The 1,153,433-nt window shown below is 45.0% G+C and overlaps 1 protein-coding gene across 2 annotated transcripts; it reads right to left on the bottom strand.

The window, feature by feature from the left end:
- Nucleotides 1-199,459: 199,459 nt before the first annotated feature.
- LAMA3 (laminin subunit alpha 3) lies at nucleotides 199,460-1,133,411 on the bottom strand. 2 transcript variants are annotated; one of them, XM_069220025.1, is made up of 79 exons: nucleotides 1,132,884-1,133,411; nucleotides 1,013,461-1,013,613; nucleotides 907,024-907,141; nucleotides 879,270-879,388; nucleotides 864,728-864,898; nucleotides 852,764-852,861; nucleotides 843,880-843,995; nucleotides 824,727-824,845; nucleotides 813,159-813,249; nucleotides 809,948-810,079; nucleotides 788,791-788,850; nucleotides 780,637-780,675; nucleotides 773,356-773,493; nucleotides 769,184-769,318; nucleotides 735,302-735,439; nucleotides 719,927-720,061; nucleotides 717,589-717,726; nucleotides 702,748-702,794; nucleotides 701,460-701,559; nucleotides 694,453-694,505; nucleotides 694,268-694,373; nucleotides 678,412-678,511; nucleotides 666,232-666,388; nucleotides 662,752-662,884; nucleotides 618,088-618,230; nucleotides 612,596-612,690; nucleotides 600,789-600,942; nucleotides 554,976-555,139; nucleotides 554,649-554,757; nucleotides 526,212-526,309; nucleotides 515,350-515,515; nucleotides 511,886-512,012; nucleotides 498,820-498,959; nucleotides 489,999-490,114; nucleotides 467,981-468,192; nucleotides 465,768-465,972; nucleotides 463,975-464,119; nucleotides 406,707-406,847; nucleotides 405,956-406,117; nucleotides 389,482-389,583; nucleotides 357,880-357,963; nucleotides 352,336-352,566; nucleotides 306,562-306,675; nucleotides 296,049-296,167; nucleotides 280,521-280,601; nucleotides 278,107-278,213; nucleotides 276,525-276,575; nucleotides 276,248-276,399; nucleotides 273,716-273,826; nucleotides 273,477-273,588; nucleotides 264,735-264,893; nucleotides 262,057-262,253; nucleotides 253,434-253,550; nucleotides 251,316-251,470; nucleotides 250,528-250,669; nucleotides 246,134-246,233; nucleotides 245,512-245,628; nucleotides 245,235-245,414; nucleotides 244,173-244,312; nucleotides 243,109-243,267; nucleotides 241,421-241,593; nucleotides 241,157-241,313; nucleotides 239,023-239,156; nucleotides 231,975-232,119; nucleotides 231,313-231,435; nucleotides 229,498-229,631; nucleotides 226,512-226,629; nucleotides 221,316-221,456; nucleotides 219,345-219,475; nucleotides 217,413-217,541; nucleotides 215,619-215,772; nucleotides 215,362-215,525; nucleotides 212,145-212,334; nucleotides 210,270-210,410; nucleotides 207,148-207,307; nucleotides 206,921-207,051; nucleotides 206,035-206,128; nucleotides 204,163-204,282; nucleotides 199,460-201,723 (listed from the first exon to the last, which is right to left on the bottom strand). In XM_069220025.1, the coding sequence occupies exons 1-79, from the start codon at nucleotides 1,133,259-1,133,261 to the stop codon at nucleotides 201,578-201,580; spliced, it is 10,566 nt and encodes a 3,521-aa protein (XP_069076126.1). In that variant the 5' UTR covers nucleotides 1,133,262-1,133,411; the 3' UTR covers nucleotides 199,460-201,577. The 2 variants fall into 2 exon arrangements, with proteins under 2 accessions (XP_069076126.1, XP_069076127.1); XM_069220026.1 differs by lacking the exon at nucleotides 769,184-769,318.
- Nucleotides 1,133,412-1,153,433: the final 20,022 nt, after the last annotated feature.

Below are 1,153,433 nucleotides of genomic sequence, written 5' to 3'. Positions count from 1 at the left end.
CCGAGCCATGTTTTATACTAGTATATAACGCCACAACGTCCAATGTTACCATCAACATATTAGATTCCCTTTGTATGTCTGACAGTAGACTCAGTATATGTTTAGTGTCTCTTATGTGTGAAGGAAGATTCATTACAAAAGGTTGTAAAAATATGTCTACAAATTCTGACAATTTCTCGGTGGAACCTCCAATACCTGACACTATAGATCTTCCCGGAGGGAACGCAAGCTCCTTATGTATCTTGGGTAAAGTATAAATGCATGGAAATTTAGGATGATCAACCTGTAAATATATATGTTCATCATCATCCAATAAACCTTTGTCATGCCATAGTTTCAACATCTTATTAATCTTGCTCGATAACCACATCACGGGATTGTTCCTTATCTTCTCATAACAATCACTGTCATGTAATTGTGCATATATTTCCCTCTCATAATCCTTATGGTTCATAATCACTATGTTTCCACCTTTATCTGCTTGTTTAATGATCAAATCATCATCTCGCATCAAAGTTTTCAGAGCTTGATATTCTTTATAATGTAAATTATATCTCTTTATCCCCCTGTGAATCCGCACATATTTCTCAAAATTTTCACATACCAATTTATATAAAAGACATCAATGTTATTATCTGACGCCTGTCTTGGTGTCCAAGTTGATTTGTGTTTAAGACCACTCGTAATGTGTGAATCAGATACAACATTTAATTCTTGTAATACTTTGGATATGGTAGTTGGATATTCTTCATAATCGGTAATGGGCATTAAAGCCACTGTATCATAACTGTCTTGAATTGAAAAATCACTTAATGGTGCTTTGTAAGATAACATTGTCCCTATCTCCTTCACTTTGTTACTGGCCTCAAAATATTTCTTCAGTTTCAGTCTCCTCACAAATTTAAACAAGTCTATCCTTGACCTGCAACTATCACCTTTGCTGGTAGGGCAGAACCCTAATCCCTTAGTTAAAAGTGTCACCATATCAGATGTCAATACCTTGTTATATAGATTAACCACATTGTTCTCTTCTTCTGGGGAAAAACTCAGACCCTTTTGTCCCATGACCTGATCTTCATGCCTATCTGTTGTTGCCCGGCCCTTTCCTCTTTTCCCTCTTCTTGTTTTCCTTCCCGACCTTTCCTCAGACCCTGTTCCCATATCCTTTGTGTTATTCTTCTTAGTTACTGTAAAAAAGCACTTCCTGTCAGACTTTGGCGTAATCATACCTCTAAACATAGTATCTCTCCTACCAAACGTTCTTGCCACACACTTTGTTCTATTAAAAAACATTCTCCTCTTTATTCATGTGGAAAAATGCATTTGTGTAATAAGAGTGCTCGGTGGTGGTTAAACTGCTCAAATCCACGATGTCTATGTTGATGGAACTACAATTCCCAGCATCCTGGAGTACACATGATTAAGGGTGTAGTTCTTTCTGGAATTTTCATGATTGAGGGCGTGGTTCTGCTATAAAAACCGACCACTCCCATTTCCCTGTGCTTACTATTTTGGACTTTGCCTGGATTGGATTTAGTTTGGTGATTCCCATCTAGATTTGCCCTTTTGGTCCCCTGCCGTGCAGTGGATGGTCTCTGGAGTTCCAAGAAGCAAGTGGACGGACTTGCTGTCGTAAGAGTGTTTACTTTTCAGGAACATTTCTTTTTTGAAAGACTGCACCGAAGCCGTATGTTTCATGTTTAATAACATTGTTTATTTTGCAGACAGAATCGAAGCTGAGAGTTTCATGTTTAGTAACATTGTTTATTTAGGATAGGAAACTGAAGTCATCGCTTGTTTAATCTTCAGTATCTTTGTTTAGTTAAAAATCTGAAAAGCGAAGCCAAGTGTTTGACCTTTAACAACATTGCTTTAGGAATATCAGAAGCTTTGTGTTATTTTAGTTTAAATATGCCCTGGGGATTAGTTACAATTCTAGTGCAACATATTTTTGTTTAAAAGGATTCTTTTAAGTAAAACTAAGCACGGTAATTTGCAGACTTTATAAATGGTTCCAGCTGAATTGAATTATGTTATTCTTAAATGTTTAAACAGATGACACATTTACACGTGCGCGCTCATGTTTTAAAAAGACTTCTTATTTAAATGTTTTGTTTATTTGAAGAAAGAATCATTATAAGAGCGCATTCTATTGTGAAAGGTTAAACATTAGAATTCACTGTGTTTCTTGAGAAGAAAGATTCATAGGTATTTTTACAAAGTTGAAAAGTTACAGTTTTAGAATTCATTGTGCAATTTTGGACAAAAAGATGTTAACCAAAAGACATTGTAGATTTCATATTATATTTTAATTATTAGATAAACATATTTAAAGGATATTAATATTTCTTCTCGGATAGTATTTTTGTGAATATATTATTACATATTTGCGTATTACTTGCCTTATAATAAATATTGGATAAATGTTTAAATATCCTTGTAATTGTCTTCTATGCATGTCTAAGAAACTTTTCTCTTTAGATTGCCTTTCATGCTGATCTTCTTTTTCCCTTTTGAGTATAATATTTGAAGTGATAATTGCCAACAATAAATCATAACAGAACAAAGACACAAATCCCGAGGAATCCGACTTTGACAGAATAGTAAGCCCACAAAATTTATTTTCCTCTTGGTTTGTGTTACTGTTTCAAAAATGGCCACTTTGGATACTGTTATGCAAGCTTTGAACCAATTACAAAAAGAATTGCAAGAATCAAAAAATACCACAGCAGCTCTCGTCACAAAGGTGACACAATTACAAGCCAAGGTAGATGGCGCAACAACAATGCAACAAGGAGCCACTGCCCAATCACATGTTTCTCCTTCTCCCAGTAACATTTCAGTACATGTTCCCACTCAAATTCCTCTTGCTGCTCCAGAAAGATTCTCTGGAGATTCCTCCAAAGTACAAATTTTCCTCACGCAAGTGGAGTTACATTTTACATGCTGTATTTTCCGGATCCACAGTCGAGAATAGCCTTCCTCATTTTATATTTAACTGGAGATGCTGCTACATGGGCAGTACCATTAGTACGTCAAGATAGTAGGCTATTATGCAATTGGCGCATGTTTATACAAGAGTTTGAAAAAGTTTTTGATCGACGATCTGTTACCTTATCAGCTGATAAAGAACTTTTAGAGTTACGACAAGGAAATAAAGATCTTATCACCTATCTCTCTCACTTTAATCGTCTGGTTATGGAAACATCTTGGCCTGAGGAGAAAAGAGCCGCAATTTTCTATCAGGGACTTTAAGACGAATTAAAAGATATTCTAGCACAAATTGATCCTCAACCTAAAACTTGCAATGATTTGAGAGATCTCACTTTAAGATTAGATCATAGACTTACAGAAAGAAGAGGAGACAGAAAATGTCCTGAACAGAGTTTCTGGCGTTCTGCACAAAACCGAAATACATTTACATCCACTTCATCATCAGATAATACTGGCGAACCCATGGAAATAGGAACAATTAGTCAACCCCTAACTAAGGAAGAAAAAGAACTTCGTCGCCGCAAGGGACAATGTCTTTATTGTGGTAAGAAAGGACACTTTGTGAGAGATTGTCTATCAAAACCAAAGAATAAATCGGATTTAAATTTTAATTCAAAGAAACAAATAGCTATGCTTGAAAATTCCGAGGAAAACTAGTGGACCCAAGAATCAAGGAAGGGGATCTCTTGGGTACAAAAATTATCCCTTCTGTACATTCCAAAACTAGTCATCATATTAGACATTTACGACTTTCTATACAAATTATAGTTCAAGGAAAATGGCAGACAGTTCAAGCACTAATAGATTCAGGTGCCACTGGAAATTTTGTAGATTCTCAAACTGTTAAATCACTGAAACTCACATGTACAAAAAAACAAATACCTGAGATTGTACAAGCTGTGGACGGAACTGAATTATCTGGAGGCCCTGTTACCATGTGTACTGTACCTATTCACACAATTTTTAAAAACATTAATGGTCAAGAACATCAAGAAAGCGTTTCTTTCGATATTATCCAAGCACCCCAGTATGGTTTCATATTTGGAATGCCATGGCTAATATAACACAATCCACATATCGACTGGAAAGAACAAACAGTTAACTTTCTTTCAGAATTCTGTCAAAAGAATTGTTTTCATAATGATCAGAAAATTGTTTCACAATGTATCGCTACTGCAGCAGAAAAAGATACTAGCTTACCTCATATTTATAAAGAATATGAAGATGTTTTTAGTGAACAAGCCGCAAGTACCTTACCCCCACATAGAACGTATGATTGTCAAATAGATCTCATGCCAGGATCTATCATACCTAATTGTAGAATCTATGCTTTATCTGAAAAGGAGAATCTTGTTTTACGCAACTATCTTGATCAATGTTTAGAAAATAATTTGATTCGTCCTTCACGTTCACCAGCTGCCTCTCCACTATTTTTTGTACCAAAGTCAAATGGTGAATTACGACCATGCATAGACTATAGAGCCATGAATAAGATCACGGTAAAGAATAAATATCCATTACCATTAATCCCAGTACTATTAGATCAAGTTAAGAATGCAATAATTTATACTAAACTTGATTTACGAGGTGCTTATCATTTGGTTCGTATTCGTGAAGGTGATGAATGGAAAACAGCTTTTAAAACTCGTTATGGCCTGTTTGAATATCTGGTAATGCCTTTTGGTTTGTGTAATGCTCCTGCTGCTTTTCAATATTTTCTTAATGATGTGCTAAGAGAATATCTTGATATTTTTGTAATTGTATATATTGATGATATTCTGATCTATTCTACCTCAGTACAATTACATAAGGAACATGTAAAAAAGGTTTTACATACGTTAAGAATTCATAATTTATTTTGTAAGCTTAGTAAATGTGAATTTCACGTAACCACAGTGGAGTTTTTGGGAGTTATTTTAACACCTAAAGGAATGCAGATGACCGAAAGAAAAATCCAAGCCGTAATGGAATGGCCTACACCTAAATCTGTACGTGATGTACAATGTTTTTTAGGTTTTGCAAATTTTTACCAACGGTTTATAGATCATTTCTCCCATAAGGTGGCACCCATCACTAGACTGTTACGTAAAAATGTTCCTTTTTGTTGGTCTGCAGAAGCTAATGCAGCATTCATCATGTTTAAACAGGCATTTACTACTGCACCTGTTTTAGCTCACCCGAGAGTCACGGACCCTTTTATTGTGGAAGCCCATGCTTCAGATGTGGCTATAGGAGCCATTTTATCACAACGTCATCCATACACTGGACAACTCCATCCAGTTGCATTTATGTCCAGAAAATTGAATGTCGCTGAACAAAACTATACTATTGCGGAGAAAGAACTTTTAGCAATAAAAGACGCTTTCAAAGAATGGAGACACTATCTATCAGGATCTAAGCATAAAATCACAGTATACTCTGATCATCGAAATCTCAAGTTTATGAGTTCTGCTCGGATATTGACTCCCAGACAATTAAGATGGATGTTGTTCTTCGCAGAATTCGATTTTATTGTAACCTTCCGTCCTGGCACTGAAAATAGAAAAGCAGATGCTCTCACAAGACAGGACTCTTTTATCTCTCATGAAAAACAACAACCACAGTCTATTATAGATCCTACCAAAGTGCTCTGTTTAATAGCCGCTGATGATTTTTTAGATCTTATTCGCTCTCACTTTCATATCACAGATTGGCATAATTGGTTACAGCAAAGCAATAAACATACCATTCAACAAGGCTTACCATTATTTGAGTCTCGAGTATATTTACCAACTAAAGATTTAAGACAAACAGCCTTCCAATGGCTACATACTCATCCTATGGCAGGCCACCCAGGACCTCAAAAAACCATGGAACTTTTGAAAAGGTATTTTTGGTGGCCCACTTTTTCTGAGGATGTTAAAAAATTTGTACAATCCAGTGAAATTTGTGCTCGCTGCAAGAGTACACATAGTAAACCAAAAGGATTATTAATTCCCTTACCGACTCCAAACTACCCTTGGGAACACATCACAATGGATTTCATCACTGGACTCCCAGCAGTAAATCATACAAACACAATTTTGGTAGTTGTAGACAGTCTCACAAAATACGCTAATTTCATAGCATGCAAGGGGCTTCCAACATCCAGCACTCTAGCCAATCTTATACTTCAAAATATTGTCCGTCTTCATGGACTTCCAAAGGTAATCCTTTCAGATAGAGGCATGCAATTTTCAGCTCGCTTTTGGCAAACTTGGTGTCAAGCTTTACAAATAGACTCTGCTCTATCTACTAGTTACCATCCAACCGAAAGATTAAATCAGACACTGAAACAGTATTTACGTTGTTATGCCTCTGACACCCCTACAATATGGCCAGATCTTTTATGGCTTGCTGAGCTAGCATATAACAATTCTTATCATTCGTCTATAAAAGAAACCCCGTTTTATGGTCTGTATGGTCGACATCCACAAATACTGTCTGTCACTTTACCAGTTACATCCCATAAAATGCCTGCGGTTCAAGACATTTTATATCATATGCAAAAGGTACATACACGATTACAAGCTAATTTACGTCAAGCCAAATACAATTATAAGTTACAATATGACAAGAAACATCAACCTGGCCCCATTTACAAAATACATGTCAAAGTTTGGCTATCCACCAAGAATTTTACATTCAAAGATCACAATACATTTAATCCTAAATTCATAGGTCCTTATGAAGTCCTTCGCCAAGTTAATCCAGTAACTTACAAATTGAAATTGCCTCCCTCTCTGAAAATACATCCAGTATTTCATATGTCTTTATTAAAGCCTGCCACTTCATCAAGCACATCTCGGCCAGCTCCATTATTGGTACAAGGACACTGGGAGTATGAAATACGTGCCATTTTAGATTCTCAATTCCGTGGTTCCTCTTTATGGTATTTAATAGCATGGAAAGGTTATGGACCAGAAGAAAATTCCTGGGAACCCGCTACGCAGGTTCATGCTCCTCGTTTGGTAACCAAGTTTCATTGTCTTCATCCAAATAAACCTGGTCCTCAACCACGCCCGGGAGGAGGGTGTATTGTCAGACTTTGGCGTAATCATACCTCTAAACATAGTATCTCTCCTACCAAACGTTCTTGCCACACACTTTGTTCTATTAAAAAACATTCTCCTCTTTATTCATGTGGAAAAATGCATTTGTGTAATAAGAGTGCTCGGTGGTGGTTAAACTGCTCAAATCCACGATGTCTATGTTGATGGAACTACAATTCCCAGCATCCTGGAGTACACATGATTAAGGGTGTAGTTCTTTCTGGAATTTTCATGATTGAGGGCGTGGTTCTGCTATAAAAACCGACCACTCCCATTTCCCTGTGCTTACTATTTTGGACTTTGCCTGGATTGGATTTGGTTTGGTGATTCCCATCTGGATTTGCCCTTTTGGTCCCCTGCCGTGCAGTGGATGGTCTCTGGAGTTCCAAGAAGCAAGTAGACGGACTTGCTGTCGTAAGAGTGTTTACTTTTCAGGAACATTTCTTTTTTGAAAGACTGCACCAAAGCCGAATGTTTCATGTTTAATAACATTGTTTATTTTGCAGACAGAATCGAAGCTGAGAGTTTCATGTTTAGTAACATTGTTTATTTAGGATAGGAAACTGAAGTCATCGCTTGTTTAATCTTCAGTATCTTTTTTTAGTTAAAAATCTGAAAAGCGAAGCCGAGTGTTTGACCTTTAACAACATTGCTTTAGGAATATCAGAAGCTTTGTGTTATTTTAGTTTAAATATGCCCTGGGGATTAGTTACAATTCTAGTGCAACATATTTTTGTTTAAAAGGATTCTTTTAAGTAAAACTAAGCACCGTCATTTGCAGACTTTATAAATGGTTCCAGCTGAATTGAATTATGTTATTCTTAAATGTTTAAACAGATGACACATTTACACGTGCGCACTCATGTTTTAAAAAGACTTCTTATTTAAATGTTTTGTTTATTTGAAGAAAGAATCAATATAAGAGCGCATTCTATTGTGAAAGGTTAAACAATAGAATTCACTGTGTTTCTTGAGAAGAAAGATTCATAGGTATTTTTACAAAGTTGAAAAGTTACAGTTTTAGAATTCATTGTGCAATTTTGGACAAAAAGATGTTAACTAAAAGACATTGTAGATTTCATATTATATTTTAATTATTAGATAAACATATTTGAAGGATATTATTATTTCTTCTCAGATAGTATTTTTGTGAATATATTATTAAATATTTGCGTATTACTTGCCTTATAATAAATATTGGATAAATGTTTAAATAGCCTTGTAATTGTCTTCTATGCATGTCTAAGAAACCTTTCTCTTTAGATTGCCTTTCATGCTGATCTTCTTTTTCCCTTTTGAGTATGATATTTGAAGTGATAATTGCCAACAATAAATCAAAACAGAACAAAGACACAAATCCCGAGGAATCCGACTTTGACACTTCGCTGTGTAGCTGGGTTCTGTGAGGTCCCTTCACTACTCTCCATATCACTTTCACTAGTTGGCAGAGCACTCCTAGATGTCGTAGTTGAGCTAATTGAATTAGTAGATTGGGCTTTCGATATCGTATTTCTTATCAGATGATCATATTTACGCGAGAATGTAAACACCCTACCACTATGATAATCCTGCTCATCTCTCTTCAATTTCCTCGCTTTTCTCCGTTTGATTTCATCCTGAAACTTAAATATCACCTCATTGAGAATTACATAGTTTTTTTTGTGTGCTTCTTTTAGATTTAATTCCTTAATCTCATTTTCCAATGTCTCAATCTCTGATTGCAATTTCTGAACTTTTCTATCCGCATTTTCTATTAGGATATTAATGAGTTTCATTGAATTAGATATCAGCTCTTCATCCCATCAAATTAACAAATCAGTATCTAAATCGTCATACGTAGGAAAAATATGTGACCTCAAACCTCTTGGTATTCTATTTAATTGTTTATATTGTTTGAGTGTTGCACCATCCCACCATCTCGACATTTCATTTTTCTTTAGTTTCTCCAATCTAATGAATCTATGTTTAAGGCCTTCATTGCCCTCTCGGTTTCCACTTTTTGTTGCTTGTCGTACTGCATGTCCACTGTTTACATTTTTAAACAGTCCCTCAGCTAATTTTTCTCTATCTGCCATCTCACCCATTGTGACTTAAATTGTTAGCCTTTATTACAGCAAGGGAGCCACCTACCCCAAAACAAACAATAGCCACCAATGGGCGGTTTTATAGCGGTAAAGGCGCTCTCCTTTAAATTTAATAGTGATACCTTAATATACTCAGACGGGGCTAAAACTAAGAAAACCCCCCATTCAAAACTTAGCAAATATAACAACAACATATGTTATCCAAACAAATAAAACAATCAGCACTCGTCGTATTTTATAACCAATAGTAATTAGTATGGCAAAATATTCCGAAATCCCCATATACATCAAAGTCCAAATTTTCACTTAAGTTGTTCTTTTTATTCCTCTTGATGAATTCCAATCCAAAATTTGCTCCACTTTCAGCTTTTCAGTCAACACGTGTTTCGTCTGGGGATTACCCCTCGACTTCCCCAGAACTTTCTACAACAAACAATATTCAACAAATACATAATAAATATACGTACATTTTTCTCAATATTTTCCATCTCTCATGTTCATGCAATGTAACAATGTGATCCCAATGTCAAAAAGTGAAAACCGTGATATCTACCAACGAAAATATTCACCACCAATCGTGATTTCAAAAAAGCGTTGCCAATGTTCATTATTAAAAACCTAAGTGAATACTTTAAAAGTGTAAAGAAAAAAAACAGGGATGCAGCACTGGTTGTGCAACCCTGCCTGACCGGAGTAAAAGTAAACATGCTGAGCTGCCACGTTAGCCTGCACAAGCAGCTTGCCTGCTCGAGTATGACTCTGCCCATGCCAATTGCAGGCAGGGTCCATTCACTGCCATAGCAATGGTCAGTCACCCCCTAAGGTAGGCCTTCTATAGCCCAGGAGGCAGGGTGCACTGTGTTATGATTGTGGACATATACGCACAAGCATTTATGACCCTGTGGCAGCATTTTAAACTTAGTGCCCAGGATTAACTAGCATGTACCCTGTGGCATCCTCAGAGGATGCCTACCAAGATAACAGCTTTCCCCTGCCTCAGCAGGCTCTCCCGGGCCATTAGTTACAAATTCTAGAGCTTGCCCTCCTGCTGGATGTGCTAACACTTCTCCCAGGATGGAGACAAAAGATCTGTGCAGGAAGGAGGTCACACCACCTCCCTCCTGGGAAGGCTTGCGTTTACAGTAATCAACGGGTGACCCTCAAAGGCTTCATTGCTCTTGATGTGTAATCTGTTGTCCCCCACTCGAGGACAAAACGCTTCCCACCCAGACCACGCTGCCAGCCAGGAAAATTAGCTATTCAGGAGGCATACACCCCCAAAACACTAGCCACTTTAGGGTGGGCTGGAAGGTCTGTACAGCCAAAGAAGGGTTCAGCCATGTTGGCAAACCTTACTAATAGTGGTTTCTGGGTAAAAAAGTGACATACGTCCACAGGAAGTCACCACTTCAGGGGATGGCTAGCCACAGAGACCAGTAGCCCATTTGCCACTGTCCCCCACACCCGAAACACCCCCTAAACCAGGATTTAACGGGCTCCCCTGGCACCAGAACCTCAGTTCAGACTTTGAAAACAAGAAGAGGCACAAAGAAGATGCCATCACTGACAGCAGGACGTTGGACTCTACTGCAGCGCAGAGAGGACACTTAAGTGCCCTGAGGAGACCATATATTGGAACTGTGTGATTGACGTGTGCCCATAGTGAAAACTCATTGCTCCCAGCAAGAGGGACTCCAGGCAACGCCAGAAGCCAAAGCAGGCTCCCCTGACTGTTGGCACCAGTCACCTGCAACCTGCAGAAGAAACCTTGTGCTGAGCCCCCTACGAGTGAGCCCAAAGGAAGTAGGTGATTTGCACCTAAGGTGTAGTAGTGAGGTTTTCCCCAAGTTTCAAGCCACTGCCCCCTTCCAGACAACCTGCAGCTGACAAAGTAACCGTGGACTACTTTTGTCGCTGCCAAGGCTTGGTTGTCGCCTGCCCGGTAATCAACAGCTTATCGGACAACACTGACTCCAGAGCAGTTCCCCAGTATAGTGATCGACATCAGCAACAACTCCACTCCTGAAAATCTGCATCATGAAAAGGTGACTTCGAGAGGAGCAGCCAAGCATCTTTGACATGACCAGCCGCTGTGATTGACAGGTGCAAGGCCAACTCTGTACCCGGAGCCGCCGGATGTGGTGGTGAAGTTCCAGCTGTGGAATCCAGGTCCTGGGACCCCAAAGGCCTCTACTTTCCAACGGTAGAGTGTGTCTACCCCAAAGTGTGCTTTTGTCAAGTGGTGCATTTTGACAGCACCCATGGATCCCATCAGCACCAAGGACAGCCAGAGCATCCCCGCACCCAGACTCCCTGGGCAAGGTAACTAAAACCTGACTGTTGAGGCTTGGTCTATGGACCTGCAAGACATTAACTCCAAGAAGGTTCCCCCTGAGCTCACCCTACAAGTGACAGATTGCACACTAAGATTTTCCCCATTGACTTCAATGGGAGTCTTTTGATCATTTAAAAGTGCTCTATTTGTCAACGCTTTAAAAAGTTAATAACTCTGGTTGAGTGATAAAAAGTTTGTTTTGGTGTCTAAATTAACATAAAAATCTGCTTTATTTTTCTAAATTGGTGTTGGATTTCTTTTGGATCATGTTATTTCCTTATCGTTCATGTGGTTGTTGTGAAATGCTTTACACATGTACCTCTAAGTAGTCTGACTGCTCTTTGCCACTCTACTAGGACTGAGCTATTGTTTACTGGTGTGAACCTGTGGTCCACTTCAGGGTAACATGTTAGTATTACATGGTAGGACTCCCCCGTCATACCATATAATACTATCACCTTGTTTCAGTCATTGTGAATAGGATACGGAAAACTTGGTCATGGACAACTTTGATGCAGAAATTAGCAAAATGGAGGCGCTAGTGGGATAGTAGACTATTCTGCTATTTTTGTTGGCACTACAAGCTGCACTGGTCAAAATAGTGGTTTTCCCTAAACTCTTGTATTTTTTTTTTTTTTTGTGCTTACCAAGACTGTCTTTGATAGTCCAGAGTTACTTTTGAGTTGATTGTTATGGATAGGCAGCACTTCTGTTTTATGTGGTAGTGCCTGACCTCCCGAATGATAAAAAAACAGATTATCGGGTCAGGACTTTGAACTTTACTTCCTGGCTGCACAGGGCTATTATGCAGCCTACAGTTCAGTAACTCATGTGAAAGTACTTTTGGCGTGTCAGGCTTGGCGTAGACACTGGAACTTCTCTTGAAGTTCCAGTTGCCGAATATAGTGAACTGTTCGATGGGAGGCATGTTTGACTGGTGACACATCCAAAGGATAAAAAAGAGACACCTCACCACTGGGCATAATTCTGTATTCATGACTTCAGCATACAATTAAAGTTCAATGCAGCTTTTTCCCCATGGTCCATGAGGGTACAAGGCATTGTCTAGGCTTTTACATTGGAAAGTAAGTTAACACCTAGTATCAGTTCTCTATAACAAGGCCTTGCTGGTAGGACTGCTTACTCTGCCTAAATCTAAGTTGAGTGTGTCTGGGATCAGGGCTTTACTATAACTAAAGAACAATGAACGAATTACTGCTACCAGAAAAGTAAAAGTGTATTTTAATGGCAGACCTGGACTTAAACACTTAGGGGGTCATCACGAATGACGGAAGCACCGCCAACAGGCTGGCGGTGCTTCAAATGGCATTCTGACCGCGGCGGTAAAGCCGCGGTCGCCCTGCCGGGGCCGGCGGTATTCCGCCGTTTTTGCCCCGGCTGGGAGAATCCACCAGGGCAGCGCTGCAAGCAGCGCTGCCCTGGGGATTCTGACCCCCGTACCACCAGCCTGTTTCTGGCGGTTTTCACCGCCAGGAAGAGGCTGGCGGTAAGGGGTGTCCTGGGGCCCCTGGGGGCCCCTGCACTGCCCATGCCAGTGGCATGGGCAGTGCAGGGGCCCCCTAACAGGGCCCCAGCCAGCTTTTCACTGTCTGCCTAGCAGACAGTGAAAAGCGCGACGGGTGCAACTGCACCCGTCGCACCGCCGCAACACCGCCGGCTCCATTCGGAGCCGGCTCCTGTATTGCGGCCTCATTCCCGCGGGGCCGGCGGGGGCTAACTTGGTTAGCCCCCGCCGGCCCAGCAGGAATGTTGGAATGGGGACCGCGGAAATTTGGCCGCATGGCGGCCAAATGGCGGTTTCCGCCAGAGTTGGAATCACCCCCTTAATGTTTTGAATTGGATATATTACACTGCAACAAAATGTAGCGAACACATAACCACAGTGGAGGAATGGAAACGGCCTAAACTAAGCGGACTCAGCCACGTGTGCCCTTTGTCCGCAAGCTGAACAATGCTTGCCTGAACCATGCATAAGTCTTAACCATGCGTATGTGTGGTTAAGGGAGGACGCATATGCGTGGTTCAGGCAGCGGGCTAGCTGTGCGGATGGGTGGGCAAGCAGGAAGGATCAGGAAGAGGGATCAAGAGAGGTAAGTGGGGCTGGGGTTGTTTTAGGGGTGAGGTATTTTTTTGGATTTAATGCTGAGGGCAGGGGTTCGGAGTAATTTGGGGAGGGGGGTTGTTTATAGGGGTGTGTGGAGGGTTTTTAGGGTTCAAGGTGGGGGGATAGTTTTTTGGATTTAGGCCTCAGGGCGGGGGGTCAGGGTAGATTTTTAGGTTTAGGGCTCAGGGCGGGGGGCGGGGTAGTTTGGGGAGGGAAGCTTGTTTTTAGGGTTGCGTAGGGGGTATTAGAGCTCAGGGCAGGGGGTGGTCAGTGTAGTTTTTGGAATTTAGGTCTCAGGGTGGGGGGTCAGGGTAGATTTAAGGGTGGGAGGCCGCTGCAGGTCTGGGTAGTTTTGTGGATTTTAAGGGTGGGGCGGGGTGGATGGCAGGGGTGCCGATTTAGGGCTCGGAGGTCAGGGTAGTTTGGGGAGGTTGTTTTTAGGGGTATGTGGGAGGTTTTAGGGCTCAGGGTGGGGGGGTTAGAGTAGATTTAAGGGTGGGGGCTGTGGTAGGTTTGTGGATTTAGGCCCCAGGGCAGGGGAGGTTGAGGTAGATTTAAGGGCAGCAGGCTTGGGGGGATCGGGGTAGTTTTTTAGGCTTAGGGCTCAGGGCGGGAAATGGCGTAGGTTTAAAAGCAGGGGCATGGTTAGTTTTAAGGCCAGGGGTTCATTGCAGGGCCAGGTTGGCTGTTGTTAGGGCACAGGGCAGGGGGGAATTTATCATGCATAGTTCTTTACCATATATGCTTTTACAGGGAAATTTGTTGTAAATGCATGTGTGGTAAAGACGCGGTCGTGGTTTCGACCGCGTTTTTCAGGCATACGTTGTTATGCATGCGTGGTTGTCATACAACTGTGGAGGAGACATATAAAAGCTGTTTTTAGCAAAATGTTGACTTTTTTCACTTTCAACAAACAAAGTAATTGAATGAACGCTTACATTATTTTCAGCAACAGGCAGTCACTCAGGGCTGTATTCCATTCCATTATTTTTTTTCCTGCAATGCCAATGTGGAAAGAGACCAGCCATATGCAACTGGTCCTGCTCCTGCAGCAACACTGCAACTCAAACTGCTTGACCTTCTCCTGATGCAACAATATGTCTATGATTGCAGTTACTGGTGAGGTGAAACCCCTCAGAAGAAACTCCTCATTCTTTTCAATGTTCAGAGGGTCACGCAGCATATGCCTGAAGAATCTGCACGGACAATGAAATAATCACAAATATCTTTGTGGTGAAGTTGTAGCTAGTATGTTATTCAGTTGCAGTTTGATTGAGGTGATACTACTGATCCCCTTTGCACTAAGTAAGTGTTGGACCTGACCCTCTTTGCAGGGCTATCCCCAACGTTTTGCCACCTGCCTCCTATGCTTATGACCTGTATTTGTTGGCTTTATGACTCTGGGCAATTTACCACTGCTTAACAATGCTAAAATGCAAGTGCTCTCTGTCTAGATTGTATTGGTGATTTGTTTATCCATGATTGGCATATTTTGATTTACTAGTAAGCCCCTTGTATAGTGCACTATTTGTGCCCAGGGCCTGTAAGTCAAATGCTACGAGTGGGCCTGCGGCATTGATTGTGCCACCCACAGGAGTAGCCCTGTAAACATGTTTCAGTCCTGACACTGTAATGTCTCTGTGGACAGTTGTAAACTACCATTTCAGCTGACCAGTGCACCCACTTGCCAGGCCCAAACCTTCCCTTTTACTATATGTAGGTCACTACTAAAGTAAGCCCAATGCATTCCCAAGATAGGGTGCAGTGCAATTAAAAGACGGGACATGTACAGGTGTTGTTTACATGTCCTGATAGTGAAATACTGCTTAATTTGGTTTTCACTACTGCAAGGACTTACTCTCCCATAGGGTTACAAGGGGATTGCCTTGAAATAAAGTTTTAAGTGTAATTTTCTTTGGGAGCAGATAGAGATGTGGAGTATGGGGTCTCTGAACTCACAATTTAAAAATACATCTTTTGGTGAAGTTGGTTTTTAAATTTTAAGTTTGAAAATGCCACTTTTAGAAAGTGGGCATTTTCTTCCTTAACCATTCAGTGCCTTTGTCTGTGGAATACTTGTCTGGGTCAGAATGACAGGTGGACTGTTTGTGAATTCACTCTAGACAGTCACACAAAGCGAGCTGAGGTGTGCCCTGCATATCCTGATGGGTCTTCCTGAGCTAGATTGGTGGTAGGAGCTGACACTTGCACTTTAATAAGGCTGTGCCTGCCTTTACACATAGCAATCTTCAACCCCCTCGAGTGTGTCTGGTACCAGGGCAGGAAAGGCAAAGACTTTTCTTTGAAGTTTGCCTACTTCAAAGACGGAATGGATAGAAGTACTGGACCTCTGGCCCCACAAAGTTAGAATCCTTCTGGACTGAGAACGTTCTGCCAGGAAGAAGAGCTGGATGCTGTAGGAGGGACTGCCTGTTGCTTTGCTGTCCTGCTCCTTCGGTCCTCGGAGTGAAAGGACTGGACTTTGCTTTCTACCTCCTGTTTCCAAAGGTTCTCCATGGGCTTGGACTGAGCTTGCCTCCTGTTAAGAAGTCTCAGGGACTTCAAAGACTTCATCTACTACTAGCATCTGGGCTCTCTTGCTGAGAGTCCAGACTTGCCAGATGGTGCCAAATCCAGTTCCTGGGCCCTTGGGAGTAAGTTATAGTGCAACCAAAAGAAACCAAGTACATTGACCACAGAGCGACCTTCGAAACGGTGCCACTGTCTGAGTCCGCACCACTGCCGACACTGGCGCCGTGGTCCCCACTGAGTACCACGACCAACGCCGCAGGCCCGACGCCACGACAGCGCCTCTGAAGACCCACCATAGTATGAGTCCAGAGCACTGTGTGACCGCCGTTCGTGGCACCCAACTCTGACTCTGCCGCAGCACCTGTGGCCCCTTAGTGGGATCGTGACACCGTGAAGTCGACACTTCATCGACCCCGCCCCCAGCCCGCCTTGTTGTACGGATCTGACGCCTTGCCACGGACCCTGTATCACCTCCCCTGCAACCGTAAGCAACCAACGCCACACCTCTCCTTCCTAACAGTATGAAACCAACGCATTACTTCCTCGGTAGCAGTAAGGAACCAACGACGCACCGACTCCAGCGACGCCTCACTTCCCCGACTCCGTGCAGTGTTATTGTTTCCTCATCGTTTTCCTAGGTACTGTACCTGGGGGTCCATGCGATGGGGACCAGCCCACACTCCCTCACGAGTGGCGCTGGACTGTTGAGAACAACTTCGTCAAGATGCCATGATAGCCCCAGTTTGAGCTGTTGTGTTTCCAAGCACTATACAACATTTATTCTTTAAAAATGTATATCTTTACTTGTGAATGTTGGATGTTTGTCGTTTTGGTCTTGTTTAACTCTGATCAATATTGGCTATTCTTCTAAACTGGTGTGGAGTACTTTTGTGGTGTTTTCACTGTGTGAGTGTGTGCGTGCGCGCGCGCTTGCTCGCGTGCAAATACTTCACACATTGCCTCTGAGATAAACCTGACTGCTTGTGCCAAGCTACTAAGGGGCTGGGCAGGGGTTATCTTAGCTGTGTGGCTCCCTTACCCTGACTAGAGTGAAGGTCCCTACTTAGACAGGGTGCAAACCAGTGGCAACGAGAGACCCCATTTTTAACAGTATGCATTTCTGTGGATCCTCAATGAGTTCAATCACTATCAGTGGCATGTGGTGGTTGAACAAATGAACAGGCATGGCTGCACATACACTACACTGTCTAAGCAGTGGCAAGGTTTCACAAAGCTGTACTGCTCAGGTTCATTCTAAAGTACGAAAAGTGGAAGTGAGAAGAGGCAGACCATTGAGAATGGTAAGGCTACTACGTAGGGCCTACAACACACAAACACATCTGTATGTGATGGGAGCAACAGACTCCAACCGCTGTTGGAGGGAGTTTGGTCTGCAGGGCACCCTCTTGCATACATTGTAGACTGGTGGCAAACTGATAGAATGGGTGTGCAGACCTTTCTTGCAACATTGAGACCACTCCAGGTCTTTTTGCCATACTACCTGGGTGATTGATGCGGCCAAACCTTTGCAAGATACGGACTGGACTAAAATACTGGACTTACCCCACAACGTATCCCACGAGTGTCACTTTAAGTTCAATCAAAGAGCTTCCTTGGGAATGCATTCCATCCGTTGCTTGCCATTGGCTTTGTGGTCACATTTAGTTGCTTTCAGTTTGCTGCCGTTATGTGTTTTAGGCTCTGCAGCTTGAATACATCCCTTCCCTTGCCCAAACCTTATTCACAGTATCCTTCCAAGTGCTCCCTTTCTCTAAACAAGCCTGTAAATCTTGTTCTTATCTCATCACATTTGCTGTGCATTCAAAGAACAAGGTCAAATGTCAGGCTTTGTCTTTGGTGCAAACTTAGTGTTTACGTTTCTTTCTCTGACTTCAAAGTGAGAGGATTTATACAACAATCTTGCTGGATACTAGGGTTAAGAAAGAGTTTTTTCTACACATGACAACATTTAAATAAACTTCCGAACATATCAGAATTAGGAGTACAAATAAAGCACATTTTTGTTAATTCTGAACGGTGCTGGAAACAAATACACTTATATGAATAAAACAAATCATTGCATTAGGTGATGCAATTTCCACACGTCATCGTCTGTGCACTGTATAGTTTTATTTGAAAAACGGTATGTCTGTGCAATGTAATGGTAATTTCAATCAAAAATGTGTTGTCTGTAATGGCAGTGTGTTACTGCACATGCATACTCCACTCCACTCTGCTCTGCACCATTCCACACCACTGCAACCTACTCTGCATCACTTTACAACACTCCATGCCAATGCACTGTGGGCCACTGCACCTGCTCCACTCTGAACCACTCCACTCTGCCACTGCACTCCATGCTACTTCACACTACGCCTCTCAACTCTACTCTGTACCAGTGCCAATGCACTTTATGCCTCTCTACACCACTGCGCTCTGTGCCTTTGCACGCTATACTGCTCCAGTCTAGACAACACCAATCTAGTCTGCATAACTCCACTGTATGCCATCTCTGCAACATTGCACTGTACGCCACTGCACTCTATGCTAGTACACTCTATGCAAGTGCACTTTACTCTGTAACACTTAACTCTATGCCCCTGCACTCTACATCAATGCACTGTACGTCACTCTAATCTACTCTATGCCTCGGCACTCTACACCACTTTACTCTATGCCGTCACACTCTATGCCGTCACACTCTATGCAACTCCACTCTACACCTCTCCACTCCACTCTACTCTACTCTACTGTGAAACAGTCTACGTTATGCCACTGCACTTTGCGCCACTGCATTCTATGCCACTGCACTCTACCCTGCATATCTCCACTCTATGCCAATGCACTCTACTCTGAAACAATATATTCTACGCCACTGCACTCTACGCCACTCTGCCCCACTGTACTCTACACCCCTGCACTCTACTTCAATGCACTCTACGCAAATGCACTCTAAACAGCTGCACTATACGCCACTGCATCTGACCCTCTACTCTGCAACACTGCACTGACCGTCACTATACTCTACACCACTCTCCTCTGTACTACTGCATTCTGCACCAATACAGTCCATTCCACTGCACTCTATGCCAATCTACACTGTATAACCCTCACTCTGTCACTGCACTTTACAGCATTATACTCTGCTCTGCACTGCACCATGCTACACTACTCCGCTCTGCACCTTTCTACGCCAGTGCACTCCATGCCACTCGAGTCTACTCTGCACTCTATGCCACTGCACCACTCTACACTACTGCACTCTCTGCCACTCTATTGTATGCCACTCTACTCCACTGCAGTCTATGCCACTCTATTGTGCCCCATGCCACTGCACTCTACGCCAATGCACTCTAAACTGCACTGTATGCCACTGCCCTCTACTCTGCACCACTATACTCTACGCCACTGCTATTTGTGCCACTCTACACCACTGCACTGACACTGTATTCTGCAACATTGCACTCTCTGCCACTGTACTCTACACCACTGTACTTTTACTACTGCATTATATGCCACTGCACTCTATGCCACTCTAATCTTCATCACTCCAGTGTATGCCACTGCACTCTACAGCACTATACACTGCACCACTCTACACTACTCCACTTTACACCACTGCACTCTATGCCACACGAGTCTACTCTGCACTCTATGCCACTGCACCACTCTACACTACTGCACTCTCTGCCACTATATTGTGTACCACTCTACTCTGCCCCACGCCACTCCATGCCACTGTACTGTAAACCACTGCACTCTACGCCAATGCACTCTAAACAACTGCACTGTTCCCCACTGCACTCTACTCTGCACCACTGCTCCTATGCCACTCTACTCCACTCTACACCACTATGCCATTATCTTTTAACCATGCTGAACAGCAGCCACTCTGGTGTATAACATGGCTAAAACACATTGGCAAAGTCAATAACTCTTGCGTAGACGAGACCTATTGGCTTTGCCAATGTTTGTTAGTACTATGTGGTACCGAGGTCCCTGAAAGAACTGTGAATGTGTAAGTTCTTATTTTAAACATGCATTTCACATCATAATATAGGCTGCTACAAAATGTGCAAATACATTTTGGTTAAATAAAAAAAAAAAAAAAAAAATACAGATTTAAATAATATACAGTTTATATCCAGTACTAACATTTTTTTTTATAACAGTCCAAGAAAACCACACACCCCACAACTCACCTCGGAACACCCTTACAGTACATCTCTAAAAGAAAATATCTTTGATATCAGAAAGCTTCAAGTGACTCCTTTGATTAAAGTCTATGCAGGTTTCCAAGCCCCTTTGCATTTGCAGATTTACCAGTTGCCCACATTTGCATTTCTTTAGGGAAGGAGACCCCCTGGCAAGCAGGCCTGTTTCTTATCTGTCTGCCCTTCCCTCTGTCAGAGCACAGGAGACTCCCTGCCTTTCAATCCAGCTGGGTAAACTGATCTGTCTTAATTACATTTTGTCCTTTAGGTGAAAGGCTACAATTACGGCAGATGCCGTCCGTTAATCCTTTCATAACGGACGGCAGGGCGAAATTCCGGGCAGTCCGTGAAAATTACAGATGGGTGGTCACCCTAGATCAGTGGTCTTCAAACTTTTTAATGCTGCGCCCCCCCCAGTGGAAGAAAAAATATTCGGTGCCCCCCTCAGAATTATTCAATTACGTTGTCAATGTTTAAATATGTCTAGGCTTATTTAAACATTGCAGTTAAGTTATGCTACCTTTTTAAAATCATATATATTATTTTTTTGCCTAAAACAAGGTACTGTTATCTGCATAATGCTTATTTTGGCCAGAGTCTGTCTTCCCCCCTCGGATCACTTGAGGACCCCCGCTCGGGGGGGAGGAGGGAGGGTGCCCCCCAGTTTGAAGACTCCTGCCCTAGATGTAGTCCCACTCATTTTGACCGTAGTCATCTGATTTGTGTATGATAGTCAAATACAGTTGAGGATTTTACTTCAAAATCCCATAGCTATCTGGTATTAGGAAGAAATAATCCATCCAGTCTATTGATGACCTTATCAATGTTGATAGAGGCCACTGCTGTATGCAGCACTGTATTAGAAGTGGTATCTAGAACATGAAATTACCTACAAATATTAAAGGGGTACTCCTACCTAGAACAACCCATTTTGATCCAGATGTTCAAGGTTAGGTCAGGCATGGAGGCAGGTTTTGATACTGCAGAGGAAGGGCGGTTCCTTAAGGATCCACTGGCTTAGATTACTTTTCTAGTTTTAGAAATTATCCATATGAGTGAACATGTGTTTGAGTGCGTGTGTGACGGAATAACATTCTCACGCATGGAACTGGGAATCTTGAGAGCTCTGTTGCAGCCCCTTAATTTGATAAATGGGGCTACTGGTGGAATGCACCTTTGCCTACCAGGAGTGGTTCTACATAGGTAATATACTCACGGCCATGCAAGATATAGTGTTATTTTGCATGCACTATCACCAATGTAGGAACCAGACTGGGCCATCCAGTCTCTTAGCAGCAACTTTTTCCATTAGGCACATTCTGCCTACTCTGACCTAGGCCCCGGCGTCACAAAGGTTTGCCACCTGACCAGTTTAATATCAGCATTACCAGTATTTTAACGCCCTGGCTGGTTCAAAAAGTTGTAAAATCACCTACGGCTGGTATTTTTGTCCCCTTACCAGTACATATATAAAGCAATAAAGAAACGAAGAAAGCACTTTATAATATGTCCTAGAACTGCCTTAATGCCCCTGACTGATAATTAAAGTAAACAAAAATAGGAAGGTAATGATAAAAATGAAGAACATGATTTTATACCAGCATGACCAATATTGTAATGTCTTAGCAGGTACAAAAATTAGTAAAATCACCTGAAGACCAGGCGCGTCGCCCCTCTGGCTAAGAGCCAGAAGCTGAAAAATAAAACGATATTATACTATTGCTTTATTTTTCAGCTGATGACTAGGCCAGCATGTGCAGGGAGGGGCTGGGCCATGGGAGGGGGAAAAGGGGGGGAAAGTGAAGTCACTGAGTGCACTAAGTAAGCATGTCAGTTTGGCCGGCCTCCCGGGCAGACCAAACTGACATACGCACTTAGAATCTCCAACCCAGGTGTGATGCACAGCTGGGTTGTAGAAACTGCACAGACTCCCATGCAGTGTCTGAGCGGCACAACAAGCCACTCAGACCAATCCTGGCGGTGCTCTCATGCTAGGTATAGCATGAGAGCAGCACCAGGATTTCACAGGGATCCTGTGCTGGTGTCCCAGGGACTGCTGGGACACCATCAGGGAAGAGGAGCGAGACTGCTGGCGGTGGCGGTGGCGGCGACAGGAACAGGTACTTTTTTTCTTTATTATTTTTTTTATTTCCCTGTCTCTGTCCCCACCTGCCCCTCCCTTTGAGATTTGCACCTGCCGCTGCTGCTAAAGACAATAGTTTTTTCCCCTTCACAGTACATATATAAAACAGTAGATATAAGAAAACTCTTTGAAATGTGTTCCAGAGATGCCTTCATGACCGATGACTAATAATTTAGGCAAAAACATAAAGACAAGTAAAAATTTAATACTCGCAAATTTATATAAAGTTACATTTATGAATCATGGCTGCGCCTTTACAGAATCTTAAAAAGGGGGTCCACTTCACCCCCCATCTCACATTATAGCTTGTACTTACAAAAAAACGATTCATGTGACCATTTGTTTTCATGTAAAAGCTGTAAAAGGTTAGTGTTCGAAAAAGGTGGTGGGTTGACACACTGGTGCCCCCCTTAGAGGAGACGCCACTGGCAGGGAAGAGCCCATCATGTGATGTTATTCCAAGCAAAAGAGGAACTGATCCCAAGACCTTTGACGAGTACTGTGCTGGAATCAGTAGCCAAAGGGACAGAGGGGCTGACCTCACCCTAGGGTTGTGGCCTAAAGAAAGTATTGGGGAAGTGCTGGGTGACATGTATTCTTCCTAATGCATGGGTTAGGTGAAAGTATACCACTCAACGCATGTATTCTCAAGAGGGCGTTTGGGGGAATGTGAAGCCTAATAATCCAAACACAAACACAAGCACCTGTGCATCTTACAGGACTACAAAAAACTTGAGCACATAAGGGGAAGCAAGTAGTGGGGAAAGTTAGTGGCACAAAAGGTGGCATGTAAAATAAAAAAAATATTTTCTCAAAACCTATTTGTGTGATATAGGAATTAGACCATAACCCGATACGAGCCTTATCTCATTATTCCAAGGTTGAAGATCATCTCTACTCCGACCTGGGACTTGCCATCTGACGAATGAGATCTCTGAACCCTGATGACAATTCGTGCCTCCATGAGGATCATTAATGCCTTGACCACAGAACTTACTAGAAACTGACAGAAATATGCAGGGAGAAAGAGTAGAGGGAAAGAATATACTGCATATTTCCCATGGCTCATACTTTTGCCCTTCTGGACATTCTGTGCTCCACAACAACCATGATAGTGCGAAAATCAAACGCTTTAAGCATATCCAATAACAACGCATATTGGACTCTTAACTGCTCAAGTCAGTCTCCAACATTGGGTCGAGCGAGTCTTTCACTTCTAACTGTGGCATTACTGGCTAAGAATCTCCCAGTTCCCTATTCAAGACTTTAATATGAGGTTTTGATGCTCCCCTCATAAACACCTTCAGTGCTTCCCACTTCGTTAGCACATCACCAATAAAACCCGTAGTGTTCTGAAAATATTAGTTTACAGAATATCTGAGTGTCCCCTTATAGGCAGCATGATTTAGGCGGTCATTCCGCCGCCCGCCATGCGGTTACCGCCGAATGACCGCACTGCGGTCAAAAGACCGCGCAGCCATTCTGGCTTTCCCGCTGGGCCGGCGGGCGACCGCCAAAAGGCCGCCCAGCGGGAAAGCCCCAGCAACGATGAAGCCGGCTCCGAATGGAGCCGGCAGAGTTGCTGGTGTGCGGCGGGTGCAGTGGCACCCGTCGCGATTTTTATTGTCTGCTAAGCAGACACTGAAAATCATTATGGGGCCCTGTGAGGGGGCCCCTGCACTGCCCATGCCATTGGCATGGGCAGTGCAGGGGCCCCCAGGGGCCCCACGACACCCGTTCCCACCATCCTGTTCCTGGCGGTATTTACCGCCAGGACCAGGATGGCGAGAAGGGGCTCGGAATCCCCATGGCAGTGCTGCAAGCAGCGCCGCCATGGCGGATTCCTTGGGCCAGGGGTAAACCGGCGGGAAACCGCCGGTTGCCCTTTTCTGGCCGCGGCTTTACGGCCGCGGTCAGAATGGCCCTGGAAGCACCGCCAGCCTGTTGGCGGTGCTTCCGCGGTCCCCGGCCCTGGCGGTCATGGACCGCCAGGGTCGGAATGACCCCCTTAGTGCCTCCTGCATTTGCCAGTTCGGAATACATATGTGGGGCATAGCCTAAGGATTATGGTCCAATATCGTTCTCTTCATGTATTCAATGTGTGAAATTGTATTGTACAAGTATAATATACAGAACATACCCAAGCCTGATTGCCTTAAATGGGTGCACAATATGAGCTTTCCTTGATCTGGTAGTAAGTCCATCTCCATGCATCAGGGACATTTTCACCCTCTATGATACCACATAACTTCTCTACTGTTTTACCAACCACACTTTCCGATTACAGGGGCCTAGATCTAACCAGGAACTCACTGACTACACAATTAAACATCCCTCCTACTATCAGTGGCAGTTGCATCATAGAGATAATATGTGGTGCAAGGCGATCAGACATTCAATTTGTGGCATGTTTCAGGCATATATGCTAGGATTAGATAATGGGTTTTTGTCCAAGAGATCCTCCAACAATTAAAATCTACCTGCTTCAATAATATATTCCTTGCACATGGTGAGGGGGACCCTAGGTTTGACCCGTATTAGAGCACGTCTAGGAAAAGTGGAACAAGTTATGCAATACACCTGGCCTCTATTTCCGTTTTAACCTCTTGCCTGCTCACTTAGGTAAATATGTTTCCGCAGTATGGTGAAACTCACAGCCCGCTCCCTTAGGTAAGCAGAAATCCCTTTGTCTTTTGACCATGGTACCTATCCCTCGTACTTCGCAGGTTAAGAATATGTATCCAAGCAGTACTAGTAGAACAGTGTGTATTGCACATGCTGGAAAGTGTCCCCCAAATCACAGAGTATATTTATCAGCATGAATACACCGATGCAGCACCCACAGGTGCATGACACTCTTTCCTCGTGGAGTAAGTATACTGTTATAGTATGTGTTAACCTTTCACTAAATGTATGGTGAGGTGAGGTGATGTTAAGGACGCATCAAGAAACCCTGATACTAAGCCATACCCCTAGGCAAGGTTGGAATGTGCAAAATCCAAGCCAGTAAGAACAAAAAACACACACAAAAAAACTTGATTCCTCATTGGGAGGGGAATCCGTTAGATCAGGGTGAAGGAGTCACTGATGACCCACTCCCCCGCCAGCCATCCTTCCTCCGTAGCTTTCCAGGGACCAAGTGTGTCCAAGCTTATACCATTCTATACTACCAAAAGGGAAGTATCAGGAATCTTGTAAACTTCGATACGACCCCACCAGTTCTGTTTGGCACTGACATCAATTGATGGCATCTGCAGATCTAGGAGTGAGCTGCTGTAGCTCATTCTCGCCCGTTTCATCACCCTCTGACTCCATTCCTGTGCTGAAAGCAGTGCCATTGGAGTTATTGAGAGCAGTGTTCTGTGTCCAAATACTCTGGCGTCACAGAAAAACTACAGAAGCCTTTCTTTCTGCGAGTGCCTTATCTTTTGGTGGTTTCACACATGCTAAAGTTTGCGCCTGGGCTGTTTACGCTTACTACTCTTCTGGGACCATGTGTTGTACACGCACCCTTGAACGCAGCTCATCTCTCATCCATTCGCGTGCCTCTTTGGAATGCTTGAAGAAGTGCAATCTATTGCTGCTCATGAAATGTAGTTTGGCTCCAAATAATAACGTACTCGAGTCTCAACTTTATGAGCCTCATTTTCACTTCCCTAAACAACTTGCACTTTGCTGCACTGTTGTAAAGAACGTTGGAGTTTTTCACTGTGAAACGACCATTCTACCTGGTCTTCTCTAGTAGCAGGTCAAGACCCTGTAACTCCACAACCACACACCATTGGCCTAGGAGGTGCCCCTGACGGTGCATCCGGGAACCTGTAAGCACAAATACACATTTCAGTGCTACTGTTTTCTAAGCCAATCATCCATGAACAATTCCATGCACTGTCCTTGAGTCATTTCAGGCACACCCACGTTATTCCACTTCAGTCGTCCTTCTGTGTCTTCAGCATGACATTCGGATTCTCCCTGTCAGTTCTGCTACATGTATGCATGTCTTCCAGTCCAGGCTGCAATACTGTTAATTTGCCCTCATTTTCATTTACTCTGTCTGACATCTTTTTCTAATCAACATTGAATTGTCCTGAATCAGGGGCCACCATACCCATTTCAAGGGCCTTACAAGTCTCTCCCCTAGCTAATAAGATGGCATGATGCCTATCTGGTGCTGTAGTATCACAGCTTGAAAGTGATGTCCGAGTTAGGGGCTTGAGAGCATGGCACGTACTGCGATATTGGTGCTGCTGTGTTCTCTAAATAGTGTTTGCCATGCTTTGATTTAGCCAGGGCACTCTATGACGGTCTCACATGGGCAACCCTTCACTTCTAGTGGTGGCACATAGTATTGTATGGCCCCTTCCCCAGTACTCCCAACAGAATACGCCACTGTCGAGAAAAAAAAGGAAAAAAGTAAATAGACTTCAAGGCTCCAGATGCCCAAGAGCCTTCCCTCTAGGTCAGCAGTATAAGTATTTAATAATATGTGGGTTTAGTGAAGCCCAGGGAGCATCGTACTCCAGCTGGCATGTAGCACAGGTAGCACACCAGAACATTTCTGATCCTCCTGCTGTTCTACCTATGTGTGCTACCCCTCCAGATCATAGTGCAGAGTCGACGGCCAGTGGTATTGAGGCTTCCTATAAGTGAAGAGAGTAGATTTCTACTCTGGGGTCATTTCGAAACCCAGCTCTCTCCACCTGTCAGCCCAAAGCCGCCTGCAATGCAGCCAGGTCAGAATCCCACGACTAGTCCTTCCAACTAGGCAGGTCACGCACTGATGTCCACTCTGTTTACTGCCCTTAGGATGTTTGCTTACTCTTCAGGATATTGGAGTAAGCTAGGTAGGAATGGGGAACCAAAAGCATTCGTGAAACTATGTGGTATGCTAAGACGTTGATATTTGGTAGATTCCCCACACCTCACGATGGTATGAAGCCAGACACCAGCCTAATGGCTAGCTTAAGAGCCGGCCGACTACTTTGCGTCGGAACATCTTTGTGTTGTGCCTTGGGCCTCCCCCGCAGCATCCAGTCTGACCTAACAGCTCTCCCTCACCTTTTCCATATCTTTTCACCATTCCGCAGAGTCTATACTTTTTGTAGAGGTATTCATGAGTGCAATGCCGTTCTCCTCTTCCTGGCGGCAGCCATCTCGGATCCGCGTCTCCAATAAACATCATACTGGTCTGTCTCGCGCAGCTCAATCTCAACAGAGTTGCTGAGTTCCAGGGATCACGCTCGTCGTGCTGAGAGGGGACCCAGAGGACCGGTGATGCAGTCTTTTGTTGCCTGCGGTTGCAGGGTGGGAGATTCCGTCGACCCACAGGAGATTTCTTCGGAGCTTCTAGTGCAGAGAGGAGGCAGACTACCCCCACAGCATGCACCACCAGGAAAACAGTCGAGAAGGCCGCAGGATCAGCGATACAAGGTTGCAGTAGTCGTCTTTGCTACTTTGTTGCGGTTTTGCAGGCGTCCAGAGCAGTCAGCGGTCGATTCCTTGGCAGAAGGTGAAGAGAGAGATGCAGAGGAACTCTGATGAGCTCTTGCATTCGATATCTAAAGAATTCCCCAAAGCAGAGACCCTAAATAGCCAGAAAAGGAGGTTTGGCTACTTAGGAAGGAGTATAGGCTAGCAACACAGGTAAGAGCCTATCAGAAGGAGTCTCTGACGTCACCTGCTGGCCCTGGCCACTCAGAGCAGTCCAGTGTGCCAGCAGCACCTCTGTTTCCAAGATGGCAGAGGTCTGGAGCACATTGGAGGAGCTCTGGGCACCTCCCCTGGGAGGTGCAGGTCAGGGGAGTGGTCACTCCCCTTTCCTTTGTCCAGTTTCACGCCAGAGCAGGGCTGGGGGATCCCTGAACCAGTGTAGACTGGCTTATGCAGAGATGGGCACCATCTGTGCCCATCAACGCATTTCCAGAGGCTGGGGGAGGCTACTCCTCCCCAGCCCTGACACCTTTTTCCAAAGGGAGAGGGTGTAACACCCTCTCTCTGAGGAAGTCCTTTGTTCTGCCTTCCTGGGCCAAGCCTGTCTGGACCCCAGGAGGGCAGAAACCTGTCTGAGGGGTTGGCAGCAGCAGCAGCTGCAGTGAAACCCCGGGAAAGGCAGTTTGGCAGTACCCGGGTCTGTGCTAGAGACTCAGGGGATCATGGAATTGTCTCCCCAATGCCAGAATGGCATTGGGGTGACAATTCCATGATCTTAGACATGTTACATGGCCATGTTCAGAGTTACCATTGTGACGCTGTACATAGGTAGTGACCTATGTACAGTGCACGCGTGTAATGGTGTCCCCGCACTCACAAAGTCCGGGGAATTTGCCCTGAACAATGTGGGGGCACATTGGCTAGTGCCAGGGTGCCCACACACTAAGTAACTTAGCACCCAACCTTTACCAGGTAAAGGTTAGACATATAGGTGACTTATAAGTTACTTAAGTGCAGTGGTAAATGGCTGTGAAATAGCGTGGACGTTATTTCACTCAGGCTGCAGTGGCAGACCTGTGTAAGAATTGTCAGAGCTCCCTATGGGTGGCAAAAGAAATGCTGCAGCCCATAGGGATCACCTGGAACCCCAATACCCTGGGTACCTCAGTACCATATACTAGGGAATTATAAGGGTGTTCCAGTATGCCAATGTGAATTGGTGAAATTGGTCACTAGCCTGTTAGTGACAATTTGTACAGAGAGAGCATAACCACTGAGGTTCTGGTTAGCAGAGCCTCAGTGAGACAGTTAGGCATCACACAGGGGACACAGACATATAGGTCACAAACTTATGAGCAGTAACTCCACCCCAACTAAGCTGAACTATAGCTAAGGGAAGAAACTTAGTGGAGTTATGGACATCAATAATCTTATACTGTTGTCCAACGATGTGTTGTTCAGGAGCCACTAGGTTTTCAGTTACCAAAGTGATACTGGCACCTGTGTCCCTGTAGGCCTGGGCCTCAACACCATTTATTGAAACTGTCTGCCTTTACTTATCCATTGTAAGGGGACACGCAGCCAGCGTGGCAAGGCCAATGCCACTAGGTGTGACAGAAACTGTCTTGGGACTGACTACCCCAGTTTCTATGATGGACCCATAAGTGAACCCAACTACACCCTTTGCTTGACTGTTGCCAGCAGCCCCACCACTAGTACCACTACTGCTAGGGGCACTAGAGCTTGATGTATTAGTGGTGGTAGGCTCAGGGGGTTTACCTGGACAGGACTTATCCCCTGGCCTATGGCCTCTATTTTTACACACAAAGCACCAACGCTTTTTAATGTGTGCAGGTTGTGAAGAAGAGGAATAATTTGTTTTATCCCCACCCCCTGAAGAGTGTTTAGGATTTGAAGAAGGATCTTTGGTTTTACTCTTATCCCCATGCTTATCCTGAGATGTCTCACCATCTTTCTTCTTGCCATCCTTGTCACCAGCTGTATGAACTTTTCTGTTCACTCTTGTTCTGACCCATTTGTCTGCCTTCTTTCCCAGTTCTTGGGGAGAGGTCAGATCTGAGTCCACTAGATATTGGTGTAACAAATCAGACACACAGTTATTAAGAATATGCTCTCTCAGGATTAAGTTATACAGGCTTTCATAGTCAGAAACTTTACTGCCATGTAACCACCCCTCCAAGGCCTTCACTGAATGGTCAACAAAGTCTACCCAATCTTGTGAAGACTCCTTTTTGGTTTCTCTGAACTTGATCCTGTACTGTTCAGTGGTTAAGCCATAACCATCTAGGAGTGCATTCTTTAAAACTGTAAAATTATTGGCATCACTTTCCTTCACAGTAAGGAGCCTATCCCTACCCTTTCCACTGAAAGATAGCCATAGGATAGCAGCCCACTGCCTTTGAGGGACCCCTTGTACAACACAAGAATCTCCCAGTTCCCTATTCAAGACTTTAATATGAGGTTTTGATGCTCCCCTCATAAACACCTTCAGTGCTTCCCACTTCGTTAGCACATCACCAATAAAACCCGTATTGTTCTGAAAATATTAGTTTACAGAATATCTGAGTGTCCCCTTATAGGCAGCATGATTTAGGCGGTCATTCCGCCGCCCGCCATGCGGTTACCGCCGAATGACCGCACCGCGGTCAAAAGACCGCGCAGCCATTCTGGCTTTCCCGCTGGGCCGGCGGGCGACCGCCAAAAGGCCGCCCGCCGGCCCAGTGGGAAAGCCCCAGCAACGATGAAGCCGGCTCCGAATGGAGCCGGCGGAGTTGCTGGTGTGCGGCGGGTGCAGTGGCACCCGTCGCGATTTTTATTGTCTGCTAAGCAGACACTGAAAATCATTATGGGGCCCTGTGAGGGGGCCCCTGCACTGCCCATGCCATTGGCATGGGCAGTGCAGGGGCCCCCAGGGGCCCCACGACACCCGTTCCCACCATCCTGTTCCTGGTGGTATTTACCGCCAGGACCAGGATGGCGAGAAGGGGCTCGGAATCCCCATGGCAGTGCTGCAAGCAGCGCCGCCATGGCGGATTCCTTGGGCCAGGGGTAAACCGGCGGGAAACCGCCGGTTGCCCTTTTCTGGCCGCGGCTTTACGGCCGCGGTCAGAATGGCCCTGGAAGCACCGCCAGCCTGTTGGCGGTGCTTCCGCGGTCCCCGGCCCTGGCGGTCATGGACCGCCAGGGTCGGAATGACCCCCTTAGTGCCTCCTGCATTTGCCAGTTCGGAATACATATGTGGGGCATAGCCTAAGGATTATGGTCCAATATCGTTCTCTTCATGTATTCAATGTGTGAAATTGTATTGTACAAGTATAATATACAGAACATACCCAAGCCTGATTGCCTTAAATGGGTGCACAATATGAGCTTTCCTTGATCTGGTAGTAAGTCCATCTCCATGCATCAGGGACATTTTCACCCTCTATGATACCACATAACTTCTCTACTGTTCTACCAACCACACTTTCCGATTACAGGGGCCTAGATCTAACCAGGAACTCACTGACTACACAATTAAACATCCCTCCTACTATCAGTGGCAGTTGCATCATAGAGATAATATGTGGTGCAAGGCGATCAGACATTCAATTTGTGGCATGTTTCAGGCATATATGCTAGGATTAGATAATGGGTTTTTGTCCAAGAGATCCTCCAACAATTAAAATCTACCTGCTTCAATAATATATTCCTTGCACGTGGTGAGGGGGACCCTAGGTTTGACCCGTATTAGAGCACGTCTAGGAAAAGTGGAACAAGTTATGCAATACACCTGGCCTCTATTTCCGTTTTAACCTCTTGCCTGCTCACTTAGGTAAATATGTTTCCGCAGTATGGTGAAACTCACAGCCCGCTCCCTTAGGTAAGCAGAAATCCCTTTGTCTTTTGACCATGGTACCTATCCCTCGTACTTCGCAGGTTAAGAATATGTATCCAAGCAGTACTAGTAGAACAGTGTGTATTGCACATGCTGGAAAGTGTCCCCCAAATCCCAGAGTATATTTATCAGCATGAATACACCGATGCAGCACCCACAGGTGCATGACACTCTTTCCTCGTGGAGTAAGTATACTGTTATTGTATGTGTTAACCTTTCACTAAATGTATGGTGAGGTGAGGTGATGTTAAGGGCGCATCAAGAAACCCTGATACTAAGCCATACCCCTAGGCAAGGTTGGAATGTGCAAAATCCAAGCCAGTAAGAACAAAAAACACACACAAAAAAACTTGATTCCTCATTGGGAGGGGAATCCGTTAGATCAGGGTGAAGGAGTCACTGATGACCCACTCCCCCGCCAGCCATCCTTCCTCCGTAGCTTTCCAGGGACCAAGTGTGTCCAAGCTTATACCATTCTATACTACCAAAAGGGAAGTATCAGGAATCTTGTAAACTTCGATACGACCCCACCAGTTCTGTTTGGCACTGACATCAATTGATGGCATCTGCAGATCTAGGAGTGAGCTGCTGTAGCTCATTCTCGCCCGTTTCATCACCCTCTGACTCCATTCCTGTGCTGAAAGCAGTGCCATTGGAGTTATTGAGAGCAGTGTTCTGTGTCCAAATACTCTGGCGTCACAGAAAAACTACAGAAGCCTTTCTTTCTGCGAGTGCCTTATCTTTTGGTGGTTTCACACATGCTAAAGTTTGCGCCTGGGCTGTTTACGCTTACTACTCTTCTGGGACCATGTGTTGTACACGCACCCTTGAACGCAGCTCATCTCTCATCCATTCGCGTGCCTCTTTGGAATGCTTGAAGAAGTGCAATCTATTGCTGCTCATGAAATGTAGTTTGGCTCCAAATAATAACGTACTCGAGTCTCAACTTTACGAGCCTCATTTTCACTTCTCTAAACAACTTGCACTTTGCTGCACTGTTGTAAAGAACGTTGGAGTTTTTCACTGTGAAACGACCATTCTACCTGGTCTTCTCTAGTAGCAGGTCAAGACCCTGTAACTCCACAACCACACACCATTGGCCTAGGAGGTGCCCCTGACGGTGCATCCGGGAACCTGTAAGCACAAATACACATTTCAGTGCTACTGTTTTCTAAGCCAATCATCCATGAACAATTCCATGCACTGTCCTTGAGTCATTTCAGGCACACCCACGTTATTCCACTTCAGTCGTCCTTCTGTGTCTTCAGCATGACATTCGGATTCTCCCTGTCAGTTCTGCTACATGTATTCATGTCTTCCAGTCCAGGCTGCAATACTGTTAATTTGCCCTCATTTTCATTTACTCTGTCTGACATCTTTTTCTAATCAACATTGAATTGTCCTGAATCAGGGGCCACCATACCCATTTCAAGGGCCTTACAAGTCTCTCCCCTAGCTAATAAGATGGCATGATGCCTATCTGGTGCTGTAGTATCACAGCTTGAAAGTGATGTCCGAGTTAGGGGCTTGAGAGCATGGCACGTACTGCGATATTGGTGCTGCTGTGTTCTCTAAATAGTGTTTGCCATGCTTTGATTTAGCCAGGGCACTCTATGACGGTCTCACATGGGCAACCCTTCACTTCTAGTGGTGGCACATAGTATTGTATGGCCCCTTCCCCAGTACTCCCAACAGAATACGCCACTGTCGAGAAAAAAAAGGAAAAAAGTAAATAGACTTCAAGGCTCCAGATGCCCAAGAGCCTTCCCTCTAGGTCAGCAGTATAAGTATTTAATAATATGTGGGTTTAGTGAAGCCCAGGGAGCATCGCACTCCAGCTGGCATGTAGCACAGGTAGCACACCAGAACATTTCTGATCCTCCTGCTGTTCTACCTATGTGTGCTACCCCTCCAGATCATAGTGCAGAGTCGACGGCCAGTGGTATAGAGGCTTCCTATAAGTGAAGAGAGTAGATTTCTACTCTGGGGTCATTTCGAAACCCAGCTCTCTCCACCTGTCAGCCCAAAGCCGCCTGCAATGCAGCCAGGTCAGAATCCCACGACTAGTCCTTCCAACTAGGCAGGTCACGCACTGATGTCCACTCTGTTTACTGCCCTTAGGATGTTTGCTTACTCTTCAGGATATTGGAGTAAGCTAGGTAGGAATGGGGAACCAAAAGCATTCGTGAAACTATGTGGTATGCTAAGACGTTGATATTTGGTAGATTCCCCACACCTCACGATGGTATGAAGCCAGACACCAGCCTAATGGCTAGCTTAAGAGCCGGCCGACTACTTTGCGTCGGAACATCTTTGTGTTGTGCCTTGGGCCTCCCCCGCAGCATCCAGTCTGACCTAACAGCTCTCCCTCACCTTTTCCATATCTTTTCACCATTCCGCAGAGTCTATACTTTTTGTAGAGGTATTCATGAGTGCAATGCCGTTCTCCTCTTCCTGGCGGCAGCCATCTTGGATCCGCGTCTCCAATAAACATCATACTGGTCTGTCTCGCGCAGCTCAATCTCAACAGAGTTGCTGAGTTCCAGGGATCACGCTCGTCGTGCTGAGAGGGGACCCAGAGGACCGGTGATGCAGTCTTTTGTTGCCTGCGGTTGCAGGGTGGGAGATTCCGTCGACCCACAGGAGATTTCTTCGGAGCTTCTAGTGCAGAGAGGAGGCAGACTACCCCCACAGCATGCACCACCAGGAAAACAGTCGAGAAGGCCGCAGGATCAGCGATACAAGGTTGCAGTAGTCGTCTTTGCTACTTTGTTGCGGTTTTGCAGGCGTCCAGAGCAGTCAGCGGTCGATTCCTTGGCAGAAGGTGAAGAGAGAGATGCAGAGGAACTCTGATGAGCTCTTGCATTCGATATCTAAAGAATTCCCCAAAGCAGAGACCCTAAATAGCCAGAAAAGGAGGTTTGGCTACTTAGGAAGGAGTATAGGCTAGCAACACAGGTAAGAGCCTATCAGAAGGAGTCTCTGACGTCACCTGCTGGCCCTGGCCACTCAGAGCAGTCCAGTGTGCCAGCAGCACCTCTGTTTCCAAGATGGCAGAGGTCTGGAGCACACTGGAGGAGCTCTGGGCACCTCCCCTGGGAGGTGCAGGTCAGGGGAGTGGTCACTCCCCTTTCCTTTGTCCAGTTTCACGCCAGAGCAGGGCTGGGGGATCCCTGAACCAGTGTAGACTGGCTTATGCAGAGATGGGCACCATCTGTGCCCATCAACGCATTTCCAGAGGCTGGGGGAGGCTACTCCTCCCCAGCCCTGACACCTTTTTCCAAAGGGAGAGGGTGTAACACCCTCTCTCTGAGGAAGTCCTTTGTTCTGCCTTCCTGGGCCAAGCCTGTCTGGACCCCAGGAGGGCAGAAACCTGTCTGAGGGGTTGGCAGCAGCAGCAGCTGCAGTGAAACCCCGGGAAAGGCAGTTTGGCAGTACCCGGGTCTGTGCTAGAGACTCAGGGGATCATGGAATTGTCTCCCCAATGCCAGAATGGCATTGGGGTGACAATTCCATGATCTTAGACATGTTACATGGCCATGTTCAGAGTTACCATTGTGACGCTGTACATAGGTAGTGACCTATGTACAGTGCACGCGTGTAATGGTGTTCCCGCACTCACAAAGTCCGGGGAATTTGCCCTGAACAATGTGGGGGCACATTGGCTAGTGCCAGGGTGCCCACACACTAAGTAACTTAGCACCCAACCGTTACCAGGTAAAGGTTAGACATATAGGTGACTTATAAGTTACTTAAGTGCAGTGGTAAATGGCTGTGAAATAGCGTGGACGTTATTTCACTCAGGCTGCAGTGGCAGACCTGTGTAAGAATTGTCAGAGCTCCCTATGGGTGGCAAAAGAAATGCTGCAGCCCATAGGGATCACCTGGAACCCCAATACCCTGGGTACCTCAGTACCATATACTAGGGAATTATAAGGGTGTTCCAGTATGCCAATGTGAATTGGTGAAATTGGTCACTAGCCTGTTAGTGACAATTTGTACAGAGAGAGCATAACCACTGAGGTTCTGGTTAGCAGAGCCTCAGTGAGACAGTTAGGCATCACACAGGGGACACAGACATATAGGTCACAAACTTATGAGCAGTAACTCCACCCCAACTAAGCTGAACTATAGCTAAGGGAAGAAACTTAGTGGAGATATGGACATCAATAATCTTATACTGTTGTCCAACGATGTGTTGTTCAGGAGCCACTAGGTTTTCAGTTACCAAAGTGATACTGGCACCTGTGTCCCTGTAGGCCTGGGCCTCAACACCATTTATTGAAACTGTCTGCCTGTACTTATCCATTGTAAGGGGACACGCAGCCAGCGTGGCAAGGCCAATGCCACTAGGTGTGACAGAAACTGTCTTGGGACTGACTACCCCAGTTTCTATGATGGACCCATAAGTGAACCCAACTACACCCTTTGCTTGACTGTTGCCAGCAGTCCCACCACTAGTACCACTACTGCTAGGGGCACTAGAGCTTGATGTATTAGTGGTGGTAGGCTCAGGGGGTTTACCTGGACAGGACTTATCCCCTGGCCTATGGCCTCTATTTTTACACACAAAGCACCAACGCTTTTTAATGTGTGCAGGTTGTGAAGAAGAGGAATAATTTGTTTTATCCCCACCCCCTGAAGAGTGTTTAGGATTTGAAGAAGGATCTTTGGTTTTACTCTTATCCCCATGCTTATCCTGAGATGTCTCACCATCTTTCTTCTTGCCATCCTTGTCACCACCTGTATGAACTTTTCTGTTCACTCTTGTTCTGACCCATTTGTCTGCCTTCTTTCCCAGTTCTTGGGGAGAGGTCAGATCTGAGTCCACTAGATATTGGTGTAACAAATCAGACACACAGTTATTAAGAATATGCTCTCTCAGGATTAAGTTATACAGGCTTTCATAGTCAGAAACTTTACTGCCATGTAACCACCCCTCCAAGGCCTTCACTGAATGGTCAACAAAGTCTACCCAATCTTGTGAAGACTCCTTTTTGGTTTCTCTGAACTTGATCCTGTACTGTTCAGTGGTTAAGCCATAACCATCTAGGAGTGCATTCTTTAAAACTGTAAAATTATTGGCATCACTTTCCTTCACAGTAAGGAGCCTATCCCTACCCTTTCCACTGAAAGATAGCCATAGGATAGCAGCCCACTGCCTTTGAGGGACCCCTTGTACAACACAAGAATCTCCCAGTTCCCTATTCAAGACTTTAATATGAGGTTTTGATGCTCCCCTCATAAACACCTTCAGTGCTTCCCACTTCGTTAGCACATCACCAATAAAACCCGTATTGTTCTGAAAATATTAGTTTACAGAATATCTGAGTGTCCCCTTATAGGCAGCATGATTTAGGCGGTCATTCCGCCGCCCGCCATGCGGTTACCGCCGAATGACCGCACCGCGGTCAAAAGACCGCGCAGCCATTCTGGCTTTCCCGCTGGGCCGGCGGGCGACCGCCAAAAGGCCGCCCGCCGGCCCAGCGGGAAAGCCCCAGCAACGATGAAGCCGGCTCCGAATGGAGCCGGCGGAGTTGCTGGTGTGCGGCGGGTGCAGTGGCACCCGTCGCGATTTTTATTGTCTGCTAAGCAGACACTGAAAATCATTATGGGGCCCTGTGAGGGGGCCCCTGCACTGCCCATGCCATTGGCATGGGCAGTGCAGGGGCCCCCAGGGGCCCCACGACACCCGTTCCCACCATCCTGTTCCTGGCGGTATTTACCGCCAGGACCAGGATGGCGAGAAGGGGCTCGGAATCCCCATGGCAGTGCTGCAAGCAGCGCCGCCATGGCGGATTCCTTGGGCCAGGGGTAAACCGGCAGGAAACCGCCGGTTGCCCTTTTCTGGCCGCGGCTTTACGGCCGCGGTCAGAATGGCCCTGGAAGCACCGCCAGCCTGTTGGCGGTGCTTCCGCGGTCCCCGGCCCTGGCGGTCATGGACCGCCAGGGTCGGAATGACCCCCTTAGTGCCTCCTGCATTTGCCAGTTCGGAATACATATGTGGGGCATAGCCTAAGGATTATGGTCCAATATCGTTCTCTTCATGTATTCAATGTGTGAAATTGTATTGTACAAGTATAATATACAGAACATACCCAAGCCTGATTGCCTTAAATGGGTGCACAATATGAGCTTTCCTTGATCTGGTAGTAAGTCCATCTCCATGCATCAGGGACATTTTCACCCTCTATGATACCACATAACTTCTCTACTGTTCTACCAACCACACTTTCCGATTACAGGGGCCTAGATCTAACCAGGAACTCACTGACTACACAATTAAACATCCCTCCTACTATCAGTGGCAGTTGCATCATAGAGATAATATGTGGTGCAAGGCGATCAGACATTCAATTTGTGGCATGTTTCAGGCATATATGCTAGGATTAGATAATGGGTTTTTGTCCAAGAGATCCTCCAACAATTAAAATCTACCTGCTTCAATAATATATTCCTTGCACGTGGTGAGGGGGACCCTAGGTTTGACCCGTATTAGAGCACGTCTAGGAAAAGTGGAACAAGTTATTCAATACACCTGGCCTCTATTTCCGTTTTAACCTCTTGCCTGCTCACTTAGGTAAATATGTTTCCGCAGTATGGTGAAACTCACAGCCCGCTCCCTTAGGTAAGCAGAAATCCCTTTGTCTTTTGACCATGGTACCTATCCCTCGTACTTCGCAGGTTAAGAATATGTATCCAAGCAGTACTAGTAGAACAGTGTGTATTGCACATGCTGGAAAGTGTCCCCCAAATCCCAGAGTATATTTATCAGCATGAATACACCGATGCAGCACCCACAGGTGCATGACACTCTTTCCTCGTGGAGTAAGTATACTGTTATTGTATGTGTTAACCTTTCACTAAATGTATGGTGAGGTGAGGTGATGTTAAGGGCGCATCAAGAAACCCTGATACTAAGCCATACCCCTAGGCAAGGTTGGAATGTGCAAAATCCAAGCCAGTAAGAACAAAAAACACACACAAAAAAACTTGATTCCTCATTGGGAGGGGAATCCGTTAGATCAGGGTGAAGGAGTCACTGATGACCCACTCCCCCGCCAGCCATCCTTCCTCCGTAGCTTTCCAGGGACCAAGTGTGTCCAAGCTTATACCATTCTATACTACCAAAAGGGAAGTATCAGGAATCTTGTAAACTTCGATACGACCCCACCAGTTCTGTTTGGCACTGACATCAATTGATGGCATCTGCAGATCTAGGAGTGAGCTGCTGTAGCTCATTCTCGCCCGTTTCATCACCCTCTGACTCCATTCCTGTGCTGAAAGCAGTGCCATTGGAGTTATTGAGAGCAGTGTTCTGTGTCCAAATACTCTGGCGTCACAGAAAAACTACAGAAGCCTTTCTTTCTGCGAGTGCCTTATCTTTTGGTGGTTTCACACATGCTAAAGTTTGCGCCTGGGCTGTTTACGCTTACTACTCTTCTGGGACCATGTGTTGTACACGCACCCTTGAACGCAGCTCATCTCTCATCCATTCGCGTGCCTCTTTGGAATGCTTGAAGAAGTGCAATCTATTGCTGCTCATGAAATGTAGTTTGGCTCCAAATAATAACGTACTCGAGTCTCAACTTTACGAGCCTCATTTTCACTTCTCTAAACAACTTGCACTTTGCTGCACTGTTGTAAAGAACGTTGGAGTTTTTCACTGTGAAACGACCATTCTACCTGGTCTTCTCTAGTAGCAGGTCAAGACCCTGTAACTCCACAACCACACACCATTGGCCTAGGAGGTGCCCCTGACGGTGCATCCGGGAACCTGTAAGCACAAATACACATTTCAGTGCTACTGTTTTCTAAGCCAATCATCCATGAACAATTCCATGCACTGTCCTTGAGTCATTTCAGGCACACCCACGTTATTCCACTTCAGTCGTCCTTCTGTGTCTTCAGCATGACATTCGGATTCTCCCTGTCAGTTCTGCTACATGTATTCATGTCTTCCAGTCCAGGCTGCAATACTGTTAATTTGCCCTCATTTTCATTTACTCTGTCTGACATCTTTTTCTAATCAACATTGAATTGTCCTGAATCAGGGGCCACCATACCCATTTCAAGGGCCTTACAAGTCTCTCCCCTAGCTAATAAGATGGCATGATGCCTATCTGGTGCTGTAGTATCACAGCTTGAAAGTGATGTCCGAGTTAGGGGCTTGAGAGCATGGCACGTACTGCGATATTGGTGCTGCTGTGTTCTCTAAATAGTGTTTGCCATGCTTTGATTTAGCCAGGGCACTCTATGACGGTCTCACATGGGCAACCCTTCACTTCTAGTGGTGGCACATAGTATTGTATGGCCCCTTCCCCAGTACTCCCAACAGAATACGCCACTGTCGAGAAAAAAAAGGAAAAAAGTAAATAGACTTCAAGGCTCCAGATGCCCAAGAGCCTTCCCTCTAGGTCAGCAGTATAAGTATTTAATAATATGTGGGTTTAGTGAAGCCCAGGGAGCATCGCACTCCAGCTGGCATGTAGCACAGGTAGCACACCAGAACATTTCTGATCCTCCTGCTGTTCTACCTATGTGTGCTACCCCTCCAGATCATAGTGCAGAGTCGACGGCCAGTGGTATAGAGGCTTCCTATAAGTGAAGAGAGTAGATTTCTACTCTGGGGTCATTTCGAAACCCAGCTCTCTCCACCTGTCAGCCCAAAGCCGCCTGCAATGCAGCCAGGTCAGAATCCCACGACTAGTCCTTCCAACTAGGCAGGTCACGCACTGATGTCCACTCTGTTTACTGCCCTTAGGATGTTTGCTTACTCTTCAGGATATTGGAGTAAGCTAGGTAGGAATGGGGAACCAAAAGCATTCGTGAAACTATGTGGTATGCTAAGACGTTGATATTTGGTAGATTCCCCACACCTCACGATGGTATGAAGCCAGACACCAGCCTAATGGCTAGCTTAAGAGCCGGCCGACTACTTTGCGTCGGAACATCTTTGTGTTGTGCCTTGGGCCTCCCCCGCAGCATCCAGTCTGACCTAACAGCTCTCCCTCACCTTTTCCATATCTTTTCACCATTCCGCAGAGTCTATACTTTTTGTAGAGGTATTCATGAGTGCAATGCCGTTCTCCTCTTCCTGGCGGCAGCCATCTTGGATCCGCGTCTCCAATAAACATCATACTGGTCTGTCTCGCGCAGCTCAATCTCAACAGAGTTGCTGAGTTCCAGGGATCACGCTCGTCGTGCTGAGAGGGGACCCAGAGGACCGGTGATGCAGTCTTTTGTTGCCTGCGGTTGCAGGGTGGGAGATTCCGTCGACCCACAGGAGATTTCTTCGGAGCTTCTAGTGCAGAGAGGAGGCAGACTACCCCCACAGCATGCACCACCAGGAAAACAGTCGAGAAGGCCGCAGGATCAGCGATACAAGGTTGCAGTAGTCGTCTTTGCTACTTTGTTGCGGTTTTGCAGGCGTCCAGAGCAGTCAGCGGTCGATTCCTTGGCAGAAGGTGAAGAGAGAGATGCAGAGGAACTCTGATGAGCTCTTGCATTCGATATCTAAAGAATTCCCCAAAGCAGAGACCCTAAATAGCCAGAAAAGGAGGTTTGGCTACTTAGGAAGGAGTATAGGCTAGCAACACAGGTAAGAGCCTATCAGAAGGAGTCTCTGACGTCACCTGCTGGCCCTGGCCACTCAGAGCAGTCCAGTGTGCCAGCAGCACCTCTGTTTCCAAGATGGCAGAGGTCTGGAGCACACTGGAGGAGCTCTGGGCACCTCCCCTGGGAGGTGCAGGTCAGGGGAGTGGTCACTCCCCTTTCCTTTGTCCAGTTTCACGCCAGAGCAGGGCTGGGGGATCCCTGAACCAGTGTAGACTGGCTTATGCAGAGATGGGCACCATCTGTGCCCATCAACGCATTTCCAGAGGCTGGGGGAGGCTACTCCTCCCCAGCCCTGACACCTTTTTCCAAAGGGAGAGGGTGTAACACCCTCTCTCTGAGGAAGTCCTTTGTTCTGCCTTCCTGGGCCAAGCCTGTCTGGACCCCAGGAGGGCAGAAACCTGTCTGAGGGGTTGGCAGCAGCAGCAGCTGCAGTGAAACCCCGGGAAAGGCAGTTTGGCAGTACCCGGGTCTGTGCTAGAGACTCAGGGGATCATGGAATTGTCTCCCCAATGCCAGAATGGCATTGGGGTGACAATTCCATGATCTTAGACATGTTACATGGCCATGTTCAGAGTTACCATTGTGACGCTGTACATAGGTAGTGACCTATGTACAGTGCACGCGTGTAATGGTGTCCCCGCACTCACAAAGTCCGGGGAATTTGCCCTGAACAATGTGGGGGCACATTGGCTAGTGCCAGGGTGCCCACACACTAAGTAACTTAGCACCCAACCTTTACCAGGTAAAGGTTAGACATATAGGTGACTTATAAGTTACTTAAGTGCAGTGGTAAATGGCTGTGAAATAGCGTGGACGTTATTTCACTCAGGCTGCAGTGGCAGACCTGTGTAAGAATTGTCAGAGCTCCCTATGGGTGGCAAAAGAAATGCTGCAGCCCATAGGGATCACCTGGAACCCCAATACCCTGGGTACCTCAGTACCATATACTAGGGAATTATAAGGGTGTTCCAGTATGCCAATGTGAATTGGTGAAATTGGTCACTAGCCTGTTAGTGACAATTTGTACAGAGAGAGCATAACCACTGAGGTTCTGGTTAGCAGAGCCTCAGTGAGACAGTTAGGCATCACACAGGGGACACAGACATATAGGTCACAAACTTATGAGCAGTAACTCCACCCCAACTAAGCTGAACTATAGCTAAGGGAAGAAACTTAGTGGAGATATGGACATCAATAATCTTATACTGTTGTCCAACGATGTGTTGTTCAGGAGCCACTAGGTTTTCAGTTACCAAAGTGATACTGGCACCTGTGTCCCTGTAGGCCTGGGCCTCAACACCATTTATTGAAACTGTCTGCCTGTACTTATCCATTGTAAGGGGACACGCAGCCAGCGTGGCAAGGCCAATGCCACTAGGTGTGACAGAAACTGTCTTGGGACTGACTACCCCAGTTTCTATGATGGACCCATAAGTGAACCCAACTACACCCTTTGCTTGACTGTTGCCAGCAGTCCCACCACTAGTACCACTACTGCTAGGGGCACTAGAGCTTGATGTATTAGTGGTGGTAGGCTCAGGGGGTTTACCTGGACAGGACTTATCCCCTGGCCTATGGCCTCTATTTTTACACACAAAGCACCAACGCTTTTTAATGTGTGCAGGTTGTGAAGAAGAGGAATAATTTGTTTTATCCCCACCCCCTGAAGAGTGTTTAGGATTTGAAGAAGGATCTTTGGTTTTACTCTTATCCCCATGCTTATCCTGAGATGTCTCACCATCTTTCTTCTTGCCATCCTTGTCACCACCTGTATGAACTTTTCTGTTCACTCTTGTTCTGACCCATTTGTCTGCCTTCTTTCCCAGTTCTTGGGGAGAGGTCAGATCTGAGTCCACTAGATATTGGTGTAACAAATCAGACACACAGTTATTAAGAATATGCTCTCTCAGGATTAAGTTATACAGGCTTTCATAGTCAGAAACTTTACTGCCATGTAACCACCCCTCCAAGGCCTTCACTGAATGGTCAACAAAGTCTACCCAATCTTGTGAAGACTCCTTTTTGGTTTCTCTGAACTTGATCCTGTACTGTTCAGTGGTTAAGCCATAACCATCTAGGAGTGCATTCTTTAAAACTGTAAAATTATTGGCATCACTTTCCTTCACAGTAAGGAGCCTATCCCTACCCTTTCCACTGAAAGATAGCCATAGGATAGCAGCCCACTGCCTTTGAGGGACCCCTTGTACAACACAAGAATCTCCCAGTTCCCTATTCAAGACTTTAATATGAGGTTTTGATGCTCCCCTCATAAATACCTTCAGTGCTTCCCACTTCGTTAGCACATCACCAATAAAACCCGTATTGTTCTGAAAATATTAGTTTACAGAATATCTGAGTGTCCCCTTATAGGCAGCATGATTTAGGCGGTCATTCCGCCGCCCGCCATGCGGTTACCGCCGAATGACCGCACCGCGGTCAAAAGACCGCGCAGCCATTCTGGCTTTCCCGCTGGGCCGGCGGGCGACCGCCAAAAGGCCGCCCGCCGGCCCAGCGGGAAAGCCCCAGCAACGATGAAGCCGGCTCCGAATGGAGCCGGCGGAGTTGCTGGTGTGCGGCGGGTGCAGTGGCACCCGTCGCGATTTTTATTGTCTGCTAAGCAGACACTGAAAATCATTATGGGGCCCTGTGAGGGGGCCCCTGCACTGCCCATGCCATTGGCATGGGCAGTGCAGGGGCCCCCAGGGGCCCCACGACACCCGTTCCCACCATCCTGTTCCTGGCGGTATTTACCGCCAGGACCAGGATGGCGAGAAGGGGCTCGGAATCCCCATGGCAGTGCTGCAAGCAGCGCCGCCATGGCGGATTCCTTGGGCCAGGGGTAAACCGGCGGGAAACCGCCGGTTGCCCTTTTCTGGCCGCGGCTTTACGGCCGCGGTCAGAATGGCCCTGGAAGCACCGCCAGCCTGTTGGCGGTGCTTCCGCGGTCCCCGGCCCTGGCGGTCATGGACCGCCAGGGTCGGAATGACCCCCTTAGTGCCTCCTGCATTTGCCAGTTCGGAATACATATGTGGGGCATAGCCTAAGGATTATGGTCCAATATCGTTCTCTTCATGTATTCAATGTGTGAAATTGTATTGTACAAGTATAATATACAGAACATACCCAAGCCTGATTGCCTTAAATGGGTGCACAATATGAGCTTTCCTTGATCTGGTAGTAAGTCCATCTCCATGCATCAGGGACATTTTCACCCTCTATGATACCACATAACTTCTCTACTGTTCTACCAACCACACTTTCCGATTACAGGGGCCTAGATCTAACCAGGAACTCACTGACTACACAATTAAACATCCCTCCTACTATCAGTGGCAGTTGCATCATAGAGATAATATGTGGTGCAAGGCGATCAGACATTCAATTTGTGGCATGTTTCAGGCATATATGCTAGGATTAGATAATGGGTTTTTGTCCAAGAGATCCTCCAACAATTAAAATCTACCTGCTTCAATAATATATTCCTTGCACGTGGTGAGGGGGACCCTAGGTTTGACCCGTATTAGAGCACGTCTAGGAAAAGTGGAACAAGTTATTCAATACACCTGGCCTCTATTTCCGTTTTAACCTCTTGCCTGCTCACTTAGGTAAATATGTTTCCGCAGTATGGTGAAACTCACAGCCCGCTCCCTTAGGTAAGCAGAAATCCCTTTGTCTTTTGACCATGGTACCTATCCCTCGTACTTCGCAGGTTAAGAATATGTATCCAAGCAGTACTAGTAGAACAGTGTGTATTGCACATGCTGGAAAGTGTCCCCCAAATCCCAGAGTATATTTATCAGCATGAATACACCGATGCAGCACCCACAGGTGCATGACACTCTTTCCTCGTGGAGTAAGTATACTGTTATTGTATGTGTTAACCTTTCACTAAATGTATGGTGAGGTGAGGTGATGTTAAGGGCGCATCAAGAAACCCTGATACTAAGCCATACCCCTAGGCAAGGTTGGAATGTGCAAAATCCAAGCCAGTAAGAACAAAAAACACACACAAAAAAACTTGATTCCTCATTGGGAGGGGAATCCGTTAGATCAGGGTGAAGGAGTCACTGATGACCCACTCCCCCGCCAGCCATCCTTCCTCCGTAGCTTTCCAGGGACCAAGTGTGTCCCAGCTTATACCATTCTATACTACCAAAAGGGAAGTATCAGGAATCTTGTAAACTTCGATACGACCCCACCAGTTCTGTTTGGCACTGACATCAATTGATGGCATCTGCAGATCTAGGAGTGAGCTGCTGTAGCTCATTCTCGCCCGTTTCATCACCCTCTGACTCCATTCCTGTGCTGAAAGCAGTGCCATTGGAGTTATTGAGAGCAGTGTTCTGTGTCCAAATACTCTGGCGTCACAGAAAAACTACAGAAGCCTTTCTTTCTGCGAGTGCCTTATCTTTTGGTGGTTTCACACATGCTAAAGTTTGCGCCTGGGCTGTTTACGCTTACTACTCTTCTGGGACCATGTGTTGTACACGCACCCTTGAACGCAGCTCATCTCTCATCCATTTGCGTGCCTCTTTGGAATGCTTGAAGAAGTGCAATCTATTGCTGCTCATGAAATGTAGTTTGGCTCCAAATAATAACGTACTCGAGTCTCAACTTTACGAGCCTCATTTTCACTTCTCTAAACAACTTGCACTTTGCTGCACTGTTGTAAAGAACGTTGGAGTTTTTCACTGTGAAACGACCATTCTACCTGGTCTTCTCTAGTAGCAGGTCAAGACCCTGTAACTCCACAACCACACACCATTGGCCTAGGAGGTGCCCCTGACGGTGCATCCGGGAACCTGTAAGCACAAATACACATTTCAGTGCTACTGTTTTCTAAGCCAATCATCCATGAACAATTCCATGCACTGTCCTTGAGTCATTTCAGGCACACCCACGTTATTCCACTTCAGTCGTCCTTCTGTGTCTTCAGCATGACATTCGGATTCTCCCTGTCAGTTCTGCTACATGTATTCATGTCTTCCAGTCCAGGCTGCAATACTGTTAATTTGCCCTCATTTTCATTTACTCTGTCTGACATCTTTTTCTAATCAACATTGAATTGTCCTGAATCAGGGGCCACCATACCCATTTCAAGGGCCTTACAAGTCTCTCCCCTAGCTAATAAGATGGCATGATGCCTATCTGGTGCTGTAGTATCACAGCTTGAAAGTGATGTCCGAGTTAGGGGCTTGAGAGCATGGCACGTACTGCGATATTGGTGCTGCTGTGTTCTCTAAATAGTGTTTGCCATGCTTTGATTTAGCCAGGGCACTCTATGACGGTCTCACATGGGCAACCCTTCACTTCTAGTGGTGGCACATAGTATTGTATGGCCCCTTCCCCAGTACTCCCAACAGAATACGCCACTGTCGAGAAAAAAAAGGAAAAAAGTAAATAGACTTCAAGGCTCCAGATGCCCAAGAGCCTTCCCTCTAGGTCAGCAGTATAAGTATTTAATAATATGTGGGTTTAGTGAAGCCCAGGGAGCATCGCACTCCAGCTGGCATGTAGCACAGGTAGCACACCAGAACATTTCTGATCCTCCTGCTGTTCTACCTATGTGTGCTACCCCTCCAGATCATAGTGCAGAGTCGACGGCCAGTGGTATAGAGGCTTCCTATAAGTGAAGAGAGTAGATTTCTACTCTGGGGTCATTTCGAAACCCAGCTCTCTCCACCTGTCAGCCCAAAGCCGCCTGCAATGCAGCCAGGTCAGAATCCCACGACTAGTCCTTCCAACTAGGCAGGTCACGCACTGATGTCCACTCTGTTTACTGCCCTTAGGATGTTTGCTTACTCTTCAGGATATTGGAGTAAGCTAGGTAGGAATGGGGAACCAAAAGCATTCGTGAAACTATGTGGTATGCTAAGACGTTGATATTTGGTAGATTCCCCACACCTCACGATGGTATGAAGCCATACACCAGCCTAATGGCTAGCTTAAGAGCCGGCCGACTACTTTGCGTCGGAACATCTTTGTGTTGTGCCTTGGGCCTCCCCCGCAGCATCCAGTCTGACCTAACAGCTCTCCCTCACCTTTTCCATATCTTTTCACCATTCCGCAGAGTCTATACTTTTTGTAGAGGTATTCATGAGTGCAATGCCGTTCTCCTCTTCCTGGCGGCAGCCATCTTGGATCCGCGTCTCCAATAAACATCATACTGGTCTGTCTCGCGCAGCTCAATCTCAACAGAGTTGCTGAGTTCCAGGGATCACGCTCGTCGTGCTGAGAGGGGACCCAGAGGACCGGTGATGCAGTCTTTTGTTGCCTGCGGTTGCAGGGTGGGAGATTCCGTCGACCCACAGGAGATTTCTTCGGAGCTTCTAGTGCAGAGAGGAGGCAGACTACCCCCACAGCATGCACCACCAGGAAAACAGTCGAGAAGGCCGCAGGATCAGCGATACAAGGTTGCAGTAGTCGTCTTTGCTACTTTGTTGCGGTTTTGCAGGCGTCCAGAGCAGTCAGCGGTCGATTCCTTGGCAGAAGGTGAAGAGAGAGATGCAGAGGAACTCTGATGAGCTCTTGCATTCGATATCTAAAGAATTCCCCAAAGCAGAGACCCTAAATAGCCAGAAAAGGAGGTTTGGCTACTTAGGAAGGAGTATAGGCTAGCAACACAGGTAAGAGCCTATCAGAAGGAGTCTCTGACGTCACCTGCTGGCCCTGGCCACTCAGAGCAGTCCAGTGTGCCAGCAGCACCTCTGTTTCCAAGATGGCAGAGGTCTGGAGCACACTGGAGGAGCTCTGGGCACCTCCCCTGGGAGGTGCAGGTCAGGGGAGTGGTCACTCCCCTTTCCTTTGTCCAGTTTCACGCCAGAGCAGGGCTGGGGGATCCCTGAACCAGTGTAGACTGGCTTATGCAGAGATGGGCACCATCTGTGCCCATCAACGCATTTCCAGAGGCTGGGGGAGGCTACTCCTCCCCAGCCCTGACACCTTTTTCCAAAGGGAGAGGGTGTAACACCCTCTCTCTGAGGAAGTCCTTTGTTCTGCCTTCCTGGGCCAAGCCTGTCTGGACCCCAGGAGGGCAGAAACCTGTCTGAGGGGTTGGCAGCAGCAGCAGCTGCAGTGAAACCCCGGGAAAGGCAGTTTGGCAGTACCCGGGTCTGTGCTAGAGACTCAGGGGATCATGGAATTGTCTCCCCAATGCCAGAATGGCATTGGGGTGACAATTCCATGATCTTAGACATGTTACATGGCCATGTTCAGAGTTACCATTGTGACGCTGTACATAGGTAGTGACCTATGTACAGTGCACGCGTGTAATGGTGTCCCCGCACTCACAAAGTCCGGGGAATTTGCCCTGAACAATGTGGGGGCACATTGGCTAGTGCCAGGGTGCCCACACACTAAGTAACTTAGCACCCAACCTTTACCAGGTAAAGGTTAGACATATAGGTGACTTATAAGTTACTTAAGTGCAGTGGTAAATGGCTGTGAAATAGCGTGGACGTTATTTCACTCAGGCTGCAGTGGCAGACCTGTGTAAGAATTGTCAGAGCTCCCTATGGGTGGCAAAAGAAATGCTGCAGCCCATAGGGATCACCTGGAACCCCAATACCCTGGGTACCTCAGTACCATATACTAGGGAATTATAAGGGTGTTCCAGTATGCCAATGTGAATTGGTGAAATTGGTCACTAGCCTGTTAGTGACAATTTGTACAGAGAGAGCATAACCACTGAGGTTCTGGTTAGCAGAGCCTCAGTGAGACAGTTAGGCATCACACAGGGGACACAGACATATAGGTCACAAACTTATGAGCAGTAACTCCACCCCAACTAAGCTGAACTATAGCTAAGGGAAGAAACTTAGTGGAGATATGGACATCAATAATCTTATACTGTTGTCCAACGATGTGTTGTTCAGGAGCCACTAGGTTTTCAGTTACCAAAGTGATACTGGCACCTGTGTCCCTGTAGGCCTGGGCCTCAACACCATTTATTGAAACTGTCTGCCTGTACTTATCCATTGTAAGGGGACACGCAGCCAGCGTGGCAAGGCCAATGCCACTAGGTGTGACAGAAACTGTCTTGGGACTGACTACCCCAGTTTCTATGATGGACCCATAAGTGAACCCAACTACACCCTTTGCTTGACTGTTGCCAGCAGTCCCACCACTAGTACCACTACTGCTAGGGGCACTAGAGCTTGATGTATTAGTGGTGGTAGGCTCAGGGGGTTTACCTGGACAGGACTTATCCCCTGGCCTATGGCCTCTATTTTTACACACAAAGCACCAACGCTTTTTAATGTGTGCAGGTTGTGAAGAAGAGGAATAATTTGTTTTATCCCCACCCCCTGAAGAGTGTTTAGGATTTGAAGAAGGGTCTTTGGTTTTACTCTTATCCCCATGCTTATCCTGAGATGTCTCACCATCTTTCTTCTTGCCATCCTTGTCACCACCTGTATGAACTTTTCTGTTCACTCTTGTTCTGACCCATTTGTCTGCCTTCTTTCCCAGTTCTTGGGGAGAGGTCAGATCTGAGTCCACTAGATATTGGTGTAACAAATCAGACACACAGTTATTAAGAATATGCTCTCTCAGGATTAAGTTATACAGGCTTTCATAGTCAGAAACTTTACTGCCATGTAACCACCCCTCCAAGGCCTTCACTGAATGGTCAACAAAGTCTACCCAATCTTGTGAAGACTCCTTTTTGGTTTCTCTGAACTTGATCCTGTACTGTTCAGTGGTTAAGCCATAACCATCTAGGAGTGCATTCTTTAAAACTGTAAAATTATTGGCATCACTTTCCTTCACAGTAAGGAGCCTATCCCTACCCTTTCCACTGAAAGATAGCCATAGGATAGCAGCCCACTGCCTTTGAGGGACCCCTTGTACAACACAAGAATCTCCCAGTTCCCTATTCAAGACTTTAATATGAGGTTTTGATGCTCCCCTCATAAACACCTTCAGTGCTTCCCACTTCGTTAGCACATCACCAATAAAACCCGTATTGTTCTGAAAATATTAGTTTACAGAATATCTGAGTGTCCCCTTATAGGCAGCATGATTTAGGCGGTCATTCCGCCGCCCGCCATGCGGTTACCGCCGAATGACCGCACCGCGGTCAAAAGACCGCGCAGCCATTCTGGCTTTCCCGCTGGGCCGGCGGGCGACCGCCAAAAGGCCGCCCGCCGGCCCAGCGGGAAAGCCCCAGCAACGATGAAGCCGGCTCCGAATGGAGCCGGCGGAGTTGCTGGTGTGCGGCGGGTGCAGTGGCACCCGTCGCGATTTTTATTGTCTGCTAAGCAGACACTGAAAATCATTATGGGGCCCTGTGAGGGGGCCCCTGCACTGCCCATGCCATTGGCATGGGCAGTGCAGGGGCCCCCAGGGGCCCCACGACACCCGTTCCCACCATCCTGTTCCTGGCGGTATTTACCGCCAGGACCAGGATGGCGAGAAGGGGCTCGGAATCCCCATGGCAGTGCTGCAAGCAGCGCCGCCATGGCGGATTCCTTGGGCCAGGGGTAAACCGGCGGGAAACCGCCGGTTGCCCTTTTCTGGCCGCGGCTTTACGGCCGCGGTCAGAATGGCCCTGGAAGCACCGCCAGCCTGTTGGCGGTGCTTCCGCGGTCCCCGGCCCTGGCGGTCATGGACCGCCAGGGTCGGAATGACCCCCTTAGTGCCTCCTGCATTTGCCAGTTCGGAATACATATGTGGGGCATAGCCTAAGGATTATGGTCCAATATCGTTCTCTTCATGTATTCAATGTGTGAAATTGTATTGTACAAGTATAATATACAGAACATACCCAAGCCTGATTGCCTTAAATGGGTGCACAATATGAGCTTTCCTTGATCTGGTAGTAAGTCCATCTCCATGCATCAGGGACATTTTCACCCTCTATGATACCACATAACTTCTCTACTGTTCTACCAACCACACTTTCCGATTACAGGGGCCTAGATCTAACCAGGAACTCACTGACTACACAATTAAACATCCCTCCTACTATCAGTGGCAGTTGCATCATAGAGATAATATGTGGTGCAAGGCGATCAGACATTCAATTTGTGGCATGTTTCAGGCATATATGCTAGGATTAGATAATGGGTTTTTGTCCAAGAGATCCTCCAACAATTAAAATCTACCTGCTTCAATAATATATTCCTTGCACGTGGTGAGGGGGACCCTAGGTTTGACCCGTATTAGAGCACGTCTAGGAAAAGTGGAACAAGTTATGCAATACACCTGGCCTCTATTTCCGTTTTAACCTCTTGCCTGCTCACTTAGGTAAATATGTTTCCGCAGTATGGTGAAACTCACAGCCCGCTCCCTTAGGTAAGCAGAAATCCCTTTGTCTTTTGACCATGGTACCTATCCCTCGTACTTCGCAGGTTAAGAATATGTATCCAAGCAGTACTAGTAGAACAGTGTGTATTGCACATGCTGGAAAGTGTCCCCCAAATCCCAGAGTATATTTATCAGCATGAATACACCGATGCAGCACCCACAGGTGCATGACACTTTCCTCGTGGAGTAAGTATACTGTTATTGTATGTGTTAACCTTTCACTAAATGTATGGTGAGGTGAGGTGATGTTAAGGGCGCATCAAGAAACCCTGATACTAAGCCATACCCCTAGGCAAGGTTGGAATGTGCAAAATCCAAGCCAGTAAGAACAAAAAACACACACAAAAAAACTTGATTCCTCATTGGGAGGGGAATCCGTTAGATCAGGGTGAAGGAGTCACTGATGACCCACTCCCCCGCCAGCCATCCTTCCTCCGTAGCTTTCCAGGGACCAAGTGTGTCCAAGCTTATACCATTCTATACTACCAAAAGGGAAGTATCAGGAATCTTGTAAACTTCGATACGACCCCACCAGTTCTGTTTGGCACTGACATCAATTGATGGCATCTGCAGATCTAGGAGTGAGCTGCTGTAGCTCATTCTCGCCCGTTTCATCACCCTCTGACTCCATTCCTGTGCTGAAAGCAGTGCCATTGGAGTTATTGAGAGCAGTGTTCTGTGTCCAAATACTCTGGCGTCACAGAAAAACTACAGAAGCCTTTCTTTCTGCGAGTGCCTTATCTTTTGGTGGTTTCACACATGCTAAAGTTTGCGCCTGGGCTGTTTACGCTTACTACTCTTCTGGGACCATGTGTTGTACACGCACCCTTGAACGCAGCTCATCTCTCATCCATTTGCGTGCCTCTTTGGAATGCTTGAAGAAGTGCAATCTATTGCTGCTCATGAAATGTAGTTTGGCTCCAAATAATAACGTACTCGAGTCTCAACTTTACGAGCCTCATTTTCACTTCTCTAAACAACTTGCACTTTGCTGCACTGTTGTAAAGAACGTTGGAGTTTTTCACTGTGAAACGACCATTCTACCTGGTCTTCTCTAGTAGCAGGTCAAGACCCTGTAACTCCACAACCGCACACCATTGGCCTAGGAGGTGCCCCTGACGGTGCATCCGGGAACCTGTAAGCACAAATACACATTTCAGTGCTACTGTTTTCTAAGCCAATCATCCATGAACAATTCCATGCACTGTCCTTGAGTCATTTCAGGCACACCCACGTTATTCCACTTCAGTCGTCCTTCTGTGTCTTCAGCATGACATTCAGATTCTCCCTGTCAGTTCTGCTACATGTATTCATGTCTTCCAGTCCAGGCTGCAATACTGTTAATTTGCCCTCATTTTCATTTACTCTGTCTGACATCTTTTTCTAATCAACATTGAATTGTCCTGAATCAGGGGCCACCATACCCATTTCAAGGGCCTTACAAGTCTCTCCCCTAGCTAATAAGATGGCATGATGCCTATCTGGTGCTGTAGTATCACAGCTTGAAAGTGATGTCCGAGTTAGGGGCTTGAGAGCATGGCACGTACTGCGATATTGGTGCTGCTGTGTTCTCTAAATAGTGTTTGCCATGCTTTGATTTAGCCAGGGCACTCTATGACGGTCTAACATGGGCAACCCTTCACTTCTAGTGGTGGCACATAGTATTGTATGGCCCCTTCCCCAGTACTCCCAACAGAATACGCCACTGTCGAGAAAAAAAAGGAAAAAAGTAAATAGACTTCAAGGCTCCAGATGCCCAAGAGCCTTCCCTCTAGGTCAGCAGTATAAGTATTTAATAATATGTGGGTTTAGTGAAGCCCAGGGAGCATCGCACTCCAGCTGGCATGTAGCACAGGTAGCACACCAGAACATTTCTGATCCTCCTGCTGTTCTACCTATGTGTGCTACCCCTCCAGATCATAGTGCAGAGTCGACGGCCAGTGGTATAGAGGCTTCCTATAAGTGAAGAGAGTAGATTTCTACTCTGGGGTCATTTCGAAACCCAGCTCTCTCCACCTGTCAGCCCAAAGCCGCCTGCAATGCAGCCAGGTCAGAATCCCACGACTAGTCCTTCCAACTAGGCAGGTCACGCACTGATGTCCACTCTGTTTACTGCCCTTAGGATGTTTGCTTACTCTTCAGGATATTGGAGTAAGCTAGGTAGGAATGGGGAACCAAAAGCATTCGTGAAACTATGTGGTATGCTAAGACATTGATATTTGGTAGATTCCCCACACCTCACGATGGTATGAAGCCAGACACCAGCCTAATGGCTAGCTTAAGAGCCGGCCGACTACTTTGCGTCGGAACATCTTTGTGTTGTGCCTTGGGCCTCCCCCGCAGCATCCAGTCTGACCTAACAGCTCTCCCTCACCTTTTCCATATCTTTTCACCATTCCGCAGAGTCTATACTTTTTGTAGAGGTATTCATGAGTGCAATGCCGTTCTCCTCTTCCTGGCGGCAGCCATCTTGGATCCGCGTCTCCAATAAACATCATACTGGTCTGTCTCGCGCAGCTCAATCTCAACAGAGTTGCTGAGTTCCAGGGATCACGCTCGTCGTGCTGAGAGGGGACCCAGAGGACCGGTGATGCAGTCTTTTGTTGCCTGCGGTTGCAGGGTGGGAGATTCCGTCGACCCACAGGAGATTTCTTCGGAGCTTCTAGTGCAGAGAGGAGGCAGACTACCCCCACAGCATGCACCACCAGGAAAACAGTCGAGAAGGCCGCAGGATCAGCGATACAAGGTTGCAGTAGTCGTCTTTGCTACTTTGTTGCGGTTTTGCAGGCGTCCAGAGCAGTCAGCGGTCGATTCCTTGGCAGAAGGTGAAGAGAGAGATGCAGAGGAACTCTGATGAGCTCTTGCATTCGATATCTAAAGAATTCCCCAAAGCAGAGACCCTAAATAGCCAGAAAAGGAGGTTTGGCTACTTAGGAAGGAGTATAGGCTAGCAACACAGGTAAGAGCCTATCAGAAGGAGTCTCTGACGTCACCTGCTGGCCCTGGCCACTCAGAGCAGTCCAGTGTGCCAGCAGCACCTCTGTTTCCAAGATGGCAGAGGTCTGGAGCACACTGGAGGAGCTCTGGGCACCTCCCCTGGGAGGTGCAGGTCAGGGGAGTGGTCACTCCCCTTTCCTTTGTCCAGTTTCACGCCAGAGCAGGGCTGGGGGATCCCTGAACCAGTGTAGACTGGCTTATGCAGAGATGGGCACCATCTGTGCCCATCAACGCATTTCCAGAGGCTGGGGGAGGCTACTCCTCCCCAGCCCTGACACCTTTTTCCAAAGGGAGAGGGTGTAACACCCTCTCTCTGAGGAAGTCCTTTGTTCTGCCTTCCTGGGCCAGGCCTGTCTGGACCCCAGGAGGGCAGAAACCTGTCTGAGGGGTTGGCAGCAGCAGCAGCTGCAGTGAAACCCCGGGAAAGGCAGTTTGGCAGTACCCGGGTCTGTGCTAGAGACTCAGGGGATCATGGAATTGTCTCCCCAATGCCAGAATGGCATTGGGGTGACAATTCCATGATCTTAGACATGTTACATGGCCATGTTCAGAGTTACCATTGTGACGCTGTACATAGGTAGTGACCTATGTACAGTGCACGCGTGTAATGGTGTCCCCGCACTCACAAAGTCCGGGGAATTTGCCCTGAACAATGTGGGGGCACATTGGCTAGTGCCAGGGTGCCCACACACTAAGTAACTTAGCACCCAACCTTTACCAGGTAAAGGTTAGACATATAGGTGACTTATAAGTTACTTAAGTGCAGTGGTAAATGGCTGTGAAATAGCGTGGACGTTATTTCACTCAGGCTGCAGTGGCAGACCTGTGTAAGAATTGTCAGAGCTCCCTATGGGTGGCAAAAGAAATGCTGCAGCCCATAGGGATCACCTGGAACCCCAATACCCTGGGTACCTCAGTACCATATACTAGGGAATTATAAGGGTGTTCCAGTATGCCAATGTGAATTGGTGAAATTGGTCACTAGCCTGTTAGTGACAATTTGTACAGAGAGAGCATAACCACTGAGGTTCTGGTTAGCAGAGCCTCAGTGAGACAGTTAGGCATCACACAGGGGACACAGACATATAGGTCACAAACTTATGAACAGTAACTCCACCCCAACTAAGCTGAACTATAGCTAAGGGAAGAAACTTAGTGGAGATATGGACATCAATAATCTTATACTGTTGTCCAACGATGTGTTGTTCAGGAGCCACTAGGTTTTCAGTTACCAAAGTGATACTGGCACCTGTGTCCCTGTAGGCCTGGGCCTCAACACCATTTATTGAAACTGTCTGCCTGTACTTATCCATTGTAAGGGGACACGCAGCCAGCGTGGCAAGGCCAATGCCACTAGGTGTGACAGAAACTGTCTTGGGACTGACTACCCCAGTTTCTATGATGGACCCATAAGTGAACCCAACTACACCCTTTGCTTGACTGTTGCCAGCAGTCCCACCACTAGTACCACTACTGCTAGGGGCACTAGAGCTTGATGTATTAGTGGTGGTAGGCTCAGGGGGTTTACCTGGACAGGACTTATCCCCTGGCCTATGGCCTCTATTTTTACACACAAAGCACCAACGCTTTTTAATGTGTGCAGGTTGTGAAGAAGAGGAATAATTTGTTTTATCCCCACCCCCTGAAGAGTGTTTAGGATTTGAAGAAGGATCTTTGGTTTTACTCTTATCCCCATGCTTATCCTGAGATGTCTCACCATCTTTCTTCTTGCCATCCTTGTCACCACCTGTATGAACTTTTCTGTTCACTCTTGTTCTGACCCATTTGTCTGCCTTCTTTCCCAGTTCTTGGGGAGAGGTCAGATCTGAGTCCACTAGATATTGGTGTAACAAATCAGACACACAGTTATTAAGAATATGCTCTCTCAGGATTAAGTTATACAGGCTTTCATAGTCAGAAACTTTACTGCCATGTAACCACCCCTCCAAGGCCTTCACTGAATGGTCAACAAAGTCTACCCAATCTTGTGAAGACTCCTTTTTGGTTTCTCTGAACTTGATCCTGTACTGTTCAGTGGTTAAGCCATAACCATCTAGGAGTGCATTCTTTAAAACTGTAAAATTATTGGCATCACTTTCCTTCACAGTAAGGAGCCTATCCCTACCCTTTCCACTGAAAGATAGCCATAGGATAGCAGCCCACTGCCTTTGAGGGACCCCTTGTACAACACAAGAATCTCCCAGTTCCCTATTCAAGACTTTAATATGAGGTTTTGATGCTCCCCTCATAAACACCTTCAGTGCTTCCCACTTCGTTAGCACATCACCAATAAAACCCGTATTGTTCTGAAAATATTAGTTTACAGAATATCTGAGTGTCCCCTTATAGGCAGCATGATTTAGGCGGTCATTCCGCCGCCCGCCATGCGGTTACCGCCGAATGACCGCACCGCGGTCAAAAGACCGCGCAGCCATTCTGGCTTTCCCGCTGGGCCGGCGGGCGACCGCCAAAAGGCCGCCCGCCGGCCCAGCGGGAAAGCCCCAGCAACGATGAAGCCGGCTCCGAATGGAGCCGGCGGAGTTGCTGGTGTGCGGCGGGTGCAGTGGCACCCGTCGCGATTTTTATTGTCTGCTAAGCAGACACTGAAAATCATTATGGGGCCCTGTGAGGGGGCCCCTGCACTGCCCATGCCATTGGCATGGGCAGTGCAGGGGCCCCCAGGGGCCCCACGACACCCGTTCCCACCATCCTGTTCCTGGCGGTATTTACCGCCAGGACCAGGATGGCGAGAAGGGGCTCGGAATCCCCATGGCAGTGCTGCAAGCAGCGCCGCCATGGCGGATTCCTTGGGCCAGGGGTAAACCGGCGGGAAACCGCCGGTTGCCCTTTTCTGGCCGCGGCTTTACAGCCGCGGTCAGAATGGCCCTGGAAGCACCGCCAGCCTGTTGGCGGTGCTTCCGCGGTCCCCGGCCCTGGCGGTCATGGACCGCCAGGGTCGGAATGACCCCCTTAGTGCCTCCTGCATTTGCCAGTTCGGAATACATATGTGGGGCATAGCCTAAGGATTATGGTCCAATATCGTTCTCTTCATGTATTCAATGTGTGAAATTGTATTGTACAAGTATAATATACAGAACATACCCAAGCCTGATTGCCTTAAATGGGTGCACAATATGAGCTTTCCTTGATCTGGTAGTAAGTCCATCTCCATGCATCAGGGACATTTTCACCCTCTATGATACCACATAACTTCTCTACTGTTCTACCAACCACACTTTCCGATTACAGGGGCCTAGATCTAACCAGGAACTCACTGACTACACAATTAAACATCCCTCCTACTATCAGTGGCAGTTGCATCATAGAGATAATATGTGGTGCAAGGCGATCAGACATTCAATTTGTGGCATGTTTCAGGCATATATGCTAGGATTAGATAATGGGTTTTTGTCCAAGAGATCCTCCAACAATTAAAATCTACCTGCTTCAATAATATATTCCTTGCACGTGGTGAGGGGGACCCTAGGTTTGACCCGTATTAGAGCACGTCTAGGAAAAGTGGAACAAGTTATGCAATACACCTGGCCTCTATTTCCGTTTTAACCTCTTGCCTGCTCACTTAGGTAAATATGTTTCCGCAGTATGGTGAAACTCACAGCCCGCTCCCTTAGGTAAGCAGAAATCCCTTTGTCTTTTGACCATGGTACCTATCCCTCGTACTTCGCAGGTTAAGAATATGTATCCAAGCAGTACTAGTAGAACAGTGTGTATTGCACATGCTGGAAAGTGTCCCCCAAATCCCAGAGTATATTTATCAGCATGAATACACCGATGCAGCACCCACAGGTGCATGACACTCTTTCCTCGTGGAGTAAGTATACTGTTATTGTATGTGTTAACCTTTCACTAAATGTATGGTGAGGTGAGGTGATGTTAAGGGCGCATCAAGAAACCCTGATACTAAGCCATACCCCTAGGCAAGGTTGGAATGTGCAAAATCCAAGCCAGTAAGAACAAAAAACACACACAAAAAAACTTGATTCCTCATTGGGAGGGGAATCCGTTAGATCAGGGTGAAGGAGTCACTGATGACCCACTCCCCCGCCAGCCATCCTTCCTCCGTAGCTTTCCAGGGACCAAGTGTGTCCAAGCTTATACCATTCTATACTACCAAAAGGGAAGTATCAGGAATCTTGTAAACTTCGATACGACCCCACCAGTTCTGTTTGGCACTGACATCAATTGATGGCATCTGCAGATCTAGGAGTGAGCTGCTGTAGCTCATTCTCGCCCGTTTCATCACCCTCTGACTCCATTCCTGTGCTGAAAGCAGTGCCATTGGAGTTATTGAGAGCAGTGTTCTGTGTCCAAATACTCTGGCGTCACAGAAAAACTACAGAAGCCTTTCTTTCTGCGAGTGCCTTATCTTTTGGTGGTTTCACACATGCTAAAGTTTGCGCCTGGGCTGTTTACGCTTACTACTCTTCTGGGACCATGTGTTGTACACGCACCCTTGAACGCAGCTCATCTCTCATCCATTTGCGTGCCTCTTTGGAATGCTTGAAGAAGTGCAATCTATTGCTGCTCATGAAATGTAGTTTGGCTCCAAATAATAACGTACTCGAGTCTCAACTTTACGAGCCTCATTTTCACTTCTCTAAACAACTTGCACTTTGCTGCACTGTTGTAAAGAACGTTGGAGTTTTTCACTGTGAAACGACCATTCTACCTGGTCTTCTCTAGTAGCAGGTCAAGACCCTGTAACTCCACAACCGCACACCATTGGCCTAGGAGGTGCCCCTGACGGTGCATCCGGGAACCTGTAAGCACAAATACACATTTCAGTGCTACTGTTTTCTAAGCCAATCATCCATGAACAATTCCATGCACTGTCCTTGAGTCATTTCAGGCACACCCACGTTATTCCACTTCAGTCGTCCTTCTGTGTCTTCAGCATGACATTCAGATTCTCCCTGTCAGTTCTGCTACATGTATTCATGTCTTCCAGTCCAGGCTGCAATACTGTTAATTTGCCCTCATTTTCATTTACTCTGTCTGACATCTTTTTCTAATCAACATTGAATTGTCCTGAATCAGGGGCCACCATACCCATTTCAAGGGCCTTACAAGTCTCTCCCCTAGCTAATAAGATGGCATGATGCCTATCTGGTGCTGTAGTATCACAGCTTGAAAGTGATGTCCGAGTTAGGGGCTTGAGAGCATGGCACGTACTGCGATATTGGTGCTGCTGTGTTCTCTAAATAGTGTTTGCCATGCTTTGATTTAGCCAGGGCACTCTATGACGGTCTCACATGGGCAACCCTTCACTTCTAGTGGTGGCACATAGTATTGTATGGCCCCTTCCCCAGTACTCCCAACAGAATACGCCACTGTCGAGAAAAAAAAGGAAAAAAGTAAATAGACTTCAAGGCTCCAGATGCCCAAGAGCCTTCCCTCTAGGTCAGCAGTATAAGTATTTAATAATATGTGGGTTTAGTGAAGCCCAGGGAGCATCGCACTCCAGCTGGCATGTAGCACAGGTAGCACACCAGAACATTTCTGATCCTCCTGCTGTTCTACCTATGTGTGCTACCCCTCCAGATCATAGTGCAGAGTCGACGGCCAGTGGTATAGAGGCTTCCTATAAGTGAAGAGAGTAGATTTCTACTCTGGGGTCATTTCGAAACCCAGCTCTCTCCACCTGTCAGCCCAAAGCCGCCTGCAATGCAGCCAGGTCAGAATCCCACGACTAGTCCTTCCAACTAGGCAGGTCACGCACTGATGTCCACTCTGTTTACTGCCCTTAGGATGTTTGCTTACTCTTCAGGATATTGGAGTAAGCTAGGTAGGAATGGGGAACCAAAAGCATTCGTGAAACTATGTGGTATGCTAAGACGTTGATATTTGGTAGATTCCCCACACCTCACGATGGTATGAAGCCAGACACCAGCCTAATGGCTAGCTTAAGAGCCGGCCGACTACTTTGCGTCGGAACATCTTTGTGTTGTGCCTTGGGCCTCCCCCGCAGCATCCAGTCTGACCTAACAGCTCTCCCTCACCTTTTCCATATCTTTTCACCATTCCGCAGAGTCTATACTTTTTGTAGAGGTATTCATGAGTGCAATGCCGTTCTCCTCTTCCTGGCGGCAGCCATCTTGGATCCGCGTCTCCAATAAACATCATACTGGTCTGTCTCGCGCAGCTCAATCTCAACAGAGTTGCTGAGTTCCAGGGATCACGCTCGTCGTGCTGAGAGGGGACCCAGAGGACCGGTGATGCAGTCTTTTGTTGCCTGCGGTTGCAGGGTGGGAGATTCCGTCGACCCACAGGAGATTTCTTCGGAGCTTCTAGTGCAGAGAGGAGGCAGACTACCCCCACAGCATGCACCACCAGGAAAACAGTCGAGAAGGCCGCAGGATCAGCGATACAAGGTTGCAGTAGTCGTCTTTGCTACTTTGTTGCGGTTTTGCAGGCGTCCAGAGCAGTCAGCGGTCGATTCCTTGGCAGAAGGTGAAGAGAGAGATGCAGAGGAACTCTGATGAGCTCTTGCATTCGATATCTAAAGAATTCCCCAAAGCAGAGACCCTAAATAGCCAGAAAAGGAGGTTTGGCTACTTAGGAAGGAGTATAGGCTAGCAACACAGGTAAGAGCCTATCAGAAGGAGTCTCTGACGTCACCTGCTGGCCCTGGCCACTCAGAGCAGTCCAGTGTGCCAGCAGCACCTCTGTTTCCAAGATGGCAGAGGTCTGGAGCACACTGGAGGAGCTCTGGGCACCTCCCCTGGGAGGTGCAGGTCAGGGGAGTGGTCACTCCCCTTTCCTTTGTCCAGTTTCACGCCAGAGCAGGGCTGGGGGATCCCTGAACCAGTGTAGACTGGCTTATGCAGAGATGGGCACCATCTGTGCCCATCAACGCATTTCCAGAGGCTGGGGGAGGCTACTCCTCCCCAGCCCTGACACCTTTTTCCAAAGGGAGAGGGTGTAACACCCTCTCTCTGAGGAAGTCCTTTGTTCTGCCTTCCTGGGCCAAGCCTGTCTGGACCCCAGGAGGGCAGAAACCTGTCTGAGGGGTTGGCAGCAGCAGCAGCTGCAGTGAAACCCCGGGAAAGGCAGTTTGGCAGTACCCGGGTCTGTGCTAGAGACTCAGGGGATCATGGAATTGTCTCCCCAATGCCAGAATGGCATTGGGGTGACAATTCCATGATCTTAGACATGTTACATGGCCATGTTCAGAGTTACCATTGTGACGCTGTACATAGGTAGTGACCTATGTACAGTGCACGCGTGTAATGGTGTCCCCGCACTCACAAAGTCCGGGGAATTTGCCCTGAACAATGTGGGGGCACATTGGCTAGTGCCAGGGTGCCCACACACTAAGTAACTTAGCACCCAACCTTTACCAGGTAAAGGTTAGACATATAGGTGACTTATAAGTTACTTAAGTGCAGTGGTAAATGGCTGTGAAATAGCGTGGACGTTATTTCACTCAGGCTGCAGTGGCAGACCTGTGTAAGAATTGTCAGAGCTCCCTATGGGTGGCAAAAGAAATGCTGCAGCCCATAGGGATCACCTGGAACCCCAATACCCTGGGTACCTCAGTACCATATACTAGGGAATTATAAGGGTGTTCCAGTATGCCAATGTGAATTGGTGAAATTGGTCACTAGCCTGTTAGTGACAATTTGTACAGAGAGAGCATAACCACTGAGGTTCTGGTTAGCAGAGCCTCAGTGAGACAGTTAGGCATCACACAGGGGACACAGACATATAGGTCACAAACTTATGAGCAGTAACTCCACCCCAACTAAGCTGAACTATAGCTAAGGGAAGAAACTTAGTGGAGATATGGACATCAATAATCTTATACTGTTGTCCAACGATGTGTTGTTCAGGAGCCACTAGGTTTTCAGTTACCAAAGTGATACTGGCACCTGTGTCCCTGTAGGCCTGGGCCTCAACACCATTTATTGAAACTGTCTGCCTGTACTTATCCATTGTAAGGGGACACGCAGCCAGCGTGGCAAGGCCAATGCCACTAGGTGTGACAGAAACTGTCTTGGGACTGACTACCCCAGTTTCTATGATGGACCCATAAGTGAACCCAACTACACCCTTTGCTTGACTGTTGCCAGCAGTCCCACCACTAGTACCACTACTGCTAGGGGCACTAGAGCTTGATGTATTAGTGGTGGTAGGCTCAGGGGGTTTACCTGGACAGGACTTATCCCCTGGCCTATGGCCTCTATTTTTACACACAAAGCACCAACGCTTTTTAATGTGTGCAGGTTGTGAAGAAGAGGAATAATTTGTTTTATCCCCACCCCCTGAAGAGTGTTTAGGATTTGAAGAAGGATCTTTGGTTTTACTCTTATCCCCATGCTTATCCTGAGATGTCTCACCATCTTTCTTCTTGCCATCCTTGTCACCACCTGTATGAACTTTTCTGTTCACTCTTGTTCTGACCCATTTGTCTGCCTTCTTTCCCAGTTCTTGGGGAGAGGTCAGATCTGAGTCCACTAGATATTGGTGTAACAAATCAGACACACAGTTATTAAGAATATGCTCTCTCAGGATTAAGTTATACAGGCTTTCATAGTCAGAAACTTTACTGCCATGTAACCACCCCTCCAAGGCCTTCACTGAATGGTCAACAAAGTCTACCCAATCTTGTGAAGACTCCTTTTTGGTTTCTCTGAACTTGATCCTGTACTGTTCAGTGGTTAAGCCATAACCATCTAGGAGTGCATTCTTTAAAACTGTAAAATTATTGGCATCACTTTCCTTCACAGTAAGGAGCCTATCCCTACCCTTTCCACTGAAAGATAGCCATAGGATAGCAGCCCACTGCCTTTGAGGGACCCCTTGTACAACACAAGAATCTCCCAGTTCCCTATTCAAGACTTTAATATGAGGTTTTGATGCTCCCCTCATAAACACCTTCAGTGCTTCCCACTTCGTTAGCACATCACCAATAAAACCCGTATTGTTCTGAAAATATTAGTTTACAGAATATCTGAGTGTCCCCTTATAGGCAGCATGATTTAGGCGGTCATTCCGCCGCCCGCCATGCGGTTACCGCCGAATGACCGCACCGCGGTCAAAAGACCGCGCAGCCATTCTGGCTTTCCCGCTGGGCCGGCGGGCGACCGCCAAAAGGCCGCCCGCCGGCCCAGCGGGAAAGCCCCAGCAACGATGAAGCCGGCTCCGAATGGAGCCGGCGGAGTTGCTGGTGTGCGGCGGGTGCAGTGGCACCCGTCGCGATTTTTATTGTCTGCTAAGCAGACACTGAAAATCATTATGGGGCCCTGTGAGGGGGCCCCTGCACTGCCCATGCCATTGGCATGGGCAGTGCAGGGGCCCCCAGGGGCCCCACGACACCCGTTCCCACCATCCTGTTCCTGGCGGTATTTACCGCCAGGACCAGGATGGCGAGAAGGGGCTCGGAATCCCCATGGCAGTGCTGCAAGCAGCGCCGCCATGGCGGATTCCTTGGGCCAGGGGTAAACCGTCGGGAAACCGCCGGTTGCCCTTTTCTGGCCGCGGCTTTACAGCCGCGGTCAGAATGGCCCTGGAAGCACCGCCAGCCTGTTGGCGGTGCTTCCGCGGTCCCCGGCCCTGGCGGTCATGGACCGCCAGGGTCGGAATGACCCCCTTAGTGCCTCCTGCATTTGCCAGTTCGGAATACATATGTGGGGCATAGCCTAAGGATTATGGTCCAATATCGTTCTCTTCATGTATTCAATGTGTGAAATTGTATTGTACAAGTATAATATACAGAACATACCCAAGCCTGATTGCCTTAAATGGGTGCACAATATGAGCTTTCCTTGATCTGGTAGTAAGTCCATCTCCATGCATCAGGGACATTTTCACCCTCTATGATACCACATAACTTCTCTACTGTTCTACCAACCACACTTTCCGATTACAGGGGCCTAGATCTAACCAGGAACTCACTGACTACACAATTAAACATCCCTCCTACTATCAGTGGCAGTTGCATCATAGAGATAATATGTGGTGCAAGGCGATCAGACATTCAATTTGTGGCATGTTTCAGGCATATATGCTAGGATTAGATAATGGGTTTTTGTCCAAGAGATCCTCCAACAATTAAAATCTACCTGCTTCAATAATATATTCCTTGCACGTGGTGAGGGGGACCCTAGGTTTGACCCGTATTAGAGCACGTCTAGGAAAAGTGGAACAAGTTATGCAATACACCTGGCCTCTATTTCCGTTTTAACCTCTTGCCTGCTCACTTAGGTAAATATGTTTCCGCAGTATGGTGAAACTCACAGCCCGCTCCCTTAGGTAAGCAGAAATCCCTTTGTCTTTTGACCATGGTACCTATCCCTCGTACTTCGCAGGTTAAGAATATGTATCCAAGCAGTACTAGTAGAACAGTGTGTATTGCACATGCTGGAAAGTGTCCCCCAAATCCCAGAGTATATTTATCAGCATGAATACACCGATGCAGCACCCACAGGTGCATGACACTCTTTCCTCGTGGAGTAAGTATACTGTTATTGTATGTGTTAACCTTTCACTAAATGTATGGTGAGGTGAGGTGATGTTAAGGGCGCATCAAGAAACCCTGATACTAAGCCATACCCCTAGGCAAGGTTGGAATGTGCAAAATCCAAGCCAGTAAGAACAAAAAACACACACAAAAAAACTTGATTCCTCATTGGGAGGGGAATCCGTTAGATCAGGGTGAAGGAGTCACTGATGACCCACTCCCCCGCCAGCCATCCTTCCTCCGTAGCTTTCCAGGGACCAAGTGTGTCCAAGCTTATACCATTCTATACTACCAAAAGGGAAGTATCAGGAATCTTGTAAACTTCGATACGACCCCACCAGTTCTGTTTGGCACTGACATCAATTGATGGCATCTGCAGATCTAGGAGTGAGCTGCTGTAGCTCATTCTCGCCCGTTTCATCACCCTCTGACTCCATTCCTGTGCTGAAAGCAGTGCCATTGGAGTTATTGAGAGCAGTGTTCTGTGTCCAAATACTCTGGCGTCACAGAAAAACTACAGAAGCCTTTCTTTCTGCGAGTGCCTTATCTTTTGGTGGTTTCACACATGCTAAAGTTTGCGCCTGGGCTGTTTACGCTTACTACTCTTCTGGGACCATGTGTTGTACACGCACCCTTGAACGCAGCTCATCTCTCATCCATTTGCGTGCCTCTTTGGAATGCTTGAAGAAGTGCAATCTATTGCTGCTCATGAAATGTAGTTTGGCTCCAAATAATAACGTACTCGAGTCTCAACTTTACGAGCCTCATTTTCACTTCTCTAAACAACTTGCACTTTGCTGCACTGTTGTAAAGAACGTTGGAGTTTTTCACTGTGAAACGACCATTCTACCTGGTCTTCTCTAGTAGCAGGTCAAGACCCTGTAACTCCACAACCGCACACCATTGGCCTAGGAGGTGCCCCTGACGGTGCATCCGGGAACCTGTAAGCACAAATACACATTTCAGTGCTACTGTTTTCTAAGCCAATCATCCATGAACAATTCCATGCACTGTCCTTGAGTCATTTCAGGCACACCCACGTTATTCCACTTCAGTCGTCCTTCTGTGTCTTCAGCATGACATTCAGATTCTCCCTGTCAGTTCTGCTACATGTATTCATGTCTTCCAGTCCAGGCTGCAATACTGTTAATTTGCCCTCATTTTCATTTACTCTGTCTGACATCTTTTTCTAATCAACATTGAATTGTCCTGAATCAGGGGCCACCATACCCATTTCAAGGGCCTTACAAGTCTCTCCCCTAGCTAATAAGATGGCATGATGCCTATCTGGTGCTGTAGTATCACAGCTTGAAAGTGATGTCCGAGTTAGGGGCTTGAGAGCATGGCACGTACTGCGATATTGGTGCTGCTGTGTTCTCTAAATAGTGTTTGCCATGCTTTGATTTAGCCAGGGCACTCTATGACGGTCTCACATGGGCAACCCTTCACTTCTAGTGGTGGCACATAGTATTGTATGGCCCCTTCCCCAGTACTCCCAACAGAATACGCCACTGTCGAGAAAAAAAAGGAAAAAAGTAAATAGACTTCAAGGCTCCAGATGCCCAAGAGCCTTCCCTCTAGGTCAGCAGTATAAGTATTTAATAATATGTGGGTTTAGTGAAGCCCAGGGAGCATCGCACTCCAGCTGGCATGTAGCACAGGTAGCACACCAGAACATTTCTGATCCTCCTGCTGTTCTACCTATGTGTGCTACCCCTCCAGATCATAGTGCAGAGTCGACGGCCAGTGGTATAGAGGCTTCCTATAAGTGAAGAGAGTAGATTTCTACTCTGGGGTCATTTCGAAACCCAGCTCTCTCCACCTGTCAGCCCAAAGCCGCCTGCAATGCAGCCAGGTCAGAATCCCACGACTAGTCCTTCCAACTAGGCAGGTCACGCACTGATGTCCACTCTGTTTACTGCCCTTAGGATGTTTGCTTACTCTTCAGGATATTGGAGTAAGCTAGGTAGGAATGGGGAACCAAAAGCATTCGTGAAACTATGTGGTATGCTAAGACATTGATATTTGGTAGATTCCCCACACCTCACGATGGTATGAAGCCAGACACCAGCCTAATGGCTAGCTTAAGAGCCGGCCGACTACTTTGCGTCGGAACATCTTTGTGTTGTGCCTTGGGCCTCCCCCGCAGCATCCAGTCTGACCTAACAGCTCTCCCTCACCTTTTCCATATCTTTTCACCATTCCGCAGAGTCTATACTTTTTGTAGAGGTATTCATGAGTGCAATGCCGTTCTCCTCTTCCTGGCGGCAGCCATCTTGGATCCGCGTCTCCAATAAACATCATACTGGTCTGTCTCGCGCAGCTCAATCTCAACAGAGTTGCTGAGTTCCAGGGATCACGCTCGTCGTGCTGAGAGGGGACCCAGAGGACCGGTGATGCAGTCTTTTGTTGCCTGCGGTTGCAGGGTGGGAGATTCCGTCGACCCACAGGAGATTTCTTCGGAGCTTCTAGTGCAGAGAGGAGGCAGACTACCCCCACAGCATGCACCACCAGGAAAACAGTCGAGAAGGCCGCAGGATCAGCGATACAAGGTTGCAGTAGTCGTCTTTGCTACTTTGTTGCGGTTTTGCAGGCGTCCAGAGCAGTCAGCGGTCGATTCCTTGGCAGAAGGTGAAGAGAGAGATGCAGAGGAACTCTGATGAGCTCTTGCATTCGATATCTAAAGAATTCCCCAAAGCAGAGACCCTAAATAGCCAGAAAAGGAGGTTTGGCTACTTAGGAAGGAGTATAGGCTAGCAACACAGGTAAGAGCCTATCAGAAGGAGTCTCTGACGTCACCTGCTGGCCCTGGCCACTCAGAGCAGTCCAGTGTGCCAGCAGCACCTCTGTTTCCAAGATGGCAGAGGTCTGGAGCACACTGGAGGAGCTCTGGGCACCTCCCCTGGGAGGTGCAGGTCAGGGGAGTGGTCACTCCCCTTTCCTTTGTCCAGTTTCACGCCAGAGCAGGGCTGGGGGATCCCTGAACCAGTGTAGACTGGCTTATGCAGAGATGGGCACCATCTGTGCCCATCAACGCATTTCCAGAGGCTGGGGGAGGCTACTCCTCCCCAGCCCTGACACCTTTTTCCAAAGGGAGAGGGTGTAACACCCTCTCTCTGAGGAAGTCCTTTGTTCTGCCTTCCTGGGCCAGGCCTGTCTGGACCCCAGGAGGGCAGAAACCTGTCTGAGGGGTTGGCAGCAGCAGCAGCTGCAGTGAAACCCCGGGAAAGGCAGTTTGGCAGTACCCGGGTCTGTGCTAGAGACTCAGGGGATCATGGAATTGTCTCCCCAATGCCAGAATGGCATTGGGGTGACAATTCCATGATCTTAGACATGTTACATGGCCATGTTCAGAGTTACCATTGTGACGCTGTACATAGGTAGTGACCTATGTACAGTGCACGCGTGTAATGGTGTCCCCGCACTCACAAAGTCCGGGGAATTTGCCCTGAACAATGTGGGGGCACATTGGCTAGTGCCAGGGTGCCCACACACTAAGTAACTTAGCACCCAACCTTTACCAGGTAAAGGTTAGACATATAGGTGACTTATAAGTTACTTAAGTGCAGTGGTAAATGGCTGTGAAATAGCGTGGACGTTATTTCACTCAGGCTGCAGTGGCAGACCTGTGTAAGAATTGTCAGAGCTCCCTATGGGTGGCAAAAGAAATGCTGCAGCCCATAGGGATCACCTGGAACCCCAATACCCTGGGTACCTCAGTACCATATACTAGGGAATTATAAGGGTGTTCCAGTATGCCAATGTGAATTGGTGAAATTGGTCACTAGCCTGTTAGTGACAATTTGTACAGAGAGAGCATAACCACTGAGGTTCTGGTTAGCAGAGCCTCAGTGAGACAGTTAGGCATCACACAGGGGACACAGACATATAGGTCACAAACTTATGAGCAGTAACTCCACCCCAACTAAGCTGAACTATAGCTAAGGGAAGAAACTTAGTGGAGATATGGACATCAATAATCTTATACTGTTGTCCAACGATGTGTTGTTCAGGAGCCACTAGGTTTTCAGTTACCAAAGTGATACTGGCACCTGTGTCCCTGTAGGCCTGGGCCTCAACACCATTTATTGAAACTGTCTGCCTGTACTTATCCATTGTAAGGGGACACGCAGCCAGCGTGGCAAGGCCAATGCCACTAGGTGTGACAGAAACTGTCTTGGGACTGACTACCCCAGTTTCTATGATGGACCCATAAGTGAACCCAACTACACCCTTTGCTTGACTGTTGCCAGCAGTCCCACCACTAGTACCACTACTGCTAGGGGCACTAGAGCTTGATGTATTAGTGGTGGTAGGCTCAGGGGGTTTACCTGGACAGGACTTATCCCCTGGCCTATGGCCTCTATTTTTACACACAAAGCACCAACGCTTTTTAATGTGTGCAGGTTGTGAAGAAGAGGAATAATTTGTTTTATCCCCACCCCCTGAAGAGTGTTTAGGATTTGAAGAAGGATCTTTGGTTTTACTCTTATCCCCATGCTTATCCTGAGATGTCTCACCATCTTTCTTCTTGCCATCCTTGTCACCACCTGTATGAACTTTTCTGTTCACTCTTGTTCTGACCCATTTGTCTGCCTTCTTTCCCAGTTCTTGGGGAGAGGTCAGATCTGAGTCCACTAGATATTGGTGTAACAAATCAGACACACAGTTATTAAGAATATGCTCTCTCAGGATTAAGTTATACAGGCTTTCATAGTCAGAAACTTTACTGCCATGTAACCACCCCTCCAAGGCCTTCACTGAATGGTCAACAAAGTCTACCCAATCTTGTGAAGACTCCTTTTTGGTTTCTCTGAACTTGATCCTGTACTGTTCAGTGGTTAAGCCATAACCATCTAGGAGTGCATTCTTTAAAACTGTAAAATTATTGGCATCACTTTCCTTCACAGTAAGGAGCCTATCCCTACCCTTTCCACTGAAAGATAGCCATAGGATAGCAGCCCACTGCCTTTGAGGGACCCCTTGTACAACACAAGAATCTCCCAGTTCCCTATTCAAGACTTTAATATGAGGTTTTGATGCTCCCCTCATAAACACCTTCAGTGCTTCCCACTTCGTTAGCACATCACCAATAAAACCCGTATTGTTCTGAAAATATTAGTTTACAGAATATCTGAGTGTCCCCTTATAGGCAGCATGATTTAGGCGGTCATTCCGCCGCCCGCCATGCGGTTACCGCCGAATGACCGCACCGCGGTCAAAAGACCGCGCAGCCATTCTGGCTTTCCCGCTGGGCCGGCGGGCGACCGCCAAAAGGCCGCCCGCCGGCCCAGCGGGAAAGCCCCAGCAACGATGAAGCCGGCTCCGAATGGAGCCGGCGGAGTTGCTGGTGTGCGGCGGGTGCAGTGGCACCCGTCGCGATTTTTATTGTCTGCTAAGCAGACACTGAAAATCATTATGGGGCCCTGTGAGGGGGCCCCTGCACTGCCCATGCCATTGGCATGGGCAGTGCAGGGGCCCCCAGGGGCCCCACGACACCCGTTCCCACCATCCTGTTCCTGGCGGTATTTACCGCCAGGACCAGGATGGCGAGAAGGGGCTCGGAATCCCCATGGCAGTGCTGCAAGCAGCGCCGCCATGGCGGATTCCTTGGGCCAGGGGTAAACCGGCGGGAAACCGCCGGTTGCCCTTTTCTGGCCGCGGCTTTACAGCCGCGGTCAGAATGGCCCTGGAAGCACCGCCAGCCTGTTGGCGGTGCTTCCGCGGTCCCCGGCCCTGGCGGTCATGGACCGCCAGGGTCGGAATGACCCCCTTAGTGCCTCCTGCATTTGCCAGTTCGGAATACATATGTGGGGCATAGCCTAAGGATTATGGTCCAATATCGTTCTCTTCATGTATTCAATGTGTGAAATTGTATTGTACAAGTATAATATACAGAACATACCCAAGCCTGATTGCCTTAAATGGGTGCACAATATGAGCTTTCCTTGATCTGGTAGTAAGTCCATCTCCATGCATCAGGGACATTTTCACCCTCTATGATACCACATAACTTCTCTACTGTTCTACCAACCACACTTTCCGATTACAGGGGCCTAGATCTAACCAGGAACTCACTGACTACACAATTAAACATCCCTCCTACTATCAGTGGCAGTTGCATCATAGAGATAATATGTGGTGCAAGGCGATCAGACATTCAATTTGTGGCATGTTTCAGGCATATATGCTAGGATTAGATAATGGGTTTTTGTCCAAGAGATCCTCCAACAATTAAAATCTACCTGCTTCAATAATATATTCCTTGCACGTGGTGAGGGGGACCCTAGGTTTGACCCGTATTAGAGCACGTCTAGGAAAAGTGGAACAAGTTATGCAATACACCTGGCCTCTATTTCCGTTTTAACCTCTTGCCTGCTCACTTAGGTAAATATGTTTCCGCAGTATGGTGAAACTCACAGCCCGCTCCCTTAGGTAAGCAGAAATCCCTTTGTCTTTTGACCATGGTACCTATCCCTCGTACTTCGCAGGTTAAGAATATGTATCCAAGCAGTACTAGTAGAACAGTGTGTATTGCACATGCTGGAAAGTGTCCCCCAAATCACAGAGTATATTTATCAGCATGAATACACCGATGCAGCACCCACAGGTGCATGACACTCTTTCCTCGTGGAGTAAGTATACTGTTATTGTATGTGTTAACCTTTCACTAAATGTATGGTGAGGTGAGGTGATGTTAAGGGCGCATCAAGAAACCCTGATACTAAGCCATACCCCTAGGCAAGGTTGGAATGTGCAAAATCCAAGCCAGTAAGAACAAAAAACACACACAAAAAAACTTGATTCCTCATTGGGAGGGGAATCCGTTAGATCAGGGTGAAGGAGTCACTGATGACCCACTCCCCCGCCAGCCATCCTTCCTCCGTAGCTTTCCAGGGACCAAGTGTGTCCAAGCTTATACCATTCTATACTACCAAAAGGGAAGTATCAGGAATCTTGTAAACTTCGATACGACCCCACCAGTTCTGTTTGGCACTGACATCAATTGATGGCATCTGCAGATCTAGGAGTGAGCTGCTGTAGCTCATTCTCGCCCGTTTCATCACCCTCTGACTCCATTCCTGTGCTGAAAGCAGTGCCATTGGAGTTATTGAGAGCAGTGTTCTGTGTCCAAATACTCTGGCGTCACAGAAAAACTACAGAAGCCTTTCTTTCTGCGAGTGCCTTATCTTTTGGTGGTTTCACACATGCTAAAGTTTGCGCCTGGGCTGTTTACGCTTACTACTCTTCTGGGACCATGTGTTGTACACGCACCCTTGAACGCAGCTCATCTCTCATCCATTCGCGTGCCTCTTTGGAATGCTTGAAGAAGTGCAATCTATTGCTGCTCATGAAATGTAGTTTGGCTCCAAATAATAACGTACTCGAGTCTCAACTTTATGAGCCTCATTTTCACTTCCCTAAACAACTTGCACTTTGCTGCACTGTTGTAAAGAACGTTGGAGTTTTTCACTGTGAAACGACCATTCTACCTGGTCTTCTCTAGTAGCAGGTCAAGACCCTGTAACTCCACAACCACACACCATTGGCCTAGGAGGTGCCCCTGACGGTGCATTCGGGAACCTGTAAGCACAAATACACATTTCAGTGCTACTGTTTTCTAAGCCAATCATCCATGAACAATTCCATGCACTGTCCTTGAGTCATTTCAGGCACACCCACGTTATTCCACTTCAGTCGTCCTTCTGTGTCTTCAGCATGACTTCGGATTCTCCCTGTCAGTTCTGCTACATGTATGCATGTCTTCCAGTCCAGGCTGCAATACTGTTAATTTGCCCTCATTTTCATTTACTCTGTCTGACATCTTTTTCTAATCAACATTGAATTGTCCTGAATCAGGGGCCACCATACCCATTTCAAGGGCCTTACAAGTCTCTCCCCTAGCTAATAAGATGGCATGATGCCTATCTGGTGCTGTAGTATCACAGCTTGAAAGTGATGTCCGAGTTAGGGGCTTGAGAGCATGGCACGTACTGCGATATTGGTGCTGCTGTGTTCTCTAAATAGTGTTTGCCATGCTTTGATTTAGCCAGGGCACTCTATGACGGTCTCACATGGGCAACCCTTCACTTCTAGTGGTGGCACATAGTATTGTATGGCCCCTTCCCCAGTTCTCCCAACAGAATACGCCACTGTCGATACAAAAAAGGAAAAAAGTAAATAGACTTCAAGGCTCCAGATGCCCAAGAGCCTTCCCTCTAGGTCAGCAGTATAAGTATTTAATAATATGTGGGTTTAGTGAAGCCCAGGGAGCATCGCACTCCAGCTGGCATGTAGCACAGGTAGCACACCAGAACATTTCTGATCCTCCTGCTGTTCTACCTATGTGTGCTACCCCTCCAGATCATAGTGCAGAGTCGACGGCCAGTGGTATAGAGGCTTCCTATAAGTGAAGAGAGTAGATTTCTACTCTGGGGTCATTTCGAAACCCAGCTCTCTCCACCTGTCAGCCCAAAGCCGCCTGCAATGCAGCCAGGTCAGAATCCCACGACTAGTCCTTCCAACTAGGCAGGTCACGCACTGATGTCCACTCTGTTTACTGCCCTTAGGATGTTTGCTTACTCTTCAGGATATTGGAGTAAGCTAGGTAGGAATGGGGAACCAAAAGCATTCGTGAAACTATGTGGTATGCTAAGACGTTGATATTTGATAGATTCCCCACACCTCACGATGGTATGAAGCCAGACACCAGCCTAATGGCTAGCTTAAGAGCCGGCCGACTACTTTGCGTCGGAACATCTTTGTGTTGTGCCTTGGGCCTCCCCCGCAGCATCCAGTCTGACCTAACAGCTCTCCCTCACCTTTTCCATATCTTTTCACCATTCCGCAGAGTCTATACTTTTTGTAGAGGTATTCATGAGTGCAATGCCGTTCTCCTCTTCCTGGCGGCAGCCATCTTGGATCCGCGTCTCCAATAAACATCATACTGGTCTGTCTCGCGCAGCTCAATCTCAACAGAGTTGCTGAGTTCCAGGGATCACGCTCGTCGTGCTGAGAGGGGACCCAGAGGACCGGTGATGCAGTCTTTTGTTGCCTGCGGTTGCAGGGTGGGAGATTCCGTCGACCCACAGGAGATTTCTTCGGAGCTTCTAGTGCAGAGAGGAGGCAGACTACCCCCACAGCATGCACCACCAGGAAAACAGTCGAGAAGGCCGCAGGATCAGCGATAAAAGGTTGCAGTAGTCGTCTTTGCTACTTTGTTGCGGTTTTGCAGGCGTCCAGAGCAGTCAGCGGTCGATTCCTTGGCAGAAGGTGAAGAGAGAGATGCAGAGGAACTCTGATGAGCTCTTGCATTCGATATCTAAAGAATTCCCCAAAGCAGAGACCCTAAATAGCCAGAAAAGGAGGTTTGGCTACTTAGGAAGGAGTATAGGCTAGCAACACAGGTAAGAGCCTATCAGAAGGAGTCTCTGACGTCACCTGCTGGCCCTGGCCACTCAGAGCAGTCCAGTGTGCCAGCAGCACCTCTGTTTCCAAGATGGCAGAGGTCTGGAGCACACTGGAGGAGCTCTGGGCACCTCCCCTGGGAGGTGCAGGTCAGGGGAGTGGTCACTCCCCTTTCCTTTGTCCAGTTTCACGCCAGAGCAGGGCTGGGGGATCCCTGAACCAGTGTAGACTGGCTTATGCAGAGATGGGCACCATCTGTGCCCATCAACGCATTTCCAGAGGCTGGGGGAGGCTACTCCTCCCCAGCCCTGACACCTTTTTCCAAAGGGAGAGGGTGTAACACCCTCTCTCTGAGGAAGTCCTTTGTTCTGCCTTCCTGGGCCAAGCCTGTCTGGACCCCAGGAGGGCAGAAACCTGTCTGAGGGGTTGGCAGCAGCAGCAGCTGCAGTAAAACCCCGGGAAAGGCAGTTTGGCAGTACCCGGGTCTGTGCTAGAGACTCAGGGGATCATGGAATTGTCTCCCCAATGCGTGACAATTCCATGATCTTAGACATGTTACATGGCCATGTTCAGAGTTACCATTGTGACGCTGTACATAGGTAGTGACCTATGTACAGTGCACGCGTGTAATGGTGTCCCCGCACTCACAAAGTCCGGGGAATTTGCCCTGAACAATGTGGGGGCACATTGGCTAGTGCCAGGGTGCCCACACACTAAGTAACTTAGCACCCAACCTTTACCCAATAAAGGTTAGACATATAGGTGACTTATAAGTTACTTAAGTGCAGTGGTAAATGGCTGTGAAATAGCGTGGACGTTATTTCACTCAGGCTGCAGTGGCAGACCTGTGTAAGAATTGTCAGAGCTCCCTATGGGTGGCAAAAGAAATGCTGCAGCCCATAGGGATCACCTGGAACCCCAATACCCTGGGTACCTCAGTACCATATACTAGGGAATTATAAGGGTGTTCCAGTATGCCAATGTGAATTGGTGAAATTGGTCACTAGCCTGTTAGTGACAATTTGTACAGAGAGAGCTTAACCACTGAGGTTCTGGTTAGCAGAGCCTCAGTGAGACAGTTAGGCATCACACAGGGGACACAGACATATAGGTCACAAACTTATGAGCAGTAACTCCACCCCAACTAAGCTGAACTATAGCTAAGGGAAGAAACTTAGTGGAGTTATGGACATCAATAATCTTATACTGTTGTCCAACGATGTGTTGTTCAGGAGCCACTAGGTTTTCAGTTACCAAAGTGATACTGGCACCTGTGTCCCTGTAGGCCTGGGCCTCAACACCATTTATTGAAACTGTCTGCCTTTACTTATCCATTGTAAGGGGACATGCAGCCAGCGTGGCAAGGCCAATGCCACTAGGTGTGACAGAAACTGTCTTGGGACTGACTACCCCAGTTTCTATGATGGACCCATAAGTGAACCCAACTACACCCTTTGCTTGACTGTTGCCAGCAGTCCCACCACTAGTACCACTACTGCTAGGGGCACTAGAGCTTGATGTATTAGTGGTGGTAGGCTCAGGGGGTTTACCTGGACAGGACTTATCCCCTGGCCTATGGCCTCTATTTTTACACACAAAGCACCAACGCTTTTTAATGTGTGCAGGTTGTGAAGAAGAGGAATAATTTGTTTTATCCCCACCCCCTGAAGAGTGTTTAGGATTTGAAGAAGGATCTTTGGTTTTACTCTTATCCCCATGCTTATCCTGAGATGTCTCACCATCTTTCTTCTTGCCATCCTTGTCACCACCTGTATGAACTTTTCTGTTCACTCTTGTTCTGACCCATTTGTCTGCCTTCTTTCCCAGTTCTTGGGGAGAGGTCAGATCTGAGTCCACTAGATATTGGTGTAACAAATCAGACACACAGTTATTAAGAATATGCTCTCTCAGGATTAAGTTATACAGGCTTTCATAGTCAGAAACTTTACTGCCATGTAACCACCCCTCCAAGGCCTTCACTGAATGGTCAACAAAGTCTACCCAATCTTGTGAAGACTCCTTTTTGGTTTCTCTGAACTTGATCCTGTACTGTTCAGTGGTTAAGCCATAACCATCTAGGAGTGCATTCTTTAAAACTGTAAAATTATTGGCATCACTTTCCTTCACAGTAAGGAGCCTATCCCTACCCTTTCCACTGAAAGATAGCCATAGGATAGCAGCCCACTGCCTTTGAGGGACCCCTTGTACAACACAAGAATCTCCCAGTTCCCTATTCAAGACTTTAATATGAGGTTTTGATGCTCCCCTCATAAACACCTTCAGTGCTTCCCACTTCGTTAGCACATCACCAATAAAACCCGTATTGTTCTGAAAATATTAGTTTACAGAATATCTGAGTGTCCCCTTATAGGCAGCATGATTTAGGCGGTCATTCCGCCGCCCGCCATGCGGTTACCGCCGAATGACCGCACCGCGGTCAAAAGACCGCGCAGCCATTCTGGCTTTCCCGCTGGGCCGGCGGGCGACCGCCAAAAGGCCGCCCGCCGGCCCAGTGGGAAAGCCCCAGCAACGATGAAGCCGGCTCCGAATGGAGCCGGCGGAGTTGCTGGTGTGCGGCGGGTGCAGTGGCACCCGTCGCGATTTTTATTGTCTGCTAAGCAGACACTGAAAATCATTATGGGGCCCTGTGAGGGGGCCCCTGCACTGCCCATGCCATTGGCATGGGCAGTGCAGGGGCCCCCAGGGGCCCCACGACACCCGTTCCCACCATCCTGTTCCTGGCGGTATTTACCGCCAGGACCAGGATGGCGAGAAGGGGCTCGGAATCCCCATGGCAGTGCTGCAAGCAGCGCCGCCATGGCGGATTCCTTGGGCCAGGGGTAAACCGGCGGGAAACCGCCGGTTGCCCTTTTCTGGCCGCGGCTTTACGGCCGCGGTCAGAATGGCCCTGGAAGCACCGCCAGCCTGTTGGCGGTGCTTCCGCGGTCCCCGGCCCTGGCGGTCATGGACCGCCAGGGTCGGAATGACCCCCTTAGTGCCTCCTGCATTTGCCAGTTCGGAATACATATGTGGGCCATAGCCTAAGGATTATGGTCCAATATCGTTCTCTTCATGTATTCAATGTGTGAAATTGTATTGTACAAGTATAATATACAGAACATACCCAAGCCTGATTGCCTTAAATGGGTGCACAATATGAGCTTTCCTTGATCTGGTAGTAAGTCCATCTCCATGCATCAGGGACATTTTCACCCTCTATGATACCACATAACTTCACTACTGTTCTACCAACCAAACTTTCCGATTACAGGTGCCTAGATCTAACCAGGAACTCACTGACTACACAATTAAACATCCCTCCTACTATCAGTGGCAGTTGCATCATAGAGATAATATGTGGTGCAAGGCGATCAGACATTCAATTTGTGGCATGTTTCAGGCATATATGCTAGGATTAGATAATGGGTTTTTGTCCAAGAGATCCTCCAACAATTAAAATCTACCTGCTTCAATAATATATTCCTTGCACGTGGTGAGGGGGACCCTAGGTTTGACCCGTATTAGAGCACGTCTAGGAAAAGTGGAACAAGTTATGCAATACACCTGGCCTCTATTTCCGTTTTAACCTCTTGCCTGCTCACTTAGGTAAATATGTTTCCGCAGTATGGTGAAACTCACAGCCCGCTCCCTTAGGTAAGCAGAAATCCCTTTGTCTTTTGACCATGGTACCTATCCCTCGTACTTCGCAGGTTAAGAATATGTATCCAAGCAGTACTAGTAGAACAGTGTGTATTGCACATGCTGGAAAGTGTCCCCCAAATCCCAGAGTATATTTATCAGCATGAATACACCGATGCAGCACCCACAGGTGCATGACACTCTTTCCTCGTGGAGTAAGTATACTGTTATTGTATGTGTTAACCTTTCACTAAATGTATGGTGAGGTGAGGTGATGTTAAGGGCGCATCAAGAAACCCTGATACTAAGCCATACCCCTAGGCAAGGTTGGAATGTGCAAAATCCAAGCCAGTAAGAACAAAAAACACACACAAAAAAACTTGATTCCTCATTGGGAGGGGAATCCGTTAGATCAGGGTGAAGGAGTCACTGATGACCCACTCCCCCGCCAGCCATCCTTCCTCCGTAGCTTTCCAGGGACCAAGTGTGTCCAAGCTTATACCATTCTATACTACCAAAAGGGAAGTATCAGGAATCTTGTAAACTTCGATACGACCCCACCAGTTCTGTTTGGCACTGACATCAATTGATGGCATCTGCAGATCTAGGAGTGAGCTGCTGTAGCTCATTCTCGCCCGTTTCATCACCCTCTGACTCCATTCCTGTGCTGAAAGCAGTGCCATTGGAGTTATTGAGAGCAGTGTTCTGTGTCCAAATACTCTGGCGTCACAGAAAAACTACAGAAGCCTTTCTTTCTGCGAGTGCCTTATCTTTTGGTGGTTTCACACATGCTAAAGTTTGCGCCTGGGCTGTTTACGCTTACTACTCTTCTGGGACCATGTGTTGTACACGCACCCTTGAACGCAGCTCATCTCTCATCCATTCGCGTGCCTCTTTGGAATGCTTGAAGAAGTGCAATCTATTGCTGCTCATGAAATGTAGTTTGGCTCCAAATAATAACGTACTCGAGTCTCAACTTTACGAGCCTCATTTTCACTTCTCTAAACAACTTGCACTTTGCTGCACTGTTGTAAAGAACGTTGGAGTTTTTCACTGTGAAACGACCATTCTACCTGGTCTTCTCTAGTAGCAGGTCAAGACCCTGTAACTCCACAACCACACACCATTGGCCTAGGAGGTGCCCCTGACGGTGCATCCGGGAACCTGTAAGCACAAATACACATTTCAGTGCTACTGTTTTCTAAGCCAATCATCCATGAACAATTCCATGCACTGTCCTTGAGTCATTTCAGGCACACCCACGTTATTCCACTTCAGTCGTCCTTCTGTGTCTTCAGCATGACATTCGGATTCTCCCTGTCAGTTCTGCTACATGTATTCATGTCTTCCAGTCCAGGCTGCAATACTGTTAATTTGCCCTCATTTTCATTTACTCTGTCTGACATCTTTTTCTAATCAACATTGAATTGTCCTGAATCAGGGGCCACCATACCCATTTCAAGGGCCTTACAAGTCTCTCCCCTAGCTAATAAGATGGCATGATGCCTATCTGGTGCTGTAGTATCACAGCTTGAAAGTGATGTCCGAGTTAGGGGCTTGAGAGCATGGCACGTACTGCGATATTGGTGCTGCTGTGTTCTCTAAATAGTGTTTGCCATGCTTTGATTTAGCCAGGGCACTCTATGACGGTCTCACATGGGCAACCCTTCACTTCTAGTGGTGGCACATAGTATTGTATGGCCCCTTCCCCAGTACTCCCAACAGAATACGCCACTGTCGAGAAAAAAAAGGAAAAAAGTAAATAGACTTCAAGGCTCCAGATGCCCAAGAGCCTTCCCTCTAGGTCAGCAGTATAAGTATTTAATAATATGTGGGTTTAGTGAAGCCCAGGGAGCATCGCACTCCAGCTGGCATGTAGCACAGGTAGCACACCAGAACATTTCTGATCCTCCTGCTGTTCTACCTATGTGTGCTACCCCTCCAGATCATAGTGCAGAGTCGACGGCCAGTGGTATAGAGGCTTCCTATAAGTGAAGAGAGTAGATTTCTACTCTGGGGTCATTTCGAAACCCAGCTCTCTCCACCTGTCAGCCCAAAGCCGCCTGCAATGCAGCCAGGTCAGAATCCCACGACTAGTCCTTCCAACTAGGCAGGTCACGCACTGATGTCCACTCTGTTTACTGCCCTTAGGATGTTTGCTTACTCTTCAGGATATTGGAGTAAGCTAGGTAGGAATGGGGAACCAAAAGCATTCGTGAAACTATGTGGTATGCTAAGACGTTGATATTTGGTAGATTCCCCACACCTCACGATGGTATGAAGCCAGACACCAGCCTAATGGCTAGCTTAAGAGCCGGCCGACTACTTTGCGTCGGAACATCTTTGTGTTGTGCCTTGGGCCTCCCCCGCAGCATCCAGTCTGACCTAACAGCTCTCCCTCACCTTTTCCATATCTTTTCACCATTCCGCAGAGTCTATACTTTTTGTAGAGGTATTCATGAGTGCAATGCCGTTCTCCTCTTCCTGGCGGCAGCCATCTTGGATCCGCGTCTCCAATAAACATCATACTGGTCTGTCTCGCGCAGCTCAATCTCAACAGAGTTGCTGAGTTCCAGGGATCACGCTCGTCGTGCTGAGAGGGGACCCAGAGGACCGGTGATGCAGTCTTTTGTTGCCTGGGGTTGCAGGGTGGGAGATTCCGTCGACCCACAGGAGATTTCTTCGGAGCTTCTAGTGCAGAGAGGAGGCAGACTACCCCCACAGCATGCACCACCAGGAAAACAGTCGAGAAGGCCGCAGGATCTGCGATACAAGGTTGCAGTAGTCGTCTTTGCTACTTTGTTGCGGTTTTGCAGGCGTCCAGAGCAGTCAGCGGTCGATTCCTTGGCAGAAGGTGAAGAGAGAGATGCAGAGGAACTCTGATGAGCTCTTGCATTCGATATCTAAAGAATTCCCCAAAGCAGAGACCCTAAATAGCCAGAAAAGGAGGTTTGGCTACTTAGGAAGGAGTATAGGCTAGCAACACAGGTAAGAGCCTATCAGAAGGAGTCTCTGACGTCACCTGCTGGCCCTGGCCACTCAGAGCAGTCCAGTGTGCCAGCAGCACCTCTGTTTCCAAGATGGCAGAGGTCTGGAGCACACTGGAGGAGCTCTGGGCACCTCCCCTGGGAGGTGCAGGTCAGGGGAGTGGTCACTCCCCTTTCCTTTGTCCAGTTTCACGCCAGAGCAGGGCTGGGGGATCCCTGAACCAGTGTAGACTGGCTTATGCAGAGATGGGCACCATCTGTGCCCATCAACGCATTTCCAGAGGCTGGGGGAGGCTACTCCTCCCCAGCCCTGACACCTTTTTCCAAAGGGAGAGGGTGTAACACCCTCTCTCTGAGGAAGTCCTTTGTTCTGCCTTCCTGGGCCAAGCCTGTCTGGACCCCAGGAGGGCAGAAACCTGTCTGAGGGGTTGGCAGCAGCAGCAGCAGCTGCAGTGAAACCCCGGGAAAGGCAGTTTGGCAGTACCCGGGTCTGTGCTAGAGACTCAGGGGATCATGGAATTGTCTCCCCAATGCCAGAATGGCATTGGGGTGACAATTCCATGATCTTAGACATGTTACATGGCCATGTTCAGAGTTACCATTGTGACGCTGTACATAGGTAGTGACCTATGTACAGTGCACGCGTGTAATGGTGTCCCCGCACTCACAAAGTCCGGGGAATTTGCCCTGAACAATGTGGGGGCACATTGGCTAGTGCCAGGGTGCCCACACACTAAGTAACTTAGCACCCAACCTTTACCAGGTAAAGGTTAGACATATAGGTGACTTATAAGTTACTTAAGTGCAGTGGTAAATGGCTGTGAAATAGCGTGGACGTTATTTCACTCAGGCTGCAGTGGCAGACCTGTGTAAGAATTGTCAGAGCTCCCTATGGGTGGCAAAAGAAATGCTGCAGCCCATAGGGATCACCTGGAACCCCAATACCCTGGGTACCTCAGTACCATATACTAGGGAATTATAAGGGTGTTCCAGTATGCCAATGTGAATTGGTGAAATTGGTCACTAGCCTGTTAGTGACAATTTGTACAGAGAGAGCATAACCACTGAGGTTCTGGTTAGCAGAGCCTCAGTGAGACAGTTAGGCATCACACAGGGGACACAGACATATAGGTCACAAACTTATGAGCAGTAACTCCACCCCAACTAAGCTGAACTATAGCTAAGGGAAGAAACTTAGTGGAGATATGGACATCAATAATCTTATACTGTTGTCCAACGATGTGTTGTTCAGGAGCCACTAGGTTTTCAGTTACCAAAGTGATACTGGCACCTGTGTCCCTGTAGGCCTGGGCCTCAACACCATTTATTGAAACTGTCTGCCTGTACTTATCCATTGTAAGGGGACACGCAGCCAGCGTGGCAAGGCCAATGCCACTAGGTGTGACAGAAACTGTCTTGGGACTGACTACCCCAGTTTCTATGATGGACCCATAAGTGAACCCAACTACACCCTTTGCTTGACTGTTGCCAGCAGTCCCACCACTAGTACCACTACTGCTAGGGGCACTAGAGCTTGATGTATTAGTGGTGGTAGGCTCAGGGGGTTTACCTGGACAGGACTTATCCCCTGGCCTATGGCCTCTATTTTTACACACAAAGCACCAACGCTTTTTAATGTGTGCAGGTTGTGAAGAAGAGGAATAATTTGTTTTATCCCCACCCCCTGAAGAGTGTTTAGGATTTGAAGAAGGATCTTTGGTTTTACTCTTATCCCCATGCTTATCCTGAGATGTCTCACCATCTTTCTTCTTGCCATCCTTGTCACCACCTGTATGAACTTTTCTGTTCACTCTTGTTCTGACCCATTTGTCTGCCTTCTTTCCCAGTTCTTGGGGAGAGGTCAGATCTGAGTCCACTAGATATTGGTGTAACAAATCAGACACACAGTTATTAAGAATATGCTCTCTCAGGATTAAGTTATACAGGCTTTCATAGTCAGAAACTTTACTGCCATGTAACCACCCCTCCAAGGCCTTCACTGAATGGTCAACAAAGTCTACCCAATCTTGTGAAGACTCCTTTTTGGTTTCTCTGAACTTGATCCTGTACTGTTCAGTGGTTAAGCCATAACCATCTAGGAGTGCATTCTTTAAAACTGTAAAATTATTGGCATCACTTTCCTTCACAGTAAGGAGCCTATCCCTACCCTTTCCACTGAAAGATAGCCATAGGATAGCAGCCCACTGCCTTTGAGGGACCCCTTGTACAACACAAGAATCTCCCAGTTCCCTATTCAAGACTTTAATATGAGGTTTTGATGCTCCCCTCATAAACACCTTCAGTGCTTCCCACTTCGTTAGCACATCACCAATAAAACCCGTATTGTTCTGAAAATATTAGTTTACAGAATATCTGAGTGTCCCCTTATAGGCAGCATGATTTAGGCGGTCATTCCGCCGCCCGCCATGCGGTTACCGCCGAATGACCGCACCGCGGTCAAAAGACCGCGCAGCCATTCTGGCTTTCCCGCTGGGCCGGCGGGCGACCGCCAAAAGGCCGCCCGCCGGCCCAGCGGGAAAGCCCCAGCAACGATGAAGCCGGCTCCGAATGGAGCCGGCGGAGTTGCTGGTGTGCGGCGGGTGCAGTGGCACCCGTCGCGATTTTTATTGTCTGCTAAGCAGACACTGAAAATCATTATGGGGCCCTGTGAGGGGGCCCCTGCACTGCCCATGCCATTGGCATGGGCAGTGCAGGGGCCCCCAGGGGCCCCACGACACCCGTTCCCACCATCCTGTTCCTGGCGGTATTTACCGCCAGGACCAGGATGGCGAGAAGGGGCTCGGAATCCCCATGGCAGTGCTGCAAGCAGCGCCGCCATGGCGGATTCCTTGGGCCAGGGGTAAACCGGCGGGAAACCGCCGGTTGCCCTTTTCTGGCCGCGGCTTTACGGCCGCGGTCAGAATGGCCCTGGAAGCACCGCCAGCCTGTTGGCGGTGCTTCCGCGGTCCCCGGCCCTGGCGGTCATGGACCGCCAGGGTCGGAATGACCCCCTTAGTGCCTCCTGCATTTGCCAGTTCGGAATACATATGTGGGGCATAGCCTAAGGATTATGGTCCAATATCGTTCTCTTCATGTATTCAATGTGTGAAATTGTATTGTACAAGTATAATATACAGAACATACCCAAGCCTGATTGCCTTAAATGGGTGCACAATATGAGCTTTCCTTGATCTGGTAGTAAGTCCATCTCCATGCATCAGGGACATTTTCACCCTCTATGATACCACATAACTTCTCTACTGTTCTACCAACCACACTTTCCGATTACAGGGGCCTAGATCTAACCAGGAACTCACTGACTACACAATTAAACATCCCTCCTACTATCAGTGGCAGTTGCATCATAGAGATAATATGTGGTGCAAGGCGATCAGACATTCAATTTGTGGCATGTTTCAGGCATATATGCTAGGATTAGATAATGGGTTTTTGTCCAAGAGATCCTCCAACAATTAAAATCTACCTGCTTCAATAATATATTCCTTGCACGTGGTGAGGGGGACCCTAGGTTTGACCCGTATTAGAGCACGTCTAGGAAAAGTGGAACAAGTTATGCAATACACCTGGCCTCTATTTCCGTTTTAACCTCTTGCCTGCTCACTTAGGTAAATATGTTTCCGCAGTATGGTGAAACTCACAGCCCGCTCCCTTAGGTAAGCAGAAATCCCTTTGTCTTTTGACCATGGTACCTATCCCTCGTACTTCGCAGGTTAAGAATATGTATCCAAGCAGTACTAGTAGAACAGTGTGTATTGCACATGCTGGAAAGTGTCCCCCAAATCCCAGAGTATATTTATCAGCATGAATACACCGATGCAGCACCCACAGGTGCATGACACTCTTTCCTCGTGGAGTAAGTATACTGTTATTGTATGTGTTAACCTTTCACTAAATGTATGGTGAGGTGAGGTGATGTTAAGGGCGCATCAAGAAACCCTGATACTAAGCCATACCCCTAGGCAAGGTTGGAATGTGCAAAATCCAAGCCAGTAAGAACAAAAAACACACACAAAAAAACTTGATTCCTCATTGGGAGGGGAATCCGTTAGATCAGGGTGAAGGAGTCACTGATGACCCACTCCCCCGCCAGCCATCCTTCCTCCGTAGCTTTCCAGGGACCAAGTGTGTCCAAGCTTATACCATTCTATACTACCAAAAGGGAAGTATCAGGAATCTTGTAAACTTCGATACGACCCCACCAGTTCTGTTTGGCACTGACATCAATTGATGGCATCTGCAGATCTAGGAGTGAGCTGCTGTAGCTCATTCTCGCCCGTTTCATCACCCTCTGACTCCATTCCTGTGCTGAAAGCAGTGCCATTGGAGTTATTGAGAGCAGTGTTCTGTGTCCAAATACTCTGGCGTCACAGAAAAACTACAGAAGCCTTTCTTTCTGCGAGTGCCTTATCTTTTGGTGGTTTCACACATGCTAAAGTTTGCGCCTGGGCTGTTTACGCTTACTACTCTTCTGGGACCATGTGTTGTACACGCACCCTTGAACGCAGCTCATCTCTCATCCATTCGCGTGCCTCTTTGGAATGCTTGAAGAAGTGCAATCTATTGCTGCTCATGAAATGTAGTTTGGCTCCAAATAATAACGTACTCGAGTCTCAACTTTACGAGCCTCATTTTCACTTCTCTAAACAACTTGCACTTTGCTGCACTGTTGTAAAGAACGTTGGAGTTTTTCACTGTGAAACAACCATTCTACCTGGTCTTCTCTAGTAGCAGGTCAAGACCCTGTAACTCCACAACCACACACCATTGGCCTAGGAGGTGCCCCTGACGGTGCATCCGGGAACCTGTAAGCACAAATACACATTTCAGTGCTACTGTTTTCTAAGCCAATCATCCATGAACAATTCCATGCACTGTCCTTGAGTCATTTCAGGCACACCCACGTTATTCCACTTCAGTCGTCCTTCTGTGTCTTCAGCATGACATTCGGATTCTCCCTGTCAGTTCTGCTACATGTATTCATGTCTTCCAGTCCAGGCTGCAATACTGTTAATTTGCCCTCATTTTCATTTACTCTGTCTGACATCTTTTTCTAATCAACATTGAATTGTCCTGAATCAGGGGCCACCATACCCATTTCAAGGGCCTTACAAGTCTCTCCCCTAGCTAATAAGATGGCATGATGCCTATCTGGTGCTGTAGTATCACAGCTTGAAAGTGATGTCCGAGTTAGGGGCTTGAGAGCATGGCACGTACTGCGATATTGGTGCTGCTGTGTTCTCTAAATAGTGTTTGCCATGCTTTGATTTAGCCAGGGCACTCTATGACGGTCTCACATGGGCAACCCTTCACTTCTAGTGGTGGCACATAGTATTGTATGGCCCCTTCCCCAGTACTCCCAACAGAATACGCCACTGTCGAGAAAAAAAAGGAAAAAAGTAAATAGACTTCAAGGCTCCAGATGCCCAAGAGCCTTCCCTCTAGGTCAGCAGTATAAGTATTTAATAATATGTGGGTTTAGTGAAGCCCAGGGAGCATCGCACTCCAGCTGGCATGTAGCACAGGTAGCACACCAGAACATTTCTGATCCTCCTGCTGTTCTACCTATGTGTGCTACCCCTCCAGATCATAGTGCAGAGTCGACGGCCAGTGGTATAGAGGCTTCCTATAAGTGAAGAGAGTAGATTTCTACTCTGGGGTCATTTCGAAACCCAGCTCTCTCCACCTGTCAGCCCAAAGCCGCCTGCAATGCAGCCAGGTCAGAATCCCACGACTAGTCCTTCCAACTAGGCAGGTCACGCACTGATGTCCACTCTGTTTACTGCCCTTAGGATGTTTGCTTACTCTTCAGGATATTGGAGTAAGCTAGGTAGGAATGGGGAACCAAAAGCATTCGTGAAACTATGTGGTATGCTAAGACGTTGATATTTGGTAGATTCCCCACACCTCACGATGGTATGAAGCCAGACACCAGCCTAATGGCTAGCTTAAGAGCCGGCCGACTACTTTGCGTCGGAACATCTTTGTGTTGTGCCTTGGGCCTCCCCCGCAGCATCCAGTCTGACCTAACAGCTCTCCCTCACCTTTTCCATATCTTTTCACCATTCCGCAGAGTCTATACTTTTTGTAGAGGTATTCATGAGTGCAATGCCGTTCTCCTCTTCCTGGCGGCAGCCATCTTGGATCCGCGTCTCCAATAAACATCATACTGGTCTGTCTCGCGCAGCTCAATCTCAACAGAGTTGCTGAGTTCCAGGGATCACGCTCGTCGTGCTGAGAGGGGACCCAGAGGACCGGTGATGCAGTCTTTTGTTGCCTGCGGTTGCAGGGTGGGAGATTCCGTCGACCCACAGGAGATTTCTTCGGAGCTTCTAGTGCAGAGAGGAGGCAGACTACCCCCACAGCATGCACCACCAGGAAAACAGTCGAGAAGGCCGCAGGATCAGCGATACAAGGTTGCAGTAGTCGTCTTTGCTACTTTGTTGCGGTTTTGCAGGCGTCCAGAGCAGTCAGCGGTCGATTCCTTGGCAGAAGGTGAAGAGAGAGATGCAGAGGAACTCTGATGAGCTCTTGCATTCGATATCTAAAGAATTCCCCAAAGCAGAGACCCTAAATAGCCAGAAAAGGAGGTTTGGCTACTTAGGAAGGAGTATAGGCTAGCAACACAGGTAAGAGCCTATCAGAAGGAGTCTCTGACGTCACCTGCTGGCCCTGGCCACTCAGAGCAGTCCAGTGTGCCAGCAGCACCTCTGTTTCCAAGATGGCAGAGGTCTGGAGCACACTGGAGGAGCTCTGGGCACCTCCCCTGGGAGGTGCAGGTCAGGGGAGTGGTCACTCCCCTTTCCTTTGTCCAGTTTCACGCCAGAGCAGGGCTGGGGGATCCCTGAACCAGTGTAGACTGGCTTATGCAGAGATGGGCACCATCTGTGCCCATCAACGCATTTCCAGAGGCTGGGGGAGGCTACTCCTCCCCAGCCCTGACACCTTTTTCCAAAGGGAGAGGGTGTAACACCCTCTCTCTGAGGAAGTCCTTTGTTCTGCCTTCCTGGGCCAAGCCTGTCTGGACCCCAGGAGGGCAGAAACCTGTCTGAGGGGTTGGCAGCAGCAGCAGCAGCTGCAGTGAAACCCCGGGAAAGGCAGTTTGGCAGTACCCGGGTCTGTGCTAGAGACTCAGGGGATCATGGAATTGTCTCCCCAATGCCAGAATGGCATTGGGGTGACAATTCCATGATCTTAGACATGTTACATGGCCATGTTCAGAGTTACCATTGTGACGCTGTACATAGGTAGTGACCTATGTACAGTGCACGCGTGTAATGGTGTCCCCGCACTCACAAAGTCCGGGGAATTTGCCCTGAACAATGTGGGGGCACATTGGCTAGTGCCAGGGTGCCCACACACTAAGTAACTTAGCACCCAACCTTTACCAGGTAAAGGTTAGACATATAGGTGACTTATAAGTTACTTAAGTGCAGTGGTAAATGGCTGTGAAATAGCGTGGACGTTATTTCACTCAGGCTGCAGTGGCAGACCTGTGTAAGAATTGTCAGAGCTCCCTATGGGTGGCAAAAGAAATGCTGCAGCCCATAGGGATCACCTGGAACCCCAATACCCTGGGTACCTCAGTACCATATACTAGGGAATTATAAGGGTGTTCCAGTATGCCAATGTGAATTGGTGAAATTGGTCACTAGCCTGTTAGTGACAATTTGTACAGAGAGAGCATAACCACTGAGGTTCTGGTTAGCAGAGCCTCAGTGAGACAGTTAGGCATCACACAGGGGACACAGACATATAGGTCACAAACTTATGAGCAGTAACTCCACCCCAACTAAGCTGAACTATAGCTAAGGGAAGAAACTTAGTGGAGATATGGACATCAATAATCTTATACTGTTGTCCAACGATGTGTTGTTCAGGAGCCACTAGGTTTTCAGTTACCAAAGTGATACTGGCACCTGTGTCCCTGTAGGCCTGGGCCTCAACACCATTTATTGAAACTGTCTGCCTGTACTTATCCATTGTAAGGGGACACGCAGCCAGCGTGGCAAGGCCAATGCCACTAGGTGTGACAGAAACTGTCTTGGGACTGACTACCCCAGTTTCTATGATGGACCCATAAGTGAACCCAACTACACCCTTTGCTTGACTGTTGCCAGCAGTCCCACCACTAGTACCACTACTGCTAGGGGCACTAGAGCTTGATGTATTAGTGGTGGTAGGCTCAGGGGGTTTACCTGGACAGGACTTATCCCCTGGCCTATGGCCTCTATTTTTACACACAAAGCACCAACGCTTTTTAATGTGTGCAGGTTGTGAAGAAGAGGAATAATTTGTTTTATCCCCACCCCCTGAAGAGTGTTTAGGATTTGAAGAAGGATCTTTGGTTTTACTCTTATCCCCATGCTTATCCTGAGATGTCTCACCATCTTTCTTCTTGCCATCCTTGTCACCACCTGTATGAACTTTTCTGTTCACTCTTGTTCTGACCCATTTGTCTGCCTTCTTTCCCAGTTCTTGGGGAGAGGTCAGATCTGAGTCCACTAGATATTGGTGTAACAAATCAGACACACAGTTATTAAGAATATGCTCTCTCAGGATTAAGTTATACAGGCTTTCATAGTCAGAAACTTTACTGCCATGTAACCACCCCTCCAAGGCCTTCACTGAATGGTCAACAAAGTCTACCCAATCTTGTGAAGACTCCTTTTTGGTTTCTCTGAACTTGATCCTGTACTGTTCAGTGGTTAAGCCATAACCATCTAGGAGTGCATTCTTTAAAACTGTAAAATTATTGGCATCACTTTCCTTCACAGTAAGGAGCCTATCCCTACCCTTTCCACTGAAAGATAGCCATAGGATAGCAGCCCACTGCCTTTGAGGGACCCCTTGTACAACACAAGAATCTCCCAGTTCCCTATTCAAGACTTTAATATGAGGTTTTGATGCTCCCCTCATAAACACCTTCAGTGCTTCCCACTTCGTTAGCACATCACCAATAAAACCCGTATTGTTCTGAAAATATTAGTTTACAGAATATCTGAGTGTCCCCTTATAGGCAGCATGATTTAGGCGGTCATTCCGCCGCCCGCCATGCGGTTACCGCCGAATGACCGCACCGCGGTCAAAAGACCGCGCAGCCATTCTGGCTTTCCCGCTGGGCCGGCGGGCGACCGCCAAAAGGCCGCCCGCTGGCCCAGCGGGAAAGCCCCAGCAACGATGAAGCCGGCTCCGAATGGAGCCGGCGGAGTTGCTGGTGTGCGGCGGGTGCAGTGGCACCCGTCGCGATTTTTATTGTCTGCTAAGCAGACACTGAAAATCATTATGGGGCCCTGTGAGGGGGCCCCTGCACTGCCCATGCCATTGGCATGGGCAGTGCAGGGGCCCCCAGGGGCCCCACGACACCCGTTCCCACCATCCTGTTCCTGGCGGTATTTACCGCCAGGACCAGGATGGCGAGAAGGGGCTCGGAATCCCCATGGCAGTGCTGCAAGCAGCGCCGCCATGGCGGATTCCTTGGGCCAGGGGTAAACCGGCGGGAAACCGCCGGTTGCCCTTTTCTGGCCGCGGCTTTACGGCCGCGGTCAGAATGGCCCTGGAAGCACCGCCAGCCTGTTGGCGGTGCTTCCGCGGTCCCCGGCCCTGGCGGTCATGGACCGCCAGGGTCGGAATGACCCCCTTAGTGCCTCCTGCATTTGCCAGTTCGGAATACATATGTGGGGCATAGCCTAAGGATTATGGTCCAATATCGTTCTCTTCATGTATTCAATGTGTGAAATTGTATTGTACAAGTATAATATACAGAACATACCCAAGCCTGATTGCCTTAAATGGGTGCACAATATGAGCTTTCCTTGATCTGGTAGTAAGTCCATCTCCATGCATCAGGGACATTTTCACCCTCTATGATACCACATAACTTCTCTACTGTTCTACCAACCACACTTTCCGATTACAGGGGCCTAGATCTAACCAGGAACTCACTGACTACACAATTAAACATCCCTCCTACTATCAGTGGCAGTTGCATCATAGAGATAATATGTGGTGCAAGGCGATCAGACATTCAATTTGTGGCATGTTTCAGGCATATATGCTAGGATTAGATAATGGGTTTTTGTCCAAGAGATCCTCCAACAATTAAAATCTACCTGCTTCAATAATATATTCCTTGCACGTGGTGAGGGGGACCCTAGGTTTGACCCGTATTAGAGCACGTCTAGGAAAAGTGGAACAAGTTATTCAATACACCTGGCCTCTATTTCCGTTTTAACCTCTTGCCTGCTCACTTAGGTAAATATGTTTCCGCAGTATGGTGAAACTCACAGCCCGCTCCCTTAGGTAAGCAGAAATCCCTTTGTCTTTTGACCATGGTACCTATCCCTCGTACTTCGCAGGTTAAGAATATGTATCCAAGCAGTACTAGTAGAACAGTGTGTATTGCACATGCTGGAAAGTGTCCCCCAAATCCCAGAGTATATTTATCAGCATGAATACACCGATGCAGCACCCACAGGTGCATGACACTCTTTCCTCGTGGAGTAAGTATACTGTTATTGTATGTGTTAACCTTTCACTAAATGTATGGTGAGGTGAGGTGATGTTAAGGGCGCATCAAGAAACCCTGATACTAAGCCATACCCCTAGGCAAGGTTGGAATGTGCAAAATCCAAGCCAGTAAGAACAAAAAACACACACAAAAAAACTTGATTCCTCATTGGGAGGGGAATCCGTTAGATCAGGGTGAAGGAGTCACTGATGACCCACTCCCCCGCCAGCCATCCTTCCTCCGTAGCTTTCCAGGGACCAAGTGTGTCCAAGCTTATACCATTCTATACTACCAAAAGGGAAGTATCAGGAATCTTGTAAACTTCGATACGACCCCACCAGTTCTGTTTGGCACTGACATCAATTGATGGCATCTGCAGATCTAGGAGTGAGCTGCTGTAGCTCATTCTCGCCCGTTTCATCACCCTCTGACTCCATTCCTGTGCTGAAAGCAGTGCCATTGGAGTTATTGAGAGCAGTGTTCTGTGTCCAAATACTCTGGCGTCACAGAAAAACTACAGAAGCCTTTCTTTCTGCGAGTGCCTTATCTTTTGGTGGTTTCACACATGCTAAAGTTTGCGCCTGGGCTGTTTACGCTTACTACTCTTCTGGGACCATGTGTTGTACACGCACCCTTGAACGCAGCTCATCTCTCATCCATTCGCGTGCCTCTTTGGAATGCTTGAAGAAGTGCAATCTATTGCTGCTCATGAAATGTAGTTTGGCTCCAAATAATAACGTACTCGAGTCTCAACTTTACGAGCCTCATTTTCACTTCTCTAAACAACTTGCACTTTGCTGCACTGTTGTAAAGAACGTTGGAGTTTTTCACTGTGAAACGACCATTCTACCTGGTCTTCTCTAGTAGCAGGTCAAGACCCTGTAACTCCACAACCACACACCATTGGCCTAGGAGGTGCCCCTGACGGTGCATCCGGGAACCTGTAAGCACAAATACACATTTCAGTGCTACTGTTTTCTAAGCCAATCATCCATGAACAATTCCATGCACTGTCCTTGAGTCATTTCAGGCACACCCACGTTATTCCACTTCAGTCGTCCTTCTGTGTCTTCAGCATGACATTCGGATTCTCCCTGTCAGTTCTGCTACATGTATTCATGTCTTCCAGTCCAGGCTGCAATACTGTTAATTTGCCCTCATTTTCATTTACTCTGTCTGACATCTTTTTCTAATCAACATTGAATTGTCCTGAATCAGGGGCCACCATACCCATTTCAAGGGCCTTACAAGTCTCTCCCCTAGCTAATAAGATGGCATGATGCCTATCTGGTGCTGTAGTATCACAGCTTGAAAGTGATGTCCGAGTTAGGGGCTTGAGAGCATGGCACGTACTGCGATATTGGTGCTGCTGTGTTCTCTAAATAGTGTTTGCCATGCTTTGATTTAGCCAGGGCACTCTATGACGGTCTCACATGGGCAACCCTTCACTTCTAGTGGTGGCACATAGTATTGTATGGCCCCTTACCCAGTACTCCCAACAGAATACGCCACTGTCGAGAAAAAAAAGGAAAAAAGTAAATAGACTTCAAGGCTCCAGATGCCCAAGAGCCTTCCCTCTAGGTCAGCAGTATAAGTATTTAATAATATGTGGGTTTAGTGAAGCCCAGGGAGCATCGCACTCCAGCTGGCATGTAGCACAGGTAGCACACCAGAACATTTCTGATCCTCCTGCTGTTCTACCTATGTGTGCTACCCTTCCAGATCATAGTGCAGAGTCGACGGCCAGTGGTATAGAGGCTTCCTATAAGTGAAGAGAGTAGATTTCTACTCTGGGGTCATTTTGAAACCCAGCTCTCTCCACCTGTCAGCCCAAAGCCGCCTGCAATGCAGCCAGGTCAGAATCCCACGACTAGTCCTTCCAACTAGGCAGGTCACGCACTGATGTCCACTCTGTTTACTGCCCTTAGGATGTTTGCTTACTCTTCAGGATATTGGAGTAAGCTAGGTAGGAATGGGGAACCAAAAGCATTCGTGAAACTATGTGGTATGCTAAGACGTTGATATTTGGTAGATTCCCCACACCTCACGATGGTATGAAGCCAGACACCAGCCTAATGACTAGCTTAAGAGCCGGCCGACTACTTTGCGTCGGAACATCTTTGTGTTGTGCCTTGGGCCTCCCCCGCAGCATCCAGTCTGACCTAACAGCTCTCCCTCACCTTTTCCATATCTTTTCACCATTCCGCAGAGTCTATACTTTTTGTAGAGGTATTCATGAGTGCAATGCCGTTCTCCTCTTCCTGGCGGCAGCCATCTTGGATCCGCGTCTCCAATAAACATCATACTGGTCTGTCTCGCGCAGCTCAATCTCAACAGAGTTGCTGAGTTCCAGGGATCACGCTCGTCGTGCTGAGAGGGGACCCAGAGGACCGGTGATGCAGTCTTTTGTTGCCTGCGGTTGCAGGGTGGGAGATTCCGTCGACCCTCAGGAGATTTCTTCTGAGCTTCTAGTGCAGAGAGGAGGCAGACTACCCCCACAGCATGCACCACCAGGAAAACAGTCGAGAAGGCCGCAGGATCAGCGATACAAGGTTGCAGTAGTCGTCTTTGCTACTTTGTTGCGGTTTTGCAGGCGTCCAGAGCAGTCAGCGGTCGATTCCTTGGCAGAAGGTGAAGAGAGAGATGCAGAGGAACTCTGATGAGCTCTTGCATTCGATATCTAAAGAATTCCCCAAAGCAGAGACCCTAAATAGCCATAAAAGGAGGTTTGGCTACTTAGGAAGGAGTATAGGCTAGCAACACAGGTAAGAGCCTATCAGAAGGAGTCTCTGACGTCACCTGCTGGCCCTGGCCACTCAGAGCAGTCCAGTGTGCCAGCAGCACCTCTGTTTCCAAGATGGCAGAGGTCTGGAGCACACTGGAGGAGCTCTGGGCACCTCCCCTGGGAGGTGCAGGTCAGGGGAGTGGTCACTCCCCTTTCCTTTGTCCAGTTTCACGCCAGAGCAGGGCTGGGGGATCCCTGAACCAGTGTAGACTGGCTTATGCAGAGATGGGCACCATCTGTGCCCATCAACGCATTTCCAGAGGCTGGGGGAGGCTACTCCTCCCCAGCCCTGACACCTTTTTCCAAAGGGAGAGGGTGTAACACCCTCTCTCTGAGGAAGTCCTTTGTTCTGCCTTCCTGGGCCAAGCCTGTCTGGACCCCAGGAGGGCAGAAACCTGTCTGAGGGGTTGGCAGCAGCAGCAGCTGCAGTGAAACCCCGGGAAAGGCAGTTTGGCAGTACCCGGGTCTGTGCTAGAGACTCAGGGGATCATGGAATTGTCTCCCCAATGCCAGAATGGCATTGGGGTGACAATTCCATGATCTTAGACATGTTACATGGCCATGTTCAGAGTTACCATTGTGACGCTGTACATAGGTAGTGACCTATGTACAGTGCACGCGTGTAATGGTGTCCCCGCACTCACAAAGTCCGGGGAATTTGCCCTGAACAATGTGGGGGCACATTGGCTAGTGCCAGGGTGCCCACACACTAAGTAACTTAGCACCCAACCTTTACCAGGTAAAGGTTAGACATATAGGTGACTTATAAGTTACTTAAGTGCAGTGGTAAATGGCTGTGAAATAGCGTGGACGTTATTTCACTCAGGCTGCAGTGGCAGACCTGTGTAAGAATTGTCAGAGCTCCCTATGGGTGGCAAAAGAAATGCTGCAGCCCATAGGGATCACCTGGAACCCCAATACCCTGGGTACCTCAGTACCATATACTAGGGAATTATAAGGGTGTTCCAGTATGCCAATGTGAATTGGTGAAATTGGTCACTAGCCTGTTAGTGACAATTTGTACAGAGAGAGCATAACCACTGAGGTTCTGGTTAGCAGAGCCTCAGTGAGACAGTTAGGCATCACACAGGGGACACAGACATATAGGTCACAAACTTATGAGCAGTAACTCCACCCCAACTAAGCTGAACTATAGCTAAGGGAAGAAACTTAGTGGAGATATGGACATCAATAATCTTATACTGTTGTCCAACGATGTGTTGTTCAGGAGCCACTAGGTTTTCAGTTACCAAAGTGATACTGGCACCTGTGTCCCTGTAGGCCTGGGCCTCAACACCATTTATTGAAACTGTCTGCCTGTACTTATCCATTGTAAGGGGACACGCAGCCAGCGTGGCAAGGCCAATGCCACTAGGTGTGACAGAAACTGTCTTGGGACTGACTACCCCAGTTTCTATGATGGACCCATAAGTGAACCCAACTACACCCTTTGCTTGACTGTTGCCAGCAGTCCCACCACTAGTACCACTACTGCTAGGGGCACTAGAGCTTGATGTATTAGTGGTGGTAGGCTCAGGGGGTTTACCTGGACAGGACTTATCCCCTGGCCTATGGCCTCTATTTTTACACACAAAGCACCAACGCTTTTTAATGTGTGCAGGTTGTGAAGAAGAGGAATAATTTGTTTTATCCCCACCCCCTGAAGAGTGTTTAGGATTTGAAGAAGGATCTTTGGTTTTACTCTTATCCCCATGCTTATCCTGAGATGTCTCACCATCTTTCTTCTTGCCATCCTTGTCACCACCTGTATGAACTTTTCTGTTCACTCTTGTTCTGACCCATTTGTCTGCCTTCTTTCCCAGTTCTTGGGGAGAGGTCAGATCTGAGTCCACTAGATATTGGTGTAACAAATCAGACACACAGTTATTAAGAATATGCTCTCTCAGGATTAAGTTATACAGGCTTTCATAGTCAGAAACTTTACTGCCATGTAACCACCCCTCCAAGGCCTTCACTGAATGGTCAACAAAGTCTACCCAATCTTGTGAAGACTCCTTTTTGGTTTCTCTGAACTTGATCCTGTACTGTTCAGTGGTTAAGCCATAACCATCTAGGAGTGCATTCTTTAAAACTGTAAAATTATTGGCATCACTTTCCTTCACAGTAAGGAGCCTATCCCTACCCTTTCCACTGAAAGATAGCCATAGGATAGCAGCCCACTGCCTTTGAGGGACCCCTTGTACAACACAAGAATCTCCCAGTTCCCTATTCAAGACTTTAATATGAGGTTTTGATGCTCCCCTCATAAACACCTTCAGTGCTTCCCACTTCGTTAGCACATCACCAATAAAACCCGTATTGTTCTGAAAATATTAGTTTACAGAATATCTGAGTGTCCCCTTATAGGCAGCATGATTTAGGCGGTCATTCCGCCGCCCGCCATGCGGTTACCGCCGAATGACCGCACCGCGGTCAAAAGACCGCGCAGCCATTCTGGCTTTCCCGCTGGGCCGGCGGGCGACCGCCAAAAGGCCGCCCGCCGGCCCAGCGGGAAAGCCCCAGCAACGATGAAGCCGGCTCCGAATGGAGCCGGCGGAGTTGCTGGTGTGCGGCGGGTGCAGTGGCACCCGTCGCGATTTTTATTGTCTGCTAAGCAGACACTGAAAATCATTATGGGGCCCTGTGAGGGGGCCCCTGCACTGCCCATGCCATTGGCATGGGCAGTGCAGGGGCCCCCAGGGGCCCCACGACACCCGTTCCCACCATCCTGTTCCTGGCGGTATTTACCGCCAGGACCAGGATGGCGAGAAGGGGCTCGGAATCCCCATGGCAGTGCTGCAAGCAGCGCCGCCATGGCGGATTCCTTGGGCCAGGGGTAAACCGGCGGGAAACCGCCGGTTGCCCTTTTCTGGCCGCGGCTTTACGGCCGCGGTCAGAATGGCCCTGGAAGCACCGCCAGCCTGTTGGCGGTGCTTCCGCGGTCCCCGGCCCTGGCGGTCATGGACCGCCAGGGTCGGAATGACCCCCTTAGTGCCTCCTGCATTTGCCAGTTCGGAATACATATGTGGGGCATAGCCTAAGGATTATGGTCCAATATCGTTCTCTTCATGTATTCAATGTGTGAAATTGTATTGTACAAGTATAATATACAGAACATACCCAAGCCTGATTGCCTTAAATGGGTGCACAATATGAGCTTTCCTTGATCTGGTAGTAAGTCCATCTCCATGCATCAGGGACATTTTCACCCTCTATGATACCACATAACTTCTCTACTGTTCTACCAACCACACTTTCCGATTACAGGGGCCTAGATCTAACCAGGAACTCACTGACTACACAATTAAACATCCCTCCTACTATCAGTGGCAGTTGCATCATAGAGATAATATGTGGTGCAAGGCGATCAGACATTCAATTTGTGGCATGTTTCAGGCATATATGCTAGGATTAGATAATGGGTTTTTGTCCAAGAGATCCTCCAACAATTAAAATCTACCTGCTTCAATAATATATTCCTTGCACGTGGTGAGGGGGACCCTAGGTTTGACCCGTATTAGAGCACGTCTAGGAAAAGTGGAACAAGTTATTCAATACACCTGGCCTCTATTTCCGTTTTAACCTCTTGCCTGCTCACTTAGGTAAATATGTTTCCGCAGTATGGTGAAACTCACAGCCCGCTCCCTTAGGTAAGCAGAAATCCCTTTGTCTTTTGACCATGGTACCTATCCCTCGTACTTCGCAGGTTAAGAATATGTATCCAAGCAGTACTAGTAGAACAGTGTGTATTGCACATGCTGGAAAGTGTCCCCCAAATCCCAGAGTATATTTATCAGCATGAATACACCGATGCAGCACCCACAGGTGCATGACACTCTTTCCTCGTGGAGTAAGTATACTGTTATTGTATGTGTTAACCTTTCACTAAATGTATGGTGAGGTGAGGTGATGTTAAGGGCGCATCAAGAAACCCTGATACTAAGCCATACCCCTAGGCAAGGTTGGAATGTGCAAAATCCAAGCCAGTAAGAACAAAAAACACACACAAAAAAACTTGATTCCTCATTGGGAGGGGAATCCGTTAGATCAGGGTGAAGGAGTCACTGATGACCCACTCCCCCGCCAGCCATCCTTCCTCCGTAGCTTTCCAGGGACCAAGTGTGTCCAAGCTTATACCATTCTATACTACCAAAAGGGAAGTATCAGGAATCTTGTAAACTTCGATACGACCCCACCAGTTCTGTTTGGCACTGACATCAATTGATGGCATCTGCAGATCTAGGAGTGAGCTGCTGTAGCTCATTCTCGCCCGTTTCATCACCCTCTGACTCCATTCCTGTGCTGAAAGCAGTGCCATTGGAGTTATTGAGAGCAGTGTTCTGTGTCCAAATACTCTGGCGTCACAGAAAAACTACAGAAGCCTTTCTTTCTGCGAGTGCCTTATCTTTTGGTGGTTTCACACATGCTAAAGTTTGCGCCTGGGCTGTTTACGCTTACTACTCTTCTGGGACCATGTGTTGTACACGCACCCTTGAACGCAGCTCATCTCTCATCCATTCGCGTGCCTCTTTGGAATGCTTGAAGAAGTGCAATCTATTGCTGCTCATGAAATGTAGTTTGGCTCCAAATAATAACGTACTCGAGTCTCAACTTTACGAGCCTCATTTTCACTTCTCTAAACAACTTGCACTTTGCTGCACTGTTGTAAAGAACGTTGGAGTTTTTCACTGTGAAACGACCATTCTACCTGGTCTTCTCTAGTAGCAGGTCAAGACCCTGTAACTCCACAACCACACACCATTGGCCTAGGAGGTGCCCCTGACGGTGCATCCGGGAACCTGTAAGCACAAATACACATTTCAGTGCTACTGTTTTCTAAGCCAATCATCCATGAACAATTCCATGCACTGTCCTTGAGTCATTTCAGGCACACCCACGTTATTCCACTTCAGTCGTCCTTCTGTGTCTTCAGCATGACATTCGGATTCTCCCTGTCAGTTCTGCTACATGTATTCATGTCTTCCAGTCCAGGCTGCAATACTGTTAATTTGCCCTCATTTTCATTTACTCTGTCTGACATCTTTTTCTAATCAACATTGAATTGTCCTGAATCAGGGGCCACCATACCCATTTCAAGGGCCTTACAAGTCTCTCCCCTAGCTAATAAGATGGCATGATGCCTATCTGGTGCTGTAGTATCACAGCTTGAAAGTGATGTCCGAGTTAGGGGCTTGAGAGCATGGCACGTACTGCGATATTGGTGCTGCTGTGTTCTCTAAATAGTGTTTGCCATGCTTTGATTTAGCCAGGGCACTCTATGACGGTCTCACATGGGCAACCCTTCACTTCTAGTGGTGGCACATAGTATTGTATGGCCCCTTACCCAGTACTCCCAACAGAATACGCCACTGTCGAGAAAAAAAAGGAAAAAAGTAAATAGACTTCAAGGCTCCAGATGCCCAAGAGCCTTCCCTCTAGGTCAGCAGTATAAGTATTTAATAATATGTGGGTTTAGTGAAGCCCAGGGAGCATCGCACTCCAGCTGGCATGTAGCACAGGTAGCACACCAGAACATTTCTGATCCTCCTGCTGTTCTACCTATGTGTGCTACCCTTCCAGATCATAGTGCAGAGTCGACGGCCAGTGGTATAGAGGCTTCCTATAAGTGAAGAGAGTAGATTTCTACTCTGGGGTCATTTTGAAACCCAGCTCTCTCCACCTGTCAGCCCAAAGCCGCCTGCAATGCAGCCAGGTCAGAATCCCACGACTAGTCCTTCCAACTAGGCAGGTCACGCACTGATGTCCACTCTGTTTACTGCCCTTAGGATGTTTGCTTACTCTTCAGGATATTGGAGTAAGCTAGGTAGGAATGGGGAACCAAAAGCATTCGTGAAACTATGTGGTATGCTAAGACGTTGATATTTGGTAGATTCCCCACACCTCACGATGGTATGAAGCCAGACACCAGCCTAATGACTAGCTTAAGAGCCGGCCGACTACTTTGCGTCGGAACATCTTTGTGTTGTGCCTTGGGCCTCCCCCGCAGCATCCAGTCTGACCTAACAGCTCTCCCTCACCTTTTCCATATCTTTTCACCATTCCGCAGAGTCTATACTTTTTGTAGAGGTATTCATGAGTGCAATGCCGTTCTCCTCTTCCTGGCGGCAGCCATCTTGGATCCGCGTCTCCAATAAACATCATACTGGTCTGTCTCGCGCAGCTCAATCTCAACAGAGTTGCTGAGTTCCAGGGATCACGCTCGTCGTGCTGATAGGGGACCCAGAGGACCGGTGATGCAGTCTTTTGTTGCCTGCGGTTGCAGGGTGGGAGATTCCGTCGACCCTCAGGAGATTTCTTCTGAGCTTCTAGTGCAGAGAGGAGGCAGACTACCCCCACAGCATGCACCACCAGGAAAACAGTCGAGAAGGCCGCAGGATCAGCGATACAAGGTTGCAGTAGTCGTCTTTGCTACTTTGTTGCGGTTTTGCAGGCGTCCAGAGCAGTCAGCGGTCGATTCCTTGGCAGAAGGTGAAGAGAGAGATGCAGAGGAACTCTGATGAGCTCTTGCATTCGATATCTAAAGAATTCCCCAAAGCAGAGACCCTAAATAGCCATAAAAGGAGGTTTGGCTACTTAGGAAGGAGTATAGGCTAGCAACACAGGTAAGAGCCTATCAGAAGGAGTCTCTGACGTCACCTGCTGGCCCTGGCCACTCAGAGCAGTCCAGTGTGCCAGCAGCACCTCTGTTTCCAAGATGGCAGAGGTCTGGAGCACACTGGAGGAGCTCTGGGCACCTCCCCTGGGAGGTGCAGGTCAGGGGAGTGGTCACTCCCCTTTCCTTTGTCCAGTTTCACGCCAGAGCAGGGCTGGGGGATCCCTGAACCAGTGTAGACTGGCTTATGCAGAGATGGGCACCATCTGTGCCCATCAACGCATTTCCAGAGGCTGGGGGAGGCTACTCCTCCCCAGCCCTGACACCTTTTTCCAAAGGGAGAGGGTGTAACACCCTCTCTCTGAGGAAGTCCTTTGTTCTGCCTTCCTGGGCCAAGCCTGTCTGGACCCCAGGAGGGCAGAAACCTGTCTGAGGGGTTGGCAGCAGCAGCAGCTGCAGTGAAACCCCGGGAAAGGCAGTTTGGCAGTACCCGGGTCTGTGCTAGAGACTCAGGGGATCATGGAATTGTCTCCCCAATGCCAGAATGGCATTGGGGTGACAATTCCATGATCTTAGACATGTTACATGGCCATGTTCAGAGTTACCATTGTGACGCTGTACATAGGTAGTGACCTATGTACAGTGCACGCGTGTAATGGTGTCCCCGCACTCACAAAGTCCGGGGAATTTGCCCTGAACAATGTGGGGGCACATTGGCTAGTGCCAGGGTGCCCACACACTAAGTAACTTAGCACCCAACCTTTACCAGGTAAAGGTTAGACATATAGGTGACTTATAAGTTACTTAAGTGCAGTGGTAAATGGCTGTGAAATAGCGTGGACGTTATTTCACTCAGGCTGCAGTGGCAGACCTGTGTAAGAATTGTCAGAGCTCCCTATGGGTGGCAAAAGAAATGCTGCAGCCCATAGGGATCACCTGGAACCCCAATACCCTGGGTACCTCAGTACCATATACTAGGGAATTATAAGGGTGTTCCAGTATGCCAATGTGAATTGGTGAAATTGGTCACTAGCCTGTTAGTGACAATTTGTACAGAGAGAGCATAACCACTGAGGTTCTGGTTAGCAGAGCCTCAGTGAGACAGTTAGGCATCACACAGGGGACACAGACATATAGGTCACAAACTTATGAGCAGTAACTCCACCCCAACTAAGCTGAACTATAGCTAAGGGAAGAAACTTAGTGGAGATATGGACATCAATAATCTTATACTGTTGTCCAACGATGTGTTGTTCAGGAGCCACTAGGTTTTCAGTTACCAAAGTGATACTGGCACCTGTGTCCCTGTAGGCCTGGGCCTCAACACCATTTATTGAAACTGTCTGCCTGTACTTATCCATTGTAAGGGGACACGCAGCCAGCGTGGCAAGGCCAATGCCACTAGGTGTGACAGAAACTGTCTTGGGACTGACTACCCCAGTTTCTATGATGGACCCATAAGTGAACCCAACTACACCCTTTGCTTGACTGTTGCCAGCAGTCCCACCACTAGTACCACTACTGCTAGGGGCACTAGAGCTTGATGTATTAGTGGTGGTAGGCTCAGGGGGTTTACCTGGACAGGACTTATCCCCTGGCCTATGGCCTCTATTTTTACACACAAAGCACCAACGCTTTTTAATGTGTGCAGGTTGTGAAGAAGAGGAATAATTTGTTTTATCCCCACCCCCTGAAGAGTGTTTAGGATTTGAAGAAGGATCTTTGGTTTTACTCTTATCCCCATGCTTATCCTGAGATGTCTCACCATCTTTCTTCTTGCCATCCTTGTCACCACCTGTATGAACTTTTCTGTTCACTCTTGTTCTGACCCATTTGTCTGCCTTCTTTCCCAGTTCTTGGGGAGAGGTCAGATCTGAGTCCACTAGATATTGGTGTAACAAATCAGACACACAGTTATTAAGAATATGCTCTCTCAGGATTAAGTTATACAGGCTTTCATAGTCAGAAACTTTACTGCCATGTAACCACCCCTCCAAGGCCTTCACTGAATGGTCAACAAAGTCTACCCAATCTTGTGAAGACTCCTTTTTGGTTTCTCTGAACTTGATCCTGTACTGTTCAGTGGTTAAGCCATAACCATCTAGGAGTGCATTCTTTAAAACTGTAAAATTATTGGCATCACTTTCCTTCACAGTAAGGAGCCTATCCCTACCCTTTCCACTGAAAGATAGCCATAGGATAGCAGCCCACTGCCTTTGAGGGACCCCTTGTACAACACAAGAATCTCCCAGTTCCCTATTCAAGACTTTAATATGAGGTTTTGATGCTCCCCTCATAAACACCTTCAGTGCTTCCCACTTCGTTAGCACATCACCAATAAAACCCGTATTGTTCTGAAAATATTAGTTTACAGAATATCTGAGTGTCCCCTTATAGGCAGCATGATTTAGGCGGTCATTCCGCCGCCCGCCATGCGGTTACCGCCGAATGACCGCACCGCGGTCAAAAGACCGCGCAGCCATTCTGGCTTTCCCGCTGGGCCGGCGGGCGACCGCCAAAAGGCCGCCCGCCGGCCCAGCGGGAAAGCCCCAGCAACGATGAAGCCGGCTCCGAATGGAGCCGGCGGAGTTGCTGGTGTGCGGCGGGTGCAGTGGCACCCGTCGCGATTTTTATTGTCTGCTAAGCAGACACTGAAAATCATTATGGGGCCCTGTGAGGGGGCCCCTGCACTGCCCATGCCATTGGCATGGGCAGTGCAGGGGCCCCCAGGGGCCCCACGACACCCGTTCCCACCATCCTGTTCCTGGCGGTATTTACCGCCAGGACCAGGATGGCGAGAAGGGGCTCGGAATCCCCATGGCAGTGCTGCAAGCAGCGCCGCCATGGCGGATTCCTTGGGCCAGGGGTAAACCGGCGGGAAACCGCCGGTTGCCCTTTTCTGGCCGCGGCTTTACGGCCGCGGTCAGAATGGCCCTGGAAGCACCGCCAGCCTGTTGGCGGTGCTTCCGCGGTCCCCGGCCCTGGCGGTCATGGACCGCCAGGGTCGGAATGACCCCCTTAGTGCCTCCTGCATTTGCCAGTTCGGAATACATATGTGGGGCATAGCCTAAGGATTATGGTCCAATATCGTTCTCTTCATGTATTCAATGTGTGAAATTGTATTGTACAAGTATAATATACAGAACATACCCAAGCCTGATTGCCTTAAATGGGTGCACAATATGAGCTTTCCTTGATCTGGTAGTAAGTCCATCTCCATGCATCAGGGACATTTTCACCCTCTATGATACCACATAACTTCTCTACTGTTCTACCAACCACACTTTCCGATTACAGGGGCCTAGATCTAACCAGGAACTCACTGACTACACAATTAAACATCCCTCCTACTATCAGTGGCAGTTGCATCATAGAGATAATATGTGGTGCAAGGCGATCAGACATTCAATTTGTGGCATGTTTCAGGCATATATGCTAGGATTAGATAATGGGTTTTTGTCCAAGAGATCCTCCAACAATTAAAATCTACCTGCTTCAATAATATATTCCTTGCACGTGGTGAGGGGGACCCTAGGTTTGACCCGTATTAGAGCACGTCTAGGAAAAGTGGAACAAGTTATTCAATACACCTGGCCTCTATTTCCGTTTTAACCTCTTGCCTGCTCACTTAGGTAAATATGTTTCCGCAGTATGGTGAAACTCACAGCCCGCTCCCTTAGGTAAGCAGAAATCCCTTTGTCTTTTGACCATGGTACCTATCCCTCGTACTTCGCAGGTTAAGAATATGTATCCAAGCAGTACTAGTAGAACAGTGTGTATTGCACATGCTGGAAAGTGTCCCCCAAATCCCAGAGTATATTTATCAGCATGAATACACCGATGCAGCACCCACAGGTGCATGACACTCTTTCCTCGTGGAGTAAGTATACTGTTATTGTATGTGTTAACCTTTCACTAAATGTATGGTGAGGTGAGGTGATGTTAAGGGCGCATCAAGAAACCCTGATACTAAGCCATACCCCTAGGCAAGGTTGGAATGTGCAAAATCCAAGCCAGTAAGAACAAAAAACACACACAAAAAAACTTGATTCCTCATTGGGAGGGGAATCCGTTAGATCAGGGTGAAGGAGTCACTGATGACCCACTCCCCCGCCAGCCATCCTTCCTCCGTAGCTTTCCAGGGACCAAGTGTGTCCAAGCTTATACCATTCTATACTACCAAAAGGGAAGTATCAGGAATCTTGTAAACTTCGATACGACCCCACCAGTTCTGTTTGGCACTGACATCAATTGATGGCATCTGCAGATCTAGGAGTGAGCTGCTGTAGCTCATTCTCGCCCGTTTCATCACCCTCTGACTCCATTCCTGTGCTGAAAGCAGTGCCATTGGAGTTATTGAGAGCAGTGTTCTGTGTCCAAATACTCTGGCGTCACAGAAAAACTACAGAAGCCTTTCTTTCTGCGAGTGCCTTATCTTTTGGTGGTTTCACACATGCTAAAGTTTGCGCCTGGGCTGTTTACGCTTACTACTCTTCTGGGACCATGTGTTGTACACGCACCCTTGAACGCAGCTCATCTCTCATCCATTCGCGTGCCTCTTTGGAATGCTTGAAGAAGTGCAATCTATTGCTGCTCATGAAATGTAGTTTGGCTCCAAATAATAACGTACTCGAGTCTCAACTTTACGAGCCTCATTTTCACTTCTCTAAACAACTTGCACTTTGCTGCACTGTTGTAAAGAACGTTGGAGTTTTTCACTGTGAAACGACCATTCTACCTGGTCTTCTCTAGTAGCAGGTCAAGACCCTGTAACTCCACAACCACACACCATTGGCCTAGGAGGTGCCCCTGACGGTGCATCCGGGAACCTGTAAGCACAAATACACATTTCAGTGCTACTGTTTTCTAAGCCAATCATCCATGAACAATTCCATGCACTGTCCTTGAGTCATTTCAGGCACACCCACGTTATTCCACTTCAGTCGTCCTTCTGTGTCTTCAGCATGACATTCGGATTCTCCCTGTCAGTTCTGCTACATGTATTCATGTCTTCCAGTCCAGGCTGCAATACTGTTAATTTGCCCTCATTTTCATTTACTCTGTCTGACATCTTTTTCTAATCAACATTGAATTGTCCTGAATCAGGGGCCACCATACCCATTTCAAGGGCCTTACAAGTCTCTCCCCTAGCTAATAAGATGGCATGATGCCTATCTGGTGCTGTAGTATCACAGCTTGAAAGTGATGTCCGAGTTAGGGGCTTGAGAGCATGGCACGTACTGCGATATTGGTGCTGCTGTGTTCTCTAAATAGTGTTTGCCATGCTTTGATTTAGCCAGGGCACTCTATGACGGTCTCACATGGGCAACCCTTCACTTCTAGTGGTGGCACATAGTATTGTATGGCCCCTTCCCCAGTACTCCCAACAGAATACGCCACTGTCGAGAAAAAAAAGGAAAAAAGTAAATAGACTTCAAGGCTCCAGATGCCCAAGATCCTTCCCTCTAGGTCAGCAGTATAAGTATTTAATAATATGTGGGTTTAGTGAAGCCCAGGGAGCATCGCACTCCAGCTGGCATGTAGCACAGGTAGCACACCAGAACATTTCTGATCCTCCTGCTGTTCTACCTATGTGTGCTACCCTTCCAGATCATAGTGCAGAGTCGACGGCCAGTGGTATAGAGGCTTCCTATAAGTGAAGAGAGTAGATTTCTACTCTGGGGTCATTTCGAAACCCAGCTCTCTCCACCTGTCAGCCCAAAGCCGCCTGCAATGCAGCCAGGTCAGAATCCCACGACTAGTCCTTCCAACTAGGCAGGTCACGCACTGATGTCCACTCTGTTTACTGCCCTTAGGATGTTTGCTTACTCTTCAGGATATTGGAGTAAGCTAGGTAGGAATGGGGAACCAAAAGCATTCGTGAAACTATGTGGTATGCTAAGACGTTGATATTTGGTAGATTCCCCACACCTCACGATGGTATGAAGCCAGACACCAGCCTAATGGCTAGCTTAAGAGCCGGCCGACTACTTTGCGTCGGAACATCTTTGTGTTGTGCCTTGGGCCTCCCCCGCAGCATCCAGTCTGACCTAACAGCTCTCCCTCACCTTTTCCATATCTTTTCACCATTCCGCAGAGTCTATACTTTTTGTAGAGGTATTCATGAGTGCAATGCCGTTCTCCTCTTCCTGGCGGCAGCCATCTTGGATCCGCGTCTCCAATAAACATCATACTGGTCTGTCTCGCGCAGCTCAATCTCAACAGAGTTGCTGAGTTCCAGGGATCACGCTCGTCGTGCTGAGAGGGGACCCAGAGGACCGGTGATGCAGTCTTTTGTTGCCTGCGGTTGCAGGGTGGGAGATTCCGTCGACCCACAGGAGATTTCTTCGGAGCTTCTAGTGCAGAGAGGAGGCAGACTACCCCCACAGCATGCACCACCAGGAAAACAGTCGAGAAGGCCGCAGGATCAGCGATACAAGGTTGCAGTAGTCGTCTTTGCTACTTTGTTGCGGTTTTGCAGGCGTCCAGAGCAGTCAGCGGTCGATTCCTTGGCAGAAGGTGAAGAGAGAGATGCAGAGGAACTCTGATGAGCTCTTGCATTCGATATCTAAAGAATTCCCCAAAGCAGAGACCCTAAATAGCCATAAAAGGAGGTTTGGCTACTTAGGAAGGAGTATAGGCTAGCAACACAGGTAAGAGCCTATCAGAAGGAGTCTCTGACGTCACCTGCTGGCCCTGGCCACTCAGAGCAGTCCAGTGTGCCAGCAGCACCTCTGTTTCCAAGATGGCAGAGGTCTGGAGCACACTGGAGGAGCTCTGGGCACCTCCCCTGGGAGGTGCAGGTCAGGGGAGTGGTCACTCCCCTTTCCTTTGTCCAGTTTCACGCCAGAGCAGGGCTGGGGGATCCCTGAACCAGTGTAGACTGGCTTATGCAGAGATGGGCACCATCTGTGCCCATCATCGCATTTCCAGAGGCTGGGGGAGGCTACTCCTCCCCAGCCCTGACACCTTTTTCCAAAGGGAGAGGGTGTAACACCCTCTCTCTGAGGAAGTCCTTTGTTCTGCCTTCCTGGGCCAAGCCTGTCTGGACCCCAGGAGGGCAGAAACCTGTCTGAGGGGTTGGCAGCAGCAGCAGCTGCAGTGAAACCCCGGGAAAGGCAGTTTGGCAGTACCCGGGTCTGTGCTAGAGACTCAGGGGATCATGGAATTGTCTCCCCAATGCCAGAATGGCATTGGGGTGACAATTCCATGATCTTAGACATGTTACATGGCCATGTTCAGAGTTACCATTGTGACGCTGTACATAGGTAGTGACCTATGTACAGTGCACGCGTGTAATGGTGTCCCCGCACTCACAAAGTCCGGGGAATTTGCCCTGAACAATGTGGGGGCACATTGGCTAGTGCCAGGGTGCCCACACACTAAGTAACTTAGCACCCAACCTTTACCAGGTAAAGGTTAGACATATAGGTGACTTATAAGTTACTTAAGTGCAGTGGTAAATGGCTGTGAAATAGCGTGGACGTTATTTCACTCAGGCTGCAGTGGCAGACCTGTGTAAGAATTGTCAGAGCTCCCTATGGGTGGCAAAAGAAATGCTGCAGCCCATAGGGATCACCTGGAACCCCAATACCCTGGGTACCTCAGTACCATATACTAGGGAATTATAAGGGTGTTCCAGTATGCCAATGTGAATTGGTGAAATTGGTCACTAGCCTGTTAGTGACAATTTGTACAGAGAGAGCATAACCACTGAGGTTCTGGTTAGCAGAGCCTCAGTGAGACAGTTAGGCATCACACAGGGGACACAGACATATAGGTCACAAACTTATGAGCAGTAACTCCACCCCAACTAAGCTGAACTATAGCTAAGGGAAGAAACTTAGTGGAGATATGGACATCAATAATCTTATACTGTTGTCCAACGATGTGTTGTTCAGGAGCCACTAGGTTTTCAGTTACCAAAGTGATACTGGCACCTGTGTCCCTGTAGGCCTGGGCCTCAACACCATTTATTGAAACTGTCTGCCTGTACTTATCCATTGTAAGGGGACACGCAGCCAGCGTGGCAAGGTCAATGCCACTAGGTGTGACAGAAACTGTCTTGGGACTGACTACCCCAGTTTCTATGATGGACCCATAAGTGAACCCAACTACACCCTTTGCTTGACTGTTGCCAGCAGTCCCACCACTAGTACCACTACTGCTAGGGGCACTAGAGCTTGATGTATTAGTGGTGGTAGGCTCAGGGGGTTTACCTGGACAGGACTTATCCCCTGGCCTATGGCCTCTATTTTTACACACAAAGCACCAACGCTTTTTAATGTGTGCAGGTTGTGAAGAAGAGGAATAATTTGTTTTATCCCCACCCCCTGAAGAGTGTTTAGGATTTGAAGAAGGATCTTTGGTTTTACTCTTATCCCCATGCTTATCCTGAGATGTCTCACCATCTTTCTTCTTGCCATCCTTGTCACCACCTGTATGAACTTTTCTGTTCACTCTTGTTCTGACCCATTTGTCTGCCTTCTTTCCCAGTTCTTGGGGAGAGGTCAGATCTGAGTCCACTAGATATTGGTGTAACAAATCAGACACAGTTATTAAGAATATGCTCTCTCAGGATTAAGTTATACAGGCTTTCATAGTCAGAAACTTTACTGCCATGTAACCACCCCTCCAAGGCCTTCACTGAATGGTCAACAAAGTCTACCCAATCTTGTGAAGACTCCTTTTTGGTTTCTCTGAACTTGATCCTGTACTGTTCAGTGGTTAAGCCATAACCATCTAGGAGTGCATTCTTTAAAACTGTAAAATTATTGGCATCACTTTCCTTCACAGTAAGGAGCCTATCCCTACCCTTTCCACTGAAAGATAGCCATAGGATAGCAGCCCACTGCCTTTGAGGGACCCCTTGTACAACACAAGAATCTCCCAGTTCCCTATTCAAGACTTTAATATGAGGTTTTGATGCTCCCCTCATAAACACCTTCAGTGCTTCCCACTTCGTTAGCACATCACCAATAAAACCCGTATTGTTCTGAAAATATTAGTTAACAGAATATCTGAGTGTCCCCTTATAGGCAGCATGATTTAGGCGGTCATTCCGCCGCCCGCCATGCGGTTACCGCCGAATGACCGCACCGCGGTCAAAAGACCGCGCAGCCATTCTGGCTTTCCCGCTGGGCCGGCGGGCGACCGCCAAAAGGCCGCCCGCCGGCCCAGCGGGAAAGCCCCAGCAACGATGAAGCCGGCTCCGAATGGAGCCGGCGGAGTTGCTGGTGTGCGGCGGGTGCAGTGGCACCCGTCGCGATTTTTATTGTCTGCTAAGCAGACACTGAAAATCATTATGGGGCCCTGTGAGGGGGCCCCTGCACTGCCCATGCCATTGGCATTGGCATGGGCAGTGCAGGGGCCCCCAGGGGCCCCACGACACCCGTTCCCACCATCCTGTTCCTGGCGGTATTTACCGCCAGGACCAGGATGGCGAGAAGGGCTCGGAATCCCCATGGCAGTGCTGCAAGCAGCGCCGCCATGGCGGATTCCTTGGGCCAGGGGTAAACCGGCGGGAAACCGCCGGTTGCCCTTTTCTGGCCGCGGCTTTACGGCCGCGGTCAGAATGGCCCTGGAAGCACCGCCAGCCTGTTGGCGGTGCTTCCGCGGTCCCCGGCCCTGACGGTCATGGACCGCCAGGGTCGGAATGACCCCCTTACTGCCTCCTGCATTTGCCAGTTCGGAATACATATGTGGGGCATAGCCTAAGGATTATGGTCCAATATCGTTCTCTTCATGTATTCAATGTGTGAAATTGTATTGTACAAGTATAATATACAGAACATACCCAAGCCTGATTGCCTTAAATGGGTGCACAATATGAGCTTTCCTTGATCTGGTAGTAAGTCCATCTCCATGCATCAGGGACATTTTCACCCTCTATGATACCACATAACTTCTCTACTGTTCTACCAACCACACTTTCCGATTACAGGGGCCTAGATCTAACCAGGAACTCACTGACTACACAATTAAACATCCCTCCTACTATCAGTGGCAGTTGCATCATAGAGATAATATGTGGTGCAAGGCGATCAGACATTTAATTTGTGGCATGTTTCAGGCATATATGCTAGGATTAGATAATGGGTTTTTGTCCAAGAGATCCTCCAACAATTAAAATCTACCTGCTTCAATAATATATTCCTTGCACGTGGTGAGGGGGACCCTAGGTTTGACCCGTATTAGAGCACGTCTAGGAAAAGTGGAACAAGTTATGCAATACACCTGGCCTCTATTTCCGTTTTAACCTCTTGCCTGCTCACTTAGGTAAATATGTTTCCGCAGTATGGTGAAACTCACAGCCCGCTCCCTTAGGTAAGCAGAAATCCCTTTGTCTTTTGACCATGGTACCTATCCCTCGTACTTCGCAGGTTAAGAATATGTATCCAAGCAGTACTAGTAGAACAGTGTGTATTGCACATGCTGGAAAGTGTCCCCCAAATCCCAGAGTATATTTATCAGCATGAATACACCGATGCAGCACCCACAGGTGCATGACACTCTTTCCTCGTGGAGTAAGTATACTGTTATTGTATGTGTTAACCTTTCACTAAATGTATGGTGAGGTGAGGTGATGTTAAGGGCGCATCAAGAAACCCTGATACTAAGCCATACCCCTAGACAAGGTTGGAATGTGCAAAATCCAAGCCAGTAAGAACAAAAAACACACACAAAAAAACTTGATTCCTCATTGGGAGGGGAATCCGTTAGATCAGGGTGAAGGAGTCACTGATGACCCACTCCCCCTCCAGCCATCCTTCCTCCGTAGCTTTCCAGGGACCAAGTGTGTCCAAGCTTATACCATTCTATACTACCAAAAGGGAAGTATCAGGAATCTTGTAAACTTCGATACGACCCCACCAGTTCTGTTTGGCACTGACATCAATTGATGGCATCTGCAGATCTAGGAGTGAGCTGCTGTAGCTCATTCTCGCCCGTTTCATCACCCTCTGACTCCATTCCTGTGCTGAAAGCAGTGCCATTGGAGTTATTGAGAGCAGTGTTCTGTGTCCAAATACTCTGGCGTCACAGAAAAACTACAGAAGCCTTTCTTTCTGCGAGTGCCTTATCTTTTGGTGGTTTCACACATGCTAAAGTTTGCGCCTGGGCTGTTTACGCTTACTACTCTTTAGGGACCATGTGTTGTACACGCACCCTTGAACGCAGCTCATCTCTCATCCATTCGCGTGCCTCTTTGGAATGCTTGAAGAAGTGCAATCTATTGCTGCTCATGAAATGTAGTTTGGCTCCAAATAATAACGTACTCGAGTCTCAACTTTACGAGCCTCATTTTCACTTCTCTAAACAACTTGCACTTTGCTGCACTGTTGTAAAGAACGTTGGAGTTTTTCACTGTGAAACGACCATTCTACCTGGTCTTCTCTAGTAGCAGGTCAAGACCCTGTAACTCCACAACCACACACCATTGGCCTAGGAGGTGCCCCTGACGGTGCATCCGGGAACCTTTAAGCACAAATACACATTTCAGTGCTACTGTTTTCTAAGCCAATCATCCATGAACAATTCCATGCACTGTCCTTGAGTCATTTCAGGCACACCCACGTTATTCCACTTCAGTCGTCCTTCTGTGTCTTCAGCATGACATTCGGATTCTCCCTGTCAGTTCTGCTACATGTATTCATGTCTTCCAGTCCAGGCTGCAATACTGTTAATTTGCCCTCATTTTCATTTACTCTGTCTGACATCTTTTTCTAATCAACATTGAATTGTCCTGAATCAGGGGCCACCATACCCATTTCAAGGGCCTTACAAGTCTCTCCCCTAGCTAATAAGATGGCATGATGCCTATCTGGTGCTGTAGTATCACAGCTTGAAAGTGATGTCCGAGTTAGGGGCTTGAGAGCATGGCACGTACTGCGATATTGGTGCTGCTGTGTTCTCTAAATAGTGTTTGCCATGCTTTGATTTAGCCAGGGCATTCTATGACGGTCTCACATGGGCAACCCTTCACTTCTAGTGGTGGCACATAGTATTGTATGGCCCCTTACCCAGTACTCCCAACAGAATACGCCACTGTCGAGAAAAAAAAGGAAAAAAGTAAATAGACTTCAAGGCTCCAGATGCCCAAGAGCCTTCCCTCTAGGTCAGCAGTATAAGTATTTAATAATATGTGGGTTTAGTGAAGCCCAGGGAGCATCGCACTCCAGCTGGCATGTAGCACAGGTAGCACACCAGAACATTTCTGATCCTCCTGCTGTTCTACCTATGTGTGCTACCCCTCCAGATCATAGTGCAGAGTCGACGGCCAGTGGTATAGAGGCTTCCTATAAGTGAAGAGAGTAGATTTCTACTCTGGGGTCATTTCGAAACCCAGCTCTCTCCACCTGTCAGCCCAAAGCCGCCTGCAATGCAGCCAGGTCAGAATCCCACGACTAGTCCTTCCAACTAGGCAGGTCACGCACTGATGTCCACTCTGTTTACTGCCCTTAGGATGTTTGCTTACTCTTCAGGATATTGGAGTAAGCTAGGTAGGAATGGGGAACCAAAAGCATTCGTGAAACTATGTGGTATGCTAAGACGTTGATATTTGGTAGATTCCCCACACCTCACGATGGTATGAAGCCAGACACCAGCCTAATGGCTAGCTTAAGAGCCGGCCGACTACTTTGCGTCGGAACATCTTTGTGTTGTGCCTTGGGCCTCCCCCGCAGCATCCAGTCTGACCTAACAGCTCTCCCTCACCTTTTCCATATCTTTTCACCATTCCGCAGAGTCTATACTTTTTGTAGAGGTATTCATGAGTGCAATGCCGTTCTCCTCTTCCTGGCGGCAGCCATCTTGGATCCGCGTCTCCAATAAACATCATACTGGTCTGTCTCGCGCAGCTCAATCTCAACAGAGTTGCTGAGTTCCAGGGATCACGCTCGTCGTGCTGAGAGGGGACCCAGAGGACCGGTGATGCAGTCTTTTGTTGCCTGCGGTTGCAGGGTGGGAGATTCCGTCGACCCACAGGAGATTTCTTCTGAGCTTCTAGTGCAGAGAGGAGGCAGACTACCCCCACAGCATGCACCACCAGGAAAACAGTCGAGAAGGCCGCAGGATCAGCGATACAAGGTTGCAGTAGTCGTCTTTGCTACTTTGTTGCGGTTTTGCAGGCGTCCAGAGCAGTCAGCGGTCGATTCCTTGGCAGAAGGTGAAGAGAGAGATGCAGAGGAACTCTGATGAGCTCTTGCATTCGATATCTAAAGAATTCCCCAAAGCAGAGACCCTAAATAGCCATAAAAGGAGGTTTGGCTACTTAGGAAGGAGTATAGGCTAGCAACACAGGTAAGAGCCTATCAGAAGGAGTCTCTGACGTCACCTGCTGGCCCTGGCCACTCAGAGCAGTCCAGTGTGCCAGCAGCACCTCTGTTTCCAATATGGCAGAGGTCTGGAGCACACTGGAGGAGCTCTGGGCACCTCCCCTGGGAGGTGCAGGTCAGGGGAGTGGTCACTCCCCTTTCCTTTGTCCAGTTTCACGCCAGAGCAGGGCTGGGGGATCCCTGAACCAGTGTAGACTGGCTTATGCAGAGATGGGCACCATCTGTGCCCATCAACGCATTTCCAGAGGCTGGGGGAGGCTACTCCTCCCCAGCCCTGACACCTTTTTCCAAAGGGAGAGGGTGTAACACCCTCTCTCTGAGGAAGTCCTTTGTTCTGCCTTCCTGGGCCAAGCCTGTCTGGACCCCAGGAGGGCAGAAACCTGTCTGAGGGGTTGGCAGCAGCAGCAGCTGCAGTGAAACCCCGGGAAAGGCAGTTTGGCAGTACCTGGGTCTGTGCTAGAGACTCAGGGGATCATGGAATTGTCTCCCCAATGCCAGAATGGCATTGGGGTGACAATTCCATGATCTTAGACATGTTACATGGCCATGTTCAGAGTTACCATTGTGACGCTGTACATAGGTAGTGACCTATGTACAGTGCACGCGTGTAATGGTGTCCCCGCACTCACAAAGTCCGGGGAATTTGCCCTGAACAATGTGGGGGCACATTGGCTAGTGCCAGGGTGCCCACACACTAAGTAACTTAGCACCCAACCTTTACCAGGTAAAGGTTAGACATATAGGTGACTTATAAGTTACTTAAGTGCAGTGGTAAATGGCTGTGAAATAGCGTGGACGTTATTTCACTCAGGCTGCAGTGGCAGACCTGTGTAAGAATTGTCAGAGCTCCCTATGGGTGGCAAAAGAAATGCTGCAGCCCATAGGGATCACCTGGAACCCCAATACCCTGGGTACCTCAGTACCATATACTAGGGAATTATAAGGGTGTTCCAGTATGCCAATGTGAATTGGTGAAATTGGTCACTAGCCTGTTAGTGACAATTTGTACAGAGAGAGCATAACCACTGAGGTTCTGGTTAGCAGAGCCTCAGTGAGACAGTTAGGCATCACACAGGGGACACAGACATATAGGTCACAAACTTATGAGCAGTAACTCCACCCCAACTAAGCTGAACTATAGCTAAGGGAAGAAACTTAGTGGAGATATGGACATCAATAATCTTATACTGTTGTCCAACGATGTGTTGTTCAGGAGCCACTAGGTTTTCAGTTACCAAAGTGATACTGGCACCTGTGTCCCTGTAGGCCTGGGCCTCAACACCATTTATTGAAACTGTCTGCCTGTACTTATCCATTGTAAGGGGACACGCAGCCAGCGTGGCAAGGCCAATGCCACTAGGTGTGACAGAAACTGTCTTGGGACTGACTACCCCAGTTTCTATGATGGACCCATAAGTGAACCCAACTACACCCTTTGCTTGACTGTTGCCAGCAGTCCCACCACTAGTACCACTACTGCTAGGGGCACTAGAGCTTGATGTATTAGTGGTGGTAGGCTCAGGGGGTTTACCTGGACAGGACTTATCCCCTGGCCTATGGCCTCTATTTTTACACACAAAGCACCAACGCTTTTTAATGTGTGCAGGTTGTGAAGAAGAGGAATAATTTGTTTTATCCCCACCCCCTGAAGAGTGTTTAGGATTTGAAGAAGGATCTTTGGTTTTACTCTTATCCCCATGCTTATCCTGAGATGTCTCACCATCTTTCTTCTTGCCATCCTTGTCACCACCTGTATGAACTTTTCTGTTCACTCTTGTTCTGACCCATTTGTCTGCCTTCTTTCCCAGTTCTTGGGGAGAGGTCAGATCTGAGTCCACTAGATATTGGTGTAACAAATCAGACACACAGTTATTAAGAATATGCTCTCTCAGGATTAAGTTATACAGGCTTTCATAGTCAGAAACTTTACTGCCATGTAACCACCCCTCCAAGGCCTTCACTGAATGGTCAACAAAGTCTACCCAATCTTGTGAAGACTCCTTTTTGGTTTCTCTGAACTTGATCCTGTACTGTTCAGTGGTTAAGCCATAACCATCTAGGAGTGCATTCTTTAAAACTGTAAAATTATTGGCATCACTTTCCTTCACAGTAAGGAGCCTATCCTTACCCTTTCCACTGAAAGATAGCCATAGGATAGCAGCCCACTGCCTTTGAGGGACCCCTTGTACAACACAAGAATCTCCCAGTTCCCTATTCAAGACTTTCATATGAGGTTTTGATGCTCCCCTCATAAACACCTTCAGTGCTTCCCACTTCGTTAGCACATCACCAATAAAACCCGTATTGTTCTGAAAATATTAGTTTACAGAATATCTGAGTGTCCCCTTATAGGCAGCATGATTTAGGCGGTCATTCCGCCGCCCGCCATGCGGTTACCGCCGAATGACCGCACCGCGGTCAAAAGACCGCGCAGCCATTCTGGCTTTCCCGCTGGGCCGGCGGGCGAAGCCCCAGCAACGATGAAGCCGGCTCCGAATGGAGCCGGCGGAGTTGCTGGTGTGCGGCGGGTGCAGTGGCACCCGTCGCGATTTTTATTGTCTGCTAAGCAGACACTGAAAATCATTATGGGGCCCTGTGAGGGGGCCCCTGCACTGCCCATGCCATTGGCATGGGCAGTGCAGGGGCCCCCAGGGGCCCCACGACACCCGTTCCCACCATCCTGTTCCTGGCGGTATTTACCGCCAGGACCAGGATGGCGAGAAGGGGCTCGGAATCCCCATGGCAGTGCTGCAAGCAGCGCCGCCATGGCGGATTCCTTGGGCCAGGGGTAAACCGGCGGGAAACCGCCGGTTGCCCTTTTCTGGCCGCGGCTTTACAGCCGCGGTCAGAATGGCCCTGGAAGCACCGCCAGCCTGTTGGCGGTGCTTCCGCGGTCCCCGGCCCTGGCGGTCATGGACCGCCAGGGTCGGAATGACCCCCTTAGTGCCTCCTGCATTTGCCAGTTCGGAATACATATGTGGGGCATAGCCTAAGGATTATGGTCCAATATCGTTCTCTTCATGTATTCAATGTGTGAAATTGTATTGTACAAGTATAATATACAGAACATACCCAAGCCTGATTGCCTTAAATGGGTGCACAATATGAGCTTTCCTTGATCTGGTAGTAAGTCCATCTCCATGCATCAGGGACATTTTCACCCTCTATGATACCACATAACTTCTCTACTGTTCTACCAACCACACTTTCCGATTACAGGGGCCTAGATCTAACCAGGAACTCACTGACTACACAATTAAACATCCCTCCTACTATCAGTGGCAGTTGCATCATAGAGATAATATGTGGTGCAAGGCGATCAGACTTTCAATTTGTGGCATGTTTCAGGCATATATGCTAGGATTAGATAATGGGTTTTTGTCCAAGAGATCCTCCAACAATTAAAATCTACCTGCTTCAATAATATATTCCTTGCACGTGGTGAGGGGGACCCTAGGTTTGACCCGTATTAGAGCACGTCTAGGAAAAGTGGAACAAGTTATGCAATACACCTGGCCTCTATTTCCGTTTTAACCTCTTGCCTGCTCACTTAGGTAAATATGTTTCCGCAGTATGGTGAAACTCACAGCCCGCTCCCTTAGGTAAGCAGAAATCCCTTTGTCTTTTGACCATGGTACCTATCCCTCGTACTTCGCAGGTTAAGAATATGTATCCAAGCAGTACTAGTAGAACAGTGTGTATTGCACATGCTGGAAAGTGTCCCCCAAATCACAGAGTATATTTATCAGCATGAATACACCGATGCAGCACCCACAGGTGCATGACACTCTTTCCTCGTGGAGTAAGTATACTGTTATTGTATGTGTTAACCTTTCACTAAATGTATGGTGAGGTGAGGTGATGTTAAGGGCGCATCAAGAAACCCTGATACTAAGCCATACCCCTAGGCAAGGTTGGAATGTGCAAAATCCAAGCCAGTAAGAACAAAAAACACACACAAAAAAACTTGATTCCTCATTGGGAGGGGAATCCGTTAGATCAGGGTGAAGGAGTCACTGATGACCCACTCCCCCGCCAGCCATCCTTCCTCCGTAGCTTTCCAGGGACCAAGTGTGTCCAAGCTTATACCATTCTATACTACCAAAAGGGAAGTATCAGGAATCTTGTAAACTTCGATACGACCCCACCAGTTCTGTTTGGCACTGACATCAATTGATGGCATCTGCAGATCTAGGAGTGAGCTGCTGTAGCTCATTCTCGCCCGTTTCATCACCCTCTGACTCCATTCCTGTGCTGAAAGCAGTGCCATTGGAGTTATTGAGAGCAGTGTTCTGTGTCCAAATACTCTGGCGTCACAGAAAAACTACAGAAGCCTTTCTTTCTGCGAGTGCCTTATCTTTTGGTGGTTTCACACATGCTAAAGTTTGCGCCTGGGCTGTTTACGCTTACTACTCTTCTGGGACCATGTGTTGTACACGCACCCTTGAACGCAGCTCATCTCTCATCCATTCGCGTGCCTCTTTGGAATGCTTGAAGAAGTGCAATCTATTGCTGCTCATGAAATGTAGTTTGGCTCCAAATAATAACGTACTCGAGTCTCAACTTTACGAGCCTCATTTTCACTTCCCTAAACAACTTGCACTTTGCTGCACTGTTGTAAAGAACGTTGGAGTTTTTCACTGTGAAACGACCATTCTACCTGGTCTTCTCTAGTAGCAGGTCAAGACCCTGTAACTCCACAACCACACACCATTGGCCTAGGAGGTGCCCCTGACGGTGCATTCGGGAACCTGTAAGCACAAATACACATTTCAGTGCTACTGTTTTCTAAGCCAATCATCCATGAACAATTCCATGCACTGTCCTTGAGTCATTTCAGGCACACCCACGTTATTCCACTTCAGTCGTCCTTCTGTGTCTTCAGCATGACATTCGGATTCTCCCTGTCAGTTCTGCTACATGTATGCATGTCTTCCAGTCCAGGCTGCAATACTGTTAATTTGCCCTCATTTTCATTTACTCTGTCTGACATCTTTTTCTAATCAACATTGAATTGTCCTGAATCAGGGGCCACCATACCCATTTCAAGGGCCTTACAAGTCTCTCCCCTAGCTAATAAGATGGCATGATGCCTATCTGGTGCTGTAGTATCACAGCTTGAAAGTGATGTCCGAGTTAGGGGCTTGAGAGCATGGCACATACTGCGATATTGGTGCTGCTGTGTTCTCTAAATAGTGTTTGCCATGCTTTGATTTAGCCAGGGCACTCTATGACGGTCTCACATGGGCAACCCTTCACTTCTAGTGGTGGCACATAGTATTGTATGGCCCCTTCCCCAGTTCTCCCAACAGAATACGCCACTGTCGATAAAAAAAAGGAAAAAAGTAAATAGACTTCAAGGCTCCAGATGCCCAAGAGCCTTCCCTCTAGGTCAGCAGTATAAGTATTTAATAATATGTGGGTTTAGTGAAGCCCAGGGAGCATCGCACTCCAGCTGGCATGTAGCACAGGTAGCACACCAGAACATTTCTGATCCTCCTGCTGTTCTACCTATGTGTGCTACCCCTCCAGATCATAGTGCAGAGTCGACGGCCAGTGGTATAGAGGCTTCCTATAAGTGAAGAGAGTAGATTTCTACTCTGGGGTCATTTCGAAACCCAGCTCTCTCCACCTGTCAGCCCAAAGCCGCCTGCAATGCAGCCAGGTCAGAATCCCACGACTAGTCCTTCCAACTAGGCAGGTCACGCACTGATGTCCACTCTGTTTACTGCCCTTAGGATGTTTGCTTACTCTTCAGGATATTGGAGTAAGCTAGGTAGGAATGGGGAACCAAAAGCATTCGTGAAACTATGTGGTATGCTAAGACGTTGATATTTGGTAGATTCCCCACACCTCACGATGGTATGAAGCCAGACACCAGCCTAATGGCTAGCTTAAGAGCCGGCCGACTACTTTGCGTCGGAACATCTTTGTGTTGTGCCTTGGGCCTCCCCCGCAGCATCCAGTCTGACCTAACAGCTCTCCCTCACCTTTTCCATATCTTTTCACCATTCCGCAGAGTCTATACTTTTTGTAGAGGTATTCATGAGTGCAATGCCGTTCTCCTCTTCCTGGCGGCAGCCATCTTGGATCCGCGTCTCCAATAAACATCATACTGGTCTGTCTCTCGCAGCTCAATCTCAACAGAGTTGCTGAGTTCCAGGGATCACGCTCGTCGTGCTGAGAGGGGACCCAGAGGACCGGTGATGCAGTCTTTTGTTGCCTGCGGTTGCAGGGTGGGAGATTCCGTCGACCCACAGGAGATTTCTTCGGAGCTTCTAGTGCAGAGAGGAGGCAGACTACCCCCACAGCATGCACCACCAGGAAAACAGTCGAGAAGGCCGCAGGATCAGCGATAAAAGGTTGCAGTAGTCGTCTTTGCTACTTTGTTGCGGTTTTGCAGGCGTCCAGAGCAGTCAGCGGTCGATTCCTTGGCAGAAGGTGAAGAGAGAGATGCAGAGGAACTCTGATGAGCTCTTGCATTCGATATCTAAAGAATTCCCCAAAGCAGAGACCCTAAATAGCCAGAAAAGGAGGTTTGGCTACTTAGGAAGGAGTATAGGCTAGCAACACAGGTAAGAGCCTATCAGAAGGAGTCTCTGACGTCACCTGCTGGCCCTGGCCACTCAGAGCAGTCCAGTGTGCCAGCAGCACCTCTGTTTCCAAGATGGCAGAGGTCTGGAGCACACTGGAGGAGCTCTGGGCACCTCCCCTGGGAGGTGCAGGTCAGGGGAGTGGTCACTCCCCTTTCCTTTGTCCAGTTTCACGCCAGAGCAGGGCTGGGGGATCCCTGAACCAGTGTAGACTGGCTTATGCAGAGATGGGCACCATCTGTGCCCATCAACGCATTTCCAGAGGCTGGGGGAGGCTACTCCTCCCCAGCCCTGACACCTTTTTCCAAAGGGAGAGGGTGTAACACCCTCTCTCTGAGGAAGTCCTTTGTTCTGCCTTCCTGGGCCAAGCCTGTCTGGACCCCAGGAGGGCAGAAACCTGTCTGAGGGGTTGGCAGCAGCAGCAGCTGCAGTAAAACCCCGGGAAAGGCAGTTTGGCAGTACCCGGGTCTGTGCTAGAGACTCAGGGGATCATGGAATTGTCTCCCCAATGCGTGACAATTCCATGATCTTAGACATGTTACATGGCCATGTTCAGAGTTACCATTGTGACGCTGTACATAGGTAGTGACCTATGCACAGTGCACGCGTGTAATGGTGTCCCCGCACTCACAAAGTCCGGGGAATTTGCCCTGAACAATGTGGGGGCACATTGGCTAGTGCCAGGGTGCCCACACACTAAGTAACTTAGCACCCAACCTTTACCAGGTAAAGGTTAGACATATAGGTGACTTATAAGTTACTTAAGTGCAGTGGTAAATGGCTGTGAAATAGCGTGGACGTTATTTCACTCAGGCTGCAGTGGCAGACCTGTGTAAGAATTGTCAGAGCTCCCTATGGGTGGCAAAAGAAATACTGCAGCCCATAGGGATCACCTGGAACCCCAATACCCTGGGTACCTCAGTACCATATACTAGGGAATTATAAGGGTGTTCCAGTATGCCAATGTGAATTGGTGAAATTGGTCACTAGCCTGTTAGTGACAATTTGTACAGAGAGAGCATAACCACTGAGGTTCTGGTTAGCAGAGCCTCAGTGAGACAGTTAGGCATCACACAGGGGACACAGACATATAGGTCACAAACTTATGAGCAGTAACTCCACCCCAACTAAGCTGAACTATAGCTAAGGGACGAAACTTAGTGGAGTTATGGACATCAATAATCTTATACTGTTGTCCAACGATGTGTTGTTCAGGAGCCACTAGGTTTTCAGTTACCAAAGTGATACTGGCACCTGTGTCCCTGTAGGCCTGGGCCTCAACACCATTTATTGAAACTGTCTGCCTGTACTTATCCATTGTAAGGGGACACGCAGCCAGCGTGGCAAGGCCAATGCCACTAGGTGTGACAGAAACTGTCTTGGGACTGACTACCCCAGTTTCTATGATGGACCCATAAGTGAACCCAACTACACCCTTTGCTTGACTGTTGCCAGCAGTCCCACCACTAGTACCACTACTGCTAGGGGCACTAGAGCTTGATGTATTAGTGGTGGTAGGCTCAGGGGGTTTACCTGGACAGGACTTATCCCCTGGCCTATGGCCTCTATTTTTACACACAAAGCACCAACGCTTTTTAATGTGTGCAGGTTGTGAAGAAGAGGAATAATTTGTTTTATCCCCACCCCCTGAAGAGTGTTTAGGATTTGAAGAAGGATCTTTGGTTTTACTCTTATCCCCATGCTTATCCTGAGATGTCTCACCATCTTTCTTCTTGCCATCCTTGTCACCACCTGTATGAACTTTTCTGTTCACTCTTGTTCTGACCCATTTGTCTGCCTTCTTTCCCAGTTCTTGGGGAGAGGTCAGATCTGAGTCCACTAGATATTGGTGTAACAAATCAGACACACAGTTATTAAGAATATGCTCTCTCAGGATTAAGTTATACAGGCTTTCATAGTCAGAAACTTTACTGCCATGTAACCACCCCTCCAAGGCCTTCACTGAATGGTCAACAAAGTCTACCCAATCTTGTGAAGACTCCTTTTTGGTTTCTCTGAACTTGATCCTGTACTGTTCAGTGGTTAAGCCATAACCATCTAGGAGTGCATTCTTTAAAACTGTAAAATTATTGGCATCACTTTCCTTCACAGTAAGGAGCCTATCCCTACCCTTTCCACTGAAAGATAGCCATAGGATAGCAGCCCACTGCCTTTGAGGGACCCCTTGTACAACACAAGAATCTCCCAGTTCCCTATTCAAGACTTTAATATGAGGTTTTGATGCTCCCCTCATAAACACCGTCAGTGCTTCCCACTTCGTTAGCACATCACCAATAAAACCCGTATTGTTCTGAAAATATTAGTTTACAGAATATCTGAGTGTCCCCTTATAGGCAGCATGATTTAGGCGGTCATTCCGCCGCCCGCCATGCGGTTACCGCCGAATGACCGCACCGCGGTCAAAAGACCGTGCAGCCATTCTGGCTTTCCCGCTGGGCCGGCGGGCGACCGCCAAAAGGCCGCCCGCCGGCCCAGCGGGAAAGCCCCAGCAACGATGAAGCCGGCTCCGAATGGAGCCGGCGGAGTTGCTGGTGTGCGGCGGGTGCAGTGGCACCCGTCGCGATTTTTATTGTCTGCTAAGCAGACACTGAAAATCATTATGGGGCCCTGTGAGGGGGCCCCTGCACTGCCCATGCCATTGGCATGGGCAGTGCAGGGGCCCCCAGGGGCCCCACGACACCCGTTCCCACCATCCTGTTCCTGGCGGTATTTACCGCCAGGACCAGTATGGCAAGAAGGGGCTCGGAATCCCCATGGCAGTGCTGCAAGCAGCGCCGCCATGGTGGATTCCTTGGGCCAGGGGTAAACCGGCGGGAAACCGCCAGTTGCCCTTTTCTGGCCGCGGCTTTACGGCCGCGGTCAGAATGGCCCTGGAAGCACCGCCAGCCTGTTGGCGGTGCTTCCGCGGTCCCCGGCCCTGGCGGTCATGGACCGCCAGGGTCGGAATGACCCCCTTAGTGCCTCCTGCATTTGCCAGTTCGGAATACATATGTGGGGCATAGCCTAAGGATTATGGTCCAATATCGTTCTCTTCATGTATTCAATGTGTGAAATTGTATTGTACAAGTATAATATACAGAACATACCCAAGCCTGATTGCCTTAAATGGGTGCACAATATGAGCTTTCCTTGATCTGGTAGTAAGTCCATCTCCATGCATCAGGGACATTTTCACCCTCTATGATACCACATAACTTCTCTACTGTTCTACCAACCACACTTTCCGATTACAGGGGCCTAGATCTAACCAGGAACTCACTGACTACACAATTAAACATCCCTCCTACTATCAGTGGCAGTTGCATCATAGAGATAATATGTGGTGGAAGGCGATCAGACATTCAATTTGTGGCATGTTTCAGGCATATATGCTAGGATTAGATAATGGGTTTTTGTCCAAGAGATCCTCCAACAATTAAAATCTACCTGCTTCAATAATATATTCCTTGCACTTGGTGAGGGGGACCCTAGGTTTGACCCGTATTAGAGCACGTCTAGGAAAAGTGGAACAAGTTATGCAATACACCTGGCCTCTATTTCCGTTTTAACCTCTTGCCTGCTCACTTAGGTAAATATGTTTCCGCAGTATGGTGAAACTCACAGCCCGCTCCCTTAGGTAAGCAGAAATCCCTTTGTCTTTTGACCATGGTACCTATCCCTCGTACTTCGCAGGTTAAGAATATGTATCCAAGCAGTACTAGTAGAACAGTGTGTATTGCACATGCTGGAAAGTGTCCCCCAAATCACAGAGTATATTTATCAGCATGAATACACCGATGCAGCACCCACAGGTGCATGACACTCTTTCCTCGTGGAGTAAGTATACTGTTATTGTATGTGTTAACCTTTCACTAAATGTATGGTGAGGTGAGGTGATGTTAAGGGCGCATCAAGAAACCCTGATACTAAGCCATACCCCTAGGCAAGGTTGGAATGTGCAAAATCCAAGCCAGTAAGAACAAAAAACACACACAAAAAAACTTGATTCCTCATTGGGAGGGGAATCCGTTAGATCAGGGTGAAGGAGTCACTGATGACCCACTCCCCCGCCAGCCATCCTTCCTCCGTAGCTTTCCAGGGACCAAGTGTGTCCAAGCTTATACCATTCTATACTACCAAAAGGGAAGTATCAGGAATCTTGTAAACTTCGATACGACCCCACCAGTTCTGTTTGGCACTGACATCAATTGATGGCATCTGCAGATCTAGGAGTGAGCTGCTGTAGCTCATTCTCGCCCGTTTCATCACCCTCTGACTCCATTCCTGTGCTGAAAGCAGTGCCATTGGAGTTATTGAGAGCAGTGTTCTGTGTCCAAATACTCTGGCGTCACAGAAAAACTACAGAAGCCTTTCTTTCTGCGAGTGCCTTTTCTTTTGGTGGTTTCACACATGCTAAAGTTTGCGCCTGGGCTGTTTACGCTTACTACTCTTCTGGGACCATGTGTTGTACACGCACCCTTGAACGCAGCTCATCTCATCCATTCGCGTGCCTCTTTGGAATGCTTGAAGAAGTGCAATCTATTGCTGCTCATGAAATGTAGTTTGGCTCCAAATAATAACGTACTCGAGTCTCAACTTTACGAGCTTCATTTTCACTTCCCTAAACAACTTGCACTTTGCTGCACTGTTGTAAAGAACGTTGGAGTTTTTCACTGTGAAACGACCATTCTACCTGATCTTCTCTAGTAGCAGGTCAAGACCCTGTAACTCCACAACCACACACCATTGGCCTAGGAGGTGCCCCTGACGGTGCATCCGGGAACCTGTAAGCACAAATACACATTTCAGTGCTACTGTTTTCTAAGCCAATCATCCATGAACAATTCCATGCACTGTCCTTGAGTCATTTCAGGCACACCCACGTTATTCCACTTCAGTCGTCCTTCTGTGTCTTCAGCATGACATTCGGATTCTCCCTGTCAGTTCTGCTACATGTATGCATGTCTTCCAGTCCAGGCTGCAATACTGTTAATTTGCCCTCATTTTCATTTACTCTGTCTGACATCTTTTTCTAATCAACATTGAATTGTCCTGAATCAGGGGCCACCATACCCATTTCAAGGGCCTTACAAGTCTCTCCCCTAGCTAATAAGATGGCATGATGCCTATCTGGTGCTGTAGTATCACAGCTTGAAAGTGATGTCCGAGTTAGGGGCTTGAGAGCATGGCACGTACTGCGATATTGGTGCTGCTGTGTTCTCTAAATAGTGTTTGCCATGCTTTGATTTAGCCAGGGCACTCTATGACGGTCTCACATGGGCAACCCTTCACTTCTAGTGGTGGCACATAGTATTGTATGGCCCCTTCCCCAGTACTCCCAACAGAATACGCCACTGTCGAGAAAAAAAAGGAAAAAAGTAAATAGACTTCAAGGCTCCAGATGCCCAAGAGCCTTCCCTCTAGGTCAGCAGTATAAGTATTTAATAATATGTGGGTTTGGTGAAGCCCAGGGAGCATCGCACTCCAGCTGGCATGTAGCACAGGTAGCACACCAGAACATTTCTGATCCTCCTGCTGTTCTACCTATGTGTGCTACCCCTCCAGATCATAGTGCAGAGTCGACGGCCAGTGGTATAGAGGCTTCCTATAAGTGAAGAGAGTAGATTTCTACTCTGGGGTCATTTCGAAACCCAGCTCTCTCCACCTGTCAGCCCAAAGCCGCCTGCAATGCAGCCAGGTCAGAATCCCACGACTAGTCCTTCCAACTAGGCAGGTCACGCACTGATGTCCACTCTGTTTACTGCCCTTAGGATGTTTGCTTACTCTTCAGGATATTGGAGTAAGCTACGTAGGAATGGGGAACCAAAAGCATTCGTGAAACTATGTGGTATGCTAAGACGTTGATATTTGGTAGATTCCCCACACCTCACGATGGTATGAAGCCAGACACCAGCCTAATGGCTAGCTTAAGAGCCGGCCGACTACTTTGCGTCGGAACATCTTTGTGTTGTGCCTTGGGCCTCCCCCGCAGCATCCAGTCTGACCTAACAGCTCTCCCTCACCTTTTCCATATCTTTTCACCATTCCGCAGAGTCTATACTTTTTGTAGAGGTATTCATGAGTGCAATGCCGTTCTCCTCTTCCTGGCGGCAGCCATCTTGGATCCGCGTCTCCAATAAACATCATACTGGTCTGTCTCGCGCAGCTCAATCTCAACAGAGTTGCTGAGTTCCAGGGATCACGCTCGTCGTGCTGAGAGGGGACCCAGAGGACCGGTGATGCAGTCTTTTGTTGCCTGCGGTTGCAGGGTGGGAGATTCCGTCGACCCACAGGAGATTTCTTCGGAGCTTCTAGTGCAGAGAGGAGGCAGACTACCCCCACAGCATGCACCACCAGGAAAACAGTCGAGAAGGCCGCAGGATCAGCGATACAAGGTTGCAGTAGTCGTCTTTGCTACTTTGTTGCGGTTTTGCAGGCGTCCAGAGCAGTCAGCGGTCGATTCCTTGGCAGAAGGTGAAGAGAGAGATGCAGAGGAACTCTGATGAGCTCTTGCATTCGATATCTAAAGAATTCCCCAAAGCAGAGACCCTAAATAGCCAGAAAAGGAGGTTTGGCTACTTAGGAAGGAGTATAGGCTAGCAACACAGGTAAGAGCCTATCAGAAGGAGTCTCTGACGTCACCTGCTGGCCCTGGCCACTCAGAGCAGTCCAGTGTGCCAGCAGCACCTCTGTTTCCAAGATGGCAGAGGTCTGGAGCACACTGGAGGAGCTCTGGGCACCTCCCCTGGGAGGTGCAGGTCAGGGGAGTGGTCACTCCCCTTTCCTTTGTCCAGTTTCACGCCAGAGCAGGGCTGGGGGATCCCTGAACCAGTGTAGACTGGCTTATGCAGAGATGGGCACCATCTGTGCCCATCAACGCATTTCCAGAGGCTGGGGGAGGCTACTCCTCCCCAGCCCTGACACCTTTTTCCAAAGGGAGAGGGTGTAACACCCTCTCTCTGAGGAAGTCCTTTGTTCTGCCTTCCTGGGCCAAGCCTGTCTGGACCCCAGGAGGGCAGAAACCTGTCTGAGGGGTTGGCAGCAGCAGCAGCTGCAGTGAAACCCCGGGAAAGGCAGTTTGGCAGTACCCGGGTCTGTGCTAGAGACTCAGGGGATCATGGAATTGTCTCCCCAATGCCAGAATGGCATTGGGGTGACAATTCCATGATCTTAGACATGTTACATAGCCATGTTCAGAGTTACCATTGTGACGCTGTACATAGGTAGTGACCTATGTACAGTGCACGCGTGTAATGGTGTCCCCGCACTCACAAAGTCCGGGGAATTTGCCCTGAACAATGTGGGGGCACATTGGCTAGTGCCAGGGTGCCCACACACTAAGTAACTTAGCACCCAACCTTTACCAGGTAAAGGTTAGACATATAGGTGACTTATAAGTTACTTAAGTGCAGTGGTAAATGGCTGTGAAATAGCGTGGACGTTATTTCACTCAGGCTGCAGTGGCAGACCTGTGTAAGAATTGTCAGAGCTCCCTATGGGTGGCAAAAGAAATGCTGCAGCCCATAGGGATCACCTGGAACCCCAATACCCTGGGTACCTCAGTACCATATACTAGGGAATTATCAGGGTGTTCCAGTATGCCAATGTGAATTGGTGAAATTGGTCACTAGCCTGTTAGTGACAATTTGTACAGAGAGAGCATAACCACTGAGGTTCTGGTTAGCAGAGCCTCAGTGAGACAGTTAGGCATCACACAGGGGACACAGACATATAGGTCACAAACTTATGAGCAGTAACTCCACCCCAACTAAGCTGAACTATAGCTAAGGGAAGAAACTTAGTGGAGTTATGGACATCAATAATCTTATACTGTTGTCCAACGATGTGTTGTTCAGGAGCCACTAGGTTTTCAGTTACCAAAGTGATACTGGCACCTGTGTCCCTGTAGGCCTGGGCCTCAACACCATTTATTGAAACTGTCTGCCTGTACTTATCCATTGTAAGGGGACACGCAGCCAGCGTGGCAAGGCCAATGCCACTAGGTGTGACAGAAACTGTCTTGGGACTGACTACCCCAGTTTCTATGATGGACCCATAAGTGAACCCAACTACACCCTTTGCTTGACTGTTGCCAGCAGTCCCACCACTAGTACCACTACTGCTAGGGGCACTAGAGCTTGATGTATTAGTGGTGGTAGGCTCAGGGGGTTTACCTGGACAGGACTTATCCCCTGGCCTATGGCCTCTATTTTTACACACAAAGCACCAACGCTTTTTAATGTGTGCAGGTTGTGAAGAAGAGGAATAATTTGTTTTATCCCCACCCCCTGAAGAGTGTTTAGGATTTGAAGAAGGATCTTTGGTTTTACTCTTATCCCCATGCTTATCCTGAGATGTCTCACCATCTTTCTTCTTGCCATCCTTGTCACCACCTGTATGAACTTTTCTGTTCACTCTTGTTCTGACCCATTTGTCTGCCTTCTTTCCCAGTTCTTGGGGAGAGGTCAGATCTGAGTCCACTAGATATTGGTGTAACAAATCAGACACACAGTTATTAAGAATATGCTCTCTCAGGATTAAGTTATACAGGCTTTCATAGTCAGAAACTTTACTGCCATGTAACCACCCCTCCAAGGCCTTCACTGAATGGTCAACAAAGTCTACCCAATCTTGTGAAGACTCCTTTTTGGTTTCTCTGAACTTGATCCTGTACTGTTCAGTGGTTAAGCCATAACCATCTAGGAGTGCATTCTTTAAAACTGTAAAATTATTGGCATCACTTTCCTTCACAGTAAGGAGCCTATCCCTACCCTTTCCACTGAAAGATAGCCATAGGATAGCAGCCCACTGCCTTTGAGGGACCCCTTGTACAACACAGGCCCTCTCAAGTGCAGCAAACCACTTGTTAATGTCATCCCCTTCCTTATAAGGGGGAACTATCTTGTGCAGATTCCTAGAATCATGCTCTTTCACAGGATTACTATCTGTAATACTGCTGCTGCCACCATGGGGTCCAAACCCCAACCTCTGCCTTTCTTTTTCTAAGTCAAATGCTTCCCTGTCTAGATCCAGCTGTTGCTTTTTAAGCTTCAGCCTGGACTCTTCCACTCTCAATCTATTGAGTTCCCTTTCTAACACTCTGTCATCAGGGTGGGTGGGTTGGGCATGCTTAGACACAGAAGAATGGTGTAAATGGACAGAGGGAGGCCTGTCCCTAACAGATGGCACTCTAACAACCTGGCCTAAAGGAATTACATCCCAACTGTGATGAGAGCTCACATTAGTACCAGCCATGCTAGGTGGCCTGCTAAGGGGCAGGTTGGGAAGATTCTCATCTAACACTTTTGCTGGGGCTACCCTAGAATCAGAGTGTGAACCATCAGCTAATCTGTCACCTGATGTGCCAGCTATGGCCTTATCATGTTCAATGAGCATATTAACTAACAATACTCTAGAGGGATTCTTCCCTACCCCTAAACCTCTATCAATGCAGAGACTCCTTCCACCTTTCCAGTTAAGGTGGTCATAAGCTGTGCTGGCCAGATCCAGAGTTTGACCTGTACCAGACATGATAGAAAAGGGTTTAAGGGACAGAAAAAGAAAGAAAAAGTTTCAGAACTTTTTAAGGAACAGAAAAAAACCTTTTCAACTTTGAAGAAACTTTTTGAAAGTTTTAGAGGTACTTTTCAGCACTTAGCAATAGAGTAAGAGAAGAAAAGCTAAACTTCTTGGTTAGGTGTACATACACTGAACTTGTTTTGTATATTTTTCTCTTATGAAAAGTACAAAATGACAAAGTGGTAAGTAGTTGCAAGTACTTATCCCACTGCTGCACAACCAATGTAGGAGGCTGGCCTGGCTTGTAGTGGGTACCAAGGGGTACTTACACTCTGTACCAGGTCCAGTTATCCCTTATTAGTGTAGAAGAGGTGTCTAGCAGCTTAGGCTGATAGAAAAGGTAGCTTAGTAGAGCAGCTTAGGCTGAACTAGGATACGTGTGAAGCTCCTACTATACCACTGGTGTCATATGGACAATATCATAAGAAAACACAATACACAGATATACTAAAAATAAAGGTACTTTATTTTTATGACAATATGCCAAAAGTATCTCAGTGAGTACCCTCAGTATGAGGATAGCAAATATACACAAGATATATGAACACAATACCAAAAATATGCAGTAATAGCAATAGAAAGCAATGCAAGCAATGTACAGTCACAATAGATTGCAATGAGAGCACATAGGTATAGGGGCAACACAAACCATACACTCCAAAAGTGGAATGCGAATAACGTATGGACCCCAAACCTATGTGAGCTTGTAGAGGGTCGCTGGGACTGTAAGAAAACAGTGAGGGTTAGAAAAATAGCCCACCCCAAGACCCTGAAAAGTAGGTGTAAAGTGCACCTAAGTTCCCCAGAGAGCACAGAAGTCGTGATAGGGGAATTCTGCAAGGAAGACCAACACCAGCAATGCAACAACGATGGATTTCCAGACGAGAGTACCTGTGGAACAAGGGGACCAAGTCCAAGAGTCACACTCAAGTCGTGAGTGGGCAGATGCCCAAGAAATGCCAGCTGAGGGTGCAAAGAAGCTGCCACCGGATGGTAGAAGCTGTGGATTCTGCAAGAACGAAGAGGACTAGGAACTTCCCCTTTGGAGGATGGATGTCCCATGTTGTGAAGAAGCTTGCAGAGGTGTTCCCATGCAGAAAGACCGCAAACAAGCCTTGCTAACTGCAGGGTTGCGGTTAGGGTTTTTGGATGCTGCTGTGGCCCAGGAGGGACCAGGATGTCGCCAATTGCATGAGGAGACAGAGGGGGCGCCCGGCAAGACAAGGAGCCCTCACAGAAGCAGGCAGCACCTGCAGAAGTGCCAGAACAGGCACTATGAAGAAGAGTGAACCGGAGCTCACCCGAAGTCACAAAGGAAGGTCCCACAACGCCGGAGGACAACTCAGGAGGTCGTGCACTGCAGGTTAGAGTGTTGGGGACCCAGGCTTGGCTGTGCACAAAGGAAATCCTGGAAGAGTGCACAGGAGCCGGAGCAGCTGCAAATCACGCGGTACCCAGCAATGCAGTCTAGCGTGGGGAGGCAAGGACTTACCTCCACCAAACTTGGACTGAAGAGTCACTGGACTGTGGGAGTCACTTGGACAGAGTTGCTGAGTTCCAGGGACCCGCTCGTCGTGCTGAGAGGGGACCCAGAGGACCGGTGATGCAGTCTTTTGTTGCCTGCGGTTGCAGGGGGAAGATTCCGTCGACCCACTGGAGATTTCTTCGGAGCTTCTAGTGCAGAGAGGAGGCAGACTACCCCCACAGCATGTACCACCAGGAAAACAGTCGAGAAGGCCGCAGGATCAGCGATACAAGGTTGCAGTAGTCGTCTTTGCTACTTTGTTGCGGTTTTGCAGGCGTCCAGAGCAGTCAGCGGTCGATTCCTTGGCAGAAGGTGAAGAGAGAGATGCAGAGGAACTCTGATGAGCTCTTGCATTCGTTATCTAAAGAATTCCCCAAAGCAGAGACCCTAAATAGCCAGAAAAGGAGGTTTGGCTACTTAGGAAGGAGGATAGGCTAGCAACACAGGTAAGAGCCTATCAGAAGGAGTCTCTGACGATACCTGCTGGCCCTGGCCACTCAGAGCAGTCCAGTGTGCCAGCAGCACCTCTGTTTCCAAGATGGCAGAGGTCTGGAGCACACTGGAGGAGCTCTGGGCACCTCCCCTGGGAGGTGCATGTCAGGGGAGTGGTCACTCCCCTTTCCTTTGTCCAGTTTCGCGCCAGAGCAGGGCTGGGGGATCCCTGAACTGGTGTAGACTGGCTTATGCAGAGATGGGCACCATCTGTGCCCATCAAAGCATTTCCAGAGGCTGGGGGAGGCTACTCCTCCCCAGCCCTGACACCTTTTTCCAAAGGGAGAGGGTGTAACACCCTCTCTCTGAGGAAGTCCTTTGTTCTGCCTTCCTGGGCCAAGCCTGGCTGGACCCCAGGAGGGCAGAAACCTGTCTGAGGGGTTGGCAGCAGCAGCAGCTGCAGTGAAACCCCGGGAAAGGCAGTTTGGCAGTACCCGGGTCTGTGCTAGAGACTCGGGGGATCATGGAATTGTCTCCCCAATGCCAGAATGGCATTGGGGTGACAATTCCATGATCTTAGACATGTTACATGGCCATGTTCGGAGTTACCATTGTGACGATGTACATAGGTAGTGACCTATGTACAGTGCATGCGTGTAATGGTGTCCCTGCACTCACAAAGTCCGGGGAATTTGCCCTGAACAATGTGGGGGCACCTTGGCTAGTGCCAGGGTGCCCACACACTAAGTAACTTAGCACCCAACCTTTACCAGGTAAAGGTTAGACATTTAGGTGACTTATAAGTTACTTAAGTGCAGTGGTAAATGGCTGTGAAATAGCGTGGACGTTATTTCACTCAGGCTGCAGTGGAAGGCCTGTGTAAGAATTGTCAGAGCTCCCTATGGGTGGCAAAAGAAATGCTGCAGCCCATAGGGATCTCCTGGAACCCCAATACCCGGTGTACCTCAGTACCATATACTAGGGAATTATAAGGGTGTTCCAGTATGCCAATGTGAATTGGTGAAATTGGTCACTAGCCTGTTAGTGACAATTTGTACAGAGAGAGCATAACCACTGAGGTTCTGGTTAGCAGAGCCTCAGTGAGACAGTTAGGCATCACACAGGGGACACATACATTTAGGTCACAAACTGATGAGCACTGGGGTCCTGGCTAGAAGGGTCCCAGTGACACATAACAAACATACTGAAAACATAGGGTTTTCACTATGAGCACTGGGCCCTGGCTAGCAGGATCCCAGTGAGACAGTGAAAACACCCTGACATACACTCACAAACAGGCCAAAAGTGGGGGTAACAAGGCTAGAAAGAGGCTACTTTCTCACACTGATTATGTAATCATTTATCTCACTGCATTCTGATATTCCAATTCCTTTAATCTTGAAGGGAGTTTCCATCCATGTGTCAGCATCAACAATGTAATTACTGAATTATTTCACTGACAAAACCTTGTTTGTGGGCCTTTATGATTTCTTCTACTATTGGAAAATACAACTTTTTGACTTTTCCTACATTTTCTTCCGTGGACGAATCTGCACAGAAGTTGACATGTTGAAACTTAGGGGTCCTATGTATAAAACGTTTTTGCAGTCACAAACCTTGCAATGAGTTTACAACCATAAAAGCATGTTTTGTAATGTACAAACTCCTTTTATGAGTTAGAAAACATTTTCTGACTCGTAAGAGGCCTTTTGTGACCCATTATGAATCACAAATAGGAGGATGCATAAAAGGAGGAACTACCACTTCTGTGGGGGTCACAATAGAAGGTACGTTGTGACCACAAAGTTGGTAATAAATGATTGATCAGATACAGGCACATCAACATGTGTGTGGGGGTGATGTCTGACCATAAATGTGACGTTTTTCCTTTGGGTATCATGCAGTCGCGGCTCATGGGTGTTACAGGGGGCGGGGAGGCATGCGGTGGGGGGGATTGGAAATAGCAAAAAATAAATGATGCCTTCTGCTGCAGGCACAGGCTTCCAGCCTGTCCTGTGGCCAATCCTGACACTGCTCAAAGCAGTGTCAGAATTGGCTGGGAGCGCCCAGGCAGACTGGAGAGCCTACTGCGCATGTTGGCCGGCCAAACATGCATACACAGTCAGCACTCCCTCTCACTGCTTGTCACCCTCGTGGCCCTTGTGCATATGCCCTATAGGCAGGACTCAGGGGTGGGAAGCAATGGGTGGTTCGTCAGTTCCCCCGTTAATAAGGTTATTTCATGACAGGCGTGGTGCATGGGTGGGCAGGACCACCATGTGATAGAAGTTGGCTTCCTGGTCTCCGTATCTAGGGCACCTGTGGGCCAATTGTGGAAATATGTGTTGAATCCGGTGGGGGCATTTGTAAGGTTGGTGTAAATAATTAAATTGTGTATAGTGAAATCTAGAACTGCAGGACACACCCTTCACATGTTGGAGCGCCCGATCCAAGCTAATTGAGACAGTGGGTTGGGTAGGTCCATCTCCCATCTGGTTCTATCTCTCGCCTGGCCTGTTCCCATATGTCACAGGAGAGCGCCATATAGCAGGACACCAATCTAGTATGCCCAGCATCTAACAATTGGAGGTGAAGCGTGGGTGATGTTGGGGGTTCATTGTCCCCATTCCGCCATGTGTTGTGTGTGAGCTGTTTCATGGTTCAGTAGGTTAGGAAGCATCCCGGACCGATGTTGTAAGTGTTCTCAATGTCTGCGTATGTCGTGAGCGTGCCCTCTTTGAAAAAATCCCCTATCGTGGTCAGTCCAGCCGCTAGCCAGGGTCCCATTGCATGGTGAAGTATATTTCCCCAGCGCCCTGCATACCCAGCAGTGGGAGTTTAGGAGAATAAGGCAGTAGTGGGGCCCCCTTTCTGTACAAATCTATGCCAGCATGTTCGGCCATCAAAGTGTTGCTGTGTGAGGGAGGACATGTGTAATCTGATAGCCATGTCAGCACATTTGTGTGACCCAATCTGACCTGCACCATTGTTTTCTCTGCTGTGGGAGGTGTCTGAAGCCAGGTCAGGGACCATTGGAGTTGTGCCGCTGTGTAATGTAATTCAGAATTAGGCATGCCTAGACCCACCCCCCCCCTCCTCTAGCGGTTGGTGCATGGTAGTAAGGGCGACCCTTCGTTGGTTGTTTCCCCAAATCAAGTCTATCATCATTCCATTGAGTGATCGGAAAAATTAGCAGGGCAATACCAGTGGTAGTGCTGTTAAATAATACAACAGTCTGGGAGCACTATCATTTTTGCTATTGAGACACGTCCCAGGGGTGATAATGGTAGCGATCGCCAGAATGCCAGTGATCCCCGGATCAAGTGCATCGCCCTGCCTAATTTGCTTTCCCTGAGGTCTTTTGTGGTGGTATATATTTGGATGCCTCAGTATTTAATGGTGACATGACTCCAGGATAGTCTGTATGACGGGAGTGCAGGCCATAAATGTTCCAGGATGGGTGTCAAAGGAAACAGGCATGATTTCGCCTAATTCACCTGTAGGGCGGTTAAGTCCCCAAACACTTCAAGGAGTTGCATGACCTCCGGAAGAGTGGAATCACTCTTACTTAGATATATTAATGCATCGTCTGTGTTAAAGGAGATAATGTGAGGAGTGTCTTGCTCCAATGTCCCGCACTGCCAGACATGCAGGCAAAGGTATGCTGCCAGGGGCTCAATTGCTATTGCGAACAATAGGGGTGATAGTGGGCATCCCTGTCTGGTGCCCCCATGGATTGGGAAGCTCTATGAAATAACATAGCCCATTTTCACCCAGGCGGTAGGGTTACAGAACAGTGTGTTAATCCATTCCATAAAGCCGGGACCAAAGCCCATGTGTCTCAGCATCACCTTCAAGAAGGGCCATCCGAGGGAATCAAAGGCCTTTTTAAATATCCAGTGACATTACTACCCTATCGTACTTCCCTTTGGGTGTGTCATGTAAGGGGCATAAAAACCTTCTGATGTTCTGGGAGGTGTTCCATCCCGGAATGAATCCCGATTGGTCTTCATGGATTAAGTGATCAACCAGTGGGGATAGCCTGTTGGTAAGCACTTTGCCTAATATTCTACAATCTAAGTTGAGTAGCGAGAGGGGTCTATATGAGCGCACATCCTGTGGGTCGCGGCCTGGTTTAGGTCTTTATTAAAGCTTCATGTTGGGATTCTGTAAGACTGCCCAGCTGTTTCACTTCGTTCAACAACTCCAACAATGGACCCACCAGGTGAGCTGAGAAAGTGGAGTAGTACTCAGCTGGTAACACATCTGTTCCGTGTGCTTTATTATGTGCCAATTGTCGCAATGTGGTATGAATCTCTTCTATGTCTAAGAGTTCATTGAGCTCTGTTTTTTTGTAGGAGAGTGAGTTGGTTCAGTGGGAGGTTATTAAAGAAGTCATCTAATTGTGTTGTGGTGGGTATTGGCTCTTCGCATATAGCATGCTGTAGTAGTGCCTAAAAGTTTCATTTATAGCAACTTGAGAGTTAACCATGTCACCCCTCTCTAACCTAATTGCTCCAATGGGAGTGTGGTTCGGTCCGCCGCTACCAACCATGCGTGCAGCCTACTGGCTGTCCCCCTCTGCATGCAGCCTAGTGATGTAATGTCTGTAATCGTGTCTACTAACAGGCATGAGTCTGCGTCTTTGTGTTTCGCACGTAATTCTCAAATTGCTTCCAGGTCCGCTGTGCCCTGCGCCACATCTCTTCCCATGGCGTGCAAGTCCATCTCTAGTGTAAGTAGTTCACGCGTCAGAACGCGCTTGACTACCCCTATGGCCGAGAGGCAGCGACCACACACAACCACTTTGTGAGCGTCCCATTCTACGGCTCGAGAGGAGGCTGTGTGCTTGTTGTGCTCAAAATAACTGACTATGTTTTTGGCCAGCTCCTGATGGAACAGAGAGTCAGTGAGTACTGACGGTTATAAATGCCACATTGGTATGTTTGTGCGCAAGGTCCTGCAGTGTCCTAGCCATATATTCTTCCTTCAGAACATCTTGTGCCAGGCGAGTTAGTCCGGGTATCAGATCTATTCTGGTGTGCATTCTATGTACCGGAGAGTAAAGAGTACTCCCATTTTTTAGGGTGTTGTAAGTGCCATATATCACGTAGCCCTCAGACATCCATCAGCAAAGTCCTTGTGTGATGATTCTACTGGGTGTCCCGGATAGGGGAGGGTGGGATCTGTCTGTGTCTATGTCTGGAACGCAATTGAAATCGCCTCCCCATATATAAGACGAAGGGGTCATGGAAGAGTGTGGGTGTGATGGAGGACAGAAATTCTCTATGTTTTGAACTGGGGCATAAGTACCGGCTAATGCTAGAGGCTCTCCATCAAGTGTAACTTCTTTTAGCATATATCTTCCCTCCTTATCGACTCCAACATGCTCTGCAATATAAGGGACTACGGGGACTACTAAGGGATTACGGGAGCCACCCATATCAAAACTCCTCTGGCGAATGCAGACAGTGTTGTGCCGTAAACCTGCCCCCTCCATTTAGTTTTGAGTTTTTGTAGTTCCCCTGTAGTGAGGTGTGTTTCTTGGATTGTTGCTATTTGCACATTGTGGCATTTCAGATTGGAGTGTGCCTGCTGGCTCTTAATCGATGTTTCCATGCCCTTCACATTCCAACTTAAGATGTTATATCGTGTGGCTCCCATGTGTCTGTGATCGTGTGGTGTTCGTTGTGTGCTCATTGCCCTGTCCCATGTCTATTGCATTATCATAATGCATTGCCTTGAGTATGACCCTGCCTTCACACCATGTCCTTCTGCGTCGTCCGGTGTCTGCATCTGGAATCCCTTGTTAACATAACAAAAGCCAAACCCGTTGGTAGGTTGTTAATCGTCCATTCGGAAAGTCTTGTTGGGGCGTGCTTAATCCGGAATTGTGTCCAGGGTCTCTCTGGCCCGTGTTCATAAGCTAACCACGTTCCTTTGCCTTGCATCCCCGGCCTCTTTGGAGTTTGCGGTCATTCAGCAATTATCAGGATCTGTTGTTGCAACTGTGCCGTTAATCAGTTTTCATAATTTTGAGGTCCCTCTAGTATTATAGCGAATACCTAATGAATATGTGTGATCATTTGAGTACTTTGACCTGATTCGGATGGACCTCCTTTAGACTGATTGTCCTCTAGGTCTTAGTCTTGTGCAAAATTTCCTCCCCCTTGCACAGGGAGCTGTCCTTGAGTGATTACCCATTGTTAACGTCCATGGAGGCATTGTCACACGTTGTCTGCTGTGCCTGGGGTGACATCCGGGACCTGGTGGGAGCCAGTTATCATGCTGTTGGAGTGGCATTCCGAGGAATCTGTGTCCGAAGTGTGAGCTTCACGTAGAGCGACATACACATTGGACATGTGCTGCGTTGTGTTGAGTAATGCTTTAGCTTGGCCTTCCGCCGCTTCAGCTTTTGTTGGGCATAGCTTGGTCCTCGAATTCCTTTCATGACTGGACTGGGAGGTCAGCCATCCCTCAGACAGCCATTCCTTTCGAGCCGGTTTCACTAGGTCCTAGGCGTGCAGCCATGTCCATGTGTCTTCCGGAGTTGAGAAAATGTGTGTTTTCTCCACGTCCACTACTCTCAGTCTGGCAGGGAATATCAGTGCATACTTAATATTGTGCTCGCGTAGGTGTTGCTTAACCATGATGAATGGGTTTCTCTTCCGTTGTACTTCCACCATGTAATCGGGGTAGGCTGTGATGGTGGTGTTTTTGAACCCCCAGGGAAGCTCTGAAGGATAAGGTCTCTGTCCCGAGAGTTGAGGAGCCGGGCTGTGAGTAGCCTAGGTGGGGCACCGGGTGGAGGTGGCCTGCCCGGGATTCGGTGTGCTTGTTCAATGGAGAAGAGGGTCAGTATTTTGTTTTCCAGCACTGTGGTCTTCAGCCATTGCTCTAGGAACAGTTTGGCGTTAGGTTCTTTTGCGTGTTCCGGTAACCCTAGGAAGCAAATGTTGTTCCTGCTCAATCTCCCTGCGCTGCAGAGATGTGACTTTCTCTTGCAGTTGTTTAACCTGGGTACAGAGTTCCTGTACCATTGGTTGCATTGTCGCCAAGGTTGACATCTACTCTTCCTGTGACACAGTATCAATTTTGATCTCTAAAGTGGTTTTAGTGTCCAATACAGCCTGCAGTAGCTTTTTGAATTGAGTAGAGTGGGAGTGGAGTGTAGTGTTCATGTGCCGGAGTGTGGCGATGTCATCCCCCACAGCTCTCAACGATGTTGGCGTTGTCCCTTCCAAGGATAGAGATAACTTTGCTGCCTTGGGTTTCACCATTCTGTGGCCGGGCAGTGCCAGTGTCCGATTGTTCAGACCGCAAGTGCCAGCCTCTCTATCCTGAGCCGTGCCGTTCTGTGTCATTCACCGCTTCTTGTGGATGACCGATGTCGTCCAAGATAGGAACATCTGGCCCCGGAGCCTGTTGCGGACTCCGACTCAGCAGCTGATGTCAATGTGTGGTGTCTTTTAGTTTTTCAGGTTGATGTTCTCTCCCGATGTTTTCCCCAATTGCCCTTTATGGCGGTCTACACGGCCATTAGTTGATGTCTCCTGCAATTTTATTTCCCAGGTAAGGAGGTAAATATGTGGTGGGGTCCTGTGAGTATTTGCGTCATTGTTGGAGCTGCTGGGGCACGGTTTGCAGTGTTGGTGCTAGTTTATTGTAAGTTATCAGTGGTCCGCTGTTAGCGATCAGTGCGTTGAGGGTAGGTGGTGTTAATGCAGTCACTGGTCCCTCCGTATGGGTGATCCCACCCCTGTGGCCTGTCAGGATTAGAGGGTCGCGTCCTTCAGTTTGTCTCTCATGACCCGGGGGTCCGATCATAAAGTGCGCGTGTGATCTCACACATGGGTCTTACATCTGTTTTCTATCTGAAGCAGGGCTACGGGTGTGCCTCTTTCAGTTTATTTTCCGCTCTCTATGCCTCCCCATGTGGCTCCGCACCTCGACCGCTCCTCTGCCATGGCCATGTCGCCTGCAGCTTAGGGCCTCTTGGGCCCCTTCAGGTCTCTGTTGCCATTCGCCTCTCACCGGGTGGGTTGAGCTCCCTCTGTGTTCATCACACATGAGGCCGCAGCTAAGCCCCTATGGTCCTTTCCTCACTGCGGATGGCGGCCTCGCATTGTGTTCGGGCCACGTTCATGCTCTTCTGTGCCTCGTGCTGTTCCGCCCCGTGTGTTTGCCTTTGGCCGACGGTCCGTTGATTACGGACCTCAAGCGGTTACTTTTTTGGTCAGCTGGTGGCCCACGTTGGGCCGCTACATCAGGATAGTAGACGGGCCTGGAGCGGAGCCATCTTGGCCACGCCCCCGACATAACCAAAGTTAACATTCTTGTTTTACTCTATTACTCTTTTCCTCAATAAAAAAGGGCTTCAGAAAACACATGGAAAAGTTTCTAGTGATCTAGGCATCTGAAGATGTGAGCTCTCATAGAAAAACGTGAGGAGAGGACTAAGAAAAGGTAGCTTGGCTCTCCCAGACTTTTCATCGTACTATTGGGACTTTTAAAAATAATGGAGCATTATTATGCTTTTCTGTTTTCAGTTTCTATTCGTTGTGAACTATGGTGTTTTTTTCAGTGTTTTGCAATGTTTTCAAAAAGTTTTAAAAAAACAGTGGTTGTTAGTGTTTACTCTTTTTTGCTCCACAGGAAGTAATGGGGGTGGTGTTTTTTGCTTTTATTTCCGTCCTTCCTTGGTCATTTCTCTTGTCCTTTCCCAATTCCTTCTTTCCTGTTCGTAATTCTTTTCTCTGTAACTTGTCCATGAATTTGCCCCTAAAAGAAACTTTTCATTATTTTCCTCACCTCCCTGCCTATCATTTTCGAACAATCAAACTCCTCTTTCCAGTTGTCCAATCTCATCCCATATGCAGGATGGGCATGGAAGGGAATGTGTTTACAGTAGGGGTGAGTGAGCCAACAAATTAATAGGAAGAGCGGAGCCAAGGGTCTGGCTCAGCACTTAAAGCCCATGCATGAACCAAGCCCTGAAAATGTTTGCTATGAAAATCATACACAAAACATCACAGCAAAAATGATAAAGTCTCTTAAAAATGAAAAAGTGTATTTCTTTAACATGTGGAAGCCTTGCCAGTAATACCTCATGTAGGAAGATGGCTCTGTATATACTATCTCAAAGTGAGAGATAGCGTGTACAAAGTCCAAGGGTTCCCCTTAGAGGTTGATAGTGGTAAAATTAGAGAATTCTAATGCTCTATTTTGTGGTAGTGTGGTCGAGCAGTAGGCTTATCAGAGGGCAATGTTAAGCATTTGTTGTACATACACAGGCAACAAATGGGGAATACACACTCAAAGACTTAAATCCAGGCCAATATTTTTTATATAGAAAAATATATTTTCTTAATTTATTTTAGAACCACAAGATTCAAGATTTGAGGTAAGTACATAAAATGCAAGGTACTTCACATAGGTAAGTAGAGAACCTTGATTTAAAACAGTAGTACACACAATTTAGGTTAAAATGGCAATAAGCTATTTTAAAAGTGTATACAGTGCAAAAAATCAAAAGTTCCTTGGGAGGTAAGTTTGGCTAAGTTTCTCATGTAAGTAAAGCACTTACACAGTCAGTCTCCTGGGCATAGACAGCCCATCGCTGGGGGTTCAAGGCCACCACAAAGTCACCGCACCAGCAACACAAGGCCGGTCAGGCGTAGAGGCCAAAGGAGGGCCCAAAACACCTAGGCACCTATGGAGAACAGGGGTGCTCTGGTTCCGGTCTGCTGGCAGGTAAGTACCTGTGTCCTCGGAGAGCAGACCAGGGGGGTTTTGTAGAGCACTGAGGGGGACACAAACAGGCACACAAAACACATCCTCAGCGGCACAGGCGGCCGAGTGCAGTGTGCAAAGTAGGTGTCGGGTTTGCTATTGAAAGCAATGGCTGGACCCGGTGGACACTTATGCGATGCAGGCAGGGCACAGGGGGGCTTCTCGGGCCAGCCACCGACTGGGCTAGGAAGAGGGCCGTCTGCTGGTCACTCCTGCACTGGAAGGTGGTTCCTCTCAGTCCTGGGGGCTGCGGGTGCAGTGCTTGGTCCAGGCATCGGGCTCCTTGTTACCAGGCAGTCTCGGTCAGGGGGAGCCTCTGGATCCTCTCTTCAGGCGTCGCTGTGGCGTGCAGGGGGGGTCGACTCAGGTTACTCACGTCGTTGTAGTCCCCTGGGAGTCCTCTCTATGGTGTTAGTTCTCTGGAGCTCGAGCCGGGGGTGTCAGGTGCAGAGGGTGAAGTCTCATGCTTCCGGCGGGAAGACAGATTTCTTGGAAAGTTGTTTCTTTGTCGCAAAGTTGTTGCAAATTTTGAACAGTGCCGCTGTTCTCAGGAGTTTCTTGGTCCTTTAGGTTCAGGGCAGTCCTCTGAGTCCTCAGAAGTCGCTGGTCCCTGTCAGATGCGTCACTGTGCAGGTTCTTTGAGTCTGGAGACAGGCCGGTAGGGCTGGGGCCAAGACAGTGGTTGTCTCCATCGTCTGTGCGGGGCTTTCAGGTCAGCAGACCTTCTTCTTTCTTCAGGTTGCAAAAATCTGATTTCCTGGGTTCAGGGTCGCCCCTAAATACTACATTTAGGGGTGTGTTTAGGTCTGGGGGCAGTAGCAGTGGAGGGTGGCTAGACCCTCTTTGTGCCTCCTCCCTGAGGGGAGGGGGGCACATCCCTATTCCTATTGAGGGAATCCTCCAGTCTCAAGATGGAGGATTTCTAAAGACAGGAGTCACCTCAGCTCAGGGCACCTTAGGGGCTGTCCTGACTGGTGGGTGGCTCCTCCTTGTTTTCCTCATTATCTCCTCCAGCCTTGCAGAAGTGGGGGCAGTGGCCGGAGGGGCGGGTATCTCCACTTGCTGGGATGCCCTGGGGTGCTGTAACAAAAGGCATGAGCCTTTGAGGCTCACCGCCAGGTGTTACAGTTCCTGCAGGGGGAGGTGAGAAGCACCTCTACCCAGTACAGACAGGCTTTGTTCCTGGCCACAGAGTGACAAAGGCACTCACCCCATGTGGCCAGACACTCATCTGGTTGTGGCAGGCTGGCAGAAACTGGTCAGCCTAGCACTAGGAGTCGGACTGGCATTCAGGGGGCATCTCTAAGATGCCCTCTGGGTGTATTTTACAAAACATCCCACACTCGCATCAGTGTGCATTTATTGTGCTGAGACGTTTGATACCAAACTTCCCAGATTTCAGTGTAGCCATTATGGAACTGTGGAGTTCGTATTTGACAGACTCCCAGACCATATACTCTTTATGGGTTACCTGCACTTACAATGTCTAAGGTTTTGCTTAGACACTGTAGGGGCATAGTGCTCATGCACTTATGCCCTCACCTGTGGTATAGTGCACCCTTCCTTAGGGCTGTAAGGCTTGCTAGCGGGGTGACTTACCTATGCCACAGGCAGTGAGAGGTGGGCATGGCACTCTGAGGGGAGTGCCATGTCAACTTAGTCATTTTCTCCCCACCAGCACACACAAGCTGTGAGGCAGTGTGCATGTGCTGAGTGAGGGGTCCCCAGGGTGGCATAAGACATGCAGCAGCCCTTAGAGACTTTCCCTGGCAACAGGGCCCTTGGTACCAGGGGTACCATTTACAAGGGACTTATCTGTGTGCCAGGGCTGGGCCAATTGTGGGAACAAAAGTACAGTTTAGGGAAAGAACACTGGTGATGGGGCCTGGTCAGCAGGGTCCCAGCACACTTTCAATCATAACTGGCATCAACAAAAGGCGAAAAGTCAGGGGGTAACCATGCCAAGGAAAGCATTTCCTTACACCTCACATTATAGTACTGCACTGAGAGGTACTTATCAAAAGTGCTTACAAATGGGATAGTGAAGATAAGGGAGTTTTGGTGAAATAAAATATTTGCCTTAAATCAGTGGTTCCCAACCTGTAGTCCTCGGTCCGCGACGCCTCCTCAGGGAGTCCGTGGCGGCTTAAAAAATCTAATAATATTAACAGATTAGGTCCCCAGATTTCAGTAATGACTCATTCGGGGGGGTCCACGGATTCCAATAATAGGGAGGAGGAGAGGCAGTGTGAGAGACGCATGCAGAGGAGGAGAGACAATGAAGCCTCCTGTAATCATAACTACGCATATGGAGGGAGCGGCGTATATGGAGGAGGGGGGAGGCAGAGTGAGAGACACATACGGAGGAGGAGAGGCAGAGATACACATGGGAGAGGAGATGCGTACTCAGTGATATGCTGGGAGGCGTTGCGAGGCAGAGACGCTGCAGAGTGGCGTGGTGCTTGGGCAGAAAGCGCCCTGTGAGTCCTGGTAAGCTCCAGTGAAGATGCTGGTGAAGACACCATGTAGTGAGGCTCAATCACGTTCAAGACCGGCGCTAGGCTGCCAGGGAGAAGTGAAAAGGTGCTTGTGGTTTCCCGGCGCAGCAGTGTCTCAGAGGACACCCTGCCATTACCGCTGCTTAACCACTGCCCCACCCGCTCTCCCGCTGACTTACTCGCTCACTCACTCACCTATCTACCCACTTGTCTATTGGCCCACTGGCTCTTTGCGAGATGGCTGGAGGGCTGCATGATTTCTGTTGTCAGTCTGTCCTTGAAGGCCTTTGAAGGCGGTGGCGAAACTGTGAACTGTGTGGCCTGTGAATTGCGAACTCGGTGGCCTGAGGAAGAGGGAAAGAAACCTGAGGTGCAAGGAGGGCGTTTTAGGCTTGTACAGATGGCTGGCCCGGTGTACCGAAGTGGCCACTCTAGAGAGCTGGTGCTGCACTGGACACTGGGCTTCCTGCTGTGCTCCTCGTGTGTTCCTTGTTTGGTGTCACTTAAGGGCCCAATAGGGCCTGTTGTCTGCTGCATTTGACCCCCTTGACACAATCCTGTTACAATTCGGTTACAGAGATTATCTCCCTTTAGTGGTAAGACTAGAGGTGTCAGGTTCAGGTTCATCCGGACTATGTATACTACTTTGCTATGTCAGGACATTGATTGAGACTGATAGACAGGGGAGCTGAGGTTGATGGTCCCACCCATGTAAGGGATCAAAAAGTGTAAGCTAAGACCACCCTGTAGCCGGGCATGGTGCACCATTGAGTCCTCTCTCTGTGCCCACCCCTCATGCCTCTCATGCAGCAGTTGTTCATTTGGGTGTCCATTTGGATTCTGCTCAATGTCAAGCTATGGTACATGTCTTGGATAGGGCCGTCATGATGGACTGCTCAAGAGGGCTCACTGCGAGTGTTGCTAGGGACACTAAGGGTACCAATGTTTTATACCCCCTTGTTTTTACCTGCAACTGAATGTAGTAGGGATGCTTCAGTAGATGGTATTGTTTCAGGCTCTACTAAGGACATTATTTCAGAAGGGATAACTGGGCACCATCTGAGTGCCAAGGTTGTATACCTAATTCAGGGACCGCCTCCTGGAACTCAATCTGTATCTCCATCTGTAACCTCCCTGACCACTCTCTTCCTATCTCAGTTAGCTCGAGATTCTTGGGATGTTTCCATAGATTCTTTGTCAGTTCTAGAGAAGCCTTCATTTGAGTTGCCATTAAGTTTATTCATTACTGAGACATATCTAGCTCATTTTCCAGAGATAAAAGGGTCCCAAGCAGCAAGGCACAGCCAAGAGGTTATTAAATCAATGAGGTCAGTTACTGGGTTGCCCTCCACTCAAAGAGACTTACGGGGTCATTACAATCCTGGCGGATGGTCTTAAAGCAGCGATAAGACCGCCAACAGGCCGGCGGAAATTTTTTGTGAATTACGACCGTGGCGGAAACCGCCAACTAAGACAGCCACTTTAACACTCCGACCGCCACGGCGGTACAAACAAACAGCTCGGCGGTCACCGCCAACAGACAGGCGGAGGACAATGTACCGCCCACACTATTATGACAGGCCAATCCCCCACCTTTTCTGGGGCAGATTCACCGCAGATAAAAACACGTCGGAAACAGGAATTTCAAAGGGAAAACGCTCACCTCTACACACTCCACGAGGAAGGAGGACATCATGGACCCGGAACTCCAAATTCTCCCTGCGACAGTCTTCCTGCTCAAGTACCAGGAGCACCAACGCCGGCGGTGAAGACCACGGTGAGTACTGCACCTACGACACAGGGGAGGAGGAGGCAAAAAACATGGACACAAACACGCAAGACCCCCACCCCCACACTCACCCACTACAACACACACACTAATCCATATTTATACATTATAGTTACACCCCCCAGCCCCCCTGGAAGAATGCAAAGACAAAAGGAAATGAGTGTAACCACTGTAAGATATCAAAATTCAGTAAGCAAAAATATACATATATACACTATTAACAAAATATACACCAAGATTATTAGTCCAGGTATTGCACCATTCATAGTCCGTGGACCACTGGGCCCAAAATGCATGGGCGAGGCCCACACACAATACCAGATCAAAACAGAGAGAACACTGCAGGGGCATCAGATAGTAATACAACAGGCACCTCAGGGGGAAGGGAAGGGAGGGCACCTCAGCCAGATGTGTGCACGACGCCAGATCCACAAGGGGCCTCCATGCCCATTGATGTATCCTGGGGAGTGCAAAGCCACAGTCTCAAGTCTCTACAGTGGGTGGGTTGCCCAGTGTTCAATCCTGGGGAGTGCAAAGCCACAGTCTCTCAAGTCTCTACAGTGGGTGGTTTGCCCACTGTTCAATCCTGGGGAGTGCAAAGTCACAGTCTCTCAAGTCTATACAGTGGGTGGTTTGCCCACTGATCAATCCTGGGGAGTGCAAAGCCACCGTCTCTCAAGTCTCTACAGTGGGTGGTTTGCCCACTGTTCAATCCTGGGGAGTGCAAAGCCACAGTCTCTCAAGTCTCTACAGTGGGTGGTTTGCCCACTGTTCAATCCTGGGGAGTGCAAAGCCACAGTCTCTCAAGTCTCTACAGTGGGTGGTTTGCCCACTGTTCAATCCTGGGGAGTGCAAAGCCACAGTCTCTCAAGTGGATAACATTCTCCACTGGTTCTGGAGGGGGACTGGTGCCCAGAGTGCTTCATCCTGCCAAGGACTGATGTAGTGGATGTATCTCTCCACTGGTTCTGGAGGGGGACTGGTGCCCAGAGTGCTTCATCCTGCCAAGGACTGATGTAGTGGATGTCTTTCTCCACTGGTTCTGGAGGGGGACTGGTGCCCAGAGTGCTTCATCCTGCCAAGGACTGAGGTAGTGGATGTATCTCTCCACTGGTTCTGGAGGGGGACTGGTGCCCAGAGTGCATCACTCACCCTGTGGCGGTCCCTGTTGTGTCAGTGCCCCTGCCGCTCATGGGCTAGCGGTGCTTGAGTTGGCAGTCCTTGCCCTGTTCAGCGGTGCTTGCCCTGTTCAGCGGTGCTGGAGTTGGCGGTCCTTGCCCTGTGCAGCGGTGCTTGAGTTGGCGGTCCTTGCCCTGTTCAGCGGTGCTTGACCTGTTCAGCGGTGCTTGAGTTGGCGGTCCTTTCCCTGTTCAGCGGTGCATGCCCTGTGCAGCGGTGCTTGAGTTGGCGATCCTTGACCTGTTCAGCGGTGCTTGCCCGGTTCAGCGGTGCTTGAGTTGGCGGTCCTTGACCTGTTCAGCGGTGCTTGCCCTGTGCAGCGGTGCTTGAGTTGGCGGTCCTTGCCCTGTTCAGCGGTGCTTGCCCTGTGCAGCGGTGCTTGAGTTGGCGGTCCTTGCCCTGTTCAGCGGTGCTTGCCCTGTGCAGCGGTGCTTGAGTTGGCGGTCCTTGCCCTGTTCAGCGGTGCTTGCCCTGTTCAGCGGTGCTTGAGTTGGCGGTCCTTGCCCTGTTCAGCGGTGCTTGCCCTGTGCAGCGGTGCTTGAGTTGGCGGTCCTTGACCTGTTCAGCGGTGCTTGCCCTGTGCAGTGGTGCTTGAGTTGGCGGTCCTTCATTGCCCAGCTGGGCTGGGGCTGGCGGTCCTTCATTGGTCAGCTGGGCTGTGGCTGGTGGGGCTCTCCTGGGCAGGTGGGCTGTGGCTGGCGGGGCCCTCCTGGGCATCTGGGCTGTGGCTGGCAGGGCCCTCCTGGGCAGCGATGATGGGGCTGGTGGTGGCCTCCTGGGCATCTGGGCTGTGGCTGGCGGGCCCTCCTGGGCAGCAACGATGGGGCTGGCTGTGGCCTCCTGGGCAGCGACGATGGGGCTGGCAGTGGCCTCCTGGGCAGCGATGATGGGGCTGACGGGTCCTCCTGGGCAGCGGGGATGATGGCGGGCTTCTCCGCCGTGCTGCTCCTCCCAGACTTGCCGGGTTTCGTCTGGCCCTTCCCCACCTTGGGAGGAGTCATAGCTGAGTCCACACTCCCACCGGGACCCCTGGGAGCGGCTTGGGTGGCTGGAGTCTTCCCCCTCTCCCGCCAGGCACTGGCCAACTTCTGGTGCTTCACAGGGGGGGGGACTGGCTGTGCTGTGGCTCCGTGACACACTGGCTGACCTGGTGGCCCGTGCACTCCACATACCTGTGACAACAGGCACCACTGGTCCCGGAGATTTTGTGGCTGAGGTGCTAGTTTGGGACCTATGAGTTGGACGGGGCGGGGGGAAATAGGTTAAGGGTGGACAGGAAAAGTTGTTTGAACACACTGGGACGGGTAGCTGGAGGGGGTTTGGGAGTGGAGGAAGAGGTGGTGGTTGTAGGAGGTGTACGTTTTGTGGCTTTGGGTGCAGGTGCATGTGCTGGAGGCTGTGGTGAGGTGGATGTATGTTGGGTGGGTGTGTGCCTGCGTTTGTGTATCTTGGGAGGGGGCGTCACAGACACACTGGGAGAGGACACAGGAGACGTGTGAATGGTAGTGGGGGTGGTGACTGCACGTGAGCGGCGTGTGGTGGTGGGTGTGCTGGTGCGGGATGTAGTGGCTGTAGAGGTAGTGCATGCAGGCGTGAGTGTAGACGAGACTGGGAGGGAGGAGGGAGACGACGAGGAGGGGTACACAGTGGAGGCAGTGGATGTTGATGTGTCTGTATGTGTGTGATGCTTGCGTGAGTGCCTGTGGGATGTGTGGTGCTTATGTTTGCCTGAGCTTCCCTTGTGTGGTGAGGTTTGTGCAGGCTGGTCTGATGGTGTGCTTGGGATAGGCAGAGGTACAGGGGATTGGGTCTGGGTGGAGGAAGTTGGAGGGGGGAGGCTAGACACAGGGACAATGGCTGCCATCAGTGCTGAGGCCAGAGTTTGAAAGGATCGGTGAAGGGCCGCGTGACCAGAATGAATGCCCTCCAGGAATGCATTAGTTTGTTGTAACTGCCTTTCTACACCCTCGATGGCATTCAGAATGGTAGACTGCCCAACAGTGAGTTACCTGAGGAGGTCAATGGCCTCCTCACTGAGGGCAGCAGGGGTGACTGGGGCAGGGCCTGAGGTGCCTGGGGCGAAGGTGATGCCCACCCTCTTGGGTGAGCGGGCACAGGGCGAAGGCTGAGGGGCTGCTGGTAGGGCAGTGCTGGTAGGGGGGGTGGCGGCTGTACCTGTAGAAGTGGGGGGCACAGATGTTGCCGCCACCACAAGGGAGCTCCCATCGGAGGACGAGTCCGTGTCGCTGGTTTCAGCTCCTGTCCCCGCCGTGGTGCTCCCCTCGCCCTGCGTCCCACTGGTGTATTCTGAGTCCGTAGTGTGGCCCTCCATGGCCATGTGGGATGCAGCTCCCTCGTGCTCCGATGCCACTGCTCCTCAGCCTGATGATGCTAATGCACACAACAACAGGGAAACCACAAAAAAGGGGGGGGGGAAACAGAAGAAAGTCATGTTGAGTGCATGGATTACCGCTACCGTTGGCGGACAAGACAGACACAGAAGCCCCCTGCACTACCTCGCGCTGTTGGGCTCTACAGTGCAATTCCTGGGAAATGGCCTACAAGGATATGGACAACATCTGCACACATAGATGACACAGGTGCATGAATAGCTGTACTTGCCACTCTACAGAGGTGGGGTGGGGGGCCACAGGGCCATGCCTTACGGAGGGGCCTAGCCTACAGATCTCGCCCTGGCCTAGGGAAACCCACAGCCCTCCTCCCCCACCCAGACACCTCCACAGTGCGCAAAGTCAGCTGAATGAGAGTGTACTCACCCCCTTGCTGTGATGCCCTCAAGCGCCCATCCAACTCCGGGTAGGCCACCGCCAGGATCCTGAACATCAGTGGGGTCATGGTTCGAAGGGCACCCCTCCCACGTTGGGAGGCCATCCCCAGCTGCGCCTCCGCCGTCTTCTTGCTCCAGTGGTGAATGTCCTCCCATCTCTTCCGGCAGTGGGTGCTCCGTCTGTGGTGGACCACCAGGGTCCGGACGTCCTTGGTGATGGCACGCCAAATATCCTTCTTCTGGTGGGCGCTGACCTACATGAAATGTACAGGGTACGAAGAGAAGTAATTACCAACTGCGCCGTCAAAGTGAGTGGCCCCCATCCCTACCCTTGCCATGTGGCACATGCACCCACCGTCTTTCATGCACGCATAACTCTGCCCCCTTCCTTGTTACAACCAGCCCTCTCCACACAGGCATAGCCCATACAACATGCTCCCTGTGAACTTACCTGTTGGTCTGGAGGACCGTAGAGTAGCGTGTAATGGGGGAAGACCCCATCAACGAGCTTCTCCAACTCCTCCGATGTGAAGGCAGGGGCCCTTTCCCCAGACGCACGAGCCATTGTCTCTTCCAGACCGAGGTCACAGCAGCACTTGCAGTGTAGGTCCTCTCCTGTCGAAGATCAGGTATCGAGTGATTGAAGTGATAGAAAATGGCGGTCACATCCGTGGCGGTGCGTACCATCAACGCCGGCGTACATCGTCATTGGCTCCTGGGACCCATAGGGTCCAATGTTAACCAATGTAGCATTGCGCCACGGTCTTCGACCGCCTACCGCAACGGTGTACAACGCCAGCGCAGTTACCTCACATCCCATTGTCCCACTTTACAGGTCAGGCAGCCGCCACGTGGCCTAATTACCAACCGCGTCACACATACCTAGGCCTAGCCTCAACACACATACAGGCCAGATTTTGTGTATGAATGGTGTTCTGTGTAGACTGTGGGTACATACCTCTGAGTTGTTTGACTCTGTGCTCGATGTTGTCCTTCATAGGCACCGTCCGCTGGGACATGTGAGGAGATGGCGGAATCCTCCGGTGTACCGACCGCTGGTGGACCTGTCGACAATGGAGGAAAGAAATTTGATTATCACCTACAGGTTTGACCCTGCCACAATCCCGGAACTGTGTACCCAGTTGGAGTCAGACCTAATCTCAGCAATCCGCCATCCCACAGGAATCCCCCCTCAAGTGCAGGCGCTATCAGTGCTCCATTTCCTTGCTAGTGGGTCATTTCAAACAACTGTGGCCATGGCATCAGGGATGTCCCAGCCTATGTTTTCCAACGTATTGTCCAGAGTGTTGTCTGCCCTGCTGAAACACATGCAGAGCTACATTGTTTTCCATCAGGTGGAGGATTTGCCTACAGCGAAAGGTGACTTCTATGCCCTTGGACATATCCCAAACATCATAGGTGCCATTGATGGGACCCATGTGGCTTTGGTCCCCCCCCACAGGAGTGAACAGGTGTACAGGAACCGGAAGAGTTATCATTCCATGAATGTACACATGGTATGTTTGGCAGACCAGTACATTTCCCATGTGAATGCCATGTTCCCTGGCTCAGTGCATGATGCCTACATCCTGGGGAATAGCAGCATCCCTTATGTGATGGGTCAACTCCAGAGGCACAGTGTGTGGCTATTAGGTGACTCTGGTTACCCCAACCTGTCATGGCTACTGACCCCAGTGAGGAATCCCAGGACAAGGGCAGAGGAACGCTACAATGAGGCCCATGGGAGGGTGATTGAGCGGACCTTCGTCCTACTGAAGGCCAGGTTCAGGTGTCTGCATATGACAGGTGGATCCCTATTCTACTCACCAAAGAAGGTGTGCCAGATCATCGTGGCCTGCTGTATGCTTCACAACTTGGCTTTGCGACGACAGGTGCCTTTTCTGCAGGAGGATGGTCCAAATGGCAGTGTTGTGGCAGCTGTGGAGCCTGTGGACAGTGATGAGGAGGAAGCAGAGGAAGAAGACATGCAGAACAGGGACTCAGTCATCCAGCAATATTTCCAGTGAAACACAGGTGAGAATACATTCCTGCCTACTACATGGTCAGGGGTGATGGTGGAGGAATGTCCATGGCAGAGTCCAGTCTATTAGTCTCACAGGTGCATTGCCCATATGGGCATAGGAAGTGGAGCTGGGGCAGTTTCAATATGGACAGGGTGACAAAGTGGGACAGTGGGATGACAATCAGGGTGGTCTCATTTCTTGGCGGGGGTCTTGGCATCGTACTCTGTCTTGTTCCTGGATCTCAGGGACCGTTTGCGGGGTGATTCTCCGTCTGCAGGGGGTGGGGTGCTGGTGTGGTGGTCCTGTGGCGGGGCGTCCTGTCCACTAGCGCCGGCGGAGGTGGTGGGCAGTTCATCATTCATGCTAGTGTCAGGGGCCCCTTGGAGTGCCACAGTGTCCCTCCTGGTGTTGAGTACTTCCTTCATCAGCCCTACGATGTTGCCCAGGGCGGAGCTGATGGTTCTGAGTTCCTCCCTGAACCCCAAATACTGTTCCTCCTGCATGCGCTGGGTCTCCTGAAACTTGGCCAGTACTGTTGCCATCATCTCCTGGGAGTGGTGGTATGCTCCCATGATGGAGGAGAGGGCCTTGTGGAGAGTGGGTTCCCTTGGCCTGTCCGCCCCCTGTCGCACAGCAGCCCTCCCAGTTCCCCTGTGTTCCTGGGCCTCCGTCCCCTGGACCGTGTGCCCACTGCCACTGCCCCCAGGTCCCTGTTGTTGTTGGGGTGGTGGGTTATCCTGGGTTCCCTGTAGTGGTGGACACACAGCTGATTGACGTGTCCTGGGGACGGAGGTATGGCCCGCTGGGTGGGTGCTGTGCTGGTGTTTCCTGAGGGGGGAAGGTCTGTGGTGGCCTGTGCCTGTGTGAGGGGAACCGACTGTCCCGAGGCCCCCGATGGTCCGGGCTGGTCATCTAGATCCAGGTGGACAGAGGTGCTGTCATCACTGTGGGCCTCTTCTGTGGGTGGAGTGGACATGTCTGGACCCTCCTGTCTGGTGACGTTGGGTAGTGGTCCTGCAAGGGTGGAAAGGCATGATTATTGCATCTATGTGTGTCATGGTGTGCAATGGGTGGGTGACCGTGTATCCCAGTGCTGGCATTCCTGTGTGGGAGCTTGTGTGATGATGGTTTAGGGGGTTGTATGGGTATGTGCAGTGGGCATGCTTTGGTGATGGGTGTCCATGCGTTGTGGTTGCATGCAGGGCTTGGTGTTGGGATGTGTGGTTTGTGATATTGGTACGTTTGTGAGGAGTTGGAGTGATAGAGGTGGGGGCGAGGGTGGGGGTATGTGATAGCATGCAGGTAGGGTGGGGGATGTTATAGTTAAGATTTGACTTACCAGAGTCCATTCCTCCACCGAATCCTGCGAGGCCCTCAGGATGCAGAATCGCCAAGACCTGCTCCTCCCATGTTGTTAGTTGTGGGGGAGGAGGTGGGGGTCCGCCACCAGTCCGCTGAACCGCCAGGTGGTGTCTTGAGACCACGGAACGCAACTTCCCCCATAGGTCGTTCCACCTCTTCCTGATGTCCTCCTGATTTCTTGGGTGTTGTCCCACTGCGTTGACCCTGTCGACTATTCTTCGCCATAGCTCCATCTTCCTTGCAATTGAGGTGTGCTGCACCTGTGATCCAAATAGCTGTGGCTCTACCCGGACGATTTCCTCCACCATGACCCTGAGCTCCTCCTTCGAGAACCTGGGTTATCTTTGCCGTGCCATGGGGTGGTGTAGGTGATGTGTTGGGTGGGGTGTGTGGTGATAAGTGTGGTGATATGTAGTGGTGTGTAGTGTGAGGTGCGTGGAAGTTATGTGGGTGATGGTGTTATGTGCCTGTGGATGCTAGTTTGTTGATGGTGGTGTCTCTCTCTGCCCTTCTCTCTGTAATTGTGGTAGTAGGGGTTTGTGGGTGATGTGGGTGTGTGTTTTATATTGTATTGGGTGTGTGGGAGTGGTTTGTGTATGTGTATCAGGTGTGTGTATTTCGAATTTTCCAATGTGGCTGTGTTTTGTATATGTGTGTGTATTTTGAGCGCAGCGGTGTGTACCGCCAATGGAATACCGCGGTTGAAAGACCGCCGCATGGATTCGTGTGTCATGATAGTGTGGGTGTATTTCTGTTGGCGTGACGGTGGAGGTTTTGTTATCGCCAATTTATCACTGACCTTTGGTGTGGCGGACTTGTGTGGGTGTCTGAATTTTGTTGGATTCCGAGATGTGTGTCATAATAGCTGTGGCGGAATTCCGCGGCCGCGGCGGTGTGTTGGCGGTCTTCTGCACTGCGGTAAGCGGCTTTTACCGCCAATGTTGTAATGACCGCCTTAGGGCCTGATTACAACTTTGGCGGAGGGTGTTAATCCATCCCAAAAGTGACGGATATACCACCCGCCGTATTACGAGTCCATTATATCATATGAGACTCGTAATACCGTTGGCGGGATATCCGTCCCATTTGGGACGGATTAACACCCTCCGCCAAAGTAGTAATCAGGCCGTTTGTCACAAAGCACTTTAAAGTAAGACGTCCAGCCCCTGTATCTCCAGAGCTGAATGAGGGGGCACGTCTTCTGCGATTGTGCAAAATTGGTGTTGCAGAGGATGGAAATGATCGCGCTGATGTGGAAAGGTTGCACTGCCCAGTTGGTATTGAGGATCGATCTAAAGGTCAAGAAATGTTGATGGCAGAGGTTGTTCTATCAGAGGTTTAATGAAGGGAGGAGGTAGTAGTAACTATGCCACCCCCTGGGGATGTGTCACAGTGTTCACCCCAGAGTGCTTCTCAAAACAGGGGTGACTCCCCTGAGAGATTAATCTTACAAATCACCCCAGCCCTGTACATCGAATGTTCAGCCTGGCTTGCTTGTACCCTGGAGCCACTCAACTCAGTCCCCTTGTCTAAAAAGAGATTAATGTAGGGTGTTTCCACCTGACAGACGAATGTGCTAGAATCAGCTTGGGAGAACTGGAGATGGAACTATCAAGTGTGCTGAACTGGCTGAGGGGTCTCAAGGCCAAGGGAGGGGTCATTTAGGAGCTAGACCCCCAAGGTCCTCATTCTCACCAACAGCCAGGGGAGGAGCTGGTCATGGGGCTGTCCTTGCTGACATAAGTTGCAGCATAGATGCTAAACAGACCCCCCTTGCCTGGTTCGAAGGTCTGGCTGCTGGCCCAGGAAATGGGGTTTGAGGCGATTTGCATGAACCATCTAGCGAGACTATTTCCACTGGGAACGTTTCTGACTTTGCTCAAGACCTGTCAATTTTGAATCTGCTCTCCCTTGTGCACGTAATCTTCTAGGGAATGTTAAGGGCCCTTGTGTTGAACAACTCCCAACATACTATGCTAATTCAGCTGCTCCAAGCCTCAAGGGTGGGGGCAAGGATGTTACTTTGGGTGGTGGTCCCAATGTGGCTTCTTTTGAGTCTGTCCTTTTTCCTACGTCTCATGAGGTGGTGCCTCCTACTATTTCCCCGACAAATGGTAGGATGTATATCTCAAGATACCCTTACCTAATTATAAAAAGGGAGAATGTTTTGGGGAAAAAAAAAGTTTTATCTGAATTTAGCCTTACTATACTGTCAAAAAACAAGAGTGGGAAGGAAGGCTTATGGAAGGAAGGGAAGCAGACAAGGTGTAGGCCCATCAGAAGTGCAGAGAGTATATTTCTATGTCATTCTTTTGCGTCTCTAAGCCTAGCGGTGATCGCTGTGGAAAAGAAGAAGTCTGCAGTCAGAGGGAGGCCTAGTAAGAAAGACCTTGGTAGGCCAAAGGAATCACTAGGCACAGGCAAATCCAAGGCCTGCTCATTGGTAGTAAAAAAAATGCCACTGGGCTTAAACGTACTAAAGGGAAACCTCCTCCTAAATGTGCAGCATGTAGTTGTTGGACTGACAAAAGGGAGACCAAGGTTGGTTTGAAAAAGACCCCTCCCATCTAAGAAAGAGGTGGACCTAAGTCACGAGTGCTGCTGAAGTTATTCTTAAAATTACAATCTAAAAGAAAAACACAGCACTCAGTTACTCAACCCTTAAATAGATCATGGTTATTAAGCATATTTGCAAGCATCGAAAGATTAAGAAGTATTACCTCAAATGATTTAGTACTGGTTAGTTTTAAAACTAAAGCACATTAAAAACTAACCAGGGTACTATTTGCTTCAGAGGAGATGAAGAGCCTAGTGGAAACCTCGCCACCAACTTTGGCAGCGAACGTAATCTGCCTCTGTGAAGGAATTGAGGTTAATTGGGAGGCCAGGAGGAAACAAGGGGAGAGCAGTCCCCATCAGATAACCCCTTTTCTATGTGAACATGGAGGGTTAAAACATAATCAAATTACCTTTCCCGGGTGTAGGTCAAAGAACAGGGGCTGGTAGAAATGGGATTGGTCCCAAGAAAAAATAGTTGCTATCACGCTTCAAAATGATGGAGCCCCAAAAGCGAGGACTCAAAAGTGATCACACCTGTTAGGTTTTGATGAGTTTAGGAGTTGTGATGGTTATGTGCACCAGTGATATAGTCCCAGGGGAGTGGAGTGCCACCCCTTTAAAGATGTGCGGGGTTGCTATTTTCCAGTCAGGAACAGGGGAGGAGTGGAGGATATTGATTGTTAGGAGGCAGGACATCCACGGCTAGGACATGTCTTGGTATGGAACGTACATGGGTTCAAATCATTTTTGGAAGCAGAAAATTATCGAGATGTCCTGATCGATTACCCAGTATTGTTCCTCCTGGAGACCTGGCTTTTGGAATGCCTAGCAGTTGAGGGGTTTGCTGCTGTAGTTCAAAAAGCTAAGGCCTCGGCAAGAGGTAGAGCAGTGGGTGGTTTGCTAATATTGGTCTCCGTCCGCTTTGGGAGGAAGGTAACCAAGCTCCAAACTTCCTGTGTATGGGCTCTTGCTGGCCTGATTGATTTATTTTCTGATGATGTGGGGTTAAAGCAGATGATTATATGTTCCCCCAATTCAGCCCCTTCCGGACTGTGAATTAGATAAACTGGTCAATGATGTGAAAAAATTGCTTTTGGATTATTCTGATGCTTTGTTTGTGGTATGAGGTGATTTCAATAAAAAATCAGCTTTTAAGGAATTTGATGAGTCAACGAAACAACTGCGGTTGGCATTAAATATTCCTGACTGTATTTTTTCAGTGAGTGCAAGGTAAGGTAATGTTAATGATTTGTCCTGTTTAGCCCAGCTGAATTTGAATAATGTCAATGGTCGATACAATGACGACATTCCTGTCACCAGAACCTTTAAACATGGTAACAGTAATATGCACTTCGATTTTGTTTTTGTTCATATTCATCAGTTTCTTCGGGTGAAAAATATTAGAGTCCTTGATTTAGGGCCAAGTGAACATCGTGCTCTTAGCTTGGAGTTTAAAGACTCTGGGCCTTATTACGACCTTGTGACGATTATCCGTCCACCGTATTACGATCTCCATTCAATATAACGGGATATCCGCCACATTTGTGATGGAGGAAACTCCTCCATCAAGGTCTTAATAAGGCCCTCTGTCTTGTTATGTACATGTGTTACCTTGTCCCTGAAGTAGTCTACCACAGGAGAATTTGTGTTGTGATTACTGAAGCCTTTAGATCTGGAATCAAGTAAGGATGTGCTGGGTTAGTATTGCAGATTAACAAAGCAACTGTTACACCATTTCAAGGTGGCAATAGGTGGCTCTCACAAATCCATTGAAACTACAGATAAGGGCAATAGATGGTTTGATGATGGTTGTCAGAAGGGCAGAAGAGTGGCGAATGGAAAACGCCCACATTTGAATTAAGATCCAAGCAACATCAGTCTAAGAGACGCTATGGTGGCTTCCAAAACCGCCTATCGAAATCTAGAGGGAGTTTTATAAGTCAAATTGGGAATTAATGCTGGATGCCATTTTAGACAAGAATAGTAGGAAGTTTTGGAGGCTGGTGAATTCGATAATCCTTTCATCACCATCTTCTTTTGGGGCATAAATTATTGAGGAAGACTGGTACACTTTTGTTCACTCACTTTATAGTGGCAGAGATTCTGAGAACTGGTTAGCGATCTGGACCTGTCCCCAAGCTAAGGTAGAGGTGATTGCTAATACTAAGACACCAGTAATTCTGTCTGAACTAATCAGCAATATGAAGGCCTCTAGGACAAGTGGCACTGATGGTTTGCCATCTGTGATTTTTAAGAAAGATCCTAGGAAGTGGGGTCTAATTCTGAATGTGTTCATTAAGTGGGTAACGTATTCAAGGTACCTTCCAGATCCATGGAAAAGAGCCATTGTGAAGCTCATTCATAAAAAAGGCAAAACGGACCAGCCTGCTAATTATCTCTTGATTAGCATGTTAGATATTACCTCTAAATTGTTTGCTCAAACTTTGTTGAAGCATTTAGCTGCTTGGGCTTTTGACTCTAGGCTGATCCCCGTTGAGCAAGGGGGTTTTAGATCAAAGTATTCTACAATGGATTGATGTTTCACCATGTGGGGAGTCGCAAGGAGGTCAGTGGAGCTGGCAGGTGCCTTGTGAAGCTGCTTCATTGACTTCCGAGGGGCCTTCAGCAGAGTGGACAGAAGTGCGCTATGGCACAAACTCCACCAGTGGTCTGCTGATGAAGCCCCCACAGTGATAACTGGGTTCACGTTGACCTGGACAGGATAGGCAGTTTGTCAAGAAAAATCCCAGTAGAGAATGGTATGCCTTTGGTAATTAATTATATCTCAACTGTTTTTAATAGGCATGTGATAATGTGCTATGACCTTTGATTGAGTTTTAATGTGAAGAAATAGTACATTTTATACTGTCTGTATTTATTTTAGGTTGATCATAAATGTTGGTGGATTAGATATAATTAAGTATTATGTATGGATTTTATGGCATTTGTAATTGTGTACGTCAATTGATCTATATGTAATATTTTTATAAGAATTTATTTCTGAGAAATAAAATATTTTTTACTTGACTTTGAGCCAACGCCAAGACAAGATCCTGGTTCCCCAGTTCCAAAGTATGCAGCTTTGGCCCTAACGACACATCCTGCTTAGAGGGAGAGTGGCAGGCAGACACTCGGCTGATTATGATCTCAAGGTTCTGTTGGAGCAGATATGTTAATTAAGAAATTATTAATGACTTATATGTGTACATACTAATTAGAAAAATACATAGAGAAATTCATAGTAGAAAATAATGTGCGTGTTTAGAAATGTGCCCTCGGGGAGTGATCATCATATGTACTAAAGTGACTAAAATATGCTAAATAATGAAAACATATGAGAAAAATGTACTAATATGTCATAATGAGATGTATAACCTATGTTTTGTATTAATTAATTTGATAGTGTTAAGTTAGCCGTACCAGAGGCCTAGTTTCACTGGGGATTGCTCGCTCTGAACATGGAGAATTTGAACGCCTCGTAAAGGACTGGTAACTGGAGACAGAGACCTTGAACCGCTCACCGACGGACAGGAGACGGTGAAGACAATTTGAAACAATTATGTGTAGTGTAGGCTAAATGTACTTTCCCAGGACTTGAACAATGGAAGCACTGACTAGAGAACCATGTGCAACAATTTTGATACATGAAGAGCCAGATGATGTCCTCATCTCAAGAAGAACCAATCAGCGTTTTGTGACATATAAGAATATGATTTGGTAAATAACTTATCAATTAGTGGGAGAGGAGTGGGAGACCCTAATAAAAAGTCATGACAAGAGGTGAGGAATCAGAACGGTGGGGAGAAAATTGATGACATCAGAAGACACTGTCCGAGGTGCTGATATTGGGCTAATACTCTGTGAGCCTGATCTGTAGCTTATTATTGATGACCTGAAGATGAAGACTGACTTGTTGCTGATCCATCTTGGATAGGTAGCTATGAAAATGTGACTGACAATTTTGTGCCTTTTCTTCTAGGTACCAACTGTGCTGTTTTATAGAGATTCTCACTTAGATAGAATTTTTCTAAATGTATGTGTAATGGGTTCTTTGCCTCTAGGGGAGGTATATTGGAATGATACTATAGGCCCCGGCTTTAGTGGATAATTGCTTTATTGATATGTATTTAAAGTTTTTCCTCTTTTGTTTTTAGGTTTCTGGGTGGCTTGTGATTGTGTTCATTCCGGGTTCTTTTCCTTTCTTTTAGGTGTTCAGGTAGTGGTTCCAATCCAGCCCGTCTCCTGGCGGAATAAGGTCACAGTTTTCTCTCCTGTGGCGACAGACCGGTTTCCCCAAAACAAAAAGAAGAACGGGACAACAGGTAAGTGTAGAGGTAAAGGTATGGGGTTTAATAGGGTTAATAGGGCTGGTGGGAGGATGGGTTTGTGCAGGGTTGTGTTTGGGTAATTTCACTCTCTGGTGCATTTCAACTTCCCATGAACCTTTTCTCTTTCTCCCTTCATTAGTATCTTCCTTTAACTGGGAGAGGGTTTTCCTCACAGTGGGATTAGTTGTTTGGGCTCAACAGATTTCCCCTTCTCTGCAGCACCTTTCCCCACTCCTCCCCGTATTACCCTCACTCTTATTCCCACCCTGTAACCAAGCCGGCAAAATAGAAAAGCTTAGGTACGATCGTACCTGTGAATGCCACGCCCCTCCTGGGACGTGGCTGGCCCCTTCGTGATATACGGGGTTCTCTTCGGAATTCTCCTGAGGCGATAAGAGTTCTTCCCCTTCCTCCGTCTCCTTCTGGCTCAATCCGCGGGCTTCCTGGGATCCTTCGTCCACCGGCGTCTCCTTCCACTCGGTCCGTGATGGCAGGGTTCCTTCCTGCTTCTCTGACGGCGCTTTTGGGTGTCCGTCTTCTATTTCAGGGCTGATTTCGACGCCTTCCGTGTCTGACGTCAGCCGTTTGAGGCTCTCCGGAGTGCCCCAGGGGTACGATGTTGCGGTTCCTGGCTGACAGAGAGTAACCGAGGCGATAGATGCCCGGTTACAGTATGTTTTCCCTAAATTGTTTTCACATGAAGACCCACATGCTAATGCTAATCTTGGTTAGGTAAGTTGTTAGGGGTGACATTGACGGTGACAAATGACTGGCAAACTTAATTGCTGAATTACATTATTAATGCTGATATTCATATCTTATGGTGTTGCTTTGTCGCATATGTTTTCTTTAAGAGATAATGCCGTTCAACTAATGAGTTAATAAAGAGTTGATTTGAATAAAGTTTGAATTAACAGATGCCTTAGAATTGTAAGCAATACGGAATAAAACTTGTTAACCCTTTTCCTGAGTAGTGGTCATTTTTGATTAGTATGATTTAGTGTTTGTGGTTTCATAGAATGTTTTCCTTGAATATTGATGTTAGTTATTGATCCAATAGTCACTGCATGACTAAGATACTCCATGCGATTCAAAAGGTTCATCGACCTATACGCGTCCCCTTGTAAGTTTACTTACTAAGGACTAGGCACTCTAACAGTCCCAGCAGCACCTCAACCTGAGCAAGCCTGGCTCGAGCTTTCAGAGGCATGCCCACCTCTAGTTTGACCACATTAAGACTTGAATGTAGCACATAAAAGGTTAATGGTGTGGAATTAATACACCTTCATGCTACTTTATTTTTCAGACAAATGAGGAAGATCCACTGAATGAAGATTTTCTTCTTAGGACATGAGATAATTATTGTTGGTGCCCAGTGCACTGTTGTTTCAAGCTTATGTTACTCTACCTTTGTTTAGAAACACCAAGAATCAGTTGGGCTAATAAATGTGGCATTAGTGTAAAGTTTGGGCTTATTTACAATCATCCTGGTCATATCTGGAAGAATTCTGCTAAGGAATTATTATGCGTACTCTTTGTTAGAGGGCCTTTTGTGACAACAAAGTCTACTGCTGTGTAAAGAAGCAGCTGAGGTAGTAAAAGAAGCCTTATGAACTGCAAGATGCATTTGGTTGTTTGCTTGTAAAGTTCCAACCATGAATTCTAATGCATTGTCCATCTTGGGGAAACAACAAGCACAGCTCAATATGTCTCCATTAAATACAGTCACTTCGGTGTAGGTGATTTGCCCAGTGTCATTATTTCTGCACCATCAGTTTCAAGCTTTGTTTTGACATATTCGTAGCAACAATGAAAGTTGAACTTGACTATCCTTATTCTTTATCATGAGCACGCTGTTCTTCTGTATGCAAGCTCAGTCTGGGCCCATTCACCCGTTTTTGCTCAAACTGTATTGCCTGAAGCAAATACTAGGAAGCATAGAGCAGTGTCTAGGTTTTCATGTTTCTGAACTGCACTCTTGCCAGCTCATATCTTAACTCGTAATATGTCTGTGTTAATGTTTGCACTGAAGGCAACATAGTTTCAGCAAGACTTCTGCATGAGCATATTCTGGTCCTATGCATAGTTGCTGAAGATGTTCATGGTATGATTTTTGTCCTTCTGTATGATGGGATGCCGCTCCCATAAGTACGCTTTTCAAACCATTCCAATGTAAAACTAAGAACAGGAGTGTTGGATACAGAGTTTAATTGGCGGGCATTGAAGCGTCTGCATGCAGGGTTATTATTAGTACCACAATCTTGGTACCCGAGTATTCAGAAAGCAAAGTGTTGAACCTGGTCCTTTTTGCAGGGTCATCCGCAAACATTTAGCCTCTTTTCTCCTATTTTTTCTGACCTGTTTTTGTTGGCTTTAGGACTCTGGGTACTTTGCCACTGCTGACCAGTGCTAAAGTGCATGTGCTCTCTGTCTAAATTGTATTGGTGATTGGTTTATCCACGATTGGCATATTTGATTTACTGGTAAGTCCCAAGTAAAGTACATTAGAGGTGCCCAGGGCCTGTAAATCAAATGCTACTAGTGGTCCTGCAGCACTGATTGTGCCACCTACATGTGTAGCCCTGAAACCATGTCTCAGACCTGCTACTGCAGTGGCTGTGTGTGCAGTTGTGCACTGCTTGTTCGACCTTTCCTTTTAGTACATGTAAGGCACCCCTAAGGTAGGCTGTAGGTAGCCCCATGGGCAGGGTGCAGTGTATTTAAAAGGTAGGACATGTAATTGTGTGTTTTACATGTCCTGATAGTGAAATGCTACCAAATTCGTTTTTCACTATTGCAAGGCCTATCTCTCCCCTAGGTTAACATGGAGATTGCCTTTAAATATCTTTTAAGTGTAGTTTCCCTTTGGTAGCAGATAGAGATATGGAGTTTTGGGTCTCTAAACTCCCAATTTAAAAATACATCTTTTGGTGAAGTTGGGTTTTAGATTATGGGGGTCATTCTGACTCCCGCCGGCCGCGGTAACCGCGGTGCCAGCGGGAGCCGCCAGAATACCGCCGCGCGGTCAGAAGACCGCCGCGGTTATTCTGTGTTTCCCGCTGGGCTGGCGGGCGACCGCCAGAAGGCCGCCCGCCAGCCCAGCGGGAAACCCCTTCCCACGAGAAAGCCGGCTCCGAATGGAGCCGGCGGAGTGGGAAGGGTGCGACGGGTGCAGTAGCACCCGTCGCGATTTTCAGTGTCTGCAATGCAGACACTGAAAATCTTTTAGGTGCCCTCTTACGGGGGCCCCAGGACACCCCTCACCGCCATCCTGTTCCTGGCGGTCGTGGATGGCGGTGAGGGGGTCGGAATCCCCATGGCGGCGCAGCAAGCTGCGCCGCCATGGAGGATTCCTCAGGGCAGCGGAAAACCGGCGGGAGACCGCCGGTTTTCCGTTTCTGACCGCGGCTGTACCGCCGCGGTCAGAATGCCCTTGGGAGCACCGCCAGCCTGTTGGCGGTGCTCACGCGGTCCCCGGCCCTGGCGGTCAATGACCGCCAGGGTCGGAATGACCGCCTATATGTTTGAAAATGCCACTTTTACAAAGTGAGCATTTTCTTGCTTAACCATTCTGTGTCCTACTTGGCTGCTGAATCCACGTCTGGGTGAGACTGATAGTTGGGCTGTTTGTGAATTCACTCTAGCCAGTAACACATGGGGAGCTGAGGTGTGTCCTGCATATCCTGATAAGTCTTCCTGGACTAAAGTGGGAGGGAGGAGCTGTCATCTGCACTAGAAAGGGCTGTGTATGTCCCCTCGTAATACAGTCTCGAGCCCCCTAGATTGTTGCTGGGGCAGGCCAAGAAAGTGGCAGGGTCTTGTGCACTACAACAACTTTCTTTTGAAGTTTGCCCACTTCAAAGGCAGAAATGAGTATAAGTAGTGGACCCAAAACACAAGACTTTTGGATTACTTCTCCATCAAGAGGAACCTCTTCAAAGTAGAAGTACTTGATGCTTGAGGAGGGCCTGCCATTCTGCCTGTTGCTTTGCTGTGCTGGCCTGCTGCTGTTGCTTCTGACTTAAGATGGGAAGGACTGGACTTTGCTTTCTGAAATCCTGCTTGTGGAGTTTCTCCAAGGGCTTGGACTGAGCTTGCCCCCTGTTCTGAAGTCTCAGGGCCATAAAAGGCTTCATCTGCCAAAACCTGGGCTCTCTTGCTGGGACACCTACCCTGCCAAGTGGTACCACATACAGTCCCTGGTCGCTTGAAAGGAGAAGCTGGTGAACCCAAGGTGAAAATCCACGCACCGTAGCTGATCTGCAGAAAAATGATGCAGTGTCTGCACTGCGGCTGAAAGATTGATGTAGCACCGTGAATTCAACTCATCGCCAGCTCAGCACAGACTCATCACTGCCGTGCATCCGGATTTTCCACACATTGTCCCTAGGCATCAAAATCTTTGAAATCACTGGACAGACCCGAGGCTGCTTGTCTGGAAATCGATGCATCCCTTCCCTGTGAGGAAAGGATTGACGTATCGCTTTATCTGGTGGACAAAGAATTGACGCACAGCCTCACTAGCAAATAAGGAATCAACACATCGCTTGCTTTTCTGATGCACACTTGCCCATGTGGCTGTTTTTTACACATACCATGTACTTTGTGCTAAAACAATGCATACATTGATTTTTATGGATTAAGATTTGTTTTTACTTTAAAATGTGATATCTTTACTTGTGTATGGCGGAGTTTTGTAATTTTGGTCTTGTTTGATTTAGATACATTTTGGCTATTTTCTAAACTGGTGTGGAGTCCTTTTGTGGTGTTTTCACTGTGTTACTGTATGTGTTTGTGCAAATACTTTACACATTGCCTCTGAGATAAGCCTGACTTCTTGTGCCAAGCTACCAAGGGGGTAAGCAGGGGTTATCATAGCTCTGTGGCTCCCTTACCCTGACTAGAGTGAGGGTCCCTACTTGGACAGGGTGCAAACCATTGCCACCTGGAGACCCCAGTCTAACACAAAGCTTCATCCTGTCTCACTGAAGGAGGATGCCTTCAAGGAGGTGTGTCTTTCCTTGGGCTGTAACCCTGCTCCCAGTTCAGGTGTAAACCTCCCAGCCAGTACATAGGACTGTGCAGTGAGCAGTGACCTGAAGTGGTATGAGGAGAACCAGAGGACAACAAATGGAAGTAGAAGTAGATTCTGGGAGTTATGAGGATCCAAGCACTTTGTGAATTGTCAAAAGGCTATAGTAAGTGGTCCGTTGTGGCCGAAGCCAGTCATAGCCGGAGCATCCATCACAGTAAAGTGAATAGAGGTAGAGGTTGGACTTTACTGTTTTACTACTCACTGGTGGCAAAGCAGTACAAGTGCCATAAAATCTTGTGCTTTCCAGTTTCTATTAAAAAGCAAATATTCCCTTGAAAGGTTTTTTATTGATTATAATCGGTTTTACCTGAAAACAATTTAACTCTTAGCATTATTATCATCCCCAGACGATGCAAAAGGGGGTTTTGTTGTGGCAGGAAATGCTGACTGGAACAATGATCAACAATTATATGTATACATTTACTGATCCCAAATACTTCAAAAAGTTACGTTGAAACTATTACAAGTAGCAGCAGAGTTATGGTTTGAAATCAGGAGGCTGTTAAAAATAAAGTATAGTAGTAGTAGCGTAGCACCAATATGGGATTCTCCAGGCACCCCAGAAATTTTGAGAGATAAATTAAGCAGCGCCCTCAAGGATGGAGGAATAAATGAGGATAGCTCTTGAGTGAGGACACACTTCAGTATTGGAGATACCTTGTAGAAAAGACAGTAGGGGAATTATCAAGGTTTAAATATATGCAATGGTCATCGTGGTTTATGAGAAAAAATTGGAAGGATAGAGGAATAAGAGATCTTGAAGAGGAGATGCAGAGAATAACATCTAAAATGAAAACTGTCAAAGTGGTACCAAATCCTATGTAAAGCAACAGATGCTGATTTAAAAAGGCTCTGCATAATGTATGGAAAAGAGACGTGTCAACGTGGGAGCTAGAAAACATATGGAAAGTATTTTTATACATTGTTTATGCCCAGTGCTTAATTTGTAAATAAAAACATGCCAGTGCCCGAAGCCCCCCTCTTAAACATGCGGCTGCTGCAATTAAATGGGTGAACACTGAATACTGAAGCAGCGTAATCCTGAAGCCATCTCAGGCCTCTGCAATCTATTTACAGACACTCCCTGCCCCTTCAGCTCACTCTTGCAGCTTTCTGCTTTCTCCCATTCTGACGCTTTTTGGATTTTCTCTTCCTCTGTCTTTCCCCTAAGTGTCTTTTTCCTGCAGTAAATGCCCGAGGCAGAAAAATAAGTGCTGGCCCTCAAAAATAAGTGCCAGTGCTCCTCACCGGAAACAACAAGCACAAATTAAGCACTGTTTATACCAGAGTAAAGTCTGCATCATTAAGGAGAAACCACCTCTTTCCCATACATAGGATTTATTGTACACCAAAAAAAGGTGGTCAAAATATGAGATCGGTCAGATGAGAGATACAAAAAATTTGAAAGACTGAAAACAGATGATATTTACATATTTCTAAGTTGCTTGAGTTTACACATTCTGGAATAGAGTGGGATAAAGAATTTTAAGATACTCCCATCTCTAATATTATTTGGTGTATGCGAAACTAGAGAGAGTGAACACTTGGGGGGTCATTCCGACCCCGGCGGTCAAGGACCGCCGGGGCCGGGGATGCGGGAGCACCGCCAACAGGCTGGCGGTGCCCCGCAGGGCATTCTGACCGCGGCGGTTTGGCCGCGGTCAGAACAGGAAAACCGGCGGTGTCCCGCTGGTTTTCCGCTGCCATGGGGGATTCCGACCCCCTCACCGCCATCCTATTCCTGCCGGTTCCGACCGCCAGGAACAGGATGGCGGTGAGGGGTGTCGTGGGGCCCCTGGGGGCCCCTGCAGTGCCCATGCCAATGGCACCGTAAGAGGGCCCCACTTTGAATTCCAGTGTCTGCTTTGCAGACACTGGAATTCGCGACGGGTGCCACTGCACCCGTCGCACATCCTCCACTCCGCCGGCTCCATTCGGAGCCGGCATCCTCATGGAGGGCTGTTTCCCACTGGGCTGGCGGGCGGCCTTTTGGCGGTCGCCCGCCAGCCCAGTGGGAATCCCAGAATACCCGCGGCGGTCTTGTGACCGCGCAGCGGGATTCTGGCGGTTCCCTCCAGGCGGGAGGCTCCCGCCGCCCGCCGGGGTCAGAATGACCCCCTTGGTTACAGAAATAATACGTTATAATTTGTATTTTTTTCCACTAACATTTTGTACGTTTTTTGGTTCGAACTTACAAACGGAAACTGTTAAAACACCCATGTGCAATTTTTCAACAGTATGTACCTTAAGTCCCAAACAGTTCAAAGATTTCACCCCACCCCGTCTTGTTGATACAGCTATGTGAGCATGCAGAGCAGGTTGTCTGTAGACATACAGGGGGTCATTCCGACCCCGGCGGTCAAGGACCGCCGGGGCCGGGGATGCGGGAGCACCGCCAACAGGCTGGCGGTGCCCCGCAGGGCATTCTGACCGCGGCGGCTTGGCCGCGGTCAGAACAGGAAAACCGGCGGTCTCCCGCCGGTTTTCCGCTGCCCTGGGAATCCCCCATGGCGACGCAGCTTGCTGCGCCGCCATGGGGATTCCGACGCCCCATACCGCCATCCTGTTCCTGGCGGTTCGCCCGCCAGGAACAGGATGGCGGTATGGGGTGTCGTGGGGCCCCTGGGGGCCCCTGCAGTGCCCATGCCAATGGCATGGGCACTGCAGGGGCCCCCGTAAGAGGGCCCCACAAAGGATTTCAGTGTCTGCTCAGCAGACACTGAAATCCGCGACGGGTGCAACTGCACCCGTCGCACCTTCCCACTCCGCCGGCTCCATTCGGAGCCGGCTTCCTCGTGGGAAGGGGTTTCCCGCTGGGCTGGCGGGCGGCCTTCTGGCGGTCGCCCGCCAGCCCAGCGGGAAAGCCAGAATGGCCTCCGCGGTCTTTCGACCGCGGTGCGGCCATATGGCGGTTCCCTCCAGGCGGGCGGCTCCTGCCGCCCGCCGGGGTCTGAATGACCCCCACAGCCATTATTCCTCGATCAAAGGTTGAAAGGCGATGCTCATTGTGCTTGTCCTTAGAAATTAGTATGTTTTTGATAGTCCTTGCACGATATAAAATTTGCAAGATCTGGATTTCTCAGATGCCTATGTACAAAAGGTAGTTAAAATCCATTAGATAAAAAAGTGTTTGACAAAAAACATTTGCAAGTGTGGAAGAGCTATAAAGAGTGATTGGAACAGAGGTCATGAAACTATTCAATGTTCTACCTTCACCTCATGTCCCAACGCCCCCCCATTTGAGTTAACATTAACTACCACCCCTAATATTCTAAAGCGTGCTATGAGTTGCGTTTCAGAGAATCATTGATTATGTTTAGAAATGTGTGAAATTATGTATTGTATATATTAAGTACATGAAGTAACATAAAGCCTCGATGAAGTGTGGATATGGTAATAATGCATGATGGTCGATGTGTTGACATCTACTGGGAGTGTGGGTGTTTGATGGTGGTTGTGAGTTTGTACTACAGTGAGCGTTTGGTTGTATGAAGATGGTTTGGTGTATTATGTTTTTCAGAGGGGGTTGTGTGGGTTTATACTAGTGTTGTTTGTGTGGGTATATAATGATGGATGTGCAGTAATATATGGTTGGCCGTATCATGGTTTGTCTGTTGCCATGTGATAGTGGGCTGATGCATGTTTTAAGGTGGGTGTGTTGGCATATTATGATCGTTTTGTTAATTTATGGTGTTGATTATGTGGCTGTATATATGGTGGCAGGTGAGTTGATGTATGATGTGAATAATGATATTTAATACTGTGTAGTGTGTTACTTTTTTGTTTCAACAGGTGTGTGACAATGCACAGACTGTATGCTGGTGCAGGGGGAGGTGGGGTTTTTTTTGGTTTTATTTGCTTTGGTGTGATATCATGTGATGTTGGAATATGTAGATACATGGTACTGGTTATATTGTAACATAATGTTGATTATTTACACATATGATGGTACATGTGTTGGCATATGATGTTGGTTGTGTGGCTGTATGATGGGAGTGTTGATGTATGGTGCTGTTTGTGTTGGCATATGATGTTGGTTATATAGATTATGGTGCATTTCGGTATGATATTTGTTGTGTGGACATATGAAGGTGGATGTGTTGGCTCATGATGTGGGATGGGTAGTCATATAATGGTGGGTATGTTCAGTGTATAATGTTGGTTTTGTGCACATCTGGTAGTGAGCGTGTTGATGTGGACAGATGATGGTGGTAGTGTGGATATGTGCTGTTGCTTGATCCTGAGTGAAACAACAGGCAGCTTGTATTAAAAAGTAATGGAGAAGTCAGCTCTTAATAGGGTAAGGAGTTAAGTTATGGTAGTAATACATTACACAGAGCATAGAGAAGTCAGTTGGCAAGAAATAGGCTAGGTGCCTCTGAAGGAGAGAAGAAGGAGTTGTGCTCTCAGAAGGACTGGGAGAGAGTTTCTAAGTTTGGTGGTGGTCTCTGAAAAGAATTGTTTCATGGCTTAAGATATTCTAAAGTTCAGTGTTTCAAGTAGAAGAGAGTCTCTGCTTATCGCACCATGTATAACTCTGACAACAGTTAATAGGTTTGTCAGGGAGGTTTGACTTTTGAAGTCAATTGCTTTGTAGGTTAAGCAGAAGATTTTGAATTTAACCCTCACTTTTGACTGGGAGGCCCTGTGGAGCCTTCAAGACTGGAGTGATGTGATTGTATGTCTTTTTGACAGTGACCAAAATCATCTACGGCGTACCCCAGGGTTCGTCCCTCAGCCCAACCCTCTTCAACGTCTACATGGCCCCCTCGCTAACATCGCCTGATCCCACAACCTCAACATCATCTCATACGCCGACAAAACCCAGCTGATCCTCTCCCTCACCAAAGACTCTGCCAAGACCTACCTCCACAAAGGAATGAAGGCCATTGCCGAATGGATGAAGAGCAGCTGCCTCAAACTCAATTCCTACAAGACGGAAGTCCTCAGCTTCGGCTCCACCCCCTCTGCATGGGATGACTCCGGGTGGCATGCCACGCTTGGAACCGCTCCGATTCCCACCGACCACGCACGCAACCTAGGATTCATCCTGGACCCCTCACTATCCATGACCCAGCAAGTCAACACCATCTCCTCCTCCTGCTTCAACACCCTCTGTATGCTCTGAAAGATCTACAAATGGATACCCACCGAAACCAGAAAAACAGTCACCCAAGCCCTCGTAAGCAGCAAACTGGACTACTGCAATGCCCTCTATGCGGGAACCACGGCCAAACTCCAGAAGAGGCTGCAACGCATGCAGAATGCCTCCGCACGCCTCATCCTGGACATCCCCCACCACTGGCACATCACAGACCACCTGAAAAACCTACACTGGCTCCCAGTCAACAAGAGAATCACCTTCAAACTCCTCACCCACACTCCCAAAGCACTGCACAACACCGGACCAGAATACCACAACAGACGACCCTCCTTCTCCACCCCGAGCCGGCATCTCCGCTCCACCGACCTCGCCCTTGCAACTGTCCCACGCGTCCGCAGAACTACAACTGGTGGTAGATCATTCTTGCACCTCGCCGCCAAAACATGGAACACTCTTCCTACCCACCTGAGCCAGACCAGAGACCTCCTTACCTTCAGGAAACTCCTCAAGACCTGGCTGTTCGAGCAGTAGCAGCACTCCCCCCCCCCACCTTCTCTCCCCTGCCCTTGAGACCCTCACGGGTGAGTAGTGCCCTTTACAAATCCCCTGATTGATTGATTGATTGACGAGTCTGGCTGATATATGCAGGATGTTTTTCACACTGAGCCGTCGTTAGGTTTCATATGCTGCTGAGAGATCAAATGAGCAGGTGTTACTCTTGTCCAGAAAACGATGAGTTATCTAGCACTATTCCTATAGTCCTTTTGTGCACCCTTACCTACTTTGCGCAGTCCAGGCTATGTGAAATCCTGCATCAGTATCTCCTTGCAGCCTCAACAGAATAATGAAAAATTTGCTCAACAGAATAATTGAGCAAATTTGCTCATTGATATGTTGCTCAAATGGAGAAACATAAACTCACAAATGCTAAACAATTAAATGTTGCTCTGTATCGCTGAAATCCAGCTATGCCAAATATGTTTGAATATACCTCTAGAATGTCGTCTGCATAGCCAAGTATTTAATACTAGCACACTTGTACAAATTGTGGCAGAATCACTCTTTATCACACTATGTTCATTTGATCACAGATATCCAACTCAGGACTACATAGAAAATGTAAAAAATATATACTTTCTAATGTAATATGACCTAACGTATCTATTGGTGCAAGCAAGACCTCCCTTGCTTTGGCTTCCTCACCCATAGAGCGCGCTGGGCAAGATCTTTGTCAGATTTTTAATATTGTTCTTTTTACCAAAAAAAAGATAATTTCCTGCTGTCTCCCCTCATGCAAGAACATTTACCTTTTAAGGGTGGATCTCCATCTGTATTCTCCTGGCTCTCCTGAGTGTGGAGGTACCAGGCATGCATAGGTTTTGTATGGATTTGGAGGTGCCCACAGTCAATAAACTAGGTGCTGCATGCTTGGGGAATTTAGAAAGCTACTAATAGTAAAACAGTGGTTTAAGGTACCTGTTGTTTGGTCACAGATATCAACACTGGGCTGTATGAAAACATAACACAACCATATATATCCACATTTACACTATCTAAGATCTATGTTACTGTGTGCCTGACCTTCCTTGTCCCAATTGGCTGTCTAGGTAGTAGAATACACTGAACATGGCATTTGTCAAAAATTTCCAATTTTTTTCCCAAACATGGTAATTTCCTTCCATCTTCTGCATGCAAGAAGATATCCATGCCTAAAACAGCACCGCATTTGGATTCCTCATGGTTTGGTGATTGTGGGGGTACAACACATGAGCTGCTTTTAAATGGGTTTAACAGTTTTTGGTGGGGGAACTTCTGCAAGGGATGCCTTCCAAATTTGGGCTCAGGTTCAGCTGGACAGGGAAACTTACAAAATCAGTCATTTTTAAATAATATATATACATATATACACAAGAGAATCTAGGGTGGTGTGGTGTGTATGAATCTCAGTATATTTGATGAACCATAATGTCCTGAAAATATCAAAGAATGGATACAAAAATATCACAATTTTAAAAGTTTTCTATGAAAGAGTACTCTAGAACCTCTGAAAAACTGCAACAATACAACCGCCGAACATCACTGTACCTCTCCTGAAAAAACACAGTAGCTCACATTTATGGGTGGGCATATTGAGATGCTCAGGGGCATGAGGACATCTTAGGTCCTCTTCTTCGTGGGCAAGGGATGATGGGTGCAAAGGTGTCTTGAGGTGTTGGGTTTTCCCCACCAGGAGGGCAGTTGAGGGGGCCTGCGGGCAGACGCTGCAGGCGGCATCAGGGAATCCACAGTGGGCAAGTGAAAGGTGGACTCTGTCTCTGGAGGACTGAGGGACAACGTTGGCACCGTTGGCCCACTTCAACTCGGGCTAGGTGGCACGGATGCAGTGGTGCTTTCCGGTGTCGGGTTTTTGTGGTCTGGAGCCTTCTCAGGGCTCTTGGGGTGCCTGCAAGATGCAGGGAAGCAGCTGTGCTGCTCCACTGGAGTTTCTGGGTCTTTGATGAAGGCAAGCAGTCCTCCCAGGCTTTTTGGAGGCACAACAGCAAGAAGACTTTGGTGCAATTCAACAGGAGCAGCAGACAGGCTGACATGCTGGGTCCAAGTCAGGTGTTTCTTCCTCAGTCTTTGCTTTTGCAGCATTTTGTGTCCTTCTTTATAGGACAGCAAGAATCTGATTTCCTGGTGCCAGGGCCTCCTCTAAATAGTGAATTTAGGGGCATTAGGCGAGTGTAGGGTAGTAGCCAGTGGGCTACTTACCCCTGGGGTCACTACGCCCCCTATATGGCCAATTCCTGTGGAAAGTGGGGCTAACCGTGTCCCAGAGTTCCTAGCTCTGTCATCACCAGGATGGCAGACTTACAAAAGTGTGTCCACATCAGGCAGCCCACCTTAGGGGTGGATCTGACCTGAAAGGTGGACACGCCTCCCTGACTACTAATTTTCCTGTCTGCCCAGGTGCCATATGGGCCCTGGGCAGGGGGTTGGCATCCTCTTCTTTGAGGGAACCCATATCTTCATATCAAGGACAGTGGGATTCTTTGAAGGTCCCTGCTTTGGAATGCAGTTTTGCAGGTCATCTGGTTGGGAGAGGTGTGCTAACACCCCTGCCAGAGCAGGCCTTGTTTATGTCCACCGAGAGCAAAGGGTATCACCCCTGGGGGTCAGAAACATGTCTAATGGTGGCAGGTCAGTTAGAACTAGTCATCCAGCTCACAGGTAAATGGTAGGCTTTTTAGGGGGCACCTCAAAGGTTCCCTCTGTGTGCATGAATCAATAAATCAATCACTGGCATCGGTGAGGGCTTATTAATATGAGATGTTTGATACCAAACTTCCCTATTTTCAGGGAAGCCATCATTTAGCTGGGGAACTCATATTGACCAATGTCCAGCACATGTACTTAAAATGTCTTTCCTGTCCACTCACTATGTCTAGGAATCGACATAGGAGGGGTATATCTGCTCGTGCAGACCTGCCGCCACATGTAATATAATGTACCCTGCCTTAGGGCTGTAAGGCCTGCTGTAGGGGTGACTTACATATATTGCATGTAGTGTTAGGGGACATGGCACACAGGCTGTGTGCCATGTTGTGTTTTCACTTTTAGCTGCACCAAGACACGCTACCTGCAATTGCAGTTTGCATGTGCTAAGTGAGGTGTCCCTGAGGGTGGCACAATACATGCTGCAGGCCATGGGGACCTTCTTTGGTACCTATTCCCTAGGGACCAGGGGTACCATTTACTAGGGACCTATGGGGGTTGGGGCGAAGGTATTGTCAATTGGGGAACAATTGCACAGTTTTAGGAAAAGAGATCTGACACTGGGGACCTGGTCAGCTTTGAGTCAAAATTGCATCAAATACCAGGCAAAAAGTGAGGGTGACCATGTCAAATAGGGGCACTTTCCTACAATTACCTATCACCTTAATTTCATATTAATCACAATTACAACTTTATTGCAAACTTCCCACATGTCACATAACAGTTGCACGTTATTATACTCTAGAACAGCTAAGATTAAGTTTGTGCTTTCTCGCTCACACAAGTTGAGTAAGTTGAGTGTTGCTGACAGTTAGTCCTAATACAATATGCTCCTTCTTTTCCATAACCTTTTCTCTCTTCTTGTTTTTTTCTACACCCGGAAACTTATGAAATTTGAAGTTAAGTCTTCGACGAACAATGACCTAGGACTGATGAGATCAGGATTTCACTCAGATAAGTGCTCACACAGCATTGTGAATACTCGGGTAACTGCAAGAGTAGCATTGCAAAGTCTAGTGTCTCTGGAGCTGTCGGTGTGAGGATATGGTAGGAATGGTGATTGGTTGTTTGTGCATGGTCTCTATGCAAGTCCACACTTCAAGATGGTTGTCAAACTTGTCAATTCTGGTGGGAGCTCCTGCTAGTTCAGTTGAGAAGTTCTCTGAAATGCTCAAACGCGCATGCTTTGTTTTCTGTGCTGACCTTCTGTGTGTTCTCCACTTATGGGCAGGCACCAACAGGTCAGTTCTCCAGGTTAGGGGGAGGGCAAGGATCGAGTTGGCAGTAGCAAGGTCTTAAACCTAGATGACGAGCCTACCACAATCGTGGAGTGCCGTTATAGTCAGAGGTGTCGGGTGCAGGATGGGGTGTGTTAGAAATGGGGTCTTTGGTTGACAGTCAGGTTACCCCCTGTTCAAGCAAGGACCCTCACTCTACTCAGGGTAAAAGAGAATCACCCTCAGCTAACACCTGCTTACCCCCTTGGTTGCTTGGCAGAGCAGTAGGCGTAACTTCAGAGTGCTAGGTGTAAATTATTTGTACCAACACACACAGTAACTTAATGTAAACACCACAAAATGACACAACACAGGTTTAGAAAAATAGGAAATATTTATCTAAACAAAACAAGACCAAAATGACAAAATTCCACCATACACAAGTCAAGTTATCAATTAAAAATCAAAAAGAGTCTTTAAGTAGTTTTAAATACACACTAGCGCTGCTAGAGTGAAAATGTACCTGGTGCGCGTCAAAAATAACCCCGCACGGGTGGGTATGCGTAAAAAATAACTCTGCACGGCGGTACGCAAGTCGAAAATCCAGCTGCACGATGATCCGAAAATCCCGCAGCGCAGGTTGTGATCTCCCGTTTCTCAGCTGCGGAGCCAGTGGCGCGTTGTTTTTCTCAGCAGCAGATCGGATTCGCGTCAATCTTTTCCCCGCACGCCGCTCTGAGCGTGGATTTTCTTGGCTTTAGGCTGCCAGCTTCTCCTTTCAGGGTCCCAGGAACCAGATGTGCACTACTGGGCAGAGTAGGAGTCTCTCCAGAGACTCCAGGTGCTGGCAGAGAGAAGTCTTTGCTGTCCCTGAGGCTTCAAACAGCAGGAGGCAAGCTCTAGATCAAGCCATTGGAGATTTCTTCTCAAGATGGAAGGCACACAAAGTCCAGTCTTTGCCCTCTTACTCTGGCAGAAGCAGCAACTACAGATTAGCTCCACAAAGCACAGTCACAGGCAGGGCAGCTCTTCTTCCTCAGCTATTCAGCTCTTCTCCAGGCAGAGGTTCCTCTTGGTTCCAGAAGTGTTTCTAAAGTCTGTGGTTTTGGGTGCCCTTCTTATACCCAATTTCTCCTTTGAAGTAGGCCTACTTCAAAGTAAAGTCTCTTTGGAATGTGAAATCCTGCCTTGCCCAGGCCAGACCCCAGACACTCACCAGGGGGTTGGAGACTGCATTGTGTGAGGGCAGGCACAGCCCTTTCAGGTGTGAATGACCACTGCTCCCCTCCCTCCTAGCACAGATGGCTCATCAGGATATGCAGGCTACACCCCAGCTCCCTTTGTGTCACTGTCTAGTGTGAGGTGCAACCAGCCCAACTCTCAAACTGACCCAGACAGGGAATCCACAAACAGGCAGAGTCACAGAAATGGCATAAGCAAGAAAATGCTCACTTTCTAAAAGTGGCATTTTCAAACACACAATCTTAAAATCAACTTTACTAAAAGATGTATTTTTAAATTGTGAGCTCAGAGACCCAAAACTCCACATGTCCATCTGCTCCCAAAGGGAATCCACACTTTAGTCAGATTTAAAGGTATCCCCCATGTTAACCTATGAGAGGGACAGGCCTTGCAACAGTGAAAAACGAATTTAGCAATATTTCAGGACATATAAAACACATTACTATGGCCCTCATTCCGACCCTGGCGGTCATAGACCGCCAGGGCCGCGGGTGACGGAAGCACCGCCAACAGGCTGGCGTGCTTCCTTGCCCATTCTGACTGCGGCGGTAAAGCTGCGGTCAGAAAACCGGGTCCGGCGGTTTCCCGCCGGATTTCCCCCGGCTGGGCGAATCCGCCATGGCGGCAGGGGGATTCTGACCCCCTTACCGCCATCCTGTTTCTGGCGGTTGTCCTGGGGCCAATGGCATGGGCAGTGCAGGGGCCCCCTAACAGCGCCCCAGCATGCTTTTCACTGTCTGCCTAGCAGACAGTGAAAAGCGCGACGGGTGCAACTGCACCCGTCGCACACCTGCAACACCGCCGGCTCCATTCGGAGCCGGCTTCAGTGTTGCAGGCCCCTTTCCCGCCGGCCCAGCGGGAAAGTTGGAATGGCCCCAGTGGTCTTTTGACCGCGGGGCGGCCAAATGGCAACCGCCGCCCGCCGGGGTCAGAATGACCCCCTATATGTCCTACCTTAACCATACACTGCACCCTGCCCTTGGGGCTACCTAGGGCCTACCTTAGGGGTGTCTTACATGTAGGAAAAGGGAAGGTTTAGGCCTGGCAAGTGGGTACACTTGCCAAGTCGAATTTACAGTTAAAACTGCACACACAGACACTGCAGTGGCAGGTCTGAGACATGATTACAGAGCTATGTATGTGGGTGACACAAGCAGTGCTGCAGGCCCACTAGTAGCATTTGATTTACAGGCCCTGGGCACCTTTAGTGCACTGTACTAGGGACTTACTAATAAATCAAATATGCCAATCATGGATAAACCAATCACATACACATTTTGTAAAGGAGCACTTGCACTTTAGCACTGGTTAGCAGTGGTAAAGTGCCCAGAGTAACAAAAACAGTAAAATCAGAGTCCAGCACACATCAACAACCTGGGGAACAGAGGCAAAAAGTTAAAGGAGACCACGCCAAGGATGAAAAGTCTAACAGGGTGATATTTCCTATTATCTACTGAAATCCCTATATCTTTGTCTTTATGCCAAAACAGTCTTTCAAAGAAACTGCCTCAGAATTACCTGGCATTCTGGGTAAACCATAATTTGGTGTCACTGAAATGATGCTCTATCCCTAAACGTAGATTCTTGTGGACATTTTAAAAATACATGGTTTATTCACTCCCAATTAGTATTCATTAGTTTTTTATTATCAATTAATGTAATCTTAATGACTGTATCGTCATACTCTATGGGACTTGTTAATACTTGCTCTACTGCAATAAATAGAATGCTCTTTATTATTGCTTAACTTTGTTTTGACAAATTATATAAATTACATGCTGTACGCATTGAATAAGTTTGGTGTACTTCTGACTAATCTTATCCAAAAAACCCTGTCAGCATCAGGCTCCTTGCTGGGGCACATAACTGTGTAGCTGTGCCGAAAAAAGGAGCCAGACACCATTAGATTTCTTTTTTTATTAGGCTAAAGAAATACCCAAATCAAACAGTGTCTGCCTCTTTAGTGGAATAGACACACACAACTTATTCCTGTCAGTGTTCCTCTTGGATAGTGAAGAATTATGAGAAAAAGGAACTTTGTGAAGTTGAATCAGGTAGCAGACACAGGAAAGGGGGACCAAGAGAAATCCTAATCCATCCCATCTATCCTCACCTCCTGGGTCAGCTCTTTCGTTGGTGGAGTTGAAGGTGTAGGGGAGGCAGGGTGTGAGGAGATGGCCTGCTTTTGCAACCCTTTATCCATCTGCCTTCTCACACTCCATTAGAATAAAATGGATTGTGCTGATGAGCATTTCTAGGAAAGAGCTGGGAGCAGATTCAAATATCCACATCCCAGAAATGACTGAGCATTGGCAAACATCCAAACATCCTCCCTGGACCCTGAGGCCTAAAAGGAGATGGGGCACAAAATGGGTGATGGGCCACAGGGCATAAAAAATGAAAACAATGAAGTATATATATATATATATATATATATATATATATATATATATATATATATGAAAGAAAAGATGTCCTGATCTGTGTGTTACGGCGCACTTAATTCTCCGGTGGTGCTGGTTTGAGGCAGGACAACCATATTTTCAAAGAACAAGATTCTCTTTCTGTTTGGCAAGAAATTTGAACTCCTATTTACGTGATACAGGAGACTTACTGTTACAATTGGAAGGGATACCTTGGCAGGACACCTATAAATTAGTAACAATGGATGTAGTTTCGCTGTACACGAACATTGAACATCAAATAGGAATCCAGGCATGCAAAAAAAAATTCTCAACCAAAGGAATATACGTTTTTATCAACACAATGAGATGCTTCTGGAAATGATTAACATTTGTCTAACAAATAATTATTTTTTGTTTAACCAACAACTGTATCTACAAATTAAGGGCACGGCAATGGGTTTTTCTTTTTCTCCCAATTTTGCGAATCTGACGATGGGATGGTTTGAACAACGAATAGCTTGGGCAGAAGAAAACGAGATTTACCAACAAAAAGTAGTGACTTGTTTGAGGTTTATTGATGACCTTTTTCTTATCTGGGATGGTACTGAGTCAGAATTTGATGAATACTTTAAGATCTTGAACTCTAATGTAGCCAAACTTAATTTCACCTACGACATCAGTGCAACACGTGTGACATTTCTAGATACAGAAATTTATGTTAAAGAGGGGACAATTCAGACTTCATTGCACAGGAAAATAACAGCTACGAACTCCATATTACATGCTAACAGTTTTCACCCACCACGAACAAAGTGGAACATTCCCTATGGTGAATTTCTACGAATAAAGAAAATCTGCTCAGAGCCGGAAGAGTGTGAGAAGCACTTGAAATTAGCAGAGGAGAGATTCCTGGCAAGACAATATCCGAAAAAGTGTTTAGCTCTGGCACAGAAACGTGTGAAACAATCATCAAGAGAACAACTAATTCATGGAGGAAACCAAGCCATTAAACATGCCAAACAACAACAGCTGATGTTCATAACAACATACTCACAGAGTGCTACACAAGTTCGTAAAATCTTGGAAAACCATTGGGCAATTTTACAAATGGACCCAATAGTGGGGGAAATCATGGGACAATACCCATTAATGACTTTCAGAAGAACAGCAAACTTAAGGGATAAATTATCGCACAGCCATTTCCAAACTACAAAAGCAAACTGGTTACAGAAAACTGGCTTTTGGAAGTGCAGCAGCTGTAAGGCATGTAAAATTGGGGTGAATAAGAAAGAGTACTCAACAAATACTGGCATGGAGAGAGTGATACGTAAGCACTTGAACTGTAAAAGTCGATTCACAGTATATGTGATTGAATGTCCTTGTGGGTTGAAATATGTTGGCAGTACCATATGTGAGACTAAAAAGCGAATTTTAGAACATATTCGAGCAACTATCAATATAGATAGGAGCTATGCAACAGCGAGACATATGGAACAGAAACATGATAGCAAGTGGGAACTCATGACATTCTATGTAATTGATCAGGTACTAAAATCAGAACGCGGTGGTGACAGAGAAAAGAAATTGCGTCAACTAGAATCCAGACATATACTTGATATCCGATCTCTCACCCCGCTAGGTTTAAACCAGGATGAGGAGTTATTTGTACACCTATAAGAGTTGTCATAGCTCATAAGATGTTGCCATTCATTTATTTTATGTCATTTCCACCAATTGATAAGATGCTTTCTTTCCCGTTGTCATTTGTCAGATAGACATACAATTTTGGTGCTATCAATATAAATTGACTGAAGGAATAATACCCAAACATTAATTTTCTTCCATCAGAGGTGCAGGATTTAGCGAGGGCCTTGTTTAAAAGAAACTTTGGGGATTGTGCTATTGTAGGTAACATGCAATACATGAATATGAATCCAATGTGAATATAAATTAAAAACTAATGAGGGCCCCTATATTTTGTTAACACACCTCAGAAATTGTTTTGAAGTCTCCATTAGTCGCTGAAACAAGATTTTATGACATATATTTAAAAATAATTTGATTTAATGAAATGCTATAAACTACATATACCAGAATGCAATGTGGAACTCAGTGAAAAACACCTTGGATTGTAGTCAAAACACTGTTACAATTTGGTAAATATGTATATAGAAAAACGTTTAATTTTTCTTTGTTAAAGTATATATATTTAGTGATGTTATGGAGTAACTCTTGATAAGTGGTGTAACTTGAGTATTTTTTCTGTTACTTTGGAGTACTTTATTTTAAGCGCCGAAATTAGCACACAGGAAACACCTGTGAACAAGGTCTGGTGAGACCGAAACGCGTCAGGGGATTCCTGTTTGTTTGTTTATGATCTCACTAATGTATTAAAAGTTAAGGTATTTTTGGCACAACGACAGAGTGCGGTTTTCTCTTGCTAAAACAGAAAGAGAATATATATATATATATATATATATATTTATTTTTTTAACCTAGTGGCAGTTGCCACTAGGTAGTTATAGGTAGGACCATTTTTTCCATAGACTGAGGGACATATTTATACTTTTTGACGCAGAACTGCGCTATCGCAGTTTTGCGTCAAAAAAATTAGCGCCGGCTAACGCCATTCTGAAGCACCATGTGGGCGCCGTATTTATTCAATGACGTTAGCCGGCGTTAGCCGCCGGCGCTGCCTGGTGTGCGTGAAAAAAAATGACGTACACCAGGCAGCGCCGACGTAGGGGGATATGGAGCTTGGGCGCCAAAAAATGGGGCAAGTCAGGCTGAGGCAAATTTTTCGCCTCAACCCGATTTGCGCCATTTTTTTCGACTCCCAACCCCCATTGAAATGACTCCTGTCTTAGCAAAGACAGGAGTCATGCCCCCTTGACCAGAAAGCAGGCTTTTTATTATTTGGTGAAAATCAGTTCAGTAGATTTTGAGCTATCTGAGTTTAAAAAAAAAATTATAAAGAATTTTTTATTGGTTTTGCAAAAAGATAAAACAGGTAAAACAGTTATACACACAAATAACAAGGTGCCAACGGGCACCAAACGGTGGTCAATCCCAATGTCCCAGACAACACCTTGAACAAGTAGATTGTGCATCTCTATGTTGGTGTGTCTCGTAAGTGCCTCCCCCCACTATATTCGAGCTCTCCCTCTCGTTGTGTCAGTCAGCATTGTAGGGGGTTAAGTTGTTATGTCCTCCCACTTCCCCCAGATCTTGTTATATTTATTTGGGCACCCTCTAGCCTCGTATACGAGTTTTTCACATTGAGCACGCCAGTCCACCCCCCGTCTCCATTTAGTCAAGGCCGGTGCATTATTGGCTTACCAGTCCGTCATAATGTCCCTTTTGGCCACTAGGCACGCCACCCCTAGAAAGGTTCATTCTGCTCTACTCAGTCCCGATTCTCCATTGACCCCCAGCAGGAATGTCAATGGTGTCAACTCCATGTCTACTCGCAGGGCTGTTGAGATCTCCCGCGAGATCATCTCCCAATAGGTTTTAATAGTCGAACATGTCCATACCATGTGGAAGAAATCAGCGTCTGGACTCATACAACGGGGGCAGTCAGCTGTGGATCGGAGCCCCGCTCTGTGCAGTTTGGAGGGTGTATGGTAGGCCGCATGGAGATAGTATGTCTGTATTAGTCGGAGACGAGTCGTCATCGTCAGGGTGTGGGGAGCTGCCAATGCCTCAATCCAGTCCACCTCTTCCACAGGACCCACCCATCCCTCCCAGGGAACAGGCAGTGGTGGTGATTAGTGTGCGGTATATCTGGGAAACGCCTCCCCTACCCAGATTCCCCATCAGTGCCCTCTTTTCCATAGGGCTGCTTTCGGGTATGTTGTCCCCTGTCTGGACCTGCGTCAGTAGGGCGTGGCGAACCTGGAGATACTTGTGTGAGTTTAAAAATTATAGCTATATAGGGTTGCTGATCCTCCGTGGACTTGGATTCGCGAATCTGGATTTGGACCTGCGGATCCAGATTGAAAGCAAGGTCCTGGTTGGCTGGCCGCAAACTGACAGAAAAGTTGCAGCCACCATTTTGTTCACTGCAGTGGCTCGGGGGGGAGGGGAAGAAGAGTGCAAAAACATGTAAGGGGTCAGGATACAGGTAACCTGACCCCTTAGGGACCCCTCGTGGGCAACAACTTGGCCAATTTGTTTGTCCCATCCACATATCCATGAGTGGATCCCCAGATCCAGAGAAAACAAAACAATAACAAAAACACCCACTGCAATCTCATGCAAAGCTTGGGTTTGGGTGCATGCAGGAGGGTTGGCTGCTTGCCATCCAATGCTAACTACCCTAGATATTACAGCACTCATGGCAGCTGTTATAACATCAATAAAAATATCAATAAAACATTAGCAGTCAAATTATTGAAGAAAAAACTGTGCACGGTGGAGGCAGAAGTTATAGTTACCTTAGGCTGCGAGTTATAGTTACTTGAAATAACTATAACTGCTGAATTTGAGATTTAGCCATTCTGTCATGTTATGATAAAAAGAGGAGGTTTGATGATGAATTTCATTGGTTTCCAGGTTTCACCTTGCAACAATAACATCAGTTTATTTGGATTTCAAGGGAATGCACACGCAGTTGCCCCACACATTTTTCACTTGCTTATTTTATGCATATTTGAACATATTATTGTACCTGTAAGGGAAGGGATAACATGTGGAACCGAGCCTGATATTCCTGGCCTGCCTGTTGCTTCCCATTCCAAGGGAAATAATCCATAATCTCGGATGTAGATGAAGGGATACCATCTACAATCAGAATTGTGGCCCCCTGGTATCTCCGCGCCTATAGCATAATCAGGTCCTCTCTCTTTTTCTGACAACAACCAAATCCAGTTTTCAGTTCATCCAGTAACAGTTCCAAAACTTTGGAAATGATTCTGAGATTTGTTTTAGAGATAAAGGACAAAGATACCTCTATGGTGGTTCTTTATTGATAGTCGAAAGGACTTTTCCCATCAATAGCACTTAGGGTATCCATGGCAACTAGCACGGGTCTAGACACTTTTTCAAAAGGTGTGACCCTGAATTGAACCGGAATACGCGCACCAAATGTAGCATGTCGCATGTACCTAGTTATCTCATGATAACAGGGAGCAATTAGTGTATGCTTGTGGCTCACAGGTGAAGAGTTCAACAGAAGGATATTGGTAATGAGAACTAACCTATGGACTAAGTGTAGTGAGTCACCATAAATACGTTTTTTTCCTACTGCTATGTCCTAGCTCAGTGGTTCTTAACTTTCTGTCTACTGTGTTCCTCCCACTGGATCACTAAGGAATGCATGGGACCCTGACCTAAGCAATTTCTATGACTTGAAATGCAAAACGGTACCCAAAAATATAGTAAATGTATATCAAACAAGTACACACATTATTGGATATTTCATTAAATTTCACAAACAAAAATATGCAAAAGTCAACCTTTTTTTTTTAATCGGAAGTTTGAAGTGTTTCAAAATGCAAAGTTGTTGAGTTTTTAAAAGACAAAGCAATATGCTCTATGCTAACAGATTGTCGTTTTTGTTCCAAATGAATTCTCTTTTTGTCAGCGTATACCAGTGCTTTAAATAGAGCCACCAGTTCTCGATACTAGATTCACTTTGCTGTACTTCCACTGCTCCCATGAATCAAATTAAGGATACTGACTTAATTTTAGCCTCTAATTTCAAGTTCAATTCACATTTACAAAGTATTTTAAAATTCGCAGTTTTCAAATTTGCATTTTAATATCTATATACATAATTAATCTGCTTCTTCTTATTTTTTTTTTTTAATAGTCCGTCCCCCCTGAGTAGGTTGCACGTAGCTTCAAGGTAAGGAACACTGTCCTAGCTCTTTTCAAGATCTCAGCACATGTCACTGCAAATGAAAATGAGAAAGGGAGGAGAAAATGAAATTATTGGTGTTGGAAATGCTCCATTTTGCAGGCTTATCCCCAAAGTTTTTGCCTTCTTTCTCCTATTTTTTCCGATCTGTTTTGTTGGCTTTAGGACTCTGGGCACTTTACCACTGCTGACCAGTGCTAAAGTGCAACTGCTTGGTGTCTAAATTATATTGGTGATTGGTCTATCTATGAATGGCATATTTGACTTACTAGTAAGTCCATGGTATAATGCACCAGGTGTGCCCAGGGCCTATAAATCAAATGTTACTAGTGGGCCTGCAGTACTGATTTTCCCACCCTGTTGCCATTGTAGTGTCTGTGTGTGAAGTTTTAAACTGCAATGTCGACCAATCCTTCTGTTTTACTACATGTATGTCACACCTAAAGTAGGCCCAAGGCTGCCCCACGGGCAGGGTGCAGTGTATTTAAAAGGTAGGGCATGTACTAGTGTGCTTTACACCTCCTGATAGTGAACTAATGTTAAACTCAGTTTTCCCTATTGCAAGGCTTATCTCTTCCAGAGGGTAACATGGGGATTAACTTAAAGTATCTTTTAAGTGTCATTTCCGATTGGGAGCAGATAGAGATCTGGAGTTTGGGGTCTCAGAACTCACAATGGAAAAATACATCTTTTGGTGAAGTTTGTTTTTGAACTATGAAATTGAAAATGGCACTTTTAGAAAGTGATCATTTTCTTGCTTAACCATTCTGTGCCTCTGCCTGTCTGATGAATACACATCCGGGTCAGGATAACAGTTGGGCTGTTTGTGCATTCACTCTAGACAGTCAGATAAAGGGAGCTGAGGTGTGCCTTGCAAATCCTGATGGCCTATTTCCAGGCTGATGGGCCTTCCTGAGCTAGAGTGGTGGGAGGAGCTGACACCTGCACCTGAATTGGGCTGTGCCTGTCCTCACACAAAGCAGTCTCCAACCCCTTGGATTGTGTCTTGGGCCAGGACAGGGAAAGGGAGGGTCTTGTGAACTACAAAGACTTCTCTTTGAAGTTTGCCTACTTCAAAGACAGAAATGGGTATAAGTACTGGACCTCTGACACCACATAGTTAGAATCCTTCTGGACTAAGGAAGTTCTGCCAGGAAGAAAAAAATGGATGCTATAGGAGGGACTGCCACTCTGCCTGTTGCTTTGTTGTGCTGGTCTGCTGCTTGCTGCTTCTGTCCTTGGAGCAAAAGGGGCTTGCCTTTCTACATCCTGCTTCCAAATGTTCTCCAAGGGTTTGGTTTGAGCTTGCCTCCTGTTAAGGAGTCTCAGGGATGTCAAAGACTTCACCTGTCAGTGCCTGGGCTTTCTTGCTGAGAGCCCTGACTTGCCAAGTGGTGCCAAATCCAGTTCCTCGGCCCTTGGGAGTGAGTTTTAGTGCAACAAGAAAGAAACTAGTGCATAGGCTTCCAGAACGACTTTGGTACCGGCCCGCTGCCTGCACCAAAGCCGTGGTCCCCGCTGAGCGCAACAACCATGACCTACAGCGCAGACCCGCCGCCGCAGCACCTCTGAAGTCCTGCAACAGCATGAATCCAGAGTGCTGAGTCACTGTTGTCTGTGGCACCGACTCCGTCTCAGCACCTGTGGCCCCGTGGTGTGATCGCCTCCTGACTTGACCTGCTGGATTCATCGACCCCACCTTGTCGTAAGGAACAAACGCCTTGCCCTCAACACCGCATCACCTTCTCTGCAACCGTAAGGAACTGACGCTGCACCTCCCCTGCCTAGCAGTAAGGAACTGACGCTTCATCTCCCCGTTGGCAGTAAGGAACCAATGCCACACTGGCTGTAGCGAAGTTACACCTCCCAACTCCGTTCAGTGTCTTTGTTTTCTCATCGCTTTTCCAAGGTAATGTAACCGGGGTCTATACGACTCCGTGGCTGGACACGCTCCCTGTGGTGCCAGAGTGTTGGAAGTGACTCTGTCAACCTGTTGTGATAGCCCCAGTTGGCGCTATTGGGTTTCTAAGCGCTATACTACATTTAATCTTTGAGCATTCGTATCTTTACTTGTGTATTTCAGACTTTTGACATTTTGGTCTTGATTTATTACAAATATTGGCACTAGTGTGGAGTACTTTTGTGGTGTTTTCAATGTGTTACTTTGTGTGTGTGTGTACAAATACTTTACTTATTACCTCTGAGATAAGCCTAACTGCTCGATCCAAGCTACCAAGGGGGTGAGCAGGGGTATTAGCTGTGTGGCTCCCTTATGCTGACTAGGGGGAGGTTCCCTAGTTTGACAGGGTGCAAGCTAGAGACCCCATTCTAACTACTGGGCAACGTGTGCCTGTTATTGTAGGCTGCACAGAACTTGTTGACTGTGACAGAGAACATCTGGATGGGGGTGGCTGGAGAAGCTGTAGGGTACAATGAGTTCATACTCTTCAATGGTTATCTTGGTCCAGTGATGGCAGTTCACAGATTGTCTTTCCCCTATGGAAGTGGCTTCCTGCGATGGCACAGGGGAGGGCAGAGAGTCTCCAGATAAGTCACTGGGGCTTCTAGGCTTCTGTTGAAGCTGGATGTAAGAGCTTTTACTTTTTTGCTGAGGAGCATCATCTTTTACTACTGGTTGCAACCTGAGGAGGCTGGTAGCAGGGCTTTAGAGCAAAAGGATGCTCTTGCTTTGAAAGACTAAACAGCTTTCATAGCTTGAAGAAATGTGGCTGTATAAGTGGTACTGCTTGGATGGTATTCAGCACTTTGGCTGTAACCGTGCCTGTATTATTTTGCTGGAGGACCTCATCCATAGAGACATAGAGCAAGGTTATCATAAAAGGGAGGAGGAGGATTTTCTCTGGGTATCTGAAGACTTAAGCCAGGACTGGAGTTTATGTTCCTGGTTGTGGGGTCATTGAGGACCAGGAACTTTAGCTGTTTCTGCTCAGCTTTCCTCTTTGCACAGGTTAAATATATACTTGTACTGTTGCTGTTTCAAAGTTTTGGAGCAAGGAAGTATAACAGTGAAACCCATGCCTTAGTCGCACCCAGTAACTGCCCATAATGAGATAGGCATATGCTTACATGAGAGATAGACTGCCAGATTGGCACATTTTCTTTCATTTTTTGAAACTCTTTTCATTAAAGTTTTTACATTTCAGATTTTGTAGCAACAAAACATCAAACAATAGAATGATTGCTGTTATAGTATGGTTGACCACCACAATCCTTGAAACCTGGCCCATTGTCAAAGGTGGAAGTATGTCTGGCTGCCGGGGAATGGCAGTGCAGTGTGCACTCACTGGGGTCAGGAGAATGTCTAGGGGCCATGCAGCTAAGGTCCGGAGGAGCTCCTGGGCAATGTGGAGGCCTTGTGTGTGATGCATGTGCTGTTGGAACGGTAACTGAGGGTTGCGTGGGGTGTCAGATAGCAGCGCAGGTGTGGGCCGTGTACAGTATGTTGAAGGGGCAGCATTAGCTGTGGGAGTAGCGGGGAAGGCAGGTGGACATACAGTAGCATGGAGGAGTCAATGGCTTGAATGGTCTTAGGGTGGTGGTCGGGACCAAAAGCTTGGGCCGAGTGTTGCCGAGGGTGGGGTGAAACAACCTTGGTTTGTTAAGTGGGAGGAGGGAGCGGTGTTGCATACTAGTTCAGGGAACTTCATTAGCATGGCTTCCTGGGCCGCTGCGATGGGTTGCTTGTGAAGGCGGCGCGCTTCCTCATAGCTCAGATTCTTGCTTTCAGCTTCACCCCAGCGGAGGAGTGCCTTGTGCCACAGTACTGTAGGTAGTGACTGGGATGTTCACTGATGCAGTGTCAGCGTGTGTTTCTCTAGCAACAGAGTGAGGTTCACAAAGGTGGCTTGGATGACATGTTTCTTGTCCCTCCTATATATCCCAAGGCAGTTGCCGTGCAAGTGTTCAGATGTCTGAATTCAGTGACTGTGACGGGGGTATCATTAATGGAACACCAGTAATGCGTCAGAGAAGGGCATGTCCAGAGCATGTGCTGGAAATCTGCTGTGTGGAAACTGCACCTAGGAAATAGGCTGTTGGGAAAATGCGGTTCAACTTAGATGGTGGTAGGTATGCCCTGTGCAGTATTGTATATTGTATACTCCTGAAGCTGGCATTGTGGGAGACAGTTTGAGTGGACTTGAGTGCCAGTGTCCATTCCGAGCCATCGAAAGGGCATCCAATATCATCCTCCCACACTTGCCGGAGGGGTGCAAGAGAAGTCCCTGTGTGTTGCAATGCAATCAGGTGTATAGAGCATGTATGATGGCATGGGGGGGGGGGTTCCTTGCCAACGGTCTGCCACAAGATATGGCACACTGCCACAGTTGGCCATGGAGGAGGAATTGGCCATGGGGGGATATCATAGTCCTGCGTCAGCTGGCCGAAGGTCTGGAAATATCTTGCCCAATGTCTTATAGTCCGAGCCTAGAATAGCTATAGGCCAGTAGGAAGTCAGGTGCACAGGATTTCTGCTGGGCGACAGCAGAGAAGAAATTAAGTATTCCGAAAGAGATGGTGGGAGCGTTCCTGTGTTAAGGGCCTCCTTGTATATGCCCTCTAGTTTGAGGGATAAGTGAAGCGAGAAGCGGTCATAATATTCAAGGTGTAATTTGTCCAGTCCTGGTGTTTTGTTCTGGGCCAGATCATGGATGGCTTTCTTCACCTCCTTCACTGTGATGTGGGCATTGAGTTATTCACATTCAAGTGCTGTGATGCGGGGAAGAGTGAGACTCTCCAGAAAAGCCTCCATGACTGCTGGTGTGTTGGAGGGGTGTCTGGTAGAGGGTGGAGTAGTAGCTATGAAATGCTTGAAGTATGTCTTCTTGTGCACGCAAGGGGTGGGCTGGCCTGAATCTATCTCCATGATAGGGGGAGCACTGACTTCCTGCCATGCGAGACATGTCAGGAGGCGGCCCGTCTCATCTCCCGAGGAGTGTCAGCGTGCGGTCTTTGGTCTCCTCTAATGCTGTGCTGATGTCAGTGTCATGTGGAGCTCATCGTTTGAGGTCTGCTAGTGTCACCTCTGTCTGTGCCAAGTCTCCATCTAATTCACGGTGGACCCCCAGTATGTTCTGAGTGCAGACACCCCTGGCAACTACCTTGAAAGAGTCCTATTCTGTAGCTGGAGTGGCAACTGTGGTGTGGTTCTCAGTGAAATAATGGCTGATATGTGTAATTAGGGAGTCACGAAAGAGTGCGTTGTCCAAGACATCTCTGGGGAGCCTGAAAGTGGGGACCTGTGTTGGCAGTGTGTGCCAATCCATGTCAATGATGTGTGCAGCTTGTCTGAGATTATACCTCCAAGGTAGTCAGAGTGCTTGAATTTGGTGAGGAGATGGGAGGAGCAAAGGAAGTGATCAATGAGGACAAATATATTGTGGTGTGCTGAATAATGTGAATATTGTTTAAGGATGGGATTATGAGTGGCACATTTTCTTTCATAGTTTTGAAATATTTTGACTCCTTTTCATGTGGAAGACTGGCACCTTGCAATGTAAAAAATATGTTGTCACCATCAAGAAAAGAAGGTTCAAAGAGACAGAGATGAAGACTGGGCTGTCTTTGGAAGGCAGCTAGTTATTTTCCAGAGTTTCTGAGATGCTGTTTCGTGGCAGAAAAAAGTGCAGTTTGATACAAGCAAACGCTGTAGGTATTAGGCAACTACTTTTCCATATGCTCGTGGTCTGATGGATGAGAGGAGTCCAATCTGTGAGTTTGAAATTCACTATACATGGAACAGGGGTAGCCATGGTAAAATCAAGGGGAGAATGAAACCTGAGGAGATGGGCTGCTGTCACTGGCCGAGTCCTGAGAGCTCACTAGAGAGACAAGTGGCAAGTCCTTCTCCTCCAAGATCTGTATCATCAGCTAGAGTGACAGGGTTACATATTCCTGTGACCAATGCATCCCTAGCAGGAGCGGCCTGTCTACAAGGCTACTTTGCCTGGCTTGGTTGAGAAGTGAGACTCATTTGGAGCTGGTGCCTCTTGATGTCTTTGCTTTTTCCAGTGCTTCCCCTGTCCAGGGACAAGGAGTCAGGTAATAAATACGATCACTAGGAGTCCTCATGTGCTACTTTTTGTATTGATGCTCTCTGACCAAGTGGCCATCCCTTCTCACAAGCCATCAGCACTGCGCAAGAGGTAGACTCAACCAATCACTGTGACGGAGTGCTTACAGACAGTGCTGGGCTCTGCTTTCCCTGTGCAGGTCTCTGGAGTCATTGTAGCAAAGTGTCCTATGCCCAGGGATGGAGACTTGCTCATCCCTGTGCAATTGTGACCCTCTGTGACAATGGTGAACCTCTGTGACAATGGTGAACCTCTTTGACAAGGTTGGGAGCTGATGGAGTTTTTGGAGGGAAGCACGCAGTGGTTCTCCCAAGGGCCCTCAGCTCAGAGGCACGTGCACTCATTCTGTCAGGTCCCATGCACTATCCATGTACCAGTCTGTGAGGGAGTGATGCTGATTCCCACACAGTATCGGAGTTATGTTTCCTGATCCTGAGGTTTGGTGCAGACTGGCTGAGAGCAAAGATTGGAAAAACAACAGTGGCTTGTGCCCAGTACTCTTACTAACGTTTTCTTTGTTTGAGAATCTATGTGAAGTATTTTGCAGCTCTCAATGTAAAACTACAGAGGAAACAAGGGCACATAAACTGTTGGCTGACACTTAGGCCCATATTTATACTTTTTGACGCTAAACTGCGCTAACGCAGTTTAGCGTCAAAAAGTTTTGCGCCGTCTAACGCCATTCTGAAGCGCCATGCGGGCGCCGTATTTATGGAATGGCGTTAGACGGCGCAATCAGACCGGCGCTGCCTGGTTTGCGTGGGAAAAAACCACGTAGACCAGACAGCGCCGGCGTAGGGGGAAAATGGCGCATGGGCGTCTTAAAATGGGGCAAGTCAGGTTACGTCGAAAAAATCGTCTTAACCCGACTTGCGCCATTTTTTAACGACGCCCATCCCCCATCAACATGACTCCTATCATTGTAAAGATAGGAGTCATGCCCCCTTGCCCAATGGCCATGCCCAGGGGACTTCTGTCCCCTGGGCATGGTCATTGGGCATAGTGGCATGTAGGGGGGCACAAATAAGGCCCCCCTATGCCACCAAAAAAAAATATAAAAAATAAAAAATTATACTTACCTGAACTTACCTGAATGTCCATGGGGTGGGTCCCTCCATCCTTGGGGGTCCTCCTGGGGTGGGCAAGGGTGGCAGGGGGGGTCCCTGGGGGCATGGGAGGGCACCTGTGGGCTCATTTTGAGCCCACAGGCCCCTTAACGCCTGCCCTGAGCAGGCGTTAAAAAGTGGCGCAAATGCGCCGTTTTTTGCCACGCCAACTCCCGGGCGTCTCTTTTGCCCGGGAGTATAAATACCACGTAAAGGCCTGGGAGTCATTTTTTAGACGGGAACGCCTCCCTTGCATATCATTAACGCAAGGAAGGGGTTCACGCTAAAAAATGACGCACATTCCGGGAACTTTGGCGCTATTCGCCTCTAACGCCATAGTATAAATATGGCGTTAGTTGGCGTTAGTTTTGCGTCGAAATTGCGTCAAAAAAAACGACGCAATTTCGGCGCAAACAGAGTATAAATATGGCCCTTAGGGACATATTTATGGTACTTTCATGCAGCAAGCTACCTTGCTGCGAGAAAGGGCAGGAATGCATCTTATTTAATATCATACAACACTTTCCTGTCCTTTCCTTGTGCTGCCACACTTTTGGCTGCCTAGCGCCAATGCACACTTTTTTGCACCACGGTACAATCAATCAATCAATCACAGACATTTATAGAGCGCGCTACTTACCCGTTAGGGTTCCAAGGCGCTGAGGGGGGGCGGGATACTGCTACTGCTCGAAGAGCCAGGTCTTGAGGAGTCTTCTGAAGGCAAGTAGGTCTTGAGTCTTTCGGAGGTAGGTAGGGAGCGTGTTCCAGGTCTTGGCGGCGAGGTAGGAGAAGGATCTGCCACCGGAGGGGGTTCGTTGGATGCGGGGGACTGTGGCGAGGGCGAGGCTCGCGGATCGCAGTTGGCGAGTCGGTGTGTAGAAGTTAAGTCTGTCGTTGAGGTAGGTGGGGCCGGCGTTGTGGAGTGCTTTGTGTGCGTGGGTGAGGAGCTTGAAGGTGACCCTTTTGTCGACGGGAAGCCAGTGGAGCTCATTGAGGTGAGGGGTAATGTGGCTGTGGCGGGGTGCGTTGGTGATGAGTCGGGCTGAGGTGTTTTGGATGCGTTGGAGTCGTTGAAGGTGTTTTGCTGGGATTCCTGCATAGAGTGCGTTGCCGTAGTCCAATCTGCTGCTGACGAGGGCGTGGGTCACTGTCTTCCTGGTGTCGGTTGGGATCCATTTGTAGATCCTGCAGAGGGTGCGGAGGGTGTTGTAGCAGGAGGAGGTGACGGCGCTGACTTGTCTGTCCATGGAGAGTGCAGAGTCGAGGATGAATCCCAAGTTGCGGGCGTGGTCGGTGGGCGTCGGAGCCGTTCCAAGGGTGGTGGGTCACCACGAGTCGTCCCAGGCGGAGGGGGATGTCCCTAGGATGAGGATTTCTGTCTTGTCGGTGTTGAGTTTCAGGCAGCTATTTCTGATCCAGTCTGCGACTGCTTTCATTCCTTCGTGGAGGTTGGCTTTGGTGGTGGCGGGGTCGTTGGTGAGGGAGAGGATGAGCTGGGTGTCATCGGCGTAGGTGATGATGTTGAGGTCGTGACGGCGGGCCACTTGTGCGAGGGGGGCCATGTAAATGTTGAACAACGTTGGGCTTAGGGAGGAGCCCTGGGGGATGCCGCAGATGATGTTGTTGGCTTCTGAGCGGAAGGGTGGAAGGCGGACGGTCTGTGTTCTGCCGGAGAGGAAGGATGAGGTCCAGGCTAGGGCTTTTTCTGGGATGCCGGCTTCTTGGAGGCGTGATAGTAGGGTGCGGTGGCAGACCGTGTAGAAGGCCTCTGAGAGGTCTAGGAGGATGAGGGCGGAGGTCTCGCCGTGGTCGAGTTGGCGTCTGATGTCATCTGTGGCGGTCTCGGTGCTGTGGTTGCGTCTAAATCCGGTTTGTGAGGGGTCGAGGACGTTGTTGTCTTCGATGTGGCATGTCAGTTGAAGGTTGACGATCTTTTCTGCGACTTTTGCTGGGTATGGGAGGAGGGAGATGGGGCGGAAGTTCTTGAGGTCTTTGGGATCGGCTTTGGGTTTCTTGAGGAGGGCGTTGATGTCTGCGTGCTTCCAGCTTTCCGGGAAGGTGCCTGTTTCGAAGGAGGCGTTGATGATCTTGCGGAGTTGGGGCGCGATGATAGAGTCGGCTTTGTTGAAGATGTGGTGGGGGCAGGGGTCATTCGGTGATCCGGAGTGGATGGTGTTCATGATTTTGCGTGTTGCGTCGTCGTCGACGTTGGACCAGGCGGTGATGGGGTTGGCGATGCTTGGGTTCGGGGGTGGTGACGGTGGTGGGCGTGGTGGGGGTGTTGAAACTGCTGTGGATGTCGGCGATCTTGCTGTGGAAAAAAGCGGCGAGGGAATCGCAAAGTTCCTGAGAGGGCGGGATGTCGTTGACGTTGGCGCTGGGGGCGGACAGTTCCTTTAAGATGCGGAAGAGCTCTTTGCTGTCATGTGCGTTGTTGTCTAGGCGGTTTTTGAAGGAGGACCTCTTGGTGGTCCTGATGAGGTGGTGGTGTCGGCGGGTGGCGTCTTTGAGGGTTACGTGTTTGTCCGGTGTGCGATCTTGGAGCCATTTCTTTTCCAGTTTCCTGCAGGCGTGTTCGTCGGTGAACCAGGAGGCTTTCTTGCTGGCGAGGTTGCTGGGGGGTTTCTTCAGTGGGGCGAGGATGTTGGCGCAGTCGATGATCCATTGTCTGAAGTTGCAGGCCGCGGTGTCTGGGTCGGTGGGCTCGTTCGGTGGGTTCTGGGAGAGGGTGCTGAGAAGTTGTTCTTCGGTGACTTTGCCCTAGTTGCGGCGGGGGAGTTGGCGGCTGTGGTGGTGTGCGGTGTTTTTGTTGTAGGTGAAGTGGATGCAGTGATGGTCGGTCCAGTGCGGTTCGGTGGTGTCTTTGAAGGTAACGTGGTCGCTGGTGGAGAAGATGGCGTCCAGTGTGTGTCTGGCGGTGTTGGTTGGTGACGTGACGAATTGTCTGAGTTTGAGGTTCGTGAGGTTGCTGATCAGTGTGGTGGAGTTGTGGTCGTTGATGTTCTCGAGGTGAAAGTTGAGGTCCCCGAGGAGGATGTAGTCCGTGGAGGCGAGTGCATGGGTGCTTGCGAGGTCGGCGATGGCGTCACAGAACTGGGTCTGTGGTCGTAGACAAGCGTTCCTCTGAGGGTGGTGTTGGGGTCGGTGTGGATCCGGAAGTGTAGAAGCTCTGCGGTGTTGAAGTGGTCGTCGGTGTGGGTGGTGATCTTGAGGGAGGATTTGTGGACGATGGCGAGTCCTCCTCCGTAGCCGTTGATGCGGTCCCTGCGGGAGATCTTGTATCCGTCTGGGATGGCGATGTCAGGCGCGGAAGAGTCGTTCCACCATGTCTCGGTCAGGAAGGCTACGTCCGGGGCGGTGCTGTCGAGCAGGTCCCAGAGTTCTACGGCGTGTTTGCGTGCGGAGCGGGTGTTGAGGAGTATGCAGCGGAGGAGGTTCGGGCTGGTGGTCGTGGGCTTGGAGGTTCGGTCGCAGGAGAAGTGGCAGTTGCGGCAGGCGAAAGGTCCGTGGGTGTGCTTTGGGGTGGCTTGGTAGCAGTGTTGGTTTTGGTGTCGGCCGTTGTTGAGTGCGTGGAGGGAGGCGGCGTCGTAGCTGACCCTGGGCGGAGTGCGGAGCGGAGGGCGAGGTCCAGGGGTTCTGGCGCTGGGTGCGGACGGGCGCAGACGGGCTTGCCTCTGGCGCGCCATCGGCGCGGTCGCGTAGCGACCTGCATTAAGAGGGGGTGGAGGGAGGGAGGAGGAGCTGGGGGCGGGTGGGGGGTGGGGCAGAAGCGGCGGGAAAAACGGGCGAGGGAGCGGCGAGTGGGGAGGGGGGGTTGGAAATAACGCTAGGTAGCTAGAGGGGAGGGGGAGGTGGGAGGGCAGGGGGTGTAGAGTAGGGGAAAAAAGTCAGGGAAGCGGCCGGATGGCGCTGGATTGGGGGTGGGCGGGGGTCAGAGGAGGAGGGAGACGCGCAAGGGGAGAGAGCGAGATCAAGCGCACAGAGAGGACAAAAACAATAAAGTGACTACTAGGCAATACAGGTACAGATACAGAATACAGATACTAGTGAATACAATACAGATACAGATACAGAATACAGTTACTAGTGAATACAGTGGGCACAACAGAGACAACAACACAACAGAGACAGAAACGAAGAGACAAACGAAGTGGATACAAACACGACAGAAGCAAACCTTACTGCCCACCACTGGGCCACCAGGGATGAGGCGCAGGCGGGGGCCTGCGGGTGGAGGTGGGCCGCGAACAAGGGCAGCAGCGGCAGTCAGGGACAGAGCACCTGCAGGGTGCGCTGCGCGGCGGGGGGAGCGTCCTGTCCTGACAACAAGGTCAGAGAACGCACCCTTGTCATGCAGCGACCTGCATTAAGAGGGGGTGGAGGGAGGGAGGTGGAGCTGGGGGCGGGAGGGGGGTGGGGCCAAAGCGGCGGGAAAAACGGGCGAGGGAGCGGCGAGTGGGGAGGGGAGGGTTGGAAATAACACTAGGTAGCTAGAGGGGAGGGGGAGGTGGGAGGGCAGGGGGTGTAGAGAAGGGGAAAAAAGTCAGGGAAGCGGGCGGATGGCGCTGGATTGGGGGTGGGGGTGTCAGAGGATGAGGGAGACCCGCAAGGGGAGAGAGCGAGATCAAGCGCACAGAGAGAGCAAAAACAATAAAGTGACTACTAGGCAATACAGGTACAGATACAGAATACAGATACTAGTGAATACAATACAGATACAGATACAGAATACAGTTACTAGTGAATACAGTGGGCACAACAGAGACAACAACACAACAGAGACAGAAACGAAGAGAAGAACGAAGTGGATACAAACACGACAGAAGCAAACCTTACTGCCCACCACTGGGCCACCAGGGATGAGGCGCAGGCGGGGGCCTGCGGGTGGAGGTGGGCCTCGAACAAGGGCAGCAGCGGCAGTCAGGGACAGAGCACCTGCAGGGTGCGCTGCGCGGCGGGGGAGCGTCCTGTCCTGACAACAAGGTCAGAGAACGCACCCTCGTCGTGCAGCGACCTGCATTAGGAGGGGGTGGAGGGAGGGAGGAGGAGCTGGGGTCGGGAGGGGGCAGGGCCGAAGCAGCGGGAAAAACGGGTGAGGGAGCTGTGAGTGTGGAGGGGGGGTTGGAAATAACGCTAGGTAGCTAGAGGGGAGGGGGAGGTGGGAGGGCAGGGGGTGTAGAGAAGGGGAAAAAAGTCAGGGAAGCGGGCGGATGGCGCTGGATTGGGGGTGGGGGGGTCAGAGGAGGAGGGAGACACGCAAGGGGAGAGAGCGAGATCAAGCGCACAGAGAGGACAAAAACAATAAATTGACTACTAGGCAATACAGGTACAGATACAGAATACAGATACTAGTGAATACAATACAGATACAGATACAGAATACAGTTACTAGTGAATACAGTGGGCACAACAGAGAGAACAACACAACAGAGACAGAAACGAAGAGACAAACGAAGTGGATACAAACACGACAGAAGCAAACCTTACTGCCCACCACTGGGCCACCAGGGATGAGGCGCAGGCGTCTCATCCCTGTGTGGCAACCTGTGTGGTAGCCACACAGGTTATTATAGCTGAGGTTCCGGCAATCACGTGTGTGCCTGTAGTGTCGCTCTTAGTGCAGCTCACATGGTTACCTGCAGTAACACGGGGATCAGAGTCTGATACAGGCCTATGGTGTATCTTATAGTAATTATGCCTTTTACCCACTAGCATAGTCTCTTGAGTGAATCTTTAGTGTGCTTCTTTGTTAATTGTCACTATAATGTGGAGTACGTTTGATGAGCCGTCTACAGTTACAGTTAATATGCTTTACAGTTGTTGCTGCGTTTTAGCTATATGAAAGTTCTGTCATGCATACACTTGTGTGTGGCTTAGTGATTGTCTTTTCTTTAGTGAATGTCAGTTGTCATCACTGAGCAAAGGCGGTTGCATCACTGTCCTATTTTGTTTCTTTTCTTGCAGGTGAATTTGTAGTGCCTTGAGTGACTGCGTAATCAAAATACTTCAGGGTGAGGTGGTCTGGGTTGCTGATGTTCTGAGGTCTGGTTCTCTGTGTGGGTGCATTTTATTAATGGTCCAAGAAGAGGTGGACGGGGGACAGGAAAAGAAGCTGCTGGGGTCTCTCCAGTGCTCCTTGCAACAAGTACTGGTTACAAGATAGAGCTTGGCTTCTGCAAGAGGCTGCACCCAAGTGGGCCTTGGGTGCAGTGGAAGCCACAGTACGCCAGTGAGATTTCTTATGAGACTTGCACATCTTGCAGGTACTTTCATGATATTGCTTGCATGATCCACAGATCTTGCAGGGTTCGTCAAGCCACGAACAGGACCTATACCCCTGGCTATCTCCACACCTGCATCTACAGGGTAGGGTAGAGGGTAGGTCTGGAGGAAACCAATTCACTTTTTGGAGTTTCGTGTGCTGGTGCCCTTGTCTTCGACCTCGGGTATGGGCATGCGTATGTTGTTGGGCTTCTGTTGCTGGTGTCTGTGATGTCTTTGTGTCTGGGCTTGGAGATGCTTGGGGGACCTCACAGTCAAGGAAATAGTGGGAGCCAGGTTTGCAGGCAGGGCCATGGCATGAGTTGCAATTGCTAGTTATGGTGGAGACCGGCCTGTGACACTGGCAGTTATGACACTTTCCCTGAAACCTAAAATCTGGATCCGACTGGAAAAAAAAACCTGAAACCAGGTGCTTTCTCCCTACGTGTGGCTGTTTGCGCAACCCATGCAGGGCAAATGAGGCATAGACATTGCACTGAAAGCACTTTCTTTGCCTTTTGGTTAAAGCAATACGCATCTCCCGCGGGAGTGTGAGCTGCCTCTTACTCATGCTGGACTTATCCACTTACCCATTACTATGGGCTCTCAAATTTTGCTTGCGTTTATCCGCAGTTCCATGTATTATTCCTGCGGTCATGAAATAGATTGACTTATTTTTACACAATCATTTTCAAATGATCAAACTCAGCACTTTCATTTCTTCGCCAGCTGCACATGGCCACAGAAACTGGCAGATGGGAAAGCACTGCCTTCAAATTTTATCTACACCATTGCACGCCCAGTCACAACCTTATATTTAATGGTCCAGCACAAACACCTATGTTCAGTACAACAGCATTTATTTTGTTAGTACAGTTTCAAAGCGAAGTACATAGTCCTCGGTTCTCTTTATCCAAAAACTGATGGGCATCTAAAATGTTAATTTCTTAGCTCCAGTTCATCAATTTACGGATCTCTAAACTAAAGGAATGTACAGTGTTTTACAACATAAAGTGAGGTAACACTCTAATTGAAACTGTATATACACCATGTCATCCTCAGAGAAATAACAGTACCAATATTTAACTTGCAGTTTTTACATCCACTCTTAATATATACACCGGTTTCCCCACAGTGCGGGCGGTCTTGGTTGAAAGCATGCCTGGCTCGACAGGTTTTGATCTTGGTGGCATCATAGCTTCGTCACACTTCATGATTAAAACCGCAAAGGGTTGATGGGAGCCAGGGTCATAATACTTAAGAAATTGTTTAAGAAACTATACATTGGCACTCATGTTTAATAAACATTTATATACATTTACGTACCCTAACTACTGTCTCTGAAGAATAGTGGGCCCGAGGAATCCAACCTAGTCTGAGTTGAAAAGAGGATGGAACCAGATCTCCTGCATTTTCAGTTTAAGATCCCCCAAATCTCTTCAGCCTTGGATAGAAGGGAGTTCTACACATCATTTTCAGAAATATCTTAGGACATGAGGGGGACAATGGGCAATGTGAAAAAGGAAGCTTCCCTTACTCTGTTCTAGTGGCAGCCTCTTAGGATTTGGTTTGAACATTTTTGTCAGAGCTGATTTTATTTCCTGACCAGCCCTGCACATACTGCATTAGAGAATGTGCAGTAGTACCGCACTTTTTCCCCCTCATTCCTCACAAATGTCACCAGGAAACACCATGGCAAAGTTATTTAAAGGAACATACATCAGATTATGTGTTTCACAACTCAGAATTGGAAAAAAACACGAATTACTACTTCTTTATCCATCTTTCCTAAGTGTAGAACTAATAATATCGTGGTGATACCGTGCACAGTAAATACCACACCCTACGCTACCAGTGCCTAGTGGATGCTGTATAATAGCACCAAATAATCAGGCACTTGTTGTGGGACCCTGAGGGCTCCAAAAATGAGGCAATTTGTAAACCAAAACAATGATACGGCGGTAGCATTCATGATTATATGGTAAAAAATAATTGTCATCATAAGTGTGCTCAATGTTAGGGTCTTGGGTTCAGCAGCCATCAACCAAGCAGTGTTGCGTAATTTATGAATCCAGTGATACATGATCCCATTCTTGTTAGTCTTGTGCGAGGGGATCAGTGCCAGATGGAACCCAAGCTATTGTGAACATGAATAAAGAGGAAAATGTATTTAAGATGGTTACTGATCAACTGTATATTTCTTTGCATCTGTGACCTATCCCAGCATCACTGAGGAGACCCAATGGGAAGGATTCCAGGGTCTCCTTGTCCAAAGAACCTATGTTCTTGGGCTGGAAATAAACATGTCCAAAGAGATTCCTTAGACTTGAGGTTCGTCTGCCCCAATCACTACTAGAGAAATTCAGTGCCTGCATGGGGGATCACACAAGGATAATACTCATAAAAGACTCATGAGTGGAACTGTGATGTAATTTAAAATGCTGTGTTTCCCAGCAAATTTGTTGAAGTGCCCTAATAAATTGTGTTAATCTGCCCACCTTCAGACACATAAAGGCCTTGAATGGTGGTGCCCCCGATACGAACAACATTACGACAACTAGGTCTTTGGTTCCATCATAAGCGATGTTTCTTCTTTTGACATAAATAAGCCACTGTTCATGGAAAAACAAACGATCGGAATTATATTAGTCCAATATATATCCTTTTACAATGCCGATTTAAAAAAAATGTAATTTACTGAGAGTACAGCTCACAGCGTCGCAGTCTGTTCACCAGCATCACATTGCTTATTAAAACATAATTACGAATGAGCAGCTGTAGAATCGGAAGTGTCTCCTTTGATCTCAGCAGGCATTGTCTCCTGCCATCTTTAAAACACATTTGACAGTAACAAAGCTGGGAGGACAGATCCAGTGTAGTGTGGACAAAGCCGTGGCCACCCTCTAGCAGAAGGTTCACCAGAGAGTGCCGACCAATGATTCAGTCCGTGGCATGATGCAGTTAAACGGCGGGGCATTTCTTGATGCCAACAGGCCCGTGAATTTCTGATATCTTGCTCAAATCTATGAGCTTGTGGTTGATTTTAATGTTCTGCAGACAGCCAACGTAGGAACTTCGGACTGGAAGATGTGCTGTCTTCAATGCGCCTATAAAAAAGGGCAATAAGAATTTAATAAAAATACGTAACTGTTTCTTTAAGCATTTTACAAAGTGTAGGCAGCATCTGCGGAGTCCACCCGAATTCCTTACATCAGTAGAAACACGTACTTCAGACTGACTCACTTCCAGGTGTTTGTGTGAATTGTAAGGTGTGCATTCAGTCATTGTGAAGGATATTGGGGTACAAAAACAAACTCCTCGACCGCACAATAGCACCCTCGCAATTCCCACCACTCTGTAGAGAAACGTCTTCGGTGGCTAAGGATGAAGTGTAAACTCAAGTGTGGATTGTGTCGCTTGCATTGTTAACATATACCATTTGTGAAAAGGGCTGTTTGTAGGAGGGGCCCCTGTTCACTGGTGGCGCCCTGGTTTCCTAACGTTTATGATCATCACCCCCCCTCGAGGAGAACACCTGGGGTTTCATGCTAACCTGCACTGGAGCGGGCCCACATTTCTGGTCTGGGGTGCTACATGTAGGCAAGAAAATACTACATAATATTGTGATAAATATATTTAGCGCCTCTAACTGGGCATCTGGGATAAGGAATCCCTGCCTTCGAGTATTCTTTGGGTGCAATACGAAGTATTTTAGTATGGAGCTGCCTCAGTATTGTAGCATTCTAGCTGAAAGATGCAGAGGAAGACACAACCATTTAGTGGAGTGGTGGTTTTTATGGGCGATCGCAAAGTGCTCCGTCCATTCTGTAATCTCTCTTTGGACTTCAAACCATGCCCATGCCACGTCAGTCACTTACATTGGTTTGTGGGCTTGCCTTTTAAAATCCGCTTGCTTTCATTTGTGAAAGGCATGCATGCGTCATGCCTTTTCCGGTGTTTAGCCCACCTACACAGCACCGGTAAAGTACCAAAAACATACGAGGCTCGATGTTTTCAGCCTGGAGTCCGGACTACTTTATCTGTTTATTTTCCACGCAGCGCGATCGCGCTGCATTTTACATAGCGGGATTGAGCTGCGTTTTTTTTTTGCTTTACCACGCTAATAATTCTTACTTGAACAAATGCGAGACCCGTTGCATTGAAAATGCTTGCTATATATTTATCAGCGGTTTTAGTGGTGCACAGCATGCACTTGTGGATTTCATTTGCTGGCATTGCTGTAGTGTTGGCCTCTAAGCTTTTTGTCTTAAAATTGGTGATGCGTAGCCAGCCCAGTTCTGAGAGCTTCTCTCAAGGCTTAGCCTTATGTAAGGACGCTTAGCAATATTACCACCCGCTGACTGACTAAAGAAACACTTGTGACATTAGGTCTGACTTCCGGATGCAAGTAGTATCAGAGTATGGAGCGAGGGTGCAGTGGATGGTGGTCATGTGGTCCAAATCATTATGGGTCTTTGTACTGACACTTGTGAGGTAGAAGGCCTTTATTCCTGGTGTCTTTTTAACAGGTATTCCTAATGCAGAGGCGTGTGGTTTGTTGACCAAATATGCAAACATTTGTGCAAATGAGAAATCTAATGCTCTGTTGAGGGCTCACTGTATATTTTTGGAGTATTTGCTTAAAATGCATGTTTTGTACACGATGTAACTGCGGGTGTAAATGTTGTAAGTAGAACTACTTGATGGAAACAGCTTAAGATATTTCATGTTTGAGGTGTATTTGTTACTTGACCCTCTGATATAAACTTAGTTTGAAAAGTTAACATAATACTTAAGAACGTCATTCTAAAAATAAATCTAGTCAGGTATAGACTGGATTTTTTAAGACAGTTTTGTCTAATGAGACTCCTGCTTGGACGATGACCTTGTTCATAGGGCACAACATGCCCTTGTTGGCATCAAGTAAATGCCCCAAACTTACAGGTAAGTAATGGCGTCACAGACCGATATGGCACACAGTAGGTGGAGTTACTGAGTCAGCAGCTGAACTTAATACCATGAGGCCACACCTGCTCCTCTAAAACCTCACACCTGAAAACATTAACATGACTTCACGTGGGGCACGCACCTCACGATTGTTTTATATTTAGCTCTGTTCACTTCTCTGCTCACATATAATACTCAGTCGTCACCACATTGTACTTTGACCTTATAAAGGAGTCTGGAGGTTGAATTGTGCTTTCCTCCGTTGTTTCTCTCATTTTAATGTGACAGCGCAGTGTATGGATACAGATCCAGTCCAAAACCATCACTGTTGCAATTATATGTCCTCCTGGACAAGCAACCAGAGTAAATATGCTCAGGAAAAGTTAATCATTCTGTGCATTGTTTCCAGAGATACACCCTGTGAGCGCTTAAGAGACACATCCATCTCAAAGCAAGTCTTTTGTGTTCCTTGTACTATAAGCCACATTCCGTCACACACCATTGCACGTCTTCTAGAGGCCACTCATGAGCAGAAATACCTGAAGAGTAAGAGTATGCTTTGAAGTGGAGAAACGGAGTGAGGAAGTCAACTGTCCTACCTGGAATGCCCCCGATGTAGAGTGACCCTTTGGTGTTGGTGGAAGGTGCAGAGGGTGGGCCCACCGTATGATTGCGCTCCAGGTCCACGTCAAGCTGTATCACATTTTTTCTTCGGATTACTGGAAAAAAAACACAGCAATTAGCTCTTGCTCCTCTGTCACGTGGGTTTTACAGTGTAATGATATCCAAATAATTAAAGTAGGGACACACAAATCCCTCAGACGCAGGTGACCTGTGTTGTGGTGATTTATAAACATTTTGAGATTGGTCATGAACAAAAGCACAATAGCTGTGTCCTCATAAATACAAATACATCAGAATATTGGAACATGAACGAAACCCTATTTACTTGAATTTTCTCTTCGAGTTGAATTGGTCCATAACTTCTGTCTCCTCATATTGCCTTCATTTTTCCCAATACTTGTCTCATTCCATCCTCAAAAAAACTGCGGCTATAAACCCATCCTCCTCTGATTGGTTTCTCCTTCTCTTCTTGCTCTGTCTGTTAGGTTTATTCTTACTTTCCATGTGCTGCTCTGATTGGGGAGTTACCGTAAGGCCCTATGTCTCTACAATACAATCAGTGGCGAATAGAGGCTCTAGTTTTTTCTGACAACTCACGTAGATCCTTCCTTATTAAATTATGTTAAACATTTCTTAATGGCCAAATCAACGTAGGATGAGACAATCCTTAATGCAGTTCTTAAGCCATTATATAAAAAACTCAAATCTTGGCCTACATTTTCAGGGATCAGCTAAGAACTAGAGTGCAGTGCTCATGACTTTGCCGTCCTTGAAAATGATTCCTCATCGTTTGGATTCCAGTGCTGTCAAATGTGTGTGTGGTCTAAGATTTTTAGCCTCAAAATGATGTTAGCCCCAACAAAACTGGTAAAAGTCCATTTGTTTCACTTCTTCATCTCTACTGACAAAACTCTACTGACAATATCATTACTAAACCTGCCTGCAAAGACTGCAAACTTGGCGGTTCCTATTCTCTGATATCATTAACGGCTTTGTGTCAGAAAACTTCTGCATTACTCGCCCCGCAAATACAGACCACAGTACAGATGTATGGAAAACTATAAACTTGTAACTGGGTTAGATATTTAAGAATGTTACCTGGCAGTGCTTGAAAGTCAGGTTTAGATGACTCAATTGAGTCTCACCGCCTTTCAAGTAGGAAGTTTAGAAAAGAGGTTCAACAATATCAGAATCTGATATTAAAAAGGTAATGAATTCCAGAGTGAAGTAATAAGCAATTGTCCCAGACTGTATCAAAAGATGTACGCGCTAATTACAAGTTGCTTGGAGTGGAATTTCGTTGTGGAACTCAGCTCCACAAATTTATCAGTGGTCTGGTGTTCCCGCACTCGGTTTTTCAAGGTGCAAAATCATTGGACTTTAATTTACTGGCTGGAAAATCAGGCCAGTAAAATCACTTTAAGAAATGGCTGCACTGCTGCCCCAACATGTCCCCCTTCCCCACCTGACTTTCGGCTAAAGCATGGGGGCAGTTCGTCCTTGCTAGGCAACATCACCCACGATCCACTAACACCCCAGTCCCCTTCCTCGGTCCCCGCCCCACAAAGGAGTACTTGCAGACATCTACCTCCAACGCGGGGCGGATGGCAAATATTTGCATTAATCCATGCCCCCCAGAATCAGGAATACATACAGAATTCATCTAGTAAATCCCAGTCTACACAGTTATTCCACAGTGCGAGCGCTCTAACTCATAATCAGGGGAATTCCTTGCAGAGCTGCGGCTGGTATGGGTAATACTGGTAAGCCGGTGATCAGGACCATAGCAGTCCAAAAATCAGCTAAGCAGAGTGCACTTTTGTTTTTTTTTACATAGCGGCACTTACCTGCTATTGTGTGCCACTGCCCATCGCACAGCGACTGCTTCGGTGTCACCATCGTTGAGAACTCCCCAGCACCACCATTCACAGTGGCAGTCAGCTGCAACACAGGTACCATTTACATTAGTAAAAATCGTCACTTTCTCTCTACATCAGAGTGCTCTTGTGTTCTGTATAGTTAATTGCATCAGATTTAGGCCTAAACAGTGCAGCCCTCTTTGGTTCCACCCTCCTCTGTTCAACCCTGCTTGGCAAAACCCAGCAGACCCACAGAGCTTTCCCCTTCAGGCCTACAGGACCCATCATAGATCCCAGGGGAAGTATATTCTAGCACACAGAGTTTGTGATTAGCTCTGCAAATAGACAAAAAAGGTTGACATCTCTAAACATAACAAAACTGTATGTTGCCTGAAATGTTTAGATTTCCCTCTCAGACTATCCTTCAAGGCCCCCAAATCCTGTAAGATCCATTCCATTGAGTTCACCGTAAATAAAACTTAAGACCAATTTGTAGCAGACAGAGGGAAGACATCAACAATGTTCTCAATCCATACAGTAACCCGGAACTTCCCACTAAAGTAAAGATATCCTCTTTTTCAGCAATCATACCAGTCGTATCAGCAGGGTGAGAACTGCATTAATGATGTGAAAGAATTGCTCGGTTAGAGCAGTATTTCACCGTGCTAGATGGTGGCCACATGCAATAGCACACATTATCAAACACCCCTCCACAGAGTGAAACTTTTCACTACTTTGACCCAGTAATGAAACTAACTTCTACTTTCCATGTACCAATAGGAGAGCAGAGGGCCAGAAAATATGTTCACATAAATAGAACAATAACGCCTTGTCTGACTAATACAACACTTTGATGAGTGAAGGAAGAACTCACCCTTCCTGCTTCCATGTGTAGACTCAAGTAGCCAACTTCGGGGCTGCCGGCGTGTATCAGGACTCCAGTGAGATTCCGAGGTCGAATGCTGAACACCATCTCAAATTCCAAACCCAGCACAAAAGAGCGATCTGTGGGGCAAGGTAGGAGACACCAGGTTCAAGTAAGGGACAATAAACATGTTTGCAAATGGGAAAAGGTCTTATATCGGGTGAAGTGCCACGCACCTATGAGGAGATGCCCCCCTGCATCTGAGAAATAGACCCCCTTCTCCGAAGCACCCTCGAAACACGGGGCGACCCCGAACAGCTGAGCTGGAGTGGTCATGCTTTTTCCATTCATTTTGAAGTTCCCTAGGCAGCCAATGACACTTTTCTTGGGTGTATTCTGGAAATGAAGGTGGGTAACATTACGAATCACGTGACCAACATTTTAAATACAACACTATTGCACAGAATTATTTATTTATTTTACATTTTGATATAGTAGCATTCTGCCCAGGACTAGTGCGCTCAAGTCATGAATACAAGACCTGCTTACAGTATTACAATGAGGATAGAACGTGGGCACCTAAATGACATTGGCTGAAACGTGTCCAAACTTAAAGTTACTTACAACAAATGACGTAAACTGTCGCACCTATAGAGCGCTAAGCTGCCACCCCATTTTTCTTCTAACTAAAGAAAGCAATTCACATCTCTCGCTGGTGCAGTTCACAGGTGCAGTATTTGAGATTTGTTAATCAGTAGGCATTCAAAAATGTTGTGCATGCTGAGGCATGTACCAATCTGGTACAGATGCGGTTAAGTAGGTAACTGACCAACTGTCAAACCTACATAGATGGCAATCATCCCTTCCCCACATGGACAGATGTTACTGTCTTAGGCAAATCATTTGCCCTTTTGCCTTCGTGTCTCAGCCTACCAAAAAATGGCAGTGCTTTGTACCGATCTAAGCGCTATATAAAACAAATGAACCGTTACATTTATAATTCTTGTACATATTAATGGTATCAGTAATACAAAATGAAAAAAATGGTATTTGCAACAGTAAACCATGCAGGTGGCAAAGGATATTTAAAGAGTACGACCTGCTGTGGCAACAAAAAAAAACTGGTTATGAAGAACGAATAAATAACTTATTTTGTAATGGAAAATGTCAGTCATTGGTACTTAATGTCAAAATTACAAGGTGTTTTGTTTAATACTGGATTTGCCACTATTCTTCTTCACAAAGGGTACCAGGCTTTTTTGTAATTGTTTTTTGCAGCAACTTAACTTAGATATGAAGAGCTAACTGTACAGTATTTTAAGATGATCTTTCATTTTTTTAAATATAAAAAACAAAGTGTTAGGACACCTTTGAGATTTGGAGCACCATCAAGGAACCTCACCGTTTCATTCATGTACTCTACGGCAGGGCTGGGGCAGGCCTCTGAGGGGTTTGAAGCACACTGAACATACGATAGTTAGGATGTGCTGGAGGGAATTGTAAGAGCTAAATCAGGCCACTGGAGGTAGCAGATACAACTCAATTCGGTGGCCTCTTAAAAGTTGAGCAATGTGACCCTGCTTCACATTGCTGCATCCTGAATTGTAGGCTATCAACTCTGCTTTGCGAGTTTGACCACATGTGAGCAAAGCATCTTTGGCAGCTTATTGTACCCACTGCATCCAACTGTAATGAAATTTAAAGAGAAATCTTGTCAGATCCTTGACAAGAAGTGCTATGTTCAGCGTCAGCTCAAAGTAAGATTCTGTCTGGATTGAAATAGGGCAAACAGTTTTGAATTTAAGTGAACAAGTACTCCAATAGAAACTTAATGCAGTGGCAGTGGGATCATTCAGAATGTGACTCCCGTCTGCTGTGAACTGTGCAAAGCTCAGTTACCCCAGTACTGGTGTGGGTGGGACTTTAAGAAAATGTGCCACTTGTGCAAGAGTGTTCTCCATTAGTCCATCTGCCAGAAATCTTATTGTCTCCTGCTAGTCATCATCTTGAAGGAATGATCATCTCAGAACTTTTCTGAGGCCTTGATGCATGTTAAGGTGGTGGCCGGTGTCTGCGGGGTTTATGCAGTGCTTGGACTGAGTGGCGTGCTCTGCATAGATAGAATCCTGTTCACAGCACAACAGTGTCACGCTGCAGAAGCGTTCACAACATTACTGTTCCAGCTTCAACCAATAGCAGTCAGGTGAAATTGATGTAAACATGGCTTGAGTCTGATAACACTCACTGTGTTTGTATGTAACGCGTGCAAACTGACTACTGCTACTTTATCCCCCTCTTCTCTCAAGTTGTCATACACAGGTGCCAAAAGAGACAATATTTAACTGTTAGGTAAAAGTACAGGGAAGTCTGGATTTATTTTAGCTCACATAATCTATTTACCCGTCAGTGTCTGTCTCATCTCTAAAAATGTTGTTTGTCTTCTTTGTCTTTTTAGTGTTCTTTGTGTTTAGTCTTTTTTGGTTTTATTTGTTTGTCCCTGTCTGAATATATTGTGGAGACATTCTTGTGAATTTAGTATACTCAAAAGACTGTATCTACTGTTTTCATTTTGTATGACCTTCATTATTCGGCCATTGTTCAGAAAATTGCTACCCAACATATTATATCAAAAAGTACGTTGATTATTATGTTTAGTCTTCTGTAATGTTTATGCCATTGTTGTATTGTGTATATTCAGATTTTGAAATACTGTAAAAATAGTATTCAACAAGAACAGCATAATAGAATCTGGAATGCTGTGTGTCATGGCTAACATAAGGGATTGTGTAAGATTCAATATTAGGGTGGTCCCGATTCCCAGCAGGGTGTGGTGAACAACAAAAATAGACTCTGAAAGATGAAGGACCATGCTAACAACTGGTGGCAATAAACCGGGAGGAGACTAACATATATTAAGAATAATTCTGGTAACAACTAGTGTGCAGAGCAAAACCTTCGATAGGCACACTAAAAATTGCTATCCATCTTGCATTCTAGATGCTTGTTTGTGGCAGTCAGTTGAGAAGATTGGGTGGAAAATATCTGTTCTGTAAAAATAAATTCCTTCTTCGTTGCATTCTTAAAGCAAAAACTACAAATGACATAATGCAGTTAAGTGGCTCACAAAGTGGACACGTAAACATAGCCCAGCATGGTCGCCTGAGCTCTGAGTTTGGTTTCTGTATGTTTGTAGATTCCAAGAAATTACCTGTATACGTGGCATTTCCTGGCGATTTGTCAGTATCGGTGGGATTGAGAAGAAAGGTATTGAAATCAACTGAGGTACTTTACACTCATCTCTTAAATTATTTACGTTAATTTACAGAAGCCGCTGTAAGTAGCCCAAACGTGCTATTACCTGAAGTCTCAGTGCTGAAAAGCCACCCAGGTAGATTGGTGACTTCATGTCAAAGGCGGAATCACTCGTCAGGCTTCCTTTTCGAACCCTCAGACCGTCGATCACAAGACGCCCGTTTTTGCCATCCCGACTGAAAACCACCTGGTGGAGGACAAAACAAATTGGCATTAGGTATAGACCAGGTTACTCTTTCGTAGGCTTGTGGTGGCTCGCCATTTACTAAGCTCGCCAGTGGCATATCCAGCCTAAAGATGGTTTCCGTAAAGCCTGTGGAGAGAAAACTCACCTTAACTGAGCTAATCATTGATTAAATTGTCACTCGACGGCATGAAAAACTAAATGGTGTTTCTCCTACCCTCACAACTTATTGTTTTTGCCTCTAACTACAAACCTATCCCTGTAACAGGTGAAGCACTTAGGGCCAGATGTAGGTAGAAACCAATTTGCGAGTTGCAAATTGCGAGTCCTTCCGACTCGCAATTTGCAACTCGCAAATTGGTATGCAGAAAGGTGCCTCAGACACCTTCTGCGACTCGCTATGGGGTCGCAAAGACCCACCTCATAAATATTTATGAGGTGGGTCGCAGTTTGCGACCCCATAGCGAGTCTAGGCACTCACGGGGATGGTGGCCTGCTGGAGACAGCAGACCACCATGTCCGTGACTGCTTTTAAATAAAGCAGTTTTTTTTTTCTCTTTGCAGCCCGTTTTCCTTAAAGGAAAACGAGCTGCAAATAGAAAAAAATACTGAAACCTTTTTGTTTCTGTGTTTTTCAGAGTAGGCAGTGATCCATAGGACCACTGCCTGCTCTGAAAAAACATTATTGTGAGCATTCACAAAGGGGAAGGGGTCCCATAGGGACCCCTTCCCGTTTGCAAATGAGTTACCATCCACTTGAAGTGGATGGTAACTGCGGGTTGATTTGCGACCGCTTTTGCGGTCACAAATCAACCCTACAACCTTACGAATTTCGCTGTTTGCGACGTGCAAAAAGCAAATCGCAATGCACAAACCCCGTTTTGCGATTCAGTAACCTGGTTACCGAATCGCAAAACGGGTTTGCGAGTCGCAATTAGGAAGGGGTGTTCCCTTCCTAATTGCGAGTCGCAGTGCAATGCAGGATTGCTTTGTACCGCGAACGTGGTCGCAAACCAATCACAGTTTGCACCCTTTTGAAATGGGTGGTAACCCATTCGCAAAAGGGAAGGGGTCCACATGGGACCCGTTCCCCGTTGTGAATGGCACTGCAAACATTTTTTCAGAGCAGGCAGTGGTCCTATGGACCACTGCCTGCTCTGAAAAAATGAAACTAAAACGTTTCATTTTTCGTTTTTGTAATGCATCTCGTTTCCCTTTAAGGAAAACAGGCTGCATTACAAAATATAAAACTGCTTTATTAGAAAGCAGTCACAGACATGGTGGTCTGCTGTCCGCAGCAGGCCACCATCCCTGTGAGGGCCGCCATTCGCAAGAGGGTCGCAAATTGTGACCCACCTCATGAATATTCATGAGGTGGCCATTTGAGACCCTCTTGCAAATTGCAGATGGTGTCAGGGACACCATCCAACATTCTGAATTGCGACTCGCAATTTGCGGGTTGCAATTCAGAATGTTGCTACATCTGGCCCATAGGCCCTAGTGTGAAAGGAAATGTCCCCCATCACGGTTAAAATACAGCAAAATTTAGGGTTGAATGGGTCAGTCGAGACTCTGGGTCCCAGTCGAATTGCACAAGCTGCATCAATGAATCCTCACTACTGGTACTAACGCATGACACCGAAGGACAGTAACAGCACCTTTTAAAAAAAAACATAGGAATACTTCCCAAAAGCATTTTCGACTGAGAAACCAATGTAACACAACCGTGGTACTTACTGTGTGCCACTTGCCATCGTTGTATGTCTCTCTGCTTCGGATCTTCATTTTATCTCCTTTGCTACCCATTGAAAAGACAAAGCGTCCTTTGGACATGTGAAGAGACATGTGAGAGTTCCCCGTTTTATTGGCAACCGAAAATATCAGTCCCTGGGATACCGCTGTCTGCACATCAATGGAGAAGTGGGACCTTCATTGGGAAAGAAGCAGGAGAGGTGTTTGTAAAATATAGTTACATATTGTCTGGACCACTAAAATTATGAGATTTTGCAGCATATATATCACGTTGTCATCTCCATCAAAAGCTACTAAAACTACAGCGGCACGTTTCACTGCGCAGTGGAAGGCCCATCGCAAAGATTGACTGGTCACCTCTCTATTGCTTATTGCTGTGTTTGGATGTTCATTTGGTACTAATTCCTACCGCATAATTTAGTCCACCCAGCCGCATAATTTAGTCCACTTCCCATTATGGGTTACAATTTGATTCAAAGGAGAGAGTTTGCTCTCCTCTTCCCTACTACATTTGACCTTATCGTTCATTGGAATGGGAATTCAACAACATGGTTGGGCTCAATTAATACAACTTTTCCAAAGTTTGGTGTATCCAAGAAATAAAACGGATTCATACAATAACAATTTTATCAGTAAAAAGCAAAAGAGATCGATGAGGGAGCGAAAGAGAGTGAGAGGGGGGACAGAAAGAAAGAAAGAGATAAATTGATAGAGAAAGTGCATGAGATGAACAGAGAACGTCACAGATACTGAAAGAAAACACAAGAGAAAGCAGAATGAAATTCCGAGAAACTGCCAGAGCAAGACTAGAAGTGAAAGAAGGTGAAACACAGGGAAATGCAAAAAAGAAATGGAAAGGGTGTGAAAAAGAGTGAGTGAGGGGAGTAAAGAAAGACACAGAGTTAAAAGAGAGATTGAGATAGAGACAGACAACACGATGTGCAGATAGCGAGAGAGACACAGTAAGAAAAGGATTGATAAAAAGAGAGAGAAAGAGGGGGAAGAAGAAAGAATGATAAAGACATGGGGAGATAAACCAAGTAAAGATAGAGAGAAGAGGTAGCAGCGGGAGGGAGAGGGAAGCGACTGCGAGAAAGAGCTTGATAGAGATCAAGAGAGAGAAATATAAAGATAAAGGCAGCAGAAAAAAGAAAGACAAAACAAAAGAAATAGAGAAAACAAGTAAAAGATAGAAAACGAGAGAAGGCAACAAAAGAAAGATAGGTACAGTGAACTGGATTTAAGGACAGATGGATATGGGGAAAAATATATAGGAGAGAGACAGCAAGGGACCGGCAGTGAGAACAGAGCTAGGGTGAGAAAAAGAGAGATAGAAGAACTACAGACAATCAGGGAAATAGAACACTAAAGACAGAGAAAAAGAGAAAAAAAAACAGAGATAAACTCACACACAGCTTTTTCTTCAATAATTTGACTGATAATGTTTCATTGATATTTTTATTGACAATATAAAAGTTGCAGTGAGTGTTGTAATATCTGGGATAATTAGCAGCGCATGGCGAAGACGGAAGTTATAGTTACCTTAGGGTGCAAGTTATGGTTACGTGAAATAATTCTAACTATAACTGCTGCATTTCTATGGTTTTGTGCCAGTAAATTGTTGAATTTCTATGGTTTTGTTTGAGTAATTTTAGAACCTAACTATGACGTACCTGTGACTTTTGGTTTTATAAGTGAATTTCTCTGTTTTTTTAAATTCTTTTTCCTAACTATAAAATACCTGTAACCTTTGTTTTTTTCAGTGAATTTCTCTGTTTTTTAAAATGTAAAGTAATTTTAATTACTGTATGTTAATCGAACTACCGCCTTTGGCCGTGTGTGGCAGGGGTTGGCCGCAGGGCCTGGCTGCACTCGAATACCTATAACCACCCAACCCTGCTCCACACACAGCGAAGAGGCCAAGCACTGTGGCCAACCACCGTAACCACCTAACCTTGTGACGCGCACGGCCTGTCTCTCTGGTCGTGAAAATAGGTGTGATAGGGTCTATGTGGGTGTGAGAGTGTCTTTCTGGGTGTGATAGTAGGTGTGAGACAGTGTCTCTAGGTGTGAGAGTGGGTGTGAGAGTGCCTGTAAGTATGTGTGTGTGTTTGTGTGGGTCTGTGAGTGGGTGTGTGAGAGTCTGAGAGAGTCTATGAGTGGGTGTGTGAATGTCTGAGTAGGTCAGTGAGTGGGTGCATGAGTCTCTGAGTGGGTCTGTGAGTTGGTGCGCGAGTGTCTGAGTGGGTCTGAGTGGGTGCATGAATCTGTGATTGGGTCTGTCAGTGGTTGTGTGAGTCTCTGAGTGGGTCTGTGAGCAGGTGTGTGAGTGTCTGAGTAGGTCTGTGAGTGGGTACATGAGTCTGAGTGTATCTTTAAGTGAGTGCACAAGTTTCTGAATGCATCTGTGAGTGAGTGTATGAGTTTCTGAATGGGTCTGTGAGTGAGTGTATGAGTTTCTGAATGGGTCTGTGAGTGTATGAGTCTCTGTGTGGGTCTGTGAGTGGGTGGGTGAACCTGAGTGGGTCTGTGATTTGGCGTTTTAATGTCTGAGTGGGTCTGTGAGTGGGTGCCTGAATGTCTGAGTGGATCTGTGAGAGGGTGCATGAGTGTCTAAGTGGGTCTGTGAGTGGGTGCTCGAATCTCTGAGTCAGTCTGTCAGTGGGTGCATGAATATTGGAGTGCATCTTTGAGCGGGTGTGTGAGTGTCTGTGTGGGTGTGTCAGTAGCTGTGTGAGTGATTTGGCCACAAAGGAATAATACCTGCCCTTTTATCCAAGAGTCCACAATTTTGCACAGAATATCTACCCAAGTGGGGTTCTTGCTCCTTCCTTGGGTAAATGTCCAGTACATATTCTACACCAAAGCTGCATAATGGAGCACAAGGAAATGTCACCAGTGACCTTGCATGTGTTTTGACAATATGATTGTTCCTGGTGCGTCTTTATTTAAAAATATGTGATAATATGAAACCCCCTTTAGAGAAGACAATGAGAGTACAAAGAGGTAAATCTCCACCAAACAAGGGTCCTTCCTCTTCACTATTTGAATCAACTGCTTCTTTGTTTGGTGTAGATGTCCTCATAGTCCTCGGCATCAAGAACTCCTCACCAAAATTGGCAGGTAACATACATAGTCTCTGGGGATTTTTAGTCCAATGTTGGTCTCTAACAAAACACCTGACTGAAAAGCACTGAAATACCTGTCCCGGGGGGAATCTGCTGGGATGCTGTGCAGCAAGCGACTGTCAGGATAATCTCCAAACTGGTAACTTCCTGCGGCAGAATGTATCTGGGATGTAGAAACGCAGCCATCAATGTTCGGTTGTGCTTCAAATTTAAGAGAACGGCTCCTTCCCATCTGCTTCTGTTTAGAAGACATTACAAAAGAATTATGACATCTGCTTACCAATGTTGATGGTAAGTGGAAGAGAGAATTGTTTGTGTCACTGGTTCTTACTGTGTCAGAAGTACTACTTTTACTGCTGCCAGGGTTTCTCCACTCCTCTATCTTCAGTGCAAGAGGTGACTCTTCCAAGCTGCATGTTCCCAAAGACACTTTGTTCTTAGCAATGTTATCAGCGAGGTTAAGGACTCTGGGAACCTTATCCGATCTGGAGATATAAACAACAATAAAATTATCCACAATCAATTTCTCACATAGGCATATTGGACTTTCCTTTTCTCTAGCTTATCCTTAACTTTGGGAACAGGGACTAAAAGGGGAGTTATTTTCTTTTGCCCTTGAACAGTCCCACTATTCTAACTTCATTCCTTGACTATTTGGGGGTAGTGTAGCTTTATCCTTAATAGTCCACAAGGGTTATTTACTATCCTAACACCAGTTCTGGAATATTTTGGGGAACGTAAACAATTCTGGAAGAGTTTTAAAAAGGGCTGAATAGTTGTAATTTTACCTTGCCTAAAAGTGCTGCCCTGAGACCATTGCTCTAATCAAAAAAGTAAGGACAACATCAAAGAATGACTGATTAAATGATTGTCTATTTGAATGGAAATGATTGGCTCTAATGGCTGAGTTGACTACTTCGAAATCTGAGATCTGGGTTCAAATCCCTGCTTTAAGACTTCATAAAAAAATGTCTGAATCAAGGGAATTTCCCTTACTCCGGTTACAATCATCTTTATATTTTTTATTGAGTTTTAGACAAATCATATATTAGGTGGACGCAGCCACCAATGGAACCATGTTTAATGTAAATGCCTGTCATTGAGAAAAGATGCATATTGTCATGTAAAAGCCAATCAGCGGGTTATCCCATTGATATGTTTCTATTTTCCAAAATATCCTGATTTCATTCACAGCCTTACACGCAACACATTTCTTTGTAGACCAACTCATGTTTGGATGCTTCATGCAGCATTAATGATCCTTGGGAATGCTTTATGTTCTTGTGGAACGTTAGGTAAGCTACCTTATACTTATTTAATGTGCATTTTATCTAGTTGTGGCCATGTCAATATCACATGGTATTGCCCTAGGGTCTAGGGTGGTGTTGGAATCTATAATGTGTGAAGAACAGAACATTAGATCAATTGAGGTTGCAAGATGTTAGCTGACACACACAATTCTTCTCTTGTCACTGAGATATGTACATTTCCAGTAGTCTGTTGAATGTTCTTGAGGTCAACTGATGCAAATTATACAATGTCTCTTCCTCGCTATGTAACTGTATTACTTGGGGCCCCAAAAAAAATTGGACTCTGCACAAGAAAAAACTAGTATGGACAGAGATTTACATCTCCACCTGACCATACCTTTAAATTTGTTTCTCATTCACGAACATTCCCATTAGTACCTTAGGATTACCTCACACTTGTGGCAGAGAAAGCAATAACAGTAAATGCATTTATCCCTCCTATGAATAGCTTCATGAATCTGTGGCTGACGTAAATAATGTAAACCTATGTTTACGGCAGAGGACACCTTTGTGAATAGGTGCCAGTAAGTGTAAAATATTTTTAATATTGGTGTATGCTAGGATTACGTAGTGGCGACCTTGTGCATACGGAATGTGCTGAGAAACTATTTGCTGAACAGTTATATCTCTGAGTCGAATGTTCTTCTCTATAGGTCGTCATCATATATGTGTGATCAAGTGAAGAGATTTCAGGTCTTTTAGAACATGGTAGGCTCTGTTCACACTCTAACAAGGGAAATCTCGCTAAGTTGAGGTTTTGTTACATTTCTTGATACTTCAAAGATTATTCAAAAACATGCATACCAGAAACTTACCTTTTTATGAAAACATTGGTGATGCACCCCTCAAAGTCACTTCCACCCAGGTTTATTGGACCTCCTGACCCTCCTGATGAGGCTGGAGACTGCCTGGTTACTGCTGTCTCATCAACAAGGAGCTTCAGTCTAGAAAGAAAGGGAAATAACATGAGTGCAAAGTGAATTGAGAGAATAGATGATGTGAAGGTCAAGTTAACTCTGAAGACATCTTGAAGTGGAGACCCATAGGTGTTCTTTTTATATGCAGTTAGGGAGTTCCTGTACTTTTCACTGTTTTGAGTGCATGAACATTTGCAAAATTTGTAATGCCGCAATTAGTGCACTGGTGCTGCTATAGTTTTCTAGCACAGATTTTAATGATTCTAATATTTATTTCATGACCCATTGTTATAGAGTACCCTTTTAGACCCTGTGCAGGTTCACTACACTCGGCCCCATGCTTCTTCAGCACTGCAGCCTAAACTTTAGCTCAAAAACCAAAGAGAATGCCGCAGGCATCCTCTTACAATGGCCTTTTCCCCTGACAGTCCATTACATCCAACCTTTCTATCAGGAGTCACCACAGTGAGCCGTATGGCTAAGAGTACATTGCCTGTTTTGCAGATGTCCTCTGGAAGCTCATCCAGGGCCACTCTTGGCCTCTTGCATGCTATTAGATTTACTGCTTTAGTGTTGGTTACATACTTCTCAACCGTGTGTGCAAAATGAACCCCCGTCCCTCAGTCAAGTGTGAACAATTCTTGTTACACACACAATTAGGTTAAGCATTGTTTCTTTGATTTTGCCTCATGGAGTATCACACAAAGCTGCAGCCATTCGGCTCCAAGAAGACCTCAGGCAACATTTGTAGGATTATTAGCAAGGTCCAGTACATGAAAGACAATGGAGTCCTCTTCCTCCTAGAGACGCTATCTTTCCAGATTTTCAACAGTGTCCTTCCTGTTCGGACACATACCCTACTGTTCAAATAGATCCCTCCAGATCCTCGCCCTGATCCTTGCTGTGTAAGTGTAAACGTTTTCAAATCTTGATTTGAAGGATCATGTGACAAAAATCTCACACAGCATAATATTAACTATCGCCATAGAACAAGCAGTTCCACCTTCCTGGCCTGGTTCCCGTCCCACATCGATGACTGGTATTCCACACACTATCCCAGTTCCGCCCAAAGCTATCCTGCTTGCTTCCTCATTACTACCCAAATAAAATACAACCATCTAAAAATGTTTGCATGCTTTTAATCTGGTCAGCATTAAATGTAAACTCTACCACATAATCCATAAAGCCATGTGTACAAAAACGGTCTATTTTACCAGCAAGAATCACCTCTCTCCCATACTCACCCGAGGGCTGGATATCCACAAAATTCAAGGGGAACGGACATTGAAAGCAAGATTTCTACGCTTCAGGGCTCTGAAACTAACAGCAGCTATACATAGACGAGCCCACCCTCCACCCTCCCTCCCCCCGCTGTAACTGTTCAGGAAAGAATTAAAAATACACTTTGCCACCATTTTTCTGCCAGCCACTGACTAAAATTCACCCACAAACCCTCAGTTTGTTGACCTATGCCAGAACATTTCTTTTTCTCCTCAAAGTCTGTTTGGCCTCTCTGCAATCCCTACGTTTCCTTACACATGCTATAAAAATGCCTACCTAGCACATTCCTACCCGTCACTATGCAAAATGCCCCAGAGGCACAGACCTCCATTAGATAAATACACACAATTAAATATTAAAAGGCTTTATCCTACTCCTGTTAGACGTAATCAGCAGGTCTCATAGATTTTTTATCCATACGTTGCCATGCCACCAATAGCACAAGCTGCAAATTGTTATTGTATCTTTTCACAATATAGTACTGAAAATATTAATATATTTTTGAACAATTATGTTTTCAAGTGATTATTTTTTAGGAATGACACATACTCATTATTTTCTCTTATCACGGACACATAATGCAACTGTCCATCCGCATATTTCTCCTTTGAGATGAGCTGGCCGTCTCTCACGTTGACTTTGACAGAGCCTTTGTCCAAGCGTATGCTTAGTTCATCTGTCTGAAAAAAGAGACATCACACAACAAAAAGGTCAAATATAAAACTTTTTTCATTGATGACAAAAATGTACAGTTTTAAATTGCCAGGGTACATGGCTTAACCTCAATGTTTCCAGTCCCTAGACAGGCTTTAAAGCTTTTGGAAATATTGGTATGTCATATAGTTATGAACATATTCTTACCAAGGGCAGTCTATCCATTCAAGGGAACCAAAGATTCCCCTACAAAGCCAAGCTAAGTAAGGCTCCAAATTAAATTGTGAAAAACCAGGAGCATTACGGGCCTGGTTACGATAAGCTATTGCTACCAGGAACAAGTAAAACGTTGTTATTGTTGTAGGTGATGTGTAAAGTGTGTGTTGTCACAACAGTGGACTTTTGTGGAAAACTCGGTTCACAAGGTTTAGCGGAAGGCACTAACCAATGAAATGCAGAACCTAACATTTGTTCAATGTACAGCCAATGGTGTCGAGAGGAGATATTGACAATCTTGAAGAGTTCCCTTTCACATTGGAAGGACCTAGTAGGGCTGCTGTTGGTAAAACCGTGTTAAAAATGGGCAACATGTTTAGTTGTTTGAAGTGCTTGGGGTGATTATGTTTAAGTCCTACTTCTTGCTCTACTCTTCCTCAGTATTTGCAAGTGTTGCCATGAGGCACAGGATACAGAATTATGGCAAGGAAGATGGTGCAGACAAGCTTTTATGTAAGCCTGCATGCCACGTAGTAAGGCAAATCTATAACAAGCTAGATTTCAATTGCGCTCTATGGCCAAAAAGCACAGCGGGGTTACTAATCAGCGTCAGCTGGTGGAACCAATGCGCTACGGAAAATTGAGGGGTGATGGGGCACTTCCCGTAAATTCGATATGGTGACAATGATCCTCTCCAGTGCTGGCAACAGTCCATGAAGCATCTTTTGTAGTTGTCCCTCTCTCCACTCTTCCTGCTGAAACCACTTGCTTCAATGGCAAAGGTAAAATGGTGGGTTGACTAGTTCTGCTGCAGTGCGCAGAAATGGATCCTTCATGTACCCTGGAGGTCTTCACATCTGTATTTGCACCCATGGGCAAGGAGTACTATGGGTCCAAGTCATAATTATTATTGTTGCAAGTCTTGTGCCCAGCCGCTCTGTGCTGCAATATGTTAGTGTATCTATTGCTGCACATGGGATTATCCTAGTCACAGTGTCTGCTTTCACTCCTTTTATGCCACAATCTCTCTTGGTGCTACAATCACCATTTCTCAGCTTTCAGAGGAAGGGAGCCTGGACGGTAGTGCAAGACCCTGAGTAATACCCAACACTGACAAACATGCACATACTTGTACCAAGGTGAAGTTCATTGTTCGCGTTCTTCACGCTAATCATCTAAGGCTGAAATTGTTGAACAAAGTACAGAGGACATTTCTTTCCTGATAAAAGTAAGCCATGTTCTTAATGAGACGAAGGCCCTGTTGCATCCCATATAAGTTAGAAGTGCAGAATTTGTTAAAAAGCACAAATCTGTTGTTGCTGACGGCACTGCAGAATGCAGCGGTTGGCAAATACCAAGGGTATCTAGTCTTGATTCTATCTTTTGCCTCTTCTACCACACTACAGATGCACTCTTTAACTTCTTTTTATTCTCTGGCTCCTACTTTGTTACAGTTTTCCCATCTTTCTCTTTCTCCCCTTTCTCCCTTTTCAGCCTTTGTCTTTCTTGCCAGGGTCAAATTCTGATGATGAAAAATAAACCCAGGTCTCAAAGAATGAATACTGGTGCCCAACATCTGCGACCACTAGCAAAAATTCAACCACACCTAAGCAGACCCCCCTTCACTTACTAAAATATAGTATGGCATACCTGTACGGAGTGCTGGAATAAAACTGCATCAGTCTGTTTTGTTTGAAATCCAAATCCAGCTTGGAAGTTGTTCGGGAAGGTGAAGTCAGTTGAACCGAAACCGAGTGTTCCACTTCGAGAGAATTCTGCAGACCGCACAATCTAGGAAGAAAGAGAACAGTTATCCACATCCTGAAACTCCATCACTTTCAATCACTAGTGTCTGCCATTTTTGACTACTAGTGATGTCAGCGGATTTCTACATTCATTCAACGGATCAGATAGTAGTCCAAGCTGGGAATATCACGCCACCAAGAAGAACATCTTACTGCATCTGTTCACATACTCTGTTCATGCTTCCAATACACTAATCAGAGCTACTGTCAACTCCTAACCTGCACATTAATGACTAGTGGCAGTTGTGTTGCTTTCTGGTACGCTTCATGGCATTCTGGTGCACATTTCACCAACACATTTCACCAACAGAGGTTGATTTGTTAATGTACACACGTATTATTTATTTACATAGGAGACTGGGGTCCTCTAAGTGCTGCAAGAGGTGTCTGCTGTGCTCCCTCGGCCCCCGTGCTCCCTCCAGCTGTATCCATGGTCAATTATTGATAGTCATATGACCCAGGTAATGTGTGTCTGGCTGGCTGATGTATATAGATCGTGCATGGTTGAGACTGACACGTGTCTAGACTAATCCAAGGAGGTTGCCCTAATGGCTGTTTACTGGCTGTTGATGGCTTGTTTATGCAGGGGTGTTTTAGATACTTTCCAAAATGGCAGTGATTGGTTTGGGTTCTCAAACTGGGTCTACTGGCAGTCCGATGGTGGGGGTGGGAGGCCTTACAGTCCTTAGTGACTGTATTCATGTATAAGCCACACATGTTTCGACTGCTGTAATGCAGTGTGGAAACCCCAACTTATGGGTGGAATTTATGAAGTCTGAACCTATTAGGTGTTGATAGGTTTAACACTGACATACACACAACCACTTACTCACAGATGTTGAGATCGGGATATTGGTTTCAGGGACTCAAAAACTGCATTTCACTAGGAAATATTATATGCAGTCAGCAGGTAACATATTATGGCTTATATAACAAAGGTGTCTTTGGAAAATAAAGGTTGTACTAGTAGTACTCACAGAATGTTCACAGACTAAATTGCCTGAAATTACACGTCTGCGATTCTATGAAGGTACTTACAATCCATCAAGTCAAACAATGATGATACCCTCATTAAAGCAGTCAATCACAATTACTCTTCAAGGTGCCTTCTATAATTCCTCCAAAGCATGTGGGGTATTATGGGTGGTGGAAAATGATGGGCCAAGGCTTATAAGCACAGTAACAATAAATAAGTGACGTATGATCAGTAGGGTGGTATGTCGATGTCGCTCCTCCATCTTATCACCTCTGACACCAACTGTTAGAGTAGGCCGGGGGAACTGGGATGGAGTGCAGCGGACATTCAACATTTTGTGGAAGCTGTCAGTTTGTGGATATTCACACACCATATGTTGATAGTCTGCCATCTTGGAAAAGCACAAAAGAATAGCCCTATGAACGGCAGGGCTGAGCACCCTTTCAGGGTAGAAAAGACTCGCCGTTGAAGAACAAAGCAGGAAATTCCACTTCTTCAACGCCTGTTATCATGTGCAACAGAATTTAGAAGTTATAAGTAAACTGTTAAAAAACTGATAGGATAAATAAACAAGCATTTGCAATACAAAGGGTCTCGTGTTAGCTCAAGTTAGAGGTATTAGCATTAGCAAATTTTTGCATTGTAAACTCCTAAGCGGACTTTTCTTGCCAGTTAAATTGAAAATGAAAATAAAACAGTTTCACATAACTAACCAGGCTTTTCTTGCCATATAAACTGAAAAGTAAAAGTTTCACATAAGCGAGCCGACGTCCGCCATCAGCACAAAGCAGACACACAAAGGGAAATAAAAGTTTGCTCGCAGTGAAAACGGCAAAAGTGCAATTATCTATGTAACAGGCTTGATGTAATACAAAGCGCTCAACTACTGCCCAGCGAGATTGCGCTGCGAAATAAAGAGAAAAAGTAGTCCAGAAGCCAGATGGAAAACATCAAGACTTGTATGTTCTTAGTAGTTGGTTGATGCGCTCGAGGAGGGCTAAACACCAGAAAAGGCATGACGTATGCATGCCTTCCACTAATGAAATCAAGCAGATTTTAAAAGGCAGGCCCACGGACCAATGAAAGTGACTGACGTGACATGGGCTTAGTTAGAAGCCCAAAGAGAGATTACATCAGGGGACGGAGCGCTTTGCGCTCGCCCCTAAAAACTAGGGGTGTACAAAGTCTTTATTGCACAAGCGTACTTTGGAGAAGGCACTTATTAGTGGTCTTCTTGTGGATTTTCCCACATTCAGTTCCACTATGGCCAAATGTTTGGGCTACCTGAGGTAGTACATAAAACTGTGCATTAAATCCTGTCCCAAAAAACGCAATATAAATTGTATTTTCAGTCATTCTCACATCCTGTTCCTCTACAACCAGGCTCTGGATAATGGGAGGACCTGGACCTTTCTCTCAAGCATTAGTTGGCGTTTCGTTGCACAAGTTAATAGCTTCATTACTTTTCTTTGTAGGTGACTTGAAACTCGAGTTCAAAACTAATGTCTAACGTGTAGACCAGGGCAACGTTTTCATATTTTTCGTGGAGGCTCACGAGTAAAAAAAAAAAACAGCCACTCCACATATCCCTCCTTGAAACATATTTTGTTACTGTGATATGTGTGGTTGCTAGGTAGCCATCCTCCGTCTCACAATCATGTGATGTAAAAAGAGACAGTCCTCTTTTCATGTTTATTCTGCTTGTAGTCTAATGAAATGAGTAATAATGTAACACCTACGGCGACACATTCTTATTCGGTTTCAATTTGAATGTGGTGGTTCATATAAACAGCGACTGATTAATGGTGATTATTTTTTTAATGGCTCAGGGTATACATTATTGACTACTGCAAAGTCGTCTAAAGTGTCCCAGATTGTGAGTAACAAGGAACGCGTGTGCGTCCACGCGTCTGTGAGAGTGACTTTGTAGACACATGTTCGGAAAAAGTGGACTAGTGTGTGCTATTTGTTAATATGACCTTTTGAAAACACGTTGTCACAATTGTGGTTGCTTGTCTTGTTGTAAAGCCTTTTCTCATGAGCTCCAGGGCCTCAGAGAACACAATTCCCAACCATGTGTTGCCAGGACAGGACTAGTCAGGTGTTTTTTATTTGAATCCTTATGCAACCAGTTAATCAAGTCAGAATCTTAAAACGATCGGATTAACCATAACCATTAAGCATTATATTTTTGGTACTTTTTGAAAATAATGGTTAATTAAGAAGTATCCCACTGAACAACGACTCATCTTCTAAGCAGCAACTGGCTGAAGTCCCAAAGTCTCCCTGCCCTAAGAGTTTTATTCTCTCTATTCCCTTGTATTTCTTTCCATTTTGATCGCTTTTGGTCCATGGTTATGTAGAAGCTCAGAATATCGAGAAGAAAAATATCGTACAACAAAAAAGCTAGAATATCTTTCCCCGAAAACAGTGAGCGTAAGGTTATATAGGTAGGGATAGGTTTACTATTACCTCCGTACTACGTGCCCTGAAGGTATATAAATCACCAGGGTACATATATGTAGATTTAAGAATAGTAAACCTACACTTACCGGAATGATGTTTTAGTAGTCAATAGTTTTGTGCCAATATTTTTGTTCCACGATGTTTTTCCATGATATTGTGGTACTACACCATCTTAGCAGTTTCCCAATCTCCACGGACGGGAAGATTCTGCAGCAAAGATGATGTAAACGTCCCTCAGAAACCCAAGATCAAACTGGACATCACTTCCGGAGGCAGCCTCAAGAGCGTAATGTTCGCACCAGGAATGTGGCACTGCCCATGTGGATGGCCTACATGCAGAAGTCCGGAAAGGGCAGCGGAATATGTCCCAGATCTTGGGGAATGTAGATGGGCACCAAATGGAGGCGTTGTCTATGCAAGCTGTAACAGCAATATATATGTGATGTAATGAATGCATCTGGCACTGCAGGCCTTAGTTGCAGCTTAGCCTGCATTACTGCCCTCAAGGTCACTATGGAGTGCACAGCTCTGGTTTAGTCGAAGTATAAACATAGCATCTCACACATCAAGGTTTTACAACGTCTCATCATCTAAGGAATCATGCGGGCCAAAGGTCAAAGGAAATAATTCTTCTCTCAGATTTAACTCTGTCAACACTGAGGATGAAGGTGGGCTGAGCCCTCAGTCCGTCTTCTCCCGAATGAACATTGTGTTTCAGTGTCCAACGGACGCTGAAGCTGACGTGTGGCATCTAGAAATGTCTTTTTTCGTAGGAAACGTAGAACGCTAGGCTCAGCAATATTTAGATGAAACAAAAAATGTTAGCCATTTTTCTGCACATGAATATAGAACAAAACATGGAGTTGTTTGTGCTAAACAAGAGGCACACTGCAGCCATTTCTCAGTACAGCGAGACTATCTATAGCTCCCTGACCCTAATCGATTTCAAGGACAGATTTATCAACCTGTCATGGCGGCTCACTGGAGAACCCTCCTGTTCCTCACATAGTTACTTCAACTAATCTACACTGGAATGAACTTAAAGAAACAAAACGTGGTGAAGGAATGCCTCCAATGCCACGGAAAAGGCACAGAGGATCTAGCAAGGGCGAACCAGGGACCAGCTAATGTCTTTTAGCCAAGAGTAGACAAGAAATGGCAGGACTGAATGGGCTGAGCTCTCCTTATTTGCCGTCCAACTGTGCGTATTTGTGTTTATGGGGTGTATTGCATTCTATTATACGGTGCGTTACAGCGCTTACAACACCTTTGTGGGGCGCTGAAGCGGGCCCTCGCATGGATAACATACTAGACCGCGTGGAGTGGATGGTTGGAGGGGTGTTGTGTTAGTTTTAACCCTACGTGTGTAGTCTGTCCATGTAATGCCTGATGACCGTCTGAGTGCAGTTGTTGTGCTATGGGACACCGCTTGGCATCACAATAATCCGCCCTGGTGATTTTCTACAGGTTGTGCTTGGATACACTTCAGTTTTCACTAGATCTCAGAATACTACTGAAAAAACAGCACAAAAACTGCAGAATCAAACGGGCCTTTTTACTCTTCAGAAAGTGCACTGGTTTTGTAACTTTACTGCTCACCTGCCAGCTCTCAGAGCACCGTCGACTGACGCCAGTCGTCTCTGCGAATGCAGGAGTACCGGTCGGATTAACCACGTTCGTCACGCAGCCCCATAGTGGTGGGGTAGAAATGTTGAACCTGATGGAAAGGAATTCAGGAAAACATGTAAATGACATCAGGAACATAATGTTACATTATATGCATTGACAATCACTCGTGGGCCAGTGAATGTTTCTCATTTGGTACTGGAGAAACAGAAGCTCTTGTTGAAAGGTCAGGGTAAGACTCTGGTATGGTAACCTGGTTACTTAGCATTTTTACTGCTACTATAGATGTAACCAATGGCGGTATTACCACAGTTTATTGAGTTAATTCTGTCACTGATTACAGCCAGCAAATGACTAGTAGTAATGGATGGAGAAACTCTAGAAATAATCAGTACGTTGATGCACATTGGAGGTCTAGATCCACAGTGATGCGGAGCCGTAACGCGGTTACCACTGCTAGGCATTGTCACTGAATTGGCCAGTGTCGTCATGGGTGTGTGAAATAGTTTATGTCAACCATTGAATGGGGCATTCAGAAGAAAACAGACTGTGAAATCAGAAGGAGGAAGCTAAGATTGGAAAAGTGATGGCATTACAGATTGATTAACATTGTAATTTAATTTCTATCTGTTGTACTCAATACACGTGACAGAAAGCAAAGAAAAAACAGGTTTGGATGAGCTTAATGTTCATCATCGTCACACAAGCTTTATTCGGTCATATATAACCATCAAAGCAATAAAAAAAGCACCTTAATCCAAGAATTTAACATTTTAAAAAGGAATTCAATTTATGGGTGAACATTTACAATAAGATAAAACCTTTAATTTCTTATCCTAAAAGTTAATTTACGCCCACTATGTAAGAAGTAGAGCCAAGGCACCCACGTGTAAACAATATTCGCATTGGGTACTCAACAGTTTCTATGCATGCTGTCACGCTATTTTACATATTTTGCATTCGAAGAGTTGGCGCTGGCGGCGAGTGCAAAACATGAGCAGGCGTAATTTGCGTTTTCCTTAAAATCTGTGGTAGTGCAAAAAAGGGCTCAATTTCCAACAGTGAGGGATTATTCCACTTGGACTAAACCAAATAGAGAAAAATACTGAAAATGTATTTTAACACATTATTGATGCCTACATTTTTTTTTACTTGATGAAAACTCCACATTTACCAAATACATTTTGGCGTACTCCTTCAAACTTTCAACATCACGCGCCTAAACAACAAAGAATGGTGTGATGTACTCATGACTTACACTTCAATTTCAGGAGAAAACCCAGAGTAGTACTTGTCTAACTCTGATCTGCTCCTCCAATTCAGGCATAATAGGAGAGTAAATTATAGCAAAATGTTTGAGAAATGGGCTCATATATTTTCAGGACTACTCCTGGGGTTCTTTGTGAACACCATGAAGGATGGACTTCTACTTCAAACATGGAAGTAAGCCTATGCGAGTAGGTTTCTGATGTTTAGACTTTAGAGGCTTATTTAGTCATTGGCTGGTAGTACTATATTCTGAGATGTAAGCAGAGGTAAGTGCTCTGCTGCCCCGATGGAATGCAGCCTGCCACACTTGGCAGTCTCAGTGAAGCAGCGGAGATCACTGTGCCTTCAGAGGAGCGGCCAACCATGGCTGCTTTGCTGAAGGCACTGAAGCTTTGTCGTGAAGGCTTCATGTTCAGTGCACCCACAAAGCAAAGTGTTTCGCTTTTAAAAAACAAACTCCCAAACCGGAGTTTGTTTTTGAAAAGCTATAAAAATGAATGGCCCCACACGCTAGGAGTTTTTCACTAGTGTGTGGCGTTCCTCACTGGTGCGTGTGGGGTTCATTAATCCTACTTTCTGTTTGGGATCGCCAATCTTTCCCTAACGGTGCCAACCAGGAAAGAATTGTGTGGTAACGTCTACCTTCTATAGGGTGGACGGTCTGATTTCCATTTAACGACTGGACCAATGTCCATCTTTCATAGGTTTCCCTGAGAGAGCCAGTGTAGGCTTCGTCAATGGAAACATGGCAGTTTCTTCACCTTTAAAAAAGCAGGGAAAGTGCAAGTTTGGTGGGCAGCATATTCTGCCACAGTTGCGGCAGAGTACCCTGTTTGCCAAATTCTAAACAAGCCCCTTGATCTTTGTAATTGGCGTCCTATAGGAAGAACCAGCTGCGGTTGTATAGCCCTTCCGAATAATGAAGCTGCAGCTTCCCAGCCCTTCCAAATAATGCAGCCTGAAAGATTATTAGCAATGATCCCTTTTGTTATCAAGAGAAACCTCCTACTCCTTAATGAGAGCTCAGACACAGGATCCCTACCACAAATCAGACTTTGGTGCAAATCAAAGATAGGATGCTCACAGGCTAGGGTAAGTTCAGCTGAAAAACCTACAAAAAAACCTTCAATGAATGTCCCTAGCATCTGTGACGGAGTAGTCACCACCACCCGCTACAGCATCACAAAACCAACTATGTGTGCTTCACTATTATTTAGTGCTACATTCCAGTGTGCAACTTAAGATAAGCAACCAAGAATCTTTAGTCACTGAGCTGCACACGATACATGCCTGCTGCTATTAAGGTCCTGACAGCATGAGACACAGCATATGGGGTCATAAACACCTGACACACACGGGCACTCAATTGATTTCATAAGATCAGACCTTTTTCTGCACCTATAGCATTACAACTAACCACTAAAATGACCTTGTGTGTGCACCACACCGTCTTCGATAGTGCTGAAATCAGTAGCCTTGTCTCTGTGACCGGGAAATTGTTTCACACATCTATCACCTATTCTGCAAAGAAGAACACTGCTATCGGACCAAACATGCTGTACAAGGCATCATATTCAGGGTAAACCTCCTGGACTTGAGGGCTAGGATTGTTGTGCTGCTAATTTTGGAAGTATAGTAAATACATTTTCAATAGGTGCTCCTATAAAAAATAAAGTCGATTTTAACTCACTTTTCTCTGATATCTGATGGAAGTCCGCCAATGTAGTATGTGCTAAACTGGAATGCATCACAGCTTTCGTCGATCACAATAGATTTATCTTCAATTATAGAAATTTTGGTTTTAGGGATAATCCGCACCTTAATCTGAAAGAGATAAAAGACAAATAAACTCAGGATTTGGAAGGACCAGAAAGTGTGCTGCAGCACCTTCTAAAATCATAGGATTGACAGTACTCTCCCTACACTCCCAAGTGGCCTCAAAACAAATAAAAAGAAGACCATGGTTAAAAAATAAAATACTGCATCTGCAGGTTCCAGTTTTAAGTGGGTGGAAAAAAAGAAGTGAGTGTTAAACGGGCAAGATATAATGGGTTATGTCCCCGGCATCAAAGCGTTTGGCCCTTTGAGGCACAATGCATGGTTGGAAGGAACCACACATGGGATTTGGAGGGAGATGGAAGGCAACAGTAGAATGTTTAATGGTGGCCTAAGACTATGATCATCACTGGACTATTTTCCAAGCTAAGGGACTAGTGGACTAATTGTTCAATTATAGGAATAACTACAAGCTATAACTTTTCCCGAGCTGATTTATAAACTACTGTATATCAAATGACTCCCTTGCTCTTTTGTTGCTCGACTTCATTATAACACTTAAGTAAGTGCAATACAATTGATTACATGCTGTTAAGCATTTAGGTATAACTTTCATCTTTGTTTATACCAAGCATTTGGAACGAGATGACTAAAGATTTCCAAAAGCTGGAAAAAGTAGTAACCTGGCCTAAAAAGGGAATTACCAGCAGTTATCTGGTGGAATCCACATGTCGGCACTTCATGAGCATCTGTATGGCACTTAAATCCCCATCAAGCTGCGAGCTATACCATCACACTTATTTATCAGGGTAGATCAAATGTGCTGGTGCTGGTTGAGTCAGTCCAGAGTGAAGCTGTTTTCTCAACTGCATGGAACTATCTTTCAAAGTTTTGGTGGTAGCCTTTAGGGTTACCTTGAAGGGAAAACCGTTCATTTCCCTTCCTTACCCTCAATCTAACAGTGCAGGCCCTTCAAAAAGAAAGGAACATTTTTCTAAGATCTTCAGCAAAGTACTGTCCACGAAAAACCAAAGGTACTTGGTAGTGTAATCAATGCAGATTATTCACACAATCTTTATTCTTACACGGCTGGAACGAATTTTGCTTTAATCAAAGAAGTCAATAAGGGCTTTACAGTGCCATCGTAAGCACTGGACTGAGTCAGATGGAAATTTTTGTCCCAGCTAGTTACATCTTTGAACCTAGATCCTTATTTTATCTTTGTTTTGGATCCTATAATATAAAACAATTGGAAGGATAAAGCATGTGGATATAATCTCCGAAGAGTGGAATATTGAAAAGCAAGGTACAACTGCCTGCGTCCTCAAATATGGTCCCATTAAACAACATGGGCTACTTTAAAAAAAACATGTTTCCCGCTTGGGAATGCAAACAAAGAGATGGCGGTCTACTGCAGGCCCATGCAGGTCCCAATCTCTGTGTTTGCAGCCAGCCACAGGGGGGCGCCAACAGCAACCTGTATAAGTAATATTGATTAAGCAGGTCATCTGCGACCCCATGCGACTGGACATTTTGCAATTCCAATCCAGGCTACGCCAGACTAAGAGCACACACACTTCTCACTATGTGTAGCTAATACCATGAATGAATGAGCATCTTGCAGAAGCAGATGGTGACCTCCCAGAGTGTACAAAACACCAGTAATAAACAACTTGAATTACTTTTTGTTTTCGTCCTTTCGTTGCACGTTTACAGACGTAAAACATACCGTATGCTCTTGCCCAACTTTGATGAATTCTTTCTTGCTTCTTACGCTTTTCACTTCGTCAGAATTAACCTGGTACTGGAGCACGAGGAAGCCATCTTCGATAGCGACACTGAAGTAATTGTCCTGCAACAGGAAGGCATCTGTCACCTCTCTAGCATACTGTAGCAGGGACTGCCGCGAGCACAGTCATTTGTATGTCACCATACACCCCAGTCCACCCACCACCACAGCAAAAACTATGCTGGTGATTTCTGCAGCTGCTGTTGTCAAAACTACATGAGAACTAAAGAAAACTGTGGGTTAAAGGATATCGACGGATATGCATTATGTTTCCAAAGCACTAAACAGCATAACTTCAAGGGCTGTAATATTGGCAGCACAAACCGGTATTGCAAATCATTGACAGTAGCCACTGAAGAATAAAACAAAGTCGGGTTTTGAAAATGACTAACAAATCCATCTATCCATCCATTCATCTATCTAAATGTTGTGGCTATCCTGAAAACCTGACTAACTTTTACTATTTGGCTGCTCGATGAGCCTAGTCCGAAAGCGCATGTGATGTGCAGAGGTACATCATCTCAGCGTTACAACCACAACAGCTCGAGGCACAAAACACCAAGCCCATAGCCCAATGATGAATCATTCATGCGAGCTCTTACGTCATTCTGGGCGAAAAAGAGCAGGCCATTGTCAGAAGCTGGCTTAATTGTCTGCTCGTAATATGAAGTTCTCTGTGATATTCTCGTATCAATGCGCGCGTAGCCGGTTCCCTCAAAGAAATGCTTGTCAGATGGTGTTTTCTCCCTGCAACAAACAAGAAAACAAAGGCCAGTTGTACTGATCATTAAAGAAGCTTTCATTAGGTAAATAGAATTGTCCTCAATGTGGTAGCATCCACAACTGCGGGTTCTACAGGTGATTTATACACTACCAACGCGTTCAGCCACCTCTGAGGTTGAAGATGAAGCATCTGCTAATCAGTGCTTAATTTGAGCCGGTGGTTTCCGGTGGGGGGCACCGGCACTTATTTTTGGGGGTTGGCACTTATTTTTCTGCATCACGCATTTACTTCGCGCAAAAGTCACACATGGGAAAGACGGAGAAAGATAGGAAGGCGATAGCGCCAAAAACGGAGAAAGCAGAAAGCTGCAAGAGTGAGCTAAAAGGGCAGGAGTGGCTATAAATGGACTAAAAAGACCCGCAATGGCGTTAGGATTACGCTACCTCAGTATTCTGTCCTCGCACATTTTATTGCAGCAGCCGTGAGTTTCAAAGGAGAGCTTTGGGCACCGGCATATTATTATTTACAAATTAAGCACTGCTGCTAATCCCAGAAAAATACAATGATGTAGTCTCAGGTCCAGGCTGAAGTCACTGAGTGAAATTAACAAGTGAGGGTTAAGTGTATAACTCATGTGAAAGCCAGTTCATGGGGTGCAGTACATGTATAGCCTACAAGGGGTTTCGGGAAACATACCCTGGGAAAAACACACAAAAGGGGAAGGAGGAGGAAAAGAAAGATGGTAAAATAGTCACAAATGGTGCAGGGGCGGCTGGTGTTCAAGGGCTAAGGGGCTGCGCCCCTAGCCTTTTCTGGCCTCTCTAGTAAAGCATATATTTAATTACATGATGAAACTAAAACATTTTCTGCAGAACATTTTCAGAGTGAAAGTTGTGCACTTTGAAAAGCCCCACTGCGTCTGCATCAGTACGTGGCTGAAAGATGCACAGTAGGGCTGACAGGGCTTGCCCACGCAAAGCCCTTACGTTTTCTCAGAACGCAGTGACGTCCCTGGCTTATCTCCTCCTCCACCAGAAGCCCTGATAGTAAACAGCCTGGAGCGTTTTTTGTTCAGCCCAGTTTCTGAAAACCTCATGTCACTCTGATATTATTATCCACCCTTTCCTATTTACTCAAATGGTGGGGTGTGACCAGAAGGGTCTACATACCAGAGGTCACATTTTATTAAAAGAATGTGGCATTGCAGAAAGAAAATCCCCAGTCTGTGGCAGAGAAATGGAATAAAACCAATAAATAACTCCATCCAGGGCTCTCTGGGAGACAGGAGTGTGACCTGAAGACCTCAAGTCATAAATATGCCAAAGACAACCCTGCACACAAGTAAGTTGGAGCTCTATCTTTTTACAGACAATAAGAAAAAACTGTTCTCTCAGCTCTCCTCTCCCTTCACTGCCTCTGTAGGTGATTTCGTCTCTCAAAGGCAGTAATGGTTCCAGTAATTTATCATGGCTAGTTATGCTCGTTTTAGTTCTTCTGCACACCAATGACGTGATATGTCATATTAACCATGTAATCTGCAGCTCAAATAAACGTGTACCTTTTATCACTGAAACTGCTGGATACTGGATGGGTGAGGCAACGTGTGTGTTTGTTTGAATAAGTGTTTGCAGGGCTTGACTGAGTGGCTGAGAAAATGTGGGTGTCTGTGTATAAGAGTTGTGTGAATGGCAGTGGATGACAATGTGGATGAGTAAATGGGTAGGTGACCAAAGGCAGTGGGTGAGTAGGTGAATGGAAATACGTGGGTAGTGAGGCTCACTCACAAGGTGCAATTCCGTCTTGTATTTGCGCCCCACCACTGCTTTCAGTCACCAGCCAGCACTGAAATGGTGAAAGCAGGAACCTGCAAGAGTGAGATTAAAGGGACAGGCAGTGCCTGACAATGGATTAAAGAGGCCTGAGGTGGATTCAGGACTAACCATCTTTGGTATTCAAGGTGCTGACATTTAATAGCACCAGCGAGCTTCCGAACAGCACTTTGAGCACTGCCAATTATTATTTTACAAATTAAGCAATGGATTGGGAAGATTGCATTACGGAAGAAGTTGAAGGTCCTGAAATATGTTTCTTGTAGGATTTGTACTCATGAAACTTGGATTTTTCAAAAGTACTTTGGTACTGTCACTGCTGGTCACATAACGTTATATGCTTACGTAGTTATTCCTCCCTTTTAGAGTGATATGTTGTTTTAAATTGTATCAACTACTAAGTATATCTAGTTTGTCAGCATTATTTGTTAAAGAAAAAAAATGGTGGAATTATCTTTCATATGGCCATTAATGCAGGGAGTTATTTGTCAAGGTGTAGGAAATCTGCAAAGTCAGTAGATTTAAGTACTTTTACTCCAAGGAATTATGGTTCTGTTGCAACATTTCATTTTAGAATTGCTCCAATGTTGTGTTTTACATGTACTCTGGTCAGACTGTAGACTCAGTGGAAGGTCATTAAACCAGCTTTGACTTGTGCCAGTGGTGTGAAGGTGTGTGAGAGTTTGCAAGCTAACACCTGAAAGGAAGTGGGCCCATCAGCTTTTAATCGTTAGTGCACAGATGTGTGAATTTTCAGTAAACAAAATTCATAACATCGATTTGACAATTTAGATTTCTGTCGAAAGAAAAATGCGGAGGCTGGAGAGAGAAATATTTTAATGCTGCAGCACCTTTCCTTCTTTGCCCCTTCCTGGTTCTCCCACACTCACACAACTGCTACGTTTCTTTTTGAGCTGTGCTCATTCTCTTATCTTAGGGCCTGATTTGGATTTCGGTGGACGGGTTACTTCATATCCAATGGCACTGGTAATACAGTGGACGGGATATCCACCAGGTTTGTGAGAAAGTAACCCGTCTGCTGAACTCTCAAATCAATTTTTTATTTGCATGTTTATTTAAAACCATTGCAAAAGTAAAACAGAGAAATGTGGTTGCCGGATTTGCAGCAATTCAACCAAGCATTGGTTGCAACCATAAAAATAAGAACTAAAATATTAAAGTGCATGACCTCAGTGTAAGTACACGTTACACAGCTAAAAGCTAAAATACATTCTACAGCAATGTCGTTGCTTTCGTCTGTGTAACCCTCCATCTCCCTGTTAAAAATGAGCTTAAATAGAACCAATCCAGGCTAATGCAGCCTAAGCATTTGATTAAAAAAAAAAAAATCTTCTTTAAGTTACAGCACCTAAAACTTTAGGAAATGTAAAGGGGAAAAGTGCTTGTCAGTGCAGACAGATATCTCATCGTGGCCAGTCAGTAATGATATGTGCAATTTTGCTGAATAGACTTCAACAAAGCCAGTGCAGGCGCATCAGTGGAGCGGTGCACAGTTTGTCAGGGGATCCTATTCACTTGATTCTTCCTTGACCCCCCAGCTGGGTAGAGTTGCAGTACCCTTGATAGCCACTATCAAGGGTGGGCCTTTTGAAGTGGTCATAGCTTCTTTCAAAGGCTTTAAACTTGGGCCACAAACTGTTTCCCTCGAGATCCGGGTTGTTCTGTTTTAATAACTGATCCAATACCGTAAGCGATTTGGCAAAACAGGCTATAGCTTGTGGTGAAGCCCCTTTAAAACAGATCAGTGCTGCTTGACGGCAAGTCCTAATACCAGTTGAATTGAAAATGTTTTAAAGAAACTTTCTGCACCACGGCAGTAAGACTGGGCAGATTTATAATAAGTGCACAAAGTCTTCCGGTGGGTAAAGACATAGCCTGCAGGCCTTGCTCTCCCGCGGTGGGTGTCATTTGGATAAGTCATCAATTGAAGGCAAGATTCCAAATCTGGCTTTAAGCACTTTGCCATTTATGTGGTTCCTCAGGAACTAATCAAACTCTAAATCAGGCCCTTAAATCTTCCATTCCCAACCTGCAATACACAGTGATAGGGAAAATGTGATTTTGCTTTTTTTCTGTCAATTTGGGATGATGTTTTAATTTTGTAAAGTAACAAAATCTAATGATTGTCTAAGTTCAATGTTTTTGCCTTTTTGAGTCTAATGATGTGGTGGAAACCCTCATGTTCATTTGGACAAGACCCAGCAGTTGGAACTCGTTTTAGTTCCAATACCTCCTAGAATCTCCTCCTTCCTGCTCCAGAGTAAAATGTCTGCAGCCGTTGGATACCAGGACAGAAAAATTGGCTACCATATCTGCAGCCAGCATTAGGAGCTGGTTACAATACACGCTCTTTTAGTGAATACTATGAATGCAGCCATATGTTTATGGAACATATTTTGAGGGCTTGGCGTGCCCTGCATCTCAGTGTTAATGTTAAAGAATAATGCACTTCATGCTTTTTGACCCAACCTAAGCTCACACATAGTAATGAGCAATGGTGCAAGCTGCAGCCTGGGCAATCGTCCATCACATGATTCAAACAAGTCAGGTTTTGGGCCTTGGAATAATCAGATGCTAAATGACAGGCACTCACATTTGTCAGTAGTATGCGTGCTGGTTAGTGCTGCCCCGTGATGGGTGTGACCCTGGACTGAGAGTTGGCCAAAGAGCATAGGAAATCTCATACTTGTATCCGGGGGCACAAGAAACTAGAATCCTATAGGAGCAGTGTCAGGGCAAGTGTAGGGTAACTAGTACAATACTGCTTTTGCAGAGGGGAGGCACAATTGAGCAGGGGCAACAACTGAGATATTAATGTTTTGTTTAAACACTGCAATTTCCTGGTACAAAAGCCTTCCTGGTGGCCATTGTGAAACAGGTAGAGCACCCCAAGGTGGGGGCATGGGCACTGGAAGTAGGGGCGCTGCGGCATCTCCAAAATAGTCATGCTAGAATGCTGAAAGTGAAGGAACACAAAGATGCCTACAAACTTTGTTTTTGTCTTGTCACATGTACTGTGCGTTCATAGGCAGAGGTCAAAAGTCAGCCTCTGTCTTCTGACAAACTGCTGCTTATTCTTCTGACATGGAAAATGCTGTTTTCTTTCTCTGATTGCAAAGTGAGAGGATTTGTTAAAATCAACTGTGACAGTCTTGCTTGCGTGAAAGGAAAAGCTGCAGGAGGTCGTTTTTTTCTAATACAGAACAAATTTTAAATACCTCTAATTAGGAACTGTACGGATATTTCAGTCCCGCATCCAATGAGAATACAGTTTGGTGCTCAGATTATCTTGCAAATTCTTTAGTAACCTATATAGCAATAATTATTGGCATCTTGTATCTCATTCATTGAGTAAGGAAGTGAAGGTGTTATAGCCATGCTTAATCTAAGGGGGGACCCTAAATGACACAGGACTCTTTGTTATGTAGAGAGTTCCTGAATGGGGGTGGGGGACTAGCCCTGGCAAAGAGGCTAAAAGAGTGTGCTCCTTTCAATAAAGCATGGTGCATGAAATGAAAGCTAAACCTATGTGTTCTCAACAATTTAGAGGCCCTTTGTATCTCCAAACCAAATATTCTAGAAGTTGTATCCATGAGAAAGGGGACTTGATCTTCGTTATACTGTCTACTTATTGTATCTGGTAGTAAAAGGATGCAAATAGCCCCTGACATAATGCCAAACATCCGTACAGCATTTCTAAAGATCAATGACTATGTTCATCAAATCAGACAGTGACAGGCAACTGTAGAGCTTCTTGAAAGACAAGATGTGTGTTATCAGCCTAGGCCAGCAATAGTCATGGCTGCATTCCAAGATAGCCACCAAACATGATCACCATTTCAGCATGTCTATTTCTGTGACCAGCCCTTTCTTCTCAGGTGATTTTGGTGTCCATTCTAACAGTGTGTAAAGAGCCTATGATCAGTGCATGAGAGTGTCACATCTCCTATGGCTTGCTGCTGTCATTTGATGCTTCTCTCCAGCAGTAGCTCTGCTTCAGTCTTGCCAGCTTCAGCTCTGCAGTGATTAAAGCTCCAGCTCCGCTCCGCCTGGTCTCATCCAGATCCAAACTATTACCCTTAAGAGAATTGCAACTTGGACAATTTCTGTGCCTTTGTGCTTTTCCGCTGGTGCTGTCAGGTACGGCTTCCAGAGGGCATCTTCAGTCTAACCCTTGTTAAACCTAGAGCAGACAGTGCGGTTTCTGGAAGAGGTTACTTTTTCCTGACAACCTATATGAAAGAAGTAAAGGACTGACTCCCTAGGTCTTGTCCTTCACATCATTAGATATACAGTTAATTTTCTTAAATGAGGTGACAGTATGGAAGCCGCCACACAAGTTGCAATCCTTTGGACCTATTCAGTTTAACAAGCCATGCTTTTCCTTTCTTCCAGGACTGGCATGCTATAAGAAGGAGAACCACATTCAGGGACAAAGAAGATCACACTGGAGAACATAACGGAGCAGTTTACAAAAATGGGAAGGTGAGAGATGGGAAGTGAAATTAGAAAACAAGGGACGTGAAAAAACAAATTAGGGATGTGGCGGACAGCAGGCCAGATGTGGTGACCTGGAAGGTGTCGGAGCAGAATGGGACACTGGAGGCTTTAGAACATATTCTGTTTCATGAAGGGTATGGGCCAAGTAGATATTGAAAAGCAATAAAAGTGAAAGTTAACAATGCAGGAAAGTTGTTGGAAAAAGGATGGAAAAGGAAAAGTATGGAAATAGGAGGGACCAAGAAACACACTGACAGGCGTAGAAGGGAAAGAGGGTCAATGCCTCTCAATGACTTTGCACCCAAATCAATTTCATGTGTTGTGACTTTCTCTACCAATTTACATGTAGTCCAAACAGTCATGTGTTGCCTCAGTTCTGAAAGCAGTACAACCAGGTACACATAGGACACAGTGCATCCATCAGTCTTTAAGAAGAATATTTGCCCTGCTAATTGAAGGGCGAAGTACCACCCTAACTGCCTTAGTACAGAATATTTGGCATTACACAGTATAAAGCATTACAGAACATGTTGAACGATTTAAGTTTACTCCAGAAAAAGCAGGAGTTGTATTTACCTTCTGCATGGTGTTACTTCAATCGTGTTGAGGTTAAATGTCTGCTTGAAGTTGTATAAACTAATCACCTTCTGGTTGAAATCATCCAGTTCAATGCATCCTTGAAATTTAGGGTAGTTCAGTCGAGGGGGAGGCTGTACAAGAAAATCAGGTTAATTCAGACCTTTCATGTTATATGGAATCTGAAAATATCAGCACCCCGCAGTTGTTAATTAATTGTGTGGTCTACTGCAATTACCTATGCAACTGACACACTAGCTGCTGGAGTGAACACATACACACAGGAGCTCTCAAGTTATAAATCTTTCTGCCTGTTGAGAAGTCATTGCATTGTACAGTAAGAGACCCTCAGTTTGTGGTGTAGCTACATTAAGTTATTTGGTACAATGCTGACACAACAGTTTGAAAGAGGACATTCTTAGGTTATCGCTGACGTTATTAACAGAGCAACCGTAGCATGAGCCTACATATGTGACAGAGTTTGAGAAACTTCTAGAAGTAAGATAGCTTTTCCCAGTTGGGAGGCCCTTTTTAGAGAATTTCATGGCTTCCTTGCCAAAAGTTCAAAACTGGAGATGCTGATGACTAGCCAAAGGCTTCTATGTGGATTGTATCAAGCTCATCAGGACGGGTACAGTGCTTTAAAACTCCACATTGAAGTCATTAACGCAGATGTGAAAAGTTGTTTATGCTTCTAATGAACATTACAGGTTCTACACAGTAAACTTGGAGCATCAGTCAGTGACATAAGTTTCGACAAATTCAAAGATACTGGAGTTTTTCCCTTTTAAGTGTAATTTGTGTTATATTAACATGGACTGAAGCCATGAATCTATGAAAGGAGAGACGAAAACAGCTTTGTGATGATCATAACTACCGTGAAACAGAGGTCCTTGTTGTGCTTATCTGAGATGGAGAAAATGCACACTAATGAAAGAGCGAACTACCACCCTTTACGTGATGTAATGTGTAGATACCATAGTCTGAGCAAGGGGCCCAAAAAAAGTTAATTTGTCTTATGAATGATAGCATATGTAGTGAACCTTGCGAAAAAGAAACCACTGACGAGCAAGGGAACCACCAACCTATCAGCCTCTGCTTGTTGAGTCCAACTGGAATAAAATATTGCTGAGCGAGATAGTAGTCATTAAATACAATGGGGAAAACCTGTACACCCAGGAAAAAGGGTAATCAAGCTCTTATCACATAAAATGTTCCCAAGGCAATAATTTGGTAAAAATCTAAGCACAGTAGTGAATTTTGATTCCGACAAGAATATGACAAAAATAAGTTGGTGCTACGTGTGACAGCTAAGTGCAAAGGTGATCGAACAAAAACAATGTAAATAAATGTGTACAGTGCATAGCACTCACTTAAAGAAAAAAGAAAATAAATTGGTCAACCAACAGGACAAAAGGCTGTGCATAGGTAAATGCAAAATCACATAATTTACACAACATGTGGCTGATAACAAATCAACGTTTCAACCCTAAGAACAACATTTAGAGAGGGTCATCATCAGGACAAAGGGAGCTACCTGAAAGAGAGCGGAACTGACACAAAGGGCCCGAGTGCTCCGAGTTCAAAAAAGCACTAAATAGCAAATATGATGCCACTGGTGTTACAATTAGAAAAACAGCTTCGTCTGTTTATTACTGGATTACGTTGCGGGTTGTGCACTGTACATATTTATACACATTTTTTTCACTCGATCACCTTTGCACTGTGCCGTCACATGTAGGACTGAGCTGTTTATTGGAAGTGTCAAATGAGGACTTTGTGAATATGATTAATCCAATTATTACATTTGAATTGTTTTTGTATACATTTTTTGTTACATTCTTGAGGGTATCGAAATTCCCTTTTTTCTACTAGATTTTTCACAAATGATTGGCTTTGGAACATTCTCTGTGATAAGAGCCTGAACAAGATAGTAGGCACAATGGGAGATTGGGAATTATACAGTCTTGGGGAAATCTTTAACAATGGCAGATCTACCTGTGTTGTGTTGCCCACTTGCTGATATTTAAAGCTATAAGATTGAACAATTATTCTGTTAGGAGATGCCCAAACATGTGATTGAAAGGACCCCAAAAAAGGATGAAGAGCAAGAAAACCCTAATAAAATATTCACCGTAAAATCATTTGGGTATCCTCCAACGTAAAAGACAGCTTCATTGGGATCAAGGTTCAACAGGGTTGTTGGGCTCACGCTTCCTTCATCCTCTGAGTTTACTGGATTTCTACCAGTGGCTCCTTTGCTGTACGTCACAGTTGCATATTGATAAATTCTGGATCCAAAATGAAAAAGTGGAGTGCATTAATAAATATTAATATGTAACAACAAGGGTAGATCAGATGAAGAAATGAAAAAACAAACTGATGGATAGTCCTATACCTATCAAACAAGACTCGATCCATGACAACATCTTCAAGTATATTCGATACCACGGCCTTCTCGCTTTGTGTCACTTTAGGGTTCACCTGTATCACAGCTTCCCTGCCCCCGAGATTATAAACGCAAAGGAGCCGTTCGTCTTCTACCGCCATCCCAATGTAGTCTTTTGAAGTCTGCATGAAAAAAAACAATGAAGTACTCTGATTAATGATTCCAGGGAAAATGTAGTGAAATTGAGTTTTGGCTTATAACAACAGCTTTTTTACTGAGCAGCCTTCGGCATTATTTGGGACACTTCCAAGAAAGACCATTATTTTTTAGGTATACTACCAGGATATCTTGGACGAAATACCATCATACAAACATATTAAGTACCTATATATCATAAAAGCAAGTACATAAGTGTAACTATATGTCTTAAAGGTACATGTATGTGGGGTTAACACAAGTAAATTTGTACTAACCTATATATACCAACCTCTGCAATATTTTGGTTCTAAATATTTAAGTCACAATATTTAAGTACTGCTATATTTCTATCCTTGGTATTCAGACATACAACCATTTACTGGTTTATTAGATTCGAATCTAGATCAGAGATTATATTAATATGTCACTATCACAGCTATAGAGAAAAACAAGCAATCAAAGGAGATTAATGTAGATAGTGAACACTACATAATTAGATCAATGACATACTGTGGGAAGTGGTACCAGAAAATCATCGTAAGAATATTGCAAGACATAAATATTGTGTCCTAAATATCCGATATAAAAATACACCCGCAATGGAGCAAATAATAATGCACACCCATTGAGACAATTTTTCGAAACCAAATATTTAAGACATGATATTTATGTCAGGCCGTATTGCTGTATACGATATTCTGATATACAACCATATATGGGGGTCAAACAAGTCATAGGTGTGGTGTTGTGGGGAATGGGGGCCAAATCCGGCTTCTTGACACTACTGCTCATATGGAGTTGAAATTCAGATAAGGTAAAAATGTATATATTGACACTAGAGTTCTGCTGTTAATTTTTTTTTTTTTAAAAAGCTTTGTTGTCTAGCGTTTTTCTACTGCTTTGCACAAATAACGGCTGTATATTCTTTGCACAAAGTACGGACGTTAGGACGCTGCATAAAGTGCTATGCTGTAAGGAAGCTGAAAAGACTTCCATTGGAGATTAAACCTAAGGGGTTGTCAATAACATAAGTTCAAAGACTTAAATGTACTGAGTTGCAAACACGCAGTATTCTGAGCAACATTTGCTGCAATCCTCTGCTAGGTACGTATAGAACCCCAGGTTGGAGTTCTAGAGTTGTTCAGGTTAGAGTTCTTGGGTGTGTTAGGGTGCTTTCATACACAGAACAGGCTTCACCTTTCCCAGCGCATAACCCAGGTTCAATGCTTTCATTGTACAGCTGTAATTTTCTGTAATTTTCACCCTCCAACAGTCCTCTGTATCATAGTTTATGAAATGTCTTTTAACCTCACTTTGCTGCTGAGTTTCTACTCATTTCTATGTGACCTTAATGTCTCATGAAAAGAATGCTAATGCTTCTTGGTGCAGCAGCACAATAGACGACAGTAAATAAAATAACATACAAAATGATGAGCATAGTGGGAAGCATTCAGGAAATGGGTACAGTATAACATGCCCACACACAAATGAATACCTACATCTTTATTCCCCAAGTACATCACAAACATGTCACGTGGGCTTGCGGCTGATCTCTGTAGATATAGAGAAAGGGAGCTGTAGGCCTTCAAATCTTCAAGGTTGGTTGGAGGTCGCACCTCAACTCCAGACTCACCATTGAACTTCATGGGAATCCCGACCTACATGTGCCAGAGGAGGAAGGAGAAACCACAGGTATGGCTTAATGTTTATGAATAGTACGATGCTATGCACAATAACAGTCACTCCACTTCAACCCAGACACACAGTAGGCATTAACAAAATACTGACGTGCTGTAATGATAAATTAATAATAACATTACTGTCTATGGCTCTCATGAGTGGGTGGCGGGACGCAAGGTAGTTTTTTGGTTTATGTGGCATGGGTGAGATGAGGGTATGTGGGTGTGGGAGAGTGGCAAGAGGCCAGGTAGAGTTTTTTCCTAAGGCGTGGAAGAGAAGGGGGGAAATGCACAGAGGGTGATATTGGAGGTTGGCAGGACTTCCTGGATTTTGTTTGGGGTGTTAGGAGGCTATTGCAGAGGACAGATGGGAAGGGTGGCTGGAGGCCTGTTTTGTTATGCATTTGCTAAAGGGGAAATGGGGAGACTAGTAGGACACCAGGTTTTTTTTTATAATTAAATAGGAAAGGGCAACCTAATTCCAAGGGTGGTAGCGCTAGATGGCAGAACACAAGATTATGCATGACTTCCTTGCGACTACTCTACCCATATGCTGCTCATTCGAGCAGGGGAAGAGGGTATGGGGACTCCCCAAAAAATAACTTTGTACATGGGTAACTATGAACAAAGGGGATGTCTTTCACCTTGAATGAAAACAAATACAACGTTCCTTCTTGCAACCATTGTCTAATTGAACATTGCTTCACTTTTTTCATTATTTACAGAAACTATAATTCCTTTGGAAACTGACCACCAATTTTAAGCAATAATTTCAAACTTGATATAAAAGCAGAAGAGAGCTGGATTTGGGTGCATGGATTATGCCAATACACATCAACAACAACCATTGCTCCAGAAGGCCATTAGTGTAGCATGCAACATACCTTATTGGCAGCATCCCTGGCTTGCTGTATGAGCTCCCTGATACGGCTCACGTTCTCTGAGATATTTCCAATGGGCATCAGTTGGTTGATGCTCTCCATTTTGCTAAAAAGGTCTGGCAGCTTGTTAGTCAGCTTTGTCACTGTTTTTTGGAAATCAAACAAAGACCATCATTGTAGCAGAGACTGAAAACAGAACACAGACTTGAGAAGACATCTACAAGCGCTCCCAACTCATTGCCTTCCTCTTTGGTCAAACTATCCAAAGCAAGAATGCTCTAAAGCTTACAAATAATTACCTTTAGCAACACAGGGTGTTGGGTAGAGATATTTCTTTGTGGACACAAAATGCTGCGCTTTATATATTTTGCCTGAATTATTTTGCTCTATGTTTACGGTATCCCTTGAGGACACCACCCAATAATTAACAAACACTGGCAAAGCCAATAAGTATGGCTTTGGTTGCTGATCTGTGCCTTTACCAGTGCTTAGTTTGTTTGTGAATGTTTTTTTCTATAAACGCATGCATTGTATGAAAACAAGGGTTATCTGAAGGCCAATATATATTTTATGTAAAAGCAGTCATTTCACCAGTAGTCTCTAGCACTGACACTCACAGTCTGGTAAGCCAATGTCCGAAGTGGGCTGACCCTGTGGCCCATGCTCCATGTTGTACTGGGTGGAACCAAAATGTGGATGACACTACAGCTGATTAGTGGTTGCAGAGGGCTTACTAAAAGCCCCTGTAAGAAAGCATCTACACGATGCATATTTTTATTACATGGAAACGGTCTTGTCTAATGCCGGCCTAAAATCAGCAAGGTGGGAGATGCTATGCAATCCTGTTGACTCTCCTACTGACTTGATTGTGGGAAGGCAGTTTTAATTAAACAGGAAAATTCCAGGAGCATACATTTTTAAACACGAAAGCAGATGTCAAGCTATAAAAATATATTAATGCACCTTAAGAACTGCAGATGCAGGAGCCCAACCAAAGGACAACAATGGAAAATGTATGCCATCTACCAGAAGACGTTAAATTCCACTACATTTCCAACCACTTACCTGAGTTGCCAGCGTCTTCTAGAATTTTGTTGAATGCAGCACTCTCAGTGGTGCCTATAGAGTCCTTCAGTTTATCCACATCTTCTTTTATGGGCTTTAGCTCATTCAAGATGTTACTGGTAATGCCATTGGCGTTCTGCACATTTGTCTTGGCACTGTTGATCATTGTGTCTATGTCATCTGTGCACAAAAGTAACATAGGTGAAGAAGTAGGAAATCATTATGTTTGAGTACCTTAATGGAAGGTCAAGATGAAAGCAGAAGGAAGGCTACTAACCTCTGCGAATTCCATCCAGGTCGCTCTTTACAGCATTGAGGTCTTTCAACATTCTGTTCTTCTTTTCTTGAGCGTCAGTCAATCTGTCCTTTATGTCCTGAAGTTCTGGATTAACAGCTAACAAAACAAAAACGTAAACAAAATGTAGTTATTTCTGATTAAGTAGGATTGCTTTTAGCATCTAATACACCCCAGTCTTTTAATATAATGTCTACATTCTTCATTTTTGTAACAGCGAAATCCATCCTTGCAAATGTTGCAACACTCAAAAGGACCGCTTAGCCTGAAATCCTAATGACCCCTCAAAATAGTCCCATGATATTTTTCAATTTACAGAAATCTATTGCACTCCACTATAGCCAATCGAGTGTGGAATTCAAGAGAATTATTAGATAATGCTACAGGTTTTAGGCATTTTAACAATTTATCCATGGCAATGGTGCACAGTTTACCAATCCTTGATGGAAGTTAACTTTTAAGACGTTTTTTGTCAGTCAGAATGGCCATATTACATCAGTTCTTTTGCATGTGGGTTAAGGTGAAATAAACCTTAAAGGGCCAACATAATTCACCCCTCCCTGAGACCCATGACACCTTCTCACCACTGTCTGTGTGGACATACCTTGCAAGGACTGTTGAGCATTTTTAGCTTCCGTAAGCAGGGTGTCAGAGTCTGATTTCAGTGTCTTGGCTTTTCCGGCAAGATCTTCCCTCTCTACTGTCTAAAAATAAAGTAACACTGATTTGTCTCTGGGATACGCCATACTTATCAATGCTCGATGATAATGAAAACACAAAGCTTCATAATTCACAGTGAGGTAAATAACATTGTTCAGGTGTGTTGGCATTTTCTGCCCCGGGTTCACTAAATGATAATAATATCCAGTGCTTAATTTGTGTGGGTGCTTTCAGCTGGGGGGCAAACGCACTCATTTTAATGACCGATACTTATTTTACTGTATCAGACATCTATCCAGAGCAGGAGAGAGAAAGGCAAAAAGGGGAAAAGGGAGGCGGGAGAAAAGGACTGAAAAACAGACAATAGGAAAAAACAGGGATTAAAAAGAACATACAGTGTAAGGTGGTGGAAGAAAGGTATGAGGTGAAATTGAAGCTGGACAACTTGTTTTTTGGAAACCTCTGTAGATTACACCCCAGCGGTGACTGCTATGAAGAAATACAGACCCCCTGTGATTAGGGTTTTATTAATTAGGCATGCCTCATACAGAAAATATGTAAACAGAGGTTAGGGCTGTCACAAACAGCACTTTACCAATCATAGTCTGTAACCATCAAAGGTAATATAGTTGGCATGGAAAACATTGAGCAGAATACCCTAAAATTAGGTATAGTACAAGAATATTATGTCCTAAATATCGTTTTCAAACATACTGCCTCTTGGAGTTAATAATAGAAAATCTACGTTCAGTGAACAGATAACTGTAAACAATTTGTAGGCCACAGTATTTATATCCGACAATATTTTTGAGTCTGGCGTTAGCCAAGACTTTTTGTGCTTACTAAAATTATATGCATGAAATACTTACTTATGGAGGGCTTCAGCCAGCCCCTGCATCCAGTGGTCTGTTATTGTGTCAATCGCATGTTTCTTACACCCGCTATAGCATGGGGCAGACAGTCAACCCATTTCAGTCATGGGTTAACCTCAGTGGGATTCACTCTATTCTGTCCTTTCACAAAGAGCACATCCATACAAAAAGCTGTTCCTTTATGTGTAAAGGCTATTACGGCAATGTGAGCTTTTTTGAAACCCAAACAATATCTTTGGTGTTTGCTAATGTTTTTTCTTAAATTGATGAGGCCCCGACAGCTTCCTCAACAATAAAGTTTTGCAAAAGCCATGGCAAACAAAGCAAGCATTGACAAAGCTTAAGGACTGGTGGTCATAGCCCCACTTATTAGCTGTGCACAACTGAAAATCATAATACGAATTATTTTAACTATGGATATTCTTATGATTAATCATCAGAGGAAAACTCTGCAAACTCCACCAATTTGACAAATTTAGCAATTGCTGTGCTTGTGCACAAACAGCCTATGCTGGTTTCTTTCAGACAAAATAGACATGCAAATGTAATAAATTCTATGAAATTCCACGTAAGTGCTCATCTTTATCACAACATTTGAAAGACGAGCTACATACTACATACTACATTCTTCATGTCAGTGTAGAACCATAATACGTAGGATCTGTTGGGGGCAGTGTGGATATAGGAGACATATACTCAGCTTAGTTGGATGGAAAGGACACACCTGCAGAACTCCACTGCATGTAAATATCTAATTGGTACGAGAGAGACCATGTTGGGTTTAACATTTTGTTGGGCAAAGGTTCTTGCCTACTAAATAGGCTGGTCAATAAAATGTACAAGAGAGTCTTTCATGTCCCGCGCCTGGCTTCACCCGCGCAGGTATGGTTGGAATTTGGGCTTCCGGATTTGATGGCAGTTGGTACTGGTGTTTTTTTGAAGCTTTGCTATAAATTACATCATGCCACGGACGGTCACTTGGAGGCAGTCTTGTGGCAAGAAATTAGTGGATCGAAATCAAAGTTTACTTATTCTCATTTCTTGGTTGAATGTAAACGGCGACTAGATGCTGGTGATCTTTGGGCAAGTAACCCCCCTACTGTCTGTTTAAACTAGATGTTAAAAGGCTTATTCAACTGTATTCTTATCATTCAGACTGTTACCTCCTCGTTCAACAGAAGCATGCCTGGGCAGTAATTGAATCCTTTAAGCCAGGCATGTCTTCTTGTTTTTTATCTTGCCCTTATGGGTTTTAGTTGAAAAAGGCCTTCAAGGCCTTAATGATGGGCGATTGTTTTTTTTAAAAACATCTGCCCCAATGGCAGCTACCCTCCGGGGACGGTGTGACATGCAGAGGCTGCAGTAATGCAGACGAAACCATTGATCATGTGGTTTGCCTGTGCCCAGCCTTATTAAAGGAGTGTAGATTTTTGCTTCAGAAAAAATTGAATGAACTAGGAATCCGCTCCTGTCGACATGCTATCATCCAGTCTTTTGACCCAGGCAACCCAATGCTAAATGTGTTATTGACTACATTTATTAAAATTGAATAATCTAAATTCAATAGCACTGTGAGCAATGAATAGGTATAATCAGAATCTCTTTCACACTCTTGCCACATTGTCTGTTATTGGTTAGGTCGAGGAGTTCTAACGGCAAATGTTGATGTTTAGTGCAATTACTATTTAATGCACCATGCACTTTAGGGCTGTGCCTATGTATTTTGTCTTTGTGTACTATGCGGGGTTCCGGGTTGGGTGGCTTGTTTTATTTTTATATCTCAGGATTGTCTTACACTTTTAGGCAGGAATGTCTTTTTTGTTTTTTAATATGTCATGTGTGTCTAACTTATGGTGTGCTTTTAGCATGAATTTAGTCTCTGAGGGTATTTATTCTCAATTGCTTTTTTGCTTTTTTGTATTGGATTTTATTATCTGTACAATAAATTATTATTCATACATCCTTCACAATAAAACTATAAACCACAAAAAAGATGGGTTTAACATAGCTGGAAATAAAGAAAATCATAGACTTTGGGGAGCAGGGCTTCTTTATTTTATCCCTCTCTGTCGCCCCCATGTTGCACCCTCTGAAAGCATGGCACAGCAGTAACTTTCTGAATGAGATCCCTCGGCATTACCTAGGTCATTTGAAACATCCATCTGGGGGTAATTCAAGGCTGAAATGAATATAATAAAATAGACCAACTAACCTGCAGTTAGAACACTGCTTTACCCATGTACTCACCCACTGACACAGCAAATCACATGTTCCTTGCTTGTGTAAAATCACTGGTTGTATTTCTGTCTTCACTGTTACATATACCACAAAGGGTTTCATTCCCAGATACCCATTATCCCTGCAGAGAGATACCAGGGCCGGATTTGACGATACTGGCCAGTATCTCCCAGTGGGATATCGGGGATTGGAACATTTGAAGCTGCTGGAGTTTAATACCCACATGGGATATCGCTCTGGGAAACTCACAAGGGCCTAAGTGTGAAAAAAAGCATTATCTGCAAAGTAGTGTTGAGGTAGCATTCTGTATGAGGTCACCCTTCTGTAGAAGAAAACTCATTGTGTAGGAGGACTCTCTGCACAACACCCCTCTTGGAAATGACTCTCATGTAGGAGAACGTCTATATCATGATGAACTTTTGCCATTAGAAACCAGTCGCACCTCCAATCACACATTGACTGTGGTTTTGCCTTTGTTTCTTCATAGGGCTCCATTGTCTTTTGTCTACGTTTGGGTATCTAAATACCACACACATTCATACATGCATCTCTTATTTAGCAGCACAGTTTCCTATCACTTTTTGATCCTGTGCAGGATAACACATTGTAGGTGCCTCTCTACCATGGACTCCCAGACTCGTAATGAGGCCCTAAGTGTTTTGTCCAGAATCACAGCATGTTGAGTTGAGGCTGGGATTCGAACCTGGTTCCAGGGTCAGACTGGCTTATAGGGCAATCAGGCAATGTGCAAAGGGCTAGTTTTAAAGATTTGTGTGTGAGCAGTTTTTTGGCTGTTTTTAGGGCGGTATTATGGTCTGGTGGGTAAGTTTTAACTGTTGATTTCTCTATTATTACCACAAACATGATCTTCAGCTAGCAGAAATGCATAGTTTCCCATACTTTCCAAAACATTTATACAGCTTGCCTTAAAAGTTTAAAACTGCACTGATTTGTATGTATCAGGCACTTTTTTTTAGCTATCTGATTGGCTAAGGGGGCCACTTTTACTTTGGTGCCTTGTTTTCTGTTTGAGTCTGAACCTGCCTGTATCCCAGTTCCCAGGTCGTCAGCTGCGGTCATCAGACTACATCTCTTCACTGATGGACAGTTGGGGCTGTGCGCGAAGTTCAAATCCAGCAGAAGAATATACAAGAGCCATTTGTAAATCATTTTTGTTAGCTAAAGCAGTTAGTCCTTGGCAGTGTCTGCCGATAGGCTTGCCACTCACTTTTAAAGCGTTTCCGGCGGCTCCCGATGCCTTTGTGGCGGCTTCATCTGCTGCATTGACAGCCTTCACAATGTCCTCGTAGGCGTTAGCAGCGTCAACTGCGCATCGCACCAGCTCGTCACTACTTGTGTTCTTCTTAATTCTGTAAAAAAAACAAATACATGAAAGATGTTCAAATAATCTTCAGCACTGTACAGTATATAGCCACTGATGCAGCATTTAATTTGTGTGGTATCCGGGACCATTAACTTCAGCAGAACACTAGCGGGGACCAGCTTCTATACTACGGTTCCTATCAACAATTCAAAATAGCCATCAAAGGGACAATGTTCCGCACCTTAATTTCTATTAACAGTGTCATCTTGCCGTGCATACAATTTAGCTGGAGCAGTTCACTCAAGCAGGTGCAAAGAACGCACAAATGTCAGAATTCTCTAAATATTCTGGCATTGTATAAGCACAAGGGTTCCTGCAAACTGCATTGTTTGGGGCACTCTGTTTTATCTTTCCTGCCACAAAATGGTAACATCTATGCTATCATGTAGCTCTGTAGCCCTCTGCCGAGGGTTGTTAAAGACCCCGAGTGACCCTGAGCCTCTCCTTTGTCTTGAATGGATCTCTCAACTTTCCAATGTTCTAATAATTCTTTAGACCTTCTGTGTGTATGTTGTGGGTGGTTTGGTGAATTGGGTGCACAGAGGGAAGCAAGTGTGAGCAGGAGTGTGCAGATTTCAGCCTGATTAGAGTGTACTCATCACAGTGGGCCAGTGAAAGTGAAAAGTGCTTACTCTTCCAGCTGCTTTGCCAGGTTGTGTAGTTCTTCTGCGTGCTCCTCCGCCCTCACCACCAGTGGCTCTTTGCCTGCAGACTGGGACAGCTTCTTCACCTTCTCACTCAGTTCCTGTTTGGCACCATCTAGCTGAGCAGCTAGCTTTTCATAATCCTGTGTTGTAGGAAAGAAAGCTTACTCTTCACTTGCGCTAATTTTATTTTCCTTTGTACATAACGATCTTTTTCAGAAAAAATAATTGATTGAAATAATTCATTTTTGGATTTGTAGAGCACGTGGCTGCCCAAGGGTGTCCTCACACTATCACGCAGTGCCTATCTCAGGAGATCTAAACTAGAAGAGGTTACAGAAAAGAAGGGTTTTAGGGCCAGATGTACTGAACTATTTCACCAAATCACAGGGTTTGCAACCTGCAGATGACATTTTAGTATTTAGTAACCCCCATCTGCGATCCGTAAAAGCCTATCCGAGCATCAAAGGGGTTGTGTGGCTCATTCCAAATTGCAATTAAGGGATGCTGCTCCTACTTGTGACGTGCTGTGAGATATATCAATGGTTTGCGCCTTGTAAAGGAGGCCAAAGGACATGCAAGCAGCAGTCCCAGAGACTAGAGCTGCAGAAGGCACACTGGAGAATGGGGACAGGGAATATCTCAAGGTATAACTGGAAAGACAGACAGGCAGCACTGTGAAGGGGCACTTGGCAAGGCAGGAGAAGCAGAGCATAGGAAGGCATGGAGCAGCACTCCGAAGAAGCAGCCCTGCCTACTTAGAAAGAGTAAACTGTCAGAGAGGAATTGAGATCAGGTGAGAGAGGAAAGAAAGACTGGTCCATACTAGGGTCGGTAAGGTGTACATTTATTTATTCATATATATTGCCTAAGAAAATAAAACGTCGCCCTAAAACTGAATATATTCAGATATTTTTCCATCTGTAAGTCAATGTGCATAATAATGTCACGAGTTTGGAGGTGTGTCAATGCTTTTCAGTCAGGAGATGTATTTTTATCCTGTCCACAAAGATGGCCCTGGCAGCTTCACTGCACAACATAAGGAGGTTTTATTTTTGAAGGAGAAGCCAGGATGCTTCTTGAATTACCACATCAGTTCCATAACTGGGCACTTCATAGACGTTTCTCACGTGAGGGAACTATTACTAGTAACAATGGAGTTTGTTGTGAAATGGAGAGCTCACCCTGTACACTGACGCGACAAATGTAAGACATCTCTCAATGAGCGATTTTGCACCCAGATTTTTATATGGACTGTCACTCACTTTCACCATGTGTCTAATAGTTACAGGAATCAAGGAATTAGCCTCAGTTTTGCTCTTTGGTGCTGACCACTTTAAAAAAGGAGAAGGTGGAGCGTGGGGCAGGGAAAAGTAGGGATGTGCCAGCTCTTAGCTATTGCATGAGAGCATGAGGGAATAGCAGCATTCACAGTGCACGTAATGGCAGTGGTGACTGACATGTATTTAGAGTGGTTGGGTGGGCAAAATACTGGTGGGGTTAATATAATAATAAAAAATGGCACTTACTATACTGACTTGCCATGTCGTCCTCCTCGCTCTAGTGTCTTCTCTCTTCGAAGCTCCTGACCCAGGAACCTGCACTACCCAATTCTGGCACTGCTCTCATGCTGTTAAACAGCATAAGAGAAGCGTCAGTATTGGAGGGAGTGGCCTCTGTCTGCGCTCTTAAGAGCACTGGAGGCATGTGCTTTGTCTAACCCAGCTGTGCGCATGTCAGGCTGGCCGTCGCAAGTAGGCCGGCCAACAGGACATGCGCACTTTAAACATAGTGCACAGCTCCCTGCTGCCACTCAGCAGAAATTGCTTCACCCCGTCTTGATCCTCGGTTCAGGACGGGTTACTGAAAAATAAAATGTAAATAAATAAACTTTATTACCATTTTATTTTTCAGCTGCTCTGGGGCATTATTTCAGCGGGCGATGCTCCTCCGCTCTGATGGAGGAGCAGCTCCTGAATGCCGGTGGGTCTCTAGGTCCCTTCATGTGACTGATGGAGGTAAGGGACGATGTGTTTAGCCCAAGTGAATGAATCTCTGGGAATGAAATATTCCATATTTAAGCCTTGATCTCTAACGCCCCAATACCTCTTTGCTTGTTTCCAACATCCTGAGAAGCTGGGTAGTCTGGGTTAAGATGGACTCAGCAACCCGCAGGTGATCAGAGACATCTTGCTGTTGTTTGTTCATCTCCTTCACTCTTTTCTGAAAAATAAATGGAAAAAGTTGCAAGGTTTTCATAACTTTCCTTTTGTGCAGACAGAACAAATGTTAGGTCCATCTCAAAATCAGGGAAAGAGGAATACACATGTTTGAAGGTTTCTCTTGGAGACATTATCACTTTTAGTTCTATAGAAAAAAAGATCCCCATGCGCAACTTGGGTCGGCCTGTTCTTTAGGATAATACTACTATGGAAGACTATCTGGCAACTATCCAGTACCTTTAACATCATACCCAGAATTCCTAAACCTCAAGCTTCAGACGGATAAGTGTCCCGTGTGTACCCCAGTTGCAGCAGTGGCTGCTGCATAACTCAGGGGAGGGGGGCGGAGATGAGGTAAAAATAAAAAAGCACTTACCTTCCCTCCGTCCCTGCCGCCTCCTGCCACCTCGCGATCCTCTTCTTCTGGTGTACCAGCATTCACTGCTGGGACACCAGCACAGGCTCCCCAGCAATCCTGGTGCTGCTTTCATGCAAAACCTTGCATGAAAGCAGCGCCAGGATTGGTCTGAGCTTCAGTGACTGCAGCTCAGACACAGCCCTGGGGTCTGTGCAGTTTCACCAGCCCAACTGTTAAACACAGCCAGGCTGGAGAAACTAAGTGCGCATGTGTGTTTGGTGGGCCTCAGACGGCCAGCCAAACACACATGCGCAATTAGGTGCACTCTCCTCTCCTCCCCACTCCCACTTCCTGTGGCCCAGCCCCAACCCTCCCGGCACTGCTGGCTGTGCCAGAAGTAGAAAAATAAAACAATAGTAAACTACTGTTTTATTTTTCTGCTTCTGGCTCAGCCAGTGGGGCGATGTTCCTTCGCCATAGTGATGGAGCCACCCCTGCCTAGTTGTATCTGACTCATTTTTCACAAATTATTGCTCTTAGCACCAACACTGCAAATGCACTGCTTGATGTACAGCATGCTTGTCAACTATAACAGGAGGAATAGAGTAAAATAATTTGCCCCAATTGAGTTGTACATATTTCATAAAAGAACAAAGAAGGAAAATCAATGTTCTCCTTTTTTTTGGATTGAAAAGCTGTAGTAAGTGAGGGTGATTTGGGGAACTTTTATTGTCAGCTGTGCTATCAAGTGGATTTTATTTTGTTACATTCCTTTCATAAGCCATTCAATTAAAATTGCTTGATATTAGCCAAGTCCAGGCCTCATTACTCTTCTGCATTTGAAGGCAACAGTTGTCTTAGCATTACAATGAGATGTCGGCCTAACCTGTTTCTGCCCCCTGAACTTTTTTGTGTGATGCCTGTCTTTGGCTCATACAGTTAATGAAAGGCATGTTGTGTGACATGTTTGCCGGGCTACCATTTTCCAAATGGACAGAACTGTACATAGTGTACATCTCTGCTCTAGGGGAAAGCTGCCATGCCCCTACATTCCCTACATTGCACTGCACAACACCGGACCAGAATACCTCAACAGACGGCTCTCCTTCTACAACCTGACACTACAGCTTCATTCCGCTGACCTTGCCCTCGTCACTGTCCCACTCATCCACAGAACGACCGCCGGTGGCAGATCGTTCTCCCACCTCACCGCCAAGACATGGAACATGCTTCCTATCCCCCTGCGACAGACACAGGACCTACTAACCTTCAGGAGACACCTCAAGACATGGCTGTTTGAGCAGTAGCACCACTACCCCTTACCCCCCACCCTACCCCCCCAGCGCCTTGAGACCCTCACGGGTGAGTAGTGCGCTTTACAAATGCTTTGATTGATTGATTGATATATTTCCGCTCACACCCTGGAAATGGATTTACTCCAGCACCGTTGTTGGAGTAAAACTCTTACCATTTCCAGAATGGGAATGGGATGGACTGAAGTTTGTGAACGCCAACAAACTCACAACTGTGTAAGAGTTCCCAAATGTACAAGACAAAGAACGTCTTGACCCATTGTTTCCCCACCATTTGTGTGGTTTACATTTGAAGAGTTTTCGGCACTTGTAGTAATACCATTTACACCTGTCAAGAATCTCTCTGTGAGTTCTTTACAGGTGTAAAGCAGGCTATTTCCGGCTGTAAATGCACATATCGGCTGGACAACCATCACTTTTTCGGTTAAATAAATGCTACCAGATAAAAAGAGAGTGGGCCAGACTCAAAAAGGCCATTTTTGTTCATAAGCGTAAAATCTAGAACACTGGCATGCTTTGTTCTGGGACAACCCCCCAAGAAAAAACAATAGCAAAGGAGTAAGGTGCATATAGAGGAGGCAAGTTATCCATCTTTTTTCTGCTCGTAAAACATGTTTACATGTTTACCGAGAGGGCACGCGGCATAAAGGTATTTACTACTTCTCCCCAGTGGAAAATCTATCTGAATAAATCCTCGAAATTAACCACAAATTCACTCTGCTGATTTTCAAGCTCTTTCCAGTTTTAATTTGTGGAATAAATGTACCCTTTGTGAGTCTGCAAAATCATTGCTTTACTTGTATCTTTAAAAAAAAAAATCTCAGTGTAGTGTTGGTTTATTTCAACAGCACAATGGTGCCAGGGAAGTGCAACCCCCGGAAGAACCAGGCAGTTGGGAACCAGAGTGCTGTTAGAAACTCTTCTTCCCTCCCCCCCCAATCCCCCGTCCCCCCCCCGCCCGTTCTGGGACGCTACCAATCACAGCAGCACGCATTCTAGAACGTTCCTTTGCTCGATGATGAATGTTTGGGTTTTGAGACCCTTTGTGATGTCATTCTCCGGACTTTGCCGTGTGGGGGTGAAAAGCTAAAGCTTCGCGCACACACTGTGCCATCCAAGTACAGTAGCGCAAAGACAGATTCAAGCGCCTATGCACACAAGCAGTGCTTGAAATGGAAAAATAGAAGTGCAGGTACTCCGTATCAGAGTACCTGCATGATTCTGAGAAGTGCCGGTACTGTCCAATGAAAAGTATTACGTTTTTCTTGAGAAGTGCAGGTACTCTCCCTCTCAAAATAGAAAAGTGCTGGTACTCAGTACCGGACAGTACCGGCTCATTTAAAGCACTGCACACAGGCAATTTTCAGATATCCAATGACAGAGAGCAACACAGAAACAATCACTCATGCACACAGAGAATAAACGCACTGAAATGCATACATATAGGAAACTATGTCAGATATGTAAGGCTAGCCCTTTATAGGTGTGGACGTACGAGTATAGGACCACCTCATCTGCACCTTCCAGACGTAATATGGAGAAACTTGCTTTGGGTATGAACGGGTCGCTGGGACTGCTGCCTGGTAATGAGATCTCATGTCAGCATCCTACAGCTTGGCAGGGCTGTGAGGAACCTGCCGGCTGGTGCTGGACGATGAGATTCAGCGCCATTTTCCATTTCTGGCTCTTTAGCACATCTCCCTGCTGTGTTGTCTCCTTAGCAGATCACAGTAATGATTGAACCATGGGCTTCAGAAGGCCCCGAGGCTAGCTGGGCTTCAGGAGGCGACTGAGCATAGAAGGAGAAAGCAGGACTGGCTGCCTGTCCTACAAGACTTCCGGTGTCAAGCTTGTTATGTCATTTTAAACCTTTTAGGGATGCGAGGAACATTCTGAAAGATGGGAAGGGCGCTAAGTGGAACAGTTTCTATTTGGTGTTTATCTTGGAGATTGGTGGATCTGACAGTTAACCCTGTACAATAAAGGGCACACGAGGCCCTAAAGAAGGGTCTCCTACACTTGATCTGTCCATCGGCCAAAGAGGAAGATGTCAGACCTGCTGCCGCTGCAAAAGTGGTGAGGCCTAGAATACGCCCATTGCGGGCAGCTCGCTAGTAACTTTTCTTCTTATCTTCTATTCTGAGGTGGACCTGTGGAGTAGAAGTTTCTCAAGGCGGTGTACCTCAATGTGCTTTGAGCGTCCTCAAATTCAAGACCCATTAACCATCTGATCCCCTGCTTGCTAGTGCGCCCTTTAGCCCAGTATTCCATGCAAATATGCCTGTCGCTCGCTGTAACAAAGCGGGTAAGACTGTTTTCTATCAACTGCCATAGAAGGATAAGAAAAGGCTGCAAATACTGACCTCATTTACCAGCGAGACAGTCTGCAAGCCATCAATACAGACCTCATCAACATCCAATTTATTTTAAAGCAGAGGGAGTCCAATATTGCTGCAGTTTATCAGCATTTGCCCAGTGGTCACAGTTATCATTTGACTTGCCAGGTGAAATGAACCCAGAAACTCTTTTCTACCCCTTGCAAACAGCACAGCAACCATTGTTTCACCAAGAAACATGCCTTTAGCCTTTATCCATACGATGATGTCTGGCTCCCCAGATACCCTTCCGTGCACCAGGACACTCATTTGTAGCCTATAACTAGTCTGTGTTCTTTGCCTATAACGCGTCTTTTCCTGCGTAAGAGCAAATCATCCACTTTATGAGTTTCTACACTGTGCTGGTTGTTGTAAGATTGTAAACCAATGTACGTACATGGTCTTGTCTCCATACGTCATTTACTTTCCAGTGTCACTCATAATAACACCCCCTTCCCTACAGGCTGGGTTTCGATATGGGAGTGAGGCAGTGTATGTCACACTATCAACCACAAAAGTATTGTGGAGCATGAATATTGTTCTAAAAAGAGCCATAGGCAAAACATCGACTTCACATACTTACCATATTAATGGCAAAAACATTGACAGTAAAAAAATAGTAAATATAAAAATATATACAAAAAAAATAAAGGGCCTGATTCACATACATTCAGAAAATCACGGGCAGACTTTGCCACCGCCGCCTGCATGTGCTTCTCTGACTTATGCTATTCACTAACATTCCCAATAGCACTCCTGCAAAGCTGCGCCAGATGTAGGCTTTTCCAGGAATTCTCCTGTGAAGGCCATATGACCTTTTACTTAGGGTCCTATTTTTCTCCTGATTCTCTGTAGTGGAGAACTCTGCAGGCAACAGAACGGAATCCCCTGTGCAAATGCACGCTTTTTCCCACTGCAGGGAAAAAGAAATTCCCATGGAGAAAGCCCTTACCCTACACCCTCAGCAAGTGTGGGAGTGAATTATTCTCCTGTCCACCCTGGTGAAGCTCCATCATTTCTACCATGGAAAAGGGGAACTAAAGGAGTTTGTAAATGACCACAAACGTACTTGTGTGTGGGCGTCACAAACTTCCAAGCTTTGAACACCCTGAAACGTCCATCTTTACACCCGCTGATTGGAATTTACAGATGCAAATGATTATGCACTTTTGCCGGAGACGTCCAGACATGGAAGTGGCCTCACACCTGCCGGTAATGCCACTGTTAATTGCTAGTAGGTAAAAATGGTAAATTCAGTAGCAAACCTACATTTACTATACAATAAGGATTTTCTTATGTGAATAGAGCCCATAATATTTTAAGAAAATAACAATAGACATAACCAAAATATCTACTACAAAAATATAGAGTAATAAAATATTGCAAAATAATCCAAAAAAGATATATTACCACTAACTAAATATTATGTAAAAGTTTTATTACTTAAACATTATATAAAAAGGGGATTTTTTCTATACACATATAAAATTCTAACTGATGTCCTTAGAATACTGGGCACTAAAGGGATTTAAGATGTTTCCCAGTAGGATATTTTGCTCCACTTTGTGTTGCATTTAAGAAATACAGTTATTGTTTTGGTGCCTTAACTTATAAATAAAATAAAATGTATAACCGAAAACTGGAATTTCTGTCATTGAAAACAGCGCACAAAACATATGTGTTTGGACAATACATGGAGAAAAGCAGCCAGTGTAAATGGAATAACTTAACTGAGAGAAAAAATGAATTCACTTTTTGAAAAGAAACAAAAAACGTAAACACTCTTCCTTCAGTCAGGCAGTCTTTGTTCTGCTGAGGTAACAGATTACAGGAGTGGCTAAACAAGGCTTGTTCACTGTACGGCAATCATTTCTTAAATCTGCATCAGTAATGAAGAGTGGCAGTCATGTAAGAATGGTGCTAACTCTGCATGCTTCTTACATGTCTAAATGACAATGAAAGCCAAAACTTAAAAAACTGAGCAGATGCCTATTGATCCATTTTCAGTGTGGACTACAATAGACTTGCCACGAATGGTGCTAAAATGCCACCCATTGAACCAAAGCACCCTCCTGAGTGAACAGAAGGGGTGAGGTGGCCGATGGCTGCCTGTAAAATTAAAAACCAAGTCTGAATAAAGATAGGTGCTGGCTATGACCAAGCTTGAAATCCAACAGCCAACACACACCCATGAGAAGGCACGCCACTGTACAACAGGAGGGAACAACTTTTGAAAGGCCTGGACTGGAACAGAAACGGATTCAGCCTGCTCAGAGTTCATTGTAGTTTGTGGAGTGTTAGAACTTTGTGCCACTCGCCATAAAACAGCCTTGTTTAATGTGTCAACCTACACAATAGAGCTTTGTTTAATGACTCATGGCAGAAGTTATTATTTTCATTTCGTGATTCAAACTTGAAAATACCTTACAGTGATTCACTTTTGAAGGTAAAAATGAATGGAAGTGCTGTGAAGCAGTTTTATTGTCAATAAAGAAAAGTTTACCCTATGAGTGGTGGCTCTTCAAGTGAGTGGTGATTCTGAAGGCCTTTTGCCTTCTGCAGAGTAGTTCTGCTATCTCCTGTCTTCTAATTTGTACATGATTCTGTGGCAATGACAACACATGTAGTCAGTGATAAATTGGACCTGGCAAAAATAGTCTACAGGAAAACCCTTTCATATCTTTTTACTGTTCATCATGTCCTGTGACCTTAAGCTTAAGTGGCGTTTTACTTTTCTCCATCACTTTGGCAACAGTCATTGCTGTTTTATGACAGCAAAATAGGAATATTGATTTCTTTTACCACTGAGCAGCTTCTTGGAGGGAGGGGGTGGGAGATTGAGGACAAACACTGACAAATACGCTGACATTTAGAAAGGAGCTTCATTTTGGAAGAGAAAGATCCTAAGAATAAATCATTAGACAATACAACATATTTTCACTGTTATTGTCGATTTTTCGTATATTTACTTATTTTGATTTTTTATGAATTGTCTTATATAGTATTAGCTCAACCAGAAATCGTGCTGTTTATTTGGGGTTGAGATTTACAATGGCAATTAGATGTACACATTATTTGTAGCAGCAGACAGATGCAGTGAGGGAACAGAAGGTCTGCAATATGCAGTGCTAAAAAGCTTACAAGATAGCGCTGTAATAAAACCACACTGCAGTAACATTTGTAAAATTTCAGAACCACTGGGGCGGTACAGTGAGCGCCCTCACTACTAGCATCAGACCATCGGACCATGGGTCTCTCTGAGTGTGCTCATTGTTCCCGCTTCTTCAGCAGAATAATGCTGCAGAAGAGGGACACTATCATGGCTGCAAGAGAAATCCCAGGGCCAGGAGTGAGCACTACATCATTCTGCCAGTTTTATCCAGTTTACTGCCTGGTGTGACTGGCGTCTAGTTTAATCACACCCTCGGTGTTGATGTCCTAGTGCCCCTTAGGGCGCGATTTACAGAAAAGTTAGAAAAAACGCACACAGAGATTTACAACTTCGTATGATTACAGAAATGTAATTTTTATGAACTCAAATATTTTCCAAAGTACACCTAAAATATGTGACAGTTGCAGGTTTCCAGGTGTGCTCTTAGATTGGCGAATCTGCACTTGCGACTATATAGAGACAATTTCGCATGCACAATTATTCGCAGTGCACTGCTGCATATGGAGTAATAGGCCATAAAGAGAATTATGAACATTCTCAGACTCTCGAGTTTGTTGGTGTCCCCAAACGTTCCTGGGCATACCTGTTCTGGACCGACCACCCTGTGCTCTTTCGGTATGATTTTGTTGTGCATTATTACATTGTCTTGAAGTAATATTAAGCATGAACAAAAATTTATTGTTCATCTTTTGAGTTTACTTTGGAATAGCTGCCAAGGTTTCAGATTGCTATGTGTGACATTTTCATAATTTCAGTGTAATTATGAGCGATATTTCAAAGACCATGAGTGAGCGATATACACAAGGGAACCATTTAACTATCATAATATTTAGAGAATCCTATACCTCCCGTTGTGCACCAGCGCCACCTTGTGGCCTTCGGTAAGCACTAGCTACTCGGAGCTTGAGATACTGAAATAAGGTTTTACCACACTTCAGGACGCTTCGGGAAGTTATTTTGCGTGACAATCTCAGGCATTGTGGTATTGCGGGAAAATGACCTAAAATTCATTATTCTATCGCAAGATGCGTGACACTTGGCAGGGCTGCTTTGGACTTGTAAATCAGGCCATGTCTGTGTACGCTGAATTAAACTACTTTGAGAATTAGGCCTTGCTGTTTGCAACAACAGACGGGATGCGCTGCATATACACACTCACGTCACAGTGTGACGCATCGGTCAGAGCAATCGTTTCAAACGTGCTAGCCGTACATGGAAAGCTCTTCGGGGAAGCAGGTGTGCTGATCCTGCCTGTCAGCACATTTAATAATTTATCCATAGCGCCTTACCTTCACATCCTCCAGCTGAGCTGCATTGTCTCTGTTTACGTTCTTAGCCTCGTTGGTTTGGCCGGTGGCTTCATTCAGGGATTCTCGAAGGTCGTTTATTTTCGACTCGTACTCATCCAGGGCCTCACTGACACTGTTAGCCAGGTTCTTGTTATCGTTGTGCTGCCCTTCTAGCATGAGCCTCACGCGACTCAGAACTGCGGGAAAGAAACACACTGTCGGATCACGGGAGCCGGATACAAGGAAGCACTGACAAAGCCTGCAGGCCTGGCTCCAATATTATGTGTGTGCATCGTGTGTAAAATACAAAAACAGACATTCAATGCTGCACTATCTGTATGGCATGCTTTGTGAAGGCAGGCACACAGACAAAGGAAGTCGTACTGCATGCGAATACTTGTTATATGAAATGCTACATTTCAGGTCTCTTTCCACCATCTTACTACTAGTATTCCTGAAGGGCTAATGCTGTTTTTCTTACCACAACTAATTACTACACAGCAGAAGCATCGATACAGATGTACAGAATGTCTTGATTAAACGGTCAGTTTTTTTTTCTTTTTACAAAAAGCTCTATTTTCCTATTATTTCACAAGCATTATGCAACAGTAGTAATTCCTACAAAGCAGACAGCATTGATCAGATTTTTCCAAAAATACAACAGCAACAAAACATCTTTAGTGATGCCGCCTCATCTCTTTACAATTTCCCCATCCTGTACTACTTTACTTTTCCCTAGTTACGTGTCCCTGTTCAGAGTGTCAACACCGCCCGTTCACCCAGGTAAAGTATCGGGTGTTTATTACCTCACTGACAATGATTACTGTCTAAAAAATGGAACACATGGGTTTTGGTACTTACCACACCGAAATTCTCACAGCACCTTATTTACTGGGCAGGTCCTCCCGGTATACTCTGACATTTACCTGGAGGCGTTGGGGGTGTTAGGGTAATGCTTATCACACGAACAGGAGTCACTGCACATACCGCAGTGAATCGGACCGACCGTAATCAGGGCTTAAGTCTTTTACCCAGTGGTGGCTCCTCCGATATGGCGGAGAAGTCTCCCACCCCCCCGCCAGCAGCTGCTAACCTTTTACTGCAAAATGATAATAAGCAACATTTATTATTGTTTTGTTGTAAAAAGGGCAGGGCATTGGGGATGACAGCCACGAAGGGGAGTGTACAGAGCACTTGCACTCACTGCGCATGTATGTTTCACCTGCCGTCTTTGGGCCGGCCAAACACACATCTGCAGTAGGCTCTCTCCAGCCCAGCACTGTGTTGCCGGGCTGGTCTCTCTCTGACTGGGAGCTCCCAGCCAATCCTAATGCTGCTCTGAGCAGCGTCAGGATTGGCCGCAGGGCCGGCCGGCCATACATACATGCACAGTGAGGGGAAGTGCTGTGCACTCGCCTTCATTGCTCGTCACCCCCCCCCCGTGGCCCGCCCCTTTAAAAGAAAATTATAATAAACAAAGTTTATTATCTTTTTTCTTCAAAAGAAAACGATAATAAACTAAGCTTATTATAGTTTTCTTTTGAAGGTTTTGCAGCTGCCGCTGCTGGCGGGGACGAAGCTCCTACGCCGTAATGGAGGAGACGCCCCTGTACCTTTCTAGGGCGCACACAGCAAACAAAATCACCTTAAAGCACGTTTATGGATTGAGAGGTGAAGTTTGTGCTTGTGTAAGGCTGTTTAGAGACCAGTTGAAGGAATCAAATTCCTCCTGCGTTTTTAATTCCTTTGCTCACTCCACCACTGCCCCAAACCGTGCATCATAGCTTTTCATTGATTGGCCGGGGGTGTGAAATGTGGCATTTCATCTGAGGCACATAGCAAGATATCTGGATATGTAAAATATGCCTTACATTTTAAACAATATTGTGACATTTCTGACGTTTTTTTTAAATCAGTTTTTTGTATAAAAAAGGTTATTATTTCATGAACTTACATCCCCAGAATATCTGTGATGTTAGCACACCCACTGCAGAATGACCCAGTGTTACACTAGGTTAAGTAGTTTATATTGCACACAATTCGTACTGTATTATCTCTAAAACCACTCAAACCTAGGGAAGCAGTGACTACCGTCTGCCACCTACAACAATGTTCTATTACAATATGTATTTTGAGATGGACATGACTTAAAAATTGCTGGACAGCAATACAGGGGTCATTGTTGTCCACCCAACTGTAAATAGGGCTGTTAGGGAGGCAATGGCTGTCTTGCGTGACTTAGTTAAATGTCTGACGTTGCAGTAGTTTGACCTTTGGTTGCCATGGTTTCATACATTTTAGAACAGGGAAGTAAGATATTTTTTTAATGTTGTTGGGAGAATGTATTTCCCCCATTGACTTCTAAGGAAGGAATGGCAATTTCAGGCGGGAGGCAGCCAAAATAAAACCATTTTGGCTTCAACAATCAGGAGTCTCCCGTCTGGATCGGGTCTTTTGGCATGTATGTGATAATATTTTGAAGAACCAAATCAAAGCAGAGGCAACTTGCTTCGTTATCAGGACTGATACACCCAGCGGATTCCAGGAAGCAAGAACAGAAATGATCAAGGTGCACTTGACCCGAAAAAGGAAATTAGTGAGAAAAAAACACCACAGTTGCCGATACCTCACTTACACATATTTCTGTGAATATAGAGAACTTGGTGAGGTGAACTTACTCGCTCGGGCCTCCTCTCTCTCCTTCTCTGCGTTTCTTTGCTGCTTGCTAAATTTTCGGTTCCGCATTTCATTCATCATCCGCTCGACTTCCGACATTTTGCATGCGGGGTCACCGGAGGGCAAGAAACCAGAGCTTGTTCTTATCTCATTCATCAGAACTAAAAGAAGAAAAGACCATTCAAGCGGAAAACTGCTAATACATCCAGAGATCATTTTCTATATTCTGGAAAATATACCTAAGGTCTATGATGGAGGTCAAAGCAGGAAACAAGAACCGTTTTTATTTTTTAACAATTTCTTTATCAATTTTAATATTTTCCCCATAGCATAAAATGACGAAGGTATTCTGGGCCTAATTGGTTTGTCTAATCTAACTATAATATAAAATCTTACTTCTGAAAACAATATACGGGATGCCCTTTGTGTTTAGGTATAAATGTATTTAAACACTTCCAGAATAAATTACAATTATAATCCGATTATTTTAACTCTAGTTTCAGATAAGAAACGTTACATTCCAGGTCAAAAGTTTGAAGTCTCTGTAATGTAGTTCAGATTATCACGCATAGCTCAAACAATGCAAGTAGACACTTCTAAACATCCCCCTCTGTTGGGAGAAAGGATGGACTAGGTTCTTGCTGTGCAAGTACCACATACGTAGTAAGGGACGGTACGGGTTAAGGAGGATGGAGTCAAAAGATACTCAAAGAACACATCTCACAAGTGCTTATTTAGTAAATGCGATCTGTTAGCTTGGCCCGGGTTAAAGACACTTTTCTTGTTCAATTTCACTTACCTTACTGGGGGTAATAGATTTCTCAGACTGTTCTTTTATAGGCCCATCCAAAGCCGCGTACCTGTCCCCTTAAATTTCCAATACGCTGTTCTAGCGATTGTGTCAATTGGCGTTCAGGGATTATAACCCGTTCGGGTGCCATGTTTAATTTCAGGAGCTTCTTTCATGCTTTAACTTGAGCGCCCCTGGCACTGCTTTCACAAGTCAGGCCTGCGGCCTGGGGCGGACCTGGATCTGCCTCGCGTGGGAAGTCTCCTACTCTGTCAGAGTTATTTTTCCCACGGTAAGCAGACATCACAATTCCTAAAGAGACACTGGTGAACATTTACCTACACTTCGAGGTACTGAAGTGTTTACAAGCCAGTGACTCACTCCCCTGAGAAGGTGTGGAAGATAAAGTGGTAGGAGGCTCCTATAATCATCTTATTCGAGTGACATGCACTTCGAAACAATTAGTGGGAAAGTTCATAGAAATGTAAAGAGGTTTCAAAATGAAAATCCTGATGGAAGAAGAGCACGCCGAAGAGAAGTTGTTCGCTCGAAGAGACCCAGTACTGGAAGGTTAGTGCAGTGCTTAACTTGATTCAGTATTTGCAGGTGGGACCCCTTTTTGGGGACCAATACATTTTCCTTATCAGACTTGGACCCAGAGCAAGCAAGAGAAAGACGTGCATGGAGGAAAGAAGGTGGCATTGAAAGACAGAAAAACACTGACAAAGGGAGAAAACAACATGCAAGAGTGAAATAAAGGGGCAGATGGAGTCTGGTGGTGGATTAAAAAGGCTTGAGGTGGAATCAAGAGTGCAGAGCCTTGTTACTTGGCACACCAACATTCAATAGCTCTGACTGGGGGCTTCTGAGCAAAACTTTGGGCCCTGGTACTTATTCCTTTACAAATTAAGCACTGGTTAGGATGTAAAAAGGGAGGGTTACCATGGAGCAACACCCGTCAGAAAATAAAGGAAAACAATACAAAATCAGAGGTAAATAAGACAAAAGAGGATAGAAGAACAGGGGCTGAATTGGAAACAGAATATAAGCCAGAAAGAGTTACAAACCTACTGTGTAAAAAAATATATCAAACTAAAGTACATTAGAACCAAGTGATTTGAGGCTAGAGTAAGATAACTTTTCCTGATCAAGACTGCAGAGGACCTCCCTAGGTGGAGACCACGTAGTGGAGAAGTGTGGCTCAATGGTTAGAGCGGCAGACCCTGATGCAGAAATCTGGCCCGGGACCAGGGTTCAATTCCCACCTTGGCGGGTCTTGGGCTCAATTTCCTCGGACCTGATAATTCTCGCATCGGTGCCTAATCTAATTCATGGGTCCCACTCTGTGACTCTGGGCAATAGCTTGCTTAATCGCCCCAACAGCGCTGGGATGCCTGGCTTCACCTTGGAGGTTGCGCAGGAGTCGGCACCTCACAGGGAAAAGCCAGGAGGGGTTCCACAGCGGTATGCGTACAGCGCCTTGAGACTCTAATGGGTGAGTAGTGCGCTATACAAGTACAAAGTTTATAGTTTCACGTCACACAGTGCTTGGCACATTAAGTTGGATAATTCTAAAACATAAAAACCCATTTGCGGGTCAACCTTCATATATCGTTTGACATCCTAAACCAGTTAGGCGTTAACCAGCATCTATTTCATGTGGTCATCTGCTAGCGCTAATCATATAGTATGAAAGAGTTTTGACAGCATGCATCTCAAAATGTGTCTTAAAGATGGATATCAGAACAGCACATATTTCAAAATCTGTCTCGAGGACAGATTTCAGAACAGTACTTATCTCAAAATTTGCCCTAAAGCAATGTACTGTCACTGATATATTTTTGGTGCTCTGACAAAAGAGATCATGATTCAACTTTCATTTAACAGTTGAAGCGCTGATGGTACTGTGACTAAGAGACCAACCAAGGCCTATTACTCCCTCTATGGAATACTGCCTGCAATTACCTTCTGCCCAGTAGGTACCTGCTACCTCATGGAAATATGGTTGTAGAGGACATAAAAGCAGAGCTCATTAGGACATCAGTAGCTTAATATAAGGCTAAATGCCATGATTTCAAAAGGTGGAGTTAGGTTTTACTATGACTGATGAGGGCCCGCGGAAGCCTGCCAAATACATCTTCTGCATTTGTTTCTCAGTGTGCTCTGTATGTGGAAATACTACTCATTTATTATAAGGGCTAGTGAAAGTAAACAATACATTGGCATTTATACAGCAATTTGAACCTCACTCGTCGCTACAAATGAAAGGTGTCATTATCATCCAATTCAATTAATCAACCTAGGAAAGTTAAATTGCCCTATCACTACTCGAAGTCAAGACCTCAAGGTTAAGTAAGTCATTTTATTCAATGCACAAACACTTTACAACAAAGAAATAAAAAAGGTAACCCATTTTACAAGCGCACCATCTCACTCTGCTTACGCCCAATAAGTAGCCGCCAACATGTTTTAAGAACCAACCATGCACATTTGATTAAGCACCAACAACTGCTCCAGGTGGGGAAGGGGAAATAGGCCAATGCAAGAAAGAACCAGCGATGCAACGTTACAATAAAAGGAGGTGACATGCCTCGATGATCCCACTTCATGAGCTTCAAACAGCATTCACTACCACCATGTATAGTATTGCTACGGTCAGGTTGCTTCACTTTAGATCCTGATTTCTTCACCTCTTTCAAAACGTTTGTGCTGCTTGAATTTTTGCAGAAATATAATTCTGGTCACTTTCACTCAAGCTGGATACCATTCGTACGACATGTAGCTCATTCCCTCTCGCCTGCGTTGTGCTGTTGAGCTTCTGAAACAAAATCTGTGCTCGCTCCACTTGTAAAGTATGTTTCAGGGTCACTGCCAGTTTCAGAATGGGGTCTCTAAAATCCACATATCTGAGAATCACTATGATGATGTCATGGCCTTGCTCTCCTGACTTGGCGGAAAGCGGAGTCTTCATGTCTGTACAATATTCCACCTTAAATTTCCTGAGATAGTGAGATAATTTGGAAAAATAAATCTGCATTTGTTTCCAAAACTGGCTAGTCTTCCATGATAGAGGGAAAGCCCAGGGCCTGCTGTGGGCCAACCACTGAACGTTTTCCTGTGACTCAACGTTATTATCCATAATTACAAGTTTCTCATTACTTTCCCTTGGAAGACACAAAGAGCTTCATGGGTCTCCTCCTGCATGTGCACTTTATTTTCCAACTGCTGTAGCTTGGCCACCACCTCCTTAACACAAGACTCTATAATTTAATTTTCACCTTAACCATCTCCGTATATGCATCCACAGAAACTGACAACCTTTCAACCTTCTGCAGGTTCTTTAAAATTGTGTTAAGGCTGCCATCATCTCCTTTTGTCTAAAAGACCGTTCTCTGTCTGTAGACCCACCATTGTTGTCTTCTCATGCTCCTTTCTTTTTGTGAGCGGCCAGGTGGAAGAAGTCTTTTCGCTGTCTCTGAGTGTCTCTATCCGCTTTTTCTTCTGTGTGATTTTGCCACTGCACTAAAGCAATCAGAGCCAGTGTTAGAGATGTTGGACCCAATGCTGCCATTTAGGGAGCCTTTGCATTCCTATTTCACCTTCAAGTCCAAGAGGGCCTCAGGTTATTAAGCATCATGCTGTCCTTTTAATACCAGTGCCCACCAAGCGTTTGTTTAGAATTGCCTTGCCTGCATAAAGTCTTCGAAAAGAGCAGACAGCGACCCTTGGTACCCACCTATTGCATCAGCTGGCAGAGTGTACAGCACCAATGACACCTACAGGCACCATTTTAATCTGCACCACACCAATTAGGAGGCATCAACAATGACCAATCTACGCCAATATTAGATTGTTGTTCTGTTATGCTGCCATGCTGGGGACTCCTTCCAGAGGCTGGACAAACCTAGAGAGCCCATATGGTAGCCAAAATGCCTGAGAGGTGCATGGAACCCAGGCAGAAAGGGCCGCACTGATTGTTGCCAGGCCTCAGCCCAGACCTCAAGGTCAGACCAGCTGTCAGCAACACATGCTTAAGACCCTGAGACATTTTGCTAGCTTATAATGTCATAGATGGTAAAAGAATAATCAAGAAATTGATTTTATTGACTCTCATAATTGAGATCATGGCTGGTTAACATACAGTAGGTTCAGGAGGGTTTGATACATTTCAGATATTAAGGAAACAATCAAGACTTATTTCCATATAGCTGTTCTCTGTCTGTAGTGGTGTAGTGGGTGAAAAACACTGAACTACAATGTGAACTGAACAATTGGCAATTACTGAGACTACAAGCATTCTTCCCGTCACCTTGTTGTTTCCCTCAGGTATTAAAGGCAACCACTCTCTAAATGTTTTCTACTTGCTGTCATTGTATGCAAATGTATTGCATGTTGATATCCTGAAAATATGAGACTCAAGGTCAGGGAAAGGATTAATTTGCTTGAACCGTGGCTTTACTTGACACAGATTACAAAAGTCAAGCACAAGTAGGGCATTAATAATAAGGAAAGGAAATGGGCATAAGGAGCTCCATGGTTAGCTGGAAGTCACAGGACCTTCCTCTTAAAAACACAAAGTTGTGTGAGATACATTTTACCAGGAATTACGTCACAAACACAAATACTCATCCCATTTCAAGCTCACAAATGCCCGTCCCTTAAATAGGTTTTCTGATAATAATGAAGTAATCTTCACTTACACCACTTCAAAGTTTCTATACTACTCTGGTCGCTTATGAGTTTTCAGTCACAAATGTAAGCCTGTGTTGCACACATCTGAAACTTGACATATTTGTTGCCCTGTGCTGAACTCCTAATAAACTAACGTCTTGCAGCTCATCCTGGTCCTCAGCATCCAAATTAGGAGATCTGGACAGACGAGAAGGCAGACCACCTCTCCGGCTGGAAATACTGGGGTAGGAACAGCGTGGGATTATCAGTGCAATAGGCAAAATAGCAGTATGCTGGCCATACACTGAAAAACCTTTTGTTTTAATACTTAGGCACCACTACAATGGGATATTCTAAGGCTCTCATTCTGCCTTGTGTTAGGAATGCACCAGCCCTGATTGTGAAGCAGACCAAGAACACAGTTAATGCTGTTGCGGCATGTGAGTAGGCCGACTGGCCTGTTACCTGTGACAAGTATATGTACACTACCCACATCATCCAAAACCAATCTAAAATAACATTTGGACTTTCAAGACCCCGCCTCAGTGAAGAGTGTTTAGCCATAGATCAGTGGATGCATAATGATTCTGTATTCTGATGGCCTCAGGACATAGGCTACCGGACTCTTATGAACCACATCGAAATTGGTTAAAGTCCTTGGGTTGAGCATAGACTCTAACGTCACTCCAAAGCCAAGTGAACTACAATGCTTTCTTTATAATGAGAGTGCACTATATATCTTTTCTTACTTGGGGTTTCCAACAGTAATCTGACATTAATATCTGGTGTTGTTATAAACCAATGTGCTGTACAGTGGCTCCCCTACCACTTAATGAGGCGGTGACCTCAATTACAGAACACTGGCCAAACAAACATCAGGCTAGTCCTAAGCCAGAGCAGAAAGGAATACAATGAAACCTGTTCTCAATATCAATACTAGTTACCGGTCACAGGAAGATATTCCTTCAGGCCCCTCTCCATAGCTCACAAGACAATTAAGAGGACTGAACCAATTTTTGTGCACTCTAAACTCAAACTGTGCACTCAAAGGAGACACTTCTAATCCAATTTGTTTAATTCCTGATCATTCTCCTTTCAGAACCGAAAAAAAGCTAACACTTGAAGGATATGGTGGCTTTTTTGTGCAGGCATTCAGCTCTGAAACTCACTTCCAAAGAGTCTAAGGATCATCAAAATCCCTCTGGAATATAGAAAAGCAATACAGACTTGGTTTATTCCACAGAACAAGTTACTTACACTGTGTAATGCTCTTTCTGGTGGATACTCCATCTAACTGCAGATTCCTCACCTTAGAATACTCCCCAAGAGCCAGACTGGATCCAAAAACTTTTTCCAGCAATGCTCCTGCATAGCATAAGGTGGTGCTATGCAGCTCTCTGCCTGTTCAGTACTGTCTCAAATTGACAGTATGGTACTGCATATTAGTGCAACTCCTGTGCTCTGACATCCGTTTCTTGCTTATCTCTATGTCCTCAAATGTGGAGTGAGAATACATTTTGCAACCACTGTGCAGATTCCTTACCAGGGACCGTTTTAGATGTTAAATTGAGGCCACTCCCCAGAATGGGGGGGTGAGGGGGGGGGGTCACTGAGGAATCTTCCCCAGAAAAAAGTGCTTTTGAAGGTAAGTAATTTGTTCTTCTGATGGATACTTCCAACTGCTGATTCCTTATCTTAATATAGATACCAAAGCAGTACCTCGTCATGGTGGCGGGTTTGTGGAGTGGTTTTGCAGGACCAAACAGGTGAAATGTCCTTCCTGCCCGACCTGGCAGTAGTGTTCTGTCAACATGTGTATTGATGTCCTTATTGCAGCCTGGCAAGTGTTAAGAATAGGCACTTGGTATGTCAACACAGTGGTAGCTGACCTGCCCCTGGTGGAATGGACTCTCGGACCTTCTGGATACTAATACTTAACCAGTGAATAGCAGATCTTGATGCAGAGGACAATGTGGTGTAATGCAAAATGATGCCCCATGGTTGTGGGCCTGGATGAATTATACACACACACACACACCACACTCACACACATGCATCGTAACTACTTAACTATAAACCTGCCTCTCCACCATCTAACCACTCTGGTGAAGGACCACTAAGAGGGGGAGCAATAAGGAAGTGCGGCCGTTTTTATCCACTGGGCTTCAGGGAAGCGTGTAAGGCCCATTTATAAGGCCTTGTGAGCTGACTTTCATTTTCAGGGCTCAGATTGGACAGAGAAGTTATGGGAAATTGACTGGTAAAAAGACACAGGGCATTCCTGAAAATCATTTAACCAGGTTTTTCAATATTCTTCATCAGTCTTCATATGTCTATTGCAGCTGAGGTAATGTCTGCTTGATATGGATTTCTGTGTTAGGCTGACCCAATTGCTGACCTAGAAAGGAACCATGCACCACAAACACTCTTACGCCATAGAGCAAGATACACCTTGCTCTCTTTCCTCCCCCCCCAGAAAAGTAGCACCCTCTCAAGAGAGTGGCACTTGAGGTAGGGTACAGAATAGAGCAAGAATCGAGGAAGCAGGGGTGAGACTCGTCAGGGTGGAGGAGCCTGTAATAGACAGCCAGGTGACTTCCTGTGTGTGTTGCCAAGTATACACCCCCATAGCACTCCTGCAAGGCACCACTGATTGCCAGGGAACAGTTAGGGAGATAGAAGCTCAACACCAGTGCCCCACCAACCCCTGCACCCACGAGCAGCTCTGGAAAAGCCACTATAGAGCTTTCTGAGTAGATCTAATGAACGTTTAGCACACTATTTAGACACTCTTAAAGGTGAGGAAATTGATGGATGTCCTGAGTTCTAGTCCTGGAGATCCCAGACTTAGAAATTGTTGCTACAGGTGGTTATGTAACTCTAGTTGGCATTAAAGGGGTGGACTTTCACAGTAAAGATTACCTGTGTAACCTTTCAACTGGAAATAAACCCAGATAGTGGAAAGGTGTAGTGGCAATATTGCTGGATGAAAGCAGAAAAGCACAAATGCGAGCTAGTTTTGTGATTTGTGTAAACTGTTCTGCAAATAAAAAGTTTTATTGAAGACATAGGGCCTGATTACGACCTTGGTGGAGGGGATTACCCCATCACAAAAACGTGACAGATATCCCGTCTGCTGTATTACAAGTTCCATAGTATATAATGGAACTTGTAATATGGCGGGTCGAATATCAGTCAAGTTTGTGATGGAGTAATAACCCGCCTCCAAACTGTAATCATGCCCATAATGTTTATTGCAAACACAAAGATCACAGGCATTTACCTTGTATATTCTTAAGGAGAATCTCTATTTTCAAGACTAGATTCAGTGCATTTTGGTGCGTCTGGTTGGCGCTGGCGTACACTACCCGTGCTCTTTGCAGATTCCTTTCTGCCTAAAAAAAGAATACCAACAAGTGGGTGAGGAGACGTCTGCAAAAGGTATCAAACACAAACAGTTCATCCTTTTGTTAGAGAAAGGAGGTAATGCTCGGAGAGAGTTTGTGCTACACTGCAACTCACCTTTTCCCGCAGAACATTCACCTCTAGATTAAGATTGACTAGGTCCCTGTCAAGTTCATCCACTTGAGAGCGCTGACTGGAGATGCTGCTCTGGTAACGATCAAGCAGGGCCTGCAAAGAGACAGACATATTCAGGCAAAGGTCAGTAAAATAGGATATCTAGGCCAGGGAATATACATGTAACAAACGATGACAGGATGTCAAGAACAACCATGGTAGAATTTAACTGGCGTCCAGTTTCTAAACTCTACCCACATACGTTGCACATGCAACTATTTCAAAGCCACTGTACTCAGAATATTTTTAACACAAGAAATTGTTGTTTTCTATTGACAATGCAGGCATATCTGTGTATTTATATTTGTGAGGATGTCTGTTATTTCAGAGTATGACTGCAACAACTTTCCTCTGAGGACAACTACTTGCTTACTGCTGTACAGCAGCTTCTGTTTGCATGGATTATCTGCGAGATGCCCATTGACTGTCAGTGGTAGAGCAGGCTTTCATCCTGATGGAATGTAATATATGCTACTTATCATTGATGTCATTGATGATGTCATATGTGATGTCACCACTGATATCACTGATCAGGTCATATAGAATGTTACCTTTGACGTTATGCAGTGAATTGCATAGGCGCTATGTGGCTCTATACATTTTCAGTGTATTTTTAGGTTTTGGATCACAACTATATAATCCATTCAGGTGACATTGTTCTATAGGACCTTTTTTAGGTTTTTAATTAGTAACTCTTACTAAACATCAATAAGTTTAATTATTTTAACAACGTTTTTTCAGTGAACTTGCAGAAATGCATTTATATATATATATGTTAGGGTTACCCCACAACCCGTAACTCACACAACAGCCATGCAAACCATAACTTGCACACCAAATGCAATGCTTGATGTGACAGAAGCAATTACAAATGCCATGTATAATTTTATAGATCTATTTACATACCACAGTACCATTAACCATGAAAGAGATAACTTTGAATGTAGTATTATTCAGTGATTTAAGTACATGTTGTTATTTAATGCTGTTGTGCTTTTAGGTATTGTTACTTATTGGTATAAATATTGAAAGTGTGCAGCAGAGGTGGCTGTAGAGCCAAGCCTGTATCTTTATGACTCCTTCAGTTTTATTTTTCAGGACTCTTAACTGAGAACTTAGGAAAACGTCCTATGTTTATGTCTCCCAAATGCGTTATGGGCCCAGGCAGGGAAAGCGAGTGACAGTCTCCTCACCCTAAATGAAGCGGGTGACCATCACTGTCATCTAGTGGTCCGGTGACAGATGGGCAGTCAGGAAACAAATACCGGGGTGGAAATGTTAGTTTGGTGTGGTGGGAGATGCACCAAATTATGAGATAATTAACCCGCTATTTGTGTATTAGGCAGCTGCCATGTTAGAGACCTCACCACAAAACTGGTGTACACAGTTAAAATCAGTGAGTTTCAATTTCCATTTTAAAAACAAAACAAACTGAGAGTCTGTTCACTAAAACATCAGAGTGCAGAGCATCATGCTCTACAGAGCCATGTGGGGCACCTTCTATCTCAACACAACCTATTGGGGATTCAAACTTCTGAGCATCAGGTGGAATACAGTGTCTTGAGGCAGATGTGTGAACCTTGAAAGGTAGCTAGCCAGCTTCTTCCGTGTCTATTTTCAGTGGTCTAACTTTGATTTTATCGCACATACATAGTTTTCTTTGTGCTCCTTATCGTTTGGTCCACATTGTGTTTCCAGTGTTAGAGGTTCCCCTGTTGTGTGGGACAGAGTTTAACTTATAAAAAAATAAGTGCCAGGGTCCAATGTATTTCTCAAGAGTCCATCGCAGCTAGTGCCGCCCCAGGTCCAGCCAGTACCGCCAAATGCCAGTGACAACAGGAACTACCTGCTATTTTTTTTTAGAAAGTATACCAAATCACCACTGAGGATTTCTGCTGAAAAAACATGCACAAAGCACCATCATTTGGTGACTAAATATGTGCCAGTGTTTAGAAAAAGGCGCGGGTTCTGATCACCGGCAATCACTGGCACAAATTAAGCACTGGTGTGGAGGTCTGAAATCTTTCTTAAGCCACATGCTCTCGCAAAAGCTTTCTGTAGGAGGATGGAGCTCTTCACACACAGATATTTGCCCCTGTTTTTCATTCGCAACACTCTGAGCGTTACAATGTCAATAGGTACTACACAGTGGAATATGGGGGAACTCGGCTTTGCACTACCGTGCCACCCCTACCTATTTTTTTAGGAATCACCATAACTGCCTGTCCCCAGGTCACTTTCCCCCAAATGCTCTGAAAACTAACAACAAACTTAGCACACTTTGGATGTAATACAATATAACCTATTACTCCAACTTATGCACCCAGAGCTTTTTGGCTGTCCATGGTTTTCACCTAGGAAGTCCCATTTTCAAGGGCACTTGCGTCCCAGGCACACATAAGGATAAAGGAAGGGAGAGAGTCACGGACTTTATATGTAAGAGCACCTTATAAACACTTCTCCCCAGTTTATTACCTTGATGTCCTTGGTGTGCGTCTCCAGCTTCCTTATCTGTTCCAGGGCATGGGCGCTGGCATTTGCATTCTGAAGCCTTGACTTAATCAGCCGCAGTTCATCGCCCATTATGCCCAGGTCTGTCAGTAAAGTAGTAACACAACTGTCGCAGGCTGCAAGTAACAAGCAAGAGGATTGATTGTAAACATGCTCTACCCATTGATGTGTACACACAATATACACCTAGTAAAGGATTATAAGGATGTAATACGGTTTTATCACATAGACTCATACTTACAGTCGCAGCTCCCATCAGGGTCTGCATCCTTTGGGTCCTGGTTCAAGCACTCTGCAAAAAGAACAGGAGGCGTGTTAAATTGTAGGTGCCACAACTGAATTTATATATCTGATTTCGCCATGGGAGAATTCAGACCTGTAATTTCAGTTCAGGTTTTTAATCAGCAGAACTATCTAACAGCCTACGCCTCGCTGCACTTTCCTTACTTTAGGTTTAGGTTAATGTTTGCAAAGTAACTCACAAAACAAGCCTTGTTTTTTGTGAGCCTTCCACTAAGAAAAAACTCATGTGCACTGGCACACTGGTATGCAAGCAATATGCAGTGTCTTGGGCGTTTTTATACTTCAGTATTTATTCTATAGTCTTAGTTTCTAGGGACCGCCTGTTTTTAAAAAAAAAATTAAAACCAGTATGGAGAACATCTCCTTAGTTCTGTATATCCCCAGTTGCTAATCCAAGCTGGGAACAGTATAAAGCAGGTGGGTGCTGGGTCCTGTGTGGCACAACACATTAATTGCCAGTAAAAGTAAATGCTGCCCGATAATACATGTTATTTATAGCAACTGTACTAATAAACATATTTACACATTTATTACTGCAGTGCAAAGGTCAAACTCGAGTTTATGACCACAGTGCAGAAAAATATACATGAGAAAAACACTTGTTAATGCTTCACAGGTTGCTTATAACAATCACTTTCCACAGGAAAACAACTCTCCTAATATTCATAAGGCCTATTCATTGTGATTTTACCTTACTGTATAAATGTAACACTTTGCAACCTGTTTTTGATAAATACTGTTCGTTAAAACAATTAAACATGAAAAAAACGACATAGCATAAACCAGATATGCGGGTGCACAGAGTAAAATATTCTTTTTATTACCACTGTTGAGGGAGAGGAGACATATAGTGACTCACTTCATAGTGTAGTTAATTATTAAACGACCGATATAAACATGTAACTGATAGTTTCAATTAAACAACAACTACCCTTTCCCCATGTGAGAGCATGCGTAATCTCGGGCCACCAGGGCTCATTCGGTTAGGCGTGGTTGCTTATTGTCAGGGCTGCCATGTTGTGCACCGCCTGGGTAAGTGCTTGTCTGCGAGCCTGCTGCATAGTGCAGATACTTTAGAGCTATAGTCAATCTGGCTTCACCTGGTATTCCGACCAAGCAATTTTTTGCACTGGTCAGACTGAGTACCCCTTCTAGGTGTTAACATTCACATTTGTGCCGCTATTTCAGGGAAGCTCACGGGCTAGGAGGCTTCCCGCTTCCACAGTTGTCCCTTTGCCTGCCGGCACAGCAAATGGCTTTCTGGTGTAGCCCAATTAGTTACTGTTTCTCCACCCTGCTAGAGAGGGCGGTCTGGTGGCTCGCCACTGCACGGTGACACCTCTCCTGGCTAGTAGTAGGATCAGGTCTATAAATCAAGACCCTACCTTATTCTTCTGCGCATCTGCACCCACACATACACAAACACACATACACACATCTAGACACAACCAACACTTTTCTATATTTTCCTGTAAGCTTCATAGGTCAAATATTAGAATATTGTTGATGATCCTACTTACCGCCAGTCAGGGGGTCACAGCTGACAGCTTGTCCGTTCTTGTTACAACGACACGGCTGGCAGGAACCTCCATATTGCAGGGGATTGCCAAAGTATCCAGGTGCACACCTAGACAAATGAATGGGATGCAAAAGCCACATCTCATTTGGGGTTCATCAGTGATTTCTGGTTACATTTAATGTCACTACTTCGACCCGGACTTTCCAAAACCAGACATCTGCTGTTCTAAGTTAGGATTCTGATGTCAAGTCGAGGTTATGGCAAGATAATGTATTACTGGTTGTATCAATGCAATGATTTGCCAAGTCTAATGAGAAGGTCTACAATGATTGCAGGTGTAGTGACTATGCATCATTTGTATCACATCTTCTCTAGACTGCCTTGCTTTGCAGTCTTGGTGAGGCTCAGAATTGGGTTTGTGGCTGATAAACTTCCCCACTAAAACATGCCATCTCACTTCATTATAGCTGGCATGTGTTCTATGTCATTGCTAAGCCCGACACTTTGTAAAGCCAGAAACGACTTGATTTAAAGGGTTTGACCCCAATTGCGAGTGTAGTGAATTTCGGTGTGGGCGTGGCAGAGGGTCAGAATTCCCAGTTTTGACAGTGTATCTACACCAAAAGTGGTGGATTATGAGTTGTCCCCACAGAATGGGGAATAACCACACAGAGAAAGAGAAACAAAATCCCTTTCCTTTTCGTGCTCTCCAATTCAGGGGAGAACGCTGACATTTTCTCCCTGCTATGAGCTGGTTGGGTGTGTGGGGTGGGGTCTGAAGGTGGGGGTCTGGGCGGAATTGACCCTGCCCATTGCACACATTGTCTGCTTCCTTTAGCTTCTGACTGGTGTTGGGAGGGAGCCGGACTGTGGTGTTGCCCACAGCTCATCCTCTTACAGCTTCTAAAAGGTGTTTCATATCTGTAGGCCTGGCATTAGTCCAGAGTTTTTGAATCTAATAATTTGGACTCTGGAGGCACTCGGAATGGGAGGTGACTATATTCCACCCAGAGTTATTCTGCCTCTCGTTATCAGGGCATTTGGCATGAAACAGAAAATGGCCCTTAGGGTGACATTTTAATATTGTACTCCAAGAAGGTCAGTACGTGCCACTAATTCAGAACTTCTAGCTCTTTCTCGGACCTAATCACAAAATGTTTGAAAAGTTGTGGTCTACATATTTTAAGCTTCTTTGTAGGATATAAACTTGTTCTGGAATAATCACGGAAAACCATGCAAGTCATAAATAACCACGTGCACGCCTCCTTCCTAAAACTCAGTCTTGGTGATTGCACATTGGTATAACTCATTTTCCCTCTTTTCCCTCTAAACTGAAAATATTTTTCTAGGGATAAAAATACAATCTCCTTCGACCTCATGAAAATCAGGGATTATCTGTGCCCCTTTAGCACATACTTCTACCTTCTGTAGGAGTAAATGTGGCTATGTTTTGAGAGGATGAGAATGAGCATGCAAAAAGCGTGCTAATACACACAAAGTTGTAATTTGGTGGGGGTGAGAGGTAGTTTGCATTGTCACTCTCCTGACCCTTCGCTTGCATCCCCTATTATTAACCATACATTTACTATTACTACAACAGTACTTAAAAATGTGCTTCCTATTGCTGAAATCCACCACACTAGAATGTTTTCTCCATTCTCAATTAGCAGGCAGAAAATATTGCAGTTCCTGATTTTGCGAATCATGACTTGAAAATTCCGACTGCAAATTCAACTTTTTGAGCACCTAAGTTGAGCCTAGGGACACACAAGTTTTTTATGGGGTCTAGCTCTGTGAAAATTGGTCATTCTCTCAATGTGATCTACAAAATATATTTAAATTTTGCGTATTTCATTTTAGGCAAAGATGCAGTTATGGGGGTGATAGGAAGAGGTAAGGTGGAGAAGAGTTATTGAACATTCCCCAATTTCATTGCAAACAAAACATTTTTTAACATTTGCAGTTTTTGTGCACCTACACGGATCACGAGAATGGTTGCTGGAAGCGAGTGCTTGACAGCAAAAAGCAGTAGGACACCGGCACCTGTTAGAGGGGAAGGCTAGCTTTACTGCTTTATGCGCTAGATTTAGGAAAAATGGGCAGTGATAATAATAAGTAGAACAAAAAGGAGGCCGGTGTAACGAGAGAGAGAAAATTATGGACAGAAAGATAAAATGTGAGGTTTGAGTAGGAGAAGTGAGAGAAAGGGGGACGAAAAGAAGGAGAAAGTGGTAGAAATAATGCAAAAAGGAGAGATATGTGCAGACAATCCCAGTGAAAATGTGTGAGAAGAAGAGGAGATGGTTGAAATATCTGTGGCAGGAGCAAGCTACAGGGAGGTACAACAGTGACATGATTAACATTAATAAGTATGGGCTACAGCGTGAAAAGAGAGAGTGAGGACGAGATACTTGCCTTTCACAAGCTACTCCCGTGTAGCCTGGCTTGCAGAAACACTGCATGTTCCTGCCGGTCCCAACACACCCTGTGGCAAAGCTGTGAACAGAAAGATTATTTTCAGAAAACATGTTCTTTTGGATTTGTGAAAGGATTGCGCATACTGCAGATAGATTCGGTGTGGGGCAGGCATAAGGTAGGAAATGATTTGGCAGAGGCTGAATATTTGGTAAAGGCTGAATTTTAAGCCTCTACCAAATAATTACCCACCATATGCCTGCTGCACACTAGAATGGGGCAGGAATAAGGCAAGACTGAGTTCTGGACTTTTCTGACAACATTGCAAGGACCCCTGTACAGTCCTCTTTAAAAAACGGCCATTAAACCAAAATATGTTAATAAAGATCTGCACACATAATATACGTCCTGATTCTCTGTCAGCATCTGATATAAAGGTAAGAAGTTAATAGTAAAAACAATACCCCTTAGATGCAGTAACCTACAATGGCAACGTGCTGTGGTTTAAAAATAACATGCATCAAATATGGCAACCACACAAATTCATGAAAAATTCTGGACTATCTGTGCCACATCAAACGCGCACCACAGGCATGTGGTGTCTATGCAGCCACATTACTTGTGTCTGGAGATGGACCTTTCTGTGGTTGGTCCTGCTTGGCATGTTTGAAGAGAACTGTGGAGTGAACAAGGTCAAACCATTCCAGCTCATTTATCACAGTCTGTGGAGCTGCTGCACACCAGAGGGTGGTGGGCAGATGTGTGGGGAGCAGCTTCCTCCATGTGCAGCTGCACCTAAGTTTAGAACAGGGCCGTTCTCTGTGGGTCCCAGGCCACTGAGCCAATGGCCATGAAAGAGGCCCCTCCAGAATATTGGTGCTTTGGGGCCATTCATGTAGCGAGAAGTAGCAGAATGGTGACAGGCAGAGACGCATGGCACCCAACAGGCAGCATCACAGCACACCCGTCCTCTCAAGTGAAAAGAGACACAGAGAATGAGATTACAAGTAATGTTGGCTATGGGGCATGCAAACTCGCATAATATTTTGTCATGAAATTTTCCAGACATTATGCAAAATTAACAAATGAAACAAAACGGTTTGCTGGTGTATCTTGCGTAAACAATTCATGACAGAACCTGAGAGGCGACAAGTTCGAGCAGAAAATGTATCTTGGTTAATAGCGTCCCAGGAGCAAATTGATGTGAACTTTGTAATACGCAATTCTGTGAGTTTCAAGAATTTCATGTCACATGAAATTTGTAAAGTTTGAAAATTTCGCAAGCGTAGTTAAGATTTGCCAAGGCCTAATTCATTCATTCATTCATTCTATCTCACTCTTGCGCTCTTTTTCCCTATTTCTTATATGGAAAAGGACACAGATAAAATATTTTTTAGCGATTTTAATTTCGGATGCTTTTCGGTTTACTGGAGACTTTCAGGCATGTAACTCCCTCACTTGAGTTCAAAATATTAAATTATATTTGCCTTGTCTGGCGGCAGAGGTATAGGGCAACGATAAAGGACTTGATGATAAACGTTTTAGGTTGAGCTCTCTTTGGGATACGATGTGGGCATTTATACTTGGACAAAATGGTGGCAGATCAATGGACGCTTCAAACCGCAGCATCTACAGTGGCCAAAACAATGCAGTTCCTCAAAACTGAACCTCTGACTATCCATTGGCAGAAGCCTCAAGCGACTTGGCTGAGGATTGTATTCTATCAATCAATCAGTTTTGTAAAGCGCAAATACTCACCCGTGAGGGTCTCAAAGCGCTGGTGGTGGGTCTGGGCCTTATTCGAAGAGCCATGTTTTGACGTTCTTACTGAAGATGGTGAAAGATGGGCTTTGTCTGAGGTGCATGGGCAGGTTGTCACAGGTCTTGGCTGCGAGGTATGTGAAAGATCTTCCTCCGCAGGTGGTTTTCTGGATGCGTGGGACGATAGCTAGCACCTGTTGGGCAGAGCAGAAGGGTCTGGCGGGGTTATGGAAGGAGATGCAATGGTTCAGGTAGGCCGGTCCGATGTTGTGCAGGGCCTTGTAGGTGTGTGTGAGTAGTTTGAAGTTGATTCGCTTCTCTACTGGGAGCCAATAGAGGGTCCTCAGGTTTTGGGAGATGTGTTCTTGGCAGGGGAGGTTCAGGACGAGTCTTGCAGTGGCGTTTTGGATGAGTTGTAGTTTTCTGATGTTCTTTGTAGTGGTGTAGGAGTGGAGTGTGTTGCCGTAGTCGAGATTGCTAGTGACTCGGGCATTGGTGATTGTTTTGCGGCAGTCAATCAAGAAGAACATTTGAAGATTTTGTAGAGTTGGCGGAGGGTGTGCCAGCAGTAGGAGGTTACTGCGTTTTCCTGTCAGGTCATTGATAGGGAGGAGTCGACGATGATTCCTAGGTTGCGGGCATGGTCAGTTGGAGTAGGTGGTGCGCTGAGCAGTGTGGGTCAACAGTATTCGTCCCAGGCTGAGGTGGAGTTTCCGAAGATGATGAGCTCAATCTTGTCCTAGTTGAGCTTGAGGCAGCCCTCCCTCATCCAGGCATCAACAGCTTTCATCCCGGTGTGAAATTTCCTCTTAGCTTTCGCTGAGTCTTCATTGAGGGATATGATGAGTTGTGTGTCATCAGCGTATCACACAATGTTCATTTTGTGGTCTCTGACGATGGCTGCCAGCTGGGGCCATGTATATGTTGAAGAGCACTGGGCTTAGGGAGGATCCGTGAGGGACCCACAGCTGACTTCTGTTGGTTTGGGTATGAAGGGTGGGAGCCTGACGCTCTGTGTTCTTCCGGTGAGGAAGGAGTGGATCCATTGCAAGGCTTTTCCATGGATTCCTGCGTCGTGGAGTCTGGTGCTTAAGATACTGTGTGAGACTGTGTTGAAGGCTGCTGAGAGGTCGAGGAGTATGAATATTGCGGTGTGTCCCCGCTCGAGGAGTGTGCGGATGCCATCGGTGGCTGCAAAAAGAGCTGTCTCTGTGATGTGGTTGCTGCAGAATCCAGACTGAGAGGTCTCAAGGGAGTTGTTGTCCTTGAGGAACTGTTGCAGTTGCGAGTTTATGGCTTTCTTCAGGACTTTGGCTGGGTAGGGTAGCAGCGAGATGGGTCAGAAGTTCTTGAGCTCTGATGGATCGGCTGTGGGTTTCTTCAGCAGGGGGCGGACTTCGGCGTGTTTCTTTATTTAGAGTATACACCAATTCTTTAGTGATCACCTGGCGTTTGAATCATATTGCTTGAATTCAATTAGTTTGAAATCACTCTTTTTCATTAAAATGTAATTTGTTTAAATCAATTTATTAGACCTTGAAGTTGTTCAAGTTCTTGATTTTGTTAGAAAAGAGGTGTTCTCATTTTGCCGAAACGCAGTGCACCATCATTGCCCTTACCATGCCCCCATTGCTCATACTCACCACTTTCCACTTTGTTCATTAGTTTATACATTAAAAGAAGTTTAATGTTTTTTTTTAATTAAAGGGTGTACATTTGAAATGTTTTTATTCAAACTTCTTGTCCATTTAATCTAACTGTTTTTCAAATAAGTTTTTAGAGCTAATTAGTTGAAATAAACTTTAATTCTCATGATTTGTTTCAAACTAATTGCTCATTGCAGTAGGGTGGTCTTTGCTGTGATGATAACCCTCAGCCCTTTGAACCCCTGGGCTTCCTGGTGGACCTAAGTGCTAGGCACAGGTGATGTAGAGTTCCAACATATTTCATAAATAGGCCTAATGGAAGAGTAGTGGCAGCATTTTGTGCATGATGCAGTATTCTCTTGTGATCTGCCCTCTGCCTCAAGACATACCATTGCTGTATGTTTCCATAAGGAGTCATTTTTAAGGGATGGCATAGGTGACAGTCTAAAGAGACAAAGCTCAATGGAAAAGGCTAACAACTGCAGAAGGACAATACCTTCCTCTAGAAGCATCATGGAAGGAGGGCCTCACATTCACTTAATTTTATTGTAATGAACTGTCATAGACCTTCCAACAAGAGTTGTACATAAATTCTGTAACTGAATCAACCCTTTAATAGTAAGGGGATGCAACATTGGATCTTTCAGAGTCCTTAGAAGTTCTGCATCGACCACGCTTTGACTTAATTAAGCTCTCCCATGCATTCACAATAAATAACACACATTTCCTGATGTCCAGTGAATTTTTCTCTAGTAGACACACAAGTTTGGTGGTGGGGGCAGTGTACTTGAATATGGAGGCATTTGGCCTAAGTCTGTGATTGATGCATACAACATTATGATTTATGATTTAGTAGTGTCTTTTGGACTCTTTTCATGTTCCACCATAATTTCAAGGCAAGAAACAGGATTTTGGGCAGAGGGAGAGATATTCATCTTGCTCAAGGAATGCTATTCTTGTTTTATGGGGGCTGCTGCGCGAGAACTCATTATATGAAAAACAGAGCCAACAAAATCTATTACTTCTGCTTTGGGACGATCCTTGAGGTGTGATGCCTCTCAATAACGCTACTGTGGCAGTTACTGTGGTGTCTTGAAATCATCACGGGACCCAAAATGTCAGCTCCATCAAATATGAATTAAAAGTCTTCTGAAAGATTCAATCATAGCTCCTTATCTCCTACAGAGCAGAGATGTTGGTTCCATTGGAGTATTCTAGGTTGGGCATTGCCAGCAACTACTGTCACTGCTTCAAAAAACAGCAAACCAAAAGCATGGTGAAATAAAAGAGATCATATTTCAGCCACCTGCAGAAGCCACCACTGACTTCCAATGAAGATGAAGAGTTCCCTGATGCAAAGATGTTTCACTGGCTCTTCCCAGGCAGGTTTGACGTCGAGGGCTTCCCACTTGCAATTGCAATTACAATTACATTTGCCTTTAAGTAGCTCCCTATTTCATACAGCTCCTAGAGCATACATACGAGTTGCTCACCAACTTTGTGCTGTGATGATTCATTACAGTACATTTGAACGCAAACGCTATGTTATAATCAGAGGCGCAAGGAAAATTATCCTTCCTCCTGGATGTTGTGTTTTCTCTTTTAGTCATGCTTTCTTAAAGTACTACACACTGAATCTATCTGGTTGGAAGTTTTTGTGCTCTAATATTCTTTCCAGCAAGCAAACGCCACTCATGTGGCACTCACTCAACTGCATATGTGAATTGGAAGGTGGATGCGTGGAGAGTGCATAACATGGACAGAGTTGTGTATAATGCATTATGGTGACTGATGTGCTCTGATAATGTGGTGAACTTGACGCTGAGCTGGAAATGCAGGCGTCACGGTCTCCAGTATTCATTTTAATAAGTAGTGTGAGTTACATAGGTACTGCAGTAAGATCTCGTGGTGGTTGTTAATGACACTGGATATTCCTTATTGCTGGATTTAGTGTTGATGACTAAGAGCTTCTGGGCTTTTGGATGAAAGTAACCACACAATACGTAGTCTTGGAGGAGGTCTGGCAATATCATGAAGAGGACTTGCTGAGGTCAGAATTCTTTCACTTTCAGAGGAGGACTTGCAACCAGATTGTTAAAACTCTCCAAATTGAGAAGGGGTCTTGAAGGCCACAGGTTCGAACTAGCTAGAGAAATACACAGTTCTGCAGTCAAAAACGAGAAGGTAGGACCTCTGTTTGTTGCTTAAGAGTAACAACCACTGACTACTGTGCATCTTCCTATAAAAATTCCAGCGAGAGCTCAATTCTGTGAAGGGTAATTCTTAAATTGCAAAGAATGAACAAATACAAGTTGTTCATAAAACTTCTCAGTTGCTTTTGTGTTTGCTAGCTACGTCTGCAAATAAACCAGTGTGTGTTCTTGCATTCTACGAAATGCCCTTATTTAGGACTATATATTCAGCTTTCAACCAGAGGACAAGGTCTGGGCTGCTTCATGTTTATTGTGCCCCTTAGCATTGAAAATGAACATGAGCCAATGAGCGCTGAGACATTAAAATCAGTTTAAAGGTTATATATTTTACTGTATTAGGTAACATGAGAGATAGTGGGTGGTACATATACTTTACTGCTGTAGCGAAACAAAATTATGAACCATATTGAGGAAACCATGTGTTATGAACTGCCTCTTTCTTCATCCTTCTTAATGCTTTCCCCATACTCTTTCCACACCTCATACCTTCATGTAGGTACTCCATAGTGTTCTTTTTAATGAAAAAACTTTCTCTGTAAAGGTGTCATTCAAATGTTCCAACAAAGCTGTCTCCTGAGTGTGTCATTTAAATGGATACTGAGTGTGCCCACCAGGCAGTGGCGTAACAAAGGCCCCCGTGACTCGGTGGGGGGGAGGTCTGAACTCCAGAAGGCCCCCTCAGCACCATACACTGTGCGGGGGCAGCAGAATCCTGACTCAGTCCAGGGGGCAGAGGGCCCCTACAGGTACTTTGCAGAGGGGCCTCCTTAAGCTTTGTTACTCCACCTCCACCAAGCTGCTCCTATTTAGAGGCCTTTCCCGTTTATGGTCTTGAAAAGGATCTTTCATACAAAATTAGAAACACTGCGTGCAGATTCAATCATTGCATGTGACTATTATTCCAAGTGTCAGCTCTAAATATGTAAAAATCTTCAAATTGGGCAATCCATGAGCTGAAAAATGTCAGATGTGTTCCAGCCTAACAAGATCTGACAGGTTAAGTCATCCCTTTAATGTGTAGCCTGTTTATGGATGTTGGTTACTGATCAGCTTGTTCAGCTCTTTGCCCAGGAGCAGAATGAACAAGCCTGTGTGTACCTTGGCAACAACGTGTGCTACACAAATACCCAGTGCTCTGCCAGCCTCCTCCCTAGTGTTAGAGAGAGCGTCCAGCCCAGAAGATCATTAGTAGTGGACGATGGGAAGTGTTGGGAGAGATCTCATTTGGGATTCAAAGAAGGCAGCTGTAGCAGAAGAGCTAGGAGAGCAAACTATATTCAAATAATGCTGGTAGAAAGAACCTCCATACTCCTATTGGTCATTTTGAAGCATACAATTATCAAGTATATCTAAAATGTGTCTTAGTCGCAGATCACGTTCTCTGTAATCATCAGAAATCTTGCAGATAATCTCATGAGGAACATGGTAAGAACACCCACCCGGTTACTTATAAAGCAGCTGGCATGGATCCTCTGTGCAGTTTTTAGGTCAAACGCGCAAGCGCTTTAACCTGTTGTAAGTATTGTGGGTTTTTAACCATGTCTATCTCATGCCCATCACTTTCATTCATTCTTGGGCTTGCCTTTCAAAAATTACTTGACGTCATTGGTAAATGTTTCACGTGTGTCCTGCCTTGAGGTGGTTTTTGTCACGCCTTGCTGGCTGCCCCTGTTGCATGGATTATTGCACGATTGCCGATATACTTAAGCATGGGCGAACAATTTTTTCTTTTTCTTTTGTCTCTGCCCTTTGTGCTGCATGGCAGCCATAGCGCGAACAGGCACAACAGCGTGAACTCGATCGACAGAAATGGAGCCCTGGTCACATTGTTCACAGTTACCTAATCTGTCATTTCTTGAGTCTCTCCCCTTAAAACACAAAATTGGCAATTCTTTACATAAAACAGAAATCCTCAAAGCAAAAGCAGCACAGTAGGAGAGCCGATACTACAATATTCACTGCACTCTGCAAACTTGCCCCATAATGCTTTGCAGGGCATCACTTTTACAAAACATTTTTGCTCATAACCCAGCCTGTGGTGGTCCTAAGACAACGGGACCACCACCAAAACATTCAACACGACACACTCTTTTTGTCTACGTTAGTGGGGCCCTCAACATTATAACCCATCTTTTTGAGTGCTCTCATGGCTGGAACTTTTGTTTTACAGCTGGGAATTGCTTCTGTTTGAAGGGACTTGTTGTAATATCATTGCAATAGACCTGCTACCCCTGAAAATGTGTAATGCACTACGCCATCTATGGGCTATATATGGTCATACTCCATTATTTTCTGCTATTTTCTTTTTGTGTGGTTATGCTCTCTATGGGCTAACTATATAGTTACATGACCATGTTTCTTACAAATGCTATTTTCATTGTGGTGTTCTCTATGGGCTGGCCTAACCATTACAGCCATATCAACATATTTCAAATATTCGTGGCATGGAAACCTTTACAAAACATTTTTGCTCATAACTCCTAGGACATTAGGACCGCCTTCAAATCGCTCTTTCTGTCTACATCATCTCCGGGCCCTCACACTAGGTTAGTGGGGACCCCAAAATAATAACCTCTCCCATCATTCCGTTTCTTTTAAGCTTTCTCATGGCTAGAACTTTTGTTTTACAGCTGGGAGACATTTTGTTTTGAAGGCATTGTTTGTAATATCATTGCAATAGGCCTGCTAGCCCGAAAAACAACCTCTAGGGGCTCTATGTGGTTACACTGCATTATTTTCTCCTGTTTTTTTCATGGGGTTATGCCCTGTAGAGGCTAACAATATGGTTACATGACCATATTTCTTACAAATGATATTTTCGTTATGGTGCCCTCTATGGGTTGTTTTGAGCATTACAGTCTAATGCCAAAAGTTTATTCCTAATAAAGGTTTATGGGTTAATTGTATATGTTTTAATAATCTTTCCTTATTACAGTTATGCCCATGATTCAGACCAACTTAACATCCTTATTACATTATGACTGTTTGAACACTCTTGGTATGTTTGGGTGACCCTTCTAGTTTATGTCTCCTCTGTGGCAGTCTTGTGTCCTTTTTTGGGGAATTATGTTAGCCAGCCAGCAACTCTGATGGTGGGGTGGTGAAAGTGGTATTCTAATGGAATTGGCATGGCAGATTTAAATTAGGATGCTAAATGGCAACATTTACATTTTTTTGCTGCAGGTAAAGAAAGAAGGTACATGGAAGTGCTTTAGTTGTGTGCAGGGCCAGTGGAATTATAAGGCAGAAAAAAACGAAATTATGAGGCAGAGTTGACCCGTTTATGTGGCAAGAAAAGTCTGGTTATGAATTTACTATGTCAATAGCACTAACAAGGAAATGCGAGACCAATTGCATTGCAAAGCTTGTTCTTACAGTTACTACTGCTTATCTTACCTCTGCTGCAGACGACTCCTTAACATGGTTGCTTAGTGCTTTAGGTCCTTCACACCGAATGAATTACTGTGCTGGTAAAAGTGGATATCTTTCTGCTGGTAGTAGCCAGGATTGTTGAACTGCCCTCATCAGCTGTAACCCATCACTGCTGTGGAGGAGTCTACAATGAAAGCATGTGCTATGGAGATGCGATGGTTGTTTAAAATCAGTATCGACAGAGGTATGGATTGGCGCCAAAGTTCATAGCTAGCTTGAGGCTTCATAAATAGGAGTCTGTAGTGACTCTTAGCTGTCAGACAGACTCTGCATTTTAAAGGATGTAAGATGTCACATTTTGACTCATCTACGCCAATAGTTACAACTCGGTACTCTAACCTCTATTGACCTTTATTGACATTTGAAGTGTGATGATTAGTGAACTCGGCGTTGTGATCCTTGTTTAATATATTCAGTCCTTGGTGCTCCTACATACTGACCCTTTGGGCGGTTTATGAGAAATGGCTCCTCTCAAGTACAGCCCTCGAGATGACATGGTCCAAATACTGACACGAGGTCGAAAAGTCGACAACCATAGAAAACTGACTAATTCTCTTCGACTACTTGAAACTGTTCTGTGTATCCATCTTAATTGTGCTTCTTTTTTATTGCATGTAGACGATGCCCTCAACATTTAATCACTTGTCACTGCGCTGCGTGCACCATATTTCGTTCATTTTTGCCTCTCTTTCTGCTGATATTATTGCAGATCATTTGCTGAAAGAAATGCCAGTGGAGAAATTTTGCTCTCACAGATGATGAATAAATAAAAATTAAGAACACACACAGGTCCTCCTCCGTTCTTTATTGTATTCTGTACATAATAGTGTCTGACAGCTAAGAATCACTGTAAGCTTTCCACAAAAAGTCCTGTTTTTCCTGTTACACATGCCCTGTTCCCTGTGGGTTATTGGGTTGCCTTGTTTTTGATTAATATATCCATTCATATGAGACTCCGATGGCAAGGTGGAGCACGAAGGTTGTGTCAAAAAAATGTTCCTAAACAACTCCAACCAGCCGAAGAGACCTGGATCACCGACTGGTGTAAACCCAAGTTTTGAAGAACACTGCATATGTGAAAGAAAGGGGACTTCAACAGGTTTTCCCCACGGGTAAAAACCCCAATGGGGTTGGGGGGATACCTGTACCTCTACCCAGGACCGGGGGAGGTTTGTTGTTTTGGAGGTGGTTGTGAGTATCCTTTCAGGGACAATGTAATACTTCTACCATCTAATGGAGTGGGCTCCCCTTGTCTTTCATGCAAATGGCTGGCTGTTCTCATCAAATAAAGACCCATGCTCACTTTAGCTTCAATGTAATTTCCCAAAGAAATAGCTGTCCACTTGAGCATATGTGTGCCACACTTACGGCGAGGGCACCGAATGACAGACCTACTGTCTTTGAGGTTCTTGTCACAAACAGAAGTCCTGTAAGAATATGGAGAACAGAAGCAGTGCAGGCTACAACACAGCTACATGGTGCGACTCCATCACAAATGCAAGCCTGAGGTGCTTTGTCTCCCTCAGGCATGCGATGTGAATGTTAGCTTGTGTCAGGCCTATCTCACGTAGGTGGCAAGTTGCCCCACATTTTTCCAGGTTTCATGAGATTCAATGTACAAAATCATAGTGAATTCAGAACTTTCCTTTTACGATATGTCTGGACCGGATGAATGAGAGAGCACAACAGAAAACTATTGATATATATGAAAAAGAGGATGGGCTGAAGGGCTGATCCCATAAATCAGGGTTCTGGTGATGTTTGGGTGTCATTATTGTTATAAAATCAGAAGTGTCCCTTAGAATGCAACAGAAACCACAGAACCAGTGAGGACAGGATAAAATGAATCCAATTCTGCAAAAGAGCTGCTTGTTTTATCGCTGTTGTCATGTGGAACTCTGTCCCATTTGTCGGTATTTACACCTCTGCACCATCTTGTTTTCTGCATCTTGATCATATGTAGATTTGAATTCAGATACTTAAATACAACTGCCAACTTAACATCTGAAACAGAAGGCTGCATATGCCAAACTGGGGTGCGATTAGACTCAGAGACACTGCAAAAACCTGAGTGCTGTGGAGCAGGACTGGAGCAAAAGGGTGAGATATGCAAACTGTAGTTGAGCTGGTCGACCTAACAAGTATTAAAATCTGGTCAGGTTTTAATATGTTATATATGAAGCACTTCAGTGGAGATGATTTGTTTTTCTTTTAGCCATTCTGAAAACCAAAGTTGGTTTGACTGTACAGTGAGACGACAAACAAGGAAGGAATGGATCACTTCATGGATGGTTGATTGTAGGCAAGGCTGACCAGGAATGGACAGGGATAATAAATTAGGCCCTGGCGCCAGAGAAAGTGCTCCCCATTAGCTAATCAAGCAGCTAAAAAAGGTGTCCCACATTTGTGAATTGGCCAGTTTTTAACTGGTAAGACACTTTGTATAGGTGCTTTGCAGGGTATGGGAGACTATGTATTTATGCTTACTGAAGGGAATGTTCTTGGTATTATCATGAAAATCAACAGCAAAAAACGGCACAATAATCGATAAAATTGGCCCACAAACAGCCCAAAAAAACGGCCCACGCACTGAATTGTAACACCAGTCCTTCAGTGTAGGGGGCTGGCCTGGGTTGTAGTGGGTACCAAAGGTACTTACAACTTATGCCAGATCCAGTTATCCCTTATTAGTGAAATGTAGTCAGTGTCTAGAAGCCAGGCTCTCTAGAGGTAGCTGTGGATGAGCAGCCAAGGACTAACTAGGAGACATGCAAAGCTCATGCAATACCACTGTAGTCACACAGTACTCACACACATGAAAGAAAATGCTCAGTGTTACAAAAATAAAGGTACTTTATTTTGGTGACACAAATGCCAGAAATTCCATAGGGACTATACTCCCTTAGGAAATAAGTAATACACAAAATATATACACCAGTATGCAGAAATAGCTGTAAAAACAGTTAGAAAACAGTGCAAATAGTGAAAATCACAATAGTTAGAAATGGGCCTAGAGGGAACACAAACCATATCCTAAGAAAGTGGAATGAGAAAGTTGTTTTCCCACCTAAGCAAGTGTAGTGTGTAGAGGGGCGCTGGGAGTATTGGAAAACACCAAAGGTAAGTAATAGAATCCATCCCAGAGCCCAGGGAAGGAGGGGTAAATCACAGTAACTTTCCTAGAACACACAAGAACACGAGGAAGAAGATTATGCAAGAACCAGAAGAGACTGCAAGACACCAACAATGGATTCCTGGACCTGAAGATCTGTGGAAGAAGGGGACCAAGTCCAAGAAGCACTGAAGAGTCCAGGGAGAACAGGAACCCCTGCTAACCCGGATGAAGGTGCAAAAGAAGAACCACCGGTGAAGAACAACAGTCAGTACTGCACCCTAGAAGACAGATGAGGGTTCCTGGTTGGTGCCGAAGATGTCCCACGCCAGATGGATGATTGCAGACTGGTGTGCGTCGCTGGATTCCCTCAACAAGCCTTGGCACACGCAAAGCTTGCGGTTAGCGGAAATGGTGCTGCCTGGGTCCAGGAGGGACCTGGTGGACTCTAACCAGGAGGGTAGTCAGAGGGGGCTCTCAGCAACTCGGGGAGCCCTCAGAAGACCAGGCAGCATGCACAGGAGTCCCACAGCATGGGGACAAAGAAGGTACAAAAGGAGGCCCATGCAGCACTACACAAAGGGATTGCACGCCACCGGAGAACCACTCAGGAAGCTGTGCGTCACAGGAAGGAGTGCTGGGGGCCAAAGCTGCATGGTGAATGGAGAACTTTGTGGAAGGATGCCAACAAGCCTTGGCAACTGCAACACACGTGGTGCATGTGGGTACTGTCTTGCATGGGAAGGCAAGCTCTTACCTCCACCAAAGTTGGACAGTAGGAAGTCAGGACCGTTGGGACCACTTCAGTGCACCACCCGTGATGCTGGATCCACGCACCTCGTCAGGAGAGGGGACCCAAACCACCAGTCGACACTGCAGAGGGGTGCCTGCTGAAGCAGGGGAGTGACTTCTTCACTCCAAGGAAGATTCATTTGTTCTTCTGGTAGAGGCGGAAGACAGGCTATCCTCGGTGGATGCATGACCTGGAAACAGTTGCAGTTGCTGGCAGAAGCTGAAGATACAATGTTGCAGAAGTCATCTTTTTTTCTTTGTTGCAGTTCGTAGAGTTCCTGGAGGGTCCAGATGCAGTTTCCTTAGTAAGAAGGTGAAGTAAAGGATGCAGAGGATTCCTGCTGGAATCTCACAATCCGAATCTGAAGAACCACCCAAGACAGAGTGAGACCCTAAATAGCCCTGAAAGGGGGATTGGTCAGCTACACAGGTAAGCACCTATCAGGGGAGGGCTCTGACCCCCTGCTGGCACTGGCCACTCAGATGCTCCTAGAGTTCCATGCCAACTTGGAATCCAAGATGGCAAAACCCAGGAACCCTCTGGAGGAGCTCGGAGCACCACCCCTGGGGTGGTGATGGACAGGGGAGTGGTCACTCTCCTTTCCTTTGCCAATTTCACGCCAGAGCAGGGACTGGGGGTCCCTGAACCGGTGTAGACTGGATTATGCAAGGAGGGAACCATCTGTGCCCTTCAAAGCATCTCCAGAGGCTCTGGAAGGCCACCCCTCCAAAGCCTGTAACTCCTATTTCCAAAGGGAGAGGGTGTAACACTCCTTTCCCAAAGGGAAATCCTTTGTTCTGCCTTCCTGGGCTGAGCTGCCCAAGCAACAGGAGGTCAGAAACCTGTCTGAGAGGTGGCAGCAGCTGGGGCTGCCTGGAAAACCTCAGAAGGCTGTAATGGCAGTCCTGGGGGTCCTCTGAGAAGCCCCCACAGTGCATGGAATCATACAACCAATGCTTGCAAAAGCTTTGGGGTATGATTCCAACATGTTTGATACTAAACATGGCCATATTTGCAGTTACTATTGTGGAGCTGGACATAGGTAGTGATCTATGTCCAGTGCACACGTAAAATGGCATCCCTGCATTCACAAGGTCTGGGAAAATGGTCCTAGGGGTCGTGGGAGCACCTCTGCTAGTGCAGGGGTGCCCTCACACACAGTTACTCTGCAACTGCCTTCAGGGCTAGAAGGACTGCTATAGGAGTGACTTATAAGTGACCTGTTGCAGTGTAGATGGTAGTGAAAGGTTGCTTGCACCTTTTCACGGAGGCTACAATGGCAGTCCTGCAGAAGCCTTTGCATGGGCTCCCTATGGGTGGCAAAATAAATGTTGCAGCCCATAGGGATCCCCTGGAACCCCAATGCCCTGGGTACCTAGGTACCATATACTAGGGACTTTTAAGGGGGCACCTGTATGCCAATTATGAGTGGAATACTGGGTTAACAGTATCCAACAACCAAATTTAGAGGGAGAGAGCACAACTACTGGGGTCCTGGTTACCAGGATCCCAGTAGACACAGTCAACCACATTGAGAAATGGGCCAAAAGTGGGGGTAACCATGCTAGAAAGAGACGACTTTCCTACATTCAGGCACTGCCAGATTGCCCTATAGGCCAGTCCAAATATGAGGATGACACAATCATCAGGCGAGGTTGGGCAGTCTTAGAGGGCCAGCTAGTGGTTGTGCCAGCAATTGAAATCACTGGATGGCGCAATAAATGATTTTTACTTAAGCATATGGGGGAACTCATCACAAAAATGTTTCTTTTGCCTGGATCACTGAAAGTCCTTGTCTTGTCCTTAGAGGTAAGGAAACTTTAAATTTGGGTGCAAGTTATTTGTAAAGAATAATTCAAAAGTGTTTTTGTTGTTGAGCCAGAAGACACTGTGGGGGTTATTCTAACTTTGGAGGAGTGTTAATCCGTCCCAAAAGTGACGGTAAAGTGACGGATATACCACCAGCCGTATTATGAGTTCCATAGGATATAATGGACTCGTAATACGGCTGGTGGTAAATCCGTCACTTTTCCGTCACTTTTGGGACGGATTAACACCTCCTCCAAAGTTAGAATAACCCCCTGTATGTTTTTTATTCAAAGTCTCTAGCTAATGGCTAAAAACAAGCTAGTCGAAAAACGCCAATGGTTGACCCAAATCTCACTCTTTGAAGGGTGTAAGCTATAGATCCAGTGACAGATGGGCTTAAAACACTCAGACCTAAAAAGCGTCAAAGAAAAAAATAACAAAGGACAACATTGCATCACAACAGTACTAAAGTAACACAGTACAGGACATGGAAAAGGATGTGAAAATGTTTTTTCAAAAAACTCGAAATACTCTCCTCTGTATGACCGCTTAAATCTAGCAGCTACAAAATAGATTCTGCAGCTCCACACTGCAGCCATTAAAAGCAGCGACAGAACAGCGACTTTCAATTTGCGATTCTGAATAATACACTGTGGCATTTACACAAAGACAGATTGTTGCCCTACCCCCCATGCCATATGAGTAACTAGCCAAGTAAAATAGAGACATTTAGGGCCTAATTTCTACAAGAAGGTACCCTACCTGTTGGAAGGAACAGCGAGTGGACATGGACATAAGCTGCATGTGCCTTGTAGGGCATCTCCGGTGAAACCTTCTTTACAGAGTTCACAGTGGTCCCCGGCAGTGTTATGTTGACAGTTCTGAAAAGCAAAACAGGCAAAACAATTAGAAGAACCATCTCGACTTGACCAACACCACAGTCACGTGACTAGTTTAGGTCGATTGGAGAGAGATGAGTGCAGTGAACTGTGACAACCTGGTGGACACCCTGGTTTAACCCATGGTGATTGGAAAATTTATTGCGAAAGTTCTGTCTTTTCTAATATATTTTTATGGTTTTATTTGCATGGTGAAAGACAACACAAACATAAGCAGCCTGCTAACAAGAGCACGGACTTTCCAGGTAAATTACAACGACTGAGCAATAAGATGACTGTTAAGAGAAGATTAGCTATCATTGACCAAGGGAATAATATTTAAGCCCATGTGTTGTTCCATGGAGTTACCTATAAAACGTGCCCAGTGTTCCTGCCAGGCAGGTTTTGACAGTCTCTCCATACCCTCCAGCAGGGAAGGTCTCTGAACAAGATTCCTAGATTTCAATGCACTACAGTGGAAGAGAGAAATAGAGCTTTCTCTGTCCAGGTCGATGGTTTTCTTTTAACTCTATGCTCTGGGAACTAAGAACTTACAAGAAGCAACTATTCTTAGAAGGGATCCTAAGGGCTTGGATGTTGTCCTACTCCCTCTAATCTCCCTTTAATTATATTGTCACAGGGAGTCCACTATCTAATCATTGATCAGTAACTATCAAGAAACTCTAGCGAGAGCTTTGCACAAGGGGTCCACCATCTAATCACTGATCAGTAACTATCAAGAAACTCTAGCAAGGGTTTGTGCTATATGAACACCAACAGATGTTAATATTTTCATGAAAGGTCCAACACACTGAATTGGAGAGGAAGCAGAATCTGCAATTGCTGGAGACGCAGAAATAGGAGGGTTTATTGGCTGTTCTATTCATCTATTGCTATGTTTTGCTTCTATGCGTTATGAAACATAGCTACATACTTGTACCAATACATACGTTTTCAACAAGAATATCTGTGAAACCATCACAAATAGGTCTCCTGCATATCTGAGTGACGGGATTCCCACCTCCACGAGATGCCAAGACACATTCAGACTGAAGTCAAAGAAGTGCAAGAAGGAAAAAAGGCAACATGCTTTCTCCATTTTGGGACCCAAGACCTGGGCCGATATTCCCAGGTCAATCGGGACCACCACACGCCTGAGCCAATTTGGTAAACAGCTAAAGAAATACCTCTTTAAAGAGTACTACATCACTACAAAATAATAGTTTACTTCCACTGTCAGAGGCCAACTTTCCTTCTACTCATTCATTGACCTCGTTTTAGCTTTGTCTTTGGTTGTGAACAGAGCTCTTCAGTCTTAGACTAGTTTCTTACTGTACAAAACTGCACACTTACATGCATGCAAACGTCCTTTACAATAATAGCTCAATTCATGTGCATCTAATTTATGCACACATTCATATCTTTGGAAAATAAATCTTGCTCTAAAAATCTCTACATTGAGGGCTGTTGTGAATGGGTAAAGGGTAAACACACCAAATGTCCCCCATTTCGCTATAATTGAACAATTGATTACAATACAGATATATGGACCTTTTTCTTACATCAGAGGGTATCTATTAACCAGAAATGTCATAAAGTATGTATGTTGTGTGTTCTTCTTAGACAAACAGAATAATTTGTACTCGTCAAAAATGTTTTTATTGATCTTAAATAGTTAATAAAGGAAAACATTTTTCCACGCATAATTTACCACGCATGCCTTCAACGCATATGCCTTTACCACGCAAGGTAAGTATAGTTAAGGTAAGCGTGTATATATATGTGTGTGTGTGTAAGATTGCTTATCTTATTTAAAGGTGTAGGTGGTAATGGTAATTTTAGTTAGTGAACGATAGGGATACAGGTTAGTGTGATTTTACGATTTCGGAGTGGGTAGAGGTATAGAGTGGTTAAGGGTATTTTTAGAGTTTAGGGATGGGTAGAGGTATAGGATGGCAAGGGTATTTTTAGGGTTTAAGCACGGGTAAGGGTATAGGGTAGTAAGGGTATTTTTAGGGTTTAGGGGTATTGGGTGGTAAAGAAAAAATATTATGCACACATATAGATATATATTGTTGTATATATATGTGTGTGTATTGTAAAGTCATACATTTGTTAATAAATGCTTTTTGAAGTGAGAAAATGTTGATATATCATTATGGTAATTAATCGGTCAATTTAAGGCTGATTGGGGCACCTTGACTGTGTTTTCTTGACACTGCCCCAGCCCCAATAGTTCTTACGGGGCACATACTGTCCAATATATAACTAAAGGATCTGGATCAGGTCATCACTTGACAACTGTTGGCTGATTCTACTGACATGGAACTCTCACCTCTTTATCTTGCTAATAGTGTGGTATTGTTGGCCAACAGTATGAAAACTATTTTAATTTCCCCCTGCTAATTGTCCATGGTGTTTGGCAATACGGAGCCATAAACGTGTGCTTCCCTTACAGAATCCGTAAGGCCATCGCTTCCAGTGAGACCAAATTTTGACTCGTTTCATGTCGTGATCATAAGAGCCAAGTGATGATAACCATTATAGCTCACGTTAGACATGCAGCCTAGAAAGCCGGGGATGAAGGCCTGTGCTTCTGAGCACAGTTTTAATATCAATCCTACTACGCGGTCTTGTTGCAACATGCCCCGTCCCATTTATGATCCACAACTGGGATACGCCCTGAAATATGCTGACTTGAACTACTAAAACGCCGCCATTCAGCACCTCGATCTGTTTCAACAAATACATTATGTAAATTAGACAGAAGCATAAAGCGTGTTGCTGCAGTATGCAGGTGTGCCTAGCTTAAGGGGAGGAAAGCTAAAGATTTAGCATCAGAAGCTAAATGAAAATCATATGCTGTTGAACAAACGTGCTGACCTCAGAGCCATTCCGTTTTTCCCTCGTAATCCAGGGAGCCTGCAGCTCAGATCTGATACTGGCAACCTTGCAAAATCCACAGAGCTCTCCAGGACGACGTGGTTTATCACGGGTGCTTTTGCTACCCCAGAGGTTCACTTAGTGTATATTTTATGCAGTGCTTTACTTGTACACCAAAAAAAATCTGCTGTGACTCAGACTTTTTCTCAGCAGCCCACCAGCTGAGGTACTGAATACCAAGGATCCCTGACCTTGATTTACCACAAACCTCTTTCTTTCACCAGCCTAACCCTTTTGTCTCTTGATCTCACTTATGCAGGTTCTTTTTATCCCTACTTCCTGCCTTTGCCACTGATTTCATATAATTTTCTTCCCCCTTTTTGCCTTTCTGACGTTTGACTATCTTGCTCTGGGTCAAGGTCTGATGATGAAACATAAGTCCCCTTCTCCATAAATGAGTACTGTGTCCACCATCTGCAGCCACTGGGATAAACTAAGCACAAATTGCATGGCAGTAAGATGGAAGCGATCTTCTGCTACTGGCACAAGTTATTGTGGGTAGAGATGTGTACAGCCACACAGAGCAGACAAAAAAGCACCATAGCTGCAGAACGGATCTTGGAAGAAGTGCAAAGAAAGAGGAAAGTCAAGGAAACACTCAAAACTTTCTGGCCTACTTCGGAAAGCTTTTTGAGCTTCTCAGTGTAAGTTATGTTTTTTTAGGCATGGGGGGATTAAGTGGTTTGCCCAGATTCAACAATCACAGGATGTTGAGCCGATGCAGAGGCTTGAACCTGGTCCCCCAATTCCGAAGTCAGTAGCACTGACCTTAACACCGAATCCTGAATTCTTGCCCCACTAAATGCACTTAGCCAATCTCCAAATTCAACCCCAAGGGTGTTTTTTTCTGTACATAAAGGTGCTCGCGCTGGTGGGTTGTTGGTTTTCCAGGGTGGGTTACGGGTGTAAAAGATTGCAAAAGATCGTGAGCACTCACTACCTTGCAAGCTTGTGGACATTCATAATATCGTTTGCAGATAACTTCCCAGTCAACCTCATTGGCGCCTCAGTTTTCATGGCAGGGCAGGGATGGAAGACCCTAAGATTGGTGATACTGTAGGGAAAAGAGCTTCTTCAAGGGGGAAGTATTTCCCCCTTTGAGAAAAAAAAAGAATAAACAGTGCAAACATACTCATGCTTTTCATTTGTGTATATAGCAATTTCATTTATGCATACAGATTTTTATCTTAATTTAGACACCAAAACTTTGACCTGACTCCAAAGCTTTGACCTGACAGGGGCATCTATCCCCACTGGAACCAAGTCTTTGGGCCTGATTTAGAACTTGGTGGACGAGATACTCTGTCACACCCGTGAGAGAAATCCTGTCTGCCATATTATGATCCTCATAGGATGTAATGGTATCGTAATACAGCAGACGGGCTATCCGTCACGTTTGTGATGGAGTATCCCATTTGCCAAGTAGTAAATCGCCCCTTAATTTACTTTACGCCAGCTTAGAATTGAATTGCTATTTAGAAAAACCTTTTTTTTCAATCACTCTATCTTTTAAGTAATGGTTAGTGTTTTTTCTTGTTTTTAGGAACTTTTTATCTTACACACAATCGGACTTGTACATTTTTAAAGCGTTGACAAATAGAGTATTTTTAATGGTCAAATGACTCCCATTGAAGTAAATGGGGAAAATCTCAGTGTGCAATCGGTCGCTTGTAGGGTGAGCTCCAGGGAACACACTTGGAGTTAAGGTTTTGCAGGTCCCTAGATCAAGCCTCAGCAGTCAGTTTCTAATTATCTTACCCAGGTGTCCGGGTGCAGAGGTGCTCTAGCTGTCCTTGGTGCTGATGCGATCCCCGGGTGCTATCAAAATGCAGCACTTGACAAAACCACACTTGGGGTGGACTCACGATCTACCCTTGGAAAGTACTGGCCTTCAGGGTCCCAGGACCTGTATTCCACAACTGGAATTTCGTCACAGCGTCTGGCGTATCAGGATGCAGAGGTGGCCTTGCAGCTGTAAATCACGGGGACTGGTCGTGCCAAAGATGCTTTGCTGCTCCTCTCGAATTTACCTTTTTAGGTTGCAGAGTCTCAGGAGTGGGGTCATTGCCAATGTTGGTTACTGTGCTGGGGAACTGCTCTGGAGTTAGTGATGTCCGAGAAACTGTCGGTTATCCGGATTGCGGCAGACAGGCCTTGGCAGCAGCAAAAGTAGTCGACATTTACTGTGTCTACTGGAGGTCATCCAGAAGGAGGTAGCAGATCGAAGCTTGATGAGAGCCTCACTATCACTCCCGGGGTGAAGGTCACCGACTTTCTTTGAGCTCACTCAAGATGGGTCTGACGGATTGCACTTCTGGTGACACAACACGACGATTCTTCTGCAGGTTGCAGGCGACTGGTTCAACCAGTCTGGGGAGTCTTCTTTAGTTTCTGGTGTCCGCTGGAGTCATTCTTGCTGGGCGCAATGAGTTTTCACCATGGGCTCACGTCGATCACACACTTCCAGTATATGGTCTCCTCAGGGCACTTAAGTGTCCTCTTGTTGCACTGTGGTGGAGTCTGAAGTCCTGTTGTTGGTGACAGTGTCTTCTTTGGGCCTCTTCTTGGACTGAGAGTCAGAACTGATGTTCTGGTGCCAGGGGAGCCCCTTAAATCCTAGTTTAGGGGAAGTTAAGGGTGTGAGGGACAGTGGCCAATGGGCTACTGGTTCCTAAGGCTAGTCTGCTCCTGAAGTGACCATTTCCTGTAGGAGTACATCACTTTTCTACCCAGGACTCACTATTTTAAGGATTACCAACAGGCGGAACTTTCTCTCTGCTGTACAGACCTACTAGCCAACCCTAAAGGTGTGGCTAGCCTTTTGGAGGTGTACGCTTCATGAATAGCTAATTTTCCCATCTGTCAGCCTGGACAGGGTGGGACAGGCTTTGTCCTTGAGTGGGGGATAAGAGATTAAACATCAAGTGCGGCGAAAGACTTTGAGGCTTGCTGCCTTGAATACTGTAACCACTAGCCATCCTGGGAGGGAGGAGGTGTGACCTCCTTCCTGCCCAGGTCCTTTGTCTCCGTCCTGAGGGAAGTGTTAGTATGACCAGCAGGAAGGCAGACTCTTGTCTAGGCGGCAAATGGCTCAGGAGAGTCTGCCAAGGCAAGAGAAAGCTGATATCTTAGTGTGCATCCCCTAAGGACACCACCAGGGTACATGCTAGCTAATTCTGGGCATGAGAATCATGCTGTGGGTTAAAAAGCACAGGGCTTGATACCAAACATGGGGGGGAATTGGCTGGGCCATCATGGAGATGGACATCTGGGGACTGCCCGAGTGACAACCCATGTTATCCTATGGGCAGCCAGTCAGTTGTGATAGCATTCAGTTTTAAATGTTATCACAGGATCATATAAGTTTGTGCATATATGTCCACACTCATAAAACAGTGCACCCTGCCTCCTGGGCTATAGGAGGCCTGCCTTAGGGGTAAGTGACCTGTGCTATGGGCAGTGAGGGTACTCTGCCTGCACTTGGTATGGGCAGAGTTGAACTCGAGTAGACAAGCTGCTCGTGCAGGCTGACATGGCAGCTCTGCAGGCTTTGCTTTTACTTGGATCACACAGGGTGGAAACATCAATGCTGCAGCCCTGGTGGCCACTTCACCATCCCTGCCATGGGTACCACTGGTACCACTTACAAGGGCCTTACAGGGGTGGTAAAGTCCTTGCCAATTGGGTTTACTAAACAACAGTACCTTTTTCTTTTAGGTGACTGGTTAGCAAGTCCCAGTGCACTAGCAGGGTCAAAAGCCTGCATCTATCAGTTCAAATGGGGGACAAAAGTGTGGGGGGGGGGGGCAGCTGCAAAGAAGACCAATTTATTTCACGTACTACCAGTATGGTCAAAGTATGCATATAAAGATTAATGTAGATTTACAATGCTCAATTCCACATCTGCTTATCTTGACAGTTTGTTCATAAAATGCCCTTCAATATAGTCGCAGCACAGTATTAAAAACTGGATATTGTGGAGGAGCACTGAAGGCAGTGGTGTCTTTCACAACAAACAGAATGGGTGTAGTCCAGCCTAGAATGGGACATGGATGCTATCAAGATGATAAAGAGATAGTGTTTACTTCATCTAGCAATGGCTGAAAATAGGCAGCTAGTGACGTGAGACAATATTCTGATCAACTGAAATATAAGTATTGAGGATTCTCACCTTGACACATACACAGAAGCAAACCTGAAGGCCAAAGGAAGACCAGAGGAGGTTAAGAGGACCAAAATGGTAGGTGGTAGTATGCACTATCATCGCTGTCTTATGTGTGACGTTGTAATTTGTCACTTTACAACACTGGTGCAAACTCTGCAGTGCAGACATCTGTTGATGTGGCATGGGTATTCACAAGTGTAAATGCACACGGCAATACTTGAACTGTTATTAAACAAGAGGCTTCAGTCACGATGCAGCCAGAAGGATTAGTTGAAGAGGGCCTTCGCAGAAGAGTGTACACTGGCCTTTAATCAGGTATATTTACACATATAGTGATAGACACAACTCCTGTATACACAAATTACTGGAAGAGAAACCTAATTACACTTTACAGTGTATAAAAGGAAATTCAAATTTATTTAAAAAAAGGATATAGTGAAAACATGAAAATATTCAAATGATGGTTTCAGTGGTCATTCAGAGCAAATAATTGTGGGAGAGGGAGAACATGCGACATGGCCTATTGTTAAATCTTTGGGCTATTCCTTGTTAAAAAGGTGGGAACAGTGACATGTATACAACAAAAAGGAAAGTAAAAAGATATATTATTTTCCGTGTGAACAAGAGACTGAACTGTTCCAGTCCTGTGAGTCCCATCTTTTCTGCAGACTGTCTTGTCTCAGAGAAAGTACCTCTTTGCATTGGATTACAAATGCCCGAAGAGCACTTAAAAAAGGTTTCCAGTAGGTAGATGGAGATAAAGAAGATCTCAAATCCTTTCCTGAACACCATTAGTCAAGGACAGTTTGAGAAAGAGAGGGGATTTTACACAGGGTAAGGGCAAAAGAAGAGAAAGCATATTTTTAGATTTCTCTTTCCTTGGTTTGAGGAATTCCATGATAAACAGACTCGGTCTGCATGTGTGTTTTCACCACTATAGGAGGTGCATGTTTCAGCCAGGCAGTCTGGCTTCTTGGTTTCAATGGCATTGCAGATTATGCATAGAAACTTAAATGAGCAGGCTTGGGAGATGCATGAGTATGAGGTGATGTGGTTGAACTTTGGCTTGCCGCAGGAGTAGGGTATCTTGAAAGATATCTGACAGAGGTAAAGGATGGGTCAGGAAGACAACTGGGTATGAAGTTGCCTCTGTTTATGTATTATGGGAGATGGGTTTATGGCTCAGTGGTTATGCTTTGAGATGAAGGGCTTATTCCTGCACTGGTAGTTTTTATGTGCTTCTTGAGAGCTAGGCTAGGGTCAATATTGATGCCACCGTTGAGCTGCATTTTGATTAGCCTTGTACATTTTTTTGGTAATGCTTGCTTGGATTTGGAAGGAATTAGTCTAAGATCATCAGCAGATATCAAAGACTAAATGGATTTCAATTAAGTGTATGAGGCTCGGGATCGGAGTTCCAGCCAACTTCCTAAAATAGATCTATGTCACTGGGATACTGGTGTAGGATGACATGATGTTCAGTCAGTAGTGCTCCAATGGGCTCTGTCTGAAGATTAAACAGCAATGGGGCCATAATGGAGCCATTACACGAGAAGGAGAATGTGTGATCCAGAGGTGTCTTTTTGACTGTATTCCTGCTAAGAAAGAAGAAGAGCATATTGAAGACCCATATAGTCATGCCCATGTGGGTTGTGAATATGTCCAGTACGACTTGATAATCAATGGTCTAATTTGCATATTTGTCTGGGTCCATATGTTGATCATTTAGAGGAGGAGATTTTGGGTGAGTTTCAAGGAGTACAGGAGGGTGCCACTGCAATGGAATACGTTGATGAGAGCCATGAAAGAGGAAGGGTGGAATTGCAAGTCTTTGAATGCTGTGCAAGGGTTCTAAGCAGCCTTACACTGTAGGCCGTGGATTATTTTAAATATTGAATTTCTCCAGTGTAATGTTCTTTTAGTTACATCAGTGACCATTTTACCTCCAGATGATTGTCAATGTAACAGAATCTCCCTTTAACATGATGTGTTATATCTAATTCTATAAAGCACATCATCGTATCAAATAGGTATTCTGGAGCTGGGATAAATGGCTCTCATACTTCGATAGACATAACTTCAGCAATACGGCTGTGATCCTATAAAGGCTGACATGGCTTTTCTCCTGCTATCTAGGAGAAGCATCTTGGATATGTGGAGAATGCAGTGCAATTGAAAAGAACAACAAGAAACAACAGAAGGGGCTTGGGATTTAATTTGAAGATCCAAAACAATTTTAACCCTGAGGCTCTTAATCACATTAGCGGGTGCTGGGCAATTTTTCATGGTCCAAGGTCATAGGGAGCTATCCCATGAATATAGATGTGTCTGCCAATATGCTCACACTCTCTCATCTGGGTTCAATTGAAACCCCTGTTTACACATCTAGATTGTCATTACTACCATGTAGTCAGTGTTATGGTGGATTAATAATAGGTCTGGAGTTGAGGTGGAATAGAGTTGGCAAGTGATCTTCGCCATAACTCGATATCTAACTCATTTCTAGAGAAAGTGACATATTTGTTGTGGAATCTGCACTGGAGATGTTAGAACTGTATCATATAGCTCATACCCAGATTTGAAAATTATATATTCTGTTCAGAACGTGGATCACCTTTCTCCCTTAGGGCCAGATGTAGCAAGCAGTTTTGCCCATTCTGTGTCTATGGGAAAATGTGTTCGTACATATGGCCTTTACTTTCCATTCCACTTTAAACACCCATGGCATCCAGGCATAGTGGCTTGAAAACTGAGCCAACAAGTTCTATAAGACAGTACTTATTGTAGTTAGCCAGGTATGAGGAAGATTCAGTCCAGCCACGGCTGTGGAGTGTTTTTATCAAGTACAACAGAAGGACAACCTATTTTTCATTGAACGTACAATTGAAATGGACTATGCTTTGACTCCAACTCATCTTAAGTCTTCGCTTCTGCACTGGCTTTGGAAATGCACCTTATTCTCTGCTGGCCCTTGTGGGTCCTGCTAGAACAGACCATCCTTCGAGTGTTCTTCCAGTTAGTGACAGGGCTGCACCCTGCCACAAGGTGTTCTGTTTGTATGCTTCATAGTATGAGGCTGGGAGATTATTCTTCTCCCAGGGGCATGATGTATCGAACATGGGTGTGCCGCGCTGAGGAATGCAACGGGCATAGCTGGAATAGTTTCCTGAAAGGATTTATTGAGTTCCCAAATCCATATGTAAACATGAAGTAGGCAAACATTTTTAAAAAGCTTTGTCAAGGGTTGTGGAGAAACAAAATATTCTTCCAAAATCATGTTTGTACTTACAATACACGTCCCAGAACCATCCTGGCAGCGCATTGAATGTCCATTGCAGTTGCAGGGAACACACCGTCCAAGAAATAATCCCTTCAGATCACGGTAATGTCCAGGAGCACATTCCTGCATGGTATAAAGAAGCAAATCATTCTGGAATTACTATATCATGTGAAAGAATGTCTCAAGTTTGCATTGTTCTTTATATTTATCCGACAGAAAATGTACAGTCCCTGTTTTCGAGCATTTTGCTCAAACACAAATAGACTTCCTGGTTTAAAAAAACACATAACATGAAGCAACCTAACAGCCCAGCGCATTCTGATCCCCCTCAACCGATGTCATTTGTAGATCCAGTCTGTGCGCCCAGGCTGCAGATGTAATAGCCTGAATAGAGGCTACAAAGATATATTCTAGTGGAAGCAGGGGAGCAATGGTCATGGCAGTATAGCCTGCTAATGTTGAGATAAGAATTCATTTTACGTGAAAGCTCCAGTAAGAGTAGTTAAAACAGAAAATTTTTATTTCTTTGTATTACCTTACACTTTTTCTTCATTTTTGTATATTTGTAATGGGCTTGAATGCCAGGGTAGATAGACACCTGTCGCACCAATGAACTAGAACAGTTCTAACCTCCCAGAAAGGAAGGAGAGTTGCCCTCTGCGGTGTCCTGAGAGTGCATTCCTCCAACAGGACAAATGTTCCAATTACAATACTGATACATTGGAATTCAAAACGAGGCTTCTTATCACTCTTTAGGGAAGATATCATGGAGGGGACATTTTTTCCTCTCCTAATTGTAAAATGCACCCGCTTTGTTAAGCTAAGGTATAACATCAACCACAGGGTAAATGATATATGGAGCCAGGCCACTTAACTTGGTCAAAGATTAATTATTTTACTGACACGTGAACCTCCTTTTTGGCACTGGAGAGAGAAATATGAGCACGAATTTCTTTGCAAAAATAAAATGCGCAATTACCACAGAATTATGGGAGACATATTCTTAATAGTACTCAGCTTTAAATCAACACTGATTTGTGGAAATTACTTCTCAACAATGAAGATAGACTCCCCTCTACTCTAAAATATATTTGTCAATTAATAAGAAATTCTTGATTGGATATGGTAGTTTACACTCGTGCCACTGGTTACTAGTACTGTGCCGTTACATGGAGTACGTACATTTCCTTCCATTGTTTACTAAAGAAAATAAAATGCAACCATTCATTGTGTAACACAATCTCCTTGCAACTTTTGGATGCATTCATGGATGGGCCTAATGATTAACTCTTTATCCCATCTTGTACCTTCTTTCAAATAGAGAAGTTCTTGATTTACTAATCCAATGGAGCCATGATGTGTATATATATATATATATATATATATATATATATATATGTAATACAAATGGTCTGAGGAGTATTTCGATAGGCGTACTCAGCTGCCGGTGCCAGTGACGCAGGAGACCACCCTCGGATCAATAGTAGTAGTTACAAGAGTGTCTTCTCCAAGACAGATTAAATGCGAAGCTCACGTCTCCCTGTAGCCCCCAACATCTTATACACACTGGCTCGGGGCCATCCAACACCAGCTTAGACCAAAGCTGTGACCTGACAGGGATATCGCTCCCTAATGGGACAAAGGGGGTGATTCTAACATCGGCGGGCGGCGGAGGCCGCCCGCCGAAGTTCCCCCACCAAAATACCGCTCCGCGGTCGAAAGACCGCTGAGGGTATTTTGGGATTTGCCCTGGGCTGGCGGGCGGCCGCCAAAAGGCCGCCCGCCAGCCCAGGGCAAATCAACCTTCCCACGAGGACGCCGGCTCAGAATTGAGCCGGCGTAGTGGGAAGGTGCGACGGGTGCTGTTGCACCCATCGCGTATTTCAGTGTCTGCATAGCAGACACTGAAATACTTCGTGGGGCCCTCTTACGGGGGCCCCTGCAGTGCCCATGCCATTGGCATGGGCACTGCAGGGGCCCCCAGGGGCCCCGCGGCACCCCCTACCGCCATCCTGTTCCTGGCGGGAGACCCGCCAGGAACAGGATGGCGGTATGGGGTGTCAGAATCCCCATGGCGGCGGAGCGCGCTCCGCCGCCATGGAGGATTCTGCAGGGCAGCGGGAAACCGGCGGGAGACCGCCGGTTTCCCGCATCTGACCGCGGCAGAACCGCCGCGGTCAGAATGCCCTGCGGGGCACCGCCGGTCTGTCGGCGGTGCTCCCGCCGACCCTGGCCCCGGCGGTCTATGACCGCTGGGGTCAGAATGACCCCCAAAGTCTTAATCTACTTTACACTGGCTTAGAATGTAATTGTCTTTCAGAAACCCCTTTTTTTTTTTTTTTTAGATCACCCTATCTCTAAAGTCATGTTTAGTATTTTCTGTCTTATTTTAGGAACTTTTATTTTTGCTACTTAAATATGTTGCTGGTTTCTAGTAAATCAAGCCTTATATTTTTGTAAATGCGCTTTCTAGAAACGCTTGTTAGCTCAATTTCTAGGCTTAAACTCGGATGTCAGCCAAGCTTCTGGAGAGGAAAGTTACCACACGAAAACCATTTTTTGAGCACCACATGTAACTTTTAACGTAACCCTGAGTATACTATGGAGACGACCAAGAAGGAGTATCAGTGTCATAGGACAATACCATATAACCCCACAGAAAGATTCTGTGTTATTAGGTACAACTTGTATTTCTAGAAATGTGCATCATTCACATTTTTTTGTAAGGCAGAGGACTTATTTACACATATCCGATCGACGGTCATGTTGATGCATATATTAATTTCTCAGACAGAAGTAGCACCAAGACAGTATTCCAAAGCAGAAAATGTGTGTTTTTAATATCAGGATATTAAAAAAAAAACTCTGCCACTTTATGGAACTGCTCTCTGTGATTGTATTGCCTCAAAACTGCCACCATGAAAAAGACTCAATACTGAAAATATAATTCTCACCTAACCAAAAGAGAGCTCTAGTGCCTTTTGGGGTCGTAGTGTATAGGGATTTGTGAAACGCCAGGAAAACCATGTAAAATAGTTTTACATCTATAGGTTTATGATGTGATGGAACTTAAGCACAGTTAATCAAGTATCCCCCTTACATCATCTCATTTTATTTGATCAAACTACTTCCATCATTTCTGATCAGTTCGTACTTTTCTGTTGAGATAACTCCGTTTGATGTATCTGTTTTTCTGTCTATTTACCTAATACTCCCACGCGCATCATTGATGATATTTACGACGAGTCTCCTCGCAGGGCTTACCAGTAGTTTTGGCCACGAACAACTCTACTTTATAAATGAAAGCAAGGCTATGTGTGTGTCGTGGCATCCGCACGACTGACGTGGTTGTCTGAAAATGACAGGAAGGTGAGAAGAGCAGTAGAAAGGCTGCATTTTCAGTCGTGGAACAAGGAGCCCTACACCTGGTTCCTTTCTTCCACACTTCGCAGTGTGACCCTGGGCAATAGCAATTATTTCTTTGTAATTTATGAGTAATACAAACTAGGACATTCCTTTAAGAAACGTTGGTTTAAACTAACTTTTCACTCCGTTCCTGGGCGAAAGGTTTATGGTTGCTCTGCTGTTGCAAATGTATCAGTCTGTAAAAATTGAGTGAAATGCATTTGAAAATATGTTTTTAAATTAGAGGTATATTGCAATGAAAATGTACTGATATGTAACCATTTTCGCGCATAAGTTTATATACTATTTACTTAATCAAAAACAAATTTTTCTTCGTGCAATTTTAATTTCGGAATTTACTTTTCCCTTCTTCATGCAAATAAAATATTTTAATTTTAATTTGCACCTGGGCTGGTATATTTTAGGGATAAAAAATGCAATACAAGGTCCTTCTTTCAGTCATAAAATATGTTTTATTCGCTTCTCCTAATTACTTAATAACCCCTTTTTTTTGTAGAAATTGGACATTTCCTGAAATAATGCAGCTTTATAATATTGACTTTTAACAAAATAATCCACCAGACCCTCCTAGGGGACTGTTTTAGGACCCCGGAAAACCAGCCACAACTCTCAGACACTAACAAAGACCTTCAGGTATGGAAGTCTGCTATCCCTGTAGAAAGACATCTCTTTTTTGCCTATTTAAGTCGAGTTGTGTGTCACTCAATGCCTGTAATCACGTGTAACATTAAAATAATGGAACTGCATATAAACTGGGTTTGGTACACCTATGCCCGTATTCTTTGTTTTTCAATAGCACTTAATAAAACATGTTATAAAAAATAAAATGATGGAATTACTCTACTGTAATAACTTGCCACAGTCCAGAAGTGTCACCACTGTGTCCCCTGCTAGAGGCAGCTATGCTAAAGGCCGCTATCAGAACAGAGCACTTAACCTCCGCTTAAGCAATTAAAGAGAACACTGTATTTTCAGCCCCTTTCCTCCCTCCAATTTTTCTATCCTAAAAGCCCACACTCATTGGCTGGTTGTGGCAAAAGGTGTATCATGTGCGCCCGGAAGATCTTGTTGATTAGAGGAAGCAAAAAACTAAAGGATCTAGTGGGCGGGGCTGAAGGTCAGGTAAGTGTGGCGTGTTGTGACCAGGCTTTGGAAGCAGGGCCGCTGGAATTAAGTAATTCTGCCGCCGCTGTTACCACCTAAGAAAGGATTTGCTGAATTTGCCTCCCAATCCACCATCTGCCGCATTATTTGCATATTTCTCAAAAACATTCAAAAGTTACTAATAAAAGAAATCACAATGTGGATACGCTGCAGCAGACCATTTCCAAAGTTTAACTTTTGAACTTTCAGTTGCTGTCAATGTTTACCTGGCACAAATGAGGTGCAACTTTGCCCAAACTGGCATTTAAAAGTGTTAAAAAGACAAAAAATAACGAAATAATACTGATACAGATTGTGAAGCATTATGCTGCAAAACTTTTCTTGTTTGCCACATAATTTTAATAACTTTGCTGCATAATTTGTCCTCCATTGTGGCATAATTCAATGACCCTGAATATAAGAAACTATACCATACCACAATTAAAGATACCTCATATCACCTCAGAGTGTGTTACTATTTGGATTCGTTCCTCTTTAACATAAGGCCGCAGGTACTTTATTCCATGTATTTCATATATGCCATGTATAACATCCTTGTGAACTATGAATTTCAACAAATGTGAAGTGTAAGAAATCCCTTTTTCTGCCAGATTTCCTGCTCACCAATCTTGTAGTTTCTAAGCATGGTAGTAATTTTTTTTGAACATTCGAACATCAAAACCAACTGTCCAGTATAATGCAACCTCTGTTGTTCATCTGCATTAAACCCATGAAAAGTAACCAAAACCTAAGCAATCTGTATGTACATTCAGAGACTAATTGTTCAGCTGAGCTTCACTAACAGCAGCTGTTTGAAACTCATTCTTGAAGACAAGTATTCAGTAAACGGTGCAATTGGCTAACATAACTGCATATGTTTTAATTTATTTTTACTACATCCCACAGATAATTAAATATCCTACTATTGTACTTCACTTTCTGCTTTTGATTGACATTTTCCTGTTTGTTTAAAAATATGTTTTGACATTAAATAAACTTACTAAAACTAGATCATGGGTAATGTCTTGGCCCAATATGGCTACTTCGGGGTTCTCGTGACTTTTACAAACCACTCGGCCGACGGCCTTGTTAACACTTTCATGTCGTCAGACCCGTACACAGATCTCTGCTATGCATCCTTTATTTTAAGATACAAAACAGCAGGTCTATCATATGTAAAATGTTCCAAGTTGCACACTTTTTTAAACTTGATCATTCTTGGTTTTACTTGGGCAAGAAATTTCTCCCATGAGGAGAGAACGTGTACTGTGTTAAACAGGAATTCTAGCAGGTCCAAGGAATGTATAGCCTCCAAGTTAGGTGAACTGATTCAGTGTCAGCGAAGTGCGGAATGAATCTGTCAGCAGCATCTGAATACAAGACAAACATTGCACCACGGAAAACAGATGTGGATGAAGCACTGCCAGGCGGTGTCCAGGGGCGTACCTTAATCAATGAGATTCAGGGGGGCTGAATCTTAAATTTACCAACTAAAAAAGCAGTGGGCTGCAAGGTGAGTGAGTGAGGGGTCCAAGGTTTGGGAAGGACTTTTTCCCGTCCATGAGGAGCATAGTCTGTACTGATTTGCACTGTGTGGGCTTCGGAGGCTGATTTAGAGATTCGCGGACAGATACTCTGTTGTAATGGTGATGGAGTACCCAGTCTGCAAGGCTCTAGGTACCTGCCCGATTTTGAGTTGGGAGGTAAGGACTGTCAGGCCTACTTAGAGCGCATTGTTGTTGTTTTTCTTTTTACTGTCAGCACCCCTGGTATATCCCAGTGATAACAGACAAAAAAAAATGACCCCATACCATGGGAGAAAATATCCAGCCATCATGTTTGAGGGAGCCGCCCCTCAAACTTTTCGTACATTGACAGGACCCGCCGTGATGGTGGTTTCCAGCAACGTATAGAGATGCCCATGGGTCTGGCGACCAGCTTAAAGGAAGTAAAGTCCTCCACCACCTTGTCTTCCTGAACTCTGTCCACCGAACCTTAAATCAGGCCCTCTGTTTACAATGGCGCAGTAGGTGAAAAATGATGGTTTGGAATGCTCCCTCAAGAGATTGCCAGAGGTTAGAATATTTGCAAACATTCATCCCATCCCTTTTGGGTGCTGGTTGCCAGTAGTATTCCTAGAAACCTCAGACTGGCATAGCTTTCCTAGCCTACTACTGTCAATGTTTGTGAATTCCAAAAGTAGTACATTTGCTTGCATTCAAGTAGTACTTCTATGAGCGCAGATTTGCTACTTTTTTTGGCAGACTAGTTAGTATATATATATATTTAATTTCCTGGTCCAAAAATTAACAAGAAAAAACAACGCAGACATAACAAACCCACCGGTGGCCCCCGGATCCAACTACCGTGCCAAGAATGCATTTATTTGGAGTGGCATCACGCCCCTGCCCCGCCCCAACGAAGCTGTGCCCCTGGCTGTGCCTCAAAGACAGGTGCGACCATACGAGCTTCAAATTAGAGGTTTGCACTTACGATTTTCGTAAAAAGAATACTTCTGTCAAGGTTTTCAACAAAAAGGTGCACATACACACAGAAATGTCTGCAAGCCGTAGATATCAATGCTCATGTCTGACCCTAAATTGGAAATCGCGCACCCCCCCTGGAAAATGCGCCACTTCAAAGCACCATATCTGTTTTTTTCCCATTTTTGAACTCTACTGGGAAAATGTGTTTCCATCTAGAAGACTATTTCACTGTGAGCAGTGCTTAGGTGCTAGTCACACACAAACACCGAGCCTTTGCTAGCCCTGACTTCTAAGAGCGTAAATGCACGTGTGCTGATTTTTAACAATCGGGATTTGGGCCTGTATAGTTCTGCAGTGCACTTCTGCTGACCTTATGCACATGGTAAAATCATCTTTGTGATTCGAGGCGATTCGACCCCACGGTTCTTGGCTGCTCAAGGCGAAGACTTGAGTTTTAATCCCGACTTTCCTCACTCGATTAATTGTGTGACCTTGGGCATTTAACTTTCATTCGGTTTCCTAAATAATTTCATTTGTCAAAAACTGTGAGCGCTTTGGAAGAGTCAAGCCTCCCAGAGGCGTTAAGTTTGCAATAACCTGTACGTTTAGTTTGCACAGTGGTATGCGCCAGTGCCCGCTGCGCCCCTACTGTGGTCTGGGAGCTCTGCTCTATCAGCCCTTTTGCGATGCCCTCCGGGGGCCGGGGTTCGTGCCCGGCCGCGCGATCACAGCGCGTGCTGCAACGGGGCAGGTGTGATTACAATCAGTATATGTTGTACTAATTGGCGTTTAAGTGCCTTCGCCACAGAAGGGTGTCTGCAGGTGTGTGCCCAGGGAGCGAGAGATTACACATTCCGGCAAACCACGCTCGCAGAAATATTATATCTGGAGGGGCAGAGAGAAGGTCACCATCTCTGTTTGTACACTTCACTGTACTGAGTAGAATTTGCAGACACGGAATGCACGTGCTGACTTCGCTACCACCAAATGGGTGTTCAACACAGGTTATGGAATGCATCCGACGGCTGATTTCTACCACTGCTCATTTATGATGCGCAGTGCACAAACTGAACTGCCTCGTGGCACTTCAATAATGGGTGCCAATAGTTTAACGGCGCTCACGCAGAGAACATGGGGTCTTGTGGTGCAGCTGTCACACGTGGGACCAGGAGAACTGGGTTTTATTAGCATATGGTGTCAATCCTGGACGGCTGCCTGTGCCTCGGGTACAGCTCCTAGAAATGGAGGTGTGCAGAAGGATGCCGAACCCGCTGAAACCGGAGCATCAGTTACAGCGTTAAGAAAGGGCAACTTTGGGAGTTTTAGATTTAATAGTAAGAGATGTCCGGGATATCAAGCTGGGCAGTTCGCTTCGGTGTGTTTCAGAAGGAAAGAAACGCAGACCAACCTATGACATACTGGTGTGCATGTATGTGTCTATTCATAAAACACTAACCTAGCTCGAGGTACTATCTGCAGAAGGCGTTCGACAAGCTGTAATATTTTACCTACATAATATACCAGCGTAAAATTGTGTCATAATTGTGTCTATAACTGCAAACCTCGCAGGCAACTGCGGAGCGAATACCACCATCAGGATAAATAATATCCTGGCTGAAAAAACGTGGCGCCTCCTGACCGCAAAAACACAAGCATGGTAACACATTATTTTCAGTATTTTATTATTTTCTGTTAGCGCTTCCTGCTGCTCCTAAGCGCTTTATATAGCCAGTTTTACTGCGCACCCATACAACCCCATGCTACCACTACCCAGTGAATGCAGTCTCTCACTTTCCCGTGCTTGGAAGGATGGGAGGCAGAGTCTGCCTTGCATGGATTCGAGATCGCCAGCCTCGGGTCACTGCAGACGACAGCGGCGAGCGGTTCTAGTCAGGTATTTAAACTGGACTACGCGTCATTCTACGCAGAACCGCTAAAGCCCCATAGCGTTACCTGGTTGAAGCCGAAGTCCAGAGTGTTCTGCTGCCGCCCCAGCAGCTGTGGGAAGGCCACCCTCTGCTGCATGTCCTCCAGGGCCGCGCTCTGCCCCAGGGCCAGTAAAAGCAGAAGAAGACACTTCATAGAGATCCTGGCGTGCACCGGCATTGGGAGTCCCATCCTCTCCCCTGACAGCTTGAATATCCCCAAACAACGCTCCTCTGCCCCCAGGTCGCTCTCTTATACAGGCCCCTCCCTGAGTCAGAGGAGGGCCGCCGGCTGTGCTGTGCGGAGAGCGCCGCTGCGGGACACCCCACCTTCCCGCCTCACGCGTGAGTCAGGCTGCATCACGGAGCTCATGCGCGGCCCGGGGTTTTGATATCGCGCTCTGTAATTCAGTTTACCGAAGGTAGGGCAGCCGAGGTGTGGCAGACATCCCTCCGCCCCACCCTGGAAGTCAGACGGTCCAAAGGGTAAATCACAGACTGAGTAATGGTGCGAGTGCGTTCAGTCAGAGGTGCGACTGCTTCCGTCCTCAGCCGCATATTTTCATCAGTGCATCGGAGCCGTCTCCCTGCAAGCCCTTGCATGCGGCCACCGTGGGCCGCTCAGTTAGAACTGGTTTGTGATTGCAGGAGAGCCCACCGCCTCCTCAGAAGCACACAAGGCCCTGGCCTCGGTCCGGTGTCCACGCGAGGGGCCCATGTGTCAGTGGGTTTCCACTTCGCTGGTCTCGAGGCATTGAGTGACATCTCTCGGCAAGACAGTTAGCAGACAGACATCCCATGGCCGCTGATGGCTTCCCCCGTGTCCTTTTTCCAATGTGTTCACTGTCTTTGCAGTACTGCCAGAGACGGGTCCGTGGCCCCTTGCATGCCCCCAACATTGTGTTTGCAGTTACTGAGAAAGAAACCTTCAACATGAACACTGAAGGGTAAGTATGTCTGTCAATTCCTGTGGCAAGCCTCTTGGCACAGCTTCACATTAATACACTGGTGCAAAGGTATCCAACCTTTACTGTAATAAGAGCTACTTATCTTCAAGAAAATTATCCAGAGCTACTTATATCACTAGTGTAGTAATCGTGACCATAGTAGACAGAATTGCACCAGTCCCCCCCCCCAAGCACTATTACCAGCAGTGGTCGCCTCAGTTTATCAGGCGGGGCTGCCAGCAGTAATGAAAATAGACACATTTTCATCTCCAATACACACTTTCACTTTTGGTATAGATATAGTCATTCAAGTAAGTAAAAGCCAATTTAGTAGGCTTGGCTTCATAGGAGAGCTACTTAAAGGTAGCCGGAGAGCTTCTCATTGGAGAAGCCTGCACTGATGTAATGGAAAGCAACAAGCAGGTTGTATGGCAGACGCTGTCAAAAGACAGCACATGCAACCGAACCAATAATACATCATTCAAATGTGACCTTGATATGGCTTCAGTACATCTTGTTTAGGTATGACAAAATGGGATGGTAGAGCCGCAGTGCAAAGTGTTGTGCTGTCTCTCTTGCAAAAACCTCCATACCACAGAGTAATTCGCATAGGTAATTGGTGGACTTAAGTGAGGAAGGCACAAGCAAGACTCTACAATGATATGGAACTCATGCGGTGCATGACATCTATATCCACCCTCCAGTTTACAGAGTTTCTGCACTGATGCCAAAAAACAAAACTCACGCCTTTTCCTTTATTTTTGAATTCTTGCATAATAGGTTACTTAAATTAAAGCACTGCACCAGGACAACAAAATCAAACGAATATTTTACACTATTTTATTTCTGTTTACATTAGAAAGTAAACACTTTTTGGCCCCTTTTTAAATGTAAGAGATGTCTTGGGTAGACTAGACTTTCAAACACAATAAAGAAATACATTAAATCACACTGTATTACATTTCCTTATTAAAACATAATATAAAACAGAGTTTATAAATATCATAGATTTTCTTTCCATATTAAAAAATGTCTATAAGAAATTGGGTTATTGGTTGAGGTGGGTGTAAACTCTTCTCAAACAACAACTTAAATCCTTGTCAAGGTGAACCAGAAAAAGTCACTAAATTAACCTTCGCTTAATCCTCTGGAAGCTTGGCACAAAATCGGTCAGGTTTAACTTAGAGACACTGTAACAACGTGAAAACACAACACAAGAAAAAACCCTAACAAAGTTAAAAAAATAGAGTACATTTTCATAAATACAATGATGCCAAAACCACAAAAATCCAGTCAGTAGAGCTAGAGATAAAGAAAGGTGTCAGTAAAAAATAGTTACAAGAAGCAGAAAGCCCTAACTCTGGCTATCTGATCACGCTGTACCGGGGGAAAGTCACAAGTTCAGGCTGACCACGATGGAGCGCAGGCCGGGCACAGGACTAAGTTTCACCCACTAAGGATTGTACCTTATGTTGCTTTGCGAGGCTTCGTGTCATCCGGCGTTGGCTCCAATGAAGCTGTGCAGCAAGGCTTTGTGTTGCTCTGCATTGTTTCGGATGAAGCTTTTAGCTGTGCGGAGAAACTTTGTGAGGCTTTGCGTAGGTTTGCACCAGATTTGATGGAACCTTCAGTTAATCGAGTGATGCCAGCCACGGGTCCCAAACCTGGGGAGGCGCCTCTTGAGAATCAGAAACTCACTCCAGCAGGGCTCAGGTAGATCCAAGTGCAGGGGCTAGAACTTCAGTGCGGCAGGTGAGCTTTGCAGTTGCAGGGAGGCCTCTGGAGCTTGTTGTGTCCCTGTATCTCAGAACAGGCCGTCAGCCAACTGACCCTTTGAGTCACTCCAGTTCTCCAGTAAGGCAGACCTCAAGCAGCAGGACAGTCCTCTGGGGGTCCAAGCCGGTGTCTATGTCATGGTTGGTCCCCCTCTTCATGATATCAGGCGACACAGCGAAACAGACATGGCAGGAGAGTGCTAAACTCACACATTACACAGAACGCTTGGGACCTGGCAATGGCGTGCTGTAAACACTGTCTTTCATGGGCATGCAATGCGGACCTACATGTGTACACGGTATATCTAGTTTAGTGATGTGGAGACAAACTCAGTAATGCACTAAGACTCTGGATACTTGAGTGAGGTATCAACATAGTGCCAAAACCTGTGTATCGATAACGTGGGATGATTATTGATGAGTTGGCGAACATCAGTAGTACAAGAGAACACTGGCTAGCATGTTGCTTTGGGTTCGTGCATTGTGCCAAAGTCTATTGTGCAGCCTATTCCTGTTGTATAGTGTTTTTGTCCTTTTTTCAGTCCTAACGTGCAGAGCTGTTTCCATTCCTTTGGAACAGAATTTAAGCTGCTATGCCCTGTTCCTCATAGGGGATGACTGAGGTCTTCAATTCCAGTCTCCCAACGTCGCCTCTCGAGTTCGGACTGGTTCCTGAGCAGGGAAGTTTCCTGAGTGCACTTGTCAGCAGTGTCAAGGTTCCTGTTATCAGCAGCGAGTTTCAGCAGCAGGGCACTCCTCTGGGGAACACCTCATTCCTTTTGGAGTCTTCCACAGGTCCAGGAGGTCCAATAATTATGCCTGGTGCCAGCCTTTGATGTAGGAGAAACTTCAAGCCTATCCCGCATCTGGTCCTGGAAATGTCCTTCCTTCCCCTGCCCAGTTTCCAAGTGGTCTAGGGTGACAATAGGCTGGTGTCAAGTTCCTTTTTTGAGTGTGCTGGGGGTAGCCCTTTGAAATTTATTTGGGTCAGGGGAGAGCTCCGACCTATCCATCTTGGAAGGGTGGTCCATCCTGCCAACACCTAGTCCCACTTTGTCTCACTGTCTGAGAGGAATACACAAAAGCCAACTGCCAACTATTCACAGTCATGTGACCCAGACACAGGATGCAGGCACCAAATAGTTAGGACAAGAAAATGTCAAATTTTGAAAGGTCCAATTTTCAGAATAGTGACGTAAAATCTGACTTATCCATTACAGATAATTTCAAATTAAAATTCTTTTGAGACCAAACATGACATTTGTACCTGTTCCCAATCAAACGTTAGCACTTAATAAATGTAATAAGGTAACCCAATGTTATTATATGGGAGCGTTAGGCCTTATAGAAGTGAAAAACAAATTTTCGACTTCTTCGCTACCAGAAAATGTATAACTTAAAAACACAAGTACCACAGTTTAAATACAATTTACCATGCCCTATGTATGTAATAAAAAGTGGGGCTCAGGCCTGACAAAAGGTTTATTTTGCTAGGTATAATTGGCAGTTTAAAACTGCATGAAGGCTGCCATGCCACTCCTGAGACATTTTTAAAGGACTACTTAAGTGGGTGGCACAATAAGAGCTGCAGGCTCAGTGATAGTATTTAATTTAAAATCCCTGGGTGCATGTCGTACCACTTTACTAGGGACTAATAAGTAAATTAAATGTGCTAATTGGGTATAAGCCAATTTTACCATGTTTAAAGGAGACAGCACAAGCACTTTAGCTCTGGTTCACAGCGGTAAATTGTACAGAGTCCTAATGCTAACAAGAACGAAATTCAGAAAACAGAAGGTGTGAAGGCAAAAGGTTTGGGGGATGACCACACCAAGGATGCCGGGTTTAACAATGTCCTAAAGCTATTGTCACATTATTAAATCTAATTTCATCCAACAATTTTGTGCAATCACATTATAAAGTGCAAGGCATTGTGCCCAACCGATTGTAAGCACACTACCCCCCACTCCACGCAGCCTTCAACCATGTGCCATGTGGGATTGTGTGCAAGACCTGGGCTGTGGTTAAAGCTTAGTTATAGTTAGGAAAACGTATTTTCTGCATACAAACCAAGTTTAAACTACACAAACTTTACATTTTTTAAAGTTATAGTATAACTTTCTGTTGGACCTGGCCCTTTTTGGAGGGTCATCCCCAATCTTTTTGCCTCCTTCCTCCTATTTTTTCTGACCTGCTTTTGTTGGCTTTAGGACTCTTGGCACTTTACTACTGCTAACCAGTGCTAAAGTTCATATGCTCTCTGTGTAAATTGTACGTGTAAATGGCTTTCCATGATTGGTATATTTGATTTACTAGTAAGTCCCTAGTACAGTGCACTAGAGGTGCCCAGGACCTGTAAATTGAATGCTACTAGTGGGCCTGCAGCACTGGTTATGCCACCCACATGAGTAGCCCTGTATACATGGTTCAGACCTGCCACTGCAGTGTCTGTGTGTGCATTCTTAAACTGCCAATTCGACCTGGAAAGTATACCCTCTTGCCAGGCAGAAACCTTCCCTTTTTTATATATGTAAGGCACGCCTAAGGTAGGCCCTAGGAAGCTCCATGGGCAGGGTGTAGTGTATGTTTAAGGTATGACATATACTAATGTGTTTTATATGTCCTGACAGTGAAATACTGCCAAATTTGGTTTTCACTGAGCAAGGACCATCTCTCCCATAAGTTAACATGGGTGCTGCCTTTGAATATTATTAAAGTATAGATTCCCTTTGGGAGCAGATAGAAATTTGGAGTTTAGGGTTTCTGATCTCACAATTCAAAAATACATCTTTTAGTAAAGTTTGTTTTTAGATCGTGGGTTTAAAAATGCCACTTTTAGAAAGTAGGCATTTCCTTGCTTAAACCACTCTGTGACTCTGCCTGTTTGTGGATTCCCTGTCTGGTTCAGTTTGACAGTTGGGCTGTTTGCACCTCTCCTCTAGACAGTGACACAAAGGGAGCTGGGGTGTAGCCTGCATATCCTGATGAGCCATCTGTGCTGGGAGTGAGGGGAAGAGTGGTCACTCACACCCGAAAGGGCTATGCCTGCCCTCACACAATGCAGTCTCCAACCCCCTAGTGTGTGTCTGGGGCCTGGCCTGGGCAAGGCAGGATCTTGAAAACAACAGAAAGGCAGAAAGGGGTAGAAGAAAAGGACCCAAAACCCCTGAAAATCAGATCACTTCTGGAATCAAGAGGAACCTCTGCTAAGGAGAAGAGCTAAAGAGCCGAGGAGAAGTGCTGCCCCTGCCTGTGACTGTGCTTTGTTGGGCTATCCTGCAGTTGCTGATTCTGTCTGTGAAAGGGGACAAAGACTGGAGTTTATTGTGCATTCCTGCTTGAAAAGAATCTCCAAGGGCTTGAACTGAGCTTGCCTCCTGTTGTTGAAGTCTCAGGGCCATCAAAGACTTCCCCTGGCAGCACCTGGACTCTCTGCTGAGTCTCTTGCCCTGCCAAGTGGTGCCCTATCCAGTCCCTGGGCCCTTGAGAGGTGAAGCTGGCAGCTAAGAACTGAAAATCCATGCACAGAACGCCGTGCGGGGAAATTTATGACACACCTTCCACGACGCAGCTGATAAACGACACGCTGCCGGCTTCGCGGCTGAAATCGAGACTACACCTGCATCACGGCTGGGAGATCGACACAACGCGGCTGGAGAAACGACACGCAACACCCGGTTACAGAGGCTGATAATGACGCAAACCCCACGCAATATGGTTTTCTGATACCGTGCAACTGGATTTTCCACACATCGTCCCTGGGCGTCGAAGTCAACTTGCCTCTGCGTGGATCTGAGGTGTTCTGTCCGGAAATCGACGCATCACTCTCTTGCGAGGGAGGAAAACTACGCATTGCCGACCCACCCGGAGAAGGAAACAACGCACGGCCTCGCTTGTGAGTAAGGAATTGATGCATCGCCACCCTTTTCTGACGCACACTCACCCGTGCTGCGTTATTTCTGACGCTAACCAGGCACTTTGTGTAACAACAGCATTCTCACTGTTTTCTAAGGATTAAGACTCTTAGGCCCTCATTCTGACCTTGGCGGGCGGCGGAGGCCGCCCGCCAAAGTCCCGCCGTCAGGTTACCGTTCCGCGGTCGAAAGACCGCGGCGGTAATTCTGACTTTCCCGCTGGGCTGGCGGGCGGTCGCCTTCAGACCGCCAGCCAGCCCAGCAGGAAAGAGGCTTCCACGATGAAGCCGGCTCGGAATCGAGCCGGCGGAGTGGAAGCTGTGCGACGGGTGCAGTTGCACCCGTCGCGTATTTCACTGTCTGCGCAGCAGACAGTGAAATACATGTAGGGGCCCTCTTACGGGGGCCCCTGCAATGCCCATGCCAGTGGCATGGGCACTGCAGGGGCCCCCAGGGGCCCCGCGACCCCCCCTACCGCCATCCGGATCTCGGCGGTCCGACCGCCGGGATCTGGATGGCGGTAGTGGGGGTCGGAATCCCCGCGGCGGTGCAGCAAGCTGCGCCGCCGCGGAGGATTCAATGGGGCCGCGGTACACTGGCGAGACCCCGCCAGTGGTGCCGGTCCGACCGCGGCTTTACCGCCGCGGTCGGAATCCCCATTGGAGCACCGCCGGCCTGTCGGCGGTGCTCCCGCGGTCCTCCGCCCTGGCGGTCAAAGACCGCCAGGGTCAGAATGACCACCTTATTCTTTTGAAAATTCATATCTAGACTTGTGTATGTTGGATTTTTTGTAATTTTGGTCTTGTTTTGTTTAGATAAATACTACCTATTTTCCTAAACCTGTGCTGTGTCATTTTGTAGTGGTTCACTGTATTACTGTGTGTGTTGGTACAAATAATTTACACATTGCTTCTGAAGTTAAACCTGCCTGATCGTGCCAAGCTACCAAGGGGGTGAGCAGGGGTTAACTGAGGGTGATTCTCCTTTACCCTGACTAGAGCGAGGGTCCTTGCTTGGACAGGGGGTAACCTGACTGCCAACCAAAAACCCAATTTCTAACATTTGGTGATCAGTGGTTGGAATTGGACTTTTATTTGTACTTGACATCAGTGATTAAGTGTGCACTACTGTTTTCAGTGGAAACAATTATGTGCCCACATACAACTTGTTTTTAGCTTTTGCTCCTTTTGGACTTTTTTTTCCTGCTTTCATATTTTTGGTGATCTTTTTACTGACTCTTTTTTGTTTTTAAATAAATCTTTTTATTTGGTTTTCACCAGTTGCATAGCATATCCAATTAAATATTACATTGTAGTATGTCTTCAAAGCACCCGAAATAGGGAAACATAACAAACAACCCCCACCCCCCAAACCATCCCCAGACACATGAGCCCACTGGTACTTCGAGCAATCCCCAATTCCAGTCCCACCTTTGCCCACAGTATATTCCAGGGGCATTCAGAATTCCGTAAAATATGTCCCTCTCATTGGCCCTTGGGTCAATACTCAACAAGCAGCTACACATCTAAGGAGTAGTATGTCATCCAGTCCCCCACACCTTTTTGAACTTCCAAGGGCAGCCTCTATTTATATAAGTCACCTTCTCCCCCATCATCAACCCATCCATTCCTCTCCTCCACACCTCCACAGAGGGACACATCTCAGAGCCCTAGAGGTGGGCAATATCTCTCTTTGCCACCATCAGTCCAAGTCCACTGAGCAGAAGCTTCCTTTGGGGCAAATCAATGTCTTGGGTATTCCTAGTAGAATAAACTTCGGGTCGGGGGGATCTGCACTGATACCACCCCTCCCATCTCTCCCATTATCTTATTCCAGTACTCCTGGATCACTGGGCACTCCCAAAGTGTATGTAGGAAGGTTCCAATGTTCCCTCCGCATGTAAAACAATTTGGATACTGCGCCCTTTCCATCGTATGTAAATGTTGTCTATCATAATATACCCGTGGAGGATTTTTAATTGAATTAGCCTGAGTCGTGACCGGATAGCCACCTCTCTTGAAAACATCAGCGCTGCCTCCCAGTCGATGTCCTCTAGCTCCCCTAGTTCAACCTCCCACCGCCTCTGCAGTTTCAGAAGTGAGTCTGACATGTTATTATTGATAGTCTTATACGTCAAAGACATTGCTTTAGTGTCCAGACCTTCCATCAATAATCTACCTTCTAGTGGGGCATAGTCAGGTATTCCCTCTCCCGGGAAATCCCCTGCCCTCCACGCATGTCTTAAGCGTATGTAATGGAAAAATTTGATCTTACTAAGCTCATATTCAGCCCGGAGGGACTCAAATGATTTCACCCCCCTCTAACACATCCTCCACCGTTGAGATACCAATTCGGTCCCAACTCTTGAAACCTGTCAGATTCCCAATTTCTGGCAGCCAGCCTTCCTCCCAGAGGGGTGTCTCCCCAGTGGGGCGGCAATGCCATCCCATGAGCTTGGTGGCCCTAGTCCATGCCCTGAGGGCCACTTGTGTGGCCGGCAAAAGATGTCTACTCCTTCCTCCCCCATATCGGTAGTGTTTACAGGATTTCCCTTCCCACTGCAATCTCTCCAGGCGGAAGGTAGGATGATCTCCGGGTAGAAATAGGCAATCATTTACGTTAACCAGGTGCGCTGCCCAGTAATACACCTCTGGATCTGGGAAGGATATTCCTCCCGCATAGTGGTTGCGCTATAATTTCTTAAGGGCTATTCTCAGGTGTTTCCCTTCCCACAAAAAGAGCCGCATATCTCGATCTATGGTCGCAAGAAGTCTCGAAGGGATCTTGTAATGTATGTTTTGCATAGCATAGAGGAGTCTCGGAAGTGGGATCATCTTAACCATGGCCACCTGCCCCATCAACGTGAGAGGAAGAGTTCTCCACCTCCCCAGGTCAGACTGGTATTCTCTCACTACCCTCCCTAAATTCTTGGCCTGACAAAGTTCTGCCCTGTGTGTCATATAAATCCCAAGATATTTGAATCCATCAGTAGAGCTCTGCAGGTGTACTGGGAGGGACGGGAGCACTACGTCCCCCTGCGGGGCATATAGTATTGATTTATCCCAGTTAATTCCATACCCCAAATGTTTCCCATATTCTTCAAACAGATGAAAGAGTATCAGTAGGGATATCTCTGGGCACGCGACATATAAAAGTATGTCGTTCGTATACAAAGAAATGTGTTCTTCCTCCTTCTCCTCTCTCAGCCTAAAGCCATAGAGTCCAGAACATGTCTGGACCCTACATGCCAAGGACTCCAGAGTGAGGGAAAATAACAGGGGGGACAAGGGGCATCCCTGTCTAGTCCCCCGGGTGATGAGGAAATCAGAAGAAAGGACCCCATTCACTCTGACTGCCGCCATTGGATTACAGTAGAGCAGCCTCACCCATTCCCTGTATTGAGGGCCAAATCCGATTCGCTCTAATGTGGCTTCCAGGAAAGGCCAATGTACTGCATCAAACACTTTCTCAGCATCAAGGGCCAAAAACAAGTATGGATCTAGGCAGTCCAGTATGATATTCAGCCAGTTTTGATCCATCGGGACTAAGAGGGAAATGACGCCATGAAGGCGGGTTGCTAATATCATGGCCAGGACTTTCACCTCCATATTAAGAAGGGAGATCGGTCTGTATGATGCATATGATCATTTGGGTCTCCCTTCCTTGTGTATAACAACTATTTCAGCCCTTCTCAAATCTAGGGGGAGAGTCCTCTGTCTTCGGGCCTCCATTAACATATTTAAAAGATGGGGAGCTAGGATATTGCGTAAGCTCTTGAATATCTCAGCCGGGAACCCATTGGGGCCCGGGACTTTGCCCGGTCGGAGCCGTGTCAAAGCAGCTGTGACTTCCTCTAGGGTGAGATCTCCTTCTAGTGTTGCCTGGGTCTTTGCATCGAAGATGGGAACTACTATATTTTTTAAATAATCAGCAATTCGGTCAACGTCTTCCAGTGGCCTCGCCCTATAGAAGTCCCTGTAGCAGGAGGCAAAGGTCTCCGCAATGGCTTTATCGGAGGACACCCTATCCCCCTCTTGGGTCTCAACTTCCTGCACCCATTTCGCTTCCGTCTCCTTTCTCCCAAGCAAAGTCAGGAGTTTTCCAGCCTTGTCCCCTGCCCCATAAAGCCTATATTGAGCAGCCTGTAACTGACTCTTAGCCTTTCTCTCTGCCGTTTCTCGGTATTCAGCTCTCACCAATTCCAGTTGGCAGAGTGCAGAAAGAGGCAGCGTCTGTCCCAGGGCCCCCTCAAGCTCCAGCAGCTGGTGCTCCAGCTTACTGAGGGTTTCTGTCTCTCTCTTTAGCTTCTGGGCTACTAAGTTCTGAGCACAATCCCGAAGCACCGTCTTGTATGCCTCCCACAGCACCACTACAGACCCAGCTGACCCCAAATTGTCTCTAAAATATAGCTCAGTGTCTTTCCGAAACCCACGTGTCACTTCACAGTCTTGTAGGTCCTAAGTACCCAACTTCCACCTTCTGTCCTTCCCATTTCGACTTCCTAGATGCATCATCAGCGGGGAATTGTCCGACATACTTCTCGCTAAGTAGTCCACTCGTTGTATAGTGCCCACCTCTCCTGCTGGGGTAAAAATATAATCCAGTCTAGAAAACACCTTATGGGCCCCAGAAAAATAGGAATACTTCCTGTCTACGGGATGGGCCCTTCTCCACAGATCCGACAATCCCAGTGCTGTAGCAAATTCATAGAGTGGGGTAGGGGGCATGAAAATTTCGGCGTCCCGGATCTATCTACATCCGCCACCATCACATCATTAAAATCCCCTCCCAGAACATGGAGCGGGGAGTTCACCCCTAGCAAGATCTTTCCCAATGTCTCCAACAGGGGGACCTGGAGCCTAGGCGGGGTATATGCACTCATCAACAAAACCTCCCTCCACCCCCAGAACCCTTTCACTCCCACATATCTGCCCTCCGGGTCTAGCCATTGATGGGTGATGCGGAAGGGAGGGGACCTATGGATCAGAATGGCCACCCCTCTAGATCCAGATGTATATTCCACATGTGCCAGTGTAACATAGGGCCCTCTGCCCAAAAAGGTACACTTTGTGCCCTTCAGGTGTGTCTCCTGAAGGAGTACTACATCCGGTCGCAGCCTCTTTATATATTGGGACACCAAGCCACGATCAACCTTATCTCCCAACCCATTCACATTCCAGGAGAGGACTGTAAGGCCTAAAGGAGACCTCATATCGCCACTCCTGGGGGCCATGTGGAGCTACAGGCGATAATGGAGCAGTTCCCCACCCTCCGGGGCCCCCAGAAACATAAAGGGGAAGCTTGGAAACCAGCTGCATTATGAATAGTCCGATCAGCTACATGTGGCTGTGGGTTAACTTTACAAACCTGAAACCGAAAAAGAACAAACAACCCCTGAGTGAAGCTCCATTCCACCCCCCTCCTCACCTCCTGCAGGCCCCTGTGAGTGTTAACTCCCATACACCAACTCATCAGGTGTCAAGAGGTCTGTAGCCCCCCCACCCCTCCCCTCAACTGTCCAAATGAAAAACAAGTTCAAGGGGATCAACAGCTTCAGGAGTGGAGAACCCTCAGTTCAGAAAGGCGAGAGGAGGAGTCAATCCACACTCCTCTGGCCTCTACTCACAATGTTGCCTCTCTAGTCTCATTGACCCCCGGGGCCTCTTTATCAGCCTCCAAACTGTTAATGGCCTCTAACAAGGGATGAGGAGACCCCCACGTACTCCCAAATGGTTCTCAAGTGTGACAGAGTCGATGTCTTCCCTCCTGTCTCTCTTCCGGATATTCATGCTGCGGTTCCTTTCCGAATCAGATGAATCTGTGCCCGCACTCCGCTGAGGCAGCCTCCATGGCGTGTCTCTTCCACCTCTCTGTCTTTGCCGTCCCCTAAGTCCCTGGAGAGACCACTCTTTAGGCCTCACACCCTCCTTTTCCTTGGGCCCATCGTCAGTCCCTCTGATCCCCTTTCCGGCGAACTGAGGGCGCTCCTCTATCCCCTCTGGGGATTGAAAAAAGAACGCTCTTCCCTGAAACAGTACCTTTAGCTTGGCCGGAAAGAGGAGCATGTACTTCAGCTGGAGACCGCGAAGCCTGGCTTTGACAGAGTCAAACGTGCGGCGTTGTTTCTGAACTTCTCTGGTATAGTCCGGAAATATCTGCATCCTAGAGTTTTCATAACGGACTTCCCCCATTTTATGTACCTCTGTTAAAATCACATCTCAGTCCTGGTAGTTTAGAAAGCGGGCAAACACTTGTCGGGGTCCCTGGAGAGGGCTTCCCCCCCAACGATCTATGGGCCCGCTTAATCACAAAGCAAGTGGAGAACTTTTCAGGGGGGAGGACTCTCCGGAGCCATGTATCCAGAAACCGGTTCTTCGGGCCCCTCCGCAAATCCTACAAATCGTAGGTTATTTCTCCGAGCCCAGTTTTCCGCATCTTCCAACCGCTACACAATATCATTTCTAAGGTCTCTGTTCTCTGAAATCTCCTTTCGCAGGTCTCTGACGGTGTCTTCCAAAGCTGAGATTCTTGTCTCTGCTGTCGTAACTCGTTCTACTACATTTTGCAGATCCTGCCGCAGAAGGGAGACCTCTGAACATACCTCTCCCACTCCCCCCTACAGGGCCTCCCTAGAGGCCTGTATTGCAGATAAAAGCACAGCATTGTCTGGGCTGCAGGAAGGTCAGAGGCCGCAAGCGGGGGTGGTCACCACCTTCGTATATCAATCCATTTTGCCCTGCCTAGGTGGCTTGGGCTCCTTGTCTTTCACCATCTGAGGACTCCAACAGTCTTTCCAACCCCTTTTGGATGCAGCCTCCCAGACACCTTGCCTTGGTCACTGACAAGGCAGCCCCCTCAGGGTGTCGTTTTCTGCCCCGGTATCTTGAGTTTGAAGGTCTTTTCACGGGGACCCCCCCGATTCCCCTTCTCTCTCCAGGGTGACCCCGTCACTCCAGCAACTCTTTCAGCCCTTTCTTCGCCCCCGGCATGATTCCGCCAGTGAATTTGGGTCTCACCCCCCTTGCTTCATGCCTCTTTCATATGGAGCCAGGTGGTCTCTTGACCAACTCCAGCCCTCACCCCAACACATCAACCAACAAGGTAGGGGTGTTGGGGGACGGGGGCCCCCGAGCCATGGCTCCAACCCTCCCCCCAGTCCACAGTGTCCACGCTGATTATCCCTTCCTGTTCCTGGGATCAGATCCCGTCATCAGCTCTCCCCAGCTTCTTCGGGGCTAAAGTCTGCAGGCGTAATCTGGTGGTGGGCCTACCTTCAGGGGGCGCGCGAGGCACGGGCCCTTTTTACTGCGCTCCTGTCTCTCCAGAGAGCCGGGTACCAAGTTATCACGGGCTGGAAAGCTGCGCGGGTCCCGCAGCCGCTCAGGGGCGCTTCACTCCCCCCTTGGTTCTTCTCTTGTCACGATCAGCTGCCTCTCTCTCGTACGAGCACCCCGGAGGGCAGTCACCCGGCCCCGGGGAGCCATAGGAGACGTGTTCAGGATTCAAGGGCCGGGGGACCAACCTGTCCCTCAACGTACAATGTCCTCGTTTTACACCCCTTCTTGGGGTTGGATCTTGTCGCCAGCTATCCCTAGGGCTCCTGGGGGGGTCTACATGCTCCAGACACGGCTCAGCCGCAGGCCTATCTTTGGGCGGCCTGCGGGGCTCAAACCATCTTTGCCTCTGTCTTACCTTTTGCTGAGGCCCACCTCCAAGGCGTCACGGGCCAGGAAGCCGCGCAGGTCTCGCGGCCGCCCAGGAGAGCTCCATTTGCTCCACGGCTACTTTTTCTTGCCGCAGTCAGCCGCTCTCCCTCATGCAACCACTCCTGAGCTCTCTCTCTCGGCCCTGAGGATGGGAAAGTGCAGAGTATACACAATGGTGTAGTGGAGATACCTGTTACACTTGGTGGGAGGGTCTCCAGGATAGGTAGCAGTAAGTCCTCTGAGGGTCTGGCTCCTGAGGAGTTGCAGGACAGACAGGCAGAGAGGGCTCACCAGTTGGAATTAGAGAAGCGTAGGGTGGAAATGGAGATGGAGCAGAGAAGACTGGACTTAGACGAGAAAAAGATAATCTTGGCTTATGAGCTAAGACTGAGGAATCTGGAAGCCATGAGGGCTGAATCCAGTTCAGATGGTGGCAGCAACAATTTTATGTCCAGTGCAGAAGAAGTGCACATGCCCAGAGGCTTGGTGCCCAACTTGAAGGAGGGGGTTTACATACACCAGGAGGTTCAGGGGTAAGTAGTAGCTCCAGTGATGCACAGGGTCCCTGAGGTGGATTGGGGAACTGGCATAGGGAGTCATAGTTCTTGTAGGGAGAGGGATACTCTACTGGCTCTACGTGAGAGTGACAGGGAGAGGGGTTCCCCCCAAGTAGAAGTCCTGGTTGTGGAGTTTGAAGACACCCCAGAAGAGTGTGGGTTGAGTGTCAGGGACAGTCAGGTACTGTCTCACCAGTCTCAGGAGGGTGATGTGGGGTATTATTTCAAGGCTGAGTCACTGGATGGTTGGGTGACGGGTAATTTGGTTAATTCATGTGAGGGGATGTGTGATGTAATTGCTGGAGAGCATCTGTCCAGTCCTTGTTTTCCAGAGCCACGCCAACACCCGGTGGAGTGTGAGTTCTCTAACCCCATGGAACTTATGCTGGAGGCAGACTTCTGGGTGAGTATCAGAGAGTCTGAAGACGTATTTGGAGGTGCTCCTGAAGGGAGTGATCTAGGTGTTTTCCAACTAGGTGAGGTGGGAAAGTATTGCAGTAGGTCTCAGTGTAATGGGACGGGTGAGGGATCCCATGTACAGTCTCAGAGGAGAGGGAATGCAGGTGGACTGAGTCCCAGAGTGCCCAAGATCCAGCCCATGTCCTGGAGGGCTCCATGAGTGGACACCAGGAGGCGAGCTTAGTATGTACCGTAGGGCCATCTGCGGAGGGAGACCCCATAGTGTCAGGAGGACTTGGGGGCGGGTGGCTGTAGCCAGTGTCCCACCAATTCTGGTGTCTGGCAGTACCACTCCTAGTTAGGGGGTGAAGAAGTCCAGACAGAGGGTTGAGAGGGGGTTGCGGCCCCAGTGGAGAACCTGGAGGGTCAGGGGTTAGCTCTGAGGTCAGTGCCCCCCAGAAATGACCTTTGTGATACCATTTCTGGGCTGGGGGGAACCAGGCTCTGCCAGGTGGGCAGAGGTCAGGGACCAGCACCAGCCAGACTCTCATGTGGCCCTTAGGGAAGGTGTTTCCCTTGTTGGAGGTAGATGTTCTCCCCAGGAAGTCCTGGCTTGCCAGAGCATGGTCCAGCCTAAGAGTGGTGACTCTAGGTTGGATGGTCAGGTTCAGAGGGTAAGCTCTGACCTGATGGGGTGTAGGTGTGCTCCCCAGAAAGTTGTGGGTTGCCAGGCAATGGTCCAGTCTGAGTATACAGGCCCTAGGCTGGAGGATCAGGTACAGAGGGTAAACTCTGACCTGATGGGGGGGGGGGCGGTTGGCCCAATCACCCCGCTCAGTGTGTCTTTTAGGGGTACTCTCTATGGTGGAGGGCTGCAGAATCCTGGGAGTAAGGGCAGGGGAGAGAGAGACTCGCCCTTGACCCCAGTTCAATCCAAGGGTACAGACCCTGGGTTGAAGGGCCAGGTTCAGGTTGTCACCCCTGACCTGGAGGGAGGGGCTACTGCTAACTGTGCCCCTGCCATGTTGGATTCTGGGGAGACATTCCTAGTGGGGGGTGCAGGACCCCAGGAGGAAGGGCAGGGGGAGGGAAGCCTCACCCCTGGTCCAACCTGAAGTTACAGACCCCAGGTTGGAAGACCAGTTGCAGGTTAACATCCCTGCACAGTTGGGAGAATTGTGCAGGACTGCTTCCACAAACAGCCTGACAATTCTGGCTCTAGGGGTGCCATTCCTAGGGGGAGGGTACAGAGCCCCAGAGGGCGGAGACAGTGTCAGGCTTTCATCCCTGACCTGGTGGAAGGGAGAGTGGCCAAATGGTGCAGGCACCTGGGGCTAATGCCCCCCCACTCTCTACAGTCACAGTGGTTGGAGAGCCTTGAAGGGCCTGGGGCCTGGCTATTATCCCTGACAGCTGTCGGTGGACACTGTGGCTTGCTGTCCTAGTGGGGGGGGCAGGAGTCACACCCTGGGGGTGGATGGGCCCCTGGTATTGGCCAGGGTGGTGCTATCTGCCCCTTGGGATACATCTGTGAGCAAAGTATGGTTAGGTGCTGCACAGATGGTGTCTGCAGATGAGGAGAAGGGTTCCCCACGGTCACTTACTTTATCAAAAATGTGCAACTGGCTAATCTAGCAAGTTCGGGTCGCCGGTCCCAAATTATGGAAACAGCTCCCTAGGAATCTCCTGCCGACAGACTGGTGCATGAGTTAGTAGCAGCCGATCCTCCGCCAGGGACCTACCCCGCGGCAGCGTTCCTGCAGATGTTTAAACATATGTTTAAGGCAGGACATATACTAATGTGTTTATATGTCCTGACAGTGAAATACTGCTAAACCCAGCACAGATGGCTCATCAGAATATGCAGGCTACACCCCAGCTCCCTTTGTGTCACTGTCTAGAGGAGAGGTGCAAACAGCCCAACTGTCAAACTGAGCCAGGCAGGGAATCCACAAACAGGCAGAGTCACAGAATGGTTTAAGCAATAAAATTTCTACTTTCTAAAAGTGGCATTTTCAAACCCACAACCTAAAAAAAACTTTACTAAAAGATGCATTTTTAAATTGTGAGTTCAGAGACCCTAAACGCCAAATTTCTGCCTGCTCCCAAAGGGAACCTGCACTGTAATAATATTTAAAGGAAGCCCCCATGTTAACCTATGAGAGAGATAGGTCTTGCACAGTAAAAGCCATCTGTGCTGGGAGGGAGGGGAGGAGTGGTCACTCACACCTGAAAGGGCTGTGCCTGCCCTCACACAATGCAGTCTCCAACCCCCTGGTGTGTGTCTGGGGCCTGGCCTGGGCAAGGCAGGATCTTGAAAACTACAGAGACTTCTCTTTGAAGTAGGCCTACTTCAAAGGCAAAAAGGGGTATACGAAGAGGGCCCAAAACCCCTGAAAATCCGATCACTTCTGGAATCAAGAGGAGCCTCTGCCAAGGAGAAGAGCTGAAGAGCTGAGGAGAAGTGCTGCCCCTGCCTGTGCTTTGTTGGGCTATCCTGCAGTTGCTGCTTCTGCCTGTGAAAGGGGACAAAGAATGGACTTTGTTGTGCGTTCCTGCTCGAGAAGAATCTCCAAGGGCTTGAACTGAGCTTGCCTCCTGTTGTTGAAGTCTCAGGGCCATCAAACACTTCCCCTGGGTGCTCCTGGACTCTCTGCTGAGACTCCTGCCCTGCCAAGTGGTGCCCTATCCAGTTCCTAGGCCCCTGAGAGGTGAAGCTGGCAGCTAAGAACTGAAAATTCAAGCACAGAACGCTGTGCGTAGAAATTTACGACGCACCTGATAAATGGCGCACCACCGGCTTTGCGGCTGAAATCGATGCGCCATCTGCATCGCGGCTGGGAGATCAATGCAACGCGGCTGAAGAAACGACGCGCAACACCTGCTTACGGAGGCTGATAACGACGCAAACCCCACGCAGCACAGTTTCCTGATACTGTGCGACCAGATTTTCCACACATCGTCCCTGGGCGTCGAAATCAACCCGACTCTGCGCGGATCAAAGGTGCTCCATCTGGAAATCGACACATCACTCTCTTGTGAGGGAGAAAAACAACACATCGCCGACCCGTCCGGAGAAGGAAACGACACACAGGCTCACTTGCGAGTAAGGAATCGATGCATCGCTACCCTTTTCCAACACACACTCGACCGTGCAGCTTTATTTCTGACGCTAACCAGGTACTTTGTGTAACAACGGCATTTTCACTGTTTTCTAAGGATTACGACTCTTAGGGCCTCATTATGAACATGGCGGGATTTCCCGGCGTGTTCAGGCTGGCGGTCTAAACACAGACCGCCAGCCTGTTGAGGATCCCGCTGGCCCAATAAAAAACATTCCGCTGGGCCGGTGGGCGGAAACAGTGTTTCTTCCAGCCGGCCCAGCGGAATGCTGGGCCTGGACATTGCCGACGGCTCCACATGGAGCCGTCGTCAATGTCACAGGGCGGCGGGTGCAGCAGCACCCGTCGTTCATATCACTGCCCGTAAATCGGGCAGTGACATGCACGATGGGGCTGTGCACGGGGGCCCCTGCACTGCGCATGCCAAGTGCATGGGCAGTTCAGGGGCCCCCAGGGGGGCCACAGGGCCCCCATTCTGCCAGCCTTTTCCTGGCAGGGGACATCGCCAGGGAAAGGCTGGTGGACACAGGTTCTTAACCGGCGGGCAGCCCTGTTGGATAAGGAACTCCGCCATCGTCAGGCTGCCTGGCGGCGTTAGCCTGGCGGTGGTGGAGTTCCACCTGTGGTGGTCATGCCATGAACATAATATGGCGGTCCGGACCACCATGCCAGTGGCTGTACCTTCCGCCACTGCCAGCATGGCGGTCCGGACCGCCTTTGTTCATAATGACCCCCTTATTCTTTTGAAAATTCATATCTTGACTTGTGTATGTTGGATTTTTTGTCATTTTGGTCTTGTTTTGTTTAGATAAGTATTACCTATTTTTCTAAACCCGTGTTGTGTCATTTTGTAGTGGTTCACTGTATTACTGTGTGTGTTGGTACAATTACTTTACACAGTGCTTCTGAAGTTAAGCCTGCCTGCTCGTGCCAAGCTACCAAGGGGGTGAGCAGGGGTTACCTGAGATTGATTCTCCTTTACCCTGATTAGAGTGAGGGTCCTTGCTTGGACAGGGGGTAACCTGACTGCCAACCAAAGACCACTTTCATTAACAATTTAGCCACCACATTCAAACTATTGTAAGCAGCGTACCTTGTTACACACTATTTTCAGCTCGCTAACCAGACAACACTAACTATAACTCACCACTCTACCATGCACTGTGAGTGACAAATAATGTCATTTGAAAAGTTATGTGTTGTTATGAATTCTATGATTTCACATGCTATAAGTGATGTAGTATGCAAGGGAATAAACAATGCATGGAAAAAGCATGAGTCATAGTTAATGTAGTGTGCCCAGTGAGGTGACAGGACTGTTTGGAGGTGCGCAATTTATAGTAATTTGAAGATGGTGCGTAAACTATAAATTGAAGTTATAACTATAACTGTGCAACTTTTAATGTTTGTGTACTTTAAGTTGGGTTTGTACAAAAAGAATACATAACATATTTCTAACTATAAATTATCCTTAGTCTTTGTTGTTTTCATTGTATGTTAATGGTTTTTATTTTTTAACAAAAATGAATTTCAAATCTCATTGTCGAGTGTCAGTGATTGGACTGTTGTAAAGTGGAGTGTAATACAGTGAAGAAGAATGTCATAGAGTCTACTATCATAGAGCAGAGTATTGTAGAGTGCAATAGAGTGAAGTTGAGTAGAGTGAAGTGACATAGCGTACGGTGGAGTAAAGACTTATACATTGGAGTAGTGTGGTGTGTCATATCGTGGAGTATCGAAGAGTGGAGTGGCGTGTTGCACTGTGTAGTGGTGTGTCGAACAGCAGAGCTGAGTGTTGTAAAGTGGAGTGACATCGACAGGAGTGTCATGAAATGGAGTGTGGTTGAGTGGAGTATCACTGAGTAGAGTGTCATAGAGTAGCATAGCGTGTACCAGATTGTTGTAGATTGTAGTGGGATAGAGTGGAGTTCAGTGGAGTACAGTGTTGTATAGCTCAGTGTTTTCGAGAGTAGTGTTGTGCAGTAGAGCGGTGGAGAGTCTCGTACAGTGTAGTGTTGCACAGTGGAGTATCATTATTTGTGAAACCACACTGCGTGGTAAAGTGGTGAGCTATGGTTAGTGTTGTCTGGTTGGCAAACCGAAAAGAGGGTATATATGGTCCTCTGCTTATAATAATTTGAAGGTGGTGGATAAATCGTAAATTAAAATTATAAATATAACTTGATATAGTTTAAAATTGGTTTGTATAGGAAAAATAAATGTTCCTAACTATAACTTAGCTTTGTTTTTTCATTGAATGTCAATGGTTCTTTTTAAAATTGTTAATAAAAATGTGTTTCAAACAGTCCTGTTTAATTAGTTACAAGAGTGACCCGAATGTTTGTGTGAATCTGGTTTAATATTTGAAAAGAGCACACATTCAGGTAAAACTCATTAAAAAATATTGTACAAAAAGGCAGGAATTCATGCAGCTGAATCAATCAACAAATCAACTCTTTCATCTGGACAGTTATATTTCTGTCAAGGTTATCACAATGCTATATTATGCTACCAGTACTGAAATGCACCAAAGACATTTATTATAAATCACCATGAGAATCAAAACAAATGTTTTTTCAAAAACACTGACACATAGTGCATTGAAGTGCTCCCCAAGTGAAAACAGACACCACAAAAAGACCATAAATTAGGAAAATCACTGTTGTTTAACATTTATTGGTGTATTGGTATATAATCATCCAGACATCCTCCATATCGTTTTTTACAAATCTATCCATACTGTAGTTCATCTATGGTATGAAAGGAACACAAGGTCTGTCTTGTTGGTTGTCAACAACGTTTCGACCATTTTAAGGAATATTAGGGTCTCATCAGGGCAAACAGTGACCTGGGGAATGGTTGCAGTAAAATGGTAATACATTCACTGGTGCAACCGGAAATAATCCTACGTCTCAGTCTAAATATGATATCCAAGGATACTCTGCAGGAAGTCAGTGAAAGAGTAGTTATAGATGCTCCCAAAAGGTCTCCTGTTGCTACAATGCAGCCCAATTGTGCTTGTGTCACTTCCCAAGATAAGGAATGCCTTTGGCTCTAAAGTGGCCCACCCTCCCGGTCAGAGAACCAGATGAAGAAACAGTCCAGTGTCACAAGAGGTGTTATGTGGACTGTCGTACAGTACAGTTGAGGCGAGTGTTGTAAAGTCCATTGTCATAGACTGGAGTATTGTAGATTGGAATCGAGTGGAGTAGTAGCATATCGTACGGTGTAGTAAAGTGTTCTATAGTGTAGTGGCATGGTGTCTGATATAGTGGAGTCAAGTATCATAGACAGGAGCAGCGAGGTGTACAGTGGAATGGCATATTGAACAGTAAAGTAGGGTGTCCTAGACTGACAGAGTGGAGTAGAGTGTTTTAGAGTGTCAAGGACGAAGTTGAGTGTCATAGAGTTAATTAAGTGTCGTAGAGTACAGTGGAGGACAGTGTTGTAGCGTGGAGTGCTGTGTCATATAGAGGATTGGGGTATCGTAGAGAGAAGCTAAGTGGTGTGTTGTTGAGTGTCATACGGTGTAATACAGTGGCGTAGAGTGGATGGTCATAGAATGGATTAGAGTATCAGAGTGTAATACAGTGTTGTAGAGTAAAGTTGCATGAAGTGGAGTAGAGTCTCGGACAGTAAAGCAGAGTATAGTACAGTGGCATAGAGTGGGATAAAGTGTAGTAGAGTGGAGTAAAGCAGAGTACAGTACATTGAGAGTACACTGTAGAGTTCAGTAAAGTGTCATAGAGTGGAGAGGCGTGGCGTAGACATAGTGGTGTGCAGTGCAGTACAGTGGAGTGGCGTATCATACAGTTGAGTAAAGTGTCATACATTGGAGTACTGTGTGGTAGAGAAAACTGTAGTGGGGTGTCGTACAGTATTGGAAAGTGGTGCAGACTACAGTAGAGTAGAGTGGCATACATTCTAGTTGATTTTTGTAGAGTGGAGTGGTGTACAATACAGTACAGTGCAGTGTTGTAGAGTGTGGTACAGTGAATTGGCATACAGTGTTATAGAGTACAATGGCATTGAAAGGTGTAGAGTTGAATAGTGTGGTAGAGTGGAGTACTGTGTCAGAGTGGAGTGGAGTAAAGTGAGGTGCAGTGGCAAACAAAGATTTGTGTGTAGTGTTGTATAGTGGACTAGAGTATTGCACAGTAGAGTGGAGTAGAGTGTTGTACAGTGGCATACAGTATAGTACAGTGATGTACAGTGGAGTGAAGGGGTATAGACAAATGTAAAGTGTCGGAGAGTGGCATACAGTGTATCAGTGTTGTAGAGTGGAGTTACGTAGAGTACAGTGGTGTGTAAAACAGTGGAGCTGCATACAGTGGATACTTGTATACTAGAGTAGAGTGAGGTAAAATCTCATACAGTGGAGTAGAGTTGAGTGGAATGGTATGACACAGGCCCTCATTATGACATTGGCGGTAAATCCCACTTACCGCCATGCTGACTGCCACCAACATAACGCCACAGCGGCAGATAACCGCCAAGCATATTATGACACACACATACCAATCCGTCACTATACAGCCACACACACAAGTCTGCCAGCCCAAAGGTCAGTGATAAACTGGAGGTAGCAAAACCCACACCGTTACGCCAACAGAACTATGCCCACAACATTATGACCCACGAATCACCGCAGCGGACATTCAATGGTGGTAAACCATTGGCGGTACATACTGACGCGCTCAAAATACACACAACCTAACAAAACTACACCACATCGGACAATTCAAGCTACACACACCTGACACCCATTCACACACCACGCCCACACACCCACACTACTATAAAACACAGACCCACATTACCTACAACCCTTTACGACTAGAAAGAATTGCCACCAGAGAGATACACAGCAAGAGCACCCGCATATGTCACACGCAGAAACAATAAAACTGCATTCACATCCCCACAGGTACCCCAGCCAATGTCACTGTAGAAGAGGTGCCGGCAACATCCAGCCCCCCCCCCCCCCCAGGAAGAGGCCCACAGTGATGACAGCAACTCTGGTCGCCTGGATCTGAATGACCAACCTGGCCCACCAGGGATCTCCGGACAGTCACACACCACCACAGAGCGTTCCCCTGTCAGGAAACACCACCACAGCACCCACCCAGCAGGCCCATACCTCTGTCCCCAGGACACGTCAATCAGCAGTGTGTCCACCTCTACAGGGCCCCCAGGCCACCCCACAAACACGGGACGATCAGGGACCTGGGGCCAGTGGCAGTGGGCACACGGTTCAGGGGACAGATGCACAGGACAAAAGGGAAACTGGGAGGAGTGATGTGCGACAGGGGGAGGAAAGGCCCAGGGAACCGACTCTCCAGGAGGCACTCACCGCGATCCTGGGAGCATACCAACATTCCCAGGATACGCTGGGCCAGATACTGGACAAGTTGCAGGAGAACATGCGGCTGCAGGAGGGACAGTACCTAGGGATCAGGGAGGACTTGAAGGACATCAGCACCACCCTGGTCTCCATTGCAGGGGTGCTGGCAGACATGGCCAACACAATGAGGGAGGCAGTGGCACACCGCCGGGCCCCTGACACTAGCCAAACCGACGAATAGCTCTCCACCTACGCTGCTGCTAGTGGACAGGAGGCCCCACCACAGGACCAACAGGCCACCAGCACCCCTCCACCCTGCAACCGTTCCCCGCGATCCAGGCAGAAGACAGAGACTATTGCCAAGACCCCCGCCAGGAAGTAAGACTCTCCTGATTGTCACCCTTGTGTCCCACTCTGTCACCCTCTCCACCTTGAACTGCCATTGCTCCACTTCCTATGCCCCCTTGGACAATGCACCTGTGCTACCAATAGACTGGAACAATACCCTGGACTTTCCTCCATCATCAACCCAGCCCATTCCACTACCCCCTCTACTTCTTAGCACTTAAATAAACACCCTTTGAAAAAATACAAGTATGGAGTATGTCAAATGATTTGAGTATGTATTTGTTTAACAGGGTTTAAACTTTGCAAATCAACTGTACAGTAATGTATACATAGGAAAGACCTGTAGTTGGCTGCAGACAACACACCAGGAGCGATAGTGGGGCACACATATCTGCAAATAGAGATGCCAAAGGGTACAGTGAGTGGCCATAAAAGTGGGAAAAACAGCCTGCCAGTGACAATGTAAAACTCAAAACTGTCAATTAAATGTGAATTTACACTGTCTTACCTGTGTGTCATTGGAAGTATTGACAAATTATTGCATTTCTGTTGTCCTCAACCTCATCCTCTGCCTCCTCATCTTCACTGTCCACAGGATCTACTGCTGCCACACGGCCATCTCCAGCCTCTTCCTCCTGCAGAAAAGGCACCTGGCGACGCAAGGCAAGGTTGTGATACATACAGCAAGCCACGATGATCTGGCAGACCTTCTTGGGTGAGTAGCACAGGGATCCACCTGTTAGATCGAGGCAACGAAACCTGGCCTTCAGGAGGCCAAAGGTCCTCTCTGTAATTCTTCTTGTTCACCCATGTGCCTCATTGTAACGTTCCTCTGCCCTTGTCCTGGCATACCTCACAGGGGTCGGGAGCCATGACAGGTTGGGGTAACCAGAGTCACCTGCAAATATCGAGGGACAACTGTCAGCCACACACTAACCCTTAGGGCCCACACCATACCCATACACCAACATATACTGTGTGGGAACCAGGGCTCACCTATTAGCCACACCCTGTGCCTCTGGAGTTGGCCCATCACATTTGGGATGCTGCTTTTCCTCAGGATAAAGGCATCATGCACTGACACAGGATATTTTGCATTGACGTGGGAGATGTACTGGTCCACCAAACACACCATCTGCACATTCATGGAGGGAAAGCTCTTTCGATTTCCGAACACCTGTTCATTTCGCCGGGTTGGGGGGACAAATGCTATATGTGTTCCATCAATTGCCTCAATAATGTTGGGTATATGTCCCATTGCATAGAAATCAGCTTTAACTGTGGCCAAATCCTCCACCTAGGGGAAAACAATGTAGCTGCACATGTGTTTAATAAGGGCAGACAACAGTCTTGTCAGCACTATTGAGAAGATTGGCTGTGACATTCCTGCTGCCAAGCCCACTGTCACTTGGAAGGAGCCAGTTGCCAGGAAATGGAGCACTGATAGCACTTGCACAAGAGGGGGGATCCCGGTGGGGTGATGAAGAGCAGAGATTAGGTCAGGCTCCAATTGGGCACACAGCTCTGTGATTGTGTCCTTGTCCAGTCTATAGGTGAGGATAATGTGCCTGTCTTCCTGTATTGCCAAGTCCACCAGGGGTCTATACACGGGGGGATGTCTCCATCTCCTATTCATCCACAGCGGTTGCAATCTAGGGGGCAAAATGGTGAGCAGCTGGCCATTATCTCTTAATTCCAACCACTACAGTTCAATGCATGTTGTGATTGTGACGTTATTTTTTTGGAGATGTCCATATGGTGCATTTGTGCACTGTGACACAGTTAAGATCCATGGCCTGCCCCCTCCTCAAATGTTGTCCGCCTGTCCTGTATGGAGGGACAGGTGGATATGAGGTAATTAAACTGACGTTGTGCGCCGTTGCGGGAGGCGGTCGAAAACCTCTGTGCAACTCCTCATTGGTTAACATTGGGCCCTATGGGGTACAGTCGCCAATGGTGATGTACGCCGGCGGTGATGGTATGCACTGCCACGCACGTCACCGCCATTTTCTATCTGTTCACTCACTTGCTACCTGACCTTCATCAGGAGAGGACCTACACTGCATGTGCTGCTGTGACCTGTGTCTGGAACTGACTACGGCTCGTGTTACTGGGGAAAGGGCCCCTGCCTTCACTTCGGCAGAGTTGGAGAGACTGGTGGATGGGGTCCTACCCCAGTACCGAATGCTGTATGGGCCTCCAGACCAACAGGTGAGTACACCGTGAGTACGATGCATGGTGCGTGAATGCATGGAGTGCTGTGTGTGAAGGCCTCATGTAGGGGGTGGGTGGTGGATGGCCCCTGGGCAGCGTGCAGCATGTATGGTGGACCATGTCTGTGCTACTGGGGATGGGAAGGGGCATGGTGGGCCATGAGTGCAACAGGCAGGACGGTCAGACTAATACCTTTCCCTGTGTCCATTTCCCTGTAGGTCAGCGCCCATCAAAAGAAGGGTATATGGCATGCCATCACCATGGACGTGCGGACCCTGGGGGTCTACGGCAGGCTGCGCACCCACTGCCGGAAACGGTGGGAGGACCTGAGACGCTGGGCACAGAAGACGGCGGGGGCCCAGCTGGGGATGGCCTTCCAACATGGAAGGGGTGCCCGTCGAACCCTGAACCCCCTGATGGCCTGCATACTGGCAGTGGCCTATCTGGACCTACATGGGCGCTTGTGGGCATCACAGCAGCCACAAGGGGGTGAGTACAATAGCCCAATATACAACCTTCGCATTGTGGAGTCGGATCCGGGTGGGGGGTGTGGGCCCTGTGGGTGCCCCTAGGCCAGGCCTGGTATAGCAGGGTTGGTCCCATGTTGGGCAGGGTTCTGATGTGAAAGTACTCCAACCAAGATAATAGGCATCCACTACTGGGCAGGGGTCTGTGGGTCTCAGGTATGCTGCAATGGGCTTTAGGTGTCCCTATCCATGGGCTGGTGACTAGCATTGTGACTGGTAGTTCATTGCCTAGTGTGTAGGGCTGTTCCCTGTGTGTGAGTGTGTCATGTACGCCAACGGTGGTGTTGTTGGCGCCATTGACCAAGTGTATCCTTTGTGTCTCCCCCCCTTTTTGTTTTGTAACCCTGTCCCTATGTGCATTAGCATCATCTGGTGGCCGAGCAGAGACACCAGCGACGGAGGGAGCTGCATCCCACAGGACCCAGGATGCCGAATCCACCAACGGTGAGGGCCCCAGTGGGACGGAGGGCGAGGGGAGCACCAAGGCGGAGACAGGGGGGGACAGTTTGGACACGGATTCCTCCTCTGATGGAAGCTCCCTAGTGGTGGCAGACACCTCTGTGCCCACCCCCACCTTTTCGCTCAGACCCCACCGAGATCATCTGCGGCGTCCCTCAAGGCTCCTCGCTCAGCCCGACACTCTTCAATGTCTACATGAGCCCCCTCGCCGACATCGTACGCAAGCACATCATCATCACCTCCTACGCTGACGACACCCAACTTATACTCTCCCTCACCAAGGACCCCGCCAGCGCAAAGACCAACCTACAAGATGGTATGAAGGACGTCGCAGATTGGATGAGGCTCAGCCGTCTGAAACTGAACTCAGACAAAACGGAAGTCCTCATCCTCGGCAACACCCCGACCGCATGGGACGACTCCTGGTGGCTCACGGCCCTTGGCACCGCACCAACCCCCTCTGACCACGCCCGCAACCCCGGCTTCATCTGGGACCCTCTTCTCACCATGACCAAACAAGTCAACGCCGTGTCCTCCGCCTGCTTCCTCACCCTCCGCATGCTCCGCAAGATCTTTTCCTGGATCCCCGCCGACACCAGAAGAACCGTGACCCACGCCCTCGTCACTAGCCGCCTAGATCACGGCAACACCCTGTATGCTGGGACCACCGCTAAACTCCAAAAACGTCTGCAACGTATTCAAAACGCCTCCGCCCGCCTCATCCTCGACGTACCCCGCAACAGCCACATCTCCGCCCACCTGAGACACCTGCATTGGCTCCCAGTCAGCAAAAGGATCACCTTCCGACTTCTCACCCACGCACACAAAGCCCTCCATGACAAGGGACCAGAATACCTCAACCGACGCCTCAGCTTCTACGCCCCCACCCGTCTCCTCTGTTCCACCGGCCTCGCTCTCGCCGCCGTCCCTCGCATCCGCCGCTCCACGGCGGGTGGGAGGTCCTTCTCCTACCTGGCGGCCAAGACCTGGAACACCCTCCCCACCAGCCTCAGGACCACCCAGGACCACTCCGTATTCCGGAGACTCCTCAAGACCTGGCTCTTCGAGCAGCAGTAACCCCTTTCCCCCTAGCGCCTTGAGACCCGCACGAGTGAGTAGCGCGCTTTATAAATGTTAATGATTTGATCTACAGGTACAGCCGCCACCCCACTACCAGCACCGCCCTCCCAGCAGCCCCTCAGCGAGTTTCCCGTGCCTGCTTACCCAGAAGGGTGGGCATCTCCTTTGCCCCAGGCACCTCAGGCCCTGCCCCAGTTAGCCCTGCTGCCCTGAGTGAGGAGGCTATTGACCTCCTGCGATCCATCTCTGTCGGGCAGTCATCCATTGTGAATGCCATCCAGGGGCTGGCAGCCCAAATGCAACAGACAAATGCATTCCTGGAGGGCATTCACACTGGCATGGCGGCCCAACAGAGATCAATCCAGGCTCTGGCCTCCTCTCTGATGGCAGCCATTGTCCCTGTTTCTAGCCTCCCCCCTCCAACTTCCTCTACCCAATCCCATTCCCCTCAACCCAAACCTATCCCAAGCACACAGTCAGACGAGCATGCACCTAGGACAACACACAAGAGTGGACATGGCAAACACAAGCACCACACTTTATCCCACAGGCACTCACACAAATACCATCCAGAATCAGACATACCAACATCCACTGCCTCCACTGTTGCCCCCTCCTCCTCCTCGTCCACCTCCCTCCAGGTTTCGTCTCCACTCACACCTGCATGCACTACATCCTTATCCACTACCCCCATCACCAGCACACCTAACAGCACACGCCCCTCACTGGCAGTCACCACCCTCACTTCAATGCACACGTCCCCTGTTTCCTCTCCCACTGTGTCTGTGCCCCCTCCTCCCAAAGTACGCAAGCACTCAGACACCCGACAGCCATCCACCTCACAACAGCATCCAGCCCATGCACCTGCACCCAAACAAGGCAGACAGACACATCCTACCACCAATCCCTCTTCCTCCACTCCCAAACCATCTCCCTCTTCCCGCCCCAATGTCCCTAAGAAGCTTTTCCTCTCCACCATTGACCTCTTTCCTACCCTTCCCCCCCCGTCCCTCACGTCAGGCCAGGGCAGTCAAAACCCAGGCAAGCACCTCAGCCACCCATTCCACGGGCACAGGTGGGAGAGGATCCCAGGCACCAGGCAGCCACACTGAAAGGGTGCCTGCACCAAGTGCTGCAAGGAAGGGCAAGGAGGCACCCCCAGCTGCTAAAAGGAAGGGCAAGGAGGCACCCCAGCTGCCAAAAGGAAGGGCAAGGAGACACCCCAGTTGATGAAAGGAAGAGCAAGGAGGCACCCCCAGCTGCTAAAAGGAAGGGCAAGGAGGCACCCCAGCTGCTGGCCGAAAGGACAAGAGGCATGCTGCTGGGACACAGTCAGAGCCCCCACCACCAACCATGGTGGTTCAGCCGTCCGAGGCCGCAGGGGAAGGGCTGTAGCCTCCCCCCACCACTGCCAGCACCACCGCCAGCACCACTGCCAGCAGAACCAGTGGAGAAGCCATCCACTCACCATCCCCCACAGGAAGAAGCTCACTGGGCACAATGCACGCTCCAGAACCAGTGGAGAAGCCATCCACTCACCCCATCCTCCACAGGATGAAGCTCACTGGGCACAATGCCCCCTCCAGAACCAGTGGAACAAGCCATCCACTTGAGAGACTGTGGCCTTGCACTCCCCAGGACCAGGAAGTGGGCAAATCACACACTTGAAAGACTGTGGCCTTTCACTCCCCAAGACCAAGCATAGGGCATGTTGCCCCCTCCAGAGCATGTGGGGAAGCCACCCACTTGAGAGACTGTGGCCTTTCACTCCCCATGACAGAGTGATTGCATGTAGCCCCCTCCAGGACAGTGGCATTGTACCATCTTCCGGCTGAGGTGCCCCCCATTCCCTGTCCCCCTAAGGTGCCTGTCTCTTTTCGAACTGATGCCCCTGCAGTGTTCTCTCCGTGTTGTTGCAGGAGTAAGGGGGGCCTTGGACTATGTGATGTGGCCCTGTGGCCCACAGACATTGAGGACTGGGCAGTGTCCCTACATTTGTAAATATGTATATACATGTTGATTTTGATGCACGTATTTATAGTATTTTATCTTATTACACTCACATTAATCAATTCCTTTTGTCCTTGCATTATTCCTGGGGGTACTGGGTGTATATGTAATGTTACTGCATCTGGTTATGTGTATGGTGTTGGGGGTGGGTGTGTTGCATGTGTGTGTCACTCTTTTTTTCCTCCCCCCCGCCCCTGTGTGCTAGGCGGCAGTTCTCACCGTGGTCATCTTCGCGGGCATTGGTGTTCGTAATGGAGCAGAAGTTAGAAGATCATGAGGAACACATGCAACTCGGGCTCCATGGCGTCGTGGTGCTTCCCTGAGTCTCCACAGGTGAGTCCTTTCACTTCTGAAATCTGTTTCCGCCAGGCTTTTGATGTCGTTGGTACCGCCCCGGAAAAGGTGGTCGTTTGATGTCTCATAATTCAGTGGACAGAACATTGTCTTCTGCCTGGCTGTAGGCAGTTAATGCCGTGGTGCCTGTTGGTTTGCCCTGGTGGTCGGTGTGTTATAGTGGCTGTCTGAGCGGTTTCTGCCGTGGTCATAATTTCATATTTATTACCTCCGGCCGGTTGACGGTAGTATCGCCACTTTATCACCAACTGCCAGGGTCGTAATGAGGGCCATAGTGTGGAGTAAAGTATAATAGAGTGTATTTGGGTGTTATAGAGTATAGTGGCATGGAGTAGAGTGTACTGGCATAGCTTAGGTAGTAAACTGTTATAAACTGGAGTGGGGTCTCGTACAGTGGAGTGCTGTGTCATATAGAAAAGTGCTGTACAGTGGAATAGAGTGTTGTACATTGGAGTGTATGGGAATAAAATGGAATATAGAATTGGACAGTGGAGTTTACAGGGAAAGAGTGGAGTAGAATGTTGTAGCGTGCCATGAAGTGTGGTAAACTTTTATAGAGTGAAGTTATATAGAATGGAGGACAGTGTCATACAACGTAGTGGCGTAGGGTGGAGAGGCGCACACTGGAATAGCATACAGTGGAATACTGTGTAATGTAGTATTAAAGAGTGGAGTGGCATAGAGTGGAATAGCGTATAGTGGAGTGGTGTGGAGTGGGGTAGGGTACAGTGGATTAGTGTAGAGTGGAGTGGCATAAATTGAAGTGGCATAGTGTAGAATCAAGGAAACCTGTACATTGGAGTGGCATCTCATACAATAGAGTGGAGTGCTGTGTTCTTCAGTGCTGGAAACTGTCATAGAGTGAAGTAAAGTGTTGTACAATAGAGTGTACAGCATAGAGTTCAGTGCAAATTTGGACAGTGGAGTGTATGGTGATAGAGTGGTGCAGAGTCGAACAGAGTAGCACAGAGTGTAGTAGGGTTTTGTAGATTGGAGTTATAGGGTGTGGAGGAGAGTACACTGGAGTGGTGTAGAGTGGAGTAGTGTAGAATGGAGTGGCATAAAGTGGAATGGCATAGAGTGGAGTGGCATAGACTGGAGTGATGTACAGTGGAGTGCGTGGACTGTAATACCATATAGGTTAGTAGCATACAGTGGAGTGGCATAAAGTGTAATAGCATATAGTTTAATAGCGTACAGTGGAGTGGCATACAGTGAAGTGGTATAGACTGGAGTGGTGCATTGTGGGGCGGAGTAGAGTGGAATAGCATACAGTGGACTGGGGTAGAGTGGAATACCATACAGCAGAGGGTCAAAGATTGAAGTTGGGTATAGTGTAATAGCGTAGAATGGAGTGGCTTACAGTGGAATAGCATACACTGGAGTACAGTGGAGTGGTGTAGATTAGAATAGCGTAGAGTGGAATAGAATAGAGCACTGGTTCCCAACCTGTGGTACGTGGACCCCCAGTGGTCCGTGATGCACTCCCAGGGGGTTTGCAGGCCTGGGCTGGGAGGAAGGCACTTCTCCAGCTGGGGCCTCTGACAAACATGTGCATGCGTTTTTTAATATTTATTACTTCCTTTGTTCAGCAGTTTTAAAAGCACTGCAAAGCTCCTTGTACAGCAACAATAAAAGTGTAAAGATAAGTCTAGTGATTAATGTACCTGCTGGAGAGGAATGAGAGTTTTGGGAAGGAGCAGTTTTGAGTCAAAGGTAACTCAGATGGCTAATATGCCTGCTACAAAGAATGTGTATTATGCAAAGAACAGCATTTTATGGGCATGCCACCGTGGGTTACTGCTTTTGTCTCAGAGATTCTTTTGTTACTGTGCAGTTCATAATCATAATCTAGCACAGTAAACTTTGAACTGCCATTAAGGAGCTGCAGGCAAACTGCATGGCACAAATTAAAAAGTTGATTTTTCCCAGTCTTTCATTTTCCTTATGCTACTAAAAAATGTTTGCTTGTGTAGAAATACATTCTTATTATTAAAGTCAACGCTAACCACTGTGTTGTTTTCTGAATCCTGAGTTTGTGCTTCTCCAGACCAAGCACTCTTAGAAAATACCGACCAGTGTTGATGACATGTGAATCCTACACCTTGCAGCCCACTGTAAAGTGTTCTGACACCCTACCATGGTATGGGAGGTGCTATACAACAAATGAATTTCATGTGACAGAGAGGCTAGGGATAGATGAGAGGCCCTCATGGTTGACTTCCATTCCATACCACATATGTATGTGAAAAAGCTTTCTCAGATCTCCCCTACCTAAAAAATAAAAACAGAAATCGCTCTGGAAATGTAGAATCTGACCTGAGAATTCTCCTTTCCTAAATAAAACCAAACATTGAAAAGTTACACACCGAGATGCAGCTCCAACCTTCCCAATAAAATGTTTAAATTTTTGCATATTTTTTCAACATAAAATAATTATATCTTCAGCAATTTGAGTATTTCTTTGCGGTGTGCTTGTTATATTTTGTGTGAATTACTGTTTTAATGTTTGAAATGTAATCATACAAATTGCTTGGGGGTTCTTGGCTTCCAGTAATGATTCAGTTGGGGGTCCTCAGGAATCAAAAGGTTGGAAACCACTAGCGAAGAGTAGAATAGCATAGAGTAGAGAGGAGTGGTGTACAGTGAAGTGGTGTAGACTGGAGTGGCATACACTGGAACGGGGTAGAGTGTAATAGCATACAGTGAAGTGGAGTACAGTGGAGTAGCGTCCAATAGAATAGTATACAATGGAGTGGGGTAGAGTGGAGTGGCATACCCTGGAGTGGCACAGAGTGGAGTAAATACACTGGATTGGTATACAGTGGAATAACATAGAGTGGTACAGAGTAGAATTGCATAGAGTGGAATAGCATATATACTGGAGTACCATATAGTAGAGTGAAATACAGTGAAGTGGCATGAAGAAGAGTGTTTTACAGTGGCGTGGCCTTAGAGGGGAATAGTGTACAGTGGAGTCAGTAGCGTACAGTGGAGCTGCGGTTAATGGAGTTGTGTACATTGGAGTAAAGTGGCATGGGGTAGAGTGTAATAGCAAACAGTGGAGTGTTGTATATTGGCATAGGGTCCAATCTAATAGCATAGAATGAAGTGTCCTAGAGTGGAGTGCCATACACTGGAGGGGCGTAGAGTGGAGTAGCGTACAGTGAAGTGGCATACATTGAATATGTTACAGTGGAGTGTTGCGGAGTGGAGTGTCATACAGTGGAATAAAGTAGAGTATAATGGAGAAGCATCCTTCACCTATGCTCAGGGAACCTTCCCTGCCTTCTGGCTCAGGGGGTCTTCAGCTCCCAGTTCCATGTGAAGGAAGCTTGTTGTAAAACCTTCTCCATGTTCATTGGGAAGCAGCTCATATTCAGAATTCAAGAGCGTCAAGTCAGCTCTTTTAATCCCCTAGTTTTTATGTGCTTCCAACCTTCACTGCTTAAAGCTCAAGAACGCTTTAGCCACCTTTCATCCATCTTAAGGTGCCGTCAGACACAGACAACTAGAACTCTTCTCTTATTGTCTGATGTCACCAAAACCGCTATGAGAAAAAGCATTCCAGTTATTAACAGGTGTCCATTTAAAGTTCTGTATGGCTTTCATAGTAAGCATTCAGTGGGAATGGTGGATTAGAATTAAGTAGTGAAATGTCACTGCAGTGAAAAAGTTCACTTCTCTGACATCAGCAATGGTAAAGGGGGGCTTTACCTGTAAACATCCATTGATCTTTATTACCCTCTGGGAGACAGTGCCTCTCTGCCAAGTTTATCTTCTTTTGTGCAGAGTTCTCATCTACTATTAACTCGTAGTTTGAGGGTACCAAAAAATAGCAAACCTACTTAAAAGTGAAAGCTTACCTATGTCAGTCAGGCCCTCTAAAATTAAAGCTGAGTAGAGAATAATAAGGGGGATGTTTTTCACCTCGACGTTTTCAGTGACATCACAGAAAAGATTTTGCTCTCTCTTGGTGTCTGTTATGTCACTCAGAACACCTCATTGTAAAACACCCCCATTGTTGATAGTTACCTACTTATAGTTCACAAGTAGTGCAAGCCAATATATCCAGATATTTCCGTAGGTCCAGATAGTGCAATCACTTACCTAGCCTTTACCTGCTCAGAAATTTAACATCAAATTTTGAGTTTCCCTCCTCAAGCCTTTTAACTCAAGGGCCAGGTTTGTTCGACATCCAAGTCTTTATCCACAGAAAGGCCTCAAAGGCCTTCACAGGTGCCACTGAAGCAAGAATGGGAGGCGCTGCTTGAGAAAAGATAAACTTACTGTCAGGCTTCCCATTTCTTATTAAAATCTTTTGGGAGACTAGTTAGAGGAGTGATATAGAGATAATGTGCACTTATAAGGGTAATCATTATTTAGATCTCAGGTGATAAAGTTCATTATTGCGAGAGATGGTCTTCATGAATAGATCTGGGCAGCTGGTTAACTCAGGATATTGTTGGCAGTGATCTTTCTTGTTGGCCCAACAAAATGCTATTAAAAGGTAGCATCAGCCTACAACATACAGCATTTTGCTCTTGAAGTGGCAAACCCACAAAAACATTTGGCTAGGCTATCGGATGCAAGATTGCATTTACAAAATGAGATTCATTCATTGAGGCCCAGTACACAGTTCTGTCTAGTACCTGCAAAGGATTGTGTAAACCACAACTCCAGCAGGCTCATTTTCTTACCATTTGTTGCCTCCTTTTTTAGGTCTGGCTTGACAGCAAAGCTGTCTGCAGGGCGTATTGTTACCATTTGTAAAATATTTTACTTAGAGTGGGCTTTGGCTCCACCAAAAGGAGTATAACTCTAGTACCTCATGCTATTGGCTATATGGCATATAATCCCACCTTCCAGGAAGTGCCTCCATTGGCCTTCTTCATAGACTATTTTACATCTGAAAATACACTCACCCATCACACTGTTTGTCACATTCAATTATTTACATCCTTTACACACTCTGTAGATAAAGCAATTTTTTGGGCTACTTTTCTCCACATCACTCGCAAAGCCAATAGGGCAATATTTAATGTCATAAACAGCATTTATGCGTGCAGTGCATGCATATAACATGATTGTCTGTAGTTACATGTGCTGACAGGTTAAAGCCATGCCTATCTTTTTGGGGTCAAGTGCGCAAAGCGCTCTGTCCCTGGTGTAATCTCTCTGTGGGCTTGTAACCACGCCCATCAGTTTGGTTGGTTCATGGACTTGCCTTTTAAAATTCACTTGATTTAATTAGTGAAAGGCATGCATACGTCATGCCTTTTCCGGTATGTAGCCCGCCTCAAGCGCACCGGCCAACTACTGAAAACATACGAGGCTGCATGTTTTCCGCGTAGCTTCTGGACTACTTTTCCTCTTTATTTCATAGGCACCGCGATCTTGCTGGGCAGTAGTCAAGCGATTTGCATGACATTGACCCTGTTACATGGATATTTGCACTTTTGCCGGTTACATGGATAACTGCAAGCGGTCTTCTGTTTCCTTTTGTGTGTCTGCTTTGCACTTATGGCGGCCATCGGCTCTCTTATGTGAAACTGTTTCACTTTTCATTTTCAATTTATGTGGCAAGAAAAAAACTCCGGTTATGTGAAACTGCTTTACTTTTCATTTTCAGTTTATCTGGCAAGAAAAGTTCGGTTAAGAGTTTACAACTCTAATAGCTTTAACTCAAGCAAACGCGAGACCCATTGCATTGCAAATGTTTGTTATACCAATGCAATTGAGGTTCATCAATAAGAACCGAATGCCTTGTTTTATCATGTTCAATAATTTGAGGATAGTCAAAATTCATAAATTCTGATTTTTTTCCACCCTACCCTGCAATGCTTGCACTCCCATGGGGCCTTAAGAGTTAACTCATGTGCTGGGAAGCAAGAACAGCCAGAGCACCACTGAGCTCTCAACCACCAACCTGAAGCAGCATTAAAGCTTGAAGGTCAGTTACAGGATAAAGGAATGCACCTAGGAAGAGAGCTACCTATATCACTTAGCAACACTCAGAGGAGCATTAACACACAGCTGAATCATACCTGGCATGAGTCACCCTGATACTCCGGGGGGCAGGAGCATATCTCCACATCGAATGCAGTACTTCCGCGACCGGAACTGGTGGCTTCCTCGAGCCCGACCTCGGCGAGGCTCAGTCTCTGGGTCTCTGTGAAGTAGAGAGCTCGGATGTGTAGAGCGTCGAGCCTGGACAGCACCATCATCATCTCCTCCCTGGACACCGGGGTATTGCTGCTGGCGTGTCTGAAGTTACCCTAAAACATGAAGTGGTTGCGTCACATCCTGCTGACCATCACTTGCCATGATTCTAGTTTTCTCATTTTTGAAATACAAAACTATAAACAATCAAGGGTGTGCGTGAATATCTGTCTCACAGATTTCAAGATACACTTTTTCTTCTGCGCCCCATTTGTTAAACCTGTTCCGATTTTTTTTTATAATCGTCTGCACATGAAGCACTTGTTAGTGAAAAATGTTCCAGGATCGATTTAGAGGGGAATCACAATCCCTCGAACCTTTTTTAAATGTGCTCATGTGCCACACAACTATTTCAAAGCTGACTGCTCAGCTGTTAGGTGGAAGGAAACGATTCTGTGTAATCTAAGCCTGCATGTATGAACAGATTTGGAACAGTCTTTGATCAAACTTGCATCATCAGCCCATCCCTTCAGTGCTACTGCATCACGCTTTCTTGCAATGAATACTTAAGGCGATTACTCCACTGGCTTCTTTTTCGAGTTTCTTTACTTTTGTCTTTATCGTCATTTATTATGTTGTGTCCCGTTATACTTTATTCGTTTGCCTGTACGTAGATCTTTCTCTTCCCCTCACTGTTCAATTTATTTTTCTTAGTTTCTCTTTTTAAAATGTTATCTTCCATTTATTTCGCGCTCTGTTCCTTCTTTCTAGCTTTCTTCAATGTCCCCTGTTCCCGTAGCTTTTTATTTATGCATTTATGTGGGTGTACACGTTTTGTTTTTGCTCTTTATCTTGTTTTCTTTATTTTCCAATTTTACCATTGGTCTTTATCGCATTCACCACACGTTTTACACATTCTGTCTTTCAATTCTTATTGCTAATCCTTATCCTATTTGATTTATTTTCTTGTGATCTTTTCTTTCTGTCTGTTTTCTTTACATTTGTCATATGTTTTCTGAATCATTACATTTCTTTATCTTATTATGTTTTTAGGGTCGAGCGTGTGACACAAGCACTCTGGACCATGTTGTAATCTCTCTGTGGGCTGCTAACCACGCCCATGTCACGCTTGTCACTTTCATTAGTTTGTGGGCTTGCCTTTTAAAAATCGATTCATTCCATTTGTGAAAGGCATGCATACCTTTTCTGGTGTTTAGCCCTCCTCAAGCGCAGGGGTAAGCTACTGAAAATGTATGAGGCTCTGTGTTTTCAGCTGGTTTCGGGACTACTTAATCTTTTCATTTCCTGTGCAGCATGATCTTGCTGGGCAGAAGTCGAGCGCTTTGCACAACATCGACCCTGTTACATAGCTAATTGCACTTTTGCTAGTTACACGGATAATTGCACTTTTGCTGGTAACATGGATAATTGCACTTTTGCCGGTAAGTTTCACTGTGAGTGAACTTGTGTTTCCTTCACACTCATGGCGACCATCGAATCGCATATGTGAAACTGTTTTACTTTTCATTATTAGTTTATGTGGCAAGAAAAGTCTGGTTAGGAGTTTACAACGCTAATAGTTCTAACGCGAGCAAACGCGAGACCCCTTGCATTACAAATGCTTGTTCTTATTGGCTTTATCTTGTATTACCCTATGTTCATTAACTCCATTTCCCTTTCTTATTGTTGTTACTGTTGAGTAACTCTGCTTCTTTGTCTTTTTTGTATGGTTTTCTTAGTTTTTGTTGCTCTTCTGCATTTTTTTATCCATGTTTTTGCATTAATTTAACACTTTCTTTCCTGATCCGCCCGATTTCTTTTTCCTTTGCTTTGTTATTTTTTACTTGCAAGGTTGTATTGTAAGCTGTCAGATGAAATGACCAAACAAAATTGGAGTGGTGGTAATGTTGTGTGTATGGAAAAGGCAAACAAAACTACAAATATGTCGATTAAGGGCCTGATTTAGAGTTTGGCGGACGGGTTACTCCATCATAAACGTAACAAATACTCCATTCTCTGAATTCCAAGTTCCATAGGATATAATGGAATTGGAATACAGCAGACAGAATATCCGCCATGTTTTTGACAGACTAATCCTGTCTGCCAAACTCTAAATCAGGCCCTAAGCTATTTACGAATCCCACCTTGCTTTGCACTGCTCGGAATCTCACAGATGATATCACAGACTGCATCAAAAATGACATCATAAATCATCTTACCTGTAACGTCATCAATGATACAACTTAAGCGATAATGGGGCAGAGGACCTGCAACCAGAGGCTGCTCAGCATAGAAAAGGACCAATGCAGTGGCCTCTTGTGTGAAGTATACTTAACTCACTGTCTTTCTGACAGATAGGTTTATGTCCGACAGCATTCAGGGCTGTCTGAAGCGGATGACCAGCTTTCTTATGGAGATGTCGAGCAGACCATAGGGAAAGAGTGCAGGGTTCACATCCAATTCCATCTAGGCATATACTAAGGCTGTGTCCATTGTGCGTAGCAGTGGTTGTGACTCATTTCTTTGCATGTAATTACATAATGAGTCATTGCATCATGGCCACAACATCAGCAGTACCCACAGCAGGAGTACCTTTACCTCGCACCTTTGCAAACATGTTTAAAGCACGTGTGTGTGTCTGTGTGTGCACATGATTTTTATATATTAATTTTTATAAATATATAAACACACACACACACACACACACACACACACACACACACACTGTTGCCACTGTGTAGTTATATGTGAGTCAGAGGGATTTTTGGTATAGCACAAATTACTGACTGGCACTGCAAAAACACAAGCATTGAATCCGACCGCTGAAAATCAATGTAAGAAATTGAAGCATTCATATAGGGCGTTGAGACCTACCCCAAATGATTTTAGTAACTGACTCAATCAATAATATGTTTATTTTGGGGATACATTCCATAAAACTCATCCCTAAACATAGAGTAAAATACATAAAAAGTCATTATATATACAAAAAAACAATTAGGTATCTTTCTAATGATTTTACAATTCAATAAAATTCCCTATGCCAAACTGCTAAAATAGAAACCCTAGCTGTGTCCTTCGATGTCCCATAGTGTATAAAAACTTGCTAAGACCAAAGATGATAGGCGCGCTTACATCAGTCTGAAACACTCTGAGTGCAATAATATAATGCTGAAAAGTGATATTCAGACAGAATGATCAGTGTTATTTTTCTGTGCGATAAGACTAAACTTGTCTTAGTTATCAATATAAACTGTTATACTTTAAATACTTACATCAAGTGTACCATTCTATCAAAAGTCTACAAAAGGTGTACCCGAACACTTCCGCAGTGCAGAAGGTTTGGTGTGGAGGGAGCTGAATTTATGTATCTAGCTAGAAACTGCCTTGGCATACAGGCCTTCTAACCCTAGCACTTATGTTGCCAAAGATTAGAAAAACAATATCCTGAGTGAGGGGGGGGGGGGGGAATGCTCTCTCTAGAAGTAGTTACTTGACCTGACTAAGTGTCCAGATCCCCAAAGATGAATATCGAAATGAAGTGAATCCCACATCACAGCCTGTCGATAACTGGGCTCAGATTGTTACTTACCTGCTGAGTAGAAATGCACAGTTTAACGATAGGGAGGTGGGCACATTGATGATTGCTCCATTGCCAATGTGTTCGGAAGGGATACGTTGAGGTTTCTTGATATCATTAATAAGAAAGGTAAACCAGCATTCCAAAACAATATGCCTATATAGTTACGCTTGAATTCTAAATAAAATGTTTAAACAATAAAGTTTTAGCTCTAAATGCTCTGCTGAGTGAGGACTTAACCTGGAAAAACATTTTATTTTTTAAAATATATATACGTCAAATGCCTCAAATTGCTTCACTTTTCCCATGTGGGGTACACTTACGATAATTTACCTCTTAGATGGCACATTCAAAGACCAGTCTTGGGTGCCAGCTTTTTGGCTTTGTTAATGCTTGTATTTGTTTTGTGATGGACCTTGCCAATATGGAAAGCCAAGAGGACAGGCATTGGCTGCCAGCTTTTTGACTTTGTTGGTGCTTGTTTTGTTCATGATTTGAGGTGCTGGCAGGCTCTTGCCATTATATATATATATATATAGGAACTACTTTGTGTGTGGATGTGCTCGTTGTGAAAGAGCAGAATGCCAACACAGTAATGTTAGCCAGTAGCTGATTGAAGTTACTGATTGCACCATGCTGTATGGTGTGGCGTGCAGACAAAAATGTGAATAACACAACAGCATACCAGTGTATGAAGAGTGCTAGCTGAAAGCTTCTTTAAGTAAGTATATTATATATAGTTTTAGTAAAATCAAAAGCTTTGCCCAACGCTAGACCTAACAAAGGAAACCACTGCTAGAAGGTTTGTACACAGTCCAGTTAAAAAACAGGAGCTCCGCTCAGTGTCAGTGTGATATAGTTGTACAGCAGCACTGCTGTGAAGTGACAGAACTTCTCTCTTAAGAAACAAATAATTGAAGGCAGTAGAGAATTACTCGACCAACCAGTTTGAAGTATTTCCTCTGATTGAAAATACACAGAGTTTGGCAACATCTTTAAGTTCTAAACTTCTCCATGTTCAAATTCAGTAGCCAGTAGCTCTTAATTGCATCAGATAACATATAATATCTTGGAACATCCCTAAATGTTTTAGATTTTTAAAAGGTTATGGGAGACAAACACATCAAAGTGGGAATACAACGTGATTTGGATAGGGAAATTATTGCTTTAAACCTTAGTGTTTATTTGTATTCTCAAATGAAGTTGATGCAGTAATAAAATTAATTTGTCAATAAAATAAAATCCATAGTTTAAGACAGTACTCTTTAAAATATTATTAGCGTAAATTACACATTTAAATAACAAAACAACAAAAGGGAATTTGGCAAATGACTTAAAATCATCCCAAGAATATTTAATTGATGGGTCAACAGCAAAGCGATTTGCTGCACTGTCTTGTCCGTAATAATATAAGTAGAAATTAAAGTTTTTAAGATCATATTTGATTTGAGATGATCTTGGAACCTTCATTGATATATGCATCCCTCTACCTAGTTTATAATCTCACTAGAATTTAACTAACTGGAGAAAGCATTTTCAAATTGCATGCACTATGATTTACTGTGTCTTTATTTTCACTTTAGGAGGGCCTAGCACAAATTGTGCAATTTTCAGGGAAGAGGGTGTGGTATTTAGATAAGAGAAGAGAGGATGTTTGAAATAGTATGGGTTGGGTCAACAAACTTTATATAACATTTTAGATGGATTCTGTTGTTTTCATATTATAAATAGTGATTAATGTAAACATAATGATTTTGACTTTACTACACAAGCAAAATTTTGCATGTACAGAATGTTAATCGGATAGTAGGCTATTTGGAAGATACCAATGGATTTGTAGTACTCTTACCTCTACCAGTTGGACACGCCCTTGATGCAGTCGGTCAGGCAATGGGTTGATCACATCCACATAAACTATAGTCATTTGCTGGCCCTGTTAGGGAGTAACCAGTGCATTAGATCTAATTTAGTCATGTGTTTTAGGTCAGTTCACAAATGAAAAACAGAATATAATAATTCAAAGCAGCACACTGTAAGGCATTGTTGGACTTTTGTCCCAGACCACAGCCCAGCAGTGGCTGGAGAAAGCCACTCTCCTGTGACGTCACATGACAGCAGTAGAAAATGTCTGCAGTTCACTAAGGCTACAGAAATTCGACTTCAATAGTTAAGAAAGCTTCCTCGGAGCAGGTCCGTGGGCTGAAGGACCTAAAACAAGGTGCCTATGTTTCCTCCTGCATTCTGGTGGGAGGGGGGAACAACTGGAGATGACTGAAAGAGAAAGAGAAAGAGGACAGGATAGGAAAGTTGGAGAAAAAGTGGAGTGATCAGGTAATTGGGTAACTTCCCAACTGGATGTTTGGAGCATCATATCATAATATATGTCCCCCAATACTGGTGGGAGACTATCGTGGCTGTGGTTCATGCGGCCTTCGCTCTCTCTTTATTAGTACATCAAGTACAAAGTAATTCAAAGAGACCAGCAAAGGTAAAGATTATTCAACAATGACACCAATAAACAATAAGGACGAGTACGGTTTCAATTATTTAATGTATTAATTGAATATATTTCTACAGCAAGTACTAGATAAATGGCATCTGATAGCTGTATGAAAAGAGCGGTACATCCAAAGCTTTTCTTCTGGTTGAGGTTACCATAGAGCCATCATTACCAAGATGTATGTGTTTTCTGCAGGTCAAAAGTTCAAAACCCGGAGGACCATCTCAGCAGTTTGTTCCTCCGAGGTCGATACATTAAATTGGTTATAGACAACATCTATTATTTACAGCACTGAAAATGTCAAAACTGCAATTTTAAGTGCAATATAGATAGAAATATGTACTATAGAAGTACTGCAATGATATTCTGTTAATATGAGTGTCATAATTTGACATTACCTTAATTTGTCCAACAGTTCGCTGTGCTAAACTCATGTGATTCCATGAAACAAAGATATATTTCGGAAAGAAGAACTGGACCTACAGGTCCCATATTGACACCTGAAGAATTTTCTTTTTTTGTTCGAGAAAATGTGCCAGGGTTAGATTAGGAACTTTTAAATTAAGTCATGCTGTTGAGACATCAGTTTGGATTCAGAAAGAAGTGCGCTATATCTCTTGATAGTGACAGTGATGGTGCGTCACCCTTAGGGGCATGTTTACTAAGATTTCACGTAATGCAGGGCAGCACGGAAAGTTGCTGTTCTGTGTTGCATGAAAGAGAAAGAGCAGAACTGCGCCATATTTACAAAGATCTCTCCTCTAGCACTGGCGCCCTTGTGACTGCCTACCATCAGCCCAGGCACACTTTCTCCACAATGCACTGGTCCTTCTGTTGTGGTTACAACAGTTTTTGTGCAGGAAGGTATACCTTGCTGCACAAAAAATATTTTTAGAGGCTTCTTCCTCTTTTTATGTGTGCTGCAGAATTACGCCAGCCTCGGGAGGCACACCATTTTGGCACAGATCTGTGTCTACTGACTTTCGCACTAGTGGTTGGCTTCAATATACATGAGTATTAAATATTCATACATAATTCAGACATGAGTATGGAAATGCCCATGCTACACCCATGTAATGCCTCCCCGACAGAAGGTAACACAAGGCAGCGCTACACCCTGCCTTGAGTTACTTTTTTTTTTTTTTACAAAGCTACGGAAATTTTGTCTTTGCATGACTTTGTAAATCCCAAATTGAATTTGCATAAGCCACATAAATGGTGCCACCCAATGGAAAATCTTATTTAGTCTTTAGATTATGCTTTAGTTTGTAGTATCAGAAGGGCTGAATCACGTGGTACTGCCATAAAGGGACAGGCGCAGAGGCAAATGGTCATAGAGAACCAGAAGACCTTCCTTTCTAAAATTAACCAAGGCCTGTGAGACGTAAAATATTGTTCAACAATCCTCTTCAAGAATAATCCATTTTGTGCCCTGAGCAAGTCAAGGTGAGAATTGGCTTTATTACCAATCCGTTTCATTTATGTGAAGAAAAGAATATATTCTGAAACCCAGGAACTTCAATTATGTGACCTTGCTGGTGTTTCCTGCATTCTCAAGTTAACCATCCTGCCTAATGTTGTATCAGGCAACAGGTTTCACATTTTGTTTTATGAATACTGACCCAGTAGGATGGAGCTTCTAACCGACTGTTGTGGATTTTAACAAAGTAATGGCTAGTAAAGTTTCCAAAATAAGATGGACTATAAATTTTGCTCCTCAGCATAAGGCAGAGGCCATGATTTGTATCCTCTGACTATAGCTGAATCCCACTTAGCAATTACATTGTCATTGAATTCTGGCTGCGCCTCATTGTAGGATCTGTCTGAAGTACTACAGGGAAGAGAAAAAGAGACCTAAAAGTGTCCAGATTACAGAAATTGAGCAGTCCTTCTTTGTGATCAGTGATAGACTTTCCAAGCCAACGCCACTGTGCATCAGAGAGCATCGAACTAGCCCACCACAGAGGTCCTTGTGTATGTTCTGAGACAACCTCTGACGTGCAGTATGTTTCAATGGCTCTTCATGCGGGAGCCGGGACAAGTAAGCCTGAAAGGTTTTTGCCAAAGGTAAGCCTTATGTAGTCTTCATATAGTTCTTAAATCTGGTTCTCTCACCCGTGCAGACTCAATTTGCTTGTACTATGAGAAGGCTCTCTGGGAGTTTGAATAAAGGTGTTAACACCTGGCATTTCACGGACGTCTTTATGCATCTCTAGTCTAGAGCATTAGCCACTGTCGCAACCAGTATTAGGGCACGTGGAGAGACAAGGAAAGCCCCAGCCATCCACTCGGTGTCCCACAGTCATGTTACGCTCTAGCTTCAGACTGAATTGCTCTACACCCCATGCTTTCATGACCCCCCACAGCACCTCATATTTTTTTTACTCATTTTTAACATTTAGCTGTCTTTACAGTCATCGGTCATTTTAAGGTATCCTTTTTTCCTGCACACGTGTATTTTAAAAACTCACGTGCTCTTTTCAGTGACAGGTAAACGTCTGGCCTCACTGCCTTCGTTCAGGGCAATTGAAGACTTCCTGTCTAATGTTGCAGGCTACTTTACCAACCTGTCTGATAGAATACCTGAGTAGAGTTTCCACATTTGCCCTGCCCGATTCACGGTTGAAGACTCATTTGCCAACATGTCTGACAGAGTACTAAAGCCAGTTTAGATTTTTTGCACTTGGCCAGCCTTCTATGCTCCTCTGATTTCTCACATTCATCACTAAAACTGTGATGGCGTCACTGCTCGATGTAAGTCTCCTTTGGTCGCTTTAGGGCTAGGAAAAAAGAGAGATAACCGCCGACCTAAGGACTGAGAACTTTAAAGATGCCCATAAATTGCAGTATATTTTAAATTCATGAAATGTTTTTAATAAATGCTGTATGTGCCTTGAACATCTGCTTGAGGTAGAGTTGCTGTTGTTTATTCTAAATATGTACAATAAGGGTTTAAGTGTGTGGACCAAACCCCAATAATGTTCCTCTTGGAAAGACCTAAGTAACCTGTGGTACTAAGTATGTATTACTGTATGTATTATTGGTTATGACCTCATCCCAGTCACATTCAATTATACTCACCTTCTAGTTGAACCTTAGTACCAGGGTTCAACTGACTCCCAGCGCCTTGAGACCCTACCGGGCGAGTAGAGCGCTTAACAAATAATTAATTGATTGACTGATTGATTGGTACTAAGGTACAACTAACAAAATGACTTATTTTAAGACTATGTAGTGTAACCTGTTGCAGAAGACCAATTGGGACCTGTTGTGCTAACATGTCATGTTTGAGTGGTCTGTCATACACCCAGAAATAGCCATATGAACTGACTGATTTATTTTCAAAATGTGTAGATTTGAGCTAAGCTATTGTCAATTTATGATGGTGCCCAAGTTATTCATATTAAAGTGCAGGCACATCTAACTGTGGATCTGACCCAGCTACTAACCTGCCAACATATCTAGGGCGTCCATCTAAACTCCCTGCCAAGATACAACTACTTCGGCTGTGCCTTGGCTTGATCCTGTTAAAAGTGTAATAAGTATGGCCGATTAACTTGGTATCAGAATGTTTAATACAGGGGATGGCAATCGATGATGGAGACTTTCATTCATGTCCTTTGCCTATGTCCATTTCTTTCCCGCCTAAGGCATTATTGGCTTCTACCTATTTTAGACAACTGAACATGAGTTCTTGCAAAGTTGCAGATGATGACTCTCTGAAGGGGGAGTCGTGTCAGCTAGCTTCAAGATTTATAAAATTAATGAAGTCTGCTTCAATAATGTTGAACTTTGCAGCCTCACGCAGGTAGTGGCTTGCTAGGTACTGATCTGACTAAATCAACGTTTAGGTAGTATTTTAATGGACCTCAGTGAATAGACCTATTTTAAATTTGGCCATGTCTTCTGCCAACTTTTACTTGGGCACCTGAAATTACTGATCGTATCAACAGACGCTGCTATGAAAAGCACTCGCACTTTAAGTGTTTTCGAGGATACATTTTTACACCTAATATGACTTTGAAGCAATTGTTTAGTGCCCCTGTAGCGCCATGAATCCTCCTCCTATTTCGTACTCCGTCCTTTGCACACACATCAGTACGAGTCTATCAATACCAGTATTAAATGTATTGCCTTGTATTTGGTTTTGATGTTCTGTCTTACTCCCTTACAGTTCCTTACAAGGGCATGATCTTTTCGGCTATTTTCCTCCGCAGCCTTTGCATGTTTATTAGAGTTTTAGTCGTAACAGGCCACTAGCAAATTCTTAGTCGACTACGATTTGCACTTGGATTCTGTTTGCACTGTGGCTGCCAACATATGCAAAGTTTGATTGCAATAGCACCTGCACATTAATAACATTTATCTGGGCGGTTGTGAGTCCCTTTATTCAGTTGGATCTTTATTGTGTTGTGAGTGCTTTGTGAATGTCAGGCTATATCATAAGGAGGTTTTTATATTTGCATCAGTCACCCACCAGCAACCATATTCTTGTCAGTGGCTTATACCAATCTGTTCTTTTAATCCAAATTAAGTTTATCTGATAGGGCTATCCAATTATTGTTCACTCCCGTCCTCTATTATGTTTGCATTTTGTCTCTCTTTCTTTCTCTTTTTTTGCTGTTTTCGATGATTTACGATGATTTTGATTAATCGTGCAAAAAATGTGTAGATTAGAGGAATGCTGCACGCCACCTCGCAAAACTGATGATTTTCATTTTTTGTCATTGAGGTGATTTACTTCCATATTTTAAGAATGAACACGGTAAGTTTTATAAAATGGCAGAATGAGTTCTTAATTATTAGGTATAGAATTTATCATTTTTTTTCTCGGGTAAAAGTCAATTAAATTGCCAACTGGTTCAGAATCCCGAAGTTCTGCTTTCATGGCATCCCAAACAAGTCTGAGAACAGCAGTATCACAATCTGGTAAAATAGCATTGTTGTATGGGGCATGAAATGTGATGAGCTCACACATGCGGCACCTCTGTCTACGAGTACATCTCGGCCACTGGATAAGGATTACTCACTTCCTCGACACGTAAACGTTGACAACATTGGTGGAATTTCCATGAACTTTGGTGATGAACTGGTCCTCTTGAGGCATGTTGGTCGGTGATTAAATAACGTTATTTGACAGGTTTCAGTGGCAAATACGAGTGATTGAAATGTTATATTCGAAAGTGCTAGGGGATAGGTTGTGCCATATTATCGGTAACCATGGCAACACCATCTACCTTGATATACTTCCGTCACTTGATATACTTTTTATATACTTTTCTATTCCTTTCATCATGTGTAATACAACAAGATTTTCGAAAAATGTACCTTGATATAGTAATGTATATGAAATAGGTGTCATCTGTTCTCAGGTTGCAACAACTGGACAAATTCTTTCCTGACATTAAATGTTTCATATAAAAGTAAGTTTGCCAATCCTAACAGGAGAGCAAGAAAAGACTTGCACAAGTATTCTTAGCAGATATTATGCTGTTTTATTAAGCACATTCCTGAAACACTGTTAAGAGTAAGCAGTGTGGATCTGGCGCGGAAATACCGTCTGCTAGCTGCACAATGGGGCCGAAAAAACAAAGTACATTTTTTCTTCATCTTTTTTTATGTTACCGTATAAACAGATTTCTAAAATACCAAAAAACAAAAAGTTGAGCCTCGTTCCCTGCCCAGGACCGCTCCAGCATAAAAGACTTTTAACATCAGTTGAAAAGGCATTTTGTGAAATATTTTACTGACATTCATGATACAAGAGCAGAGCGGTTGCCACCAGCTGTGCGAGGGGCAGACATAGGCTTGTCAACTGTAAAAATATATAGATATATGGCTAATTATTTACATATATATATATATATATATATATATATATATATATATATATATATATATATATATATAAAGGATTCAATACTCTCTTGCTCAAAGTGTCTTATGCCCATTGAGTGTGGAAGAATGTGTCTCGGCAGCCACACTGTGCAAGGACGGCTGAGTTCTAACATAATGCACAATGACTTTCCACTAGAGGTGGGCAAGCCAACAAATTAACAGGGAGAGCCAGAGCCAAGCCAAGGGTCTGACTCTGCTCAGCTCTTAGAGCCCACACACGAGCCGAGCCCTGAAAATATTCGCTATGTAAAACATGGGACAAACATTGAAGTCTCTTCGAAATTAAAAAAAGTGTCTTTCTTTAACACGTGGAAGCTTTGACATTAATAGGGCACATTATAGCACTACAGTGAGAACTTATTTAAAAGTGATAGCTTGACACAATTGGTAGCCTAAACTTGCATATTTGAACGTGCTTTCATCCGCGATACTGAAGAAAAAAATGCTTTGGTGAAATGACATTTTTGCATAAGATCACAATTGAAGCGGGGAAGCCACGATTTATTCAGGTTGTCTGGTTTCATTTGGTACAAATCAATCAGTAAATGGTTGGCTAACTGCCTTCCCTTTATGTTAAGGTTTTGTTATTACCACTAAGTGCATTTTTCTGCAGTTTTTAAAATATAGCACAAACCCGACCAAAGATATTGGAAACTTTACAAGCACTAGTTGCATTACACAAGGTCATATGCATTTTGTATAGGCATGGGGAGAATCAGTGATTTGAGCAGAATCTCAGGATGTTGACCGATGCTGAGACTCGAAGCTGGTTCCCCAGTCCCACAGTCTGCAGCCACGACCCTAACGCCACATCCTCCTGCAGCCACGACCCTAACGCCACATCCTCAACAAAGGGAGGAAGGCAGAAACCACATGAAAGCTCTGCTTGTTATGGGCTAGAGGTTCCAAAAGAACCTCGCGCTGAGCCAGAACCAGGCTTCAGGCTTGAGCCTGCCTCGAGGTTCCAGTGGCTCGCCCACATTTACATTCCACGCATCCGCTTGATTTACCCCAGAGGCCAGCACGTGATCAAGTCGCGCCACTTGTGGCAGTGCCTGTGCCCAAGGGAGGCAATACGGATGATGCCAATGAACCTGAGCAGAATGTAAACACTAACTCCAGACAAACTGCACAGCAGCATGTATGTTCACCGGCAAAAGGCGTGGTCAAGGGTTTAAAAGGGATCAGCACTGAAGGGCGGGCCACAGCTGAGGAGGCGTGTCAGAGGCCAGAAGAAGTGGCAGAGCTAACTCCCCACAAATCCGGGCAGCCACAGATATGAAGGAGAGGAACTGGGCAATAAAGGAAATACAAGTGCGATTAATGGAAGCCATATAACAGAGAAAGGCTCAGAGTGGGGGTGGGGATGAAAGACAAGAGGTGCAGCTCATTAAAAGAGAGTGCAGAAGGAAGAAGAAACAAGATACAATTATGGAGAATTATGAATCAATGACCTTGATGTGCACAATTAAGAAGAAGTGAGCAGAATTGAGAAAAAGGCATGGCTTTGTGAATGACAAACAGAACATAACCAATGCAGGGAGTGTGCAGGGCAACAGAGGGGAAGCATGGCTCAGTAGAGGAGATTTTGTGGGCCAATGAAGCAAGACCATATACTCTGTGCTATGTGAAGATTTTGCTGCCACTGCCAAGAATTGGAGGGCTACAAGGGACTGGAAGCCCCCTACAACCTGAACTCGACCTCGGGGTAGTTCAGATCGTACACTCAGACTTGAGCAGGACTGTTGAAGCCGTAAATTGAGCTGATCAATTTTATGGAAGTAAACTGAAGGCAATCCTTACTCTTGAAGGAAAAAATAAGGCAGGGGGCTTGGTATAAATCAACAGAATCGAAAGCAGTGGGAAAATGAAAGGATGAAAAATGTAAACATACATATTTGGTTCAGGCCTGTCTAGGGGATCAAAACGCATAGGCCCAAAAAAATGCTTTTTCAATGGAAAGTGCGACAAAATCATAAGTACACTGTCACCATTGCGTAGTTGTAGTATATTATGTAAGGAGATGGACAGAGTACAATATGCTATTTATTACCACTGTTGTGAGTGGGGAGGGGCCATGATTCACAAGAGGTGAATCTTCAAGTGCGTTATAATGGCCCTTCCCTCCCTCAACATTGGTAATAAATAGCATATCATACTCTGCTCATCTGCATATATTGTTTATGCCTTGGCAGTTGTTTCCGTGTATTTGTTTTAACTAAACGTATTTAACTAAAATCAGGATGTAAAGGGCTATATTTGTTCTGTAAAGTACAATCACATTGAAGAGGCCTTACAACTTTTAGGAAGGATGCTTCTGTGTGTAATGTAATAGATACATGAAATCAATGTGGCAGCAAATAGTGTTTTCCTGGAGATTTTTCTACTGTACTGGGAATTAAACTCGGATTTGACACTGACACTTGCACTGTCATAAATATGTAGCCATTAGTACATTTGCTCTGAAAACATGCAAACTATATATATATATATATTAATTAATTACACCATCCAAAGGTCCACCTTGTGGCCTGCAGATTTCACGGGTGCAAACGTGAGGAAAGGACCATTCCTCCACAATCTCCAACACCACAATCTGCAAACTGTGATCAAGACCGTGAGGGTTGAAACGCGTTGGTGGTGTCTTCTTGCACTCTTTTTGAATCGAAGCAATAAAACTCTCCTGGAGTGCAAACAAATCAATTGTTTGTCAATTGTTGGTGTTGGATATATATATATATATATATATATATATATATATATATATATATATATATATATATGTGTGTGTGTGTGTTTACTCCTTCAGTCTCTAAAACCTTGCCATGCCAGAAAGCACATCCTATTGGATGGCGGGCCATTTGAGGTGTGAATAGGAAGCGTAGCGCGGATAACCCAGTGATCCATTGTGATTGTCTCTCAATTGATGGAAAAATGGAAGACTCTCCACCATCTGAAGATAGTTGCAGTAGGAGGGGTCAGAGAGATTTGTAAGCCGCAGTATCAGCAGGGCAGGGTATGGTATGCTTTGCCATGGTATCTGCTATTATTAGTGGTACAGTCCCAAAGATGCACACCAGCCCTAAAAGGAGTGGTACAGTGGTTGGGTTTCCTGGACTGGCTGAGAAGGTTGCCTCTGCTGGGACTGGGTTGCTCTGGAATAGCCTATGAACTTAACATACTGCTGGTAGAATTACCTTGATGACGAGGTTAGGCATAGCAAGCAAGCCACAGCTCTGCTGTTTTTGAGGTATCCCAGGGTGAAATTGTTGGAGTGCAAACATTATTAATAAAAATTATGTCACTTAAATATAGTGTGGAATAACATAATAGAAGGTTATTTGGAATTATGTATTAATAAATCAAAATGTGTAGCTGATATGGTATGGACATCATAAACAACATATATTTTTATGAAAAATAACTGTCTAATGAAAATGTATTTTGTTTATTCATGATGAAATGTACTGAAAAATGAATATTAAAATGTACTAAATGTACTAAAAGGATTAATAGTTTAAATATTATGAAATGTTTCATCATTCATGTATAAGCACTGGTTTTAAAAAGGCCTCACGTTTTAGTATTTTTCCACAGGCAATGTTTTAAAATGCTAACGCTGCAAATAATGTTTCCCTAAGCATCCTGTGTGGCTTGCTCACTGTGGAAAAGTTATGTTCTTATGTATTAACATTTGTCTGTCTTCCTAGGATGAGATAATGTGTACCCAGGAACAATAGTCTTCAGTGCTTGTGTATAAACTGCAACAATTGTATTCTACTACGAAAACTGGTGACTGTAGTGAGAAAAGAGGAGCCATCATGAATGCAGAAAATGAAGAAAAGATACTTCTGAGAATGTGGAGTAAATTTATTTGGCCTTGACCTAAACCATCCCATAGACTGACCAATATCATTTTAGTTTGTTGCCTTCTAGGACTTTAATATAACAAAATTAGGTGATGTAAGTTCAGTTGTTCTTTTACTCTGTTAGTGAAATGATTTGTTCCTGTTTCTTAGCTCTTTGCCTCCGATTCTGTTATTTCAGATGCATCAAGGCCAAACATTACTGAACTGTTCCCTATTATGTCATTGCCCAATGAAGAAGACCACAAGATGCTCCACTGATGAAGATATTGCTGTTTGCTGATCCATTTAGGAAAGGTATAACCAAATGTGCATTTGTCTTTCTTGCAAATTGTTATGCTTTCTCTCTTTAGAAAACCCAAACATTATTTTTGGTTAGTGCTATAGTCAAATGTTTTTCAAATTAACTTTTGTCTTCCTTTTTCTTTTGCATGAAGTCCAAACATGCTTATCGAATTAGAGTAATAGTTAAGGATCCCACAATCTAAATTTGACTGTTTCATATAAATTGATTGTAAACAAATTCGTCTGCCATAACTAAATGTGTTGTTTATTGATTTGATCTTATTGATGTTGACTGTTAGGATGGTATCTCACTGCTATCTGAGTCCAAAGATTTGTGTCGATCTCTAAGGGTAACTGATGGTTACTCTATATGTGTTACCGTATAAATAAATTATCAAAAGAAATATAAGGCTGGACACGCTCACAAAGTCAACTTTTTCTCCAAAGGGCTGCTCAGCATCAAAGGGCATGTCCACAAGTGTGGCTTTGACATCTCCACTAAAGCCAAGGCATGACAGCCGGGTTCATCGACTGAGCTATGGTATCTGCAGAATCCAGACTACACTTCAGATCAGTTTAGAGTTGTCCAAACTGTCATTGACTAAATTGGTGAATGGCTTTTTCACATGAGCAGATAAGCTGATTAATGTACGGTTTGCCAGTTCCCACAGGGCATCAACATATTGGCCTAGAAGACAGGTAAAATTTACAGTGTGGGGGATGGGGCTACTGGAAGCAAAGACTTTGTGAGTTGAAGAGGTACATTTCTTCGATTCTCTTTTTAGAGGAGCAATAGGAAAGGCATTCAGGTTTTGTTTTGAAGAAGAAGCTTGAACTGCCAGACTTTCTGGGAAAGAATGAGAGGGCAAAAAGTGTGGGTCAACAAGAAGAGGCCTCTGGGGTCTGGCTATCTACCTGTGGGCTGCTGGGTCTGAGAGAGGGTTCTCCCATGCATTCATGACAGGACAGAGGAAAGATTTGTTGAATGGATTAAAAGGCTGCACTCCTAAGTGGAGAATTTCAAAATGTTTGATTTTGCTTCGTCAGGGGGTCATGGTAATTTCCAAGCCTTCAACTGCCCTTTATACCACCTTTGTAAATGAGGATATGTCCTCTAAAGGAAGGGAGCAGGGAGAGGTTTTGTCCCTTCCTGCTGAAGTGTCTACGCCCCTTGCATTATGTAAATCCGGATACAAGTCAGCATCAGTGTTATCACGGGGAAGGAAATTCTCAGCCTCTGAATCACCATCTTCTGTGTGGCTATATTCCCTATCAATCATTGTTAGGCCTAGGAGTTCTAGAAAAACAACCTCTCCATCTGGGCAAATCTCTAAACCCTAGCAAGGTGCTTCGCCAAGGATATGTCATTGAAGTTTACATTAATTTTCTCTTTTGCCACTCAAATACTTTTCTTCAACATTGGAGACTTTGACAGTTGCAGCATAGCCAGTCCCATGAACATCGTAGTAGTCTGTAGTGAAGGAGGCTCCATTCAAATGTAGTATGTCATATTTGCCAGCTTTCAGATGATTCTTGGGCACCTAGGCAGGTGCCCATGGAGGTGAGACATTGGGAGGTATTAGGGTTGGAGCTGCCAAAGTCACCAAGCACAGAAAATACTGCTTCCTCATTAGGGTGGTTAAGAGGATAAAGGAGCTGTCCTGCCCAGATCCAGCAGAACCAGAAAAAAAGCCTGACTGGTGTGGGAAGGTGGCCGGGTCCATCGTATTCAGCTTTGGGATCTTATCCAATGATGGCGAAAAGTCTGAGTCCTATGAGCAGGGCTCTTTTTTGAGGAAGAAGGGGACATATTCTTCCTACAGTGCTTTTTGAGCTTCTTATGGGAACATCTTTTTGGAGATTGTTTTCTGACAGATCACTTAACTGGAGGTGCAAGAGTACACTTTGGCATCTCCATGTGGGCCTTGACTAAAAACAACTTGGCATGCTGCTCACCGGTAGCTTTCAGATGCATAGAACCACAGGACTGACAGGCCGATGCATTATCATTTGTCATGAGGGTCTGGCAAGGGCATCTTCTTGCGGCATTTGCAACAGTGTTTAAACCCTGAAATTTCTAGAGAAATCATTTGCCCTAGCCACTTATCAAAATGCTGAGGTATTTAGTCTGTAAGATACTGATTGTGAGCTCTGGACCTGTGTAAGTGAGTAACAGAAAAAACAGAATATATTGCCAGCATGCCCGTTGGTACCTTTTATTCTCCAATGTCATCATATCCAGAGGCAAAGTAGCAGATGAAGCTACATTGTGCCACCTAGCAGCACTGCAAACATATTGTTGAGGAAATGTTTTCCAGACTAGTCTGAAGCCTGTTAGGATGATTCATAAGGTGAGGAAAGTATTTAGGTGTCAGTATTTGTAATAGCATGAACCTAGCTAGAGCAACAGAGTAGAGAACATGGGAGGGGTGGAGTTATGGTTCAGGATTGCTTTCAATTAATTAGGTGTACATAGATGGTGAATCCTTTAGCATGGAGAAGTAGTGGTCTCTGAAGAGGTGGGACTTTGGATTCTTTCTAAATGGTAGATGTGGGAAGTTCTGATGTTGATGAGATGTTGCTCTAAATCCTGGAAGCCTATATGTAGAAGTCATGCCTTTTGGTTTCTCCTTTTTGCAGTTTTCTGTTCCCAGTTTCTTAACTCAAACAAAGCAAACATGCTTGTGCCATTCTTCAAACTATCTGACTATATTATAATACAAACAATCCAGTGACCTGCAACCCAGACTGCAACACCCCCGCCTGAGTGTGACTATTATACAGTGGTCACTCATGAGAAGAAAACCGACTGTTACTGCATGCACATACTGCAATTAGAATGCACCAAAATGTGGCACAAGTGACTTGTATGTTGGAACTTAGAATTGTACGTGCACACAAAGAAATAGTATGTATTTTTATTTATTATTATTTGCCTTTACGGCCTTCCAGCACCTGATGGTGTTAGTAAGCCTTGGTGTTTGCACTCAACATGCACATTTCACAAAGGTATATTTGGTTGCAAATGCACATTTATGGATGACAATATCATCATTTATAGCCACAGGCTTAAAGGCATTTACTAATTCAGGTTTCTCCACCATGAGGGTGGAGAAATACACAGTAGTAAATTCCACACAAAGCATGTTTATTACAAGGTGTTGCTAGTCATGTACATTTGTGAGCACCCACAAATATGTACTTTGGAAACAGAAATTACTTCAGTCAAGGCATGGAGTAAATCTTCTTTCAGGATCAGATGGGACACAGAGCACCACCAAATTGGCTCGGGGAGTAGGGCAAGGGAATTCCCCATGGGAAAAATGTTTTGTCCGTAGGAAAATACAACAAAACAATGTGCATTGGCCCATGGGCTGCATTCACCCTGAGCTCAATCACATGCTTAGCAGATTTCCCACAAGGGAAATAGTCTCCTTTAGGAAATGTCACGTAATTCCCACTAGCACACGTGGAAACAAGATCCTGGTGCACCCTTCCAGGTGTACTACTGGGAATGTTTGTGCATTCCCAAAAGTAGTATTCTACAAGTGCAGATCTACTCATATTTTGGGGATTGGTTCCAATATGTTTTTGTAACTCTGATAATGTCCTTGTTTCTATAGAATGATGTTCAATACTTGTTTTTAGAACAATCAAGTATTTTTGTGTCATATTGAGGTAAACCGTAAATGTTATGGTATTATGTCAACTTAAATAGTTTGAAATATATACGTGAGAATGTTGTACTCATGATAACACACACACACTCTTCTTTAATTAGCCCAATTCACATGAAAGCCATGTTCTGCAACACCTCAAATTAGGAGATGAATGCCCCATACACAGATCGACATAGTGCATTCCTCACAGTCAAACAAGGCTCTGGATGGCCATTTATACATCTCACGTACAGATAGATTTTAGTTATTTATTGCTGAAGACCTATTGTGCCCTATTTCAATACTTAGAGTAGGCTTTGGTCCAGTTCTTTGCCTATTATGTGTTGACTTTCTTGTTAATCTAATAATCTTTGCTTCTTTTACTTCCTTTTCCTGTGTTCGTCTCTCTTCTACAGCATAGGTTCTTTACCATCCTTTACCACCCTGTTATTGGATGACTTGTATCCTTCCGTAACTCACATGTGGGCACTACATTTTTATTTTTCGTTGCACTGAGTGCGAGTGCGCGTTTTCTTTGCTCTCTCCTCCATATGCTGCTTCCCACTCACATCCCCTATGCTCTCTCTGTTGCTCCCCACCCCTCCCAGCTTGTCTGTAAAAGATAAACAAGTATATTTTTGCTAGGTTTGACTAAAGAGCAATCTTCATCAGGTGGGTTTTCTTTCTTCTCCTGCCTTCATGCCAAATACTGCATGAAAGCACGGCCCTCAGCACACAAAGGCAGTATTTATGGTGCAGCAGGAGGGGCAGGTGTAGGAGGATGGCCTGGCTTACAGTGGGTACCTTGTGGTACTTACACCCTGTGCCAGGTCCAGTTATCCCTTATTAGTAGAATAGAGGTGTTTCTAGCAGCTTAGGCTGATAGAAGGTAGCTATGGCAAAGCAGCTTAGGCTGAACTAGGAGACATGCAAAGCTCCTACTATACCACTTATATCAGATAGCACAATATCATAAGAAAACACAATACTCAGAGTTACTAAAAATAAAGCAACTTTATTTTAGTCACAACATGCCAAAAGTATCTCAGAGAATACCCTCACTTAGGAGGCAAGTAATATACACAAGTTATATGTACACAAACCCAAAACAGGTAAGTAACAGTTAGAAAAGTAGTGCAAACAATGTAGAATCACAATAGGATGCAATAGGTAGACATAGGCCTAGGGGCAACACAAACCATATACTCCAAAAGTGGAATTCGAATCACGAAAGGGCCCCAGTCCTATGGGAGATTGTAGAGGGTCGCTGGGACTGTGAGAAAACAGTAAGGGTGTCCAAAATACCCCACCCCAAGACCCTGAAAAGTAGGAGTAAAGTTACCCTACTACCCCAGAAAGACACAATAGTCGTGATAGGGGAATCTACAAGAACCACAAGCACCAGCAAAACACTGAAGACACATTCCTGGACCTGAGGACCTGAAAAGGAAGGGGACCAAGTCCGAGAGTCGTGATAGTGTCCAGGGGGGGCAGGAGCCCAGGAAACCCCAGATGAAGGTGCAAAAGGGCTGCCTCCGGGTGGAAGAAGCCAAAGATTCTTCAACAACCAAACGGACTAGGAACTTCTCCTTTGGATGGAAGATGTCCCACGGCGTGCTGGATGTTGCAGAAGTGTTTCCAGGCAGAAATTCCGCAAACAAGCCTTGCTACCTGCAAGAGACGTGGTGGATGTTTTTGGGTGCTGCTGGGGACCAGGAAGGACCAGGATGTCGTCCCTTGGAGGAGGAGACAGGAGGGGCACTCAGCAACTCAGAGAGCCCCCGCAGAAGCAGGCAGCACCCGCAGAGGTACCGGAACAGGCACTTAGTGCTTTATCAGAGGAGGGGCTTAAGCAAATAAGGGTGTTGCCTGAATAAAGTGAGTCTAGAACCCTGTTGCTCACAAATTTATCAAATCTTACTCAACAAACGAGAACGGAAATCAGCAGCAGCATATTTACTTATCATAAGCAGTAAAACACTTTGCAAGGTGCAGGTACATTTCTATGTGCTAATGAAGGCATAATTACTGTAGGACCTTTAACCAAACCCATCGCACTGTTGCAGGCAGTAGCTATTAACTGAGTGTTTCTGGGTATGCATTCAAATAAGCATGCAAGCCCAATAGGAAATAGGACAAGGCCTTGAATAAATAGATGTTCCTGAGTGTTTCAACCAGGAAGCAGGAACATTTCAGCACCTTTTCAGAGGTATTTTAGGGAAAAATGTAGATTGACATTTGCTTTTTCCACTCCATACTAGCATGGACCTCCTTTAGGGGGTCGCCTGGGGTCACAGCCGCTACCCCTGGCTTGCCCTTTGTGACCTCTGGCACTGCCTTTGCGACCCTTGCCACAGACGTGGCAAATTCAGTGCCAGGAACACAGTGGCTGCTCGTTCTTATGGACGTCAGTTGAGGCCCCTCTTTCTTTGTTTTCTGTCATTTTTTTTATTACACTAACAGTGAATATTAATGTATTTTCCACTACTAGTGTAATAAAAATGGAGTACTATTAGCTAGAATATGCCCTTTCATGGCAGCTGAGGTAAGGAAAAAATGCTTTTAAATGTATGTTGTGTGCATGCTTGCGGGTGAGAGTGTGTTTATGTGAGAGTGTATGTGTGACTTTGTGTATGTGTGTGTGAGCGAAAGTGGAGGTCATGGGGTATGTGATGTCACGTTCGCTACCCCTGGCATATTGATGTCCATTGATACCAGTCCTGCTGCAAAGCCTGGGTGAAGAAATCATACAAACAAAAAGCCTGCACCGACTTCAATTACAGCAGTTTCCTTCCCTTTGTTCCAAAAGCTGCTGTTCTGATCACCAAACCAAACCTCTATTTCACAAATTCATACAGGTTAGCGCGCCTCCTGCAGATGCAAACAACACAAACAGTCTGTTTGCGAACGAGTCTGTGTCTCATCAGTAAGGCTCCTAGTTTTCAATATGAGATTGTGGCAGCTGTACTTTGTTTTTTTATATTTCACTGTCCCTCTGATTAGTCAGTTTTGGGGGATGAGGTTTTTACAATTAGTTGACCTGCTTGGAACAGTGGAATGCTTTCCTTGGCAATTAATCCTGTAATTTCCTCTAAAGTATGCCCAATTCCTGTTTAAATTGTGTCCTTACCTTTGCAGTTAGAGTATAAAGGGCCTGATTAAGAGTTTGGCGGATAGGGTTACTCAGTGACAGATATCCCATCTGCTGTATTATGGTTAGGGTTCCCTGTTTTCCGTTTTTACTGATTTTTACAGATAAATACAGACAGAAAACATTATGGGCCTGATTACAACTTTGGAGGACGGTGTTAATCCGTCCCAAATGGGACGGATATACCACCTACCGTATTACGAGTCCATTATATCCTATGGAACTCGTAATACGGTAGGTGGTATATCCGTCACATTTGGGACGGATTAACACCGTCCTCCAAAGTTGTAATCAGGCCCTATGTTTCCTGTCTGTATTTAATTTTAAAGCAGAAAAATACAGATAATTTAGCTTCTTTGAGTGACTCTCCATGCTGAAATTAATGACTGTCAGGCAAATAGCTGTACATATAGTCAGCATGGGGAGTTACAAAACTCAGTGAGATTTGCTTAAATGACTGCATACTGCAACATGTGCTTGTGCTATTATTCTAATTGTTTAATGTAGTGCTAATATTTTATTATTTTGGGGGGTGTAATGTGCTAAACCCTGACAGGCATCAAAGTATGAGTGCGTGTTCATCCGTTAAATAAATGTGGAAATATACGAGTTATCACCTCATCTGTTCACAAGACAGAAAATAAATATAGATACATACAAATAAAATGGACAAAAAATAAATATGGATTAATACAGTCGGAAATGTTCAAAAAATAAATGCCATAAAACTGGGAGCCCTAATTATGATCCTTTTATATCTTATGTCCCCAGTGCCTCGAGGCATGCCAAGGTCAAGCCCCTCCTTAAGAAATGCTCAGCTGACCCCACTGAGCTGAAGAACTACTGCCCTATCTTGTTCCTCCCCAAATCTTGGAGAATGCCATCAACTGTCAGCTCACGGACTAACTTGAACGCAACAAACTGCTCAACCCATCCCAATCCGGATTCTGGTCAAATCACATTACTGAAAACGCTTTGATTGCAACTACTGACGACATCAGGTGCCTCCTCGACCTAGGGGCAACAGCTGCCCTCATCCTTCTCTACTTATCCGCATTCGACACCCTCTCACACCACACTCTCATCATAAGACTCCACAGCATTGGCATTGAAAGCACCGCACTCAACTGGATCGCCTCCTTCCTCTCTGGCCGAACACAGAGGATCCTCCTACCTCCCTATGTCTCCTCACCCAAAGACATAATCTTTGGCATCCCCCAGGGCTCGTCCCTCAGCCCTAACCTCTTCAATATCTACATGACTCCACTGACAGACATCGCACACACCCACGGACTCAACATCATCTTCTATGCCAATGAAACCCAGCTCGTCCTTCCTTCTCAGACGGTACCGCCACCACACAAACCAGCTTCCAAAACACTATGACCAACATTGTCACTTGGATGAGGACCAACTGCCTCAAGGTAAATTCAGACAAAACAGAAATCCTCATCTTCGGGAACAAACCCTCCCCCAGGTCATCACATGGTAGCCCACAGCCCCCGGTCGAACTACACACGCAACCTCAGAATTAGCCTGGACACACAACTGACCATGAAGCAACAGATCAACACTCTTTTCTGCCTGCTTCCACCTCCTCTGAAAGAACCTCTAATGGATCCCCATCTCTACCAGGAAGACAGCCACCCAGGCCCTCATCTCCAGCTGACTCGACTACGGCAACGCGCTCGACGCCGGAATCACTAAACAGCTCATGAACCGCCTCCAGACCATCCAGAACGCAGTGGCAAGACTCGTCCTCGACCTCTGCAGAACAATCAGCATCACTCCCCACCCCAGGGCCTTCCACTGGCTCCCAGTCCAGCAAAGATGCCTCTTCAAACTCCTCACACATGCATACAAGACCCTCCCAAAGGCCTGACCCACCTACATCAACAACCACCTCTCTTTCCACCAACCTACCAGAGAACACCACTCAGCCTCCCTCGCCCAGGCCCACGTTCCCCGCAGGGTACGCTGCGGAGGTCACTCCTTTTCCCACCTCATAGCCAGATCCTAGAACGACCTCCACCTGCGCACCTCCCCTTCCCTGAAGGACTTCAGAAAGCAGCTCAAAACATGGCTCTTCGAGTGCCAGCAACAGACTGACGAGGTCAGCAGCCCCTTTCCCTCCCCCCAAGGCCTGCAGACCCCAAGGGTGAGAAGCTCGCACTATATGACTCATTGATTGATTGATGGATAATTCCCATGGCCATGCCCATTAGTTTGGAATTTCTATGATCTCCCCCCCCCACAACAAACTGAGCAATTTGGTGACTTTAATGTGACTGAATTGGGCCTGAGTTCGGATTAGGGGAGACATCTAGCCACTCCAAAAGCTCTGTTAAGTTAAGCACAAGGGAGATGTGTTACACACTGCAGTTGTAACCATCAGCATGTAATTGTTATCATGTCCTTATTTGTATACATATTCCTTTATCATCCAAATACCACTGCACCCATCAGGTCCTCCTGCAGAAAGCACACTTTCTGTGTTCCGAGGAATTGATCTAAATTTGCTTATCCCCCAGTTCTATTGTATGGCAAAAAGTTTACAATATGTTTATGATACATACTGTAATGCAGGATACTTGCTGGCTAGCATAAACAGTTAAATATGCAAATATCTGCAGTGCGATTAATCATGTGATCACAAAATCATGTCCGGGATGAACAAGTATTGGCAAATGCCTGAAGCATTAGCACTTTAGAGTGAGGCACTCGAGAGGGAGCCGGCCGGAGTGGACAGAGAAGGCTATAGTTGTGAAGCAGTTCATTATGCAGTTCAGTGCAAGCATTAGGTGTAGGAAGATGTATACACCCAAACAGCCAATAGCATTAGAAGAGAGATGAATAGTCCGTTGGGCTGAGCCAAGACGTGATTCATAAAGTGTCAAGCCAATGTCTGAAAGATACTGGCTGGAAAAAACCTACGGTTGAAAGGGGTGGACTCAAAGCCCACTCTGTGTATATTGTTAGCAAAAAGGCTGTCTGACAGCTGCAATGTCAACACTCCCTCCTAAGAAGGCACTGCTTATCTCAGAATTAACTAAACAACCAAGTACGTTCTGGCTGCATACGTGTCATTCCTTAGTCCAATCGGATAAATATATCACAGTGAAATAAAACAGGTGCAAAGGTGTTTCCAGTATCCCTTAAAATGTAGAGATTTGTGATGCAGGGGTCCAGACCACATTTCTCTCTTGGATATGAACGCATTTGATAACTTGTTCATAAACCTGAAGATGCTAATTTATAAAGTCCATTGTTGGCTGTCATCAGAGGCGTCTGTCACCATTACTTGAGACCTGAGCATAGGAGGAAGACATGAAAAGCTAAATTGGAACCTCTTCAAATGCTAAAGTGGTCGGCCTGAAAATGAATAAACGTTGCTCTTTAAAGGTCTGATCACTGAACTCTTGGTGGACCAGACGTAACCTTTTAAAAGTAATCTGTGCAGCGACTGGAAGCTTATTCAGGCCACAAACGGGAGCAGAGATTGATGTGAGGAATTTAAATCCAAGCGGAATCTGTGGGGCCGCAGATTGCACCAAATGAAGATGCTGTCTGAGTCACTCAGGGCCAGATGTACGAAAGGATTTTACCCATTCTGTGTCTATGGGAAAAAGCTTTCGTACATATGGCCCTCAGTTACTTAGATTACACCATATGTCTGTTTTTTTTTTTTTTTTTTTTTTTTCCTCCTGCTGAGAATATATATATATATTTTTTTAATTATAATTTATTAACTTTTATTATCTTACATCCGTTTACTCTCTCATTGCAACATTTTGTATTCATTGTACATTTCTCTCAGACAGTTTGTATTTACAATTCGTACTGCTTTTAATTCTCTACTCAGATCCTGAACCTCGTATGTTTCCTTAATGCTTTCATCAATCCCTGACTCTGGTGTGATTATCATATTTACATTTTGCATTACATTACTCGCCGGCCTGTGTTGCCTTTTGGGATCCCGTAAGTCAGTGGTTAACTTAGTTCTGTTCTGACCCATAACTTGGATGAGATACTAACAATAAGGGAGAGAGAGTGAAAATGTAAAAAGGAGAGCAACGGAGTTGAGAGGGCAAAAGAACAAAAATTAAGGTAAATAGACCAACAAACTAATGGTAAACATAGCGGCATTGTGTGGGTGGGACTTATTACTGATACCATAAGAAGGCACGGGAACATAGGAGCATGAGAGGGAGGGCCAAGCCCCGGGCGCCCCAGCGTGCAGATAGGCAGGCCTCCACCTACTTTATCCCTCCCCTCTATTGGTGGTGTATAAAGTTGCTATTCGCTCGCTTCTGTACTACCTCAGTCAGTGCATTTTGATTGTGTAAGTATTCGTCTTCAGGCCCCCACTCGGGAACTTTTCCCTTGTGTCAGCTTCATGGGGTGTGCTACTCATCCCTTATTTCTACCTCGGGTGCTGTTGCCCTCTTACATAGACCTTCCCAGTGTGAGACCAGGTCTTCCCATTCTGGGGCAATGGGGACCTGTCGGATTCCTCTTGCTTCTTCTGCCTTCAAAACCTGCAGTTCGTCCCTGGACCATTTCAAAACGTCACCTTTCCAGTCAGTCTGTGAGGGGCTGCTCGGGGCCTTCCTGCCCTTCGCGATTAATCTTTTATAAAGTGCCAGGGCTAAGTCAAGGAATCTCCCTCTCACCTTCCCTTGCAGCGCAGCCGCCCTAAGGCCCAGTAAGCACAGATCAGGTGTAGGCGATAATTCTATCCCTAGTAACTGGGCCAAAATGGCCATCGTCTCTCTCCAACCCGATTGAAGCTCCGGGCACCCCCACACCATATGGTCAAAGTCAGCATCTCCCCCCCGACATCTCGGGCACGTCCTCGGGGTCCCCCCGTATATCCGAAACAGTCGGTGTGGCGTCAGATATGTCCTATGAAGGTAGTTGTACTGAATGTACCTTAACCGTGTGTTACGCGAGACCACTCGGGGATAAGCCAGTGCTTTATTCCATTCTGAGTCAGTTAATTCCCTCCCTATGGTGTTTCCCCACCTTTCTCTCAAGGATCGTAGAGGGTCCAGCATGGCCTCCACCTGAGCCCGGTATATCCTGGCGACCGCATGGGGTTCCGACCCCGTTGTCAGCAGTAGGTGGAGCACCCCGTGCGTGGCTGGCTCTGCGTTTATCGTATCCCAATGGCTTTTCAGGGCGTGTATTATCTTAGCGAAGAGTAAGAACTGACCCCGGGGGACCCCCTCCAACAGTATGTCAGCGAATCCCTTCAGCACCCCCTCCTCGAAGAGTCCTCCCACTGTCTCAATCCCCGCGCCAGTCCAGGGGCCCAACCCCAGTTCTTCCGAATCCTTCCCTCCGGGCCCCACTACCAGTGCCGCCAACGGCAATGCTGGAGAATATGGCTGGCCCACTCCCACTCTTTTCGTGCATTTTTTCCAGCATGCCAATGCGATCTTTACCATTGCGCTGTTCTCAGGAAGGGCTATCTTCCTGCCTGCCATATGTGCCACTATCCTTGCCGTACCTATTACTCCCTGTGCAGTACAACGGTCTAGGTGTCCCTTGCCTGCTTGCCAGCCGGCCACCCACTGTAGCTGGGCCGCTAGGTAGTATGCCTCGAAGTCAGGAGCGCCCAGGCTGCCCATATGGGTTGGTCTACAAAGGGTCGTCAAGGCCGTTCGTCTGCGTCCGTCGTCCCACACTAGTTCCCTGAGGAGAGTATTCAGGTTGCGAAACCATGTCGGTGGGATCAGTAGTGGTAGGTTGGCAAAGTAATAGAGGAGTCGGGGAAGCATAATCATTTTGGCCAGTGCTACTCTGGCCATTATTGAAAGTTTTAGTGAACGCCAAAACCCAACCGACGATCGTAGGGATCTAAGTACCTTACCTAGGTTACCGTCTCTGAGATCGCTAATCTCGTGAAATATTTGGATACTCAGATACTTGAAGGTCCGTGGAGCCCAGCTCACATCCAGCGGGCACTCCACCGGGCGCGCGGATCCCTGCCTCATGGGGAACACGTATGTCTTGCCGCGGTTAAGGCGTAGTCCCGAAACCTCCCCAAAGTCCTCCAACTCCTCTAAAGCCCAGGGAAGACCATTAGTTCCGTCCCTGAGGTAGATCAGGATGTCATCCGCATACAGGGAGACAATATGCTCGTCCGGGCCCCATTCAATCCCCTTACCCACCCCCTCTCCCCGCAGCTGGGCTGCCAGGGGTTCAATCGCTAATGCAAACAGCAGCTGGGACAGAGGGCACCCCTGTCGGGTTCCGCGAAACACTGGGTACGCGCCCGAGATTGTCCCGCCCGCCCTCACTCTAGCCGTTGGAGACGAGTACAGCAGGTCCACCCATTTAACCCATTTCTCCCCAAGGCCCATTTTTAACATAGCTGCCCTCAGGTAGTCCCACCTAATCGAATCAAAAGCCTTTTCGAAATCCACCGCTAGTAAGACCCCGGCAGGGGGCTTCAACTCATCGGGCATGTACATTATAGAGAAAAGCCGCCTGAGGTTCAGGGAGGTGCTGCGTCCAGGGATAAAACCATTCTGGTCAGGATGTATCAATGTGGTCATGAGGGGGAGCAGCCATAATCTTGCTAAGTATCTTAAAATCACTGTTTAGCATCGATAACGGGCGGTAGTCAGTCACTGATGCTTCCCTATTGTTGGTTTTGGGGAGTGGCACTACCAGTGCCTCACGCAGTGTGTTAGGTAGTTCTCCACAATTCCACGCCTCTGCGTACATGTCCGCCGGCTCAGGAATCAGCAGGGTTTTATATTTTTTGTAGAAATCCATGGGGAGCCCGTCCGTACCGGTGGTCTTCCCAGGGGCCAGTTGTGTTATTGCCTCATCTATTTCTTCCCTAGTCACTGGCCCCCCCAGGCTGTCTCTGACCACCGGGTCTAGCACTGCTAGAGGGATCTGTATTAGGAAATCATCTAGAGACCGTGTCTCCAATTCTTTAGGTCTTCTGTACAGGTACGTATAATAATCCCTGAATGCGTCATTAATAGGGCCTGGGTTAAGTCTGCGGTTCCCCCCTCTATCCAATACATTTGTGATAGGCTCATTTCCTCCGCACAGACGCACCAGCCATGCCAAGAGCTTCCCCGATCTGCCCTCCTCTGATTGTAGAGACGCTAGGTATCTTTGCATGTCATGGCATCTAAGCCTTTCCTCAGTTTGGGAGTGTTCTCTGCGGGCGCGGTCGTATTGTTCATCACCTTGTGTTGTTGGGCCTTTTCTCAGTTCCCCTTTGTGTATAATCTTCTCTAGGGCGGTTAGCTCTCTCTCTAGTGTATGCCTCACTCCTGCTGATTGCCCAAGGCAGAAACCCCTCGTCACCACTTTAAGCGTCTCCCATTCCACGGCCCTAGAAGAGGTGGATCCCTTGTTAGTCTCAATGTGTTCTGTCAGGTGGCAACGGAGCGCTTCCCTGTACGCCTGGTCCTCCAGTGCCGCAGGGGTCAACTTCCAAGAAGGTATAGGGGGTCTGTCCTGTGGCACCCTCATTGTTAACAGTAGTGGGTTGTGATCTGATATTGTGCGGGCCAGGTATTCAGAGTGGGTCACGCCTCGTGCCAGGCCCGCAGTGCAGACTACCCTATCAATTCTGGTGTGTACCCGATGGAGGCCTGAGTAAGATGAGTAGTCCCTAATGTCCGGGTGTCGCATCCGCCAGACATCCACTAAACCCCAGGTGGTCATCCACTCCACCAGCCTTTGAGCTATCTTAATTGATGTCGCCCCTTGTAGTGGCGGGGTGGATCTATCCATATCTATGTCCAATACTGCGTTGAATTCCCCGCCTATTAGTACTTCCCCAGTGCGTTGTCGGGTGAGGTGTCTTGATAGGCCCGTCATGAATGAAGTCTGGTCCTGATTAGGGGCATAGATGCAACCCAACACTAATGGGGTCCCATGCAGTTTCCCCTCCAATATCACGCACCTACCATCTTTGTCTATGTTGGAAGAATCAACCGTTAGGGGGACACCCGCTCTTATCCAAATTAGTACGCCTCTTGCATAGGCTGAACATTCTGTGGTGAACACCTGCCCCCTCCATCTACGCCTTAGTTTCTCACCCTCCCCCGGTGCCAGGTGGGTCTCCTGTAGCATTGCTATCTGCACTTTCCTTCTTTTAAGGAAGGACAGGATTCTGTGTCTTTTGGCCGGAGTGCCCATCCCCGTGACAGTCCAGGTTATGAAATTGTAGTCAGCCATTTTAATCCTGTACTCTGGTGAGAACGGGCCCGGTGCACCCGGGGCACCGGCCGAAGCCCCCACACGCCCGCACCCCTATAGTGTACTGACGTCACCACCCATCTTGCCGACTGAACTCATATCTGTAAACCCCAACTCCCCATCCCCAGGGCGCCTCCGGAACTGCAGGTGGCCCAGCAAACTGTGCAACAGTGCAACTTAACAGTCCTATTCGCCAGCCAAATCTGCAGGCGAAAGTCAAGTCTAGGGGGGTGGCCAGGTCCGGAGGGGCCACATGTTTACTCACGGTGTGCCAAGTTCCCAGGTGCTGCTACTGTTCTGGACTATCAGAGTTCGTCTGCCGTTTGAGGTGTCACTCTCGGAGCGCAGGCCAAGCTCCCCGATTCTCCGGCGGAGGACATCACCGTGTCGTCAGACTCCACCTCAGAGCCATCTTGGGGGGACGTCTCTCCACCCACTCGGACCGCCGCCTCGAGGGCTGCCTTCCTGCCCGTTTCTCTTTGCGTTTGTGTTGGCGCTAGTTGAGGGCGATCCCTGGGTCTCTTCCCCCTCGGGGCTTGGCGGGGCCTTCCCGCACTGGGTTTCCCACGGGCGGTTTGATCCGTGTGGGACCCGTGCCTTTCGAGCCACTCCCATGCCTCCTCTGGGGATTGGAAAAATGTGGATTTCCCATCCATAATCACTCTTAGTCGTGCTGGGAATAGCAACGAGTACTGGATCCCTTCGTCTCGCAAGGCTCTTTTTACCGCTAGAAATGAAGCTCGTTTGTTTTGGACTTCTAGTGTAAAGTCTGGGAACAGTGTCACTTCTCCGTTTGCCACTCTGAACGGGCCCGTCTCTCTGGCTTTCTGTAGAAGGATGTCCCTGTCTCTATAGTGTAGGAGCTTAGCGATTACCGCACGGGGCGGCCTGCCAGGGGCAAGGGGCCTCGCCGGTACACGGTGCGCTCGTTCCAGTGTGTAGAAAGGAGTCAGGCATCCAGGTGCGACCACCGTGCTGAGCCACTTCTCCAGAAATTCTACCATGTTCGACCCCTCTTGCCCCTCAGGAAGGCCCACCACTCGCACATTGTTCCTTCTGTTTCTTCCCTCTGCATCTTCAGCCCGTTGTTCGAGTCTTGTCACTCTGTCAGTCAGGGAAGCAACCTCAGCCGTCGTGTCTTTCTGTCTTGGCGCGATGTCTGCCAGTGAAGCTTCTGTCGCTTTGACTCTGTCCACCAGCTTATGGTGTTCCGCCCTTAGGAGCCCCACCTCAATTGTCACTTGGTTGATGTTGTGCTGCAATGTCGACTTTGTGTCCCAGTATCTTGTCTAGGGTGTCTTGTACTTTGGTTTGTGACTGACTCTGTGCGTCCGCCTCTTCGCCCCCCAGCAGGCGTCATGTGGTCCATGGCTCTGTACTTGTGGCGGCCCTTGGGGGGCATCAGACCAGCAGGGGGTGTACCACGGTGGGCACGGCCAGCAGTCCGGTCTTCTTCGTGCGTTCTGCTATTGGTCTGTCCCTCCGTTTTGGTCTCCAAAGGTTTAGTTCCTGTTCGCAGATATCCCCAGATCGAGTTCCAAGCGCCCCGCCGGCTAATTCCGGAGTCCAGTTGCGGAGACAGTGGGTTCCATGCCCGTCTACGGTTGCCAGTTGTCACCCCCTTCGATGGCGTGTCTCTTGCTCATTGCTCCTGCCGGGCGTATCCTTTTTGCAAGCAGGATCGGGCGCTCGCCTCAGCCTCCGTCCGACCGTCTCCCTGTGCAGGGCATTCGTCCGTTCCCCAGCGCTTCGTCCTTTGCTGTAGTCTTGTTTAGGTTCGCGCACAGTGGCCCCATTCAGGGGTCGGTGGTGCTCTCAGGCGTTCAGCCGCTTTCTTGGTTTCTCATTTTGGGCGGACGCTTTCCCCTGTTTTGTTGAGTGGGCCCCTTTCAAAGCGGAACTTCTGTGGCCCTAGCCCCCCTTCGGGAGACCTCTTAATTGGCCCCCACAGGAGTCGGGGTGCCGCAGGTTCAATATTGCTCTCCAAAGTTCTGATCGGGCCCAGTGCGTCCCGCTCCAATCGGGGCTGGAGGCCTATGACCGTGACTGTTTCCCTGCCTCCAGGTAGGCACTGTTCTTTGGGGTGGGGCCCCTCCTGGCCTCCCGCCCTTGCCAGGCATCTCGGGGGTCCTTACCCCGGCTGTTGGGCCCAGGTGCGGCCACACACGGGCCGTCCAATCCGATCCCAGGGCGGCCCGCCGCTTCACACTAGGCCGCAGTCCCCCAAAGGGGGATGGGCCGCAAACCTCTTCCCGCGTCGGGCGGCCCGCCTCTGTCCCTTGCTCACCTCCGTCCCGCGGTGAAAGATCGATCGCGTCGGCAACTCGTCGGCAGTCCGCTGCTCGTGCTCCGGTGAGAAATAGCCCAGACTGGCGCGTTTAATAGGATTTTTGGCGCCGGCCCCTCCGGAGCCTGAGAATTAGACGTGCGCCATGCTCAGCACTTTGGCCACACCACCATATGTCTGTTTAAAGGAGAATCAAATAATCTCAAATTCCCCCATGACAACTTTTAGGAAATATTTTTGCTTAGGTGAAAGCTTGTTGGTGCTTCTGATTCCCAGATTCTCGTATGCTTCCTTAATCTACAAAAGCAATTCATGTGATGGTGTACTGAAAAAAAAATGAAGGAAATTGCTTATTAATGGCAATGTAAAATGTTGCATATAAATGTGTACAATGTTTACCACTCAAAGGCAGGAAAGATCTGCAAATATCCTAGAACTATGAACATGGCATCCCACTCAATTATTCCCCCAAGAAACCATTGATTGGGCAAGGAAATGATTAAAACACCCTGCAACATTTATAATCAGCTGTTACCCTCCTTTGCCTTGTGTGTTGTGCTGATGCTGCAGGACCCTCACCTGCTTGATGTGTCTTGCTGTATCAGTCAGCAGGATGCTACTATTGGATGTGGCGTGATGGTGAGTAGGTTTGCTCTCTGTCATGTACTGTCCTTAAATGCATTGACAACTCCACTTATCTAAACTCTAAGAATGCATCTTGCCTCCACATAGGTCTGTAGATACACCTTTTACAGGTCAGGTTTGAAATGTCATAATCCACTATACAACCCATAAATGATCTTTGCTGTTCAGTCCATAGGTTCGACAAAAGCATTCCTATGTTCCAGCATAGATGAGGCGTGGCATAGACTGCCAATTTTTGACTGTTTGGTGGTAGGAGTGGGAGACCTTTTTCAAAGTCCCCAAAGCTTAAATTTAAGAAGATGTGACAGATCCCACTTGCAGTTCCAAGGAGAGGGAGCAGTCAATATTGAATCCCAAGTTCTTCATTGTAGATAATGGAGTGAGTTGAGTACGCACAGAAGGTGGTCATGAAGCAAAAATCCACATGGAAGAAAGGGCACCAAAGCTCATGACCGCCATCTCTTTGAAGATCAATTAAAAAGTCATTCATCCAGCAATCAACTACATACACTGGTGGACCTGAATGACAATCACCCTTCTGTCCAACCCAGAGGAGGCTCTGAGCCCGCGGCACACTGCAGGGGACAGGATGGAATGGGAATGAAACATTGGGCTAAATTAGGACGGGGCTGTAGCATGATAGTTACAACCGATTTGAGTGCAGTGTGAGTAGGACCACATGAACACCTTGACCAAGAATCTTTGATGCATAAGGAAAACACAAGTGTTCCTTACATGCTTGGAAATGTATGAATAAAACAACCCAAGTGTATGCAGAGATAACTGGCCTTTCTAGGCCAGACCACCAGGCAGTATTAGTTCACTGGGCAGGGACCGCACTACTGGTCTATGCAACAGGTGTACAAAGTGCACACGTCTGGAGCCCAAGTGCAGGGAAAGACATACCCTGCAGATTCTATTCTCAGTAGTTCCTCTGCATCCATCGGGTATCCTGATAATGATGGTCCTTTATTTTGGTCCAGTCGGGGCTATCTAACATTCTCGTGGGTCCTGGGCAGGCTCTTTCCTCAGGTCAGTCCTTAATGATGACCTCAGTCAGCTTCCAGTCCCATGATATGTTTATGTTAGTGCTCGGATTTGTCTCTGCCTCTCAGAAACAGCTGCTTCTTTCTCACAGTGCAATAAATCTCTTGTCTCCAAGTAAATGGAAACAGCATTAGTTTTGTACCCTGATTGTTTGACTAGTGTCATCGTGAGGAGGAGGTGACAGTATCGGAGATCTATTACTTGTATGATAGATTCTCTCCAGTGATTCTGCAGAATCCTTCTCCAAAGTCCAAAATAAGCAGAAACTACAGGTCACTGAGGGAAACAGTGGTCGCTGGGATAAAACGAATATACAAATTGAATGTAAAAGACCTCCACAAATCGTAACTCACAGCGAACCACAGCCAGGAGCAAAGTCTGTTTTTTTCTGAGTTTCCTATGCCCAATTTGAGTCAACAACAGAAAATCTATACCTGGCAGAGCAATATTTTTGTATATAATATTTAGGCCACAGTATTTGTCAGAGAATACTTTGATATTTTTGTATCAATATTCTGTTATAAAACCTATGATAGATATGACAAGAGTCTCATATATCGGTGCAGTGATGTCAGGCCTAATATAAATGGAGAGGTTGTAAAGCACTGAAGAGTTTCTATTTCACTGACTAGTATTGGGTTACTTCCAACAATTGTTAGTGCTATATTGCCTGGGAGCCTGCCACACCTCTGTAAAAGCCTGCCTCTAATTTCCTTATTATATGTGACTTATGACGCATCTAATCACGTGTAGTAAAGAAATAACAGTCACTCAACTGTAATAAGCTGTTAAAGTCGAGTTCTAATGACACAATGTCTGCTGTCAGAGCCAGCAGGCAGGGTGAAAAGCAGGGCACGAAGCATAATAGCAGTAGTTTAAACAACAAAAACAGGAACTGCATTTTCCGTCTTCTGATGTGTTTTCTAAAATAAAAAATGTTCCTAAGAAAAGAGATGTTTATGACGTGTTTCCACTTGCTGTAAGTCATTACAGGAAAGATAGAAACTCAAAATGTTTTAACACAGCATTTATTTAATATTACTAACATAAAGATGATCCTAAAACAATTCTGGCAAAAAATATTGTTTTTGGTGTGTTGAATTTTGCAGTACAGATTCAGCTTTTAGTCTTCATGTCTGCAATGAACATGACACATCAAGACACTAAGGGGCATATTTATACTTTTTTAGAGCCGCATTTGTGTCGTTTTTTGATGCAAAATCAACGCAAACTTACAAAATACAATTGTATTTTGTAAGTTTGCGTCGATTTTGCGTAAAAAAACTACGCAAATGCGGTGCTAAAAAAGTATAAATATGGGCCTAAAACGACGCAAATGCAGAGCTAAAAAAGTATAAATATGGGCCTAAGGACTTAAGCAGTCTGTGGGACGGAGGATGACCATGTATTATAAGGAGAAAAATACCATCTACGTACATTAAAATTAAAACGATATTGCAAATCACTTCGGAGTTCCATGACCTTATAAAGGAACTCAGCCTTTGGTCTCATTCTTGTATATGGCCATGGAACTCCTAGGTGATTTGTGAAATCCCTATAATATTCAACGGGGGGTACTACATCCCAAATATAAATAAACTTCATGAAAGCTATTACATTTATGTGTGATTTATCAATTTTCACATGTGCCTTATTAAAATCTATTTCAATCAGTTGTCCAGGAATCACAGTACAACCTAGAACAAGCCGAGAGTGGATTAGGTGTTGGTTGTTTTTGGTTCCTGTGAAAAAGCTTCCTAACCAAATCCTGAGCACAATTCCAGTCCTACTCGAGGAGTCAAAATATGACAACACTGCTCTGGACTCCTCAACAGCACAGCCAATGTTGTTTTGTAATGGCAGCAATAATACACTCACCGTTAGCTGTACATCAGGCCGTTTATCGAGGAGAACCATTCCTTCGTCCGGCAGTCCAAATGACTTTACCTGGTAGGTCAGGAATCCACCATATGAGGACACCTGTCAGAAAATAGATCAGTGCTTCTATTAAAGCCATGGAATATAAATAATACAATGAGCACATGTCGCATTCCTTATGGAATTCCCAACTATTTTCCACCTTAAGTACTGTTTTAAGCACATTAATTTCCCAAGGTGCTTGTTGCTAATCATATATGAAATTTGTTTTTCAACAAGATCTTTTCAATCCAGTCCAGAATAATACTCAAATGATGTAGATGTAAACATGCTGCCTCATCAACGGGAGAATAAAGTGAAAGTGTATATTAATGCACTGTGCACATAAGACGAGCTACACCGAAGAATATATAGCCAACAGAGAAGGACTTTATTGCTGGCCAGTGAGTTTGTGCATGCAGGGATTTGTAAACAAATCAAGCCAATGCTGGTTGTATATTGTGCTGTCAGTAGTTGTTTCGTATTTATGCTGACCCAGTTTTTCGCCTAGTAATTAGTATGGCGTTGATTTAGAGTTTAGCAGATGGGCTACTCCATCACAAAGGTAATAGATATGCTACTTGCCTTATTAAAAGAGCCACAGGACATAATGCGCTTGTAATACCGTGGCAGATGGTATATCTGTCATGTTTGCGAATGGAGTAACCCATCCACCAAACTCTAAATCTGACCCTATGTATTTGGTCCGATATACAGTTGGAACCAATGTTTGCTGTAAATATATGTAATTTGTCTGCAGTATCTGCTTCAAATATTCTCACACTTCTCTAAAGTAAGCAATATTTATGCCATGGAGATTCATTGTCACTCCACGTGTGATTTAGCATAGGGTCCAGTGTGTCCGGGCTTGGATTTATGGGGTCTGGAGTATGCTGACCCAATTATTCGAGGCCAGGACCCACAAAGGATTGCAGCTGGTGGAATTCCAGCCATAGTTTTAGCTCCAGGTGAAATTCAGCTTCTCGTAATGAGTGCCTCAGTCATTGATTTACTTAACTGACTTATTCCTATTGCGGATGCCCCAGAGAGTTTTCCAAAGGCGAGGAAAAGTTAATTTTCAGTCCAGTGTTCCAAGAGGAGCCAGTCATCCTTGGGTGGAATGAGCTGTGCATAGGATCTTTCATGTGAGGGCCCAATGAAGCAAACTCCAAGTCTCAGGCCCTTATTACGAGTGTGGCAGTCTTGATTCCGCCACACTCGTGGTGGCAGTGGGACCACCGCCAAAGTGTCGGTCCGAGCGCCATATTATGACCATGACAGAGCCGCCACAGTTTGACTGCCGCACCACCAGGTTGCCGCCGGTCGACAGCCTGGCAGTGCCGGCGGTCTTAATCCACCAGGGGATTACGACTCCCCTCTCTGCAGACTATTGCATGATGGTCCCACCGCTATGTATAGGCTGGTTGAGACGGTGCTGGGGACCCCATGGAGGCCCCTGCAATGCCCATTACTTGGCATGGGTCCCCATGGACAGCCCTATCGTGCTTTTCACTGCCTGAATTATGTGTAGAGAAAAGCGCAACGGGCTGTAGCACCCGACGCACTGCACCTTCGATTACGAGCCGGCATCAATGTTGTGGTGAGTTTCCCGCTGGGCCAGCGGGAAACTCGTAATAGGGCCAGCGGGAGGAAAATCGCAGTGGCAGTTTTCCGACACCAAAGAGTTTGGCGGGTGGCCTCTGCCACCTGCCAAACTCTTAATAAGGCCCTCAGGGTACACACATGATAATCCAATACTAAACATCTGACTGCCTGAGTAGCACATAATGCTAACCGTGGAAAGATGCCTGAATGATCCTGATATGTGTTGGTGCTCATAAACAGAGCAGGAAAAGTTGGCATTCATGACTCTGTATTTTCCGAAACGTTTTTCAAGAGTTAGGCGAACAGGGTCGGGAGAAGTTCAAAAGTGGTGAACTCTGTACATGAAAGCATCTACCTCAGATCTTGTGTTTGTGCTCTGTGGATGGCAAGTAGGTTCAAAGTGTTCAAAATCAGGTACCTGAATGGCTGACATAGTTGTAAGATCTTGAGAAGTAACTGTCTGTTTCCAGAGGATGCATTGTGAACTAAGCCTATAAAACTGATTGTGGAAGTGTGCTTACGTACTCTTTGGAGCTTGCCCTGTTATTTTTTTGGAAACCTTCAGAAGACACCCTGCAAGCACAAAGACTAATTTGTGGGTACATGGTGCGGAGCAAGAACTAAATACAGCTGCTGATGGTTGCAAAATGAATTATTGGTGACTGTGTTTGCCTATGGTTTGCAGGAGAGGTCCTTAACAACCTGCACTTCAAGCTTTTGTACCTCCTGTGTCAAGTCAGGCCAGATAAATGGGTCAGATGAAGGATCCAGCAGGCAATGAGCAGAAGCCCTGTCTTCTTTCCATTGACAAAGTGATAGTTGAACTGCTTTCAAGTCAGAACATCTTTGAGACAGTTTTTCACTCCCCAAACCTGTCCTCCTAATTCCAGCGGTCCTCTTTGTCACCCACCTAGAAGTGGCAGCAGATAGTGTCTGCTTCTAATATGTTGGCAGGGGGTGCCATGTAGATCCTGATAAGAATTAGCAAGAGTGGTGATTCTTGAGGGACTCTGCAGTTGATGGATGTTTTTCTGGACAACACGAAGGACAACAGTTGGAGTGCTCATATTGAGCAAACTAAGTTCTATTAGGGCAGTGTTTCTATGTGCTACTCTTATGGAATAGCTGTGTGATATAAAAATATCTGACCCTTACCTCTAAGGTGTGACACCTTTTTCTTTTGCACTCAATATTTCTGCTGAACCTCCTATAAAGAAAGCTATGACTTTTATGAGTTTTTCATCAGTAGCTCATTAGAGAGCCATCTCTGGCAGAAAAGTCAACCTCGGCCAATGCCATGTGGTAGGGGCTGCAGACTCCAGAGGACTAGATTTGTGCTTACGGGACAGACCCTGCTGCCTCGATTTGCTGCTCGTGTCACCTATCAGTAATAACCAGATGCAGAGAGGCTCCTCATCACACCTGTCCTCTTCTCCTTACCTTCAGCTTTCATTTGAGAAGAGTCACCTAGCAATGCAACTGAATCCCATTTATTTGTGAGCCTTTTACCAGAAACATCAGTGCCTGGTAAAGGAGCATTCTCTTACTGCTCGCATCATCAGCGTCCGGTCAGCAAACCACTGGGCGTGTGAGGTGGAGGCTGGGGTACCTCTCCAATAGCAATCTAGGCGTCTGCTCCCAGGGTGAGCAGAGCATCTAGCAGTTTTCACTGCCCCTGACGGCATGGGCAGTGAAAATTGACCTGTAATTCCACCCATCTAAATAAAGTTGTGGAATGACAGGTCAGACTCCGTAGTGCCGTCAGAGGTGGTTAATCACGGCGGAGATGGAGTAGTCACCGCTAGGATTAATCCTAAAATCCGCCCAAATATAATTTTAACTGGCAGACCGCATTCTTGGGGGTAATGATACTCCGTCCCAAGAATTAAATGGGACCATAAATGTAACCATAGATTAAAATGAGTGTACTGAATTGTGACATACTTCATTTTGGAACAACTAAATACTGGAACAAATCATATTGAGGAATGGCGCGCAGAGATTACAGATGGAAATAAATCCCAATGGGTATGCCACGCTGGTATTACTGGCATATGTACAGGTGTGTGTGTGGACAGGTAATTAAGAGGACGTTTGTAGAGTTATTAATTAACGAAAGTAGCCGTCTTTGGACAAACCAGGCTTAGCAGCTTTTGCTGATATATATTGGTGAGCTCATTTATTTCTTACATAAAACCTTATCTAGCAATGAGTGCACCATAAATCCTGAAGGGGTTAGCCAACGCTCCCAGTTTTCGTTTTTACACAAACATGCTGATGGAAACCGTTTTCATGTTTGTATTCATTATTAAAAACTGAAAGTGCAGAAAAGTAGGTCTTCTTTTGAGTTACTCTTTATTCTGTCAGTCATGACTGAGAGGCCAAGAAGAGAGACAACATAGGAAGTTAATAAGGGGATTAGATATCCCTAACATAGATTGCAGATGACAATCCCAGACGAAGCGTTGAAGCGCCTACTATTTCCTGGTGACTTTACAAACCCGACAAGGTAAAACACAAAATAAATTTAGGTAAATACTGCCAAAAGTGATTAAGTGATAAATATAGACGAAACGCTTAAAAAATAAATGCAATGTTACCGAAAGCCCTATTTATAGTCAAAGAATTTCGGTTTCTAATTGTAGTCTGTTGCTTCGTTTTCCTTACAGGGATGTACTTCTGTTACTCACATTCGAGTCAGCTAGTCTGGCCCTGGTGCAGCACATTTTTTCCTGGCTGATTATGCTCGCAGTTCTAGCCAGAGGAGTGTTCAAACATGTCTACAGCTTGTGGAGCTGAGCAGCAACACATCACAATACATAAACGAGACGTGCTGTCATAAACATAGCTTTTACTACATTATTTCAAGGTACATTTAGTCAACAGGTGACGAAATCATTGTTTAGCACGTGTTGCCTCATAACGCTTTATTTCCCATCAGGGGTCGTATTACAAACACTTTGATGACGTGTTACTGTAGTTGGGAAGGGAATCAACTCTATTTGCACCAGGACAACTATGGTACAAGCTGGTTTCCCATTACTGCTGCATTTAAATAACCTTTTGTAAGTAAAAATAATGTCTCCACTTTTCTAATATTAAAGACAATACTATGAAGCAAAATCGGTTAGCTCCTTTTTAGGGGCGAGCGCGAAGCGCTCCGTCTCGTGTTGTAATCTCTCTATGGGCTTCAAACCACGCCCATGTCACGTCAGTTTCTATCACAGGTTCTTGAGCTTGCCTTTTAAAATCTCCTTGCTTTCATTAGTGAAAGGCATGCATAAGTCATGCCTTTTCCGGTGTTTAGCTCTCCTTGAGCGCAGCGACCAAGTACTGAAAACATATGAGGCTCCATGTTTTCCAACCGGTTTCTGGACTACTTTTTCTGTTTTTTCGCAGCACAATCTCACTGGGCAGAAGTCGATCACTCTTCATGACATCGACTCTTTTACATAGTTAATTGCACTTTTGCCGGTTAGATGGATAATTGCACTTTTCCATAATATTTACAGGTCAACATTTGTTTGCACAATTCCACATTACAAAAGTAGCTAAATAATACAATTTGGACGAATTGAAAGTGGTTTCAGTAAGGACCCAGGTTCTTTGATGTGGTGCCTCTCTAATCTGCGGAGTGCTGTTTCCAGATCTGCAGATGGCTGGTTCTGTAATGCCTTCGGTTCTTTATCAGCAGTAGCTGAACCTTAACCCTCCTATGTGGCTGAATCACCACCAGCGGCAAACACTCTCATATTTCCTGCTGATAAAATCACTTGTGATCCGTTGTTGTAAATGTTCATAACATAGATCGGGACACACTAGCTCACCAGGTTACTGGAAGACAGAGTCACTGCTGCTCTGGCAGGGGACCATCCGCTCTATTGTGAGGTCCCTGCCCGTGGGGAGGGCATCTCATTGCTTTCTCAACACCCTTGTCTGGAGGGGTTCTGCAGGGTAAGGAAGCAAGCACAAGAGGTAATTCTGGAATTGTCATGACCCCATCACAGTTAAGTGACAAGACATTTGATTGGCTGATGTGGGCTTCAAAGTAACTAGTGACCCAGTGATGGTATGGTGGGCTCGCAAGTTTCTATTGGGGGGATTATGTCTGCAAATCCCAGCCAGGTTCTCCAGCAATACCAAAAGATGCCCCCAGAGAGTTTATTTGAATCAGATCTCCTATCTATAGAGCCAGACACTGCTAGATGAAAGACTGGTGAAACCCGAATAGTACATGAAGGGCAATGCTAGAGCACATGGGGTGTAAAAGAGATACACATAAATATGCTTTGACAGATAATCCCTTGAACTGGTGGAGGTTGTTGCCAACATGATAAGGCACAAACAACCCTTCTTCCTGTAGAGTGTAACATAAGCAAAGATTTGCCTTGCTAATTTGGCAATAGTGACTACCGAGTGTCACAGTGTGGCTTACAGGACGTTTGAGCGACCTGAGCATGGAAAGAGGGCCAAGAGGTCTCAGAGTAAAAAGGAAGGGAGAAAATAAGCTTTAGCTGGCTTAAGTGAAAACGTCTCACAGACAGGGCTTAATTTATTATTTTTTCAAGTATTCTATTGGTTTTCTGAGCTAAAGCGATTTAAAACAAAGTTTCACACCGCAGAATGACACAGGGGCAGAAAATCATGGACTGACAGCAAGGGACTCAATAGGCAGTGCTTAGTTTGTTAAGAAATATAAAAAATATAAGTGCAGGGTCTGCAGGGGCTTTCGAGTGGAGGGTTTGTTGATTACAGCAGCTGGTCCTCTTTATTCCACTTTCCTGCACTATTCTACACGTGCTATCTGTTTATCTCACTTCTGCAGCTTCAAGTTACCACTGCTTCCATCCTTTGTCACTGTTTTCCTATCTTTCTTTTTCGGTGCAATGCGTGTGCACTTTAAGTGCAGGTGTATCAAGACCTGTGTTGTTTTCGTTGGGCCACCAATAGCAGTGAATCTGTATTTCTAATATGTAATTTTAAGGCTTGCATTTGCCTTGATAGCCTGTGTGATACATAAAAACACCTGATGGTAGCAAGTAAATGCCTCAGAAAAAAATGCCTTCTACGCCCTGAAACACCTACACAAAATAAAATCCAAATCTTCATCCCATTTGAAGACCTAAAAACCGTACTACAATCCTTAGTCCTCTCCAAGCTTGACTGTAGTAACATAACGATCAGTGGGGTCCCAAAAACACTTTGGGGCATATTTATACTCCGTTTGCACCGAATTTGCGTCGTTTTTTTCGACGCAAATTCGACGTAAAACTAACTCCATATTTATACTTTGGCGTTAGACGCGTCTAGCGCCAAAGTTCATGGAGTTAGCGTCATTTTTTGGCGTGAACACCTTCCTTGCGTTAATGATATGCAAGGTAGGCGTTCCCGTCTTAAAAAATTACTGCGATGCATATGCGTCGTATTTATACTCCTGGGCAAAAATGATGCCCGGGAGTGGGCGGGACTAAAAAACCCGCATTTGCGCCGGATTTTAGCGCCTGGGTCAGGGCAGGCGTTAAGGGACCTGTGGGCTCAGAATGAGCCCAGAGGTGCCCTCCCAAGCCCCCAGGGACCCCCCCTGCCACCCTTGCCCACCCCAGGAGGACACCCAAGGATGGAGGGACCCATCCCAGGGAAGAAAAGGTAAGTTGTGGTAAGTATTTTTTGAATTTTTTTTTTGTGGCATAGGGGGGCCTGATTTGTGCCCCCCCTACATGCCACTATGCCCAATGACCATGCCCAGGGGACAGAAGTCCCCTGGGCATGGCCATTGGGCTAGGGGGCATGACTCCTGTCTTTGCTAAGACAGGAGTCATGTTAATGGCGTCTGGGCGCCAAAAAAAAATGGCGCAAATCGGGTTAAGACGATTTTTTTGCCTCAGCCTGACTTGCCCCATTTTTGGACGCCCAAACGCCATTTTTCCCTACGCCGGCGCTTACTGGTGTACGTGTTTTTTTTTCACGCACACCAGGCAGCGCCGGTCGGCTAACGCCGGCTAACGCCATTCAATAAATACGGCGCCCGCTTGGCGCTTCAGAATGGCGTTAGCCGGCGCTCATTTTTTTGGCGCAAAACTGCGTTAGTGCAGTTTTGCGTCAAAAAGTATAAATATGGCCCTTTATTGCTATGAAATTCACACTTAACGCAGAGGCCAGACTTCTCTCTGGAGACAGCTACTATGATTACGTTACTCCTACATTCCAAAAACTCAACTGGCTACCAATTGAAGCGAGAAGTATATTCAAAATGGCCTGAATAACCCACAGAGCTCTTCACACTGAAAAACCAACCTACCTCGCAAACAACCAATCAAAACCTGGACTAAAGAGGCCGCTGCGAAGCTGAAACCCTCTACTCCTGATTCCGCCCAAATTTAAAAATGAAAAATCACCCTTTCCTTCTATGGGAATCCACCTACAATTTGGAACGCCCTGCCACAGGAACTTCGTAACAATCAATCATTCCTACACTTCTTAAAAAAACCTTAGGTTCTATCCAAATACTTGAACTCACCTTCCTAAATAACCATCTTCCCTGACAAACTTCCCCCTCCAACCAGCATTGAACCTAAACAAAACTACCTTGAATTTAACTGTGCATTCCCCAAGCTTTTGAAATAACCTGCCTTTGCTGCCTCCAAACCATATAACCCATTAACCCAACCATCATTTACATATAATTACTATGTATGACTATTGTTTTTATTATTTTCCTTGCATATTGTCTGTAAATGTTGCTGATAACCCATCTATTCCACCATTGTGTCCATTCTGTTACCATGTATGTCCATTGTTTTTATCATTTTCCTTGTATATTGTCGGTAAATGTTGCTGTGCACATTCTGTGAAGCGCTAGGATACCTTCGGGTCAAGTTTGCGTTATATAAAACTCGAAAAAAAATAAATAAATAAATAAAACAGATCAGTGTCTAACATCCCTATCTTATTAGAAAACTATACTAGGTAACTATGGATTTCATCGTAAAAAGGGTCACCGTGACTGCAACCCCCAATTTCTGATAGGACATGTTTGTCTGCTTTACTTAGGTTGACTCGACGACCTTCTCTAGCTGGATTTCCATGCACAAGTGTGCGTGTCTAGCTTCACGCTAGGGACAGAGAAGAAGTAATTCCACACCGATTTCTCAGCAAGACGTCTTCGAAGGAAGACCATAGAGTTTTTTTTAAAGCCACAGTATCTTGCTTTCTTGTGGGCGATGGATGAAGTGAGAAATTACTAATGTTACTATGTATATTCCACAGTTCTTCAGCAATTTGGGAAAAGAAGATAAAGCACAACAAATGACATGAAAGGAAACTTTGAATTTATATAGTGCCCTTTCAAAGAATGTGTATTTGTATTTTCCATGGAGTGGAGCAGATCAAATAAACCAGAGGCTTGTGAGTCGTATCTTCCAATTTGAGAAAGGGTCGTTATTTTCACCACACATCCAGGTGTGCTCATTTTATCAGGATTGAAAGGGTGAAAAGCTGAGTTTGACTTGCAAGGATTCAAAGCTGTGATCTGCAAACCACCCCAGATGTCAGCAAAAATGTATTACAAACGTAGTTTGCTACTTGAAAACAATTGTCTTTACGGTTAAGTATACACTGGCGACGGGTGTTCAAAACATGTGTTATACTTGCATTTTCTATGTAAAATGCCAACAGTATTTAATTCTTTTGATGTCCGAAAACAGACATAAATAAATTGAATTGCCAATAATATTGTTCTTAACATACACTTTTGACACTGTTAAACAGGTGACAAATTCTGGTCCTTGACTAACTTTTCCGATCACGCTGGCTAGTAGCAAGCCACCTGCCCACCTTTCAATGAAAAATTGGGAAACACCAAACTTTGCCTTATATTTCTCACCCAACAAAATCCTCACTGGCCTTCGTTAGGGAATCATCTACTAGTTGACTGAGGTTTCTCAGGTGGTGATGGGCAGCAAACAAAAAGTCATCTGACCACCCACTCTAAGGGGCATATTTATACTCTGTTTGCACCAAATTAGCCTCATTATTTTCTATTCTAATTCGGTGCAAAACAAACTCCATATTTATACTTTGGCGCTAGACCCGTCTAGCTCCAAATTTATGGAGTTAATGTCACTTTTTGGACGTGAAAACCTACCTTGCTGAATGAGATGCAAGGTATGCGTTCCTGTGCAAAAAATGACTCTATGGCTTTAACGCCATATTTATACTCCCGTGGTGCACAGGAGGGGTCAAAAAAGGTGAAAAGCTTGCTTTGCCCCATTTGTTTACGCCTGGGGCAGGGCAGGCGTTAGGGGACCTGTGAGCCTATTTCCATAGTGGAACACCATGGAATAAGCCCACAGGGGCCCTCCCCAGGCCCCAGGGACACCCCTACCCACACCAGAGGCTCAGCAGAGGATGGGGGACCCCATCCCAGGTAAGTACAGGTAAGTACAGGTACGTTTTTTATTTTATTTTTTAAAGTGCCATAGGGTGCCCTGAAATGGGCCCCCATACATGGCACAGGGTGCAATGGCCATTCCCAGGAGACCCTTGTCCCCTGTGCTGGCCATTGTGGTGGTGGGCATGACTCCTGCCTTTTATGAGGCAGGAGTCATGGTGCATAGTAGGTTTAGTGCCATAAAATGACGCTAATCTAGGTAGAGTCATTTTTTTACTCTAACCTGCCTAACGTCATTTTTTGGTGCAAAACCCCCTTCTACCATACCGCCAGCTCCACCCGACTAACGTCATTTTTGTTGACGCTAGCCTACCCTTTGCACCGGCTTGCACCATTCCATAAATATGGTGCCTGGCTGGTGCACAGAAATGGTGCAAGCCGGTGCTAAACTTTTCAGGGCAAAACTGCATTAGTGCAGTTTTGCACCAAAAAGTATAAGTCAGGGCCTAAGTTTGGCAGACAGTCGGATGACTTACCTTGGTGGCCCGTATTCTGTCTGGATGTTGGAGGAGTATGCTGGAGCCAGAGTAGGCTTTGTTGTTGACATAGTGTCGGTCGGCCTGCCTATAAATCGTGTGGGTGGATCATGAATTTGGCAGAGAAGGAACTCTGTTGCACTGGAGTACAGCCAATGCCAAAATCTAAATCAGACCCTAAATCAAATCATCCTATCAAGGCAAAGTCCAGGTAGGATTGTTTGGCTCAAATCAAGCCATTCATCACCTTGCACAATCTACTCAACGAACTCCAAAGAGACTTTAGGTCAGGCTTCTTTACAGAGGCTGATTCAGGTAGTGGATGATTCTTGAGACTCACTGACGTTGGTAAATCTTGCCTGCTAATCATCCTTAACTTTTCAGCTGACTTAAATGCTGTTGAATATGCGGTACTGCTTCATATTTTGAATCAATGAATGGGTAGTAGATATAAGATCCTCAGGTAGACCTCACCTCATCTGGCCAACTGAGCACAGTTAATAAAGTCTGAAGGCTTCCTTTCTTGTCTAGTTGTCCTAATGCTTGGTTTGCCCAAAGGCACCATCCTGACACTCATACTGTTCACACTTTACCATGGACTCCTTGGTGACCTTTCACAAGAACTGGTCGTGTGACATCCCCAACAAACCAACAATAGCAAACTATATCTAAATGCGTCCTCAGTAACTGATATATCAGAGCTTTCCAGTCCCATGAAGGATATTCACACCTGGAAGACACAATGTTATCTGAAAATCTCAGTTTCCTTCTGTTAACCTGACAGCCTTCTGTGCACTTTACCACTGATGACCAGTGCTAAAGTGCTGGTGTTGTCTTCCCTAAACATGATAGTACTGGCTTATACCCAATTGATATATTTAATTTACTCATATGTCCCTAGTAAGGTGGTACTACATGTAACCAGGTCTTGTAAATGAAATGTTACTAGTGGGCCTGCAGGACTGATTGTGCCACCCACCCACGTAGCCCTTTAACCATGTCTCAGGCCTGCCATTGCAGGGCCTTTATTTGCAGTTTTACACTGCCATGTCGACCTGGCAAAATAACCCTTTTGCCAGGCCCTAAAATTCCCTTTTTATGCTTATATGCCATCCCCAACGTAAGCCTGGACAACCCAAAGGGCAGGGTGCAATGTATTTTAAAGGGAAGGCATGTATTTTAAAATTGTACATGTCCTGGTAGTGCAAAACTTCCAATGTCGTTTTTCACTACTCCAAGACCTAGCTCTATCATAAGATAACCTTTGAGTTGCCTTATTACATTGTATAAGTGTAATTCACAATCTGGAAGAATTTAAAATCTCAATTTATGGTTATGTTGGAAGCTTTTGGTGCATCCCCAGGTTTACAAGGTCGTGCAAATCTGGTAATGTGACAGAAGCCATGAGAGTTGCATGGGAACACCTACCGCAATGCCCATGGAATGCCTACCCAAGGCGGAGCAGCGCAACGTAGCGAGTTGTGCTGCCTTGCCTAATCCAGATTTGTGAGGCCACACAAAGTGGCTTTGCATGGCATCATAAATCTGGCTGAAAACTTTCTGTCACGCAAGTACCACTTTGCATGGTGCAAACGTGATGCAAGGCTATCATAAATATGGGCCAAAGTTTTAAAATGTGAAACACCTTCTCGGGTTGCATGCTGAGAATATCAAACTGTCTCCCCTTAGCACCATATAAGCAGCATTAATAACAGACATTAAGGGCCATATTTATACTTTTTGACGCAAAACTGCGCTATCGCAGTTTTGCGCCAAAAAGATTAGCGCCGGCTAACGCCATTCTGAAGCACCATGCGGGCGCCGTATTTATTGAATGGCGTTAGCCAGCGCTAGCAGACCGGCGCTGCCTGGTGTGCGTGGAAAAAAACCACGTACACCAGGCAGCGCTGGCGTAGGGAAAAATGGTGTTGGGGCGTCTTAAAATGGGGCAAGTCAGGTTGAGGCAAATAAATCGCCTCCACCCGATTTGCGCCATTTTTAACGACGCCCAGACGCCATTTACATGACTCCTGTCTTAGTAAAGACAGGAGTCATGCCCCCTTGCCCAATGGCCATGCCCAGGGGACTTATGTCCCCTGGGCATGGTCATTGGGCATTGTGGCATGTAGGGGGGCACAAATCAGGCCCCCCTATGCCCAAAAAAGAAAAAAAAAAAAAAATGTATACTTACCTGAACTTACCTGAATGTCCCTGGGATGGGTCCCTCCATCCTTGGGTGTCCTCCTGGGGTGGGCAAGGGTGGCAGGGGGGGTCCCTGGGGGCATGGGAGGGCAGCTGTGGGCTCATTTTGAGCCCACAGGTCCCTTAACGCCTGCCCTGACCCAGGCGTTAAAAAGAGGCGCAAATGCGGGGTTTTTTGCCCCGCCCACTCCCGGGCGTGATTTTTGCCCGGGAGTATAAATACGACGCATTTGCGTCGCAGTCATTTTTTTAGACGGGAACGCCTACCTTGCATCTCATTAACGCAAGGAAGGCATTCACGCAAAAAAATTACGCTCATTCCTCATACTTTGGCGCTAGACGCGTCTAACGCCAAAGTATAAATATGGCGTTAGTTTTGCGGTGAATTTGCGTTGAAAAAAACGACGCAAATTTGGCGCAAACGGAGTATAAATATGCCCCTAAATTCCTCTTGTATGAGGGGCTTCTTTTTTCTGTGTCCGCTTAACACACAAACTATCCATTTAATATATCTACAAATATGTCATTAAATGGTGTAGACAGCAGTGGTGGCTGCCACAAATGTCAAGGGGGGTGGGGCAAGGAGGGAGGGGCAAGGGGGGTAAGATGAGGACGGGGAAACACTTTTTTAAAAAAGGGCCTTTTTTGCCATTCCTGTCAACTCCTGCCACCTCGCTCCTCTTCCCCTAATGGGACACCAGCATAGGCTCCCCAGGAATCCTGATGCCGTTTTCATGCTAAGGATAGCATGAAAGCAGCACCAGAATTGATCTGAGCAGCTCAGACTGTTGCTCGGACACAGCTCTGGAGTCTGTGCAGTTTCTCCAGCCCGGCTGTTCAACACAGCCGGGGTGGAGAAACCTAAGTGCGCAAGTGTGTTTGGCGAGCCTGCGACGGCTGACCAAATACACATGTGCACTTAGGTGCACTCTCTCCTCCTTCCGTGACCCTACCCTGCCCCTCCCTACGCTGCTGGTTGAGCCAGCAGATTAAAAATAAAACAATAGTCAACTATCATTTCATTTTGCATCTCCTGGCTCTTGGCCAGATGGGTGAAGCTCCTCCGCCATTGCGGAGGAGCTGCCCCTGGTAGCCAGTAGACCCTTAGAATGTATATGCAGACGTCATGGGAACTTGCAACCATTGTCATTGACAATGCTTTTATAATGTTTCTACAAGGTAATGGCAAAGATTTAAAATAGTGTCAGGGACAGGGGTGCACGGATCTCCAAACAGTGAAAAGGCTAATGTCTTACCCTCATACTATGTTTGACAATAGAGTAGTCTCTAGGCTCACTTGGGTTCCACTGCTGCTGAATTTATCCGATTTAGTGGATGTAATCTGCATTTGAAGTCCTTAAAGAGTTGACATGCTTGAATATACATCTATTCCTTTTCATTGTATTTAATTCTTGCGTAAACTAAGACCCATGTAAATCTCACTCGTGCCCTTTGAGGCCTGGTTCACGCTATAAGTATATACTGATAAATAAGTCAATATGGTGCGTCACTCATTAGTTATGCATTAAACAAAAGTCACCACATCGATTTTCTCAATGCTTGTTCTTTTATGTCATGACACACAATTCCGTCTTCTGTGGGGCAATTTCACATTTTTACCTGACAAGGATTGCCTTCTCTTTTATTTTACTACATGAAATATTTCTATTGATTTAGCATAAGGTGTTACTAAATATAAATCACTTGGGTGTTTACTGTATGAAACCTTTGTACAGGTGTTTTACATGAACATTCTTAATACTTTCTCTGATAGTTTCCATCAATAAGTGATGGCCATTCTCGTCTCTTGAAAGATTGCAACCAGTTTTAAAAGATAAGTAGCCCCCATTGAACAAATGTATTTAATAACTTTATTAGTACATGGCTTAGCGTTGGGAATGACAGACAGACACCGCATAGTGTATTATCACTTCTGATCATTACCATAATCATTTGGGTATTGTCTCATACCGAGGTTGTTCAACCTAGTGTAGTAACAAAGAACATGATTGTGGAGGATCAATGTCAAAGCAGCATGTTTTTTCAATTATAAATGTTCACACATGATATAAAGACTATTGTTGCTTGAGAACAAATCTGCTTTCTTTTGATGGCCCAATGCATAGATCATAGGGCATTAAATATTTATTTTTTACCTCTTTTAACTGTGAGCAGCACGGACTAGTCAGTAGGTCAGTGGCCTATGTACTGGGAGACGATTTGCACAATGTTATCCACACGTCATCCACACAGCTGTTCATCTGCTTGCGTGATCACTTGTGTAACTGTTCACCCGCCTCCAGCTCATTCATCCTTCAGTCGACTTATCTAGCAATCTAACTCACATACCTAACTGTGTGCTGGCCATATCTCCATAGCCATAATCCGTTCACTCAAATAGCTCATCCATCTATCCTTCTACCCGTCCATGCATTGTATAACTCTCAATGTTCTAACCAAATTTCTCTGCATCCATTCATTCACATCACTTATCTTTCCGTTGTTAATATCGAATCAATCGATGCACACAACAAGACACCTTTATATATGAACAATACATTTTCAAATGTAAACAAAGTCACATCACCCATGTTAGATTCCTCTCTCATGAACTCTCTGTCAACCCCAGCACGTAGATACGTGGTCAGTCAGGCTCTGCAGCCTAGGTCAGAAGGTTAATGATTGACAGGTCACAGGTGGGGTAACACTTAGCCGACAGCCAAATACAAAAGCTTAGATCAGATCCCACAGATAGGCAGCAACACTACAATGGTCCCCGGAGATTGGCCCCAATAAAGCACAAATGGCCAGAAGGACCAACCATTCCCAAAAAACCATAAAGGTAGTTGGCCCATGTAGTTAGGTACACTTCATCAATCAGGATAGGACACAGCACACACAGCAGATGCAGCGATCACATGATCCTCAGACCAGACATCTGGACACGTACTCGCTGGACTATATAGTGTCCACACCAGGTCGAGGCCCACCTGCATTCCTACCTGGAAATTGTATCTGCGATTCCTTGTCAGTAGTTCACATATTACCAGGGAAGGAATGTTTATTGCTCCCAGTGAGATGTATAAACATGTGTTGTTTCTATTTTCCATGAGAGGCAGTCCTCAGACCATGGTGCTATGACTGCTCTCCCGGCTGCAATGTATAATTAAATGAACTGTTTCATGTTTTGTCCCATGCCTCTTGTTTTTTTTTAAGGTAAATCCTCATTCGAGCAACACCTCCATCCAACAGTCCAGCTTTGTTTGAACTTATTTAATTGCCTTTCTTTTGTTTTCTGATGTTTTTCTCTTTCCACCCCTTCAATCTTGTGTAAGCACAAAAGCTGATAACTGTTAATACCGTGGGCATTGGTACATACACCATCACCCAAAATGAATACTGGAATCTTTGCACACATCTCAGCCCTCTGGCCTCTTCACAAGCTTTTACTCTTCAAACGTTTGCAATATCCAGTAACCACTCAATACAGAAACACATCTATTTGACACACATTGGAGAATATGTAAAACATGTAAGTGTAAGTTAATATTTCTTACAAAACTAGCACTAGCATAATGCTGTTTTCATTTCATATTTAATGGGGCCTGCAATGTGTCCAAGCAAATTGTATGAGCACATTTGAAATGTATTAAAACAATGAAGATAGAAATAAGCCGAACACAAAGAAAACTGTGGTCAGTACCTTATCTCCCAGGTAGGCCGGTGGTGCCATCCAGTAGAGGCTGTGCACAGATGTAGGCAGCTCCTGAACATCAGCCACAACACTGCTGCTGCCAGGGTTGAAGGCAGCAGGGATGCCAGCTCCCTCCACACTCCCCAAGCGCCAATCTCTCATTTCCACAAGCTGTCAGAGTGGAAGAAAATAGCATTTAAGGATCTGATAGAAGGATATTTCTTCCACACCTTTCTGATTTTCAAAATCTCATTTATAAACTAAATCAAAAGGCAATGTGCTGAAATTTGTACCAGTTTGCATCTGTAGCAATAATTCAGTCAATGAAGGTTTCCCCTCAAATTTATACAATTTCAGCCAATATATTATAATACCACTTTATTGGCACTATGAGTGAATCAAACATTGCCAATAGTAGCTAGAGACTTGGTAACTCTTTTTAAAATACTGATACTTGATATCCCCAAATGTGCAAGGCGATTAATTACTTTCGCCATATCAAGTAGCATACAGTGAATATTGACTACATTGCTGGCTAAAAAAAGATGCCTAGCTCACTTTGCGGATGCTACTGGCCATTTCACAAATATATTTTTATACGTTTTATTTTTTAAAGCCATAAATATCTGTGGATGCATGGCTATCTTCGAAATCCTTTTAATACAAGAACAGCTCGAAAGCAGCCGGCGCCCTTCTCGACTAGATTTCAATAGTGTTTTGTGCAAGACTAGTGACCTCTCTTAACGTAAAAAGGGCACACCTTTGTCCGGCGCTTGTCTGAGCTGCGACATTGGTTCGTTGCTCCAAAGCAAAAGCAAGTCGTGCAGCCTTTGGGGTTTGTTCGGTGGAGGTGAAAAGACCCTGGACTGCACAGTTCACACTGCGAACCTTTCACGTTGCCCTGTCGAGGATGGAAGGGATGTGGAAAAGAGGGAGGAAATCATTAACATTAAGCTCATTTTCATTTATTTTGCAAACTCCTTAATAAACACTACAGTTGTGAATTACTTTCGCAAAAGCATCCGTTATAGGCTGAGGCATAACATAATCTATAATTGTTTAGAGGATATTCAAATGTAAAACGAGGCAGATTCATATATCCCTAAGAAAGCCTGTCAATCATTCTCTTATTGCAAGTACATATGAAATCAGACAGACTTGTAATAGGAAGAAAGTATCACTCCTAGCCTGTAACGATCTATCACAAGTTCATCATAACAACCTACTGAGCTGAAAGTGGGTCAGTCAGGACTGAGCAGTAAGCCAGAGAGGTGCATGTGAGCATCAGAAAATAGTTCCACCACACTTTCTTTGCTCCACCGGGCAAGAGGAGACACCAGGGGAGGTGGGGCAGGAAATAAAACCTGGATATGGCCTGCAAGCATATTAAGAAAGACTATCACACACCTTCAAGTCGCCACGTGCTGAGGTCAACAGCAGCCATGGTATGGGAATGCAGTTCCAATGCAGCTTGCCAGTGGTGTGGAATATTCCCCCAAATGCCTACCTTTATCCTCCTTCTGAGAGGAGAGAGTAGTGAATGCATGGGGCAAGGATTCAGAGAAAGAAGGACCTGAATGCAATAAGGAACATACCAATAAATACTCTAACCTAGACTGTATGCCTGAAAATTCTTCTAAGTGCACCAGTAGCAGTATTATCTTTTTTCAATAGGTTAGTTGCTCAATATCATGAAAATCCTCCTTTTTCACCCAATTTTGCTGATCACAAAATATTTTGGATTTGCACTATTCAGTGTCCTTAGTAGTATGTAAGGCTGTGCTTCTTGTTACGGGATAGACAAATGCTACCAACTCAAATAACCATGCAGACTCTTCTTTGCAATCCAAACACAGTATTTGTTGGCATGTTACTCCTAGAAATCCTAGCTCCAGGACCACCTGGGTCCAATCAACAGTAGTGGGGCAACCTGTTTTTCTCATATATGATTTCTTCCATGATGCCCATATCTGTGAGAATGTAAAGCACTTCTGGTAAAGTGTCATATCTTGTAGCATTAACTAGGAAGCGTACTACTTTGTCATGTGTTAACTGCATTTGGGCCTTATTTCTACATGATTACAGATGTAAACACTGAGCTATGTTTGGGGGTACATTTTTGTGGAGTGCAGTATATCTGACCCAATAGCATGAGGAATTGGGGAGCATCTATTGCTGACATGTGCTGATACCTGACAATTTGTTATCTGACAATTTTCAGTGGGCCTTACGGGTCACATTGCTATTAGACAGCTCTCTCAAGATGGGATAGTCATGAGAACTAGAGGGTACTTTGCTAGCAAAGAGGAACAAGCATAGTATTAGGAGACAAAAGAGAAGCATAAAGACAAAAATACATATCTTCTGTGCTGTCGTTTAAAAAAATAGTCCAAAAACATAGTTGGAGGGGGAAGCTTTTGAGATGATAGTCTTCGCCCCCACCTCCTCTTGTTCCATTTGCATTGTTCATTACTTTGGGGAAGTGCTGGATCAAGACACACATGGCTGTGATGAATCCAGGGTTTCCTGCCGTCCACCTTGAGGGCAGTTGATGGGACCATCGTGACTGTGTAGGGGCCCTCGAAACATTTCTTATTCCATTTACTGACTCAATTGCATGTAAACAATTGATCTCCTAGTTTCACAACTGGGAGGTCAATGTCAGTGTTGGTGCGCTTTTCTTTTCCCTTTGTTACCTGTTTGGAGATTAACTTTGCACACTTCATCAGTTCACACAAGTACATATGCATTTCATCATTCAGTGCCTGTGACAAACTTTCTCCCTTAAGTTTGCTTCTAGTGGCAGGGACTGGGATACTGATAGACCTTCCCATCACTATTTAATGGAGCATCAAGTGATGGTCTAAACTTGGTGTATTACTCAGGGAAAACAGTGCTATTGGCAAACAGTATAACCATTTTTTGTTTAAACTAGCACATAGCTTGCTGATCTTTCTCTTCAAGAGGCCGTTCAGGCACTATACCATACAATTACTTTGGAGGTGGTACACAGAGGACATTTGGTGCTTTATCCCTAACAGTGTTGTGATCTGTTCATATATTGCATTGGAAAAATGAGTGTCATTGCCAGATCTTATCCCGTCTGGGATTCCCCATTGTGGAATCACTTCCCAAACTAGGAATGTGGCTGCTGACTTGGCATCACAATGGACGCATGGCCCTGCTTCGTCCCATTGGGAGAAGGGGCAGGCTACCACGAGGAGGTACCTGTAGGTATTGCTATCGATCATATCCAAATAGTCAAAATGAAGAGCTTTAAAGGGACCTTCTGGTCATGGAATGGTAGAATTTAGCACTTTTAAGGTGGGATTAGGGGAGTACTGCTGGCAGATCATACAGCCGTGCAGATACATAGAATTATGTTGTGTAAATTGGGGACAAACCAGTCTTGTTGTATTTGTGTTGCCAAATAGCCCCTGGATGTGTGGGCTGGCAAATGGATCTGATCCAGGGCGATTGCAAGCAAAGCCTGTGGCATTACTGGTTTCCCCGTAGATAGATGTCTATACACTAGGTCATCACCTGACTGGATGCATCCTCTATCTTCCCATAACTGCTTTTTGTGCTGAGAAGCAGCTTCCTGCAGTTCTATCAGGTGTAATGTTGCTGTCTCAGTGAAATGAGGCATGTCCTTGTCTGTGGTAGTCTTGGATCCAGCCTCCATTGGTGAGGCAGTATGAGCCACCAGAATTGGGGCTGGCTGCCGGTCTGATGGTAATTTTAGGGGGAGGGCGCCTAGCTGCATTCTTAGCTGCCTGATCTGTTAGTGCATTACCCGGGAAACAAAATCCTGTCCACTTCTGTGTGCTGGATGCTTAAAAACTGCCATTGCCTGTGGTAATGCAAGTGCCTCTATTAGAGCCTCTAATAGGTTTCTATGCATCACAGGACTACCATCTGACTTTAAAAAAATCGTCTCCTGCTCCATCTCATGATGCTTGAGTGCACAGTGGTTGTTACGCTAAATCTAAGTATACGATAATTACTTCTCCTGCTCCTGACTTAAGGGTTGCTATTAATGCTGTTAGTTCTTGTGCCCAGGCGAAATAATGTGCGGGTAATGTTAATTGTTCTATGACCTGCAGTGTATCAGAGGAACCGTGCTCTTGAGCCTTGACTAATGCTGCCCCTGTATGTGTAATTCCTGTCTCTTGGTCAATTGTGGAGTAAACGTCAGCAAAGTGGACAATGCTACCTGGTATAGGGTCCTCTGTGGCTTGACTGCAATTTTTGGGACTATCTGTTGCACAGTTGTGCGCATCCTCCTCATGGTTTTATTATTGGGTGGGCAAAGAATGTTGCAGGATTCACTCACTTTATGACACTTCACAATCTTTGAAGATGGTAGTGACAGCCTCACCTCCAATCCTGACACTTAGTAGTCAGCATGATCTTGGCCTTCTGACTAATAGCAAATACTGCATCCTCTGCACAGAGCATCAAGAGTTGCCTCAGAGCTATGGGGTGCTCTTCTGTATTGCAAAGGCTGCAGTGGCCAGAGTGTCCTCACATGGATTGTGTCCTTTCATGACTGAGTCCAGTAGCCCACTGAAGTATGCAATCGGTTCTGCTCTTGCGGATACTTCTGTGTGAGGACAACTGTCATCACCTGACCGTTGCAATGGCAGAATAAATAGAACTCCTTGGTGTAATTTGAAGTTCCCAAGACCGGAGCATTTGTTTTTTCACCTTTCAACTTCTGAAATGTTTCCTTTATCGCTGGTGTTCATATTATTCTGTCCTCTCTATCTTTTGCCTGTTTGATAGCAGCTAACAAGGGGGCTATTAGCATGATATAGTCAAATACCTACTGTCTCACATAGTTACAGAGACCCAGAAACTCTTGCATTCCTTTGAAACTTTCTGGCTCTGTCATTTGCCGGATGGAGGCTGCTCTTTCAGGTGTTACAGTCCTACCAGATGGCGACACTAATTATCCTAAATATTGGACTTCTTCCTGGCAGTATTGAATTTTCTCTCATTCTACTTTGTATCCTCTCTGGGCAAGAGTGGTCAGTAGAGATATTGTGTCTCTCCTGCACTGTTGTTCTATAGGACTCCAAACCAATATGTCATCGACATATTGCAACAGAGTGCTGTCACATTGAAATTTTGACAGATCAGTCTTTATTTTTCTGTTGGACACGCTGGGGGACTCACAATACCCTTGGGGCAAATGAGAGTACAAGTGCTGAGTCCCGCTATATGAGAACTCTGTCAGATATTGAAGGTCTGGATTGAAGGGGATTTTGATGAAGGCATGCTTAAGGTCAATAACTGGGAAATACCTGGTATCCTGAAGAATATTCGTCAGGGACAATTGGGAATTCTGGTAATACTATGTTGTTCAAAGGGCACAGGTCTTAAAAAATGAGCCAAGTATTGCCCTTAGATTTCTTGACCGGGTAAATAGGGGTGTTACAAGGAGACACTCTAGGACAAATTACTCCATGTTCTAGCAATGCCCGCCTCTGCCTTCTTGGACAGGGGATATTGCTTCACTCTGGGTAAGAGGGCACTTTCCTTCAATGTAATCCGGAATGGTATGGCAGTGCGGGTAAGGCCAAAATAGTGGGGCCCCTTAGTCCACAAGGTGTCTAGTACTAGTGACAGGTCTGCTTTACTGAATCAAACATTCTGCTTGGCGTTGGTGTTCCGACTTCTAACACAGTCCTTAGTGGTATGTCTTCCTGAAAAAGCACAACTCTTTTCTTGGGGTCATTATCAAACAGTAGGTCCTCCAGTACTTCCCTAACCGTCTTTCCCGGCTCAAGGAAGATGACATATGCCCATAAAACATTATTGTGGTTGCTGGCTATTACAGCGCCATAGATAGGTGTTAATCCCAAAGCCTCTATCTGTTATATCACCTCAGCATCTGATAGCCCAGAATCCTGTCCCTGTTGTCTAAAAAGGAATTCCTCCTTTCGCAGTAACTCTGGTGTTTCTGCTATCATGGTGTTTCCGCTTTAGTAAATTCCTCCATATCAGTGGGTCATGCTCTAATTTGGTCTCTGCTGGAGGAATCTGCCGTTAGTTCCATTATTCTGGGAGGTGGAATTCCAGGTGTAAAACAAATCATGGTACCATCTTGTTCAAAATGAATGGCCACAATTAATTTAGCAATTGAATCTCATCCTGACAAATCTTCCAGGGCAGCTGTAGAGAACAGTAAACAGCCATTGCCTCCCTCCTAATTTCATCTCCACTGGTTTGGTAAAAGGAGCCCTTATAACTTCCCCAGAGAATCCCTGTGTGTCCATGGATCTGATGGAAATGGGAAGGCCTCATTCGCTAATACATGATTTTGTTGCTCCTGTATCTATGACGAATGCATCCCTCTTAGCATTGATGACTACCCTCAGAGTGGGTTTCTCATCTGGCCTGAGCGTTACTAACAAGACTGGACACATAGAAATACTCTGTGGGCATCCTCATTGTGTGTATTCTCCCACAGGGTTCACCTAGAAAGGATTTTCACCCCTCATAACTACACCTCCTTGTTCACTTTAGAATTGAATCTCCGTTGGAGGTTCTTGGTAATTCTGCTGAGGCTGTCCCTGCTGGTCTTGGGGCATTGCTGGCAGCTGCACATCTTGCAAGGGTGTCTCTGGCACATATATTATTTGTGGACTTTGCTGTGGCTCTATTGTCATATTTCCTGATTCACCATTAATCCTCATTCTTCCATTTTGCTTATCCCATCTCTTTACATTGCAGTCTTTAATAAGATGCCCAAAACGCTGACAATTATAACATGCCTGATCTTTTCTTGGGGGACCCATCCTACCTCTACCTACTCCTCCTGTCCTCCTCTATATCTTCCCTGTGTCCTCACATCATTCTGCTGTTGTGGGTACTGTTGCTGTGTGGTACCTTGGACTGTTCCTGCAAACACTGCAGTCATCTGAAGGGCTGCTGTCACTACAGCACCTTATATTGCTCCCTTGTTTGCTAATTTCTGCTGCACCAACTTGGCTGCTGCTTTCTCTACTACTTCCTGTTTACCTTTTTTTCTTCTGGCTTTTTCTTGCAAACGTGGATTATGTGAATTTCAGTAAAGGGTTTGGGCTCCAGTGCCACTATGTTATCTATGCTGTCCTGTACATCAGGGGGCAACCCTTTCTTAACTAAATTAAAACAGTGCTGCATTACCCTATGTCACTTCCCATCCCTGACCTACTTCCTGGGTCTTTCATCTTGTTGATATACTGTGTGGGAGCCTCATTTTGTTGCATAGACTGAGGTGCTCATTCCGAGTTTGGCGGTCACACCCGAAGACTGCCATGCAAAAGGCAGCCGAAACACCACCAGCGATGGCGGAGTGAAGCGCACCGTATAACGAGTGACCAACACAACACCGACAAATTGTGATTGGAGAAACAACACCTTAGGCCCAAACGATGGAAAGAAGGAGGCGGTTGCCCCACTGCCACGCTGAGAAAATCCAGCCTGCCAAATTCCGATACACAAATCAGCACCACGGAAACCAACACAGCGGTAATCCATTGGTGGTCCAAACCGCAGCGGGAAAATAAGTAGCCACCACCACGGCAACCCTGCACCATATAGAACAATACCAATAGCAACACCTGGAACACATACACACACCTGTTCACAGCACTACAAAACACCCCCCCACACATACCCAGAACCCTTTGCAAATTGAAACCCAGATACAGCGAGAGACAGACCCACTGAAAGGAGGCATTGCACTTAGATACCACAGGCACCATCACACAAAGCACCCAACACTCAACACACCACTGCACACAAACACCACAGAGCACACGCACACATTATTACACATATTCACAACTACAAACAGCACACCCACAATCCCTGCACACCATACATCCCCACCTACAACACAACCACCATATTACCACCAATAAAAATAAAAAAATTCACTGAAGAGGAGCTCAGGGTAATGGTTGAGGAAATTGTCTAAGTGGAGCCGAGACTGTTTGGAGCACTGGTCCAGCAGACATCCATGCCCGGAAGAACGACCTATGGCGGAGGATTGTCAATAGTTTGAATGCAGTGGAGAACCATCCACGTACAAGGGAAGACATTGGGGACAAGTGGAACGACCTGAGGGGGAAGGTACGGCCCATGGCCTCCAGGCACCAAGTGACCGCCATGAGGACTGGTGGTGGACCCCCACCACCTCCCCCAGGAATGGCACCTTGGGAGGAGATGGTCCTGGCCATACTGCATCCGGAAGGCCTGATGGGAATTGCCACTGGACTGTACACTGGTAAGTCCACTGTACTCACTGCCCACCATGTCCCTGTGCACAGCATGTACCCCCACCACCTCCACACACCCTGAAACCATCCGAACGTGCACAATCTAATCATTGGGCCCATACCCACACTTGCATGTCACACCTCCCCACTGGTGCCATTCCCTCACAGCCCAACCTAGTGCATGTATGCCTCACACAGCTGAAAGTACCACAACTACCACAATGCAACACTCCCTACCCTTGCCTGACTGTTATGTGCATATCACATCTCTGCAATTGCACGTTGAACCATGTCACTCCCCATCACCAATATGTGGTAGGAATACACATCAGTACATGGCAATGACAGTAGCAAGACAAATGTAAACTACACTGCAAATTAGGACCATTGCATCCTTCCACTGATGGGAACACAAGCAGTGGACTGCAAACTGTCAATGCCAGTACTGCCCTGCAAATACATTGAATGAGGGAATACAACCATGTGTGTCACCACAAAATTAACATCATCTGACACAATACCTCTCATCTCATAGGTCTCCCAAGTACTGACACACAACAGAGGAGCCCAGTGACAGGAAGCCCAGGCCTGGATGCAGCACCAACAGGGGGAGGATCCACATGCAAGTCTGGACTCAGACAATGAACCTGGCCCATCAGGCATGAATGGTCAGTCCATCACCACCAGCCTTTCCCTGCCCACAACCCAAACCACACCCCCTGTGGCAGCCAGTGCTCAGCAGAGCCCACCTTCCCATCCCTGTGTCCCAGGGCACATCAATCATCAGTGTGCCCCACAGGACAGGGACAGGAGTCAACAGTGCAAACCCAAGACAATGACTTTCCTGGTGTCAGTCAGAGGGGGCACACTGCACCAGGGGCACAGACACAGGGGGCAAGGGCCAGTGGGATGATTGTGGGACAAGAGACGAGGCAGGCCCAGGACACCACTGGCCAGGAGGCCGTGTCCAAGGTCCTGGGAGCCTATCAGCAAACCCAGGACCAGTTGGGCCAGATACTCACCACCTTGCAAGACACACAAATGCTTCAGGAGGAATACCACCAGGAGGCCAGGCAGCAGTGGCAGGCACACAATGGCCTCCATATTAGGGGAGTTCAAGGAACTCAACAGCATCCTGCGGACATTCTCCACCCAACAGCAGGCAACACCACTGGCCTCAACATCAGCACCTGCTACTGGAATGGAGGCACAGCAGGAGGACCCACAGGACAACAGCACCCCTACCCCTGCAGCTGAGGAACCCCCCTGGAAAAGAGGTCATCCATCCAGGCATCCTGCAGGACCCTAGGCCAAGACCAATCCCCCCACCAGGAAGTGATCCCTCTTCTGAGATGTCACCTTTGTGTGCCACTGTAACACCCTGTTCCCTGTCCATCACCAAGGTCAAATAATTCCGAGGCTAATGGTCACAGGACCCATGAACCTAACAGCTGGACCACCCACTCTGAAATGCTACACTAAAAAACACCTACAATCACAAGTCATGGTGCACATCCCCTGTCAACTACACCAACAGGCAAATACAGCAAGCAGACTGTGAACAGAGATGTCACCTGAAGAGGAATAAATAAATTGAATGAGGTACAAGGTGGTAGGAATGTAAACTACAGTCATACTTCAACAGCAGTTGAGCACAAACACAGGATAAGTGGCCCAGCAGCTATGTTGCACCAGTAATGAGGGACTGCTTTGGCATACACACACCTGTGGGGCAGGAAAGATGATACAAAGGTAGCATCCTCTGATGCACAACTCGCTGAGTAGTCACCAGCAGGTACCTGACACCCAGCAGATGTCAAAGCATGATAAGCCCACCCAGTAGGACAAGAGTGAGAAGTCCACCAAACACAACCACAAAAGGGTAATCTGAGGACCCTAAACCTTCCCAAAAACTGTAAAGCTGTACCGGAACAGCACCAGCACACCACAAATGAAGTTAACAGCTTTGCATTTTCACTACCCCACATGATGAGTCACATACCCTTCAAGGTCTTCAACCAATATGTAGGGCTTTAGGGCCAGATGTAGGTAAGTATGGTTTTGCGACTTGCAATTTGCGAGTCATAGCGACTCGCAAATTGCAACTCGCAAAACCAAATGCAGAAAGGTGTCTCAGACACCTTCTGCGACTCGCTATGGGGTCGCAATTTGTGACCCCATAGCGAGTCTGGGCACTCACGGGGATGGTGGCCTGCTGGAGACAGCAGACCACCATGTCCGTGACTGCTTTTAAATAAAGCAGTTTTTTTTTTTCAAAGTGTAGCTGCACTTAGAAAAAAAAACGAAACCTTTTGTTTCGGATTTTTTCAGGGCAGGTAGTGGTCCCTTGGACCACTGCCTGCTCTGAAAAAATATTTTTATGTCCAGTCACAAAGGGGAAGGGGTCCCATGGGGACCCCTTACTGTTTGCGACTGGGTTACCATCCACTTCAAGTGGATGGTAACTGCGATTCGCGGTCGCAAATGGAATTGCATAGCATTGCGAGTCGCAAATAGGAAGGGAACACCCCTTCCTATTTGCGAGTTGAAATGCATTTTGCGAGTCGGATCCGACTCGCAAAATGCATTTCTGCATTCCGGTGAGGCTTTTGCGACTCGCAAACGGCGTTTTCCGCAGTTTGCGAGTCGCAAGCGCTTTGCTACATCTGGCCCTTAGTCCCCACACATACATTGATGCATGCAAATACTGCCTACAGACTGCCTTCAACAAAACATCTCCCATGCGCAGATGATATGTAATGCAGACATACCTTTACATCAAGGAAAGGAGTGACAAATCATGTCAGTCCTTGTCATGTGCCTCATCCTCGTCTGCCTCCCCCTCAGCATCAGAGTCACTGGCCACGAAAAACAGCTCCAGCATTAACATCCCCCTACTCCAACAGTGGGATGTGCATCCGGAGGGCCAGATTATGGAGCATGCAGCATGCAACTGTGATCTTGCAGACTTTCCCTGGATTGTACTGTAGTGCACCCCCAGACACATGGCAACAACAAAATCTGGCTTTCAAGAAACCGAAAGTACGTTCAATCACACGCCTTGTCCGGCCATGTGCCTCATTGTACCTGTTCTCCCCTACCCCTTGAGTGCCGGAGACGTAATGGTTATGTCCACCGGCACAGTGCTCCTGTGCCGAGGACGTAACCATTATGTCCTCAGCATGGAGCTCAGAGGGAGCGCTAGCGCTCCCTCTGTGGGCGTCCCTCCCACCTCCGAAGGCAGTGATGGAAGGGGAAGCCCTTCCCCTTCCACCCCCGACCCCCCCGATTCCCCCAGTGACGTCTGATGACATCAGCACGCATTCGTGTGCTGACCTCATCAGAGGCCACTTCCCCATCGCGCTATTCTTTGCCTTTCTCTTCCAATCATGTGATGGGGGCCTGAGAGGCTTCAAAGGGAAAGAAAGGAATTTCCTTCACTTTGAAGTCTCTCAGAGCCTTTCAGAAGCCGAATCATAAAGCGATCCGGCTTCTGAAATGCCCACTAGACACCAGGGATTTATTTTAGAAATAGAAATTGACATAAGGGGAGCGACCTCTTAGGCCAGGGTCGCTCCCCTAGGGGTCAAATGATATTTAGGTTTTGCCCACCTTGGGGGCAGATTGCCCGATTTTTGTTAGGCCAATTTTCCCCCCAAGGGGGGCAGAAACCACTAGGCATCGGGGATTTTTTTATTTGCGTCAATTTCACGCAAGGCGAGCGACCCCTTAGGCAAGGGTCGCTCCCCGTGAGGGGAAATTTATTTTAGCCCATTTCTGCCCCCCCGCGGGGCAGAAACCTCTAGGAGCCAGGGATCATTTTTTGTTTGTTTTGTTTTTTAGAGGTGGGGAGCGAACCCTTAGGCAAGGGTCGCTCCCCGCGGGGGGGGGGGGGGTCAAATTAATTTTAGGCCATTTCTGCATTTCTGGGGGGGGCAGATTGGCCTATTGTTATTAGGCTGATCTGCCCCCGGGGGGGTGGGGGGGGGGAGGAACCTCTAGGCACCAGGGATGATTTTTATTGTTTTTTTTTTTGTTTGTTTTGTTTTTTATAGGTGTGGAGCAACTCCTTAGGCAGGGGTCACTCCCCTGGGGGGCAAATTGGTGCAAAAAAAATCGGCATTTTAGGCCGATCTTAGGCACCAGGGATTGGTATGTGTGTGTTTTCTTTAGGGGGCAGCCCCTTGGGCAAGGGTCGCTCCCCACCCCATGGGGGCACATTACTGTTAGCAATATCTGGCAGATTGGCCTATTTTCGGAAGGCCCATCAGCCCCCACGGGGGGGCAGAAAGCCCACCAGAGACCAGGGAAGTTTTTTTCCAAAATAAGAGGGTGGGGGTATGGCCATACCCCCACCCCAAATAAATGGGGCCAAAGTTGTTCTGCCCACCAGTGGGCAGATAGGGCAATTACCCCTGATCCACACCCCGGGGGCAGAAAGTCTACTAGGGAATTAAAAAAAAATAGTGGGGTGGTGGCTACCAACCAGTATGGGCCTGGTTATGCCCCCACCCCAACTGAAGGGGGTAACAGTCTTTCAGCTCTCCCCCGCACTCTAAAACATCTTATTCCACAGCAAGCAAGAAGACATTTGATTATTTTGGGTTTTGGTTTTACATTTGGGCCATGAGAGCTTGGCTAACTCTCAAAATCGTCCCATTGGAATGGTGAGGGCTGCACTTTACGGACTTTGGAACGCTGCCATGTAGAAAAATCCACAAGACCTAGACACATCTGAAAACTAAACATCTGGGTGATTCCAGGGTGGTGTGTTTCACATGCACCTGCACTATTTTCTTACCCACAATGCCCTGCAAACCTCCAACTTTGCTGGAAATCACTCATTTTCCTATGTTTTTGTGATGGAACCGTCTGGAATCTGAAGGAATCCACAAAATTCCTACCACCCTATACAGATACAAATTCTGCTGCACTTGTCAGCCTAAAAATGTTTTTTTTAAACTGCCCTTTTGGACCCAAATTAGTTCCCCCTCAATTTCAACATGTTTTGGTTCTTCCCTGTCACAAGCACTTGGCCCACCTACACCAATGAGGTATCATTTTACTGGAAGACTGAGGGGAATGTTGGGTGGTATGAAATTTATCCCGGTGCGGTGATCCCACGCAGAAATATGGGAAAAATGAGATTTTTTAGCTAAATTTGAGATTTGCTGAGGATTCTGGGTAAAAAAAACATTGGTGGATCCAGGCAAGTCACACCTCCCTGGAATCCCTCGGGTGTCTAGTTTTCAGAAAGGTCTGGGTTTGGTAGGTTTCTCTACATGGCTGCTGAGCCCAGGACCCAAAATACAGGTGCCCCCCCCCCAGCAAAAACAGGTAGTTTTGTATTTGATAATTTTGATGTGTCCAGATAGTGTTTTGGGGAATTTCCTTTCGCGGGCAGTAGGCCTACCCACAAAAGTGAGGTACCATTTCTATCGGGAGACTTGGGGGAACGCTGGGTGGAAGGAAATTTGTGGCTCCTCTCTGATTCCAGAACTTTCTGTCACTGAAATGAGAAGAAAAAGTGTTTTTGGGCCAAATTTTGAGGTTTGCAAAGGATTCTGGGTAACAGAACCTAGTCAGAGCCCCACAAGTCACCTCATCTTGGATTCCCCTAAGTGTCTAGTTTTCAAAACTGTGCAGGTGTGCTAGGTTTCATTAGGTGCCGGCTGATCTAGAGGCCAAAATCCACAGCTAGGTACTTTGCAAAAAACAGCTCTGTTTTCTTTGTAAAAATGTGATTTGTCCACGTTGTGTTTTGGGGCATTTCCTGTTGCGGGCGCTAGGCCTACCCCCACAAGTGAGGTACCATTTTTATCGGGAGACTTGGGGGAACGCTGGGTGGGAAGAAGTTTGTGGCTCCTCTCTGATTCCAGAATTTTCTGTCACTGAATGAGTGGAAAAAGTGTTTTTTTGGCCAAATGTTGAGGTTTCAAAGGATTCTGCGTAACAGAACCTGGTCAGAGCCCCACAAGTCACCCCATCTTGGATTTCCCTAGGTATCTAGCTTTCAAAAATGCATAGGTTTGCTAGGTTTCCCTAGGTGCCGGCTGAGATAGAGGCCAAACTCCACAGCTAGGCACTTTGCAAAAAACAGCTCTGTTTACTTTGTGAAAATGTGATGTGTCCACGTTGTTTTTTCGGGCATTCCCTGTCGCGGGCGCTAGGCGTACCCCCACAGGTGAGGTACCATTTTTATTGGGAGACTTGGGGGAACACAGAATAGCAAAACAAGTGTTATTGCCCCTTGTGTTTCTCTACATTTATTCTTTCCAAATGTAAGACAGTGTGTAAAAAAGACATCTATTTCAGAAATGCCCTGTAATTCACATTCTAGTATGGGCACCCCGGAATTCAGAGATATGCAAATAACCACTGCTTCTCAACACCTTATCTTGTGGCCATTTTGGAAATACAAAGGTTTTCCTGCTACCTATTTTTCACTTTTTATATTTCAGCAAATTAATTGCTGTACACCCAGTATAGAATGAAAACCCATTGCAAGGTGCAGCTCATTTATTGGCTCTGGGTACCTAGGGTTCTTGATGAACCTACAAGCCCTATATATCCCCGCAACCAGAAGAGTCCAGCTGATGTAACGGTATATTGCTTTCAAACATATGACATCGCAGGAAAAAGTAACAAAGTAAAATGTGAAGAAAAATGGCTGTTTTTTTCACCTCAATTTCGATATTCTTTTATTGCAGCTGTTCTTTTCTGTAGGAAACACTTGTAGGATCTACACAAATGACCCCTTGCTGAATTCAGAATTTTGTCTACTTTTCAGAAATTTTTAGCTTTCTGGGATCCAGCATTGGTTTCTCACCTATTTCTGTCACTAATTGGAAGGAGGCTGGAAGCACAAAAAATAGTAAAAATGGGGTATGTCCCAGTAAAATGTCAAAATTGCATTGATAAATTGGGTTTTTTATTCAAGTCTGCCTGTTCCTGAAAGCTGGGAAGATTTTACCACCGCAAACCCTTTGTTGATGCCATTTTCAGGGAAAAACCACGAGCCTTCTTCTGTAGCCCTTTTCCAATTTTTTTGAAAAAAAAAGAAATGTTCACTGTATTTTGGCTAATTTCTTGGCCTCCTTCAGGGGAACCCACAAAGTCTGGGTACCTCTAGAATCCCTAGGATGTTGGAAAAAAGGGACACAAATTTGGCATGGGTAGCTTATGTGGAGAAAAAGTTATGAGGGCCTAAGCGCAAACTGCCCCAAATAGCCAAAAAAGGCTTGGCACAGGAGGGGAAAAGCCCTGGCAGCGAGGGAGCTAAGGTAGATGGATGTCTCACAGGGGTCAGGAGCCAGGGCAGTTTGGGGTATCCGGGTCACCTGTGTTGAAAATGAAACATGGCCATGGGTAACATTGATAGGCAGAGTGCTGACTGGGTCATGAGGGGTATAGACGTCTGACACGGAGAGCAGAACATGTACTTATGAGCCAGGCCTTTTCGCCAAGTAGCTGGGACATAATTGCAGGACACTGCTGTTCCTCAGGATGTAGGAATCATGTACTGATCCAGGGAATTTAGCGTTCACGTGTGTAATGTATTGGTCTGCTAGTCACACCACTTGTTCATTGAGTGAATATGTACGTTTCCTGTTTCTGTAGACCTGTTCATTGATCCTCGTAGGTACCAGGGCAATGTGTGGCCCATCAATGGCCCCAATGACATGTGAGACATTAGAGACATTGTAGAAGGCTGCTTTCAAAGTGGGAAAATCTGGAGGTAGTGGGAACCGAATGTACCTGTGTACATGCTTGAGTAGGGCATCCAACACATCCTGCAACACCTTACAGAACTGGGGCTGTGAAAAGCCTGCAGCCAGTCCCACTGTGCTCTGAAATGAGCCTCTCGCCAGGAAATGCAGGCCTGACAACACCTAGACTGTTGGAGGGATGGCATGAGGATTCCTCAAAGCCAGCAGGAGGTCTGCCTTCAACTGGACGATCAGTTCCCTGATGCACAAACAGTTCAGTCGATAGGTCAGGATGATGAGGCCCTCTTCCATGGTTTCGAGATCAACAAGTAGTGGGGAAAATTGGTGCATTCCTCCTCACTCCATTCTGGCCAAATCTGTGCGGGGATACAAACAACAATCAGGATGTCTGTCACAATGTAGGCTATACAGTATGTTACACAACAGTCATTATGCACTACTCATGCAATTTACATTTAATGTGTCAGTACACATTACTCTACCATCTATACCTGACCAGACGATGGCACATGATTAATGTGTGGATGTACGTATTCAGGACAGGTACACCTACACCTTTCCTGTGTATTACCTTGCTGGTCAAATATGCTGACAATTGTTGTGCCAAATCTGTACATTTGACTAGACACGTACTACATGTGTCCATATTCATAATGTCAAACCTGAAGTATGTTTATGTGTTCACAAGCAGGTAGGGAAGGTGTGTACACTCAGGACAGTGATGTGACAAACTAAAAGGGCATCCGCGTGTCCAGCATGCATTGGACTGCTGGAAGTGACCTTGGTCCGCCGGCTGAAGTCGTCATGCCGGAGTGCGGTCCGAACCGCCGTGCAACTCCTCATTGGTTAACATTGTTGTCAATAGGAGACTGGGACCAATGACGATCACCGCCGGCAGTGACGGTCATGACCACTGTGGTTGTAATCGTCATATTTTGTGAGACAGCTCACTTCTGGCAATCGGGCGATACAGACCTCCCTTTGTGTGCTACTGTGTCCTGTCTCTTGGAGGAGCTGGAAAAACTGGTGGAAGGGGTCCTACCCCTGTATGGGCAGTTGTATGGATCTCCAGGAGAACAGGTCAGTACAACGTCCATGGTTCCACCAGTTGTGTGTTGTTTGACGAGGTAAATGTGTGCTCATTCACATGTCATGACTGTCCAGGTGTGTAGCATGCACATGTTATGTGTGGGACATTGCCAGTGTGCATGAGCAGTGTTCATTGTGTGTCACCTACGCTCTCTGCTGGATTGTTACCAATGACATCATGTCCCCTCTTTTCTCACTGTTTCCCAATCAGGTCAGCGTCCACCAGAAGAAAGGGTTGTAGCGAGCCATCGCCAAGGAAGTGCGGACCCTGGGGTCCATTGCCGGCGGAGCACACACTGCAGAAAGCAGTGGGAGGACCTGTGTCGCTGGACCCGGAAGACCGCAGAGGCCCAGCTGGGGACGGCCTTCCAACGTGGGAGGGGTGCACGTCGGACCCTGACCCCCCTTATGGCCTGCATGCTGACGATGGCGTACCCTGAGTTGGATGGGCACTTGAAGGTAGCACAGCAGCCACAAGGGGGTAAGTGTTGACTGTCTGGTCACTACTGCATGGTTCTGCATTGTCACCCGCCTTGGACTTGGAATGAATGTAGTCAGATATGATATAGGGTATGTACAGTCCTAGTTGCCACATCCATCAGGTAGGAGTGTGTGCTGGATGCTATGTTGTGCCATGTAGGATAAGTAGTGGTGGTACAGTGACACATGTTCTGCTGTAGGTATGGGTCTCTCAAGTCTGCTATCATGTAAATGGCTACACCCTCCATCTTTACGTGTACTGTAGTAGTTGAGGTTGGTCATGATGGCACTGTATATGGGTAATGACAGGCATGTTATGTGAGGGTTGCAGTTGCATCAGTTCCTACATCAATGGATCCTCTGTACCACATGTACTACTCACATTTCTGTCCCTCAATTAGTGTCCGAGTCCCTCTCTGCTTAGATTAATTTAATCCTGAAGTGGATGACATGTGATTGGTTATCATCCAGGGAATGATTGTAGGAGTGGTCATGGTGGCAATGATGGGCAAGTAGGTGTCTCCATGAAGGGGTTTGGTCTGCAGGGTTGGAATGGGTTTGGACATAGCTTGCATGACTCTTTTTGGTAATATTTGCTAAAATGTCCGCTGTTTGTCAGGCAGGGACTGTTATCTGCATTGTTAGTATGTGAAGTGGATGTGTGTGTTCTAATATTTTCCTCCCTTTCTGTTCCAGCCACCCTCCTTTTCTCTCTCCTCCTCTGTCATTGTGTGCATTAGCACCATCTGGCGAGGGAGGAAGGGCACTGACGAGTGGGTATGCTGCAGCCCACGGGACCCAGGAGGCAACCAGCAGCGGAGCCGAGAGAACCAGTGGGATGGAGGTGAGGGAGCACCACGGCAGAGACTGGAGCTACCACTACACCTGACTCTGAGTCCTCCTCCAATGGTGGCTCCCTGGCAGTGGCGGACCCTTCTGTTACCATCTCAAAACCATCCTTGTCAGCCACCCCCCTTTCCAGCAATGCCCTTCCTGTAGCACCCCACCCAGTTGCCTGTGCCAGCTCACCCAGGAGGGTGGGCGTTTTCTTCGCAGCAGGCGCCTCTGACCCTGCCCCAGTCAGCGCTGCTGCCCTCAATGAGGAGGCTATTGACCTCCTGAGGACCAGCTCTGTGGGGCAGACAACGATCGTGAATGTCATTCAGGGACTGGCATTCCAGATGCAGCAGACCAATGCGTTCCTGGAAGGCATTCACGGTGCCTTGTCTGGCTTCCAGAAATCATTTCAGGCTCTGGCCTCCTTGTTGACGGCAGCCAGAGTCCCTTAAACTTCTGTCACCCCTCCAGCTACCTGTTCCCAATCCACATGCCCTCTCCCTACACCCGTCTAAAGCGCACCATCACACACAAATACACCAAGTACAACAGACTAGATGCCCAAAGACAGACTTGGGCATCACAGACATTTACACGGGCATGCACACACACAACACACATCTGCAGACACAACAGACACTTCTCCCACCACATCCTCCCATACAGTCACATCTCCACTCATTCCTGCCAGCACAGCATCATCACACACTGGTCCTGCTGTCATTTCTGTCATCCCCTCAATCACTACAACAGCAGACGCACAGTCACACATCCCACACACCACATCCACACTCACCACGACTACGGTCTCTGCAACCTGCAGCACATCCACCTCACCTGTACACACCACCTTAACATTCACTCACACATTCTCTCTCCCTGCATCTCTGCTCCCTCCCAAAAAATGCATACGTACCCACTCACCCACCCAACATTCAGCAACCACACACATCCAGACACTGCATACACTAGCATCCACATACAGCACACAGACACGTCAGACAACCACTCCCTCTACCTCCACTCCTCACCCTCAATCATGTAACCGCCCTGTGTATCTAAGAGAGTTTTCCTTGCCGCCCTTGACCTCTTCCCTACTCCTCTCCCACCCTGTCTGTCCCGTTAACAGCATGTCCCCCTGCCCCTCTCAGGCCCTTCCACCTCCCACTCCTTGGGTCCCCCCTCTGGTGTTTCCCCTGCTCCTCCACCCAGCAAAACATCCACCTCTCCCAGTGCTAAAGTCACCCCTACCAAGCCCAAGACAAAATGTGCCCCTTCCACTTCCAAGCCTCACCCACCATCCCCACACCACTGATGTGCCTGCCTGTCCCATTGCTGCCCCTATGCTGTGGAGGCCTAGCTTCAGTCAGGAATCAGGTTGGGCCATTCTTCATTGACAATGTGTCCTTCAAAATTGGACATTTGGTCTTGCCATTGGAACCTTTGTATATAGTTTAAAAAAAAATACAACTGCCCACATTGCTGTGGTTGGCAAGTTGAGGTTCTTGTCCTGGTTTCCTTCAACATTGTGGTGTGACATCGGTATACAAGACTGTGTCGTGTTGTTGCATGCGCTTGGTAGATGGTTTAGGCCATGATGATGTTGTGATGTGTGTGTCTGCTTGCTTGTGTGTTTGTACGTGGTGTTGTGTGTGTCCGTGTGTCTAGTGCTGGATGTGTGTATATCCTTGATTGTTGATTGTTCTTGTTGTGGCACCTGTATGATTGTCTGGATGTATGTTCACAGCTATTGATTGTGTGTCATTGCTACATGGAGTGCATGGTGTGTGTGTATTGTGGTGTCGCACAACATGCCCGTCTATGCCATGGATGGGGTGTTTGTGGGGTAGTTGTTGTTGTGTGGTTGTGGGGTGTGTTGGTGGTGTTGTTATGCATTGTGCTGTATGTTTGGCACGTGCCTGCATTGCTTTGTGTGTGTATTGGGTATTTGGCATTGAGGTATGTTGTGTGTGCGTGTGTGTGGCCTTCACTGTGTGTGAAGGGTATGTGTGTTGTGTGGGTGTGTATCACTGCCATTTCCCTCCCCTCTGTGCTAGGTATACTTAGGGTTGTCGTCTTCGTCAGTGTTCCTGAAGGTGTATGCAAGATACAACGCTGGGAAGACTAGCAGTTCATTTGCCATGGCGTCCGCGGCGGCATCTCTGTGCCTGGAGGTGGGTGTTTCCATTTATAATTTCTGTTTCTGCCAGGTTTTTCATGGTGGTATGGCCCCACCAGATATCCTGGTGGAGTGGTTACTCAGAATATGGACGGCGGGACGTTGTCTGCCTCCTGTCTGGAGTTGTCTTCCTGCCAGCGGTTGCAGCTCGTCGGTGGAGGTGGGGCTGGCAGTGAGTTGTCTGTATTGTGTTGGATTCATAACTTTACTTGTTATTTGGCGGTCTGCACTGCCACCCTGCTGGCGGTCACAAGATCGCCATCAGCGTGGTGGTTTGGTTACCGCCAAACTCTGAATGAGCACCATAGTTATGAGGGTTCAGATGTCTGGTCTATCGGGGTACATTTTCCTCTGCTGTTCCCACACTACAGATCTGATCAGATTAAATGGAGACCCATCACACCTGGTGTCAGTCAGGGTCACATTTCTAACTCCAGCCTTTTGAAATACTGTGTCTGTTTCATCTTTGATGAGGGACCTAAGTAGGCTTTTTACATCCCCTACTGGCAGGGTGATATTGGCAGTTTATTTATCAAATGCCCTGATCCATTTCCCTGCTCTCTCTGTGAGCAGTGGCAACTGTCCATTTGTCACCCAGGAACATAGGCCTTCATTACAACCCTGTCGGTCAGTGATAAAGCGGTGGTAATACCTCCAACAGGCCGGTGGTAAAAAAAAAAAGGAAATATGACCACAGCGGAAACCGCTCAGACAGACAGCCACTTTAACACTCCGACCGCCACGGCGGTAGCAACAAGCACCACAGCGGCAACTGCCAACAGCCGGGCGGAAGACAATGTACCGCCACTGTATTAAGACAGGCCTATCTGCCACCTTTTCCGGGGCGGTACCAACAACGTCAAAAGCACTGCGGAAACAGAACAGAGAAGTCAAAGAACTCACCTCTGGACACTCAGAGAACAACCACGACACCATGGAGCCCGAGTTGCACAGTTTCCCCATGCTCGTCTACCTCTTCCTGCATTACGAACATCAACACCAGCAAAGACAACCATGGTGAGTACTGCCGTCTAGCACACAAGGGAGGGGGGAAGAAAAAGAGAGGGACACACACGCAACATGCACCACCCCCACCCCTATACACACAACCAGATGCAGTAACATCACATATTCACCCCCTACCCCTCAGGAATAATGCAAGGACAAAAATATTGGAAGAAAGTGAGTGTAATATGATAAAATAACATGAATAAGTGCATCAAAATACAAACGTATACACATATTTACAAATGGAGGGACACTGCCCAGTCCTCAATGTCCGTGGGCCACAGGGCCACATCACATAGGCCAAGGCCCCACCTCACTCCTGGAACAACACAGAGAGAACACTGCAGGGGCATCAGGTAGAAAATACATAGTCACCTCAGGGGGACGGGGAATGGGGGACATTTCAGCCGGAAGATGGTACAACACCACTGGTCCTGGAGGGGGCGACATGCCCTGTGCGCTGTCCTGGGGAGTGCAAGGCCACAGTCTGTCAAGTGGGTGGATTGGCCACTGCTTGGTCCTGGGGAGTGCAAGGCCACAGTATCTCAGGTGGGTGGATGGCTCACTGCATGGTCCAGGGGAGCGCAAGGACACAGTCTCTCCAGTGGGTGGATTTCCCACTGCTTGGTCCTGGGGAGTGCAAGCCCACAGTCTCCCAAGTGGATGGCTTCTCCACTGTTTCTGGAGGGGGCATTGTGCCCAGTGTGCTTCATCCTGGGAAGGATGGGGTGAGTGTATAGCTTCTTCCACTGGTTCTGGAGGGGTCCTTGTGCCCAGTGTGCTTCATCCTGGGAAGGAAGGGGTGAGTGGATGGCTTCTTCCACTGGTTCTGAAGGGGGCATTGTGCCCTGTGATGCAGATCTTGGGGAGTGCACAGTCACAGTCTCTCACCTGGGTGTCACACCTACAGGATTTGCAGGGGCCAGGACACACTACAGCCCATGGAGGCAGGACTACACACTGCCCAGCGGCGGTGATGGCTGCTTAGTGGTGGCAGTGGGGGGTCTGGTGTCGGGGCTGGCAGTGGTGCTGGCAGTGGTGGTGGAGGGAGGCTGCAACCCATCCCCTGCAGCCTCGGACGGCTGCCCACTGGGGCTGCTGCTGCTGGCAGTGGTGCTGGTGGCGGGGTTTGTGGTGGGGCTGGCAGTTGGGGGGGAGGCTCCAGCCCTTCACCTGCAGCCTCGGACGGCTGCCCACTGGGGCTGCTGCTGCTGGCAGTGGTGCTGGTGGCGGTGCTGGTGGTGGGGCTGGCAGTGGGTGTGGGGGCTCCAGCCCTTCCCCTGCAGCCTTGGATGGCTGAACCACCATGGTTGGTGGTGGGGGCTCCGAATGAGTCCCAGCACCAGGCTTCCTGTCCTTCCTCCCTGCAGGTGCTGACCCCTTGCCCTTCACTTTTGCATCTGGTGGTGCCTTCTTGCCCTTCCCTTTCGCAGCTGGTGGTGCCTCCTTGCCCTTTCTTGATGCACCTGGTGCATGCACACTTCCAGTACTACTGGCTGGTTCCCGGGATCCTCTCCCACATGCAGTAGCTGTTGACACTACTATGGCCATGGAATGGGTGGCTGAGGTGCTGGCCTGGGTTTTGACCACCCCGGCACGACGTGAAGGAAGGGGGGGCGGGGTAGGGAAGAGGTCAATGGTGGAGAGGAAAAGCTTCTTAGGGATTTTGGGGTGGAAAGAGGGTGAAGGTTAGGGAGTGGAGGAAGAGGAAGTTGTTATAGGAGGTGTCTGTCTGCTGTGTTTGGGTGCAGGTGCATGGGCTGGATACTGTTGTGAGGTGGATGTCTGTTGGGTGTCTGAGTGCTTGTGGTTGTGTACTTTGGGAGGAGGGGGCATAGACACAGTGGGAGAGGACACAGGTGACATGTGCATGGATGTGGGGGTGGTGACTGCAAGTGAGGGGCGTGTAGTGATAGGCGTGCTGGAGATGGAGGTAGTGGGTGAGTATGTAGTGCATGCAGGTGTGTGTGTGTAGACACTACTGGGAGGGAGGTGGTCAACGAGGAGGAGGGGACACAGTGGAGGCAGTAGATGTTAGTATGTCTGCATCTGGATGGTGTTTGTGTGAGTGCCTGTGGGATGATGTGTGGTGCTTGTGTTTGCCTGAACCACTTCTGTGTGTTGTCCTGGGTGCATGCTGGTCTGCCTGTGTGCTTGGGATAGGTTGGGGTTGAGGGGAATGGGAAAAGGGTAGAGGAAGTTGGAGGGGGGAGGCCAGAAACAGGGACAATGGCTGCCATAAGAGAGGAGCCCAGAGCCTGGATTGATCTCTGTTGGGCCGCCATGACAGAGTGTATGCCCTCCAGGAATGCATTTGTTTGTTGCAAATGGGCTGCCAGCCTTTGGATGGCATTCACAATGGTTGCCTGCCCAACAGAGATGGATTGCAGGAGGTCAATAGCCTCCTCACTCAGGGCAGCAGGGCTAACTGGGGCAGGGCCTGAGGTGCCTAGGGCGAAGCAGATGCCCACCCTCCTGGGTGAGCGGGCACAGGAAACTCACTGAGGGGCTGCTGAGAGAGTGGTGCTGGTACGGGAGTGACTGTTGTACCTGTAGTTGGGGTGGGCACAGAGGTGTCCACCACCACCAGGGAGCTTCCATCGGAGGAGGTATCACAGTCTGAACTGTCCACTCCTGCCTCCGCCGTGGTGCTTCCCTCGCCCTCCGTCCCACTGGTGCCCTCACCGTAGGTGGATTCGGCCACCTGGTCCTTGTGGGATGCAGCTCCCTCCGTCGCCGGTGCCTCAGCTCCTCTGCCAGATGAAGCTAATGCGCAGAAGGACAGGGTGATAAAAAGTAAAAAGGTGGGGGAAGAGACAAAGGATACACTTGGTCAATGGCTGCTACAACACCACCGTTGTTGTACACGACACACACACAAGGAACAGCCCTACGCATTAGGCAATGCAATACCAGTCACAATGCTAGTCACCAGCCAATGGACAGTAATACCAAACGCCACTAACAGCATACCTGAGACCCACAGACCCCTGCCCAGTAGTGGATGATTACTAGCTTAGTTGCTTGGACACAGTTCACAACAGTGCTTGCAGTGTATGTCTTCTCCTGTTGAAGGTCAGGTAGCAAGTGGGTGAACAGATAGAAAATGGCGGTCACGTCCGTGGAGGTGAGTACCGTCACTACCGGCGTACATCACCATTGGCCACTGTAACCCATAGGGCCCAATGGGATCCAATGAGGAGTTGCACAGCGGTTTGCGACTGCGTTTCTTAACGGCGCACAACATCAGCGGAATTACCTCATTTCCACATGTCACTCCATACAGGACAGGCAGACACCATTTCAGGGGGGAGGGCAGGCCATGGCACCTAACTGCTTCACAGTACACATATGCACCATTTGGGCCTATACAACAATCTTGTGTTACAGTCAAAACATACAATGCAGTGTAGTGTTTTGAAATATGGGATACTGACCAGCTACTCACTGTTTGTCCCATAGATTGCAACTGCTGCGGATGAATCGGAGATGGAGACATCCCCCCATGTACAGGTCCCTAGTGGACTTGGCGACAATGGAGGACAGGCACATTATCCTCACCTATAGACTGAACAGGGCCACAATCACAGAGCTGTGTGCTCATTGGAACCTGACCTGATATCTCCTACCCGTCAGCCCACCGGGATCCCTCCTCTTGTGCAAGTCCTATCTGTGCTCCATTTCCTGGCAAGTGGCTCCTTCCAAGTGACAGTGGGATTGGCAGCAGGAATGTCTCAGCCAATGTTCTCAATAGTGCTGACCAGAGTGTTTTCTGCCCTGATTAAACACGTGTGCAGCTACATCGTTTTACCCCAGGAGGAGGATTTGGCCACAGTGAAAGCTGATTTCTATGCAATGGGACATATCCCCAACATTATTGGGGCTATTGATGGAACACATATTGCATTTGTCCCCCCGCGAAATGAACAGGTGTTCAGAAATCTAAAGAGCTTTCACTCCATGAATGTGCAGATAGTGTGCCTGGCGGACCAGTACATCTCCCATTTCAATGCAAAGTATCCTGGGTCTGTACATGATGCCTTTATCCTGAGGAATAGCAGCATCCCATATGTGATGGCTCAACTCCAGAGGCACCGGGTGTGGCTAATAGATGAGCCCTGGTTCCCACCCAGTGGATGTTGCTGTATGGGTATGGTGTGGGCCCTAAGGGTTAGTGTGTGTCTAACAGTTGTCCCTCGATATTTGCAGGTGACTCTGGTTACCCCAACCTCTCCTGGCTACTGACCCCTGTGAGGAATCCCAGGACAAGGGCAGAGGAATGTTACAATGAGGCACATGGCCGAACAAGAAGAATACTAGAAAGGACATTCGGCCTCCTTAAGGCCAGGTTTCGTTGTCTTCATCTAACAGGTGGATCTCTGTACTACTCACCCAAGAAGGTGTGCCAGATCATCGTGGCATGCTGTATGTTGCACAACCTTGCCTTACGTCGCCAGGTACCTTTTCTGCAGGAGGATGAGGCTGGAGATGGGCGTGTGGCAGCAGTGGACCCTGTGGACAGTGAAGACGAGGAGGCAGAGGATGATGAAGAGGACAACAGAAGTGCTATTATAAGACAGTACTTCCAATGACACACAGGTAAGACACTGTAATTTCACTTTACATTGACAGTTTTGTATTTGACATTGTCACCGGCAGGCTGATTTTCCAAATTCTATGCCCACTTAATGTACTCGTTGGCGTCTCTATTTTCAGATATTTGTGTCCCACTATCGCTCCTGGTGGTGTTTAAAGCTTGTTAAACTAACACATGGTTAAATGATTTGACAGACTCCATACATGTATTTTTTCAAATGGTGTTTATTTAAGTGCTAATGATTAGAGGGGGGGTGCAATGGGCTGGGGTGATGATAGAGGAAAGTCCAGGTTGTAGTCCAGTCTATTTGTATCACAGATACATTGTCCAAGGGGGCATAGGAAGGGGAGCAATGGCAGTTCAAGGTGGACAGGGTGACAGAGTGGGACACAAGGGTGACATTCAGGAGAGTCTTATTTCCTGGCGGGGATCTTGGCAATGTTCTCTGGCTTCTGCCTGGATCGCAGGGACCGTTTGTGGGGTGGTTCTCCTTCTACAGGAGGTGGGGTGCAGGTGGCTTGTTGGTCCTGTGGCGGGGCCTCCTGTCCACTAGCGGCAGCGGAGGTGGAAGGCTGTTCATCGGTTTGGCTAGTTTCAGAGGCCCGGTGGTGTGTCACTGCCTCCCTCATGGTGTTGGCCATGTCAACCAGCACCCCTGCAATGGTGACCAGGGTGGTGTTTATGGACTTCAAGTCCTCCCTGATCCCCAGGTGCTGTCCCGCCTGCAGCCGCTGGATCTCCTTCAACTTGTCCATCGTCTCCTGGGAATGGTGGTATGCTCCCACGATGTTGGTGAGTGCCTCCTGGAGAGTCGTTTCCCTGGGCCTGTCCTCCCCCTGTCGCACAGCAGTCCTCCCAGCTTCCCTGTTGCCCTGTCCCTCTGTCCCCTTAACCGTGTGCCCACTGCCACTGACCCCAGGTCCCTGCTTGTCCTATGTTTGTGGGGTGGCCTGGGTTCCCTGTAGTGGTGGACACACTGCTGATTGACGTGTCCTGGGGACAGAGGTATGGGCCCGCTGGGTGGGTACTGTGGTGATGTTTCCTGAGGGGGGAAGCATTGTGGTGGTATGGGACTTTCCTGGGTAACCGACTGTCCGGAGATCCCTGATGGGCCAGGTTGGTCATCCAGATCCAGGCGTCCAGAGCTGCTGTCATCACTGTGGGCCTCTTCTGGGGGTGGACTGGAAGTTGCTGGCACCTCCTCTCCGGTGACGTTGGGTGGGGGACCTGTGGGGATGTAAATGCAGTGTTATTGCTTTTGTGTGTGTCATCTTGTGCATGGGTGTGTTGCCCTGTATGGTTGTTATTGACCTGCCAGCTTTGCCTTGTGTGAGTAGTGATTTTGTGGGCTAGGTGGTTGTCTCTAGTATGCATGCTTTAGTGATGGGTGTCCATGCAGGTCTGTGAGGGGTGTCCATGCATGGGTGTTGCATGCAGGGCTTGGTATTGGGATGAGTGTGTTATGATGGTGGAGTATGTGGGAGGTGGTGAAGTGATGGGAGTGAGGGTAAGGGTGGGGGTTTGTGATGGCATGCAGGTAAGGTGGGTGATAGTAATATAGATTTGACTTACCAGAGTCCAGTCCTCCTCCTACTCCTGCCAGGCCCACAGGATGCATGATCACCAAGACTTGCTCCTCCCATGTTGTTAGTTGTGGGGGAAGAGGTGGGGGTCCACCACCAGTCCTCTTTACAGCTATTTGGTGTCTTGCTGCTGTGGAGCGTACCTTCCCCCGTAGGTCATTCCACCTCTTCCTGATGTCATCCCTTGTTCTGGGGTGCTGTCCCACGGCGTTGACCCTGTCCACGATTCTCTGCCGTAGCTCCATATTCCTTGCAATGGACGTCTGCTGCACCTGTGATCCGAATAGCTGTGGCTCTCCCCGGATGATTTCCTCCACCATGACCCTTAGCTTCTCCTCAGAGAACCTGGGGTGTTGTTACAGTGCCATGGGTGTAGTATGAATGGTGTGGGTGAGGGTGTGTGGGGTGCTGTGTTGGTGTGTGTGATGTGGGGTGCGTGGATGGTGTATAGGTGATGGTGGTGTGTGGCTGTGGTCTTGTCTGTGGTTTTGGTATCTCTCTTGTGGCACTTGTTTGTAATGGTAAAGGGCTGTGGGTAATGTGTGTGTGTGTTTTATAGTGGTGTGGGTGTGTGTGTGTGGTGTGTGTATGTGTGTCAGGTGTGTATTATTCAAATTGTCCAATGTGGTGCTGTTTTGTTTGAGTGTGTGTATTTTGAGCGCAGCGGTATGTACCGCCAATGGTTTAGTGCCATTGAATGTCTGCCACTGTGATTCGTAGGTCATAATGCTGTGGGCATAGTTCTGTTGGCGTAACGGTGTGGGTTTTGGTACAGCCAGTTTATCACTGACCTTTGGGCTGGCGGACTTGTGTGTGTGGCTGTATAATGACGGACTGCTATGTGTGGGTCATAATATGGGTGGTGGTAATCCTCTGCAGCGGCGGTATGTTGGCGGCAGTCAGCATGGCGGTAAGTGGGATTTACCACCGAAGTCATAATGAGGGCCATAATATGGTGCCACAGGTCCCTTACATATCAGGGGCAGCTGACTCAAAGAGGTGGTGACACACAGCGGATGGTGCTGTCTGGGGTACTTCTGCTGTATAGGCAATTTCTCATGTAAGGGTAGTCCCAATCTGGATCACCCTCACCATACAGAATACTACCTTCAGCATTAACCATGTCACATGGGTCAAAGGACCCATCTGGAGGCCATGGGCTCATCTGTGGGGCTAACCGCTTGGTCCAGTCTGCTAAATTATCTACAAATGGTACAACAATGTGCCAGCTGTTTTCTCCTTTAGCAACTGTCTCACTGGGAGTAAGGTCCACGCTGTGTGAATTTGCTTGGGCACTCATTTGCAGTGCTGGTCTGTGTGTCATCCATCCCCTAAACTCGCTGGACCCCATTTTGGAGTCTTGCTGGCCATGGGTGCTTTGGAATTGTAACCGCCCAAGCTCTGCAGTTCGGTGTTTTCTACTTCTATGGAGCACATCTTGCTTACCATAGTTTTCTGCCTAGGAGTGCTTGCCCTCTTTAGTTGTATTGGTGGGGTTACCTTCAGAGTCCCTGTTGGGGAGGGTGGAGGGATTTCAATTTCAGGGTTTGCAAACTCTACTGGGGCTTCTTGTAGCTGCACGAGTGGGTAGGTGCTAGGCACTGTGGACGCGGTGCTCATAGGGTCATATGGGTATTGGGGGAAAAATGGGGTTTCAGGGGTATCTCCTTGTGAGAAGTCCTGACTTCTCACAAAATATTCTCCATAAGGCTACTGTAGCTCCCCTTTTCTTTAATTTGGCTCTTGCACATTTACTTCAGAGGTACGTGACATTCTCAATTATCCTATCATTGATTGTTCCGTCTTTTGGCCAGGGATACATATGCTTTTGGGTGGCTTTAAACCACTCCAGGCTATACTTTTGTAATTTCTTCTTGTCACTGGGGAATAGCTTCTGCATATGCTCTAAGGGGGTCTCCAAAATCAGGTGTGTTTAATACATTATTGTTTAGTTATTCTGCTACCAGAATAAATAATTGTGCATGGATATTATAGGGGTAATATCTTTTTGTATCAAAATGAACATTCAACTTTTAACTTGGCTTCACCAGTTTCTAAGGGCCACATGACACTATTAACTTTTCGTTTCATTAAAATGTATATTCAAAACAACAGTTTGCACGTTATATAATACTACACAACATCACACTGTGGCCACATTTCATTCAAATATACACACTCTCACCTTCAGTGACACACAAAATACAACACAAAATTCTACTCTAGGGCAACAGTGACATCTCTAATCTACTTTTCAGTAAATTCAACTAGCAACCCCTGGTCACCTTTCTCCATGCCCCAGAACAAATTATTTTCAGGCTGTGAGTTTTATAAAGCACGGAAGATTGTTAGACATTAGGTCCAGGATTGGGAATTTGAGTGTTCACATTTTAACTGGACGTAAAGTTTAGCAACATCAGCTTTTGAGCTGTTCCTCGGTGTCAAATGTAACACATACTGACGTCTTCCAATTTCAAAGTTCCCACGTAGGCCACTTCCAACCCGCTATTGCGAATCTGAGGTTAACTAGTTATCTAGACGCCTTACTGATTGTGCAACACATGTACACAATCCTCCAATAACATAAAAAAATGGCATGTGGTACCTTTCTGTCTCTTACTACCGTAAATCTGATCTTTACATCATATTTACATCTGTTTAACATTGCCAAGAAGAACACGCTAACATGTAAACAAGGATCGTGATCCACTTTGTCCTCACCTTAAAAAGACGTCAGTCCCCAGATCATTCCCAAACCCCAAGCACAGGCAGAACTTCAGCGTAAACCTGCTTTCTTCTTACCTCATTTAAAATGTGAGCACGGGTCTCTCTGCAGCAGGGGGTAGGCGGTCTTTCGGTGCCAGCCGTCAGGTGGGGGGCAAAGGAATCTCCTGGAATTTGGCTTGCCAACTATTATGGGGTAGACAAACGCTACCAATGCAAATAACCATGCAGACCCATCTTGGCAATCCAAAGACAGTATTTACTAACTGTTGTGAAAGGGAGAAAAACAATATGGACTGTACCTCAGCCCTGCTCAAGCTACTGCTTCAGTTTTTCTCAAATGCCTGCTTGTAGGCAGGCCTTTTTAATCATAGGTAATTTGCAAGTTACAGATTTAAGATAGAAAAACACATGTGACCCCATAAGCCTGAATTTGTGAACTAAACCATTACACATTCTTCATTATACTTTTGACAATGCTTTATGACAGGACATTCTTTGGCCTAATGCGTGGGTGTTTCACGGCAAATGTAATTTCCTTGGAGTGTGTGCAGGCTTGTGTGCCTGAGGCCCTCGTGTGCTCAAAATGTAGTTTCTTCCCTGAACCCATTGTGTGCTCTGGGATAATTCGATTATGAATCTACTGTCTAATCAGGCCACAATCTTTTTGAAGGCATGGAGTGTGTGCCTGGGGACTTGTGATTTGATGCCGTAAATGCTTTTGGGTGAGTTAGACATGAGTTGGCCTTTAACTAAAAACGCTTTCAAGTTTCCTATTTCACTACACTCCTAAGTGTACTTTTTAGCTTGTTTGTGTCAGAACCTGGGAATAGGTCCTAAACTGTTTTTTTAACCAAGAACAGCTGTGTGGTTTCTGCTTAGGCTCGATGTTGCACGATAATTTCTTGTTTCATCGTTTCTACATTGTGTTTATTTTTTACATTTTCTACACCTTTTACCACTATATTTCAAAAGCAGACTTGAGGAGGTTATGTTATATTATGTTTATGTTCTGTACTGATGTAATCTAATGTGTAAAGTATTTGTACAGTAAGCAAACAGTAATAATTTGAAAACACAACACAAGAAAAATCCCACACCAATTTAGAAAAATAGAGTAATATTTAATAAATAAAGTGAGACCAATATGGCAAAAATCCAATCAGTCTAATTGGAGCTATGCAAAGTCAAAGTTTTAAGTAAGTATAGTGGCAAAAAGCACAAATGCCACTCTCGGTTATCTGGCCGTGCTCGACCAGGGGAAAGTCACAAGTTCAGGCCGAGGATGATGGAGTATGGGCTGGATACAGGGACCAGGATAGTCCTGCTGAAAAAATTACCTTCTCAAAGTCCTGCATGAAGAGTCCAGTTCACGGTGGAGGAGGGAGAGTGTCACGGATGGTTGTTGCTGTAGCGTGAACATCCTGTTGTTCGTTGCAGGGGTTGTTGCTGGAGCTTTGCACTGGCAGACACCACAAGCTGTTGATGCTGTAGCAAGAAGTGTAGATCTGACATTGCTGGTCGTGGTCAGGTGGTGAGATCTAGGCTTGAACAGGCTGGTTTGCAGCTGTGAACAGCCCAAAACTTCAGGATTTCTCCTTTTTGTCACAGGAGGAGCTCAACTGATGCCAGCCAAAGGTTCAGGACCTAGGGAGGCAGCTCTTGGGGATCAGGAACTCACTCCAGCAGGGCTCAGGCAGGTCAAGTGCAGCAGGTCAAAGAAGAGAGCAATTGGTGGCTAGGAGTACGGCACGCACACACCCTGAGTGGTCACCTATTATTCAAGCAAAATTTATCCATTAGGTGCTCGAAACAAAGAAAAACCACCACTTCTTCAGTCGGTCAAAGTCCCCAATACAGCAAAGGATTTTTAGTACTCCAAAATTAAATCTCAATGTGGCTCCTTAATATATCTTTCATCAAAGAGATTATTTTCATGCAACTTGGCACAACATTCCAAGTGTTTCTTTTTCAAATTCCACAATCTTCCATCTCAAAATGGGATTACAAAGCATTTTTCATAGCCAACACGTGTGTTGTCTGCGTTATCTGTCGATCAGTAGACTTCCTCAAGGCTTCAACTAAATCATCAAACTAATCACCCCTCAAGAACATTAGTGGCAAGATCATCTACTACCTAAAATCCAATGGAAAGTAATAATGGCTGAAGACTGTCGACATGACTTTGTGGCACTCTGCAATCCTAAAACCTGAAGAAATCTCTAATGAGACTGTGTTAATAACATACTGAGACTTTCCATTGGATTTTAGGTAGTGGATGGTCACCCTATTCATGGAGGTTTTTCAAGCACTTCCCGTTGATCCTCAACTTAATGTGTTTTTGAGTGAGGCCCATTCTCTGCATAGTTATCCATTTATGAGCTAAGTATCTTTGACTAGGTACCCATGTTGTCTTTGACCTGATTACTAGCTGTTCACCATTGCTGTCATTTTGCTTACTTGACTGTCTCTGGGATGCCTTTCTCTGATACAACAACTCTCAGGGGGCCATTATGAACATGGCGGTAAACACCGTTCCCCGCCGTGGCGCCGCTGAACAGAATCTCGCCATTGGCGGTGGACATAAACCTGCCATATAAAGATGCAAAAATTTGAATCTGTCAAAAATTTCCCAGCCACCAGTCACTGCCAGGACCTTGTCAGCGAACATGCACGACATCCCACCCTGCCACCGCCGAGCACACAAACTCCCCACCTTCCAAATAATGATGCACAAATCACTGCGGCGGTCAGTGGAAGTCGAACGACCATTGGCGATACAGACCACCACGGCCAGCAATGGGACCCGACAGAAAGAATTGCACACATTGGCAAGTTTGAAACCCACACACCTGACACACATCCACAACACTATAAAACACTCACAGACACACCCCACAATCCTTTGCATCGCCAATAGGACAACTGGGATTGAGAACTCCACAAACAGACACTGAACGCCACAACAGACTAATCACACACCCAACCACACAACAGCACCTTCACCTAGATCCACACAACACACCACTCACAACACACCCCATGACACACCCCAAGCACCCATGCTTCACAGAAAGGGAGCTAAGGACCCTGGTGGATGAGATACTGAAGGTCGAGCCACAATTATTTGTGGCACAGGTCCAGCACACACCCATCGCCAGGAAGGTGGAGTTATGGCAGACCATTGTCAACAAGGTCAATGTAGTGGGGCACCATCCATGCACGAGGGATTACATCCGCACGAGATGGAACGACCTGCGTGGGAAGGTGAAGTCCATGGCATCCCAGCACAACATTGCAGTCCAGAAGACTGGTGGAGGACCTCCACCAACACCAAATCAAATCAAAATCAAATCAAATCATTAACATTTATAAAGCGCGCTACTCACCCGTGCGGGTCTCAAGGCGCTAGAGGGGAAAGGGGGGGTTATCGCTGCTCGAACAGCCAAGTCTTTAGGAGTCTCCGGAAAGCGGAGTGGTCCTGGGTGGTCCTGAGGCTGGTGGGGAGGGAGTTCCAGGTCTTGGCCGCCAGGAAGGAGAAAGATCTCCCACCCACCGTGGAGCGGCGGGTGCGAGGGACGGCAGCAAGTGCGAGGCCAGCGGAGCGGAGGGGGCGGGTGGGGACGTAGAAGCTGAGGCGTCTGTTGAGGTATTCCGGTCCCTTGTTGTGGAGGGCTTTGTGTGCGTGGGTGAGAAGACGGAAGGTGATCCTTTTGCTGACTGGGAGCCAATGCAGGTGTCTCAGGTGTGCGGAGATGTGGCTGTTGCGGGGTACGTCGAGGATGAGGCAGGCCGAGGCGTTTTGGATGCGTTGCAGGCGGTTTTGGAGTTTGGCGGTGGTCCCGGCGTAGAGGGTGTTGCCGTAGTCCAGGCGACTCGTGACAAGGGCGTGGTTCACGGTTTTTCTGGTGTCGGCGGGGATCCAGCGGAAGATCTTGCGGAGCATGCGGAGAGTGAGGAAGCAGGCGGAGGACACGGCGTTGACTTGCTTGGTCATGGTGAGAAGAGGGTCCAAGATGAAGCCGAGGTTGCGGGCGTGGTCTGCGGGGGTCGGTGCGGTGCCGAGGGCCGTGGGCCACCAGGAGTCGTCCCAGGCGGACGGGGTGTTGCCGAGGATGAGGACTTCCGTTTTTTCAGAGTTCAGCTTTAGGCGGCTGAGCCTCATCCAATCTGCGACGTCCTTCATACCCTCTTGTAGGTTGGTCTTGGCGCTGGCGGGGTCCTTGGTGAGGGAGAGTACAAGTTGGGTGTCGTCGGCGTAGGAGGTGATGATGATGTCGTGCTTGCGTACGATGTCGGCGAGGGGGCTCATGTAGACATTGAAGAGTGTCGGGCTGAGCGATGAGCCTTGAGGTACGCCGCAGATGATCTTGGTGGGTTCTGAGCGAAACGGAGGGAGGTAAACTCTTTGGGAGCGGTTAGCGAGGAAGGAGGCGATCCAGTCCAGGGCCTGGCCTTGGATCCCGGTGGAGCGTAGGCGGGTGATTAGGGTGCGGTGACAGACGGTGTCAAAGGCAGCCGAGAGGTCGAGGAGAATGAGGGCGACTGTTTCACCGTTGTCCATCAGGGTTCTGATGTCGTCTGTGACTGAGATGAGGGCGGTTTCCGTGCTGTGGTTGGTTCGGAATCCGGTTTGTGAAGGGTCGAGCAGGTTGTTGTCTTCCAGGAAGGTGGTCAGCTGTTTGTTGACGGTCTTTTCTATTACCTTGGCTGGGAAAGGTAGAAGAGAGATGGGGCGGAAGTTTTTCAGGTCGCTTGGGTCAGCCGTAGGTTTCTTTAGTAGGGCGTTGACTTCAGCGTGCTTCCAGCATTCGGGGAAGGTAGCAGAAGAAAAAGAAGAGTTGATGACGGTCTGGAGGTGCGGGGCGATGATGTCGTCGGCTTTGTTAAAGATGAAGTGCGGGCAGGGGTCCGAAGGGGCGCCGGAGTGGATAGAGTTCATGATGGATTTGGTTTCTTCCGTGTTGATGTGGGTCCAGTTGTTGAGGGTGATGTCCGGGGAAGCGGGTTCAGTGGTGTATGGTTGGGTCTGGTGTCCGAAGCTGTCGTGGAGGTCGCTGATCTTGCGATGGAAGAAAGTGGCGAGGGATTCGCACAAATCCTGTGAGGGCGTGACGGCGTTGGCGCTGGCGCTGGGGTTGGAGAACTCTTTGACGATGCTGAAGAGTTCTCTGCTGTTGTGGCTGTTTTTGTCTAGTCTGTCGGTGAAAAAGTTCCTTTTGGCAGTGCGGATCAGGTGGTGGTGTTCGCGTGTAGCGTTCTTGAGGGCGGTCATGTTGTCAGCGGTGTGGTCCTTGCGCCAGGCCTTCTCAAGGGCACGACAAGTTTTCTTTGATTCTTTGAGGGTGTCAGAGAACCAGAGAGGTTTTTTGGTGTTGGTCTGTCGATGCGTGCGTTTGAGGGGAGCAAGGTTGTCAGCGCAGTTGGAGATCCAGTTTGTGAGGTTGAGAGCTGCGTCTTTGGGGTCGGTGGTGAGGGTGGGTTGGTTGGCGGCGAGAGCGGAGAAGAGTTGCTCTTCAGGGATCTTGTTCCACTGTCGATGAGGGATGGGTTGAGTGCGGAGGTGGGAGGTCTCGCGTCGGAATGTGAAGTGGACGCAGCTGTGGTCGGTCCAGTGTAGGGCAGAGGTGTGGCTGAAGAAGACGTGTTTGCTGGCGGAGAAGATAGGGTCGAGCGTGTGTCCGGCGATGTGGGTGGCGGTGTTCACCAGTTGTTTGAGGCCGAGGTTGGCGAGGTTGTCGAGCAGGGTGGTGGTGTTGGGGTCGTTGTTTTGTTCCAGATGGAAGTTGAGGTCGCCTAGGAGGATGTAGTCCGGTGAGGCGAGGGCGTGCGGGGAGATGAAGTCGGCGATGGCGTCGCTGAAAGAGGCACGAGGTCCGGGAGGACGGTAGACGAGGGATCCTCTGAGGGTGGTCCTTGGGTCGGTGCGAATCTGAAAATGCAGGTGTTCAGCGGCGAGGAGGGGGTCTTCGGTGGAGGTGGTGACGCTGATGGAGTCTTTGAAGATGATGGCGACACCTCCTCCTACTTGGTTGGTGCGGTCTTTTCTGGAGATCTTGTAGCCTTCGGGGATGGCGGGTAGCGATGTCTGGAGCAGAGGAGGTGTTCATCCATGTCTCCGTGATGAAGGCGACGTCCGGGGCTGTGGAGTCCAGGAGGTCCCAAAGTTCAACGGCGTGCTTGTGGACGGAACGAGCGTTGATCAGGATGCACTTGAGGTGGTTGATGGCGCGTGGGCTTGTGGTCGTGGTAGTTGCGTGGTGGAAGATGCGTTTGCAGGAGTTGCAGGCGAAGGGTCCATGGGTGCGTTTGGGGTGAGCTAGGAAGCAGGTTTTGGAGCGCCCTGGGTTGAGGGCGTGGAGGGTGGTGGGGTCGTAGCGGATCAGCGGGGCTTGGGGGAGCTGGGGACCAGGGGTCGTGGCGCTGGGCGCGGGCCAGGCGCGGACGGGCGCAGACGGGCTTGCCTCTGGCGCGCCTCCGGCGCGCCAGCGGCGTGCCCGCTGCGCAGTCGTGCAGCGCCCGCCATAAGAGGTAGGGGGGGGAGGGTGGGAGCTGGGGGCGAATGGGAGCTGGGGGGCGGGGGCGTGCAGGAGGTCGCGGCGGGAAAGCGCGAGGGAGGGGGGGGACAGGTAGAGTGAGAGGAGCTGGGGGAGGGGGTTTAGGGTGGAGGAGGGTGAGTGTTAGGAGGTTTGGAGATTAGGGAGAGAGATAGGAGTAGGGTTGTGAAGATAGGGGAGGGGGGGTTGTAGAGGTGGGTGAGGGAGAGAGGTAGAGTGAGAGGATAGGGAGATAGGTAGTAGAGGGGGTGGCGAAGGGGGGGGGGGGATAGAGAAATAGATAGAGAAAATAGATAGAGAAGTCGATAGATAGGGAAATAGATAGATAGACAGATAGGTAGGTAGGAGGAGGTGGAGAGTGGGGGAGTTAGATAGTGAGATAGGGAGCTAGAGAGATAGGAAGATAGGAGGAGTGAGGGAGGTAGATAGCGAACGGGTTAGCTAGGGGTGAGAGAGGGGGAGGCGAGTGAGGGAGGGGGATGAGGAAGGAGCAGGAGGGCAGGCTCGGGGGAAGAAGACGGAGGAGGTAGAAGAGCCGAAGACAGGAGAACAGAAGACAGAAGAACAGAAGACAGAAGAACAGAAGACCGGAAGAGCAGAAGACAGAAGAACAGAAGACCGGAAGAGCAGAAGACAGAAGAACAGAAGAACAGAAGACAGAAGAACAGAAGAACAGAAGATCGGAAGAGCAGAAGAACAGAGAAGAACAGAGAAGAACACAGAAGAACACAGAAGAACCGAGAAGAAGAACACAGAAGCACCGAGAAGAACAGAGAAGAAGAACACAGAAGACCGGAAGAACACAGAAGAACAGAAGGGAAGAACAGAAGAACAGAAGAGAAGAACAGAAGAACACAGAAGAAGATTGCAGAGGGGGAGCGAGGAGGAAGAGACAGAGAGGAGGAAAAGAAGCAGGAGCAGGAGAGAAGGTGAGTGGCGCGGGGCAGGGCGAGGGGCTGGGAGGAGGGGGGTACTTACAGTTAGGTGGGTCTCAGGAACACAGGAACTCGGGAACTTGGAGGAGCTGCAGCGGCAGGGGGAGCGACCTACCCTTGGGTCAAGGGTCGCTACCACTGTCGCGCAGCGGCCGCCATAAGAGGTAGGAGGGGGGGAGGGGTCAGCTGGGGGCGAATGGGAGCTGGGGGGCGGGGGCGTGCAGGAGGTCGCGGTGGGAAAGCGCGAGGGAGGGGGGGGGACAGGTAGAGTGAGAGGAGCTGGGGGAGGGGGTTTAGGGTGGAGGAGGGTGAGTGTTAGGAGGTTTGGAGATTAGGGAGAGAGATAGGAGTAGGGTTGTGAAGATAGGGGAGGGGGGGTTGTAGAGGTGGGTGAGGGAGAGAGGTAGAGTGAGAGGATAGGGAGATAGGTAGTAGAGGGGGTGGCGGGAGGGGGGGAGAGATAGAGAAATAGATAGAGAAAATAGATAGAGAAGTCGATAGATAGGGAAATAGATAGATAGACAGATAGGTAGGTAGGAGGAGGTGGAGAGTGGGGGAGTTAGATAGTAAGATAGGGAGCTAGAGAGATAGGAAGATAGGAGGAGTGAGGGAGGTAGATAGCGAACGGGTTAGCTAGGGGTGAGAGAGGGGGAGGCGAGTGAGGGAGGGGGATGAGGAAGGAGCAGGAGGGCAGGCTCGGGGGAAGAAGACGGAGGAGGTAGAAGAGCCGAAGACAGGAGAACAGAAGACAGAAGAACAGAAGACAGAAGAACAGAAGACCGGAAGAGCAGAAGACAGAAGAACAGAAGACCGGAAGAGCAGAAGACAGAAGAACAGAAGAACAGAAGACAGAAGAACAGAAGAACAGAAGATCGGAAGAGCAGAAGAACAGAGAAGAACAGAGAAGAACACAGAAGAACACAGAAGAACCGAGAAGAAGAACACAGAAGCACCGAGAAGAACAGAGAAGAAGAACACAGAAGACCGGAAGAACACAGAAGAACAGAAGGGAAGAACAGAAGAACAGAAGAGAAGAACAGAAGAACACAGAAGAAGATTGCAGAGGGGGAGCGAGGAGGAAGAGACAGAGAGGAGGAAAAGAAGCAGGAGCAGGAGAGAAGGTGAGTGGCGCGGGGCAGGGCGAGGGGCTGGGAGGAGGGGGGTACTTACAGTTAGGTGGGTCTCAGGAACACAGGAACTCGGGAACTTGGAGGAGCTGCAGCGGCAGGGGGAGCGACCTACCCTTGGGTCAAGGGTCGCTACCACTGTCGCGCAGCGGCCGCCATAAGAGGTAGGAGGGGGGGAAGGGGTCAGCTGGGGGCGAATGGGAACTGGGGGGCGGGGGCGTGCAGGAGGTCGCGGCGGGAAAGCGCGAGGGAGGGGGGGGGACAGGTAGAGTGAGAGGAGCTGGGGGAGGGGGTTTAGGGTGGAGGAGGGTGAGTGTTAGGAGGTTTGGAGATTAGGGAGAGAGATAGGAGTAGGGTTGTGAAGATAGGGGAGGGGGGGTTGTAGAGGTGGGTGAGGGAGAGAGGTAGAGTGAGAGGATAGGGAGATAGGTAGTAGAGGGGGTGGCGGGAGGGGGGGAGAGATAGAGAAATAGATAGAGAAAATAGATAGAGAAGTCGATAGATAGGGAAATAGATAGATAGACAGATAGGTAGGTAGGAGGAGGTGGAGAGTGGGGGAGTTAGATAGTGAGATAGGGAGCTAGAGAGATAGGAAGATAGGAGGAGTGAGGGAGGTAGATAGCGAACGGGTTAGCTAGGGGTGAGAGAGGGGGAGGCGAGTGAGGGAGGGGGATGAGGAAGGAGCAGGAGGGCAGGCTCGGGGGAAGAAGACGGAGGAGGTAGAAGAGCCGAAGACAGGAGAACAGAAGACAGAAGAACAGAAGACAGAAGAACAGAAGACCGGAAGAGCAGAAGACAGAAGAACAGAAGACCGGAAGAGCAGAAAACAGAAGAACAGAAGACAGAAGAACAGAAGAACAGAAGATCGGAAGAGCAGAAGAACAGAGAAGAACAGAGAAGAACAGAGAAGAACACAGAAGAACCGAGAAGAAGAACACAGAAGCACCGAGAAGAACAGAGAAGAAGAACACAGAAGACCGGAAGAACACAGAAGAACAGAAGGGAAGAACAGAAGAACAGAAGAGAAGAACAGAAGAACACAGAAGAAGATTGCAGAGGGGGAGCGAGGAGGAAGAGACAGAGAGGAGGAAAAGAAGCAGGAGCAGGAGAGAAGGTGAGTGGCGCGGGGCAGGGCGAGGGGCTGGGAGGAGGGGGGTACTTACAGTTAGGTGGGTCTCAGGAACACAGGAACTCGGGAACTTGGAGGAGCTGCAGCGGCAGGGGGAGCGACCTACCCTACACCACCGACTACACTGACTGGGAGGAAAAGGTACTGGCCATCCGGTACCCTGGGGGCCTCACTGGACTCACTTGAGGAATGGACTATGGTAATTCGTCTACAATTACCCCATATCCCTCACACCTGTATGCATGCACCACCCCACCCCTCCAACATCCACCAGGACCACTACAACACCCAGGCCACAATCACAACATCCAGTCACCCTGCATGCCCACAATTCCACCGACAGGCCCAGATACCTCCCCCTGTGCACAGGCACCTATCCCTGCATGTAATCACAAAGGCACTACACCACTCACAATGCACCTCCACATTCTAAGCAAAATGCAATGGCAACCTCACCGACACACTGCATGGCCCAAAAGTGGAAGACATGCACAAAACAGCCCAGCCCTGTGCACCCCATCCGATTATGCAATTTAACAGACATGTCCATTCCCCCCAACAGGCACCACCACCCATGCCACCCTGACGTACAGGACAAGGAGTGGCAGTGCCCCACATGGAGACAGAGGCACCACCCAGGACACTGGAGAGGGAACCTGGACAGTGAGGAATACCCTGGCCCCTCACACAGTCCTGTACTGTCACCATCCAGCAGCCCCACCCAGGACACCACTGACACCCCTACCACACACCCACCAACATCCGGCCAGGGCAACCGGACCCACACCTGTGTATCCAGGCCACAGACTGGTGGAACACAATGACAGAGGCCACAGTCACCACCTACCACCAGGCAGGAAGACAATGGCCCCAGTACAAGTGGTACCGCCAGACCTGTGCCAGGGACACAGGCACAGGGGGCTAGGCTCAGTGGGAGAGAATCAGTGGCCCAGGGGGGAGGCCACAGGATGGATGCTGCAGCCCAGGACGTGATCTCTGAGGTCCTGGGAGCATACCACCAATAACCAGGATTGATTGGCCCAAATTGTGGCCACCCTGGAGCAGAGTCAAAGGCTGCAGAAAGCCCAACACCAAGAGACCATGGAGCAGTGGAAACTGCACAATACCACCATGGCCACCATAGCAGGTGCGCTGCTGCACCTTGTCCCAACCCAGCCTGAGACCCCCACAGACCAGGAAGCCCCTACTACAGGCCAAGATACAGAGCAGCCAACAACAGCAGCAGCAGCAACTGGAATTGTGCCACCATCTGAGGACACACAGGAGACCTGCAATCAACCTGTACAGGCCAACACCAGGCACCCAAATGGTTCCTCAGGCCCAGATATGGCACTGGAACACATGCCAAGACCAAGGTCCCCTCTACAAAGTGACTCTGACAAGCACAGTCCTCCAAGTGTGCCACTGAACCACCATCCACACCGTGCAATACCAACCCCAAAAACCTGTAAATAACAGATGGACATATCACCACTGCCAACAATCGCTGAGACCATGTAGCCAATATGAACATCCACCAGTAGCCCACTCTAATCACTGTAAAGAGCACCATGGCATCCCTGACACCAAATAAAACACCGGTTCACCAATGTAAATGTCCCCTGTCATTATGTTGAAACAAATCGAAGTGTGCATGCAATTGCAATCATGTATTCATATCTTAATTGCAGGAATGGCACCCCACGCATAACATGGGGTTGTGCCAACAGAAATGTCAAACAAGTTGTCCATAATGTCACATGTCCCATGCGAACCCGGTCACAGTGACAATGTCTATAGACCCAACACCCCCATAGAGGATGAGGCATACCAACAGTATGCTGCACAGACAGCAACAGCATCAAATAGTACCACTTAGTTACTGGAAGTACACTTGGATCAGTTGGTTCTTGGAGTGCACATCTTCCCCCTCCTCATCTTCACCATCACTCTCATCCCCTCCCTGAGGAAGCTGGTCTGGATATACAGCACCCTCCTCCTCCAAGAGGGGAATAGATTTCCTCACAGCCACGTTGTGCAGCATGTAGCAGCCCACCACTATTCTACACACCTTTTCAGGCTCATAGGCCAGGGATCTCCCAGAGATATGGAGGCAACGGAATCTAGCCTTCAGGAGACCTATTGTGCGCTCCATCACCCTCCTAGTATGCCCATGGGCCTCATTGTAATTCCTCTCTGCATCTGTCCTAGGATTCCTCACTGGTGTCAGGAGCCAACGCATGTTGGGGTAGCCAGAATCACCTGCAAAAGGGGGGAAAACAGAACTGTCACTGACAACCCTCAGTTGCAGACAGCCTAGATGTCTGCTATGTGCCAAAAAGTGTCAGACACACTTATCTATGATCCATCCTCTGTCCCCTTGTAGTTGTTCCATCATGTTTGGCACACTGCTGTTCCTCAGAACAAAGGAATCATGAACCGATCCAGGGAACATGGCATTCACATGGGAGATGTACTGGTCTGCAGTACACACCAATTGAATGTTCATGGAGTGAAAGTTCTTCCTGTTTCTGTACACCTGTTCACTTACTCTTGGCGGGATGAGAGCTATGTGGGTTCCATCGATGGCACCTATCACATGGGGAATGTTGGCAAAGGCATAGAAGTCTGACTTGAGGCAGGGAGGTCAGCACTTTGGGGAAACCTCACATAGGACTGCAGGTGTCATATGAAGGCATTCAGGAATCTGGACAGTATAATGCTAAACATGGCTGTGAAAAACCTGCACCCATGCCCACTGTCACTTGAAATGAGCCCGTGGCCAGGAAATGGAGCGCAGAGAGCACTTGCACTTCAGTAGGGATGACATGCTGATTCCGATTAGCCGGGCTCAGTGCTGGATCCAGTAATGCCCAAAGTTCATGAATAGCAGCACAGTTGAGTCTGTAATTGATAATGATGTGACGCTCCACCATAGTCCCCAAATCGACAAGTGGTCTGTACACCCATGGGGCCCTCCCTCGCCACATGGGTCTGTACCTAGGAGGAGTTGAGAACACATGTGAGGAACACACATACATCTGCCCAACATGTTACATATTCAGCACTGCTGGCATACAAGTCTATGACACATATGCATGGTAGGATGTTAAACAGGAGTGACATGTCCTCAGTGATACATCAGGACTGTTATGGTGAGTAAATGTATATTTGTTCATGCGTATGGGGGTTGGGGACAATAGGGCCTGCATTGGGCAAATGAGAAATTTATAACTGCGTAGTAATGGCCAAAATGTCTGCCCCATGTAATCCAGAAATGTTGTAGTGGAAGTGACCTCATACCGCTAGCGGTTGTCGTAACAAGGTAAGGCGGTGTTCACCGCCGTGCGACCATTCATTGGTTAACATGGTTGTCAATGGGGAATATTAGCATATCATGATCACCACCGGCGGTGATGGTGTACACTGCCGCGGAGCGTACGCCATCTCGTCACCCAAACTTCACTTGACTCCTGGATTATGCGCATGCAGGTACTCCACTGAGTGTGCTGCTGTGTCCTGACTCTGGTCCTGGAAATGGAACGAGTGGCAGGGGAAAGGGCCCCGGCCTTCACCACCGAGGAACTTGACAAGCTCGTGGACGGGGTCCTACCCCTGTACGCCAAGCTCTAGGGTCGACCAGAGGTACAGGTGAGTAGGCGGATTGGGGGGCATGGATGTGTGTAATGGTGGTAGATGGCTGTAAACATGTGTGCACGTTTGACACGGTACAGTCGTGGGATTCATGATATGCTGCGTCTGAGGTCATGTTATGGTACTGTGAGTGTCCGTCCAATAGGGGACGTATAGCCAGCTGTAACTACTGGGCATTGTCTGACCTCTGTGTTATTTTTTTCTGTGTGTCCCATATAGGTCAGCGCCCATCAGAAGATGGGTCTCTGGCATGCCCTCGCCAGGGAGGTGCAGACCCTGGGGCCTACAACCAGCAGAGCACCCACTGCAGGAAGCGGTGAGAGGACCTGCGGCGCCGGGCGAGGAAGACCTGCGAGGCCCAGTTGGGGAAGTTCTCCCAACGAGGAAGGGGTGCCCGCCGGGCCCTGACCCCCCTAATGCGCCACATTCTGTCAGTAGCGTATCTGGACCTGGATGGGCGCTTGAAGGCTGAACAGCAGACACAAGGGGGTGAGTACAGAAACCATTGTATGCCTCCTTGATGGATGCGTGAGTGTGCTATAGTATGTATGCTGTCTATTGGCAAGTACTCTGACTGATGTCATTTGACATAATGGCCCCGGTGGGAAGTTAGGTTGTAAGGGTCAGGTCTGCAGTACTTCAGGTCCTTCTGTGATGTTGGAAATGGCTGTAGAGCAGGGTTGTGGTCAGGGGCATAGCCATGTGTATAGCGGTAGGTGATGCATGGTGTAATATTTGCAGGGTGGGTGTATCTGTGAACCAGTTATGTACCTCCATTCAGCTATTTACAAGTGTCTCTCCTGTTTTGTCTCCCCATTCCTGTTCTCTTGTGTAGTCTGTGTACATCAGCAGCATCTGGCAAGGGAGCTGAGGCACTGGCGAGTGGGGATGCAGCGGCCCATGGTTCCACAGAGGCAGAGTCGAGCAACGCCAAGGGGTCCTGTGGGTTGGAGGGCGATGGGAGTACCACGGGGTGGCAACTACCACTGGAGGTAGTGACTCTGATACCTCCTCCGATGGAAGCTCCCTAGTGGTGGCAGACCCTTGTAGGCCCACCCATTCTGTGTCATCTTCCACAACCCCCCATACCATCACCGCCCTCCCATTTGCTCCCCACCGAGTTGCCCGTGCCCGCTCACCCAGAAGGGTGGGCGTCTCCTTCGCCCCAGGCACCTCACCCCCTGCCCCAGTCAGCCCTGCTGCCCTCACGGAGGAGGCTATTGGCCTCCTAAGGACCATCTCTGTTGGGCAGACAATCATCGTCAATGCCATCCAGGGGCTAGCATCAGAGGTGCAGCAGACCAATGCCTACCTGGATGGCATTCACAGTGCCGTGTCTGGCCTACAGAGATCTTTTCAGGCTCTGGCCTCCTCTTTGATGGCAGCCAGTGTCCCTGGTCATTCTGTCCCCCTTCCAACCACCTCTACCCCTTCCAGCACCCCACTCCCTTCACCCATCCCAAGCACACATTCTGACAGCCATGCACACACCTCAACATACAAGAAGCACACTGAAAAACACAAGCACCACACTTCCCACCACAGGCATACACACAGCCAACATACAAAGGCACACGCACCAACATCCACTTCTCCCAGTGTGTCCACCTCTTTCGCCTCCCTGTCTGTCACCTCTACATGCACACTCACAGGCACTGCACCCTCATTCACTGTTGCTGACCCCATTCTGGCAGTCACCACAAAATCAGACATCCATTCATGCACCCCAGACACCACACCTGCACTCACCACAACGACTTTGGTTGACACTTGCAGTACACTCACCAAACTTGCAGACACACAGACAATATACATTTACACTGGCAGGCTGTCTTGTCCCACTGTGTCCACCCCCCTCCTCCACTCCACTCAAACGTTCCAAAATACCCACCGAACACACATCCACCACACCTCAGCATACTGTACAGTCACCTGGACCCACGCCACGCACACCTACACCTGTTACGACCACTCCCTCTACCTCCACTCCCACACCTTCCTCCAGGTCCACCCAGAATGCCCCTAAAAATCTTTTCCTATCCCATGTAGACTATTCGAGCCCACTGGCCCACCCCGTCTCATCCCTAAATGTGCCCACCTCCTTGCCCTGTCCATTCCTCCCACGTCACAGCCCGCCCCTGTCTGCCCTTCTTATTCCCTTGCTACCTCCCCTGTGAGCAAGAGACCCCGTGCTGGCCCAGGTACATCTGCCGCAGGCCAGTCCAAGGCCGCTCCACCAGCTTCAAAGACCAGACCCAAGCCCTCTCCACCTCCCAAACGTAAAGCCAAGCCCATCCCTCCCAGTCATATATCCCCACCCCCACCACCACCTGTCCCTGTTCCCTGAGGTGTCTGGATGCCCCATTGTTGTCCCTTTAAGGTGGAGTACCATTTGCACTTGTGGGAGTCAAGTTAGGGCCATTTGGGCCCATCAGACTTTGGACTATGGACTGGCCATTGGCCTTCTGTTGGACTTCTGTTGCTCCTGGAGCAACATAAAAAGTTTGTGTGGCCAGTGTTGGTTTTGGCACACTCTGGACCCGTGGTTCATCGTTTCTTTGTGGGGGGTGTTGTGCACATGTGTGTACTTTGGGCAGGTTGTCTTGTCCTTGTGTTGGGTAAGTACCTCTTGCTCTGGGGTGTATGTCTTGTGCTGTTGTGAGGGGTTGTGGGTGCTTTGCGGGGTGGGTGGAGTGGGTGGGTATGTAACTGTGCCCATTCTTCCTTTGTTTAGTAGGTTGCGGTTACTTACTATCGTCATCTTCGTCGGCGGTCTTGGTCGTGGAGGTTTATGGCAAGGAGCAGGACTGGCATGATTTGCAACTCTCTATCCATGTCTGCTTTGGCGTGTTGTCGGAGCCTCCGGTGAGTGTTTCCTTATATTTGATTTGTTTCCGCCTGCCTTTGCGTGGCGGTGGTTCCAGCACCGGAACTGATGGTGGTCTAGTGCTTCATTATTTGATGGGCGGGTAGGGCCTTTCCGTCGATCTGTGGGCGGCCTCTGCCGTTGTTGTAGGCACTTCTCTGCTGGCAGTGAGTAGTTTTCAGGCTGCCTGTTTTTCAGATGGTTCATAATTTGGCGGGCCAGACCGCCTGACTGTTGGCGGTAGTTACCGCCACCGCCGGCGGAGCGGTGTTTACCGCCATGTTCATTATTAGGGCCTCAGTCTTTCACCCTTTGTTGGCCACCTTTCTCTTAACCCCCCACCCCACAGCTTGGTCCTTCTTCAGGCTCAGAGTTATCAGTAGTAGTTTCTTCACATTTGTTCACTTTGGTTACAGTTGGCTCATTCCCTAGATGGTTAGCACTTACCTTTGGTTGACTTTGAGTCACTTGGGCACACTCTTCTCCCCTCTCTAGTCATTCGGGGTGCACTGGAGTTTGACTCTAAAGTTCACTGGTTGTTGTCACGACCTCTTCACCAACTTGTCTCATTCTCCTGGATTGTGAACCATATGTTCAGTTTGGGAGGCCACCACATTACACAGAAGCATTTGTCACAAGGATGACTTCAGAGGGGCCACGTCAGCAGGGTTTCAAACAGCTCTTTCTGACATGTTTATTCATCATGATCCTATCTCCTGGACTTAAGTTGTGGCACTGTTCTTGGCTAGGAAGGGGAGATGTTACCTCAACCAGATGGGAGACAGAACACACGTCAGCCGACCCTTTCCAGTAGTTGAGAACCACATTATCAGTAATATTCACAAGCACAGCTACAGGCACAATGGAAAGTCTCATGGCTCTCACCATTAGAACCTTATGGGGAGATAGCCCTGTGTTCTGATCAGGAGTGCTTTGGAGATTGGTCAGCACCAAGGGAAGGGCATCTGGCCACCTGAGGGATGTGGACGCACTCACTTTGGCAAGTCGGGACTTCAGCGTCTCCTTTATCTGTTTGGCAATCCCAGATGCCTCTGTCCTGATGCTTTTGATCCCCCTGCAGGCCTACACATTGCGTACACAAAATCTCATTATCAAAATGTGTCCCATGATCTGACTCAGGAGAAACTAGTAGGCCAGAATGAGGGGTCAGTTCCCTCAATAACAGCTTGGCCAAAGAGAGACTATCATTCCTCCTACTTGGGTATGCTTCCACCAAAGGGAAAAAATGCACTCCAACTTTAAGATGTAACAGCGCCCATTACATACTGCTTCTCAACAAAGTTGAGTTACATGCGATTGAAAGGGCGATCTGATCTTTCTCATTGTGATTGTGATTTCCTTCATCTCTAAGAGACTGTAGGAACTTAATCCACAGATTAGCATATAGACCCCTGATTGTTCTTGTTCTCCAGGAGACTCTCTTGAACTTAGGGACCACTAGGAATTTGTGGGAAGCTGAACATGGCTGCGGAGTAGTCTTGTAGAGAGTAAAATTAATTGCAAGTGTTATAAATTCTGTTTAGAAGACAGACTGAGCTAAGAACAGCCCTTTTCATGATGAGTAATCAATGCAGTTTCATATTAGAAACTATGAGGAATTTACATAGCCCAAATATAGCCCTGGCCACTTTAGTTTGGATATGTTGGAATCTGACTAGTTTTGAGCAGACATTCTGAGCAAATCAGCATTGCATTATGAAACCATCGATATTTTAGTCATCTTATGAGATAGAAACATAAATAAAACAAGCATTGGCAAAGCCAAAAGGTCATGTCTTTACATCATGAGTGCAAAGCTATTATCTTTAAGAGTGCTTGTTTGTAAAGCATTGTCTAACAAAATGAAAAGATAAAAAAATCTAAATACCGAAGGAAAAGTAAACACATAACTTAAGTATTTAAAATTGTACATGGGATTAAATATGTTCAATCTTTATATGTGGCCTGCTTTATTTTTACACATACATTTCACTCATGAAACACTGCAAATAATTTAAATAGAAAAAGGAAGAGTCAGACTGTAAACAAAATGCTTGTAAAGGATCATTTAGTTTTCACAGGACACAGAACTGAAACATGCTCCAGCCATTTAGTCATCTTCAGTATCCGAGGAAGCAGATTTAATGGCCTCCAGGAGAAGAGAGTCCCTTTACAGTCACACAGTCTGCCTCAAACCCTAGCCGAGTGAGTGCATCAACCAGCCTCTGCTCCAGACTCATAAAAGCCTTTGTGTGCCAATGCCTCTGCATTCATGTGGAATGCAGGACATGAAAAAAAAAACCCTTAAGGTCTGCAATTCAGTTAAATCTCTACAAAAACATACCAGCAACTGTGCTTTTACAGACAAGCTGGGAGAGGTACGGAGCAACACTGACAGCATGGGCAACAGGGGGTGGTTGTGGTGGTTATGTGAGGGTAAAGAGCACGAGGGAGAAAGCCGGGAAGCATATGCACTTTCATGGAGTGCTGAATGAAAAAGAAAAATGTAGCTCCCTGAATCTGGCTCTAAGTCTACTGTAACTTTTTGGTATGATTCATAAGAAGCTTTTATCTACTGACAGGTAAAAACTGCATATCAATCCACTGCCATTAACAGTCAGGCTCCCAGTAGGCCTGAGTGATTTAGGTACCTGTGAAACGCATAAGAGAAAATATATGATAGCCATGTTATTCTGTATCTGTAAAATTTTGCAATAAATGGATTGTGATGTTTTACAGTGATTTCCAGTGGTTTGCCGATTTCCATTGTTGTGGGTAGGTAGGGCTGAAAGTCCCCAAATTCTGAGAAATTGAACAAATTCTCCACAATTTTGGAACAGTGGAATAAGGTCAAGTATATCTTTAGTAGGTCTAGAAATGTACAATCAGGAAGCAAATGAGAATTCAACAGCAAAAACCTGACAGCTTCTTGGGCACATCAAAGCAACAAATAAGAGCTCTTTGTTCTGATAGTGAGATCCATTACATCACATAAGTGAATACGTTTGCTGTTCATCAAAGCTAATTCTCATTTCTGAATTATCATCACTGTGAATGTTGTAAAAAACATAAGGGTTAGTACTTAAGGAAGGAGGGTGTGAATGTTAGAAGTGGCAAAGAATTGTGAGGTGAAGAATGCCAGTGATGGAGGTGTTTTCTTTGGTAAAAGGAGCATTAATTGAAATTGAGATTCATGTAAATGTGCAATAAAAAAAAAATGAGTGGGAATACCAGTAAATATATAAATATATATATATGTATATATATACACATGCAATTTTCATCGATGTTCCTCTTCCATCGATACAGCCTTACTGTTGATCCCAAAGTGATCATTCCACGACACTGAAAACCAAATGCAGGAAGTAGCAGATTGTTGACAGTGATGAAAGTCGTTTTATTACAAAATAGCTTGCACCAGGCCACACAAGAGTGCCAACGCGTTTCAGCAAACGCCTTCGCCTGGACAAATCCTTCTACCTGTTCTATGACATTAAAATACACACGCAGCCCCTACTTTGTGTTGTCAATTTCAGATGCTGAATACTTTACTGGTTCATAGCATGGATAGATTCCCAAGTAAGTGCCATCTTGGAAAGGTGCACATTCTTCAGTTCAGCAATAATATTAAAATATTCATCAATTGTTATGCTAAAACCATTTCATAAACATGCACAATATTATTGCACATAGTAATCACAGTATTATTACACTCACATTTTATCGTAGTCTTTAAACTTCAAGTTCCTCACTATGCAGTGAAATGAAAAGTGCACCGTACCTAAATAAATAATGCTACTCAATCGATCAATGCTGGGTTCTCAAGTAAACACCATGTTGGAAAGGTGCACTTTGTTCAATGCGGCAATAGTATCAAAATGTTCATCAGTTGTTATCCTAAAAAGCCTTTTGTAAATATTCAAAATATTATCACACATAGTAATCACAGTATTGTTACACTCACATACTGTCATAGTCTGTGAGCTTCAAGTTCCTAATGATACAGTAAAATGAAAAGTGCACCATTTTTAATTAAACAGTGCTAATAAATCATTTTTAATAAATGGAGTAAATTCCCCTGGATATGGTCAACCATGAGACTTATATTGATTCTTTGACATGCTGGTACCAATATCATCTCATCATTTCAAGCATGTAGTCAATATTGAAATTAAGTGCTTGTTGCTTTGGTAAGCAAATCATTCACTGTAAACATGAGTTACTAATTGAGCACCATCTTGAAAAAACAATCAATAATACATCCAATATCAGTGTCATATGCAAAAACAGATCATCTATAAATAACCACCATTGAGCAATCTAGAAACGTAAAAATTAATGTCAAAATCACAAATCATGCTTATAGACATCACATTTGAAAGGAAAGTTGACATTACCAATACCATATAATATGAAGGGATGCTGATTTAAAATACACAAAACTGTGAAAGAAATCACTAAAATACATTAGAAACTAAACCAATTGTGCAAACAAACCTAGATTCATTAAATGCTAATTTGCAAAAATATATATACAGCAGCAGAACACTCATTTGAAGAAACCTTAATCAGATCCAAGAACCCACACAAGGAACAACACCTTTTCAAAGCCAAGATGATCACAGTTCAGTGGACGCATGGGATCTCATCATCATTAGATTATCTATATACGGATGACCAGTTCCACATCTAAATTGTATGCTCACAGTCTTTCTGTCAATAACCACAAAATCATATTAGATTCACCTCTCCATAGCTCCCCCATCGAGGATCTAATTATATATGTTAGAGACCAAAAAAGGTTAAGCTGCTGGGGTTCCCCCCCAGCAACTTACCAATAGTATTTGGCAATTGAATAAGCTCTATCATGATTTTTGATGGCCCGCAAATGTTGTAAAAAGCGGACCTTGAGCTTGTGGATAGTATTTCCCACATATCTCCTTTTGCACCCACACTGAAGCACAGTATATATCACAAAGTCAGTTTCACAGGAGATTCTCTCATGAATGGCACACGTTCTCCCCTCCTGAGTTTGTATGTTGGAGTGTTAGTCCCATATTTGCAGGCTTTGCAGTGTCGACACCCCCGGAAACCCAAAATATTTTTGGCTAGTCAGATGGACTTGTCATCCTCTACAAACATGTTCTCAGTTAAAATATCACTTAGTGATTTGGCCTTACGAAAGAAATCTGAGAGTGTGAGCCAGTTTTGCCCTTAATGTGTTCATTGCGTTGTAAAATGTGCCAGTTATAAGTGAGGATAGTTCTAATCTGTTGGTGTTCCTAATTGTATTCTAGAAAAAGTCTGATGGGAGACAACTCAGTAGATTATTCTCTTTCATTCTTTTTGGCACCATATAGACGGCTATCCCTTCCCCTATTTTAAGGCCTTGTATATGCATCACAAAGAGCTTGGAGGGAGTAACCTTGTTCCTGGAATCTATCCATTATCATGATGTTTCCTTCTCAAGCAGCTCTTCGCTAGAGAAAGTCCTATATGCTCTCAACAATTGGCTGTAAGGTATACTCCATTTGAGCGACTTAGGGTGTCCACTATTGCCACACAGGATGGAGTTGCAAGCTGTTGGTTTGCGAAGTATACAGGTGTCAAGTTTATCCTGGTTCACTGCTAGCTGAACATTGAGAAATCCAATGTGTGTTTTGCTCCAAGCTGCTGTCAACTGTATGTTTAAGTCATTATTGTTTAGCAGCTGGACAAATGTTTGTGGTTAATGCTCATCTCCATCCCATAATATAAACAGGTCATTAATAAAGTGCACCCATAGCACCACTTCTCCCATATATTCTGTATGGCTTTCAGCCCATGCTACCTTTTTCCCACTAGCCCAATCTATAAATTGGAGTATGTGGGTGCGAAGGAAGCCCGCATAGCAGTTCCTTGTTTCTGAAGGAATAATTTGTTGTCAAATAAAAATACATTGTGGATTTAATAAAACCATAGCATGGATATCAGCATCTCAGTGAGTTGGAAGTTTTCAATGGGCAAAGTTCTCAAAACGTATTGGCAAGCCTGTTGTTGCATATTGTAGGCCCATCTCCCAGGTGGGCTGCTAAGGAGTTACTAGCTAGCTGGTACATGGCTAACCCAGACTCAGATGTAGGGAAACATCCATGAGAATACAGTGCATCAAGATTGGTGCGATCTGCAATGTGAAAATCATTTAGACCCATTGCCCTGATATGTCATTTGCAAATCTCCCACATTGAAGCATGTTCTCAGTATTTATCCCCTACGATCAGTAACCAACTAATGTGGAAAATGGGGAGCATACCAAGATCACTAGCAGCCAACTGCACTCCAGCCTGACTTACCTGAGGCCTGGGAAAACATCTTAGCACAGATGAGGCCCACCCCCATCTTCCTGCTGCATGCAGACACTGCCCTTCCTTGTCATTAACTGGTACAAACATTTTCATCCAAGTGTACTTGCTCCTCACCATTATTTCTCCCACTGATCAAGCACCCACACATCATTTGCCTGTCAAAGAGTGGGACCGCACCCTGGCACATCTCTATCCCTCCAACCAACAGGTTCGGCTGGTAGCTCTGCTCAGCAGTGGTAAATAGGCAAGCAACCTGGATGTCTGTCAAGTCATGCCTCACAAGTACAGAGGAAACGTTTGTCTGCATGTCACCAACACCGCCAGTGGACTTCTACATACTTGACTTCAAGGTGACCCCTAGAAATGACTGCCAAAAAAAATAACTGGTTAACTGTTCTTCTTCTTCCCCTCCCGGAAAGCCCACACAGTCATTATGTCCAGATCACTGATGTCCTCTGTAGCCTGGTTTCCGCACTTTAAAACCACATACATAAAATAAACATGCACCCCAGAAAAAAACAATATGATCAGGGCGGTGAGATAAGCCTTACTAGAAAATTGCCTGTAGGAAAGTTATAGTATACCCTCTTGTGTGCATGTTTTCACTCATTTCGTTCTCAAGACGGGAGGGTCCTAATATTGATGTCAATGGTGCAGCAAGTGCAGTGGCACTGGGGCACAGTGGTTTGAGAGGACCATTTCAGCCCAATAAAAACTTTTTTTACTACAAAACTAAGTGATGGGGCCCATTTTCCTCACTTGCATTGGGAGCAATGGCACTCTTGCTACTCCACTGATGCTCATCTAACCCTAACTTCCATTGTAAGCAGAGATGCAAGTATGGGCTTCAGTAGCAGAAAGGCTCAAATCTCTCTCCATATACAAATGATTTATATCTGGTGTTCACCTCTGGTCCAAACTACCTCTTGCTACTCACCTCTTCCTATATCTTGCTTCTTCGTTTTTGCTTCCTGATCGATAAAAAAATGTACACTCTCTCAATTGTTTAAAATATCTTAGTAGCATTGCTCCGTGTTACCTTTCCTGTTTAGGTTTCGCCTGCACGTGTACTCTTGCACAATGTGCTTGCAAAATCGTTTGTGAAGAAAACAAATCTTATAAGGGGCTTAGAACCCGACCCCTTACTCAACTGAACTTACCATTCGTTCATTCCAATGTCAATCTCATTTACTTGATTATCATTGGTTAGCATGTGATCTGACATCGTCTGCTTTCAGCACCTGCTCGTCAATACTGTTGAGTGGAGTCAAAACCAAGTACAGCTTCCGGTCACTCGTTACTGGCTGATGACCAGTGTCCTTCCACAAGAGTAGTTAACCTTTTCAAGTTGCGGATGATGCCCTAAAGTGCCCATGGACCCGCATCATCACTCTGCAATGTGATTGTTGCTACTACTACTCCTGATGCTGATCACTCCTTCTCCTATTGCTGATGGAAAGTGACCACGCCTGCCTGTGCTCATGCCCACCGCCTCATTGAACCAAGAAGAGCTGCCACAGGACACTATGGGATGTGGATTACCGAAAATGACTGTTTCTTCATCTTCCACAGTTGTTGTGCGACCACTTAATCGCCTCAATACTTCATTGCTTTGCTGCTGTGACTATAGGCCTAGTAGGCTTTTTGTGTTGCTGAATCAGATCTCAAGAAATCATAATTTAATTGTTTGATCCCTAGGGGCATATTTATACTCCGTTTGCGCCGAATTTGCGTAGTTTTTTTCGACACAAATTCGACGCAAAACTAACTCCATATTTATACTTTGGCGTTAGACGCGTCTAGCGCCAAAGTTCATGGAGTTAGCGTCATTTTTTTCCGTGAACACCATCCTTGCGTTAATGAGATGCAAGGTAGGCGTTCCCGTCTTAAAAAATTACTCCCAGGCATGTGCGTGGTATTTATACTCCCGGGCAAAAATCACGCCCGGGAGTGGGCGGGGCAAAAAACCCCGCATTTGCACCTCTTTTTAACGCCTGGGTCAGGGCAGGCGTTAAGGGACCTGTGGGCTCAGAATGAGCCCAGAGGTGCCCTCCCCTGCCCCCAGGGACACCCCCTGCCACCCTTGCCCACCCCAGGAGGACACCCAAGGATGGAGGGACCCATCCCAGGGAAGAAAAGGTAAGTTGTGGTAAGTATTTTTTTATTTTATTTTTTGTGGCATAGGGGGGCCTGATTTGTGCCCCCCTACATGCCACTATGCCCAATGACCATGCCCAGGGGACAGAAGTCACCTGGGCATGGCCATTGGGCAAGGGGGCATGACTCCTGTCTTTGCTAAGACAGGAGTCATGTTAATGGCGTCTGGGCGCCCCCAAAAAATGGCGCAAATCGGGTTAAGACGATTTTTTTGCCTCAGCCTGACTTGCCCCATTTTGGGACGCCCAAACGCCATTTTTCCCTACGCCGGCGCTGCCTGGTGTACGTCGTTTTTTTTCACGCACACCTGGCAGCGCCGGTCGGCTAACGCCGGCTAACGCCATTCAATAAATACGGCGCCCGCATGGCGCTTCAGAATGGCGTTAGCCGGTGCTAATTTTTTGGGCGCAAAACTGCGTTAGCGCAGTTTTGCGTCAAAAAGTATAAATGTGGGCCCTAGTCTTTAGCCTCCTCATCTGCCTTACACTTTTTTTTTTTTAACTAATCGACATACACTTGATTGCATACCTCAACTATGTCTCCTTAATCTCCGCTTGCTGTTGTTTGTTTTTTCAACCACTTTTTCCTTCTGAAAAGCTGTGAATTCTGCTGCACATTTATGGGTGTTAGGTCACCGTGGGAGTACAGAATGCCTCAGGCTCATGCACCAATTGAATATTTGCTTATTGCGCACAATGGTTCTTGCTGCTCACAACGAAGGACTGACATATATTTGGATAACAGGCGTATTTATAAAGCTTGCTCCAAAGACAGAGAAATAAAACTGAAGACTTCCCTGATAAAAATTAGTAATTAAATTTGTGCCGTAAACAGTGAAAATAGGCAAAACAGCTCATGGGACGCCTTTGCTCAGACTTGGCCCTTTTCTGCACTACGTTATTCCCTCCTGTTTCCATCTGTGTATCTGACGTGTGACGAGCCGGTGTTAGCATGCACAATTTTTGCATCATTAGAAATAGGTTTGATTTATTTCCAAAGTACCTGTGATTTTCACTCTGAAGCAGGACTGCTTGTGCTTTGATGAGGCCTCCATCAACATACTGTGGGACGGGAAGATTCAGCAAAGCTTAGCAGGCTGGCAGGTGCTTTGAGAAGGGTTGTCGTTTTCGTTCCCCTTCAGTTCACAGTTTAAGCACAAGCAAAATACAACATTGAAGCTTTAAAATGCAGCATTAAAGGTAATCTGCTTCTATGACATTGATCATTGATAGCATAGACTTATTTTCTTTTTTGTCAATGAAGGCATTGTGAGACCTGGTAATAAACTCACGCGTGTGATGAAACAGATAGTATTTTAGCTCTGTTTATTGCCTCTCCTTCGTAGTGTTTCACCCACTCAGCGATATTGGCTTCCTGAATACAAGAGTGAGCTGTCAAATTGGTGATGGCACACGAATGTCTGCATGAAAATGGCAACTATTGTATGTATTTGTATTGCACAGTCTGCAGTAAATGGTCTCTATACCGCAGTGTTTGAAGTGTTGCAGGCTGTAATAGTTTTTAAAGTTTTGCCTGCACAGCGCTTGCAAAGCCACTTGTGTTTAAAGGCAATCATCGGCAAAGCCAATAGGATTTGCTCATGTAAAATCTCTAAGCTTTGTCAGTGTTTTTTACCATTACAAAACAGTTGAGCTGCAGTGCCACGTAGCTTAAAGTCAAAAACAAAAACACTATGATACGGCAAGCATCGACTGTGTAATAGCGCTTTCCTTCACTTTAAGCCATGTTACACAACCGATCAGCTGTTGTGTAACATGTAAAATACATGGACCAAACCAATGGGTTCGGCATGGGCAATACCTATTGCAAATGCTAGTTTAGTAATAATATTCTTTTTTCACCTCTGGACATTCGGTCAGGAGCTCAATTGGATTTCCTGTTTTTTATTCACCTATTCTACGTTTCATTTTTATTCATTCTGTCTTCCCGGTTCCACGCTATGAAATTATGTCCCATTCTCTCTCTGCCCGGTCTGCTTCTATTCGGTATTAGTTACGGTGACCAGATTTAAAAAAAAAAAAAAACGGGACAGGTCAAACATGAAAGTAGGCCTTAGTCTCACTTCTATATCTGGCCTATCCCCGCTCTGTCTCTGCTCGGCAGCAACCTCCTTCTGTGATAAATTATTTCAGACTTCAGAGGCGCCTGAAAGGAGTGCAAATCTTTAAATTCTGCTTGGCAGGATGACTTGACCTTTGTCCGGGAGGTGTATTTAAAATTAACTAAAGTGTCAGGACACCGGGACAGTCTTCTGAAAACTGAGACTGTCCATGTCTTGCTTTTCAGTCAATTTAAGCTTTGTGTGAAGACCTATGTTTGTTTGCCGTGTTCCCTGCCGCTTTGCATTGTGCAAGGATTTTAGCGCAGCCCCTGAGTCAGATTTCAGTGCGAAAACGTTTAAAGTCAGATTAGCGCTGCTGTTTGCACTGCTTTGAATCGCTGAGTGTCACCTTGTGTCGTGCTGGCATCTATGCAATCTGGGCCTAGGTACCAGCATGACGCTCCTTTGGCAGATAATCTCGGTATCCCAAATGCCCTCTCTTTTATTGTTCCTTAAATTTTGCACGCGTTTCTATAAGGACGGGCCTTTCTGTAGGTAGTCTTTTTTTCTTCCTAAATGCCTCATTTTTTATCATATTCATGCTTATGAATGAAAGAAATCCTAATGACAATTATCGAACATTTTTTTTAGTTTGTTTTTTTACCGCATTTGTAATCTCCGAGGTGTTCAGACTTACCTTGCACAGACAGGCCCCTGTCCGGGGGTCGCACACATCTGGTTCAGTCCCACCCGCGTGACAGTCGCATGCAATGCAGTCTGGGAAGGAGAAATACCCTGGTGCGCAGCGGTCACACTGTCGGCCTGCAACCCTGGGCCTACACCTTTATCAACGAGAAACAAGATCCTTACACAAAGACGTGCATATTGTACTGAAATCAAACATTTCTAACAGCGTGTTTTATCCTGTGCCCAGCAGCTTCTTGGTAGCAGTAAATCTCAGTTGACACGCAATTACACACTTTTTAAAGTAAATTCAGTGAAAACTCGAGGGTGCAGCATGATACTAAAGCAGTGATAGCCAACACTGCTGGGTTAGCTCAGCTATCTACGACAGGTAGCTCATACAGCTAAGGCATCTGCCTACAGTCAGGGCCATACTTCAAATATACTAAATATGCTAAGGTTCGTCCAGCTTTTTAAGTGTCTTAGGGTGATAAAATGCATATACATCTATATTCCAATATAATAATATTGCTAAAATAAAAAGTATTTGGCAAAGTAAAAAGGCTTGGCCTTTCCGAGCAGGTGCTATGGTTATTTACAAAACAATGATTGCATTTAAAAGTGTCAGCCATACGCTTGCAATAAAAAATATTTACAAAAAACAGTAGAGGCCCTTCCTAACAGCCAGGTGTACTTGAAACAGATAAAGACACTTTTTAAAATACTAAGGCATGACGGGAAAGCATGATTCTTCTTATAGGCGTGAAGAAAAGTTAGTAACACTGAATGAACCAGAAGACACAGTTTAAGCATACAAAGGAATGCTACAAAATATATAAAACAATGACGAATGGAAAGACAAAAGCAGTGGCAAGGCAAGGTACTGGCCAACCAGCTGAGGCAATGATGTACACTTCTTTCAGACCTATGTGCACAGATGAACAAGATAACTACCGTCCCTCACAGTTGAAGCCCCCGGGAGGTGGTGGCCCCCAAGGTTGTGGGGGAGGCCAATGGGAGGCCGTTTAGCCCCTCCACACATGTTTTATGCATCGCCCCGGGGAGGAGGTGGCGGTCCCCGGGGCTATGTTACAAAAAAACAATGCCCCGAGACTTGGCCCACCTGGTGGCTTCACAAAGATGAAGCACGAGAGCCCACACTTTAATAAAAAAAAAAATGTCTCCGGATCTGTGAATGCGCCTTGATTTGTGGCGAAAATTTTAAAATAAATGTTTTTTAGCCTGGGGGGGGGGGGGGCGGGGGAAGGTTCTTCTAGGACCCCACCACCAGAGTTAAGGGATCACAGCGTCTGTACCCTGGCCCCTTTTCTTTTTTGTTTTTACATTTTTGTCTGGGACCCAGCTCAAGCAGAGTCCCAACATGGCTGCCATCACATCATTGTTGAAGTGTTGGCAGTCAGATCTCGGCACGAGATCGGGAGATGTTGTGAATCCTTCACATCCCTATACATACAAATTTGGATTTCCTTTTATTTCTCTCTCTCTCTCACTATATATATATATATATATATATATATATATATATATATATATATATATATATATTCTTTTTCTTTCCTTCATGTGACTGAAGAAAACACCTGAAACGCACTCACAGTAATGTATATATATATATATATATATATACACACACACACACACACACACACACACACACACTACAGGAACTTAATGGTAACGTGGATACTGTGAGTTCTGCAAAATTAAGGTTTTGCCATATTTGCTACATAATCACCTAAAAAATACCTCACACAATCTCACGAAAACCTCACAACAGATCCTTACCTGCACTGCCCACTGATTAGGTCACAGTCTGCATTTGAAAAATGTGCAACTCCCGTCCTTGAACAGTTGCATCCTTCACACCCAACGAGTGGGTGATAACTGAAAGACTGCAGGCCACACACCTCACACTCAGGCTTTAACGTCTGTGGCGGGCAGATGCATTTCCCAGTGATTTCATCACAAAGGCGCTGGCCACAATTGCATGCTGCATTAAAAACACAAAACTCTTTTCATTGTACAGTTTTCATTATTGGAAAGGAAGAAAGTAAAAATACATAGTTAGAAATGATAGAGAATGCTCAAATTAAGGGTTATATATGCAGGTTCTTTTTTTTGTGCAACCTGCTCCAAGTGCAATTTTTAACCTAGCTTACGTTTTTTTGCTTCATGAAATACTGTTGAAAATCGCGATTTAGAGACAATTTATTTCATATATGAACTTATTTAGCTTTGAAAATGTTTCTGCAAAAGGTATACTTCGCAATAAAAAGTTAGGGCCCTCTTCACAAAGGCATTTTTTGCCAAAAACTTAGGTTAATTACTAAATAATAGCTCATTTATGTCTACTAGGAATTCAGAAAGAGATCCTTTATAGGCGTAAACGGATTTACCACTGAGGATTTATTCACGCCAGAAGTAAATCCTATGCAAGGGATAGGATGTGTCATTACAAGGCATGGCTAACCTGTATGTTTGTGAGCATTCACAGAATAATACCCACCCGCTTCTCAACCTGGAAATGTACTGGATGGGAATGGGAACATATTATCCCCCAGATTTGCTGTATGTTTAGGGGAAAAGTTTCTTCTCAGGGAAAAATGTTTTTTCAGACGGACAAACATTTTGTTTGCACAGTGGGCTTCATTGCCTCGTACACAATCCTAGGCTATTTAGAATCATGCATACAGGTAGTAGTAGCCAGGGGAGTTTTCAAATGGTATTTGCAACGGAACGCCTGGGAATATTTGTGAATTGAAAAATAATTCAAAGTACGTTCAAGTGGACGTACATTTTTTCCAATACGTTTGTGTTTTTTTCATTAATTCAGGCTTTAGTGTTCTTCCCCATGGAGATGCCATAGTGCCAAGGACTGACGTTAAACATGGGCAGTGTGGACATGCCCAGTGCAGTGCACTCAGCCCACCAACATGGGGCCTTTCACCAGGACATCACAGCCAGGCCATGGCATACCAGTCATCTTGTGTTCCCTGCTCATCTAATCAAGAGCAAGGGGTCTAGTTGCAATTGTGCCCACGGTGGTGGTGGTGGTGGGGATTCCCTGGGCCTCAATGCTTTAGTGTAGTAAGGTGAGGGCTAGGGGAGGGAGGAACGGTCCCAGTTGAGGAAGGCACTTTCTGAAGGCTTCTCCTGCAATTAGGACCCCTACCCTGCTGCACTTACATTGTCACACAGCTTAGTGCCCCAGCAGTTTTGCCTTCTCAGCCTACAGGCACACCCCCACACCTTCATGAGCTATAAAAGAGGTCTCTGTAGGTGGCTCAGACGGAGAGGCTGCATAAAGGAGCTTCAAGAACAGGGTCATCTATAGAGATGCAAACAGCCCTGAAAGTATCACCTTGTATGCAAATTGGAGGTGCCTCGCACATTCCTTTTTTGCCCCGGGCTCCAAAAATCTTAGGAACGCCCCTGATAGTGCCTAGACAAGCTCAAGAAAATATAAATTTGTGGCGGAAAAAGTCTACACCCATTTCCATCACTGAAAATTAACTTACTGTAATTATGAGTAGGGAGAAAAAACATATCAGGGACAAATGTAGAAGAAAACCAGCATTGCAAAGCTTTGTTCCCCAAAAAAGTAAAATAAAATAAAAATAAATAAATAAATATCTGTGCCCTCCCCAAATAAATGAGCTCATACAAGTAGACAGGAAGATTTTTATGCTTCATTTTGACAAGTGGGTCTGATGATTGCAAGACTTTCTATTAAGCATCTAGTGCTCCAGATGAGTTGCAGTCTGAGCTTACACCTAAATAAAGCTGACATCTGTCATCTTAAAAAGATTTGTGAAAGGGACCTCCTGTAATGGAATCGCGCCCCAGTGGCACAGACTATTATAGTAAATCTAGAAAGACTAAATAAGTAAAGTGACACAGAGTTATGTGTTAAATTTAGCAAGACTAAATAAACAAATTCAAAATATTTTGCTAAAACTATGAGGTAAATAGGCATGTAAGACAAGAAGACTACTGACGCTTGCAGTGAGGAAAGCCGTAGTATCCTGTGGCACACCGTGTACAACGCTGACCAATGACATGGTGTCTACAGCTGCATTGCCCACCATCTGGACTGCATGTAGGATTAGTGGCGCCTGCTTGATGGCAGTCACACGGCAGCGCTCCATTGTTATAGAATGCAACCAGTGATCTTATAGCCTCTTTGCAGAATGCAGACGTTGTTGCAGGGCTAGGATAAAAAAAACAGAGAAAAAAACCAATATGACTTACCGAGACTTATATTCAACTGTGTGCAAGTACGTTCACAGTTTAAATTACCTTATAACACATATAAACTGAGGAAACTTGCAAACTGATCTGTGGGACACTGGATTTATGTCACAACTTTGACCCTCTTTACAGTGACTGACCACTAAATACATGAATATGACTACTAGCCCCTGAGACAGCATATTTGAACAGTCATATCTCCTTCCACAAACCCTACAGACACCTCTGATCTGCCGAACTCCCACTTAGAGGTGGGCAAGCCAACAAATTATCAAGGAGAGCCAAGCCAGAGCCCTGAAAATGTTTGCTATGTAAATCACACAGCAAACATTAAGTAAAATATGATAAAGTCTCTTCAAAAGTCAAAAAAGAGTATTCCTTTAACATATGGAAGCTTTGACATTAATCAGTCACATTAGGCAATGCACTGAGAAATACTTATTAAACGTTTTCAAACATAAACCATAAGTGAACCAAGAGCAAGACCATTGTCATGTAAACCATGTACGTGTAAGTACGTGGCCGAAATTACTATAGAGCAACACTGCAGTCTATAAAAGCAAAAACAATATATTTTTGTAAAACTGGCAATCAGAAGTCACATATTCGAAAGGGCTTTCATACGGGATAATGCAGTAAAAGGAATTTTGGTACAATAAAACATTTGCCTAAAATCACACAGTTTAAACAGGGAAGCAATGATTTAGCTAGATTTTCTGTTTTCACTTTGTACAATCAGCCACGACAAGTGCCAGTGATTAGTGCCAAACCCTCTACAGCACACTTATTTACTCATGTGACGCCATGGAGTCAATCATGTTCTCCCACTCAAACTTTCCGTAATGCTGATTCATTGTATCGTAAAAACACACGCATATTCACTGCTTCTAAGCAAATGTATCCCAATCGGAAGCCTGATCGCGTCGTGCACTGTACTCTCCTTCACATTAAGTGAATGTTTGCCGTCTCTTGGACTTTATTCTGATAATAGATCGAGACATCTTTCCATTCTATAGCAAGTCTGTCTTCAAAGCCTTATTGACGTTTTGTGAAATAAATTGAGTGCATCTTTGAATTATCGATTGGCATTGGACAGACTTCGCCCCAGTCGATAGGCCTTTCAGAGCCAAGCCATGCCTGCCCATGCGTGTCAACGATTTGTATTTCCTTTTTTGATGTTACAACTTTGATTTTATCTCGTTGTGCAGTTTTTATATCACGTGAACTAAACAGTATGGTACTGGAGTGCTTCATGGAGCACCAGTTACTTTACACAAGGTTAAACTTCTTTTTATAGGCGGGGGAGATTAAATGATTTACCCAGAACCACAAGACAGTGAGCCAATGCTGAGAATCAAACTTAGGCCCGTATTTATACTTTTTTTAGCGCCGCATTTGCGCCGTTTTTTGACGCAAAACGGCGCAAGCCTACAAAATACAATGGGGCCATATTTATACTTTGTGACGCAAAACTGCGCTAACGCAGTTTTGCATCAAAAAAATTAGCGCCGGCTAACACCATTCTGAAGCGCCATGCGGGCGCCGTATTTAATCAATGACGTTAGCCGGCGTTAGCCGCCGGCGCTGCCTGGTGTGCGTGGAAAAAAACGACTTACACCAGGCAGTGCCGGCGTAGGGGGATATGGGGCTTGGGCGTCAAGAAATGGGGCAAGTCAGGTTGAGGCAATTTTTTCGCCTCAACCCGATTTGCGCCATTTTTTTTCACTCCCAACCCCCATAGAAATGACTCCTGTCTTAGCAAAGACAGGAGTCATGCCCCCTTGCCCAATGGCCATGCCCAGGGGACTTGTGTCCCCTGGGCATGGTCATTGGGCATAGTGGCATGTAGGGGGGCACAAATCAGGCCCCCCTATGCCACAAAAAAAACACTTACCTGAACTTACCTTAATGTCCCTGGGATGGGTCCCTCCAGCCTTGGGTGTCCTCCTGGGGTGGGCAAGGGTGACAGGGGGTGTCCCTGGGGGCATGGGAGGGCACCTCTGGGCTCCTTCAGAGCCCACAGGTCCCTTAACGCCTGCCTTTTGCAGGCGCTAAAAAACGGCGCAAAAGCGGCCGTGCGTAATTTTTTTTGACCCGCCCACTCCCGGGCGTGAATTTTGCCCGGGAGTATAAATCCGACGCACATGCCTCAGAGTCGATTTTTTAGACGGGAACGCCTACCTTGCATATAATTAACGCAAAGTAGGTGTCCACGCTAAAAAATGACGCTAACTCCATGGACTTTGGCGCTAGACGCGTCTAACGCCAAAGTATAAATATGGAGTTAGTTTTGCGTCTAAATTGCGTAAAAAAAAACGACGCAATTCCGGCGCAAACGGAGTATAAATATGCCCCAATGGTATTTTGCAAGTTTGCGCCGTTTTTGCGTCAAAAAACGACGCAAATGCGGCGCAAAAAAAGTATAAATACGGGCCTTAGTTCCCCAGTTCCAAAGTCTGCAGTTCATGCCGCAATACCACATCCTAGGTAGAGGGAGAGCGACAGGTATAAGCCACTAGAAAGCTTTGGCTCATTATGGGTTTGAGGTTCCAACAGGACCTCGAGCTGAGCCAGAGCTAGGCCTCAGGCTCGAGCCGGGGTCATGCTTTCTGTGACTTGTTAAGTTCTTCTCCAATTCACACAAATTCTACGTATTCATTGGGACAGATCCAGAGGACGGGCCTTCTACATTGCTTCCAAAGCATTAAGCGACTTCCTACTAGACACCAGAGCCTCCTCCTCTCTTCTGGAACACTGCGAGAAGCTAAACACCTGGCTCTTCTGTTAATCCCTTGCCCGCCAGTGGCATCTACTTCAGTGCTTAATTTGTAAAGAATTTAGGGCCAGATGTACCAAAGGGTTTTTCCCATTCTGTGTCAAAGGGAAAATGTGTTCGTACATATGGCCCTTAGTGCCAGGGCCCTTCCCTGAAGGCCACTGAGGGTGCATTACGCACTGCCCCTGCCAGTGCTGCCAATGACAGTACCAACATAACACCTTACCATCACACTGCTACAAGTGTTGCAGTTCTATTTCAGGTCACACAAAGCTATAATAGTGGAGTGAGAGTCAGGTATTATTCATTTTCAATGCAGTTTCACTTAACAAACACAATTGTTGTGCTCATCTCAAAACTAAACAGACAGCACCACCATATGGTGGACTGTCACTAGAGCCGGTGCTGACAATTAGGTGCCGGTGCCAAGCACCGGAAACCGCCAGATCAAATTAAGCACTGATCTGGTTGGTGTCAGGAACCATCCCTGGTGATAGTGCACTCTACAAATTCTCATAACATAACATCTACTGCTTGTTCTAGCACTTAATCATGCAACAGTAGATTGGATTGGTATTCAAGGGGATGACTCCGTTAACTTGTCCTGTTTTTTCTTTGTGCACTAAGCGGATGGCACAGGTGACTACTAGTTTGTGCCGTCTTGTCCAGCATCGTCTATTTTCTAGTTTTCCTAGTCATTGCTGTCCAAGGTGATTCTGGCCTGCCCAAGGCAGCTATCTTTATCTTTTTTCAGGTTCTTAAGGTACAGTGTGTTCTTTCCGTCATCCTACAGTTTATGTTAAAAGGGAGGCTTGTGGAGAGCAGTCAATTTCCTCTAAGTGAACAAGAGAATATATTAGCGGTGCTGGGCCCGCAGAACGAGTGAAGGAAGACACAGGGGAGTGCTTTGCATTAATAAAGGTTGTAGTACGTTTTTTATTTAATCTGAAACAAGTGAATTTTAAGACAGTTCTGTTGAACTGGGCTTGCCTTTGGTGATTCTTCTTTCTACATGGGGTCCCTGTGACTAGTCTTAACTAAAAAAAAAACAGAGCAGGAGGAAGAAAATTCTTGTTTCTTTGTTTAGGTGGCCGGAATCTTTGCCAGTGTAGGAGTAAAACGATTTCAATGGTCTCTACTTTTTTTAAGGGAGTACAAATAGAATGAAATATATATACTTTTCTGCTCTTAATAGGCAAGAATATTGGTATTTTGTTCCTTTTTAAAATGATTTACATATGTAAGGTAGGCACATATCCATCACGGGTGGGAATATATATTTCCCCTAGATCCTTCTCTCATTTGTCTCTACAGTTCGGAAGGACTTACATGGGGAAGCATAGCTAGAAGCAAAAACATTTGCCTCCTTCTCCATCAGGAACAGAAAGGGATCTGGTGTCTGGAAACCATTTCTGGTCAAAAAGAACTCTGACCAGACATTTAATATGTCTGAAAAACACATTCAATTGATGGTTAGAACAGTTTCTGGCCCCTTTCAGAATAAACAGGAAGATCAGGGCAGATTGTTCTCCCCACCAAGGTTGTATTCTTCACAAATGTCTTGATGCCCTCCATCTTCAGTCTCTTCTTCCTGCTCCTCCCCTAATTATGATCATGACTCAGAAAAAGGGGAATCAGAACTTCCTAGAGGGAAGTATATAAAAAAGAGGAGATGAAAGGTTTAATTTCTTATATTCCAGCCAATCCTCAATTCCTCTTAGGTGACAAACAAATTTCAACCAGCAGAAGTTGGTTCAGACAGTTTAATGAGGCAATGTATCTCAAATTTCCAGTCAATACGGGAGTGCAGAGTCTTCTAAAAAGGGAATGGAAGAATCCTGAAAGAACGCCTATTGCTAGGTTTATGGGAATTTTGTATTCCTTGGCAAAGACAGATTTGAAGAGTCTCCAGAAGTTGGTGGTGGACCCAGAATTAGCGAGCTTCACTAGCTAGTCAGTTAACCTGCTATCTGATAATATTGTCATCTCAGACCAGTTGGAAAAAAGCAGAGAAAAAAGAGATATCCAATTCAGGATTAAATTTGTATTTGAAGACGGTAATTCATTTTATTTATCCATCTCAGTTCCTGGTTACATACTTTCAATCTTTATCATTGGGCAAGTCATGCCTCAATTCCGAAAGATGAGTTCTTCTCTCTGCTTGATAGAAAAGTTAGCATAAATCCAATAATCCCTACTGTCCACACAACCCCCACCATTGGAGGTTTTGAACAAAGCAGTGATAGTATAGACCAAAGCGGGTGAGGGCCTGGACCAAATAACAAACTAAAACAAAAAAATAAATAATGAAAAACAAGTTGGGTGTCTCCATGTTGGATAAAGGACAGATGGGTTCCATAATTTCCAACTTACAGGTCACCTCTCTACTTCGCATTTCTTCCTGTTTCTCAATTGCCAAGTCAACACCTACCTAAAGAGACTACATTTAGGTGTTTTTGGTTGTTAATTCTGGAATTCTCTGAGTCCTTCTCTTGGAAACAACTGAGCCCTGATTAATTACCATACTGCCTCCCTTAAGCATGAATATCAATTACTGTCCTCTCTTACACTTACCCTAAATTGGGATTGAAGACCCCTTGAAATACTTGATTCTGATTACACTCCCTTTGTATCCTTTTATCTGTTTAGAAACATTTAATATTTTATCAAGCCTCTAGGCTGGGGTCATCCTATTCTGTAGTTTGTGTATTTTCACAACACATAGTATTGGTGTTATGTGTCACAGCACACATAATAAGAGTATTACAATAACATGCCTTCTAGTCCCACAAATATCTTCATAACACATGAATCAAACAATATTGAGAGAATATCATAACAACCATGAGGGCTTTTCAACTAGAAATATAGGCACATAGGGCATTCAGAAGTAAACATTATACACACACACTAGGTCCATCAAATACAAGTTCCCCAAAAGTTCAATTAACATCTCTCTTAGTTTTAACTTTTAACTTTCAGTAGTAGACACCAGTTGTGGGACTGAGCCATGCACCAGAGCAGTTCATTTGTTTGGTTTATCCCCACAATTTTCATACTGGGCTTGTGACACACAGAATGGTTACAGAGCCCTAAAAGTTCACATAGGTAGCTGTCAGCTCCTATGGGTTGACACTTCTGCTGGTCTCTAAAAACAGACTCTTCTCATGCCTTCAACAATGCAAATTATTGAGAATCAAATGGGTGCGGTTAAACAAAAATGACAGCAAGACTTCCCAAAACTAATTCGAGCCACAAGTCTTGTGAGATTTCAGCAGTTTACCAGCGCTTTTCAATAAATTCTTGATTCTTGCCATTGTTGTGGTACAATGCCATTCCAAGGTTCAACAACGTCTGATTTCACAGGTAATGATCAAGATATATAATGCTACAGGTATGGTGAAACATGAATAGTCTGGTCAAACATGCAGGACTATTTATCTTCCCACTATTTCTGGTAAAACATGACTACCTTAGTCAGGCATGCATGATAATTTCCTCACTCAAATACTGTGCGTTATCTACAAGTACCTCATAAATCGCACATCCACAGGAGATTCCAAAAAAGCCGCAGACGAGGCGCTTTTACATTTAATGGTTTTCTTATCATTGTTAGTAACACTGAGTCATGCCTGACAAGAAATTCAAGAGGGAGAAGTTGTTTCTCAGTTGCTGGCAGCCACTGGGAGCCATGCAAAATGTATGTCTGATATTAGTTTTGACATTTGAATGTTTCAGGTGTGATAGCAGCTAGTAGGGTTGCAGCAAGAAGACAGTCAATTTAAGAGACTGGATGGTAAATATGGCTCAGAAAACGTGCATTGAGGATGCCATCCTCTAGTGAAGTTTGTTGAAGAAAGTGAGACTGTAATCCGTAAGTACTTTAAGAAGAGGAAGCATGTGCTATCATTTAAATATCAGTTGAAGACTTCAGTAAGAACAGGAGAGAAAATTAATGTTGTGTGAATTGAACATTCAAGCCTTCATTCACTAAGACAACAGCACAAACAACCAGAGAAATGGGTCCAAATCTAGGCAGCCATGTTCTCGACTACCCCAAGCCTCAGGCCACTTCAAAGAAGGATGGATGTCGCTTGAGGTTGTTTCATGAGGTATAATTCAAAAACATTGTGGATCAGTGGGCAAGTCAGGTGTTGTCAATGGGATATTCTTTAAACTTTCAGACACCAGTTCCAGACAACTGTTTCTTTCTTACTCTCATGCCAAAGAATTCTGAAAAGAGGGTTGCTTCATAGAATAATATTCACAGTCTACTGGACAAGACAGCAATAATCCCAGTCCCTGAAGAGAAGCAGGGTTTAGGATGGTGTTTTCTGGTTTTCCTGAGCTTTCCTGGTAAAGCAGTTACTGGAAGAATATCAGCTACTAATAGATTTAAAGGAGGTTTAAACCTCTACCTCTCCATGATCCACTTCAAAATGAATAGTTTAAAGCAAGTGACCTCTTTGATTTCAGAAGGAGTTTTTCTAGCATTAATAGACATTAATGATTTTTATCTGCATGTGCCAGTAAGAAGGGATCATCAACAGTAACTGAGGTTTATAGTGGAGAATTCTCCGTGGTAGTTTCAAGTTTTGCCTTTTGGTCTGAAAGTGCTACCCAGAGTGTTCATGAACATTTTAGCAATGACAATTCTGCATAAGAAGGGTATTCCATTTCACCCATATCTCAACAATCTATTGATAGCCTCTCACTATGCCACATAACTGTTACAACATGCTCCAAAAGTGGTTCAGATTCTGCAGAAAGTCAGATTTTTTTCTGAATCTCAATAAATCAATTCTCCAGCCCTCAATGAGCTTTGTGTACATTTGGAGCCTGGTTCTAGTGGGAGTTGGCTTTGGTTTGTCTCCTGGGAGAAAGGAAAGCGACACTGAAGCAGGGGCTGAACCAGTTGCTGCAGATGGAATAGCCTGGCCCAAGCCAGGCTATTCCTGGTGATTTGGGGTGATGTGTTAGGTAGGCTTTAAAAGGCCACCAGTAAAAAGAGGGTGGAAGAGTTACTTTTATAGGGGTTTTCTTTTGGTTGGTAAGTCCCTCTCCTTTTCTCTTTTATTTCAGCCTATTGGTGGTCCTGCAAGTATGGTCCCTTTTTCGTCCACTGGTTCTTCCTTTAACAAACTATTAGGCTCCATCATCCTGGGACTTCGATACAATGATCCCATATCATAAGATCTGAAAATGCAACTGAAGTGGTGGCTGAATTGTCAAATTATGGAGAAGGGGCTTTGTTTGCAACCTCTGAACCCTGTGGGGCTCAATACAAATGCCAACAAATAGGGGTGGGGCTCTGTACTTGAAGCCAGAATAACTGGCCTACTCAGGAGAGTTCACATTTCTCCAACTAGCAAGAACTAGGGGCAGTTTGGAGGGGTCTTTACGTCTTTTGGACAGATGTGCAGGGAAAGAACATTGATAAAATGGGAAATTCAATGTTGAAGTATTAGCTCGATAGGCAGTTTGGAACATGTTTCGAATCCCTAAATCTTGAGGTAAAAATGACTTTGAGCTGGGCAAAAAGAGGTGATTCACATCCAGGGGGAAAGCAATACAGTAACAGATGCTCTCAGTAGAATTGTTCCTTAATCACAGAGTTTGACACGACCAAGACATACTTTGAGGAGATGTTCTGGAGATTTGGGAATCCAATTGTGTATTAGTTTGTGGATTTCTTGACCTCTTTCCTCCCAAAGTAGTTTTCCATATTTCAGAATCCATGAGTCATTGGGGTGGATCAATTGACATGTCAGTGACCCAATACTGTTCTGTATGGATTCACCTCTATCCCTCTACTCTAAACTCTAAGGATTTCTTGGTTTGAGCTCTATGAAGTCCTCATTGCATGTTGGGGAGCTGTGCAGAGTGAGCTCTAACCACTGATCCAATGTGCCTTCCCCTATCCATCTTAGAATTCCACCAATTCTAGCTGAGCATCTGGTCTCCCTTGGGGTGAAAGCTCAAACCATGGCTAAATTAGAGCTTCAGGTATTGGGGGCATAGGTTTTCATTAGAACAAGATGGCTATATTGTCTGTGCTTCCCCTGCTGAAGCAGTCTAAAAAGATAGTCTAGAGCAACCAGCTCTGACAATTATGCTCTACAAATGAGATGAGAGACACAGAGAGAACTCCTAGAGCAGGGTTCTGCAAACTTTTCTGCAGTGACAGCTACTTCTACTCAAGGAAAGTCCTCACGAGCTACTATCAAAGTTTATGAATGTAAAATAGTGACAACACATGTTAGAATTACATAAGGACCAGGCTAAGCAAGCATATCAGTAGTGACCACCCAAGTGTTACAGGTGTGGTTACCAGAAGAAATGCTCGGAAAACATTTATTAATATTAAGTGCTTCCGCCTTACTAATGAATTAACATTTAAATCTTTACATCACGTGTGGCGCAAAGGACATAACCAAAGCAATACATCTCTGCATCTCAGTCTGTAATATCATTCACCTATCAACTTTAAACATGTTTTGGAATTGCAACCTTTTGTCTACGTCATCATGTCAGTTTCTGAAAATATACATATTTTTCTATCAAATACCATTTTCTGTGTTGGGCAATCAACTCAATTTTCAATAATAAAACCCTTTTTAAACAACAAATACCTTAAAGTATCAGATTTTATTTTAGGAAATACACAGTCCCAAAACATCAGTTTGTCATTTTAATCAAGTACTCACATGAACAAATGCTTCACATGGACAGACTGCTTCACATACTCAGGTATCACAATCATAGGTCATGGATGCTCACCTTAGCACCAGTAAGGCCCACCATTATATCAGAGCCACAACTATGCCACAGCTGGACTCAGTAAGGGCCAGGGAAGCCATCATATATCAGTCATGGCCAATATTACATGAAGGGCAGCCATTATGTTAGGGATAACTGAAGGTTGGCCAGTCATGCTCTCAATATGTCAATGATGGCTGCCAGTATACCACAACTAGACCAAGAATGCCAGGCTAGTCAAGAATTACCATGCCATTGGCACTATTTGGCCATGAACAAACAAAAGTTGCCAGAGATAAAACCCTTATGATAGGGGTTAGCATATAGATTTACCTGTCCTTGACACCAGGCACAACTTCCAGGAAGCAGTAGTGTTTATTATGGATGAACACATAAATAATTGCAGATGAGGCTCTTAATTCTTTCTGCTCTGGATCATACCCTGCTCTCCCCAGGTCTTAGGCTGATCATGCACCCAACTTACACATTTTCACTCTGACTCCTATATACCCACACTATGGTGGAGCAACATTGATTACTTCGTAGGATACTGCTGCCTCTCTTTTTTTATGGTCCACTGTTTACACACATGGAGCAGCTGATAAAATGGGAACTACAACATGGCCAATCTCTTTTTGACTTAGGTAGACTGAGAGTGGATACAGGTGGTCATGTGGCAGCCCCCATGGGCTAATGCAGTGTGTGTTTGAGTGCTAGTATGAGTCTCTGCCATAGGTTTGAATGGCAGCCACTTAAAGGGTAGAGTCGGTCTCTGTATGAGATACTGGGCTTGACTTCACCTCTGAGAGCTACTTTGAGGGTACTGGCGAGCTAATAGTAGCTCCTGAGCTAGTTTTTGGAGACCCCTGCCCTTGAGTGTTGCTTCCTCTGTGGAACAACCTATACCATGAAAGAGCTTTATAATATGTTTGGAGAGCATCTTCACCTCCTCCTTTCTGGCCTGCAAATCCTGTCTTTCATCAGAGGTGTTTTCCCTTTGGGGAAACCAAGCCCCTGGAATGTGATCCCCCATGTCTGGACTATCTGGAGTATCACCATGTTCCACACACCCTGGTCCGTTTCCCACTGGTCAGATACTGGCTGGTCAGCAAAGGACTTCTTGGAGTGACATTGATGAGTAGAAACCCTGTATGAGTGGTTACACAAACTAGTAACAGTAATATGTGGTGCTCTGGAGAGTTGATGATTGAGGGGAGGGTCATAAGTGAACCGACAGGGAAGGAGCAGCAGGGCCTGATACAGAAATGAAAACAACGTATTATGCTGAGACCACAAAAAAATGTCTTTAGGGTTGCAGGTAGGAGATGTTTTTCTAGTCAACCCGAGGGAGTCATGTAATAAACTACGGTGTCACTTGGTTCTCTGACTAATGAGAACGATCCAGAATATGAAATTTCTCAAAGTCAAACCTCTTCTTGATCTGCATCATTTGTTACTGTTTTGGAACTCAATTTTAGGTATTTTATGTTGTGATCACGACTGATCATGACTGCTCTGTGGCTGGACAGATTCAACACTGATGAGCGGTGGTGGTGGGAGGCGAATGGGTTTCAGACATAATTGGGAGACAATAGAATGTAGTGATATACCATGGGATGGCAGCTTGTTGCTTGACATAACAGCTAGTCACAACTGGACTTCCTTTTTAGGTCTGGATAGCATTATTTTTTGTGCTTCTTCCTTACCCTCAAGACAGTATTATATCTAGGCTCTAGTAATATATTCCTATAGCTGTTAATCACCAATTAAGGGATGACAAGCCCAGAATACAGATATTTACTTATTTCTTCCAATTTTTGTAGAATGCAGACTGTTGCCAAAAGTGGTATCCTGGAGCTAGGGTTAATTGGAGATTCAGCCTGCGAGACAGTAAGCGGAAACTGCGATCAATAGGCTGGAAAAAGCTAGCTACAGAGCCTACTTTGGAGAAAGCCAAGTTTTTAGTGCCTTACTAAAAAGTAGAAGATCCGGAATCAACCCAAGACTTGTGCTAGGTCGGAGCCACCTTAATTGAAAGGTGCAGCTGCCTTATTTGACCTAACTTATTTACAGTGAGCAAATTAGCTGTACTCGAACAAAGGCATCTTCCAGGCATATATTGCTTCAATCTCTGCTGTTGTGGGAAGCGGGCCATGTCCCTGTAAGGCTTTAGAAATAGTGCACATAGCTTTAAAAACGATCCTCTGTTCAATTGGGAGCCAATGGAGGTCTTTTAGAGCTTTGGAGGCAGAAGACCTGCAAGCTTTGCTGCTGCTACCTGAACTCTGTGCAATTTACTGATAAATGAATGTGAAGCAGTGAGCAAGAGGGCATTACAGTAGTCTAGCCTGCTCAATGTGATGCTATGCAGGATGGTAGAACGGACTTCGTTTATTAAGAGCGGTCACGCCTTCCTAAGATATCTTCGCAATGCAAAGCAGGTGCTGGCAACTCTAGCCCCACAAGGGATAGCCTGTCATCAATGGAAACCCTAAATTATGAACTGTGCTAGAAAGGAGCAGATTATTCCATTGGTAGGAGCCAGAAATGTGGGGGAAGCTGCATAGGAATTTTATTGACTGAACAGCAGAGAAATTCTATTTTGTCACTGATTAACTTAAGGGAATTAAGGTTCATCCACTTGACAACATCTAAAATACATTTCTGAAAATTTGCCGCAGAATCCAGTTGTTTATCATTCAGAGAAAGGATCAACTGTGTGTCATCAATGTAATTAACTAACGTAAGATCATACACTTTTACCAAAGATATCAGTGGTCTCAGGTATATATTGAACAGAACTGGGCTCAAGGCCGAGCCCTGAGGACTCCTGACTGCAAGCATTTGAAATGAGAGCAATAAAGGGGCAAGGCAATGGCCTTAGAAAGATCAGCTAAATAAGCTTTGATCCACTTCAGGGCCAGGCCACTACACCAGTTTTGGCTAGCCTTTCAAGAAGAATTTTGTGGTTCACCAAGTCAAAGGACGCCAACAGATCCAACATAACCAGAACTATTTGCTGTCCCCACCTACTCTCATGCGTAGCTCATCCAGGGCGACGAGTAGAGCCGACTCAGTTCCATAACCTGGTCTGAACCCAAAGTGTTCCTCTTCTAGGAAGCACTGTGTTTCCAAGTTTTGTGAAAGCTTTTTACTCACGTATCGCTCCAGAATTTTCACGGGAAAAGGGAGCACTAAATTGGACCTAAAGTTACTCAGCACTGAGAGATCTGCTGTAGGTTTTTTCAGAAGAGGGGATAACAATGGCCCTTTTCCACATTGAAGGGCCTATCCTGGACTCCAAGGAATGATTACATAATCACATGATCTGGAGGGCAAGCTCATCTCTCAGCTCTTTCCAAACCCTAAGTGGTATAGGGCCAAGGGGGGATCCTGATGAAATCAGTCCGAACAGGGATTGAAAAAGTTCCTCTGAAATAGGCTCAAACAACTCAAATCTATTTTCCAGATCCTCCCACATAGTCTTGCTGGTTAGGAGCTTATCAGAACTGCTGCAAACACAGCTGTCTACTTGGCGATTACTTACCTAAGAGACAGTAAGGTCCTTCATCGTAGGGGAAGTAATCAGACTAGGGTCTGTATTCTGGGGCTGAGAGTCAAGATCCTCTAAAATTTTACAGCTCTTGTTATCAAAATAATCGACAAGATGATCACAGAGTTTCTGTGATGGAGACCCTCCCTGTTTAACACATTCAGGGTGGATAAGATCCAGAAGAACCTCAAACACCTTTGTTGAGCTATTTGGGAGGCGAGAATGGTGTTGGTACAATATTCTGCCTTAACTCTCCTAACCTCCACCATCTAGTCACAGAGAGCTTTTTAAAAACTTCTTTGCCCCTTCATTGTACTTCCTATGCCAATTATGTCCTGATTTCCTGTAGGTTCCCTTTTAAGGGTTTCAATGAGTCATTATACCAAGGTGCCAAGAATTTCAAATGGCATTTCATGATCTTAAACAGGATAATTTTATCCAATGTCTCCGTAATCTCTTGTTCATAAATTATACAGTTTACCTCAACTGGCCTTCCAGGGTCTGAACATAATAATTGATAAACTTTAATAAAGATGTTAAAAGAAAAGCTCAGGGACGCCTGAACCACTTTTCGGTTGCTGCCTTGTACCCATGCTGAAACTACTGGCCTAAACTGTGGCATACCCAGGGAGGATCCTTAAAGCACTGGGGAGTCCTTGTGCGGCTCCTCTGAGGTGGAAAGATTACAGGATGGTCAACGTGGAGCTTCAGGATGTAGACACCTTCTGGTATAAACTTTAGAACCTTGTTTTAACTATATATTCAAGCTTAGATCTTGGGGAAGGAGAGGACATGTTCCTTGTATAAATGTATATGCATGTGCTCATTGCAGGTCTCTCTACACAGAGCTCCAGTGTTCCTGGTAGAAGTCAGAGGTTCTTCTTTTCAAAAGTACTCAACACTGCATAGTTAGAGAGGCCCTCAAGTATAACGGGGTGAGGGGCTGCTGTTCTGAAGGTGGTTAACATACACTGATGTCAACTGTCTCTTCCTGCAGGGTAGATGTCCACTGGATAATGGAATGTTTTTTCATATCTACTATTATAAATAGTAGTCTACAGTTCTAAATAGCACAATGAGAGTCCAGAACTGACTGCAACACTACTAGGACTTATACCAAGACATGCCTGCCATAAATCCTGGGGACCCTTCATACCAAACTTCAAATGGAATACAAAGTGCAACCAGAAGCTCCTTCTATCCAGTCAGAAATCTGAATTTACTTCACAGAACTACAGGGTGAGATGTGACGGGTGAGTTTCTTGGAAATAATGATGAAAGCTTATCGAAATGTTATATCCAGCCAGATAATTAAGGATATTAGTCACATTGGCACGTGTGTCCCATCTCTGCCTCCTAGTTATGTGGATTATAAGAGAACCAAGCTAACTTTCTTCCATTCTTTGTAGGCAGTGAGACAGAGACATGCTGAACCTCCCCAGTGGCCCATACCATTTTCCAGGTCCTGAACAGATTCTAGTTTGCCCACAATGCCCTGATTTCTGGCCCGCACTGAAAGACTTCAGATGCCTGTCCCAAAAAGAGATAAAGCTCACCAAAGCCTGAAAGGGACACCTCAGACAAACTCACTTACTAGAAGAAGAAAATGCTGAGGTCGGGTTCTTTGAGGCCTGTTGGGCTACTGGTTCGGTGCCTCTAAATGTGATTAACAGTGACCAACCCAAGGTACCTTTCCCAATCTGAGAAACCACTCATTAAGTGTTGCAACTGACAACTGGGCTTGCTGTAGGCAAATGGATCATACAGAGACAGATTTGGGCTCCTCGATGTCTACAGAGACTTATGGAGTTGTTGTTGTGGATCGTGCGATCACTGATCAAATTGAGAGGCCTTTATCAAGGTGAGAGGAAGAGCCTCTGGGGCAGCTGGGAAACAACAGGTTTGTCTGAAGTATGTGTTTTGTCACTAGGGCAAATTTGGGTTTTGTGAAAACGCTGTTGTAAAAAAGTGGGTTAATAGTTGAGAGGGATGGAAGGCCCACTCATATAATAATCACAATCCTTGTCTGTATGAAATACAAAAGTCACTCAATAAACCTATGCTTAATCCTCTGGATGCAATCATGCTTATACTAGAGGCAATCTGTAAAGCATTTGTGTAACACTCAAACAGTAATGAAGTCAAAACACAACAAAAATAAAATCCCAAACCAATTTGGAAAAATAAACTTCCTGGTGCAAGGAGCAGGGCTTTGACGGTTGCTGTTTGGTGCAAAGAGTCAGTCGTGTTGTAGGTCGAAGGGGACTGTGGCAGTTGGTGCTGGACCTGGGAGCTGATGAGAAGAGCCAGTCCTTGCTGGAGATGTGTGTCAGTAGGCATTATGAATGGGCGTTGGGCGACACAAGGAGTTTGTTAAGCCACAAAGAGTCCAAAAACATCTGGATCTTCACCTGGAGCTCAGGCCGTTTGACTTTTGCTTAGGAGGAGTACTCTCTGATGCCAACTGAGGGTCAAGGATCTGGCAGGGCACTTCTTGGGGACGAGGACTTACTGGCATAGGCCAGCAACAGGATTCAGGCAAGTCCAGCCAGTCCAGTGGTGCTAGTCAGCTGGGCAGCTGCAGGGCACACCTCTGGAATCTTGATGTGTCCCTGTAGCTCAAACAGGAGGTCAGCCAATTGACCTTTAAAGTCACTTCTGGGAATCATAGGTTCAAGGCAAACAGGTCCAAACTTTGTTGTTCAGACAATGAGGCAGTCCCATTTCTGAATCGTCCACAAGTCCTGGAGAGTTCTGATGAGAGTTTCCGAAGGTGCCACTTTTATCTCAATGCTGGCCTGTGGGGAGGGGAAGTTCCCTTTGTCTAATCTGCCCCTTTCCTGTCTAGGTTAACAAGTGCAAGAAAGCCTAGATGTGAGTTGCATTTGTCAGTGGCAGGGAAGGCCGCCCTTGACAGTCAGGAAGGAGATGGGCATAGCCCTGAGGCTACCATTTGAAGCTTAGCAAGGCTGAATACAAACCTGTCAAAAGGTTTATTTTTCTAGGTCAAAATTGGCAGCATGAACCTGCTCTACAGACTACAGTGGCATGTTTTACAGTGGTACTTTACTGGGTCTTGACTGTTAGCTAGTGGCGTCGGCACTCATCATGTGCCACAGGCAGCAGACACACTTAGGCCCTCATTCTGACCTTGGCGGGCGGCGGAGGCCGCCCGCCAAAGTCCCGCCGTCAGGTTACCGTTCCGCGGTCGAAAGACCGCGGCGGTAATTCTGACTTTCCCGCTGGGCTGGCGGGCGGTCGCCTTCAGACCGCCAGCCAGCCCAGCGGGAAAGAGGCTTCCACGATGAAGCCGGCTCGGAATCGAGCCGGCGGAGTGGAAGCTGTGCGACGGGTGCAGTTGCACCCGTCGCGTATTTCACTGTCTGCGCAGCAGACAGTGAAATACATGTAGGGGCCCTCTTACGGGGGCCCCTGCAATGCCCATGCCAGTGGCATGGGCACTGCAGGGGCCCCCAGGGGCCCCGCGACCCCCCCTACCGCCATCCGGATCTCGGCGGTCCGACCGCCGCGATCTGGATGGCGGTAGGGGGGGTCGGAATCCCCGCGGCGGTGCAGCAAGCTGCGCCGCCGCGGAGGATTCAATGGGGCCGCGGTACACTGGCGGGACCCCGCCAGTGGTGCCGGTCCGACCGCGGCTTTACCGCCGCGGTCGGAATCCCCATTGGAGCACCGCCGGCCTGTCGGCGGTGCTCCCGCGGTCCTCCGCCCTGGCGGTCAAAGACCGCCAGGGTCAGAATGACCACCTTATTCTTTTAGAAGGACATGAACAGGCCAAGTTTAGGTTCATGATGGTGACAGAGACATATAAGGTGGTGCCCCCAGATTCGCCTATGAAAGTGAGACATGTTCTGCCTGCTCCAATTGGGACTAAAGCCCACCACATTGCACAGTGAACACTCAGCTTGTTACAGAAAGGTGAGTGATTCCAATCCTAGTTTGAGTTCCACGAGGCCCACATGAACATCGAGATTCATAATATTAATCACTGTTTGACTCAAGGACACTCCCCACCTCTTAAAGCTGAGATAATACAGTAAAGGGCTTCAGAGGACTCATCAACTGGTCTTGGGTAGAAGTGGAAAATCAAGATGAGTTTGGGCTCAATGGTCTTCAGGGTTGGTGCCCCAGGAAGTACCTATCAGTTATCTACTTGAGGTGTCTGTTAAAGTAGAAATAATGATCTCCAAATGCTGCATGGTGCATTCAGACCTGTCCTGGGCAAAAGCAAAATGTGTAGCTAAGTTATAGCGCCACAAGCTCAGCATGTGCCTAAGTGGGTGGAGCAGATCACAGACCGATTTAAAGTGCCTGTTCCAAGCTGAAACAAGGTGTGTGGAGTGCTGGAGGAGGCACTAAGCAGTAGGCAGTGTGATTCAAAATTGTGGAAACAAACATCAATGTTCATGTTCAGGAAGTTGATTTTCTGGCATTTGTGGAAAATCTCAATCAATCAGGATTTATAAATCGCTGCTAGTCACCAATGAGGGTCTGAAAGAGCTGGCGTTGCTAGCTGCTTTGTGGTGCTCTGTTCATTCGAACAGCCGTGTCTTGAGCCCTATTCTGAATTCCCAGAGCAATGCGGCATTCATGAGCTGCAGGGGAAGGTTGTTGCAGGCTTTGGCCGCCAGGTGAGAGTAGGAGCATCCTCTGCTGTTGGATAGGTGGATCCTGGGGGTGTCTGCGAGGTAAAGGGAGGCAGATCATAGGTGTCTGGTTGGGTGGTGGAAGGTTATTCGTTTGTTGATGTATGTTAGTCCTTTGTTGTGCAGGGTTTTGTATGTGTGAGTCAGCATCTCTTTTTGTATTGTCAGTAGTCTCTTCATCTCTCCAGGAGGCCTGCAGTGATTACTATGTAAAGAGTGTTACTGTAGCCGAGCTTGCTGGTGACGAGGGCTTAAGGGACGGTCCTTCTGGTTTCGATTTGGAGCCACCTGAAGATCTTACAGAGCATGCGTACAGTGTGAAAGCAAGCAAAGGAGACTGTCTTTACCTGTTTTGCATAGATAACGTGCTATCCAAGATGATGCTGAGGATGTGGGTATGGTCTGTCAGGGTGAGGGAAGTGCTGAGTTCAGCAGGTCACCAAGTGTCATTCCATGGCGAGGTGTTGATCCCAAAGATGAAGAGATGAGGACTTGTGCGTGTTGAACTTGAGACAGTTGTCCTTCATCGAATTGCCAACGTTCACCATACATCTGTGGAAGTTGGTATTGGTAGTGGAGGGGTCTTCTGACAGCAAGAGGATGAGCTGGGTGTCGTCAGCATAGGAGATGATGTTGAGTCCATTCGATCTGACAGTGTTGACCAGGGGGGTCATGTATGTGTTTAAGAGGGGGGGGGCTGAGGGACGATCCTTGTGGGATGCCCCAGATGATCTCCTTGGGTTATGTTGTGAATAGTGGGAGATGGATTCTCTGGGATATTCTGGTGAGAAATGAGGCGATACATTTGCGGTATCAGGTGATCTAGTTTTTACTGCTTTCTCTTTCCTTTTCCGCTGTTTTCTAGGTACTTCCATTTGCTTTCCCTTTGGATTTTTACTGCTTTCTCTTTCCTTTCCCTCCCATTTTTTGAGTGCTTTCTCCTGCTTTTCCCTAGTTATTTACTGTTTTCTCTTTCCTCTCACCTATTTTCTAAGTGCTTTCTCCTGCTTTTCCTTGCCTTTTTAACTGCTTCCTCCTTCCTTTCCCGCTGTTTCTGAGTGCTTTCTTCTGCTTGTCCCTCATTTTTGTACTGCTTTCTCTTTCCTTTCCCCTGTTTCCTGAGTGCTTTCTCCTGCTTTTCCCTCATTAATTATTTTATTGCTTTCTCCTTCCTTTCCCCTGTTTTTTAATGCTTTCTCCTGCTTTCCCTCCTTTTATACTGCTGTCTACTGCTTTACCCTTGTTTTTTACTGCTTTCCCCTTCCTTGCCCCCCATTTTCTTTGTGCTTTCTCCTAAGTTTCGCTTGTCTTTCACTGCTTCTCCTTGTTTTTTCCTCATTTGCTGCTCCCGCCTGCCACTTGTTTTCCTGCCTCATGCAGAGCCCCACCCACCGTCTTCCAGCGCCACTCCCACGACCTACTTAATGGAGACCACAGCATGGCTTTGCAGTGGGTGCACCATTCCAGCACCAAAGGTAATCCCATCTGTTCCCATCCACACCTGGACTGCATCCAGAGCCAGGAACCCTGTTTCTTCCACCCTGTGCATTTATTCCTCTGCAGACCTCTGAACCCAGGGCGCATCAACAACAACAACTGCTGCTGCACATCTCCACGCCCCACCAGAGGACCGTTCTCCTGCCAGCACTGCAACTTCACCTGCAACACCGAAGCAACCAACAACGCTTGAGATACCACAAACACAACTGCACTCACCTTGCCAACTGAGACTGCCACTGCATAACTCCAGTGCATTCTACTCAATGCAAGATTGCTCAGTAAACACTTCATGGAGATCTGGGACACAATCTCATCTTTGCCCCCCCGGACATCATATTCCTCACAGAGACCTGTGTGAGCCCCACCTCGGCACCAGACATCACCATCGCTGTACCCAAAGGCTACAAAATAACAGAGGGGGACCGAATCAACAAACACAGAGGTGGAATTGCCGTTATCATCAGGGACACTATCTGCTGCAGAAGCTCCTCAGACAACTCGACCCCGATAATGGAGCATCTCAATTTCCAACTTCACACAGATGGAAAAAGCACCATCAGAGGTACCCTCACATAAAGGCTACGGGGACACACCCCAGCTTCTACAACACGATCCCTTACCTCATCGCCCTGATCGTCATCGAGTCAGAGCACTACATCTTCCTAGGAGAGCTCAAATTCCACCTCAAGGAACCCGATGATACGACCACAACCAACATTCTTGAAAGCATGAGCAATATCGGCTTTCTAACAACTTGCCACCAACCCCACCCACATCACAGAACACATGCTTGACTCCATTTTTATGTCCAGCAACAGAGTCAAGTACAACCATGTCTCATAGCTCACCTGGATCGACCACTACTGTATCCATGTCGCCTTCTCAGGATCTATAAACAATGGCACCACCTCCAAGTTCCACATGCAGAAACTAGAAAAGATATCAGAAGACCAGTGGAACAACAATGTCAATTCCCACCTCCCAGACACATCACCTGGTCCAGAACAGGCTGCAAAGGACTTCTCCCAGTGGATCAGGCAATGTGCAGACACAATTGCCCCACCAAGACAGCCAAACCAAAAGGACCAGCCAGGAGAGCCACCTGGCTCACAGCAGAGCTAAAGTCCTCCAAATGCAACTGCCAGCAATTAGAAAGGATGTGGCATACTAGGGAGAAGACAGAAGACCATACCACATTCAAAACAGCACTCAACCAGTAACACTGCCTGCTGAGAGAAACAAATAAGTATGCATACAGACCGAATAAAAACCAGCACAAACCACAGCAAGGAGCTCTTCACCACTGTGAACGACTTCTCCAAACCCACAGCCAATGGGAATTATATCACCCCCTCCCAAGAACTGTGTGATACCCTGGCAGACTTCTTCCACGACAAGATCTCAGTCATTTACAAGAACTTCAAACCTCAACCCCTGCCACTGACAGCATCAACCTACTCACACGCATGAACACAAATCCCAAACACTTGCTCACCTGTTGGGACCCTCTCATAACTCAAGCCACAATCTCCATCAAGAACTCCATACACTCAGGAGCACCCACGAGCCCATGTCCTCACCACATCTTCAACCTCAGTAGCAAGGCGATTGGCGACGACCTCAAGAAAATCCTGAACACCTCCGTCACCATGGCCTCCTTCGCTGAAGACTGGAATCTGGCTTAAGTGAGGTTGCTTCTGAAGAAACCATCCGCTGATCCAGCAGATTCGAAGAACTACCGGCCAATCTCCCATCTCCCTGCTTCCCTTTCTGGTGAAGCCTCTCGAAAAGACAATCAACAAGCAACTCTCTTTAAACAATGTATTTCCCAACACACTTTTATGCTCCAGGGAGATTTAAAATATTTTTTCTGATTCGGGAAAATTTGCTGTCATTTTAACCTTGTTGGGGAAGGCTGTTGCAATGGTCTGTGTATTTAATTGGTTTGGAGTTGCTTGTACTGGACAATGAAATTGTCCTAGGCCACCAGGAATACTCCTTTGAGGATATTCTGCATTATGATTCAGAGGCACACAACACAATGCTCCAGCTCATGATACATAATTTGATTTTACACCTTTTTCACGCTGACATTATTCCTCAGATGAATCAAACTCATTTATCCAGCATTCCCCTAGGTCCTTCAGCTGCCTGCAGCAGTCAATGTAATTAATTATCAACAAGAAAATATCAAACTGCAAACACTTGAAGCTGAAAGGATAACAAAATATCATGACCAGATTACATACCTTCTGCACTGACGAATGCACAGAACAAGCAGTGCAGAAATGACACATGCGTACACTTGTTGCTGCCAAAATAGCAACCTGAATGGGTCAGTCGAAGCAAAGGTATTGAGAACTTGTACAGTTCCTTTACTATGGCCTTTGGCACCAGTTCTCTTCTGCTGTGCATTTGTGACGGTAACTCCTAAAAAACTGACTTAATTCTTAGAAAAACTCCTGGTTTGCCTACTTAGGGATGAACTTGCAGACAGTAAAGATCACACTTACTCATGATAGAAACTGTTTCCTCCACAACTACTGATGAAGTCAAAAGACTTGTCCAGCGGTTTCTCTAGGAGAAGTTCATGTGTGTAGTTGTCAGCTGGGACTGCTAGAATGTGCCCCTGTAAACATATTCAGAAGACACAAGTCACTCATTTACATCTTGTCAGCTTTATCACATTTTACAACTTGTTCATGCCCACCAGGTTAAGCTGTTCCCACAGAGTCAATCTGTGCAGCTGCACTTCTTATTTGCAAAATTGGCAAAAGGCAAGTGCACAGTTGTTTTCAACTTATCTATGCCCTGAATAACATTTGAATTCAACTTCTTTATTACATTTTTGGGAAAGGCAAGAGACGCTTTTTCTCCTATGTATACATGCAGACTGTTAAGCCCACTATAAGAAGGGATGCATGTAGTATAGAGAGCATAGGATAAGGAAGGTAGATAAGTGAGACCATACTGAAGTTTATATAGGCACAAATGTGAGAAACGAATAAGACAAGACTGTGTGACTAGTGTGATTTAATTATAGTGTGTGTGATATGTGAATGTGCCGTTAACTGTTGTGAATGATATTCCATCTTCATTATCAGTGGGCTCTATGGCTGGGGATGAATGATACTCTACTGAAGTGAATACAGTTTAAGGGAACAGAGGTCACATATATGAAGCTGTGCGACTGCTGGAGAGTGAGAATCCATCAAGGTAAACGAGACCAGGGATAAGGGAAAAGAACGATGATGCTCAGTATCCTCTTAGCCAGGTATCTGTATAGGGTTTGCTAATGGGCAATTTCGTTCAGCTCGGTGAGACTATGGACCCAATTTAGAGTTTGTCAGGCAGTTTAGTCCATCTCAAATGTGACGAAGTACCATATCCACCAACCACTCTGTCCACTTGCCTCATTTACAGATAGACGGACTTTAAGATTTGCGTCGAAGAAGCCCTTTTTTGCTCTGAGAAAACTCCCAGGGTGTGGGGATCATTAGTTTGTTGTTTTTTTAAAACAAACTACTGCTTTGGAAGTTTGTTTTCAGAAAAACAAAAAGCGTTTGAAATGTTTGGTGAAAGATCTTCAAAACCAATGGTGGGCATCCACCATGCTCTTTGAACACTGAAAGGAACCGCCATGATGGCGGTTCTTTTCAATGTCAGAGATCACCGCTGGTCATCTAAATTTGAGGGACGGTAGTCCGTTGAGATGGTGTAGCTAATGTTCTCAGTCACCCTAACGGACAGAATACTGTACGTCAAATCTTTAGTCAGGCTCTATATTCATTTGCAAGCATCTAGAGAAATAGGTAATAAGACGTGTCTGGGAAAATAAGAATCCAGTGACACATGGAATGAGTGGTGTATTTTCATTGATAGATGTTCGTTGTGTGGTAAACTAGGGACACCTTATTGGGCAACTAAGATTCCATCATAGAAGAGAATAAACAAGGCTTCTTGAATGTGTTTTAATCTGCTTAAATGTTTTGTTAACACTCTAACACATGCTTGTCAAAAAGTGCGTAACACAGCTGGCAAAGGCTTGAAGTAGAATTGTTAAATTCTCTGCCCGGAGAACAATAACCCTTCTGCTACAATAACCTGCCTGAGAGCTGCCTATTAACAGGACAAGAAAAATATATTTACAGGGCATAACACTCCCAGGAAGCACCACTTTGTTCTTACAAACCAATGTAGGAACAAGAAGCAAGGTTGCGCCAATTGGCACACACAAAGACAGTCATGAGATTTTGGAATTTTCACCTACTGGACACCATCAGACTGCAAACTAAAAATGCAAAACAGGACAACAGGCCTTTTCTATCTATACACCCATTATCTGGAATAACATACCTGTGTCCATCAGTGCTTCTCAACGCTGCTCCAATTTAGGAAAGAGGTGAAGCCTCACCTCTTTAAAACGCTACATCACAATGCATTAACTATCCATAATCTAGCTTTCTCTCCTATTATTCGTTGACTCCTTGCTTATCTTTGACCATGTACAATGACTGGCTGCCTTTTGGCTAAACTTCTACTATAGAAATACCATATACAAAGTTACATACATACAAGGTAAATGCAGAAAATAGTGTAATTGGGCATTTGAATCAGGTTTCTCCATAGACTCACTTTCTCCACTCACCTATGGGGCCACAAGAGGAAGAAGACTAGCTTGAGAAGGTTTTCCATTGATAGGGAGAAAATGGTATCTCATTTTAATAGACAAGCACGTGTGGGGGCTTGACAAACCCAGACTGATAAGCTCACATTCCCCATTATGGAAAACACTAAGGGGCATATTTATACTTGTTTTGCCCCGAATTTGCATAATTTGTTTACCCAAATTCGGTGCTAAACTAACTCCATATTTATACTTTGGTGCTAGACCCGTCTAGCACCAAATTTATGGAGTTAAAGTCATTTTTTGGACGTGGAAACCTACCGTGTGTTAATAAGATGCAAGGTAGGCGTTCCCATGCAAAAAATGACTCTATGGCTTTAACGCCATATTTATCCCCTGTGCTAAAATCAGGCATGGGGGGGGGAAATAATGGTGCAAAGCTTGCTTTGCACCATTATTTAACACCTGGGTCAGGGCAGGCGTTAGGGGACCTGTGGGCCTAATTATTTAACACCTGGGTCAGGGCAGGCGTTAGGGGACCTGTGGGCCTAATTATTTAACGCCTGGGTCAGGGCAGGGGACCTGTTGACCTATTTCCATGGTGGAACACCATGGAATGAACCCACAGGTGCCCTCCCCAGGCCCCAGGGACACCCACACCAGATGGACAGCAGAGGATGGGGGACCCCATCCCAGGTAAGTACAGGTAAGTATTTATTTTTTAAGTGCCATTGGAGGCCCTGAAATGGGCCCCCCTACATGGCACTGGGTGCAATGACCATGCCCAGGGGACCCTGGTCCCCTGTGCTGGCCATTGGGGTGGTGGACATGACTCCTGTCTTTTCTAAGACAGGAGTCATGTGGAATGGATGGTTTTGTGTCAGAAAATTACTCTAGGCTGGTTAAGAGTCTTTTTTTTTACTCTAACGTCATTTTTTGGTGCAAAACCCCCTTCTCCCATACCGCCAGCCCCATGCGACTAACGTCATTTTTTTTTACACTAGCCTCCCCTTTGCCCCAGCTTGCACCATTCCATAAATCTGATGCCCGGCTGGTGCTCAGAAATGTTGCAAGCTGGTGCTAAACTTTTTGGTGCAAAACTGCGTAAGTGCAGTTTTACACCAAAAAGTATAAATATGCCCCTAAGAGCCTCATTTACAAGGTTTTGGTGCAGTGCAGTGCCGCAGGGATTTGTGCTGTGCTGCTCTGCATCAAAAGAAAAGAGCAGGAAAGTGCTGTATCTGTTAGATATGGCGCATTCCTGTCCTTTTACCCTGCACTGGAGTACAATGTGCTGCCGTGCACCAACGCAGGCATCCTTGCACCATGGTGCAAGGGTGTTTGTGTTGCAGGGATGATTGTTTTTGTGTAAGAAGAGACACCTTCCTGCACAAAAACAATCACAAGAGGCGTTTTCCTCTTTCTGTGTGTGCTGCAAAATACAGCACACATAGAAAAAGGAAACAGAAGGACAAATAAAGGTATTTCTCCATGTTGCACCTCTCATGCCTCCCGTGGGGAGGCATAGGCTTTTGATGCATTCCTAGGTTTATGAAACTCGTAAATCTGGGAATGTGTCAAATGACAGGGGTGTTACGTGGGAACACCTACTGTAACGCCGATGGCACCTCCCTATCGCAGGGCGAGGCAATGCAGCAACTTGTGCTGCATTGCCTCAGTCCATACCTGCAAGGTCATGAAAATCCATGTAGGGTGGCCTTACGTGGCCTTGTAGATATGGCCTTCAGTGTGCAGCGCCAGACTGTCACTAAAAGTGATGTTGCGGCGCCACACAGGGGCTTGTAAATTAGCCCTTACGAAAGTATTTTTCAGCGATAGTTTTCTCATAAGGCAAAGAGTAGAGGAGACAGCATGAAAAATTAACAAGCATAGGCTCATAAGTTTCACCAACCCCTGCTTAACTACCCTTAAAACATTTAGCTCCTGTTATCTGGAAATCAGAACATTGGTGGAACTTGGAGAAAATAAGAGGAACCCTTTCTGTCTGACGAAGGACTAAGGAATTTTATTTTGCATTCTCTTGAACTCAAAGGTAAAACTGAGTGATGGGGCGATTATCACTGTGATGTATGGGTCCTCAGGTGAAATGTTTCTGACCGCGGAGCCAACAGAGGACCTGATTACAGAAACACTGTGGTTCTCCCACCCAGAAATGGGGCACTCAAACTGCTGCACCCAGGAAAACGGAACAGGCGTCTAAATGAATTGTACTAAACGAAGACCAACCAGTTATTTACTTTGTGAGCAAATAATTCGCAACCCCTGTGTTTGGGGCCTGAATAGTTCCCTGAAACAATGACTTCACAGAAGGATCGCACAGTTCTTCCAGAAGCCACTGAAATGGCAAAATGAAAAAAAAAAGAATTGCTTAAGTTTTTTAATAATACCAGATGAGACAAAAAACTGCCTATCAAGAAACAATACCTCTACTTTTTTTTTAGGAGGTTGCTCTGATAATGATCCATCCATTCATGATTCACATTCCATATTTCTTGCTCATTTTTCGTAATATGAATACATTTGATTTTGTATAATTCACAAACAAATATTACAGTTCAAGTCCCTGCAATAAGCACTGATGACCTATTCCACACCTATCAAACATGACTATGCCCTCCGCCTGGTGTAATATAAAAAGGGAATGACCATCAATGTTTTGAGGATAAGCTCCTTAGTCTTTGTAAGACCGCAAGGAGTTTAGAAAACATGGATCTGACAGGCGTAGAAAGAAGGTTTACCACTTTTTTGCTGGCAGCACAGAATCGTGTTGGTTGTGGGTCCAGAATATGGCACAATGTACAGTATAAATTATTTAACATCACTGCATTTATGGGGGTCTCTAATATCATGGGGGTCTCTAATATCTAGCCATAAATGACCTTTTCACAGACCAACAGAGTTCTTTGGTTGACTAATAAAGGAGTGTTAAGTCCAATCACTTTCCAGTTAGTGAATTTCATATGGTTTTCAGCCAGAGAGCAACATCCTTAAACTCGATGTCAGAGTGTGTCCCTCCTTGATTAGACTCTTTTCGTTATCTGTATCTTTACACACAGATCAGTTATAATTTTTTTAGATCAGTGCTTTTTACGACCAGTGTAGTATTTTTTTAACTGTCCTATATAATAATAGGTCAGTTCCTAAAATACTGAATCGTAGTTGGTCGCAATTCGATGTACCTCATGAATATTGAGGAGAGAGGTCACAAATTGCGACCCGCTATGATTTGCAGCCATCTCAGGGATGGTGGCTTGGTGGGGAGAGCAGACTACCATGTTTGTGATTGCTTTTAAATAAAGCAATCTTTTTTTCTTTTTTTTTAATGCAACCCATATCCTTAAAGGAATGAGTGCTAGAATCAGGAAACTTGCACAGATCTCACATGCCTGATGAGTGAGAGGTATAAATATTTATATCTGTTAGCACACACTTCGCTGGATAGGTGCTGGGAGATTGTGTAAAGTGGAGGTTCCCACTGAATAACGTAATTAAATTTTATGTATTTACAAATGAATTTCAAATGTTTACATTTTGAGACGCAGGCAGAACAAGTGGTTTGCCCATAACCACACGTTTTCTGTCAAGTACCAATGCCTGGCTTGCAACCCAGGATGTGAGGTTCCGAGTTGGCAGTTTAGCCACTAGACTGCAGCGTTCCCAGCTCTCTTCCTTAATGAGATGATACTCTGTTTCCCAATGACTAGAGAATTTTACTAGACTTGCAATAGAGGCCTAACCTTAAAGTGCAGCCATTTACTTACAATACAATAATTTATGGTCTTGTTTTAAAAATATTGTGACAATTTTTAGTTAGAATTTAAAGTACTTGGTACTGGCAAATGCATCTCACAGAGTATATAGTCTAAATACCCAAAAACATTTTATGTTCTTACTTTTAATAACATCTTTGCTCTGCTACAAAACACTTTAAAATCGGGGTAGGGGTAACTGTTGTAATTCCCTCTAGCGTAATTGCTGCAAAATTACTGTTGATTACGTGTGATTGAGTGAAAAGCGTAATCTAGAATGCAGTGCTATTGTTTTAGTTCAGAATGCACCCTTGCATCCAAAATAGGCCAGAGGTACAGCATCCATTTTAGGACATCCTCATTCCTCACTCTTCATCCCTACTTCTCATCCCTGCTTCTCATCCATCATCCCTACTTCTCATCCATCATCCCTACTTCTCTTCCATCGTCCCTACTTCTCATCCCTGCGTCTCATCCCTGCTTCTTATCCATCATCCCTACTTCTCATCCATCATCCCTGCTTCTCTTACATCATCCCTATTTCTCTTCCATCATCCCTACTTCTCATCCATCATTCCTACTTCTCATCCATCATATATCATCCCTACTTCTCATCCATCATCCCTACTTCTCATCCATCATACATCATCCCTACTTCTCATCCCTCACCCCTACTTCTCATCCATCATTCCTACTACTCATCCATCATACATCATCCCTACTTCTCATCCCTCACCCCTGCTTCTCATCCATCATCCCTGCTTCTCGTCCATCATCCCTACTTCTCATCCATCATCCCTGCTTCTCATCCATCATCCCTACTCCTCATCCCTCATCCCTGCTTCTCATCCATCATCCATCATCCCTACTTCTCATCCATCATACATCATCCCTACTTCTCATCCATCATCCCTACTTCTCATCCATCATACATCATCCCTACTTCTCATCCATCATCCCTGCTTCTCTTCCATCACCCCTACTCCTCATCCCTGCTTCTCATCCCTACTTCTCTTCCATCATCCCTACTTATCATCCCTCATCCCTGCTTCTCATCCCTACGTCTCATCCATCATTCCTACTTCTCATGCCTCAGCCATCATCCCTCCTCCTCCTCCGTCATCCCTACTCCTCATTCCTCATCCCTCAGTCATACCAACACATTTTCAGTTTTGTGAAACACAACTTCACACAGATTGGTTGGGAACAGCCAATCAGAGTTATGAGAGAGAGATGCATTCTATTTCAATGAAAAACAGCCTCCTCATTACACATGGTGGGTGAAGAGAGAGGAGAGGAAATGCAACTGTGTGCTTGTTTCCAGTGAATTCGAGGCTGCGCAATATTTCATTTTATTTAACTCAGTGTTTTTCTGTTTGCACAGGCCTCTGCAGAAAGCTGTGCTGGTTTGAGGAATACAAGGAACCCACAGCCTGGGCCATAAATCAGCACTTGGAGAAAGGGTTATACAGGTCATCTACAGTTCAACCGAAAACCTTTCTGGTTTCAGTTTCATATGTAGAAAGAACATGTTTAAAATCAACTCTGGTGACAGTGCAATCCAATTCATCCAAACCTTTTCTGGTTTCATTTTTATTTGTAACAAATAAAATGTTTAACTCTGAGCCTGCTTTTTATTTGTAACAAATAACATGTTTACATCTGAGGCTGCTTTTATCTCTCTGAGCTGTTTTTTTTTTCTTTTCTGAAACCGAAGGATTTTGGATGAACTGTAGATGAACTGTATAACCCTTTCTCCAAGAGCTGATTTATGGCCCTAGATGTGGGCTCCTTGTATTTCCCAAACCAGCAGAGCTGTAAGAATGTTACTCTCTCTCATAACTCTGATTGGCTGTTCCTAACCAATCAGTGTGAAGGTGTGTTTCACAAAACTGAAAATGTGTTGGTATGACTGAGGGATGAGGAATGAGGAGTAGGGATGATGGATGAGGAGTACGGATGATGGCTGAGGCATGAGAAGTAGGAATGATGAATGAGAAGCAGGGATGAGAAGTAGGGATGAGAAGCAGGGATGATGGAAGAGAAGCAGGGATGAGGAGTAGGGATGATGGAAGAGAAGCAGGGATGATGGATGAGAAGTAGGGATGATGTATGATGGATGAGAAGCAGGGATGATGGATGAGAAGTAGGGATGATGGATGAGAACTAGGGATGATGTATGATGGATGAGAAGTAGGGATGATGGATGAGAAGTGAGAAGTAGGGATGATGGATGAGAAGTAGGGATGATATATGATGGATGAGAAGTAGGGATGATGGAAAAGAAATAGGGATGATGAAAGAGAAGCAGGGATGATGGAAGAGAAGTAGGGATGATGGATAAGAAGCAGGGATGAGACGCAGGGATGAGAAGTAGGGATGATGGAAGAGAAGTAGGGATGCTGGATGAGAAGTTGGGATAATATATGATGGATGAGAAGTAGGGATGATGGATTAGAAGTAGGGATAATGGATGAGAAGCAGGGATGAGGAGTAGGGATGAGGAGTGAGGAATGAGGATGTCCTAAAATGGATGCTGTACAGAGGACGTATCTTGCACTAGGAAAATAGCACTAAATGCTAAAGACATGGACAGCAGTAAACAGCAGCCGCTCATCCTCTCCTAGTTCGTTGTTCCTGTGCTCCGGTTATAGGATTTTTGTCCCAAATTATTCTTAATTACTCAATGTGCAGTAATCGCCTACTTTAGTAATTTCGTATAGTAATGTGTAATTACTGAAATTTCTCCAACTATTCCGGCGTAGATAAAATTTCTCCGGGCCTAGTTAAAATGTCTCCCGGACATAGTTAAAATTTCATTATTTGAGCTACAGCATTAATTCAGAACATTGAAAAAGTTTTAATGAAAATAAACGGTGATGAGATATGACATTGTATGAGTGGTTTAAAATCCCATACAATCTCTAGTGAACTTACCAGAACCAGTGTTTTCCCGTGTGGGACTTTCACTGTGACAGAAAGCTCTGGGCCTGTTATTTCAAGGGCAATTCGGTGCTCTGCAATCACCTGGTCCCGACATCCAAACACATGAGGACAAAACGAAGCATTGAACAAACCTGTAGGTATTATAAAGCCATACTTAGGAGTCAGATTATAGAAAGGTGAGGGAAACATACTGGAGCTGTAAAGCTACACTAATGAGACTGTTCATTGAAAGGTGAGAGAGATCTGAAGGTACTGTAAAAATACACTTATGAGGGTGGTCATTGAAAGGTGAGTGAAACCTGCAGGTACCTTGAAGCAACACTTATGAGAAGGCTCGTGGAAAGATGAGAGAAACCTGTAGTGACTGTATAGCTACACCTGTGAGACACCTCATAAAGAGGGAGAGTAAGAGTACGCGAGAGAAAGGCCGAGAGGGAGAGAGAAAAAAGGAAAGAGGAAGAAAAAAAGGGAGACAAAGAGAAGGATGCAGAGAGAGAAAAAATAGAATGTATGGAGAAACAGACACAGCGTGATGGAGAGTTAAAGAGAGATATGTGGGAAGAAAATAGCAGATAGGAGAAAGAGTGTAGGGAGAGAAAGCAAAAGAATGAGGAATAGAGAGAAAAATGTGTTTACATGTTCACTGCCTTAGAGAGGCTGGCACAGAGAGTAGCTTGTATACCAATGTGCACAATTCAGTAAAAATACTTACAGCCCAGAAACATGTATTTATGAAAAGTACATTTATTGGGTAAGCAACATTAAAAAAATACTAAATGAAACAGGATGCAACAAGCCAGTGAGGTCCACTTCATTGACTGGATGCTAACTCTGGAGCCAGATGCCACAACCAGACCAAGCTTCACACCAACAACAGCAAGGACATACCAGTGTACCAAGTTTGGTGGCACTGCGTCCTTTAGTGACTGAACCATACCAATACCCTGAGTATTGGTCACCTAACTTCGGACATACTGAAAAACTGTCCAACCGGGACTGAATAAGGACAAGAAGGAAGCCCCAGTCGAGGGACTTCAGGGACAACCCAGACCCCCTGCCAGAGTGCCCCTGTTGTCCTGCAATCGACCTTTGAACCGACTTTACTCCTGCTTCTGGGGGCATCCTTGCGCACAGCTCCTGGATCACCGATTCGCTCTGCATCCGGCCGTCCTGTGCCCTGCACCAGAGAACCAGCTGTGTTCTAAGGGTCCCCCATAGGATTCACCTTTAAACTTACCTGTGCAGTGTTTTTCCAAGTGGTCCCTTGCAGTGGCCCTGCAGCAGTTCCAGAGATCTTTTCCCGCTGCTCCTGCTGGAACTGGGAGCTGCCCGAACTTCCCCAGTTGGCACAGTATGCCCACTGACTACCCCGACCAACCTGCAAAAGAAAAACTTGGTAAACCTACTTTGTGATTTCAAATGTACTTTTAAAGGTTATCCACCATTGATTCCTATGGTGTGCAACTACGCACAAAACTACTGTTTGTATTAAACCTCACAAATTCATATCTCAAAACGTACTTAACCAATTCCAATGATCTTGGCCTTGAAATTTATATAAAAATCTGAAGTATTTGTAAAAAATTGTCTCACGATATTCCTTTGAGTGTGTGAGTTGCAAGATTCATGCTGTGAGTACAACAAACGCTTTGCACTTCTGCAAGATTGGCCTAACTGCTCAAACAAGCTATCATAAATAATAGAGCATTAAGTTGTCTAGTTTTTACCCCTGCAAACCAATGTGTGGTTGCCTGGACTCCCTGCACAGTGTGCCTAGCTTTGCACACTACCCAGAGAGCCAGCCTCCTACATTTGGTGTATCAGTGCTGGGATAAAGACTTTGCATTTGCTGTTACCACTTTGTCAATTGTATGAGGGCATAGATAACTCTCAAAATTCCCTTTAGCTTAATTGTTTGTGTTTTTCAATTGGCTAAAAATGTTTACAAATTTTTAAAATAATTGTTAGGGCCCTGGTTAGGACCCTATAGCAAAAGCAAAAGTTTAAAAGTCCTTCCTTTAGTTGGCCTAATCCAAAAAGTGGATTCCAAATTCTTAAAAAGGTCCCAACTTTAGTAAAGTAAACATGTTAGATGCAGAGACCCGGAACCAGGAGCTCGACCTGGAACCTTATGTAGAGTGTAACTATGACCAATTAAGGAAGCTCTGCAGACTGTACCAAATGTGTACTGGGAAAAGTCCCACTGCAGAAAAACGTAGGTTTCTGGTGGCCCAGCATGAAAGAGATAATCTCCCAGATGAAGTAGATGATGATACGTCTGTGGTGGTTGAAGAAGATGTGGACAGAGGCGATGAGGTTAGCTCCTCTCGCTCTAGCACTTGTGCACCAACTGAAGCAGACCTGGACATTGCCAGCCTGAACAAAAGACTGGCCTTGGAGAGTCAGCTTTTGGAAATAGAGAAACGGTGAAAAGGGTTGGGCCTGGGAACCATCTCTGGTGGCAGCATACGAGTATTGAGGGAGAAATCCTTCAACATCAAACTCCCAAAAGAAGTTGTCCCTCCCTTCACTGAAGGGGATGATATAGTCAATTAGTTTTCTGCCTTTGAAAGAGCCTGTATTGGATGGCAAATAGAGAAAAAAAGCATTGAGACACACTGCTGTGGGAGTTATTCTCAGGAAAGTACAGGAATATGCTCCTGACACAATGAGACAGATTCTAAATCCCATGACCTCATGAAGGGTACTCTGATTGAGGGCTTTGGATTTACAACTGAAGAGTACCCGATAAAGTTCAGGGAGGCTCGAAAACCCTAGAGCCAACTTGGGTAGACTTTGTGGACTATTCAGTAAACATCCTGGGTGGTTGGTTAGCTGGGAACAAGGTACAAGATTATGATGGGCATGAAAGAGCATCTGCTAAGCAGTTGTTTCCATGATAGGCTACATCAGCACCTGGTAGACCTGGGTCCACTTTCCCCTCAAGAAGGAAGGCAGACCATTGGGTCAAAACTACCACTGGGGGGGGGGAGACCAAGAGAAAGAGGCCAAAAATCCCCCCAAGGGAAAGTTGGCAGCCAAAACACAAATAACAAAGAGTCTTCTCAAGCCCCCCAAAAATCTGCACAGGATGGTAGGCCTGGAGACTCCTCAAGGTGTAGGGGTGGGTTCAAAGATAAGAACTATGATCCCAACAAGTCTTGGTGCCATGACTGCAAAACTAAAGGGCACCAAACTGGATACTCTAGCTGTAAAGACAAAAAGAATGCCTCTAGTAAACCTGCAGTAAATGCAGTTGCTAATCTCCAGGTGGGATCAGAGGCGTGGCCTGACCATATCAGTTATCCCACAGAGACAACATTAGTCACAAAGGGTGGGTAGAATTATCCTGTGCTGCATGGCCAAATATTATGCAAAAATACAGGCAGCACCCTTTGATTAATGGGGAGAATGTGGGAGCAGTGAGGGACACAAGGGCTAGTGTTACCGTGGTAACTCAGCACTTGGTCCACTCAAATCAGTACCTGGAAGGGAAGTCTTATCTTGTCATCAATGCTGACAATGAGACAAAGTTCCATCCCATGGCTCTGGTAACCTTTGATTGGGGGAGTAGTAGGGCAAAAAGAAGTGGTTCTGTCCTTATCCATCCCAGTAGATTGCCTGCTTGGAAATGACATGGATAATCCCCCTGGGCTAAAGTAGAACTGAAGGCCCATGCAGCAATATTTGGGAACCCAGAATGGGCATGTGTCAAGACCAGGGCACAGAGTAGACGTTCGTAGGAAAGAGAAGAGCTGGATCCTGAAATAGTGGACCAGCCTCCCAAAACAAAAGGCAAGACGACTGGGGAACCAGCATCAAAACAGGTCCCAAATCAGGACCCCTCTTCTCAGGAAGATGATTCACCCTTCTTGGAGGGAACAGAGCCTACAGAGCTTTGGCATTACCACCCAGAGCTCTTGGGCCCAGGAGACCGCCAGGGAAGATCTGTGCTGGGGCAGAGGAACTGTCCCACTCTTGAAGGCCTGAGGCAGCAAGCTGCACAGGAAGAGCTAGGAAATTTCACTGGTAACCACAGGGTTTATTGGGAGGAGAGGCTTCTGTACACTGAGGCCAGAGACCGCAAACCTGGTGCAACCAGGAGGGTGGTAGTGCCCCGGCAGTTCAGAGAATTTTCCCTCACTCTATCCCACGACAACCCCCTAGGTGGGCATCTGGGCCAAAATAAAATGTGGAATAGGTTAGTTAACCACTTTGGCCAGGAATGTCCCAAAAAGTAAAGGACTTTTGTTAGCCTTGCACTACCTGCCAAGCCAGTGGCAAGACAGGAGGACTTTTTAAGGCCCCCTTAATGCCACTACCTGTGGTTAAGGTTCCCTGTGAAAGGGTAGGAGTCCACATTGTTGGCCCCCTTGACCCTTAAACAGCTTCAGGGCACATATACCTACTAGTGGTAGTAGATCATGCCACTAAATAGCCTGAGGTTATACCCCTTAGAACCATTACTGCATATGCAGTTCCAAAAGCACTCCTGAGTATTTTTACCAGGGTAGGGTTTCCTAAGTAGGTAGTATCAGACAGGGGTTCAAACTTCATGTCTGCATGCCTAAAACATACGTGGAAGGAATGTGGGGTGCCCTACAAATTTACCAACACTTACCATCCTCAAACAAATGGGCTGGTTGAAAGATTTAACCAGAACCTAAAAGGTATGATTGGAGGACTCCCTGAAAAGCTCAGAAGGAAAAGGCATGTCCTGCTTTCTTGGCTGCTCTTTGCCTACAGGAAGGTGACACAAAAGGGAGCAGCTTTCTCTTCATTTGAACTTTTGTGTGGGCACCCTGTTAGGGGACCACTAAGTCTTGTTAGGGAAGGCTGGGAGATGCCTCTCAAAGAGCCAAAGCAAGATATTGTGGACTATGTGCTTGGCCTACGTTCAAGAATTACTGAATACATTGAGAAAGCCAGCAAAAATCTTCAGGCCAGCCAGGGGCTGCAAAAGCTCTGGTATGACCAGAAAGCTGCTATTGTTAAGTTCAAACCAGGGCAGAAAGTTTGGGCGTTGGAGTCTGTTGCTCCAAGGGCTTTCCAGGACAAATGGGCTGGGCCCTACCCCATACTTGAAAAGAAAGGGGACGTCACTTATTTAGTTGAACTAGGCAGTTACAAAAACCCCCCAAAAATTATTCATGTCAACCACCTAAAGCCCTTCTATGACAGAGCTGATGTGATATGCTTAAGGTTAAAGATGAGGGTCATGAGGAGATTGAGCCTCTCCCTGATCTCCTCTCCAGCAACCCACAAGATGGTTCTGTGGATAGTGTAGTCTTCTCAGATATCCTCACAGAACAGTAAGCTGATTGCAGGAAAGTCCTCAACCAGTATGCTGAGCTCTTCTCTATGACCGCTGGAAAGACAAACTGGTGTACCCATGATGTGGACACTGGGGACAGCTTGCCTGTCAACATTTACAGACAGTCAGACCATGTCAGGGAAAGCATCAAAGCAGAGACTAAAAAGATGCTGGGTGTGGGTGCCATTGAACCCTTTGAGAATCCCTAGGCTAGCCCAGTAGTTTTAGTCCCCAAACCTCACTTCAAAGGAGAGAAAAAAGAAATGAGGTTTTGTGTGGATGACAGGGGCCTCAGTTCTGTTACAAAACTGATGCACACCCAATCCAGAAGAGCCGATGAGCTCATAGACTGACAAGAGGCAGCCAAATACCTGAGCCCCTTTGATTTAACATCTGGGTACTGGCAGATTGGCCTGACCCCAGGAGCAAAAGAGAGGTCAGCATTTTCTACTCCTAGTGGCCATTATCAGTTCACTGCTATGCCTTTTGGATTGAAGAATGCACCTGCCACCTTTCAGATGTTGGTGAACCAAGTCCTTGCTGGACTGGAACCTTCACGTGCATCTTATCTGGATGTCAAAGCTGCCTATAGTTCCACCTAGCAGGATCACCTGATCCACCTAGGGACGGGATTGAGGTCCTTGAGGATCTGCAGAAGGCAGGCCTCACTATCAAGGCCAGTAAGTGCCAGATAGGGCAGGGAAATGTTGTTTACTTGGGCCACCTGGCTGGTGGAGGCCAAGTGCAACCCCTCCAGCCCAAGATCCAGGCCGTTCTGGCTTGGGAAGCTCCCACAACCCAGACCCAGGTCAGGGTAGTCCTTGGCTTGACTGGGAAATATAGGAGATTTGTGAAGGATTATGGCACCATAGTTGCCCCCATCACAGAACTAACCTCCAAGAAAATGCCCAACAAAATTAACTGGACAGTGAGTAAAAAGGCCAAAAGGCCTTTTTGTCAAAAGGCCTTTGACACTCTGAAGAATGCTATGTGCTCTGCTCCAGTCCTACAAGCACCAGACTACTCCAAGCAGTTCATAGTCCAAACAGATGCTTCTGAAATGGTAATAGGAGAGGTTCTTTCCCAGAAACATGATGATGGACATGACCAGACAGTTACTTTATAAGCAAGAAACTACTCCCTAGGGAACAATAATGGAGTACCTTAGAGGGGGAAGCCTTTTCAGTGGTTTGGGCCCTGAAGAAGCTGACACCATACCTGTTTGGTTTTCACTTCATATTTCAGACTAACCACAGGCCTCTCAGATGGCTACAGCAGATGAGGGGTGAAAACCCCAAACTGCTTAGGTGGTCTATTTCCCATCAGGAAATCGACTTTCAAGTGGAACACAGACCCGGGCCTGCCCATGCCAATGCAAATGGCCTTTCCAGGTTCTTCCACTTAGATGATGAAGACTCACTAGGGAAAGGGTAGTCTCATCCTCTTTCGTTTGGGAGTGGGGGTAGTGTGGGAAATTTGCCTCTTTTTGACATGGTTAGCCTCCACTTTGTGCCTGACATGTGATGTAGCCTAGACTTTGTTAGTGCCCAGGGCTCCTGCTAACCAGCTTCCCTGGGCCAGAGCTCTTTCCCTAAACTGTTGGATTGCATTGGCACCATTGGGAACAACCTTAGCTGCCACAATAAGTCCCCAGTAAATGGCACCTGGGTCCCCTGAGCATGGGCTATTAAGGGTAGGCCCCTGATGGCAGCAGCACTGATTGTGCTACCCCCTAAGGTCATGCATCCAGATACACCCAGTCCTACCATTGTAGGCTGAGTGCACTGGGGCAGACCTAAAAACAAGCTTGACATGACACACTGCCTGTGGGCCCTGTCGACTACACACTGCATACAATATAGGTAAGTCACCCCTCTGGCAGGCCTCCCAGCCATATGGCATTGTGCACTATACTGTATGTGAGGGCATAGCTGCATGAGCAATATGCCCCCACTGTTTCCTTGCCAGACATGGGACATAGTGAGTGAACAGAGCAGCCAGTTTATTACATGTGCTGGACACTGGTCAAGGCGAGTTTCACAGCTACACGATGGTCACTCTGCACCCTGGGTTGTTTGGCATCAAACAACTCAGAATGATAAATCCAAACTGGTACCAGTATTGGTTTTATTATAAAATGTACCGAAGGGTCAACTTAGTGGTGGTCCCTGCAAAAGCTCACTACCTTGGTATGGTTGCTGGCTGGTCCTGACCAGCCTGCCACTGCCAGACACAAATCTGCACTCATGGGGTGAGGGCTTCAGCCCTCTGGGATGTGGAACAAAGCCCTTCCTGGATGGAGGTGCTAACACCCGCTCCCTCAGGAATGTGCACTGCCCTGTTGGCAAGCTTCAAAGGGCCTACCGCCTTTGAAACTCGACCTCTAGGCCTGCTGCTAGCAGCGAATGGCCGCCTTGTTGCAAACCCCCACTTCTGGCAGGAGCAACAGTGGGAAATTCAAACAAAGCACAGGAGGTGTGGCCCTACCTAGCATGCACCACCCCTAAAGTGCTGCATGCGAGGTGGACTCTCCATTTCATTTCCCTCAATCTTGGATGGAAGGAAAATAGCCAATCAGGTGTAGGAAAGTGACCTCTGCCCACAGGAAGTGGTCTCTTTTTGGGTGTATCCACCCTAAGGTAGATGGCCCATTGGTCACTACCGGGTTCCCCCTTAAATCACCCCTAATTACAGTATTTAGAGGGCATCCCTAGACAAAGATCTTACATTCAATGGCCAGAAGAAGACCAAGAAGATTCAAGGCACAAGAACTGTGGACCTGCTCCATCAAAGAAAAGGTGCCAACCGTCCCTGCTTCACCTAGGACCCGACAATCGCTGCTGAGGAGCTGCTGGAAAACTGGACTACTCTAAAAGAACCCCAGAGGACATCCAGGCTTGGCAAGTTGCCAGAGAACTCCCTTCAGAGTGGAGGTATCACTCTAAATCCAAAAGGAACCAACAAGCCAATGAGGTCCACTTCACTGACCGAACAGTAACTCTGGAACTGGATACCTCAACCAGATCAACCTTCACACCGACCACTGTTAGGACAAAGACTGGCAGTGGCCCAAGTTTGGTGGCACTGTGCCCTCTAGCATCTGAACCGCACCAATACCCTTGGTATTGGTCACCTAGCTTCGGAAATAAAAAAAAAAAACAGTCCAACCGGGACCTAAAAAGACCCAGGAGGAAGCCCCATTCGAGAGACCTCAGGACCAACCCGGACCTCCCGCCAGAGTGCCCCGTTGTCCTGCAGTCAACCCTTGAACCGACTTTCCTCCTGCTTTTGAGGGCATCCTTGTGGACAGCTCCTGGATCACCAATTCGCTCTCCATTCGGGTGCCCTGTACCTTGCACCGAAGAACCAGCTGTGCCCTAAGGGTCGCCCACCCCTTGCGACCTCGATACTCCATGAGGACCCCTAGGATTTGCCTTTAAACTTATCTGTGCAGTGCTTTCCCAAGTGGTCCCTTGCAGTGGCCCTGCACCAGCTCCAGAGACCTTTTCCCACTGCCTCTGTCAGAACTGGGAGCTGACCGAACTTCCCCATCTGGCACAGTGTGCACACCAACAGCCTCAACCAACCTGCAAAAGAAGAACTTGGTAAACCTACTGTGTGATTTCATATGTATTTTTAAAGGACTATCCACGATTGATTTCTATGGCGCTTAATTATGCACAAAAAGACTATTTTTATTAAACGTCAAAAATTAATATCTCAAAAAGTACTTAACCTATTCTGATGAGCTTGGTCTTGAAATTTGTATAGAAATCGGAAGTATTTTTACAAATTGGTCTTGAGTTATTCCTTTGAGAGTATGGCTTGCAAGAGTGATGCTGTGAGTACAACAAATGCTTTGCACGTCTCCAAGATTGGCCTAACTGCTCGACCAAGCTACCATAAAAATTAGAGCATTAAGTTGTCTAGTTCTTTTCCCTGTAAACCAATGTGTAGTTGGTCCCTCCATGCACAGTGTGCCTAGCTTTGTACATTACATAGAGAGCCAGCCTACTACAGAGGCCAAAGCATCTAGCAGCTATCTTCCTAGCTTGTACTGGGAGATGGATATGAAATATGAACATTTTATAAAATGCCTTCCAAGTCAATTTTGAAGAAGCACCAATTACCTTTATATCCATGTTCATTACGTTGAAGAAATGTCACATAGGAATGTTGTTTGTTGTTTAGAAGTATACATTTTATGCTGCTATTTAAGCAGATTTTTGACAGTAGGCCAGTCCTTAATTTAATCCACTGGTTGCAAGTGAGCTCCACCGCACTCATTTTGGGGAACTCTAATTCTTAGCGAGAGGGAAAGGAAAAAGGAGGAACAGAAAGAAAGGAAAAGAGTGACAAGGTAGAATACATGGATGAAAAAGAACCTGCAAAGGTGAGCTAAATGGACAGGGGGTTTGTGGTGGATGAAAGAGGTATGAGGTGGAGGCAAGGCTAGTCTGCTATGGTATTTAGCAACCCCACATTTGGCAGAACTGGCAGCAGGCTTCTGGAAAACCTCTGGGCCCCAGCACTTAATCATTTACAAATTTGGCAGTGCATTAGGCTAGGTTTACAATTAATGTAAACTAAGGGCCTCATTTATGAGTTTTTGCTGCATGGCAGGGCAGCAAGTCACTTTGCTGCACTGCCCTGCATCAAAAGGAAAGGGCAGGAATGCAATGACATAAGGGCATTCCTTTCCCTTTTGCCTGCGCTGGCACACAGGTTGGTCCATAGCACCAATGTAGGCACCCTTGCACCATGGTGCAAGGGTGCCTGTGTTGTTCACACAATTGTTTTTGTGCAGGAATGGACACCTTCATGCACAAAAACAATCAGTGGATTTTCATTCCTCTTTCTATGAGTGTTGCAGAATGCAGCACCCATAGAAAGATGAAAAAAAGGAGAAATAAAGTAACTTCTCTTTACGCTCTGTCTGGGGAGACGCACAGGTTTGACACATTCCCAGGTTTACAGATCCTTGTAACTCTGGGAATGTGTCAAAACCCATGGGTGTTGCATGGGAAAACCCACTGCAATGTCCAGGGAATGCCTCCTTGATGTAGAGTAAAGCAACACAGCACTTTGCACTGCCTTCCCTTACTCCATATCTATGAGGCCATGCAAAGCCACACGGGGCAGCTTTGCAACACTTCATAGATATGTTTGAGAGACATGAGCCACCGGAACGTCATAAAAAGTGACGTTCTGGTGGCACAAGTTCTCTTGTAATTACTCTTTCCTGCAAAAAACCTTTTATTAGAAAATTATCTTTTGAAAAGGTTTTATTTTAACAAAAAAGTGATTGCAACTTCAAAAGATTTTTCAACTTTTCTGTGAAAAACGCTTTCTTCAAAACAGTAATTTGCTCAGTTTCTCCCCGGTAACATATTTATTTCCATATTGTTTTGAGATAAGAAATCTTTACAAATTTGCAGGGTTTTCCCCATAACTTCACATAGTGTGTGGCAGCAAAGTCCACAAAATGACATTGCCCAAATATAAAAGGATTCTAATTGTGAGGTAATGGGTGTATTATAAGGGGGCCCTGGAGACAGCTTCTCCATGAGCAGGACACAGCAGGGACAGTCCCTATATACGCTAGCCACCAGGTGCAGCAGGAGCAGTCTTTGACAGTGCTCCCTCCCTACAACGGGCCTTCGGTGCAGCAGGTCAGCCCTTCTTTGGTCCCTTTTCCAAGTTCATCAAGATCTGAGGTCTGAGTGCCAGGGGTGCTCCGATTATGCTCACAAAGTGATGCTGTTGGTAGCCAATGGGCTACCAGGTTTCCTATTACTTGGTGACCACTTCCTGTGGATTGTGGCATCTGGCTATCCCTGGATGCTCCATTCTGCCTACTCCTAAGATGATGAGACCCCCTTCTCCCAGTGTTCAGACCTTACTAGCCCACTCCCAGTGTATGGCTACTTTAGGGCTACACGCTTCTGGGGAGAACAGTTTGGTAACTGATTTCCCCCCTCTGCTCCCCATACTAGCTGTCTACCTAAACAATGGGGCAGCCCCCCTCCCTGTTGTTACACATCTGCCCTACAAATGTGGCTTCTCACCCAAGTGGCTTCTGCAGGAGGGAGGTGACACCTCCCTGGGCTGCAATCTCTCATTGTTCTCCTTCCTGAGAGTCTTTGGCATGCCTCTCCAGGAGGGCAGAAAGCTGTCTTGTGGAACAGGCTCCATTTGTGCTCTGGAAGGCACAAAAGTTTTAAAAACAACAACGTGGCAGCTTTGCCAAAGCTGCACCCTGCAATAGGTTACATTAATTTGAACATGAGATACAAGTCAGGGTTAATGTAATGACTTGTTTGATATCTTGGAGTGCTCACTTTGTTCGCAAAGTTCAGGAGTTAGCACAACTGAAGGGTCAGCATGTAACCCTGTACTCGTCAATTGGGTGAAATCTTTCCACAGTAAAATAAGTAGTTTTGCATGTTTACTGTCAATACATGTGAAGTACATGTCCTGCCTGTGTCATATGTTGCACCCTGCCTTAGGACTCGTGGCAACAAAGGCAAACAAACACAAATGATGAATGGAACGCAGAACCAATCAAACATTCACCCCCTGTCACAAATCTGGGTTTAATCCATCAATTCTTTTGCTCACTATGGACCCAGCCATATGCAAGTCAGTCTTGACCCTGTTCCCCATGGGAACAGTCCAGGCCGAACTGCCAGGCCAGGTCCTCCCTGGACCAGAAACAAGCTTCCTAGGACCGGTTTCAGGGTTCCACTACAGGGTAGCAATCTTTTTTTTTTTTAAATGCAGCCAGTTTTCATTAAAGGAAAAAGGGATGCGTTTAAAAAACAGAAATTACGAGTTTTCTATTATTTTTTTAACAGAAGGCAGTGGTCCGTGGGACCACTGCCTGCTCTTTAAAAATGTTTTTGAATGCATTCACAAAAGGGGAAGGAGTCCCTTTGGGACTCATTCCCATTTGCAAATGGGTTACCACCTACTTGAAGTAGGTGGTAAAATGCAAATGTTTTGCAACCGTATTTCGGTCACAAAACATTCCTGAACACTGCTGAGATTCGGTATTAGGAAGGGACGACTTTGACACGCCCCTTCCTAATACCGAATCGATATGTAGTCGCAATTCCAATTTGCGATTCGGTAACCGAATCGCAAATTGGAATTCATACATACCAAAATGTATTTTTGCAGTTGCAAATATGCATGATACACCTGGCCCTTTAAACCAGCCCGAATGGCGAGTTCCTCAGCAGAAGGATCTTGAACACGATTTCTTCTCAGAAAGAACGTGTAAACTGTGCTTATTCTTTTTTTTTTAAAACTACTTTTTTATTAGGTAGAAATAAAGACTCATTAGTACAATACAAATCCTATCAAGAAAATAACTAACATGCTACATTACACAGAGACAAAATCACAACCATAGCAGCATGATTAAACATTGCTCATTGTGAAAAGGTTTAATGAAAGCATAACTTATTACTCCGCAGTTGCCTGAACATTGGAGGAAGTTATTAAACCTCGTTCCCCTTCTGCAGAAGGCAGGGACAATTTATGAGCCCCTCACCTTTATTTATAATCTTAATTGTATTGTGCTGTGCTTTAAGCTACATCCAAACTTTAAGTTTTTTTCCAACGTTGGTGAAAGTTTTTCAGTAAAAATAACCCTACTTGTTTCAGTTGTCTGGTTTTGATAATACATTTAACAAATCCAAAGAAACTGTTTTGAAGAAGCACTCAAATTGTCCTTACCTGACCACCGCTGCCCTCCATCCACAAGAACGGATACAGGAAACGTTGCATGCTCAGGTTGGTAAAAATGTACGATAAACACATATCTGCTCGGATGTGGCACTCTTCTGCTAAACGTCATTTGGGACTGCGGAGGTAAGACAATTCATCTGTCAGCTTTGAAGTGTGCTTTTCAAATTTAACATCAGCTGTCAGAGTAACGATTGGATTACGTGCAGATAATCTTCATTACTCTGAGTATTTCTTTTTTGTCCCATTTGCCACCCCATAATATGGTCCAAATGTTCATTCTTTTCATGACTCCTTACCTTCCCTTGCCCTCTCTTAAGGTGTACATTGTGCGGTCATCAACAAGATATTGTGTCAAAGCTGCTCCATTGCAGACCAAAGTCTCCTAAAGATGGAGAGTCATACATAAGCACTGGGTCAAGGAAGGGAGAACTGAAGTAATGAAGATCTACAGTAAGTAATCCAACAATCACCTCATCTCCTTCTGTGCACTGTTCCCTACAAAGTGGGACCAATTCAAGCAGCATGCCTTTGTTGTGCTCACCGTGGCCAGTGGGTTATGTAAGGAATATCTAACCAACAGCTCAGTGGCACTTTAGAGAGCTTCCTGTAGCTCGAGGAAGGTGGGGGTTGAAGCAGGTTCAGCTTTGGTGTCATTTGAAAGCAAAACGCCTCCTATGGTCTTAGAAGTCCCCAAGCATCTCCTTGTTTCTGAGACAGATGAAGGCTGTCCAGCTGTCCCACACAGATCCTGGCAGGAAGCTGGGCTCTGCTTTTTACTGGGCTTCAGACATTTCCCTTTGTAGTCACAGTCTAATGGTCTCTAGACCTAGTCGAGGTCAGGGACAGCACAAGCAGGGGTTCCACTGTTGAATCCTACATTCATCTAATCAGCTACACTAGTGCTTAATTGTTGAGAAAACATTGGTTACTGTAATAGTCACAGTGACATGTATTTGGGGGCAGGTATGGCCAGATGCAACATTTGTAGTTTAAAAACCTTGGTGGGGGACAAACAAAATTACAGGAAAAACACCCCCAATCCCACCCCCCAACACACAGAGCCCTACATCTACATAAACATAGGTACAAGAAAATTGCATTCATGCCCCAGATGTGAGGTAGACAGAGGAGCCCAGTTTGGTGATACCGCAAAAACATTTATGCTGAGTATGCTTGTAAACTGTGCCTTTATAGGGACAGGGGCCATGTTATACAGTAGCAGATTATACTGACGCTACTCGTAGTATTCCCTGTACTCGAGAGAGAGAGAGGGCAGCAATCACCCTCAACTTAAGAGGTGCACTTTGTATGCCCTCTCAACTTTAGAACTTAGCTCTGCTGTCTCACAACAGCAAAACAGTTGTTGTATCAGGGGGCATGCAGGATTGTCAGGATGACTGAAGGCAAATCAATCATGCAAAAGTCCATCCAAAACTTTACAAGGGTAGAATGGCATAGCTTCTCAAAGCAATGTGAATGACTTTCCTCCTAATACATGCATCTAATTGCAGCCTGGATGAAAAGGAATGATATTGTTTGTTGGCTTGATAGATCTCAATGTGCATAACAAAGATAGATTACCATCCTACTGCTTCGGATCCTATTCCAGCCATTTTCTGAAGTTTGTTAATGAGTACTGTTACAAGATGCAAAAAATATTTCCCCATGTTACAGAATTTTGCAATATGCATACATTATTTTTTTCTTTGTTTAATTGGTCTTGAATTATTATTTTAGACTTGTACTTGATGATCAGCGATCCATTGTGGGCAGTCAAGCAGGTAAGTAGAGGAGAACTGAGCTTTAGAGAGTCAGGGAGTATGGGGGTCATATCGAGTTCACAGTCCCCCCAGTGCACTTTGCATGCATCACTAGTCTCGGACTACAAGAGCCTGTAAGGGCTGGGTTGGGCAGAAGTTATAGCCCACCGATTCTACTATGGATTCCTTCCTGAGAACTGTCACACACAAAGATGTGGACCATTCAGTGCTGTACAGCATGCAGGGCCACTCGATATACCTGTGGGGCATCAAAGGGTAATGTCCATGTTGGTGCAGCTTGGTGTGCTGGGCCCAGAGGGAGAGACTGAGTGAGTTGCTGACGCAACCATGCCCACCTAGGCACGTATTCCTTGGTTCAAGGAGTGGAGGGACTGTGGGGCATGCACAGTTCTGGATGGCTTATGGCTTGGGGATATTGCATAACTCAAAACACACAAGCGAAAGTCAGCTTGGCTGGGGACAACTAACACACAGGAAGGGATAAAGATCTGTACATGCTTAGCTTGGCCAAACCAACTGAATACAGTGCTGGTGCAAGATGTGAACAAATCTCTGTAATGTGATCTGACACTTACAGACATGCTGAAACATTACTCTAGTGTTGGTGCTGCGGCGAGTGGTGAATGCTTTAAAATCAGCCCTTACTCAACCCAAAAAGTCCCAGACTGAAAAAATAAGTGCTGGTGCTGAGCGTCAAACTTGTTAATGCTCTAATTGATGATCCACTGTACCATCGTGCTCCTGCTCTGGACTAAAGGACTGATTGATCAACTTGTGCTTTTGATTCGTCAGTGTCAAGTGGAAACTCTAAAAATGTTTTAGTAAAACTCCCCTTTAATTGCAAAAAAATCAGGGATGATGAATCTTCAAAGCTATATTTGACACATTGTAGCTCACTGTCTGCCTACCTTCGCCTCCTTTCATAATGGATGCGTACTATTTGAAAAAGTGCTGACATTTGTTTCCACCACAGGTGTTATCACATACATTTTACCCACACTCTGCATCTACAACCCTATATTCCCTAACATCAATCTGCTAGTTTGTAGGCAAAAACTGTAGTATCTTCAGGAACACAGTTGTCAGCTTAGAGCCGCTCTGTGTTTTCCCAGTGACTGTGAATATTCTTCCGCATCTATGTATGGCGACTACATTCAATCCTGGTATGATGATGATAGCATAGCAGATGCCAGGGCTATTTACACCAGGCCCTAAATATTTGGAGATCCTGCTCTGCTACACCTACATGTTTTCAATAATAAAACAGAAGGCCTAACGTCTTCATTTTTCTAATTTTGCTAATGCAGCAACACCACTAGATGCACCCACTAGTGTGTTTTCACTTTCCCTAGAGTAAATGTACTCCTAACAAGTTGCCTACTGGTTCAAAAACCAAGGAGAGGTTCCACAAACGTTTTGCCATGCAGCTTCTTACATTTCTGTCCTCTCTCCAAGGTCAGATTCAGTCATAAACATAGGGAGGTCAGAATACCACTGCAATATATACATATCCATCTAGCAGGAGGCCATCATCTGTGAAAAATATCACCATATTCAAAAAAGGCATTACATCTGCAGATTTTTCTCACAGGGCATTGGCAGTGGTATACTAAGAGAGACAACAGACCAATGTTCCAGTCTGAAATTAACTAAATAATGGGTCTCCCTTACCTGGGTTGACTTGAGCAGCACTCCATTGATCATTTCCTCAGAAGCTATTGGTAAATTCTCATGAAGAATATTACTCTGCCCTACTGTAACCAGGCCATCAGCGAGTGCATCAAAACGCAAAGCCACTGGTGGACTTTCAAATACAGACTGAATGATGCAGGGTGCCCTAGAATAGACAAAACTACTGTAATAAATAACAGCTGAACATGGCATTTGGGGATGCAGAGGTATTAATTTAAGAAAGTAACCAATAAACATAAAATACAATACATTTCATCTCAGGTTCTCTGCATCTGGACATGGTGGTGGTTATACATGTACAGTGAGAAGTATTATGCCTAAAATCATGACTCACAGTTTATGTATTTAAATATCAGTCATTACTTCGTAGGTCAGTACTTCATCGTGCATTACATTAGCATTAATGCATTGGGTGGGCCTTTATGTTGCATGATTTTTCACCTGCAGTACCTTTGTATTGCAAGTAGGTTGGTAAGTATTATTTTTAACCCCTTAAAATGATTATCTAAGTATGTATTAAAAAAATGTATATATATTTTTTGCTGTCCTTAACTCTGTCCATCTATGAACCCTAAAAACCCCGTTACTACCCTTAAGCTGTGCCCACCCTGGCCTCTAAAAATCCCTTACTGTCCCTAAATATTATTCACCCCTCAACTCCAAACTTTTTGTTACCCTTATACAATACTTATCCTTGCTTCATAAAACTCTCTTACTACCCCTATACACTACTCATACCTGAACCCTAAAACAACATACTACCTCTGGAGACACTAGGCATATCTGAACTCTAAAAACACTTATTATTACTACTATACACTAGCCATCACTAAAACCTAAAAGCACCTTACTACCACTACACCCAACCCTTCATGAGCCCTAAAAACCCCTTACTACTACTATGCACTAGCCATTCCTAAACTCTAAATTCCTTACTGCTCCTATACGTTACCTAATGTTGAGTCCCAAATACCCCTTCCCACTTTAAAAACTACCCACACCTGAGTAATACTACATTCTAAAACATTCCTAAAAACTATCTAACCAGAAATCTAAAAGTCCCTTACCACCCTTAAAGCCCCAACCGTACATTGAAAACATATATACATACATTTATAATGCTATGTACTTACATTTTTAAATACATATTTCATTAATATAATGTTAATTTATACTTAATATTAATTAATATTACCATCTGTTAAACACATTGTTTATTTATTAACTTAACAGTGGATTTCAATACCATTATTTATAACTTAAATATACATATACATATATTTGCTATAATGTTTTTATTATACTTAAATGAATTCATATTTATTCATTTTAAAATATGTTTAAATTCATCTTTCCTCATTGTATATATGTATGTGTGTGTTCATGTATTCACAGACATAAACATATGTACGTATGTAAACATATACACATATATAACGATAACACAGATGACTTTAACCAATTAAAAAATTACTTAAGTACGAAGTAAAGGCCTCCAACATAAGTGCTAAAAACCTATCTGCTAAGTAAATACTCCTGTTCTACTTAACTGCGATTTACCGCCCCACAAAGTAAGAACTGCAAAGCACTAGCTTTGATACACTAGCATTGTGTAAAAGGAAATAACTAGCTACATGCCACCACTCCACTAAGGCGTGGTGCTAGACTTAAAGTACACTGTACATGTCTAGCGGGAGCTCCTCCATTAGGAGGAAGGAGTGTCACCCTCCTGCTGTGAGCCCAGCAAACATCAACAATAAAATGGTAATAAAAGTGTTTTATTACTTTTTTATTTTTCAACGTGCCAACCCAGGCCGAAGTTGAAATCGGGGTGGGGCCACTGCTTCTTATTGGCAGCATTAGGGAGGAGTGATGGCACTGGTGGCCACTCCAAGTGTGCATACCGGTTTGGCTGGCTGTCATGTGACGACTAGCCGGCATGAGCCCTTTAAACCTCTCCAATATTTGCTTGGCTAGACCTTAGAGTGGAGAGTAGTCACAGCCCCCCAGTGTCTGAAGGAGCTCCAGGCCTGCCCGCTCAACCAATCCTGGTGCTTCTCTCATGCTAGTTAATATTATTAACAGCAGGAGAGCTGTGTTTGGATTGGTTAGGGGCAGGGACTCTGGGACCCTGCACTTGGAGCCAGGACTGCAGGGACTGTAGAGGAACATTGAGGCAGTGGTCAAGTACACTTGTTTTTCAATTAAAAATTCCTTTTGACTCTCACTGACAGGTACTGTGAGAAACTAGCACTCCCTTCAGCCTCAACTCCAGGGCTATCAAGTGTGGTCCGTTATGACCTTAATTAATAGCTGTGGTGTTGAGTCGAAGGGCATTGCTGGTTTCTCTCAGTGGGTAAAAATATTTTCCCCATCACTTTCAAATGCCAGCAGGTGCCTCTATTCATGTCTCCACTTTTCTCCATGCTTAAGCCAGGTCTCCCTATTTCCTAGCTCCTCCCTGCTGACCTTACCTCTACTCTTTTGACCGCAACATTAATTCAGACAATAGTAGTCAGTTAAAGAATATGTAAGTTATTGCAACTTGTGATATATATATATATATATATATACACACACACACACATATATATATATATATATATATATATATATATATATACATTATTTAAATGTGTGACTCAAGTAAACCACCTGTAGCAAGTCTGTGAGCGTGCAGTTTATTTTTTTTGGGTTGTGAGGGTATTATTTGATTGTTACTAGATTGAAGCATACCATGTCCACTATTCTTTCATTCAGTAGGGATCTGCCATCCTTGATCCAAACTATGGAATTTTCCAATTATAACCCTCCAAGCTAGATACTTGTTTCGACCCATGGCAATACAAACATCACAGTCCCCATAGCCCATCCCCCCAATTTGAAGTGTATAGCGTTCAGAGGTACCATCTTTATTTGGGAGCAAATTCGTTTTTGCTTTGGTGCATGCATTTTTTAAGTTTTTTGGACTGCTAGCCATTTGAGTGTCACAAACTCCCTTTAAAATCTTTGCAAGTATAACAGCTAACGTAAAGCATAGCCAGTAGCAGGTAATCACCAGAGGCATGCGCTTGCTGGCCTAGCCAAACTATAGTGTGGTGTCATACCACTGGAAAAACATGCTGCAGATTCTATCATGTTGTAGCACTATCCCACAGATAGCTAAGATGAAACATTGTTAGAATGGAGAAACCACACTGCAACACAGCAATCAAACAATACAATAATATTGCACATAAGCACAACGGTTCAAAGAAAAACCCAAAATATCAAAGGTGCAACACAATTCAAGATAAACAATATGCACACATATTCATCACGTTACCACCTCAACAAATCAGTTTATGTAATAAGGTAATACGAGTTTTTTGCACCAATCAATGCCCTTTTTTTAAACCACCTGGGATATATAATAGTGTTAGCCAAAAATTGTCCAAGGTATGTCTTTGAAAGCGCTACATCTTTCAGGCACTGTTTTCCTTTTTCTACTGCTTCTGAAGTATATATTTTGTTTCTTAAAAGCTCTTTCTCTGTCAGCTTATACCCTTCATTATGATTCGCCGTATAATCCCACTTTGCCGGGTACATGGGTTGCTAGCCGGATCATAAATCAGACATAGGGTTCAATTATTGCACCCAGACCCAAATTTACTAACATTCACCCAAAGCATATTTGACGTAATTAGATGGAAACAGTCACTCAGTACATTTAAAAGAAAGTACAAAATCAGTAGCACTAATACCATAATAGTGCTGTGTTCAGGAAATATTGCGCAAACTTAGTTGTTATCATTGTCAATGCACTTTTACTTTAAAAGAAACTTCAATCGAAGGCTATTTGTTATCAGCATTAAGTGCCAAATGAATCCATATTGTCATGCCATTGTACTTAAACTTTAATGTGACACCAAGTATAGACCAAACAGTATGCAAAAACTGCATTAATAACATAAAGCAATATTGATTTCACATCATATTTCAAAAGAGGAGTAAGACTTAAAATAGTAAAAATATTGAGCAATAAATATGCTTTGTTGATAAGGATTATTATAAATTTCAACAGGTAATCTTAAAATGTGGAGCTTTTCTGAGAGTAATTAAAAGTAAAGAAAGGAAATCCTCTAAATAAAGAAACATATATTTGGTAAGAACTGGTGCAGAATTTGTAAAAATATTTCATGAAGTAAACTGAAAGACAAGCAAAATGTCCCAGGCAAAAACAGATTGACTGTAATTGTCCCACAGAAGGAACTGTGTATTAGGACAATAATAAAAAGCATTAAGAAAACCAACATTTTAGGTTTTCTATAATGCATGCACACTGACACACATAAGTATTTATTTATTTATCTGTATTTATTTATATCATGAACCAGTCCTCAAGGGGAAACAGATTGATTCACAAGTAAAAACAAAGAGGTTTTGTAGAAATTGTGACAATTAGCCTTCTCAGGTAGAATACTTTATGAAGGAGAATGATCCCAATCTGCTATCTCTGATAAAATATTTGGAGTTACAACCTAGAGAAGGATCACAGAGGTACAAACAGGAAATTATTGCTATGGTGAATGTAAGTTTTTGGATTCATAAATTGGACACTGTCAACCACCAACTAAACACTGACAATGAATTACTTTTTTACACTACGTGAACCAGACATATTGTGATTTATAGTATAAATAATATGTGAAAAGCTGGAATATATAAATTAATACAACACACAATCAGTTCTAAAATGAGAAATGGGTTAAGCACTTTTGTGTCAGGCTGTTATATTTTTTAGTTTCGCTGCTATATTTTTTGGTTTCACATATCTTGATACTTGGAATCATGTATGATTGCATGATTTGATAAAATTTCATTGGTGTAAATCTTCTTGCTTCGGATACGTAACTGTCTGATTTTTGCCAGTATGCATTGTTTGTGCAATGGGTATGTTTTGACTGTTTTGTGGACTATCTTGCTTTATAAACCAATGAAAACTTTTATAAAATATAAGTATGAATTAAAAAGAGTAATTTACATTTTAAATAATGTCTCACCATAATACCCTACAAATCAAACCACCCGCTGCTAAATTAAACATTTCTGATTACATTTAAATAAAATGCTAATTTCAAAATAAAAAATTACAAAGGATGCTAAAAAATAAACACAAATATTTTTTTAAATACTAATACCTGAAAATGATACAATATTTATTAAATCAATTAAAACTATAATTTTTACAACTATATTAAGCAAAATATTATACGCCACCATTTTTAAATAAACAATACAATATACCTACAAAATTGATAATCCTACCATTTATATTCTGTCCCACAATATTTTTGAGTTGACAATATTTTTTACACAATATATGAGAATCAATATATTTGTCCACAATGTTTTGGTAGTTCACCGCTGATGTTTAGAAATGTCACACAATATTGTAGTAGTACCTTGTATGCACTTCAATTCAGCTGGCGCAAGAATTTCATGCACAGTTGGTGTGTTTGCGAGTAAACATCTGGAAGTTTGCCTCTGTATAGAAGGGATTAGTGCTCCACAATACCCAGCTATTCTGAGCTGTACTCACCTCAGCATTTCAGAGCAAAACATATCTTATGCTAGAAAGTTGATTGGTGATTCCATTTGTGCTCATGTGCATCAAAGCTCCCAGCCCCATAAATAACAATAAATATGTGCTTTGGTAACCCGAAGTGCTGTGTATAAGTAAAATACCAAAATTATGGATTCAAATACTGGAATAGGTGTGCAAATACTGATTCAAGGATTTTATTCCCTATTCTGTGTATGTGTGTATGTTTGTATAAGGTATTTTTATAGCAGAAACCTAGCCAAAAGGTAGTAAAGTGCTGTACATGGTCAAAAACAAGCATAAAGTCAATGAGTGACAGGAGATGTAGCTGGGTAATTGTCACAAATCTAGTAAATGTCTGAAGGCAGAAAGGTTAATACCACCTTCTCCCCTTATAGGAGGTCCAACTCCCTCTTTCACACTCCAGGAAATTAGGAAGCACTTAAGTTTCAAAAAGGGGAAGAGTGGGTGAGGGATTAGAGTGAGAAAGGGAGAGAGAGAGATGCTAGTTTTCAACAGGATGGTTAGTAGAAGACTTGGACAGGACTCTCTGAGATACAGGATGCAATGCCTTACAGAGACAAAATACACCCCAGTGTCAAGAGAGGAACTAGAAGACATTGATTATCTTCTTATATAAAAAGAGCGTATGAAGACCAAGCCTGAATAATGTTGGAGATGGATAGATTGGACTCACTTATGATGTTTAAACTCTGATCTGATCTGACAGGCACAAGAAGAGATCCCTCCGCAGCAGCCCAATGAGAACCCAGACAGAGGTCAGCTTGGCAACTCATTACCATATCCATTAGTAACACATTTACAAACTTAGGGCCTGATTTAGATCTTGGCGGGCAAGTTACTCCATCACAACTGTGACAAATATCCTGTCTGTCGAAATGTAAATCCCATTATATCCTTGGGATTTACATTCGTGGACAGGATATTTATCACTGTGACAGAGTAACCCATCCGTCGAGATCTAAATCGGGGCCTTCATCTTTATCCCTCAAGAGCAATAGCTTACCACTAAATAGTTCAGAACATACTGCCAATGGAACAAGTTCGAGACAGAACCTGACAAAATTCAAACTGTCTAATCTCTGTGAGATCAGGTAAGAGAACACTGATATAGAGGCTCACCATTTTTATTTTGTCCAGGGTAAAAAAGGGTTAGACTGGCGAGAGAAAGAAGACAAAATGCCACGGCTGCACTTATTCTACTGAATTCCCAGTGGAGGACAGTTCATAACAGATAATCAAGGCGTTGAGGTGGTAATGTCTCCTGCATGTGCTATGGACACGTTCCACTGTCTTTAGTAACAGACTTCTGTTATCCTTCTATTTTGCCCTATGTATGAGGGGTGAGACTGCAGTTTCTGTTGTGCAATGTGAAAAAGTTTATAAGTAAGACCTGCCCTTTTATCTCTTCCTGATTAGTGCCTCAGAGAGATTGATAACAACCAGGTGTGAAAATCTCACACTTCATTGTGCCTATGTTGTAGATGTTCCAGTTTGGAGATTGCCCCACTATTACCTGCTTTGAGAAGTATCACTTTACAAAAAGGGTGTGAGAGCAGCTGGAGAAACTGTGTATAGACGTGAGACCCAACCCATAATGTTCCAGTTCAAAACCTTCATGACCAAAGAAATGAGTGCTTCACAGAGTACTCCAAAGACTGCTTCGTGACCAGGAGTGGTGTCTGCCTGACAGCTGGGCTCCAGTGGATGAAGGGACATCACCTGAAGTCTGCACTTTCTGCTGGGGGAACTGAGGTTCTGCTTAGTGCCTAGAAGCCTATCTGTCTGCTCAGAGGGGGAAGGCATCTACCTGGCAAAGCAGGAGGAAAGACTGTTCAGAAGGAGATGCCACACATGTTCTTCGATGAAGGTACACACAGGGAAAGCTGACCACTTGAGAGCAAAGTTAGCAGTGCCCATGCTGCAGACGGTCTCTCTGTCTCTCAGGGGTTCCTTGTAGGAACCATGAAAATCCCACATGATCATATCATCCTGTTTGAGACTGCAACAGCCTTGGTGAATATGTTCAGTGAGTCAGTGCTGTAACTGTCTTGGTAATAGTATCAGCCTGGTAGGTGATGGTACATGTTTCTGCATTGCCAAAACTGCCCATTTGAGGCTGCATCCTCCTCACTGGCTGAATGGGTCTGAGGCAGCCAAGCCCACACCTGAGTGAAGATGCCAGGGATGCTGAACAACACTAAACTGAAATCAGGCAGCAACGATAGAAGAGGAGCAGGTCATGTCTGGCATCCTCACTGACATCTGAGGACATTCTGTAGTGCGGGATTCCACCTGTGGGCAAAACCAAGCCACTGAGTCCACATTAGTCAAATGTGAGAGACTCAAATACAATATTCCTACTAATTAAACCATCAGGTGCAAGAACTGATTGTACATTTGACTTATGGCGCACCAAAATCTGCATCTGAGCCTTATTCATGTTTCCGACTTAGCTGAAGCAAGGCCAAATTTATCAAGAATCACCTGTTTGAGAGATACCAAGAAGGGAGGTCAGTAGTGTAGCACCATAAGGGATAATTGGGACCAGGATCTTTACCCTGCATACTGGATTCAAATTGTATAATATTTGGTACTGTTGTGAGATTAAAAAGTGCAAGCACTGAGCTGTACACTGAAGGTATTCTGATGGTTGACTATTGAGTTCTGAGCCTGTGCCTTCCACACATCTCTCTGAGAAGCCTGCAAATTCTCACCCTCTCTATGTTGAGAGTCAAATGCAGAGAAGGTTGTCCAGTTTGCAGAGCCATAGTTGGCAGGACCTCAAGAAAGCAGTGACAAATGACCCCAAAACAATGGTTGGGGTTCTGTAGCCCTTGTCGACACTGTATCCCCCTGATCAAGGTCTGGCATATAGCAACCACACACCATTGAGATCAACCATGAAAAAACTTACCCCATGCTTCAGATAATAGGTTACTGACTAAACCCACAAAGTACCAGGAAACCTGTTAGGGGTCTTTATTACCTAGAGTGTTTAGGTGTTGTGATTTAATTTAGATTGTTGGGTGAGTAATGTGGAATGTTAAAAGAGAGTGGTTGCGGCAGGTGACTTGTGAGGATGTTGTCCTGTTTGCTCCTTCAACATCCGGATTACGCCTTCCTGATCTAACCTACGTGTGGTGGATCATTATGCACAACACGACCCTCTTCAATTTCATGAAAATCATTCTCACAAGAGTTACAGAAAGGAAACAATGAAGATGGAATCGGGAAATTAAAAAAAGATGTGGAAAACACTACTGCTGGGTGATCTGAGTGGAGCGGGAACCATTCAACACAGAAGTTGTGAGGTACAGACTGTTTTGCACTGCAGCTACCTAAAGTCACATTGAAGTACCAGCCATATCCCACTAAAGGAGAGAGTATTCCTGATTGGTTCTCTGTCTTAGCGTATACTGCCAGTCTGTCCATCTCAGCCCCAGCCTCCACAGGCCCGTCTTCCACATCTTCCAGTCTAGCCTCAGCCTTGCTCTAAGCTTCCTGTTCTGTGATATTTTCATATGCAGTAATCTGTGAGCAAGGGTTTAGTTCTTCTTCCTGACCTGAGTAGTCATGGGTACTCTAAGTGTCTCCTGATACAGATTCACTTGACACAAAATAGCAACCGAAATCAACTCTTACATAGTTTTCATAAAGTCCAATCAATCACATGGGTAAAACCCTGCTTTTTCTCTAATCACTGCTCACAGACTCATGCACAAATGTAACTCATACACTGTTTAACTTTAACATTAGGTGCAAGATCAGCTCCAAGCCACATTAGCAGCTGGGTATTGTCGACATGCATACAGAAGGTGACATTTTTCATTCTATAAGCCTGGCCTGAGGGCCAACCTATAGATTAAAAAGCGTGGCACAAGGGTTAAGTAAAAACCTGCAATAATTAAGGAATGGAACCATGTAATAGATGGTAGGTATGTGTTGGAAATGTGCCCTTTCAGCAGGGTCATCCCTTTTTCCCTTCTAACTAGTAGTAAAGTTCTTGTGCTCCGCCTTTCAACATTGTAAAATTGGTATACACCCAATTGTCATATTTAACTTACCTATAAGTTCCTAGTATATATAGTAGCACAGTGTACCCAGGGCCTTCAAGTTAGAAGCCACATGTGGACTGCAGCATCCATTGTTCCATCGACTAGAGTGACAATGTAAACAGAACTGCAGGTCTGGCACTAGTAGCCCGGCTGTACAGGTTTTGTTTGCATAAGCCATGTAACAGTTTAATGTTAAACATGGCCCTACAATGAAAAAGCCCTAAAAGTTATTTTTACTGTAGCAGGGTAAGCTGTTCCATAGGAAAGTGCTTGGATTCAAAATTAAAAAATAAATACTGTAGTTGGTTTTAGTGTTCTCAAGGTTTCTTTGCAATTATGCTGTACGTAATTATAAAGTGTAGTGATCAAGATCCTTGTTCCTGGGCGTTTCTATCAGGGATCTGTCTGGGAGTTTTCTATATTGCATGTCTTCAGCTTTCATATTTTGAATTGGGAAATGCAATGTTTCAAGGTCTGTAATATTTGTGTGTTTGGCTGTTTTTAAGTGCTAACCATTGTGAACAGATACAGTTGAAAACTGACTAGGTGCTTTCCTCTTGCAGACAGCATTGGTGGTTTCCATGCCAAGCAAGGCATAGCAAGGCTGGTGCTCTGCCCTTCTCTGAAATGCTAACATTGTTCATAGCCTTGCTAAGGTGTAGGTCATGAATATCGCAGGCAGAATGTTGATGGGTCAGAATTTAGTGACAAGATTATCGAGGGACAAAATATTGTAAGTTACGGGTATATACATTTTCTATATGTAACTCCACATATACATATCTTGGTGATTTATGTATTTTCAGGGTAAGTAGATGTGGAGTTAAGAATAGTAAAACTTTACCTCCTTCTGTGCACTTGTGTTCTTTTGGCCCTCGTTATTCTTGTAATGATAGGTGTCCTGTCCCTTCGATATTCTGTATTTGATATTCTGTAGTACAATGCCCTGCTGAGAAATGCTCTTTAAACATATGGCAGTCCTGCTAAGAACTGGTGTGGCCCAATTCATGCTGGTTAGAAATGTTGGAAATGAATGTTAACTTTGTCCAAGTCCCACCCTTCACCACTATGCTCCACCTCGCCTCTTCCTCACCCTTGCACATGAAGTTTAGATCTCAGGGTACATTTGTTAGCCCCAGCACTGGAGATGTGCCATGAAAAAAACCACAGAACAGTACCTCTGAGTATGCACTCGCCCATGTGTGGTGATACAGCGGACCTGCGGCTTCGCGTATTCAATCGAGAAATCCTTAGCTGGGATAAGACAAGCTTTGTGCTGTAAAACAAATGCAAACATGAAAGAGATGTTAGAGCTGCATGCACAGTGATCATAAATATGGTTGAATTACTTGATATTAGTTCTTGAGCAGGTACAAACTTTCAGAAAGACCAGTTTATCTTTGGCAATGGGTGATTTGACTCACAGTCAGTGACTGTGATCCCTATGGTTTGGTACTACTGTGGAGCCCAGTGCAATGGCAAGTGCTTATTGTTGAGCTATTGGGGCATCGCGGTCGAACAGTCAAGGATCACTCTTGGAGTGCTGTATGTTTATTAACTTTCATAGAGTTAGCACATAAACTATGTACAATAATTGTCATGTTCTATCAATGCTATTAGTTTATAAAAATGCTGTTATTCACCTCACGTTTTAATAGTTTAATGAAAGGTGTTAGCACACAGGTAAATATGTATCTATCCGCTATGACAGCAACAGTATCTGGCTTTGGCAGAGACAGTTGAGTTCTAAATGTGCATTTTCTATCAGACACGAGCACAATTGCACAATGCAACTGCTTTGCTCATGCTGCCAGAGCCGTGCATGCCTGGCGGGGGTGAGCAGTCAGGAAAGGGGCTGTCAGTCTCACTTGATGCAGATGACATGCTTCATCTGCAGGTAACTTCCTGTGCAACTCAACAGTAGTGATCTTTAATGCTGGTCGCCGTGTTGTATGTGGAAATACTGATTTAGGGCACAGAAGCATCAGTCAGTGTGGGAAGGGCCTTCGCAAACATTCCATAACACTAATAAGTCATTCAAATTCTCTCCAGATGATCGTTTTTCAGCTGCATATAGGATAATAGTATGCTTCCTTGGGAAACTGTGGCATTTGGCACTGCCAGCTACAAAATACTGCAAAGGCCATCGGTGTCACACAGAGCAGCAGTGAAACGGGTTAGCATCCGATTTGTCACGGCCACAGAATCTCGAGATGGGGCTATTTATGCCTCCATATTAGAAGCCAAACAAATGAGCTCCCAGGGTGCACAAATAAAAATTTCAGGCATGGCACTGGAGTATATCATAATCTGAGGGAGCACCTGTTCACTCCCTTTTTATTCAATGAGCCCTATTCTGAAATGTTTATCTATGTGCGTTTATCTATGTGCAGTTGTGACTTACTTTTGCCTGCATTGTGAAGTAGACCTGAAAACCTTCTCACAAAGCACTTTCAGCAAATAATTGTATTTTACGCGAGGCTTAGATTTGGTTTATACATGTATTTCTAGGAGTAAGACATGCTTATCCATGGAAAAAGTCTTACTGCTCCCCGAAAATGCTTTGAGAATCAGGCCTGAATGTTCAAGTTAAAGTCACATATAATGTGAATTAGGTGGTGTGATACTAGGTGGCCAGAATTTGTGAGGCTGGCCACTATTTCTGCACCAAAATGCGCTATTATGAGTTAATCCCCATGGAATTGGAAATAAGCAAATTGATTTGTTTTTCCATGTCAGGTTCTGGTATTTTCTTTTCCATGTGGATTATATACCCATTTACCACCTGCAGTGGTCAGGGGAGAATGTGGTCTACATACTCCCCCATACTGCGAGAGAGGTTCAACTCGAGATTGGGAGCAGACTGCACATGCAGTCCAACCCTAAAGCTTTTTTACCATTACCATACTGATGGGGCTTGCCCAAATAACTCCACCTTTCCTGGACAATGTACAAAGTAAAGAAACACGAAAAAGGGGTCTAAGTTGGGAACTTATTGTTAAACAAAAACACTTACAAAGTGAAAATTTAAGTTGATCACCAATATATTGGTATATGAATCACCCTAACAATTAATTAAATAATTTTATACAAGCTTAAAACCTGTCTATACATTGCTCCTACCTGGAGCCAACATCTAAATCCCCAAAAAGATGACAGAAAGTTACTATAAGCATTGTCATACATATACATATAATACCATATTACAAAACCGTAACAAAACAGAAAAACACAATGTTACACTTCACATATTTACGACATAGGTATACAAAATGGCACAAGCAATGATAGCTTGAGAAGTGTTTTCGTCACTCTTCCAATACTTATATGTATCTGTGACTTTTTTTCAAAGTCTGTATGTCAAGTCCAAAGTTGGAGGTAGTACAACCCACCGTGCACAAACAGAAGACACCGTTGTCTTCTATTCCTTTAGTCTTTGCACAATAAAGTTATTTAAGGATAACCTTTACATTTTCTGGAGGCTCTTCCAAATTAAGTGCTGAAGTGTTTCAGCCCTTCTGGCTATGGGCCTCTTCAGGACAGTGGAAGAAGGAAGACCTAGTGAAGAATTATTTGCACAGTGTAATGTCACTAATGCCACTAGAGCATCATTACTAGATTAACTCCCAATGCACCAGGAGTGCAAACCAAACTACTAGTAACATGCAGAGCTTTATTATTGTGTTCAAACCGACTGTACAGTTAACAAATCCTTGTAGTACTTTGTAAAGGAAGTTACAGCTGCACGTGCCACCAACACATGTGCCAAAGAGATGGCTAACTCAAAAGGCAACAAGTGCTTAAAGTGATAAAACCAATTGTAGAGAAGCATGAGGAGGACAGGAACTAAAAACCGATGCGCCCCCAGTCAGCACAACCCTAAATTCACTACTATGTAGGTTTGTGCTGTTGCAAGCAAAGAATTCAAGAAAGTAGATGTTCACTTTTGGGCCAGGGCACTACTTTATTTTTTACAACTGCCGTAAATAGAACACCCTCACAGACTTCCTCGCCTGAGGAAAATGTGGAATCCACAGTGTCGTCTTCTATACTCAATGCATGGCCAGCAAAGCTAGAGTCACAAAGGAAGCAAACTTGGTAACCACAAGATCAAACACAAACATGTCTTCAATGTAAACCTGCCATTCTACCACTTACTGATTCACGAGTCAACCGGAGGACCTTTGGACAGGAAAGCTGTGCAAAGATTCCAAGTGCTGTGCCTCTGTGGAGAGGGGGGGCCCGTCTAGGCCAGTATAACCACTGCTGCCGCATTTGTCGGAGCTTTCGTAAATGCGGTCTCAAAAGTCCTGCGAGTAAGATTGCTGCCCAGTTGCCTATGCAAACACCTCCAGTGTTTGTAGAGACTAACAGGTAGGGATGGGGCCTATAAAACAAAACAAATGCAACCACATGGCTCCAGTGCACCAATCCTGTTCTATCTGCAGAGCACGTGCAGGTGGACTTGCTCGCATGGTCACCCCAGCTTGGGAAGTTTCTGCATCTTGTGAAACAGGAAACATTCAACCAAACTATATGTGAATTATGGCACTGCAGTTGGAACGCAACATATACAAGAACTCACATGGACTGAAAAATACATGTTATGAGGTAACATTACCATTAGGAAGAGATTGATAAAAAAGGAGATTTAAACAAAAGGCGATTGATTAAAAAAAAAGGGGGGACCTCTCTCCTGTTCTTCTTCCATCACACCATGAGGGAAGAAGTGGCTATGCTCACAGCCTCCTTGACCAGATGCCACTCGCAAACAAATAAATTATATTAATGCCCACATTTCATGTAGGTCATTTGGACTATTCATGGCTGTACCACACTTCTTAATCATATGTGCCTCGATTCTAGTTAACATGTTGGTAGGAGAGGCACCCTTGGGCTTTTTCTGCAAGACATACAAGACTGACCACAGGATGTCATTTTCAGTGTGGTTACATTCCTGGAAATCTTCCACTAAGGGGGCACAAGTGACTGCACACCGTATCCTTGATGTGTGTTGTAATATTCTTGATTTTGTAGGCTGTATAGTTTGTCCTACATATGTGAGTTTGCATGGACACTTACTACAGTAAACAACCTTTTCTGAGTTGCAGTTCAAAACCTTAACTTGTTGGTGTGTTGTACCGGTATTAATCATTGTTTTGGTGTCACTGGTGAACTGACAGGCAGTGCAATTGTTGCATTTGAAATGGCCCCCAATTGCTGGCAATCCTGGCATTTAACTAAGATCAGTTTTCTTTTCTGTAGGGTGTGCAGCTCTAATCAGGTGATTCCAAAGGATTTTACTTTTTCTAAAGGAAAATAATGGATTAGAGATGCCAAGGGGACTCAAAATCATCTAATACTTCTGTATTATGTTCTTTACTTTATTGGCCGTTGGATTAGATATGATAACGCATGTAAAAGGATTAGCTTCTTGGCGTATTTTCTGAGTCAGCTATGTTTCACGTGGCATGAACAAGGCCCTTTTGGACGCAGCTTTGACCAATTATTTTGGGTATCCTCTATTCACCAATTTGTTAACCAAAGTGCTGGCATTTTCAAAGTCAATTTTTTGTGAGCTATTCCCCCGGATACGAAGAAATTACCCATATGGTAAATTCTCTTTTAGTGTCAGTGGATGACTGTTTGAAAAATGTAGGAGAGTATTTAGGTCGGTCGGCTTAGTAAGGATGCTGACCTCAATCTTTCCCTCTCTATTCAGTACCTACAAATCAAGGAAATAGATTTTGTTCCTATCACATGTCATGCTGAACTTTAAATCTGGTGTGCAAGTGTTAATCTATTCCAGGAAGGCATCAAGGGTGTTCATATTACCTTCCAAAATAACAGATTGTCAGCAATGTAGCAGAACCAGTGTGAAATGTGAGCTTCATATGGGTTATCATTCATGTATACCCACCTTTTTTCAAATATGACATCACCAGATTCGCTACCTCTGGTGCAAGGCTCCACCCATCGCTACTCCCTTGACTTGTACATATAAGTTCTCTTTGAATGTGAATACATTATTTTTAAGGCATAAGGTAGCAGAATCAACAAGAAATTTTGTAGGAACTCTTTGTGGTCTTGATCTAGAGTCTAAGATGTCTTTTATGACTATGAGTGAATTGTCCTGAGATATGTTTGTATAAAGTGACTCGATGTCTAGGGGTCACTAGATCCCGGATACGGGTGTAAAGATACTAGTCATAAATAGCCTTTGTTAATTCCTGAAGTACACTTAGACGTTTTCTCTAAGTTTAGACCAAACATCTAAGTTTACCTTTGTGAATCGGACCCATTGTTCTTTGTCTGTATGTATCTGTAAAAATCAGTAACAATGGAAAACTGGAAGCCTTACTCATAATCAGAGCCTAAGGCAGTCATAGAATGCAAGTATACTATAATTTCATTAATCAAGCCCAATGGGAGTAGTCTTTTAATGTATATGCCCAATAGAGGGAGACAGAGGTTAAGATATGTGTGTGAATAGTGTTTGTTTAGTTCCAGAAGCTGAAAAGGGAGCTGGTAGAATGGATTCTCTCTGCTTCTTATAGAGAACTCTGTCCAGCGGACATGTAATAATGTGGCATGAAAGCCACTGGGCAGTTTTATCATAGGGAATACGACATGAGAAAATGCTGAACCCAAGTCCCAATTCTGTTTTGAAGATGTCAGCAAAGCAGTGTAGCAAGGTGTCAGTATTATGGGGTAAGCCTGGGGAGACTTACCATGTAATACTAGCACGTTACCCAGAAGTGGACCTCAGGTTCACACTAGTAAACCTTAACTCAGTTCTGGTAGAGTGGCAAAGAGCAGTCTGGCTATTTAGAGGAACATGTGTAAAGTATTTCACAACACCCACATGGACGATAACTATATAACACGACTCAAAAGAAATCCAAAACCAATTTAGAAAAATAAAGCAGATTATCATCTTAATTTAGACATCAAAACCATCTTTGTATTTTACATACAACCGGAGTTGTGAATTTTTAAAGTGTTGAACAATAGAGTCGTTTTAATTGTCACACAACTACCATTGAAGTCAATGGGGAAAATCACAGTGTGCAATCGGTCACTTGTGGTGTGAGCTCCAGGAAACACACTTGGAGTTAAGGTCTAGCAGGTCCCTAAACAAAGCCTCAAAAGTAAGTTTCTAGTCACCTCGCCCAGGGAGTCCTGGTGCAGAGGTGCACTGACTGTCCTTGGTGCTACGGGATCCGCGAGGGCTGTCAAAATTGCAGCACTTGACAAAAGCAAACTTTGGGGTGGACTCGCACTCTACATTTGGAAAGTAGAGGCCTTTGGGGTCCCAGGACCTGGATTCCACATCTGGAACTTTGCCACCACATCTGGCGGCTCAGGACGCAGATGTGGCCTTGCATCTGTCAATCACAGGAATGGTTGTGCCAAAGATGCTTTGCTGCTCCTCTCGAAGTTGCCTCCTTCAGCATGCAGGATCTCAAGAGTGGGGTCATTGCCGATGTCGGTCACGATGCTGGGAATTGCTCTGGTGTCGGTGATATCCGAGAAGCCGTCCGTTACCGTGTTGGTGACAGACAAGGCATGGCAGCGGCAAAAATAGTCCATGGTTACTTTGTTGGCTGGAGATCGTCCGGAAGGGGTAGAGGCATTTTTTGAGAACCTCACTTACACTCCCCAGGTGCAGGTCACCAACTTTATTTGGGCTCACTGAAGTGGGGCCCAATGGGTTGCACTTCTTGTGATGCAGCACAACGATTCTTCTGCAGGTTGCAGGTATGTGGTTTCACCAATCAGGGGAGTCTGCTTTAGTTTCTGGCGTCCACTGGAGTCCCTCTTGCTGGAAGCAATGTGCTTTCACCATGGGCACACATTGCTCACACAGTTCCAGTATATGGTCTACTCAGAGCACTTAAGTGTCCTATATTTGCATGGCGGCAACGTTCCAACTCCTGTTGTTGGTGACGGCATCTTCTTTGTGCCTCTTCTTGGATTCAAAGTCAGAACCGAGGTCCTGGTGCCAGGGAGCCCCTTAAATCCTGGTTTTGGGGGTCTAAGGGTTTTAGCGAATGTGGCCAATGGGCTCCTGATCCCTCCAGCTAGTTCCCCCCTGAAGTGAATACTTCCTGTGGGAGTACGTCACTTTTCTACCCAGAACCCACTATTCTTCAGGTTTGCCAATATGGCAGAACCTTCCCTCGGCTGTACAGACATAGCCACTCTAAAGGTGTTGCTAGCCTTCTGGAGGTGCATGCATTCTGAATAACTAATTCTCCCACATGTCAGCCTGGATAGGGTGGGAAGGGCTTTGTCTTCCAGTGGGATCCAAGAGATTACACATCAAGGGTGGTGAAAGCCTTTGATGTTCACCGCCATGACTACTGTAAACAATAGCCATCCTGGGAGGGAGGAGGTGTGACCTCTTTCCTGCCCAAGGTGTTTGTCTCCATCCTGGGGGAAGTGCAGAAGGGCAGACTCTTGTCTTGGCGGCAGACGGCTTAGGAGAGCCCACTAAGGCAAGAGAAAGCTGGTATCTTGGTGGGTATCCTCTAAGGATGTCACCAGGGTAACTAATCCTGGGCACGAGAATCATGCTCAGGATTAAAAAGCACAGTGTTTGGTACCAAACATGGGGGGAATCAGCCGGCCCATCATGGAGCTGGACATCTGGGGACTGCCCAGGTGCCAGACAATGTTATCCTGTGGACCGCTGATCACTTGTGATAGCATTAGGTTTGAAATGCTATCACAGGGGCATATATGCATATGCATATATGCCCACACTCATAACACAGTGCACCCTACCTCCTGGACTATAGGAGGCCTGCCTTAGGGGTGACTGACCTGTGCTATGGGTAGTGAAGGGACTCTGCCTGCTCTTGGTGTGGGCAGAGTCGAACTCGAGAGACAAGCTGCTCTTGCAGGCTGACATGGCAGCTCTGCAGGCTCTGCTTTTACTCGGATCACGCAGGGTGGCACAATCAGTGCTGCAGCCCTGGTGACCAGTTTACCATCCCTGCCCCGGATACCACTGGTACCATTTACTAGGGCATTACAGGGGTGGTAAAGTCCTTGCAAATTAGATTTGCAAAACCTCAGTACAATTTAAGGGAAAGAGCACTGGTGCTGGGGTCTGGTTAGCAGACCTCAGTGCACTTTCAGGTCAAAAGCAACTGCATCCAGCAGCAAAACATGGTTGGTGAACACCTAAAAAGGGGACTTTACAACAAGCAGATTTTAAAATATCTTTGATATACTTTTAATGCAGTTTTACCTTCCTGAATGAAAATGACCAAGGGGAACTCATTAAAAGGAAATGACACAGAGAAATGTGTACTGCCTGTCCCCAGAAAAAGGAAGCCAGGGAAGATCTATAGACTAGAAGTGAAACTGTGCCAATTGCATCCCAATATGTGAAGAAATGGACACAATAAAGTGACAAATGACACCCTCACCCGCTTGGACATTCACATAATCAGAAGTAGAGGTGGACAAGCCAACAAATTAACTGGGATATGCGAGCCAGAGCCAAGCCAAGGGTCTGGCTCAGGTCTTGCCCATGCATGAGCTAAGCCCGTAAAATGTTTGCTATGTAAATTATATGACAAACCATTTAAAGTATGATAAAGTATGAGTCTCTTCAAATAAAAAAAAGTGTACTTTTTAACATTTGGAAGCTTTGACATTAATACTTCACATTATAGCATTGCACTGAGAAGTACTTATTAAAAGTGAGAGTTTTAAACATGAACTTAGAACTGTTCCTCCCCCGTCCCCATACTGGCGTTCATGCCATTAGTAAACTAAAAGGCAAGGTTGTTTTCATGTAAACCCTGTATATGTTCTAGATTATTATAGAGCAACATTATAGTCTATTAAATCAAACAGTAGGTTTTTCTACAGCTGGTATTCTGAAATCACACATTTGAAAGTGCTTTCATACAAGTATGAAGATAAAGGAGCTTGGGAGAAATAAAATATTTGCCTAAGATCTCACAATTTAAGGGTGGAAGCTGTGATTTATCCAGGTTTGTCTGGTTTCTCTTAGCACAAGTGAGCCACTAAATGGGTATCAATTTGCCTCTCCTTTTTAAGTTGAGCATAGCAGCACGCAAGCGCTACTTTTCCGACGTGTTGTTATCTATTTGGGCTTTTAACCAGGCCCACCTCACGCCCATCACTATCGTTTGTTCATTGGCTTGCCCTGCAAAAATCCATTGTTATGATTGGTAAATGCTTTAAGTTTGTCCCTCCGTGGGGAGGTTTGGTTACCACCTTGGACATCCACCCTGTTACATGGCAAATTGCACTTTTGCCGAAACTTTGACTGCAAGCAAACTTCTTTTTTCTTTAGTGTGTCTCCTTCATACTCATGCCGTGGCACTTTGAATCGGCTCGCTTATGTGAAACTGTTTTACTTTTCATTTTCAATTTATGTGGCAAGAAAAGTCAGGTTAGGAGTTTACAATGCTAATAGCTCTAACTCAAGCACATGCGAGATGCATTGCATTGCAAATGCTTGCTATGTTATTGCTTTGTTTTTAACTATCTGTCCATTTTTCTGCAGTTTTTATAGCACAAGCTCGACCTGAGGGTATAGGAGTGTTTTACCTGAAAAAACTTTACTGGAGCAAATACAGATAGCGTAAGAGAGGAATGTGTGCTTGAAATGCTGAAATAAAAAATAGTGAAGGACAAATGATGAAGATGTAAATCACACATTGTTTAGGAGTCTGTAACCTACCTACCACAAACAACATACCACTTACATCAAACCGAAGGTCAAATGACCAACCTTGAAAAGCTGCATGCTTTAAAACATGCAGGCCAAGTTGGACAAGCTGTCAATTGAGTTGATGATCATGGATATCATGTGATACCTTACTGAAAGGAGAAACAGAATAGTAGCAAAACAGTAAGAAGTAATAAGCTGACCCGGCAGAGAACCATGACAAAAAAGGACTGTACTGATTCACATGTTGGAACTGCACTCAGAACCACTGCAAAGACAAAATATGACAGCTCACTTAAAGAAAACAGTGTACAGAAGGCAAGAGGGGGAGGGGTACATCTAGATTATTTGCAAAATGCAGGCCTGCCAACTTGTGAAAATTATTCACGATTTCCTGAAATTACTCCAATGGCGATTATATGATTGAAGAGTAGATGGCTTCCTAGACCCTTGCACAGCCACCGCTGAATACCTGGGGAGCCCCATATGCTGCCATCTCCTCCTCTCAACTTCCAAACCGACAGGCGGAGATGCCTGAGATCCAGAGAGGGAAAAGACCAGAGGGGAAACGGAGATGATGGGATCAGCCAAGGACCCCCGATCACCATCCCCGAAGAGTGGGAAACCACGACCTACGAGGCCAAAAGGGAACCACCACAATGACCACACAAGCCTCCTCCCGCAGACGAGAGAGAAACTGGAGGAAATACATTCAGAAGATGTTTGGGCGATGGAATCATCAAAGCATCCACCCCCCAAGCTCCCACCTAAGGAAAGTCGATACAAAACCTTGGAACCTAGGCATTGTGGTGGGAAGCAAAGAGATCCAGGAAACACCAATCTTCCTGCACACCTGACGAAACAAAGCCACTGAGAGAGACAACTCCTGAAAAGGAGGAAAACAATGGCTGAGAGAATCTTCCACTCCGTTGCCCCCACCTCACATAAACTGCCTTGAGAGACAGGAGATGCCACTGAAACAACTGCAGAGCCACCACATTGAGAGACCAGGAGCGAATCCCCCCTTGATTGTTGAGATACGCCACTGTCACCTGATTGTCTGACCTCACCATCAGATGTTGACCCTCTACAAGATGACAGAATCTCTAGAACTCCCGACAGGTGGCCATCAATTCCCTCCATTTGGAGGATCTGTGGCTCTCCTGAAAGACCATCGGGCCTGGAAAGAAAACTCCCCTAGAGTAGCCCCCCACCACAAGGAACTGGTGTCTGTAGTCAGAATTAACAGAGGAGCAGGTTGCAAAGGCACTCCTCTCAGGAGATTGTCCCGAACAGTCCACCATTGCAGGTCTCTCCGAACAGCAGGAGACAATGGAATATGAAGGTCCAAGTCCCCATTTGAGGATCCAAGAAGGCCAAGAGATGTATCCACAATGGCCTGAGATGCAACCGAGCCCAGGGTACAGTGAACATAGCCGCTGCCATGAAACCCAAAAGGCGAAGCCAGATGCAAACCCTGACTGCTGACATGTCCAACACTGTCAGAGCCAATGACCACAAAGTCCCTGCTCTAACGGGGGTAGAAAAACTCTGATGATGTCTGTACGGAACCTGACACCTATGATAATCAAATCCTGTGACGGAAGCAACTGACACTCCCAGTTGATCAAAAACCTATGGGACTGCAAATCCCTGAAGGCACTCCCTCAAGAGAGCATGCAGGAGCCAGTTATCCTGATAGAGGTAACGATGACAAGCCTGAAGGTAAAGATAGGCGACCAATGGTGCCACCACCTTCGTGAACACTAGTGGTGCAGAGCGGAGATCGAAAGGTAACATAGTAAACTGGTAATTGGCACCCCTCAGGTAGAACCTTAGAAATTGTTGACAAGACATGTGCACTGGCACATGGTAATAGGCACCCTGAAGATCCAGAGTACACATGAAATTCCCCTGTGCCACCAGAGGAATTATCCTCTGCAATGTCTCTATCCTGAAAGGAACATGTAGGAGAAATTTGTTCAGGGCCTTTAAGTCCAAGACCAGGCGGAACCTCCCTGTCATTGATTGAGTAAAACCCCAGACCTTGCTCCAAAGGGGGGGACCACATGCAGTGCCTGCTTCTGCAAAAGGGAAAGAATGCCCTGATGGAGGGCCAATTGCTTTCCCGGGAGAGAGGGCCACGGGGTTGGACGAACCCCATATGCCGGACGATTGTCCTCAAATTCGATCCTGTAGCCTGACCGAACAATTTCCAACACCCAAGCATCTGAAGTAGATGCCAGCCAAGCCAGAGGAAATCTTTGAAGACGTCCTCCAACCACCACATCCTGCATTGCCATCATATAGTCAGGTACGCGGCTTGGCCTGGGAAGACTTGCCCTTCTGTTCCCGCCCCTTCCTAGAAGGAAATCTCCCCTGAGATCTCACAAACTGCCACCTAGGAAGCTGACACATAGGAGAGTTGCGCTGAAAATGCCTATCCCCCTGCCCCGACATTAGAGAGGAAGGATGCTTCTTTTCCTTGAATAGTTTAGGCAGGCGAGATTCCAATACTGGCCCAAACAACTGAGAACCCTGAAACAGCAATTTGAGCACAGAAGTTTCCTGAGCAGTATCAGTCTTCCAATCCCTTAAGAAAAGATTATGACAGACCGCAACACATGCCCCTTCCACCAGAACCGATGCACTGATAACATCAAAGGAAATATCAGACAAAAACTCCACCTGCCTCTCAATGAGCTCTAGAATTCCAGAGCAGTCAGAAGATTCATCCAAGGCTCTATTTAAAGTCTTAAAATCTGAAATCAGGTATTGAGCCACATAAGGCCCACAAATCCCAGCCCAAAGAGCTAGATGAGCCCCAGAATACACCTTCCTCAGGGATCCATCAACCTTCTTATTTACCGGATCCTTGAGCACAGCATCCTCTGCCAAAGATGTGCACCTCAACAGGCTGGCTACAAATGAGTGCACCGGAATGGAATCCAGTTATTCTGCCGGCATATCATGCAACAGATAAAGCTTAGCCATAAAATGGGGCAACAAAATTTTATCGGGATCCCTCCATTCCCGCTGCTTCACCTCTCGATTACAGGCATGAACTGGAACATTCACTGGATTTGAACTTAGAAACTGGCGTAAAAGTGCAGAAGAAGTAATCTCAGGAACATCCTCATCCTGAAATCCCCATATTACATTTGACATGACAAACCAGTCCTGGTACCTGATCCTTAGCAATGTACTTGCCAGACAATTCCTCTGCAGCAGTACCCTCTTAACCAGAACTAGATGACTGAGAAGCAGCCAAATGCGGGGCCCTCCGCCTGCTCCCAGCCCCCATCTCCAATAAAGTCTCATTTACAAGGCCCTTAAAGCAAGCATCCTCCATACCATGGCTAGACATCCTAGAAGGAGAGTGAGAGCGTGGAGGGGAAGAAGAGGAAAAGAAGTCAGATGACACCCCCACTTGCCGTTACTTAATGGAGTGCTTTCCCATGGCACACTAAAAAGTTGCCAGCAACCAATAGTTAGGTGAACAAAAAACAGAAAGGCAGAGGAAAGATACAAACAAAGCTGCCACCAAGCGGTACTAACCAAACGCCCATGGCACTGAAATAACCCCCTGCAAGCCATCCCCAACTGGCTGTGATGGGAACAAGGCAGTGCGCGCCTGCTTTCAACTGACTGAAACGACAGGAAGATAGGCAAGCCCCAGGCGTCCTGCTTCGACTGAGGAAAGGCTCACCCCGTCCAGGAGCCTGCAGCCAAAGACAAATCCCCCTCAAAGGAAGTAAACTTCTTCAGACACAGCTGAAATAGAACCCTCACCTCTAATGTGAGGGTCTGTGACCGTGACGATTTAGCCACCTGCTACTTCCAAAGATAAGTCGCCCGTCAGAAGAAGCGATGACAAAGACCAAGGACCCTCCCCAAGCCCAGCAAGCTGGAGGGGCCCGAAACTAACCTCTACAAGCCCAGCAGGCTGAGGGAAATGCAGGTAGCACGAACCCGCACGTCCACCATTGGCAGCCATCCTCACCCCGCAGTAACAGCTCCCTTGGTCCTCGGTCCATTCTGTCAGGAGACAGATAAAAGAACAGGAGGAATGCTGGGTAAGCACACTTAAGTACTACCTAGGGGGGGTGGGGTGGGGCGGGGGAGCCAGCATCTCTTGTGTTCTTTTTTCCTGTCGTGGAGATAGGCTATCTCCACTTTGTGAGGAATGGGACGAGGACTAGAGGGACCTGGGGGTAATGAAAAAGATGCTGCATTCACCATTCCATGAAGTGAGTACTTTCCATATAGTTCACAATCTATATGCCTTAGGCAGCAATTACAGGTAATACTGCAGACATGAGAAACTCTCCTTTAAACTCTGGGGGTGGGGTGAGTGGATCTGCGGGCAACCCAGGAGAACGGGAAATGTCACAGAACAAAAATAATGCACACACACAGTGCTGGAAAGTACGGGTACCCCCAGAACCCCGGTTGGGGCAGCTACGTTCCATGTAAATATGCTGGATTTGCCCTAGAGTCATTTTCTGACATCGGGCCACAATTCAGCAGCGCCTGCACATTGTTAGCACTCGTTTCAGAGCAGCAACCTGCAGAAGCGAGGGGGCTTGCTTTTCGTTTCCTTTCCAGAAAGGCCCAAAAACGAAGGCCTGAACTGAAAGGTCACCAGCCTTTCTATTTATTTACCACTGGGATGTCAAGGCAATGGAGGGAAACAGAGGCAAACAGTTTATCATTTTACAAGTACTTTAGAGAAACTGTGACTTCGAGGCAAGTTTTGGACGTTATTGAACGCCCCATGTAAGAAATGTGCATGAACTATAAGAATGCAAGATTTATCTGTGTGTATGAGTAATTACACAAATAATACTTTAAAAGGAACCTACTAATTTATTTGTAGTTAATCCTTTTATAGAGCTACTACAGCCAATGTAGGGGGTCGCACGTCTTTACATCACACACGACACGATAATTCATGTGTGAAAATAAATGTACAGGAAGTGCTATATATTACAACCAGGGTTATAGGGTGTACCAAACACATATCGTCTACACTTGTAGACATTATAATCCCTCAAAATTCCTGACACAAAAAGATCGCAGCAGCAGGTGTCTTAACCATATAAGATATATACGCTTTGAGACCAGTTAGGAAAACTAGAGCCGATTTACTGTCACATGAGTCCTTGCTGCCAATGTCTTTGGGAGATTGTGTTTAAAATAAAAGAATGTTGACTGTCAGACTCTGCTTTTCAAGCTCCGACCCCCCAGACTCTAAACGCTTTTCTATGCCACACCTTGACCACCAATAGATGGGTTGCTGGAGTAAATTGTTTCCAATCCCAATACTGCACACACATAATTAGAGCATGGTTTGTAGAACCTAAAAAAAGCCCACAGACATTGGCCACCATTTCATGGCACACTGAAAATGATCATGATAAGTACAGGTTTTAAAGAGGGTGGTGGGTCTCATTGAATATTGTTCTTTAACAAGGTTAATAGTTTGCAGCAATTGCTTCATACAGCAGCGCCATTTCAAAATGCTCACAATCAAGTCATGATAGCAGCAGTTAAAAAACGTAATTTTAAAGTTTGTACGCCATCACATATTGAATAGCCAATGACATACTTTATTTATGCCCAATGTGCATTTGTTAAAAAGTACACAATTTACAAAGCAAAACTTGTGCAGGAAGAGTCGAAAGAATGTGAATATCCAAAATGAATCTAAAATGCAAGTATTCGCGCTAAATCAGGCATCCCAAGATGCAAGACATTGCATTCATATGTATTGCTACATACAGCACTTCAAAGCATATTTAAAGTTTGCAGGAGATCATTTTACTGTAAGTCAGCAGAGGGATGTACTCCACTGTTCTTGTGGACAACAACCTGTCATACTTATTGTTCTCTGCCAGGCAGGCAAGATCTTTGTTCCTTTAGATAAAGCAGTTGTACGACATTACAACCAATGTCATTACCATGCATGCCTTTACCACGCATCCATTTCAATGCAATGCCTTCACCATGAGTTACCTTTAGCAGGCAAGCCTTTACCCAATTCACCCCAACCCTTAAACTCACCCATCCCAAACCCTAAAAATACCCTTACCACCCAAATACCCTTACCCACTCTAAACCCTAAAAATCCTCTTACCACCCAAATGCCCTTAACCACCCCAACCCCTAAAGATACACTTATTACCCAAATACTCGTACCCACCTTAAACCCTAAAAAACTCTTACCACCCAAATACCCTTACCCACCCTAAACCCTAAAACTGCCTTTACCCATCCTATATCCTAAAATGCCCTTACCACCCAAATACCCTTACCCACCCCAAACTCTAAAAATAACCTTACCACCCAAATGTTCCTACCGACCCTAAGCCCTAAATATACCCTTCTCACCCAAATACTCTTACCCACCCTAAACCCTAAAACAATCTTGCCACCCAGGTGCCCTTACCCACCATAATCTCTAAAGCTATCCTTACCCTCCGTAAACGCTAAAAACTCTTACTACCCAAATACCATGACCCACTCCTAAACACTAAAAAAACCCGTACCACTCAAATACCCTTACGCACCCTAGACCCTAAAAATACCCGTATCAACCACATGCCCTTACCCACCCTAAGTCCTAAAAATACCCTTACTACTCAAATACCCTTTTACCCATCCTAAACCCTGAAAACACACTTAGCACCCATTGCACACTTACCCACCCCTAAACCCTAAAAACACCTACCCCGCCACGCACAGCTGAAGGCTGTGCATGGCGTAGGATTTGGGTGCCTTCAGGGGTTTGGCCACAGGCCAGTCCCTGCGGCAACCCCCACCACGCATGGCCAGAGGCTGTGCATGGCACAGGGATTGGATGCTTATGGGGGGCTTAACCGCAGGCCCTCTGGTCAACCCCCTGTGCATGGTGCGGGGACTGGATGGCTATTGGTGGTTGGGCGATAGCTCCCTCGCTATGCACAGCTAATTACCCTACATATTACATCATTGGTGACATCTTCTATGGCATCATTGATATTATCACTGCCACATTTGCAAAAAAATTACTAATGAGAAAACTGTGCATGGTGGGGGCACAAGTTATGGTTAACTTAGGGCACCAGTTATAGTGACTTGAAATACCTCTGACTATAACAGCTGAATTTCTATGGTTTTCTGTGTGTAAATTCAGAACCCAACTATAATGTGTGGTCGCCACTAGGTAGTTAAAGTTAGGACCATGTCATTTCCACATGTGGTAAAAGGTGTTCCAGAGAATCTTATTGTACATGGGAAATTTTGGGGTGATCCATCAAGCGGGGGCAATAAAAATGGGGGCGTCAACATTTTTTATTTCCCATTATAATTCCCATAGGGATTTTGAACATGACTAAAGCTCAAACTGCTTGATGGAATTACATCAAATTTGGCAGAAAGGTAGCTTTTGTCCAGAAAGAAGCCATTTTGTTGTTTCTTTTAATTCCGTTCAGTATCTTTGAACTATTAGAAGAAAAATAAATATAGATATGAGGCGCGAATACTTTGCGGATATACTCATGGCGTATTTGAGAATACTCGTACCACAGAAGGGCGCTGATTGGCTGGTTGGAACCTGATCTGAAAGTTGTGGCTGCCATTTTCTATATCTGGGAATGGTCTCTGGGGCTGAAATGTGGTGGTAAAAGAAGTGTAAATTGGTATTAGAGATCAGGGTGGAGGTACTCTGATCTCAAGAAATGTTTAGGTGAGTGGGTATTATGAAAGGTTATGAGTTTTAAAATCAGGAAGATTTTCTTTAATGCAATATAGATATTTGCAAATCCGTTGCGACTCTCACCTCGGATATTATGAGAGATTCACAAAAAACAAAACACACAAAAAAAACATTGCCACTCTCACTCACCCACTTAGTCATTATGTAGCCAATCAGAGACCCACTGAAATATTCGCACAGCCACTAACAGACCTACTCACCCACCCATTCACAGACCCACTGAGTCACTCATGTACCCACTGACAGACCCACTCGGGCACTCATGCACCACCTAAGACAGTCATACACCCACTCACAGACTCACTCAGAGACTCACTCACATACTCACAGACCCACTCACAGACCCACCAGACACTCACGGACCTACTCACAGATCCACTCAGAGACTCATGTACTCACTTACAGACTCACTTAGACACTCATGCACCCACTCACAGACCCACTCAGACATTCATGTACCCACTCACCGAACCACTTAGACTCTCACACATACACTCACAGACCCACAGAGACACTCTCACACCCACTCACAGAGACACTTTCACACCCACTATCACACACTGAGACACCCTCTCACACCTACTCTCACACCCAGACACTCTCACACCCACTCTCACACCCAGACAGACACTTTCACACCCACTTTCACACCCCAAGACATTCTCTCACACCTATTTTCACACCTAGAGAGACAGGCCCTGCGGCTAACTCCCAGAGCGCGCGGCCATAGACCGTGCACAGCGTCGGATTGGGTGACTACGGGGGTTGGCAACAGGGACTGGCTGCAGGCCAAAAATGCCATAGAAATTTACTGAAAAAAACTAAGTTTACAGAGATGTTATAGTTAGGTTCTGAATTTACTTGCACAAAACCAGAGAAATTCAGAAGTTATAGTTAGGGTTATTTCAAGTAACTATAACTCATGTTCTACAGTAACTAGCCCTTGCTGTGCACTGCTAATTGCCCCAGGTATAACAGCACACATGCCAACTTTTATAACGTCAAGAGAAATATCAATGAAACATTAGAAGTCCAATTACTGAAGAAAAAACTGTGCATGTCGGGCGCATAACTTATTGTTACCTTACTTGAAATAACTCTAACTGCTGGATTTCTCTGGTTTTATGTGAGTAAATTCTCTGTAACCTTTGTTTTGTCAAGTGAATATATGAGTAGGTAGTTATAGTTTTGACCTAATTTCCATAGGAAAAACGTTTTTTTGTTTTTTCAGTAACTTTGGTACCGCTTGACAAATCTTCACAACATTTTCAAAACTAATACAACAGTCGATTCAGCTGCTGACTTGAAAAGTTTTGGAGTGATCCATCAAGTGGGAGCTGGGAAAAAGGGGGAGTGCTAAAACACATTTTCCGCATGCATTTTCCCATAGGGTCTTTAGACACGCCTATAGCCTGAAACGCTGAACGGAATTACACCAGATTTGGCAGGAAGCTAGATCTTGGTAAACAGATTATGCCTTTTGTGATTTGGTGTAAACCCGTTCAGTAGATTCAGAGTTATTTAAGGTTAAAAAATATAGGGCCAGATGTATCAAGCCTTTTTGCAAAAATGCCTTTCAGTATTTATGAAAGGCATTAGCAACGCAAATTTAAGGAATCACTAAAATAGCTATTCCTTAAATTTGCAACTCCGTTTAGAGAATCGCAAATTGCAATTCTCTAAATAAGAACTCGCAAATAAGGAATCCTTATTTGCGATTTCTAAACCACATGTATCAAGCAATTCCTAAATGCGAGTTTGGCATTAAGGATTCACAATTACCACCAAGTAAAACTTGGTGGTAACCATGTGCAAATTTTAAAAATGCATTAAGAATGCATTTTTAAAATTGACATGTAACACACACATGCCCTTTTGGCATGTGTGCGCCTTACATGTCCCCAAAACCTTTTTGGGGTGCAGCAGAGGGGGCCTTAGGCCCCCAACACCCTGGGGTTTTGCATTTCCAAAATTGCAAATTCCAGTTAGGAATTCGCTATTTGGGAAATGCAAAAAAATTGCAAATATGGGCCTACAGGCCCCTAGGTGCGAATGGGGGCTGTATCGCAATTTGCGATTCGGTAATAGCATTTGCGATTTTTAAGAAATCGCTATTACCAATCGCAAATATGATACATAGCATTTTGTGAATCAGAAATAGCGATTTCTTAAAATTTGCTATTACCGATTAGCAAAAGGCTTTTTTGATACATCTGGCACATAGATCCATAGGGGCGTGGATCCTCAGGTGGATCTGCGTATCTGGGCAAGGCCCTCTTTGACTTCAAGCAACCTGACAGAAAAGTTGCGGTCGCCGTTTTGTTTGTCGCATCAGCTGGGGGGGGGGGAGAAAAGAAGATTGCAAAAATATATAAGGGTTCAGGATATAGGTATCCTGACCACATAGGACACATTTCTTTTGTTTGATTCTGTTTATTGAAATTTTCATTCATAAAACACAATAGCAAGGAAAAATGTCAAATAGCATGATATACAGTGTCAAGCAGTCAAAATATGGTAGTAATTGTGGTGTGCCGTTAATACAATTAAGTTACAATACTGGGCGAACACCGGTAAGCCTGGGCAATATGGAGGAATTCTAAAACTTAGCTTCAAAGAAGGAAATATGTCCAAAAGGTACATATTTTCGTAATCATTGAAACAGCTGTATAGCACATAGCACCCCGTGCAACAAAAAGTAACTAAGGTTGTACGACAGGTGAATCATAGTTGTCATAGCATACAGATCAATGTATTTTAAGAAACATCTAACAATACCCCCCCCAGATGAAACAACTTAACAGACCACACAGCTTTGCGGTCTGTCGCCACTCCTCCCATTCTCTATGTTTGCCAGACACTCTATGAAAGACCACTGCTAATTACCCAGTAAATTGTATGTGTGAGGGGCATCATGATGAACAAAACAGATGCTCACAACCTTCGTCTACACATCTGGGGCCCTTGTCAGCGCATTGGTGTTACCATCCATCTCATGTGTGTGATTAGACGGCAAATCAAATAAAATAGTGTCCCAGTAGACAGCAACGGGGTACTTCCTAAGCCCAAGCGGGTCTTCCCGATGGATGATCACGCTTACTGCCTGTGCCCAATTGAGCATTAAACGCTCCCAAGCCACAATCGGTAGGGGTTCAGGGGATTTCCATCTACAGGTAATAACATGCTTAGCAACAATGAAGCCCAAGTCTAGAAAGTGTAAAGTTACCCTATGATTTTGTGCTTATGATACAATCACAGGAGGCATGTTTTCCACCTATGTAGATCCAGGCACTGAGTGCATGCAGATAAGTGTGACGTGATGCCGGTCCAATACACATGTATGCAAGGGCAGGACCAAAGCATATGTAGCAAGTCAGCATCTATGTGGGCACAATGCGGGCAAGCCGCATCCACTCTGCAATAAAGTCTATTGATATTGGCAGGTGTGAGATAAAGTCTGTGTACAATATAAATCTGAATAAGCTTGAACCGGGCGTTGCGCTGCACATGCCCTGAGCCTTCTAGTAAGGTGGCCTATTCTTTATTGGTGTAAGGGCTTGTTAGTATGGGTGCGGAGAGAGTCAGTGATCCACTGTATGAGGTGTCAACCTCTACCCATCACGTGTGAATATAGGTGGTTTAGTGGTCATGTCTCCCCAGTGGGCCCCCAGTGTGGTAAAGAATGCGTTATGTATCAAAAGTTGACCCAGGGGTAGGCCACCTTCCTCCATCAACATCTCACTAGCGTCCCTGTACAGGTCCACAATTGTGTGCAAGCCCGCAGAGTGCCATGTTGCCAATTCGGCCATCGATGTGGGCCCCTCAGTCCGAGGTGTGCCTAGCAGTGCCAAGCCTGGTCCATAGGGGGTCACATGGTTAGTGATGCAGAGGCACTTGCAACGATACACCACCCCAGCAACCACAAGTCTGGCACCAGCTTTCGCATGCAAGGGTGAAACAAATGTAGGATAGTGGGCACGTTCCATCCAGGGGAGGATGTGCCTGTGTCTGACGGGTGTAAACTGAGCTATCCATTGGACCGGGGAAGCAAGTTAGTAGTGCTCAAAATGTGGAGGAGCTAGTCCGTCCTTATCTGTAGGTGAGGAGAGATTTGTCAATGCTGCTCTACATCATGATTTATTACAAATAAGCTCACGGATCTGACGATCGAGCACACAAAAGAATGCAACAGGAATGTAATTAGGGAGATTATTTGGAAAGAAATGTAAAAGGTGGGGCAAGACCACCATCTTCAATAATGCCACTCTAACTGCTACCGCCAGGGGCAACATGTGGCCGAAAGCCATCTGGGTATGCAGAGGTGTTACTGCTCAAGTAACACTGCCTTCAAAAAGACCAGTCATGGAGTGGTACACCCGCATCCCCAGGTACCTGAATGTGTGCTGCTGCCAGTGCAGTCATGCCCCGATGATTGCAAAGAAAGGATCAGGAACTTCGGGGGGAAAGGGAAACAAACATGATTTGGTCCAATTCACTCGAAGACCATAAATTGTGTCAAAATGGGCTGGAGTTGATGCAATCATGGAAGGAATGTCGTGTGCGTCCCTGGCGTAAATCAATATATCATCTGCATATACATCACCCAGTGGAATGCCCCACTCAATGACAGCGGCTCAATTGCTATGGAAAACAATGGGGGCAATAGCTGGCAGCCCTGTCTCGTCCCTCTGTGTATGGCAATGGTTCCTTAGATAACAGGCCCCATCTTGACCTTAATGAGGGGGTTAGTGTATAATAGTGCCACTATGCAAAGAAAGTGGTGGTCGATGCCATTGTGTGACAGCACAGCAAAACAGTACCCCCACTCCAAGGAGTCAAAGGCCTTTTCAAGATCTAAGACCAGGCACTGGCACAAGGCCATGCATGACGGGCATAGGTCATAACTCTGAAGAAACAACGTAAATTCAGGGAGGTGTTGCGTGCAGGGATGAAACCATTTTGATCTGGGTGGACTAAAGATGGTACCAAAGGTGCTAATCGGGTTGCAAGTATTTTTGCCAATGTCTTATAATCTGTGTTGAGTAGTGTTGGAGGTCTAGAAGAGCAAACAAGTTCAGGGTCCTTGTTGGTTTGGGCAAAGACATGTTTGTTGCCTCTCGCTGGAAGGCAGAGAGGCTGCTGATGGAGAGGGCCTCTTCGTATACTGTCAATAAGTGTGGGGCTAATTGGGATGCATAGGCCTTGTATAACTCTGCTGGCAGACCATCAGGGCCATGGGACCTGCCAATGGCCGATTATTTAATTGCATCTTTCATTTCTGCCAGCACAATAGAACTATCTAGGTCCATGCTCTGGTCCATAGTAACAGGGGTCTGTGTCAGGCTGGTGAAGAAGGAGTTATAGGCATCCAAATGTGCATTTGTTTGGGACTGATACACTAGTGTATAGTGTCATGTGAGATCATCATAAATAGCGTGTTGTTAATAGAAGACTGGGCCTGCTTCAGAGCCCAACGCCGTTATGAGCCACTGAGGCTGATCGTGCTGGATAAGCCAGACTAGGAGCTGTCCAGCTTTGTTGGCTGCGGCATGTGTGCAAGCTGAGTGTGCGGCATAATTAAGGTACTGCAGTCTTTTTAACAGTGTGACGTGTTTGTGATGCATTTTTGCCAGGTCTCCTGCGGCACTGGGATCGTTAGCTACCCCAGTTTCCACATACAGAAGTGTATGTTCTAACTTGGAGATGTCCTTGGTGATCAGATGCCTCATGTTACCCTGGATGCCTTGCAGTGCCCCCGTATTGTCACCTTGAATGCATCCCACTCTATCAGTTTAGTGGAGGCTGGGCCAATATTGGTGTCAAAGTGGTCAGTAAACGTAGACTCAAGGGAGGCTCTAAAAGGGGGGGTCTTCCAATAATGTAGGTTGTAAGCACAAGGCAGGAATGGGAGCCGGGTCAACCGCCCACTGTAATTGCCAAATTTGAAGGTTGTGATTGGACTGGGTGCACCCCATGTTCTCCACACACACATAATAGAGGGAAGCAACAATGGCATACTTACCAACCTATCACTGGGGACATATAAATTGTGAGGTACGAACCAAAAGGAGCATACCCTTGTGACAGGATTTTGGGATTGCCAAAAGTCAACCAGCTCCCACTTATTGAGCCAATTTGTCAACATTTGTGCGTTGCATGTCGCAAGTGTGCTGGGTAGTAGGGGAAAGCAGCGATCAAGAATGGTGTCAAGGACACTGTTAAAATCCTCCCCCGATAAGTCACGGTGTAGCATTCCAGCATGATAATGTATTCATCAGCCCATGGAAGAAGGTGGTTTGAGCCATGTTTGCAGCATAAATAGACCCCATAAGGATGGGGCGGCTGTCTAAGAGGACTGTTACTATTAGAATTCGGCCCTCTGGGTCTTGCACCATAGCTGCTACTCCAAACGGGGTCCCAGGCAGGACCCATAGCAGGATGCCCCAGGCAAAGTTGGAGTAATTGGTGGCAAACACCTGCCCGTGCCAGCGTTGCTGTAATTAGTTGCTTTCTGCATTTATCAGATGAGTCTCCTAGCAGCCCCTCACGTTCCATGTAAGTATATTAAAATGAATCATAAATGATGGGATGTGTCCCCCACACTCTAGGCACAATGCATGTGGTTGCATGGGTACAGGGACCCATATAGTGCATAAGAATAGCCGTTAGTAGAAAGCTGGACCTGGAGGAGGCGTGGGTCAGAACTGCAAACATATAAATCAATAACAGAACAATGTAAATACCAATAGAGTAGAGGGACAACATGTTTTTGCCCAAACTACCAAACAACAAACCACAGAAGTGGTTAACCAGTCGTTAAACTGATGGGGGAAAGCTGGGCAGCCGCTGGAGCGGACATCCCGTATTATGGAGGAGGAAATCTTTGGGGCCCATTCTTTGTACAGAACCTGAACTATTTGTCTGCTGAGGCAAGTGCTGGTGGAATAAAGATTACTTAAGTGTGGGTCAGAAAACGGCCCTATAGCATTTACCCCTCACATCTCCAAAAGAAGAAAAACACATAAATTATACATTATGAGGGGAGGACATGTCGATACATGCACCTGTAGTTAGTTGTAACAGAAATGTCAGGTAGCAGCAGTCAGACACTCTAGGTATTAAATAATGACTTCAGATGTTGCGGCGTGAGTCCAGGAAGGGCCACTGAGTCTGCTGTGGAAAGCTATGTAGTAGAGAGGCCATTGTCACTGATCGACTTTTCAGGAGCCTCGGCAGGGTCGGAGCCCCGACCTTGCTCACATAGCACTGCAGCACTCTGTAACACCCAACGTCTCTCCCGTATAACTTGATCCACATCAGGTGCGTTCTTCAACTGAGAATTGTGTTGTGTCTGGGGGCGCCTGCCGCACCGCTTCAAAGTGATGGGGGGGATCAGCTGTGGAATGTCCTGCCTCCTCCAACCAATCCCACGGGCCTTCAGGGTAATTGAAATGTGCATCTTCTCCCCTGTTGCCACCCTCAAGAAGCGCAAGTTATAGTTAACCTGGGGTATGAGTTATAGTTACTTGAAATAACTCTAACTATAACAGGTGAATTTCTACGGTTTGGTACGTTTAACACGTGAGCCTAATTATAATATTGGTGTAACATTTGTTTTTTAAGTGAATGTCTATGGTTTTTTTTATTCTGTTTCCTAGCTATAATGTTCCTGTATCCTTTGATTTTTCCAATGGATTTCTATGTTTTTTCTAATGTAAAGTAATTTTAATTACTATACATTAACTCAACCACCCTCACATATGGCGGGTGTTGGCTTAGCCAACCCCTTATTACCACCCAACCCCACTAAGGGCCTGGCCTTTAGCCAGGCCTTGCAGCCAACCCCTGTAAACACCCAACCCTGTGGCACACATAACCTTAAGACTTGTGTGACAGGGGTTGGCCACAGGGCCTGACCTGCGGCCAAGCCCTGAAAACAATACCCTATTACCACCTAACTCTGCGTCAGGCTGTGCATGGTGAGGGTTGGCCGCAGGTCCTGGCCTGTGGCCTTGCAGGCATCCCCCTATAACTACTCAACCCGGCATCACACATGGCCTTTGGCTGTGCATGGCGGAGGTTGGGTCTCAGCAGCAGTTGACAAGAAAGAGCACACTCATCACAGTCACTACAAAAGATATAGCACTTGAAAAATGCAAGGATGCAAACACCTCCATCAAGAATTACAGATAACTTTTCAAGGTGGAAATGCAGAGATAAAACATTTGCTTTGCCTTGACCATTCCCAAGAAATTAGGATGATTAGTACTTTAACGAAGTGGACCATGAACTTGGGCACCCGCTTTATTTATATCTGTAAGTGCTTCCAGTTGAGGTTTGATTTCTGTCTCATGAGCATCATGCTAGAATAAATCCTGCACTGTGTATTTATCCAATAAGAGGCCACCGTTTTGTGTAGAATGACTACCCAACTGGAGTACTTTCTACTGGGTAATTAGTAAGTGCTGCCTCGTTGGGTATATATATAGTGCATCTCCTACACTATAGCTGCTTAAATGATGCTGTGGTAATATCTCCAGTGACCTTGTATGTCTGTAACCTTGACAATGTTATTGTTCCTCAACCGTCTTCATCAGATAACTTTTCAAGGTGAAACTGCAGATCTGCAGTTTCACCTTGAAAATATCTTTTTATTTTTCATCTTAGGGACAGTAGGGGGAGCCTCCAGGCCCCGGCAGTCCCAGCCGGTTCCCATCTCCTGCGGAAGTCAGCATTGCCCCTGCAAGCAGGGAGCTTCTTTAAATAGCAAGGGCGAATGTTTCAATCTCTTTCCCTGCCTGCATGACAGAGGGCAGGGAAAGAGATGAAAACTCCACTTTCAGCAAGTAGGAGCTTTCACACAAGCGGAGATATATTTGCTTTTGCTTGGCAGGAGCATCAGCTCGCATATTTGTATCACATTTCCCCGGGAGGTGGTATCCCGGGGGGAAGGTGTGTCCGCAGGGTCCCCCCCCATTAAATGTATATGTCGCCACAGGGAGGTGGTGGTCCCTGGGGCACAGGGTTCCACGCATCAACCGCATACTTTATAAACATAGGCTCTGAGGGCATCTAAGCTTGCTTTTTGCCCCAGGGAGGTGGCAGTCCCCGGGACCTTGGGGGGTCCATGTGGGCCCTGCCCCACATTCATTTTACATTTAGCCCGGGGAGGTGGTGGTCTCTGGGGCTTTTCAAAGCCTTAGGAGGGTGGTCCATGCACCTCTCTGTCATATTTTTACAGTACTCTGGGACTCCGCCCTGTCTGGGGCAATATTAAAAGCATAGGCGGGAGACCCCCCCCACACACACACATACTTACCTGATACATGCTTACTATTTCATTGTAAAGGTATTTGTGGTAAAGGCATATGTGTGGTAAAAACTTGCATGCTAAAGGCAATACGTGGTACATGCATTGCATTGTACAGACACTACATTGTATTGGACACTTGGTAAATTCATTGTGTGTTAAAGACCACATTGTAAATGATATTTCCCAGAGAAAGCACTGAAGCTTTATGTGCTGGTGCCATGTTCAATGTACTGCAGAGCCCTTTTTTCAAAAACAAACTCTCATAGTTGTAGTTTGCTTTTGAAACACAAAACACAAGTGGCCCTCACCATCTGGTAGTTTTTCCCCAGTGTATGGGAGTTATTTATTTGGTTTGCTGTTCCAGACTTCCAGGTTTTCCTTAGAAGTTACAAACAGGAAAAAATTAAATAGGGCTGATATGGAGTTTGTAATTTCATAGGAACATCTCACACTTTGTTATTATCATCACACTTTGTTATTATCATGCAAATACCATTTAAGCACAGATTCTGTTTAATTATTATGAATTATGGGCTATGAGCCTTCTCAAAGATATTATGAAAATGACATTTAACACTGGCAAGTTTGCATTTCATAGAGCCAGAGAGAATGTGTATAGGGACTTCAGCAATAATGCAAACATCTCCCACACACTATGGTAGATCTCTCAATTAGAAGAATGCCTGGGAAGGCTATAGGAACTATTGAAGCAGTCACATGATGTCAGAAATATAATTGTATCCCATATATTTTTGGGGGGATTGACTGTTGGAGGGTTTTTACCCACTGCACACTACAAAATGGCAGACTTTAGCAAATCTATATTATAGCAGTGGAACTGGAAATACAGGCATTATGGGAGACAGCAGCGGTTCCAGCCCTGAAGTCTTGATGGGTGAGCAAATTGTCCCTTTTGGGCCTCGAAATTCTTGTATATAGGTAGAGAACATTTAAGAAGATGTGGAGCCCCTTGGTGATTCTCTAAAGACTTTAGGGAACTCAATTGCCCAAACTGGCTACAGGTTTTACAAAAAGCTGACTAACCTCATGATAATGAGTTAACTAAAAGGGGAAGAAGATGCATTGGTGGTTAGTCTGAGTTCGTCCAGTGGGGTGGGTGGATAAGGGGAGAGAATGGAGATTTATATGTCTCCCTATCTATAGCTTTCGTTCTATTGGCTGGCTGGCATGATATGGCCGATGCCAAGCCTTTCAAGTTGATGAGTAACTTGTTACAATCAATAAAAATGCATTGAACATTAAATATATGTTATATACTTCCATCTATGCACCATTTGGAACAACATATCTATATATATATGAGGACCATTCAATGCTGGTCCAATTTATGAAAGTGTTTAAGACGCACTTCTTTAAAGAACACAACATGACAATACAGTAACAGTACACTTCTTCTCCCAGAACCCATCCACCTCTCCCAACACCTATTGCATTTATGCTTGCCTTTGACCCTGTACAGCACCCTGCTGCCTTTTGACTAGGTTCATGCGTCACAAATGCCACAAGAATGTATATATATATATATGTGTATATATATATATATATATATACATATATTATATATATATATATATATATATATATATATATATATATATATATATATATATATATACATACATATATATATACATACATACATACACACACATAATGAAAGTAAAGTAAATTTAACAGCTGCAGGCTCGTATATCCTTTCTAAATCAGAATCTTCTGTTCAAGCAATGGAAGACGAAAGCATATGTAGAACTCTCACTGGACCAGACCAGGATGAAATAGAAAATACTAGGAGGCAAGATACCTACCAGGAGAAAGGAAACTGGTGATGCTCTTAGATTCAGTGTGACGTCGCCCAGGAGGTCATACACTGCAATCCGATTCAGACTGTCTACGGCAACACTCCGGCAAAGGAAGCTGAAACAGAAATTGTAATGAATGCGTTTCTGAGTTTTTAGGCTAGTTAGATTTACTAGTACTAGTTTGCATCTCTCACAGGAAATTGTGACCTAGTGCATCACACATCATTATATTTACAATAACAAGCATTACAATAATAAAAAAGAATGAACTGAAAAGTAATCACCCTCCAACATTCAAAGCTTTCATGTTTTGGTCCAGATTTTAAGGCTCACCTGTATTTGCAGCTGTATATGTTCACTCTGGCTTCTACTGTTGCCTCCTGGTTACCGTCTATCATCACATTAACTGTGTACAACTGATCCTCCTCATTGGCGTATTCGACAACCAGCATATAGCGGCCAGCGCTAGGGACATGGAGTCTCAGTTGCACTTGAACCTTTACAAGGAAGCAAGGGATTACCTCAGTATCACTCTAAACGCAGTATGACCATAATGTAGACGTTCATGATTTATTTCCTTTTTTTGCATTTTTGTTAATTTTCTAGATGAAACAGTGCTAGTAAACGTACATATATATGAATAAGATGTTCATGAATGTTTTGAGAGACTATCTTTGCAGTGTTTCGGGTTTTGTCCTCTGTTTTCTTAGTACATAATTATTAGTATATAACTCTCATGCGATGTATTCAATTAACAGTTTCTCGGATCAATTCTCATCCATTAAAAATTATCCGTGTGACATATGTACAGCTACAGATCCTGTTACATAACATACTCTGAAATTCAAACGTCAGTTCAACTCACATTTATTTTCATATGAGCTTATATCTGATTAGTCATCTCTGTTGCATTTGTTTTGATTTTAGAGCAAAGTAATTCAAACCCTTCCTTCAGGAACAAGGGCCACATGTACGATCGTCAGATTTTGTAACTTCCTAATTGCGACTTTTTACAAATCGCAATTAGCAAATAGCAAACTGCAATGTAACAATAGCAATTCCCAGTAGATCGCAAATGAACGTGCCTCATCAGTATTCATGAGGCAGGTCGCAATTCGTGACACATTGGGAATCGCCAAAATCAGAGGGATGGTGGCCTTCTGTGGGCCAGCAGACCACTATGCCTGTAAAGGATTTTTTAATAAAGCATTTTTTGAAATGCAGCCCGTTTTCCTCAAAAGAAAACAAGATGCATTTAAAAACAAAAAGAAAGTTTTCTCTTCATTTTTTATGAGTAGGCAGTGGTCCGTGGGGCCACTGCCATCTCTTAAAAAATGTTTGTGCCCACATCCGCAAAGGGGAACTGCAAATGTTTTGCAACCGCATTCCAGTCACAAAACATTCCTACATCCCCCTGCGACTCGCTATTAGAAAGGGGCACCCTTAACACGCCCCTTCCTAAGAGTCACACACCTATTTTGGGTCACTGAATTCCAAAGTAGGGTTAGTACATGTCAAAAGGTTATTTAGTGGCTGCAAACTGCTCAATTCTCTGTTTGTGACTGCTAAAACTTTTTGTACATGTAGCCCCAAGGGCCTTATTTAGACAGGATACTCTATCACAAACGTGGCGAATATCCCATCCACCTTATTACAAGTGCATTATATTCTATGTCACTTTTAATACAGCACATGGATATCATCATGTTTTGACAGAGTCTCCTCTCCGCCAAACTCTAAATAACACCCTAAATCTAGCAGCACCTCATTTTACAGGAATTTGGCGAATAAAAGTTTAAAAGTCTGCCTGGTAGCACTTTGTGAATGGACAATATGAAAAACAAGTTTTGTCAAATTCAAAGTAGCTGGCTTTGGCAAGCAAATGCAATGGTTGTTTTCTTATATTTTAAAACACGAATATGCAATAAAAAGAAAAAAAGAAAAACATGCTGCCACCTAAAGGAGGTCACTATATGCTTGAAATAAAAATGTGAAATTAAAAAAAGAAATCACTGATGTGGCCGTTTCTATTAGTGAATATTTTTAAATCACAAGCCTTTCAGTTTTTCCATGCATGTTATTATTATTATTAGTGCTCACATTGCAGGCAGCTATAAGATTACACTAGCACCCACCACCCCCTTTATATCAATAATTTCAAAAAGAAGAAGATTAAAATGTCATGTAACTTGGCAACGTGACTGCAGACAAACCAGTCAGCAGTTATTTAAAGATAAAATACAAATAATAAATAAAAAAGCACATTTTGAACCACCTTTGTCACTGATGAAAAATGAACAATTTTAGGCAGATGTGAATAATGTACAGAAACTTTGTGCAGTCACTGAAAGTGAAGGAATTCACTGGGTAAAGTGGGATGCCCCATTGCCAAATGCTGTATTTTGTTGTGGACAGAAACAAAATGTAAATGCCAATTTTAAAGACAGATAAATGACGCCTGCTGAGCAGAAGCCCCTCTGTGTATGTATACTATGTGTGAATTTTGGGAAAAAACAAGAGCTCGGTGAGATTACTAAAGCTGTCTCAAAGGGCAGACCTTAAAACCACTGACAAAGCCTATAGGCAGGGCTAGCTTTGGCACTGGTGACTCCCTGTGCGACATTTTTTTTGGCACCCCCTCCCACCCCATGATCACCTCCTCGGATTCCCTCCCTACCACCCGGCAAAAGTGCCACTCATCTCTCCATAGCAGCCCTTCCTCATACATTTCACTTCTTTTAAAGCACAGGTAAAGACTGGCTTTACTAATCCACTCAGCTATCCACATAAAATACAGATCTGTTCTTTGCAGCAGACACACTAACCCTCTGCGCTACTTTATGGCGAGTCAAAGCTGCCACTGGACAAAACTCCATTGCTCTCTTACTAACAGGAACGTTAATCACAAGAGTTACCTTGACATTTGTATTGCTCCCTGAAGGCTGGAAGCACAAGAAACTCTGCAGCAGATGCTTTTAAATCGCACGTTTCGTGAATTATTGCTAAACACAGCAGCCCCCAAGGTCAGCACCCCACCATCCAGGTCAGCACCCGGTGCGGCCGCACCGGTTACACTGCCTTAAAGCCGGCCCTGCCTATAGGTTTGGGTTTAGGTCCAGCCAAAGGATCCAGAGCAATCTTGTTAACTGATCACCAGGTCAGTTCCAAAGCTGTGAGATACGGTATTTACTGCATGTGCATTTGGTACACCAATCAGAGTTTTCGACTTTTGAATGGGGAAAACATGCAAACGTTAATCTTATTCTCCTGTTCTGAGGTGCTCAAACTTGAAATGTTTGCCTGCATGAATTGCGCTCGGTGTTACCTTTGCAAATTATACAGGCAAACTACTGACGGGTGCACTATAACTACAGTTTGCGTACACCTCTCAAACTGTATGTCTTAGAATTTGGGACTTTGTTCTTTGTCCACAAAAATTGTGGTGAGGAGCCTGATTCACAAAGGTATACTTACACTTTTGTGTAAGTTTGCGATTGTTTTCTATTTCCAAAGGTATTTTGCTAGTGGTACCTATATGAATGTGACGTGTCCGCACATAAAAAGATAGGACAGTTCTATCTTTTTATGTGCGGAGACTCCTAAGTCATGTAGATAGTATTATACCTTTGGGGACAGCAAATAATCATAAACTCACACAAAAGCGCACGTTTACAGTTGTGAATCAGGCCATAGGTGCAAGTGGGCAGAGGAAGATCTGCCTGTCATTTTAATCCATTTCCCTCTTATAGGTCTCTAGAGTATGGATTAATCCAATAACACTGCACCTCTTTATCCAGACGTTGTGCACTGTACGCCACATGCTCAACTATACACTACGTTAGCCAGGGCAATATGGAGGGAGTGATCAAACCATGATGTAACTCACTGTCATCTAGAAGAGATTCTCCATGCCATAACAGATGAAAGCGTACAGCATCTTTTCATGAAGGATAGGTAACTACAGGAGCAGCTTGCGGTGCTTTGTTGGAGTGGGGCGGCACTTGGGGGTGAGGGGGGTTAATTAAAAAAAACACGTACCTGCATTGCCACCGCTGTGCCGTTCCTCTGCTGCAGCTGCAGGCACAGGCTCCCAGCCTGCCCTGCAGCCAAACCGAAAGCTGCTGTCATGATGCTGGCAGCATGACAACAGCGTTTGGATTGGCTGGAGTGCCCAGCCAGGGTGCTTCCAAGAAGACTGGGAGCCTGTGCCTGCCCTCTTTTGCCCGGCAACACAGTGCCGGGCTGGAGAGAGCACAGTGCGCATGTGTGTTTGGCTGGCCCAAGACGGTCGGCCAAACATACATGCGCACTGAGGGGGAGTGCCAGGCACTCCCCCTCTTTTCCCCATCATATCCCATGGCCCTGCCCCTTTTACTACACAATCATAATAAACATAGTTCATGATTGTTTTGTAGTAAAAGGTTTGCAGCTGCTGGTGGGGGGGGAGGGGGACGCTCCTCTGCCATAGTGGAGGAGCTGCGCCTCGGTTACTGGTATAAGAGCACTCCCAACTAAAAGAATGTATGTGCACTTAGAATCTGTATGAATAGCTAACTCAATAAGTTTCTGTTTCTGTTACAGAGATCAATGCACACCCTACAGGCCACATGCTGGGATCTCAATATGGATGGCTCAGCTTTTAATCCCTCCAAAATCAACAATACAAATATCACAGAAATGGGTAAAAACTGTTGTCCTAAAAGTAGGAAAAAAAGTTGTGTTTACGCTTGTATAGGTTTATTAATACTTGGGGCAAATTACTGAATTTCTAGGAATCTTGTAACAGCAACACATTCCCTGGTACACAAAGAAGCATAAGTATGTCTGCATTTAGACGTACATTTATGCATGTAGAATTGTGATGAAAAAGTGCATGTATATCTGTAAACGTTTCCTATTTTCTGACACTGATTTTATCAATGTCATTCAGCAGAGTAAATGTTCTTACTTAGTGGATGACCCTTGCTTTGTAACAACTCTTAAAGAACTAGTGCTCACAATGCAAGTAGTATACAAGACTTATTCAAAAAGGCAGTGGTAACTTAGTTTCTCAAGAAGCAATAGGTTGCTCCTGCCAATTAGTCTATCAGTCCATATTGAAGTGACTCTCCTAGTAGATTGCTAGAATATGAGGTGGCTGAGAAAGATCAGAATTTCACTGCAGTAATGTTCAACCGATAGGTATCAATGACTTGAAACCAGAAACCAATAGCAGTGATATCAGACCCTTGACTCTTTAAGATCTGTGAGCATCACTTGGCACAAATGAGAAGTCTCTATCTGTTTCACTACTAGGCTGATCAAAGGTGTAGAAACACTGCAATCATGTGAAAGTGATGCACTTAAGAGCTTGTCGACTACTTTGAATCCTGCAGTGTTCGGGTGACAATAATGCAATAATCACTTTTGATTTAGCACAAACCCAATTTCATCAGGATGAATGATGGAAGGCAGTAATATGGCCAGTGGCCACTGCTCTATTCTAAATTTTGTTATCAATGTTGAGAGTAACCTCCTATATGATGCTGCCGCATGTATGTATGGAAGGCCTAGACTGGAAAACAGTCAAGGCATTCCTTGTCAAGCACAGCAGAATACCCTTTATTATTACTGTGTTGTAGTGCTAGTATTTCCATAAATTTAAGATAATATTCAATTGGCAATCCATCTTACCAGAGACGTTTGCCTTTAGTCAACTCAATGATCGGTTTCTGGACGTCCTGGAGTGTCAAAGGGCTTCCAACTCCAGCCATGCACTATTCAAACATTCCAAATTCCAGTCCTGCAGTATTCAATAATCTGTTTGGTACATAGCAACTTTACCATTGGGTCCCACCCACAGGGGGACCCAAAAAGCACTGAACAATTATCCTTTTTTGGGGTAGTGAGATATCACAGCACAGATTTGATACTAGGTATTCCGTCATGTTTGGTGTAGTCAGCCAGTTTACCAGTCTTAAGGTCTTATCACCACCAGAGTGTCACCTTGCAAATTTGTTTTATGGTCTATGTAATTTAGACATCTCAAATGTTCAAACAGTTGCATCAGTCAATCAGTCAATCAATCAATCAAAACAATCTATTCGGTTAAAACATAAAAATTAAATACATTACAATCAAATAAAAACAAGCTTTAAAACCGAAAAAACAATTCTTAATTACAATACAAAATTTACGGTTGCCATAATCATGCCAATCAATTCCTCTGTCCTTAATATAATCGTAACCTATATTTCTAATTCGAGTTATAAAGTGTTGTATGCATGTATAAACAGGTTTTCCCTCAATGCTGCTCTGCTCGTGAAATTTTACACAAACTAAGGTGAGTCTCAGTCACCAGATAACAAACAAACCTTGTCTACCTGCCTTCACAATACAATTTAAAAATTTTACAAAGTCAAAAACATGTTAAGTGATATCTACAATCTTAAAAAAAATTAAACTATATGTAAATACAATTAAAAACAGAAGCACTTCTACAGGAGGACATAGCTGTAACCTAGTTTGTCTTCAAACTCATCCACAGGAGGTTTAAGTGATAGTAAGTTATAACGAACCCTAGTTGCTAAACAACTTTTTTTCTAGTTTTAATTGCACCCGCCAAAAAACTAGCAACACCAAAGCAAACCAAGGGGGACAATAACATTTGAAAGTATATCAGTGCTAGTCTTACTTGCAAAAAATGCTTTCCTTTGAACAAGGGAACAATAAAATATTGCCTGAATGGGTAAAGATATCACAGGAAAATAAAAAGTGAAGAGTATCCTGTGATGAAAAATTATCACATGGCAAAGGCTTTAACTGATCTTCATTTTGGAGTCATTGTTGGACTGCTAGGAGCCAGTAAATCATATTAAGCCTGAAGCTCCTTAATAGGAAATGGTGGTAAGAACTACTTGTAACCACAAGATAGGGTTCCACTGCTGGACCTGTTGTGAGCAAAATTAATTCCTTCCCCTCCCTTTCCGCCGCCACAAATAGGAGAAGCAAATAATTTATCTCTGGAAAGTCCCAAACCATCTGGAGGTCAGGATTTTCAAATACGTCCTGCCATCCAACTTTATCCAACATATTTTTATTATATCTAAGCCAGGGTATACAAAGCGCTCCATGCAGCGACCCACAGTCAGCTATCACCATCTGATTTAAAGCAAGAGCGGGATTCGTCCATATTCTAAACCATCTCAGAATTGGGGCCAGCGCTATAAGATCTGAAAGATACCCTATTTCTATCAACTGGAGCTCCCTGACAGCTTTGTTGTTCCATACATCACACCCATACATTGCCATGGGAATATACTTTCCTCGATAAACCTTTAACATTGGCTGTAATGGTTCTGCTTCTAATCTCTTGGAAAAGTGTGTGATGGCACCGACTGCTCTTGTTAAAGTATTCTTTTTCATAGTGTTTTGGGGGATCCAAGAACCTCTGCCATCAAAAAGTACTCCCAGGTAGGGGAGGGTAGATACTCTAGACAGTCCAACCCAATTAACAAATAAACTTATTCTTAGCTGTCTTCTTGCATCCTAACACCATAGCATGTGATTTGGAAAAGTTTGTAGACTCAATCCAGTGATTCTATGAAGCCAACAAAAGCGTCCAGTAAAGGTTAAAGGCCCATTGGGGTCCTTGCTAAGAGGACTACATTGTCTGCGTACATTAGTGAGAGTATTAACCTGCAAACTGTCCTGGGTATATACCTGCTGACTGCCATAAGTGAATCTCCCAAGAGATTTTTATAAAGGTTGAAAAGCAGGGGGGCAAGCATACACCCCTTTCTAACACCCATTTGGACCTCTGTGGGAGTGAACGGTGGAAGTAAGGCTTTGAAGGCTTGATTTGTTTGTTAATCTTGGCTTTTTATTCGACAATCAAAAAAAAACAGGATAATATTGCATGAAGGTACTCTGTTTCTCCTAGGATGGGTCTGTGATCCTTGTTGAGTGTTTGTTAGTTGGGCTCAAGGCAGGTCTTAATACTTCTTTTCCTCTTTCATAGACGCTCGTGGAGGACCGCTGCCAGTACCCTTGAGGGAAAGGAGAAGATATGCCATGGTAAGCAGGGGGTCCTAAATGACACTTGGAAAACCACCCCCATAGCACCTGTGTCGAAGGGAGTCTTATTGGAGTGGGGCTACTGTGAGAGGGCTACCCCAAGGCCACATCTGTACTCTAAAGTGATAGGGCTTCCCACAGGTAGTGAAAGAATGGAAGGAAGGCTCAAAGTGCTCAAAATACATTTTAAAAACATAACTTCAAATATCACCAGGTCCTTCACACCGACTCTGCTCTGAGCCTCCAAACACTTCCACCGTGTGCGCATTACCCCCGCTTGCCAGCAGCAACCAGACTAGTGCAACATGCAGACAAACTGAGACCGGCTCCTCCTCTTCCCCTCTCACCGCATCAGCCACAACTCTCCTGAGTTGTGGTGGGCTCTGTTGTTTTGACTGTGGCGTCCAGCAGTCTTCAAACGAGGCTTCCTCATCTTCTCCAATGTCTGCATCAGCTTCCGCGACTCGACCGCCGCTTGGGACACTTCTCCTCCAGTCTCCTTCCTCTTCGTTGGTGGTGAGGAAACTTCCTGCTTGTGCTCTTCAGTTGGGCTCCTCCGTCGGACTCCTCCACGGTTCACACTTTGCGTCTCTCTTCTGGGCCAGCTTCGCTTCCTGGCCATGGACCAATGCTTTAACCAATCGGGGCCTCCTTTCATAAGCTTGACTCCCCTCAGCCCCTCCTGAAGAAGTAAGTCATTTGTTACTTTCTGTAACCTGACGCTAGTTGACATCCCACCATCACTGTTGTTGTCCTTTTTTCCTTTTAGGCATTACTGAATGTGGATTGGAGGGGAACAGCAGGGAGCAATCACCGCTTGACTGCCAGGTAGGAAAGGTGTTAGGAAGGGGGCTTCTTCACATACCTCCACCCCTATTATCTTCCTTGGAGGAAATGGGCCTAAGGGATACCTGGATAAGAAGTCTGCATTACCCTGATCTTTTCCATTCTGATGTAGAGTGGTAAGCCTGAAGGGTTGCAAAGTCAAAACCATCAGCGGAAACGGGTATTATTACTCTTGTTTTGAGACACCCACTCCAAAGGAGCATGATTGGGATACAAAGTGAATTCCCAACCCTCTAAATATAACTGAAGGGCCTCTATGGCCCATTTGATTGCTTAGGCTTCTTTTTCTATAGTAGCACATTTCTGTTCCTGTGGAAATAATTTCCTACTTAAAAATAAGATAGGTCTTTCAACCCCCTCTTCATCGTTTTGAGAGAGAACCTCCCCCAGACCCACCCCGGATGCATCCATCTGCAGAATACATGGCTTTATATAGTCAGGACTACAGAGAAAGGGGTGAGTCATAAGGACCCACTTTAGCCCTTGAAAGGCCTTTAGGGTGCTTTGGGTGGGTTGCTTAGTCCTATCTAAGTTCCCCTACCCTTTTTTAAAAGGTCTGTCAAAGGGGTTGCCGTGTGTGAGAAATGCGAATAAATCACCTGTAATATCCAACCAACCTGAGGAAGGCCCTCAGATATTTTTTTGTCTTGGGGAATGGAATTGCTGCTACTTTTCCTGCTCGAGTTTGTATCCGTCCCTTACCTAAGAGATAACCCAAATAGGTTACACATTTAGCAGCTAGATGGCTTTTCTTTGGGTTTACTTTCAGGCTCAGGGACCCCAAGGTCTGAAGTTCCTTCCCTAGTTGTTGAAGATGGTCTTCCCAGGTAGGGCTGAAAATGATGATATCATCAGTGTTGCCAGCCACGTAGGTTTGATGGGGTGTCAACAGGACATTCATCATTCTTTGAAAGTTGGCCAGGACCCTGTGTAACCCAAAAGGGAGGGTGGTAAATTGATGCCACCCATCCGGGGTGGAAAAGGCATTTTTTTCTTTGTCAGCTGGGTTAAGTGGGACCTGCCAATATCCCTTACAAAAGTCTAAGATGCTAATATATTCGATGTTTCCTAATTTTTCGATCATTTCATTTACTCAAGGAAGAGGATAGGAATCGCGCTTGTAGATCTTATTTATCTCTCTAAAGTCAACACAGAAATGAATGGAACCATCAGGTTTGGGAACCAATATAATAGGGGAGTTTCACTCGCTTACCGAAGGCTTGATAACCCCCATGTCAAACACAGATTGGACCTCCTTCTTTATGGCCTGTCTTCTGGCTTTTGGTACCCTATAGGGTTTAATCTGACCTTCTCCCCAGGAGTGGGTTAATTGCATGGGATATGTTGTTAGTCCATCCTGGAGTGGTGGAGAATACAGCTCGATAAGGATGTAGTTGGGCAAGGAGTTCTCTTTGCTGGGTTTCTTTTAATCCGGTGCAATACAAAGACTAGTAAGTTGAGCTCTTCCTCTGAGGGAACACAAATGCCAGGAGATGATCCCTTCCATTTTTTCAAAAGATTAACATGGTTAATTTGGGTCTTTTTCCTTTCTTTGTTTATTTCTAATTTATATATCACCTGGGTTATCCTCTCCAAAACCTTGTAGGCTCCCTGCCATTAGTACAACATTTTGTTAGCAGAGGAGGGTAACATTAGTAACACTAAATCTCCGATGTTAAATTCTTGTAGGATTGTCTTGCTATTGTACTGTTTTTTTTGCCTGCTGTGCACTTTCTGGCTTCTGCCTAGTTATTTCCCATATCTGCTTCAAATAGGTTTTCAACCCTGTGACATATTCCAACAATGGCTTTGAGCTGTCCTTTTCTTGTTCGTAAGATTTTTGGCCATATCTAGCAAGGTGCAGGGCTTACATCCGAAAACTAACTCAAAAGGAGAGAACCCAGTACTGCTTTATTCTTTACATCTGGTATTGAATAGAGCCAGAGGCAACATCTGGTCCCATTTCCTGGTTTCTAATTCCAATAGTCTCTTCAGGGTGATCTTTATGGTGGCATTGTAGTGCTCTACTAAGCCTTCTGTTTAGGATGGTAAGCCGTGGTGCGGATCGTTTGATCCCTAGTTGGCCGCAAATTTGTTTCATAAGTTTAAATGTAAAGAGGGTCCCTCGATCAGTGAGGATTTCCTGGGGAAATCCTCCCCTGAAAAATATTTCCATTATAGCTTTTGCTATTAAGGTAGTGTTTGGATGGCACAAGGGTATGGCCTCTGGATATCGAGTCACGTAATCAACCACCAGCAACATGTAACGATATCTGCTCCTGGTAGGAACGCTTTAACCAATCAGTGCCTTCTTTAATACACTTGACTCCTCTCGGCCCCTCCTGAAAAGCAAGTCCTTTGTTTCTTTTTGTAACTTGATGCTAGTCGATAATCCAGCAAAACTGCTGTTGTCCATTTTTTCTTTTAGGTATCCCTGAGTGCAGATTGGAGGGGAACAGCAGGGAGCGATCGCCGCTGGACTGCCAGGTGAGCAGGGGATTAGGGAGGGGCTTCTTCACAACCTCCAGGGAGGGAGACAAGCTACCATCTTCATTATATCTTAATGAAGCACAGAAGTTAATATGAAGACAGTGTAAAAATGCAACTAGATCATACTCTACACCCATCTTGATAAGCAATGGCCAGAACTAGTTAAACGATCAAAAGCTGCTGTAAGTGCCATGAAGGCCAAATTGAGACTCCCCTCTTTAGCTATTGTGTATTTTCCAATAATTAGCTGAAGATTAATACAATGATCTAATGTCCCTCCCTCATCTGAAACCATATTGGAGATCTGAAATAACATTATTACTGTCTAGCCAAGCTGACAATCTGGCTAGTACAACCCATCCCATGATTTTAACTGCTGAATCTAATAGCGAGATGGGATGTTAGCATTGTGGGTAATCCCTTGATCTCTTTTTATATATTGAAACAAAGATTGATTTGGACCAGGACATGGGAAAACGTACTTAAACTGCTGCATTAAAAACTTGAGCCAGGAATTTCGACCAGGTTTGGGGGTCAGCCTTAAAAAGATCAGCGGGAACACAATCCGATCCTGGGTTCTTACCCCCAGCCAAGGTTAACATGAGTGACGTGTCCAGGGGTGCTCTGACATTGGCAGCTTTAACAACCTCTGAGGGTCCTCATGGCCCCTTACCACTAGAAAAAGCCTTCCTGCCCCCCTCCTCTCTTTTTTCTGACTGGTGGTTCAGCAAGGGGAGATATATTCATGTAGGCATGGGCCTTGGTGGGTGTAACTGGCAAACCAGATTGCAACTGAGTTGGCCCTGTGGGGGTGGATATCAGCCTTTACAACAGTTCATCATTACTTGCAACTGAGTCTCTCCTAGCAATTTCATGTGAAAGTCTCCTTTCCATCAGTTCTATTTCTTTTGTAATGACACCTTCAGCCCGCACTGAGAAAGAGACAATAGTAGTAATAGTATCACCTCCAGGGGTTCCTGCCCCCACTTTGCATTTCTCCATTGTACTTTCGGCAAATTATGATCCAAAGCGAAGTGTACTTTGCCAGAGAAGGAATGTAACCCAGCCTGGCCTCCTAAGACCACTGGCGGGTTAAAACAGGTGCTGCAGGGGGAAAGGCAATGCGGTAAGCTTGACAGTAAGTGCCTCCACCTGAGTGCAGCCGCAGAGGTTCAGTGAGGTCCAGTGAGCCCTGAGACAATGACTCCCACCAGGGCAAGATGCAGGCTCCAGGAGCAGAAACACAAACATGTCACTGTAGGGTATCTTCAATCACGGGACCAAGAGGGATGCCCCGGCCCGGCGTCAGACGTCCATGGACGGGCAAAGACGGGCCCACCATTGGCCGGGGATTTGCCCAGGCGTGTCACACAGGTGTTCCGCAGGAGAAATGGAAGTGCTTTGTAGCTCAATTCCCCCCACACGCAGGTGGCAGCAATCATGGGCTCCTCCTTAGCTCACGGCAGACCTGGAACATGTAGTCCCAAATAAATGGTGTGCTTAGTGATCCCTAGCCATTCCTAAAGTGAGGCCCATTCTGAAGAGACCATGAAAGTCACCATCATAGGAAGGCTTGCTGGCTCCAGCAGGTGTGGTGATATTTTGGCAATAGATCTTGCCTAGTAAGCACTGGGAGTGTAAATGCTGGCAAACAGGATATTGTTTTCCTTCCAGTCTGTCCCATATCAAAACATCTACTCCCTGGGTCTGGCCTTCTGATAATGGGCATAAAGGACATTCTGGGCCTTATCCACCAACACCCTCCTCCTCTACCAAAAACAAATAACCACAATCCACTCCACCACACATAGAACCTCTTCCAGTGATCACATCTAACACAAACACTCATAACTCTTGTCCATCACCTGTTACACACCACATACACTCTTCTCCAAAGCCAATCTCCACCCAAGACAATTTAAATACCACTCTCCAGCACTACGTTACATAGAAATACTGCTCAGAAAACCACTGATTTAATAGCTCCTCTCACTACTCCAAAAAAACAAAGCAAAACACACACCAGCACATCAAAATCACATACACTTACATAATACTTTCCGTCACAAATTAGAAACATATACCCACTCCCTACCTTATGACTACTTAAATAACACACATCCTAATCCATCTTAACTCCCAAATTTTCTATATTCACCAACACCAACAACAAATACACCAACACAACAACTCTCATTCACCTGCCTCTCATCCAATGCACAATTTAGAGCTGTAGAGTATGACCCACATGCTCCACCCTTAACCCATACTCCTTCCACCCTAAACATCCACAAATGAATAGACAACATGCCACTCTTCACCAGTTTGCATCCCCATGTCTATTACACTACAAGGGTACTCGACAAAAAAAAGCAACTCATCATCTCACTCTCAACCATCATCTCCGCCACTGACACACGCAGACCTAACAAAATGCCTTCTAAGCCTGCTGAGCAAAGAACATAATATAGAAAAACAACACTATTGCAACCCTCATACAGTTAATACCAGCATTAATCACACACCTGCCACAAGTTCAAGATATACTGCTAACTCTTAAAAAAAACAAAGTCACAATCACTAAACTGCCTACTAATAAATACTATATCACTTTCTAAAAACAAGCACCACATCTACAACCTACTCATTGACACACAACCTGACTTACTCTTCATAACTCAATTATAGTTGGAAGATGACATTGCTTCTGTGTTGCATGAAGTTGTTCCTCCAGGCTATCAAACTATCAAACAAAATCATATAGGCAAAAGGGAAGGTGGACTAGCTGTTAAATTCAAGGAAACCATAAATCGCAGCAAAACAGATGACATTTCCATATGAGGTTGTGAGGCCTCATCACCAGAAGCAACCCTATACCAACTTCCTCCTGTAACTTCCTCCACCTTTACAGGCCACCGCCTAGCAATGCAACATTCCCAGACACGTTTCTAGATACAGTTTCAAACCTTATAACACTATACTCCAACCTATGCATTTTTGGGGACATAAACATTCGGGTTGACAAACCCAATATGCCCCATCCAAAAACCATCATCACTGGCCTAGTCACACTGAACCTACATCAGATCGTACACAATCCCACACACATTGTTGGACATATCCTTGATGTCATTTTTGCAAATCCAGAACTAGTTACCTTTCAAAGGATTACTTTAGTCACATGGCCAGCCTACCATTTAATAGCTTTCTAGCATAAAACACCACAAATCAATACACCAAAGACCGCTTTACATGCATTCACCTATCAACCATGGGACAAACTCAATTTTGAAAACTTAGAAACACAACTAACAGACAACACAGATCTAGACACAATAAATTCCATTCAAAGACTTTGAGTGTCTACAGGAAGCTTTCAATATTCTAATACCACTAAGAACAACAAAACAGGAAAAAAGAAAAGATCACGTTTGAGAAATACAGAACCAAAAAAGGTAAAACAAATCACAAGGCTGCAACAAACCTGGCTTAAATCAAACAGCAATCAAGACAAACTTCGCCTATGCAAATTTAACAGATTATACAAATCCTCAATCAAAAAAGCTAAAAAAGGTACTTTTCAGACAGAATTCAAAATGCTAAGTCTGCAGATGAAGAATTCTATAAAATTGTTATTGAATTTCGTAAACCTAAATGCACAGAAAGAACTCAACCCATCACTCGAGAATTCACGAAGAAACTGATAAATCATTACACAACCAATGCAGACTTATTTAAAACAAAGGTAAACCACGAGCACCATCCGATTTCCAAAAATCCCCTCCAAGAGTAAGTCAACCCAGCCCTTGCATTCCTTCAAGCAAATATCACAAAGTGAACTTATGGAACTGGTCAAGGCAACCAGGCCTTCCGGCTGCCCTTCTGACCCTTGTGCACCACACATTTTCAAGAACATTCTTTTATCTTCCTCTGCTGCCACACCAGTAAGAATAATCACCAATAATTCTTTAACTACGGGAATCTTTCCAGAAGACCTAAAAAAAGCATACATATGACCATTATTAAAGAAAACAAACCTGGACCTGCATAACCCCGACAACTACAGACCAATTACAAATGGACCTTTCCTAGCCAAAAAAAGAGCACATTTGCACAGATGTCACAATTCACTGAAGATAACTCCATGCTTTCAGACTACCAAACTGGATTCTGCCAGGGAAGAGGCACAGAATCTGCCCTCATCACCATCTCGGATGACCTTAAAAACACAGTAGACCACAATGGAGTTGCTGCACTACTTCTCTTGGATCTCTCAGCTGCCTTTGACATAGTTGACCACAACACCATAATACACAGACTCTATGAAGCCGTCATGCAGAGGACCGCTCTCAAATGTATCAAATCCGTCCTTAAAAACAGAACAAATATCATCCATACTTCCTCTTTCTTATCCAAACCGTACTTCACAAAAGCAGGGGTCCCTCAAGGCTCAATCATCTCACATATGCTTTTCAACATGTACATGAAACCATTACCAGCAATGATAAATGAATTTCAGCTCACATGCCACAACTATGCAGATGACACACAAATACTCCTTAAACTGGAATGCCCCAAAGAAATTGGAAACCCACAAATTTTCAGTTGCCTCACAGCTGTTGATCAGTGGATGACATGGAGCCATCTCAAATGGTATGCTTCCAAAACAGAAATACATGTGGCAACTGGAACAATAATGACCCACTCAGCGTCTGGCCTGACGATCGAGGGCCACCTCCTAAAGTACCTAAGGAAGTAGGAAACCTTGGAATTGCCATGGACTCCACCTTAACAATAAATGCCCAAGTGGGCAAATTAGCAAGAGCAAGCTTCATCACCATGAAAACGCTGCATCCATCTTTCCTAACCTGGGATTTCCACACAAGGTCCAGGCTACTATCTCTCTTGTAATCTCTAAATTGGATTATGCGTCCTGCTGTTAATTCAGCCTCCGCTGCGCATGGCCCTGTGGCCAACCCCTGCAACACATGGCCAGCATCGGCTCAACATCCTGTGACTCTGAGTAAATCAATTTTCAAATGAATAAACCTGTGCCTCAAAAAATGAATCTGACTTTGTGTAGTGCAAATGGTGCTCACGTAAAGGACTCCAATGCTCGTGGGCCAAGTTCACGTTATATAACACTGCAAAAAAAAATCACCAGGAGCATCAGTTTCACCTCGATTGTTCCCAGCAACATTGAGTCTAAATCAGGCCTCTTGCTGCCTACAAAGTGAGCACTGGCGTAGCTTTTCAATCTTGCATGAACATACGTCTGTCTGATTTGGAACCTATTGCTTCATCCTCACAGCCAGTAGACTAGCTGGTCGACTGTTGGTCCAATAAATCAGTTATCACCACTTCTGTGGCCAATTTTGCCAGTCGGGGATGTTCCTGAGATTGTTTCCACAGAGTGAAGAGTTTCTTGTGTTTACTGTGGCACTAGTTATTTTGTTTTGCCCCCTGATGGTAGTGTGGCCCCATTCCCCACATCATGCTTGTCAGCCAAGCTCCACGTCTCCTCCGGTTCAGTGAAAAAGTAGAATATGTCATCAGCTACTATCTTGAGGCATGAGGGAAATAACAGCAGGTACTTCAGAGCTGCCTCGCTTACTTGCTATTTCACTGCAGGGGTGAGGTTCTATGCTGCTGAATTGCTGTAGTGTAACAACGAAAGAGCATGACTTTGTAGTTTTCCATTGTGTAATGTCCTTATATTCTAGCTTTTTGCAGCAGCGTGTCTACCCTGTCTTCTAAATAATGCACTATCTCTGTTAGTTCAGCAACATGTATTTAAAAACAGAAAAAAACTGCTTTATTTAAAGGCAATCCCAGCAGGCCACTATCCCTGTGATGGCAACGATTCCTAATGGGTCGCAAATTGTGACCTACCTTTTGATATTCATGAGTTAGGCCGATTTGCGACCCCCTAGGAACTGCAAGTACGAAACAGAGGTCCTCATGTACGACTGTCAGATTTTGGAACTCACAATTTGCGATTTTTAGTGACTCCCAAATTTCGAGTTGCAAAATCTGATGTACAGCAGTGTCTGCACTGCTTGTGATTCCCAAATGGGTCCCAAGGGACCTGACTCATTAATATTCATGAGGCAGGTCGCAAGGTGCGACCCATTGGAAATCGCTGAAATTCACAGAGGTGGTGGCCTGCTGGGGTCTGCAGACCACCATCTCTGGGACTGCCTTCTAAATAAAGCAGGTTTTTTTCTAATACAGCACTTAAAGGAAAACGGGATGCAATAAAAAAAAAAAGAAAAGCTTTCTTTTCATTTTTTCCGTTTTGTGCCCCCATTTACGAAGGGGAAGGGGTCCCTTGGGTCGCAACACATTCCCCACAGTCGCAAAACATTCATACATGTTAGTGCTATTTGGTATTAAGAAGGGACAATCTAAACATGCATTTTCCCAATACCAAATAGCAAAAGCAAAATGCAATTTGGTAACAAGCTACTGAATCGCAGTTTGCCTTTTATACGTAGCAAAATGCATTTTACCGGTCGCAAACGGCCCAATGTACATCAATATGACTGAACACTCCTTAAAGGAAAATTAGATGCATTTCAAACAAAAAAATGAAAAAGTTTTGTTTTCATTTTTAAGAGTAGTCACCACTGCCTCCTCTGAAAAAATGCTGGCGCACCCCCATTCACGAGGGGGAAGGAGTCCCTTGGGAACCCCTTCCTGTTTGCAAATGACTTACCACCAATTTGAAATTGGTGGAAATCTGTGAATGTTTTGCAACCGCATTCCGGTCACAGAACATTCATACATGGCCCTGTGAGTCGCTAGGAAGGGATGCCCTTTACACGCCCCTTCCTAATACCGAATAGCAAAAGCAAAATGTGATCCGGCAACGAGTTACGGAGTCACATTTTGCCTTTTGTACATTGAAAAAAGCATTTTACCAGTTGCAGATGGCTCGATGAGCCATTTGCAACCAGTAAAATGCTTTGTACATCTGTCCCAGAATGTTTCATACTTAAGAAATAGAGATTTACAAATAAGGATTCAGATAAAACCTCTATTTGGAAATCGCTATTCCTTCTTTTTGTACATCTGGCCCTAGATGTTTAAAATATTTACATTATGTTTAAATGATTTTCTTACAGATGAGAAAACAAACACGTTTCTACCTTTATTTAATCCATTCTGTTTTTGAGTTTAATACTTAATGAGTTATTTTTTAACTATCCTCCTAGTTTTTTTACAATGCTCATCACTTTTACCTCTGTCTCAGTGCTGCTTTACCCCTTCCAACTAAATACTCTGGTTGCCCTGATAATTGATCCTCTAAATGACCAGTTCATTCAGTTAATCTCCTGTCCTTCCATTTAAGTGTGTAATCTTGCATCATACATTTGATATGCATTAGTGAAAATCCCCTACTTTCGCCTTCTCTGATGAGAATCTTCTGGTATCCTATCTGTTTATCCATCTCTTGGCCTCTTTTCATGTCCTTCTCTGTTGTAAGTTCTCTGCTGTGCAATATCAGCTATGTCTTCTCTCCTTTACCCCCTACATACATCCGTACTATTGTAATAAATACATCTTCCCATAAATCAGGCATTTATAGGATGCTATGCATGCCATTTCTTCTGGCTTTTCTGGCTTTTCTTAATGTGCCGGAATCCAGATCCCTTCTGGTGCGTCAGAAGCATCTACTCTACTGCTGTAATAGCTGTTCCTAGTCATCTCCTCATGTGATTTGACAGGCCAGTTATGACTTTGTAGTCTAGCTCCACAGTCATCACTACATTACCAATATATGACCGACCCTGTCACATACCTGAATTGAATAAGTCTCTCAATTGTATGCATCCTCACAAGTTCTGTAGCAAATCTTGTGGTGACTGATCACATTTGCACCATTTATCACCACTGTTAAATATACTCTGTTGCGCTGGGTAGGCGTGAAATTCCAGTTATGCATCATTTTGAAATATGGAAAGTGACCCTCTGCCGGTCCATAAACATTATTGTTTATTATCCTGTTTCATTGTGAGTCTTTGTACTGTTTCCTTAAATTCTGCCCCTATTTTGCTTAAGAGACACTTATATTGTCCTCTGCGTGCACCCCATATTTATATCTAGCACTATCACAAAAAGTGTGTGTGAGTTCCAGAACCCCAATATGGTCAAGATCTGCAAATATCCTTTTTCCTGTTGCCTTCTAATGTTTAATTCCTGTTAAAAATAAGACATTGACCTATATTGTATTTTGTCTAGCTTCATACAATAATGTTAGCCACTATTTATAACTGAAATTGCTAGTGATATGTTTGTCACCAGAAGTTTAGTATACAAATATATTATTCTTTTCAGTCAGCAAATCTTTTGGAAGACGACTTACATATCTCATGACAGCAGGTCTACCATTCAAACACAGCCCCTCCAAGTACCACGCAACAGAAGTTAGACTAACGCTTTCTAGCGTGGTGTTCACGTCACCGCACTAGTCACGCATTTTAACACTAGAGCCCTACCGCATGTGTGAGGCACTTGACAACCAGTAGCTCTTCATTTAGGAAACAAGGTTGTGAATGCTGCATGGGCCTCCTGGCACAAAATAATACAGTGGCTGGTATCCCAATTGTGCAACAACAACACTGTACTTTACTTTTCTGCCTCTGCCAGATCAGGCACTTCAGCTGAGCCCGGCTTCTATTGTCACTCCAGCCTCCATAATATCTAGCACATTGCGATCCATGGTAAATGTATTAACTTATACAGTTACCACAAGTCCAAGCAGTGCCCTCATATGTGGTATCCGGAGCTAGTGGTGCTGCTGCCTTGTTTCTTGTTGATTTCTGGATAGGCACTTTCCCCACTGTATTGTTTTGGTTCCCGCAACCCCCAAAGCAGAGTGAGCCAGTGAGTAGCAGTTTTGTATTTCCTTGATGCTGCATGACCATCGAAGGAGGCCACGTCATTCATGAAGGCCTGTTTAAATGCATGGTGTTGTAGAAGAAATCTAAGCTAACATTATAGCTCCTCTGAAACTACACTGTCAGGCATGTGTCTGCTCTTTCAGCCCATAATTTGTTTTGCCATGTGCTATTTAGGTGTTGCCTAGGCAGCGCGTGTGCGCTGTCTCTTGGAGACATGTTGTATTCTATCTATGTGCTTCAAGTACTGCCCATCTTTTTCACTGGGCTTTTTTGATGTTCACAAATGCCTACTTTTCTTTGGTTAATATGGTTGGTAGTCCCTCTGTTTCTATTTTTGTAACCTCCAATGAGGATTGCCCCTGTTACATGTGCGCTTACTCTTCATGTTATTTACAATACTTTGTTTGCACTGTTTTTTTCTTTGGGGTCCTGTTAGACCTGACAGCCTTAGGGTAGTCACCCCTAACTTTTTGCCTGCCTCCCTCCTCATTTTTGGATACTGTTTTTGCTGGTTTTTAGACTCTGCGCACTTTACCACTGCTAACCAGTGATAAAGTGTATATGCTCTCTCTCTGTAAACATGGTAACTTTGGATCATACCTGATTGAACTATTTAATCTACTTATAAGTCCCCAGTCATGTGCACTCCAGGTGCCTAGGGCATATAGATTAAATGCTACTAGTGGACCCGCAGCACGGATTGTGCCACCCACTTAAGTAGCTCCTTTTCCTTGTCCCAGGCCTACCATTGCTAGGCCTGTGTGTGCAGTTTTCACTGCCACCTCGACTTGGCATTTAAAAGTACTTGCCAAGCCTAGAACTCCCCTTTTTCTGCATATAAGTCACCCTTAATGTGTGCCCTGGGTATCCCCTAGAGCAGGGTGCTGTGTAGGTAAAAGACAGGACATGTACCTGTGTAGTTATATGTCCTGGTAGTGTAAAACTCCTAAATTCGTTTTTGCACTACTGGGAGACCTGCTCCCTTCATAGGCTAACATTGGGGCTGCCCTCATACACTGTTGAAGTGGCAGCTGCTGATCTGAAAGGAGCAGGGAGGTCATATTTAGTATGGCCAGAATGGTAATACAAAATCCTACTGACTGGTGAAGTCGGATTTAATATTACTATTCTAGAAATGCCACTTTTAGAAAGTGAGCATTTCTTTGCACTTAAATCCTTCTGTGCCTTACAATCCACGTCTGGCTAGGTTTAGTTGACAGCTCCTTGTGCATTCACTCAGACACACCCCAAACACAGGGTACTCAGCCTCACTTGCATACATCTGCATTTTGAATGGGTCTTCCTGGGCTGGGAGGGTGGAGGGCCTGCCCTCACACAAAGGACTGCCACACCCCCTACTGGGACCCTGGCAGACAGGATTGAACTGAAAGGGGACCTGGTGCACTTCTTAGCCACTCTTTGAAGTCTCCCCCACTTCAAAGGCACATTTGGGTATAAAACAGGGCCTCTGCCCTACCTCATCAGACACTTGCTGGAGAAGAAACCGGAACCAGAAACTACATCCTGCCAAGAAGAACTGCCTGGCTGCTCAAAGGACTCACCTGTCTGCTTTCTACAAAGGACTGCTGTCTTGCTGTTGCCCTGCTGCCTTGCTGAACTCTTGTCTGGCTGTGAAAGTGCTCTCCAAGGGCTTGGATAGAGCTTGCCTCCTGTTCCTTGAAGTCTCAGGACCAAAAAGACTTCTTCCTTTCACTTGGACGCTCCGTGCGCCGAAACTTTCGACGCACAGCTTGTTTCGCGGCGAGAAAAACGCCGCACACCGACGCTGATCGACGCGACGCCCTCGGGGCGATCGAGACTTCGACGCACAACCTCGCAAGGACAAAGCCGCTCGACTTTCCAGGAGAAATCGACGCGACACCCACCGTGAGTGCGAAACTTTGACGCACGGCCTCGCAAGGACAACGCCGCCCGACTTCCAAGGAGAAATCGACGCGACGCCTGCCGTGAGACCAAACTTTCGACGCACGGCCTCGCAAGGACAACGCCGCCCGACTTCCAAGGTGAAATCGACGCGACGCTTACCGTGAGATCGAAACTTCGACGCGCAGCCCCGCAGAACGACGCGCAGCCGGAAAACAAGCAGGAGAATCCACGCACAGACCCGGGACATCTGGTAATCCCCGCGATCCACAAAAAAGAGACTGTCTGCGCGCCGGAAAACGACGCCCGACTTCCCCGCGTGGAAAAGACCGACGCAAGTCTGTGTGTGCTGAGGAGAAATCGACGCACACACCCCTTTTTCCACGCATCTCTTCTCCTGTGGCCCTCTAAGGAGATTTTCCACCAGAAACCAGGTACTTTGTGCTTGAAAGACACTGTATTGCATTCTAAAGACTTAAGACACTCTATATCACTTCCCTGTGATATTTCTACAATTTTCCATTGCAACTTTATTCTTTTTGACCTACAATTATCCTGATAAATATTATATATTTTTCTAAACACTGTGTGGTGTATTTTTGTGGTGCTATATGGTGGTATTGTATGATTTATTGCACAAATACTTTACACATTGCCTTCTAAGTTAAGCCTGACTGCTCGTGCCAAGCTACCAGAGGGTGGGCACAGGATAATCTTGGATAGTGTGTGACTTACCCTGACTAGAGTGAGGGCTTTTGCTTGGACAGGAAGTAACCTGACTGCCAACCAAAAACCCCATTTCTAACATTGGTGATCAGCGGTGAGGATAGGACTTGTATTTGTGCAGTGACATACAGTAGCTAAGTATTTCACTACATACCCACAGTTGAAGGTCAACTTGGTGCTTATCTCTTTTTGAAAATCCGTTTTTTCCTGACAATTTTCAAAAACTAAATCCTCACTCAACATGTCTCTGACTGGGTCTCAGACAGGGGACTTTGACCTAGTCCAGTTGGATACATACACGGTCAAACAACTAAGAGGATTCTGCAGGGCATTAAGGGTACCCACCCAAGGGGCCTCCAGAAAGGAGGACTTTCAAGTGGCGCTGAGGGCCTGGGCAGAAGCCCATTTAGAGGATGATGAGGAAGAGGAGCCAGAAAATGGCCCCTCAGAAGGATTTCCACTATCTATGGATGGTGGTACCACTGCAATTGTGCACCCTTCCAGACCAGGGAGCAGTGTCTCCATGCAAAGCCTGACCGCAGAGGAAAGGAGAGAAGAAAGGGAATTCCAATTGCAAATGGCGAAACTGAAAATTGAGGCACAACAGGAGGAGAAGAGGGCAGAAAGAGAAGCCAAACAAGCTGAGGCTGAAAGAGCAGCCAAACAGATTGAAGCTGAAAGAACAGCCAAACAAGTGGAAGCTGAAAGAGCGTTGGCTGAAAAGAAACTATTGTTGGCTCATGAACTGAGTCTCAAGGAGCTGGAGATCAAGGCAAGACAGTCTGAATCCAGCAATAATGGTGGCAGCATACAGACAGGACCTGCTGGAGAAAAGAAGGTTCGTATACCCAAAAATGTGGTGCCCAGTTTTGTGGTGGGAGATGACATAGATAAATGGTTAGCTGCTTATGAAGTTGCACTAAGGGCTCATGAGGTTCCTGAAGGGCAATGGGGGGTAGCTATGTGGGGTTATGTGCCGCCATTGGGGAGGGACACACTTCTCACATTGGATCCACCGGATCAAAACACATACCCACTCCAGAAAGCCACTTTAATTGCCAAGTTTGGGCTGACCCCTGAGGGATACCGTCAGAGGTTCAGGGACAGCACCAAACAATCCACACAAACATGGGTAGATTTCTTTGATTTCTCTAGTAAGGCACTGAATGGATGGGTGCGGGGCAACAAAGTAGCAGATTATAAAGGTTTATATGACTTGATCCTGAGAGAGCATATGCTTAATGTTACTTATACCGATTTGCGCCAGCACCTAGTGGATAGTAAGCTGACTGATCCCAGGAAGCTTGCTGAGGAGGCGGACCTCTGGGTTAGCACCAGAGTGTCCAAAAAGGTACCTGGGGGGGACTCCCACAAAGGTGGTCAGGGTTCCCAACAGAAGAAAGAGGGGGGAGATAAACTTACAGATAAGGAACTCTCTAAAGGCCCCCAAAAGAATTCCCAGGGAGGGGGTGGCAACCCTTCCTTTTCCAAATTTGGGAAGAAACCAGGGACATTTGACAGGTCAGGAAAATCTAGCCCCAAATGCATGGAGTGTTACCAATATGGTCACTACAAAGGCGACCCACAGTGCCCCAAGAGGGCACCGTCCACTACCGGACAGGCGCCTGGGTTGACTAGTGTAGCACTCGGGGGGGAGATGGACCCCACTAGCTTTGGGGAGCAGGTAGAGATTTCCCTAGTGTCCCTGGGGGAAGGAGAAATGATGTCCAAGGTCCACATGCCTAAAAATACTTCCAAGTACCGGCAGTGGGTCCTCATTGATGGGCAGAAGGTGGAGGCTCTACGTGACACAGGAGCCAGTATGACTACTATCAAGAGTCAGCTGGTGTCCACAGAGCAGATAATCCCGAATACATTCCACCAGGTCATAGTCGCTGACAACCGCGAGAGTCACCTACCGGTGGCTCGGGTTCCCTTTGAGTGGGGGGGGGTCTCTGGTACTCTGAAAGTAGCTGTGAGTCCTGCCATGCCTGTAGATTGTCTGTTAGGCAATGATCTAGAGCATACTGCTTGGAAAGAAGTAGAGCTCAGATCTCACCTGGAAATGTTAGGGTTACCTGAGTGGGTCTGCATGACCACCCGGTCCATGGCTGACCGAGAGGGAAGTCAAGGGCCCCTGGAGCCTGGAACGATGGCCCAGGGAGCTGCCAAGAGGAGGGACGAGGGGCGCGGGAAACCGGCCCCAGAAGTTCCCACAGTGGCTGACGGGGCTCCTGAGGAGGAGACTCCCGAGCCAACTGGGGAAGACATTGCCACCCTAGGTGACTTACCGGAGCTTGCTGGCTGGCAAGTTGAGGGTGGACCCACCAGGGAGGAATTCTGCCAGGCGCAGAAAGAGTGTCCCACTCTAGAAGGGTTGAGGAAACAAGCCTTAAACCAGGCAGCAGGTGACGCCTCTGGCAATCACCACCTATATTGGGAGAATGATCTCCTCTACAGTGAGCCTAGGGTTCCGGTCTTTGGGGCAGCACGTGTGCTGGTGGTCCCCCAATGTTACCGAGCCTTCCTACTGGGTCTGGCTCACGACATTCCCCTGGCAGGACATTTGGGACAAGACAAGACCTTCAACCGGCTTGTCAACCACTTTCACTGGCCCAAAATGAGGACACACTCAGACAAATTCTGCAGGGCTTGTCCTACCTGCCAGGCTAGTGGTAAAGCAGGAAAGAGGGTTAAAATCCCCCTGATTCCACTTCCTGTCGTTGGCACCCCCTTTGAAAGGGTGGGCGTCGACATTGTTGGCCCCTTGGACCCCAAAACTGCCTTAGGCAACAGGTTTATCCTGGTTTTGGTGGACCATGCCACCCGGTACCCAGAGGCAATCCCTCTGAGGACCGTAACTGCATCGGTGGTAGCCAGAACCCTGATGGGGATATTTACCCGTGTGGGGTTCCCCAAGGAGATAGTGTCTGACAGAGGCACTAACTTCATGTCCGCGTACATGAAGCATCTGTGGGATGCGTGTGGTGTAACCTACAAGTTCACCACACCCTATCACCCCCAGTCTAATGGGCTTGTGGAGAGATTCAACAAGACCCTGAAAGGCATGATTGGTGGCCTCCCTGAGGCCATGAGGCGTAAATGGGACGTCCTCTTACCATGCCTTCTCTTTGCTTACAGAGAGGTCCCCCAGAGGGGGGTAGGGTTCAGTCCCTTTGAGCTTCTCTATGGGTACCCCGTCAGGGGACCCTTAAGCATTGTCAAGGAGGGATTGGAGAACGCTCCAAAGACACCCCCTCAGGACGTGGTCAGCTACATGTTGGCCCTCCGCAATCAGATGACCCGCTTCTGGAAAGAGGCCCAAAGTAACCTGGAGGCCAGTCAAGAGGTGATGAAACAATGGTATGACCAGAAGGCCACTCTGGTAGAGTTTCAACCTGGAGACAAAGTGTGGGTAATGGAGCCAGTAGAGCCCAGAGCTCTCCAAGACCGCTGGTCTGGCCCATTTGAAATAAAGGAGCGGAAAGGGGAGGCCACTTACCTAGTGGACCTCCAAACCCCTAGGAACCCCCTAAGGGTGCTCCACGTGAACCGACTAAAAGCTCATTTTGAGAGGTCGGAGATCAACATGCTTCTGGTCACAGATGAAGGAATGGAAGAGGAGAGTGAACCTCTCCCTGACCTCCTCTCTGCCCAAGAAGGTGATGGGTCCGTAAGCGGGGTCATTCTGTCTGACTCCCTGACTCTAAACCAGAAAGGAGACTGCTATGAGCTGTTGGAGCAGTTCTCCCCCCTCTTCTCCCTTACTCCGGGACTGACCCACCTCTGTGTTCATGATATTGACACCGGTGACAGTCTCCCTGTGAAAAACAAAATTTACAGGTTGTCAGATAAGGTGAAGGCCAGCATCAAGGAGGAGGTCTCCAAGATGTTGACGCTAGGGGTTATTGAGAAGTCCAGTAGTCCCTGGGCCAGCCCAGTGGTGTTGGTCCCCAAGGCTACTGCCCCAGGCGCGAAGCCAGAACTCCGGTTCTGCGTGGACTACCGGGGTCTCAACTCAGTCACACGGACTGATGCCCACCCCATCCCCCGAGCTGATGAGCTCGTGGACAGGCTAGGCGCTGCCCAGTTCCTGAGTACGTTTGATCTTACTTCAGGGTACTGGCAGATCGCCCTGACTGAGGGGGCTAAGGAAAGGTCCGCCTTTTCCACCCCTGACGGCCATTACCAGTTCCGGGTGATGCCGTTTGGATTGAAAAATGCCCCCGCTACCTTCCAACGGTTGGTTAACGGGGTCCTGGCTGGCAAGGATGCCTTCTGTGCAGCCTACCTGGATGACATAGCTGTCTACAGTTCCAGCTGGGAGGAACACCTGCTCCACCTCAAGGAGGTGCTTCAGGCCCTGCAACAGGCAGGCCTGACCATCAAGGCTAGTAAGTGCCAGATTGGGCAGGGTTCCGTGGTGTACTTGGGACACCTAGTAGGTGGTGGCAAGGTGCAGCCACTCCAGGCCAAGATCGAAACTATCAAGGCCTGGCAACCACCTCGAACCCAGACTGAGGTGAGGGCCTTCTTAGGCCTCACCGGCTACTACCGCAGGTTTGTCAAGGGCTATGGTACCATTGTGTCCCCCTTGACCCAACTCACGTCCAAGAAGCAACCTAGGTTGGTGAATTGGACAGAGGCTTGTCAGAAAGCCTTTGACGCCCTAAAGGAAGCCATGTGCACGGCCCCCGTGCTCAAGGCCCCTGACTACTCCCAGGAATTTATCGTGCAGACAGACGCTTCAGAGCATGGCATAGGGGCAGTCCTAGCACAGCTAAATGAGGAGGGCCAAGATCAACCGGTAGTCTTTATTAGCAGAAGGCTATTACCACGGGAACAGAGGTGGAGTGCTATTGAAAGAGAAGCTTTTGCTGTGGTCTGGGCACTGAAGAAGCTGAGGCCCTACCTGTTTGGGACTCACTTCCTAGTTCAGACAGACCACAGGCCCCTCAGATGGCTCATGCAGATGAGGGGTGAGAATCCAAAACTTCTGAGGTGGTCCATTTCCCTACAGGGGATGGACTTTACGGTGGAACATCGCCCAGGGGTTGACCACGCCAATGCTGATGGTCTCTCCAGGTACTTCCGCCTTAGCGATGAGAGCTCCCAGGAGGTCGGGTAGCTCTCCCCACTTTCAGCTGGGGGGGACACATGTTAGACCTGACAGCCTTAGGGTAGTCACCCCTAACTTTTTGCCTGCCTCCCTCCTCATTTTTGGATACTGTTTTTGCTGGTTTTTAGACTCTGCGCACTTTACCACTGCTAACCAGTGATAAAGTGTATATGCTCTCTCTCTGTAAACATGGTAACTTTGGATCATACCTGATTGAACTATTTAATCTACTTATAAGTCCCCAGTCATGTGCACTCCAGGTGCCTAGGGCATATAGATTAAATGCTACTAGTGGACCCGCAGCACGGATTGTGCCACCCACTTAAGTAGCTCCTTTTCCTTGTCCCAGGCCTACCATTGCTAGGCCTGTGTGTGCAGTTTTCACTGCCACCTCGACTTGGCATTTAAAAGTACTTGCCAAGCCTAGAACTCCCCTTTTTCTGCATATAAGTCACCCTTAATGTGTGCCCTGGGTATCCCCTAGAGCAGGGTGCTGTGTAGGTAAAAGACAGGACATGTACCTGTGTAGTTATATGTCCTGGTAGTGTAAAACTCCTAAATTCGTTTTTGCACTACTGGGAGACCTGCTCCCTTCATAGGCTAACATTGGGGCTGCCCTCATACACTGTTGAAGTGGCAGCTGCTGATCTGAAAGGAGCAGGGAGGTCATATTTAGTATGGCCAGAATGGTAATACAAAATCCTACTGACTGGTGAAGTCGGATTTAATATTACTATTCTAGAAATGCCACTTTTAGAAAGTGAGCATTTCTTTGCACTTAAATCCTTCTGTGCCTTACAATCCACGTCTGGCTAGGTTTAGTTGACAGCTCCTTGTGCATTCACTCAGACACACCCCAAACACAGGGTACTCAGCCTCACTTGCATACATCTGCATTTTGAATGGGTCTTCCTGGGCTGGGAGGGTGGAGGGCCTGCCCTCACACAAAGGACTGCCACACCCCCTACTGGGACCCTGGCAGACAGGATTGAACTGAAAGGGGACCTGGTGCACTTCTTAGCCACTCTTTGAAGTCTCCCCCACTTCAAAGGCACATTTGGGTATAAAACAGGGCCTCTGCCCTACCTCATCAGACACTTGCTGGAGAAGAAACCGGAACCAGAAACTACATCCTGCCAAGAAGAACTGCCTGGCTGCTCAAAGGACTCACCTGTCTGCTTTCTACAAAGGACTGCTGTCTTGCTGTTGCCCTGCTGCCTTGCTGAACTCTTGTCTGGCTGTGAAAGTGCTCTCCAAGGGCTTGGATAGAGCTTGCCTCCTGTTCCTTGAAGTCTCAGGACCAAAAAGACTTCTTCCTTTCACTTGGACGCTCCGTGCGCCGAAACTTTCGACGCACAGCTTGTTTCGCGGCGAGAAAAACGCCGCACACCGACGCTGATCGACGCGACGCCCTCGGGGCGATCGAGACTTCGACGCACAACCTCGCAAGGACAAAGCCGCTCGACTTTCCAGGAGAAATCGACGCGACACCCACCGTGAGTGCGAAACTTTGACGCACGGCCTCGCAAGGACAACGCCGCCCGACTTCCAAGGAGAAATCGACGCGACGCCTGCCGTGAGACCAAACTTTCGACGCACGGCCTCGCAAGGACAACGCCGCCCGACTTCCAAGGTGAAATCGACGCGACGCTTACCGTGAGATCGAAACTTCGACGCGCAGCCCCGCAGAACGACGCGCAGCCGGAAAACAAGCAGGAGAATCCACGCACAGACCCGGGACATCTGGTAATCCCCGCGATCCACAAAAAAGAGACTGTCTGCGCGCCGGAAAACGACGCCCGACTTCCCCGCGTGGAAAAGACCGACGCAAGTAAGTGTGTGCTGAGGAGAAATCGACGCACACACCCCTTTTTCCACGCATCTCTTCTCCTGTGGCCCTCTAAGGAGATTTTCCACCAGAAACCAGGTACTTTGTGCTTGAAAGACACTGTATTGCATTCTAAAGACTTAAGACACTCTATATCACTTCCCTGTGATATTTCTACAATTTTCCATTGCAACTTTATTCTTTTTGACCTACAATTATCCTGATAAATATTATATATTTTTCTAAACACTGTGTGGTGTATTTTTGTGGTGCTATATGGTGGTATTGTATGATTTATTGCACAAATACTTTACACATTGCCTTCTAAGTTAAGCCTGACTGCTCGTGCCAAGCTACCAGAGGGTGGGCACAGGATAATCTTGGATAGTGTGTGACTTACCCTGACTAGAGTGAGGGCTTTTGCTTGGACAGGAAGTAACCTGACTGCCAACCAAAAACCCCATTTCTAACAGGTCCGTTCAAGCTACTACAACAACGCATTTCCAGGAGTACAATTGACTTTTCATGATTTGTACCTTTAAGCTGTTCGTTCTTCGTCTCCTGTAAAGAAAGTGATTAGGCACTTCCTGAGCACAACAAGAACAACAGACTTCCTTGAGCTCAACTGACTGTTCATGATTTGCTAAAGAACGTGATTATGCACTTCCCTTAGTGCAATTAACTTTTCTTGTATTTTTTAAATGAGCCACCACCTCTGCAGTGCAGCCTCAGCACATTGGCTTATCTCCTCTTGCACTATGTAATGAAATTATATGTTCTTCCATTTACACTGAAAGCGTACAGCCAAATTTGCATGTGTGTGCCTGTAAATGTGAGTGAGAGCTACAAATAACGGGTGAGTTCAATTCTCGCCACGCCTGTGATACTGCATTCAACAGAAAAGAGTGGACAAAAACAAAACATCCTTTAGAAGGCTGCGTTAAGGGTGCAGTACCTTATGTGGCAATTGAGGTCCCTTTGGAACTCCATAGGTACCCCTTTGTAACAGCCTGTGGTACTTCACCCTTTCCTAGCTTGGTGGATATTCTTAATTTTGCTGGAGACTAGTTTTTACATACGGACAGGGACTGCTCTTCATTTCTGAGTCAACAGATGTGCCTTCGGTTCCAATTCACTTGCCTGTCTGCTACTGTTTATTGCACACTTGTAACTGAGCGGTTTTGAGGCATAAGAAAGTGGCTTTAGAATGCAAAATTGGTTTCAGTTGTTGAGGCAGGATGTGTGAGCAGCATCGTGAGTGGGCCAGACTGATTTCAGATGTGCGCTGTTCCATCTCTGCGAGTGGGGCTTAGCAACTCTTTGCCCTAAGCGTGAAATTGTAGAAATTCTTCCACTCATCACATTTTCCTCTGAAGTGAATGGCCTGACCAGAGCAGCTCCTGTTTGGATGAAAGGCTTGGAAATAAAATTCAGTGGTTGCGGTATTGGCATAGGCAAGGAAAATGTATTGGAAACACAATTTCTGAGCGCAGAAACATTGTGTCTACCATCAGCGTACACATCTGCATCTAAAAACTGGTTGGCTAGATGTCTAATTATAATAAGCCTTCGTTTAGCAAAGTAAAAAATAAAAATAGCTTATTGGTGGAATTTCTATTTTGTTTTGGATTAGAACTATGGTGGTCATTACAACCCTGGCGGACGGTGTTAAAGCGGCGGTAATACCGCAAACAGGCCGGCGGAACAAAAAAGGGAATCATGACCGTGGCGGAAACCGCCAACATAGACAGCCACTTTAACACTCCGACCGCCACGGCGGTACAGACAAGCAGCGCGGCGGTCACCGCCAACAGACAGGCGGGAGACAATGTACCGCCCACAGTATCACAACCCGCCAATCCGCCACCTTTTCCGGGGCAGATACACCGTGGATAAAAACACGGCGGAAACAGCTTTTGCAATGGGAAAACGCTCACCTTCTACACATCCCACGAGGAAGGAGGACACCATGGAGCCGGAATTACAAATCCTACCTGCCCTTGTCTTCCTGCTCATTTACGAACACCACCAACGGCGGTGGCGAAGACAACGGTGAGTACTGCACCTACGACATAGGGGAGGGGGAAGCAAAAGTCACGGACACACACGCAACACCCCCACCCCCACCCTCACCCTCGCACATTACAACACACACACCAATGCATTTCCCAAATCACAGGGACAACCCACAACCCCCCCGGAAGAATGCAAAGACCAAAGGAAATCCGTTCAAAAATTGTAATGTATCAAAATACAGTTACCAAATATATACAGATATATATACACATTCCAGCTCTTATACATTCTGAGAAGTAGTGCAGGTATGCACATATCAATGTCCGTGCACCACTGGGCCAAAAATGCATGGGCGAGGCCCACATTAGATACCTGTCCACAAACGGAGAGAACACTGCTGGGGCATCAGATAGAAATACAACAGGGGGAAGGGAAGGGGGTGGGCACCTCAGCCGGATGACAGTACCACGCCAGATCCACGACAGGGCTCCATGCCCACTGTTCCATCCTGGGGAGTGCAAAGCCACAGTCTCTCAAGTCTCTACAGTGGTTGGTTTGCCCACTGTTCCATCCTGGGGAGTGCAAAGCCACAGTCTCTCAAGTCTCTACAGTGGTTGGTTTGCCCACTGTTCCATCCCGGGGAGTGCAAAGCCACAGTCTCTCAAGTCTCTACAGTGGTTGGTTTGCCCACTGTTCCATCCTGGGGAGTGCAAAGCCACAGTCTCTCAAGTGGATGACAGTCTCCACTGGTTCTGGAGGTGGACTGGTGCCCAGAGTGCTTCATCCTGTTAAGGACAGACGGAGTGGATGCATGTCTCCACTGGTTCTGGAGGGGGAATGGTGCCCACACTGCATCAGGCTCCCCATGATGCTTCCTGTTCCGTCACTGTCCCAGCTGTACATGGGATAACGATGCTTGATGTGGCGGTGTTTTCATTCTTCAGCGGTGCTCTGCCCTGTTCAGCGGTGCTTTGCCATGTTCAGCGGTCTTCACCATGGCGGTGAGTTCCTTGTTCAGCGGTGCTTTGCCATGGTGGTCTCTGACCTGTTCAGCGGTCCTCTGCCCTGTTCAGCGGTGCTTTGCCATGTTCAGCGGTCTTCACCATGGCGGTGAGTTCCTTGTTCAGCGGTGCTTTGCCATGGCGGTCTCTGACCTGTTCAGCGGTCCTCTCCCCTGTTCAGCGGTGCTTTGCCATGGCGGTCTCTGACCTGTTCAGCGGTCCTCTGCCCTGTTCAGCGGTGCTTTGCCTTGGCGGTCTCTGACCTGTGCATTGGTGTGTGGCATGACGGTCCCTCATTGCCCAGCGGGGCTGTGGCTGCCGGGGCCCTCCTGGGCACTGACTCCGGCGGTGGTCTCCTGACCAGTGACAATACTCCTGCCCTCCTGAGCACTGACTCCGGCGGTGGTCTCAGTGGCGATACTCCTGCCCTCCTGGGCACTGACTCCGGCGGTGGTCTCCTGACCAGTGACGACGGTGCTGGCGGTGGTGTCCCGTCCGCCGGGGAGGATGGCGCCCTCCTCCGGCGTGCTGCTCTTACCAGACTGCGCAGACTTCTTCTGGCACTTCACAACCTTTGGAGGAGTCACAGCTGACTCTGCAATCCCCCTGGGACCTTTGTGAGCAGTTTTTCCGCCAGGAGTCTTCACCCTGTCCCATCGGCCACTTTCCAACTTGAGATGCTTTACAGGGGGTGGACTGGCAGTGCTTTGGCTCCGTGTCACACTGCCTGCCCTGGTGGCCGGTGCACTCCACACACCTTGAACACGCACCACTGGTACTGGAGTCTTTTTGGCTGAGGTGCTACTACGTGGCTTATGAATTGGAGGGGTGGGGGCAAAGAGGTCAATGTTGCTGAGGGAGAGTTTCTGACGAACACTGGGATGGGTAGCTGGAGGGTGTCTGGGAGTGGAGGAGGAGGAGGTGGTTGTAGGAGGTGTCACTTTAGGTGTTTTGGGTGCAGGTGCAGGCACTGGAGGCTGTCGTGAGGTGGATGGATGTTGTGTGTGTGGGTGCCCGCGTTTGTGTACTTTGGGAGGGGGCGTCACAGACACAATGGGAGAAGACACAGGGGACGTGTAAATGGTAGTGGGGGTGGTGAGTGCAGGTGAGCGGGCTGTGGTGCTGGGTGTTCTGGTGCGAGTCCTAGTGCCTGTAGATGTACTGCATGCAGGTGAGAGTGTAGACGAGACTGGGAGGGAGGAGGGAGACGATGAGGAGGGGGACACAGTGGAGGCAGTGGATGTTGCTATGTCTGTATGTGTGTGATGCTTGTGTGAGTGCCTGTGGGATGTGTGGTAGCTATGTTTGCCTGAGCTACTTTTGTGTGTTGAGGTGTATGTATGCTTGTCTGATGGTGTGCTTGGGATAGGCTGGGGTACAGGGGATTGGGTCTGGGTGGAGGAAGTTGGAGGGGGGAGGCTAGACACAGGGACAATGGCTGCCATCAGTGCTGAGGCCAGAGATTGCAGGGTTCGATGAAGGGCAGCCTGACCAGAATGAATGCCCTCCAGGAATGCATTACCGTGTTGCAACTCCCTTTCTATACCCTGGATGGCATTCACAATGGTAGACTGCCCAACAGTGAGTGACCTGAGGAGGTCAATGGCCTCCTCACTGAGGGCAGCAGGGGTGACAGGGGCAGGGGCTGAGGTGCCTGGGGCGAAGGTGATGCCGGTGCTGGTAGGGGAGATGGCGGCTGTACCTGTAGAAGTGGTGGGCACAGATGGTGCCGCCACCACAAGGGAGCTCCCATCGGCGGACGAGTCCGTGTCGCTGTTTGGTGATCCGGTGGCCGACGTGAAGCTCCCCTCGCCCTCCGTCCCAGTGGTGCATTCTGAGTCCGTGGTGTGGCCCTCCATGGCCATGTGGGATGCAGCTCCCTCGTGCTCCGGTGCCACTGTACCTCCGCCTGATGATGCTGATGCACAAAAGAACAGGGAGAGCACAGAAAGGGGGGGGGGGCGACAGAAGAAAAAGAGGTTGAGTGCATAGCTTATCGCTACCGTTGGCGGACAATACAGACACAGCAGCCCCCTGCACTACGCCGCGCTCTAGGCCTCTACAGCTGCAATTCCTGGGATCTGGCCTACATCGCTATGGTGGACATCTGCACACATGGATGCCACAGGGGCATGTATACCTGTACTTGGCACTCTACTGAGGTGGGGTGGAGTGGCACATGGCATGCATTACGGAGGGACCTAGCCTACGGAAGTCGCCCTGGCCTAGAGGAACCCACAGCCCTCCTCCCCCACCCAGACCCCTCAACTGCGTGCAAAGTCCCCAGAATGAGGGTGTACTCACCCCAATTGTGTCTGCTGTGATGCCCTCAAGCGCCCATCCAACTCCGGGTAGGCCACCGCCAGGATCCGGAACATCAGGGGGGTCATAGTGCGACGGGCACCCCTCTCACGTTGGGAGACCATCCCCAGCTGAGCCTCCGCTGTCTTCTTGCTCCAGCGGCGAATGTCCTCCCATCTTTTATGGCAGTGGGTGCCCCGTCTCTGGTGGACCCCCAGGGTCCGTACGTCCTTGGCGATGGCACGCCAAATGTCCTTCTTCTGGTGGGCGCTGACCTACATGACATGCACAGGGGAAGAAGAGAAGTCATTACCAACTGTGCCGTCAAAGTGAGTGGCCCACATCCCTGCCCTTGCCATGTGGCACATGCATTCACACTCATTCATGTTCCCTGAACTCTGCCCCCTTCCCTCTTACAACCAGCCCTCTCCACACAGGCATAGCCCATACAACGTACTCCCTGGGTACTTACCTGTTGGTCTGGAGGACCGTAGAGTAGCGTGTACTGGGGGGGGACCCCGTCTACTAGCTTCTCCAACTCCTGAGCAGTGAAGGCAGGGGCCCTTTCCCCAGACTCAGCAGCCATTGTCTCTTCCAGACCGAGGTCACAGCAGCACTTGCAGTGTAGGTCCTCTCCTGTCGAAGATCAGGTATCGAGTGATTGAACAGATAGAAAATGGCGGTGACGTCTGCGGAGGTGACGTCCGCGGCAGTGCGTATCATCACCGCCGGCGCAATTCATCATTGGCTCCTGGGACCCATAGGGTCCACTGTTAACCAATGCAGCATTGCGCCGCGGTCTACGACCGCCTACCGCGACGGTGTACAACGCCAGCGCAGTTACCTCACACCCCATTGTCCCAGTTTAGAGGTCAGGCAGCCGCCATTTCAGGGGCCCACATGGCTTCATTTACTACTGCGTCACACATACCTAGGCCTACACTCAACACACATACAGGTGGATTCTTGTCTTTGGTGTCATGTTCTGTGTATCTGTGTGTACATACCTGGGATTTTGTTGAGTCTGTGGTCGCTGTTGTCCTTCCTAGGCACCGTCAGCTGGGACATTTGAGAAGATGGCGGAATCCTCCGGTGTACCGACCGCTGGTGGACCTGTTGACAATGGAGGAGCGACATTTGATCATCACCTACAGGTTTGACCGTGCCACTATCCAGGAACTATGTACCCAGTTGGAGCCAGACCTGATGTCAGCAATCCGCCATCCCACAGGAATCCCCCCTGACGTGCAGGTGCTGTCAGTGCTCCATTTCCTTGCAAGTGGGTCATTTCAGACTACAGTGGCCATGGCATCAGGGATGTCCCAGCCTATGTTTTCCAACGTGTTGTCCAGAGTGTTGTCTTCCCTGCTGAAACACGTAAGGAGCTACATTGTTTTCCCTCAGGTGGAGGATTTGGCTACTGTTAAAGGTGACTTCTATGCCCTTGGACATATCCCCAACATCATAGGTGCTATTGATGGGACCCATGTAGCTTTGGTCCCCCCCCACAGGAGTGAACAGGTGTACAGGAACAGGAAGAGTTATCATTCGATGAATGTACAGATGGTCTGTTTGGCAGACCAGTACATCTCGCAGGTAAATGCTATGTTCCCTGGCTCAGTGCATGACGCCTACATCCTGCGGAATAGCAGCATCCTTTATATGATGGGTCAACTCCAGAGGCACCGTGTGTGGCTATTAGGGGACTCTGGTTACCCCAACTTGTCCTGGCTATTGACCCCAGTGAGGAATCCCAGGACCAGGGCAGAGGAACGCTACAATGAGGCCCATGGGCAGACTAGGAGGGTGATCGAACGCACCTTCGGCCTCCTGAAGGCCAGGTTCAGGTGCCTCCATATGACAGGTGGTTCCCTATTCTACTCACCGAAGAAGGTGTGCCAGATCATCATCGCCTGCTCAATGCTTCACAATCTTGCTTTGCGACGCCGGGTGCCTTTTCTGCAGGAGGATGGTCCAGATGACAGGGTTGTGGCAGCTGTGGAGCCTGTGGACAGTGATGAGGAGGACACTGAGGAAGAAGACATAGACAACAGGGAGTCAGTCATCCAGCAATATTTCCAGTGACACACAGGTGAGAACAGTTTTCTTTTTACCATTACATTCACTTTCACACTTCTACCACTATCCTGTCTGTCATTTCATAGCAGTATTTGGTCACTGAGTTGTACCTTTCCATTACGGTTTCACAGGTGTGGTTACCAACGTGTGTCATCTGCTTCCATACTTCAAGGACTTGTGATGTGTGACATAGGTATGTTGGCTTTACAATTGGAAACGCATTTTGACACTGTCATTGATTATACATATTTACCAAATCACAGACTGACTCCAGATTGTTTTGAGGTTCAAGGGTGTTTATTTAAGTGCCCAAATATGGAGGGGGGTAGTAATATGGTGATAGGGGACGGTGGAGGAATGTCCATGGCAGAGTCCAGTCTATTAGTCTCACAGGTGCACTGCCCATATGGGCATAGGAATTGGAGCTGGGGCAGTTTCAGTATGGACAGGGTAACAAAGTGGGACAGTGGGAGGACAATCAGGGTGGTCTCATTTCCTGGCGGGGGTCTTGCCATCTTGCTCTGTCCTGTTCCTGGATCTCAGGGACCGCTTGCGTGGTGGTTGTCCGTCTGCAGGGGGTGGGGTGCTGGTGTGGTGGTCCTGTGGCGGGGCGTCCTGTCCACTAGCGCCAGCGGAGGTGGTGGGCAGTTCATCGTCCTGGCTAGTGTCAGGGGCCCCTTGGAGTTCCACGGTGTCGCTCATGGTCTTTTGTATGTCCTTCAGCACCCCTACGATGGTGCCCAGGGCGGAGCTGATGGTTCTGAGCTCCTCCCTGAACCCCAAATACTGCTCCTCCTGCAGGCGCTGGGTCTCCTGAAACTTGTCCAGGACCGACGCCATCGTCTCCTGGGAGTGGTGGTATGCTCCCATGATGGAGGAGAGGGCCTCGTGGAGAGTGGGTTCCCTTGGCCTGTCCGCCCCCTGTCGCACAGCAGCCCTCCCAGTTCCCCTGTGTTCCTGTGCCTCCGTCCCCTGGACCGTGTGCCCACTACCACTGCCCCCAGGGCCCTGTTGTTGTTGGGGTGGTGGGTTATCCTGGGTTCCCTGTAGTGGTGGACACACCCCTGATTGACGTGTCCTGGGGACGGAGGTATGGGCCCGCTGGGTGGGTGCTGTGCTGGTGTTACCAGAGGGTGGAAAGTCAGTGTTGGGCTGTGCCTGTGCAAGGGGAACCGACTGTCCCGAGGCCCACGATGGTCCGGGCTGGTCATCAGGATCCAGTAGGGCAGAGCTGCTGTCGTCACTGTGGGCCTCTTCTGTGGGTGGAGTGGAGTTGTCTGGACCCTCCGGTGTGGTGACGTTCCTTAGTGGTCCTGCAGGGATATAAGAGCATGATTATTGCATGTGTGTGTGTAATGGTGTGCAATGGGTGGGTGTTTGTGTACCCCAGTGCAAGCATTCCTATGTGTGGGTTTGTGTGATGATGGTTAGGGGATTGTTCTGGGTATGTGCAGTGAGCAGGCTTTAGTGAGGGGTGACCATGCTTAGTTGTGTCATGCAGGGCTTGGTGTTGGGATGAGTGGATTGTGTTATTAGGACATTAGTGAGGAGTGTGAGTGTTAGGGGAGGGAGTGAGGGTGGGGGTGTGTGATAGCATGCAGGTAGGGTGGGGGATATGATAGTTGAGATTTGACTTACCAGTGTCCATTCCTCCACTGACTCCTCCGAGGCCCTCAGGATGCATGATGGTCAAGACTTGCTCCTCCCATGTTGTTAGTTGTGGGGGAGGAGGTGGGGGTCCGCCGCCAGTCCGCTGTACCGCAATGTTGTGCCTGGAGAACACTGAACGCACTTTCCCCCGTAGGTCGTTCCACCTCTTCAGATGTCCTCCCGATTTCTTGGATGCTGTCCCACAGCGTTGACCCTGTCGACTATTCTTTGCCATAGCTCCATCTTCCTGGCTATGGATCTGTGCTGCACCTGTGAGCCAAATAGCTGTGGCTCTACCCATAGGATTTCCTCCACCATGACCCTGAGCTCCTCCTTGGTAAACCGGGGATGTCTTTGGCGTGACATGGGGTGGTGTGGGTGATGTGTGGGGTGGTGTAAGTGTTGATGTGTGTGTTGATGTGTAGTGGTGTGTGCTGTTTTGTGCGTGTAATGTTGTATGGGTGAAGGTGCTGTGTGCCTCTGTGTGGTGGGGTTCTCCGTTGCTGTGCTCTCTGTCTATCTGGCCTTCTTTCTGTATTTTTGGTCGTAGGGGTTTGTGGGTGATGTGGGTGTGTGTTTTATATTGTGTTGGGTGTTTGGGAGTGGTGTTTGTATGTGTATCAGGTGTGTGTATTTCGAATTGTCCAATGTGGCGGTGTTTTGGAGATGTGTGTGTATTTTGAGCGCAGCGGTGTGTACCGCCAATGGAATACCGTGGTTGAAAGACCGCCGCGTGGATTCGTGTGTCGTGATAGTGTGGGCGTATTTCTGTTGGCGTGACGGTGGAGGGTTTGTTTTCCCCAATTTAACACTGACCTTTGGTGTGGCGGAGTTGTGTGTTTGTCTGTATTTCAGCGGATCCCGAGATGTGGGTCATAATAGCTGTAGCGGAATTCCGCGGCGGTGTTTTGGCGGTCTTCTGCACGGCGGTAAGTGGCTTTTACCGCCAATGTTGTAATGAGGGCCTATATGTGTATTTAATACCGCACTCATGTTGAAATCTTTAGGGGCGCAAATGTCAGTGTATGCTGCCCACAAAATGTTCCTTGCAGATGGCTACCAGTTACAGTAAACCTCAATAAACGACCCCCGTAGTGACTAAAAGCAGGTCTTGTATGAGAACTGTACATGAAAAACCATTACAGATTCCCCTTTTTCTCCATTGGCAAAGGGTGGGTCTAGTGCAGTGCATCCATGAGAATAACAAAAAATTATCGATGGAATGCTTGAATTATCCTTAAATACTGATACTTACTTGAGTACATTCCAGTCCATCGTTTTCTTTGATCAGTGAACTACTAAAAATGGCACCAGGCACCAAGGTTATCATTTGTCGAGCCCCATCAGTGAGGTGCAGCTTTGGTGTTAGGGTACACTGAGCTAACAGCCTCACAATTGTGTGCTGCTAACCACCTTCAAAGTATAGATATTTTCATTGTGAGACCTGTTGTGGATTGAATAGGTGTTAATGGATGAACTTTACTACTGGGTATTATGAAAGGTTGATGGTTTTCCAGTTTCCCATAAATAACCAGGTAAGTGTCTAGGCTTGTTTTATGTAAGTGTACAGCTATAATAATTTGAGGAAGCCAATACTCGGCACATTTAACGGAGTATGGTATGCCTACCTGATGGCAACATGCTACTTCATGCTTGGATCTTCTCAAACCAAGCTGAAACGAAAAGAGTGACCAAAACATCCTTTAGAAGGCTGCTTTATGTGGATAATAGAGGTCCCTTTGGAACCACACAGGGACAACTAGTAACAGCTTGTGGTACTGCGCCCTTTCCTTGGTTGGTGGATATTCTTTGATTTTACAGGAGACTAGCCACTATCACTGAGTTTACGAGTGCGCCGTGAGCTCATTACATGTCCCTTCCTTTCCCCGGAAGGCAGTTAATGATTATCAGACCGTTTTCATTTAGTTATTTTAGGTTTTGTGACTCATTGGGTGGTCTGATATATGAGTAGTTGAATAATGTGCTGCATAGCTAAAGGCAAGACCTATTGACCATTTCAATGCTTGTTCTTCAATCCAGTTCAGGTGTTTGCACACAAGGAAGCCAGATTCCTTCATCTTCTTGTTGGCCACCGGTACTGAAGAACTGTGAGGAGAAGCAGAGTATGTCAGTGGCTCCTGCTTCTGTACTTGGCATTATGACACTCCCAGAGCCCTCAGAAGCAGCCGACATTCTAAAGCATGGGTATGGTGGTCCATTGACGAGGGACACTCTGGGAAGGCGAACTATCTCTCTGTGGACACGTCTAATGCTGCTCCTGCATGACCATGAAGTTCTGAGTGGGAAGCAATACAAACTTTCCCTGTCCTCAATGTGGGGAAGTGTAGCAAGTTAAAAACATACCCAGCTCAACAAACATCTTGGCAACATTGCTAAAACAACTTCAACTTTATCTGTCCCAAATGAATTTTTCTACAAAACACAAAGAGAGACTGAGGCTGTTCTGTGACACGAAAAAGATCACAATACGCTCGATTTGCTAAGAGTTAAAGGAAGAATGAAAAAAGCCACTCTGTGAGATACACAGAAGTAGCTGCTGAGGAGTACAAAGTATGTGTGTGGGAGATGTTTAAACTACTTACCCATCCCACTTTGCATTGTTACAGCCTTTACAGCAAAAGGAGAATCTGAGGCAGACATGATTTTCCTAATTTATATTTCAGACTGACACACAAAAAATGTCGCCCGTGGCGCGAGCCGAGCATTCAGCTCAGCGCGCGGCCGCGGTTCATAGCAGCTGGGCATGCCACGCCCCTACTGTGCTTTACTTTCTCGCTTGAGGCCCCAAATTGGGCATGGGGCCTCAGCGAGTCTTGGGCGCGACGCTCCCTCAATATTTACTTGGGCACCTTCCCCACACCCCTCACTTACCTGGTGAGCCTGTCCTTTTTCTTTCTTTCTTTTCTTTTTCTTCCTTTCCTCGTGTTTTTATGTGCATATTCAGGAGCCATGTTCTTTCTTTTTCCCAGCATGCCTTCTTTTTCCCTGCATGCCTTAGGAAACTTTTTCAACATATGTTCTATGTGTTCCTAAGTTTCTTTCCCAATCCAATATGGTGACTTTCTACTTCCTGTTGGTCATTTCCTGTTCTTGGGTATATAAGGTGAGTGATTCTTGTTCTCCTTGTGCTCCAACACTTCCTTTGGTGGTGATCTTCGCTCCTGCTACTTTTTTCTCTAGTTATTTATCCTCACCTGTTCCAGATTCTTCCAGTATTATTTTTCCTGTTGGAAGGCTTACCTTATTTCTTTTTTTTTGTTCCAGGGAGTTCCTGCTTTAGAGGTTTTTCCCTTAGGGTTTTTTCCTCTGGGACTCTTTCTGGAGGGCACAGACTGCTTTTTGGCGTTCCTCCGTCGGAGCACCGTGGCTACCAGAAAGGGCCACTCTTACCTGGGTCAAGGCAGAACCTGCAAGAATCAAGACCTTTCTGCAGTTCCAGTGGGCCAAAGACATAAACGACAAGTAGCCTGTGACAGAAAATGCCCGGGTTTAACTTAATTCACACAGGAAATGAATGGTATTTATTTCTTAATTGCCTTGAATGATGTTTGGCAAGTTACAGCTCCTTGCAAGAAAAAGCCAAGCTCTAAGTCTCCCATTAACACATGCTCCCAGATGCCCTGCACTAAAGCCAGTCTTATCTATCTGCTGGCATTTGAAACTGCAGAAGTCATAAGGCATAAATGAGCTTTAGTTCTGACTGCTGGAGCAGCCATTGCAGGCTAGGTCTCACAACAAAACAGACATAAGGAAAAAATATTCTAGAACAATTTTGTTGGTCTTTCATATTTAGATAAATACATACAAAATAAGCACACACCTAAATGAAAGATGATAAATCATACAAGTTAAAGAAATTGTTAGGCAACTCATTCTTTTATGTTAACATTATGAAACATCAATTGTTTAATGGACACCCTTGCCGAGATCTTGTGTGTAACCAGAGGGAAACAGAATTGAGTTTTATTTGGAGCAGTGGGAATTAGTGACTTCTGTACTTTAGTGCTAAGAGGTCGTAGTCTGTGACTAAAAGCATGATAATAAGCACATCGTTTTAGAGCTGTATTAGACACAGTAGAAGACAGGCTGCTGCAAAGCATGCAGATATTTAATGTTATAAAGCAAGCGTTAATATCATGGGGGTTGATTTGCCAAAATGCCAGGGATATGAGAAGTGACATCATATATCCTTTGACCTTAAGGTATCAAAGGAAGTGACATCATATAACCTGACCCAGATTTTTTCCAAGAAGATATGCCACATAATTCTAACATTACAACAATTGAGGATTTGTGCTGGATATTATCGCAAGATAACACAAATGCATTATGCGCTGCTTTGCTTAATATGTATTGAGGGGGTGTTCCATGGGTGGAGCCTGGGCGTTTCCATGTAACCACCCATGGATTGTAACACAAATTCCCTAATTACAAACATGGGAAGGCAGGAATTTGTTCCTTAATCTCACGCCTCCATGAGGCAGGCATCACAAGGAAATCTTTTTTTATTTCTCCTTATTTTTCCAAATGTACATGTGTGCTGAATGGTACATCACTTATACAAAGTGGGAAAAGCCTTAAAGCATGTTTTTTGTACTTGCAGGGACCCCGTTCAGTACAAAACCCATGCTTCAGAGAAGGCACATACCCTTGCACTATGGTCAACAGGTGTGTGCGTTGGTGCATGGCTGCTAAAGGAGTGCCAGTGCATGGGGAGAGAAGAAATGTGCCTACCTTATTCGATATGGAGCATTTTGTTTCTCTCTCTTTGACACAAGGCAGTGTTGTAACTTTGGTGCAGCATTGCCTTGCATCAAAGAATAGGGCCTCAACCTCACACAGTCTCACTAACTACCTGTAACTTACTCTCACTCATTTTCACTCACACTGGTATGCTTACACATACATGCACACTTGCTCACACATACACACGCTCTCTCACTTAAGCATAATCTTGCCTGCAAGCATGCAAACAACATACATTTAAAACCATTTTTACTTCCTACAGCTGCCACCAAAGTTCCTAAGTGTGCTCCACTTTTTTTGACACTAATAGTGAATAACAGATTACTATTCAGTATTACTATAATCGTACAGTAATGATTGCGTTGCCAGCCCAGTGTCCTTGACACTGATTTTGCCACCTCTGAGGCCAGGAGTCATCAAGGCAGCTGCAACTGGTGGCTCCTAAATGATATCCATGGTTAACCTTCTATTTCTGAGGTTTTGCAGCAGTCTCAAGATATTTTTAGAGCTTCTAATTCCTCAAAAGTGTGCAATTTCTGATTTGTTATCTTTTTCCATGCACTTCATTACTTGGTTTTACTTGTGAGAAAGTGTCACTCTAAGGGGCATATTTATACTCTGTTTGCACCGAATTAGTGTCATTTTTTGTTACTCTAATTCGGTGCAAAACTAACTACATATTTATACTTTGGTGCTAGACCCCTCTAGCGCCAAATTTATGGAGTTAAAGTCATTTTTTTTAAGTGGAGACCTATCTTGCCTTAATGAGATGGAAGGTAGGCGTTCCCGTGCAAAAAATGACTCTCTGGCCTTAACGCCATATTTAGGGGCATATTTATACTTTGCAGCATATTTATACTCTGTTTGCACCGAATTAGCGTCATTTTTTTTACACCCATTCGGAGCAAATCTAACTCCATATTTATACTTTGGTGCTAGACCCGCCTAGCACCAAGGCCCTGATTTATACTTTTTTTGCGGCGCATTAGCGTCATTTTTCGACACAAAAGTGGCTCAAACTTACAAAACATTGGCCCTAATTTATACTTTTTGCTGCAAAACTGCACTAACTCAGTTTTGCACCAAAAAGTTTAGCACCGGCTTGCACCATTTCTGTGCATCAGCCGGGCACCATATTTATGGAATGGTGCAAGCTGGTGCAAAGGGTAGGCTAGAGTAAAAGAAAATGACTTTAGTCGGGTGAGGCTGGCAGTATAGAAGAAGAGGGTTTAGCACCAAAAAATATCTTTAGGCAGGTTAGAGTAAAAAAAATGACTAACCAGATTAGCGTCATTTTATGGTGCTAAACCTACCACTGGCCAGCACAGAGGACAGGGGTCTCCTGGGCATGGCCATTGCACCCTGTGCAATGTATGGGGGCCCATTTCAGGGGCCCCTATGGCACTTTAAAAAATAAAATGCAATCTTACCTATACTTACCTGGGATGAGGTTCCCCATCCTCTGCAGTCCCTCTGGTGTGGGTGGGGGTGCCCCTGGGCCCTAGGGAGGGCACCTGTGGGCTTACTCCATGGTCTTCCACCATGGAAATAGGCCCACAGGTTCCCTAACGCCTGCCATGACCCAGGCTTTAAAAAATGGGGCAAAGCAAGCTTTGCCCCATTTTTTGAACCCTCCTCCCTCCCTTGCACCAATTTTGCATGGGAGTATAAATATGGCGTTAAGGCCATAGAGTCATTTTTTGCACAGGAACGCCTGCCTTGCATCTTATTAAGGCAAGGTAGGTTTCCACTTCCAAAAAATGACTTTAACTCCATAAATTTGGCGCTAAATGGGTCTAGCACCAAAGTATAAATATGGAGTTAAGTTTGCACTCAATTAGAGTAAAAAACAAATGATGCTAATTCAATGCAAACAGAGTATAAATATGCCCCTTAGCGACAAAAAATGATGCTAATCTGGTCAGAATCATTTATTTTGACTCAAACCTGCCTAACGTCATTTTTTTTAAGCTAGCCTACCCTTTGCACCGGCTTGCACCATTCCATAAATATGGTGCCCAGCTGGTGCTAAAAAATGGTGCAAGCCGGTGCAAAACCTTTTGGTGCAAAACTGCCTTAGTGCAGTTTTGCACCAAAAAGTATAAATAAGGCCCTCAGTGTCACATATTAGACAGTTGAATGTGACTCACAGCTGCACTGAAAGCATGGAAATGTCACACATAAGCAATCTGAAAACCTGGCAACTATGTAAACCGCAAAACAAACTGAAAAATTGAGCTGCTCAAAACCGGCCTTGAGTTGTCGGAATTATCAGGATGCCCTCCCCATTCATCCCAAACTTAGCTGCAGAAGCATGAAACATATGCTCAGATCAAATAAGACCAAATAAATAAAAAAAGCCAAACACTAGTCATCCCGTAAAAGCCACAGTGAATGCAGACACAGTGTACTGTGAAGTAACAGAGAGGCAACACATACAAAGCTTTACAAATAGGTACATAAATAAACAAAACCTACCTTTCTGCCACGGATGGCAGCCATTGCTGGGTGAACTGGAGCAGGTTGTTTTACTTCTATGTCTATTCTTCGGCCATCGCTTTCATAATACTGTCCTTTGGTACCATAGGCACAGGCAAACATTTCCATTGGCAAGTGTTGATACAGCAAACAGCTAACACAAAGAAACACACATGCAGGGATACAGAGTGCTGTTAAATTACTAACTTTTTGAAAATCATTGTCAATGACTGAATATGCTGCAATGTCATATTAATAGTAGAAAGTATCAGATAACTAAACTCACAAGCTGCAGAAATTTGATTTACATCATAACAATTTATTGCAAACAAAAACATTATTTGCAATACCAGACAAATAAAATGTACGATAAAAGATTCCCCCTCTATTATGACATTTCATTCATGCATCTGTAGCTTGGCGTTTAAACATAATGACATACTAGTATGAAAAAAAGCAGGTTAGTTAGGGGGTCAGTAAGCGGTTGTCTGGTGCAAAGCAGGGCAGGCCTTAGGGCAGTGCGACTGGTGTAAACGCACTGGGTGCTGACCTGGAAAGGGGGGTAGGGATGGGCATTGACAGAAATCAGATTTTACTAATACATTGAAGTTAGCATATGGCGATTTATAAATCTTCATTTAAAAGCCTAACAGAGAAATTAATATGAAATGTACAAATATGCACCTTTGAATAATGGCAGACATTGTGCCCGCCATTTATTTGGACATCACGTTCTGCTATAGCAAGATGTTGTGCATTTATAACCTAGTGAACTACTGACATGAATTAATGTAAAAAGTATTATTTTTAAAGATACAGTAGAGATGAAAAATATAACACGAGTATTGAATGAACATGAATTAACCGTACGTATACTGACGTATATGGATTTTTAAGAATTTAGAGTTGTGTGAAGAGAAATAAATGTACATTTCACTTATTTTTAGTGTTATGCATTAATGATGTCTGCAACTAAAATGCATTCTATTTGCATATGTTAATTAAATGGTACGCATTAGCAGAAACGTTTAGCAATTAGAAAAATTTATTTAGGCTCATTTAACCGGACTAGGCCTGAAGATTAATTTTTGCTCAAATAGTGGGAAGTGCTAATTCATCATGTTTCCTTTGACATTCATCATGTTTCTAAGTTTGCTTATGTTCTGGAGAATGTCTTACTGTATTAAGAGATAGCAATTGTGGTTCTGTTGACCTCGAAATATAACGATATTTGCTCTACATGTAGTTGCACAATAAGTATTATTGAATTCACATGAGAATTGTGGGATCATCGTCTGGTACATGGGAAAAAGTCTCACTGTTTCAATTTCTATACAAATTATCACTTTTCAACAGAACTGTATGAATTAATCAAGATGACTTTGTATTTTCCTTAAGAAAATCCAGAGTAGTTGCAAACTTGATGGGCGTCGATAAACCTGATGGGCGTCTATAATTTTCATTGGATATTGATCTATTTGCGCAAGATGGGTCCACTCTTAGGACCAATCAGATCTCTATGGACATTTCTACTTAGGGAGAGACTTTTAAAACTAAACTAGGAGAGTCTTCTTGCTTGGGGTTCGTGCTGTCAACTCCTGTTCCCCTCAAAGCCTCATACCCTTTCTACCCTTTCATGTTATGAGTTCCCCTTTAGTCCTTTATCCGCCATTTACACATGCTGTTCAGTACTAATATGCCCAACAAATTCTGAACTGCTGTCCTGCCCCATGTGCTGCTCGTGTTTTGCACTGTCCCTGATACTGTTTGTCTGCTAATACTGAGAAACTGTGGGCACTCTGGACTGACAAATCTTTTCTGTCTGCTGTCCCATGAGGATGTGGTTTCCTTTTCAGCTTAGATGACTACACCATTGTATTTTTATTGTGAGTTACCCCAGTTAGATAATTTTTCTACTTATTTTGTCTCTTGTTTTTTCCGCATGTGTTAGTCCGTCCCCACGCATGCAAATCCAAAATTCATAATAGGGGTATGGATGGCCCAGCCCAAATACTGATTGTTGAGAAACGTTCTTAACAACGTTTTGCAAACAATGCATATGTTTAACATGCAAGTGTAACCATGCTTGCCGGAAAAATGCATGGCTTTTTCGGAACCTTAACCGCACATGTGCCAAACTACGCATAAGTGTGGTTAAGGCACAGAAAAAGCTAGAGTGGATCGGGAGAGGACACTTTGAGGTAAGTGTCGTTGGGGCAGGGGTGGGGGATGGATTAAGGGCTTTTGGGCTATATTTCTTTAAGGGGCAGGGGTTTGGGTATTTTTTTTATTTAGGGCTTAGGATGGGGGCAGAGTAGTTTATTTATAAAGAGTTGGGGGAAGATTTAAGGAGGGGCAGGAGGAGGGAGGAGAGAAGAGAAGGAAGAATCGTGAGAGGACGCGGTGAGGTGAGCAGGGTTAGGGCACGGTTGGTAGGTAGTTTTTAGCAGTGGGGTGGATTTAGGGCTTAGGGTGGGTGGCGGTGTTGGGTAGTTTAGTTTTTAGGGGCAAGAGTGCAGTGGTTGGAACAGTTTTTCTTTAGGGCTTAGGGTGGGTGGGGGTCAGGGTAGTTTAGTTTTTATGAATGGGGGTTGGGCTAATTTGTTTTTAGGGGTCAGGGCGAGAGAGGGGTGTTTGGGTAGTTTCGTTTTATTGTGAAGGGGTGTTGGGGGTTGGGATAGTTTTTTTTTAGGGCTGTTCGGGGTAGTTTATCTGTTAGGTGTGAGGGTAGTTTTGGGCCTTAAGACAGATCGGCGGGGTTGTATGGCAGAACGACACATGCCATTTAGCATGCCATTTCCACATATGCCTTTACTATGCATTCTTTTTAATGAATTTCATTGTAAAGGGATGCGCGGTAAAGGCATGCGAGGTTCCGAACTCGTTGTTAAGGCATGCATTGTTCCGGCATGCATGTTTCTTTCATACAATCCTGATTGTTATAAATTGAATTTTGATGATTTACTGATGTTACCATCATCTGCTTTGAAATCTGTTTTTGATGTGTATATTGTAGTTCTGTTCATTTGTGTTATTCTTCTGGAGTGTTTAATCATATTGATGGTTAGTAGGCCAAGGGCCACATGAATAAACCACTTAACCAGTCTTGTGCATTTTGCCACGTATAAAAGGCAAACTACGATTCAGTATCTTGTTACCGAATGGCATTTTGCTTTTGCTATTTGGTATTAGGAAAGGGCGTGTTTAGAGTGTCCTTTCCTAAAACCAAATAGCACTGGCATGTATGAATGTTTTACGACCGTGAATGAGGTTGCAAAACATGTGCAGTTACCACCAACTTCGAGTTGGTGGTAACCATTCACGAAGGGGAAGGGGAGGGGAAGGGGTCCCGAAGTGATGGACCCCTTTGTGAATGGGGGCGCAAAACTTTTTCAGCCCAGGCAGTGGTTCCATGGACCACTGCCTACATTGAAAAAAGGAAAAGAAAGCTTTTCTTTTTTTTTTGCAATGCATCCTGTTTTCCATTAAAGAAAATGGGCTACATTAGGAAAAGAACCTGCTTTATTTAGAAAGGAGTCACAGACATGGTGGTCTACTGTCCATAGGAGGCCACAATCGCTGTAAGGGTGGGCCGTTCACAATAGGGTTGTAAATTGCAACCTACCTCATGAATATTGATGAGGTAGTCCATTTGTGACCCCACTGGGAATCACAAACAGTGTGATTTACACTGTTGTGCATTTTGTTTTGTGACTCACAATTTGAGATTTCCAAAAGGATTGCAAATTGCGAGTCACAAAACAAAATTACAAAATTACATTATAGACATTAATCTCTTTAGACAGTTCAATCAGCATAGGGTTTTCATGTATGTTTATAACTTAGTTTTGGGTACCATTTACATTGACTCTGAGGATGTAATAAAGCTTTTAAACTTAATTCAGTTTGGAGTCATGTTTCCATGGCCAGATTAGTCATGGGGTTTAAATTGGTTTGATTTCTCATGTTATTGATTTGTGTTGAATAAATCTAATTACTCACTCTTCACTGAGTCCAAAGATCCCATGGACCTCTAGTGTGGGTGGGACGAGTTGTGGCATCTTACCAGCGTGCGGTTTCTGAATCCAAATTGTGAGGAAGTCCTCTGCGTGCTAATACAGCACTGACCTCAGGAGGGCGCTTTGTTTAGCATAACTTACAATTTAAAAGCACCTGCTGCAGAGTTCCTTTTGCATCCAGCTTTCAGGCAGCAATAATAATATCAAACCAACTATTGTGGTTAATGTTGCTGCTAGAAAGAGATTGACGTTTTGTCTAATGGCAGTTTTGACTCGCTATAAAGATGTAGAGGGTTAATATGTCTTCTGCAAAGAACAGCTCTGTATTTTATGTGGATAGCTGAGTGGATTAGTAAAGCCTGCCTTTACCAGTGTTCTAAAACAAATTAAATGTATCCGAGAAAGGGACTATGGAGAGACAAGGGGCACTTTTGCTGGGTGGGAGTGAGGCAATCTGAGGAGGAGGTCGGGGTTGGGGTGGGCCTGCCAAAAAAGGAGGGTGCGTGCAGTGAGGAACTCACCAACAAACTGCAGCCAACACCAGTATTGTCGTTTTTTTTTAAACATGAGGCGCTGGCCTCAGGTCCTTTTATTTTCTCCCTCTGTCACATCATGGCCTGTACCAGTGGGTCATGCCATGACAGGGTGAACCAACTTTCCCTAACATGGGACATCCCAATGTCCCAACACAACATTCCTCCTTCACCCCAAACAGAACAAAACAAGAACATGGGGAATTGAAGTAAACTAAAGCAGAAAAAGAATCAAGTTCCACAGAAATATTCTTAGCCCGCACACTGAGTAAGACATTGTCAGTCACCAAATAAAAGAACATAGGCATCGACACAGACATTTGAATTACTGGTAAAGTCAGACAAAACACCACTTGAGCACCATGAAAAAACACATATTTATGGAAAGGCTTTCAGATTTATACAAAATCCTACAGGTTCTTGAAGAGGGGAACTAAATCATATCTCCCCAAACATTGCCCACTGCAGCCAGACTCCTTTCCACCACACTCTTGCACAGGTGGAGTAATCCCTGCCCCAGGACTTCCACTGCTGATGTCCCTCTTATGAGTCTGTGGAGTTTCCAAAAGGTTACTGTGTTGTTGGGGAGCATCAGGACCTCTGAATGGTGGCTGAGGGGAGGAACAAATGGCATTTGGTTGTGCTCTCGTGTTGTCATTGTTCACACCACTATTGCTCCTGATTCAGGTTCAGGCTGTTGATACCGTCTGAAGAACAATACATTCCTTGTTATTTGTTATCCTAGCTTTCCAACAGTGATCATAGTTCCCTTGTCTGCACTCACTTTCAATGGCTCAACCTCAAAGTGTAAAAGAAAATTGTTTCCTGCACATTGATTTTTGACAAGTACCAGATCACCAATTTGAAGCTGGCGTAGTTTTGCCCTTCGTCTCCTTGACATGCTATCATTTCATTCATGGCATCGCTGCAGCACCTCCGCAGCCTTCTCTGTGATTTCAGATATTTTTACCACATGCGGAATAGTATCTCCAACCATCTGATTGATGCACAAAGCGCTAGGGAATACTCCAGTGGTAGCGTGAGGCATGAGATGGTACTCACAAAGGAAAGCATATAGTAAACACTCCATATTCTGACCATTAGCTAAAGCAATTCTCAGAAATTTATTTAAGGTCCTCATGAAGCGTTCCGCCTGACTATTCAATTGGGGCCATTAAGGATAGATTTTCCTATGGTGGACGCCTCTGGAGGCAAGGTGCTCCGCAAATTCTTTTCTAGAAAAAAGAGGACTGCTGTCGGTCCCGAGTTTGTTCAATAGACCATGAGTTGCCATGACTTTTTCCACCTGTAGTATGGTCTGGCCCGCTGTCATTGACTCTAAAATCTAAACTTTTGCGTATTTAGAGAAATTGTATATGATCACCAACCTGTGCCGCCATCAGACATACTCCCAAAGCCAGTACTCTCTCTGTGCCATGGAATGGAAGGAATGGGTTCCGTGATGAGAGGTGCCTGCGGACCTGCCGTGCCAGCAGCTTGGCACATGGAGCATTGTCTCACAGTGCGTTTCACCCAGTCATCCAGACCCGGGAACCAAACCTTGCATAGGAGCCTGGACTTCATCTTTACTACTCCTTGATGAGCAGAGTGAGCTAGGTCAACACCTTCTTTTTGTAGTGATGCCAGAATTACCAATCGAGGACCTCTTAATAGACACCCTTCAGGAGAGACCACCAGTTCACGCCAAACATTGTGTAGTGACAAAAGTGTCGACTGGGCATCATCTGTTCTATGGGTGACTGTTAGAAATGGGGTCTCTGGTTGGCAGTCAGTTTTCACTCTGTCCAAGCAGATACCCTTACTCTAGTCAAGGTAAGGGAGATACACAGCTAGGATAACCCCTGCTCACCCCTTGGTAGCTGGGCAGAAGTAGTCAGGCTGATCTCACAGGCAATGTGTAAAGTATTTGTACCAACACTCAGAGTAATGCAGTGAAAACACTAAATAATGGACACAACACAGCTTTAGAAAAATAGGCAATATTTCTCTAAATCAAACAAGACCAAAATGACAAAGATCCAACATACACAGGTAAAGTTATGATTTTTTAAATTAAAAAGAGTCTTACTCCATAGAAAACAATGGGTGCGTTGACGTTACACAAAGTACCTGGTTTGCGTCAAAAATAAAGCCGCTCAGGCGAACGTGTGTCAGAAAAGTCAGTGATGTGTCGATTCCTTACTCGCAAGTGAGGCAGTGCGTAATTTCTATTCTGGTAGGGTAGGCTATGCGCTGTTTTTCTCCCCTGCAGAGGAGTGATGCGTCGATTTCTAAACGGGCAACCTCGGATCCGTGCAGGTTCATGGTGTTTTTGACGCCAAGCGATGATGCGTGCGAAATCCAGTTGCATGGTGGTGAAGAACCGTGCTGCATGGGGGATGTGTCGAATTCAGCAGCCACAAGTTGGTGTTGCATCATTTCTCCAGCTGTGATGTAGGTTGTACGTCGATTTCCCAGCTACGATGCAGGTGATGAGTCGATTTTCCAGCCGAAATTCAGGAGGCACGTCATTTTTACAGCTGCGCTGCAGGTGGCATGGCAATTTTTCTCCTGCACAGCACCTGTACATGGATTTCGGTATTGGTTCCACCTGCTAGGAGTTGCAGCAATAGAGTCCAGGTGCTGGCAGAGCTGGCAAAGTCCTTGATAGCCCTGAGACTGCAAAACAGGTGGCAAGCTCAGTCAAAGCCATTGGAGACACTTCACAAGTAGGAAAAAACCACAAAGTCCAGTCTTTGTTCTCAGGCAGAAGCCGCAACTGCAGGCCAGCCCAGCAAAGCACACTCTAAGGCAAAAGGGCAGTCCTTCTTTTCCAGCTCTTCAGGTCTTCTCCTTGGCAGAGGTTCCTCTTGGTTCCAGAAGTAATCTAAAAGTCTTGGGTTTTGGGTCCACTACATATACCCCTGTGTGCATTTGAAGTTGGCAAACTTCAAAGGAAAGTCTCTGTTGTTCACAAGATCCTGCCTTGCCCAGACCTGGATCCAGGCTCACACAAGGGGGCTGGAGACTGATATTGTGTGAGGGCAGGCACAGCCCTTCCAGGTATGGTGTCAGCTCCTCCCTCCACTCTGGCCCAGGTGGCCCATCAGGATATGCAAGCTACACCCCAGCTTCCTTTGTGTCACTGACTAGTGGAGATTCAAAAATAGCCCAATTGTCAGTCTCACCCAGACAGGGAATACACAAGCAGGCACAGAATGGTTTAATCAAGAAAATGCCCACTTTCTAAAAGTAGCATTTTCAAACTGACAATTTAAAAACTAACTTCACCAAAAGATGTATTTTTAAATTGTGAGTTCAGAGACCCCAAACTCCATATATTTATCTGCTCCTATTAGCCCTAGCATCCTTGGTGTAGTCTCCACTAACTTTTTGCCTCTACTTCCCAAGTTGTTGCTGTGTGCTAAACTCTGTTTTTGTTACTCTAAGCACTTTACCACTGCTGACCAGTGCTAAAGTGCAATTGCTCCCTATGTGGAATTGTATGTGTAATTGGTTTTTCCATAATTGGAATATTTGATTTACTAGTAAGACACTAGTAAAGTGCACTAGAGGTGCCTAGGGCCTGTAAATCAAATGCTACTAGTGGGTCTGCAGCACCGACTGTGCAACCCACGAGTAGCCCTGTAAACATGGCTCAGACCTGCTACTAGAGTGTCTGTGTGTGCAGTTTTAAACTGGCAATTCGGCCTGGCCAGTGTTCCCACTAGCCAGGCCAAAACCTTCCCTTTTTATACATTTAAGACATTCCTGAGGTAGGCCCTAAGTAACCCCAGGGGCAGGGTGCAGTGTATGTTAACGGTAGGACACGTAGTGATGTGTGTTACCTGTCCTAACAGTGAAATACTGCCAAATTTGTTTTTCACTGTTGCAAGGCCTATTTCTCTCATACGTTGAAGGGGCTGCCTTTAAATAACTTTTAAGTGCAGTTTCATTTTGGGAGCTGTTAGAAATGGGGTCTTTGGTTGGCAATCAGAATGACCCCAGTCCAAGCAAGGACCCTCACTCTAGACAAGGTAAAGGAGAAATGCACCTGGTTAACCCCGGCTCACCCCCTTGGTAGCTTGGCATGAGCAAAAAGGCTTAACCCAGAAGCAATGTGTAAAGTATTTGTACCAACAGACACGGTAGTACAGTGAAATACTACAAAACACCCCTAGTGGAATGCAATAGCTTCCTTCTTGATATGGGAGTAGCGCTGCTTTGTGTCGGTGAGAGCACGACTGGTGTATGCCACCGGCCCCAAGAAACTGCACACCCCTTTGACACTGTTCTGTGCAGGTGCTGACTGAATATCCAAAACCTATGCAAGATCAAGCATGACTCCATGTTCAGAGAACTGGTAGCTGAAAAACGCAATTTACTTTTTGGAGAAAAGCACATTTTTCCTGGTGATAGCGGACTTACTATCTTGCAGTCGCTTGAACGTTGCCCTCAAACGGTCAAGATGCTGCTCGATAGTTGGAGCATCCACTAGGATATCATCGCTGACATTGATGACCTCCTCAAGACCAGTCAGCATGCTCCTGATGGTGTACTAGCTGCACTAGACACCCAGAAGCAGAGACGTTTGTACCTCCCTATGCCAACGTGCGTGAAGAATGTAGTAATGGCTCGGGATTCCAGAGCCAACAGCAGTTGATGGTAGCCTGCTCGGAGATGAATCTTTGAGGACCATCTTGAACCGCTCACTTCTGCTACAATATCATCCACAGTGGGCATCAGGTGGCGTTCACGCCCGATGACCATGTTGGGTACCCTCATGTCAATACAGATCCTGACTTCCAGTCTGCTTGGGCATGTGAGTGACTACTATTGGGGAGACCCAGGGTGTAGGACCTTCCAATTTTTCAATGATGTCCGCCTCTAGTTTTCTCAGCTTGTCCTTAACCTTTGGGCTCAGACAGAATGCCACTTGGCTGTGTTTCAGCGCAACCAGTTGAATGAATTCATCTATAAGACGGTGTATGAGACGGTCTTTGAGACAACCATTCTCTTGGAACAGCTGTGAAAATTCAGTTGTTACCTGTTGTTAGAGAGCTGCTTCAATATGTGCAGCATAAACTCTAGAAAGTTATTTTGACTATCCCATTGTAAGTATGTCTGCCATGGACATTCCCAGGACATGTCGAATGTTTTCCCTTAGTTTGACTGATGTGCAGCCCTGTATGAACTGCGCAAAAATTTCATCATCAGTGTTGGGTAATGTGCAGGTGCTAACATGTTCTTTTAATCACGCATAGAAAGTGTCCACTAATTCCTCCAGCAGCTGTCTAGCTTGGTGCAGCAGGAATCATTTGTAGTTGGGATTCACAAGTGGCTCAAAGTGCGCAGTGAGTGTGCGTTTCAGAGAGGCATATGTATAAGGTGGCCCTTCCTCCGCTGGCAATTTTGCTAGGTTTTGTATAGTGGCAACCCCAGATGTAATAGCATGGGGCGGTGAAGATCATATTCTAGCGCTACTGCTGCAAAATAGTTTTCCAGCCTTTCAACCCAGTCTTTCCATTGTGCTGCCTGCCCGGACTTGGGGCCTTTCATGACAAAAGGCTCAAGGGCTGGTACGGACACCATCACCAATTAGCTAGGCAGTCAAATGCAGGAGAATGCTTTAATCAGGCAGAGCATGACAGGAATTACGTCTTGGACATAGAGCACCAGCTTAGGACAGTCCAGTAATCTTCATGCACACAAACTGCCAGGGTCACCCACTTCCAGGCTACTAAGTGCAACATATGTGGAGGGTAGGTATTACAGGGGAACTCACCCTTTTTTAAATGAATGCAGGCAGCAAAGTGTAGAGGTTGCTTCCCTTAGCAGGTTAATGTGCCCAACTCCACTGGGTCAGGTGTGACCACTGTGAATCAGTGTGCTCAGGATGCACTGTTTGCAGGCCGGAGGGGGGGGGGGGAACATGGCCCTCACACAGGAGCGGCAGTAATGCTCCAAAGGTGCCAGCAACCAAGACAGCACTGCCAGCCGTGGCAGGCACAGGACACGATGGGTGAGGGAGCGGTTGAGGGCAGGGAGCACGGGCAGGGAACAGGAAAACACTTCCGCTCAATGCCAATTTATTATGGTCGACTGGAGTACACAGTGAGGGACGCATCAACAAACTACAGCCAACACCAGTATCTGCAGTTTTCTTTAACCACACGGTGTAGGCCTTGGATCCTTTGATTTTCTCCCTCTGTCACTCTCACTTCATGGGCAATGCCACTGGGTCATGCCGTGATGGGGTGAACCAACTTTTCCCCTTCCATCTCTCATAACATAGGACATCCTGGTGTCCCAACACAACAAGATGGTTGCATTGGGTGCCTCCAGCTCTCAAACCAGCCCTGTTGCATGCCAGAAATCAGTGGATGTTGAGTCCATCAACTTAGCTCTTTCCCTACCAACTTAGAGGAGAGAGAACTACCCTGATTCCAGCTGCAGCACCTTCGCTGTTTCTGACACCGGAAACGCCATACTGGTGGCGCACCCATGACATTTTGGCCAGCTTTAGGGTCCATTCCGCTGGTGGCACGTCCATAACAAGTTGGTTGGCTTTAGGTTGGAGGAAGGCCCAGCATATTTAGGGAAGACCTGTTGATGCTGCTCTTTCCTGTTCACAATGCCTCTCACTGGCACAGGGTCGCAAACAGGAAAATTAAGAACTATGCCCTAAAGCAAAGGAAGAATACTCCATGTATGTCAGGGAATTTTCTTTTTTTGTTTTTCTTCAGAAACAACCCCCAGATCCAGGGGTTTGTTTTTGATAACCAAAAATAATGTGAAGCAGGCTGCCAAAACATAGCGCTCACATGGGATTACTTTTTTTTTGCTGAAACTCTTACTCATTTTTGCAACACTTAGCCTTGCAGATTAGCTGCACTGTGGATAATTCATAGGTGTATGTCCACATGAGTAAAAATAAGTATGGAAATGTACAACATGCACATATTTCTGAGGCACTGCATTTAAGGTTGTCAGTTTCCAAAAATGAGGAGCTCAACAACAATTGCAAGTGTAAATCTATAATCTGATTTTCTACTTTTTCTGTAAATCCTGAAGCTAGGGTGCTGGAAAACATGAATTCAACAGTAGTTATCTGATCAAATCTGGGGAATCTAGATCTTTTTGATTTTGACTATAAAAATTACATTAATATTTATAATAACATCTAAAAACAATGCTACTAGAAAATTAAGAACACAACAAAGTTCCTTTTTAAAACAGTGAAACATTTACTAACTTGTGGTCACGAACAGCATAAGTGCACGGTTCAGTGACGGTCAGCTGCAAGATGGGAGCTTCATAGTAATCACTGGGTAGAAGCACCATGTAATCCTGATAGGGAGCAGAAAAATGTATTCAGGAAATTAATGGCAAAGAAAACTTTGAGGTGTGTACCCAAGATGTTATTTTGTTGCCCCCACCCAAAATATGATTGTGGGACAGAAAGTCTTACTGCCCTAGTAAAGAACAATAGCAATTTACAAATTGCAGGTGGAACATAAATATAGAAATGCCTTTTCAAGAACTTTGTAAGCTCCCCCATTGCTCAATAAAATGTTTGCCCTTTCCAACCACAGACCAAGCCTGGGTGATCCAAAAGGGCCCACCATACCATTACATTTCTTTAGGAAAAGGTAAAGTGCCACATCTTTGGACTCAGGCGGAAGGGAGATACATGTACTAGTACCTCACCAAAGGAAGCAACAGTGCTGCAAGAACTGGATGCTGAAGGGGTAAGATTCACTATCCTCACTTAGCAACTTTGTGCAAAGCATTGGATGTAGGGGAAGATTTACTATTTCCACTCCAAATTAAGCATATGTCCAAAGCTTTCTCCAGGGTCTCTTAGTTTGGAGTGGGAAAAGTACATCGGACCCATACTCACCCACCAGAGTCCAAGATTTTCTCCAATTTTGCCAATTTTTGATTGAAAATAGTAAACCTGACCCCTCCAGAGTCCAACACTTTCCCCAGTGCTATGTAGATTGGAGAGGCAATAGTAACTTTGACCCTTCTAGTGTGCACACTTCCCCCAATTTTTTTTTGTTCGAAGTGCGAATACCTCCTCCCCCAAATCAATGCTTTCTTGTATATTGCTTTGGAGTAAGAATAGTAAATCCATACTCTTTAGCATCCAACTCTTTCCCCACTGCTGTTACATTTGGAGAGAGAATATTATATCTGCCCACCTCCCTCCAGAGTCCAAAGCTTTGTTTCTTAGTTTGAATTGGAAATGGTAAGTCTGACCTCCAAGCACACACAAATGTTATTTTTCAATTTTGTAAATGTATTCAAATTGTATTAATTTGGTTGTAGATTTATATGCAACTATTTTACCTTTTGAGCATTTAAAAATGAATTAACTTGTGAAGATTTTTAATTTTAAATGTATTTTTTGTTAAATATAAGTTTATGAAAATTGTTTTTTAAAATTGATTTATGTACATTAAATATTTTGTAATCTAGAAGCTATATCTTTTTAATTAATTCTCACTTAAAGTACTTAAGGATTAGTTGCAAGATATATTAATTTAACGTATAAAAAATACATTTTTATAAAATAATTGCAACTTTTTAAAAAGTAAAATGTATTTAAATAAATGCATTTAATATTTACAAAATATACAGTCTAAATTTTGGTATTCTATATATTTTTTTATTGTAATTTTAAAAGTTAGCGTTATTGTAATCTATATATTTGCTTTTTCTGGAACAATATTTTGACTTTGATATTTTTCTTATTTTCATTTTAAATATAGGGTTGTCTGTATCATGGTTGTCTATATTGTGACTATTTTTGTAGGTCAATATTTCTGTTGTCTATGTTCAGATTAACAATCTATCCCAGGTCTCTGCCATTATGGCTACGGGGATTTCATTCCTGATTCTGGTTTGTAAATGTTTACTTTCCCACACAATCAGCTAATGGCACCTGTATTTACAGACTGCAAAAACTCCAAATATGCATAACTCTATCAATAAAGGTGTGTATTGTGACCCCTGCACCAAGAATTTGATATTTGGGTAACCTCAGGTGTCCACATTACATTGTCTGCTTCACTAAATACTGACTTATCAGTACATTTGTGAGTCATGTCCCAACTAATTAATTTGCTTTAATTGACAATGGCAAGGTAAGATAGAAATGAATGTATTTTAAAAGTTGTTCAAGAAGAACTTTGCTTAGGAAATGACTGAGGTTACCAAACATGAGTTTTATAACCCACTTCTGACAAAGTTACCAAACATGAGTTATATAACCTACTTTGGACAAGATTTATTTAAATGGAAAATGGCAGAGTCGAATTGAAATTAAATGATAGAAAAGTCAAAAGGCATGAATTGTGTGAGTCAGTATCGACAATGCTTAAGTTACTTAAATAGATATATCACTGTAAAAAGAAGAGGAGGACTGGTAATATATAGTCAGTCTAGGCATTATAGATAATTACATCAGTAATCGGTAAATTAGTAAAAAAGCAAAGAAGAGAAAAGTGAACTTAATGAGAGCCTCTGAAATCTAGCATGGAAATTCAGTTAAGCAGAAGAGGCCAGCTCTAAAAGCATTGTGAGGCCCACCCACTCACCTCTTTATCACGCATCACTCACTGAAACTATGCAACATTGCTTTTGCTACACACCTCAAGGCACCCAGTACAAAATATGCATGTGCGATGGACAGGCATTGCACACTAGGCCATCAGATCAGTACACATTCTGTGGGTTTAAACAGCTGATGCAGAAATCTCTGCTAAAGAAGTGGGCCCTAAAAATTGAGAATACAGCTTTCCAACAGATGTCTATAAGTCAGCAATCCAAATCCAAAGTGAATGTCAGCCTCTGTCTCATTCCAAAAGGGTCACTGAGGCAATAGGTACCAATCAGATTTGTATTGCCAATTACACTGCAATTACCTGTAATGCAGGGCCATTCATGCCACACCAAATAGACCTGGAAGTGACAAGAAGCAAGAAAGACAACGAGAGACAAAGCTAAGGAAGACGTGAGGCATAAAGAGGAGAAAAACAGTTAAGGTTAAGCATTAAAGAATCTCTAATGCTGCATGTGTACACCTGAATGTATATCAGTGTTAGCCTTAAATTGTCAGTGCAAATGAGTAGGTGTCTTCCTATGTGAGTTTGTGTGAGTTCTGCTTCTACAGTTGGTACAATGCCACTCCTGTCATAAAAAGAGGTAATTTGTGGCATATTATGAGAAGGTGATTTGGAATGCGGCCATCTTAGTCAGTTTGGAGATGTGCCGTACTATGATAATATTTTGGTCAATAGTGAATCCCAAGCATTTGATGGAAAGAACAAAGGTGAGTGAGATGCCTAGACTAGTGAAAATGTTTCACGATTTGTGGACTTGAGATGGATGTTTCCATGAGCAGAGGATAATGAATTCAACTTTGAGGGGCTTGGGTTCAGACAGAATGAACTCATCCATGCTGTAAGATTTTCCAGGAAGACTTGTAGAGTAGAAATGTCAGAAGATAAAGATTTCAAGGTAGATTTGAGTCTTATTGTCCTATTGGTGTCGGGGTATCCCTTTTGAATGCAGCATTGGGCAAATTGGCTCTGTTCTACTAGTTTAACATGGTATTTCTTTCATGCTCCTGGTGGTATTTTTGAAGTCACACAGTTATTGGTAATGCTATTTTTTTAGAGTGTCTAGGCTTGATCACATTTGAGAACAATTATAAGGAGATTGAATGATTAAGGAATCTATGGCGAAAGAGTAGATGTTATTTGTAAATTGTGTAGTATCACTGGATTGATGATCATAAGATGTGCATAGTTTATTTAAATGTATGCTTCTGGATGTCAAGTTTAGAAGCCTGATTAATAGTTTGGCGGTCAGCTTTGTCAACCGTCAGACCTGTGGTGAGGAGACCTCAGTCGATGTGACGGTCTCCCCACCGGCCATATTATGACTTTCCCACTGGGCTGACCAGTGGAAATCATAATCATAATTGAGCCAGCGGCAATGCTGCTGCATGCAGGGGGCACCAGCACCCTCAAAATGCCCATTGTCTGCACAACAGACAGCGCGCGTTTTGACTGTGCCTGGCAGGAGGCCCCCCTGCACTTGTTCTCCCCCAGCCTTTTCATGGCAGTTGAACCACCATGAAAAGGCTGGTGGAGAACAACGTTGTAATTAGTAGGTCGGCACTGAACCTACAACCTGCACCACCGTCATACCGTCGGGATCAGAGATCCTGTCGGAGATGGCAGTAGGTTGGAGGGTCTGTTCACCAACCACGTAATGTGGCGGTCCGATCGCCACCGCGAGTAATTATGCTCTAAGGCCAAATTTAAGAAAAGTGGTGCTGCACCCAATTCAGAACCACTTTTCTTGCACCCCTTATCCCCCCACCACCACCATGTGTGCACCCTCTTTAATATACGGCACACTGTGGCACAGGGTAGGGGCAATAGCATAAAAAATGTTGACGCTATTGATGTACTGTGCAGGATTAGCACCAAAATGTTGTTGCTAACCCTGTAAAGTACTTGGAGGCCTATTGAAAACAATGGTATGCCCCCTTTTAATGTGTGCTCTGGTAAGGTGTTAAAAATAGCCGCTAGGGGGAACGCCCACCCTTGGATACATTACGCCTGATGCAGGCATAATGTGGCACAAGGGGTTACAAAGTGGCGCAATGCATCTATTGCACCACTTTGAAAATATGGTGCAGTGAATTTGGCCTCGTTGGGCCACATTAGCATCATAAAAAATGATGCTAATGTGGTGCAAGGAGGCGCTAGGACCTCTTAAATGTGGGCCTAAGTCTTTGTGGATATGAAATCTAATACAGGACGTTTTAGGTAGGGCAACCTTTTATTTTAGGGGGCTGATGTTTTCAAATTGAACAGAGAGAAGGATATGATGAAGAGAGAGGACAGTGATGCTTATAGTAAATGGCGTACCCAAGGAAGGACACGCTCATGAGACAATGCAGTAATGCTATCTGTCCAGTCTTCTTTAATCAAAAATTGTCGAAAGGCCTGAAAGTGTTACTATTCTGATTTTTCAAACCATAAATGAAAGGTCTTTATTAGAACCATAATTATAACGAACAATGATATTAACAATATTACTACTTCAACATCTAATAATATTAAAAACAATATATTTATCACTGGTGTTATTATTATTTTGAATACTTTGAACATTATGTGATTAAAGACTTTAGTCTATTACTCACAGTATAAGTGTTGTAAATGAAAAACAAGTAATAATAATAAAAGGCAACCACCGTGCAGTGTAAGGGTAAGGCTGGAGGCCTGTGATATAAACCTTTAAAATTAGGTGTTCTATTCGCTAGCTGAGTGGGCAAATGAGGGTTAGGGCCTCATTTAGACTAGGGGGAGGGAGGCGAGACAGTTTCATATAGATGTCTGGCAGTATGTTCAGGAAATCCAGATAATTGTAAAAGTAATTGTTGCCTCAGTCGGTCTTTATTCTAATATGTACCAATGAATAAAGTGTCCTCAATAATATTCTGAATGTTGTGTGCATTTTTTGCTCACTGCCATTGATCTGTAGCTAGAACGTTGTTGCCAGGTTCACGATATCGAAGAACACAAAATGCTCCCAGTTTTAGCAACATAAAATAAATATCTTGAATTAAATAGCTTTGCAATGGTTTGTTACATCTCATTGACTTACATTGTTGTCATTTTTTATTCACACAACTCCTCACAAATGTGTCAGTTTACTTACCAAAAAGATTCCTTCAACCACGATATTAATAATCCACGTTCCTGGGACAAATGAAAACGGATCCGCAAAACTGTTGCCAGGGACTGTAACAAAAGCAGGCTCCTTACTGGGGGAGAAGATAATTTCCTTGGTTTGAGTTCCTCCTGTTAAAAATATACAGAAAGAATTACATGACACAATACTGGATATGACCATAAACAATTACCTTTTTAGATTTTTAGTTGATGCTGATTGAAGGGGGAAGAAGGGATTTTTTAATTAATTTATACTTTACTAGACATATTTTTTTTTAAACAATTCAGCCGTATTTAAGGTATATGATTAAACATTACAAAATTTGCTGTGAGTACAACACCTTGTGGGTTGATGTAGAGATTCCAAAGTTGCACATAGATGTGTTATTCAATTTAAAAACCAGTGCACAGTTCTAATCTGGAATGGTAAAGGCCTCAACAATGCACGCAAAACATGCCAAGTCTTCGCATAATTAAACAGAAATGATATCTCAGTAGCACTTGGGCATGAACCTTATAATACTAAGTCAACAGAGAAAGCCCTGAGAGGTGATTACACTGTTATACTTCATTTTACTCTCCATATTTTAGAGGAATTGTAATATTAATAAAACAAAGTGAGTTCAGTTCATGCATATACACACAGTATGGTCTGTAATGGTAGAGGACATTACAGATGACTCTGGTCAGTGTCTAAAGCATTAATATAGATTACCCACAATTCTTTCAATCTCTGTGGGCAGCAGTGCCCTCAATGTCACCTAAAACAAAACTTTGGGGTTGGAGGGGAAACTTAATGCTACATTAATGCCACATTTAGATAGAACGCACACTCTCATGAGACATTAAGTAACTGCACCAATCAACTTTAGAGTAACTGATCATCAGTTGAATGATCTTTAGTGATTACGGCACCTAGTGAAAAAAGAAGGCAAAGAAGGCATCTACATCTCCACAGCCCACAATTTGTGGTCAAGGTTAGACTATTGGCTCCCCACCTATGACATTAGTTCTTGGGTTGTAGATACGCATCACCTGGTGGGAACGATCTCTGATGATGCTCCTGCTCTACTGAAATTGAGACCACCCCGATCACAATGAAGCAGACATGAGCAGTGTACCGAAAAGCGTTTTGAGTTGTGGTTCACGGACTTTACACGGCTAAACACAATGGGGTTCTCAAGTCATTAAGAAACTGCATCAGTTACCTTGAGTAAAATATCAAATGGCTGGATGCAAGGACGCAAGTGGATATCTAAATTTGACTCTAAAGTGCTAGTGACTGTTAGTGACAATATATATATATATACATATATATATATATATATATATATATATACATATATATATATATATAAAATTCACAGATAAATGAGCTTAAAGCACAGCAACATTTGAAAGTCTGAGTTTATAAAATACTACTTTGAATCTCAGTATATTCTCTTTATTATACATGTATACCCTCTCTATGTACTTATGTATCTATATATTTATTACTATACTTCTACTGTAGAAAGAAAAATACCCCTAACTCTATCCCATGCACTACTCTGTCTCAGCCTATACCTCTCAATGTATCCTCTGCCTCCACCCTCTGACTAATTCCAAACCTCATTCTACTACTAGAATCTCACAAATAACCCTTTGTAGACTCTTACCTACTCTATCACTCCTTTGACTTATTCCAAACCTCATTTTACTAGTATGATCTCCCTGATCTATTTCTGGAGACTTTTCCCTCCAATATGCTATTCAACCCAACTAATAGACACTTATCAAATTAACTCATATTTCCCTATACTAATCCACCACAAATCCTTTTTGGGTACTGTGTAGCGTGCTACTCGCTAAAAAGTGCTTCAATGCCTCGTCAGGGGTAGTAAGCGATATATGAATACAATTACAATTAAACATAGAGAGAAAAATACAGAATATAGGGCCAGATGTAGGTAGGTTGAAAATTGCGACTTGCAATTTGCTAGTCCGTGCGACTAGCAAATTGCTAGTCGCAATTTGCTATGCAGAAAGGTGTCTCAGACACCTTCTGCAACTCGCAATGGGGTCGCAAAGACCCACCTCATTAACATTAATGAGGTGGGTCGCAGTTTGCGACCCCATTGTGAGTATGGGCACTCACGGGGATGGTGGCTTGCTGGAGACAGCAGACCACCATGTCCGTGACTGCTTTTTAATAAAGCAGTTTTTTTTCCATCTGCAGCCCGTTTTCCTTAAAGGAAAACGAGCTGCACTTGGAAAAAAATACCGAAACCTTAAGTTTCGGTTTTTTTCAGAGCAGGCAGTGGTCCATTGGACCACTGCCTGCTCTGAAAAAATATTTTTGTTTCCATTCACAAAGGGGAAGGGGTTCCATGGGGACCCCTTCCTGTTTGCGACTGGGTTACCATCCACTTCAAGTGGATGGTAACTGCGATTTAGCGGTCGCAAATGAAATTGCATAGCGTTGCGAGTCGCAAATAGGAAGGGAACACCCCTTCCTATTTGCGAGTCGGAAATGCATTTTGCGAGTCAGATCCGACTCGCAAAATGCATTTCTGCATCGTGGAGAGGCTTTTGCGCCTCGCAAACGGCGTTTTTCGCCGTTTGCAAGGCGCAAATCCTTTCCTACATCTGGCCCATAATGAGGTATCACCTTGCGAGATCAAATTCCTAGATATATATGCAGAAGAGAGAAGGCTTGGGAAAAGTGACCGCCTCTCAAGGAAGGTGAACATCCCGGGAAATCCTTAATTAAATTAAGTAATCTTAGGCTGTAAATTACATTTGAATTACAAATGAGTATGATGCTGCCTTGATGCAAGCTGAGCCATCATGCAAGGCTTCACGTCTTACTATTCACAACTTTATGACTTAAAATTAGACTGCTCACCCACACAGGAAGATGATTACGTGGACTATGTAGCCATTGCCTGGCTAAATGACACAGAATGTCCAAAGCCAACTTTTACAATACAGCAAATCATAGCCAAGAAACATCTTTTCATCTGGCAAGGCCACAGGTGTAGACAGACTGCTAACAGAATTACACAAAGACTGCCGAGATTTTGGTCCCCCATTTATTAGCACATTCTGAGAAGTCCTGCATTAAGTGTCTTCTCCCACCTATTATGAAGAAAGCTCTCATGATCACTTTGTTTACGCGAGGAGAATCCCGAGAGCTAGGATTCATACTTTAACTAATTACTTAACTAGTTAATCCACTGCAGAGTTAAGAATCTGGCTAAATTATATGCCAAACAGGCTCCTCTCATTACTTCCTGATTTAGCTTTACCTGACGAGGGAATGTTGTTTCAGGTTGGTCCACAATGTAAGCACTTTATTTGCACTTCTACACCAATAGAACCCTGAGTTGGATTCTGCAGCAGTGTTCCGAGATGCCACTAAGCCTTTTGACTCAGTGGAATGATCATACCCCTTTACTGTTGAGAAAGCATAACTTGACTGTGCCATTATGTTTTCCAGAGTGTGAATTGAAGGAGTAATCAGCTACTTATGTAATGTGTTTAAATGGCTTTCGTATAATTGTGGTGCACTGAGATTCATACTGAGCAAAATTTACAAAAAGTGAAAATTGGTGAATATCTTTATGTAAACCGCATTTATCAATCATTATTCAATAGTGTTTAGAACCATTTTCTATAAGCATTTTTATATTCATTGTGTTCATGAGAAACATATGGATAGTCATCAAAATCAAATGTGCATTCATGTCTACGTTAGTTTTGCCCAAATAAAGGGCAGAGTTTTTCCTAAGCAGCAGGTGTGAGACTACGAGTCTCTGGTTAATAGGGTGTACTGTCAGAAGGAGATAAGGGGGCCTGAGAAGACAAGGACGGAAGGAGTATCCTGGGCTGGCAGCTGAACTTCCCTCCGAAATTCCTGAGTATGGCAGTGACCCAAGGTCGAATGGAAGCAACTTGAAAGAACTCAATAGTCAAGTCAATTAGATGTGCGGTTTATAACTTCACAGTTTCAAAGAAGGGTTTTGACAATGATGGCAGCCCCTGGAAGATTCAAGATTTAAGTGTTGTTTAATCAGTTACTGGTTCAGTTTTACATTGCCTTTTGACGGAAGTGGACGTATATGAGGTATAGGCCTCATACATGAACGTCAATTCATTGAAAGGCCAACTGTAGCAGAAGTGACATCACACCTCATTTAACCTATACATTCACACACCCACAGATGCTTACACATTAATACGCAATCAAACATATATACACTCTTTCCCACATAAACACACTCTCACCTGCATGCATGCCCACTGTGGGAAACTGGCACCCTGTTGCATTAACCCCCACAGTTTTTGCCTGGTTTCTGGCTGCAACTTGGACTCTAGTGAACTGGGATCCTGCTAACCCGGTCCCCAGTACCAGTGTTCTTTCCCTAAAATTGCAAAGGTGTTGATACAATTTGCAACACCAATAGCTGCCACTACAAGTCCCCAGTAAAAGGTGCTTGGATACCCTGGGCATGGTGTATTTGAGTAGGTCCCTGAGGGCAGCAACCCAGATTGTGCTACCCTCATGGACCATACATCCAGATGTCCTGGTGCAATCCTAAAATGCAAACTTGACAAGGCACACAGCCTGTGTTCCCTGTCCACTATACACTGCATGCATTATAGTTAAGTCACCCCTCAGGCAGGCCTCCCAGCACTAAGGCAGGGTGCACTATTCTGCATGTATGGGCATAGATGACTGAGCAATATGCCCCTACTGTGTACTTGCCAAACATGGGAAATAGTAAGTGAACAGAGAAGCCATTTTAAATGCATGTGCTGGACACTGGTCAGTACGAATTTCACAGCTACATAATGTCTACTCTGAACCCTGGGTTGTTTTGTATCAAACAACTCAGAATGATAAATCCAATCTAGTACCAGTATTGGATTTATTGCAAAATGTACCCAGGGGCCACCTTATAGGTGACCCCTGCAAAACTAACTAACACTGGCATGGTTGCTGGCCAGTCACAACCAGCCTGCCACCACCAGACAAGATTCTGGAGCACTGGGGTAAGAGCTCCTGCTCACTGGGTCACAGAACATAGCCCTTCCTGGGTGGAGATGTCACACCTCCCTCTGCAGGAATGTGCACTGCCCTGCTAGCGAGAGCTTACAACCTCTTAAACTCAACCCCCAGGCCTGCTGTTAGTAGCAGATGGTCGCCCCCATTGCAAACCCCCACTTTTGGTGGGAGCAACGGCAAGAAACCACATAAAGGACAGGAGAAGCGGCCACCACCATCTTGCACCACTCCTAAGGTGTTGCATGCGAGGTGACCCCTCCATTTTATTTTCCTCCATCTTGCATGGAAGGAAAATAGCCTATCAAGGATAGGGAAATAACCTCTGCCCACAAGAAGTGGTCACATAGTGGGTGTAGAAACCCTATGGTAGATGACCCATTGGTCACTACTAGGTACTCCCCTAAATGCCAGCTAAATACAATATTTAGTGGGCACCCTTAGACCAGAGATTCAGATTCCAAGGACACAAGAAGACCAGCAACAAAGAAGACCCAAGGCTCAAGAACTGAAGTCCTGCTGCATCAAGAAAAAGGTACCAACCCTGTCTGCTGCACTTAGGACTCAACATTTGCCTCTTAGGGGGTGCTCGAACTTCAGACGGACTCTAAAAAACCCCAGAGGACCTCCACTCTTCATAAAACCATTGAAGATCTCCCTTCAGGGTGAAGGCATCACTCTTTTGAGTCAAAGACCCAAAAGCCAGTGACTGCTGACCAAGTAAATGGATGCCGCAGCCAGACCATGTTTTACCCAGATGACCTAGAGGATGAATCCTGCATGTGTGAAGTTTGGTGACCTCCAGTGGTTGAACCGTGCAATAGTCGGGAGTACTGGACCACAAATGTTGGACACCCAGAAGGACAGTCCACTGTGGGCTGCAAAAGAACCAAGAGGAAGCCCCAGTTGAGGGACTTCAGAAAACACCAGGACTTCCATGAGTGACCCTGCTGACCTGAAAGTGACCCTCAAATTGACCCACCTCCTACTTCCAAGGGCACCTTTGCGCACAGCTCTTAGCTCAGTAATTCGCTCCCGGCTGTCCTGTGCCCTGCACCAAAGATTCAGCTGTGTTCTAATAGTCCCCAACCCCTTGTGATCTCAACACTCCAAGGGGACCCCCCAGACTTGCCTGAAAGTCCACCTGAGCAATGCTTTTCCAAATGGTCCCACACTGTGGCCTTGCACCAGCTCCAAAGACTTTCTGCAGCTGCTCCTGCCAAAACCGTGAGCCGCCCGAGCTTCTCCTGCTGCTCCACTGGGTCCACCAATGACCTCGACCGACAACCAAGAGATGACATTGGTAAATTCATTGCCTGATTCATATGCATTTTTTAAGTATTTCCCAATTGATTCCTATGATACGTAACTATGCACAGAACCGAGACATTTTCTAAACTTTGAAAATTCATAACTTAGCAAGTGCTTACCCGATTTTGATGATCTTGGTCTTAAACATTTAAAAAAAATCTGAAGTATTTTTGTACATTGGTCTCAAGTTGTGTGTTTTCATTTATTGATACTGTGAGTACAACAAATGCTTTGCACTTCTCCAAGATTAGCCTAACTGCTTTAACAAGCTACCATAAAAATTAGGGCATTAGGTGGTCTAGTTTTTACCTCTGTAAACCAACATGTACAATGTTTTGCATTTTTTGTTGTTGCCTCCTATATTTGGTGTGTCAGCGGTGGGATACAGACTTTGCATTTGCTAATACCACTTTGTCAATTTGTGAGCACACAAATACCTCTCCAAATTGTCTTTAGCTTACTTGGATTTTTTTTTGATTGGCTAAAATTTGTTCACATTTTTTTAATAACTGCTAGGGCCATGGTTAGATCCCTACAACAATAGTTAGAATTCAAACATCCTTACTTTAGTTGGCCTTATCCAAGAAAGGGTTCCAAGTTTATAAAAAGATCCCATCTTCAGGAAAGTAAACATGACAGATTCAAAGAACCTGAGCTAGAAGCTCAACTTGGCCCCTTACCAGGCATATAGCTGTGCTCAGTTAAGGAAATTCCGCAAACTGTACAAGAGTCGTAACAGGAAAAATGCCAACACAGACAAGCTTAGGCTTCTGGTGGCCAGTATGAGAAAGTCCACTCCACAGAGGAAGTAGATGGTGAAGCTTCTGGTGTAGAGGACGATTCTGTGGACAATAGGGGAGATGGTAGCTCCTTTGCCTCAAGTCCAAGAGCCCCCTCAGAGAAGGATGTGGCTCTAGACAAGTTATCCCAAAGGTTGGCCTCAGAAGCTCAACTTTAGGAAATAGAAATGAAATGAAGAGAGCTGGGCTTAGCTCCCATCTCTGGTAGCAGCATACCAATAAATAGGGAGGAAGAAAGACCTTTCGACTTAAGACTGCCAAAAGGAGCTCTACCCACCACCAAGAAGGAGATGATATCCAGAAATTGTTCATTGCCTGTGAAAGAGCAGGAATTGGGAGGGAAATCCAAAAGAAGCACTGGGGCACTCTGTTATGGGAATCATTCTCAGTAAAGTGCAGGGATAGGCTCCTGACACTGAGTGAAACAGATGCTAAATCCTATGACTTCATGAAGGGTACCGTCATTGACAGCTTTGGATTTATCACTAAGGAATACTGCATAAAATTCAAGGGGACTCAAAAGTTCCTGAGTCAGTCCTGGGTAGAATTTGGGGCCTTCTCAGTAAAGATGCTAGGGGGGTGGTTGTAGGGCAACAAGGTACATGATTGTGAAGTGCTGTATAATTTGATGATGAAAGAACGCCTCTTGAGTAATTGTGTCCATGAAACATTGCACCAGTACCTAGTAGACTTGGGGGCAGTCCCCCCTCAAGAGTTTGGGAAGAAGGATGATCATTAGATGAGAACTAGGGTGTCAGAAACCAGAATTGGAGGGGTGACCAAAAGACAAAGACAGGGAAGCCCCTCCCCTTCCCCCAGGAGAAAAGATGGATCACACTAGAAATAAAGAAAAGGAGTCCTTATGCCCCCCAAAAGACTGACCAAGAGGGTGGGCCCAAAGCCACTCACAAAAGAAAGGTGGGTACCAGGGTAAAAACTGGGATGCCAGTAAGGCATGGTGTCATATCTGTCAACAGCCAGGGCATCACATCCTAAACACAAACCCACTAATAAACCCCCAGGGGTAGCCAGGGTAACCATTAGGGATGGCTCAGTCTTCATAGTCTTTAATTGGAAAGTGGGCTCCACAGGTGAGTTGGAGATTCCAGAAGGACGTCCACACTTCCACCACTTACTGGAGAATGGAGTCCCAACCACTGCCCTGAGAGACATCCGTCCCAGTCACACAGATGTGCATGACAGGCAGGTGCTCCTAAACCATTATATCCCAGGAGAGTCTGCCAGGGTAAGCGTTGTCCCAGGAAAAGTCACTGATAGGCCAGTAGTGTTACGACTCTGTCGTCCCATTTCTAGGGGGTGCTATAAGGGGACTGTCGGAAGCCTGGGAATCACCTTGAACACTTATCTAGAGTCCCTTGCTGACTCCCGTTTGTTTCTCTTTTCGCCATGGTATACTTCTGTAGTATTACACTTGCTTCCTGGGACTGCAAATCCCATAATGCACAGCCTGGTAGTCAGGAAAGCCTGGATTCTGTTTCCCATTGTTTTCTATGGGAGAAGTCCAGTTGCTCTTTCTCACTGGATCCTCTCCTCCAGGGCTTGCGAGCGTCTGAAACTACACACACCTGAAACCTCTCTTGTGCAGCCCAGTCATGTGATTCCCACTGGGGTTTTCTGCAGCCTGGAACTGCTTATAAGCAGCCATTTCCTCAAGATCCCCGTCGTGCATTGGAGTTCGATTCCTTTGTGTTACAGGCCCCCTACTTGGATACTGTCCCAGTCTTGTTCCTGTTCCTGTTCTGTTCCAGCTTGAACCTGTTTCCTGTTTCTCTACCCTGCTCCTGATTGTTCCAGCCAGAGTCTGCTCCCTATCTCTTAGCCTTGTACCTGTTTGCTTCTTCCAGAGCCTGCTCCTGTTTCCCAGTACTGTTTACTGCTTATTCCTACTCCCTGTATTCCAGGCCTGCTCTTCTGCCCCAGTACACTACCTCTTTAGGATATTCAGTGACCTCAAGGGGTATCCCAACCAGAGTCCTGATCAGACCAGCAGGAAACCGTGACAAGTAGCTGTAGTGCCTATAGAGATAGCTGTATCCGTTAGCTGGAGAAGGGTGGTAGTCAGTACAGACCTACCTCTTGACTGTCTTCTTGGAAATGATCACTCAGCGGTTGGTCAGAGCCCAAGAGTGGGACTGGTCCAGTGCCAGATCTCTTCCAAGGCTTCTGGAGGTGCTACCCCTGCAGAAAATACAGGTACGTCCCAGAAGAAAAAGAAAAAGCAAAAGAAAAGGAAAGGTATGCAACCTTTCACTAAGGCACCAGAGAGCCAAGGAGTTTCTGCTTTATTAGGGAAGAACTCCCCTGTTGGAACTTGAGTAGCTCATCTTGACCCCCAAGAAGTCCTGACTAGACAGGCACCTGTTCAGCCTGAGTTGGTGGCTCCTCAGCTGACAGAAAAGAGAGGAAGAAGGGTGTTCTCTGCAGGATGTAGAGACCTCCCACTCACTTACAATGGACAGGCACCCTGAACCCAAAGAAGCCTGTACGGGAGTCCTGTCCCCTGTGGGTTTGGAGATAAAGGAGTAGTTCTGAGCAACGACAGCTGTCAGTGGCTTCCACTGGGTGTTGGCCTTTATGGCTGCACTGTCCTTGGCAAGGTGGCCTGACCCCATACCAAATAGTAAGTTAGACCCCCTGACCCCCTCATGGTGCAGTTACTCAAGTTATGGGTGACCTCTTTGGGTAAGCTAGGGGTTGCCTTTGCTAAGATAGGGATAGCAGAGGTGGACACTGCTACACCTTTACCACCAGAAAGAATGACCTGGGCATTAGGATGTGAGGCAGAGTAGGCCCTGCAACTAACCAGCATATTTCCCTTCTCTTCCTTGCTTGATGGACTAGGAAGCCTCTCCCAGATATTGGCTGAGTCTCTTGGCCTGTAGGCTGGTGGGGGGTTATGTTGGAAACTGGCACCCTGTTGCAGTAGAACCCACCCACCTTTTGCCTGGTTTCTGGATGCAACTTGGACTGGAGTGCACTGGGATCCTGCTAACCAGGTCCCCAGTGTGACTGTTCTTTCCCTAAAATTGCAAAGGTATTGATACGATTGGCATCACCTTTAGCTGCCACCATAAGTCTCTAGTGAATGGTACTTAGGTACCCAGGGTATTGGGTACTAAGGGTAGGCTCCTGAGGGCAGCAGCATGGATTGTGCCACCCTCATGGACCATGCATCCAGATGCACACAGCACTGCCATTGCAGGCTGTGTGTCCTTGTGCAATCCTAAAATGCAAACTTGATATGGCACACAGTCTGTGTTCCCTGTCCACTGTACACTGCATGCAATATAGTTAAGTCACCCCTCAGGCAGGCCTTCCAGCCGTAAGGCAGGGTGCACTAATCTGCATGTGTGGGCATAGGTGCATGAGCAATATGCCCCTACTGTGTCCTTGCCAAACCTGGTACATAGTAGGTGAACAGAGAATCCATTTTAAATGCATGTGCTGGACACTGGTCAGTACAAATGTCACAGCTACATGATGGCTACTCTGAATCCTGGGTTGTTTGGAATCAAACAACTCAAAATAATAAATCTAATCTGGTAGCAGTATTGGATTTATTGGAAAATGTACTCAGGGGCCACCTTAGAGGTGACCCCTCCAAAGCTAACTAACACTGGCGTGGTTGCTGGCTGTCACAACCAGTCTACCACCACCAGACAAGATTCTGGAACCCTGGGTGAGAATTACTGTTCTCTGGGTCCCAGAACAAAGCCTTTCCTGGGTGGAGGTGTCACATCCCCCTCCTCAGGAATGTGCACTGCCCTTCTAGTGAGCTTCAAAGGGATTACCACCTTTGAAACTTGACCACCAGTCCTGCTGCTAGCAGCAAATGGCCACCCTCATTTCAAACCTCCACTTATGGCAGGAAAAACGGTGGGAAAACACTCAAAGGACAGGAGAAGTGGCCACCACCAGCTTGCACTACCCCTAAGGTGTTGCATGCAAGGTGAGCTCTCCATTTCATTTTCCTCCATCTTGCATAGTAGGAAAATAGCTTATTTGGGATAGGCAAGTGACCTCTGCCCACAGGAAGTGGTCACATAGTGGGTGTAGCAACCCTAAGGTAGATGACCCATTGGTCACTACTAGGTACTCCCCTAAATGCTCACTAAATACAGTATTTAGTGGGCACCCCTAGACCAGAGATTCAGATTCCAAGGACACAAGAAGACCAGCAACAAAGGAGACCCAAGGCTTGAGAACTGAAGTCCTGCTGAATCAAGAAAAAGGCTCCAAACCTTGCCTGCTGCAGCCAAGACTCAACAGTCACTGCTGAGGGGATGCTCTGACATTGGACGGACTCCAAAAAACCCCAAAGGACCTCCACTCTTCTAAAAATCACTGAAGATCTCCCTTCAGAGTGAAGGCATCATTCTTTTGCATCACAGACCCAAAAGCCAGTGAAGTCCAGTTCACTGACCAGCTGCTGACCAAGGAACCAGATGTCGTAGCCAGAACAAATGTGACCCAGCAGACCCAGAGGACAAACCCTGCAAGTGTGCCAAGCTGGGTGGCACTGTGACCTCCAGTGGCTGATCCGTGCCATAGCCAAGGGTACTGGACCCCAACATCATACACACAGAAGGACATCCACTACAGACTGAAAAAAGACCAGGAGGAAGCCCAAGTCAAGGGACTTCAGAAAACACCAGGACTTCCCACCAGAGAGACCCTGCTGACCTGCAAGTGACCCTCAAATTGACCTACCTACTGCTTCCAATGGCACCTTTGCACACAGCTCTTAGCTCACCGATTCGCTCTGCACCCAGCTGCCCTGTGCCCTTCACCGAAGAGCCACCTATGTTTTAAGGGTCCTCACTCCTTGCGACATTGACACTCCAAGGGGACCCACCAAACTTTCCTTGAAGTCCACCTTTGAAGTGCTTTTCCAAGTGGTCCCCTGCAGTGGCTTTGCACCAGCTCTAAAGATTTTCTGCAGCTGCTCCCGCCAAAACCAGGGTCTGCCCCAACTTCTCCAACTGGTCCACAGGGCCCACCAATGACATCGACCTACAACTGAGAGGAGACATTGGTAAATGCATTTCCTGATTTACATGCATTTTTAAAGTATTTCTCCATTGATTCCTATTGTGTGTAATTACGCACAAAACCGAGACGTTTTCTAAACTTTGAAAATTCACAACTTAAAAAGTACTTACCTGATTTTGTTGATCTTGGTCTTAAAATTTTATAAAAATCTGAAGTATTTTTGTAAATTGGTCTCAAGTTATTCTTTTGAGTGTGTGTTTTCATGTATTAATACTGTGAGTACAACAAATGCTTTGCACTTCTCCAATATTAGCCTAACTGTTCGACAAAGCTACCATAAAAATTAGAGCATTAAGTGGTCTACTTTTTACCTCTGTAAAACAACATGTGGTTGTCCGGACCCTGTGCACAGTGTACAATGTTTTACACACTACATAGAGGTCCAATCTCCTACAAACACAAAAATACATTAAAAACATTTTTATTTCTTACCTCAGCTGCCAGCGGATTATATTCTTGCTAGTTGTATTCCATTCTTTTATTACAATAATAGAGAATATGCCTCCATATCAGTTGTTTAGGAACATACCTGCATCAGGGATCCTACATGATATGTATAAATACATATCACATGGACAAGGTCATTAGAGGAGTTCCTTCCAGATGCCATCTATGCTCCATATCACCTTGCTGCATACATCACCCTTTGTGTCACCCCAGTGTCTGACCTAGAGACCTCATACGAAGGTAATGAGGGTTAGGGGGCACTTCTAATGGACATGTTACTGGCAAATTAGGTTTATCATACCTAGCTCTCATTAGGTTCTCTTTGCTAGAAATGTTATATCTCATGTTTATTGTAAGATGGTGGGTTTTTTTTTATTCACAGCTCTCATCTTTACAATTCTGCTTCTTTTACCGTTTATTATCCTAATCTTTGCAGCTCATGCCTTTTATCGTATATTTCAGTCTTTTCAATAAACCAATTGAAAACTCACCTGCATCTCCTTCATTGCCCGTGTGTGACTGATACTTGTTGCTAACGGGAGAAAAGGATAATTTCCGTTCCACCACAACTTCCCTCAGAAGTCTTATCTAGAGTCCATACTTAAGGCTGCCAGAAATCACCTTTGCTTTTTGAGTTTTGGTGAGGTACTGCTTGTGAGCCAGGAGGGTTGGGCCGACAGTTGCGACTTGTAGGAGTGGCTTAGTCACCTACAAACAAAAGTGCTGTCATACCTAAACGAGCAGTTTCGCTTAGTATATTAGTCTGGATGACACCCCGCAGGTCGAGGTTTCAACCGAAGTGTTCAGAAACTTTCTTGTGTGTTGGAAAATCATTCATTCTTTAGTAGAGCACCCAAAAGTTATTATATTGTCTTTGTTATATATGTGTGATATTATGGAGAGAGTGTGTGTGCAGATTGTAAAGGAGGGGCAACTGCTATACAATGTCATGCTGGTATGGGTCAGTTGATGTGGTGCTGCACTGATAATGGTTGGCAACATTATAAGGAGTCCTGTTGCAATTGGTGTTTGTTTAAAAAAAGAATTGTTTGAATTACCACAACGCTTTGTAATAATTGTTAACAGTGATTAAGAAAAATGAAATGTTTTAAAGTCATGAGAAATCTGTTTAGAGGTGATGTTCACATCCCCAGTAGGGAGGGTGAAGAAGCACCTCCCGAAGAAACCCCAGGTCATTATATGGCACGTAACATAGGACTTCACACATGTGTTTGGCTTGGACAATGGCACAAGAACACAGAAAAGGAAGGTCCATTAAGATTCCCTCAATATGGCACATTTAATTTGCGAATTATTGAAAATGTGACAAGCGTACTGTATGAAATGAAGCCGCCTCCTAGACCTGCCAAATATAAAGCACTTAATGCTAGGAACATGCTGCTCATGACAGAGAGAAGGACAAATAGCAGGGTAGGGCATGGAAAGCTGTACATATTTATGAGGATGATAGGTGAAAAGCTGAGCAGAAGATGGAGAATAGACATAATAGAAAGAGTTTGATTGTATCCGGCTTTGACCTCTGATTTGTTTGAGAGACGGGAAAAGGAAAACCATTAGAAAGAGTTGACCCTACTGTGCGCACTGTTGATACTCTTAGAGGTCTAGTTACTATTGGCCTGGTAATTCTTATGTATAAATCAAAAGGCTTTGAAAAAATGCTAACAATCTGACTGTGCCAAATACTGATGGGATGGTAGGGTGGAGTGCAGATGTTAGGGAGTTTGCCCCTTTGATTCCAACACATTCTAGCACCCCATGTAGAACAAGTGCAGATACAACTTTGAACCTGTCAGGATGCACATCAATAGGCACTAATCAGAAAATATCTGCCCTTGCAACTCCTGTTTGGGAACTGCTTTTAAATTGCAGGACTGGTACCAAAGGAAATCATACCATACCTAAGATTCCTGTGGTGACCCGATGCCTTGGTGCGAAAGAAATAGATGATTAGAAGAAGGTTTTTAATGGATTTACTAGAGAGAGTGTGAGCACAGAGGTGAGTCAGGGAACAATTCAATCAACTCCAAACGAATTGTGGATGTGACAGAGTTTACCATAGAATTAGATGCAATGATTGTTGGAAATCTTGAGTTGGAATGATTAGAGAGTCATCAAGAGGATGAACTTGCATTTATGTGTAGGGACGTCACCAAGTAAGCAGCCCAAGTTTACAATAAATTGGCAGAATTGGGTCAAAGATATGAAGTAGACCTAAATAAAACTAAAGTTTTACAGAAGAGCTATCAAGTGTATTTTAGTGAAAGGGACATTGATGACATGAGAATTCCAGGATTGAAAACTCAGATTAAAGAATTAATTTATAATATCAGTAAATTGAATGAATTTGACAAGTGGGAGACTAAATAGGAAAAAAAAGGAGGAACAGAAACCTTCAGGTGAACCACCTCTCGGTGGAGCAGCGGGTGTTGGAAACTTTCCCTTGAGAGAAGTGCCTGGTAGAGGTTATATACATGTGCTGTGGAGCAGAAGTGATCTTGCATCATTTACCAAATGATTTCCCAAATTTAAGAGAGAAACCAGTGGAGTGGTACAGACAGTTTTAAATATTTGTGAAAATATCACAGGTGTTGTGAGTTGATTTGAATACGCTGTTTGACATTGTTGTTTCGAATGATTTGTGGAGGCAATGCAAGGTAGCTGTCCAGTATCCAGATATGGAACCATCCAGAAATCTAATAACATAAATCAGATGAAAGCAGCTCAAAGAAATAGTCAGATATTGCCAGTTGTAAGCAGTGTGGGTACAATGCAAGGTGTATATCAGCTGACACCAAATACCATGCAGGGTAGAGGATGGGGAGTTCCTATTGATTGTACTAAAGGAATGGATGTTATAGCTTGAAAAGGTCAACCCCTTGTCACATTTTCAAAAAGCTGAGATACTGGAAGAGAGAATTTCATTGAAATCCAGCAAATCAGTTCTAAAATGCAGGAGTTGTACCCTCTCAGAAACATAATCCCAATCAGATACAGGGGGGTACAAAGACCCAGAAGTCAAAATTTCAGTGTAGCCCAGGCTCCGCTGATGCACGTTCCACAACCTCTGATGCCATAGCAAAATGCTGTTGGGCTGTGACAGAATATGAATCAGGGTTTGAGGTTGAACAAAAATTTGACACAAGATAATAACCCTTTTCAACAGTTTTCTCTGTTTGAATTGTATGAGATAAATGGTTCCAATCAGTCTGCCTGATGGTGCCTGAGGAGGGAGGAAGACTGCACAGTTGGCACAGTATTGGAGGTAGACCAAAGCTGACCATTCATAGATAGTGAAGTGGACGGCCATTCTGTGTCATTGTTGGTTGATACTGGTGTTTCTCATTCTGCTCTGAGAACAGTAGAAGTTCCAAACCCCTCTTGGGAAAAGCAGTCCAAGTTGTTGGTATGGAAAAAAGGAGATGGCAACTCAGGAAACTGCCCAAGTTACTGAGAAAATAGGGTCCTTTAAGAATAGGCACATGTTTATAATATGTAATTCTAGTCCAGTGAATCTCTTGGGAAGAGGTCTGTTTTCTAAATTAAATTATGTTACCTTTTGTACCCCAGCAGAAACTGAAATACAAACACAAGATGAGGATTCTGTTTTTAAGCTAACCATAAATGAATCACATTGCACTTTGCTGAGTTTGTTGACATTGATGATTTACCTCCAGATTTGAGAGAGACAGTCATACATGAAGTGGGGTCTTTCTCAGGCAAAGACATCGAACTGATAAAAGGTGTTGAACCCGTCCGAATTACTGTGAAACCAAATGCTGAATTCCTGAGAACACCGCAGTACAATTTGACCCCTGAAATGATTGCTGGGATAACTGCTGTTATTGAGTCAATGATACAGCAGGGAATTGTGAGGGAAATAATGAGCAGTCCCTGTAACTCTCCCTCTATGGGTCTACAGAAACATAGTGGTAAATAGGGAATTGTTCAAGAACCTCAAACAATTTAACAAAATGTTTGTTCCTTCTTGGCCTGAGGTACCGAACCCAGCTGTGATATTGTTATAGATTCCATGTGAGACTGAGTAATTCACTGTCAGTGGTTTGTTTCAAGCCTTCTTGATACCATTGCATGAGGATAGCCAAGTCCTCTTTGCTTTCTGGTTCGGAAGTATGGTTTTGACATGGTGCTGAGTTCCACAAGGGTATATCGAGAGTCCTTCTATCTTCTACCAGATTCTAAAGTAAAATCTGGAATCTTTGGTTATTCCTTGTAACTCACTCCTGGTTCAGTATATTGATGACCTAATGGTGGTGTTGAATACTCAGGAAGTTTGTAGACAGGATATTATTGCATTACTGAACCACTTGGCTGAGAATATACATAAAGTATACCCAGGAAAGTTACAATATTGTCAAAAAGAGGTCCAGTACTTGGACATCACATTGAGAAGGGAGAGAGAAAAGTGTCACAAGAGAGAATTTCAGCCATTCTGAGAATGAGCCCGCTAACCACACAGAAGGAAGTCAGGGCATTTTTTAGAATGATGGGCTACTGTTGACAGTGGATTCCCAACTATTTCATGGTGGTGAAGTCTTTACAAACTGGCACACAAAGATGCGGTGGATCCAGTACCACGGGATAACGATTGCCTCATCGTGTTCCTAGAGCTGAGAGAATGCCTCTGTCGTGCTCCAGCTCTAGGAAACCTAATTATAACAAAAGTTTTTCACTTTTCTATAGTGAGAAAGGGCTGTTTTCTCTCAGTGCTGACACAAATGCATGGAAATGCTAGGAGACCTGTGGCTTATTTTTCCGCCACGTAAGATCCCATAGCTTCTGCGCTGCCTGGTTGTCTTAAAGCAAGTGGCAGCGGTCTGCACCAGCATGAAGAGGTGGGAGAATATTGTTATGGGTCAACCATCAACTATGTATGTACTACCTGTAGAATTGTTGCTGACGAGGACCAGGACTAAACACCTCACAAGCAGCTGACTCACTAAGTACGAGCAAGATATTTTGGCTGCAGAAAATGTAACTGTTAAGCATTGTAGTGTTTTGAATCCTTCTACTTTATTATCAGTAATTGGTCAAGGAAGAAATGATGATTGTGAAGGGGACCACAGTTGTCTCGGTGCTACTAAGCTATGCACCAAACTGAGACCTGATATATGAGATGAACCATTACCTGAATTTGATTTTGTCCTTTATGTAGATGGTTCATGTTTGCGAGACGGTGGAGGAAGCCTGAGAGCGGCTTATGCTGTCTGTACTTTTGCTGGAGTTGTTAAAGCCTCCTGGCTTCAAGGAGTATTCTCTACACAAGTGGCTGAATTAATTGCTTTTACAAGAGCATGTTGAATTTCTGATCAACTGAAGATGACATTTTTTATCAATAGTAAGTATGGCTTTTGTATCATTTGGGACTTTGGACAATTATAGTCTCAGAGGGTGTTTATGACGTTCTCTGGATCCCCGATCCAGAATGAGGAACACAAGAAAAATCTCCTTGATGCATTGCAATTGCCAGAGCAAGTAGCAGTGGTTAAGTGCCCTGCACATGGTTTTGGATATGATCATGTAACATTGGGTAGTAGCTACACTGATGAAATTGGCAAATACCTTGCACATAATGTTTGTACCTTTAATGGGGAATATACAAATGAAGTAATAGATGAGACTAACCGCAAGTTTTTGTTGACAGCAGCTGATACCTGGGATGAGGTAAAAAGGCTTCTGAGGAGGAACAGTGGAGTTGGGTCAGAGCAGGATGTGTGAAGACAGAGGGTGGTATCTGGGTTTTAATGAACAGATGGGCAGTACTGCTTAATAGTCTGTTATCTTATATGACTAGACATTTGAATAGTCTGGCCTATGTTGGCCAGGATGCCATGGTGAGGTTGTTCAGAGAGACTTGGTTTAATCCCAAATTCAGGCTGATGGCTGAAGCTTTGTGTCATAAGTGCGTTGTGTGTGACAATGTTTGGAAGAGAACTACAGTTACGCTGAGTCACATAGGAAGGTCAAGAGAGCCTTTTAATAAGCTGCAGCTAGATTTCATTGAGATGCCTGTGTGCAGTGGGTTGAGGTACATTTTGGTCCTAATATGCATCTTTTCTCATTGTGTTAAAGCATATCCGGCTAGAAGGAACAATAGTCTCACTGTAGCTAAACTATTGTTGAGGGAACTCATTCCAAGATTTGTTGTTCCGACTTTGAATCTGGTGGAGCAGGTGAATGACATGCTGAAATCCAGATTGGCAAAAGTGTGAGGTTCAACTTCTTTGAAACGGCCGTACCTGATTGAAAGACTGTACTGTCCCCCAAAGAAATCATTATGGGGAGGGCAATGAGACTGCTGGCGATTCCGGCAAATGCACTTGTGAATATTACGGATGATTTGGTCCCAGATTACTGCAAAGGCTAAACTGACATAGCCCGTTCTACGTCTCATCAGGTCGATTCAGTCACAACCCCTCCGCATTGAGAACAGTGCCTTGGCCTCAGTCCCAGAGACTGAGGGGGTCATTCCGACTCCCGCCGGCGGCGGTAACCGCACGCCCGGCGGGAGCCGCCGAATGACCGCACCGCGGTCAAATGACCGCGGCGGTCATTCTGAGTTTCCCGCTGGGCTGGCGGGCGACCGCCAGAAGGCCGCCCGCCCGCCCAGCGGGAAACCCCCTTCCACGAGGATGCCGGCTCCGAATGGAGCCGGCGGACTGGAAGGGGTGCGACGGGTGCAGTTGCACCCATCGCGATTTTCAGTGTCTGCCACGCAGACACTGAAAATCTATGTGGAGCCCTGTTAGGGGGCCCCACGACACCCGTTCCCGCGCGCAGAACCAGGCTGGCGGGAAGGGGGTCGGAATCCCCATGGCGGCGCTGCTTGCAGCGCTGCCGTGGAGGATTCCCTGGGGCAGCGGGAAAACCGGCGGGACACCGCCGGTTTCCCGTTTCTGACCGCGGCTGTACCGCCGCGGTCAGAATGCCCATGGAAGCACCGCCAGCCTGTTGGCGGTGCTTCCGCGGTCGTTGGCCCTGGCGGTCCATGACCGCCAGGGTCAGAATGACCCCCTGAGTCTTGGTGAAGAAACAAGTCAGGAAGACGTGTCTGGAACCCTGTTGCGTGGGCCATACCTGGTGATCTTGGTCATAACAACTGCTGTGAAGTGTGGAGATCTCCCCAACTGGATTCACACTTCCCATACTCGCAGAGTTTAATGTCTGCTTGATACAACAGCACTTGCTGTGGAAGAACTTGTGGTGAGAGAAAGGCAATGGGAGCAGGTTAGTAAAGTTCTTAGAGATCAAACTGAGCCTGAAGCAGCACTAGATCGGTCTGAAGAGGGTCTTGAGCATGCCACGATTGAAGCTAAAGCAGAACCAATCAAGTATTTTCTTGTGGTGTATGAGTCAAATTCAGAGTCAGGCCCTCACGAAGGACCACGTGCTGGAAGAAAGCGAGTGGAATCTGGAGACCGATGGCAAAAAGGCAAAAAAGGGAAAAAGTAAGTCTTATTAAGGAACCTGTGACACCAATAATTGCTGAGGAGACTAAGAACTCTGGCCCTCATTACAAGGCTGGTGGTCTTTGAACACAAGCCTCGCTATGGCAGTCAGACCGCCGCAGACAAGTCGGTCGGACCACCCCATTATGACCCTGGCTGATCTGACATGGTCATACCGCCAACACCGCCAGACTGCAGCTAGCCTGCAGCCTGGCGGTCCCGGCGGTTGTAATCCACCAGGGCAGTGCTCAAGCAGCTCTGCCCTAGGGATTATGAGTTGCCATCCGCTAGCCTTTCCATGACACTAAACACCGCCATGGAAAGGCTGGCGGAATGGGGGTGTTGGAGGGCCCCTGCATTGCCCATGCACTTGTTGTTGGTAAACACAGAGATGGTGGCGGTAAGATCAATGGTTCTGAAGGTTCAGCAATGTTGTACTTACATTCTGGGTAAGAGTAGGGATTTGCAGAAGTATACCTGGACTAATTCACAGTTAACAAAGGCTTTGAAGGTGCTGGAAGTGACAGGTGCCTCGGAAGCCTTTGGAGGTGGATTTTATGCTATAGGCAGGTGGTTTGGAAACTTTGGAAGTGGAGTTGCAGGTTTTGTTTTAGTTCTATCTATCCATAAGAGGGATCTGGAAGTTAACTGGTCCAGTGTACAGTCTCCCAAATATCATGCAAACCAAACAGGTACACTGTTCTAAAAAAGTAGACAGAACTCCACTAGGCACATCGCAAAATAGAAGCAAGAGCCCTCACACTCCTCGTCAGACTGGTGCTGCAATATCTGACTGGCCCTGCAAGGGGGCTCTTTGCTGGAGATCTTGACCAGTAGTGCGTTCCATGCTTAAATAAACATGGAAATTAATTCAAACCTACCCCCAGAGAGGAGCAAAAGAAAAAAAGGATAAAATTGGCTCGAGTCCCTCAAGAAACCTAAATTTGTGTGGAGCAGAGGGGGTCTCGGTCAAGGTTAAAAAGCACTCTGGAATGGGATGGAAGTAATGTTCCGCCACTCAACCAAGATATAAGGGTGAAAGAGAGGACTTCCTTCAATCACTAGTCTGGGTTAACATGTTTCACATCCAACCAGTCTCTACGGATCTAATGGTGTTTCATCAGGACCAAAACAAGTCTCCTACTCCACGCTATATATCAAAAGGTGTAATGCAGCTACGTAAGAAGATGTGTCAATTTACTACCAAGCTACGCACTTAACAATCTAGGTAGAGGGATGCCTGTGAAAAGAAAAAACATGACCAAATAAACATTAATATGCGACAAATACATATACAATTGAAGACATGAAAATGTGTTGTGGCACTTGGTGATGACATGATGCCATGCTAAATGAAAAGGTAACCTCTAGGTAACAACTTCTTGCCATTCTTAACTGGGGACGGTGCTCCATAGGATAATGCACACCGAGGACTATTGTTGCCTCTACATAGATACAAGAAGCCCATTAGGGTCCCTAATGTCAAACTCAGTGGTAGGGATACATCTAAAGAAGCGTAATGCACTGTCCGCATTAGAAAGGGAGTCTACACATATTACGACAATGACCTGGATAGCAATTGTCCACTTAATTATTGGGTGGCCAAAACTCATGTTGTGCCCCAAAATCATCAGTGTAATAAAAGTCATGGTCAAATATTGGGTAGGTAACTGGCAAATGTCAAGGCAGACATAATGCTCCATGTACTCATAAATGGAAAAAAGGGTAAGTTTGTGTAGCTAGGGATATCGTAGGGAACAGGTAACAGCCCTGTGACTCACTCTAACCAGTCAAAGTCACATTTGTGTGGTAAATAAAGCAACAATATTATGCAGTGGTATCTCTAATTAAAGGCAAGAGTCCTGAACGGAGAGCCTACCCTTCGGCCACAAGACACCAAACTTGTGAGAAGGACCTGGATGGCTGTGGTCCATGACGCAGCCAGGTGGCCAAAACTAGTGTTATGCCCCAAAATCGTCACTATGAAAGTAATGGTTAGAGAAGGGTAAATAACTGGCAGATGTTAAAGCGGGAATTAAGAAAAAAGTAATCATGAATGCAGAAAAATATGTTTGTGTGGATAGGGATATCGTAAAGGACACATAACGACCCCGTGACTCATGTACGGCACTCGAATTACTCAAGGTAACAAAGTTGCAGAAAAAAAAGCAACTATACTGGGCGAAGATACTTACAATTCAGGGCGAGAGTCCTGGTCGGGAAACCTGCCCGCCGGCCGCAATTTCCCAAGTTTGTAGGGAGGACACGGCTGGAGGGTTAAATCTCATAGTACCCGACCGGTGCTCCAATCAGGGGTGGGGCAAGCGTCATGTGGACGTGTTATGCAGAAATCCCGCCCCTGCGTCCCAAAAACAAACGAGGGGCCAGTGCCTTGTTCCTTCCGCTCCAAAAAAGAACATAAAGAAAGGTCCTCTCATTGGACTAATGAGGCGACAGTCATGAAAACAAACAACGGACCAGAAACACGGGGCTAGTAACAATACGGCAAAGAAAATAAAGGACAAAAACGGACCTTGCATAGTTTCTCTATGCTGCCAAACACCCACATCCTGTGAGTCCCTCTAGTAGGGGCACAATAAGGCCCTCATTACAACCCTGGCGGTCGGCGGAGAAGCGGCGGTCTTACCGCCAACAGGCTGGTGGTAAAAAATGTGCAATTATGACCATGGCGGTTACCGCCATGGTCATCTGCCACTTCTCCGATCCAACCGCCAGGGCGGAGACGACCGGTCGTCACAATACCGCCGGCGGTATCATGACCCGGCTGACCGCCATGGATTTCATGGGGTTTGGAACCGCCATTAAATCCATGGCGGTGAGCACTATCAGTGCCAGGGAATTCCTTCCCTGGCACTGATGGTGGTCTCCCCCACGAGTCCTTCCCCTACACCCCCCCACCACCCCTGCCACCCCCAAAGGTGGCAGGACCCCCCTCCCCACCCTACCCCCAACATTACATTACACATTCACACCCGACACGTACGCAGGCACCACTAACACACATACCCGCACACATACCAACATACATGCCAACAGCAACACACACATTCAGACATACACGCACACATCCATACATACATACATACAGACACACACTCATTTCCAAACACACAACACCCCTGCATGCATACACGCACTCACACCCCCCTCTACATACACACACGCACATCCCCATGCACCCACACATCACACAACACCCCCCCACCCCCTCCCCTAACGGACGATCAACTTACCTGGTCCGCTGATCCTCCGGGAGAGGACGGGATCCATGGGGGCAGCTCCGCCGCCAGCACCCCGTCAACAGAACACCGCCACGCCGAATCACAGGACGTGATTCGGTGGGCGGTGTTCTGTTGACGGGGTGGTGGAGGTGGAGCTACCTCCACTGCCCCCCGTCCGCCATTATGGCTGCTGGCGGCTCTCTGTCCGGAAAAGGACGGAGGGCTGCCAGCGGTCATAATGCGCCGAGCGGAAAACCACCTGCACTGGCGGTCTTCAGCACAGCAGTCCCTCTGCAGTTTTGTAAAAAGACCGCTGAGGTTGTACTGACCACCTAAGTGTCTAAATGTAAGGACACAGTGATTTAGAACATAAATGTTAATTCAGGCTCCAAAAACAATATATGGCATATGGAAATGTACAGAGAGGGTATAGCTTCATAGATGTTGTGGTTACTCTGTAGAGACACTCAAGAAAATGTGCCACCATCAACATAGATAAAAGTCATATGTGTGAGGTGAAGGGGTGTCATGAAAAACATGTTGGTGAGTACAGGTCTCCAATTTGCCTTGATTAATGGTAATAGTGAGATCCAAGAAGGAAATCCTAGTCTCTGAGACAGTTGAAGTCAATGTTAGAAAAGGATCTAGCACATTAATCCAGGCCATGAAAGAATCAACCCTCTCAGTCTTGCCTTGCCAAATGATCAGTATATCATTGATACATCTACTTCAAAGTCTGAGGTTTTCAGTAAAAGGATTGGTATTGTTCAGTATAAATTGTTGTTCAAAATGATACAAATGAAGGCATGCCAAACCGGGCGCAAAGGTGCTGCCCCTACCCGCGTATCTGATGATAGAGTTGATCTTCAAATTGAAAGAAATTTTGTTTTAGAGCTAAGGAAGCACACTGCATAATAAAGTGGGCTGGTGTAGGTGAGGTCCACATACTCATAACCAGTGCATCCTCAACCATGCGCAATGTGACTTCCTGGGGAACGTTGGTGTACAGGGCCTCCAGAGCATTAACTGGTTTGTTGATATTGATAAGGTCTATGAGGTTGAGGACATCCTTAGTGTCCTTCAAAAATGTGGATGTCACCCTAACAATAGGTTGGAGGAAATGATCACAGAAGGTCAAAAGGGGTCAAGGACAGATCCTATTCCAGAGATGATAGGTCATCCCGGTGGAGGCACTCTACCTTTATGGATCTTGGGGAGGCAACAGAAGTAGGGAATGTGTGGATGGTAAATTACCAGAAACTCAGCCTCCTTATGAGTTATCCATGCGTTGGATTCTGCTTCATTAATCATGGTTCGTATTTGAAGTTGTAGGCCCTCATTATAACATTGGCGGCATTGACCTCCTACTGCCGACGCGACGGCCGACTCGTCGCGGCTACCTACCGTCTGCCATATTATGACCATAGCCTGAATTCCACCAGAAGGACGGCGGAATTTCGGCTGCTGCCATTGCAGCGGACGGCAGTAAGGTGTCGCTGCTGCATGCAGCAGCGCCACACCAGTAGACCGTCGCAGACAGTATCATGACCCATGATGCAGCCTGGCGGTGTTCTGCTGGTGGTTGCTGCTGCCGGAGGACCCCTCACAAAAGGTAATGGGTGGGGTGTGGGGGGTGTTGTGTGTGTGTGTTTGTGTGTGTGTGTAGGGGGTGTGGTTGTATGCTTGTGTGTGCGTGCATGCAGGTGTGTGGCTTGTGGAATGCATGTGTGCATACATGGTTCTGGGTGTGCGTGTTTGTTGTCTTGTCTGAATGCGTGGGTGCGTGTATGTATGTCAGTTTGTGCGGATGTGTATGTGAACGGATGTATGCATGTGTCGATGAATGTGGTTATGAGTGTGCGGATGCATGTCTATGATGGTGCGTGAATGTGCGTGTATGTCGTGGGGGGGTCTGTAGTGGGAGGGGGAGTGTGGGGCAGGGCTCTCGGGAGGGGGAGAGGGCAGAGGAGACCCCTATCAGTGACAGGGAAGGGGTTCCCTGATTGAAGTCTCCAGCCCGGTGGACGGAGTGGTACACTGGCAGTTTGGCTTGAGTCAAACCGCCAATGTCATATTTTGGGGAAGAGTACCGCCAGCCTGTTGGCAGTACTCTTCTCCAAAATACGGCCGTCCGCCAGGGTCATAATGAGGGCCGTAGTATGTTAGTGGGATCCTGTGCCTCGCCACCTTTTTCTGATGCAGGATGAGTGTAAGTCAGACTAAGCAAAGGTCAGCATGCCCAAAACTCTTCATGTTCGGATTAGGCAACCAGGCACTTTACACATTCTAAATGTGTAGGCACCTGACATCCTGAGCCGTAATTTGCAGAGCTGAGAATATCACAGCCCAGTGGGCGTGACCTTCTAAGGTAGACAGAGTCTTCTTTGAACCTAACTCTTACGATGAGGGAGAGAATTGCTGATAGACTCAGGCACGGACACTTCAGTTTTAAAGCCGGAATTGCCCAGGGCTAAGTGTCTATCTGTGACGCTCATCACAGAGTTGGGTGGGGTTAGCAACTCTCAATGACCCTATCCCACTCTATGCTGAGGTAAGGGAGGTTCTTACAATTGAGTCTTCCCCTTTGACAGCTGAGCTCACCGCCTCAGCACATTAAGGTTTTTTTTAATGTTGGGTGTGTGCATGTATGCATGCATGGATGTTTGTGTTTTTGTATATCCATGCAAGCTGTGAATTGGTGTGTACATGTGTATGTGCTGGATGTGAGAATGTGGATGTGCATCTGAAAGAGTGTCTTATGTGTGTGCCTGCCCCACCCCTGCTGCATATTACGGTCCTGTCACTAGTATCTACCAATCCATTTGCCAGCTACTGATGGGATGCAGGAATTGACAGTCCCCCCATGCTGATTAGCTCACCTGTATGCAAAATGTAGAGTTCCTAACTCCACCTTTTGTGACAACTGTTGCCTGTATGTCTTTTGCATAGATTAGATGAGGTTGGGAAAAGTATTCATTAATGTTTCAATGTAGAAACCCAGATCAATGTCTTGTCTAAGCGTCCATTATGATTCTTTTCTATTGAGGTACGCAAGTGCATTTAATCTGTATGTTTACCATTGCTTATTGTATTTGGGAAAATTCTAAATAAAGTTTAAAACCTATCTTAAATTTGGTAAATTATCACATGTGGGTTACTTGTGAGCTGCAATGCTTCAGCTTGAGTTGCACTTCAGAATATGGGGGTTGTAATGTTACAAAAGCATAACTCCAAAAGTATATTCCCTAACACACCATATGATTTAGGTGACCTAGCTCCTACATAGAGGAATATGAGTGTTAAAAATGGGGACTGTGTTTGGCAGTCAGTTTGCACTCTGTCCAAGCAGGGACACTCACTCTAGTCAGGGTAAGCGAGATACTTACTTAAGATAACCTTTGCTCACCCCCTTGGTAGCTTGGAACAAGCAGTCAGGCTTATCTCAAAGGCAATGTGTAAAGTATGTGTACCAACAATCACAGTAATACAGTGAAAACACTTCTACTGCCAGCACTTGGACTCTCTGCTGAGACTCCTGCCCTGCCAAGTGGCACCCTATCCAGTACCTAGGGCCTTGACAGGTGAAGCTGGCATGCCAAGATTGAAAATCCATGCACAGATGGCCGTGCGGGGAAAATATCGACGCACCTTCAGAGACGCAGCTGAAAAACGATGCACCACGGGCTTCGCAGCAGAAATCAACGCTCCACTGACATCACGGCTGAAAGATCGACGCACGCAGCTGGAGAAACAACGCACAACACCCGCTGATGGAGGCTGATCATGTCACAACCCACATAGCGCAGCAGGATTTTCGACGTAAACCTTGCTGGCCGTGGAAAAATGACACAAAGCCTGGCTGGACCCGAGTGCTTGCCCGGATCGACGCATCGCTCTCCTGTGGAGAGGAAAAACGACGCACGCTGACCCGACCGGAGGAGGAGAAACGACTCATGGTCTCGCTGCAGGTGAGAAATCAACACATCGCTAACCTTTTCTGACGCACACGTGTGTGTTATTTTGATGCTACCCATGTACTTTTCAACACTTACAGTGTTTTTACTGTTTTCTCAAGGATTTACAACTCTTTTGCTTTTAAAATTAATAACTTGACTTGTGTATATTAGATTTTTGTCGTTTTGGTCTTGTTTTGTTTAGATAAATATTTCCTATTATTCTAAACCTGTGTTGTGTCATTTTGTAGTGTTTCCACTGAGTTACTGTGTGTGTTGGTAAAAATACTTTACACCTAGACTCTGAAGTTAAGCCTGCCTGCTTGTGCGAAGCACCAAGGGGGTGAGCGGGGGTTAACTGAAGGTGATTCTTCTTTATCCTGACTAGAGTGAGGGTCCTTGCTTGGACGGGGGGAACCTGACTGCCAACCAAAGACCCCATTTCTAACATTGGTGATCAGTGGTTGGGATTGGACTTGTATTTGTACTTGACATACGGTGATTAAGTATACACTACTGTTTTCAGTGCAGACCACTATGTGACCACATACTACTTTTCTTGTGATTTAGCTTTTTCTCTTTTTTGGATTTTTCCCTACTTCAATTTTTGCGGTAATCCTTGATTGATTTTTGAACTTCATTGGGAACTTGTTTTCTGCCTTTGTAACTTTGCACTTCTGTTGACTTTTCATCATGTCTCAGTCCGGAGATGCATCAGCTGGAGCTGCTTTTGATTTAGACAAACTGGAGAGTTACACAGTGGCCCAACTGAAACAGTTCTGTAAGGATCTTGCCTGCCCCATTAAGAGCTCCACCAGGAAGGAGGAGCTGCAAAAGGCACTGAGAGCCTGGGTGGCAGCCAAGGAAGCTGAGGGGCACACAGAAGATGAGGATGAGGGTGAGGAAGAGGAGGCGGTGCAGAGTATTCACAATGGTATTGTGGGCGGGCCTGTTCTGTCCAGAGGGACAGTCTCCAGGACAGGTAGCAGAGTCTCATCTAAGAGTCTGACTCCTGAAGAGTTGCAGGACAGACAGGCAGAGAGGGCTCACCATTTGGAGTTGGAGAAAATGAGGATGGCCATAGAGGAGTAAAAGTTATTGTTGGCTCATGAGCTCAGCTTGGGGGAGCTGGATCAGAGGAATCAGTCTAGTAGGGATGGTGGCAGCAACATCACAGTGCAGCCTGAGAGGAGGGTGCACATTCCTAAGGACCTTGTGAAGGATTACAAGCAGGAGGATGACATACTGCTGTGGTTTAAGGGGTATGAGTCTGCTCTCAATATGAATCTGGTCCCTGAAGCTCATTGGGGGGCTGGTCTGTGGAAGCACCTTGAGGTAGAGGGAAGAGATACTCTGACATCCTTAGGGGATCCCCAAGGGCTCACTTACCCTATCATGAAGGACTCCCTGATCACTAGGTGTGGTCTCACCCCTGATCAGTATAAGGACGAGTTTAGGTCCTATAAGAAGAAGGAATCCCAAACATGGTTGGAATGTGTTGATTAAATCTGCATGTCACTGGAGGGTTGGGTGAAGGGCAGTAAGGTGAAAATGTATGCGGGGCATTACAATCTGATTGCTTGGGAGCACTTGTACAGTTTATGTTTTCCAGAGCTCTGCCAGCACTTGATTGACAACAAGCTGACTGACCCCAGGAAGCTTGCGCAGGAAGCGGACCGCTGGGAGAGCGCCAGTGTCCAAAAGAGGTATGGGGGAGACCACGCCAAGGGTTGGCAGGGTCCGGGTGGGCAGGGTCCCTCTCAGAAGAAAGGGGGGTAAGGGTAAACAGAGGGAGTTCTCTAAAGGGCCCCAATCTGATTCCCAGGGTAAGGATTCCCACCCCCGTGAGAAGGAGCCATGGTTCTCCAATGGGGAAACCTGTGGCAGGGAGTCCCCCACGTAAGTGCTATGCGTGTGACCAAGTGGGTTCTGTGAGGGGGACCCCAAATGCCCCAAGAGTACACTGGCACCCACTGGTGCGTAGTCCCAGGGTTTGAGTAGTGTAGCGCTTGGGGAGGAGTTGGTTTCAGGTGGGTGGGAGGCAGCTGAGATGAGCCTTGTCTCACTAGGGGACAGTGATATTGTCCAGAGAACCCTAGTGCCTGAGAACACTAAAAAGTGCAGGCAATGGGTGACCATCAATGGACAGAGGGGGGAGGCTCTGAGAGACACAGGAGCCAGTGTGACTACAGTGAGGAGTCAGCTGGTGTCTGAAGTGCAGATAGATCCCCGGGTACTTCACCAAGTAGTTGCACTAGACAACTCTGAGTGTCTATGCACCAGTGGCGCAGGTTCTCTTTGAATGGGGGGGGGTCTCAGGTTCCTTGAAGGTAGTTGAGAGTCCAACCATGCCTGTAGGTTGTTTGCATGGCAATGACCTGGAGGATTCCCCTTGGAAGGAGGTGGAACACAGGTCACACTTGCAGAGGTTGGGTGTGCCTGGGTGGATATGCGTATCCCCCAGGGCTATGGCAGCCTGTCAGGGTGATCAGGAGACCCTGGAGCCTGAAAGAGTGGCCCATGTATCTGCCAGAAGGAGGAATGGCAAGAAGTGCAGGAAACTGGCCCTAAGGAATCCCACAGTCCAGGAGGAGTCTGAACTTGAGGGGGAGGCCCTGGAGCCTACAGGGGAACAGGTGGGTGAACTGGGTGAGGTCCCTGAGTTGTCAAAGTGGCAGCAGGAAGGGGGGGCCACTAGGGAAGCATTCTGTGAGGCACAGAAGTCAAGCCATACTCTGGAGGGTTTGCAGCAGCAGGCTGCAGACCAGGCGTCTGGCAAGGAGCCAGGATCACATTTGATTTACTGGGAGGATGGCCTCCCTTATCGCAAGCCTAAGGTTCCTGAGCCTGGGTCAGCCCGTGTGCTGGTGGTACCCCAGTGTTTCAGATGTGCCTTTAGCTGGTCATTTGGGGCAGGACAAGACCTTTGAGCGGCTTGTCACCCACTTCTATTGGCCCCAAATGTGCAGGCACTCTGATGCTCATTGCAGGTCTAGCCTAACTTGTCAGGGTCCCCTCCAACCTTTTCCTGTTGTTAAAACCCCCTTTGAAAGGGTTGGTATTGACATTGTGGGGCCTCTGGATCCCAAGACAGCCATGGGCAACAGGTTTATCCTGGCCTTGGTGGACCATGCCACCCGGTACCCAGAAGCCATTCCCTTAAGATCAATCATTGTCCTGGTGGGGGCCGTGCCTTGATGGGAGTTTTTACCCGCATGGAAGTGGTGTCCAATAGGGATACCAACTTCATATCAATGTATATGAAGTCTCTGTGGAAGATGTGTGTGGTAACCTACAAGTTCACCTCACCTTACCACCCCCAAAGCAATGGTCTGGTTGAGAGATTTATCCGCACCTTGAAAGGCATGATCATGGGCCTGTCAGAGCCCTTCAGGCAGAAGTGGGACATTCTCTTTCCATGCCTTCTGTTCGCTTACAGGGAGGTGCCTCAAAAGGGACTTGGCTTTAGTCCTTTTAAGCTGAACTATGGCCACCCTGTGAGGGGATCTTTGAGTCTGGTAAAGGAGGCTTTGGAAAAAGCTCCTAGTAAACCGCCCCCCAGGATGTATTTAGTGACATGCTAGCTCTGAGAAACCAGACTGCCCGCTTCAGGAGTCTCGCACAGGAGAACCTAGAAGCAAGCCAGGAGGATATGAAACGCTGGTATGACCAGAATGCCACTCTGGTCGAGTTTCAACCTGGTCAAAAAGTGTGGGTGATGACACCAGTGGAGCCTAGGGTGCTCCAGGACAAGTGCTAAAAGGTTGTCAGGGCACTCATGATCGTACAATAGAAGGTACGTAATTATTCAAATCTTCAGTGTGGAATAACACCATAGAGAGTTCATATGTTCTTTAATTACTGACATACAAAGTCCACCTTGATACAAGAAAAACGTCCTTGAATTTCAATAATATATACAGCAAACACAGCCAACACGTGTTTCGTCTTATGAGAATGTATTCCCACAGACTTCATCAGGGCTGGAAAAAATATATAAGAAGAAAAACCATTGTTGTAAAACATATTTAGACGTTCAGAGCAGATCTTAAACTAACTTCTCGTGATATTTGTGAGAAACAAACCATGCCATATGTAAGTTAGAGTGCCAGATAATATAATAGAAAATGTTCTATTACTAACTCATGCCCATTAGCAAGTTATCCAAAATATGGGATCATCGTTTGTTTTCAATAGTGAGAAAGTAGGATTTGAAACACAAAGTGAAGTTTCCATGCGTAGAAAACTATCCTAACATAAGTGTGAAATTGTCCCACATAAAAGAATAGAACAATCGACAGATAGGGAGAAATCGCCCCTAAGTCTAAGAGTCAACGAAACTCACCAAAAACCAAATACAATGTGAAAATAGGGAGATACCTCCCACTATGCACCCCAGTTAAGTGGAACAAACAGAGTACCAAATTTTTTTTTTTATAGCAAATTTAAAACCAAAACAGCATACCTTATAATCAAGTATGTCTTATGTGAAATCTACTCATTTCCAAGCATTATCTAGTAGAATCTGTAGATATAACCATAAAATATATTCAGTAGTGGTCCAGGTGTATTTGCATAGCCAGACAATGAAACTATTTTATAACTGACTAACATAGTCACAGAGTAAGTATACCCCCCCAGGTGAGACTGACCTTCATTACGTGTATAAGGTCCTACATTAAGTCATCTAATACAGGAATCTGCTTGTATTCCCTATCTGCGAGACTACGGGGAAAAAAAAGGTAATTAAATTAACTGAGTATACGTAAGCAATCTTAACAAATGACCATAATGTCCTAATTTAATCTCCGTAAACTTCAGCCCAACTGCAACACTCACCTATCAACAATATCGTCTAGGAATCCAAAGGAGAACTCCGTGGTGCGAATATAACCACGGCGTTCCCAGTATCTGAAAATCTCATCGTTCGAAGAACGTCCGGAGCGGATGCAGTTTAAACACGTCTTCCCGTCTGAAGTGCGGAAATAAAAGACGGACTACGCGTCAATTAACGGGCGCCATCTTGGAAGTCCCTGATAAAATATTCTCACGAAAAACCGAAACCGATCCAAAGCAGTATTGGAAAACAATACTATAAGCATCATCAAGTAAGTCCAACCATAAACCAAAGTGACAATGTTCAAATAGGTCCAAACCTAAGTATCAAAGCGAGGTACTGACCACCAGGAGCGAAGAAAAAGCATCTAGAATGCATACATCCCCCTTAGACCAAATTATATTAAATCTGCCAATAAGTCACAAAACCATAAGTAAATGCAAAGTCCACTATGTGTAAGAAAAAGTAGGAAATTAACAAGAGCTACTGAGTCAGTAAAAAATGTGAGTAATACATCCAGTAACAGATCAATATTCAAACTACATTCAAGATTTGTACATACTTAAGTTCAGTGAAAGTTAAATGGTTCGCCCAAATCCCAAAATAGCCAACACATTAATACAATTTAGTCAATAACATATATGGAAGGCAATTAGAACTGCACTATTGAATAGTGCTATGTCGTTGTGCATAGTAAGTTAATACAGGTTGAAGACAATTAATACAAACGGTCTAGTGTACATATGTCAGGACAAATAGATATTATATTAATCTCCCAAAAAGTATTCCATTTCGAAATTAGTGTTAAGTCCATCCTCTACCGCTCTGAGTTTAAGGATCCAGTAACATTCTCTTTTTCTGAGGGCTAACTCCCTGTTACCCCCTCTCGGATCTCTGATGATGTGATCAAAACCAAAAAATTCGAAACCACAGGTGTTATTTTGTTTAGGGCAGTGTAACATATGGTTTACTATGGGGTATCTCTCATCTTCCTGTCTTAAGGCTCTGAAATGTTCGCTTGCCCTAATTCTGAGTGGTCTAATAGTGCTCCCTATATAGTATAGGCCACATCTGCAAATAATCATATATATAACAAACTTGCTTTCGCATGTAATGTTCAAATTAATATTGTACTGTACACCCGACGAGCTCTTGAATGAGGAGATGCCCGACCTGGTCCATCTACACATTCCACAATGTCCACACTTAAAGAAACCTTTTCCTCGGTTAGTCAGCCAGTTGTCCTGGTTAGATTTGCTGCGAAAATTTGGACATAGAAAGTTCTTAAGCGTTTTACCTCTTCTGTAGGTGAAAACCGGGGTATCTGGAATCACTTTTCCAAGCATAGGATCTGATGTCAAAATATGCCAATGTCTGTACATACATTTATGAAGCAAAGTGGCGGTTTTTGTGTAATTGACAATACAACGAATCATTGTGTCGCCAGGTCGGGATTTTTTAGACAATGTGTCTGACCTTTTAAGATGTAAAGCCCTAGTACGGGCTTTATCTATCACCCGAGTGGAATATCCCCGAGCTTTAAATCTCTTGCTCATGTCATCTATGCATACACCAAAATCTTCCTCAAGACTACAATTACGTCTTGCCCTCACCATCTCACCATATGGTATTGCATTGATTTGATGAACCGGATGTGCACTCTTAGCATGTAAAATAGAGTTACAGGAGGTACTTTTTCTATATAATCGACTCTCTATTTTATTGTTGTAAATGAAAAGTTCTACGTCCAGGAAGGGAATGTTAGTAGTACTCTGTTCTGAAGTGAAATGGATATTGTACTCATTACTGTTAAGATAGTTAATAAAGTTGTTGAGTTCTTGTAAATCGCCTGTCCAGATCATCAAGCAGTCATCGATGTATCTACCCCAATAGAGTATATCAGCGATCCACTTGCTGCCATCCTTGCTCCAGATCTTATTTTGTTCAAATAGTCCCATAAAGAGATTAGCATAAGCTGGTGAAAATTTGGATCCCATAGCTACGCCTTGTTTTTGTCGATACCAATCATTCTTAAACAGAAAGACATTGTTATGTAAAATCAAATCCACCATGTCAATTAACATTTGAGTATGTCCGTAAAGGCTTGCCGATCTTTTGTAAAGGAAGTGCCGTAATGCTTCCTTTCCTTGTTCGTGGTTTATGCTAGTGTACAGAGAGGTAACATCTAGTGTAACTAGGATCATCCCTGGTTCCCAAGCAATGTCCGTTAATATGCTGAGAATGTGTTTGGTATCTTTAATGTGAGATGGTAAGTTACCCACCATAGGTTGTAAAAAGATGTCAACATACTCCGATAGTTTCTCAGTGGGACCACCAATGCCTGAAACAATAGGCCTACCAGGAGGGGAAGTAGGATTTTTGTGTATTTTAGGAAGTATATATATACATGGATTTCTCGGTCTGTGCACACGTAGATATATATATTCCTCCTCTTTTAGAAGTAAGCGATCCAAACAATCGTGTAAGAATCTATTGATTTTATTCGCAAGTATAGGGATGGGATCTGTCAAAATCTTTTCATAACAGGTAACATCTTCAAGTTGCCTATGTATCTCTTGGTCATAGTCTGAAGTGTTCATAATCACAATGTTCCCCCCTTTATCTGCCTCTCTGATAGTAATCTCCCTATTGGTACGTAAAAGTCTCAAATTGGTCTTTTCTGCTTGGGTAAGGTTCTGATGCCAAACATGTTGTCGATTCTCATTTTTTAACTCCAATTTATTTAAATCTCGCCAGACAACCTTAAAAAAAGTATCTATACAGTTATCTTTCATTAAGGTAGGTGTCCAAGATGATTTTCTCCTCAGGCCACTTTGTAGTGAGTCAGTTGGGATGTCAAGATCAGATAAGATACGAGTTACAGTGGTAGGATCCTGTTCACAGTCCGTGATTGACAGAAGAGTAGCCGTATTATGAATGTCCATAATGGACAGCTGTTGATCCTCGTTATGGCCGTCAACTAAGGTACTATTGTCCCTATTATCCAGGTGATTAGCAAAGTACTTTTTTAACTTCAAACGTCTAATAAATTTGAAAAAATCGATCTTAGTTTTCTGAAAGTCTCCAAAGTCTCCTGGACAGAATCCTAATCCCTTACTAAGAAGAGTAAAATCATGATTAGTGAGTTCCAAGCTGGAGAGATTAATGACATTGATAGAGTCACTATCAGAATTAACTATTTTCCCCTGTTCCATGATCTTGTTTTCATTCCTTTCCTTGTGTCTGTGTGTTCTTCCTCTGCCCCCCCGCCTGGTTTGTCTGGGTCTGCCCTGCGTCGACTTCCTTCCCATTGTCCCTGTTTTATCCTCTGAACTTCTGCTAAAAAAGAAGAAGTGCCCTGTTGTACTACCTTATCTTGTCTGGAAAGATTGGAACAAGTACTTATATCACTGTTGTTAGTAGAAACACTATTTAGTTAGGATGAGGAACCTGCATCATAGTTTTGTGGGGGTGCATTACTTATAACTAGATGATCGTATTTACGGGAGAAAGTGAAAATCCTACCCGTTAAATAATCCAACTCATCCCGTCTAAGTTTACGTGCTTTTCTCTGTGTGATCTCACTTTGATGTTGTTCAATAATATCATTCAGAATTCTAAAGTTCTTGGCAGTTGGTTCTCCCATATTCATATTTTTAATATCTGTTTCTAATTCCAAGATCTCTGCTTGTAGTTTAGTCACTTTCCTCTCTGAATTTTCTACCAGAAATTTCCCCTCCTGGTAGGCCTATTGTTTCAGGCATTGGTGGTCCCACTGAGAAACTATTGGAGTATGTTGACATCTTTTTACAACCTATGGTGGGTAACTTACCATCTCACATTAAAGATACCAAACACATTCTCAGCATATTAACGGACATTGCTTGGGAACCAGGGATGATCCTAGTTACACTAGATGTTACCTCTCTGTACACTAGCATAAACCACGAACAAGGAAAGGAAGCATTACGGCACTTCCTTTACAAAAGATCGGCAAGCCTTTACGGACATACTCAAATGTTAATTGACATGGTGGATTTGATTTTACATAACAATGTCTTTCTGTTTAAGAATGATTGGTATCGACAAAAACAAGGCGTAGCTATGGGATCCAAATTTTCACCAGCTTATGCTAATCTCTTTATGGGACTATTTGAACAAAATAAGATCTGGAGCAAGGATGGCAGCAAGTGGATCGCTGATATACTCTATTGGGGTAGATACATCGATGACTGCTTGATGATCTGGACAGGCGATTTACAAGAACTCAACAACTTTATTAACTATCTTAACAGTAATGAGTACAATATCCATTTCACTTCAGAACAGAGTACTACTAACATTCCCTTCCTGGACGTAGAACTTTTCATTTACAACAATAAAATAGAGAGTCGATTATATAGAAAAAGTACCTCCTGTAACTCTATTTTACATGCTAAGAGTGCACATCCGGTTCATCAAATCAATGCAATACCATATGGTGAGATGGTGAGGGCAAGACGTAATTGTAGTCTTGAGGAAGATTTTGGTGTATGCATAGATGACATGAGCAAGAGATTTAAAGCTCGGGGATATTCCACTCGGGTGATAGATAAAGCCCGTACTAGGGCTTTACATCTTAAAAGGTCAGACACATTGTCTAAAAAATCCCGACCTGGCGACACAATGATTCGTTGTATTGTCAATTACACAAAAACCGCCACTTTGCTTCATAAATGTATGTACAGACATTGGCATATTTTGACATCAGATCCTATGCTTGGAAAAGTGATTCCAGATACCCCGGTTTTCACCTACAGAAGAGGTAAAACGCTTAAGAACTTTCTATGTCCAAATTTTCGCAGCAAATCTAACCAGGACAACTGGCTGACTAACCGAGGAAAAGGTTTCTTTAAGTGTGGACATTGTGGAATGTGTAGATGGACCAGGTCGGGCATCTCCTCATTCAAGAGCTCGTCGGGTGTACAGTACAATATTAATTTGAACATTACATGCGAAAGCAAGTTTGTTATATATATGATTATTTGCAGATGTGGCCTATACTATATAGGGAGCACTATTAGACCACTCAGAATTAGGGCAAGCGAACATTTCAGAGCCTTAAGACAGGAAGATGAGAGATACCCCATAGTAAACCATATGTTACACTGCCCTAAACAAAATAACACCTGTGGTTTCGAATTTTTTGGTTTTGATCACATCATCAGAGATCCGAGAGGGGGTAACAGGGAGTTAGCCCTCAGAAAAAGAGAATGTTACTGGATCCTTAAACTCAGAGCGGTAGAGGATGGACTTAACACTAATTTCGAAATGGAATACTTTTTGGGAGATTAATATAATATCTATTTGTCCTGACATATGTACACTAGACCGTTTGTATTAATTGTCTTCAACCTGTATTAACTTACTATGCACAACGACATAGCACTATTCAATAGTGCAGTTCTAATTGCCTTCCATATATGTTATTGACTAAATTGTATTAATGTGTTGGCTATTTTGGGATTTGGGCGAACCATTTAACTTTCACTGAACTTAAGTATGTACAAATCTTGAATGTAGTTTGAATATTGATCTGTTACTGGATGTATTACTCACATTTTTTACTGACTCAGTAGCTCTTGTTAATTTCCTACTTTTTCTTACACATAGTGGACTTTGCATTTACTTATGGTTTTGTGACTTATTGGCAGATTTAATATAATTTGGTCTAAGGGGGATGTATGCATTCTAGATGCTTTTTCTTCGCTCCTGGTGGTCAGTACCTCGCTTTGATACTTAGGTTTGGACCTATTTGAACATTGTCACTTTGGTTTATGGTTGGACTTACTTGATGATGCTTATAGTATTGTTTTCCAATACTGCTTTGGATCGGTTTCGGTTTTTCGTGAGAATATTTTATCAGGGACTTCCAAGATGGCGCCCGTTAATTGACGCGTAGTCCGTCTTTTATTTCCGCACTTCAGACGGGAAGACGTGTTTAAACTGCATCCGCTCCGGACGTTCTTCGAACGATGAGATTTTCAGATACTGGGAACGCCGTGGTTATATTCGCACCACGGAGTTCTCCTTTGGATTCCTAGACGATATTGTTGATAGGTGAGTGTTGCAGTTGGGCTGAAGTTTACGGAGATTAAATTAGGACATTATGGTCATTTGTTAAGATTGCTTACGTATACTCAGTTAATTTAATTACCTTTTTTTTCCCCGTAGTCTCGCAGATAGGGAATACAAGCAGATTCCTGTATTAGATGACTTAATGTAGGACCTTATACACGTAATGAAGGTCAGTCTCACCTGGGGGGGTATACTTACTCTGTGACTATGTTAGTCAGTTATAAAATAGTTTCATTGTCTGGCTATGCAAATACACCTGGACCACTACTGAATATATTTTATGGTTATATCTACAGATTCTACTAGATAATGCTTGGAAATGAGTAGATTTCACATAAGACATACTTGATTATAAGGTATGCTGTTTTGGTTTTAAATTTGCTATAAAAAAAAAATTTTGGTACTCTGTTTGTTCCACTTAACTGGGGTGCATAGTGGGAGGTATCTCCCTATTTTCACATTGTATTTGGTTTTTGGTGAGTTTCGTTGACTCTTAGACTTAGGGGCGATTTCTCCCTATCTGTCGATTGTTCTATTCTTTTATGTGGGACAATTTCACACTTATGTTAGGATAGTTTTCTACGCATGGAAACTTCACTTTGTGTTTCAAATCCTACTTTCTCACTATTGAAAACAAACGATGATCCCATATTTTGGATAACTTGCTAATGGGCATGAGTTAGTAATAGAACATTTTCTATTATATTATCTGGCACTCTAACTTACATATGGCATGGTTTGTTTCTCACAAATATCACGAGAAGTTAGTTTAAGATCTGCTCTGAACGTCTAAATATGTTTTACAACAATGGTTTTTCTTCTTATATATTTTTTCCAGCCCTGATGAAGTCTGTGGGAATACATTCTCATAAGACGAAACACGTGTTGGCTGTGTTTGCTGTATATATTATTGAAATTCAAGGACGTTTTTCTTGTATCAAGGTGGACTTTGTATGTCAATAATTAAAGAACATATGAACTCTCTATGGTGTTATTCCACACTGAAGATTTGAATAATTACGTACCTTCTATTGTACGATCATGAGAGCCCTGACAACCTTTTAGTTCATTGTTAGTTTCCCTTGAAACATTGGAGGATTAAGGAAGATCCTCTTGCCAGGAGCACCGTGACATATTTGGATTGTCAATATGATTTATGGACTCACTGTGAGCGCCCAATTCCTATGACTTGCTTCCTATGTGCTTTTGTCTTAAATTGCTCCAGGACAAGTGGACTGGGCCATTTGATGTGGTGGAGCGCAAGGGTGAAGTCACCTACCTGGTGGACTTGCAGACTCCCAGGAACCCTTTAAGGGTCCTGCATGTTAACTGGCTCAAGCCACACTTGGAGTTGACTGAACATGCTCCTCGTGACAGATGATGGGGTGGAGGAGGAGAGTGAACCTCTTCCTGGCCTCCTGTCTGCAGGAGAGAAAGATGGGCCCATGGAGGGAGTGAACCTCTCCCTCTCCCTAACTACAGAGCAGCAGAGGGACTGTTGCCAGGTGTTGGGACAGTTTGCCTCGCTGTTTTACTTGATCCCAGGGGTCACACACTTGTGCAGACATGATGTGGACACTGGTGGCAGTACACCCATTAAGCTAAAGGTTTACAGGGTGACTGACAAGGTCAGGACTAGCATCAAGGATGGGGTATCCAAGATTTTAACCCTGGGGTATATTGAGCATTCCAGCCGTCCTTTGGCCAGCCCTGTGGTTTTGGCCCTAAAGGCTGCTGCTCCTGGTGCCCCCCTGAACTCCGGTTCTGCGTGGACTACCGGGGTCTCAATGCGGTCACTAAAACTGATGCGCACCCTTTCCCCTAAGCTGATGAGCTCATAGATCGGTTGGGAGCTGGCAAATACCTCAGCACGTTTGATTTAACTTCTGGGTATTGGCAGATTGCCTTGACTGAGGGGTTCAAGGAGAGGTCTGCATTTTCAACACAGATGGGCACTTTCAGTTTAAGGTGATGCCATTTGGGATGAAAAATGCCCCTGCCACCTTTCAGAGGTTGGTCAACCAGGTGTTGGCTGGGCTGGATGAGTTCAGTGCCGCCTACCTTGATGACATTGCTGTCTTCAGTTCCACATGGGAGGAACATTTGCAACACCTCTGCAAAGTGTTGGAGGCCCTGCAAAAGGTAGGCCTCACTATTAAGGCAAGCACGTGCCAAATAGGGCAGGGTAATTGGGACACCAGGTGGGGAGTGGCCAGGTGGCACCAATACAGCCAAAGATTGATACCATTCTGGCCTGGGAGCCTCCCAAAACCCAGACTGAAGTGATAGCCTTTTTAGGTCTCACGGGATACTATAGGACATTTGTCAAGGGGTATGGCACAATTGTTGCTCCCTTGACTGAGCTGACTTCCAAAAAGCAACCCAGAAAGGTGATCTGGACAAAGGCTTGCCAGACAGCTTTTGATGCCCTGAAGGCTGCCATGTGCCCAGCACCTGTGCTGAAGGCACCTGACTACTCCAAGGAGTTTGTTGTGCAAACAGACGCCTCAGAGCATGGTATTGGAGCAGTACTCTCACAGCTTTGTGAAGAGGGCCTAGATCAACCTGTAGCCTTCATTAGCAGGAGGTTACTTCCCAGGGAACGTAGGTGGAGTGCCATAGATCGTGAAGCTTTTGCTGTGGTCTGAGTGCTGAAGAAGCTAAGACCCTACTTGTTTGGGACTCACTTCTGGGTTCAGACTGACCACAGGTCCCTCGGATGGTTAATGCAGATGATGGGTGAGAATACAAAATTGTTGAGGTGGTCCATTTCCCTACAGGGGATGGACTTTACGGTGGAACACTGTCCTAGCACAGAACATGCCAATGCTGATGGTCTGTCCAGATTCTTCCGCCTTAGTGTTGAGAACTCCTGTGAGGTTGGGTAGTTGCTCCTCACTTTCAGCTGGGGGCACACGTGTTAGACTTGGCATCCTTGGCGTGGGCTCCCCTAACTTTTTGCCTCTGTTTCCCAGGTTAGTGATGTGTACTAGACTCTGTTTTTGCTGTTTTTGTTACTCTGGGCACTTTACCACTGCTATCATGTGCTAAAGTGTAAGTGCTTCTATGTAAAATGATTGGTTATTTGGATTTCCATGATTGACATATTTGATTTACTGGTAAGTCCCTAGTACAGTGCGCTAGAGGTGCCCAGGGCCTGTAAATCGAATGCTTCTAGTGGGCCTGCAGCACTGGTTGTGCCACCCACATTAGTAGCCCTGTAAACATGACTCAGACCTGCCACTGCAGTGTCTGTGTATGCAGTTTTAAACTGCCAATTCGACTTGGCAAGTGTACCCACTTGCCAGGCCTAAACCTTCCCTTTTGTTCCATGTAAGACACCCCTAAGGTAGGCCTTAGGTAGCCCCATGGGCGGGGTGCAGTGCATGTTTAAGGTAGGACATATACTAATGTGTTTTATATGTCCTGACAGTGAAATACTGCCAAAGTCGGTTTTCACTGTTGCAAGGCCTATCTCTCTCATAGGTTAACATGGGGGCTACCTTTAAACATGATTAAAGCGTGGATTTCCTCTGGGAGCAGATAGACATGTGGAGTTTGGGGTCTCTGAGCTTACAATTTAAAAATACATCTTTTAGTTAAGTTGGTTTTGAGATTGTGTGTTTGAAAATGCCACTTTTAGAAAGTGGGCATTTTGTTGCTTAAACCATTCTGTGACTCTGCCTGTTTGTGGATTTGCTGTCTGGGTCAGTTTGACAGTTGGGCTGTTTGTACCGCTCTCTAGACAGTGACACAAAGGGAGCTGGGGTGTAGCCTGCATATACTGATGAGCCATCTGTGCTAGGAGGGAGGGGAGGAGTGGTCACTTACACCTAAAAGGGCTGTGCCTTCCATCACACAATGCAGTCTCCAACCCACTGGTGTGTGTCTGGGGCCTGGCCTGGGCAAGGCATGATGTCACAAACAAGAGAGACTTTCCTTTGACGTAGGCCTACTTCAAAGGCCAAAATTAGTATAAGAAGTGCACCCAAACCCCTGAAAAATTAGATCACTTCTGGACATCAAGAGGAATCTCTGTCTGGAGAAGAGCTGAAGAGCTGTGGAGAAGTGCTGCCCTGCCCGTGACTGTGCTTTTTGGAGCTACCCTGCAGTTGCTGCTTCTGCCTGTGCAAGGGAACAAAGACTGGACTTTGTTGTTCATTCCTGCTTGTGAAGAAATCTCCAAGGGCTTGTCCTGAGCTTGAATCCTGTTGTTTAAGTCTCAGAGCAATCAAAGACTTCTCCTGCCAGCACTGGGACTCTCTGCTGAGACTCCTGCCCTGCCAAGTGGTGCCCTAACAGTTCTTGGAGCCTTGACAGGTGAAGCTGGCAGACCAAGATTGAAAATCCAAGCACAGACCACTGTGCGGGGGAAATATTGACGCACCTTCTGAGACGTGCCTGAAAAACGACACGCTGCCGGCTTCGCAGCAGAAATCGACGCTCCATCGACATCGCGGCTGGGAGATTAACGCACGCAGCTGGAGAAACGATGCGCAACACCTGCTGACAGAGGCTGATAACGTCACAACCTACATAACGTGGTTTTGCTGATACCGTGTGCTTGGCCAGATCGATGCATTGCTGTCCTGCGGAAAGGAAAAACAACACACGCTGAACCGACCGGAGGAGGAGAAACAACGCACGGTCTCACCATGGGTGAGAAATTGACGCATCGCTAACCTCTTCCTATGCACACTCGCCCGTGCGTGTTATTTTGACACTACCCAGGTACTTTTCAACGCGAACAGTGTTTTTACAGTTTTCTCAAGGATTTCAGACTCTTTTGCTTTAAAAATTAATAACTTGTCTTGTGTATGTTGGATTTTTGTCGTTTTGGTCTTGTTTTGTTTAGATAAATATTTCCTATTTGTCTAAACCTGTGCTGTGTCATTTTGTAGTGTTTCCACTGAGTTACTGTGTGTGTTGGTACAAATACATTACACTTAGACACTGAAGTTAAGCCTGCCTGCTTGTGCCAAGCAACCAAGAGGGTGAGCCGGGGTTTACTGAGGGTGATTCTCCTTTACCCTGACTAGAGTGAGGGTCCTTGCTTGGACAGGGGGTAACGTGACTGCCAACCAAAGACTCAATTTCTAACACTCTGAAAATAAGTGCTGTGGGCCCCACCTGCAAACACCAGCACAAATTAAGCACTGTTCCTAGAAGTGAATTTGAGGTTAGGCCAGCAATATTGCATAGCTGCAAGGGAGATCAACTAATAATGAGGGACATAGTGCTAAATGTATGGCATTCTCAGGTTGTTGTAAGATAAAACTGGTGCTTAATTTGTAAAAAAAAAAAAAAAAGTACGTGCCAGGGCCCTTCTCAGGAGGCTACTGCAGTCTGCACCACCCACCGCCCCTGCCAGTGCTGGCAATGACAGTACCAACACTACTATCAACCACTGCACTCCTACAAGAATGACAATTCAAACTACTCTAGGCCACCCAAAGCTACATTAATGGTATATATTATTATTTTTTAATGTATATTGACTTATTAAACATTGTTACTGTCTCATCTCAAAATTAGACATACAGCGTCACCATGTGGTGGACTGTCATTGGAGCCAGCTGTCACAATTAAGTGCCACCAGTGTCGAGCATTGATCCCAGGAAGGTAACCAATGATGGGCAGTGACCTTCAGCAATGGAGGGTCGTCAAGCCGAGTGCCAAACCCATTGGCAGGCACTGTAATAAATCTTCTTGAAAAGTATTTTGTGATAATTATAAGGTGTAAGAATGTCTATGTATGTATTTCCATTTGGGTACATTGATAATTAACGCACTACAAAATAAATCCAAATTCTGTGTTAATAATACTTGTATTGTTATAAATATTTTAATTAAGATCAATCAAATTCACAAAATGTCAAAAAATAGCAAGGGGAAATTGCAATTAATCAGTAAATTAATTAATTTTCGTGAGTGCTGTGTTTATTCAGGAATTGTGTTCTATTCCTTTGATATCCTTATCTCAAGTATAAAACTGTGGGTTTACCATGACAATACTGTTAGGTTAGGGCTTTTATTTATTTATAAAAGTGTTACTGGGCCCAGCAGTGTCACATGTTCATCTTGCTACTACCTGAAATTACAGTCTTGATTTTGCGCCTTCATGGAGCTAATCCTGTGCGGCAACCAGAATATGTCCCTCTATTTGTGCTTCTATCGAGATAATCTTCCATTGGAAATTTAGTTTTTATTGCCGGTTATCGCAAACTTCAAATGTTGATAAACGTGATGTTACAAGGTCAGCATTAAAGGTATCCACCACCTTCACCTGGCCACATGCTGATGCCACATGCCCACTTTTCCGCATGTTCCACCTACCTCTGTTCGGCCGCGTCTGAGACGCAGTTATACGACCAGTTTGCACTTCACTCCCAGGGTTAACGTAGCGCAGGATCACGCGGAACAGGTATAGTTTTGATTTTTTGACATTCAAATTCACCCGAACTTCATTCTGCAAAACAAAAGTCAAACCAGCCTGAAAGTGTAGGTTAAGCAAACTAGATAGGGAGTCATGCAACATCAAATAATCTAGGGAGAGGACATGCATTTGCTATATGAAGTGTTTGTGGCCAAAAACAACCAGTGGAGATAGAACATAGACATGTGAAGCAATGCAAACATGGCAGCATGTTCAAATCACATACATACGCTGCTAGACTCAAAATATGAACCCAAGAAACTGAGATCATCCCTTTGGCATCTCTTTTGGAAGCCAGGTGGACACAGCGAAGTACATCATGGAATAAGGCACGGGAGGTCATAGTAAGAGCCTCGACTAACCCTCGCTTGGGGAAATAAAACCAAATAGAGAAGAGGGAAGTGCATTATTTAAGCAGTCACTGATAGGAAGAGGAGAGGGCAACAGAAAGAGATGTGGAGCACCGATGCAGAGGACTTTGGGAAAAATACATAGAACTGAATCGTGTGAAAAAAGTGGGAAAAAAAATGTGAAGCAATAGAACTAATGGAGTGTGAGCTGATGCTAAGTATATCATTAAAAAATGTAACAGTGGATGAGCGTGTATCGGAGACAGGGAGGTCGAGCGATAGAGGAGGACACAGTTCCAGAGACACTCATGCAGCGCTGAGGTGTCCTTAACCAGTAGAAAACATTGTGACATCACCGGGAAAAATCATAATTTGGGACTAAGGGTGGCAATGCACAGAGTTCCGTAGTCCAAAGTAGCTACTTGTTTCCATTATCATAAAGCACCAGCCAGCGCTGCCACAAAGATACTTGGCCTTCTAGGCGAACTGACAGTTTGCCACCCCCTCTCCAGCCCAAGGGCAACAATCGTTGCAGGAAGGAGCAATGCTCTCGCGCCTGATGATTGTTCAGTTTGATTATGGATTAGAAGGAAAATCACTCTGCGCAGCGAGTGCACAAGCAGGAACCCGTGCTTTCAAAGCTGCATCAACAGCTATGTGGGGATGTAGGCCCTGAGCAGGTAATACCACGGTTAAACTTTCCAAGTGCAGTTTTCAAGTTAACAGAATCAAGGAGGGCCATTTTAGTGCACCTGTGATGGAGCTCAATTACTTTATGTGGCAACATGGGCGTCAATTCACCAAAATGCCAGGGTATGATTGTGACGTCGAAATTTAGTGTGAATAAATGATCTTTTACGTTATTATACTTATGTACTAATGTGTGAAATGCTTTAATGATACAATTAATGTTTACACAAAAATGTGTATTTATTATTGGCCACCAGGAGCAGCAAGGCCTGCACATGCTTTTATAATAATGTATTAACGTTGTAATTAGAAAGTAGGTCTCTTTAAGAGCACGTTCTCTGCTAAAATAAATACTGAAATAATAGGAGTATTTCTTGTTTTCTGCTAGGCCTCAAGCAGAAAAGGCCACAGTGGGAAGTTATCTAACTCCTGGTGTTCTTACTGTTGTTACATTTGTACGTGCTCATGTCCGTTGTATAACAAACTTCTTTTGTTCAAGTCACAAACCTTTTCTGTGCATATATTAATGAAAATGTATTTCTCTCGAGGAACTGGTGTGACGAGAATGATTCCATATATTTGTAACTACTGTCCAGCAACAGCATATTTGTAATGTGCCAAATAAAAGAGCCTACTGATCACATTCAGTATAGTTTGGAGTTACGTAAAAGATGGAAGAACCCAGTCAATGCTTTCTAAGCTAACATTTTATGTAATTGCGATATCTGATGTTTTTGTAATTGGGTGTTCTTTCTTCGCCTGATGTTTTCAACCAATAGCAAATGTTTAGCAAGATTACTTTAATGTTTGGGTACTTGGAGGAGTCAGTCATCATTTGTCATTCATACATTTGCTTTCTGGTTTCAAGATACTTCACTGCATTCCTGGTGTGACCTGCCACTTTGACACTTCATGCTTTGCCAGTCACTCTACTGATATTCTGGTGCTTTATTATTTTCTGAGTTTACCATGGCTGTTCAGTGCTGAGCTAATGCTTTGATGGTTTAGTAATCTTACATTCCAAATTCTAAACCATTCCCCTTACCCTGTTCCTGCCCTTATGCTGTTGTCCCCCGGATGAAGCTGTAACTGTGTTGACAGTCCTTAGGGAGAGGTAAATGTATTATTTGTGTATTGTTTGTCTTTTGTTTTTCAGGTACCAGCTGCTACTGTTTTAATACTGCTGCTATTTTTGATAGCGTCATAGGTAGATGTTTTCTAAAGTAATGTCAGTAAAACTTTCGCATGAAGCCCACATGCTAATGCTAATCTGAAGTAAGAGAGGTGTTTTCTCTATACCTACGACTTGATGTTGTTTTATTGCTGAACCGATGTATGTCATCTCTCTTGCTCAAATATTGTTATTTTTAATTAGTGTTTTTGCTATTGAAATTGTCATTCTAATTGCTTTGTTTAAATTGAGATTCTTTAGGGGATTTAGTCAGCCTGTGATGTTTCTTTTCTTGTACTATTTGATGTTGAGACTAATTTTCGTGACCTTAGCCTTGTTAATATAGGGAAATAAACATTTTAATTGATACTAAAAGGTGTGGTTATTCATGGCCAAATGGGTCATGGTGCGTTCTTTACTAATTAGTTGGTGATTGCTATTGTTTAATATTGCTATGTTATATGACACCTAATTATAATAATATAAATGAGTCAAAAGGTTCATCTACATTAAGGGTGCGTCCACTTACTATTATTATGTCAAAATAAATAAGCCAAGTGGCGGAAGTGACATCACGCTCCCTTTGACCTCCCCTTTCACTCACAGACACACACCTACTCAAACACACAAATTCACACTTACACACACACACTCTCTGACATAAACACACTCTCACACACAACAAACATTTAAAAGCATTTTTACTTACCTCAGCTGCCTTGGGAGGGCATATTAAAAATTTTATTATACTAATAGTGAATTATATTTTATTAATCACTATTAGTGTAATAAAGAAATAAAAGAAAACAAAGAGAGAGGAGCCCCACCTGACGACCATAAGGACAAGCTGCTACTGTGTTCATGGCACTGAATTTGCCACCTCTGAGGCCAGGGGTCGCAAAGGCGGTGCCATGGGTCACAGAGATAGTGCCAGGGGTCACAAAGGGCCAGCCGGGGTCGCAGCTGTGACCGCTGAAGACCCCTAAATGAAGTCCATTTGTGGCAATGGTTTATAAAGGTGCATAAAATACCACATGCTAAGTTTGTTTGGCCTAGGCACCCCTGTGAACAACAAATAACAATCACCATACAATGATCTACAAGTACAAAATGATCCAGGAAGTCATCATCTTTTTATAGGATGGAGGCATCCATTAAATCCTGCATACCTGAAATGCGTTCATCTTGGCATAACCCCGCCAACTAAAGTTGGGGAATTCCTGTGGATCGTAGCCAAATCGAACCCCTCTTCCATTTGGTCCAGTGCCATCTTCGATCTCAAACTTCATGTGGTGCAAGTCGGGGAAGAAGAAATTCTTTTCAGGTCTGATATGAAATTAAAAATTTAAAGATAATGTATGTATTCAATGATGTAATATGATTATGTTGAAAAGTCACTTTGTAAGAAATGGGTGAATTTATACGACAAGTCATCTTATGTAAATCGGTCCTGGACTTAAAAATACCACACTTCTCAGACATTAGGATACAGTCAAGATGTCATTTTATCACTACACCACAGCTAACAACAAGCATTAGGATATCTAACAGTTCGTGACTATGAGAGCCATTGTCTTTTGCAATGATTTATAGTCATGCCATACAGCAATGGACAATGTACTTCTGGGGGAAGCACACAAATAGCAGAGGGTCAGCAGGAGGATACTGGGATAGAAAAAGGCAGTGAGAAGTAGTGCATCAGGGTGACAGCTGTTATACACCAGCACTCTTGTAGAGTGATTAAACAAAAGTAAAAAGTAACACCTTACAAAAGTACGCAGTGGAAGGACACATTTATGCCTTCATGCAATAGGGGAGGGACAGACTCAAGAAGAGGAAGAAAAGCCTAAGGAAACTGATGAATAAAGAGTAAACAAATGACAGTGATAATGAAGCCAACCAATGGCAAGCAATTGGCCTCCTCCAAGCTCATTGTAAGGTAACAGAAGGGCTAGCAAGAGACGGCACATGCACTGTGTTAGAAATGGGGTCTCTACTTGACAGTGGTTTGCACCCTGCCCAAGTAGGGATCCTCATTCTAGTCAGGGTAAGAGAGTCACACACCTATGACTACCCCTGCTCACCCCCTTGGTAGTTTGGCACAAACAGTCAGGCTTATCTCAGAGGCCATGTGTAAAATAATTGTACACACACACACACACAGTAACACAGTAAAAACACCACAAAAGCACTCCACACCAGGCTACGAAAAATGACAATATTTATCTGAATACAACAATACCAAAATGACAAACATCCAACATACACAAGTAAAGATACGAATTTTCAAATATTAAATTTCAGTATAGCACTTAGAAACACAACAGCTCCAAGTGGGGCTATCACAACATTGTTGACAGAGTTGTTCCAAACAGGCCAACGCCACTAGCAAGGGAGTGTGGGCCAGTCTTGGGCCCCTAGGTACAGTACATTTGAAAACAAAGACATTGCACAGTGTTGGGGAGATGAGGCATCAATGGAGCCAGCTCTGCATCGGTTCCTTAGTGCTACAGGTGAGGTGAGGTGTGGGTTCCTTACTGCAAGGCGGGAGAGGTGAGGCATCAGTTCCTTACAGTTGCAGGGGAGGTGATGCCCGAGTCGGTGGCGAGACGTCGGTTCCTTATGATCAGCAGGATCAACGAATCCAGCAGGTCAAGATGTGCGGTGTCGGCTTCATGGTGTTGCAATGACACTAAGGGGCCACAGGTGCTGCATCGGAGTCAGGTGTTCTGACATCCGGGACACGACACTCAGGACTCATGTTGTGTCTGGACTTCAGAGGTGCTGCAGCGGTGTCGGGCCTGTGGTGTGTGTCGCAGCTGTTGCAATGAGCTGGGACCACTGCTACTGGTAAAGGAAGAGGCACAAATTCAGAGAGCTCGCCGGCTCTAAAGTTGCTCTGGAGTCAATGCACTTTGTTTCTTCTTAGTTTCAACAGAACTCACTTCCATGGGACCAGGGGGTGGATTTGGCACCACTTGGCAAGTCGGGGTTCTCAGCAAGAAAGTCCAGGTGCTGGCAAATGAAGTCATTGATGTCCCTGAGACTTCTAACAGGAAGCAAGCTCAGTTGAAGCACATGGAGAACCTTGGAAATCAGGATGTAGAAAGCAAAGTCCAGTCCTTTCACTCTCAGGACTAAAGCAGCAAGCAGCAGGCCATCACAGCAAAGCAACTGGCAGAGTGGCATCTAGCCCTTCTTCCTGGCAGAATGTCTTCATTCCAGAAATGTTCTGAAGTTGTGGTCTCGGAGGCCAAAACTTATACTCATTCTGCCTTTGAAGTAGGAAAACCTCTAAGGAAAGTCTTTGTAGTGTACAAGGCCCTGCCTTTCCTGCCCTGGCCCAAGACACTCCGGGAGGTTGAAGACTACTTTGTTTAAGGACAGGCACAGTCCCATTCAGGCAAATGTGTCAGCTCCTTCCGCCACTCTAGCCCAGGAAGACCTATCAGGACATGCAGGGCACACCTCAGCTCTGTTTGTGTGACTGTCTAGAGTGAATTCACAAACAACCCAACTGTCATCCTGCAGAGACGTGTATTCCACAGAAAGGCAGAGGTACAGAATGGTTAAGCAAGAAAATGCCCATTTTCTAAAAGTGGCACTTTCAAACTTACAATCTTAAAACCAACTTCACCAAAGTACGTATTTTTAAATTGTGAGTTCAGAGACCCTAAACTCTAACTCTCTATTTGCTCCCAATGGGAAATTACACTTAAAAGATATTTCAAGGCAATCCCTGTGTTAACCTATGGGAGAGATATACATTGCAATAGTGAAAAACAAATTTAGCAGTATTTCACTATCAGGACCTATAAAACACACCAGTTCATGTAAAACACACCAGTACATGTCCTACATTAAACACTTTGCACCCTGCCAGTAGAGCTGCCTTGGGCCTACCTTAGGGGTGCTTAAATGTAGTAAAAGGTTTGGCAAGTGGGTACACTTGGCAGGTCGAACAAGCAGTTCCAAACTGCCCACACAGACACTGCAGTGGCGGGTCTGAGACATGTTTACAGGGCTACCCATGTGGGTGGCACAATTAGTGCTGCAAGCCCACTGGTAGCGTATGATTCACAGGTCCTGGGCACACCTGGTGCACTATACTAAGGACTTACAAGTAAAAAAATATGCCAATCATGGATAAGCCAATAAAAAATACAAACTAGACAGAGAGCACTAGCACTTTAGCACTGGTCAGCAGTGGTAAAGTGCCCATAGTCCTAAAGCCAGCAACAAAGAAGTTCATCCCAGGATTAAAACAGGAGAGCAGAAGCCAAAAGGACAGGGGAAACATGCCAAGGGCTGACGGATCTAACACACTGTTTTCGGAGAGGCTCCGAAACTGCCAACAAAGAGAAAAAACTGCTTCTGCCTTTGAACCACATACTGTCACATAGTTGAATGAAAGGGAGCGCAGGTAGGAAAGCCTCTTATTTTTAGTTACCTAACCAGAAATTACAGTGAGTGTGTGTGTTTATACATAGGAACTGATAGTAACCAAAACAACCTGTTTGTCTTTTTTTTGTAACAGACTTTGATCATGGTTGAAAAGTTTAGCTAATTTCTGCCAAGTTCAAGAATGACAAAATGCATGAGATGGGAATAAGTGATATGCTCAGGGTTGTCTGTCGGATGTAGTTCTGAAGTAGCCAGGTGGGTCTCCTTGCCTTGATCGTGCCCACATTTAGTCTTAGGTATAAGATTGCTGTCCTCCCCCAGCCTTCCCTCTGTGGTCTCTCTGCACTGCTAGTCCTCCTGCTCGGAGCTGCACAGGCTTTGCACATTCATCGCTCTCTCTGGGACACGAAGGAACGTCCCTCGTTGTCATTTATCATTTGTGGAGATAGGAAACCTCCTTGTGAGGCCCTAACCACAAGCCCAGTTTTTCTTGGCATCACAGCAGGATATGCTACTCTAGTTGCCGTCACATGACTCTCACTGTCCGTGGCTCAGTGAGCCCCCTAGAGGTGCAAATCAAATCAAATCAAATCATTAACATTTATAAAGCGCGCTACTCACCCGTGCGGGTCTCAAGGCGCTAGGGAAAAAAGGGGGGGTTATTGCTGCTCGAACAGCCAGGTCTTTAGGAGTCTCCGGAAAGTGGAGTGGTCCTGGGTGGTCCTGAGGCTGGTGGGGAGGGAGTTCCAGGTCTTGGCTGCCAGGAAGGAGAAAGATCTCCCACCCGCCGTGGAGCGGCGGATGCGAGGGACAGCAGCGAGGCCAGAGGAGCGGAGGAGGCGGGTGGGGACGTAGAAGCTGAGGCGTCTGTTGAGGTATTCCGGTCCCTTGTCGTGGAAGGCTTTGTGTGCGTGGGTGAGAAGTCGGAAGGTGATCCTTTTGCTGACTGGGAGCCAGTGCAGGTGTCTCAGGTGTGCGGAGATGTGGCTGCTGCGGGGTATGTCGAGGATGAGGCGGGCCGAGGCGTTTTGAATGCGTTGCAGGCGATTTTGGAGTTTGGCTGTGGTCCCGGCGTAGAGGGTGTTGCCGTAGTCCAGGCGGCTCGTGACGAGGGCGTGGGTCACGGTTTTTCTGGTGTCGGCGGGGATCCAGCGGAAGATCTTGCGGAGCATGCAGAGGGTGAGGAAGCAGGCGGAGGACACGGCGTTGACTTGCTTGGTCATGGTGAAAAGAGGGTCCAAGATGAAGCCGAGGTTGCGGGCGTGGTCTGTGGGGGTCGGTGCGGTGCCGAGGGCCGTGGGCCACCAGGAGTCGTCCCAGGCGGACGGGGTGTTGCCGAGGATGAGGACTTCCGTTTTTTCAGAGTTCAGCTTTAGGCGGCTGAGCCTCATCCAATCTGCGACGTCCTTCATACCCTCTTGTAGGTTGGTCTTGGCGCTGGCGGGGTCCTTGGTGAGGGAGAGTATAAGTTGGGTGTCGTCGGCGTAGGAGGTGATGATGATGTCGTGTTTGCGTACGATGTTGGCGAGGGGGCTCATGTAGACATTGAAGAGTGTCGGGCTGAGTGATGAGCCTTGGGGTACGCCGCAGATGTTCTCGGTGGGTTCTGAGCGAAACGGAGGGAGGTAAACTCTTTGGGAACGGTTTGAGAGGAAGGAGGCGATCCAGTCCAGGGCCTGGCCTTGGATTCCGGTGGAGCGGAGGCGGGTGATTAGGGTGCGGTGACAGACGGTGTCAAAGGCAGCCGAGAGGTCGAGCAGAATGAGGGCGACTGTTTCACCGTTGTCCATCAGGGTTCTGATGTCGTCAGTGACTGAGATGAGGACGGTTTCAGTGCTGTGGTTGGTTCGGAATCCGGTTTGTGAGGGGTCGAGCAGGTTGTTGTCTTCCAGGAAGGTGGTCAGCTGTTTGTTGACGGTCTTCTCTATTACTTTGGCTGGGAAAGGCAGAAGAGAGATGGGGCGTAAGTTTTTCAGGTCGCTCGGGTCAGCCGTAGGTTTCTTTAGTAGGGCGTTGACTTTGGCGTGTTTCCAGCATTCGGGGAAGGTAGCAGAAGAAAAAGAAGAGTTGATGACGGTCTGGAGGTGCGGGCGATGATGTCGTCGGCTTTGTTAAAGATGAAGTGCGGGCAGGGGTCCGAAGGGGCGCCGGAGTGGATAGAGTTCATGATGGATTTGGTTTCTTCCGTGTTGATGTGGGACCAGTTGTTGAGGGTGATGGCCGTGGATGCCGGTTCGGTGGTGTTTGGTTGGGTCTGGTGTCCGAAGCTGTCGTGGAGGTCGCTAATCTTTCGATGGAAGAAAGTGGCGAGGGATTCGCACAGATCCTGTGAGGGCGTGACGGCGTTGGCGTTGGCGCTGGGGTGGGAGAACTCCTTGACGATGCTGAAGAGTTCTCTGCTGTTGTGTCTGTTTTTGTCCAGTCTGTCAGTGAAAAAGTTCCTTTTGGCGGCGCGGATCAGGTGGTGGTGTTCGCGGGTAGCGTTCTTGAGGGCGGTCATGTTGTCAGCGGTGCGGTCCTTGCGCCAGGCTTTCTCAAGGGCGCGACAAGTTTTCTTTGATTCTTTGAGGGTGTCAGAGAACCAGAGAGGTTTTTTGGTGTTGGTCTGTCGATGCGTGCGTTTGAGGGGAGCAAGGATGTCTGCGCAGTTGGAGATCCAGTTTGTGAGGTTGAGGGCTGCGTCGTTGGGGTCGGTGGTGAGGGTGGGTTGGTTGGCGGCGAGTGAGGAGAAGAGTTGCTTTTCGGGGATCCTGTTCCACTGTCGACGAGGGATGGGTTGGGTGCGGAGGTGGCGGGTCTCGCGTCGGAATGTGAAGTGGACGGAGCTGTGGTCGGTCCAGTGTAGGGCGGAGGCATGGCTGAAGAAGACTTGTTTGCTGGCGGAGAAGATGGGGTCAAGCGTGTGTCCGGCGATGTGGGTGGTGGTGTTCACCAGTTGTTTGAGGCCGAGGTTGGCGAGGTTGGCGAGGTTGTCGAGCAGGGTGGTGGTGTTGGGGTCGTTGTTTTGTTCCAGATGGAAGTTGAGGGAAGTTGAGGTCACCTAGGAGGATGTAGTCCGGCGAGGCGAGGGCATGCGGGGAGATGAAGTCGGAGATGGCGTCGCTGAAAGGGGCGCGTGGCCCGGGAGGACGGTAGATGAGGGATCCTCTGAGGGTGGTCCTCGGATCGGTGCGAATCTGAAAATGCAGGTGTTCAGCGGCGAGAGGGGTGTCTTCGGTGGAGGTGGTGACGCTGATGGAGTCTTTGAAGACGATGGCGATACCTCCTCCTACCTGGTTGGTGCGGTCTTTTCTGGAGATCTTGTAGCCTTCGGGGATGGCAGTGGTGATGTCAGGGGCCGAGGAGGCGTTCATCCAGGTCTCCGTGATGAAGGCGACGTCGGGTGCTATGGAGTCCAGGAGGTCCCAGAGTTCAACGGCGGGTTTGTGGACGGAGCGAGCGTTGACTAGGATGCACTTGAGGTGGTTGATGGCGCGTGGGCTTGTGGTCATGGTTGTTGCGTGGTGGAAGGTGCGTTTGCAGGAGTTGCAGGCGAAGGGTCCATGGGTGCGTTTGGGGTGAGCTTGGAAGCAAGTGTTGGAGCGTCCTGGTTTGAGGGCGTGGAGGGTGGTGGGGTCGTAACGGGTCAGCGGGGCTTGGGAGAGCTGGGGACCAGGGTTCGTGGCGCTGGGCGCGGGACAGGTGCGGACGGGCGCAGACGGGCTTGCCTCTGGCGCGCCCGCTGCGCAGTCGCGCAGCGGCCGCCATATGAGGTAGGAGGGGGGGAGGGGTCAGGTGGGGGCGAATGGGAGCTGGGGGGCGGGGGCGTGCAGGAGGTCGCGGTGGGAAAGCGCGAGGGAGGGGGGGACAGGTAGAGTGAGAAGAGCTGGGGGAGGGGGGCTTAAGGGTGGAGGGGGGTGAGTGTTAGGAGGTTTAGGAGATAAGGGAGAAAGATAGGAGTAGGGTTGAGAAGATAGGGGAGGGGGGGTTGTAGAGGTGGGTGAGGGTGAGAGGTAGAGTGAGAGGATAGGAAGATAGGTAATAGAGGGGGTGAGGGAGGGGGAGAGATAGAGAAATAGATAGAGAAAATAGATAGATAGGGAAATCGATAGATAGGGAAATAGATAGAGAGATAGGAAGATAGGAGGAGGTGGAGAGTGAGGGAGTTAGATAGTGGGATAGAGAGATAGAGAGATAGGTAGATAGGAGGAGTGGGGGAGGTAGATAGTGAACGGGTTAGATAGAGGAGATAGAGAGGGGGATGCGAGTGGGGGAGGGGGATGAGGCAGGAGCAGGAGGGCAGGCACGAGGAGAAGAGGACGGAGGAGGCAGAAGAGCCGAAGTCAGAAGACAAGAAGAACAGAAGACAAGAAGACAAGAAGAACAGAAGAACAGAAGAACAGAAGAACAGAAGACCGGAAGGAGAGAAGAAAGGAAGATCAGAAGACCGGAAGGAGAGAAGAAAGGAAGACCGGAAGAACACAGAAGAACACAGAAGAACACAGAAGAAGATACAGAAAACGAAGAACAGAGGGCAGAAGACCACAGAAGAAGATGAGGAAGAAGAGAAGTAGAGTGAAGACGGGTGAAAGAAGAGTACAGAAGAAGATTACAGACGAGGAGCGAGGAGGAAGAACAGAAGAACAGAGAAGAAGAAAAGAAGAAAAGAAGCAGGAGCAGGAGAGAGGGTGAGTAGCGCGGGGCAGAGCGAGGGGCTGGGAAGTGGGGGGTACTTACTGTGAGGTGGGTCTCAGGAACTCAGGAACCTGGAGGAGCTGCAGCGGTAGGGGGAGCGACCTACCCTTGGGTCAAGGGTCACTACCACTGTCGCGCGGCGGCCGCCATATGAGGTAGGAGGGGGGGAGGGGTCAGGTGGGGGCGAATGGGAGCTGGGGGGCGGGGGCGTGCAGGAGGTCGCGGCGGGAAAGCGCAAGGGGGGACAGGTAGAGTGAGAAGAGCTGGGGGAGGGGGGTATAAGGGTGGAGGGGGGTGAGTGTTAGGAGGTTTAGGAGATAAGGGAGAAAGATAGGAGTAGGGTTGAGAAGATAGGGGAGGGGGGGTTGTAGAGGTGGGTGAGGGTGAGAGGTAGAGTGAGAGGATAGGAAGATAGGTAGTAGAGGGGGTGGGGGAGGGGGGGAGAGATAGAGAAATAGATAGAGAAAATCGATAGATAGGGAAATCGATAGATAGGGAAATAGATAGAGAGATAGGAAGATAGGAGGAGGTGGAGAGTGAGGGAGTTAGATAGTGGGATAGAGAGATAGAGAGATAGGTAGATAGGAGGAGGGGGGGAGGTAGATAGTGAACGGGTTAGATAGAGGAGATAGAGAGGGGGATGCGAGTGGGGGAGGGGGATGAGGCAGGAGCAGGAGGGCAGGCGCGGGGAGAAGAGGACGGAGGAGGCAGAAGAGCCGAAGTCAGAAGACAAGAAGAACAGAAGACAAGAAGAACAGAAGAACAGAAGACCGGAAGGAGAGAAGAAAGGAAGATCAGAAGACCGGAAGGAGAGAAGAAAGGAAGACCGGAAGAACACAGAAGAACACAGAAGAAGATACAGAAAACGAAGAACAGAGGGCAGAAGACCACAGAAGAAGATGAGGAAGAAGAGAAGTAGAGTGAAGACGGGGGAAAGAAGAGTACAGAAGAAGATTACAGACGAGGAGCGAGGAGGAAGAACAGAAGAACAGAGAAGAAGAAAAGAAGAAAAGAAGCAGGAGCAGGAGAGAGGGTGAGTAGCGCGGGGCAGAGCGAGGGGCTGGGAGGTGGGGGGTACTTACTGTGAGGTGGGTCTCAGGAACTCAGGAACCTGGAGGAGCTGCAGCGGCAGGGGGAGCGACCTACCCTTGGGTCAAGGGTCGCTACCACTGTCGCGCAGCGGCCGCCATATGAGGTAGGAGGGGGGGGAGGGGTCAGGTGGGGGCGAATGGGAGCTGGGGGGCGGGGCGTGCAGGAGGTCGCGGCAGGAAAGCACGAGGGAGGGGGGACAGGTAGAGTGAGAAGAGCTGGGGGAGGGGGGTTTAAGGGAGGAGGGGGGTGAGTGTTAGGAGGTTTAGGAGATAAGGGAGAAAGATAGGAGTAGGGTTGAGAAGATAGGGGAGGGGGGGTTGTAGAGGTGGGTGAGGGTGAGAGGTAGAGTGAGAGGATAGGAAGATAGGTAATAGAGGGGGTGAGGGAGAGGGGGAGAGATAGAGAAATAGATAGAGAAAATAGATAGATAGGGAAATCGATAGATAGGGAAATAGATAGAGAGATAGGAAGATAGGAGGAGGTGGAGAGTGAGGGAGTTAGATAGTGGGATAGGGAGATAGAGAGATAGGTAGATAGGAGGAGTGGGGGAGGTAGATAGTGAACGGGTTGGATAGAGGAGATAGAGAGGGGGATGCAAGTGGGGGAGGGGGATGAGGCAGGAGCAGGAGGGCAGGCGCGGGGAGAAGAGGACGGAGGAGGCAGAAGAGCCGAAGTCAGAAGACAAGAAGAACAAAAGACAAGAAGACAAGAAGAACAGAAGAACAGAAGAACAGAAGAACAGAAGAACAGAAGAACAGAAGAACAGAAGACCGGAAGGAGAGAAGAAAGGAAGATCAGAAGACCGGAAGGAGAGAAGAAAGGAAGACCGGAAGAACACAGAAGAACACAGAAGAACACAGAAGAACACAGAAGAAGATACAGAAAACGAAGAACAGAGGGCAGACGACCACAGAAGAAGGTGAGGAAGAAGAGAAGTAGAGTGAAGACGGGGGAAAGAAGAATACAGAAGAAGATTACAGACGAGGAGCAAGGAGGAAGAACAGAAGAACAGAGAAGAAGAAAAGAAGAAAAGAAGCAGGAGCAGGAGAGAGGGTGAGTAGCGCGGGGCAGAGCGAGGGGCTGGGAGGTGGGGGGTACTTACTGTGAGGTGGGTCTCAGGAACTCAGGAACCTGGAGGAGCTGCAGCGGCAGGGGGAGCGACCTACCCTTGGGTCAAGGGTCGCTACCACTGTCGCGCAGCGGCCACCATATGAGGTAGGAGGGGGGGGAGGGGTCAGGTGGGGGCGAATGGGAGCTGGGGGGCGGGGGCGTGCAGGAGGTCGTGGCGGGAAAGCGCGAGGGAGGGGGGGACAGGTATAGTGAGAAGAGCTGGGGGAGGGGGGTTTAAGGGTGGAGGGGGGTGAGTGTTAGGAGGTTTAGGAGATAAGGGAGAAAGATAGGAGTAGGGTTGAGAAGATAGGGGAGGGGGGGTTGTAGAGGTGGGTGAGGGTGAGAGGTAGAGTGAGAGGATAGGAAGATAGGTAATAGAGGGGGTGAGGGAGGGGGGGAGAGATAGAGAAATAGATAGAGAAAATAGATAGATAGGGAAATCGATAGATAGGGAAATAGATAGAGAGATAGGAAGATAGGAGGAGGTGGAGAGTGAGGGAGTTAGATAGTGGGATAGAGAGATAGAGAGATAGGTAGATAGGAGGAGTGGGGGAGGTAGATAGTGAACGGGTTAGATAGAGGAGATAGAGAGGGGGATGCGAGTGGGGGAGGGGGATGAGGCAGGAGCAGGAGGGCAGGCGCGGGGAGAAGAGGACGGAGGAGGCAGAAGAGCCGAAGTCAGAAGAACAGAAGACAAGAAGACAAGAAGAACAGAAGAACAGAAGAACAGAAGAACAGAAGACCGGAAGGAGAGAAGAAAGGAAGATCAGAAGACCGGAAGGAGAGAAGAAAGGAAGACCGGAAGAACACAGAAGAACACAGAAGAAGATACAGAAAACGAAGAACAGAGGGCAGAAGACCACAGAAGAAGATGAGGAAGAAGAGAAGTAGAGTGAAGACGGGGGAAAGAAGAGTACAGAAGAAGATTACAGACGAGGAGCGAGGAGGAAGAACAGAAGAACAGAGAAGAAGAAAAGAAGAAAAGAAGCAGGAGAGAGGGTGAGTAGCGCGGGGCAGAGCGAGGGGCTGGGAGGTGGGGGGTACTTACTGTGAGGTGGGTCTCAGGAACTCAGGAACCTCAAGGGAGATAGCCCTGTCTCAGTGTCACGTGGTGGTGTCTGCTTTTAAAGTCTAATGCATGTGTAATTACTGAGTTTGGACTGCATAAGGGACACAGTTGCAAAGAGAGTTTTGTAGATGTTTATGCAGTTTGTACACAGATACCCAGAAGAGAATCCGGACCAGCAGACACCTTATTTTTCATCCAGCAGCCTCCTCTAAGGGCAACCATTTCCTAAGTACAGTCACAGTCATCATCTCACATTCCAACATACCTTTAATTTGCTAATGTTATTGGTTTCACCCTCTCCGCGACCAGAATGTATCTATTTTTAATACATTTCTGTAATAGAGACAATATACATGTTGTTTTGCTCTGTTACATGCAGAAAAAACAAGTGCTTGGAATTGCCCAAGTCCATATCTTTTTGCTCTGTAGAAATAAACACGAACTAGAACTGCTTGATTCCATAGGACATAGCAATGGGTAAATACAAGACAAGCGCTTAGAAGTGGCCAAGTGAACAGTGTTTAGGCTTTTATCATGAAAAATGTCTACAGGAAGTAAAAGCACTTGGCTATTCGTTCCAGGTTTCTCCTGTTTTTTGTAGTGCATGTATGTTTTGCTCTCGTTTTCTCTTGTAGCAAGTAAATGAAATAGCCTAACGAAGCATAAACAAACCATGCCGACATGCAAATGTGCTCTTTTACACAGTCGTCGTACAATACCACTCGTGCATAGGAGGCGCCACACTGTGTCTGAAAATGAGTGAATGGAAAGTGCCAACCGTGTGGGTATCCTCGACCTACTGCTCTCAGTTCACAATGCAGACACACAGATGCACATTCTTGCAAAGTAACAATCGCATGCCACAAAACTTCCCATGCCTTTTAGCTACCAACCTATCCCTAAATGTTGATGAGACATGAAAACAAAATATCACGACAAATAAATATTTAGATTTTTCACACAGAAACATGACATACATCAATGCACTAATACTACTTACTGGTTGCAGGTCTTCCCAACAACATGCTTTCTGCATTGACACGTGCCGGATGGATCACTGCAAGATGTGCTGACTGAGCCCCCGACGTCACACTGGCAGCCTAAAGTAACAGGAAGCGAGTTATCCATGTAAAAAAAGTCATAACGTCCGCATTGTATTTCCCCTTTGTGTCTACTTCTGTTACTTCATCTGGTTATTACTTTGACTGCCCACCTCTTAGACTGCGGATACTACACCAGCCTTTCACTGCTTTAGAAATTGCACTGCTAGGACTAGAGCTACTAGTGTATTTGCCCAGCATCTTCCATCGAAGGTCGAGGTTGTGGCCATAGACTCAGTCAAGCAGGGGCACTGCTCTGCAATGCCGGAGGAGCGTCGCCCCCTGGCCAAGAGCCAGGAGATGAAAAATAAAACAATAGTTACACTACCCTTTTATTTTCCGTCTGCTGCCTCAGCCAGCAGTACAGGGAGGGGCAGGGCTGGGCCACGGGAGGTGGGAGGGATGGATGAGGGGAGAGTGCACCTAAGTACGCATGTGTGTTTGGCTGGCTGTTTCAGGCCAGCCAAACACACATGCAGAGTTAGGTTTCTCCAGTCCGCTGGGATGGAGAAACTGCACAAACCCCAGGGCTGTGACCAATCCTGATGCTGCTTTCATGCTAAGTTTTGCATGAAACCAGCACCAGGTTTGCTGGGGAGCCTGTGCTGGTGTCCCAGTGAATGTTGGGACATCAGAAGAGGAGTGAGGTGTCAGGAGGTGGCAAGAGGTGGCGGAAACAGCGAAAAAGGACATTTTTTTTTTCCCCGTCTTCATTTCCCCTCCCCCCCCCACCTCCTCGTTGACATTTGCGGCCACCTCTGCTGCAGTCAAGTGGAAGTAATTGCCCTCAAAGGCTTGACATATGTCACCAGACCGCATGAAGCAGACTAGTGAGCCTCTCTAAACTCACTTATTCTTGCCAATCTAGAAAACAAGTGTCAATTTCAGAGATGTTGTAAGTTCAGAGTGGCCATGCATTTCGGTGGCTGTCAAAAAAGAATAAGAGAATACGTACATGACAACCCTCTTTCATACTTTTATGGGTAGAAAAAAAAAAAAAAGTGAGTCAGTTGTGTGTTGTACAGAGCCAAACGCTGTGCCAATAGTTGGCTGTTTTATCTTGAAATGAGCTGACTTGCGATTAAGTTATAAATCAATCACAAAGAGTGACTCCTCAACATTTGAGAAACATGAGCTTTTGCCTGCTGCTCTCAAGACAAGAGGAGTGGGTTGGGAGAGCCAGGAAGGAGTGAAAAATCACCACAAGAAGGCTTAGCTCAATCTTGTTCAATTACTACTTTAATGAATTGGCAAATCTGTCCCAGGCCTGATGCTCGCTCAAATATAAAATGTCTGTTTTATTCAGAGGAGCTAGTCATCATCGCGCCTACTAAAGAAGGACTGCAGCACAAATGTAGATGTCTGGCAAAGAACGGCAGATCATGTTCCCTGAATGTAATCCCAAAATTATTACTTTAACAAAAAAAACAAAAAAACGAGTCTCTTCCTTAATTGTTCTGATGATGAGTACACCACAGACTACACCAAACTGGGACTCATACTACGTGAATCCATATTTTTAGAATAGCCATAAAACTAGTAAAACAAGGCATGAATTTATTCTATAACATCTACGAATAGGACGCACAATTCTACCTGTCAATTAAATTATCACTAAAACGTTTTGGCACCATCATCGCTCCAGTCTTAATTTGTGAGATTAAAGGTTGGGATTTAACATCTACAAGAGTAAAAAATGAGACAAATCCAGCCCTTAATGGAAACTCTGGACATTTATGTCTGCAGACATTGTTTTGCACAAATACTGTTTATATGCTGGAACCCTAAACACCTGGATCGACTTCAAGTGTTGCTCAATATCCACAAGCACAAAGTGAAGTAAAGTGACCAAAAAGCCCTCCAATATAAGGTGCAGAAATACCAAGTAACCAATCTCACCAAAGAATCCCTGAAATTCTCTCAAAGAATGAGTCTCCCTGGAGCAGCCACTCACACAGGATCCTCCTATGGGTGACCACATTCTGGAGGAGGGAATTCCCAGAGACTTAGAATAGTCCCAAAGAAAGCACCACACAAAACACTCCTACACTGCCTACCAAGATATTTGGAACAACTACTTCCCCACATGCTGCGAACACCCTAGAGAAGTAAAAGTGTGCTTCATTTAGGAGATATGGTGGAAACAGCAGAGAGGGCAATACATATGGGATTGCAACTCATCAAAAAAGGAATTGTGCATAGAACACAGTCAGAAAATTGAAACAAAAGCTGCTGAGCAGATGTAAAAAGATGGGGTATCAGGTGAGAGGGATGAGAACCTACCTTAAATAATGGTCACACTCCTTGTCAGGGTGAATCACAAGAGTCACTAAATAAACCTGTGCTTAACCCTCTGTCAGCTTGACGCAAAAGCAAAAAGTCTTAACTTAGAGGCAATGTGTAAAGTATTTACGCAGCACTCAAACAGTAATAAAGTTAAAACACAACACAAGAAAAATCCCAAACCAATTTAGAAAAGTAGAGTATATTTTAATGAATAAATTGACACCACTATTTCAAAAATCCAAACATTAGAAAAAACACATATGAACTTTAAAGGTTTAAAGTTCAAAAGAGCACCAAAAAACAATAACTGCCTGCCACAGTTATCTAGTCAAGCTATACCAGGACAAAGTTGAAAGTTAAAGCCAAGCACGATGGAGTGTGGGTCGAATACAGAAACCAGGTTCATCTTAGGGAACATTTTTACCTTTGGTGGACTTTGTCTCTGGAATAGAGTTCCAAACCGTCGGATAGCCCCTGGACGGGGTCTCACTAAAGTCGTTGATTTATGGTGTGAAATCTCAGGGCGGGATAAATTTGAATGTCGTGCCCAGGGAAGGACTGTTGTCAGCCGAATACTTTTTGCTTCTTTTGCCTGGTGAAGATTACTACCTTAGGACTTATTCGCTCAGAATCTTCCACCAGGGTCTAAGAGGGCTCCACAAAACTGGGGTCCTTCTCTGAGAAGTTCAGCTGGATTAGATTTGCTGCTGTGAAGAAGAGTGTGTCAGAAGCAACCTGAACTTTTGGTCCTGTGGCAATGCACCTTAGTCGAATCAGCTTGACAGGTTGGTCCTTGTCCCCTGACGATTCTCAGAGCACAAAGTTGGCAAAGCATTTTTAAGTCCCAGGTTTCAGGAATCTTTAGGAATAGTACACATTGACACCAACTAAAGCCTAAGGACCTTGGGGACAACAGTTGAGAGGGATGTTTAAGACTCACTCCAGCAGAGGCCAGCAGCAGGGTCCAGGGCAGGTCCAGTTGGAACTGGTTAGCTGAGCAGTTGCAGGAAAGGCCTATGGAATATTGCTGTGTACCTGTTGCTCAACAGGAGCTAAGGTAACTGACCCTTGGAATCACTTCTGAGGTCCTGGGTTCAAGACAAGTAATTTGTATATTTTTTCAAGATTCAGACAGCAGGGTAGCTCTTCTTCTGACCTTCACAAGGTCCAAGAGTGCTCTGATAGAGGCAGTAGGAATGCTACTATGATGCCCAGTGCCAGCATGAGGGTGGGTGATACTCCTGGCCACTCACTAACCAATGAGGTAAAAGTTCGCACTTTAGCAGCACCCCCTGTGTTTTGTATTGTAAACTATCCCCCAGTGTCCACTCCCACCTAAACCCTCCCTTGTGGTCACTTCAAAACAGTTCTGGGGCAACTCCCTCTCCAGAGTTGTCCAGGAAGACAAAGGGAGCAGGTCTAGATATGAGTTACATCGCCCAGTGATGTGACAGGGACCCTTTGAAACTCTGGTAGGTGGCTGGCCCCATTCCCCCAGGCCATTCTGCTCAAGGATAAAACACCTCTTTACACTCAACCACTTTGTCCACTGTCTGGGAACAATATACATCTCACCCCAGGGGAGCCACTCTCTAGTCAGGTGACACTGGACGCGAGCAGAAAGGCACATTAGCCTTAGGCAGGAAAATGACAACTTTCTAAAAGTGTCATTTTCAAAACAGTAACATAAAGTCTGACCTTACCTTTAAGTTGGATTTTAAATTACTATTAATATACATCCTTGAATCATTTTCCTAGCTGCTCCTAAATGGAAATTAAACATTATTGTTTCTTATAACGTAACCCAGTGCTTCCATATGGGAGAGCCTGCCTTCCAGTGAAAAGTGTATTTGGAGGTTTATAACTGCAAAGTCATGGAAAACCCTAAATGTACATGCCCTACTTTTTAAATATTATGCACCCTGACCTTAGGACATTTAGGGCCTACTTTAGGGGTAACTTATAAGAATTAAAAAGGAAGGTTTAGGCCTGGTAAATTGTTTATTTTGCTATGCCAAAATGGCAGTTTAAAACTGCACACTACCTGTGGACATGTGTCACAGTGCTACTTCAGTGAGTGGCACAATGAATGCTGCAGACCTCTACAAGCATTTAATTTACAGGGCCTGGATACAAGTGGTACCATATACTAGGGACTTACAAGTAAATAAGATCTGCCTGTTTGGTATATGCCAATTGTATCATGTTTAAAGGAAAAAGCATAAGCACTTTAACACTGGTTAGCAAAAGTAAAGTGTGCAGAGTCTTACGGTCAGCAAAAACAGGTTCAGTTACAGAAGGCAAAAATCTGGGGGAATACCACCCAAGAGATGGTAATTTCCAACAATAAACTGTAATATTTAATTTATTTTACATATTTATTGGAACAATTTATCTGACTTGCCATGCCAAATAAATAACATAAACTGTTATCATCAGGCCCAAAATTGGAACCAGTGGTACTCATGTGAAAATGCTCAAGCCAGAGTCCCTTTTTTGCTTGATTTTCTTTTTTTTTCTTTTTTTCTTGCCTCGTTATTTTTCCCCACAAGATTTACCACATAGGATTTTACCCTACAGCAAAGTTATTGGGCGATTCATTTGGGCAAGTCATGATTGTATTGTACAAGCATTACATTCACCTGAGGTGAATCAGCAGTATGGAAGAAGTACAGAACTGGAAAAATTCTGCCATGTTTTTAGGTTACATCCAATTTGAAAGAGTGAAATAAGCCCCCGTATGAAAAGTTATTTACTATGGGCTGGCATATTGTCTCATAATAGAGCGAAAGAGTTGGGCTGTATGTCACAATATCAACATCAAACATATTGTGATACTAGAATATCATGTCAAAAATATTGAGGATGAAAATATTGAGACAGTAAGTGCACATAGGTATGTATAGATTTACTATGCATCAACATCTTTTTAAATTATTTTTATCATCAATGTACATATATGTGGAGTTAAATAAAGTAAACCTCTACCTACCTACATAAACTAACCTCCATATTTCAGACCTCACGTATGTGACATAATAATCTGGTAACACAATATTTTGTAGTGGACATTAAGGTGGAATACAAGAGGGAAAGATAGCACAGGGAAAGGCATCGGGCAAAACAGTCTCTGGGCACTGAGTATTACTACACTGATTTGGCAGTCCAGCTGTATTTTCTTTTTATATAAAAATATTAAAACGATAACACATACAAATACCAGAACGTCAGGCACTCCGATTAGCCATCATTATAACTGAATGAACATGAAATATCAGTGACATACTGATAAATGTAAAATATTGCTTATCATCCAAATTAAACTACTGCATATTAATTTTTTAACCTGGCTTAATCAAGTAAAACATTAGCATAATTCTTTAAATAAGAATATGTAGGGGAGCGGAGTCTGGCTGCCGTCTGAAATGGCCGCCTCAACGTAGAGCTCCGAGGCTCGAGGGGAGAAGGATTACCCAAACAGCTGTCAAAAAGCCTCCTTGGAGTCAGAATGAAAGGAAATATACATGTGATAACAGCGACATAACTCTGAAGTTATTTTCGAAGTAAGAGATGCCAGTTAAAACGGAGTTCTAATTGAAGCCCGGCTACAAATCACCTGAACAGGGCCCCTCAGCCGAGCAAAGAACAACACTTTCTGTCAGGACACAGGGTCAGCTGCTGAAGAGATAAGGGGCTTTCTTCATGTTTAAACTGGGAGGCTCCACCAGGGGAATAAGGGGCCAGATGTAGGAAGGCGTTTGCGCCTCGCAAACGGCGAAAAACGCTGTTTGCGAGGCGCAAAAGCTCTTACGCGATGCAGAAACACATTTTGCGAGTCGGTACCGACTCGCAAAATGTGTTTCCGACTCGCAAATAGGAAGGGGTGTTCCCTTCCTATTTGCGAGTCGCACCGCGATGTAGAGTTGACTTGTGACCGCGAATGCGGTCGCAAATCAACTCGCAGTTACCATCCACTTGAAGTGGATGGTAACTCATTCGCAAACGTGAAGGGGTCCCCATGGGACCCCTTCCCCTTTGTGAATGCTCACAAAATTATTTTTTCAGAGCACTCTGAAAAAAAACGAAACAAAAAGGTTTCGATATTTTTTCTATATGCAGCTCGTTTTCCTTTAAGGAAAGCGGGCTGCAAAGAGAAAAAAAAAAACTGCTTTATTTAAAAGCAGTCACGGACATGGTGGTCTGCTGTCTCCAGCAGGCCACCATCCCCGTGAGTGCCTAGACTCGCTATGGGGTCGCAAACTGCAACCCACCTCATAAATATTTATGAGGTGGGTCTTTGCGACCCCATAGCGAGTCGCAGAAGGTGTCTGAGACACCTTTCTGCATAACATTTTGCGAGGTGCAAATTGCGAGTCGCTAGTACTCGCAATTTGCACCTCGCAAAATGTTTTCTACCTACATCTGGCCCTAAATTACTGTTGACCTTTGGTTGAACTCTCCACACAGCACAGGGAAGCCTCTGACAAGTCTCAACTCTGAGGTATTTTCTCTTCACTTAACTGTTCAGACTCCATTACCTGAATGTGTGAGCACAGGATTTTCTTGTCAGCTGAGTGTGTGGAGCAAATGCAGTTCGGAAAGTGAGTGTTGTACACCATTTCTGCAGCTGAGAGAGTCTGTGAAAGTTACTCATTCTGTCAGGAAATACAGCCAGTTTCTTAACAGATAAGTGGAATTCACTTTCTTGAAAGTTGAAAGGCTGCTGTAGGGGAAACATATGGACTTTCACTTCTGAGGTATTTCTCTTCATTTGACAGTTTAGAGTCTGCTACGCAATTAAGTAAATGCTGTAATTCCTATCAGCAGAGGGTGTAAAGCGAATTTGGATAGGCAGGCAAAACAGGTGAGCTATTTCTGATGCACTGATTCTCAGGGACACCTGTCTGAAAGCATTCAGTCATTATTTTTTAAAATTATAGAAGTCTGAGGCAAAAAATAATTCTGTCAGGAAACACAACCAGCTGCTGGTGAGATAAGTGAAAAGTCTGCTGTAAGAGAAGCCTCTGACAACTCTTAACTCTGAGACATTTCTCTTCACTTAACTGTTCAGGATCCATTACGTGATTATGTAAGCGCAAGAATTTCTTGTCTACAGGTGTGTGGCGTAAATACAGTTTGGCAAGTGAGTGTTGTACACCATTCCTACAGCTGAGAGAGTTTGTGAAAATTACTCATTCTATCAGGAAACACAGACAGTTTCTGAAGAGATATGTGAAATTCCTTTCCTTGAATGTCGAAAGGCAGCTGTATGAGAAGCATATAAACTTTCACTTCTGAGATATTTTTCTAAATTTGACAATTCAGACTCTACTACGAAATTAAATAAACGCCGGAATTCCTATCAGCAGAGGGGGTAAAGTGAATTTGGGTAGGCAGGCGAAAACTGTACAACATTTCTGATGCACTGTTTCTCAGCGACACCCGCTTGAAAACATATAGCCATAATTTTAAAATCCCAGATGTCTGTCACCCTTTACAGTGTTAATATCTACCTATTTTGTGAGTCAATTGGATATCATATTTGATTACTAAGCTGTGCTTATTTATTGTCTTCTCTAACATTAAAATATAACAGTATGGCCAGTGGCAAATCTAATAGAAAGCCTTTGTTTACACAAATAGAAGGGAACACTGTACCTCCAGGCACGTCTACTATTGTCCCACAAGACATTGCTTCTATGGACCTTATTTTAAAAGAGATCTCTGCTGTGGGGCAAAGATTGGGATCTATGGATGTAAAAATGTCAGATCTCACAACAGAAATGAAGACAATACGGATGGATCTAAACTCTTTTCATACCAAAGTGGAAATTTTAGATCAAAGAACCACTTTTGTGGAAGAGAAATGAGATAATGCAGAGTATTGGGGTCCGGATATCTGGCACCTAAAACAAAAAGTTATAGATTTTGAAGACAGGGCCGAAGAAATAACATTTGTTTTTACGGAATTCCAGAAAAAATGGAAGTCAATAATGATGTGTAGAACTTGCTACTAACGTTAATACCGCGGCTACTGAACATATCTTTTGAGCATCCCCTTGAGTTGCACAGAGCTCACAGAATTCGATCAACAACTTCAACTCTTGAATCTAGACCTAGATCGATTATAGCATGCCTCTTACATCATGAAAAGGTCCCCCAAATATTAACAGTTACTCGTAAACATGGTCCGTATGACATGGAAGGCCATAAAGTATTTATTGCTGCAGACTTCTCCACTGAAACCAATGCCAAACGAAAAGCGTTCCTGCAACTTAGGCCAAGACTTCGCAAATGGGATATCAAATATGGTCTTTTAGAACCTGCCACAATGTGGATCACTATGGATGGGAACTCAAGGGATTACACAGAGCCTGAGGATCTGGTACGCTTCCTGGACAGTTTGGATGACCAACACATGGACTTAACGCCACTGGACAAAACATCTATGACTAGTCCGCTTCAATTACAGAAAAATCCACAAAGCCATTGCACCAGTAGATTACACGTCTGTTCCTTTAAGAAACAGTTTGACAGAGATAAAGCATTCCACTGCGTAAAGTCACTCACACAGGAAAATCCCAGAAACAAATCGAGATCACCTCTAAAGTCACCCACGTCTTTAAATAAAGTAACTGATGCTCAACCTTCCACTATCACTTCTTCCAGCTAGATGAGTATATTTATACATGCTATGTATTAATATAATGTTATTACTGTTTTACTACAGTTATTAATTCTGATGGATATGATTTATTTCCTATCCTCATATATTGCTATTCAATAACCATGTACATTTCCTACTGTATTTGTATTTGCAGATTTTCTCTTGGATAGATTTTATAACTCCATGGAGTGGTTTTTCTTATAATCTATTTACCATGAGTGGTTTTTCTTTCCTCCCCTCCAGAGTCTGGGTTTCGAATTTAGGTTTAGACCCACCGATGAAAGATACATATTATTTGATCTGCAGTGTTCTTTTACATTCTAGCACTTAGAACGGTGTACTTACACCATTTAGAGTTTAGTGTTAACAATATTTTATGATTATAGTTCCACATATTGGTTTCAGGTTTACTATACTCCAGATAGTTGTTTTTTTTTCCTCCAGTAAGTTCGCATTTTCACATTACCATATCATTTATCTACTTCCTTTTCCCTTTTTTAGCATTTTGACTCTGTTTCACACAGTACAAATATACTCTAACATTTTTAGTCATCATCATGACAACAAGTCCTATGCAAATTGTCTCTCAATGTCAATGGCTTTACTAATTACATTAAAAGGAAGAAAATTCTTTCCTATTTAGCCTCCAAACATACTGACATTGCTCTCCTGCAGGAGACTCATCTATCTGATATAGAATCAGAAAAATTAAAATGAGATTGGGTAGGCCAGATTCTTTACAGCTGCAAATCCCCTTCGCACATGTCAGGAGATGCTACATCCCACACTACTACTAGAAAAAGTGGTGTAGCCATTCTAATATGGAAAGCACTGCAATGCCAAATACTTCAGTCATGGTCAGATGAGGATGGTAGATTTGTTTTAGCGAAGCTTAAAGTTGGTAACAATATATTAGGAGTGGGTTACATTTATGCCCTGGTTGGGACTAAAGCCCCCTTTTTCCTTCATCTAAATAGAATTCTAACAGATATGGGAATTTCCAGAATAGTTTTGGGAGGCGATTGGAATCTAGCGCCAGATGTGATCTTAGACAGAACAGGTCCCCTGGACACAACTCATGGTAGAGATAGAGCCATACTGGGAGACATCAGAAAAGATCATGGTTTGATTGATATCTGACGTTTACTACATCCATCAGATAAGGGGTTTACATATCACTCAACAGTACATGATTCCCATTCTAGAATAGATTACTTCCTTATTTCACATTCTATTACACCACAAGTACTAGATTGTGATATTTTAGAAATTGCACTGTCAGATCACGCTCCTATCAGTCTCCAGCTTGATTGGGGTCTGAAACGCCCTTGTAGGAAACCATGGCGATTAAACATATCGCGCTACAAACTACCGGCAGAAAAGTCCCAATTACAATCACATTTGACTACTTATATGAAAGATAACAAAGGATCTGTTTCTTCTCCACAAATCTTATGGGCAGCCGCAAAAGCCACTATTAGGGGGCAAATTATGAGGGATTCTGCATTAACAAATAAACGCAGAATAGAACAACAGGCCATTTTGGAAAATGACATCTAAACACTGACACATACTCATTTTAGTAATCCAACTGAAGCGTCCAGATGCAGATTGGAAAAAGCTAAGATGGAACTTAATACACTATATACTTCCAAAGCAGAATATATGCTATATAGGGGGTTATTACAACTTTGGAGGAGGTGTTAATCCGTCCCAAAAGTGACGGTAAAGTGACGGATATACCACCAGCCGTTTTACGAGTCCATTATATCCTATGGAACTCGTAATACGGCTGGTGGTATATCCGTCACTTTACCGTCACTTTTGGGACGGATCAACACCTCCTCCAAAATTGTAATCACCCCCATAGACTAAAGGCTCACAATTATGAACAAGGAGAAAAAGCAGGCCGTTTACTAGCGGCACGATTAAAACAGCGAGAAGCTATGACAGCTATTCCTGTTATATATAACCCTGAGGGTAAACTAATAACTGAGACTCAAGCAATAGCTAATACGTTTGCAGATTATTATACCAAGTTATATAGTTCAGAAGTTGATGATGACCTCCTCAAAGAACAGGAATTCTTTGATAAAATAACACTCCCCTGTCTCAGTGAACAGGACCGGCTCATACTGACTGGCGAAATAACAAAGGATGAAATTGCGCAAGCAATCTCCAGCCTCCCATACAATAAAGCACCGTGAGAAGATGGTTTTCCTGGGGAATTTTACCGTTGGGTAAAACCAGAAGCAATAGATGCCCTTTATGAGGTTTATAAAGAAGCAGAGGAAACTGGTAGTCTCTCCTTACTCTCAAATAAAGCTATCATAACTGTCCTTCCCAAACCTGAGAAAGATCCATTATACTGCAGTAACTATCGTCCGATTTCTCTTCTGAATACAGATTCAAAGCTATTAGCCACCATTCTTGCCAAAAGACTCAAACAAGTTATATCTAAACTCATACATAATTCTCAAGTTGGATTCATGCCAGGCAGAAACTCTTGTAGCCATCTCCGCACTTTGGCTCACATACTTTGGTTTTCCAAGGATGCTGGAGAAGACAGAGTAGCATTATCCTTAGATGCCAAGAAGGCCTTTGACCGCATTGAATGGTGCTATATGTTCCGTACTTTGCGTAGGTTGGGATTAGGTGATGATTTTATCTCTAGGGTTAAATGGTTATATAAGACACCATCTGCGCAAGTTAATTGTGGGGGTTTCCTTTCAAAAACCTTTTTAGTGCAAAGAGGTACCCGCCAGGGTTGCCCTTTATCGCCCCTCTTATTTCTTCTTGCACTTGAACCACTGGCTGCAGCAATAAGACAGTGTTCACAAATAGCAGGCATTCCTACCCCAGCAGGCATCTCAAAACTACTTCTATACACGGATGACATATTACTCACACTTACAGATCTACCTACTTCACTCTCGGCACTCATGTCTACTATTTCTCACTTCTCAAACATTTCTGGATACAAAGTCAATTGGAATAAGAGTGAAGCTCTCCCATTGTCCCGGGGCACAACAAAAGCAGCTATTTTAGGCTACAATTTTCAATGGAAAGCGGATCGCCTGAAGTATCTAGGTATTTATATCAACACTGGTTTAGAACGTATGATTCAAGATAACTTAGATCCGCTCATTGCTAAAACGAAGTCAGAATATGAAAAATGGTCCCATCTTAACCTGTCCTTTTGGGGTAGAGTCCAGGCAGTGAAAATGATTATAGTGCCTCGTTTCATATATGTTTTAGGTATGTTACCTTTGACAGTTAAAATATCAATACTGCGAGACTTTGACAAAGGTATTAAAACCTTTATTTGGGGATCTCTGAGACCTAGACTCAAAGTCTCCAAACTGATTGCTCACAGGCGATCTGGTGGCCTTAGTTTACCATGCATTGAACATTACTATACAGCCCCCCATTTATCTCAATTGGTTTATCTTTGGCCAATACAGGATGACCCCCCACTATGGGTTCTTATTGAAAAGCAATCTTTACAGGTATCTTCAGGTTTGCAAATGTTTTATACTCATAAATCGCCTGCTTTACAAAGTTCTAACCCTATTATTCAGTCTATGCTTAAGATTTGGATACACTCCCACAAACTCTTTAAGAGTAATCCGAGGCTACATAATAAGGCTCCCATATGGCATAACGCTGATATTAGAATAGGGAAACAGACAATTTCCTGGGATACATGGGAGAGAGCAGGTATTCAAATGCTGGATCATTTATTCACTTTAGAAGGTGAGCTTAAAACCTTTACGATGCTTCAGATAGAATTTCAACTCCCTAGCTCTCAAAAGGGGAAATGCTTACAATTGAAACAAGCTCTACTTAGTAGACTAGGACCATTTCCGTGGATACCTGAGGATTCCCCAGTCGTACAATACTTAAAAACGTGGGGGAAATTGAAAGGAGGGGTCTCTGGATTTTATAATCTCATTGTGCATAAACTACATTCATCACCATTACTAGCACAACTCCACGTCAAATGGCAAGGATTACTTAATGTAGCGTATTCCAATGAGGACTGGACGGATGTTGTTATGAACATGGATAAAGGAATCAGAGAGGCAAGAATGAAATTTACTCTTTTCAAAATTCTTCATAATTGGTACTGGTCACCACAAAAACTCAAGGCAGCAGGTTTACTACACCATTCTACCTGTTGGAGGTGTCCTCATGAGGACTGTGATATCCTACACTTTTTTTTTTCGAAGTCCAGTTTTGACGGAATACTGGTCTTCTATAACTTCCTCTATACACAGAGCTATACATGTGCCCATTTCTCTAACAGAAAAATTAGTTAAATTACATGATGTTACTGATCTCCCAAATCTAACAAACCATACAAGACGATTGATTGCTACTGCACTCACTGTAGCAAAAATGTGTATATTAAGACACTGGAGAACACCACAACGTCCTACACATGATGAATGGCTTATTGAAATGTATAACATGGCATCATATGAATAGCTGATTTACAGATTGCAAGATAATATTGGGATTTTCATCCAAATTTGAAAACCCTTTCTAGCTAATACATATTCTATTACTATTCACACGTAAACGTTTTCTCATTCTTTGTCTCCTATCTTTATTAAGACATTTTTATTATTGTTTTGAATCTTGGTGTTATTAAGACAATTGACATCTCACCCATTAACACTGTTATTTTAAGTAGGACTTACTGTTCACCAATTCAACACTGTTGAATTGGCAGGAATATCTCCATTTGAAATGTTATATATGTGGATTTGTATGATATTACTATCTCGACTGTCTTCTAACAACCTATAATATATGGTTTAATACATATTGCATAATTCTTTCTTTCCAGATTTTCTGTTATAAGTCTACTTCTAAGAGTTAATGCACAGTTGGATGCCTTATAAATAATCTCATATATTGCATTTATTGATACATGTATAATGTTTTTTTTTTGTTTTTTTTGTGTTTAGAAATCTGAGAAGTTAATATTTCATAATATTTTTCATATATGGCCATACTTTGATGTATTGTTTCTCTATTTAACACAGTTTGTATATTGACATGTACTTCTCAATAAACATATACAAAAAAAAAAAAAAAGAATATGTAATAACCTAGTATCTCTAATATAAGCCCACAAACTTGTAGCCTCCATCACAGACTGTAGAGCATCTTCACCCTTTGTAATCTGAATCCACCCACTTTCAGGTTCACTTTTCCTATGTTCACAAATAGATAGGGCACCATTCCAGCAGTCACCGCAGGCACACCCACAAAGCTCCAACTGCTTGCAGTAAACCAGCTACTGCAACATGCACTGAACATACTCCCAGTAGCACAACATCTTTTCTGCTTTCAAGGCCTCACTCCTCCACCCTTTGTCTTTCAAATAAACTTTATTTGGCCGAAGGCAATAAAATTGTGACTCAGAAATAAAAACATATCACAAGACTAAAACGTACACTCCATTAGAAACAAGAAGAACAAGATATCATAAAACGCCATACACATATCAACGGTGCATAAAGAGCATAAGTTAACCACAAGGTAAATTATACATTATGTTTCATACCTTTTCCGAATCTGAAATTCTGTTGTGATAAAGTTTATTAAGGAGTAACACAACTACCGCAAGCCCAAGGACTACATTAGCCCTTCTTTATGAAGTCTCAGGTTTGATTTGCGCAATGGTGGAACCAGAAAAGAGAGTCTGGACTCAGAGGACAGGGTGCAAAATAAAATAAGGTGACTAGTGTTCTGTGTTGACAAGAGGTCGCACCCGCATGGCGGAAGATCCCTGTTCAAGGCCTGTGCTATGGGAAAGGCAAATCTAAAGTGCAGGGTTTCCAATCAAAAAAGATATTAGCCAATGCCGATGAGTAGGGTTGTCAGTCCACCCCAGTTATGGCTCCATCCCGTGTGTTGTGGAAATAGAGGCATACCTAAAGATGGAAACTCTGGCCTGGGGGGATTCTAAGCATGGATGTCAACCATAGTCCAAATAACACTGTTTGACGAGTGATTTATGTTCTCGCATAATCAAGAAAGGGTTATCATACAGGTCTGCGAGGCCTAGTATATTAATTGTGTGTTTTTAACATAAGATAACCATGGGATCTGAGTGGCTTTATCTAATGACAGAATCAATTATGCATGTTCTAGTCACTAGAGATTCGGGTGTACCCCAAAATTTTACCCAGAGCAGTACTGGCACCAATCCTATCAGATCTTCCAAATATGTCAACCCAACTTTGTGACATATTAAGGAAGCTGTATTACCCGGGACTGCCAGTAATCTACGTATGAAACTATTTTCAGTGTTTTGAAGAGGCCCAGCTTTATTGTACCCCCATAACCCAGCACCATAGGTTCCTGCCGAAATGCACTTAGACTAACAAAGGGCCAGCATTTCCGGTAGAGGCTTATGTTGCAATTTCTGGGCAAATCTAAATATGGCTTCTGAGTTCCTATCCGAAGATTGAAGTCTAGCTGTTACGAGGGGTTCCCAGCTAAGTGACTGATTAAAAAGAATTCCTAATTAATTATAATTATCACTTCTCCACTCATCCGTCAATGCCTGAATCTAGACTTGGTTTTGTTCACCCACTAGGAGTCCGAGTTTGAGCTTCAGTTAAAAAAAAACAAAAAAAAACTATGGTTTCTATGTTGGCCAATGATAGAAGAGTTGTAGGACGTGGTATAGTTTTGCCACACACCTCGAACAGCAGAGAATGCTCATGCTTGACAGACACATGTAGTGTTGAAGCATGCATTAGAGAGGTCGTAGTTCACTGTACCTTGACATCCAAAGTAGTTACTGCCCGTGAGGGCAAAATAGCCAATGTTACAGGTATCACAAGGCTCGCTGCAAACATTCACTTTACAAGGACACTGCCCATCCACCTGCAAATAGAAGATTGAAATGGGTTTAGAGCTGGTTTAATTGGAAAGATACATTTTATGCAAGGCTATTTCAGATTACCTGCTGGCATTCTGCAACTCCACTTATGGTTCCCTTTATGTTACACTGGCAGGCTGTAAAGAAGCATTAAAATACAAAATAAGGATCTCACATTTATATCTATGGGAGTGCTGAGGATATCTGGTAATGCAAAGATTATAGACCACGCACTGTAAGAAGCACATTTGTTCTGCAGGGGCGGTGCTTTGAATATCCTCAAACATTTTTAGGTCTGGCTTGACTGCGAAGCTGTCCTATCACCTATGGTTACCAATTCTTTTAAATGTACACAGAGTGAGCTTTGACTCCAGCCAGTAAATGTGTTTCTCTTTTACCAGACGACATTTGCTGCTTGATGTTTCACTCCGCCTCCTGTAGATGGCTTGCTATGCAATGCATGAGAGAATTTGTTACATCTCAAAAGTACACTAAATCACCAAACATTACATGCTTTATCTCACAGATGCATTGCATACAGAAACCAATCATTTTACTGTTTTCTTCATTGAAACAGACTTTTCATAATGTTTTAGTTAGGACTCAAAATCTAAGCCAGATCTGTTGGCTTTGCTAATGCTTATTAATGTTGTTGTGATGTAAAATTAAGAAATTAAATTATCTATGATTTTTTTCTGTTTGTATATATACTTTCCCTTTGGGTGGAGAGTACCCAGTTGACGTGCAAATCAAACACCATGTGACATTTCTGGAGAGCATTGCCAATCCTTACAATGCTGCCCGTTAAGTGTCTAACCGTACCGAGAAAGGTATTTATTTATTAATACTGGGTTTTTATTTCGCACCAACATGCTTCAAAGAGCCTGGGAGTACTTGCAGACAATAATAGTCACAGCAGAGTTTTGACCAACATAAGGTACAAATATCGGCATTGAGCAGAAAATACCGTTTTTCCCTTGCATTCAAAATGTTACAGGTATTTTCACAAAACACATTACGCTTGTTTCAGCCATTCATGTATGTCAGCTTCTCAAATCCAATAGTCTCGATTACACCCACAGGTACGAGCTTTTGTGAATACATTACAAAACACCAGCAATTAACAACGACAAATACCCATTTTACCCAGTTCTCCCTCCTTCTCACCATGTCTATGGTCTCTCCCCCCCTCCCCCCCTTTCTGGCACCACATTTGCACCTTATATGCAGGTATTTTGTTTTGTTAATAAACGTTCGATTGGTAGCTTTCAGCATGAGCGAGCATGCACACAGTCCAGAAACAGGGTGCAAATCCTCTCTCCCTACTAGGTTAAACTTTGGATTGGGGAGTGTATATCATGCACACCGGTAAAAGCTGTCAGCCATCCAATTCTGTGTCATCACCTATGTTCCTGCACAGTTCTCTCCGCTATTCCAAATTCTCACCTTCCTTGGTGTTTGTGCGGACCATTGACATCCAGATTTCTACAGCCAGTGACCTCGCTTTAACGTCTCTCTGCACAAGAGACGGACACAAAGCCCCCACCTCCATCTACAGGGTACCTGTACTCCTTTTATGCAACAAGAGGCCCATTAAAATCATAGGATGGCATATGCATTTTCTCTTTAGGCATGGGTACAGTCTCATCACATTGTTTGAAATCCAGATGCACCATATTTCTAACTGCTTTTTGTAAATGTGTGACAATCTTTTTGTGTACACCTATCCCCTATACTATTTCTCATCTGACAATTGCATACCTCAATCTTAGTCCTATTTAGATCAGGTCATCAGCTTATGTTTCGAGTGGTCCCTGAAGACACCGGTCTCTCTCCCTGAGTTAGGGACATGAGTTCAACCGGTGTTGAACACCCTGGCAGTCTACATGGCAATTCCTCCTTTGTGTCATGTGTTGCTTATGATACAACAGGAAATGTCCCCCTTATACTAGCATCAGTCCCCTTGCATTTTCAAAGGTGTGTAGGAGCTCACCCTTAAATATGCCACCTATTTGCTCACATCTATTGCCTAGCCCACCACTCACCTTAGCCGCTAAGTAACGTTTATGGAATTCTCGTAGTCACCACCATGCAGCTTGGGATGCAAATGTATTCCATTTATGATCTTTCAGGCTACCTGGTCTCAACCGTGCTACATTAGCGAGGGGTTAGTAAGAGCTATCCGAGTTCCCATGATAAACGTATAGGAATCTGCTTTCTCTGTCAGTGGTGTATGTAAGCCATTGCGCGAGGTGATGTAACTAGCATTTCAGGTAGTAACACTCCATGCCTGGCACGCTCTATGGCCTCCCTCATATGTTACCTTACAGTTTCTAATTGTATACTCAGGTGAGTACCAACCCATATCCGACACAACATCAAATTGTGCAGTTCTCAAATAACTCTCAGTAGGACCAGGCAAAAGACTCCCTGAAATACACAGAGACATCTTAGCAACACAGTCATTTACTTAATGCAATCCTGACCATAGTAGTTTGTGGCAGTCTTAACCAAAACCTTTTTGAATAATGTACTTTATCCATTACATGTCTTAGGTTCAACTCGTTGTACTTATTTTCATCATGTGACAGAGTAAGGTCCAAGTATTTTAATCTTGTTGGTTGCCATTCTAGAGGTGAGCTATGCTATCCATGTGTGTCTACCTGAATCGTGGGAATATCCATGACTTAGACCTCCAAGTGTGAAGCCTCAGTAGCCTACAGTACTCCTCCAGAATGGGAAGGACAGACCGAAGAAAACATTTTGGATTCCTTAGATATAGTATGGTATCATCAGCGAAAGTGGACACCACATGATTAGTGCATCCCATCTTAATGCCCCGGAAAACCATCTTTTTTCATAGCACATGTGGCAGGGGTTCCGCCAATAGGGTGAGCAATATTTATAATAAAGGGCACCCTTGGAGGGTACCACTTTTTAAAGGTCAAATGTCAGACACCACCCTCTCCATTTGCACACTTGCCTAGGCTCCTATACACTGATTAATGCAGAGGCAAATGTTATTTTTTCGAAGTAGCTGGAACATAAATGGTCATCCTATTATATCCATAGCTTTTTCAATGTTGATGGATGACACAGGGTTGTCTTCTGCTGCTAGTCTAGAATGTATCACATTATGTATGGAACTATGACTGGAATGCATTAAATTGATATTAAATCTTCAAAAACTCGGAGAAATATCTTAACAATGTTAAAGTGAGTGTTTAAGTGTCTACTAAAAACATCAGTAATGTCCATACAATTTGAAATTGTCACAGTCTTTCCCTGGCTTAGAGAACACCAAGAATAATTCCTCTCTCATAGTATCTGGAAGGCTTCTCTTTTCAGCTGCCTCATAACCTACCTCCACCAGTTTTTCCAGAAGAGCATTAAGAAAGGCTCTGGAGAACTCAATAGGTAGTCTGTCAAGGCATTAGTATGTCCCCATTTCATGAGCTTCAATGTGGCTAGTAACTTTTCTTTAGTCAAAGGGTCATCCACATGGTCTCTCTGTACAGGATAAGCTGTAGAAATTCAAGCCTTTCTAAATAGACATTAAGAATCTTGTTGTTCAGGTTTCTCAGCAGTCATGTACAGGTCTGTAAATAATCTATGAAGACAATCCTAATTGCCATTTGTGACAAGTGTAGACCTCCAGCCTGATCCACTACATGACTGATGGGAGGTCTATGTGTCTGCCATTTGTGTACAGTCCATCCCTCCAGCCTCATACAGTATGCAGAGTATAAGAGATCTATGTTTCACCACCCCGTTAGCCAGACTGTCATTTTATGTGCTGTGTTTTTGTTTGCTATCAAATAGCTCTTCTCTTTGCTTCAGTTTATGTTTAATCTTACTTACTAGGTCTGTGGTTAATGGCTCCATGTTCTTTATGTCTGACTGTAGTTATGCCAGCTCCGCTCATTACCTCCTGTATGGTGTCCCATTATTTTGCCTTATTGGAAGGACAGCCCAAGTTATTTTCAACGTAGACTGGCAGAATTTCACTCATATCTCTACAGAACGTAGGATCTTGAAGGTACTCCACAACCAGCCTCAATGTGGGAACTCTGGCTCCATAGCCATGCCACATATATTGTAAACAGTGTGGACGGAGTGGTCAGATATGTTTCGGCCCATTTAATGTGAGTCTAAGCAAGTATCAGAAATACTGTGCATGACATATACATAGTCTATTCTGCTATAATAGCTGTGCATGCGGGGGAAATCATAACACTATATAATGTGGCATTCCCTCCAAACATCCACTAAGTGTAGCCCATTTAAAGTTTTTTGCAGCTGTAGTGTGAGTTTAGGCACATTGTCTACCGTGAGGGAGCTCTGTTTAGCACTCCAGAAAGGGTATCATTGAAATCTTCAGCCCAGATGTCACTGACATATCCAAACAACAAGAGACTGTTTCCACCAGGTTTGGGAAGAAAGACTTATCCAGCACAATAGGGACAAAAATGTTAATTATACCTTAACCATCCAAGTGGCATTCAGTAATATACAAAAGCTCAAATGTCGTGTCTCACCATTACATAGCAATTAAAAAATGTAGTTAATCGACATCACAAAATCTATTTTGGGGAATTTCATTAGGACTGAATAAAAGGCACAGATCAGGTGAGCTACATGCTCCATTTTTAGTAGTGCTTTCATCTTTTGTAGTGATAGAGGGCCTTATTTAGAGTTTGGTGGATGGGTTATTTCGTTACAGATGTAATGGATATCCCATCCACTGTATTACGATCTCCATAATCTGTAATGTGATCGTAATACAGTGGATGTCACGTTTGTGACAGAGTAAGCCCATATGCCAAACTCTAAATGAGGCCCATAGTCTTTCCCTCAACTTTAAAATCCCATTAATTTTCCATATTTGAGGGACCAAGTATCTTTTTACTAACTTCCACCATCATGGCATGACAAACCTTACAATTTGTATCACAGTTTCAAGGTGGTTGATTTGTACCCTGCTTATTGTTTTAGATAACTCTATCAATGGGAACACTAGCATGTGAGCTAGCTCAACTTTATATCCTAACAGTATTTTTTGAATTCCTCTTTTAGTTGCATTAGCCATTTGTTCTGACTTTCTCCAGGGTTATTTATTCAATTGCTCTCCACTGAATTGTTAAGGGTTCCAAAGAATAGGTAAACAGAAAATTAAAGTAGAGAAAAGGGCACCTTTTTCTTGTGCCCTTTAGGGCCAGTGCTCAAAAGTCAGCCAACTAGTGACTGCCAGACCTCTTAAAGAACAATAATGGGTGCCTGCTCATCCATTTAGGAAAAGTCCTCAGCATCACAAAGAATCTAGGAGCATAGTGAGGTTATGTTTTTTCTGACTTGCTCTGTTTATGCATTCCTTTCATTTATGTCCACATGACACATGTCACATTAGGCCAGCTGAGTATCTATTTTCAGGCCACAATAAATGACAATGTTTAGTTTTGCAGATGTCCCTATTACTTCTGGTTGGCCATTTTGAGTACATGCCAAAAGGCACTCCATGCCACTAAAATTGGGCACCACACAAATTTCTCTGCAGCATGGAAGTGGTGAGGGATGAAGGAGGCTCAACATCGGCAGCAGTGAATTGTGATGACTCTACCCCTGGCCTCAGGTGATTGCAACTGATGTGTAAAGTGATGTCCTCATACAGCTGGATGAGGTGTTCTTGTGCACGGAAGTTGATGAGGCTCCAACTTCTCTCCTTGGTAAATTGGGGCTCTGATTGTCCTGGAAGGTAAGAACTTCTGACATTTTCTTCTCACAGGCAGCACTATTCGTGGTGCAGTGCAAACACACCAGCTCCTCTTTAAGTTCTTGGATCCAAGCTTATTCCAGCCTGAACATAGAGACAGCCCCTAACAGAGTATTGCTCAGGAAATATGAGTTTCTTTGTTACTGTGCATGCCACTCAGTAAAGAAATCCTGACACAAGTTACTGGTCAAAAAAACCTGGATTTATGGGGAGATCTAACCAATCAACTCTTCTACAACATTCAAATTCTGGGGTCCTTTCCAACCAGAAATGGCATAGGTACTGCATGATCAACTCATGCCAGGGACATGGACAGGGAGAGCAACAACTGGGCTGCTTCCAACTGGGTTATAAAAAATGTTTATTGCACCCCAGACAGCAGGCGATATCTCATAGAGATGTGGATCAGGAGGGAAGCTGGCATGGAGGAAGCTGGGAGCACCATGACAGAGGCACTACTCCAGCATCAAAAGGTGAAAGCCTGCATTTCCATTCACTACATCAAGTTACAGTTGAGTAGGAGGGAAAGAAATGTAAATGAGCAAGCTTTTAGGTACACAGAAACCCGGGAAGTCTCAACCAAACCCTCCATAGTGCTAGGCTGCCACACATATTTGGAATATTTCAAACACAGACCTCAAAATTACCTTTGACAGACACAAATGATCAGACACAACTTCTGTATATCTCATGAGTATGAAAGTAAAAGATTTCAGTTGAGGGGGCTGGCAGAGCCAATTACATGGGAGAGGTCAGTAAGCATCTCCTCTACCCTTTCATCACGCAGGCACCACCTCCAGTTCCACAAAGCCTGGTTAAAGATGGCAGAAACTACTTTTTCAGAGGCATGACTTTATGTGCCCCTTCAAACTAAAAGCAATGTTTTGAAGTCCCAGTCCATAATTAGGCAGAACCCTCAGTTAGCTTGCATGAGTGCTGGACTCACTAAGAACAAAATTGCAACAAAAACAGAGACTGCACAGAACAGGATGCAGGAGAGGGCTCCAGTGCATTGCAAGAGACTTTCCATCACAATAATATAAAGTCTGGTTCTAGGAAATCCCAGGTTAGGGTTTTAATAGATGTACTTTTGAAATCCTGGCCAGGCCTGCAAGACCACATTTTTGATTATTACAAATGGAGGCAGGCTATATTAAATTACTTCATATTTTCATTTTGGATCTTCAGATTACAATATTTCTTGAGTTTATACATATGCACACAGTGATAAGTTGAATGGGATAAGGAATCCAAAACTGTTTATGCGCCAACAATCTGTTTCTTGTCCATAAATTGATGTTTCACCAGTAAGCAATCTTACCTATACACCCGTCTGCATTTTCAATTGCTAGGTTCCAGTATAATGGTTTACAGTAGCTGCAAGTAGGTCCCTCAACATTTGATAAACACTGGCAAACGCCCTAATGAGAAAGCAGATCATAATACACTGTAATATTTGTATGGATACAGAAATTTAAATATTATGCATCTGTTAATGGTCAATAAGCAATCTATGATGCAGCAAGAATAAGAAAATCAGCTTAGTTTGAACTTTCGACATAATATGTTGAAGAGGCCTTGAGGGCCTTTTCAGGGCTTGCTTTGTTACTTTATATTTATACTATATATTTATCTAAAGATGCAAGACATACCATCATATATTTTACTGTCTTTACTTGGGCAGTAAAAGGCAGCTATATTCAAGATATGTGTACCATCAAGGAACATATGTGTGGAGTTAACAATAGTAAATGTACAATACATATATACATAGCTTCACAAAACTGTGGTAGTCATTATTATCTCTATGATATTTTTGTTGGATGATATTTAATTCACAATATTCTGGTAGAATACCCAAACAACATAAAGAAAATAGCATTGCAAGACCTGTAGTGCAGTCTTTTCAAGTATATCCCATTAATTGAAACAGTCCTGGATCACGTAATGGAGCAAATGTTGACACAGATCCCTAGATAATATTTCTTAAGTTTTCCTTAAATTATCAAAATCTAAAGAGGTACATTTCTTCTCTGAGCCCAACCAAGTTTGTTTAGGAATGCTATCACAAGTATTTTCGTATCCTATTCCTTTTAAAATGTGTCTAATATGAAGTAACAAATACAAATGACACCTCCACCGAACTGTAGCTCATTATCAGCTGTGGTGTATTTTTCATTGAAAACTAACTGTGAAAATTGGTCTGTAATAGGACATTATTAACTCGTTTGCACGTAGACATTCTCGTCACTGAATTATCATAGAATGGTAATCTTAAATTTAGCACTATACACTATTCCAGCTGTAGGCTTTAACAAGGATAAAGTTTATAGATTCTTATGTAAGGGTTGAAGTTATCTATGTTTTACAAACTGACAACACCTTACTCAAGCGTCAGGATGACATGGTGAGTTCAGCACTTTCTGCTGATACGTTATGATTTGCAAGTTCTGAGTTTGAACCCAAACAGTACCAATTTAACCTGCCATTCTTCTGAAGTCAGAATATTGAGTATCATTGCATTAGGCAATAAAAGAATCTGCTACACTAGTAATGGCAGACATGTGGTATGAAGTGTTAAATTAAAATTAATTATTATTATTACTTACAGAATGGGGATCCATGGTACCTGCTGGATCACATTCATTGGAAAGTCCTAGTAATGAGAATAAAATGAGAGAAAAGAAATTGTTACTCAGGAATGAATTAAATGAACAAGTAGAGACACAGGGCCCGATTATGACCTTAAGGGATGGGCTACTCCGTCTCAGACGTGGCGGATATCCCGCCTGCCGTTTCACAAGTTCCATAGGATATAATGGAACTTGTACTATGGCGGACAAGATATCCATTGCGTTTGTGATGGAGTATCCCATCTGCCAAGGTCGTAATCAGGTCCACAGTGTTAAAAGCCATATGACTTAAGAATTGTGTGCACAACAAATTTGCATGTTCCTTTACTTTACAACAACAAAATCCCCACAACCGTTTAAGAAAGTATTAAAATTCAGCATAAAAGGCATCCTAATTTTGGCAAATTGTATAATGTTTTTTAAAAAGATGCCACATGACCATATTACCAGCATTGCTTGAAAAAACAGAGGGCAGTAGAATTACTGCTACATCACATCTCAATAATGGTTTGTAAGTGTAGGGTGTTGAAAACAGATGTTTCATGTGTCTGCACCCCGTGCCTTTCTTATGGATGTGTTGGACCAAAAAAAAGGATAATTTATTGATTTGGATTCATCAATTGGGATTTCATTTGCAAAATGATGAACAGGTGTTTTGAACCTTGACCTTATGAAATATCCAGCATTTGTTATGAAAAATTTGAGCTTACTCTACAAACAGCGCTTCAGATAAAACCTTTTTGTATGTTGGCAATAGCGAAGAGCCAAGAGCGCAAGAACGTCAAAGACTTCCACAGATTCCCATAAGAACAGCTGACATTACTTTTCATTTCTCATTTAACTTTCTCTAGCCTTAAAATTGGGCAAAATGGATTTAACAGATTTAATATAAATAATCGCAGATTGTAATTTATTAGGCTGTACTACAATTGGGAATATCCAGCTATCCTCATAGATAACTGCTCGCTGTGCCATTGATTCCCAATTAGATTAATTGTCTGTAAATTTATCTTGTGTGACTATCCTGAGTAGTTTCCATTATTCTGGTGCCTGAGGATTGGAGGTGGACATCCATCTGGCCTCTGCTTTACCAGGGTATTTTTTTGCCTATCTGTGTCTTCGCTGCTCATTACTGATGTGCTTTAGATTTTAGGATAATTTGCTTACTGAAGCAGGATTTAGATTTCCGATGTTGCATCAGCGTGTCATGTGCTACACATTTAGCTTCTGCTATAAACCCAATAAATAAAAGTAATTTGATGCAAATCTATACCTAGCATTGTTATACTGTAATGTTTCAACAGTTTTGCAGTGTGCCTTAGAGACAGACAGTCACCAGATCCTTACTTAAGTAAAAAACATAATTGCACATTTAGACATCATACCTATCTGCTGGAAGAGTATTCTTTTTTTAAAACATATTTTTATTGATTTGAAGTAACATACATTACCAGTCATTGAGTACATTCCAATAGTAATTGTTATGATATACAAAACACCTTATTGTACATTTGCAGCGTTGTCATACATTGTTACCCATATGTGCAATAGGTGTTATTGACATGGTATAATAGCTCTGTACTTCAATCGCAACAGTTTCTCTTAATTAAACTCTAACCAGTACCATTTCTGAACAACTTGTAGTACCAACTTGACATCTTGTTTATGTATTTGTGGGGGTCAGTGGCTGTTATGCCAGGAGTTATTACTATCTGTCCTTGTTTCCTTGTCCTTATGGTACTTCGTTTGTTGGGAGCTCGTACCATTACTACTGTACGTGTCTGATGCATCAATTGTCAGGGTATATACCTACTTGTGATTTTCTATTGGCATTTGTGAACATGACTTAATCGCTAGGGCCGTAGGATTCTGGGTCTTCTATGTACTTATCTGAATGTCATCTGCTTTACTCGCTGTCACAAAGGCGTCTATCAGATCATCCCAATCTTGTGCTACAGGGTGACTTCTCACCCTCCTATTCTCTTCCCTCCTGAGAGTAGCACCTTCTGCTTTTCCCCATTCTATTACTTCTGTACTCCACTGTGTCACTGTGGGGGCTCCCGTGGACTTCCAGCATTTCTGCTGGAAGAGTATTAACTAACAAAACTCTATTACAAGAGGTTACCTGTAAAGTGAAATAGAATATCATTGCACATTCAAGCCATTAGAATTGTTAAAACTGACCCTAGTGGGTACCGCACAAAGTAACAAAAATCCATACTGGCTAAGTTAGCAACACACATTTACAGTTACCAATACCGTGGTCAATAGTAATTCTGGGCAGGAGGTATACTGTTGGACTCTAAGGGCCTCCTGAAAATGGGGAAATGCCAGCGGAATCAGTAATCCCTATACTCTATATTTATGGTGATTTACCATCTTCCTCTGGTATTTCATCCAGACAAGTGTCTGGATGTTTTTCTACTGGATTTGTAACTTCTATTGCTCCTATTTTCCTACTTAGCCCTACTTCATCGGAACAAACTGCCTCTCCACATCCCCGCTTGCACCGACTTCTGGATTTTCAAGAAGTTGTTGAAAACTTGGCTTTTCTAAAAGCATCTGCCCTTGCCTGCAACGCAAGCGACGAGATTCTCCTTCAGGAGTGAGTTGTGCGCAATATCAAGCTTAATGAATAAATAAAATTGCTGGATCCTTTCGAATTAATTGGCAACTTGCAGTAAGGCCCAATGTGAGTTTTGCACTACACTCAATTTACTAATACAACTTCTAAATATAATTTGAGGTTTTATGTCTCCTTCTAAAAGATTTTTCAAAAAAGGCTGCCACCATTTCCTTCCAGAAGTAGCCAACAAAGATCTATAAAGCTATTTCTCCCTTCATCCTGCCAGTACAGGATCCGTGGCAAAACGCTTAATGGGTCCGAAAGCAAGAGAATAAGAGTGGTAGCCACACTTTGAAAGAGGAGCATAGTAGCTACAAGCAGAGAACATGTTGATTGTTTATTTAAAGGATTTAGAATTCACACTTGTCCAGAGTTAGGGTTTCCTTATAAAATGGAAAATATTGTCAGTCAACATAAACTTCTTTGATGAGCCTTACTTCGTTGTCAGATACAGACCTGTACAGTTTGCATTAGTCCATGCTTGATTAAAGAATGTATCTAGGGTTCGTCTAACAATCTTTTTGTATCCTACTGGGGACCAGTCATATGCTTTAATTGTTGTTGTTTCTACAATGCTGTCCTCATGTTTGATGTATAGTTTCAGTAGTACTGTGACTACAGCTGATAGCTGTGAAACCTATTTTATCTACTATGAAGACAGAGAGGTTGCTCAGTAAATCCTGTGGTCTCATGGGGAGAACAAGCAAAAAGCTCCTTGAATTCTAAAGCCTTTGCTTTAAGTGCTGCATTGGAAGACAGGAGGAGCTTGAAGTTGACACCAAGTATGTTGTGCTTAATGTTTAATGATTTGGCAGAGGAGTAAGCATCAGCATGATTTTGTGCCAAGATGCCCCTACTTTTATAAAGCCACAGACAGGTCTGGCTCAGAGCAGTTTAAACCCAGCTAAAACACTTCACTGCAAGCTAGTTTCAAGCAGATTCACATCTGTGGAGCCATCTTTGGATTCTGTCAGCATCCTAGTTGTGCTGGAGCGTACTTTTGTCACAGACGCCCACAATAAGATAGTGGTTTGGAATAACTAGGTGTCTATCCTTATTTATCCTGCAGAGATGCCTTTACCAGTTGAAAGCTCTTTCCTTCACTGAAGTTGTATGTATCCATGTGCTTCCATAGGGCGAATTTGAAGATCTGAAATCTGCTTCTGACATCACCTGCAAATCTCTTGAGTAATTTTATACACAATAAATAATGATTTTCTTCACAAAGCTTTTTTCTGTGGATACGTACTTTACTCTACCTTTGGAAACATGAATTTGACCTGTTTCTCAATGGGCCAAACCTCCAGCCACAGACTAACTGGATCCAACTGTGTCCCAGTATTGTCTGTTGATCAAGATCCTGTTAGAAATGCCACTACCACTTAAGCTAAACCTATGGTGTTACTAAATCTATCTTTATTAGAAAGGCTCCCATTTTAACCCAAATCTCTATAAATAACTAGTTTACATGTGTTATTTTTGTATTTGCCATGGCCCAAATAGCAAGTTAATTTTCATATCTTAATTTGGAACTATGAGCCTGATTACGACCTTGGCAGAGGGGATTACTCGATCACAAATGTGACGGATATCCCATCCGCCGTATTACAAGTGATATCCTATGGGACTTGTAATACAGTGGGAATATCCTTCACGTTTGTGATGGAGTAATCCCCTCTGCCAAGGTAGAATCAAGCCCAAAGTGTTTTCATTACTGCATGTCCAACATCTCTGGTGTAGTTATAACTGCTAGATCAAGTTACCTAACTGGGGAGACTAGACCCACCTCTAATTCAAAATAGTTAGGTTCAGGGAAGCCTGCTTAAAACCAGTGGCGGCTGGTGACATTTGTAAGTGGTGGGGCGTAACAGCAGTGTTACAGAATAAACAAAGCGAGCAAGTCTGACCATCATAATGGGGATTGGAGTGGGAGTTCTATGCTATAAAGTTACTATTAGGAAGAAAAAACTATGTTTACACTTTGATACATAGTACTGTAACACGGTAAGTATCGTTAGTTCAAAACTTTGTGAATAGACATGCTTCGAAATACGTTTTTCATTTGCAATCTGACTTTCAGTGATATAAATGCGTGTTTGCAAATAACTTACTTGACCTATGGTGCAAATATCATTGCCATCATAAAAAAATATCTTTCTTTAATACTGCAATATTATTCCAGTGGGCGTGGAAAACAATTACAGAAACACATTTTCTCCGGCAATCAAAACTCCATCAACTTGCTCTTTCCTGGTTGTTTCTTATGGTCTTTGCCACTCAGGCCCAATTTATGCATGTTTAATCTGGAGGTGTTGCCATGTCAGCAATGCATGGTCTGTGCGTCCATGAATCTTATTTTGGGGAAGTACTGGTGCAGACTGGCAGAGGAACAGCTGCATGCAAAACATGTAAATGTTCCTGAATACCTCTGCTCGGGGTCTGCATAATATCACAGATTCTGGGCTTGAGGCAGCATGAGACCACGCGCCTCCTCTCCTGTCTATGTACATTTTCGTCTACTGGTGCATGACACCTGCCAGTCCTGGTGAGAGATGCACAAAAGGTACACGTCGCTTCTGTTGGTTGTGTCTGTGTAACTATAGTATGGACTTGTTTGCAAAATCACTGCTGCATGTCCAACTGGGATTGAAAGCTATCTTAGTTTAAAGATACCATTCAGTTCTGTGTTACCATTGATCCAGAAGTGAAGGGGCCAATTAATGCAAGAATTCTGTTGGTCACAGAGTTACCACTTGATCAGTTCACTTTGTCCTTTTCCCACATGCAAGCTAAAATAAATGCAACCCTTCCGTACTTTTTGAAGTGTTGGACCTTCATCTGGGAGTGGAATGCGGCCAGGAATACTCTCTCATCATCCTTTACCTTCCATCACTCCCTCATTGTGCGAAATACCAGTACTGGTGCTGCGCTCAAAGAGGGAAGAGAGAGCAAGGAACTGAAATGGCCAATCACTGCATAGCTTCATAATAAAGTCATACAGTGATTGGCCTTGTTCTGCAAACTGAACCTACCACCCACACCTGTTAGCGCGTCGGACCCTAATAGGTAAACTTACAAGGAGACACAAATAGGTTGATGCACCTTTTGACTCACTTGGAGGTTTTCCCACCATATATCCTGTACATACGCAGATCAATAACCAATAACAATCAATAACATTAGTAATCAATAGGAGTCAGTAATTATCACACACCATGACCTTGTAGCCATGAATAACCACACCTTTGTGTAAAAGTTAGAATATTTATTTCTGTATATTAGCAATGCTAATGTTACGTAACTTAATCTCAAAATCAAATGATACACATACAGAAACAACACTGGCTGACCAAAGCACTGAAAGAATCGCAACCTAATCAAAGCTTCAGCTAACTACACCTTTCAAGGTTGCAGTACAAATTAATAGCAGGAATAACTGCTCAAACGATATTACATACATTTAGATTCAGCAAAGAAAAGACATCAAATGTTATTACATGTATTAAACTTTATTAGTGAGGACCCCAACTAAAATCAGATTAGAATAGCATGTTTGAGCTTCATGCAAAAACAATTTTCTCACACAAATTTGGAAAACATCTAACTATGGCTCTATCAAAATAGCAGTTGGTAGCTAGAAACAAAAGCAAATAGACATAGCAATCAATCACAGTGATGGTATACCTCTCCTCAAGTGGATCGGCAAGCTAAGACAGTATTCACCATCAGGGCATCAGTCTAGTTAGCACGGCATCAAAGTTCAGAAAAAGCAAAGCCTCTTTAAGTAATAAAGTTAAGCATGTCTCTTTCCCAGATGGTCAAGAAGGTAAAAGCTGCATCTCCTCTTGGTGCAGTCTTGTTAAGTTAGACTTCCTAAAACTACTTCCCACGTCCCTATTGGTTCAAGAATCACACGTTTGCAGTTAGTCCAATGAAACTGAAATTTCAAATCTACACTTCTACTAGTACATGGTTCACATGTCGATGATTGATCCCTGTTTCCTGTTGCAGCTTATACTCCAGTAAGTACGTACATTGTCTTCTCCTGTGAAAGTCAGTCTTACAGACATTACATTAAACATTCCTGTACTAGCAAATACGTCATCGCCTAGCAAGCAGTTCTCATGAGAAAGACTTTTATCTAAGAGCACTTGGTCAGCACAGTGGAAAATCACAACTTTATTCTCTAAGCGTCCATTTTGTAAGTCGGTTAAGAAATACAGCTTGACATGAGGCCGTGCAACTAGGCCAAGACCTCGCTAAGTTAAGGCCTATAATTAATAAAGCTAATACATAATGCATAACCCTTAATCTGCCATATTACTACATTAATCAAACATAAGCTGGCCACTCTGATAGGTGCACCTTAAAATGAGTGCATTATTTTTCCCTACATTATTACGTTTTCTGTGAAATTTCAACACTCAGAATACATGAATAATCATTGATAATTTAATTAAACTTCTGCATTAACAATCCCTCCTCTGATGACTAAGTGTGTCATCACACTAAATCTTCCCACACAAATTTTTGCATCAGCTAAAATTCTGTCATTTCAATCCCTTCATAATTTCATTCTCTTTTTGAATTTCCTCTAAACAAATTCTCCCTTTTTATTTCGTACCTCCTCTGATTATTCTTCATCTTCTTTAATTTGATTTTTTTCACAATTTACATATTTCCTATGCTCCAATTAAGCAAATTACAACAATCAATATCCCTTGAAATATCTTCAATATTATCCCTTTCCCAGTGTTGCTGAGCCAATCTCCCACTGAAACAAATCATTAGCAATCTTTCTCCCAAACACCTGGTTCTTTCAATTCTTTCAAATCAGCACTGTCATTAGTCAGATTAGTAAGTAAGCTTCTAATTTATTTACTATTGTCAGGAATAAATGAGCAGCAATGCCTAGACTAAAGCATTTTGCAAACTCTACCATCTTTTGCTAAAAGAATGTCTAATGCAAGGTGGTTCTGAAGGGTCATAGCTCTTTCTGCAGCTAATTCTGTGTCTTTCAGGAGTATGGCTCCTGAAAAAATGTGTCAACATGTTATCCACAGTAGTAGACAACAGAAAATCTTTATCGAATTCAGAACAACTCCTTCTGAAGGAATCATTGCTCCAAATATATCTCCACTATACCAGAAGGAGACTCTCTCTCCTTTGTCTTATGTGATGTAATTCAGTCACTCTCAGAAATTTCTTTAAGTCATCAAGTTGAAATATCTTTGGGAAAACTATCCCCAAATAGCATGTCCCATACCATCCTCTTGGAACACGGTAATAGGCATTAAGCCTACAAATGTAATATATACCAGGAACCGCTGGATCTTGTCCATTTAACATAAATGTCTATTTACTCTGAAACAAAAACACGTCTACATTCACTCGCTCCCACAAAAAAAGTGTCAGTGTCAGATTTAGGTCTAGATACACAAACCTTCCCTATGTGTTGTGCATCTAAAGCTAATTTGCCTTGAGTTTTTATTGCACTAAAGGCCCCCCAGTGTTTAATTTCTACCGGTGGCTGCCACAGGATGCACCTACACTCATATTTGGGGACCATGACTTATTTTTATCATCAAACTTTGATGCAGATAAAGTAAGAGAAAAGCAGAAAAGAAAGAAACAATGATGAAGAGAAAGACAGGAAAGCAGTTACAAAGGGAGAACGCAGGGATAAAAAAGAAACTGAAAAACTGAGACAGGAAATGCAGGGTGGTGGACAAAAGAGGGATGAGGTGTAATCAAGACTAGGCAGCCTTACTATTCTGTGTACCCACCAAAGCTCAGCACCAGTGGCAGGCTCAAAAGAAGAACTGTAGGGCCATGCGCTTATTTTTTTCACATTAAGAACCCTCTGCAGAGCAAAATGTCTGTGGATCAGAGTCATTAACTATATTCACTGGGGCTTGCCATCCACAGTGTACGGGCACAAAAGAGTGTTCTGCTGTCCATGCTAATTTTTTCTCATTAGACACCATGGTAGAATTCAGGACTTTGTTAAAAACGTACTTGTTCTGTTCTTTCCTTTGCTTGCATTCAACAGCCTGGGCAGAGCCTAGGGATGGATTTCTGAGCAGAGACTTTTGTAAAAGTTCTAATTTCATTTATTCATTTAATTTCATTTAGGTTACTTACCTGTAACCTTCATTATTCAAAGTTTAGGTCTTCCTGTGATAGTCCTGGTTCATGCGGTAAGGACTGGGACAGGAAGGTAATGCCCCGGTTACTTACCAGTAATTCTCATTTCTGAATCTGTTTGTCCTGAATTTTGGAAAATGGGTAATGCAGACAAAATGCCCTGCAGAGGAAGAATTCCCTGTTCTGGGCATTGAGGAATGCAAGAGACAAGATATTTGTGTGTCGGTGCACAGATCTGTCAGTGGCAGCACATAGTAATTAACTTAATAGCAATTACATTAGGTAATGAATTACAATGGCTGGGCATTGACAATGCTATTCAATGCAACTTATCTAGCATGGGGGCTTGTGTATAGCCCCTACCTTCCACGAGGACCCTGCAGGTAGGCCGCATGGCACAAAAACTTACCCCACTGGTGAAGTTGCTTCGAAAAGTTAACATTTTACCTTGATACACATACTTGAGTCGAACCATCACTTTGCATTCAGTGGTCCCAGGTAACATTTATAGAAATTGATAACTTATAATTCAAGTTTAAGCTTTTAGGACATAAGCACATGGTTTGTAAAGGATCTGGAACAACGTTTGAACATTTTCCCCATTCAAACTAATTTTATATATCTTTTTACCTTAGCGCTTTAGCAACACCAGAAGTCTTACTTTTTAAATATTCATGGTGCATATGTGGATTCTATTTAAAAAATAAATCAACATTAGGGATGAACACAAATAGAAAGGCAGAAAAAATGCCAAAACGGTGGCATTGGTCTCTATCAATTAAAATGAGGAAGTCATCCTTCAACTTGACAACAACTTAATGCCGAATAACTGGTGCTTATTTTGGGAGTAAATCGAAACTAAACTGGAATCGTCAACCCTGACTTCTACGTGGAGCTGATTCAAAGTCTAGGCACACAGGTGTGGGTGTCCATTGGTTGGTTGTAAAAAAATTCACTTAAATATCAAAACAAGGTAATAGCAAACCGAAAGAAATGCACGGATGCTTCACTATTCTATTAAAAGTTTGAGAAAACTTGGAATTTGTATGAGGAATCTGTATAGTCTTGTCATGACTGTTTTCTATTGTTGCAGTTTTTCTGTTTTTCATTTAATCTTTGGGGAAAGTACTATAAGATTTCTGAAAGGGACCAGTTAGTGATCAATTAATGGATCTTATTATTTGCAAAAATATGGCAATATCTCTATATATGTTTGTATATACATTGTTCGCATCAGTAATAATAATGTTTTTAACAACATATATTTAAGCACATACACAAAGTTGTCACGATCAGCACCCCTGCTTATTTTGAATTTCAGCTCACCATCTGTGGTGGTTCTCAGCACACACACTGTCAGACTGCAGATTAAGGGCCTGATTACAAGTATAGGTGCTATTTAGCACACCTGATAAATAATGATACCATGGGTATGTTATTTATAGAGTGCGATAAATACCACCTATTACAAGATATTGGGTAATAACATGTGGATTTTGGTGTTTAACGCACCAAAATCCGCTTAGTATAGTAGATACTGTACACATTTCCCCTCTTAAATTTCGGCATGTTTGACCTCCCGAAATTTTATGAAGCTTGAAGTATTTAATGCATATTATAGGTATTGGGATGTTAAATATCTTTTAACTTGTAATTCTGACCCGTGAGTAAATAGGGTTTAACGCAACAGTCGGATTACACTGATGACATCACAACCATGCTCTAAATAGTGTAAAAAAAAAGAAAAAAAACCCAGACACCAGGTCTTTTCCACCTATGCACCCAGAATGTAGAACAATATCCCAGTATCCATCAGAAGCACCCCAACACTGTCCCAGTTTAGGAAATAGTTGAAGACTGTCCTCTTTAAAGAACACTAGCATTAACTGCCCTCAACCCAGATACCTTGTCCTCTTTAAGCTTTTCTGTGACGCACTACAGTGCTCTTCTGCCTTTTGACTAGGTTCACACAACAGAAATACCATATACATACATACAACATTTTTGCACGTCTCATATAAGGCCATGTAATATGTTATACACAGCATAAATAATATCACATCTTAAAATTGGGAATATGTACTCACATCAGCATTTCATTAATTAGGTTCAACGGGAAATGACTCTGTTAGCCATGACTTCATCGAAAGTTTTAAAATATTATGACAGGTGTTAACAAAGAGCATTTCATCCCTTCAGTCATAACTTCGTGCACTGAACAAACATGTATTTGCTCAAAGGTAGGCAGCAACAATGTGCGTAATACAATATGGTCATGCAAAGTGATAGGACTTTTATGAAAAGGAAATAGCAAACCGCTCCATTAGTGTAGCTGAGTATCACAGCAATAGGCGACGATGAAACACTTTATTACGATAAAAGTCCATCTATTGTATAACTTGGTATCACCCATGGGTCCCTCCGTGTGTCTTTCAGTCTCTACAGTGCTTAATTTTTGGTAGTGTTTGCAGGTACTAGGAACCAGCACTTGATTGATAACACCAGCACTTATGAACGTTTTTGCCCAGAGCACCAAGTGGAATATTTATACTCTGTTTGTGCCGGGTTTGCATAATTTTTTTTACGCAAATCCGGCACAAACTCAACTCCATATTTATATTTTGACGCTAGACCCGTCTGGTGTCAAAATATTGGAGTTAACGTCATATTTTGCTTGCGGAAAACTACCTTACGACAATGAGATGCAGGATAGGCGTTCCCGGGCAACAAATGACTCTAAGGCCTTTGCGCCTTATTTATCCTTGCGTGCAAAAATCACACACAGGAGGAGGGCCTTAAATAATGGCGCTAAGCCTGTTTAGTGCTCTTATACAACACCTGGGTCAGGGCAGGCGTTAAGGTATCTGTGGGCTCATTTCCATGGTCAGAGATGATGGAAGCAGTCCACAGGTGCCCTTCCCTGCCCCCAGGGACACCTCCACCCACACCTGGAGGACACCTAAGGATGGGGGGACCCATCCCAGGTAAGTCAAGGTAAGTTTAAAAAAAATAATTAAGTGCCATGGGGGACCTAACTTGCCCTCCCCCTACATGGCACTGTGCCCAATGACCATGCCCAGGGACATGAGTCCCCTGGGCATGGCCATTGGGCCGGGGGGCATGAGGCAGGAGTCATGTCCATGGGGGTTGTGTGTCAAAAAATGACGCTTCTGACTCTAACCTGACTATCGTCGTTCTTTGACGCACAACCTCCTGTTTCCCCTACGCCTCTCCCACCCGGTTAACGTAATTTATTTGGACGCTAACCGGGCCTTACCGCCGGCTAGCGTCATTCCTTAAATATGATGCCCATCTGGCATCCAGGAATGGCGGTAGCCGGCAGTAAACTTTTTGACACAAACCTGCACTAACGCAGGTTTGTGTCAAAAGTATAAATCAGGGCCTCAGTTTAATAATTAAACGCAAATTTTAAAAAACATTCTATAACCTCCAGGCGTTTCTTCTTGTTTGTGTAGCTTGGAATTGTCCAAACTGTCACATTTATATGAATGGGGTGTTTAGTAGGGAGCGTTTATGCTGGAATATGACAGTTCCAGTGGGTAGAGCAGCCTGCAATGGCCTCCCGAGCAATACCGTGGGCCCTTAATTAAGTACTGAGTCTGTGTATATAGCCTGCAGTATTGCTTGCATTTAAAGATAATTCAATGCCGTTCATAGAATAGTATTTCAGTTTTAAGGTACAGTAAAAAATGAGTTAATACATAGAATATATAAAATATAAAAATATCAACATTCCTTAAGCAACATATGACCTGGGAATTAATGATGATGACCCACAACCGCCAATATCAGACTCGATTGGAACGGGTATCTAAGGGTTGACACTATTTTTAGAGAGAGGACAATCATTCCTCTGAGCCCGAAATACCGAAGGATGCTGAGTGGTCTTCATCCTGTCACCCTGGGCCCAGCATTGCTGCTCGCGTACTTGCCAGCAGTTCAGGACATCACATAAGTTAGTAATGTTGCCTGAAGGCGTTTTTTCTCTTTGTCCTACTGGCAGCCTCCTCTTATTCTGTGAGATCGCTTAACTGCTCACAATTACCCCTTCCATCGCTAACGCGGTGCGAGGCAGCACACGATTAACTCTTTCATACGAAATAACATCTCACAATAAATGTTACTAACTCCGTAATACCAGTTTACAAGTGGAATTACCAGGCTCCAAATCTCGTTTAAAAATGCCATCCCATTTATCCGTTTCTTAGCTCAATTACACATTGGCTTGTCAGTTACACGGATCTGATTTATAAAAGATGAAACAGAAATCAGAAATGTTCTTTTAACATTTCTGTGTGTCTACATTCATTTGGTGTTTCTATAAACAGCACATTAGGTTTCAGATCACAAGTAAAACATCTACATAGTACAAACTTTATTCTCGATACCACTTATTTCAATCTATCAACAATAGTTGCCCTTAACTTCATATTTCATCCCTGATACCAACTTCATTAGATCTAAATATAAATGACAATATTAAGAGTGCTTTGCTTTTTAATCGATATCTGCACTTATCACTGTATATTGATTTGCTCATAAGGATATATATATTCATCCATTATTTCATACTATGTATATGATTAAATGTACACAGATGCATAGGTTGATTATAGTTTACGAATGGACTCGCTTGTCTAAAACATTCAGTTTTGTGCATTCACATATAACTAGTAAATTTACGCATACATTTGGAAAACATATGCACAAATATACTTATATTCCTATATGGGACAAAGACTGGATCTCAGCGTTGCCTGTAAAATAGGCCCATTCCCTTTTAGATAAGGGATATTACAGGGGAGTTGCATCACATTCTGTGCAGTCATTATGGGGGTCATTACAACCCTGGCGGACTGTGTTAAAGCGGCGGTAAGACCGCCAACAGGCTGGCGGTCTTTTTTTTAGTATTATGACCATGGCGGTTACCGCCATGGTCATCCGCCGCTTCACCGTTCCGCCCGCCAGGGCGGAGACGTCCGCTGGGCTGGAGACCTGGGTCTCCAGCCCGGCAGCCATCACAATACCGCCGCCGGTATTTCGACCCGGTTTACCGCCGTGGATTTCCAGCGGTAGGAACCTCCATGAAATCCATGGCGGTAAGCACTATCAGTGCCAGGGAGTTCCTTCCCTGGCACTGATAGGGGTATCCCCCACCCCCAACCCCCACCGACTCCCTCCCCTACACCCCCCACCACCCCTGCCATCCCCCAAAGGTGGCAGGGCCCCCCTCCCTACCCCGACCCCCAACATCACATAACTCACACACACACGACACGCACGCACGCAGGCACCACCAACACACATTAACGCACCCACACCAACATACATGTCTACATCCACACACTCAGTCAGACACGCACACCCATATACAGACATACACGCACACATCCATACAGACATACACGCACTCATTCCCAACACACGCAACACACTCGCAAGCATACACGCACTCACACCCCCCCTCTACATACACAGACGCACACCCCCATGCACCCACACAACACACAACATCCCTCCACCCCCCTCCCCTAACGGACGATCGACTTACCTTGTCCATCGATCCTCCGGGAGGGGACAGGAGCCATGGGGGCTGCTCCGCCGACACCACACCGCCAACAGAACACCGCCGCGCCGAATCACAGGACGTGATTCGGTGGGCGGTGTTCTGTTGGCGTGGCGGTGGAGGTGGAGCAACCTCCACTTCCCCGCCACCCGCCAGCATGGCTGTTGGCGGCTCTCCGTCGTAAAAAGGACGGAGAGCAGCCAACAGTCATAATACGGCGAGCGGCAAACCGCCACTACTGGCAGTCTTCCGCACGGCGGTCCCTCGGCGGTCTTGTTAAAAGACCGCTGAGGTTGTAATGACCACCTATGTGTGACATCATCAAGCGCCGCATATGGCAATTAGTCCCCTAATATGTTTTCCTAGGTCTTACGCCCTGAAGTCTACATAGTGGTTACAATTGGTGTCAATAGGTACGACATGAAGTCTGGAATAGCAACAATGTGGTAACTCATACCTTGACAGGACGGGAAGGCGCTGGATCCAGAGTGGCACCGGTCGCACTGTTGTCCAGTCACTCCTGGCCGGCACTCACACTGTCCTGTTACTGGATCACAGGCACTCCGGTAGGATCCCTCAACTGAACAGCTGCAAGCTAAGCAGAAATATTTTCACAGCAATAAATATCCTAATAAACGAATCACTTATGGCAATTCGCTTTTGCGAAGGATATATAAGTCAAGATTTGGCAACTGGAGGATTGGGTAACAGGAACACGTGAACAGTTGCAAAAGTTTCCACTAGACACAGAAGACCTTGACATTGATGACAAGAATGTCCGTTTGTGTCGGGGATTTATTTTCCATGGATAACATCCAGCATAATTGAGAACTGTGCATTCAATGTTGTGAGTTTACAGAGTTTTGGAAGCACACTATTTGATGACATTGTACACTTCATTTTGGAATTTCCCTCAAAATCTCCATCAAAAATCGAAGATTGGCAGATTCATTTCTACAAAAGGCAATTCTCATAAAAACGGAAGCATTTAGCAAATAATCCCACTTAGTAAATAAAATGTTTAACACGCAGACCATAGCTTTTTAAAAGTTATTAAACGTATGAAAAATGCAGGAATTCTGAATTAAAAAGTACAAGTTAAGGAGTTTTAAAAAGTTGGAATTGTTAATTAAGGGCCAGATGTAGGTACGTGACAAATTGCGACTTGCAATTTGCGAGTCAGAGCGACTCGCAAATTGCAACTCGCAATTCGCGATGCAGAAAGGTGTCTCAGACACCTTCTGCGACTCGCTATGGGGTCGCAAAGACCCACCTCATAAATATTTAGGAGGTGGGTCGCAGTTTGCGACCCCATAGCGAGTCTAGGCACTCACGGGGATGGTAGCCTGCTGGATTTCAATAAAGCAGTTTTTTTGTTCTCTTTGCAGCCGTTTTCCTTAAAGGAAAACGAGCTGCAAATAGAAAAAATACCGAAACCTTTTAGTTTCGTTTTTTTTCAGAGTAGGCAGTGGTCCATAGGACCCCTTCCCGTTTGCGAATGAGTTACCATCCACTTCAAGTGGATGGTAACTGCGAGTTGATTTGCGACCGCTTTCGCGGTCACAAATCAACTCTACATCGCGGTGCGACCCGCAAATAGGAAGGGAACACCCCTTCCTATTTGCGAGTCTGAAACACATTTTGCGAGTCGGTACCGACTTGCAAAATGTGTTTCTGCATCGCGTAAGGGCTTTTGCGCCTCGCAAATGGCGTTTTTCGCCGTTTGCGAGGCGCAAAAGCCTTCCTACATCTGGCCCTGAATTCTTACCACCTCCATCTACAATTCTTGAGGTATGTGCACAGACTCCTGGCCCTGTATGTTACCACTACGTTTATCCCTTCTAGAGCCTGTCTCGGTTGCCAGGTTTGAGTGGGCTTTTCTGCCTTTTCTGGGTCAGCTGCTGGCAGCTCTGCTTTGGGTCTGAGAATGTGCATCAAAATACTATAACTTCCTACACAGACACCTGAAATTCAAATCTGCTTTGTACAAACAGCGAAGATGCATATACGTTTCTAGTGAGCAATGATCACTGCAGTGGTATTGAGTTTTAATATGTTCTAAGTGTCTAACTCTGATCACATTTTTGAGTAAGCCTTATTATCATTGTGAATCAGACACTGATGGAGATGAGGAGGGTGCAACTAGTCATTTAATTTGGCTCTTACTGTATGCTTGTCCTACAGCACAAGTGGTTGGCGGCTCCAGTTGTTACAATAGGATCCCAGGAATACCTTAATGCAGTGGGACCACAGGAAATAGACCTCACCCTAGTGCTTTGTTAGACAAAGTGAGCTTGAAATTTTGGAGGCTGACAGTAGCAGAATTATACAGAGATCCCACTGCAGACTGACACTGCAGAAATATTAGCTTACTGTATACTTCTTATTTCATGTATGCATACAAAAAGCACAATAATTCAGAGATGTATTAAGGCATGGGCAAACTGGGCAATTGCCCAGGGCCCCCAGTTTCCAAAGGGCCCCTAGGAAAGAAAAACGTTCTTGCCTGTGTCTCCGTCTCTAACGTTAACCATTATTCAATATTGTCTGGCATTGTGTGGTTTACTCTAGCAGAAAAGGGCACTCAATTACAAAGTTGTTCCAAATAGGGGACCCCATATCCTTAAGATGACACTGCAATAACTGTACATAAGGAATTATTGGAGAAATACCTGAATAATACATTTGTTTTCAAGGACCGTGGTCCAGTGTCATTGAACGCTACTGATGGAGTCTCAAGCCAGCTCAAAGAAAAGAAGCAAATCACTGAAAGAGTTAGGGAAGTGAGTACTTACAGGGGCAGGTGGGATAGCTGTAGTAGCCAGGTGCACACTGATTGCAGGTTAGGCCAGCATAGTTTACTCGACACCGGCACTGTCCAGTAGGGCTACACACACTGTCCACTGACCCATATACATCACAGTTGCACTCTACGAAAGAAGATACAAAATGCTTAAATGTGTATACTTGAACGCTGCAGCACACTGGGACTGTAGCTTTTTATACAGTCAAATAGCACTACAATTGCTATGTGTTATCATCTAACATATTGGTACTCATTTTATCAAACTATGCCAGATTTAGCTACCCTGCAGGTAGAGCTGTGGAAAGGAATTAGGCACTGGACCTAAAATGCTAAAGGAACAACAATGGTTACATTGTAGTCAGGGCCCTTCTTTTGTTTGGGCTTACTGTCCAGCTATCACCACCATGTCACCATGTGTTACATCTTCAGACAGTCCTGTCTCTATAGCCAGCAGCATGTTGCATTCTAGGATGTCTAGCTTCACTGTTAACATTGTTAGAAAGGGATAAAAAAACATACCAGCTTACATGGTGCTGTTTTCTTGAAAATCCAGAACTATCAGATGTTGTTATGCATAACAAGGGGACAATTGGCAGCTACAGTGGTGTATGGTGAGGTATCCTGGTGATGTAGAGGTTCAGGAGAAGGCATATGTACCTTTACCTGACCATGGTCTACAGCACAATCTTTGTTGCCTCTGTGAAGGAAGGAACGTAGGAGGATTGTTGGGGAGTGTAGGAGGCTGGCCTACTTTGTAGTGGGTACCTAAGGCACTTACACCTTATACCTGGTCCAGTTATCCCTTATTAGTGAAATGTAGGCAGTGTTCTAGCAGCTTAGGCTGTCTAGAGGTAGCTGTAGCAGAGCAGCTTAGGCTGAACTAGGAGACATGCAAAGCTCCTGCAATACCACCATAGTTACACAGTACTTATACACAATAAAATACAATAATCAGTTACCAAAAAAAAAGGTACTTTATTTTAGTGACACAAGGCCAAAAATATCTTAGAGGCAATACTCCTTCTGGAGGTAAGTATTATACACAATATATACACTAGTAACCAAAATAAGGTAAGTAAACAGTCATAGAATAGTGCCAACAGTAGAAAATACAATAGATTGCAATGGGCCTAGGACCAACACAAACCATATACTAAGAAAGTGGAATACAAATCACAAATTCCCCCCTAGGCAAGTGTAGTCTGTAGAGGGATGCTGGGAGTGTAAGAAAACACCAAAGGTAAGTAATGTACCCCACCCTAGAGCCCAGGAAAGTAGGAGTAAAGTACTGCAAGTTTCCTCAGGACACACTGCAAGTCGTGATAAGAGATTTTGCAAGAACCAAGCAAGACTGCAATCAACAACGGGTGGATTCCTGGACCTGAAGACCTGTGGAGAGAGGAGACCAAGTCCAGAAGTCAAAGAAGAATCCAGGAAGGACAGGAGCCCCTGCCAACCTAGAAGATGGTGCAAAAAGTGGATTCTCCGGTAAGAAGAAGAGTACAGAAGTGCACCAAAGAAGATGGCTGTGGGTTCCAGCGTTGTGCAGATGTCCCACGTCAAGTTGTTGGATGCAGGCTGTTTGCGTTGCTGGATTCCGCCAGAAAGCCAGGGTTCATGCAAGTACGTGGTTTGCATCAAAATTGAGCTGCCTGGGCTCTAGGCACTGTGGAGAGCCCACAGAAGACCAGGAAGCACCCATTGGAGTCCCTGGACATGGGGACAAAGAAGATATAAAGTGCAGTCATCACAGCACATCAAAGGGAGGGGTCTCTGACATCACCTGCTGGCACTGGCCACTCAGAGGTCTTCAGAGTGCCCCCACACCTTGGAATCCAAGATGGCTAATGCCAGAGACACACTGGGGGAGCTCTGGGCACCACACCTGTGGTGGTGGTGATGGACAGGGAAGTGGTCACTCCCCTTTCCTTTGTCCAGTTTCGCACCAGACCAGAGACTGGGGGTCCCTGATCTGGTGTAGGCTGGCTTATGCAAGGAGGGCACCATCTGTGCCCTACAAAGTATTTCCAGAGGCTCTGGGAGGCTACCCCTCCCCAGCATGTACCACCTATTTCCAAAGGGAGAGGGAGTAATACCCTCCTCCCAAAAGAAATGGATTGTTCTGCCTTCCTGGGATTGAGTTACTAAGGGTGCCCTCACACTTAGTAACTTTGCACCTAGCCTTCAGTAAATGAAGGTTAGACATATAAGTTGCTTATAAGTTACTTAAGTGCAGTGAAAATGGCAGAGAAATAGAGTGTGCACTATTTCACTCAGGCTGCAGTGGCAGTCCTGAAGAAAGGTTTGTCGGAGCTCCTTATGGGTGGCAAAGGAAATGCTGCAGCCCATAAGGATCTCCTGGAACCCCAATGCCCTGGGTACCTAGGTATCATATACTAGGGACTTATAAGGGGGGTCCAGTGTGCCAACCGGAATTGGAATATGGAGTCAATAAACTATAGTGACAAATTTGGTAAGTGTAGGGAGCATAAGCACTAATGTTCTGGTTAGCAGAACTTCAGTGATACAGTTAAGCATACTGACTACACACACATAGGCAACAAACTATGAGCACGGGGTCCTGGCTAGCAGGATCCCAGTGAGACAGGCAAAACACACTGACAAATAGGGTTTTAACTATGAGCACTAGGGTCCTGGATAGCAGGATCCCCGTGAGACAGTAAAAACACACTGACACACTCTCACAAACAGGCCAAATGTGGGGGTAACCATGCTAGAAAGAGGCTACTTTCTCCCAGGGAGCAAGATGGTACATGCTAGTGCTGCTGGTGGTATAATAGGTGCTACAGCAGAGTGCCCCTTCCTTGCTGATCACCTTCAGGAATAGGCTACTCCAAGCCTCTTTGAGATTGCTAACTTAAGGATTGTTGGGCAAATTGAAGAAGACTGGTGGGGATGTTGTTACCACTGCAGGTACAGGAGATGTTATGCATGCATAGTGCAGGGGACCTTGCTAATTATGTTCTGTGGCTGATCAGCGCAGATCTGGAAGTTCTATTTGTGGCAGTGCCGTCCCTCCCCCAACTTCTGGTTCTGAGCATGAACAGGAGACTTTCACAGTCCATGGCTCTGGCTGCTGGTTTATCAGGTAGGAAAGCCCCAGGCTCCAGCTGCGATTGAGCAAGCAGTACACTGGGACTTTGTCCCAACTGCCCAGGTATCAGCAATCAGCTAGTTAGGCTTTGATGAATGATGTACTTAGAATGAGATATTTTAGGGCCGATTAAAAAAGAAAAATGTATTTGTCATTGAAAACGAGTGAGATGACCTTTCAGTATGAAACTTGAACTTTTGAATTTTAGAGAAATTAAAAAAAGGAAATGACCATGGATACACTTGGAGTAGAACCCTGAACTGCCAGTGTGAGAGTCTGTTATTTTAATGATTAGGCCACAGGTGACCCCATGGTGTGCTGCTTCCAAACATACCCATGACAATGAAACTACACACGTCCCGGGACAGAAGAATGAAGGTTCCATCACGAAGACGATTTAACAGTCTAAACACTAGTGAATAAACAAGCACACTGCCAAGTGATACTAGGATTTCATCCTTCAGCCAACAGAGTAACAGTACAAGACCTTGACAATTAGGCCAGAAGTGACATTTTCTGCTCTGCATCCAAACGAATCTACAACATTCGTATTAAACATCTTGCTAGTCTGACTCTTGAACTCATTCAATGGAGAGACCATTGCAATAACAATCTCTCTCTTTCTCTCTTCCATCCCCTTATGGGATGGAAGAGAGAGAGAGAGAGACAGAAATTGAGAGATTGAGAGAGACAGAGGGAAACAAAGAGAAAGAGATTGATAGAGAACTTGAGAGCGAGAGGGAGAGAAAGGTTTTAAGGACGTACGCAGAATGAGATATTTTAGGGCAAATTAAAAAGAAAAGTGTATATGTCATTTAAAAGGAGTGAGATGACATTTCAGTATGAAAATTAAACTTTTGAAGTTTAAAGGAATTAAAAATGGAAAAAAAACATGGACACGTCTGGAGTAGAACCCTGAACTTTCATTGTGAAAATCCATGACCTTTATGATTAGGCCACAGGTGAGTCTATGCTCTGCTGCTTCTAAATATACCTATGACCCATAAGCCATGCATATTCCAGGACAGAAGCATAATGTTCCATCACAAAGAAGATTTAACAGTCTAAGCACTAGTGAATAAACACATTGCCAAGCAATACTAGGATTTCACCCTTCAGCCTACAGAGTAACAATACAAGAGCTTGATGATTAGACCAGAAGTGACTTTTTTCTGCTCTGCATCCAAACGTAACTACAACATTCATACCAAACATCTTGCTAGTCTGACTCCTTGAACTCATTCTATGGAAAGACCATTGCAATAACAATGTCTCTCTCTTCCATCCCATTACATGATGGAAGAGAGAAAGATAGAAAGTCAGCGATTGAGAGAAACTGAGGGAAATGAAGAGAAAGAGATTGACAGAGAACTAGAGAGAGGGAGAGAGTTTTTTTTGGCTTTGATGAATGATATACATAGAATGAGATATTTTAGGGAAAATTAAAAAGAAAAGTGTATTTGTCATTTAAAAGGAGTGAGATGACCTTTCAGTATGAAACTTAAACTTTTGAAGTTTAAAGAAATTCAAAAAGGGAAATGACCACGTACACACCTAGAGTAGAATCCTGACCTTTCAGTGTTAAATACCATGACCTTAATGATTAAGCCACAGGTTACTCTGTGGTACTCTGCTTCCACACATTCCTGAGACACTCAAACCATGCATGTGCTAGGAAAAGAGTGTGAATGTTCCATCGCAAAGAAGGTTTAACTCTCAAAACACTAGTGAATAAACAAACACACTCCCAAGTGATTCAAGGGTTTCCCTCTTCACCCTACTGAGTAACAGTACACGGCCTTGACAATTTGGCCAGAAGTGACTTTTTTCTGCTCTGCCTCCAAACATAACTGCACCTTGGATTTGGACTGAATTTATAGATGAAAATGGATGGGCTAGTATGGCTCAAACCTTTTAAAGTACACTGCTATATTTGCAGACTCTTTATTGTTTCATTAGTTCTCGACTGCTTCCTGACTTAACCAGCAACTTTAATCGGATAAAGTTTATTAGTTTCTGTTAAAGTATTGCTCCTGCAACCAGGGAATCAGTTTTGAAAATCGTCGACATCCCCCACACATGAGAACCATCCCTGGCAGGACCACAATTGCTGTTTTGGGGGCTTCTGGAAATCTATGTTTCATACTCTGGAGCTGCTGATGCCTCCAGCATGGGCACCCATTCAACAGTGTGGAACCAGTGTACAAGGGCAGTGGTGGTGTCAGGTGGGGCAGTCAACTCTGCGGGCACGAAGGACTGACTGCTAATAACTTGGGCCATGGGGATGGCATTCTGTTGAATGCCGGGGTCAGGATTTAGCAGGCCAAGGGGTGCTGAGGACAAGAATGAGCATGTTGCCTGAATGATTCTAATGGGTAAGACACTAAGAGAATCCCTGCAGCAGAACCTGGCTCAAACTCTGCTCCCATAGCTCCCTGACCAGTAGTGTCTGCTGAGAGCTCTCAATCATGTTGAGTCCCTTTTTGTGTAGGGTCATGAGGAGTGTGCCACGGTGACTCCACACAAGCCAGCAGTCTCTCTGTGATGCAAGGGAAGGATTATTTATTGTTTCCTTGCCCATGCTGCAACATGTCTTTCCTTTACCATGTACTGCATGAGTAGTTTCAAGATTGGGGAACAGCTAATTAAATTACCTCTAATCGTTCCAGGGTAAACATCCATAAAATCCCCAAAATGATATAAACACATGACCTCAATATTGTCACTGCATGAAGCCATTAAGGTAAAGCATAAGATGGGACCATCCTGGAAGGAAGAAGTAAGATGGAGTTTGCACTTCTAAGTATTATTGGACCTTGGCTTAGAGTTTGGCTTTGTGAGCATTTGGATGTTGAAGAAGGACTAAAAGCACACAATATGTATGTTTGAGCCTTTTGAAAACATAGCCATCTCGTCAAAAGGATCACAACTTTCTCTATTTTCTCATAAACGTTCTACCCACATTTTAAGAGAGTAGATTCTACCTGGTTGGTCCTTAGGAAATTAAGTTGCTCTCTGACAGTCACCAACTGGAGTTGGTTCAGAAAGGTGTGGTTTTATCTATTTGCTCTAAATTGTTCAACTGAGCTGCATATATATGTTAGTAGTACAAATAAGGATCATGAAATTAAAAAACTATAAAAACAAAAACATTTCTCTCACACCAAAATATTTCTCCGCCTCACAACTTCTCTTCCCTCATCAAGTCTGTGAAAATGGGATTGCTTGCAATTCATTCATACTGTACATGATCATCCACAGTCACTCCACCAATGTGCAATTTCCACGTAGAACTGGCTATGGTGATTAAGATGTAATGCAAAGCTTCTTCGAATTTTTCCCATTTGTCCCATTTTCCACACATCACCAGCTATCCCCTCCTATTGCACACCCATCATGCTAATCAAAGCTTCTTAATAAAAGCGAGTGTGTTCAATTGAAGATCTTCAGCATGCCTCACCTACATATGACAAAACACTTTAATACAGCTTAGATGTGTATTTTATGCACGCATGCACAGAATACACATATATCAGGTGGGTGTTTTGCACACTGATGCACATTTTAATGCATGTGTAAAATATGCACCCTGCCATTGTAAGCACAAATGGCAGATGCTTAATGGAGTGAAATATGCGTGTAGGCATTTGTTAAACATGGAATACCTACTTGATGATTTTTGTGAAATGTACATATGTGGACATGTATGTTTTGGACTAAAGGTTGCGTTGGGTAAAAGCTGCACTGCCCTGTCTGCATGGTGGCATACCTTTATCAGGGCGTGCCGCACGCAGACCAGGTAACTGTATCCTTTTACGAGGGATACACTGACCCTAAGCAGCTGCCATCCGGACCTGCCCTGGAAGCATCGTATTAGTGGTAGGTGATTCTACTGTTTGAAGCAGGCAGTCCACATTTCACTGAGGTCGAAGACCGGTCTCAGATTTAAAGGGGTGGATCGGATCTCCCTGCAACTGGGTGCAGTAATGATTGCACACAAATGCCACAGGAGCTCGGGGGGGGGGGGGGGGGGGGTAACTAGAAACCCCAAGCTCACCTCAAAAAGGGCACTTTTGGGGGAGTATTGGCTGTGTGCCTCCCAACAGCTTCTGTTCCTTTTTGCCTGCATCTATAATACGGTGCAGGCACAAAGTCAAGGTCAAAAGCACATGGGCCACACCTTCATGCAAATGAGGCAACACCCCCATATCGATCACTCTAAATGCGTGCCTGCAAGAAATGGATAACAGAAGTGGCTGCATAAGGGTATACAGCCACTTCTGTAATACCAAAGCGCACAAAGGCATGTGTCACAATATTGCCCCAGATGTTTATCATGACTGTTGTTTTCTGTTTGTGCGTACTCATCTTTGTATTTAATTGGTATACAGTCTTGGAAAATAGACAGAACGAGTGTATTGGGATTCAATGTGGTCCCAGATGGTGGCACTGACTGTAAAATTGTTTCTGCATAATCCACATGACATTCATGCTACTGATATTTTTATTGCGTTGTCCTGGATATTTGATAATTTGTTTGCTTAATATGCATGAGTAACATTAGCAAACAAACACAAGAAATGTATTTTTATAAGATCCTTTTTGACACACATTAGACCCCCACCCAATACTTTACTTTCTGAATTGCAAGAAACAAGAATATGAGCAAGTTAGGAACTTTTTCAGACTTAAAATACTCTTAATAGACCTTTCTTAATTCATTGATTTACACCAGTTTTGTTTTTTACTTTCATGAAAACAGTGCAATTTAGAAAAACATAAATTACTCCTATTGCTCCCCATTACAGCTAGGATATATCGAAATCTGCTGCACCAGCAGGCCATGTCACCGAATTACGTAACATCTCTCAAGGCACAAGAGAACTACGCATCTGAAACTCACTGTTAATTGAAAATCAAAATTCAGATCATCCACTTCTTAAAAGCAATCATTCTCTTCTGCCTCCCAAACTAAGAAGTCTAACTACCACGACCATTTTAAGACAGCTACCCAAGACACGTGTATCATCAATGAACACTGCCCCTGTTTTTACATCTTCTGTATTAACCCTCTTTCAGACGTTTTAGGCTTCATTGATTGCTACTACATTTTGATGTAACACTGTTGGTGTTGAGTGTGCTAATGCCTTTGGTCCAAGAGCAATTTATAGTATGAAAAAGAAAAAATATTTACAGGTGTAACTCAGTCCTAAGGGCCTGATCTAGAGTTTGGCAGAAGGTGTTACTCTGTATTACGAGTCTATAATATCCTATGGACATCCTAATACAGTGGATGGGATACCTGTCACGTTTGTGATGGAGTAGCCCGTCCGTCAAACTCTAAATCAGTATCCTAGTCCTAAAGGTTTCTTTGTGAATTAGGTCCAGAGCTTTACAAAGATTTTCTATTGTGCTTCATAAAACATAAACAACTCTACCCACAATTCTTGTAATTCTAATGAAAGCAGGTTGTGGATCATTGCTTTGCAATGGGACCAAGTGGCCAGGTATGAGCAAAGCAAAGCCAAGACATGGTGACTAGCCTAAAGTGGCAGTGAGTAGTTAAGATTTTTCCTGGCTGCCAGCGAGTTGCTATATTCTGATCTTCTAAAGCCAATAAAGGCAGAATGAGTGTCATATCTCTGCAATGGGGATAGTCAATAGGATGAAAATAAGTGCAAAATATCAGCAAAGCTAGCCCAGGGCATATTAACCAGCCATAAAGCGGTAGAGGGTATTTTTATTTTTTCGTGACTCGCAGAACTCTGCATATTTTCATCTAATACAGATAAAGGCAGATTGTGGGTCATATGTTTCCAATAAAAAGGCTCAGTAGGGTTGAACTAAGTGCCCGAAATCAGCCAGGCTAGCCTAAAACATTGTGATCAGCTGTAAAGCAATAATGGATATTTAAATTTTTCCTAAAATGTGCCTATGGGCCAAAGGCCAGAGTTCTTCCACTAAGAAGGCAAGCAAACGCTCACGTCTCCCGGGGAAGAACTGAGCTGCAGTATTCTAGTACACTAAGCAAAACACTCTGTTAGCTAGAGCCAACATTCAGAAATTTTGAATTATGAATTGTCTAGGAAAAGGAAATGACACCTATCAGCTACTATTATTTCAGATAATTTGCTACCGGTGAGTGCATAGTTAATGGTGGACGAAGGAAAAAAATAGAACAGGATCAAATAGAGAAGATCTTAAGGAAAAAGTTAACTTGCGGAAATGTATAAAGGATGTCAGCGAAGAGCTGGGCTAAGATTGAACAAAATGTGAATAGCTAAATCTGTGCCCTGCTGCTGTCCTGGCCGAAACAACAAGTCTCCTTTCAGCACATTGTCTCTTCTTTAACCTCAAGTTGCATTTACCACTAATAATGAAAGTGGAGGTTGTTCTGGTAGGAAATTTTAAAGGTGAAGATTGTAGTACAGGGAGATCAAATTCCACCGGCACAAAGAGGAAGAAAAGGACGCAGTATGCATTCAGCACTAGTCTGTCTGACAGTTCCTCTCCCCCTTCAAAGCTCCGTACTTAGGCATTCATTCGTACCCACACCGCCAAAGGCTCCATGGCAAGAGCAAACAACAGGGGAGAGAGAGCCGTGTCCCCCACCGCACTGAGAATGAAACTGATCGGGCTTCCGCCAGGTGGACCAATGCAGTCAGGTCAGTATACAACAATCTGAGGTAGGAGAGAAATCGAGGGCCAAAGGTAAGGAACTGAAGTAAAACAAAAGGGTATTCCCAGCTAACTGAGTGAAAAGCCCTGTCGATGTCAACCAAAAGAATCGCTGCAGGGCCACCCAACCGGTCTGCAAGCGGCAATGCATTATAAAGGTGTGTGAAATTGTGATGAGTTGCATGGCGGGGCATAAACTCAGCCTAGTCCGGGATCAAGTGTGCCAGCCGGTTTGCAAGTGCCTTTGCCATTATCTTTACCAACAGATTTAATAAGGAAATTGGGTGATATGAGGAATATTTGTGAAATACCACAATCTCTACAAGGCACAAGTCCAGAGTAAGCACCCTGGCTCGGGCTGCAGCGTGGATCACCCCAAGCATGTGGTCCTGCAGCTGGGGCATGTAAGCTTTATGAAACTTGCATGGAAATCTGTTGGGTCCCAGAGTCTTCCTTGACTTTGGACTCATCAGGGCTGACCATAGCTCATCCCAGGTTAGTGCGCATTCTAGTGACACACGGTCGGTGGCAGAAAGAGGCCTGAGGGTCAAGGCCTGCGCAAAGTCCACTATTTGCTTCTGAGACAGGACCTCACAACAAGTGTATACACCCTAAAAGTAAGCAGCAAAGCTGTCCACTACTGTGAACAGTATGCCCAATGAATCCCTAATTAGTGGAACGGGGGTGGGTGGATGGGGGAGAGTGGGGAATACTTTGAAAGAGTCTGTGGAGCCTTTTACTAGATTTATCTCCCCCCTGGTAGATGCAACTCTGGGCCACCTGTCATGATCCCTCGGCTTCGGATGTCTGAGGGAATCCCGAATGCCATTACAACAAATGGCTTTATAACTAAAATGCCTTTGCTTCTAAAGACTTTTACAACAAAATATATTACAACGATTCTGCCTTTACAATGAAAGCATTTACAACGGAATTGTAATTATTTAACAAGTAAGGATAAACTCTTTATATATGAATGGCCTTAACGAAAATGCCTTATAAAAAGCGTTATGACGAAAATGCCTTTGCAATGAAAGACTTTTACAACAAAATGTATTACAATGATTCTGCCTTTACAAAGAAAGCCTTTATGATGGAAATGGAATTGTTTAACAAGTGAGGATAAACCCTTCATTTATATATATATATATAGCTAATAACTTAGGCACCATTTGATGAATCTTCAAGAAATTTTCCAAGAAAATATGATGCTCACTTCAGTGTCTGTCTGAAAAGTTGTGGGTGATCTGTGAAGCAGAAGCTGAGAAAAGGAGGGAGTCCCAAAATGCTTTTTGACCATGCATTTTTCCATAGGGATTTTGAACAGGTATAGCGCCCGAACTTGTGGAAAGTGCCCTTTTTGTTATTTGGTGTAAATCTGTTCAGTAGTTTTTGAGAAATTAAAGAAAATTAAAATTTGTATATGTAGGGACGTGAAGGCTCCGCTGACCCTCCCGATCTTGTGCTGGGATCTGACTAGCTGCCAACACTTCACAAGGAAGTGTTGGCAGGAATGTTGGAACTCGGCTTCAGTCGAGTCCCAGAAAAAAGACTGCAAATAGGAAAAGGGGCCAGGGTAAGGACACCCTGCCCCCTTAGCTCTGGTGCTGGGGTCCCTGAGGGACCCCCCCAGAACAAAAAAGCATTAAAAAAAAAAGTTTGGGTGGGTGCGGCAGGAGATCCGCCGATTTTTTTTTAAAAAAACAAGCGTGGGATCCCGTGCTTGTTTCAGGGAAGCCCCTAGGTGGGCCAGGTCCTGGGGGCATTTACATTTTAAATGGGGGGGCCCCATCCTGAAGGCTTTATACAAAGTGGATGCGGGGGGCACACGTCCCCCGCCTCACAGCCATCGGGACCACCACCTTCTTGGGGCACAATTACAAATGAAATGCGGGGGGGCTTTTGCCCTCTCCCTCAGCCCCAGGGACTGCCACCTCACCAGGGCACAACATGAAATCTAATGTGGCGGGCCGATCAATCCCACTGCAGTCCCAAGGATCACCACTTCTCTGGACAATGCTTGAAATGCAATGAGGAGGAGCTGCTCAGACCCCCTGCAGTCCCAGGGACCAGCATCTCCCTGGGTCAAAAATGTAGATGTATGTGGGTTGGTTGCATGGCCACCCCACAGCCCCAGGGACCATCACCTCCCTGGGGAAGATTTAATGTGGTATGTAGGGGGGCGGTCGGCCCCCTCTGCAGTCCAAGGGACTGCCACCTCCACAGATAGAAGATGGCAGTAAATACAGGGTGGGGCATGCTCCCCACCACAGTTCCAGGGATCAACACTTCCCTGGACAAAAGTTTAAATCCAATGAGGGGGAGCTCCCAGACCTCCTGCAGTCCCAGGGACCACCATCTCCCCAGGACAAAAATGTGTATGTGTGTGGGGCGGCTGCATGGCCACCCCACAGCCCCAGGGACCACCACCTCCCCGGGACATATTTAATGTGGTATGTGGGAGGCAGCACGGCCCCCTCTGCAGTCCAAGGGACCACCACCTCCCCAGATCGAAGATAGCAGTAAATGCAGTCACGCCATGCTCCCCCCACTGACCCAGGGACCATCACTTCTCTGGGGCTAAAATACAATAATAAGGGGGGTTAGTTTTGGTCCCCTGGCCCTGGGGACCACCGCCTCCCCTGTGCAATACTCATTGCAAGGGGGGCACGCAGCCCACCTCGAGGAGCCAATGATGGCCCTGGGTACTGCCACCCCCCAAGGCCGGCTCCTGCTATGTCCTGAGGTGCCTACACCAGGGACATAACTGTTTGCTTTTGCTTGCTCCAACAAAGCGAAAGCAAACAAATCCTGCTTTCTGACCGTGGGATCTGTCAAACAGTTCCCGCTGGCAGAAAGCAGAGTTTTCATTTGTTTCCCTGCACGCAAATATGTGTGCAGGGAAACAGATGAAAACATTGCTCACTCAAGTAGGGAGCTGCTATTTAAAGCAGGGTGGGGGGAGATGCCTTGGACCACAGGGACCTTGAGGCTCCCTCTGAAGTCCTGTCACTCTCTCTCTCTTTCTCTTCCATCCTATAAAGGGATGGAAGAGAGGGAGAGATTGTTAATGCAATAGTCTCTCCATACAATGACGTCAAAGAGTCATACTAGCAAGGAGTTTGGAACAAAGGTTGTAGTTACATTTGAATGCCGCACGCTACAGAGTCACTTCTGGCCTAATGGTCAAGGTCTGGTGCTGTCACTCAGTAGGCTGAAAGTTTAGATCTCAGTATCACTTGGCAGTGTATTTGTTCGTTTACTAGTGTTTTTGACTCTTAAACCTTTCTAGTGATGGAACATTCATGTTTCTTTCCAATCACTTGCATGGGTTGGCTGTTATAGCTATGTCTGGAAGCATTACAGTAAGGAGTCACCTATGGCCTAAAGGTTAAGATCACAGACCCTCAAACAGAAATTTCACGGTTGTACTCCACATGTGTCCATGGTCATCTTTTTAACTTCAAGAGTTTAAAAGAATAAAATGTTCATACTGAAAGGAGATCTCACTTTTTTTAATTGACAAATAACATTTTTCTTTTCAATTTGTCCAGAAATATCGCATTCTAAGTATATCATTCATGAAAGCCTAAAAAACTCTCTATCTCTCTCCCTCTAACTCTCTTTCTCTCTCTCAATTTCTCTCTTTCAATCTCTTTCTCCCACTCACAGATCCACTCAAACCCTTACGCACCCACTCACAGACCCACTCAGACATTCATGCACCCACTTACAGACCCACTCAGACCCTTGTGCACCCACTCACAGCCCCACTCTGACCCTCACACACCCACTCACAGACCCACTCAGACGCTCACACACCCACTCACAGACCCTCTCAGACTCTCACACACTGACTCACATACCAACTCAAACCCTCACTCACCCACTCACTCACAGACCAACACAGACACTGACACACCCACTCACAGACCCACAAAGACTCTGACGCACCGACTCCCACACCTAGACAGCCACTCTAACAGCCACTCTCACACCCAGATACACCCTGTCACACCTATTCTCACACCCAGAGAGACAGAGAGTGGCCAACTCCCACTGTGCACTGCCAAAGGCCGTGTGCAATGTGGGGTTGGGTGGTTAGGGGGTTTGGTCGCAGGTTCTGGCCACAGTCTAGGCCCTGCGCCCAACCCCTGCCATGCATGGCCAAAGGCCATGTGCAGCACAAGGTTGGGTGGTCATAGGGGGTTGGGCGCACAGACGGGTGGAGAGATCTAAATGAGCATGTTGGTTTGGACGGGCTTGGCCAGCCCGCCAAACTGACATGCACATTTACTGTGCACACAAATCCGCCTCCCCATGCTGCCATTATGGCCTCGCCCTGTCCTAGTGTCAGTGGCCTCTAGCACCCTACGAAAAATACAATTATAATAAAATGGTTTTATTATCATTTTATTATTCACCTTTCCCTCTGCTGGCACACTGCAGGGGTGGGGTCACGCTCCTCCGCCATAACAGAGGAGCCACCGCTGATTTAAAGTTGCTCTGTATTTCATTGTACAGGCGGCCACCCCCAGCACTTTTAAGGGGGGGTGAGTGATCCCCTTGCAGGTGGGTGTAGTGAGTGACTGCACCCGCCTGTAAGGGGATGTCTAGGGGGCCCATGGAAATCCTTTCCCCCACTCCAGAAGGCTGCCATCAGGGGGTGCACTGTAACTGCCTCTCTGGACACCTTTGAGCCTGAGTCTATAATGTGGCGTGGGAGCAAAGGCAAAGGGTTTCCCTCATTTGGTATTATGGAAGGAGCTGCACAAGCGTCTGCTGCCCTTTCTGTAATAACAAAGTGCCCCAGGAGCACGCTAAGTGGGCACACATGCCCGCTGCGTGCCTGGAGCACTTCTATAATACGGCCCCAGGAATCCCACAAGTTGGTTGTTCAGGAATATGATACCAAACCTGCTTTAAAAATGATCCCTCATTTCATACGATTATACACAAGGATGAGGGTCTCTATTTTTCGAGTGTCAAAATAGATACTTCAGTGTCACCACAAGAAAATAGCAACCAGCACCATTACAGCAGCCAACAAGCACAGTAGCAAGAATAAAAACTAAAAGTCTTTATTAATTGAGCCATTTAATTTTGAAAATCATATGTCGCTCTCCGGTTTTTCCAGCTGAACGTTGCACTTCCATTTGAAGACATATTAATAAACTTTGCTGCATCATAACGAGGTACAAACAGCACTGGCAGAGTAAGGATAGCAAGGGTCTTAATGCAAGAAAGAAAAAAAACTAGGTCCCCTCTCCATTGGTTTGTCAATAGAAAACATCTATAATTGTGGTGCAGTGAGACCCCCATACACTGGTGCCCGATGCAACTGTACCTGCTTCTCTATTGATTGATATGCTACTGGTAACCAGGACTGAAGAAACAATAAAAGAAAAATAATGGAAAATGAATAACATTGTGTAAAATAATGCAATATCAGTGCTCCATAAAGAACACATAGGCCAGGTAATACATCAACATTAAGAGCCAACCATTGCTCTCCTTATGGCTAGCAGTGCAAAATGAAGCATGAAATGGTAACTATGTGGTAAATCATACCTTGACAGAATGGGAAGGTGTTGGATCCGGAAAGGCACCGATCACACTGTTGGCCGGTCACTCCTGGTCGACATTCACACTGACCTGTCACTGGATCACATGCACTCTGGTAGGATCCATCGATTGAACACCGGCAAGCTGAACAGAAATATTTTCTGAGTCATAAATGTTCTGATGATCAATTCAGATTTTTCAAACCTCTATAGCAAAAGGTGCTGTCAGGATTTAAAACTGAAAGATCAGAGTGTGGTGGAATACAAGACCACATGCAAAGGTTTTCTTTATACTATATGTCCTACATCTAAACTTAAAAATTATGTTCACATGGGTTGTTAAACTGTCCACATATAGAAGGAACACCAAGGGAAAAACCTGATTACTAATTTTACACACAAGATGAATCGTAAGGTCACTAAAAACTACATGTAGTCTATAGGTTTCTTGCCTACAGCACTGTGAATTGACATGATCTGCAGGTTTGGAAAGCACACAGCACTAAGAAACTGGAAATCAGCTAGTAAGATTAAAATCCAGTAGTTAATATGAGTTAGGTGAATTGAAAAACACATAGCGCTAAGAAACTGGAAATCAACTAGTAAGATTTAAATCCAGTAGTGAATATGAGATAGGTGAAATACAGCTGCACTGGAAAGAGCTTCTAGGAATGTTAAAGGGAGAGAGGACTTTGAGGAAGCCATATAAAATGTGGGGTTAGTGGAAACAACCAGTGACCACTCCTGAAGAAGATAGCAGAGTGTGTTTTCTATTTAATGATAAAGACTCCTAAATGTTTCTTTCAGAGAATGAATGTAGCTTGATAAAATAAAAATGCTTGTTGTTGTTAGGACTTGTAGGTGGGGTGGCAATCATTTCTTAACAGCATTCAAGTACTTATCCATAATGTTACCTAAGTTGTTAGAGAGAATCCATAAATGACATTATTTTTCTACCTATGACTGCATATGTATTTATGTGGTGGCATAGCACAAACCTAGCTGGGTGGCAAGGGAGTGCTGAACAAGGCCAGAGCCTTACAGACGTTCTATGATCACTTACAATAAGCAGTTCCATTGTAGGTTGCCATGGTGTAGGGTGGTATTACTCCATAAAGGCAATGGTATTCGGAGTGTGGCTAGCCATCCGGGATGGCGGACGCGTAGAGGTGATGCTCCTGGCACAGATCGCTGTAATCATGATATATCCTGTGCTTGGTGGAAGGAATCACCAGCCTGGAAGCAATTTACCCACTCAATAAGGCTGACAGTGGTCTGGGGGATGGTGACGATGCATGAAGCTGACTGGAGCGGTGTGTTGTGCCAATGCACCTCCAGGCCGCATGTCCGTTAGGCTGCAAGCTTTTGCCGCACTGATACGGTTGTTACTACAGCACAGACCTAATCTACCACAGTAAGTGGTGAGACTCCTATGGGTGGTGGTGCTGGAGGATGTCGGGAGAGGCGGCACTGGTACCTGGCTCAACATTTGAGAGGTGAAGTGAGCTGAGGTGGGCTGTATGGAGGGTGGTGTGTGACTGTGAGGCCAGAGGTGAGTGGGAGCAGGCGGGCCTTCTGGGCCGTGTGCTGGGCCGCTTTGGAACTGGAGGCCCACCTGGCTCGCGCCTCTCCTCATCTGAGTGTCGCCCGCCCTGAATACCACTTACACTATTCTTAGCTGGCACAAATGGAAGGGCCCTTAAAAAGGCATAATGCTGATAGCTGGCCGGGCTCATGGACCCACCTTGCCCTGAAGTACAGTCCCTTATTTTCAGGACTCACAGTCACAGGGGATGCCATTAATTGACGGTGCCACTAATACCCGCGTTGAACTCAGACACCCATACAATTCTCCTAACTTGGAGCTGGGACATTGCGTGTGACACGGGTCCTACCTCCCACATGCTGTACTTTGTGCAGACCCCCTCTAGGACTGTCCACTCTAGCTCCTAAACCATCTGAGTTGATGACTGGCAATACCTATGAGACCTGTATAACTCTTAAGGTAAATCATTGAGACTGGAGTTGAGATCAATATTGGTGTATGATTATTACCTTGGAGATACTCACTGGAGAGCAAAGCAACTACATAGTGGACAGACAAAGTGGGCACAGCCTTCATATCTAGTAGGGATCACTTACAGTATAGCCCATAGACATATAAAGATATACAAAGATACAGTCCAGTTGATCTAGCGCATTCTAGGGTCTGCTGACTCTTATTGTCATTAGCGTAGTAACGGCATGGTACCGGCGCTGCCATTGGCCACGATGGAATGAACCAAAACTAAAAGTAGTGGACAGAGCTCCCGTGCCCGATCTTGCTTGTTGCCCTCAGAGTTGCTCCGCTTCCAGCACCTCAGAAGACCGCATTCTGCCCATGGAACAGGCAACCCCCCCAGGATAAACAGTGCCTTATCCTGAAGGAAATACACAACTCATCCCTTGCCTTGGAGCAACAACTGGGTGTTACCACCACAGATGTCAGTTTACTCAAGGATGAGCATCAGAAGCTAGTGGAGGAAGTCAAGATCAACAAATCCATCGCCTCCCCAATACCAGACAACAAGGACCACACAGCGCAAATCACCAAATTGACTGGATAGGTGGAGGTTCTCCAGGACCGCACGGAGGACGCGGAAGGTTTGGTCCATAGAAACAATATCAGTATTGTTGGAATCCCAGAAGGAATAGAGGGACCTTAGGTAACGCAGTATATAGAACATTGGATCCAGCAGCCATGGCCCCTACGGGCCTGTCAGGCCTCTTCGTAGTGGAGCGGGCCCACAGGGTCTCAACCAAAAAAACAATCCCAGGAACACAGCCAAGTCCCATAGTCGCCAAAATACTAAACTTTAAAGACTGCGATGTACTACTAAAGGCTGCCTGTGAGAAAGCAACAATACTCTTAGACAATGCAAGGATCTCACTGTTTTCAGATTATACCATTGCCTTTCAGCTCTGTCGCTCCTCCTTTTAGAATATTAAATGAAGCTTGTGACTGGCTGACCTACATATGCCCTCTTGTTCACGGCAACTCTCAAAATAGTTCATAACCAACATTTCTTTGAAACTCCTGAGGCTACACGTGAATGGTTGGAACAGAATTGTCTATCAGAGTGCGATACTGACCCTAAGAACCTCACCTCTTCGAAACCACAGAGAAAACTGCGATGTCGACAATGAGCAGCTGTGACCCATAAAACACACAATGGAACACCCAATCCACAGCAAACATTGGCAGGCCAACTGGAGGCGATTAAATAGGTATCTGGTCAAAAATTATACCCACTAGTTCCAACACATCACAAAGTAGTGATTCAGACACTGATTCAATTGGTATTATGGCCCTTTTTCCATCCATTACTTCACAGACTGCTCATGACTTATAATCAGCTATTAGACACTGGCAGGCTGACCCAGTCAGTGGTCAACCACTGCTACATTAGACAAGTACAATATTGTGGCTGGAGGACGTGCTTGTATAGCAGTAATTGAACTGTGTTGTAACATTGAAGGTATCGCAGGGTACATACTGCCCATTCTAGTATTTGTTTCTGCTGAGTTTTTGAGATGTATACAGACTGGAGGTTCCGGGCCCTGACGGACCACCTTCTTTCCTAGATTGTAATGCTGCAATGTTTACTCCACTGAAGGCTCACGACCACCCCATTTGCGAAGGCACTAGTTCTTTGTTAACCATAACACAAAGGTTTATTATACAGTTTGGCTGAACAACATTGTTGTGCTGGACAGAGTATTAGGAAGTTAAGTTTAACAGGAAATTCCAGTCACCCACACTGTTTATTATGCATTCTAGGCGGGGTATAGGGCAGGCAGCACCACATGTATTATACTCCAAATGTTATGGCTACGGTATTAAATTCACATAATATACTCACCTGCAACATGTGGGGCCTAGGCACACTTCATAAGCACCAGAAAACTTGCTCAATTGCATAGGAGGCAAGCACATATTGTTTATTTGCAAGAAACTCACCTCACGAACATAGAGGCCCAAAGACTCTGTAGGAAATGGCGAGGACAACTTTCCTTTAATGCTCTAGAGACTCGAATCCCTGAGCAAGGCTGACATGTGCTTGTAAAAGGAAAATTAGATGGCACACCCATAGTACTCGGCTGCATTTATGTGCCTAATGCAGAACAAGATAAATATTGGGACCAACACACAGCTGTCTTGACAGACTGGACGCACTGTCCCTGGGATTTAGGAGGAGACTTTAATGCTGTTTTAAATATATCCTTAGATCGCTCAGCCCCCTTCTAACCAGTGCAGCTCCTAGAAGAAAAGCCAAATCCCTCCAACAATGGATGTCGGAATGGCCTTTGCTAGATCCTTGGCAGTCCCGCAATGAGGGTTTCTGTGACTATTCCTTTTACTCATACCAACACGTGTTGCACTCCCAACTGGATATATTTCTCAGTTCCCCACAGCTTCAGACTAACATTACTCATGCCTCACATGTAGCCTAAACACTCGCAGATCATAACCCCTTAGAAATTACACTGGGTTGGGGCTGGGTTCTTACACCTATACCCACCTGGAGGGTTCAGCCCTCACTCCTGGAAGATGCAGCCTTCTGCAACTCCATAGATACCCCCATAGATCCCTATTTTGCTGAAAACAGAGGGACGGCCACTACGCCACTACTAGAGTGGGCGGCATTTAAACTGGTAATACAAGGCATTTCTATTAACACACCAGTGGGAGTACGCCAGGAAACTCTAAAGGCACTTGAGAAAATCGAGCAAAATATGACCCCGATAGAGCAGAAAGAGGCAAGGCGGGAAGTAGACCTAACACGACTGCAAAATGAGAGGATAGCGCATGCGGAGTGCTTAGAACACCTCAGACTAATAGATCATAGAATCTATCTATAAACAACTCATTCTAAGGCTGGCGAATCCGAAACCCTGTTATAGCGACTATTTCTGCACGCTCAGTCCCCTACTCTTATCCTGTCAATTAATTCCCAGACACCGGTTCGATGGCAACACAGCTAGAAATCAATACGGTATTTCGAGACTTCTACACAGAACTTTACACCGCCACTGCACCCCTACCTGCAGCGGCAATCCCCTCCTACCTGAATAAATTACAATCACCTATGGTGCCAGCAGCCGAAAGAGAGACATTGGGAGCTGCCTCACACAGTAGGGGACCTCAGGGGGGCCATTAAGGACATGACCCACAATAAAATGGCTGGCTCAGATGGCGTTCCCGTTTAATTGTATTCCACATATGTGAATAAATTGGCCCCACAACTAGAAAAGCTTTATACAGAGTCCCTGCAGGAAGGAAGTCTTCCCCCCACAACTAGACAAGCAATAGTTACATCTTTACTGAAGCCGGATAAACCACCCGTAGAATTATCTTCATAGAGATCCTTATCTTTACTAAATATGGAATATAAAATCTTGAGTAAAATATTAGCACGCCGCCTGCCCTCTTTGGTTCCATGCCTGCTCCACACAGGCCAGTACAGCTTTTTCCCCAAATGTAACACTTCATTAAATTTACTCCGACTATTCCACACAATAGAGCCAGCGTACACTACCTCTATGCAGGTTGCCTGTCTGGATATTGGACACACTAAATTGGGATTTTATGCTAGTGCTAGCCCACTATGGCATTCCGGCAAACTACATTAAGTGAGTGAAACTTTTATATTCAAGAGCAAAAACGGGATCACGTATTTCAGCACCCTACAAGATCTTCAGAGGTACCCCAGGGCTGCCCCTTTTAACCTCTACTGTTTGTCCTGTTGATAGAACCCATCACACAAATATTACAGGGGGCAATGACCTGGGGGAGTCCAATAGATGACACACATGATATTGTCTCCATTTATGTAGATGGCATGATTCTATATTTACGTGACCTACATGGGGACCTTACAGGTATTGCCCGAATACTTTCTGACTTTGCACGGCTATCGGGCCTACAGGATAATGCAGCCAAATCTTGTGTTTTCTCTTTTTCGGACGCCCAGGTTTAATCGCCACTTGTATTTGGATCCACCACAATTTCTGTGGCACCCCAAGCATTTCGATACTTGGGAGTCCATATGTATAGAAAACCACAAGATCTAATAGAAGGCAACCTCATATGTGCAATTAATTCACTTAAACCCTTGATTGGCTTTTGGATCACGCCACCCATTTTGAAGGCCGGCCAGTTAGCTTCAGCCAAAATGGTCCTCCTCTCTAGATTATTGTACTACTTTGTAAATTTACCTGTAGTGGTACCAGCTTGGGTATTCTGATTGTTGAATACACTATTGCTAGAACAGACGTGTGGAAGAGGCCGTCGCCGAATAAGCCTGGCAAAGCTTCTGCTACCCATGGCGAGGGGTGGTATGGGTGCCTCAGATCTCAAAGCATTTTGCATTGCGGGGCAACTGCAGTGGCTAGTGTATTGGCTGGCTGGCCACAAACTGAAAGAAATTGGCTATACAAAAAATCAACTAAACCACGGCTAGTTACACAGATTGCTCTGTCCGGGAGCAATTGCACCCTATGCTACCTCTCTGCTGCTACGTGTGACTTTGGCGTACTGGCGAATGGCTTTGATCTATGTGCGAAAGTCTACCCCAAATGCACCAAATGTACCGTTGTGCAAGCTCCTGTTAGCCCGGTGAAGACTAACTGCGAGACACTTAAGCAAATAGGGAGAAACACCGACACTCTATGCATTGTTCTCGGACGGAATATTAATGTCACATGCAGATTCTGCACATAAGCACGGGTGACTCAACACCTTATTCTTAACACACACAAGTATATTACATTATGTTAGGCAATACTGGGCACCACATGGCAGGGAACCCAAGGCTTTTGAACTCTTGCAGGCTCTAGACACGATGGGGCATGGCAGGCATTTGGTACGCTGGTTTTATCCGGGACTACAGGCACATTTGGGGTTCCCTCTGGAGAACATACAAATCAAATGGGAGACAGATTTAACCCAAAACTTCAAAGAAAATGAATGGGGCTTTCTGCTTGAGTCTGCAAGGAAGGTTTCCCTCAACTCTAGATGTAAGTTTATGCACTGCTCTATAATACACAGATCATATCTCACTCCGCGTAGAATTAAAAAAATGTTTCCTGGGGCTGCAGTGGAGTGTCCCTGCTGCCACAGGTAGATGCAGATTTCATACACATGCTATGGAGCTGTCAGGCATTGTCTGGGTATTGGACAGACATTGGACAATCTCTTGCGAGCCTAAAAGGGCATCCCCAATGACAACAACCAGACACCTGTATAATGGACCTATACCCCGATCCCCAAAAAACAAAATAACAACACAGTTCACATACATAGCCCTACTATTGTCTAAATGACTAATAACAACAGGTTGGAAATCCCTGGTTGCACTGCTGGCATTACACTGGCATGAAATCGTTAAATGGAGACTGGCAGAGAGTGCAGCACTACATAGGGAAGAGTACGGAGGTTTATGAAAAAACTCAAATTTCTTTGGAATGTGATATGTTATTGGAGTGGTTTAAAGGGTTAACTGATGAATATGACATGGACCAGAATGAGTGAACCCTCCTCTTAGACAAGGCACTCTGATATGTGTGTCAAGTGTTACTATCACATACCCACCCGATTCAGGTGACACTCACAACATAGTTGAACATATTACCTGTCTGTGCGTGCTCAAGCCTGTGCCAAATCACACATGAAGAATACTGAAGTATGTAAACATAGTTTTTATAATAACTCTTGATACGCCCCACGTTATGTCTCCATTTTAGATTCATATTTTTAACTTGACATCTTTTTCTAATGGTGACCTTTCACATAGATTCTTACTGACATGAGAATGTGCTGCTTGCGCATTTTATTCTCAGTAGGCATTGTCGCACTGTAGTCTGCACATCCAGTCCAGGGACGTACAATCAGTCCCTGATTACTTTATTTTCCTTTTCTGTGCTCGTTAGGAGACAACCTGTTTTTGATAGACAAACCAAAATGGCTGTTCTGCACCTCTGTCACAGTACAAAAGGAAGAGAGTTTATTATATAAACAGCATTAATGCTAAATCATTGGAAGATGCACTTCACATTAGCTGATCATGGAACCACTCTGAACTGTGACTGAGATGCAGCCCTGCTGACTTCAACCTCAATTCTGCTAAGAAAGATAACTTGTACACTGAGACTGGCTTTCTCACATCGAAGACCAAGGTATGGGGGTTAGACTATCCCAACTGATCTGGCAGAAGGGTACTCCCACTATACTCTCTTTAGTATAATATTAGATACTTATAGGAGTGAGCCAACATTAGTAACAATTAACAAGGCTGAATTGTTTATATGCTTTACCATACTAACAATACTGATTACAGTACTATGTCTCGTCTTTGTAATAATCACAGCTCATGTTTTTTATGCAATGATAATTTCAATAATTGTTTTGAAAATGCATTTTTGTATCTTTCTTGTGTTTACCTTGGGCATGCAAGAGTGACCAAAATAAAAGGGTTAGATCTGTTTCCACGGATTCCTTTGGAATTAGAGTGTCATGTTTGAGGGTGTTGACATCTATTTCCCTGGTCAGTTTATGGGCTTGGATGTGGTACTGTGAGCTAGCTGAAACAAACCAGCAGTTACTGATTATATATGTAGACTAAGGGCCTGATTTACAACTCGGTGAATGGACTACTCAGTCACAATGGTGACAGATATCCCATCCACTGAAATCTAAATCACATTCTATTCCACAGGATTTTGTTTTCGGCGGATGGGATATCTGTCACCATGGTGACGGAGTAACACTTCTGCCAAGTTCTAAATCAGGCCCTAAGTCTCTATACTCTGAAGTTCTTGTTGCAATGTACTCAGTCCTACTAACCTTATAGGAACCACATAACAAAAGTACAGCCATTATTTCGACAACCCTGTGTAGCTTGTGTCAGATCATTTGTCCCATGGCCAACAGTCACATGCAGCTACAGACACATCAGTGGTAGGCAACCCAGATGGCACATGCGTGACAATCCGTTTCCGAGGAATGGTGAGCTGGCTGCTCCTGAACGTTCAACAGTCCCCGTTTTCGTGATTGGCTGTTTCTTTTGGACAGATCATTTTGACTAACAAAATGAACTGCATCTCCACCCTCCTAATAGCAAATGAGAAAGTTCTGAAAAAACTCTATAGTTCTATATCACACCTCATTTAAATATATTTCTGTTTACATTGTTTTTCTTAATGTAACACTTCAATAAGTTATTCGTTATATTTACAGGATGCAGTGCATTGCAGCTAAGGAAGACATTATAAAAAATCCCACCCACCCTACGTTCAGATCCTAAACTCCGACAGATTCTTAATGCAAATCAGCACATTGGAGAAATTCACAAAGCTTGGGAAGTGCATGAGTGAACTTTACTTTGTGTGCTTTATGCCTACCCCTGTACAGTTTTTTAGTCATTGAAGTACATTCCTTTCCAACTCATACATATACTCTATACATCATGTTGTATAGACATTTAAGTATATCATTCACATATGTTGTTGACCTATGTTTATTTCTTTAACGTTATGTGTGTACTCTGTACTTTATGTACTGCACGCATGCACAGGATGAGGTAAATGGTGGAATTATGTGCACATGGAGAGTGCATTAGGGCATTGCAGAGACTGTGTGCTGACAGGGGACAGCATTGCAACGCTATGCAATATTGTAAAGCGTCAGTATCGACGCCAACCATTCCGTCCCGCAAAAGACAATTATTTACAAAATATTTCCAATTTTCGAGTAAAGCTTTTTTTTACCCATTCTGTGTCTATGGGAAAATGCGTTGGTACATATGGCCCTACATGTTCTAAAAGTGTTAAAACTCCTCCAAAATGCATAAACGTTATTAAGGAGATTAACAAACTCGGAGCTGGTATTTCAGATGTTAACCATATCACCGACTATTCTTTGTCCCTATAAGGTAAAAAAAGACACTTCGCATTTCAGTAAGAAACATGGAGAAAGGTGTCAATTTCTGATTTTGTTTGCGAATCTGGTTCCCTGAAAAAATCTGAAGAAATAAAAATCAAGCAACATTTCCTATTTTCATTTTTTAGCACATTTAGTGAGCCAGTCAGCGTGGCGATCACAAGCAAGAGAATTGGGTTAATTTGGCCATTTAAGATCAATAAATTATAATTTCTCCTTAGTTAATATTATAATTCTGAATCTGAAATTGTGTGGTAAAGTGTTTTCCAGGAGCAAGTATATTGGGCATATGCTTTGTGATATACAAATAGCCCGAAAACGTGGGGACTCCCAGTAGCAGGGTGTCAAAAAGACCACAATGCGGAGAAACTGTAAACATTTGTTTTCAAACTGTATAATAGTCTTATTATCTTTAGGCATACAATAAAGCAGTATAATTGTGCCGAAGCCATGTAAGGCAAAAACCTCAAAACCACTGAAAGTGTTAAATAAATGAGTACTTAAGCATGCAGGTGGGATAGCTGTAATAGTCAGGTGCACACTGATTGCAGGTTAGGCCAGCATAGTTTGCTCGACACCGGCACTGTCCAGTAGGGCTACACACACTGTCCACTGACCCATATACATCGCAGTTACACTCTATGAAAAAATACAAAATGCATGGATTTGAACGGCGTGGTACTATGGACAACACTTAGGCCCTGATTTATACTTTTTTTGCGCTGCATTAGCGTCATTTTTTTACGCAAAAGCGGCGCAAACTTACAAAATACAATTGTATTTTGTAAGTTTGTGCCATTTTTGCGTCAAAAAATGACGCTAATGAGGTGCAAAAAAAGTATAAATCAGGGCCTTACTGTGCATAATGAAACATATATAGAACTAATCACTGCAAGGGAATACACTATATGGATCACCCAGACTAAAGTATTGAGATGGAGGTCACAGCCCTAACTAATATGTCTACAAAACAGTGATGGATGGAATTATTGAATTAATCTCAGCCACTAGTAATGACTTGGGGCCGCATCCCAATCCATCGTTATTCTGCACACCATGCCACCTCAGTTTGGACCCAGCTACATGCAAATCACTACTGACCCTGCTCCAACAGGAACAGTCCAGCCCTGAAACAGAACACAAGCGACCTAGGACCAGTTTCGCCCTAGTTATGAGCGCATCACCCAGGTACAGCTTGGTTCCAGTGATACAGTTTGCATGGGACCCACATCTGGGCATACCCATCCCACTTAGGGTGATACAGTAAGTATACAAAACATTAAGTAATTAAATGCTTGAATTAGTCTCAGCTACTGGTAATCACTTAGGGCTGCATCCCAATCCATTGCTAGTCTACACACCATGCCACGTCAGTTTAGACCTAGATAACTGCAAATCAGTCCTGACCCTGCTTCATCAGAAACAGACCTGCCCGAACCGCCAAGCCAGCTCCACCCGGAACTGGAACACAAGCATCCCAGGACCAGTTCCAACCTCGTTATGTGCTCATTAGCTGGGTACAGCTTGGCTACAAAGACACACTGTGCACAGGACCCATGTCTAGGCATACCCATCCCACTTAGAGCAACACAGTAAGTATACAAAACCGTGATGGATGGAATGCTTGAAATAATCTCAGCCACTGGTAATCACTCGGGCCACATCCCAATCCATTGTTGTTCTGTACACAATGAACCTCAGTTTGTGTGGGTGGTGATAGGAAGGACTCAGACTGTTAGTTCATATGGATGCTTCCACTTCGAGTCATCAAGGGCAGCAACATCTGCTGCTTTCTGATACTAACTAGATCTCAATTTTACATACGAGTGACAAGTAAAGCAGGAAACACAAAACGCTAATGATCAATATTTAAACAAAAAAGTAAACTTAAACAAACAAATATCTGTGAATGCAAAGATGGAAACTTAGTTTGTGCTGTTAACATATTAAATATTCCCCTGATCTGTTTATCAGTAGATGTGTAGTGTTACTCCATTTTTAGTGTGCATGTTCAATTAAGCTGATATTTCCTGTAATTACTGTCTTTTTTTCTGTATGTGAAAGGCATTCTTGTGCTGACAGCAATAAACCTCTTTCACCCTTCCCTTCGCAGCTTAGTACTATGCTGCCTGTTATAGAGCTTCTCTGTGGTTCCATGGCGTTCTGTATGGTCTATACAGTTATTTGTATGCTCTCCTCGAGTGCTTACAGTTCGGGAAGAGAGAACGCCTCCTTTGCCTATTGCACCGCCCACCTGATGCCAATACATTTCTATTTGCTAAGTGCTCTCTGATCCAAAACATCCTGGGGGATGCTGTCACTTTTTAAACTACAACTCGAGCAATTTGCTAAGTTTAATACAATTTTGAGTCCAGTCTCGGCTGACGCAAATGTCAATGGGGGGTGGGTAACAGGGGAAACAACATTAAAAAAACAAAAAACACTTACCTTTATCGTTGCTGCACCTTGCTACCTCCTGCAGCCTTGCACTCTTCTTCTGGTGTCCCAGCATTCACTAGGACACCAGCAGAGGCTCCCCAATCAATCCTAATGCTGCTTTCATGTTAAACCTAGCATGAGAGCCACATCAGGATTCGTCTGAGTGGCTTGGACTGACCTGGGATCTGTGCAGTTTCTCCATCCTGGCTGGTCAACACAGCTGGGCTGAAGAACCTTATGTTATGGCCTAAGACGGGTGGCCAAACACACATGTGCACTTGGGTGCACTCTCTCCTCCTCCCCACTCCCATGACCCAGCCCCGCCCCTCCCTGCACTGCTGGCTAAGCCAACAGATGAAAAATAAAACAGTATTAATCTACTGTTTTAGTTTTCATCTCCTAGTTCTTGGGTCTGGGGGCGATGCTCCTCCGCCATTGCGGAGGAGCCACCCCTGTTTTAGTCACGCTAAACAGCAGATGTACTGCAAGACAACATGGCTTAAAGACCTTCACATTGACAAAGCCAGTAGCTCGGGTATTGGCGATACCTATTGGCTTTGCAGATGCTTGTTTCAATTGGAATTTCATCTTGTAGGAAACAACAGCCCGTCCTGTACGACACTAACAACAAGCCATTGCATGCGAAGCTAGCAGTTACCAATCCTCTACAAAAATAGCAACATCCCACCCTATTCGAAACTAGAAACAAACCATCCTGTAAGCAACTAGCAACAAACCATCCTGTACAAAACATGCAACAAAATCACTAGACTGGGGTTTGCCACGTAAGACACATATACGTGGTTAGCTCATCCTTCAAACTCAAGTAAGTATACATAGAAACACAAAAAGAACAAAATACACAAACAAATATATTTATCTATTGAGAAACACCCTTAGCAAAAACAGTAATTATATTTTTTTAAATTAATGAATTCAAAACAAACTACTGTCATGCAAATTCTGTACCATAATCCTACACGTCTTTATAACACCGCAAATGGAGACAGCTGACCTGAAATACACGGTTTTCATTGGGGTAAAAAACTCGTTACACCAGTCAAGACACACTGTAAGTGCAATCGCATAATATCAGGCAGAATAGCACTCTACTCTTCATGTAAAATGCAAGTGCAAATATTTTTGATTTCCATTTGATAAGGGCGTTTCACCGTCGCGCGCTCTCTCAACCACAACTGAACTGGTGGAAGACGAGTGCGTCTAAGACCAAGAAAAGGGTGCATACGTCATATATCAGTGCTCTCATTATGCAGATATCAAATGTAATTCGTTTTTTTATTTTTCCATACTATATGCCAATGCCATCCACGCCCAAACCTAAAATATGGGCAAGGTACACAACTGAGAGTGCAAGAGGAGCTGCATGACACATACACTCACATTCGCTGAGTTATGAACAGTTTGTTGTTTTAATGGCAACAGTAGTTAGATTATTTCAAGAGACAGTTCAGGATGAAAGCTTGTGTTATGGTAATATTTGTCTATGATGTGGCCTTTTCATTTTAATACACAATTGACTAGCTCTTCATGGATCACAAATAAATAAAGGAAAACCTTGGAGATTCTATATATGTTCCAACCAAGAACTCGATTTAATAGGTAGACGGCAGTAGTAGGAAGGGATACCTTTAATCACCATATTAAAAGTGACAGTTGTCCCGCCCCCCGGAAATGACGTCATATCCGGTGGCTGGGACTTCCGGTGTCCCAGAAAGCCCACCCCGGAAGTGACGTGCATGGGGGTGTCACGTGGTTTGTGAACACGTGGTGTCCCATGTTAGCCCTGTGTCTGGGTCCTAGCCCCTGGGTTTTGGCCTATGAGCTGTGTAAAAAAAAAAAAGTATGACTTAGTGTTGTGCAAGTGGTTTCAGAGCCTGAGAGGGACAGGTCTGGACATGTCAGACATTCATGCCCAAGTGCCAGTTAGGGGCCTCTGCACAGGGCTGCAAAGTGGGCGGGCTGGTCAAACCTCCACACTGTTGGCTAATCCAAAAAATAAATAAAGTGGGAATGGTCAAATGCTGCTTATGTTAGAGCCAGCCTATCAATATAGAGAGGTAAATCTAAAACAGAGGTGGGCCTGCATTCTTTCATGGGTTCCCAGATGGTTTAAATTAGAAACTGACCCTGTAATTAAAAGTTTGAAACACCCCAGAGGTTGTTGTGGCATGGCTGATCTAAAACAGAGATGTGCCTGCATTCTTTCAGGGGGGTCACAGATGGTTTAAATTAGAAAACTGACCATGTAATTAAAAGTTTGAAACACCCCAGAGTTTGTTGTGACATGGCTAATCTAAAACAGATATGTGCCTGCATTCTTTCAGGGGGTCCCAGAACTGACCCAGTAATTAAAAGTTTGAAACACAACAGAGGTTGAGGGGCATGGCTGATCTAAAACAGAGATGGGCCTACATTCTTTCCAGGGGTGACAGAGGTGGGGTTAAATTAGAAACTGACCCTGTAATTAAAAGTTTGAAACACAACAGAGGTTGAGGGGCATGGCTGATCTAAAACAGAGATGGGCCTACATTCTTTCCAGGGGTGACAGAGGTGGGGTTAAATTAGAAACTGACCCTGTAATTAAAAGTTTGAAACACAACAGAGGTTGTTGTGGCATGGCTAATCTAAAACAGAGATGGGCTTACATTCTTTCCAGGGGTGACAGAGGTGGGGTTAAATTATAAAACAGACCCAGTAATTAAAAGTTGAAACACAACAAAGGACAAGTATTGCTAACCTATAACAGATGCCTATTTTCAAGTCCCACCAATCACAGAGCCCAGGCATAATTACCACTGTGATCCTAGTATAAGAACCCCCCAACTTCACAGGCCTCTTTTTTTCTGAACTACATACTGACATTTGTGGCAAGCAGGGACGCATCAGGACATAATGGCTGGAAACATGAAGGGCAGAGCTCAGACTGGTGATGCTGAACATCTTCTACTTGAGGTCTGTAACAGTGTGATGTGTGTATGTGTTTTACTAAAGTTTAACAATGACATTAGCACCAATCTGTTTAACTATACATAGAGATGTAAAATGCCTGCTTTTAAAAAATAAATAAAAAATAAAAAATGTAAAAGCTGCTATTAGTGTATTTTTGAGATACTGTAATTACTTTGTGGGGTGATTTTGTTTAAATGGTACTAGTAGGGTCTTGTGCTATGTATTTGTCTGTATTTTTATGGGGGCGCAATTATTTTGGGGATTGTATTGGTACTGCTTAACTTGTACCTGCTGGTTCTGGACCTGTGTATGGGCATGTATTTTTGAAAATCTGCACTCATTTTGTGGGATGGTGTTCTTTTAATGGGTATTTGTGGGGTTCGTGTGCTATGTATTTGTATTTTTTTTCGCGTGAGCGCACTTATTTTGTGGGGTGTAATGGTGCTGCCTAATTTGTACAGGATGAATCTTATGTTGAGCATTTACATGAGTTTCTGATGATCTGCACTCATTTTGTGGGATGGCGACGTGGCTTAATTTGTACTTGTAGGTTCTGGGGCTATGTATCTGTCGGTATTTTTGAGGGTCTGCACTTATTTTGTAGGGTTGCACCAAGGTTTAATTTGTACTTGCCATTTCAGGGTCTGTGTATGGGCATATATTTTTGAGGGTCTGCACTTATTTTGTGGGCTGATGGCCATGTTTAATTTGTACTTATGGGTTCTTGTGTTATGCACTTGTATGTATTTTGATGATCTGCACTCATTTTGCAGGATGGCGGCGGGGCTTAAGTTGTACTTGTATGTTCAAGGGCTGTGTAAGGGCATGTATTTTTTGAGGGTCTGCACTTATTTTCACGGGGTGTGGGGTAGTGCCTAATTTGTACAGGGCACTCATTTTTTTTTTTTTTTTTTCCTTGGGGTGTATTTATTGTTCTATGTATATCAGGATTCTGTGTTCACACATTTAATGGCGGCAGTCTTATGTTTAAGAGGTGAGCTTTTGGGGGGCATAGTTATTAATTTTAGAGCTCAGCGCCATGAGTTTCGGGGTGCAGAGCTCTAAAATTAATAACTATGCTCCAAGGAGTCAACCAGCGCTCTGGGGGGGCCCATGATATGAACTTTTCGGCGCGGCTCTCAAGAGACTGCGATGCCTCTTGAGAGCCGCGCCGAAATGTTCATATCAAGGGCTCCCCAGAGCCATCCTGCGCTCTGGGGGCCATCGTATTTAAGTTAGCAAAACTGTTCTCAGAGGCCTCGAGGTCTCTGAGAGCAGTTTTGTAAAGTTAATCATGCAGGTCCCCAGAGCCGTCCTGCGCTCTGGGGCCCGTGTATTTAAGTTAGCAAAACTGCTCCCAGAGACCTCGAGGTCTCTGAGAGCAGTTTTGCTAAGTTAATCACGAGGGCCCCAGAGCCGTCCTGCGCACTGGGGCCCGCGTATTTAACTTCGCAAAACTGCTCTCAGAGGTCGTAGGTCTCTCAGAGCAGTTTTGCTAATTTAATCACGCGGGTCCCCTGAGCCGTCCTGCGCTCTAGAGACCGGCGTTATTAACTTAGCAAAACGGTTCTCAGAGTCCTAGCGGCCTCTGAGAGCAGTTTTGCTGTGTTAATAACGCCGATCCCCGAGGCTGTAAACGCCCGGAGACAGCGTTATCAAGTTAGCAGATCTCTTCTCGGAGGTTGCGCTGCCTCCGAGAAGAGATCTGCTAACTTGATAACGAGGTCTCCGAGCGGCTACAGCCTCGGAGACCTCGCATGTCTGCATTAACACAGCGGCTCTCAGAAGCCGCTGGGGAACACCCCAGCGGCTTCTGAGAGCCGCGTTGAAGGTTTAATTAGAGAGAATGTCGCGCGTGTTTCAGCGCGGCATTCTCTCTAATTAAACCTTCTGACCGGCTCACAGAGACCTCGGGGTGTTCCCTGGGGTCTCTGAGAGCCGGTCGCTTGCCGTCAAAGTGCAGCAATAGTTTAAAATGTTTAGTAATAGCGCGTGGGCGCCATTACTAAACATTTTAAAATGCGTTTAAAAAAAAAATAAGGAGTAATGGCGGGAGGCCAGGTTCGGTGGGATCCTGACCTCTCGCGCTTGGGCCCTAGGGCCCGTACATATATAAATGAAAAATAAAGTAATAGCGTTTTGGGGGCCTTGGGATTGGGGACCCCAAGGTCCCTTAGGGCAACATTTTTTTTTATTTTTTTTTAAATAAAAATAAGGCCTGTGTGGCCTTGAGGGCCCTGAACAGGAGGCCCAGAGCTCCCCAGGTCTCCATGGGGCAGCCTTTTTAAATAAAAAATAAAATAAAAATATATATGGCAAGTGTGACCCTGGGGTTTAGGAGACCCTTGGGGCCTAGAAGTTTGTTTTTAAATCACACACATTAAAAATAAAAGATGTTGAAATCAATAAAAAATAATAATGATTAAAAAATAACTATCCCTGCTAAAAGCTTTTCAGACCCCTCAAGTACCCCAGCCCACTCACCTTAGTTCAGGATGGCTTTGGATCTGATTTTGTTGCCTTGAAAAAACCCAGGACCTCACACATGTTGCATCCACATCCGGCCATTTTCTTTTTCTTTTAAAACAAAGACTGTGTGGTGTTGGAATTGGCTCAGCTAGGAGTTTAGACTGAGCTCCGCCCCCACACATGGTTCACAGCCTTGTTCAGCTAAGGTGAAAACCAGGCCTGGATCCTAGGATCCACTTTCCAGTCTATGTCTTATAGAGACAGTCCTAGAGGTAGTATTATGCAAGAGCGCCACCATGTGGAATTTGTTTATTAAACCGTGTATAGTTTTTGAGAAAAGTTTTACAGTTGTCAATATGTATTTATACTTACAGAACATAGGGATTCAACAATTTGAATCTTGATAGATACATTTTTTTTTTAAAAAAAATAATTTTTTATTTATAATTTTTTTTATTTATTTATTATTATTTTTTTATTTTTTTTAAATTTATTTGTAAATTTTTTTTTTTTTTCTTTTTGTCCTACCCTTGTTGTGCTTTTATGAAGGGTTCGGACGTAGAAGATGAATTGTGGTATGTTTAAAGGTAAATCTGTCTCTCTTGTACACAGGACTGTCAAGAGTCTGGGGAACCCCCTGTGCAAATGGAGACCGTGCAGCAAGGTGAGTTACAGGCCCTTGGTCGTTCTGAACGACGTTGTCAGGAATGTTATTTTTTTATTTTACTTCTAATGGGCACCCATGTGTTTGCATAGGTTATGATGCAGAACTCAGGTGCGCGCTTGCCTCTCTCCAACAAATCCTTCATGTTCAAGATGGGTCAAACACCTTGTCACAGGCTAACGTTACTGCAGGTAAATATTAGGGTTCTTTTTGTAACCCTCTCTGAAAACCTAACAAGCCCTACAATCAGACCTATATTTGGTCATCATAGTGAGTTCGTATAGTCTATGTATTATCTTGTATGTGTAACATTATTTTTTATGTTTTTTATCCCGAGGGGTCCCTGTGGATGAAGCGATCCGGAATTTGGATGCAAAGCTTAAAAGCCAGCCCCGCAAAAGGAAGTCCCCTGGTTCTAAGGACGGCCCGCCCATTAAGAAGGGCCCCTCAAGCCGGAAAAACCATGGTGAGTTTAAGAAAATGTAGAGTTTGGTGTATACAGTGCAGCGTGTGTCTAAACGTCTTTCCGACCCATAGGTATAGCCGCTCTAACTAGCCCTAATCTATATTTTGCTATCTTTACGTCCTAGAATCATCACACCAGAGCTCCGGAGACGCCGGCCCTCAGCCTAAGCCGCGGATGTCATCTTTAAAGGTCTACACTGGGACGGTTCAAAACCCCACAAAGTCATCGGTACTCGTGAGCCAACCCGAGCACCGGGACCCGCCCTGCAACATCTCCACATCCGTCGCTCCTGGACCAGGTACAACTCATAACGACACCACATCATCCATCATAAAGGGAATACCTAGTACAGCGGGCACTTCTGCAACAACTATCCCGGGTTTGGGGTGTGACCATCCGGACATTATCGTTCTTACAACACCAAGCGCCCAACTGATTGCACCTTGTGAAGCCTCTGGAGGGTCCCCAAAACAGTGCAGCAACCCTAAAATAAATCGGCTGTCCTTAAAGAATCGTAGGAAGAAGTTCCAGAACCCTGAGCAACAATCTGGGCCTCTAGACCTGTCTTTTAAAAATTTTGTTAAGGTACAACCGGCTCCCCCTAGGGCCCAGAGTTCTAATACCGGCGTGTCTGGCCTCGACCTAACCTCTCCAGGGTGTACAACTATCCCCGCTGTGTTATGTGACCCCTCCATGGAAAATGATCACCCTGCAGAGGATCCCTACTCCCACTGTATAGAGCTTCTTAAGGCTCTAGCTGGTACTACCCAAAGTTCTGAAGCCCCGGCATCCCCATGTCTGATGTCCCCCGATACACCCCCGGGGGCATACGACCCCACCAGTCCTGCGCCAAGTGCCCGTGCGCAATGGTCTTCACCATCATCATCAATATACCCCGACAGCAGTATAGGGTGTAGCGGAACGCAAAATCAGAGTTTTGGAACACCCTCGAGCGATGATCAGGGCTCTCAAACTCCTGGATGTTCACACTGGAATCCTGTTTTTACGTCCCGCTCTGATCCCTCAGCCGTGATTGGGGGTGATAACAACGTCCGCTGTCCTATAACTGGGGATGCTCAGGGAGTTGGCAATCACCCCTCTAGTGTCACAAGTACTGGCCTTGAAACAAACCTTTCAAGCCGGGCTAGAGTTCTAGACAACTACGTTAAAGAAATCCATCATTCGTTCAGACAGTTAAAATGCCAACTCCGTCTAAAAACTTTAAAACTATGTAAGAACGACGGTAATAGAGGGGCATCCAGAGCTAGCATAAAGGCTTTAAAACAGCTGATGGCTCGGTGTAGAAACACAATGGCCCAAACTTGCGCTTCAACAATTGTGGCCATGGGTAACATCCCGTCATGACTAGGTGAGCGTACATACCCGGGGAATGTTAGAACTACATTTACCAGTACAGGGGACCATAGGTCTAAATATGAAAAGAAGCCCCAGCACCTGCTTAGTAGAGCTCTAAGAGTTTTACGAGCGCTCAATAGTCAGAGGTCATGTCAACCCCCAAGCCCTGCACCCATAAGACCTCAAAATATAGAGTTAGGAGGTGCTGCTGGTCTTTACAGGCCGTCTGGGGGTGGCGGTCCGAGCCGTCTCAGCCTTAAGCAGTCTGGAGGAGCCCCGTCCGAAGTCGGTGTAGTGTCAGTGTCACCATTTGTAAACAAGCCAGACATTGTTCAGATCGGCGGGGGTCGTTTACCAAAAACCAGATGGGCCCATAAGAAGCCAGAGTGGCTTGGTAGCTCTAGAAAACGCAAGCTGGTAATAAAAAAGTTAAAGAAAGCCAGACTCTGCGTTACCAGAAGGTCTAAAAACACACCTACATCTAACCACACCCCTGGGAGCTCTCCAACAACCAGTAATTCTCAAACTGAGGCTTCAGAACCAGTTTTTATGGAAAGTGTGAGACGGTATAGTCGTGTTGTAGAGCGGTTTAACGCTACAGAACACTATGAGGAGTTTAGGTTCGTTAACCTAGATCGCCTACACTCCTCAGATCATGGCATCATAGCTATACATCAGGCTGTGCAAACGCTGATCGAACGATTGTTACACGATGTGGGTCCTAATGATTTCTTTCAGATGCGTTTTCAGGGACAGGGTCTCAATAGTCCCCTGTTCACCAGACGGTCATCTCGGGATGTGTTTGACGCTGTAACGTTTTTAGAAAACCTATCTAAACTTTTACAGAGCAAGGCTGAATTACTGGCGTACGGGTCCTTTAGAATCATCTCCCTCGTTGTTAGGGGGCGCGAGGGGGGTGCTTCCAGAGCCTTAAAGAGCGTTATGTACAGTAAAATCATTGACAAGAAATCACGATGGTTGCTCGATTTTAATACCGGAGCTACCAACATGTGTCTGGCCGCAAGCATTGCAGGCTTATTGATGGACCGCTCTACCCCAGACGCCGTCATTATGGCGATGGCTGTAGCAGCACATGAGGCGCTTCAGATACCGACTGACAAAATGGTCGGTTTTGGGGATCTGGGACTTTTTGAGAATCACTTCGCCGTGACGGTTAAAGTTCTATACCATGCAGGTTCTTGGAAGTACTTCACTACCAATGAAGGTGTGAAAAACAAGACCGTGTATGTGCTACACCATGAAAACCACTTTTACGGTGTCTTGAACCTGAAGGGTTTTCTAGGCGCCAAGTATGTGTGTGAGCATTGCGATCACATATACAACAACCGGACCAAACACCAGTGTGAATTACACTGTAAAATGTGTCAGAGGGACGGTTGTGTCAATGACAATGCTCTGAAAGTGAACTGTCCAACGTGCAAGCTGTTTTGTCGGTCGCAAGACTGCTTAAACACGCACATAGGCCTCGCCCAATGTGTTCTTAAAGCCGACTGTGGGACTTGCGGCCGTTATAAACCTGTCGATCACAAATGTGAAGGTATGCAGTGCCCTAGGTGTACAGCTCCTTTTATAGCCGGAACAACCCATGAGTGTTACATGCTCAGAAGTCACTACCAGAAAAAAACAGAAGACTATATCGTATTTGACATAGAGTGTACGCAAGAGACGGGGGTGCACCAACCAAACTATATTTACGCCCACCATCTAACCGGTGATGGGAGCTGGGAGTTTGAAGGTAGGGCTTGCGTGAATGATTTCCTCCTCACATTTATGCAACCCCGATACCAGGATTATACATTTCTGGCTCACAACTCCAAAGCATATGATTCTTTTTTCATTATCAGGGACCTGATACATGAAAAGCTTCCCGTTAGTCTCATAACCCAAGGTTCCAAACTAATGCTGCTTAAGGTTGTGCCTTTTGACATTAGGTTCATAGACACCTTGAATTTTCTGCCCATGAAGTTGAGCAAACTGCCAAAAGCCTTTGGGTTTGAAGGCTGTAAAGGTTATTTCCCACACTTTTTTAACACATGGGCTAATCAGAATTACTTCGGGCCTATGCCTCCGCCCGACAGTTATGGTTGCGATTATATGATGCCCTCTGAAAAAGAGAGTTTTCTACAGTGGTACGATGAAAACCGTGAAAAACGGTTTCATTTCCAAACTGAATTGAGAGCATACTGTCAGGCGGACGTTATGATATTGCGAAAAGCATGCAACCTATTCAGAGATGTTGTGGTGGCGATGACGAAGCGGGTCGTGTTTATTGAAACAGATCCGTGCGAGCGTGAAAAAAAAATAACTGTATACCTGGACCCATTTCAAAACATTACTCTGGCTTCAATGTGCATGTCTATTTATAAACACATGTTTTTAAGGTCTGAAACTATCGCCTTAATACCACCTGACCTCTATAACGGCAAGCAGAAACGTTACTCCACACCTTCTATTCAGTGGCTCATGTACGTCTCTGCGAATGAGAGCATCTTCATTCAGCACGCTTTGCAGGGCGGCGAATACCGTCTAGGCCGCTACTATCTAGACGGGTATGCATTAATTAACGGTGTTCCAACGGCCTTTGAGTTCAACAGGTGTTTTTACCATGGTTGCCCTCAGTGTTACAAACCCCATGAATTTAATAGACTGCAGGGCACCACGTTTGAACATCTGTACCGCCGGACTCTGGCAAAGGCGCAGTATATTGAGAGTTGTGGGTTTGTTCTGAGAACTCTCTGGGAACATGATTGGGTAACTGAGCTATCGAAAGATGGCGCACTGAGCACTTTTATTAAGAGCCGGCAGCTACCTTCACCGCTGGAGCCCCGTGACGCCTTATTCGGCAGCCGTACAAACGCCATTCAATTGTACCGTGTAGCTGGCCCTGGTGAGAAAATACATTACTACGACTTCACTAGTCTGTATCCATTTGTGAACAAGGTGAAGTTGTACCCTGTGGGCCACCCTACAATTGTATACAGGAACTTTAAACCTCTCAAAGAGTACTTTGGAATCATTAAGTGTCAGATTCACCCTCCGCGGAAACTTTACTTTCCGGTGCTCCCTTATAGAGTCGACGGTAAGCTAATGTTCCCCCTATGCCGTACCTGCGCTGAAAGTAAACAGCTTAGCGAATGTCGGCATAGTGATGAGCAGAGGCTGCTGGAAGGGACTTGGTGTACCATTGAGGTGCAGACGGCCCTAGAGAAAGGGTATCGTCTTGGTAAAATCCTGGAAGTCTGGCACTTTCCAAATACAACAACACAGCTCTTTTCTGAGTACATAAACTTGTTTCTTAGAGACAAGCAGGAGGCCTCGGGGTATCCAGAATGGTGTGTCGATGAGCCCTCAAAGAAAAAGTATATCGCTGATTACAAAGCTCGCGAGGGTATTAAACTGAGACCTGCGTTCATTAAGGTTAACCCCGCCCGCCGGCAGTTAGCTAAGCTCTGTCTCAACTCCTTGTGGGGAAAGTTCGCACAGCGGACCAATTTGTCAAACACATCCATCGTCACAGATCCGGATGAGCTTTTTAAGTACATATTCACACCTGTTTATGACGTATCCAGTTGTGAATTTATTGACGACGAGACGGCCGTTCTATGCTGGAAATACGCCAAAGAGTACCCCACAACGTGTAACAATATAAACATCTTTATAGCATGCTTCACAACCGCTCACGCCAGGTTAGAGCTTTACAGGTTGTTGGACCAGCTTCAGGAACGGTGTTTGTACCATGACACTGACTCTGTTATCTTTGTGAGTAAAGAGGGTGATGAAGATCCTCCGCTGGGTGATTATCTAGGGGATTTGACCAGCGAGCTCGAAAAGGGGGAGTATATACAGGAATTTACCTCATCAGGCCCTAAGACGTACAGTTATAAGACCTCAAGCAACAAGGTTTGCATGAAAGTCAAAGGTATCACTTTAAACGTCAACAATACGATTAAAATAAACTTTGACAGTCTGAAGGGCCTGGTGCACGAATACTCTGCATCGAGCGATCACAAAAATAGCAAAGCCATTGTTGTAAACCATCCGAGCATAGTCAGGTCCAAGAAAAAATGGGAAATTACAACACAGCCTATGTTTAAAACCTTAAGAGTAGTGTTTGACAAACGGGTCCTCACAACGGACTACAAAACACTGCCTTACGGTTACTAAAAGCCATTAGAGGTTTGAACATCACCCAGATATGGACACCAGACTGCAGCACCCATTCTCCTGCGTTTTAGCGGGGCCCTCCAATAGCGGTAAAAGTTTTTTTATAAAGAAACTGTTAGAAAACGCTCCCGGTGTTTTATCTCAGACCCCTAACAACATCGTGTGGCTTTATTCATGCTGGCAGGATCTTTACACTGAGCTCACCCGAAAATTTCCCCACATTCGATTTATAGAGGGTATCCCCGATAATCTCAACGACGATGACTTGCTACCAAAACACCTTGTAAACATGGTCGTGGTGGATGACCTCATGCGTGAAGGAGGGGACCACCCCGAGCTTGAGCGGGCTTTTACGCAATATTCACACCACCGCAATCTGAGCCTATGCTATATAGTGCAGAACCTGTTTTACAAGGGCAAGAGCAGCCGGTCCATAACTCTCAACGCCTCATACCTGGTCTTATTTAAAAACCCTAGAGACAAACTTCAAATCTCAATTATAGCTAAACAAATGTACCCCGGCAACACCCAGTTTTTCATGGATGCCTTTAACGATGCTACAGCAAAACCCCACGGCTACTTACTGGTGGATTTGAAACCCAACACTTTTGAAGACTACAGACTACGATCCGGCATAATACCCCCGGACTTCCCAGTCGCCTACACGCCTAAAACAGTGTCCAAAAACTATAAAAAGAACAAGTAAAAAGCTGCTTATAACATTTACACTCTAAACCTTGTAATATAAGGTCCCCACAATGTCTGCGCGGTTACGACGTAATTTAGGACTTCTAAAAATGTTGATCACGGCCAGCCCCGCGAGTAGAAAAGCCATCCTCTGCGCTGCCACGGATGATTTAGTGGCCGCCATTTCAGAAATAGCCCTAAACACCCTAAAAGGTAATGTCCCTATATCAACGCGCCAGTTCCGGGTTCTGAAGAAGAAACGCCACATTATTAAGAAGCTCAGCAATAAGAGGGCTTCACTCCTTTCCAAAAGAAAACTGTTCAAACAGTCAGGAGGCTTTATAGGGTCGTTGTTAGGTATAGCTATACCCCTAATCACAGGGCTACTGTCGCGATCCTGATGGAGCACGCCCACAAAATGTACCTCGTGCCCCGGCAACAGGTGGAACATCTGTCCCCTTCTAACACGGACGTCTGGGACATACGCAAAAACGAAACACATCGTCTCGATGCGGAAATCAAAGCCATTTTGAACCGGACTGATTTAAAACCCCACGACAAGGCAGGGCTTTACTCAGGAGCCCTTCAAAACTTTCTACAATACTACAAGCAACTCACCTCTGAAAAAACCAAACTGACGCTGTACACCCCAGATGCTGAACAGCCGCCTGGACCCTCTACGCAGGCTCATGACATAGGTCCCACACCCACAACTGATGCCTTTGTCTTAGACCTTTTAAAAAATATCAGTCAGAAATATAGAGGGGCTGCGCAAATGTTACTCAGTAAAATGAGTACTACTAAAGATTTGACCACTTGGAACGCCCGGGGTGAATTCGTTTACAAAGGGCAGCCGGTTGCTGGTTCCCATATGTATGATCTGGTCCGGGGTCTCACACACGGTAAAACCCTAACAGCACGAGAAGCTCCTAGAGGCTGGGAACAGTTCCTAAATGCAGCTGCGGAACTCAACATTCCCTCCACGATCATCGGAAATGCCGAGAATCGCCGTAAGCTTGAAAGTTTAAAAGACCCGGCCCCCGCTATTTTTACAAGGAGCCCCGCTATATCGACATCGCCTTTCTTTCCACAACTAACACCCGCTCGGGACCGTGCTGATCTTCCTATGGGGCCTAAAAAGAGACTATTCAAAATGAACACATGGCTACCGATCTAATTTTGCACACATGTACAGTTTTTTTTTGTTAAAAGTTTTTACGGTTCGAAAAAATGTGCTTCATTTTATATGTTTAACCATGTAAATGTTCGTGTTGAAACATGCTTGTAATAAACACTTTTAAATTTTCAGCCGGAGTATGCCATCTTTTTATTTATGAATGGTTTGAAAATGTACACAGTACGGATTAAAAAAAAAATGCCTAGGATGAAAGCTTGTTTAAGATGTTTTTTTATTTTAGACACTCACAAGTACAAATAACAGCTTTACAAGACCTTACACTTTTGACAGAGACCCGAGTCTGTTTTAACAACGTGTGACATTGTCCTGTAGTTTTCATTCACATATTTCATAACAACATCATCGTTGTTTACTAAACCATCTGAGTATAGATTTAAAAAATTTCTAAACGTTATACCTTCAGACATTTTACTAATAAAGTATATACAATGTTCCCCACATGTGATGGCCATAGGATCCTGTACCCGTAGTTTATTATACACAACAGTGGGTGATGCTTTTTTTACATATTTGAATATCGGCTTTGTATAAATACTATGCTTAGGGAATTCAGCTAAACTATCAAACACTATAACCTTGTCCACATCCAGAAACAGTGCCGCCCAATGTGCCCCACCCTTGTAATGGGGATCGGTGTTAAAGACGAGGGTACGTGGCCTTTCCGGACCTATCTTTTCAGGTAGTCCATCGCTAGGGTATACCCCTAGAAAGTATTTCTTAGCATATTTATGTCTACTTAAGAAGTCACGTATCTCAGTAGTGTCCATTTTATATATTTTTTTTAAAAAATAAAAAAAAAAATGTTTTAATTTTTATTTTACACTTTTTCAATGGTAGTCAAACATAAGCTGACGGGCGTGGTTGATCTGAATAACACTGTCGAATACAGAGAACACAACCATGTTCACATTGGCCGCCAGTGCCTGTGTAAAACGTATTTCCACTTTTAGATTTCCGTTTTTGATCAGGTTGTAATGGTCGCCATCTTCCATGTCCGGCGTCAGGTCGAACGCAAACAGCGTGTAGCCTGCAGCATACCCTTCCCTTGAAACAACTACTCCTGAGTCCCGCAGCTGTTTCCCCGTTATCGAGACCAGTCCTAGATATTCCCGGACAAAATTTGATGTTCCAAAATTCGGCGTGAAAGGTTTTGCGGGGATCACAGCACCCTCGTGAACCAGAGCGGCATAGTTGATATCATAGTGTTTGAAGTTGAAAGGGTTTGAGTTGTAGGCGCCACTAAAAGCGGTATTGTCCACAAACCCTATGATGATGAGTTTCGGTAACTGCCCCAGAAATAGATTCTGCTGCTGCGTTAATCGGGTTCCGGCGGGGATGCTGAATATCTTCAGAGCAACTCTTTCAATGGCATACTTGGCGTTCGATAATTGTAAAGCTTCAGCATGGGCCAGTCTGACACTTGGGGACACTTTCACTCTCTTTACAAACAGGCTCGCTGACAATATAACCAGTTTATACTGCTCTGCATCACCGCTGATGAGACAGAAAGAGTCCTTGTTACGATTGAGTTTGATCTTAAGATCAATACCGTTGACTAACAGTTTGTCTTGGAAGAAAAGGTCTGAATGTATGCGCCCCAGGAGGTCAAACTGCCTACTGCCGGCGACGAAGCTGGCTCTTTTTTTAAAACCCTCGTTGTCTCCGTCCAAAGCTGTGTTCTCCAAATGCGCTTCGGTATCTCGGTAGAAGAGCCCCGCTGAAAGATGTGTGTCCAGCGCATCACGACTATAATTTAGAATACTCTCTATGTAGGCCCTGTAGGCATACATGTTATCACTCTGTGTGACGAGGCGATCGCCTAGGTTAATGTCCACTTGATTAAACATTGTTGCGATGGGATAGGCTATAGGGGCCACTCTAGCATCATCCTCGATGTTGTCACCGTTCGCTTTGGTTATTTTACAGACGAGGTGCAGGAGAGTATTGTTGAGATCAAGGTACATATCCGTGGATCCCGACACATAAAACTCTATCGGTGCAAGGGGTGTCAGAGCGGCCATTGGTGACACTTCCATGAAAAAACTGTTTTCAATGCTTGTCTGTGTGGGTTTGAGAGAAAACAGATCTAACTCAGATTTGGCGCATTCACCCGATGCACAGTGTACGAAGGCCATGATCGATGTTTTAAAAAATATTCGCACTAGAACGAGTTCTCTTCTTCTTGGTTGATCTCTTCCGTCTTATGACTCTTCTTTTGTGAGGGCCTTTTGAAGTAGTCCGGCGCTTCTTATAGGGCCTTGGCGGCCCCCTACGCAGCGATGCCCTTCGCTTCCTTTTAACAAAACCATGCGCTTTATACAGCAACCCCGCTCCTTCTTGGGGCTGTCTATTCATGCGCTCTGCTACCGCAGACGTTACACTGCCCACAACGTCCTGGGCTATGTTTGTAGCTGCCGCTTTAACATGAGGTTTTGCAATTTCGAACCCTCTTCTCAAAAAGGGCATGGCACGTCTAAACATGCTCCGGAAGAAACCCCCCAATCCCGCCCCATACATAACCGGAGCCCCTTGAAAGTAGGGTTGGGGACCGCCATACCCGGCCTGAACTCTATAATAGTCCCTGTACATCGAGGGATCCCCGTAGGTTTTCATGGTGACCATTGCAGCTGTCTAATAGTCACCTTCGCGCCGTGGCCTTAAATGAAGCTTAACAATAACTTTCCCGTATTTAAAGGCGACCGGCTCCGACTGATCGTTGTACACCATGATGGTTATAGTGTCAAAATGGTTTTTAGAAATTGCAACATAGTCGAGTTTGTGATGTTGTATATTAACCATTGCGTTATTTTCACCCTGCACCGGGACCCACCTCAACAAAGGGGAATAACTATCCCCGACCCTCTGCGGCTCTACAATGTCGCTATAAACGTAGAGTGTATAAAAACCGCCGTTAATATCGGGGCATGTAGGGTCTGGATCCATCTGCCTTTGGTGATGCTGTACGGTCCCTAAAACCCTTTGTAATTTACCACTACATTTAAACACTGTACTGAACTCAGGGGCTTTAAGAACCACCTTTCTTCTAACGTGATCCAATACCAGATATATATTCGCATACGCTTCAGTGCTGGCTATAGACTTGTTGATGGCATCGACCACCGTTGCGACGGTAGGGTAATAGCCGTGCGGGAAAGACAAGTTATAGGTCAGTGCATCCTGAGGTCGCTTTATATGAAATTTAACATCGGCCTTTGTAAAGGTATTCCAAGTTCTAGGGTACTGTATTTCCGTTAGTGCCACCTCCCATGGGCCTTTCAAATCCACTGGCTTTGCAAGTTTCACTGTATAACTCGAAATCTGATTGTCTGGGAACATGTCCTTCGAAGCGTTGGATGGCAGCGTGATATAAAAAGGGGAGTTCTCCATCATAGCGTTTACAGCTATACCTCACACACCGTGCAGCGAGCTGGCCAGAACCCAACTGTTAAATTTCTCGGGCCACCCGCGCCATTTGACCAACGCCTGTCGCCGGGCTCCGCTCCCTTTTCTTTTCAGAACCTTTTCAACCCTGTACACCCTGTTCGGGTCGTAGGGCACCTCTTGTAACTCTTCTGTGTAAAAGACACCCGATACCTCTTCCCCAGCGTAGTCCTTTAACCTGTAAATATATACCCCTTCTTTAAGCTGCACACTTTCCACTATGAATATCTCATCGCTGAATGTTTGCTGGTAGCCTTTGGTGAAGACCCCCTTCAACTTTGAAACCCTGACATGAGCCCCTTCTTTTAAATCCGGTTTCTTGACCTTCTGTGTGAGACGCCCACCGTACACCGTTCTCCACACCGTTAACGAATTATCCCTTGTTACCTTAACAGGGGCCATTTTGATTGTCCTGTGGTAGGTGGCGTTATAAACATCTATAAAAGCCTTTAGAACATCCACGTATCTGTAGGTGTTGTTGGCGGTGAAATATCGCCACATCTTCGACTTTAAAGTACGGTTAAAACGCTCTACAACAGCAGCCTTTACCTCTGTGTGCGTTACAAAATGTTGAACAGCGTGCAGGTCTAATAATTTTTGGAAATGTTTGTTTAAAAATTCCTTTCCGGCGTCTGTTTGTAGTTTCTGGGGCACACGCCCGCTAGCGAAGATGTCTTTAAAAGCAGCTGTAACGCTGGTACCACTTTTATCGTTTAACGCCTCTGCATATGCGTATTTGGACAAGACGTCTATGACGGTTAATATATACATGGCGCCATCGTTATGTTTTGCTAGATCTTGAAGACTGATTATGTCGGCTTGCCACTGATAATCGAGCTGTGCGTTAACAACGGTGGCCCGCCTCTTAAAGCGCCTCCTGGCAGGTTTGTGCAGCGAATAAGCCTCTTCCCCAGCTAACCAAGTCTTCACACTGGCACGTTTTACAGATTCATTTTCAGCTCGAGCCCTTCTAAATAGAGCTTCGGAGCCTCCGAAACTTCCAACCCCCTGTTTATCGTAATAAAGCTTCCTTAAATCAGCATCCGTCATGCTGTCTCACATCAACACCCCGAAATGAAAGACACCTGTTTTGTGTAAGGTCATTTTATTAAACATAAAAAACATACATGTGCGGCTGGGGTATACAACCAGCGTGTATTTGACATTTTGTGCTACATAGCTTATAAATGTCAAAACCCGTATCCAATGTGGCCTTTTTTACAAACGTATACATAGTACAACATCCACTACACATGTTACTCAGAGCATGTTCCTTTACAAACCCTAAGCGACACAAACATTGATATTTTTATAGCTATACTCTCAATAGCTCTAGACATGACTTCCCGTTCCCCACGTCTATAACTCTGAACGCTCAGGATACTGATATAATTCAACAGTTCATACAGTTCTAGATAGGACAATGCAGAACCTTTATTTGTGAGATAATCTACAGTCATGTTCTCCAAAGCCTCATGCACCCCCGTCTCAGGTGAAAGTCTTAACTTGCGCTTGTGGTCTTTGTCCAAGGCCCAGCATTTAACAGAGGCGTTTAGCCGGCCATTGATACACCACTTGGCGATACACTCATGGCAGTTACATTGCAACAAGGCAGAAGGTTCCGAAATGTTCAGACATCGCAGAGTCACAGGCTGTATTTCAGCTATTCTTTCTTTAACCAGCACAAAAATCAATCTCCCGATACAGATGTAGCCCGGTTGTAACTCATAGACATCTTGCACCTCGATACCCGGAATCCCCTCCTAAAAGTGAGTAAGTATGGAGCGTTAAGTAACATATTTATGGTCTACTTTTTTTTATTTATTTTTTTTATTTTTATTTATTTCTTTATTTATTTATTTAAAACAGTTTTCGAGGGGCTAAAGACAACATTCTTCTGTTTTTATAATAAATGTCACACATTCGTCTTTCTATAACCCGTTCTACCATACGTTTGTCAAAGGGGGGACACATCCCGTGCATGCGGTCGAGTTTTGAGCATGGCTCTGCAGCGTATCGGATCTCAAGGACAGCCGCAGCCAAGACCTTCATCATGTCACAGTGGACACTTTTCTTCACAGCAGACAGCCCATACACAACCCTTAACAGCTTATATACCCGATAAGTGTCTATCCGGTTACAAACGTGACGAATTGTTCTTGCAGTGTATGCATCGTATAGACATTCGTGAGCCTCCTGTTGAAGGTCATTAATTTTATGCCCGTAGCAAAGGTCATAATAATCCCTTTTAACACAAGCGTTCACAACGGCAGCTGCAAAGCCTTTAACCGGCCATATGGTGTCACAGGGTACACCCGGAGCTTCCTTTTCAAGATCGTGGCTAGTATAGGTGCAAACACATTTCTTACGAGGCTCTTTGTTCTGGCTTGTAATACTTTCAGACTGTCTGGAACAGCATAAGCAGAAAAAATTTACGGTGTTAACCTTTGGAGCTGACCCTTCTAGAGGCTCTCTTTCTTCTGTTATGTTCTAGGGTTCAAACAGAAAGCACAAGACACATTATTAGTTAAAAGTATGACATTAGAGTATACAGGCATAAAAAAAAAAAAAAAAAAAATGTCTTTACTAACCTCAGCATTCGCTTCACACTCAGAGGCTCCTCTGAAATCTTGGGAGTCGCAGAGGTCCATTGGGGCAGAAACAGCGCCTGAACTCACACCTGACGGTTGTAAAATAAAGGCCTCTGCCTCGGGGTCCTCCTGGAAGCCCATGTCTTCATAGATGGGCGAATTCGGGGGTGGTACACATTCTTCAACTTCAATGTCTACGACGTTAGATGCCCCGCTTAATCCATCTTTCGAGACATCGCTGTCACTGCCGGCCCCCTTAATAGGGGATATCAAGGGCGACACATCCTTGAGGTCAAGCTTTTCAAGCCGATGGCAAAGTTCCTCTTGAAAACCTGTAACATCGGTATCCCGGGTGTCTGGGACACCCTGTTGTGCATTCTCATCCATCGTATGAGGGGCGAGGGTCCGGTAATATCTACCAATAGTGTTCAGGGCCCCTGAGGAGACGGCTTTTCTGGCGATCGGATTGTATCTCTTCATAGCGTCTTGGCAAACTGATTCAGCCCTGGTTTGCGGTTTGACAGCCGGCTCTAACCAGCTCCTTATATGCAACATTTCAAAAAAAAAAAAGGGTGGCTCTACCAGCCAACAACACGTGTTCACAAACCACGTGACACCCCCATGCACATCACTTCCGGGGTGGGCTTTCTGGGACACCGGAAGTCCCGCCCCCCGGAAATGACGTCATATCCGGGGGGGCGGGACAACTGTCACTTTTAATATGGTGATTAAAGGTATCCCTTCCTACTACTGACGGCCCGTTTTTCTGCCAGGCGTTTGTGCCAGGCGACGCCTCACGGAGATGGTGCCCACCTAATTTATAAGTTGGTGCTCGTTTAGAAACTATTAGCAGGGACCGCCGTATGCTTCAGGGTTCTGTCAAAAGGAGCCTGTCATTTGAGGCATGGCGGCTGGTCTGTTGCTCCACCAGGGCAGTCGATGGATGTACTTCGCTCCAGAGGCAGAATATTAACTGCCATCCTTAGCGATATTCACCAGGCAGGCAAAGATCTCTGTGTTGAATGGGTGCCATGTTCAAATTACCTGTTCAGCAAAGTTTATTGTTGGTGAGAAACAAACGTAGACATGTCCCTGACTCTCGGGAATTTTCCTCCCGCTGACGTTGGCAGATGGGTTAACTACCATGTTCTTGTCAGAGTATCCCATATGCTAAACTATAAATGAAGCCTTAGGTTTTGCAGTAAAATGCCAGAGAAAACCTACTTTAAATGGGAAAACTGTACTGCACAAACTTCTTTTGCAGACAATGTAACCAGAAGTTGAAATCGGGTGAAAGTTGGAAACTGTACTGCTTCACAAAGTTCAAAATGCCTCTTCGAAACACACCTTTGAAAATGGAATGCTGATTCTGCACTCCCATGTTTCCACTGACTGATGGCACGAGCAATATCGTGAGTAGTAGTCACTTGTCAAAGTTCCTTACCTTGACAATCAGGAAAAGAATGGTACCCTGGCATGCAACGATCACACTTAGGACCATCAGTCTCAGGGCGACAGAGACATCTTCCCTCTTGATTGCACACCTCAGGGAGAACCCCATAAGGGCTACAGTCACACCCTGCAAAAACCAGGAGATTCTCATGGACAGGTCAGTATCACATGCTGCTCTCATTAGCATAGTGCTAAACTAAAAATCTTAATATAAAAAAGTATGGTTGCAAACATCATTAAATGAAGCAATGAAAAATTTCAAATCTAAAATCGGTGTCCTTGGCAGTGTGTGTGAAAACATTCAAACAGTTGTTTTAAATGTTAAAACATTTGACTTAAACGTGTAACTCATCCTTTGAACCATAGCGTACATCCCCATTCAGTTCACAGTTAGGAAACTTTGTTTATTCTTTTTAACCAAACAAAACTTAAACTACGCAAACATTAGAAATTCTAAATGTATAGTTATACCTTAAATTTACAATTTACGCAACACCTCCAAATTATTATAACTTGTGCGCTTACATACACAGTGTCATTAAATGCTTGAATTAGTCTCACAATGTCAATTCATTAGCCACACTACAATAACTATAATTCTAGCCTTACAGTAACTATAACTCGGGCCCCTGCAAAAATCTGTTTGCCTGCAATAAAAACTTATTTGAAACATTGGGCTCTGCTGTGGCGGAGCTCGCTCCTTCCAGTTTGGTGGTGAAGGATTCCTAAATAATGTTGAAACTGCGGACACAAGGCGCCCCATGAGCGGAGCCCAAGTCTAGATGCAGGGAGTCTACTTGGTCTCAGAGTTATATATACATATATATATATATATATATATACATATATATATATATATATGTGTGTAATTCATTGAAAAGAACAAAGGGTAAAGGTACAGTGTTATCTCAAGTAGCTATTGCTCACGTACCCACTATGCAGAGAGTTGTCATCAATCATGTCATTTCAGACGTTGCAGTTATGTTATCAATGATGTCATGGGAAATGTAATGAGTGATGCAATATGGGAGGTAGTTAGGAGTGAATGGCAGGAACACAAGTTGTAGTTACTTTAGGGCACAGACCCCAACTTTAAAAAAAAGTTAGTGGTGCCGCTGCCCTTTTTAAGGTCACCACCAAGAACTGAAAATGTTATTAAAAATCCACTAGATCATTACGGAGCACTTCTTCAATGGAACAGTGAATAACACATGAGCTGTTCCTATGCTTATTTATTATTTTTAAAAATTATTTTTGTAAACTGGGTGCCCCGGCACGACCATGGTGCACCTACATTACCAAAATTGTTAGGGGCTGTGGTGGGGGTTGAACAAGCAAGGTCCCCGCAGCCCCTGCTGGCTCCCCAGAGACCACTGTGTCAGGAGATGGCATTTTGATTTTTAAAAGTGGGTGCCCCAGTGCCCACAAGGAGCACCCACATGTCCTTTTTTATTAGTGGCCACGGGGACCAATAGGCTCCCCCGTCCCCAACCGGCTACCCAGACAGCACCAATAGTGGTGCTGCAGGAGCCTGCTCACTCACTTTGCTCTTGTTTGGGCAGCGACAGCATTTTTGACTGCTCTTGTCAAGGTGGGACCTAAGTTGTGTTTTCTGCCTGGGAGTGTGCAGGCAGGGTGTGCTTATACTCTTCCAGGAAGAAAACAGCAGAGCCCCAGGGGATGGCATCCCCAGGACATTGCTTTGACCTGGCCCTAGGGCCTGAGATACCTGGGGTGAATCAGGGCTCAGGGAGGGGACCCGACGCACCCTACCTTGTAAAACAAAAAAAACAAAAAACACCCAATGGGATGGGATCACTGGGACCTAATGGAGACTCGGGAAGGGAGCTCCATGCCCCTCCTTCCCCATATAATAAAAAGGGCCCGAGGAGGATGGTATAACTAGGGCAAAAAATAATAATAGAGGAGGGACCGGGAGATTACTGGTCCAGTGTACAGCCTCCCAATAGAACCATAATACAAAAATTGGTACACTGTTCCAAACACACGGAAATTCACAGGAGCGAACCAAATTCTTCAGGAGCAAGAACCCTCAAGCATCGCAATGGATGACTAGCATAATCATTGGCAAAGCTCCTCGTCAGGCTGGTACTGCAATGCCTAACGGGCTCCCCAAAAGGGGTGCTCTTGACCACTTTGCTCAGATAGTAACTGTGAAAAAGTACATAATTATCAGAGGGATACCCAATTTTAAGTACCCGAGCAAATGTTGGAGAGAATCGAATGTTAAAATTGGTTAGCCATCAACAAACAATAAATCATAGTTTTTAATCAATAGTAAATTTGATGGCGACCAAGATTAAAAACAAAATAGGGAGTAATGGGTGATTGACAATGCTCACCTACTCTCACTAAAAAGGGGGAGGAGGATATAACCGTCTTTGGTACCTCACTATCACAAGTCTACATGTTTCGCGTATAGGCGGTCCAGCCGGATCCAGTGACGCTTCATCAGGACAAAAAACCTTCTCCAAAAACTATAATAATCAATAATGTATAGAAAGAACAAAGTCACTTACTTAGTCCTAATTGTTAACTCAAAAAGGATCGCTGGCCAGAATAAGAAACTAAAATTTTCAGTTTCATGTAAGTAGGCAGGTACACCTACCCCACCGGCGCGCGTCCTTTTCTGGCCAGCGATCCTTTTGGGCTCTATCCTGACATTGTGGATGGGCGACCTTTTTGAGTAAAGGATGGGCTTGTCATATAAACCTAACTCCAGCACTTTCCCAGACCAAGAAGATAGGCAACAGGTCACCCCCTTTGTAATACACCTTTGACATTTTAAGAGTCTTCATTAAAACTATTACAGACCCAAACCATTTGCATTGCGATGTTTATCATTAAATATTTATATGAAATATTTTATTCAAAACAACATTAAACATGTGTTAAAGTCTTTCATTTATTTATATTTCTCAGGCTACATAATGCAGCCATAAGACCACCCACAACGTATTCCTGCATTCCTGAACTAAAAGCTCTAGGTTTAGAAATGGATGAAAACAGCACAGAGGTTTCCCTGGGTCATGTTCTATAGATGCCAGGAAACAAAGGGTTCAAGTATTTTGGGATGTCTGCTGCGCTTACTGAGGCTTCCCACAACTTTTACAAAACTTGCTGGTGGTCCCCCTGTCAAGACTAGGATATCACCATGCATTAAAAATAATGAAGGACATTACGAAGCGCTCCTTGATGAGAGCAGGGAATATTAAATGAGTGGCTCCATCCACTCATTTTTTATTCCTTTTCCTGATTTTATTTATTTATATTTTTATGGGACCGGGACACTCATGGCCTGTTTTGCTGTTAGGATTGCAGGGGGAGCCCTAGTACCCCACCGGCTCCACTGGCTCCCCACAAACAGCTCCATTCTGTGGAGCTGTGAAAAAGTCAGGCATATTATTTTGTTATTTATTTATTTATTTTAGAAAAAAGGATGCCCATAACCCAACCCGTGGCACCCAACAACATTTTTAAAGGTGGGGGTTGTTGGGGAGTCCTTGGACCCCGCCGCTTCGCCGGATCCCCTGCCAGCACCATTCCTGGGTGCTGATGGCAGCCAGCTGTAAAAGTTTGCTCCCACCTTGCAGCAGCAGCTTTTCTTTCTGCTCCCACTAGGCAGAAGCAAACCTATGTTCTCGGCCTGAGAAAGTGCGGGCAGGGAGTTAGGTTTATATGCCAAGCCCGCCCTTTACCAAGTAGAGAACAACTCTGTCCCAGGGAATAGGGGTACCTGGAACACTGGTGCTATTGGGCCTTGGAGATGACGGAGGTATCACAATTCATTTTTTTTCATGTTCTCAAAGTTCTTTATTCTGTTTTAAATCCTCAAGTGTAATCCTATTGAAAAAAGAACCAATGTCAAGTCACCTTGAACAATGAGAGGTAACGCAAAACATTTTTACTAAGTACCATTCCAGGACTGTTTTTGTTTTTCGTCATGTGTACTAGACTTTCATATCCCTTTCCTGGTGCATAACATTATGAATTGTACATGATTATAGGCTGTCATGTTACCATTCCCAGTATGTTATGCCATGTGCCCTAACAATGAACAGATTTTCAAATGCATATACTGGGTTGAGCTAACAACTTTTCCTCAGATGTGATGCTACTCATACCTCCAAAAGTTATACTCACTCTGGCAGAAAGGGTAATTGAAATATCCCGTTGCACAGCTGTCGCAGAATGAACCTTGAAACCTTGCTTGACACGTGCACTGCCCTGTCTTTCCATCACATTGGTTATTCAATACGCCAAACCCATAACACTGGCAAGCTAGACAAAGACATAGAGTATCAAAAATGAGTAAGGGGAAGATTATACATAATCTTTCACAATATAATCCATTTAACAAATCAGCTGGGCTGTGAATGTAATGTATGTACTCATCCGGTCATACAAAGCCACCTAGGAAGCTGGTCCACCAGCTTGGCCTCATTGTCACTGGTTCAAAGATAGCTTTGAAGAACATTGGCCAAAATCACCCACCTTCTGCTTCCTGGTCAGCTACATGAACTGTGTGAATTAAGTTTATTGTCACATTCATGTTTTCTCTTCTCAATTTATACAAATGATATGTATAAGAAAGTAAAGTGAGCTGCATAATATATTACTAGCATAGAAGGTTTCCAGGTCCTTTCATTGCTGTATGCCGAAAACATCTGTTCTCATTGCACAAACCTCAGAAAGTCTGCAAAACACTGCAATGAACCATGAAACACTACTATTAGATAAGCAGCTTACGGATCTGCAAAATGCAATAAAAATAGTGGTCTTCAAGAATTATAGGGAGCAGGAAAGTAACTTTGTAATTGGAGGTGCAAAACTGAAGGAGGTTAACATCTTTCCACCTCAGGTAGGTCCCTGAAAAGTATGTGACCTGGAAGGCACATGTCAACAAGCCAATTGAGAAATCAAAAGCATTGATCAATGCCATCCTTCTCTTTGCTTGTGTATGAGAACACAGATTTTCAAAGCAGATATATGAGGTGATCCAGCCAAAGTGGGAAGCCAGATAGAGTATGTGTTTAAACACTGGGGACTGGACAAACATGTGGCCAAAATTAGACCCCATCTGAGAAGGTTTGAGAAAACATTTCTCCAGCTACAGAGAGGCTAACGTCAACTGCAGCTTCATCCAGAATGGATGATAACTGTAATATGAAAAACATGCACTGAAATCCTTAATGTCACTGACGTATTGACTGGTGAACACGACATGAATGGAGAGCTCAGAAATGAGTACTGAGTCAAAATACATGTACATCTTGGAAATTGAGGCATCTCACTTAATTTTGAGACTGCTGTTTTGGGGAATCTTATGACCCTCAACATTAAGAGGTAGGTACTCAAATGCAAAGAACAAAATGTAGCCCCAGTGCCAATAAATGAGACTGCAGGCCTTAGGTCGACGATGCACTGTACCAACTGGGTTATTTGAAGTTGCAGTCTATGCAGTTTTATTTAATAAGGCAAACAACCACCCAGTATAGGTTATTCATTCTGGCAAGGAGTGGTCCCCTCACAGTTGGAACATGGTTGAGAAAGAGAAATCTATCCCCAACAGGTACTTGTGAACATAGCCACAAAGAAGATTTTAGCCCATTTCATCCTATGTTGTCCGTTCTACACTTAAATAGGAGAAAGGTCAATGGCATTGCCAAGGGGCTCCTGGAAGCAGAAAAAAGATATTATGTTCTACCTATTCTGCAATCATTTAGATGCCATAATGAAATAGAAATAGAAAATGAGACTAATGACACAATATTTGTCAAAAAGCTGTATAGAAAAGGGACAAACTAATTGCAGACTGAATGTTGACCACTCAGTAGGCAAGGGCTAAGTATTCCGAGCAGAGGGTAAACTGATATCTTTACCACACTAACTTGCACTTTAGGGGGCAGTATAATTACTACCATTACCTTCAAGATCTGATTGTTTTAAAATCCAAATGCAGAGCTAAATTGGTATGCTGTTCTTTAACCTCATTGGGTGAAATGAAATGAGGACAGCTGCTAATTTGCATCATAAAGGGTCAGAAAGAATGTTATTTTCTATTTTTATGCTTCATCAATTCTTCTGTTTCCTTTTAATCCTAATCTGGATAGTTTCTTTGATTCATTTTTAATCTTCTAATTACTATATATTTTCTATGTGTTTGTTTTACTTGTGGGAAAGGCATATATGTCGAAAGCAGTCAAATAAAATAATTGATTTTAACAGTCATGTTTCAGATATACTTACATTCACTGCAAAAGGCCTCGCACTCACAATTAGCCAATAATGACAGACTCAGAAAATACAACAAAGATTGAATGGTCATGAAAATGTAAGTGTGTTGTCACCCTGGTGAAAGGGTGTGGTATCAGAACAGCATTGTCAAAATATCAAAAATATTGTGTCCTAGATATTGTTTAAATATCACCCAGTTGAGTTAACAACAATAAATCTACACTCAATAAAATAATATTGCTGTAAACAATATTTGGGCACAATATTTATGTCGGACTATATTTCTGCATATGATATTCTGACATACAACCATAGAAAGGAAGATGAAGGATACTTAGGTTACATCTGGTAGTTAAGCAACTTCTGTGTGGGAAACTAGAGAGCTTCACTATCCAATGGTCTGAGGATTGCTCATTCTGCTGCCTCTACCTTTCTACTTTGCAAATAAGCATTACCATAACAATGTGTCTGGCTTGCAAATACAGTGGCAGCAGAATGCCATGAATTTGATGTTATGAAGCTAAAAATTACCAACCCCTTCCACCACTGCCATCATAATGGCTTGTAAATAGCACAGAATCTTTCCACAATATATACAAGGTCTTCTACTACATGGAACTCTTTAGTGTTTGTAGCCCAATGCTAAAAATGTATACTTTTGTGTAGCTACCCTCCTACCTTTGCCAATGCCCATTTACATGTGGAGATTTTGTTAATTCTGAACAACAATTCCTAATAGTTACTTGAAAATGTACTAAGCTGAACACAAAATTAAAAGGATCCAAGATGCTGTTGATACCCTCTTACAGTGGAAATTCTTGTACAAGCAGCATTCCTGAGGAAGGAGAAAGGCGAGAAGAAAAATACAAAGGAGGATGAGCATTAGGACAGAAACAGTGATTTGGGGATAGATAAATTGAATTGGGCAATAGAAATATGGGAGTGGTATAAGTAATGGTTCAAAAACCACAGTGGCTACAGAAGTGGAGGTGAAAGAAATTGACACATAGTAGTGATTGAATGGAAATGAGATGGGAACTCAGAGGTAGAGGTGACTGATAGAGAGTGTGGGGGGGGCAATACCAAGAATTATATTGTCCCCTACATTTGGTGAGCATTTAAGTCATTTTGATACTCTGCTTCACATACTGTGGACATTCTAACCATTATGGTGACGCTGAAATAAGGTTGCAGTTCTTGAGAATTTGCAGACATTCTAGACATTGCAATGACTCTTCTAGTTGTACGGTGGCCATCCTTAGAATTATGGTGCACTGGAATAAATGGTCCTAATTAACTGATTGTGAGCATGGAAGAAATTATTTAGGCCAATATTCTTACCATATTGGCTGACATGGCCTAAGGTGGCCCTCCTTAGCACATTGTGGGCATTCTAGGCATTATTACATCCCAGCCTTAATGGTGGCCCTAGCTTCAGGTGGCTATACTTTGTCTATTGTCAGCATCTTTGCCATTACTGTTTTCATCATAGGAATAACAGTGAACAGCACTGATACTTTTTATGATTCCTAGCTCCAGGAGGGCATCAATAGCACTTGGTGGAAATCACTATTATATGACAGGCATCCCTAACATGTGATTGTGATACATGGGCATATGAGTTTTATTCTTTCTGGGAGGGACAGTTCTACATATGAATAATTCTTCACAAACTGTTATTTAGGATCAAAACTACCTGATTTACTTAAATTAGGATATTTTGGTGATTAATTTTAATGTCAAAATCTTTAAAGCTTTAGTTTGGCAGAGTTAGCTTTGTGTATCCAAAAAGAAAAGCTGGCATTTAGTTTTTCAGGAAATGCCATGCTAGACACTGAGGACATACTTACAGCATTCCCATATTATATTTTATTAGGGTTTTTAAGGGTTATTTCATTGTGGGTGTGGAACACAATGTTTATCATCTATAAAGATTTTATGAAATTATCATCATTTTAACTTCACAGATGTATCTGCTAGTTGAACCCATATATTAACTATAGTGTGAGCCTATGAAAACTGCCTCTCCTGAGGGATATCTCTTGTCTGTGTGGGCCAAGACTATGAGACGTGAAACATTTCTCTGCTCTGTCTAATTTAAGTAAATCTCCACCATGATATGACTTAAAATCTACCTGGAAGGGGCTGGATGATAATATGACAGGCAGCGGAAGGTCGAAGTGATGAAAGTTGCTATACAGCTTGAACATTTGGGTGCTCATACATAGCTTAAATGAAGTACATTTGACTTTTTAGAACATTTTAAGGAACTATAGCGAAACATGCTTCATCTTGTCAATATTTTATTAGGTTTTCTTGGTGGATAGACTGGCCCTCTATCCAGTCCCTTTGTATGATGAGACTTGACTACCACACCAAATACCTATTATAATATTTGATCAATACCTCTTCAGAACTTGCTGCAAGAGTAATCAATGTATTTGTAAACAGTGTCTTAAAGTGCACCACTTAGCCCTATTTGTTCAAAATGTTCTTGCATGGATGATATTCTACCACTCCTGTGGATATTTACCCTTTGTTAGAAGGAGTTGATTTTTAGCTTAATTTGTGATAGCTTGGAAACATGTAGTTGTAACTCAATGTTTTGAGGATTGCTGTAAAATGTATAATTTACAACCAATTTCCCCTAATATTGCCTCTAGGGGCAATGCCCCAGAATCATTCTAGGCAAGGTTGGGACACCTCACTTTTGATGGATCCTTTTGCTATGTTCAAAAGATGGTTTAAAGAAGAGGGTGAATTTCACTTTTCTATCTGCTCCTTTAGTCACAAAGATAGCTTGGATGCCCTCGAGTCCAAGATGTGCAACAGCAAGGTCACATAAAAAGATTCAGAAATGTGGCAACCTTTTACAGGATTCTGGTCATGATGGCTGAGGCCCTGGAAAGGAAGAGCCCTGATTTGAATTATTTGGTTGAACTACTTAAGAGGAGAATGGACTTACAGTCGGTCTTACAAGAAGCCAATGCCAGGTTAATAAGTAAAAGCTGGCGTTCATTAATTTTGAAAGTTGTGGAGAGATACAGTATTGTTAGAATATATGCTTGTATTTTTTAAATAGCTCTTTTCTGAGATATAGAAGTTCCACTCTAGCCAGAATGAAACTGACATAGTTGATCAATGGCCTCCAGCTATGTGTATAGTTACACAGTTACGCAAATGTTCCAATGCCTTTGTGATGGAAGGAGGCTGGAAACGTGTCCATAGGTGGACAAAATGTCATGAACTCAACTCCTTGGAGTTGCTAACATGCCATTTCTCACTCTCTGAAACTCAGACTGATCCCTTCCATCTCCTCCATAGGCCTCCGGGGCAGGACAAGGACTTCATTGAGGAATTCTCAGATCTTCTCATCACTGGGTCAATCGGGCATGCCCAGGACCAGCACCCCTGCTCAATTTACAAAGTTCAACATCTCTGAAGGATCTTGACAAAACTACAGCAAGAACACTATCAGAGTGCTGACTAAATATAAAAAATAAAAAACAAGGCAGAAAGCCTTAATGCTTCTCCAATGTAGGAAAGAGTTGAAGACTCGCCGCTTTAAAGAACACTGGCTCTTCTCTTGCTTGTTGACTTTAAGCTCATCTTTAACCATATACAGTGCTTCTCTGCCTTTTGGCTAGGTTTGAAATATCGAAATACCATACACCTACATACAACATACATACATGAGCTGCACTTTGTTGAAACGGTGTACAGCTATCATGTTTTTATACCTTTAAGGGGACAGAGGAAGTGGAGAATGAGGTATTTACATAGGTCATGATAGTGAGGGACTGTGTGGAGAAACTTAAATTTGCCACTTTCACAGTGCACGTCTGAGGGTTGAGTTAAAGAAGGATAAGATCTTTGTAGTTGAACAATTGTGAATATGAAGACGTTTGCTCAGACCGTTGGGTTTTGGTATGAGTGGTTGTTCGTTGGATGTTTGTCTAATTCTATTTTGGAAAAAAACCTATGTAAGGTAATTAAGGAGCTCAGTGGAATGACCACAAGTATTCAGTGTAGCAATTGTGGCAATCTCTTTCTTGAAAACGGAACAGTTTTGCTGTGGAGGCCTCTGAATTCACTCTTGGGATTTGAAATAGTTTTTTACTGCTTTGGTATCTGCACTGTTGTAGTCCTGTGAGGATTACCGGCATGCTATGCAATTGGGCAGTGACTGGGCACTAGTGTGATGTATTTCCAAGACTCTCCTCTGTAGTGTACATCAATGCACCAACAATTGTCCTTCCTATTAAAGTATTTGGCTTTAAGCAGTATAAATTGGCCAGGCCAAAGTGGTCAAAGGATGAGATGTACCTTTTGGAGGGTTCGGTATGGATACTGACAGAAATGAGAAAGCTCAATGCTAGAGCAAATGGAGATTATAAAGATTATATAGGGTCATACATTCATAAAAGTAAACAAGCTTAGTCTGGAAGAGATTGAGGGGTCCACCAAAAGTACTTGCGTGCCTCGGTGTGAAAACAGTAAAGAATGAAAGCATTTTTTTGCAGGATCTGATTGTATTCTAAGTGGACATGAGGTTACGGGGAAATTACAGGAGTAAATTAGTAGCTGTACCTTACAGGACGTGTCTGGGCCAGAAAATCCACCAGACTTCTTGACGGCCATTCTAGACAGGCTGGAGCACACAAAGAGCAGTGGTGGTTGTTCATAGGCAAAGCCGGCACAGAGACAGTTGTGTCTGTTGTGTTCATCAGGCAAGAAAACTATCAGATGAAGTGCTGTTATGTTTTTATGTTGTTTTGTATTTAGACGTATAGTGTAGTTTCAGTGTTATCTAATGTAAAACCAACATAGTAAAAATAAGGTACACCAATGAACTAACATGCATTTCCCCGAACCTTGGTACGTCTTATGCACACCTCTTAGCTGGCTTAGGTACAAAATATTTATTTTACATAAACTCAATAAAGGTAGATAGATGTTCGCATCTTAAATTGTGGGAGGACTGGTGTAACCTAAGAAACAATACACTCGTGTTGGATGGTTGATATTAGAATTAAAAGTAATGGTGTACTGCCTTTCATGTATCTAAACTGCAATCATTATGAAAAGTTGCTGGCACTGACTTCGCTATTTTTTTCGGCCCCCGGGCACCACAGCTACACGAGACACCGCCCTGCCCAAATCCAATAAATGCATTACAGCACTTACGTTGGCACTGTGGTCCAAAGAATCCAGCTTTGCATGGTCCTTGAACAAAGAATATAAAAAACAAATAGTGCGAATTATTAAACCAACATATGAAGCCAAGCCAGAAAATAACAAAACAAGTCTTCGACACATGTCTTGTGAGTGCTAATGAGCTGAACCTGGAGGGCGGGCCAAGTACAAACAAGGAAAGCTCCGGTGCCAGCTGCGCGGCCTGGGGTTTTAAACTTGTCACAGAACATTAAAGTTCTCCTTCATCAGACTTGAAAGGAATAACACGTATAAAAACGTCAGTCAAGTGCAAAGGAGGGTGGGTAGTATGCATGAAAGATTTGTGACAGCAAAACCTGCTGCTGTACAAAAGGGCGCCATGAATGTAGAGGTTCTAATAGTGCCCTTGTGCTTGATCACGTGACCAATGGTTTCCAGGACAACATGGCAGTGGCCGGGCAGAGTCCACATTCCAACCTCGTAAGGTACCAGAATATCGATTATTGTGTCCTAAATAGCATTACAGAAATATGTAGTTAATAATAGAGAATGCAAAATTAATTGGACTACATTTTGGGAAACGACGTTTAGGACACAATCGGCCATATTTAAGAAAAGTGACGCTGCACCCAGTGCAGCGCCACTTTTCTTGGGCCCTTAGCATCTCCTAATGCCACCATGTGAGCGCCATATCTAAGATATGGTGCACCATGATGGTAGTTAAGGAACTAACTTCAGAATTTCTGACGCTAGTTCAGAGCTTTGCAGGATTAGCGTCAAAATATTGACACTTAGGGCCAGATTTATACTTTTTCACGCAAAACTGCGTTAGCACAGTTTTGCGTGAAAATGTATAGCGCTGGCTAGCGCCATTCCAAGATGCTGGGCACAATATTTAAGGAATGGCGCTAGCCGGCGCGAATGCCCTGTTGGCGTCCATAGAAAAGACGCTAAGGGGTGGGGGAGGCGTATAGGAAACGGGGGCTTGTGTGCCGAATTATGGCGCTACACTGTTTGGAGGCAGAAAAATTGCCTCTAAGCAGTGTAGCGTCATTTTCTGGCGCACAACCCCCATGGACATGGCTCCTGTCTTAGTAAAGACCGGAGCCATGCCCACCACCCCAGTGTCCATGCCTAGGGGACAAATGCCCCCTGGGCATGGCCATTGGGGCCAGCACCATGCGGGGGGCCCCCGAGCGGGGAAAAATAAAAAAAATACAAATACTTACCGGGACTTACCTGGGATGGGCCCCCCATTCTGTGGTGTCTCTCTGGTGTGGGTGGGGGGCATAATTTGGAAACAATACATTTCATTATCTTAAAGCTGCAAGCGCGTTTTTTTATAGATCCCCTTTTCTTTAAGACCCATCTTTTCCCAACTGTCATTCCCTCCTCATTACAGCCTATCTTCTTCATACCGTTCGATAACCAGTGTTCGCTAAAATCCCTGTTTTTTAACAGATACATATATAAATATATATATATATATATATATATATATATATATATACACATATATATATATATCACACGTAAAAGGAGCCCCCAACCCTGCAGGGCGGCTTCAGCAATTGGGAACAAAGTATCCCATAAATCAATCCAACACAGAAAGAAAGCGCTGAAGCCCAACTCCAGGAGATACCAAGCGATTTAATATATTAAAAGGAGGGCAGCACATCTCTTTCCTGACGTGTTGCGGCTTGTAAAGTAGCCTTGATCACAGGAGTAAAAGATTTCAATTCAAAGTGCCCACGTGCTTTTAAAGACACAGTAGCCATGTTACTACTCCGGTTCTCTTCCTACAATTCCCATAATGCACTATACATGTCATATCTCCTCAAGATGCAGTGAGTATTTAAAATAACGGCATAAATGGCAGCAAATTACTGCAGACACACTCAAAGTCATATCAAATCCAGTGCAATATTCGTGATGTGTTCAATGAAATTTTACCTTGTGTTTTTAAAAGGACGTGGAATTGCCTTGTATCTCCAGCTCAAGGGAAGTGTAATACACCTTCATTACTTCAAAACCTGCAATGTTGTAGTCGACATCATAAGTTTCATGTACTTCCAGCGTGCTGAATTTGAATCTGCATAGTGCTGTCCCAGTTCCTGTATATCTTTGAAATCACTAGGGTCTGGAGTCAGCAAAATGCAATGCAATACTCTTCTTGCATTCCCTTTCTCAAGCTCCACACACATAAATATATCTGGATAATTCCTTTCCTGATGTAAGGGGGAGTGGGTCATGCTCCTCAAAATAATGTCACCCAAAAGCTGTCTTCGTAAAAGGAGCGCCCAACCCTGCAGGGCGGCTTCAGCAATTGGTAACGCTTCAGCGCTTTCTTTCTGTGTTGGATTGATTTATGGGATACTTCGAGTGATGTGCTGCCCTGTGTGTGTGTGTATATATATATATATATATATATGTACATATATATATATCACCTAGTGGCGGTCACCACTAGGGAGTTATAGTTAGGACCTAGTTTCTATATAAAAAGTATTTTTTACTTGCCTATATCTTTGGCGCTGCTTGACGAATCTTCACAAAACATTCCCAAAAAATTGGTCAGTCCCGCCAGCTGCTGCCTAGAAAGTTTTGGGGTGATCCATCGACGGGGGCGGAGAAAAAGAGGGAGTCCCAAAACGTGTTTCCCCCTTTCATTTTTCCATAGGGATTTTGACAGCAATAGCGCAAAAACTACTGGACGGAATAACACCAAATTTGGCAAGAAGGTAGATCCTGGTCCAGAAAGCAACCTTGTTCGTTTTGGTGTAATTCTGTTCAGTAGTTTTTGAGAAATTAAGGGGAAAACACAATAGCATATCTAGGTACGTGAAGGATTCGTGACCCCTCCCGATCTCGTATAGAGATCTGATTGACTGACAACACTTCAACAACAGAAGCCGTGTAAGTGTTGTCAGCCATCTCAGGACGAATGCCTGAAGCTGAGTCCCAAAAACAAAGTAAAAAACGAAAAGGAGCCAGGGTACGAACAACCTGACCCCTTAGCCCCTGGTGGACCCCCAGGGCTAAAAAGCATTTTTTTTTAAAAAGTAGGAGACGATCCGACGTGAAATAAAAATAAAAAAATGAAGCACGGACTTCCGCGCATTGTTAGTGTCATGCCCCGGATGGGCCAAGTCCCGAGGCCTCATGTACATAAAGGTGGGGGGGCTCCCGGCTTCCTCTCGCTGCCCTGAGGACCGCCACCTCCCCAGGGCTTATTAGTTGTATGTGGGGGGACCTGTGCCCCCCTGCTGCGCTAGGGACCACCACCTCTCCAGGGCTTTGTTTTGATGTGCGGGGGGCATCTGGTCCCTTCCCACTGCCCTGGGAACCACCACCTCCCAGGGGTGTTCATGTAATATAATTCAGGGAGGCCCTTCCCCCCCTCCGTGCCCTGAGGACCACCACCCCTGGGGAAAAATTTAATTTATTAGCGGGTGCCACACTGCCCCCGCACCCTAAGGACCACCGCCCCTCAGGGCTATGACGTAGTTGGGGGGGCTGCGTAGCCCCCCTGGAGGAGCCTCTGATGGCCTTGGGGACCGCCACCCCCAAGGGCTGGCTCCTGTTATGTCCCGGGGGGACCCAGCCCAATGACACCACTGTTTGCTGTGGCTTGGCTGCTGCTGCTTCACCAAGTCATAGCAAACACGGGTTTTGACAGCGTAAAGCAGTAAAGCAGGTCCCACTGTCAAAATCCAAAGCTTTCATCTCTGTCCCCTACACGAGTGCAGGGGACAGAGATGAAATGCTTCAGCAAGCACAGACCTGCTGTCAAAGCAGCTCCGTGTTTGCTGAAGCAATGGCAATGCGAGGAAAATCCTAAGGGTTCCCCTGCAGTGTCAGGTAGCCCCTAAGGGATTTTGATTTTTTTTAAAACTATTTATATAGATAAATAAAAATATATATTGGGACTGTGGGGATCCCTTGAGGTCCCAGAAAGCCCATTAAGAGCTACACCCCCAAAAAAACATAAACTCCCAAAGCTCAGTGCGCTTTGGGGGTTTGAGTCCAGTTGGACTCATTTCCCTCTTTTTGTAAATTAAAAAATATATATTATAGTTTTAAAAAAAATAATGAATACATTTTTTATTTTAAATTGATCACAAATATCTCATTCTAAGTATATGAGATATTAAAGCCTCGAAGAACTCTATCTCTCTCTCTCACTTTCTTTCTCTTTTTCTGTCTCTCTTTCAATCAATTTCTCCCTCTCATGCACCCACTCAGACACTCACGCACCCATTCACAAACCCACTCAGGCACTCACGCACCCACCCACAGACCCACTGACACCACCATGCACCCACTCAGACCCACGCACACACTGATGCACCCACTAAAACACTGTTATATGCTCTCTCACACATAGAGAGACAATCTGATAGCCACTCTCACCCCCAGATACACCTTCTCGCCACCTATTCTCACACACAGAGAAGCTGCATCTAACTCCTGCTGTGCACGCTAAAAGGGCTGTGCACAGCGTGGGTTTGGGTGGTTAGTGGGTGTTGGCCACAGGGTCTGGCTGCAGGCCACGTCTTGCAGACAACCTCCCCTGTACAAGATTGGGTGCTTATACAGGGTTGGCCTTGTGGCTTTTCTTCACTGAAAAAAACAAAAGCTACAGGGACTTTATAGTTAGGAAATAGAATTTTAATAAAACCACAGAAATTCACGTAATTTTTATTTACAAGGACGTTATAGTTAGGCTCACATTGTAAATGTACCAAACCATAGAAATTCACCAGTTATAGTTAGAGTTACCTCAAGTAACTATAACTCGTGTCCTAAGGTAACTATAACTCGCGCCCTTGCAATGTACTGCTAAGTACCCCACAAATTACGGCACTCGTGACACCTTTGATAACATCATTGATAATATAAATGTAATATTTGCAGTTAAATGTTTGATGAATAAACTGTACATGGCGGGGGTGCAAGTTATAGTTACTTTAGGGCACGAGCCATAGTTACTTGTGGTAACTAACTATAACCAGTGAATTTTTATGGTTGGTATGTTTAAAATGTGAGCCTAACTATAACGTCCCTGTAACCTTTGGTTTGTGAAGTGAATATATATTTTTAGTGAATTTCAACCATCTTTTAAGCCATTGGACTTTTGTTGTGTCATTTACATTTGTCTTCTACTCACTATAGCATATGACATGGTACAATTGGTCAGTTCTCTTCAGCAACTGGGTACCTTCATGGTGAGTGACTCTTGCACATTTTACATTGGCATACAAAAATGAGTCCCCTTTAAAGCCAGTGACTATTGGCCTAATGAGTGTTGTCTCTGAAGATGCAAAAATAGACAAGACCGTTTGCAGAAACAAAAATGTTCTTGATAATAAATTTTTATGAAAAAGCATTGGCAAAACTCAAAGGTTGGTAGCCAACATCAGACCTATTGGCTTTACCAGTGTAATGACAGGAATAGAAAGGCTGTTGCAGGACCTTCCATAAAGTAAGAGTTGTCTCATAAAATTGCTCAAAACATTCTTGCTTTCCATTCTTTATTGAAACGCCTTCTTTCTGCAACTTCAGGGCGTGACGCAGGCTCCTGCAGACCCTGTGATGCAGGGGGGCGCTTACTATTCAGAAAGGCACCCATTCAGTCAAAGGTCTAGGAATATCTTTGGTGGCCTGTGTGATAGACCTATTTAAGTGGCCAAATCACCCCCCGAAAGCAAAACAACATGGAACTGGAGGTTGAATGTCACCACAGAATAAAAAGTAGCGTTTATGAGACTGTAGTAAATTGGGTTACTGGTTGAGGTGGGTAAAACCCTACTCAAGCAGTAATCACATCTTCTGTTAGGGTGAAATAACAAACCCCAAACTAATCTGTGCTTAACTGTCTAGAAGCTTCGTACACGCAGGTAGGCTTAACCTAGAGGCAATGTGTAAAGTATTCATGCAGCACTTCAAACATTAATAAAGTGAAAACACAACAAAAGAAATGTAATACATGATTTGCAAACAAAACAACAAAATCTCTAATCAGTAGAACTGGAGATAAGCAATTTTAAAGATTTAAGGAAAAATAGTACCCAGATCCACAAAGTGCCAACCGTGGTTATTTAGTTGCGCGGACATGAACAAAGTCACAAGTTCAGGCAGGCTGCAATGGAACAAGGGCCTGGAACAGGGACCAAGTTTGGCCTGCTAAACAAAGTACCTTGAATCCCAGTTAACGAGCATTGCGGGATCCCGCGTAAAGATGCGTTGCACAGTGGTGTTTCTGAGCAGCTACCCGGCTGTGATACGAGGTCTGGCATCAAGGATGCATTGCGCTGTAGTAGTTCTGAAGTGGAATTGTGAGGAGAAGTGTTGTGCTGTGTCGGTTCTGCCCACCGGACCACAGCTGGAGTGGCACCATTTGAGGGTAGGACTCACAGCAGACAGAGTCTATGTGCTGGGTTCAAGGTGGTTTGAGCCTTTTCTTTCCCTCAGGCTCTGATCAGGAGGCCAGTGAACTAACCCTTGTAGTCACTGTTGTGGCCCTGGGTTCAAGATGCAAGTCCAGTCTTTTTCACTTAGGCAGCAAGACAGGAGGGCAGGGTAGTAGCACTCCTTCTTGCAAAGCAGCACAGGAGTTCTTATGAGTCTTTCATAGGTCGAGAGGTGTCCAATATTTATACTTCGTGCCCAGTTTGAAGTAGAAGAGGGTTCTGGAAGTTTCCACCTCCAGAGGTGCCTAGAATTTTCTTCCTCCCTGCCCTGGCCTCAGCTTGTCTTGGGTCACAAAAGAATAGTGCCAAACCCTTTGTGAGTGTGCACTTATAAAGCATTTGTGATGTGAAGGTGCGGTAGGTGACAACTCCTCCCACCCATCAAGTCAGAGATGACCCATCCTGCCAACACCTATTTCCTCTTTGTCTCACTGTCAGGGAACAATACACAAAGCCCAACTGCCAGCTACACCTAGTCATGTGACCTGGGATACAAGCTGCATTCACCAACTGTTGGGATAAGAACATTTCAACTTTCTAAAAGGGGCATTTTCGACAACTGTGACTTAAAATCCAATTTTACTATTAAATAGGGTTTTAAATCACAATTCTATAGACACCACACTCAACATTCCTATCGGCCTCCAATGTAAAGTTATCACTTAATAAATGTAATAAGGTAACCCAATGTTGTCCAATGGGAGAGGTAGGCCTTGTGAAAATGAAAAAATAATTTAAAAGGTTTTCATTACCAGGACTGGTAAAACTTAAAAGTACATGTTAAATACATTGCACCTTACCCTATGGGCTGGCAGCACCTACCTTAGGGAGGACATATGTTTTAAAAGGGAAGGTTTAGTCCTGAAAAATGTTTATTTTGCCACGTAGAAATGGCAGTTTAAACTGCACAGACAGGTTGCAATGGCAGGCCTAAGACATGTTTAAAAGAGTATTTAAGCAAGTGGGCCTATCAGTTCGGCAGGCCCACTAATAGCATTTAATTTCCAGACCCTGTGCAAATTGGGTGTAAGCCAATGTTAACATACTTAAAAGATAGAGCAGTGTGCAGAGTCCTAAATCCAGCAAACACAAATTCAGCAAAAACAGAAGGATGGAAGGCAAAATGTTGGGGGAAACATATGCCAAAGATGTCAGTCAGCTCCAACAGTGACCTATGTATAGCAACTGCAAATTTTTGCATTCTTTTTTCTGTACCCATCCACAATTGGGTGTTTTGAGGTATATGCCTTGTGTTGGATATACGCTCAAAGACCAATAATTATGAAGATCAATAATGATATTAGTATGTGAGCCAGTCCAGGGCATGTCCTTTCGCTGTCGCAGTAAAAAGTTAGATTAAAGATCTTGAATTCTATGACTTCTAAAGTTCCCTAATCAAATTAAAAATGCAGGCAGTCGAAGCATTAGTGTCTTGAGAGTTGAGTTTTGAAGAGAGTCTTACTATTGCCTTAAAAGCATCAACTATGTGTAAATACAAAAATAATATAAACAGTATGTGATTACTGGCAGGGCTATGCTACAGACTCGTTGTCTTTCAACAATGTCCGGTGTTTAGAGGTCAACTTGTTCTGAACCTAATGTACCACCAATTGAGAAAGCATTTTGATGCATATTCTACATATTTTGCCTTATAATAAATAAAAATAAAGGAAGAATTAAATAAATAACTTACTAATAATATGTCCAGCGGAAGGGTCATCAGGTTTTGGTGTTACTGGATAGGAAGGAATACCTGTGAAAAAACACATACTCAATGAAATGAATGAAGGCAGTTTTGCTGATCAATGGTCTTCAAAGATAAGCCAGGTAAAAGTATTGAAACATTCAGAAGGAATTATAGTGGCCGATTCTCAAAAGTTGTACGGCTGTAGTACATTTACATTCCTGGGTATAAGTGTAAATGCATGACATTTAGGAATCCACCAATATTTCTACTAATAGGCCTGAAAAGCTGCATCATCTCAGATTTCCAGACAAACGTCGCTGCTTTTTCTCTGTGAGTTTATATCCAGGCTACAGTTCCAAATCAAGAAAGCAGCCCGATGTGCAAATGCCAATTGTTTCATTTTATTTTTTCTCATGGGGGAACCATTTTCCATGTTGAAGAAACCACTTCCTCTAGACCCTCGCAACGTCTGGGGATGTTTCTTTACCCTTTTCACCATGCAAAATGATTTACTCCAGCCCTTGACTGGAGGAAATATTAGATTTTTTCATGGTGGGACAGTTTTGGATAGGAGTTAGAGAACTCCAACAAATCATATCCAAGTAATTAATCTTTCTACCACGTTGCATTAGAGCGCAGGACCAAGCATATAAGTATTTCCCCTTAGTAAGGACATGTCATCTAATAGTAGGATAAGCATAAAATTGATTTCAAATAATTATTAATAGTTATTGTTATAATAAATATTACCTTAATTATACTTAGATAATATCACAAATAAACAAACAATTTATATCCCAATACGCCAGCACCACAGATGGGTTGGGGATGAATTGATGGATTCATTTCTGATCTCATACACATTGGAAAGATCCATTGAAACGTGTTAAATAGCAGGTAAAACGATTCTAAATAAACAATATACATAGAGCTGAAATGTGATTTAAAGCGATTAAGATGCATCTATTTATATTCCCACTCAGGTTCGGGTAGTCAACATATTTTTCATGCACAAGTGTTACAACCAAACTATAACACAAAGACTAGTATGATTTATACAAATACAACAATCTGCAAACCAGGAACCCTGTACTGCAGTATCCCTGTGACCACCATTGACTCACAGGTAAACTGTGGCAACTCCATTGTAGGGATAGAAGGCCTCGGGCATTAACAGGTAAGTCCTTCTCCATTCAGCCCCGTATCCACCTCAGGCTCTCAAAAAAGGGAACTGATCAACAGAAAGACAGATGTCTTTAGGTTAAAGAGACAGGTATGTGGAATTAGCACCCACCCAATTTAACAACTGCAAATAAATAAAGAGGTTTGGGTGGGTTTCCAGCAGCTTCAGATGCCACTAGATAAGGAGATCAGAAGAGTAATAGGGTGTCCTACTGCTTATTGTCGATTGATGTTGTCATATCCTGGACACGCCCTTCCAGTTTTTGCGCTATCAGTATGAAGAGAGGTGAAATTCTCAAGGAATTTGGGGCATTGGGGGGAGGTGCAGTAACCATGCCAGCATGCAGACCAATTTTCCCACAATAGAAATACTAATGGCACCCCTCCTCTAAGTGTGGGGGACTCAGGAACAAGAAAACAGTACCGAGTACGCCAAGATCTTTTCCTTAGTAGTTACACATCTACCATCCTCTAATAGCACGATGAACATAAATGAATATTGCAATAATCATGTATGGTTATAATTATAATAATTACTCTAATATTTATATTTATATGATATCACAAACTAAAATAACAATTAATCTCCCAACACATCTCTGCAATGAATGTGTTAGGAGAACAATAGTAGAATATACTTGCAACATCATCATAAATGCAAGTATTCTAAGATATTATTACATCCCCATATACACGAAATAAAATGTGAATGTAATGGATGCCTTAGACCATAGAAAGATTTTTAAAAATGTTTTAGCATGCAGTTCTTCATTTGAAATATAAATAAAAAGGAGATTAATTTTTCATATTTTGCCTGTTATTTGATTGTAATTATTATACATGTAAGGACCAAAAATGTATTAATAAGCTTTCAGATTGACTACATGATATGCTGATAATGTGCGGCGCATGAGAACAAGAAACCATTTCACGATTATGAAATGGTTAAATTACTTTAATCTGTAGTTCTAAACAAACGTAGCATCCCTTGATACGAATTAACCTTAATCTAGGCGAGGTGTCAGTCGCTATATGTGCCATGATAGCCCCCACCAGAATGGCAAGGGTGCTGTAGTTAAAGAATGTTACTTTGGATCCCTGAGCTCTGCTTTATAGTCCACCTTTCTTGCTTTTACCCATGACTCTGTGCACATGTCCCACCCTTCTTACTCCAGCCTCCATAAGGGGACTTGATAATGTACCACCAAACTAGGAGGACAATTCTAAAACAAACATTATAAATGTCCTTAATAGGCGTATAGTTGTCAGAGACGTTTTCAAACATAACAGTGCAGGATAGCCTTACAAAGAAGAAACACCACTGGAGATGATAGTGGCTACTCAACCCACACTGGGAGATCAGTCAACCATTATTTCTGTCAGTGCCATATCCACTACAGTGGTCTTTCTCTGGTGGCAGTTCCGCCAACTACAAAATCAACCTTATCAGAGTTTCAGCACAAATGGCAAGTTTTCCAATACTAGGATGGCCTGCTTATGATGTGGGACATCTTGTGACTGGAAAACAGCTGTGGCCAAAGGTGTGCGAGATGCAGCAGGGAAAAGGATGGAGCTTCAGGACAGTGCGTGGAGATGAAGCGGGCACACCATTGGGTCTTTTGTGGGGAAGGAGTGTTCACTAGGCAGTGGATGATGCAATGCCTGGGTTAGATCAGAGGATGGGGTGGGGGTAGGGCACTGACGACGGATATATGCCATGTGATGCCAACCCACCAATTGCTCTTGAACCCTTCACCTGCAGATGGAGCAGTTTGCTACTACAGCAAACAGCTGTTGAAGTTGCTCCAAATGCCACTCTTTTTCCAAACGCAACCGTAGATTAAATTGAGTTTCATATTGGAATTAATCAATTCTTGACTGGACTGTTCCTTTGCAATGCCACTGGATGTGGAGTGTTCCAGTGTGTATACACAAAGGAAGCTGCTCCTCTTTAAAATCAATTACAGTAAATTGTGAAGCTCACAAAGAAGGATGTACCGCTGAAAAAAATGATTTAGTTTCTGTCACGTGTCCTCCACTGTATGCAAAAGTCTATAAAAACTAGATTTATTGAGGGAAGGGTAGATTTAGCAGAGATGCTCACCGCAGCAAAGGTAAACTTTATTCTGCTTTAAGAAATATGCTCAGAATTAAATGGCTGGAAACTGATTATACATTGACATCTTTCCTATGACAAGAGCCATGACATATTATGACTGCACCCCATGACTGCACCCTCCACCTAGGTTGGAGCCTTGTTCAGTTCTCAACAGGATTCCGTGGGCAGTTGGTGCTTTGGGATCATTATGCTTTGGAGCTTGGTGAATCAGCTTTCAGTTAAGAAACTGGTCAATGGCTTAAACGTCTGGAAAATAATCATACGGATGCGGTCTAATCTCTGTCAGATATTGATTGTCGGGACCCCTTTCAGGGAACCTTGGGACACGCAAGGGACCAACTGTGGGGGTTGAGGATTTTTACTTCTGGTGTCCTGAGGTCCGTCTTACTATGAATTCTAAGTAACTGAGCCAAGTACCACTTCTGCACTTCTGGGTGTAGATATAGGACAGTAAACACGAGCTGACAACTCAACATTTGTGTTGCAGCAGCGATAAAGCATTGTCCAACCAAATATTCACTTTTATGACAAAAGAAATGTATTTTATTTCTAACTCTACCCACATAAAGGAAAAATACAACATCCACAAACAATTACACAGCCGTCCCCTGAGGTAGGGCCTCTAGTGTTTCTCGTCAGTTTCCTGTCTCACTCACTCCTCGTATTAGTGATTATGGTTATTCCCCATTCACTATTGGTAATATCAAGGGTATGCCCACCAGTAAATGAGTCTCAACAGTGCTCTACGGCTCCAAAGTTAAGTCAAAAGTGTTCTGGCTCAATTGGCCTAACTTATCAGTAGGTTCTCCTGGGGCAGGCAGACCCGAAACCAATCTTACCTGAAATGGCAGGAGTGAAGTGTTTGGAGTTCCTGAGTGTGTCCTGTCTGCTGGAACTCACAATGGCTGCAGCCAATTTGGGTAACCGGGCTGCACACAGCCCAGGCAGCTCCACTCAGCAGGTGCAGAGTTTCTCTCTTGCAGTCGCGCTCCTGAAGCAACTGGAAGCAGCACCTTCTGCAGGGTAAGTGTTCGTCCAGCTCCAATGGGGGATGGCTACAACGATCCTATCTTGGGTCCCTCACCTGGGTGAAGGTGCACTGGTGCTCTCAATATATCCTTACTTCTCCGGTTGGTGCTCCAACACACCGAGTCACTATGTCTTGTTGTCCAGGGGCAGCGGCCCAATCATTAAGGTGAAGTTCTCCATGGCAGCCCCACCTGGCATAAGGGGTTGCCACCTTGGTTCCATACAGGGCTGCAGCCCCTACCACTTGGTAGTCTTTACCACAGCAGCTCTTCCTGGCATTCAAAGTCGCCACCATGCTTCTGCACAAGGCTTCGGCCCTTACCACACAGCAGTTTTTCCCACTGCAGCCCCCCCTGGCATTGGTGGGCATTGCCTCTCTACCACGCATGGACTCGAGCCCAATCTGTGCAGCACGACACATGGCTACATTCACAGTGGCCCCCTCCTGGCATGCAGGGACCTCCGACTCTATCCTGCACATGGGCAATGACCCAAACAATGAAGCAGCTGTTAGCTTATACCTTGCACAGGGACTTTGCCCAACAAGGATCCCCACTCGACCTCACTCCCTCGAATCATTGATGCCATTTAGGAGTTGCCAGGGGTCGCAACTGGCTTGCACTTTGTGACCCCAGGCTCTGCCTCTGCAACCCTTTGCTTCAGAGGTAGCAAATTCAGTGCCAGGAACAGAGTGGTAGCTTGTCCTTATGGACGTCATTTGGGCTGCCGCTCTTTTTGCTTTCTGTCAATTTCTATCACACTAATAGTGTATAATAAAATGTTAGTCACTGTTAGTGTAAACATGTGAATATTGCCTTCCATGGCAACTGAGATAAGTAAAAATGCTTTTAAATGTATGTTGTGGGTGAGAGTGTGCTTATGTGAGAGAGTGTGTGTGTAAGTGTGAATTTGTGTGCATGCGTAAGTATGTATCTGTGAGTGAAAGTGAAGGTAAAAGAGAGTGTGATGTCATTTCCGCTACCCCTTGGCATTTTGGTTAATTGAAGCCCATGCCTCCAATGCTCTTCTCTTCCTCACAGTTCACACTGGTCTTGGCAAGCAAGCAAGCACTGGTGCTCCAGACTCCAGGGCAGGTGGTCTTGGATTCCCTGGGTGATGTCTCCCTACCCAGCATGTAGACTAGCTGGCCTTGGCCCCCAGGCCTGAACACAGGCAGAAGTCTTGCAGAGCTTCCCCTGCTCTCACAGATTGTCTGACTGTTCCACAAATAACAATGTTTGGGTCTCAAACTCCCCTTCTCATAGTTAATTTCCAGACACAAATGCGATGTAGGATCAGAGTATTTGAAATTTATCTTGGGGTTCTGCTTCCTTTAAAGTGTCCACTGCTTTGCTCCCGCTTCCTCTTGAAAAGCAGTATGTCATGGCAGGAGTGTCTTCAAAGCTGATAGTCTCACAACACACCATCAGAGAGACTAAAGTTCTCACATGAATGTCATCCACAGTAGTATGTGTATCAAAGGATTAGCCCAGGCCCCCAGACCTGCTCTTTATAATTCTCTTATCTGCCCCATCTCCTTTCTTAGGTGTGCCCAGGCCTCTTCCTTGTGACCCCTTCATTAAATCAAAGAGCACCCTTTGAGGTGTACAGAGGGAGCTTCGCTCTCCACTCCCCAGTGTGTGTCCCACCCAGCTTACACGAATACAGCAATACACAAATCTGTCTGTGGGAATTTCTCTTTAGTGTATCCAAATAGAACTACACAAGGACACATCTTTCAAAATGCAAAGAGGTTCTCACCCAAGAGCTGAACACAACAACAGTTGTGAAGGTAGGTGAGAGGGCAATGTCCAGTGTACGTTGACCAATACTAGAACAGTTGCCTTTGTTATGGAACTCTAGATGCAACGAGGATTGCAACAAAGGAATTCTCATACAAGACAAATGTTTTCTGAAATGCCCTATATTTTGAAACTGCCAGCCATGGTTGGGTTTATTGGCACCAGGCGTACTCACAGATCCAGTGGCACAGACTCCAGCAACCAGAACAAAGCAGAAGACAATAAGGCACACACAGGGTTGCACACTGACATCTCGGAACGTCAAGTGGCCAACGGTTCTAGATTCAATGCACCCTCACCCAGCCACTTCTCTGACTTCCCAAGGGGAAGAAATGGAGCTGAGGCTCTTTTCTGTGGGGCACAGTCCATCATCCTCTACCAAAGCAGGCAGAAATCTCTCTTCTCAGGTCACACGAGTGGCATTTCTACATGAATATGCTTGCCTAGACTTGATCCTAGTTAGGCAGGGAGATGGCTGTCAGACAGGCACTTACCCTGGATTTCACACCTTCATAAAGATACAGTGCCATCCTTGACTGCTGAGAATACCTGGAACTGCTTACTGGTCAAGATGAACAACGTATACCATCAGAAATAACCTCTTGCAGTGTTCAAATAAATTATTGGGGGCTCTTCCACTAAAAAAGGGTATAGCGGCTGCAACATCTGCTCATGTTAAGGCCATCAACAGCAGAAGCCTCTCCTGGACCGGTTCCAATCAGCTCAGGTGAAATGTACATTGGGCCTGATAGAGCGGTCCGTAGTAATAATTTACCTGTATTCGGACGCTCTTTAGGCCGATGAATCTTTTGGCTAAGTGGGACTCTCCGTACTCTTAATCAATCAATTTCATTAAATCGATAATCAATAACGAACATAAGCAATACCTTGATCAACATAACACTTAACAATTAATCCAGAATACATTTCGACGAAACCTGACCTTTCAGTCAGGAATAACCACACCAGTTTATTCAAAGTTAGTGAATTTATTTCCCTATATTAACAAAGCTAGCACAATATAAATGTGTCTCAACACCAAATGATAAACATAAATGAACATTAATAGCTGTCCATAGCGGCGAAACAAGTGCAATCAATGCAGCATTTGAATAACAAGGCATTCGATAATGGCAATGCAAATCACTAATACGATAATCTGTAATGAACTAATTGCATACATTTAGTCAGCATAACAAGGTCTCAAATTGCATCGTGCAACAAAAGGAATCCTCATCTAACCTCAAATTAGCATCGGCATGTGGGACTTCATGCAAAAACAATTTAGCAACATAAATTTGGAAAACTCCCAACTAGGGCTCTTATCAAAATCAGCAGTTGGTTACCTAAAAGAAACACAATGCAATTTTACAATTTCCTTTCATATTTACCAATTACGATCAGCATACAAGGAAGTCTTCGTCTCACAGGTACCGTTTCTCGATCAGCATTGGTACCGTTTCGACCGGCATGGGACGGGGCAAAGGGGCAAGGTGGACGGGGCAATTGCCTCACGGCCGCAAGGTAAAACTACTACTTCATGCAAGGGATCAAATCAAAGTTAAAGTCTCTAGGGCAAGAATCATTTAGAATCTCTTTCTCTCGATTAGAGAAAGCATCAAAGTCTCTTTCAAAATGGCGTCGCAGCAAAGTGGGCCATAATAGCTGCAATGTCCTGCAAAATGGCGGGTATCGAGCTGGTAATGGCGGATAATAGCCGTAATGACCGTAATGGCTACCTTCTTCTCGTGCACCTGGGTTTTATAGACAACAGTTCAAATCCAGTAGGGTCTTCCATTGGAGGGTTCATAGGTTAGCTTCAAATTGTCCAACAAAAAACGACAGTTCTCAAGCTTTTACTTAAGCATACATTATCCTTGGAGATGGGTACGCAAGTTGCAACATTTTATACCAATTAACTCACTTTCAGAGCTTCCATTGTCCGCACCTGCAGATTGACCTTGGAGTAAAGAGAAAATATGCCAGGCTGGCACGAAACCTTAAGATAAGCCTGTGAACGGTCTCTGTGGAAAAGTACAGCTTCAAGCAGAAATACACGTTTAATAGCACATTGGAAAAATACGAGCATCTAAACCGTGAGACCAGGCAACTAGGCCAAAGCCTCCGCTAAAGTTATGCTAAGCTAAAACATTTCTAACGAGCAAATCGTAGCACACGTTTATGATTATGTCGGATTAGTGCAATTCTAATACATCACGTTATATAAAGCACGCTTATAAATGTTGTCAAACTACTCTGAGGGCACATTTTGTCCCCGTACAATCTTTATTAGTTCGGTTAAAGTCACACATGATTATTTCACACTACGTTTATGCGTTAATAAATGTAAAACCTTCATTTCTGCTTCATCAATCCCTCCTCTGATGACTACTTGTCATCACACCAAATCATGCCCACAAATTTTATTCCATTAAAATTCTGTCAGTTCTCTTTTCCTTTTAATTCCCCTAGTGTTCGCTTTGTATTCTTCTGCCATTCTTTTCATTATTTTCTCTTCCTTCCTTCTTTTAATTCTTTCCATAATCATTATTATTCCCGTTTTTATTCCCCAAATTCCAAATACGCAAATTATAACTATCATAATTCCCTCTATTATTTTTAGCAATATCCCATTCCAAATTCCCCCAATCCAGTGTCCCACTGAAGCAAGTCCCTTTCCAACCTTCTCCCACACTCCTGGTTCTTTCAGTTCCTTCAAATCTACACTCTCTTTTGTTAGATTAGCAAGCATAGTTTTAATCTTTACACTATTGTCGGGAATATACGTACAACAGTGTCGTGCACCAAGCATTTTGCAAACGCCACCATCCTTTGCTAAAAGAATGTCTAAAGCAAGCCTGTTTTGAAGAGTCATAGCTCTTTCCGCTGCAAGTTCAGCATCTATCAGGATTATAGCACCTGAAAACTTTGTCAACATGTTATCCACTATAGTAGACAACTTTCTTATTTTGATGGAATTCAGCACAACTCCCAATGAAGGAATCATGGCTCCAAATATATCTCCCACCACAGCAGCTGCGGTCTCTCTTTTCTGGATACGATGGGATCCAGATGTCTTTTGAATCATCGATAGGTCATCCAGTTGATAAACCTTTGGGAACACTATACCCAAATAACATCTCCCCCACCATCCCTTTGGAAGACGATAATAGGCATTATACCCACAAATGTAATATACACCTGGAATGACAGGGTCAAGTCCGTTCATCATGAATGTCCATTTGGCCTTAAAGATAAACGTATGTTTACACTCACTCGCTCCTACAAAAATATTGTCATAATAAGATTCACCTCGATATATACAAAATTTCCCTACATGCCAAGCATCTAAAGCTATTCTCCCTTGTGTCTTTATTGCGGCAAAATCATAATTATCTACTGAAGTCCTCTTATGTAACTCTTTCTCTAATTTCGCATTCAATTGTGCTCTTCTATCATCTGTGCGATCTAAGAAGCTTATTTCTACTGCAGAGAGCGAGCAGGTAAGGTTTTCCCTATGAGCGTGAGCCGTTTCAAAAGGTAGCATTGGCTCGAAAAATTCCCTCATTATTTTAGCATCCCAATCTTTAGCAATCTGGCTTAGCTGCGCTATTATAGGAACATATGCAAAGGTAACATCATAATTTGAGTAAAAATACTGTATGTTAGTTTGACCATAAAATCTAGACATTACTATACTACATGTAATCCCGTATGTAAGAGGCATGTGGTGATATGTCACCCCTTCCTTTACTGATGTCGGTATCTGTGTACACACATAACAATCTTTCGCATCCATAGTCTCAACATATTCTGTTAGCAAGCGATAGAAAACATTATATGAAAGTTCTTTCTTATCATGCAAGAGCCTCTCATCTAATTCTAGTCTTTTCAATGCGGTTAGTTCAGTGACAGTAACATGAGCAAAAGTAGAAGCATCAATTTTCTCATTCTCACCCTTTCCATGCATTCCAAGCACAATTGCCATTATTATTAGTACACATACAATTATCACACCTATACACAAGTATTTACAATATTTCTTTCGACTGTTTTGCGTCATGATCTGTATAGAATCAGAGAGCTAGAAGCACCTATAAAATTATTTAGCAATTCAGTTACAAAGCTGAACGAGCGCAATGTTCACACAGTTTTCTTCAAGAGGCCAGTCACTTATCGGTTAGCAGCATTTGTCACAATTCGGCAATAACTCAGTCTTTTATCAGTTTAGCAAGTGTCTCATCCGGTTTAGCAATGTCTCAGCTGGTTGTTTGTATCACGTTAGATCGTAGCAAGCAATGTCATTTATCACCCTTTCAATCAACACTGTCCATAAAACTTTTCTTTTCTATTGGTATCTCTTCTTCTTCGTTCTCGAGGCTTAGAGAAACAAATTTGTCAGTCCAATCGTCATTGGCTACATATGCCCATTCAGGACCGGAATATCTTCTGTTCGGTATTCTTTTCCTTTTCAATTTTGCTTCTCTTTTCGATTCTGCTTCGCTGGTACTTTCCTCTTTGGCCAAGTCTTTTCCTTCACTTGAGGATGGTACCACGACAGTCACTTCTTTTCTTTTCTCTTTCACCTTTGGCCTTTCTCCGTCGTTCAAACTTTCTTTAGTCCTTTCTTTTATTGGTGATATACTTAGTCTCCTCTTTGCGCCATGTCCATTTGATGGACCTGCGATCTTTTCTGTGGAAGCTTGAACCCTTTCGTTCTGTTCTGCCTTGTCCCCTCCTTCTGGGGAATCAATCACGTTCTCCTTTTCTTTTTCTGTATCGTCTGCTTCTGGGAAAGCCCTCCTCTGATCAGGCTCTCCTGCTTTTTCACCTTTTTCTAGCCCTTCGTCACCGTTACTTTCGTCAGGCTCTGTATCACTTTCAGCTGCTTCAGGTTCCTTGTCACCCTCAACTGCTTCAGGCTCTTTGCTACCCTCAGCTGCTTCAGGTTCTTTGTCACCTTCAGCTGCTTCGTCGCTGTCTGAGCTTTCTCCTTGGTCTTCCCCAAGTGAGTTAGTCTCTTCGTCCTCAGAGAATATCTCTCTCTCTTCCGTTCCTGCCTGTTCGTTTTCAGTTCGGTTTTGCTCTGTCTCAGCACTCAGCACTGTTTTATCAGGCACTGGCAGTTTCAGCGCTTCAACTTCCTCATCTGTGGGACACAACACTTTCTTTGTGTGACTGGCGTGAATCCAGTTGGGAACCCCCGCACACTTCACAGCGGTAGTTGTCGTCAGGATCACTTGGAAAGGGCCTTTCCAACGGGGTTCCAGACACGACTTTCTCACGTGCTTCTTTACCACGACCCAGTCACCTGCTTTCAGTACGTGTCCTGGACCTTGGATCGGTGGTAAGGTGGTTGCTTCCACCTGGTGAGAGAAAGAGCGAACCACGTCAGCCAGACCTTTGCAGTAGTCTAACACCATATCATCTGTAATATTCAAAAGCGCGTTTGCAGGAACTGCAGGAAGTCTCATAGCCCTGCCCATGAGAATTTCGTGCGGAGACAATCCAGTCTTTCTATCAGGGGTGTTTCTCATTGACATTAGCGCCAAGGGCAATGCGTCAGGCCATTTCAAATTTGTCGATGCACATATTTTCGCCATTCTTGATTTCAGTGTACCATTCATCTGCTCCACCAGTCCTGAGGCCTCAGGGCGATAGCTACAATGCAGTTTTTGCTCAATGTTCAGCGCTTCGCAGAGTAACTTTATCACCTCGTTATTGAAGTGACTTCCCCTATCTGATTCTAAAGAGATCGGGAATCCAAAACGTGGTATCAACTCTCTCAACAATAGCTTTGCAACTGTAAGGCTGTCATTTCTACGTGTGGGGTATGCCTCAATCCAGTGACTAAAAATGCACACAATCACCAACACATACTTCAGACCTCCATACGCAGGCATCTCAATGAAGTCTATCTGCATTCGACTAAATGGGCCACTGGCCCTGCCAATGTGGCTGGCGTTCACAACTGTTCCCTTTCCTGGGTTCATCTGCTGGCAAGTGACACATCGATGGCAAACTGCTTCTGCAGCTTGACGAAATCTGGGGTTAAACCAATCAGTTTTGAACAATCTTATCATGGCATCTCTCCCTAGGTGAGCTTGCCCATGATAGAACCGCGCAAGCTGTGACAAGAGACTGTTTGGCAAAACAAATTTTCCCTCATTCGAAACCCATAACTCATCTGGTCTCTTTATACACTGTGATTTAATCCAGGAATCTCTCTCATCCTCCCTGACGTTATTCTGCAGTGCTTTTAGTTCATCTATTGTATCTACGACCTTCAATGCAAATGCTTCAGCTGGTTCAAGCTCCGGCTCATTTATCGAATTCCATTCATCTCTGAGCAATATACAGTTCAAGGCACAAAATCTTGCGACTTGATCCGCATATGCATTTCCCAGAGAAACATAGTCCTGTCCTTTTGTATGAGCACTGCACTTTACCACTGCAACTTCGGCTGGCATTTGAATGGCGTGTAACAATTCCCTTATTCTCTCCCCGTTCTTCACTGGGGATCCTGAAGAAGTCAGGAAACCTCTCTGTGACCACAGTTGTCCAAAGTCGTGCACAACCCCAAACCCGTACTGACTATCAGTGTAAATGGTGACTTTCATCAATGCAGACAGTTGACATGCTCTTGTAAGGGCTACAAGTTCTGCTACTTGTGCAGAATAGACTCCTTGAAGCCACCCCGCTTCCAAGACACCTGTTACAGTACATACAGCATATCCTGCTTTCAAAATTCCCATCCCATCTCTTAGACATGAACCATCAACGAAAACAATTTGGTCATTTTCATCAAGCTTAGTATCTTTAATGTAAGGTCGAGGTTTTGTGCAAAATTCAGTCACCTGAAGGCAGTCATGCTCGACGTCTTCAGCGTTCTCAACTTCAGCATTTTCACCAGGGAGCAAGGTTGCTGGATTCAACGTAGTGCACCTTTTCAGCTGCACATTCGGTGAGCCCAGAATTATCGTTTCATACCTTGTGAGTCTTGCTCCGGTCATGTGTTGCGTTCGGGAGCGGGTCAAAAGTATCTCAACTGAGTGAGGGACCATGACTGTTACTGGGTGTCCCATCACTATTCCTTCACTCTGAGTGAGGCTGATACCAACTGCTGCTACGGCGCGCAAACACCCTGGGAGTGCTGCTGCGACCGGATCCAAAGTAGCTGAAAAATACGCTACTGGTCTGTTTACGCCACCATGGGCTTGAGTCAAGACAGACAAAGAACATGCATCACGTTCATGACAAAACAATGTGAAAGGCTTCGTGTAATCAGGCATACCTAAAGCTGGAGCCCTGCACATGCACTCTTTCAATTCAACAAAAGCATCCATCTCATCTCCTTTCAGTTCAATTTGATCCAAGGCATCCTTCTGGGTCAGTTTCAGTAAAGGCTTTGCTAGAGTCGAGAAGTTGGGAATCCACTGGCGACAGTAGCCCACCATTCCCAAAAACTTCCTCACCTCCCTCCTTGTCTTTGGTGGACTCATTTGAAGTACACTTGTTATTCTTTTCTTCATTATTCTCCGTGACCCTTTCTCTATCTGGTGACCCAAGTATTTCACTTTCTTCTTTCAAAACTGCAATTTGGAAGGAGACACCTTATGTCCATTCCTTCCCAAATGGTACAACAGAGCAATGGTATCTGCTGTGCAACCACTTTCTGTCTTTGATGCAACCAGTAAGTCATCAATGTACTGTACTAGGGTTGACTCGAATGGCAATTCTAATGCTTCCAAATCTTTCTTTAGAATCTGATTGAAGATTGACGGTGACTCAGAAAACCCTTGAGGAATTCGACACCAACTGTACACTCTGTCTAGGAATTTGAAACAAAAGAGGAATTGGCTGTCCTCATGAAGAGGCACAGAAAAGAATGCTTGTGACAAGTCGATGACTGAGAACCACTCGGCATCGCAAGGAACTTGAAACATTATCACAGCTGGATTTGGTACGACAGGGCAACATTTGACTATGATGTCATTTATTTTCCTCAAGTCCTGCACAAGTCGGACCTTTCCACTTGGCTTTATTAGTCCCATTATTGGTGAATTACATGGACTGCTTAACACTTCTTTCAGTACTCCCTGCTTTACAAATTCGTCAATAAGTTGGGCAACTTTCATGAGGGTGTCTTGTGCCATGTGGTATTGTGGGGTCTGGGGAAAGATTGCATTGGGCTTTACAGTCACTTTCACTGGTTCCACTCCTTTCATCAATCCCACCTCTTTCCCTGTCATATGCCACACTTCCTTTCCGACTGTTTCCCGTAATTCGGCTGGAATATCTTCTTCAGTTATCATCGGGAAAAGACAAATCAGAGGATAGTCTTCATCGACAGTTTCCATCTCATCCCCCTCTACACTGTCCTCTTCTTCCCCATCACTGCTCGTCTGAATTTTGATTCCATCGTTCGAACACATAATCGAACATCCCAATTTGCACAATAGGTCTCTCCCTAATAGTGCTATCGGGCTTGAGTCACATACCACAAATTTGTGTAACCCTTGATAGTTACCAATGCTGACTGGTACTGGATCTGTAATTGGGTTTGTCAGGTGCCTGTTTGCTACTCCCACCACTTGAACTGTACTCCCTGAGAGTGGCAAATTTGGTACTTCACTGCTCTTAACAGTTGAACGTGTGGCTCCCGTGTCAACCAAGAATGAGACACGATGACCCATTACTCTTCCCTCTACGTACGGACCCTTTTGATCAACTTCCAAGGATGCTGCAAGCACACAATCTCCTTCCTCTCCTGAACTTTCACTCTCCCATACATTGTTTATTCCACTCTCACTATGTAGTGGGAACTGTTGTACGGTGCCATTTGTACTCATTACCTGACCCGAGACCTGTGGAGGAACCATCACTTGCTGCTGACTCATTGGTGCCAAAGGTATTTGCATTTGCTGATTAGGTACCATGGGAAACTGCTGTTGCATCGGCTGCATTTGCGTCATCTGCATACGAGGCATCTGCATCTGCTGCGGCTGCATAGGTTGTAATCCCTGCAACTGATTTACGGTCTGGAAATTTGGGTTTGGACCTCTCATTTTCGGTCCCCTCATTGTCTGAAATGCATTGACATCATTGTTTTGCTTACCAACACCTGCACCTGCACCTTCCTGCACCACCATCGGGCACTCGCGTTTCCAATGACCGACAATTCCGCACACGTGACACGGCATCACCTTCTTCATTGCCTGCACACCAGTCACAACAGTGTTCAAATCCGGACCATTATTCGCAAAACCTCCTCTGCCTCTGCCTCTGGCCTGTGGCTGAAACGCCATATTTCCCTGCAACTGCGGCTGCGGTACCTGCTGTTGGAACCCTTGCATCCCTTGCAAACCTTGCAAACCTGTCTGAGCTGCCTTAAGCTGCATCATCATCACCTTCTCTTTCAACTTTTTCTGTTTCACTTCAATTTCGTCGCTACAGTATTTCGCATAATTCAACACCTCATCAATCGGTTTCGACTGCCAGCAAATCAAATGCGACTTTATCATCTGACTTATCTCTGGTCTCAGCCCTTCCACAAATCTGAACACAAAATGAAGCATGTCCTTCGCCTCTATTGTCTCCGTGCCACTGTAGTTCTTGAACGCCTTCAACAACCTCTCATAGTAACTATGAATCGACTCTTTAGCCTCTTGGGCCGTTCGATCGATCTTCTGCCAATCCACATTTTTCGCGGCAACTTTCGTCTTCAAATGCTCAATCACCTTGTAGTACAAGCTCATCACCATAGGTGATGGTGCACCCGTATCCCTGTCTCTCTCTGGTTCACTTGTCGGCCAACCTACAGCTCTTTTGCAATCCTCCCACAAATCTGCCGGAACCACAATCTCAAAGAGTGTGTTTAGATCTTCCCAAAGACATTTTGCAAGCTTCACAAACCTATCAGTCTGTTGATACCATTCAATCGGTTTCTCTCTCAATTTGGGAAAATCATCCGTAAAAGACTGAATGTCACTTCTGTGCCATGGTACATGTATTAATTTTCCCCCTGCTGTCTCCCTCATTGGTAACATAGTTACTGTACCACTACTCTGTGGTCTTTTCTCATTGTGCTCTGTAGCGCTGTCCCTCCTCTTTTCCTTCCTCTTTACCCACCTACTTTCCCACTTGTCCAAACACCTCCACACTTGTGCACTCTGCAGCAATTCTCTAAGGTGTGCCTTCATGCCTGCTGACCTCATGTGTTCAAAATCTGTGGCCCCAAAATCCAACCTGTAGCTTCTGCTCAAGTGTTTTGTCTTGTCTATGTCAACCCCATTTTTGTCAGCTATTTCCTGCAAACTTTTATGTACCTTGTACACTTCCTTCGTAATCTCTGGACATAGGTACCTCAACTCTTCTTCCGAGTAGGACTCCAACCTATTCACACCCATAGTCCCTTCCACCAATTCTTGTGCTTCCATGTTCAACCTCATCCTATTCAGATAATCTTCTCCCTTTCCACTGGCTGAGCTTTGTGTGGAATTCAGACTGTTGAACCACTCTGTCAGCTGTTGCGAATTCAACCCCATCAGTGTAGCGTTCACATCGACTGCCATTGATGGTTGCGGCAGCTTTTCAGTGTTCGATGTTAGAGGTATTATCAGTGGGGGACTTGACCTCACCACTGCCGACTGAGCACATATGGGACTAAACTCCATCAAGGATCCGGGTCCATTTGGCTGAGCCGCTATAGGAGTTATCCCTGGAGTGTTTTCTATGCATCTCCTTTCGGTCCCATTCTGCAGGATTGATCCCTGACTGCTCATACCTAAGTTAGGCTGACTGTACAGAGGTACCGGTGGACCTACAGTAATGGGTAGTGATATCGCATCTGGGTTTTGTCCATTCCCCATGTTCTGAGGCATGTTCATTCCCACACCATGGGTCATCATTGCCGGCATGCCCATCTGACTCCCCGTCATCTGAGCATGTGCTGTTCCCCCCTGCATCTGCTTTTGAGGCATCAAAAACTGAGTTGATTCGGCTTGTGCCAATGTCTGGTTGTGACCATTCTGTACTCCCCTTACGGTTGGTTCTAAAAACATTCCTGCACTGTTGTCACTGCTGTAGTACCCTGGCATCTGCGGCTGATAATTTTCTGCTGGTTTCAACATGGGCACATCCGGGTATATTCTCCTAACCTGCGGTATTTGCGGGGTGAACAGTAAACTCGGGTCCTTAGACCCCGATGATGCTCCTGAACTCTGAGTTTCACTGTTCTGTACCGATGCCGGAGGGGCAGAACTGGTACTTGGACCTTGTCCACTCTCCGCATAAGGTGGTGGACGATCGTTCAGCAATTGCATTATTAGCTCCTCATCCTCTAACTCCTCTTCTCTTCTCAACTTTTCCTCGTCCTCTCTATCCTTGGAACACCTCCTGTTTGTCTTACAGGTAGCTTTCTTACCTGTCTCCTCTTCTTCCTTAGTAATTGCGGGGAACAATTTTATCCCCTGCAATATATCTGACCTCCACACCTTCTGTGCATTATCCCACCTAGCGTCCGCTAGTGTCTTTTCTACCTTCCTCATCCTTGTTTCGAACTTATTTTTCTGTTGCTGTCTAGCCATTAATTCCCAAATCGCTAGAGCCTCAAACTGGGCTGGCCTTGGAGGCACCTTCATGTCATACATCGTGAATCTCAAATTCTCCAGAATCCTTATATTGAATGTCCCGTGGATCGGGAATGCTACGCTCCCATGTTTCTCTGTCAACTTGTGCCATTGCTTTAGCCAAAGGCACGGAGCTACCCCCTTTTCCTCCATTACAATGTAAGCCGGTGTGCCTTCGGGCGGCGTCTCCTCTCCTACGCTCGCTTTAATGTAAGACTCCCCCTTCATCGCACTCCTGAATGCTTTAAAAAATTTCATTTTCTCGTCTTTTATTTCACAAAGTTTGTAATCAATAGGTGACTTTAATTCCCGGAATACTCTTCGCTTGCCTTTCCCCTTCCAATCGAGCCCCACGGACTGCGTCCAATCCGTGCGCGACCCTTCTCTGCAACCAACCTATCCCAGCGCGGCTCCTAGTGACGTCACACTCACACACACTGCGGCTGACAAAGCCTCGCGGCTAGTCCTCCTTCACTCAGCTCCTCTCGAAACAACTTCTTGCATGTATCGCGAGCTACCAAAAATAAAACAGATCTGTCGGTTTACTACAGGAAGGGTAACACAACCGCTTCAGGACCTTAGGGATTTTTCACTAGCCTCGGCAGTTATTCCATCTTTCTCGGTCCCCACGTTCGCAAGCAAATCTGACCCGCAGACCTACTCTCAACTTGTCAATGATCTATTCTAGTGCACTTAGAATCTTGTCAAAGCCCGAAGTCGAAGTTTCTTTCACTCCCTAACACACGTACCGACTCGTTGACCACGCCCGATCAACCTACTAAACCGCCCAGACCACAACATAGAACAACATACTCCGGAGTCTCTTGACCTCGCAGGGCCCGTCTCAACAACAACAACCACGTGGACCTTTTTATGCACGAAGCGCCACACGCACATGAAGTTCGACGACTTCCCTACTCTCACACTCGGAGTCGCACCTCCGCTATTTCTATAAAGTTCGACGACTTCTCTACCTCTATACTCGGAGTCGCACCTCCGCTATCCTCTAAAAAGAAAAGAATTCTCGCAACCTTTTCACACACCCTGCGGCAATAAGCTGTGCAAGCGCAAAATCCTAACTTCACTCATACCATCACTAGTACCGCCAACGCCTATTCCACACCTCCGTTCTCTCCATTCGCAAGCTCCGAGATCCCGGGAAAGTCGCGGTGGACCTAGCCCATCATCATTCTGTCAATCTATTTTACCCAAGAAAAATCTAATTCAACTTCTCGAATGGGGTCTCAAAGGGCGTAACCGTTAATTCAACACCATGTACTTTAAGAGTACAGGGTCCCAAAAGACGAAACCGTCCTCTGCTACCATCTACTGATAGAGCGGTCCGTAGTAATAATTTACCTGTATTCGGACGCTCTTTAGGCCGATGAATCTTTTGGCTAAGTGGGACTCTCTGTACTCTTAATCAATCAATTTCATTAAATCGATAATCAATAACGAACATAAGCAATACCTTGATCAACATAACACTTAACAATTCATCCAGAATACATTTCGACGAACCCTGACCTTTCAGTCAGGAATAACCACACCAGTTTATTCAAAGTTAGTGAATTTATTTCCCTATATTAACAAAGCTAGCACAATATAAATGTGTCTCAACACCAAATGATAAACATAAATTAACATTAATAGCTGTCCATAGCGGCGAAACAAGTGCAATCCATGCAGCATTTGAATAACAAGGCATTCGATAATGGCAATGCAAATCACTAATACGATAATCTGTAATGAACTAATTGCATACATTTAGTCAGCATAACAAGGTCTCAAATTGCATCGTGCAACAAAAGGAATCCTCATCTAACCTCAAATTAGCATCGGCATGTGGGACTTCATGCAAAAACAATTTAGCAACATAAATTTGGAAAACTCCCAACTAGGGCTCTTATCAAAATCAGCAGTTGGTTACCTAAAAGAAACACAATGCAATTTTACAATTTCCTTTCATATTTACCAATTACGATCAGCATACAAGGAAGTCTTCGTCTCACAGGTACCGTTTCTCGATCAGCATTGGTACCGTTTCGACCGGCATGGGACGGGGCAAAGGGGCAAGGTGGACGGGGCAATTGCCTCACGGCCGCAAGGTAAAACTACTACTTCATGCAAGGGATCAAATCAAAGTTAAAGTCTCTAGGGCAAGAATCATTTAGAATCTCTTTCTCTCGATTAGAGAAAGCATCAAAGTCTCTTTCAAAATGGCGTCGCAGCAAAGTGGGCCATAATAGCTGCAATGTCCTGCAAAATGGCAGGTATCGAGCTGGTAATGGCGGATAATAGCCGTAATGACCGTAATGGCTACCTTCTTCTCGTGCACCTGGGTTTTATAGACAACAGTTCAAATCCAGTAGGGTCTTCCATTGGAGGGTTCATAGGTTAGCTTCAAATTGTCCAATCAAAAAACGACAGTTCTCAAGCTTTTACTTAAGCATACATTATCCTTGGAGATGGGTACGCAAGTTGCAACATTTTATACCAATTTACTCACTTTCAGAGCTTCCATTGTCCGCACCTGCAGATTGACCTTGGAGTAAAGAGAAAATATGCCAGGCTGGCACGAAACCTTAAGATAAGCCTGTGAACGGTCTCTGTGGAAAAGTACAGCTTCAACCAGAAATACACGTTTAATAGCACATTGGAAAAATACGAGCATCTAAACCGTGAGACCAGGCAACTAGGCCAAAGCCTCCGCTAAAGTTATGCTAAGCTAAAACATTTCTAACGAGCAAATCGTAGCACACGTTTATGATTATGTCGGATTAGTGCAATTCTAATACATCACGTTATATAAAGCACGCTTATAAATGTTGTCAAACTACTCTGAGGGCACATTTTGTCCCCGTACAATCTTTATTAGTTCGGTTAAAGTCACACATGATTATTTCACACTACGTTTATGCGTTAATAAATGTAAAACCTTCATTTCTGCTTCATCAGGCCTGAGATTGCAGGAAACATCTCTTCCACATGCAGATCAGGAGGGAGAGGAGAAGGTGAAGTACCTGGCCGGGGACCACTGGCCATGCTCACAAAAGTATTAATGAAAAAACAATACAAAACAGTCATTTTCAGCTCTGTAAACCACAAACCCCCCCTTAAATTTTATCACAACTTAATTGAGGGAATTCTCAAATAAGTACGTGACATTTTGATTGCCTGATTGGTAAGAAATACTAGAAATCTCTGCATTCAGACACGTCAATGAAGGAGTGTAGTCAATAACGTTATATATTTTTCACTCTGCATCAAGAGAGCATACACATAAATACAATTCCTGATTACCTTGTGCTTCCAGTGGAAATTCCCTTTAGCCTGGAAGTATTGCTCCCACCGAAAGAAGATGTTTGAGTGCAGACTATCAGGTGTTAAAATGTACTTACGGATGCAGGATGGAAAGTTGTAGTACCCTTCCGCACAGCGATCACAGCTTCCTCCACTATAGTTGGGTTTACAGTAACATGTGCCTGATCCCTCCTCACACCCAACTGAATATTCAAGGTTGCAACTACAGGCTGTAAGAAAAGGAGATCTGTTTTTTAGTACAGGGCAGCTTTATTTTGGGTACATTGCCACTTGATGAGAGATCAAAGGCTTAACAAGTGCATCAACTAACCCTTCATACTTAGAATACCTGCGGAGGGGGGCGAGTTACATCAGGAGACTTCCATGCCAAAGTATTAATCCACGGGCTGTGGGGCACCTTGCCATGATATGAGTAGTCTGACATCTTTGAAGGGTGGTGCAACAAACAACAAAGCAATCGAAGGAAAACTCGAATTACTCCTAGTCACTGGTGCAATACCAAGACTGATTTATTTAAGGTTGGTTTCTGTCCAGAGTGCTACAAAGGGTGAACAACACTTAAGTGGAAAGCAGTCCTGCCAGTGATTGGTATTAATGCAAGCATTTCTTACCTCAACATGTTTTTTTGCAGTAGATACCCTATGTGATGTGGCTATATAGGGACGCGGGTCCTATACTCACTGTGCCATGGGGCTCAAGTTGCACATCACTTGTGAGGCACAAGCAGGTCAAAACCTGTGTGGGGTTGCCCTGTGTGGGGTTGCCCTGTGTGGGGTTGCTTGCATTGCCTTCTGGAGGGGATCTGGTTAGCAATTGGCCAAGACTGCTCATATAGGATCAGGATCAATAGTTATGTACCTATAGCTGATCTCTGGTGGGAGTGGCACCGTGCGCGAAAAATGCTTGACTGGATATGCCATGAGCAACAGAAATTATTTCAAGCATTCATTTCACCATTTTATTGCCTGTGAAGGACGGACCCTAAATTATTAATACACAGCAAGAATGTGCACGAGAAGTAAACGAGTTACACAAACGTATGAACTTTCATTGACTAGCATTATGAAAAGGTTTTGTGTTGACAGAATGCTGGGGCAGCAGCGGTGTTTCTTGAGTAAGAAACAGGCCACACATACTTGCCCATGCGGGGGACCTAAAAGCTCACAAAGGACATGCAGAAAAATGAGGTGAGTTCTGTGACCTACACCATGAAAAGAAAACATGGTACACAGACCAATCACTGTCCGCATCCTTTGTTTCCGAGTTTATACTATTCCCGTGTGACATGTCATGCAATGACCATTACTGGGAATCAGTGCTTAATTTGTGCTAGTTGTTTCCGGTGCTGAGCACCGGCACTTATTTTTGAGGGCCGGGGCTTAGTCTTCTGCTTCAAGCATTTGCATCGAGCAAAAGACATGTTTGGGATAGACGGAGGAAGAGAAAATCGAAATAGCGTCACAATGGGAGAAAGCAGAAAGCATAAGGGGCAGGGAGTGGTTTTAAATGGATTAAAGAGGCCCGAGATGGCTTCAGGATTAAGCTGTCTCAGTATTCCGTGTTCGCACAGTTCATTGCAGCAGCCGCGTGTTTAAGAGAAGGGCTTTGAGCACCGGCACCTTTTTATTTACAAATTAATCACTGCTGGAAACTCCACTCAAATAAAGAAGAACCCCATAGTGAGCTTGGCTGCTGGCCTTAGCACTATCAATCCCACAGCTTTATGGTATAAACCCCATTAATCAAAGTGAACATTTCATGCATAACGTACCCATAATGTATCCAGATCTATCCATCACATTCTAGGAAAGGCGCCCAGTATTCAGAGTGGCAGCCCATCTTTTGGATACTGGCGAGCAGGGCCAGTGCTTTGCGTCTTGCTACAGGTAGAGTACCATAGCAGATAATGACATTGGGGCTTGCTAGAGATCTAGAGATTCTGGCATGTACAGGTTTTCTATTTCAACGGTGTGGTCACGTTAGAGGGAACCGGAGCTGATACATAACAATTATTCCAGAAACTGCGTAAATGCATCGGGTTGGAAAGCCCAATAGTTGCTAAGTAAGAAAAAGTGCCTAGAATGCTAATTTAGGGCCAGATGTATCAAGCGATTTTGCATTCGCAAACGGTGCGAATCGAAAAATTCGGCCGTTTGCGAATGCAGAAATGCCTTTCAGAATGTATGAAAGGCATTCGCAGTGCAATTTTAAGGAATCGCTAAAATATCGATTCCTTAAAATTGCGACCCCATTTAGAGAATCGCAAATTGCGAATCTCTAAATAGGAAATCGCAAATAAGGAATCCTTATTTGCGATTTCTTAAGCACATGTATCAAGCATTTCCTAAATGCGAATTGGGCATTTAGGAAATGCAATTACCACCAACAAAAGTTTGGTGGTAACCATTTGCAAATTTTAAAAATGCATTGTAAATGCATTTTTAAAATTGACATGTAGCACACACATGCCCCTAAGGCATCTGTGTGCTTCACATGTCTGTAAAAATATTTTTGGGGTGCAGCAGAGGGGGCCTTAGGCACCCAGCACCCTGGGATTTGCATTTCCTAAATTGCGAATTCCTAACTGGAATTCACAATTTAGGAAATGCAAAACCATTCGCAGCAGGCCCATAGGTGCAAATGGAGTTGGATTCTCTATTTGCGATTCGGTAATAGCATTTGCGAATTTTAAGAAATCGCTATTACCGAATCGCAAAAATCATACATACCATTTTGCATTTCTTAAATAGCGATTTCTTAAAATTCGCTATTTAAGAAATGCAATTTGGTTTTTTGATACATCTGGCCCTTAGTCTTCTGCCCCTTCAGAGATATTCTGAACAATATTGACCACTCTCTGAAACAGACGAGAGTTTTGTGTGAAATCTCCCATATGAGAATATCAAATATAAAGTCCTTGGATGATGACAACAGATGCATTTCATTTTTTTAATATAGTTAAGCAAATGAAACAATTGGACAATGGGACAATTTCAGTCCAGATGACACAACAGACTCAGGACCAAGGTCTGACATGAACTGTACCACTTGCCATGAGCCCCTAGGCTTTTGAAGCAGGAGTAGAGATGCTTAGTCATAAAGAGAGCTTTATTATCTCTTCAAATACGTTTTACCTGGGAGAACACCAACTGCACGCCAAATGAAAGCCATTGAAATGAATACAAGGGCCACAACAATAACATTACAATCCAGAAGTTAAAGCTCATAATTTCCACATAGGTCAAAGAAAATTTCTTTAGAAATAAAGGAAATGGAATAAAGACTTACGTATACAACCATGAAGAGTTTCCCTTGACACGCCATAAGGACGATAGTAACCGAGTGCACACTGCTCACAATTGATGCCAGCTGTGTTATGCTAGAAAGGAAAGAGTGACATCATTTAAGATTGATTAAATGGTGCATTGATTTACGTTTTTGAAGTATAAGTGGAGCTGGCAGTATTATAGTGCAAATTAATACCCTTGTCATGTTGGTGTTTGTGGAAAGTTTCCCTACTGGGAAAATTTTACTCTGTCACAAACGTGATGAATATCCCGTCCACTATACTACAAGTGCAATACATCCAGCGCCACTGTAATTATATGGCAGGGGAGGGCCAAATCATGCAGTAGGTTTAACTAAATTATGCAACAACAAAAGGCAAATTATGTGGCAAAATACACCGCTGTTTATGATGGTATCACTTCATTATTTGGCCATATTTAGTTAGAGTGCGCAAGCACCCTGAAGTGTTGTAATCTATCTGTGGGCTTTTAACCACATCTACCGCATGCCCATCACTATCACTCATTCATGGGCTTACCTTTCAAAAATCCTTTGTTGTCATTGGTAAATGCTTTATGTTTGTCACTCCTTGGGGCAGTTTTGTTACCGCCTTGGGCATCGACCCTGGTACATGGATATATGCACGTTTGCCAATACATTTGACTGCGAGTGAACTTCTTTTTCCTTTTGTGTCTCTCCTTCGCGCTCATGGCAGCTGTGGCACTTTGAATCAGCTTGCTTATGTGAAGTGTTTTACTATTAATTTTAAATTTATGTGGCAAGAAAAGTCCAGTTAGGAATTGACAATGCTATTAGTCCTAACTTGAGAAAACTTGAGACTCATTGTATTGTAAATGGTTGTTACACTTGTTAGCACTTGTCATAGGTTTCACCTCATTAATACTGGTTTTATGCCCAAATATAGCAGTAAGCAATACTGCCTTTTTCATTGAAAAGCACAGAAGCTAATTGTCTTTCAGACTACGAATGGTAGAATTAATGCAGAGATCTTGAGGTTGGTGGGAATTTGATACACAATGTTAAGTTGGTCTTCAGACCAAGTTTGTGATGCCAACCTTATTAACAACAGTCAGAGAGGATTTCCTGTTTTCTCTGGGCAAATTCACCCAAGCAGGCTGATCCCTTTTGAATGTTCAATATTTTATGAAACAATTTACAGATGAGTCCTACTTAACCACTTGTTACACACAGTGCCCAGGAAGTGAGCAGCCCATTTTTCACCAACCACACTCATCAGAGATGATGATCCTCATCATCTCATTCTTTCAAAATAATCTAATGTGTGATATTTCCCCATGCTTGCTCAAAACTCAGATCCGCTTCTTGCTGGAGGATGGACTTGTGCACCAAGGGTGCCATGGAAACCTTATGGCAGACTGGCTGCCTGAAATACATTGTACTATTGGAAAATGGTGGACCTAAAGGGCAACACTTTCCTATTTGGCTGGCTCAGAAATCTACAAGAGGCCAGTACCCTATGGAAATAGTCTGTCTGATGCTTGATTCTGATTTGTCATTAATCGTCACTTCCTCTTAAACACGATTCATTGAGTAGAAATTACCAGATCGTTACATCTTTGAAGACGGACCATTGCAATATAGTAGTCACGAGCCTACCTGCGAAAGAAAAGCAGAACGGGCAGAGAATTCATAACCAGTGGCCGACTGTTTGCTTGAAGTTGAAGAACTTGGACCACATCATACCCACAATTAATTTTCTTGCTAGGCTTCCGATAGAACAAAGAATCAAATACAGGCTCCTTAATCCGCAATATGGGGAAAAAACCTTGCCTACCTCACATCTTCATTACCTAACAGTCATGATTGCACTTACTCACAGCTGCTAAACTTATCACAGCATCTCATACACAACTCAACCACAGCCACTCGTAACAAAATGTGTGCAAACTCTCAAAAGAAGTCTATCAAAGCCACTTAAAACACTACTCATCCACAGCCAATCACAGCACTCACAGCCACTCATGAACCTACGGCCACTCACACATGAACCTACTCACACACAGTCAAAACTACACATCTCACAACCTGTAACTCTCCCAAAACACAATTCACCCACTGCCACTAACAATACCAGCCATATAATGCCACTTACAAACCAGGTTCATTATAGCCACTTACATAACCCTTCACAAAATCCACAACCGTTTGCATCTTCAATTGCCCACAGCTACTCACATCATTTACCAAAAGCTTATAACTCACCAACAGCCACCTAACACTCCTTTTATCACGTTACAGTTTTTCAGAGCACAACTCATGCACAACTGCTCACAGCACTCTTCCAGACATCATTACCACTCCCCAACAGTGAATTACAGAGCCAGCCACCCACACCTATTCACAGATATTCAGCCACAACAACACCTACAACAACTCATAGAGCTATGTCTCTACATCCACCTGCAGTTCCATAGATTCTTACAGCATACTCCACCAAGCTGCTCACACCCTAACAGGCCTAACTGACAAACACGGTTATGAGTGCCTTTAGCAGTACTACTACAGTACTACTTTACATACTCTTTTATGCCTTTGTGATTGGCCTGTAAACATCTAAACTGTGAATTTACAGGATATATTAATTTACTATGACTTTAAATAGAAAGCACTGTGTCCTGTTTGCACTTTTATTTATGAAGAGGTGGACATGTCGGAGCAATTAACAAAGTAATTTATGAGTATGTGAAGTAGCACTACAGAAGTAGTACTTAATGTACTTATAAATACCTTTCTGAATTGGTATCAATGTATTAAATGCCACTCACGCAACACAGCTATAGCCACTGGCAGTTCTAGTCACCCCTCTTCAGACTTTATTAATTAAGCTACTCAGTCATTAATAATCACGATCCAACAATCACACTCAAATAACTCATCCACGGCCAAATTCAGCAAGAACCCTCCACATTATTCAGTCATATTCAGATAAAAACACACCTTCTGCAACCTCTTATATTCACACACACTAACCGTCACCCAGAACTCACCCTCCCTGGGTGGTTGGGTGAGCATACATTTTCACTGTCTATTGCAACAAATTACTTCTGGTTTCTAAATGAAGTCGACCAATGCAAGGGTTGCAGCAGATGGTGGTAAAATTCCTACACCATACTTATATATTTGAACTCATTTTAGCCTTACTTTAATACTTTTTTAAATATATTTCTATGCATGTGTCTAACTGTCACTGTTTAAATGGCAAGCAGCAAACACTTCCTACAAAACATGCTGTGCTTTTATTGCGGCAATGTAAACATCCAAAAGTCACCAGAAAAAATAAAAGCCAGACCTATTGACTTAGTCAATGCTTGTTGTTTGGGCTAGTTCTCTAGGAACATCATATTCCACAAAAACACAAAATAGCTTCTTCTTCCACAGTCGCTTTTATTAGACCGCTCGATATTTTTCCATGGTCCCAAACTGTATCAGGCCTTATGATGAAGCAACATCACAAAATAAAATGTCACAGAATAAAATGATGGACAGAGTGTTGAAACTTTTCAAACACTCACCCCCAGTCACAGGTCTGGGTTTGATCAATCATTATTCTGCTCACCACATCACCCCAGTTTGGAACCAGCCATATGCAAATCAGTCTTGAACCTGTTTCCTGTAGGAACAATCCAGTCAGAACTGCCATGCCAGGTCCTCTCAGGACCGGAAACAAGCATCCTGGGACCGGTTTCTGGGTATTGTCCCTCGTCATGTGCTGCTTCTGATGAAGCAAGCCAACCTAGGGGGAGTAAGGATTCAGCGTCCTAAGTAGAACACTTTACGCACACTAGTCCCGTTTTCAGAGTATTGGTAAGCCATTGGGGTTTCCTGCACACAGCACTTACACCCCTATCCCAGAGTACTTGTGGATTTTTAATATTTTTCACCTTCAGGGTCCACCTCTTTCACCAGGTTTAAAATATTGTTCTTTTTTGTGATAAATAGACAGTTTTTCATCACCTTCCATTTTCTCTCGATTGTGTATTTTATGAATTTACCGCGACATTGGTGCGTACTGTGTGTTCTGACTTCTATTTCAGTAATGTGCTGATCTAATTGGATTAAAAATCAGATGTTAATGTTGATATATTACTGTGAACAATTCTGCGCGGTCACTGTTCCGGCTAAGAGCACCGGGTACTACTGGAAGCCTGCATTAGAGATTGGGAACGCTGCAGGAAATTGGCTGACCTTCCCGAGCTCTGCCTTCCGAGGATCACTGCCAAATATACAAACAAAATCCCTCACAAAAGCAGCGAACAATAGGTCAGTGTGGATAAGACCAGTTACATCACTACATAAAACCTGCTATTTTCAAAACGTCTCGGTAAGTGAAGATCCATAAAAGGACACACAATAGTTCTGAACTCGAAGGTTTATTCTTAGAGAACGAGTTGGATCCTACTTATTTATCTAAAGAGAAATACACTACACATTTCTTTATTTATTTTACTTTCATGACTGCTCTTGTAAAAGCCATGATAATTTTTTGAGTGATGGCTATATTTTTTCTTTCAGGGCTCTCTTTTGTCCCCACCCTAAATTTATGGTACATTACCCAAATCCTTAAGCTGCTTAATAAAACAAAATCCACCATCTAACCCCTCGATCAATGCCCCACCAACACCGCCAATACTGCCATATGAACCCTTGCCAAGTAAACCAGCTCTACCCTACAAGAAGCTCGCTCCCGCTCCCTTACCGGCCAACAAAGAACAGCGGAGCTAAAGCACATTCGACAATTGAACCCAGAATCCTCTTCTGACCCTAACAATGCCTGCCCTTTTACTACCCTACCCGTTTTTGACAAGGTCCAGGAAAAAACATTCAGTAGATAAATGCAACAATACCTCCTACTTAGTATCCAGCTTCATGACTGTCAACAGGGGTTGTGTTATAGAGAGTGCCCTGGGCTCACAAAGGGTGCTTGCATCTGCATTTTGGGCTTGGGGCATTCTGGTATTACACAAGCGGCCATGGATGCTTGCGAGGCCACTTGTTTAATACATAGGATCCTGGCACTCAGTGTTCTCCCATAAGTTCTCAGGGGGTCTTTTTCATGGTGGTGTGGCCCCATATAATAAGAGAATTTTATTAGGGGCACGGGGACAAAGGCAAGGAAATTATTAGGAGGCTTGCGATCGTGCTCCTTCAAAGGAAGAAAAAGAGTTCCAGGACCCTCCAGGGCTCCCTCTGCAGGTGAGTGCAGTAACTCACCTCACAACCGGAAAACGGATCTCAGCACCCCTTTGAAATGCAGAATGGGTTGCTGCCTGCACAATGAAAAGTAGACCGGTGGCTTGAAACAGCTGTTCCACCTTTCATTAATGGACTGTTCCCAGTGCAGACATGGATTCGCACCAGCAAAGGCACCAACACACTTTGGGGCACATTAAAGAAAAGTAGTGCTACACACAGTGCAGTGCCACTTTTCTTCCGCCCCTTAGCGCCCCCCTAACGCCACCATATGTGCACCATATTTAAAAAACAGCGCACCACGGCAGTAGTTAGGGGACTAGCATCTACATTTTTGATGCTAGTCCAGCACTTTGCAGGATTAGCATAAACAATTCTGACTCTAATCCTGCAAAGCACAGAGAGGCCCATTGTAAGCAATGGAAGCCTCCTTTTAACGCCTGCTCTGAACAGGTGTTAAAAGTGCCAAAAAAATGGCGCAAGGAAATCCCTTAGATTTCCTTGCGCCATTTGTTTGGCCCCTTCCTAATGGGGGAATGGCCCCTTTGCATACATTCTGCTAGGCACAGGCATAATGGAGCTCAAAGGGTTTCAAAGTGGAGCCATGCATGCATTGTGCCACTTTGTAAGTATGAAGCAGCATTTTTGGCCTTCTAACGCCACATTAGCGTCAAAATATGATGCTAATGTGACGTTGGAATGGCGCTAGGGGCTCTTAAATATGCCCCTTAATGTGTTGAGGTGCACTGTTCCTGTTTGTGTCTGGTGCACAGACCTAAGTGTGCATCTCAGCACATTCTGAGACATGGCACCTTATCCATAAGGCGGCTCCCTAGTGTCAAATTGTTCTAAGGCAGACAAACAGTATCACAAGACAACTAAGAAGAACTACTAATGATCCCCAGCCTCAGTTACATTTCTTGATGCCTCTGCCTTTTCCTGCTCCAGAATCTCATAATGCCTGGAGGTTGATGTTTTATGTCCAACAATACTCAGATGTCAAGACCACTCCTACTTACAGGTAGGTGTCACCACAAATCCATTCTGTAATCTTCCTACACCACCACCGTCGTGATCACATAGATATAAGCCAGGACCAGAGAGGGTTTATATCCTTCCTCACCAACAGATTTCAAATAGTAAAGACTGGGTACTCCACCACAGGCAAAGAAGAAGTTTAATTGTGGTGTCACAAAGGATGCAATTTTGGCTTCTGCACTTTTCAGTCTGTCTATGGAGTCCATAAATCTAATCCTCAGTTGTGCAGGTATAGATGTGAACCAATATGATGATTACACCTAATTGTATCAAAACACTTTGTAGTAAATCAGAAAACCAAATCATGGAATCAAAAAAGAGTGTTAAAGACAAGATAAAACAGAGCTTTATTATTCCATACAAAATTGCATGGTACAAAAGTCCCATTAGTACAAAGAAGGAGCCACAACAATTGAGGATGTCATCATCCTGTGATCTTGTCAATCTGGACTCTAGAATCGAGTGGCTGAAAATTTCATCATGGTATGTACCTAGAAAACGAATTTCCTCATTTTCACAGAAGCAATACTGATCTCTTTCACCAATGGTAAAATTACTTGAGTTGTCATTTCAATGACTGTTGAGCTGCTCTGGCCCATGAAGAATGTTTTACCCAGTGCTTAATTTGTGCTTGTCGTTTCCGGTGCGGAGCACCAGCACTTATTTTTGAGGGACGGCGCTTATTCTTCTGCCTCAAGCATTTTCGGCGAGCAAAAGACAGTTATGGAAAGACAGAGGGAGAGAAAAATGAAAAAGCGTCACAATGGGAGAAAGCTGAAAGCTGCAAGAGTGAGCTGAAGGGGCAGGGAGTGGCTTTAAATTGATTAAAGAGGCTTGAGATGGCTTGAAGATTAGGCTGCCTCAGTATTGCATGTCTCCACATTTAATTGCAGCAGCCACATGCTGAAGAGGAGGGCTTTGAGTACCAGCACGTTTTTTTTTACAAATTAAGCACTGGTTTTACCAGTGTTAAGGTGAAGCTGAAGTTAAAATACCGTACCGCGGTCGGAAGACCGCGGCGGGTATTTTGAGTTTTCCCCTGGGCTGGCGGGCGGCCTTCAAAAGGCCGCCCGCCAGCCCAGGGGAAAACGACCTTCCCACCATGAAGCCGGCTCGTAATCGAGCCGGAGGAGTGGGAAGGTGCGACGGGTGCTACTGCACCCGTCGCGTATTTCACTGTCTGCTATGCAGACAGTGAAATACAAGCGGGGCCCTCTTACGGGGGACCCTGCAGTGCCCATGCCATTGGCATGGGCACTGCAGGGGCCCCCAGGGGCCCCGCGACACCCCCTACCGCCATCCTGTTCCTGGCGGGCGAACCGCCAGGAACAGGATGGCGGTAGGGGGTGTCAGAATCCCCAAGGCGGCGCAGCATGCTGCGCCGCCTTGGAGGATTCTGACAGGCAGCGGAAAACCGGCGGGAGACCGCCGGTTTTCCTGCACTGACCGCGGCCAAAGCGCCGCAGTCAGAATGCCCTGCGGGGCACCGCCGGTCTGTCGGCGGTGCTCCCGCCGACCCTGGCCCCGGCGGTCTGAGACCGCCGGGGTCAGAATGACCCCCATAGTGTTGCTACTGTCTTAAGAAGTTACCTTAGTGGAGGAATGACTTTACACAGCAGTAAGAGCATTAAAAGCTGGCTTTAAGCTGTGTCTGCTTTCTTAGAAACTTGGGTTTTTAAGGAGAGATTGTACTTGGTGGTGAAACCAAGTCGTTTTGTATTTCTGGTGATGTGAGTTAATCCAGTTTTACATTAGAGTGCCGCTCCTATATCTAGTTGTGTTTGGTTCTACTGGTGATGAAGACAAATCCCCTCCTGATCAGGTTTAGCTTCAGGTAGCCTCTTGTTCTGAATACCATGTTTATGGTGGGCAGTTCTTTGAAGCTGTCAATGACTGGGACTGTAGAAACTATCATAAATTAGATGCCATTATTATATTGGTGAATCTTGATTCCTTGTTTGGAAAAGGAGGGCTCTGAGCAGCTCCATGCAAAGGTTGAACATCACTGGGCAGAAGAAGGACCAATGTGGGCTCCACAGGTTACTGTTAGCAATTGGAAACTAAAATAGACCTTCTAGAAGATTTGGGATCTATTTGACAGGTTGGACACAAACCATCACAAAATAGTGTCAGTGAATCCCATGTTATGTGCTGAGGACATAATAACTAACCCTCAATTCTGTCAAAAGCTATGCCTAAAACCGTTAATATCAAAACATAAATATACCCTGGATAGCAACATAACCATCATAATTCTTACTCAGTAATTGTGTCTATAAATCAATACCTCACAATTGTGGGGCCTCTTTACATAATACACTGCACAGAGTTCAATCCTGTTCCATTTGGCAGAAGAGATATAAGTGACTCATTGAGCACTCTGCCTCTATGTGTGGAGTACAGATTAATAGACTATGCTCCCGACATGCACTATGGTTCTTGGGGTCGTCACTCACAGGGAGATTGGGTTTCTGGGCCTTGAGTACTGAGGGACTTCTACATTGGTGGCTTGAGATCATCGGATCCAGGCTGAATACTCCAGGGTCCACATTGAGCTCTTAGTGTCTCTTCAAGAATAGCCTCCGCCAGTGCTGAATTAGAACAATAATAAATGCTGTGGGTCAAAGTTTTGCTCAGAGATGCTATCAAAGGTCAGGATGCAGAATACCAAGGCTGTGCTGCATTTTCCACATCTCATGCCACTTTCACCCACTACCAGACACTCCCTACTCCTTTTTCTCACTCTTGCAGGTTCCCGCTTTCTACCTTTGTCATTTGTTCTGTCTTTCAGCCACATTAGGTTACGCATTTCATATCTAAAAATTTCTAATGCATAAACCTTTCAGTCACATCGACTTCACATAGACTTCTATTCCTTTGGGCAATGAAGTTCATATTAAAATAGTTAACTTGCAAAGTTGATGGTTGTTTGTAGTTAAATGCATCCTAATTACTTGTAGAGTTACCAGCCTCAGATCCAGTGCATAATTTGTAAATAAAAATGTGCTGGTGCTCAAAGCTCTCCCCTTAAACATGTGGCTGCTGAATTTAAATGTGGAAGCGCGGAATACTGAGGCAGCGTAATCCTGAAGCCATCTCGGGCCTCTTTAATCCATTTATAGCCACTCCCTGCCCCTTCAGCTCACTCTTTCAGCTTTCTGCTTTCTCCCGTTGTGACGCTTTTTCGTTTTTCCCTTCCTTCATCTTTCCCATATGTGTCTTTCCTCGCAGGAAATGCGTGACGCAGAAGAATAAGCGCAGGCCCTCAAAAATAAGTGTTGTGCTCCTCACCGGAAACAGCAAGCACAAATTAAGCACTGCTCAGACCCTACCCCAGTGGGCTATTCTAGCACAGAGACATCTCATCTCAGTGTCTCAATTAGAGACAAATATGCTTAGACAAATTATATTCTAATACTTGTTGGGGAGAGTGCTGAATCACAGTCCATGATTATGAATGCTCTATTCTTCTATTGGAGAAAGGTTCTGCGTAGGGTTAAAAACAATTGCAGTAAAATTCTTACACTTTTTACAACAATCATATGTTTACATTTATTAGTCATACTTTTTAAGTGTATAATCTTTTCATTTTCTACATTCAACCCCCTGGTTGTTTTGTCTTTAAATCCAAGAAATAATTAGATTCAAATATTCTGAGGATCAGCTCCCTATCACCTCGTCTAGGATTTTTGAGTACCTTATCTATTACAAACGATGCTTCACATTATAGTGATGTACCATTGGACAATGCCTGTCATCATTTTTTATTGCACGCATATTTTCTAAAATGCGCTTTTTTACAAGTTGGACTGTGTTTCACACTTGGAGCTTCCCACATGGCTACTTAAGTGCAAATACTGTATAGTCTGTCCCACATGTTATAAATGTCTTTATACTTTTCTTCTTACAGGGTTATTTGTACATCCCACTCTTTTTTACATTGGTGCTATATCTCCATGCCTTGTATACTCCACATTAGTGGAAGCCTTCTAGCATGTAGTCATTCTGCCCTAGGGTTCAGCGGTAATAAGTGATCTGATTGGCAGACCACAACCAATAAGAAGATGTTGCAGCCATCACTGTAAGACTCTGGGACACGGCCCCCGTGCCCTAAAAATGTTTCGGATATCAGGTATAAGGGGGCAGCATAGGGACACCCTGACCCCCAGGAACTTGTTTTGGGAGACCCATCAGAACATACTGAGGTTTCAAAATTATTATTTTGTTTTGGGTACTTTGCTTTGGCTGTGGGTACCGTGGTACTCCCAAGGGACTAAGCGTGGCTCTCCTGTGAGATACTGCAGTACTCCCACAGAAGCCACCAGTAAGTTCACCAACTTGGTATCATAAAATCATGCAAACATCACTGTACCATGATGGATACCACGGGAGGACCTCAGTACCTGAACAAAAAAAAATAGAAAAGGAAAGAAAATGTGGGTTGGGTGTCTACAGGGAATTTGGGTGGCTGCTGCAGGGTTGGGAGCAGATGCTGGCCTAAGACCATTCCCGGCATCCTACCCTCTGCTGTTGAAGTGGGGTGTTGGCTGAATACCATGAAAAAAACTACAGAAACTCTCTATAAAAACAAAAACATTACAAATAGGTCTGAAAATAAGATCTTAGATTTCATTAAAAAACACTCAGTAATTCACTGAAAAAGCTAACGTTAAAGTGTTGTTATAGTTAGGTGTTGAAGTGACATAAAACAAATGTTTACAAAATAAAAAAAAACACTGAAAGTTATAGGTTTTACTTTACTGAGCTAACTATAACTTTGCCCTCTCTGCGCACTACATATGACTTCTCATATTACATCACTCGTGATATGATAAATTACATCAATGATGAAATCACTGATGACATCTCAAATGACACTGATGTTTCGTACTCTGATAGTTTCTTAGAATGAAGGCGGACCAGCAGGTGGAAGCCAATTCATAAAATGGAAACCTATAAATGTATTTAATAATTAAATATGAGCAGTGCTTGAAATGAGAATACAGAAGTACAGGTAGTAAACTAGAATACCTGCTGGCTACTAAGGAGTGCCAGTATGCTTTCATTAACATTATTTTATCCCTGCTGAGCTGAATTAGTACTCTTCATTTGAAATTGAAGAAGTGCGGGTATTCAGTACCTGACAGTGCCTGCCCATTAAAGAGACAGCTGATGAGAAGCTAGAGGTATGGACCAACAGTGAAAGCTCTTAAATTTGATATAATCAGTTTTGAATCTGAAAAAAGACAGTGGAAACCAATAAAGCTGCATATTAATGGTGTTTTCATTTATTCATACCTGGCAGTTGATGCAGACCCCTCCTCCTTCGTACTGCCCATGAATGTTCAAACTTGCCCCACGTCGATGGACTTCAGGGTCATAGTAGCAGTCAGTGGCATGACCGTGGCAGTTACATACTATAAAGGGAATATTGCACAATTAATTGCTATTTATTTAAATATTATTCTTGCCCAAAGCACAGTTTCTACACACAACAAATGTGGGACTTTTTTAATACCAAACCTATGAAAAGTGCAGGGAAAGAGCACACTTGTCTTTGAATTGTATAATGATTTATTTATTTAAAATAATAGCCAGCCAAACAAAGTTCAACGGTGGCACTTTTTTAAATAAAGGTAAATACAATTTCCAGGGCCAAAGTGAGGGCATGTGAATTGTTGCCCCTGTATAGTGGTGGCATTTTCAGTCTGACTTAAAGACCCAACAGGAGCGCACAATGAGTACAATTTCGGCAATTCTTCTTTTTCCAGCACTTGAAACTATTGTATTAGCTCTGTTTAGCTATTTCTTGGGGTTCTCTGATTGTGATACCGAGCTTGGTGTTATCTCTTTGTATGTGCTGTCTTTCACCTGATGGCTGTAAAATTCTACAGATTGGTCTCGTATATGTGTGGAAGAAACGGCGGGAGAAGGCAATCCACATCACAGGAATAGTTGAGACTATTAAGGAGAACCTAAATCAGCAGTGAGATAGGAATGATATGATCCACACTACTGAGATATTTTTCAGTGTCTTAACAAACACAGATTGGTCATTGCCGGAACAGAAGCCAACCCCTTTTTTTGTGATAGGTCATGCCCACAAGGTCCTGGGTATCATGCAGTAGAGCCAACAACACAGAGGGAGTAAACGTAAAGCATAAAGTCACAGCTTTTCTAGAGGATGCCCCAGATTTTGTTCCAGTAGGATTGAATATGCAATGCCAGAGGAGGTTCACATTGTCTACTCCTGGCAGGCTGCAGCACCAGCATGCTGCAGTGTTAGATAGTTTTGCTCTGTGTAGCTGGTAAGGCGTCAGTTTGCCCAGTCTTGTAGCTAAAATCTTTGTTAAGATTTTCATGATACAAAAGATCAAATACATTGGCCTGTAGCTAGCACCTGAAAGCACATCTTATCCTGGTTTAGGAATAGGGGATATGTAGGCTTTGATGAATTCCTGGTGCAAGGAACCTGTTTCCTGCACTTCAAGACCTAAGCGAGGAATGGCACCATGCACCTGTGATGTTTTATAGAATTCAAGTGGGAAGCAATCTTCCCTCAGTGCCTTGTCCATCAACATTGACTTTATCGCTTCTGTTATTTCTTCTTCTGAGTTATCTTGATCAAGATCTGCTCTGTATTGCGGGAGGAGAGTTGGAATCTTGATGCCTGTCATACTGAGATCTTCATGCATCTTGTCCGGTGGTTGTTCAGACATATATTGGGTGGAATAAAATGATTGAATTGCATTCACAATAGCCAAGGGATTTTACAAGACCTCGCCATTTGAGTTTTTTATGGTAGGTATAGCTGACTGGGCCTCTACATGTTTTAACAGCCAGCTTTTTCTCTGTGTTCATATGCTCATACTTTAAGACCATGCAATACTTTTTCTGCAGCTAATGGTCCACAATCTCCCCGAAGGCACATCAAGATGAAAGATCCCCAGATGTTTATTTGTGATGTTAGAAAATGTCCAGTGGGGTGCTGTGGTCCATATGCTGAACTCAGGAAGCAACCTACTGAGCAGGTGGAATCCAGTTGCACCACCACCTCCTTCCAGCTCGGTAGGATTATACCTTGTGGAACAGGTCTTCCGAGATGGTACAGGGAACGCTAGTAGAGACTACGGGGCAGGCCTATGTCACGGGCCTTTATAGGCATGCACCCAACAGCTGTAGAGGCACTGTGGTATTGTTTAATTTAAACACTGCTTTGTTTAATATAATTTTCCATTGTTTATTATGTGTATATTTGTTCCTATGTTTTCTTAGTTATTTAGTATTCTTCTCCCTCCCTTTCTTGTGTAATAGTTCCTCCTATTTCCCCCCTCTCCAGCCATTGTATCTGGCCGGAATGCTTGTAACATTCCGGGGCAGCTGCAGGGAGCCGGCGAAGGTGGAGGCTGGAGTTTTTATTGTGGACATCGTACTTCAAGAAATAAAGAACATCCTGCATTTGTCATCATCTGGTTGCATGGTTTGTTCTTCACACTGGCGACAAGGGTCCCACGAGCCTTTTGGGAGTGTATCACAAGAGAATTTAGTATGAAGCTTTACTGCTGCTGAAGCTTCACTGCTGCTACAACTTCAACTCCATTGATTCAGACTGTACTTCATCTAAGCCTGTGGAAGCCATTCATTTCGCAAGTATTTTTACAGCGCTTTTTTTTTTTTCCGATTTGTTTCCCTTTCATTACAGAGCCCTATTGTTCTCGAGCAATAGCGCGTGGACGCGTCGTGGGTTGCCAGGCCAATGCCGCCTTGTTTATGTATTGCGCGCTCTCGCACTGAGCGACCGATTAATTTCCTCTTCCTTACGGAGCTCTATTGTTCACAAGCATTAGAGCGTGGACGTATCGTTGGGTTTCCAGGCCAACGTTGCCTTGTGTATTTATCGCACGCTCTCCCACTGAGCATTGCTAGGAGCGAAGCGTGGTTTGAGCGCCGCTTCCTCGCGCTTCCACGCGCATCATTAAACCTGTTTACAGTGTTGTTTCTAACCTTATTTCATCGAGTTCCTACGCGATTGAAAGATTTTGAATGAAATAGCGTCATCGTTGTCAGCTTTAAGTGATTACGCTCTCTACGTCAATGAAGCGCATCCATTAACAGAGGAAATTTTTCCTTCTTGCAACAGTGTATCTTATAGGAAATGTTGCAGAGAGACTTTGGTTGATCGCGCTTCTTTATTTCTTTAGCGATCTTTAAGCCCTGCAGTTTCAATTCTATTTTAAACCGTTGGAACTTTGGAACATTGTAAAGAAACATTTGACTTTAAGTTAAGTACAGTCTGAGACTTTATACTTGTTACACTTTCTTGACAATCATCTGAATTATGGGCTTCTAGTGTGTTACCCAATTTTTTTTCTTCTCATTCCTTAGACTTGTGTTGCCTCACTTTGGATTGAATTACATTTATAGTGTGGAAGCATGCAACATATTTCTCCTCCTCCATTTTCTTTATCTTTGCCTGGAGAACCTCCCATTCAATGGAGTAAATGGAAGAAGGTTTTCCTTACCTACATTCATGTTTGTGGCAGCAATTTATCTGCAGAAAGGAAGAACTCCATACTTCAACATTGTTTGGGTGCAGAGGGACAAGAAATTTGGGAAAATCTACCTGTTATTAATTCTCCTGATGGTGCTGAGGGAGATACCAATTTGAATGAAAAGTGTCAATCATTCTTCAACGATATTACTTTGGAAAATGCAAGCAGAGTGAAACAGAGTCAGTTGAAGATTTTGTGACAAATGTGCGTAAATTGGCTTCCCAGTGCAAGTTTGGTGATGCTTTGGAAAAATGTGTCAGAGATCAGTTTATGTTGGAATGCAAAAGTGACAAAATAAGAGAAGCATTATGGTCCCCAACGTTAGAAGAAGTTTTATGTGTGGCGAAACAGATTGAACACTCTAAACTTTGCATTGAAGATCTCAGAAAATCCAAAGACACTTCAAAATGTGTTCAATCTGTGGTGACTAAACCTTCAACGAAACATGTATCTTCAGGGTCAAAACCAAAATTTTGTGTTATAGATGTAACTCTTCTTCGCATTTAGATAACAGCAAAGACTGTCCTGCAGTTAATATGGTGTGTAAGAAATGTGGCAAGAAAGGTCATTTCGCTAGATGTTGCAAGTCGGTGGGAAAAAATTCTGTGAGGGTGAATGAAATTGAATGTGATGGAGCGGATGATGATGATAAATCTTTTATTCTACAAATTGTGAAGGATGTGAATTGCATAACCGAGACTCGTTGTGAGTACCCCATTGATATGGTAGAAGTGAATGGGATTGAAGTTTCCATGATGATGGATTTAGGTGCTAAATTGACTCTGGTCTCAGAATCCGATTTTTGCAAATGCTTCAAAGACAAAGTGTTTCTTCATCCCCCGGGTGTTACTCCTTTTAGTTATGGTGGGAAACCAATCGAGTTGAAAGGATATTTTAATGCTAAAATAGGGCTTAAAGGGAATTTCATTGAGGGAAAGGTATATATCCCAGTGGTGGTTGGTACTATTCTTGGGTGGCCTCATCAGAAATTGTTGAATATTGTATTAAATCCCAATGCAGTTCCCCAAGTACAAGTGCAAAAGGTGTGTGCTTGGGGGGAGAATCTCAATTGTGAGTACCCAGAAGTTTTTTCGGACAAAATTGGTTGTGTCAAGGGTTATAAGCACTGCATCATTTTGAAAAAGAATGCAATACCGATTATGTGCAACATTAGGAATATACCTTTCAGAATGAGGGACCAAGTGAAAGATGAACTCCAGAGGTTGGTGTCAGAAGGGATAATTGAAAAGGTTGAAGCAGCGGAATGGGTCGCACCAATTGTTGTCGCAACCAAGGCTAATGGTGACATTAGGTTATGTGTGGATTTGGTAATTTAAACAGAGAAGTAATTGTAGACACGTTTCCTCTACTTAGCATCACTGAGATGATGAGCTCTCTGGGAGATGCTAAGTTTTCTTCCAGAAAGAAATATCTTATTTAGGACATGTGATAACTGGTGATGGGATCAAGCCCAAAGAGGAATTGGTAAGATCTATCATTGATTTGTCTGCACCACAAAATAAAAGTGAGGTTCAGAACTTTTTGGGGATGGTTGAGTTCTACGCTAGATTTGTTCCAAATTTAGCAATGAGGAGTTGTGCTATTAGAAACTTGCTTAAGAATGGTACTAATTTCTCTTGGGATTCAAATTGTCAAAAAGAATTTGATGATCTGAAACATAGCTTGTCATTAGCTCAATCCCTAAATAGTTTCAAACCAGGGCTTCCCTGCTCCATAACCACTGATGCTTCAGATAAGGGGTTGGGATGTGTACTTAAACAATACAACAATAACATTACTAACACAATTGCTTTTGCTTTGCGCAGTTTACGTGGAGAAGAATATAAATATTCCACTATAGAGAAAGAGGCTTTAGCCATCTACTGGGCAATAAGAAAATGTAAAAAAAAATTATGGGGAACCAAATTTGAAGTGTGCACGGATCATAAACCACTACGTGAAATTTTTTAGAAGAAGGGACTTGATAATGTCTCCAGTCGTATTTGCAAGTGGATAATTGGCCTACAGGACTACCATTTTAGTGTGAAGTATGTGCCCGGGTGTGAAAACAAAGCTGCAGACTGCTTGTCCAGATTAATGGTTGAAGTATCACCTGATGCGGATGCTTTTGATTCCTGGTGGGAGGATGAGGAAGTCACAATCTGTGTTGTCACGGGAGGATGTATCACAGAGGAAGAGTGGAAACAGGAAGTTGATAATGATAATGATCTGGTACGTCTACCTGCAGAAATTACTTTCTGCAGGTAGGTTGCCAGATCATGCAGAAAGTTTAGGGTTACAGTATAAAAAAAATTGGCATGAGTTATCCATTCAGGGTAGCATGGTTTTAAGAGGGGGTAGATTGATTCCTCCCAATAATTTACGTGAGCGTATTATGGAACTTGCTCATACTGGACATCATGGCATATGTAAAACCAAGGAAACACTACGAGAGTTGTATTGGCGGCCAGGTATGGATCTAGCAATTGAAAGAAAGGTGCAAGACTGCTTGGAGTTTAGTGTAGCTGACAAATCGTAAAAAATTAGGAAGCACCCATCATCCTGAAAGAAGTTCCCAAAGAGGTGTGGGAATCTGTCTCTATTGACATTCTAGGTACAATTAGTCATAAGTCTCATTCTAAATATGTGGTGGTTCTTATGGATGAGTTCTCCAGATGGCCTGAAATTATGATTACTTCTGAGGTAACATCCCTGAGGGTGGTTGAATTTCTGACAGACGTTTTTAGTAGGGAAGGCAATCCCAAGACCATTTTGACTGATAATGGGGTACAATTCATTTCCAAGATCATGTGTGAGTTTTTGAAGAAGAGGGGCATCCTTCACAAAAAATGTGCTCTATACCATCCGGAAACTAATGGCATGATTGAGCGCTTCAACAGGACGTTAAAGGAAACAATACAGCTTGCAAATCAATTGAAGTGTGATTGAGAGACTATGATAAAAAAAAAAGTTGAACAGTATAGATTTACACCCCACTCGAGCACTGGTCAATCCCCTTTTGTTGTTTTCAAAAAACGCATTCCTCACACAGTGGTAAATCCTCCATGGGTCAAGAGTTATACCAAAGAAATTTTTAATTATGAAAAACACAGAGAGTCTGCTGTGAATAAACATGTAAGTTGTCAGGAAAAGAGAAAGCAAGGATATGATTTGAGAAAATCTGTTAAGGAGATGCAAGTGAATGTGGGAGATTCTGTCAAGGTCAAGTTGCCTGGGAAACCTTGTGGTGGTCATTCTCATTTCAGTAACATTTTCAGAGTTGTTAAAATATTTAAGGGAGCTGTTAAATAAATGATGGACGAATATGGAATTTCAATAGAGTTGTTAGAATTAGGTAGTTTATTTGTTTTAAAGGGGAAGTGGTGTGGTATTGTTTAATTTAAACATTGCTTTGTTTAATGTAATTTTCCATTGTTTATTATGTGTATATTTGTTTCTATGTTTTCTTAGTTATTTAGTATTCTTCTCCCTCCCTTGCTTGTGTAATGGTTCCTCCTATTTCCCCCCTCTCTAGCCATTGTATCTGGCTGGAATGCTTGTAATATTCCTGGGCAGTTGCAGGAAGCCGGCGAAGGTGGAGTCTGGAGTTTTTATTCTGGACATCGTACTTCAAGAAATAAAGAACATCCTGCATTTAGTTTCATGGTTTGTTCTTCACAGGCACTCATCCCTCAGTGCAGCTTCTATGTATGCTTCCAGAAATACACTCCTCAACTCCACGAACCCCGCGCATTGCTCGCCCACTCTGGGTATTGGAATTGAGGCAGTATATAAGTCCTATCGGTAGGAGTTTCTTCAAAGCTTCTCTAGAAAGCCTCCATTTTTCTTGCGGGTTCCTCAATTCCATAGTTAGCAGCTCTAGCTGCTAGGTCACATTTCTTCCCCTAATTATTGAATGCATTTGTTTTCATGGGGTTCACAACAAAGTATGCATACTAAAATAGTGATCATGTCTCTCCAAGTAATATTTAAAGTCTTAATCTACACATTGTGAGTCACTTATTAGAGTAAATCTGTACCTCATGCTCCGGATGCCATGTAACTTTGGTGCCATCATTTCTGATCTCACTGACTTGCTGCAGCAATATGTTGTTTTTTCTAATAAATGTACCCCAAAACATAGATGCATGTAACACATTTGACACATAAATCACTTTCCAGTATTGTTTCAGATATCCTACTAGACTGTATTCTGTTTCTAATGTGGTTATGCAGATTCACATGTGAATATACTTAAAAATGCATTCTAAGGCAATCCAAACTCCTGATTTATTATTGGAAATGGTTTATATTGATCTACCAACAATTGGTCTCCAAGTTGGAAGAAACTACACTTTTCCATTTATTTATGTGGATATCATTCAAGACATAACGTACCTCTGGTTGTGTAAAGAAAGCCATTCTTATGCCTTTAAGATGTCTAATAACAGCTGTATCTATATTTTAAAGAGTAACATTTTCTACGGCTGATGATGGGACATTTTTAATAGGGAAAACAAGATATTTGACCATTGAAATGACTAGGAGTAATCTGATATACTAAAGAGATTCTAGTAACACTTTACTTTTCATTAAAATTAAATTAATTTAAACCAGACTATTGATAACAATATGTAACACAAAATGTATATTTGTTTAGTTATTTTAGAAATGTATGACCCTGTACTTCCTTAAATCACATACTTTTGTACATGCTAATACAATATTGCCCATATATCCACTTGGCTTGCTTGTATGTTTTGATTTCTGACTATGCTGAATCATCTGCTGTGACCAATATAACAGAGTATTAGTATGCATTGTATAACCTTCTATTTCAGTTATTCTGTTCTGCACTGACAGTGCTCTCTAGGTTGTACCTTCCGTCTCTAAATAATAATGTTATATCATCTACATACAACTTTGTCTTGATTATTACGTCCTACAATATACTTAACGTTATATCTAAAGCCTGTCATACACACAAAACCTTCAACTTATCCACAGACAGCAAATATGTCATCTCATTGTTGTGTGCTATAAGACCCCATTATAGGGGTATTCAAATTCCTTAACCTGCTTACTATCATAATAATCTTCTAGCATAACTAAAAACATTAACAATTGGACTGATAAACTTCAATATCATGATTTGATCTATCTTAAACTAATAAATAAGCTCTCTCTCTATCATAGCTGTACACAAGCCAACAATGTACAACTATAGCTATTTCCAAATCCCTTCACATTTAACTTTCTTTTTTAGTGTTAACTGGCACTCTATAGAGCATTGCACAGAGCAGCGTTGGCTGACAAAGGTCAAGACTAGAGCTGCTCTGGGTCTTCTGTACCAGGCATGGGACAAGTCTTCCATTTGCGGTTAACCTCTGTTCTCAGGTTTGTGACAGCCAACATACACCCAGTCACTGAAGTAGTATGGCATTGGGCTCTGAGCTTCCAGAATTTATATGAGGCCACACAGTTGAGTTTGATTAATCGAAACAGTATTGGTCTCCACCACGGCAGAGCTGGACTTCATCATTGTCAGATGATCTACACTGCACAAGTCAGGTGTAAGGTCCCTGTTTGGGGTGATGCACTGCTTACAAACTAGATGTGTGGGCACATACTGTTAGATGTTATTGATCACCAATATTGGAGGTGGCTGTTAAATTGCTGTATTCATTATCCCACTTACCTCACCAATGTTTTAGCAGGCTTCCAGGTATTTTCTTACAATCTAACACTTTGCTTTCATGAGATATTTGCCCTCCATGATTTAACGTGCACCTTATTGTATTTTGCTCTCTACATTAATCCTGGTTGTCTCTTATTGATCTGATGATGTACCTATGGAGCTTACACTCCAGCTGTCTCCTGTGCAGGCTGCCTGTCTGTTTGTTTTAGGTCACAGCTTCATTGTCTAACTGTCGTGGCCCTTTTTGCATTATTTTCCTAGGGCTGTAAACTATAGGCATGTGATCAGGGACTACGTGCTCTGGTGCCACATTTATCTTTAGCGAAACTACCCCCTCTGGTATAGTACCAGAATATTGTGGAGAAAACTTTGTCTGACAAAAATAAAGCGTCCTAAATATTGCACTTTGGAGTTAGTATTATAAAATCTGTACCCACTGGGACTATACTTTTGTAAACAATACTTAGGACCGAATATTTATGTCAGATTATATTTTGTCAATGATATTCCGAGGTTTGTACAGTTGGATCCAAATCTCTCAGCACCAGCAGATTTGTGCAGCTTTGCACTTTCACTCCGTTGCTGCATTATTCAAGGTTTCCTTTTCATGAACAGCAGAGGTGGCTGCCAATTCCTTCCTCTCACTACTCCCTCCACGTCCACAGATGCATGCTCACAGGTTCACCCTCTCTGTATCTGAACCCAATGTCCTTTGTCTGTAAATTCATGCTGGGCCTTTTGATGGTGGAAGACCACTTAGATACTTCCATGACTAGGCATGGTATTGTGGTCAATTCAGAGATTGACCCAGGTACCTTGGTATACCTTGAGAGACCCAAAGCAGCATCATGCTTCTGTAGCACTGAGGCATATAAATGAGGCCTTGGAGATTTTGAATGTGGTCAGCAGAGGACTGCCTTCTATTTTTTCTATCTTATTGTGCACAGGACATGTGTAAAAAACATTTAATAAAGCTGGGAAACAGGATATTGGAGGGGAGTTTTAAACTGTATGGACTGGGGTGTAGAGAGAATAGGGGGCCTATAGGAAGAAGGGGAGCTAGTGAAAGTTAAGGACCTGCAAGGGGATTATGAACTCCAAGAAGGACATTTCTTCCTGCGTAGCTCTGTAAGAGCAAAGTTGCAGAAATTGTGGCAAACGGGCCACATCAAACCGCCAGTACACAAAAACCTTAGAATAATTTATGCTACTGACAACAAACACAGGATAGTAACTCCTGGGGCAGACCAAATGCTCACTGTTCTCTCTGAGGGATAATTGGGTATTGGTCCTAATTAACCACTTGGCGATGAGGACTGGGATAGAACAGGGGTAATGCTCGCAAGATTTCTAGAAAGACCTGGTTGAAATTAGTACACTTTTATGGCATACCAAGGGTTACATCACCCCTAAGAAAATGAATACAATTTACCCAGACACACAAGCAAAATGACCCAGATGAGGAGAGCTGGATTACATTTTTATTTCCATATGATCTGGTGCTGCCCCGAAATATCTGATTATCAGGAGCAAATTAGTTAAAACAAGTAACAAGACACCAAATAGGAATATGCAGAAATGAATTTGAATATTAGGGCTATACACAATGTCTAAGGCCAAGAGGGTAACAAGCAGATTTATAATCTTTCCATTGATCCTTGAAAAATGCCAAATGGTGATACAATGAAAATTTACTAAAGGACCAAGCATACACACTTTGCACAGAGAGGCGCTAAAAAAGCACCTCATTACATAGGGAAGTGAAGGATGGGATAAGAAAGCCAGATTAAAAACCCAAGCCTTGGACGTAGACATTACATTGATGCCTGAGACAGAACTAAAACGGGATTGGGATCTTCTTCAGTAGAAATAAGATAGAAGCTATATAACAGAAGAGCCCCTCCTGCCCCTTCCTCCCACCCCAACCTAATTATTGGAGATATGCAGATACCAGGTGCACAGGCCAAAGAGTTATTTTTGCATTTGTTGCCCCAAGTGGGAAGGGTATGCCCAGATGTGGGTCCGTGCTCACTATGCCACCAGATTCAAGCTGGCCTGGCTGAAGAGGGGTGATACCCCGAAACCGGTCCCAGGATGCTTGTTTCTGGTCCAGGGAGGACTTGGCCTGGCAGTTCGGGCTGGAACAGGGTCAAGACTGATTTGCATATGGCTGGGTCCAAACTGGAACGGCATGGTGAGCAAAAAAACTGATGGATTAAACCCAGATCTGTGCCTGGTGGTGAATGTTTGATTTGTTCTGCATTCCATCCATCATCTGTTGTTTTTTAAATTGCCTGCTTGGGGCACTGTACTTGGTTCTGGCCATCCTGTCATGACCTCCAGCATACTAGTTTGGACCAGGATCCCAGACAAGTTCCACCACAGCTGGACCACCTCCTGGACAGAGTCTCAGCAACAGTTTAGAAGCTGCACCCTGGGAGCCAGTGATGCAAAGGCCCTGTGCCTTCCCGGGAATAGCAGGACCGACGTCTTTCAGTAGAGGCATTGGGCTCATTGTAGGATTTTTCTGCCTTTCTTCTCCTGCTGCCATTGGGCTCCAGTGTATTGGATGATGTTTCACTTGGGGTGGTGAATCTGAATGCAGTGGAGGTGCCAGTGATTACGGCACAATCAGTAGAGAACCTGCTGTAGCTCCTTCCTGAGACTCCTAGTAGCATGTCCTTGGCTTTGACTGCTTCCGACATACTCTCTGGTTCAGTCCTCTACTGGAGGCTGCGATCCCTCAATCTACTCCACATAGGTGCAGGACATGCTGTCTGTTGCATGACCTTTGGAAACTTTCCTATTCTCACTTGTCCCTGCTTAGCGGCTGTCTACTCCTGCTCGCTACTTTGGTTATTGCCCGGGCGCAGTAGCTACTTGGTTGTCTAGCCTCACCATCTCCTTCATGCTTCTCTGCTTGGTCTTAGTCAGTAAACTGACTTTTGTGGGGTTCAATGTTGGGTCTTGGCCCCTGGTTTGTTATTATTATTTTTTTTAATTGGGAGTTTCTTCGCCAGACAGTGCTCCTGTTTTTAGGACACCAGGTGCACCCTGAAAGGGCTACTTCACTTGAGTAGTCTGGTTCCTCTTAGGTCTTGCATGCAGCTGTTGCCAGGTTCCACTGTACTTTGTCCTGTGCCATTTGTGAGTAAGTATAAATTGGTAACATGGAATGTCAGGGGAATAAATTGTCCTCACAAATATTACAAAATCCATTACACTTTGGTTTGGTGAAAAGCGCAGATTGCTATTCTGCATGAAACACATTTGTTGGTTCCTGGAGTCTCCAGGCTCCTCAATGTCAATGATGTTGTTCTTGTTTCTCCACATATGCCAGGGGGGTGATACTCTGGATTAGGGACCAAATTTCACTAGTAGTAACCTTACTAGTAGTAACTTTATTACTAGTACCTTACTTTTAGTATCTTTACTAGTAGTAAAGTCACTAGTAACACCTTACTTTTGTGAATACTGAAAAGTAGTAAAGTTGGACTTTTGGTCTAAGTTAGACTTTTGGTCTAACTTTGGCTTTGTGAATTTGGCCCATCATGTCCAAGTTGTATTGCACCAAAACGATGTCAGACCATAACCCACTTTATATTGATTTGATTTGGGGATGGCTGTTGGCGGTTCCGACCTGGTGTCTGCAGATGTTGATACCTACTCAAGGATGCGGTGTTCCGCCATTCCTTGCATACCCACATTGATTCCTCTTTTACAGAAAAGAAGAAGACTGTCTCGTCCAGGCTACAGGAGTGGGAAGCCTTTACATTTGTCAATCATGGATTCTGCATTAAGTTAGTGGCTGGGGTACAGAGGGGGAGCTTACTCAGCTGGAACCTTCACTGCAGTCTCTTGAGTAACTGCTCCCTAACAACCCCGACAAACCGATGGAAGTTAAGACTGTCAGATGCTCCTTCTTTGACAGCCTAGACTGATTGTGTTGCCTACGAAGCTAGAACTCACAATGAGGGAAATACAGAGGGCCGACCACTTGAGCTTCTTGCCAAACCATTGACCTTGAGCTCTGTTCCCCTCCACTTGGCTCTCCCATTCGCGGAGATACTGGTTACTTCGACGGTCATTAACAATGTGTTTTTCACTTATCATGATGAACTATATAGACCCCCCCAATTGCCTCCTCAGCTTTGGTACTTCACGTCTTCCTTGGCCGGCTATCGTTACCTCATCTAACTGTGATAGCTAGGCAGGATCTCGACCTCTGTCTGTCATTACAGGAGCTCAGAGCTGCCCTACATGATCTGCCTTTGGTGAAGACTCCAGGATCTGACGGACTTCCATCTAAATTTTATACTCTCCCTTATCAATAGTCAATACGGATTTGAAGATTTTTTCTAAGCTATTGACTAATCGATTGGTTCAGAATATCTCACTATTGAGACACTCACCCATTTAGTTTAATCCAGGGTTGTAACACCTCACATCACCTTAAAAGGCTCTGGGATGTAATGTACAGTGAATCTGAAGCCTTTCCAAGGGTGCCGTGTATTGCTCTTGACCTAGAGAAGACCTTCAACTCTCTCCAGTAAGACCACAAGCTGGGAGTGTTGCCCACGATGGGCACTGACCCTACCTGGTGTAACTAGATTTGTCTTTGATATGCAGCTCTGATGGCTAGGGTCACAACAGAGCAATGTGACTAAAGCTCTTTTCCAATGGGTAGGTGCATCCGTCAGGGATACCCTCCCTCACCATTACTCTTCAGAATGCATAATGAAGCAGTCTCTCAAAGAGACAGTTACAAACACTTGAACGACTGTCCATTAGACATTCTGAACATATCGATGGCTCAGATCCACTTCTTAGAGCCTAGGTGATTGCCAATAGTCCCCTGATATGCCTGACATGCCCTCATTAGGCTGCCTTGCCTATGATAGTCATAGATCCCTATTTCCTATGTATACATATACATATCACACGTCACGTCGCATATACACGTGTTGACTATGTTATCTGCCTGTTAGACTGTTTTTTACTTGTTTTCCCTTTTCTCTCCTCAGTGCCATTATGCTTCACTCTTTACCTCTGTCCTATAACTCCTTTATAGGATAGAGAGAACCCTGATCCCCACACTAGGGTTTCCTAGTTAAGGTACCACACCCGATGAATGCGGGTAAGCCTTTTTTTTTTTTTGCATCAGGTGTATGCTGCAGCAGGTGCTTAAATCTTACCTTAATTCAGGTGAAGTGTGTATTAGCAATAATTGCTTTTCTGCATCATCCAATTGGGTTTTTGGCTGTACTAAGTCGCAGCTGCCTTTGATTTGTAACCTACCCATTCCTTTTCAGGTTGGCCCCCGCTCTGAACTTGCCAGTGTACCACTGTGCGGTTTTATATCACTTTACTTTGAGCATTTTTTTTTTTTTAGCAGAAACATCTTTTTCTTTTTCTTTGAGGTCCTGAAGAATGCCAAAACGCCTCTTTTGAGGGTAATATGGCAGAAACATGTTGACCTGCATTGATGACACATTTAAGTAGGACTAACCCATTCCTATAGTGTTATAATCCTGACCCAGGGATGCATGAATAAAGGTATACGGGTACCTGTAGCCAGTTTTATTTCACTATAGGCCAGATGTACGAAAATGCAATTTTGCATTTCTTAAATGGTGACTTCATAGAAAATGCAATGTACTAAGATACTGATTTCCTGATAGTGATTCCTACAAAGTAGGAATCACTATTAGGAAATCGCTATTAAGAAATCCCATTACATTTGAGTCAATGTGCCAGGTTTTAATTTCCTAAATAGCAATTTCTTATCAGGAAATCGTTATTTAGGAAATGCAAAACCAAGGATGGCAATGGGCAAAAGACCCTCCATGGTGCACCCCAAAAATAGGGGTGCATCTGTAGAGCACACATATGCCGAAGGGGCTTGTGTGTGCTCTACTTTAATTAAAAAAAGGACTTTGGGTGATTTTTTGAAATTGCACATGGTTACCATCAACTTCAATTCATTGGTAATTGCATCTCCTAAATACCCAAGTTGTGTTTAGGAAATGCATGGTACATTAGAATAGGAATTGCATATAGGAAATCCCTGTTTGCAATTTCCTATTCTGGGGCTTGCAAATAACTATTTCTACTGGGTAGAAATTGTAATTTACGATTCCTTAATATATAAGAAAAGCTTAGGTTGCATTTCTTAATGGCCCAAAATAGCGATTTGCACCATTAAGAAATTCAAACTGGCTTCATAAATCTGGCCCTTCATCACTTGTCACACACTATGCCTACCTCCCTACCCCCAGCTCACCCTAGAGTATCTACTATATTTCTAAAACATCTGCAAGAACTCCTCCCTCATAGTGAGAGGGTTGCAACTCTCACCGTGAACAGCTGACTGGTGTGAGAATAGTCACTATGATGAAGCATACCACCTTTGCTAGGTGAGAGAAATCATCCTTAAAAAGGGATATCCCATTACAATTAGGTTACTTTTGTTTCTTTCTCTTTTCCTCTCTCTTTTTCTTGCTAAAGACCCACCTGTTCTTTTGCATGGTATAATGTTGTCTGACAGCACACATCTTCATAGGGAGGGGAAGGTGGGATTATGCAAACACCCCATTGACTAGGACTGTGGCTCCCTTGTTGAAGCATTCATGCGAGGGATCAAAGATGATGCACACCCCCTGTGAACACTCCTCTTGGTGTTGCATTAGATCATTGGTCTCTTGGTTACTAGTATCTTTCTGAGACAGATACCTTTACAGTTCTTATTTTGGGTATTGTAGCCTACAGTCAATTTTCTTGCCGGTGTCTCAGACTCACCTAATCGACTGTTGCGCTATGCTATTGCCAATCAGATATAACTGTTGTGGGAAGGAACAAGTTGGGAATGGGGGAATAGGGTGGGAGAGGGACTTCAGTTGGAGTTGGGGGGTGGGGCAAGTTTGGGTGTTTTCTATTGCAAGGGGGTGAGAATAACAACAAGAAAAATAGCATGCCTGAAACACAGTCTCCTATTGTACTATATACTGTGTTTGTACACTGCCTCGCTAAGGCTACAAGCTGAATGCTGCCAATAAAAGTATAGTACAAAAATACATATGGAGCAACAAATAGCATCAAAATGTGGAGAACGCAGCAAAAAGATGGAGTTTTGTTCAAAACGTTTGGGGAGGTACCAAATGAGACAATAATTAATGTGTATTTAAGGAAGGCCAACCACAATGCTCCTTCAGCTGGCAGATTTCTGTTATTACTTCATGCAAGAAATGAAGAGCACTGAAAAGCCAAAACTTTCATGGGTTAATGGTTACCTATGCTTCCTCGACTGGAAAGGTTCAGGAATTACTGTGTTTGTGCATTTACTGACATCTGGAACAACTGAAACACATTTGACATTTGGAAAGGGACATTCAAAAAATATTTTCAAAACCTTCTAACATTGATCATTTACCCTGTCTCCATTACAATGTCAGTAGATAACAAGGGCCCACTCTGGATGAAGGTGTTTTTTCCAGATTACACTGCTTTCCCCGATTACATCTGCCAATATTCTCTCTTTAAAGTTCTTAGGTCTGGCATACTTGGTGTGGTTTCTCCTGACTTTTTTGCCTCCTGACATCCTGTTTGGCTGATCTCATTTTTGCTTCCTTTAGAAATCTGGGCACTTTACCACTGCGGACCAGTGCTAAAGTGCACATGCTCTTTCCTTAAAACATGGTAACATTGGCTTATCTAAAATTGGCATATTTAATTTACTTATACGTACCTAGGAAAGTGCATTGCATGTGCCTTTAGCCTGTAAATTAAATGCTACTGGTGGGCCTGCAGCACTCATTGTACCACCCACTTCAGTAGCTCTTCAAACATGGCTCAGGCCTGCCAATGCAAAGCCTGGGCGTACAGCCTCAAACTGACATGTCAACCTGGCATGGTAACCCTCTTGCCAGGCCCAAACCTTCCCTTTTAATAGGTCACCTCTAAGGTAGCCCATGGACATCCCGAAGGGCAGGGTACAGTGTATTTAAAATAGTGGACATGTACTTTTAGGCTTTACACGTCCACACAATGAAAATCTCTTAAATTTATTTTTCACTACGGCAAGGCCTATCTCTTCCATTGGTTAACATTGGGATTGCCTTATTAAATTTTATAAGTGTAACTTCCAACTGGGGCCATATAGACATTTCGAGTTTGGTGACTCTGGACTCACAATTTAAAATCACAACTTATAGTGATGTTGGATTGTAAGTTGCAAGTCCGAAAATGCCAATTTTAAAAAGTTGCATTTCCTTATTTTCACCATTTTGTGCCTCTGTCTTTCTCTGAATACACATCCGGATAGGTGACAACTGACTCTTGTACATTACCTCTAGACAGCAGCACACAAAGGGAGCATAGGTGTGCCAGATGGGCCATTAACATCTTGATGGTTCATCCTGGGCAATATGGGAGGGAGGAACTGACACTTACACCTGAATAGGCTGGGTCCTGATCCCTCACAAATGGCTGCATAACCCCCTGTTGTGTATCTGGAAGGGAAGGAAGGGTAGGGACTTTGTGCACTTCAAAGGCCCTCTTTGAAGTCTTCCCCATTTCAAAGGCACAACCTTGTATAAGTACTGGACCTCAAACCTCACCAAATCAGTACACTTCTGAACCTGAGGACATTCTGCTAGAAAGAATGTTTGGTGTGCTGCTAGAAGGACTGTCACTCTGCTGGAACTCTTCTGGACGTAGCTGTGCCTGCCCTGCTTCCTGTTGGCTTCTCTGCCTGAGAGTGAGAAGGACTGGACCAGCATCTCTATATCCCCAGAACCAAAGTGACTCTAAGGGTTTGCTGGCTTGCCTCCTGTTCTGATGTTTCAGGGACATCAAAGACTTCACCCCGCTCTGCTACAGCTTCTGGTCTCTGCAAACTGTGAATCCTACCCTGCTGAGTGGTGCCAATCCTGTCCTGGGCCCTTGGAAGTGGGTTGTGAAACTGGGTTCTATAGAAGTCCAGGCATTGCTGTCACTGCATCGATCAGAACTACCCCATCTCTCCTCGACATTGCCACATGGCCGGTGAGGACGAGGACTTTGCATCACTGAGTGCCCGGTTAAGGACTGACGCATTGCCATCAGCCCCAGTGCATCACTTTTGCATCATCAGCTGCACGGCTTGACAACAGCGTATTGCCTTCATTGCAAAGAGTTTGACTCTGCACCACTGCTCAAGGATCGACGACTGTGCGGCTCAGCGACAACAAATCCCTCTGTCTGCGCAGATCAGAACAGACACATCATATTCATATTGTCTCCTTTGCTCCTTACATCAGATCCTCAATGTCGACACAACCCTCCATGCAATGTACTCTTCAGCGCGACAAGGTTGGTCTCTGTAGCTGGCTCACACTCCATTGTGGTCAGCCTGAACTTTGGATTTACCCCAGCCTAGCACGACGAGCTAACCTTGGTTGGCACTTTAGTTTTTAAACTCTACAATCACAGTTAATCTTTACAAATTCCTATCTCGATTGGATTCTTGTCATTTATATCTTGCTTTGTTCATTAAATTAAGATCTATTTTATTACATGATGTTGATTATTTTTGCGTGGTGTTTTCACTATTTTACTGTCTTAAGTGTTACACAAATATTTACACATTGCCTCCAAAGTTGAGCCTACCTGCTCTGTGCCAAGCTGCCAGAGGTGCGCACAGGTTAATTTAAAGTATGTATCTGACTTCCTCTGATTAGGATTGTGGTTCCTGCTTGGACAGCCTGCACACCTCTGCCAACCAGAAACCCAATTTGTAACCAAAGCATTCTCACTTAGTAGGGGTGTTGTCATTTACATCTATATTTCCAATGTTTATGTGCATCTGACAACAAGGTGGCTCAGTGAGTTAAACACTAGCTGCTGACATCTATGTGAAGCCAGCATGTGGCAAGCAAGAATCTTGCTATGGCCTACTGTGCTTTCTATTATTCTATGGTCAATGAAACACAGAAAATGAAAGCAGATAATAGTAGCACCTGTTAGTTACAGGGCTTGGAGAAGCTTAAATCTGAATAATGACGTGCTGCATAATGTTCTTCTTTTTCTTCTTCTTCTTCTTCTTCTTCTTCTTCTTCTTCTTCTTATTATTATTATTATTATTATTATTATTGTTGTTATTATTAATACAAATTGTATTATTATAGAGAAAGGCAATTAATTTACAATAGCATTTGGTACTTACGTTCACATTCGTTGGCATTGTCAATTGTTGCTGGTTGCCATGCTTTCTGATTAGATCCAGGACAGCAGCGGTCACAAGTCTCACCACAGGTGTTATGCTGACATTCACACTGAAATCTAAGTACAGAATATGGTATTATTATGTTTGGTCACTGCAATGTTGTATTTCATTGCCCGGTATTATGCTTAAAATGTGAAAAAAAACGTGAACGAACAGCAATTCGTTTGTTTGCAATATACATGCAATTCATACAATGTATCAAAAGTAGTGGGCCAGATGAAGGGTTCCAGTTGAATACCATGTGGTAGTTCTGTTGGGGCACTCTTGAAGTGGTTATTTTACTGCAGTCATGGCATCACACTGCCAAGAGAGTAGGATGTAATTGTAACAGACTGGATTTTCATCAGCTTCTGTCTCTCAGTGCCTGTTACTCTGAGCTACTCCCTGGCCACTGAAGAAAACACTGTGGACCTGATTCACTAAGGTAACTAACCCTTTTCATTAACTTACATTTGTGTGTAAATGTTTTACTTTTTGGCTATTCACAAACTCAGCATGCACATTTACCTTCAAAAGTGTAACTTAAATGTCTCCACCAAATTGAAGAGCCTAGGGACTATACACTTTTGAGTAATTTATAATGTAGAGTAAGCTTGCCACTTTTTGCCTATTCACAAAATCTGAGTGTGCATTTACTCCCGAAATGTAACTTACATTTACACTTTTGGAGTCAATTTACACTCAGGTTTTGTGTATAGCCAAAAAGTAGTAAACGTACTAAAAAATGTAAGGTCTGAATAAGGCCCAATGTGTATTTCACCGCACTGGCTTCCAAACGCCTCAGGAGGAGGGGGAAGGATGGAACGGGAATATAGGGGAGGAGCAGTATGAAAACGAATGTTAGAAAAGAAGCCAGCTGACATCTGAAGTGCAAGCTGAGAGGAACTCCCCGGATCCTTACGTGCCCCATGCCTCTACCCACTCCTAGGTTTGACACCGGACAAGTTTATCCAGGTTGGCTGGCATTTGTCTGTAAGCACAGGAAAACAGTATTAAAAGTCACCAAAATCTGGCTTGTTTGCAACTTTCCAATGCAAATGTAAAGCCTCGAATATAAGAATAAAATACGTCAGAAGTAGATTAGAGCTGTCTAATCAATTCCTAAATGGTTTTCAAAGCAATTCGAGGCGAAACTGACGTCTTAAAAAACTTTACGTTCACTGTTTTGGATATGCCATCCCTTGCCCTCCCAGAACGTCAAAATAAGCAGAAACGGCTGGTATTATTGTTTTAGAAAAGTGGTAACCCTGTCCACTTCTCACTAAACGCTTTGGGAACTGTGGCTCACGGTTCTCCACCCCACCCCTCATATAGTTGAAGCAGCAGCACATGCTTTACCAAGCACTGACTTGTCATTTTCCCCCATCTGTGACATCGCCCATGTTTACTAATGTTATTAAATACGACCACAGAAGTAAGATGTACCTTTGATATGTTTTTTTATCTTCTGAGATTGACAGCTAATCTCAGGCAATCTAGTACACAGTGTCTCATAATTATGCCATTGCATCTCAGGTTCACTTGTCTATCCAGTGCTTGCTGCATCATTTGGTTTCTATTTATGTCGTCATTGCTTGGCACACCTCACTGCTATGCTATCCGTAAACATTCAGAGATGTGATCATTAACTAGTGTAAGGTACGACAATAGAAGGTCAGTCACAGTACATTCGAGTTGTTTTTTTTTTAAATTAGTAAGGAAAATAAGTAGGGGAGACAATGACCTTTTCCAAAATCGATTCAGGGCCCTGGCGGTGGCATATGACGACGACACAACAGATATTACGAATGCAGTGACACTGTATTCCTTGTCACACAATGACTGGGCTGATGAGCTCAGTCAAGGGAATATAGACCCTCACGTATATCAGGGCACACTACGGGTCTAATTTTCAGCCCTAGCCTTTGGCTAGATGATAATGTATCTATGCCTCTCTCAAAGCTCAATCAGTATGTGGTGCCCTTTTCAATGATTAAACACGCATCGGCGACATCAATGTATCGTCTTTTGCCTTTGTCAGTGCTTTTTGCTGATGCTATAGCGCTGTGGTGCAGATTGTCCCCTGACAATAAGGCAGACTGGTCCCCTACATGGCATCCCACACAATATTGCATCAGGTTTCCAGCTGGCGTCACACGCTGCTCTGTGGTGCGTGCAAACAGCAATGGGTCCCCAGCTCTGCCAGCTCTTCTGAGATGTTATGGGATGCGAAACATATTAATAAATGGAGTCTTGGATGACAGGAGGGTGAGCAGCAGTGAGCACACAATGAACTCGCCTCTTGTCTTTAGGGCCCAAACTTTGCAATCAGCCCCAGGCCTCGTGCACAACTTTGTGCTACATGTGAGGGACCAATGGACTTTGCTCTGTTAAAAGTCTGCAAAGATTTTCACAGGCAAAGGCTTCTCCTGCTGGCGTTTTCTGGCTTATAATGGTCTTTTAGGAGCTGCAGACCTGAGGCAGGCTTCTTTCTCTCTCATGATGGCTATTCAATGGGCACCGATGTGCAGTGACTGACTGCAGGCTTAACTAATCCATAAAGCCTTGGACTAACAAGCCAAGAACCACCAGTCAGTGGCTGGCGTTTGGGCTGAACACACTCCCTAGAATTCTGACTCTGAGTAAGAGGTGAACCAGCCAACAAGTTAACTGGAGATCTGAGGAAGAGCTGAGGTAAGGGCCCTGTCCCAACCACGAGCAGAGCCCGGAAAATGTTTCATATAAACAGTGCAACAAACAATGCTTACATATTATAAAGGTTCTTCAAAGTTCAAAAAAGTGTATTCCCTTAACACGAGGAAGCGATTGGCCTTAGGACATCATATTATGTTGCTACATTTACAGGCATTTGTTAAAAGTGATAGTTTTAAAACAAGAATTTAGAAGCATTCAACTGTGATCTGAAAGGCAAGCCAGTTGTGAAATGCACCCTGTATTCGGCTTAGATTGTTATCATATATGGAGCAACATTATAGTCTATTAAGCAAGGACGAGAGAGGCTTTTCATAGTGTACATGGTGAACTGACATATTTGAATGTTCTCTTAGAAAAAACAGAGGTTTGTTGCAATACAATATGTGTCTAGGTTGATACAATTTGTTCAAGTGGAGAAGTGGGGATTGATCCCAAGATGGTTACTGCCCAGTTTGCTCTCTGACCATAACTACCAAGGAAATTAATATAGGCCTTAGGAAACCAAAGCATTTAAGAAAACATACAAATTGCAATTGTGAAAACTCATATATATGATGATCTGCGACTGTGGATTAATATATATTGGAATTACAACCACAAGGATCAAAATCAGCATTTAGGTGCACTGCAGTAACATCTGGCTTCTTAATCATTAACCAGAATAACAACCATTTTTGGAACTAGCCCACAATAAAAGAATGCTGTGCGATGGGCAGTCCTAGATATTGTCCCCGACACCCAGGTCTTGCTTCAACAAAGAACTGCTAATAAAAGAACAAAGATGGGTTTTGCCGCTGGCAGGAAACGATGAAATGTCATGTTTTATATATTAGTTTAGTCAGTAGAAGCTTGGACCGTACAGCTTTTGTGACTACTTATGTGGATTTTCATATTGGGAGTAATACCTTGATTCCACTAATTTATGCCACGGGGCTCTGGTTACACTTAAGTGTAATCCTACATTATGTTTTCAGCATAAACATATAAACTGACAGCTATTGATACCTCTGGTACCTACATACACTACAATAAAGAAACGTGATTTTATTTACGTGCATACCCCATTGGATGCCATGCATAACTACACCACACAGTATTTGACTATCGTTATAAATGTTGGTATTGCCCTTTTATATATCAACGCAAAATGCTCTATTTACAACTTTGGTATGTTTGGTAAAATCCGCAGGAAGCAAATAATTGGTACTATGCTTGCTCCTATCAGATTATTTGCACAAGTGTGTGCCTTTTGCCCTTCTATACAATTCCCTTTTACAACATTGACCCCTGTCCAAGGCATAAGAAATTGACCTTTATGTTAAAATAATGACATGGAGTGTGCTCTCACCCATGAACGTGTTACACAACACACTAGCATGATGGCACTTCCACACTCCATCGCGACGCCTGCGCTTCCACGTTTGGACCTGACGCAGGAAATAGGAATGCCTAAATGCAGGCCCCACTTTCTACCAGTTAACATCCGAGAGCAGAAGCCATGAAATAGTGGTGAAAATGCTTGGTGACTTCTCTTGATGGTGTATTCTTTGACATTTTCCCTATAATGTGTCTTAAAACTTTACTAGAATGGTCTCCTCCTTCATGACATTTGTGAGGGGCGGGTGTCATCGGGTGCTATAATAATAATAAAAATGTCATTATAGTTTCAAGCTATTACACATCATTTATTCTTTGGATGTTGGCTTGATTAAATATGAGGATTTTTGTTCAAAAACGTCATCTAAGAATTAGTTACCTGACACCATAGTTACAATGGAGTGTCTCCTGTGCAATATCCAACAAAAAACTCTGATATTCGTGTTTGGTCTGGTCTTGGAACCAATAACTGTGACAATCAACCTGCTTATCTATTAAGTTGACAACACTGACATTTCCAAACAAATTTGAGTAAAAAAAAAAAAAGTTCTCTGATTAAGTTATTGGTAAAGTGAAAAACATTTCTTTGACTTCCCATCCATATGATTACATTAGTGTTTATTCGTTACCAACATTTCCTTTAGGGTTTAATACAGTGTCAATACTGCCCTCCCACCCCCTCCATGAGGCCCTTTAAAGACTATATAGCAATGGTGTAACACAAAGGTGCAGAATGTGATGACGGACCCATTAGTTTCCCTTACAGATATTCACTGATCTCGGGCTGAGAAAGGATCCCCCTAAGAGTTTGGGGGCCACTGTGCACTGAAGGAGCTGCAGGGACCTGCATTATACCACTGCTATATAGGCTAAGAGTCCCATTCACTCGGTCAGTGCCTTCTGCACTTCCTTCTCTTGTGTGCAGAGAAATGGCAGGGTGTGTGACAAACACTTGTTTTTACAGCTCAGAAGGTTTTTTATTTCATTTATTTAACAACGTTTTTGTTTTAATAGAGGATAAGGTATATGACAAGGGTTCTATGCTATTTTCCAGGTCTCAGAGAAGAGTAAAGAAAGGTTTAGTATAATCTTTTTGTTTGCAAATTTTCTTTTGACATTTTTGCACAACTACCTCCAAACACAGAGCTAAATTTAGGTTAATGTAAAAGGTTAGGGTTTAGGAGGAGCCTCTTTTTTCCAATAAGAAGGAATGCCATTGTTAGACCAGGTATTCTTGGCTGGTTTCCCATGTCTTTTTGCCTCAGCTTCCTGTATTTTTGACTGTGTGCTGGACTTTGTTTTTGCTGGTTTTGGTACTCTGGGACCTTTACCACTGCTGACCAGTGCTAAAGTGCAAGTGCTCCCTGTGTAAATTATTTTGGTAATTGGCTTTTTCATGATTGGCATATTTAATTTACTATTAAGTCCCTAGTAAAGTGCACTAGAGGCGCCCAGGGGCTGTAAATCAAATGCTACTGGTAGACCAGCAGCACTGATTGTGCCGCCCACATGAGTAGCCATGTAAACATGGCTCAGACCTGCCACTGCAGTGTATGTGTGTGCAGATATAAACTGCCAATTTGACTTGGCAAGTGCACCCACTTACCAGCCCCAAACCTTCCCTTTTACTACATGTAAGATAGGCCCTAGGAAGCCCCATGGGCAGGGACAGTGTATTTAAAAGGTAGGACATGTGCTGGTGTGTTTTACATGTCATGATAAGGAAATACTGCCAAATTCTGTTTTCACTATTGCAAGGCTTATCTCTCTCTTAGGTTAACGTGGGGGCCACCTTTAAATGTCTTTAAAGTGCGGTTTCCCATTGGGAGAAGATAGACATGTGAAGTTTGAGGTCTCTGAACTCACAATTTAAAAATACATCTTTTGGTGAAGTTGGTTTTTAGATTGTCAGTTTGAAAATGTCACTTTTAGAAAGTGCAAAAACAACAGATAATGGACAGAATGCAGAATAGATCAAACATTCACCCTCAGTCACAGATCTGGGTTTAATTCATCAGTTGTTTTGCATGCCATGCCATTCCAGTTTGGACCCCGCCATATTCAAATCAGTCTTGACCCTGTTCCCTATGGGAACAGTCAAGTCCTTCCTGAACCAGAAACAAGCATCCTGGGACCGGTTTCAGGATATATCACCCTTCATCAGCCAAGCTAGCTTGAAACTGGTGGCATAGCAAGCACGGGACCCACGTCCGGGCATACCCTTCCCACTTGGGGTGACAAATGCAAAAACAACAGATGATGGATGGAATGCAGAACAGATAAAACATTCACCCACAGTCACAGATCTGGGTTTAATCCACCATTTTTTTTGCCTGCCATGCCATTCCAGTTTGGAGCCTGCCATATGCAAATCAGTCTTGACCCTGTTCCCCATGGGAACAGTCCAGCCCGAACTGCCAGGCCAAGTCCTCCCTGAACCAGAAACAAGCATCCTGGGAACGGTTTCAGGGTATCACCCTTCATCAGCCAGGCTAGCTTGAATCTGGTGGCATAGCAAGCACAGGACCCACGTCTGGGCATACCCTTCCTATTTGGGGTGACAAATGCAAAAACCACAGATGATGGACGGAATGCAAAACAGATCAAACATTCACCCCCACTCAGGGATCTGGGTTTAACCCATCAGTTTTAGAAACTGGGCATTTTCTTGCTTAACCATTCAGTGCCTCTGCCGGCTTGTGTAATCCACGTCTGGGTCAGACTGACAGTTAGGCTGTTGTGAATTCCCTGCAGACAGTGACACAGAGGGAGCCTGGAAGTGTCCTGCATATCCTGATGAGTCTCCTAGGCTAGAATGTGAAGGGAGGATTTGACACCTGCACCTGAAAGGGCTGTGCCTGTCCTCACACAGTGTGTCTGGGGCAAGGCCGGGGTAAGGCAGGATCTTGTCAACAACAGAGACTTTAATTTGAAGTTTGTCCACTTCAAAGGTAGAAAGGGGTATAAGTAGTGGACCCAAAACCCCAGACTTTTAGAACACTTCTGGATCAAGCAGAACCTTTGCCAATGAGAAGAGCTGGAGGAGGAGTACTGCCCCTTTGCTGCGTGTGCTTGGCCTGTAGTTGCTGCTTCTACCTTAGAAAGGGCAAAGACTGGACTTTGTGTGTATCCTTCTTTAGAAGATTCTCCAAGGGCTTAGACTGAGCTTGTCTTCTGTTAAGAAATTTCAGGTACAGCAGCGACTTCACCTACGACCCTCTGGGTTCACTTGCTGTGGACTCTAACTCGCCAGGTGGTGCCTACTCCAGTCTCTCGGCCCTTGATAGTGAACGTTGGTAAAAAACCAAGTGCAAAGATATCGGATGGACGCCGCTGTCTGAACCCATGACACCGCCTGCAGCTCAAGCTGTGGTCCTCACTGAGGTACGACACTCCACTGACATTGCAGGCCCCACGTTGCAGCAGCTGCTGACGCACCATGATCTTATGAGATCGGAGTGTAGTATCATTGACGTCCATGACACCCGACTTCCCCCGCAGTGCTTGTAGCCCTGTGCTGTGAGAGCGACCCGTTGAGGTCGCCCCACAGCTTCTTTACCCGCTGGACTTTGACCCTGCCAGAAGTGTAAGGGACCGACACCTCTCATCAAAGCCACCTCATATCCACTGCTTCGCAGCAAGAACCCGATGCCTTTCACCGATGCCTCCGCTCCCCTGCTCTGCAGCATCGGAACCCATGCCACCTCAGATTCACCAACACCTCCACTCCTCTGCTCCGCAGCATCGGAACCCATGCTGCCTCAGATTCAGTGACGCCTCACTCCTGAACTCTGTGCACCGGCTTGTTTCCTCACGTTTCACAAGTTACTGTACCGGGGGATCCATGTGACTCCCTGACCGGTGCTGTTGGCGTCGCACTTGGGAACAACACCATCATGATGCCGTGATAACACCAAATTGCAGCATTTGTGTTTCTAAGCGCTATATTCAAGTTCAACATTTAAAAATTCATAACTTTGCTTGTGTATGTTGCACATTGCCTCTTAGATAAGCCTGACTGCTTGTGCCAAGCTACTAAGGGGTGAGCAGGGGTTATCTGAGCTTTGTACCTCCCTTAACCTGACTAGAGTGAGGGTCACTGCTCGGACAGAGTGCAAACTAACTGCCAACCAGAAACCCCATTTCTAACAGCCATTGACCAGTATGGGCATTTGATTGCAGAAACATGTTGACCACATGATAGGACCGTAGTGAGCATTGGAGTCTAGTTTATATTTTAACCTCACCAGAGGGAAAACTAACAAATAGGTCTGCCATTCACATTCTTTTATAGTTTTCCTCAAGGACATCCATTTGCAGCATATCCTTCTAGAAATCTTGCTAAAATTCTCCATTAAAAAGATGCCCACTAAGAGCTCCTATAAATAGAACCCGATTGGGGCAAATAAAGTCTATGGTATACCTAAAAAGAAGCAGAATTATGACATTTGCCCCCAAATTGGGTGAGGATTCTTGCATCCTAAAAATAGAATTCTGTCAGCCCTTTGATACAATTATCTCTTACTCTTTTGGTGGAACATCATTCTATTTGATTTGTGTAGTGCATGTAAAGGACCTAATATAATATTCGCCCCACCCTCTTAGTCGTTAACTCTTGTGGGATACAATGGTATACATGTCTAATCCTAAACCACTGATTTGGTGAGATTAATTACCTTATAATGTGTACCTCTGGATGATGTACTTAACAGCTGATTTACTTTAAAAAAACAATGAAGCTTACATCACTTACCGGTTCAAGTGTTCCGTACTTTTAGAAGTGCAGGCGTTTGCATGGCCATGACAGACGCACTGTCCACCAACACTGATATCCTTAATACTGTAGTAATACTGCACAAAAACAAAAAAGAAGAAATATGTTACCCAGAAAAGTCCCACCTCACTTGTTTATAGTACTAATTTTATCGTAAACCAGCTGGGTTATTTACTGACTCCAGCCACCATTCACATTCAAATTATGGGCCCTATTTATAAACAGAACCAGAAAAGTATGGGGAGACATTTCCACTGGGACATAAATGCCTGATTTTCTGGAGTTCACAAACATTCTTAGGAGTAAAGCTACAAAACTGCACCAGATGCAGGTTTCCAGCCATGCCTCAGACAATCCCATCAGGATCCTGTTCCTACTGTGAGGAGCTCTGCATTGCAGAGTACTCCACAGTTGGTGCAATATGATTCCCTATTCAAATACAAACTTTTTATGTCCACTAGGAACATATTTTTGCGAGTGGAGAAACACTCACACTGTCTCCAAATCTGGGGGATCTGAACCAGGTATTGTGTTTTTAAAGACCTGTTTATTTCAGGTTTTCCGTAAAAAAATGAACAAAACACTAAAAGTGACTTCAACATTGCAGCATTGTTACCTTCATCATTATGTTGTGCTCTACCTGTGGGGCTCCCAACATGCAGCACCTGATGGTGGGGGGGAGGTCGAAAATAGTCCACCATATTTAACAATTGCAGTCAGAGTGTTAGAAATTTGGGTCTCTGGTTGCCAGTCAGTCTGCACTCTGTCCAATCAAGGACCCTCACTCTAGTCAGGGTAAGAAAGATACACACCAAGTATAATCCCTGCTCACCACCTTGGTAGCTTGGCACAAGCAGTCAGGCTTATCTCAGGGGCAATGTGCAAAGTATTTGTAGCAACATACATAGTAACACAGTAAAAACACTGCAAAAAACTCAACACCAGTTTAGACAAATAGCCAGTATTTATCTGATTACAACAAGACCAAAATGACAAAAATTCAACATACACAAGCGAAGATATGAATTTTTAAAGTAAAACAAGTCTTAATCCATAGAAATCAATGGATGCGCTGTTTTAGCACAAAGTACCTGGCATGCGTCAAAAATAAAGCCTCATTGGTGAGCATGCGTCGGCAAAACAAGTGGTGCGTCGATTTCTTACTCGCAAGTGAGGATATGCATCAATTCTTTCTCCGCTGGGTAAATGATGCATCGGTTGCCAGACAAGCAGCCTCAGGTCCATGCGGTGATGTTGAAGATTTTGACGTCCAGGGAAAATCCAGACACACGGCTGCAATGGATCCACGCTGAGCTGGCGATGCTTCCATTTAACCAACACTGCATTGATTTTTCAGCTGTGGTGCAGGCGCTGCGGCAATTTTTCTGCTGCTCGGTACCAGTGCATGGATTTTCACCTTGGGTTCACTAGCTTCTCCTTTCAAGGGCCCAGGGACTGGATGTGGCACCATTTGGCAAGGTAGGGGGTCTCAGCAAGAGAGCCCAAGTGCTGGCAGATTAAGGTCGTCATTATGAATACGGTGGTCGAAACCGCTGTGTTCATGCTGGCGGTCAAACCACTGACCGCCAGCGTCCTTGGATCCCCACCGGCCGTATAATGTACATTCCTGTGGGCCGGCATTGTTTCTGCCCGCCGGCCCACAGGAATGCCTGAGCCGCCAATGCCTCTGTGTGGCAGGTGCAGCCGCACCCGTCGCGCAGATCACTGCCAACCTTTGCGATGGGGCACTGCACAGGGGCCCCTGCACTGCCCATGCCAAGTGCATGGGCAGTGCAGGGGCCCCCAGGGGTGCCCCAGTGCACCCCTTCCGCCAGCCATTCCCTGGCGGGGAAACCCACCAGGGAAAGGCTGGAGGCTGAGGAATCATTATCCGAGGGGCAGCACCGCTGCCCTGTAGGATAATGATTCCGACTTCCGCAAGGCTGCCTGACGGAGGCAGCCTGGCGGTGAGTGAGGGATGGCGGCCCTCATGGTGTTCATAATGTGGCGGTGTGGCCCGCCATGCCGGCTGGCGGGTTTTCACGCCACCACCGGCATGGTGGGCCACACCGCCATGATCGTAATGACCACCTAAGTCTTTGATGGCCCTGAGACTTCAGAACGGGGGCAGGTTCAGTCCAAGCCCTTGGAGAAGCTTCACAAGCAGGATACTCAGCAAAATCCAGTCTTTGTCCTCTTTAAGGCAGAAGCAGCAACTGCAGGCCAACCCAGCAAATCACACATAGCGAAGAGACAGTACTCTCCCTCCTGCTCTTCAGCCCTTCTCCTTGGCAGAGGTTCCTCTTGTTCCAGAAGTCTTCTAAAAATCTGAGGTTTTGGGTCCTCTACTTATACTCATTTCTGCCTTTAAAGTAGGTAAATGTCAAAGGAAAGTCTCTGTCGTTCACAAGATCCTGCCTTGCCCAGGCCTGTCCCCAGACCACGGGTTTGGAGCCTACATTGTGTGATGACAAGCACAGTCCTTTCAGGTGCAAGGGTCAGCTCCTCCCTCCTCACTCTAGCCCAGGAGACTCATCAGGATATGATGGACACACCTCAGCTCCCTGTGTGTTTGAGAATTTACAAACAGCTCAACGGTCAGTTTGTCCCAGACGTGGATTCCACAGGCAGGAAGAGGCACAGAATGGTTAAGTAAGAAAATGTCCACTTTCTAAAAGAGGCATTTTCAAACAAACAATCTAAAATCCAACTTTACCAAAAGATGTATTTTTAAAAATGTGAGTCCGGAGACCCTAAACTTTATATCTCTATCTGCTCCCAATTGGAAATTGCACTTAACCTATAGGAGAGATAGTTCTTGCCATAGTGAAACCCACATTTGTCAGTATTTCACTATCAGGGAATGTAAAACACACCATTAAATGCCCTACCTCTTAAATACACTGTGCCCTGCCCATGGGGTACTTAGGGCTTACCTTAGGGGTGACTTACATGTCGTAAAAGGGAAGGTTTTGGCCTGGCAAATGGGTACACTTGCCAGGTCGGATTGGCAGTGCAAGACTGCACACACAGACAATGCAGTGGCAGGTCTGAGCCATATTTACAGGGCTGCTCATGTAGGTGGCACAATCTGTGCTGCAGGCCGACTAGTAGCATTTGATTTACAGGCCCTGGGCACCTCTAGTGCACTTTACTATAGACTTCCTAGTAAATCAAATATGTCAATCAGGGATAACCAATCATAATGACAATTTATACAGGAAACACTTGCACTTTGGCACTGGTCAGCAGTGGTAAAGTGCCCAGAGTACTAAAAATCAGAATAAACGAAGTCCAGCACACAGTCATAAACACAGGAAGCAGAGGCAAAAAGACAGGGGAAACCACACCAAGGATGCTAGGTCTCACACAGAGCATAAACCATTTCAACCTGTACCTGTGGTTCCCAATCTTGCCAACGTTCACCTACTGCACTTACACCCTCGGTATCAGCTCAACATTGGAGTCTGTGACACTACGAGCTCGTCATCGCCGCAGAGACTCCTCCACTAGCACCATCACTATCTGACCCCTGGCTAGACCCTGGAACTCCATACGCCCGCATGTTCATCAGTTCGCGCCTATTTAAATCTGCGTTCTTCTGTCGCCGCCTATTCTCGTGGTTCGGCTTGCTCCGTCTTGGCCCAGTGTATAGTTATGCATCGCCTAGCTAGCACCAGTCCTAACAGGGCAAATCTGTGCTTCATCTTTTTCCCCTCCAGAGCTGTGAAGAGGCCTAGTAGACAGAGTGGTCAGTCAACTCCACCCGAATGTGTGTTATCCTCACACTGTCCCACACCACTGTATCCCAATAAACGAGTAACTTGGGGAAGTCCCATGTCATGTGCAGGAAGTGGGCTAATGCCCCTCCTCATCTAGAACAGTCTCCTGCTCATCCAGGAAAAATCCTACTCAATTGTTGTGGTATGAGATACACGCAGTGTAGGTAAAAGAATTGTGTTAACTTAAAACCGGCATTGCTTGCTGTTTCCTTCATCTAGACATGTGCGTGTTTTCACTCCCCGTCCTTAAGATGTACCTTTAAATCTTTATTCCAACCGTCTCGAACCGCTGTTGAATCAATGCGCCTATCCCCTTTTAGTGCTACATACAGGCGTGATATAAGTCCCCTACTGGTTACCGGTTAAAAAATAGTGGTGAGCATTAACAACTCCTTTGGTTCTGCCAGGAAGTCCTTCCATATCTCACACACCATGCAGGAGAGTTAGGCATAATGCAGGATCTGCCCCCCTCCCTAACAGGAGAATGGTCTTGGCCATTGTAATAAAGGAGTCATTGAGGTAGAGGCCCCCCAGTCTGTGACAGCCACCCAGCATCCACTGAGTCATATCCATCGACGATTACATCCTCCGAAAGGATGGCAACCACGAGACTGGTGGCAGACTAGCAAAGGGGGTTTCTGCAACACATGTTTGATGGCTAATTCCCAAACCTTTGCCAGCTGCCTTATCACATATGCTGGAAAGATATTTATACTGGCCCTTAGCTGGAGTAAAAATCCTACCAACTAAATAGTGGAAAGGGAAACCAGAGGAGTTTGTAAATGCCTACAAATATACATTTCTGTATATTCACAAACTTCAAAGGCTAACCATGCATTTGAAGGTCCAACTTCCTACTTGAGTAAGCTTTTCAGGTCTTTGAAATAAGTTTTACGCCTATCAAGAATCCCTTTGCTAATTTCTGGTAGGCAAAAAAGCAAGCAAATTCTGTTGTAGACTTTACAACTGAATTCCCCTTTGTGCATATGGCTGTATATTTGCCTTATCAGTAAGTACTATTTATTTACTGGCAATTGCAGTTTTGTGTTGAACTCTCTTAACATCAGTGGCCAGGCTGCTTTCTTTGATACTCTGACCCCAGCAGTACTGTGGGATCCTCAGGTGCTCTGGATATAAGGCGGTGATTGCAACTGCATGCCTGATGTGACAGGGAATGTCCCGTACTTTAGTGGATGGCCCGCAACTATCTGCCTGATGCATGGCACCTGCTTCATCCCACAACTGACGAGTACCCATGTTATTCCTTGGTCCATGGTATACATACGAGGCTGGATCTTTTTCTTTGTGGCAACTCTGTGGAAGACTGAATTATGGAAGCAGATTATTTGATGCATACGCTATGGGACCACTGCCCATTATTGACCATGGATAAATAGGGGGGACCTCAGACTCCAACTTGGAGGCTTCAACTGGAAGTCCTCCTGGACTCACCCAGGTTAGCACTTATTGTGATCTCAATAGGGAGATGGCGACGACTAGGATAGTGAAATGGGACGCTCACCAGGTCGCGGTGAAAGGCCATTGTATGGGGGCAACATGGGTGATACAGAAGGTCTTAACAGCAGAATTACTCACATTGGAACACGAGATGTGGGTATTAGAGACCGAGACAGTTCGCTGTCAAAGCGTGTTGGATTGGTTAAGTTCCATAAGTAAGTAGCATAGAGAGAATGAGCACTGGTGGGGAAACATGATTACAGAGCATAATTGACTGTCATGCTTGCGGAGGGGGATCGATCTGGTAGCTTTTTGGCTTGGTTGATGAGGGAAGAGCAGCATCGCCCTCCGATTGGCACCATTTGGCTACTCAGTGGCGCAGTGGTCAGCACAAACATGGCAATAGCCGCTGCCTTTATGTAGTACTACAGCTGTGCCATCTTGCCCATGCATATGCAGAACTACCTTTGTCACCGCTACACAGGGAAGAGCTGAAGGCTCCCTCCAGCTGAAGGAGATCCGACAAGCTATAAAACAGATTGCTTGGAATGAAACCTGAGCCACAGATGGGCTCCAGATAGAGTATTAGGCTGCATATGCCTCCATTCTGGCGCCAGTGCTTCTAGAGGTCTTTAACGAGGCTAGACAGCTCGGTCAGTTGCCGCAAACTCTCGGGGAAGCATTAATCATAGTCCTTCATAAGTCCGGTCGTTACCCCTTGGATGTTTGGTCCTATTGGCCGCTGTCCCTCTTGAATCTTGATTGTAAGGATTTGAGGAAGGTGTTGACCAACAGACTGTTGCCTGTTATTGATATTTTAGTCCAAACAGATAAATCTGGGTTTATACTGGGCCACAACACTTTCATGAATATACGTAGGTTACTCCATATGATGGACTTCACCCCGCCTGGGGTTCGAGGTCAGAGAGCAGTGTCATTGGACATAGAAAAGGCCTTTGAAACCCTGGACTGGGACTATTTACTGGCCTCCCTTGAGCGTATGGGCATTGGTCCCATATATATGAGTTGGATCCTTACCCTGTATGAGGAGATGACAGCTAAGCTATGTACAGGTGTTAATATCTCTGACAGTTTCAATGTCCAGGAGGCATCAGGCAAGGGTGTCCCTTATCTCCATTGCTATTTGCCTTGGCAATGGAACCTTTGACATGTAATCTGCAGTTCCAAACCTAACAATGGGGGGTACCAGCTTGGGGTGAGGGTCATATTGGCTCCCTCTATGCGAACAATGCATTGGTATACTTGCAGGATACTGCCTCCACACTCCCGTCCCTAATGTCACTCTTAGATGACTTTGGTGAGGTGCCTGGCCTCAAGATCAATTAGACCAAATCAGGCGTATGTCCGCCGGCTCCAGTCCTGGAGCCGGCGTGGGGAGCCCCGATGGCCTGCCGACTGCCTTAAAGCTACACTACATTTAAATATCTGGGTATACAGGTGAACCATGACATCAGTGACCTTAGAGATGGCGATATTAATAAGGCACTTTCTGAAATTCATCAATCCTTCCCATTCTGGACTTAATTGCCGCGGTCCCTGGCGGGGCAGGTAGCAACAGCTAACATGCTGATATTGCCTTGGCTTTTGTGCTTATTTGCAGTGCTCCTGATATACCTCCCTAAAAACATTTTTCAGGGAATTGCAGAGAACACTGTCTGGGCTCATATGGGGATCAGGAAGACGTAGGGTGGCACTATCAGTACTACAGAAACCATTATTTGAAGGTGGAATAGGTGCTTCTGATTATGAGGGGTAATACACATTGGCGCAACTGCAGTGGCCATTGAGGTAGCTGAGTGAAGGGGGCCTGCTCTGAGAGAGTGGTGGTTGTGATCATCTTGGGGGAATCCCGATTTACAGGTGGTTGTCAACTCCGGGAGTCCGACAGAGGGAGGAGACACACCAAATGATGGTGGCTTATTTGTGATGGAGCCACTACATGAGGGGCCAGGGTGAAACAGTGCCCTTCTCTCCTCTTATTCCAATTTGGCAGATGCTGGTCTTTCACGTGATGTCACATCACGTTGGCTTGACACCATGGACAGAAGCAGGGACTTAGGATATCTTTACCATAAGGAGTGCTTTATGACCTTCCAGGATGTTACAGACACATATGGGTTAGCAGTGGGGCAATTTCTGGCTTATCATGCGATTCAACACACCATACATACCATTTGGGGAGTTGAAGGGAAGGAACCACACCAATCTCAGTTCTTACATGTTATGCTATCATATAGGGACACACGCCATGACATCACACATTCATACACTGACCTGCAGTCTACCGTGCAGATGAGGTGAGAGACAGTGCAGGTTCATTAGCAGACAAACAATGGGATCAAGCTTTGGGGCAAGTTCAGGAGATGTCCCGCAATACAAGATTCAGGTACACACAACGTAACTTTGTGCACCAGACTTACCTCACTCCACACCTCATTCAACACATGTACCCAGGGGCCTCCTCTGACTGCCCTAAATGGCGAACTATGGTTTTATCATATGACTTGGGAATGTGTAGAGCTCCAGCGTGCCTGGGGAGAAGTAAATGAGATTACGGCTGGAATAGTGGAACACATGCTCCTCCCCACTCCTGAGTCTTATATGTTGGGGATACTTCTAGGGTGAAAGAGGACCAATCCTTCCATAAATTAATAGTTTTGGCATTTATCCTGCTCAAACACCAGATTTCTATGCAATGGAAGGCGTCTATGTTGCCAGATATTCAGGGATGACTGAGGATGCTCTTGACTTGGACTAGGGCTGAGTATGATGTACGTGCACAAAGGCGTTACTAGGTTGGGACTGCAGAGGGAGGAAACTATTGGGACAACCTTGTTGGGAAGATTGAAGCTGGGAGCGATGACCGCCCTCACTGAATTCAGTCTATCTGGTTTGCAGCTCCCACATGGGAGGATTGACTGGAGGGTAAGAGGGATGAGCTGACGACAAGCAACTACCTTGATGACACCGGGTGATAGGGGGGCTCTGATTGTTCTGCTTCTACTGATACTGGCCTCATGCCAGGCCACACAACGGCCCACGGAATAGAAACTGGTGGGAAGGACTCCACACAGGTGCACACAAATGTGAGAAGGTCCCTCAGCCTGCTAATGGTGTTTTGCTGTTCTAGTCACTCACTATACTTCTTGCTTATACTTATCCGCGTAGAACCTGCACTGCACTGCTATTAGGACTGCTCGTGAATATTCTATTTATTCCACTCTATGTACTATTATAAATACTTATGGTCCCGCAGAAAAAAATGGGGCTACAAAATTCCTGTGATAATCCTCAGCCATGTACTACTATTGTATTTCTGTTCAAAAATAATAAAATAAATTTACCAAAAACAATCCTACTCTCCAACCCTTTCACTGGTCGCCTCTCTGACATTTTGCATGTGCTCAAAACAGGTGATACGTTTTTATGTAAACCCATTGGAATTGGGAATTACGGGAGGAATTCTACCCATAAATCCGGTTCTACACGTCTACTCCCCATTCTATGGGTTACACTCACAATTGGGTGACATTATGTGTGGAGAATCCGTCCGACAACAGAAATTGGTCCATTCGTAATGTCGCATACAATTCCTCAATCGTCCGCACACACCCACCAATACATCTTCCTGGGGAGTGTATGACTCGCTCACTATACTCATTTGGGACAATAAATAGTTGGTCTGAGCACATTTTTCATGACTTCTTTAGCTCCCAGTCCAATATGAAACATAATTCGGATGCGCCAAATAAATTATTCACATCTTTCGGTACAAGAAGTGTGCATAGGAAAGCTTGTTTCCTGCTGAGCACTATGGGCCAGATGTAGCAAAGGGTTTGCGCCTCGCAAACAGCGAAAATCGCCGTTTGCGAGGCGCAAAAGCCTCTTTGCTATTCAGAAATGCATATTGCGAGTCGGGACCGACTCGCAATATGCATTTCAGAATCGCAAATAGGAAGGGGTGTTCCCTTCCTATTTGCGATTTGGAGTGGAATGCAATTCCATTTGCGACCGCATATGCGGTCGCAAATAGAGTCGCAGTTACCATCCACTTGAAGTGGATGGTAACCCACTCGCAAATTGGAAGGGGTCCCCGACCCCTTCCACTTTGTGAATGGACCCACAAATATTTTTTCAGGGCAGGGAGTGGTCCAAGGGACCACTCCCTGCCCTGAAAAAATACCTAAACTAAAGGTTTCGTTTTTTTTTTAAGTGCAGCTCGTTTTCCTTTAAGGAAAACGGGCTACACTTAAAAAAAAAAAAAACTGCTTTATTTAAAATCAGTCACGAACATGGAGGTCTGCTGACTACAGCAGGCCTCCATGTTTGCGAGTGCCTAGACTCGCTATGGGGCCGCAATTTGCAACCCACCTCATTAATATTAATGAGGTGGGTCATTGCGACCCCATAGCGACTCGCAGACGGTGTCTGAGACACCGTTCTGCATACCAATTTGCGAGTTGCAAATTGCGAGTCGCAGGGACTCGCAATTTGCAAGTCGCAAATTGGCGTTTTGCTACATCTGGCCCTATATTGGATAGGTTTTGCGCCATTTTGAATAAGTTGTATACATTCTATTTTATTAGCGGATATAGAAAGGGCAGGGTTAATAAAATATAGTTCCTCTACTTTCATGCATGAAAAACGTATTAATTGCTGTTAAATGCCATTTAGAATAAGATCTGCTGAAGGCGCATTGTTTTCTTTCTTAAGAAACCTTTGTATTTTGTAGCACTGGAAGTCCTGTTGAGTCAAGGTATTGAAAGCTAGAGTATAATGCCAAAGAAAGTGTTGCATCCTTTTCCTTTAATCGTATATGCCTCATAGTTGTCTTTCCTAGCTGCAAAATGTTCTTGTCGAACCGTGCTGCATAAACTGATGCCTCTAATGCGGCATTCTTTAAGTGGGCCTGGGTGTAACGCATGCGTGAATCTCCCTTTCTTTACCTCACTATCTCTATCTATTCCGCTCCAAGGGATTTTTATTCGACCAAATCTGCTTTCGGACAACCTCACATTACCGGTGCGTAACTTGTGCCTGTGGTTTCCGGTGCGGGGCACCGACACTTGTTTTTTAGGGCCGGCACTTATTTTCCTGCCTCAGGCATTTACTGCGAGCAAAAGACACATATGGGAAAGACGGGGAAAGAGAAAAACGAAAAAACGTCACAAAGGGAGATAGCTGTAAGAGTGAGTTGAAGAGGCAGTGGGCGGCTGTAAATGGATTAATGAGGCCCGAGATGGCTTTAGGATTACTCTGCCTCAGTATTCCGTGCTCGCACATTTAATTGCAGCAGCCGCGCGTATTTCAAAGGAGAACTTTGGGCACCAGTATGTTTTTATTTACAAATTAAGCACTACACACAACACTAGTGATGCAGGGTCTGCTTACCATTTGATTTGTTTATCCCATGGCAAGATCTATGCTTTAGAAATTCCATTACCCACTGCACAGCAGCAATCACTTGTTTTGAGCACTACCAGAAAGCCATCTGTTTTTAGCTAACATGAAAGGCACTTAAAAAAAAATAGCCCAACTCTTCCTATGCGAGGTCTTATGCGCGATCTTCCAATGAAAACTCCCACACTTGATGTGTCATAGTCACAGTCAATCAAATGGGTCATCAGTAGGTGGCTGGTACAATAATGTAGTCTTAAGGAGCTAACCTTTCACTTCTCTCTGTAGATTGTAACTCTGAGCAGCCATACAGTTGTGCAAGGCCCATAAGTCAAACTGAAAGGCACCCAGACTTTTCGAGTTTGTAAATAATAGTTCTGACTCACCTATACTTGTTATATCAGGAATGACTTTAAAGACTTAACAATTTACTGAAATATTTTCAATATGGCCCAGGTAACCACCATTACACTACACTACATGTTCCATTCAATTTCAATGTTTTTTCCTGCTATGGCGCCTACTACTGACACTAAGGGCCAGATGTACCATCACAGCCCATTGCGATTCGGTAATAGCGATTTTTAAGAAATCGCTATTACCGACTCGCAAAGGGCCATGTATCACATTTGCGAATCGGTAATAGCGATTTCTTAAAAATCGCAAATGCTATTACAGAATCGCAAATTGCAATACCAGCCCCATTCGCAGCTATGGGCCTGTTGGCCCATAGCTGCGAATATTTAGCATTTCCAAAATTGCGATTTCTGAACCAGAAATCGCAATTTTGGAAATGCAAAAGGCCAGGGTGCTGGGGGCCTAAGGCCCCCTCTCCTGCACCCCAAAAACTGTTTTTTCAACATGTAAGGTACACACACATGCCAAAAGGGCATGTGTGCTTTACATGTTGAAGTTAAAAATGCAGTTTAACTGCATTTTTAAATTTTGCACCAGGTTACCACCTGGTTGCAAAGCATGGTATTTTGCAAGTGCCAAATGCCATTTTAGGAAAAATCGCAATTTGCGATTTTTTCCAGAATAGCCTTGCGACCTGGAAATTGCGAATCACAAATTGCGACTCGCAATTTCCAGGTCGCAACGCAAGAAATCGCTATTTTAGCGATTTCTTAGTTGTGGTCTGCGAATGCATTTCATGCATCGCAGATCACGGTTTTGCACTCGCAAACGGCCGATTTTACCGTTTGCAAGTGCAAAATAATTTCATACATCTGGCCCTAAATTGTCTAGTCCAATCACCCAAACGAGCTAAGTTAAGAGCACTCACCCTGCGAGTAACTGTTGGATCTCGTTCAGCTTTTGAAATCAGGTGTCCAAGAAGGGTATTCGTTCGGAGAAAATGCAGCCGGATATTTGTTGCCTTTGTGAATTCTCTCAAAACTGGGGAATGCATGAAGTTTTTGGCGCCGGGACGTCCATTTACTAAAGACACCACAATCTATCAGAAAACAAAACGTGAAGCCTTCATAATTTATCCAGTAGTACTTGGTATAGTATTGACATTGCAGGGCCACCTGAATTACTGATCAATGAATATGTTTATCGATAACCACAAAAAGTTAGAGTCAGTCTCTAAACAATGCATAGCTACTCGTATGTTTGCTATGGGGTTGGCAATCAATAACCCATGCATGAAGCAGAAAGCAAACTGGCTTATACATATAACTAGACCTAAATATAATTTGCCACTGAACGCTAAAAAATACAAAAAGCATTAGCAAAGCCAATGGAATTTCATTTATTGCATGCAAACAGGCACACAAAGTAGAGACATACATGCACACATATGGCTTAATTCACAAAGGTACACTGACACTTCGTGTAAGTTTTCATTATAAGTTAAATTGACAAATTACGTGCAGCATGTCTTATCTTTTTACGTATGGAGACTACCCAAACGTACGTAAAAACATAAAGTGTAAACTTACACAAAGTTTTTGTTTGCCTTTGTGAATTAGGCCCATAGATTATGCAAACGTGCATTCAAACTAATACACATTTAGGGGGTAATTATGAACCCCGGCGGTTCAGCCCGCCATGCCGGCGGTGGCTGAAAAGCCCGCTACCGGCATGGCGGGCTGAACCGCCATATAGTGGACACAGTGAGGGCCACCATAGGCAGCCCTCACCCACCGCCAGGCTGCCTCCGACAGGCAGCCTGATGGTGGAAGGCATCATTGTCCAACAGGGCAGCGCTGCCACCTTTCGGATAATGATCCCCACTGCCCCCACCCTTTCCCTGGTGGGTTACCCTGATGGGTTACCCTGACAGGGAAAGGCTGGAGGAAAGGGTGCTCTGGGGCCCCCCTGGGGGCCCCTGCACTGCCCAATGCACTTGGCATGGGCAGTGCAGGGGCCCCTGTGCAGTACCCCATAGCGCAGGTCACTGCCTGATTTACGGGCAGTGATCTGCGTGACGGGTGCAGATGCACCCGCCGCACAGAGGCATTGACGGCAGCTCCATGTGGAGCTACTGGCAATGCCCCGGCCAAGCATTATGCTGGGCCGGCAAGCGGAAACAATGTTTCCGCCCGCCGGCCCAGCAAAATGTTTATTATGCGGCCGGCGGGATTCCAGGGAGGCTGGCGGTCAGTAGAATGACCGCCGGCCTGAACACGGCGGTGAAAACTGCTGTGTTCATAATGAGGGCCTTAGTCTCTCATTTTTACGAAGTCTGACAGAAATACAGGCACTCATGAAGACTGAGAAACATATAGGCTTTAATGCAAACCGGACGGCAATCATAACTAGCCCAGTGTGACAGATCGCATATGGTGATATGCATCAGTGGACACAGGATGATGTGTGTTAAGGGTGCAAAGGCTTCTGTAGAGATTACCGCCTGCTTGGGAGGGATCTCCACGTCTTCAGTCAGTGCATCTGCTGAAAGCAAAGTGAAGTGCTGAATGAGTGCTAAATTTCTTTGGCCTTGCTCAGCATTGCGTTTTGTTTTTCTGTCAGAGCTGGAGTTATTTTCAGTAAAGTAGAAAATCAGCAGCCATGTTGTGCAGGGAGCCTCTTCGTGCGGATAATGGAAATTGGTTAATTTCTCTATTCCAGACTCTGGTATGGTGGGTTAGGAGGGGCACAGCTGGCAGGGCAAGTAAGCCCACATTGTGGTAGCTGAGGTCATTTGCATTGTGTCCTGGGTTTTGTCCTCCTCCTATGGCTCTTCAAAATGGGTCAAGTACAATCCTTTTTAGCACTTGACACTCAGGGTTGCAAGGACATGTAGTCACAGACTCCTCTCGGAGGTTGTGTGTGGGGGCAAGACCTGAGAACTCAATAATCAAACCATAGACACAAATAAGGGCCCTATCCACAAAGGTAAACTTACATGTCAGTAAACTACTTTAAGCTATTCAAATTTTACAAGTCTAAATTTACTACACAGTGTAGACCAGGGGTCTTCAAACTGGGGGGACAGGTCTCCCGAAGGGGCCTCAAGTGATCGCAGGGGGGATTCCAGGCTCTGACCAGAGGGAGCATTATGCTGGAAACAGGGCTTTGTATTAAGTGGAAATAATGAGCAGCAGTAAGCTGCTCTGTAATGGGCCATCACTAGCATTGTTTGTCATTTATATCCTAGCTGGAAGTATGTGTTAAAAGGGAAGGGACTCAAAATACTCTTCAAAACCCCCATTCTCCATTTCTAATAGTCACACTGTGGATACCTTTACAGGTAAGGCCTGCCGGAGCAGAATAGTATTTTTGGCCATCATGTATTTGATTGCATTTTTAAAAAGGTAACAGAACTTAACTACAATGTTTAAATGAGTCTGGACATATTTAAGGATTGCCAATTAAATAGAATCATTGTGAAAAAAAGTGATGGGGCCCGTTGACTTTTTTTCCCGCTGGGCGGGGAGGGAGGGGCACAGTAGTAAAAAGTCTGAAGACCACTGGTGTAGACTAACATGCCTCCAGGGGTGGAGGCTCATTTTTGAGTGTAAAGCTACTATTAGTAAGTTTTTACATGTAGATGGCAGCAGTGGCTCCTTTTCAGGGGCGCCAGGGCACAGCCCCTCTGCCTCCTGTGAAGCCCCTGCACATTTTTCTAATTTTTCAGTGTTCATGAAAACACAAGTTTCTTGTTTTAATGAACACTGTAATTCGAAATATAAGGGGGTTTTGGCCGAAATATAAGGGGGCTTTGGCAGATGGTGAAGGAGGGAAAAGCTGTAGGAAATATGTGGTGTTTGGTTGGTGAAGACGACTGGAGCAAACACATAGGCAATATATATGGAGGGAGAATGCGGAAAAATAAAGGCAGGTAGGAATGTAAGATCAGCCTTCTCTCTGCAAAAGATAAAAGAAACAATAGCAAGGCTTAAACTTACTAAAGCAGCGGGCCCAGATAACCTCCCAGTGACGATAATAAAAAACAATGTAGACTGGTGGGCTGTTTTCTTCTATGGCACTTATCAAAAAATCCTTGACACAGGTAGTTTTCCTGAGAATTGGAAGGGCGCTATAATTAGGCCGATGTATAAAAAAAAAGACCCAGCTCAACCAAAAAATTATCCCCTAATTAGTTTAGTAGATGTTGGTGAAAAAGTCTTCTCAAAGAGGTTGTTGAATCAAATAAAATCCTGGGCAGAGTTAAACGACCTGATTCCGGTTGAGCAGGGCGGTTTTAAAGAAGGGCACTCAACAAGAAACCATTGCTTTAGCCTCTGGTCACTAGCAAAAAAGTCAGTTGAAATGCAAGGGTGTCTATTATGCTATTTTGTTGATTTCCATGCTGCATTTGACCTAGTGGACCGAACTTTGTTATGGAATATGCTAAAGCCGCTGGGGATTGACTCAAATCTGCTTTTCCTCCTCCAGGGCCCACATACAAAAAATTGGGCCCAAGTAATCTTAGATACCAATGGTTCACTCTCAAAGAAGATACCAATAAGGAATGGTTTACTCCAAGGTTGTGTATTGGCCCCATTACTTTTTGCTATATTTCTGTCCAATTTACCGAGTTAATTAAAGGATATCCAAGGCCTGAGCCCAGAAATAGATAGCGTACACATTCCTTGCTTCTATACGCAGACGACCTGGTGATAGTCGATATGACAGAGATGGGGTTACAAAGAAAACTAGATGCCTTTGAGTCCTATTGCCATAGGAAAAAACTCATAGTAAATATGGAAAAAACAAAAGTAATGGTATTAGGGAAAAAGAAGAGAGAGTTCTCCTGGTTCCTGGGAGGAGAAAAGGTAGAAAAGGTTGAAAAATACAAACTTTTAGGTATGTGGTTCGATTCAAATTTAAGATGGAATGATAACATAGAAGCTCCAAAAGCAAGAGCCCTAACATCAGTATGGGAATTAAAGCAGTTTAGTAGAAAATACGGTGAACCGGCCCTTAAATTAGTAATTTTGGCTTTTAATGCAACTGGTCCAATTCCAATATGGGGCAGAAGTCTTGGCATTTTCTGGGAAGCTAAGTTGGGAATTGGAAGAAAGCAAATGTGTAAAACATTTGCTATCTTTACCTCCTTCAAGTATGATATAAGCCATAAGGGCAAAGTGCCAAATGATGGCATGGAGTTATCAAGGACTGCAAGCTACGTTGAAATTCATGTTGAATCTGACAGATGAGGGAATTCCCAAGATTGCAAAACTGTGTAAAACAGAAATAAAGACATGAGAGCTAAATTGGGCAGCACAAGTGAGAGGACGACTAGGAAAGATATGTACCCTCCTAGGTTTTAGTGTTAACCAATGGATTGGGGAACCAATTCCGAGGGCGGTGCTGCGCGATATGACAAATAACAGTGCAAGGGAATTAGAGTTAGAGTACTTGGAAAATAAAATTTCCACCCAGCACATGGCTGAGGGGTGGAGGAAGGTTGAAAATGTTGCTTATATAGAGGCACTACCCAATCGTAAATGAAGAGATGCAGTGTTAAAATTTAGAATTGGGTTAAGTCTTGGTTATGTGGACCCCAAAGTAAAAATGGAATTTAGAGATGACCAGGGCTTCTGTACATTTGGCCTACAACAAAAGGGTAGTGCTCAACATATTTTAGTGGATTGCTTATGGCTGTTAGAAGTGTGTAATTTAAAAAAAAAAACAGTATTTAAGGAATATCATATTAATATTCGGGAACAAGCGCTGACATTATTAACAGATATGAGATCTTTGAATGTGACTTGTGCGTTAGGTCGTTTTCTAGTTGCAACAAGAGACATCTTAGCAGGACTTGCGTGGAAGAAGACAGTATATAGCGTTTAAAGTTAGGGGTGTCTCTTTTTAGGAAAATTAATTATATTACACAGAAGGTGCTGCATCATGTCATATATGTTGTATTATTGTCCAATTAAATGCACAATGTATTTTACAGGATATATTTTACATGGAGCAGAGGGTGTTAAAAATGGGATTCGTTTTAAAGTTATGTGGTATACATTGATAGGGGTCCTCCCCTACTTTGATATCTGTATAATTGGCTTGAGGGAAAAGGTGAAATAATTTACGTTATGCTACTTTGCACAATCCTGCTTGTATTGCCCTTTTAGTATTTTGAAGGAAATCTACACTTTATGACTGAAGTTGTATTATTCTTAATGAATGTCAATTGTAATGCTGTTTTATGATGCATTTTTATGGTCTAATCAGACCCAATAAAGATATTTGACTCACTGACTGATGAACACTGTCTGTGTATAGGTCAGAACTCTCTGCCTTGTCTCAAGGCTACTGATGCAGGAGGAGGAGTAGGGGGCTGAGGGGTCTTGTGCATGATCCAGCTACACAGTGCTGTTAAAATACAACACTCTGTAGCTGGATGTCTGGATTGCGCATTCCAGAGGGCAATGGTTCAACTATGATCCCCTCACACTGGCACAATACATTTTAATTAGCAGGCATGCTGCGCATGCCTTAGGCAGCACAGACTATCTATGAAAATATAGCTTTCAGAGCACAGATGAAACCAATGAAAAGCCACATAAAGCAGCAGGGGCAGGATCCCCAACAATATCCCAGTTTATAATAGGGCTGTGCTTCCAGCCCTATCAAGAAGCTAGGAGAGGAATTCAGGTGAGAATTTGGAATGGCAAATATATGTTTATGTCTTTTTCTTACCCACAGGAACAAGCCTGGGAAATACCTCAGAAGGTTGGGTAAGTGTGTGGTATGCATTGATGAATGTGTGAATGTGACTAATATGGTCACTAGATAGATTTCACTAGTAGTATGGATTGATATACTATCAGTCTTGACGAAAGCAAAAGTGACCTGTTGAGAGCACACTAGGGCTGAAACATGTAGGCCAGAGTTGATGTGGAGCACTTAATGAGACTCTGTAGACATCAACAAACACAACTTTAACCTTGCCAAGGGACCTTGGAAAATAAACCAGATAATTAAGGCAACCCAAGGCAATTTTAATAAAGTAGATCCCTCTTCCTAAAAATAGGTGTCACCATAAGAGCTCCCTTGGCATCTTCAAGGCTGATCCCACCCAGATATGTTTAGAATATCTGTGGCAAGGACTCAATGATGAAGCATGCCACTGGAGTGAAAACACAGTGGTTAAGAGTCCCTAAAATAAACAAATAGGTTTGCCAGGGAGGACCATATTTAGATGAGAGTCCCCTCGAAGTTGTGGGCACCCCCTTGTGATTTTGATGTTGCTTGTTCCAATGTCCAGCACCAGATTACTGGTCTACTGCTGCCATGTAGTCTCCAAGTTTCCAAGTAAGTAAGCAAGGTGGATAAAAAAATGTTATTTATCTATGCATATGTATATGTGTTTGTGAGTGACTGAGGATGAAAGTGATTGAGTGAAAGTGAGTGTGTGAGTATGTTTTAGAGTGTCGCTGAGAGTAAAATTGAGTGAGAATCTAAGTTTGGGAGTGTGCATGAATAAGTGAAATTGAGTACGAGGAAATGAGTGTGTGTGTTAGAAGAAGTGATTGATTGAAAGTTGTGAGGGGGAGAGGAAAAGAGCCATAGGTGTAGCTATCAGTGGTGCAGAGGTGCAGTTACAGCAGATCCCAGAATCAGTGAGTGTGAGAATGAGATCCAGTGAGTATGATTATGTTTGTGAGTGAGTAACCAAGAGTGTGAGTGAGAATGAGTAAGTGAGAGAATGTGAGTTAGAGTGAATGAGGGGGGAGAGAGTAAATCTGGGCAGGAGTGAGTCAGAGGCGCTTGAAATATGGGTGTGGAGGGTGCTGTAGCACCCCCAAATACCCAGCTGGAGTTCAGAATGTGAATGAGCTTTAAAAACGCCTTTGAATTTTATGTTTATGTTATTACATTTGCTGTATGTTCAAAAACAAAGATCAAATGTTAGGCTATGTGCTCTAAGAAATTGCTGGCTATTTTATCTAGAAAACTGGTGTTTACTTATATTTCCCTGATTGCAAGGTGAAACGATTTTGTAAATGTGGCCAAGGTGACAATTTTTCTGGGTTACAGGGAGTAAAGGGAAAGGCTGTAGGACGTCCATTTTTTCCCAACACTAACAACAAAATGAACTGTATACATATTTAAAAATATATCAACAATTAGGAAAGCAGAAATGAAGCAATTTTCTGTAATTTGGGCGTATGGTGAAAACAAAGATTTGAATAGGATCAAAACAAATGTAGACACTTTACTTTGTGATCTGCTAATGATAAATATTTGCTGAGACCCAATTTCTGTACATTACCATGTATGCTATATATAGTTTTATCATTAAAACTGCACTTCCATGCAAGTTCAGTGGCCAATTCAATCTAAAATGTGCTGTCTTTAAATGACAGTGAGCTAAAACACTAGCATCTAAAAGTGCACCACCTGCTACCTACCACACATGTAAAACTCTCCTAAATGAGCAAATCACATTTGCTGCACTTATTTTTTGTGTGATGCTTGGGTATTTTAAAGTACCTATGACTTCAGTGATGTAACATCGATGATAGCACCCCCACTATGAAAATTGTTCCAGCACAACTAGAGGCAATATGGGTGAGGCAAGTTGTGAAAAAATGAGATGTATTCCTTCGTGGTATTACACCCCACCACTTTAAAAAAAACACCAGCTGTCACAAGTAAATGGAGACATCTGCTAATGGGAAAGAGCTCTCCCTGTGGTAAAGTATAGGGAAAAATTAAAGAGTTTATTAAACTTTTGAAAATCAAAATTACAAATATTTTATCTTAAATTTAATGTATATTAATTGTGCATATTTATTTTAAATGTAGAACGAAAAAAGATGTCACAGCACTATTACGATCATGTTGAGTTAACCATGCTCCGAAAGATCTTCCGTTGGATCCCCGCCAACACCAGAAAGACTGTGACCCACGCCCTCATCACGAGCCGCCTGGACTTCGGAAACACCCTATACTCAGGAACCACCGCTAAACTCCAGAAACGTCTGAAGCGAATACAAAACGCCTCAGTCCGCCTCATCCTCGACATACCCCGCAACAGCCACATCTCCGCCCACCTGAGACACCTACACTGGCTTCCCGTCAACAAAAGGATCACCTTGCGGCTCCTCACCCACGCACACAAAGCCCTCCACAACAAGGGACCCGAATACCTCAACTGTCGCCTCAGTTTCTACACGCCCACCCGTCAACTTCGCTCCGCCAACCTCGCACTCGCCGCCGTCCCTCGCATCCGCCGCACCACGGCAGGTGGGAAATCCTTCTCCTACCAGGCGGCCAAGACATGGAATTCCCTCCCCACCAACCTCAGGACCACCCAGGACCACCTCGCATTCCGGTGGCAACTCAAGACCTGGCTCTTCCAGCAGCAGTAACCCCCTCCCCCTAGCGCCTTGAGACCCTCACGGGTGAGTAGCGCGCTTTATAAATGTTTTTGATTTGATTTGATTTGATTTAATTAGATTAAATATAGTATACTACATTTATTTTTTTAAACGTTTATTAACAAACACCTAAAGTAAAATGTTAAATGTATTTATTATGCACTAGCAAATATTAAAAGTTTCGTACTGAATTAATTTAAGATAATTTAATATATTTTAAATAGTTATATTTATTTTTAGTTAGCAAATGTTATTCAAATATTTGAAAATAAAATATTTTTTATTTAAACATAATATTTTAAACATTTATTTAAATGTTTATATATATATTTCACAATATTACAGTATTATTATTATATGTATGTTATTTATATATTTGGGTATATTTTTTTCTGTATAATTGGTCACTATTTAGTGGTTCATTTATTTAGGAAGAGATGTATTATTTATATATTTAATAGTCTTTCCTCCTTCACTTTGTAAATGGTCTATAGTCTTTTTACCATTTTTAATGTGGTTTACTTGTTTTTAAGGGTGGTGGTGCACTTCATGTTTACATAGGCTGTGAGGAAGATCTCTTTGAGATCAAAACACGTCACCATTAAACTTTCTTTTTGCATAGCACAGCCTTGAAGTGCGATTTTTCAAGTACCGGTGATGGTGGTACTTGTTATTTCATTTTAAGTCGGTTGCCGGCTCCCGCATATAGCACCGACCCTGTTAGAGTGGATGCAGCCAGGTAATGCTGGGATTTTGGTGTTTGTGAAATATATATATATATATATTTCTATATACATATATATATATATATATATGTATATACATATATATACATATTTTGTTTTGAAGAATTCAAAATAAATTGATTATTTTAACATTATTTCCTAAGGGGTGCTATTTTAAGTTGCACAGCCCTCCATAAACTTGTCCCTACTTGTCCCTTAACCCCTCCTTAGTCCTGCCTTAACCCATTTAAATTAGTAGTAAGGATTTCATAATGCCCAACCACTTCCTCCGTCCCTACCACATTTCCTACTAAAACATAAACATACATGGAGATCTCAGCAGTCAAGTGAAAAACTCTGCCCAGAAAAGAAAGCAGAGCACTCCACACATAGGTTAGTGAAGCATTTTGTAGTACATGAACAGTACTATTGTAGTACTACTAAACATACTACTAAAAGCAGTTTGTGACTAGACTCCAAATTATTGCCCAGATCACTGCTAGACTTTTTAGTAAAATAAATTACTTTGATAATGTAATGGTACTCAATACTACACAATACAATTAAGGGAATTAAATACTGGGTTAAAATCCTCTTAAATCAAGGAACTACACCTTTCTATAACCACCACCCTCTAAGGAAGTTCTCCTGCGTTTATTCTGGAACTAGGATTAGTGGCATTCTTTTATAAACTGCAAAAACAAAGGAGTTGTTTATTTGATTACATTCCTCTGTGGCCTATGCTGCATTGGAATGACCACCAGGAAGATACAAATTAGAATTACTGAGCATAGAAGCCCTGTATGTTGCAAAAGAATAATCCCAAAAATGAAAAATCGATATATCCTAACAGGATACAGGGAGGATTCGGTCAAATGAACTATCACAGAAACAACGATTCTGAAAGGCCCACAAAAGGAGAAGAGCTTCAGACTTCAGAAAATAGAATAACGCTGGACATGCAGGCTGAAAACAGGCCAACGTGGCCTCAATGATGACGTCCTGTGGGTAGAATGATCACAAATAACTTAACCATACAGCACAAATGGATTAATGTTGTAATCGGACAGATCCATCCCTTACTTTGTACACAGTTTTTCACACTACATAAGAGGTAATTTCCAGTGGCACATGTTCTTTCATATGCAAGTCGCCAGTCCATCCCATGGTTGATCTACAAATCACACATATTTTAAAACAACACATTAGATTGAGACCACTTATGCAACATGTTGGCATGGAGAGAATTCAAAGACCTTCAGTGCATATTCATATGCCACACCTTATCATATCTGCACACCTGAATGTGGGCTAGATTGTGTGATTCCCCCCATTAGGCACAGACTTAATCTCCATATGAATTGTAATACGTACGTGAGGACGAGTGTATGCATGGAAAGCATTTAAGGTCATTCTTCACATGGTTTATGCCAGAGACCCAAAAACTTTGCCCAGTAGCACATATAAATGAGGTATATTAGCACACTATCATAAAATGCCACACGACCACGCTAACAGGAAACTAGCACTACTGCCATTCACATGCACATTGTGCCATGTGATAATGCCACTGCACCACATAAATAATGGGGTTAAAGATCACCTCTCAGGTCCTGACCAGTGTCTCCTCACTCAGAAGCGCTGCATGCCTTGCAGGGAACCAACAGCAACTTCAGTAAGTCCTCAGGTAGAGATTCTTAAGGGAGAGATATTTTTTTAAGCATCCTATAATCTAGCAAGGGTTATTCTCTTTCACAAAACTCTACAGGAATATTTTATCAGAGGCATTGTTCAACAAATGCTGGTCTCTTTCGTTTAAGTTCTCTACAGTAGCGCGGCTTCTCTAATACCTCTTGAGTGAGATGAGACAGAGGACATTTCCACATCAGGAGTAAGGTATTCATTTTGAGATACAAAACGGTTTGCTGTGATTCATCACCCACTGGACATGTGTTGCACTTGTTGGCAGTGTTATTCTATGCTACACTGTTTAAAAACTCTCGTAATGTAACTGAGTTAGATTATATACTAATTTTATTCTGAATTTTCAGATGACAAGCTGACTCACAATTGGAGGTAGTAGTGACAGGATCCACAAGTTGACCAGATGCTTCTCATTTTATTTTTCCTTAATAGCACCTCTTTCATGCAGAGAGGGTTACCAGTCCTAAAGAAATCCCCAACCGTTCCCTTGAGTATATGATATGGGAGAAATATGTTGGCCCCTAAGAATGCATTGAATAAGCCATCACAGCAGGTATCAATCGGGCTGGCTACAGGCAGGAGCATCCCAAAACATGGATGCACTGAAGTGCGAATTCTATGCAACTGGCTGTCATCAGCATTTCTGAAGAAGCAATGACAGACAGATAAAAGAGCATAGATAAAAGAGCATACCCTGTCTAGAAACATCCTCACCTTGAGCAACAGAAACTGCAGTACCAGTCCTCATCCCATCACATATCAAATGGCAGTGCTCAGGCAGAACTGATCAGCAGTCCATTGTAAACCAGGAGCATCCAAAATGGATCCCAGTGGTCTGAGTATTCACACTCACACAACATACAGAGTCCTTAACATAAATGTGCTACAAACACATTGCACACTGAAGTGAACCCAACATGCACATGTGATGTCAGCGCAAGGTTCTGCGTTTCACATGAAATGTCGGGAACTGAGGACAGGGTACATGTTATCTACCATGTAAGAGACAGTTCTGTTCCAATTCTCTGCCTGGGCACACCCGTTGAAGAAAATTTCAGTACTCTGTTTAGGCTGAGTCTGCAAACTGCATGTTTTACAAAGCAGTGATCACAGAAACATCAGGCAGAGTTTTTCCCAGCAGCTGCCAAGAAAAGGCACTCCTAAGACAATGCAGCACATTTATAGCAATCTTGTATACATGATTTAAGTTTAATTCCTCTATGAGGCACATACAGGACTGAGATCATGAGAAGTAGTGAAACCAAGAACAGGTTTCCTTCAATTGTATCTATGCATGAGGTTCAGTGTCTCTTTATTCTACACATACAGAACAATTTTTGAGAATTCATATCTCATGTTCCAAACGCAAACCCTGCCTTGCTTCTGATTAACGCATTTGTAAGGCCCAACAAAATAATGGAGGTTACATGATTAGGTTTTTGAACAACTAGACTTCATCAAGCATGCCTTGCATAGCAGCCACGGCAGGGTAATCCAGTGTCAGTTCACCATCCTAAAAATGGCTTCCAAGATAATGAGGAATAGTATGCTTGCTTGATCACTACATGGAAGAAGCAATTCAAAGAATGAGTCACTCCAATCTAGGCTGACCACCTCACTCCTGGCCGTTACAAAGACTGCCCCCAGACCTGAACTTTTCATTTCCAAATACATGCATGTTAGTCTTATTATTTTTAATGACGGCAAATCAAGACTACTACACCCAGAATGCATTAAGTGATCATAAGAAAATCCAGGTTTGGAAAGTGTGTTCATAATGACCTAGAAGAAGGTGACCACCATACTCCAATCAAACAGTTACTTGTGAGTTAGTGTTGCAAAGAAAGGCCGGAGTAACACACAGGGTCTTCTTTCAGTGTGGAAAAAAAGATCTTCAGCAATGTAACCTTCTTACTGGCTCTGTGCAACCTGTAGTGTTGGGGGCCCTAGGCCCTCATGTCACTATAATTAAGGACACAGACAGCACATGGTAGTTACAGGAACTGGCCCAGGGGACGTGTGCCGAGCCCCTTTTATTAGCATGGTCACCTGACTGGTGAAGCCTGTGATGGATGGGTGTGGGGTGAGTGTGGAAGCCAGCCCTCAGCAGAATGGCTGGTAGAAACACTAGAATGTGTTCAGCAGGAAACTGCACAACCCTTGGCCAATGCTGTCCTTCAAAATGTTTTAGAGAAGAAAAATGTACTCAGCAGAGATAAGTAAGGGCCACAATTTGTCAGAATAAAAGTTAAAGTGCATACAAAGGCGCTGAAAGTCACGATATTTAAAGATGCTAATATGATGGCTACGGAAAGAAAGGGGCAGAAGTCTTGGGAACGTTGTCCCTGTTGATGCTAATGTAATTCTGCATAGTCATAGTCATTACAGTGCGTAATTCGTAAATGCCATGCCAGTGCCCAAAGCTCTCCTTTGAAACACAGGGCTGCTGCAAATAATTGTGCGAGGACAGAATACTGAGGCAGAGTAATTCTAACGCCATCTCGGGCTTTTTTAATCCATTTACAGCCACTCCCTGCCCCTTCAGCTCACTCTGGCAGCTTTCTGCTTTTTCCCTATGTGGAGCTTTTCCGTCTTTCTTTCCTTTGTCTTTCCCATATGTGTCTTTTGCTCTCAGTAATTGCCTGATTCAGAAAAATAAGTGCCGGCCCACAAAAATAAGTGCTTTTGCCCTCCACTAGCAACCACTGGCTCAAATTAAGCACTGTCCCAGCAATACCCAGAACCTTTGGTAGATATTCCTGCATTTCAGATCAATGTGAGAAAAAAATGCCTGTTGCTAGCAACGTGGTAAGACTTGAAGTACTTCAAAATCAAAACGAGACTTTTGCTGTGAAATGTAAAGGCCTACAAAACAGAGGAAAATAAACTACGGCCATTGCTGAGGGACAATACTTGGATCGGAGACTTAGTGACCGCCATATTCATGGTCCAGTGGAATCTTTAGCTCCAATGCAATTAATGCTCACAGGAACCGATTGCTAAACGAACCAACCAAACTCTTCATTCATGGTATGGCTGTTTAATAGGAAGGATCTTCCAATGGCATGCCTGTTTCGGTTAATGTAGGAAGTCACTTAAAATGCTACGTTGAACTGTATCAACCTATATACAAATTACACGGGCGCTTGTGAAGGTGACAGCAAAGGACTTTTTCCAAAACTTCAAAGAGCACTGAATCTGAATGAGTTATGAGATGTAACAGTTGAGAATAAGGAGCCATTGTAGGAATCCAAAGCTGCAACACCGTGTCGGTAATTGTTAAAGAGATATGACTGAGCATTGACAGGTTGAACGACCAAGCACCATTGTCTCCCTTGTAGGTTCTGGAGTCGAAGTCAGAATGGCTATGCTAAAATGGCGACTGTGCAGTCAGAGTGGCTACGCTAAAATGGCGACTGACAAAAGAAGCAATGAACCAAAACGAAAAATGTGAGGAGACACAGTACTGACCAAGCAAGTGTTATCCACAGTGGAGTTTGCAGGTTAGTGATTAAAACTACTGCCGCCACACAAGCTACCTACACAGGACGGTCTGAGGCTTAAAGCACACCCTTCCTCCCACCTCCTGTCACCTACCATTGGTACTTACTTCGCCATTTTCCAAAGGCACAATCCTTGAATATTCTGTAGTGCAAATGACGTCATCATCTCTCGTGATGGGCTCCCTAACTCCCTTTCCAAAGCGTTCAATGCAATCTATTTTAGAATCTGCCAAAGAGAAAAAAACAAATAAAAAATAAATTGATTCAAATTTAGAGACAAAGATATTTTACTTTCTGAATAAAGTCTCAAATCATGTAACCTCCTTGAGAAGATTTAAAATACAAGTTTATTTATAGCCGCGTATACATTGCGCATGACTATTGTTACGTACTAGACTCCTGATTACTTCACGCTTTTTTTGTAAACCTGTGTGGGTTATTGTGACATATACATCAATCAGTTGCATTTTACAATGTGTACATTACTGAGATAGCTCCTGTCTAATACACCTGTAAGTAAATCAGCCGAGAACACTTCTGAACTCCCTAACCCTCTCACTGCTGAGAGATGTTTAGTGTTTGCACTCATGAAAATGATATAAAGCAACGATGAGGGTCAGAATATCGTTAACAAAAATATCCTCAGCCAGAAATATCGTGTCCAAAATGTAGTTTACAAAAATATTGCTTCATTGGGTGTAGATTTTGCATTATTAACTCCAATGGGGAGATATTTTTGTAAACGGTATTCAAGACAAAATATTCCGTTAGAAGACATTTTGGTTGCAATATTCTGGCAAAATACCAATTAATTTTAAACAAGTTGCAGTATAATGAATATGTTTTGACGTGCTCAAGAAAAAGTACTACTTGCGTTATCTTCTTATTGAACAAGCATTACACTTTGTATTTCGTACTTCTCAACCTTTTTTAATATTATTTACATTTCTATTTTATGCCACATTTTGCCATTTTATACACAAGTGCTCCGCTTGGGAAGCCACGCTGCCACTGTCTGCGTAAAAGGGACACCTTTTCATAAAAAAACAGCCAATGATCATTGTAAAGCGAGTGAAAAAAACATATTCTTTAATTCAGAAGAAATACTAAGTACTAATGATCATTGCGTTATCTATTTAGTGTTTGAACATATAAGGTAAACTAACTCTATACTACACCTCTAAGGACCAATATTTTCCAGTTAGCAGCTCTAAATATTACGCTACCCCTTTATCTTACGCATCGTCACCTTCTTTCGAGATTGAAACAAATCTATTTTCTTGTCTAGTGCAGGATCCCTTTAATGGGATCCCTTTAAAGAGACTCTGTATAACGTACTGCTTCCTTTTTCCATATAGCACCACTACCCTCGTCATCAGTGCACACATGCTCCTTGCTGTGAACTGTGGATCTCAGAGGTGCTCCATTATCATCTGTAGGCCCACTTGTCCCGGAATCCAGAAAAAGGTGCACAGCATCCAAAAGATTAAGGGAAGCTTGTCGGACTGGCCAATAGGGTAATCTGGCAGAGCCCAAAGGAGTGGTCTGATATTTTAGAGCGCAGGACAGTTTGTTGGCTGTTCGTGGGCCCGTTTTATAGTCTGGTGGGCCTATTTGTACTGTTGATTACCCTAATACGAACAACCCTAATTCTACCACAAACTTTGCCTGCAGCAAGAACAAATGCAAGAAGTTGCCCATATCTTGCAAAACACAAAACACAGGACAGTGTGTCATTACAAGCTCAAAACTGCCCTGGTTTGCAAATGTGAGCCATGAAAAAAATATATATCTGATTTGCTAATGGGGACAACTTTTATTTTGTCCCCAGGACTATTTTTTTGTCCGAGTCCGAGCCTAGGTGATCATCACATATCCACAACTTTTTGAACATACGACCATATTATGCTTCGACATGCGGATAGTTAACAGCCTTTTTAGAAATGTATGTAATTCTCTTGTGATACATACATATATTAAACATTCTAAAATGATAGTATCTACCTGCATAGTGGTCAAGCCTAGAAGTGACTTATGGTGATTTTCTGAACACTATTGACCCTCTTCTGAGTAGGTAGTTAAATTCCAATTCCTCCACAACCCGAAGTTTGTAGGGTTCAGGATTCCGATCAATGAGATAATTATAGCACTCCTGCGGTTTTCCCCTAAATTATTTTTGCGGAAAAGGTCAGGTAAAATGGAAATCATGTGACTTTCCTATGATAAATTACAAAAGTGCATCATCCTTTTTTCTTAAGTGAGAAACTTGAAATAAGGAGTTATTTACCACACCCAGTAAAATCCATAACCCGGGTAATCAATATTTTGATTGGGCGCAGTGAATACACCACCATACTCGGAATCGGGCCAATATGTACTTAATTTGCACAATGTGCACATTACATATGCAAAGGGAGTCAGGAAATGTGAAAACAAATGCATTTTTCTGTCAGTACATATATTTACTTCCTGAGATAAATTATTCGCATTATACTCAATGCTTGGTAACACCAGTTGGACTAACTTATCAACCAATTGTCTGAGCTGCAGTGAATAGATACGCAAATTCAGAATATTATTTAATATCAAAAGCTTCTTTGAGTATTCTAGGTAGTTCCAAAGTAACTCAAATTAAGTTTGCCTAATTTCTTGCAGAGATTGGGTCACTGAGGCACTGAGGACTGCTCACCATATAATCAGAGCCATTGGAATTTTGTACATAATTATGTATTTACTGAACCTGCCACACATTTCACCACCTGCTACGTAATTTGCAGATTTCAACAAAACCTTTCAAGCTCATATTGATCAAAACTTAAAGAGCCACAGGCTTTATTACGCGGAGCTGACCCTGCCGTAGTTGGGCTCTCACTCCCTAGTGAGACTGCTGGTTTAGGGTTGACAGCACTTTTGTTTCTAGGTGACTGAGTCACTCCTACAACAAGTCGCAACTGTCGGCCCAACCCTCCCGGCTCACAAGAAATACCTCACCAAAACTCAGACAGCAAAGGTGATTTCTGGCAGCCTTATGCACGGGCTTTAGATAAGACCTCTCAGGGAAGTCAGGGTGGAACGGAAGTTATCATTTTCTCTTGTTAGCAACAAGTCTCATACGCACATAGGCAATAAAGGAGATGCAGGAGAGTTTTCAATATATTTATTGAAAAGACTGCAATCTAAGATAAAATGCATGTGCTGCAATGATTAGGATAATGAGAATTATAACAAAAGCAGAGTGGTGAGATGAGTCGTGAATATAAAAACCCACACCATCTTACAATAAACATTAGATATAAACTTCCTAACCAAGAAGCCTAATCTTTCCCCATAGTGAGAGCTAGGTATGATAACCTAACCTGTCAGTACCATGTCCACGAGAAGTCCCCCCCCCCAACCCCTGTTACCTTGGAATGAGGTCTCTAGGTCAGATTCCATTTTGCACAGGCCTGCAAGCTAGAGTCTAAGCTGACTCCTGTGTCCCAAAGAAAAAAAAAATGATTCACCACAAACCTTTAAAAGTTGGTCAATTTCTAGTTGCCGATTGCAAATTCCAGGTATTAGACTTATACTAATGTAGTGAAACCTTTCCCCAGATAATATTAATGTATGTTAAAATGCCAAAATAACAAAATAATACTGACAAAGAATGCACCTTATTATGCTGCATAATTAGCTGTTTATTGGAGTATAATTTAGTCAATGATTTTGCATAATTTGGTCCCATATTGCCACACAATTCCGAGTTTGTAATGCACCAGATGTAAACATTAGTGTTGAACAAGTTTTTAATACACACATCATTCGTGGTTCCTTCAATTAAACCAAATAAACTTCAATATTTTTGCTCTGGCTAGGCAAAGTAGCTTATTTACATAGAGAGGAGCCCCATATTTCCCTCCACTGTCACATGTTTAGTAGAATATAAAATGTGGAAGTAGACCCAAAGACACCACCTGCTTAAGTGTGAATATCCTTTCTTATTTTAATTATATTTTGGGGGGTGTAAATGACTTTTTTGATTGAATTATGACTTTATGCGTATTGCAATGTTAAGGTATTTATTGAGTTCAGATGTATTGTAAGAATAATTGTAATTGTATTTATATAGCGCTTACTACTCCTGACGAGGTGTGTTGATGTGATTTTCAGCGAGTAGCACACTATTCCAGAACCCAAAAGGATTAGTGATGGATTAGTATAGGGAAATATGAGCACAGTATTAGTATTAGTCTAGGGAGGTATGAGTTAATTTGAGTAGAGGACATGTGAGTCTATTAGTTGATTTGAATAGAATAATGGAGGGTTAGAGGAGGGATTAATCCAGAATTGTTAATTGGGAGATCATTGTAGTAAGATGAGGTTGGAGGTGACTAAAGGAGAGGTGGAGGATGTAAGAATCTGTAGAAAGTTACTAGGGAGACCATAGTAGTTAAATGGGGTTTCGTATGAGTGAAAGGATTGATAAATGAAGGTGAATTTAGTAGGGTTGTTTGTGACTTTATAGTCCAAAACTGAGGTTTGGGGTGAGCCAGGAGGGGTAGAGGAGGGAAGAATCTGGGAAGGGTTATTTTGGAGATCATAGTAGTAAAATGGGTTTGGAATGAGTCAGAGTGGAGTTAGAGGATAGAGTAATATTGGTATAGGGTGATGGTCAAACAGAGTAAAGCTCTCGAGAGAGTAAATGTTATTTAGTTTTTTTTTTTCTCTTGTACAGTAGGATTAGAGTAGTAAATATGTAGATACATGATTACATAATCAAGGGAATACATGTGTAAGGAATACAGTATATTGAGATTTAAAGTTGTATTATATGAACACAGGCTTTCAAGAGTTACAGTATTTGAAGTTAATTTATTTGTGTTCTTTTATAACAGTATTTTATCATTCCTCAATATTTTAATAGTGAACTGCTTGTAGTTAAATCGTTAAGATAATATTTACCAATTGTGATAGATAAAATAAAAACAGAGACTCATAAGCATCTAATTAAATAATTTATATAGAAACTATGCAAATGACCTATGAACATGTCAAGTGTAGAATATATATATATATATATATAATATTTATATATGTATATGTATATATATAGCTATATACATAGAAACATATGCATATCCATAATATATATATATATAAACACATACATACACTTACACAAACAAGTACATGCATATATATATTTAATTGAAGTAAAATATACATTTGTTAAACAAGCCTGAAGAGTATGTATGTATTTTAAGATAAAGTAGTTATTATACGTATTTGTACAAAGAAATATGCATATCTAGATATATACACATAATCAAATTATAACATGTTTCGGTATACGGGGTTATGCAGTCCATTGCTGTTTGAGTATGGTGGTTATGTAGGAAAGAGCCAACTCTTGAGTAGTCTTCTGAAGAAAAGATAGTTATTCGTGGATTTAATATTTGGGGGTAATGAATTCCAAGGTTTGGCCTGTCGAACAGAGAAAAATGTAATCTTGAGCAGAGGTTTCGTTGTTGAATATACAGTATTTGGTGATTTTATTCCTGATGAAAAGCAGTCTTGTTCATGTGTTGCTTTGTGGGTGATACAGAGCAGCTTGAAAGTGGATCTTCTGGCAACCGGTAAAGTATGTAGGGCATTCAAGGCAGGGGAGATGCGGGCTAGTGGCTTTACATGTAGGAGTAGTCTTGCAGCCAAGTCCTGAATGCATACTGATGTATAATGAGGTAATGATGTACAATAAATTTGATGCTATTTCACACCATTAAATGAAAAATATACAAGATGATTACTATCAACTGTATTATAGTGTATTTTCAAGACCCCTTCCCAAAAATCTTTAAATATCAAGCTCCCACAGGAAAGATAGAGATTAGCTCACTCCCCACAGTGAGCTGGTGAAATCAGAAGTAATATTATTTTTAAAATATTTCTATTTCTAACAACGTTTTTTTTGCAAAATAATTTTTTCAAAGAGCTGCATAATTTAAACATATAGGGAATAATTCTCAAAACAATTGCACATCCACAGTGGTGCATGTAAATTGCTGCGCCTTTCATAATTAGTCATTTGTTTAGAAGTCACACAACTGAGAAGCATATGTTCAGAGAAACTATTAGTTTTGCAGATGCCCTGCACATAGCTGGCTGTCCTACCTAAGTTTCAGTAGGCCTAGTATAAATATGCTTCAGACACTGTGTTGTGTAGATTTTGCATTTGGGTCTGCCACAGGAAGTAGTATTAGGTGCCAGGCACTACACATGTGTCAGCTGCAATGCTAGACTTCATCCATACACTTAACTTCCCTGGCCTCAAGCTTCATTAGATTGTGAGGAAAATCTCTCAGCTATGATTGCTGTCTTGACATAGTATTGACAGTATAGTCATCTTAAATTTAGCCATTCTTTTCACAGTCCAATTTGTTCCCATTGAATTCTGATGAGAATGTCTTAGAGACAGCACCGATGAGATGACAGGTTTCTGGATCCGCTGCCATGGAGTGGACACATCTTAGCTCGTGTGATTTCCATGCACCCAGTTCACTCAGATTCCTTGGTGGTTCCCCCACCTCCCGGTGTTGCACCAATATGTTATGTCCATTCAACTTGACATTTACCCAAAGTAGTAAGATTCCTGCTCTGGTTTCAAGATGTTCTTACCTGAACTGTAAAACCGGGACTGCCATCGAACACTTGTAGATATTTGGACAAGTTCACCAGCTGTTACAGTAGTGCTTGTTTTTTTCAATTACTGCTTGATGGTTGGAGGAGTTGTACGGCACTGTCTGGTCTTTACCGCAAGGTTGCTTCCAGTTTCCACTTGAAACAAGACTTCGCATCATCTGAGAAAGGAGCATTCCATTCCGTAGGTGTCTCTCAATCTGCAGGAGTTTACCTAGATTACATTAAATCTCTACAGAATTGTGCTTTCATGTTTATGATTTTTTGGAGCTCTAGAGTTTCAAACTTTTGCGATCACCATGAATATGTAGATTTGGTCTATTATCTGATAGATTGTTAGTCTTTCAATTTAGATCTTACATAAGGGCATACTAGGCTTCTCTTACCAATGGATCTCTACTTCCTGGGAAATAGGTGCTATTTATCACACCAGTTCCAAACCCTCTGCTATCGGGCTGGTCTTGGTGTGGTAAATACTGCAACACTCTCCACGGCACTCATAATTGAAGTCAATGTCGTATCAATTACTTGGGTCTTATACTTTATGATGGATTGACTTAGAGAGTATTGTTAACAACTAAAATGGTTATGAGAAAACTAAAAAAGGGGATGTAAGAAATAGGGTTGTTGACTGACCGAGGTGAGAGTCCCGGGCAAGCAGCAACCACAATTCTTGTCAGGGTGAGATGTAAGCCAACCCTAAATTAACCTATGCTCCCTCTCTGGTAGTTTAGAAAGAGCAGTCAGACTTAACTTAGAAACAATAATTAACGCATTTGTGCAGCACTTCGAACAGTAATATAGTAAAAACACCACACTAAAAGGATCCTACACCAGGATAGAAAAATAGAACTTTCTTCAATGTGTAAAACAAGACCAAAACAGCAAAAATCCAGTTGGCAGAACTGAACATATTAATTTTTAAAGAAGTTAGTAAAAATAACACCAAAAACCACAAAGGGCCAACTTTGGAGATCTGGTTGCACCAGACCAGGACAAAGTCACAAGTTCAGGCTGACTGCAATGGAGCGTGGGCCAACTAAAGGGATCCAATTTGGCTTGCTGAACAGAGTACCTTGAATCCTGGTTTGCTGAGGATTGTGAGGATCTTCATTAAAGATGCGTTCCACATTCAAAGTGATGTGTCAGTTCTGATATGCTGTGAGTCTGCGATGCAAGGGTCTGCATGATCATCGAGAATCCCAGCAGTGGGACTTGCGATGCAAAGTCCGGCGTTGAGTATTTGGGGCGATGCATCAGTTCAGAGAAGCTGTGAGGCTTCAATGCGGAGTCCAGCGTTGTCAAGGATGCCATTGGAGAGAGATGTGAGGGCCTATGCAGAGGATGTGTCGCACTATGGCAGTTCCGATGAAGCTGCAAAGGGGATGTGGGCCAGTCCACACAGCAGGGGAGCTGCATCAATTCTGCTCGGGGTTGTACCATTCAGCAGAGGAGACGGGTTGCTTTGCTGGATCCACAGGCTAGCAGAGCAGCTTAAGCACACTACGAAGGATTCAAGTCTACGGTGACACCACTTGGGGGGGTAGAGTCACAGAGGGTAGAGGCAAGGTGCAGATGTAAATTTGTTGGAAACCTGTTTTGACCCTGAAGCTTCAGATCAGGAGGTCAGCCAACTAGCCCTTGGAATCACTCTGTGTTCTGGATTCAAGAGATGCAGGCCCAGTCCTTCTTTCTCAGGCAAGAGGACAGCAGGCAGTAGGTCAGCACAGCAGGGTAGCAGTCCTTCAAAGCGGCAGTCCAGCAGAGTTGTCAGTCCAAGTACCAGAACAATAGTACTTCTTCCTGGCAGAGAATCTACAGGTCCAGAAATTAACTGAAAGGTTGGTGTCTGATATCCAGTACTTAAACTCAATTGTGCCTTTGAAGGAGGAAAAAGGGTGAGAAGCTTCTAGAGGCATGAGTTTGAAGGGCACAGGTGCCCTGTCGTCTTGGTCCTGGCTCCAGACTAACTACAGGGAGTATGCAGCCCTTGGTATGGAGACAGGGCACTGCCTATTCAAGTGTTAGTGGGGCTGGGCTCTGCTCCTGCCTCCCATCCTGCAGTGATGGTCCATCCAGTCACACCTAAACTCCCTATTGTGAGTGGCTGTCTAGGGGGAATACACAAAGCCTAACTGTCAACTACACCCAGTCATGTGAACCCGATACAGGCTGCAGGCAGCAAATAGCGAAGGCAAGAAAATGCCAACTTTCTAAAAGTGTCATTTTCAAAACTGTAATTAAAATCCGACTTCACAAAAAGTTAGGATTTCTCATTAGGATTCCATAAAAACCAAACATGAACTAGTTACCAGTTCCCATTTGTAAATTATACTTATACAATGTAATAAGGTAACACCAATGTTAGCTAATAGGAGAGGTAGGCTTTGCTCTAGTGAACAATTTATTTATGAGTTTTTCACTAACAACACATGTAAAACATGTCCTACTTTTTAAATACATTGTACCCTACCCTCTGGGCTGTCCAGAGCGTATCCTACAGGTGATTTATATGTATTAAAAAGGAAGGTTTGGGCCTGGCAAAAGGTTTACTTTACCAGGTCAAAATGGCAGTTTAAAACTTCACACACACAGGTTGCAATGGGAGGCCTGAGATGTTTAAAGTGCTACTTAAGTGGCTGGCACAATCAGTGCTGCAGGCCCACTAGCAGTATTTAGTTTACAGGCCCTGGGCACACAGTGTACCACTTTACTAGTAACTTACACATAAATTAAGTATGCCAACTGGATAAAAGAGAAAACACAGGCTCTGTAGTGCTGAGTAGCTGTGGTAAAGTGTGCAGAGACCTAAGCCCAACCAAAATAAAGTCAGCAAAAATACTAATCACCTGTGGGTTTAGTAACAGTGGATGGAACTAGAAGATCCCACAAGTGATACAGAATTGAAGACTTGCATCCTAAATACCCTCTCCTCTTGATTTTTTACGGCCATTATTACTGTAATAATGAATGGGATGCATAGGATTCTGGTGCAGCCCTATAGTTGTCTGAAATGAAGGCTTTCTCTACCTTTGCGTCCTAAGTACCCTCTCCTCTTGATTCTTTATTCCTATTATTACTGTAATAATAAAATGGATACACAGGAGTCTGGTGCAGCTATGTAGTTGTCTGAAATGAAGGCTTTCTCTCCCTTTTCCCAGGAAACAGAGATGGTTTAAGAGGAGAGGCCTAGTATGCCCTTAGGTCAGACCTTATTTGAAAGACCATCAATCAATCAGATAGCAGACTGTTGAAAACTGGGTCAATCATAGTGAAGTCTTAATGTTACAAATGAAGTAGTAGTTACATTTTTGTTGTGTCTGCCAAGCTGCATGAACTTACTTATCTGATGGTTTACTGTATGATGGTTATTACTACAATACATTTCCAAGAATTTGAATAATACTGGAGGGTGACATAGCAACATTTTGTCTGCATAAAAGAGTACGGGGATGTGAACAGGTCAGATTTTCATTTGTACTCAGTTCGTTTCTAATAGACTTTATGAAGGTCTGAAATGACCAAGTCGTTGAAGAAAATATGGTAAATAGCCACCCTTGCTTAACATACTTATATATTTGAATTCGTTCAGTCAGACTGACCCATTTCTCACAAGGACAGTAGACCAAGTGCCCAACTAAACTAGTACTAAAGTGCTCAATAACGTATATGATATTCCAATGATGCACAGCTTCAAAAATAACAAATGGCCCACGTAGTTGAACACACATTTCATGTCAATGTATGCCAATTCAGGGAAGATTTATTTGTCTTTTTTAAGGCTATATCAATCAAATAGGTGCGAGCAAATATATTGGTAAAGAGGGATTTGCGCTTGTAGAATGCTGTCTGCCTGGTAGCAATTAAAGTTCCTTTCTGCTCTAGACAAAACCTTGGCTGGAGGGGCCAAATAATGCAAATTGAAAGGTAACCCTTCTCTCCCTTTTTGAAAGGGGAACCATATCCTTTCCATTCCGCTATTTTCGTGTAAAGCATGTGTGTCACCGCACTGCAGGGTCTGTTTTGGAGAGAATCAGGGCCCACCACTCTGGGATACTTTGGTGTACGGTCCAGGCCCACTTATAAGTGCCAATAACTTTCAAAGGGTTAGTCGATTCAATGCCATCTATTGGTTTATCAGAGGTAACCGTACTCATCTAAGCTGGATCCTCCAATTGTCTGAGAAAAAGATACTTTTGTACTTCACAGCTTTAAGATGTGACTTTAGCAAATGTTGTGATGAATTGCTTTTCAGTTATTACTGGATTGCGCACTCGGGGTTTCTGCCTTAATCAATTGCCTGTACTTATAGGAGTCTTCTTTTTTTAAATCGCCGTAAGAACATCTGCCCATTTTTTGGTTATTTTTGGGATTTGACCAGGATATTTAGCTCCTTATGCAACCATCACACCCATTCCTTTTTTGATTTTGAATTACTGTCAACATTACTAATTAATCTGCCTAGGTGGGGAAGAATTATTCAAAAAAATCTTTATCTGTCACAGAGTACTTTCACAGTAAATATGGCGATATCAATAATCAAAAAGAAATACGTGGCAAGAGAGGAAATTAGAATGGTGTTTTTTTCTAAAACAACATTATGACAAATTACCCCCACAACGATTTTCTTATAGCAGGTTCTCTGAGTCCAGAACGCATCTTCAGAAAGAAGCCAGGCTAGCTCCTCATGTCTCATGCTAGCTGTGCCAATCATGTCTAACTATTTAACTAAGACTATGCTGCTCTCTGGAAAGTTCTCACAGCACATGCTGGCATCCCGACTGCTTGGCTCTGCCGACCGTGCCCTCGCCAAATTCCAACGCATCCACAGAATGATCGCCAGTGGCAGATCGTTCTCCCACCTCGCTGCCAAGACGTGGAACACTCTTCCCACCCACCTGCATCAGACACAGGACCTACTTACCTTCAGGAGACATCTCGAGACGGCTGTTCGAGCAGCAGCATCCCCCCCTCCGCTCAGTACCTTGAGACCCTCACGGGTGAGTAGTGCGCTTTACAAATGCTTTGATTGATTGATTGATTGGCATATATAATGACAGCAGCAGTCCAAATATCTAAGTTAGTTGACACCCATGGTGTCTTGGCCAGCTCCCTTTGATTATTGTTTGCACCTGGTCTCCTGGTGTAATTGTTGGAATGTGTTGACATGTGGGGTGCCCCAAATGTTCTCTGTAGTGTTTAGTGGTAATTGTCGCACAAATGGCTCTCCCCTGTCCATATATGGCAGTCTTTTTGTTTGCAGTTTCATTCACAGTCATCCTCACTCTCTCTCTTGAATGAGCACTTTATGGGTTGCTCCTGCTGTGTCACCGCTGACAGGAGCTGTTGTTTGTTGTCCTGATCATGTGTTCATCCACAGAGTTATCACTGCATACCAGCATTCTTTCCTGTTTCCACTCCCATTCGTTCCTGCATAAGTATGTCCCCTTATTTCTAAAAAAACTAGCTCTCTGGAAGTTTTGAAAACCAAATCACCATTCGCTACTTTCCTCGTACTCTGTCACACACCTGCCCCTCTTGCTCCTCGTCTTATCTTTGTTATAGAAGCCCCACATTTTTCATTAATTGTCCCCATACTCATGTTCTGTTCTGTGCTGGTCCGATCTTAGGCTCCACCCTCTTTGCCATGCACTGAGCAACCCCCTCCTTGCAGCTCATTCTTGCTTTCAAGGACTTGGGTACCGACTCTGATCAACTTAATCCTCTTTATGAGCATTCTACAGTGAAATCTGAGCCCACAGCTAGCCCTTCTCTTAAAGGCCTGTCTTACCTTTTGTGCCTTTGTGGACTTGCTCTGCTCTGCCTTGGTGGACCCAAGATTTTTTCCAGACTGTCTTGCTCCCTTAACCTATGTACCCCTGCCTGCATCATCTATTCCTCCATCTTGCTCTGGTTTTTACCGAGTTTCTTGGTGGGGCTAGTTTCTGGTTTGGTCTTCACAAACCCTTTTACAAAGGCTTGTGGGTCCATACTGGGAAGGCCTGGCTTGCTTCCAGTCCTTACGTAATCAGCATATCAGGGCCTCAAAGATGTGCCCTTTTAACTTTATCTGATTCTACTGAAGTTATTCTGCTCCTCACCTCCTACTCTGGGTGTAGTGTGTGCATAGTTGCCCAGAGATCCTCTCTGCTTATCCCCTGGGCCTACCCCAGCTCCTCACACTACTTAGGGGCAGGGCCCACAGAAAAGCATGGCAATCAACACCTGTGCCCCACATTTGTGTCACTGTCTTGGCCCTACCAGTCCAAAAGTCCACACAGCCACTGCCACTGTGGAGTTGGAGTGGGCTTTTCACAAGTATTTTGCTGTGAAGGCAAAATACGAATTTTCCACTGTACATGCTGATGCAACAACCATACATCAGCTGCATGGATGTACTGAGAGCCACGCTCTCCTAGTCTGAGAGGGCGGGTCCCTCTTTTCTGCCCAGGACCCACATTTTCAAACGAGCAAAGAAGGAAAATGCCAGTATCTATCTATTTGGAGTAGGTGGGATTTTCAAACTGGGAATGTGTAAAAAATGAAAGGTGCAAATCGTTTCTTTATGAAAGTGCATACATCAAAACAGTTCCCACTATAAAACAAAATAAGAGTATAACCAAAAAATAGGATACTCGACAGTGGTGTAACACAATGTGAGGGTGCCCCCTTACAAGATATGCTGAAGGGGCCCCCAGTATAGGGGTGAGAATGGGGCCCCTCTAGCATCACATTGGCTGCAAGGGCCTCTGTTACGCTCCTGACATACGATTGATAGAGAAACAGACAGAATTCCTAGTAGGGACCCAAAAGAATCATGTCTCACCCCAAAATTGAGGGCCATTTATAATAATTTTCACTACAGAAAGTATTAATCAATACATTGTCAAATCATAACACAGCTATAACAAATGCCATATAATACCAACTTTCTAGTACCAACCCATAAGTGAATGTTTTTTTACACTTTCTGATACTAATTTCGGTTTTAGAACAATTGCTTTTATTAGAAGGTGTGTTACCTTGAAACACGGTTTCTGATGAACATCTCTAACCAACGTCTGTCTGTTTTAGCTGAAAAGTGACTTTTAAAGTGAAATATAAGTTGAGTTCATTAGGGTATGTTTTTAATTGCCGTGAGTGCAAGTGTGCACATATATACAATATTTTTTATCAGTTCTTTGGTACTACAGAGCGACACAATGTATTGCCAACTGATCACAAATACAAGCACGTTAATTAGTAGCCTTAACAACTAGTCTCTGAATTACAAATATTTATTTTTATTTTCCAACCACTTCACGGTTATTGTATTATCGCCCATGTAGTTGGCATTGTATTTTATGACTTTTCCACTTGAACAGTAGCTTTGCAGCCAGTTCAGTGGTACACCTCAGCAGGGACTTTGAGACTTGACTTATTTTAGCTCCTTGGTGATGTCATATGAATGGGCACACTGCCCGAAATGCTAATCTTGGGCTGAACTGCATTTGCCTCTCTGAATTGACAGTGTCGCAATGAAAAACGGGTACGTCATTCATATATCACCTTTCCATACATGCTTCCTCTAGAACAAACATGAATTTGCAGTTCTTCCAGCTTGCAACTTACCGATGTATTTCTGATTTCTACAGTTATTAAAATTCTTAAACCCCACTTGACAAACATAAATGTTGCCTTTCTTATGCAATATTTGACTTAAAAGTGTACACACGTTTTTCTCGATGATGCAAGCTAAAGCTATCCAGTTTAACAATCGGATGAAAAGCTCTATAATTGGGCTTTCAAGTGTGTTTTTTCTGGTCTGTTATAGAGGCGACTTTGGCTACCTCGCCAGCGTTAGCGCGTCAGACCTTAATAAGTAAGCTTACAAAGAGAAATAAATAGATCGATGAACCTTTTGACTCACTTCGAGGCTTTCCCACCATATATCCCATACATGCACAGATCAATAATCAATAACAATCAATAACATTAGTAATCAATAGGAGTCAGTAATTGTCACACACCATGACCTTGCAGTCATGAATAATCAAACCTTTATGTAAAAGTCAGAATGTTTATTTCCCTTTATTAACAATGCTAAAACGGTGAAAGAATCGCAACCTAATCAAAGCTTGAGCTACTACACATCCTAAAGTTACAGTACAAATTAATAGCAAGAATAACTGCGCAAACGATATTACATACATTTAGATTCAGCAAAGAAAAGTCACCAGCTGCTATTACATGTAGCGAACTTCATTAGTGAGAACCCTAGCTAACACCAGATTAGAATATCATGTTTGGGCTTCATGCAAAACAATTTAGTCATCACAAATTTGGAAAAACATCTAAATTATGGCTCTATCAAGATAGCAGTTGGTACCTAGAAACAAAAGCAAATAGACATAGCAGTCAGTAATGTCAGTGTATACCTGTCCTCAATAGGTCCAGCAAACTAAGATAGTCTTCATCATCAGGACATCAGTCTGGTCAGCAAATTATCAGGATTCCGCATCAAAGTTCAGAAAGAGAAAAGTCTCTTTAAGCAATAAAGTTAAGCATGTCTCTTCTCAAGACGAAAAATGGGCAAGTGGTGTCCTCTTCTAAGTGCAGTCTGGCTAAGTTAGATTTCTTAAAATTGCTTCCCATGTCCTAATTGGTTCAAGAATCGCATGTTTACATTTAATCCAATTAAACTAAATGTCACGGTCAGGACTCTGGTTTAAGCACCTCTTGAGGTCACAGAATATCTCCCAAGGAGGTAGTGTGTCGAAGCAGAAGAGGAGCTAACGGCATACACGGGAGAGGACTGCTTTGGTAAGGCACAGAAAATAGGAAAGTGAAGGAAGAGCAACCTTAGTGTGGAGAATCAAGGAACGGATCAGTAATGGACAAACACACTGAGGTTACCACTAAGGTCGTACACAGGGTAGAGCTCAGAACTTCCCACAGCAACAGGGAACGTCAATGTCTCTGTGCAGATTACTCTTACAGATAGTCACCACGCAAGCCCCATAGAAAGGAGGCAGCAGAAGTGATTCTGTCTCTGGACCCTTAGGGCACAAACAAGGATTGTACTTACATACACAAGACTAGCCCTTGTGGGTCCAGCTGGAAACACAGTGGCAATTCTTGGAAAACAGCAATAGCACACTATCACTGTTAGGCACTAAAGACTACATACACCACTAGACAAAGGATGGGGGCTGGAATTGCCTCCTGGAAACCAGGAGCGAACCCCAGCACAAAAGAAAACACTTATACACAGGTGAGGACTGATAGTATAGTTACCAGACACAATAACCCAAGAAGAAACAGAAACAGAAGGAACAAACTAGGAGGCAAAGGCAGGAACAGAGAACAGGTTCAAGCTGAAGCAAAGGCAGGAACAGAGAACAGGTTCAAGCTGAAGCAAAGGCAGGAACAGGACTGATAACACAGGGAGCAGGCTCTGGCTGGAACAAGCAGGGACAGGACTAGGAAACAGAGAGCAGGCTCTGGCTGGAACAGGACTGGAATACATGGAGCTGGAACAAGCAGGAACAGGACTGGGAAACAGAGCAGGTTCAGGTTGAAAAAAAGGCAGGCACAGGACTGGAAAACAGGGAGCAGGCTCTGGCTGAAACAAGCAGGGACAGGGCTGAGAAACGGGGAGCAGACTCTAGCTGAAACAAGCAGGAATAGGGCTGAGAAACAGAGAGCAGGTTCAGGCTGAAGCAGAACAGGACTGGAACACAATCCAGCAAGGGGTGTGGTACACACAGGAATCAAACCCCAATGCACAACGAGGAGCTTCAGGGAATGGCAGCTTATAAGCAGTTCCTTGCAGCAGCAAACCCAGGGTGGAGTTGATGACGCAGAAATGAAGGTTTTACATTTATTAGCGCATAAACGTAGTGCCGCAATAATCAAGTGTGACTTTAACCGAACTAATAAAGATTGTACGGGGACAAATGTGCCCTCAGAGTAGTTTGCCAACATTTATAAGCGTGCTTTATATAACGTGATGTATTAGAATTGTACTAATCTGACATAACCGTAAACATGTGCCATGATTTGCTTGTTTGAAATGTTTTAATTTAGCATAACTTTAGTGGAGGCTTCGGCCTAGTTGCCTTGTCTCACGGTTTAGATGCTCGTGTTTTTCTAATGTGCTAATAAAACGTGTATTCCTGCTTGAAGCTGTACTTTTCCAGTGAGATCGGTTCACATGCTTATCTTTAAGGTTTCGTGCCAGCCTGGCATCTTCTTCTTTGCTCCAAGGTCAATCTGCAGGTGCAGACAATGGAAGCTCTGAAAGTGAGTTAATTGGTAAAATATGTTGCAACTTACGTTCCCGACTCCAAGGATAATGTATGCCTAGGTAGAAGCTTGTGAATTGTTGTTTTGATTGGACAATTTGAAGCCAACCTATGAACCCTCCAATGGAAGACCCTACTGGATTTGAACTGTTGTCTATTTAAACCTGATGCACAAGAAGAAAGCAGCCATTTGCCATTTTTACCCGCCATTAGCCATTACCCGCCATTTGCAGGACATTGCAGCCATTATGGCCCATCTTGCCGACCTCGTCATTTTGCCATCTTCTACGATGCCAATTGATGTTCGAATGAGACTTTGATGCTTTCTCTAATCGAGAGAAAGAGACTTTAAGTAATTCTCGCCCTAGAGACTTTAACTTTGATTCGTCCCTTTGCATGAAGTAGTAGTTTTGTCCTTTTATCTTGCCGCTGTGAGGCAATTGCCCCGTCCACCCTGCCCCTTTGCCCCGTCCCATGCTGATCGAAACCGGTACCTGTGAGACGAAGACTTCCTTGAATGCTGATTGAATTTGGTAAATATGAAAGGAAAATGTACAATTGCATTGTGTTTCTTTTTAGGTAACCAACTGCTGATTTTTTATAAGAGCCCTAGTTAGGAGTTTTCCAAATTAATGTTGCTAAATTGTTTTTGCATGAAATCCCACATGCAGATGCTAATTTGAGGTTAGATGAGGATTCATTTGTTGCACGATGCAATTTGAGACCTTGTTATGCTGACTAATGTATGCAATTAGCCCATTACAGATTATAGTTTTAGTGGTTTGCGTTGCTATTATCGAATGCATTGTTATTCAAATGCTGCATAGATTGCATCTTTTTCGCCGTTATGGACAGCTATTAATGTTCATTTACATATATCATTTGGTGTTGAGACACATTTATATCGTGCTAGCTTTGTTAATATAGGGAAATAAATTCATTAACTTTGAATGAACTGGTGTGGTTATTCATGGCCGGAAGGTCATGGTTCGCCGAAATGTTTTCTGGTTTAATTGTGAAGTGTTATGTTGATCAGGGTATTGCTTATGTTCGTTACTGATTATTGATTGATTAAATTGACTAATCTCGGGTGAAGAGAGCCCCACTTGGTCAAAAGATTCATCGACCCAAGAGCGTCCAAATACAGGTAATTTATTAGGTCGGAACGCTCTATCAGTGTCACATGGCTGGGCTGCACAAGATAGGTCACAGGTGTGTGCAGGTTCAGTCTCTCACATGTCCTGGAGGAGAGAATCCAGTATAAAGGAATAACCAGACTTTTCCCATAGGAAGCAATGGACAGAAGATTACAGGTCTTACCAACTACCAGGCAGTGCATTATGGGACCTGAAGTCCATGGGAGCAAATGTAGTTCTTCTATAGCATGCCATTTTGAAAAGGGAAGCAACCAGGAGTTAGAAAGGGACTGTGGGTGAGTGTTAACAATGATTCCCAGGCTACTGATAGTCCATTTACAGCACCCCCTAGAGATGGGATGGCAGAGTTGTAACACTGAAACTTCAAATCTACAATTCTACTAGTACATTATTCACATGTCAATGATTGGTTCTCGTCTCTTCTGTGCTCGTCATTGCGCTCATCAGGTAACAATATTGTTGCAGCTTATACTCCAGTCAGTGAATTCTTTGTCTTCTCCTGAGAAAGTCAGTCTCACACACATTACATTAAACATTGTTTCATTAGCAAGTACATCATCTCCTAACAAGCAGTTCTCATGAGAAAGACTTTTAGCTATGCATTAGGTCAGCACAGTGGAAAATCACAATTTAATTCTCTAAGCATCCATTTTATTAAATGCCTAAGAAAATGCAGCTTGACATGAGGCCAAGACCTCGCTAAGTTAAGGCCTATAATTAATAAAGCTAATACATAATACATAACCCGCAATATGACATATTACTATACTAATCAAACATAAGCTCAACATTTCACATTAATAAGCCATTAATAAGTACACTTTGTGAACACTGGCAGCCATTCAGGTGGGCGCCCCTTCAAATGCGTGCATTATTTTACCCTACATTGTTACATATTCTATGCAAATGCAACTCTCAAAGTACATGATTATTCATTATTAATTTCATTAACAACTTTTGCGTTAACACCAGCCTCATGTAGTAAGAAAAAATCATGAGTACAAATATATCACAATAAACATCATGAAGCCAAGGGTCACCCTGCTTCTGCTGATACTGTGAATAAAGACTTGCCTGATCCCACATGTTCATCCACTTAAAAATAAGTGAACTTCACTACCAAGGCTGGTAGGATGATACTTCATTTTGTCCGTTATTTCACCTTTTTATTCCAAATCTTATTTAGCTTTTTGCTCATCCTTATGTGTTTAATGTTTGTTTTCGCATTGCAGTAATTCAAAACCAGTGGTACCCTTTCTTTGCAGCAATAAGAATCATGTTTTCCTGTGATGTGAATGAAACCAAAAAGGGGTTATCTACCTCTAAGCCCATCTGCCTGCTATAGAGCATCTATCTTGTTCTATTAGCGATGTATGCAATAGTTAAAAGTTACATTTTCATTGCAAGCTTATGGCCATCACACTTTTTCTTTTGCAAGTTTTTTTTCTTCATATTTTCATGTTAGTGCTGTGTGCTTGAAATAAAAAATAATAATCACACCAGCTTGTCAAGGTCAAACCTAATGGATTGCCAATACTTTTAGACTATCATTTGAATGTTGCCAAATCGCCATTAGTGATTGCTTATTTGCAGGAAGAGACACCTTCCCACACATAAACAATCAAACCCCTCAACGCAGACATCCTTGCATGATGGTGGAAGGATGCCTGCGTTGGCGCTAGGCAACTCAATTTAGCACCAGCGCAGGGAACAACACAAGGCTGCACCATATTCAATTAAATATGGTGCATCCCTGTGTTGTGAAAATGACGGGGCACGACACTACCAATTTTGGCGCATCAACACGCTCTGTCATTTTCTTTTAAATATGGGCCTAGATTTAACATAATTGTTCTAACAATGCTTACAATATATAAAGAATGACTACCTTTTTCCATGGCAAGTAATACACGAGTGGGCACCATTGTGCCAAGAATGCCTGTCTTATGTTAAGCATTACCACTGCCAAGTGTGTGAAGATTTTCCACATCACTCAGCAATTCTTACTACAGTTCCAGGCTTGCACCATCACTCATTAATGCTAACTGCATTTTAAATGTGCCCCATTATTTGATAATTGTTCAGATTGAATGCTTGTTTGGATGTTAATTCGGAAACATTGTTTCAGGCCAGATTTGCACCATTACTTAAAAGACATGGCTGTCTGGGCACATTTGTGCCTTTATTAAGTCTACAAAATGTTCCTGTTCGTACCTTCACTTAATAATCATTAGAGCGTGTTGAGATATTCATCATTAGTAACGAATCCACAGTACATACCATGTCTGTATGATCACTCAGTAGTACTTCCACACCCCATATACAAACATACCATCAAAAATGCCACATTTGCTAATATCACAGAAATCCATTTTCAGATGTAAATAACAGAGTTTATGCTGATGACACTACATCCTTCACCAATCATGACCTCTTTATCTGTTCCTTCCTACTTATGCTACCGGGTGTACAAGGTATCCATCTGAAGTGAGCAGAAGTGAGCCTAGTGTCATTACTAGAGGTCACACCGAGGTCAACTGAAAGAATACAGCACTGACTATTGTTACTAGATGTCCCTCTAATGTCAGAAAGAAGGGTGAAATATCGCATGTCCTGGCAGAAGCTTCAGCTGAAGTCAGCAGAAAGGGTGCAGTACCTGAAGGCATTAATAGGTGCCCTTTTAAAGTAAGCAGAAGAGTGTTTTATTATAATAAGGTACCAGATACCCTATGCAATCAAACGCCTCCGCTCACTTCACATCAAGAAAAAAGAATGTGCTTTTCAGTGCTTCCCATTTTGTAAACTGGTAAAGAAAGCCCTCCTCCAGTAAACCAATAATGCAAGCAAAGTGCGTTCTACATTCTTTGGAAAGTAAGTTATTAAAAAAATGTTTTAACTATCTGTCATTGCTACTAGAGGGAGGAACAGGCTGCAAAAGCTAGTGCAAATTGTTGGGCAGATTTATGGAAAGTGGCGCTGCCTTATGGAAAGTGGCGGTGCACCGAGTGCAGCGCCACTTTCCCTGCACCCCTTAGCAGCCCCCTACCACCACCATGTGTGTGGTGTATTTAAAATACAGTACACCAAGGCGCAGGGTGGGGGCAATAGTGTCATTTTTCATGAAGCTATTGATGTACTCTGGAGGACTAGTGCCAAAATATTGGCGCTACTCCTGCAGAGTGCATAGGGGCCCAATATAAGTAATGTAAGCTCCCTTTAACGCCTGCTCTGAGCAATCTGTTAGATTTTCTTGCGGCATGTTTTTGGCCCCCTAAAGGGGGAACGCCCTCTTTGTATACATTATACCTGCACCCTAGCGCCTGGTCTCACCCAGGCGTTAAATAATGGTGCTAAGCGGGCTTAGCACCATTATTAAGGTCTGCCTCCTCCTTGCACGTCGTTCTTACAATAATCATGTGCACATGCAAGAATGAATGCATTCGCACAGATGCACTAGGAGACTCCATGGCCCATATTTATAGTTTTTTTGCGCCACAATTGTGTCATTTTTTTAATGTAAATTTGGCACAAACTTAACTCCATATTTATATTTTGACGTTAGACATGTCTAACGTCAAAATATAGGAGTTTGCAACATTTTTTGGGGATAAGTGAACCTTCCTTGTGTCAGCGAGATGCAAGGCAGGCTTTCCCATCTAAAAAATTGTGCTATCCGCATAGCCCCATATTTAACCCTTTGTGCTAAAATGATGCACGGGTGGGAGGAGAGGCTAAATAATGGTGCTAAGCTTGCTTATTATTTACTAACGCCTGGGTCAGACCAGGTGTTGTGGGACCTGTGGACCCATTACCGTGGAATGGTTCCACAGGTGCCCTCCCCAAGCCCCAGGAACACCACCACCAGAGGGACACTAGAGGATGGGGGATCCCATCCCAGGTAAGTCAGGGTAAGTATATCTTTTCTATTTTTTTTTGCCATCAGGGGCCCTAACCTGAGGCCGCCTGTATGGCACAGGGTGCAATGGCCATGCCCAGGGTACACTTGTCCCCTGTCCTGGCCATTGGGGTGGTGGGCATGACTTCTGTCTATCCTAAGACAGGAGTCGTGTTTTTGCTGGTTGTGTGCCAGGAAATGGTGCTAGTCTGTTTAGAGGCATTTGTTTTGCCTCTAACCACGCTAGTGTCCTTTTCTGACGCACAACCCCCTCCTTCCCAACCGCCACCCTCACCCGGCTAGCGTCTTTTTTTAAGATGCTAGCCCAAGTTTAGTGCCGGCTTGTGCGATTCAATAAATACGGCACCCAGCTGGCGTTGGGAAATTACGCTAAACTTTGGGAACATGGGAACCGTCCAGCCCGAACTGCCAAGTCAGGCTCTCCCTGGACTGGAAACAAGCATCCATATCTCTATCTGCTTCCAATGGGAAATTACACTTAAAAGCTATTTCAAGGCAATCCCCATGTTAACTTATGGGAGAGATAGGTCTTGCAATAGTGAAAACCAAATCTGGCCGTATTTCACTATCAGGACATGTAAAACACACTAGTACATGTCCTACCTTTTAAATACGCTGCACCCTGCCCATGGGGCTGCCTTGGGCCTACCTTAGGGGTGACTTACATGTAGTAAAACGGAAGGTTTGGGTCTGTCAAGTGGGTGCACTTGCCAGGTCGAACTGGCAGTTTTAAACTTCACACACAGACACTGCAGTGGCAGGTCTGAGACATGTTTACAGGGCTACTCACTCGGGTGGCACAATCAGTGCTGCAGGCCCACTAGTATCATTTGATTTACAGGCCGTAGGCACACACAGTACACTTTACTAGGGACTTACTAGTAAATCAGATATGCCAGTCATGGAGAAACCAATCACCAATCCATTTTGGACCGAGAGCACTTGCACTTTAGCACTGGTCAGCAATGGTAAAGTGCCCAGAGTCCTAAAGCCAACAAAAACAGGTAAAAAACAATAGGCGGAAGAAGGCAAAAAAGTTTGGAGGTAACCCTGTTAAAAAGGAGATTTCCAACGCAACACCCTCCCAGACTAAAGCCAGGGTAGGCCAATCAATACCTTGCTGGGCTTCCCTGCTTAGGGCGATAGAACCTGGACAATGGCCCACTACTGCAGGGGATGTTGTCAGTTCTATGCCTCTCTGGACCCAGGTGGATCCCTCTGCCTTTACTCTTCGGGCCCACTGAACTAACCCAGGGGGAACCCTTACCCTCAGCTGTGGACTCCATCTGTGTAGCACCTAGCCTTACCTTGCTCCCAGATGCATCCCAGTAGACAGGTAGTACCACCATAGGCAACAGTGTGATGTAGCCCATTCCACCCCTTGGGCCTGACTTCGGATCCCAACCCAGGGAAATTCTGACAGCAATGACAACAACCAACAGAAGACATTGCAACTGTCAGTGTCAAGAGTCAGGCCCCAGGCCATCTTCAGGTCTCTAGCCCCTGTGGTTTCATAAAAGTGGAAGGAAGTAGCCCCAGCTGCCTTTCACCCTTTTTCCACTTCACTTCCCACCAGTTCCGGGGTGGTATCTTGAGATTGGTCACTCAACTTAGGGTCTGTACCCTCAGGCTGAGCAGGGGACAGGGGTGGGCTCTCCCTACTCTTGCTGGGGCCCTGTATCTTCTGCTTTGGAGTGGTTCCCCTAGAAAACTGAAAGGTGAGGGCGCCTCTGGCAGCTGCCCCTCCCAGTTCCTCTGGCAACTCATTCCCCAGAAGGCAGTCTATAGGCATCTGGGGACTAACTAGGACCCTCCTCTGGGTCACCTCCCAACTCCATTCTAGGGGTACTAGGGTCCATGTGTTGGTGTTACCCTACACACCTGGCCGGTGTACTGCTCTGGGGAAACAAGCATTTCCACCATCAAGGTATGGCTGTCCATCAGAGCAGTGTGACTGGGACTCCATTTACCATCACCTGGTGGAGGTGATGACTTCCCCCCTCAGGGATCACCAACTCACCCTCTAAGTCCACCTCCCAACTGAAGGATATCACGGCATGGGGGCGGGGGTTCTTAGGACAGACAGGGTCCCCTTTCTTGTGTCCTAGCTGAGAACACTTAAAGCAACGGGGTTGAAAAAAGGGTGTCCTGGGCCACCGCCCATCAGAATCTCCCTCCTTCCTGTCAGAAGGGGCATGGAAACCTTTTTCTCCCCTTTATCCTGGGACCTGTCTGTGTCTCTCTTGACCTCCCCTTCCTTCTTCTGTTGTATACCTGGCCTACCCTTGGCTGAGTCTCCCACATACAACTTCTTTTGGACCCTGACGGTGAGCCAGTGGTCCACCTTCCTGGGGTCAGTAAGCTTGCTGTCAATCAAGGGCTGGTGCAGCTCTGGAAAACAACAACTAGACAAGTGCGCCCATGCAGTCAAATTGTACTGCCCCTGATAGTCTGTTGCATTGATGCCCTTCACCCAACAATCCAGCGCTCTGCAGAAAGAATCCTCATACTCCACCCAAGTTTGTGACCTAAGTTTGGAACTCTCCCTAAACCTGACCCTGTAACTCTCTGGGGTGAGACCATACCTCCTGGTCAGGGCATCCTTCATGGCAGGGTACCTCATCTGATCCTCTATTTCTAAGGCCAACAAGGTGTTCCTCCCCACCACTGAAAAATACTTACACAGGACTGCCCCCCCAATCTCTCTCCAGGACCCTGTGCATCCTCAGTGCCAGCTCATAACCCTTGAACCATTGCTCTATGCCATCACCCACTCCATAATCCTTTACCAAATCCTTGGGCATATGCATCTTCCCCTCAGACTTCAATGTAGAACTGCTGCCATCATCTGTGCTGCCCTACTCTTTAGCTCCAGCTCTTTCAAACTTAACTCTTGAACAAAAATCAGTTTCTTTACTTCCACGGCAATCCACTCTATCTCTCTCTCTGCCTCTAAGCTGAGTCTGAAACTCCTTCTACATTTTGAATTTCTCCAGCTGCCTGGCGTCTCACCTGTCCTCCAGCTCCTCTGGGGTCAGACCTCTGGAGGAAACTATGCTACCTGCCCTGGAGGCCACTTCCCTCCTTGGCAGATCTTGGTTATCCACCGCATCCTGCAGGTGGTCCTCCTCTCCCTCCACAACAACATTCTCCCCCTCTGTGTACCCATCCGCCTCTTTTGCTGCCAACCAGGCCCTCAGCACCTTTTGCAGCTCCTCCTTTTTACAGGAGTTCTTAATAGGACAATTAAACATCTTGCAGAACTTCTTGTGCTGAGGCACAGTGTAGGTTTCCAACCTCTCCAGCTCAATCACTGACTCTGTAACAACTGCTGATGGCTTCCCAGACTGAGACATGCTTCTGGATCACTTAAAAGTTGCAAACTTCAAGAAGGCAAAGAAGAAAAGGCCAAGAAGTACAAAATAAATCAGTATGTGGTTGTGTAATGGCCTGCACTAAAACACTAGTGTGCGCCAATCACTGTATGTCAAGTACAAATACAAGTCCTATCCTCACTGCTGATCACCAGTGTTAGAAAGGGGGTCTCTAGTTGGCAGTTAGTTTACACCCTGGTCAAGTAGGGACCTCAGTCTAGTCAGGGTAAGGGAGAAACACAGCTCAGATAACCCCTGCTCACTCCCCTTGGTAGCTAGGCACAAGCAGTCAGGCCTATCTCAGAGGCAATGTGTAAAGTATTTGTACACACACAAACAATAACACAGTGAAAACACCACAAAAAGACTCTGCACAAGTATAGAAAAATAGCTAATATTTATCTACCTCGAACAAGACCAAAGGGACAAAGTACCTGGTATGCATCAAAAATAAAGCTGCAGGAGAGGTGATGTGATGTGTCAGAAAAGCAAGCGATGCATCGATTCTTTACTTGCAAGAGAGGCCGTGCGTCAATTCTTTCCCCGCCGGGTAGACGATGCGTCGATTCTTTCCCCCACAGGCAAACAATGCATCTATTTCTGGACTCGCAGTCTCAAGTCCTTGCTGTGATGTTTCAATGAGCGAATTGAGAACAGGCGCTGCGTCGATTCTCCAGGCACTGCATTTAAATTTCACCCGCGGGACAGGTGCTGCGTTGCTGCGTTGATTTTTCCCTGTAAGTTACTAGCTTCCACTTCTAAGGGCCCAGAGACTAGATTTAGCACCACTTAGCAAGTCAGGACTCTCAGGGGAAGAGCCCAGGTACTGGCAAATGAAGTCTTTGATGTCCCTGACACTTCACAACAGGAGGCAAGCTCAGTTGAAGCCCTTGGAGAACCTTGGAAAGCAGGATGTAGAAAGCAAAGTCCAGTCCTTTCACTCTGAGAGTAGAGGCTGCAGCAGGCCAGCACAGCAAAGCAACAGGCAGCGTGGCAGTTCCTCCTCAACCATCCAGCACTTCTCCCTGGCAGAATGTCCTCAGTTCAGAAGTGTTCTGAAGTTGTGGGGTCAGCAGTCCAATACTTATACTAATTTCTGCCTTGGAGGTAGGCAAACTTCAAAGGAAAGTCTTTGTAGTTCACAAGACCGTACCTCTCTCTGTCCTGGCCCCAGACACACTCTAGGGGGTTGGAGACTGCTTTGTGGAAGGAGAGGCACAGCCCTATTCAGGTGCAAGTGTCAGCTCCTCCCTCCACTCTAGTCCAGGAAGACTTCTTAGGATATGCAGGACACACTTCAGCTCCCATTGTGTGACTGTCTAGAGTGAATTCACAAACAGCTCAACTATCAGTCTGACCCACACGTGCATTCCACAGCCAGGCAGGTGCACAGAATGGCTAAGCAAGAAAATGCTAACTTTCTAAAAGTGACATTTTCAAACTTACAAATGGGTGCACTTGCCAGGTCGAACTGACAGTTCAAAACTGCACACACAGACACTGCAGTGGCAGGTCTGAGACATATTTACAGGGCTATTCATGCGGGTGGCACAATCAATGCTGCAGGCCCACTAGTATCATTTGATTTACAGGTCCTGGGCATACACAGTGCACTTTACTAGGGACTTACTAGTAAATCAAATATACCAATCATGGAGTAACCATTCACCAATCCAATTCGGACAGAGAACACTTGCACTTTAGCACTGATGAGCAGTGGTTAAGTGCCCAGAGTCTGAAAGACAACAAAAAACAGGTCAGAAAAAATAGGAGGAAGAAGGCAACATAAATCTGGGGATAACCCTGCAAAAGGGAAATTTCCAACACAGGCACAATAATAAAAACATAAATTAGTTTAACAATACACAAGAGCTATGGGATTATGGAGAAGGATCACAGAGTATGTAGAGCCTTGTCCCTCCCTTTTTTGTGAAGCACACAGGAAGAACCACCATCTCCCCAATGACACTGTTCTGCTCCTCCTTGCAAAATCAACAGTACAATTTCCTACGGGAAATTACTATTTGACATTTACAACAAAATTGCTCTGTTAATTTTTAGGTGGGTTTGTACAATAGAAATACAAAATATGTAGACATTATTTTTTCCACATGAAATTAGTATATGAAACACATGCAGCTAGGTCAAAGATAAAAGTTATCTATTGTAGATATTCAAATAATTTAACTTTAAACTCATGCGTTTCAAAATAATACAACACATCATGACACTCACAGGTGCAGAGAAAAAGTGACATGGGTTTAAACTGGAACACTGTTTAATTCATGAATACTGTTACATATCTGTAAGGCAGAAGTATGAAAATTGCAGAGGAAATAAAAATTGCTGTTGCAAAGATCCCTGTCATTGTTGATAAAATAAATGGTCATAACTGTATTCAAGTCCATTGATCATACCAAAGTATCGACTACATGAATGCTTATTGTACTTACGAGCAAAATATTGCCAGGGCATGTAGGTTTGTCCAAAGTCTACAGATCTTTCCAGAATCCAAAGATCCGGACGAGGGGAATTTGCAAATTTGATGAGGACGTAGGCAACATGGAAAAACTGAAGAACAAAATACATTCAAGAAAGATCAGACATGCAATAAAAAAAACAGCACCTAAATACCATATACAGAACTAGGTTCATGTATCAGGTGAAAACCGAATATTTGCAGTTTGATGAATGGCATATTTTACTTTTCAACTATTATTTTAGGAATTTAAAATATATGTAGCATTATAATTTAGTAGGTTAGTCCTGCATCTTGCATTATTTTACAAGATAGATTCCTCAAACCATTTAGAAGAGAAACCTGGGAAAGAAACCACTTCAAAACAATACCACATACAACACAAAATAATATTGCAATATCATTTAAAGATAAATGACTTTTTTAAGCCTATAAGCTGATGCACAAGTATTCAGGGGAATCTGAACAGCTTACTCCATGTGTAGGTCACTCCTACTCCAATATGTAAATTACTAATGATTGATTAATTAGTATTTATTTTCCTGAGTTAGTGGAGTACATTACAATAAATGTGCATCAGTACATAACAGTGACTTTGTCATCATTAGTTTGTAGACATGAAAACCTATTGTAAATATGATGGTCTCTCTTGAAGGGGAAGCTAATGCAGATCAATCAACCTTAGTGTTAAGTGATCATGTCTGCATTTTCCTTTAGTTGGGTCTTGCAGTTCTATGGAGGACAATTTTTATGGGAGCTAGAAAGGAGCTTCTCTCACTTCCCGGATCGGATGTATGCATGTCAGTACTGTGGTGACTTTAAGGCTGGGCTCCGTATTGCTTAAATTGCCATTATGATGAAGTATGGAATCTCTCTTTCCTTATGCATACTATAATGTAATATAATAAGGTTAGTAGGAAATATGACACAATGTGTTAACCAAACTGATATGTTTTTTATATATATATATATATATATATATATATATATATATATATATATATATATATATTATTGGTTCATTTCTCTTATATATATGGGATACAATGCATTACAGCTGTGTCCAGAGTGTGAGACAAATTATATATATATATTGCCCAAATGACCTGTTCTTTTCATGTAATAACTACAAATACGGCCTTATTACGAGTCTGGCAGGCAACATACCGTCAGACTCACGGTGGCGGTCCGACAGCCGCGGTTGTGGCAGTCTGATGCCACATTACGAGGTTGGCGGGCAGACCTGCCAACCTACTGCCGTCCCCTCCAGGATCTCTGATCCTGTTGGGATGACGGCGGTGCAGATTGTAGTCAGCCAGGGAGGCTCTGAACTCAGCGCCCTCCTGCTGATTTCAATGTTATTCTCTGCCAGCCTTTTCATAGTGGTACAACCGCTATGAAAAGGCTGGCAGAGAACAGGTGCTGGGGGACACAGAGGGGCCCCTAAACTGCCCATGCCTGTGGCATGGGCAGTGCAGGGGCCCCCTCCCCAGCACCCTCAAAACACGCACTCTCTGCTGTGCAGGCCGTGCACATTGCAAGGGTGATGGTGCCCCCTGCATGCAGCAGCATTGCCGCTGGCTCTATTATGAGCCGGCACCAACACTGCTGCACCTTTCCCACTCGACTGACGGGCGGGAACCTTGGTCCCCGCCTGTCAGCCCAGTGGGAAAGACATTATAGGGCTGATGGGGAGACCACCACTTCGACGGCAGTCTCCTCACCACGGGTCTGGTGGTCGGCAAAGCTGACCGCCAAACTTGTAATCAGGGCCATAGTCTCTTGGCTCTCATATATACATTAGTTTTCATGGTAATAAGACTTGCATGGCACATGGTACAAACTGATAAATTTTACTGATATCCTAATGTAGGATATATCACAGTGGGCTTAACAAGACATGAAGAGAATCTGTGTCAAAAATGTGCCGTATCTATATACCTTTTATCATCACACACCTTTTTACAACTTAAATCAATACACCAGAACAAAATAAGCCAACTATGGAAGCATAGATGTCAACACAAATGGTAGATATCACACAACCAATACATCCAAAGACAAACAGAATAGAGTTTAAGACCACACTTACACTTGGTCCTTCCCTTCCAAATAAGGAGGTCACTCACATCAGACGATTATGTAATGACCACTAGCCTGAAACACATCAAAGCTTACATTCTTTGTAACTACATTTAAACTTCTCTGCCACACCCTTTACTAGACAAATATCAACACTGATGAGAAAACAGACTTCTCAACACTCTAGGATCTGCACTGGAGTAAAGCGAGGTCACATATTTCTGTTCAAGCAAGAGTACAAAATGGTAAATAGCTCCCAGACTCCCTGACCTGTTTATGTTACTCTCACTCAATGTTCCTATGAGGAAAACATCTTTTAATAGGCTTTTGTGTGCCGATAGACAATACAGGACTCATTCACTTACCAAAGTACTTTGTTGCCCTTACTCATTTATTAGAACCATACATAAAACTAACATAAAATTGCTAATTAGTAGACTAACAACTTGTGCAAACGTATACTACCCTCTATAATCACAAGAAGTTTTTTCACCTACTTCCTCACAAATTTGCCACACTACTAGTAATTACTTATTGAACATTTTTGTAAGATGTTTCTGTAAAATATGCCACTGAGTTGCAGTGCCCCATCATGTGCACATGTGTAAAGAACTAAAGATACCGCAAAATCAATTTGGACACCTAATGTTTCTTGTGACAATGGTATACTTACATGACTCTAAAGCCTTGAGAATGTGTAAATGTTTTAGAGGTTGATACTGTCACTACAGAAGAAGACTCTTTAAATTTCTCTTTCCTCCTCAACCAGTGTTTCTGTATTTGACTTTAAATGTTATTTACCAATTCTAGAATGCCCAAGGGGGTATCAAAATGAATAAATGAAATCTAGAGCTCTATTAGGAATACCTGCAAAGGTCTTATTACTCAAATCTAGGAGCTCCAGGCTATGACCTGGATAGCAGCACCGAAGTCAGTTGCACTTAACAGTCAAAGATTACTTTTCTTGAGAATGTGTTATTTGAAGTAGAGTGAGTGCCAATGCCAGATTGGAGTGATGTGCCCATGCTGCAAATAAGGGCGAAACATTCTAAATATGAAAGTAAACTGTGCTCTTGACAATGAGTATGAAACCAGTTTTGTGGAGTTTGAGTCGTAGTATGAGGAAAGACTTGAGACAGTAAATGGTACTGGAGGATAGAATCTTCAGGTGTAGCTCAAATGCAGATGAGTTTCTTCAGTGCACAACTTAATGTCATGATTTTGGTAAGTAAGGAACACCCCAAAAAAGATCAATTTAAATATTAAATACCACAGATGAGAACTAGGGACACACTCTACAAGTGAACAGCAACAGAAGGGGAGATCTAGGGTATCAGGCTTCCATCTTCTCTGAGGCATTGGATCAGGCGTAGGACAAGTCGTGCTTATAGACTTTGGTGAATGGGACCATTTAAACTGTGAGTACTCAAACACTAGACAGCTAACCTAGGTACTGGCTTACAGGGTTTAGTCACTTCCTTGTTTTCAGACACTTACCAGGCAGATTTGGTTGAGCCAATATGTAAGGAACTAATAAACATGAAGAGAACATTTGGAAACATGCAGTTGTTGTGACTCTCTGTATTGTACTAGCTTACACCCTTTATTGTTCCCTCACATTTGTAACTTTTTTTACTTTCCATTCCCTGGCACCCTTATGTTTCCATTCCTCTTCTCTATTGTCTATATGTATTTTTGTTATGCCTCTGGCTATCTGCTTTCTCTCTTTCTTGCTTCCTCATCTTCTGACTGGTTGGATTCGTGGTAGTGTCCAAGGGCCTCCTCCTGGTATCTTATCCTGAAGGGGGTTCCGCGCAGCTGCAGAAACTGGTGAGCCTGAGTCTTGTTGTTATATTCCATCAAACAGTACCACGTAATCATCATTGGTTTCCTGCTTCATTGCAGCAGGTGCAGTACATGACCATACTGCTACCAATGATGCCTTTGGCACTGCTCCAGTCCAGCATGAGAATGAACTTTAGGCTAGTCTTTTCTCTTCTCTGTTTCTCCACGGAATGCTATAATGAATGGCTCATTTCAATTAATCATTCGCACAGTAGATTGGGGATAGTGAGGGATTTCAGTGGGTCTGTGCACCAGGAACCTGACACTGAGATATGTAGGTTGAACTTCTATAGAACCCATTCAGGGAGAGGGAATTTTAATGAGAGCTGGATGATAGTAAGTGTCATAGTTATAATTCCAAAATCAATGTAGATTCCAGCATTATACAAACATGAGAGACACATTTGACTTGTAATTTTTGCAGTTAAAGAAAATGTGTGGGATTATTTTTTATTCAAAAGTGGTACTGTTGGCATGGCTTTGCGCTGACTAAAGATGGCTTCACGCTAAGGGAGCTTTGCGGCGGCCGGAGAGGAAATGAGAGGTTGACACGTGGTTGCCTTCCCAGTGGTGGTGCTATGCCATGAGGTCACATGGGGGGCACGTTGACCTCGTCGCCTTCAGCTGGAGCGACCTTTGCTTGCAGAACGTGGTGTTTTCTGGATGATGGTTGTTGTAAAATGGATTACTGGTAAGGGCTATGTTCAGTTAGGTCTCAATAAATTAACCCCAGCTCAATCCTTGGTAGCTTGGCAACGACCGATAAAACTTAACTTAGGAGACAAAGGCCAAAGCATTCAAGTATCACAAAACAGTAATTAAATAAAACACAGGAAACAAGAAAATCCAAAACCAAAACCGATTTATAAAAATAAGAAACATTTTTAGCTTTAAAATGACACCAAAACAAATAAAACCTAATAAAGGGAACTGGAGTTATTAATGTTTTTCTAGCACATAGAAATGAATAGCGCCAATCTGGTCATCTGGTTGCAGATCAACCACAGCAAAGTCAAAGTTTAAGGCCGACCGCCATGAAGCCCTGCTTGGCTACAGCAAGCGGGAGGCTTCGGTCAAAAGTTTACCTTCAGACTTAGTGGTTTTCTTGAAGTTTTTCCTCAGCAGGACCAAGTCGCCAGTCCAGTCCGACCTCCTGGATGTCTTCCTCGGATACGCATCATGGGAGCCCTCAATGGCGTTTTCTACGTTCGGACTACCTGACTCTTGATCTGACGTCCTTGGAGCCCTCATCGGATACACTGCCTGGGAGGTCCCAGTCAACTTTCTACGTTTAGACGTAGTCACTTTTTCAGAGATTTTCTTCATCTGGACAAACCTGCAAGTCAGGCCGGGTCGCGGTTGAGGCAAGCCAGCTAGAGTTGCCATGGCGGGTCAGTCCCTTTATGGAGCTTTTTTCCAAAAGTTCTCCAAACTTCTGGATCTTCTCCCAGATGTTCTTTTAAGGTTCTTTTGAGGTCCACAGCTCACCCCAAGGTTCCAGAAGTTCTGAGTTGTTCCTTGACGATGCGGACTACAACTGCCAGAATGCATCTGGCACAAACTCCAAATTGGCCACTAGACAGTGGTCAGCTGGTCAGTTTCTTCAGGAGTTGGTGTAGGGGACTCTGGTTAGTAATTTTTCACCTGTAGCAAACAGGGAGTCTCTCCTTAAACCGGTTGAAGCCAGGTAAAGTCCTTCTTGTGGTGAAGCCTAAGTGTGCAGCTGGTGCAGTCTTCTAGAGTGCAGTGTCCAGGTGCAGGCCAGGGGTCCAGCAGGGCAGTCCTACTTTTGCAGTAGTTCTTCCTTGTAGGGATCTGAGGTGTGGCTGGGTGCAGGTCTGCCAGTTTTATCCTTGTTCCTGGGTGAAAAACAAGAGGGTCCAGGTTCTCCAATCAGGTGCAGGGTCCTTCCCCCTGTGATGACCACTTCCTGGGAAGTGTGGCAAAAATGAATCCCAGGGAGCAACGTTCCTCAAAAATTCCTCATGGCTGAAAATGATTTTCGGAGATTACATCTGGCTGAGCCCATCCACTTGTGTGGCTAAAAATCCTAAACACACCCCTCTCCTAATCTAATCAAGGGGACACCTAATTGTATGGTTTTGCAGGATGTGAGGGAGGTGCTGGGTTGCTCCAAATGTCCTTTCCTGCCTTTGAAGACCAGTTTGGCAGCCCTCCCCCTTCCTGCTTCTCCATCTGCAGAGGGAAGTTCTCCTCCCCTGCCACATCTATTTGTGTTCAGTCCAGGCTACATCACAGCTCATCAAGGCAGGCTGGCCAACCAGAGCAGAGCACTACAGAACTGAAGTTGGCAACTTTTTAGGAAGAGTTAAAAACTCTTTACCTGAACAAGTTATATTAAATACAACAATTGTACCATGCGGGATTTATTATAACACTAATTTGATACCAAACTTGATATATATGACAACTAAGGGGACTTTATAAATTAAAACAGAGTCCCTCTATTCTAGCCTATGGAAGCCATTTACTACAATGAAAGAAAAACAAATGTTGCTGTTTTACCTCACCAGGGCTTATGAAACTATTTTAATAAGGTCCCTGCTTGTAGTTACATGGCACCTAATCCTAGGGGCACATAGGGCACACCTTAGGGTGACTTATATGTAAACAAAAGGTAGGTTAAGACTTTGGAGGTACTTTTAATTCCAAAGTCAAATTTGCATGTAACTTTAGTTTAAAAGCAGCCAGCAAGGCAGGCCTGCATTTAAAATGACACTGGGCACCTCAGCAGTGCACCTATGGATGCACTATCTATGCTGGGGTCCCTAAACCTACATGCCCTACCATATACTAGGGACTTATAGGTAGGTTAATATTGCCAATTATAATTAGCCTAATTTGCATACAAATCCACTTTACACAGAGGACTGGCCCTGGGACTGATAAGCAGTACCCAGGGCACAGCCAAGAGTCAGTAACCACCAGTATCTGTCCAAAAAGTTTGGGGGTGTCCAGGGCAAAAAGGAGTACTTTCTACAATGGTGGTCACACATCGGCACAGCAGATCCCATTTTGAAGGCTTTCTACTGAGGTATTTACCAGCAACTGTCGGCAGCGTTGTTTTTACTAAATGATCGCAATTTGTCACTTTCGGGGAAAGATTTGATGCATGTCTAAATAGAGATATAGGGCCTGATTACAACTTTGGAGGAGGTGTTAATCCGTCCCAAATGTGATGGATTTACCACCAGCCGTATTACGAGTTCCATAGGATATAATGGACTCGTAATACGGTGGGTGGTATATCCGTCACATTTGGGACGGATTAACACCTTCCTCCAAAGTTGTAATCAGGCCCTTAATCTCCCTTATTTGCAATGTGAGTAATACATGACAAATATATTGCTCACAATACATTCTTTGGCTTTTTGACTGATTGTTTTCCTTCAGGAAGCTCTCATTTCAGTTTATTTTATCGGCTATGGTATTCAATTTTTCAACACACTTCCAACTTTGTGAATATTACTCTAGTCAACGTCTGGCTCTCCTATTCAGAGGCTACCACCTTTCTGCCTTCCATTTTTTTCACTTGATCTACTATGGGAAGAACTACCTAATCAAGGTTTAAGTGCAACCTTTGTAAAATACCACAAGCAGCGTCTCCATCTCTCACAACTTAATAAAATGGAACAAATGGCTGATACATTGCCTACCCAACAGGATACTACTATTTTGCCTTCTCCAAACAATGCTTTGGGTGGCCCCAAACTATTTGGGAAGAGGGGTTTGTTTTCAAAGGCCTCAACTCACAATAGAGTTAAAAAAAGATTCCCCGTACCCAGTTAAACCTTCTGTTCCAGTTTAGTGGAGCTACTACTTGAAGAAATAAGATCACTTAAACCTTGCATGCAGGAAGCAAATCAACGTCTTCAAAGTTTGGATGGCAAATGGTCTTGGATGGACAATAAAGTCATTGAGGTGGAACGAAGAGTTAGTGACTTACAAGATGTTTCCCAAGAATTAAAAAAACTTCAGGTTGAAATTGCACACCTCAAAAAACAGGCTGAAGATCTTGAATATCGCAACAGGAAGAATAACCTTTGTATTTATGGTCGGGCTGAGAGTCAAGACGGTTCAGATCCTCTTGCATTTTTTCAAACCATTCTTTCCAAACATCTGGATATGCCAGAGTCTACCTCTCTCAACAAGAGCCCATAGACTTGGACATAGTCCTCGTACTTCAACTTCACTACTGAAACCAAGAGGAGGTATACATTTCTTTTTGGAATATACAGATTTACTGAAAGTTCTTAGAGCAATTAAGGCTAAAGGTCGAATTACCTAATCTGGTTCCAATCTGTGTTTTTCTAAAGATTTGGTAAAATCCACAGTGCATCTGTCAGGAATAAGGCTGTGCGCGGTCCAGGTCCCAACACGAAACTCAGCTGCGCGGATTTGCGGCACTTCATGCGCACCACTTGTCATCCCCTCTTGTTCTAAAAGTGGTCATCAGCGTCGTCTGCCCTGTGGTAAAGCTCATGTAGCTGCAGGGTCATTACATTGGTGGACAAGATGCACTTATCAGTGCTATTCTATGAAGGGACTACAATTCCTATGTTTTTAGAGGCAGCAAACATCTTTGGGGTGTGGCAGGCCTATAAAGCCCAGCCTCACCCAAGCATGTTGCTCAGTATTTTGAAGACTTTGATGCAGTCAGACCTCGTCTGGGTTCCTCTGAAGAAGAGCAGATTTCCTGCATGGCAGATTGACAGCAAATCGGAGTATCCTTGTTTCCATGGTGAATTCAGATATGAGTAGGTCGTACTCGTAGTGGTAAGATCTTGATGAGTCCAATCTTGAAGGGAGTTGTTACTTCCAAAAGGTAAAGCGCCCCTTAGCACAACGAACAAAGCGTTTTCAGTTTTCAGAGTAAAGCAGCCTTGGCTCTACGATCAAAGCGCTTCGGAGCACAGAAGTAAAGCGCCCCTTAGCACAACGAGCAAAGCACTTCAGGACACACATGTAATGCGCCTTTGGCACAGAAATCAAAGCGCATCAGTCCACATGAGTAAAGTGCCCTTGGCACGGCAATCAAAGCGCTTCAGTCCACATGAGAAAAGCACCCTTGGCACCGCAATCAAAGCGCTTCAGTCCGCATGAGTAAAGCACCCTTGGCACCGCAATCAAAGCGCTTCAGTCCGCATGAGTAAAGTGCCCTTGGCACGGCAATCAAAGCACTTCAGTCCACATGAGTAAATCGTCCTTGGTACGGCAATCAAAGCGCTTCAGTCCACATGAGTAAAGCGCCCTTGGTACGGCAATCAAAGTGCTTCAGTCCACATGAGTAAAACGCCCTTGGCACAACAATCAAAGTGATTCAGGCCACATGAGTAAAGCGCCCCTTAGCATAACGAGCGTAGCGCTTCAGATAAGACAAGTGAAAGCGCTTTCTGGCCTAAGAAACAAAGCGCTTCATGTATAATAATCAAAGCTCTTCATGAACAATAAACAAGGTGCTTCTGCCCAACGAAGAAAGCGCTTCAAGTTCAAAGAGTAAAATTTTCAGGCCTATGGTTGTCAATGTGAAAGCATTTTCAGAGATAAGCAAATTATAGTTTCATTGTTTTTTGGAAAGCATAATATGTGAAAAGCATATTTAAGTCTTTGAGAATTTCTAGGCTGTGATCAAACGTTTATGTTATGAATGCATAGTTGTTACAGGATTGATATTCAGAGTATGACCATAGTCCAAAGCTCTTGTCATCTCTTGGTTCAGAGGTTGTAGTTTGTTCTTGTTCCATGATTCAAAGAAGGGGCTTCGCCCTCATTTCAAAAGGGGTCTCAATCTGACATCACGGAGACGCCTTTATTCAAGAGTCTACTGATGAGTTATACTGCTATGAATGAGTATATGCATATTTGTTCTAACCTTTTCTTTTCAGATCTCTCTCCCTGCAGTTCCCTACCCTAATTCCCTTCCCCCGCCTGGCTTCATCATAACTGTGCTATAATAGCTTTCTGAGTTGGTGACGCCGGGAGGTGGGCCTTTTGTTCAGCAACGTGCAGATCCCGAGGAAATGACACTGTGACAGGATCATAGGAAAAGATTTCTGGCAATTTATTCTGCTCTACCCTCTCTGAATGTTTGATTTGTGCTTTTTCATCCTTGTCTATTCAAAGTTACTTATAAGAACAAAACTACCACATATGAAGATCCATCTGTATTACAGAAATTCTTGGATAATTGTCAAAATTAACAAATGGATACTTTGAGATTCTTTGATCCTTGCCTTTTTGACCCTTATATCTTCTGGCTCATATGATATTTAGTTAACAATACTTTATCTTAATATTAAGCTGTTTGTTTAGGATTTTTGTTTGATTGGGATTATTTAGTATAATGATACATAATTTGTTTAGTACCTCATTGTTTCTCTTTTCTCCCCCCGAGGTGTTTGCCTTCATATATCGCCTTTATGTAGTGGTCTCACCCATTTCTGTATCATTGGTGTGGTTCCCCTTGGGGCCTGCCCGGGATCCTTATCATGTCACCTCTTCCAGTGGTTCCACCATCGCCACCTATTTTTTTGTACGCAGGTATGTTTTACTTGTTCTATTTTTTTGTATTGTACTTCACTGTTTTTCTCCATCTTTTTCTGTCTTGACATTTCAAATCTTTCTTTTTTCTTTCTCACTTCTTTTATGCTCTCTTTTACTTTTATAGTTGTGTTTATACTTTATATAGTTTGTTTCTTGATTCTCATCATATACAGCATTTTTTCTCTTATTCGCGTGCACAATGGGCATTTCATGTGATTACTTAATTTTAGGTGGTGATTGGATTCTGGTCATGGATCCCTTTATTGACCATCATTCTCCAGTTACATTTTTCCTCCCACTGTACAGTAACAATTTGTATCAACAATGAAGCAAAGATCTCTGGTAGATGCTTAGAGACTTTGTAATCCAACATTGAGCGAATATACCTTCTTTTCCCCAGTACTCTTCTCCCAATCCAAAAAGATAATTTATTTATTTCTAAATCTGTATCTTCACATCTCTTGAAAAAAGAGATTGGTTCAGTCTTCATACCTGATCACACTCCAGTTATCGTAGATCTTGTTTGAGTACCTGTTAGCGACCATTCTAACAGATGGAGGTTTAATAATTCCCTCTTATCAGAAAACCAGTTTACTCCAAATTTTATTACGTTCACACAGTATTTTTTCCTGTTAAATAATAATTCAGATATTTATTTTCAAATTATGTGGGATTTCCTTAAAGCATCAGCAAGGGCCTTCATAATTTCATAAAAGAAACAGAAGTTAAATCCTTAAAAAGCTTAGGAAATAAACAATATTAAAAAAAAGAGGACTTATATTCTTCTACTAAATACAAATCCTGTCTTGATGAACTGAATAAAACTATATTTCAATTTAACAAGCATTCTATTGAAGATGCAGCAACATATTTACTTAGATCTAGCGCAAAATACTATGGCGGCCAAAAAACAAAGTTCATTAAAATTTAATCCACAATAACAGATGATAATTTTTCACTTTTTAAAGATTCTGAGATCTGAGAGGAATTTAAACACTGTTACTCCAAATTATATACACCTACTATATAACCTTCTTCAACTTCTCCCACAGAATGCTTAGCTCCTATCTTTAAAGAACACAATTTATTTATTGATTTCTCCCCTCTCGAAGATGGAATTACCAGTAACGAAATCCTTCAGGCAATGAACATGATTAAAAAATGGAAAGATCCAGGGTATGATCTTTATCGGTTCTTTATTACTGATAAATTTGCAGCAGGGATGTTTCAAGATGCCTTCATTTGCCTAATCCCCAAAGATGGTAAGGATCTTTCAACATGTAAAAATTATAGACCTATCTCTTTTGTTAATTTGATCCCCTCCAGGCTCTAACTGTTCTCCACCCACCACACTGTGCAGCCACCCCTAACTGCTCCACCTGTTAGGGGCTGGAAGGATATCAGGGCCGCTGTCGCATTGCTCCTGTTTCTGCAGTGGGTCTCGAGTAGTTAGCGTTGGCACCTGGGTCTTTCACTCGGGTGCCACCACTGCCCAGCTGCTCTCGTTGCTCACTCTCCCTCGCCTGCACTCCAAAGGCGGCTGGTTTGTTGCTATATTCTGGGCCCGCCCCGGGTGCCACAGGCCTTGTATCAGAGCAGCCTCTGCTTATCCTCTCAGTCAGCCAACTTTCAGGTCTATTCTGATGCCTGGTCTCTTTTCAGGGGACTGCTTGTCAGCTCAGAGGGTCAGTACACTGGGGAGGTGAGCACAGATCAGCATTAGCCACGCACAGGTTAATTTAGTGACTGAATGGTCCACCCAGCAAGGATTGTGGTTGTTGCTTGAGTAGGGTTTCACCCCCCTCAATCAATAAACAAATTTGTTACAGGGACCATCTTTACTTTTATCATCCTCTGACAACACAACATCAAGAAAATAACACATTTCCATCCTCAGTGACATAAGACAAGACATACACCAGCGCATACAGTAACCACAGTCATGTGTCCTCGAGGTAAGATGTGGCACACAATTCGGTGTCTCCATACATGTCGACAAATTTACTCTAAAAGCAACGTCAACGAATTTATAATTAAATATTAACATTCTTCCAACAACTGCTATGCTAAGAACAGGCTTGCTTAGTAGTTTCATCATTAAAATACCTCCAGTTTTCTTGTTTTCTTTTCATTTAAAAATTCCCTAGCTTCACGTCCATCAGCGCTTTCAGATCCACTGTAAGATAGCTCATCAATGAAATCAAAATAAAACTCCTGCTGCAGTCAGCACAGCAAGTCTTGCTCAAGCAAAAACTCCCAAACAGTTCTTTGCGTTGCTGTACATTAATGTGAAACTCCTGGCATGTGAGACTTTTCACAAAACCACATAATTACTACAAGATGTAAAGTAATAATACTAAGAGATAGATTTATATGGCAGATTTAAAGCTGTGTGCCCAGTCGAGGGCCCCTGGACAGCATTTTGTGTATTCCATCGCCTTTTTTGGCGTAGTTAAATGACATCTCGCAGCGCCAACACCCAGTGCCAGCCGGCCTGGGCTGTGCCCTACTTGCCGTGCAGGAGCATGCCCGGCAGCACTAAAATGTTACTGCGGATTGCCAAAAAACACAGACTGCCCGATTGAGATTCCTGTGCCTACTTGTACGTACGGGTACAAAGTTATTTGAGGTCAGTTACATTAAAAAGTTGCATTTACTACACCAGCAAACAAGGTATCCAAACAAGTGCCACAAAAGCCAGTTCTTCGTAATTTTAGCACACTGCTTGAATTCTATGGTCTTTCATTCGCACATAAGAGGGCACACACACCACCAATGTGTCCCCGCGCTTTAAAAATGCTCCCTCGAATTATAATTTATGTTTGAATACCAAACGTAATATTAGACCAGTGCTTAATATATAAATGCATACAAAACATTCAAAAAGCTTGACATTTTTCTGGGGTAAAAGCCAATGTGGAATTGCTCAACGAAGGCACGAAAATATGGTCGAATAAACATTAAGGGTAGCGCGCAGGATGCGGAGGAAAAACGGACAAAAAGGGAAAGGGTGAGTAGTAGAACATGAGCGATAGCTATTTTCACTGTAAAAAGAAAAAGAGTGACGTGAACAATACTCGCCTTAATGATGAAAGCTCGCTGTGTGGTAGGGTGACCACCCGTCCGTAAATTTCACGGACTGTCCGTAATTTCGCCCTGCTGTCCGTGATGAAAGCTTTAACAGACGGCATTTGTCCGTAATTTTAGCCTTTCACCTAAAGGGCAACGGAGGCAGGGCGAAATTACTGGCAGAGGAGTTTCCCCAGCTGGGCTGGAAGGCAGGGGGTCTCCTGTGCTCTGAGGGAGGGAGGGGCAGACAGATAAGAAAAGGCCAGTCTCCTTCCCTAAAGACATGCAAATGTGGGCAACTGGTAAATCTGCAAATACAATGGGGCTTGAAAACCTGCATTGACTTTACTAAAAGGAGTCACTTGAAGTTTTCTGGTGGCAAAGATATTTCTTTTAGAGAGGTATTGTAATGGTGTTCCAAGGTGAGCTGTGGAGTGTGTGGTTTTAATGGAGTGTTATAAATTTTTTTTATCACTCAGTATAAACCGTATATTATTCAAATCTGTATTTGAGAAGCACTTTTTTTTTATTTAACCGAAATGTATTTGCGCATTTTGTAGCAGCCTTTATTATGATGTAATTTTATTTTTCACAGTACTTTCAGGTACCTCATAGTACTAACAAACATTGGCAAAGCCAATAGGTCTCGTCTACGAATGAGTTATTGGCTTTGCTAATGTGTTTTAGCCATTTGCCATGTTATACACCAGAGTAGCTGCTGTTCAGCATGGCTTAAAGCTAGTGGCATAGTGGTGTGGAGTGGAGTAGAGTAGCATAGGAGCAGTGGCGTAGAGCCCAGTGGTGCAAAGTACAGTGTAGTGGGGTACAGTGCAGTTGTTTAGAGTGCGTTAGCGTAGAGTGCAGTGGTTTAGAGTGCAGTGGCATGGAGTGGCATGGGACAGAGTAGAGTGGCATAGAGTGCAGTGGAGTAGAGTGGCATACAATAGAGTAGCAGAGAGAGCAGTAGTGTAGAGTGGTGCAGTGGCATAGATTGCAGAGTAGACTCACATTGCAGGGAGTGCAGTGGTGTAGTGTAGAGTGGTGCAGAGTAGGGCAAAGTGCTGTAGAGTGGAGTGATGCAGAGTAGAGTGGCATAGAGTGCAGTGGCATAGAATGCAGTAGTACATTGGTGTACACTACGGTGGTGGAGAGTGCAACACTGCAGAGTAGAGTGTCAGTGCAGTGATGTAGAGTGGAGTAGAGTGGTACAGAGCAGTGGCGTAGAGTACAGTGGTACAGAGTAGAGGGCAGCGGCGTACAGTGCTGTTGTTTAGAGTGCATTGGAGCAGAGTGCAGTGGCTTAGAGTGGCATGGGGTAGAGTTACATAGAGTGCAGTGGAGTAGAGTGGCATACAATAGAGTAGCAGAGAGTGCAGTAATGCAGAGTGGTGCAGTGTCAGAGTGCAGAGTAGACTCATGTGGCATAGAGTGTAGTGGTGTAGAGTGGTGCAGAGTGGAGTATTGTAGAGTGGTGTAGAGTAGAGTATAGTGCCTAGAGTGCAGTGGCATAGAGTAGAGTGGTGTAGAGTTGCAGAGTAGAGTGTCAGTGCAGTGGTGTAGAGTGGTACAGAGAATAGTGGCATAGAGTACAGTGGTGCAGAGTAAAGGGCAGTGCAGTTCTTTAGAGTGCACTGGTGTAGAGTGCAGTTGTATAGAGTGGCACTTGGCAGAGTAGAGTGGCATAGAACGCAGTGGAATAGAGTATATTGGTGCAAAATGCAGTAGTACAGAGCAGAGTGGTTTAGAGTATAGTGGCGGCCAGAGCAGCGTTGCAGAGTTTCAGCTTGCAGTGGTGTAGAGTGCATTGAACTAGAGTGCAGTGGTCAGAGTGGTATAGAGTACAGTGGCATAGAATAGATTGTTTCAGAGTAGAGTGCAGTTGCATAGAGTGGAGAGGTGCAGGGTAGAGTGCAGTGGCATAGAATGCAGTGGCACAGAGTGCAGTGGCATAAAGTAGATTATTTCACAGTAGAGTGAGGTGGCTTAGAGTGGAGAAGTGCAGGTTAGAGTGGAGTTGCATAAAGTGGCATAGAGTGTGATGGCATAGAGTAAAGTAGTGTAGAGTGCTGTGGCATAGAGTGCAGAGGTGCAGAGTAGATTAGAATGATGTACAGTGTATTGATGTAGAGTGCAGGGATATAGAGTTGAGTGTTACAGAGTAAAGAGCATTAGCATAGAGTGTATTAGCGTACAGTGCAGCGTTGCAGAGTGGCAGAGAGTGGAGTTGTGCAGATTAGATTGGTGTTGCCTAGACTGGAGTGGTATGGCGTGCAGACGAGCAGAGTGCAGTGGTGTAGAGAGGCGCAAAGTGCGGTGGCTTAGAGTAGAGTAGTACAGAGTAGAGTAGAGAGGCATAGTGTGAAGTAGCATAGAAAGCAGTGGCATAATGTGGAGTGGTTCCGAATGGAGAAGAGAACAGTGGCATGGAGTGGCGTAAAGTGGAGTGATACAGAGTAGGGTGCAGTGGTGTGGAGTGGTGCAGAGCAGAGTGGAGTGGAGCATGCATGGTGTGGTAACACACTGCCATTACAGACAACACATTTTTGATTGAAATGACCATTACATTTGCACAGAAATACAGTTTTTCAAATCAAACTATATTGTGCACAGGCGATGATATGTGGAAATTGCATCACCTAATGCAATGATTTGTTTTAATCATGTAAAGGTATTTGTTTCCAGCACAGTCCAGAATTAACAAAAATGTGCTTGATTTGTACTTCTAATTCTGATATATTCTGAAGTCTATTTAAATGTTGTCATGTGAAAGAAAAAACTCTTTCCTAACCCCAGTATCCAGCAAGATTGTTGCATAAATCCTCTCACTTTGAAGTCAGAGAAAGGAAAGTAAACACTAAGTTCCCACCGAAGACAGAGCCTGACATTTGACCTTGTTCTTTGAATGCCCAGCAAATATGATATGATAAGAACAAGATTTACAGGCCTGTTTACAGAAAGGGAGCACTCGGCAGGATACTGTAAATAAGGTTTTGGCAAGGGAAGGGACGAATTCAAGCTGCATATCCTAAAACAAATAAAGCCAGCAAATTGAAAGCAACAAATTGTGAGTTACAAACCACAAGGCCAATGGCAAGCAACAGGCAGAATACATTCACAAGGAAGCACTATGAATTTACTTAAAGTGACAGCTGTGGGATACTTTGTGGGGAAAGCCCAGCATTTTAGTCCATATCTTGCAGAGGTTTGGCTACATCAATCACCCAGGTAGTATGACAAGAAGACCTGGAGTGGTTTCCATGTTGCAGGATAGGTCTGTGCACCCATTCTATCAGTTTGCCACCATTTCCTATGGCACAGAGCTTCTGGCACACCTCTTGCAGGGTTAGTGCTAGGTGGCAGACATGAAACAGGGCATTTAATGATTATTTAAGGTGGTTGTAAGTAAGGAGTTGACCGGGGTGAAGATGGTAGTCTGCCAAAAGGGTTTGGAAATTTAGTAGCTCACCGTTCAGAAACAAATTCCCCAATTTTAAGACACCTGCAACAGGCCACTGATGGAGTTGCTCTGAGCACAGCCATCCTGTGCGAGTGGGAAGGCTTAGCAAAGGTAGTGCAGGAGCATAGGGTTTCTTCGTGTCAGTGAGTTTACAGGTCTGGCAAGGCAAGAGAAAGCCATGCATGATAACCCCAGATGGTGATCCATAGAATGGTCAGTAGGAAACGATGAGCAGTGCATTAAGCCTTCCTTAAAAGTCTTTACTGGTAAACCCCATTTCATGCAGGGAGGTGGGCAGGAAGCCAGTGAGCCACCCATTGGACATCTGCAGCTGAATAAAAGCATTCTAAGTCCAGAAGATCTAATCCACCCGCAGTCACAGTTAGCTTTAGAGTGGAAAGAGCTCCTGATGGCGCCGCAGCGACCAAATCAGATGTGTGGCCTGTCTGAAGAAGGAATGAAGGACGAGCAGGGGAAGGTTTGCAAAATGATACTATCATTGGGGTAGCACACCATCTTCGCTAGTGCCACATGGCCTCTACAGAAAGCAGAAGAGAAGACCAAAAAGCAAACTGAGCTTGGAGGGACCGTCCGCTCTGCCGTGAATTTCATCATGGAAATCAATGTAAGAATGATAGATATTAATCACTAGGTATCAAAAGGTAACTGGTTCCCAGTTCAATATGAGATCTAATTGTGTATGAAGGCGAAAACAGTGCCATATGTTAAAGAAACACTAATTAAATTTTAAAATTTGTAAATTTTGTTTGTGCAATTTACATCCCAAATATTTTGAAGATTCTATGTGTACTTGACACTTAGAGATAACCCAGATCTCTAGTTTGGCTTTTGCTCAATTTCAAAACCATATAAAGACATAGACAAAGCGGGCAATGGTCTTGCACAACCTTGCAAGGCGTCTGGCCCCTGCTCACCCTTCACAAGCACTAACAGCGGACCATTGCACCAGAAGAGTTTGCCAAGGTGGATGGGTGTTGATTGTTCAACCACTTGACAGTGCCTCTTCTGTTTCGCTCCTGTGTGCAGACAACTCCCCAGGTACCCAAAACCTTCAAATAGTCTTGGTGGACCCATCTTGTCTGATTTTAGGAATTGTGCCACCTTGTTCTTCTCTTCTTTATTTATCCAGTTGTTAGCAACAACCCTTTGAATTACTTGCCGTGGATCTCCCATTTGATCTCGATTTCATCCTACTCTTTTTCTATCTTTGATTGGTAGTCCGGGCTCCCATTTCTGAGATAAATGTAGAGTCCCAAACATACACTCTAGTGCAGTGAGACTACAGACAAGTTATGGGTACATCACATCCAGTCATTAGGTGTGAGACTGTCACCCACACCATCTGCCCTGCCTCTTTAAAAAAAATTAGGTTGAAAGTCCATGGGCGGTTGGGGTAAGCCAGATGTTTTTGTTCAATTTGTTTAAACTAGCATAAGGTTAATTACCTTAATGTTTCCCAAATTGTTTGCCAGGGGTTTTGAAATGTTCAGAAACATAATCAAAATTTTGCTGTTACTTTCTCTTCAGGAAAGATAGGGTAGATTTGGGTAGGGGTGATGGCCTTGCAGCGAAAGGGAATTAATTTACTACTGAACAAGGACGTAATGTGACACCTGAATGTAGCACACCAGGAGGCAATCACAAAAGGTCCACAGTGAATAAATAGTGCTATGTTAAAAAAGAGTACATAAATGCACTGATAACATAGTGAGGCATGGCCTCTCTTGCGTGTGTCTGTAAAACTGACGTTTGTTCTTGAATTTTTGTCCTGAATTTGGACCCTTTGTCCTGAATTTTGTCCTGAATTTTGACCCTTTGTCCTGAATTTTTTACAGTCCTGTCCAGAATTTGCCTCAATGCCAGGTGGTCACCCTACTGTGTGGGTGACGTTTAAAAAAGGTGGGGATGCAAATTAGGATGCAGGACCTAGGTACAGTAAAAGTGGGTCCTTACCAGAATTTACTATGTAAATGAGTTCCACGCGGATTCACTGCACATAAATGTATGTTTTATGGATAACCTGTACATATATCCTTCATTCCCGGATTCCAGGACCTACCTTTGGCACCCGTGTTAAAAGGATCAGGATGTCACCGAAGAACGTAACTGTCAGAGCAGACTTAGACAGATAAGAAAGAACTTGGGGCCAGATGTAGGAAACTTTTTGCATGGCGCAAACAGCGAATTTCGCTGTTTGCGACATGCAAAAAGCACATTGCGATGCCTATTCCCATTTTGCGAGTCGGTAACCTGGTCCTATGGACCACTGCCTGCTCGAAAAAATGAAACAAAAACTTTAATTTTTTTCGTTTGTATTGCAACTCAAAACGGGCTGCATTACAAAAAAAAAAACTGCTTTATTTAAAAGCAGTCACAGACATGGTGGTCTGCTGTCTCCAGCAGGCCACCATCCCTGTGAGTGCTGCGATTTGCAAGGGGGTCGCAAATTGCGACCCACCTCATTAATATTAATGAGGTGGGCCTTCGCGACCCCCTTGCGACTCGTAGATGGTGTCAGGGACACCATCCTGCATCCGGGTTTGCGACTCACAAATTGCGAGTCGCTCAGACTCGCAATTTGCGAGTCGCAAACCCGGAATTGCGTACATCTGGCCCTTGGAGAGCTCATCACTGATCAGAATAGCTGCTCAGATAATAACTTGTGAGCATTTGCATAAGGAGTGTAAATGTAACTCCAATTGGCAGTTTACTTTTAACTATCAATAGTCTAAACTTCATTAGATGAGTGAGTATATCCAAAGGGTCTGTGGGAACTTCAGAGGTAAGTGTGGTGAAATGGCTCCAATGCATGGCAGGAGTCTTGAAGTGCGGACCAGGCATAAAGTCCTGCTCTGTTCCCAATGGTCCAACACCAGAAGTGCCTGGTTATTATGGCAACTATGGAAGCAATGACTTGGCTGCATGGTCTGACACTGGTTTCCATTTGAGTTGGCAAGTGGTACATGATACGGTCCTATTGCATGACCTAAATGTCTGCAAGCCCTTGGATCTGTCTATGTGGTTTCACAGGTACACTGAAGATTTTATGAGACATAGAACCCATTATGGACATTTTAAAACTGTTTACTAGGTGTAATTAATTGAAGGGAGAAATCAGAATGCCCCCTCCCTAAACATGCCTCTTGAACATATCTTGTTCTTTAGGAATGACCCCTCCATGAGGGTACTTGGAGCAGTACTTCACTAGTCATGAAGGGTAGGAGACTGGCGGACTGGTCGGCTGAGCGTATATAATAGAGTAACGGGTAGCAGAAATTCACCAGAGCAGTGGACAAACACACTCTGGGTATGCCAGGGTTGGCATCCAAGCTCACAAGCCCAGTGTGTTTATTACAGTCAGCAGACACTGCCAACAGCTGCGGTTTTCCCAGTCTCCGGGCAAGCAACCAGCTTGCCCTAAGCCATGGTATTACCTGATCCCAGCCTCCACGTTCCTCTTCCTTCTGTATCTATCTGTGCCAGCATTCACTGGTCAGTCAGTCAGGGCAGGTGGCATGATCTTAGAAAGCAAAGTTCAATGTGTGCCCCTACATTAATGTTGCCTCCTTTTTTTCAGTTGACCCACGAATCCTATTGATCTGCTTTGCAGCCTGTCAGCCCGTGAGTCCCCCATGTTGCCCCAGGCACACTCACTGTTGGTGCTCAACCCCGTCAGTGCCGGGGAGAGAGTTCTCTGTCTCATGAATCTTGGTAGTCATGGGTACTGGGGCCTACTGCTACCTCCTACAGACAGCTGCCACATGTTGCAAGCTGGGTGGAAAACTCTGGAGTAATTGAGCCACGAAGTAGGGTCACTGCCAAATGAGTAGAGGGAAGGGTGAGAGGAGCATTGGACAAGAGTTTCATGTCTGTTCATGTGTGTATGTGTGTGAATATGTGAATGTGAGTGAGCATGTGTGAGTACAAGTACACATAAATGTGTGTGTACTAGGGTAGTGTAAGGAAATGCCTCCTTGGCATGGTTACCCCCTAACTTCTTGCCTTTGCTGATGCTAAGTTATGATTTGAAAGTGTGCTGGGACCCTGCTAACCAGGCCCCAGTGTTCTTTCCCTAAACTGTACCTTTGTCTCCACAATTGGCACAACCCTGGCACTCAGGTAAGTCCCTTGTAACTGGTACCTCTGGTACCAAGGGCCCTGATGCCAGGGAAGGTCTCTAAGGGCTGCAGCATGACTTATGCCACCCTGGGGACCCCTCACTCAGCACATGCACACTGCTTTACAGCTTGTGTGTGCTGGTGGGGAGAAAAAGACTAAGTCGACATGGCACTCCCCTCAGAGTACCATGCCAACCTCCCACTGCCTGTGGCATAGGTAAGTCACCCCTCTAGCAGGCCTTACAGCCCTAAGGCAGGGTGCACTATACCACAGGTGAGGGCATATGCGCATGAGCACTATGCCCCTACAGTGTCTAAGCAAAACCTTAGACATTGTAAGTACAGGGTGGCTATGAGAGTATATGGTCTGGGAGTTTGTCAAACACGAACTCCACAGTTCCATAATGGCTACACTGAAAACTGGGAAGTTTGGTATCAAACTTCTCAGCACAATAAATGCACACTGATGCCAGTGTGCAATTTATTGTAACATACACCCAGAGGGCATCTTAGAGATGCCGCCTGAATACCTACCTGACTTCTAGTGTAGGCTGACCAGTTGCTGCCAGCCTGCCACACACCAGACATGTTGCTGGCCACATGGGGAGAGTGCCTTTGTCACTCTGTGGCCAGGAACGAAGCCTGTACTGGGTGGGGGTGCTTCTCACCTCCCTCTGCAGGAACTGTAACACCTGGCGGTGAGCCTCAAAGGCTCACCCCTTTTGTTACAGTCCCCCAGGGCATCCCAGCTAGTGGATATGCCCGCCCCTCCGGCCATTTCCCCCACTTTTGGTGGCAAGGCTGGAGGAGATAATTAGAAAAACAAGGAGGAGTCACCCACCAGTCAGGACAGCCCCTAAGGTGTCCTGAGCTGAGGTGACCCCTGCCTTGAGAAATCCTCCATCTTGAGTTAGGAGGATTCCCCCAATAGGATTAGGGATGTGCCCCCCTCCCCACAAGGAGGAGGCACAAAGAGGGTGTGGCCACCCTCAGGGACAGTGGCCATTGGCTACTGCCCTCCCAGGCCTAAACACACCCCTAAATTCAGTATTTAGGGGCTCCCCAGATCCCAGGAAATCAGATTCCTGCAACCTGATGAAACAAGAAGGACTGCTGACCTACAAGCCTGCAGAGAAGGAGGAAGATGACAACTGCTTTGGCCCCAGTCCTACTGGCCTGTCTCCAACTTCGAAAACCTGCTACAGCGACGCATCCGAACCTGGACCAGCGACCTCTGAAGCCTCCGAGGACTGCCCTGGACTAAAGGACCAAGAAAATCCTGTGAACAGCGGCCCTGTTCAAAACCAGCTACTTCTTTGCAACAAAGAAGCAACTTTCAAAGACTGCACGTTTCCCGCCGGAAGCGTGAGACTTCACACTCTGCACCCGACGCCCCCGGGTCAAGATCCAGAGAACAAACACCTCAGGGAGGACTACCCGGCGACTGCGAGCCCGTGAGTAACCAGAGATGACCCCCTGAGCTCCCACAGCGACGCCTGCAGAGAGAATCCAGAGGCTTCCCCTGACCGCGACTGCCTGTAACAAGGGACCCGACGCCTGGAACCCACACTGCACCCACAGCCCCCAGGACCTGAAGGAACTGAACTTCAGCGCAGGAGTGACCCCCAGGCGACCCTCTGCCTTGCCCAGGTGGTGGCTGTCCCGAGAAGCCCCCCCCTGTGCCTGACTGCACCGCTAGAGTGACCCCCAGGTCCTTCCATTGTTTCCTATCTGAAACCCGACGCCTGGTTTGCACACTGCGCCGCTGAGGGTGTGTTTTGTGTGCCTACTTGTGTCCCCCCCAGTGCTCTACAAAAGCTGGTCTGCCCCCCGAGGACGCAGGTACTTACCTGCTGGCAGACTGGAACCAGAGCACCCCTGTTCTCCATAGGTGCCTATGTGTTTTGGGCACCTCTTTGACCTCTGCTCCTGACCGGCCCTGAGCTGCTGGTGTGGTAACTTTGGGGTTGCCTTGAACCCCCAACGGTGGGCTGCCTATACCCCAGAACTGAGACTTGTAAGTGTTTTACTTACCTCCTAATCTAACCTTTACTTACCTCCCTCAGGAACTGTTGATGTTTGCACTGTGTCCACTTTGAAAACAGCTTATTGCCATTTTTACAAAGACTGTATATGATATTGCTTTTATTCAAAGTTCCTAAAGTATCTAAGTGAAGTACCTTACATTTAAAGTGTTTATTGTAAATCTTGAACCTGTGGTTCTTAAAATAAACTAAGAAAATATATTTTTCAATATAAAAACCTATTGGCCTGGAGTAAGTCTTTGTATGTGTGTTCCTCATTTATTGCCTGGGTGTGTACAATAAATGCTTAACACTACCCTCTGATAAGCCTACTGCTCGACCACACTACCACAAAATAGAGCATTAGAATTATCTACTTTTGCCACTATCTTACCTCTAAGGGGAACCCTTGGAATCTGTGCACACTATTTCATACTTTGAAATAGTATATACAGAGCCAACGTCCTACAGGTAGGTTCTTGTCTGTATATGTATGGTAGGCATTGAGGGCTCAGCCATGTCTAATAGGACCCATCCATGACACACTGCAAGCATTCTTGGTAGCATACTGGCTATTCCTGACCGATAGTGGCTTATCAGTCACCTAATTGTGGGAATTCCTGGTGACATGCTGGTAATCTCTGAAACAATGGTGGTCCATTAATGACATACTTTGGGCATTCATTTTTTAAAATTATGTTTATTACGTTTTGTATAGAAGATATATAGCAAGTAAACAAACCTGTGAGAAATCGCAGTCATCATGCAGTATTAACCTTATTCTATATCACTTTACACATAGGCAGTGGCATACAAACAACCTCTGTATGAATGGTGTCACCTGTCCCCCTCATTCAGCAGTGAGTTTTCCACATCCAACCCTTCCTCCGGGGCATTTTGAGAATTCTCAGATAATGTTGCACCGTCAGTGAGATATTTGTGGATATTCTTTGTGACATGCTGACTACCGCTGACCTAATTGTTGCTCCTCCATGCCATATTGTTGGCAATCCTGGCAACATGCTGGCTATCCCCACAGAATAGTGCCCACCCACAACATGTTGTGGGCATTCTATGGCAAACGTCAGGCTATCCCTGTCATAACAGTAGCTCATCCTTTACTTATTGTGGGCACTCTAAAGATCATTCTGGCAATTTACAACCTAATGATGGTGAGATTCTTGCTATAGGATAGACAGTATTTTATAATAAAACCGACTTAAAGGCAGAACAGGTGCAACAGAGTGTATCTATCTCTCTGTATATGGACATTTATAAAGTGCAAGCATGCATCCAAAAATGGGTCTTGGCACTGATACTTGAAAGTCTGAGAGCTAAAAAAAAGTTAATGTCATGAAAACTAGTTTTAAGCATTTTTCTAAATCGGAACAGGTTCCTTCTCTGTATGACGAAATATTGCAAGATTAAAGGGTGAACAACTAAGAACTCCAAGCTTAATTATGTTTTAAATAAGAGAGAGTAAATTAACAGCAATCCTTTTCTTTGTGTGTCACCAGAGAAAAGAGAGAAGCTATGACACAACACTTTCATATATGTGTAGATTGAAAATCACCCTGACTGTTCTGAATATATTGCAAACTGGTGAAATTGATAGATTGTGAACCTAGAAATATGGCACTACAATAATCTATACAAGAGCTGGTGGCAGCATTAATTGTAGAGATTCTGTGAGTCTTGTAAAAGAAAGAAAAACATGTAACAAGAGAACGCAGATGGAAAAAAATTGTGCCTGGATGAATATGTTCATCCAAAGAAAGATTACAGTCAAGAAGGATCCCCAGATTTCTCAGGTTTAGTGCGAGTGCCCACCAATGAATCGCAACTAGAATTAGCCTATACTTTAGGGGAAATGCAAGTTAGGATAATTTCTGAGTTAAGAGGGTTTCGTTTTTAGATGGTTCTGAGTCACCCACTTCATAACGTTTTCCAGGGCTAAAGGAAGCAAGTTCCTGGCATTGGCTTGGCAATCCCCAAAATTTAAAAGATGTCGGGTATTATTATCAATCATGCAAAATGACATACCCATGTCATGGGGGTGGCAGGAAAAGGAAAAGACAAAATAGAAGGGTAGAAGAGGTCAAACCGTGAGGAGCTCCACAGAGAGCAGGCCTGGCTTCAGAAGTGACCTTGCACATCCGAACCACTTGGAACCTACCAGACAAGGATGGTCGATTCCTCTTAGCTAGATGGCTGGTAATGGTATTTCTCAGTGGAGAACCTGATTGCTTCGTGTGAAAAGGCGGTGGCAGAATCAAACCAGGGCTCTAACGCGGGCTTTGCTTACCACAATTTCGAGTTCCTTTAGTACTAAAATACTGCTGCCTGGGTGCTAAGGCGATTAGTAAACGGGTCTGGCTGGCTGTCGTCTAACAACATATTGTTTTCAACAAGACAGAGTGGTTTGAAGAAGAGTACCTGCTAAATATTACTCATAAATGTCATTGCTAAAAAATAAAAATCTGGATGCTCAAAGATCAAAATACAGTTGCTTTCCATGAAAATTACAAGCTCATGTTTGGGGGAACTGAACCTCAAATGAACATTAGGATTTTATAGTGCAATATCTGTAGCTTCAGAAACTGGCACGCTGAGGTTTTGGACAAATGGCTGCTTTTCTGAAAATGGCTAAAGCCGAGATTGGAATGAAAATTTGTGTTTACTTTTTGCGATGTGTTGCTTATTTTGGTTGCTTGATATTAGAGCTCGCTTTCCACTTTAGCTGATGAATTGCAGCACCCCCTTGTCAAGTTAAGTCTTGCCTGGTACACTTGAAAAATATTGGAATATTTAATTAACACACACTCAGGGCCTCTCTGTTTGCTTAAGTGAAACTTGTGCAGTAAAATGTACTATTTAGCATGATCCCTCTTCTGTACCCCTGGAACAAAAAGGTGAATCTTTGTCCTTGCTTGCTCTCTAGGTCCAGTTCAAGGAAAGAATTTACATCTCACCATTTTCAGAGCTCACTGGCCATCACTGCTGTTTGCACAAACTGACTCTATTTCAAAACAAACATAGAAAGGAATGCCCAAACAACATTTCAAAATTACCTCATGACAAAGCCAAACTGTTATTTAGAATAATGACTTTATTGCTTACCAATAATCGTCTTTTTTAGTCCATGTCTTACCCATCACTGCCCTCCCAGCTAGAGGTGTGTCCTACCCCAAGACAGGTTGTGGCAATGAGTAGCACCACATAATCTCCTCATTGTTAATCACTCTCCCCTCCTCCTATCAATAATACATTCAACTTCCTCAGATGCTAGTATGAAAATAGAAAGCTCTGAATAGCCTCCTGGGTGAGAGAGTAGGGGAGTAGGGCTGTGAATGGAAGACTAAGGCCCTGATTATGAGTACAGCAGTCCTGGGACGGCCATACCTGTAGTGGAGGTCCGACCCCGCCTCCTCGGTGGTCCGACCACCAGATTATGAGGATGGAGGTCGGACCACTACAAGACCGCTGCAACTGCCGGGTTCTTGGATCCTGTGGCAGCTGCAGTAGTGAAAGCTGTGTCAATCGCGGCAGTGCCGATGCCATTACCGCCATGCTGATCACGACCTGTCTTTCCACCAAGCTTTTCATGGCAGGGACCCTGCCATGAAAAGCTCAGCAGCAAGGCAGGGAAGGCCCCCGCCCCCACAGGGCCCCAGGGTGATTTTGCCTATTGGGCAGTGAGGCTGGTGGCACATGTTGTGCCCACTCTAAGCCTGCACTGTTGGTGCACACTGTTGCCATGCACAGCATTGTGCATGGCAACAGTGTGCCTGAGGCGCATCTCGTGCTGTACTGCGACGACATTTGCTTCAGGCTCACTTTCTGAGCCGACGCATGCCGCTGCAGTGACACTGCTGCAGACACTAATGCCAGCCCGGCGGTAGTGTCGTAATGCAGCAGGTGGGAGACCACCGGCTTGGCGTCTTTCTCCATACTGTTGCAACGGTGGTCCGGCGGTCGAACCACCGTACTCGTAATTCGGGCCTAAGACTAGAAGTAGTGAAAATTAGAGGTAAGTAATTAAGTGCAGCAAGGTGGTAGTATTATGTGGTGTGACTGGGGAGTCTTATCATGTAATACTTGCACGTTACCTGGAAGTGGACCTCGGGTTCCCTCCAGTAAACCTTAGCTCAGTCCTGGTAGTGTAGCAAAGAGCAGTCAGACTAGTTAGAGGAAGACGTGTAAAGCATTTGACAACACTCAAATGGACAATAAGTAAACAACACAACTTGAAAGAACTCCCACACCAGTTTAGAAATATAAAGCAGATTCTTGTCTTAATTTACAATCTTTGGCCCATATTCATACTCTATTTGCACCGGATTTGCAGCATTTATTTTTCTTACGCAAATCCGGCGCAAACTTAACTCAATATTTATATTTTGACGATAGACCCATCTAGTGTCAAAATATTGGAGTTAACGTCATTTTCTGCCTCCAGAAAACTACCTTGCGTCAATGAGATGCAAGGTAGGCGTCCCCGGGGAAAAAATGACTCTAAGGCCATTGCGCCTTATTTATCCTCCCATGCAAAAATCACGCACTGGAGGAGGAGGGCCTTAAATATTGACGCTAAGCCTGCTTTAGGGGACCTGTGGGGCATTTTCAGAGACCATGGAAACAGCCAACAGGTGTCCTTCCCTGCACCCAGGGACATCCCCACCCACCCCCACCTGCACCTGGAGGACACCTAAGGATGGGGGGACCCATCCCAGGTAAGTTCAGGTAAGTTTTTTGATTTTTTTTAAAAACTTGGGCCCCCCTACATGGCACTGTGCCCAATGGCCGTGTCCAGGGGACATAAGTCAGGATCATGTCCATTGGGGTTGTGCGTCAAAAAAATGACGCTAATCAGGTTAGAGTCCTTTTTTTTATTCTAACCTGACTAGTGCCATTCTTTTCTGCACAACCGCCAGTTTGCCCTACGCATCCCCTACCTGGTTAGCGTGATTTATTTTGACGCTAACCGGAGCTTAGCGCCGGCTTGTGCCATTCCCTAAATATGGCACCCGGCTTGCATCCTGGAATGACGCCAGCCGGCGCTATACTTTTTGACGCAAATCTGTGCCTTTGAATCTTACATACAACCGGATCTGTGGATTTTAGAAGTGTTGAAAAATAGATGCACTTTTTAATATCTCACAGTTCCATTGAAGTCAATGGGGGAAAAGCACAATGTGCAGTTGGACAGTTGTGGTGTGAGGTCCGTGCAACTCACCGGAAGTTCAGGTTTGGCGTGTCCCTAGACCAAGACTTAACAGTCAGTACTTTGTTACCTTGTCCAGGGAGTCCAGGTGCAGAGGTGCTCAGGCTGTCCTTGGTGCTGATGGGATCGGCAGGCGCTGTCAAAATTGTAGCACTTGACAAACACTCTCTAGGGGGTTGAACTACTTTCTACCCTTGGAGAGTAGAGGCCTTTGGGTTCTCAGGACCTAGATTCCATTGCAGGATCTTCACTTCCACGTATGGGGGCTCTGGGTGTGGTAGCCTTTCAGCTGTCAATCACAGATTGGTCACGCCAAAGTTGCTTTGCCAACTCTCTCGAAGTTGCCTCCTTCTAGATGCAGGATCTCAGGAGTAGGGTTGTTGCTGACATCAGTCACTGTGCTGGGAACTGCTCTAGAGTTGGTAATGTTCAAAACGGTGTCAGTTACAGGGCTGGCGACTTAGAAGCCATGGCAGTGGCAAAAGTAGTCAGTAGTTACTTTGTTGGGTGGAAGTCGTCTGAGATGGAGTAGCAGCTCAAAGCTTGGCAGGATCCTCTCTACCAGTTCTGAGGTGCAGGTCACCGACAGTCTTTGGGCTCACTCACAAAGGACTCGACAGGTTTCACTTCTTGGGACTTCAGCTCGCCGATCCTTCTGCAGGTTGCAGGTGACTGGTACCTACAGTCAGTGGAGTCTGCTTTCCTTTCTGGCTTCCACTGGTGTCCCTCCTGCTGGGAGCAATGGGTTTTCATCACAGGTACACATCGATCACACAGTTCCAGTATATGGCTTCCTGAGGGCACCTAAGTGTCCTCTCTTTGCACTGCGGCCAAGTCTAAAGTCCTGTTGTTGATGATGACATCTTCTCTATGCCTCTTCTCAGATTCAAAGCCAGAACCTAGGTTCTGGTGCCAGGGGAGCCCCTTCTTTACTCCTGGTTTAGGGAGCGTTAACGGTGTAGGGGACAGTGGGCAATGGGCTACTGATCCGTGTGGCTACTCTGCCCCTGAAGTGATGACTTCCTGTGCGAGTACGCCACTTTTCTACCCAGAATGCACTATTCCTAAGGTCTGTCAACATGGCAGAACCTTCCCTAGGCTGTACAAACCTCGTAGCCCACCCTAAACCTAAAGGTGTTGCTAGTCTTTGGGAGGTGTACGCCTCCTGAAAAACTAATTTTCCCACCTGCCAGCTTGGTCAGGGTGTAAAGGGCTTTGTCCTCGAGTGGGGGACAAGAGATTACATATCAAGGGAGGTGAAGCACTAGCCATGCTGGGACGGTGGAGTTGTGACCTTCGTCCTGCCCAGGACCTTTGTCTCCATCCCGGGGGAAGTGTTAACACGACCAGAAGGAAGACAGACTCTTGTCTTGGCAGCAAATGGCTCAGGAGAGTTGGCCAAGCAGAAGCAAGCTAGTATCTTAGTGGTCATCCTCCAAGGACACCACCAGGGTACATGCTAGCTACTCCTGGGCACAAGAATCATGCTCAGGGTTAGCAAGCATGGTGTTTGACACCAAACAAGGGGACAATCAGTTGGCCCATCATGGGACTGGATATATGGGGCAACCTGAGTGCCAGCCTATGGTATCCTATGGAATGCCGGTCACTTGCGGTAGCATTGAGTTTTGAATGCTGCCATAGGGCCAAATATGATCATGCATATATGTCCACACTCACAACAAAGTGCACCCTGCCTCCTGGGCTTTAGGCGGCCTGCCTTAGGGGTGACTGACATGTACCATGGCAGTGAATGGACTCTGCCTGCACTTGGTGTGGGCAGAGTCGAACTCGAGCAGGCAGGCTCCTCGTGCAGACTGACATTGCAGCTCTGTAGGTTTACTTTTACTCGGGTCAAGCAGGGTGGCACAATCAGTACTGTAGCCCTGGTGACTGCTTTACCATCCCTACCCTGGGTAAAACTGGTACCATTTACTAGGGCCTTACAGGAGTGGCAAAGTCCTTGCCAATTGGGTTTGTACAACTCTCAGTATAATTTAAGGGAAAGAGCACTGGTACTGAGGTCTGGTTAGCCGGCCTCAGTACACTTTCATGTCAAAAGCAACAGAATCTAACAGTTCAAATGGGGAAAAAAGAGAGGGGATGGCATCTGCAAAGAAGCCTAGTTCTCTACATCAAGTCATTACCTTCTGCCCCATCTTTCCCTTCACAGCCTGAGAACAGACCAAGCCTTAATATTTACAATGCTAATAGATGAACTAGAAAATAGACAAAACATTCTGCCCAACAATTATTTTAATTTATCCATCATTCATTAAAGCACAAGAAAGTACACCTTCAGACTACAGGAAGAATCAAATAAAACTTCTGATTTGTAATGTTTAACAAATGCATTCTGAGAAAGCCAACTACCAGATCTACCCATTTCTGCTAAAGGGACCCTTTAGGCCTCTTTCGATGATGTTGTTACTGCTCCAACCTATCCACCCTGAATAGCAAAGGGGATAGTCTGAGTTAGAGATTCATAGGCAGAAACTATAGCAATTTTAGCTATAGTGGTTGTAGAAGGTGTTTACCCTTCCCACCAGCCCAATAGGTAGTTACAATGAACAAGAGGGCCTGAAGGGCTCTGTTTTCCTAAGGTAAAACTCTAAGATACTCTTGACATCTAAATCATGCAAAGATTCTCTTCTTTCATTCTGAGGATGTTGAAACAACTGGAAGAATAATTTGTTGTTTCAAATGAAATATGAACTAACCTTAGGCATACATCCTTGGCCTGTTCTTAATGTTTCTTAATCAGGCAGAATCTTAAACAGAGCGCATCCATAACTATAGCACCTATTTCTTCCAAGCTCCTGGCCAATATTATTGCCAAAAAATATATATTTTGTAAGTTAGTGAAGGTAATGAAATGATATGTAAAGGTTCAGATGGAGAGTTTTGTGGATTCTGCAAGACTAATGGTAAATATCATGATGGAACTGGGGTGTGAATTATAGGACGTTTCAGTATGAAGCTCCTTAAGAAATGGGAAGCCTACTTGTTAGTAGATGTCAAAGCGTTAAAGTCAAAGCCTGAAGGTTTTTATGGAGGTACACTGAGGTTTTAACATTTCTACAGATAGTTCCTTCAAACATTCATCTCTTTGAAATTCCAAAATCTAACAAGGGACACAAGATACTGGTTTTAAAACCTCTTGAGGAACACCAGAAAGAGAAATTCTTATAATGTATAGAATAAGAAGCCTGGTTACAAGATGCCTACTTTTCAATATCTAGAACCTCCACTTTTGAACATCCCGGTATAACTGAAGTAACCGCTCAATTCACATGATTTTAGCCTGAGACACAATAGAACCTGATAAGGCAGGATTGTCCACTTCATAATGTTGGGGCTCAAAGGCTGATGAATCTGGGACATCACTGATAGACATTTCAGCAATGGAAAGCATGGACTCCTTTGCCAGAAGGGAGTGATTAGAAGAACCCCTGCTAAAAAAATGCTTGATCAACCATCAAGTCATCTTTCCTTTTAGTTCCTCTGACAGAAGGATTATAGATGGTATGTCACAGTTGGCTGGATTCCAGAAGGCAAACAGATGCAGCTTTACCCATGGGACAATTTATGTTTTTGCTGACATATAACTCTGAACTCACAGTAAAATGTTCGGCTGTAGCAAAGTTCATGTTCAACGAAGTTTGGAGTTGATTACGCAGAGTCACTATCATTTCTTAAGGAAGGAAGGCAATCCCCAGATCTGTCTGAAAATGGGTGCCTATAAATAGTTGATCCTGATCTGGCTATGACTGTGACTTTTCCAGTTGATAAGTGTTAGAAATGGGGTCTTTGGTTGGCAATCAGTTTGTACTCTGTCCAAGCAGGGTCCCTCACTATAGTCAGGGTAATGGAGGTACACACTCAGGCTAACCCCTGCTTACCCCCTTGGTAGCTTGGCACAAGCAGTCAGACTTATCTCAAAGGCAATGTGTAAAGTATTTGTAACAAAACACACAGTAATACAGTGAAAACACTACAAAATGGACACCACATTAGTTTAGGAAAATGGCCAATATTTATCTGAATCAAACAAAACCAAAACAACAATAATCCAACATACACAATTAAGTTATAAATTAAAAAAAATTGAATCTTACTTCATAGAAAACAATGGGAATGTTGTTACACAAAGTACCTGGTGTGCGTCACAAATAAAGCCGCAAGGGCAAGCGTGTGTTGAAAAAGTCAGCGATGCATCAATTCCTTATTCCCAAGTGAAGCTGTGCATCGTTTCTTCCCCAGTCAGGTAGGCGATGCGCTGTTTTTCTCTCCCCCAAGAGACCGATGCACTGAATTCCAGACGGAGCACCTCGGATCCGCACAGGTACACACTGATTTTGACGCCCAGCGATGATGCAAGCGAAATCTGGCTGCACGGTGATGGAAAACTGCACTGCATGGGGGTTGCATCATTTTCAGCAGGCGCAAGCGGGTGTTGCGTTGTTTCTCCAGCTGTGATGTGGGTGATGTGTTGATTTCCCAGCCGGGATGCAGGTGGTGTGTCGATTTCTCAGCCATGATGCAGGTGGTGCGTTGTTTTTACAACCGCCTTACAGGTGATACATCAGAATTTTCCCTGCAAGGCTCCTGTTCATGGATTTTAGTCTTTGTTCCACCAGCTTCACCTTTCAAGGGCCCAGGGACTGGATAGGGCACCACTTAGCAGGGTAGGCATCTTAGCAGAGAGTCCAGGTGCAGGCAGAAGAAGTATTTGATGGCCCTAAGACTTCCAAACAGGGAATACGCAAGCAGGCAGAGTCACAGAATGGTTTAAGCAAGAAAATGCCCACATTCTAAAAGTGGCATTTTCAAACTGACAATCTACAAACCAACTTTACCAAAATATGTATTTTTACATTGTGAGTTCAGTGACCCAAAACTCTATTCCTCTATCTGCTCCCAAAGTGAAACTGAATATATATATATATATATATATATATATATATATATATATATATATATATATATATACATGTGTGTGTGTGTGTGTATATATATATATATATATATACATATATATATATATATATATATATATATATATATATATATATATATATATATATTAAATGGCAGCCCACATGTTAACCTATGAGAGAGATAGGCCTTGCTACAGTAAAAAAATGAATTTGGTAGCATTTCCCTGTCAGGACATGTAAAATACATTACTACATATCCTGCCTTTAACATACACTGCACCCTGCCCATGGTGGTACCTCGGGCCTACCTTAGGAGTGCCTTACATGTATAAAAAGATTAGGTTTGGGCCTGGCAAGTGGGTACACTTGCCAGGTTGAATTGGCAGTTTAAAATTACACACACAGACCATGCTGTGGCAGGTCTGAGCCATGTTTACAGGGCTACTCATGTGGGTGGCACAACCAGTGCTGCAGACCCACTATTCGCATTTGATTTACAGGCCCTGGGCACCTCTAGTGCACTTTACTAGGGACTTAATAGTAAATCAAATATACCAGTCATGGAATAGCCAATTGCACATACAATTTACACAGGGAGCACTTGCACTTTAGACTGGTCAGCAGTGACAAAGTGCCCAAGATATGGGAGACTACGCCAAGGATGCCAGGACTAACAATAAGCAATTAAACTCCAGACAACTTCCAAAGACTCCGCTTTTGAACCTTCAAAAGAGAATTAGTAAAGAGTAGTCAGTCTTCTGAATATAGGTATTTTAGTATATCTTGCACTTGCACAAAATCTAACTGGAGCAAATACTTTTGTCTCAGTGCTGCTAATCAGCCAAATGGAAGAAACATAAACTAAAAAGGGTCATTCCCTAGGGCAAACCAATGATTCTTCTGGCAGGAAAAATAATGGAAGTAGGCATCTTGCAAATCAAGAGGTCTTAAGAAGTCTTCTGGAAATGTCAGATAGATTATCCTCTGTAGAGACACCATCTTGAAGGTTTTTGATACTAGGTACCAGTTCATCGCCATAAATCCAGAATCTGTTTTGCTTCCACTGTTTGTTTACCCGCTATGAAGAGTATCCAATACAAATCGTTTCTTATTTGTTCTTAAAGAACCTCCACAGTAGCATTATTTTGCTTGTGTATGCCCTGAACTAGTGTCTCTCTCTTAGATACGTCTTTTGGCCAATGGGTAGGATGGCAAATGGGTAGGATGAAGTCACACAATCGGTGGTGTCTGCTTGAGCTCTGTTATACAACCTTCTGAGAACACACTCTTTGCATTTTGGTCCTGTAGATTGCCTTTTCAATGTTCCCAGAATCACAACAGGCAACCCCCTAATGGAAGTAGAGCATCTCAGGCATAGTCATGCTCTAGGTGGATGGGTATTGGTAGAGGGTCAGGGTTTATCTGTCGGATTGACCTCACTCCCCCAACTGTTGGTCCACCTATAAAAGGAAGAATTGCTGACCTTTTAAAACAAGAAAGGTTCTTAGATGTTGCATGTCATGCGTAAAAAGGTTGTAAAAATGTATTTTCCTCTGCTGATCTTTTGACCAAATCCTCCAATACTAGACTTTAAAGTTTTTGCCCATTGAAACTCAGGTGAAAAATGAAGGTCTTTTGTGCTGCTTCCAATTTCCATGCTCTTACCCAAATGTTTCTTCTGCAAGATCTGGATGCTGCTGCACCCAAAATGTCAAAGGCTGTAACCAATAGAAATGATTTTGTCAGCTACAAGGATGTGACAAGGTCTAGACAATCTTCTCCTTTTTGTAAACCTTCCAAGTTGCTTGGAATAAAATAATTAAATAATTTGTTTAGGACATGTGCCCTTTTCCGCTACTTTGAACCTCAATTCTTCATTGATATGAACAATCACCTCAGCCAGTGGGGCACCATGAACTAACTTGGTTGACCTGCCTGTTGGAATTTGCCCATTTGCAGGGTCATCCCCAATCTTTTTGCCTCCTTCCTCCTATTTTTTCTGACCTGTTTTTGTTGGCTTTAGAACTCTGAGCACTCTAGCACTGCTAACCAGTGCTAAAGTGCATATGCTCTCTGTGTAAATTGTATTGTTGATTGCCTTTCCATGATTGGCATATTTGATTTACTAGTACGTCCCTAGTAAAGTGCACTACAGGTGCCCATGGCATGTAAATCAAATGCTATTAGTGGGCCTGCGGCACTGGTTGTGCCACCCACATTAGTAGCTCTGTAAACATGGCTCAGACCTGCCACTGCAGTGTCTGTGTGTGCAATTATTAACTGTAAATTCGATTTGGCAAGTGTATCCACTTGCCAGACCTAAACCTTCCCTTTTCTTACATGTAAGGCGGAGTCCCTACGTAGCCCCAAGGGCAGGGTGCAGTATATGGTTAAGGTAGGACATATAGGACCTGATTAACACTTTGGCAGAGGGGTTTAATCTGTCCCAAATGTGACAGATATCCTGCCCACCGTATTATGAGTTTCATAGGATATAATGGACTCGTAATATGGCGGGCGGGATATCCGTCACATTTGGGACGGATTAACCCCCTCCGCCAAAGTTGTAATCAGGCCCATAGTAATGTGTTTTATATGTCCTGACAGTAAAATACTGCTAAATTAGTTTTTCACTGTTGCAAGGCCTGTCCCTCTCATAGGTTAACATGGGGGATACCTTTAAATATGATTAAAGTGTAGATTCCCTTTGGGAGCGGATAGACATTTGGAGTTTGGGGTCTCTGAGCTCACAATTTAAAAATACATCTTTTAGTAAAGTTGGTTTTGAGATTGTGTGTTTGAAAATGCCACTTTCAGAAAGTGAGCATTTTCTTGCTTAAACCATTTCTGTTACTCTGCCTGTTTGTGGATTCCCTGTTTGGGTCAGTTTGACAGTTGGGCTGGTTGCACCTCTCACTAGACAGTGACACAAAGGGAGCTGTGGAGTAGTCTGCATTTCCTGATGGATCATCTGTGCTAGGAGGGAGGGTCACTCACACCTGAAAGGGCTGTGCCTGCCCTCACACAATGCAGTCTCCAGCCCCCTAGTGTGTGTCTGGGGCCTGGCTTGGGCAAGGCAGGATTTCACAAATAAGAGAGACTTTTCTTTGAAGTAAGCCTACTTCAAAGGGTAAAATGGGTATAAGAAGGGGACTCAAAACCACAGACATTAGAACACTTCTGGAAACCAAAAGGAACCTCTGCCTGGGGAAGAGCTGAAGAGCTGAGGAAGAAGAGCTGCCCTACCTGTGACTGTGCTTTGTGGAGCTGTCCCGCAGTTGCTGCTTCTGCCTGTGCTAGAGGATAAAGACTGGACTTTGTGTTGCCTTCCTTCTTGTAAAGAACTCTCCAGTTCCTGGGACCCTGAAAGGAGAAGCTGGCAGCCCAAGAGTGAGAAATCCATGCAGCGAAAAAGATCGACGCTACTCCGACCGCAGCTGAAAACTTGACACGTTGCCGGCTTTGCAGTTGAAAATCGATTCTCGCCTCCAGCTCGGCTGGAAGATCGACACATGCGGCTAGAGAAATGACGCGCAACATCGCTGACGGAGGCTGGTGAGATTGCAACCTGCGCTATGTGGTTTTCGGATCACCGTGCGGCAGGATTTCTGACGCAAACATCGCTGGGTGTGTAAAAACGACCCAAGTGTTTTCACTGAATTACTGTGTGTGTTGGTACAAATACTTTACATCTGACACTCTGAAGTTAAGCCTACTGCTCGTGCGAAGCTACCAAGGGGGTGAGCGGGGTTAGCTGAGGGTGATTCTCTTTTACCCTGACTAGAGTGAGGGTCCTTGCTTGGACAGGGGGGAACCTGACTGCCAACCAAAGACCCCATTTCTAACACTGCCCCAGTACTATTTGATTGTTCTGGGAATCTGAAGTTTAAGCTGTATCAAAGATATGCTGGAAATCACTGGGAGATATTTTGATCAGCTCTTCTATATTAGAATCATTCTCCATTTGCCTCCTCTTATCTGCACACGTATGGCACTCTACACTGAATTTCCATTGGGAAATGAAAGCCTGCTTAAGCAAGACATTCAAAAGTGCTACCGATCCAATAATTAGACCTGTCTGGCAGGAAAATCTCACAAATAAATTGGGGTCGCAGCCCACTTCCTCATAATAGGTCTTCAGTTGCCACTTTAAAGATGAAGAACCAGCTCAGTGCAGTCTCCTAGTAGCCTGCAGTGCTAGCTCCTTATGTCACACTGACTGCATAGAAACAAGGTGGGCCACAAGCACAGAGAAATTCAGACCACTACAGCAGGGCTTGCACAGGGAAAGAACAGTAAACATTTCTCACCTTTTCTATAACAGTGGGATCACTGCCCGCTTCCCTGCCACGTCGGAGACAAAAAAAAGACTGGTCTCCACCAAAGAAGTGGAAGGCCTTAAGATAAGAGGGGAGGAGAGTTATTGGCACTGAGAAAAGACTACGATTGTTAATCATTGCAATGGGCTGCCAGAATCCAAAGCAAAACTCCTATACTGAATGAGCTGCTTGCGCATGCCCTGAGAGACTTGAGTGCTCTGCATTTAATGTGAAACGCAGGGTATTTGAGTTTCAAAGCCCACATCAAACAGAAAGTTCCTCTACATGAAAAGGTAGGGAGCTATCTTAAATCACATCAAAACATTTAAGTGCTTAAGAATGGTGATGGGGAGGGTTGCTTTGCAACGCAAGATGGCAGTCACCATCCAATAGTGCTTCCATGCCTTCACGGCTATCCTAACTTATCCGAGCACAGCTCCTGCCCATCCATCCTTCCCAAAGCATAGGGTGCTCCCCCCATGGCTAGGGTGCACTTTGGAGGTGCCGCCGGGGGAGGCCGAGGAGTCCTGGGGGTGGGGTGATGACTACCACTCCCGGGCCATGGGGCCAAGATGAGGCCGTAGCATTACAGGTTAGGCGGACCTGACTGCAGGGCCCAAGGAAGATAAGGCAGTCCCCAGAGTGGAGGTGATGCGGCCCCTGGCATTCTGTCAGGGCCATTAGAGGGATGAGAGGGAGGGGCAGTGACTAGTGGGCGGGAGGTAGGCCTCAGCATCACAGCCTCCCGTGCCCAATGTGGACCCAGAGCCACGGGGACGGAGGATGGTGTAAAGACACCTGGTGACATTCCGCGGGAGTGAGGAGGGGCGGATGAGTCTTCCTTACAGTTGCTCTGGATGCAGCCACCCTCCCCAATACATTTGAACTTTGTCCTCCTTGGCCGGTGGGAGTCCTGTGCCCTTTGGGGGACCCCCCTGTTCTAGGTTTTCTTGAAGAGACTGCGGGGGTGACTAACTAGAGCGACCATTCCCACCCAAATACAGCTGGCCAGGCCATGTCAGGGGAATGGCTGTAGGCGGAAGGGTAACCTCTCCCCTCAGAAGGCACGTGCAGTGTTCCCGATGAGGGGCACAACAGGAGCAGAATCGGCGGTCTCCTTCAGATGTCCTGTGATTCGTTTTACTTGGGGGGTGAGTGGACAGTCCACCTGGGTTCTTGGTTGCTTGTGCCATCTGCCCAGTGAAGAGCCATTTGCTGCTATCGGACTTCCTGAGGGGGTGCTACCGACAAGGATGGTAAAAGACAAGCTGCAGACACAAGACAGCAACCTGGATAAATTCACCAAGGTGCTGCCACAACCATCACAGGGGGTTGAACTGCAGGAGATGACAGCCGTTGGGGGGGTGGGTTCTCACCCTTTAACTGAGGCCATTCTGAAGGCCATTGATTCCTTCTGCTATGCCCTAGAGACTAAAATTGGCGAGGTGGGGGTGGATGTCACCCTACTCTGACAGGATCACAGGAAGAGGATGGGGGAGGATCTCAGAGGCCGAAACAAAATCTGCAGCACTGGAAGGCATGGTGAGGGACCTTACTCAAGCAGTCCAGAAAATTAAGTCTATTTCAGGAGAATTGGAAGTGCAGGTCTAGGATGCCAAGGGGTGCTCATGATGCAATAACCTGAACTTCCTGGGGTCCCCCGACGGCCCCAGACCTAAACAGTTCCTCGAACAATGGATGAAATACTTTCTACCTGTGGACCAGCTCTCCCCATGCTACCTTGTTGAATGAGCACATTGCGCCCTGTTGTGGAAACCACCACCAGGGGATGCCCCAAGGGCTATGATCACTCGCCTACTGAACTACAGAGACAAAGATTTGGTACTTCGTACAGTCCAGGGCCTTTGGGACGTGAAATACGAACTCACAAATTTTTTTTTTTTTCTGGACTTCATCAAAATAGTTCATCAACTGCAGAAAACCTTTAACTTGGTGTAAGGAAATGCCTCCTTGGCATGGTTACCCCCTGACCTTTTGCCTTTGCTGATGCCAAGTTATGATTTGAAAGTGTGCTGAGGCCTGCTAACCAGGCCCCAGCACCAGTGTTCTTTCCCTAAAACTGTACCTTTGTATCCACAATTGGCACACCCTGGCATCCAGGTAAGTCCCTTGTAACTGGTACCCCTGGTACCAAAGGCCCTGATGCCAGGAAAGGTCTCTAAGGGCTGCAGCATGTCTTATGCCACCCTGGGGACCCCTCACTCAGCACAGACACACTGCTTACCAGCTTGTGTGTGCTGGTAGGGAGAAAATGACTAAGTGGACATGGTACTCCCCTCAGGGTGCCATGCCAACCTCACACTGCCTATGGCATAGATAAGTCACCCCTCTAGCAGGCCTTACAGCCCTAAGGCAGGGTGCACTATACCACAGGTGAGGGCATAGGTGCATGAGCACTATGCCCCTACACTGTCTAAGCAAAACCTTAGACATTGTAAGTGCAGGGTAGCCATAAGAGTATATGGTCTCGGAGTCTGTCATACACGAACTCCACAGCACCATAATGGCTACACTGCAAACTGGGAAGTTTGGTATCAAACTTCTCAGCACAATAAATGCACACTGATGCCAGTGTACATTTTATTGTGAAATACACCCAGAGGGCATCTTAGAGATGCCCCCTGAAAACAAACCCAACTTCCAGTGTGGGCTGACTAGTTTTGCCAGCCTGCCACACACCAGACATGTTGCTGGCCACATGGGGAGAGTGCCTTTGTCATTCTGTGGCTAGTAACAAAGCCTGTACTGGGTGGAGGTGCTTCTCACCTCCCCCTGCTGGAACTGTAACACCTGGCGGTGAGCCTCAAAGGCTCACCCCCTTTGTTACAGCGCGACAGGGCTTCCCAGCTAGTGGAGATGCCCGCCTCCTCCGGCCACGGCCCCACTTTTAGCGGCAAGGCCGGAGGAGATAATGAGAAAAACAAGGAGGAGTCACTGGCCAGTCAGGACAACCCCTAAGGTGTCCTGAGCTGAGGTGACTCTGACTTTTAGAAATCCTCCATCTTGCAGATGGAGGATTCCCCCAATAGGATTAGGGATGTGCCCCCCACCCCTCAGGGACGAGGCACAAAGAGGGTGTAGCAACCCTCAGGGCTAGTAGCCATTGGCTACTAACCTCCCAGACCTAAACACACCCCTAAATTGAGTATTTAGGGGCCCCCAGAACCGAGCAAGATAGATTCCTGCAACCTGAAGATGAAGAAGGACTGCTGACCTGAAGCTCTGCAGAGAAGACAGAGACACCAACTGCTTTGGCCCCAGCCCTACCGGCCTGTCTCCCCACTTCAAGAAAAACTGCAACAGCGACGCGTCCCCCAGGGTCCAGCGACCTCTGAAGCCTCAGAGGACTACCCTGCATCTAAAAGGACCAAGAACTACCGAGGACAGCAGACCTGTTCCACAAAGACTGCAACTTTGCAAAAAAGAAGCAACTTTTAAAGACCACACGTTTCCCGCCGGAAGCGTGAGAATTTCCACTCTGCACTCGACGCCCCGGCTCGACCTGCGGAGAACCAACACTACAGGGAGGACTCCCCGGCGACTGCGAGTCCGTGAGTAGCCAGAGTTGACCCCCCTGAGCTCCCACAGCGACGCCTGCAAAGGGAATCCAGAGGCTCCCCCTGACTGTGACTGCCTGCTTCAAAGAACCCGACGCCTGGGAAACACACTGCACCGCAGCCCCCAGGACCTGAAGGATCCGAACTCCAGTGCAGGAGCGACCCCCAGGTGGCCCTATTTCTAGCCCAGGTGGTGGCTACCACAAGGAGCCCCCCCTTGCCTGCCTGCATCGCTGAAGAGACCCCTGGGTCTCCCATTGAAACCTATTGCAAACCCGACGCCTGTTTGCACTCTGCACCCGGCCGCCCCTGTGCCTCTGAGGGTGTACTTTTTGTGCTGACTTGTGTCCCCCCCGGTGCCCTACAAAACCCCCCTGGTCTGCCCTCTGAAGTCGCGGGTACTTACCTGCTGGCAGACTAGAACCGGGGCACCCCTATCTCCATTGAAGCCTATGCGTTTTGGGCACCACTTTCACCTCTGCACATGACCGGCCCTGAGACGCTGGTGTGGTAACTTTGGGGTTGCCCTGAACCCCCAACGGTGGGCTACTTTGGACCCAACTTTGAACCCTGTAAGTGCTTTACTTTCCTGCAAAACTAACCAATACTTACCTCCCCCAGGAACTGTTGAATTTTGCAGTGTCCAATTTTAAAATAGCTTATTGCCATTTTTGCCAAAACTGTACATGCTATTGTGATGATTCAAACTTCCTAAGATATCTGAGTGAAATACCTTTCATTTAAAGTATTGTTTGTAAATCTTGAACTTGTGGTTCTTAAAATAAACTAATAAAATATATTTTTCTATATAAAAACCTATTGGCCTGGAATTGTCTTTGAGTGTGTGTTCCTCATTTATTGCCTGTGTGTGTACGACAAATGCTTAACACTTCCCTCTGATAAGCCTACTGCTCGACCACACTACCACAAAAGAGAGCATTAGAATTATCTCTTTTTGCCACTATCTTACCTCTAAGGGGAGCCCTTGGACTCTGTGCATGCTATTTCTTACTTTGAAATAGTACATACAGAGACAGCTTCCTACACTTGGTGAAGCAGGGACTGTGGGTTCTGAACCTTTGATACATGATGCTGTACCCGGCCAAGCTCAAGGTACTTTTTCAAGTCAAGGCCTTTCTGTTTGACCACCTGGATAGGCTCTGGGAGTGGATGGAGGAGAGCCCGCAGCGGCTGGTGGTCAGGGAGTCTTTCCCACGGGGGTGCAGTGAGTGTGAGGAGTCAATGGAGAGACTGCTCTCGCAGATGACGCACCTGAGGGGGCAAGTGGAGGAAACTGAGAGGGCCTGGAAAAGCGAGGGACCCCATCGGAAGAGGAGCCAAGGCCGGAGGTTCACTTGTCGGACACTGACATTGGAGAAGATCGGCATACCTCTGAGGGGGCCAGCGTGGGTCCCTCCAACATCAATGACTGAGTAGAAGCACTTCATGCTTTGCCTTGCTGGTGTTACACCTTGGTGTGAGTGTTTGAGGGTGAGAGGGAAATTTGCTCTTGCTATGCAGACGGGATTGTATAATATCTTGAATATGTAAGAGGGTGGGTGAGAGACTTTTCCCAATTTGGGATGGTGGGGGATTTTGAACCCATGTCAGGGAAATGTGGGGTGGGGGTACTCTTGAGGTTGTATTTCTTATTGTGTTTTCAGGGGACATGGTGGACGCACCCTCATGGGATAACAACACCACATTCATCCTGACAAGAGGCGACTGGGCACCATGTAGGGCACTTCCTGGAATCTTTTACTATGGTGTCTGTGACACCACCTTCCACTGAGGAGGGCAGAGAACCCACTGTGTCTTCGCTTCATAATGGAGGAGGGGACTTTCCTTCATATGATATTCAAAAGTAGTACAATTTTGGGGGTCCGTTGTCTCGGAACTGAAGGAGGTGATGGGTACTGTTATCCCTAGGATGCCTCAATTGATTGTGTTGGGCATCCCAAATTACGTAGACATCACCAGGAAGCAAATGTTGTTCTGTATGCTGGGCTTTGTTCTTGCTAAGAGGAATCTGGTTGCCCTCGGGGGGGTGGGGGGTGCAGTGTTCCCACAGCAGATACGCAGAGGTACTTATGAATCACTGCATGGAGGTGGAGCTGGTGGTGTATGACAGCATGGGCTGCCTCAGAAAATCTGATAAAGTATGGGGTAAACGGAGGTCCTACCACAGCCTCACAGAAGCTCTGGACATTACAACAAGTAATGGGACCCCGCATTTATCCCGTCATCTCTAGGGTGGAGGCAGTCATTGACTTTCCATTGAGTTGCCACAAGGGGTTCTGAAGTGGTGTGGCTGGCCATCTGAAGGGAGGTAGGGGATGGTGGATAGTGATGTTATGTATAGGAAAATGTCTGTGCTGTGCGCAAACTCATGTTGGTTTGTCAAATCAATAAAAATATATTCCCAACAATTGCTGGGGGGCAGAAGGTTAAAGGTCAAGCACTGGAAACAAATGAACATCTGTGTACCCCTATAAGAAGAGAGACAATTGCAAATGTACAAATCTCTTCCCCCAAGTCTTTGTTTCTGCAAACATATTTTGATTTCTGCAGATCTTTGAAAGCGAAAACCCTTGTAGCATTTCTTTTGCTTCTAAATCACCAGCCTACCTTTTTGAGATAGTGTGTGTACTGTTAGTCCAGGCATTTAAAACTCACATCAAAGTACTTCAGTGCATACTGGATTCTAAAATTAGAACTGATTGGTTGAGTTTCCTTTCGTTTATAGGTGTGAAGAGGAAACTCCCTTATGAGTCATGGGACAAGTGAAAAACAAAGGCCCTTTTCCTCACCTGTGATTCATCAAGGCCTGAATGAAATGTTCTCAGACTATTCCAAACGACATGCCTGCCAGCTACACTTTGGTTGTGACATTTACAAGTAACAAATGGCAAAGACAGAAGCCTGTCTAAAAAGAAAATGTAATTCACATTTTACCTGCGGATTTCATTAGCAAAGGAGATTAATCTACCTTATTCTACCTTATGCTAAATTAGTTTACCATATGCCTCAGTGTCCCAAGGACAAAGCTTTTCCGTTTTTTCAAGCTTCATAGTTCAAGTGGTTCAGTTGAACAAAGCTATGACCATAAGTCCCAGTATGCATTAATGTGTTATATGAAAGCCTAGAGCAGGAAACACTGTGTTTATGACATACACCTAAAAGTCACCCTAAGTAGGTGTATTTGATACATTTTTGACACAGACTTGAACTGAGTAGTCTGGCTTTGCACTCATTATTCTGGTGTATGTGATGGGTAATAACTATATTCAAATGTTTAATTCGAACGCAGTTTCACATTCAAACAAACTGGTGCACCAATTGGCTTCTAAGCTTACATAAAATTCTGTCACATCTTTGTGGTTTACTTTTAAAAAAATCCTTAGAACTAGGCCATTCCTCAACCTTCCTTCTAGAATGTTGCAACAGAATAAACGGGAATGGGTAGGTTTGCAAGTCCCATGGTTTAAACAAATAATTAATATGTTCCATGTATGTTATTTTTCTTGTCCCATTCACATTTGAGTTGATGACTACATGAAGTGAAATCGACGCAGCATTCAACAATATTTCACTGCTGTTTGCACTGTTCTAAATAGTCCTCTTGCCCCACGTGTTGTTGTAGTAGCGCAATGATTTTATTCTGTAAATTGTGGTGTTTTGTCGGCTTTCAGTACTTCATTGAGAGGGGGACATAACTTGCTGATACTAATTTGTGACACCATATTAACTCATATACTTTGGCTCTTTTTACACACAAAAGGCATTAGGTGAGCAAAAGATGCCCGTGCTAATTAACACCAGGATGTTATGTGCCGCTCCGACTACAGTGCAAAGAGGAAACAAAATGAAACCTCTGCAAAATCAGCACCACCCGCCCATCTTTGTGTTACTCTCTGCGTGACTGGCGAACTGTAACCCTCGAGCAGGGTATGACAACAATGAAGTCTCTACGGTGAGATTTGTTGTGTGTGTTGCAGCAATAAAAGACGCGGAGCCGCGATAAAAAGTGACACACGCTTTATTCACGTTCTTTGTCACTGGCTTTTTAAAACTTCCCCTGGTCGATGCCACGTGGGCTCGACCAATATACATGTGCGCTGAAGCAGGTCAGATAATTCCCCCTGCGCAGGACCACCACATGGGGTTGCCCGCATACATGCAACACTACGGGCCAGATGTATCATTCTTTACAATAACGATTACCAAATTGTGAGTTTTTGCCAATCACAATTAAGTAATTGCTGCTGGAATGTATCAAACTCTAGGAGTTTCATATAGCGATTTGCAAGGGCTCGCAAATGGACCTACTCCATTAATATTCATGATTTAGGTCGCAATTTGCGACCCATTGCGAATGGCTACAATCACAGGGATGGTGGCCTGCTGGGCTCAGCAAACCACCATGTCTGTGATTGCTTTTCAATGAAGCAATCTTTTTTTTTAAATGCAGCCCGTTTTCCTTAAAGGAAAGTGGGATGCGTTTAAAAAAAAAAATTAAAAGTGTTCTTTTCATTTTTTAAGAATAGGCAGTGATGCATGGGACCACTGCCTGCTCCGAAAAAATGTTTTTGCATGCATTCACAAAGGGGAAGGGGTCCTTTCGGGACCCCTTCCCCTTTGCAAATGGATTACCACCAATTTGAAATCGGTGGTAACTGTGTTTGTTTTGCGACCGCATTCACGGTCACAAAACAATCATACATACCTCTGCGATTCAGTATTGGGAAGAGACGCCCTTGACACACCCCTTCCTAATATCGAATCGGTATGTAGTCGCAAATACAATTTGTGATTCGGTAACAAGTTACAGAATCGCAAATTGGACTTGTTACATACTAAAATGCATTTTTGCAAACGCAAAAATAATGATACATCAGGCCCTTAATTCCTCCTCAACTTACAAGAGAAACGAAAACAAACAACAATGTACTCCCATACAAAATTTGTTACCAAGTGGAACACAGGGACAACCCACCATGGGACTGGGCGCATTAGGCAACCCCTTGAGGGAACGTTTCCACTCAGCCAAAAAGTCAGCATACCTCAGGGACGGATGAGGGTAAGTCCTCAAACAGTAACAACCTGCCACAGACCTTCCTGACAGTAGCTCTTGGGTCTCACGGATGATTGGCACCCCCACTGCTGGATTCTGGGCATCATCAGCCGTCGAAGCAGGGGGTCCAGGCGCAGCCTGCAGTCTGGATGCCCGTCCTTCTCCTTGTGAGAGTGCCCAGCCCAACAGGAACTCTGGGAGGAGGGCAACATCTTTGTTGCTGCTCATGAGATCATCTCTCGGAGGACCATTGTCTCTGTCCTTGGAGGGTAAGGACCTAGAGACCCCTTTGAACTGTGATACATTCCTCGTGACACTTTCACCACTGTTTTTGGCTGTTACCATGGTTCCTTTGATGGCCATCACTGTCCACAACTCTGCCTCAAAAGGTAGCCTAAACTTCCCGCCTGGATGACGGTCTTTAATCATTACTGTGTCCCTGACTCGGAGGGCGCTTTTCCACGCTCTCTGCTTCTGTGAGGCATAGTCGTTGTTACGGGATCTCTGTGCCATGGATCGGTTCACGGGTGCATTTGGGTGATCCACAGAGGGTAATGTGGGATGGCATCCTTTACTGTTCTCCCAAAACATAGATGGCTCGAGGTGACTCCAGTGGTGGCATGGGGCGTAATCCGGTATTCCCAGACAAATGTGAATAGGGCGCTTTCAACATTCTGGGATTCTGCATGGCTATGCAAATGGTCTTTAACAATGTCTTCACAAACTTTCCACTTCCCCCTTAGCTTGGGGCCACCTTGGCGTGATCCGCTGGTGCTTAGTGCTTTGGGCCCTCAGGAACTCTGACCACTCATGGCTGTTAGACAGGAGTCCATTGTCGATGCAAATCTCACCAAAGAGGTTGTGGGTGGCCATCATTTTCTTTATCTTTGGTATGACCACAGATGCATAAGTGGTCAGCACAATCTCTACTTCTGGGCAGTGAAAGTAGTCAATTACCACTATCAGCATGTGGGACCTGTCGGAAAGGCTCCTGAAGTCAGCTCTGGCCTCTTCGGTGATAACTAGTGCAGGCGGATCCGGTGTTCTGCTAGCTTGGCAGACAAGGCATTCTTTGGCCACCTTTTTCACCTGCTGGTCCAGCCTGGGAACCAGACCTTGCTCCGAAGCCGGTTCTTCGATTTCCCAATTCCTTGGTGGGCTCCATGCGCGCAAAAAAAGGCCTGATGCCTCAGGCAGGTGAATAGTACGAAGTGGGGCCCACGGAATAGGCAGCCTTCTTCACTTACGGAGAGGTCGTGTCAGACGTGGTAAAGGGCTTTGTAGCGTGGCTTTGGCCTCAGTGGTGTGGAAGGTCGCTGGGTGTTACAGAGGGCCTCTATGGCCATTTGCAAACAGTCGTCCTGACCAGTGGCCACCACTACTTCTGCAAGAGGTATGGGTAGTGGTCTATCAAGATCCAACACCAACGTGACGTACCCCTCTGTCTCAGTCGTCTCTTCGGCCTCTCAGATGATGGCTGGCCACGCATGGTGTGATAGAAAGTCAGCAGGGTTCTGTGTGCCAAGCTGATACTCGACGTCGAAATTAAACTCTTGTAGTTGTAGTATCCGTTTTTCAATCCACGGTGGCAGCTTAAAGGAGGATTCCTTGAAGAGAGGGAAGAGCAGCTTGTGATCGGTAACGACCCTGAATCCCTTGCCATACCGGTATAGGTAACAATGCTGACACCCCCAGTGAATGGCGATGGCTTCCCCTTCTATATGGGAGTATCACTGCTCTGTGGGCATCAGGGTTCTGCTGGCATATGCAATGGGTGACCATTCTCCACAGTCTTTCTTTTGGGCCAGTACCGCGCCCAAACCCCATTGGGCTGGCATCAACCACTAGTCGGGATTCTCGTCGAGGGTCGAAGTATGAAAGGGTGAAGTGTCCACGGAGAGGTAGTCCTTTGTGTTTTTAAAAGCGCACTTCTGGTCGGAGCCCCACACGCAGGTGTGGTTGGTGATGGTCAGGTCCCGCAACGGACCAGTGATGTCAGATAAATTCCTCATTAAGCACCCATCGTACATGACCATGCATTGGAAGCTTCAGACTGCAGTGACGGATGTGGGGGTCGGGGCTTCCTGGATGTCCTTTACTTTGGACAGGTCTGGGCCTATCCTGTGCTCTGAGAACTTATAGCCAAAGAAACAGAGGTCCCTCCAGGAATTCACATTTTTTTCGCAGTGAAGGGGGAGTCCGCGTTCCTTAAGCCTCATGAACACTGCTTGCAGGCGAGCGAGGTGACTCTCTAGCGTGGGGGCGTGTGCCAGAATGTCATCACTGACATTTAGGGCTCCTGAAAGCCCTTTCAGGACCTCTTTGATGGCGTGCTGGAACTTCTCCACAGTGCTGGAAACTCCAAAGTTCAGGCGGGTGTACCTCCAGATATCGGTGTGAGTGGAATTACCCCACAAATTACGGCGATCATGCCATCTTTCATAACATCATTGATTACATCAATGTAATATTTGCAGTAAAAAAAAAATATGAAAAACTGTGCATGGCGAGGGCGCGAGTTATCGTACCTTAGGACACAACTTATAGTTACTCGATTTAACTCTAACTATCACTGGTGAATTTCTATGGTTTGGTATGGTTAAAATCTGACCCTGACTATCACTCCCCTGTAACTTTTGTTTCTTAACTGAATTTCTATGGGTTTTTTTAATTCTATTTTCTAACTATAACGTCCCTGTAACCTTGGTTTTTTCCAGTGAAATTATATATATATATATATATATAAGATATATATATATATATATATAGATATATAGATATATATATATAAAATATATATATATATATATATATAGATATATATATATCTATAATATATATATATATCTATATATATATATATATATATATACATAAATAAACGTGCACACTTTCTTTACAATTGACCAAATCAGGTGGTTCCGTTAGTGTTATCTGTGGTCCAATGTGTACCCCCCTAAAATTCAGTTCTAGAGATTCCACTGTGCAGCAATAGAATGTGAGCCATCAACACCCTTGCCTTCTTCCCTATCTAAGCATGCACCCGTCCATACCTCTACTCAATAATACCAGTTCCTCTTGAAATCTCCTGGCACTTTATTTGCGTTCGAGGGGTATTGCTGCAACACCAACTTTATCAATCTTTTGCACTGAAAGGCAGTGAGAACAGAGCCCCCCAATGCGTTGGTGCCCACTAGGCATGTATGCATAGTACCAACTGGGGCATTCATTCTTGCACACTTGACTTTCGAAAAGCTAGTCATTGAGACTGCTTCGTCATTAACTCTTAAGACCATGAAGTTCCAAATAATATATTGAAAGGCACCTGTGTATTGATGTTATAGTATAATCCTTAACCACTGGAAGTTGTTTCTGTGGATAACCACCAGGCTAAACATATTTTAGCCTCTAACTGTCTGGGCTCTGCTTGGTATTCTTTAGGTCTGTTATTTTCTGTGCTGTCCTTGATAAAGTGCTTTTGACCAAAATTATTTTTGCAGGCAAACCGCCAGATCCATGTCGATTTAAGTTTAACAGGGTCATTTATATCTTTTTTATATATCCATTGTGAAGGGAAAAAATTGTTGGTATATGTCTTTAAAACTGAAAAGCAAGAAAAGAAAAAGATGTCAAGGAAGATCCAACGATCTGAGTTCATCTTTCACCAAGAAGCTAGCAGATATAGGTTTCTGGACTTGTACCCCATTTTGGGAAGTATGAGGACACCAGTTATATCAGTGTGTCTTCACTATGTAATCCCACATTTAACTGGATGGAAGCAGGATACAGGCATTAAGTGCAAGCTTGCCTTTTCCCAGGGCAACGTTACTCAACCAGGGGCGTAGCTTGGTCAGTAAGATTGGGGGGGAGGGGGGGAGCTTCGGATTTGACAACAAACCCAAGGGAATATAATGTTAAAATGCATTATACAACAAGCAGGGTGCATGAGAGGGGCCTAAGGGGCAGAGGAAAGGGAGAGGAATGCAGATTGGTAGGGGTACTAAGTAAGAGAAAACATAATGGTGGTCATTGTGACATTGGCGGTGACTGTTAAAGTGGCGGTAATACCGCCAACAGGCTGGCGGTAATTACCGCCAAATTAAGACCATGGCGGTGATAACTACCATAGACAGTAAATGTACCACACCATCCGCCATGGAGTAAGCACCACGGCGGTAGTCATCAACAGCCAGGCAGAAGAAAAGGTACCACCCACCATATCATGACACTGCAAACCACCACGATTTCCGGGGCGGTACCAAGGCCATCAAAAGCCTGGGAGAAACACATCACAGAAGACCAAAGACTCACCAACAGAGACACGGAGAAGATCAGCGCTGCCATGGAACCGGAACTTCAAGTCTTCTCGATGCTCTTCTACACCATGCTCCACCTGGAACACCAACGCCGACGAAAACGACGACGGTGAGTACAGCCGCCTAGCTCACAAGGGAGGGAGGGAGGAAAAGGAGAGTGACACACACACGCACAACACACACACACACCATACACACAACCAGCTGCAGACGTAAACCAATGGCACAGGACACATGGCATAATAATACAAGGACGAGAGGTCGGCAGTACTGAAATTGTAATTGCGAGACAAAAGCCACCATATGAACCAATTTTATAACAGAGATATAAACAATTGTCTAAAAAGGGCCAATGCCCAGTCCAAAGTTCATAAGGCCCACATGGCCACAGGGCACAGTCCAAGCCCCAACTTGATCCTGACGAACTATGCAGAAAACTGTGCAGGGGCAACATCATGGAAGCGGACAGGCACCTCAGGGGGAAGAGGGGTGGGAGGCACATAAGCTGAAGTCGGGAACTTGCCCACTGGTTCTGGAGGGGGTTCCATGCCCATTTCCAAATTCTGGGGAGTGCAAGGTCACAGCCTCTGAGGTGGGGAATGCTGGGGAGTGCAAGGTCACAGTCTCTGAGATGGTTAACTTGCCCACTTATCCTGGAGGGGGCTCCATACCCATTTCCCAATGCTGGGGAGTGCAAGGTCACAGACTCTGAGGTGGGGAACTTGCCCACTGATAGTGGAGGGGGCTCCTTGTACAATTGTCCCTGGAGAGTAGCCTACATGCCCTCTGCTGAAGGTGGGGGCTTTGTGACCACTGGTGGTGGTACCCTGCCAGCCTCTGCTGGAGGTGAGGGCTGCTGTGTCTCAGCTGGCGAAGGTGCCTCCTGGGCAGCCTCTGCTGGAGGTGAGGGCTGCATTGTCTCTGCTGGGGGAGGTGTCTCCTGGGCAGCCTCTGCTGGAGGTGAGGGCTGCTGTGTCCCAGCTGGAGTTGAGGGCTTCTTGCCTGTCATTGGTGGTTGAGTGGGAACCTCTTCTGTCATTGTTCTTTGAGTGGGAACCTCTTCTGTCATTGGTGGTAGAGTGGGAACCTCATCTTTCATTGGTGGTAGAGTGGGAATCTTTTCTGTCATTGGTGGTTGAGTGGGAACCTTTTATGTCATTGGTGGTTGAGTGGGAACCTTTTCTGTCATTGGTGGTTGAGTGGGAACCTTACCCCTCCTGGCTGGTGGAGTGGAATCCTTTCCTTTCCTGGCTGGTGGAGTGGGATCATTCCCTTTCCTGGCTGGTGGAGTGGGATCCTTCACTGTCTTGCCTTCACAACTAGGAGGTGCCTCCATTGTTCCAATGGACTGTTTGACTGAGGTGCTGGGCTGGGTCGTTGGCAGGACGGGGGGAGGGGGATGGAAGAGGTCAAGTTGGGCAAGGAAAAGCTTCTTAGGAACGGTGGGGCGGGATGAGGGAGGAGGGATGGGAGTGGGGGTTGAGGGAGTGGTTGTTGGAGGAGTATGTCTGCCAGACTTGGGTGCAGGTTCATGGGCAGTGTGCTGATGTGAGGTGGATGGCTGTTGGGTGTCTGAGTGCCTGCATTTGTGTCCTTTAGGAGGGGGGGCACACAGGGTGGGAGAGCACACAGGGGACATGAGGATGGATGTTGTGGAGGTGTCTGCTAATTAGGTGTGTGTACTGCTTGGTGTGGTGCTGCTGGTGGTGGCTGTTGAACCAGTGCATGCAGGTGAGAGTGTGGACGTGACTGTGATGGAGGTGGAGGAGAAGGAGGAGGGGGAGACAGTGGAGGCAGTGGATGTGGATGTGTGTGCAACTGTCTGGTGTTTGTGTGAGTGCTTGTGGACTGAAGTGTGGTGCCTGTGTTTGACTGTGCCACTCTTGTGTGATGTCTTGTATGCATGCTCGTCTGTATGTGTGAATGGGATGGGTTGGGGTTGAGGAGACTGGGACTGGGAAGTGGTGGTTGGAGGGGGGGATGGTAGAAACAGGGACAATGGCTGCCATCAGAGAGGAGGCCAGAGCCTGAATCGATCTCTGTTGGGCCACCAATCCACTGTGGCTGCCCTCCAGGAATGCATTACATTGCTGCATCTGGGATGCCAGCCCCTGGATGGCATTCACAATGGTTGACTGCCCTACAGAGATGGAACTGAGGAGGTCAATAGCCTCCTCACTTAGGGCAGCAGGGCTCACTGGAGCAGAGCCTGAGGTGCCTGGGGAGAAGGAGATGCCCACCCTCCTAGGTGAGCAGGCACAGGCAACTCAGTGAGCGGCTACTGGGAGGGCAGTGCTGATACAGGGGTGGCGGCTGTACCTGCAGCTGGGGTGGGCACAGAGGTGTCCGCCACCACCAGGGAGCTTCCATCGGAGGAGGAATCAGAGTCTGTGTTATCAGCTCCTGTCTCCACTGTGGTGCTCCCCACTCCCTCAGTCCCACTGGTTCCCTTGGCATCGGTGGACTCTGCCTCCTGGGTCCTGTGGGATGTTGCTCCCTCTGTCACCGGTGCCCCTGCTCCTCTGCCATATGATGCTAATGCACACATGAGCAGGATGACAGAAGGAAAAAGGGGGAGGGAGAGAAAGGGAGCACTGGGTCAATTACAGCACCAACACCACAGTTGGCATACACAGTACTGTCACCCACAGTGATCAGGAACGATCACTATGCATTCGATTGGCTAGATGCCACAGCAAGATGAGGGCCAACCACCGCCAACTGCACCCCTCCTGGGACCCACAAAGCCCTGACTGACTTGGAATGCAACCAAGCTAGGCTACACTGGAGGACAGGCACATTATACTCACCTATAGACTGGACAGTGCCACAATCACAGAGATGTGTAAACAATTGGTGCCTGACCTGATATCAGCAATCCATCATCCCAATGGGATCTCCCCTATTGCGCAGGTTCGATCAGTGCTCCATTCCCTGGCAACTGGTTCTTTCCAAGTGACAGTGGGCTTGGCAGCAGGAATGTCACAGCCAATGTTCTCAATCGTGCTGGCAAGGGTATTGTCTGCCTTGATGAAACACATGTGCAGCTACATTTCTTTCCCCCAAGTGGAAGATTTGGCTACTGTGAAGGCCGGATTCTATGCAATGGGACATATACCCAATATTATTGGGGCCATTGACGCTACAATATATTGCGTTTGTCTCCCTCCCCACTTGAATGAACAGGTGTTCAGGAATTAGAAGAGTTTCTACTCACTGAATGTGCAAATGCTGTGCCTGGCGGACCAGTCAATCTCCCAAGTCACTGCCAAGTATCCTGGGTTGGTGCATGATGCCTTAGTTCTGAGGAATAGCAGCATCCCAAATGTGATGGCCCAACTACAGAGGCACAGGGTGTGGCTAATAGCTGAGCCAGAGTCCCCACCCACTGTATGTCAGTGTATGCCTTTAAGTGTTATCCCCATAGGATTGTGTAAGTCTACATTTTGTCCCTCAATATTTGCAGGTGACTCTGGCTACCCAAACCTATCGTGGCTCCTGACCCCTGTGAGGAATGCCAGGACAGAGGCTGAGAACCGTTATAATGATGCACATGGGCGAACCAGGAGAATAATTGAGAGGACCTTCGGCCTCCTGAAGGTCAGGTTCAGAGGCCTGCATCTGACAGGTAAATCCCTGTGCTAGTCACCCGAAAAGGTCTGCCAGATAGTAGTGGCATGCTGCATGTTGCACAACCTGGCCCTCAGACGACATGTGCCTTTTCTGCAGGAGGAGGGGACTGGAGGTGACCCTGTGGCAGCAGTGGACCCTGAGGACAGTGAGGATGAGGAGACAGAGGATGAGGATGAGACAACAGAGCATCAGTTATACACAATAACACACAGGTGAGACAGTGCAATGACCATTACTCTGACTATTGATGTTTTCTGTGTGGCTGTAGCATGAAGGCATTCACGTCCTTTGCATCTCAACTTACTGTCACCTATAGGCTGTCCTTTTACAGATATTTGTGATATGACAACAGTGTCCTGATGTGTTTACTGCAGACAGGTCATTATTTGTATGCTATCACAGCGTTCAGATCATTTGCACTAGATGTGACTGTTCCCATAAATGCACATTTTCAACACATAAAACGGTGTCACTCAAATTGTGTTCAAGGGTGTTTGTTGTAGTGCAAATAAGTGACTGAAAAGTGCAATGGAATGGGGTGATGGTAGAGGAAAGTCCAGGGTATTGTTCCAGTCTGTTTGTAGCACAGGTCCAGTGTCCAAGGGGCCATACAAAGGGGAGCAAATGCAGTTCAAAGTGGACAAGGTGATAGGGTGGGAAACAAGGGGGACAATCAAGAGAGTCTCATTTCCTGGCAGTGGTCTTGGTCTTGGCAAGTGTCGTTGGCTTCTGTCTGGGTCGCAGGGAACATTTGCGGGGTGGTTCACCTTCTGCAGGGGGAGGGGTGCTGGTGCCCTGTGGGGCCTGTGGCGGGACCTCCTGCCCACTAGCTGAGATGGAAGTGGAGGGCTGGTCAATAGACTGGCTAGTGGTAGGGGCCCGCTGGTGTGCTGTCTATTCCCTCATGATGTTGGCCATGTCTGCCAGCACCCCTGCTATGGAGATCATGGTGGTGTTGAGAGCCTGCAAGTCCTCCCTGATCTCCTGATGGTGTTCCTCCTGCAGCCGCTTGTTCTCCTGCATGTTGTTAAGGATCTGGCCCATCATGTCCTGGGATTGTTGGTTGGCCCCCTGGACATTGGTGAGTGCCTCTTGGAGATTCGGTTCCCTGGGCCTGTCCTCCCTCTGGTGCACAGCAGTCCTCCCAGTGTGCCTGTTGCCCTGTGCCTGTGTCCCTTGAAGGGTGTGCCCAGTGCCACTGACCTCAGAACCCTGATTGTCTTGGGTGTGAGGTGTGGACTGGGGTCCCTGTACAGTTGGGCAAACTGCTGATTGACATGTCCTGGGGACAAGGGTGTGGGGACGCCGGGTGGGTGCTGTGGTGTTGGATAATGATGGGGGAGGCTCTGTGGTTGACTGTAAGTGGGCTGGGGTGACTGACTGGCCAGTGGCCCCTGAGGGGCCTGGTAGTTCATCCAGATCCTGAAATCCAGAGTAACTGTCATCACTGGGGGCATAATCTGTTGGGGGACTGGTTAGTCGTGGCACCTCCTCTCCGCTGAGATTGGCTGGGGCACCTGTGGGGATGTAAGTGATGCATTATGCTTCATTTATGTGACATATTGTACATCCCTAGCTTGCCTCTATCGTTGCTGTTGCCCTGCCACCTTTGTTTGTGTATGGTAATGTATTGTGAGATTTTTTAGTTCTCCATGCTGTACGTGCTTTTGTAATGGGTGTACATGCAGTCCTTTGAGGGCTGTTTATGCATTGGTATCGCATGCATGGCTTGGCATTGGGGTTAGTCATATGTGTAGGTGCAGTGTGTGGGATGGAGGGGAGAGAGGGTTAGGCTGTGAGATGGCATGCACATATGGGGTGATAAGTAGCAAATGTTGACTCACCAGTGTCCAGTCCTCTGGCAACTCCAGTGAGTCCCTCAGGTTGCAGTATTGCCAAGACTTGCTCCTCCCATGCTGTGAGCTGTGGGGGTCCACCGCCAGTCCTCTGTATGGTGAGCTGGTGCCTTGCTGTCATGGAACATACCTTCCCCAGTAGGTCGTTCCACCTCTTCCTGATGTCATCCCTTGTTTTTGGATGCTGTCCCACGGCGTTCACCCTGTCCACGATTCTCCGCCTTAGCTCCATTTTCCTGGCAATGGATATTTGCTTTACCTGTGCTCCAAACATCTGTGGCTCTACCCTGACTATTTCCTACACCATGACCCGCAACTCCTCATTTGTGAAACTGGGGTGCCTTTGTGGGGACATGGGTGTTGTGTGGTGTGTGTAAGTGTGTTGGTGTTGGGTACTGTGGTTGGATGTGTGAAGTGGGGTGCGTGAGGGATGTATGGGTGTATGTGGTCTGTTTGTCTAGTTGTCGCAGTGGTCTTGGAGTCAGTCTGGTGGCAATAATTTATATTTGTGAAGGGTTGTGGGTAATGTGGGTGTGTGTTTTATAGTGCTGTGGGTGAGTGGGTGTGGTGTGTGTATCAGTGTCAGGTGTCTGTTTTTGGTGTTGGCCAAAGTTGTGTAGTTTAGTCTTTGGGTGTCCATTCTGAGCGTGCCGGTGTGTACCACCAATGGTTTACCGCCACTGAATGTCCGCCATGGTGATTCGTGGGTCATGATGTGGTGGGCGTTGTTCTGTTGGCATAACAGTATGGGTGTTGGTACCAACATTTTAACACTGACCTTTGGGCTGGCGGATTTGTGGATGTGGTAGTATTCTGTCAGATTGGTGTGTGTGTGTCATAATATGGAGAACGGATATTCGCCACCGCTGCAGTATGTTGGCGGCCGTCACTGCTGCAGTAATCGGGATTTACCACCAATGTCATGATGAGGGCCAATGCTTTGTAAAATAACCAACATTTTTGAAGATTTTCAAAGTAGAGAGGGCGAGTGTGTGTGTGCCTTTTTGTCTGTGTATATTTATAAAATTCCTGGTGAAATCTGACAGACACTTCACCAAACCTGACTCTGTACCCAACTATTTATCTGAAAATACATTTATTGCGGGGGGTAATTTAACACCCCAAACACCCCCTGAAGTTGCACCCCTTTACATAACCCATTCATGGCATATATTCTGCAACCAAAAACAGCCTGGAAAGGCCTATGGACTCCAAAAGCACAGTGAATTTCCGAATCCATATCTTAAGGAACATTGGAACATTTAGAGCTCCACTGAACACAATAGAATCTCAAAGGGCCAGTTAAAGCAGTATTGACCTTCTGCTGCAGTATCCTAAATTTGCCTTCTGTTTCTGCCTGTTTGATTTAGAATATTCTTTAATAAGTAGGTGTGATGATTTTCTGTCTTGGTAGAAACCAGTTGTTAAAGATGCCTTCTCACATTATAAGCCCTCACCTGTGTTTTAGGCCTACAACTTGGCTAGAGAGTTTATAACAATCGGTATAGCCTCACAGTGGCATAAGGAAATTTGAGGGGGTCTCCCTGCAAAGTACATGGAGGAGAACCCCTCTGAACTCACTCAGGAGCTCTCTGGGCAGAGTACTGGGCTGAGGGGGTCCCCCGTTCAGCAGGGGCTGCGGGGGCCTTTGCTACGCCACTGTAGCTTCAGGTAGAGGGATATAAAGTCACATTCAACACTATTTGGAACACCCTCACTTAAAAACAGAAACCGGTGAGTAAAGCTTGTCCAGTGCTGGTGTGATCTGCAATATTTAGACTATCAAATATGGGTCAGAGTGACCACTACCTGTGTTGTTCCTGAACTCTGAGGCTGGTGTGCCATTACAACTTTTTGAGTATTGAAAATTCCTCTTTGGGGGAGTCACTGAGGTGGCGAGGATAAGACAAGCCTGAATAAGTACAGTGAGTTGGACACTCCAAGGGGTCATGAAAAAGGAGGTGATACAGTAAAATATTGTGTATAGTTCAAGCAGACGTCTGTGGCTTGAGTTTGTGAAAAACTTCTGCATTCCAATAAACCCCTTAAGCTTTGATAAAGGCTTAAAATGAGAGGTTGCTGTCTTCCACAAGGGCATATCTATCATTAGTGCAGCAGATGTCCAGGAGGTGACGGGCCTGTTACAACCCAATCACGGCTGTCTTTTATAACTCAGGTGGGATGTGGGAGAGGCCATTTTCTTTGCTTGCATTAGGGCTCTTGGCTCCATTGATACACCACTGATGCTCAATGCGAATTATAGATCGGGATGATTAGTTATTATGACTACAAGTTGGAGCTGGGAGTCAATCCTTTACTAGGCCTTTTTGAAAACCTTGCTGACTGCAAGCTTTAGAAATATTGAAATGTGGTCACTTACCTGTAGAAGCACTTATGGGAGATGAGGCAAACCTCCTGAGGTCTGTGTGGATGGTAGAAATTTTCCAGCAACATACATTCTTCCAGTAACTAATATGTGAATGGTTATGTATGTCTGATTATATATTAGCATGTTACATCCAATTAGGGCATCCTTTCCTAAGTTACCATTTTGCTGTTGTAAGGCAGGTGTTGTTTCAGTAAAAATATCTCTTTTCAATCAATAAATGTTTCTATGTTCAGCATAAGGATGAACAGTTCGAAGATGCAACCAAAATAAAATAAAATCACTGGGCAAATCCTAACCCTAGGCATTGTCACCCTCAAGATCGACAGCAATTGGAACCCTGTGATTTATTTCCCCTTTGCGTGACAAAAAGCGCCCTCCCCTCACGTCACCCCATGTGTCCCAAAACTGTCAGATTCAATTACCAGATAAGCTGCAACGCCCCCTCTGCTCAAGCATGGCCATCTTCCCTCGTCCCATGGACCTGTTTTTTGACTGTCGAAGCTATATGCCCCACCGACCGCCATGCAAGCTGACCACCCTTCCCTGCACGCCAACAGACTTTCTACCACCCAGCATCTCATGACACCCGGAGAGCCCCAAAACATACATTCCATGCAGAACCTGAACAGTGCCACTTCATGTGCACCCAGCCAACATACTGGCAATACGTGCAACATTTCAAGCAGCCGCACAAACGTAATAGCCCTTCTCGTCGCTGTGCCCTACCCCATTCTCCCCTTCCTCCCAACCCCTCAACATTTCCACAATATCATCCTTTGCGGGATCGCAACGAAACAACGGCCCGTAGAAAAACACACCTGCCCACTTGCCCACAGTTGTGGTGGGCGAGAAATCTTTCCAAATCAAGACAAACAAAATCAACCCTCGTGTCTCCATAGTATGACTACCCAGCAACCAAATTGTCCCATTACATCCTACAAAATTCTGGAACTCCAACCATGTCAGGCAGGAACTCCTCCACGTGGATGCGGCCAACGGCCTCTCGGCCAGACCAATGACCATCACGCCCACCAGTCCCAACTATCTACCAGTGCAAATGATACAGGGAATCTGCAACTGAATTGTTTGCCCCCAACGTGTGCTGCTTTAAAAAACAAATCCAGAGCTAAGCACGGAAGCATGAAATTCCGCAGCAGCTGCAGTACCTTAAGGTTCCTTGCACTCTGTCTGTTCACCAAATCAACTACTGTCAGGTTGTCCACATGTAAAAACGTATGGTTTGAGTGGCCCCACACTATCCGAGCCACGAGCAGTGGAAAGAGTTCCCGGAACACAATAGTCCTGCCTTGTGTCAACCATGGCTCCAGCCATGCTGCAGCGCTCCACTGTCCATCCCCAAAAAGGCTAAACCCAGTGGCCCCTGTTGCATCCGACAATATCAGGCTCTGCCATACAGTATCCTCTTTCCCACAAAGCCATTGACACCCCATTTAAAACCATGTTAGAAACATGTCCCACACACGTATGTCCTCCCTCAGACCCCCTGTGATGTGAAAATTATGCACCCGGCATCGCAACTCCCATTCGCCTACAAAATGTCCTGCCCCCTCGCACCACTCGGCATGCACAATTTTGATGAAACCCAATTGCTTGTATGCCATGGGCAATTCAATTGATTGCAGCAACTCGCTTCACCGCATAAAGGTCAGAAATCTCTTTTACATTGCCCCGCGGCAGTCTTGCTGTGAAGGCCACCGTGTCCAGCTCAATTATTAAATTGTCAAAACACCGCTGGGACCCTCTGTCTGTACAGGAGCAAAAGGAAACACCAAACTCCCCTGCGAGCGGCTCGAAAAACTGCAAGGCCCTACTCTACTACCCTGAAACAGTTTTTCCCACAAAAAAGAAGTCTAGCTAGTGCAGCACCGTCCAGTGCCCACTCCCTTCATGAAAAACCCAGTACAGAAATGTATCGAAGGCTTCGAACAAAGCACAAGGGACACACCCCATGGGAGCACTCCGTCCACATATATTGCTCCCCCCAAATGCAATTCACAGCAATCTAAAAGTTCCTCTAAATAGATAGTCAAATTGAAATGCCGCTTCAACTATCACCTTTGGCCAATTCAGCGCCTCTGCCACACTCTCAAATGAGCCGAATAGCGTCATCCACCAACACATACACCACTTGTGTATCTGCCGGCGCAATTAAGTCATTCACCGACGCCCTCCCCCCCAATGACAAGTGATGTATAAGGCTGAAATCCCCTTTGTTTTTTTTTTATTTTATTTATTTATTTTTTGGGGGCACCACACTCAAAGGTGGAAACATCAAAAACAAAACTGCCAGTCATAGATTGTCCCCACCATTTTGCCCCTGCCACTTCCTTGTGCACTTAGTTGCCACCACACCAGCCATTTCTGGTGCTGACAGCAAATTGTCAGCCCAACGCCACATACGCAGCCCTTGGTATCCCACACTGAAACCGACTTCGAAACCCCTACCTGAGCTTGCACGCCATGACCGTACCCGGATACATGCGCCGCCATGGTAGCAATTTTTGCTGCCTAATTGGTATAGGAGCCCTATAGCCCAGCCGCTCCCCATCCCCCTCTGCCCCCTTTGGCCCTCCACTGTTCAGCAGTGCTGGAGAGGGAGAAGCATTGAGCATACCCATCTTTCCTGCGAGCGGGTGCTTTCCCCTACATTTTGAACACTCAAGATCAAAAGTGCACTGATGCGTGGAACAAAAAACCCTTGTTGAAGTTCCAGCAGGCTTCCGTACCAAGCACCTAAGGTTGTTAATGAGACCACACTGCCACCCCTGGGATGCGGCTGAAAAGACTTGAGTCCCTGTGGAGCAGCCTGAAAATGCCGACGCCTTCATGCTTCCAAAGAACCTTGCCTTAATTTTCTCCGCATCGTGAGAAACCAAGACACCTTGCCCAACACATGTAAGGGGGCCTCTTCCTGTGTCCCCCGTCTCCTTATCCTCGCCCTCTGTCTCCCCTTCCGATATCATCTCTCCCTCCCCACCCAGGCCCTTCGACTCCTTGACCTCTAACTCCTCTTGGCGCTCCGCCTGTGCCGCACCTGTACCAGGCACGCCATTCCAAGGATTTGCATACAGGGCTCTGTGACTACTCAGCGAAATACTCAAAGGACCACTACCTCCCAATCTCCCAAATCACCTCATAATCGAGTGCCACACATCCTCATCTTTCAGCACACATATGTCATCTGCACCGTCAGCATATGTCACATCACTTAACTCCCCAGCTCCTTACCCCTCATGGCGTGTGCCATATGTGCGGTAACCAGCCGCTCCAGCCTCCTGCCCCTTCTTGTGATCCCCTTGTGGCATCCCCACCCCACTGCTCTGGCTAGTCCCAGGCTCCTCCCTGGCCAGTGCCACAGCCCCCCTGCCCTCCTTTGCGGTTGCCTCTCCCTTGCCTCCTCCCAACCCCGCATAGCTGAGTCCACCTCCCTTCAGTCTCCGACATCCCCCTCCTAGCTCCTTTATCAAGGCCTCTATCCACTACAGACCAAGACCCGACCACCACTGGTTGCTGCTGTCTCCCCCATGGCCCCGCCCCCCAGCCATTGACTTGCTCACCCAGGGGACACCCAGTACTGGTGTGCTCCTCCACGCTGCCTTTGCTGCCCCCTGAGGACTCCTTGGTAAACCTGGCCTTGAGTCACCTTCTTACCTCTACTCCCTTGCCTGCCATGTGCCCCTCCAGACTCCTACACTATCGCACCCCTGCATGCCCTGGCAATTTTAGGGATGGACTTGTCCACCCCTCCCATCACTCCCCCCGTCTGGGGCCCGCTCAGCAGGTGGTGTCATGTCCCACTCTGCTCACACTGCCCTGGCCAGCATACCTGGCCAAGAAACCCCGGCCCTCCCACCCCCCGCTCCACCTGCAGCCTGCTGCCCTCCGCGGGGCCATAATTCGATTAGAGGGTGGATGCTGCATCTCCGCCCCCCTAGGCCATCTGTTCGCCGAGCTTATGCAGCGAACAGACAGCCGCCGCGCCTCCATGTACCGAGGGTGTGCCCTACACACCCAGGCCCGGTCCTACACACCGGACCTGAGCAGATCTCCCCTGGCTGGCCAAGCCGGGGGTGCGAAGCACGGCCCGGGCAACATCCACTTTCCGCAATTTGCCCGATCAAAAAACCCACCCAACCTACCTTTACTACATTAACACCTCCACGTCCAACTTTGCAGCACCGTGGCAGAGGCTGTTTCCCAATGCTAATCCCTCTATATACCCCACCCTTAGACCCTCCCCAACCTAGACCCAGCCAATCCCTGTCCTGCCATGTCACTTCCCCAGCCCTGAATGCTCCTGTGGAGAGACTAGACTGCATCTACTTTCCCCAGGGCCCTAGAAGGCCGCAAATAATGATCTGAGGCGATCACACTGTCCGCGTGGCTCATTCTCCACAAGCCTGTGACCGCTTCCCTCCCTGCAAGGAAAAAGGAAGTGAGTGACTTTGATTTCTGATTGATGGGGGATTCCTGCCACCATTAGGAGCCATACAGCCTAATTTCATGGCAACTTCTTCTCGCGGCCTACTCCTGGCAGCTACTTAAAAAACAAAATCATCAACTCTACAAGCAATCACAGAAAACCAACTAAAGGGCTTCAACTCTCTAATTGAATTAAACGATGCAAACATTGCATTTACACCCACGCCTGCTGCTAAAGTGGCATGTGATCCTCTGCATTAAATGCATGGTAGGCCACAACCTTTCAGACAGAGTGAAGGGACAAAAGGTGTCCCCACTACCCTCCTTGATCTGCAATTAATAAGTCACATGAGGCTTCGCACTCCACATAATGCATCTGTGAAGTAATTTGTGATGCTTAGACTTTCGTGACTTAGGGCCTCATTCCGAGGCCGGCGGGCGGTGGTCGCCGCCCGCCTGGCGGGAACCGCCATATGGCCGCTCCGCGGTCGAAAGACCGCGGAGGCCATTCTGGCTTTCCCGCTGGGCTGGCGGGCGACCGCCAGAAGGCCGCCCGCCAGCCCAGCGGGAAACCCCTTCCCACGAGGAAGCCGGCTCCGAATGGAGCCAGCGGAGTGGGAAGGTGCGACGGGTGCAGTTGCACCCGTCGCGAATTTCAGTGTCTGCTAAGCAGACACTGAAATTCTTTGTGGGGCCCTCTTACAGGGGCCCCTGCAGTGACCATGCCATTGGCATGGGCACTGCAGGGGCCCCCAGGGGCCCCACGACACCCCATACCGCCATCCTGTTCCTGGCGGGCGAACCGCCAGGAACAGGATGGCGGTATGGGGTGTCGGAATCCCCATGGCGGCGTAGCTAGAGGGCAGCGGAAAACCGGCGGGAGACCGCCGGTTTTACTGTTCTGACCGCGGCCAAACCGCCGCGATCAGAATGCCCTGCGGGGCACCGCCAGCCTGTTGGCGGTGCTCCCGCCGACCCCGGCCCTAGTGACTACATCTGGCTGCTTACCTCCCTCTTAATTAGGTTCACTTTTCAGTCCTCAGCCCTAGCCCTCACAACTGCAAGTACTTCCTCTCTCCAGCCTCAAATACTGTGAATTACTGAGAACTGCCTCTCAACCCCAGTGGGTGACAGAGGGAGTGTACATGCATCACTTCAGGAACGAAGGGCCCGCTCACTTACCACCAAATGACCTTCAAATCGCAGTGACTCTCTTTATCATTGATTACTTCCACTGCCATAACAAAATTTATATTTGCTGTTTTAACCCTGTCTGATAGATGTGTTGGTATCACCTAATATACAGCTGCCTAGACACTCCATTTGCATGGCTCCTGCGCAGTGCCCACAACCTTACAAAGAGACAACCGATCTTCCTAAGAGTTGCCTCCCTTCTTTTCCTGATTTGAAACTACTATAGCAACAAGGTGGCCGAGGTATGAAAAGGACAAAGCCAAAGCCTCCTCCCCCATAATCTCCCATTAAAACAAGACTGAATTAAAAGAAACAACCATACCGTTCTTAAACTGCTACCCATCGTCTTACAACCGGGTCAAAAAACAAAAGCCAGCATGGACATAATGCAACAAGAAGTAGGGGTATGAGGTCTGATATAAAAAAAATAATGGACAAGCTATCAGTAGCAGAACAATGCATCAGTGAACTGAAGACAAGATCAGCGCCATACATGAGACCAAAGGCCACGAGGGACACTGCTCTGTTAATCACTTCAAATCACAGAGCAGTGTCACCCGTGGCATCGTGCTCTGTGCAGCAGTAAGATGGAGGGAAGGGGGCCTGCCCTGCATTGGAATAACCTAGGGCTTACTGGCGCACCATCAAACGGCCAGTTCGATCATGAGGGTAAGGCTCATTAAGAAATATTAGCCTGACCCTGCCCTGGTGCAGCAGTGCAGAGGGCAAAGTACAAGATTAAAATACAAGGCCAATTGATTTGAATGAATATAATTTTTAAAAGACACAGGAGTCATAACTTAGAGAGTCTGAAGACACACAGGTTAAAAAGCCACCCTTTGCTTCTTTCCTGTCTCACTCAGTTGACCTGTTGGCTGATGTTTGTAAGTCATGGTGGCCATTCTGCACTGTGTGTCTCTAAACACGGTGTGCACGCAGCCACTGTACAACATGAGATTGAGCATGTGCTTAGCAAATTGGTGAAAACAAACATGTTATAGAAGCATTCTTTGGGAAAGGAAAAGGGCCAGGACTGAGTGACTGTCCAGAATCGTAATTTATAGTATTTATACTTGACAAAAACAGACACTAGCAGCATAAACCTATAGCTACACTCCTACCTGTCTTCTCTCTTGTCCAAGGGCCAGCACATTCCTTCTTTCCTTTGTGGGTCTGTTCTTTCATTTCCTATTAAGTGGCAGTGCACTCAAAAACATGCAGGATCAGCTTTTAATCTGTAACAACACATTCCAAATGCAGTGCTGAGCTGCAGAAAATAAAGACACCCACATGTGCTATTTACGCAGTCATGCAGTTTACTTAACTGGATGGGAGTATATGAACTACTAACCCCAAGCTAATACTGCTTCGAAACTCCTGAAGCCAACAATGGTTCACTCCCACTCCTACATTGTCCACATCAGTGTTCCCTTCCCTGGCCATTCAAATGAAAGGAGCTCTGTTAGCTCCACCCTGGGCCATTGAAATAAACATGCCAATAAAACCCTCTATTTCCCATTGCAACTTAACACACCACCGCACTGTGATGTCACTGGTATAGCTCGTGCCTCCAGGGCGAAGAAGACCTTGCTCGCTCAGCACAAGCGTATCAGGGCACGCTGAATGTACAACCACCGTCCCCTCCAGAAAAAAAGCACAGATTCAACCAGCCTCATCGCAGAGCAGCAGGTACTCTTTAGTTTCCAGCTGCTGTGTTTCATTTTCTCTTTTTGCCTCTCCCCTCAGGATGGCATTGCAACGCCCATTATGCCCATTAATGCCAGCTGTGGCAGAAATTACCCTTATCAGAGACAAGGAGGGACAGTTACACTTAGACTATCAAAATATCCTGTGTCCTTCTAGACTTCAATTGGAAATTATATGATGAAAGTACAGATGGTAACTCCCTAGATAGCTTGATGTGTCTAAACAAACTTAACCTCCCCAAGCAAGATGGCCAACACCAGTATCACCTCAATCAGGCCATTACAGAATTGGAATTACAATCGGCTATCAAATCCCTCAAAGTTGGGAAAGCCCCTGGACCAGATGGCCTTATTGCCCACTTCTACAAATCGTTCATGGAAGAGGTGCAACTTCCCCTAATAAACCTCTTCCTTAACTATACTGATACTGGGTGCATTGGGGGGACCACTGTGGAAGTGGTTATAGCTCTAATCTCTAAGGAGGGCAAGAATCACATCTACCCCAAAAACTACAGGTCGATATTTCACATTAACTTAGATTGCAAACTATGGCCCTCATTACAACACTGGCGGTCGGTGAAATAGTGGAGGTATTACCGCCAACAGGCTGGCAGTGCCTACCTTCACCATTATGACATTGGCGGTTTGACCAAAGCCAAACCGCCAATGTACCACACCGACCGCCACATCGGTAATGACCGCTGGGCTGGAGACTTCAGTCTCCAGCCCGGTGGCCGTCACTAGGCCGCCCATGGCATTATGACCCCGCCCACCGTCATGGTTTCAGTGGTTTCGGTGCCGCCACTGAAACCATGGCGGTAGGCACTATCAGTGCCATGGAATTCCTTCCCTGGCACTGATAGGGGTCTCCCCCGCCCCCTCCCCATAATCCTCCCCCACCTTCCCCCTCCCTCTCCTGACCCCCTGCACATTTACACACATACACGCACATACATACACACGCATACACATATTTACCCACACATTCAAACATTCATACACGCTCACAGCAACACTTACGAACATACATCCAGGCACACACGCAATCTCATGACACAACATGCACGTACACTCATACCCACTCATGCACACACACATTACACACGCATGCACGCATTCAGACACAGTCACACACACCCCCACACATGCACACAACACTTCCCACCCCTTCTCCTGTCGGAGAACCCAACTTAACTGCTTGCAGGGGGTCATTCGGCAGGAGACGCGCGCGACACTGCTGCCAGCAGCAGCGTCAGTGTTTTGCTGGCGTGGCGCTGCTGCTGGCAGCAGCACCACCTTACCGCTGTCCGCCGCCATGACCGTCGATGGAATTCCGCCAGCCTTCTGGCGGAATTCTGTCTGCGGTCATAATACGGTTGGCGACTGGTAGCCACGGCAATGGTATGTTGGCGGCCGTGGCGGTAGGCGGTCAATACCGCCAATGTTGTAATGAGGGCCTATATGCCAAAAACCAAGCTAAACATATTGAAGAAATACTAACCTCCTTGATCGGCCCTTATCAAGCTGGCTTCCTCAAAGACAGGCTTTCCAGTATTTGGTTGCCAGGCCACATCCTACAAATTGCCAAAACCAAACATTTCCTGGTGATAGTGATGGCACTCGATGAAGAAAAAGCATTCAACAAAGTTGAATGGCGCTTCTTGAAGTCCACAATCTCTTGCTATAATCTGGGTGAGTCATTTATAAAGATGGTGATAACCCTTTGCTCAAATCGTAGGACTAAAACATTCCATACAAGCTTCAATATGGTTCAACAAAGATATTAAATTTAACCCCAACATCTCCATAGGAAGTTGATGGAGGACAAAGGAAATTTTTATGTTTGGTGACCTCGGCTCCAAATAGCACCCCCTATTGTTCTCCAACATCAAACAAAAATACAGCATTGCTCCCTCTGACTTTTATGATTTCATTAAACTAAAGGCAGTCATCTCCAAACACAAAGATTTCCCGTTTAAAGAAGCCTTGCTACTGACTCTCCGAGCATTATGTAAGAAAGGCGGATACTTGGCCTCCAAGATCTATGCAAGGCTCAGACCTCCAACCACCACGTTATGTAATACTACTCAACAGAAATGGTGCTCTAACTGGTCCCAAGATAGATTATCTAATCCGTCAGACATTGACTGGCCAAAACTATGGGCTTCCCCATTCACTTAGAAAATAATGCTAAACCTTGTCCAGATTAATTTTACATATGCTTCACAGAACCTTTAGGACCCAACACTGCTTGGCCACACTACGTCTCATGGAGAAGAGCACTTGCTGGAGTTGCGACTCAGAGAATTAAACGTTTGTCACATGATACTTAGATGTCCATCCTTACTTCTTGGAAATCACTGGGGAATACCTTCAATAGATAAATTAGGGGTGCACAGTCAGTATTGTCAACCCGATATCCCTGGATCTACACTAATAAAACTCTATGGACCAGCCTGGACCAATCGCCTTGAACTAATCAAACCCTCCTAAGTTACTAATCTGCACTTTTTACACAATCATTACTGACACCCTATTGGGCTGGTTTGCAACCAAGACTTAGATGACTTTTCTTGTAGTCTTGCTGACATAGGCTATTTAGATTAGATAGGTGCTAAGAACTCCCTGTCTGTTAAACAATGGCAACCTTCTACTACCCGTTCTTTTTTGTTTCTTTGCTTTTTATCTTTCTTTAATTTTTTTCCTTCTTCACTTTTACTTTCCCCCCATGCGGATGAACAACATAGACATAGAAACCTTAGCGGGCTCTTTGATAACTTTTTACCAGCTCTTGTTCTACCCATATGTAATAACAGTACCAATGTACTTGTTTTGTACTAAAATCTGTAATAACAACTTTTGAAATAAAATGTAAATTTGTCTTCCCAGCATCCATGTAGACCTCTGCTCCCTAGAGGGCAAAACTGAGGACTGTGCCTTCTCTTCAGAGTTCCCGTTTTCGGATTTGTAAATTAATGCCTAACCATAGACTTTCTCAGGGCATTATCTTTGCACCTTTTTTTCTCCTCAAGGCAGGGGGTGGGGAACAAGTATAGGTAGGAAGGCAATAGAGAATATGCGAATGAAGGCTGGTGACAAGATGTGACTGAACAGAGCAGGTGTAGTTCATGGAATAAAATGTTAAAAGTGATGACTCAGGCCCTGATTATAAGTGGATCACAGTTTTCTGAACCATGCATAAACACATGTTTGTGCAAGGGTTGGATCAACAGCTCAAACCTGCCAAACGTTTGAAAAAGTAAGTATATTGTATTTACATTGCCATGCAGATTTTGATGAGGCATGACGTTTGGGTGTTATGTGTGAGATGAGATTCCACCAGGGACCGGTACAGAGCTAAGGCAAAGATGGGATTAGGTGACAACAATACAGATACTCACCATGTTATTGAACCTAATCTTATTGGAATAAATCTTCTTCAAGTACGTTCACTGAGGGGACACTCACACATTGCAATATTTTCCACCAGCTTGTGCCTCACTTTCTCCACCCTCTGCCACTATTCTCTTCTCTTTAAATCTTGTTTAGCAGTTTTGCATAAGTAGATGCTTCTACACTATAAAAGTGTTAAAGACATTTTGAACACTGATGTACATGTAAGGTTCTCATCAGCACAATAATTAGTCTGTTATTACCCAAAAGCTGAACAGTTGCAATTTATTGCACTTGATAAATTCTGAACCCTGGGTAAACGGCCTTTACTGTGTCCAATACGTTGCACCTTCCCTCCAACCATTCAAGTCTGTCTGTGAGTAGTTTTAAACTGCTATTTCGACCTGGCAAAGCAAATGTTTTGCAGGCCCAAATCTTCCATGTTTAAACATTTAAGTCACACCGTGGTAGGCCTTGGAGCACCCAAAGGGTAGAGTGCAATGTATTTGAAAAGTACAACATGTGCTTTTAAGTTGTGAAAAACTCTTAAATTCGTTTTTCACTTCTACAAGGCTATTTCTCCCACAGAATAACATTGGTGTTGCCTTATTGCATTTTTCAAGTGTAAATTCCAAATGGGAAGAGATAACCAACTTATGTTTCAGTGTCTCTGGAATCGCAATTTAAAATCCTAACTTATGGTGAAATCGAATTTTAAATTGCAATTCTGAAAATGCCACTTTTTGAAACTTGGCATTTTCTTGCCTTAGCAATTTAGTGCCTGTAGCCTCTCTGGGGACAGCTGACAGTTGAGCTTTGTGTATTCCTCCTGGAGAGCCACACCCAATAAGGAGCTTAAGTGTGCCTGGATGGGTCATCACTGGCAGGATGAGCAAAAGGAGCTAGGCACAGGCACACTTACACCTGATTACGCTGTGTCCTGTCGCCACAGAAATGGCTGCATACCCCCTGTAGTTAGTTTGGTGCCAAGGCAGGGAAGGCAAGGTGCCTGGGGACTTCAAAGGGAAACCTCTAGAAGCTTCTTTCCCACTTCAAAAGCACAATTGGGTATAAATACTGGACCTCAGACACCAACTCTTCAGTACACTTATGGACCTTTGAATACTCTGCCAGGAAAAAGGACTGCTGTGCTGCCACAAGGGCTGCCACTCTGCTGGACTGCTGATCTAAAGGAACTTCTGTCCTGTTTTGCTCACATGTTGCCCTCTTGCCTGAGGAAGAAGTACTGGACCTGCAACCTCATCCTGAACACAGGACTCCCATAGTGACTCCAAGGGCTAGTCTGCTGGCCTCCTGATCTGAGACTCAGGGACATAAAAGGCCCTCCAACCAGCTACTGGACCCAGCTACAGCGGGTTCCTGACCCCTAGTGGTGCCCCTCAGGTCCTGGACCCTTGCTGTTGTTTACAGGCTCTTAAATCAAGCTTTTGGACTCTTTGCATCTGCAAACGGGCACATTCATACCGAGACTGCACTGCTCACACCAAAAACCAGCGCAAGACGCCACCAGCCCTTCTCTTCTTACAGCAGCCTCACCCGCTGGGTACCACCAATGCAAAGCACAAGTCTGCTCATCTGCTACATGCCATCAGCCTCCCATGATGCTCTCCTTGCTCCTTGCAGCCCTCTCTAATGTGAACGGGACTCCTGGAACAAACCTTGAGAAGGTAAACCTTCAGCTGGACTAATCTGGAACTGTATCCCATCAGCGCTCCATCGCAATCAGCCTCAACTTTTGACTTTGGCCAGGCCTAGCATGGCCAGATAGCAGCAAAAGATGCTTTGTGCTTTTAGTGCTATTTTGCACTTTTATTTAAAAAATGTATCTATCTGGTTCTACTGATTGCATGTTAGTTGTTTTAGTCTTGTTTTGTTTATTACATTTTGCTATATTTTTCTAACCTGGTGTGGGATTTTTTTCTGTGGTGTTTTCACTGTCATACTGTTTGAAGTGTTGCACAAATACTTTACACATAGCCTCTAAATTAAGCCGGACTGCTCTGTGCTAAGCTACTAGGGGGTTGAGCACAGGTTAATTTGGGGTTTGCTTGTGCCTTACCCTGACCAGGTTTGTGATTGCTGCTTGACCAGGTTTCATACCCCAGTCAACCAGCAACCCATTTCTAACAGTTGTGCTGGATTGCTCCTTTTCTGCACCAGAGAGAGGTGCTTTACAAACTAAATTCAATGTTTGCAAAAAAGCATTTCAAATTATAAACCTTCATTCTTGCTGGTGCAAATAGCCATGACCCCCACAGAGCATAAAAGATCAAAATATGCCACTATTCTAATATTTAAGATGGTACTAACTACTGATGTGGTGCACACTAGCATCGCCTGAGTAGTTTGTGTAATATTGTAAGTCATGAATAAGATTTAATGGATTTGCAACACTGTCGACCTACAGACCCCCAGAGCTGTTAAGAAGAGAAACAGCCAGCCTTGCACAAAAATAAATCATAAATGCCTTTCAGTGCTAATATGCCTGTTAGACTTGGGGTGAACCACAACTGGTAATAAAATGCATCAATACACATGAAGATTAACAACAATAGTGAGGGAAGTATCTGCCAAAGTGGAGAGGCAACAGAATGCCATTAAGCGCTAAGAAAAATTTGAGGATGAAGATTAGGAGAAATTATGTAAACTTTCCACAGACAAAGTACAGCAGAAATAGTATTTGGGCTACAGTGCAGAGTGGGATTTCCATAAGCAAGAAACAATATGGAAAGAGAACATCTTGCCAAAGACACCAATAGAGCATTAGAAGTAAAGGGAGTTGTGTTATGTCTGGTCTCCTGCAGTTCTCTGGGCTGCCCGTACGTAATCTTGTATTTTGTGGTCTACATGATTTTTGTGGATTATGTGTTTGTTGAGATTCCGCCAGTGACTGATAGATACTAAACTCTATCAAAGATCGACAGAGCTGATGACAATACAGTTTCTTATGATGTAACTGAACTTAGTCCTATTGGAGTAAATCTTTTACAGGTACTTCCACTGAGAGACACTCACACCTTCCAATATGTTTCACCATCAAGAAGCATTTGTGGCTGGGTGCCTTCAACCACTGAGTATTATTGCAGCCACTGTTCTTCTCTGAAAGTCATGCCTAACACTTTTTATATGCGTCATACTATTCAAAGTCTTATTGGAATTATGACCAGATCATGGGCATGAAAGGGTCACAGTAGTGTAGGAAATGTAGGCAAACCACAGAGGGTAATATGAAACTACAATCACGCACTTCTTGCTCATATGTCTAGGTGATCCTGGTTGGCTGCAGTGACATAGGTACAATATTACATAATATATATATATATGTATATATATATGTGTATATATATATATATATATTTATGCATTTCAAAAATTTTACTATCTTGATTTTTTTAAATGAAAGGGGACAAGCTCCATACACTTTACTGAAGGGTTATCTCTGTCACATTCTTGCTTGAAATTAAACACAGTCTAGTGCACCAAGAATTAATTGCTATTTCTTGTTGCCGGGGCAATTGTTTGGCAGGTTTTCTGGGATCTTAGGATTTTACCTCTCAGTGGGTAGCGAAGAAGTGCAGTCAAACTTTTCTAATTGAAGACTGATGTGAAGTAGATACAGGTAACACTTGAATGGTGTAAAATAAATATAGTGTCCAGGTACTGTTTTAACTTAAAATGTAAAATACTTTTATTTACTTTAATAGCTGAGTAAAATGTATTATGCATGGCATCACAGTAAGTTACGCTCTGTACATTTAATACACATGCAGTCAAGTTTCGCTAGTGTATGGACGTGAAGCTTTTATCTGTGTGAGCATTGGTTTGTGAAGCTGATGCGTATTCTATTTCATTTAATTTGTGAAGTTTCCTGTTTTCCCTCAGTTTGTGCTCAAGGGTAGATGTTAATTTGGAGGATTAGTGGGAGTACACAAGCTCACTTCCACCCATCAACTCCCAAACCCACACATATGCGCATACTCCCCCTCACAAGCACACATGCATGTTCATTCTCGCACCCATTCATTCACAAGCACACACACACACACATTTACCCATACACCCATCAATTCACAAGTACACACATATACCCATACTCACAGTCATCCACCTAGGGAGCTTAAGTTTTCTTCGGTGGGTCATCTCTTTCAGGCACACACAAACACACACACTTGTGTGCACGCATTCACTGCAAATGCATGCAAACACACATACATTCACACACTATAACCTAAAATAAGGTACTTAGCGGGTTGTGACAGTGAAGGCAGGATCTGCAGGTGGTAGGAGGGAGAATCACAATGGCCCAGAAAGGAGCTAGAGGCTTTGGGAAGAGAAGAAAAAAAGTGATTATCCCACCAACTTCTCTCATTGGCTAACCTTGTTATGGGTCAGTGAATGACAGCAAGATCTGCCCTAACCCGTCGTACATAAAGTGGGGTTGGGTCAGTGAGACTTACAGATCCCACCCGACTCTGTGACGAGATGGTTAGGAAAGGATAGTGTGAGACATCAATGATAGAAAATTAGCCCTGGGCATGTCAGGGCTCAAACCTTGAGTGCCCAGAGCTGACTCCACCGGTGACGCCCCCTCCCAACGCCCATCATGAGGGAGAGGATCTTACAGGACTTTGCGGACGTATTGAGGTCAATGCCATTAGGCTGTGAGATCTTCAGCCCAGCAAAACTCAGCTCAAGCTGCCAGTTACCTGCACATTAATGCATGTTGAATGGAGCACCTGGCTGTCTGACCCGGACATGAGGAGTGTCTGTTAGGCTGACCTTTGCTTAGCTTGACAGACACATATTATGCTTTGGAAAAGGCAGGGAGTTAAGCCCCAAGGCCCGTAATGATGGCCCAGCACTGTAGTTGTCTCAAGCGAGCATTAGTTCGCATTGAAACATGTCATGCAATGAATGTCTAGTGCTTGATATGTTTTTTTACAATGAGGCGAAAACGTGAATACAAGCAATATGTTTCTCTGGACACAAGTCTGGTTATTTAGCAAGCTTCAGTTTTCTGGGATTACCAACTGGGCTTTCATTGGAAAGTAAAATTTAGAGAATTTCATCTTGCCAGTGATGACTTTCAGTATTTTTAACACATAGAGAGGGGTAGGCATTGCCTTTGTTGTACAAATAGTACCAACTCCCTCCCTCTCCCTGTCCTTGACACTTTTCCGCAGAATCTGCTGACTGTCTGGTCATTTTGAATTTGTATACTGGAAGTAAAGCATCATGCAGGATTGCATCATTTGTTGGCTTGATCTCTTGCATAATTTTCGAAAAGAGTTCTCATTTATTTGTAAGGTGCTTATTTAGAAAGGGCTGATGACTGGAACTGAAAGGGCATAGCCAATCACATTTTTCTGTTTTTGGACTTGTTTGCTTTTTTGTAGCAAGGGAGATGCATGCAGAGCACTTTGTACTCATTTAGGGACAAGGATGGGGCCTGGCATGAGACCAATGGCCAGCTTTGTACTGGAATGGTTTGTTAAAGGCCTGTGAGGGTTCTCAAGACTTCTCTGCATTTCTCAAAACTTCTGTCTGGAGTTCTGTAATGATTAGGACCTTATGTAGGTCACAGATATTTTTATTGTCATTGCCCAGGGGTGCTGTGCTAATATCCTGGAGAGAGTACTCAATTGCTTTCCACATGTGAGGTTTTCTTCTGAAAGTGATGTGTGCCATGTGTTTGGTGGAGTGCTTCAGGGCAGGAAGCTACATTATAAGATGCTTTTGATTTCATGTCTTTGCTGCTGGGCTTTATGTATCCAGTGTGTGTGTGAATGGTTGGGTGTGCATGTATGGGTGTGGTCACTGATTAAGTTCCTAGAAGTTTCTTCTGTTTTTCCCTTATTTCCCTGAATTGTTTCCACATTTCATATTTTTACCTGTTAGATTTGGGACCTTGCAGTGTCTTACCATTTTTCATTCTTTCCGCTATGGTCCTGGAGTGTGTCCTGAGGCATAGGGATGATTCTAGATATACTCCAAAACTAGAGATTCTTTGTGTAATTCTTGTCCTGCATATGTTTGATGGGGCTCTCCAAGGCAGACTGACATCCTATACCATAAATCTCTTGTCTTCTTGTGTTTGTTGCTGGGCAGGAAATAATTTTGTGATTCCAGTGTACATGTCGGTACATGAAAGTGAACGTATCTGTGAGTGTACACATTGATTGACTTACTTGAAATTGTCGCCATATATGTTATCGTTCTGCTGTGGATTTAGGATGTCTTCGGAGGTCTTAGAATCACACATATTTTCTTAGTTTCCTGCTGATATCTTTATGTGTTTGGAACCTTGTCTATGCCACAGATTATGCCACAGATATCTTTGTCGCATTTTCCAAACTTCCTCCTGGTTTCCTGCTTTCAGTGGTAGCAGGGCCTATGAATGGTCCTAAATGTATTATGTAATTTGTTGATTTTTTCATTTTTCTTTTGGACAGGCCAGCTCTGTGGCTGCCTGCAGGAGCAGTGCTTTAGGAAGAGCCTTGATTTTGACAGGTTTTGATGCCCATACTTTCAAGTGAATGACTCATAGCAGAGTATCTTATCTTTTCAATTGGTTAGTGTGGGAAGTTAATATGACTCAGATTCATTGGTCACAATAAAAAGGCCATTTCAGTAGTGAAGAGTTATGAATATTTCTGTAATGTCAAGGGTTCAGGTCAACTATTTTCATATTGTTTTGGTATGTGTGCGAAAGTGAATAATTAATTGGAGAGGATGGTAGTTCACCACAATTGATAAGGTCACTATCTTGTTAGATCCAGTTAAAGGTTTCAGTAATTTAAGCCTCAGTTCAACCCCTGGTAGTTATGGCACAGAAAAAAATGTGTAAACAATTTAGAAGTACCAAATCAGTTAAAAAAGAAAAACAAACCACTATACAAAATCAAGTTCAGAAAAATAGAATGAAATTAAATGACAAAATTACACCAAAATAACAAAAGTCCAAGAAGGGCAACCAGAGATATAAACTTCTACATTTTTAACTAACAATAGCACCAAAAAGTGCAAAGCGCCAATAGTAAGTGGTTATGGTAGAGTGGGACTTGAGTGTTGTTCCAGGCTAACCACGATGGAGCTCGAGTCAGATACACCAACCAGGATCAACCTGGTCAGGGGTTTTTCCTTCAGACTTGATCTCTTTTTAGGAGTTTGGAAGCCTGGGATAGCAGGGTTCATATTTAATATAGCTTTCCAGTTTTTCTCTGTGGGCCAGAAAACATTATTACAGTCAAAATAGTTTTTAGGTCCTAGTCACTTTAAGGACATGCTAAATATACATTTCTACAGGTCCTGCTTCTAAATATCAAGCACTCTGTCTTGTGGGCTACAAGATCTACATAGAGTAGACTTATTAAAAAGGGAGGGTTTTACCTGTCAAAAGAGTTTATTTATTTTGAAAGGTTGGGTTGCAGTATTAAAACTACAACAGCAAGGCTGCAGTGGTAGCTTGGAGTCCTAACAACAAAAAAGAGGCACTTTCTTACACGATGCACTGCACTACAATTTTCCCACTGTATTAACATACTGCCTTGCTATTGTTAGTAGATTTTCTGTGGAGAGATAACATAGGTAATCAATTGATGATAGCCGGTGATATGAATATTACATATGAACTCCTAGATTTTGTGCAAGAACTTACGAGGGAGGAGAATGAGGCAAGAGGGATCCCAAGGCTGTCAACCCCATCACTTAAGAAAGGCTACAAGGTTGCACTACAGCTATCCTCTATTTTGCTCACTTTTGTCTTGCGAGCATGCAGTGGCCACTCCAATTCGGATAAAGGGGCACACTTTACCTTTAAGCAGGCAAATACAAAGAGTAAAATAGATTTTATCCAATTGCATATTGACCTTTGGCCCAATTTACATAACAATGAGGGTCTTTGAGTATTTTTTTAGTGATCATAATGCCCTAGACCTCAAGATGATTAACATCCCCTCTTTGCATACTAACAGATATCTTGTAAAACAGTACCCCCAATAATAACATCTAACAATGGTAGGAGAGTAAAGTAGCCTCAGGTAAAAATGAATAAGGAGAGTTTAACAAACCTCTATACGGAAGTGGAAAAGGCCCTCCTGCAGATTGGACCCACAGAGATAAAAGGTATAGTTAAGATGGATGTATTGATGGACCTAATTTGCTGGAATAAGAAAATATTTCATATAATTCCTAAGGCTAAAGTTTAAAAGTGCAAAGTGACAGAATGGTACAGCGAGGATTTCAAACAAGCTAAAGTTAAGCTGGTGGCTGCAGTTAAAGATGGCAATAGGATCCTTATAATAGAAGGGAAAAGCCACTATAAAAGAATGCAAACACAAGCAAAAAAATGATGGGAGGAGTCCAACTGGTGAGATTTAGCCAGGGAAGCTCTATTGAGGGATAATTGTACTTGCTGGCAGTTTATTGGTGTATCTTTTGTAATAAGTGATAATGTTTTATGCATACATCCTCATAGATGGGAGGCTCATTTTTCAAAATTATATTCAGCAGAACAAGAGCTGTCAATACAGGCTGTCAAGAAAGGCGAATGTAATGTGATAGGCAAGGGTCCTCAGAATCACCTTTCTTTTCTATGGAAGAAAGTATTGCAGCCATAGGAAAAATGAACAAGCACTTGCAATGCAATGCTTCTCACATTTTCTTGAGTTAAAGCCGTTAGCATTGTAAATTCATAACTGAACTCTTCTTGCCACATAAATTGGTTAACCCTGCCTCATCATTTTGTCTTCTCCTGCCGTAGAATTCCAGTGGTCTTGCATATAACTAAAGCACTTCCATTTACCTTCTTTTTCTTTCACCACCCCACCATCAGAGTTGTTGGCTGGCTAACAAAAGTCCTCAAAATAAAGACACAAGACAGCCACAGAGGAGAAATAAACTAGAAGGGTCACTCAAACATATCAAGAGTGTTCAAATAGTCATTGTTACGTTGGCCCGAATCGTGGTAATAATTGTAATAAGGAGAGATTTTTAAACCATATACAGTTATCAGATAAACATTTATCAGAAATAAACTTTTGTCATTAGACTGTAATGTTCAAAACACCAAAACAAAATATCATTTGTAAGAAACATTTTGTTAGCCCCAAAAGGGCATAACCCCATGAAAAACAGGTGAAAGTAATGCAATGTAACCATACATTTAGCCCCTAGAGGATATAGTGCATTGCACATTTTCAAGACAAACAGGTCAATTGCAATTCTATTACAATGATTATGTAGTAGTCGTTACCTTGTGTGTGATGCCGTTTAAAATCTTCCTGTAGGTATGAGTGCTGGCACAACTTAGCATGTGTCATGCTAACAGAATGGATACTCCGCTGCTTCAGTCATGTGCCCAGACAGTTCAATAGAGTGTGTCTAAAATGAGCCAGTAAGAACCTACACAGCACCAAGGCACTCCATGAAAGTGAAAGCTGCGCTAAACAAATATCCCAAATAAATACATAATTTAGCAATAACATTTCTCAAGTTACTAGTGCAGAGAGGCAGCTGTATTGTGGTGATGATTATCAGGAGCAATGGTTAGCTCAGCTCAGTGGCACTAGGAAAGGATGAAAGGCTGAGACGGACCCTTCCTCTAAGGTTTCAAGCTGAGCTCTGCCGCATGTGCATTAACCCACTGATATATGTTACCAGCTTCAGATGAAATGAAGGTTCAGACAGCCCACATAGTGTTCCAGCACCAGAGATTCAGGTGGTCATTCCAAGTTTGGCGGTCTTTACCGAAGACCGCCATGCAACAGCCAAAAGACTGCCAGTGATGGTGGTGTGAAGACCACCCCATAAGAAGTCACCCACACAACACCGCCCAAAATGCACCCAAAAAACGACACCGTCAGCCAAAACGACGGCGTGAAGGATGCTGCTGCACCACCAACACCGCCACGCCGAGAACATCCCCCCACCAAATAACGATTCACAAATCAGCACTGCGGTACCTTCACGGCGGCAATCCATTTGCGGTCTGAACCGCCGCAGGAAAAAAAGGCACCACCACCAGAACACTGCACCACATTGGACAATACCATTACCCAACACCTGAGACACATACACACACCTGTCCACAGCACTACAAAATACACCCCCACACATACCCAGAACCCTTTGCAACCAGGAACTTGTGACAGAGTGAGGCAAGAGCACACTGAAAGAAGGCACTGCACCTAGATATCACAGGCCCCATCACACTGAACACGCATCATACAACACACCACTGCACACAAACACCACAGAGCTCACGCACATACCACTACCCAAACTCACACCAACAAACAGCACACCCAGCATCCCTGCACAACATAGACCCCACCCACAACCCAACCACCATGGCACCACAAACAAAACCCACGATTCACAGATGAGGAGCTGAGGGTAATGTTTGACGAAATTGTCAGAGTGGAGCCGCGACTGTTTGGAGCACAGGTCCAGCAAACATCCATAGCCCGGAAGAACGACTTATAGCAGACGATAGTCGTCGGGGTGAATGCAGTGGGCAACCATCCTTGCTCAAGGGAGAATGTTGTGAAGAGGTGGAACGACCTACGGGGGAAGGTACGGGCCATGACTTCAAGGCACCAAATCGCCGTCATAAGAACTGGTGGTGGGCCCTCACTGCCTCCCCCAGAATTGTCATCGTGGAAGGAGAAGGTCCTGGCCATTCTACATCCAGAAGGGCTGACAGGAATACCTAGTGGACTGGACATTGGTAAGTCAACTGCACTCCCCGGCCAACATGTACTCATGCACAGCATGCACCCCCACCACCCTCTTACCCCCTCACACCACCCTAATGTGCACAAGCCGACCATGGACCCAATACCCACACTTACATGCCACAGCCCCCCACTGACACCATTCCCTCACAGGCCTACCCAGTGCATGGATACCCAACATTGCAGCAAGTACCACAACTACCACAATGCAACACTCCCTACCCTTGCATGACTTCTACATCCACGTCACATCTCTGCAATTGCACGTTAAACCATGTCACTCCCCATCACCAATAAGTATAAGGAATGAACATCAGTACATGGCAATGACAGTAGCAAGACAAACATTAACTATTCACCAAAATTGGCCCAATGCAACTTTCCACTGATGGTAACACAAGCAGTAGACTAGTAACTGTCAATGCCATTACTGCACCAGTCAATGATGGCATACAACCATGTGTGTCACTGCTACAGTACCATCATCTGACACAAAACCTCTCATTACACAGGTCTCCCAAGTACTGCCACACAGCTGAGGAGCCCAGTGACAGAAAGCCCAGGTTGGGAAGCAGCTCCAATAGGGGAGGACTCCCCTGGAAGTCTGGATATGGACAATGAACCTGGCCCATCAGGCATGAGTGGTCAGTCCACCACTACCAGCCTCACCCTGCCCACAACTGAACCAACCTCCCCTGTGCCAGCCAATGAACAGCAGAGCCCACCTTCCTCTACCAGTGTCCCAAGGTCACATCAAACATCAGTGTGTCCCACAGGTCAGGGGCAGGAGTCAACAGTGCAAACCAAAGACAATGACGGTTCTGGTGTCAGTGGGAGAGGGCACACTGAACCAGGGGCATAGGCATAGGGGGCAAGGGCTAGTGGGAGGGCAATCATGGTCCAAAGGACAAGGCAGGTAAAGGACACTATTGGCCAGTAGGCTGTCTCCAGAGTCCTGGGAGCCTACCAGCACACCCAGGACAAGATGGGCCAGATACTCACCACCTTGCAGGACACCCAAAGGCTGCAGGGGGAATACCACCAGGAGGCCATGCAGCAGTGGCAGGCACTCAATGCCACCATGGTCTCCATATTAGGGGAGCTCAAGGAATTGAACAATAAGCTACGGACATCCTCCACCCAACAGCAGGCCCCATCCAGTAGTCAGGCAACACCACTGCCATCAACATCAGCACCTGCTCCTGGAATGGAGGCCCAGCAGAAGGACCCACAGGCCACCAGCACCCCACACCTGCAGCTGAGGGACCCCCCGTAAAAGAGGTTGCCCATCCAGACATCCTGCAGGACCTGAGGCCAAGACCAAACCCCCACGAGGAAGTGATCCCTCTTCTGGACTGTCACCCTTGTGTGCATTGTTACACCCTGTTAGCTGTCCAAAACCAAGTTCACATCATACCGGGCTAATGGATACAGGACCTGTAAGCCAAACAGCTGTACCACCCACTCTGATCAGCACCCAGACCATTAGCCCACTCCTCTGGACCATGAAGTCATACACTTAATAATCACAAATTAACAAAAGTCATGGTGCATGTCTCTTCATTGTATATAGTGGCAATCCTGTTTCCAAGCAGCAAATATATACACGTCGGCACCACAACAATGTTGAAATGAGAGATGTAGTGGGATACCCCAGCAGGTGTGCAAGTACATCCAAATTGTAATGATATCCAGTGTCAATGATGGCAACAGACAACACAGTAATCATCTTGCAGACAGAGATGTGACATGAAGAGGGAAAATGAAATGGAATCAGGCACAATGTTGTAAGGCATGTGAACCACAGTCATACATCCACAGCATTTGAACACATACACAGGATGACTGGACCAGCAGCCATGATACCACATATGTAAGGGCCTGCATAGGCCCTCACACACGTGTTGGACAGGAAAGTTGTAACATAGGTGACATCCTCCATTGTTCACCTCCCTGAGTAGTCAGGAACAGGTACTTGCCACACAGCAGCTGACAATGCAGCATGACATGACTGATAAGTCCCCCTAACATTTCCCCAAACAGGCAGACTGAGGATTCTAAAACTTTGGTAGTACTATAAGGCTGTACTGCAATGGCACCAGCATTCCACACATGTCCTTAGCGGAAACCAAGACGGAATGCTGTAGTCCCCACACACACCTTGATGCATGCAAATAGTGGCTACAGACTGGCTTCAACAATACATCTTCCATGTGCGGATAACATACAAATCACACATACCTGTACATCATTGATAGTAGTGACGAATCATATCAGTCCTGTTGTCATGTGCCTCATCCTCGCCTGCCTCCCCCTCAGCATCAGAGTCACCGACCCCAAACTCTGCTCCAGTGTCAATGTCCTCCTCCTCCAACAGTGGGATGTGCCTTCCGAGGGCCAGATTATGGAGCATGCAGCATGCAACAATGATCTTGCAGACTTTCCCTGGTCAGTACTGTAGGGCACCACCGGACATATTGTGGCAACGGAATATAGCTTTCAACAGACTGAAAGTCCACTCAATCACTCGCCTCGAAAGGCCATATGCTTCATTGTACCTGTTCTCCCCTCCTGTAGTTGGATGTCTCACAGGTGTCAGGGGCCAGGGCAGGTTGGGGTATCCGGAGTCACCTGTGTGGAAAAGGGAACATGACTATAGGTAACAATGCTAGGCAGAGTGCTGACTGTGTCTGGAGGGGTACAAACGTCTGACATGGAGAGCAGTACACATACCTATGAGCCAGGCCCTTTCTCCCTGTAGCTGTGACATCATTGCAGGGACACTGCTGTTCCTCAGGATGTAGGAATCATGTACTGATCCTGGGAATTCTGCGTTTACATTGTGTTATGTATTCGTCTGCAAGACACACCATTTCTACATTGAGGGAATATGTTCTCTTCTGATTTCTGTAGACCTGTTCATTGGTCCTTGGAGGTACCAAGGTGATGTGAGTTCCATCAATGGCCCCAATTACATGTGGGGCATTTGATATGTTGGAGAAGGCTGCTTTTACAGTGGGCTATTGAGGACGTTGTGGGAATCTAATGTACCTGTGCACATGCTTGAGTAGGGCATCCAGCACATCCTGCAACACCTTACTGAACTGGGGTTGTGACAACCCTGCAGCCAGTCCCACTGTGACCTGAAAAGAGCCACTCACCAGAAAATGCAGGACTGACAACACCTAGGCTGTTGGAGGAATGGCACGGCGATTTCTCAAACCCGGCAGGAGGTCTGGCTTCAACTGGGCGTCCAGTTCTCTGATGCACAAATGGTTTAATCGATAAGTCAGGATGAGGTGGCGCTTTTCCATGGTATCAAGAACTATGAGTGGCCAGTAAACTGGTGCATTCCTCATCAATCCATTGTGGCGATATCTGTGCGGGGACACAAACAACATTCTGGGAACCTCTCACAATGTAGTGCACCAACTATGACACACAACAGTCACAAAGTTTTGTTAATGCAAGCTGGCTGTCATGTTGTGGGAAGACACATTACTCCACACTCCATTTCTAACCAGACGATGGCACATAATCCCTGTGAGAAGGGACGTATATAGGAATGTGTTCCACTATACAGATCATATATATTGACAACTGTAGTGACAAATGTGGTGATGTTACCAGACACTCACTACATATGTGTGCCCTAATGTGCCAATTAGTGATGAGATGCAGATAATTATGCAGTGTGAACCCAGGACAGTCATGTTACAGACTGATATGGCATCTGCCTGTCCTGCATGCATTGGATAGCTGGAAGTGACCTCGTTCAGCTGGTGGAAGTCGTCATGGCGGAAGGCGGTCTGAACCGCCGTGCAACTCCTCATAGGTTAACATTGATGTCTATGGGAGACTGGGACCAATGACGAACACTGCTGGTCATGACCGCTGTGGTCGACACCACCATTTTGTATGGGCCAGCTCACTTGACTCCTGGCATACGGGCAAGACAGAACCCCACTTTGTGTGCTACTGTGTCCTGTAGCTTGGAGCAACAATGGCACGGACTGCAGGGGATAGGGCCCCAGCCTTCACTACAGAGGAATTGGAGAAACTGGTGGAAGGGGTCCTACCCCTGTATGTGCAGTTGTACGGTGCTCCCTCCAGGGCAATAGGTCAGTACAACGTTCTTTGTCCCACATGTCGGGTAGTGTTTGACGATGTGTGTGCACACTGACATGTTGTTAGACCTGGCAGCTTTTTGGCGTGTCTCCCCTGTCTTTTTGCCTTCTCTCCTCCTGGTTTTGGACTCTGTTTTTGCTGGTTTATTGTCTCTGCGCACGTTACCACTGCTAATCAGTGCTAAAGTGCAAGTGCTCCCCATATAAATTGTACTGTGGATTGGTTTATCCATAATTGGCATATTTGATTTACTGGTAAGTCCCTAGTAAATTGTACTAGAGGTGCCCAGGGCTTGTAAATCAAATGCTACTAGTGGGCCTGCAGCACTGGTTGTGCCACACACATGAGTAGCTCTGTAATCATGTCTCAGTCCTGCCACGGCAGTGTCTGTGTGTGCAGTTTTGACTGTAACTTTGACTTAGCAAGTGTACCTACTTGCCAGGCCTAATCCTTCCCTTTTCTTACATGTAAGGCACCCCTAAGGTAGGCCCTACGTAACCCCACGGGCAGGGTGCAGTGTATGGTTAAGGTAGGACATATAGTAATGTGTTTTAAATGTCCTGACAGTGAAATATTGCTAAATTTGTTTTTCACTGTTGCAAGGCCTGTCCCTCTCATAGGTTAACACGGGGCTACCTTTAAATCTGATTAAAGTGTAGATTCCCTTTGGGAGCGGATGGACATGTGGAGTTTGGGGTCTCTGAGCTCACAATTTAAAAATACATCTTTTAGTAAAGTTGATTTTAAGATTGTGCGTTTGAAAAAGACACTTTTAGAAAGTAGGCATTTTCTTGCTTAATCCATTCTGTGACTCTGTCTGTTTGTGGATTCCCTGTCTGGGTCAGTTTGACAGTTGGGCTGTTCACACCTCTCCTCTAGACAGTGACACAAAGGGGGCTGGGGTGTAGCCTGCATATCTTGATTAGACATCTGTGCTGGAGGGGAGGGAAGGAGTGGTCACTCACACCTGAAATGACTGTGCCTGCCCTCACACAATGCTGTCTCCGACCCCCTGGTGAGTGTCTGGGGCCTGGCCTGGACAAGGAAGGATCTTGCAAACACTTGAGACTTTGCTTTGAAGTTTGCCACCTTCAAAGGCAGAACTGGGTATAAGAAGAAGACCCAAAACCCCAGATTTTTAGAATCTTTCTGTAATCAAGAGGAACCTCTGCCCAGGAGAAGAGCTGAAGAGCTGAAGGATGAGTACTGTCACTTTGCTGTGCTGCTTTGCTGGACTGGCCTGCAGTTGCTGCTTCTGCCTGAAAAGAGTGCAAAAGGTGAACTTTGCTGTGTGTCCTGCTTGAGAAAATTCTCCAAGGGCTTGCCGTAGAGCTTGCCTCCTGTTGGAAGTCTCAGGGACACTAAAGACTTCAGCTTCCTTGACTTGCAGCACTGGGAACTGTGCTTTTTGTGCTGTTCAAGAGGAGAAACCACCGCAACGCCGGCAACGACGCCGCTGGCCTGCACCGTGACCTGCCGCCGCCGCACAGAGTCGCATTGCCCTGCTTCGCACCGCGACCTTGGTCTCACCAACGCCGTCATCGGACGACTTCACTGAGCCGCTGCTCGCACCGCGACCTGTGGGCCCCGCACTCCGGCGTCACCTGCTCACACCGCAGCCTGGGCATCCCCGACTATGTCGCTCCTGCTGACACTGGCGCTGCTGCCTGCACTGTGGCCTGTGGACTCCGCTTGTGAGGAGCACGAAGCACCGTCCCGTCCCGCGCCACAGCCCCGGTCCACCGACGCCAGCACCATCGGCTCCAGTGTTGTCACCAGTCATACTTGCCTGCACCGTGGCCTGTGGGCACCGCTCGTGAGGGTCACAAAGCATCGTCCCATCCTGCACCGCTGGCTTGGGCCTACAGACGACAGCGCATCCGCAATGACGACGCTGCTGCCTGCACCGTGACCTGTGGACACCGCACATTGCACCGCCCCGCTTCACACTGCAGCCCTGGTCTCACCGACGCCCCTGGATGCCGTCACCGAGCCGCTGCCTGCACCGTGACCTGTGGGCACCGCACGTTGCATTGTCCCGCTTCGCACTGCAGCCCGAATGCCATCCCCGCCAGCGCACCTGATTTCATCAGCCCGGAGTTTGATCCCCGAGGTGCGTGACTTCAAGGGCCTGACGACTCCTGCATCTACTCTGGAACCGACACCAGCGACGCCGCTCTCTGGAGCTCACCACGAGGATCACGACGCCCTGTGAATCCAAGGTACTGTTTGTGGGTCTTCCCGACACCGCAGCTGGCCCGCGACGCTGAGGTCAGCCTGAACTTTTGGTTTTGTTGTTCACGACGCCGTGATAGCCCCAGGTAGGTGGAGTTATCGACTTCAAGGAACTGTATTGTTAAGTACATCTTGCAGCATTCATATTTTTATTACTGTATGTTGGATTTTTTATCATATTTGGTCTTGTTTTATATAGATAAATATTGGCTATTTTTCTAAAACTGGTGTGGTGTTCTTTTGTAGTGTTTTCACTTATTACTGAGTGTTATGTGCAAATGCTTTACACATTGCTTCTGAGATAAAGCCTGACTGCTCGTGCCAAGCTACCAAGGGGGTGAGCATGGGTTATCTGAGCGGGTATCTCCCTTATCCTGACTAGAGTGAGGGTCCCTACTTGGACAGGGTGCAAACCGACTGCCAACTAGAGACCCCATTTCTAACACATGTCATAACTGATCAGGTGTTTTGCCTGCAAATGATATGTGTGGAATATTGGCAGTGTGCATGGTCCATGTTTGTTGTGTGTCGCCAAAGGTATCAGCTGTATTGGTATAATTTACATCATGTCCCCCATTTTATGAAGGTTTCCCATGCAGGTCAGCACCCACCAGAAAAAAAGGGTTATGGAGAGCCATCACCAAGAAAGTGTGAACCCTGGGGGTCCATAGCCAGCGGAGCACTCACTGCAGGAAGCGGTGAGAGGATCTGAGACACTGGGCCTGGAAGACCACAGAAGCCCAGCTGGGGAAGGGCCTCCCAATGTGGGAAGGATGCCCATAGGACCCTGACCCCGCTAATAGCCTGCATACTGCAGGTGGGCAACCCAGAGTTGGATGGGCACTTGAAGGCAGCACAGCAGCCACAAGGGGGTAAGTGTTGAATGTTAGGTGGTGACTTCTGCATGGTTGTATACTGTGACATGCACCGGACTTGGAATTTACGTGGTCAGATGTGATTTAGGAAATGTACAGTCCTGGTTGTCACACCAATCATGTAGGAGAGTGAGACGTTAGCTATGTTGAGCCTTGAGGAAAAGAAGTGGTTGTACTGTGACACACGTTCACCTGTACGTACGGGTAGGTCAAGTATGATACCATGTCACTGGCTGCATTCTCCATCTCTGCGTGCACTGTAGTAGTACAAGGTGGTCATATTGGCACTGCATATAGGTAATGACAGGTGTGTTACGTGTACAGTGCAATTGCTTCACTTGCTACATCAATGGACCTCCGTACCACATGTACTCCAAACATTCTTGTCAGTTAGGGTGGTCTCATTTCTTGGCGGGGGTCTTGGCATCGTTCTCTGTCTTTGTCCTGGATCTCAGGGACCGTTTGCGAGGTGGTTCTCCTTCTGCAGGGGGTGGGGTGCTGATGTGGTGGTCCTGTGGCGGTGCCTCCTGTCCACTAGTGCCGGCGGAGGTGGTGGGCAGTTCATCATCCAGGCTAGTGTCAGGGGCCCCTTGTAGTGCCACAGTGTCCCTCCTGGTGTTGAGTACTTCCTTCAGCACCCCTACGATGGTGCCCAGGGTGGAATTGATGGATCTGAGTTCCTCCCTGAAGCCCAAATACTGTTCCTCCTGCAGACGCTGGGTCTCCTGAAACTTGGCTAGTACTGTTGCCATCGTCTCCTGGGAGTGGTGGTAGGCTCCCACGATGTTGGAGAGGGCCTCGTGGAGAGTGGGTTCCCTTGGCCTGTCCTCCCCCTGTCGCACAGCAGCCCTCCCAGTTCCCCTGTGTTCCTGGGCCTCCGTCCCCTGGACTGTGTGCCCACTGCCACTGCCCCCAGGTCCCTGTTGTTGTTGGGGTGGTGGGTTAGCCTGGGTTCCCTGTAGTGGTGGACACACTGCTGATTGACGTGTCCTGGGGACGGAGGTATGGGCCCGCTGGGGGAAGCTCTGTAGTGGCTTGTGACTGTGTGATTGGAACCGACTGTCCCGAGGTCCCCGATGGGCCAGGCTGGTCATCTAGATCCAGTTGGACAGAGGTGCTGTCATCACTGTGGGCCTCTTCTGTTGGTGGTGTGGACATGTGTGGACCCTCCTGTCCAGTGACGTTGGGTAGGGGTCCTGCAGGTGTAGAAAAGGATGTTTATTACATCTGTGTGTGCCATGGTGTGCAATGGGTGGGTGACCGTGTACCCCAGTGCTTGCATTCCTGTGTGGGACCTTGTGTGATTATGTTTTAGGGGGGTGTATGGGTATGTGCAGTGGCCATACTTTAGTGATGTGTGTCCATGCTTTGTTGTTGCATGCAGGGCTTGGTGTTGGGATGGTTGGTTTGTGATATTGGGACACTTGTGAGGAGTTGGAGTGATGGAGTGAGGGTGAGGGTGGGGGTATGTAATGGCATGCAGGTAAGGTGGGGGATGTAATAGTTAAGATTTGACTTACCAGAGTCCATTCCTCCACCTACTCCTGCGAGGCCCTCAGGATACAGAATCAACAAGACCTGCTCCTCCCATGTTGTTAGTTGTGGGGGAGGAGGTGGGGGTCCGCCGCCAGTCCGCTGAACCGCAAGGTGGTGTCTTGAGACCACGGAACGCACCTTCCCCCGTAGGTCGTTCCACCTCTTTCTGATGTCATCCCGATTTCTTGGGTGTTGTCCCACTGCGTTGACCCTGTCCACTATTCTGCGCCATAGCTCCATCTTCCTTGCAATGGAGGTGTGCTGCACCTGTGATCCGAATAGCTGTGGCTCTACCCAGACGAATTCCTCCACCATGACCCTGAGCTCCTCCTCCGAGAACCTGGGGTGTCTTTGCCGTGCCATGGGGTGGTGTGGGTGATGTGTGGGGTGGGGTGTGGGGTGATAAGTGTGCTGATATGTAGTGGTGTGTTGGGTGAGGTGCGTGGAAGTTATTTGGGTGATGGTGTTGTGTGCTTGTGGATGCTAGTATTGTTGACGGTGGTGTCTCTCTCTGGCCTTCTCTCGGTAATTGTGGTGAAAGGGTTTGTAGGTGATGTGGGTGTGTGTTTTATATTGTATTGGATGTGTCGGAGTGCTGTGTGTATGTGTATCAGGTGTGTGTATTTGGAATTGTCCAATGTGGCTGTGTTTTGTAGATGTGTGTGTATTTTGAGTGCGGCGGTGTGTACCGCCAGTGGAATACCGTGGTTGAAAGACCGCCGTGTGGATTCGTGGGTTGTGATAGTGTGGGCGTATTTCTGTTGGCGTGACGGTGGAGGTTTTGTTTTCGACAGTTTATCACTGACCTTTGGTGTGGTGGTATTGTGTGGGTGTCTGAATATTGGCGGATTCCGTGCTGTGGGTCATAATAGCTGTGGCGGAATGCCGCAGCGGTGTGTTGGCGGTCTTCTGCAAGGCGGTAAGTGGATTTTACCGCCAATGTTGTAATGACCGCCTAAGTGCTGCACAATCAAAGGTGTAGGGTGGAGATACATCAAGCGTTGCACACTTAGAGGTGGGGCGTGAAGAGGCGACTGTGAATCTGTTTGCTGGTAATACACATATCAGTCAGAAGTGTCTCATTTGTGTAATTCTTCTAGAGATGGTAAGCACTGCAAAGTAAGAGAGGTGGCGTGCACAAATGATTCAGAAGTAGAGCTCAAGGCACAGAGTGGAGTGGCATCAGGAGCACGTAGTTGTTTGACTTGAGAAGCGAAAGCAGAACTAGTGCTTAGAGTGTGCTCAATGACAGTCTAAGACATGTTACAACCTTTTTCTATTTAAGCCTGACATTTTGTTTTTCTGTTGGTAGTGACATTTTCAGTTACTCCAACTCTCCAGTGCTGCTCGTGCTCCAAATTGTTAATGCTATAGTTTTTCAGTATTGTTCCTGTGACTGTACGCTCTATACGCCTATTATTACAAGAGAGTGAAGGGAAATCATACCTCGCACACAACTTAGTGAGCGAGTGACGTGAACTCACGCCTCGCACACAGTTCAGCAAGTGAGTCGAGGGAACTTGCACCCTGCCACAGCTCAGCGTTTCACACACAGTTCAACGAGCGAGTGAAGGGATCTTGTGCATCCCAAGAGCTCAGTGTGTGCATAATTCAATAAGGAAGCCTGTGCCATATTGGAACTCACGTATTGACCCCTGACCTGCCTTAAGGCCAGGCAACGACTCCTCAACGTCGAGCAGATCCTCCATTCTGCCCTCGTGTCCCTGACCCCGTCCGTGCTGCCCTTGCTGCCGTTGTGGTAGAAGTATCTAGCATTCTTTGCACTTGCTCTGTATTTCGTTTCCTATATTTCGAATTTCGTTCTGACCTGTGATTTCATTTGTGTTTGTGCCCTTCTTGTGCCCCACTTCGTTTCAGCTGCTGTTTTTGCTGCCTTTCTTCTCCCTCCGGCTCTTGCCGGTTCCCCGTCCCTGCTGCTGCGTCCCCTATTGCGCATAAACAAACCAGGAAGAGGCATCGCCATCATACACAAGAGCACCATCAAGATCACCACCAACACCCTTGACACCCAAGACAACACAGAACACCTACACTTCTTAATTCACATAAACGATAACACCACCCTCAGAGGAACCCTCATTTACAGACCACCAGGCCCCTGCACCCCTTTCTGCGACGCCATCACTGATACCATCAGCTCCCACCTCCTCACCTCCACAGACTATTTTCTCCTTGGTGACTTCAACTTTCACCTGGAAAACACCCACAACCACAACTCCACAGCCCTGCTAGACAACCTCACGAACCTAGGCCTCAAACAACTGGTCACCTTAACCACTCACTCAGCAGGACACACGCTGGACGCAATCTTCACCTCCTGCAACTACATCACAGGCACACACATCACTGAACTCCACTGGACCGACCACCACTGTGCCCACTTTTCCTTCACGAAACCCCCCACCCACTACTGGCAACACACCACCCCCTGCCGAATGTGGGACAAGATCCCCATAGAACACCTGAACGCCAAGCTCACACAAAACCCACCCACTTTCACAAACGACCCCAACATCACTGCTCACAACCTCACACACTGGCTAACAACCTGCACAGACTCCCTCGCCCCACTGAAAAGTAACAACAACACCCGCAACATCAAGACCGCCCCCTGGTTCACCACTGAACTCCAAGCCTCCAAGCACGAATGCCACAAAACTGAGAAAGCATGGCACCAAGAACTCTCCACAACAACTTCTCCACCCTCAAAACTACCATACGCAAACACCACCAACTCATCCGGACCACCAAAAGGGCTTACTACAAAGAATGCATAGATAGTAACTTGCCTAGCAGCAAGGAACTCTTTACCATCATCAAAGAGCTCACCAAACACAAATCCTGCACCGTCGACCCCCCACACACACAAAACCTCTGCAACTCCCTCTCCAACTACTTCCACCACAAAATCTTAGACATACACAACAGTTTGACACCATCCGCTCCCACCATCACCACCACAGACATGACCGACAACACAACACCCCCCACCCCACCCTACTCCTCACCTGGACCCCTACCAACGATGAAGAAACCGAAAAAACCATGAACTCCATCCACTCAGGCTCCCCCACAGACCCCTGCCCCCACCACATCTTCAACAAGGCCAGCCCAATCATCGCTCCCCAGCTCCGCGCCATAATCAACAGCTCCTTCGATGCCGCAACCTTCCCAGACACCTGGAAGCACTCCGAATTCACCGCACTTCTCACAAAACCCAAAGCAGACCCGGAAGACCTCACCAACTACCGCCCCATTTCTCTTCTCCCCTTCCCCGCCAAGGTCGCTGAGAAAATAGTGAACGCCCAACTGTCTCACTTCCTAGAGGAAAACAGCACACTTGACACCTCCCAGTCTGGATTTCGCAAGAACCATAGCACTGAGACCGCCTGCACCGACGACATCAGAACCAGAGTCAACAAGGGCGAGACCGTCGCTCTCAACCACCAGGACCTCTCCGCAGCCTTCAACACTGTTTGCCACCAAATCCTCCATGCACACCTTTCCGACGCAGGAATCCAGCACAAGGCCCTATACTGGCTCACCTCCTTCCTCGCCGACAGAACCCAAAAAGTCCGCCTCCCACCCTTCAGTCCCCAGCAACCAAGATCATCTGCGGGGTCCCCCAAGGGTTCTCCCTCACCCCTACCCTTTGAACATTTACATGGCCCCGCTCGCCAACATCCTCTGCCCCCACGGAATCACAATCATCTTGTAGGCAGACGACACCCAGCTCGTCATCTCCCTCACCAGGAACCCTTCCACCGCCAAGACAAACCTCCACGCCGGACTCCTCGACACTGCCAAATTGATGACAGCAAGCCACCTCAAACTCAAATCCAACAAAACAGAGATCATCATCTTCGGCCCCAACAAGACGGTATGGGATGACTCCTGGTGGCCCACCGCCCTCGGATCACCACCAACACCCTCCACCCACGCACGCAATCTTGGCATCATCCTAGACTCATCTTTCTCCATGGCCCAGCAAATCAACACAATATCATCCGCCTGTTTCAACACCCTTTGCAAGCTACGGAAGACCTTCAAATGGATTCCCATAGAAACCAGAAAAACCGTCACCCAGGCACTCATCAGCAGCAGATTAGGCTACGGAAACGCCCTCTACGCTGGTACCACAGCCAAGCTTCAGCAGAAACTCCTGTGTATCCAGAACGCAGCCGCACGTCTCATCCTCACCCTCCCACGCCACGAACACATCTCCGCTCACCTCAGATACCTTCACTGGCTGCCCATCAGAAAAAGGATCGTCTTCAAAGTCCTCATCCACGCTCACAAATCACTCCACAACACTGGACCAGCCTACCTCAACGAACAAGTGAACTTCCACACACCCACTCGTCTCCTCCGCTCTGCTGACCTCGCCCTCGCCACAGTCCCACGCATCCAACGTATCACCTCCGGAGGCAGATCCTTCTCCTACCTTGCCTCCAAGACCTGGAACTCCCTCCCCACCAACCTACACAAGACCCAGGACCTCCTGACTTTCAGAAAGCTCCTAAAAACATGGCTTTTTGAGCAGTAATACGGCATCCCGACCCACCCCCACCCCTCGCACCCCCCCACAGCACCTTGAGACCCTTCCGGTTGAGTAGCGCGCTTAATAAATTTTGAATGATTGATTGGAACTCACGTATACCACACAAGTCAAGCCTGCAATTCAATTGTCTAAGAAACCCCCACTGGATGCAGTACATTTTTTTTTAATACAGCACAATAAATAAAGGCTTACCTCTGTGTTTGAAATCTTTTTTTAGTGTGTGTATTCCCACAAATCACTTGGGACCTAGTTGTAAAAAGGGGACCTGCCTTTTGTGTCATGAGAGAGATTAGAGGAAAGACCATTCTGTGTTAACATCGTCCAGGTCAATCTAATGGGAGTTTAGAAAAAAAATACTGTAACGATCTACTTTTGAGATATATGAATAGAGAGGGATTCGAGTAAAGAACCGTAACACAGCAAGGATTTGCAGGCTACATTATTTAAGCAACTCTGACAATTTTATAAAGTGCATTAATTGTTGGTATACATACATTCATTTATTGTATTTTATTTCGCTTAATACTTTTCTAAATACTGATTTCAGGATGGATGTTTTATCAATAACACCTCCACCTCGATTTTTAGCTCAAGCAGGAGAACCACCTATTGAGTGGGAGGAAAGGTAAGATATATCTGATAATTATCTAGAGGCATTAGATGAGCAAGCTATTCATCCTAATCGCAAGAAGGCGATACTGTTAAATGCTCAAGAGAAGAAAGGGCATCATATCTTCAAGTACTTACCTGTGTTGCCACTCCAGGAAGGTCAACCAGATATAGATGTGTACAGTAAAACAAGGAAGAGATTAAAGTTCCGGTTTGCAAAAGGTAGGAACATAGGGGGTCATTCCTACCATGGCGGTCCGAGACCGCCAGGGTAGGGGAAGGAGGAAGCACCGCCAACAGGCTGGCGGTGCTTCTGGGGCTATTCTGACCGCTGCGGTAAAGCTGCGGTCAGAAAAGGGAAGCCGGCGGTTTCCCGCCGGCTTCCCGCTGCCCCTGTGAATCCTCCATGGGGATTCCGACCCCCTTCCCGCCAGCCTGGTTCTGGCGGTTTTCACCGCCAGAACCTGGCTGGCGGGAACGGGTGTCGTGGGGCCCCTGGGGGCCCCTGCAGTGCCCATGCCACTGGCATGGGCACTGTAGGGGCCCCCTAACAGGGCCCCACATTGATTTTCAGTGTCTGCTTGGCAGACACTGAAAATCGCGACGTGCAACTGCACCCATCGCACACCAGCAACTCCGCCGGCTCCATTCGGAGCCGGCTTCCTCGTTGCTGGTGCTTTCCCGCTGGGTGGGCGGGCGGCCTTTTGGCGGTCGCCCGCCAGCCCAGCGGGAAAGTCAGAATGACCGCTGCGGTCTTTTGACCGCGGTACGGTCTTCTGGCGGTTCCCGCCAGGCGGGCGGCGACCGCCGCCCGCCAAAGTAGGAATGACCGCCATAGTAATTAGACAACACAAGTTTTATACCCAACCTTCATGCCAAGGGGAGTCAGTTGATGGCTGCATTTCTAGATTGAGGGAGTTGTTGGTAAAATATCAATTTGGTGCGATGACGGATAAAATGATCTGTCATCAGCTCATTACGCAGTGCAGAAGCCACAAAATGCAGGAGAAATTATGGGCTGGGATAAATACATCATTGAAAGATGCTATGGAAATAGCAAAAATGGTGGAAGAATAAGAATAATGTATGAGAATGATGGAAAAAAAGGAAATAAGGGAGATGTCTCAGCAGTTGAAATTCAGTAAAGTGAAGTAGCTGTCATGCAAAAGCCTGGGAGTGTCAACAACAAATAAGGCAAAGAGACATTTCACAACAAGTCAATTAATAAGAGGTGGGGTAGCTACAGTCATGTCACTGAAGCAAATAATTGTTTTGCTCTGAGCAAAGAATGTAGAAAGCGTGGACGAAAGGGACATTTTGCCCATATGTGTTGGGAAGTGTCCAAAGGAAAAGTAGAGGTATAGTCAGATGGGGGCAGTTCTTCAGTTAGAAACAAAGGAATGGAAAGAATTCTATATGTGGAGGAAGATGACAATTCCCCACGTAAATAAGAGAGTCCAAAGGTGGAGTTTGTAATACGTTGAAAGCACATTGACTTGATGGTTGACTCAGGGTCTTTGTATACTATTATCCCAAAGAAAAAGTTTGATTATGAATGGCCGAAGGTGAGATTACTCCCAAAAGATATTAATCCAAGAGGATACAAAGGGGAAAAGATTGACATCATTGGGTATAAGGTGGCTGATATTGCTTTTGGGGGATGGAGGATAAGAGCAAAGTGTATAGCGGAATTAAGTCCCTCTTTTTTGGGGTGGGTTAATCAGTACGACATACACATTGTAATATTGTGCTCCAAATCAAGCCGTGATTGTTGATGACAAATCGTTAGAGGATATCCTCAAGGATGCAGAGAATGTATTTTGAGAAGAAATTGGACAGTAGAAAGGTTACACCGATAAGATCAGGTTGAAACAAGGGGTGGTCCAAGTACAACACAAAGTATGGAAAGTGTCCGTTATGGTTAAAGAAGAAGCCATTAAAAACTAAGGGCCAGATGTATCATTAATTCCAATAGCGATTACCAAATTGTGTTTTTAGTGAATCGCAATTAAGTAATCGCAAATTGGAATGTATGAAACTCCAGGAGTTTCCTATAGCGATTCGCCCGGGCTTGCGAATGGACCTACCTCATTAATATTCATGAGGTAGGTCGCAATTTGCGACCCATTGCGAATGGCTACAATCACAAGGATTGTGGCCTGCTGGGCTCAGCAGACCACCATGTCTGTGATTGCTTTTAACTAAAGCAAGCTTTTTTTTTTTTAAATGCGTTTAAAAAAGAAAAATGTTCTTTTTATTTTTTAAGACTAGGCAGTGGTCTGTGGGACCACTGCCTGCTCTTAATTTTTTTTCTCCGCATGCATTCACAAAGAGGAAGGGGTCCCTCGGGACCCCTTCTCCTTTTGCGAATGGGTTACCACCAATTTGAGATTGGTGGTAACTGCGATTGTTATGCGACCGCATTCACGGTCACAAAACAATTTTACATATCTCTGCGATTCGGTATTAGGAAGGGACACCCTTGACATGCTCCTTCCTAATACCGAATCGGTATGTAGTCGCAAATTGGACTTGATACATAGCAAAATGCATTATTGCGATCGCAAAAATGTTTAACATATCTGTCCCGAAGAATCTTAAGGTACTGGTAAGAAAAGGGAGAAACTTCTCTTGGGCAGCCTCACAACAGCAAAGTTGTGAAAATATCAAGAAAGAGGTGTGTGAGGCTGGCATTCTTGCACCGTTTGACACCAGATCTAAGTCGGTAGTCACAGTGGATGCGAGTGCATGAGATATAGTAGCAGTCCTTTGCCAAATTCATGGCTCTGTGGAAAAAAAATGTGGCTTTCGCATCATGGTCATTGACAGCTAATGAATGTATATACTGAGCAGGAGGCATTGGCAGCAACATGGGGCTGGAGTATTTTAGGATCTATGAGTGGGGAAGTCAAATTAAATTACAAACAGATCATAAACCCCTGATGAAAATCTTATCCCTAGGAAGGGCTGGCAAGGGTTCCACCAGACTTGCTAGGTTGGCTGCTAGACTACAAGAATATAACTACACTCTAGAGTACATACCAGGATGGAGAAATGTACAGGCAGACTGTCTGTCATGATTCCCTTTAGATTGGGAGAGGGTAGATGAAGAAACTGTGAGGAAGAGTGAGAATGAAGGAGCAATAGCCAGTGTGAATGATATAGAAAGATGGTCTTTAGGTGCTGTGAGTAGTAAAGATTGGAGTCAAGCTATGTTACAAGATGAGGTTTTGAGTGGTGTGGTCAGATTGGTATTAAAAGGTGGAAGGAGAGAAAGTACTTCACCTAAGGCATTACAGACTTATGGCAAGGTGGTAGATGAGTAGTTGTTGGTGGGTGACAATGTGTTAGTGCAAAGTGAGAGAATTATATCACTCGTCTGTGTAAGAAAAAGATTGTTTAGTAGATCCCATGAAGGTCATTTTGTACAAATCAAGACTAAGAAATGTCTCGGCAAAGTTTTGGTGTCCAGGAATGGATGAGGATGTCCTGTACTGGGTGGAGAGGTGTACAGAATGTATGGAAGTTGAGAAAAGGTTGAAAGTGGAAGTCAGTCAGACTTTGGGAATATAAGTGATCTAGGAGAGGTCTGGCATACAGTGTGTGCTGATGTAATTTGCCTTCTTGACAGAGTTAGATATGACCAGAGGTTTGAGTTGGTGTTTTAGATGTGCAATCTAGGTGGTTGGTTGTCAAGTTTATGTCAGAAATAACAACACTGACAACCATTTGCAGATATATTCAAATGTGAAGGTTTCCCAAAGTGTCTGATAACAGATAATGATACACAGTTAACATCCTATGAAATAAAAGAGTTTTTGGTAGTACCTGGTGTGAAAAGTACACGCACTGCTCTGAACAGCCCACAGGCAAATAGAATTTTGGAAAAGGCCAACAGAATGGTCAAAGGAACAAGTCAATTGGCGATTCCAAACAAGCTGAGTGTGGAGAGAACTGTTGCTGATTTGGTGTGGTCCTACCACACAACGGAGATTGACTCAGCAAATACTGCTCCATTTTGGTTGATGTGGCGTAGAAAGCTCAACACTAAGTTGACGCCATTTTAGTTAAAAGCTCTCATGAGAGCTGACAAGGAAGCTGTTTTCTATGGTAAAATTGATGGTGGAGGGAGGGATGGTGTGGTGTGATGGAGACTAAGACAAGAATTGTGCAGGGTGATTGGGTGAAGATTAGATTTGGATGCGTGGTTGCAGGTTTGAGTAAGTTTCGAGGTCCGTACCAAGTCAAAGAAGTGCACAGGTGGCCTAAGTTTAGGTTTGAGAGAAGTGGAATCTCAGGAGGGTGGCGAAGTTTGGCTCAGAGAAAGATGTGCATGAGTATTCTGGGAAGAAAGACGAGAGTGGAGGCTATTGGCTAGTGGATGATAGTGATCATTGCAGTCAGACTCCTAGGGATTATGGTGTCCATGACAGTCAGGCTCCTTAATACCGTTCTGTCCAAGAAGCAGATAATGTGCTACTCTACCTGAGGGAGATAAAGGTGGTGAGGAGGCAGCTGCAGAAAGAAGGGATATGTATTTTGGTTATATAAGAGCTCAAAGGCAAAGAAGAGCTTCATTGCATTTGAAGGATTATGTTACATAAATTCACTATTTTAATCCAGTCTCCTTTTGTAAATGTTTTACAAAAGAATTTCCTTTAGTGAACTATTGTTTTTCCTTATTGCTTTGGACCCTATAGTTGAATATTTAGCATAAAATGTAGGAGTGTATAAAGGGGGGAGCATATGTTGTAATATATGTACATGTTTTATTTATGAAGATGCTCATATATACGTAAATTAGTTGTTTGATCCTACTAAGCTCCATTATAGAATCTTAGACTGTGGTAGTTCTCGCTTGTTATTATGGTTGCGCATTGGGTTCGGTCAGTTATTTGGAGCTGGCAGAGAGAGAAGTTATGCTCGACCTTTTGGCTAAATAAATCATTTTACATCAACTTCTAAATGGTTTTGGCAGTCCATTACAGCATTAAGCTCTGAAAAAATAAAATAGTATGTCTCTGAAACGTCATTTCAGATGACCAGCAGCTCAGATGTATTTTTTTGGCATTTATTGCTGTTGTTTTGGTTTTGACATTGTTAAGAATCATTTCTTAACAGAGGTGCTTCTTTGGGCATCACAAACAGTGATATTTAAGCACTGGAGGAAATGATGCATTTCTTTGAAAGAAAATAGCGTTGCAAAAACATATTTGTTCCAAGCACCCAGCTCCCAGATCTTGGCATTAAATTAATGCCACCGTTGAATTTAAGCTGCCAATTCAGTGTTGCTCTTTTTAACATTCACTACTGTAGACACACGGACCGATCTGCAGAGAGAGGTTCTAAGCCGTCAAGGAATAATGAAATGATTTAAAGAGGCAGTTTCTACAAAATTAGCAATAACTTATTAGTACTCTCAGTACGGACAGGAACTGCCTCTTCAGCCGCTTACTATGTGGATTAGAAATATTTCAGTCTGGAGAACGAGAACCTTTCTTGCTGCAGATTACATGTAGTACACCAAGTACACAGTTGGGATTAAATATTACTTTCCATTAGCCACTGTAATATTCTGGCAAGCTAAGCACACTACACTTCCAGATGTTGCTCTTGGATATCGCCTGCCTGGGAATTGCCACATGGTGATGTATTCAGGCTGTTCACTTCTCATTCCCCAAAGAAGACATCCTTATACTAAAGAAAATGTGTTTGTCAGCACACAGGAAAGTCTTTCAGCATAGCATTAGCAAGTGCCAACCATACCGAGCTGAAAAGTGACAATACTGTGCCTGGAATGCGAAAAGGCTTTTGTCAGTTTTCAGCTTGGTGTGGATAGTACTTGATATTCTTATCCCTAAAGACTCTGCTAGAAAACCAAACATTTGAGATGAGCAGATTTGGAATGTCCGTGGTGTATTAGAAGAGTATTCCATATAAAGGAACTGCTCTCTGCCTAAAACCTGGAAACTACTCAGGGTTCCATGCTCTGTGTGTGTGTGTGTGTGTGTGTGAAAAAAACAAAAGTTAAAGATTGTCAGTGATAATATTATTGTTTTGAACTATAAAAACGCAGACAATCACCAGTTATGGTTAGCAGAGCTAACTATAACTCGTGCCCAGTCATGCACTGTTTATATGGTAGTTAACGCCACTCTGTAAACTATAAAACACACTAGCACACTCTTTGGATGATGTCATCAGTGATGGCATCTCAAATGACATCGCTGATTACATCAGTGATGTCACAGATGATGTCATAGAACATGTCAAGAGTGATGTAATATGTGAGGTGATAAGCAGTGCATGGTGGGGGTGCAAGTTATAGTTAAACCTTGATGTTGTCATTGACAAATTCATGTAACTATGACATTACGTTAACCATTGTTTTTTTCAGTGAATATTTTACCTACTGGCGGTCGCCAAGAGGTACTTATAGTTAGGACCTATTTTCCATTGTAAAAGTGTTTTTTTGACTTGCCTATATCTTTGGCACCCTTTGATGAATCTTCACGGAATTTTTCCAAAAAGTGTGTTTGAGAATCTTGTTCATGAGACTTTTCGGGGTGAGCCGTCAAGCGGGGGCTGACAAAAAGGGGGGTAAAAAAAGTGCATTTCCCATTTTTAAACTTGACTACAGCCAAAACTGCTGGACGGAATTACACCAAATTTGGCAGAAAGGTAGCTCTAGGTACAAAAACAGTGCTGTTTGTTATTTTTTGTAAATTAGTTCTTGGCTTTCTTTGAACAGTTGTATACAGGTTGAATACCATATGCAATGATGGTTTCCCCTATGTATCTGTGGTTGATTGTTAATATGAACTATGCTATCCAGGTGCTCTATGGAATAGGGTCAATGTGGCACATAACCAATGCTTTCTACACCTAAGGGAGTTGTTTATACTATGGCATTAATGATGCCTCATATTCTTCTGAGCTATTTTGTACTTACTTTCAGAGCTCAAATGCTATACCTGTTTATAGAACAATGTATACAAAGGAAGCTTGGATGAACAGCCGCCACTGTGTAACCTATAAAACACACTAGCACGCTCTTTGGATGGTGTCATCAGTGATGGCATCTCAAATGACATTGCTGATTACATCAGTGATGTCACAGATGATGTCATAGAACATGTCACGAGTGATGTAATATGTGAGGTGATAAGCAGTGCATGGTGGGGGTGCAATTATAGTTAACCTTGATGTTGTCATTGACAAATTCATGTAACTAAAACATTACGTTAACCATTGTTTTTTCAGTGAATATATTACCTACTGGCGGTCGCCGAGAGGTAGTTATAGCTGGGACCCATTTTCCCTTGTTAAAGTGTTTTTTTGACTTGCCTATATCTTTGGCACCCTTTGATGAATCTTCACAAAATTTTCCAAAAAAAGTGTGCTTGAGAATCTTGTTCATGAGACGTTTCAGGGTGAGCCGCCAAGCGCGGGCTGACAAAAAGAGGGGTAAAAAAAGTGCATTTCCCATTTTTAGACTTGACTACAGCCGAAACTGCTCTATGGAATTACACCAAATTTGGCAGAAAGGTAGCTCTAGGTACAAAAACAGTGCTGTTTGTTATTTGGTGTAAATCAGTTCTTGGCTTTCTTTGAACAGTTGTATACAGATTAAATACCATATGCAATGATGGTTTCCCCTATGCATCTGTGGTTGATTGTTAATATGAACTACGCTATCTGTGAACTGTATGGAATAGGGTCAATGTGGCACATAACCAATGCTTTCTACACCTAAGGGAGTTGTTTTTACTATGGCATTAATGATGCCTCATATTCTTCTGAGCTATTTTGTACTTACTTTCAGAACTCAAATGCTATACCTGTTTATAGAGCAATGTGTACAAAGGAAGCTTGGATGAACAGCCGCCACTGTGTAACCTATAAAACAGACTAGCACACTCATTGGATGATGTCATGAGTGACAGAGGAGAATCCCAAGCAGTCCCAAATAACCATTAGAAAGTTCCTTTGTGTCTTCTGATATCCTTTATTCTCATATAGTAATTTGAAGTGTTGACATTTTCTAGCCAACACCTGTTTCATCTTTATAAGGTTAATACACCAGCAGACTTCATCAGGACTATAATAACAATTATATTAGTTTCACTGACATCATAATAAGTAAAATTTAAACCATCACCACGGTCAATTTGACCATAATCACCATTGGTGTGTATGATCCAAAAGGAACAAAAAAGGGGTACAGAAGAGACGTAAACATGGATTCCCAGACCTCACAGCTGAACAAGATTTGTTTCCTTTTCTTCATCTCAGAGCACCCAAGATATATTGCAACTGACTAATTCTATTGTCTTGTTCAACTCTGCCCAATTATTGTGTGTGCGCCATATCACCTAGCTGCCTTTATTTTCATAAAAGTAATGTAATCAGTGATGTCACTTGAGAGTTCATCAGTGATGTCACAAATTATGTCATTCAACATGTCACGAGTTATATAATATGTGAGGTCATAAACAGTGCATTGCAGTGCTGCAAGTTATAGTTAGCTAACTACAACTGTTGAATTTCTTTGTATTTTTAGTTCAAAATGATAATGTTGTCACTGACAAATTCACCTAACTATACCACTACTTTAGCCTTTGTTTTTTTCAGTCAATTTTGCAGAGTAATATTTTATTACTATACATAAAGCCGACCCTTGTGGGGGATAGCCACATGGTCTTATGATTTTTAAAGGGGAGGGAGCCTTGCAGCCCCCCTCCCCAAGTCTTATTAGGTCCTGGGGACCCCATCCCGGAGGGCAGTTTGTTTTTATGAAAGGGGAGGAGGGCTGCGTGGCTCCCTTCCCTGAACCTTTTAGGCCTTGGGGACTACATTGCACAGGGATTTTTTTTTTTATTAAATTGTTGAAGACATGTGTTAGGCCCTGGGGATGCTATGCCCCAGGGCCACATTTTTAAATAAAATTGAGGGGTTGCACAGTCCCCCTCCCTGAACCTTATTAGGCCCTTGGGATCCCTCCCCCAGACCCATTACTAATAGTAATTGAGAGGGGACCGCACATCTGCCCTCCTCGAGCTTCTTTAGGTCCTGGGTCCCCATCTCCAAGGCCTTTTTTATGCATAGCCCTCCCTACCTGAGCCTCTTTATGGCTTAGGGATCCCATCCCCCGGGCTGTACATGTATATTTAAAAAAGGGGGGCATGTGGCCCCTCCCTGAGCTATTAAAGGCTGCAAAGGTACACTTCCGAGGAGAAAATTGGTAAAAAGGGGAAAGGACCAAACAGTCCTCCTCCCTGAGCCTCTAGAGGCCCCGGGGACCCATCCCGTGGGGCCTGTGTCATTAAAGGTGATTGTCCTGGTGCCTACACAGGGCACCCACCATACACTTGTTGGGGGAAAAAGGGACAGCCCCAAGGCCTCTGTATGCCCAGCTGACTACCGCATGCAGCAGGAGCTGGCAGGTCCGCTCCCAAGGGTGGAAGCATTTTTAAAGCTTCCTCCTCAACTAGTAGGCTGGGTGTTTGCTCCAGTCTGGTGGGAGATTAAAAAATGATCCCGCTAAGTGATAGCACACACAGGTTTCCCTGTCCATGTTGGTGTGGGCAGAGAAACAGGGGTGGGCTCCCTGGGAAATACCATGTCAGTCAGACTCTGGGGATCGGGTCCCTGGGGCCATTAATGGCCCAGGGAGGGGGCCACGTGCCCCCTCCCTTTTGCATAGTTTAGCAGCCCTGGGAGATGGGGTCCCTGTGTCTTTAGAGGCCATCTCTCCTTCTAACCACATTTCAGCCCTGGGGATGGGCTCTCAGGGACTTTAATGTCTCAGGGAGGGGGGCCCACCTCCCCTTTATTAATACAATTAGCCTCGGTGAGTGGACCTCTAGATGCTCAGGGAAGGCCCCCTCCCATTACATGCGAACGTCAGCCCCAAAGTTGGGCTCCCCGGAACCTTTAATGTCTCAGGAATGGGAGCCCACATGGCCCCCTCCCCTTTTTTCATGATTTCAGCCCTTTAAATAGGCTTCCCAGGACCTTTAATGGCTCAGGGAGGGGGGGCACACAGTCCCCTTTATGAAAGCATTTCCTGGGTTGGCACCCCGGGCATAAATTTAGCAAGTGCAGCCCAGCCACCATTTGTTTTTAGATCCTGCAGGAGTCCTGCAAGATCACAGCATTTTGTTGCTGATTTTTCTTTTTTTTCTTCTTGGCCCCAGAAGGGCTCCCCCTCCCCCTTACATTATTATGATATTATTTATTTAACTTCAGGAGAGAGGACTAAGGGCCAGATGTAGCAAAGAAACATTTTGCGAGTTGTAAATAGCGAGTCATAGCGACTCGCTATTTGCAACTCGCCAAATGTTATGCAGAACGGTGTCTCAGACACCGTCTGCGAGTCGCTATGGGGTCGCAATGACCCACCTCATGAATATTCATGAGGTGGGTCGCAAATTGCGGCCCCATACCGACTATGGGCACTCGCAAACATGGAGGCCTGCTGTAGTCAGCAGACCTCCGTGTTCGTGACTGCTTTAAATAAAGCAGTTTTTTTTTTTTAAGTGTAGCCCGTTTTCCTTAAAGGAAAACGAGCTGCACTTAAAAAAAAAAACCGAAACCTTTAGTTTCGGTATTTTTTCAGGGCAGGGAGTGGTCCCTTGGACCACTCCCTGCCCTGAAAAAATGTTTTTGGGTCCAGTCACAAACTGGAAGGGGTCCCATGGGGACCCCTTCCAATTTGCGAGTGGGTTACCATCCACTTGAAGTGGATGGTAACTGCAACACCATTTGCGACCGCATATGCGGTCGCAAATGGTATTGCATACCACTAGGAATCGCAAATAGGAAGGGAACACCCCTTCCTATTTGCGATTCTGAAATTCATTTTGCAAGTCGGTCCGACTCGCAGAATGCATTTCTGCATAGGAAAATGCGATTTGCAACTCGCAAATGGCAGTTTTTGCCGTTTGCGAGTTGCAAATCCTTTCCTACATCTGGCCCTAAGTCCCCTAGTCCTGTAATGGCTGCCAGCAACATTTTTCTCATGTTGCTGGCAGCAAGTCAGAGTGCTCACTCCTGTGGGAGTCTGATTCCTATGGAAGCAAACTGACCCAAGGAGAGAAGAGCTCCCTGAACTAATCAGAATGCTCTCATTTTTAAATTGGTGCTCCTGGGAGAGTCTCTCTAAAGACTCTCATGGACCTAACTGTCCACCTATTAAATTATTTCTTAACCTATATTTCTGAATGGATTTACACCAGTCATGTCTAGTAATCTAAAAAGCCATGTAATTAAAGGTTGTACATTTGCACATTTTTTCAGAGCATAACCTTATTTTCAGGGGTGGCAACTGCAAGCAATGATTTTGGAAGAACAATGAGCTCAGTATTGTATTCATGAATTATATTGCCTTCATTCGCTAAAATGCGTTGCTAAAAGTAACACGTTTCTGGCTTGTGATTAGGTTCCATAGACTTGGGTTGATGGGAAACCTAAATAAACTGTCCTAAATTGTATGCATTTTAGCATTATGCTCCAACTATCCATTTTCTAGCAGGAGCTCCGGTCAGTTGAAATGACAATTGTCTTTTAATTTTTTTGCTGTGCTGCTTCCCATTTTGCATTAAATGCAAGCTAGTCATTGGACGTTATGTTGTATTTTCAACAAGAGACAACCTTAAAGTTCTTGCTGAAATGTTCCAAAGCCAGTTTCAGTTCCCTATTTTAGGTTTTCATATCACAATCTCTGTTTCACTAAATTATTGAAGATTGTCTATTAATGATCTGAATAGTATAAACTTGGAGGTCAGTCCCTGGGAGAACAAGTACACAGAATCTGGAAATCACTAGACCTGAGCATCAACAAAAGCAAAGTCACTCAGGAAAGGCCTCTAAATGGAAGTGCTCCAATGTGTATTTAATTAAACTCCTCACCTATGGGGGTAGTGACTAAAGCATATTGGACCAGGACCCTCCTCCTATAGATTGCATGCCAATTCGCCCTTTCTGTGTCTTAGGTACAGCTCTAAAAGCGACATATCATTTTACAAATCAACTACATAAATAAGACTAACTCTGTAGCACCCTTTATACTGACTGCACGTGCACACAGTAAACTCTATTTTTTATTACCTATAAATAGACACACTGTATTTGAAACTTGGAACATTACTTACATATTTTCATAGGTTTTAGGTCAAGCAACAAAATTAGACTTATGTGGGCAACTCAAAGGATCTTTGCATTAATACATAGTATTTATGTGTTCTTCATGTAACTGTTTATATTCAAGTGTGTGTCCACATCTGCCACGATATTTTAGGGATCTCTGATTAAGTGAGCCACAATGTTTACCTGTCATGACACACTTGCCAATGATCGTTCACCCTATTACTTCCAGATCCACCATTACCATTTGCTCACAAATAGGACAGTTTAACAACAGTCAAAAGGCAGTCCACTCACCTGACCAAGGTCTAAAGTGACATTGACTTCATTGTACTGCAAGCCCAGAGACAGGGGAGGACTTTGCCACCAGCGCTCTGTCCCATCAATCGCATTGGTTACTGGATGAGCTTTACTAGGATCTGCCGCATAGCAGTAGTCACAAAATTGACCCTGAAAAAAGAAAGTGCATAATATACATCACAGAGAGGTAAATAAAAACATTAATCACTTTACTAAGCCCATGCATTTATGTGCAAATATTTTAAAGACTATTTGAGGAATTGTATTGCTTTTAAATGTTGTTATGTGACTCATCTTCGCAAAGGATAAATAATTTGTTGTTAGGCTTGCACTTCATCTTTCTTCACTACACTCTGATTTGCTCCTTAAACTCCTCTATCAGGGCTTGGAGCAGAGAAATGTTTCTGCTCTAAGGGGAGTCCACCTCAGAACCACCATTTTTGTTAGTGGTCTAGTTCTGCATGTCTTTGTAGGAGCCTGCCTACTTTAGGTATCCTGCTGTGTGACTGTGCTGCCAGAGTGCCAAGAGCAAGCCCATCAGCGCCCATCCACACTCAGCACCAGCCATGCTGCAAGCTTAGAAAGCCACACTGTGAAAATCAAAGGTAATTCCACTCTAGCTTGCTTAATACACTGCAGAGAGAAGCTACTTATATTAGGTCACAACTGGTTGGGCCTCTTAAAACACCCACGCCTGCCAATATAATACATACTGATATAGGCAGCACAACACCAGGACTGGATTTCACTAACGAATCAGTAGTGCCACCAGTCCCCATTCATCATACAAATGCCAGCATTCGCTACAGCCTTAATAGCTGTTCACTCACATCTAAAATCTGCTGAACACTAGTTAATGATAATTCTCCAGTAAAAGATTCAGCAGCGATATATAGCTCTTATACAATTTGAAGAGCATGACTTACTTTTTATCACAGAATGATGTACCAGTGCTGAATCAATCCTCGACCTAGCCTGTGCTTGCCCTGAAGGATTCAAAGCCATGTACCTACCCTGCGCTTTGCTACGAGAAGGTGGTTGTAGATTACATTTTTAAATAGCGTTGGTAGGTTAAACTGTTTAAGTTGGCTGAAGTTAGGTCAACCGAGGTAATGGGTTTTATAATACACCCTTCACCGTCTCTGTTGGTAAGCATTGGTATTATGTTATTGTTCCCCGAGACATGTGAATGACTTCACTGATTCCTTGACAGAACTTACCTTACCTTTCACCCTCGCATATTCTTCCTTCTTTCTGTTGGCGGATTTTAACATTAGTAGGAACTTTCAATCTACTCCCCTGTTTATGGACTTGAATCGTTGGAAGCACTCGAGCTCTCTCAATTAGTTACAGGCCCCATACATAAAGAGGGTCATACTTTAGATCTAATATTAGCTCCGTGAGCTGATTAAGGTGGATAAAAACCTACCCCAGGCTTGGACGGATAATTTCTCAATCCTCTTTCTTTTGTTATTGGCTAACTAAGTAGGGTTATTGGGCATGACCCGTGCTAACTCTATTTTAGGAAGTCTCTGGGTCAATCTTTCTCAGGCCTCTTTTGCTGATGCTCTACTCCATACCTCATGCCCAATGGATAATCTTACGGTAGATGAAAAATCAACTGAGATGATAAACTTCTCAAGTTTGGAACATACATGCTCTTGACACAGTTCTTCGGACAAAGAAAATATGGCCTCGCACAACACTTGGCACCTTGGTACAGTGAGTGTAAGAAAAGTAAAAAACAATGGAGGATGACTTACAGACTGTAACAACAACTTAGGATAAACCTAAAAGCTGAAAAAAACTAATTGCTACAATAAAGTTGGAGTATTATGCTAAGCTAACTTTGGAGTCTCTTAATGCCTCAAAGAAGATTCCCTCCATCACACAAGCTTAATTAGCCATAGAGGCATATAACATCAAGTACAGCAAAAGTAGACGTTCTGTTATGACATTATTCTACACTTCAAAGAGAAAGTGTCTAATATTTTGTCCAATCTAGCATCCTTGCTCTCCTCTTCACTAACTTTTGGCTGTCAAATCTAAGGTTCACCTATGAAAAGTGAGAGAGAACTAAGCTCTACCTGTGTACACCCTTCTCTCAAAAAATGAGAGCAACTAAATTTGATTTCCTTTCATGCTATTGCCACTTCCATCTTTTCTGGCTCACATCTTGATCTAGATTTCCCCAAAATCTGAAAAGACACTTTGGATTCCCTTGCAGCCCCTTTGCTAAATCTACATTACAGCTCTTTAAAGCAAGGAATAGTTCCTGCTATTTCGAAAAGAGCAATGGTGCTGCATTTGCTTTAAAATTTCGGGTCTAATTCACTCCTGCACTTCTCAGTAAACATTTTGGAGAAACCTGTTAATAAGCTCATCATCAATCATTTTGAAGGCCACAGTCTATTGGACCCTCCACATTCAGGATTCTGACCAGCTCCTGGCATATTCAGAATGACAAGGGACAAGGGTAATTTGTACACTTGGCACTACTTGACCTCTATGCAGCTTTCGACACTATGGACCGTAGTATCTTAATTTCAATGTTGCAAGAATCTGGAATCCAAGGGGTTGCCCTGGACTGGTGTACATCATGCCTGGAAAATCATACACAAACTGTTAATCTTTTGCCATTCTAGTCGTCAGCTAGACAGGTGACTCAAAGAGTCCTACACATACTCATCGCTGAAACCAACTCTGTTCAACCTGTGCCTGAGGTCTTTCACACAACTGATTCACAGTCATGGCATAAACTTTGAGTTAAGCAGATGACTGGCGAATCATGTTGTCAATTCATCGCACCTTTCCCCTACCTTTTGCTGTATTTCACAGCTGTCTGTGAGACATATCTCTATGGCTAAATGACAATGCCCTCAATTTCAAAAGTAAAAAAACAAATCCTTAACTGTTCTACAGGTAGACCACTGGCTCCATTAACTTCTGATTTCTGGCCACTACCTAGCAAGCCTATCCTACCAATTCACTGGAAGTCTACTTAAATGCAAATCTTTCATTCACTGTATATGTAAACAAGCTATCCATTTGTTGCCCTTCTGCTTCTTCGTAAAATTCTCCCATTACTTCCATCTCACTCTCACTACCTAGTCGTTCAATTCTGTATTTTCAGACACCTAGATTATGGTAACACCCTGTTTCTTGGGGCACCCAGATATCTGCAGAAATGGCTGTAGTGCATTCAGAGTGCGGCTGCTAAACTATCTTTATCCTGCCATACATTTTCCTCATCCTCTGACTCACTGACCACCTTACATTGGCTTCCTTTGCCTAAAAGGGTAAGCTTCGAATTGTTGTGCATGGTTCATAAAGTGATCCAGAAGTTTGACCCAAAGTTCCTTTAAACTAGGTTGTAAGAGATACACCAATATATAAGCTGTGCTCTTCTACCACCAGCATTCTTGTCATACCTAAGTTTTAAAAAGTGTGGGTAGGCGGCCGAGGCATTTCAGCTCAGGCAGCTACACTGTGGAGCTCCCTTCCTTCTGAGCTTAGTTTTATTGATAACCTATTAGGATTCAGGAAATCCCTTAAACGTTGGCTGTATACATGCTTCTTTCATTACAGTTGTCCATCATTGCATCAGTAGGTTTATCCTTAGTGTCATGACATCTTTTCTAAGTACAAGTGAACTTTACAAATTTTAATAGTAATAATAATAAGAGGAAAGACTATCTAGATTGCACTTTGGCTAACACTTGCTAGATGCAATTAAATATACAACTGAGACAAAGTGTACGACATACTACATATGACTGTACTTCATTATACTTAATGGCCATATGCACAAGAAAAACTTACCTTTTAGATTCAGGTATACACTTCAGGAGTGTGCAGGTATCCCATTCAAAAAAAGTATTTGGCACCTCTGTTTTCGGTGCTAGACACGTCTTTTAAGCTCCTCCCACAAAAATGCCCCAGAACAAAACAACAACACACTTTTTGCACGTTTGCAGTGATGACGCAGAAAAAGAGGGTCCTACATATATTCACATGTCATATAACCAAAATTGTATAATGTAGTGTGATTTTAGTAAAGAAAATAATGTACGAGGGAAATTGTGCCCTCGGAGTGGTTCGCCAATATTATAAACGTGCTTTATTAATCATGAAGAATTGAAGATTTTAGTAATCCGTCATAATTGTAAATGTGTGCCATGATTTCTTATTGAAACTGTTTGTGCTTAGCTTAAATTTAGTAGAGGCTTTGGCCTAGTTGCCTGGTCTCAAATTCTAACTGCGTGACTTTTCCTTGAACTAATGTACCATATATTCTTGCTTAAAGTTGTATTTTTCCAGTAGAGATGACTAATACACTTATCTCCAAGGTTTCGTACTAGGCCGGTTTCATCCCCTCTGATGCAAGGTCAGTCTGCAGGTGCGGACAATGAGGGTACAGTTATCAAACTAATTGGCATACCATGTTGCAACTTGTGTTCCAAGGCTCCAAGGACAATGTATGCATAAAAGAGTACTAGTAGAAAGACATTTTTCATTGGTCAATTTGAAGCTACCCTATGAACCCTCCAATGGAAGACCCTGCAGAATTTGGAATGTTTCTTACTTAAACCCACTGGACAAAGAGAAGTCAGCCATTTTTCCTTGATGCCATCTTTGAAGCCAAACGCCAGACGCCATCTTAGCCCTTTTCTCTATCATTGAGAAACAGACTTTGAGAATTCTCACCCTAGAGACTTTAACTTTAAACTTTAAATTGCCCCGTCTTGCCCATGCAGTAACTTTGCCCATTTTCCTTGCTGCTGCAAGGAAGCTTGCCCTTAACTTTGCCTTTTTAAAATTCTGCCCCGTGCTGTCGAACCGGTACCTGAAGGACGAAGACTTTCTTGAATGCTGAATGTAATTGGTAAATGTGAAAGGTATTATGCATTGTGTTTTTCCTTTTAGGTACCAACTGCTATTTTGATAGGGCCCAAGCTAGAAGTTTTCCAAATTTGTGTTGACTAAATTCGTTTTGCATGAAGCCCCACATGCTAATGCTAATTAGAGGTTAGTCGAGGTATGAACTTGATGCACCATGTTGAATTGAAATCTTGTTATGCTGACCAATGTACGAAATTAGTCAAATTCAGTTGCTTACATTAGTGATTAGCATTGCCATAACTGAATGTACTATCATTCAGATATTTCGTAGATTGCGCTTCTTCCGCCGCTATGGACAGCTAATAATGTTCGTATACATATATCATTTGGTTTTGAGACTTATATACATTGTGCTAGCTTTGTTAATATAGGGAAATAAATTCACTAACTTTTAATAAACCGGTGTGGTTATTCATGACTGAAAGGTCATGGTGCGTCGAAATATCAACTGTTATTGATTCCTAATGAGTTATTATGATCCATTAACTGAGCATTGACTATTGATTACAATAGTTATTGATTATTGATTTAAGTGATCCGACTATTCTAGGATGAGAAGAGCCCAACTCGGCTAAAAGGTTCACCGACCTCCAACGTGTCCAGGTACAGGTAATTTATAAGGGCTGGACGCGTTATCAGTAGATGGTAGCAGAGAGTGATGGTTTCGCCCTTTGGGACTCCATCCGAGCAATAGACGGAGTTAGGTTAGAATTTTCTTTGATGAAACAAGTTGGAAAAATGATGATGCCCTAAGTCCCCAATGACTTTCCCGGGATCTCTGAGCTTGCGAATGGAGAATATGGAGGTGTGAGACAGTTTTAGGCGTTTCTAGTGACGGTATGAGTGAAGTTAGAGTTTTGCGCTTGCATAGCTTATTGCCGCAGATGAATTAAGAAGTTTGTGAGGATTTTTAGGGGAGTTACAGACTCCAGTTGAAGTTTTAGAGGAGTGTGACTCCAAAGTGCGAGAGTAGGGAAGTCGTCGAACTTCACATGTGTGTAGCGCTTTGTGCAGGAAAAATTGTCCGCGTGGTTGTTGATGTTGAGACGGGCCCTGCGAGGTCAAGAGACTCCGGAGTATGTTGAAAAGTGTATGAGACACTTGATTGATGTTGTAATCTGTTCCGTTTAATAGGTTGATCGACTTTGAGATATGACGAATTCTAAAGCGTGCTAGAATAGTTCATTGATCAGTTGAGAGTAAAGTTTGCGGGTCAAATTTTACTTGCGAAAGTGGGAGACCGAGAAAGATGGAATAACTGCTGAGGCTAGTGAAAAATCCCTATGGTTTCTGAAGCGAGTGTGTTACCCTTCCTGTAGTAAACTGACAGATTTGTTTTCTTCTTTTTGGTCAGTGCTTGCGATATATTGCAGAAATTAGTTCCGAATGAAGCTGAATGAAAGAGGACAAGCCGCGGGACTTTGTCAGCCGCAGTGTGTGGGTGTGACGTCATTAGGAGCCGTGCTGGGATAGGTTGGTTGGTGAGAAGGGTCGCGCACGGATTGGACGCAGTCCGTGAAAGCGCAGTTGGTGGGGAAAGGCAAGCAAAGAGTATTCCGGGAATTAAAGTCACTTATTGATTACTTATTTGAGAAAAATAAAAGACGGAAAGATGAAATTTTTCAAAGCATTTAAGAGTGCCATGAGGGGAGATGCTTACATCAAGGCAAATGTGGGGGAAGAAACACCGCCTGAGGGTACACCAGCTTACATCGTGATTGAGGAAAAGGGAGTAGCACCATGTCTTTGGCTAAATCAATGGTGCAAATTAACAGAGAAGCATGGAAGTGTAGCGTTCCCTATCCATGGGTCGTTTAACCTAAGGGTTTTGGAGAATTTAAGATTCACGCTATACGACATGAAAGTACCTCCAAGACCAGCACAGTTTGAGGCACTAGCAATTTGGGAGCTAATAGCTAGAAACCAACAACAAAGGAAATTTGAGACAAGAATAAGAAAAGTAGAAAAGACACTAGCGGATGCTAGATGGGATAGCACACAAAAGGTTTGGAGATCAGACGTACTGCAGGAAATTAAATTGTTCCCGGCAATTACTGATGAAGCAGAGACGGAAGGAAGGAAAGCTACCTATAAAACAAATAGGAGTCAGACCAGAGATAGAGAGAATAACAGAAACTCAAAAAGGTCAGACGAGTCAGACGATGAGGAGTTCATTATACAATTGCTGAATGATCGCCCGCCACCATATGTGGAAAGCGAAAAAGGATCAAGCATTAGTACTGCCCCTCCAGAACCAACACAGGGTAATGTAACACCGAATTTGAGAATATCGCAAAGGCAGAACGGTCCCGAGATGCCTTTTTCACTGCAAATACCACAAGTCCAGAGAATATATCCTGATGTGCCTAAATTGAAACCTGTCGATAATTATCAGCCGCAGGTTCAAAGACACTGATGTGATGAGCATAACTTGGGAACAACTTCTGGCTTAGGGGCTCAGGGAGGACAGAGTTACCAAAGACTGACATTGATTCAAGCTGAATCAACACAATTTTTGAAGCCTCAAGAACAGGTACAAGAAGTGCTGAGGTACACCCTAGTAACAGAAAGCCAATCAGGTGTGCCAACAATGATGAACCATAATGTGGGGATTAACATGCCACAGAATTCAGGGAACAGGCAGAATCCAGATGCAATATTGCTGCCTATTACTGTGGGTCCGCCAGTACCACTATATATACAGGCAAACCCAAACGTATGCGATCAAGGGGTAATGAGACAAAGTGAGACAGGGAGAAGATGCATAGAAATTACTCCAGAAACAACTCCGATAGCAAACACTGCCAAATGGATCTGGGTCGTTGTTGGAATTTAGTCCAATTCCAATTTGTGCTCAGTCGACTGTGGTAAGGTCAAATCCACCACTATTAATACCGTTAACCTCAAAGACTGAAACGTTACCGCAACCATCAGTAGCAGTTGATGTAAGTGCTACATTGATGGGACTGAACGCACAACAGCTAACACAATGGTTCAACAGTCTGAACTCAGAGTACATCCAGCGGGAAGGGAGAAGAATACCTGAATAAAATAAGATTGTTCATGGAGGCAGATGAACTAGTGGAGGGAACAATGGGTCTGAACAGGTTAGAATCATACACAGAAGAAGAGCTGAGGTACATGTGCCCTAGGATTACAAGAGAAGTGAGCAGCATACATAAGAAGTTGCAAGAAATTGCAGACAGAAATGGGATCGATATAGGTAAAACTAAACACTTGAGCAGAAGTTACAGGCTAGACTTTGAGACAAAAGATTTTGAACACATGAGGTCGGCAGGGATGAAAACACACCTTAAGGAGATACTGCAAAGCGCGCAGGTCTGGAGATGCCTAGATAAGTGGGAAAGCAGGTGGGTTAAGAAAAAGGACAAAAAGAAGGAAAGTACCCCAGATCGAAATGAAAAGGCACAACAGAATGACGATCTGATAACCATGTTGCCAATGAGAGAGACAGCAGGGGGAAAACTTGTACATGTAGCATGGCAGAGGTGCGATATTCAGTCCTTTACGGATGATTTCCCCAAATTAAGGGAGAAACCGATAGAATGGTATCAACAGACAGATAGGTTTGTGAAACTCTCAAAATGTCTCTGGGAAGACTTGAATACTTTATTTGAAATAGTGGTTCTGGCAGATTTATGGAAAGACTGTAAAAGAGCTGTAGGTTGGCCGACGAGTGAACCAGAAAGAGATAGGGACACAGGTGCACCATCGCCTACGGTAATGAGTTTATACCATAAGGTGATCAAGCACTTGAAAACCAAGGTTGCGTCGAAAAATGTGGATTGCCAGAGGATCGACAGAACAGCACAAGAGGCTAAAGAATCAATACATGCGTACTATGAGAGATTGTTGAAAGCGTTTAAAAATTACAGTGGCACAGAGACGATTGAGGCAAAGGACATGCTCCATTTCATGTTCAGATTTGTGGAAGGGTTGAGACCCGAGGTTAGTCAGATGATTAAAATGCATTTGATTTGTTGGCAGTCAAAATCGATCGATGAAGTGTTGAACTATGCAAAATACTGCAGTGATGAGATTGAGACAAAACAGAAAAGGTTGAAGGAAAAGGTGATGGTGATGCAGCTTAGAGCGGCTCAGACAGGTTTGCAAGGTTTTCAACAACAGATGCTGCAGCAGCAACAGCAGGGAAATGCTATGTTTCAGCCGCAGATGAGAGGCAGAGGTCGAGGAGGTTTTGTGAATAATGGTCCTGACATTAATACTGTTAAGATTCCAAATGGTATACAGGCAATGAAGAAGGTGATGCCATGTCACACGTGCGGAATCGTCGGGCATTGGAAACGGGAGTGCCCAATGATGGTGCAGGAAGGGGTAGGTCAGCAGAACAATGATGTCAATGCATTTCAGAGTATGAGAGGACCGAAATTGAGGGGTCCAAATCCAAATTTCCAGAATAATATGAATCAGATGCTGGGTTTACAACCCATACAACCGCAACAGGTGCAAATGCCCAGTGCACAAATGGCACAGTTACAGCCAATGCAGCAGCAGTTTCCCATGGTACCTAATCAGCAAATGCAAATACCCTTAGCACCAATGAATCAGCAACAGGTAATGCTTCCTCAACAGGTCACGGGTCAAGTGATGAACCAAAATGACACAGTACACCAATTCCCTTTACACAGTGAGGATGGAATAAACGATGTATGGGAGAGTGAAAGTTCAGATGAGGAGGGAAATTGTATGCTTGCAGCATCTTTGGAAGTTGATCAAAAGGGTCCGTATGTGGAAGGAAGAGTTATGGGTCATCGCGTTTCATTCTTGGTTGACACGGGAGCTACACGCTCTACTGTTAGGAGCATTGAAGTACCAAACTTGCCACTTTCAGGGAGAACAGTTCAAGTAGTGGGAGTAGCAAATAGATACCTGACAAACCCAATCACTGATCCAGTGCAAGTCAGAATTGGTAACTATCAAGGGTCACACATATTTGTGGTGTGTGACTCAAGCCCGATATCACTCTTAGGGAGAGACCTGTTGTGCAAATTGGGATGTTCGATTATGTGTTCTAATGATGGAATTAAAATCCAAACAGACAGTGATGGGGAAGAAGAGGACAGTGTAGGAGGGGACGAAGTAGAACCTGTCGATGAAGAGTATCCCCTGATTACTTTTTACCCAATGCTCACTGAAGCAGACATTCCTGCTGAGTTACAGGAAACAGTCGGAAAAGAAGTGTGGGATATGACAGGGAAGGAAGTAGGATTGGTCAAAGGAGTAGAACCAGTGAAAGTGACTGTGAAACCCAATGTAACTTTTCCCCAGACCACACAATACTATATGGCCCAAGACACCCTCATGAAAGTCGCCCAACTCATTGATGAGTTCATAAAACAGGGAGTACTAAAAGAAGTGTTAAGTAGTCCATGTAATTCACCAATTATGGGACTGATAAAACCGAGTGGAAAGGTCCGGATTGTTCAGGATTTGAGGAAGATAAATTACATAATATTCAAATGTTGTCCCGTAGTACCAAATCAACCTGTGATAATGTTTCAAGTTCCCTGTGATGCTGAGTGGTTCTCAGTCATCGACTTGTCACAAGTATTCTTTTCTCTGCCTCTTCATGAGGACAGCCAATTTCTCTTTTGCTTCAAATTCCTGGACAGGGTCTACAGTTGGTGTCGAATTCCTCAAGGGTTTTCGGAATCACCATCAATTTTCAATCAGATTCTAAAGAAAGATTTGGAATCGTTGGAGTTACCATTTGAATCAACATTGGTGCAGTACATTGACGACTTGCTAATCGCATCTAAGACAGAAAGTGACTGTACAGCAGATACCATTGCCCTATTGAACCATTTGGGAAGGAACGGACACAAAGTGTCCCCTTCGAAATTACAATTCTGCCAGAAGAAAGTGAAATATTTGGGTCACCAAATAGAGAAAGGGTCGTGAAGAATTATGAAAGAAAGAATAACAAGTGTACGTCAGATGAGTCCACCGAAGACGAGAAGAGAGGTGAGGACGTTTTTGGGAATGGTGAGCTATTGTCGCCAATGGATTCCCAATTTCTCAACTCTAGCAAAACCTTTACTGAAACTGACCCAGAAAGATGCGTTGGATGAAATAGAACTGAAGGGAGATGAGATGGATTTTTTTATTGAATTAAAGGAATGCATGTGCAGGGCTCCAGCGTTAGGTATGCCTGATTACACAAAGCCTTTCACATTGTTTTGTCATGAACGTGATGCATGTTCCTTGTCTGTCTTGACTCAAGCCCATGGTGGCGTTAACAGACCAGTAGCATATTTTTCAGCTACTTTGGATCCGGTCGCAGCAGCACTGCCAGGGTGCTTGCGTGCCGTAGCAGCAGTTGGTATCAGCCTAACCCAGAGTGAAAGAATAGTGATGGGACATCCTTTAACAGTCATGGTCCCTCACTCAGTGGAGATACTTTTGACACGTTCCCGAACACAGCACATGACTGGTGCTAGGCTTACAAGGTACGAGACAATAATTTTGGGTTCACCAAATGTGCAGCTGAAAAGGTGCACTACGTTGAATCCAGCAACCTTGTTTCCCAGTGAGAATGTCGAAATTGAGAACGCTGAAGACGTCGAGCACGACTGTCTTCAGGTGACTGAATTTTGTACAAAACCAGGTATTGAAGACACCCGGTTGGAAGAAAATGATCAAGTCCTTTTTGTCGATGGTTCATGTTTAAGAGATGCACTGGGAATATTGAAAGCAGGATATGCTGTATGTACGATAACAGGTGTTCTGGAAGCATCTTGGCTTCAAGTAGTTTACTCCGCACATGGATCTGAGTTGGTAGCACTTACTAGAGCTTGCCAACTTTCCGCATTGATGAAAGTCACCATTTATCACCATTTATACTGACAGTCAGTACGGATTTGGAATAGTGCATGACTTTGGACAATTGTGGTCACAGAGAGGCTTCATGACCTCTTCAGGATCACCAGTGAAAAATGGTGAAAGAATAAGAGAGTTGTTACATGCCATTCAGTTGCCGGGAGAAGTTGCGGTGGTAAAGTGCAGCGCACACTCAAAATCACAAGACTACGTTTCTTTGGGAAATGGGTATGTAGATCAAGTCGCAAGGTTTTGCGCATTGAACTGTATATTGCTCAGGGACGAATGGAACTTGATAAATGAGCCAGAACTTGAACCAAGCGAAGCCTTTGCTCTAAAGGTTGTAGATACAATAGATGAATTGAAGTCTTTACAGAACGATGTTAGTGAAGATGAGAAACTCTCATGGAGTAAATTGCAATGTGTAAAGAAACCAGATGATTTGTGGGTCTCAAGTGAAGGGAAATTGGTTCTGCCTAACAGCCTGTTGACACAATTGGCCAGGTTCTACCATGGACAGGCTCATCTTGGAAGGGACGCCATGGTCAGGCTATTCAAAACTGATTGGTTTAACCCCAAATTCCATCAAGTTGCTGAAGCAGTCTGCCACCGTTGCGTCATTTGTCAACAAATGAACGCGGGGAAAGGAACAGTAGTAAATTTGAGCCACATTGGGAGAGCTGGGGGTCCATTCAGCAGGATGCAAATGGATTTTATCGAAATGCCTGTGCATGGAGTCTTGAAGTATGTGTTGGTGATTGTGTGTATTTTTAGTCACTGGATTGAAGCATACCCCACACGTAGAAATGACAGGCTCACAGTTGCCAAATTACTCTTGAGGGAACTAATACCACGTTTCGGATTCCCGATCTCTTTAGAATCAGATAGGGGAAGTCACTTCAATAATGAGGTAATAAAATTACTGTGTGCAGCGCTGAACATTGAGCAAAAGTTGCATTGTAGCTACCGCCCAGAAGCCTCAGGTCTAGTGGAGCAAATGAACGGCACATTGAAGTCAAGGATGGCGAAAATATGTGCATCAACAAACTTGAAATGGCCTGACGCATTGCCCTTGGTATTAATGTCTATGAGGAACAACCCTGATAGGAAAACTGGACTGTCCCCGCACGAGATCCTCATGGGCAGGGCCATGAGACTTCCAGCAGTTCCTGCAAATGCTCTCTTGAATATTACAGATGATATGGTGTTGGACTACTGCAAAGGTCTAGCTGATGTGGTGCGCTCTTTTTCTCACCAGGTGGAGGCAACCACCTTGCCACCGATCCAAGGTCCAGGACACGCCCTGAAAGCAGGCGACTGGGTCGTGATAAAGAAGCACGTGAGGAAGTCGTGTCTGGAATCTCGTTGGAAAGAGCCTTTCCAAGTGATTCTGACGACTACTACCGCTGTAAAGTGTGCGGGAGTTTCCAACTGGATTCACGCCAGTCACACGAAAAGGGTGACGTGCCCCACAGAAGAGGAAGTTGAAGCATTGAAATCACCAGTGACTGACAAGAAAGTACCAGGCACCGAGACAAAGCTACGAGAACCCAGAGGTGAACAAGCAGAATTAGAGGAGGGAGAGATACTCTCTGAGGAAGAAACAGCCGATCCATTTGAGGAGAACGGAGGAGAGACATCAGAAAGTGACAGAGACCTTGAGGGTGACAAAGAGCCTGCAACAAGTGAAGAAGCAGGAGAGCCTGATCAGAGGAGGACTTTCCCAGAAGCGGACGATACACGAAAAGAAAAGGAAAATCTGATCGACCTCCTGGAGGAAGAAAAATAGGAGGGACAAAGTGAAATCGCTCAACCCCTTCTGGAACCAGTTGCAGGTCCCTCAGGTGAAAACAGTGCAAAACGGAGGCAAAGTATATCAGCAGTGAAACTAAGGACTAAAGAAATACCAAATGAGAACAAGTTGAAAGGGAAAAGAAAAGAAGTGTCTGTCGCAATAGCAACACCAAGTGAAGAGGCAGACCTGACCAAGGAAGAAAGCACCCGTGAGAGAGAATCAAAGGGAGATGCAAAATTGAAAAGGAAAAGAATACCGAGCAAAAGGTATTCTGGTCCGGAATGGGCATACATAGCCACTAACGATTGGTCAGACGAATTCGTATCCCTCAGTCTCGAGAACGAAGAGGCAGAACTTCACTTTGGCACTTGAGAAGTGAAACTCCGTGAACTTTACCGAATAAGACATTGATAACCTGATTGACTTTTAAACCGGCTAAGACATTGCTAAACTTGATTGACTTTGAAACTGATTTTGAGACAAAGCTGCTAACCGATAAAAGACTAAGCTGCTAAAGAAAACCGTGTGAACATTGAACTTTTTCAGCTTTGTATATATCTGCAAATCCGATTTGATAAAGTGTCTTCAACTTTCTGATTCTATACAGATCATGACAGGCTACACTACACAGGGGCATAAAATGAAGTGTTGTAAATACATGTGTATAGGTCTAATAACTGCATGCGTACTAATAATTGTAGCAATAGTTCTTGGAATGCATGGAAAGGATGAGAGAGGGACGAATGATGCTTATACTTCTAGACCTGCTACTACTACTGAACTAACAGCTTTAAAGAGACTCGAACAAGATGAAAGGCATCTGCATGATAAGAAGGAACTTTCGTCTAATTTTTTCTATCGCTTGCTGAGTGAGTATGTTGAGACCATGGATGCGAAAGATTGTTATGTGTGCACACAAATACCTACCTCAGTAGTGGAAGGGGTGACGTATCATAGCATGCCTCTTACGTACGGAATTACATGTAGTATAATAATGTCCAGATTTTATGGTCAGCAGTACATTCATTATTTTTACTCTAATTATGATGTTACATTTGCATATGTCCCCATAATCGAGTACCTGAGTAAAGTAGCCAGAGATTATTATATAAAATTGATGAGGGACTTCTTTGAGCCGTTGTCACCTTTTCACACAGCTCACGCACATAGAGAGAACCTTACATGCTTGCTTTCACCGCTGGAGATAAACTTTTTAGACCGCACTGACGATAGGAGGAAAGAAATGAAGGAGGAATTGGAAAGGGAATTACATAAGAGGACATCTGTAGATAACTATGCTTTTGCTGCGATAAAGACACAAGGGAAAATAGCTTTAGATACATTACACGTAGGGAGATTCTGTATACATAGACATAAATCATATTATGACACAGTTTTTGTGGGAACGAGTGAATGTAAACACACGTTTTTGTTTCAACCTAAATGGACGTTCATGCTGAATGGACAAGACCCAGTTATTCCAGGGATATATTACATTTGTGGACTTAACACCTATTATCGTCTTCCTAAAGGATGGTATGGGAGATGTTATTTGGGAATAGTGTTCCCAAAGATTTATCAACTAGACGATTTAAAGAAATTTCCAAAGCTGTCTGAATCACATCGTGTTCAGAAGAGAGAGACAGCCACTGGTGTGGTAGGAGATATATTTGGAGCTTTGATTCCTTCAGTGGGAGTCATATTGAATTCAATCAAAATACGAAAGTTGTCTACTATTGTGGATAACATGCTGACAAAATTCTCAGGAGCTATAATCCTGATGGATGCTGAACTCGCTGCAGAAAGAGCTATGACTCTTCAAAATCGGCTTGCCTTAGACATTCTTTTAGCAAAGGATGGCGGCGTTTGCAAAATGCTTGGTACTCGTCACTGTTGTACATATATACCAGACAGCAGTGGGCGAATTAGAAAGATGCTTACTAACTTAACTAACGAAAGTACAGATTTAAAGGAATTGAAAGAACCAGGAGTATGGGAGAAGGTTGGAAAAGGATTTGCTTCAGTGGGAAATTGGCTCAGCAACGTTTGGAACGGATTATTACTGAAAATAATAAAGGGAATGTTAATAATATTAATTTGTGTATTAGGCATTTGGGGAATATGGAAAGCTATCAAAATGTTGAAAGCAAGGAACAAAAGGAAAAGAGAAGAGAAAATAGAAAACAAAATAGTAGAAATATACAGAGAAAAATCGAAGGGAACCAAAAGAAAGAGGGAATTAACTGAAATGCCAAATTACTAAACAGAATTTTAATGGAATAAAATTTGTGGGAAGATTTGATGTGATGACATAATTAGTCATGAGAGGAGGGATTGATGACGCAGAAAAAGAGAGTCCTACATATATTCACATGTCATATAACCAAAATTGAGTAATGTAGTGTGATTTTAGTAAAGAAAATAATGTACGAGGGAAATTGTGCCCACGGAGTAGTTCGCCAATATTATAAACGTGCTTTATTAATCATGAAGAATTGAAAATTGTAATCCGTCATAATTGCAAATGTGTGCCATGATTTCTTATTGAAACTGTTTGTGCTTAGCTTAAATTTAGTAGAGGCTTTGGCCTAGTTGCCTGGTCTCAAATTCTAACTGCGTGACTTTTCCTTGAACTAATGTACCATATATTCTTGCTTAAAGTTGTATTTTTCCAGTAGAGATGACTAATACACTTATCTCCAAGGTTTCGTACTAGGCCGATTTCATCCCCTCTGATCCAAGGTCAGTCTGCAGGTGCGGACAGTGAGGGTACAGTTATCAAACTAATTGGCATACCATGTTGCAACTTGTGTTACAAGGCTCCAAGGACAATGTATGCATAAAAGAGTACTAGTAGAAAGACATTTTTCATTGGTCAATTTGAAGCTACCCTATGAACCCTCCAATGGAAGACCCTGCAGAATTTGGAATGTTTCTTACTTAAACCCACTGGACAAAGAGAAGTCAGCCATTTTTCCTTGATGCCATCTTTAAAGCCAAACACCAGACGCCATCTTAGACGACATCCTGATGCCCTTTTCTCTATCATTGAGAAAGAGACTTTGAGAATTCTCACCCTAGAGACTTTAACTTTAAATTGCCCCGTCTTGCCCATGCAGTAACTTTGCCCATTTTCCTTGCTGCTGCAAGGAAGCTTGCCCTTAACTTTGCCCTTTTAAAATTCTGCCCGTGCTATCGAACCGTTACCTGAAGGACGAAGACTTTCTTGAATGCTGAATGTAATTGGTAAATATGAAAGGATAATTGTATTATGCATTGTGTTTTTCCTTTTAGGTACCAACTGCTATTTTGATAGGGCCCAAGCTAGAAGTTTTCCAAATTTGTGTTGACTAAATTCGTTTTGCATGAAGCCCCACATGCTAATGCTAATTAGAGGTTAGTCGAGGTATGAACTTGATGCACCATGTTGAATTGAAATCTTGTCATGCTGACCAATGTACGAAATTAGTCAAATTCAGTTGCTTATATTAGTGATTTGCATTGCCATAACTGAATGTACTATCATTCAGATATTTCGTAGATTGCGCTTCTTCCGCCGCTATGGACAGCTAGTAATGTTCGTATACATATATCATTTGGTTTTGAGACTTATATACATTGTGCTAGCTTTGTTAATATAGGGAAATAAATTCACTAACTTTTAATAAACCGGTGTGGTTATTCATGACTGAAAGGTCATGGTGTGTCGAAATATCAACTGTTATTGATTCCTAATGAGTTATTATGATCCATTAACTGAGCATTGACTATTGATTACAATAGTTATTGATTATTGATTTAAGTGATCCGACTATTCTAGGATGAGAAGAGCCCAACTCGGCTAAAAGGTTCACCGACCTCCAACGTGTCCAGGTACAGGTAATTTATAAGGGCTGGACACGTTATCAGCAGTCATCCCCATTTGCAAAACATGACAAACATTCTGTTGAAATTTTGAATACTGAATAATCAAATCTCAGCAAAATTGACAAAGGCCATTTTGTTCAGCCACATTCACTTTTTTAAGTTCTCAGACATGCCTATAACGGCGTCGCTGTAGAAAGCAGAATTACTTGTCTGACAGAATTTATATCATATTAGAGAAATCTTTAGGAAGTAGACCCTTAGAGAAAAAGGTGTCACATAAAGGCTGTTTCCAAGGAAAATAATTTTACATTACTACAAATGGAAAGTAAAATATATTACAAAGAATTTCATTCAAGGTTAGTTAAAAAAAGAAAACAATACAAATAGGTTTGCAGGTCCCAGTTTAGGCCCCAATGAGGGCCGAAATTAGAAGGAGGCTTAGGTTAAGGGTTAGGATAGGGATAATATAGCTAGTGTTGGAGTTAACTTTAGGTAAAGGGTGGAGGTTAAGGTTGGAATTACGGTACATTTATGAGAGGGTCGATTAAATGACCTAGATCCACATGGCGAGTTGAACCTTAATTTATTTGGGATACCCCTGCCTTCGATAACTACTGCCCTCTGCATGAAATGGAGCCCAGATCTGCCTAAATGACCAAATATCACTCAAATGACCAAATGGCACTCATCAGTCAATCACTCCTCAAAATAAACAAGATCCTCGGAAAGCTTCAGACGTAACGGGACTTAAAATAAAAAAATAAGGTGGAGTTTCCTTCAAAGAAGGGGATTATACTGCCTTTTTCCAGAGCCCACCATCACTCAACTGTAGTGACATAAGTAAATACAACTCGGAAAACAGGTATTTGATTTTCTGAAAGCCATAAATCCTAAATGGCACCATTCCAAGATTTTGTAATGAAAGACCAGCATGGCCATAAAAATACAGAACCGCAGTAAACTTCACTTCAGCAGAGGATAGATATGCAGCCCCTGGGGATTACCAGCGCAATACTTCTTATCTTGACACATTTTATTCACTTTACTCACTGTAAATATACTGGGGAATTTCTAGAACCGCCGCCTCTTGTAACTGTTAGTACATTTCAAAATTTGGGATTTTCAGAGTGTGAATGGTGTGGCACCTTTAATTGTACCATGAAAAGAAGTAGAACATGATATATGGAGACTTGAGACCTTACCGGCTTCCTTCTCTCATACAGCGAGCCATAAGGAAGGCGCACTGTTTAAATTAAAGCATTCCTATGCCATTTTGTTACACAGATGAATGTTAATCTGATAAACTATCTTTGCTAGTACAGCACAAACTATCACATCCTTTATCGTGCAGAATGTAGCAAACAGGAATGCGTTTTACATTTTTAGGCAGTAACCGCTATCCTAAAATCTATGGAAGGCTGATGAAGTCTGTAGTGTGACCATCACAAATGTGTTTGTGAACACTGCAACAGGACGCTGCATTATTGGACCTGAAAACATTGAGGTGGTTTCCCCCCAGTCTTTTGCTTTCCATCCTCCTGTTTTTGCTGGCTCTGTTATTGATGGCTTTAGGGCTCTGCACACTTTACCAGTGGTAAAGTGCTTGTGCTCTTTCCTTTAAACATGGTAAAATTGGATTACACCTAATTGGCCTATTTAATATACTTGTAAATCCCTAGTAAAGGGGCACCAACTGCACCCAGGACCTGTAAATTAAATGCTAGTGGTGGGCCTGCAGCACTTATTTTGCCACCAACCTAAGTAGCCCTTTAAGCATGTCTCAGGTCTGCCATTGCAGCCTGTGTGTGAAGTTTTAATCTGCCATTTCGACTTAGTAAGTAAAACGTCTTGCCAGGCCCAAACATCCAGTTGTAATACATATAAAACACCCCCCGGGTAGACCGTACATAGCTGAGAGGGCAGGGTGCAGTGTATGTAAAATATTGCACATATACTTTTAAGTTTGACATGTCCTGGAAGTGAAAAACTCCTACATTTGTTTTTCACTACTGTGGGGACTACCTCTCCCGTAGGATAATATTTGGTTCCTTTATTATATTTAATAAGTGGGAGCAGATAGGAATGTCGAGTTTGGTATCTAAAAGTGTGTAATTTAAACCCTATTTAATGGTAAGGTCAGATTTTAAGTCAAAATTCTAAAATTCCCACTTTTAGTAAGTTGTCATTTTCTTGTCTGAGCCATTTGGTGTCTGCAGCCTGGATCCTGGATCACATGACTAGCTGTAGCTGGCAGTTAGTCTTTGTGTATTGCTCCCATACAGTGAGACAAAACGGAAATAGGTATTGGCAGGATAGGTGATCTCTGACTGATGTGGGGGAGGGCCGTCACCTATCACACTTGCACATGGCTAAGGCTCTGTCTGAGCACACTCACAAAGGATTTGACATTAGTCATGTATGTCCCCAGACAAGCTGGGGCCAGGGAAGGGAGGCAGGAAATTACAAACATCTCTCAGAGTAGACACCTCCAGAACCTTCTCATACTGCAAAGTGGACCCAGGTATAAATAGTGGACCCACAGACCCAACTCTTCAGTATACCTCTGGACCTGTGCTGCAGAATAAAATTGCACCATGTGGCGATTTGGGGAATTTGGTTGGAACTCTGCATTACAAGAGTAATGTGAAGACTTCAAAAATCCGCAAATTTCACAGATAGAACAGAATATTTCACCTATCCCTACCAAATACCCCTTTCAGTGGCATTTTGGAATACACAGTGAACTCATATAAAATAACTGATTATTATGTGCCACATACTCCAATAATATCACCAGCTCATGTTCACTAAATGTATTCGTCCTCTTTCATGACTTTCATTATAATGAAACAACATTTTTGGTATAGAAATTGACATCTGCTACTCAGCTGTTGTTTTCTCTTTAGTTGTGGTCTCTGGAATGAAAAGAGGATATCATTTCGTGCCTGTAATGTTGTCATTCACAGATAGCACACCACTCAAGAAATACTGAATTGCAAATTGGGAGTCGGTAAATGAAAAAAAATATTTTGCGAATGGTTAAACATCGGAATTTGGGAATCAGAAAAGGAAAATTGCAATAAACTAGGAATTGTTATTTGAGTAAAACCTTTCTTCGTACACCTTGATTACAGATTAGGTAAGTATGATTTACTACAACTTACAAATAATAATTTGGTTAAAAAGTTTGTAAAAGGGCTGGCAGACAATTATTCGGTTCCTGTAAAAGACCTACTCAAATGCAATTTAAAAGGGAGCCAGGAAAATTGGTCAATTCCTAAGAGGAAGGCTTTTAAGGTAAACATAGATGCATTAGAAACAGAGCTGATATTACCTCAGATCCTAATACAATGTCCACGCACATGTAAAGTTACGAGAAGCGGAGTTACTTCCTAAGCTCTTAATGTTATGTTATTTAGCCTCTACAATGTGCACTGAATGTATGTCGGAACAACGCATGCTGGAACAACGCATGCCTGAACAACGAGGTCGGAACAACGACGCGTTGTTCCCACTAATACCTTTACCATGAATGCCTTAAAAAATGATTTTTCGTTGTAAAGGCATTCCTGGTAAAGGCATTAGTGATAGGCATGCATGGTTCCAGCATGCGTCCCCCCGGCCCCCCATCCCTAAAAACTACCGTGACCCCCCACCCCCTCCCCGAAAACCACGCCAACCCCCCACCCTTGCCCCTAAAACTACCCCAACCCCCCACCTCGTCCCTAAAATTACTGCAACCCCACCCAACCCCCAAAACCTAAAACAACCCCAACCCCCACCCAATCCCTGAAACCTAAAGTACCCCAACCCCCACCCCTAAAACCTAAATCCACCCCGCCCCTAAAACTACCTTGAGCCCCCCCACCCTGCCCCTAAAACCTAACCCCCCAACCCCCCCACCCGCCCCTAAAATTACCCGACCCCCCAACCCACCCCTAAAACCTAAAACCACCCCAACCCCCACCCCTAAAACAACCCCAACCCCCACCCCATCCCTAAAACCTAAACTACCCCAACCACCACCCCTAAAACCTAAAACCACCCCAACACCCCGCACCTAAAACTACCCCGAGCCCCCCACCCCAGCCCTAAACCCCCCAATCCCCCACCCTGCCCCTAAAATTACCGACCCCCCAACCCACCCCTAAAATTACCGCAACCCTTCACCCCGCCCCTAAAAACTAAGCCACCCCAATCCCCCATCCCACCCCTATAAACCTAAACCACCCCTTCCCCCACCCCCAAATACTAAAAATACCCGACCCCCACCCCGCCCCTAAAACTAAAAATACCCCTCCCCAAACCTAAACCGCCCGAGCCCCCACCCCTAAAACTAAAAATACCCCGACCCCCCCCACCCTAGCCCCTAAAATGAAAAATACTCCTCCCCTACCTTCCCCACCCTAAACCTAAACCGCCCGACGCCTCCTCCCCTAAAACTAAAACCCCAACCCCCACCCCTAAAACTAAAAATATCCCAACACCCCCACCCCTGCCCCTAAAACTAAAACCCCCGACCCCCCTCCCCGCCCCTAAAAATAAAACCCCCCACCCCGCCCCTAAAACTAAAACCCCGACCCCCCACCCCTGCCCCTAAAACTAAAAATACCCCGACCCCCACCCGCCACTAAAACTAAAAATACCTCTCCCTCCCCCGCCCTAAACCGCCCAACGCCCCCTCCCCTAAAACTAAAACCCCGACCACCCACCCCGCCCCTAAAACCCCCACCCCGCCCCTAAAACTAAAAATACCCGACCCCCCACCCCAGCCCCTAAAACTAAAACCCCAACCCCCCACCCCACCCCACTTACCTGACTCGTCGCGTCATCCTCCTCAGCCGACTTCCCTGTTTTGTGCCTTAACTACGCATGTGCGTTGCTCACCACATGCGTGGTTAAGGCACAAAACAACAAAGTCGTGGTTAACGAAAGCGTTGTGCACTATCTCCAGGCTGATCTAAATGAAGTGATGGGTGTAGGAAAGGTTAGAAAATGTCAATTACCACTGAAATTCAGGAAGGAGGAAGCCATCCTTAGCTTTTTTGGAACTGAATTCCATGTTTTTGCCACAGACACTGAAAAGGACTGACCTTCTTGATGTTGTCTTCTAAAACTACTTAGATGGGGCAAATTCAACGTAGATGATCTCGGTGTTTCGAATGACTTGAAGTTTTTTATGAAGTGAAAATGGCAGCTCAAAACAGCGAATGCTAGAATAATCTAACCACACCCCAGTTAGCGCATGGGATGTTAGCATTTTTCAGTCATTGAAGAGAAAAGGAAAAATAATTCACAAACTTTTCCGGTGATACACACATGAGGATACTACTGAACTGATCTGAAGTACTTGGGATAGGTGGGAGTCAAATACAACACCAAAACTCTTGACCTTTCCACAAGGAATGGGAACTTTCCTCATTTTTGGGGGCCAATAAACATCCAGCCACAGATCGCTACATTGTTTGATCACCAGGACCTCTGTCTTTTCTGCATTAACCTTCATTTTATTATGTCCCATCCATTTCTAGATGAAACGTAGAGCCCGGTTAAAAGTCCAATTATGTGGAAGGTAACTAGATGCACTAACAACTGTGTGTCATCTGTTTATTTGCATGCTTCGATCCCTTTCTTTTCAAATAACTTACCAAGGGGGATTACAACCACAATAAATAAAGGAGGAGAGAGGGAAGATCCCTGAGGCACCCAACTGACTATAGGTACATGTTGTTCTGAGAACGGACCCAGCATAACAGCCTGGGGACCATTAGTCAAGAATTAGCGAAACAGCTGCAGTACTACATGTTTGATTCTTATGGCCTCAAGGTAGTCATTCAAAATAATATTATCAACCGTATTCAAATAGGTCAATTAGGATAATTGCATTGACTTGGTCCATGTTTAAACCTGCTCTCAAGTCATCTAATATGGACTTTATCTGCCTCAGTGCTGTAGGCAGGTCTAAAACCCACTGCAACCTAGCAAGGCAAATGTTATTTTGCAGATGATTTCCCAATATCATGACAGGAGACAGAGCAGGTGAAAAGGTTTAGGATTAATAGCGTCAGTACCTGTTTTCTTCAAGAAAACAGTTATTAAAAAAGGCTGGAACATCTTCTCTATTATAAAGATTAATCAAAAAGTGTTCAAATTTTCAAAGCAATTCCTGAAGAAAGTGAATTAAATACAAAATGAGGACAAGGATCCAGGGGAGATCCAGATTTTATGTTGTCCAATACAATGAGGATCACCCTCTGAAATCAATGGTAAGTTTACTAAGAATATTGTACACTGGGGAACACCCACCTCAACCAGAGCAAAACAGGTTGCCTCAATTTGTTTACTAATATTGGAAATGTCTTCAATAAAATCTGCAATAAAACAAGCACAGAGCTCCTTGGAAGGGAATACAGGTTGCACTTGTGAAGTATTATTGAGTTCTTTTACGAATTTGAAAGACTGACATATGAACATTATTTGGGTAATTTATCCTCTGAGAATAAAATGTCTCTGGTCTTAAACGTCAGCGGTTTATTATCTCTAAAGACATGTGTAACGTCGGAGTCTTATAATTCTGAAACGTCGGAAACTTTGTACTTTAAATTCAGGCTTTATTTGCAAGATACAGGTTACAAAGGCTTGCCAAATCTGTTGTGCGTGTTGCGTGTCTCTCACCAGCTCCGATCTCCAACTTCCTTCGAATCCGACTCAAGCCACGCAAACCCTCATGCGCTAGCACAATAGTTCCAAACTTGAATAACAATAGTTCTAAACTTAAAATAACAACATAACACATCTCCTCCCTTAACAACAAAAATAAAAAAACAATTAAGAGTAAAAGAACACTCAATAATAAAATTACAAAATATAATCATCCAACCCTTTTGGTTTTGAAGAAATTCTTTTGCCAATGCGAGTTGTACTTCCCTTGTTACTAACTACATTAGAAGTACCTCACATTTCCATAGATTCAACATAATCTCCTACATCACTAGCAACACATGCCAGAACATCCTCACTTTCCAAAACTTCTTCTTCCACAACTTGCTCCAGATTCCTTCTAGACACATCATCCTCAGCATTGTCACTTATGCATAACTCCTTTTCCAGATTGTCATTCAATTTATTCTTTCCTACTCCAATATCTTCTATAGAGTCACTTATATTTCGTACATTTGTAGGCTGACCTTTAAACACCGCTATCCTTTTAAGGTTCCATACCTTTCCATCACTCAGAAGGACCGCGTTACGTAAAACATTGCTTACTTGAATAGGTTCTAAAAATTGACTTTCACCCTTTCTTACTCTCCATGGTTTCTTCACTTTAACCCAGCTACGTACACAAATTTCTACACCACTTTTTGAACCTCTTCTGTTGTCAAAAGTTTGTTTATAAGCCAAATGTTTCTTCATGATTTGATCTCTAACTTTCCCAAAAAGCACCTTACATTCAGAAACCTCCAACAACCACTCCGGGTTGCACTTTGTCCTAGGTACCCTGCCTCTCATTAACTCAAAAGGAGATAAGCCAAGAGCTTCATGATAACAAGTTCTATAAGACCACAGTGTTTTATAAACTTGAACCGACCAATCGCTACCATTCTTACACGCAATCTGAATTACATTCTTTCATAACTCTACTAAATCTTTCGATCATTCCATTGCCACTTGGATTGTATAAGGATGTAGTTCTATGTTTAACTCCAATTCTTTCAAAATACTTCTTCGTCAAAGCAGACGTAAATTGTACCCCATTGTCACTAATAATCTGTACAGGTAAACCTTCCTCCACAAAAGTACTGTCCATAAATGTCAAAACCTCCAAGGAATCCACCTTATCCACAACTTTCACCACTCGCCACCTAGAGAAAACATCAATCATAGCAATAATGTACTTCCCAGGATTTCCAATGGGACCCATGATGTCGATGGCAACAGTATGCCACGGCTTATACGGAACAATAGGCTCACACATATTAGGTCTTAAAGTATTCAAAGTTTTATCTGAATTAGCACAAATGATATATTCCCTTACAACCCTTTCAGCCTGAACATCTATTCCTGGCCACCAATACCATCTCTTCACCCTTTGTTTGGTTTTAACAATTCCACAGTGAGTTTCATGACATAACTTTAAAATCGTATTCCTAAGTGTTTTTGGTGGTATGGCTCTATCGCCTCTAAAAATAGTTCCCTGAACAAATGAAAGCTCACTCCTCACCTCCCAAAACTGTTTAAGCTCCTTGGAACTTTTAGACTTGTTAGGCCAACCTTTCATCACATATTCCAACAATGAGTGTAAATCATTATCCTTAGAATATTCTTCCTTCCACACCTCCTCTCTTATGCTTATGGCATCACCATCATGAATTAATGCAACTTGTAACTCCTCTCCTTCACCCGCATCACATTCTAATATCTCAGTAGGCATTCGGGACAAATAATCTGCCAACACATTACTTCTTCCTGGAACATATTCGATTTCATAAACAAAATCTTGCAGGCGCATTGACATTCTTGCAATCCTCGCTGATGCTTTACACATTCCTTCAGTGGTCAGTAATTTCACTAGCGGTTTATGATCAGTACGTAAAATACATTCTTTACCCCACACAAAAGATCTTTAATGCTCCAGTGCCCAAACACATGCAAGTGTCTCCTTTTCTATTACCGAAGATTTTTCTTCATTCGGTGATAATGCACGAGAAGCAAAAGCAATTATAGCTTCCTTTCCCAAAGCATCACTTTGTGTCAGTACACCACCCAATCCTTTATTGCTGGCATCCACAGTTACTACATTTGTACATTCAGGATCAAAGCTACTCAAAATAGGAGCCTGTGCAATTGCTTTTTTTACATCTTTAAACTCCATCTCACATTCACATGACCAATTGAATTTGACATGGTTTTTTATCAATTGTCTGATATTGTACGCCCTGCCAGAAAAACCCTTCACAAATTTCGCATAGAACTCCACCATTCCTAAAAATGATTTAATATCCTCTTTACACGTAGGATGTGAAGAATTCAGAATGGCGTTTACCAACTTAGGTTTCATGGTTACACCATCACCACATAACACATGGCCAAGATAGGTTACAGATTGTACCCCGAACTTACACTTTGAATGTTCTACAGTCAAACATTTTTTTTCTAAAATACTTAAAACCTCCTCCAAGACTGTATCATGTTCCCTCCTATCTTTGCCAAATAGCAATACATCATCTTGAAAATATCTCACATTAGTATGTTTCCCAAATAACTGATACATTAACCTCTGGAAGATGGCAGCTGCCGAAGCTAAACCAAACGGTAGTCTTTTAGATTGGAAACACCCCACTGGAGTAATAAACGCAGTGTACTTTTTACTTGCTTCACTCAATTTGATCTGATGGTATGCCGCAGATAAATCTATGGTGGAAAACCATTTTGCTCCCTTAATTAAAGTTAACATCTCTGAAATTCTTGGTAGAGGGAATTTGTCCACTACAATATTTTTATTCAGGTGGCGCAAATCTATGCAAAAACGAATCTTTATATTCACGCGTTTAGCTACTACTACAGGAGAAATCCACTCGGAAGACTCAATTGGTTCGATGATATCGGCTTCCATTAATTTATCTAATTCTTTCTCAACTTCACTCCTGATTAGAATGGGAATGTTCCTTACTTTGTGTATCTTTGGACTGGCATTAGTTTTAAGAACAATACTATGTTCAAAACCTTCCAAAACACCAATTTTCCCGCTAAAAACTTTAGGAAATTTTTTAAACATTTATTTTACAATGCATTCTTCCTCATCCACTACCATAACTGGTTCAGGGCTATTTGGATCAAGGGTAATGTGCAAGTCTCCCTCACCCTTCCAACCTAGGACTGAAGGTCCCTTCTTTGCTACGTATAGCTTCCCAACAGATTTCCTGTTTTTAAAAGCAAAAATAAGTTCTCTGAAACCCAACAAGTCTATCTTCTCTCCAGAAAATCCTTCTGGGCTAATATCAGGTTTTTGTAAATTACTACCTAGTTTCCCCACAAATTTTGACCTCCATACTTCCTCATTTATAATAGTAAAAGGAAAACCTGAGTCAACATAAACTTGAATCTCAACCCCTCCTATGCGCATCAAACATACTGGTTCTTCTTATTACCAATAGATTCTTCCTGAACATTGAATACAAACATTTGATCCTTACCCAATCGTTTGCTGTCCTGCCTAATTCTATTGACTTTACTTTCATCTTCGCTTGAATTATCACTTACTCCATCCACATACTTCACATTACTATTCCTCGTTTTCTTTTTACACACGCTAGCAAAATGCCCTAAAACTCCACACGCCGCACACTTCTGCTTCAAAGCAGGACAATATTTATAAGAAGCTAAATGTGAACTGCTATCACAGCGATAACACCTTTGACCATCATACTTTAATGCTTGTTGATTCTTCTCATTTTCTTTCTTTGGTCTGCCAATTTCCTTATATTTTATCTTTTTGACTGTATCTTCCCTAATTTCATTAAATTCTGTTTTAACTGCTTTCACGCTACGGCTTGATAATTCAGCTTTCCTAACTATAGCTAAAATATCATCCAATTCAGCATCTCCATTTATCCACAATCTTTCCTGAATTGCTGGATCACGGGTATGCATTACTACTTGGTCTCTAATCAACTGACTTTGCAAATGATCAAATTTGAGAGCAGCTACATACTCATCCACAGACTCACCACATTCTTGTTTCCTTTGAAAAAATATGTATCTTAGAATGCCTATGCACACTTTAGGTGCAAAATAATTTTCAAACTCCTTTAACACATTCTCAAATACATTGGTGTCCCCACTGCCACAAATTTTTGTCATAGATTCATATACTTTTAGTCCTTCAGGGCCCATAGAATGTAGAAAAATCTTTTCCTTCCTCTCTGAACTCATTTTTCCTTCCTCGTCAATAGTCTCAAAAAAATTTAGAAAGTACGATTTCCATTCTGTCCATTTCATACATGGACTCGTACCTGCTGGCCAAAATGCTTGCGGAGGTTGAAGGGAAAATTGCTGTGTGGCCATTTGAGAATATTAATATGCAAAGCTGTGTACTAGAGAAATTTGTTCAGTGATGGAATCACAGTACTGTATTAAAGATGTTACAAATAGAGAAGTTTTCTTCCATCCAATTTCCAATCCTGTAAAACAACAAGCATTCCAATAATCTGTGTCTTGTAGGTGAAAACTGTTGACTTCCTGCTTAACTGCTTCGTATCCGATGACACACTCTTTCCTGCGCACTAGTTCCGAGAAAACGTTCCAATTTCCTTCTTTAACACTCCTCAGCTTAAATAAGGGTGTTGCTAAGGATCTTTCCTTTAATCGACGTGAACACTTTAGAGCACATATTACGTAAATCGGATCCTGTACTGTGGCGCTCGAGGCGTAGAATGGAGAGCGCAGCTTGACGGTCGCTTGGAGTAACGGTAACGCCTCTACAATATGTCTTTTTGTACTAATTTTAAAAATAGTCCATGAATAAATTACACGCATAAATCACTTTTCCAATGTCTCGGCAAGCCTTACCGGTATTGTGCGCTCTTGTTCCAGCGTTGGTCAGATCTTTATCGGTAATGCGCACACCTTTTCCTGCGTAGGTTCGTTAGAGTAGTTTGTCGCCAATTCTGTAACGTAGGAGTCTTATAATTCTGAAACGTCGGAGACTTTGTACTTTAAATTCAGGCTTTATTTGTAAGATACAGGTTACAAAGGCTTGCCAAATCTGTCGTGCATGTTGGTGTCTCTCACCAGCTCCGATCTCCAACTTCCTTCGAATCCGACTCAAGCCACGCAACCCTCACGCGCTAGCACAATAGTTCCAAACTTGAATAACAATAGTTCAAAACTTAAATAACAACATAACAACATGCTGATAAAACTCTTCTGAGTCTGTAGGTCAATAAGAATGTCATTTACGTTCAGCTCTCCTTAAATCTGTTTTTCTTTTTTTGTTTCCTGAGAGTTCCAGGGTGAACATTTGGCCCTGGCAAAGTTAGTTGGGTTAATGGAAATACTTCATTATATTTCTCCTCAGGAATAATATTTATTGATGCATCACTGTTGATGATGAGAGGTATGGAACAACCATTTTTTTCAGTGTAATCTTTGGACAATGTTTGAATGACTTTGGTGCTTTGTCATGTCGACTTCTCTTTAACTAGTATTTTTCTTCAGACGCAGCCAGCCTAACATGTGCACACTTTTCTGAGGTAAACATTGAGATTTCACAATCATCTTCTTCACTTTCGCTTGATACTGATAATGACAACTTTTTGACAAAGATTTAGATGGTGATCGACCTCGTTTGCTGTTAATTTGTTTCAACTGATGTTGTCACTTGGCCTTGTAGGCGTGTGTTGAACGTTGCTCCTGGAACATTTGGTCAGCCATTTTCTCATCTTGTAGTCACATACTTACTTCTTCCTTCATTTAGGAAACCGTTACAAAATGGTTCTCCTTTCCATAGTTTTTACAAATCTGTCCAATGGCAGGACATTTACCTTTGTTTGGAAACAACAATCCGCACCTGAAACACAACTTCTTTTTCTTTGCTTGTGTCTTAGCTTTGTGTTTCTGCTTGCTTTTCATGTTCATGACTGACTCACTTTGGGCACCTTTGTCAGCAGCTTGCCTATCGGCACACTCTTCAGCTCTGTCAGGCATGAGAACACACTCCAGACTAACATTTTCTCTCAGCATTAGTTGTTTGAATGAATCTGACAGGCATCCATAAATAACTTTAAGAAGGATAGCTTCTTCATCATTGAATTAATTATATCTAGTGTTTTATGAGCATATCCAGTCTCTCAACAAATTTGTCTATGGTTTCACCAACTCTTTGTTGTACTTGACCGAAAATGTACCTTTCATAATCTACATTCGGCATTGGATTGAACTTCTTTGATTTGACAGTACGTAACTCATCATCTCACTGCATTTTCTTTATGACTTCTTTTACACCATCACCAGTAAGATTCTTCAGGTACAAGATAATCTTTTTGTTATCTGTTTCTTCTAGTGCATCAACTAAATCATCAAATGTCTCTATCCAAGCAGTCAAAATATCACCAATATTTTGCTTTTTGGCAGTGTTGAATGGTGGTGGTTGTTTCAGGAAGGTGGCGGTATTATAACTGTTCACAGGATTGGCTAACACTGCAACTGGAGTTCTCTCCAACTCCACTCAGTGGTTTTGATGAATTTATTCATGCACACCAACTCTGAGACCCTGTGACGTGCTGGTTTCGGGGTCATCTTGGACAGTCTGTGGACTTGTGACCTCTTTCTTAGTCTCCATTGGAGCCCTTCACTTTCTTGAGACTTCTGGAGGTGTCCGACCCACCACCCGGCTGCCTTGGTGGAATGTCACTTCAAGTTTCGGGCAGCTCAGTAAGCACAATCCCTGTGCTTCTTCTTGGGTCTCTTCACCTACAATTGTTCTTATTGAGGCTCTGGTAAGTGCAACAAAAGTAGGCTTTATGATCAATTATGCTGTTAGCCAGATCATTTGCTTATTTTACTTATATTTGACTTTGGTAGTTCTTAGTGAATCATTTCTGTATCTGTTTATGTCCACCTTCAGCAGTAGCGCTCCACGTAATGTACAGCTTTATATTGCACCGGAGCACTGTACCTCTCTGTACAGCCTTGCCCGTAAGTTATTGACCAATCATGCGTAGACTTCTCAGTGAAGCTTTCTTTATCTTTAAATGCTTCACACCGGCTGGAGTTGCGCTTTGCCTCCAAATACGCCAAACATTGATTCTGCATTTCGACGAAGATACACGTGGCACTCTTGAGCAGCTTGCTTGGACCACGGGAAACTCTCGGAGAGCACTGTCGATCTTTGGGTTACTTATCCCCTATCTCGCCGTCAGTTGTTCCCTCCTCCCCAGCCTGGATACAAGCTAATTAATATGCCAGACAGGGAGCAATGTATTACACATCTCATCTTTGTTTGTCTGTGTGTAACTGCGAATTCAACATTCAAAACATGCATTCACTCCACCATGTTACACCACTTACATCACAGCTCGACAGCACTCTTCAGGAGCCAAAAGGGTTCTGTCATCTATACTCCCACAACGCTAAACTCTCCATGGCTGGTGCCAAACCAAATGTGGCAGATCTAGAAAGCATATTGGAATGTTTGGCACACACAAAAGTCAGACAGGCATTGCTTAAAGAACAGAAAGTCTTAGGAAAACCAGTTTTAACAGAATACATTTTAGGACAATTTTAAATTGTTACCCTATGAAATCACACCCATTTCAACCACTGACTCTCTTCAACCAACTTCTTTCAGCCATTGGCTTGCATCTAGGTCTGTCACTTCTTGGCTCAGTCCAGTGGTATACTGATCTTTCACATGATCCTATTGGCTCTTTGCATGTATGCTTCCATATGCACACATGTGCTTTCACTGAACTGCATGAGGACAATGTTACTATTACTGTCCTCTCTTTTTTACTCCTGCTGGCTCCTTCCTGTGTCTCTCTCTCTCTATTCTTCCCTGCTTCAAATACTTTATACATTTTCTGTGCTCAATCTGATATGTATTCTAATTTGTTTTGTACTTTTTGGTGCTATGATACTGCATCATTTGTACTTATTCAGCCTTCCTCTTTCATGTTGCTTGTGTAAGTATCATTGATAACTTTATGTATCTGGGACTAGCAATTTTTCAATCAATTCACAAAGAAGAGCAAGTAAATTGACACTAAGAATGTAATTGTTTCCACATCTTCAATGCTTTCATATCTCCTATCAGTCCCTCCCTTCTTCCTGTGTGCACTTCTCGTTCCCCTCAGCCTCCACCTCACCTATTATTGCCACAATCTAACCACCCATTTTTCCCTCCCAGTGACTGCTCTTAAGTGCCTTCAGGAATGGGTTTCATTTTTTGTTTATTTCATGGAAACGAAAGGTGGCAATAGTGAAGGTTCTACTGCCTTAATTGGCTTGCTTTTTCGGTTTCTTTTTCAGAAGAATGATGGTGGTTAGGGAGCCATCAATACAGTAATTACTTTCTTTCTATGTCATAGAAACAAAGGAAGGACTATAATGAATTCTCACATGCCATGCACCCTTTATTTAAAATCGAAAGAAAAATAGGACATTATTGAAGGCACGGGAGCCTTGCCATTGTTTATTGTCTAGCTTTTATGTGCTTATGCTCTGTTGATGCAGATATGCTAATTAGCAATTATTAAAAAATGCTTGTATTTTATGATTTACAAATGTTCATAGAGAAATTAATCGTAGAGAAAAATTAATGTGCATGTTTTGAAAATGTGCCCACGGGGTATGTCAGCCACTTATACAAACTTGTACTAAAAGAAGTAAAAATGTGTGAAATAATGAAAATATATAAGAATAATGTAGTAATATGTCATATTGAGATGTATAAGCGATGTTTTGCATTATATTGTAGGATTAACTTAGTCGAAGTTGTGGCCTACTTTTTCCAGGCCTCATACAGAAGCTGAATTTCTAGCATGCTACAGAGAAGTTGGTGCATTGAACTGTCCCTGAACTGCATATCTTAATAAAATTTGCTTAGCTAGAATTTTCTGCAATGTACCGACGAACAGGAGATGAGGGAGTAGGAAATGTAACAAGTTTGATGTAAGACATACTTGGTGTACTTTCCCAGGACTCGAACAATAGAACCACTGACTGGAGAAGAAGATGCAAAATTTTCGATACCTGATGAGCCGGATGATGAGGGCATCGTACAGCGAACCAATCAGCTAATTGGGGATGGAGAAATACTAGAACTCATCGATTTGTCAAATTTATATTATAGGTTAGAGTCATATCTGCTGATTGACTGATCAATTAGGAATTAGGGGGATGGACTGAAAAACTCTAATAAAAAGTCATGACAAGGGGCTGAAACTTCAGATGTGAGGGCAGGTTTGAGGGGAGAATTGATGATGTCAAGAGACGCTGTTCGAGGTTCTGTTATTGGGCTCATGCTCTTGAGAGCCTGATGCATTGCTGATTGATTGATGACCTGAAAACGAAGACTGACTTTGTTGCTGATCCATTTCATGGATAGGTAGCTATGACAATGTGACTGATTAACTTTTATGCCTTTCTTGCTAAGTACCAATTGCGCTGTTTTATAGTTTTTCTCTGAGCTAGATGTTTTCCAAATTCACATTTTCTAAATTGCTTTTGCATGAAGTCCCACATGCTAAATGCTAATCTGGGTTAGGTAAGGGTCCTTTGGGTGACGTTGACAGTGACAAATGATTGACGGACTGATTGCTGAACTCTGCTACTAATGCCGTTATATTCATCCTTGTTGGCTTATGCTGAAGCATTTGAGCATATATTTTCTCAAGTTCTGATTAGATTGTTTTATTGGTGGTCATTAATGAATTAATCCTGGGTTGATTGAATAAAGTTTGATCTAACCTAATGACTTAGGGGGTCATTTTGACCTTGGCGGACGGCGGAGGCCGTCTGCCAAGGTACCGCCGCTGAATGACCGCACCGCGGTCAAAAGACCGCGGCGGCCATTCAGACATTTCCTCTGGGCCGGCGGGCGCTCTCCAAAAGAGCGCCCGCCGGCCCAGAGGAAATGCCCCTGCAACGAGGATGCCGGCTCAGAATTGAGCCGGCGTAGTTGCAGGGGTGCGACGGGTGCAGTTGCACCCGTCACGTATTTGAGTGTCTGCTTGGCAGACACTGAAATACTTTGCGGGGCCCTCTTACGGGGGCCCCGCGGCACCCCCTACCGCCATCCTGTTCCTGGCGGGAGACCCGCCAGGAACAGGATGGCGGTAGGCGGTGTCAGAATCCCCATGGCTGCGGAGCGCGCTCCGCAGCCATGGAGGATTCACAAGGGCAGTGGTAAACCGGCGGGAGACCGCCGGTTTACCCTTTCTGGCCGCGGCTGAACCGCCGCGGTCAGAATGCCCTCGGGAGCACCGCCAGCCTGTTGGCGGTGCTCCCGTGGTCGGTGACCCTGGCGGTCACCGGCCGCCAGGGTCAGAATGACCCCCTTAGTATTGTAACTAATAGGGAAATAAAATTCTTAAAAGGTATAATTGAGTTGAGGTTATTCATGAAATGTTGATTTATTATTGCATGCTTAATGATTCATTTAGTGGTTGTTGATTGATTACTTTGATAATTGATGTTCATTGATTACTACATAGCTAGGATACTCCATGCAATCCAAAAGGTTCATCGGCCTATACGTGTCCCCTTGTATGTTTACTTACTAAGGACCAGCCGTGCTTGCAGCTCCATGCATTAGCATTTTATACCAAGAACTAAAGGCTTTGGGAATGCTTGTTGACATAGGTGCAGTACAAATATGGGTAACTGCAAGGGTAAAATCCTGAACACTGGTATTTTGTAGGTAATGTGTGCCACAAAGGGTGGTCATATTATGGGGCACCCATGACAGAATACAGGCCCGGCACACTGGAGGTAATTCTTGACTTATGGGGGCACCCATAGCAAAGAACAAAAAGCAAATGTGTGTGATAATTGTGCTTCTTTAAAGTGCACTATTAAATATTTTTTTATTTTCAAAGTTTTCTCCTCAGAGAACCCCTGATCTCTCCTAGAAGGAGTTGACCTCGCTCACTTTGCTTAACGTCTGGAATTCATAGCAAGCATTATGCCCCCTCACTTTCAGTTCGGTTAATCTCAGTGTAACATTTATAAGGTTATATCCAAATTACCCAAGGCATCCATTACAAATTACCCCTCCAACTTTCCATTAAATAGCACCCGTACTCCTCATGTATTCTGACCGCTTCATCAGAGCTCAAATTCACTACAAGAAACTAGGATCAATCTCCTGCACAATCATCCTCTTTGAATGAACCAAATCAAATTGCATAAACAAATTTCGACTGAAAAATATATCGTAGTAGCCCAGAAACTCCTACTTAGTATGTGACCTTATTTGCAATAGTGCATGCTATGTACTAGGCCTAACTTAAAGCCTGTCTCAAGCTTGTTTGTCTCCCATGTTCAATAGACCTATATCCCCACAATTTTTATTGTGTCACAAAAAGGCAGGTTGCAGGTGGTCCCAATATGGTAAGTGGAACTGACTTCAGAAGAAAAGCCCATCTGAAATGAATCCTCGTTTGAATGATTTGTGGCACAATACCCATTTAATCCAAACAGTTTCTATACCACTGTAATAACCTACAGACCACCAGGCTACAACTCTAAAGGCTTGATTTCGGGCAGACGCTTACTCTGTCACAAACACTGCCCACCTTATTACTAGTTCTGTTGGATATAATGCGCTTGTAATAAGGCAGATGGGATAGTTACCACTTTTTTGTCACAGAGTAACTTGCAAGCCAAACTCAAAATCAGAGCCTTAATTCAAAGGCACACCAGACACAGGCTTCCACTTGCAGACTGTGGCATCAACCAGGTAGTTGTCTGCTCAACCCTTCTATTTATACATAATATTGTAGCATCTACTATTCAAGTTGACACACAAACATCTGATGGGACTACTATTTAGACACTCTACCCCTCTCAAGCATGGCATATTGCCTAAATCCTCACAACAAAGCTGAACCCATACCAACAAGATTTTTCAAATACCTTAGTTACACAAAATTTACATAGACACTGTTAAGAAACATATACTTAAATACCACAACTGTGCTGCACAATTTGGCACATTGGACAATTGCAGAGCAACCTTACAAGTAATTTAGTGTTGAGTTTGCAGAACTGAAATAACAATGGTGGAATCTGTAATACTGTAGGTAAAACTATTTTTGATGACTGTAAAGGCCTCAAAAAACATGTTTTCCCAAGCAAATAAATAATGGTCCAAAGCAAACAAAATGCATTTTATCATTCACTATGAAATGATAATTCCAGAAGCTCTAAAGAACACCCCATGCACTACTTAACAGCACTGTTGGGATTCACTGCTGATTTGAAGTCAAAACTAATGATAGTTTGTGATTCAGTTCCAAACAAACCCGAGCTATGATTGTACTCCTATTTGTCCTCTTTCTCTCCAGTAACAGTTTACCAACTTGAAACATAAAAGCAATAGAGATTCAGCAAGACCAGACCAGACCAAAAACCCTACCTATATAATGGAGCCTTGACTTGCCATATCATAAAGGGTCTCTTTCCATCACTGGACAACAACATGACTAATAAGATCATCCCAACTCTTGCAGCAGTTGTAGCCTCCATCTAGTTGAAACATGCAATAATTGATTTACTCTTAAAACAACTATAGCAGACCATCTTGTATTGGCCAATTGGGAGGTCATTTAGTTACTTAGGCCCAAGCTCTGGGACTTCCTACCTGCTTCTACTGGATCTATTCAGGTCCATTCACCTTTCAGAAAAGCCATTGAAACATACAATTATTCTTCTACTTCAAACTATTAACTCATCCATTTGATTTAATTCACTGTTCTATGTACTGTTTTCGTAGGAGCAATGACACCTCCGTTAGTTCACTGTTTGTAGTGCTATATTATAATTAAAAGTTATATAATTCATTCAATTAGTCACATTCCAAACTGACTGGCCACAGACCTGTAACAAGAAAACTAGGGTTCTGCCCTTGTTTAACATCAGAAGACTATCTCAATCAACCTCAATGAAAATACTCAAAAGACTTTGAACCTCCTTGATTTCTCTGCTTCTTATGATGCTGAAATTCTCAACATGTTGCTATTAAGGCGAAAAATAATGGCGCAGATTATCCAGAAGCATTTTATACTGATTTTGCTCCATTGTCTTTAAATTCAGCAAGCAAGCATGCAGTGGATGTAGGGTCCTCCACTCATAGAGAGTAATGTGGAACGTGAAAGCGATCCCCCCTCTTTTCCCTATTATTTAACAGTGGCTTCTGCCCACTTGCTCAGGCTCTTGACTAGTGCCAGGCTCGTCATTTCCAGATGTAGTTTGACAATACACACATAGACATATGTTTGTAAAAATATCTAAGAAGCCAACCCAATATTGTTTACAATAGGCCTAAAAATGGATGAGAAGAAGCTTTCTGTGTCAGACTGAAGCTAAAAGTCTAATCCTAATATCGGGATTACAAACACTGCTACTCTACCATCAAATGGGCCCTAAAGTCAAGGGCATTTACTTTCCACATCAAGACATTGGGAGTCATTTTTAACTCTGCTCTCCATACTCTCTCTTCTCTAAACTCCTCCTTGGGTTGTATAAACTATGGGGGTTATTCTAACTTTGGAACTTTGGAGGAGGTGTTAATCCGTCCCAAAAGTGACGGAAAAGTGAAGGATTTACCACCAGCCGTATTACGACTCCATTATATCCTATGGAACTCGTAATACGGATGGTGGTATATCCGTCACTTTACCGTCACTTTTGGGACGGATTAACACTCCTCCCAAGTTAGAATAACCCCCTATATGTCTTATTCCAGGGTTCTTAAAATATTGAGTGTGATCAAAACAAGGCTACTAAAAACACAGACAGGCTACAAATGCTTCAACATCTGGCCACCATGATGTGCTTGAATCTGCAGTGATTCAAAACAGACCAGAAAGGGCTCCACTGCCTTGGAATGGCGTTTGAGATCAAGTTAGATACTCTGGTTGTACCCATGGACTACTGGAACAAAAGCTCTGTGGAAAAGTGTTTTTATTTATTTTGGACCACTTGCTATTTGATCGCTGCTGTGAGTGAATCTCATTAATTGAATCTCACTCACTGTAAATCTCTGCAAACATGGACTTAGTTGGGGCGAAATCTGCATAGGTCGATTTACTGTAGACTTCCTGACAAGCCTGGGCATGCCCTTCTGACATATACAAAACCAGGTAGGCACACGCCTGCCACCAGTCATAACGGGGGCTCCCTTTTGAGGCCTTGAAAGGAAGGAACTAGTTTGCAGGAACATGGTGAAGGCCCAGGAGAGAGCTGTTGCTTACAAGATTTGAGTCTGCCATCTTTAAAAAATCCATTACGCTGTGCAGGAAATAGACTTGCTAGTTGGCTACTTCCAGAAACTATCTGTCAGGTTAGAAGGGATGATATGACATCCGTTGTTTGGGCAGAGATACCCAATTTAGAGAACTCTCCATCTCCACATTTAAGCCTGTGCACAAGAGGGACACTGAGCAAAAAAGGGAACTGCAAAAGAGAGGAAGAATTGACCTTGTGGATGAACTCCTTCCTAACATGGAGGTAGAGTCTGCTTGTACCCCCTTGGACTCCAGGCCCAGAGACACTGACCTCCCCACTACCTCTACCTCTGGCCTCCCCACTACCTCTAAGAGACAGCAGAAAGTGGACTTGCTGGGGACCCTGAGGGTGAGTGTTCCTTTCTTTCGCACTTCAGTGGAGTACCCTGAAGGTGACTTGGGCTCCTGAACAGCCCACTACACAGTGTGGGCTGGCACCCCGCAATGGAAAGGGGCACTCACTTGCCATACAAAACTAAGAGCACCAGTGGGTACTTTTATTGATTAAAGTAAAGTAAAAATAAAAACTTTACTGGCTTGCAATGGTCCAATCAAATGAGACCAATGCAGGTCAAATAAGAGCCCTATGGCAAGCTTACAAGTTGCACATTGTTCCAAAGTGAGCCCCAGGAGGAGTAGGACCACCACCACTAGTATTGTTGGCTTTGTGAGGCTGGCAGGAGTGAGGCAGGCCAGTACTGGAGTCCTGCAATACATTTTGATTTGGTCACATTAAGTCTTTTCGGGCATAGAAAGAGTACCCACAGTGGCGGCCTGTACCCTTTTAAAGTGGTGGGGCAAGTGAAGTGCCCCACCACTTTGCCGAAAACAAACCAAAAAAACAAAACACCCCCTCCCTCCAAAACCCTAAAGCAAACCACCCCCCACATCAAAGTAATACTAACTAAAACACAAACACTACACTTACATGCACTACACATTTACATACATTACACACACATGCATCACACATTATTTTTTTTAAAGGTACTTACCCACGGGCTGCGCATCCTGCTCCTGTGCTTCTGCTCTCCAATAGAGGAAGAGCTCCCCTAATCAATCCAGACGCTGCACACATGCTGGTAACCAGCATGAAGGAAGGGCCTGGATTGGATGGAGAATCCTGACTGAATGCTCCTTCAGGCCCTGGAGGCCTGCGCCTGGTCTCCAACTAGCTGTCTTAAGACAGCTGGGTGGAGAACTTCAAAGAGCACATGTCACTTTGGCTGGCGCAAAGAAGCCAGACAAAGTGACATGCACACTTTGGAGCTTCCAGTCTAGGCACTGCTCCAGCCCTCTGCTGCTGGAAACAGATGCAGTCCTCTATTACCTCTGCTTCCTGCAGCAAAGGGCATGCCCAGCATGTCTCTGGTTTGGTGCGGGTTGCGTAGGCAGAAATAAAATGGCCATAAAATCTTTTCATTGGCATTCTATTTCTTCCTGCTTGGCTCACAGCGGGCGGGTGGGGTGGGGTGGGGGGAGGGGGGGGTTGACACGCCCCCGACCTCAAAGAGAAACCGCCACTGAGTAACCTTGGGAAAGATGTGGTATATTTTCAAGCACTCCATGACTTTTTTTTTTTTTTTTTAGCAGTTTTAAGTCGTATGAATTTTTATATCAATATTTTTGTTAAAGGTAGAAATACAATTCAAGCATTGTGTTGCTATATCAGTATACTATCTTGAGACGTTTTGCATATTGGTTTGCAGTTTGATTAAGCCGATAGTGTGCCTTTCATTTTTATTGTGAACCCCTGACAAAGACAGTAAGCCTCACATGTTAGTAATGTCCTTCTCATATTGTGAAAAGATTTGCTGCTGTGCAGAATGTTAAAAGCGCCACCAGTGCAGGGATACAGGTACATTTAATTGGGTTATGTGGCCTGTGCATCCCCTGTTGGTTGTGAGTCTGTTGCACACAGCTTCTCCTGTGAGTGCTAAAAAAGAGTACTTGGCTTCAAGTTTGGCAGTCTGCCGTATGGGGGCTCTAGGTCGCCAGTGACCCTGTTTTTACAACTGAGTATTGTGTGGCATTCCTGGACCCCTCTACCTGGATTGCTTACAGGCTCCATATAGCGACAATAGCTGGCACATCATTATTATGAGGTGATCAGGAACCTCTAGGCAACTTCATTTTACCGCATTCCCCACAACAAGCTCAATAGCTGAAAAATGGTGGTTGTATACTGAGAGTACGAGGTCCTACAATAAGACTGTTTTGGCTTCATTTCTATTCAGGAAAATACTAAAACTGAACTATCTGACTATTCAGACATTATTCAAATTAAAGATTATATTCTGGTTATGAACAGAAGAATGCCAGATAGCTGGTTTCCATCACATCTGCAGCTTCACAACTGCCAAGGGCATCCTCTGAGTCATGCATTTCTGTATATCTGAGGGCACTAAAGTGATCTCGAGCACATGCAATGTTATATTACACACCTACATAAAAAATAAGGGAAGCATCTTCCTTCACGCTATTCCATTTGTCTTTCATAAAATATACCCAGTAATGTATGTGGCTTTGGTCAAATCATCAAAGGGTTTTTATTGGTACAAAGACAAGACCAGGATATGAGTCAGGGACCCTTGTCTATAAGTAAAAGAAACCCTGCATTTGGAATCAGATTTATACAATACAGGCACATATTGGAAACGATTTGTATGTGTATTAAGATCCTTCCTAACCATCATTCAAAAGTTCGATACTGCTAAGGTGTTTGAGATTTGTACAGCTTAAATAAGCTTTGCAAAGCTTTTGTAATCTTCGTGGGAATAAATATACTTGGATCACTGCAAAACAAACAAACCTGTCTTTAGCATCGCCTGATAAGAAGATTCTGTGCACTTTATTCGATGTAGATAGAGGTGTCCAATGAAGCATGGGAACTGCTTATAACTAACAACTAGGGGCTGATACACAAAGCATTTTGTGCACCCAAAACAAGTTTGATCCACAAAAAAGGTTGTACGGCAGAATCTCTAGTTTAGAAATATTTTCTATCATAATTCTGTATAGTAAATATTGTTTAGGAAAAATCTCCCATTGGGTGTAGATTATTAAGTCCAAAAGGGAGATTCTTTTGTAGACAATGAAATTCTGAAGATATTCTGACAGTCTCAAAAATAAGAACGACTGAGAGAAATTACGGTCCGGTACACACTCTCCTGACAATATCAATAAACACAAAGTGTACCGTCGTGGGATGAGGGTCCAAGTTACTATATTCAGTTATCGCGCCCTACCAGGTCAGTGGAAGCATTTCTTGTTGGAGCACAAGCCCTCACCCACCAAAAGGTGCCATGCTTCATCATTGGGCTGTGCTCCTCATTGGGCCAGCAATGTGCAACAAGCCTGTCAAGGGGCTCTTTGCCAGAGGTCCTCTGTGAATTCTGGCCTTAGGGGCAGCTGTTGATCTACTCAGTAACCTCCAAGGTATGTGATGAGTGAACTATTATATAATGATGCGTAGGTAGACTGGTGAAGGGGGTGCTATATTGAATTAACTATAGGACTTCTACTGATTGATTGATTGATTGATTAAGTTTATTATTGGAGTCTATTTTATCATGGAAACAAACACAAAGTTGCTCCTGTCCAAGGCTGGACTACGGGCATTTCAGGGATGGGGAGCGATCAAGAACAACCTCACAAACAGTGGCGGCCGGCAGCTTTGGGAGGGGGGCGGGCGGGGCACACACAAAAACACACACACAAACACACACACAGGCTCATTCTTTCACACACAGACACGCACGCACGCTCATCCATTAACAACACTCATTCCATTCAAACATGCACGCACGCACCAAACATTCATTTGACAAGATCACACATATTCATTCTTTCACTCACACACGCATGCACGCACTCACATCCATTAACAACACTCATAACACTCAAACATGCACGTGCGCACCAAACATTCAATGTAAAACATTACACACATACATACACACACACACACACACACTTACCTTTAGCCTCGGGTCCCAGGAGGGTTGGGACTGCTGCCTTCCCTCACTGGCTGAGCTGAGGTCAGCCAATGAGGGAAGGCAGCAGTCCCAGCCTCGTCACAGAGTGGGATGGGGTCAGTGAGACTGCTGACCCCACCCCACTCTGTGACGAAGTGTCACTGATTGACACTCGCCCTGGGCACTTCAGGGCTTGAACCTGAAGCGCCCAGGGAGAGTGTCAATGGGTGACGCTTTCCTCGTCACCCAGGGGAGGGCCTCGAGGCACCTTTGCTGGGCCGAGGAGGTCACGCCCATAAGGGTCGTGATCTCCTCAGCCCAGCAAAGTTCAGCTCAGGCAGCCAGGAGTCTGCGCAAATCACGCATGTCTGCTCCTGGCTGCCTGACCTGAACATGAAGAGTGTCTGTCAGGCTGACCTTTGTTCAGCCTGACAGACACTCTTCATGGGGTGCGGGGGCGTGGCACCTCCGCCCTAAAGGACGGGCCGCCACTGCTCACAAATAGTGGAGATGACTGGAACCCCCATCATTAGCAGAGGTACAGCGAAAGGGATTCTCCGAGTGTTGGATCTTTTCTGGATGGAAACATGGTAACATGCTAGAACACATTTGTGATATTTAAAGAATGTGGAAAATTTTGCCTGGTGAAAATTCTACATTTTTAATTTTTAGGATTCTTTGTAAACACTAAGAAGTCTGAAAACCTGCTCCACAACTAAAAGCAATTCTACAAGAGTCGTGTGAGAAAACAGGGCTGATTGCAGAGGCCCCCTAACTTTTTGCCCCCATTTTCCACTTTTTGCTGGTGTTTTCCTGACTCTGATGGTGCCCTGGGTACTGCTAACCAGTCCCAGGGCCTGTGCTCTGTGTAAAATCAATATGCAAATTAGGCTAATTATAATTAGCTAAGTCACCCTACCTATAAGTCCCTAGTATACGGTAGGGCATGTAGGTTTAGGGACCACAGCATAGGTAGTGCACCCTGCTGAGGTGCCCAGTGTCATTTGAAAGGCAGGCCTGCCTTGCTGGCTGCTTTAAATTAAAGTTATATGAAAATTCGACTTTCGAATTAAAAGTAGTTCCAAAGTCTTAAACTACCTTATTGTTACATATAAGTCACCCCTAAGGTGTGCCCTAAGTGCCCCTAGGGCTGGGTGCCATGTAACTATAAGCAGGGACCTTATAAAAATAGTTGTATAAGCCCTGGTGAGGTAAAAACAGCCAAATTCGTTTTTCCCTCATTGTAGTGAAGGGCCTCCATAGGCTAGAATGGGGAGACTTTATTTTAATTTTAAAAGTCCCCTTAAGTAATGGATACCAAGTGTTTGGTATCAAATTAATTCTTATAATAAATCCCACAACTTCCAGTTGTGGGATTTAACATAACTTGTTCAGGTAAAGAGTTTTAAACTTTACCTGAAAAGTTGCCAATTTCAGCCCTGCATTGTTTTTGCTGCTGTGCCCTGATTGGCCAGGCTGCCTTGATGAGGTGTGAAGTGGCCTGGCTTCACACAAAGAGATGTGCCTGTGGGAGGGAATTTCCCCTCAGCAGATGGTGAGGCAGGAAGGGGGAGGGCTGTCAAACAGGTCTTCAAAGGCAGAGTAGAACATTTGGAGCAACCCAGCAACACCCCCACATCCTGCAACCCCAGACAACTAGGTGCCCCCTTGATTAGATTAGGAGAGATCAGGAGAGGGGTGTGTTTATGATTTTTAGCCACACCAGTGGGTGGGCTCAGCCAAATGTAACCACCAAAAATCAGATTCAGCCATGATGGATTTTTGAAGAATGTTGCCTCCTGGGATTGATTTTTACCACACTTCCCAGGAAGTGGTCATCACAATGGGAAGGACCCTGCACCTGATTGGAGAATCAGGACCCCCCTGTTTTTCACCCAGGAGTAAGGATAAAACTGGCAGACCTGCACCCACACCTCAGTTCCCTACCACATCCCTACCAGGAAGAACTACAGAAGAAGAAGGACTGCCCTGTTGGACCCCTGGCCTGCACCTGGAACCTGCACTCAGAAGGACTGCGCCAGCTGCACACTTGGGCTTCACCACAAGAAGGACTTTGCCTGGCTTCAACTGGTTCAAGGAGTGACTCCCTGTTTGCTACAGGTGAAAAATTGCTAACCAGAGTCCCCTGCACCAACTCCTGAAGAAATCAACCAGCTGACCACTGCCCAGTGGCCAAAAAGGGGTTTGCACCAGGTGCATTCTAGGAGTTGTAGTCCACACCCCCCAGGGATCATCTCAGAGCTTCTGGACCCTTGGGGTGAGCTGTGGACCCCAAAAGAACCTTTAAAGAACATCTGGGAGAAGCCCCAGAAGTTTGGAGAACTTTTGAGAACTTTTGAAAAAAAGCTCCATAGAAGGACCAACCCGCTGCGGCAACTCTTGCCGGCTTGCCTCAACCGCGACCCGGCCTCATTTGCAGGTTTGTCCCAGTAAAGAAAATCTCCAAAAAAGAGACAAAGTCCGAAGGTAAAAAGTTGACCGGGACCTCCCAGCCAGCGTATCCGAGGAGGGCTCCAGGGACGTCGGATCAAGATCCAGGTTTACCCTGGTTGAAGGATTTTCACTTCGAAAAAACGACTAAGTCCGAAGGTAAAAATCTCCACAGAGGATTCCTGCGATGCGTATCCGGAGAAGGGCTCCAGGAGGTCGGATTGGACTGGCAGGTTCGTACAGCTGAAGAAAATCTTCAGAAAAACGACTAAGTGTGATGCTAAACTTTTGACCGAGGCCTCCCGCGGCCTGTAGCCGAGCCGGGCTCCATCGCGGTCGGCCTGAAACTTTGACTTTGCCCCGGTCGAGGTGCAACCAGATGACCCGATTGGCGCTTTTTGTTTCTAGGCGCTAAAAAAACAATAATTCTTTAAAAATTCATATCTCCGGTTCCCCTTATCCGATTTTATTCGTTTTTGTGTCATTTTAAAGATAAAAATATAATCTATTTTTATAAATTGGTTTTGGATTTTTAAACTCTTTCCTGTGTTTTATTTAATTACGGTTTTGTGATATTTGAATGCTTTACACTCTGTCTCCTAAGTTAAGCCTTGTCGCTCGTTGCCAAGCTACCAAGGGTTGAGCTGGGTTTAATTTACTGAGACCTAACTGGACCTAAGTGGAGGTTAGTGTCCTATTTCTAAGTGTAGGTACCTACCTGCCCTTACCAATAACCCATTTTCCAACAAGTCGATTTCTGACTTTTTGACCAAGGGCTTTGGGAGCCAGGCCTTGAGAAACTAGCTCAGAGCAGAGGTGATGATCTCAAGCAAAACATATGAATACAGTACAGAATTAGCATGTGGAAGTGTATGCTTTTCAGTGACATGCATAGGTCTTAGGCCCATATTTATACTTTTTTAGCGCCGCATTTGTGTCATTTTTTGATGCAAAAACGGCGCAAACATACAAAATACAATTGTCTTTTGGTCCAGCATGTTTTAGGTATTCATGAGACTCGAGACATTGAATGGTTGGTACCTCGGGAGGCGATACCTGCCAGTTGTGGTAACTCCGGCCCTGCAGACTCAAAAAGAGTGCGTTAGCGTATCCACTAAGACATTTAGGCCCATATTTATACTTTTTTTGCGCCGCATTTGCATCATTTTTTGACGCAAAAGCAGCGCAAACTTACAAAATACAATTGTATTTTGTAAGTTTGAGCCAAAAAACAATGCAAATGCGGCGCTAAAAAAGTATAAATACGGGCCTTAATGTAACAAGGGTACAAGTACATGCCATCATATGCTTTAAATGCCCTACACTTGCAACACAGCCAGGCATGAACAACTAATTTGATATTTTGAAGTTACTGTACATACTTCAGTTGTCCGATTGTGACTATCCCATCCTTTAATATTTGTTGAGTAGTTATCACTCTCTTTATGCATTGTCAGTTGTGAGCTGGGAGACAGAGAGTTAGGACATATGACCTATATGGTGTAACCATGTTACAGGCTCCAAAAATATGTGGTAGCTATGCTGTGGTGCTTCATTAAAACAGGGTAGGATCAGAAGAGATTGATCTGGACAGCAGACATGTCCGTCTGATGACGAAAAAAAGCTATCAGGAGATGTTGAGAAAGAAATTTCAAGTGGGTACAGTGAAAAGAAAGGTTAATGGTGTCGCAGCACAAAAGAACAATGATGAATAAGAATGAACAAGGAAGAATGGGATAGGAGCACAAAATATAAAAAATGAGAGAATTTGGTGTTGTGGAAAAGAGTGGTAAAGAAAGATAAAGACGTCTGAAAAAGGTGATGCGAGATAAGTTCTGAAATCTAGAGTACCTGGGTACCACCTTTGTTCCTGTAGTTCCAGTATACATAGGTTGCCAGAGCAATTGAGCACCGACCTTTGAACATATTGTATAAATAGGTGCCAATGTGTTTTTGCTTTTTCGAATTGTCAGACATGGCAATAATAAACTGTGCTGGAACCACACAGAAATATTGCTGAAAAACTGAACTGACATTAATGTGCTCTATGTAATATGGCCCTACGACGGGGAATACGAACCGTTGCACTGGAAACGAGAAAAGGTCATGGTAGAATGCTGAAACCCAAAAAAAGATGGTCAATAAGCACATGAGTATCAACATGCAAGAGAAAAGATTTGTAGATTTATGGACAAAGGCAGAAAGAGAGGGGATAAATATGGGGAGAAGAAATGTGGGCATGGACAGAGAATGCAAAAATGACACAAAGCATAGACTATCAATGGTTCTGAGTAAAGATGTAGAGAAATAATTTTGCAAGAGAAAGGAGAAGTCAATTCTGTAACTCAACATGTGGATGATGATTGAAGAGGGGAAGTGTGAAGAGCCGGGGAGAAGTGGATAAGAAATAAATCTGGAGAAATAAGATGGAAGACAATGTTACGGGGACATTGAGTTTTAAAACTAAGGGGCATATTTATACTCTGTTTGCGCCAGATTTGTGTCATTTGTTTTTACGCAAATCCGGCGCAAAGTTAACTCCATCTAGCATCAAAGTTGTGAAGTTAACATCATTTTTTTTTTGTCGAAACCTACCTTACGTCAATGAGATGCAAGGTAGGCGTTCCTGGGCAAAAAATTACTCTAAGGCATTTACGCCTTATTTATCCTCCGGAGCAAAAAGGATGCACAGGAGGAGGCGGCCTTAAATAATGGTGCTAATCATGTTTCGTGCCATTATTTAATGCCTGGGTAAGGGCAGGCATTAGGGGACCTGTGGGCTCATTTCCATGGTGGAACTCCATGGAAGCAATCCACAGGTGCCCTTCCCTGCACCCAGGGACACCCTCTGCCACCCTCATCCACCCCTGGAGGACAACCATGGATGAGGGGACCCATCTACGGTAAGTCCAGGTAAGTATTTTAATTATTTTTTTAAAGGGGGGCCTAACTTGGGCCCGCTACATGCCACTGTGCCCAATGGCCATGCCCAGGGGACAAAAGTCCCCTGGGCATGGCCATTGGACAGGGGGGATGACTCCTGTCTTCGCTAAGACAGGAATCATGTCCATGGGGTTTTTGCGTCAAAAAATGATGCTAGTCAGGTTAGAGTCAATATTTTTGATGCTAACCTGACATGCACCATTCTTTGACGCACAACCCCCACTCATCCCTACGCCTCTGCTGCCCGGTGAGCGTCATTTATTTTGACGCTAACCAGGCTGCAGCGCCGGTTACCGTCATTCCTTAAATATGACGCCTGGCTGGTGCGTTGGAATGGCGGTAGCCGGCGTTAATCTTTTTGACGTAAACCTGCACTAGCGTAGGTTTGCGTCAAAAAGTATAAATATGGGTCTTAGTAAATAAATGATTCTTAAAACAATAATGGAATATATTGCAAGATTAAAGAGTGAAAAAAGCAGGCATTAAAGGATGACTGGATGGAGAAAGAATGAGGATACGTTAGTGCAAGACAGAAAATATCTGAAGTAATTTAATCAGTGTGAAAAATGAATACAAAATAGTAGCATAAAGGCTTCTGCAGAGTTGTTTACATGGATACAAAGACTCTAATGACAATTAAGACTGGCAAGCCAATAGGTTACCCCATTTTTTATCATGTAGATTTAGTGTAATATGAAATTACAATGTCACTCATGTATGGACGTAAATTCACCAAAATGTCATGGGTGGCTGAAGTTTGTGTCTCTCTTCAGAAGAATAAACACAGAAGTGCCACTGTCACTACTAGTCCAATACCTGCTCAGTAGCGTAAGGAAACTTAAGGAGGCTCCCCTGCAAAGTACATCTAAGCTGTGGGGGGCCCCTGGGGCTCGCCCCCCCACACGCACTGCAGGGGCTGCGGGGGCCTTTGTTACACCATTGTACCTGCTCACCCTTGGCTTCTTTGCTCCAAATGGCTAGACAAGCAATTTTGAAATACATATATCTGTGAGCAGCTGGACACCCCCGTGCTGGAAGTCTGCTGTTTGTGCGGAGCAGTGCACCACAAAAGAGGCACTAAATTAGCCAATAGAGGCTAGCTGGGCTACCTGGGCAACAACAGAAACATTCATTAAGGGAGAAAGCTGAGCACATCCCTGTGACTGGCTGCAGTGGTCCACCCTCCCCCATCCCCAGTGTGACTGGCTCTGTCCGTAGCTCAGTTTAAGTAAAAAGAATCAGCACCAGTGTAGCCATGAGGCAGAGAAGTAACACCACTCAGTTTATTCGCTCAGGTAATTGTGGGACAAGCTCTAATCTGAGTTGTGATTCGGAGATTGTAGCAAAACACCTAAAGATAATCCCTGATGTGCGACAGCTGGAGGTGCTATTCAGTACATACACATCAAATTTCATCTGCAGCCCCCTCTTAAATCTTGCTGGGCTACGAAAACTCAATTTTTCTCTCACACAAAGTTAAATGAAAAGAAAGAAAGAAAAATCCTGAACCAGGGGGCTATAAAAACAGAGTGCTGCAGTAAACTGAAGTGCAGTAGTGTGAATATTAAATGGGAAATCAAAGGGCTCGTTGGTCCGAAGTGTGTGGCATCTTAGCAGGTTGTACATCAGAACAGGAACGGTTTCCTGAAGTTATATATATTTCTTTCTCCTAGGCAAACTAATCAGAAATAGAATGGCGACACTGAAGGCCTCCAGGCCTGCATGGGGCTGACTTGTGCCTGGGAGGCCTTAAAGCACTGGCGTAACAAAACGTGAGGAGGTCGCCCTGTAAAGTATATGGAGCCCTCACCCCCTGTTCTCACTCAGGAGCTCTCAGGCCACGGTACCGTGCTGAGGGGGCTCCCTGGAGCTCGCCGCCCCTCTCTCACTACCCCCCGCACCACGGGGACTGCAGGGAACTTTGATACACTACTGCCTAAAAGGTGTGCTACTCGTCCAGTTGCAACTGTTAAGTTTCGAGGAACGAAGCCTCAGACCTTCTGGAGCCCACCCCCTTTCTTCTATTCCTGGTGCTACCTTTGCCCCCTTTTAGGCAAGGGTCGCAATATCAGTGCCAGGGGTTGCAAGGGCTGTGCCAGGGGTCACAATGGCAATGCCAGGGGTCGCAAGGACTGTGCCAAGGGTCGCAATGGCAGTGCCAGGGATGGCAATGACAGTGCCAGGGGTTGCAAGGACTGTGCCAGGTGTCACAATGACAGTGCCAGGGGTCACAATGGCAGTGCCAGGGGTCGCAAGGACTGTGCCAGGGGCCACAATGGCAATGCCAGGGATCGCAATGGCAGTGCCAGGGGTGGCAAGGACTGTGCCAGGGGTCTCAGTTGCGACCCAAGGTGACCACCAAATGACGTCCTTGGTCCAATGACCTCTTGAGTTCTGACAATGATTTTGAACTAACAACATCTGAGAGGTGCTACGGTGTAATTGCTTCTGTTTCTAGTGACCCTATGGTATGTATGAGCTGCTCCCTGACAAAAGTGGCTCAGTGTCCGCAATTACATTTTTCGATTTGTGATTGGGGCAAAAAAGCAAGTATCATGCATGATGTTGGTTCAGCTGATGCACCTTGATAGTTTGGCGCCCGCTGTATTTGTTTGTGGCACTTTTCAATGGGTTCTCATGCAAAGCACTTTGGAGCTGGGGATGTGCAAATGTCTGTATAGTCTGTATAAAATAAGCCATAACTTTCAAGGTAGTCAAGTGGGGTTTGCCATTTTTTGCCTTGTTAAAACACGGTTTTTGGATAGCTTTCTCGATGACTGCTGAGAATTTTGAACACAGAATAATGAAAACGTTTGTTACAAGCATAGAAATATACACTGTGAAGTCGTTATTTTTTCATCTACATTGTTGCGAACTGCGAATCTGAAGCTCGAGAATAAATGACATTTCCAACAACATAAAACCGAAATATAAGTTTTGTGTATAAAATTAAGTCTAATCAAGTTGCTATATGCAAGCTGGAGCATAGCACAGCCTTTTACCCCAACAGAACATGTTAGATAGCAGATCTAGAACAATCACAACATGGCACCAATCTCATAAAGGTTGACAAATCATCACTGCCTCAACAGCACTTGTCTCCTCAAACAACATTTTTTCAAAGAGCCAGCCAAATGAACACCTTAGTCAGGGCACACTACACCTTCAAATGCACAGAACAATTACAATGTTATATAGGGAGATGATAGCCAATGCTTAACAGTGCACATATTGTTAAGTAAGGCCATGCACCAATGTACATAAATCTCTCCACGGACTCAACCCAGCACCAAAACCACGTCAGATTATTCTGCCACTGCTGTACAACACACTAATCACCCAGCCAGGATTTCAACTGCAGATACGGTTGCGCACACACAAACACATACACACAAACATGCGTTCACACGCACACACATACACACACATATTTACACAAGTACGTTACAAAAACATTACCAAACAGAAGACAGTAGATTTATTCTATGGAATAAACCTAACCAGTACTGGCACTATATTGAACATTCTGTTTAAACACACACAAGTTGTCAACAAAGCACAATGAGGCTGGTCATTAAAAAATCCAAGAAATGAGGGAAAGGGCAATGCAGTGTTCAGGAAGCACTACAAGACCATACATGTGGTTAAAATGTTCTACACTTACAAACTTGGGTAGCGGGCAACAAAACAGATTAAACCCAGATTTATGTGAGGGGGTTGAATGTTTGCATTGTTCAGCATTCCATCCATCATCTGTTCTTTTTGTTTTTGTCACCCTCAGTGGGAAAAGTATGCCCAGATGTGGGTCACGTGCTCACTGTGCAACTGGATTCAAGCTAGCGTGGCTAAGAGGGGTGATACCCCGAAACTGGTCCCAGGATGCTTGATTCCGGTCCAGGGAAGACCTGGCCTGGCAGTTCAGGCTGGACTGTTCCCATGGAAAGAAAGGGTCAAGACTGATTTGCATATGGCTAGGTCCAAACTGGGTTGGCGTGGTGGGCAAAAAAAGCGATGGATTACACCCAGGTCTTTGTGACTGGGTTAATGTTTGCATTGTTTAGCATTCCGTCTATCATCTTTCTTTTCAATTTTATCACCTTAAGTGGGAAGGGTATACCCAGATGTGGGATCCGTGCTTTCTGCACCACTGGATTCAAGCTAGTCAGGCTGATGAGGGAGGATACTCCGAAACTGGTCCCAAGATGCTTGATTCTGGTCCAGGGAAGACCTGGCCTGACAGTTTGGGCTGGACTGTTCCCATAGGGAGCAGGGTCAAGACTTTTTTTCATATAGCTGGATCCGAACTGGGGTGGCGTGGTGGGCAAAAAAGTGATGGATTAAACCCTGATATTTGTGACTGGGGTTATTGTTTGCATTATTTAGCATTCTGTCAATCTGTTATTTTTGCTTTTACACTTACAATGATGACATAACATTGTGCATAAGCTTCTCTGTCAGTCGGTTTTTTACGAGTTACAGTTATAAAATGCAGGGTGGAGCTAAGAGGGATGAACAGCAAGAGGCCCTCATGCTGCTATTTAAATAAGCAGTTATCAAGCTAGTTGTGTAGTGTGTGTTTAAAAGAGCAAATGGTTTGAAATGCAAAATTGCTATTCCTCAAATTAACATTTTAAGTTGCAGCAAACTACCATTGGTGCCTCAGCTTCCATTATGGTAGCCAAAGGTGAGCTCAAAACCAGGCTTTATCCTGCTGTTCCCTGTAACCTACTCAATTATATTTTCAGCTCCACATGCTGCATGGAGATCTCAAGATGGCACTACATAAACCATCAATCAATCAATAAATCAGTGCTTGTATAGTGCAACTACTCACCTGTTAGGGTCTCAAGGCGCTGGGGGGAGGGAAGTGTAGCGTTTACTGGTGAAGTGGTTCTTAAAAAAGCTATGTCTTCAGTTCCTTCGTGAAGCTGAGGAGGGAGGTGGTTTGTCTGACGTGGAGAGGGAGGGTGGTTCCAGGCGGTGGCTGCGAGGTAGGAAAAGGAATGTCCTCCTGTTCTGGTTTTCCTGATGCGGGGTACTTCTGCGAGAGAGAGCTGGGCTGAGCGTAGAGTCCTGCGGGGTACGTGGAGGTTGAGTCGCTGGTTCAGGTAGGCTGGTCTGGTGTTGTGGAGGGCTTTGTGTGCATGGGTGAGGATCTTGAAGGTTATTCTTTTCTCTATGGGAAGCCAGTGCAGTGTACACAGGTGTTGTGAGATGTGGCAATGTCGAGGTAGGTCGAGGCCCAGTCTGGCGGCGGCGTTCTGGATGTTTTGTAGTTTGCTGGTGAGTTTCTTATTGCTTTCGACGTAGAGTGCGTTGCCATAGTCCAGTCTGCTGTTGATGAGGGCATGTGTGACGGTCTTGATCGAGGGGGATCCACTTGAAGGACTTGCGTAGGAGGCAGAGGGTGCGGAAGAAGGTGGAGGTAACTGAGTTGATTTGGTGGTTCATGCTGAGGTTGGAGTCCAGGATGATTCAAAGTTGCGGGCTTGGCTGGTGGGGGTGGGAGGGTTTCCAAGGGTGGGGAGCCACCAGGAGACTTCTGTCTTGTTTGCGTTGAGTTGAAGGTAGCTGTTTCTCATCCAGTTGGCGACTGCTTCCATGCCTTCGTGGAAGTTGTGTCTGGCTTTGTTGGGTTCGTTGGAGAGGGAGAGGATAAACAGGTTGTAAACCCTTGCTTGATTTGTAACTATATTTTTATAGCAAAACAAGTCTGCAGATCAGTATTTAGAAATGACATTTAACGGAAAACTAATATTGCATAAGTGCAGTAAATATTAATATTAATGTAAATGTTCTCTAATTTCCTATACGCACACATATAGTACATAAGCAGAAGGGCACAATGTAATGTGCTATTTATTAACATTGCTAAGTGTTGGGTGTGTCCATAACTCATAAGAACTGAAGCCTCGAGTAAGTCATGGTGGCCCAGTTTCCCAAAAATGGTAATAAATCGCATGTCGCACTCAGTAGAATTGCATGTATTGGTTATGTTATGCAGCTTTATTGTGTGCAGTAGTTATAAATAAAGGCATGCAGCTTCATAAGGGACAAAATACATTAATCTATGCAGTGCGAAAAAATCAAATTAACTAAACCTCGTGAGCATGACCCTGTTGTAAACTGATACTAGAACTGAGTATGTGAATCAATAAGCACTCTTTTCTCCTTTCAGTTACATTGCACCGTGGTAATAGCAAGTATTTTATCAGTTGTACTCAAGTAATAAACATGTGCATCTGTATTTCTTACAGCACATGCTCCAAGTAACATGCATTATTGGGCCACATTTATTTTCACTCAGAGGGTATTAATGTATATAGTACGTATTTGGATGCTTTTAGTACATAAAGCCCAGGTTACACATCCTTATATTTCACAGTCAATCCTTGAAAATATTTCACAGGTTCCTATTAAATATGGAAACTATTTCATGGGTCTTCGGGAATATACATGTAATCAACATAATGACGTCACCAAATCACTTTGCACAGATGTACTGTTGTCCATTGCTTAATAAACATTCAAAGCACATAATGTAAATTACACGTCCTACTTCCAATGAGCGCCTGCTCTTATTTTCACCTTGCAACCTCCCCTCTGTTATACAGCTAGAGTGTATTTTAATTCGCCCGTTCATGACTGTGCAATTAACTATTTCCTCGTTCTTTTTCCACAGACAATTAAAAAGTAAACTGCATAATGTGCAACGTGTAATATGGTCTGATATTTCTATTTTGTGGTTCTGATGACATTTACAAATTACTCGGCCTTCAGTCTTGGGGTTTATGATGTTGCCAGACCTCGTTGCTAGCAATATTGCCCAATATGATATAGTTCATCTATCTACCTATCTATCTATCTAGAAATATATAGTAAAACTCATAATAATGTATACTAAACTAAGGTTATGAGCATTTCAAATTCTAGAGGGGAAAGATTCAGGGGTTTTAAGGACATCCAAGACCAATTACTATCAAGCACAACCCTCTTACTATTAAGGAACGTATATTAAGTTCTACCACCAATATACAAGTAGAGACCATGAAGTCAACAATGGTGCTCCAGTGACAAATCCATCAAACATGCTCTGGACTGGGGCAAGTGGGGCTGAGAAGGTGATGTCCCACTTACTTATCAGTAAGTAACCTTCCTTACGCGGAATACCCTTTCTCATAACAGTACTTATATAATGTTTGTCACAAATCTGATCGCTGATACTTGGGATCACAGACTGAAGGGAGGGGCTCAGACAATCAAATAGCCAAAGGCAATGGCAGTGTGAGAAAATTGGTGGATAAAAGCAATGTTAAATAATCATGTGGTGTCTGGGACGCAAGGCAAGCCGCACCAATATAAAGACTGGTACACCGCAGGGTTGAGGGGAAATGCAGTTATTCGCTCTGTTGATATTTTGGCCTTCCTCTGTCTATGTTTATGAAAATACTTATAAATTGATAATACAATAATCCACATTTGTACCTCAGAATACTTTTGGTACTACAGCTGTTCAGAATAGAAGAACAGCGAGTTGCTACATTCACAGCTATACAGCTGAGTCCAAGGTAGACCAATGGAGCATTTTATGCCACACAGACTGCTTAACAGGCTTCTGAATAGTCCGGTGGTTACAGGGCCACCATCTCTCTATTCTTGTCCCAAACATATTCAGTCTTTATGTGGACTCATTAGTCTTTAGGGGTCCAAAGTGGCAGAACAAACATTGCCATCAGTTTGCAAGCAATACATTACTCCTTAGTGCATCTCAGGATGCCAACAGTTGCCAGCTGACAAGCAGCCCTTACTACACTGATTTTAAACCAATTGATCTAGGATTGATTTCTGCAATCTACTGTGAGGCAAATCTTACCTTGACTGATTTCATACCCACTGACAAGGGCAGGTTTAAACCCCAGATCAATGTACCAGCTAATGCAGCTTAACAGAATCCCACACTCCCTTACCACCCCTGCCAAGAACCTAGGTCCACTTACCATCCTGCTACTCATTTTCTCATTCTCACCAACCCAATATGTTTTCCTGTGCAGGAACGGTGTGTCATGAGTCCACCGACGTATGTTCTAACTGTTTTGCTCACCAACAAAGAGCTAGATTCTGGTGGGAGATAGGGATACACACAATGTGGTACTCCTTTTAACGCAGGTGACTGGTGACAGGTACTGTCCTTATGATCAGCCCATAACCCATCAAATAGTTGGTGTCATCTGCTCAGTAGTTGTGGGGTTCGGGCCTCTCTACTTGCAGCTCATCTGGCAGGCAGCCTACAGGCTCCCACAGTGTAATTCTGTGTAGTCTTTTATGACCGGATCCCTGATTCTATTGGATTGTAGATGGTCTGAATGAATAGTACTTGGGTACATGTGTGGTGAACAGAGGCTTAAAACACCTTTTGGGTTCCCCTTTTAACTATGTAGCCCCTAATATTGAAAAGGTTGAATACGTTTTCGTGGTAGGCAGAGCTGCAGCCTCCCCTATCTCTGCCTGTCACCCTTTCATTGCTGCTTTTTTTCCCTCTTCCCGAAGAAATCATTGTAAAGCCAACTATATGTGTCTGGTTTGAAATCACATCCACTTGAATGCAGCAGGAATATTTGCTTGTGTTCACCTTTCTTGTACCAAGCCTGTTAGTGCAGGTTAGCCCGGGTCCTTTGAGAAGAGGAGCAACACCTGAACTAAGAGACTGTTGCCAAGAGCATAGCTAATGCTACACATCTAGACAAAGATGGAATGCCTGCCCACCCCCTTGGCCGGACACTTTGACACACGTAGGCCCTCACAGACGACAGAAGAAGTCAAAGAGTAAATGAGTAATGAATTAAGCCATAATACGTCCTGAAGTTACCTGGTATATTTTCCTAAAGTAAATAAACTTTTTGTGTTTTTTCCAAAAAGAAATACATTGGTTGGGCTTTATATTTTTTCTGAATGTATATCAGCTAGCTGATCTACGCATTCTACCCCACACCGCCCATTTAAGATTTAATCTTATTTGTTCGACTTTGTACCCCATGAAAGTCAAAACACAAAGAGGATGTATGTGACGATTCAATGAGCTTGCAGTACTCTGTGGTTCCTGGGGCTCCAATGACCATGGCAATACATATATAAAGGTTTTCCTTATTGTCTATTAGTTTCACATGCCCTGAGAATGCACTTGAGCCTAAAGGGTATATTTACTAAGGTTTTTGCGGGTGCATACATAGTGCAGCACAATGCCAACTGTGGTGGCAATTTACACCAATTATGAAAGACAGCGAACAGAGCGCAAATTTTGGTTACGCCATGCAGGCCCCCACACAAACATTAATTCGTATACCTGTACATTTCTCTACTATCCAATAACTTTGGTTCAAAGAACACATAAAATAGAACTAGTTCTATTTCTGAAACACAATCAAACACATCATCCCAACACACTCTTTCTACTAAACTGAATAAATAGGCTCTTGTGGTCTATGCCATTGAGTGCTCACTGGTCTCCTGGACTCCACCCTTGCAAACTAAAATCAGCATTCAATGCAACCACTTGCATGATCGCAGTCAACACAGGTATCAGTACGTCTCCTCCACACGCAAGGAACTTCATTGGTTTGCTCGTGGATCTTCTCCAAGACCATACAAACGAGATTACTTGGCTCACAAACTCTCTCTCCCGGGCTGCACTCACATTGCCCAGAGCTCAGACCTGATGGTACCAAGAACACCAAGTTCAGGACACAGATTAGGCACATGCCTTGACGAATACAGAGTGCAGATTAACCCTTTAGCAGTGTTTTTATATGATATCACTGAAGAAGCACAGTGCACGAAAATGTATAGATCACAGATCCTTTAAAATACCAATGACATGTGAAGCAGGAAATTATGATTTGGACTTTGATTTGTAAAAAAAAAAGAATTCTCTGAACTAGTTTTAAATCGGAATGGGTTCTTATAGACTAGTTCCACATAAAACAAAACATCGACTTTGTAGCCTGCCGTGCAGTGTGAGCAAGTTGCAATCTGGTGTGGTGACTCAAATTGTTTACTGCATGCTTCAAGGGATTCAGATGTCAGGACATGCCCAGACACACCAAACACCTTAACTAAAAATAGACTTTTATACTACTTTGGATACACTGGAAAACTGTGCAAGTTGTAGCAATAGAGTGCGACAGCTGATAACCACCATCATAACTGCATCGTCCCCCACACACCCGACTATAGCACATTAAAGTCCATCCGGCATGCATTATCCTCAAAACACATTAACTATCCTAAGAGCTCACAGTGTCGGGTTTCACCCTCAATAACCAGATCAGAGTACAAAGCTGATCGTACTATAGTAGATTGGAAAAATAGAAGCCCGGAAATTTCCCCGTTTGTCCTCAATCTCTGGCACGAGTTTCCCCTCCATTCGATGCCGACCACTCACATCTGACCAGCAGGAAAGAATTCAAGACCCTCTTCTTCTCCAGCCACTTCCATGCCCTGGGGATCTGCTTGTAATCCCCATTAACCCACGTTATGGCTAACTGTGGAGCTGACTTAATGAAGTCAAATTCTGACCACTCATAATGCTAGCATATATCTAATACTGCGGACTGCATATCCTAAAATACATTTAAGTGCTGAAGAATAAACTGTGAGTAAAGATGCTCACAGAAGTACTAAACTACAATATTATAGAGAAAATGTCTGAAAAATAGCCCTTCCACAATTCTAGACCAACGAAGGAATGTGTTTTTAGAATTCCAAACTCCATAAATCTATTAAATTACCCCTTTTAGTCCAGAAGTTTGGGCGAATTGAACAAACTCACATGGCCTTTGCTATGGAACCTAACATTTTTTACATCTAAAAACCATTTGACTGGCAAACCCGTTCAAATCTCTTCTGGTTTTATTTTCATGAGTTATTCATAACCTTTTATTTCCAGCTACCTCTTGGTATGCTGACTTTAATTACTCTACAGATTTAGAATGATAAGGTACATTATTAATTCTTGAAGTTTATGGCAGAGCGTGTCTTTACTTGGCCTTTTCTTGACACTGATGCCCACAGCGGTCAGGGTGGACACGTCATAAGAGTGTTTATTAATAAGCAAGTTCCTTGTCCCCAGGTCTCAATTGCAAATGCGGCCTCTATGTCAACACCTGTTGGCACAAGTGTCACAATTACTAGAGGGGCAACAAAGTTTGTGTGAGCTGCATTCACCTCACCCCTCCCCCATTTAATGATTGCACTTGACCAAATTTGATGTGGGAAAACAGGTCTGGAAAATCCCACCACATACAGATTAAGGTGAGGAAAGCACTGAAATCCTCATTTTAAGCCATACTTATTGAGACAAATTTGGTATTTGTGCTATTTATAGCACCTAGTGAATTCCACTTGACTGTGTGTGATCAATTCTGCCATATCATCTCGGGCACTTATAATTGAGATCTGGGACAACCACAAGATTGTGAGGGTTGTTTCTACATTTTGGATTAAATAATTGAAATGAAGCATATAGTTAAGTAGAAAAGAGTGTTTCAGAAACAGTGCAATTGTGAAATGTGGATTTAGCGTGAGCAACCCTAATACAAAATACTTGAATGGGTTCATGACTTTGGGCATGCCTGAAGTGAGGTATAGCATCCATCAAAGTCAGCACACCCGGCAAAGACAAAAAGATGCTAAAATACTAATGCAACCACAATATATCGACCTCAAATGTTCAGACTTGAGTACCTTCTGTTTCCTCAACTGCATGCAAATGTTCTTGTTATTTTTAAGCCTTCCTAAATTTATTTCTATCCTTTTGCTTCTTCAGATTCACTGTGCTATTAAACAGTACAACATTATGGAGCGGTTGTCGCTAGGATGTCACATCTTCGTTACGGTGGACCATAACTTACAAAGGGCCTGGTGTAAATTGTTGGACCTACCAGAATTATACAATTTGTGTTTTTTTTCACACAGCTATTTTTGCACTACTGAAAGAAGCTGAAATCTCCAAGTTAAGCCCTGCTGTAAAACATGCAGGAATCAGCATGCTAATACCCAAAAATATGTAGCCCCCGTTATTTCCCTGCCCTCAGAATTACCAGGACCCTCGTTAACCGTAATTCTGGGTTGAGGAAATGGCGTGGAATTATTTACCAGTGAGAGCCATACTTTCCAAGTAAAATCTTACATCGCTTAGAAATATGACTACTCAATGACTCTTCAATCATCTGCAAGTAGAGACGAAGAAGGGAAACGCCCTCAACGCCGACTCCTAAACAACAAAGTCCTGGTTAACGAGAGCGGAACAAAGCATTCCTTAACCACGACTTCATTGTTTTGTGCCTTAACCACGCTTGTGTTGAACAACACACATGCGTGGTTAAGGCACAAACAAGGTAGTCGGCTGAGGAGGACGACGCGGACGACACGACTCAGGTAAGTGGGGCGGGGGTGGGGGGTCGGGGTTTTAGATTTTGGGGGGGGTGGGGGTCTGGGTATTTTCTGGTAAGTGGGACGGGGTGGGGGGCCGGGGTTTAAGGTTTATGGCCGGGGGTGGGGGGTCGGGGTATTTTCTGGTTTGGGGGCGGGGTGGGGGGTCGGGGTTTAAGGTTTAGGGCCGGGGGTGGAGGGTCGGGGTATTTTCTGGTAAGTGGGGCGGGGGTGGGGGCTCTGGGTTTAAGGTTATGGGCTGGGGATGGGAGGTCGGGGAATTTTCTGGTTTGGGAGCTGGGGGTGGGGGGTCGGGGTATTTTCTGGTAAGTGGGGCGAGGTGGGGGGTGGGGGTGTCTTAGGTTTTGGGGCAAGGGTGGGGGGGTCGGGGTATTTTCTGGTAAGTGGAGCAGGGGTGGGGGGTTGGGGTTTAAGGTTTAGGGCCAGGGGTCGGGGTTCGGGGTATTTTCTGGTAAGTGGGGCAGTGGTGGGGGGTCGGGGTTTAAGGTTTATGGCCGGGGGGTCGGGTATTTTCTGGTTTGGGGGGCGGGGTGGGGGGTTTTAGGTTTAGGGCCGGGGTGGGGGGTCGGGTATTTTCTGGTTTAGGGGGTGGGGGTGGACGGTCAGGGTTTTAGGTTTAGGGCCGGGGGTCGGGGTATTTTCTGGTTTGGTGTGGGGGGTCGGGGTTTTAGGTTTAGGGCAGGGGTGGGGTGTTGGGGTATTTTCTGGTTTGGAGGGGGTTTAGGGTTTAGGGCCGGGGGTGGGGGGTCGGGGTATTTTCTGGTTTGGGGGCGGGGGTGGGGGTTCGGGGTTTAAGGTTTAGGGACTGGGGTGGGGGGGTTGGGGGAACGCATGCAGGAACAATGGATGCCTATCACTAATGCCTTTACCAGGAATGCCTTTACAATGAAAAATCGTTGTTAAGGCATTCACGGTAAAGGCATTAGTTGTAACAACGAGGTAGTTGTTCCGACCTCGTTGTTCAGGCACTTGTTGTTCCGGCAGGCGTCGTTCCGACATACATTCGACAAAGAATATTATGATATGACCAGAGATCCAGGCACAGACAATTATGGAAACGCGGGGAAACAGAATACACTGAAACAGTCCCTGTCAGTTTAGTGCAGCAGGACTGACAATAAACTTCCTAAAACCACGGGTTCTCTTGGTAGTTTTCCAGCGATTAATTAGAGTCAGTGGTTTCCGGTGCGGGGCACCAGCACTTATTTTTGGGGGCGGGCACTTATTTTTCTGTCTCAAGCATTTATTGCGAGCAAATGACACAAATGGGAAAAACGGAGAAAGAGAAAAGAGAAAAAGCGTCACAAAAGGAGAAAGCAGAAAGCTGCAAAAGTGAGTTGAAGGGGCAAGGAATGCTGTAAATGGATTAAAGAGACCCGAGATGGCTTCAGGATTAAGCTGCCTCAGTATTCCGTGCTCCCGCATTTAATTGGAGCAGCCACGTGTAGAGCTGTGGGCACCGGCACATTTATATTTACAAATTAAGCACAGTCAAAGCCTTAGCTGTGCACTCTAATATATGTGTTAACACTAACAGTTTCTCTTTAGTACAAGGAAATTGGCCTTCTTGCCAGGAAAGGCCACAGTCACCACGTTCTTAATGAGCCCCTTCTTCCATGTATGCGGGGACATGGTTAAGATATTTTTTTCTCCCACCCTTTCCTCTCCATACCACGGTCCACTAACAAATTAGGCACTTGGCAGAGATATTACTTATGCTCAGCAGGATCTCCACTGATGTGATAGGCAAGAGAGCAAAGCAAGGGACGACGGGAAGGCACAAACACCGACTGCAAAAGTACAACAATCTAGCAGGGAGTAGGCCTTTGCTGCATGGTGGTTTACCACTATTCCATGCCTTAAATGATCATTAAAAGTGTTTGTACACAATCCTGGACACATACTCCGCCCATGCTTTTTTACAATGTGTTTTAACTCAGTATTAAACACTGCTCAATTTGTACAAATAGAAGTGCCAGGGCCCTCGTCAGGAGGCCACTGCAGCTCAACCACCCATTGCCCCTGTCATGACTGCCAATAACCGTTCCCGCACAACTACTAACCATGACACTCCTACACGAGAGGCAATTCCGACTATTCTATGCTGCCCAAAACTATAATAATGGCCCGGGCAGCGGATGCTAGCCATTTTTAATAAGTAAAGTTATTAAACAACCGTTTTTGTGCTCATTCCAAATTTAGACAACCACCAAGTGGATGTAATTAGTGCCAGTGCTGTCAATTAAGTGCAGGTGCCGACCACCGGAAACCACCGGCTTAAATTAAGCACTAGTTTAACATATTTCTTCTCCGTTGTTTGTTTTGCTTTGTTTTGTTTCCTTTCTTTTCATTTTCTTCTCAGCTCCTTGTTTTTAACTTTTATGCTAACGCCCAAGTAACCAAATCACAAATGAAAATGTTGAAGACAAATATTCGGTTTTATACTGTGGGATTACGAATACCTTTTGGCAATTGCAAAGAAATATTTGTAAACTTGAAAGTAGAGGCATTCACATCATTGACTAATTTAACAGCGAAAGTATCAGAATTGTTGTCGCTAGTAATCTACACTCAACAGCAGTTAAATGCGGTTAATCTCATCCCGTTTAAATATAACTCCTGCCCCCAAAAATATATTTGTTGCCAAATGAGATCCAAAACCAGCGGACCTAACTTCATCCATGGAGTTGTTAACTAGTGCAGAGTCCAACAAGAATAAGATAAACTTCGAATTCAGCAAAATGCCTCATCCAGAAAGTTAGCTGGCTTCAGTAAAAGTAACACTGATGCTGCAAAATCTGTACCGAAAAATAAATCCCAACATTTCAACATTGCCTTGTAATATACACATAAGGAGAACAGCCTGAATGACACTTTCTGTTTTGGCACCGCCATGTGGTGAACTCATCATGTTTCATAGACCGACTCTGAACTGCAGATGAACTTAGGTAATGGGCCCACCTCTTTGTAAGGAACTAAACACAACCTGAAACCCTGGAAATGCTGAAAGTTCCAAAACCATGAGTACCAGGAAGCCCCTTAGTGGATCAAGTTATACTCTCCACAGTGTGCAAACTGCACATTTACAGTATACAATATAACTAAAAATGTTTGTGCAGTGCCTAGATATCTAACTATACCTTCCCTCCAGTCACACATTTTTTATGACCTCATATATTACATTACTTATGACCTCTTAAACATCTTGACACCGATGACATCTCAAATGACCTAATTCATGATACTGCTATTCACATTGCTAAATACGTCCTTATATAATTTTTAAAAAGAAAGTTGTTAGTAAAGAGACTGCAGTTATTCACAGAATTGAGTTACTGTGTGGGTGTAAGGCACAAACCAGCCTAACCCAAGAGGCAAGTATAGTTGTGCATGTGGAACATTATATGGTGTCTTGTGAACAAACCAGTTCAGTTTGGGATGCGGTAGTACTCCATGGTAAACAAGGTAAAAGCTGAGCACACCTTGGCCCATATTTATACTTTTTGACGCAAATCAGCGCCGGCGCTAGTTTGTGTCAAAAAATTTACCGCCCGCTAACGCCATTCTTACACGCCAGGTGGGTGCCTTATTTAAGGATTGACGTTAGCCGGCGCTGCGGGCTGGTCAGAGTAAAAAACAAGCATTTACAATGCCAAGGGTCTTGCGTTTGCTCATGTTAGAGCTGATCGCGTTGTAAACTCCTAACCCGACTTTTCACCTATCGGGCAAAAGTGCACTTATGTACATAACCCGAAAAAGTGAAATTAACTATGTAAAGCGCTCGACATCTGCTAAGCGACATCGGGCTTGTAAATTAAAGAAAAAGAAGTCCACGAGCCTGATGGAAAACAGCGAGCCTCGCATGTTTTCTGTACTTGGTCGCTGCGCTCGAGGAGGGCTAGCCACCGGAAAAGGAATGAGTTATGCCTGCCTTCGACTAATGAAAGCAAGCAGATTTTATTAGGCAAGCCCACGAACCAATAAAAAACACTGAAGTGAAGTTGACAGGGCTCCGAGCCCTTTTCTAAATACAAAAGAGTCTTGCTGCGATACGCATGCGCGAGCGCATGCAACGCAGGCTCGACCCTAAAAATGACTCTAACCAGGCAGCGCCGGCATAGGGAAAAATGGGGGTTGTGCGTAAAAAAATGGTGCAAGTCAGGTTAGAGTAAAAAATCATGGCTCTAGCCGGACTTGCACCATTTTGTGACCCACAACCCCCACTGAAATGACTCCTGTCTTAGCAAAGACAGGAGTCATGCCCCCTTGCCCAATGACCATGCCCAGGGGACTTCTGTACCCTGGGCATGGCCATTGGGCACAGTGGCATGTAGGGGGGCCCAAGTTAGGCCCCCCATGCCACTTAAAACAAATCAAAAATGTATACTTACTCTACTTACCTGGGATGGGTCCCCCAATCCTTGGGTGTCCTCCAGGGGTGGGCGAGAGTGGCAGGGGGTGTCCCTGGGGGCAGGGAAGAGCACCGCTGGACTGCTTCCATGGTCAGAGACCATGGAAGTGAGCCCACAGGCCCCTTAACGCCTGCCCTCACCTAGGCGTTATAAACGGTGCGCATCAGGCTCTGTGCCGTTTTTTAAGGCCCACCCCCTCCTGTGCGTCAAAATGACGCAGGAGTATAAATAAGGCGCACAGGCCTTAAAGTCATTTTTTGGACGGGAACGCCTACCTTGCATGTCATTAACGCAAGGTGGTTTCCAACATCCAGGAAATGACACACACAGAAGAATTTTGGTGTTCGCGGGGTCGGGTGTCATAGTATAAATATGGTGCAAGGTTTGCACTGAATGTGCGTCAAAATTTTTGACGCACATTCGGCGCAAACAGATTATAAATATACCCCCTGATGTGGGATGTAGAGGCATGTTTCAAAGTAGGCTGTGGCTTACAACAAAAGCCTGTTGTAAAAAGTTTGTCAGAAAGCCCAAAGTTTCTGTTGACAATAGGTTATGCACCTGTGGAGGTCTAGGCAGGTTAAATAGTTGTAATACATTGCTATAGATAAATTCTGTGTAACAGAGACATTTCTATGGTGTGTATGTTTGTTTAGAGACCATTGGTGAAGATTTTGAGGCATTGCAGTTTGTTAAATAATGTAGAATTGAGATGTGGCCCACTTAGAGATGATATAACTCACACTGCGGTTGTAATCATGGCTTTAAGGTTGTATGACATTGTGCTCATCGCAGGAATGTTTGTACTGTGTTTCACCAAACTAGGAGTGTTGTACATTGTTATTGGCAGAGTGTCTAATCAGTGGCAAACACATTTCACTTAAAATTGTGGTCTCATTAGGGTGAATGGAGAATAAACTCAATTTTTTGGAGCATGTTCAAGGTTTAAGAAGTTGGTGAAACTAATAATGTCTATAGTTGTTACGACTCGGTCGTCCCATTTCCAGGGGGCGCTGTAAGGGGACTGTCAGAAGCCTGGGAATCACCTTGAACACCTATCTAGAGGCCCTTGCTGACTCCTGTTTGTTTCTCTTTTCTCCATGGTACACTTGTGTAGGACTACATTTGCTTCTTGGGACTGCAAATCCCATAATGCACAGCTTGGTAGTCAGGAAAACCCGGATTCTGTTTCCCATTGTTTTCAATGGGAGAAGTCCAGTTGCTCCTTTTCACTGGATCCTCTCCTCCAGGACTTGCAAGTGCCCGAAACCACACACACCTGAAACCTCTCCTGTGCAGCCCAGCTTGAACTACTTATAAGCAGCCATTTCCTCAAGCTCCCCGTCGTGCATCGGACTTCGATTCCTTTGTGTTACAGACCCTTTGTCGGATGGTGTTCCAGTTTTGTTCCTGTTCCTGTTCTGTTCCAGCCTGATCCTGTTTCCTGTTTATCTGCCCTGCTCCTGATTGTTCCAGCCAGGGTCTGCTCCCTACTTCTTAGCCTTGTACCTGTTTGTTTCTTCCAAAGCCTGCTCCCTGTTTCTCTGCCCTGCTCCTGCCTTGTTTCAGCCTGAACCTTCTCTCTGTTTCCCAGTCCTGTTTACTGCTCATTTCCTACTCCCTGTATTCCAGTCCTGTCCTTGCCTGTTCCAGCCAGAGCCTGTTCTCAGTTTCCCAGTCCTGTCTCTGTCTGTCCCAGCCAGAAGTTTGCGCCCTGTTTTCAAGTCCCAGACCCGCCTTTGCTTCAACCTGAGCCTGTTCCTAGTTCTTGCCTCTGCCTCTTTGTTTGTTCCCTTCTGTTTCTGTTTCTTCTTGGTTCTTTGTGTCTGGTAAGTGTTCTATCAGTCTTCACCAGTGTATACGTGTCCTCCTGTGTACTGGGGTTGGCTCCTGGTTTCCAGGAGGCAATTCCAGCCCCCATCCTTGTCCAGTGTTATACGTTGTATTTCGTGCCTAATAGTGGCAGTGTGCTATTGCTGTTTTCTCAGGAATCGCCACTGTGTTTCCAGCTGGATACAAAAGAGCGTGTCCTGTGTATGTAAGTACTATCCTTGTTTGTGCTCTAGGGTCCAGAGACAGAATCACTTCTGCTGCCTCCTTTCTATGGGGCTGGCAGGGTGACTATCTGTAAGAGCAAACTACACAGAGGCATTGAGATTCCCTGTCACTGTGGGAGGTTCTGCGCCTTACTCTGTGTACAACCCCAGCGTGTTTGTCCACTGGTAATCCGTTTCCTGTTTGTTCACACAAGGGTTGCTCTGCTTTTACTTTCCTGTTTCCTGTGCCTATCCATAGCTGTCCTTTCCGTGTATGCCTTTAGCTGCTCCTCTGCCCCAGTGTACTACCTCTTTAGGATATTCGGTGACCTCAAGGGGTGTCCCAACCAAAGTCCTGATCAGACCCGCCCGAAACCGTGACAGAATGCACAAACCAAACATTTCAAGCTTCCCTGGCAGTAAAGGCACACACAAACCTAAAGGGCTTTCCTATCATGTTAAGACACCCCTTTCTAAGCCTATACATTCTCTGAAATCCTCTAAAAAAGACCTTAGTTTAAAGGATAGACTTATTAAAGAAAACCATAACTTGCAAGTTCAGTACTATACTGAGTGGCTTGCTAATCTTTCAATGAAAGACTATTATGTTATTTGTGGCTATGACCCCCAGTCCCTGTCTGTAGAAGAATTACAAGGACGTAATGAGTTTTTGCAATATCTATTAGCTGAAGCCAGTAAGAATGTTCGTAACCGTGAAAGTGCTTTTGCTACCTCTGCACAAGACACTCACACTCAAGAAAGACTGGTTAATTCCTTGCCTCATGCTAGCGCATCCCAAGTTCACTTCCAGCACTCTGCCAAAACAAAGAACCCTGACACTGTTCAAGAAGCCACACTAGGGATTCCCTTGTTTTCTGTTGAGTGCTTCAGCCCATCTAGGCCAGTTTCTCAGAATTCAAAGTGCAGTGCTAACTCTTATAAAGACCTATCAGTCCCTCAGAGCTTTCAAGTCAGCAGGCCAGACCCTGTATCTAAGGGATCAGTAAAGAGTGTGGGATTCCTTAGTTCAACTCAAATGGCTTGTGCTCCTCCCAAATTGGATGACAGTACATCAGTCTCAATTCCCAAGTGTTGTGCTGTCTCGTGTAAGGATCTACCAGTCCCTCAGTGCTTTCAAGTCAGCAGGATAGAACCTGTATCAAATGGATCAGTAAAGACTGTGGGATTCCTTAGTTCCACTCATAAGGCTTGTGCTCTTCCCAAACTAGATGATAATACACCAGTCTCAATCCCTAAAAGCTCTGCTAAACCCTTTTCTATTCTGAGTGGGTTTGAAAACAATATGGACATACACACACTAAAAGAGCAGTTTTGGCAGATTAAAAGGCAGATATTGGACTTCTATGATGAATATGTTATAACATACACTAGAAATCTTGCCCGTGGGCTCTTTTCATCAATGCATATTTCACTGTTGGCAGAACCAGACATTCTGTTTATCTGTAAGGTAGAAGAAGTAACAGAGCAGCTTATGGAAACTACTGCAAGGCAATTTGAAAACCTGAAAAAAGAAAATGATCACCAGCTTTGGCTTAAAGAACAGTATGCTACTTTGTGTGCCTCTCCAAAGACTTCTATAGAGCAGATTGTCCCTTCTATTAATAACGGTCAAAAGACAGCTCCAGTTATAAATATATCAGCCTCTTCTTCAGACTCTCTCTCAGCCTGTAGTTCTCCAGTGACAATTCCTGTACAGTTGACTGAATCTCTGACATCTCTGAGAGATTTGACACCTTTTGATTCAGAGGATGGATCAGAGTCTTCAGAAGGAAGTATCTCAGTCCCTCTGTCAGAACAAATAAAGCCAAAGGAAGAAGAGAGTTCTGATGCAGACTCCAATAGCTGCACCTTAAGAAACCAAGATATGACTTTACTGGAGATTAATGGCAAGTTGTGCAACAGTGTTGAAGAATCTGAATCTAGTGATGACAGTGGTTCCTGCCTTGCTGTGAACAAACCTGCAGATAGTGCTGTTCAAATGGCGCACACACCAGAATTTTCAGATTGTGGGGATACTCCTGCCCTTTCAAACAATATCATAGAATTTTCAGATAATGAAGAGGCAGTTCCTGTTTCAAGTGAATTAATGGATTTTTCTGACCGTGAAGAAATACCTGCAGTTACTAAGAGTGTAATGGACTTCTCAGAAAGTTAAAAAATCTCTTCTGTGTCAAAGCAAACCGTGGAGATTTCAGACAAGGAAGAAAGACAGGAATCTGAAACTGAACAGCCTGTCATAAGAAATGAGAGCCTTCTCCTAGAACAGGACACAGTTGCAGCCTCAACCACTGATCCTGACTTGCTGTTCCCTGCCACTATGTATCCTGTTTCCAGCTCAACGATTAGTGAAGAACAGATCTCTGATCTACCGGTATCTGATTTTGATGTAAAACCAGCCACACCAATGCCACCTGCTGTGTCTCTGAAATTAAAGACTCCTGAAAACCAGCAATCTGAAACCAAAGTTCAAGTATTGAAAGATGTAATATGTCCCACTAAAACTAAAGACTTGAATTTGAATCTTGTATTCGAAGATCTGATGATAAGTACTGTTCTTAGTGTTTTATTGCAAGAAACCATCATCAATTCAAAGACTAAAGCTGAAAATTTAGATAACAATGTAGAGGCGATTTCCGAAGAGACTCCAGTTCTATTTCAATCCAAAGAACAACCTTTCAGTGTTAACAGAGTTGAAGATCAACTACCTGTAGTAGAAACGCTTTGCAAAGAAACCATTTCTGATACCATGAATACACCACAGAGCACTTGCAATGATGAAATCTCAGTCTTGTCTGAAGATCAACCTAAAGAATTAGCTTGTGGAACTTCTACATTTTCAGATGTTAATCCAGTTTCTAAAGACTTAAAAACTCTTGTTGATCCTGTGATTGATACTCCGAAGTCATCCAAAACTAAAGAAAATTCAGAATTTTTCATGTTCACCTTGAGAACACCAGTTACCCATGTCTCCCAAGTTTCTATGCTTTGCAAGCCTTAGACCACAATCAATGCAAATACTGCTGCAGAAACAGACATATCCTGCTTGTCGGAAGGAGTTACAGACCTTACTAATACGCCAATTATGTCCTCCAAAGAAGACAGTACTGAACAAGAAACTAAAGTCCCAAATGATACCGCCCATGATGCAATTCCAGATCTCCTTGCTCCTGAATCCACTTCACCAGAAACCAACTCCATGCACTCCTCCCGTATCACTCGAACAATAAAGAGGAAAGACATCGGAGCCCATATGGGTATTAATAAATGCTTTGCTCATTGGAAGTTTCACCTATGGCAGGACTGTAAACTTATCAACCAAGGTTGGTGTTGGATTTTCTTGTTGTGGCTTTTCCTCTTCAACTTTTTTCAGCCAAAGGATCGCCTTCTCTTCTTGAGCAGACTGGTGGGAGGGGGTATACTGTTACGACTCGGTCGTCCCATTTCCAGGGGGCGCTGTAAGGGGACTGTCAGAAGCCTGGGAATCACCTTGAACACCTATCTAGAGTCCCTTGCTGACTCCTGTTTGTTTCTCTTTTCTCCATGGTACACTTGTGTAGGACTACATTTGCTTCTTGGGACTGCAAATCCCATAATGCACAGCTTGGTAGTCAGGAAAACCCGGATTCTGTTTCCCATTGTTTTCAATGGGAGAAGTCCAGTTGCTCCTTTTCACTGGATCCTCTCCTCCAGGACTTGCAAGTGCCCGAAACCATACACACCTGAAACCTCTCCTGTGCAGCCCAGCTTGGAACTGCTTATAAGCAGCCATTTCCTCAAGCTCCCCGTCGTGCATCGGACTTCGATTCCTTTGTGTTACAGACCCTTTGTCGGATGGTGTTCCAGTTTTGTTCCTGTTCCTGTTCTGTTCCAGCCTGATCCTGTTTCCTGTTTATCTGACCTGCTCCTGATTGTTCCAGCCAGAGTCTGCTCCCTACTTCTTAGCCTTGTACCTGTTTGTTTCTTCCAAAGCCTGCTCCCTGTTTCTCTGCCCTGCTCCTGCCTTGTTTCTGCCTGAACCTTCTCTCTGTTTCCCAGTCCTGTTTACTGCTCATTTCCTACTCCCTGTATTCCAGTCCTGTCCTTACCTGTTCCAGCCAGAGCCTGTTCTCAGTTTCCCAGTCCTGTCTCTGTCTGTCCCAGCCAGAAGTTTGCACCCTGTTTTCAAGTCCTAGACCCGCCTTTGCTTCAACCTGAGCCTGTTCCTAGTTCTTGCCTCTGCCTCTTTGTTTGTTCCCTTCTGTTTCTGTTTCTTCTTGGTTCTTTGTGTCTGGTAAGTGTTCTATCAGTCTTCACCAGTGTATACGTGTCCTCCTGTGTACTGGGGTTGGCTCCTGGTTTCCAGGAGACAATTCCAGCTCCCATCCTTGTCCAGTGTTATAGGTTGTATTTCGTGCCTAACAGTGACAGTGTGCTATTGCTGTTTTCTCAGGAATCGCCACTGTGTTTCCAGCTGGACCCACAAGAGCGTGTCCTGTGTATGTAAGTACTATCCTTGTTTGTGCTCTAGGGTCCAGAGACAGAGGGCCGTATTTATACTCTGGTTGCGCCGAATTTGCGTTGTTTTTTTCGACGCAAATTCGACGCTAAACTAACGCCAACTAACGCCATATTTATACTATGGCGTTAGACGCTTCGGGCGCCAAAGTGCCCGGAGTGGGCGTCATTTTTTAGCGTGAACCCCTTCCTTGCGTTAATGATATGCAAGGGAGGCGTTCCCGTCTTAAAAAATGACTCCCAGGCCTTTACGTGGTATTTATACTCCCGGGCAAAAATGACGCCCGGGAGTGGGCGTGGCCAAAAACGGCGCTTTTGCGCCGCTTTTTAACGCCTGGGTCAGGCATGGCGTTAAGGGACAAGTGGGCTCAAAATGAGCCCAGAGGTGCCCTCCCCTGCCCCCAGGGACCCCCCCTGCCACCCTTGCCCACCCCAGGAGGACACCCAAGGACGGAGGGACCCATCCCATGGACATTAAGGTAAGTCCAGGTAAGTTTTTTTTTTTTTTTTTTTTTGTGGCATAGGGGGGCCTGATTTGTGCCCCCCTACATGCCACTATGCCCAATGACCATGCCCAGGGGACAGAAGTCCCCTGGGCATGGCCATTGGGCAAGGGGGCATGACTCCTATCTTTACAATGATAGGAGTCATGTTGATGGGGGATGGGCGTCGAAAAAAAATGGCGCAAGTCGGGTTACGACGATTTTTTCGACGTAACCTGACTTGCCCCATTTTAAGACGCCCATACGCCATTTTCCCCCTACGCCGGCGCTGTCTGGTGTACGTGGTTTTTTTTCCACGCACACCAGGCAGCGCCGGTCTGATTGCGCCGTCTAACGCCATTCCATAAATACGGCGCCCGCATGGCGCTTCAGAATGGCGTTAGACGGCGCAAAATTTTTTGACGCTAAACTGCGTTAGCGCAGTTTAACGTCAAAGTATAAATATGGGCCAGAATCACTTCTGCTGCCTCCTTTCTATGGGGCTGGCAGAGTGACTATCTGTAAGAGCAAACTGCACAGAGGCATTGAGATTCCCTGTCACTGTGGGAGGTTCTGCGCCTTACTCTGTGTACAACCCCAGCGTGTTTGTCCACTGGTAATCCGTTTCCTGTTTGTTCACACAAGGGTTGCTCTGCTTTTACTTTCCTGTTTCCTGTGCCTATCCATAGCTGTCCTTTCCGTGTATGCCTTTAGCTGCTCCTCTGCCCCAGTGTACTACCTCTTTAGGATATTCGGTGACCTCAAGGGGTGTCCTAACCAAAGTCCTGATCAGACCCGCCCGAAACCGTGACAATAGTTGAGTTTTGTTTGTTAGGTGAATACTATTAAAACAAGCATTTGCAATTCAACGGGTCTCGTATTTCTCCGAGTTAGAGCTATTAGCAGTTATAAACTCCCAACTGAACTTTCTTGCCTCATTAAATGGAAAAAAACGAGCGCGATCACGCTGCTAAACAAGCGAAATCCCGCTGTGCAAAAAGAGAAAAAGTAGTCCACAAACAGAAGGAAAACAGCAAGCCTCATATGTTTTCAGTACTTGGTCACTGCGCTCAAGGAGGGCTAACCACCGGAAAAGGCATAACGTGTGCATGCCTTCCACTAATGAAAGCAAGCAGATTTTAAAAGGCAAGCCCACGAACCAATGAAAGACACTGACGTGACATGGGCGGGGCTCCGAGCCCTTTTCTAACTACTACAGTGTCTCGCAAGCGATACGCATGCGCAAGCGCATGCTACGCAGGCTCGACCCTAAAAAGGGAACAGCCAACAAAAGTGGATGACTTTACAGACATGCTATTAGTCCAGAATGTGGTCAAAGTTTGCACTCATTATCACTTGATTGTAAATCAATATTGGGCACAGGTGTAGCATTTTGAATTACTTCAATTCCACAAACCTTACAGAACACTGCCACCATGACTGGATGATGTGATCGATCATGTCATTTGATATGCCATCAGTAATTTCATCACTGATGGATTTAGCATGTCATGGGTGATGTAATATGTGAGAACATACGCAGTGCATAACTAGGACAGAAATTGTAGTTAGTTCACTAGATTATAAGTGGCGAATGTCAGGGGTTTTTCAGTTTTTTAAACTTAGTTCTTACCTCATTTCAACACCTAACAGTAACATCATTTCGACGTTTAGTTTTATCAGTAAATTTCTGTTTTCTTTAACGTAAGCTAGGATTTTATTACCTGTTCTGCTTTCCCTCTTATCTCATAACGGAGCGTACAGAACCTCTCTGGAATGCACTTCTGAGTTTAAAGAAGATATTTATTGTTATTAATTCCCCACCCACAAGTTCCTGAGAGACGAAATTAGTAGATTGGAAGCACATGTTGAAAAGTAGTTGCAGCAATGAAAGCAAAATATATCAAAGTACTTCTCAGTTGCAATGTACACAGCAAATATAGGTGATTATATTATAGCATAACTTCAAAGCAAAGCATAAAAGTCAAAATTCATCACCGTATGGGCAAGGCGGTAGGGTCTATATTCAGCTTCATCTTTCTGGGGTCTGCAAGTTGATGACTCCGGTCAACTGCGAGAAAGAGATTCTCTACCCAAACGAGAGGCAGGCAACTGACGTCTAGTTCCTGTCTGAAGTCAAGCAGATTCAATCTACCTCACCGTAGCCCAGAGTCATCCTTAAAAGCAAACTCAGTGTGAGAGCCGAAGAACCTTGGAGAGAGGCCAATTCTCCTGAGCTCACTCGCTCTCAGACTGGATTGCGAGGTAAACACAAAATCTACGTGCTCTTATCAGCTAAGGTTTGGTGTGAAGAAAACAGCTTGGTCCAACTTGTGGAAAAACACAGCTTGGAAAAACACAGCTCATCTGCAATGTCTCAACTGCAATGTCTAACCCCACGTTAAAGCCAATAGGCAGCTAACCTAAATATCAAATGTAATGTCTAATGTCATGTCAAAGCCAATAGGCAGTTAAGCTGAATACAGAATGTAATGGCTAATGCCATGTCAAAGCCAATAGGCAGCTAACCTAAATATCAAATGTAATGTCTAATATCATGTCAAAGCCAAAAGGCAGCTAAACTGAATACAAAATGTAATGGCTAATGCCATGTCAAAGCCAATAGGCGGCTAAACTGAACACAGAATGTAATGGCTAACTCCATGTTAAAGCCAATAGGCAGCTATACTGAACAAAACATATAATATGCTACTGGTGAACATTGAGCAACTAATATGCACAGTGGTGAAACACAAAGTCATTGGTCAAACACAATTAATAGCATCACATTACCATACTTAACTATAATGTCACTTTAATCTTAATTTTTTCACTTAATTTCTGTTTTTGTTATCATATTCAAAGTTTAGCATATGCCCAACCCCCTGAGGCAACTTGCGGCAAACCCCCAGTGAGTGGCTGATGCTCGATATGCACAGCATTTGGTCAACCAGATCATTTCAGTACTGCAGGACTAAGACCTGTACGGCGGTATCAAAATAGCCGACTGATGGGAAAATAAGATCCCTCAACTAATCAGGTGAGAGTATTTTTTTTAATTTTGGTCCTGCTGTACTTCTGTGGTACCACACCACAGGGGTACCGGAAACCATGCATCCAGATATGCTCGCTTTTTTTAGGTTTAACCCCTTTATGTCCAACCCAAGCTCCTCTTTAAGTACTAATTTCTCAAAAAACTACTTGTAAGAAATTGGGTTAGTGGTTGAAAGGGTTAAAACCCTACTCAAGTAGCACCCACAATCCTTGCCAAGGTAAAGTCACCAGCAAGCCCGAAATTGACCTGTGATCAACCCTCTGGTAGGTTGGCACAGAGCAGTCAAGCTTAACAAAGAGGCAATGTGTACAGTATTTAAGAAGAAAGTGAAACATTAATAGAGTGAAACACAACACAAGAAAAATCCCACATCAATTTACAAATATAGAGTAAAATGCAATAAATAATTTAAGATCAAAATGACAAAAATCACAAAATTCTAATCAGTAAGCAGGACATATGCAATTAAAAAAATTTGAGTTAAGATATCACCAAAAAGCAACCGTTGACTGAGGTTATCTGATCGTACCAGACTGGGACAAAGTCATAAGTTCAGGTCAACTGCGATGAAGTGTAAGCCAGATACAGGGTCCAAGTTAGGCCCGCTGAACAAGAGTACCTTAAATCCTGGTTCCGAAGCGCTGCAAGATCCCATGTCAAGGAGGTGTCGTGCAACAGCAGTTCCAGGGAGATGAAATGTTGTACATTGTCTTTGAGGATGCCATCTGTGAGGGGGTTGTGATTCAAAGTTTTGCGTTGAAGATGCATCATGCACTGGCTGGTTCTGAAGAAGTTGCGGGGCTTGCGATGCGGAGTCTTGCATCGTCATCGAGGATGTGACGGAAAAGGGGCTTGTGATGCAAAGGCCTGAGTCGAGGATGAATTAGGCAGCAACTGTTCTGAGGAGACTGCGGGTGGTGATGCAAGGTCCTTGCATGGAGATGCATCATGCTGCGGTGGTGCCCAAGAGCTGCAGTGGGTGATGCAAGGTCCTTGCGTGGAGATGCATCAGGCAACTGCAATTCAAAAGGCTGCAAGCTGCCATGCAAGGTCCTACATTGCACAGTGGTGGTTCCAATGGGCTGGGGGGCTGCGATGTGAAGTTCTGTGGTAGGGTCCCTCCACCTTAGGAACCTCCATGGGCTCCCTATCCAGAAGAGATGCCAATGCAAGATCCTCACATACGCCTACAAAGCCTTGCACAATCATAGACTAACATACATCAATCACTGCATAAACTTCCACAAACCCTCCAGCTGCCTGTGCTCTGCCTCCCTGGTCCTGACACATGACCCCGCATCTACCGCAGCCACTGTGGAGGCTGATTCTTCGCCTATATCACCCCTAAGACCTGGAACAACCTGTTCCTCCACCTACATACAGCACCCTCCCTGACCGATTTCAGGAAGAAGTTCCAGACCTGGCTCTACAACTGAGACCCTTCATCCTCAGCGCACGGATACCCTCAGGGTAGTAGTGCTGCACTATAGAAACACTGATTGATTGATGCATTATGCATTCCAATGCGGAGTCTTGCGAGGTGATGCATCACTCAGCGCCAGTTCTGCTGGGACCACAGATGGGCTTGCAGAGCACCATCAGACCCACTTCCAAGGGTCTAGGACTGGGGTGGCATCACCTGTGAGGGCAGAAGTCACAGTTGCAGTATCCAGGTGCTGGATTCAATTTTTTTGGAGTATGTTCTGTTCTTCAGGCTCTGATCAAGAGGCCAGCCAACTAGCCACTGGAGACACTCTGGTGGTCCTGGGTCAAAATACAGTCCAGTCCCTCTCACTGAGGCGGGATGGCAGCAGGGCATCAGAGTGGCAGTCCTTCTTGCAGCAAAGCGGCACAGCAGTTCTTCTTCTGTGTCTTCCACAGGCCCAAATGTGTACTGAAGAGTTGGGTCTGAGGGTCCATTATTTATACCTGGTGCCGCCTTTGAAATAGGAGGAAGTTTTTGGAGCGTAAATTTTAGTAATGCTTTTGTGGCCCAGATGTCAGCAGAAGTTGACATTTTATGTCTCATGTTTGACAGCATAACAGAGAAAGTTACACTGACATGCATATTAAATGTGCTAATGTTTTCATTTTCTGGTGGTCACTATTGTGCATTCCTTATTAAATACCATGTTAGTGAAATAAAAATGATGTTAAAGTATAATTTAGACTCTAGACTAATTATGTGTCTCAAAACAAATTTAGATTTACAATGTTTAATGTGTGATTTATGAGTTTAGAGAAACATGCAGAAATGAAATAATTGCACTTGTCTGTCACATTTACTAAATGTACTGACAAAGTTGTTATTTAAAGCAAAATGTATTGCTCATACTGATGAAGTATTAATATTGACGAGTTTATAAATTTATATTTAACATGTTTCATTAAATTGCAATTATTAACTGCAATGCAACAGATTTTCCTATGTTAGCTTAAATGACACCTGAAGAGCTTGTACTTTGCAGTCATGTAAAAGTGATGAATCATTGTTCTTTCTAGCATTAATTTTTCTCTATGTTCCATTTTCATGACAAGCTTTACAAATAGAAATAGGTTAATTGTTCTGTTGCACAGAGACGTTTAGTTAGTTGCCTTGAAAGGAACATCCTGGCCTGTAGACTTAACATGAAATAAAATATTGCCATTACTGTATGAAGTTACACAGATGGAAGATGATTCTCAGGGAAAGTCTGAGAATTTGATGGACTATTGCAACTTAGAGATCACCCACTGCCGGTGATTGGATGATGCCCCTTTTGTATGACATGACACTTTCAATCCAGAAAATCAACATAATTTGTGTGTTTTATATTAGGGACGGATTTTGAAAGCTTAGACCAGACCAGAAGCTCCTCATACTCTCATCAGACTTTATGACCCTTTTCTTCACCCTCTCTGCATCCTTCCTGACAGAAGTTTGCTGCTGATGCAGATGCTTTACTGATGAAGAATCCCTAAATGCTGTTCCTTGGAGAGGTATACCACTCTCAGCTGATTGCCAATGCCCCTTTACCTGTCCTTTTTTCTAGAATAGAATCTATCATGCTGACACTCACTCTTTCTATTTTCTAGCTACTATTCTGTAGTCCAAGGTATCTTTTTTTCAAATTGTTTTTGTTTCCTTTTCTTTTTTCCCTGCATTTGTCTGTCCCCACACATGCATTTCCTAATTTGGTTATCCATAGGGACAACCTGTGTCAAGCCCAACATTTCATACTCTGCTTAATTGAACTTGACAAATGTTAGTAAAATCTGACCAAAGATACATTTTTGTATCTCATATAATTTTATTAATGATATGCATGATTCATCTTGAATGCCTAATTGTGTTAATGCTAATTTGTTCAAACTTGTTTTGCCGCTTTGTGCAGTCTATGGTGCTTATATAGCTTTATAATTTCATCTTACACATTGTCTTTATAACACTAACATTTTGGTTGTAAAATAAAGTTTTGAACTTTATTACGGATTGGAGTTTTCTGTCCGTGACCACATTGATCATGGTGTCTAAAGTGTTGGGGTGGTGTTGATGTAAATTTGTGTATGGTTTACCACACTTCTTTTTGGATAAAAAAGGTCAGTCGATTTCCAATAAGTGTCTGATTCCTGCAAAGGATGAAAACAAGCTTGCAAGGTTCTGGAGGTTTCTACCGCCCTGAGGTGTCAGGAATCCACTTCCTCACTGCCGTGCCCCAGCTTTTCTGGGGACACAGAAGACTAGTGATAAACCTTTTGTAAGTGTGTTAAGGTAGGTCCTTTGTGATGTACAAGTGTAGTAGGTGACAGCTCTGCCCCCTTATTAAGTCAGAATGACCCATCCTGGCAACACCTATTTTCCCGTTGTCTCACTCTCTAGGAGAAATACACAAGGATCAACTGCCAGCTACACCTAATCATGTGACACAGGGAGAGGCTACAGGCACCAATTGGTTAGGACAAAAAACTGACAACCTTCTAAAAGTGGCATTTTCTGAATTGTTACTTGAAATCTGACTTTGCAAATAAAAGAGGGGTTTAAATTACAATTTTTAGGATGCCAAAATTGAACTGTCTAACTGCTCCAAATTGAAAGCTACTACTTATTAAATGTAATAAGGAAACCCAATGTTATCCTGTAGGAAAGGTAGGCATGCACTAGTGAAAATGAGTTTAAGAATTTTTCACTACAAGGACATGTAAAACTTAGAAGTACATGTCCCTTTCAAATACACTGCACCCTGGCCTCTGGGCTGTTTAGGGCCTACTCTAGGAGTGACAATATGTATTGAAAAGGAAGGTCTGGGCCTGGAAAAAGATTTATATTGCCAGGTCGAAATGCCAGTTTAAAATTTCACCCACCCAGCAATAGCAAGCTTGAGACATGTTTCACAGGACTACTTAAATGGGTGACACAATCAGTGCTGCAGGCCCACTAGTTGCCTTCAACCTACAGACCCTTGGTACATGGGATACCATTTTACTAGAGACTTACAAAGTAAACTAAATGTGTCAATTGGGTATAAGTCAGTTTTACCAGCTTTGGGGAGGGAGCATAAGCACTTTGTCACTGGTTAGCAGTGGCAATGTGCACAGAGTCCTAAGGCCAACAAAAGCAAAGTCAGCAAAAATAGGAGGGGTGAATGTAAAAGGTTTGTGGGAAAACTACCCTAAGGGTGGCAGGTCTAACACAACTGAACAGATTGCACTAAATCCCCAAAAGCATGCCTTCTGAATAAAGCTCTATTTTCTTGTCAAATTTGGTGTAGTTACCTACAGCTGTTTTTCTGCATCAGAGAACAAAGTTTTGTCCTGGAATAAACAGGGAAGGTGTTCTTTTGGAACCCAATTTTTTCTTGTGCCCTTCTTGAAACATCAGCGCAAAAATTTCAATGAAGTCAATGTAGAAGAACTTATTTTATAGAAAGTTTTGCTCAGGCTCATCAAATTGCACCCAAGTTATTAAGAAAATAATAAATACTCTTCCTGTGGAATGTCTGAGCTAACCAGAATTACACAATGATGACTACTATTGTGTAATATGTGTATATATAGATATATATAGATACATATAAATATATATATCTCTGGCTCACAAAAGAAAACTGTGCCCAGTCAGTCAAACAAAAATCATCTTCCTTATGTGCGCCTGTGCAACAAACTGGAAAAGTGACCTAACTGTCAGCTACAAAAACAATTTCATGGAGGACATGATAACTTGACCATTAGTTAAAAAACAATAAACATATTTTTTATAACAACAATGATTGGCTTTCATTCGCTGTGGCCTTCATATGTAGTACAATCCTACTAAAGGTAGCAAGAAAGCCCAAAAAATAAACTATACTGCATATGTATTTTGTGAATAACTACATAAACAACCAAAATACTTATTTATTTCCACATGAACATGTAAACCAATAAACAAATACATTACAAATGCAATAGATAATAGATATTCTACTCTACACTGTTCCACACCACGCTATTCTACTCAATAAAACTCCTTGGTACTTCACTCACACTATTCCACTGTACACCACTCCATTCTGCTATATTACACTGTATGCAACTTGAATCTTAGGGCCATATGTACGAACATTTTTTCCCGTAGACACAGAATGGGTAAAAAACGTTGCTACATCTGGCCCTTAGTCCCTCAATTGTATGGTACACTCTACACCACTTCATTGTATGCCACTCTACTGTATGTTATTGCACTATTCCCCACCCCAATACACCTCTCCAATCTAGACCTCTTCACAGTACGCTGCTCCACTGTAGGCTATTACACTATACACTATTACACTCTATACCACTCCACTATACACCACTCCTGTCTATGCTACTCGACTCTACGCTGTTCCACTTTATGCCATTGCACTGTATGCTACTCCACTCTATGACACTCCAGTGTCCTCTCCTCCACTCTATATAACTCCACTCTACAAAACTCTACTACACTCTATGCCACTCTACTAGACTTTAGTCCACTCTATACCCATACACTCCACTGTCCAAATTCGCACTCAACTCTATCCCCGCACATTCCATTGTACAACACTATAATCCACTCTATGACAGTATCCAACACTGTATGACACAGTACTCCATTCTACTATATCAGACGCCAATTAAATTTATAGCAGTTTTCTCGACTCTACACTACACTACTTCAATGTATGCCACCCCACTCTACGCTAATCCACTGCACCCTACTCCATTCTATACCACTCTGCTGTGCACCACTCCACTTTAAACTATTCCACTGTATGCCACTCTACTACACTCCACTGTACAGTATTCCACTGCACACTATTCCATTGTATGCTACTCCAATTTGTGGTAATCCACTCTACACCACTACAGTGTATGCCACTCCACTCTATGCCACTCCATTGAATGATGCGCTCCTCCATTCTATATAACTCCACTCCATAAAGGTCTACCACACTTCATGGCACTTTATGACATTCTATTCCAGTCTATCCATGTACACTCCACTGTCCAACTCTGTACTCCACTCTATCCCCATACTCTCCAATGTACAGCACTCTGTTCCTGTGTATGACCCTTTTCTTTATGACACATCCCTCCACTCTACTGTACGAGACCTAACTCCAAATTATAACAGTTTACTGCCTACAGTTTGCTAGTACACTCCACTCTATGCCACTGTACTCTACGACACACCAATAATCCCTTTTGTGCTTTGCTCCACACTATGCTACACCACTGCACTTGACCCTACTCCACTGTACAAGACTTTACCCTACCCTATGCTACTATATAACAATCTACTCTATGCAGCTCCACTGTTTTATACACTTCTGTGCTGTATGCAACTCCACTCTTCAACACTCTACGACACTGTATGACTCTCTCTGATGCTTCACTCCTCTCTATACCTCTGCACTCCATTGTATTAGCTCGTACTATACTGTATGCCACTGTACAATACTATACTCTACGATACTGTGGTCCACTATGCAACACTGTACGCAGCTCTTTGTATGCCACTGAACCACACTTTACTCCACTCAACTCTGGCACAGTGGTCTACTCTATTCCACTGTACACCACTCCACTCTCCTCCACTCAATACCTTAGTACCTTTGTACTTAATAATACTGTATGGCAATCCACTGTCCCACACTCTACAACACAGTACATTACTGTACACCATTCCACTTTACAAAAATCAACCAGACAGTATGCTACTATACTGTACATCACTTTCCAATAGTGTACGACACCTGACTACACTCTACTGTACAACACAGTACTCAAATTATCACACTTTACTCAACTGTATGTTATGCCACTGTGGTCTACGGCACACCACTCCACTCTATGACACTTTGCTCCACTGTTCAGTACCCCAATCCAGTGTAATCCACTCAGATCAACTTGACTGTATGCCACTCTACTCTACAGTAGTTTACATCACCTTCCAACACTATATGATACCCCACTACACTCTACTGTACAACATGATACTCCAATTAATGACACTTTACTCAGTTGTATGCCATGGCCCTCCACTGCACTCCATGCCACTATAGTCTATCACACACCACTCCACTCTGAGTCTTTATTCTACTCACTACTACCCCAATCCAGTGTACTCCACGTCACCATACTCCAGTCTTCTACACTTTATCCCACTCTACGCCACTGTACTACACTCTGCTCTGTGCCACTCCACTGTCCAACACTCTATTCTACTGTATGCAGTGCCACTCTATAACACTGTACTACACTATATGACACTCTACTCCACTTTATGCCATGTACTCTATGCCACTGTACTAAACTGTATGACACTAGATGATACAACACTCAACTTCTCTCTACAATACGCCACTCCACTCCACGATGCAACATGGCACTCCACTCAATGACACTCTCCTCTAGTTTATTCTCTGATACTCCCCTTGATGATACTCTACTCAGTGACACTCTACTTCACCCGACTCCACTCTAAAACACTCTACTCCATGATAATCTGTGACACCTTAGTCCACTGTTTAACACACCATTCCACTGCATAATTCACTGCCACAGTCTACGATAATTCACTCTACTTTATGAGCCACTTTGCCACTACACTATATAACACTTTACTACACTGTGTGATAAGCTACTAAAGTCTAATCTACTCCACTCGATTCCAATCTACAATACTCCAGGCTATGATAAAAGACTTTACAACGTTCTCCTCCACTGTACTGTACGACACTCCACATACCAACTCTCCACTTGCGACACTGGATTCTACACATTTTTATTTAAAATGTTTAAAAAAATTAAATTCAAAGGTTAAAAACAAAGGATAAAGCCTATAGTGAGGAAAACTTATTTTCCCTATACAAACCAAGTTTAAACTACACAAACTTTAAAAATCCCAAAGTAATAGTTACACCTTTCGTTTTCAATTTATCTACCACCTTCAGATTGCGATAAGTAGCAGGCCTCATTACGCACTCTTTTAAGGTCACAAATTAGACAACAACAACAAAAACTTACCACTCCATTCACTGTGTTCTCACAAATAATGACACTCCACTGTACCACAATACACTATATGAGGCTCTCCGCCACTCTACTGCATGATGCTACACTTGACAACACTGAACTGTATGGCACTCGACTCCACTCTATGCCACTACACTCTACAACACTTTGCTACACTCTGTGCCAGTCTACATACTCCACTCAATGACACTCCACTCCACCACAATCTATTTCATGACACTCCTATTGATGACGCACATCTCCACTGTTCAACATACCACTACACTGTACAACACGCAGCTCCACTCTATGATGTTATATGCCACGATATGACACACCACGCCACTCCACTGCATAGCACTTCACATCACTCTACTCTACTCGATTCTAATCCACTATACCATACTCCAGCCTATGACACTAGACTCTGACACTCTCCTTCCCTATACTGTACTAAACTCCTCTTTATGACACTCCAATCAATGACACTCCACATTGCAATTTAAAAATACATTTTTATTAAAAAAGAAAAGCCATTAACATACAATAAAAAGAAAACAAAGGTTAAGGATAATTTACATTTATAAATACATGATTTATTCTTTCTATACAAACCCAAACTAAAATAGACAAATCTTAAACCTTGTAAATTTATAACTATAACTTAAAATTACAATTTACGCACCACTTTCAAATGACTATAAGTTGTGCACCTTCGAACACAATCTTGTCACCTCACTCACCACACTACATTAAATATAACTCATGCCTTTTCAATGCACTGTTTATACCCTTGCATACTACATCACTTATAGCATGTGAAATCATAGCATTCATAAAAACACTTAGAACTCCTTATATGACATTATTTGTCACAGCACAGTGCATGGTAGAGTGGCAAGTACTAGTTAATGTTGTCACTGAAATTCACCAGTTATTGTTTGTTCAACACATGCAACACATGCGTAGCTGACCATGGTCTTTTATTGATACCTTTTTTTAGTCCTGTCCCCTTGATATACTGCTGTAAAACATTGTTGTCCAGAGATTTTCATTTTTGATTTGTGTTTTTGTATCATTAGACAAGTCATTTAGCTTGGGTAGACATTGCTAATCTGGGCCGATTTTTTTCTGGACATCATTTTTGAAAATGGCAGACATGTTGCAGTGATGATGTAATATTTCAGGAACCATGAGTCCTATATACTTCATTTTGGTGTCAAAACACAGGTTTTGGGGGTCAAGTCATCTTATAGAGACAGAAAATAAATCCTTAGTGCAACCCTTGCACCATTTTCCAAAATAGCGTTTTTTTAATGTGTACTCGCCATCATATTGGTAATTTATTTTAATATTGTTTTTGTTTCAGGTTTTCTGTTTATTCAAATTCATAAACAAGAGCGAAGCAGGTGGTAGCAGAGGATCTTTACCTCCTGATAGAGAATTGCTAGCTGCAAAATCTAAGGACTCTTTTAACAAAGAAATATGTGTCATATGCCAAACTAATCCAAACGAAAAGCTAACATCAACTGTGGCTGGACAGAAGAGAGTTTGAGATGCTTCAGAAATACAGCAAGATAAAGTTCACAAGAGATTGAAACTGATGGGTGAAGAGGATAACATTTTATATCATTGTAACAATAAGTGCTACAAGTCGTATACAATGGAAAATAGCCTAGAAACAAATTGTCAAAAAATAGCAGAAACCAGTGAATCACAACAAGAATTTGAGTTTTCTGAGATAAGGACAACAACCAAACCCAATGCCCATCCACTTGGAATATCTCACACCCCTCGTCCACCTCCAACAACTGATCAGAAAGCAGAGGATTTTCAATGTATAATATGTGGTTAGCCAGAACAAGGGCCAAAGGGAATGACAAAATAACTAAGTACAGAGTATGTGAGTCTCAAAGGGCAGACATGATTTTATCTTCAGCTAGTTTCTTCAAAGATGATGCTTTCAGCTGAGCAGCTGATCTAAACAGTGAGGTAAATGAATTTTGCAGTGGATTTGTATGCCCACATTGGAAAATATGAATGTATAATGAGCTCCCAGCAGCAAGGTAACCGCCAGCCTTCAGATAAGTTTACACTCTTTGAAAAAGCAAATTAAGTTTTAAAGCAACTTTTGAGTGCTGGCTATGGATTCACACTCAGTGAGATCAGAGAAATAATGGTCAACATTGATGAAACTGTATTGATCCATAATAATGAAATTAAGATTTTCTGGTAAGAATGTACAATGACAGAATTTGTTTTTGTCAGTCTAACAAAAAGAATGAACCACTTATTTACTTCTCGGCTGAATTGACTCCTGAAGTTCTTGCTGCTAAAATAAGAACACAGGATGCAGTAAGTTCAGCAGGGACAATTTTTAGAAACGTTCTGAAAAGTGTATATTTTTGACTTAATCACAAATTTTGTGATGCAGCATCAGAGCTGCGCAAATCCTAGAGTCAACAAGAACGCTTGATGTTGTCTTAATATTTTTTACACCAGTTTAATAACAGCAAAGCAAAACTGTTAGAAACTAAAGTTCTCGAGTTTGGAACAGAAGCCAATAAAATTGATGATGGCGTTGAAGATATAAGCGAAGAAGTGGAAGACAATCCCATAAGCCGACAGGTTTATGCTGTACAAATGTACTGTTTTCCAAATCATGTCTTATGAATTACATCACGGCAAAAAGAAAACTCCACTACACATGATGACTTGCCACACAATCTATGACAAGTACAAACGTAGAGAGCTAATCACTTCAATGAATAGAATTGGACTATCAACAAGTTATAATGACATAGTACAGAGCAGGAACTTGCTAGCAGCTCATGCTGTAAAATCCTGTGAATCCAACAGCACACCACATCCAAGTCACTTTATCAGGAAGGGCTTTACAATTGCTGGTCTTGATAATTTTGATTTTGAAGACAGCTCTTTTTTGTTTGGAACATCCAGCACACGTGAAACTGCCATGGTGCTGTTTCAAGACTGTACCAATGAAGTAGCTGCTGGAAAACAAGCTGTGTCAGCTGTAGGCATAAACAAACAAATCTTCAAACTTATAACCTAACTTCCTTGCCAACGTGTGCAAAATCACTACAAGCCACGACCCAGTCTACCAGAAAGTTTCAAAGTGGCTGGGGACATGGATCTTCTTCTACCGGATGCTGCGGTCCACAAAGCAGATTTAACTGAATTTATCATATTGCTTATTCAGTACGGACTGAAGGATGAAGAAAAGCCAGCTCATCTGTAGGCTGGAGGAATTCATGCTCTGATCCCCCAGAATACCGTCCCACTAAAGAAGGTTTGGTTTTTACCAGTAATACCATCTCCAGTCACAATCTATGCAACAGTATACACAGGTCTAAGAACTTTAAAAAATGTGCATGCCCAGCTTGAAAACCAGCCTATCCTGCCAATTTCCTGCAGTGAAGGTGTTTTCCGTATTGTAGCTGACAGTTTTATGAGCAATCCAGTAGAATTTGATGATCATTATCCAATGATGGGCATTTTCCACAGGACAAAAGTTACATTGCGGTGTGCAGAAAGGTATCTCAGTGGATGTGGAATAGATGATGCATTTACTGAGGCTGAAATCTTTGGAAGCAAAACTGTCCAGTCAGTATTTAGCACAATTCATTATGTTCATTCATTACAAGGTATGCTTATCATATCTGAGGCTACAGAAACATTGCATTGAAATGCTTTCTGGAACAAGAATGATAAATTAGGTTTTGCATATCTTATCTCAGAAGTGAATAAGGCACAGGGTGCACTTCATTCAAATGACATAATGCAAACACAGGCAATGTTCAATACACTCAGAAGAAAATCAGAAAACCAAGTTTGTAGAGTTTTTCAAAGATTGTAAAAAAAATCAGAACTTTGCAAGTACTTTGGAAATGTTTTAATCAATAGCTCTAGTGAAAAACCTGGTACAAGCTGATCAGTAAAGTGATTGGGATCTGCACTTGAAGACTGTGGAGTCACTGATTACTGTGTTTCATGAATTCGATCGCATAAACTAGTTGAGATATGGGTCCTGGTATTTTCAAAGAGTGAAGAAGCTAGCAGTGGAAAAAACATACCTCTACAAAAAATGCACCCAAAGACATTTATGTGGTGAAAGATAGAGATGGAAGGTTCAATGCTGTGGATCCAGATACTGGAACAGACAATCCAGAGATCACCGAAAAGCTCCAAGCGAATTGTTGGTCAGACATGTAAACATGAATAGGTTGCTCAGTGGCAGCTAGTTTACCATGAAGCTCTTTCTATTTGCAATGCTTTCAGAGAGATGACAAATTCAAAGTTACTGGACCATCGTCAATCTGTTCCTTACCATGAACTTGTGGGAAACAAAGGGGAACGTTTTAATAAACATGTTGACAGCCTTCTTCATTTCATGCGCAGCATCGAAACCCCTTTGAAATGACTGAGCCTGTACAACTACACAACTTTGTGGTCAAACAATATGTGGATAATGATATAAAGACACATCTACTAGATGTCCTGGAACATGGATCGAAACTATACGCAGAACTGAAGCAAGTGAGATTTGTATTGAAAGAGATAAAGCTGTTTGACATAATCACTAAAGCTAAACTTTCACACTTTAATTGCCATAATAAGACTTTCGTCCAACCACCCACTGCAAAACAAGTTACAAAAAAGCAACTTTTGCAAGCACATAGAGAGATGGATGTGGCAAAAGAAAGGGGTGAACTTATCAAGGACATTCTGTTGCATGCTCTTCTTCAAACAAACACATTATTTGATGGAGATGCTGTAACCAAACCAGTGAAGCACAAACTTGTACAAAAGCTCAAAAAAACCTTTCACCTGAAGAATTTCAATTTGAAAAGGTGTCCTCATTGAAAACTGGTCTTATTGTGGACTATATGTCACTATTTCAAATGGTCAAGATATCATCCATGCAAAACTTCAGAGAGGTCATTCAGACTGTTTTCCAGATATCTAAGTCAGTGTTCAACTTGCAAGAACTGCACATTGTCTTTGACAGTTATCTTGAACTATCCATCAAAGAATGTGAGAGAATCAGACCAATGTCTACTAGTGAAACAATTGACTTTACCTGCATTAAAAACCTGGCACCTATACCAGTGCAACTTGATAAATTCTGGTCATCAACATCCTCTACCCATAATGCCAAAGCCAACTTCTGCAACGCCATGACCAACATAGCAACATGGATGAAAAACAGCTGCCTCAAAGTAGACACCAACAAAATGGAAGGTCTGATCTTCAGGAATAACACCTCCATATGAGACCACACCGGGTGGCCAGCAGAACTCCGACCAAAGCTTCTCCATCAGACCAAGCATGAAACTTCAGCATCATCCTCAACTGCCAACTACCCATGAATCAACAATTAAACTCAGTCGCCTCCTCCTGCTTCTACAGCCTCCGTATGCTCTGATTAATCCTCAAATGGATCCCTACCGACACCAGAAAGACAGTCACACACACCCTGGTCACCAGCCGCCTGAACTATGGCAATGATCTCTATGCCAGAGTGTCCTCCCAGCTACTTAAAAGACTCCAGACTCTACAGAACAACGCAGCCAGACTCAACTTCCCCAAGCACTCAAGCATCACCCCACACCTCAGGAACCTCCACTGGCTCCCCGTCCAGAAGAGATGGCAATTCAAAATCCTCACACTCTCCACAACCTAGGGCCACCCTACATCAACTATTGACTGAGCTTCTACGTCCCAGCAAGACAACTATGCTCCGCTAAACCTCGCACACGCACCCCGAATCCATTGCAGCCACAGCTGAGGCGCTCCTTCTCCTAAACAGCAGCCAAGTCCTGGAACAGCCTCGCCCTCCACCTCTGAACAGCTACCTCCTTTGGTGGATTTCAGAAGGAGACTCAAGAAGTGGCTTTTCGATGGAGACATGGCACCCTCTGCACCCAGATACCCATAGGGGTGATAGTGCTGTGCTTTACAAATGCTATGATTGATTGATTGATTGATCAACATCAAACAAGATGATTTTGGAGATGTTAACTCTCCAAAACATCAATCAATCAATCAATCAATCAGAGGATTTGTAAAGCACACTACTCACCCGTGATGGTCTCAAGGCGCTGAGGAGGGGAGGGGAGAAGGAGGGGGGAGGTGTTTCTACAGCTTGAACAGCCAGGTCTTGAGAAGTTTCCTGAAGGTAAGGAGGTCTTTGGTCTGGCGCAGGTGGGTGGGATGAGTGTTCCATGTTTTGGCGGCGAGGTGTGAAAATTATCTACCGCCGATTGTAGTTCTGCAGACGCGTTGGACGGTTGCAAGGGTGAGGTCAGCGGAGCGGAGATGCCGGGTCGGGGTGTAGAAGGAGAGTCGTTTGTTGAGGTATTCTGGCCCGGTGTTGTGCAGTGCTTTGTGAGCGTGGGTGAGGAGTTTAAAGGTGATTCTCTTGTTGACTGGGAGCCAGTGCAGGTCTTTCCGGTGGTCTCTGATGTGGCAGTGGTGGGGGATGTCCAGCATGAGGCGTGCGGAGGCGTTCTGGATGTGTAGCAGCCTCTTCAGGAGTTTGGCCATGGTTCCTGCGTAGAGGGCATTGCCGTAGTCCAGTTTGCTGCTTACAAGGGCTTGGGTGACTGTTCTTCTGGTTTCGGTGGGTATCCATTTGTAGATTTTTTAGAGCATGCAGAGGGTGTTGAAGCAGGAGGAGGAGACTTGCTGGGTCATGGATAGTGAGGGGTCCAAGATGAATCCTAGGTTGCGTGCGTGGTCGGTGGGAGCCGGAGCGGTTCCGAGTGTCAGGCCACCAGGAGTTATCCCATGCAGAGGAGGTTGAGCCGAAGATAAGGACTTCCGTCTTGTCCGAATTTTGTTTGAGGCAGCTGGTCTTCCTCCATTCGGTGATGGCCTTCATTCCTTTGTGGAGGTAGGTCTTGGCGGAGTCCTTGGTGAGGGAGAGGATCAGCTGGGTGTCCTCGGCGTATGAAATGATGTTGAGGTTGTGGGATTGGGTGATGTTAGCGAGCGGGGCCATGCAGACGTTGAAGAGGGTTGGGCTGAGGGACGAACCCTGGGGTACGCCGCAGATGATTTCGGTGGCGTCCAAGTGGATTTCGGTGGCCTCCGAGCGGAACATTGCTGATACTTAAGTGAACAATTAATTTCCAATTATTGCAAGTGGAATAATTGTCAATGAGGAGTTGGTACCTGCAGAGATATATTCAAATAGTATGGGCCATATTGTTCAAGGACTTAACAGCAAACTGGAGGAAGTTGACCTTCCTGTTGTGCCATACACTGAGTGGGCTATTTGAAATTGTTTCAATCAAGTCATTGTACTGTCAAATGACACCAATGTTATTATTGTGCTACTTAGTTTTGTTCTGAAGCTCATAAGTCAAGGATTGTCAGAGTTAAAGATACGTTATGGACCAGGAGAGAAAAGACACTTAGGCGGTCATTCTGACCTCGGCGGTAAAAGGCTCTTACCGCCGTTCAGAAGACCGCCATTCTACCGCCACGGCCGCGGTAAACCGCCACGGTCATTCTGACCCACAACTGCCAAGCCGCCAAAAACCCGACATCCACGGAAGGCCGCCTCATCAGCGGTCAGCGATAAACTGGAGATGACCAAACCTCCACCGTCACGCCAACACAAACACGCCCATGCCATTACGACCCACGAATCCACGCGGCGCTCTTTTAACTGCGGTATTCCATTGGCGGTACACACCGCCGCGGTCAAAATACACACCCAGCCACATTGGACAATTTGAAATACACACACCTGATACACATACAAACACCACTCCCACACATCCAATCAACTATAAAACACACACCCACATCACCCACAAACCCCCACTACTAGAAATTCGGAGAGAAGGCGAGAGAGAGAGAGAGAGCACAGCTATCGAAAACCCCAACACACACAGGAACACAACATCATCACCCACACTACATCCACGCACAAAACACCAAACACCACACACCACCACACACACCACACTCATCACCACAAACACCACCCCACACCACCCCATGGCACCCCAAAGACACCCCAGGTTCTCGGACCAAGAACTCAGGGTCATGGTGGAGGAAATAATTCGGGTAGAGCCCCAGCTATTCGGCACACAGGTGCAGCACACCACAATAGCCCGGAAGGCGGAGCTATGGCAAAGGATCGTCGACAAGGTCAACGCTGTGGGACAGCATCCCAGAAACCGGGAAGACATTCGAAAGCGCTGGAACGACCTACGGGGGAAGGTGCGGTCGATGGTGTCAAGACACAACATCGCTGTGCAGAAGACTGGCGGCGGACCCCCACCCACTCCACCCGAATTCACAGCATGGGAGCAAGAGGTCTTGAACATCCTGCATCCTGAGGGCCTCGCTGGAGTAGGCGGAGGAATGGACTCTGGTAAGTCTAATCTCAACTACCTTACCCCCCCAACCACCAGCATGCCAACCCACACCCCCACCCTCACCCACAACCCCCCAGCACACATCCTCCCTGCCAATGTCTCACCAGCACAACCCACCCAACACAACACCAATCCCTGAATGCCAACACAAACCATGGACTCCCATCACCTAAGCATGACCACTGCACATACCCATCCCCCCCCACAAACCACCCTCACAACTCCTCCCACAAGGGAATGCCAGCACTGGGGGACAAGGGCACCCACAAATCGCACGCCATGGCACACACAGAAGCAACAACCATACTCTTTTACCCCTGCAGGGCCCGAACGCCAACACACCGGCCAGGAGGGTCCAGATTTGTCCATCCCGCCCCCAGAACAGGCCCCCAGTGATGACAGCAGCTCTGTTGACCTAGAACCTGATGACCAGCCCGGACCATCGGGGACCTCTGGACAGTTGGTTCCCCACACACAGACACAGGCCACAGCAGACCCAACCCCCTCTGGGAATACCAACACAGCTCCCACCCAGCGGGTCCATGCCTCTGTCTCCAGGACACGTCAATCAGCGGTGTGTCCGCCACTACAGGGCACCCAGGCTGACCCACCACCCCAACAACAACAGGGACCTGGGGGCAGTGGTAGTGGGCACACCGTCCAGGGGACAGAGGCCCGGGGAAACAGGGGAACTGGGAGGGCTGCAGTGCGAGAGGGGGTGGACCGGCCCAGGGAACCCACTCTCCAAGAGGCCCTCACCACCATCATGGGAGCATACCACCACTCCCAGGAGACAATGGCGACGGTACTGGCCAGGTTCCAGGAGATCCAGGCACAGCAGGAGGAACGGTACATGGGGTTCAGAGACGAACTCAGGAACATAGGTTCCGCAATGGGGACCATCGTCCTGGCCCCCAACCAGATAGTCACCACATTGCGGGACCATGTGGCACCCCAAAGGGCCCCTGTCACTAGCCCGGACCACGAACAGCCTACCACCTCCGCCGGCGCTAGTGGACAGGAGGCCCCCACACGACGACAGGCCACCAGAACCCCACCTCCTGCTGAAGATCAACCACCCCGCAAACGGAACCTGAGATCACACAAGAAGACAGAGTAGGATGCCAAGACCCCCGCCAGCATAAGATACCCCCTGATGTCATCCCACTGTCCCACATTGTCACCCTGTCCAACCTTGAACTGCCCCTGCTCCATCCTTCCACAGGCATATGGACAATGCACCTGTGCGACTGAGAACTGGACTCTGCCATGGACATTACTCCACCCCCACCCATCACCGTTTTACTATCATGGACCCATATGCAGCACTTAAAATAAATCACCAATTGCACTTCAAAAATCAGGAGTCTGCTTGTATTCTTTACAAATGTATTACACATAACGGTGCAATAATGTTCAGTCACATTGTGATGACAACATACCAATGTCTATAAGCATTAGTCCATGGGCAAACAAAGCAGCAGTCACGCTGCGGGTCATACAGCTCTGAAAAGGGAAGGGAAAGTCAAAAATCAGTTAAAAGGAACTGGGGGGAAACACAGAAAGTAGAGATGCAGGAGGGCAGAAGTAAATGTAAAATGGCGTGGGTGATTCTTACCTGTGTGCTACTGAAAATACTGTTGTATAACTGTGTCCCTGTTGTCCGTGTCGTCCCCGTCGTCTTCCTCCTCTTCACTCTCCACAGGCTCCACAGCTGCTACAACACCACCATCTGGACCATCCTCCTGCAGGAAAGGCACCTGGCGTCGCAATGCAAGATTGTGAAGCATACAGCAGGCCACGATGATATGACACACCTTCTTTGGTGAGTACATTAGGGATCCCCCTGTCATATGCAGGCACCTAAACCTGGCCTTCAGGACCCCGAAGGTCCGTTCTATAATCCTCCTAGTTCGCCCATGTGCCTCATTGTAGCGTTCCTCTGCCCTGGTCCGGGGATTCCTCACTGGGGTCAATAGCCAAGGCAGGTTGGGGTAACCAGAGTCACCTATTAGCCACACACGGTGTCTCTGTAGCTGTTCCATCACATAAGGGATGCTGCTATTTCGCATGACATACGCGTCATGCACTGACCCAGGGAACTTGGCATATAGATGGGAGATGTATTGGTCAGCCAAACAGACCACCTGGACATTCATCGAATGGTAATTTTTTCTATTTCTGTACACCTGCTCATTGTCTTTTGTGGCTACTAAAGCCACATGGGTCCCATCAATGGCACCAATGATGTTGGGGATATGTTCAAGGGCATAGAAATCACCCTTCACAGTGGCCAAATCACCCTCCTCAGGGAAAACAATGTATCTCCGCATGTATTTCATCAGGGCAGACAACACTCTGGACAAAACCTTAGAAAACATAGGCTGAGACATCCCTGATGACATGGCCACTGTTGTCTGAAAAGACCCACTTGCCAAAAAATGGAGTACTGACAGAACCTGCACCAGAGGGGGAATCCCTGTGGGTTGGCGGATGGGGGACATCAGGTCAGGCTCCAGCTGGGCACACAGTTCATGTATAGTGGCTCGGTCAAGTCGGTATCGAAGTATAATATGTCGTTCTTCCATTGTCGACAGGTCCACCAGCGGTCGGTACACGGGAGGATTCATCCTTCTCCTCGCAAGTCCCAGCGGATGGTGCCTAGGAAGGACAACATGGAGCACAGAGTCAAGCAACCCACAGGTACCTTCACCCAGCTTGCAGAGTACACAAATCGCTATGCATTGAAAGGCTTGTATGAGTGGCAATGCAAGGCCTAGGCCTGTGTGACGCAGTAGCAATTAAGCCATGTGGGCCCTTGTAATGGCGGCTGCCTGACCTGAGAAGTGTGACAGTGGGATATGAGGTCAACACGCTGGCGTGGCACACCGTGGTGGTAGGCGGTCGAAGACCGCAGTGCGAAGGCGCATTGGTTAACATTGAACCCTATGGGTCTCAGGAGCCAATGACGATGTGCGCCGGCGGTCGCGGTACGCACCGCCGCGTGCGTGACCGCCATTTTCTATCTGCTTAACCACTTGAGACCTGACCATCCACAGGAGAGGACCTATACTGCAAGTGCTGCTGTGACCTCGGTCTGGAAGAGACAATGGCTGCTGCGACTGGGGAAAGGGCCCCTGCCTTCACTTCAGAAGAGCTGGAGAAACTTGTGGATGGGGTCCTGCCCCAGTATGCGCTACTCTACGGTCCTCCAGACCAACAGGTAAGTACACTGGGTGCACGTTGAATGGGCTATGCCTGGGTTGTGTATGGTGGATGTAAGATGGTGGGGTGGGGAGCGAATGAGGAGTGCAAGGCACGACAGATGAGAGCATGTGCCACATGGCAGGGTTGGGGAGGGGGGGGCAATCACATCTAACATGCAGAAAAATGTTGAAAATTCCTTTCCCACCCTGTACATGTCAAATAGGTCAGCGCCCATCAGAAAGTCGACATTTGGCGTGCCATCGCCAAGGAAGTCCGGGCCCTGGGGGTCCACAACAGACGGGGCACCCACTGCCGAAAGAGGTGGGAGGACATCCGCCGCGGGACCAGGAAGACCGCCGAGTCAATGCTGGGGATGGCCTCCCAACGTAGGAGGGGTGCCAGTCGTACCTTGACCCCCCTGATGTCCCAGATCCTGGCGGTGGCCTACCCCGATTTGGATGGGCGCATGAGGACATCACAGCAGACACAAGGGGGTGAGTACCAGCACATTCTGCTATCTTTATGCGCAGTGGAGGTGCCTGGGTGGGGGAGGAGGGCTGTGGGTGACATTAGGCCAGGGCGCTTTCTGTAGTGTAGTCCCCTCCTTTAGGCATGGCCCTGTGCCCCCGCCCCCCACCTCTGTAGGGTGCCAAGTACAGCAATCCATGGTCCAGCATCACCCATGTGTGCATTTGTTGTCCATAGACCTGTAGGCCTAGTCACAAGTACTGAGTAGTGTACCCCGATTGCGCGGCGTAGTGCTGGAGGCTCCTGTGTCTGTCCTCTCTGACAACGGTGTTGACAATGCATGCACTCAACCTGTCTTTATTTCTCCCACCACCCTTTTTCTTCATCTTCTTGTGCATGTGTGCATTAGCATCATCAGGCGGAGGAGAATTGGCATCGGAGCACGCGGGAGCTGCAACTCACAAGGCCCCGGCGGGCCATGCTACAGACACCGAGGTCACCAGTGATACGGAGGGCGAGGGGAGCTCCACAACGGGGACCCGTGGTGACACCAGCGACACTGACACGTCCTCGGAAGGGAGCTCCCTAGCGGTGGCGGCAACATCCGTGCCCCCCGCCTCAACAGGTACAGCCGCCACCCAGCGCACCAGCCCCGCCCTCCCAGCAGCCCCTCAGCCTTCGCTCCGTGCCCGCTCGCCCAGGAAGGTGGGCATCTCCTTCGCCCCAGGCACCTCAGGCCCTGCCCCAGTTACCCCTGCTGCCCTCAGTGAGGAGGTCATTGACCTCCTCAGGACGCTCATTGTTGGGCAGTCTACCCTTTTGAATGCCATCCAGAGGGTAGAGAGGGAGGTGCATCGGAGCAATGCATACCTGGAGGGCATTCATTCGGGTCAGGCTGCCCATCAACGATCGTTCAATGCTCTGGCCTCAGCACTGACGGCAGCCATTGTCCCTGTTTCCAGCCTCCCTCTTCTAACTGCCTCCACCGTCTCCCAGTCTCCTGTTCCTCAGCCTATCCCATCCACACCATCAGACCAGCCTGCACACACCTCAACACCCAAGGGCAGCTCATCCAGACATAAGCACCACAGATCCCACAAGCATTCACCCAAGCAACATCCAGATGCAGACATGGCAACAGTCACTACCACCTCTGTGTCCCCCTCCTCCTCGTCTCCCTCCCCCCTCCCTGTGACGTCTCCACTCACACCTGCATGCACACCACCATCAGCCAGTACTTCCATCACAACCACACCCTCCAGTACAGTCCGCACACGTGCAGTCACCACCCCCACTACCATTTACACGTCCCCTGTGTCCTCTCCCAGTGTGTCTGTCACCCCCTCTTCCAAAACACACAAACGCAGGCAGCCACCCACCCAACAGCCATCCACCTCACCACAGCCTCCGTCACAAGCACCTGCACCCAAAGACAGCACACTTGACTCTCCTACAACCACATCCTCTTCCTCCACTCCCATACCCACTACACCTACCCGTCCCTGTCCTTCCCAAGTGCAGTTCCTTTCCAACCTTGAGCTCGTTCCAGTCACTGACCCACCCCCTCCATCTGGTAAGAGTCCTAAGAGCACCTCAGCCACCACCAGCCCTGCATCAAGTCTGACCATTGTGCACGGGTTTTGGAGTCCACCCTTTCCCAGCACAGATACATCGGCCAGCAGCAAGGGAACATCCAGCCCCCCCCTGAAAAGAGAACCCGTAAAAACAAGGGCCGCCGTGAGAAGGCTGACACGGCTGCCCCCAAGGAGCGAAGTCGTGGCCCGTCACCTGCCACAACATCAAGGGCAGGCAAGGGCCAGAGAGCCTCATCGAAGGAGGGCAAAGGCAGCAGGGCCGAGAAGTCAGCCAGCAGGGGAGCGGACCAGGAGGGCCCCACAAGCCCCATCCCGGGTGTGACGGAGGACACCCACGGGCCCAGGACTCGTCACAGGAGGGACCAGCAACTGCACGGTCGGAGGGCGAATAAGCAGGGAGTCCTGGCCAGGTCTGGCTCCCTTGATAGACAAGAAAGGCACCGCTGAACAGGGCCCCGCCGTGAAGAAAGGCACCGCTGAACAGGGCCCCGCCGTGAAGAAAGGCACCGCTGAACAGGGCCCCGCCGTGAAGAAAGGCACCGCTGAACAGGGCCCCACCGTGAAGAAAGGCACCGCTGAACAGGGCCCCGCCGTGAAGACAGGCACCGCTGAACAGGGCCCCGCCGTGAAGAAAGGCACCGCTGAACAGGGCCCCGCCGTGAAGAAAGGCAACGCTGAACAGGGCCCCGCCGTGAAGAAAGGCACCGCTGAACAGGGCCCCGCCTTGAAGAAAGGCACCGCTGAACAGGGCCCCGCCGTGAAGACAGGCACCGCTGAACAGGGCCCCGCCGTGAAGACAGGCACCGCTGAACAGGGCCCCGCCGTGAAGACAGGCACCGCTGAACAGGGCCCCGCCGTCTCAAGCACTGCTCCGCTGGGCCCCGCCGTCTCAAGCACCGCTCCGCTGGGCCCTTCCTGTCAAGCAACGCTCCGCTGGGCCCTTCCTGTCAAGCACCGCTTCGCTGGGCCCTTCATCTCAAGCACCGCTCCGCTGGGCCCTTCCTGCCAAGCACCGCTCCGCTGGGCCCTTCCTGTCAAGCACCGCTTCGCTGGGCCCTTCATCTCAAGCACCGCTCCGCTGGGCCCTTCCTGTCAAGTACCGCTTCGCTGGGCCCTTCATCTCAAGCACCGCTCCGCTGGGCCCTTCCTGTCAAGCACCGCTTCGCTGGGCCCTTCATCTCAAGCACCGCTCCGCTGGGCCCCGCCGTTTCAAGCACCGCTCCGCTGGGCCCTTCCTGTCAAGCACCGCTCCGCTGGGCCCTTCATCTCAAGCACCACTCCGCTGGGCCCTTCCTGTCAAGCACTGCTTCGCTGGGCCCTTCCTGTCAAGCACCGCTCCGCTGGGCCCTTCCTGACAAGCACCGCTTCGCTGGGCCCTTCATCTCAAGCACCGCTCCGCTGGGCCCTTCCTGTCAAGCACCGCTTCGCTGGGCCCTTCATCTCAAGCACCGCTCCGCTGGGCCCCGCCGTCTCAAGCACCGCTCTGCTGGGCCCTTCCTGTCAAGCACCGCTTCGCTGGGCCCTTCATCTCAAGCACCGCTCCGCTGGGCCCCGCCGTCTCAAGCACTGCTCCGCTGGGCCCTTCCTGTCAAGCACCGCTCCGCTGGGCCCTTCATCTCAAGCACCGCTCCGCTGGGCCCTTCCTGTCAAGCACCGCTCCGCTGGGCCCTTCCTGTCAAGCACCGCTCCGCTGGGCCCTTCATCTCAAGCACCGCTCCGCTGGGCCCTTCCTGTCAAGCACCGCTTCGCTGGGCCCTTCCTGTCAAGCACCGCTCCGCTGGGCCCTTCCTGTCAAGCACCGCTTCGCTGGGCCCTTCATCTCAAGCACCGCTCCGCTGGGCCCCGCGGTCTCAAGCACCGCTCCGCTGGGCCCTTCCTGTCAAGCACCGCTCCGCTGGGCCCTTCATCTCAAGCACCGCTCCGCTGGGCCCTTCCTGTCAAGCACCGCTTCGCTGGGCCCTTCATCTCAAGCACCGCTTCGCTGGGCCCTTCATCTCAAGCACCGCTCCGCTGGGCCCCGCCGTCTCAAGCACCGCTCCGCTGGGCCCTTCCTGTCAAGCACCGCTCCGCTGGGCCCTTCATCTCAAGCACCGCTCCGCTGGGCCCTTCCTGTCAAGCACCGCTGGCCCATTAACAGTGCCGGTTCTGTGTCGGGCTAGTGTTCACGCTGCACTCTGGGCACCCTGCCTCCTCCATACCAGTGGAGTCTGTAATCCACCTGATGGACTGTGGCTTTGCAATCCCCAGGATAGCACAGTGGGCATGGTGGCCCCTTCGTGGTTCTGGCGTCGTGGACTCCTGTGGCTGAGGTGCCCCCCCTTCCCTTCCCCCTGAGGTGCCTGTAGTTTTGTCATCTGATGCCCCAGCAGTGTTCTCTCCAACGGACTCAGGCCTCCTGTGTGGGCTTTGCCCATGTGTTTGGTAGACATTGGCCCACGGACTGTGGATATTTGACACACTGAGCAGGACTTATTGACTTTGTACATAGTTTTCGCACTGTTCATGATTTTTGCTTTGATATTTCATAACGATAATTTTCCATGACTTCAATGAACCTAATTTATACATAAATTTAATTTAAAGTTTTATTATGTCTTTGCATTTTTCAGGGGGGTTTAGGGGGTGTCACTCAGTTGTTGCTCTGCATTGGTATGTTGATAGTTGGGGGGGGGGCGTATGTGTGTGCCCGTAACCTTTCGTCCTCCCCCCTCCCCTGTGTCGTAGGTGCAGTACTCACCGTTGTCTTCTGCGCCGGAGTTCGTACTCGTGGTAGATGAGCAGGTAGACAAGAGCTGGTAGGATGTTTAATTCGGGTTCCATGCTGTCCTCCGTCCTCGTGGAGTGTATAGAGGTGAGCGTTTTCCCGTTCGTAGTCTGTTTCCGCCGTGTTTTTATCGGCGGGGCTCCCGCCCCGGAAAAGGTGGCGGATTGGTGAGTTGTGATACTGTGGGCGGTACATTGTCTGCCGCCTGCCTGTTGGCGGTGACCGCCGCGCTGTTTGTCTGTCCCGCCGTGGCGGTCGGAGTGTTATAGTGGCGGGCCGTGTTGGCGGTTCCCGCCAGGGTCAGAATTCCATTTTTTGGACCGCCAGCCTGTTGGCGGGTTGGCCGCCGCTTTATCACCGACCGCCAGGGTTGGAATGACCCCCTTAATCCTGCTTCATATTTTGTACAAGAAACTTGATCCAGAGATGCCCAGTATTCTTATCAAGGCACATATTCTTATGGGTGATGACATTATGAGCAAAATTGGAACAAAGTTTGGAGCTATAACTGCCGAACCTGTGAAGTTTCCAAAAGGATTTGCTGAGACAGAAGAATGCGACTTTAAAGACATACAAAAATACATTGTGTGTGTGTGGAAATCGAGTTCTGACTGTCACACATTTGACGATCTTTGGTACAAGAGATCAGTCCTGCTAAGTGACTTTCCTCTGACATCATATTCTGTGCGTAGATGCATCAAAAGAGCAGTGTACTTGATGAGATGATGTGTAAATGTTTTGGATCATGTGGTCTACTTGATTAGATGATGTGTGAATGTTTTGGATCATGCATATGGAGAAAGATCCATGTGAATTTGGTTGCGAAGATATTGATGGGGTGCTGAAACCTACAAAGCTTCTAAAGCCTCTACCCACAGAACTATATGTACATGTACTTGCAAAACCTGTGGCACAAAAAGATGTCCCTGTCGATATGCTCTTCTCAAATGTTCAACATTCTGCAAATGTACCACAAGCAATTGCCAAAACAAATAAATAAAGTGAACTATGAAAATGTGTCTAAAACAGGAGTGATAAACATTATTTTTTTCATATTCAGATCATAAACATTGTTTGGTGTATACATAAAAGGATTAAAAAACATTATTATTTGTTTCATTTCTAATTATGTCTCTTCTTCCTCTATTATATCTGCCATTTTGGAAAATGGTGGAAGGGTTGACCTGATGAGTTATTTTCTGTCTCTATAAGACTACTTGACCACCCAAACCTATGTTTTGACACCAGAATGAAGTATATAGGTCTTATGGTTCCTGAAATATTACATCATCACTGCAACACATCCACCATTTTTTAAAATGTCATGCAGAAAAAATTGGCATGGATCAGCAAAGTCTACCCAAGCTACCTTACTTCTCTAATGATCCAAACACACAAATCAAAAAACGAAAATCTCTGGCAACAATTTTTTTACGGAGGTATATCAGGGGGCCGGGACTATTTGTGCGTTTCTGTACAAGCAGCAATTTAGTGTTTTGAGCTTGGAAAGCAGCAGCAGTTAAAGGCATGTGTTGTGTGATGGTAAACATAATTGCTGCAATTCAGCTAGTGCCCAAGACTGACCTAGAACCATAATCGTTTTTAACTGTTTTTTTCAGTGAATATCTGTGTTTGTTATGATGTACTTAATTTTCAACCCCTTAGCACATGGCCTTGGGCCATGCACAGCAAGGTTACCCGTGGGTTCTGGAATTTGGAATGGAATCTGGAAGGTATTTAAATTCATGAACAATATTTAGCCTTGCGACAAGAAAGTGCAACAGGGTCCTCCGGGATCCATCATCTAGAGACTACAGAATACTTTAAATTGTTTTCTCACAAAAATAGAACTATGTTCCTCATCCTGAAATGGCTGTGTAGGAAAGTGGCCTCCTTTTGGCATGGTTACCCCACTTTTTGCCTGCTGTCAGTGTGTTTTGACTGTGTTCACTGGGATCCTGCTAACCAGGACCCCAGTGACTGTGCTCTCTCCCTCTAAATTTGGTAGTTCCTGACTTAGTACACCCCACAATTGGCATACTGGTGCCCTCATGTAAGTCCCTAGTATATGGTACCTAGGGACCCAGGGCATTGAGGCATCAGGGTTCCCTGTGGGCCGCAGCATGTATTATGCCACCCATAGAGCCCATGCAAAATGTGTTTGCAGGCCTACCATTGCAGCCTGCATGAAAAGGTGCATGCACCCTTTCACTGGAGGTCACTGCATCAGGTCACTGTTAGTCACCCCTATGGCAGGCCCCCCTCGCCCAGAGGGCAGGGTGCAAGTACCTGTGTGTGAGGGCACCCCTACATGAGCAGAGGTGTCCCTACGAAACTCCAGTTCCATTTTCCTGGTGTTCGTAAGTGCGTGGGAGCCATTTTACCCGCGTACTGGACACAGGTCACTACCTATGTCCAGCTACATAATGGTAATTCTGAACCTGGGCATCTTTAGTATCAAACATGTCAGAATCATACCCCAATACTGTTGCCAATATTGGTTGTATGCTTACATGCACTTTGGGGGCTCCTTAGAGGAACCTTAGCATTTCTCCTACCAGTCTTCTGGGGTTTTCAAGTCAGCCCACGCTGCTGCCACCCCTCAGACAGGTTTCTGCCCTCCTGCTGCTTGATCAGCTGAAGTAGAGGAAGGCAGAACAAAGGGTTTCCTGCGGGAGAGGGAGGCAACACCCTCGCCCTTGGAAATAGGTGTTACATGGCTTAGTAGGAGTATCCTTCCTAAGCCACTGATATGCTCTAAAGGGCACATTTGGTGCCCTCCTTGCATAAACCAGTTTGCAGTAGTCCGGGGACCTCCAGTCCCTGCTCAGTCGTGAAACTGGACAATGGAAAGGGGAGTAACCACTCCCCTGTCCATCATCACCCCAGGGGTGGTACCCAGAGCTCCGCCAGGCGGCCACTTGATTCTGCCATCTTGAGTCCAAGGTGGGCAGAGGCCTCTGGGAGCATCTGAGTGGCCAGGTCAGGCAGGTGACGTCACAGCCCCCTACTGATAGGTGGTCACCCTGCTAGGTGACCAATCCCCCTTCCTGGGCTATTTAGGGTCCCCCTCTTTGGTGAGTCCTCACATTAGATATGCAAGATTCCAACAGGACTCCTCTGCAATGTTAATTTCAACTTCTGGACACTGGAACTGCAACTGGACCCTCCAGGAAATGACAATCTACAACTACAGAAATGACTCTGCTCTGCAACATTGTTTCTCCGGCTCTTTCCAGCAACTGCAACATTTTCCCAGCTGTGCATCCTCTGAGGGTGACGAGTTCTCAGTCTGCACACGAAGAAAGAAGGAATCTCCTTTGGAGTGAAGGAGTCACTCCCCTGCATCCACAGGCACCAACTGCAATGACGACCAGCTGTGTGGATCTCCTCTCCTCTAGAGCTGCATGGATCCTGCATCACAGGTGGTGGTCTGGAGTAGTCCCCTTGTTCCTCTCTACCAGCTGTCCAACTTGGGAGGCAGTAAGCCCTTGTCTTTCTAGGATAGTACCCGTGTGCACCACAACTCTTGCAGCTACTAAGGCTTGTCTGCTTCTCCTGCAAGGGATCTTCAGGCTCCTTGTAGCCCCAGCCCCCAGCACTCTTCCCTGTGATGCACATTCCTCTGCTTGCTGCTCCAGCAATGTGGGCCACCTTTTCAGGTGTGCTTCATGGGCCTCACCGCAACTCCTGTGCCTGCTGCATGTGGGTCGACTGTAGGGGCTGCCTCCTCTTCCTGTAACCCTCTCAGCAGCTCAGGGTCACCTCGGACTCCACTCCTTGGGTCGAGTCCCCAGGGCCTTGCTGGTCCTCTTCAGCCTTGCAAACCAGCTTCATGGTCTTCTTGCATTTACCAAGGCTGGTTAGTAGTTTTCCAGCACCACTAATGACTGCAACCCAACAACAGACGTGGGACATCGAATGAATCACTTTTAGAACTCTTCCTCTGCTCTGTTGCTATACTGCAGATCTTCTTCATCCACTGATGACCTGGTCCTGCATCTACAGACGGGTGGGTAGTGGCTCCTGCCACAACCAGATACTCCAACATGAACTGGACTTGGTCCCCTTTCTTTGCAGGTCTTCTTCTACCAGAATGAACCTTTGCTTACCTGCAGTCTTGTCTGGGTCTTGCATAATCCTTTTCTGAAGTCCTTTTGGCGGATTTGGGGAAAACCAGATAATTACCTCCTTTCTTCTGGTCGCTGTTGGGGCACCCTGGTACTTACCTTTTGGGGTTGCTAGTTCCTCAAGCTCTCCTCTACCGATTCCACTTGCTTGGGTGGGGGCCTGACTTTCGCATTCCACTTATTTAGTATATGGTTTGCCCCCCCAGGGCCTTCAGTATTTTCTATTGCTTTTACTGCTTGCTATTGCTTTCTATGCTAATCACTGACTTCTAATGTGTATATAATAGTGTGTTTACTCACCTTCTAGTGGAGTATTGCCTATACAGTATTTTAATATCTGTGTTACTATTATAAAGTACCTTTATTTTTGTGACACTGTGTGGTTCTTTCGTGTGTGAGTGCTGTGTGACTGTAGTGGTATTGCATAAGCTTTGCATGTATCCTAGATAAGTCTTGGCTGCTCATCCACACCTACCTCTATAAAGCCCTAGCTTCCTATACACTCCCTACACCTCACTAATAGGGGGATACTTGGATCTGGTATCAGGTGATAACACCATAGGTGCTCACTACACACCAGGCCAGCTTCCTACAGGCTGCAGCAAGACAAATATTTCTCTTGGGACAGCCAATTAGATCAGTTTGATCCACTGATTCTACATTGCATCCATGGTTCTGAAAGGGGTGATGGGAGAAATGACTCTCTAAGCCAATCAGATTCCTTTGTGAGTTTTTGTTTTAATTTCTAGACTTACAGAGAATCTGTGAATCTCAAATGGCACACATGCACAAAAGTAGTAATCCTTGAAAGCTCACCGAGCCAATTTTATAAACACATACATCTACAAAACTACTAAATGGATTTGTTACAAACCTACAAAAGCACACTTTCTGAGTGCAGTTTTACATTCATGTTGTTTGATCGCTTGTTCTTTTTGCATTTGCTGCCCCAAGTGGGAAGGGTATGCCCAGACATGGGTCCCTTGCTCACTTTGCCACTGGATTCAAGCTAGCCTGGCTGATGAAGGGTGAAACCCTGAAACCGGTCCCAGGATGCTTGTTTTCAGTCCAGGGAGGACCTGGCTTTGCAGTTCGGGCTGGACTGTTCCCATGAGGAACAGGGTCAAGACTGATTTGCATACGGCTGTTTCCAAACTGGGGTGGCATGATGAGCAAAAGAACGATGGATTAAACCCAGATCTGTGACTGGGGGTGAGAGTTTGCATTGTTCATCACTCCGTCCATCATACTTTTGTGTTGCTGAAGTTGCCCTAAGTGAGAAGGATATGCCCAGACGTGGGTCCCTTGCTCACTGTGCCACTGGATTCAAGCTAGCCTTGCTGATGAAGGGTGAAACCCTGAAACTGGTCCCAGGATGCTTGTTTCTGGTCCAGGGAGGACCTGGCTTGGCAGTTCGGGCTGGACTGTTCCCAGGAGGAACAGGGTCAAGACTGATTTGCATACGGCTGGGTCCAAACTGGGGTGGCATGGTGAGCAAAAGAACGATGGATTAAACCCAGATCTGTGACTGGGGGTGAGTGTTTGCATTGTTCAACACTCCGTCCATCATCCTTTTGTGTCTCCAATTTACGCGTATGCCTATTGGGTTAGCGTCGGCAGCGAGTATTTTTCAACTAGTGATAACACAGATTTTGGAGGGAATAAACAATGTAATCTATTTCCAGGATGTCATGCCAGTTATGGGGAAAACAGTGGATGAACACAATGCTGTCCTAGGAATAGTGTTGAAAAATTTGAGGAGTTTTGATTAACGTTAAATCGCGAGAAATGTGTTTTGTTGACAGAACAGATTGAATATCTGGATACACCATTTCAAAGGGGGCGATCAGACCCAAACAATCTCTGTTGGATGCTATAAGTAAAGCACCTGCCCAGTGGATAGGGATCAATTAAGATCATTCTTAGGTCTTGTAGCGTATTATGCTAAGTTTGTTGAATAATTTGAGGATAAAACAGAAGATATAAAAAAGTTATTATGCAAGGGTAACAAATTCATGTTGGGGGAAGAGAAACAATGGTGCTTTGAGAACATAAAGAAAGAAATATGCAAAGCTTAAATTTTAACTGTCTTTGACAATAATTTAAAATCTGTACTCACAGTTGATGCTAGTGCTACAGGTGTAGGGGTGGTGTTCTCCCAGTTGCATGGTAAAAACTGTGGCGTTTGCATTTCGCACTTTGACAAGCGCAGAGAGAAATTATTCTGTGATTGAATGTGATGCGTTGGCAGCTGCTTGGGAGGCTGAGTATTTTTGAGAATATTTGTGGGGGTTACTGTTAGAAATGGGGTTTTTGGTTGGCAGTCAGGTTACCCTCTGTCCAAGCAAAAGCCCTCACTCTAGTCAGGGTAAGTCACACACTATCCAAGATTATCCTGTGCCCACCCTCTGGTAGCTTGGCACGAGCAGTCAGGCTTAACTTAGAAGGCAATGTGTAAAGTATTTGTGCAATAAATCATACAATACCACCATATAGCACCACAAAAATACACCACACAGTGTTTAGAAAAATATGTAATATTTATCAGGATAATTGTAGGTCAAAAAGAATAAAGTTGCAATGGAAAATTGTAGAAATATCACAGTACAGTGATATAAAGTGTCTTAAGTCTTTAGAATGTAAACAAAGTCTCTTTTAAGCACAAGTACCTGGTTGGGAGTGGAAAAATCTCCTCAGAGGGCCACAAGAGAAGAGGTGCGTGGAAAAAGGGTGTGTGCGTTGATTTCTCCCCAGCACACACGGACTTGCGTCGTTATTTTCCACGCGGGGAAGTTGGCGTCGTTTTCCGGCGCTCGGACAGTCTCTTTCTGTGGATCGCAGGGATTACCAGATGTCTCGGGTCTGTGCGTGGATTTTCCTGCTTGTTCTCCGGCTGCGCGTCGGTCTGCGGGGCTGCGCGTCGAAACTACGATCTCACGGCAGGCGTTGCGTCGATTTCTCCTCTGGATGTCGATCTGCGGGGCTGCGCGTTGAAATTACGATCTCACGGCAGGCGTCGCGTCGATTTCTCCTCTAGAGGTCGGGCGGCGTTGTCCTTGTGAGGCCGTGCGTCGGATTTTCGATCGTCCCAAGAGCGTCGCGTTGATCAGCGTCGGTGTGCGGCGTTTTTCTCGCCGCGGAACCAGCAGTGCGTTGAAATTTTCAGCGCACGGAGCGTCCAAGTAAAAGAGAGAAGTCTTTTTGGTCCTGAGACTTCAGGGAACAGGAGGCAAGCTCTATCCAAGCCCTTGGAGAGCACTTTCACAGCCAGACAAGAGTTCAACAAGGCAGCAGGGCAACAGCAAGGCAGCAGTCCTTTGTAGAAAGCAGACAGGTGAGTCCTTTGAGCAGCCAGGCAGTTCTTCTTGGCAGGATGTAGTTTCTGGTTCAGGTTTCTTCTCCAGCAAGTGTCTGATGAGGTAGGGCAGAGGCCCTGTTTTATACCCAAATGTGCCTTTGAAGTGGGGGAGACTTCAAAGAGTGGCTAAGAAGTGCACCAGGTCCCCTTTCAGTTTAATCCTGTCTGCCAGGGTCCCAGTAGGGGGTGTGGCAGTCCTTTGTGTGAGAGCAGGCCCTCCACCCTCCCAGCCCAGGAAGACCCATTCAAAATGCAGATGTATGCAAGTGAGGCTGAGTACCCTGTGTTTGGGGTGTGTCTGAGTGAATGCACAAGGAGCTGTCAACCAAGCCAAGCCAGACGTGGATTGTAAGGCACAGAAGGATTTAAGTGCAAAGAAATGCTCACTTTCTAAAAGTGGCATTTCTAGGATAGTAATATTAAATCCGACTTCACCAGTCAGTAGGACTTTGTATTACCATTCTGGCCATACTAAATATGACCTTCCTGCTCCTTTCAGATCAGCAGCTGCCACTTCAACAGTGTATGAGGGCAGCCCTAATGTTAGCCTATGAAGGGAGCAGGCCTCACAGTAGTGTGAAAACGAATTTAGGAGTTTTACACTACCAGGACATATAACTACACAGGTACATGTCCTGCCTTTTACCTACACAGCACCCTGCCCTAGGGGTTACCTAGGGCACACATTAAGGGTGACTTATATGTAGAAAAAGGGGAGTTCTAGGCTTGGCAAGTAATTTTAAATGCCAAGTCGAGGTGGCAGTGAAACTGCACACACAGGCCTGGCAATGGCAGGCCTGAGACAAGAAAAAGGGGCTACTTAAGTGGGTGGCACAACCAGTGCTGCAGGCCCACTAGTAGCATTTAATTTACCAGCCCTATGCACATAAAGTGCACCTTACTAGGGACTTATAAGTAAATTAATAGTCCAATCAGGTATGATTCAAGGTTACCATGTTTTAAGGGAGAGAGCATATGCACTTTAGCACTGGTTAGCAGTGGTAAAGTGCGCAGAGTCTATAAACCAGCAAAAACAGTGTCCAAAAAGTGGAGGGAGGCAGGCAAAAAGTTAGGGGTGACTACCCTAAGGCTGTCAGGTCTAACAGTTACCTTTTGTCATAAGAACTGATCATAAGCCACTTATTGAGATCCTAGCTTCAAGTGGGGCAGGCAAAGGATCAGCCAGGCTGGCCAGACTAGCAGCCAGACTCCAAAAATACATCTACACTGCTGGGTTTTTACAGGGGTGGAGAAATGTTCAAGCCGACTGTTTGTCCAGATTGTCATTGGACTGGGAAACAGTAGATGGTTCAAGAGTAAAGGATTCAGATGTTGAAGGAGCTGTGGCATCCATACCAGATGTAGTGCATTGTGGTTTAGGATCATTTACTGATGCACAATGGAAAGAAGAAATGGAAAGTGATGTGGTAATGAAGAGTGTTGTTAAGATGGTACATTGTGAAGGGGTAAGAGAAAATACACTTCCAATGCCGGTGAGACCGTATCTAAAAGTTCTAGATGAATTATCTGTGTGTGGTGTAAACGTGATTATGAGGGGGGATCGCTTTATCCCACCAGGAATGTTAAGGTACAAGTTGTTTTAAGTGGCACATGAAGGACATTTGGGTCAAGGCTTAACAATTAAGAGAATAAAAGGGGAATTCTGGTGGCTGGGTATGGATAACCAAATCAAAGAATGGGTCGAGAATTGCAAAATGTGTAAAGAGAGTGAGAAAAGGCTTCTAACTAATAAGAGTATGGAAGGTCATTTAGAAGATCCAGGCAAACTCTGGCAACCAGTATGTCTAGATTTCATTGGGCCCTTGGTGCAGCTGCTGGGCAACATGAAATACACAGTAGTTATCGTAGATGTGCATTCCAAGTGGTTGATTGTAGAGTTCATGAAGGACATTACAACAAGAACCACAATTGAGATTTTGGAGAACAGTTTTAAAGAAGGTGGCGTTTCTGTGGTTCTTATAACTGACAACGGCACACAATTGACCTCACATGAAATGGTGATGTTTGTAGGGGGATGGTGTATTAGTCATTCGCGCACTTCGTTATACAATCCTCCAGGGATAGTATAGCGGAGAGGGCTAATTGGTTAGTTAAAGGTACCATTCAATTGGTACTCGCAAATCAGTGCAATGTCTGGGAAATTATATCTGATATGATTTGGCCTTATCGCACCACTACCCATAGTATGACGCAGAAGATACCTTTTTTATCTATGCAGGTGGTAACCAAGTACAAAATTGGTTCCAGCATGGCTAAAGGAATGGATTATAGATGGTGGCAGGGGTCAAACAAGTACAAACGTTATGGAGAAGGAAATTAAACATAAATTAGAAATAGGAAATTGGGGCAAAACTAAATCTGGTAGAGTCCAGAGAGGACTCTCCAAGTTCAGAGGGCCTTTTTGAGTTCAGCGTGTAGGAACATTCTTTGTGATTTTGGAAAATGGTGAGAGTTTGAGGAATGTGGCATTTTATAAAAAAGGAGAGTGTATGAGAGTTGAGGATGAAAGCTGTTCGGGGTTGATGTTTATGAGAGATGAGGAAGTGAATAAATGTAACGAGTGCAGTGATTCTATATACAATGGTGGTGAGTTGGGAGGATTGACATTTGGTAAAAGTATTTGTAAATCTCCTACTTATTTGAAAGATTATGTGAGACATTAGGAAGGTCAAGAATTAGGATTAATGTAATTGTAGTTGTCTTGTAATATGTAAAGGTTTAGTTTGTTTTGTTAACATGTAAGAGTTTTGTGATTCATAGTGAAGGGGGGAAGATGTCTTATGATGCAAGCTTGTTATGATGATGTATGTATTCCAGAGTGTAAGGTGCTGAGTGTTCCAAGAATGCTAGTTTACTCTGACATCTTGAAGGAGACCGACGCCAGGTTGTGTTCTCCAATAAATCTTATAAAAATTAACCTGCGAGACTGTGGACTCTGTTCACAACACACACCCAATTCCAAGAGCTGAGGAGCTCAAAGACAGATTAGGGGCAGCCAAATGCCTGGGTACCTTTGATCTTACATCTGGGTACTGGCAGATTGAACTGACCCCTGGCGCAAAAGAGAGATCAGCATTCTACAACCCAAATGGGCACTGTCAGTTTACTGTCATGCCACTTGGATTAAAGAATGCACCTGCCACCTTCCAGAAGTTGGTGAACAAAGTCCTGCCTGGGCTGGAATCCTTTAGTGCAGCACCTGGCAGGATCACCTGATCCACCCTGGAAAGGTCCTTGAAGCCCTGCAAAAGGCAGGCCTCACTATCAAGGCCAGTAAGGGCCAGATAGGGCAGGGAAATGTTGTGTACTTGGGTCACCTTTAAGGTGGAAGCCGAGTTCAACCACTAGAGCCCAAGATCCAGACAATTCTGGCTTGGGAAGCTCCAACTACCCAGACTCGAGGCAGAGCATTCCTTGGCATGACTGGATCCTATAGGAGGTCTGTGAAAGATTATGGCACTATAGTGACCCCCCCTCACAGAACTCATCTCCAAGAAAATGCCCAAAAAGATCAACTGGACAGTAAGTTGTCAAAAGGCTTTTGACACTCCGAAGGATAAAATGTGCTCTGTCCCAGTCCTGAAAGCTCCAGATTACTTCAGGCAGTTTATTGTCCAAACAGACGCCTCAGAAATTGGGATAGGAGCAGTCCAAGCCCAAGCCAATTATGAGGGACTTGATCAGCCTGTTTTTTTTTTATAAGCAGGAGACTACTCCCTAGCGAATACAAATGGAGTGCCATAGAGAGGGAAGTCTTTACTGTGGTCTTGGCCTTGAAGAAGCTGAGACCATACTTGTTTGGCATTCACTTCATAGTTCAGAGAGACCACAGGCTTCAAAAGTGGCTTCAACAGATGAAAGGTGAAAACCCCAAACTGCTTAGGTGGTCCATATCTCTACAGGGAATTGACTGTAAAGTGGAACACAAACCTGGGACTGCCCTTGCCAATGCAGATAGCCTTTCCAGGTTCTTCCACTTAGAGGATGAAGACTACCCAGGCGCAGGGTAAGTTCGTACCCTTTTGTTTGGGGTGTGTGTGAGAAAGGGCATTTTTGTACAAGGTAGCCCCTCACTTTTGCCTGGAAAATGATTTGGTTTCAAACTGTAAATGCGTTGGGCCCCTGCTAAGCAGGTTCCCAGGGCCATATCTCTTTCCTCACAACTGTACTATGTATTGGCACTTCAGCCACCCTTGAAAGTCCCTAGTAAATGGTACCCCTGGTATAAAGGGGAATGGGTTCTGAAGAGGTCCCCCCAGAGGTGCAGCATCTATTGCGCCACTCTGAGAGACTCCACACCAGCCTAATGCAGACTGCCATTGCAAGTGCATGGCAAGGTATATTTAAAAGTTGCAAATTCGACATGGCACTCACCAAGAGTGCCCTGTCCTCGAACACTGCATGCACTATAGGTAAGTCATCCTTCTAGCAGGCCTTACAGCCCTAAGGCAGGGTGTGCTATAACGCATGTGAGGGCATATGTTTAAATGAGCACATATGCCCCTACTGTGTCTTTACAAAACCTTAAGACATAGTAAGTGTACAAGGGAGCCATAGCAAATATATATGCTGGACAATGGTCATTACGGGTTCCCCAGCTACATGGTGGCCTCTCTGAATACTGGGTTGTTTGGTACCAAACAACTCATAATAATAAACCTACACTGATGTCAGTGTTAGATTTACTATAACAGGTACCAGAAGGCACCTTAGAGGTGCCCCCTGCAAAACCGACCAGTCCTGGCAGGGTTGCTGACTGGTTTCTACCACCCTGCCACCACCAGATACACATCTGGACTCGAGGGGTGAGAGCCTCTGCTCTCAGGAGCCAGAACATAAAGCCTTTTCTGGGTGGAGGTGTTTCCCAATGGTAGGCAATATGACCACTCCTTTTTATTTTCCTCCATCTTGGATGGCAGTAAAATAGCCAACCAGGGTTCGGGATGTGACCTCTTCCCACAGGAAGTGGTCACATTGTGGGTGTAGCCACCCTAACGTAAGTGGGCCATTGGCCACTACCAGGTAGTCCCCTAAATGCCCACTAACTGCAGTATATAGTGGGCATCCCTAGACCAGTAGAGCAGATTCGATGGACACCAGAAGACCAGCAACAAAGAAGACCCAATGCTCAAGAACAGAAGTCATTCTGCAAGAAGAAAAAGGCACCAACCTCTGCCTGCTGCACCCAGGACTCGAGAACTGCAACCGAGGGGTCGATTTGCCATCGGATTGACTGTAAGAAACCCCAGAGGACCGCCAACCTTCTAAAAATTGCCAAGAACCTCCCTCCAGAGTAAAGGCTTCACTCCCTGCATCCAGCAGGCAAGAACCAGTGAAGTCCAGTTCACTGACTGGCTGCTGACCAATGAACTGGACACAGCAGCCAGACCCAATTTCATCCAACAAACCCAGAGAACAAACCCTGCCAGTGTGCCAAGTGTGGTGGCACTGCCACCTCCAGTGGCTGAGACGCCGCTGCTCCCACTTGAACCAGGAACCACCTGAACTTTTTTTCAGCTGGCCTATAGGACATCTCGGTGACCTTGACCTAAAAACAGAAGGTGAAACTTGTGAGAGCGTTGCCTTATTTTATATGCATTCTTAATGTTTTCTCCTATTGATTCTTATGGTGCGTAATTGTGCAAAAAAAGACTATTTTTTGCTAAACTTTGAAAAATCTTAACTTAAAAAGTGTTTACTCGATTTTGATGATCTTGGTCTTAAACAATTTATAAAAATTGGAAGTATTTTTGTAAATTGGTCTCAAGTTATTCTTTTGAGTGTGTTGCCATATTTATTAACACTGTGAGTACAACAAATGCCTAGCACACCTCCAAGATAAGCCTAATTGCTCGCCCTCACTACCACAAAAATAGAGCATTAGGTGGTCTGCTTTTTACCTCTGGTTACCAAAGTAGGGTTGCTTGGACTCTCTGCAAAGTGCACGTATTTTTTGTTCACTATATAGAGAGCCAGCCTCCTACAGTAAGGACAGTATTGATTTGCATAGGATGGGCCTCCGTTTAAAGTGGCATAGTGGGAGACGAATGGTTGGAATGCAACACTGAGTTTTGACTATTTGTGTGCGTTTTCCCCATCACCTTGTTTAATATAGGGGCGGGGGAAGCAAAGGGAAAGAAGCAGTTCTTGCAGCAGGCAACAACTAAAACAATTAACAATAAACTGTATTTCGGAACGCATCTCCTCCTAGCAGAGGAAGTAAAACCCTGAACTTGAGTAAACAGCATATTTCTGAGGTCATGAGGATGCTACATACAGCTTTCCGGTCTACCTACTGGAACTTCAGAGAGCAGTTTCCAAGAAAGCCCAATAAACTTATGAAAGACCGCTGGGGTGAGGAGGCAAGCATTTGCACTGGAAATAGGAAAACAGTGTGCAATCAAGCAATACAAGAATTGTGACCTCGAAAAGAGACATTTGAGTATAGGGTTCAGTGTCAGTTATCACCTTCCAATCATACACGAGCAAAGCTATGCATTTCACCAGACTCTAAAACACAAAATGTGTTTATTTTATGTGACTCTTATTCTGCCATCCAGGCTCCGAAGGTGCTCATCTCTTCTGGTCAGTGCCCTGGGATCTGTCTGACTCCACAGAAGGGGCTACTTTCCAGGCATGTTGATTTTGTTTATATTCAGACAAAAATGTTACTGGAAAGTAATTGTGTTCTGAGACGCCAGAGAGGAAGCATTGCAGATAAATGATGCGTGTATACCATTAGTGTGAATATAGATATTTATATTTATTGGAGATAATGGTGTCTCTACTGCGCAGTTTGTTTTTCTGTTACCTTAGAGAGAGGCATCTTAAGAAAAATAAATGCTGTTTGCCCGGTGTGTCTGGTCAAGAGTTGGGGTATGTGTATTGGTGGGTAGTTTTGAAATAACAAGCTATCTTTATGGCTACTCTTAATGACGGGTAGAGTCTAAATACTCTGGTTACTCTGTCACAAATGCGATGGATACCCCGTCCACCACAGTTCAAATGCATTATATCTTATGCCACTTGCAATAAGGTGGACTGGATATCTGTCAAGTTTGTGACAAAGTATTCTACCATTTAGGTCCGTCCAATTTCCCTCTGTTTTGCCTTTTTGAGATGTAGTATCCTGCACTAGAATGCCTCCACATCATTTGAGATAGATACCGAGGCTGGTTATTATTACAAATGCTACATGATTTTCTAGGCAAATACATATAAAGATGTATATATGTAGAGTGTCCCATTTGATTTATCAAGATATTGTTGTCAGTATGGCATGTTTTTTTTAGATTTGCCCTTATTGTTGCTGTAATTGTTTGTATTAGACACAAGAAACTCCAAAGCTTTGGATATATTGTCTGCATTAACTGAATTCATTGATCTTGTCCTGATTAAATCTGATTTGCCTAGAATAGTATGGAAGGGTGACCTAACGCTACTTCTTAAACATGAGTGATAAACGTAGTATGGAGGTTAATGTGTTGTGAGTTCTTGCTTTACTTATGGAGAATGAATAACATTTTACTTGTCAGAGAGTGTAACTTTCTGCGCGTGATATCTTTAAAACGCGTGTTCTGCATATGGGTATAATGTAAGGTAAAGGGTTTTTCTTGCTTTTGTAGCAGTACCACAATAACTACATTTCTGAACTACATCTGTTTTCTCATTAATATATGATAGATTGCTCTACTTCATCTGTTTCTCCAATACAGAGTTTTGTGTCTCACTAGTTCACCTCAGGCACACCTCAGAGCACTTGGTGATAGCTAGTGTGAATCTTTAAAAGTATGTCAAATTCTGTGACATTTACGGAGAGTGATGAGCGGCTCAGAGATAGATGAGCAGAGCCAAACGTGAATGACTCAATGGCTGGGTCCGATCGGGTGTGCAGGCAGTCATTCAGTTGCTCAACACACATTGGAAAGTGGCTTCAAATAGCATCTTTACTTCCAGGAGTTTAGTCCACATGGCACTCTTTGGCAAGTGCGGGGGATAGCCACAATATCAGTCCATTTGGGCACACTTGAAGCAAGTGCCACAGCTTCACAGATTTATTCTTCAGTGGCACAGACGGCTCAGGCACACACAGGTTACTTCCACAACTGCAACAACAGGGTTAACAAGTATATTTGCTCAGGAACAATGTGGCAGTGCAGTGAATCCTCCGATTCAGTCATAGTGACCGGCTCTGAGCCAGGAGCATGCCAGTCATGTTCTTCACAAAGCTCTGCTGGATGGACCCAGAGGACAACTATTGGCTGTTCTTGTCCACACCAGTCGTCAGCTCCTCCTTGAGGGATGGCTCAATCCTTCACCCTTCTTCCAGACAGGACTCTCCAGGGCATTCCAGGACAAGAAAATGGATTTTCCTGCAAATCAGAGTAAAGGTGATGGGAGAGAGGGGAAGCGTTCCTTATACTTCTGAGGCTCCGTACACATGGATTCAAAAGTGCAAAGCAGGATTGGCAACCTGACGAGATGCCCTTAAAGAGGAACAGATGGCAGTCATGCAGCCAAAACCACACTGACATTCTTGAACCAGCTATGAGAGCTCCTCATAAGTTCCCCGCCTATGAGAATACTAGTCCCAACCACAGGGTGTCAGACTCAGTTTTGAGTAGTTTGACCACAAGCGTTCCGGAGGATAATCTAGTAAGCGGATCCACAGTCCCTTAAATAGTCCTGAAGAGGGTGGAAATTGATTGGCAGAATCGCGTTGACTATTTTTCAAGAGGAGACCACATCAAGAACAGAAAAAGAAGATTTAAGTAAGGATTACCAGCATAATCACATTAGATGTTCAGTATGTGAATATTAAGCAATTAGTGCAAGGGACATAAAAGGAGACTACCTCATGGCGGACTCAACTTTGGGCCACCATTGCATTAGTATGTATGTATATAAGCACAGCGTGTTTGTTTTTAAGGTTGTTGAATTTAATTTAACACAAGCATTTACAAATTGAATATTGATTTATAGAAATAATCGGGAAATGTTTGGATGAATTTATTTGTTTGATTGCGGTTTCAACAAAGTACGATATAAGTCAAATAATAATTTGGGTATTATTGTAGACTAAAAAGTGTACATTTATCCCTCCAAAAGTTATGTTGGTTTTATTTTTATGTGCATTTGCCTAATAATCAAGAGGGGAACTTGAGCTACCACTCTGTTATACACACCTTCCGTCTAGAAGACTGGCTGGCAGGCAGACACCAGCTCTAGTTGTCCAGTAGTTGTCTGTATGCTCTGTGGGGCACCACCTCCTTGGTTAAAGAGAACTTGGAACAGGAACAAGTGAGTCAACAGCTCCTACTTTTATACAGGGATAGCAGACGAGGAATGTGCATTCTCACTCAGTACATTCAGAAACAGTTTGGGTCTCTTTTCTTTGCATGTGTCCTTCTCAGGATGTTTTCCTGGCTCAGCCATTGTCTACCTGTCACAGCAGGGTTGTCTCCAGGCTGGAGCACCCACAGTTTAGGCACAAAGAGGAGTGAGCATTCTGCAACTGACTATCAACAGCCACATCTTCCAGTAATCAAGAAGAGAAACAAAAGGCAGGTCTGTTTCTACAGGACCCTTCACACTCAGACAACAGGAACTGCCCTGCCCTTCATCTCTACCATCCATAAAATAGCCGTTTCAGGAAGAATGATCAGCAGCCATCTGAATCAAAAGGACTTAATAAAATTTCTAAAAGGTAGCCTGTGGCCTCCTTCCCCATTTCATTGTCTAGGTTCCCTCTCACCAGTTTCATAAATGTCAATACACTTCCACTATCTGGGAAAGGTATCTCAACTTCATCTTTTTCATATGAACAAGCCAGGGGCTTCCAAAATAGAACCCGCAATCCCATCTCATTCTGGTTCACTGAAGCGCTCACAAATGTTCAGGCTCATCTGTAGCAGCAAAACGTTATATGGGTGGGCCAGTAGAACCCTACTCCGGTGACAGGTAAAAGGTCTGGTCATACCAAGATTTCCAAAAACACAGTATGCTGCCACCACTGCAATACACGCAGGAACCAGTGACGGGGCAGTACTCTTATGCCACTATGATGAGCATACTTATTGCACCCTGCAGGTCCAGCGCGTGTCCAAGACCAGGCTCTTATCAAAGGGAAGGCCTAGGCCTTCAAGCACATGCTAGGTCAGTGTGAGTCTGGGCCAACAATCCAAAATCCGGGATACTCGATACTTGCAGCTGGGCACACAGGGCAGGGGACACAACTGTACGCCATGCATGGGAGATTCCCATTCCAACCGGAGTTCTGCTGTAATTAATGAATACCCGAAAATTACTAATGGTGCTTTTTACCAAGAAAAAACTGGCAACATCTGTCCTACAAAACTGGGCAGGAAAAGGTTGAAACATCTATCAATACATGTGGAATTCCTTAAACCAGCATGTTATGCCCACTCTGACCTCTGTAATTCAGGAAAGGTGTATATTTCCTTGCTGTGCTATCACACCCTGGGAAGTTATTATTTACCAGGTGTCATAAAAACTACCCGACTACTGAAGAAGTTGTATTGAACAATTCAGGAGAAGTATACTGGCAAACTTAATATGAGAACTAAACCCATAAACTGTTCTAAATACTAATATCAATTTTAAATGTGAGTAGAACTCACTAGAACTTTCTAAAGAGCAGTTTTACACTTTTCTAGAAATAGATAAGGCAACAACTGGATGTTGTAGGCACCACTTGCAACTGGTCAATTGGAGTTTACATCACAGATATGAACTTTGGGAGCTTCTGTTTTCATTTTGGGTGAAAAATAAGACCCATTGGTGATTTGCTCACCAAATATCATAATTGTAGCCATCTGCCTCGAGCTTGAGTTTTTATGTTCTCTCTTTCATTTTTCACATCTAACGAGATATACTGAACCTTCACAACACGTTGTGCCAGCATGAAATCATTGGCCATATTCACAGAAGGTCTGTGCTGGTAGCAAAAATGCGGCTAATCCATTTGACTTTGTGTGTTCTTATATTACACAATATGGTGCAAACAGATTTTGCCCCAATTTAAATTAAAATAAGATTGTTGCACTGAGGCAAAAAGGAAGGACACAAATAGTGAGAGAATATGCTCCACGTGGATTACTTATAATTTATAGTAAATAAATATTTTAGCAAGTAAATGCTAGTGACCAGTTTAAAAGAAATATAGCGAATGTTTCTGCACTTTTATTTGCTACTTATGTGATAAGTAATTAGGTAATAAAATTGAAACACGTTGATTTTGCCTCAAACGCAATTTCACATTGAAAAGCAGAGAAAATGTATATCCAGGACACCAAATCCCAATCTGCGCTGGGGGATTTTTTGTGGGGTAGGTGGTAGAACCTGTAGGGCCACTCTCTCCTGTCCAACCGTCTGGCAAAAACATTGGGCACATTGCAATAGGGCAGTGACAGAAGATGTCTGTGAGCTGACGTCACAGCGCTGCAGGCATAGTTACTCTTCCCAGAGTACCAGTCTGATCTTTTCGTGAAGCAGAGGTGGGGGCGTGTTAAAATTAGAGTGTGCCATGTCTGCCATGGTGCAAACCCTTTTCATCGATTCCCGAGTACACAGGCAGCAAAAATAGTACAAGATGGAGACCACTTACTTTTTCAACCGTGAACATTTCCTGAAAGATCACTGCATAACTTTTATGCATATAGTACTCATTAGTCACTCTCTGAGACTGCACAGAACAACCACACTACCACATGGCAGGCATTAAAAAACAGGGTATCGCAAACAGACGCGGAAAAACAACAGTGTGACAGATATCGTATCTAGTAACAGTACCCGGCGTGGAATCAGTGATCTCAGAGCTCACAGCTGCAGGTTCAAGTTATAGATTAATTTTACAACGTGCCATGATTCAAAGGCACACAAAATAAAAACTAGGTTTGCCTGAGGAATGGCTGTTTACGTAGCGATGTCAAATTGTCATATGTCAAATCAAGTGTGCGCTTTATTAGTGGCACTAAATGGCCTGCGACAACGTTAATTACATTTGTTTTAAATAATGGCACCGTTTTCAGTATCATGGACATACCATGGTACTGAAGACGGTGTCAGTCAGTGGTACATGTATCTCTGCATTAAGTCGCAAGAAGTTGCCGGTGACGCGTAGCCCGCAGGATTCTGCTGGTCGTTACTTCAGCCTGCGCGTTTCATTCGTGAGTAAAGTAGGCAGTTTTACTCTACCTGAATGGTGTGCCCAGAGGTGGGGAGGACTGGCCCACCGACCAGCTTGCAGTACAGGTCCCGCCTCGGCGCTCCCCCTGCGCCCTCCTCCTCCCCGCAGGTGGCGGTCGCCCAAATCCGAGCCCCCTGAGCCAAGTTAAAGTGAGGAGGATGGAGGCTGAAGCCACTGCTTCCGGCCACAGCGGCACCTGGGACCGTCTGAGCGGAGGCGCCATCCAGCCCCATCTGTAGTCCGAAGAGCAGCAGGGCACCGCTGAGAAGCACGGGGCGCCTGGCGCACGATGCTGTCCGTATCCTGCTGCGCCCTACTTCTTTCCATAGGAGCGGCTGGTCCTCCTGACATGGGGGTCCCATCCCTACGGTGGCCCTGCCAGCCATCCTCACACTGAGAGCCTCGGCATGCCGCGACTTCCTCCCTGCACAGCGTTCTCCAGCTCCCCACACCTTGGGAATTCAGTTTCAGCTCTACTGCGGAAAAACAAATGGCAAATGCAACCCCGGGCAGCCTGGCGCTGCCTTCCTTGAGATTACAAGGCAGCGAGCAGCGCAACAAAAGAAAGAACACACCCCCGTGTACCCTGACCAGTCAGGCAGCTCCCCGCATCTGGGAGAGAGTGAGCGAGAGAGAGGCAGAGGGCAGTGTCAGGTGGCACAACAGAAACAGGAATGTGAAAGCTCTCGCGGAAAAAAAAGTTTGTACAAACTCTTAAAAGTATCAACAGAATTCAGACTAGGAGGTGTACATCGGCCTGAGTGAGTTGCACTGTTGTCGTCTCATGGAAACCGATGTCTGCGAAAATGAAGAGGCAATTATTAATCAGATCTCAAACTTTTCATAAATATATTTACAGAACCCATAATGGGGAAGCCTGATGTTTATCGATATTCAGGCGTTCAGAAAATCCGTCCATCGGTCGGACTCGGGTGAACTCAATGGAAGTGGCTGCCAAGATGCGGTCGCAAAATCTTACAGCGCTGACTAGACCTAATTGGACTATTTAAAAAGAAGTGTTGGACTTTTTGGTTTTGTTTCACTTGTGCTTTACAAATGCCTTATTTATGGTTATCTGAAATAAAGTCACCTCGGACACGCAGCAGCTACAGGTATTGTCTTGCATCAGTAGTAGAGAGAAAGCCACAACAAGTCAGCTCCGGACTTTTGTGTCGGTGTCAAAACAAACCACGATCCTTACTACCAGAACGTGCTGTTTATTTTAAAGTTACACCAAAGCACTTCATAATTCCTCACACACATAATTTATATTCACCCAGACAGTCATAATCAAGAATCGAACAACTGGAAAGCAAAACCTGCGTAAAATCCCCTGAAGGTTTTCAGTTATGATATGCTAGGCAAATCACAACTCAAAACTCAGGCTCCGTCATGACCTCGCAAAGTACATGGCTCATGAAACCACAGTGACACAATCAAAATAGCATTACAGATGACTTCTAACTTACCTCATTGCGGAAATCACAGATGAGATCACACAATTCATTTCCAACCATAGTGTACTTTGTTTCAAGTTTCACCCAAGCCCATTTTTCTAAATGTATGATTGGGCTAGACCGCTAGACAATAGTCTTTGAGGGCATACTGCACTGATTTTCAGATTGAACCCCAATAGGAAATAAACTGGACCATGGTGGGTGTCCTATCCTCTGTATTGCACCTCTAGGATACACTATAGATACATTCCAAGTTGACCGGTAACCGGTGGAGGAGATACCAGGGTTGGAGTTACAGATTCTGTTCAGTATCGCCATCAATTACAAGTGCCAGAGCCTCGAACAGGGAATAACATGCTGGAGTCAAAATTACAGCATGTAGTTCCCGATTCACATTGTTCTCCTACTTTGACCAGGAGCAAAATCTACACAGAAACTAATTGTGTCCTATTGGGTGCATTCATTCACCAGTAAAACATGGAATCATGCAGTGTGGTATCTCCCGGGTAGATACCACTTGGCACAACTCATAATGGGCCTCTATTTTTAGAGTTTTGTGCATCTCTCAAGGGATACTAAATTTAATGTGCAGTTTTTGCAGAAGTTATATACATCCTTTAGCTCTACCATGACACATGACAAATAGCTTAACAGCTTAATGTTTGGACATAGATTCATCTGACTTCTCCTTCACCTTTTTATCCACATAACTAGTCCTTATACACTTCTTTCACATGTATCTATAAGAGGAACAAAAAATCCGAATATAAGGCAGCCTTATCAAAATATAAAATGTAGATAAAAGAAGTCCATTCTCATCATCAGCAGAATTCTTGAAGCTAACAATAAATACAATGATCTGTTGACAGTTGTTAACTGTTGGGCGAAACAGCCTTTGTATCCAGCAATACATCTCAGCTTTGTAAGCATTGTAAGAGTCTTCTGTTTGAGTATTAATGATCAACTACTACATGACTTAGAAGCAGTTCAAAATCAAGCAGCTTGATTGGTTTTTATAAAACTCCTGCTTTCGACATACACATTCCATTCCTAAATCTCTTCATCGGCTAGCCGTTCGAAAAATAATCTCCTTTAAAATCTTATGAATGGTGCATTGCTCCATTTATGGTTCTTCACCGAGTTTTATTTCCTCTAGCCTTACAAGATATTCCCCTAACTGACCTCTGTGTTCTGCAGAACATCTCTTACTCACTGTCCAAAAATACTGTAAAGTCAATCTTGGAAGCCGATCCTTTTCGGTCCTGGTTCCTACCTTTTAAATTGCTTTTTCACTGGCTTAAACATCTACTAGCAATAATCTCTGTGTCAGAACGTGTATCCTAAAAGCCTTACACTGTGTACCTTAATCTCATTGGTCTAGCTGCCTCTGAAGCTAAGAGCCTTACTGGGTAGTCATGAGCGTTACAAAAATTGTAATACATGGCATAACTTAACAAAATTATTTTTTAGCTGTACATCTCCTAAAAACATACATACATAAGACATTACTAAATAAACAATTCCCAGGGAAGAACAGACACTTGAAGAGCAAAAGAATGTAGGAAAGTTGCCTTATAATTATATATATAAATGGAAATCCCACAAATATAACATAATGGTATAAGAATCTTCTTGGAAACCAAAATGTACCACATCACAGCAACATCCCAAGTGATGTTCAAAACCATACAGTTACTAATTGTTTTGTGTTTCTTCACTATGCTTTGTCATTTCTACCTATACATTCCCAACCTGTATACTTGAAAAGTTCAGCAGTAATCTTTTTTAGGTTTTCAAATAAGTCTGTTCCTCAACTTATAATATACTAGATCATGGTTATATGATGTTGTGAACAGTGGTTACGGAAGAGTAGCACTAAGAGAAACAGTATATGTTATAATACCTACTGAACATCCAAATCGTAATTGATATAGGTGGATAAAATATTCCTCATCTAGAATGGCACACATTTGAGTGCCTTCCAGGAAATGATTGTAAATTAGATTGTACAGTACACATTATGGCCCTCATTATGACTTTGGCATTCTTTTTGCAAGACCGCGCAGTGAAGGCTGCCAAAAAACATCCACAAATCCGAGACCACCAGGACACTGGAGGGTGGGAAACAGGTGGTTCCACCATCAGCCCTGCCGGCCTGACAACCTTCCTCCCACCAGATTACGACCCACAAATCACCACAGCGGTTCTTCCATGGCAGAAAACCATTGGCAGTCTGAACCGCCGCCCTCAAAAATTCACCTCAGACAAAACACACCACCACATTGGACAGTTCAAATACCCCACACCTGACACATATACACACTCCAGACACACCTACTCACTGCACTATATATCACACCCCCACACAACCCACAATCTTTCGCGACAAAAACCACATACAGAGAAGTGTGGACCCACAAACCTATTACTCAGCACTTATACACCATAGGCACATATATACTGCACACTCAGCACACACTATACCCACATCACTACTGCACACAAACACCACAACCAACCAGCACACACAACCAAACACTCCCACCCCACTGAGCACCCTATACTGCATTCTTACACACAGAACACCCACCCCCACTCCCACCACACAAACACTATGTCCCGTCAAAAGCACCCACGCTTCACAGACGATGAGTTGAGGGTCATGGTCGATTATATTGTCAGGGTAGAGCCACAACTGTTTGGAGCACAGGTACAGCAAACATCCATTGCCAGGAAAATTGAGTTATGGCAGAGAATTGTCAACAGGGTCATCCCAGTGAGCAACCATCCACACACAAGGGAGGACATCAGGAAGGGGTGGAACGACCTACGGGGAAGGTGGGTTACATGATATCGAGACACCAAATTGCTGTGCTGAAGACTAGCGGTGGGCCCCCTACCTCCTCCCCCAGAGTTCACATCATGGGAGGAGAAGGTCTTGGACATCCTGCATCCAGAGGGCTTGACTGGAATCCCTGGAGGACTGGATTCTGCTAAGTAACTAACACTCCCCTGGCACAAATGTGTCCAGTCCAGCATGCCTTCTCACCACCCAATCACTTCCCAATTCACCCAATCTTCCACTACACATCCTACCCAATCACCTAATGTCCCTCTCCTGCATGCCACACCACCACCTAGCCCGAATGCCCACATAGTTCCTACCAAGTGCATGGATAGCACTGCCAATCACAATCACTATGACTCCCACATTGCATCTGCCCATCACCATCAAAACCTGCAATGTGTACATCACATCACATCCCTTGCATGTATGACTATTGCACCAGCTACACCAACTGGAAGCTTTGACTGAGGACCACTACATGACAGTGACAGCAATGCAGAATGACCCTTATAAAGCAAACACAATCGAAGGAGTATCAAGGGTGACCAAGAGTCCAACTCACATACAAAACCCACGGCGGAAAGCAGGGAAGATGAAATGTGGGCTGCAATCCTGAACTCAATGCAAGCAACGATCATGGCGCTGCAGTTCCACTCAAATATAATGGATATCCAAGTAGACTTGTTAAATAGAATGGTAGTATTTGTTTCTGGAATTGACAGCAAGCTGGAAAAACTAAGAGGGTCATTCTGACCCCGGCGGGCGGCGGGAGCCGTCCGCCTGGAGGGAACCGCCGAATGACCACACCGCGGTCAAAAGACCGCGGCGGCCATTCTGGCTTTCCCGCTGGGCCGGCGGGCGACCGCCAGAAGGCCGCCCGCCGGCCCAGCGGGAAACCCCCCTCAACAATGAAGCCGGCTCCGGATGGAGCCGGCGGAGTTGTAGGGGTGCGACGGGTGCAGTGGCACCCGTCGCGATTTTCAGTGTCTGCAAAGCAGACACTGAAAATCATTATGGGGCCCTGTTAGGGGGCCCCACGACACCCGTTCCCGCCATCCTGTTCCTGGCGGTAAAAACCGCCAGGAACAGGATGGCGGGAAGGGGGTCGGAATCCCCATGGCGGCGCTGCAAGCAGCGCCGCCATGGAGGATTCCCTGGGCCAGGGGTAAACCGGCGGGAAACCGCCGGTTGCCCTTTTCTGACCGCGGTTTACCGCCGCGGTCAGAATGGCCCAGGAAGCACCGCCAGCCTGATGGCGGTGCTTCCGCGGTCCCCACCAGAGTCGGAATGACCCCCTAAATGCCTTTTTAACAAGGGTGCAAGCTAAACATTCTAATGACTTCACTATCTGCTCCTGCAAGAGGTGGTAGATAAAATATCTCAACTGCCGCAAATCCTAGAAGGAATACTAAAAGAAATTTGCTGCAACCGGAAGGATGAACACACATATTTCAACCCTCTTGCTACCATGATAACATCCGTACCGCATGCGCAGAAACAAGAGGAGATGTTCCATTCCCCTCTAATGCCCGCTTCACCGACTATAAGTGAGAAAAGAACTCTGGCTGACAGTCACACTTCAGCAAGCCTCAGTATGGAATCCTTAGAGAATCATTTTCCGGCACAAGCCACCAACAAGCCCGGGAACCCTACGAAACCCACAATCCGGGTTTTATCAAAAAGAGAACAAAAGCGGGCAGAAAGAAAGGAAGAAAGGAAGTCCACACAATCCCACCAACTAACTATTATGAAAGCCAACGAAATCACTCCAAATGAACCAAGCAAGGACCACACAGCATCAAGTGGAAGGTATAACAGAGACATCACTGTCCACGCAAGTACAAGTACCAACATAATAGCAGACGTAAAAACCCTCTCTGATTTAGCAGGTACCGCTCAGTTAACAAGGTCCCCTTCGAGGCTACCCGCAGCAGTTGGCAAAGACACGGACATAAGAACAAGCCCCCTAAGGGGTCAGCAGAGTATTAAGCTAAAATCCACTATGCCTGGGCAGCGTAGCCAACTATCACAGGTTGATTTAAGCAGCAAGAGAAACGAACGTGGTAATAGACAGTGTGAAGGTGACTACAAGGAACAAAACAGGCATGCAGAGCAAAACCAGTCTTTTCAAACAGGTACGAATACTCATAAACCTATCCACTAGCTGTTTTGGATTCCGGAATTCACCTCAAGGTCCCCCACAGATGTTTTTAATCACTCTACTATTTTAAGACTCATAAAAGCACTTCCCGACCTACAGCATGTAACCTCGGATGACATTGCTGCAATAAAATGTATTCAAGCAAGAGGCAAACAACAAAAGGACCCAACACTCACTTTCTATTTAGCACCGGACATCCCCAAACAGATTATGGAGAGGAAGGACCTATTGAAAGCCAGGGGTATTCAGGTGGTCATCTACAAGGGAGAGCGATATCCAACCCCCGCTACTAGGCTCACAACACCTGAAAAAACCAAAAGGCACATGGTCTGTTTTGCAAGGAGCACATGCTGCCAGCAGAGTCACTGAAGAAATGTCTAGCGAGAGGAGACCATCCAAGACCCCGCTGAGAGTTCAAATATGGAAAGAAGAAGGGAGGAAAAGAGTGGTTTTAGGTCAGCGACTACATCCTGAAAGGGAATGGGCAGCGACGGCATCACCCCCAGGACCGATGGGTAACAGCTGAATAGTCAAAGAACAACCTTCACAAGGCATATTAACCATCTGTTCATGGAACGTAGGTGGCCTGCGGGCAAAGTTGGGGGACCCTGCAGTTACAAAATATTTTAGTTTATTTGATATTATACTCCTAGAGGAATCCTGGGCAATGGAATCAATACTGATAATAGGATTCACAGAATATCCCAGTCCAGCCACAAAAAACAACAGGTCTGGCAGGTTGAAGGGAGGCCTAGCAATCTATGTTAGCACGAGCATCTTAGTAAAGATCGCAGAGCACAAGGAGGAAAATCTACCTTTTCAACTAGTCAGGCTTGACGGATGGGGAAATAATATACAGGAACTGCTGATCTTAGTCAATATATAGATTAATCCAAAAAATAAAACTATTGAAGCAATCAAGGTACTAAATCAACTGATAAGGATAAAAAGCACAGTACAATCGGCATACTGGCTAATTTCAGGTGAATTCAATCTCAACCTATTCTACAACCCCGGTGAGGACATATTCAAACAGTGGCAAGGTTGCCCAGCCAAACCCTCCCAATAAAATCCAGGAAAGACAAGTTAGGGGAGAGTTTTATACGCACCTGTGAATCAGTAGGCCTTTTTATTCTAAATGGGTGGAAGTCGCCCAACATCCCTCCTTCATGGACAAGATCCTCTGGGAAAACAGTCTCCCACCTAGACTACACGTTGGTGTCTCCTGCTCTGTATACATTAGTGAGTGACTTCAGCATTATGGACCGTGCAGTAAGCAATCACGAGCTGCAGGCAATTGGGATTCGCTCATCACCATATAAACCAGAGGAAGCTGTAGCCCTGGACAGGGTGATTGGCACTGAAAATCTAAAGTGACTCAAATGATCCTCTGACACTATTGAAAGCCAAGCAGAAGAGGCTCTACGAAAGCTAGAATCAAGGGCCACGAGCGGGGCAAAATTTACAACGGTCTGGGAGAACTTTGCCACCGATCTTATAAACAAAGACTCTTCAGGAAACTCAAGTCAGGGAGCACAATTGAATTGTTGCCAACGTTCACATTTACCGCAGCCAGTGCGCAGAAGGAAACCAGCTGTAGGCAAACTACTAAGGCAACTGCGTAAATTCCCAGACAATGGATCACTACTGGCCGCTTTGCGAGAGCAAAGCAAACTGTTCAAAAGGGAACTATGGACCTTTAAAAAACACCAGCTGGATATGCTTTGGGGCAAACTACACTTTGCGTCCAAAACATCTGACTCCAAAAGGTTTTGGAAAATCATTAATACAATCGACAAGGGTCCAACGGCAGCTAATAATGCAAACATAACATAGGAAGCATGCATATCCCACTTAAAGTCCCATCTAAAAGAGTTGCTCACCGAAGAAGGACCGCGAACCCAAGGGTACATTAATAGCCGGGAACCCGATCATCCGGAAGTTTTAAAATTCACAGCATCAGAATTAATAAAAATCATCGGGAAGTCACAAACTGACTGTGCTCCCAGCCCTAACGGCTTACCGCAAGCATTATTTAAACAGGAAACGGAAAGATGGGCCAATTTCCTGGCGGCAATGTTCAATTATGTGCTTACAACAGGTATTGTCCCGGCAACCTGGAGGGGCTCTATGATCCACCTCATATATAAGGGTGGGAACGTGGCCTCCCCTAGCAATTATAGATTAATCGCTCTCCTAGACGTTGACCTCAAGTATTTCTCATCTTGTGTGCTAAAACACTTAGAGTTCTGGATTACAGATAAAAACATTTTACCCTTAAATCAAAGTGGCTTCACCAAGCACCAAGGAACGCTAACAAACCTTATGGCACTGGGACTGATCACCAACAGAGAAAAAGCAACTGGGACTCCTACCTATTTGTGCTTTGTTGACTTTAAAGCTGCTTTTGATTGTGTCCCCCATGGCAAACTGTGGGCCAAACTACAACTCTGGGGGTTACCACCAACTATTTTAAATGCCATCTAAATGATCTACTCCGATACTTGGGTGAAGGTTAAACTGGGGGGAAGGCTCTCACCTATCTTGGGCAGTTAAAACAACAGTTGTTGTTAAACAAGGCTGTGTATTGGCCCCAGCACTCTTTAATTTTTACATAGCAGATCTTTCTGCCAAGTTAAACGATCAATCATTCCATTCTCCCTTCCTGGGTGGCCAACAACTATCTAATATGTTATATGCAGATGATCTATTACTAATTAGTAACACCAGAATAGGCATGCGAAAACTGCTAAACAAATTAGAAGAGTATGCAAGAACAAACAAATTAGAAATCAACCATAATGAATCTAAAATAATCACTCTAAATCGGAGACCCACTAGCCAGCGTAAATGGTACTTGAACGGAAAGACCCTAGAGGAAGTAAGCTCATACAGATACCTAGGAGTGTTACGTACTGCGCTGGACTTCTCACCTCTGGATACCGGGTTGGCGAATACACCAAGTCTTCTACAGGTTCTGGATACTCCCAGATAAGGGCGATCCCTTCTAGTAGCCACGGTGCCGCTTGTCAGGCTACGCCAAAGCAGACCGTACCCTACAGGAGTCCCAGAGGGAAAAAACACCAACACTGGGGAAAAAAACTCAAACAGGAACTCCTGAAGAAAAACAAGACAAAAAAGGACTAAACAACAGGAAACAAAAATAGGCAAAAGTCTTCCAAGGCAAAAAGCAGGAACAAAGAACAGGCAAAAATCTCCCAAGGCAAAAAGCAGGAACAAAGAACAGGCAAAAATCTCCCAAGGCAAAAAGCAGGAACAAAGAACAGGAGCGAACAGCACAAACAGAAGGAAGTGTTTGCAACGCAAGGTGGAACAAGACTGGCTGACTTATATACTGAGAAAAGGGAAGTGACATCACAGGAAAAGGAAAGAACACAATCTTGAATTGGGAAGAGCCCATAGACCAGTATAGGAAAAAGAAACAGAGCATGCTGGGACAAAAACACGTAGAAGACAAGATGGACACAACATGGACAGAGACAGGTAAAAAGACCAGACAAACCCACCAACAACAAAAAGAAGAAAAAAAGGGCTACAGGTAAGTGTAGCGCGACCGGGAGCAAAATATATGCTTCCCAGAATGTGTAGTCAAAAAACACGGGGAACGGCACTCAGAGTATCAGTAGCGCGTTCCATCCGCGAGGACAGAAAGAGACACTGCGTCTGAGCGCGGCGTTACAAGGAGTCGTGGTCGATGCCAGATGTAACTATGCGCTACAAAAAGAAGTAATAAAAAATAAGGCGCAGGCACTTGCTCACGCCTTTGGCAAGCTATCAAACTCAATCTGTGGTCGTGCTCTGAACCCACTGATGGCCATAATGAGATGAGAGCAAAATTATTGCCAACCATCACCTATGGGACCGAAATAATGAGGGGGATGGAGGTAGCCCTCCTGGATAAGCTTTTGATAAAGACATATAAACGTGTTTTTCAGTTACCTGGGAATGCCTCCCCAGCCCAGGTCAGACTTGAATTTATGCTGGTCAAGCAGTCGCTAGCCCGTCCTGCGGCATATATCAAATGCTGCTACAAACTGAGCTGCGCTCCAAAAGGGTCATTAGCTAATCTAGTCTGGCAGGAAATTATCTTAGAAAGAGGGAATAGCAGTTATATAAGGTATCTGGAAAAGAGTAAAAGTCTTCTGAACTTAGGTGAGGTATGGGACCCGTCGCTCCCCACCCCGGCTTTCAACAAAGCAGTCAATAAATCAAGTAATTTACACAGCTGGCTAGAAGATAGGGAGGTTCTGACTAAAGGGTCGCATGGTTGGCTGATTCTTAACTCATATAAAATGTTTAAAGAATCACCACTTATGGCTGCCCCCTACTCACAGAAAATGAAGCAACGCTTTCTAAGACTCAGGCTGGGTGAAGTTCCAACGCTAGACCTCATGCCAAAATTAAAGAAGGGGCCGCGAGTAGGCACCCACGAGTGCCGTCCATGTCATCTGGCAGAAGAAAACTTGGTGCATGTGGTCTGCATTTGCCAAGCTTTGGCTGTTGAAAGAAGACTTTTTCTGAAAAAAAGAACTAAATGGTTTAGGGATCAGATCCTGTAGACAAGCACTAACTGAAGCATTCAATCCACAAAATACCATATTGAATATTAGGCTGGTTCAATTTTTTGAAATGTTTTCACTCAAAACTTCCTCTTCTGAAACCAGTGATAGGGAGGGCGAAAATGGTAACAAAATCTCTCAACCCAGTATGAACACCTCAAATAATAGAAGGTACTTAGTTAACATCGCAGGGTACACAGGCAGCGCGGTAACAAAGTCTTGTACCAAGAATCAGAATTAAGCAGGGGTAAACCAAATCTGTAGAATGTATTATATTATTTTTATCTTTTAACTTTTATTGTAGCATAAATGTCTCATTGCACCAATATTGTTCTGTTAAATTTTATGTTGAAGGAATACTTTTTTAATGGTTTTAATTAACTAATAAAATAAACTTTCATTCAGTGACAGCAACGCAGTGGCACAACACAATGCCAAACACCGCCAAACACAGACAAAGCACTGTCACCAAACCTAAGGGCCACTTATCCAGATCAACAACCCTGAAAGGAAATGATCATGGGCAAGAGAGTGAGAAGGTATACTCAATGCACAACAACCACAGACAGGACAAGAAATCTTGCATACACATTCACCCTCCTCCCACTTGGACACCATGCTGCAATGCACAGCCATACCCGCACACAACTAGCAAGCCTGAATTGCCACCTGCTAAAAGGGAACACCTGTCACGTGAACCATCACACAGGAACAGAACTGACCCATCGAGCTAACGTTGACTGACAACAACCCCTATGGAGCATGGTACAGATGTCACAATACACTATCCACAAACTGGGTTACCAGTGCTGCACCTGTCATTGCTGGGAATCAAGTCAAGCCACTGTATACATCAGACAAAGATACAACCATTCACACCTCCATCATTTAACCCTCTCTTACTCCATCCACAAGTACCCCTGCCAGTGCCACCATGGAGAGGATACCACAGATTGTCATCCCTTCTCAGGATGAAGGCCCCAGTGAACGCTGCCGGGTGTCTCAACAGTGGCGACCTACCTGGCCCATCTGGAACCCCTGGTTTGTCTACCACTCCCTGCCTCACCCTGCCCACATCAAACCCCCCACCCCGTGGCACCAACATCACAGCCAACCCTTCGACCCCAAACCTGTGTCCCAAGAACTGTTCAAACTATAGCGTGCCGTACATTAGAGGGACCTGAGTCAACCCCTCACACCCAAGACAATGAAGGTCCTAACGTCACTGGGAGTGGGCACACCGGGCCAGGGGCACAGGCAGAAGGGGGCATGGGAGGGAACGTGTGGGCTGGAGGACTTGGCAACCAAGGCACTCACCTGACCAGGAAGCCATCTCCCAAGTCCTGGGAGCATATCAACTATCCTAGGACAGGATGGGCCAGATCATCAACATGTTGGGGGATAACCAAAGGCTGCAAAGGGAATACCACCAGGAGGTCATGCAGCAGTGGTAGTCCCACAATGCCACCATGGTCTCCATTGCAGAGGGGCTCAGGGATATTAACACTACCCTGCATGTTTTCTCCACCCACCAGCAAGCCTCTTCCACTAGCCACATCATATCTGAGCCCTCAACATCTGCAGCAGCTAGTGGAATAGAGGTCCTACCAGAAAATGTGGTTGTCCATCCAGACATCCCGCTGGAGCAGATGCTAAGACAAAACCCACTGCCAGGAAATTACCCTCCCATGATTTTCCTCTCATGTGTGCCACTGAGACACCTTGTTGACTGTTCAATGACATTTCCCCATGTTCCCATGGCCCTTGGACAATCATCCTGTGCTACCTACAGCTGTGCCACCTAGCCTGATGATTTCATCCATATGACCCCACTCATCACCTGTTGGAAAAATTATGCACAATAAATGCTATAGATCTCTGCAAATGCATATTTGTCTTTATGTGTACATGTACAAATGTTTGGTCAGCAAAATGTTGTGTGGGTATGGTCCTATGTGGGTATGGCCCCCTAAACCAACAGGCAGTGTAATGGACAACAGAGGGAGGCATCCTCTGCAGGAGACACAGTACAACAGACTTGTCCCAGGGCAGATGTAAGGGAGTCACTATTCCTATTCCAGTCACACACCAGAGGATATCCACTTATTCAACCTGCAGAAAAAACATAACAGAGACTTCCCTCAGAATAGTAGACATGGTGGCACAAAAAAAGCACATATGCAGTTCATAGTTGTCATGCACAGTGTGGATTGGCAACTAAGCAGGGCACAACAGATGCCACTTCTACATCACCAGTCTCAGGAAATACATCACAAAACACTGTAGCTGGCATCAGTCATGGGCAAAACTCTACTCTGTAAACAGTTACCAAATGCTAATGAACATGAATGCCTCAAGCAATGGGTAGGTGAGGCAAATATTCACAGTACACAGTTACTCACTCGAATGACATGAGAACAGGAGAATGCAGGACACATAGCACAATACAGGCCTGTCCATAGGAGATGGGATACTTGCAAGCTGCATAGAGTAAACATGTTAGAGATGAGAAATTTTAACTCTGCACCTTACATGCAATCAGTCACCTCCCACAACACACATATAGGGTTAGGACCACATTATACCACCACCGGTGATCAAAATCAGGAGGACCATTGACATTAATCAATTGGAAATACAACACTTGTCTATACAAACAGGAACATACCTCTATGTTACTGGAAGAACTGATTGATGAGCTCTGTCCTAGAGTCAGCTGCACCTTCCTCATCTGCCTACTCATTACTTTCCATGTCTGCATCACCAGCCAATGGTCCAGCTGCCTCCTCATCACCAGCTAGTAAAGGTATCTGATGCCTCAGGGCTAGATTGTGAAGCATGCAGCAGGCAACTATGATCTGGAATACCTTTTAGGGACTGTAGAGGAAGGTACCTCCAGAGACGTGTAGGCACCTGGATCTGGCCTTCAGTAGGCCAAATGTCTTTTCAATTACACGCCTCGTCCTGCCGTGGGCCTCACTGAAACAGAGTTCCCCTTCCATGGTAGGGTACCTCACTGGTGTCAACAGCCAGGGAAGGTTAGGATACCCAGAGTTACCTGTGTGCACAGAGGTGGAACCTGTTAAAATACAGGTACAGACAGAGGGAAGAATGTAATGACAGGTGCCAGTGCAGAAACACACATCCAAATGCATACACACCAATGAGCCAAGCCCTCTTTCTCTGTAGACGTGCTATTATGTGTGGACATTGCTGTTCCTCAGAATGTAGGAGTCCTGCACTGATCCTGGAAACTTGGCTGTCACTTGGGAGAAGTACTGGTCTGCCACACACACCACCTGAGCATTGATGGAGTGGTAGTTTTTCCGGTTCCTACATACCTGTTCATAGGCACTGGGAGGGACCAAAGCATTATGAGTGCCATCTATGGCCTCTATCTCATGAGGGATGTGTCCTATATCATAGAAGTCTGCCTTCACATAGGCCAAATCTGCACATTGGGGGAACCTGATGTAGCTGTCTAGGCATTTCAAGAAAGCACACAGTACATCCTTCAAAACAAGACTGAACATGGACTGTGACATCCCTGCTGCCAAGCTCACTGTATTCTGAAAGGAGCCTGTGGCAAAAACGTGTAGCACTGACAGGACTTGGACTGTGGGAGAGATGTCATAGGGATTAATTATGGCAGGCAATAGATCTGGCTTCAACTGCGTACGTAGATTAATGATGGTCTGACGATTCAGAAAATAGGCTAGGATGATGTGTCTGTCCTCCAGGGTTGTAAGGTCGACTAGCAGATGGTACACTGGTGCATGTCTCAATCTCCTCCTGACAGGGCATCTAGGACGTAGAGGAGAGAATGTAGAAAGTGATAAGCACTCCATACGTTAGCTAAACATGTCCTTATCACACATACCTAACACTGTAGACATGCCTCGCACTGCTGACACACACTATATTGGACATGCTGAAGCAGCATGGACACCATCCTTGCTGCACATTGCTGGCCCTGATCAATAGTTTGTGATACACATCACATGTGTAATGTTCCATATGTAGTACACTGAGATGTCCTGAACTGAGCATATATGTAGTCATGCTATATACCCACATGGTTACACCGCCGTTGATGCTCAGAGTATTTGGACATGCACGTCATCTGACAACCGGTCATATGACATCACTGTGTCATTTATGTCACATGTATCAGCCTAACCATGATGGCACCATATAGGCCAGCTCCGCATTCCAGTAAAAAAATGTGTATGACACTCTTATTTAGATGCAGCAAGGCATGATATGTGCATAAAATGGCAGCAGCCTCTCCTGCAGCACAGGTCAGATGGAAGTGACATACGTTCGCTGGAATATGTTGTCATGGTGGTAGGCAGTTGCAACTGCTGTGCAACTTCTCATTAGTTAACATTGCTGCCTATGAGGGACTGGGACCAATGGCGATCACCATAGGCGGTGACGGTCCTGCACGCAGCGGCAGTGACCGCCATTTTCTGCAGCCTTCCTGACTTGACTCCTGACGCTCTAGCAAGCAAGACCTCCACGACATAAGCTGCTGTGTATTGTCTCTGGGAGCCATCATGCCACGTCCTGCAGGTGATAGGGCCCCAGCCTTCTCCCAAGAAGAGCTGGAGAAGCTGGTGGAAGGGTTCCTACTCCTGTTTGGACAGCTGTATGGGGCACCAGAGGAGCAGGTGAGCCCAGTGCCATAGTTATGTGTGAGAGCGGTGGGTGTGAGGGTGAATGACATAAGTATACCAGTCAGGGAGTACATACATGCACGGGGCATGGAGTAAAGGTGTGTGAACCGTCACAATGGGTATGTGTGGGCATTTGGTGAGTCTTATGTTTATAGTCCACTGCTGTTGGTATGGTGCCAGTCTACATGACTTTCTCCTTCTGTCTGTGTCACCCATGCAAGTAAACGCTCACCAGTAGAAGGGGATATGGTGTGCCATCGCCAAGCAGGTGCGTACCCTGGGGGTCCATAGCAGGCGGAGCACCCATTGTCGCAAGCGGTGAGAGGACATGAGATGCTGGGCCCAGAGGACTGCGGAGGCCCAGCTGGGGATGTGCTCCAAGTGAGGGAGAGGTGCCCGTCAGACCTGGACGCCCCTAATGACCCGCATTTTGGCGGTGGCCTTCCCTGAGGTGGACGGGCATTTGAGGGCAGCACAGCAGCCACCAGAGGGTGAGTACTGACTGTATCCTGGGACTTACCTGGCCCTAAATGGGATTGGGAGCCTCACTGCAGGCAAACTGACATTGTCGTTTATGATCCATGTTTATCGGCATTTGGTAATGGGTATTAGGCACCCTGACAGAGTATCTTTAGTAGATTTACATTTCCATACCTCTTCATGTCTGTAATGGTGAGGTGCACTGATGCCATAGGCACAGGCCTGACTCCATCGTGGCCATAAAATGGATGTGAGTGTTTGGATCACCCTGAGCATTGTGTATGACCAGCTCCATCCATTTACTTTAGTGGCTCTGAGGTGTCAGTACACTACCATTTGTGTAGCCTACCTGTATATGCTAGTGTGTGTCTCTCCTTTTATCACTGGGACTGTGTACATCATGTGCTGTCTATGGTATTAACAGATTGTGGGGCTGGCATTACAGTTCCACCACAGAAATGGCCCTCATGGGGCAGGAGTATTGTCCAGATAGCTGACTAGCATATATAGGTCACCTGCTGACTATAGGGTGTGTGTGTAGGTAGCCAAACTGGGATATTGAAACATGTTGAATTTATGAGGCCTGCTTGCACAAATCATGCATTCCTAGGAGCTATATCTGCTGAGATGTGGTCTTTGAACCTATGGGATTGTACTAGAGATTGTTAGTGCCCTGCGAGATCCCTTATTTGTCACCATGGTGTGAACATGGCATGTATGACAAAGCCCTAGCAACTCCTATGCAGCAATGCTGAGTAACTGCCTACATCATGTCATCATGGATATTTTGGTGTGCATCTGATCGCCTGTGCCAAATACAGCTTGACTTGGGCAATAGTTTGTGGCAGATTAGGAGTAGTTTGGGTATTTCATGACACATGGTGTGTTGATGTGATTCAATATTTGGATTCAGTGTCCTCAGGCTCACTAATGTGTTAGTGGGATGTGCAATTGGTGTACAGCCAGTGATGTTTGTGCATGTGTGCCTAATTAATGCATGCATTTCCCCTCTGAGATGTGTGTTGTCTGGGCTCTGGGACAGGTTTTGCCCTTTGTGGAATGGTGTGTGTGAGGCTGGAGTTGTCATGGTGCGTAGTCAAACTGGTGAACCTGCATGTGTGGTGTCATTAGAAGTGGTCCATGATGTGATATATGTGTTCCAGTGGCACATCTGTTGTGACACTGCATGCAGTGGATGTGCTTGGTTGGACTATATGTGGTACATGACCCATTGTAGATGCACTTAGCAGTATGCTGAGTAGTAATATATGTGTTGGGTGTCAGCTGCACTGGCTCTGTGATAGGGTCTGACTGATCACATGGATATACCATAGATGCACATACTACATATCTGATGTGAACTGTTTGGGTATCTGACTTGTATTGGCTAAATCAGAGTTGTTGTCCATAATGGCATCACTGTACTGAGTGGCCAGTCATGTAATGTGACATGTAGGTGCAGTATGGTGTGTGAGTAGAGTTGTCTACATTGTGATTGACATGTTGCAGAGGACATGGACTAATAAGGTGTTCTTACTGTAGAGGCCTGCAGTATTGTGTTCAGTCAGCTGCACACCCAATTGGTGCAAGGAGTATGGAGAGGTGATGTGTATTCAGGTATACTATTGGTACTGCATCCAGGGCATACTGTGGCAGCTAGAAGGGCTTTGGTTGGCATCATGGGGATGACTCTTTTAGTGCTGTCCTACTTAAGGATTGAGGTAGGTGTGAGAGTTGGCATCCAGGTGTTGGTAGTAGTGACATGTAATGACATGATGTGGGTAATGTGTATTGGCAAATGCCATTGGCTAGCTATGATATGTAGTGTAATATATTCACATGTTCTGCTATGTCTATGGGAGGTATATGTTGACCCTTTTCCCTCCTATCTGTCTCTCTCCCCCTCCCACAGTCTCTTTGGTGCATGAGCATCATCTGGTGAAGGAGAAGGGGCATAGGTGAGTGGTGAAGTAGCAGCCCATGGGACCCAGGAGGCTGGCATCAGCAAGAACGAGGGCTCCAGTGGGACAGAGGGTGAGGGGAGTGCCATGGGGAGACGGGAACTACCACCTCTTCTTTGGAATCCTCCTCCGGTGGACACTCTCTGGTGGTGACAAACCCATCTGGGACCACTCTGGCACCATCTTTGTCCAACACCCCCCTTACTACCTCCGCCCTCTCTGTAGCTCCCCACCCAGTTGCCCGTGCCCGCTCACCCAGGAGGGTGGGCATCTTCGTTGCCACAGGCACTCTGCCAGCTCTGCTGCCCTCAGTGAGGGGGCTATTGACCTCCTGAGGTCCGTCTCTGTGGGCCAGTGAACCATCATGAATGCCATCCACGGTCTGGCAGCTGAAGTCCTACAGAGCAATGCGTCCCCGGAGGGCATTCATGGTGCCATGGATGGCCTGCAGAGATCCTTTCAGGCCCTGGCCTCCACTCTGACGGCAGCCATTCTCCCTTTGTCTGCCATCCCAAATGTATGCTGGAACAATTAATGCTGGAACCACGCATGCCTGAACAACCCCAAAAACAAAACTACCCGACCTCACTCCCAAAAACAAAAGTACCATGACCCCACCACCCCCAAAAACCTAACTACACGACCCCACCCCTAAAAACAGAACTACCCCGATCCCCCACCCCACCCCTGAAAATCAAACTACCCCAACCCCCACCCCTAAAAACCAGAACTACCCCAATCCCCTCACCCTGTCCCTAAAAAAAAAAAACTACCTCGACCCCCTCACCCCTGCCTCAAGCCCCTAATTCACCTCTCCACCCCTAAAAACTACCCCAATCCCCTTTACCTGACCACGTACTCTGCCTTAACCAGGCATAAGCGTTGTTCAGCACATGAGTGGTTAAAGCAGAGAAAAAGTCAGTCAATGTTCCAGAAAGCGTGGTAATTGTTGTTCTGGAGTCGTTGTTCCTTGATGTTTCCCCCTGTCCCTCCTCTAACTACCTCGTCCCAATTCCAAACGCCTCTCCTCATACCCATCCAAAGTACTCGTACACACAGGCATGCATCCCCCTCAACAGACAAGGGTAGCTCATACAAACAAAAGAACCACAAGACCCACCACAGGCATGCACACAAGCAACACCTGCAGACACACCAACATCCACTCCTTGCACTGACTCTCCCGCCCCCCTCCTTTACAGGCACCACACCTGACACCTGCATCCACCACACCATCATTCATTGTTCCAGGCATGAGTCCTATCTTACCCACAGTCAGCACAATAGCAGGCCCACAGACATCCACCCCAGTCACCACATCCACAGCCACCACAACCACTGACAGCCCCACATGCAGCACATGTACCATATCTGCAGACACCACCCCAACAGACAGTCACCCATCCACCACAACATCTCCCAGCACCTCCTCCCCCTCCTCCAGAGACACCTAAACGCCCTCACTCACCCACTCAACAGACACTCAGCACCCACAAGTATACCACGCATGCACTTGCACCCAGCACATCCACCAAGACACATCTCATAACTACTCCTGCTCCCTCCACTTCCAAACCCTTTTGCTATGACTGCGTCAAAGAAACATTTCCTCTTTGAGTTTTTCCTGTTCCCTACCCCTCTCCAACCCCTTGATACCCCAAGCACTGTGTGTCCCTCCTCAAGTCCCACCCTTCCACTTCCAAGCCCTCCCCTGCCCCCCTGGTAGTGCCCATGCCCCTCCACCTGCCAAGAAGTCTACCTCTCCCAAGCCCAGTCCCAGGGACCCCCCTCCCAAGCCCAAAGACCTCCATCCCAAGCCCAAACCGCTCCTTCCACCCCCCATCTCAGAGGTGCTTGCCTGCCCCCTTTATGCCCCTACACTGTGGAGGTCATTTTGCAGTCATGAGGCAAATAGGGACACAGTGAAGTGCCATTAGTGCATTTGGCATTTTTTATGTTGGACTGGCCAATGGCCTCATTATTGCACATAGTTGTTTTATAATTTCAATTCCATATTTTTAATACATCTGGACCAACCTGGTGTTCGATGGTAACATACTTGTCCTGCCTTTATTTCTACATGGCTGTTTTATGTTTGTGGGCTTTGGTTTGTGTGACATGTGTGTATGTGAGGATTGAGCTAGCTGCTGTGCCTGGCCTGCGTGTGTGTAACTCTGCCATTTGTTCCGCTGTCATTGCTGTGTATTGTGTGTATGATATGTTTGTGTTTGGAACATGTTTTATTTATGTGAATTGTTTATTGTTTGTGTGGAGATGTGTAATGGTGATGTTGTGTGCCCTTGTGTGGTTGTGTGTGCACCCGTATGTGTGGTGGTAGCTATGTCATATGCGTTGTGTGTACTGTGGGCGTAGTGTGACATATGCTTCATAT

Source organism: Pleurodeles waltl, chromosome 2_2, assembly GCF_031143425.1.
Source record: "Pleurodeles waltl isolate 20211129_DDA chromosome 2_2, aPleWal1.hap1.20221129, whole genome shotgun sequence".
Taxonomy (NCBI): domain Eukaryota; kingdom Metazoa; phylum Chordata; class Amphibia; order Caudata; family Salamandridae; genus Pleurodeles; species Pleurodeles waltl.
This window is presented reverse-complemented; position numbering and strand designations above follow the sequence as displayed.

Bases quoted from the DNA above. Each gene is read 5' to 3' on its own strand.
- LAMA3 (XM_069220025.1), bottom strand. From the start codon at position 1,133,261: ATGGCTGGCAGGGCCACCGTAGGGATGGGACCCCCATGTCAGGAGGAC. The intron at 306,676-352,335 runs GTATGATTCAGC...TATACCATGCAG, and splicing joins ATCAGGGTGACTCATGCCAG to GAATGTGCTCCTGGACATTA. The intron at 231,436-231,974 runs GTAAGAGCTCGC...TTCCTGTTGCAG, and splicing joins TCTTTTTCGCCCAGAATGAC to GACAATTACTTCAGTGTCGC.